General features: G+C 34.9%; 42 protein-coding genes, 3 long non-coding RNA genes and 1 other non-coding gene across 86 annotated transcripts; 17 read left to right on the top strand and 29 right to left on the bottom strand.

Annotated features, from left to right (window-relative positions):
* Nucleotides 1-38,182: 38,182 nt before the first annotated feature.
* On the bottom strand, nt 38,183-56,522 carry LOC105211864 (uncharacterized). Its single transcript, XM_054225125.1, has 8 exons — nt 56,116-56,522; nt 43,313-43,859; nt 42,823-42,983; nt 42,477-42,678; nt 41,341-41,592; nt 39,759-40,690; nt 39,302-39,607; nt 38,183-39,013 (listed from the first exon to the last, which is right to left on the bottom strand). Exons 2-8 carry the CDS (start codon nt 43,822-43,824, stop codon nt 38,760-38,762), a joined length of 2,619 nt encoding a protein of 872 aa, XP_054081100.1. The 5' UTR covers nt 43,825-43,859; nt 56,116-56,522; the 3' UTR covers nt 38,183-38,759.
* Nucleotides 56,523-65,692: 9,170 nt separating this feature from the next.
* Nucleotides 65,693-67,487, top strand: LOC105211863 (uncharacterized). The gene has a single exon (XM_011183530.3). The coding sequence runs from the start codon at nt 65,846-65,848 to the stop codon at nt 67,397-67,399; it is 1,554 nt and encodes a 517-aa protein (XP_011181832.1). The 5' UTR covers nt 65,693-65,845; the 3' UTR covers nt 67,400-67,487.
* An 88-nt stretch (nt 67,488-67,575) lies between these two features.
* Nucleotides 67,576-69,469, bottom strand: LOC105211862 (trichohyalin-like). Its single transcript, XM_011183529.3, has one exon. It carries the CDS (start codon nt 69,333-69,335, stop codon nt 67,752-67,754), a length of 1,584 nt encoding a protein of 527 aa, XP_011181831.2. The 5' UTR covers nt 69,336-69,469; the 3' UTR covers nt 67,576-67,751.
* A 15,293-nt stretch (nt 69,470-84,762) lies between these two features.
* On the top strand, nt 84,763-85,968 carry LOC105211860 (alcohol dehydrogenase). The gene is made up of 3 exons (XM_054235732.1): nt 84,763-84,951; nt 85,071-85,472; nt 85,541-85,968. The coding sequence occupies exons 1-3, from the start codon at nt 84,859-84,861 to the stop codon at nt 85,817-85,819; spliced, it is 774 nt and encodes a 257-aa protein (XP_054091707.1). The 5' UTR covers nt 84,763-84,858; the 3' UTR covers nt 85,820-85,968.
* Nucleotides 85,969-88,893: 2,925 nt separating this feature from the next.
* On the top strand, nt 88,894-91,222 carry LOC105211861 (alcohol dehydrogenase 1). Its single transcript, XM_054235909.1, has 3 exons — nt 88,894-89,786; nt 90,328-90,729; nt 90,827-91,222. The coding sequence occupies exons 1-3, from the start codon at nt 89,694-89,696 to the stop codon at nt 91,103-91,105; spliced, it is 774 nt and encodes a 257-aa protein (XP_054091884.1). The 5' UTR covers nt 88,894-89,693; the 3' UTR covers nt 91,106-91,222.
* A 25,802-nt stretch (nt 91,223-117,024) lies between these two features.
* On the bottom strand, nt 117,025-148,563 carry LOC105211859 (uncharacterized). Its single transcript, XM_054228367.1, has 9 exons — nt 148,202-148,563; nt 146,476-146,519; nt 131,450-132,126; nt 128,664-128,824; nt 127,313-127,514; nt 126,613-126,864; nt 125,341-126,290; nt 124,979-125,227; nt 117,025-118,995 (listed from the first exon to the last, which is right to left on the bottom strand). The coding sequence occupies exons 3-9, from the start codon at nt 131,998-132,000 to the stop codon at nt 118,703-118,705; spliced, it is 2,658 nt and encodes an 885-aa protein (XP_054084342.1). The 5' UTR covers nt 132,001-132,126; nt 146,476-146,519; nt 148,202-148,563; the 3' UTR covers nt 117,025-118,702.
* Nucleotides 148,564-294,878: 146,315 nt separating this feature from the next.
* On the bottom strand, nt 294,879-295,093 carry LOC128920028 (small nucleolar RNA U3). Its single transcript, XR_008470152.1, has one exon. It is a non-coding gene; the product is annotated as a small nucleolar RNA U3 (small nucleolar RNA).
* Nucleotides 295,094-421,983: 126,890 nt separating this feature from the next.
* On the bottom strand, nt 421,984-422,981 carry LOC114804462 (uncharacterized). Its single transcript, XR_003752655.2, has 2 exons — nt 422,517-422,981; nt 421,984-422,456 (listed from the first exon to the last, which is right to left on the bottom strand). It is a non-coding gene; the product is annotated as an uncharacterized LOC114804462 (long non-coding RNA).
* An 895-nt stretch (nt 422,982-423,876) lies between these two features.
* LOC105216383 (mucin-19) lies at nt 423,877-523,318 on the top strand. The gene is made up of 8 exons (XM_011190848.3): nt 423,877-425,406; nt 506,635-506,789; nt 506,868-507,104; nt 507,191-510,632; nt 511,306-515,233; nt 515,384-515,482; nt 515,549-515,687; nt 515,907-523,318. The coding sequence occupies exons 1-8, from the start codon at nt 425,376-425,378 to the stop codon at nt 518,772-518,774; spliced, it is 10,899 nt and encodes a 3,632-aa protein (XP_011189150.2). The 5' UTR covers nt 423,877-425,375; the 3' UTR covers nt 518,775-523,318.
* On the bottom strand, nt 426,050-428,355 carry LOC128922363 (uncharacterized). The gene is made up of 3 exons (XR_008471604.1): nt 427,935-428,355; nt 427,253-427,390; nt 426,050-427,194 (listed from the first exon to the last, which is right to left on the bottom strand). It is a non-coding gene; the product is annotated as an uncharacterized LOC128922363 (long non-coding RNA).
* A 4,623-nt stretch (nt 523,319-527,941) lies between the features above and the next one.
* On the bottom strand, nt 527,942-531,230 carry Man1b1_0 (endoplasmic reticulum mannosyl-oligosaccharide 1,2-alpha-mannosidase). Its single transcript, XM_011190847.3, has 7 exons — nt 530,839-531,230; nt 530,452-530,760; nt 529,668-530,175; nt 529,458-529,606; nt 529,152-529,343; nt 528,894-529,081; nt 527,942-528,836 (listed from the first exon to the last, which is right to left on the bottom strand). Exons 1-7 carry the CDS (start codon nt 530,944-530,946, stop codon nt 528,188-528,190), a joined length of 2,103 nt encoding a protein of 700 aa, XP_011189149.2. The 5' UTR covers nt 530,947-531,230; the 3' UTR covers nt 527,942-528,187.
* A 963-nt stretch (nt 531,231-532,193) lies between these two features.
* On the bottom strand, nt 532,194-546,947 carry LOC105216380 (protein RUFY3). Of its 6 annotated transcripts, none has more exons than XM_054232572.1 (8): nt 543,774-545,058; nt 538,764-538,942; nt 538,440-538,694; nt 538,115-538,356; nt 537,652-537,797; nt 537,284-537,564; nt 534,584-534,681; nt 532,194-533,283 (listed from the first exon to the last, which is right to left on the bottom strand). In XM_054232572.1, the coding sequence occupies exons 1-8, from the start codon at nt 544,309-544,311 to the stop codon at nt 532,659-532,661; spliced, it is 2,364 nt and encodes a 787-aa protein (XP_054088547.1). In that variant the 5' UTR covers nt 544,312-545,058; the 3' UTR covers nt 532,194-532,658. The 6 variants fall into 6 exon arrangements, with proteins under 6 accessions (XP_054088547.1, XP_011189143.2, XP_054088560.1 ...); XM_011190841.3 differs by having other exon boundaries at nt 537,284-537,567; nt 543,591-545,055; XM_054232585.1 differs by lacking the exon at nt 543,774-545,058 and adding an exon at nt 546,443-546,947 and having other exon boundaries at nt 537,284-537,797.
* LOC105216379 (uncharacterized) lies at nt 539,576-542,472 on the top strand. 2 transcript variants are annotated; one of them, XM_011190840.3, is made up of 4 exons: nt 539,576-540,138; nt 540,207-541,626; nt 541,694-542,106; nt 542,160-542,472. In XM_011190840.3, exons 1-4 carry the CDS (start codon nt 539,734-539,736, stop codon nt 542,295-542,297), a joined length of 2,376 nt encoding a protein of 791 aa, XP_011189142.2. In that variant the 5' UTR covers nt 539,576-539,733; the 3' UTR covers nt 542,298-542,472. The 2 variants fall into 2 exon arrangements, with proteins under 2 accessions (XP_011189142.2, XP_028898775.2); XM_029042942.2 differs by having other exon boundaries at nt 539,578-540,138; nt 541,694-542,101; nt 542,160-542,300.
* A 31-nt stretch (nt 546,948-546,978) lies between the features above and the next one.
* Nucleotides 546,979-547,800, top strand: LOC105216377 (28S ribosomal protein S24, mitochondrial). Its single transcript, XM_011190838.3, has 3 exons — nt 546,979-547,089; nt 547,146-547,353; nt 547,425-547,800. Exons 1-3 carry the CDS (start codon nt 547,072-547,074, stop codon nt 547,712-547,714), a joined length of 516 nt encoding a protein of 171 aa, XP_011189140.2. The 5' UTR covers nt 546,979-547,071; the 3' UTR covers nt 547,715-547,800.
* On the bottom strand, nt 547,710-548,942 carry LOC105216378 (TBC1 domain family member 7). Its single transcript, XM_011190839.3, has 3 exons — nt 548,226-548,942; nt 547,931-548,159; nt 547,710-547,873 (listed from the first exon to the last, which is right to left on the bottom strand). The coding sequence occupies exons 1-3, from the start codon at nt 548,777-548,779 to the stop codon at nt 547,787-547,789; spliced, it is 870 nt and encodes a 289-aa protein (XP_011189141.1). The 5' UTR covers nt 548,780-548,942; the 3' UTR covers nt 547,710-547,786.
* A 486-nt stretch (nt 548,943-549,428) lies between these two features.
* LOC105216376 (vesicular integral-membrane protein VIP36) lies at nt 549,429-551,276 on the top strand. Its single transcript, XM_011190837.3, has 5 exons — nt 549,429-549,658; nt 549,770-549,885; nt 549,945-550,142; nt 550,208-550,537; nt 550,612-551,276. The coding sequence occupies exons 1-5, from the start codon at nt 549,523-549,525 to the stop codon at nt 550,816-550,818; spliced, it is 987 nt and encodes a 328-aa protein (XP_011189139.2). The 5' UTR covers nt 549,429-549,522; the 3' UTR covers nt 550,819-551,276.
* A 1,311-nt stretch (nt 551,277-552,587) lies between these two features.
* LOC105216375 (uncharacterized) lies at nt 552,588-580,509 on the bottom strand. 2 transcript variants are annotated; one of them, XM_011190834.3, is made up of 6 exons: nt 580,177-580,509; nt 560,985-565,163; nt 560,226-560,916; nt 559,914-560,070; nt 556,928-559,821; nt 552,588-556,761 (listed from the first exon to the last, which is right to left on the bottom strand). In XM_011190834.3, exons 2-6 carry the CDS (start codon nt 565,027-565,029, stop codon nt 555,144-555,146), a joined length of 9,405 nt encoding a protein of 3,134 aa, XP_011189136.2. In that variant the 5' UTR covers nt 565,030-565,163; nt 580,177-580,509; the 3' UTR covers nt 552,588-555,143. The 2 variants fall into 2 exon arrangements, with proteins under 2 accessions (XP_011189136.2, XP_011189137.2); XM_011190835.3 differs by lacking the exon at nt 580,177-580,509 and adding an exon at nt 579,814-580,041.
* A 361-nt stretch (nt 580,510-580,870) lies between these two features.
* LOC105216385 (uncharacterized) lies at nt 580,871-740,599 on the top strand. 5 transcript variants are annotated; one of them, XM_029042926.2, is made up of 14 exons: nt 580,871-581,037; nt 650,270-652,038; nt 671,219-671,361; nt 675,468-675,816; nt 675,924-676,394; nt 696,678-696,985; nt 732,890-732,968; nt 734,050-734,153; nt 734,350-734,493; nt 735,508-735,732; nt 736,101-736,307; nt 736,391-736,601; nt 736,677-736,809; nt 736,864-740,599. In XM_029042926.2, the coding sequence occupies exons 2-14, from the start codon at nt 651,917-651,919 to the stop codon at nt 739,327-739,329; spliced, it is 4,962 nt and encodes a 1,653-aa protein (XP_028898759.2). In that variant the 5' UTR covers nt 580,871-581,037; nt 650,270-651,916; the 3' UTR covers nt 739,330-740,599. The 5 variants fall into 5 exon arrangements, with proteins under 5 accessions (XP_028898759.2, XP_028898762.2, XP_028898761.2 ...); XM_029042929.2 differs by lacking the exons at nt 580,871-581,037; nt 650,270-652,038; nt 671,219-671,361; ... (1 more) ...; nt 675,924-676,394; nt 696,678-696,985 and adding exons at nt 705,358-705,750; nt 714,581-714,911; nt 729,612-729,811; nt 731,462-732,583; XM_029042928.2 differs by lacking the exons at nt 580,871-581,037; nt 650,270-652,038; nt 671,219-671,361; ... (1 more) ...; nt 675,924-676,394; nt 696,678-696,985 and adding exons at nt 705,358-705,925; nt 714,581-714,911; nt 729,612-729,811; nt 731,462-732,583.
* On the bottom strand, nt 581,825-583,108 carry LOC105216374 (protein FAM50 homolog). The gene has a single exon (XM_011190833.3). It carries the CDS (start codon nt 582,969-582,971, stop codon nt 581,886-581,888), a length of 1,086 nt encoding a protein of 361 aa, XP_011189135.2. The 5' UTR covers nt 582,972-583,108; the 3' UTR covers nt 581,825-581,885.
* A 12,095-nt stretch (nt 740,600-752,694) lies between the features above and the next one.
* On the bottom strand, nt 752,695-754,787 carry LOC105216372 (glutamate--cysteine ligase regulatory subunit). The gene is made up of 2 exons (XM_011190832.3): nt 754,646-754,787; nt 752,695-754,584 (listed from the first exon to the last, which is right to left on the bottom strand). Exon 2 carries the CDS (start codon nt 754,562-754,564, stop codon nt 753,749-753,751), a length of 816 nt encoding a protein of 271 aa, XP_011189134.1. The 5' UTR covers nt 754,565-754,584; nt 754,646-754,787; the 3' UTR covers nt 752,695-753,748.
* Nucleotides 754,497-757,939, bottom strand: LOC105216371 (decapping nuclease DXO homolog). 3 transcript variants are annotated; one of them, XM_054226130.1, is made up of 5 exons: nt 757,611-757,939; nt 756,494-756,822; nt 756,094-756,241; nt 755,724-755,943; nt 754,497-755,662 (listed from the first exon to the last, which is right to left on the bottom strand). In XM_054226130.1, the coding sequence occupies exons 2-5, from the start codon at nt 756,777-756,779 to the stop codon at nt 755,441-755,443; spliced, it is 876 nt and encodes a 291-aa protein (XP_054082105.1). In that variant the 5' UTR covers nt 756,780-756,822; nt 757,611-757,939; the 3' UTR covers nt 754,497-755,440. The 3 variants fall into 3 exon arrangements, with proteins under 3 accessions (XP_054082105.1, XP_054082095.1, XP_011189133.2); XM_054226120.1 differs by having other exon boundaries at nt 757,639-757,939; XM_011190831.3 differs by lacking the exon at nt 757,611-757,939 and having other exon boundaries at nt 756,494-757,116.
* Nucleotides 757,940-758,799: 860 nt separating this feature from the next.
* Nucleotides 758,800-764,451, top strand: LOC128920009 (uncharacterized). Its single transcript, XR_008470126.1, has 3 exons — nt 758,800-760,120; nt 760,288-764,249; nt 764,312-764,451. It is a non-coding gene; the product is annotated as an uncharacterized LOC128920009 (long non-coding RNA).
* Wfs1_0 (wolframin) lies at nt 761,290-767,616 on the bottom strand. 3 transcript variants are annotated; one of them, XM_054226102.1, is made up of 8 exons: nt 767,419-767,616; nt 767,262-767,360; nt 765,555-767,203; nt 763,410-765,483; nt 763,185-763,356; nt 762,900-763,047; nt 761,723-761,936; nt 761,290-761,662 (listed from the first exon to the last, which is right to left on the bottom strand). In XM_054226102.1, the coding sequence occupies exons 1-4, from the start codon at nt 767,480-767,482 to the stop codon at nt 764,551-764,553; spliced, it is 2,745 nt and encodes a 914-aa protein (XP_054082077.1). In that variant the 5' UTR covers nt 767,483-767,616; the 3' UTR covers nt 761,290-761,662; nt 761,723-761,936; nt 762,900-763,047; nt 763,185-763,356; nt 763,410-764,550. The 3 variants fall into 3 exon arrangements, with proteins under 3 accessions (XP_054082077.1, XP_054082076.1, XP_011189132.1); XM_054226101.1 differs by lacking the exon at nt 763,185-763,356; XM_011190830.3 differs by lacking the exons at nt 762,900-763,047; nt 763,185-763,356.
* A 255-nt stretch (nt 767,617-767,871) lies between these two features.
* Nucleotides 767,872-773,031, top strand: LOC105216367 (nuclear pore complex protein Nup133). The gene is made up of 13 exons (XM_011190826.3): nt 767,872-768,124; nt 768,187-768,358; nt 768,424-768,948; nt 769,008-769,194; nt 769,268-769,381; nt 769,458-770,106; nt 770,241-770,448; nt 770,515-770,627; nt 770,692-771,257; nt 771,325-771,677; nt 772,240-772,428; nt 772,503-772,719; nt 772,782-773,031. Exons 1-13 carry the CDS (start codon nt 767,997-767,999, stop codon nt 772,943-772,945), a joined length of 3,585 nt encoding a protein of 1,194 aa, XP_011189128.2. The 5' UTR covers nt 767,872-767,996; the 3' UTR covers nt 772,946-773,031.
* A 2,106-nt stretch (nt 773,032-775,137) lies between these two features.
* On the top strand, nt 775,138-779,412 carry LOC105216366 (chorion peroxidase). Its single transcript, XM_011190825.3, has 5 exons — nt 775,138-775,534; nt 775,840-777,358; nt 777,422-777,804; nt 777,865-778,034; nt 778,200-779,412. The coding sequence occupies exons 1-5, from the start codon at nt 775,392-775,394 to the stop codon at nt 778,496-778,498; spliced, it is 2,514 nt and encodes an 837-aa protein (XP_011189127.2). The 5' UTR covers nt 775,138-775,391; the 3' UTR covers nt 778,499-779,412.
* On the bottom strand, nt 779,297-779,912 carry LOC105216365 (uncharacterized). The gene is made up of 2 exons (XM_011190823.2): nt 779,755-779,912; nt 779,297-779,684 (listed from the first exon to the last, which is right to left on the bottom strand). Exons 1-2 carry the CDS (start codon nt 779,910-779,912, stop codon nt 779,450-779,452), a joined length of 393 nt encoding a protein of 130 aa, XP_011189125.2. The 3' UTR covers nt 779,297-779,449.
* Nucleotides 779,913-783,495: 3,583 nt separating this feature from the next.
* On the bottom strand, nt 783,496-899,528 carry LOC105216363 (sodium/calcium exchanger 3). Of its 8 annotated transcripts, none has more exons than XM_011190819.3 (11): nt 880,384-880,536; nt 879,457-879,923; nt 868,558-871,873; nt 803,679-803,770; nt 799,413-799,460; nt 790,152-790,285; nt 789,919-790,018; nt 788,880-789,005; nt 788,573-788,731; nt 788,262-788,433; nt 783,496-787,905 (listed from the first exon to the last, which is right to left on the bottom strand). In XM_011190819.3, exons 3-11 carry the CDS (start codon nt 870,549-870,551, stop codon nt 787,701-787,703), a joined length of 3,030 nt encoding a protein of 1,009 aa, XP_011189121.2. In that variant the 5' UTR covers nt 870,552-871,873; nt 879,457-879,923; nt 880,384-880,536; the 3' UTR covers nt 783,496-787,700. The 8 variants fall into 8 exon arrangements, with proteins under 8 accessions (XP_011189121.2, XP_011189119.2, XP_054091653.1 ...); XM_011190817.3 differs by having other exon boundaries at nt 790,152-790,300; nt 880,384-880,535; XM_054235678.1 differs by having other exon boundaries at nt 790,152-790,300; nt 880,396-880,485.
* LOC105216364 (sodium/calcium exchanger 3) lies at nt 882,276-887,139 on the top strand. The gene is made up of 8 exons (XM_011190822.3): nt 882,276-884,663; nt 884,734-884,825; nt 885,168-885,316; nt 885,399-885,495; nt 885,568-885,720; nt 886,348-886,506; nt 886,615-886,786; nt 886,850-887,139. Exons 1-8 carry the CDS (start codon nt 882,745-882,747, stop codon nt 887,052-887,054), a joined length of 2,946 nt encoding a protein of 981 aa, XP_011189124.2. The 5' UTR covers nt 882,276-882,744; the 3' UTR covers nt 887,055-887,139.
* A 14,846-nt stretch (nt 899,529-914,374) lies between the features above and the next one.
* On the bottom strand, nt 914,375-983,886 carry LOC105216362 (sodium/potassium-transporting ATPase subunit alpha). 7 transcript variants are annotated; one of them, XM_054235650.1, is made up of 11 exons: nt 952,235-952,759; nt 949,725-949,798; nt 937,471-937,551; nt 934,731-934,862; nt 934,393-934,659; nt 932,537-934,318; nt 932,195-932,410; nt 929,764-929,858; nt 917,592-917,766; nt 917,112-917,344; nt 914,375-917,039 (listed from the first exon to the last, which is right to left on the bottom strand). In XM_054235650.1, exons 2-11 carry the CDS (start codon nt 949,737-949,739, stop codon nt 916,919-916,921), a joined length of 3,117 nt encoding a protein of 1,038 aa, XP_054091625.1. In that variant the 5' UTR covers nt 949,740-949,798; nt 952,235-952,759; the 3' UTR covers nt 914,375-916,918. The 7 variants fall into 7 exon arrangements, with proteins under 7 accessions (XP_054091625.1, XP_054091639.1, XP_054091624.1 ...); XM_054235664.1 differs by lacking the exons at nt 937,471-937,551; nt 949,725-949,798; nt 952,235-952,759 and adding exons at nt 940,350-940,783; nt 983,746-983,886; XM_054235649.1 differs by lacking the exons at nt 929,764-929,858; nt 949,725-949,798; nt 952,235-952,759 and adding exons at nt 931,729-931,823; nt 983,746-983,813.
* A 2,434-nt stretch (nt 983,887-986,320) lies between these two features.
* Nucleotides 986,321-994,311, top strand: LOC105216361 (ecdysteroid-regulated 16 kDa protein). 4 transcript variants are annotated; one of them, XM_011190814.3, is made up of 3 exons: nt 986,321-986,478; nt 993,535-993,655; nt 993,753-994,311. In XM_011190814.3, the coding sequence occupies exons 2-3, from the start codon at nt 993,571-993,573 to the stop codon at nt 994,145-994,147; spliced, it is 480 nt and encodes a 159-aa protein (XP_011189116.1). In that variant the 5' UTR covers nt 986,321-986,478; nt 993,535-993,570; the 3' UTR covers nt 994,148-994,311. The 4 variants fall into 4 exon arrangements, with proteins under 4 accessions (XP_011189116.1, XP_054081460.1, XP_054081459.1 ...); XM_054225485.1 differs by having other exon boundaries at nt 986,355-986,493; XM_054225484.1 differs by lacking the exon at nt 986,321-986,478 and adding an exon at nt 988,121-988,254.
* Nucleotides 994,312-994,378: 67 nt separating this feature from the next.
* On the bottom strand, nt 994,379-1,006,153 carry LOC105216360 (neuropeptide CCHamide-1). Its single transcript, XM_011190812.3, has 4 exons — nt 1,005,889-1,006,153; nt 996,158-996,193; nt 995,964-996,094; nt 994,379-995,419 (listed from the first exon to the last, which is right to left on the bottom strand). Exons 1-4 carry the CDS (start codon nt 1,005,950-1,005,952, stop codon nt 994,958-994,960), a joined length of 693 nt encoding a protein of 230 aa, XP_011189114.2. The 5' UTR covers nt 1,005,953-1,006,153; the 3' UTR covers nt 994,379-994,957.
* Nucleotides 1,006,154-1,014,018: 7,865 nt separating this feature from the next.
* Nucleotides 1,014,019-1,026,644, bottom strand: LOC105216358 (pyrokinin-1 receptor). Of its 2 annotated transcripts, XR_008470024.1 has the most exons (5): nt 1,024,680-1,026,643; nt 1,017,594-1,017,862; nt 1,017,346-1,017,495; nt 1,016,864-1,017,068; nt 1,014,019-1,015,669 (listed from the first exon to the last, which is right to left on the bottom strand). XR_008470024.1 is itself a non-coding variant. In XM_011190811.3 (4 exons), exons 1-4 carry the CDS (start codon nt 1,025,851-1,025,853, stop codon nt 1,017,024-1,017,026), a joined length of 1,638 nt encoding a protein of 545 aa, XP_011189113.2. In that variant the 5' UTR covers nt 1,025,854-1,026,644; the 3' UTR covers nt 1,015,673-1,017,023. The 2 variants fall into 2 exon arrangements, 1 of the variants encoding a protein (XP_011189113.2); XM_011190811.3 differs by lacking the exon at nt 1,014,019-1,015,669 and having other exon boundaries at nt 1,015,673-1,017,068; nt 1,024,680-1,026,644.
* Nucleotides 1,026,645-1,029,251: 2,607 nt separating this feature from the next.
* On the bottom strand, nt 1,029,252-1,055,640 carry LOC105216356 (uncharacterized). 2 transcript variants are annotated; one of them, XM_011190809.3, is made up of 3 exons: nt 1,055,502-1,055,640; nt 1,031,261-1,031,352; nt 1,029,252-1,031,207 (listed from the first exon to the last, which is right to left on the bottom strand). In XM_011190809.3, the coding sequence occupies exons 2-3, from the start codon at nt 1,031,331-1,031,333 to the stop codon at nt 1,029,634-1,029,636; spliced, it is 1,647 nt and encodes a 548-aa protein (XP_011189111.2). In that variant the 5' UTR covers nt 1,031,334-1,031,352; nt 1,055,502-1,055,640; the 3' UTR covers nt 1,029,252-1,029,633. The 2 variants fall into 2 exon arrangements, with proteins under 2 accessions (XP_011189111.2, XP_011189110.2); XM_011190808.3 differs by lacking the exon at nt 1,055,502-1,055,640 and adding an exon at nt 1,034,536-1,034,868.
* LOC105216357 (kinesin-like protein KIF19) lies at nt 1,039,788-1,056,207 on the top strand. Its single transcript, XM_011190810.3, has 8 exons — nt 1,039,788-1,040,084; nt 1,052,964-1,053,142; nt 1,053,215-1,053,361; nt 1,053,512-1,053,781; nt 1,053,841-1,054,810; nt 1,054,884-1,055,032; nt 1,055,085-1,055,425; nt 1,055,511-1,056,207. Exons 2-8 carry the CDS (start codon nt 1,053,032-1,053,034, stop codon nt 1,055,728-1,055,730), a joined length of 2,208 nt encoding a protein of 735 aa, XP_011189112.2. The 5' UTR covers nt 1,039,788-1,040,084; nt 1,052,964-1,053,031; the 3' UTR covers nt 1,055,731-1,056,207.
* A 1,189-nt stretch (nt 1,056,208-1,057,396) lies between these two features.
* Nucleotides 1,057,397-1,061,114, bottom strand: LOC105216355 (abl interactor 2). Of its 3 annotated transcripts, none has more exons than XM_054225480.1 (7): nt 1,060,961-1,061,114; nt 1,060,437-1,060,611; nt 1,060,170-1,060,373; nt 1,059,435-1,060,111; nt 1,059,278-1,059,365; nt 1,058,633-1,058,823; nt 1,057,397-1,058,569 (listed from the first exon to the last, which is right to left on the bottom strand). In XM_054225480.1, exons 2-7 carry the CDS (start codon nt 1,060,568-1,060,570, stop codon nt 1,058,406-1,058,408), a joined length of 1,458 nt encoding a protein of 485 aa, XP_054081455.1. In that variant the 5' UTR covers nt 1,060,571-1,060,611; nt 1,060,961-1,061,114; the 3' UTR covers nt 1,057,397-1,058,405. The 3 variants fall into 3 exon arrangements, with proteins under 3 accessions (XP_054081455.1, XP_011189108.1, XP_011189109.1); XM_011190806.3 differs by having other exon boundaries at nt 1,060,875-1,061,031; XM_011190807.3 differs by having other exon boundaries at nt 1,058,633-1,058,811; nt 1,060,875-1,061,031.
* Nucleotides 1,061,115-1,061,786: 672 nt separating this feature from the next.
* Nucleotides 1,061,787-1,063,501, bottom strand: LOC105216352 (alpha-2-macroglobulin receptor-associated protein). The gene is made up of 5 exons (XM_011190800.3): nt 1,063,115-1,063,501; nt 1,062,827-1,063,042; nt 1,062,558-1,062,768; nt 1,062,145-1,062,506; nt 1,061,787-1,062,087 (listed from the first exon to the last, which is right to left on the bottom strand). The coding sequence occupies exons 1-5, from the start codon at nt 1,063,370-1,063,372 to the stop codon at nt 1,061,959-1,061,961; spliced, it is 1,176 nt and encodes a 391-aa protein (XP_011189102.2). The 5' UTR covers nt 1,063,373-1,063,501; the 3' UTR covers nt 1,061,787-1,061,958.
* Nucleotides 1,063,502-1,063,754: 253 nt separating this feature from the next.
* On the top strand, nt 1,063,755-1,069,049 carry LOC105216353 (transmembrane protein 245). 5 transcript variants are annotated; one of them, XM_054225476.1, is made up of 9 exons: nt 1,063,755-1,063,919; nt 1,064,397-1,064,965; nt 1,065,028-1,065,606; nt 1,065,668-1,066,208; nt 1,067,161-1,067,351; nt 1,067,421-1,067,830; nt 1,067,904-1,068,056; nt 1,068,117-1,068,146; nt 1,068,544-1,069,047. In XM_054225476.1, the coding sequence occupies exons 2-9, from the start codon at nt 1,064,432-1,064,434 to the stop codon at nt 1,068,572-1,068,574; spliced, it is 2,469 nt and encodes an 822-aa protein (XP_054081451.1). In that variant the 5' UTR covers nt 1,063,755-1,063,919; nt 1,064,397-1,064,431; the 3' UTR covers nt 1,068,575-1,069,047. The 5 variants fall into 5 exon arrangements, with proteins under 5 accessions (XP_054081451.1, XP_011189103.1, XP_054081452.1 ...); XM_011190801.3 differs by having other exon boundaries at nt 1,063,756-1,063,919; nt 1,067,149-1,067,351; nt 1,068,544-1,069,045; XM_054225477.1 differs by having other exon boundaries at nt 1,063,756-1,063,919; nt 1,067,173-1,067,351; nt 1,068,544-1,069,044.
* Nucleotides 1,069,050-1,071,535: 2,486 nt separating this feature from the next.
* LOC128919778 (aldo-keto reductase family 1 member A1-like) lies at nt 1,071,536-1,076,960 on the bottom strand. Its single transcript, XM_054225483.1, has 6 exons — nt 1,076,716-1,076,960; nt 1,072,725-1,072,905; nt 1,072,467-1,072,657; nt 1,072,277-1,072,393; nt 1,071,819-1,072,201; nt 1,071,536-1,071,749 (listed from the first exon to the last, which is right to left on the bottom strand). The coding sequence occupies exons 1-6, from the start codon at nt 1,076,785-1,076,787 to the stop codon at nt 1,071,719-1,071,721; spliced, it is 975 nt and encodes a 324-aa protein (XP_054081458.1). The 5' UTR covers nt 1,076,788-1,076,960; the 3' UTR covers nt 1,071,536-1,071,718.
* A 490-nt stretch (nt 1,076,961-1,077,450) lies between these two features.
* LOC105216349 (aldo-keto reductase family 1 member A1) lies at nt 1,077,451-1,080,869 on the bottom strand. Of its 2 annotated transcripts, XM_054225481.1 has the most exons (7): nt 1,080,678-1,080,869; nt 1,079,434-1,079,499; nt 1,078,665-1,078,845; nt 1,078,406-1,078,596; nt 1,078,216-1,078,332; nt 1,077,758-1,078,140; nt 1,077,451-1,077,667 (listed from the first exon to the last, which is right to left on the bottom strand). In XM_054225481.1, exons 1-7 carry the CDS (start codon nt 1,080,735-1,080,737, stop codon nt 1,077,637-1,077,639), a joined length of 1,029 nt encoding a protein of 342 aa, XP_054081456.1. In that variant the 5' UTR covers nt 1,080,738-1,080,869; the 3' UTR covers nt 1,077,451-1,077,636. The 2 variants fall into 2 exon arrangements, with proteins under 2 accessions (XP_054081456.1, XP_054081457.1); XM_054225482.1 differs by lacking the exon at nt 1,079,434-1,079,499 and having other exon boundaries at nt 1,080,678-1,080,868.
* A 5,576-nt stretch (nt 1,080,870-1,086,445) lies between these two features.
* LOC105216350 (aldo-keto reductase family 1 member A1) lies at nt 1,086,446-1,090,162 on the bottom strand. The gene is made up of 6 exons (XM_011190797.3): nt 1,089,929-1,090,162; nt 1,089,674-1,089,854; nt 1,088,175-1,088,362; nt 1,087,934-1,088,050; nt 1,087,499-1,087,881; nt 1,086,446-1,086,564 (listed from the first exon to the last, which is right to left on the bottom strand). The coding sequence occupies exons 1-6, from the start codon at nt 1,089,998-1,090,000 to the stop codon at nt 1,086,534-1,086,536; spliced, it is 972 nt and encodes a 323-aa protein (XP_011189099.2). The 5' UTR covers nt 1,090,001-1,090,162; the 3' UTR covers nt 1,086,446-1,086,533.
* Nucleotides 1,090,163-1,090,688: 526 nt separating this feature from the next.
* Nucleotides 1,090,689-1,092,417, bottom strand: LOC105216351 (prostaglandin F synthase 2). Its single transcript, XM_011190798.3, has 6 exons — nt 1,092,214-1,092,417; nt 1,091,911-1,092,091; nt 1,091,670-1,091,857; nt 1,091,488-1,091,604; nt 1,091,037-1,091,425; nt 1,090,689-1,090,882 (listed from the first exon to the last, which is right to left on the bottom strand). Exons 1-6 carry the CDS (start codon nt 1,092,283-1,092,285, stop codon nt 1,090,813-1,090,815), a joined length of 1,017 nt encoding a protein of 338 aa, XP_011189100.2. The 5' UTR covers nt 1,092,286-1,092,417; the 3' UTR covers nt 1,090,689-1,090,812.
* A 4,344-nt stretch (nt 1,092,418-1,096,761) lies between these two features.
* On the bottom strand, nt 1,096,762-1,102,934 carry LOC128919885 (uncharacterized). The gene is made up of 4 exons (XM_054225478.1): nt 1,102,605-1,102,934; nt 1,099,368-1,099,716; nt 1,098,965-1,099,292; nt 1,096,762-1,098,881 (listed from the first exon to the last, which is right to left on the bottom strand). Exons 1-4 carry the CDS (start codon nt 1,102,843-1,102,845, stop codon nt 1,097,676-1,097,678), a joined length of 2,124 nt encoding a protein of 707 aa, XP_054081453.1. The 5' UTR covers nt 1,102,846-1,102,934; the 3' UTR covers nt 1,096,762-1,097,675.
* A 2,080-nt stretch (nt 1,102,935-1,105,014) lies between these two features.
* On the bottom strand, nt 1,105,015-1,107,396 carry LOC128919886 (uncharacterized). Its single transcript, XM_054225479.1, has 4 exons — nt 1,107,258-1,107,396; nt 1,106,858-1,107,206; nt 1,106,455-1,106,782; nt 1,105,015-1,106,371 (listed from the first exon to the last, which is right to left on the bottom strand). Exons 2-4 carry the CDS (start codon nt 1,107,199-1,107,201, stop codon nt 1,105,148-1,105,150), a joined length of 1,896 nt encoding a protein of 631 aa, XP_054081454.1. The 5' UTR covers nt 1,107,202-1,107,206; nt 1,107,258-1,107,396; the 3' UTR covers nt 1,105,015-1,105,147.
* Nucleotides 1,107,397-1,111,714: 4,318 nt separating this feature from the next.
* On the bottom strand, nt 1,111,715-1,129,119 carry LOC105216347 (uncharacterized). The gene is made up of 6 exons (XM_054225473.1): nt 1,128,708-1,129,119; nt 1,122,966-1,123,320; nt 1,121,443-1,121,759; nt 1,113,766-1,114,069; nt 1,113,349-1,113,676; nt 1,111,715-1,112,997 (listed from the first exon to the last, which is right to left on the bottom strand). The coding sequence occupies exons 1-6, from the start codon at nt 1,128,943-1,128,945 to the stop codon at nt 1,111,771-1,111,773; spliced, it is 2,769 nt and encodes a 922-aa protein (XP_054081448.1). The 5' UTR covers nt 1,128,946-1,129,119; the 3' UTR covers nt 1,111,715-1,111,770.
* An 8,233-nt stretch (nt 1,129,120-1,137,352) lies between these two features.
* LOC105220491 (homeobox protein MSH-D) lies at nt 1,137,353-1,138,387 on the top strand. The gene is made up of 2 exons (XM_029045837.2): nt 1,137,353-1,137,827; nt 1,137,899-1,138,387. Exons 1-2 carry the CDS (start codon nt 1,137,542-1,137,544, stop codon nt 1,138,192-1,138,194), a joined length of 582 nt encoding a protein of 193 aa, XP_028901670.2. The 5' UTR covers nt 1,137,353-1,137,541; the 3' UTR covers nt 1,138,195-1,138,387.
* Nucleotides 1,138,388-1,146,632: 8,245 nt separating this feature from the next.
* LOC105220490 (uncharacterized) lies at nt 1,146,633-1,149,312 on the top strand. The gene is made up of 3 exons (XM_011196922.3): nt 1,146,633-1,147,236; nt 1,147,548-1,147,854; nt 1,147,915-1,149,312. Exons 1-3 carry the CDS (start codon nt 1,146,788-1,146,790, stop codon nt 1,149,130-1,149,132), a joined length of 1,974 nt encoding a protein of 657 aa, XP_011195224.1. The 5' UTR covers nt 1,146,633-1,146,787; the 3' UTR covers nt 1,149,133-1,149,312.
* Nucleotides 1,149,313-1,153,433: the final 4,121 nt, after the last annotated feature.

Here is a 1,153,433-nt window from a genome sequence, read left to right as displayed (position 1 = left end):
GCGCTGATCCTTTTGTTGGCAAGTTAAGGTGCCAATTTTGGCATTGTGTTGCCGCATCGCAGCGCCATCTTCATCGACCAGTGAGAAGCCACCACCATTTGAACAAGGAATCATTGCCACCAGTGTCGCTGCACCGCAGTGCCATCAACGACTCCATCACCACCGGCATTTCCTCATGACATCTTGATGACTCTCGCATTGCCAAGTTTTATTGTGTCGGCTTAAAAATGAGCCAAACAATTAAGCCTTATGAGCATCCACTACTTTTCTTTTTTCTTTTTTCTTTTGTATGTGTGCTTGTTTGTGTATGTGTATGCTGGCAGACATCTCTGATTTACAATGGACGCATAAAGCGGTATCGGGCATAGTTTTAGTTGAGAAAATCATCACAATCCTCTGGGGTATCATAAAATGTCTATATGTACATATAAGCACATAGTCTAATTAGTTATATAAGTATATATTGTGAATATTTTTAAGTATTCAATATACAGGATGTCTCTTCAGATGTATGGAGTTTCCTTACTCTACGATAGTCTTACAGAGAACTTCATTTACAACCGAAATAAGTCAAAATTAACAAAAAAAAAAATAGTTTTGGTATATGAAGTGCGAAAAAGCCTGACCAGATTCTTTAATATGTTTTGCAACCAACCGTTTTTTGGTTCTTACCATTTTAAATTGAAAACGGACCAAAGTGTTCCCAAGAGAGATTATTAGTACTACATAAAGAGTAGCGTTGATGGGTCACCTTACAGCGTTTTAAACAATACCACACTCCATCGAATAATAGGTAATTAAAATGTGTCAACTTCTACCATTTCCATCTCATTTACCGATACATCAATCATTTCTAAAAGATATAAGGAACTAGGAGAATAAAGATGTTACTTCTGTAAGGGGGAGTGATATTTTTGGTGGTTACTTTTCTGAATAGGATGGTCTTATATGAAAGTCTATTTGAAATGCCTAAAACAGTGACCCTGTCTTCAGGGACTTCAATTCGGGTCAACGCATGCAGTTTTCTATTTTCTTCTGTACCTTTATAGGATTTATTTTGAAAACTTGCTTTCATCACTGCGTCCATCATTCGTACGGAAACTTCATAATACCCCCCTCGTAGAAGCCCTTCTCCTTATTTGCGAAGAACTCGGACAGCTACTTTTCACAAGCCTCTTTTGAGTTCATCTTTACACCACCAAGGGCGTTCGCCATGGACAGGAACAGGTGGTAATCACTTGGCGCTATGTCCGGTATGTGGTCTGGCGTTGTCCTGGTGGAACACTTCACCCTTCCTGTTGGCCAATTATGGACACTGCTTCAAATGGTCCAGTTGTTCGCAGTAGATGGTAGCATTAGGCGTCTGCCCATATGGGATGAGCTCATAGTGGATTAATCCCTTCCAATCCCACCAAACACACAACAAAACCTTCCTGGCCGTCAATCCCGGCTTGGTCACTGTTTGGGACGATTCACCGGCCTTCGACCACGACCGTTTTCGCTTGATATTGTCGTGATACATTTTTCGTCGCCTGTCACCATCCGCGTGTCGTTTTCACCCGCTCTGAATCGTCGAAACCATTCCTCCGCAGTTCGAAGTGATAGAGTGCCAACCCCCAAAATACCATTAATCTCACGGAACGTGTCTCTAGCGGATTTGCCTTTAACCAAGGAAAACTTTAAAATAGCGCGAAATAGTGAAGGCAATTTGCAAACTAATCATGAATAGCGTCGTTTTGTAGGTTATGTCAAGACCTTTCAAAGATCTTTAGTATTGCCAGATACGATATCTGTAGCGTTTTATATACATACATTTAGCCGCGAAATTCAAAATATAAAAAGGCGGCAGGGAGATATTGGCTAACCAATATATGCTATGAAGCAAAACTCGGTTGTTGTTATTGTTGCGTAACAAAATGTTGGAATAAAGCGGTTGAAAGAATGCTTCAGATGTAACATTTGTTGCTATTCACGTTTCGTTTGGGATTGTTTCTTACATGCATTGAGTAAGTAGCTGGAGTTCTAAACTATTTATTTAATATACTCTTAACATATTTTTTATTTAGTATTCAAAGAACTTTACTATTCCATTTTTTCTTACAAATAATAAATTTCTCTGCAAATACATAAGTACTTTCTGATATGCCCACCATAGCAAATACACATCCAAATGATTGCCGCACTTATGTTTATTGATATGGGCCAATTTCGCTTTCAGCATTTCGATAAAATCTAATCATTCTCTAATTAACCGCATTAGCCAACCGCACACATGCCTATTAGAGGCGGCCTTAATGGACGAAATACAAGTGCAAATAACACTTTTATACGAGCACATCCGCAATAAAGCCAAAGCAAGAGGCCACCAGCCAACAGCTCCTACGCGGACCGCCGCGGGAGCACAACGCCACATGGACAACAGTAAAAAGTGAATGTCTTTATTGCGCGCGCAGTGACCCTTAAGGTCCAATGGGCGGCCATGAAATTGGCGCAGACAACTATTGACAATAACGCGACGGTGACGAACACACGAACCGATAGCGATGCGAGCCGATGACCGGTGACGGGTGCGCAAAATGGGCGAACGGGCGAATGAGTTCCTGCGGCGGTGCCATCAAATGTTGCAACACAATGGCCAATCCGGCGCGCGAATGAATGTGCTGGAAAATGTACGTAATTTCGCTCGAAAGGTGGATAATACGAGTTATTATGGCGCCTTAAAAAACCTACACCTTTCTGGTGTGTGTTTACCGCAGCGACTTTGGGTGCCACACTAAATGGATAAACTTATATATAAAAAACAAACTTATATATATTATAATGAATGCCATATTTTCTTACATATAAGTGGCTTCATCACCCAAATGCGCTCTGAGCTTTTACCATAGGAATACTTCTAAACATGCGTGTGTGTTTGCAAATTACCCTTGACTTGATTTAGTATCAATAAAGTGTTATGACCCGCTGGCCAATTCTCCGTGTTTTTTTTTTGTTAAAACCAAATGTGTTTATTATGTAAATATAAATAAAGCATTTATAAGCTCTAGTTGCCGCACACACACATACACACACGCCTCTATATTTGCATATATATTATGTTTGTATGTGTATATGGCGGATGTGCGCCTGTGCGTCCTGCTAATTGGATAACAAACATTTCCTCTCGCCTAAACAAAAAGCCATAAAATCATTTTGTGGCATAAATCTGCCCAGTGAGCGGCTGCGTCAAAATATATAAATCTTCGCTAAGACATTTTTATGTTTATAAGAGCAGAGGTATGTTGTCTACCCACAGGATGTGCAAGAGACAACGAGCATCACGTGAGCTCCACTTGAAATTTCAAAGGAAAATTTTCGTTTTAACCGCAAGGAGGATCTTATAACCGGAATTGTATAATTTATGTTTTTTTCTAGGGTTTATCCAAGTGGTAAGACAATAACTATAATTAACAAAGGTTCAGATTTATCCAGATTTCTTCTATATGATCTTTGAAAACAAGACCATTTGGGACTTCTTATATTAGGCCATGGCGGCCTTTCAATGCATTAGTTTTAATCCATTTCTATATAGTATTCAAGAAAGTAATATCAGGAAATCCAGTTGTTGGTAGTAAGTGCATAGCCTCTATAAACATGTTTACTGTTACAATCTCTACATAGATTTTATTCCCCTGAAATCACTTAAATTTTTTCGCGTCAAATATTTATGGGCCCTTGATCTGTTATATAGAAGTAGCGTACATTCCGAGGCTTTCACTAGAGTAATCTAGAACTTCCGAAAGTCGGACTTAACTAGCTTCAAAAACCCTTGGAGTCATCAATTTATTGTTCAGCCTAATTTTATTATTGAAAGTTGTTTATATTTCTCTAAATTAAGCATTTCTATTGGTCTCTAAGTTTCAATATAACCCATAATACTTTACTGGACGTTATTAAGGTATTACAGTAATGTAAACTATGGAGGCTGCATATGAAGTCATTAATCATTGATTAATTTAGTTCACAGAAAAAAGTTTATAGTTAATTATGTCACTAAATATCTAAAAGCTTTAAAAGCTTATTGAAGCTTTCGTATGATGCTTTCTTAACTACAAATAACTTTTATAAAATAAAATACTCGCGACAATGATGCTTCATATAATATTCTCTTTCCGAATAAGTCGTCCGAGAAATTATCTCTACTTGAAAGCTTAATGAAAGCCACTAAGCCTTTGCTGTTCTTCACAATTATTGGTTATAGGTTCAAGCTTTAAATTTTGATGAGAATTCAGAAAGAACCTCATTGAAATCAATGTGACAAGCTTAATATAATTTTAATGAAGATCAAATCGCTATAGCTCTAGTTCTTCTCATATCCACCTTAAAAGCAACTCACTTCAAATAGAGACTAGTTAATTATGTCAGTAAATACCCAAAAGCTTTATAAAGCTTATTAAAGCTTTCGAATGAAGATTTTTTAAATAAAAACTTTTATAAAACAAAATCTTGGCACAATCATGTTACTAATAATATACTCATTCCAAGGAAGTCGTCCGTGAAATTATCTCTACCTGTAAGCTTAATGGAAAGCCACTGAGCTTTTGCTGTTCGCCATAACTAGAGGTTATTATACATCATATGTTCAGGAAGGACCCGAGTGACAGCCACGTAAAAAGATTAATATAATTTTAATCAAATTCAAAGCTCTTCAACTCTCCTTCTTCTCATATCCACATCAAAAGCAAGTCACTTCAATTAAAGACTCTCTTCCGCATTACCCATTACGACTTCATTTAGCACAGCGGAAATAAAATATGCGAACAGAACTTTCTTTTTACTCTTCCCGTCAAAGCGGAACAGATTCACTTAACTTTTATTGTTTCAAGGCTTATCTTCCACTGTTGCAAGTTACCAAAACAGTGCACTTTCACATGCGACTAACTTGATAGTAGACTATTCTACGTGGTGGGTATATGGTGTGGGTAATTGGACAAGCAACAATCTAGAAAAGAATTAGCTCTGCATATAAAGTAGCTGCAAGCAAGCGAATGACTACAAAAGCTCACAGAATAATAACTAAATGTTCAACGGCTGCGTGTATCTGTATGGAAGTGTGTGTAGATGCGTTTCTTCCATAAGTAATTAGTTAGGGCCGCAGTGAGAATGTTGCACTGACTGCCAGATGAAATCGCCGCCACGCCACGCTGCACTGACTGCCATTCATTAGTTGGTATTTAAATGCTGTTGCACTTGGGATATGCGTACAACTTGGTTCGCCTTTTCGCCGTTGGGCTGTTGCCAACACTGTTGGTGTGCGGTGTCTATTGTTTTTATTCTTTGTTAGATTGCTACACGATTTGCGCCTGCTAGCTGTTTTGTCATTAGTTACGCGCGTATTTAATGTCATAACAATGTACATACTCAATGTATATACATGTTGCATAGACATTTTTGCCGGCGGTTAATTATGCAATTGAAATGAAATGTTGCACCACAGGCGCATTGAGAATGCCACACGAACTTGCATTTACAACCAAACATACCTTTAACGGATGCCACTACACACATACATACATATATAATAGTTGTTGTAAGTGTGACTGCTACACTCGTGCATGCCACTGCTGCTTTGATGTTGCACGCTTTCGGGCAATAGAAAATTGCTGCAACACTTAAATTGCTAATATGCGCAACAGATTATTGTTAAAGCGCTTGCATATTGCTATCTTTCTACATATCTGCCTAACCATATGTATGTATGTATATATATTTAAATAGTGATATATATATTACCGATTTCCTTGTGTTATTAATTTTGAACTTATTTACAGTTATTATCGCACGGTGGCACCGCGATTTCATCTTAATCATAGGTGCATCATTAAGGTCCACTGCTAACGGTGCATAGATAAATATTACACACGTATTGTTGTGTAAAATGAGAATGAGTACAGCGGAGCAACATTCAGTGTAATTGTCATTAGCTTAATTGATATAATAGTGGCACTGAAAGAGGCATTATTCTTGAGCGATTAAGGACAAAGCAGGGGGCCATAGTTGAGTAGAGGTGCTAGGAGTGATTTCAATTTAAAAAAAAAAATTAGGCTAAATAAAGTACAAATTTAACTATTTCACCCGAGAATACATCTGAAAATTTTTTTTTTTAATTCTTTTAAAAATTTTTAATTATTTTTTTCGAATAGGTGGCAACCCTTCTGAGAAATATATTTCGAATCCTGTTTATTTTAATATCAATATTGTTATATTTCAGTTACATTCGAATTTTTAAACGATTAAAATTTTTAACCAGTGGCAACACTGCTGATAAAATATTTTCTAGTGACAGTTTACTTAAAATATCCAGTAATAAATATTGATATTTTTTGTCATGCTATTAATTTCATAAAAAAAAATTACATAGTCACAGATGGCAACCCTCCTAAAATATTTTTGAAAATTTTCTTAATACTCTGTAGTTTGATACCCATATTGTAATAATTAGTTAAATTAAAAATTTATTTAAAAAACGGAACAGATGGCAACACTATTAAAATATTTCAAAGAATGGATTTTCTTAACCATCTGTAGTTGAATGCACAACGGTAATGAATTGTTATGATATTAGGTGAATGCGAAAAACAGGTGGCAACTCTCTTTAAATAGTTTTAACTGAACGTTTTCCTTATACTCCACAGTCAAAGACCCATATTGTAATGAATTGTTATGCTATAAGATTTTTCAAGATACTAACTGGTGGCAACCCTCTTCAATCAACACTTGTATATTTATATGTCAATACTCTGAGGGTAAGCCTTTCAGCTGAGAGCCAACGTCTAGTATTTGTTTCCAACGTACCCCGAAACCTTCTTTAACCTGACCAAATATAAGTTATCTCACAATAAATCGAACATCGTGTATAATTTCTTCAATCCAAAACTCCCACGAAGCCACGAATATCTCAACACGTGAATAAAACAATAAATTTTGCCAAATCATCAACATTCTTGCAGCACCGATCTCGATTAATATGCTCGCACGCCATTCTCAATGGCAACACACGCAAGCGCAGCGCCTAAAGGGCCGACGACATTATGAGTGACAATAAAACTAACTGTACTTGGAACGATCGCCAATTTGCCAGCAGCAAACTATAATGACATCAACGAGCTTGCATCAGCCAGCAATCGGCGATTATCAGCATGAAGCCCGCGGTGACACCTGCAGCGACGGTGGCGCATAACACTCACAACGTGTGTTCTTTGGCTGGTGGCAACAAGTGCAACAAACTTAGCGCAACGCGAAAACGCAAGCGCAGGCATTATCGTAAAGGGAAAATCTGCGAAAATGAGAGCTCACAGCCAAAATACACACAAGCGAGCGCGCGTGCACTCTCCAGACCCTATGAGCACTTGACACGCAAAATAAATCGTCCGGAAGTTATGTGGACTGTCGGCTTTGTTGTTGTTGTAGCTGTTGTGCGCTAATTACCCACTACTAAATCAAGTGTTTGTTGTTACTTGGACAGAATTTACAGTTTTCAGTTTCAGACCGTAAATTGGCGCTAAATTTAATTTCACCAAATGCCTACTTATGTTCATTCAACTTGCGGCAGACCAATTATGGTCACGAAAATGTTGTCAAACATATGTTAACATATACAATTGGGACCTAGTCTTGTGGGACATTTAATATATCTTTCTTGTATTTGCAGATTTTTCTTCAAGCATTTTCTATTAGCGTTGATTTATAGTGAGGTTAGCGGGACATATCTTTCATCCTCAAGGCACTTCTTACGACAAAAGCTATAAGGGGACATTTTAGAGAGATACGATTCAGCTGAACTACTTCTAGTCTGTTTTCTGTTGCTTCAACTTTGACTTAAATACACAGACAGCTCTTAAGTCAGCAGAATGTTGGCGTCTTCTTTACTCTCCATAAGAGATAGCTTTACCAAAAATTTCCTTCAATGTAGCATACTCTCAAGCTCAGTCTGGTCTACGCACATTAACGATACGACCTTGCCTAAATGATTATTTTTCAGATCATTCAAATATTTCCACTTTTAGACCAACCCAGCTTTAGTTATCGGTCGTGAGGTGATACTAACTATGCTACTCTTTCCACTAAAATTAATTACTAACCCAGTTTCTTGGATAAAGTGGCTGTTCTAAAGTTCCTTTCAATTAAATATCCCAAAAAATCCATAGATATCGATATGAAGAGGACTTCCACTTTCTATTCTTATCAATTAGACCAATTAAAAATAATTTAGTTCAGACATTTCAGTGAATTAATTGAGTGAAAATAGGCGGAGAGACTTGATAATTGCGAAGTGAGTGTACAACTAATTGCCTTCACAAAGTAACTTCCTACTGGAATCTAACATGACATCATATCCTCGTACATTTCATAGTTTTATAACCAATGAAAATGAAGAGACACTTTCAAGCGAACACCATCTGATACTCTAGACAACTTTATTCACCATAGCAGTGGTCTGATATACCATCCAATTGGAGGTCTTATTAAAATGTCAAAAATTCTTCAAACAAGAAGCATCTAATATATCCTAAACATACAAGCAACTAATACATTACTCGCATTCAGATGTACCTATGAAGCCTGGTATACTTACATATGTATAATCAATCGCCCTGAGAGCTTCCAAAATTGCTACTTGTGCCCAAATGCAGATACAAATGCCAGGCGCACCCGCTTATTAAGTCATTAAAAACACATTTGAAGTGAATATCCCTCTTAACCCCATATTAAATTGAGTTGGAACTGACTGCCTTCAGACCTTATATAGATACATCTACTCATTCGCATACATTCGTTGTTATCCGCATTGTAACTGTAATTAAGTGATTTAAGCGCCATTACGTTCACACCAAATCAATCACTAGCAATCAGACAATCGCATCGCCTCAAAACAAAAACACAGCGACACACACAAACAACTGTAAATTATGTATTGTATGATACTCTTGTGACTGCCCTGCGGATGGAAAATCAAAAATTCACCAGGAAAAACAACCACAGCATAATGGCTACAAACACCAAGCATTAAGTTCCAAGCAAAAAGTCAATTTGTTGTTATTTCCACAATTCCATTGCCACACTGTGGATTCACATAAATACATATATTATGTTCGTATATATGGTATACCTAAACAGGTACCAGGTTTATATGTATACTACAACAAAAATCTGATATTATCTACTAAGGACAGCCATGGTGTGGCTTAGCCTAAGGACCAACCCATGTTTATTCTCCATTCAGTATATGTAAGTATGTATGTATATCTAGTTGTGATCCCATCTATTGGCGCTGTAATCTCCAGACATATTCGTTAAAATTAAGCAATTTTCGTGCGCTTATAAATTCTCATAAATTTTGTTTTTTCTCTGTTTAGTTGAAAATGATTTCTCAGATTTTTATCATTGGCAAAAATTGACGCTACGTATCAATAGTTAGATACTTGATATACCGATGCATACATCTAAGTGTTCCTAGCTGGTAATATTACTTGTAATGTGCTCATGAGTTACTAGTTTCTTAGTTATGATACAAGCAATCAAATAATTTGACAATGATTATACTCGATAGAAGATAGGAGGAGTCGAATTAAAATTGAAAAGCCTATTTTCAAAGGTTCCTAATCTTTTAAGAATAGGGGGTGATAGACTTAGAGACTAATGTGCGGTTTACATTATGTCAAATTTAATGACAATAAATTGACAATAGTTAAAATTTTGATGAAGTGAGTTTCTACCGGGCAAGAGGTAGTGAATTTCAAACCAAATTTGGTTTAGATTAATGAGTTGGCGATTTGTTTCAAAACTAGGACGATTGATATTAAAAAAAGTTATGACAACCGCTACCATATATTTGACTGCCATTAAATTTGACATATTCTTAACCGCATATAATAAAGCAGCTACACGAATGAGCTAAAATCTTTGAAGGTCATATGTCTTTCCCTATCAATTAGAAGGTTCCTTTTTAATTTAATAAACTCCAAGATATGGTTAGAGAAGGTTGTCAAACTTTAGACTCAAATGACTGTTGATATTTCCGTTGACTATCTTAAATCACTGCCACCACAGGAAACCAACCAGACCAATTAATTGAAACAGTGTCCTATAGGGTGCGTACTTTTCTACAGCGTCTAATATCTGTTTCGACTATAAATAGCTTTGTTGTGGGTAAGGAGCGCCAATGTAACTGAGCCGGAGAAGGCTGTGAAATACGCCAACGCGCTACTACTGCAAGTTGCTATTTGCACCTGCGCGAGCGACTGTAAACACAACAAGACAAACTAATTTATAAGCGATGATGAACGCGTTGCAAGTTGAAGCTGAAGTTTGGACCCTTTTTTCATTGCCAACGCTACTGTTGCAACAGGAATTGGCAGCGCTGATGTCTAGCATGTTATTGCGCGCATATGTAACTTGAGACTAATGTGTAGTTATGTATGTATGGATGCTTGTTTGTTGCCTAGCGTCAGCTTTTTAAGCGTCGCATGAAATCAATTTCAACCGCGACTAGTTGAGATGAGTGCGCGTTGCTGATTACTTGCAACAACTCAACTGCGGGCGTTAGCGGCATTGCGGCAGAGGGCAGAAGACAGCGCACGGCAACGACGAACACCTCGTTGTGGCGTTCAATTATTTGCGCGCTCAGCACGATTTCAACGCATCCCGCCACTGGGAGTGTTGATGTATGTAAGTGGCGCGCGGAAGGCGGCACGAGTTTTTATTGCTCTCGAATGGAATGCGCTTTGCTGCAGAGTGGCTGCATGCAGCACACAAGGCCATCGAGCCAAAGTGCCAACACGAAATTTACGAGGGCGTGCTCGTGTCTGCGCGTACTAAGGCGATCCTGCGCAGCGCGGCAGACTTCCGCTGTAATCTGTTGCTGGCGAACTGACTGAGAGTACAGCAAATATATTTTGATATAATTAAAAAATAATTACGGCTTAATAACATTGCGCGCATTTATGGCGTAGGTTCGTCTCGGCCAAGTGTAGCTATAATAAAGGTTGCAGTTTTGACTCCAGTTAGACGCAGGGTGAACAATGCGCGCGCGCATGCGCATTACAGGTGCGCCTACAAGCAGCGCGATGGTTAAGTTTGTTTTATTGTTTGTGCTGTTGTTGTTGGCGTTGTGTCTCGCCTGTGAGTGCAATGGTTAATGATGAAAAATGATGTGGCGCTACTGGTTATAATGGCACCCATACACACACATACATAGAGGGGCGCGCGCGGAAACGGACGCGAACACGCTAGCTTAAATCGCCGCTTGCCTATCCTTTAGCGGCAGCTGCCAGCGCATGCAACGCGTATCATGTTGCAAGCTTCGCGCATGAGTGGTGTATTCATATTTATGGTTGTATGCTTGGCTTCTAATGTTCTCGCGACTCGCGTTAAATTGGATTGGGGATTTATGTGCATTTTGCATGCGCAGCCGCGCGGCAGGTAATCGCCAACTTGTTGCAAGCAACAATAAACAACCGCCAACCACCAACAAACAACTGCGCGGTGGGAAGTAAGCGTCTACATTGTTGTTGGTTAATGTTGGTTTGAAATGCGTGTTCCATGTATGTTTGGCGCAGAAAGGCGCTGCCAGCGTACAGCACTTGTAATTTGTAAAATGTAATTACATTACTTGCCTGCAACATGGCGTTGCAAATATACATAATTGCAAACTAAGCGTTCACTCTCAAACGCGCTGCCACTTAGTTACAAACACAAACAATCGCGCGCAAAAAATATAAATAAAAATGTGAAAAATTAAAAATTAATTGGCAACATTGTGCGCGTCTTTGTGCGCTAAATTTAATTAAGCGTCAGCGCAGCGTGCAACAAAGATTACAATTAGTTGCCCACAGCCTTCAAATGGCACACCAAATGCATTGGCAGGCCTTATCTAACTCTATATGTTTGGCTATGTGTGTGCATTTGAAATCATTTGGGCGCCTGTAAACGGTCATTATCTGCATTTTAAATATTTATGTGCACTCATTCTATAAATAAATATAACGAAATGGTGCATGCTTCATGCTTTCGCGCTTCATCACTTCGCGCCGCTATCTGCCGCCTTATCCTTTGCCGCGGCGTATTAATTTCATTTGCTACCGGAATGCGCGCCACTTTTTCAATTTGCATTATCATCGCCGCTCCACAACGTACAACAGTGGCAACTATCGTGCTTTCAAGTCGTTTCGGGCCCCTTCACCAATTTGTCATTTTCTTTGACGATAAAGGCTAAGCCGACCATTGGCAAGTAAACAAAATACCGTTAGGTATAAATAGACGTGTGATTTGTAAAATAATGGGAGTTGGAGTAAATACATAATACTTTAAGATGTGTGGGTGGAGATAAGGGGTGGCCATATGGTCTTAATATACTTGAAATGATCTACTATAGATGTATATATTATATTATTTGATTTATTCGACCCGTAGGAATATTTTGAAAAATAATGAGGTCCACCACCGAACAATCGTTTTGAATCGAGATATATATTAGGTATCGGTCTTTATTTATTGCACTATACTGACTCGCACACCAGCTTCTAACAATTCTGTGGACTACAGCTTTAAGTTTCATTGGAGTATGCTAAAGGTCATGGAGTAATGTAGTGGACCAGCAGCTTGGAAACTCCTCAACATTCTCATTACCATCCAAGTCTGTTTTCATGTTTCGACGAACATGAACTGAGCCTCACTCAAATTGATTAATAGCAAGACCATCTGTTGTCTGCCTTAGAGATTGAGTTCAAAGCCGATCTATATATATAGCCTATCTAGACTTTTCAGCATAGATTTGTGTATCTCGGCGGAGTATAACCTAACACAACATGACGTCATCTGCCTGGTGATTCCGAGATTTTACAAGGGGTCAAATTTTTCAAAGGTACTCCTACCACGCTTATCATTCCCATCCTGCTTTATGGTGCAGAAGCTTGTACGATATCAACATCAGATGAGACGACACTAGAAGTTTTCGATAGGAAAATTTTGCGCAAGATTTATGGACCTCAGAACTGTGGCAACGGCGAATACCGCAGACGTTGGAACGATGAGCTGTATGTGTTGTTCGACGACATAGACATAGTCCAGGGAATAAAAAGACTGCGGCTACGCTGGCTAGGTCATGTTGTCCGAACGAAAACATTCCAGCTCTGAAAGTGTTCGATGCAGTACCCGTCGGAGGAAGCCGTGGAAGGAGAAGACCTCCGCTCCGTTGGAGGGACCAGGTGGAGAGCGACCTGGTTACACTTGGAATCTCCAACTGAACTGCGAAGGAAAGAGAGGAGTGGCGTGCTCTCATCGATTCGGCTATAACCGGCTAAACGGTTCAACGCCAATCATATACATACATACTCCTACCACTCAAAATGAATATCACCAGTGTTTCAACTGTAGAGATACTTGGCGCTGCTTTGCTTTTAATATTTGACTAAGATATTCGGAGTTACTATGTGGTTCTTCCATAGTATGCTTTTACACCTCCATCCTAGTAGGAAATCATTTATACATTTAATTATTTTTCTTACAGCCAACATTACGCAATCACAGCAATGGTGCTCATGTTTCTAATTCATAATGCAATTAAAGCCAGTTCGCGCGTGATTGTTTTTCTCCTCAGATCGCAACGTAAACTTGTGCAAATTGATTAAGTGGCAATAAATTGATTAACAAATGTGGCTTAATGAGTTGAAATTTATTGGAGCACTTCCCTACATACACACACACAAACAAACTTTGGTTTGTTGGTTGAAATATTAAAGCCACACAGTGTTATAATTCATGAAGGGGCGTGTACCAATTTTCCTACTGGGCGTGTACCCAGCAGCTGATACGAGTATTTATATTGGCAAACGCGTCTGCGACATTCGATTTGTAGTGTGGCAAGTTGGTCAACAATTGTTTGTAGGAGTGCACAGCCACACATACAACACAGATGAATGTTTGTGTGTGCAGCCAGCTTGGAATGCGCACAACGCAGCAACCGGGTTAAGTTGAAGGCGATTGATGGCGGCAATATTTCTTCGAATGCGATAACAAATGTTGGCCATATGAGCACAAATATATCTTTGTATGTTTGGATCTGTGTACGAGTGTGATTGTGTTCTGTTGTGTGAAAATTAAGTTGTTAAGTTAGTTGCGTTTGGTCGCCTAGCGAAGTGAAGGGTCATTCATATGGCGCGTTTAATGGAGAAGCGTACAAAAGACAGATACAGTGGACTTACAGATACTTATAGTGGAAATTTATGGTAATTTAGTATTGGTAACACCTTATCAATTTGTGCAGTTTACTTATGGACTTGTGCGCAATCAGAATGACAATTGTAATTAAGTATGTTCAGCGCTGTTTTTTCCCACTTAGGACAAGGTTGGAGATTATGGTGCAGCACTAGATATAAATTTGTTATATTATTGGTTTATGTGCATGGAGCATAAAACTCAATAGATCTCAATAGAACATTTGGATCTTACGTTGGTCTAAATTAATCATGATTTTTTACAAAAACAAAAAAACGAACACCAAACAATTGTTTTTTTTTTTTGCAAAAGCAGAGCAAACAGATATAGCATTTCAAGTTCCTTAGGCCTAATTGGTAGGTTTGGTTTGATTTATGTTTGATTTTAGACCAATATTCTTTCTCAAATTATCATTATTCTACGAGGGATATGTGGGTGGGTAGAAGTCAATGGAGGAAAGTGCAGTCTCTGGCAAGGTCAATCTCAGCGCAATAATAGAGGTACTTACTGGACATTGTCCAATGGGTACCCATGCGGTTTGACTTGGGATCGTAGCAGATGCTAGTTGCCAAAGCTGTATGGAGGAAGGCGAGATGGAATCATCTAAGCATTTCCTACTGCACTGTCCAGCTTTTGCCAGACTGAGGTTGAAACACCTCCGAAAGCCCTTTTTCGACGATCCTATCGAATTGGCTAGAATCGATATTACCAGTCTTAATAAATTTATAACGGATTCCAAGCGGTTTGCTGAATCTTAAAGGTCTTTGATCCACGGGGAGTTTTATTGGTACCACAATGGACAGCGCCAGGCTGTCTAAGTGAGATCTTTCTGTCTTGCAGAGATCTGCCTACAAACCTAACCTAACCTAACCTATCATTATTCTTATTGACTGATGTGACGATTTGTAAACATTGACTTCAGCAAATCTTATAAATGCAGTAATTTATAGGAGATTCTTTCTAACTAGAAGATTTCATTCACGTCGAGGTTCATTCTTATAGCTATCATTAAAGGAGGGTACTGCTCAAATAACATACCAGCCCTGAAAGTGTTCGATGCAGTACCCGCCGGAGGAAGCCGAGGAAGGGGAAGACCAGGTGGAGAGCGACCTGGTTACACTTGGGATCTCCAACTGGCGCCGAACTGCGAAGGAGAGAGAGAAGTGGCGCACTATCGTCGATTCGGCTATAACCGACTAAACGGTTGCAACGTCAATCACTTACATACATACTGCTCAAATATGTATGTTTATAAATTCGATGTTTTTTGTTCGTATCCTGCAAACGAGTTTAAGAGTTTATAGCTAAATAAGTTTCTGAAGACACCACGAATCTTCTTCAAGGGAGTTGTCTCTGATCCCTTATGTTAAATAAGGCGTTAAGAATTACATACTAAAAATAAAGACACGCTGTGTTTAGAGTTCCTATCTTATTATTATATTTAAGTCAGTCGATAAGACCCTAGAAATCGTTAACGTAGTACATTGTTGTCACTATCAAAAATACTTTTGCTTAAAAATGGTAGTGACATTATTTAAAGCCCTGATTCTTGAGCTAGTGACTTTAACAAGACTTTGTTGCGGTTGATCTCCCGAGTCATCATCACCCGGGTGCGGGTTTTGCGGTTTAAAACTAATCGGTACAAATATGTTTCAGCGCTACTAAGCAAGAGAGTATATGTTAATTCAGCTGTCTATACTATTCGAGCTGCACTTGTCAGTTGGGTTGCTAGTTTAAGTGTCAGTTTCACATTTATTGACTTGACATTTCCGCGACTGCAGGGACACATTGAATACGGTTGACTAAGTAAAGGTAGGTGGAGTTCGAAAAAGAGAAGCGAAATTTCTGGTTCTAACACTTTATGGGCTTGGTTCGACTTATTTTATCGATATACTTATTAGTGGAGCTAATCCTTAGCGCTTTAGTGCTTTTAAATATTTTAATCGCAAATTTGATTACATAAATTATCTTCACATAATGGTGACTAACTCACACAAAAAATCCCTATATTCATATTAAACTGTCTCGGTATAAATCTGTACAAACTGGAAATGTGTTAGTACTGTGGTGGTTCTTAACAGGGATACCATCAATGGACATGTAGTTTTTTTTATAATTAGTTTATATTTTATATATAGTGATGTCCATGCCATATATGAATATTGCCATATCTAAGTTGTTTCTGGTTTTCTCTCTTTTAAAAGTAAAAGGAAACGATATCTGATCCCACTACTTAACAGTCTGATGAGCTGCGCGATCTTTTCAATGCCATCTACCTATAAATTTGTTATTCCTTTTTAAGACGAGGAAACCATTCTTCACAACTTGTCTTTTTAATGGACGCACTACCTAAGAGTAAGAAGACTGGAATCTGGGGATGTAAGAGTGAACGATCATAATTCCATGATACTACCACTCATCGAAAGACAATCGTTGAGCCCTCTATGTCCTGTCGTTTATGATGGCTTTCATAAATCTTTTAAAGTCTCTATTGAATATCCGCTCATATATTGATTATGGAGACTGTGTAGATCTCCCTTGCTTTCAATTCGAACGGACAAAAATAATTAATATCAAGTTCCTGCCTCATGAGCTCCCATACACCCAAGAATATACCGGCAAGCGAGGATAATTAATTATTTTGTTCTCTCACATACTCACACACACATATGCAACGCCGTCGAAGTGAACTTTGCATGCCTCACATGCCGTGTTACGAATGATTCACATCATTTAAATAATATAATATTCAATTAAGCGCACAGCATGTAACGACGCCGCATTGCCCGACACTGGAGCAACAAAAAAATAAAAACAACAAAGAGCAAAAAACAAAAGGCCATCCACAGGAAGAGTTGATGCCACAATCACGAATGTTTCGTGTTGTGCGAAAATCAGCAAAGTAAAATCTTAATGAGATTCTCGGAATCATTTCCGTTTTCCTTTCCTTTCCTTGGCTAACGGGCGCAAGCTGGCAAGTTGAAAAATCTATGTAAAGTGATTGCAACAACAACAACCAATAAGAATACAGAAAGCAGAAAGCAAGAGGCAAAGTCAAGACAAATTGAATGGGAGAGGAGAAAATGTTCAATCAAATGTCCGTTTTACCATTCAATTGAACAGCGAGTGATCAAGAACAACGAGCCTTACTTGCAACGGTACTGAAGGCTGCTTGCTTCAGCAGCATCCATGTAGCAAGTGGCAAGTTGCAAGGTGTTTGCCGCCTCCCTGCGCCACACAACACTTGTTGCTCCTTACGCTGTACTCACGTGTTGTTGTCATGTAGCAGCTGCTCCATGCTGTATCTGCTCTATCTGCACCCACTTAAGCCGCTTGCCGGCTGACAGTTAACCGCAGTGAGGCATCATTCTGCGACGGCACTCGGCGCATATGTTGCACAATCATTATGCAATACACCACGGAGGCGCAGTTACGATTGTTGTTGTTATTGTAGTTTAGTTGATTTGTATTTTCCCTGCACGGATTCGCTTTTAAATGCGCGTGCGCACTGGGCGCACTTCCTTAACATTTTCATTTCACTTGATCGCCGGCCGGCCGAGTGCAATGGCCAAAGCAGTGCATGACAACACCTTGTGGCAGCATCAATTTCCAATTGTTGTTGCATCGTGTGTTTTTTGCTGTTGTTGTTGTTGCATTCGTTTGTATTTTCATTTTCATTTCTTTTGCTTTCGGTTGTGGTCAATGATTGCTGCGTTGATGCTGTGCAGCGATAAGAATAACTGTGCACGCAGCGCGAATTCACCTGTTTGTGGCAAAGCGATGATGATGGCGACACATGTTGCACGTTGCACTGTGGTTAGTAAAGGACTAACTCATTTTTATTTTGCAACTTTTCGTTGAAAACTGAAATTTAAGTTCCAACCGGTTATTGTCTAAGCGTAAGATTTTTTAAAGAATACAATCTCAAAATGGTATTCTTCTGTTTTAGTGATTATCTGGGGACAACGTATACGTCAGAAATTTTCCTAGAATTGTTCAGTGGTGACATTAAAATTGTTCTGAAATCTTTCAAGGTTTGGGAGCATAACTTTTTCTTAGGTTTCTTATTAACTACGAACAAAAATTCTAAAAGCTCACAAAAGCTTCGAGATCTTTACTTAAAGTGTCTTACGAAACCAAAAGTAAATTTTAAAAACTTCCAAAAGCTTTCCCTCCCAAAATTATTTTGTGACAAAACGCCTTTTTAGCTTTCAAAACTTCGGCTTCTCAGCTTCAAAAAAACCGAAGCTGTAACATAACATTTTCTTACCTAAATACATTTTCTTAGACTACCCAAAACAATTTCCAAAAGTCTACAGTTCCAAAATTATTCAGCGCTTACATAAAAATATTTTTAAAGGCTTCAAAAGCTTTGAAAGCTTCGGACATTATTTTTTTTTAATTTCATATTAATGAATTGACTTTTGTTATAGTTTCTTATTGACTATTTAACAAATTTTGTAAAAGCTTTCAAAAGCTTCGAGGACATAACTTTCCTTGAAGTTGTTTATTGACTACATAAAAAACTTTCTAAAAGCTTACAAAAGCTTTGTTCTAAACTAACTACATGGAAATTTGGTTAAAGATTTGATAATAAAGCAGGCTTACTTCATAATCGGATTTTCCAAGTACCCATTTCCAACAGAAGATAAAAAATTTGGAAAATTACTATGGAGAGAACCTAATAAGAATCGTACAACAAACCTTTATAGCGAATCCGAGTTTGCGGTTCACATTAATCGATTTTGAAAAGCTTTCAAACCTCGAAGCTTTAAGCTCAAATTTTGAAATTTAATTATTTACATGCCAAAGATAGCTAATTTGAACCACTGTACCGTGCAACATCATCAGCGAAATCACAGCAATCCACGGTACTCAGAATTGCAAACTAGCGTCCTGTCAGCAATGCTTTTGGGCTTTAACCGAGAGGTCAGCAAGTGACGGAATGAAATATCTGTAAACAAGTGACTGCCAGCACATAAATGGGTGTATGCGTGTGTGTGTATTTGTGTATAAATCGACGGCTGCCGCATGTGGCGTTTATTTGTGCGCACTTGCACTTCTTGCCACTTTGCCACTCGGCTACTTCCTTTGCGGACACTTCAGCTACTTGCGGCAACTCAATAAACTCTTGCAACACAATACAAATGGACAGCGAGCATTTGATGCGGTTTGTATGTATGTATGTATGCATTGGTGTGTTATAAGTATATTAGCGAACGGGAGCTGGAGCTGCAAAATGAAATGCGCATGCGCGTGCAACTCAAGGATGCTTTACTTTACTGAAAAAAAGTGTGCGAACATTGCGTGTTGCACAAATAAAGTGCAGTGCTGTGGGGTGCGTGGCGCTATGCAGCAGTTATACATTCTTACTTTTGTTGTTGTTGTTGTTGTGTTTATGCGAACGCGGCGAATGGAAGCGACGTTGCTTGCAACATAATGACCAGAGAATGTATGGATGAGCATGGCGCTGTTGCACTATGATTATAGTCACTTGCAATTTGTTGTTGTTGTTGTCGGCGGCGATTATGACAGCTAATGCAACGGGCACTGCTTAATCTCTGCTGCACTGTTGTTGTTGTACACTTTTGATAGCATCGCATTCGATTTCATTGCCAACGAGCGGCGAACCGACAATTAATCCGCATGCTAATACCGCAACACGAACAAAACCAACGTTAGAAGAGTGGTAGCAGCTGCAAACGCATAGCTTTCGTGGCTAACTGTATTTAGCTTAACTGCGTTACAAAGTGTTCAGCGCGCCGCTTAGTGCTCGATCCGAAGCGTGCGTTCGTGTCGGTAATGACGGCGCAGCTGGCGGAAGCCGCCGTTGGAAGAAAGTGGCAAATCGCTGAAATGTTCTAACCGATCGAATGAGCGAACTTTTAGTTTTTCTTGATTTTGTTTTCTTCTTAAAAATTTACATACACCGACTTTCTTTCTGACGATTGCAGTTGCAAATCTCCGGTTAATCACCTGCTGACGTTCAAAGCCTTGGCTGCGGCTTGTCTGCAGCCAGTTGGGTGTGCGTGTGTTTGAGCGACTAAAGCTACCGTTTAAGTGCAGCTTTTGCGTTTCTCTCTCCCGCTACGAGCACTTGAAGTGTCTGCTGCCGCGTACTAATTGTTCGCCGCTTCGTCGAAATTACAGGAAATATTTATGAATTTTTCTGATTTAATTGCGGATTAATGCAAAATGTTGGCACAACACGCGAACTTAATTTCACTAAATCACCTTTCTCTAATAATTATATTTATTTGCTCTAAGTAAATTAAGAAGTTCATATGTAAATACTCGCATTTGCATGATTGCAATTAGGTTTTCGATTGCCGTCAGACATGTTATTAAGTGCTAGTGACTAGCGCTTTGAAGTTAAGAATCTTAAGATTCTGCGCTACCGAAGCACTGCTATGTTAACGATAAAGATTTTATATGAGAGTTGGATTATATTGGACTATTCATACACTTGAAATAAAGTGAAATGCGCAAAATTTTATAAAGATTTATCAAGTTTTAGGTTAGAAATGAGAATTTACGAAAATCGTAAAGAATCGTTAGCATTTCTATGAAATAATCTGCTTCACAAAGATTAATTAAAATATCTCAGTTTTATCACGAGGTGTTATCTTCCCATAAAGTCTGACAGACAGCTTCGACAATTTTTCACTTCATCCTAAATATAAAAATATAGCATCTACTGGGGTTTTTATAATCAACTACTAAGTGAACAAGTTTTCATTGCTTGTCGACAGACAGAGTTCATGGAACCTCTACTGGGACCACCAGTCCTATCTATGTATTCTAGACCATGGCAATAAAAATTATTATATGTCGCATTGGTAATCGTAGGCAATTTAAAGTTCATACATATATATACATGCTTCGAAACTTCGATCAAAAAAATAGCGCTTTCATGTGATCTTAAGGGGCTATACCAGTATTACACTTTCAAAAAATCGATATTTTTTTATTTAATTCAGTAGTTAATATTCTCAAAAATATACTGTAAAATCGGCTAGGTCGTATCTTTATTAGGTTTTGATTTGCAGCGTTCTAAAGAGCGACCACTCACAGGTATAATATATATATATATATAGTTAAAATTTTAAACATCGAGAAATTGACCGCTCGACATCAAATTGAAACTGAGTATTTTTGAATATATTTGCTATTCAATGACCTACGTCCTTGCGAGTGGTTGAAATTTTTTACCCTTGTATAGGAAATACCTTCAACTTAAATGACCTTTTTGAATTTTTAGTTTCAGCTACTTATTTGACCGGAATCATGTCAGCAGTTGAGAATTTTTTGCACCTCCCAAGACATCACATCGTTATTCTTTCAATATATTTGTAAAAAAAATATTAAAATATAGCTGAAAATATATTTTATTAAGTTCAAAATACTTCGAAACATTCGATCGAGTTCTTTCTTCACGAAAATCGCCTAATTTTTCATGGGTCAACTGAAATCCATATTAAAAATACATATTGTTTTTCCTATTCTGTGTTGCCTAGCGTTACGTGTATCTAATGTACTATTAACTCTTAGTAAGTTTATTTACAAGGAGCTAATTGAACGACCTAATAGATGGCGCTGAAGAAAAAATAGATATAGTCTCATAACTGAGACTGAGACTGGAAAAGCCGCTGAGCTATCCTTAAACGCACCAACAGGATACTCTAAAGTAAACATATATGTAGACAGTCAGGCGGCAATCAAGGCAATATCATCCTTCGGCATATCGGCCAAAAGCGTCTTAAGTGGTAGGACATCAGTGGATGAAGACGCCAGAAATAGGCGACTTCAATTCTACTGGGTGCCAGGCCACAAGAGCATAGAAGGTAACGAGGTAGTGGTCGAGATTGCCAAACGAGGTGTAAAAGACCTATACACTGTCTATATGATGATCTAGACAGAAACTTAGTAAAAAAGTTCAAAGCGCGCTGGAAGAATATACCGGGATGCAAAACCGCAAAAGTTATGTGCAAGGCGGTAGATAAGAAGTACACGAAAATGTCACAGGAAATGTCAAGAGGAAGGCACCAGAGAAACAATGGAGCACCTCTTCTGTGAATGTCCTGCATTATCAATATAACGGCTTCAGCATTTGGGGGCTGCACAGTACGTTAATCTGGAAGAGATATCGTTGGTAAAGCCACAAAGCCTTTTGAAATTCTCAACAAACGCTGGCATCCTAAAGGATGACTACTCCTCATTAACCAAGTGACGGCACTCCATGTGGTTTCACAAAGGACCAAAACTGGTCTATGTGTGGCGTTGTAGCATGCCAGAGTAACTTAACCTAACCTATGTAATGAAAGTTTGAACGTCTGACAACTAATTATACCACAGCGGTTATCAGAAGGTAAAGACAATGCTTTGGAAAGCAAAAGTAGTATATTACTGACGTCCACATTTACACTAGAAGATGCTTGACTGAGCTGTTCCTCACATTTGTGGTCTGCACATTAATGTCAATCGGGAAATGGAGGAACCAGACTTTAGCTAAATTTGAGCTGTTAATGGATTTTATTCGAAGCCTTGTCATCTCAGAAATGAATTCGAAGGTTTGCACCGAATTCACTTTAAAACTTGGCATAATGTGCCGCTGGCTCTACTATATGAATCTGCTCTCACTCTTGAGTACTAACAAAGTGATAGTCATGTGATCAACCCAATCAAACAAAGCAACCCACTAGCCATATATGGTGAACTTGCAACAATGTGCCATAAAAGTTAATGACTTGCGCGTCACTCGTCAGCACTCTGCAACATAACTAGATATCGGAATACCGTTATGCCACACCTAGTGAATAAAATTCATTAATTGTAAGTAGCTATCAAAGAGATATGCAAATCCACAGCGATAACTGCGCCAACAAAGACACAAACACAGAAGTCAACAACAACAACAAAAACAGCAATGCAGCATCATTAAAACGCCGCATTGTGCAACACTTGCACTATTTTTGCAACGTAAAAAGTACCGTTTGATGGAAATCTATTAAACGATATGCGGTAAGCATGAGGCCGCCCACTTTACTTTAAAATTTACTGTTAAAGCATTACGCAAGCGTGTAGTTATGCGCGTACAAACGCTGGAAGCTCGAGGAAGTCGCAAAGTTTTTCATTGCATTTACTTGCTGTCAGCGGACAGACAAAGCGCTGATATGATGCCTGTCTGTCTGCCAGGCAGCCAGAAGTAGTATTGTAATAGAATAGAAAAGAACATGCTACAAGCGACGTGCCTTATGTGGCGATGCGCGCATGATGTCAACTCGCCGCAATATGTGTATTTGTATGGTTGTGTGTGGGTAAGGGTAAGCGCAGCGCCAAGAGGCAACACAACGTTAGAGATGACATTAGGAAGCATTTGCGGAAATATGACAGATGGCGCTCGCTAGCCAGAATTTGTATAAAAGCGACAAACGGCAATTGCAGCAACAGCCACAGCAACAAAAAGAGAGACAACAGCGTGGTGGCGCGGCTGCGGTGGCGGAGACGCACCCAAAACCATTTGCAGAGACGCGCGCTCATACACAAGCTCTGATGTTTGTCTGTGCGCGCGCGCATCAACAACATTGTGACATTTGAATGGCGCGATGCGTTGCAAGCTCATGCGCATGCGCGGCGGCAGCACTGAACATTAAAGCCACGCGACGCGCAAATAAAGCGCACATCACGGCCACAAAAGCGCATCGCAGCGCAGTAATTGAAATTCAACATACAAATGCAATGCGCTTACTCCTCTACTGCTACAACAAAAACAACACAAATGACAATAAAACAATAAAAATACAACAACAACACGGAAAGCGCGCTTGCAATAAAAACGCCAGCGCGCATGCACAGCCAACAACGTAACGGCCACTTAACTACACAATTGTTCAAAAGCCACCGACAAAGACGACGGAACAACAACAACAATAGCAGCAATGGCAATCAGCAATGCAAACGAAAATAAAAGCAATGGGAAAAAAATGGAAATTGATAAAAGTGCTGGATGTTGCATGCAAGCGCGTACACGCATTCAACGTGCAACAAGCGATACACAACAAACAGTAGCAACAACAACAGCAAACAAACAACAACAACGGCAAGCGGTAGATAGCAACATATATTTGCTGTTTGCTGCCGTCGTCACTTCTAAGTGCCGCTGGCGCACATAAAACAACAACAATAAACAACTGCAACAACAACAACAAACAACAAATATTATGCCATGCTACAACATGCTTGCTATTTCGATTTGATTACATATTTTCATTGCATGCGCAGCAGATTCGCATTTGCGTATGTTTTTGTTGTCATGTTGTTGTTGCAGTTAATTAGAATTTTACACATTTCATGTTCGCGTAAATCGAGCGAATGCATCTGGCATACCAACGGCATCTGTCCGCGCTTCCATTCTTTATCACTGTTGTCGCAATTGCCGCGCTGTGCGCACTTTCCTGTTCCGCGGCCGGTGGCGCTCCACATGCGTGCATGTCGACAGCCGCGCTCCCCTCTGCCTCGCTGTGGCAATTAAAAATGCGTTTCATAATTTACTCTCCTCGCTCATTGAGGTACACTTTGAATTGCCATAATTTGTATTTTATTGCTGGCAGTTTGCTACGGATTCCAGTTGCAAATCTGATATGTGCGTACATAAATGGTGTGGTTAAGTAATTTGACGACCGTAATTAGATCGTGCGTATCATTTTGAAATCTCAGTTGTAGGTCTATTAAGGTTGTTGATGCGTTTGATGTTCTTGTTATTGCTGTAGTTTTTTTCGAGTGCTGGGACTGAAAAAATAATATTTATTATTAAAAATAATAGATACTACTAGTAAAAGACCACTCGCCTGTGCCAATAGGAAGCTCCCTTAAAATGAAAATATGTAGATCTAGAAAAATCACTTGATTATTATAATTTTTTCAGGAAGACTAGTTAAAATAAAAGGGAATTTGAATGTTAAGGTCCGATTTTACACACATTTGTCTCATAAGTCCTATTCGATAACATTGAGCGCTGCCTGCTTTCTTATCAAACATTTTATCTTTAAAATCAACAGCAAAGTTAATGAGACTGAAAAGGAGTACTGCTATTCGAGTAGTGAAAATAGGTGGTCTAAAGTGGTATAATATTTTTAGACTTAGACCAGTTTTACCATAACTGCGCTCCTAAATGTAGGCAACGATTTAAATATTAGCTTAATATAATGCAATTTTAGAAAGTAGAATGGAACGCCATAAAGAGTGAAGTTTTCAATTGGTATTCTATATTTGAACCATTAGGTAATATAGGTGGGATACCATAATATTAGAGATTCCCCATTAATAGTCTTTGAAAGCACTTCTAAAACAGTTTTAACGATAGCATAGTTCAAGAATAATTGGTGAGTCAAAGTCAGCTATAATTATTTTAATTAAAAATAGATTTTTTTTATTATATTAGGTTGGCAAATATTTCCCTTCCGCCGAATGTGGCATCTCGGCATCACCCAGGAGATGGGATTTAGTCACCAAACCATTTTAAACCATCTGCAGAAGACTGGATACACACGAAATCTTCTGGACCAAATCAACGCCTGTGATATGCTGCTGAAAGGGCACGAATTCAAATTTTTTGAAGCTGGTGGACCGCTTGAAGCAGGTGATCGACCAGAAGCGTCTAGAATTGGCCAACAAGGAAGGGTGTATTGTTCCACCAGGACAACGCCAGATCGCACACTTCGTTGATGACTCGTCAGAAGCTATGGGAGCTCGGATGGGAGGTTTTATCGCATCCACCATATAGCCCGGACATAGCGCCAAGTGATTACCACCTGTTCCTGTCCATGGCGAACGCCCTTGTTGGGGTAAAGTTGAACTGAAAAGAGGCTTGTGAAAAGTAGCTGTCCGAGTTCTTCACAAATAAGGAGGGCGGCTTCTACATGGGGGATATTTAGAAGTTGCCGTCTAGATGGAAACAGATTATCGAAAGAAACGGCGCATATTTGAACTAAATCCGATCAATGTAACATTTTTTATAAAGCAATGAATAAAGTGCAAAAAAACGGAACGGAGATATTTGCTAACCTAATAATTATTAACCAATTTTTTTTTGTCTTTTTCCAACGGCAATTTAACCTCACTTAGAACTTTTATGAACTTGCTGCCGCTGGTATCAGTTACTTAATATGCAACACCATTATTTAAAACTCTTTAGAAAACATAAAAACACGAGTAAGACTCTGTCATCGCGTGGCTGTAAGGGCTAATAGCATCTGTAAACTTAATGCGACATGATGAAGACTACTAAACATATGTACTCACGCAAATTTCAGCAATTATGCGCACTCAAACACATCCACAGAATATAAGGTGATACTAATGACATCGGTAGCATCTGCGGTTGCGATATCATATTAGCGGCAAAATTGTGTGGCTGCCACATGACAATGGGCTACTAAAAATCATAAAGAAATAAATTTGTGCATGTGGTAAAAAGCGGAAGAGGTCTTAGAGTCTTGGATCGGTGCAAATTAGTAGCTAAAGTATTTAAAATTTTATAAAGAGACTTTTATATTTAAATGTACTGATTTTCATTCATTCATAGTAGTCTATACTTCTCAACTTGTTTATGAATATTTGATTGAATGATTGACCCGAATAATTACAGGCGGCTATTCACGAAGTCTTTCTGCAGCATTATAAGGGTTCTTGACTGGGGAAAATAAGTATAATTAATAAAATGAAACATCTAAAGTTCATATTTGCTATTTGTCTCCCATTTACTATGTGCTCAGCCTAATCCATAATACCTACAGCAACACAAGTGAGACAATAACACTTTGGCATGACTAAGTGCCCTTGTGATTTCACAAAAACGTGCAGAATTTAATTTAATTACTTAAAATGTATGCATACATTCCACCAACAAAACAGATATTTCACTATTATTATAGACGGGAGCGTATTAAATCCGCATAAATTAACCAATGTAGTTGCGTGTTCGACTTGATTGCCGGACATGTTGCATATATGCAAATGTCAAAGACATCCTTTACGCCTTTTGTCACGCGTGAGGTCGTCAAATTGAATCGCATCCATCGTCTTTCGGCTGCTCCAAGCCAATCTGTTCTGTATATGTACACCAAAGCAATTTGATTGATTGATTGACTAAACAAGCGGACAGTGGAGCTTTTATTAATTTGCTTTATGTTGTGCTAATTGACTTTGGCAGGATATTTTTAGTAGCGCCAAGCGTGTTGTCTTCTGCTCATAATAAGCATATCTGCTTGTCATACACGTGTCTTCTGCTATGCGCACACATGGCGTAATGGTGTCATTTACATAGACTTTATTGCTTGTAAAATAAATGGTGTTGCTAATGGCTTTGCTATTTTTAACAACTCTAATTGATCTGGCTATTAATACAAGTGAAAAGGCGGAGATTTGCATGTAAATGTATTTATGGAGAATAGTTTGCCTTTCGTTTTCATTAAACTATCTTGATTATTGTTGTAAATAATATTCTGTTGAGGCGCTTCATTTTTGATGTCCGTACTGATTTGTTCTTTGTTGCTATAACGAGTTCGAATTAACAGCAATTCATCTCAATTATCACCAACGCGAAGGGCATATCAAGCCAAATAGAACTATTCGATTCGATATTTGTCAGCTCGCTGCTCTCATAATAAAAAATCTTTGAAGGCAACGAAAAAGTCTCCAAATTTATCTCACGGTTTTTTATTTTTCAGATTTTATCAAGTGGCAAATTACCGTCAAAACCCCGACAGTCAAGGTCTAACCTTCAAGTATCTCTGTTGTTCAAAAAAGTCATATGACTTTCATTGCTCTACCTTCTCTATATAACTAATTATAGGTTCATATCGGGTCACATTATTAGTCTTGATATCATATATTTATAAATGGAACCCTAAATGTAGGCAACGATTTAACGACTATGTTAATCGATTGAAATTTGAGAAAGTAGAATGGAGCGGTACTAAAACTATTAATTTTGGAAATATTTAAGATACCTTATTAGTGAAGTCCCTGATCTTTATTTGGACCAGAAGGTAAAAAAGTGCGGATACCTCATTGATAGTCCTTTTTAACTGATACAAACATATCTTACTTCAATAGAAGAATCATTCATCTACAAAGAACATAGTATTCCTTACAAAAAACAATTTGGAGAACCACTAAACTGCAACTATTACTCAAATATTGCCTTGACAACTTGAGTAATTTCACATTAAGTTCGAAAGCATTACCATCAATGTCACTTGCGTATGTCCTTAGATATCTGAGTAATGCATCGCTAATTTAGAATTCAACTTTTAATTAATTGAAAACGATTGAAAGGGATAACATAACATAACATTGTAACGGGCGAACACGATTAAAGTTATTTACATATTTTTATCTAACGTAAACACAAACAAGTATACATACAGACATCTAACGTTAGTTTGTCCGCCCATGTCTGCTTACGCCATTAAGCAAATATTCGCAAGCGATAAGACACACACACATACACACACATTTAAACTGACTGAATGGACTTACAAGTGAATCACTGTGCCGCCGCGTCGTCATCAACATTCCAAAGCCACACTGAATAAATACGAGTGCCAGCAACATATGCTCAACGTCAATTGGCCAATTGACAGGCTGGCATCCCGCCTCTTGCTCGACTCTGTTGCTAACAAGTAGCAACACACATTTGGACGCATACAAAGACAACGACAGCGATGCCACTGATTGTGGGCTTTCAATTCGGATGCCAACGCAAAATGTCAATTTGAATTTTACATGTTGGATCTTCAGTTATGAACTTCCGGGATGATAAATGCAACACAAATACGAGTAATTCATATAAGCGTTGACGGTGTATACTGGTGTAGTTACTGTTTGGTTGGATAATGTGCGCTGTGGGCCAAGTATAGAACATTTTGGTATTCTTCATAACTCTTCTATAATGTTGTTGTTGTTTCAGAGAGAGCATTTTTTAAAAACCTATAATAAAGGGTGATTTTTTAAGAGCTTGATAACTTTTAAAAAAAAAAAAACGCATAAAATTTGCAAAATCTCATCGGTTCTTTATTTGAAACGTTAGATTGGTTCATGACATTTACTTTTTGAAGATAATTTCATTTAAATGTTGACCGCGGCTGCGTCTTAGGTGGTCCATTCGGAAAGTCCAATTTTGGGCAACTTTTTCGAGCATTTCGGCCGGAATAGCCCGAATTTCTTCGGAAATGTTGTCTTCCAAAGCTGGAATAGTTGCTGGCTTATTTCTGTAGACTTTAGACTTGACGTAGCCCCACAAAAAATAGTCTAAAGGCGTTAAATCGCATGATCTTGGTGGCCAACTTACGGGTCCATTTCTTGAGATGAATTGTTCTCCGAAGTTTTCCCTCAAAATGGCCATAGAATCGCGAGCTGTGTGGCATGTAGCGCCATCTTGTTGAAACCACATGTCAACCAAGTTCAGTTCTTCCATTTTTGGCAACAAAAAGTTTGTTAGCATCGAACGATAGCGATCGCCATTCACCGTAACGTTGCGTCCAACAGCATCTTTGAAAAAATACGGTCCAATGATTCCACCAGCGTACAAACCACACCAAACAGTGCATTTTTCGGGATGCATGGGCAGTTCTTGAACGGCTTCTGGTTGCTCTTCACCCCAAATGCGGCAATTTTGCTTATTTACGTAGCCATTCAACCAGAAATGAGCCTCATCGCTGAACAAAATTTGTCGATAAACACATTTCGAACCGAACACTGATTTTGGTAATAAAATTCAATGATTTGCAAGCGTTGCTCGTTAGTAAGTCTATTCATGATGAAATGTCAAAGCATACTGAGCATCTTTCTCTTTGACACCATGTCTGAAATCCCACGTGATCTGTCAAATACTAATGCATGAAAATCCTAACCTCAAAAAAATCACCCGTTATTTAGCTTAACGAAGTGATTTTATCTGTGGAATAAGCAAAACTGGCCTCTAATGCAATCTATTGGGGAAAAATTGTGGAACTCAATCTGAAGAAAGAAAACAGCGAAAATCTTAAGAAATCCCAAAGAAAGCTGTTGGTTTTACGTAACTGTCAACATGGAAATCATTGATCTTAAGAGAATAAGCAGAAACCTCTGGCTTATAGCTCTAGGAACAAATCAAACAATACAAAAACAACTAGTGAAACCACACAACCACAACAGTGAATTAATAGACAACATATTGATGAGCTCTTATACTTAAAACTCTTTAAAAATGAAAGCAAAAGATGAAATGACAGAACATTGGAAAGAAGTAGTTTCAACGTGGACTAAAGCGTATTGAAATATACCTTTCCAATAAACCCAACCCAATAATATTAATAATAGTTTTACTAACCTTAAAATCTCATGAGACACACCTCTTCTTACTTTTCTATGCTATCGGATACATATGTATATTTACTCATCATTATTAAATGGATACATATACCAGTTAGTTCGCCCACGCAGAACTACAAAATTCTTATAACAAAAAGAACGCGTCGGAATATATATCTAGATACTCTAATGTGTAGATATCTATTATTTAATTCTAAGCGTGTGTTTAACCATCAGGTCATGTGTATGTAAACGTATAGCGACCGAAGCTGAGTCAATTCTCTTGTCAACCATAAATTACAATGATTAACCTCTCAGCTGACCGATGTGACATCGCTCTTGGTTGGTTTTTGTTGACTTTTGGTTACAAAGTATGAGATATAAAATAAAGCAATAATGTTTTGTTATGAGTTAACTCACATTAAGGTTGAACATATTTTAGCTATTATGATTGAGTTTCGTTTCCATTTTGGCCATTTCATATCACCACAATTATTACCCCTCTAATATCTACTTATATATAAATATGTAGAGCCTTAGTAGTATAGTTAGTATATTCCATGTTAACATGTTTTAATCCAGCGCTCCCAAATGTAGGCAACAAAGTTATAGAGAAATAGTAAACTGAAATTTTTTCAGGTTAAGTTGTAGCTAATAGCGTTGATCCGGGTTCTTTGTATAAGCTGACGCTCTTTAATTTTTACTTGGAATTTTATTGTTTATTATTTGCTTAGCACTAAGATAAGTAAATTCACAATAGGTTTACTTGAAAAGGTTAGGTAAGATTATTGAATTTCAAACTATTTTCTGTATGACATCGTATTATGGTATGCTGGGTCGAAATTCTCTATTTGAAAGAAAAAAATTAAAATAGTTTGTAAAGAAAGGATATCGTTTTGACCAACTCTATTCAAATGAAGCACCCTAGTACATATATTTAGAATAAGTACATTGCCTAAGTATAGTTGTGGTTAAAGGCACTTTATGCTTGGTCAGCCAAACGCTTCACCCTTCATTAGAAAAATCAAATAAATTTAAATCACTACTATTAGATTGTAAATTAGTATGCAATTTAAAATATATTAGCAATGAAGGATGGGTTAATATGTCATACACCTCGATTTGTATAAAACTTAAATAATTTAATATTAAGAAAGCCTTTACCAGCAAGTTGTGAAAGACATTTTCTGTAACTTATGGCAGCATGTTAGCTCAAAATAGCTTTTCATTGATTAATGACTGAATTCTACAGTAGATAAACCTGAGTTTGTGTTTATATAAATAAAAATGCACACACTCATACATGAAACCACACATATTCGCATACAATGTGCATTCAACTCACAGCTTTTTGTCTTTGTCAATATCAATTAGTTTCTTTGTATGTGTGTGTGTCTATTTTTCAATAAAATCTTTCATTTTCCGGCAGTCACTCTGATAAAGCTAAGCACATCTGTCTCGGCAATCGCTGTTATTAATCAATGAATACATTAATCTTTGCTCACTACTTAGAGTCTAAGCGTGTGTGAGTGTGTGCATTCTTTGGTTTGCAATATGCTGTTGGGTCAATGGTATTACCGTTACTATTACGTAAGAGTGTAGTAAAATGTGGTGGACAAAATACATGGCTGCTACTTTGAAGATGTGATTATAAATTTTTTTTGTTGGTTTATGGTTGATTTTTGGCTGGTACTAAATCTCTGGGTGTATTTGTTACAACTGGACTTATTCTACCTTTATACTACATATAAGTCTTGGATTGTGGTGACCAAAAAATATTTTTTGTTAAAAGCCTTGATTGTTACAACTGAGTGTTTTAGAAAACGTCTGGTTCGCTCTAAAGATCTGATGGAGGATATCGTTTAACTATCAGATTCGAAAGATCTATACTTTCTATTTCTAAAATTTATAGAAATATCATAAAATATGTATCTTTCAGATCATCTTGACCTTAAGTCATCAGCTAAGGGTTAAACTGTCAATATTGAAGGCATATTGAAGTGGGAGTAAAGAGACCAACAATATTTGGTACCTTCGGTGTTCATTGCCGTATCGTTTATTTAGCTATGGAACTCGTTAAAAATGAATATTGACCATAAATCTTATCGGGATAAGGTAGTATCATACATAAATAATATACATATATAATACTATATAAATGTGACTACAGATGCAGAATACTGAGTAATAATTGACCAATAATTGAGTTGAAAGCTCTTAAGAAACTAGATCCGATTCGAAGGAGCTTCAACTGCAAAGTTTTCTTACAAGTACGCGCTCTGACAAGCATTAGAATGAACGTCTGAAAATATGTTTATCAAAATTACTGAAAGAAATTTGCTTAGAAGAGGGTAGCGGAAGAACATAGAGCATACCTTGACAATACCAATCTAACTAAACTTCAGAAGTTCATTCGGACAGGGGTTTTCACTATGTAAACGGCGCTAAAATTATTCCGAAGTGGCTAGGCGGAATGTGAGACTATAAGAGATAGGGTCATAGGTCAAATATCAATCGTCTTTCGGTACAATATAAAGTTTTAGATCTGACTTAAGAAGATTTTCCTAAAAAATAGAGTGCTTTCAGGAATCGTCTTATAAGCTGTAGGAGTATCCAACACATTTAAGAATAAAGCTTCGTATTGATTGACTCTACATACAACGTTTAGGAAATATATAAACCGTTGGGAACTCTGTGACCTTCAGTCATCTTTAAACTCAAAAACACTCAGAACGGAAAATATATTTAGATTTTATTCAAACATAATTTAAATTTCCTTTCTCTACAAATAAATGTCCCCCAACCACTTAGAATTCGCACAACAAGTCAACTTCAACTTCAACTATCATATGTATTTACTTTCCTGTTTGATGCATTGAAGCGTTGCCACTGATTACTTTTAATTTCACATTGTAAAGCACTTAACATTCCAATTCACTGCCAACAAATGCCGCTGATGGAAATTCAATACGAGCGCTGCGAGTTGCTCCGCTCGCTTTTATAAGTTTTCCATACTCTCACTGTCGGCGCAACACCTCAATTGCACTTCCATTCCCACTGCACAACTTCCTACTTTCCTTCTTGCACTTGGTGTTGCACGGCGAAACCGTTAACTATGCGTTGAGGCGAATGGACTTGTTTGCCCAGCAGCAGATTTCGCTTTTTCTAAGCGACTTCTTTTCGTTTTGTTTTTGCTTTTTTCAAACTAACTAAGGCTATTTTACAGCTTCTTGCCGGCGAATGGCTCGCAATTATTACAAGTTGCATGAGTTGGCAACATCTGTCGCGTTGCACTTGCCACAGTGAGTTGGTGTTTCTGTTTGGGCGACAGCCAAGGCCAATTGCTGAACGGTGATCAAGGTGTTGCAGTGGCACTTGTTGCAGTTGTTTGTTGTTGTCACAATTACTATCACTGTATTTATTGTTGTTGTTGCTTTTATAGGTTTGTTGTTGTTATTGCCTTTTCGAATTTTTGTTGTTGCTGGCACCGTAGAACGCTTTAGCCGGTTGACAATAGTCAAGTGACGCTTACTTGCAACACTTTGCAGCTACTGGCAACACACGCTTGCAACATTGAAATGACAGTGGAAGTGTCATGCTTGCGGTCAGTTTCCTGCTGCAGCAACGAATATTGCATTGTCATCGGCACCATCAGCGTCACCAACAACAGCATCATCATCATCAGCAGCAGCACACACAGATCGTAAAGTGTGTTGCCATCCAAAGTACTTGCAACAATTCCACACGTGTTGCATGCTTCAAATAGGCGACATCTTGCACCTTGCCACAGCGTTGGCAATGCAACAACAATTGCTGCAACTCAATTAAATTCTTTTACGGTAAATTCTCTAAGCATGCAATTTCATCGGCGGCATGTAGACACACACACATACATATATGTATAAGGAATGGCACTAACTACGCTGTAATTTGCATAAATACCTGCACACACACACACACACACACACTCGCGCACTCACACTTGATGTTAATGATTCAAAGCGCGTTAGCAGCGAAAATATTTGCGACGGAATTTAAGTGCCGTGCTGTTAGTGTTGCATGCAACAATGCAATTTCCATACAATTCGTGCGTTGTTTTTTGTTGTTTTTGCATTGCCTTGCAAGTGCTGCCTGTACTCCATGTATCCATAATAAATCGATTTGACTTCACCTTTTATTGCCAGCGAAATCCAGTTCATATTTACTCTGTGATTTTATGCGCTTTGTGATCGCACACACACACACACATGCATATGCATATTCACCTACAAATATACACATGCGCATACATGCATCCTCTTAACCTCGTAAAACTATTTTGCCTCATCATCATCCAGTTTTCGCCAATTTGCACCAATTTCACTGCACTTGCCACTGTGCGAGCCGCTAACGAGCGCGTACATATGTATTTAAAACGCAATAAAAATACAGTTATTTTCGGTATTTATTGACACAGATATATTTCGATTAGTTTCGCCTCTTAACCTTGTTTGCGTGAACCTCTTTCAATATTTGCTTTTCAGTCTGTGTTTTCAAAGGCTCAAAACGATTTATATGTGCCGGTGTTACTGTGTCTCCAAATTTGATTTTTCACAGCAAATATATTTTTGTAGCGTTGCCAGCTAGCATAAAATCATAATAAATATAAATATTAAAAAAAAAAAAAAACAGTATGTAGACCATTCAATGGGACTTCAAAGTCTTAAAAATAGTATAAAATTAACTCCTATGGGGCTGCCACCCTATAAAGTTAATGTGTCATTAGCGTTATTAGCGAAGTTTGATATGAATATGATCTAGATCTAGTTTAAGAAATCATAATAAGTATACGGCGGCGAAGAACTGATAAGGTGCATGCATCAGCTTCTTTGCAGAATATGGTCGGAAGAAAGCATGCCTGACGATTGGAATCTCAGTGTGCTCTGCCCAATCCATAAAAAGGGAGATCCCACAATCTGCGCCAATTACCGTGGGATCAGCCTTCTAAATATCGCATACAAGGTTCTATCGAGCGTACTGTGTGAAAGACTAAAGCCCACCGTCAACAAACTGATTGGACCTTATCAGTGTGGCTTTAGACCTGGAAAATCGACAACTGACCAGATATTCACTATGCGCCAAATCTTGGAGAAGACCCGTGAAAAGAGGATCGACACACACCACCTTTTTGTCGATTTTAAAGCTGCTTTCGACAGCACGAAAAGGAGCTGCCTTTATGCCGCGATGTCTGAATTTGGTATCCCCGCAAAGCTAATACGGCTGTGTAAGTTGACGTTGAGCAACACCAAAAGCTCCGTCATGGTTGGGAAGGACCTCTCCGAGCCGTTCGATACCAAACGAGGTTTCAGACAAGGTGACTCACTATCGTGCGACTTCTTTAACCTGATGCTGGAGAAAATTATAAGAGCTGCAGAACTAAACCGAGAAGGTACAATCTTCTACAAGAGTGTACAGCTCCTGGCGTACGCCGATGATATTGATATCATCGGAAGCAACAACCGCGCCGTTTGTTCTGCTTTTTCCCGCATGGATAATGAGGCGAAGCGAATGGGTCTGGAGGTGAATGAGGACAAGACGAAATATCTCCTGTCATCAAACAAACAGTCGGCGCATTCGCGTCTTGGCACCCAGCAAGACCGCAGACGATGGAACGATGAGCTGTACGAGTTATACGACGGCATTGACATAGTTCAGCGAATAAAAAGACAGCGGCTACGCTGGCTAGGTCATGTTGTCCGAATGGACGAAAACACTCCAGCCCTGAAAGTGTTCGATGCAGTACCCGCCGGAGGAAGCCGAGGAAGGGGAAGGCCTCCACTCCGTTGGAGGGACCAGGTGGAGAGCGACCTGGTTACACTTGGGATCTCCAACTGGCTCCGAACTGCGAAGGAGAGAGAGAGGTGGCGCACTATCGTCGATTCGGCTATAACCGGCTAAACGGTTGCAACGCCAATCACATACATACATACAATAAGTATGCAAACGCATAAAGCTCTTCACTTCGCTTTTCTTACTAAAAAACAAGTGTTGCCGTCATAAGCATACCATATTGTGGAAGACCTATAGAAATATCTTTTGCCATTCATTTATCAAATTTTTATGTCCAAGTTAACGATCATAGTCTATGAGACGTGACCATTGTGGAATTATTTGTCAGAATGTTCCATTATGAGTAGAAACCGTTTTAATCATTCAATCAATTGTACTAGTTTAGAGGAATCAATAAACTATGTTCTCAAAAACTGAAATTTCCCGGTATTTTTTTAACACACCTAGTATATATGAAATATTCGTTAACTTGTCCCAAATTCTTAAAAAAAATGTCTGACTAAGTTTTTGTTATTTTGTACTCACAATATGTCACTAAAGTCTAGATTTAGACTTAGTGAAACTAAAATATTATTAAAAGGATAATTTCATTCATTGAACTATAACTTGTTTTTCATATCGTTGACGAATAAATGAAGAGAATTTCAGCAAACTACTCCTTGAAATTCAGCGCAGAATCACTCTTGCCAACAGGTGCTGCTTTGGACTGAGCAGGCAATTGAAAAGTAAAGTCCTCTCTCAACGAACAAAAATCAAACGCTATCATTCTCGTCCTGATTTATTGTGCAGAAGCGTGAACGACACTAAGAGTTTTCGAAAGGAAAATTTTGCGTAAGATTTATGGTCCTCAGAACATTGGCAAAGGCAAATACCGCAAACGATGGAACGATGAGCTGTACGAGTTATACGACGACATTGACATAGTTCAGCGAATAAAAAGACAGCGGCTACGCTAGCTAGGTCATGTTGTCCGAATGAACGAAAACACTCCAGCTCTGAAAGTGTTCGATGCCGGAGGAAGCCGAGAAAGGGGAAGGCCTCCACTCCGTTGGAGGGACCAGGTGGAGAGCGACCTGGTTACACTTGGAATCTCCAACTGGCGCCGAACTGCGAGGGAAAGAGAGGAGTGGCGCGCACTCATCGATTCGGCTATAACCGGCTAAACGGTTGAACGCCAATCAAATACATATATAATTCTTGATTGTTCCAAAGTTACCATATATCCAATTTTTATTCAATTATTTTAAAAATCTCTTTGGAACCCTGTATTGCGTTTAATGTGGTAAGGAAAGCTAGATTTAAATCTTTAATCGAGTGTATTGATTGAAAAAATTCAATATTTCTGTTGTAAGGTCATATAATTCATTTAAAACCTTGTTATTACCCCACAATATCAAATTTAATTGCACGCTGTCAATTATTTAAGCTAACTTGAGACAATTAGTTGAATTAGATATGAATTGCGTCAAATATTTGATCTCAGTGAACAAAGTATAACGAAACAATATTTATAAGGTATTTCAAGGCTTTATATTAAAGGCAGTTTTAGTTGTTTTTAGTATGTTTCATCTATGCTTTTCAATAACATTTATTGCTGTACGTGTCTCCTTCGAAACACTGAAAATGAGACAGAAAATGTAACACAATACTTACATGCCAACTGAAATATATGATTTTTTCTTCAAAACCCTGCATAAATGAATAGAAACAGCTTTATTTTATAAGTATATTAAAATATTTTTATTTATCGAACTCTTTTGCATTTTTAACTTAATGGACTAAATTAAAAATATGCGTATGCTTATTAAATAAATAGATGGGAGTATATTTTAGTTTTCTACTAAACGAACATAAATTGATTGAGTTAAAATAAATGCAATAAAATATTTCTTAATTGTCTCCATTTGAGACAGACACACTTATAGTCGTTTCAAACAAACCACTAATTTAGTCAATTAAGAATGTGTTCAAACAAATATGTAGAGCCATTTTCTAATTGATTCATTTAAGTGGTTGCCCAAAACGCCTATTAATGTGTCGTATTTATGCTTCTAAATTAAGTCAATTAAGAATTCATGGCATTTATAATAAATAGTTAAATTGAAGTGCATATTTTCATGAGTTTCTGCGTTATACTTACTAATGATTCGATTAAATATTAAATAAAAATGTAAACTATTTTCGCTTCTTCTAATTACTGCTTATCTTATTCTAAATTCGTGTGTCCTTCATTTTCTCTTCAAATTAGAACTTTCCATATAAATTATAATCCACGGTTGTGTCCCTTCTACCAAATTTTATTTGCAAAAATCTTGTATATTTATTTAAAATTGCCTTCCATGACGCCCATCGAAAGCTCGGTCGTAAACTTTGCACAGCGACTCCGTTCGTGTGCTTGATGAGCTTTTGTTCATAGCTGTGGCGCTTTTTGCAGTGTTGCCAGAGCGCGTGGTGTAAGCTTTCGAACTGCTGGGTCTTTCACTTCCGGTGGGCTTTCGCCTCCGTTGACGCAAGTAGGTCCAGACAGCAATTATAGCCAATTGTGCTAGCAGAAAAACGGTGACAGCTAATACAAGACCTGAGGAAGAGAGTTAGGAGTTTTGAAATCTGACTAGATACTCAGCGTTTAGTCTTTATATGACATTAATAGTGCTCTAAATTTTCTGAAGCTCTCTCTAAAGTGTAACTATAGGTCCTTAGCTCAATAAATTTTCTGCACTGTGGCTCATTAATCAGGTTTGTAAACAAGCATCTTCCCTCTTAATCGCCTCTACTAACTACATACTCTCAGTTACATTTGTCACATATAAATTCTGTACTTAACGCTTACGCTCATTTAAATACTCGTAAAGTGGAATTTACTTACCGATGCCATTAACGCAATATCCGAGCTCAACTACGCCACCAATGAGTGTCTTCTCGTTGTCATCGTTCGCCTTGGTATGTTTCTGTTGGCGTTGCTTGTCGAAGCCAAATTTGTCGGTGATCTGAATTGATTGCACCAACAGCAGATCTTCTTGACTAGGCTGCTTGGTCGTGGTAGAGGTGGAGGCAACTGCAGCACGTTTACTGCGCAGGCGTAAAAGTTGTTGTCGGTTTATTAGTTGTTGCTGTTGCTCCTCCTGCAGTTGTTGTTGCAGTTCGTTGGAGGTGTATACAGCGCCCTCAAAAGCTGGTTAAATGAAAAAAAGGAATAAAAAAGAAGAAATTTGTTTCAATAGTAGAAATTGAAATTTTTGAAATCAGATAGTATTCAAGAAAAACTATGAAATAAGAAATTTTAAGCTCTTCTCGAAACCTTCAACCCAAAATGAAATGCTCACCTGTTCCGTTCAGCGCGCGTCGTCTGCGTCCATATGAACTCATTGACTTGAATTCACCGCCAATATCCTCTTGATTGCACTGCACCGGCTCACAGCTAGGCATACAGGGTGTGACCAAAGCGCGGAATTGTACCAACTCCGATGTGGGAAACTTGAAGGCATCAAAGTGTGCGAGTAAAATTTTACCCGAACCCGAACTCTTGTAAATGGGACCCATTATAAATTGATCGGTTGGACAACCATGTGAATCGATCAATGTAATCTCCGCATTATCACTACCATCCATGGCCACGAGCTCACGCACAAATATCTCATACGGACTCTGAGCATCAAGAATCTCAAACTTCAGCGCCAACGGATCACCAACTTCTGCGGTACGCATCACATCACTGCCGTCGCGTGACGTGATCTTCATCAACACATTCGGCGAATCGACAATCACTTCTTCACTCAAAGCCGGCTCGAAGTCATCCTTGATATCGAGCAACACCTTATTTGACACCGTTTTATTTGCCAAATCATAGTGACACGTCACAGCCAAACCCAAATCGGAGGAGGTCACAATAGTGTCGTGATGTTGTATCACCACATCGTTCATATAACGACCAGTGTTGCTTTGACGCACGTTGCATTCGAGATTTTGATAACCCATATGCAGTTCAAATTCCAGTGAGTTCTTCACATCCACCGCGCATGATTTGGGAGAGCCCTTCGCGTACACCTTGCCATCGAAGAGTTTTGAGGTGCGTATGCGCGCAATCATATCGCCGGCGCCGCATTCGATCGTCACATTGTAACACGATGAAAGTTCGTAAGTCGTCGCTTCGGGTACATCCAGATAAGGGTCTTGTACGTCGTTAAGTGTGATGCGGCTATGATGCGAGAGACGACAGACCATATCACCGGTATCGCCATAGTCATACGAGTGGCATCTGTGGGGAAAATGCAGTGTGATTTGGGATGGGAAAAAGTTGGAAATGTTCGAGAGAAAGTCAGTTAAGGGAGTCGAGTTCAAGTTCGCGACATCTCCTGCTACTCAAACTACAAAACGGTAGTCGTAAACTGAAATCGCTCATCTTGGGTGGCTTTTAATTATGCTGACCTCTTCTTCATTCTACACATTTTCTCAGAAGATTATTAAAATATTGTCTTACAACAAGCCCACAACGTAGTAGCTATTACATAACACAATAAGAAAATAACTTCCAAAAGCCATAAATAACAACAAGCACGCGTTGGCGGCATCCCGCCATGTCATGTTGCATGCCACCACACATGATATATTGACATGTTAATATACGAGTATTGGCTATTATCGAACGTCATTGCAACCTACAATTATGGTGCGCGTACTTATAAGTGCAACTGTATGTGCCTAACTGTGCCTGACAGCTGTGCTAAGGCTGAGTCCGCCGAGAGTTGAGAGACTCTTAAAGCAGCAAATCAGCTATGCACTCGGCGGGTTTATTATTATTACTTTTTTCACTCTTTTATTATGCCGTTTACAGGTTTATGTACTCATATCTCATTTTATATTTTTTGTTTTGTTTTTGCTGTTGCCTGTGGCACCTGCTGGACTTACCTGTATGGCGCATTCAAACATAAATCACGACACTCATCAAAACTGCCAATATCCTGATACACCGAATCGACCGTTTTCAATATGCGTCCGGGTAAGCGCTTGAATTCACACAATTTATTTGGCTCATCGGCGCAGTTATTCTCCAGATAATCGACAGTCGCTTGCTGCTGGAATGCGCTGTTGACGCTCAGCGTCATGCGATCCATTTCGGAGAGTTCACAAGTTTTTGTAATGCGTTCGAAATTGGCCGATCTGCGGAGAAAGAAGAAAGGAATGCCAAAACAAAGTGGCGGATTAGTGAGAGGAAAAAAGATTAAACTAAGTTTTTGTTGTTGTTTTCTTGCTAATGCTAAGCTATAAAAAGCGTCATGAAATGTTGTTCAACTAAAAGCGTTATGACTATGTTTAAGGTTAGCGGCACACCGCTCAGCTCTTCGCCAGATTTTCGCCAAAATGATCACACATAAATCTGGTGCCCCGCTTGCTTGGCTGCTCACCGCGCGCTGCAATTGAACGCGCCAGCCAACCATTATTCGCAACTGATTAAGCTATTAAAGGCATCAACACGATCGTTCGGCGCGGCGTTATGAATGACGGCGCATGAATGGCGCGCGCGGCCGAATGAAGCGCGTTGAGTGATGAGCGTTTGTGCGAATTTCAAAGCACCCATTATGGCACAACAGCTGGTGCATTAAAAACTAATTTATTCTCTATTTGGTCGTGGACGTGTGTCAGTTTGCGAAAGAGCATATCGACGCCCCAATAAATGCATTAGATTGAATATGTAAATATGGCTAATAAGCGGCGATCACCACAGTGTTGAGTAAAGAAGTGCTGGTTGATTAATTAATTTTCTTAACTTGATTAGTAGAACGAGATATGCATTAATAGATATAAGAATACTGATAGATAATCTTTAGATTGAATTTATGAATTATAATTTTTTTGGGACTGCGCAAAGTCAATCAAATAAAGGCACAAAATATTGGGTATAGTTGAAGATAGCGATCAATTTTACTGCATTTTTGCTAAAAAAAATTCAAATCTTATTTTATGCAAATCAGCTCCTTTGCTTTAGCTCTATTTCTATTATCTTTCCATCTATTTATGACTAATATTTATATTATTTGACTCACCTGCACGTGAACTCCGTTTGAGCCAAACATAACTCTATGCAATCACGACGTGTTTCAGCTGGGAATTTGCGCTTCACATAGCCATTCAATTTCAGGCCCTGAACACGATCGATATACCAGGCACGAGAGCAAGGACGTTTGTTGAGACAAGACTTTTGGGCATAAAGCGTAAAGACGGGGAACTGAGACTTGGCAAGAGCTCCTGTTTTGGCGATTAAAGAAGAAAAATAATGTAAAATTAATTTTAAAAGTATTTTAAATTTTTAAGTTGAGTTGCGTTTAAATTTCATTGAAAATAATTTGAGAAACATTTTCATATTTTTAATATAATTTTTTCAAAATCCACCTGGCAACTTATCTGCGTTCGCCGAGAAGAGTACACATAAACCAGTTTCATAGTTTGCCGAATGGCAGGCGGCATCCTTACGACAGGCGTCCAAACAGTCGGTTAACATCAAGGTACCGGGCATTGAAGTTAACAACTTTCCGGGAGCCGAGAAGACATAACTGTATTGATGAAAATGATTGAAGTTATAAAAAAATATGAGACTTCATTCCAAAAGAGTAGACGAACATATAAAATAATTTTAAAAAATTTTTAATCAATCCAACTCGAGTTCTAGCGATCCCTTTTTGTTACTAAAATACGTAGTTTATATTTCTCTAATGCCAAAATTTGATTTAAATAGTTAACGCGGTTTTTACTAAAAATGTTGCCTACATTTAGGAGTTTATCGTTAAATTTTGGAATTTTCTATAAACAAATACAGCTCTCAAAAATAAATTATGACTTTCTGATTCTATTTACATTCTATTGTAATATTGTAACCACTCACCCCGTAGTAATTTCGAAACCAATTAACTCTTTGTCACACTCATGTAAATTGCTGTCTTGATCATTGCCAATATCACTACTGTCTTCGCCGGCATTATCTATGAATTCGATGTCTTCATCACCAATATCACCAATATCGATCTGCAGCTCCTTGTTTTCTTGCTGCAATTGCTCTGCGTCTTTTGTTTCTACTTCTTTCTGTGACAGAGCTTTTCCCTCATTGTTCTCTAGCGCCGCTGTTGAATCATCCTTTGTCGCAACGGGAGCACTCCCAGTTTTCTGCGCTTCACTTGCGACAATCGCTGCTGAATTGCCGCTGTCATACCTTCCTTCCTCTAATTGCGCTTTTGGTGTTACACCTGTAGCCACAACAGCTGGCTTATCATTGTCAGGTAAGCCGGTGCGCGAGTGTCTGGCGGCGCTTGACGCGATGGGCGCAGCTATTAGTAGCGTTAACACCAAAAGGTGAGATATCGCATTGTGTGTGTGTATTGAGCGCTGTCGGTGTCGCATTGTTGTTGATTTTGTTATGATTATTTTCAAGGTGGCTGAAATTATAAAAAAAAAATAAATTCTATATTTTATTTTTTTATTATAAATTCTTTATTTATATATGATTATGTCTACAGAACCATTAAAAATCTGAAGGGTACCTCGTAAAGTTTTATATTAAAATTCCTGTTTTTACTTTAAAATTACTTTTACAAATAGCTACTAACGCAAAGTTTAGCGTCAGCTTTTAAATAACGGGCTGATTTTTTGATATATACCAATCTTAATAAAGCACAAAAGACTTAAGCGGCAAACCTATCCCAGCACTCCAGTCAAGTTTGTGGCTTAAGTCTTCTTATACCCACTCAGTAGCCCTTTCATATAATCTTTCCCAAAATTTTAGCTCTAACTTTACTAGAACACAATGCGCTGCTTTTATTCCAAGAAAATCTTACAGTTATTAGTTTGGAATTTGTAACTCATTTCCACTTCCTCAAATAATAAAAAAACTTCTAAAATGACGCTCACACAACAATAGCGAGTATTATCAACGGAAATACAATAACAATAAAACCCCAAAATATGAATGAAGTAAGTCTAGTAATGCATAGAAAGAGTTTGGGAAATTCTGAGATTTTTTTTTCTATGTTTTAGTATCTTTGTAGCCTTTTGGATGCTGACTTAAACAGACGTTTAGTCTGTCTTTAACTGTTTAAGTTTGTTTACCGCTATAATTTTATTGATGCTGCCGCCCAAGTTGCACTTTGAACCATACTTTACTTTTAGTATTCAGTGTTTGTTGTTATAAAAGAGACTTGATGTGATAAAAGTAACGCATCTCAGCTACAGTTATTATAGTTTTGCTCCGGTGCTGAGCAATAAAGAGATTGTCTACTAAATTTTTACGAATATTTTGTTTACTTTTATTATTATATATGTACGTTGTTTGTATTGTACTCGTATATCTTTGTGTGTTTATATATGTAAATATCTATAAAAAATTTCCGAGAAGAGAAATTAACTTGCAGCTCAATACTGCAGGTATCATCGACGATGGAACGATGAGCTGTATGTGTTATTCGACGACATAGACATAGTCCAGCGAATAAAAAAACAGCGGCTACGCTGGCTAGAACATGTTGTTCGAATGGATGAAGGTGCTCCAGCTCTGAAAGTATTCGATGCAGTACCCGCTGGTGGAAGCAGAGGAAGAGGGAGACCTCCACTCCGATGGAAGGACCAGGTGGAGAGGGACCTGGCTTCGCTTGGAATAACCAATTGGCGCCAAACTGCCAGAAGGAGAGATGCGTGGCGCGCTGTTTTGGACTCGGCTATAACCGCGTAAGCGGTGTCTACGCCAGTCAAGAAGAAGAAGAAATGTTCAACTTTTGTGGAAAACATTTGGTAAAAGTCTTTTATTTAGAAATGTACATATATGTCTGTATGCATGTATAGATATATTGTTTTTAAACTTAATATCGTCTTCAAAGTATCAAAAAAGTATTTGTATTAAACAGATATATTTTTTTGTTTATAGTTGATATATTTACATATTTATTTCAAAATATATACGATTAAACCCCCACAAATTGGTAAACATTTGTTTTCTATAAGGAATGCTAAAACTAATTTGGACTTTAGTTTTTCAACTCAACTCATCAAATTTAGTAAAATTGTATAATTTTCATGAAAACAACTTTTCTCTCAAAAAAAAAAAAAAATAATTTTTATGTCATGACCAGTGATGGTACATAATATTAAAATATTTTTTGCTTAACCACTATAAGGATCGGATACATTTTTCATTTTGTTTTGTTTGTTTTTGTTCATTTAGCTTTAATTTGGTTTTTTGAACACCTCGATACGTCCACTTCTCGCCGAGATATCGGTCTTCAAATGGAAAAGGATCATTTTGTCTTTGATTATCGATATCTCAGCAACCAATGATCGCACTGAAAGGTAAATGTGGGTTTCAAGAACTTGAATGAATTCTCCTTAAAGACTATACATTGCTTTTCCGAAAAAATTTTTTTTTTCTTATTGTCACATGAATTTGAAAATGCAACAAAAAAGGGCTCTTGATGGTTTTTTGGAAAATCGAGCGCTAGTTCGAAAATATTGAGGAAACCACTAATGTTAAGTGTGCCTTTTACAGTTCAATATGTCCACAAAAACCCTACAAAACAATCAAATTAATCCAGCCAGCCGTTTTTTTGCTTTACTCGATCAAATTTTTGAAAAAATTAAAGGATCACGTTTTTTGTTCTGAAAAACTCATAATTTTTAAAAATGAGAAAAAAATCGTTTTTCCTAACTTTTCCACATTTTTGCTCCAGAAAAAGCTTAAATTTAAAACAAAAAAAAAAAAACAGTTAAGGAACAAGTTGTCTGCGATTTGGGAAGTTTCGTGCAACAATATTCGCATTGACAAAAGATTGCTGCCATTCGAACATATTCTTGATAAAAAGTTGTCAAATAAACTTATTTGCATTTTGACCGAAAAAAAATTACATAGAAATTTCGATTTTGCTTTGGCGAAAAATCCCTACATTTTACTTGTATATAAAAATCTGTCCTTTTTTCCCCACGTCCATTTTTTTCGACTTAAATCCCTACGTGTAGGGAATTTTCCCTACATGTACCAATACTGGTCATGACACTTATTTCTATACGAAGTCTATTGCTATTAGGTTAAGAGGGTCATCCAATGTGACGGCCTGTATGTAGTTTTTTTAGATTTTTTTTTCTACGAGCAGTAAATAGTTCTAGATTTAAGTTTATTATAATTTATTAACACATATTTCGATAGTATAAATATAAATTCTAGTTTAGAGTTACAGCGTTCTGAACACCCCCTCCTCGAAAAAATAGGCTCCCACTTTCTTCACAATTCCAGCTGATTGACTTATCGTATTAGCGGCGTTTTAATCCATAAGCTTAATCCATTCTCGATTTCAAATTTTGACGATTTTCAATGGGCTGGTAAATGAACATAAATAATTTTTTAGGGTTGTAACTTTCCATACATTTATTTGAAGATTTAAAAAAGTAGAAAACAATTTTACATATTTTTTGTTGTTGTTGTTATTTCTTGCGATCAAACAAATGCCCTTATTTTTTTCAAAATCGCCTCTTTTCAGCCTTAAAACAAGTTGAATAGTAACGAATTAAAATTTGGAACCGATTGTATTAATAGGTTTTGCGTGACCCCATGCGCCAGTCGTAAAAACACTGTTTCGAGAAAAACGCTTTTAAAGTTTTGAGAAGAAAATTCTTGGGTATAAAACCTACCTACGTTCAATTTTCAATCGGCTATATCTTCAAGAGTTTTTGATATTTTCAATTGAAATTTTAAAGGAATATTCTTGAATAGTTATAGGTTCGACTTAAATTAAAAAATACATAGATTTTTTTATACCGAGAATAGGGGGTGGTCCTCTTAAATGCTTGGAATACACTACGAACAAATGAATTTACGTGATAATAGAGCGTTCCATGCATTTACATATGCCGAGTGCGTCCAACAAATTTCAAGTCATTCGGTTAAGCCATTTTTGAGATACAAATTTACCAGTAAATGAGCACTCTCAGTGCTATTCTCTTCTCAGAAATCTTTATATAAAATATTTATCAGACATTTTATTAAGCTTTTGAATTTTAAAGGCCTTCATAAAGGTCGCAAGCAATAAGTATTCTTTCGTCTAAAAGTACATACTGTCTGATGATATTTAACAAATACTTTTTTAAAATATTTTGAAAAAAAAAATGTTGCAAATTACTCCAAAGAAAGCGAATATTTTGCGTGACGCTAATTATTGTCTTCGCATTTACTATTTATTTTAGAATTCACTTATCTCAGATTACTTCGGAAGCAATTCCAAGATTTTTAGATGCTTTCAAATTATAAGACTTGCCTAAGCATAACGAAATGGTTGATGTAGTATAAGCATAAATGTCTACCTCTAAATAATAAACATTTTATATAATACTAAAAAAATTAAAATATTTTTTTACCAAAATTACTTTTATTCTGCTTTAAAATAATTATTTTATTTTTAATATATTTTTATGTTTTATACACACATATATAACAGTAAAGCAGTAAAACCTTTGATATTTTTACTTTAATTTTTACACACGCAATTTCACAAATTTATATTCACATAAATCTAAAAATATATATGTACGTATGTACATATAAACGTAAGCATAAAGCATGTAACTTTGCCGTCGACAGCTTTTCACTTTTTTTCGAAAGTGGAAGTGTAAAATTTACAGTTCGTTGCGTGTCGCTGTGCATTTGGGCGGCATTACATCTGCTACTTCTGTTTTCCTTCTCTGTTTTTGTCTTTGATGGCTTAGAATTTCTGTCACTTTACATGTGTAGTCTTCATTATGAAAGCTTACAGTTTTTGATTTGATTGTTTTTTCTCTCCGTTTTACATTTCCGCTCATTTGGGTGCCTGTGCGGCGCGTGTGAGTTCTTTCACTTTTTAATTTACGCAGGTGTTTGATGCCATCGGAAGCTTTGGTGCTGATACTCGAATTAAATGAGAATATGTGCTTTTAATGAGGTGTGTGTGTGAAAGCTCACTGTGCAAAAAGATTTAATTTTTTTTTTTTGCTTTGATATAAATCTGAACATTCTTCAGAAAGTATAGAAAACGTAGAAAGTGCTGTGGTGTGTAATTGATTTTAATACGAGGAAGTCTTTGGTGAGATATTTAATTTTGATTTCATTATAGTTGATATTGAAAAATATCGACATATATACGTCCGACTTTAATTTTGAATAATAATTGAAGCATATTCGCCTTGGAAAGTTTGAATAAGTTAAATAACTCTCAAGATTTCTATAAACAGAAGATTCACTACTTCATTTTTGATATATTCAACTTATTAAAATCGCCAAGAAGTGGTGGGACGAAAAAGCAACAACAAATTATGGAAATTTGTTTAGGATTTTACTCCTTATTCATATCTACTTGCTTCGATTTAATGATAATTGAATTAAGCAAATTCAATATTGCTCTCTTGCAACAGGTGAATGATACCTTAAGAATTTCACCTTTGGCTGTATTTTGATTTTACCTTATTCCACATTGTTGGAAAGTGATAAAAATAAAAACAAACTCGTTCTCTGCTGAATGCTGCCCCATTTTGTTGCACCAACACGTTTACTGTTTATTGCAGCTACAGTTGTTCACTACTATTTAGAAACACATTTAATGTTGTTTTTATTGTAATTTATTTCTTAGCAGCTAACAATTTTACTATCAAGCAGTAAGTGGAGCTTAAATTCCGTAATTGTTGTTGTCTCTGATCACATGATAAACTCTGTGGTATAGTACGCTTTTTTCATTAATTTCATTACAAATTGATTGTTACTAGCGGATCTGCTCAATGAATGGGTGGTCATGTCTATATTATTTTTTCTTAATTCATTTTATTTATTTATTTTTTGTATGTTTGTAGCGCGTATTTTCCTATTTTTTATCACTCTTTCACTTTTCGTTAATAAATTCGAGGTGTTATAATTTAATCTACATCTAACGGGAAATGAAAGTTACGATTTTCTTGCTATTATTGCCGCTTTTCAATTAAAATGCGATCTCATAAGAAAAATAGAAATCATAGAATGCCAACATTTTGATTTTCATTATTTATTTGGAGTTTTTATTTTTGGTTGTAACTTTCTAAAGGAAGTCATACACTTTTCTTTAATAACAGTTTCAATTGAGCAACTGATGAAGTGATTAATGAATCTGATATAGACTATAATTGAACTAAATTATTTATCAGTTTATTAATATCTGTGCAGCAAAAATTTCCAACATTTTTCTAATAGTTTGAGAAAATATTTAATCGAAACCAAATCTTTGAATTTTTTTTATTCCCTCAAAATATTCATGCCGACATCATCGGTTATACCACACGAGATGGTTGAAAAATTAATGAAAATAAAATCATTTTATTGTTGTTTTTTTGATGGCTATTAAATATATGATTAATTCCCATGATTTTGTACAACTTGAAGAAATTGATGAAATTAATTAATTATTTAATGAATTAAAAATTATTTTTAATTGAAAGTCTATAAATACCTCTTTAATTTAGATATTTATCACCTATTGAAATAGTTGTTTTTACGCCGACTTTCTTTTTCGGAGTTTTTAATGTATTCTATTTTATTTTTATTTTATGTATTTTTTTATTGACAAGCGGTTTCTGTTAAAGACCTTAAATTGATTCTTTTGGGGCTATTATATAGGAAAATATACAGTGGAAATTAATAAAAAGGCTGAAAGAAAATATCAGAAAATATCTATATCAGAAATCTGATATAGATAAAGCAGCCATGATTAGGCAATATCGCACGATATATTTTAGTATAGGTTATAATTGAAGACACCATCTAGCATATTACTTTTGTTTAAATGTAGTTCTCTTCCTCTCGCAACTATAAATCCCGAATAGTGTCCAAATTAGACCATAAATACGATTTTTCTTAATAATTTGACTATAGCGACATCTACCGATCCGATTAGCTTTGAAAACAGCAAATCAAATTCAATCACTTCCTCTTTTTGGAAAGTTGTTGACAGTATTTATCGGTCGCCATTTTGTTGTAAAACTATTTGTGCTTGCAACATTTCCCAATTCCTTCCACTCTACTTAGTACCAAGTGTGAAAATTTAATAATTTAAAGTGACTAATAGGCTTAACTAAATGTATTTATTGCTAATTCGTTGCGCTTTATTATTATTAATTCAATTTCGCTTTCTTGCTTTCCAAACTGAAAAGAAGAAGAAAAGAGCGCAAAGTAAAGCAAAAGCCTGACAAATAGCAATGAATCTGAGAGTAGAAAAACACAACAATAATATTATTTAAGTGGAAAGCAGAAACTGTTTGTAAGAGTATACAAAAGTACACATACTCATGAATGTATATATACATTTTTACTTAAGAGTAAATATATATAAATGTATATATTTATATATGTATATACACTTATTCTTTTGAGCAAGTATTTAGGCTAATTATTTTTTGTTAGTTTTTTTTGCTTTTTTGTAATGGCAAAACAATTTTTCATGCCACAAATTCAAAAGGTCGCCAAATATTTCAGAGCAAAAATTGTCACAATACAATAGAGTATGCTTTCGTTTGTTTACTTTGTCGCATTTTTATTTACTTTGGCGAGTTCAAATACCTTTGCTTCTGAACATATTGTCTGTCAGCTGAAAGCTTTGCAAACTGGTTCATAAGTAATTGCTTGAAGATTAGTTTTTGCTCATTACACTCCAATTTTTGTCAACTAACTTTATGAGTTTCAAATAATGAGTGAAAAAAAAATAAGAAATTTAAAATTTAGCAATTTTATAGTTTTTGGGAGTTCAGTTATTCAATTCAGAAGCACTGAAAATTTGTTTGAGAAGAAAAAAGTGATCTTAAGAAACATGAAGTGATAAGACAGAACTTCAAAAATATATTTTGAGAGAAAATTAAGAACTATGAAAGAACAATGCATCGGTAACATCATGTTTTAGGTTCTTATAACAATGCACTACTCTAAAAAATTGCATTCAAATACATCAAATGCTTAAGAAGTACTAAAAGGTAGACTTTATATAAATATTAACGCCTCAGGATTGATACTCACGTAAATTTATATTATTTCTTCAAAGGGAATAAAAACCTTACCCTCAATAATTTTTCCAACAAAAAATAAAAAATAAATCCCTTTCAATCGCTTAACTGTTGCATCTAATTTGTTGTTGTTATTGTTAAAAGCTAAATATTTTTCTTCAAAAATGCCTACACTACCATATTCCGTACATGAAATGCCCTCTCATCACTCAAAGCCCAGTCCGTGTGCTCAATACAAAAGACTTAAGCAACGAACTTTTTTCTTTTATTTCTTTCTTGTGTTGGTTTATTTCGCTTTCATTATGTTAACATGATATGAAAAGCTGACAATTTGTGTCAATAATACGCCGCATTACTTTTGACGTCGTTATTGCCTTTGAAGTGTTGACTCTTATTGTTCCGCTGCAGATTTTCCAATTAAAATATCGTTCAATATGTGATTAATTGTTGTGTTGTAAATTGGATTGAGCGAGTGGAACAAGTCGAACGTGTTCGACACACGAAAGTTACGCGTGGGCATTTAGTAATTTAAGTTGCTTTTGTGGTAATAAGTCGTTGTTGTGACGAATCAATAGGGTTAGTGTTGTATTTATTTTTTTTTTTAGTGACGTACAGGTGGGCTAGTGGTAATAAAAAAATGGTTGGCCTGTGAAAATTCCATTTTTATTTATTTTTATTTCATTTAATTTAATTTAATATAATTTAATATAATTTTACTATACTTTATTTACATTATTCAATTTAATTTAATTGATGAATTTATTTTATTTTATTTTATTTTATTTTATTTTATTTTATTTTATTTTATTTTATTTTATTTTATTTTATTTCATTTTATTTTATTTTATTTTATTTTATTTTATTTTATTTTATTTTTTTTTCATTTTATTTCATTTTATTTTACTTTATTTTATTTTATTTTATTTTATTTTTATTTATTTTATTTTATTTTATTTTATTTTATTTTATTTTATTTTATTTTATTTTATTTTTTTCATTTTATTTTACTTTATTTTATTTTATTTTTTTTTTATTTTATTTCATTTTATTTTATTTTATTTTATTTTATTTTATTTTATTTTATTTTTTTTTCATTTTATTTCATTTTATTTTATTTTATTTTATTTTATTTTATTTTATTTCATTTTATTTTATTTTATTTTATTTTATTTTATTTTATTTTATTTTATTTTTTTTTTCATTTTATTTTACTTTATTTTATTTTATTTTATTTTATTTCATTTTATTTTATTTTATTTTATTTTATTTTATTTTATTTTATTTTATTTTATTTTATTTTATTTTTTTATTCATTTTATTTTACTTTATTTTATTTTATTTTATTTTATTTTATTTTATTTTATTTTATTTTATTTTATTTTATTTTATTTTATTTCATTTTATTTTATTTTATTTTTATTTATTTTATTTTATTTCATTTTATTTTATTTTATTTTATTTTATTTTATTTTATTTTTTTTTTTTCATTTTATTTCATTTTATTTTACTTTATTTTATTTTATTTTATTTTATTTTATTTTATTTTATTTCATTTTATTTTATTTTATTTTATTTTATTTTATTTTATTTTATTTCATTTTATTTTATTTTATTTTATTTTATTTTATTTTATTTTATTTTAATTATTTAATTTTTTTTTTTAGTTTTTTTTCTAGCTATACTACAACTACAACTACTCGCTATTTCATATTTACATCCTGCATTGCATTTGTGCTCAAGAACACCGACAACAACATTACAACATTTACTACCTATCAGCCGCTGCGGCAACATCAATGCTGCATTCATGCTGTCCGTCTGTTTATGCAACAGCGCGCGCTGCAGCACTAAAGCGCTATTTAGCCGGCATGAGTTTGCATTATGTTAACAGCAGGCTCAACAAAAAGTGATTAGCGCTTGGCTAAGCACACACTACAAGACACCAAGTAAGGGCAGAAGCTGCAGAATTTATGTTTTATTATTTATTATTACTATCTTTTTTTAATTTGCGGCTTTGCGCCTTAGCGCTAGCCATGCTTCCTTCGTACATACTTTTATTACAGACATATTTGCACATATTTATTTTTTTACTTTAACTGTGCGCTCCTGCAGTTAGTTAGTCAGTTAGTTAGCTCTAATGCCCTGAAACAAATTACGTTAATTTAATTCCCTACGTACTAATTCGCTTCCAGCCACTCTTACTCTGACTGCGGCTGCTGCTCGCGTATCTCAAGCGCAAAGTGGAGTTGTGGCTTTTATCAGCTCACTTCTGGCGTTCTTGTGGCAGCTGCCGCTGAGCGCTTCCTGCCGCCAGCCTCCTATCATCCTGCCCATGTGAATTTATTGTTTTGTTTCCTTCTCACTGTTAATTGAAACCTGCTGCGCCATCAGTGTCAGCCTGCTCCTCAAGCCTCATAAAGTGGCAACCGACTCTGCGATGCGAAATCATTTGAATTGCTGCCGTTTGTGGCATGACTTAATGTTGAGCTGGTGCCTTGTGAGGTGCCTTGTCAGTGCCAAAGAAAACAACAAACAACAAGTACAACAGAAATATTTAGCTAAGCTTTAATGCCAGCCCAGCACTCATTTTCAAATGAAACTGGGAAAGCAAAATGACTAAAGCGCTGTTGGCTGGCATTCTATGCTGCCACTGCCCTGCTGCTGTTGTTGTTGTTGTTTTTTCCTCAACAACAATGCTTATTTAGTGCTTTGTTTGTAGGGTGTTTGAAACACAGACGTGTTGTTTGTGTTTGGTATGTGCGGTAAGTATATTACGAATTCTTGCAGCAGTCCTTGACTTTTATTGCTATACTACCTTTTGGTCGTGTCTTAAACATTTTACGATCGCCCTTGTTGCTTACTTTGCCCTTAATTCGTTGCAGTTAAAGTAAAAATGGCATAAAAACGTAGAGTTGTAGCAACTGCAAATTGTAAGAAGAATTTAAGAAAAAAAGGGCGTTCTCAATGGTCATATAGCTTTTTTGGTCAGATTTTAACCTTTTAAAAAGTATTCTAGGAATTTTCATATATGTTTTTCAAAAGCAACTTTTGACTGCTTAATTAAATTATTATATTTTTTTATATAAGTTGTTCTTAAGATTAGTTGATAATATTAAAATTTCTGATAGTTTTAATATATGATGTCCTTTATATATATCCTTTAAAAATAAAACCCAGAAATAATAATAAATTGTTATATTTTATAAATGCTCTAATTATTCTCCCTATCGCGAGTGTCTACTGAGGGATTATCGACTACAGGTGCTATTGTAAGTGTCGATCAGCCGCTCAACCAACGTCTGTGAAAGATTTTAAATAGCTCATTTGTCGACAGATATTTTTCTATTCTACTGATAGTCTAGATAGACATAAAGAAAGAAATATTATATCAGTGAAAGAACATAGCAAAAAGGGTACTTGCTTATGCTAACTTCGGCTATCAGAGTTCCGAATTTCTTCAAATAGGAATCCAATCTCAATAACTAATAGGTAAAGGAAATAATATTTAAACGAGTACTCTCGTCGAATAGATATGTCATGGAAATAGTTCTATGAATGTAGTATAGTTATTCAAGTGGTGGCGATTTTATGATTTTTGAGGAGGAGGAAGTGCATAATTCGAACATTTATTATTTAAAGACAATCTTCAGTTCAGTGAAATCAATTTGAGTTATGTTATTGGAGCAGGTTTTTGCTTCGCTACATAATTTATTAGTTAGAGTAAAATAATCTCACATTTTAGCCTCGATGAATCAGTTCAAATATATTTTTTTTATTTTATTTTTTTTAGCTAAAAACAAATTATTTGGTAAAATAATATCGAGTATATGATTCGCCACACAGAGGTCAACTGATTTTTAACGATCGAAGGTTTATGAATGAGATTCAATAGTTCTCAGCAATATCGAAAAAATAAGAAAAAAATTTGAAATTCGGCAACGATTTATTTATTGATGGGTCTTCGAGATCTCATTTTTGAAGGTCTAATATATTAAAGGAGTAGAAAATTTCCAATCAACGTTGTTTCTATAAGCGATAGCCAAAGGCAATTCATAAATTTTTCGACATGAAAATACGTCAGATTTCAACTTGAGATGGAACTTTGACCAAACATGATACAAACATCAGAGTTCAACTACCTCATTCATCAGATTTGATGTTAGCTAGTTCAAGCCTTTCCACTGATAGAGGCTTAAAGCGGGAATACTAGAAGAGTTTGGATAAAATAATCACAACCAATTGAAGCTTCTGAGTTTACAAATGTTCTCGTGGAATAATAGTGGATAGTCTAAAGGCTCCCACTAGTGGCTGATTGCTTTTATGTGAAGATTTATTCAATGCAGATCTATCTATGGAAAGTTTGACATCACTCACAATAACTTCAATATCACTTTTCTTTGTAAAATAATAGTACACATGTACTGCAGATGAAAAGATAAGGATTGATTGGAAAACAGCTAAGTCAAATTGGAGATAGATACTATATGTCACAGTAAAAATATAAAAATATTAAAAATATTTTTTTAGTAATTTGATATTCAGACCATACAGTTACATCCTGAGTAAAAATGTAAATATGTTGATGAGCTTTCGTAATGATATTATAGAAATTTCTATAAATTTCCTTTTAATTTATTTCTGAGAAATAAGAAAAATATTACTTACCGTGCTCTCTAACAGAATTTGTTGACTATATTATTAATGCACTTTGTTAAAGTTGTTTTTTTTTTCAAATTTCTTCAAATATTGAAACTGCTTTCCTAAATTTTTTTTCAATTAGAAATCGTCACAGGAATTTTCTTTTCTATTCAACAATGTCAAGTACTTTTTACAGCCTGCTAAAATAACGCAGTTTCACCAGCAAGGAATAGCTAATACACAAAATGCATTGCAAAAGTTTTCTGTACGATGACACACAGTCAAATATTTCAACTACAAAAACAACACACTCACTAACAAAAAATCACACGCACTTATTTACTTTACGCGCACACTTCAGTTCGCCGAGTTGATGGCAACGAACTAACACGTTGTAAGGTCGACGTAGAACTAAAGCCTTCAACGGGGGAAAAGTGTTGTTATAAAAATTAGAAAACTTCTTTCACCAGACCAGCCGCCCAAGTTGGTACATCGACATGCATGCATGCATGTGTGTATGTGTGCGTGTGTGTGTTGTGTGGCGAAGAAATCTGAGAAAAGCCATCAGCAACTTCTTTGAATACTTCCTCTGCACAAAGTACCTACGAACAAACACCAACACAAGCACACACACACACACAGGTCGTCGCTGCCGAGATGTTGCACTTTAAAGAGCATAAAAATCTCTCAAAACCATTTAGGTTACTTTGGCTACTTTGTTGCCATGTTGCCTTTGTAGTCTTCTTGCGTGGTGTTGAGCAAGTTCATGCCTTCTTACATTCATTGTACTCGTAGTTAGCAGACAAAGAACAGTGAAAATGTCATCATCATCATCATGATGAGGCAAAATGGAGAAGCAACATTATTAAAGGGTGGTTATGTGTATGAGTATTATCTGCAATGAAATGTTGAATGAATTCTAAATTAACATGATTTGGAAGATTTCGATTATTTTCAATGAAATCAATGAAATAATGAAAATTTAAATTCATTTTCTATGACAATTCTTATGTCATTTTTGTTGACCTTACTTAAAACCTGACCTATGAATAAAAACAAATCTAATATTTTTAACGCCTTTTATGTTTTTTATTTTCAATAAATGCACTTTCATCTCAATATCATGCAATGTGAGCATATTTTTATTATGAATTAATCAGAAGTTCCAATCTTGTATAATTTCGTTTAAATATTCGTTTCTGTTGAATAACCGAAGCAAAGATAATTTTTCATTTCACTAAAATATCTATTTTAAAAATATTTCTTTAAATTAAAAATAATCATTCAAATTTTTTACTAAAAGCATAATATAATACTAAAAAATCACATCACCTAACAGCTGCTTGCCTCAAAAATGTTAAAGAAATGTTACGAACATTTCCAGTGCAAAATATTCAAACTGTTTGAACTTAACAACTGTTATCTTTATACTCTTCTCGATATCTTGACATTGACAATGCAATGGCCTTCATATAGGCACACTCATATATGTTTCTATTCATTCGATCTACTGCAATCTGTTGTAAGGCACTCACTGCTGTATACTTAACAGAGCGCACTTTGAAGTAACTAAACCCTCTTGCATAAGCATACAACAGTTCCACTACAGCATTATCACTTGACCTGCTGCACATTTCTTAAGCACACCTGTGCGTAAGCTCTGATTAGTAACGATCACCAATGTCTGTTAAGTTCGTACATTGACCGGTACTTGGACATTGCATCGTATGCTGGACAGCGAGAGTGTACTTATACTTTCATATGCCTCTTGTAATCGAAATTTCAATACACGCTCTGGAATGTAAACTAATCTTATTCACTGCTCTTATTCAAAAGAATTTCTGTAGTCGCTGCTATTGATTCTATGCCATGCATTTTACTTTACATCACCGCATTATATGACTTATGTTTCTCACATTTCGTACTTCATCACAGCTTATAATGTCATACGAGTCTAATTAACATAACAGTATTTTATAAATCAAAGACTATAATTTTATTATAGAATACACACATCATTCAATATCACATTAAGTATAATTATTTAACCCGAATTTTATATGACATACTCGCATGATGTGATATCATGCCAATGATATCCCATAAGATTAAAATTAGAAGATGTAATATCACACCAACTAAAATTACTTGACATACGGTAATATGACGTGCTGTAATAATAAAATCACATCACAATCGTATTATCATGCCAACTTGAATCACATCACATAAGATAATAATACGATGTATATCAAAGAAAATTCAATGACAATCATATCATATCACATGAAGGTATATCTATATGACTTAGAACACATGTTAGAATTAAATGCCCTGAGATCACATCAACACATCATGAAGTGACTTTAAGGCCAATCGTAGCACATGCAATCACATCAACCAAAATATCAAAAGCACATCACATCGGATTATAGCACATTTACTCAAACACATTACGTACACGTATCACAAGGCTCCATATGATATCACAACACTTCTTCAACACCTCACAGCCAGCATATGATAAGTTGCGTCATTATAAATTTCTTTATTATTAAGGGGTTATACATATATGTTGAGGTGTGGGAAAACGATGAAAATTTTGATTTTCTGTAGAGTAGCCATATTTTTATTGAATACTTGGTATACGTCTTGCGCAGTACAATGTCTGTAAAATCAGCCAAATATAGTTAGTATGGAAACTTGCGATTAACGATTTATTGAAATGAGAAAAAGAAACGGGTACGATTTTCTCAAAAAGGCTACTTTTTTCATCAGATGAAATATATTGAAAAATATTAACTGCGCTTCTACTGCTTAATTCTCTATAACAACTTCTGATAACATTCTTAAGATATATATATTTTATTATATATCTATATTTTAATATAAAATAATATAAAAAAATTTCGATTTTTACCAACATCAACATATATATCCTTTTAATATTCCAAATCGGGAAAATCATTGTGATTACTTTATAAATATTATTTATTTATTAATAATAAAAATATATTAATTTTTATACAATTTCATTAACAGTGCATTCATTACTGTCTGACATAAAATGTTAAGTTAACAGCTTGTCTGGAATGCTTGCACTGTTGAATATTTTATTGCATATTTTAAGGCGCAGACATAAAAAAAATAAAAGTAAAAGTATTAAGTAGAATTTAATATTCCGAATATTTACAAATATAAAATTCGAAAAAGAATGAATTCTTTTGTAGTCTTTCAACAAATCGATGTATTTATAAATAATAAATTCAGTATGTGAATCGTTTAACTGAACATAACTAAATTGAAAGCACTAACTATAGGCAGAAACCTATCAGGGATAACCACGGAGAAAAATAATATTGAGCTGCATTCAATAGTATTTGATAAAAAGTTCACATATTCTAAAAAAAAAAAAAATAAATAAGACCATTCTAGTCTCCATGGGAAGTTCTGGGAGCTCCTTTACACGTCGTAAAAATTAATTATTTAATAAATTATTTTTTTTATTTAATAAATTAATTTTTAAGCCAACATATTGCAAAATTTTTATGATGGAACCTTTTCTTAAAACTAGCAACTGCTAAAAAGTTGTTCAATAAAATAAAAATTAGAAAAGTTGTGAATAAAATGACCTTAGTTGAACCTTCAGATTTTATTATAGTAAAAGGTTCATCGTTATACTCCTTTAAATTATATTTCACTCCTAATTTTTAATATCTCAGCGCATCCGTTTCGATGGCAAAAGCAATATAACTGTTAAAAACGCTTTGCTTCAAGCAAAAACAAAAATATTAAAATATTAGTGTATATTCAAGGCTTCAGCACAAAATAAAAAGTGAAAAAAATAACATAAAAGCCTAAAAAGTAACAACAAAATGGCAAAACAACACACCACACACACACACTCGCAGATCGCTGCGAAGACTGCCTTTTTGTTGCTCCCACTCAAAAAGCTGCAATAAGCAATAAAATTTACACCTCACATAAATCCTACGGAGAAAGAAAATTGATCCTAAACAACACAGCACAGCACAACAAAAGATTACAAGCGCACAACAACAACAAACAACACAATAGTTAAAGAAACTAAGTGTTGTTGTTGTTGCACTTAAAGAAAGATATTGTGGCGATATTCGCGGATTTACATGTGTCTTATGATACTTTCAACATGTACTTGCGCTTGCAACAAACGAAATGTTTACACTGTTTGTATGGGTGTATGTGTGGCGATATAAATATTTATGCTATAGCTGAGCAGGCAACGTGTGCGCCCAAAATGACCCAATTTCCATGGGCAAACTACGTTTAACTGTACTTAGTTGTCCATTCGCAATTTAATGCCGCCACAAACGCCCTCAAGTGCATGGATATTCATTAACTTCAATGTCACCGTTAGCCAGTCTAAAATCACTGAGCGCATTTGTACGAGGTCACAATTTATGTAATGGCGTTTGCAAAGGAGTCAATGGGTTCAACAAAATGCACTCAAACACTCAAATTTATTTCAACAACTTTGGATAAAAACGTAATTTCTACGCGTACTTGCAGTGTTACTTGAGTATTTGTGTGCGGTGTTGGGTATTTATTGATTTTTGTAAAGTGGAAATCTATAGGAATTTTAAAAGCCTCATAGATCACTAAGAAACATGTCGAGGCACAAGCGTATAGTAAATCTCTTCGCATGGTTACACTAATATCAAAAACGGCTTTTCTTTGTATTCTAATTTATGTTATACTTTTTAATTGTAATTAATATATGAAATTCCGCTGTGGAACAAATATATGAATGGCTGTTAATCTTAGGTGAAACTTTTTAATCTCCGCTCCGAAATGTAGTCAACTTTTTATAGCATATTTGCTTTGTGGCCAATCGAGCACTGTTGCAAATAAAAATATTTTCTTTTCAAAGATCAAATGCGAGGATTTATGAAACATACATATTTATCGCATTAGAAATTAACATAAAATGTTTTAAACTAAATATTATGTATTTCAATAACTCATTTTGAATGGTGAAAATACAGAAATAAAGAAAAAAATAGTAAAAAATATATACACAACGATTATTAAATAAAAAAATTTGGAAATGTGAATTGAGTGATAAAATGATACTAAGAGTCCCTGTTTGGGAGCTTTTAAGAGGACCCCCCATTCTTGGTTTCAAAAAATCGATTTTTTTATTTAATTCGAACCTATAACTATTCAAGAATGTTCCTTTAAAATTTCACAAACTCTTGAAGATATAGCCGATTGAAAATTGAACGTAGGTAGGTTTTATACCCAAGAATTTGCCCAAAACTTTAAACACGTTTTTCTCGAAACGGTGTTTTTATGACTGGCGCTTGTAGTTACTCACAACCTATTAATCCAATCGGTTCCAAATTTTAATACGTTATTCTATACATATATAGCTATGAATAGCTATAATTTTTGGGCAAAATTAATAATCCTAGTTCATACCTGAGCCAAACATGTACTCTTTCTAATCCCGTTGGATTTTTTTGGTTTCAGATGTTTCAGTGAGCGGAAATCACGGGCTTTTGTTTGATCACAAAAAAAAAAAAAAAACGACAACAAAAACAATATGTAATTTTTTTTTCTTCTTTTTTAAGTCTTCAAATAAATGTATGAAAGGTTACAACCCTAAAAAATAATTTGTGTTCATTTACCAGCCAATTGAAAATCGTCAAAATTTAAAATCGAGAATGGGGGGTTCCCCTTAAATAAGCCTCACCATTTGGATTGACATAATAGGTATTACGTTATGAATTGGAAAGAAAGTTTTTCAATAAAATATTACAAAAAAATTAAAAAAAAAAATCGAAATTATTATACAAAAATTTGTAAGCAATTTTTGCTAATTTTAATTTAAACAAAATTGGAGTTTTGAAAAAAAGTTTAAAATATTTAAACAATCTAATTTTTATTTTTAAAAACTATGTTATGTTATGCAAGAAAATAATTTTAATATATTCTAATTTTTATACTCTCGCAACCTGTTGCACAGAGTATCATAGTTTTGTTCACATAACGGTTGTTTGTGTCACCAAGAAATATAAGAGTTAGATATGGGGTTATTTATACATAAATGATCAGGATGACGAGTGGATTTGAAATCCGGATGTCTGTCCGTCCGTCTGTCCGTCTGTCCGTGCAAGCGATAACTTGAGTAAAAATTAAGATATCTTAATGAAACTTGAAACACATGTTCCTTGGCACCTTGAGGAGGTTGCTTTCGAAAATGGGCAAAATCGGTCCACTGCCACGCCCACAAAATGGCGGAAACCGAAAACCTATACAGTGTCATAACTAAGCCATAAATAAAATTTGGAACATAGGATCCCATTAGGGAAGGGCACATTTGGATGTAATTCTTTTGGGGAGGTGGGCGTGGTCCCGCCCTCAAATTGGTTTTTATACATATCTCGGAAACCAATAGAGCTATATAAACCAAACTTTCTGCAGTCATTTTGTTTAGCCACTTCTTAGTACAGTCCGAAAATGAAAGAAATCGTATAATAACCACGCCCACCTCCCATACAAAAGTTAGGCTGAAAATTACTAAAAGTGGGTTAACTCACTAACGAAAAACGGCAGAAACACTAAATTTCACATAGGAAATGGCAGATGAAAGCTTCACTCAGATTTTTTTACAAAACGTAAAATGGGCGTGGCGTCGCCCACTTATGGGTCCAAAACCATATCTCAAGAACTACTCGACCGATTCCAATGAAACTTGGTTTGTAATAGTTTCCTTACATCCCAATGATATGTTGTGAAAATAGGTAAAATCGGTTCACAACCACGCCTACTTCCTATATACTAGAACTTTGAAGACGATCTGAATCGTTTACTTTACAATATATAAAGTTAGCACTAGTGAAGATATCGGTGCAGAACTTTGCACAAATACTATGTTTATAGTGTGGCAGCCCCATTCTAAAAATCGCCGAAATTGCACTATAGGTTTTCAAGGCCCCATATATTGAACATGAGGACCTCGGTGCTTCTAGTCTAATATTATGGTTTCCAACTTTCAATGGACTTTATACAATATATATATCGACGAATATGTGAGTCAAATTGTGTATTACATAATATAAATAAAGTCAAATAAATAAATTGCGAGAGTATAAAATGTTCGGTTACACCCGAACTTAGCCCTTCCTTACTTGTTTTTTATAATTTTCTGTACTATTGTAAGGTTCGTATCTTAAGGGGTTATATACAGTTAGAATTTTCAAAAAATCGATTTTTTTTATTTCATTTTCTTAATGTACATATACTTAAGAATACACACAGATAATTTTATATCGTTCCGGTGAATATTTTCAAAGTTACAAGCAAATGAAAAATTTGAAAAAGCGTTTCAGAGTGCTTGGAAGTACAAGGTCCAAACTTTAAACGCGTTTTTCTCAAAATGGTGTTTTCAAAGTCGGTGACCAACATTACTCGAAAACGGCTAGACCGATTAGTCTCAAATTTTAACACGACCTTCTTAAATCTATTTTGTAGTAATTAATCGTAGATTTTTTCTCTCCGATAAATATTTTTTTTTTATAAACAATTTAAGGCCGAAATTTCGGTGAACAATTAATTTTTTTTTTTGAGTAACCGCCATTTTGTCAAAAAATTTTATTTTGCTTATTCCTTCGATTAATTACTAGATTTAACAATATTTTAACGAAATCTGTTTGGTTTTTTTAATTTCGGATGATCCAGTTCCGAGATATAGTGGTCACCGCAAAACGTCTTTTTTGAGAGGAGCTCCTGGAGATCAGCTGTAGCTCTTTTTCAAATAAATATTTGTACTAGTACTAAGTCTTAAAATACAGTTAAAAGATACCATAATATGTGTATACATTTTTGGATTAATAAATTAAAAAGTTTTCTCAGAAAAAATTCTGGAAAATTCATTTTTTTTGGCCGTCTAACTGTATATAACTTAATATAGATATTTATATTTTTCGGTGGTTGAAACAGCTTTTTTGATGTTTGTTGTATACTCTTTCAAAATTAAAAAAAAAATTAAAAATTGTTTCTTTAAAACATGAATTTATTATTATTTTTCAAATAAAATTGAACAGTGCAGTAGTAATAGTAAAGTAAAAATAAAATTTAAAATAAATTTAAACCACTTTTGTATTCTTTTATATTTATATTAATTTTTTCTTATAAAAATTTACATTTTTTTTCTTTTTTAAATTATAAAATAATTGACAGAACACCTGTTTTAATGTTTTGCTTTCATGAAACTGTAAAAAATAAAAACAAACTATATAATAATTATTTTATATTTGGCTTTATATATTTTTTTACATTTATTTTCAGTAAATTAATTATTTATAAGTGCACAATATTTTTTAAATCTAAAAATAAACCTATTATTAGTTAATTGAGCACAAATTGCCACCAAATATACATAGCTGGCTGTCATTAAATTTTTCTTTATTTTTTTTTTAATTTTTTTTTTAATAGCTAATTATTAAGAATAATATATATTTTTTAAATTTTTTATTCTTAAACAATTTTGTTTTAAGCCAAACAAAAGCTCAGACCAACAAGTTAAAAACACACATACGTATCTGTAAATGTTTATTAAACTCAACCTCATCATGATTTTGCAACTTTGTATACTTAAAGCTATTCATATACATATACATACATGTAAGTATCTTCACACAAATAACAACATCACATCCTTACAAACATACGCTTCTCGTATTTCGTAGCGAATTCGCGGTGACATTTCTCGCGCTCCGCAACAGCCATTGCATTACATTAATTTATTTAAATTAGCCATTGACTGGAGCGGCATTTGTTATGGCCATAAATGCCGTTACACTTACGCGAGTGGGTGGCTGAGGTGCACGAAGAGGTTGCAAGCGCTTGAACTTGTTGCACACACGATATATGTACATATGTTTATAAAAAGCATATGTGTTGCAGTTTCATTCATGACTGCTGAACTGGCAACCTACGCGTGGCTGAAGCGTGTATACTGTACTCTTATAATACATATGTGTGTGTTTTTGTGTGTGTAGCATATCTGTAATAGAATAACAGCAATTTCACAGCGCGATTTGCATTTGCATTTACAATCGTGTTTAGATTTTCGCAAATATTCCATGCCATTGCATTTGGTCATGGCCAAAGGACAAATAAAGGTGACATAGAAATGTGCCGAAGGTTGACTTGAGGGCGTTAATGATTTCTTTGTTGTTTTTTGTGTAGAATTACATATATGCATTTCTATTAAATTGTAATTTTTTCCGCGTGCAACCAATGACTTTTGACAACCTACTGCTAACATAGTCACCTCATTCACCTGTAGCGGTACTCTTTAGTACTTTGTATAATGATTATTTTTATTAAGATGGTTTATCTTGGATCTTCTCCTTGGAAAAAAGTTTATGGGCATGCACAGCACATGTGTGTGGGCGCCTACAACTGTTAACCATTAGCCGTGTTCGATTCGCCATTTTTTTGCGACGCACAAAATGCATCTGTGTATATTTATACTTAAGTTCCACATATCTTTATTCACTTTACTTCAATTAAATATACTTTTTCATTTACATAAACGTCAATTCGGAAAATAAGAAGAAACACTTTTTCAATTTCAATACATACGCCTCAACGAATAGACAAATTTTGCATAATTTTTTCCAATATATTTTCAAATAATATAATTATTTATAATAAATAAAATCGATTAAAGTATTAGATTAAACACAAGAGAACTGAAAGCCACAAAATGATTACCGAAAAGGATTTAAGAATTTTTATCTTTGTACAGGGCACCGATCGCAAAAGTCTGTATACGCAGATTAAGGAGCTGGTGAAGACCGCGCAGGAAATGGCCGAAAGGGAATTGAACCAACGCCGTGAGCGGTTGCGCGTTATGCTCGAGCACGAGGATAAAATCTACGAAGAGGAATTCGCTAACAAGGTCAAGTCGCGCATTGACGAGGACATACAGCATCGCAAAGACGCTCTGTTCAATATAAAGGAGGAACGCAAGCGCGTGGAGAAAGAGTCACTGGAGCGCAAGACGATACAGCAACAGTTTGAGTGTTGCTATGAAATACGCGAAGCATTGCGTCGCAAAGAAACCTTGCAAACGAAAGAGGTGCAATTGGAGCAGATAGTGGAGAAAGAACGCGCACAACGGCGCGAGCGACAAATGGATGAGTATTGGTGTAAGGTACGCGATGCAGGTGCGCAGCGCTATGATCAGCGGCAAGCAGACGAATTGAAGAAAAAGTGTGACTTGAAGCGCCTTATGCGTTGCACGTTGGAGCAACAAATGGAGATGCATAAGCAGGAGGAGGAGCATCAACGTGAACTGAAGCGCGTGGAGGCAATCGAGCTCAATAAAGTGTTGGAAGAAATACGTTTGGAAGATTTCGATCGCAAGCGTTTGGGTATGCCGCAGAAAACGCTCGATTATCGCGAAGAGCTGCTCAACATGATTGCGGAAAATAAGGCGAAACGTGATGCGGAGGAGTGTGAGCGCATGGAAGAGCATCGTCAGTTGATGCGCGATGTGGCGCGCGAGGAGCAGGAGTACAGCGCCGCTATGATGCAGCGCAAGCGCGCAGTATACAATGCCACTATGGAGTATTTAGATTACGCGCGTCGCATGCGCAAGTTGGAGGAGGATGCGCAGAATATGCGTGATGCGCGCATTGACGATTTGTGTCATGTCGATATCTGCACCAAGAGCAATATACAAAGAGAGTTACAGCGCAAAGCGGAGATTGCAGCACTCTGTTATGCTGAGTTGCGTCGCCAAATATGCGAAGAATATGAACGACGCCTGCGCGATATACAAGAACAGCGCGAACCAAAAATCATCGAAAATCGCTTTGTGCATCCGGAGAAAACGCGCGCCGATATTATGGCTGAGCGGCGTAAAATGCGCGAAGGTTTGGATGAACAGTTGATTGAAAATGCGCGCGTACACGCTGAGGAGGAGGCCAAGTACAATGCGGATTTGAAATTAGCTATTGATGATCCGGCGTTCTGTACCGAATTGGCGCAGAAATATTTGAGCGCCGGCATCGACTATTTGCCACCGCATGCCAATTGGTTGATTTACGCTTGTACACCGAAGCAATACGTCGGCAAGCAGTCGGCGGTAGCTGCTGCTGGCGGTGAGCGCAAAGAGGACTCTCCAGACACTTGCATAAAGCCATGCGGTTGCAAAGCGCGCACGGACTTGGAGTGCACACATTACGGTTGGTCGGCGTATAAGCGTGGCGCAAACGCTGCCGGTAAGCGGCGTCTGGAACTCGAGTCCTGTTGAGCGCAGTTTTTTTTTAATGTTTTTTAGAAAATTATGAAAAACTAAAAAAATATGCCTTCAATTGCATAAATATATTTTGTAATTTTATAAACAAAACGAACATGAAATTGTGTTTGATTTGTGAATTTGTTAGACCTATTATTAAGCAGTGTAGTCACCAAACCAATTAAAAGACATTTCTTAAAAAACATATGCATAAAATTTTATTTTATTTTTTTGCTACAAAATTTACAATTTTTGATTTTTGTATTTGAAATTTTTTGTTAAATTTTTACACTTAATTTTTTGTTGTTTTTTAGCTTTTGAACTTTTCTGAAATATAAATTAAAACTTTATGCTCACACTCGTAACCTCAACAAGTATCACGCTTAAGCCGCTTCCGTGCGGCGTCTGGCGCACGCTTGTGCGTCAACCGATTATAATACGGACAATCTATGTCGTCAGTGCGGGCTTCACAGCCGCATGGCTTTCGACAAGTATCTTTCTCGTCTGCTTTACCATCACCAGCAGCGCCTTGCAGAAGCGGTTCACAAAATAATTGTTTTTGTGGACAGGCATAAATTAACCAATTAGCGTGCGGTGGCAAATAGTCAAGTCCTTCATTCAAATATTTCTCCGCTAGTTCTTTACAAAATTCAGGATCAGCAACAGCCTGTCTCAGTTCGGCATTGAATTTGGCCTCCTCTTCGGCGCGTATGCGCGCATTTTCAAACAATTGTTTATCGAGCGCTTTGCGAAACTTAAGTTTTTCGGTCATAGTTTCAGCGCGCGTCTTCTCCGGGTGCGCAAAATGATTCACAATGATTTTCGGTGCACGCTGTTCTTGTAGGTCACGCAAACGTCGTTCATATTCTTCGCACATTTGTCGCCGCAATTCAGCGTAGCAGAGCGCTGCTATCTCCGCCTTGCGCTTTAACTCATTTTGTAAATTACTCTTGGTGCAGATATCGACATGTCGCAAATCGTCAATGCGCGCATCACGCATATTCTGCGCATCCTGCTCCAACTTGCGGATGCAGCGCACATAATCAAGATACTCTATGGTGGCCTTATATACCGCGCGCTTACGTTGTAACATAGCGGCGCTGTATTCCTGCTGTTCGCGCGCCACATCGCGCATCAATTGGCGATGCTCTTCTATACGTTCACACTCTTGCGCATCACGCCGCGCTTTATTTTCAGCAATCATAGCAAGTAATTCTTCGCGATGTGCAATCATCTTCTCCGACCTGGCAGCGTGCATGCGATCAAATTCTTCCAAGCGCACCTCTTCCGCGATTTGCGCCAAAACTTTCCCTTCTTCGCGGTTCAGTGCACGCTGCCGTTCCGCTTCCATCTTTTGCATCTCAATTTGCTGCTCCAAGTTGCAACGTACTTTGCATTTCATATCCGCTTTCATTTGATCCTCTCTTGCCTGCCGTTCATCGTATCGCCGTGCGCCAGTCTCGTGTGCTTTACACCAATAATCATCCAATTGATGTTCGCGCCGCTGAGCTCTTTCTTTCTCCAACATTTGCTCCAATAGTACCTCCTTCGTTTGCATGGTTTCTTTGAGACGCAACGCGTCACGCACTTCAACGCAACTCTCCATTTGTTGCTGTATATTTTTATGCATTAGGAACTCTTTCTCCTGACGTGTGCGCTCCTCTTTGATTTTCAACAAATTTTTCTTGCGCTTGCGTATATGTTCTTCGGCGCGCGTTTTGACATTGTGTGCGAACTCCCTCTCGTAGATTTTATTCTCTGCCTCCAGCAAACGACGCAACCGCTCGCGCTTTTTGATCAATTCTTTCTCCATCACATCTTTCGCGGTTGTTACAAGGTCCTTAATCTGCGTACTCAGGCTCCTTAGATCTGAGTGCTTCAAGAAATAGCACACGGCAAAATGATCTTCTTTTCGCGGTTCGCGATTAAGAATGGTTGCGCGTGTGTGCATACTTTTGATAGATTTTTTAAAGTTAATAAAATTATTTTTTTCCAAATAAATTATAAATTAAATTCGAAAAAAATTATACAAAATTACAAAATTTGTATTATCGTGAGAGAAGTAAGAATTGAAAATGAAAATTTTTACTTTTTCAAAATGACATTTCGAATTTGTAGAGCTTGGCTTGCCTTATTCGGAATAATTGTAGAGTTGTCTATACATAAGTATACTTCTAATTATAGAATGTACAGTGTGTAGAGTTTAGCTGATCAGGCTCTTGATGTAAGATTTAAAAGATCTCGTGGAGACACATGCAATTTACAGAAGTGTAGCATACCTTTAGAGTCACTGGCTTTTATTATTGAGATTTAATCAACTAGAAATTGTTCCTTACTGTTTTTCCTACTCGCACAGCATTTTTTGACTTTTATTGTCCTTCCTGCTCTCTAAATGCACATAGTTAGAGAATTATATTTTGTGACTAAATACAGTAGCCAAGTTTCACTTAATGGCATGTCATATAGAAACCCCTTGAATTGTTTCTCATGCCTTTGTTGCTTCTGTAGTAATTACTTTTCCTTAAAAGCAACTCGACAACTAGTTTAAGTTTATTCTTTTTCGGTCACTACTTACTTGTAACCCGCAACTTCTAGTTATAAACTAGTATTTTTCGGACTAGTTTATTTTTGTCAGCTTGATAACTCACTGTAGGTTCCTACATATTTACAAATATGTGGTGGAAAAGTCACTTTAATTATGCACTTTGATGTATCTGTCGTTTTCGTTGCCGCACAGTTTCCGTCCATACTTCCTTTGATATACAAATAAAGGTATGTATGTAAGGGAAATTATATTGCGCAATAACTAAAAATATTTACCAATTTGTTTGACATCAAAGTAGCTGTCAAAACGTCAAAGTCAAAATCAAAGTGAAATTCAATGCCAAAGTCAGCGAAATGATTCCACTAACGAGACACTTGCACTGTGCTCAAAATAAATACATATTTACATATGTACATACATATATACTTCTCACTGTTGTTCTTATGTTGTTGTAGGCAAAAGCTCAGAAAAGTATGGTACGAGGATTAGAAATGTATTTATGGTGACTTAAAGAGTCTATGTCGGTTACAGAAAGGAAGGTGTGGCGCTTTTGAGATTTACATGGAAATATTCTGCGAAATTCAGATGAACTCGAAAAATTAGATCTCCATGCAACTTAAAGGAGAACTGAGATTCCTGAAAGGATCAATCAGTTAGTCATTTACAGCCTAATAATATAATTAGTGCATCTATTAAATCAAAACGAAAATTCAATGTCAAGAGTAATATGTTGAAAAGGTAATAAGAAGTGCATTAAAAATGAATTCTCATATACCAATCCAATGAAATGGTCTAAACTAACACCACACGTAGGTGGCTCCACCAATCACATATAACCACAATTCCACTCTTACTTTGCGAATTGTTCAAAATCAGTTAGCTGAATGAGGCGTCAGCCATGCGGTATTTCCATACATCGCGGAAGTGTCAAAGCCGCAAAACGAATATTGCCATTTGAAATTGGCAAGTCCAGCACTAACGCCAAACTAACCGCAAGACGCAACTATACACCAGCTCAATGCGAGCATCAATTTATTTACTTAACTAAAGGAAGAAGGAAGCTATGACAGCCAGACAACTGTCACTCCCTTGCCCAGTACGTCAGTCATCACATTGCGAGCACGCCAATCAACCAAAGTGCCCATTGAAATTATCATACGAGTACCTTATACTGAACGACTGCAGTTCTGCAGGTCTCTCTGCTGTGATATCATTTTTATTGTTCTTATTGCCTTATTGTGGGTGTTGATTAAGGTGGCTCATGGGTGGATGCCTACGCGAATTATGCAAATATTGTTGGTGGCAGCTTATATTTAATGGTTATAACGGTACTTAGCTGTTGTAGATAACGGTAATTGTGGCGTTGCATGGCACACACCTCTTTTTTATGTACTTAAAAAGGCTTACATGCTAAGGTTGTATATTTTATTATACGGTGCAAAGTAAAGTGACAGCAGCGCAAGCCATGAAGACTTGGCATTGCGAATTTTGAAGACATGGTGGAAGAAGTTGTTGTTCTGTAATATTTTTAAATATTACTAAATTTTAAGGATTAATTTTTCGTTGAAACAGCTTAGAAATAAAAATGACCCACAGCGCCATCTAGCTTAAGCTTTATGCGGAAGTATTGAACAAAAATTTATTTTTCAATATAACAACATTGCATAATACTCTAAGGTATAGCAAAATTACGTTATCTAGACAATTTTACTCATTAATACTGTATACTACTATTTACAAGAGATATCAGACTCGAGCACTTGCCATTAATGAGCTTTATTAAATATATTCTAATCTTAATATCCGCCGTACTTAAAAACATAATTTCTTTCGTAACTTTATGTACAAAACATAACTTTATAATCGTTTTTAATTTCGAATCGCCCATCGATGTGCCACGATCAGCACGTTCGCATACAAATTGATTTGAATTAGTTGCGCCTAATTGGAGTACCTGCGGTCACAAGCTCCAGCACCAGCTTCAGCTCCAACGCCAGCTAGGCAGTATCCACCGGTATACACACGCTATCGCCGCCAGCAAACAATACAAGCGGGCGCGCTGCTGATCGCACGCTCGATCGCACGCTCGATCGAAAAATGACAAATTCCGCATCGTTTTCTAATGCCCTTTTTAAAATGCAATTTGCTAGCAGCCAGCAGTTATGACTTCCTTCACAATGCCTTGCCGTTGGCGGCTGGCGGCCACAGTGTCGATTGTGGCGGTGGCGTGTGTTAGACATAAAATATGTACATACATATATACGAAGTATGTGCAGCACATAAAGTAGTAGTACGACCATTAATGGAGCAGGCAATGCTTGTGGCAACTGCGTCTCACCTGCGTTGTGTTGCAAGTGCGAACGGAAGGTTTGCTGCAACGGCACTTGTGCAACGCCTTTTCCTTGTTGTCCGGCGTTTCAGATTAATGAGCGTCATTTTTCTTCTAACATAATACCATTTCAGTTATGTATATATATATATATAAATATGTGCTGTTTCTGTGTGGCCAGATGCGGTCAGCTTGAGCGCGGCAGCTTTCGTCTTTCTTCTCTCGCAGCGCACGCGTTAAAGGGCAACTCACTGTGCAACGCCGCCGCTGCGATTTGCTGCCACAGATGCAGCGGTGTCAGAATTTATTGGTAAATCCGGCGGACGCATTGTGCACAATGCTTGTGAGCAAGGCGCGCACACAAGCCCGCCTCTCGCACAGCTACGTCATAACTGTTTAAGCCGCTTTACAAACGAGCTTGAATGATTTGCTTTGTTAACTTATTGGCCGGTCACTCGTGCGCCTGCCTGTCTCCTCGGTTGCTGTTGTTGCAACCACTTGCTGTGTCTCGCTGTGGCGTGGTTAAAGCGTAAGCTTCTTTGCTTATGATATTACCGATGGGTTGTACGAAGGTGTAACATCAATATCAGGTGATTGCATAATTTATGTGAAAATAACAAACAGTTAAACAGGATGCGCGCGCCAATCGCAGGAAGCGTCTATTGCGCGTCAATATTTAGTAACGGTTTCTAATTATATTTCTTATTGTTGTTGGTTTTATTTATATAGCTAGCTTGGAAAATGAAAGTTTGTTTTTGTATGCGGACGGCAGTGGAAGATTTTTTGCAATTTTATTGCTTTGTAGAAGTTTCAGAGATAAGAAAGTAAAATTGTTCAACAAGTGAGCTCATATGTAGTCGAGACTCATACCAACAGCTAAGACACACACAAATTCTGCATAACCACGAATAACCGATCTAACCGGTCTTTCCAAGTGATTCTCGAATAATCGATCTCATATACGGAAATCTTACATATATTAGACTAAGCCTTCCGAACAGTCCTTCTACGTGGGAACGGAGAACAGTCCTTCTCGGTACTCGCTTAGAGGCCGAGGCCCATACCTTAGCCTTATGAACAGTCCTTCTACGTAAAAACCGGAACCATAACTGTTATTCTGATGACTATCGTGGGAACGGAGTTCTCGCTTTCGGTACTAGCTTAGAGGCCGAGGCCCAGACCTAAGAAGTTAAAATCAATTCTGGTGGAAATACTTGTCACGAATCTTATTGTACTTTGCTGAGTTTTTTACAATAAATAAGACAAAGAATAGTTTTCATGACGTGATGAACTAATACTCGTATATATTTCAGTCAAACGTGCACCCAAAATAGTATTGAGCCCAAATTGTCGCAATCTCTTTTCTTTTTATTCTTAACTAAGACTCCGATTACCAAATTTAGACTTCGATACAGTACTTCCTTAATAGTATTCCTAATTTCCTTCTCAATGAGCTCATTGATAATACTTTGGCCGACAAGTCTAACTTCTGCCAGACATTTGTAGAGCTTTTATCGGCCAGCAAGGAAAATAACTATTATCGCGCTATACAATCAGCGACTTTTGTTTATACACAACAAAACACCGTTATCAACAGAATGACTCGGCATAAAATTTGTACCCAAACATAAACATATAAGTAAGTAAATACACATAATTAGCCACAATTTATCACATCCTTATTAAATATGAGTGTATAAAACATAATCGACAGCGCTGATTGCTGTACAAATCAAATCATAATCAGTCTCTTGAGTGGCCATAGAAATGCGAAACAATACCACGAAGGAAATTTATAAATGGAACTGTCAGATAAGAGGGCGAAGTAGCATTTATAATTAGCTTTTATCGCCTTTAAATTTTATGAGCGTTGCTCGTGTTAAATTCACTTGAAATATGAAGCCCCTCATGGCGCTTGTCGCGATTAGCCAGCCCCCCTGCCTATATGATGAAGGCGATTAATGCGTTCTGTGATTTCAAATGCCAATTGTTGAAGACAAATGAGCTGAGGCTTATCACAATGACCGGCCGGTAAATTCAAACATTATTTAATAATGAAAACAAAACAAAAATATTTAAGCTAACTGTGCGATAATCTCGGATGAGTAGCCGTCATGCAGATGAAAGCAATCCTGTAGGAAATCTGGCGAGGTGCGAAGCTAGACTTTTTATGAGTGTTTTTGTTACTGAAAAATATAAATTCCAAGAAATTTATTGAAAAATATAATTTTATATAACAGGGTCTTTCGTTTGAGTCCTTCAGCAAATATAATCTTATCTAATATATTGAAAAGTTAGCATTATACTCTTACTGAAGCTCTCTTTCCATAGAACTACGATTATAGACTAATTTAAAATTAGAAAATATAAAATCTTTCCCTCGTCTTATTTCCTCTTGGTCGCTTGATTTCCTACAGGTTACTTGTGAGTCTATGCATTTGAATTATGAAAACGCACGAAAGATTGAAATTATGTATCAGTATGAAGTATGAATATAGGATGCCATAAATGAACGAAGATTTACGTAACAACAATTAATCATTGACTATACTGATTAATAGCTAACATGCTTCCAATTGCATAACAGGGAATAATTGTGTGTAGCACCTTATCAGAAGTGCCCGCGGTGACTTCTCTATCGCACATTAGTTATAAATAGTCAAATAAAAATGTTGAAAAAGTGTGTTCGAAAAATATTTTTGATAATGTCTTGACCGCTATAATATATGCGGGTGTGTGAGATATTTTTTATGTCAAGAGACTGCTAGATCTGCTGAGAAACACGATATTTCGCTAATTTGAGCTTCATTAAGCTTTTTGATGGAGTTTGAGCTTTCACTCATGAAAGCTCCAAATGAGAGATGAACCTATTTCCATAGGCAAAGTTGATATTAGTCATTTTTCATAGAAAGTACTCGGGGTTGTTTGATAAAACGACGTATCATGCAGTTAAGGAATGACTGGCATATGAAATTTTATACAATCAGATTCATTTGAAGTTAATTAAAAATTGATTTTCATATAAAATTAAATTATTTTTGATTTTTTTACCCAAAAGCTTTTGTAATTTTTTTTAATTCTATTTTATTTTACTTCAGGTTACTTTAAATAGCATATAGAGCACTTGCAATATTTTTCTCATCACTATATGTAGGTATATATTTGCGATTCTCGCACCTAGGCAGCATAATTATCACTGAATTGAATCACGATTTGTTGTCTCTCTACTCAGGGGGGGCTTAAAATGTATACACAAAAAATACTTTCATGCATTGTAAGCCATTTAGCGCCGGCAGTGTATTGTAGAAATATCGGTTGTATTTATATATTAGTTTTTGCACATCACTGCTAATTTGTTGCAGCTAAATTTAGTGCGAAGAGGTGTAGACTTAAGTCGAATGACGTGAGTGTGTCGATTATTATTATTTTTTTATCTGTCCAATGTACTTTCTTACATACTGGTGATGAGAGTTTTGCGCTTTTAGGTACTCATATAGATCTAATAGTCAAGAATTAGAGTTCGATCTCGAGCTTTGAAATGAAATTTCTGTAGAACACTCTACTCTCAAGATTTCTGTTGTTTTAGCGACTGTTATTTTCGCCGCTCGTTTACAATAGAACAACTCAACGCATATTAAACTAGACGACCACTTGATTTTCTAATTCAAAATTAAGAATTTCTGTAATTCCATAATAAATCGCAAAGCCACACATTAGAGACCAAACTTTAAATCACTTTTAATTTTACACACATTCACTCCATTCCAATCGCTTCCTGCACCCGTCACTCAAACAGTATGCCTTCCGTAAAATGTTCACTCAACTACCGTTAGCTGCTGCGCGGCAATCTCTGCACCTGTTGGCCTTACAGGTTTCCCTTTTTGCTGTTCTTCGTTAAATATGCTTTTGCAATTTTTCACATCCAATAAACGGCGACTGGTGTGTGGTGAGCGTGAAGACAAGGCCAACTTTACAACGGTTTCTTAGATGCAACACACGCTCATTTATAATTAAGATTCCTTGACCATGCGCAGGTGGAAATAAATATGTATGATATGGTCAGTAATGAATTTATATATTTATTATTGTAAATTTATGCAGACGTGCGCTTCGATTACTCAGGCGTTGGAGTGGCGCATGTTGCACGTTTATAGTTAACTTAATCTTCGTCAGCATGAATGTTGTTGGGACTATAGTATACTAGTATATGTACTTAAGAAGTTATAATTGTTATGGTATATATTGAATATCTTGTCTTGTGTTGAATTTTTTTTTTTTTTTTGGTGCAAACTGACAATTCAATTAAAATATTTAATAGAGAAAAAACATTATCAGCATCTGTTATATATTTTTAGCGTAGCATTTGAAGATGAAATCGCTGAAATATAGCCTCATTCAAAGATAACGAAAATACAGTTTTACCGGGTTAATGCACTGTGTTAAAGCTTATATCTAAGAATCGTTTCAGCAGGTAGTGAAATTTCTTATCTGACCCAAAACGACATTTTACTGCTCTCAGACCTTAAGCAAATGCTCGCTGGAAAGAAATGTAACAACATTGAGGAGCGAGAGTCTGACACAGACTGAGGCCTATTTTGAAGCAGAACGCAATTTCTTAAAAAAATCATATCTCAAAGTTGGAAATTAGTCATAGTTGGCCTATCACCCAATTATGGATATACAATATACAAAGAAAATATGTTCTTATTTAAAATGGTACCAATTTTACTGACCGCCTGTTAGTTTTGTCCCCTACACTTAATTACATAAAATCCTTCCCTCTTCAACGTAAAATTATTTACGCCTCATTAAAAAGCAATTTTTATGTACTATATATTTTTGTACCAAAAGCGCAGCAAATGAGTGAAATACATGCGTATTTAATTTATTTAAAAGTTTACAGAGCACTACATATGCACTATCCCGCATGAAAAGCTTCACAGCATCATTCCGATGTTCATCAATCATATATAAATACATAACATACATAGTAGATGCATATATTTACATACATATTTATATTGAAAAACCGCAAAATCATATGGCAATTTGCCACAAATTACAAAACAACAACAAAAATTGTTCAATTTCGCATTTCGCGTTCATTTGCCACACAAGATTTGCCTCTAACGAGCTCACCACACACATTTCATCATACATACATACACGAAAGCGCATGCAAATACAATGTTGTAATTGAGTGTGCCCGCCCACCACACCCACATGCTATATATTATTTGTAAATATGTGGGTAAACAATTTGTTGTTGTTGTACACTTGACATAGACGCTGAGTTGTGCGCAATTTTTCACGTTCATGGCTACAAATTGTAGTTTTCCAATTAATGCCGCTAAAAATACTGATCTTCATGTTGCAAATGCGAGCAAACTGAAAATATTCGCAAAAATTCAAAGCGTTCACTGCACTTACGACTGACGTGGAAAGTGTGAACGAATGTCGAAATCGTTTGCATTTTCGACACAGTTTTCCTTATTTTCATTCTGGCGCAAAATAATTAAATAAATATTTATGTATTTACAGTTCAAGCTATTTCCGCTATAATTTTGCTCGCAATTATTTCGTTAATATTTTTCGCTTCAATTAACCCAGGTCAGTTTAAAAATTACTACAAGCTTTGTAATGTTTGAGAAATATTTTCATAACTGAAAAGTTGAAAATAATATGAATTCATAAATGATTGGCAATTTTTTGAGCTCTCTCAATGCAAAAAAAAAACTAGTTGGTAAACTTATATATATATATATATATATACACCAAGTGAAGTCAGGTCACTTTGCACTTGGTCTTTCCACCGGAGTGCAGGTCGTCCTTTTCCGCGGCTTCCTCCAGCGGGTACTGCATCGAACACTTTCAGAGCTGGAGTGTTTTCAGCCATTCATACAACAAGACCTAGCCAGCGTAGCCGCTGTCTTTTTATTCGCTGAACTATGTCAATGTCGTCGTATAAATCGTACAGCTCATCGTTCCATCGTCTGCGGTATTCGCCGTTGCCAATGTTCAGAGGACCATAAATCTTACGCAAAATCTTTCTCTCGAAAACCCCAAGAGTCGTCTCAACGGATGTTGTCATCGTCCACGCTTCGGGCCATACATCAGGACGGGAATAATGAGCGACTTGTAGAATTTGATTTTGGTTCGTCGAGAGAAGACTTTACTTTGCAATTGCCTACTCAGTCCAAAGTAACACCTGTTGGCAAGAGTGATTCTGCGTTGGATTTCAAGGCTGACATTGTTGGTGTTGTTAACGCTGGTTCCCAAGTAGACGAAACTATTTACTACTTCAAAGGTACGACTGGCACGACTCTCTCAATGCAAAAAAACCAGTTGGTAAACTTGGGAGAATAGATAATTTGTTGTTGTTGTTATCAAAATGGCAAAAAACATTCCACAAATAATTTGGAGAAATGCTGAGTTGACAATCCTTGGCCGGTTAAAAATCCGAGTCTATTTCGGTTACATAGACATCATCAAAGGAAACCCTATTTGTTGGAGGTCTGTAGACTAGGACTTTGTGGTGACGATAACGATATTTTTCGACTCGTTTGGAGAAAGTGGTGGAAAAGCACTTTTTTCACCAAATGGCGTAATGCTTCACCTAATCAATCCAATAGTTGTAGACGGTAGAGTACTGTGAGTTCTCTTACTCTTTTTTCAATAGCCAATGTGGATCACACCTTGCGAATCTGAGAAAACAGTGGTAATCAAATTTCCGACGTATAGTACAGTTTTCGCCTGCTACAGAACATATGCGTCGGCTGAAGCACATAGTTTCAACTGTTCCTTGTCTTCTGATTTGTATCAGTAGATCCAAGTTTCGTCGACGGCAAGAAACAATGTATAAAGTTCTTCCGATTTTGCTAAAATACCGTCAGACCCTACTGAAAGTGAACTTTTTCTAAGTCCGAAGGTGAACCCCCTTCAACAAGAGGTCAAAACAAATTTTTGGCTACAATTTTATAGGGTTAGGAATTGAATTTGAAGACAGATATTTAATTTGAAAGTTATTTAAAAATAAAATAAATTTATTATATTTTGGTGATTTTTTATACTTTATTTAAGCTTTTTTAAAGAAAATAATTATATTGTGAATTATAAAAATATATTTACCACACATTCACCTTGGAGCAGCCATAAATTTATACTCGAGGAAAATATTTAGAGTGGCTGAGGTTGCCATGCTTGTGACACGCACGTGCAACATGACAACATCGCATTAATTTAACACTTTGCGCTATCAACTGCAGTTATGAAATGACACTGCATGCTGCCGCCACTTATCATTTGCCACTTGCAGCGACCTCATCATCAGCACAACACAAGCCACAGCAGCATCGCAACAACAACCTCTAATGATTTTTAGTTTTTGGATGCCATGCAGCAGCTGAACTTAACCTGCCACACATACTTAACCTGTTGACGTGTGAATGCGTTGATGTGCCACAAAAGATTGTTTCGCGAAATTCCTAACGCATTGCCGGCAGACTCTTCTCTGTGATGATTGCAGCAGCAACTGTTTGATAGCGTAATCGCTCAACTTTGTGTCATGCAACGTGCGGCACTTTACTCATTCAAGTATATATTCTCACAGATATATGTATATATCTTAATGAATTAGTGAATATTTGTGGCACTATCCTGATGATATTTAAGGTGATTGATGTTGCCAGCGTTTAGATAGATAATTGCAACAATGAAACGGCACTGATATTGCTGAATTCTAACGCTTTTTGGTTTCGGTATAATTCCCGTCATAAGTCTTGCTTGGAACTTATGGAAGTAGAAATAATAAAATAAGATAGATAGTGTATGAAAGGTAATAATAAGGTCGTACATGTGATTAATCCGAATGCGATGTGATTAATATTAGTACAATATATTTCTTAATGTTTTATACTTAATAATTTATATTGCAATCGATTATCTGTGTTAATGATTAGACATGTTTTTTTAAATATTTTAATATTTTTCGCTCGCTGTTCACTCATTTCATGATAAGTATAAGCATAATAGGCGTATTTATTCATATATATTATATACACAATAATCAATTGCTTATAAATTAATCCATTTGTTTCCCAATTAGCTGTTTCCATTCGATTCAATAAAAAATATATATGAATCAGTAACAAAAACATCGAAATTATTATCAGCCTTTTTTGCTGACAGACAGTTTTTTGACCCTTTGTGAGTGTGCAAGTTTTCTAATTAAATAGACTTCCATCTGTACTGGTTAATAGGCCAATGAGATTTCCGTAAATTAATGCTGACTTGTGAAAAAAAAATTAGCTAATTAGCCGGGAACATTGAATTTTTCTATAAATCAGCAACCGTTTCCGTGAGAGCATTCTTAAAACGCCGTTCTACCTTCAGCAAGTATGACACTATAACATTACGTCATAAACGAAAGGAATACTTTCGTAGTAATTGCAAATAAAGTGTTCCACTTCTTCCTATCATGACGTCGTATCTTTCCGCCAAACGCACTAACTCAAAAATATTTTCGGAATATAAGTACCGTATTATATAGTTTTAACTTGTTTGTCATTTATTTTTATTTTTCATCAACTAATTCCTTCTGCATACTCCAAATCGCAGCGTGAACCGTTTAGTAGATTCAGTTCTTCATACCATATTCAAATTGGGCAATTAGCTGAGGTAAATATGTGTTAATTGACTTGACACTTACTTAACCTCATTCAATAAATTTTCATCTGTCTGGAACAGTCTTTTTGTATTTTAAAATTTAGATTTGTTAGAATAGAGATTTTTCATATTTTTTAATAGTCAATTTTGTAAACCAAATTTCAATATTTGTTTTCAATTTTTGTATTAAAAATATTTTACTTTAATTTTTGTATTTTTTTTGAAGGAATTTCGCGTTTTGCAAAACGCATATTTTACTGCTATAATTTAACGAACTTAATTGGGCAATTAGTTAATTGAGGTAATTAGTTAATCGAGGCAATTAGTTAATTGAGTAAATTACTTAATTGTTTCATTTGTATGCTAAATTGAGAAAAAAATATATATTATCTTTCTCAAATTATCTTAATTGCCCAATTAAGGAAGTTTCAAGGGATGAGTTTCTGTTTAAAGACGGCTTTTATAGTATCTTAACGCACTTCTTCCTCTTACTCTAACTATGGGTTCTCACTTCTCCAATTATCTCTTATTTATTCCTTAACGGTAAACAAGATAGCTGAAAACTATTTACAAATGGTAAATATTGAAAAAAGTTTTAATGGTTTATTTCTAGATTTACTTTTCGCCGTAAACATACGAACACTCTTTGGCTATCAGAAAAACCATAACACCACCAATAAAAGTGGTGCCTCAAGTCTAAATAAATACTTGCATAAGCTGTGCCCACCTTCATTAAATATTTTATATAAATATAAATAGATATTCGCATATGGAATGGTGAGCAACGTGAAGCACGTGTCTAGAAAGATTGCAAGCGTGTGTAGATAGATAAATGCAACCCTCGTAGAGTTCTACATACATAAGTACATGTCAGCAATAGTAATGCAAGGGCATTTAGAAGTCTTACTTATTACTTATTAAGCGTGCAAGATCAAGATCGCGGCTAAATTGCCGCGACTGCACTCAGCCGTTGCACTGCTTAGCGCTCATTTACATATTACTTTTTTGCTTCCTACTCGCCTTTGCACTTATTTACACAGCCATACATGACAGCTTTTATTATTTAATTTAGCGCCAATTATTTGCATTCGCAGACCAACGGCACTTGTGCGAGCTTTGCGTGCAACGCTGCGACTTGGAAATTAGCAAAATCGCATTCTATGAGCGAGTTAAGTTCACTTAAGGGGTAGGACCATTGTAGATAACTGAGCGAAATTTTAAAATGTGTTTTGTCCTACATTATGATTCTAAGCGAAAATTTTCAATTTCATAGAACGGCATTTCCATTCTAATCGTAAATAAAATAATTTTCAAATAATCTTAATCTACAACCCCTAATGTGCTACCCCTAATGTTCATTCTTACCGTAACATAGAAATTATTATTATTGTTTATTTACAATTCTACATTTCATATGCTTATACCAATATAGAGCTATATAGAAAAATATGTACTTAATTATGCTAAAATACTTGCGATGAATGCTTATGACTATAAAAACGACCAATTCAACCAATCACAGATGAGATTTTGAAATAATGTCCCGCATGCATTTAAGAACATTAATGCAGCTAATCTGATGTAATCTAAATCCCTAATCAGGCAGAATTAATCGCCTCTATTAACTCTAGAAATCATTTATTGAATTAATAGATTAAACTCGAAACGATCGAAATGAAACATTTGAGTAATTTTTATGACCACTTAAGGTTAGGCATTGGCTTTGAAATTTAATACGACAAAGCAATCAGATTCAATAATACCTCTAAAAAGTTCTTCAGTTCTCTTTATCTGATCTGACTACTAAATTTGCATTGCTCCCTTCGCTCCCTCATATTGGTCTTGGTAGACCATAAGAGATCTCTGAGAATAAAACCTTAAAATGAAGAATGAAAGGAAGTAGAAGAAATTTCGAATAACATACGAGTATAGAAAGAAATATATTATAGTACTAAGAGATTCACGAAATAAAAATGGCAAGGGTCAAGTAAGAGCTAAAGACTGTTCCCAACAGTGTCAAGTTTATGAAACCGGAACAGATCCTATTATATCCTGCCAATGACTACTAACTGTATCTTAGTTCTGCTCTAAATAACTGTATCTTAGTTCTGCAAATACACGAGATAGAGGTTTAAGATGCTTCAAGTATTATCTACGTGTCAATGAGTCAATCCATGAGCTATTCAGAATAATTTTTTTTTCGCCTAAATATAGTAATCTGCGTTATGACTAATACTTCATGTTTTGCTAATAGAGCTTCACTCTTGTAAGCTCATTATGGTAAAGTATTTTTTTAAAACCTCAACGAAGAAATATGAGATCAGTTTCACAGTCGACATCGTGAGGTGACTACATCTCAACTTTACTTTTAGATATGCTACATGTATTTAAAGTTAGGTGAGGTTAATACCAAAACACTGGTCAAATATCGTAATTATTTATAAGTAATCTCTAGTATCCGCATAAAAAAGATCTCTTGTTCTATTTTTGGCAATTAAAATTAGTGTTCCCTGTACTTCCATATTACTTATTGGTTTCTTCTTCTTGCCCCAGCTTCCCTCATGAATCAGTCGGTACTTGGTTTAATGGTCTCATGGTTTATTTAGGGAATACTGAGATATTTTAAATCCTTCATACCTTGATATTTATTTTGACTTTCAAACAGCATAAAAAAATCTGTCTAAGACTTCTAACAAAATATTTCAAAAATTTCACGAATTACTAGTATACTATATAAGTAGTAGTGTAAAGGTAATTTAATTTTTTTTTCAAGTTTTTTAATATTATTATTTGAACTGTGTATATTAATTGCTTGAAAATGCCTACTTATATTTTAATATGTATCACCGCTCAGCTTAGGCACATATTTATAAAATATATTAAATCGTTTAAAACTGCTAATGTAAGCAAGATTAAGCGACAATTAAGTACTTTTAAATAGCCCTAATGAACTATATAGATTTACAAATATACGTTTACAAGCAACAGCAATTGCTATAACTGGCGTTTGAAGGAATATTATCAAGAATGTATATAATTGTTTGGGAGATTAGCCGGTCGAATGTGAAAACATATTAGCGATTTGAAAATACTTATTAAAAACAACAATAAAAATCATACAAAAAACCCAAACGCGATAACAAAAGTTATTAGAGAGCCACCTGTCGGCCGAAGCTGCTAATAGACCCACTAAACAAAATTCTGGAGAATACAAGAAAGCAAAATTCATAAAATATAAAAATTAAATATACGAAAATGAAAACAAAATTTAAAATAATTAAGCTATTTCTGAAATGAATATGCGATGACAAGTGAAAAATTCAAAATTCTGGTTTGTTTTTATTGTAAACGCTTTTTGCCCTCTACGCGTGACTACCTCTGACGTATGCGTGACAATATTCCGACAAGCCACGCTTAGCGTGCGAAGAATACGATTACGCTTATCACTTAGCAGCATGACTAAGTTATATTGCAGAGATCGGAGAATTTTTTGTTGATTATTTTTCAATGTTTTGCTTTGCATAAATGCAGTGCGGAGCGACACACACTCTGCGCCACTCACTCTAACACACCTACTCGGAAGGTCTGTCTGTCTGGCTAACATGTCATTCGCCTATCGTAATCGCTAGCAGTACTCAATATGTATGTACAAATGTATAGCAACACAATGTGTTCATATTGGCGATTGGATGATTTGACGAGAATCGTATTTTATATTCATATCAGCTGAGAATATTCAAGACATATTTATGTAAGTTGATAATTTACAATTTAAATGTCAGCATCAGTGATAGGGCGCTTCGGCTTTCGGCTCCCGCACTATAAAAGCGCAACTTTCGCTTCGAAATGGCATTAGTTGCAAAGTGTCTCAGCACAGAACAGCACAAGTAAAGCGCCAGTGTAGCATCAAGTGAAAAAAGACTGACTTAAGTAAAAATGGGTTTGAGCGGTAAGAATGTTGTTTTCGTCGGCGGTTTGGGCTTCATCGGCTACGAGGCCTGCAAACAGATAATGACCAAGAATGTGGCGGTGAGTTGAATGAAAGTTTTTGTGTGTTTTTCTAAAGAAAGATTTGTTATTGTCATACGAAAAGAATTGTAAAATTTAAATAATAATAATAAAAAAAAACATTTACTTAAACTCCACAGTCTTTCTTCGTGTTCGATGTTTTGGAAAATGCTGAGAACATCAAGGCCCTACAAGCCATCAATCCCAAGTCCAAAGTGTACTACACCAAATTCGACATCACCAACAAGGCGGCCATTAAGCAAGCGCTCGACGATGTTATCGCCAAAGTGCAATACATTGATGTGTTGGTTAATGGCGCCGGTGTACTCGCCGATCCCAATGTTGATTTGACCATGAACATCAACTTGATTGGTCTCATCAATACCACACTCGAGGCCATTCCACTCATGGACAAGAACAAGAACGGACGCGGTGGTCTGATTGTTAACATTGCCTCCGTATTGGGTTTGGAGCCCGCACCACCAACCGCGGTCTACTGCGCCTCGAAATTCGGTGTTATGGGCTTCTCGCGTTCCATCTCCGTAAGTCACAGGCACATAGCTGACTTCATTTTATTTGTTTAACTAATCGCTATTCAATTTCTCAACAGGATCCCTACTACTACAACCACACCGGCATTGCTGTGGCCACTTTCTGTCCCGGTTTGACTGAGACCCCATTGAAGAACAACATTGCCACTAAATATACTTTCGAGTACTCCAAGGAGATTGGCCAGAAATTGAACAACACCAAGACTCAGAAACCCGAAGCTTGTGGCGCACATTTGGCTACTGTGTGTGAGACAGGCGAGAACGGTGGCATCTACATCAGCAACCAAGGCACTTTGTCCAAGGTCACACCCACTGTATACTGGCAACCCACTTTCTAGACTTTCTAGTGCATTTCTGAGATATTTTGTAGAGTTGTATATAGTACATGTAAATATACACAGACGTATGTATGTGTAAATATATATGTTATTTAGTTTATAAGTTAAAAGTCTGAATTAAATAAATGTTCATTTATTTTGCATTAAAACGTGATTTGAATTATTCTATTTTTGTTGTTGTAGTGCCTTAGTTGGTTTGTAGCGATGTGGAAATAATATGAATAATAATTTACATTGTAGGTGCTGACTTGTTTACATTCCTCGATGTATATGGTGGTAGGTTGCATTCTTTACATAAGCGTATTTACACATATTGACATTGAAATGGACACACCAATTAATTAATATTATTTTTAAATACTCACTAGTCTAGTAAAATTTAAAAAAGTATAGAATAATATATACTACTCTTAAAGACAGAATGATAATAAAATTGGAATACCCAGCATACGAGTCTACAAAATAAGTTTAAAAAATATATTTCTTTCATTTAGAGATTTTAATGACTATAAAATTGAAATACAGTTAACTAAGTATCGAAAGAAATGTGGTGTAGTAGAGCTTAAACTCACCAGATGGTGCTGGTGTCAAGTTTTTAGGAAAATTCGTATTTCTGGACTGATTTGCTTTATATGTGAGTTATATATTTTAAAAATCCGAAAAGTCAAATTGTTATAAAAAATCGTTTTATTTTTCTTAGACAGTATGGGATCTTCCAATTGTGTTGAGGTCTTCTAAGGTTGCTAAAATTGGCTTTAAGAAATCTGTACAAATAACTTATTCTCTACAAAAACGGCACCTACGAATTCTTTAGAGGCAAAATCGCAATATAATGAAAGAAAAACAATACGCACAGTATGAAAATGAAAAAAACCGTACGCTAATCGTATTCTCCTTGTGTTTTGAATGAACTAATTCAATAAAAAAAATAAGTTATTCATACAGCATTATTATTAGTTCTGGAATTATCTATGGTTTATTAAAAGTCTCTAGGTATACTGAGAAATAGTTAAGGGGCTATACCAGTGTGATATTTTAAAAAATCTAAATTTTTATTTTTTGCTTATTCGATAGCTTATACTTTCAAAAATATCCTGTGAAAGGGATAGGGTCGTAGCATGAATAGTTTTTGAATGGCAGCGACCGCTCGTAGGTATAAGTCGCTATAGTCGAAACATTAAACCTGTTTCTAAAAAAAAAAAGACATTTCTCAAAATTGCTGGCATCATAACTCAACGAGAAATTGACGAATTGATTTCAAATTTCAAACTGAGTATTCTTGAATATATTTACTATGCAATGACCTACGATCTTTTTGATTTGTTGAAAATATTATGTCAACTTGGAAAAATTTGATCGAGTAGTTTCTTTTTTGCGTTTTTTTTTAATATATACATATGTATATATCTGAGTATAAAGTACATGTAAAGTGCTTTCAAAACTTTAAACTCGTTTTTCTCGAAACGGAGTTTTCAGAAGTCGGTGAGCAAGATTTCTCAGAAAACGCTGAATCGATCGCTCTGAAATTAACACAAGCTACTAAACTATATATTTTAGTAATTAATCGAAGGATTTCCCCATCCGATGAAAATTTTTTATTTTTATAAACATTTAAAGACCCGAATTTTGGTCGAAAATCGAACCTTTTGCTTTGAGTAGCCGCCATTTTGTCAACGTTTTTTTTTTGATATTTCCTTCGATCAATCACTAGATTATTTATTATATTAATGAAATTTATTTGAATTTTGCATTTCCAGTCCAGAGATATCGTGCTCACAGCAAGAGGCCTTTTTTTTGCGGACCTCTGCAAAGTTGGCAATATCAACGTTCCCGATAATTATTTTTGGCAATAAAAAATATGTGAATATAGTTTAAGGTTGTCATAATATACCTGCCAAGTTTCAAATCAATAAACCAAATAGTTTGCTCAGAAAAAAATCTTGAAAAATGCCTTTTTACGACCTCCTAACTGTACATATGTATATGTATAACCCCTTAATCTATAATACATTTCGGTCATGACTTTGTTGCTGTCAGCACTAGAAACAAAAATTGATATAATCACACAGATGTTCAAAGTGTTGTAAGTAAACTATTTATAAAATAGAAAACAACCGGATTTGTTTACAAATTCTACGCGGCAATATAAGCTCCTGGAGGTGCCGATTAGTAGCCGTTTGAATTTCTCTTTGCCGATAAGCTTTTAATGTTTTTTGTTTTTCGAAATATTTACAACAACATTGTTAAATGTGCTTAGTTCAACTTACGTAACCGACTTTTCTAATAGAAATGCTCAAGCTGCCTTATTTCCATGTCCATATACTTACTCAATAACAACTAATGAGCGGCAGCTGCTGGGAGCGTATACTCAGTAAGCGCCTATTCATTTTTATTTCTGCAAGAGATAATTGAGAAATGCATTAAGTGCAACAAAAACAAAACAGCAATCATCTATTTAAATAAACTAAAACATTTGAATAAGCAATTATTAATCTATTTACTTATCAGACAACTTAATAACGGCAATTATTTGTTGCCAATTCTATATAATTTATAATTACATTATCACTTAATAAAACAACTGGAAACAAGTACTAATTTTAAATCAATTTACGTACTTACAATTTAGATTAGTATTCGACAATTGTAATACACGATTGAGTATTCATTTAATGACATATATGAATATTGAAGATCGCATGTTCCGTTGTTGTTCCTGAAAACAAGCATTACAATTGAAAAGACCGATCAGTGATCGGTGATTTTACAGACTGCACATCAATCTCATACTAACAAGTCCGTGTTGCCGAGTTGATTAAAAGTTGAAAAAATACTCGCATTTAAAACATCTTTGATATACAAAAAAAATGTATCTTCAAAATATCAGCAGCTGTAAGGCTCTAAACTGCAGTCAAAAAATAGTTCTAAATGAATGATTTGGTTAATGAAGAAAACTAAGTTATTTAGGTTATAATGCACATATAGCATTAGTCTCCACAGCATAATGTATATCGATCTTCGATATATCTTTGCCTGAAACAGGTATATTTGTAAAATCTGTATTTCAGTTTAGTGCATTAAGAACCGTTACGAGAAAATCACTAAGTGTCTTTTGAGGCGCAAGAAGGTGCATCAATCTAATTCTGTTCAATTATTTAATTAAAAAGAGAAATAAAATAAACTTTGCCGCATTTGTTTACATAATTTCGGCGAGAGACTGTGATTAGTAAATATCAAAAGTGATTAGCAATAACACGCAAAAAAAACCAGCAAAACGCCGGCAACTCAAGCCAAAAATATCGGCATTAGCGCAAATCCGAAAGTGTTTAACAAGTGATCTGTATTGAAAAGTGTGTTAAATGGAAATTTAAATAAAAAATCACAGTACAACAAACATTCTCCGGATTTGTGTGGATGTATGAGCCGTCAAGAAACATCAAAAGTCTCAAGTGCCAAATTTTCGCATGACTCGACAATTTCTTGATTTATACACGCATATGCATATGTGAGGGTGTTTGTATGTAGAAACATACAAATTTATTTATTTATTTACATTCACTACATTTTGTTGTAGCAAAGTATGCATAACTTATTTTAAGGCAAACATTTTCCTCAGCATCAGTGTGTGGGACAATCTGACGCACCAAAAGCTGTGTTAATGTGTCGTTTAATTGGCCTCCACCCCGCCACCGTTTTCGCAGCAAAAGCTTAGTGACATGCGCGAGCGAGCCCCTACGCGCGCCACCAGGAATCGGATATAAAAAGCCGGCAAAGTGCTCAGTCTCATCACAGTCGCTGGGCAAACAGTTGCAGGCAAGAGTTTCATACAAATTTTCGGTGTTTTTCCTTGAAAACAAAAAAAGTTTCAGTAAATATGAGTTTGGCGGGTAAAAATGTTGTGTTCGTTGGTGGCTTGGGCTTCATCGGTTATGAAGCTTGCAAAGTGTTGATGACCAGAGATTTGGCGGTAAGATCAAAAAATAGAAAAAATAAATTAAAGAAAATAATTGAAAAAGATAACTATTGAAATAATTCTATTTCAAAAAAAATAAATTTTTAATAGTGAAAAAAAAATTTAATAATGAAAATAATTTTAAGATAAAAATAGATTAAAAAAAATATTACATTAATATTTTATTAAAAAAAACATTAATTCCAAAAATATTTCTTTAAAAGATTTTTTTTTTTGAAAGTAAAAGATAAAATTTTTTTAAAAGGATTTCAAAAAAAAAGTAAATAAAATTTTATTGAAATAATTTATAAAAAAAAAATCCCAAAAAAAATTAAATAATAATTACAATTTTTTTTCAAATATTTTTAGTAGTGTAAACAAGTAGTGTATAAAAATAAAATTGATAAAATATCTGATGATATAAAATTATAGATATTTTTTTTTCAAATTTAAGCTTTGATAAAATTAAAAAAATTTAAATTAAAATTTATAAAATTTAGTAAACAAATAAATTAATAAATCAAATTAAAAATTAATAATAATTTCATTTCCATAGTCCTTCTTCGTTTTCGATGTGTTGGACAAACCCGAAGCTGTGAAGGCCTTGCAGGAAATCAATCCCAAGACCAAAGTGTACTACACCAAATTCGATATCACCAGCAAGGATAGCATTAAGCAATCCCTAGCCGATGTCATCTCCAAAGCAGGACATATCGATGCTTTGGTCAATGGCGCCGGTATTCTGACCGATCCCAATGTTGAGTTGACTATGAACATCAACTTGATTGGTCTCATCAATACCACACTCGAGGCTATTCCACTCATGGACAAGAGTAAGAAGGGACGTGGTGGTGTGATTGTCAACATTGCTTCCGTATTGGGTCTGGAACCCTGTCCACCTGCAGCTGTCTACTGTGGTTCGAAGTTCGGTGTTATGGGCTTCTCACGTTCACTTGGGGTGAGTACGACAATAAAATAAAACTCTCCGAATATATATATGTTCTTACAAGTCCTTAATTATTTTACTAACTTATTTTACCTTAAATTCTTTTCAGGATCCCCATTATTATGAACACACCGGCATTGCTGTAGTTACATTCTGTCCCGGTTTGACTGAGACCCCATTGAAGAACAACATTGGCAGCAAATATACTTTTGAATATTCCAAGGAGATTGGTGAGAAACTGAACTCATCTAAGACTCAGAAACCCGAAGTCTGTGGCGCTCACTTGGCTCAAGTTGTCGAGTTGATGGACAATGGTGCCATCTATATCAGCAACCAAGGCACATTGACCAAAGTGAAGCCAAGCGTCTATTGGGAACCAACTTTTTAGAGACTTTATATATTAGTTATAATTAATGCGCTTTTTACTACAAAAATTAGTTAGAAAGAAAATGTGTTATAGAATTTTAGTTGTATTTATTTTAGAGAAACCATTGAAATATAATAAATTATTTTTATAAAAAAAAAAACATAAAGAATAAAATTGTGTTTATTTTTCTATGAATAATATAAAATAAATATATCAATGAAGGGAACTGGCCCATATCTAAGAACAAATGTCGTCAAATTTGTTATGTTTTTAAAAACAAGTAAAATTCATTTTTTTTTTAATTTTTCATAATTATTCCGTTACGAGAACTATTTTGAAATTATTCAAAATCAGCGCTGACAATATTGAAATCGAACCACTGCCATTCACCACCCGCTAACACACTCGCCGGCATTCGTCGCCGGTATTTATAAATAACTGTTTATTTTTAGACAATAATATTGAACAATATATTATTGTGTCACACTTTCCCTCCCTCTTGTATATATGTATGTATAAATAAAAGCAATTCAAATTCATATACATATATTCTTGTTTTTTAGATTAGACAGAGTGTGTCTCGTGAGGCATTTTTGTTTTTTGTGTAGAAGCAATAAAAACAGAAAACATAAAGAGTTTAGGGTTTCCATTATTTTTTATATTTTTAGAAAACGTCATTTTTATTTTTCTTGTTTTTCCTTCGCCTTAATAAGTAGCGAGCACCTATGGGTCCAATATATATGTTTTTAAGATCCATTAAGTTTTCATTCATAAAAACAAAATTTTCAGCGAATTTTTAATCGATTTATCCTTGTTTTAAGTTATCAATAGAATCCAAACATCTTATACAATTGCTTTGAAATTTCAACTCAATTTTATCCTAACTTTGAAACCGTGATAGATTTTCGAGATATAGCTCTAAATGGAAATCAAAGATACTACAATAGATATGGACGAATATATGGTTAGTAAATCGAATTGGATTTGGAAATATCATTCAAAAATGCGATAAGAAATAACGGCCTCTGAAAAAAATATTCTGGAAAAATTTTAAACAGTGTTTTGAAGTTATTGTAGTATAGAGTATAAATCTATATAAAATTATGCATATTAACTGGTACAGTAAAGAATTCAAATGTTGATTCTGATATTCATAAGTTCTTGGATCAAACATTTTAAGACCTTAATCGAATGCGGCTTGCAACTAAATTGTTGGCGTTGCCAGATAAATTTGTACATTAAATTCAATATAATTAAATTACTCGCTGATTTAAAATATTTATTTTTAGATATATATTAATTTTGTAGTTTAAATGAAAAATGTGTTCAAAATTTTGTAATATCCAATCGTAAATTTTTTCCCAAATAACTCTTTCAGACAAATAAATATTTCAAACAAAAATATTAGGTAAATTAATTAAAATTTAAAAAATAAATAGTAAAGTGATATTAAACAAATTTTAGTTAATATAAAAAAAAACACCCTGTGCTTAAAACTATACACATATTGAATTTTGTGGTTTTCAAGTGACTACTACAAAGTAGTAAAATAATAGCCCTCAAAAACCACATGAATTAAATTGGATGCAAATTACATAAATTGTTGCACCAACATTAACTTATATATGATTAGAATAAGATATGTATAACATATATTCAATTGACATATAAACATAAATTAGACTTATTCCTTATAGAATATATGGTATACTAATAAAAAAATTTAATTAATAATTTTTGACATTTAATTAATTATTTTGTTTTTTTATGATTAAGTTAATACAAATTTACAACTAATATTTTTATAAGAAATTTCTATAATACTAAAAAAAAACTAAAAAAAAAATTAAATTCATGGAAACAAGTCAACCCTGTTGAAAAAATAATAATAACTTTTCATCTATGAAAATTTAGAGATTAAAGCTCCTTTGAAAAGAAATATTTATGTTTTTATTTTTGATTCACAAATTGTGCGGTGCGCAAATATACAAATATGATATATACACACAAAAGAATATTTAATGCAAATGTCAAATAAAAATGTTTCTAATTTAAACGCGTATTTGAGATCATATTATTTTCTAAATATACAAACGCATAATTTATAATTTTCGAGCAAATGGACACGCCTCTTGACTGGCTGGCAGGCGCTTTCAACAAAATTGCATAATATCCACAAATAAATATACAAATATGTAGAAGCAAATGTATAACTGCTATTAATATGTTTAAAAATACCCTTTTTATTAGCAAATAAATTATTAAACTGTATTTAATGAAAATTTCTTTATAAACATTGGATTGGGTTATAATTGGAAAATCGAAAACAAAATAAATTCGCTACCAATTAAAAGAAAAAAATAAATGAACGAATTACCTGAAAATTTTCAGAAATTCATTGCAATAAATTGAGTAAATTATTTATTACTTTGTTACATCTCATACTCAACACTTGCTTGGTAAGAACTATTATAAGTAAAAACATTTGTTTTGCTTAAGTTGCATAATTTAACTTTAAAGCTCTCATAAATAGGTTTGTATTCAAAATGTTTTTAATATATGTCTTTTGGGAGAGAAGGTTCCTTGTTTATTTAAGGGGAGAGCTTGCTTTAGAAGCTTCTAAAAATCGATTTTCCGGTGACTCTTTTAGGAAGGAAAGAAATATTCGATTGAAACGAAACTTTCAGGATTTATTGTTATATATTTCAACAGTCTTCTTAAATTTTTTTTCTTTAAAATATATGTCATATGTCAAATATACGACTCGTACTCGAATGTGTATGCGTCATGCGGCGGGAAAGATGCAGGTCGCAATTTCCATCTGAAACAAAAAAACCCAAAACATTTTCAATTTTTAATAGTATAGCTTTTGGGTAAACCCATAAAATCAAACAGAAATTCAAAAACTTTTCGAAAATTAAAAAAAAAAACATTTCTTTACTTTAAATTAAAAAAAATAAAAAGTGGGTTAATCATAACTTTCCTAAGACTTTTTAGGTTCAACTGGAAGAGAATTTAATACCGTATGCAATAAATTTTGTCTCGTTCCGATAAGACGTTTAATATTTTTTCTATCTTTCGAACCAATGAGAAAAAAAGGTAAAAATTAAACACCGAGAAATCGCGCGTCAAAGTTTTCGTATATGTATAAGTATAGGTATACTCGACGCTGGACGCTTGCTCACTATTTCTCCTGTAACTCCATAATTATTTTGCATTTGAATTTGAATTATTAACCATTTAGAATTTATTTGAAGAATAATTCTCTTTAAAGCTTCAGAGTACAAATATTTTAAGTCGCGCTAAGTTGTTTTGTCAAATTTCCAAAAAAAAAATTAAAGGCAGCGAGAATATATTGAACACTATCTATAAGCATTTGATTTATGTCAATCTTATATTAGCGGAGAGATAAGAGTTCTTGTCTTTATTTTAATGTGCAATGAACATTTTAAATATTATTATTATTATTATATTAATAATTAATATTAAATTAGAAAGTTAGAAATTTTACTAAACTTTAGCGAAATTAGAGCAAGTGGCCGTTAAGCATTCATACAACTAATCATACGATTTTTTAAATAGTTAGGTGAGACTATAATCGCTTAAAGCGGTTTCGACGCCAAATATATAGGTGAGGCTATAGAGTTTGCATCTCCTTCAGAGCTTGTCAAGTAACTTTAAATATGGTTTGCGCAATATACTAGCAATATAGAGTTACATATAAAGTAATAAAATATTAATATATAATTACAATTCTTGTATAAATACTAAGTAAAGTGCAATTAATGGAATTCTTAAATCAAAGCACAAGTATATATTTATGGTACATATTGAAATAAGTAGAATACAAATTTCAAATAAATAAATTTGAAAATATCAAGTGATATTTGGCGCTACATCACAATGAAAATATAAATTAATGTACTTCTGTATATACATTTCTGCCAGTCAACCAGAAATTAATTTCGCATTTTCATTTCATTTGGTCAATTGCCATAAATCACAAGTAATAGCAAACATGTACTATATTCTAAAATGTTACTCGTCATAATTTTCTTTGATTTTTTGAAATTTTTGATTTTTGAGATATGCTTATAAATTATACTGAATTTGAGATAAAGAATAATTAAAGCAATGAAAATAGGACTGCACTTCGAATCTGTTAAGTTTCAAATAATTGAAAATTTTACCTAATTTTTAAAGAAAAAACGTTCAAAAACATATTAATTTACAAGTAAGGAAGAGGTGAGTTATACTCTCGCAATTTATTTATTTTATTGTATTAATGAATTTCTTCAAAATATCTGAGAGACTATATTTTATTATATATTTTCGGAATTAAACATTTATTCCAAGCTCTGAGGACCTGATGTGCGATATACGGCGCCTTAAATACTTATGGTTCCATTTCGGTGATTTTCAGAAGGCCGACTATAAATGCTGTATTTATGCAAAGTTCTGTTCCGATATATTCACTAATGCTTACTTTATTTTGTAAAGTAAACGATTCAGATTGACTTCACAGTTCTGGTATATGCAAGTAGGCGTGATTGTGAACCGGTTTGGCCGATTTCATAACATATCATTGAATCATATCATATTTATTGAGATTGGTCGAGTAGTTTCGGAGATATGGCTTTTGACCCATAAGTGGGCGGAGCCACGCCTATTTAAAATTTTGTATTCCAATTTTCAGTTCAGGTTATAATCCGACTTACTCCATTTACGATATATTTTCAAAAAACTTAGTAGGAGACGGGATCACGCCCATTTTCCAAAAAAAATGACCTACAAATATGCCCATCCTAGTGCGATCCTTTGTACCAAACTTCAGTTTCATAATCATTTTCTCCATAGGTTTTCGGTTATCGCCATTTTATGGGCAGTGGTCCGATTTCGCCCATCTTTGAACTTAACCTTCTTCCAAGAAATATCAACCCTTAGGTGGAGAAAATTATTATACTCTCTTTGCAAAAGTTGCGAGAGCATAAAAAAGTGATTAAATAAGTCAAAGAAATCGAAACCAGATTGCGGTAAATTAAATTTTTTACATCATAAATTAATTATTACAATATATGTAAAATTTTTTTTAATATAAACTAAATTTTTGTGTTAAAGATTTGTCTGATTAGTTTTTAATGATTGCCACATGTTTTAATTTTTATACTCTCGCAACCTATTGCACAGAGTATAATAGTTTTGTTCACCTATCGGTTGTTTGTGTCACCAAGAAGTATAAGAGTTAGATATGGGGTTATATATACATAAATGATCAGGATGACGAGTGGATTTGAAATCCGGATGTCTGTCCGTCCGTCCGTCTGTCCGTCTGTCCGTGCAAACGATAACTTGAGTAAAAATTAAGATATCTTAATGAAACTTGGAACATATGTTCCTTGGCACCCTGAGGAGGTTGCTTTCGAAAATGGGCGAAATCGGTCCACTGCCACGCCCACAAAATGGCGGAAACCGAAAACCTATACAGTGTCATAACTAAGCCATAAATGAAGTTATGAAAATGAAATTTGGAACATAGGATCCCATTAGGGAGGGGCACATTTGGATGTAATTTTTTTGGAAAAGTGGGCGTGACCCCACCCCCAAATAGGTTTTTTATATATATAACTCTCAAACCAATAAAGCTATATAAACCAAACTTTCTGCAGTCGTTTATTTTAGCCATTTCCTTATACAGTCCAAAAATGAAAGAAATCGGATAATAACCACGCCCTCCTCCCATACAAAGGTTAGGTTGAAAATTACTGAAAGTGCGTTAACTCACTAACGAAAAACGTCAGAAACACCAAATTTTACATAAGAAATGGCAGAAGGAAGCTGCACTGAGATTTTTTTACAAAATAGAAAATGGGCGCGGCGTCGCCCACTTATGGGTCTAAAACCATATCTCAGGAACTACTCAACAGATTTCAATTAAATTCGGTATATAACACTTTCTTGACACCCTGATGACACGGGTGGAATATGGGCGAAATCGGTTCACAACTACGTCTACTTCCCATATAACTCAATTTTGAATTCTTTTGATTCGTTCACTTTATAATACATATATACATTAGGAACAAATGAAAATAGCGGAATAAAACATTACACAAATACTGTATTTGAGCTGTGACATTGCTTGTGGAAAAATTGTCAAAATCGAACCATGACTTTGCAAGGCCCCTGATATCGAACATGAAGAACTCAGTGCCTAAGGTTAATTTTTCCCCGAATATATACTTAGGTAAATCCCTCAGATATTTTAATGTAATTCATTCCCTCTGAATTTTTTTCTTATAACAGTTTCTCTCTGTACAAAAAATGGCTAAAATCGGGTCATAACTTCCCCCAGATCCCATATACCTAATTATAAGTAATATTAAATTAAGTGAGCGTATAGTCTTCGATACATTGTATTTTGGTGGTGAAAACGAGTGAAATCGGTTTAGGAATTACCTCAGTCCCCATATACTATTTAAGATGATTTTCGAACTTTATACCCAATATATGGGTCGAATTGTGTTATCTTTATAAAATTACATCAATAAATTGCGAGAGTATAAAATGTTCGGTTACACCCGAACTTAGCCCTTCCTTACTTGTTCAACTTAAACTTATTAGTGATAAGGTAAACCCTTATCTACAACGTATGCGATTTATGTCAATCAAATGCAAATCAAATATATAGAATTGTTTAAAGCTATAAATATTTATGGAATGTTTAGCACTTGTAATTGCATTCAATAAATCTGTTTTATTATTAGACTATTGCAAGTGTTTATCTAATCGCAGTGATACTATATTCAAATACTCAACAGATATATAATAACAACGGATATTTTCTCATTTATTGACAGTGTAATAAACAGCAGAAAAGTCAGCTGAGGTGGGTGTGTACCACTTGAGCCTACATATTCATACATCTACATATATTTTATTAATTTGTATGTGTATATTAATATTACGCAGCGCACCGTTGGAGGCCTCCAAGCTGATACGCATTTTTTCGTTCTATTTACTAAATTTCACTAAACACGCGCCTTCTTGACACACACATACACATACGCACACACAAAATCAATATGATATGAAAAGCAAATGTTTTGTACGGTTTTATTTTTAGTTTCGATTAACGTCACAGCTCGTCCGAAAGCGCTCTGAGCGAGCAAACAGGAGCGGTTGATAACACACATGTAAATAAATAAACATAATATTTATGTTTATATGTACACATATCAAAGTTAGATGCTAATAAACCGATTGTTAGTGCTTATCAAACACACCGGGGGTTTTCATAGAAATTATGCAAACTATAAATTCTGTAGTAGAAGCTTTTTTTCGAGAGACTTCAAATTTGTTTTAAACATCGTTGGATGCCTTCCATAAATCGAGAAATAAAATAATGAATAAAATGCTTGCAAATATACATAATTGAAAACCTTATTTTCTATAATCTTCCAAAATAAAATAAAAATCTGCCGCTTGTATTTAGTCCATTTTTCAAATTAACCGTTATTAAATAATTGTTTTTTTTTTAATATGTTTATTATCCCGTTAAAGCTCATTTTTAGTACTTAAGCATAAACCATAAGACACACAAAATATGTATACATATGTATATACAATTTTGGTCAACACCACTGCTTATCAGCTTTCTCTTTGTCAACTATTTGAACATACACTTGATGAATAAGAGAGCGCAAAGTAAATAAAATGAAGAGCACGAGCGTCGCACACTTTTCTCAGCTTTTTTAGTTGCTTTTTCTGAAATGCCTAAAAGTAGGCAACATTGGCTGGGCTACGATCAGCGATCGCTATCAAGAAGTATGGCAGCACTTTTGTATAAAAATAAATAAATGATGCTCATATTCAAATATAATTCATATTGAACAGAATGTGTGTGAACTGATCATAGAAGGTATTACAAAAATAAATTTTCTTAAAGAATTGTGATTTATTTAACATATGTGGTGGAACATAAGTTTTCAAAAATAATTTTATGTTTTAAATGACCGAATTAAGCGATATATTGTATATATCTATACACATTCAATAAACAGATTCCAATGTTCGTATCGCTTAATTTTTTGTTTTTTCAATTCAGAGTTTAATTTTCAAATTATAGAAGGACGATGGATCAATTAAGGCCGATTTTTTCCAACTTTTCTATATTATTTTTGTAGAATGGCGCACATTTCGCTTACAAACAGGCATCAGTATCGACGATTACCTGTTCATTGTCAACAAATTTCTTTTCAATTAGAATTCGTTTGAAACTGAGAACGGACTGGGTACCCGCTCTAGAACACACTTTAAGGATATTTTATAATATAATCTTTCGTATTTTCAAATGGATCTTATAAAGTAAAAAAATTATAACACGTATGAAGAAAAAGTCTGGTGTTGGTGCCGCACTAATTTCCAGAATAAGGACTTTTGGTGACATGTTCTAGTATGTTGTCCAATAACGCCGTCGAGATGGGTCCATAAATTAAAAAAAGAACATATCTCTCGAAAACACGAATAGCCGCCCCGTCCAATTTTGGAACAATATGTAGCACAATTACTCAGTCTTATTTCGAACCCTACGTTTCGTTGTGGAATCTGATTTTACTATCTGACCAAGGATACACGTCTTAACAATCCTGGGTCAAAAATAGTGGAACACGCTTTGAAAATTCGTCGGTTTCTTGGAGTTTAGGCATGGAATTTGTTGTATGCTGCATATGTATTCCTCATGCTTATCTCTCTTTAACTAGATAGGATATCTTCCATACCAAATAATACTACATGAATGCAGTAAGTGTTGCCGTGGGGACGAAACCAATTTTTCAAACCGAAGTCGTTCTCCAATAAGAACCTATTTTTAGACTCCTTGTTGGTTTTCGGGTATCGTAGGAAAGATCGCTCATGCAGTTGACCATTACTAGAAAATAATGAAATGTGACCTGGTCTACGGAAAGGGCGCTGAGGTGTCAAAAATCAATTTTCACTTTTTAGTTGATTCGGATGGAAGATTTATTTTTAACAGCTGTTTCCCAGAAAACTAGTTTTCGCACGTTAGCTCCCTTTTCCCTTTTCGTAGACCAGGTCACAAATAATGTTCTTAAGTTCTGTTTTGAATCGCTCCACTATTTCTATCATTGAATCATACTTAGTTCTTAAAAAGTAATACATATTTACCAGTATTAAACAATTATAAATACCACTCACACCAGCAACCAACCCGGAATATGCATTCAAAAATACAAAATAAGAAAAATAAAACCAAGAACCGCCAAAACAAAGCATCAACAGTAATAAAGATCGATAGTATATTGCAGCAATGTGTCACATGCAATCAACATCAAAATTTATGGTTGTGCGATAAGCGGTAACACCAAAAAAATTCTTAGGCCACCATCGGCGTATCGAACAACGAAAGTCTGCTGCTGCTGCCACTAGCGCTACTGCCGCTGCGGCTGGTTGCGTAAACGATAACTGCAGTCGCAGGAATTTGGAAGCTGTCAGAGTTTGGTGCATTCACAGAGTAGAAACCTACCAGAAGCTGGAAGAGGCCACTCACATAGGTGGGTAACCGAAAATAGCAATAAAAATGCCATGCGAAGCGAAAAATTACAACACCTACGCAATTATTCACTGGCGGCAGGCGATTGTGATTGAGATGCGACGATAAGCGGCACGATCACGCGCCGTCAGTCGGTAGGCGCACCTTTAAAGGTCGTCCGTCGTTGTGTTAGATGATGATACAATGTGATGTTCTCGATGTTGTTGTTGGTATTTTTTTTGTTGTGATAACCCAGTGCAGAGCTGGTGTTGCAGCTTTGATTTTAGTTCTTTAAACCTAAATTTATTCGGGATGTCTGTCCATCCTAGTGAGTTTTTACTCTTGAGAAATTCCAAGATCTAGAAGCATCCTTTTCCGATTTCTTAAACCTAACGGAAAACGAGGAAAGCTTATCCAAATGTGTTTGCTTACAATTGCTCTTCAAGAAAGTCCGAAACTCAAAGCGCTGTTAAATAACGACTTTATATCCATGATTAAGTCATACAACTTGTGGCAACCGGCGATTAAGTTAGCCAACTTGCATACATAAAAGCTTAAATTGCAAGCCATAGAGCTTTCACTGATGAAAGCTCGTCTTCAATTCGGTCAAATATATAACTGTGATCTTGGAAAGCATACCTAGGCATCATTACAAAAAAAAAAAAAAAATAGTGAATAGTAGCTCTACTAAAGCTTTGAACGATATCCTGTCAAGCTCAAGTAAACTTTCGCCAGCTTTACCTTTGAATCCCATCAATTTCGCTCACTGGTATTCCGAGAATGTTCGTTGTTTCTTTGAGTTGAAGACACGTACAAAGGAATTTATGGGAATATTACAACACTTTGTGCCAAAAGCCACCTTTATGAGTGTGCGTGTGCCTCAAAATTCGGCTGTTCGTCGTGCATATCGCAGTGGAGGTGCTGCTGGTAATGATGATGATGACAGCGCTCAATAAACTGGCTGTTTGGCGATAAATTCAACTGTTTGTTGACACATTCACTTGAATGTCTTTATCTGCCGAAGAGGCTCACAGCCACAGGTAGCCTCCTCAACTATAAATATGCATATCTTCTTGTGTGTGCGAGTTTGTGCGTGAGTTGTTGTTTGTGTTTTGCTGATAGATTAACGCAAACAAATTGTGTAAATTAATTTATGATTGCCATAAAAAAACAGCGGCTGCCAAACAAACTCTTATGCAAGCATCTGTCTTTTATGGACACATAACGGTTATTTTATGCCGAATATGAAATGGTAGTTGCAGCTAAGTGTATATGTTCAACAACAACAACAACCGCAACTTGTGTGATGACACAAGCTTCCCAGCATGCCTTGCGAGCTTTTCATGTTCTTTTGCTTTGGCATTTTTAATTAACACATAAACCGCGAGTCGTGTTATCTGCTGCCAAAACAGTTAGCTTGTAGGTGGTGCATCACCTTGTTCGAGTTCGAGTGTGTGTGTGAGTGTGTGAGAGAATTTCAGCCACTTTACTTGCGCTCCTGCCACACCAATTCATTATGTTGGCATTTATGGCCCTAACCTAGTGCAGATTATAAATATGTATTAGTGCATGTACGTTGCTTTACGACTTCAAACAGTTATAAATTCGACTAGCACAATATTGGAGGGAACTAAGTAGGAAGATATATAGGTGCAGGTGCAGTTGCCTACAAGGAAGTGTTGCCACAAACTTAATTACCTTGTCAAAATTTCGAAGTTTACTTTATTGACGACATAAAAGTTTGTAGAACTTATCTGCAGCGACATTAAAATAGTCTACAGTCTCATTACAGTTTTTGTCATACAGGTAGTTAAGATAGTGGGGAAATTCTGCGGGTGGAAGAGCGCAAAATGCAACAATATGTTTTTTTAATTGACATTTCGAAATTTTCAATAACTGTCAACCCAAACATTTGTATTTAACAGCATTTTAAATAAGAGCTCATTTATGTTAATATAGTTTCAACAACTTTTACAGCATGTAACAATATTAAAGTATAATAATAAAAGCTTGCATAAAAGCTTATGTAGCTCTCACATAATAAAATCGCTAATAAATAATTTATTTTTTATAGAAGAACTAAAATATTTTGAATTTTTGGCACTGTCTTAATTTAAAAAGTGCCGCTAAGCTTTCAGGTAGGAGTACTGGAACAAGTTTTTGAGCTTAGCGGGTTCGAAACTCAGCTGAATGTCTTAGAAAGCTTTTTTCCGATATCGGTAACCTCTCGTTGAGCTCCAAAAGCTCCTGCACTTCGGAGCTTTTATCATAGAGATCTTATTTGGCAAAGGTTTTGTATACCACGACTTCGAATGTATGAAGTAGCTAGGCAAATGGTGAAAGAGGATAAGTTGAAGATGACAGAACATCAAACTGAGTGCGCTACCACTCTTAGCCGTCTTAGCTCACATGTTGCTACTGAGTTTCTCGTTATAACCAAATATATGGACTTTAACAACATACTATGTGGTGAGCCCTGCCGGCATTGAGCTTGACTTCAAAAAGCAATAAAATTGTGGGAGATGGAAGGACATACATATACTACCGAGATATGTGGCCCGGCATCTTTGTAATGATTTTTATATGCTCCCAAGGGGTTTTTATTAAAATAATGAATTTTCGAATTTGAAATCCTATTTTCGATAATGGCTCAGTATTTAGTGGAGATTGTCCCAGGTGGTCTTACAACGTTTGATGAATCCCAATGGATCATAGGCACGTTCGATAATGAATTTCGAAGTTTGGACCATATGACGGCTATCGAATAAATTATGCTGTCGTCTCCTCTTTTCCTGTGTATTAGTTTCGACTACAGAGTAATGGCGAAATAACACAACACCTCCGCTAAAGTAGTCGGCACGATTTAGAGCCTTCTACATTTAAAACACTACTAATTAGCGTTCGCATATCATAAACTTCTTCGGCTGGGTATGTAAGCTGGCTAAAAATAAGCATACAACTTAAATATGAATTATGCAGAACGGCTAGCAGCTGAAATGAAATGAAATCTCATAGCGCAAAGTACGGGCAACGAGAGGGAATTAGACGAAGCCTTATCCGAACATCTTGGAAAATCTACAGCACGTAGCGCACGGCACTGCGGCGACACTACTGCCACTAGCCAAGAACTTAAAGTAAAAGCGACGCCTGTGACCGCAACGAACGGCGATGCCAACATCATTTCCGCTTCTGCGCGTGCAACTTTTGCTTTTCTCCACACCCCAGAATATACGGCCCGGCACGCACTGCACTGGTACGCGCGTGTGTGTTCAGGCACTTGAGTGGATGTTCGCACGCTTCCTTGCCACGGCGGCAAATGAGCGCACTACGCGAGCACGTCTGGCTGCTTGACGCTCAACTTTGCGTGTTGCTGCCTCAGCAGCCGGCGGAAGGTAACTGTGGGCTGCCGGTAGGCGACCAGTTTGAAAGTGGCAGATTGCGCGTGCGTGCGCGCGCTCACTTTTCAATTGCTCACGGTTCTGTTGCACGCTTCGGTCGTCGGCGAGCCTTTTTCAATTTTCATTTTCACGCAGCAGCTAAGGAAGCGGCATATGCGTGGCTAAGCGCGCGACTCACAGGTGGCGCGAAGGACAAAGCGAAGGCAAGGGAAAGGCAGCAAGTCAAGATACATAGCCGCTCACGTGCAGTTAGTGCGCCGCGCTTATTATGTAAGTTCGTTGGCTGCGCTAACATGGCAGCGCGGGCGGTACTGCACTCGACCCCGCACTCTCACCGCCATTTAAGTGATTTTATTTCATTCAGTAACGCAAATTTAAGCCGACTTACGAATGCGCTTATCAATGCGCCGGCATCGCTCATTTGCCGCGCGCCAGCATCTGTTAGTTAGAAGACCAATCGTTTACCGGCTGCTCTGACCACAGTGTACTGACCCGCCGTAATTGCAGCCGGAGCAGCGCGTTGCTGCGCCGCCTTGCAACAATGTGCGCCAAATGTATGCAGACCGCTAGAGCGCCTTCGAACTGGTATCTCACAACGCAGACCAAATGCAACGCGAAGCCGGAGAACGAAACACAAAATAAATTATTTGTTTACAGTTGCTCTGAAATTTATTCCATTTCCGGGTGCCAAATGCAAGAAATGTGCTTTTAAAATGCGATTAACTGTGCTTTGTGGCAAGTCAAAAAGAAAACTATGTATATATTGAAGAAAAACTAAATATTTGAGTAAAATGTTACCAAAAATTTTCGGCTTTTATACATTTTACAGACGCCCGTCTCCAGCGTTCAAAAGCGCGCCAGCCAATCAGCCAAGAATGTGTTAATTTCAACACATCCTCAACAAGCGCGCCAAAAGTGTTTAATCAAGCACATTGCGACGCCACTGCTCACCGCCACACCGCGTGCCGGCCCCACAATCAGCGCGTCATTGTTTGGCGAGTCATTAGCCGCGCACGACAGCGCATAATCTTGTCATTGCTAATTCGCGGCATTTCTGGCAAACACCAAACATTTCCTACCACTTTTTTGGTTAGTTATGTATGGCTAACCTTGCTGTCGCAGCCTTCTTCTGCTAGCTCTACCAGCTAATGGCTACTACTTTTTATGCAATTTCCATTTCGCTACACAGCCCAATGACAATTCCACGCTGCCATAGTGCGCAGTACCCACCACCACCCTTGTGCCGCGCGCTTCCCGCCAACATTTGAGAATACAAATAAAGTTTGTTGTTATCAGTGAACGTGCATCTGCGCAGTCTAATTCGCTATGTTAGTTTATGGCTAAGAATATTTGTAGTTTGTTAGCAACCCGAAAATTTGCAAGATCTAAATGCACTCCCCCATTCACCACCGCGCGCAGACGAGTGCGGTACACCGTACAATACTGTTGTAAGTTGATGCTGCGCTGTGGCCATTTGTTGCGCGGCGGTGTTGAATTACCTGCTGCTGCTGTTGCTGGACGGCAGTGGTACTTCTTCAAATTACCTTTAAAGAAATGTGTCTGCTTTCGGGCCGTCAAGCGTTTTGGTCTGCTGGAAGAGTGTACTGTGAAGGTGGGGAACGCTAGCTGTTTTTGTACAGTTCCTTCCCCAGATTGTAGGTTTCTATAACCGAATGTTGGATTCTTACCTCAAAAAAATCCAAAATCTTTATTTTTGAATTGTTTAAAATTTTCGTTATAAGTTTTACTTCTTATTTCATTCATAATTTATCTGAGACTTTGTAATTCTCAACAGCGTTATAAAAAATAATATTTCTTGGTACAAAATTTTTAGAATCAAACGTCGAAAAGAACTCTAAGTAAACCCGTGCCACTTAATTTCTCCAGATTATATAACTTAAAGAACATTCACTTAGAATTACAGAAGCCTTAAAATACATGTGACCACAACAAATGCAACAAAGTCTTTCGGCACGTACTCATTTCACTTAAGACTATTGTCTTCTTAAATATTTTTGTTGTTGCTGTCAATGTTCTATGCAAATTGCATCCACGTTCCGGTGTCACCATCACCAGTTGCTTAGCTCATTTGTGCATTAGAAATTAAAAGTGTCTTAGCAATTGGTAATGAATTCAATGCGCGCTGTCACGCGGCAATTAACAGTCCGGCTTTAAAATGCTTCTCTGCTTTCATTTCATTTCGAGTTAATTAGTGAAGCGACATTTTTGTTGTAGAGTTCTTATGTAATTGGCAGTTAAATTTGGTGGTTTTGAGTGGAGCTCTCGCAGACATCTACTGAATATTTACATGAAGAGGGCTTTGGATTGATAATTTTGGTATAGGAAATCGATATAAAGTACGCTGTCATCGAGGAGACAAAGTGAAGGAGTCCTCCCTTATAAAATGACATAAACCTTGATTTCATTTCTTGATTCGAGATACAATTTACTTTGCTCTCCGAAGGTTTTCTAGCGAAATTTGTTGCCTACATTTAGGAGAAAATTAAATTAGCCAAGATTCAATCCAGAAAAGTTAAAAGAGTTTGAAATAAATATATTTATTACTAAAAATCAATATTTGATTGCTTAGACTCATATTTTCAATATACAAAATTCAGAATTTATTGATTAAAAATATATAAAATGTAAATCCTAAATTACCCTCTTTTACTTTTCAGTACTAAAAGTGTTTCCAATGTCCAAAGATATAATTTCCATTTTACCACATTTAACTTTCGCTAACAAAAAGTAACAGCAATTATAACTCCAATTTGCGTAAAATTTGTTTTTATAAAGAAAAGTTGACCACCAAGGCAGACGAACACACCCAATTCCACCAAACCCAATCGCAATTCAATATTAGAATTCTATGAAATAGAGATTTGTGCACAATTCATTTCTAATTTATTAAATTTAATAACTGTTAACCTGCAACAAAATTGAAAGTGGGCGGTCTATTTGATGATTGGCTACTTAAATAAATATGAGCTGCATAAAATATTAGAATTACCCTTAATTATCCATTTGATTAACTCGTTTTTATTGCATCATTACAGCCACTAACTAACGTTTTCCGCAATTAACTGTTACTTATTTGTTAAACAGTTAATTACGTAGATGCTTTCAAACCAACAGAAATTCGCAATTACACTTTGACTAACTCATTAATATTACGGTACTTGGAAATTTCCCCATATATATGTATTTTACTTTCGAAGCAAGAATGTATTGCATGAGGAAATTTGCCGCACTTAACTGCATAGCCAATAGCCAAGTGCAAAACTTAAGTCAATATGTTAAATAGCAACTAAAAGCAAATTTGCGCGCCAATCAAAAACGATTTCATGCCACATTTTTACATTTTTGTTGCCCCCCAGTCAGTTACTGCCATGTGTGTTGGTTATACTGTGAGTTAGTAGTTGGTGTGGCAACACTCTCACTTTTAAGCAACAAGCAACGGTTGTTTAGCGCGAACGGGTGGCGGTAATCGTTAATTGCTTTTGTTGGCGGAATGCAACAACAACAACAAAAGTACAGTAGCACTTTGCTCAGTGATGTGTGAAAATTCCTGATCATCGCCGCATTGTGAGTGCAACAACAAATCTGCAACAGATTAAACAGATATGTACAATACCCAATCATTGATGATATGAATATAGATATAACTGTTTGAGATTTTAATTTAATATTTTTTTAATTTATAAGATAATATTGGGTCCAAGACATGATTATACTATAAATACGAGCATATATCATATAATTGCTGGATTTCGCTGAAAAGACAGCACTTTTTGTATGTATGTGATTGGCGTTGAACCGTTTAGCCGGTTATAGCCGAATCGATGAGAGCGCGCCACTCCTCCCTTTCCTTCGCAGTTCGGCGCCAGTTGGAGATCCCAAGTGTAACCAGGTCGCTCTCCACCTGGTCCCTCCAACGGAGACCTTCCCCTTACTCGGCTTCATCCGGCGGGTACTCCATCGAATACTTTCAGAGCTGGAGCACTTTCATTCATTCGAACAACATGACGTAGCCAGCGTAGCCGCTGTCTTTTTATTCGCTGAACTTTGTCAATGTCGTCACATAACTCGTACAGCTCATCGTTCCATCGTCTGCGATATTCGCCGTTACCAATGTTCTGAGGTCCGTAAATCTTGCGCAAAATTTTCCTCTCGAAAACTCCTAGTGTCGTCTCATCTGATGTAGACATCGTCTAAGCTTCTGCACCATAAAGCAGGACGGGAATGATAAGCGACTTGTAGAGTTTTATTTTGGTTCACCAAGAGAGGACTTTACTTTTCAATTGCCTACTCAGTCCAAAGTAGCACCTGTTGGCAAGAGTGATTCTGCGCGGGATTTTAAGGCTGACATTGTTCGTGTTGTTGATGCTGGTTCCCACGTATACGAAATTATCTACGACTTCCAAGTTATGACTGTCAATAGTGACGTGGGAGCCAAGACACGAATGCGCCGACTGTTTGCTTGATGACAGGAGATGACATCCACTTCTTACTGCTCAATAAATCTTAATTTCCGAAGTTGTATTAGATTTAGAATTACATAATATTCATTCTTCTTCATTCTAGTCAAATAAAAGTAATTGTTGCCTACCTTTAGGATGAGCAATAAATTTAGCATAGACTAGAATCTACTTATATCACTCTTGAGAAAACTTCATTGACTTGGAACATAGTTAAAGGGAATATTATTCGATTTCTGACATACTTTTAGAAATATTGGTTCATAGAACAATTTAGGCAAAGTCGTTAGGACAATAAGTAGATTCCAAGATCCTACTAGGAAATACTATATCTCTAAAAAGCCACCATATACTTATAATATTCCACAAAATATATAATTTCCGACCTATATATTTGGACAAATACTGAAAGTGAATTCGTTAGTACACAGAGTTCACCTATGGTATGCAACACTGCTACAACAACAATGCAAAATCAACATTTCCGCCTTTGGCAAGTGCGCACCGCATATTTACGGCACATTTGGAATATATTAAACGGTATTTCCCATTAACCTACAGCCGGTGTTATTAGTAATTCAATCAGAAATATTTCTCCAATGCCACTAACCGCTAAGCGCCGTTAAATCAGCGCGCTTCGTGACTTTTTGTCGTCGCTGAGGATTTACGAGTGTCTACATGGCTTGAAAGAAAATCTTGCAACAAGAAAACACTATTGTAATAAAATCAAAAGGCGAGTGATGTATGAATAGTAAATATGCAAAAAGGTACAAAAAAGCAATGCTTAAATTACAACAACAACAATAGCAAAAGCAAAGAATTCGCATGCCACAACAAGGTGTCACTGCCGGACGCGCTGGAGCTGAGCCAAGCGCCGAGTCCATTACATTCAAGAGCGTGAAATTAAATGCCGAATTGAATGCCACTACAACGCGTTCCATTGCAATATTGCAACATTTCCGAATTTCTTTGTGTCGTTCATAGTCACTCGCTGCCAGCTTTAGTTCATTGATTGCCAAATTTTAGAATGAAAAAACTAAGCTTGAAATAGTGGCTTACTTGCCTTTGCGTTTGTGGTATTTTAAGCCGTTCACCACAGCAACCCCGCCACGGTTGTTCTCCATACTAAGTGCTGTTGAAGCTGGCACTTTGGATGCCATTGCATTGCCAAGTCGGCTTCAATGTCAGCTGCCCTCAATCGCATAGTTTTTGTGAAAGTTCACCCGCGCAACAAGCGCACCGACGACCAACGGACGGACAAACAATGTTGCAACGAATTGTAAATCAAATGGATTGTGCCACATTCATATATTCAAATGAGTCAGTGCTGGCATACATACAGACAAGCTCTCCCGATATATATTAGTGTTTGTATGAATGATATTAATAATTTATTATAAATAAATTAAATTGTATTGCGAATTCAAAATAAATGCTATTTGCATCATTCTATCAGTTTAGCGCTTAATAACAGTTTAGAAAATTAGTAAAGTTGCGATCAGAAGCAATTACGATTCTATTAAGCGCTTCATTACAATTTCTGCAGTATAGGAATTCAAGTCGTTTATTATAACTGTTTACTTTCCACAATCTAATCTAATTTATATTAACAACCACAAAGTAATCATAAGTGATAAATTAGCAAATGTGGCACTTTGTGATTCACCCTTCTTAAGCGACGCTTCATTTCAACTAATCAATCTAATTACTCGCTTTCCCGAAGCGTACAGCCTCTCGATCAATTAACTCAAGTAGTCAGAAAATTGTCCCAAAGTACATGTGTATGTAAAATAACACGAAGTCCAAGCTTAAGGTTTTACATGAACGTCCTCAAAATAAATTGGAACTATTATTAGTACTTTAAAAATGAAAAAAGAAAAAATTGAGAGAACAATATTTCTAGGCGCGCTACTGTTTAATTACCTTGAAACTTAGAATTATAAGGCGTTTAAAGGTTTATAAATATGACGTAAACGAATCACGAGTTCGAGCTCAGCGTTTAAAATTTCCTTTTTTAAAAATTTACTTTTTGTAAAAATTGTTTGCCTTTAGCTTTAGCTTTAATCACTTGTTATTAATATATTACAACTACTTATTAATATAATTCATAACAATGTTTTCGAAAAGAAATTAATATCATTTCCAAACAAACATAAAAGTAAAAACCTAATTCGAATAATTGTTCCCATGTCAATAACAATTTTCATGGTTAATGTTAGGTTTTTTTGCCCTTTATTCAATGCTTTAAAAGAAGTTGTTACAGTGATCGGATTAATGTCATTCGTTTCGTTTCGTTCGATAATCTTTTTCCATCTAGACTGCAACTTCATAATACCCCCCTCGCAGAAGCCTCCCTCCTTATTTGCGAAGAACTTGGACAGTCACTTTTCATAAGAGTCTTTTAAGTTCAACTTTACACCACCAAGGGCGTTCGCCAAGGACAGGAACATGTGGTAATCACTTGGCGCTATGTCCGGGCTATATGGTGGATGAAAAAATCTCCCATCCAAGCTCCCGTAGCTTCAGACGAGTCATCAACGAAGTGTTGGCATTGTCCTTGTGGAACACTACACCCTTCATGTTGGCCAATTCTGGACGCTTCTGATCGATCGCCTGTTTTAAGCGGTCCAGTTGTTCGCAGTAGATGGTAGAATGAAGCGTCTGCTCATATGGGAACAGCTCGTAGTGCTTCAATCCCACTAAACACACAGCAAAACCTTCCTGGCCGTCAATCCCGGCTTGGCCACTGTTTGGGACGATTCAACGGTCAACGGACCACGACCGTTTTCGCTTGATATTGTCGTAAGAGATCCATTTTTCGTCGCCAGTCATCAACCGCTTCAGAAATGGGTCAAGTTCGTTCCGTTTCAGCAGCATGTCGAAGGCGTTGGTTCGGTCCAGAAGGTTTTTTTTGCGTCAAATCATGCGGCACCCAAACATCAAGATTCTTTTGTACCCAGCCTTCGGTAGATGGTTTAAAATACATCCCGCAAGCGATAGAGTACTATCCCTCAAAACATCATTAATCTTACGGAACGTTTCTCTAGCGGATTTGACTTTAACGAAGGAAAACTTTAAAATAGCTCAAATTTCGGCGTTAGTAAGCTCCATGTTTACACGTCTATAACTGTTAAACGCAATATCCAAATTAATTATGCATAGCGTCGTTTTGTAGGTTATGTCAAGATCTGTATAGTATTGCCAGATACGAGCTCTGTAGCGCTTTATACATAGCCGCGAAAAGCTTTATCAAAAACCAAAACAACCTTATATAACTTAATTTACAGTTCTTATTTCTTAGTCAAATCTAACAGAGGCTCAAGACTTGATTACGTAATTTTGGATGCATTTAAAATGGAGTTAATCAAGACAGCTGGACTCTTGGATATTCATAACCAACATATGTATGGATAATGAAGATTATATTGGTTTCAACAATTCAGAATGTTAGAAATGTTTTTATGTGGCTCAACCATTCATGTTGTCGGGAAATACATTGTCATACCACATGGTACAATTATATACAGATCTACAATTTAAATATATAAAAATAAATTAAAAAACGCAAATAAATATTATTATATTATTATACACATATGCAAACACCATCAATTGACGATAATTGAACATTTTTATGCCGCAAATACAAAAAGCAAATAATGCAAAATACAGAAAAATGCCGAAAAATCTCAAGAGTAATAAAAAATATTTTTATTTTCCTTTACAGCAATAAAAGAACAACAACAACAACATAACAGCAATGGCACAACAAAGCGATGTGCCGCAACAGGTGTTAATTTAATTATGATCACTAAGCGCCGCCAAGCAGCAGCTGTTGAATGGCAAACAGCAAAAGCAACAACAGCAAATAGTAAACGCAACTGTGGCTGTTAATAGCTTGCTTTAACGCCTCAGTTACGCACGTCATTGTTTTTGCGAATTTTTGTTTTTTGTTTTTGTATTTTTTAATTTTTATTTCCTCCATTTCACGCTATTTTTTATTGCTTGTCTTTATTTGCGCGCGCATAAAAGTTGTGTGTGAGAATACGCGCCGTAACAAGAGCAAACGCAACAGCAACAACAACATTGAGGCAATAAAAATGAAGCAACAACAAAAACAATTTGATCATAATTCTGTTAACACCTTGTACTCGCATAAAGTGAAGCCGGCTTAATGGAAGCGTGAAATAGTCAAAAAGTAACAACAACAACAACAACATTGGTGATTGTCTTCTTGTATGAGACGTGTTTATAGCATAGAGTAATTAATCATTTAGTTGGAAATTGCAAAGTTGATGTTGGAGCGATGATAAATTTGCGCATGAATATGAAATGAGCGCGTTGAAGCGTGAAGTGCGCATGAGTATATATGTATGCCTAAGTGGAAATGCATGTATTGACGCGCTTACGCATGAAAAATGCGCTGTATAAAGTAGTCTCTTCGCATAATGAAGCTATTAAGCCAGCAGCAGCAAGTTGCAACGCAGCGCGACGCCATACTGTGTTGCATATATCTATATATAAATCAGAATCTGGTCTTACGCATTTGGCGGCAGCAAGTTAATTAATTAGCTAAACGCGCCCATTAAAGCCCACATGTGCATTTATAAGGATCGCCTCTTCACTGCTGTTGACACAGTGCATCATAAAAGTATGCGTACGCACAACTGTTGCAGTTTGTCATTCTCAATGGCTTTGCGTGGCGTGCGTGCCAACTGAGCGCTGGAGAGCTGCGTGAGCGCCAAACTAATCTAGATTACACACTCACATGCATACAAATACATCTAAACCCGATTTTATGCAAATACACCTTGCTCAGCTACAATTTCACAACAACAACAACAACAACAATTACACCGTTGTCACCGCACTGTCACGCATTCAATTAGCGTAAAGCGCATTTTAAACGTTTCATCGCTCACGCTTATCGTCGATCGCCGCTCAGCGTCACAGGTGTGGCACATTGCCGTTTTTGATGTGATTAATTCCATTTTAATAGTGCAGCAGCGCATGCAAATATTTTCGATGTGTGTGTGTGTGTGTGTTTGTACAACTTGTCGTCGAGTTTAATTGCTCGTCGTACAATCTATCAAATCTAACAAATCGGCAGAATGCTTTCGCTCTTTCTCTCCTGCCGCGCTATCAGATTTTCACTCCATTTCATCGCTTTAATTTGATTGAGCCGATTGGCGATTTCGCTTGTCAATTTGTATTTGTTGCTTGTTCAATGGTCCAATGGACCAGTTATTGATGGATGCTTTTGTTAATGCTGGCTAATGTTGGCTAATATCGTGTTATAAATATAGTCTGATAGGCTTTTCATTTTCATTCAGTTGGACTTTAAGTTGATTGAAGTAAAGCTAATGATTGTGGATTTGTTGACAATTGAAGCATGAGCGAATCAAGAAAGTGATTTTATGAACTATAGGAGTGTGTGTCTGCCCATTTCGAATTAAAATATTTTGAAAAAGCCATGAACTTATTGAACTCCAACTTCTTGTTAACCGCTATAGTATATCTGCTAATGAAATTAGAGTTCCGCAGATCATAAGGTGGCAATTCGAAATATATTTACTCGACATTATTTTTACAGAGAAGATAGTACTTTTGAGTCGAGTCAGATAGAATGATCTATTCACATCGGCCTTAACACATATTCACAAATTTACAACATAAATTCGTTTGCCATATTTTTTAATAATAATAAAGCATGTCTGTCACTCCTTCTTTGCAAAATTTTCCTCCAAACTTGCCTCTTATGGTATCGTCATGACTCTTATATTATGTTATTTTTGTCGTTTGAAGATTAAGCCCTTTTCTAAAACGGAAGTTGTCAAGCATAGCTTTTATATGTATTATGGAGATGATTTCTGCAGCTCTGGAGCCGTCAGAAGACTATAATCCTGTGCAATAAAAGGGGTATATTATCAGATTAGGTCAATATCCCGTGAAGAATAATGTCATATCAATTCCAGATGCTAGTTCGAATATATATCTCCTTTTCTGATGCTCATCTGGACCTTGTTATTGCTTTTACAAACAATTTTATTATTAATGTTGATCAGACACTGAGATCGAACCTGTCATATCTCTCGGTCACATTTTGGTGCAACCTTTTCAGCAGTAGAATTCATCATTGGAAGACCTTGGTGGTCTGAATTTTTTGTTAGAAGGATAAAAATTGTTAAATAATGTAAACTTGGAGTATTTTACTGTAATTAAAAAAAAAACAAGCTTTGAGATGACAAGAGATCATATCGACCAACAGAACTTAGAAAAATTGTTATTTGTGCACTGTTATTAGGTCTACAACTTTGCTTCCGCCGTTTTCCAATAGATGTCTCTAGGGTCAAGCACTGGTCGATTAAATCGATTTTTTTTCGATCTTGGACATTTGTGTCAACATTAACCCAGCAAAATGTTTGTAGAGATCTGTTTGCATCCCAAAATTATTCTCAACTGAAAATGTCACTTTTTGAGCCGAATTCTCGACATTTGCGGGAAATTTTGTTTTTCTTTTTTAATTCCAAGAAAATTAGGCTGTCGTAAGTGAAAAAAAGCCTTAAATTTAGAAAAAAAACGAAATTTTTAGTTAAGTATTCACTTTTGAATAGGTAAACAATTTGAATGAAATGTTTTCGATTTATCAATATGAAATTGGGCCTTGGTTCTTGTTTAGCCACTTTGTCATAAAATTGGCCAACTTTTAGAGTACTAAAACGTTTATCTTCGCCCATTCCTCCTCAATCGCTGACATATTGCTTTGTACAGCTAAAAAATGTTGCGGAAAGTATTTCCCATAAATCCCCTATTGATTTCAGATCTAGACTGATGACGGACACCAAAGTTAGGGAATATTACGCGACTCAAAAAAGGCTTTAGTACTCGTATACCCTGCGATGTGGATAAGCGCGTTAACTTGCCGAAACACTCTGTGGTCGCCATGATATGGTTTAGCAAACGTGATAAGTTCACTGTCCAGCAATTCCATATGTATTTTGTTTTCAAACGACTCGGGACAAGGCAAATGGGAGACTTTTCTTTGGCGCTAAGAGCAGCCCACATCATTAGAGATCCATCGCCATGTTTGCGCTTGTAGTAAGTAATACGAGGTCGCTGTAGATCCCTCCAATACTTATGATCCAACTAAATATTTGTTTCCTCATCGCAAAATACCAAATTTTGAAACTCTACTTCTTAGAATTTGTATTTTTCGAAAAAGGTTGTATGCGCCTTTATGGCGATCATATAAGCGCGGTTTAAACACTATGGATTCATATTTAAGAATTAAGTCAACTTTCAAAATTTGTTGTACACGTTGTTTAGGCGTTCATAGACCAAATTCCGTTTTAATTTGGAGCAACTCATCATGTCCTGAGTTGCGAGCTTGCGAATATGCCAATTGGTACGTTCATTTATCGAAGATTTTGGTTCAGTACGCTTATATTTTTTGTATTCCTCAGGGTTTCTAAAAAGTTTCGTATGGGTTTTCGATGCCACATTACTTCAGCAGCATCTTTGTTCATAATCTCAATCTTGATCTGTTCCTCAGACGAAATTCGGTTCCCAATGGCATTTTTAGCTAAAATGAATATTAGTTGTTGTTTTTATATACATATCACTATTTTTCAATTATTGCTTACATCCTCGTTAGTTGTTTTTATAATTCCAATAGTCGAGATGTTGACACCGCAGCAGCCAAAAAACAAATAAATCATTTTGCACATATACCTATTTTCTATGAATCGACCCGATTTGCATAGTGGACTTATACTAACTGTACTATGAGCAAAGTGTTGTCGTCGATTTTTTGTGCGGCAAACAGAAATAACGCATTATTAAACATAACTGCATAATCAGAATTAAGTTTTTTTTTTCTTTTGAGAATTACAAAAAAAAAAATTTTGCATAAATATCAATTTTACTGAGGTTCTTCCTCGAATAAAATAAAAAACTGTGTAAATAAGTATACATCTCTTTGTAATCTCTATTCCGGAACTGTCTTCGCGTTGTCCCTTTGGAATCCTTCCACTTAATACTGGTCCGAAATATTCTTAAAATCCATCAATCTGGCATCTTTCCGAATTTGAACCTCTTCTGTAGCAGTACGAAATTATACCAAAAACGCTACCATTAGAATGAATGTAAATTAAAAACAAAATTCCGTTTTAAATTTTTTTGAAATTATTATACTTTATATTTTGCTTTATTGGTTTCATAGACTTAATCAGTACAATTCGTATAAAAAAGACTAAAGCTAAATAGTATCATTTAATTAATGCATTCATTAAATGTATTCCTTTAGTTTTACTTGCTTTCTTATTTTTGTAGTTTTTTTTTATTTTTTAGTTTATTTAATTATTGCAATTTCATAAGCACGTCAAATGGATCCATTTAAGTTCGAAATGTGCAACGCGTTGTTGTCTATAGCCTGCTTTCCAGCTACTTGCAACACATTGCTGCCGCTACTTTATATACTTTTTTAAATTGCATTTAATTAAATTATTTAAAGTGCTGTTTTGTTTAGTAAATTCTACTATAAATAATAATATTAAGCATATATCCAGTAAAGTACAGCTAACCGAAAAGCACCGGTTTACAAAGTTTTTTGCTTGTTAAGAGTTTCTTATGAAGAAGAAAGTAAAATATAGTTAAATTACAATAAATAGCATAAATAAGTTAATAAATTAAATAAATAAGTTAAATATTTTTATTGTTGTTTTTTTTTTTTAGTTTTTTTTCTAGTGAGCGCACAGACATTCTTTGTTCAGAGGTTTATGGTTTGCTTGAAAAATTGTTGTAAAAAATTATTGTTTTTTTTTTGTTGTTTTTATGCTGGAAAATCGCCTAGGTATTTTGATACAAAATTACTTAGGAAATTCGCGCATTTTTTCTATTTCATTTTATTTTTTTTCGCTTTAAAATACTTTCCGCCTGAGCTTTACATTTAACAGTGTCTGTATGTATGTGGGTGTGTGTTTTTATTGTTGTTGTTGTGCGCTCATAAAATATGTTATTGTTGTTGTTTTGTAAACGCAAATGTGCAATAAATATGGAAAGCTGTAGGCCTACGAACTAACGGTGTAGTGTGTGTTTCGTTGTTGTTGTTGCTTGCATTTTTTTATGTCTAATTCTTTCTGCTTCATTTTTTATTAGCCACTAATAATATTTTACTAAAAAAAAACAAAATTATTTGTATTCTCTTTTATTTTATATGCTTCTTGTTAACATCAAATGCTTTATAAATAATTTTTTCCGCCTTTGTTTTGCTCACAATGCGCAGTCCTAAACAGCGATTTCAGCTCAAAACGTTGACCAACGTAACTAACCTTCCTCGTATATTTGTATGTAATGTTATGTTTGTATGTGTACGTTTGTGTGTGTTTAGTCTTCAGTCTAGCGGTTCATGCAGTTCTCAATAGTCATTCGTTAGTTATTGTTGATCGGTTCATGCGCTTACGGCCGTCGGAAATCACCGTTAGAAGCGCGCATACGCTGGCATTTCACTACTTGCGTCTAATTCTCACCCGTCTTAACTATATTTAACTTAAATTAAATTTAATTAATTTATATATTTTTTTACTAAAAGCTAAGCAAGATTTTCCATTGCAATTAGTTTAGTTACTAGTTTGGATAGTTATGCGTAGTTTAGGGTACAAAAAAAGTGAATTAAAAAAATCAAAATTCTCAACTTTTGACTTTCTGCATTTTTAACTGTAACCCACACACGCTCGGAAGTTGAAAAAGTCTTGAGTTTAAATATAAAACTACTTTTACTTACAACTATTAATATGCTACTAAGTATGTTTTAGATATAAAAAATATTTTTTTCGCAAGTTTGCTAGTTTGCTTGCCATTAATTTCGTTACGTATAAAAAAGTAAAAAAAGTGAAGCCTATAATATAAATAAGGACAACTAACGCCTAAGCCTCGAACATCTTGTGATTTTGCATATATATAGTATATATATGCTTCTACATATATATATTTGTGTGTGCGTGTGTGTGTATTTTTGCTTTATATAATGCCATATATGTGTGTGTGTGTTCGTGTGCATGTCTGTGTATGTATGTCCAGTATTTTGTTGCTGTATTTTCTTAATTTCTTGTTTTCAGTGTATAGAGCTATGCATAGTTTAATTGTGTGTGGAATACTTTCAGTGTCTCCCACCCGCCGTTCCAAATCGTCATTGCCTTCAATATTGCTGTCCATAACGTCCCGTCATGCCGCTGTCGTAGAGCTTGCCCAGCGTATCGCTGGCATTGCTGGCGCCCGAATGCGAGGCAACAGTGACGCCGCCGCAGTGTGAGCCAGCCGCTTGACCGTAGACCATTGTGGGTGCGCCATAGTTGGCGGCGACGGCAGCGGCCGCTGCTGAGTCGTGTTGGTAAAGGTAACGTTCCTTCTTCGAGCGCTTCTGCACAGTCTTCCAGATGATGTAGATGGTGAATTGAGCGAGTAGGAACAGTGCACCGGCCACAATGAGACCTGTGTGTTTGTTGATGTTGAGTGTGGTAAGGTAGAGAAGAGAAACAGATATAAAAAAATTAGTGATTGTTGGTAAAGTAAATTAAATCAATATATAAATAAAATAATGCAAAAAAATAAATTTTGAACAAAAAGTAAAATTCATTTTCACAAAATCAAAAAAAAAAAATTAAAAATAAAAAAAATATTCAATAGCTGCCTTTTCGGTCTCATTTTTCATACAATTCATATATGCTTACATACAACCAACTTTTTGAACTCAAAATCACACCATTACTAATATGTGGCAACAACATTGAGCACCTTGCTTTCTTCAGCGGAAAAACCTGTCAACATTCACTTTTCGCTTGCAAATAATTAAAACCAAAAATATCAATTTTTGCCTAAAATAAGGCACAGTTACTTTCTAAAACTCAAACCATAACAACATAAAATCCGCATGAAGACATATCTACTTGCAACACATACTGGCAACATATGCATATGAACATATATGATACACTTGTTTCCAAAAAACAAGCCCAAAAGGCATAAAATGTTGCATCACCAATGGCTGTGTCATTCATTTTGCTCAGCAAATGTTCTGCCCGTCGAGCAGTTCAATAGTTCTCAAAGTCATATTAACTGGCTGCGATAAAAGTGCTTAAACCATTTTACGCTGCTAAATTGCAATTTATCGCATTGTTGCTCATGAGCTGGCACCTTATAAAAGCTACTTTATTTTTACTGTGTTTCGCAATTCAGGCTGGCAATTTGTCGATTCGTTGCAGTTGAGTAACATTTTCAAATTTATATTAGAACCGTGTGAGTATTTATTAGATAACTAATTTTTTCGATTAAAATCAGTAATACTTTTTACGATTGCTTCCCGGTTGGATTATTATGAATGAAAGCTTATACAAATTATCTATGTTAAATATTTTTTTAATGAAAAAGCTCTAAAGAACATGAAAGCTTCAGAGCTTTCACATTTAAGCTCTTGAAGTTATCAAAGCTTTCGAAGTTTTTAAATTAAAGTTTTTGAAATCATGAAATATGACGGAGCTTTTACTTTAAAAGCTCTTAAAATTATGAAAGCTTTGAAAAGCTTACTACAAATATAAATTTTGTTTATTTTGACTATTTCTGATATGTATTTGTAAGCTTTCGTTTCAAAAATGCGAATTTATGTGAACTAAGTTTTAATTAAGCTGAGCTTTCACCCTAATAAAAAATATCAAAAAAGTATTAGTAAAATTATGCTTTCTAAAAGTTTGCACATTTCTTATATTACATTAGAAGCTCTAAAACAAAAACAAATCAGCCGAAGTCTTACATTACAATACATGAAAGCTCCATGAAAGTCTCTATTTTGGCATCACTTACCAACATTATGGTTAGCTGCAAGCAAGTTTGATTTTTTATTTGCAAAACTATTTCCGCCACTCAATGCCATATTTGACAGTACTTTTTAAAGCAAAAACCAAACAAAAATCAAAAAAATAATGCAAGAAATCCAAGTTAAACTGGGACGCCCTCAATATGATGAGACCGCAGACACCGACTGAGTATGTCATTGAGAAACAACAACAGCACTCAAGCAGACCTGCGAATGCGCTTAGTTCGCACACAATTGGCATGCAACCAACTGACAATTGCCAAGGCAAACATAGACACATGAGAAAATAAAGTCAGCTCAGTAGTGACAGCGCCAACTTCTGTCGACTGACCAAAAGTTTCAATTATAATAGCAAGCAACGCTGTGACAACAAATGCGCCGTTCGTTTTGGCCGCGCTGGGTGCCCGTAAGAATGCAATTCATGCCACTTAGGCCGCCGCTAACCAAAAACGATGACAAAACGCATTTGCCACACAAAAACGCTGCGCCGCTGCCAAGGTTACTTTCTGTTGTTCGTTTGCTGTGGCTGTTGCTATTGCTAGTGTACGCAGCTGTCACGTAAGACAACTAGTAAATGCGTTGTAAAAAACGGGTGTAAACGCACAGAGCGGACAGCGCGCCAGCCTGTACTAACGATGCCACAGCCACAGCAGCGGACAGTGGGCCGATAGGCTGTTGTTTGACGCTGTTGACAGCTTCACTCGACACACAGTCAGCACACTTGTTCATGTCTCAGCCCAAATCAATTCTTGCAGGTGACATAGAAACATAAACACACACACCAAAAAACACATCGCGCGCGCAAAGGAAAAGCGGTGAAAGTGGCCGCGACGGCGCTGTGGCGAATACTGACCGAAAATGTAATTTCGAAAATTAGAAAGAAATGCAATGAAATGACGCTGGCACACAGCACTTCAAATAAGACGAAAACTCTAATTGCATATCAAAGTGTACACAATGCGAGAGCGTCTTCACGACCGCTGCACTCAGCCGCGGAGCGCTTAGCGAACGCGGTGGACAGTGCGGCTGGCGCGGCATGATGAATGGGCGTATTGAAGCGTCTCGTAAACGCCACTAAGAGATACCATTTCTCATTGTACAAAGTGTGCGGCAAATGTAAATTATATTATTGTTTTTCGTTTTTGTTGTTGCACAACAAATTAATGTATCTTCGTAGTTTTTGTGGTCTGCGCGATGAGTTGCAAGTAATGAATGCAGGCCGCAATGGAAGAAAATAACAGTGGCTGCCAGATATTTAATAAAATTGTACGTAAATAAAAGAAGAACGCGCGTAAGTAAAAAGGTAAACAAACCAAATAAACAGTTATGCGCCGCTAAAATGCAGCGTTTCACGGCTTGCAGTCGCCCGCTTGATGCGTCGCTTTCATGCATTCTCGCAGCAATAAATTTCACTTATTTTGGCTTCAGAGCTCGCATTTTGTGTGTCACTGCCACGCATGCGCGTATGAGTGTGCGAGTTGCATGCGTGCGCGCTGCTGCCAGCAAGGCTTGATTGCTTTGCGCTCTACACTAAATGCTTGCTGCGCTCGTTCTTTTTCGCCTTCTCATTCACTGTCACTGCTGCGCGTTTGTGCGACGCCATGCACATTTAGTGGCATGCCGCCGCTTAAGCGCTTGTTGCCGCATGATTTAAGCTTGCTTGCGCACAATTTATTTATTTGCTAACATTTATAATTTTAATTTCTCTTTTGCTTGTGTGCATATAAATGCTGATATTTATTTATAACTGCGCTGGCTTGCATGAGTGCGCGACGCGGCGCGGCTTCCTTGTTCTTATTTTCAAATATTTGTTTGCGGTTTTGGGTTTTGGGTGCGCTTGCGCGCTGCTTTCTGTTGTTTACATTTTAATTTCACAAATTCTCTATACTGACTTTTATTTCCTGTCTAATCTATGCTACACTCACACTCATACATATAAGTGTATATGTATGTGCGCTGGTCGGCCGACTGCGTACTCTTTAAGTAGTACAAATCTGGGTGGCAAATGCATTTGCTGCGGTTTCTGTTTTCACAGAAAAATATCATTTTTGACAGCGCCATTTGTGGTTGACTCCGTATTTGGTTAACTGTATATTAGAATGCAATGAAGCGATTACGGCTGTGATTACTCTTAGTAAGGCGCGCGCAAGGAATGAGGTCAAAGTGAATGATAATCGTTTTGAAAGTGATGGACATTACGAAGACTTGTAAATGGATTTTAATGTATTTAATGTATTGAAAAAAATATGAAAAATATATTTTTGGTCCTACTACATAACGGCACTTTCAACATTATAAAACAAGCAAATAAGGAAGCTCCCATATTCCGCGCCGCGTTTCATAAATTTCACATAAATTCGTTTTTATTGTAAAATAATGTGAGAAATGCTCCATTTGGTAGTTCACAACCGTGCGACAGCCTGAGCGCCTTCTGAACCCCACTAATTAACTGTATTTTACGCTATTTATTAACCCGTTAACCTGCTTCTACTTGACCTATCGTTTATTGCGGAACAAGGCGATAAGTGGCGAAAAAAAAACGCGCGCACACAACAGCAAAAGCAATGCACTCCTTGAACCCATATACGAGTGTATAAGAAACATTTAGCGCAACATGAGCGCAAAATCAACAACAACAGCAAAAGCGCAAAATATTTATAGCTACAGGATCGGCACACTTTTGCGAGCAAGCGCTGAGAAAAATAATATATAACAAAAAATCACAACAAAAACATAAAAATAAAAAATATAAATATAAAGCGTCCAATAAAAGTAAGCAAAAGCCGTTGAAATATTATATGCAACATAAACATTAGCAACAATTGTAACAGCGCAACATGTTGCCCAGGCGCGCTGACACCCCAAGCGGCGGCCGATAAAATGGGGCAATAAGAATTTGTGTTACGAGTATGAAAATAAAAATATATATATCTGAGAGGCGTGTAAAAAGGCAACAAAAGGTGCATGTTGTGTTGCCGGCTATAAAGAACTGCGCTCAATCGCTGAACATCCCGCGCGCAGCAACATCAAGAGCAAAGGTAGAGCGCACAACACATGCATGCATATAAGCAACATGCGCAACAGGTGGTGTTGCATGATTTTTCTATTTTCAGTTACATATTTATATTTTTTTGTTATTGCAACAACATATTTGCAACAGCGCGTCCGCTTCTGGAGCGCTTGGCAACAGCAGCATTACGCTACCACACTGTCCTACCGTATTGGCTGCCGCGCGTCGTCACAGGAACAGACACTCAGACAGACTGGCTGTCTGTTGCGCGCAAAGTTGTTGTTGCTGTTGTTCTCTTTGTGTGTGCAACATTTGTGCGACTCACGGCGCACGTTGTCACGACACTTTGGCGTGCAAATTCTTGCGCTAAACATGAGTGGAAGATGGTGAAGCAGAAGAAGAGCAGCAACAAAAATTAGCACAAACAACTCGCGCCCGCGTCGGTTGAAATCACCGAATGCTATCGCCAAATTGGAAATAAGCGCGCGCAAAATAAAAAAAAACTGTGAAATAACTGTGGCAAAGTTGAAGTGACGCGCATTGAACCACTGACCCGCTCGTGAGGAGGCATGCCACTGCACTGATTTGGCGCAGAGCGTAACCAATGCGCGCTGCTAATGAAGCGGGCGCTGAGGCAGGTAATTGTAGTACGGTAAATGCGATGCTTGCAACAAATGCAGGAGGTCATTCAACGCATACCTAGAGACCTATATATTTGCAACAGCGAACGCGAGTAGCTGCTGTGCAACACGATGAAGCGCTGTAAGGAGCGCGCCATGGCACAGCATGTGGCACGAATGTATATATAATATGCATACAACTTTAACGAATGATAACTTAATGCTTGTGACTGCAATTGCGCAGCTCACCGCAGGCTTGCTAATAAAAATCCAATAATTTTGGTTGGTCTAAGCGCGGCGCAGCGCATAACACCGATTGCCTGGCGTAATTGATTCATTATCTTTGCCGCAAAGCCACAGAGCCATAGAGTTGCATGGGTTGGCGCAATAAATGCGCTACCGATGCCATTGCATCGTTGTGGCATTGAAAATGTGCGCAGCGAAATGCAAATTTTTTCGGTTGCCAATTTATTGCTGCCGCCAGTGCCACCACCACAATAAGCGCAGCGCAGCAATTTGCCACTGTTATTGCAGTTATATGAACGGCACTTTTGTGTCTGCCATTTGTTGTTGCTGCTGCCAACAATATTGCACGTACATAATTCGTTTGGCAATTCGTTGGTGCAAAATTTGACAATGTACTGGGGAACGCGTTGCGGCCATGCGCGCGGCAAGCGGTGCGCATGACTTGAGCTTGCGCGCGCGCAATTATGCAAATCTGCAGCGCGCTCAGCTAACAACAAATATGCGCGCTAACATGCAGCTATTGCTCGTGTACAAATAATATGCAATGAGCAGCAATCAAGGAAAAATGGCAAAAAATTATTTTGCTAATAATAAGAAATGCGCCGTGTAATAATGCGGTGATAAATAAATGCGCGCGAAAAATTGCTAAAATAAATAAGCAACCGAAAATAAATTTCCATATATTTCAATTGCTTGTTTCCCCAAGAGTGGTTTAAACTTTGTACTTACCATAACCGTTGAGACAGGTGAGCGCATCGTCGCCAATGCCGGCGTACAGCTTGTGATCGGCGCCCAACGCGTCGGCATCCTCTTGATTGAAGCCAAATTTATCGGTGATTTGAATGGATTGCACCAGCAAGATGTTGTCGTCGGCGGCGGGCTTTTTGTTGTCACTAACATTGTTGTTGTTTTTGCTGTTACCGCTCACATCGCGTTTCTCACGTTGCGCATGCGCAATTGTGCTCAACAAGAATTCAGCTAGAAGAAGAGAGGCACACAAAATTAATTAGCGCATAAATTTCACAATAAATTAGTGTATACAAAAACAATTTGACACTCATTAAATTAAATTACAACCACTCAGTACTTACCGCCATCAGTTCCATTAGCCACCGAGCGTCTTCTGCGTCCGTACGACACCAGCGATTTAGCATCAGCACCGCCCATAACAGCATCCTCATTGTCACAGATCACTGGCTCACAGCGTGGAATACAGGGTGTGACGAGCGCACGGAATTGCACCACTTCGGACGAGGGGAATTTGAAAGCATCGAATTGCGAAACGAGCACCTTGCGGTTGTGTGACATTTTCTGTATGGCGCCCATGATGTATTGATCGGTGGGGCAACCGTTGGCATCGATCAGTGTAATCTCAGCATTGTCTGTACCATCCATAGCGACCAATTCGCGCACGAAAATCTCATAGGGACTGTTCTGTTCGACGATTTCGAAGCGGAGGGCCAACGGATCACCAACTTCAGCAATGCGTTTCATGTCGCTGCCATCGCGTGAGGTGATCTTCATGATGACATTCGGTGAGTCGATAATGATTTCTTCGCTCAGTGATGATTCAATTTCGCCAGTGACACCCAAATCAACATCGTTTGAAACAGTCTTGTTGGTCAGATCATATTGACAGGAGACAGCCAAACCCAAATCGGAGGAGGTCACAATCATATCGTGGTGTTGTATGACAATATCGTTCATGTAACGGCCATATGCGCTCTGACGCACATTGCATTCGAGATCATTGTAGCCCATGCGGAAGTCGAATTCGAGTGAGTTGTTCACATTGACAGAGCAAGATTTTGGTGAACCCTTAGCGTAGACTTTGCCATCGAACAGTTTTGAGGTGCGTATTTTGGTGATCATTTCGCCGGAGCGGCATTCAATGGAGACATTGTAGCAGGAGGAGAGTTCATAGGTGGCAGCCTCTGGCACATCTAGATAGGGGTCAAGTACATCAGTGAGTGTGGCACGGCTGTGATGCGAAAGACGGCAGACCATATCGCCGGTGTCATTGTAGTCGTATGAGTGGCATCTGCAATGGGCGAAAATATATTCGGATTAAATTCGATATCAAAAGTTAATTTACTAAAAAAGGTTCAGTGGCTTTAAGTGTAATATGAGTATTTGAAAGCTTAATGTGAAAGCTCGTATAAAAACTTAAAAGTAAAGCAAAAATATTCTAGCCCTCTTAGACATTGCGCTAAAGTTATAATGAGCTTTTAATAAAATTTCGGAGCTTTTTAGAGCTTTTGAAAATTTGTGGAATGAAAAAAGTAATTAGCTAAAGCTTTTATTTGGATTAAAAGAGCTTTCAACTTAAGTTTCATTCACTTAAAAATAGTAAAAATATTTACCTGTAGGGTGAGTTCAAGCACAAGTCACGGCACTCATCAATGCTGTTGATATCTTGGTACACAGAGTCGACAGTTTTCAAAATCTTGCCAGAGATACGTTTGAATTCGCACAATTTGCTGGGTTCCTCAGCGCAATTGTTCTCCAAGTAATCAGCACCATCGTAGGGTTCCACATTGTTAGCACCAGTCAAAGTGATACGATCCATATCGGAGAGCTCGCACAAGCCAGAGTGACGGTAGAAGTTAGCAGATCTAAGAATATTATAAAAAATCAATAAATAAATTTCATAAAAAAATATAAAAATATTAAAATTTAATTATAAAGTGTATAATGTATTGCATTAATTTGACTTAGCCACTTTTCATATTAAAGCAGTTTGGAAGACACAATTAAAATTCCAAAGAATCAATTGAACAAGTAGTGAAGTAGTGAAGCGATGATATGCGCTTTTCAGCAGTACTGGTGGGCTTAGAAAGTTTTAATATAAAATCGTCTAAATTTTGATAAGACAGAAAAACATAATACTTGACCCAATTATGCAGCGATGAGAAACAAAATACATAAACACACTTCACTCACTTTAATCCACGACTCTTACTTGCCTACAAAACCTCATCGCTTTATATATATTTATACTGAAGTGCATCACTGCATCACTCAACTCAGCCCTCAGCCGACGTCACACACGCACACACTTACCTGCAAGTGAATTCAGTTTCGCCCAAGCACAATTCCAAGCAGTCACGGCGCGAGTAGACAGTCTGGCTAGATTTGACATGCTCCACTAGACGGTAACCTTGAACGCGATCGATGCACCAGGCCTTCGAGCAAGGACGCACGCCCAAACAGGATTTCTGTGCGTAGATGGTGAAAACTGGAAACTGTGAACGCGAAAGTGAACCTGAAACGAAGATGAAAAACAAAGTTACAATCAAAAATAGCAAAAAACAAAAACGAAAAATCACGCACAAAAATGTAAATAACGCGTCACGCACTATAACGGTAACTGGCGTAGTGCGTAGTTACGGCCGCACGACAGCACGAAAAGCATTTACGCACACGCCCATTCGCTGTGAAGGAACAGGCGTTAAGAAAGACGCAGCGCGTGAATGCGCGAGTCATATGAGTGCAGGCTGCTGGACAAACTGGCACCTGCCAGCCAACAGCCAAATGTCGTGGCGACAAAGTAGGCGCAAAAATTGTGCGTTTGGCCTCTGTGGAGCTCAAAAGCAAGGCGAAAATAAAAATATGCAATCGAAACGAAAAAATGCAAAAAATCAAAGCGCTTAAAGTGGCGCGCCCACAGGCAAGGTGGATGCGGCGCGCGCTCGCACAGGGGCGCGTCAGATTGCTGATGCTGACACAAAACCTGTTGCGCGCTGTAAGCGACTACTCATTTTGCCTGTTGCAAGCGGCAAGCGCACGCGTTGCTCGTGTTGTGTTGCGCGCCGATTGCCCGGCCTGCTGAAGTGGCAGCACATAATTTTATGCGTAAAAAGTAGGTGTGTGCGCGCACGTTGAACGCGTCACCGATTATACAACACCAACCTATGCAATTTACCACAATCAATTCACTACAGTTTAGCGGATGGCGCATAGCGGACGCCAACAAGAAGAAGAAAAAAAAATTCCGTGGCAAAAATTATTTTTCATTTGCAACTTTGTTATGATTTTGCGCAACGAGTTCGTAACTGTAGCACTTATTTCTTTTTCTGATTTTTTTGCTACTTTTGCTTTTGCCTTAGCGGCGTGCTGTAACGCGATAGCTGACACAAAGCGCCGCGCTGCTGCTATCGATTGCAGTCACAGCACATTAGCAGCGCGTTGCCACAATAAAGTGAAAATACCAGTTTGGCGGCCTACAATCGAAACGCCGCAAGCACCGCTATACGCCACAGAAACGCGCGCACCCAACGCCATACATACATACGAGTACATGCATGTGTTCATGTAAATGGCGCATATTTATCAGTGTTATGACTTTGGCATTGCTGCGGCATTGCGGCTGGTTGGTTGCCATACAGCCAACAGAATCCGCTTACCCACTTACCTGGCAATACATCAGCGGTGGTTCTAAATAATACACATAGACCGGTCTCGTAATTAACTGCACTGCATGATTCGTTCGCCTGGCATGCCTCTAAGCAATCAGTCAGCATCAGTATTCCGGGCAGCGTGTCAAGCAATTTAGTTGGCGCCGAGAGAACATAACTGCAATGGAGAGAAAGAATATGGTTTAGTTGAGAAAACACAAAAGAAAAAATAAACAAAAGCACAAAAAAATATCAAAAAGAATGTCATAAAGTGGGTTGGGAGGCAAAATTCATCAAAGCTAATGTTTAGAAAAGCATGCAACATGATGTGGAGCTATGTTACGTTTGTTATGAAATGCATAAATTAGGCTATGGAAACAGCAACAAAGTTTAAATATATAAATAAAAATGTATATGTACTCGTATATATAAAATATGTAAGATCTATTATAATGTCGGATCTGGATTGAAATTAATAAAATTATATTAATATATTAATATATTACCACAGCAATGAATGCTTATATTTTATTTTTATGTGGTTGGTAGAATTTTGAAATTTGTTGAATTGAAAATGTTTCTTTAGGAAAATAAATCGCTAGGTTATTAAATGATTATTCAAAAATGGTAACAAATATTTTTAAAAACAAATCAATTGTCCTCAACCTTATAATCCTCATAATGAATGTTCCTGTATACTACATTTTTTATATACTCTTTAGCAATCAAATATTGCTTACACTTAGGCACCATGCTACATATTTTAACCCAGTCAAACTACCTTCCTGCTGTTAAGAATGTAATCCTAAAGGTATTTAGATCTTTAATGCTCAAAGCGCTAATTGTTTAAATATCTCTATGGATTTGAAATGTAGGTTAAAAGTATTGTGGCCCATTAAAATCAAAAGGAAGTTCGACTAAGTAGAAAGCTATATATGTATGTATATTAAAACAAATCTAATGTCCTTAACCTTATAATCCTCATATTGAATACTCCTAAATGTAGACAACATTTTGGTGTAATTTTTAGCAATATATAAAATATTGCCTACACTTAGGCGCCATACCTAAGTACTACCTTTCTGGGGTTAAGAATGTAATAAGATACAAATTCTAAAGGTATTTAGAGCTTAAAAGCTCAATCATATGCCTCTATGCATTTTTAACTTTTTGAAATATGTGTTTAAATTATTGTAGACGGTTAAGATCAAAAGGAAGTTCGCTTTAGTTCTACAATTTCTTCGCTTAAGTAGTAAGCCAAATATTTATATATTTATATTTTCAAAGCTATTTAGTTAACATATATTTATACCCATAATACATATAGACATAATTCGTACGAGAGATATATAATCAAGATTACTTTAAATTACTTTATTGCTTTATTATAGTAACTTAACTGCAACACTCTGAGCTGTAATTTTATGATTATACATTCAACTCGCAGCTATTTATTACACAACTATAATTATGTTATTAAAATATTTATTTAATTTATTCATTATTCTTAACTGTACGATTCATGTGTACTCATTATAAGCTGAAGCAACAGATTTAATTGAAGAATTTAAGTAAAATATTTGGGTAACTTTTGATGGGAATTAGAATGACTTAATAGTTACCGGAAATCAAAGCAGATAAAGTTAATGAAGGAGTTTCAGCAATTAGATTGATTCGGTATAAATAAACTCACTGTAATTTATATTTATATTTAAACTTTCCTTTCGTATATGTAGGTATATGTATCAGAAAGTATCTTATTATTCCAAAAATTTCAAAGAATTTGTTTACTTTGTACCCAAACTCTCACTTTCACGCCTCAAAATTTTCATAATAAAAGTTCCGAAGTCAATATTAGCAAGTAATCAATTACAAAGCATTTCTGCTGATGAAGTGTGAAAAAATCTAAATTGATATTCAAAACAGTTAGGCTATTGTATTTTATAGAATAAGAGATGAGCTTGCGTTTATAGACAAAATTCAATTGGAAAGCATTGGCAGCTAATTTATGGTGTGCTTTCGGTTAAGTTAATAATAGATTCTTAACACAATAAGACAGAGAAAAATGTGCGTAACAAATCCATACTCTCACTGAGGTAAGAAAGGAATGCTTCAGACATTTACTTTCCTTTACTAGAGTATTGTTTATTAATTTTTGAATAGGAAGTGGGAAAGTAAAAGTGTTAACTTTCTTTGTTGGTCTAAGAAATTTAAATGATAATGGAATTATAAATTTTTCTTTGAAGGAATGTCTACAACTTTAAATAAACGAAAGAAAGAATATGAAGTTATGATAGTGCTGCTAACTATATTGAGGCATCTATATATCTATACTTTCAACACAAAGGAAATTAGGGTACTTTTATATATAAAAAGTATATTGACAAATATTTAATTTGCTTTGTTTTAATTTTGCTTTGTTTATTCTATTTTAAGGGTAGTCATATATATCTAACCTTATACACCAAGAGTTAAAAAAAATTACAAAAAAGATGGATAAGGAAATGAGTCTTGAGTATTGAGACATAAAAGCGCATAATAAAATCATAATCCACAACCACAAAGTCGTATTTTAATTGAGTTTATTACAACCAACTTAGCAACAACAACGAAATAGTAGCATGCAACATATTTCATTACAGTTGACTGAGCTTGCTTCATATTAAATATTTTATGCATCCTATGAACTCATTACTACACGCTGATTGACGTCATAAAATCATATCACACGAATGTACGACAGCCTCCCAACCCTGCCGCACTAATACTAACCCCACCCAATTATTAACACGCCGCTACTCACCCAGTGATAATCTCGAATCCAATCATATCCGGATCGCAGTCTTCTTCGATGGGTGATAAAGTGGCCGCGGGGCCATCGGTTTTGCTCTCAGCCGAAGCGGATGCCGCTGCAGCGCCGGTGCTGCCGGTGCTGGCCTCTGACAATGGTGTCATCGGTTTAGGCAGCTCATTGCCAGCCACAAAGCCATCACTTCCGGTGCTCTCTTCGTCAGCAGCGCTGCCGGCATAATTGCCACTGCCAATTTGTGTTGGTGTTGCGGTGGTGCTACTTGCTGCCAGGCTAATGCTAGGCGCATGCGTTGTGCTACTGCCGACAGCTGGTGTGGTGACGGCAGCAGCGGCAACGCTAGCAGCAGCGACGGCGCCTGCGCTGGCACCGGCTACAGCCGCGGCGGCAGCGGCGGGTACGGCAGCTGGTGGTGCTGGTGTCATATTGTTGCGGGGATATGTTTTTGCCGGCTTAACCGGACGTTTGGTTTTGCGTGCCGCTGATGCGGTGCTTGCCACAAGCAGCAAAACGATGAGGTAAACTGTGCAACGTCGCAAAAACATGTTGCCGCTTGCAATTGTCTATTTTGTTATAAATGTAGTTGTTGTTGTTTTTTCTTTACTGATTTTGTATAGTGCCAACGCTGTTATGGTATTTATTGACGCCGTTAGATATGCCTGTATGTAGAGCTGTAAAGAGAAGAAGCGAAAGAAAGAAGTTAGTCATTAGTTAGAGAGCCTTAAGTGGAAGAGTGATTGCGTATAAAGTAAAAGATATAAGTGTGTGTCTTCATTGATTTGCGCTTATAAATATAGAAATACATCAGTGTGTCCGCGAGCTTGGCTGGCAGCCGGTGGCCATAAGTGGCACAATGCGTACAAGTCGCCGCGTCTAATTAAATAGCCGGCCAACGAGCTTTAATGGCAGTTGCCGCAAAAAAGTTAGTCACACATACACCAACACATAGACGTACATATTTGTCTGGACAATTTTTTTCCTCAATATCACTCGTTTGCCACTTGCGGCAGCTCACATCTGTCATTGTGGCATTAAAAAGTGCCGCCTTTTCGCTGTTATGTCTGCAATATTAATGCATTGTTGTTGTTTTGGTTTGTGTTTGCATGCATTTGTCGCCATAAACCAATTAAAATCGTGAGAAAAATCCGCTACAGTTCTGCCACACCGTCTACTAGCCATGCAATACACCGTTATCTATCTATGCTTTGTGGCGGTAAGCGTGTAAACTTGGAAATCGTTCAATGTGACAACTCTGTCAATAATATTTCCGCTCATAAACATTGTATGACAATTTTTATTCAAAACACTTACTTTATTGTATGTTGCAAGTTAAAGGAAATAAAGGATGACGTGAGAAGCTGACTAAAGTCGAAACAAAAAATTAACAAAAAATACTAAAATTTATCGGCTAAGCGGTACATATATGCATGTTTATAGTGAAAAGCAGAAAGTCACATATTTATTTATTATGAAATGAGTAAAGTAGGCAATTTCAGCATTTGTAGTGAGATAATTTTGAAGTGAGTGAATGAATTGTAGCGCATATATATATTTTTTTCATTTTGAGTTTTACAGTTATGTGTTGTGGCATTATTTATTATACGTCACAACTTTTTATTTAGCCAGTTTTTGAAAATTTATTATGAATATTATATTATTGTGGGAACAAAAGCGCTTAAAGGCTGGCTTATGGATTTTTGAATGAACTATAGGTCAAATAACTGTAGTTTAAAAGTATTTCGTGTGCCTTTGTTCACCTAATTTTTCTGCAGCTTATGTTAGTTGGTGCAGATATATTTTATTGGTCAAAATTATTAAGAAAATTTAAGATTATTTGCTGAAAATCGCACGTGTGATAAACGAGTTGGTTTTTTCTTTATATTTTTTATTTTATTTATATTTTTTATTTAATTTTAATTAATTTAATTTTATTTTATTTTATTTAATTTTTATTTTTATTTTTATTTTTATTTTTATTTTTATTTTTATTTTATTTTATTTTATTTTATTTTATTTTATTTTATTTTATTTTATTTTATTTTATTTTATTTTATTTTATTTTATTTTATTTTATTTTATTTTATTTTATTTTATTTTATTTTATTTTATTTTATTTTATTTTATTTTATTTTATTTTATTTTATTTTATTTTATTTTATTTTATTTTATTTTATTTTATTTTATTTTATTTTATTTTATTTTATTTTATTTTATTTTATTTTATTTTATTTTATTTTATTTATTTTATTTTTATTTTTATTTTATTTTATTTTATTTTATTTTATTTTATTTTAATTTATATTTTTATTTTATTTTATTTTATTTTATTTTATTTTATTTTATTTTATTTTATTTTATTTTATTTTCATCTTATACATAATACAACGTTTTTTTATTTGTTGTTTAATTTTTTAAATTTTGTTTTGTTTTAATTTTATTTCTATTATATTTTAGTCAAAATTTTTTTTCATTCGATTTATTCCAGTTCTTTGAACTATAAACCATACCACTTATATATTTCCTCTTATTTTATACTTCATCTCTCTATCTATGAATTAATCATTCATCCTAAACACAGCTTCCTAACATATTTTATTTGTATCACAAACAATTAAATTCTCAAAAATAAAATCTCATAATCACTCATACAGCATATTAAAGTTGAAAATCTATTAAAAATATGTTAAACTCGCCAGCGGTAATTCATAAGTAATTGATTAATTATAACAGAAAACAATAGAAAAAATATTTCCAAAATCCATTTATGCAGTTCTCACGCCTTGCTTCTGTGAAATGCGCTTGCAGTTAACCAACTAGGTGGTCCACAATAAGTCATTATAACAACAACACATAATGCATTAAGACCAATTTATGGCCGATTTATTATGCAAAAATAACCGAAAAATCATTAAACACCTTTTTGGTACAAATCGATTTCCACTCCAACAACAACTACACACACAGCAGGGCCGCTAACTGCTTCCACGCTCATCAGTACAGCGTACGCACCTCAGGCGCCTGCGTTGCCATTGCCGAAAAGTAGCTTATCTGTCAAACTAATCTACTAAACTGCAGCCAAAAAACGCACAGAGCGCGAGCAGACAAATAAATTAATCATAATCTAATCCCTTCCGCATGGCGTATACCAAAAGCTTTGAAGTCTGGTAAACACAAAAGTTAAAGGAAAACTCCTGAGAAAATCTACAACTCCACAACAAAATCTGGCTGCAACTAATTGTTGTAACAGTGCAGCTCATGCTTTATATATATTTTTTATTTTTTTAAGTCTACAGTAGTGCTGTGAAAGCCTGCCAGCCACCATATTTATAAGTACTCATACCGTTGGCAGCGCATATGTATGCAGCTCAATAAGTGAGTAATTAGATCAGCGCGTCGAGATTTTCGCAGGCATTGCCATTATGTAATTAATTACATGTTTCGTACATGAACCCACAATGCTTAAGCGTATTTATTTATGGGCACTGATTTATGAAATGAAAAAAAAAAAACAAAATAGACGTGCCTCCGGCATGCTCCAGCAGCGCTGCGGTGTCATTAGTGTTGCCTTCTTGGCTGGAGTTCTTGACTAGAGCACTCATAATAGACAGCTAGCTACAGCTGTGCGCAGCCATTGACATGCGCAATTCATAAATAAATTAATTATAATTAACACATAATAATGCATGTAAAAATGTATGAGTACATGAGAGTACTCATAGGCGTACATTGTGAGCGCATTTTTGTTGTGGGAAAATTGCTGCAATTTTTTTACAAGCAAAAACTGATTAATATCGCAAGAATTGCTCTAGCAACACCACAACTCACTTTGTCACAAAAGTGTATTGTGAAAATAAAAATAATCTGGCAACTTTATTAGCATTTTTATTGTGTTGAAAGCATCATTTCGCCGCTGTCAACGTTTGTGCGCTCTCAGGCAACGGTGTTTATGATTGCTATCAGTTGTGCCACTACTTATTTGCTGCAGTAATAATTTTTCTAAGTTAAATTGAAACACACACACACATACATTTGCTGGTGTGTGAACTTAGTTGGCTGACGTTGACCTTAGTAAGCCGCATGCGCATAGTTCTATGTAACTATTTCTATGTATGTATGTTTCTGCGAGTATGTGTATATTTCCTTTTGTGTTCTTTAATAATTCTCTTGGCGCTGCGGCACAGTTCACTGGCATTTTAAGTCGGTAATTAAATTTTGCAGTTAGAAGCGCGTCAGCGTGTAGTTACGAGCATGTCGTTGCGCTGTGATTTTATGATGTGTGCGTAGACACATTTAGGTAACTGATGCTGCTGATTATATTATGTAATGAGCATAATTCCTTTTGAGATATTACATGTGTGAGATAAAATTTATAGCATGGGATTTTTTACTGAATATGAATATTTTAATTTATAATATTTCTAAATATTTTCTTGAGCAGCTTAAAAAGTTTAAACATTTTAATTTGTTCAATTTATTCTGTTTAATTTATTTTAATTTAATTTATTTTAATTTAATTTAATTTTATTTTATTTTATTTTATTTTACTTTATTTTATTTTATTTTATTTTATTTTATTTTACTTTATTTTATTTTATTTTATTTTATTTTATTTTATTTTATTTTATTTTATTTTATTTTATTTTATTTTATTTTATTTAAAAAAGTTGGATATTATATTCCAAAAAAAAAATTAATTCCAGTAAAGTCCTTTATCTTTTTCCTTTTTCTTTTTTTTTAAATCTTTAGAATCTCTGCAATATTTTAAATGAAGCACCTGAACAAATTTAAAGCAATTACAACTGTATACACAAATAATTAAGCAAAGTTAACGAATTACTTTCGTTGGAAAATATTTGTAATGGCCAATAAAAAAGGACACTGGCGCAATCACTCAAGCAAGCATTTTTATTTGCATATAATAAATATGAAATGAGCGCTTATTTACTCACGCTTTCAACAAGTTGCTCGAAAAGAAAAAAGCTCGTTAAATTTTGTATAACAATTACAATTAGCTGACTTTAATTGCAGCGCTGTGGAGTGAAAAGAAATGAATTACTTATTTGCTAACGGCGCTGAGGAATTCAAATTAAATAGAGTTTTTAGTATTTTTCTATGCTCAGTGCTTAGTTGGCGGAATGACATGAAAGCTAAATATATAATTTCTAACAATTGATATGCGGAAGTATTTCCAGCAGTTGGTGAACTTATTTGAGACAAAAAGTGTTGAAATATGTTGGACTATAAAGCAGGTAATGCAGTTATTTGTGGTCGGTGAGGCAAAGTGGGTTGGAAGTATCGAAAAAAGTAAGAAAAAACTTTCGGAATTGTTTTCTTTATATTTAAATTGTAGAAATGTTATAAATTTCATTCAAATTGCTGGACTACAATTAATAATAGTGAATTTAATATATGTGAGAAATATGTTTAAAGCATATTTCATCATAATTAACATATCATTATGAGTAGTAGTTGAGTGCGCTTAATTAGCGTATAATCTTTTGATAACAGATTTTATATTTTTTTGGAAAAATAAATTATTTTATTTTGAGGTTCCATGCTATAGTTGCTTATCTTGAGAAGCTATTAAAATAAATATAATTTTTTACAAATTCGTTGTTGTTGTCGCGCTAAATAACGCCATAGTTGGTAGTAGAAAATATAGTAATTTATTAATGATATTTTATTTGAGGTATTGAAAAGAAATATAAAGATTATGTAGCTATAAAGACCTAAATAGTTCTAAAAAAATAGGCAGAAAAAATTATATCATAATTTTTATTAAAATTTATTTTTATTTTTATAAATATTTTTTTCTTAAATTTGAATTTAAAAAAATTAAAATTTAATTATTAAATCTTAAATTCATCATTAAATCTTATTTTATTTCATTTTTATCATACAGAAATGTTATCTCTTTAGCTCCAATTATGGTGGCTGTTCTCATATACAGCTCAAATAAATTTTCTCATAAAAAATTCTTTAGTTGTAATTATGAGAATTCTAAAAGAATGTAAGTAAGAATTTATTTATTTATTTTTACAGTACTAACAACATTCCTCTGAGCTTATCAAATTCATAAGTTAAGAAGAAATATAAAAATATGAGTTAGTTCTCTTATATCATTGCAGCTGCATCAATTCCCACATGCATTCATGCAACTAATTACTCACTTAACTCATAACCCTACAGAGGAAAACATAACCAAACATTTATGGGAGCAGTAAAACGGGCGCCAATACAGATTGTATGCGGGTATAAGAACTTAATTGCCGTATAATTAATGAAATGGGTAGTTAAAGAGCGCATTAAAAGTATTTAGGAATGCGTAAAATATTTGTTTCTTACTTTTTTAAATTTTTTTTTTGTTCGCTTTTATTAGTTTTTTTAACTTTTTTATTTACTTTTTTTTAGTTGAAGATAACATTAGAGAGAGATGTTCACAAAATATTTTTTTTTTTTCATTTCCTGTATTTAGTAAAATAAGCAAGAACTCCAGCCAAAATTTAAATGTTTCCCCAATATCAAGTGATTAAATGAAAAAATGCAAAGCGAGTTCGTTGCTTAAGTCTTTTGATATCAAAGAAGTGATCAGTTCATAGTGTAGATTAAACAACAAAACAAAATATGATTGAGAATCTATCAAATTAGTGTGAAAAAATAGTCTATATTTTATAAAAAATAATAATAATTAAAAAATAATAATAATTTAAAAAAATATGAATAAATTTACTTTGAAATTATAATTTATTTTAATACAATTGAATATATAAAAATAAATAATTTATTGTGCAACCATTTAGATAATTACAATTCATCTACTTCTACAACTTCCGTTATAAGAACATATAAAATGCAGACATTCTCAGCTTTGACTCGGGGTAAAATTGCGATTTCCTTAAGCATCGCATTCTTACACAATGTAAGCGACATTCTATAACAACGCATGACACTAGCAATACATAATATAGTAGTAAACGCAGCGCATTGCAATTGCGCCAATTTCGCAATAACAGTTATGCAATAGACAATTTCAAAACAATTTCGAAAAAATTAATACAACACTCAACGGTATGGCATAATTGTCTCATTTAACGCTTGAGTGCCGTTCGTCGATAATTGTTTAGAATCTGATATGCAACAGACGTCAATTTTATATATATGCCCATATACATATATGTATGTGTGTGACTGGCATTCGAGCCATAATTTTGCTTCGCTTTACAATTTACAAGTATTTCACGCCTGTGGCTGCCCGAGAACCAGTCTACAGTGTGTACGTGTATGTAAATGTCTCATTACGCGACTAATCAAGCAACGCGGCCAAAGCAACAACAACAAATACACTGCAAGTAAGACTCTACAATCAACATTCTAGTCATTTATGTGCACAAAGCAAATCTATACCGCAAATAAATCGCTCACATTTTATGTTTTATGCCTCTGTGTGTGTGTTTGTGTTTGCTCTGCTTCTTGCGGCAAACTAGTTCTATTTAATTTGGTCGCTTTATGCTCGTTTTTCTGCTGCTTTTATTTTAATCCAGCATATGTCTCGTAACAGTTTGTTGTTATGGCACACCAGCTGTATTATGCGTATTTTATTTACAGTTAATAAGCTTATTATGCAATTTTCGCCGATCTGATACTGCATTAATATTGCTGCCATTTTATGCTTGCTATTTATATAATTTTCTTTATTAATGAATTAGAACACATTAGAAGATTATTTTATATAGTATGAATGAATATTTGAAAAAAAAATAGAAAAAAAAATATTTAATATAAAATTGATTTAAAATTTTTGGTTTGAAATGTGAGACCATATTTATCAAATTATTTTTTTTTCGCAATTTTTAAAGATTTGGCTGATTTATCTCATTAAATTCGATAAGTTAAAGAGCTTAGTGAAATATTTATTTAATGTTCAAAAGCACTCACTAATTAAAAAAAATCAAAAATTTAAGTAAAAGTATTTTTTTATTAAAATTAAAAATATTTCATGAAATAAATATTTTTATTCAGAAACATAATTAGTCGCAATTTTATTAATATTTTTTGCCCATTGCAATTAAAATATGTTCTCTTCTGATAAATTTTTAACAAGTTGTGGGGAGAAATTGTCTTTTATTTTCCACGAAAAATTTATTTGTATGTATCAGATGAGTCAAAAAGTGTAACATTAGTCAGCTCAGAGTCTAAGAGTCGATACAAATGTACCAAGTGATGATCCATCACATCCTCATATGATATTGGCTGTATATCGTTCCTCGACCAGTAAAATATAATACTTTAGCTTAAAATTGTGTCAGTACGTTTTCAATATTTAAGTAATCCTTTCAGTCTCTCTGCTTAGCTTAAAATCTTTATACTTCCCTTGTGACATATTTATTTAGGATATTATACAAAAATAATTGATTTTGAATAAGTCTCATTTACATTATTTAACCTTTTTCGAATTAGGTTGCTAGTTGACATTAAAAATATTATTTCTTAAATCAGAATCACTAAATAGCATCAGTACTGGACTGCACCATCGTTAAAATTATCAGTTTTCATATAAACTATCACTAGAAAGATATCAAAGCATATTTTTACGGATTTTGCCATTGCAAGAAATATAAATCGCATGACATTTTTTAAATTATGCAGAAATTCTCAATGAAAACTGCACTTTTCGATGAAAATTCGAAGAGGCGTATTGGAATTAAATTAAATTACTGCTCTTCTAGTGACAAAAATTTAAAATTCTTCGTATTGTATTGTAAATTGATGTTGCATTAACTAAAATAATACGATAATCAAATAACAATAGCTTACGCCTAACTCAAAACAGCCACTTTTCCATATGTAAATTATGAAAACAACAATAACAAAATTTGAAAAGGTGGTGAACTCACAAAACAACAACATTCCACTTGAAAGCACAAGAAAGCTAATTTGTACCTTTATATTTCAAATTTAAATTTCAATTAACACAACAATATCGCGCTTTTAGTTTGAGACTGGAAAATTCCAAAAAATATTTCTGATTAATTTCCTTTCTTCGCTATCAATTTATTTCGTAAACAAATAGCAACAAAATAAAATATGAATCAATACAGAAAAATGCATAAAATATTTCAAAACTCTCGAGTATGTAATTTTATAAAATTGTATTATTTTTCTTTAACTATAGAAAACGCAATTGCTCTTCCTCAAACTTCTCTTCGCTCCTTTTCATACCTTCAAAGGTTGTAAATCAGTCATCTTTGGCTTGTCTATTGATAACCTTAACTTATCTTAATTGCCGGCTTAATTTGATTGACCGCCACTAAATAGCTTAACTCTATCAATAAGAGTTAAAGCGCAACACAACAAAAAAATTACAAAAAATCCTTTTATATGCCTATGTATATGCCTTTATAGCTTTCAGCACGTATATAAACCTTTTGCAGATATAAATCAAGCTCATATATACTAAGCCTTGTCAATCAGCGCCACACGCCGTCAACAATCATATTTAGCACGGACACATGCGGCAGTACGAAGTACAAGTGCACGTGCTCATCGCGCACATTGAAACGGTGAACAAGCTGAACAACTTCAGTTAACTGTCAGCGCGACGCGCTTGAGCGGTGTAAATTTTGATGTGAGGCAGGCAATAAATGCAAGGCAAATAATGTAAAGTGTGGAAAATGACTTCCGCGTTTGCAGCAAATTGCGGATTAAACACATTTTGCCAGTGACTAAGCGCACAAGTGATAGAAGAAATATAAAAAAAAAAAAATAAGAAGAAGATCACACCAACTTGCAACATGCAGCGCGAGATACGTGATTTGGAGCAATCAAATGAAATGCGAATTTTTCGCGGACGTCATTTGCGTTTTGCCATTGCCGTGAGTCGGCACAATAACCAACGCCGCCGTTGTTTCGTATTGTAAATTTTGCGAAAAGCAATAATAACAAGAACAACAAGTAAGCAGAATTGTATAAGTAAAGCTGGCCATCGATTGCTTGCCACAATTCACAATTGAATTGTATTGCCGGCGAATTCAATTTCCACAAATCCACAAATATGGCAAAACCAATTTTTTTTAGCACCATCAACTTGTGTTGTTGTTGTTGTTGTTGCAGCTTTTGCGCTTAGTTGGCGCACCATTAAAAATGAATCAAGCGCAAAGTGCATGGCAATGAATTGAGTTACCGTTTTCTATTTGGCCAAAAACAATAACTTCAACACCTAATCACATCGTAAATAACGGCAGCGCTTAACTTATTGTTGTAGTGGTGGCAGGAAAAACAACAAAATGAAAAAATGCAAAACAAAATATTGCCAGCTCGCGGCTGTGTTGTTGTACACGTAAATGTAACAGTGTTCCAAGTGTTGCATGTTGTTGTTACCTTTTAAGGACTTGTCTAACAGTATTTGCGATATTTGCAATTTGTTGTAATTTTTTTGCAATATTTATTGTTGTTTTTGCATTTCATTATTGTTTTAAACTTTTTATTTGCCTTGCCAGCATTAAAATGTTATTGGCAGCGGTTGTTATTTACAGCGCCAGTTACTGTTGTTGCTGGCATTGAATTAGCAGCGTTTTGGCCTTTGTGGCGATTTCTCACACTCAGTTACAGTTATCCGCCGCGTAGCTGGAGGCGTTGGGCGCATAAAATAAAGGCTTTTAAAATATTTTAGCTCATGGAAATGCCTATATTCGCATAGCAATCAGTGAGAAATTTGTGTTTCATTTTATATTTATTCATAGAGTTGCCACCTGTTTTTTTATTTTTTATTTTTAAAAGTAGTTAATGACTTGAAAACTTGATACACTACAGTTTTGAACGACTTTATAGTCTTTAGCTGAAATATGAGTTGAAAGGGAGTTGCCACCTTTTTTAATTTAAAAATTATAAAAATTCAAGAAAGTAAAAATATAACTTTTACTAAAGTTATTTTAAGGAAACTACTAAAGAATTTGCAAAAAAATGTGTGGTGTTGCCACCTTTTTGAAAATTAGAAAAACGTAATTTTTGAAATTTAGAAAAACTTAAACACCAAACTAATGAAGCGTAATTTCATTGAAAAATTAGGATTTGAAAATATTTTTTGGAGAAAAAGTCTAAGAGCATAACAACTATTGTGAAGAATAATATTGAAAAATCAAAGAAATTGTTGTCAAGCTCTGAAATGCTAAAATATCGATGAATTTCCAACTGATTGCGCTCATTGTACTAGCTTGAAATATATGCTAAGCCAAATTATCCACATTAATTTTCATTTTTATTACTTTCCCTCAGATATCATGTGGGTTTTTATGGCAAAGTAGAGTCGTATTGAAATTAAATTATTACTGTTCTTCTAGTGACATCAAAATTTTTCGTATTGTGTTGTAAATTGATGCTGTATTAACTAAAATAATAAGATAATCAAATAACAATAGCTTACGCCTAACTCATAACAGACACTTCTCCATATGGAAATTATGAAAAATAACAATAACAAAATTTGAAAAGGTAGTGAACTCTTATAGCGACAGCATTCCAATACTTTACATTGGAAAGCACAAGAAACTAATTTGTACCGTTATATTTCAAATTTAAATTTCAATTAACACAACAATGTCGCGCTTTGAGTTTGAGGCTGGAAAATTCCAAAAAATATTTCTGATTAATTTCCTTTCTTCGCTATCAATTTATTTTCGTAAACAAATAGCAACAAAATAATAAATAAATCAATACAGAAAAATGCATAAAATATTTCAACGCCTTATGCTTCAGTTGACACATTAAAACTGTAAAAAACTTTTATTTTCATGCTACAGTTTTTACGGCATTTCAATTGGTTATTAACAGTGAAATTGTATGCACACACATACACATACATAATCATAGATGGATTGAAAGATAATAAAAATCGAGGTCTGTAGTGGCTTGGCTTCAAAGACGCTTTATGACGCCAGTTGTTATGATTATAATTAACACATAATAAAACACTGCGAGCGCATGTATGTATGTCGCGTTTAATTGATGTTTCCTTGTACTTGTATGTGTGTGTGTGTATCATTGCTGTGTTTTATTGCCATCACTACCTGTGTCGACTGGCATAAACAAAATGTGATAAATTCCATATGAAAGTGAATATTTGCATTGGAGAAGTAGATCAACATGGCTTTTGAATAAAAATAAGAGATTTGTGTTGTATATAACACAGAGAAGAGTTAAGATTTAGTGAAAGAGGTTATGGAGAAGTAGAGAGTAATCTATAAAGATTATTAAAATATTTATTGCTTTAAAACTTAGACTCTACTGAATGCATTGTAAAGAAATATTTTTATTAATATTGAATGAAAAACAAGTATTGTAATAGTAATCTTAGAGGTATTGGTATTGGTAATGTGAACGATAATGTAATTATCAGTGGTAATTGCGATGGTAGCGATATTTATAACAGCAATAGCACGCCCGAATTAAATACTAATGATGAAATATTGCAAAGACTATTGTAATTAAATTTGTAATGACATTAGTAATGGTACTGGTAATCAATAAATGGTACTGGTAATCTTAAGAGTAGTACAAGTTCCAAAGTTTATTAAATTTGAAGGAATGGAAGACGAAAAAATAAAGGTATTGATATTCGTGGTAATTAAATTACCTAAAAAGTAATGGTAATGATATTTGTAGCAGTTCTGGTAATTCGAATAGTTATATCAGTGACAAATTTACTAATATTGGTGTAAGCGGTAATCAAAAGTACTGGTACTGGTATTTAAATAAGTAATGGTAATGGTGAAAATTGCATTACTATTAATCTGCAGAATATGTTACTCAAAATATGTAGTAGTTACAGTTTTAAATTGGATTATATAGAGTAATTGGTATTTATAATTACAAAAGTAATGCAAAGAGAGAAGGTAATAATAATGGCGAGAACAAAGGAACATCTAGCCTTGAATAATGCAGTTATCTTGCAAATGTTGCTTATATTTCGATAAATTTATTAATTTTAAGTTAGAAGTAATGGAAGTATTTAGTAGCTACTTGTATAATGACAGAATATATGATTATAACCAGCATAAAAAACTGAGTATCGAGATTTTTTTCACCAATAATTTTACTTAAAATATCTAAACACTTTGTTAAACAAATTATATAAAGACGACTTTCCATTTCACTTGAGCATAGAAATTAATAAATATTTCAAACAATTAAATAAAACATTTCATTGTTATTATTGCATATAATTGTTGGCCACTTTCCCGTGTAAGTCATTAATTTGTTTTGTCTTAATACCACGCACAACACACACACACACATACTTATAATGTATAGAAGCAGATATGCACGGAAGCTCATATGTGTATGTGTCACTGTGCGGTGTTGTTTGGCTTTCATTCATTCATTGATTGGAAGCGCTGATAAATGATCAAGCAAAAAATCTCCATAAAACATAATACATATGTACACTCACATATGATTGAATGAGCCAACGCTGAAAGCATAACAAAGCGACAAATTAACATAAATGGACTACAAGAGCGGTGAATGAGTGGCGGAGAGGAAGATATAAGCCACATAGCATAGCACGGCAAAGCACAGCTGTTGCGCGCTTGTTGTGAAAGTGACAGATCTATGTGCGCTTATATGTATTTGTATTTGTATTTGTATTTGTAATTTATTACAACAATTAATACAGTTTATGAAAAGGCCATCAATCACATAACGCCACACAGCAGCTGTTAATTTTCTCTACAATTTATCACTATAAATCAAGCATATTGCCTTAGTCAGCGCTTAGTTATTTGCATACGAAATGCCTAAACTAGAAAAGCTCGTTACGCACTCAATGCGTTTGCCACTTTTGGATTTCTAAAATCATCGCCAGGAAATTAGTTTAATGGGTCAACAGTTGCACATAAATCACTCAAATCGTTCATACCTCCAAAAGTATGTGTTGGTGTGTGTGTGTGCGGTCCACTATCCATATTCCATAATGCAAAATTCATATTCTCTTCTTGATACTTATTTGGTTGCACACTTTTTCTTGTGGCATACAAAAAGCAAAAACCTAATTTATTTAATTGCTAGTTACTGCTGACTTCGTTACACTTGGTTAGTTGCGCGCAGCACACACACCGACACACAAAGAGTTGCACAAATTATATTATACTAAATGAAATGAATGAAATACTTCAGCTACCACTACGCCATTTGGTCAATGACTTGTGTGTGTGCAAGTGCGCGTTCGCTGTTTAAGTCTTTTGTTTCAGCGCTCGCACGCCTCAGCGCGTCGTTGCTTTGCTTATTAGAATAGAACATAATCATTTAAATTGCTGTGGTTGAGCTAAACAATGGTCGAGTTTGTACTAAAAAAAATGTTTAGTTGTTTAGTGAAATTTTCTGCCTTTTCTTGTTATTGTTTTTGCATTTCACCAAATTCATGTTAATTGCTACAAAATGCCATGACGCGGCATTTCAACCAACTATTTCACACATAAATCGCCAGCTGACAGCTGTGTTAACGTGCTGTTATTAATTAGTGTAGCGCCACTGACCACCAACGGCATGAAGAATGTGTGAGTTCTAGTAGAGGTGGTGGTGCCTGAGTTAGCTGTTGGTGGTACAAATTGTTGTTCTTTGGTATAATTATAATTTTTTAGGACATAAAATGCTCGAAATTTAAGTATATGATGCTGGCAATAAATGAATTGTTTATAAAATAATAATATTATATTAAAAAAAATAGGAAAATTGAGTTTATTTCGCTGAGTATCAAGCTTCGTATCCAGAATATTATTAATTAAATATTATATGTTGACTTCAGTCAAATTATAAATCTAAAATTTTTGATATAAACTTGTATGATCAAATCGTTATTATTTTAGGCAGAAAGAGATATATTGAATAGCCATAAGGAACTGAAGAATATTTTTTATTTTATTTTATGCAAACTTAGTAACGGGAAGTAGCTTTTTGAAGCTTTTCAACGTCATACATATACACTTTTTTCGAAACTTTTTAAAAATAAAAAAAAAATTTTATCTTACCTTTCTTAAGTCTGCTTATTTGTTTGTATACTTTTTATTCAAATCTGCAAATAAAGAAAGACGCATAAATTAGTATTAAGTAAGGTTAAATGTGAGTAAAAAATATATGAAAAAAATATAAAATTTTTTTCTAAATATTTAAGTAAAAAAATAGTAAAATTGTTCTAAATTAAAAGAGTTGAAAAGATCTCTATTTAGAAGTAAACGTATTTTAATTTTATTTATCAAGTCTTCACAATTGTTTTGAATATATATGGGCAATATATACAAGTTTTTACTTCAGAAATCCTGCTGCGAATTTTTTAAAATTTCCTTGAAACGAGCATGATATTTAAAATATCTGAAATATAATGAATTTTCTTTGTTCAATATTTTTAAGCATTTAATTTGAGAATTTCCGGGAATTTACTCTTCTAATTTGCTACTACAGTAACAGGCTGTGGTAGAGGCAACAAATGACTTGACTGCCCAAAATAAATTAATTAAAATAAAATCAACTCTGAGGCACACAGACGCATAAAAAGCTATTTCTTCGGATCTACTGAGCTTAAAATGAATTGAGAAGTATCTCTTAAAATTGTAAATTATGTTATTATAAGGTGCGATTAGTAATCTGCTGATGATTAATGAGATTAAATATATAGAAAAATATTCAATTAAAATATTTTTTGTAAAAAAATTACTTCAAGAAGATGATTGGTATTTAAAATCACGTATTTGTTTAAAATAAAATTAAATGTCCACACTTAAAAGTATAAATTTGTATTTATGAAGGTTTTAATACCCCAGTCTTATGCTAAATAAAGAACAGAAACTAAAAATATTCTTCATCAATAAAAAATTATTAAGTATTTAGGACCATCCTGTAGTCCTTTTTGAGCATTAAAAAAAAATTAAAAAAAAAAAATTCAATATTTTATATATAACCTACAGAGGAAATGAACAAAAAGTCTGAAAAAATTATACTTGGAGAAGTTATATAGAAGTTGTCATATCAATTTTTACTAATTTGCACTGAGCAAATCTCTTTTTAGAAGCACATCACATAATCAACTCTTTCCTGTTAGAAATTCTAAAATCTAATTCAAACAAGAATAATAAACGCGCTTAAACTGTGCGAACTTTGCGAAGAAAGCATACACGGCGCGTAAAACAGAAAGTGGTACAATAAAAAACGCCAACCTGCTATGCCAAAAAAACACTTTCCCCACAAGCAAACCAAAACGGTGTTCAGAATAAACACTAAAAATAAAAATAAAACCAAAAAAACTAGAACTTTTCACTTTCTACCAAGCAAGCGAGCGAGACCTACGCGCAAACGCACCTCACAAAAAGTAGTTGTCATTGCTCACTCAAAGCTGTCAGCAGCAGGCGTGTAAAAATCACAAGCTCATGCAGAGCGAAATTAGAAGCGAAAAAAAGTGACGAATGTAGAAAATTTAACGGTAAAAAGTGTGCTAGCATAAGTAACAGAGACACACAAACTCTTGTGGAAGATATGTGAAAACGCTTAAAAAACATTTAAAAACAATGAATTGCAATAAACTGAGCAGCACAGCAGGTTAGTAGAATCAGAACGCTGCAACTTCAACAAAATTGAAAAATAAAAGTAAAGTAAAGCGAGAAGTATGTATATATGTATTTTGTGTCACACTCATTAAATAACAAAGACATATATATGTATGAATGCAGCAAGCAAAACTGTAATGCATACTCGTACACATACTTCACTTTCCACTTTGACGATCACTGGTATTAAGTTTCATTTAATTGCTACTTGAAAGCTTGACAAATTGACACTCAACACTTCAACACTTCAGCTCTTCAATAGCACTGCGGCACTTAACACTTTTTATTTCTTTTCATTTCACTTCACTTCATTTACATATATATATATATACATAGCGTATGTATGCCTGTATGTGCGAGTGTTTGTGTCGGCTTGAGCACTTTAATGACTTTTATCTTTTTTTTATAAGCGATTGTAATGATTATCCATGTGATATACTACGAGTCTCGTATAAACGCTTGACTCCTGTGTGAATATGCAACACAAATATGCGCTGATATACGAGATTGTGAGTGTTTGTGTTTGCACTTGGCGTGTTTGATTGACTGACCGTCGGAGTTTGTCGGAGTTTGCTGACTAACTGTTTTGGCTAACTGTGCTGCAGCACTGACTTGGTCGAACGCTGCTGAAGTTGTAGCTAAAGCCGCGCGCTCATAAGCGCACTCACGTCCCTTGGCCGTTACTTTTGTTGTTGCTGTTGGTTGAAGCTGCATAATTTCACCTATTACATGCGCTCACTCTCTCTTTCTTGCGCTCCACAACGACTTTTACTCAGGCCTTTAATTGAATTTGTTTATATATTTTTTCTTTATTTCATTAATTTTTTTTGTGGTGGCTTCAACTGCCGTTCGCACTCTCTTCAATGCCTCAAAACTCATTTCGTTTGGCCTTCACCTTTAATCGCTCGTCAAATTTCTCATTTACACGCCAACCAATTGCAGTTGGCTTTGTTCGCTTTTTTTTGTGGAAACTTCAATTTTTGGAGCATTTTTTGGCATTTCTTCGTCACTACAGCGCTACTTCTCTCTCGACTCTCGCATTGTCATGCCTCTCGGCATTGAAAAGCACAACTAATCCGCTATAAAATGTTTTGAATGCTGTAAATGCTTGTTGCTTTTGTTGGCTCCGCAGACAATCGCGCCAATAATAGCGCAGCTCAATACGAGCTGGCGTTGTAAATAAACAATAAACGAGTATAAAAACATCAATTGTTGTTATTATTATGTTTATGGTATGTAAGCTGTGCATTTTCTAAAGGGCCGCACAATAACATTAACTGCTCTAATTTTATGGCTTGCCATTTTTTTATTTATTTATTTTTGGTATTTTTTGTTGAAAAAATTTTAAAAATTTTGCCAAATGAAGAAAGCGCAACTTAAATGGTTGCCATTGAAAGCGCGTTTCGGTTATAATAAAATCATTTGTGCCACACTAAGCACTCGAATGGCATAAAAGCGAAATATTTTCGGTGTCAATTATTGTTATTATCATGAAAATGAGCAAAATGAAAGCAAGATATTGGAAATTCGTTACAAGTGAGCACAATACTCAGCGAGAATTCGCTATAAAATGTAGTTTTGTATGTGGCTTTCATATTATTCTTCCTTTTTTGTAGTGGAAAATACTTAATTTGTGGCAATAAAGTGGTTTAATAGGGGTTAAAGGTGTGGTACAAAGGCAAGAAAAGAAATATGAAAAATAAAAAGAATTGTGTAGCATTGAAATGAGGGCAAATGATGATATTTAAAAACTATTATAGAGAAAAATAAACAAATAAATTTAACAAAATAAATTAGCAATTAAAAAAAATATTTTCAGTATTGTAGAAAATTATTATAAAACTAATTTTAGATAAAATAGACAATTTTGTAAAAATTGTAAATTTTGTAAAATTGTAAAAATAATAAAAACAATATTAAAGAAATAAAATTAAATAAAAATTACAAAAAATATTAAAAAACTAACGCAATAATTCTGAATTAAAAAAATATTAAAAAAAAAACTAAAAAATAGCTTGAAAAAAAAAACAAAAAAAAAATAAAAAAAAAAATTACACAAAAATATAAAAAAATCTAACAAAATAATTCTGCATTAAAAAAGAAAAATATTTCAAAAAAACTTAAAAATATCATGAAAAAAACAAAAAAAAATATTAAAGTAAATATTACAAAAAAATATAAAAAATACTAACAAAATAATTCTGGATTAAAAAAATAAAAATATTTCAAAAAACTAAAAAATAACGGAAAAACAAAAAAAAATTAAAATAAACATTACACAAAAATATTATAAAAAAACTAACAAAATAATTCTGAATTAACAAAATAAAAATATTTCAAAAAACTAAAAAAACAAAAAAACATTAAAATAAATATTACAAAAAAAATATTTCAAAACTAATTAAATAATTCTGAATTAAAAAAATAAAAATATCATGAAAAAAAAACAAAATAAATATTAAAATAAATATTACAAAAAAATATTAAAAAACTAACACAATAATTCTGTATTAAAAAAATAAAAATATTTCAAAAAACTAAAAAATAACGAAAAAACAAAAATTTAAATAAAAATTACACAAAAAATATTAAAAAAACTAACAAAATAATTCTGAATTAAAAAAATAAAAATATTTCAAAAAAACTAAAAACATATCATAAAAAAACAAAAAATTTTAAAATTTATATGAAAAATATTTCAAATTGGTTTCTTTGAATGAAGAGTAAAAAAAGACCAGAAAAATTTTAATCGACATTTTCTTGAAACTGAGTTTCAAATAAAAAAGAAGTGAAAAGAATATATTCTTCTTTTTTTATTATACTTGAAGTATTGACACTTAACGGATATTTCAATTTATATTTTCTTGAATTTTTTTGTACATTTATTATTATATTTTACGCCTTTCAACATCCTCAAAGCGTCTTATTTTCAAACCATAAGCGCTAACACTTTAAGCTTATAATAACTATTAAATAAATTTGGAAAGAAATAGGTGTTTCAGTCTACTACTGAGTAATACTAAATACAACAACAGCAACACTAACAAAAACCGTGATTTATTTAACATTTTTCTGTAGTGTTAATTCCAAAAGCATTTTTCAGCTGTCAGCTTTGGTGGCACGTGCTTTTGTACATACGAACATAAGTGGCACATAAGTCATACTAAACGCAAGTGGTTGTTGTTGTTGCGCAGCAGCGCGTGCTACACATTTGCACAATCCGTAGATTATTCAGCTTAAAAGCAAAATAACGCTGTCATGCCAAAACACGCAGGTGAATGGTGTGGAATTTATTTCGACAAGTCATGCGGAGCGCTTGTAAGCGAAGGCTTTTGATGTTCGGACACAGCATTTGGAGGGAGATTAAATGTTAAGCGTTTTTAATAGCGCAGTTTTGTTATTAAATAGTAATGTGTAAATATGTATTTATACACACAAAAGGTGTTGAAGATGAGCTTCCGGTGAGTTGGAAATTGAAAAAAAGGTGTGAGTTCCTCTTATTACAATAAAAAAAGTAAAAATTTATAAAAGTGGAATGGAGAAATAAAGACTATTATATTAGTTGAGAAATTTAATTTTTTCGAAGATTTTTTGACAGGGTTGCCAACTCGGTTAAGGAAGTAAGACCTCACAAGATAGTGATATTACTTTATGTGTGAATATTAAAAGTGAAGTTGTTATATTTGGTTTACAATATGGTTTACAATGGATTTTAAAGTTTAATATTCGAAGAGGGTTGCCACCTATTTAAAAAAAAATATTTTTTTTATATGAGTAAATATATTTAAAATATATTTATAACAGCTTCTGAATATTTTAGTCGAACAAATTTTATAAACAGCGTTGCCACCTTTTTGTTAAGATATTAAGCTTGTATAAAATTCTTAATAAATACGAGCTAGTTAATGATATTTAAAAGATAAAATAAAATACTAAAAATAATTTCTCGGTCAACACAATTAAAACTGGGTTGCCACTACCAAGCAAAGTAGCAGAGGTCAACACTTCAACCATAAAATATCATCTTAATAGATATTAGCAACTCGTGCTGTATTCAATTAACTTGTTTCCCTCAGCAGTTTGGACATAACTCACTGCGACATTTTCTAGCACACGACGCTTCAGCGAGTGCATGCAACAAAGCGTGTCAGTAGGCTCAACAAGATATGTGACTCAAAAGCAGCTAAGTAAATATTTCCACAAAATGGCAAATAAAAGTGTCAAGAACTATGCAAAAAAGCATATTTGCAACGTGTGTGAACAACAGCATTTTTCCATGTAAGCACACAAAGGTACAAAGGATTGTAATTAACGTGACTTACGTGCGTCAAAGGCACCAACACACGCACAAAAGCATATTTTTCTAAAATGCTAATTACTAAAATTGGAAAGCGTTCAACGCATTTTTGTGACTTCTTTTGCACTGCGGTTGTGTTGTTGTAGTTGTGTGTGAGTGACTATTAAATGTTCGCACACCTCATTAACGCCTATTAGGGGTATGACGAAAAAAAATATGTTTGGGACCGAAAGTACCTTGCCACATGTAAGAACTGTTTGCACTTTAATAAGAAAACGATATTTGTTGTAGTTGTTTGTGTTTGCAGAAAGTAACTAACAAAGAAATATTTGCGGTGGCATGCCACAAACACAGTAGCCTGAAATATTTGCAGCTAATTTAATGCTTTTCAATATTGCCTCTGTATCGACACGGTACACATTAATGTTGCGGCAGCACTTGTTCTTGTTGTTATTGTTGCTGTCACTTGAGTCCGTGTTGGCCCAGTGACGCTGCCGTTGACAGCCATTGCAAATATAGGTTAATAGCGCTGGCTGAGCGCATGGCTTACACAAACGAGGCAACAACAGCAGAAGCAACAACAACAAAAATAGCAACAACAACAAAAATAGCAGCAACAGCAAAAATAACAGCAACAGCTGCTGACCAACACCCGCAACACACAGCAAGTTCAAGTACGACCAGGTGCTATTGAACTCATATGAAGATATGCATGTGGCTGTGGCAAGCATGTAAGTTTATGTAAATAGCCACTTGACTGCTTAAATACAGGCTTTAGTGTGCACACTAACACACTATTAGCCGCGTTCTATAGCGCACTGCCAATTATCCATCGATGCCGAACACAATAGCCGCCATAATATACATACAAACATATGTTGCAACAACAGCAATGCCACGAAATGAACGTTTACGCGAATTGCAATTAATTTTAATATGGCAACAAAGAACCGATATTTATGTATGCTCATGCATATGTATGAACGTAAAATGTTGCTTTTGTTGTTGTGGCAAGCACCAAATAAACGTGGTATGTTTGCAATTCCACCTCCACAAAATCGCAAGAATTCGAAATTGCGGCTGTTGTTGGCATTTTTTGTTGCAACACCCATACATACATGCTTGCTGATGAGAATACCAACGTAGTACAGTTAGTTCTTGCTTCACTACACTGCGAAACAAACAGCAAAAACAACAAGTAGCAGCGAAAATCAGGTTGCAGCCCGCAGTGACGTCGATTATATGATGTGGCATGCATATTATGGCGTGTTAATGCCACACAAAAGTGGATAAAACAACTAGCAAATAGTACAAACTATGCTACTGTGCTGCCACAATGTCTAAGCGCAGCTGTGCATATGTAGAGTAGACGCCTAAATAACAAAAAACTCCCACCCGGCGGCCTATTTGTCAAGTAAGGCAGTCGCTGCTTATAATACTTCTCTGTATATACGTATGTATCTGTATATACATATGTATGTAGACGTGCAACGGCACTCCACCTTTAATTATGTAATGCACGTACCTTTTTATTAGCTAAAAAGCCGTCGTCGACTGCTCGCATTTTCCTCAACTATTTTAATCTAATGCAATTTGTTGGCATTTTAATTGAAAATAAGCCACTTTCCATGCATCGCTGGTGTGGCTGCAGCAGTTATAACAGCTCTCGCAACGTTTATTGGGTGAGAATGTGCATAATGCTCGCAGTAAAGCTGCTACTTGCATGCCAATGTAATGCAGCGCCTTCATTACACGTGAAATGGGTCACTTATTTATTTAAATTATAGTTATTTTTAGTTAAAAAAAGTTGCTTGCTGCACAATTTAAATTCAATTAGAAAATGTTAAATTCTCATAAATATCTGAGAAAGAGGCAATTGCTGTTGTGTTGTAGGCTGTGGGAAATAGTTTGGTGCTATTTTTTGCTGATGAGGGCTTGTTGCGTGTAGGGTTTCAGCTTAGATTTAATGGAAATATAGATAATTTTTATTGTTTTTTACCTTATTCTAGGTGTTAAAAATGGTATAAATAATAGAACTTCTTGTTAAATGTTAATATAATGGATAAACGTAGTTTATTGCTCAGGAAAATATTTTAAGAATACATTTAAGTCTCTCGTCTGACACTACATTTGATTCTGAGGTATTTAATTTTGTTTCTTGGGGCAAGTTTGATGCTTATATCGCTTTAAAATAGTTGAAAATTTTAGTTTCTTGAACTAAGAATTTGAATTTTCAGATCAAGTTCGTTGCTTAAGTCTTGATTTAGTACATAATTTTAATTTTCAGATCAAGTTCGTTGTTTAAGTCTTTTATATTGATTAGAAATTCAGTTTCTAGTACTTAATTCTTAGCTTAAGTCATACATAAAATTGAAAATATTAGTTCGTTAAAGCAGGTTCCTTTCTTAAGTCTGCTTTTTAATATACAATGTCATTACTCAGGCAAAGTTTGTTGCTTAAGTCTTTCATAATAATTCCAAGTTTCATTTCTTGCGTCAAGTTCGTCGCTTAAGTCTTTCATTATTTAGGGATTACAGTTCAGTGGCCAGGTTCGTTGCTTAAGTCTTTCATTGTCGTACGAATTTAAGCACCCTCAACCAAGTTCGTCACTTAAGTCTTTCATATAGTTGAAAATTTCAGCTTTCACTTCAAATTCGTCGCTTAAATCTTGCAGTAGCCGATAATTGCTGCATGAAATATGTAGAAAATTTCTACAAAACTGCATAAAAACTGCAGAAAATCGCTAGAGAGCAATAATAATTATTATAAATGAATATATAATTGATGAGCTTATTAATAACACTGCAATTATAATTAGAAAATTCCAATAACACTAAAAAACAATACACAGTCATTTCTTTAATCAGCTCCAGCAAACTACTTAACGATTCTTCACACAATCAACAAGAAGCGAAATTTCACCCAAACTCTCTCATCTTTGCAGCTTATTAACGAGTTAATTACGCGCAAATTGCCAACGAAATCGATAGCAATCAAAATGACGAAAATGAAAACAATTTCAGGCGAGTTACGAGCAGCAATAGTAACAAAAAAATACAACAAAAAATTAAATAAGAAATATTGAAAAAAAAACACCAACAAAAAATGTGCTACAAAATAGAAATTAGCAGCAGAATTAGCGCGATCTTAACGAAAGCGCCAAGCAGCTGCTGAATGCTCAGCACGTTTTCGAGTGCGTCGAACGTGTGTGCCTAATACGCGCATTGTGCGGAATTTCGGGGCGCTTGAGAAGCGCTCACACAAAGCGGCATGTAAAAGCAAACAAAAAAATTGGCAAACAAGGCAGCGCGCTTGGCTTGTTGCTCTGGCGTGGCCGCGCCGTTTGACCAAGTATTCCACATTCAATTGGCTGCCGATGAGATTGAGGCGCTCCACAATTAACTGATAAACGATTATTTAGACACGCTGTAATGTGAGAAAGTGTAGTGTGGAGTGGTTGGAGGTGAAGTAGTAAAGCGGAAAAGGAAGCTGCTTATGTGTGGTTGGAGCTTTATAGGCGCGCTGATTGGCAAAAAATGCGAAGAATTGGAAAATAATATTTAAAAAAAAAATATTTCAAAAATTAAAAAGAGATGATTTTTTATTGCTAAAAATAAATAAAGGGGCAGCAAAAGCAGCATTCCACATATTGTGGCAGCAGCGCTTAACTAGCTGTGGCATATAGCAAAAATACTCGAACGGAGGGTTCTTCAGTTCCTCTTCTTTCCTTGTGATGCTTATTACATTTATGATTTATGCCTTTGATCTTGGCGTAAAGCAATTACCACTGTTGCCACACTAAGCAGCTACTAGCATAGGAGAGGCGGCACACATAAGCTCATATTACTTTTATGAAAGAGCGTTGCATGTATTTGTTGTTGTTGTTGTTGTTTTATATATACAGTGGCTGTCAGCTTAGTTATTGTTTGATTTAATTGCTGCCGTGCTACGTGCGGATTATTCGCTCGTTTGCAGATGTTTGACGTGTGGTGGTGGCACGCACAAACACAAGACACACTTTTAGAGACTTACTTGCCACAAAATAGTGAGGCGCATGAAAAAAAAACAAATGCTGGCGAGTAATTTGTAAATTGTACGCTTACTTATTGCCACTACAGCTTCCCTTACTGCACTCTACCATAGGCAACTTGCCACATCCTGTGTAGCCATAAAACCTTTTATTTGTTATAATTTTTTCGAATTGTTGTTGTTTTTGTGCGCCAATTTCAAAGCTTAAAACTTGTACATAACAGCTGGTATTAAATGTAAAACGTGCTATAAAGCCAACAACAACATAAAAAACCAAAAGCGCACTTTAGACAAGTGTGCAGCGCATGCTTGCAACACTTGCAACATATTTTACAACAATGTATGTAACACTAACCCCCATTCGTCGGCCTTAACAATTGCGCATCCATCATGCATTGTTGTTGCTTTAGTTCGCCGTTTTTTTTTTTTCTCCTACAAATCTATTTCAAAGTTGCATGCGTTGCTGCCACAACAGCCGCTTCAGCAACTATTGCTGCTACTCTTCTGTTGTTTGCTGTTAATTAAGCTGAAATATCATCGCTAAAACGCTGCATTTATCTACTCCGGCCGGCATATTTTCATAATACACTTATGAGAATTTTTATAATTATTCTAAGAGTTATTTGGCGTTGCACGTTTGTGGCAAAAGCTGCTTGCTTTTCCTTCTTTCTTTCTTTTTTACTACCGCTGCGCATGCGCACAAGTGTTGTGTGTGCTTGTTGTTCTCGAATTCAAGGAAATGTCTCAAATGCCGGCCGTGACGTGCTTCGTCGGTTTTGCCTTAGTTTGCAGCATAATTGCAGTGAAGTGCCTACACAGCGAGGTTCATAGTTAGAAGTGGGTTTGTGTGTGCATGTGTGTGTTGTTAATGCCTTTGAAATTTATGTTCTGTTGTGATTACAGTTCACTGCAAAATTGGAATGTGTGAGCCGGCGGCTGCTCTAAAAAGCCTTCAATTGCTCTAAATAGCTAGTAGGCAGCTGGGTTCGTGTTCGAAGGTAGTTTGAAAACAGATGCAAGAAATATATAAAATTATTTATTTTTAAATTAATAAATTTAAAAAAAAATAAATTTTTTTATTAAAAAAAAATAATTAAAAAAAAATGAAGTTAAAGTTAAAAATTTTAAAAAATTAAAATTTATTATAATTAAATTAATTTTTTTTTTCAAAACTAACAAAAAATTATGAGTTACCAAATAAAATTAAATAAAAAAATTTAATTTAATTATTACAAAAAAAAAATTTTAAAAAATTTAGTTAACAATATAAACTTTACAAAATTAATATGAAATAATTCTGAAATTAATTACAATTAAATTAAATAATTTTTTTTTTTACAAAAAACTGAAAAAAAATTTTTTTTTTCAAAAACTAAAAAAAAAAATATGATTTATTAAAAAAAAAAAAAATATTTTTTCGTTTAATTTATATATATTTTTTTCATTAATATTAATTTCAATACCATATTTAAAATATTTGGATTAAAATTTGTATATTGAAAAAATAAATAAAAAATTTTTTTTTCGCTTTTTTTTTGAAAAAAAAAATTAAAAAAAATAAAATAATTTGTTATTGTTAATATCTGTGTGAATTAACATCCCTTAGCTATATTAGCTATGACACATACTATTTTTAGCCGAATTCATTACCATAATATGGAAGTTACTCATACGTCCTGGCGTATAGGAAAATTTTAAAGTTTAAAGGAAAATAAATAAATAAGAAATTTGAAAGGTTTCCCCACTCAAAGCAAAGTTGTCACAACCAATTTTACTCAGCTAGGCAAATTTCATTGTCTTTCCATTCCTCATAATATTTTTCTAATAATCTCTAACAGCCTATAATTAACGAACTAATAACACCCAACACCAATTATTGCGATAAAAAAAAGTTGTCAGCGCTCAATATGGACAAATCAACAATCGCTTGACAGCTAAACTAAACATTGATCGATGAATGCGCGATTGCCTCTAAATGAAACGTTAAATGCTTGGACAAATAGCTGCGTGGCGAACGCTTTTGATGAGCGATGCGCAGCTGTGACGGCATCCTTTCTACTGCGCGCTCTGCTGGCAATGAGCTACTACTACAACAAAAAGCTGTCTCGCCAATTGCAACATAAAGGTCAAGCATGTATGTGGCAAGCAATGCAGCAAAAATGAATGCTTTTTTTCAGCTTCACAACAAAGTTGCTATAAAAATTATAAAAAAAAATATAAAAAAAAATATAAAAAAAATATATAAAAAATAAATGAAAAAGGAAAAAGGCAACGCGTGGTATTCTCTCTACTAAATATATAGTTTTTCCGCCTTTCAATGGCCGACGCCGCCACAACAATGCGCTCGAACAATGCCAAACAAATGGAACTAAAGCGCAACAGGAGTCAACTCGGAGCATGCCACAAACGCCGTGGAAATGTGAAAATGCGCGCGCAATGTGGCAAGCCAAGGCTATGTGATGTGCAACATCTGCCGCGTTAATTACCTGTCAGTGCGTTTCTTTGCCACTGACCGACCGGCTGACTATTGACTCTGGCTACTTGCTGCCGCAGCTGTTTGCAGCGCTCATATAGCCGCCAAGCGCTTTTTCTCACAGTAGCGCACACGCATTGACCACCGCTCAGCCCGCTTTGCTACATACACTAGTCATTTTTGTATCTCTTGTTGTTGTTTTAGTGATCTTTCACCAACTTCCAACGCATCGATTGCGCTGCCGTTTGCTGCGTGCTTAATCCGGCGCATTTGCGCTAAGCATTTTCCTTGTGCAAATCGATCAGCGCTTATTCCATTTCCTATTTGCTAGCCTTCTAGTTATCCGCTTCTTGCAACATATCTGCGTAATTGCCACTGGCAGCAAACAGCTGGCATTCGAACTGTGGCTGTGGTTTATCAAAGTAGCAAAAAAGCAACAAAAAAGCATTAACTTGAGCGGCATTTTCGCGCTGCACGTGTATGTTTCTGTAAGTATGTTGCAAGCGTTTGTTGCACGCTTATCGTTGTTTGTATTAGAGCAACAGTAAGTTAAAGTGTCTCTAAAAAAGTTTACTCTCAGCCCCCTCCGTGCCTTTCTGCTGGCCAACCGCCTGCCTACTGCTCGCTGTGCTCACCACTCGCTGCCAGATGCATGCAACATGATCATAAATTTAACAAACATCAATAATGTGGCGGCTGTCGCTCAGCGGTTGCATGTCTATTGCCAGCAGCCAACAACAACAACAATAAAAACGATATTTATTAGAACAAAAAAGAAATTATGTTAAGGAGCTGCCACACTTCTGTGCGCCGCACTCAAACACTTGGTGGTACCAATGTGCACACGCGCAGCGTTATAGAAAAGCACACAAACACATGTACAACAACAAACATACAGCTTTAGTAAGTGTTGTTGTTTTTGTGTTTATGCCACCGCCATAGCACAATTCTTTCATTAATTTCGAGTTAATAAGTGATGCAGCAAACAATGCCATGGAAATGCCAGCAATAGCAACAAACTGAGCACAACAACAACAACAAATACTTGAAAAAAAAATCTCTTCATATTAATTAATTGTGCAATGCTGCTGATGCTGTCTTCTGTCTAAGTAAAATTGAAGCATCAATGTGGCTGCTCAGCATGCCACAAGCCCCACGTGGTCGCATGTTGCAAGCTACTAAGCCAAAGTAACAACAAAAAAAATATTTTTTTTAAGCTTTTCTGGGCGGTCAATTTTCTATGTCTGCTGCCAGTTTCTAGTTAAATTTTTGTTACTGACCACCAACTGCCCCACTTTTGTTGCATGCTCAATTAGTTAGATAGACTTCTTTGTTGCCGCTGCTTTATTTTATGTATACTTAGTGGTACATTCTACAATTTAATAAATTTTTTGGAGTAGTTGGTCATTGTTTTCTGAAGAAACAGTTTTAAAATTACGAATTAGTTAAAAAAAAAAAATAAAAAAATATTTTGAAAAAATAAAAAAAATATTTTTTTTAATAAGAAACAATGAGGAACCTAACCTCTAATTTCATTATATTAGGGATGTAAGAATATATATTTTTTTATTTATTAAGTTCAAAAACCCACTGATAGACTAAGCTGAGATTTTTCCATATTTTTTTGGTTCAACAATACATTTTTAAGATAAATATGTATGTCATATGTCAGCCTCCCAAAACTTAAAAAAATCGCCCATTTTAAAGCCCAAACAAAACTAATTCTTGCATTCAAAGGCGCTGCGTGCCTTGACTTTTTATTTAAAATTCCTTTCTACTCACACAACAATACAAATAAACTTTGAAAGAACACTACCCACCTTGCTCTCTACCAACCTGCCACGCATACCTTTGCGCCGCAGTGAACAATGCTCCGAAATAACTGAGCTATTTGCCCGCTAAAAGCGACTATTATAGTAGAATATTTGACGAACAAGTGACAAAGCTTTCAAACTGAAAATAATGCTTGACTTAGTTAAAACAACAACAACAAAAAGAACAACAACAACGGCAATAATTATCTGAAAATGTCACCTTTTATATGCCAAAGGCGGCAAGCATTGTACGCCAGCCGCAAAGCAAAGCACTTGTTGGCCGGCTGGCATGGATGGTTTCGATTAGAATTGAAATGGATGACAGCAGACGCGCAGCAACAAAACAATACAACACGCCGGCATTTAGTCAAGCGTGCGGTGTAACAACAACACAAGCGGAGTACACCATCAAAAGGCCGTTAAGCGGCAGCGTTGTTCTGCACCAATAAATAACTTTGCGGAGAATGCGTTATGTGGAAAGTAAGTACGAAGCGCATGACCACAAGCGATGGTCGGTGTACTGTAGCGCTGCAACGGTGCTTTGCGGACATGCGACAATGTCAGATTCTAGTGCACCGCTGAGAATTCATGCCGCGCCGCGCTGCCATGGAATATTGATGAGTTGCATGGACGATTATATTGTCACAGTGCCACAGTGCGGCCGGCCTATTGTCTTATGCTTGCTTTGACGTTGGGTTGCCTGTTGTTGTTGTTGCGTTTTTATTTGTTTTGTTGTGTGTTTTATGGTGACATTTTATGACATTTTAAGGTCACGTCAAAAGTGTGCTGCGCGCCATGCACCTGATCGCCTGCGCATTGCGTTGCGTTCGAGTGACAGGCAGTTGATGAAGACTTTTTTGGATGAAAAAACAAAATGAAGTGGTATTGACATGCCACAGCGTGTGCTTGCAACAAATGTGTGGTGAAAGAGCTGATTTGAAATGCTACACTACGCAATTTGTATGCAATGGTTAAACAAGATTTACTATTTTTTTTAATTTTTCTGTTTCTGTTTCCGTTTCTGTTTCTGTTTTTGCTTTTTTTTTTTTTTTTTTTTTTTCATTTTTCAATTTTAATTTTTTTCGTTACTTCATTTTTCTTTTTTCTTTTGTTTAAAATGCTCTATTATTTATTTAAAGTATTAAACAACTTACCCAAACTGCAGCGTAAAGCTACACGACCAACTTGTATTTGTTTCAGCAACTGTAAAGAAAAAATAAAAAAAGTTCGTTATATAATTTGTACAGTGATAAACAGGTTCGTATTTTGAAAACTAATTTAAAATATTAATAACGAAACTAATTTGTAGAGTGAATGACTGCTGTTTAAGGAAACTATGATTTTTTGGTATTTTTATTAAGTATGAAATTGTAAATTTGGAAAATTTTGATGGTCAATGAATTGTCAAAATAGCTTCCTCTGAGCAAAATATATATCTAAAAAAAAGTAATAAAAAGTTGAGAGTAGCCAACATAATCGTCAGACAGTCAGACAGTTTAAATATGATACTTAGATGATGCATTGCATGTTGAGTCGTTTAATACATTTTTTATTTGCGTAGCACCCTGAAAATTATGCAATTATTTTCATTTCACAAATTGAATGAGATTTTACAAAACTGAAATATCCACAGATTAATTGGCTTTTTACTTTACATTTGATTTAACTGACCTTTTTCTACGAAATTTTTACTTTCGCGCTTAAATGTAGACTACAATATTTATACATCTCAGACTGGTAACTAATTTTCGGGTAATGTTAAATTTTTACTGTATTAAAAACACATATTTTTACATATTTCTTCGATAAATTAGTAATCAAATTAACATTTATGCTGAATTCATTGACTTCTTCTTCGAAGTACATGAAGTCTTCCGCTTCTGCGCTGAAATGTAGGCAACATATTTCGACAAATCATATAAATTATGATTTTAAAGCTTATAGAATGAATAAAGCATTAAAAAATATTATTTGAAAGACTAAGTCTTCTGAAAGAACAATTAAAATGACAGATTTGACCATTATTAATTTTTTTGAAAATGGTTACGTATCTACTAGGCCACAAGTACTCGTATATTGTAATAGTCACCTTGTAGATTTCAATATTAATTTTTAATTTTTTTTGGTCTCTTCGTGAGACAGAAAACATTCAAAAAATCTGTTGGCCAAGTTCTACTTAATTTTTTTTTCATATTTGACACAAAGTATTTCTTCTTCGCTTTCTTCTCTGTTATCAATCTTTCACCCAATTCATTGCAACAATAGCACAAATTTTTTGTTGTTCAGTTACTCTATATATATGTATATATTTTACGATTTCAGTCGTTTTTCTTTGCCATCGCCCTCTTGAGGCTGCTACGCTACTTGCCACAATTCCCAACGGTGTAGCACCAACTCGAAAGCAATGCTCTCAGATATCTCGGCCAACAACTCGCGAAATGCAACGGCATTTCTGCAACAGGTGACATTGAGACAATTTATTTAACTCTGCCTTGTAATTTTGCCAGGCCGTCAAAGTTTTTATTATTTCAAATATTTTCTGTTTGCCACTGCTGCGCCGAGACAACACATTTTTTGCCGCATTTTCTATGGATTTTAGAGCAGACGACAACAATTCGTTCGACTTTGTGTGTTAACTTGACATTGTTGTTGCTTTAACTTTTTTTATTTAACTCGCTTGGGGCATTGTTATTGCTGTAGTTTTGTTCTTTGCGTTGTACTTATTGTTGTTCTTGTGCTGTGCGATCACTGTGTGCTTTTTGTGACAATTTGTAAAATTGCTTTTTAAGTGACATTATTAGGTTCAAGCCGCTAGGCTCGCAGCGCCCAACTGAAACCAGAAAACCTGTTGTTGTTGTTACTATTCTTCTTGCGCTGCTCTCCAGCACTCATGTACCTCTTTGAGTGGCTGAGAATATTTGTATTAACATTTTACCTTCATTTACTTCAGGTCTATTGTTGTTCATTTTCGTTGTTGTTGTAGCGGTGCATACGTGCTTAACAGTTACTATTGTGGCAGTGTGTTGTCAGCGAAAGTTGACCCAGTGCGCGCTGCCAGCCAAGTAGCAGGCAAAAAATCTACTTAATTTGTATATTTAAGTTTTTGCGACGCTCATTTTTGCATAAGTGTTCATATTGCATGTGTGTTCGTGTGCCTTGGTATGGGTAAAAGTACAACATAAATGGTTAATTGTTGGTTAACTTGTAAATTGCCGTTTTAAACTCGAGTTGATGGCAGCGACAAAGGCTGAAGAATTTACAATGGCAGCAGAAAGCTGTTGTGGCTTGTAAGTATGTGTGTTTGTGGCAAGCGCAGCGCTGAGTTATCGCATATGTTATCTGTTGTTGTTATTGTTGCTAACAGGCACTGCCAATATTTTCACGTCACCTTATTAGGCGGCCGTTCCTGCCACACACACACACAGACAGACGCGCTGCGGCACAAAAAGCTTTGCTGCCACAAATTTGGCTTGACAATGTTGCAAGTAACTTTTTACTTCACTTTGTTGCGCATTGTTCTTTTTGTTATTGTATGTGTGTGTATTTCTGTTTTACAGCATATTTAGGCGTTCACGTTGACAACCTGTTGCTGTGGCAGAAGTGGCACATTTTTTCGCGCCAAACTTATTGAATTATTTTCTGGTTATTTTTGGTTTATGTTACTGTTTGCGAGAATATTTTTGTTGATTTTATTGTTATTTGTTTTATTTTAGATTTTTTCTTCCTTTTTATAATTTTTTTTTTTGCTTTTGTTGTACTGCACTCCCAAATGTTACCTTTTTGTCTCATTGCCAGCTCTCCAAATGCGGCATGCCACCGTTATATTTGGTCGCAAATAGTCTGAACTCACTGCCTTGCCCAGTTGCATGTGGCAAGCTTATATGTTTGTGTGTATATGCTTATTGCTGTGTAGCATTGCGTGCTTGCAGCGTTAAACTGTCACCATTATCCATATGCTACGCGCCAGTCACTTAACTTTTAGACACACCAAATGCCTGCTAACAAATATAGACACATACGTATATGCATATCCGTTGACCGTTTCAATTTCATGTTGCATGTGGCACGTTTGTCACTTTCATTTACGACTATTTCAATTATTTCAGGTGTTGCATGTGGTTGGTTTTAGTAATGAAGAGTGAAGACTTTTACTTATTTATACAACAACACAAATCTTTATATATTTGAAAAATAAAAAAAAAAAATATATAAAAAAAATAAAAAAAATTAAATATATTTTTTTTAATATTAATTCGAAATTAATTTTTTTATTTAACAATTATTTTAATTTTTTTTTTCAAATTATTATTATTTATTAATTTTTAGTATAAATTTTTGCAATTTTTATTTGAAATTTATTTTATTTTTTTTTTGGAAGTATTTCATTTATTTTAATTAATTATTTTTATTTAAAATTAAAATGAAATATTTTTTTAATTTAATTTTTTTTTTTTATTTAATTTCATTCTAATTTTTTTTTAATTATTTTTTCTTCAAAAACTATTATCCCCATTAAATTTCTTCAAATCTACTTCTTTACTGTAAATGCAACCTTATTTTCATTTCTTTCAAATATTTGTTAAATATTTAATTTTTTAATTTCTCCACCATTTCTCAGTCATCTCGCTGCCAAAGTAGAAAGTTTTTCGCAATTACCGAAAATTATGCAAATTATTGCAGAGATATGCCGTCGCACACTTGCGCTTTATTAAAATTCGCAAGCATTTTTCACCACTGCCATTTGTGTCACTAGTTTTCTTCTTCTTCCTCTTCTACCACTAGTCTTGTGCTGCTTCAAGCGCTTTGGCTGTGTCTTTGGTCTGCGTCTGCGTTCGATTCTTTTGTGGTTTTCCTGTGCGCATTGTGCGTGATTGGGTTGCCCGATTAGCTCAGTTGGTCACTTGAAATGCGAACTTTTACTTGACATTTACTTTCACGCAGAATTAGCATTCTTAGTTGATCACTTAGTGAGATATTATTTGTTGGTGAAATAAATTTTATATAAACTATGCAATATTTGTCAATCGCTAAGGTGTCATTGCGCTTGAAAGTTGGCGAGATTTGACTTAAATTTACTTTCTCATTTTAATTGTTGTGTGAAGAAATTTTAAGAAATGTTCAAAAATCAGTCACATAAATTTGGAGTAAAAATGATTTTTTAATAGTTTTTATCTCTAAAAACTTTATAGCATGCGAGAAAATATTTTTTTGTAAAAAATTGCATTTTAGTTGAATAAAAACGTTTTATCTAATTTTTTAAATCAAAAATTGTTAATCCGAAAAAAATTATACCATGCGATAAAATATGACTTTGTATAAAAATTTGCATATTTTTTGAATACAAATTTTTCTTTAATTTTCAACTTTTTTAATAAAAATTGTTATTATAAAAAAATTAATTGCATGCGAGAAAATATATATTTGTATAAAAAAATTGCATGCTAGTGAGTATTTTTAGAAATAAAACTTTTATAAAAAAATGTTTTGCAATTGAAATATTTTTGAAATTTGGAATTCAAAAAAATTATATTTTGATTTTTATAGCATGACATTTATTTATTTACTTTAAGAATTATATTTTTTTTTTGCCAATTCATTATTCTATACTTTTTTCTTGGCATTCTGATTATTTAAATGATTTTCGTATTTTTTTCTGATAAAATAAATGGCAACCCTGATTTATTTTAAATTCCTCATGAAAAAAATGCAAAATGCTGCCTCTTCTTCCTCAGCATTTCAATTTCGCATTCCTTTAGACTCATATGCATATTATAGCTTACAATTGATAAAAAGAAAAAAAATCAACATATACCAATAAAACACTTTATTCCATTTGCGATTTCTCAATTCCTGCCGCAATGACATCGAGCAATTGGTTTCACCGCTTGAATTAATTTGCTGCCGCTAATGGCTTTCTAATGCAAAACAATTCAAATCGCCGATCGCCAATCGGCGACCAGCGGCCACTGCCTGCAGACCCACAGCAACACTACACGGCAGCTTATCGGGAAATGCTTATCGCCTGAGAGCTTTCGCTCAACCCCAATGCCAAAGATCCTTTATGCATTTTTGCCCCCATAAAAATATGCCACAAAGCGATTCCCAGCGAAGTTGCACACTCCCCCCCCCCCCTCATACGTGGCTTTAATGTATGCAGCGCATTGGTATCGCATTAATTATTGGCGGAGGGAAAATTACAACAACAAATTGAAAATAAAGAAAATTACAACAACTGCAGGCTAAAGAATTCACCGCTTGTCGCCAACAAACAAGCAAAATTATGCAGCCACTCTGCTGTGTTTGTGTTGTTGGCGCGGCAGAGTCACCTTTCGATTTTTATCAGCTGCCATCTGGCCGCAATCTCCACCAGTGCCTCAACAACAACAATGACAACTGCACTCCAGGAATTTCACTGCATTTAATTTCCAACGCTCCTAAACGGTGACTCGGCCAATGAGGCCATTCGAAGATTCACTTTTAATGCAAGGCGGCAGCACAAGGCAGCGGCGCGTAAGCGAGTGAAATGAGGGGTGAAGCAGATAAGGTAAAATGAAAATAAATATAGAAATGGGAAATCGCTGCATCCGCTATCGCCGTCATTGTCCCCACTAAGAATTGGAGATATCCAATTTAATTACGAAGTCCAATAATGTGCCCAAAGTAGCGGCAATAACAATAACGCCAACAACAACAAACAATTTGTGGCAGTGGCAAGAGCAGCCGGCAAGCAAAGCGCAGCAACTCAGCGCTGCCACAACAAATCGTGACAATATCAGCGAGCAAGCAAACGCACTAGCTGCCGATAGTTGATGGCAAGCGGGTGAAGTGGGGAAGAAGTAGCGGTGGCAGCGGCGGAAGAAGAGTATGCCGCGGCAGCTTTTCTCAAGCCAGCGTAGATGACCCCGAAAGCGAACAGTGTAGCGCTCAGTGGCTGACATCACGTTTGCTGCTGCTTTTGTTGTTGTTGTTGCTGCTGTTTCGCCGAGCGGCGGCAGCTTATGAGGCGGAAAACGGCAATAAAATTTTATTGAAGTGGCAACGTTTTTCTAGCTAATCGAATCATTGGAGTAGCTGTTGTTGTTGTTGCTATTGTAGTGGATGTTGTCACTGCTGCTTGTTGTTGTTGCCACTGTTGCTTGTTGTTACTGTTGTTCTGGCTCGTTTTCGCTGACATTGATGCTGCAGCTGATGATGATGAGGTTGTATGGCAGCAATGCGAGGCGGGCGCTTCATTACACACACATACACGCAAATGCTAACGGAAACTCATATAATTGCATGCATGCAACACTTGCAACAACCACTTGTCGCTTGCGCCATTTATATTGCAATAAGTATGTGCAACAGATAGAAAAACAACACCAACAATAACAACAACCCACATATGCCGTTACTACTAATCGCCGCGTGCAACTTTCGATCTTCCAACAAAATTTCATTTCATTTCACTTCATTACAACTCATTCATTCAGTCGTTCAGTCATTCGTTCGTTTCTTCCATCGACCGTTCGACAAGACAACCGCCAACTGTTGTTGCACGCTTTTCACTTTGTCATTAGACGCAATTTGTTTTTTTTTCTTCTGTCATTTCGCTGGCTCTGACGTCCTTTTTTGCTTTTATTTTTTTGTCGTATCTGTAGCTTTATGATGGCTCATTTTTTACTAACTGCTGATTTTTAATGCGGATTTAGCGGGCGTACAACTGTTAGGGCGTTGCTGATGAATCGATTACTGTGATTTTTTTGTATTTGTGCGTTAGCGTTGGTGATTTTCTGTTTTAACTGTAATTATGTGGCTTGTGGGTGGATGTGAATTAAGGCCTATTGCTAATCTGGTAATTTTGGAATTTTTTTTAGTTTATGGTGAGTCATAATTGCTTCATTTCGCAATGATGAAAATCTTTGCAAGCTCTTAAAAGATAATCTTAGGTATATATGCATGTAGATTTCACAAAAGAATATTATTAAAAATTGAATTGTATGAAAACTATTTTTTATTAATTTTTTTATATAGAAAATATTATTTTTTATGAATGTCAACATTAATTTTTGTACTTAATATTAAAAAAAAAAATTTCAAAATACTTTAAACAAATTTATTTTAAATTTTAATTTTTTCTTTATTCTTTTACTTTTTAATTTTTATTTTTATTTTAATTTTAATTTTATTTTAATTTTATTTTAATTTTATTTTTATTTTTATTTTTATTTTTAGTTTATTTTTATTTTATTTTTATTTTATTTTTATTTTATTTTTATTTTATTTTTATTTTTATTTTTATTTTTATTTTATTTTTATTTTATTTTTATTTTATTTTTATTTTATTTTTATTTTATTTGTATTTTATTTTTATTTTATTTTTATTTTATTTTTATTTTATTTTATTTTTAATTTATTTTTATTTTTATTTTTTTTTTTAAATATTTTAAATTTCAATTTTTTCTTTATTCTTTTACTTTTTAATTTTTATTTTTATTTTAATTTTATTTTTATTTTTAGTTTATTTTAATTTTAATTTTAGTTTTAATTTTAATTTTAATTTTAATTTTAATTTTAATTTTAATTTTAATTTTAATTTTAATTTTAATTTTAATTTTAATTTTAATTTTAATTTTAATTTTAATTTTAATTTTAATTTTAATTTTAATTTTAATTTTAATTTTAATTTTAATTTTAATTTTAATTTTAATTTTAATTTTAATTTTAATTTTAATTTTAATTTTAATTTTAATTTTAATTTTAATTTTATTTTTATTTTTATTTTTATTTTTATTTTTAGTTTATTTTTATTTTATTTTTATTTTATTTTTATTTTATTTTTATTTTTATTTTTATTTTATTTTATTTTATTTTATTTTATTTTATTTTATTTTATTTTATTTTATTTCATTTTATTTTATTTTATTTTATTTTATTTTATTTCATTTTATATTATTTTATTTTTAATTTATTTTTATTTTTATTTTATTTTAAATTTCAATTTTATTTTAATAGCTTTATTATTTTTTCTAATTTTTTATTACTTTCTCTGACTTTGTCACCTTTATTTTTATATTTGTTTACAAATATTTACTTTCTTTGAATTTGAATTTAGTTGTCTGAGCGCGTAGGCACGCATGCCCTGCTTTTATTTTTACGCTCGGCGTTCATACCCCCACACCAATGGTGAAATAAATGCCGATAAGGTAAGAATTTAAAACAGTTCAGCGTTTTAATGACCCGCAAATGGTATTTTTTTTATTACTACAACAAATTGTTTACAATTTACAGCGTTGTAGAGGCGATTTGACGTAACTTGTTATGGTCTTTTATAGTTTAAAAGAATAGTAGGCGAATTTTATGGTTTTAATATTCGAAGAGAGTGATTTTATTGAAGAGAAAATGGTAAAATCATAAGAAGACGCCTATATACTCGAGTTTATTAAAACACTTTCCATAAACTCCGAGCCTAAAAAGAAAACAGCTTATATCTCATTCGATTTAAGCTCTATTATTCATAAACACGTAACCTTAAACTCGAGTTTATTAAAACTTTAACATTAAACAAGTTCCATAAGCTTCGAGTGTGAAAAATATGGCATATATATCAACCTAATCTCAAGCTTTATTTTACCTGAACTCAAAACCTTAAACTCGAGTTTATTAAAATTATTATTCTCTTTAGCATTAAACAGGGTCCACAAACTACGATTTTAACAAAAAATAAACTGTATACTCACTCTGATCAAGCGTTATTAAAAAACAACAAAAACCTTATACTCGAGTTTAAGTCCCAAAGTAAACGTATCTTGAAGAAATTACACAGTTTTTACCATCTCACATTCAATTTACAAAAATGAGAATAAATTTCTCAAAAGGAAACTGCCAACAAGAAATAGAGGAAACCCGCTAATAAGACTAATTTGAAAAAAAATCTGAATAATTAACGAGCAATTGTAATTTACAAAATAAACAAACAAAAAAACGGATCAACAACTATTACCGTTACAAATGAGCTGAAATAAATCCAGTAAATCGTTAAATCCAAATTACAAACGATGTGTGGACAAACATAGCGGGAGGTCTCATTATTGACCAACGGCACCACACACACACAGCCACTCACACATCAAGCGGCCAATTTAAATGAGGCAGTCAAACCGATTTTTTATGCCACCAAGTGGTTAACTAACTGGGTTAAATAGCACGCAATGCGCGCAGGTGGATGGAAAAAGCAGAAAAAGCGCGCCGGCGCAAAAACAAGCGTAATCAAGTGTATCGCATTGCATTGCGTGCCGCGGCGGCCACAACACAGGCAGCGCGCGCCGCTTGAGCCTACAATGCGACGACGCAATCAATTAAGGTTAATACGCCACCATTTCCCTAATCGTGAAGCGAGCGCGCGAAATGCGCCGGCAAAAAGCAGAACGGCAAATAAGAACGTTGTAAAGCGCGATTGACGACAGCGGCGGCCGCGTCGAAGCTGTCAAACGCGCACGCCGCACAAGTGATTAGTGATTGACGCGGCGCGGTTGCGCGCTCGTTGGCGCGTTCACTTTTAGGCAAACGCTTGCGATCGAGCTTGACAAATGTATGTATGTAAGGATGTATGTGAATGTGTGTTTGTCTCTCAACAGGTGCGTGCGCTGCTTGCAACAGGTGGCGACTTTTTGCCGCGAAAGCGACGACGACGTGTAGAAGCATTCAAATATTCTACTTAAAAGCGCGCGAATGTGCGTGTGCGCCTGTGCGTGCAACTTGATTTGTGCGCTGCCACACAACGTCAAGTGAAAAACCCGCTCGTAAATAGAATTAGAAAGGCTGTTGGATGCCACTTTGCTGTGCCAATGAGTGTTGTTGTTGCGTTGTTAGCTGTCTTTGTAGAATTCACAGAAGCCAGTCAAACGTTGATTGAATGCTGATTAATGTTGCAACAACAACAACAACAAATTGACGAGTAACTAATAATAGCTGAGTATTTGCCACATTGACAGTTCATCATTAATCGTATCAATCGCCGTAGACAGCGACAACATTGACACTAAAACCGCGAAAAGCAGCTTTATATATATGTATTTGTATATATGCATGGAACATGCAACAAGCATTTCTTTAACAATTATTTATAAAAGTCTCCACACCGCAAACACCTGTTACTTTTCGTTAGTTTTCCTTGCGGTTTCGTGTGTGTTGCAAGTTACAACTTGCCACTTGCAACATTGACTTATGCGTATGTATTTATAAAATCATAAACGATATTGCAATTCTTGGTAAGTGTCAACCAAATGACCTGTAATTTAGGCGGCACCATTGACGTTGCCACACAGCGTTGATGCCGCACAGCTGTTGCAATACGCCTACGTGCGTGCGAATAAATTTATTTTTTTCATTATATTTGCTTATTGGCGCTTTTATTGCCAGAATTATTGAATGTAATAAATAAAATTAATGTCTATAAAAGCGTTGGCGATGCAACGCCCACTTTGTGGCAAGCTGTTTGTACAGTAATAAGCAAGTGTAGTACATTGAAAATATATTTGCAACAATAACATACAAATAACAACAAACATTTAGCAAAACATACAAACAGGTGGCACATTTCGCAGTTGAAATAGGTGAAATGTCTGATGCAAGTAACCTTTGCTCATCTAGCTTTGCTTGGGCGAACAAGAGTTAACAGACTTCATATCTGTTTCTTTGACCTTATAAGTTTATGTTATAATTAATAATATATTAAGTTTATGTTAAGTCTAAGTCTAATTTTAGATTTAATTTCAATTTGAATTTTAGTTTTAAGTTTTAAGTTTTAAGTTTTAAGTTTTAAGTGTTAAGTTTTAAGTTTTAAGTTTTTTAAGTTTTAAGTTTTAAGTTTTTTAAGTTTTAAGTTTAAGTTAAAATTCAATTTCAATTTTTTTTTGTTATTTTTATTTTAATTTATAAATTCAACTTTTCCTTTAATTATGGAAAACTATCAACAACTCAAACTTAGAAAGAAAAACTGCCTAATTACCACACTCTTCTTCAAACTTCACTTTTTCCTTAAACTAATTTTCTAGCCGAAAATTGCCTTCATTTTCCGCATTCTCCAAATTAGAGCCGACACTTTCAGCGCAAGCTGCCAAATAGCAATCACTAGTGCAGACGCGCCGCAACACAACATGTCCTTGCCACAGTGGCCACGGTGTCAGGTTGAGACAACGAAAAGTGAAATTCCACAAAAGTGTGCCACTTTGTTGCAACAGAAGCTACAAGGCAAAACAACAATAACACAAAACCGACATGCTTTCATTACTACGCCAAAAATAACAAAAACAACACACACACACCCGGAGTCTGAGCGCTGCCTGCTGCGCCTGACCCATAAACAGCCATACAGCATTTGCATAAGTTTGGCCGCGAGCGATGGTAATGCCAGCGATTGCACACCAAAGCATTCACAGAATTTCGAAAAAAAGTGTATAACAACAACAACAAAGCGCTAACAACAATTGCCCAAAAAGTGCAACATTCACACAAAAAATCGAATTTCAAGAAGAAAGTTTACCGTTTCGTTTGCGCACCGGGCGGATGAGTTGGCGCGCTACGTTTGGCGCAGTGGGTGAGCGACGCAGCGAGATGCCCGCTTGAGCCCATTGCTCGTTCGCTTGGGTGAGTGACTTGCGAGTGAGCGGGTACAAGGCGCTGGTGGCTGCCGCTGTTGCTCTGATGGTTGGCGTCCTAATGGGGCTGACTGCCTGCATTAGCATTGAAAGTGAATTTTGCCTGATAGAGAGCGCCCGCTTAACAACTGTGAAATTACAAAATTCAATGAAATCGAGCCAAGAATTTCGCAGCCAGCACATGTGGCACGTATGTTTGTGTGCGCGTGTGTGGCAAGTATGTACACTTGCCATGTCCGCAATCAGTACGATCTCACAGTCGAGTAACGAACTTTCCTACTTTCTTTCTGCCACGAAAATCGCCAGTAATTTCATTTTCAAATTCATTTTCATTCGAATTTCCATTGTTGTTGTTGTTGGTTTTGGTGTGCTTTATTTGTTTGTATTTTGTTTGTTTATTTGGCTTAAATTATTTTAACCGCTTCTAAACGAATTAACGAAACAACATATCATGCCACAGCGCACAACATCCGCAGACAAACAGTCAGTCAAATAGTCAAACGTGCCACACGACACAAGACAATGCCAATCAACAGCGCCGATGGCAGTGACATGCGGCAGCTAATCAAGTGAAAAACTACGTTAGACATGCCACACAAAAGCAACAACAACAACAACAAATAAACAAAAAATAACAACAAAGGCAATTGCAACAACAACAACAACAAATGACAACTAATAAGAAGTAGAAGAAAGCGCTAGTTAATACACAGCAGTAACAACACCAACAACAACGCCGCACAGCTTTTGCATATATCAATCGTTGCCCGCATCATCAGCCGCCAGACATGCCCGTGTCATGTGGCAAGTTGCAAGTGGCAAGTGGCAAGTTGCGGCTGCAGCAGTAATTGCAAGTAGCGCGACTGAAACTTTTTCCAACACTACCTGCTGCGGCTGGTGGCATGGCATGGTGTATGCCACAAATGTTGCAAGTTGCAAGTGCAATCGTGCCGCAAATGTGCAGGCGGCAAAATGTGTCGCGCAGCTTGTTGTGGCATGCACTGGTTGGTGTTGCTATTTATTTATTTTATTTTATTTACATACACACATTTTGCCTGTTGCACGTTCCTATCTGAGTATATATCAATTATTTTTTCGTCAGTCTACAGCAAATGTTCATCCACATTTTTTTTTTTTTATTGGATTTTATAAGCTGTGCAGTGCCGCCGTGTCTCGGCTGGCTGGTGTTGCAATAAACTTTAAAATTATTGCCACGAACTCGGCTGACCTCAATGACAGTGGCAGCATAACATGGTGTTGTTGTTGCTGTTGTTGCTGTTGTTGTTGCCACCAGAGCACAACAAATGCGACGCGCCGCGACTCTCTAATCGATCGAATGAAACGAGCGCGAAATCACTCGCCAAGCACATATTTGATTTGGCGGCCACATGTTGCACGAGTAGCAAGCGTTGTGTTGTTGCATGTTGTTTGTGTTGTTGCTGTTGTCAGTTAGCTAGTTAAGTGTATATGTGTTTATCGCCAGGCGCAATGTTAATGTGCCAGTTTAAAAGCAATATTTAATGGCTTTTGGGGCAATTGTACTTGCTGTTTGTGTTGTTGTTGGTGGTGCTGGTGCTGGTGTAGTGCCACTTTGCTGATTTTGTTGCCTTTAGTGCATCGTAAACGTTGCAAGGAGTCATTGGCGGCTTATGGTTATTGCTAGCTGGTGTTGTTGTTGTGTCTCAGCATGTTGTTGTTGTTGCACTAAAAGTATTTGTTGTTGTTACTTTTGTTGTTGTGCTGTTTACTGCCTTCACTTATTTACTTGCACTTGTTGCTTTGATTGCTGTTGCACCAACTGACCATGCCACAAACGCCCACACACACACAACTGCTGCATGTTGCAAGCGCGTGAGATTATGCCGCTTTGCATATGCCACACACACACTTACATGGCTGAGCTTATAAGCAAGCATGCTTACAATTTCCAACTGTTCATTTCACTTGCCACCTTAATGAATGCACATTTCCAACAACTGCTGCTGGAATTCTTCTACAACATTTCCGAATTTCGAATTTTCTTTTACTTGCAACAACAACAACACACACATTTTCAAATATTTGTATACAACTCTCGTCGACCATAGCTATGCATGTTTGAACTGTCGCATCAAGTGTTGCACCATATTGCCAATGTTTTGCTTGACATATGCTACACTCTTGTTGTTGTTGTTGCTGCTGTTGTTAGCTTATCTGCTGTTTGTTTAGTAGCGAGTACTTGCCAACTTGACAGCGGCTTGTGTAAATATTTGCTGTTCGGAGTTGGTAAAATTTCAGTAATCAACACAAGACGTGGTAAAAGTTGCATGCAACAGACAATGTTGCCACTGTTGCACTTCTATTTGTTGCTTACGTGTTGGTATAATTCAGTTAAAGGAATTCGAGATCGACAGCTGCCATGTGGTTGTGTGGAAAAGTGAAATGAACTGTAGAAATGCCACACTCTCATAGACATTTATGTATACTAATATTGGTATGGTTCAAAATATAATATTTTCACTAATGATTTATTTTTGGTGTAAATTATCTTAATAGCTTCAAAATTTGAAGATAAAGTTAGGTACTACATTTTTCGTGCGAGAAATGTCATAAAAGAGCAAAAAATGTTGCCTACATTTCAGCGCAATACTAAAATGGCAAAATTAAAATACTTTCAGCAGGCTTAATGCATATATGAATAGACAGAAAACATTATAAACGGTTTTGAAAACTGTTTTGAATCAATTTTGATATAATAATATTGGGATAATAAACCTAACCTTTCCGCTTCCCGGAAAATTGCCTACATTTCGGCGTGTATACGGTAAGCGCGATTGAGTATAAATGAATTGAAGGTTTTGAATAATATTTTCTAATGATGTCGTTAATACAAGTAATTGGCACGAATAAACAAGAAATGTTGCCTACCTTTTGGCGCTGGTAAAAAAATTAACCCGAATTTTCGAGAAAAAAAGACAAAGAAATTTTCTAAAAAGTGGTAGTACTACAGTTTATAGTTAAATTTCTATTTTAAAACAAATCGAAGAATTTGAAAGAATGTTCGAAACTGTTGCTTACATCTTGGCGTGGTCTAATAAATTTTATTTTTTTGTTTGGGAAATAAGTCAACAAAAATCGACAAAAAAAGTTGGAATGTTTGAAGTGGAAATTGATTTTCGAGAAACGAAAAAGATGTGTTCACATGTATTTGCACAGAACTGTCGGTTTTTTTTAATTTCAGTAATAAATAAATATTTTTAAAACTCTACTTACATTATTAAATGGTCTGAAGTCATGAATATCTGAAAATAGCAAGAAAAAGAATATGATTAATATTTGCGTCTACAAAAAATATATAATTTTCATATTTTCAGTAAAAATATTTTTTGTTTAATATATTTTTTTTTTTAATTCAATATTTTTTATAATTTATATTTTGATATAATACAAGCATTTCATTTATTTATATTAAAAAAAATGGTTGATATATTTTTTTAATTTATATAATTTTATTTATTTTTTAACTTTTTAACTTTTTTTCTTTCAATTAAATATTTATTTTTCATTATTTCAACGCCATTTTATGTACATTTTCTAAAAAATCTACTTTTCAATACAACCTTTCTCTACTTTTGCACAAAAAAATATACCTAATTCCCAACAAATACAAATTTTCTACGCCTTGCAACACCACTCAACTGAGTTCGATAACGTCAACTCCATTGGCTGGCAAAATTCATCATTCCAGTTGACAGATATTTCCCGTTGCGGCGGCGCGGTTTAATTTATTTTAATTTTTCACTTCGTTGCATACACATCGGAAGTGACAGTAAGCGCATGCCACAACCACAAGCCAACGCTGTGGCATGCAACAATTTGCAATATGCCATTTGTAACAGACAGTACTCGATGAGCTGTGATTAATTGGATTTTGTTGTGAACGACAGCAAAGTGGCAAGGGTATTAAACTCGAAGTTGAGCAAAATTGTTTTCAACTCATTTGAGAGATTTAGTTATAGAAGTGTATACTTATATATGTTTAAAGCGGAAATGAAGAATAATAGAATTTTAGAGCTTTTTAGAGTTAATAGAAGTTCTATGAATTTCATTATTTTTTTTATAATTTTTGAGAATTTTTAAGATTTTTTGTATTTTTTATTGTAATTTTTGAAATTTTTTTTTTGTGATTTTTGATAATTTTGATTTTTTTTTTTTAATTTTTGTTTAAAATTGTTTCCTAAGTGCAACAAATATACAAAAAATTATAAGTGATGCCACTCAATTCGAAATTCGATTGACTTTCGCAGCGCCCCCATCAATCTCATGCCCCTTCGCTGAGTTGCGTTTTCTCTGCCCAACTCCCATAGGCACTGGCTAATCTAACTGTTACTGCTGCCACTGCACCACATGTGGTCAATGCGGTCAAATGAAAGCGAAACAAATAGCACACAAACACACACACATACTCAAACCAACTGAGAAGTGCATTCAAAGGCAGCGTGCAACAACTTTTCCCTGTGTCATCGTCGCCATCGCCATCGCCATCATCAGTGTGTCAGCCCGGTGTGTGCAGCATGTTGCAGATGCGCACGGCGTGGAAATGGAAAATGCAACAAACAAGCGCTGAGTGTACTTTAGTTGAGACACACTCACACACCCAAACAACAAAAAATCATGTGAGCAATGTAAGGCGCACAACAACAACAACAAAAGCACAAAAACGCTACAAATAAAAGTAAAAAGGCCTTTATGCCATACATATTATTATTATATTATAACGGTGTTGTTGTTGTTGTTTATAAAATATGTTGACCGTCAATGCGCGCGCATCAACGAGCACGAGAGATAAGCATTTATGTACAAGCAACAACAACAATATCGTGTGGAAAAACACGAAAACATACACGCCGCTCGCTGTTCGTTGTGTGTGACCCATAAATGATGGGAAAAAAAGTTATGAGCTTGTTGCTTGTGTGCGCCGGCGCGCTGGCCAGCAGTCTTGTTGCTTGTTGTTATTTATGTTGTTGTTGCTCGCCTTAATGGTAGAACGTTTTTGTACTTTTTTTGCGTGTTTTATTTGTTGTTTGTTGCTGATGTCTGTTGTGCTGTTTTGCCCACTTCATGTGCTCAGCTGCAACGCTAGCCGCAGTCGCCGCCTTTGTGCGCGCGACATTTTCTTTTCATTGTCAAATTGTCAGTTTGAAAAATTGCCAAATGGCAATTGGCATTCAAGCATTTTGCTTTTTTATAAATAGCCAAATAACGGTGATTTATGGTATTGCAAGGCGCGTGGTGTAGTTGTTGTTGTTGTTGCGCTTAAGAACTGGTTTTCATTTAGAAGCTGGGGAGAGAAAACATTTTCGAGCGCTTGGGTGGCGCACAGAAAGTGGTTGGTTTTGATGGCAAACAAGATTTTAAAAATACAAAAAAAAAAAATAAGAACACATAAAGAAAGTATTTTCTTTAAAAAAAGAAATTTCAAATTAAAATACAAAAACAACAACAAATAATTTATTTGAAAAAAAAATTAAAAGAATTTTTAAACAGATTTTTGCGAAATTTCTGTAATTTATTTATAAAGTGTAGTTATCGTTCCTTTTTAAGCTATTTTGCTGTGTAGAGTTGCCACCTATTTAAAATTTATAAATAAATAAAATTGATAAAATAAAGCGAATTGCTAAAGTATAAGGTTTAAACCTTAAATATTTAAGAGATTCTGGCAAAATTTTGTTTAAGGGTTGCCACATGTTCAAAATTTGTTTTCAGTTTAAATGAAATTAAAACAAAAATTCCACATTATAGCCATCAAAATATAGCTTGAGAAATTATTTCTATCGGATATATTTCTGAACAGTGTTGCCACCTATTTTAATTAAAAAAAATTAAATTAAATATTATTTTAAAATTGTTTTGATAGGTCAAAAAATTAAGATCATAAAATTTTTTCCAGGTGTTGCCACATGTTTACATATTTGGTACACATTTACTTCGAAACTATGCAAAAAAATATTACAATATGAGCATCAAACTAAATAGTTCGAGACAAGATTTCTATCGGAGATATTTTTGAGCAGCATTACCACCTATTTTATTTAAAAAGAAATTGATAAATGGTATAAAATTTTAGAAATATTGTTTTACTATTTGATGATAAGTAGGTTCTAAGGTCACTAGTATATTTTCAAACCTGCTATAATTGCCTTACAAGTGAGTCTTTGAAAGAAGTGGTTACATTCAACTAAGTTTCAGAGTCCACTTTACATTTCCAACATGTATAGGCCTGTCATACCCAACAAACTATAAATTTCATAAAGTTCATTACACTGAGTTGTAGCACTTCATGCCACAGCCAAACACGTAAAAACAATTTTTGATGTAGTAATTAAAAGGAAATCCAAACAAATTTATTATCAAGCGCATATTATACAATTTCAAACAAAAACTATTATATATCCATATAAATATATAAGCATTGCACAATCAGTCACGTCAAACGGCTGTCAAAGTCCAAAAAAATCACTTTCTTCAGCAATTACGCGAAAGTGTTTCATAATTTTCGAAGCAAGCGCTTGCATGTAACTACATATCTATAAGTATAAAGATAACTGCATAATTGAATTAAAGTAGCTGCACATGCGCAATTAAGTATATATGCGTGTGTGTCTTTGTGTATGAGCTATGATACAAAATATAATAATTTTTAGTAGAAATGGCAAGTAATACGAGTTTTCACTAACATTACACGCCAATTAGCTTATGCATTCGCCTATGTCATTGCAGGTGTTTGCTCACTTGAATGTGTTTGAGTGTTGGAGACGTCACACACTATGCGCTCATAAACAGTTAGATGGCAAGGCAAGCGACAGTGAATGTCAATGTTGTTATGTGGAGAGTGAAATATGAAAATTAATCAAGAAAATATTATTTCTGAGTATATATGTGTGTGTTTAATGCAGTTCCATTGCATATTGCATAGCGCTAATGCAGTGATATCCGCGTGTGCGTTAATTTAAAAAATACTTTTGCTTTTTATTGCACAAAGAAAGTGTGCATAAAAGCTAGCTGGCTGCGATTTATGGCTTAATTGTGTGTGTTGAGAGATATTATTAAGTGAGTGAGTTAATGAAGTGACACTTAATAAAATATTATTTGCTTTTAATTAGAAATTATGATTGTTGAATGCTAGTTGTGAGCTGATGATTTGAACTACTTATGAGTGATATTTTGCCATTTAAGTACACCCACGACTTTCAAACTCATTATAATCATTTATATATATAAATTTTAGATTTTTTTATGCATAAATAATTTATAGAAATTATGAGAATATTAAAATATAAAAAAAATTTTGTGTTCACATATAAAATAAGTGTATGATAAGCCACTTTAAAAGTCTAAATTAGTTTAAAAAAAATTCTTCAAAATTCTCAACTAAAGCTTTCATAATATTTCACTATAGTTTTATTTTCAAAATTTTCATAAAAAACAACAACATATGCGTGAAATTGTTGCTGCTCATTAAGAAATATAGGTCGCTCATTAGAATTAGTCAAAATGGAAGCTAGAATTAGGTTATGTATTACTATGCTGGAAAAAAGATGAATGGAAAATTTACAAAAATACTAATTACAGGCAGCTTAATTGGCATGAGAGCAAAAAAACTTGGTAAATATTATTTTTGTAGTTTTATAATTTTTTTTTTGTATTTTTTAATGAATTTCTTTTATCAATTTTTATAATAATATTTTTTAAAAATTAAAAAAAAAAAATGTTTATAATTTTAATTTCAAAAAGTAAGTTTTTTTATAAAGTAATCTGGAGCAAATTAAACCAGAGACCATATTTTTTAATTTGTTTTTTTTTTTCATAAACTTTTTATTCTTTTTTATTTAATTTTTGTTTTAAATTTTTTTTATTGCTTAAATTTTTTTATTAATTCAATTAATTAATTTAATTTAATTATTTAGTATTCAGGAGCAATCCAAACAATTTTTAAAGCCGCAACTATTTTACATATTTTTTTATTAAATTTAAATTAATCATTTTTATTTTTAATTTTTTTTAAAGAATTTTTGAATAAAAAATAAATTATATTTTTATTTTATAAATTTTTTTTAAAGAACTTTTTAATAAAAAATATTAATTTTTTTATTTTTTAAATTTTTTTTAAAGAATTTTTGAATAAAAAATAAATTTTTTTTTTTTATTTTATAATATTTTTTTAATAATTTTTTAATAAATTTTTTTTTTTTCTTACTTTATAAATATTTTTATTATGCAATTTTCATTTTTAATAATATTTGTTTTTTTCACAACACTCATATAAAACTCACAGCATTGAACACCAACGAGTTCGTTGCTTAAGTCTTTTGTTTAAATCATCAAAAATGAATATGAACAATGGCAATTTAGCTACCGGCAATCAGCGTTAGTGTGTTACAACTCACAAGCGGTCAAATACATATATTTAGTAGAAAAATAAAATGGCACATAAATATCTGCACAAGAACAACAACAAACACATATGAAAAAAACTTTCACACACACGACTGAAAATATGTAAATATTCATTTGACTGCAACGCCTCTTTGACACCGCCAGCTATTTGTACAGCACGCTTAACGCCAGCATTTATTGGTAATAACACACAGAAAGCTAAATGTTTCAAATATATCAAATCACTGACGGCGCTGCAACGGGCGGCTATCAGTGACGCTAATCAGCGTTGAGTCAATAATAAGTTGCTGCTAACAAGCGCGTGTGTGGCGTACAAGCTTTATGAATATTTATGGATGCTTATGTGTGCTTGTGTGCCTATTTATTGAGGCGTTCGCACGCCAACCTTCCTCATTTGTTATTTGCTGCCTTCAAACTAGTTCCCATGCGATACGGTTTGTTGTTGATTTTTCATATTCACTTTTCATTTTCGCTGTCTATTTATCAGCGTACTGATTTTCACGTCCACATTTAGTATGAACTTTTTCCACATTTTTTTTTTTTCATTTCATTTGCGCTGTAGGCGTGCAAAGTAAATTTGTCTAATTGTATGAGTATACTTAGACTCAAATACACACATACAGGCATATACACATACACATGACATTTAACAGTTAACTGCAGCCAAAATGTACATACAAAAGCTTTACAGCACCATGATACCATGACGGGCATATCGCTTGCCGAGCGCAAAGGTTGTGTGGAAAGGTGAATGGGAAGTTAAAACGCTTGCAGGCCTACAAAGTCAACTGGGTGTTGAAGTGGTAAATTCAACACCAGCAAAGAGCATGAAGCAGCACAAAAAAGCTGAAACTTCAGCTGAAAAAAAAATCAGAAATTCTTTGATTTTTGTATGCATTTCACACGCGGCTTAGAGATGTACTAAAGCAAATACACAAACATACACATATGGTAGATTCATATGCATGACTCTGCACAACTCACAACTCAACTGTAGCAAGAAATGCATATGCTATTCACCCGCCTTAGGTGCGCTATCGGCGAGCGCTGACTAATGAACAGCCTGTAACTTAGAGCTAAGCTACTAACTCTAGCCCCTTCATGCTGGCGTACGTCATTCTTGGACAGTTGCGAGCTGTATCGTTGACTGATGGCCAGTAAGCGGACGTCTTGTACACAAATCTAACAACGTTCCTTTCTTAATTAGTCAGCTGCGCTTGGCTGTAAGCGCGAGTTTCGGCTGTAAAGCACCAAAGCGCAGAGATTTACGTTTCAGTGCTTTCGCAATGCGGCGCGCTCAACTATGCATGCCATGACAGCGGTGGCTATTGTGTGTTGGTGGCAAATGTGGGCGGTCTGGCGTTGCCTCATTTTCATATTAAGCCATTTTTTGCTGTTGAATTTGAAATTGTTTGTTTTCTTTTTATTACTTTCTTGTTTTATATTAAGTTTTCCATTTGTCTTCAAGACTTTGCATCTGAACTTAGCAAACTAATTCATGGTTGGTGATCATAGGAAATGATTTTGATGAAGTGTGAGTAAGTAAGCGCATCAGAAAACAAGTGAACTTGATAGTTTTACTACTAAAATGCAGTGAAATCCATGGACTTGAGTGAAAAGTTACTTTATTTTCTAATTTTTTGTTTAAAATTTTTTTGCAAAAAGTTAAAAAATATTTTTATTTTTTTAATAATTTTTTCCACCTCTAATTTCAGCTTTAACTGAGTTTTTAAAACACGTTACACGTTAGAATTTTGCCTTAAATATCACAAAAAATATAACATTTTGAATATTTTTAACTCGAATTTTATGGAAAAAATATTTGAAAATTTTCAAAGAGCTTTAGCGCATAAAAAATAAATGTTAAAAAAAAAAAATTTTTTAACTTAAAAAAAAAATTAAATATAAAAAGTATTTTTCCATTGAATTTTTGTCTTTTTTTTGGAAAAAATCTTTTTTTCGTTATATTTTATTTAAAATATTTCCAATTTTTTTCTTTTTTATTGCTTACATTTTATTTTAACTTTTTTTACTTATAAATTTCATTATCATAAAATCTATAAATTACAAATCACTAAATACTCCACTTATCCCCACAACCATCTAACTGTGCCACTTATTGTTCGACCAACTTAATTATCGAAAGAAAGCCATTGCTCAATCGATTGCACGTTTAACCGCTATTTACATATCGCTCTAAATGATATTGCGCACCATTGTGTAAGCGCTGGAAAAAGTAGAAGAAATCAAATCAGAGTAAAGTCGAGTCGAGCTAAGCCAAACCAAATCGCTGCAGTGTCATCGCAAGCAAGAAAACAACAAAAACAAAAAAAAGAGAAAAGCAAAATAGAACTGCCTAAGCATAGCAAACAAGAACAGTGCAACAACAAAAGAAACAATAGCTGAGAAGCACAAATATCGAACAACGATAGCCCCCTTCAACTCCTCCTTCAGCTCCGCTCCTACAGCGAAATGGCATATAAACAAAATGTACAACTAACCGTTTAATACAAACGTCAGCGCATAATTCCAATGTTAAATATTGCTCAAACAACAACTACAACTACAAATATATGTATCTGGAACTACTCTTAAATGTGTGTTTGTGTCTGTGTGCGGTGTCTCTGCTAAATACTCGTATAAACTTATCTAAATAATCTTAATTGTTTTGCATCCGTTGTTTGGCCAAGTAAACGAGCGACCTAGCAATGGACCGACCAACCGACCGACCGACCGATCAACTGTCCAGCTTGGCATCCAAGTGACCCAAATAGTCGCTGCTGTTGGTCGCGCACAAATGACAACAACAGCACATAAATGTAGCCATGCCGCCTTGTAATACAGCGAGTAAACAAAAGCACAAGCAACAACAACAACGAAAAAACGCGTCGCACAATAAAAACTGTTACATAGTCCCGCTTTTGTTGCTGGCTGTCACTTAAATATCGGCTTGTCCATACATATTTATTTAGTGTTTAATCTCGGCTCGTCTAATGTGTTCTTCTACTCGTGTTGTTGTTGTTGTTCTATGTTGTTATTGCTGACCACTTCATCTTCTGTGTGCTGCAAAATTTATGCACAGCATTTGTAGGTAAAAATTTCGTACATTAGTTGCTTTTCTAAGCGTACAGAGACATACAGACATCTACTTGTGTGTAAGCTCAGCTTGGTTGACGTTATTTTTGGATATTTCCCAGCGCGCAATTATTATGTTTTCATTTTTATTTTTATTTTCTGCCATATTCATTCAAAATTCTTCATATAACTTTGTTCATTCACTACACTACCTCCGCTTTGCGTTAGACTCCACACACTCTGGGGCTCATAATTAGCGGTTACACTTTCAACCCAACTCTGTGGCTCTGCTACAGCTTGTCCACCTTCCATTTCGCTTCCACTTTTTACTGTTAATTTCAGTTTGACCTTTCTTATGCCATTTCTACGGTTCTTGTTCTCATGCTATTTCTGATTTTTATTTTGTTGTTAGTGTTGTTGCTGTTCTAACAGCAAATGCTGTTTGTTTGCCTATTTTTGGGTGTATATCTCAATTAGAATAATCCGTTGAAATTGCTACTGTGTTGCGGTAGGGGTTGAGGGGTAGGGTGTCATATAAAAATAGTATAAAACCGTAACTTTCCCATAATCAACGGTAATTTCCTAGTTTTTATGATTTATTGTTTTTTTTTTTTTTTTTTTTTTGTAATTTGCAAAGTGAAGCTCAGGCATAAACGATGCTGAGACTTGAAAAAGTTTAGGGAAATGTTTGAATTATGAAAATGAAATAATAATTGCAAGCGTTTCTTATTTAAAAAAAATGCTTCTTTGCAAGCTTTATTTGCTATAAATAATAAATTCATCACTTAAAAGTTGAAGTAATTAATAAAAGGAAAAAATAGTTGTTCCAAAGTAGAGACAAATAAAATAGTGTATATGCAAAGTGACGGCTTTTTAAGCAGCCAAAATACTAAAATTTATCTATGTATGCCCTAACATCACTTCCAAGGTTCCTCAGTGCTCCTACTTTACACTTAAAAGTTGAAGTTGTTAATAACCAGAAAAATAGTTGCTCCAAAGGAGAGACTGTTGGCAGATAGAATGGTGTTTTTAAGCTGCCAAAATTACAAAATTTTATTTTAGGTATCTCTTAACAACACTGCCAAGGTTCTTCAGTACTCCCAGATTATTTTTTTATGCATTTATTTATAGTTTCTATATTCTTTTTATAACAGTTTGGTTTTTTCTGAAAATCTCAAATGTGTAATTTATAGATTTTTTTCTGTTTTGAAAAAAAATATGGCATTTTCAAATAAATAAGTAATTTGTATATAATAATTTAAAAACTTTTTATGAAATTCGCCACTTGAGAATTTTAAAAAAATTCTGATGCTTTCAGTTTCTCAATATTGAGGTTTGTTGCTTAAATCTTAAGTCTTTAATACAATTTACGCAGGTTAGTCTCTTAATTCTTCAAATATTTCATCCAAGTTTGTGGCTTAAGTCTTTTATGAAGTTCGTTTCATTAGTCTTCCGACAAAATATTCTAAATTATATCGTTGAAGCATGTTTCCTAAGTCGTTTGAACGAGTTCATGTTTTAATTCGTGCGATTTTTTATCTGAATTTTGTACCATAATCTATTCAAGTTCGTTTCTTAAGTCTTCTAAGGATCACATACTCGTATAAGTTTCTTACTTAGAAAGTTTTTTCGATTTTTAGTCCGTTTACCATGGAAAAATGTTATTTATACAGAAAATTGTTTCTTTTGCCAGCATAAATTTACATTTTTTAGAACAAAAAATAAGAGAAATAGATTTAATATTATTAAAATATACCTTACCCCTCAATCAAAAAAGTAAGGAATCTTATGCCACAAAGACACTTGAGTTGCAACAAATTACGCTACTCAGCGCTTGCTTGTCATTCAAATGGCTTACAATATTTCCAAGCAAAGCAAAAAGTGCATCTATGCCACTCACAAAGCGAGAGCAAGACAGTCTGTCTCCTTCTCAGCCGCATTGCCACAAATGTCAAGGCACAGACAAGCGGTGTTGTCAAGACAAACGCTGCAGAAATTATAGCAAATTAAAATTCCTATGAGAGACAGTACAGACACATATATGAGTGTGTGTGTGCGCCAGGAAGTAATGTGGCAAGCAGCAGTTCTAAGCAGCCATCCTTGCAATCACAGTTATGAAAAGTTGCAACCTACACACACAACCAGCTGCCGCAGAGCCGACCAACGAGCGCGCTAAATTGATTGACAAGTTACGTTGTTGCAACAAATGTTGCACGGACATGAGCAACAAAAAAAAACACACACACAAACAACAGCAAATAAGAGTAAAATGTGCGCAACAATTGTAACAAGCAGAAAATGCTGCTGACAGCTGCCCAGATGCCAAGCGCTTGACTGAGGCTGACCGCACTGGCTGCAGTTGTTGTTGCAATTGTTGTTGTTGTTGGCTGACTGTGATCTTCCTGTTGCGGCTGCATTTATAATTGCCATGTTGTGTTGTACACCATATTACATAAATGCCAGACACATATGACACAGCGAGCAATCACTGCATACGTGCCACAGCGCCGTACTGCACATGCCTCCTCAATGTGAAGGCTATAATTGCAGGCGCAACAGGTGCTGCGCTCAGCTAAAGTTAGCCGCTAACTCTTTTACAAACTGATAAAGTATTTATATTTTCATATCGGCTTCTTTGTTTTTGTTATTGCAATTTTGTTGCGCTTAACTGGTTGGTTGGTTGGTTGGCTGTGCTCACACAAATTAGTGCCATTAAGTAATTAATTCAGTGTCTGCTGTTGTTGGCGGTTGGTGGTTATTTGCCAATATGATTGCCACTTGAGACATTTTATCGCAAATGGGGTAGGCATAAATCGATTTTATGTAAGTTTAGGAGTTTGCTGGTTTACTATTTATTTGTGTCAGGTTGGAGTTGTTATAAAATCTAAATAGTCTGATAGAGAGAGAGCGCATATTTTTGAGGAAAAAATTATTATTTAAAAATAAAAATAAAAAAAATTTATTTTTGAAATTTAAAAATTGTTTTCAAAAACATTTTCGAAATTGAAAAAAAAATCGAAAAAAAAGTTTTGAAATTTTTTAAATCCTCAAATTTTAATTAAAAATATTTAAATGAATTTAATTTATTTTTCTTTTTTGTAAACTTGAAATACACGGACTGCATTTTAGTTCATTTTCAAAATAAATATTTTGAAAAAAAAACAACCAATAAAACACTTCTCTACTTCTTTCCACACACACTCATAGAAATATATATGTTTCCACCAAAAATCAATAACAATCGATTTGATTTTTCATTCACTCTTCAGAAAATCGCTCTGATTCAGTTTCAGTTTCCATTCAAATTCAAATTAGCAGCAAATGCAATCGAATCGTATACAAATACAAACAATTGCTGCTTATCTCACAACAAACCGTTATAAGTGTGCCTTCGAATGCAACAGTTAACTCGTTGTTACAGTTAACTTGTATAAGTTACAGTTAGGAATGCGTATGAACGCACAAGAGCTGAAGATTACTTTCTTTAAGTACTGAAAGCCACAGTTCAAAGCATAAGTAAGATAAGTATGTATATTTGTAAACAAGTTGGAAAACTAAGCTGCTTAGAGAAATTGAAATTGCTGCTAAGTAGCCACCAATTGCTCATAAAAATCAGATTATCAAAAAACAATATGTAATTTATGCATATTTGTGGTTCTATTGCTTTTTTATTTTATTCTTCAGTAATTTCAGTTGCTTTTTTGAGTTTTTCATAATACTAAGCTGCCGCTGTTAGTAAGCTCAGCAACATGAATGAATTCTAACGGGTGTTGACAAATTATTATCAGATATTATTGAAATGAAAAAAAACTTCTCATTGATGTTATAGGAAGTCGTTGCATGTAGATATACAATAGATTTCCCAATGGCTTGGTTTCCTCTCTATTTAATATGCTGTATACTAGTAGAAATTTTAGGGAAATATAAATCATAATCATATAAAAATAGTGGAAATATAAAAATTTATTTCTGCTGATTGTAAATATTTTTGGAAAACAATGAAACAAAATATAATAAATATTTGTAAATCTCATTTGAAACAAATTTGAATAAAATTCACAAAAAAATTCTAATTATTTATTAATTTCCATTTTTGCTATTATTATATTTGTGATAAATAAGCTATGTTGAGGTCAGAATCCTCCGAAAGAGTGCAAAGCTGGCTATTTTATTGAAATGAATAAGGCTTTATGAGCAGGAATTAACTAGATAAGAGTCTTTTTTTTTCAATGAACTATATTTGGTCACTGAAATACGTCTTGGTTCTGCTGGTTTATATGGTTTTCTTAATATAATTCAGAAAAATTATTAACTCGAAGGAAAACTTATTACGGAAGGTATATCATTTACCTTTACAGTATCATTTACCATTAATAGCAACAAAACACCACAGAGTTTCAATAGATAGAAGAAATAAATGCAAAAGCTGAGATATTTTAGAACATTTTATTGTAAGTTTTTAGAAGATTGATTCTTCTAGGAAAATTCGTTCGATGTTCAACAGCTTTCCACGAATTCAAGGGTAATTATTTTTTCTTGCCGTTAGCATGCTCCTAAAGCCATAAAGGGTTTGATCTTTTAATGCAAACATATTAAAAATTGTGTAGTAGTGTCTCATTAAGAAAAATAAGCAAATTTAAAATGCTTGAAAATCCATACCAAACTATAATTTGATCAATTTCGGTGACGAGTTCGTTGCTTAAGTCTTTTGTGTGGGTGGATTTGTAAAAAATGTTGGTATATTTTTACTCAACATTTGAGCGTTTATGCTGAGAAATGATAGTTCTTGGCATTCTATGAGAATTTTAAAATTTTCTGTGTGCAAAATTTTTAATGAAGACAAGTATCATAAATATATATTAATTTCTTCATAATTTTTTTATGCTTAAAGAACAAGCTGTGAAGGCATTGGGACTCCTAAAAACTGAAAATTGATATTTTCGTAATAATATTCTCATTTTAATTATATAAAATGTGATCTGCAGCACAATACTGATATTTCCATTAGCTGTTACAGATATTCTATGTTTTACACACAATATCCTTTGACACTTTCGTATGAAAAAGTAAGTCAAGAATGTGTTAAAAAAAAAACAATATAGAAAAGAAATCATCTTTCAAATTTTTCTTGTCACTCATATCATTCAGTATTTCGTAGCCATTGCCAAATTCCTTTTCTTACAACAATTCGAACTGTATTCATATTCACACTTTCGTGTTGAGGTTTAACTGAATGATTTCAATAATTTTTTCATTTTTATTTATTTATTTAATGTTTTTCTGGTATTATTTTCAAATTTGCATAATTTTTATTTTTTTATTATTTTTTATTTATTTGTATAAGCTCCCAAAACACCATAATCAATGGAGTTAAAATAATTGTCCTTTCCACTGATTTTTCTTAAGAAGTTCGCTGCTTAAGTCTTTTGTAAAGCGAACTCTATTTTTTTCAATATTTCAATATTTTTGATTTGTACATATGTTTCTCTGATTGTTTATGAAATATCTTACTGAAATTCACCCTGTTCTTTAGCATTTTTTAACTTATAAAATATTTGCCAACACTCACTTCTTGTACGTTGCACGGTGGCTGCACTCGAAATTCGCCAAAGCGTTATCCTGGCTGGTTGGTAATACTGTTTTTTTATAGTTTCAACACTATTGCACTTGCTTTTTATTGCTGTTGAGAACACAGCAAAGAGGTGATTTTATTTAAGAATTTTATTTTTTATTAATCCTTGGTTACTGCTTTCCACTGGCAGGATACACAGGCTAATATTTATTTTTTTTTGTTTAAATTTGCTTATTTCTTGAGTAAAAATTTCACTCGTTGAAATTTTATACAGTTCGCAATATCCAAAAATTCGACAGAATGACCAAACTATAGTTCGGCTCCTTTCCCGGTAAAATCAGTTATGCACACACGCAAGCACACACTACTTGTTTGATTTACACACTTTGCTGCCAATTGGTGTATACACACAAACACACTTCAATTGGTATATGTTTCAGCAAAAATGTGTCCGTTTATTTTTTTTCTATTTAGTTGCTTTGAAGCAAAATATCCGATTCGGTTTTTTGGCTTTTGGAAAGGAGGAAAGCGAACTTGACCGTAGAGAGGTGACTGAATAACTAACGTATATGCCGAGCTAATAAGTAGTTATATAAGTTCGAAGGCTTTTCTTTTTGAGTGCTGCGCTGCGCTGCGCGAAGAAGAAGATGTTGCGGCGACTGCAAATGCGAGTGCAAAAGCGCTTACGAGAGCTGTCTGTCCAACTGTGGCGACTGCGGATGCTACGACTAAAGTTTGCTGTTGTTGTTGTTTTTGCTGCAATACGAATTGTTCCGCGCTGTCTGTGCTAACGCCTTGGCAATGGCAATGCTTATGACTGCCCCACAATAGCGTCAATAGAATGAAAGCGGCAACACAACGCTCGCACTGTCAGCGCAGCAATGAGCACTAGTGTGCGCTTGTGTGTGCGCGCAAGAAAACTCCGAAGGTAAAAGCTAACAAAAGCGACGAGCGAAGAAAAGAAGCAAGAAAGTCGTCGCGCCGCAGCGGCAACAAATAACAACGGCACAAAAAGCACCACTCAATTGTGGCAACAATGTGACGCGCTCTTCTTCGGCACTCGGCAGCGAACGCGCGCCGGCTATCAGCTCATTTTCCTACACTCACATCGCGACGTTGCTGGCTTTCTTTCTATTTTAGTCATCGCGCCTCGTAAGCTGAGCTTTAATAGCAGCTGCGCTTGATATCTTCGGCCGCGCGCTAAGAAAAACCATACTCAGCCAGTAAGCGCTGGCATATGCTCCGCAGTGGCAAAGCTATAGAAAGAGCGTCACAGTAAGAGCGCTCTCTATGCTCTGCGCTCACTATCCCTGCTGAAGGTTATCTGCGCCACCACGGCCATGGCCACGGTCAGCTGCAGCGTGCGAGCAAAGCAATCTTCGCGCTCTGCCGCTCTCATAGCGGTGTTTTGCCGGCTTTCACGGCGTTTGTAGCGCACTCTCGCCGCTTTTTCTGAGCATATCGCGCACACTTCAGCGCCGCATTATTATCAACAGCTGTCATTGCGGCATTGCAGCCGCAGTGTGGTGGTTGTGTTGCTGGGCGAGCGCGTGTTTGCTGTTGAAAGAAAATCGCTTTGTGCGGTTTTACGTATTTATTTGCGATTCTTTCAAACACATGTGTATGAACTTTAAGAATATTTTTTTAGAAGTTTGCTTTCTACAAAGAATTTAGCATCACTTTCCACCAAACTGCGCTGCGACATTTAGTTAAACGGATATTTATTTTCTTTTGTTTTGCCGTGTCGTGTTAGCCAGTTCGTGTGTGGCTAGTTAATTGTGCTACAACAGTGATGAAGGCATAAATCAGCAGCTCAAGTAGCGGTTTCATAACTGTGGCAACATTTTTGTTTATTTAATTATGTCTTTAATTTCTCTGGAAATCTAATTTTGAACATGTAAATTTTTTTTCTCTTACCGGCTTCTGTTAGTTCTGAGACTTAATTGGAGGCTGCAGCAGTTGTTGTAACGAAATTTTAACATAAATATCTACTATTGTTTTTTCATAGTAAACAGAGGACAAATGTCACACGTGCATATACTAGTTTTCACATTTATGATTTTTTTTTCAACGAAAAATTTAATTAAATTTTTAAGTCGTTCTAGCTACTCGAACTCAATCACTACAATTATTCTCCATTTTTTTTTTGTTCTGTTAAGAAGAATTGCGCATACTTTTCCAAACAATCGTTGCAATTGTCGCTATTAGCCTGATAGACGTCGAAGAACATTAAAAAATTGTAATTACTGGAGATGTTTTTTAAACATAGACGACTCTCGTAGAGACCCTCAGAACTACATCAGCTCACTAAATATGCATGACGTCTTTAGAGTCGAAACTGCGTGCCTGGTGAAACCAGATTAACATTCAAAAAATCGTCTTCAAAGTGTTACAGGTTATATTCATACCTGTCCTGACTCAACATATGCCCTAAGAAACTATCTGCTCCACTATCACTATGCTTGCCAGCTCACACAAAACTATGTCCCATCACTCTTTCTACGATGCAACAGCTTTACAGCGGTTCTTTCTGAACCCTAATACAATAGCAATATTATATCTGATATGCTTATTTTAACTAATTTCTATCTAATTATAAATACTTCTTGATTTATTTACAAAAAATTTATATATCTTCAAAAGTAATACTAATTCTATGAAGTGTAAAAAATTGAACAATTGTAGAAGAAATAATAAAGTAAGTTTAGTAGTATAAACTAAAATATATAAATTCAGTTATTTTTTATTAACTCAAACATGTAAGTATCACACATCATAGTAAAGCACTCACAATAAATGCGAACAACCCAAAGTTATCAAGTATACATAAATAGTCATAACCATGACAATATCACTTAAACCGGTCAAAACTACTAGAACAAACATCGGAAAAATTAAAAAACAAAAGTACCATAGTGGCCGCAAAGCCCATTTCTAATGAAATTTCGCATTACAAAATGGACTTTCGTGATTTCTATTATATTATATGTAATTAAAATCATTCTCAAAATACCTTCTCGATAATGCGCAGAATCACAACGATAGCACCTGTACTTACAATAAAATGTTATTTTGATATCCACTCTCATTATGTGTAATCAGTCTAAATCTTCCGCTAATCTCTATATTCCGAATATATCTTATATTCACACTGATTGACCATATCCCAAAAACAATATGCTAAATATCTGAAAAGTTGAAAATATGACTCAGCTTCGCCTTAGAGTAAATTATACATCTGAATGAATACACCAATTTTTCTTAATCTATTTGCGGTTCTAGTTTGTTTTAGATTAAATATGAGCGTAGTGCAACTGACTGAAATGGCATTGATTTTATATTGAAAATTTTTCTCAATCTTACTCAAATCTGTTTATGCGATTTATTTCTATTCTATTCTATTCTATCTATTTTGTTATTGTGTAACTTGTTCGACAAAATTTAAAAATGAAAATGATTGAAAAATTTTTTTTTTTAGATAAATGAGCGATTGAAAATCATTCACAGACGATGGTTGAGCGACTGATCGACACTTACAATAGCACCTGTAGTCGATAATCGCTCAGTAGTCCATTATCTACTGCCAGTTGACATTCGCAATAGGAGTTTGTATTTCAGTTTTGATCTGCTAATAGCGATACTGATTTTAAACTTCATATTTTGATAATAAAGTAAAACTTCATCATTGTATCCTTTTTATTTGCTTTCTATCTATTGTATTTTTTTTTTCTTCATCAACTCACAAACTTTTGTAATTTGTTTACTAAAATTCCATTATAGAAAGTTTAAAAAGCCCCCTACCAGTGGCCTCGTCCATCTTAGGAAATTTTTTCATATTAATAGAAATTTAAATACAGCCACATAAAGATTTCCATATTGCTATTCTGATTTGAAGTATTCTGTTCAATGATCTGGACAGTATCCAGATTTAAGCATAAATAAAACCCAACAACTTTTCTCACTCACATATAAAATGTAATAGATAAGCGATTAGACACAACTTGATTTTCTGCTAAAAGAGTATTTTAGTGCTTACTGGTTATATCCCAATAGGCACACATGCCGTGAGGCTAGGGATCGGAGTCAGATGTTAGTTTGACTGGCTGTTTGGAGGAAGGCGAAGAGGATTCGTCCAAGCACTTCCTCCTTCAATGTGCAGCATTCGCCAGACTTAGGTTAAAGCACCTCGGTAGGCATATCCTCGGCGAACGCAGCGAAGTGACTGGAATCGACATTACCCTGCTTAAGAACTTTATTATAGAGTCCAAGCGCTTTGCTTGGGTGTTTCCGGGTGTCACAATGGACAGTCAAATCTGTTTAAGCGAACGTCTCTGTATCAGCGGAGATCTACCCCTTAAGGGGGGGTAAGGTTTGACAACTTTTTTTCATTTTTTTTTTTATATTTTTTTCTGAACCATCAACATCTCAAGAATATTGTGTGAAAGTTTTAGGTCATTCGGATAAAAACTAACGAAGTTACAGCAGGTTGAATAACGGTACCTCCAGTTACCTGCGCTGAGTGTACAAAACTTTGAATCGATTTTCCCAAATAAGTAATTTTTAAAGTCGGTGACCAGCCTACAGAAAAAACTACTGCATCGGTCGTTTTGAAATTTTGAATAAATATTCTACATATATATAGCTCTCGAATGACGTCGAGTTTTTCAAAAATTTTAATTACTAACAATTTTACAATAACAAATAGGTCGATTTTTTCGTCTAAATTCGTCATTTTGGCTTGAAAATGGCATCAAAAACTGAAAAATTGAAAAATTAATAAAAACTCGACGTCAATTGAAAGATAAACTAATGAACTAAAGAAAGCATTTGTTGTGCTGGTCACCGCACAACAACTTCTTTTCGAGGTGCCTGCAGAGATCGACGATAAATCCGTTATTCCTCGCTATTTTTCGATAAAACTTTTTTTTAATTATCCTTCAAATGTTGTACCTTCATATAATAATAAGTAAAATAAACCTACAGCAATAATTTTTTCTAAAAAAATTCATGAAAAAAGGTCTTTTTTCGACGAAACAAACCTTTTAGTAAATAAATATATTTCAGCAAATATGCTGGTCTTAATTTTTCCTGTTTTTATTTTGTTATTAGAAAGTAATGACTATTAATAAGTTACTTCAACCTTGAATTGTTAATAATATCATTTTGGGTTTCGTTTGAGATGTTTGTGGACTTTCTTACATCTCTTCGAAATACCACAAGGCGCCGTAATAAATATTCCTTACTTGCAACATAAAATGAAAACTAATTATCACTTGTCCTTATCGTTGCAAACGCACTTAATCCATAAGTGATAATATATTTGCTCATAACTACGATCACGATGGAGCATAAGTAAAGCTTTAAAATAAAAATAAAATAATAATAAAAGACACGCGCCAATAACATTAAATATTAAATATGCAAACCCGCATTTAATAAGAAATTAATTACACGCAATGCAAATGAATGCAATAAATTAGCAAATTTCCAAAGAAAATTCAGCGAACCATAAGCCGCGCCTAGTGGCCGCGGCAAGCGAAAGAAGGAAAAAAGAGAATTTTGATTAATTTGCTGTGTCCCACTAATACCTTAAATTGCAAGAAATTTAAATAAATGCCAACAACAAACATATGGAAATTACAACAAAACGAACAAAAGTTTTGCATTTCGCTGAACGACTAAACTCAATGGGTATTGGACGATGGTCACGACAGTTACGATACAACACACACGATTGCGCGCCACATGCCGCATGCCACAAACTGCACACCGCGCGCTGTGTAAGCAAATAAGCAAGTACATTTGAATGTATGTATGAGTGTTTGTGGAGGGGGAAAAAGCCACAAACGCTTTGGCAGCGAATGCGATGATCTGAAAGCAAAAATAATTATCATGCGCATCGGCAGCTCGAAAATAGACCAATATAACAAAGCAGAAGGCATAAATTAAGCGCCAAATGAAACTCATTCATGACCGCGCCGAAGAATGAAATACTACACGACATGTACAAATACAAGGCAACGCGCTGAAAAGCGGCCGATAAACGCTTAGAAATATGCGCTGCGCGAATGATGAGCGCTTGAGGGGCGCGGAGTATGTGAGAGCGCGTTACAGAGCGCCGCCGAGCTTAAGCTGCTAGCGGAAAACAGTTAGTGCGAGCGCTGGGTCGATAGCAAGACAACAAATTCATTGATGAGCTCGGCTTGCAAGCGTCGCGTGTGAGCGCGTAGCAAAACCTTGACCGTGATCTTAGGCGCAACTTGAAAGAGCGACGCATTGAGAGCGCGCCAATTGAGTGAATGAGCGCGCGATTTTGAGTGATTGAGTGTAACGCGCCAGAGAAAGCTACATGTGAGCGGCTGCCACAATAGACTAGTTGTTGCAACTTTGAGAAAAGCTTTGCAACACAACAACAACGCGCTTTGTAGTTTTGTGGCGCGCGAAGAAAATTCCCAGCCGCTGCGGTTGCAATGAGCGCTGAGTGCAGCTAAAAGGGCGCTGATGTTGCATGTGGCTCATCTGTTTCATATTCACTAAGCGCTTCTCGCTAGAAGCTTGCGAACGCTCGAGTAGTCGCACACGCGGCGATAGCCTGCGGTATTTCTATAAATTCAACAATACTTTGTTGTTGCTTTTGTTTTTATTACATTTTTTCCTCATATGTTCACGCATTGCACTTGTTTGTTGTGATGACATTGCATGCACCGCCAACTGTCTTTAAGTGATTTGTGTTGGTTGGAAATATTGAAAACGCAGTCAAGTGCCGCGCCGCGCTTGCATAGCGGCTTCCACGCACGCACACAGACAAAAACATATTATTATTTTAATTTTCCTTTTTTCTCATCTATTCCCCTTTGCTTTCATGCCGCTAGCATAGCAGTTGTTCGAGGGCTTAGAATATACGCCACGGTTCTGACAGGCAATTAAAATGTCTAATAAGATTATAATACCTTTTGTATCTAATAGACAGAGCGACGCATGCGAATGGAATCAGTTTGAATAATTACACATATGTATGTATGTTTGTTTGTAGTGTTGTTTTGTCATTAGTTGCAAGCTGGTTTGTAAAAACAAAGGAAATATTGACGCAATGGTAGCATGAAAGAAAATAGCGCGAACTACTTGTGCCTCAGTTCATTCACAGTCCACAAAAAGCGGAAGTTGGAGTAACTTTTTATGTCGAAGGATGAAAAACGATGTATAAAGCATATATGTATATAAGCAAATCAAATACAAGGTGAGGCTTTTATGAACCTAAGCCTTGACTACACTGAAGACATATACAGTATATACAGTGTATAAATCAAAGTGATTATTATAACAAAAAACCATTGATGCAACACCAGGTACATCCGATATTGTAGATGATAGTACTTTAAATGGTGGCCTTAACGCTTACTCAATTGTATTCCAACAACAACGATTGATTTGTATTGCTAATTAGTGCAGAATTCCAAATAGGCTCTCGTCTATATTACAATCATAAAAAGGTTACTTGACATTTTACTTTATCGATCGCTACAATAGTTCTTAAATATTGTACGGATGAAGAAAAGAGCATACTGATCAGCTTTGATTTGGTCAAGATTTTCAAAGTTCAAAGAGTCTAAATTATTCTGTAAATAAAAAATGCTAAGGCCTTTTAAAACGTATATCGCGCCTTCAGGGGAATTAATATATTTCTTCACAGCTTCGTTTGTGTACAGCTCCTTCGTATTTGATTTATTTGACACCGTTGAAAAAGCTACTTTCCAAAATCGAGATGTTGGAGTATGAAAGTGGCGACTTTAATCAGAATATTTGTTAAATATTTTCACAAATAAAAGGGTTTTCAAAAGGTACGCTACCAAAGTAGACTGATAGGGACAGCAAACAACGAAATATTACCGCGCTTTGACATTTCTCTTCAGTAAGGATTGCCATTTCATCATGGAAAGATATTGTACGATCCAACAACGAGTCGAAATTATTAAAATTTACTACCGAAATTCGGAGTCAGCGGCCTCAACTTTAAGAACACTACGTCCAATTTATGGATGTCATAAACGTCCTGGCAGATCAATAATTGAGCATCGAGTGGAAAAATTTGAATCCATAGGCACAGTACAAAATGTTGCCGCTAGCGCATCAATTGAAGAAGACCCAAATCAGTCTCTCACACGTCGTTCTCGAGCATTGGGCATCTCTGTGAAGTCGTTGTGGCGAATTTTGCGAAAAGATCTTGGCACACATGATTACAAGATCCAATTGACGTAAGAACTGAAGCCGCTTGACCACCAGAATCGTCGTATTTTCGTGAATCGGATTGAGCAACAACTTGAAAATGATCCAGATTTTCATCGAAAAAACATCTTCAGCGTGGCTGAATGGGTAGAAATGAGCTTCATTACAGTCAATACGCAAAATCAGGCAGCAATCCACACGTACTCCATGAGTCACCATTACATCCCCAAAAAAATACTTTTTGGTGCAGTTTATGAGCCGTCGACGTCATTGAGCCGTACTTCTTCCGTGATGATCAAGACCGGTACGTTACTGTGAATGGGAAACGCTACCGCTCAATGATAACCGAATATTTTTGGCTCGAATTGGATGATATGGACTTGGACAATATGTAGTTCCAATAAGAAGACGCCACACAGCGAATATCACAATCGATTAATTGAAAACCAAGTTTGGTTAACGTGTTATCTCACGTCCAGTCCAGTCCAGTCAATTGGTCCCCTTGGTTGTACGTCTCCGTTAGACTATTTCTTGTGTGGCTACGTCAAGTATGTGGTCTATGCCAACAAGCTAGCGACGATTGATAAACTTCGTACGAATAGCGAACGTGAAACGATTTATATTTGAAAACCGTCGAAAATTGGATTCAGGTCTGGAATTCTGCAAGCGTGCCCGTGGAATGGAAAGTATGGAAATCGAGTTTCATACGTTATGACATCGAATATACTTTCAGAGGAATAAAGAATTTCATTAATATCTCAAACCATTTTTGTTCAGAACATTTATTTTGTGCCACAGAGTTCTTATTGAAAATCCCTTTACTTTTCCGTTGATATTTGTTTGTTTTTAACATGTTTAATTAAATTGTATTTTTTAGAAAAATTTTTTTCCACCATAAACATAATTTTGGACACATTCATACATACAGATATCTATCTATACTTATATTCCTGACTATGTACATTGAAGACAGACATGTATCACATTTCCATTATCTGCTTTAGTATTTCAATCTTTTGAAGGTCAGCTTGCATTGAAAAAAAAAGAGAAGAAAAAAAACTTCAAACATAAAGTACGTGACTCCCGCATGGAACAACGCAAGCCAGTGAGATTTCACCTCACATAAACACTTGCAACCAACGGACTACTTAAATGCACAGAGTTTTATATATGTATATATCTATATTAATACGTTTGTATGTAATCATGTATGTGTGAGTGTCATTGCACACTCTTCAATATATCAACAGCATTTTCCCTTCTAAAATTTGTTGAAAATGTGTGTCAGTGGTATGCAATAACAATTTGAGAAAACAAAAACAACAAACACCATGGTTGCATCAATAATTTAACAGTTATTATAAAATAGACTTAATTCACTTGTTGTCATATTTAATAGAATTATAATTGCGCACAGTCAAACAGACACACACATACACCTAAAGAAATGCATAGCAAACATCGTTTAACACCGTTCATAGAAAGTTTTCACTTTTTCCAACATAGCAACAGCAACAACACACACACACACAGTAGAGGAAGTATGCGCATGCATCACTCATGGACCCCACCGAAAGTTCGATTGAAAACCAATAACAACAACACTAACGAAGTCAATCGAACAGCAGCCGACAATTTGTACGCAAGTTATCACTTCTGGAAGAAATCAGTTGTCGTTGCTGGCGCGCTGGAAATTGGCGTTCGACGTTTTTATTCATTTCTGATAAACAATTAAACTTTTTTTCATCTACTTTTACCTTCTGAGTGATTGTTGGAATAACCGTTATTTATTGTTTACGCTTTGTGCAGCACTTCTGTTACATTTGTTGTTGCTCCAGTGTGTAGCTGCTGCTCAATCGACATGCTGTTATGCATATCAATGGCTCGCAAGCGCGAAGAATGTCATATGTAAATATGTGTATTTGATAATACAATTCTTTTAAAGATGCGACGCGTCTTTTGTACTGCCATTGTAAACAAATAAATAAGCATTTGATTATCATGTGTATAAAGGCTGCGAAGTAGCGAAACAAAATTTTGTTTAAATTATGTGTTGTGTTTTTAAAGGAAAGTGGCATTTTGGAGCTAAAAATAAATGAAAGAATCTCAAAGAAATATTTTTCGCTGGCAATCGAAAGTGACACAAGTGAATGGTAGGTGTCTGAGAAAACAAAAGTTTTTACATTTATATACTAAATGTGCTCATATTTTATCGATTAGTTGTTATCATAAATTAGAAGATTTTTTTTCGATTTATTCATTATGTTGCTTAAAACATATTCCAAAGCCTACTTTGTATATTAAGTTATTACAATAAATTATAGCAATTCAAATTGTCTGCTAAATGCCAGAAGTGGAGCAGTGTTTATTTGTTAAATTTTTTACTGTTAGGAGAAGCGAGACAAAAAAGTTAAAAAACGACAAAAATAATGGTGAAAAAACGTTGCCACATTTTTTAAAATTTTAGATAAAAAACAAGTTAAGAAGGGCTAAGTTCAGGTGCACCGATATTTTATACTCTCGAATTTTTTTATTTAATATTATATAATAGACAATTTGACCCATATATTCGGCATATATGTATGTATATGGTATAAAGTCCATTGTAAGTTTGAAACCCTAATATTAGGTATATTGGAGATTGGGGAAGGTATAACCCGATTGCACTCATTTTTGGCACGAAGACATATTATTAGAAGAAAAATATTCCCTATGAATTTCTTCAAAAACTCTGAGAGACTTACTTATACTTTCGGTAAAAAATTAATTCGTAACTCCGAGGTCCTCATGTTCGATATATGGGGCCTTAAAAACCTATGGTCCGATTTGGGCGATTTTTAGAATGGAGCTACCACACTATAAACGTAGTATTTGTGCAAAGTTATGTTCCGATATCTAGTGCTTACTTTATATATTGTAAAGTAAACGATTCAGATTGATTTCAAAATTCTGGTATATGGGAAGTAGGCGTAGTTGTGAACCGATTTGGACTATTTTCATAACATATCATTGGGAAGCCAGGAAGATACTATGAACCGAATTTCACTGAAATTGGTCAAGTAGTTTCGGAGATATGGTTTTTGACCCATAAGTGGGCGGAACCACGCCCATTTAAAATTTTGTATACCACTTTGAGTGCAGCGCTTCTGTACCATCTTTATAATGAAATTTAAGGTTTCTGGTGGTTTTCCTTACTGAATTAAAGCATTTTTAGTAGTTTTCAACATAAGCTTTGTAAAGGAAGTGGGCGTGGTTATTATCCGATTTCCTCCATTTTTGTACTGTATAAGGTAGTACCTAAAAGAACCGACTCTAGAAAGTTTCATTTATATAGCTTTAGTTTTTTACGAGATATGTACAAAAAACTTAGTAAAGGGTGGGGCCACGCCCACTTCCCCAAAAAAATTACATCCAAATATACCTCTTCATATTGCGATTCTTCATACCAAATTTTAGTCCATAGCTTTATTTATGGCTTAGTTATGGCACTTTATATGTTTTCGGTTATCGTCATTTTGTGGGCGTGGCAGTGGTCCGATTTCGCCCATCTTCGAACTTAACCTTCTTATGGTGGCAAGAAACACGTGTACCAAATTTTATCAATTTTTACTCAAGTTACAACTTGCACGGACGGACAGACAGACATCCGGATTTGAACTTTTCTCGTCAGCCTGATCATTTTAATTTATCTTACTCGTGTACTTTTAGGAAAACCTGTTTAAATTTTTTTATTTAATACAATTTTCGAAAAAAAATACATATTATATTAAGCGCTTCAAAACGATTGGCATATTTTCTTGAAAATGTTAGAAGAATCCCCTCTAATAAGAACCTAACTAGTAGTGTAGCTATGTAACTCAAGCAGTTATGTCTGATGATTATGATATGAATGATTATAAGGCACTTCTTGCCATTCTTATGTCGAAATGCATATCTGTTCGAACAAATAACTAACCTAATAAATAACCACACATAAACCCATAAGTTAGTTACGCCAAATTGCTTCTGAATCTGCGGCTTGCAAGAATCGCTCCACCAACATCATTATTGTCGTTGCTAGCACCTTGATCTTTATCAATTTTCAAATAATTTGTTCAAACCGTGTACAAATTGCGCGCCCAAAATGTTATGCGTTCAATCTGATAAGGTTTTACACTACACATATGTATGCCTGCCGCTGCTGAGGAAGTTGCTGCCGTTGTGATTTTGATTTCTCGCGCTGATTATGTGCGCCTTTGAATTGACGTGAGAACTTCACTTGGCAAGTATTTGACGATTTGCAAATACAAAAGTTAGAAAATTAGTTTAATAAATTTTAAATTTTAGAAAATTGCTTAATTGAAATTATTGCTCGTTTCCGGTGGAAAATTTTGCAGATTATTTAAACCGTTCAATGATTGTTAAGTCTAGCACAGCTCAACAGGCGGTTTGATAATTTTCATTTTAAATTTATTTGAGCTCGAATTTATTAAATATTCATTAAATTTATATTTATTTTATTTTTTTCATAAATTTTTGTAAAAGAAAAAAATATATAAAGTGCAAACCAAGAACTCAATCCACAAATAAGCCCATATGAATTGAAGTTCGTTGCTTAAGTCTTTGGTTTTTAGCCAATGAGCTTATAATGTTCTTTATAGCGGAAAAAATGTTTATACAAAACAGTTATAGAGTATGAAAACCAAATTAAAATTATATTTTCTTTAGCTTTTTTTGATATTTATAGTATCAACAATAGCCGTTAAGGGACCCAGAGATTTGTATGAGGAATATATATGAATTCAGAAGTGTTAAAAATGTCGTTATATACCGAATTTGCAAATAAAATTTGAATACAGTACAAAAGCATTACGAAAATATTCTAAAACAAAATTGAAATTATTTATTTTATTTTTTTAATTTTCTACTGATTTAGTATTGAATTTTATTTGATAACATACATACAAAAATAAAAAAAAAACAAATAAAATTCAATAAATTTCCAACAATATGCTCACCACTTCGCCGCAGGTGCCAGCCGCCCAAACAGATTAGCGATATTAGCAAACACGAAGGTTGCAAGCAAAGAATATGAATTCTGAATAATCGTTTAGACCCACCCCAATTGACTAAATTGAATTATGCACAGGCGCCAATATGAAAAGTACACTGACATAAACCACACAGACACATACACAAGTAAAGAATTGGCAATAAATTGCAGCGAAACAATGCACTGGTGAGTATATGTTGCATGCCACATACACGTGCATAGAGTTACAATGTATGCGCATATAAACGCCTCTCATCAACGGGCAGCCACTCATCGTATTGCAGGAGTGTTGCGTTACAAATGCTCATTAAATTAACGTGCCACCTGATAAGATTACGAACGGCCGCAGACACAGTAGAAACAATAGCGCGCTGGTAGAACAATGCCAATGTGCTGGGACAGGCATACAAGCATATAAGTAGATATATAAATTTATATGCATTTATATATGTATTTATACGAGTACTTGCAAGATTGAATGACCGTCATAACTATTTGACTTGAGGGCAAAGTACCAGGTAGGAACTGGAGAAGCTTTGGAGACTATTAATATGTAAAGGGTGGTTCGAAAATTTTTATTAAAAAAATTATTTAAAAAAAAATTTTAAAAATATATATTTTATGTAAAAGTTATAATTTTTTTACCTTAAACCTTACAACAACCCAAAAAAAATTAAAAATATAATTAACAGAGTTGCCACACTTTTAAATTATTTTTGTCAATTTAAGTTGTGAGTATAAAAAAAAATTAATTTTTCATCACGTTTACAATGTCAAAGTGTCATTAAAAATTAAACAAAAAATTTAATTTAATTTTAAAAGTTTTATACAGTAAAAAAAAAACTCATTGCTCATACCACACTGTACTTTATACATACACACTCTTTAAAGTTTATGCGCTTATTTGTTGTTATTTTTATGGGTACCTCTTCTATATTTGTGGCATATAGTATAGCACCACTTGCACATCAATATTGGCGTGTACTTAACCTACGCGGAAGCGTGTGTGGCCTGCCTGCAGTTAAAATTAAATGAGCAGTGGGCAGTCTTCAGTCATGTGAATGGCTGCATTTAGTGTATTAATGTGGCAATATTAGCGTTTAAGCGCCACATGCTATCGCAAACAACAACAACATGCAACAAGTGCATGCACTTTGCTCGCTTTGCATCTGTGCACACACAGTGGGTTTACAGTTCGAAATTGTGGGCACTTGTGAGGAAAGTTGAAGTTTCCGTTTAAGTGAGGCGCATAACGGTAATCGCAGTAGAATCATAGAGTACTTCAATACAAATTTAAAAATTATCAAAAAATAATAGTAACAATATACAGTTTTTTATTGTTAGTTAGAGTCCTCAAATGGCTTAAAAAAGGTTGCCACATGTTTGTAAATTTTAGTTTAAAATACAGAAAGTGAAGTAGTACTGAAGCCGGTATAAGTTAGATTACTTCTGCAGTTAATAAAATATTTTTTGGGAAGGTTGCCACCTGTTTAAAAATTTTCATTCAAAAAATTTAAATAATATGAATATCAAACTAAAACAATTAAGAAAGGTTTACAATTGACATAATCATTAATTATTTTTTAAGAGTGTTGCCACCTGTTTGTAATTTTCTAAATAAATACATGAAAAAATTTATTAAAAAAATTAAATATTATAGGCTAAACAATTTCTAACATAAACTTTTGTGCACAGGGTTGCCACCTTTTTATTTAATTTTAGTCAAAATAAATTCAAAAATACAATTTTGAATGAATAATAAATATTTTCAGTCTTTACTTATTGATTTTAGTATTTGTAACACACCCTACTCTTATTAATTCTTAGGGTCTTTGAGATTTTGCTACAGAAAATCCTAAACTTTTACTAAATTATTCAAAATAAATTATTTGGAGATTTTACTATGTTGTAGGACTAGAATCTCACTAGCTTCTAATTGTATTATACAAAAAGTTTCGAATAAGTAGTCAGATATGTCCAAAATAAAACTATCCACACACACACACACACAGAGTCACAGAAGGACACAGCTAGAATTCGATTGATCAAAACTCATAGCGTACAACTTATAACGGCACTTCCGCTGCACAAAAAAACCCTGCAAGCCTAAATCATTACCGACACAGCTGCCATACACACACAATTCACTTAACTAAACATGCAACATGCAACGTGCAACAAATAGGCGCGATAAGAAAATGTGCGCACAGCATTAGAACTAGCGCATCATTAGCATTGATTGAATTTTTATTAATATCGCCAGCAACGCCACATTTACTTAATAACGAAGAAGAAGAAGAGGAAGAAGAAAAGAAATGAATATATGAAAATATAAAATGAAGCAAAAGAGTTTAACGACTTTACCTCCAAGCGATGAGAAACACAACAAACGGCTGCTACTGGCATGCAAATAGCAACAACAAAAACAAGCAACAGCGTGCGATTGGAAAGAATTCATCATTTTATACGAAATCAATTTTGAGCATAACTTTCCGTTCGGCGCGCGGTTGGACGGCAGCGCTGCCTCGGTGGTGAGTCGGTTGAGGTTGCGCAGCGGTAGTATCCACAATGCCGCTGCTGCTGCATATATTTATTTTATTTCCACATTTAGAAACTGATTGCAGCGGCGTAATGCAAATCAACCTCAAGAATTTCCTGCGCACCAATTCCCAATTCGCAGCGTACGACGCGGATCGGCAGCACCAGCCACAGCGCTGAGGTGAAGTGAAGGTTCTGCGGCGCCGTCGCACTGCAACTGCAACCGCTGCTTCCACTAGCGCATTTCTAATACCAATGCCTTATCTTTAGTTCCTTTTGTTGTTGTAATTACTAGCCGGCTTTGTTGTTGTTTTTTGCATTGTTGTGCCAAATAAACCGAAGGCGACACATCTTTCATTCATTCAACGCTGTTGTTGTTGCTATTGCTTATCTGCACCACTTTGCTTAGCGATGGCAATGGAAATTTTCGCTGTTCACCTGCGCTGCTGTTTTGCTTATTGTTTTTGGTTTTTTCTTTCGATTTTGTTGTTTGAGCTTAGTCAAGTGGCGCGGAAGCAGCAAATGAGACAACATTTTGTGGTTTTTGTTTGATTTGACACAATTTTGCGCCCAACAGCATTCGGTTGCCTCAAGCCAATTTGCGAAACGTTAATTTGGTGAGTTGAGCAATCATTTTGGTGTCACAGTTGCTTTAGTTTGATGACATATTTGGATTTAGAAGTAGGAGATAACAATTCTAGTGGACATTTTAGTGGGTTTAAGGAGTTTTGGATCATAAATTTTGAAAAAAATGGTGTTGATTTTGCTGCTGTTAATGCTCAAAACTATTATTTTAAAGGTACCTTTGCCGTATGACTCTAAGAAAATAAAAAATTTAATCAAAATGTTTCCTAATAGCCTACATGAGACTGACGGAGATGGAGAAAAACGGAAAACATAGAGACAGATCGAAAGAGAGAGAGAGAGAAATAAATCGACAGAGAGGAAGATAGCGATATAGTAGTGAGTGAGATAGAGAATGTGAGTCCCAAACACCTGTTAAAAAACTCTTCTGATAATGGAAGCTGAGCTGGGGTTTTTAAAACCTTTTTTAACAGCAAAATAAAAAAAAATAATTTCATCTACAAACACTTATTCGCAAACTTCCGCACTAACCTTAAAATTTCAATTCAATATTTCTCCATCAAGCATCAGCTTTTGGTAACGATATGCAAATTGGCCGAAGACGTGACTACCTATAAACCTACCAATGACCAATAGCCAAATGTCTCTATGGTTAATCATCGTTGTCGTTTCGGTCATTATGTCAATAGGAAATTAGTATGAATTTAATATGTGTTACCGTTATGATTGTTGTTGCGGGGGTTTTGCACATCTAGTGACCTATAGCCTGTTTTCATTTAAATGTAAACAAGAGTTTGCTGAAAATATTTAGCTCGGGGCGTGCAAATTCCATGACAATCTCGTTTCCGATTTTTTTCTTTGTTTATATTGCAAATTCTCTCGTATACTGTCACATCTTGAATATTTTTAGTGCAAAGAAGTGGCTAAAATGTAGGTGACAGTTTGAGTTTGCGTAGGTTTGGAGTATATTGATTGTAAGTGTTGTACATATAGTATATAGGCTAAGCGGACCTACATATATACGGAATTTTAATAATTTTGCTGGCTCATAAAGGCAAAATAATACTCTTTCCTTGAACTTTTCTTCAAATCATCTACATAAATAAGTAAACTAATTGTAATAGTAAGAGCAATTACACTGTGATAGTCAAACAAAAAGACAAGACCAAATTCGACGGTTTCCCCCTATTTCAGGTCCTACGAATCGAACAGTTTCAGTTTTTTCGACATATTGGCTATAAACATTGATTTTGGGGTTTACAGTCATCTAAGAACTTAAAGACGGGCTTATTCTGAGAAGCTTTGCCAAAGAAAGTTTACCAAAACAACTTTAAAAAAGTTAGAGACCGAAGAAAAATGTGCCTTTCTCTTACAATGGGCAACTTTGATGAAAAACTTCAACAAAAATTTTTGTATGAAACCATGATTGTAACTCAAAAAAGTATTTCGTAGGACCCGAAATAGGGGGAAACCGCCGAATTTGGTCTTGTCTTTTTTTTGAAAAAAACTATCACAGTGTTATTACTTAATCTCCAAGAACCAATTAAAAGTTACCCACTAGATGGCGCTGGCTTAAATTTGTTACTATAAATACTTTATTCGGTCACATTTGACTAATATTCGAAATAAAGATTGTTAATGTGCTGATAAGTATTTAGAAAGTAATAGAAATGATATTCAGTTTTCACTGGACATTTTCAGAATATCTCAAGATATAAGGTGTATAAGATTCACACTCAGAAGTAAACCAATAAAAAAATATTGCTATCGACGCTATTTAGAAACGCGTTGGCTGTTCTGATCCGTATGGAAGTAATGGGACCGATTTGGAATAAATTTGAATCAGAGTTGCTATACATATATTAAGAGGATTAACATATTTGTTACCAACTGAACTAAGTATGGTAAAGGGAGATAAGTTGTGTGCATTCAATTGGATGCAGAGCCTCTGTAATCTGATTGAGATCATTTCATTTGTCAGGAACACGTAATCGGAATATCATTATCCAAATTTGGTACAACGATTTATGATATTAGGTCTACAACTTTTCTTCCGTCGTTTTCCAATAGATGTCTCTAGGGTCAAGCACTAGTCTATTAAATCGTTTTATATCGATCTTGGACCTGCGTCAACATTTACCCAACAAAATATTTGTAGAGATCTGTTGGCATCCCAAATTTACTGAAAATGTCGCTTTTTGAGCCGAATTCTCGACATTTGCGAAAAATTTTGCTTTCGGATGCTTTCGGAAGTCGAAGACCGGCATGGTGGTGGAAGGGAGAAGATTTTCGAAGATGCTGAATTGGTTGCTAAAGCCAAGTGAAACCATCACAGGAGATCAATATTGAACGCTATTGATGCGTTTGAGCCGAACACGGAAAAACGGCCACAGTACGGGGAAAGACACGATAAAGTCATTCTCCAGCATGACAATGCTCGGCCTCACGTCGGAAAGGTGGTTAAAAAATATTTCGAGACGATGAAATGTGAGATCTTACCCCACCCGCCGTGTTCTCGCGACGTTGATCCATCTGACTACCACTTGTTCCGATCGAAAGCACACGGTCTAGCTAACGAGCACTTCAGTTCTTATGAAGAAGTCAAAAATTTGATTGATACTTGGATCGACTCGGAAGATTAGGAGTTCTTTCGTCACATGCTGCGAGAAAGATGGTCAAAAGTAGTAGCTAGCGACGGCCAATATTTTGAATAACATTTTTGTAACCGTTTTTATACAATACGGCGGAAGCAAAGTTGTAGACCTAATATAAAAAATTTCACTATACGGTGGGCGTTAAAGGGTAAGTTTTCATAAAATTTTAATAAATATAAATTCGTCATTATATATACATTATTATATGTACATAAGACCATTTAGGGAAAAATCATTATTTAAAAAATATGAAGAAGAAGCAAAAATCTTCAAATTTCTGAATATGAAATTATAAAACAAAACTAGTTTTGTTTAATTAATATATATTATTATTTACAAAAGCATACAAGAATTCTCAAGAAAGCGAAAGTCCAACAATAATTATCAACATACTTTTCCACGAAGGCAGTAATTAGAAACTCTTTCAATACATATAATTTTCTCATAAATATTTCAACAATTTAAAAAAAAGGTGAGAAGCTATATGAGTTAAAAAGTACTTCAGAGATTAATCCCTATAATCAGCGAAGGTTATTTGATTTACTAGCATTCAAAGTTGAGAAAATCATCATGTATGCGAGCATAAGTTGAAATGTGATTTCACGTAGAATTTCAGCAAATGTTACAACTTAAATGAGCACCACGAACGCACCACTTCCGAGGCCAAAATGTGGAGCAGAAATATTAATGACAGTGAATGGTGTTGAATGCGAACCAGCATTGGCGCTGCCAACTGTGGTAAACGCTGTTTTTTAAGTGTGTGGAAACATAAATTATAATGATTGCTTAGTTACAGTAAAAAAGCATCGATTTTTAATTGCGACCAACAGTAAGCACATACAGAACAACAACAACAACAATTGAGCGCAACGAAAGTGTAAGAGTGTGAATTTCTTCCAAAATAAATAAGAAACCGAAAATGATAATAATTAAATTTTGCTTTCGCGACTTTACAGTTCATTTTCGAAGCAGAAGTGAATTGAAAAAAAAAAAAATCGCTCAAGCAAATGCAAATTCACTTTCAAACACGCGGATATCTTTTAGTCACTCGAACACCGCCAAAAGCGCTCGCACATTCCAACACACCAGCTCAACGCTTCATCAATAAGCATTCAAGGCACAAAATCAAGAATTTCATTTTCATTCCTCGGCCATTCATGCCGCTCGAAGACATTTTTGTTCAATTGTCACATTGTTGTTGTATGCTAATTTATCTCTTTGTTGTTGTTGCTGTTGTTGGTTTGTAGTGAAAAGAACTAGTCTAACTGTATTTTACATGGGTATCGTATTGTTGTGTCGCATTGTGTTGTTGCTGTTGTAGCACACCATTAGTACAACAATCAATCGATCAACCGTCACAAAAGCAAAGCACCAAACCGCTTGACGGTGTTCGCTTCTTCAGTTGACAAGCAACATTTGCTTTCTCTCGTTCTCATTATACCAACACACACACACCATGTATAATCACAAATGAGTGTTCGAGTCTCCTCAGCTGCGTTAATTGTCACCGGCGCGTTTATGCAAATTCAGAGACCTTACTGTATCACTTGCTGAAGTGATCCCCACTTTGATTGACTTGAGCAAATGGCTTCAAATAGCTCTAGCTGTTCTTGATTGTTACACAAATTAGCAATATAAATGAATGAATTTGTGATGATTGTTGTTTGTTGCTTTTGTTGGATTTTGATTGTATTTTGATTAGCTTAAAACAAATCCCTTCACTAAGCGCACTAATGGTGACTAAATTTTTCTTGAATGATGATTCGAAGTGCATGCGGGTTGGTCCTCATCGCTTTGGAGACAGTAAAATCGGTTCTAATAAATCTAATCTAAATTAGAGTGAGCCATAAAAGTTACTTATTTCCTTTTTGTATAGAAAAAAGTAGTCATTTAAATAATAATTACTACTCCATTCATACATTTTATATTCTATCAATCAGACTTTCAATCGGAAGTGACCGTTGATCTCACTGAAAGAGATCGCGATTTTTTTTTTATAAAAAAAAGCAAAACGAAATTTAGAACCATATTGGTCATATCACCCTATATAATCTCAACTTTCTATAACAGTGATTGTAATTAGTTCATTCAAATTAGATGCAAATCGTTTCTGTGTCAGATTTGGAAGAACTTATAAAATACGTATCAGAACTTGTACCATTTAACTGCCGAGTTTGCATATTTCTAATATTTTGTTCTTCAAGCCGTTGCATATGCTCCATACTCGACCCTACTTGAGAGGTTTTGAAATTTTGTTCATCAAGCAGCTGCGAGCGCTCGTTACTCGACTCGCTGCCACGCGATTGCGATGCGAAGAGAATGACTTGCAAGACGATTTTCATTTTCAGATTAAGATTCTCCATCACGGAGTCTTTTTGGTACCCTCACCTGGGAACTATTTCCAGAATGTTGAGATTCTAGCAATAAATATAGCCTATGTCGGGGTGAATGTAGCTATCCTATGGTGAAAGATTTTTTGAAATCGTCACAGTAGTTTTCGAGTTTATTTGTTACAAACATACATACAAATCTTTCCTCTTTATAATAGTAGTATAGATAATCCTTTAAGGCAGTAGTCTGCTTTACAGGCTTCAAAAAATCGATTGTTTTTGTTTTGTTTTAAATCTCTTCCAAAACTATCCAAGAATATGACTTTAAAATTCCAGAGGCCAATGCGACATATTTTCGAAGCTAGAGCAGTTTTAGTGGCCGAGCGTCGAACAGGTGCGACTGCTTAGTCAGAACTTTAAAGCGCGTTTTCTCAAGTTTTCATTTTCACAAGTGTGAAAAAACGGTGCCGGCGATAGCAAAAAGAATATATGTCCGATCGAAAAAAACCAAAGCGATCTAGCGTGATCTTCTAGTGATCTTCTATTTGAATCAAAAGAAGTTGGACAAAAGTAGTATTTAAACTCCTTGTTTTGCAACTTAAGGTCAATTTTTATTTTCTTAAAAAAAGTGAATTTTTTTTCAAACTTCGAAAAAATTTTGAATTTTATAACATCATAGGGAATTTTTTTAGTTCATAAAGAAAAGAAACTTATAATAATTAAAAAAAAAAAAAATTCATTTCGACTGTTTCAGATGCATCGCACGACCTCCATCACTGGTATTCTAAAAGTCTTCGCAAAACCTTTTAAACGCTTTTTACACTAACCCAAAGGCTTCCGAAAATAGTCTGAACAAGCAACTTAACCTCAAAGCTCTCAAACTCGAACCACGAAAAATGATTATCTATGAAGATATCAAAAATCATCATTGAGGGCATTAGACATTTTTATCGATTTTGACTGTAACGATTTTGAATAATCCTTTTCAAAATAAAAGTATATGAGATCTGTATTCTGAAAGTATTTCATATTACGCTATCGTATGATAACATTCAGTTATGCATCCGTTCCGACGATAATAAAGTTCGGCTAAGGACTGTCAACTCGGCTGCATTTCTAGAAATTGTTGGAGGAATGCTTTTCAAATATATTCTTTTAAACAGCAGCAGGCTCCAGATATATACAAATATCAAGCTTGAGTGACATACATTTTTGGAACACAATTGAGCCATATTAGGAGGAAATAATTGAATTTAAATTTGTACCAAATTTTTTTGTCACATAATCAATCCTGGCCATAATGATTCCACTCTCATGGGAGTGATTTACTTTTTTGTAATTGAAAATATGTAAAATAATTATTTGACCTCAGTTTCATTAAGCTAAAATGGTGTTTGTTACAGTAAACTCCATAAAAAGGATATTGTCCCCTTTCGCAGTATTCATATTTTCGTATTTTCTACAAAAAAGTATATACCCACTAGCATAGTTATATATATTCAGACACTTGCAGATTATCACATTTTAATTTGACTTTTTCTTTTTTTCAAATTATTTTGCCATACTTTCTCAGCAGCAGACCAACATTCACTTGAGGAGTTTTCTTAATTGTGCTGCACAACACACATGCACATTTATACACCCATACTAGCATACATACATACCCAAATATTTCCTACACTAAGCATTTTCATCTTCATTTTCTAACTTTCAATTTTCCTTCGAACTCATGGAACTCCAATGCAGTCTCAACTCATCACAACACTTTGAACGCTTCACTTATGCGCCTCATTTGTGCTAAACGCTTCGATTTGTGCACTTCAAATGCATTTCTAATTGTTTGCTTAGCATTTGGACTCCCCAGCAAATGCTCGCTTGCAACTCGCCACTTGCAATCAGTAATTTGTGTATAAAATTTATAATTGGAAAAAATAATTGGCAAGAATTATTCAAATATAGTAAACCGTGGAAAAATTTTATTCAAACAATTAATGTGAGAAAAAATTGTACATATACACTCGTATATAATATAAATATGAATTTATAAATATGTATTTCCTATAGGAAATGAGAAATTTATTTATTTGACTTGCTGTTGTGGCAGCAGAAGGTTGGGCAAATCACTTACTTTCAAGGCAATTTCATGGCGCTTGATCTATGAAAAGCGAAATGCACTTGCTCTTATGTATCTATGTATCTATATGTAGATGTGCTTAGTTGAGTTTCATAATTCATGCATATTTCATGCTAATTTCATGCATAGACTGCAATTAGCATAGCTCATGCTTAAATGATTTGGTAACTTATTTTCGACGAACTGAAGCTGTGAGGTGCAGCGAGATTCCCATTTTAGCTTAATTTCAGCAACTGACTACTTTTAAAGGAAAGTGAAAGATTTTTAAAAATATAAATACGAAATGTGATAAAATATTGACTTGCATAAGAGGCTCATAGTTACTGAAGTACTTTTAAAAGAGATGATTTCATTTGCCAGAAATCACTGGTATTAAAAGTTTTTAATCCGTAATCCAATCGTATTCAATCAAATTCATGATCAATTTACTAACTTCCCGTGTCTTTTAAACAATTATAAATACACTCCGCGTTATCAGGTTAGCACACTTTCACTAGACTAATATAATTGCTTCAAATTTTTTTGTTCTTAACTTAAAGCAACTTTGCTTTTTTAGTATCAACAGTTTATGCTTAAAAGAGCAAGTCATAAAAATGTCCTGTTATATAACTTTTTCCTTATTTTTAGCCGAAAAGTGTGCTTTATTTTTGGTCATCAAGTTAGAAGACCTAAGATTTTTTCTATTTTTCTTCGGAGTTTGGACAGTTATGGATACCCAATTTTTTGTACTGCTCAAATGCTCTATTTTATTTAATATGGGTAAAAGAAATTTGTTATAAGTTGAATAGGAATCAATATCCGAAGCTTAGAAGAGTTACAGCTTTCAATATATCAAAAACAAATCATCAGAAGTCAAAAAGTTAGATGAAATTTTTTAGGTTAAACCGTACCCCCACGGATTCCCGTTGCTGATAGTTGAGCAATTTCAAGAGAAGCATCAAATTTTCATCTATTTACCGTCAAGATCAGAGCAAAAAGTGGTGCTAAAGCGAGCTTATCTCCAGTTTAATGAGTTAAATTAAAAAAATACCCCTTAATGATGATCGAAGAGATACACGATTACATTTTGTCCAGGTGCATAGATATGGAAGTCTAATTGGCACTATGCTGTTTTTTTCGGATTAAAAGAAGTCTTATTTGGATGAACCCGATGTTCGGTCGGAGGAACGTCGGCTGGAATGGCTTATGCAGTTGTGGTTTCGCCATATTCAACCATGTTATATACCGACTGCATTTTTTGAATACTAATATAACTGCAAAATATATGGGAAACTGATTTTAGCTCTTTTTAAAATTTGTTTGGAGCTTTGCCATGGTATTTCCATCATAATAATGCACATATTAAAAAGTCTTGAATTAACGGACAAAATGGTGTTTCAACGCAGTGGCCGCCTTAATCACCGGACATCAATATAATAGAAAACGTATGCATATCATTGGCTGGAATAGTTTACGAGTCTCGCAGGCAATATTCCACTAAATAAGAACCAATTCAAATCATTAAGAAGCCTTGGTCATTAATTTCCTGAAATTATATTAGAAATTTGTTCGAATCGCCACCCAATCGGTGCTTTGATGTAATTCTCAATAATGGGTGATCGATACACTCTTAAAAAATATATAAATATATAAAACAAAAATTGAATTACATGATCTTGGCAGAAAATGTTAAACAAAATTAACCTGATGACCAAATTTAAATCACTAAAATTTTCTATTGAATTCGTAAAAAAAATATTAAAAAATATTGAAAAAGAGATAAAATGAAAATTCTTGTTTTATTTAGTGATTCATTAATAATGATTAAACATTTCACATTTCTTTAGTTTTGATAGAAATGAACTAAAACTACTTGATCCAGAGGTGTGCTAACCTGATGACGCGCTGTGTATATGGTAGAAATTGTCACTTTGTATTACAAATATCTAATATTAACGGTAACAAAATATTTCGTTTAATTTTCCACATTAAAAAGTGTCAATTTTAAATGACAGCTGACAATAACAGCAGCAACTGCACATAACGGTGAATGTCGGTAGCCGAAAAATTCCAGTTGAAGCTGCTTCGAACAACGGAGCAGTCCATAAAATTTGACAGATTACCAATAAAATTAACATTTCAACGAAGCGTGAGTGAGTATGTATATATGAAGAGTCAAGTGATGCTTAAGCAGGTTAACATACATGCATACATACATAAATATGTTGAATATAAATAAATGCAGCATTAATGTAAAAAACAAACAACAAAAAAACACAGAAAAGAATGACTTAAGTACGTGCAGTCACCACAGTGGGTCAATAGCAACAAAACGCATGCATGCATATCAGTAAATACAAATTACTGTTTTTTATATATGTTTATGTTTATGTATGTATGTATGTGTGTGGTGTGTGTGTTTACACTACTTATGTTTATGAACTTTTTATGAGAAGTGAAAACAACAGAAGATATGCAAGTTAAGTGCATAAAAGCGCATTCAAGTGCCGTCTTAAGCATTTAATCTGGAAATCGCTCCCCCTCAAAATACACAACAACAAAAAAAAAAAACAAATAAAAAACAACAACGAAGAATGAGAGTAGTGCGCATAGGAAGTGCAGCAGCACTTTAACCGGAAAGCGCAGAACAAAAGCAGTTAGAAATTAAAAAATATATATATATTAGATATAAAAAATGGAAAAAAAAAAAATTAAAAAAAGTTTTAGATAGAAAAAAATAGATCTTCAAATTTAGTTCGACCACTTGACTTTTTACTTTCATTCTTTTCACTTGCGCTGTAATTTGTTTTTGTGCTAGCCAGTTGCTTTGAAGTGCACTTTTTTTTATGCGCTGACCCACTGCCCAACAAAATATCGGTTTTTTTGATGCGATTTGCTTAACTATATGTAATATGCAGTTGTTGTTGCTCGTGTCAAAGCACCCATCAAGTTTCAATTTATTAACACCAAACAGGAAGTGTAGGTCTTCTGCGGCTGATACTGTGATTGAAGTTGATTTTTTTCGGAAGTCTTTGGTGTCAATAAAAAGGAAATTGTTGGTGTGCAACACTTTTGGTTTCACACTCAGCCATTCAATTGCGTTCGCGCATGAAAATGAAATTTTTAATTTTTTGTTTATTTTTTTTTTTTGTGACAGTTAAAAGATGCAACACCTGAGAAAGTTATTGTAGCGGAAGCTAGTAGTTTGAAGTAATTTATTGGTGTTTTGTTGTTGGTTGATAATGTGGATATCAGCTCCACTTTAGCTTTTCGTGTAGATTTATAAAGCCGCTTGCGGTGATAATATGAATTTTGTTACCCTTCACCTTTAGATCCATTTCGAGGTGTTCTCTCAATAAATTCATTGATTCATGTGATGTTTCAATTTTCGGTCGGTTATCATGGCGCGATAACAGTCCGAATTGCTGCGAACGGCACCGAATCGACGCTCTACGGACTTCGTGTCCACTCTTGGCTACGGCTGCTATATTTTCTTCACCGCATGCTGGACGTGTTCTATTTGGTCGAATAGGGTGTCAGGATTGGTGATGGCATTGCGAATAGTAAGCACAGTTGGCCGATTATTTTGACCATAAGTTGAACACGCGAAACAAATTCCTTACAGAACGTGAATAAAGTTGAACAATTGTTAAATTTTGTTCAGGCTTAAGTCTTTCCATGAAGAAATGCCAAACAATACTGCACAAAATTAACGAGACTGCTTGCTACAACTCAAGCGTGATCTGTCCAAAAAAAGCTATAGCAAAAAGTATATCAAGAGCCATTCTCAGAGCATCGTAATATATCCGATTCCGAAGTAGTGTAATATAGATTGGAAAAATATTAGAAGAAGAGTAAGTTCTTTAAAAGGTCAGGTCCACAAATAGCTACAGGCTCCCCTAATTTTAATAATCTATTATGTAAATCAATTCAATATCTTATTGTTTAATCGCTTTAATGCACCATATTCATATAACTTAAATATATTACAAAAATTAACAATTAAAGAGTTCTTATTTGAAATTTTCTTCAGAACGAAGAGAAGTAATTTTTACACCAAAGATGCCATTTAATCTATATATGACTTCTGTATTCCTCCATGTATTACCAAAGAAACTAGCTTAATACCCAAGACCTTCTTAACTCTTGTGTGAAATTTAAGTTTTCCATTTGAATGAAATGAACACCTACACCTTAAGAATTTATGTTTCAAGCTCAAGACTAAACTCTAAATAGCAAAAGACAACTTAATAAAATTTGCAAACAGTAATATTGCAAAATCCCGTTAACACCTTTCTTGCATAAATTTGCGATTTTAATAGTTTGCGAAATTAGTTCAACGCCAAGTAGGGACATCTGCTTTCTTTGATTTAATTTTTAGTTCTAGCTGAGCATATTTAAAACAATTCGGTATGTTAACAAAAAGTAAAAACAATAGAGAAGTAGAAAACACAGCAAAAAACACCAAATATGTCAAATATTACGAACCATTTAACTTAATCAAGAGTGACATTAACTCCATAATGCGAAGCATACTCAGCAGCTAAATTAAAACAACAAACAATTTTCAAATATTAATATGCACATATGTGAGTGGGTGCAATACTTGAATGCCTGCATTTGGGCAACCCTAATTCTACTGCGACCAATCTAGCTGACCCAATTACCGATTTCACCAACCAAAAAGTGAATTTATGATGACCACAAAAGCTTAAGAGCTCTAATGGATAGCACTCGACTAAATATGAGGGGAATAAAAAAAAAGAAGAATTAAATTCAAAATAGCGTTAAACAAATATTATATTTATTAGTCATTGTGGATATGAAGTCATTGAAAGGTAAGACTATTTGTGAATAAACATCAGTAGGCAGTTAAGTTGTAAGTAAACAAATTGAATGTGTTGGACAAATAGGTAAATCACTACTTTCTTTTGTTTGGATGCGGTGCGTTAATTTTTGATAAGCTTCGTTGAAATTGTAAAGTGCCGACAAAATTGATGAATGAAAAACTTTGATGAGGAATTAAGAAATGTACTGGAATGGTTTTCTTTTTAGAATAAATAATTTTACAAAATGTTTAGCCGAGACACGAACCCTAGAGCATCATTTGGTAATCAATTTTTCAACCCAATCGATTCAATTCGATAAATTTTTAGGGTAAATTAATTAAATGGAAAAAGAAAATGTTTTTGAATGAAAACTTCGTTCTATATCAGTGAAATACAATACAAAACAAGTAAGAAAGGGCTAAGCTCGGGTGTAAACGAACATTTTATACTCTCGCACTTTATTTATTTAATTTTATTAATATAGCACACTATTTGACCCACATATTCATCACATACATGCACATATGATATAAGGTCCATTGAAAGATTGAAAACCCTAATATTAAGTATATGGGAGCTAGGGGATATATTAATAGAAGAATTTCTACGAACTTCTTCAAAGTTTCTAAGTGACTTATATTTTCTGTAAAAAAAATATTAGAAGCACCGAGGTCCTCATGTTCGATATATGGGGCCTTGAAAACGTATGATCCGATTTCGGCGATTTTTAGAAAGGCTGCCATACTATAAATGCAGTATTTGTGCAAAGCCTGTTTCGATGTCTTCACTAGTGCTTACTTTATATATTGTAAAGTAAACGATTAAGATCGACTTCAAAATTCTGTTATATGGAAAGTAGGCGTGGTTGTGAACCGATTTGGCCTATTTTCATAACATATCATTGGGAAGTCAGGAAGATGTTATGAACCGAATTTCATTGAAATTAGTCAAGTAGTTTCGGATATATGGTTTTGACCTATAAGTGGGCAGATTCACGCCCATTTATATCTAATGAAATTTAAGGTTTTTGGTGTTTTTTTTTTACTGAATTAAAGCATTTTTAGTAGTTTTCAACATAACCTTTGTATGGGAGATGGGCATGGTCATAATCCGATTTCCTCAATTTTTGTACTGAATATAAGGAAGTACCTGAAGGAAACGACTCTAGAAAATTTGGTTGATATTACTTTAGCAGTTTACGAGGTATGTACAAAAAACTAAGTAGGGGCGGGACCACGCCCACTTTCCAACAAACATTTCACAAACAATGCCCCTTCCTAGTATGATCTTCTATACCAAATTTTATAACTTTTTATATGGCTTAGTTATGGCACTTTATATGTTTAGCCACTTACAAGAGCAACCTTCTTATGGTGCCAAGGAACATGCGTACCAAGTTTTGCTCAAATTATCATTTGCACGGACGGACGGACAAACAGACATCCGGATTTCAACATTACTCGTCACCCTGATCAGTTTGGTATATATAACCCTATATCTAACGCGTTTAGTTTCAGGACTTAAAACCAACCGTTAGGTGAACAAAACGCTTATACTCTCTTAGCAACTTGTTGCGAGAGTATAAAAAGACAAATATCTATACCAGAACCCCAACTTTTTCCATATGCCAATTACATAAGCCTCTTCTTGACACTGATCTGAAAGCCAGAAGATTAGATGGGCACCTCCACAAAAAAAAAAAAACATTAAATTAGACGTCGCTTAAGTCGAATTTTCCAAGAATTTCAGATATTCATCTTCACAATATCCAATACATATTCAGATATATTATTTATTACAATATTTTTATTCTTTTTGTTTTATTTAATGCCGCAAAAGTATGTCAAACATTCTAAAAAATGATACCAAATCACAGCAAGTGCGAAAAATTCTCTAAAAGCTCGTAAAGTCGGCAAAGAACAAAGTTATTGAATATAAATAGACCCCAAGGTATATGAGAGTATGTAAACCAGCCATTGTACTCTCAACAAATAGTGAACATGAGCAATAATAATGAGACAATAAACGGTGTTAAATGTCTTTGCATGTAGTCCCTTATTTCAATCGCCAACAATTGATAAGTCATTAGAGTGTGAACGAGCCTAATGTTTGGCAAGCGGGTGTTTGAGTAGAGCACAATAAACACCACCGAAATAAATGGCATTTGGCCTGCTTAGCGCGCTTAAACGATGCTTTTTCGCAAATGTTACTTTTATTTGTAGTATTGTTGTTATTTGGTTTAAACGTAATCAGCATGAAAACGAGAACGCGCACAAACTGAAAGCGATTTTTGTCTACAACAAGCAAAATGCCATTACAAAAGCAAAGCGCTGAATAAAGGCAAACGAACAACGAATGAAGTACAAACTCATTTCAAATGTGGCAAAATCAATGAATTTAACTTACAACAACAATAAAAACAAACTAAATGCGACATGCTGCGTTTAGCGGTGTTGGAATGTAGAGCATTCGACGTGCGATATGCTTGTAAGCTGAGCTTCAGCGCTGGTCTTCTATGTGACGCGTTTGGCACGTGCTCGATTTTCGCTATTTTCGTTTGTATTATGAAAGAAGTTGTGCTTGAGGTAAATAGTAAAGTAGAAGTTTTTAAGTACTAAATACGATATATGTGAGTACGTTTGGTTGACGACTGATTGTCATGGATAGATTGCATTATCGTCTCAATCAACACATATTTGATGTTCTAAATTCGCGAAAACATTTATTTTTTTTTAGAAATTGTTTGAAATTCTAGCGAATTTTAACGTTTTTGTTTTGATTCGCTTTTAATGTGTCGATGCAATTTTTGCGATAGTCTAATTTTAGTAAGAACGTTAACTAGAATGACGGTTTTTATATGGGTTATGGTCATGGAAAGGTAGTTGCTTTTGCATGAACTGGAACCTGGCTTTACTTTTAATATGAGAAATAATAAATATATATATATATTTCATCATATTATATTTAGCAATAATAACAGGTTTGTGAATCGACATAAAAAATCGAATTGGTAGCACTTACTTTTAGTTGAAATAACATAGGCACTGCCAGACTAATTTGAATATAACATTCTCTGAATATTCTCAGGCTACAGTCTTATAATGTGTGAAATCGGAATTCAACCACGCCTACTTTATAGTAATTTCATAAATAGTGGTACATATAGTGACTCTCATTTAAATATGGTCGAAATAAACGATAAACTTTCAAGATCCCGAGAATATGATACCCTCCGTGACTATGGAGAACTTTATACCGAAAATTCCGAATACTTTAATGAGGTAAAGTGAGCACCTTTTCGGTTTAATACTTTCCTTACACCCCGAATACTTAATATTAGGTTGTCTTTTGAATTTCGCGGCTATGTATAAAGCGCGACAGAGCTCGTAGCTGGCAATACTATAAGTACATATATCTTTCCAAGGTCTTTACGATGCAAAACCTACCTACAAAACCACGATATGTATGATTAGTTTGGATATCGCGTTCAACAATTATAGACGTGTAAACATGGAGTTCACTAACGCCGAAATTCGCGCTTTTCCTTCGTTAAAGGCAAATCTACTATCACTTCGAACTGCGGAGGAATGGTTTCGACGATTCAGGGCGGGTGAAAACGACACCATGGATAAGCCAGCCGGCGGAAGAACTGCGACGACGAATACCGATCAAATCATCGAAAACATCGAGTTAGACCGGCATGTGGCATCTCGTGACATCACCCAGGAGATGGGAGTTAGTCACCAAACCATTTTAATCCATCTGCAAAAGGCTTGATACTCAAAAAAGATCGATGTTTGGGTGTCGCATGATTTGACGCAAAAAAAAAAAATTCTGGACCGAATCAACGCCTGCGATATGCTGCTGAAAGAATGAACTCGACATACGACAATATCAAGCGAAAAAGTAGGATTGGAAGGGAATCATTCACTATGAGCTGGCCAGACCATATGGCCAGACGCTTAATTCTACCAACTACTGCGAACAATTGGACCCATTAAAGCAGACGAACGACCAGAAGCGCCCAGAATTGGCCAACAGGAAGGATGTAGTGTTCCACCAGGACAACGCCAGACCACACACTTCGTTGATGACTCGTCAGAAGCAAGGGATTACCACCTGTTCCTGCGAACGCCCTTGGTGGTGTAAAGTTGAACTCAAAAGAGGCTTGTGAAAAGTGGCTGTCCGAGTTCTTCGCAAATAAGGAGGGGGGTATTATGAAGTTGCCGTCTAGATGGAAACATATTATCGAACGAAACGGCGCATATTTTAACTAAATCCGATCACTGTATCATTTTTTATAAAGCATGGAATAAAGAGCAAACAAGCGAAATGGACCAATATAATATATATGAAGCTCCTATATATTACTGAGAAAAATTGCTCACATAATATACCCACGAGACTTTTTAAGCTGAAAAACTTAATTCTAAAAAATATCCACATGAGTCACTCTAAAATTTAGAGTCTAAATATTCTTTATGAGCATTTTTTTTTCTTCAAAATATTCGAAAATTTTTTTCGAAATCAAGTTATCCAGCGTGGCATCTTTATTGACACCATTTGTCATAATTATTATTATTGACATTGCTAAAGTGCGCAACCAAAGCGCGTTTAACAGAAAGCGCGGCGCTGTGGCATGCAGCCATATGGCACTTAAAAGGAAAGTGGCAGGCAGTTGGGGCGTATAAAATGCGTTGCCACGAAACTGCCTAAATATTCTTTTCCACTTAATGAACTTTGCATACAATCAAAAAAGGAGCTTAAATTAAGCAATTTATAAAGATAATGTGGCAGCAGCATGAAAAAACGACGAAATGCGAGCTGGAATAAAATAAAATAAAAGTAAATGCGCAAAATAGCACCAAAACTGACAAATGACGTCGAGAACAGCAGCTTAAATTTCATTTATTTTCTGCATTTTTTGCGCTCCTTTCATGCCTTTCGAAGGCAATTAAGGCACCAAGTGGGCATGCGAAAGTTCTCGGGCGAACCCTTTGCGATGCGTATGTGTGAAAGCGGCGTAGAAAGCGGACGCATGCGTACCGTTCTGTAGCCGAAATCGCTGATAAAGCGCCGAGGAGAATTACTGCTGATTATTGTAATTTGTTAATGCCCTAAATTCGTTGCGCGTGTAGTCTGGCGGCGGCGACGCATTTTTCGGACAGTGATGCGACAAGACATGTTGCAACAGGTAGGCATACAGACAGACAAAGAAGGAGGTAGCAGGTGAAGGTGATGGATGCAGAAGAAGATACTGCCTCAGCCTTCTGGGTCCCTTGAGTGTGCGTGCCTTTTTTGTGCCACAAACGAGGCAGCGGCGACGCCTTTTTGACCCAAATTTATCATACTCAAGAAGTATGAAGTCTGCGAAGAGAAGTCTGCGCATGCGCAGGTGAGTATATGCATTTTTTCATTTTTCTTCTTATTATTTTCAACTCTGTTCTTATGCATCACACGCAGCAGGCGGTCTCAGTATTTTGTTGCCATCTAAATCACTTTTGTGGTATTTTTTCCCTCATACTTCGACCGCGTAGATGCTTATCAGCAGCTTAATTGAATTCTTGTTTATCGCCATTCGCCAATTTATGTTTTTGTTGTTGCCGCGTTCAGCTCATTTACTTCTTCAATCGAAAGCCAAAAAAATGTGAATTTTTTGCCACCAAAATGTAATGAAATTGAAAACATGCCACAGTTTGTGCTGCAACTCCTTTCTCTCTCGACCAAAACAAAAAACTGCTGCATTTTTGCGCCTCGTTTGCGCCGAAATTCCGACCGAACAGGAGCACCAGTAATTACAACAACAATTTGGTTAGTTTAACACTACTAACAAAGTATTTTGGCGTGAAATTTTTCGCAAATTAAAGTGAATGTAGGCGCAACAGACCCGAAATCATACGAGAAAATTGAAATATATTTATTCATATTCCGTGGCTTTTAATTTGTTTGCTGTGTAGAGGAAAAGACTGTAGTGCCAATATTAATTAGGCGCAGAAATTTTGAATAGCGTTAAGTGCATGAAATTGGCAACACGTGCATCGATTAAAGAAAAAAACATTGAAAAACTACTTCAAATTAATTTCAGGGTGGTTGACTTTGCTGGCGTATCGATAAGCAAGTTGATCGGAAATGATCGAATTGGCTCTTCTCACTAAAAATGTGAGCCTGTGGTTTCAGAAATGCATTATGCAGCCGCAGTCTACCGAAAACTTGACAATGAAGAAGATAGTGTCCCGATGTCTTAATCTCCTCTTCTTCCATGCAACTTTTTCAATTTGCAACCGTCAGTATATTTAGCCTCACGGTATGTAAAGCCCATCCGGCAGTGGCTAGTAATAACTTATATCATTACGGCGAGCTGTACCTTAATAAGAGCAAATAACTCAGTGGATCTCTTTCGATCAACCTTAGGACAGAATAATCTCGCAGTCGCACAGGTACTGGTCGTTGTCCAACCGTTGTACCGTGTTCATTTGACTACCACTGATCCAACGCCGAGTGGCAGGAAGATAGTGGGGCATCAGCTTGTTCTCAATCTGATGAGACTGCGGCTTGGGTGCCCTTACACGCAAGTTCATCGGCTTTGTAGTTCCTAGCGATACCTCTATGACCTGGGTCTCAAACAAGTCTTATATTAAAGTAGCTACAAGCTATTGATAGAGAGGATAAGCACTCCTTGACTAGCTTTGGTTCGGTTATATAAAAAATATATGTTTTTGAAACTTAAACTAAAATGATATATGTCTTTGCTAAACTAGGTTTGTGTTCTTATAAAATACCACTTTTATATGGAAAAATATTGTTGATACCAAGAATTGACTTTATTTGTAAGATTGGACCCTGAGTGAAGACAATCAACTATTATTGTTAATCTTTGGGCAAATCCTACTTGGTATAAGCACCGAAGATAATGAACTTAGTCCCAAGAGAACTGAACGAAATAGAGAAAATCCAAAAATTGGTTTTGAAAGATCGTAAAAAGAGATTATTTTAGATCGATGATACACTAAAGGATGCATTAGATAATATATACATATGTATGTGCAAGGGAAAGATCGTTACAAACCAGTTGCCACGAGCCAAACTATTCTCAAACAAAAAGTGTTCTGAACCTATAAAACTGGTATTGAAGAAATGGAAGATCGTTTTCGATGAGTACATTGAATAATACAAACGCAGCTTGACTAAAAATAAGCTTTTCTATAAGACTATACGAACTAATTCATCTTTCTCTAAAAAATATATAAATTTTTAATTTATTTTCCAAATTTTTGAAAAATCGTTCCTAAGATAAGAACCTTGTTGAATTGAGCATTTTGTTTAAAAATATAATAATTTCAATTCACTGTACCAAAAAATGTGCTTTATTTTAGGTATTATTGACATCAGTTATCGAAAAATATATTACTCTGGCTTACAATGCAATATATATAAAAAGTTCGGCATCGAATTTGCAAAAAAAAGTCTATAATTTCGATTCCATACTCCACTTTTGCTACTCTCTGCCTTTTCAAATGCAATTATGCGCGCAAAATTTCCGTTCTCATTTCAACAATATCGCCAAAATCGTTTTCAGCCAACTACAAACAGCTTCCTTATTGTTGTTGCTGCTGAGTTTTGTATTCAACTGTGGAATTTGGCGCGCAACCAATGCCACAAAGGCAATGTTAAAGCAGCGAATAGAACTTTTGATGGTTCGTTTAATTTGTTGGAATTTAATTTGTTTTGCACGTGTTGTTGTTGCTTTTGTTTTGTAATCTCTCGCGAAAAAAGCGTTAAATCTGGCGCGCCTCGCTGATTTAGATCGGCGGCGCGCGATAAATGTTTCACGTGGAAAATAGCAATTTTCCACTTAATTCACGCAACTTGCGAGAGAGTGTGAGTACGAGTGCGAGCATGTGGCGTGTTAATAAATGTTGCTAAATATTTAATTGCGTGCATTTGGGAATTTCGAATTTAATTGATTTGAACTGCCAATGAACTTGCTGCAGTGCGTCGGTGGCGTTGGTGGTGCTAATGTCGGAAGTGAAGAAGATTGTATCTGATTTTTTCTCTTAGCATGAATCACTGTTGCTATTTTCTCTCATTCGGAAACTGCAAATCACTTAATAGCGGTGGGCAAATTATTATTTAGTTACTTTTTGATATTTTTAAATAGTTTGAAATAATATTATAAGTTAACGGAAATGAAAAAAATGTGACAAGAATAGATCGTCAAATTTAATTTAGTTATGTGGTAGCGATTATCAATTCCAATGGGAAAATTGCAAAATATGAAGAATAATAATAATAATGTCAAGTGACACGGTAAAACATTTACAACAGATTTAATGCTTTTTCCAGGAGACCATTTTTTATTCAAAATAGCTTAAAGAAACCAAGGGATATAAACAATTTTAAATAATGTATATTAAAAGTAATTTTGTCAGATAATAAAATAAACAAATATTTTACTACTTTACTATGTAAATTATATATTTTGGTAAGTAGTAGATACTCTAGTTCAGTTACCTAGACTCGATTTTGCAATACAGTTAAGATACGATTAAGTGCCCACATATCGGCATACAAGCGCTTATCTAAGTTGAAGAAACAAAAAATATTTAATTATTTAAACCTTAAACCTTAAAACCTTTTGATATGCATTATAATTACAAATTATTATTTTAGATTTAACATTGTATTTTATTGATTTAAAACACAGAAGATCTCACTTAAACAGCTTTGAGCGCTGTTCATTGTGATACCAGTAAAACTCCCTTTGGAACCCGTAAGATTTAGAAAAACGCTTGGAATCTGTTACGAACTTCTTTAGACGGCTAATGTCGATTCCAGCCAATTCGCTAGGATCGCCGAAAAAGGGCCTTCCTAAGTGTTTCAACCTCAGTCTGACAAAAGCTGGACAATGGAGAAGGAAATACTTATATGATTCCATCTTCCTCCATACAGTTTTGGCAACTTGCATCTGCAACGATCCCAAGACTCAACGTATGGGTACCCATAGGACAATGTCCAGTAAGCACACCAATGATCGCGCTGAAATGGACCTTGCCCAGAGAAAGCAGTTGAGAGGACCTCTTATGCTCCACGGAGGGCCAAAAGGACCTCGCCACTGCACAAGTGCTGGCTGTTGACCAACGTTTGACGAGCTCATGCGTAGTCTGCATGTCCAGCACTCTTGCGCAGGTGGACCATGGACTACCAACCCGCCCCATTCCGACGTCAATGTTGCTAGGCCCTTGCAAGCTTGTCCGCTTTACAGTTACTAACGATTGGCCGGGTACCCACACTAGTCGGATAGCAAAATAGCTAGAAGCTATTTTTAAAGATCTAAGACACTCCCTAACTAGCCCAGAGCGTACTGTCATCGATTCCAATGCCAGTATTGCCGCTCTGCTGTCGGAATGAATACATACCTCTCTAAAAGAGGTCATCATACGGAGTAGTGCGTCCAGTGCTACTTTAATCGCAGCGATTTCTACTTGGAAGACACTGCAGTGGTCAGGTAGCCTAAAGCTGGTGTTGATAGAGAGCTTTCTGCAGAAAACTCCCCCTCACACCTTCCCCCTTAGCTTCGATCCTTCCGTGAAAAAGCTGACTGCACTTCTCCTCCATTGACTTCTTCCTTCCAACCTAGCCCTCGTAGGTACGTGCGCAGAGAAGAAACCTCTAGGGGACTGTTCCGCGGTGCAGTGGTCCAAGTAGTCAGGGATGTAATGAAACTACGGAGAATTTCAAAGTGCCCCTGCTTGGGACCGATCATGTACCCAACGTCTCTGAATCTGACAGCGACCTTTGCCGCAATGCACCTACCAGCAATATCAGCAGGTGCGACGTGTAAAATGGCACCTATAGGTACTCATTATTGACATTGATCAATCTCCTAAAACAACTGGACTGTCATTATTGTTAGTCACTTGAAAGTAAAAAATTTCCCATTTAATTATTTTTTCGATCCACTCTTACTCAAGTCAAAATGTAAATTATTACAAAGCTGACACAAAAGTGACAACTGAACTAAATGTCAACGGATATATCAAATCAACATGTCACGTGATATAATATTTAAAAATGTATGTTTATACATGAAAAAGCGATACCGATTTCAACTATTTTGCCACCAAGCTTCATTATATCCAATATTTACTATTTTTTACTTACTTAATTTTTTACTAAGGTATCTCAAATACTAACCGTTATACTGTATAAAGTCCACCGGAAGTTTGAAAATCTGAATATGAGGTATATGGGGCTAGAGGACACTCATAGCTCTTTTTCTGTTCTTACTTGATGAATTTGGAATAGTCTATATATTAATGCAACTTTCTCTTTCTTTCTCTTAGAAGGGACTTATTGCGAAACTGCTAGCCTAAATTTGATACATCCTCTATACTGAAAGAAAATTAAAATAAAATCAATTTCCTTCTTAGTATTTAAACCTTATAAAAAAGTTCAAGATCTGGTTCTGATCGCAGCACTTTACCACGTCATTGAGATGAGATTGATAAGATTTCAGATAAAAAAATATTAATGTTCTATCAAGTGCAGATTATAAATGAAAGTTAGTCAAATAATTACTGTCACATATTTCTATACAAGCTCAAATGTATATTACAAAAACAAAATGCGGTCAATGAGCAACAACCTCACACGCATCAAAACAATACAAGCCCAGCGTCGAAGAAAGGTAAACATTCCGTGTTCTAAATTCAACTTGATTACATTTAACGAACATGCGCTTATGAATGAACTCAGATGAATAAGAGACGGTGTAATTAAAATTGACAAACACTAAATAAATCAAAATCACAATAAAAATCATCTTTATCCGGTTTTAGTGACACCGTGCCTTTTGAATACGTAAATCAACTCTAATAATTTTAGCCAAAAGCGTTGAGCGTCATTACCAATAGCTGGATGCCACAAGCTGGAGACTTGAACTTGCTCTTCAAGCTTACATATGTAACTGTGTTTTTGTTGTTATATATCTGCCTGTCTGTGCGTAGCTTCCACTTCCAGAGGCCGGCTGTGACTATTGGGCTTTCACTTCTAATTCACTTTTTTTGCTGCGCATGCGTATGTAAGTGTTATGTGCCACAAAGTGCAATCAGAGACAAAAAAATTTAAGAATAACAACAGCAATATTTTCTATATAAAAAACTAACTAAACTAGAATTTATTATAATTAAAGCAAAAGTTCTTAAGTTAAATGGTGCGCAGCAAGAATTTTTCACTCTCACTATGGCAGCAACACGTTTTTCTTGGCGGCCAAATATACCCTCGTACATATATACTTATAACACATTAACGCTTATACTTGCTACACATTTTTCTGCTTTTTTCTTCATTTAACTTAATTTGAAAGAAAAACTCAATGGCTACAACAACAACTTTGGCGCATTTAACCCAGTTAACGTGCTACAATTCTAAATTCTAAGCAAAAAGAAAAGTGTGAAGAAGTGAAGTCAGCAACTACTGGTAATGACAAAAAGTGTCAGTCGATTTCTTTAGAATTTTTGTTTTTAATTTTTTTTGTTTTTTTACCTTTAGAAAAATTAGATTTGGCTGCGGATTTACTTAATGCGATTAAGTGTACAGCAACAAATGAGTTCTTGGTGCGGCACAAAGCAGCAAAAAAACAAATAAAATTCACACTTAAGTGTCTTGTGTAGCAGGTACAAAGAAAAAGCTTGGCTGGCGAGCAATACGAGTATAGCATGGGAGAAAAAAGAACGTGTGCAAAAAGTGCGCGAAAATCGAAAAAAAATTGATAATATTAAAAATAAATAAGAATGAAGTGTTGACCGCGTATAAGCCGCAACAACAAACAATGTAAGCGAAAATAACAACAAAAAGCCAGAACTTCACACTCTTGACATGGCAGCGCTGACGCTTCAATAGCCAAATATGCGCAAAAGCATACATGTCTACTAATATTTATCCATATATTCACACATATCACCAACGCTCACCGTTTTTGGCTTTTGGCTATATGTCGCGCGCGCATTCTCATCGTCAAGTTAAACGATTTTTCATCAACGCGCATGCGCTTCATAGCAAGAACACTGAAGCGCGGTGACAGCGACAGCTTCAGCTTCTGCTTGTCAAACGTCGAAATCATCGCTGACACAAAGTGAACGCATCAGCGATCAAAGTGGCACACACAGACCAACAACAACAAAGCGCTCAATACCACCGGCGCAACTGAAATATATTGTTGTTCGCGCCGATTAAGCGTAAGAATCAAAAATGTATATATATTTATATATATAATATGCGAACATGTGTGTAAATATAATATCGGCTTCATAAGCGCACAATAAAAACGACAAGTTGTAGCATTTCTAAGTAAGGTCATTTGCAGAATAAAAATAAAGAATTTTAAATGTGGTGAAAGTAGTTGGCCGGTCGACACACAAGAAATTCTTGACTCAATAAAGACAAGTTTAGAACATAGAAATGCGCATATAAGTATATACATACACATACTCATGCAACATAAAAAATATGAAAATATGAATTGCTGCGTGTTCTAACTAGAATATGTGACTTGATTGTTTATATTTTTTTTCTTGTATAAAAAATTGTATTTTATGTGAAAGTGTGTTCTCTGCGCAGGTGAATTTTTTGTCTTGCAAGTCGCTTATGACCAAAAAAAAATTTGTAAAAAGTGTAAAACCGATTTTTTTGTCTTGGAATAACTTACGAAGGAGCTCAAAGTCAGACTACAAAGGCAATGTGAAGCAAAAATATGTCAATGAGACATCTAGCTTGATGAGTTTAATTATGAAGATTTTAATAATAATCTATGCTAATATTTTTAAGGCTATTCGAAATGGTAAGGCATGGCCAAGAAAAACTTCCTTAGGAAATTTGAAAAAGACATTTATACTGGAAGCTCCAAGTTGTAAGCCTCCTACAATAAAGAATCTTAAAATAGTGATCAATAACTGTTTTTCTTTTTAAGTTCAAAAAGATGAGATTTACAGAGAAAATTTTATACTTCAGAAAAATGCTTTAAGGAAAATCATTTTTTTCATTAAAACCCCATAATATATCAGAATAGTATGCGTGTCGACTCTATAAGTTCTTTAAATCTTAGAGCAGGATTTCTTTACTGAAACGTCCAACTAAATAACAGAAATGAGAGAAATGGAGAAAGACAGGAGAGTTGCTGTTGGAACGATAACATTTAAGACAATAATCTTTCACTCAGTCATCCGTAGTAGCTGGAAACGTACAGTTAAATTCTCTCAAAAATTTAGAAATATTGAAAGTGTACATCTTAAAAAAAACTAAGCAAGAGAAGAATATCATTGCTAATACAAAAACGAATACCAATCCTCAAAGATACCTCCCATTCGAAATTTTAACCAAACTGTGGGACTGCTTCATTTAGATGCTAGTTTTATACTCTCGCAACAAAGTTGCTAAGAGAGTATTATAGTTTTGTTTACATAACGGTTGTTTGTAACACCCAAAACTAAACGAGTTAGATATAGGGTTATATATACCAAAGTGATCAGGGTGAAGAGTGGAGTTCAAATCCGGATGTCTGTCTGTCGGTCCGTCCGTCCATCTGTGCACGCTATAACTTGAGTAAAAATTAAGATATCCAGATGAAACTTGGCACACTTGTTTCTAGGCACTATAGGAAGGTTGCTTTCGAAGATGGGCAAAATGACCACTGCCACGCCCTCAAAATAGCGAAAATCGAAAATATATAAAATGCCATAACTAAGACATAAATAAAGCTATGGAAATAAAATTTGTCCAAAAATGGAACAAATCAGATTATAACCACTCCCACCTCCCACACAAAGGTTATATTGAAAACGACTAAAAATGCTTTAATTCAGTAAAGGATAACACCAGAAACCGTAAATTTTATTATAAAGATGGTACAGAAGTGCTGCACTCAAAATGGTATACAAAATTGTAAGTGGGTGTGGCTCCGCCCACTTATAGCTCAAAAACCATATCACCGAAACTACTCGACCAATATCAATGAATGTTGGTTCATAATATTTTCCTTGCATCTCAATGGTATGTTGTGAAAATAGGCCAAATCGGTTCACAACCACGCGTACTTCCTATATACCAGAACTTTGAAGTCGACCTGAATCGTTTACTTTACAATATGTATGCCGTTAAAACAACAACAAATGCAAATTATTTATCGCAAAATTCTCGCTCATTTGTGAAAGCATACACTAGAGAAGTTAACTTCAGGGCACTTGTTCAAAATAAAACCAGGTCTGTCAACCAAAGGTCACCAAAGATAATTTCATATTTTAGAAGGCAAGCTAAGATCCTCTCTGATTCTCAAATGTTAAATTTATGTGTTTCCAAGCGAATTGGTTCACTTCCGATCATCAGCTCATGATAGTATCTTATCTGCTATCCAGATAAATTCGTTGAATATTAGCTTATGGGAAGAATCCATCAGAATACATCTGAAATACAAGACTGGTCTAGAAGTTATTTTGCAACGAGGAAGAAGTATAGAGGAAGTTATCAAATAATGATTTGCTCTGAAGAAGCGATTATTTTCAAAATGGAGGAGATCGGACTACAAGAAAAAAGTGTTTTGAGAAGCTTCCCATTTTCGATATAGATAAAAATATTATTAATTTTTAGAGATTTATGAACACAACCTCACATTCCGTACCAGAATTGCTCATATAAGCCCAATTATTAACAAAAAAATTCACAAATTTATTTTTTCATACACAAATCGAATTTGACCCATTCCCATAATCAAAAGGAATGTATGCATTTTTACCGTAATATTTGGTTAGATACAAGTTGGAAGCTCAGCGAATCTATTTCATCGATCAAAACAAAATCATTTGCTAATCAGCGATAAGGCGGACGTGCTACTGGCTGTGCTGCCACATGGATTAAAGGGAGTCTATGCAGCCACATTTCTACACTCCAATAATAATTGCGGTAGTTGGTGGCATGCTACCAGGCCAGCAATTGTTGCTGATTTACGTGCACAGAAGTATGCATTGTTGTCTATCAAATTGACAGCAACATTGTTGCGGTTGCAATTGCCGATCAACGCTGCGCCAACGGGCCAATCAAGCTGTCAGTGAGACAGTCAGTCAGTCAGTCGGTGAGACGAGCAGAAGCACACATTAACTGGCATTATGATTGAATGCATGAATGTGTGTTAACTGCCAAATTTATAAACTCGTTGCTGCAGCAATTTCCAGCTGCCGCAGTGAGCAGCGCTGCTATTGTGCTGCCTTTGATACCCTCACCATATCTCTTTTGTCTGCCACACATTGCTCATCAATTGCGCTTTGCAACATACCAATACGTAGCTTAGCCATAAAGCATAACTCATATCCACACAATTACTTATTTATTTATGCTTTTTTAAAGAACCTGTTTCTGCTTCTTTGCAGCCAGCGTTTGATCGCGGTCAACATCAGGTGGCATTAATAATGTCAAATAAAACTCTAAGGCCAAACCAGGTGGATAATGTGGACAAGTTGCAACCAAAAACACATTAATCTGCTTGCAACACACACACACTCACACGCATATTTGCACATCTTCAAAATTATGTGAAAACGCGCATTCGTCGTCGCTGGACGCATGCGCATGCGCATAAATGTGTCGGCACATATGAATTATTATTGCTTTTTCGGCAGCTACAAGTGAAAGGAAAGTTGCCACATATGCTCGAAATGTCTTTGAGTTGCAAAAAAAATAAAAAAAAAAACAATTGTAAAATGGATAAATAAAATGAAAATAAAAATGAAATTAAAATTAAAATTAAAATTAAAATTAAAATTAAAATTAAAATTAAAATTAAAATTAAAATTAAAATTAAAATTAAAATTAAAATTAAAATTAAAATTAAAATTAAAATTAAAGTAAAAATAAAAATTAAAATTAAAATTAAAATTAAAATTAAAATTAAAATTAAAATTAAAATTAAAATAAAAATTAGAATTAAAATTAAAGTTAAAATTAAATTAGAATTAAAATTAAAATTAAAATTAAATTAAAATTAAAATTAAAATTAAAATTAAAATTAAAATTAAAATTAAAATTAAAATTAAAATTAAAATTAAAATTAAAATTAAAATTAAAATTAAAATTAAAATTAAAATTAAAATTAAAATTAAAATTAAAATTAAAATAAAAATTAAAATTAAAATTAAAATTAAAATAAAAATTAGAATTAAAATTAAAGTTAAAATTAAATTAGAATTAAAATTAAAATTAAAATTAAAATTAAAATTAAAATTAAAATTAAAATTAAAATTAAAATTAAAAAAAAGACTTTGATGTACCTTTTATGTAATTTTCCAATAATCTGTAACCATAAAGAACCTGATTCCTCATTATATCAAATGTCAAGAAAACTAAATTGTCTTACTAATTTCTCTACTTTAATATTTTCTCTATAAACACAATCAAAACTAGTAATCTAAGGCACCCTAAACTTTATTATCCTTTCACTCAACATTTCATCGGCGAAGAAAGCCAATTCATAAACATATAAGTTTTAATGAGTGCAAAACTTTAAACCAAGTGAAAATTAAAATGCGAAAAATAGAAAAATTTAATCCAATCTAATATAAACACTTGCAAAAACGCTTTTGGCGCCGCACAATAAAAATAAAATATTTTCCTACAGCTTTAAAGCAAATATGCGCACTTGAAACTAAAGACTTAAGCGACGAACTTTTTCCACAAATATTTCTTTTATTTTCGGCAAATATGTGCTTTCATTGCGCTTTTATGTCACTTTTCATTACCTTCACCAGCAATTAATTTGGCTTAACTCAAAAAATGTTCACTATATATAGCTGAAGATATTATGTTACGCAATGCTTTTTTGGCCTACAGCACAGGCGTTGATTACTCCGCACTAAAAATTACGGAAAAAAGCGAAACAAATTGAATGTCATAATAGCGACTAACTAAACATTGGCATTAACTAGCAGCCAACTTGTCGCACGGCAAATGAACGAAAGCGCATGAAAACACACATATTTTCGTTAATATATATATATATAATTTAATAAACGCTTGAAAATAATATCATCATAATCAACAGCAGCAGTTATTACATTTTTATGCGCCACTTAATGCTGCATATCGTAAAAGCGCGTAAAAGCAACCGAAAGTGAAGTTGCACGTTCGCACTTATATATTTACAAATTTATTCATATATATATGAATTCACATACATTTTTTTTATTTTATTTTATTATTTTTTTGAGAAGCTTTTATTGCCTCTGTGCCGTCTCGTCATGTCTCTCAGGTAGCCGTCAGTTAATTTAACGACACATATTTGTTTACATATTTTTATGTTTTTCAAAATATATAAACGAACAAAAAAAATAAAATTATTAAATATGTAATATAACTTACTCAGCGCCGTACGAGTATCATGTGGCTACGCACTGAGTTCATTGCCCAGTGACTGCAATGCTGCTTTCAATTTACAAATTGTTTAATGCACTCAATTCACAGTCACTGAGAATGTGAACAAAAATTTTATAAAAAAATTAAACAAAAAGAGTTTTTTACTGATTATTATTTTTTTTTTTTAAGATTTTTCGTTTAATTTTTCTATAATTCCTACTTTATAGTTTGCCCATATTTGACTTCACAAGTAACTCGATATAATTGTATGTATGTAATTGGCTTGGGAATCGTTTATCCGCTTATAGCCGAATCGATAATAGCGCGCCACTCCTCTCTTTCCCTCGCAATTCGGCGCCGGTTGGAAATCTTAAGTTTAACCAGGACGCTCTCTACCTGGTCTTTCCAACGGAGTATAGGGCTCGATATGATTGCTACAGTTTATTTCTCTCTTTCTTTCTAGGCTCCATAAAGGGAATATAAGTATCTCAGAACCTATGGCTGAATTTTTACCAAAAATATTGATCAATCTCTGATATGGCCCAGTTTTAGGAAATTATTGATGGTTATGAAGAATATAACACCGTTGAATCAAATGCAGACACTTTTATTCAGTATTCTCAGATTACACTGCGATGTTCATTACCCTCACGAAGCCTTTAAGGGGTTATGGGTAGTCAGGATTTTCAAAAAATCAATTTTTTTTTTAAATTTTCGTTAAGTGTAATATCTTAAAACTAAAATTTGAAAGTTATCCGATAATTGCTTTTAGATTTATTCAACAAATAACAACGAGCGCTCGGGCACTCCAACACACTAGTGGGAAACTTTAAATGTTTTTTTTCACAAAACTATGTTTTTTTGAATTTGTGACAACTGTAACTCGAAAACCGCTCGGTAGATTTTAATGAAATTTTTACAGCTTTTAAAATGCATAATAAACTCAGGCCTGTACCAAATATTTTGTTTTTTTAAATTTCGATTTTTTAAGACCAATTAACTGTTGATTTTTTCCCGAAAATCTAGAAAAAAATTTCCTGAGGCCGCCACTTTGTTAATTAAAAAAAAAAGCTTCGATCAGGCCCAGAATAATCTATCTATTTATAAAAGTAATTTTTTTTATCCGATTGATTTTAGATGAATATCCATGGACTTATGATTGTCACCGCAAGGTCCTTTTTTTGAAACTAGGTCAACACAGACAGCTATAACTTTGGAAATTATAAATTTTTTTTCACATTTTCGTGACTTTAAGTCAAAACTTTGTATAATAATGCCATATTATTACTTTTGTTAAATAACATGATTTAATAGCAAAAAAATTACCGAAAATTCTCATTTTTTCGTGTCTATGACTACCCCTAACCCATTAAAACATAGTTGGGCTAAGCTAGGACTAAGCACTCTTGACCATGTTGGAACCTCAGCTTGATCCTCCACCATCTTGATGTCTTCACTTCACCTGACCTCTTATTTGTTATTCTTGACCCCTAACTAGATCTCTTGTGGGTTGACGTGAGCCACTTTTTTAATGCACCGATCAAATAATAAATTGCTCTGAGAGATGAAAGATGATTTGCTTAATCATAATGCTGACTAAAATACAAAAATACTACGTACATACATATATCTTAGAGAATTTCAGTGGATATCCCCTCAGACGAAAAAACACTGACATAACAACTTGAACTATAATTTAACCAAAGAAGTGACTTTGTCTAACAAAAATCTACTTTATTACGTCACATCAGAAAATGACATAGACAATGTATGACAACATAATATACATTTAGTATATACAACAACACGATCTTATCGCAACACAGGGCCATACATGTGTCATGTGTGTTAGACATTTGACAATTTAACAGTGTTTACAACAAATCAAAATGCATGCAATGCGGCACCTGACACACGTGTTTGGTATTTACACGAAACGCTTTTACTTTTATGCAGCGCTTAAGACACTCAATCAAATACAACAACAAATAAGCAAGACACTGCACTAATATAGTTATAATAAAATATAAATCACGTTTTGCGGCACACAATGCGACAGTGCAACGTGAAAGAAGAAGTAGCGGCAGCGGTAGAGTAGTAAAATCTAAATAACACGAAATTTAATTTTTTATGCAATTTATTTTTACTACAATAATAACAACAACGAATCAAGTAAACATTTTAGAAATCACTTATGTAAGCGGGTTTTTTTAGATGAAAAAGCAGTGAGAGCATATAAGTTATACTTGATTGTATGTGTGTGTCCATGCTAGCGGTGAACTACAAGCTGCTTAAACAGAAATTACAAGGGACTTTATCTTGTGACCAAAAGCCAACGCGAATTGATCAATTTAATTAAAAGCTTTGACAAAGTAAATTTCAGGTACACGCACTTCTATATGTTTGAATGTATTTGTATTTTTTTTAAGCAAAAAAATATGTACGTGTGTTGCCGTGGAATGTTACTTTACAACCTGAAATTTTTCAATTTTTTCAAATGTAACTCGAACGAAACGTTTCTTGTAATTAACTCTTTGTTTTGCTTATTTGAAATTAATACCATAATTACATTTGCGATTTTTTGCGCAGGCGCTTTTTGGTATTTATTTATATTTTTCGCTATGTCTACATTTTATGGCAGCGATCGCTAAATTCCGATAAGCAAACTAATCATTTATGCCATTATTAATTGGTAATGCCGGTTGAAGCTCTAGGAATGTAAACATGCAGGCTATAATCGATGTATAACGGTCGTCTAAAGTGAAATTTCCGTTATTGGATACACCTTTCATAACATCAAATTGCCACAACAGTGTATATGTACATATATGTATTTCTAATGCATCTACTGCTGCTATAAAACTAATCAGCTCCAATTTACTCGCTATAAAAGTTGAATTTGCTTTGTTTTCACTTGAATTATGTAAACGGTAGGACAGTTTTCGATAACAGAGAGTGTTCACTGATTATTTATTTAATTTTTTTTTCACTTTATCTTTAATTTTATTTTCTCTTTTCTAAATCTTTCACTGAAAAAATATTATTAAAATTATTATTATTAATATAATAATTTATAAATGATAGGCTATAATGACCTGGAAGCAATAATCAACAGCTAAACCAGTCGTAAACTCGACTCTCCAATCTATACAAAATTTAAGTTATATTTAATGACCTAAAAGTTGTTTAGTCCTCTTCACAAATACTTCTGAAATTCGATAAATGGCTTTTGGGAAAATAAAAAATTTTGTGTTTGGCTTCCGTGAGGTTTTTTTTATTAAAAAAAAAATTATGCAAACATTCATTCAATATAATGGAAAAATTAACTCAAATACAATAAATAAGGCAATATATTATTGATAGTGGTAGTTTTTAAAACAATTTTGTATACAAAGGGCTGGCTTCTCTAGACAGGCTGGACAGAAGTAACGCGTTTCTCGGGGTTTTTTTCTTGGGTACATACATCGGACGCGGTTTTTTTTTTTTTAATTTTTATTTTAATTTTTTTAATAACTGTAAAACAAAATACTATAGAAAGCAAAAATGATGTTTTTTTAGGAAAAAAGGACCTACCTACAACGAGATAACTCGTAGGTCCTTTTTCTCATCAAAAAAACATCATTTTTGATTTTTGATGATACCAATGATCTAGAAATAGAGTGTTTAGTAATATAATGTGAAAAAATCAAAATGTCATTTTTGGATAGTTTTCAGAAAATGGCCTTGGCAATCAACGTGTTAAAGAATTACGTTGAAGAAATCATTTCTTACTTTAGATTAGTGTCCTATTTCTTTCTCGATACTCTACATTGCACTATTTTATGGATATTTGCGATTGATTAATATTTATCTACTACCTTGAGAATTTATACGAGCGTCTCTAAATCGGACTTTTTTAGAAATCACTCTTAGCTTTTTGAAAATTTTTCAAATCTCAAAACAATTCCAAATTTTGAAAAATATGTTAACTTATGGACAGCTTCAATCTAGAAGTATTCCCCGAAACGTCTCGTAACGGTAATTTGTTGCCACTCGACAAAAACCCTTTATAGTGGTAGGACCTCATATCATTAGGGAATCTTCCTGATGAAGAAAAACACTAACAGGAACGGCATTAGCAGCGGGAGGAGATAACATTAAAAGGTGCAAGAGTGCAATAAACATCCCAGGGAGTAAACCTGCACCACTAATAGAACTTTATACAGACCACTGTGAGATCAGCGAGCCCCTATACAACCTGTCCATAGTTTAATCGGAAAACTGGCGTTTCTGTGACATGGCGGTTGAAACTCCGCTAAATCTGTTGTTAGAGTGTGTAGCACATCACAGGAGCAGAATCAGTATTTTGGGCTTTACTAAAACAAACGAGGAGGTCATCCACTCCTGTACTTCTGGCCCCAGAAATTCAAAAATTCGACAGAGTGCTGGGACTAATGCAGTCGTTATAAATATCGAATAAACATAAATAAATAAAGAAATCAATAAACATAATATATCATCTTCTTCTTTCGTTTTGATTTTAAGAGTAAGTGATAATTTCTTTCTATTGTTTGCGAAAATCATATCAAGGTCATGTTTCCGAAGTAGAATGATATAAAACGAAGATCAAATATTATATAATACAACGCGAGAAACAGATTTCTAAAGCCAATTACTGGAAAAATGGACCCCTTTTTACTATACTATCTAATTATATATACCTTTTATTGTATTTTCTACATTCTTACGAAAATACGAGATCATATACATAAATATCACGTTCAAAATCTTAACCAAAACATGAGCTAATGAATTCCAAAAATAATCTCATTACTTTCGAAAAATATTACAATAGAAAACAAGAATATTTTGCCAGAAGACAACAATAAAAACTATGTGACCATCAATAAAGACTAAAATTTGCATAAAAGGTGCCATTTCTAACAAAATATTGCTCTGGAACAATGAATATATTAAGGGGTTATATATGTAGACTAGCTGACCCCACAGGCGTGGCCCTGCGTGAAATTATTTGTTTTGAAAAGGAAAGAAAGTTGAATTTAGATTGTATTGAAAAGCATTTATTTTCGATTTTTCTACATTTTTTTTCAATGTAACGCAGCTTGATAAACAACATTTTTTGTTTTCTGTTCCGGAGCGTAAATATACAGAGAAGATGGTTTTTTAACTCGTGAACACTCTACATATAGCTGCCTGTATGAAAAGCAAGGCATTTCCAGATTTATGCCACACATTTCCAGCGACTGTCTTTGTGACCAGTTGATTGACATCGCAAATGCAAGTTTCACTGGAAACTAATACGTTTGAACTGGCAAATCGTTGGAGGTCAGAGGAATTGGTGGAACCAAGCATGCTGCCCCTTGTAAATCAGCTTCAAAATTCTTGCAACTATCACATTATTCGACAGCTGCGTCAAAATCAGGGTTTAATTACACAGTTTCGACATAATTACATAATAATGACAAATCCAACTTTAAGATGTGAATGATGCGGCGGCATGTCAAGCAAATCCAAAAAATTTAGAAATTCAACACACAAATCTCCCTGAATTTGACTTGAATCGTATAGATTAAGTCATCAACATCGGTATTTTTGACAGCTAAAATTGCGCGTGCACTCAACCAATCGTAGTTACTTATAAATTTGGCCAATGTATTCAGATATACATTCGTTTTTCGTTGAAGTGAATTGACAAATAGCAGGTGGAATTGATATCAAACTATTGAAAAAATCAACCGGAATTTGTCCATTTAAACTTTTCGACAGTTCTTCTGTGGTTTTATCCTGTTGCTGGAACACTCGCATATTCTTGGTCAATCATATGGTTTTCACGTACCGCCACAAATACTATGACTTGAGACATTCAATTCATCCGTCGCTGTTGATTTTGGAATAACAGGAAGTATTTGTCGCAAATCGCCAACTAACGGTATCATTGCGCAACCAAAGTGACGATTATTATTCCACAGATCTTTCATTGTTCTGTCTAGAGAATTGCACTTATCTCATACTATCAGTTTACAATTCTTCAACACTTTTGCCATAGCTGATTGCCTTGCAAACAGGTGATTCAATGAGTTGCATGTTTAACGGAAGCTTCAGTGCCGAATGTGCAGTTCTTCCAACTTCTAGTAACGTTGCAGCAATTCCAGTAGATGCGAGAGCCAACGCAATGCAATTTTGAAATCGTATTGTTGCCAAAATCCATATTATCTGCCCTTGTTGTCAACTTAAATATAATTCTTTTATTATTATCTTTATTAAGATATCACACAATTTGACCCATATATTCGGCATCAAGTCCAATAGAATAACGAAAATCATCATATATAGTATATGTATAATACAACTCTAACAAATAATTTCGACCAAATTAGTTATCACAAAAACGGTACTCACGGACTTTTTTTAGATCATTAAAAGAGAAATAATTCTTTCATATATAACTTTTGTGTATCTTGAACCGCTTTCGCAGCGCAAGGAAGCCCTCAAAGATAAATAATTTCCCCCGTTTTTTGCACATTTACCACTGTTTCTTCGCAGCGTGCTGCTATATAGCCTATAGCCTTCCTCGATAAATGGACTATCCAACACAAAAATTATTATTCAATTCGAACCAGTAGTTTCGGAGATTAGCGCGTTCAAACAAACAAACAAACAAACTCTTCAGCTTTATAATAGTAGTATAGATATGTTGAGCTGTGAAAAAATGGGAAAAACTGTTTCTGTTTCTGTTTCTTTTCTGTATAGTAGCCATATTTTTATTGAAAACTTGGTATACGTCTTGTGTAGTACAATGTCAAGTCTGTAAAATCAGCTCAAGAACATAAAAAATAACACGGGTCAACACAAAGCAGTAAATTTCCATTGTTTAGGTCTTAATTAGACGAAAAAAAATATATATGCCATGAAAAAGTTTGCTTTTTTATTTAGGACACCGTTTTAACGATATTTTTTAAAATATGTGGTTATATTTTTAATTGAAAATTAAATAATTTAAAGAAACATTTTAATTAAGTTTCACTATCAAAATAACTTACAAAAAAGTAAAAAGTAACTTAAAAGTGCACACTTTTAATTTTTCTTTTATGTTCATTGGTACTATCTCTTAATTAACCCCAATAATACTATATACTATATATAATACTATATATTATTACTATAACTTTTACAAAAGCAAACTTTATACGAAAAGAAGGTACTTTCTTTTCGTTTTTGTTCATAATTAATCATAAAATCATAAAATAAACTTTAGTACAAAGAAAAAAAATTTTGTGGAGTCGTGTGATAATTATTATTAAAATTATAACATTTTATTTCGTTAGTATGGGGACTTGTGGTGTCTTTGAACGATTCTTTGATATGAAAAAAAATTGTTTCTCCAAACGGGGATGACTTTTTCAAAACGGCAAGTTTTTTCATTTGAAAATTTAAATGAAAAAATTAAATCGGAGATTTTAATCGGAGGAGATGGCAAATAAATTACGAATTTGAAAAAAAATTTAATCGATTGAAAATTCTTTCGGCAGTCCAAGTCACCGCAACGACATTTTCGAAAAAAAAACATGATTTCGAAAAAATAGCGTTTAAAGTTTCAAGTACACTCTTGCCTAGTGTAGCGGAATGCTTAAATCTTTATTATAATTTGAGATAACATTCTCAAGAACGTATACCTTAAGATAAAAGAATAAAAAAATCGATTTTTTGACCGACTTCAACAAATATAACCCCTCATAGCTGCTAGAATAAAATATCTGAGAAATCTTCGCTCTCTGTGAGACCATATATGTGAACTAAAAACCTTTCCTTATAAGAAAACGCTTTCGTTACTAAAGTTTGTGAACCGATTGGGTGTATTAAGGCATAATTTAGATATAGGACTACGATATCAACGAAGTGTCTTGTTCGTAGTTTATCAAGAAACGATATAGGTATGATTACCTGTTCCGATAGTAATTATAATAAACTATTTTTACGATTTTTAGTACTATATGTTCTATTTTTTAGATGTGGCAAGGATACATGTGCATTTTTTTAAACTCATCAAGAATTTTTGCAAAACTTTTTAATTTAAAACATTAAAAAGAGCAAATAAATTTTTAGCTTAATATCTCTCTAGACAAATTTAATTGTCCTGCAAAATGTTGTGCTATTCTATCCACTGAACTCATAAGCTACTCAGACACTTAAGAACCTCACTTAACGTTATACAAGGGTACTTAAAAAATACTAGAGCTTCAGCACAATTCTACAATACAAAGAGTGCCTTTTACAGTGCATTCAGCTCCAGAATTGGCGATATCAATAAAAGGACTGCACACTTTGTGCAACTTCCCGTGTCATAAAACGTACCGCTTGTCGGCAACTAATCGAAAGTGCATGCAAACATGTGTGGCAACATGACGCCGCAAGCGATTGCCACCGCGCTACACGTACACCCATGCCTAATCGGCCCTACGTTGGCGAGCACTTATGTGAAAGGTGCTAGAGCGCCGCAACACATACACGCAAATACACATAGAAACACATGAGCGCCTATGCGCATGCGCACCAACAGTGGTCGATGAACTTCCGGGCAAATGCAGAAAACTCATTTCAATTTTTATGCGCCAATTTAATGTTGAGTGTTGAGTGTTGTAAGTTGCATGTTGCATGTTGTTGTGCGCTTCGAGTTGCATAAATGCAGTTAGCATGCAGCATTTGTGTTGCCGCCAAAGCGCAGCGCTCAGCGCTCTGCGATTTTATTGTGTTTTATACTTTAGAATTGTTGTTGTTGTTGTTGTTACGAGTGTTGTTCTGAGTTGTCTTCAAGTTTTTATTGCTGTCGATGCGCCAGCTACTGTTAGTTTATGTAATTGATTTCCATCACAGCGAAAATTGCCAGCAAAAAGGAACAAAAGTGTAGAAAATCAATTTGGTTGCATTTGCGTGCGCGCGCGCGTAATTGTGAGTCCCCTACGCGTGTGTGTTGGATGGATTCTGCGTTCACCATAAACCCCTTCAAAGAAAACGGCGCGCCGCTCCATGCCTTGGCGTTAATTTGATTTGTTGCAAGCGCCAAGCGATGCGTTGGCAGGGGACGCGGCGCGGCGGCAGCAGCTGACTTTTGTGGCAGCTGTGTCAGGCGCAGTCATTAGCATTTTTATCGTCGCATAGCACACGCGCTGCTGTTTGCTAAGCGTTGCCATTGCATTTGTTGCATTGATCGCCTTCTCTTCGGCCTTCTTCTTTGCATTAGACTTATGTGTGTGTGTGTGCCGCATTGCGTTCGCTTCGCGCGCGTCTTCGTCTCTAATTGTTATTGATTCTTCGCAGTTCGCGCCGTAATTGCAAATCCCGACGATTTGATGTGTAAATTAGCAGCTGCTTTCCCAGCTGGCATTAGAATGCTTGCGCCAATCTAGCTAGCGTTGCATAAGCTAACTGTTAACTGGTCATTGCACCTGTTGGAGGGCACTGTGACTCTAACGGTTGCACTTATTTCTGATTTATGCGTATTCATTGCGCATTTCATGTGTTGCGAATTTGTTGTAATCAACGTCAATTTATTTTAGTACGCTTTCGAGTTGGTGTGAATGCTGAAGAATTGTAGTTTGAAGATGGTATTCTAGAATATTTATAATACTTTTAGACAAAAGACATATTCTTCTATCGACTAAACTGCATGAGAATCAAACAGATGGTTAAGAATAAGCTCAGCGTCAACTAAAGATTCTCCCGAATGTTTCTAACGGATCTAAACAAAGCTTTATATCGTTTTTAGTCAGGAGCTAATTGATCAATTTACCGGCCTCTGCTCTATTTAAATGATTATTAAGATCGATTTACCATACAAAATAAAATCTACATTTATTTTAAATTGAATTTAAATCGACTTGAAAATCAAATGCAACTCTGCGAGAAAGACGTACGATATACATACGTTCTTTGTCTGCGATTGGCTTAATTTTTTTATAAAAAATTCTGCGGTAGATGTCGCTGCTGAAAAATATTAATCAGCTGATGAAACTTACCAACTTCTTATGAAAAGCATAAACTAAAATGTATAACAGCTGACCGGTTATCGAGTAGCCGGCAGTATAAAAGGCAAAAAAGGGTTTGTCAGTAAAAATTTAAATTTATCAATTTCAAGTCAAAAATTTTAGAAAATTTTGTTGTTGCCAACCTCTATCATATCTTCGCTAGAGACTTTTGAAATTTTAATATCACAAAATAAATCTTAGAAGAACTCGGAATTTTAGAACCGTCATATTATAAACTTTTCATTGGAAACGCCCACAGAATATAAATGCTTAATTAATATGGATCGTATTTTTATAGTGAGAAAGTATTAGAAATAGTTAAAAGAAGCAAGTAAACGTAAGAGAAAGGGAAAGTTAGATTTATTAAAAGAGTAAGAGAGAGCGAGGGAGAAAGCAAGATATAGCAAAACAAATCTACTGGACCGAAAGCAAAATTATTCAGATTTGGGATGATTTAAGTGATTCGACACTTAGGGTGATAAGAAGACGACAGTAGATCGTTAAGAATTCTACAAATATTATATATAAGAATTTGTTTCCAATAATCTGCTGAAAATATCCATAACAAGCATATAAAAATGTGAGATGAAACAACAAGAAAAAATATCCACTTCTTTAATGAGAATGAGAGAGCGAGAAATATAGAGAATAATATAGTAGGAGAAAGAGAGTGAGAAACTTGTAGAGAAAGCGTAAGATAGATGGAGATAGAGGTAGAGCAAGATATACAGTAAGAAAGATAGATAAAGAGCAAGAGAGAGAGAGAGAAAGATATACAGTGAGCAAGATAGATAAAGAGCAAGAGAGAGACGTAAAAAAGTGCAGAAGGTGGATCTGAAAGAAAGGAAAACTTACAAAATAATAAATCCTTTCAAAATGTGTGGGTGTGATGAAGAGTATGACGTTAGTTCCTAGAGAGTCTCCACAGCTAACTAATCTATTACAATTTTATTTTATTTTTCAAATAAAAATCTGCTCTAAACAACCAAAAATTATAAAAAATGAAATAGCCAATTAGACAATTAAGTACTCGAGTAGCCATCATCGCATGCAGCTGCAATTTACACCTCAATAGCTGTCAACAGCTACTCCGAACGGCAAACGCGCGTCGAATATAAATATGCCAAAACAACAACAAAAACACTATGAAGTCTAACTTGCAACGAGAGTATTGTAATTACACTAAATTTAAGCCTAAAGGCATAAAACACTTGCAGAGATGCATAACATGAAGATGCAACACACAAGCATTAGCAACAAAAACTCGGCAATAACAACAAAAACCTACAACACTGCAATTGCTACCAACACCAGTACTAGCCACCGCTGCCACTTCCTTATTATGCCTTTAATTAACGACTCAAGGTCGTTCGTTGCTGTTGTTGTGTTGCATATTTTATTGCATGTGGCAGGTAAAAGCACACCTGTGTTGGCTCTCTTTGCTTCGATTTTGATTTAGTTGGCGTACGGCGCCGACGTTGCACGTGTAGTTAAGTAAATGTTGCAAGTTATCAGAGGCGGCCGCATAGCTGTTGGGCGCGGTGATGATACAACCGCCGATCTTGATAAGCTGTCATAGTTGTTGTTTATATCGGCAGATAGCGCTGCCACACAACTGCTTTGCTTCCTTCTGCTTTCAACTTGCCACATGCAGCCTTTGGTGTGTATTTATTAAATGTTTACAGGTGATGATTAGGAGATCTGCTTTATAGCTTTAGGTAAGTGTTATCTTTGTCTTCATCTAAATAAATTATTTCGAAAGTTTATTTATTTGAGAAAATGAATGAGGTGACTTGGGTTTAATTTTTTTCGGTTTTGCAGTTGGATCTTGAGACTCAAATTAGAATAATTTATGGAAAAACATATTTGACATTATTTATCATTACAATATTTAAAAAATCAAATTCAAAAATTCTTTCGCAACAAACACTTGGACAGCTTGTTGCAAGTATCAAAGCAAACACCTGCCTCTGGGTGGCATTTAGGTATGACAAACACGCGCTTGCGCCCACCGCTTGTGACAGAACTGGCAATCCAACGACCAAAGCGCCTACACAACCAGCTTGGTGCTCGGCGCCTTAATCGGTCTATTAACGGTGTACAGCGAACGTGCAACATGACAATTAGCAGTATACACAAGCTGCGCCACAATGTGGAACGTCTGTGATTTGTGCTACGCGCAGTTGACAGTCGCGGACTGACGGACCCACTGGTTGTCCGCCAGCCTTCCAGCCTGCTTGCCTGCCAGTCCCGGGCATGCCTGACTGATGTGGCAGAAGTAGGCGGACCACCTGATCGGATGCCGATCGACAGTTGCGATTACATCACACACAGCACTTGAAGCACAAAAGAACGGTGCGGCGCGTCGCGACAGCGAGTGAGTGACCGGGCGACCAGGCCCGGCATATTTTGCCAATTTGAGAATTTACATAAGTATGCACCTGCATAACTGTACTGCGCAGATGATCCTCTGTGTGAGCGGGTGTAATGAATTGTAGATTTTGCCGCTCGAGTTGCCAGCGCACACAGCGCGCTCGTAAAGTCGCAAATGTTGTTGCAACATTTTTATGTGCGCCCGAATGGGAGCGCCGAGCATCGTAAAATTTTAGTGTCGGCCGTTAAATGACTTCGTGCTTCGTGTCGCGCTTCGTCTTCCTAGCCGTAGTTTGCCTAAATTACTACACCGAAATGAAAAGCAAAAACTAAAGTTGAGAAGCTCATAAAAATCAACATAACATTCTTACAAGCGCTGTGTTGTCTTCAATAAAAACTTAAGTTGGGTGTAAAATCCACAAATTAAATACAAAAACAGTAAATAGTCGCCGATAGATAAATGTTTAGATAAATAAATAGAATATCTGGATAATGAGTCGTAGCTGTCTAGTTTAACGTAGAGTCATTAAATTACAGCTAGTTCATGAAGACGTCTTATTAGAGAACGAGTGATTAGGTGATAGTGGTTGCCATCTATTATTTTTTTTATAAATTTATTGAAAATTATGGAAATTTTTTAAATGTTGCAAAAAAAATATTTAGGTATTTAAATGAAAAAAATATTATAAAAAAATACAAATAGATCATTAACTTTTAAATAGTTGCCACCTATTCCGAAAACAAAAAAATTTAAAAAATATGTTTTATTTAATAATATTTTGTTCTATGACAGAATTATGAAAAAAAGTCGAAGTATTGCGAACAGAGTTGCCAATTTTAAAATAAAAAGTAGTTGCCACCTATTCAGAAATAAAAAAAAAATTTCAAAATATTTATTATAAAGAATGTTGTGATCTACGGCATGTTCACGGAAATTTTTTTAAAATTAATTATTAACAGAGTTGCCAACTTTATACATAAAATAAAAAGGAGTTGCCATCTGTCTAAAAAAGAATTGGAATGTTAAAATATATAATTTGAAAATTTTGTAAGATGTAACATGATTACCAGAAAAAAACTTTGGTATCATCGAACAGAGTTGCCACCTTTTAAAAATTTAAATAAAAAATTTGGTTTTGAAATTAAAAAAAATACCTTTCCATCAAAAATAAAAAAACAAATTTAAATTGAATGAGTAATTTTTTCACATAAGTAATATAAATACTATAGCATTTTGACCTTGGGTGAGAATTTTAGTAAAATATATATGTAGTATATTAGAGTTAAAAAGCTATTAATTTATAAAAAATTATATTGCATACCTCAAAATATGAGTTTTAAAAAAATGTGTTAAATAGAGTTGCCAGATAAATTTTTTGCAAATGAATAATTATTGAAGAAAAAAGTGGTTACCACTATTTTTTTACTAATGCCAATAAATAAATGTAAAAAAATACTAATTTTATTAAATTAAGAATTTTATATATTTTTTTTTTGAAAATCAAATGTTTTAAAATTTATTTAAATTTGTTAAATTATTTAACTTAAAATTAACATTCACAAAAAAATATTTTATTATTTTAATTTTATGTTTATAAGAAAGTTTTAAACAGTAATACGCTTTATTTTCGATTTTTTTCTTAAAAGTCTTAATAGGGTTGCCATCTAAATATAGATCTAATAAATTTATGAGTACTACATTAATGTAAAAAATACCAATAAAATCATGACTCGTATTTCAATAACGGTAAACTATTTTTATCAGCAAAATTAATTTCAGCATAGAGTTGCCACCTTACAAAATTTTATATTTAAAATATATTTTCGAAATATATATTTTTTTTGCATATATACTTTTGTTAGGTGAAGAAAACTTTAAAAAAATCAGGTTTGTATAAATGGATAATTAGATTACTATGTATATGCATGCCTTGTTTTGCAGTTCAATCTCATGTTAATCACTATTTTTAAATAATCATTAATTTTAATTATTTTCAATAAAATTACGTTAATAATGATAATTTTAAGTTAATAAAGAGCTCCTAGCACCATATAAACACAACACATTTATATGCAAAACAGCACAACGCCAAAACGAAGCACCGACCAAACCGCTATTTTCTTATTATGTCAACGAAGATGCAACAGCACATGCTGTGCGGTGCGGTGCCAAGCCGCTAGAAAGGTGAGCGCAATCCAGCTGACTATTATTAGAACGAACGCAAATTGCAAGGTCACTTCCACTTTGCATGCAATCAAGCTTAGTAATTGGTCCACGGCGTGTGCGTTGCATGCAACCTCAATAGCAATAACGCGTCAATGCCTGCCACACATACACCACTATTACATAGCAACTAAGCTGAGCTGAGCTGTTGGTGCGCCGCAAAAATGTAATTAAAATTTACTGATGCAATCTGCTGGCGCTGCCGCTGCAAAGTTATATGAACGACGCGGATGACTTGGCGTGCATGCCGCATGCTGCATGCCACATGTTGTGAAATCAATCAGCACCGTTGAGGCCGGCGATACGATGGCCGGTGTGGCAAGCCATGCTCATGCCATGAAGGAAAGTGTGCAAAAAGCTGTGTGTGCCTCAACGCTTCCCTGCCAACGGCTGTGGCAAGCTGCCTTGACCACTACTCCAGCGAACGCTGCTGCTGCCACTAAAGGTTGCATGCCTCCACAGTTTCAATTACATCACCTCATCGCGTAATTTGTTGCAGTTGCTGTTGTTGTTGTTGTTGTTGTTGTCGTTGCCATTGTAGAACAAGAACAAAGGCGTAATATTTTATAATTTTGTTCTGTTTCTCTTTTATGCCGCATTTAACACCTCGACAAACTGTTTTGATTGAATGGCGGGCAACGATTTTGTGGCAGCATACAAGTGTATTAGATTTCATATTGGATATGGGCATACGTACGTACATTGAGGTGGTCAAAATTCGGTCGAATTTTGAAAACATAGTATTTCAAAATAAAAGTGTATAGAGACCCTGTATACCCAAGTTCTTAAAGGAATAATTTAGCAATATATTGACCCTTGTATATCTTATATCGTGGTTGACATTTGATGGTTCAAAACTCAGCTCTCAGATGCAGGGGTATACCTAGGCTTATATGTTTCAAGAGTAGGTTTAAAACAAATTCCCTTGGACTCAACACATTTAAGTTTTTCAGAAGTAAACTTTTTTCATATATTTTCCATTGTACATAAAATTAAGCACCACCCTAATAATGTCCATCTTGCCTATCAACAGCTATCGGTTAGCATCGAAATACGTTTCGATAACATTTTAAACAAATTGGTTCATCAACGCCTTCAATTATAACACGTGAAGAATTCTTTAATAAAAATCTTGGTATTAATAGCGGAAATTACAATGAAGAATGGATCAGTAATTTTAAATTCATAAATAATTTCTTAAATAATTTATTTTCAATCAGCGCAGCATATATATTTAATGATTTCTTATAAATTATGAAGATGCTGCAACTATAATGAAATGGTTCTTTCCGTACACTCATAGCACCGTTATAGTTAATCATAATACAAAATAATTTTAATATAGGTCAATGATGATTTGGTCGAAGGTATATAATTTTGATATTGGAAAAAATTCACTGTTAGCTAAGTTTATTAAACCAAAATTGGGGTTACGTATGGCTACTGGATCGTTGTTGCACAACCATTTACCTTTAAGTTTCAATTTTATGTGAATATTGTGGAGAAACTCGTTTAGACTAAAAATATGTTGGGATCTTGCATATTCGTGTAAAATCAATTGCGGTTAATGTCAATGCAATATCAAGTTACTACAGTGAAATATAGAATCTTATCTTATACCATTTAAAGATTGTCTTCTGAATAGAATTATGTTCAGAAATTATGTATTTTTAAGATCAACCTAAAACCTGTATCAACAACAAAAACAATGTCAGCCTCGAAATCCAGCGCAGAATCACTATTGCCAACAGGTGCTACTTTGGACTGAGTAGGCAATTGAAAAGTAAAGTCCTCTCTCGACGAACCAAAATCAAACTCAACAAGTCGCTTATCATTCTCTAGGAGTTTTCGAGAGGAAAATTTTGCGCAAGATTTCAGCGAATAAAAAGACAGCGGCTACGCTGGCTAGGTCATGTTGTCCGAATGGACGAAAACACTCCAGCTCTGAAAGTGTTCGAAGCAGTCGCCGTAGGAAGCCGAGGAAGGGGAAGGCTTCCACTCCGTTGGAGGGACCAGGTGGAGAGCGAACTGGTTAGACTTGGGATCTCCAACTGGCGCCGAACTGCGAGGGAAAGAGTGGAGTGGCGCGCTATCATCGATTCGGCTGTAACCGGCTAAACTGTTGCAACGGCAATCACATACATAAATATCAATGATCGTCATCTAGGTCGATAAACCGACTTTTAACTGGTCTCTCGCTTCAAAATACTTCTCAATTTTGATTATTACATCGTAATTATCGCAAAATTTCTTTTTAGCTACCATTCTCTTGAGATCGCATAACAGAAAAATATTTCTGAGGGTAAGATACGGAGAATACGGTTTGAAACCCTCTTGATTCGAGGTATCACACCTTCTCAAATTTTCATAATGATTTCTATCCAGCACGTTCCTCTTATATCTTTAGAGTATCAAAAGTCTCGATTTTTCGGATTTCTTTAAATTTTCTTTCGTAACTGACTCTGTGGACTTCGCGCCGCTCATTGTCTCCATACCAGCTTGCCTCAATTACTACACCGAAATAAAAATAAAAAAAAGAGTTAAGTTCGTTCGTAATTGCCTTTTTGGAACGTCCGCGGGAGGACCGATCTTGAGGAGAAGACTATTCCGATAAGGTTTTTTTTTTTTAAATTTTTGGATAAAAGCAAAAGGAAAACTATCGTGCAGCCAAATTCCTCAACTCAGACCTTCCGTGTCATTTTTCTGTTCCCGATTTCAAGAAACCCGCTATGAGGGCGGTACCCAGTTCAGTCTTCCAACTCAAATAAATAAAGGTATCTAATATAAAGGGTATATAGCTTCAAACGCAACTTGTCTAACCTAACCTTTATTAACCAGACTAATATTAAACTCTCCTAATCCAATGCGAACTAAAATAACCCAACTTTTCCAAAAAAACATATTTTACGGTAAAGTGATTAGCAACTATTTTAAAATTTCATTAACTTAAATAACAAAAAACTTAATTAATTTAGACAACTTAAAAATATACCGTTAAATTGTATGCCAGCCAAGCGTCGAATTTGCAATAAAGGAAACTTCGTTCTGCTGAAAAAAACCTCAAATGAACTTGAAGCGGCCTATAAAGGTGGCATAACGTCGTGGTTACTAATTGATATTATATTATTTTGTGACAATAACACCGTTAAATTTCAAATAGCACTCAACAAAGCATAGAACAAGAACAACAAAGAAGAAGTGCTTGCCACAGCAGCACAGAGATAACAGTAAATGCAGTAGCTGGCATATTATGAATTTTAAATGAGAGCTGGAAGAACGCTTAAAGGTTGGTTGTATATACATATGTATATATACCAGAAGGTAAAAAATATACATATATGTGTCTGTATATATGCATTCCCAGATATGCTAATATGCCGCATTTCCATATGAATTTGCATAAGCGAATTGGCAGTTGCATTTAGGCGCACTCAACTTGCAACTTCCTGAAGAAAAACACATTTTTTGATAAGCGTAATGAAGTGCAGCTCGAAGCATATTCGCAAAAACTCATATTTCTATGCCATATTTGTAACTATCTGCACAACAACAACAACAACATACGCCAAAAAATATGGATTTAGTGGCAGTTGCATGTATGGGTAATAAAAACGCGGCAGTGGCGCGCAAGCTTACTCAATCGTATAATTTGTACGAGTCCTCATTCTTGTTGTTGTTGTTATTGTTGGTGTATGCAACGCTGTGTGTGTTTGATTTTATGGCATGTACATGCTTTCAGCCCATTTTCAGCAATCATAGCTCGTTTATCATGATTATGTATCAGCGGTGTGGCGACTAACAAGCAACAACGTCGCAAGAATGGCACACCAAATGGTGTAGCGCCTGCCGATGCTGGTGGTGCTGCTGATGATGGTGGTGCGGAGGTGTAGCCAACCACGCGCTCTACTATTTGTTGCAATAAGCGCAGTGGTCAACTAGCTGGCAGTCCGTCCGGCTGACTAGCCGCATACACCGTGGCCGTGAAAGGGCCAGCGCCTGTGTCGCTGATCTTGCCACGCGCTTTATTGATATGCGGCTGGGTATGGCGCAGCCTGGTGTGTGGCAACTATGAGGAGCGACACAAAGTAGTGAAAAAGAACTCGAGCAGTGGCTGAGGTAGCACTTACTAGCAATTGGAGCTGTTATTGTTTTTGCTTTTGTTGTTGTTATTGCTACTGTTGCCATCATTTGTTATCATATTAATAAGCGTACAGCGGCAATGACAACAAATATCCATAACAAACACTAGTAAGTACAACAACAACAGCAACAACAAAAAGAAACTGCGAAAAATTTAAAGCAACAAAAAGAACAAGAAAAGTGTCCACTAGCCAGGCGACAAACGGCGGGCGCAGTGTTCTTCTTACAACCGCTTGTCACAGCGTTCCACAGTGACACCAACAACAACAACGTTGTGACTTGCAACGTCCACTTCGTCGGCTTACTGCCTTTGTTGCATAAGAAGTCAATGCGCACATACTGTTAAACTTGCCACCGCTGACCGTCACAATTGCCACCATTGATGTTGCACGTTGTTGTTGTTGCTGGCGACCACTGTGTTCGCATTCGGCGTGAAAGGAAGCGCATTTGGCGATATTTATTGCCCGGCTGTGTGCATTTCTGAGCATTAGTCCACATGCTGCATTACATAAGCGTTTTTTTTTTCAATAAGAGAGCACTGTTGTTGTTGCCACACACAGCTAGCGTAGCTAAATGTGAGGCACTGTGGTCTGAAAAACGAAAAAAAGGTTTTAAAATTTTTACGGCTGAGGTAAAATTACGTCCGGCAGTATTAATGATTTTATGTGACTGTCAGGCGAACAATCAAAGGTTCGAATAGAAAGAGAGAGAGGAAGACAAGTTTCAAAATATCTTTCTAAAAACTGTAGGATCTTGACGGAAAATATTGTCTTTGACCTTAATCAGTTGTCATAAAAATCAGTAGCAATTCTGAGGTCCAAAGAACTTATAGAGCTCTGCATAATATATACAACAACTCTCTCCCAAGAGGTTGTGAGTTACAAGATTCAAAATGGTAAGACATGGATCTCAAAATAATATATCTTAACCATGCTTGCGGTGTCCCCACCATTTACGTAAAAGATTGGATTCCAAGCGATCCTCCCCTCAATTCGAAGTCTCAACTAGGGTTGCGTTTTCAGACGACGTGACAGATTTCTCAGTTCACACTTGAGCCGTTGAAATATTGGGCTTAACATAAATTTATCAATATAGGCAGTTCTACCCGATAATTAATGGATTTATAGCGAAGGCTGAACAGTTGAGGAGAATGTGTCAAGTTGTTTTTACTTCGCCATCTTCCAGATAACTTCGATAAGTTGCAACGCTTTTTCAAATAAAGACGATAGCTAATAATCGAAATTCCGCCTGCCTAGGACCAAAGACCACTTTTCCCTTTAGTAAACATTAGAAAGGTTTCTCTCGTCATTAAATCTGAGAGCATTTATTGATGTACTCGCTGGTAGTTGCAGCCGAAGAGGATTCCTACTCTTCACACTTCGAAGACCTTGGTATATGTAAACATGCAACGGATCCATACCAATCAACTAGCAAAGAATAATAGATAGAGCTTAACCAAAACGGATCGGATCTGTCCTTTTTACAACGAATATACAAACTTCGGTCCAAAAAAGGCTTTAGATTAGATACCTCGAGCAATTTTCAGCAGATCTCAATATTAACTCCCGAAGTTGACATTGAATTGACTAAATCCAATATCTGAAAATCAGTTTTTACACCCATCAAGTACCTGTATTACCCACTGTACCGCAGCGTCGGCGTTGGACTGCTGCTGCGCTGCTATGCCCACTTTGGCAGGCTCGTTAATTCAATTTATCTCACTTTGGCAGTTATTGTTTGTTCATTATGGGCTACTGGGACTATTGGGCAGCGGACTGCCGACCAGCCACTTAAGTACATACACATATACTGACACACAGTGGTACATAGGGACTTTGGAACTATGCTCGTATTAGTTGGCGCGCAATTTATATCAGATCCGTGAAATGTGGCCTGCTAAGTGAAAAGCTTATGGCTGGACATTGCGAGCCTTTTTTTGTTGTTTTTTATACACTTTATTACTATTACTGTTGCTGTTGTTGTTGTTGCATTCGCGCTTGGTGATTTCGGACCCTTGGTTGGCAGGTTATTGCTCCGGTTTTTGAGCGTTGGATTCGAGTACTTTGGAGCAAACTGTTTTAGTATTACTTGTTGTTGTTGTTGTTTTTGTTGCTCACTAGCTATGTTGATCTGGTGATCTTGTTCGCGTCGTCAAGTTAATATTTTTTGGATTTTTTATATTTTTCTAGTTATTATTAGCATTTTGAAGGCAACTAGTAGCAGTCAGCAGCCAACAGTTGTTGTTGTTGTTGCAGTTATTGTTTTTGTTGCTGTTGTTGATAGTGATGGTGGCAGTTGTGGTGTTGTTATGCGAAAATGATGATCATGATCAAGGTTGTCAGCGAGGCGGGCTGCCAACCAACCAGCCAGCATGCCATATGCCACACATTGTTATTGTTGTTGTGTTACATGTGTGTGTATGTGAGTGTATTTGCACTTGATGGTTGCTAGACTATTACGAGACACTGATTTGCGCTGCGCTTGGTTGGCTTTTTCGCAAAAACAAATTCAATCTTGTTATTTATTTAGTGGCAATACTGTTGTTGTTGTTTATGTTATAGTTGTTGTTGTTGTTGCAGTGGTATATTGTTTTGCGCACGTCGCATTATTATGCCAATGGGGGTTATGCAATTTGTATATACTAGGTTAAATGGCGATTAAAATTTTTGTTGTTGTTGTTGTTTTTTTGTTGTTGCAACATATAGACGACTATGACCACATGGGTGGCACTGAACCATTTTTCGGTTATTGGTTATACTACCACACTTTGTACTCATACATCGCTGTTGTTGTTGTTGTTATTGTTGCTGTTGTTGTAGTTATGCCACCGCCGATGGTGGCAACATGTGTGTTACATAAATTGGGCGATTACGAAAAATACAGACTTTTAACGAAAAATTTGTAGCAACAACAAAAGCCACAAAAACAACAAGAAAAACGATAACAACAACAACAATGCAATTTTCAAACCACATTTGGCCACATTTCTGGCACCAGCAGCACACTCATGTATGCTTTCTTATTGCATAAGGCGCATTCACACAAGCAACACTAGCACTAACCATTACCACAACAACAACAACAAAGCGCAAAACATTTGTAACAATAATTGGTATGAATGTAAAATGGGTGGCGCGCTATTCACCGATAATCTAACGGCATTCATAGTTCATTGGTGTTATGCGCCGCTGCTGGCCAACCAGCGCTTGTTGCCAACACACAAGCTGAGAACAGTCCAAACACACTCACATTTATTTGTTATTGCTTTCGCTCTAGTTTCATTTTGATGGGAAATTTGTGGTGAAACAGATGCGGAAGTGCAACCATAAAGTTAAACACACATCTCAGTATGTATGTATGTGCGAGTGAATGATTAGGTTAAGTTAAGTACTCGCAGCGAAACGCATTTGTGTGAATGCTTTCGAAAAGTAAATACTACTGTTTAGAATTATTTAGATATTTCAGAGCGCATGTGTGGTCTTCTACATTTATGAGTATAATTTTTCCATTCTTTAAAGACATGCCCCTAATTATTATTTAGAGTAATCAATTTAGTTTTCTCTCCAATATAAATATGGATAAGTGCATAGTAGGGAATTTATTGATTTTTGTGGTTTTATTATTTATTAATATTGAGTTTTTACTGTTACACATACTCAAACCAACCAAATTTTTTCAAGTTACAGTCTTTCAGTCTCTAATGCGGTCTCCACTGCAGAATTCCAAGTCTAAAGTAGTGAAAGCACAAATTGTACCAACCTGGGTTATAAAATCTGACCGGAAACCAAATAACTGTCTCTCCATTGATTAGATTCTCATTAGACAGTATCTCTCGTCTGAGATCTTCGAAATATATAGAGTTGAAGTAGAGGGTAGTGTATTGTTTCCAGACTTTCAGTTTATTAGGAAGAAATTATAAATATTTTGGAATTGAGAGATAAAGTTTGCGTTATATATATGTATATATTTGGCGTATTAACCGCTTTAAGCGATTATAACCGAATCCACCAGAGAGCGCCACTCGTTTCTCCCTTTTGCTTTTTGGCGCCAACTGGAAACACCAAGTGAAGCCAGGTCGCTTTCCACTTGATCCTTCCATCGGAGTGGAGGTCGTCCTCTACCGCAGCTTTCTCCAGCGCGTACTGCATCGAACGCTTTCAGAGCTAGAGTGTTTTCGTCCATTCGTCCTACATGACCTAGCCAGCGTAGCCGCTGGACTATGCCTATGTCGTCGAATAACACATACAGCTCATCGTTCCATCGTCTGCGGTATTCGCCGTTGCCAATGTTTAAGGGACCATAAATCTTGCGCAAAATTTTCCTCTCGAAAACTCCTAATGTCGTCTGATGTTGACATCGTCCACGCTTCCGCACCATAAAGCAGGACTGGAATAATGAGCGACTTGTAGAGTTTGATTTTGGTTCGTCGAGAGAGGACTTTACTTTTCAATTGCCTACTCAGTCCAAAGTAGCACCTGTTGGCAAGAGTGATTCTGCGTTGGATTTCAAGGCTGACATTGTTGGTGTTGTTAATGCTGGTTCCCAGATAAACGAAGTTATCTACAACTTCAAAGTTATAACTGTCAACAGTGACGTGGGAGCCAAGACGCGAGTTCGCTGACTGTTTGTTTGATGACAGGAGATATTTCGTCTTGTCCTTATTATTCCACGAGACCCATACGCTTCGCTTCCTTATCCAAGCGGGAAAAAGCAGAACTAACGGCGCGGTTGTTGCTTCCGATGATAACAATATCATCGGCGTACGCCAGCAGCTATACATTCTTATAGAAGATTGTACCTTCTCTATTTAGCTCTGCAGCTCGTATTATTTTTTTCCAGCATCAAATTAAAGAAGGCCTTGTCTGAAACCTCGTTTTGTATCGAACGGCTCGGAGAGGTCCTTTACAATCATAACGGAGCTTTTAGTGTTGCTCAAAGTCAACTTACACAGCCGTATTAGTTTTGCGGGGATACCAAATTCAGTGTGTGTGTCGATCCTCTTTTTACGGATCTTCTCCAAGATTTGGCGCATGGTGAATATCTGGTCAGTTGTTGATTTTCCAGGTATAAAGCCACACTGATAAGGTCCAATCAGTTTGCTGACGGTGGGCTTTAGTCTTTCACACAGTACGCTCGACAGAACCTTATGCGCGATGTTGAGGAGGCTTATCCCACGGTAATTGGCACAAATTGTGGGGTCTCTCTTTTAGTGTATTGGGCAGTGTACACTGAGATTCCAATCGTCATCGTCATGCTTTCTTCCGACCATATTCTGTAAAGAAGCTGATGCATGCACCTTATAAGTTCTTCACCGCCGTATTTGAATAGCTCGGCCACTTTGTTGTCCTTCAAGTGGATAATTGCTATTCGAATTTCTTCATGATCAGGTAATAGAACATCTGTTCCATCGTCATCGATTGAGGAATCGGGTTCGCCATCTCCTGGCGTTGCACTTTCACTGCCATTCAGGTCGGAGTAGTGTTGCATCCATAATCCCAGTATGCCCTGGACATGGGTTTCCAGATTACCACCTTGATCTCAACATGAGGCTATTCAAATACCAATAATTATATTCAAAAAGAGCCGTCTGCGGTTATATTTCACACTAAACCTATTCTGCTAGTATAACCATCGAGGCATAAGGTTTTATCTTCTAGTGATCTATTTGAGAACACTTATTCAGGTGTTGCTTCGGCTTACTAAAGCAGACTAGCATATCAATGAATAGCGAAGTCCATTCCAAAGCACATTGACATATTGCCATTCTATCGAACGCATTTAAATTACGCCATTCTGCAACAATCGGGAAAATCCATTTTTGCCATTGCCGATTCAATAGAAGAAGGGTTTTAACGGTACGAATGCGAGAGTGTGGCCGAAGTGACAAAAGTGGCTACAGTAGAGGGGCGTAGTGTGAGCTGAGCTCTTTAGAGCGGTTGTCACAAAGCGCATTCACACGTTCCATTTAGCGAGTGATTTAATGTTGCAAGTAAGCGGTAGTGGCGGCCGGTGCATCAACATGCATGTCAATGCCGGCTTAAGTCGGGAGAGGGCAGGTGCACGGGTTGCAGGTAATTGGCACCTGCTATGTGAAGGCAGGCATGGCGCGCTTTATCAATCAGCAGCTAGTGTTGTTGTTGTTGCGTACATTGTCAGCTAATACAAACTGAGCAAAGCACTTGAGCATGTTGGCAGTGATGCGGCATAAAAATTGCTCAGCGCAGCGACAATTGTGGGAAGCGAGCGAACAGGAATGCGGCGGCAGTGCAGCGGCGATTGGCTGAGAAGCGACAGTGGCAGTACGAGTTGCTCTGAAAGGGCGCATTGGCAATCACACCGTGGCCGTGGCATTGACAGCCATGTGGCAGCCATGCAAAATGGAATGGTAACGAATGCGGCCCACGTTGTGGTGATGGCAATTAATTTTAATGAGCTGCGCCATGACGTTGGCTTGCGTAATTTGGCAGCGTAGCGGCAAGAAGAATTCCAAGCAAATTGCGGCATGACGCAGCGGCCCTCAAATGCCCAACTGCCACACGGCCATAACAATGCGCCACAGTTCGATTGTGGCATGTTCTGATTGCCGTGCCGCTCCAATTTGAGTGCGCTTTGTGGCGAGCGAATAGCAAAAATTGTTTAGCGCTGGCAAATTGCAAGGTAAATCAGCAGCAGCAAAAAGGCAACAACAACAACAAAATGGAAGCAAAGTGCCGACCAGTTGAGCATACAACATATTATTGCCACATTTGACCGCAATCGGAATGCCAACCACCGTTGAAATTATTACATCATCACGTGGAGTACATGCGCCACGCCCTGTTTTAACGAAAATTACGTTATGATGGGCCGGAGAGCAGAGGTGGCTACCGTAGGCGCGGCGTCCTTTGGCTTGCCACCTTTTGTGGCAACTTGTGCGCGCATCAACAACAGCGCTGGCAACAAGTGCGCCAAGTAACTGCATTGAATTCTATGTATGTTAAGTGAGCATTCTTCATACATACACGCATTCAAATATATAACGGTATTTGCGTGCTGAGCGATTTTTAGCATAGCACATAAGCTATAAATCAGTCAGTTCTGCGTTAAAGCGGTAATATAGTGTGGCATTTGCTACAATTCGGTTGGTATGCATGTAAATGAGCATTAGGGTGGTATAAATTTTTTTTCGAAGTTGGGTTTCGAAATCGAAATATTTTAATTTCGAAAACTTCGAATTTCGAAATTGAGTTCGAAATTTACGCAATTTCATTTAGAGCTCTTATAATCTCTATGCTCTCAAAAAATATTTTGTATGCACATTAGGGTTGTCAAGAACAAATTAATATCCGAAAATCGAATAAATCTCATATCAACATTAGGGTGGTTATCGATTTTCAGATAATGAATAAAAGCATTTATTGATTTTTCCATGTGTAGGAGTTTTTTCAATTTCTTTAAAAGTCAGCAAATCTGTTGGACCACCCTAATGAATCTGCCGGCCACTTTATAAAATCTTGCGTGTTAATCACGCCAACATGCCACAATATACAGTGTACACTTGCAACACTGCTACTAACTCTTTGTTATTGTTACGGTTATTATTGTTGTTGTCACATCATTTTAACACTTTATCGCCAGCAATGAACCGCATCCACAGCAACACTACACACACAAACATGCAAGCAAAGACACCGATCAGGTGCGGATGTGCGAAAGTGCGCCACTGATGGATTGGTATCCGTCATAAGCCACATGACACGCAGCCGTTAATGTAACTCAACCAGACGGTGGCATGCAACACGAGCAACCAGGGGTAACAAGCATCCGAGTGTGTGTGCGTGTGAGCAGCTGAGTTGTTGCACCAACTGTTGCCAAGCTGCAACATGTGCAGTCATACTTATCTACATACAGCTTCATATATGTTTGCAGTGGAGATCTCTGCGGCTGCATTCAAATATGAAACTCATAAATACACATGTTGTTGCTCCGCTTCTTCTGTTGCCACTTTAACACACTTCAATGAGTGCAATTTTATGTTTGCAGTGTTGCAACATAGCGAACACTCGAGTCGAATCATATATCATAAGAAGAATTAGCATGTGGATGGTGTGGCAAGGAATCACGCGAAAGCATTATTTGATGTTGCAGCATGATTTCAGTGTTGTTGGAGAAGCAGTGTAGTACATACTGCTGTAATTATTAGTAGTCATCATACAGTGGAAGAGTCAGGAAAGAAGGAACAGGACGATTTTGAAGTGTGGGATTGAGGGTTAGCTGAAAAATGGTTCTTGTTAAGCGATACATCCTTATATGCATGGCTTCTTTGAACTTATCTCGAGTTCGAATCTGTATATATAGAAACTTATCTATTTCAATTATCAGACCTTAGGTTGTCAAATATTCAGCATTTTTGCTCTTTAACTTCATAGTACCCTCTCGTAGAAGCCCCCCTCCTTATTTGCGAAGAATTCTGACAGTCACTTTTCACCAGCTTCTTTTGAGTTCAACTTTACACCAACAAGGGCGTTCGCCATAAACACCAACAGGTGGTAATCACTTGGCACTATGTGCGGGCTATATGGTGGATGCCATAAAACCTCCCATCCGAGTTCCCGTAGAGTCATCAACGAAGTGTGTGGTCTGGCGTTGTCCAGGTGGACCACTACTCCCTTCCTGTTGGTAAATTCCTGACGCTTCTGATCGATGGCCTGCTTCCAGCTGTCCAGTTGTTCACAGTAGATGGTAGAATTAAGCGTCTGGCCATATAGTGTGGCCAGCTCATAGTGTATTATTCCCTTCCAATCCCACATAACACACAGCAAAACCTTCCTGGCCGTCAATCCTGGCTTGTCCACTGTTTGGAACGATTCACCGGTCTTCGACCACGACCGTTTTCCCTTGCTATTGTCGTATGTATCCATTTTTCGTTGCCAATCAAACTCCGCTTCAAAAATGGGTCAAGGCGTGGATTCGGTCCAGAACGCTTTTGTGCATCAAATCATGTGGCACCCAAACATCAAGCTTTTTTGTGTAACCAGCCTTTTGCAGATGGTTTAAATTGGTTTGGTGACTAACTCCCATCTCCTGGGCGATGTCACGAGATGCCACATGCCGGTTTAACTTGATGTTTTCCATGATTTGATCGGTATTTGTCGTCACAGGTGTTCCGCCGGCTGGTTTATCAGTGGTGTCGTTTTCCCTCGCTCTGAATCGTCGAAACCATTGCTCCGCAGTTCGAAGTAATAGAGTACCATCCCCGAAAACACCATTGATCTCCGAAACGTTTCTCTAGCGGATTTCTCTTTAACGAAGGAAAACTTAAAAATAGCGCGAATTTCGTTAACCCTGTGTTTACACGTCTACAACTGTTGAACGCAATATTGTTTTGTAGGTTATGTCAAGACCTTTCAAAGATGTATAGTATTGCCAGATACGAGCTCTGTGGCGCTTTATACATAGCCAAGAAATTCAAAAGACAAAAGGGCGGAAGGGAGATATTTGACTACCTAATATTATGTCGATGGTAGATAATGTTTTCTATTTACACTGTACAACACACGCCGCGGTATTACTACTAACCAATTTTTTCGAAGATTAATTCAAAATAAATATTTGATTTTCGAAAAATTCGAATTCGAAAACTTCGAAATTGAGTTTGAAATATAGCAGAGTGTGCTGTTCGCGACTGTTACAAGGTGTATCATGAATTCGAATTTATATCAAGTTGAAGCAGAAAGTACTCTTTTATAACGATTTCAGCCTCTGCGTGTAAATTTAAATATTCGAGAATATTTCTAATATAAAAAATTCAAGATCAGACATTAAATAGAGGTCTGTTGTTTATGTAGTGAGACATTTTACCAAACTAATCCTTTAAACATAAGATTTTCAAACGAAATTCGGACCATTCTAGGACAAATTCGAAATTAAACGATTAAAACTTATTCAGTTCAAACTTCTTTTTGGCATTTATGGCGATTATTTCAACCTCCTTTCTAATTAAATTTAAACGGTGCAATTTACGCCACCTTTACATTTCTAAATGAGCGAATAGTTGAAGGACCGAGCATTCTAATTTTTTTTTTTCATATCAGCCACTGAACTTCAAAATATCAATGAACTTTGGAAAATGAAGGAATTTAAATTAAAGAATTCACAGTATCACATATTGTATAAGAAAAGAAAGGCAGTCAAGGAATTCAGCAAAAATTGTGGGTCAATACAAAAAGGCAATTACATTAAGCAGCATAAAAACCAAAAATATGAATTGTCTTTAACGGCATGAAATTGAGAAAAAAATCAAAGAATTTATAAAAAAAATTATTTATTTCAATTAATTGATTTTAGGGCGGCGCGCAGATGACTTACATAGATTGGAATCAAAATAATGGGATCAAAGCGATTGAATTACAAAACATACAAGCCATAAAAGCAACAAAAGCATACCAAAAATACATTTTCGCGAAAAACATATGTGGGAAAGCTTTATGGACCGGATTCATGCTATGCAATGATATCATTAATTAAAAAGTAGAATGTTGCACAAATATGAATACAGAGTCGGTTCATTTGCGTGTGGGGTCCAACCCACAAATGGAGGCCTACCACCAAACCCAACTAAAATGTAGCCAAGCGCATGCGCACGCACCTTCACCGCGAGGGCAGCGCACTGCCAGGCATTTAGCCCTATTATTATTGGCTTATCTGTTGTGAATAAATTTTGACGTGCTGCCATGCTTCTACTTCTTACTTTCGGTGTTTGTTCTTCACTATTTAATATCGGTGTATTACAAATAACAGTTTTGTAAATTTACTGTTCTTTATTTGCATGTGAACCAGCCCAACCAACCGAAAATTGGTGGAGCGCAAAACACCCATATTTGAACTGCCCATCTGCCAAGCGGACGGCGGGCGGCGCGCACTCGAAGGTATTCCAACATTTTAGGCCGGTTGCGTGTTGTCCGCAACTAGCAATTACCGAAAATCAGAAAGCATTCGGCGCGCGTTCCAATGTTATAATAAGACAAAAACAATAACAAAGGCAAATGCAAATGCGTGTAAGCAGCACTTACAAGTTGCACGTTAGCAACAGACATGCCACACGCTTCCCGAAAAGTGCCCAAAATAGCTGGTAAAAGGGTAAGACCGCACAGAAATTCGGGCATTTCATATACTTTGCATACTCAAACACACACAGATGCAAATAGACTGGGAGTTTGTTCCGCTCACGTTAATGGCTAGAACACGCAAAGCTGCGCCCAGAACGCCTGCGTTGCTTTTATCTGCCGCAAACCAGGAAATAAGAAAATAATTACAAAAACAAAATTCAAATCGAAATGAAGCATCAATATGCAAATTTCTTTAATAGTGGTACTCAGCTATTTCGTATGAAAGACTTTAACCCAATTCGGTGTGGTAAAGTGTCGATTGAGCGACAGCAAAATCGCTGCCTAATTCACATATCCGAAAAACGTTATTTGAAAGCATCAGTGAAGCGCTAATCGCAAGAAGCTATTTAAGCTGTCATATTTACTCAGGAGATAGAGACCTCTCACCAACTGTGTGCGTGTGTGAAAAGTGACGGGCGTTACACTAGTCAACATGAAACTTTTTCTCACAGGTTATATAATACCATTCTTCCTCCACTTGATATGGAATAAGTAAGTTTTTGGTTCTATCACCACTGAAGTATATACTGTTAAATCTCTGAGGCTCGTCTATATTTCTAAGAACACAGTTTAGAATCGTTAATATGTCCTCATATCATAGAATTAATTACTCAAAACGAAATGTTTGATCAAATACTGGTTTCTTACACACATATCTTTACTTACTGCCATTCCATGACTGTACCACCTTCGAGAATAAAGGCCTTCCAGACCAACTAAAGTCGTAATTCGGGTAGAAGATAAAGTATATTATGCACTTAGGCCAGAGCTTTTTCCAATCGTCGAAACAATTTCCAAGCTCGATTTTTTAGATAGCCTTTGGCTCTTTCAGTGCTCTCTCGTCTGCTTGCTTAAGTTTCTCTGGCGAATATGGGCGCTGGGATATCGTTACAGTATTGTTTTTGGCCAAAAATTCACGAACAAAATACGAAGTGGGAGATTTTAACAAACATAATTCGTCATGCTCATTAAAAAATGTCTAACCTTAGCGATTGCTACAGACAAAGTAAGCAATAAATACAGCTGATAATTTGGGGCATATACAACATGATAAAAAAAAAGCATTTTTGACAATCGGACTGTCCAAGCCAAATTTTAAATTTCCCGTTATTTTTTTAACACACCTTGTACCTTTACTTTCTGCAAAATTGTACTCAAAAACTCCTTCGAGGACGATGTACTTCTTAACTAATTAAAATAGTAACCCTGCTAGAAGATAAAGCTTGAGGCCGATAATTTTTGAAAATCTCACATCGGCATTATAATACACTCATTTTCAATATTTTTAGGCTTTTATTTATTCTGAATTTTTATACTCTCGCAACAAAAGTTGCTAAAGAGAGTATTATAGTTTTGTTCACATAACGCTTGTTTGTAACACCCAAAACTAAACGAGTTAGATATAGGGTTATATATACCAAAGTGATCAGGGTGAAGAGTGGAGTTCAAATCCGAATGTCTGTCTGTCCGTCCGTCCGTCTGTGCAAGCTGTAACTTGAGTAAAAATTAAGATATATTGATGAAACTTGGCACACTTATTTCTTGGCACCATAGGAACGCTGCTTTCGAGAGCAAAATCGGACCACTGCCACGCCCACAAAATGGCGAAAACCGAAAACACATAAAGTGCCATAACTAAGCCATAAATAAAGCTATGGATATAAAATTTGGTATGAAGGATTGCACTATGAAGGGGCATATTTGGATGTAATTTTTTTGGGGAAGTGGGCGTGGCCCCGCCCCCTACTAAGTTTTTTGTACATATCTCGCAAACCTATAGAGCTATATAAACCAAACTTTCTGCAGTCGTTTATTTTAGCCACTTCCTAATACAGTCCAAAAATGAAAGAAATCGGATCATAACCACGCCCACCTCCCATACAAAAGTTAGGTTGAAAATTACAAAATGTGGGTTAACTCAGTAACGAAAAACGTCAGAAACACTAAATTTCACATAATCAATGGCAGATGAAAGCTGCACTCCGATTTTTTTACAAAATGGAAAATGGGCGTGGCGTCGCCCACTTCTTATATACCAGAACTTTGAAGACAATCTGAATCGTTTACTTTACAATATATAAAGTAAGCACTAGTGAAGATATCGGTGCAGAACTTTGCACAAATACTAAGTTTATAGTGTGGCAGCCCCATTCTAAAAATCGCCGAAATCGGACCATAGGTTTTTAAGGCCCCATATATCGAACACGAGGACCTCGGTGCTTCTAACCTAATATTATGGTTTCCAACTTTCAATGGACTTTATACAATATATATGACGAATATGTGGGTCAAATTGTGTATTATATAATATAAATAAAGTAAAATAAATAAATTGCGAGAGTATAAAATGTTCGGTTACACCCGAACTTAACCCTTCCTTACTTGTTGAAATTGTTTTTAAGAGATTTTTTAATTACCGATTTCTTATTTATACTATGTATATACATTATGAGAGCTGTCACCTTTGCCAGAAGCTGGGATCGAGCTCCTACTCTAATTTTTTCTTCAGCGTCCACATGCTTTCCACAAATAAAGAGCGTCGCCATCTCGGCATAACTTTTGGGTTTTTGAGAAGCATTATCTTCGGAAACTTACGCTTAGAGTTCTATACTTGACGAGGATTGATGGCTATAAGTCAATATTATATCTTGTTCGTTCATTCCTTAGCGTTGTTATACTTTTCATACGCTTCCAATCAATTTTGTCAATTTATAACTTGCTCTGGGCAGAAATTATTCTGCATAACAAATTTCCGATAGGTGGCGCCGTGGTTGGATTTTAACAAATAGTTGTATTTGTTGTATTTAGTATGCTATATGACTGAAATTCGAAATATATGTTGAGAAATTTGTGGGAACTACGCGTGTGAACCACTATGTGGCACCAGAGTCGAATTATTACTAAAAATAATGAATCAACGACAGGACAGAGAAAGTGAAGAGAACAAGTGAAACGTCGATAAAGTAAGATTGTCGAAGCACATAGATTCCAAGCAAGTTTAGCAGGCCGAGACGCCTGAGCTATGTGTTTAGATTAGATTAGGTCTTTAAAAAGAAAAACAGCTTTCAAAATTCATTTAATATATGGAACAAAATGGTTGAAAGTTCAACTTGTATTAATATTATTATCAAATCTAGGGAAATTAAGAGTAAATACAAAATATAAAACTGTTAGAATTCATTATTAAATTCGAATTCGATTCAGAGCATAAAAATTATAACTCTTCAACTATTACAAAATTTAATTATTCTACTTGTTGCATCATAAATCGAATTCATCAATCCATCGTTATGGAAAAAAGTTTACATAACGCTATTTGAATACATCTAAGACGCGAAACAGTAATAAAGAAATGCTTAGCATACCTCCCTCCTTCTTTACGTGCATTTAATCATGTTTTTATTTACATTAAGTGGACCTAATTGGACATTAAAAATTTACTTAAAATCGCCGATTTCCTTCATTTAAAACACGCGTTTCAGACACAGACACCTTCGACAGCAGTGGTGGTGATAAAATAATACAAAAACAAAAATAAACCCAAAAATTCGCTCTTTGTTTCTATTTCTTAGTCGGTCACAGGTACAGCTAGTGGGAATAACGGTTTAATGCTGTAAAAATAACTTAATTAAACTGTTAGCAAGCTAACGCGCTGTTGTTGTTGTTGTTAACGACACCAACGCCATGCCAACGGCTTGTTGTCGTCATTACACACACCAAACTTCGGTGGCGCTGATTAAACAGCAAAAATGTGATCAAAACAAACAAGCAAATAAACTGTTATTTGCAGGTAACCCAGTGCCAGCACCCGACAGACAATGGGAAATCTCCTCAGCAGAGGAATTCGGTACTCGACGACTATTTATGCGCTTAATTAAGAAATCATATTTGTTGAAATTTAAGTGTGTTTATATAATTTTTGGTTTTTTGTTACTGTTATAATTGCCACTAATAACCCCTTATCACTGCAGTGACATCTGTGGCTATTATAAAAACATCTTGACGACGGTGGCATTTGAATTAGCCGAGTGCGTGCCGCAATATTATTTTGGGAGTAGACACTTCTTAGTGTGGTAAGGTGTATAATTTTGACTGATCGAATGAAGAATTATGAATGGAATGTTTCTAATATTTTGTTCAGGAGAGCGGAAAACAAGAAGTTCGAAACTTGATTCTCAACACAATCAAAAAAAAAAGTTTTCGAAAACAAATATGAATGCAATTTCCTCTTTCTCTCTCTACTACTCCCGAATAAGGTTGGATTAGATGAAAGAAAATAAAAATTGATATCCAACAAGGCAGCATTGATTCATTAATTAATCCAAAAATTACATCCAAATGTGTTTTTTCTTTCCTTGAGGACACTTTAAAAGAGAAGCCTACAAAAATAAAAATAGTACCTCAAAACTTCTATAACAGAGTCCAAGCGCTTTGTCTAAACATGAGGACCTTGGCGATTCGTTGGCGATTCGTTGGGAGTTTTTGGATGTCAAAAAGGACAATCGCTGCTGTCTAAGTGAGATTCTCTGTAGATGCGGAGAGCTACCATTCGACCTAACCTAACTAACTTAACCTAACCTCAAAAAATTCGATGAACCAATGATGCCGTCCCGATTACATATACCCCTTTTTCAGCTCGCTCGACTAGACACAGCGATGAAATAGTGCGTTCGCCTTTCCAGCTGATTGGATAGTCTGCGCCTTCTTCGTACCAGGTTCGCAGAGTGAAGTCCACTATCTGGACCGATTTTCATCTCTGGTATATATCAATGGATCCATGTACCATTTAAGCCCACGGGAGGAGATAGAAACTCATTCAGATAGTGCTTAAACAGGTCAAACTCAGCTATTAAGTGGTTCTGCGAAGAACAGACGTCTCGACAGCTTTGTCATTCCCAATATTTCATACAGACTAGAACTCACGCGTTCCTTTAAGATGCTTTCAGTCACAGCTAAATAGTAAATTGAACTACTAAGTTTCTTTTGCGAGAGTGTTGCCATCTAGCGGTGAGTCTAAGTTCTTATCCGACCACCCTCTCGTTTTAAGATATATTTCCGCGACAGTCGGCTAGACTAAAAAGACTAGATTGAAATATGATACAAGCGATAAATATAAAACGCAGGCTATTACTGACTAATGGCTCACATAGAAGCTCTTTACTTGAAGATAAATGAAACCAATTTTCATTAAAGAATTGTGACCCAGAGATGTCTGAAACCGGGTGTCATTTAACATCTGTCACTCATAAAATACACACACACATATGTAGGTGATAAATTATGTAATTAACAGTAAACATAAGATTTTTTTACAGCTAGTTATAGCTATACATTCTGGCAAATATCGCGCTTTGACACATTCAATTATTTTGAATAACGCTTTTTGTACACATTTATAGATGTTTGAGTGCGTGTGTGTGTGTGTGTGTGTATTTACCACATAGCCAACTGCTGCTAAATGACTTCGCTTGCCTCGCTCGCGGCCAATTTCCGACAAATGCAAGCGAATTCTAAACATTTTATTGCAAAATATCGTGTTAACCGAAGACTGGTGAATAGTTTATGATTTAGTATCACCGCTAGCACTGGAAGCCATCACCAACCGGGACACTTCCTGTCACTTTTCGTATGCGAAAACACCAACACACACACACATACTAATGAAAAGTGGTTGCGTACTTTTTTTGCAGAAATTAAGTAAAAAATATTTTATTACTATAAAAAAAATAAAAATATATATATGTATATACGTATATATACTATAAATGTACATATATATTACATAACCTTCCTATATACATCAATATTTACTATCGCAGTTGTTGTAGTGCTTTTGTAGTAAGTCTGCGGAGGTGTGTTGTGGCATGAAAGCGCGTTATAGCCACCGCCGCCACGTCATAATTTGCCGTTGTTACAACAACAACAATTACTAACCATACCATGTCTACCGTTCACTCTAAACTTCTACGCTCGCAGCGTTTTTTGTTGCTGCTACTACCGCTGTCAATGCCCTGTTGCCAATCAGCCGTACATCCACACACGCTTGCATCTAGTATATATACTAAAATCGTAAAGATCTCGCAGATTGTTTTACGACGAGTTTTCTTCAGCTTGCTAACTATACGCTCTTATTGTTGTTGTTGCTATTGCTGAAATTGTTATTGTTAGGCGGTTATGCTTTCCTTTTTGTTGTTGTTGCTACTAATAGTGTTGTTGTTGTTGTTGTTGCTGATGCTGTTCAGCTAGCTGTTACTAGCGCTTCGTTCTTGTTACTGTTGATCATGTTAGTTGGCGAAGAACACCTGTTGCTATTGTTGTTGTTGTTGTTGTTGTACTTGTAGCTACTACCGTTGCTGCTCGTTGGCAAGCAAACAACATTGCCGGTCTAACTGGCTAACTGACTAGCAGTGAAGCAGTGGTAAATGGACAACAAATGCGCAGATTCTTACAAATAAACAGGCATATGTACATATATATGTATGTATGTATGTATATATGTACAAGTGTGTATATATGTATGTATTAGCTGCAATATATATTATTACTCGCACTTGCGGCATGCCACTAATACTATGCTCGCTATTATATCACACAGCATGCTGCTATATAATTGTAAAAGACACACACATACATACCTTTATATATGTATGTATGTATATGAATACACACAACTGGTTGGTTGCTTGTAAAAGTTAAATGGCTTTATCTAAAACAAATTTAGTGTTACTTTTAGTTGATTTAAGTGTCCATTCCGTACATCTTGTGCACTGATCTCATCTGTCTATTTGCCGAAACCGCCTTAAACCACCACAGCTGCTTCGGCCAGAACACACAAACACACGAGAAGACCAAAGACAGGAGAAGACACGTCTTCGCGCAAAGCTCATTTATTCTACACTTCACATATACATCTGTGAGTGTGTGTATGTATATATCACACAATTTCGCCATTCGTTTGCATATTCATTTTCTAGCATTTCCATTTCGTTATTGCTGTTGTTGTTGTTGTTGCCGGCGCATAATAACTTCTATGCTTGAAATAACTTAGTTTTTCCTCATTTTTTCTTCAAATTAGTTTTACAATTTTTTCCACAATGGTCACTGGAATTGTGTTTTGGCTGACTTGCGCGTGCCTTTCGGTGCATACCCACACACCTGACGAACACACACATACACACGTGTACTCCTATATAACGCTTCATAATACATTCCCGCTTGTCCATCATTCAACTACTTGCCAGCTTGTTGTTGCTGTTGTTCTTGTCGTTTGTTGTGATTTTCAATTTGCATTTCTCCATCTTCAATCTGGCATCATCGCTGTCTGCATTCACAACAAATTAAGTCGCATTTTTTACAGTTACATTCATGCACTTCGTATAATTTCAGCTCCAGTAGTTATTTAAAGGGTTCCACCAACATGAAACAACAACAATACACAACACTGGCCAACAACAGCAGCGGGGTATGCAAATAATATAAACAAACGCAATGAAAGCGGTGGCGAGTTGGTGGCAACGAGAATTCCGTTCGTTGTAACTACTGTGGAATTGCACAGTGTTGTGAAATGGAGAAATATCCTAAATACTCCGATCGTAAGTCTATTCATGCTAGAATGGCTTAAAGTATTGATTTTAAGACCTGCAAAAACGCTTGAGATTCATTGAGCCTAATTTTATTAACTGAGTCCCTCCCCAACAACAATGTAAAAATTTGCAGAGCTGCGAAAGCTTCCTTATTAACAAAATGTATCCGAAGCGTTCATTAGAGACTTACTAAGCTATAGCTCTCAAGTTTATTACCAAACCAACCAAAAGTTCCCGAGATTCACGCAGAAGACTTTTTATATCTGTTCGTATGAGAATACTGTTAATTTGTTTCTCCTTTGGTTCGAATAAGTCTTCCAAAAATCTATTTAAAATCTGATTCTCCTTAGCTTTCTATTTAGTACTTAGTACCATAAAAGTATTTTCCAAGCAGATGAAAACCTAGCTATAGGACAATCTTCAGCTTTCAACGAGATAAAACTTTCTGGAAAGTATATATACTACGGCTGTTTACAGTTAAGGCTCTGGATCATAGATGATCTTGAAAAAATAATAATCTCATTTATGATCAAATTCTTTTATCAATAATCGTAACTAATCAATATTTGGATCAATCTGAATCAATCAATACCCGTACCTGAAATCAAACGACTACTTGGGTTCATTCAAATTCTTACAGTCTTAGATTCTTACTCTGAAATACTTTCTCCGTAGTTCTATTGAATTCCTACTACTCTATAGTAGATCAAGGCTTACCCCCCAAGCTCAAAAGAGTTGCTTCAGTGTTTACCGTTCTAAAAGTTCAGTTAGACTTGTTGCCAAGGAAATCTAGAAATCCATCAGGTTTTTGATCAATTTTTTGGGTCCCAAATCCTTTTATATTTGATGAGAGGTGAGTAAATCACGACAGTCGATCGAAAAAGCGAGATCAATTGACGGTAAGCAAATCGTTACCGAGAAACTTCTTAGGTTACTAGCACAAATCTTTATCACAGAGAAAGTAGTAAGGACTCCGTGAAATCATTGCTTCTATATAGAGGATCTAATAGTTCTTATCCTTAAACAGATTTCTTTTACAACAATACAATTTTATCTATTAAAAGTGACGCAGCTGAAACATCGGACACTTCGATATCTAGCCCGTTTCACAACAGTCGGTTCTAAATAGCCAACTCGACAGTATTCTGGAAAAACATTTCGGGAATGGAAGCTGCAGAACAACAAAAATATAAAGCTCCGTCATGGGTCCCTTTTGATCAGTCGGATCGGTTCGATTATGTTCCAATTCCACATCCAAATCAAAGAGTAACCCAAGTTGGACTTAAAAATTTCCTAGATAACCATCAGCTATAGGATGCTGGAAGTATAATAAAAACTCCTAAAATCCTGCCTTGTATAGCAAGTATACAGTTTAGAAAGGACCTCAACTACATAAAAACTTGCTCTAATTTGTAAGTCAATGTTCACTAATAACTTAAGATTTCCACACAAACATTTCCCAACACCCATTAGCACTCAGCCCACAGTGACGAATGTTTTTGGCAACGCATTCGCAACGCTTGCCCACTGCCGCCGCTTCACCGTTGCAATCAGTAATAGGAAAAAAACAGTTGTTTGTTACCGTTTCATCGCTGCTGCTGCTGCTGCTGCTGCTCGACTGCGCCCAACTAGCGTATTATTGTTTACCGCAACACACTGATGGGTCTGTGGATGCACGTGTTTATGGGTGTGTTCGCTTAATGGCGTTGGCATGCGGTCAATTGGTGGCCAGCACCTGTGCCGCTCGAGTTCAAATTGGGGTGAAATGGTGAGAAAATTATCCAACTCATACTTTCTGCTTCCTTCACACCAATCCACTTCCAATTGCCACAGCCAGCTTATTAAGCAGCTTTCTGGCTTTGCTTTGATGGCTTGGTTTGTTGGTTAGTTTTCTGCTTTGCGCCACATGAGTGAGTGTTAAGTCCTTTTTCGCGCTGCAATTTTCGCTCTGCTATTATAGTGGATAGAATGCATTAGCTTCAGCTTCTGTCTGCAAATGCGTGTTCTTTCTTTCCCAGCGAGTCTGCGCAGTAATAACGGCATTGTTGCTGAGATTGCTAAGTACATTATTAACTGGTGTTTTTGGTGCCTGCGAAGTGCGCAAATTGGGCAAATTCTTATGTAACAGTAATGAGCTGCGTGAATCCAAGTGGTTAATTGAAGATTAACTGCTACAACCAACATATGTGATTTAGTTGGAGGATTGCGAAAAGATCTGCGAAGTAACTTGATATAAATAGGTGGGATGATTGTATATCGATAAAGATATCAATACAATCAGACTCACACTCGATCACGAACATAACCTTATAATCAATGTGTAGTCCTGATAATGACATGATCAGGCCGAACAATTTATGAGGTCAAAGAGGCCATAAGAGATTTCATGATATGCGTGTATCGAGGCAGGATTGAGATGAGAGCAAATTTGACGTATGTGAGTGAAAAACATATAGAACATTTTTTTTGTATCTTTACCTCAACAAAGTAAAATTTATATCGGAGTTCCCATGATTAAATGATCTATACTAGATGTTCCAAATATCCATAAAAAACTTCACGGAACACAAGGAATGCAATATTAATTTTCTTCAAATCAATCGAGAATAGTAAACGACGCTTTGTTTTGTATCAGAAAGTATTGGTTGGTATCTGATCCATAAAAGATCGCAGAGGACCAGAGTCTAGACTTTTCGAACCATTCATTTGATGTCAGTAGATTTTCGACTTCTCTAAACTCCAGAAACTCTATTTAAGCGCACATAAATCGACAAACCATTTTGATATCATCATAAATATGCTATGTCGATTGACTATGATTACAGCTAGTAACTAAAGATAAGTGATCCAACCACAGGCTTATCAAATCGGGATCTTCAAGAAGGAAGTCAAAGATGATTCGACTTCGCCATCTACCGTGGATGGTCAATAAATGGTCAATAAAAACGCCTTTAAATAGTGAAGGAACTTTGCTGAGGAAAAGAGGGACGTTATCATCGCACAGTTACTAATGGTTGACCACAGCAGCAAACAGAAAATAGAAAAAAAACCGCACTAATTTCCCCAATTGCTGCAAATATATTATGGCGAGACCCCCATGCAAGTTTCAAGGAGACATCTTGAAAACAGAGTTAATGGATAGTTCCCGTCAATAACATGTGGAGCTGTGAATAGGAAAATGATATTCGAAAGAAGAACTAATTTTTTCCCCTTTTGTCTTTTCTTTTTTTCTAATTGAGGGACATCCTTTCGAAGATATAAATCGATAATATTTAAGGCTTGCCTTTATTATATGTATTATATAAAGTACTTTACAAAAAAAATGTATTCTTCAACATCACCTAAGTGATATTAGTATATGGCTCAAGGCAAGTTTAGCTAAAAAAAATTCGCTAAAACGGAAATAAAGAATCGTACATAAACTTGATTACGACTCTTTATAAGTAAGAATACTACACATATGCTCACGCATTACTTTCGAATTTAGAATCTCACAAGCGGTCAATAATAGTTGATTGTCAGTCGCTAATTAAAATGTAAACCTCAACAGACATTCGACAGAAAAGGCGTTGATTTACCGTTTTTTCGAGCACTTTATGCGCACACTTTTTTGTTTTTGTTAAATTTCCTTTCATCAACTCAATTTGCGAATTTCCCAATACCTTTTGCTTTGGGACTAACCAAATATGTGCACAATTTTATTGAAGTTAGACGCAACTACACATTTCATTTTATTTGTGTTTTTGTTTTGCTATCGAAAAACCATTGAAGCCGAAACAAATGAACTCACAAAAAAAACGAGAAAAAGGAAAAAAACAATAAAGCAACGAATTTGCGAATTTAGCTGTAAACCAGCCGAAATAAAAGCTCTTTTGCTTTGGGTTAAATTAAAGATGCTATCGAACGAAATTCCAGCTTCATTCTTGCAACAAAGACACAAAATCCAAGCGATTGCTTACAACTGGCCTCAGCTCAGTGGATTTTCGAAGGTGAACACTATGCGTTGGGATTGGTCATGCAATGGACCAGAAGATATACACACACACTGTTATATATAAAAAATATATATTATTCAATAAAATACAGTTAGAAAAATAATTATTTTCTGAAAATCTACAAAGAACACCATCTTCGTAATGTGGTTAAGGTATTTTCCGCATATTCACCATAACTATTTTTGACTGTCCCTTGGTCTTTATACTTTTCGAAAAAACCATTACCAATCTGTTACAAATATGATATGTTATTCACATAATCTCTTCAATTGCATAGTTGCTTATCAGAATAAATAAAAGTATTAATCAAAAGTACAGCTTTGAAGACCAGGCCTTGGGTCTCGCCAAGCTTTCCATGGTACAAAACCAAGACCAGAAATTATTTGTTTATTGAATAGAAGTACTATAGGTAGGTAGGTAAAGTGGATGTCAGATGACGCACGTAGGCCTTTAGAAGGCCCATCGAACCACCTTACACTAGAAAGTCCGCTTTGAACCATTCTGTGGCTTCTATGAAGTTGAGCAACTCAACCAGTTTAATGTGCGCAACCTCCGACATGTCATCGATAAAACCATTTCCAATTGTTGTGATTCTTTTCCTGTACAATGCTTTGAATTCACACAGAAGATGTACAACAGTCTCTTGGTAGCTCCTACAGTAGTCATTGTTTGGTAACCCCAGTCTGTCGGAATGTCTTCCTATTAGACAATGACCAGTTAGGACTCCAACTAGAGTTTTTATGTCCTTCCTTTTAAATTTCAGTAGCCGGCACGTACGGCCTTTATTCCAATCAGGTTCTCCTGCTAGTTGAGCAAGTCATAGATTCTCTCCACCGGGAGTCAGCCCAGTCTATGACCTGCTTATCGATAAAGTGTCTACAAGTGACCAACGGCATGCATATATCCCCTTTACTGGGATCCAATTATAAAGTTGTGCCCAATCTGGCTAGTTCGTCTGCTTCACAGTTACCCGGTATATCACTGTGTCCAAGTTTATTGTATAGTAAGAAGTCAGTTGCATTAATAGCTCATGGCTGTCTGTAAAAATATATAATATCTCGTTATAAGCACTTTCTGAAACCTTTAAGACCCTTCTCACCTTTTCAGATTGCAAAGATTTTCTCGTAGTACTCCAAAATTATTTTGTACCTCGAACTACAATCCCAAATAATGGTCGCAAAAAATACAAGTTAAAACTAACAGCATAGGGAACAAATGCCACCAAGCCACCAAAGTAGCAACGAAAAAACAACAACAACAGCAACAATAAGGTAAATAAACAATAGATTTGCCACTACACAGTGGAAGAATTCAATTCACCAGCCGAAGAGGGCCTAAAATACAACAAACAGCATGCCAAGCAGAGCAACAACAACACAAACAAATACGGTTGGGGAAGGAAATCAACGGAGCAGCAAACAAAAGCTTGCGTTGCCAAATACAATTTTAGGCGCCTAATCTAGCATCTGGTGTGGCGCGCATTAAGGAAGTGCGCCAAGAATTTGCATGCGAAGACAGAGAGAAAAAAAAGTAAAAATAAAATGAAAAAAAATTAGAATTGAAAATACAAAAAAAAAAAAAGAATATTCTTTAGAATTCTGCAGCACAATGAGAGGCGTTGCATACAAAAGGCTGCATGCAGACTGTGCGCCAAATAAATGTGTTGGTGTGTGTGTGTTTATGTGCCACAGTGTGACCACAAATATTTGCAACAATGCAGTGCAATGCGCAAATTAGCGAAAAGTTAAGAGTAAACAACAACAACAACGAGAGCAACACAAACAACAAAATGCAACATAGCATTGCATAAAGGGCACGGAATTCCGCTTGTGGCTCATTTGCCCTGGAAAAAAATTTGCATCGCACAACTGTTTTATTTGCTCGAAGTGCTGCTAACGACCAGTGTTGCATGTGGCAAAGTAGTGAGTGGCGCGCTGTGAGCAACGTGTAGTGTTGTAGACGATTTGCTTTTGACACGCCATGAGCACGAAATGCACTTGAAGACAATTGTTTCGAAAAACTTGAAAAAGGAGAAAATAATTTATTTTTTACCGCTAGCATTTGGAGTGAATTTAGTGCAGAAAAAAAATTAAGAAGAAAACGAAAAAAATAAATAAATTTTGCATATTTAAATGCAATTTTCCAAGTTTCAACAATTTGTTGTTGTTGTAAATTTTTGTAATTGTATTTTTGTTGTTGTTGTACATTTTATTGTATTTTTCATGTTGTTGTTATAATTTTTTTGTTGGCTTTTGTTTTTGTAATTTGTAAATTTTTTCGCATCTTTCTTGTTGTTGTTGTAATTTTTATTGCAACTTTCTTGTTGTTGTTGCTTTTGTTAATGTATTTTTTATTGTTGTTGTCGCCTAATTCGATTTAATTTATTGCACTCCAACGCTGGAAAAGGTCATTGCGCCTACCCACAACCTTATCTGTCAGAGCAGATCAGCAAACAAACACACACACAGACAAATGAAAATTAATTGTTTATCTCTGTGTGTGTGTGTCAATTTCTTAATTGCAACTGTATTTATATGCGTGCTGCGATATCTGCAGGTGTGTGTGTGAGTGCGTGCGTGAGCAGATTACTTTGTTGCCATTTACCGCCAACGACAGCGCTGCCAACATCGCTGCCGCTGCTACTGATCATCTGCACTCCATGGCACTCTATGTGGCAGCAAGTGGCTGTGGCAGCGTCGGCGTCGGCATATCTTTCAATGAATTACTGCCGCTGCGTTGTGCGCTGATGGCAAGGTAAATTAATTACCTCGGAAGGCATTCTTTTCAGCAACCCAACAACCAACCAAATGCGGCGCAATGAACTCTAGCTTTGCCATTCTAGTTGTTACACACATTACAACACACTCCATTTCTAAACCCACACTCCCTATACAAACACACAAATAAAATGTATTTAATTCTACTAACTTTTTTGTCGCGTTTCAATTCAGTTTTGCCTTCGGCCAAAGGGGGAGTAGTTCTGTTTTTTGTTTGAGTGGGCTAAACAATGGTTAACTGTTAGTTGCGCAAACAAAACGGTTTATTTGGCATTTATTTATACACTAAGCATTGTTTAGTAGTGATTTTTATTGTGTAATAAATATGTACTCACAAGTGCGACTGGATTGAGTGTGGTAAAGACATTCAGAGTTTCGCAGAATTGCTCGCTAAACTGGTTTAAGTGCTGCAAATGCTCCAGCACTCAGTTGTTTTATTATTTTTTAGTATAGTAAATCAAATTTTAGTTATAAACCACTTTGCACTGGTCGAAAGGACCTTTACATATGAGCATTATAAGGTAAAGGAATCTCCAAAATCGAAGATTGAATAATTTTAAAATCTAGTATTTCATACTATTTAATATCATCAAGTGAGTCGGATATATGATTTGGACCCTTATTTTACTCCCAAAATGATTTTAAATGTATATTTCAAAACGAAACTGTGTTTAAGGCGATCAAATATTTACAGTTAATATCGAGTGATCCAAGTAGAGGTGCTTTGCTTTTTTATGACAGATCAAGCGTGGGTCTTGTCAAGCTGTCATGTTATTTTGGCCTGAACAATGTTTACAAATATTGTTCAACTTTTTTACGAAAATCACGTGTCTGGCTCAATGGGTTTGTAACAAGCAAAATTGCCGCATTTGGCAATTCAAGAGCTGACATTTCATTCTGAAATATAACAGTTTGGTGTGATTTGTGTGCATTTCACCGGCCACATCGGTCCATATTTCCTTAAAAATTAGTGAGAACGTAACCGTCAATGGCAATCGTTGTCACGCCGTCATAACCGACAATTTGATGGCTGAAATTGAAGGTCGTGATCACGACGACATTTGGTTTCAACAAGACGGAGTCACTTCCCATATATCACATCAAGCAATGGAATTATTGAGAGAACACTTCGGTGAGTAGATAATTTCACGTTTCGGGCCGGTCGATTGGTTACCAAAACCATGTGATATCACATCGTTAGACCTTTGCCGAACAATCCCGCTTCGATTCAGGACTTGGAGCAAAACAATACGCGTGTCATTCAACAGTTACCAGAAGTAATGATCGAAAATTGGGCTCAACGGATGGACAATCTGAGACGTAGCCACGGCTAACATTTGAATTATTTTCTTTAAAAATAATTACAAAATCATGTTCCTTCGAATGATAATAAACCTTCCTCATTAAAATTGAATTTCTGAGTTTTTTTCCTTTAAAAAAGTAAATAACCTCGAAATGGATTTTAGTATAAATATTTAGTATAAAGCGCTGAAAGAATATTTAAACTTTAATACGATAAAGTGACCAAAATTAAGAATTCAAAGAAACAGTATTTCAAGTAAGTCTGTCCAATTCCGAAAACCTCACTAAAAGTCATTATATGAGAAAGACGAACAGCGAGGTGTTCGGAATTGGACAGACTTAATTGAAAGACTGTTGCAAGGTTGAAGAATTTATGATTTTCTATGAAATTATAAATTTCGGTGCAAATTAGAAAAAACAAATCTACAGATGCAGAACATACAAGCAGGTAGGCCACACGGTCAGTTAATCTGGCTTCTAATTACTTCTTGTAATAATATCCATATTAATATTATAAATGCGAAAGTAACTCTGTCTGTTTGTTACTATTTCACGCCTAAACAGCTGAACGGATTTTGATGAAATTTGGTATGGTGATAGATGATAACCTAGAAATGGTCATAGGCTATAGATAATCACAATATAATAACCATAAATGGATGATTGAATGACCTATTTTGGTGGTAAAAAACAAAGATGTCAATGATCTCAATGTGATAATTTAGAATTTCGTTCCAGGAGAATTGACACAGCTACAAACCAATATGACGTAGTCAATTCTCCCACAGACTATTTAAAATTGCCTGAACTATCAACACTCACTTTGCAATTAGAATTAGTGTGAGTTGTCATCATGCTTCGTAACATAAATTAACCTCGACTTTGCAATAGAACAAGACTGACTGTGATTAAGGTAATCAATATCGTCATCGAAGCCAAGATTGAGCCAACTATGAAATTTGTTAATTTGTTACATACTCATTTCAATATACGATTAAAAAAAATTTAAGTTTAACAAACTATGATGATTTACGCTTAATACAGATCCACAATAATGTACATCAATCAATATACCGGCTATAACGTTTTCTTCTTTATGCGTAAGATTTGTTTTACTATATTGAAAAATTTACTAATTTAATGTATACCTTAGCCACAAAAACGTCTGCTAGTATCTTTATAAAATATGTTTCTAAATATAGTATTAGCCGAAAAATTCAAAGATTACCACTATCGATTAACCTATTCATTGTGAGTTGCGTTCTAGCACGGAAGTATTTGCAAATATAGTCTAACTGAGATAGTAATGTAATGAACTTGTACTAGGGCGTGGTATTTGGTTCTCTCATGAGATTAGTTTAAAATCGAAATGCTTCACATAATATACTATGAATATAAATATGGCGATAATGGAAAATAGGATAAAGAATGCTCGTAGTATTTGATAAAATAATAAATTTTATATGTTTATGGAAATAAGTAATAATCCTAAGATCACTGATTAAAAGGCTGTTTCATTCTGTCTAACAGGTATGTATGTTTACCATGTGATTAATAACCCAGTATTTTATTTTTTACTCTTCTTGGAAATAATTCGGTAAAAATATGTCCTATCAAAGTAGAATGCCGTTAATTTGATAAAAAAATCATCAATGGATAAAGAAAGTAATTTGTAAAGGAATTTCAATAAACTGCTTATGATTATGACTTACCGGTTTAGATAGAAATTGTAAAGTTGATATCAGTGTGGTTCGATGTTTTAGGTTGGGATCACATTGAAATTCGTTATAATTCCAGGCAATATAAAACTGCGTGAAATGTATTTTCCCTGAAAAAAATACAAAACAAATTAATGTAATTGAGTCCATATTAATTAAATAAATAATATAATAAATAAAACTTAAAAAAAAAACTGAAAAAATTGGGAAGAATTGCTATATTTGTGATTATAAAAGCAAAGAAAATTATCGAAAAATAAGAGAAAATTTGTAAGCTCTCCAGTGAGGTATATCCTCATTCCAGGCGGTTAGTAGATATCTATGATTTTGCAGAAAACAAAATTCTTTAATTTAACACAAATAATCCCTTAGGAACGATTTCGGGTAGAAAAGAAAAATATGCATATATTTTTTGACAGATTTCGGAACTTTCATTCACCAATTTAACGTTTTTTGAACTTAAGAAAAAAATTAAAAAAATCACTGCGGCATTTTCTCAATGAATAAGTTAAAAACCCAACTTCAAAGCGTAAATGCCCTTCAAAAATTCGCTGAAGGGCCATATTAACTCGCATGAGGAAGTCGACAATCAGTCATAAGAAACTATAAAACAACATTCGAATGTCACGAATCGATAAAATGCGGCTGAAATCAAAGTTAAACAGCGGACATTAATTTGAAAACTCTAATTTGAAGAAGAATAATAGGAAGCCCCAGAGGCGGGCTGCGGGGGAATGCAGTCACCTTAGAGGCGTAGAGTGAAGCCGGTGCCATTGAAGGTACGCATGAACGCAGCGATGCATGCAAACATAATAACACAAAGGACGCTTGAGGTAATGTTATTACGTAATGAGTTGAAGAAAGTGGAAAATGTGGAAAGCAGAAGACAATAAAAAATATAATTATGAAATAAGTGCATGTCTCAAAAGCAACACTTTGTTGCAAGTGGCATGATTAATTAACTCAAAGAAGAAACGCCTTAATTCTAGAATCGATATTCATTTGTAATAAATGTGTTTTCTATTATTTTTTTTTTATGGAACACTGTGAAGTGAAGATTTTTACATTAAGGTTTTCATTAAAAAAAATTTGCCTTTACTGCATCCGAGAGTTCAACTTGTTACAACAGAGTTCAATAATTTGTCAAAAATTTAAAATTAAATTCAAAATATTCAAATGCATTCATACAACGAATTAGAGCAGAATAAATTGTTGTCTTTTGGCCGATATTTTAATTGAATTTCACGAATTTTAAGCTGACATTTCTGTTACTCTTATTTCCACATTCTCCACTCGAGTGCCAAATTAAAAGTAAATAGCTATCATGGCGAAATATTTTGTGATCACTAAGCATTCACAGTGTTATATAAAATTCCTTAATTGAATGCTATGCCCGAAAAGGTGTTACTCTTACACTTTTAGCATTGTGATGTCAACTTGCGACAAATTTTCAGATGCACTGAAGCGAAGATAATCGAAAAATTAATACAAATGCTTAACTTATCACATTTCAAGTAGAAAAAGCCTTAACAATAATGATAGGTTATGGTTAGGTACGAAGGCTGTTTCCTAAAAAAGGGAAACACACTTAGACTATCAAGAGCAGTTCTTTGTGATGCCATAAAATTCAACCCTCTCAATTGTTTTATGAATCGACAAAGCGCTTAGAACCTACCACAAATTTGCAGAGGTTTTTAACTTCTATATCCTCTAATTTGCGGGGGTGCCCAAAAAAGTGACATCCATTCCAAAAGAAAATGCTGGAAGGATTCTACCTCATCTTCTTCTAAGCAGCTTCTGCAGCTAGCATCAGGGAAAATTTTTAATTTTACCGCGTGAATCACTATGGACAATGCCCAGTTAGAACTCCTATAACTTGAGAAAGACTGATCTTGCTTAGAGCAAATAGTTCCCTTGACCTATTGCGATTCACTTTGGGCCAGAATGATCTTGCGACAGAACCGGGTGTAGTGATTGCCCAGTGCCTGTTCAGTTCAGCTGAGATTCATTCATCCAGAAGCAAGTTGTAAGAGGACAGCGGCGCTCCTACTTGTTCCCAATCCACTGTAAGTGAGGCCGAAGTGCCTAGCCTAGTTGGATCATCAGCAATTCCACTGTGGCCAGGCACCGAAACTAGTATGATTGCGAAGTATTCCGATGCAACTAGCGAGGACTGGCACCACAGTCATTGAGCTTAAGGCTAATATCGCCGCTCTACTATCAGAGTGGATCGGCACTTTCAACCTTTATGACAGCCACTTCCGCTTGAAACACGCTACAGTAGTCCGGAAGCCTAAAGCTGAGGCTGATGAGAAGTTCCCGACAATAAACTCCTCCCCAAACCTTCCCCGCTAGCTTCGACCCACCCGAAAACAAGCTTAACGCACGTCTCCTCCCGCGACTCCTACCCACCCAACCCTCTCTTGAAGGTATAAGAGCAGAGAAGAGACCCAGGGCAGGGCTCGTCGACATGATGGTAGTCCAGTAGTCTCGGGATGAAATTGAAGCGCCCGAGGATACTAGAGTACCCTGCCCCTTTCAGCATGATAGCAGTTTTCGCAGCCATACACCTTCCAGCTATGTACACGAGTGCTGTATGCAGCAGGGAATTCAGTGACAAATTCGATGCAGTTTTTACAAAAACGTAAAAATATTTTAATTATATCAATTAGATCTAAAAATTATACTCATTTATCGGTTAACAAACCATTTTATTGCAATCTTCTTTTCCAGCCATTATTTCATTTACAATAAAGAAAATCCAACCAAATTCGATTGTTGTCCTTTGATTTCCGACAGATTTATTGTAATTATTATTTACAGTTAAATTTATTAGCGTAGGTTATAGCTAATAGATCTTTATGATGTCACGGAAATTTGGAAGATAGAAAGTAACACAACATATTTTTTATCGAAATTTCCGTCAACATATCAACCTAAATAAACAGTGAAAATATCAAAACCATTCTTTAACACATTTGCTATAAAAGGAAACAATTTTTTATTTTAAATAAAAATTATAAAATGCCCTTGAGTTCAATGACAAGCGAAAACACTTTGATTATGCATTTAAACGGCTTCCTAGCATTCGACATCCTTTCGTTTTTAGTGTGGACTTGGGAAAGTAAGCGCTAGCGATTGCGCCGCCGCCACCGCGACGGTAGGTGTCTGGTAAAAGTACGGCTAATGCAATTATACAACAAAAAGAAGCATACACTTGAGGAAAATAGGAACTGAAAATATTTTTATATGGAATTAACGGTAAATATATATTGTATGAAAGTATATATTGGTAATGGAGGAAAAGTGAGAAAAGGAAGATAATTTATTGGCTTTTATTATTGAGAAGATGACTTATGGTGGGAACTGATTTTTAATTGTTAATTAGAAGTATTGAATTTTAATTATTGGAATTATTGAGAGAAATGGAAACAAAGAGAGAGAGAGAGAGAACGATAGAGTGAGTGAGAGAGATATATATACATATATATAAAGAGAGAGAAGAAGAGCTAGTAAGATATAGAGTGAGTAAGAGAGAGAGAAGCGAACATCTAAAGTTTTTTGAGAAGTATTCAGAATTTTAACTCGATTTTTGAGAAAGAAAAAGTTAAAATATCCAACTAAATATTTAATGAAAAATATCACGAAGAACCAATTGTAAGCCAAAGAGTGTCGTCTACCGTATTTTATAACCAAAGCTGTTCCCGGATGCAACTGCAATTGTATCTACGACGATAAATTAGACTTTCAAAAAGCCTACAATTAATCTTTATTTTATTTATATATTTTCTTTTATTTCTTTTACAACTCCTAGAACTTCTACAGCACTGCAGACATTGTATGCAACTACTTAAAATCCAACAACAACAATAATTGCCAATTGTTTGCAAATTTCCCGTCACTGTCTGCTAATAAACAATTAGCTTTTATGTTGCTAACCTAAAAATTTCAAATTAAATTTCAAGAGTGCATAAGCAGGCTTCAGAATTTCTTACATTGTCTCAGCGGTGATTTAAGCAGCGAAATTTGCATTCAAAGAGCATGACAAAGCGCTTGCTTATTCTCATTCCAGTGCTGCAGTTGCATATTCCTTACATTCTACTCCCGTGTTCTTGCGATAGATAAAGAGGAATGCGGCGTTAAAGTGCCACTTAGGGAGTTAGCATACAAATGCGAAATAAATTATAAATTTTACTCACAAAATGCGCAAGTTACCAAATGAGATAACAACACAACAATGAAAGGAAGTTACAGTTGTGAAGAAATTATACCCAGGGGTTGAATTCTAGGTTAAAGATAAAGTTAAAATTAAAATTAAAATTAATATTAAAATTAATATTAAAATTAAATTTAAAATTAAAATTAAAATTAAAATTAAAATTAAAATTAAAATTAAATTTAAAATTAAAATTAAAATTAAATTTAAAATTAAAATTAAAATTAAAATTAAAATTAAAATTAAAATTAAAATTGAAATTAAAATTAAAATTAAAATTAAAATTAAAATTAAAATTAAAATTAAAATTAAAATTAAAATTAAAATTAAAATTAAAATTAAAATTAAAATTAAAATTAAAATTAAAATTAAAATTAAAATTAAAATTAAAATTAAAATTAAAATTAAAATTAAAATTAAAATTAAAATTAAAATTAAAATTAAAATTAAAATTAAAATTAAAATTAAAATTAAAATTAAAATTAAAATTAAAATTAAAATTAAAATTAAAATTAAAATTAAAATTAAAATAAAAATTAAAATTAAAATTAAAATTAAAACTTAAATATTAAAATTAAAATTAAAATTAAAATTAAAATTAAAATTAAAATTAAAATTAAAATTAAAATTAAAATTAAAATTAAAAGAAAAAGAAAACTAAAACTGAAGTCATTTGCTGCGTTATACACTGGGTACAATAATGTTTGAGATTGCTCTACTGCGTTGATATTCTAAAGCGTTACATTTATTTATGTATGTTAAGCAACAAGCTCTGCTATGCGTGTAAGCGTGTAAGTAAGCAAATTCAACTGTCAGTGAGCGACAAAAAGCGTGAACAGAATTGTAATCGCAAAGAACTGCATGTAAATTGAAAAATGCGAAAAAAACAAAAGACTTAAGCAACGAACTCGGCGCTGCGCCAACTGATAAGTATCAGCGTTCGTGTACTCCTACTTTACAAAACTCAATCTAAATGTGTTAGTGCGAAGAACTAGAACTAACTATAAAATAACACTCCACAAATCATGTGCGTACAAACGCTTGTAAGAAGCTTCTTAGCGTCTTGGGAGCAGTTAGATAAGACGAATTTCATACAAAAACAAGAAATTTAAATTTGTTCCAGCAAAGCAAAGAACAAAAGTAGTAAGTACATCCAACGCACCATTACTTAACATCTGCAGCGCCATCTTCCATGCCACATTTGCCAACCAGCTGCCTCACATCTGTCTGCCTCTCAACAGCAACAAACAGCACTTTTCTTTCTTTTACCGCCTTCAACTCGTTAACGCGATTTATGGTATCACGTAATGTGCAACCCAGCTCATATTAAGTATGCAAACACCCACACACACACACATTGGCAAACTGACGCTTTAATCAAGCGCACATCAAATGCAGCGTGTGACAAGCCATCTACACCCACCCGTCGCCTTTTACAGCATTAACTGCTGTTACACCTCCAACTCAACTGCCTCCGACTGAACGGATGAGCAGATGTATGTAGTGTCTTATCACTGCCATGACAGCAGCGTCTGTGGCTCACTGAGTCAGTGAGTTGTTTGTTGCAACCGAAAATAGCATAAAATTAAGTTGCAACAGCGCAAGGCAACAACAATAATTGCAGTTTGCAGTTGCAAATACTTGGCATAGTGACGAAATCGGTGAGTTCAGCTCGTCACTCGTTGGTGTATAGCTGGGGGAGCGAATGTTGGCGATACACTGAGAGAAATATTTCATATCTGATATATTTTATTTGTATTGAATTTTTAATATTTTATCTTAAATATTTTATCTTTAATCTTTAATCCTTAATTTTTAATCTTTATTCTTTATTATTTAGTCTTTAATCTTTAGTCTTAAATCTAAAATCTAAAATCTAAAATCTAAAATCTAAAATCTAAAATCTAAAATCTAAAACCTAAAATCTAAAATCTAAAAGCTAAAATCTAAAATCTAAAATCAAAAATCTTTAATCTTTAATATTCAATCTTTAATTATTAATCTTTAATCTTTAATTTTCAATTTTCAATTTTTAATCTTTAATCTTTATTCTTTAGTTTTTAATCTTTATTCTTTATTATTTAGTCTTTAATCTTTAGTCTTTAATCTAAAATCTAAAATCTAACATCTAAAATCTTAAATCTTAAATCTTAAATCTTAAATCTTAAATCTTAAATCTTAAATCTAAAATCTAAAATCTAAAATCTAAAATCTTTAATATTCAATCTTTAATCTTTATTTATTAATCTTTAATCTTTAATTTTCAATTTTTAATCTTTAATCTTTATTCGTTAGTCTTTAATCTTTATTATTTAATCTTAAGTCTTTAATCAAAAATCTAAAATCTTGAATCTTTAATATTCAATCTTTAATTATTAATCTTTAATCTTTAATTTTAATTTTTTAATCCTTATTCTTTAGTCTTTAATCTTTATTATTTAATCTTTAATTTTAAGTCTTTAATCTAAAATCTAAATTCTAAAATCTCTAATATTCAATCTTTAATTATTAATCTTTAATCTTTAATTTTCAATTTTTAATCTTTATTCTTTAGTCTTTAATCTTAAGTCTTTAATCTAAAATCTAAAATCTTGAATCTTTAATATTCAATCTTTAATCTTTAATTATTAATCTTTAATTTTCAATTTTTAATTTTTAATCTTTATTCTTTAGTCTTTAATCTTTGTTTTTTAATCTTTAAACTTAAGTCTTTAATCTAAAATCTAAAATCCAAAATCTAAAATCTAAAATCTTGAATCTTTAATATTCAATCTTTAATCTTTAATTATTAATCTTTAATTTTCAATTTTTAATTTTTAATCTTTATTCTTTAGTCTTTAATCTTTATTTTTTTATCTTTAAACTTAAGCCTTTAATCTAAAATCTAAAAACTAAAATCTAAAATCTAAAATCTAAAATCTAAAATCTAAAATCTAAAACCTCAAATCTAAATCTATATTTAAAATTAAATTAAATCTAAATTTTAAAATATAAAATTAAAATTTTTGTGGTGTAATAAATCTAGAATAACTCTATGCAGAAACCAAAGATAATCAACAACAAACTACTTTTATGGAACAGTACGATGTACAACAACAATAACGAAAATTACAGTTGACAAGGGTAAAAAGCCTACTCGCATACAACAACAATAAGAACAAAAATCACAACAACCACCGCTGCCTATGCAAATTTTTCATTCCACGTACCATGGCGAGAACAAGTACAACAGGAAGTTTGCAACAACAATAACAAAACCAACAAATGACGATTACCTCAACAATGGTAACTAATTCGTCTTGTTTGTTGGCAGAAGATTACGATTCGTGTCTCGGTCACGAATTCCCACGCAGTCAACGACATGGCTAAAAACAACAAAAATGGTATAAGGCAAATTCATTATAGAAATATCTGCATAGAAGGCATGGCAGTACGAAAAGAACGGCTACTTACAGCAACAACAACATGTCAACTTGCTGCATGTTGTTGCTGCAGCGCTTGCTGCCACTGTTGACATGCAAAATGTGAACAGCAACAATAACAATCAAGATTACAGCGGCAAGCCGGACTTTGAATGCAACGATGGCAACCTCAGCGCAGGCGACATTGATGAAACTATCGGTTGGAGCCTTCAATGTCAAAATGTTGACTGTTGCCACCAATCAAAGACAGTAACAACAACAAAAGTGGTGGTTAAGTTAGTGGTGACGGCGATGGCGATGAATCGCGACGCGACATTGCGGCGATACTGTTTGCTTGCACGCTAATGTTGTCAGCGCAGACCAGTTCAGTAGGTCAGCGGCAGTTAGTGGACCGCATACATTTCACTACAATCAATAATAAGGCAGAAGACCAAGGCTGCGCCGCGAGAAAGGCTTCTAGTTTGTTTTGAGTGATTTTTATATTTTTTGCTTTTATTGCGGTGGTATTGAGGGGGCGCCAACGGCAGAAACCGATCACTGATGACAGAATGATGGAAGGCAACTAATATTTGAGTTTTATGAATGAAATGAAAATATGAATATGAGTATAAGTACAGGTATGAGTATGAGTACCAGTATAAGTATGAGTATGAGTATGAATATGAATATGAATGAAAGTATGAGTATGTAGATGAAAAATAATAAGAAAAGGAATACGAGGAATACGAGGAATACCATCGTACTTATAAATAAGAATAGAAGTATGAGTATAGATATCATAATACTCTGAGTATGGGATGTATATTAATGTGTCGGAGTAAATAAATCAAGAATTTTTAGAATATAAATTGAAAATTAAAGGTTAAGGATTATATATTATAGACTATAAAATTAAATTAATGAAAATAAATTTAAAAAAATAAATCAATGAATAAGTCTAAAGTCTGAATCGATTCTCAATAACAGATTTTGAGTAATTATTAATATTTAAATTAAGTGTTGAGTATTTAAAAAACCTGATTTCTGCGTATATACTAAAGAATTCTATGCCTAGTCTCCATTCATTCTTTGCACACCAATCGGCAGATCGTTGCACCAAAGCATCGGACCAGATGCACTGGACGACCCAAATAATCGGGTAAACAAACAGCCAAGCAGTCATGCATTCAAATTACACCAACCAGCTGCGGCATTCGACCAGACGAACGACCCGCATGCGCTTCTGACATTCTCCTCTATTCGCAAGCGATTTATTAAGTCACTCTGTTGGAACATTGATTGCGGCGCATACAGACAGAGGCACCGGTAAGCGATATGCACTGCTCATCCGTCTGTTGCACTACACAAATACTGCTCGCTGTTCATCTATGCGTCCCGATGCCGCTTCGACCGGTATACGAGCGTACGTACAAGCCGCAGCTTGACCAGACATAAGCATACGTTGATGCGCGGCATTGCCACACTCCAGTGACTGAGCTAAAGACGCCTACAAAACGTCCCCGGCGCTACCGGCCAACGATGGAAGAACAGGTAGCGCGGCGGTCAAGTCATACCGCTATCGAACGCGTGCGCTGTAAAGCTCGGAGCTCGATGGAATTCTCCAAAGCAAGCTGCGCATAAACGCCCGCACATATGCGCACCTACATATGTTTGTTTGTTTGTCGGTGTTGTTGTTGTTGTGCTGTATTTCATTTTTGTCAGGCGACTCTGCGTCACGGCGGCGGCGTTCCGCCTTCTTTAATGGAGTCAAAATTGCGCATGACTTATGTAGGCCAGTAGTGGCAGTCGTGTGTAAGCTCCTGCTCGCACGCCGCCACGCCGCCGCGCATGCGCAAATGCCGCACAACGGTCGCGCGTTCGGCTATTTAGCGTACACATATGTACGAACGTTGTTTGTATGTAAATATTGCATATTTTACAGCCTGTTTGTGCTTTTGATTTAGCTGTCGCTATTATTACTCGTATTGTAGTGTTCAGCCAGCAGAACGTCAATGATTTCCCATTGGACGCGGCCACTTGCCAGGCGGGAGCGCATGGGACCGCATTGCGCCCGGTGACAGCCGTTATGCATACGCAAAAACACACACGCACACAGATACTCATGTAAGTATGCAGATCCACTTGCCGCATAGAATCACGTAAAGGAGGTGAAAGGAAGCAGCGGCAGCAACAGCATGCGCCCAGTTTGCGCGCTTCGTTTGACGTTTCAATTTAGATTTTTTTTTGCATTTTGCATTCTACAACTTCAAATGCGCTTCTTCCAATTTGGCAGTGAAGAAGCTGCTGCTGCTCTTTCTTCTGCATTTTGTTGCCTTTTGCATGCAATTAGTTCCATTAATGCAATTGGCGCTGCTCTGATTTAGTTATTATTGTTTCGCCTCGAAATTGGTGTGAGCATTCGTTGTGCTGTGCTTTTTGGCTACTTTTTTTTGGTACTTTCGAAATATTCACATTAATTTTCTCGTTAAAATTTCAATTCTTCAGGTAAATAGTTCAAAAAAGGAAAGGCAACAGAGACATTATTTTCTTTCCGATGGAAAATTAGAGTACAGCATGATAAAAGTGTAGCAGATGCCAGCTGTTTTGACATTTAACAGTTTGTCATTTATTTATAACGGTAATTTAGGTTTCAATTATGAAAGTTCATTAAATTCATTTTTAATCACCCATAATTGGGTTTAAACATTATTTTTATATGTTTAACCAGTATCTATATAAACTATGGATGACAATAAAATTTAATAATCGAGGATTTAGTTTAAAGTTTTATTTCTAAAAAGAAAATATGGTCACATTTACCTCGTTCTTTGAACAAATATTTTTAAATCAATTAATTTTTCAATAGTCATTAATTATTTCTACTTAATCAGTTTATTATTCTCTAGTAATATTAAAAAAAAAAAATATTTTTTTACTGAATCTTCTGAAATAGTTAAACACTTGTATAGTCGGTGGATATGAAGAGTATTAAATTATATTTTAGATCAATAATTGCTGTGGATATTCGGATAAACAACTTTTTCGTTAATAATAGGAATATTCAGTTAAGGTAATATAGATAAATAAGGGGAAATGAATGTCCAACTCAAACAACTACGACTGATGGAAAATAATATTTTAGATGACTTCATGATGAGTATGAGTATTGGTAAGAATATCAAAATGAACATGAATTTATTATATTATTATATTTTATTTACAAACGTGAAACTGAAAAAAAATATGAATACGAGTACCTCAGTATAATGAATATAAATATGAATGGCTATAGGTAAAAAATCAAAAACACATCAAGTATAAGTATAAATATGAAAACGAGTTTGAACACCACTATGAGTTATGAGTATAGTCAAGTGAGTATTTATATTCATTTGCGTATAAGTAGTGGTAATAAGTACGATTATGAGTATTAATACGAGTATAAGTATGACTGCGAGGATAAAAGAATAAAAGTCCCTACGCGAGGAAGAAGTTATACTTAGTGATATTCCAAGAAATGCATATCATTTGTTTTGAAAGAAAACTAGTGAGAGGGAAAGGATAAAAATATGGTGGAGTGACCAACACTTTCTTAAATTTACATTTTATAAAGCAAAGCCCAAATCAATTATAATTTCTGGGTTCTGACGGATTGATATCTATAATATTTATCTATGGCATAATACATTCAACCCATTCTTATTTAATGTTCCAACCCAACACTTTCTTAAATGAGCGAGGCATATTGTTGCTTTTACAATAACAAAATATACAGCAAATTTGCAATTGCAAATATGTATGCAAGACCATTTGCACCAGATTGTGAATTACCCTACTGTACTTACCGACTGCATTATTATATATAATTATTTGTATAAAACCTTGGAATTTATTCATTAAAATCACCACTCCGAAGTCGTTTTATCCGTTGTAACCGAGCGATCATCGAAGAAACATCATTTCTAATATGCCACAAGATAAAATTAGAAGTGAAGTTCAAAAAACCTCATGCTGCCAGAAAAAACGATATACCTCCTCATCGCGGGTGCTAATACTTTCGACTTGCAAAGAAAGTAAATGAAGGCTGACTACAGAAATGATCCTGTTAAGCATAGTCTTTACTTTCCAACGGCCAACGCAGAGTATTTCAACCAAAAGTCACACAAAATAGTTGAGAATTCGCAGAAATCAAACAGAAACGAAAGAAAAATAATGCACAAGCATACAATCATACATGTGCGTACACATGTGAATATGTCACCAACCAAAAATGTAAACATAGTTCTACAAAAACAAGAATTGCTCAAATAGCATAAGCATCGCAAGTGCTTTAAGTTCTCTGATTTACTCTCATTCACTCTCTCTCTCGCGTTCATTGTTCAACGCTATAGGTTGCGATAATTATTTAACGTTAAACAAGTATCGCAACCTTTTCCGAAGTCGTATAAGAAGTATAACTTAAATAATGGTTTTAAAATAAATTAGAACAATATAAATAAATGAAAATACAAATGTGAATTAATAATTCATAATATGAATAATAATATGAACGAAGTGGAGTTATACTTATGAATATGTAATTTCATATTTTGTATTTTAAATATTAGACCTTCATTGTAATATATTCGACCCATATATATATATATTTAGATTTCTTGCTTTAGATTCAACTACTCTTAACATCTGTATTCGGAAATTTAATTATTGCCAGAAACTAAGTTACAGAAGGTTTATATTACATAAAGATGGCTGAGCTCAGAATGACTAAGTAAAGTAATTATTTTTATTGACAAAAACAAATTATTTCAAATAAATATTGAAATTCTACATCAATAATAATAAATTAAAGTCATACAGTTTAATTACAATACAATTATGTTTTTTAGCCAATAAAATATTATTATTCAAAATTACAAAACTATTACGTAACATAAAAGTCATATTGAAATTTACTAATTGCTACAGCATTCAATTTACAAATTTATCTTTAGCAAAAATATTTAAAATGTCCAGAAGTTACTCAAAAAATGGCGACCTGATAGGTCATTCAGGTGTGTAATAATTCAATTAGGCATATTACCATAGTGAGTTAATCTTCAATAAATATATTAGAATTAATTAAGACAAAATTGATGTTTCGTAATAATTTTGTCAGCTTTGTGTACGTCGTTACAAAATCACATATTTAATTACTGAAATATGATTAAAATTTGTAGATTAAAAGAGATTTATTTTAATATGCATTAGGGGAGTTCAAGTAAAAATAGTAAAAAAGTTATTAATTTGTTTATACAAAACGAACTTAAATTACATTTTCAAGAACCATTACATTTTAATTACCATTTCTGTAATTGCAAACTACACGTATTAATTATAACTGGGGAATTAAAATTTGCTTTACATCTCAATTACAATTAGAATTATAGACAAGCTAAACATGCATGTTCATTACATTACATATAATTACATTAATGGTAATCGTCAGATCCTTAATTACATTCAAATTACTTACACTGACACAGTTCTTTATAATGATGGCAGTAGTTGTAATGCTTAAAAATACTGATTACACATATAGTAATCATAACTTACTAGAATTATTACCATAAAAAATACATTACAAAAAGAGTAATCAGTAATTTTAGAAATTACAATTAAATTACTCGAATTACAATCAAGCAATTTCATGGCTCTAATTATACATAGTAATCTAGTATATCTGGGAGTCTACTAATTACAAATACAATAATCGTAATGCCAAGTAATCTAAATGTAATGAATATTATAAATGCCAATCTTTGAGAGCGCAAAAAGATTTATTCCTTACAAGAAATACTAGTCTGCAGTAATCTATAAATTGAATAATTTTTGATACACCCTAAAGCAATATTGTATTGATTACAATAATACTAACTATTAAATTTTGCATAATTCTATTTTTCTGCAAATTTTAATGAATTACCTTAATTAAATCTTACATAATTATACAAAGAATTTATTTTATTTTACGTGGTTGACAAATAGAAATTGTATTCATATGTATGTACATATTATGAGTCGTATTCATCAACTGGAGTCGAGTAATCACGTCTCTGTACCAGTATTGGTGAGTGATTGTCATTAAAGTCGTTCGTCTAAAACGATTGCCCTTCTCCAACTGACCTACATTTATTTTCTTCACAATTAACTGATCGTCACTTGGCATACAGCGTTCGGATTGCAGAACAACACACACAGCTCTCAAAACGAATAGCAAAATAAAAAACAAAAAACAATAACAAAAATGTCTTCGCTCCTTGGTCACACGAAAGGCTCGGGAGCTTATGTAAGCTTGAAGATTTTTGTGTAATATGCAACAAAATATATAATCTTAAAAATGCGCATATAAACAAAAATAACAACAACAACAGCAAATATTTTCAACTAAAAACAAAGCAAATTTACTATCCCAGATTACGGTAAAAAGTAATGAAACCAATAATAATTTCCTGTCAATCAAAGCGGTAACAACTCAGGCATAAATAACCAGACAAGAAAAACCAAAAAAAAGCAGACAACAACTACAACAAACATCACTCACGACTGCAATGACAACACCATCGCATTAATGATAGACAAAAGTGGTGGCTGACGAATGACCGTCGAGGGTTAGAGGAAGAAGAGGGTTGTACAGGTGAGTACAGAGACAGTTGAAGAACAGTTCCAAAAATATAGCAAAATAGAAGCGGATAGCAAACGATTGAGCAATGATGAGTGAATGCGCGATTGTCGGCTGTGCAACATTTTGTGGTGCATTTTGGCGCGCGCTATTAATTAGCTCGTGTCAGCCGGTAGCTAGAAGTTAGTAGCTCTTAGCCGGCAAAGACAGGCAGCAAACAATAAATAAAATGAAAAATTACAATAAAAACAAAAAACTCAAAAAGTAACAGTAAATTGTTATATGTAGGTACAATCGCGCTCGAGTATCCGCATTTCTTTCGTCTGCGCATGCGGGCCAAAGTGGGCGTCTTTAGCTGGCGGCGCTTGGCTAAAAAGTCGCAGCGAACCGCAGACAGCGGTCAGTAGGCGAATCTCAGTGCCGCTACTACTGTTAAGCGCATTTCTTTCGCTCATGGTTGTTGTTGTTGTTGCCGCTTTTTTGTCTGCAAACACCTACACCGTTAGTTTGATGGCATCGCTTAGTTAGCGCACTCGTTGCAAACAAACACTTTTTATACACTTCTAATTGCAAGCACACACACTCACACATATAGAGCGCGGTGTGTCTGTGTTTGAATCGAGCTACTGTCGCATGACGGTCACTTTTGTCACAAATGAAATTAATAGACTTGCACCGCTAGAACGTAATGATGGCCCGCTATTTAATTGTCCGTTGCTGTCAAATTTTGATGAGAGCGTTTCGCGGACTGTGAGGCACTGTGGTTAGTTGGTGAACAATTTTCGGAGAATTTAGAGCTTTTTTAGGAAGATTATTCGGTTTTTCTTCAAAAAGCAGTAGTTAGTGAACAATTTTTGGAGCTTTTAGAGCTTTTCAAGGAAAAAATGATAATACCTGAAGAAGTAAAAATTAGCTAATTACTTAGCTAGTTGGCACTTTTTAGTTTTTAAGAAAGCTTTTTGAGAAAAAAATTCTAATAGCACCCGAAGAAGTAAAAATTAGCTAGTTGGAGCTTTTATAGTTTTTACGAAAGCTTTTTAAGGAAAAAATTTCTGAAAGCTCTTGAGATAATGGAAAGTATCCAATTATTTGGGTAGATAATCCAATTTCACAGTGTCCTGTGTTTACCAAAAAAATGTCCCGTTACCATTTGAGGTCTGTGAATGGAAAAGACAGCAGCCTTAATTTTATATTACCTCACCTAGACTAGATATATTCATACTAAACTTATGGTGAGAGCTATTTTATTTACATGAAATTTATTCTTCACTTTTTATCAACTTTGTACCACAGTGTTATGACAGTGGCGCTTGGCACTGTCAATCTCACAAAATAAAAAATAAGAACAGCAATAAGCGAGTCACTGATTTCTTAACTAAGAATGAACATAATTATGTGACAGTCCATATTGATGCCCATTTGTTTGGCATTCTGAAAGTTGTACTGTGTTTCTGGTCTGTATAATGTAACTTTTTATTCAACTTAGGCAAATCGTAATTAAAGCAATGCAACAATGGTTGATGAAGAGACTCATGTGGGCATTACGTATATAAAGTTATAACTTTTACTTCGGCAGAACTCTTATGGCTCCGATATTTTTAGGTCAATAACGTCATTACATTTTAGATATATATTTTTTGTAGGTTTTATACTGAATAGTTCTGAGCTATAAAATTCGCAAGTGAGACTCCTAAAACGAACCATTGCTATAGTAATATAAAATGCACATTTAAACACAGCCGCAGATTAATGGATTCCATTGTTACTATTCAAATAATTTCATTTAAAATTTCGGTGGAATCATTGGTCCATATTTCTTCCAAAATGATGTCGGTGAGAACGTAACCGTCAATAGCGACCGTTATCGCATCATGAAAGCCGACTATTTGATGCCTGAAATTAAAGCTCGTGATCTCGGAGACATTTGGTTTCAATAGGACGGCGCCACTTCCTACACATCACATCAATCAATGGATCTATTGAGAGAACACTTCGGTGAGCAGAAAATTTCACGATTTGAGCCAGTCGATTGGCTACCAATATCGTGTGGTACCTAGGGATGCAAACATCGTAAAATTAAACATCGATAGTTCGATGTATCGATGATTCTTCAAAACCCAAAATGGCCCAAAAACATCGGCCAATAAAACATCGATGTATTTTTGAACTTTTTAACTTATTTTAAATTTAGTGTGAAAAGCTAAGGGATACAGAAGCAGAAGCATAAATAAATGAAATGTAGTACGCCTTAAGTTGATGCTGTTAAAGTTTTTTCTCAATAAATAACAGAATTTCAAAACAACGATATGGAAAATTTTTTCACTGTCATTTCTTTTCGATTTTACTTCTGCGTGATAGTTGCCCTGGGTTTAGAAAACAGTCGTTTACTCGGCACTGAAGAGGCTACAATGTGTAAATATTAATAAGCTTATTTATACAACTCCGGAAACACAGTATTCATGTCAACCCAAACTCTATTGGCTTATGATTGGTAGGGGTAACAGCCGAGATACAGTTTCTCCTCAACCTTTCGTCCCTGTAATTGTAGATAAATTTGACAGCTTACATTTTACCTTTTGGTGGTCTAAATGTTTATTCTGGTTCCAAACATCAAAGTAGTACTCTGTTTCACACTCATCCGAAGATTCCGTTGTATCAGCGTGATTAATTTTCTATGAAACAAAAAAAAAGTATTTCCTTTTGCCCTAGCATCTTTAAAATGAAGTAATTTGAATCTCTGATCAAACGCAGTAGCCTACGCCAGAAGTAGTTCCAAGCGCACATTCCCTTAACGAATTTTCCGTATTTTACAAAAATCTAATTCCAATGTAATAAAGCGTATCCAAATAGAGGGTTTCGGGTTAATACCCGAAAAAGTGTGAAGTTGTGAAGTAAAATTTTTATATAAAACATCGACATAAAACATCGTTGAAAGTGACATCGTGATGCATCGATGTTTTTAGAATCGAGACATCGATGGCTAACATCGATGCTTTTTGACGAAAACATCGATACATCGTTTGCATCCCTAGTGATACCACACCGTTAGACTTTTCCTGTGGGTATATGTAAAGTTTAAGGTCTATGCAGAGAATCCCGCTCGATTCAGGCCTTGAAACAAAACAACACGCATATCATTCCAGTAAGAGTTTAATGTTTCTGAGCGTCAAATAAGGTTCTATTAATAGAACAGTACTTCACAATATATACTCCGGACTTTTCCAGCTTTCTGTCGATCATGTAAATCGATCGATTAAAGTAAATTTCGAAAAGTAGTTTTATTTGCATTCATATGGGTACTACTTATAAATAGCTTCATATTATATCTGAACCACGGAAGAACGAAGGTGATTTTATCTGGACATTTACAACATAAAACCAACAACCGACCACTAAAATCAAGATCCACCAAGTTGTAACTGGCTGTAATATTAGAGCATAAGATCTAGGCTGTTAGACCCACAAATATGATCTAATAATATTATATATTAACTGTATTATATTTGACTATCAAATAATAGGAGCCAATTAAAGGAGAAAACTAGCACCTATTAGATGGTCAAGCAGAGTTAGAGCCACTAACATCCACATGCAACACCTCAAGAAGCCAGAAGAAATACATGGTCTTTCAAAAGAGGCAAAACAAGGTTGGAACCTTTAGAGGTTGGATCACTGATCCGAAGAATATAAAAAATGAAGATGCGACATTCGACAAGGCTATTGAAAAAGAGGCATATATAACTTTGGAGCAGACACAACATATCCTAAGTAACCAAAATCTTGCAGTCATTTACACAATGTCCAAATAAACTAAATAAACCCCGAAATATTAAAACATAAATCAAAAGACACTAACAATATAATATTTTTATTTCCATTCCTGGCTTCTGAACTCAGCTTTGAGACACACACACAAACACACACACACTCAACTGCGAGTATCTCATATAATATGCGACTTTATTGCGTTTATGCATTTTAATAGCTACCACAGTGAGCTTGTGTGTATGTGTCGCTCTTTCCTTTTCTAAGTTCAACGGAGCTCAAACTTTCACTCTTTTTTACAGCAGGATCGCGTTGCCGCCACTGACAGCGCTGCCGCAGCAATTATGTGTGTTTATATATATTTTAATATTTACTTGCAACACACCACTGACACAGTCGCCACATATGCGACAACAGCGCCATCAAAGCGCATATTGACCGGCGCTGAGTGCCTGTCATGGCAGCAAAGTTTATGGCATTGCTGGGCACAAATGTGCATTTGTGTATGTGAGTGTGTCTTTCTGCATACAAAATGTGCCAAGTGGCAGGCACAAAGGCAGCGCTCATACACAAATGTCTCTGGGTGTATGTGTGACGGCGTTGTTCAACGCCTAATTGGAATTGTCATTTGTGGCCAGCCGAGATATGTATGTGACAACGCTGGCGGACGCTGATGGAAGCTGCAGCAGCAGTAGCGGTGGCGCGGCATGGCGACAATGATGACGGTAAAATAAATCAACGACGAAATCAAATGGGCATCGCGTTTCGCACGCAAATATTCGCGAGACACACACACACATATACTCAGACAATAGAGCTCAGGTGCATGCGAGTATGTTAGCAGTGTATGTACAAATATCTAAATTTATATAAATGTCTATCTTTATGTGATCACACTCATTTCGGACACCAGCCTTTTGTTTTTGTCACCAACTATGTCACTCGGTAATGATTTTACGCATGCACAACATGGGTTACAGACACACACTCTTCTAGTTGGATGCTTAAGTGCTTAATGGACTTTCACACTTCTAAGATTTATGCAGCACAATTTGGCAAATGTTTGGGAAAGCGCAAGATTTGATTGTCATATGAAAATACCCAAGGGTCTCTTATAAAAAATGCATGAAAATTGAAGGCTTGCCATTTTGACGTGAATTAATGGTTGTGATACATACAAATTTTCAAAATTATTTCAATTACTTACACATACACATTGCATATAAATTACTCTTGTACAAATTATACTTTTTAGATTCAGCTGAAGGGCTTAGACTCTATAAAATGACAAATAAATAATGCCACATCAATGAATTTTGTAAACAACAAAAAATATAAGCATTAAATGCTAATGCATGAATATTCAAAGGAATTGCTTTCAACAAGCTTTTTTCATTATTATTTTATTTTGTAGAGTTGCCACCTGACTTTAAATTAAAATTAATAATATGAAAGTTAAAAAAAGAGAATTCAAAGAAAAGAATTTTAGCAAGTTTTAATAAGAAATATTATTTTTATATTATTTTTTAGAGTTGCCACCTAAAATTAGTAAAATTAACACAATGTAAATGAAAAATATAAAAATATATACATAAGTATTCAAGTAAAAGATTCTAAGCAAGTTTTATTAAAAAATAATACTTTTGAGAGTTGCCACCTAATTCTAAATTTAAAATATTTTGCTTAAAAACTTGTCATACTCAAATAATTTCATTTAAAATATATGTAAGTTGAAACAGAGTTACCACACTTATTATATTTACAAAAAAAAACGTATTATTGGAACGGTCTAGTAACACCATATATTAAGATTTCAATAGTTGTTAATCTAAAATTTACTGATAGAAAAACGTAGTTTGAAATGAAGATATTGAAGAAAATATCCTTAAAAAAATATCATCATTTTAAGTTGCCACCTGATTTACAATATAAAACAAGTTAGGAAGGAACCTTCATTTTTAGAATGTATAAGGAAATGCCTGAAAAAACGACTGAGAGTTTCGTTGTAATATATATATCTGTATATATTCACTTTCATAGCTTAATATATGGCTTAGTTATAGCCCTTCGTTTTCGGTTATCGCCATTTTGTGAGCGTGGTAACGGTCCATCTACGATCTTAACCTTCTTATGGTGCCAAGAATCAAGATAATTCAATTCTTACTCAAGCTATAGCTTACACGGACGGACAGACAGAAAGAAATTCGAATTTCAACTCTACTCATCACCCTGAACACTTCGGGGTTGCTGATTAAGCATCTAGTGTGGGTTTTTCAAAACACAAAATGGAGGATGCAATATGGGGAAGTTTTAAAATATGTCCGCCATATTGGTTCGCCATTTTAAATTTTTAATAAGTAACGTCAAATTCGTAATCAACAACACCGAGAACCCCCGAGTAAAGAGTTTGTAGCGATTCTGATAAATTTTTTAAAAAAGCGTCGGCCATTTTGAATTTTGAAAGCGAATCCGGTGAATTTTAAATAATTTTGAGGAATGCTGCCGATTTGACAATCCCAGATATAAATCCGGGTCCGTTCCGGTTACGTAGAACCGACTGTCGTGGGAACGGAACTCAAACCCTGATCTGATGTGGTTAAATGGACCTCAGATTCGGATTCAGCGACCCCAAAAACATATGCTACACATTGTAAGAGCCCCAGGTCATGACAAAAATGGTTTTTGTATATGCTGTGTATTTAATGACGACATAAATATTTGAGGTTAGATTGATAATGGTTGACAAAATACGAATTTGTTTAAAGTAAATTTTTTTCGCTCAAAATTGTTACTAATTTTTACAGAATCTTCTAATAGCGCTTTTATACAGGAGCTAATTGATCAATTAACCGGCCTCTGCCTGATTAAAACGCTTATTAATATCGATAATCGACATTTATTTTAAATTGAATTTAAATCGACTTGAAAATCAAATGCAACTCTGCGACAAAGACGTACGATATACGTTCTTTGTCTTCGATTGGCAGAATTTTTTTATAAAAAAAGTTACGGTAGATGTCGCGGCTAAAAATATTAATAAGCTGATGAAACTTGCCAACTTCTTACGAGAATCGATAACAAAAACATATAACAGTTGATCGGTTATCAAGTAGCCGGCAGTATAAAAGGCAAAAAAGGGTTTCTCAATTAATCCAGCTGTCTAAAAACGATATAACCTTAGTAGATTTTCAAATTTCCATCACTACAATTATATTTAAAATTAATGTTGAAAATGTAACGGGTGTTTTTTAGAGGTGTGATTTTTAATTAGGCAATACTTTTTTCGGAGTTGATCTTGACAGCTGTTACTTGATTTATACTCAGTTTGTAATTTCATAATGAACAGACTTAGTCCAGAACAACGTTTGTTGCTGGCAAATGGCCTCAATTGCTGCAAAAAGTGGTCGAAAATTGCCCGAAATATGCTTTTAAAAATAAATATAAATAATGGCAAACCCTTTATTTGTATTATAAAGCTGAATTCTTTCTTGAAAACCACATGTCTAAAAAAAACACACCTATCTTCTGTTCAATTAAATCCATGGGAAATGGTTCATCAACAATATAATGTAATTTTCCTGAAAAGCTTAGTGGATTAACTGTCACATATCACCATAAAGTAAAATAATATTAATTATCTTTAACAAGCTCAATCTAGTATATCACTCCATAAAAGTCTCGCCAGCTAATCTCAACAGCTCGTTACAATTCCACACACTTTTCACCCGACTGACACAATTAATAAATATTCGTCAATCAATAACTGCTATTTTCTAGCCAAGAAGCAAAAAAAGTGGGATTAAATGCATTCACAACAAAAACGCTTAACTCAAACTGACTAAGCAACGAGTATGCCAATCAGCCAATAAACGGACAACACAACTCAAGTGTGTGGCTGTCGTGCAAAAGAAAGAATAACAACAAACAAAAAATATAAAAAGAAAAAAATGTCTGTATATAAGGATTACAACAATAGCAAGAAATATTCATAAAACTCATTACAACATTTCTAACAGTTCTCGCTAATGAAACGTTTTAACCTTGTGCGGAATGTCATATGCGGCACAAAGGCAGCGATTCGTTGCGCATACCAACCGAGTTAGGCAACAGCCTAACTGCTCAGCTCACTCACTGACTGACTGACTGACTGACTTTCAGCGTTTAGGCGAGTGGCAAAGGAAACAAAAACACACGGTCGCTTTGATGGACATGCAACAGCGGGATGCCAATATTGATTAGAGCTCATGCGCAATTAGCAGAGCAAAAACGGCGGAGGATAACGCGAATGCCAGCGTTGACGACCACTACTAATGCCAGTAATGGCGCTGATGAGGTCGGCGTTGGTGCTGCAGGCGATGCTGTTGGTGATGGTGCTCTGTTGATGGCTTTGGGCGCTGCTTAATGTGGCAAGTGAGGATGCGCCGTTACAGTGCCGCTATGACTTTTATCTTTTCATTTAGTTCTTTATTAATGATGTTGTTGTTTTTGGTGTTGTTGTTACTGTTGCTGCTGGTATGTGCCTTACTGCCTGCTTATGTAGTTCCTGCTTCATCTGCGGTGCCATATTGGCTGCAAATGCTGTAGACTTGCAGACGACAGTGAAAAGTAACCCATTGTCTTTCAGGTGGCAAAGAAATGTGAAATATTTTTATATTTTTTGAACTCTCCCTATGAAAACCGATGTGTTGATATTTTCAGGACCTTCAGAATCTCTTTTTCGAACCCAATGGAAGATCAAAGGTAAACATTTCAACTACATTCTACGGATGAAATCCCAAAACAGTGCTCACTGAAAAGATTTCACCGAGAATGAGACCTTTAATGCTTGTTCTCTAAAAAAGGGAGATTAAGATCTCTGATATACGAATGTAGAATAACTCATATGTATATACACATACATCTCATATACTGATAATATATATGTAAAAGTAAAATTCAAATAAAGTAGTCAAGACAGTAGACATCATCAGCCCACCTACACTGGCAGGCAGCGCCAAAAAATTATGCCAATTTATGCAACGAAAAATTGTAACTGCTTGTTTCGTGAACTCTTTACGCTGTGGCATTGAGCCATGCGGACACCCAAAACGAGCCAAAAAGGCTGCTTATCTATTTTCGTCATCTTGTCAGGATTTGTGCCATGAATCGCCACCAACACGAGCAGCTGAGCGAGGTTAATGTGTGTGTGGACTTGCCGTAAATGCAGCAGCGACACCAAAAACCGAAATGAGTGAAGAAAAAATAACCGAAAATGGACAGAAAGCAAGCGCCAAAAAACAAAAACAAAAAATGTTAAGAGTAAGCGCCTGAAAATGTGCCCACAACTCCTGGTGCTCCAAAAAAGTCGTTTATATTTTCATTTTGTGTGTATTTTTTGTTGTCCTCGGTTATTTTTGCTAACTTTTTTTGCTTATATATTTTTATTTTTTATTTTTTTGTGTTTATTCCTTATTTAGTATTTTTCCTATTTTATTTATTTATTTTTGAAGAGTTTTCTTATTTTTGTTTGTTTTTGCCAACCCAAAAGCAGCCTTAACAGTTAAAATAGTTTCGTTGTAAAACATGAATTGTGACAGTTGGCATTGTTGCTGCACAACATTTACGAGCAACAGCAGCCGTAACAAGACACCAAACAGACAGCAGCATAACAGTTGCAAGCAGAGTGTAAATAATATAACAAAAATATATATGCAACACAATGCAAACAGTGACGTTTAACTATCAAATAGAAAGACCAACAAATACAATTACTTATTAAAAGGGCTTTTGTGAACGAACCCAGTAGGAAATGCAGGAACACATTTTTTTGACATAACTTAAAAAAATTGAGATAACATAGACCTAAACATAATTGAACGCAAACATAAACTTAAACTTAACTTAAACGTTAACATAAACTTAAACTTAAACTTAACATCGACGGAAACTTAAGCTTAACTTCAACGGAAACTTAAAATTTAACTTAACTTTAAATATAAACCTAAATGTAAACCTAAACTGAAGTGTAACTTAAACTTAAACTTTAACTTCAACTTAAACGTAAACTTAAACTTAATTTAAACTTTATTTCAACGGAAACCTTAACATAACTTTAAAGATAAACTTAAATGTAAACCTAAACTGAAGCGTAACTTAAACTTAAACTTTAACTTCAACTTAAACCTAAACCTTAACTTAAACGTAAACTTAAACTTAATTTAAACTTCATTCAACGGAAACTTAAACATAACATTAAATAAAAACTTAAATGTAAACCTAAACTTAAGCTTAAACTTAACTTAAACGTAAACTTTAACTTAACTTCAACGGAAACTTAAAATTTAACTTAACTTTAAAGATAAACTTAAATGTAAACCTAAACTGAAGCGTAACTTAAACTTAAACTTTAACTTCAACTTAAACCTAAACCTAAACTTAAACGTAAACTTAAACTTAATTTAAACTTTATTTCAACGGAAACTTAAACATAACTTTAAATAAAAACTTAAATGTAAACCTAAACTTAAGCTTAAAGTTAACTTAAACGTAAACTTTAACTTAACTTAAACTTAACTTCAACGGAAACTTAAAATTTAACTTAACTTTAAATATAAACTTAAATGTAAACCTAAACTGAAGCTTAAACTTAACATAAACGTAAACTTAAACTTAAACTTAAATGTAAACGTGGCCCGCCCCCAAATAGATTGTTTGTATATATCTCGCAAACCAATAAAGGTATATAAAACAAACTATCTGCAGTCACTTCCCTTACGTATACCATTACACACCATAAAAATGAGTGAAATCAGATAATAACCGCCTCCAACACAAATTAATAAGAGTGCGTTAGCTAACGGAAAACACCAGTAACACTAAATTTTACAAAAGAAAAGAAGGAGCACTCAGAATAAAAAAATGGAAAATGGGCGTGGCGTAGCCCACTTATGGACCAAAAGCCATATATCAGGAACTACATGACCGATTTCAATGAAATTCGATACATATAGTATATTTCCTAAACACCCTGATGACACGGACGGAATATGGGCGAAATCGGTTCACAACCACGCCTACTTCCCACATAACTCAATTTTGAATTCCATCTGATTCGTCCACATTATAATATATACACTAGGAATCAATGAAGATAGCGAAATAAACATTTACACAAATACTGTATTTGAGCTGTGCCATCACTTGTGGAAAAATTGTACAGATCGGAGTATAAATTTTCATGCTCGCTTATAGTTTTGGATATAGTGTACCTTGATGCTGAAAATGCGTGAAATCTGTTTAAGAATTCCCTCAGCGCTCGTATACTATTAATGATGATTATGTGGGTCAAATTGTGTTATCATAATACAAATTTCATCTATAAATTGTATATGAATCACAGTATAAATGTTCGGTTGCATTAGCCTTTCCTTACATGTTCCTAATAAGGCTCTAACCTCTTCATTTCCCACAGGGTCACTTGCTTGTGAAGGCGTTTATATGGGAATGTCGGTGTAACAAGCACGTCTCCACTGTCAAGGCAACATCAATTTATTTAGGGCAGTACAACTAACAAAGCAACTAACTCGACTTCGCCCTGGTTGATTGTGGTCGTGTGCTTTTAGCGATGCCCCCGACTTGGAACAACTGTTGCTAACAACGAAATGCTGACATTCAAAGTGATGCTGATCGATTGCGGCGAGCATTTTATTTTGCCTGTTTTTGTGCTTCGAAATTTTTTGAATGTTGCAAATATAAAATGCATAAAAAAAGGAGGAAAAATTGCAACTTTTGTTGTTGGTCAGTCATGACTGGCTTTGATTTAGAATTTTTCCATGTCAAAGTGTGAATTCACAGCGGGGCGGCAAGTTGAAAAGGAGTGAGGAAAATAAAGTAGTTGTTGTAGAACAAAGAAATATTTAAATGTAAATTCAAGAAACTCAAAAAAATATTTATTTTTTAAGGGAAATCTATTTTTATTTTATACTGGCCCAAACCTCCTCAAAATTTGGAAATAAGAATATCTTGCACACTTTCAAGCATTCTTATTTTCTAAATTGTCTTGCGATTTCTTCCACTAACAACTATGTAAATTGACAGTTGTCGAAGCCAATTTATAAACACTAAGGCTTGTAAAGGTTTTTTGAAGCTTTAAAGAGGTCTGTATGTGTGTTTGTTTGCATGTGGTTTGCGTGGGCGTGCGTATTGTTGTGCGTGACACACATTTCGCGCGTCTGGAATTTCAACGGTGCCGAGAACAATGCAACCTCCTGCCAAACCAAAAAGGCGCAATTACAATGAACAAGCGATTTCACTCGATTTGTGGCACAAAGTGTTGCAAGCGCGTGTACAACAATTTGTGCGTTGCGCAGAAATTTACATTGGACTTTGCGACTGGCAGCTGGCACTACACAAGCTGTGCGTTACACATTTCTTGCGCTTATCTCTTTGGCGAAAAAGGTTGGCAAAAGCGCAGACACACTCACACACACACCCACTCGCACGCGCATGCGCACCTTTGTTATGTGTAACAATTTTCCTTATTAGCTGCAATTATGTGGTCAGCATGCCACGCCGTGTGGCAAGTATTCGCAACATTGTGTTTGCTTCGAGTTGATTTATGTTGCATGCAACTCGTGTTGAAATTGAGAAAGATAATACAAACATTTATTGTTGTTATTGTTTATATAGAAATGCGCGTGTGCCAATTTTGGTATATCTCTACAATAATCTATAACTGGGTTTTAGTGCCTAATTTGTGGCAACGTTGCTATGTCGGCTATGCAAATAAATAAATTTGCTAACTGGAATTGTAATTCTAATTTGGTGAGGGCGTAGCTAGACAAAGTGAATATAACGACATAAGAAAACTATAAATAAATAAAAAAATATAAAATATAAATAAGTAGGGATGGACTGAGTTCTAACATTAGATACTTCGCCCTGTCTACAACATTTCTTTCCAGAAAATATTGCATACGATTTCAACATCTCTTGGCGAATGCGCAAAAATCACTTAATTGGAAAAAATATATCCGAAAAAGTACAAAAGAACTTTCAAAAAGTTGGAAAGTAAAAAAAAAAAATATCCAAAGACAATGAAAATCAGAACACAGCTTTTTTTCTTCATTCCAGGTGCCGCATATTTTTTATTCTTATTTATATTATCGAGTTCAACTACAGTTTGTTGCGTGCTACAAAGATAAGTATCGAAGAAAATTGCACTCAATTGCCAGTAACGCACTTTGTGGAGGTGGAGCTGATCAAATGTACGAGCAACTAAGAAGTAAGAGGACAGTAAGAAGTAAGAGACAAATGTAGTTGCAATCACAAGCACTCACATACAAACGTATATGATTTTACTAGAAATAAAGCATTTTGAATATGGATAAACGGCAAATAAACTCAATTCGGGGACAATATTCTAGACAAAACCCAACAAAATGGTCTTATAATAGAGTAAAAGTTCTAGACTCAAATAAATATCGAAATTTGTGGTTTCATTTTCATATATAATTTCTTAATCTTATTTTGTCTTTTATTCGAAGGCGAAGACTTGCAAGTTCATTGCTTAAGTCTTTTGTTTGGAGTAAGCTTCTAAATACATTAAATAGTAAAACGTATATATAAGTAAATATATCATTTACAATTATTAGTAGACGTAAATTTGTATCTCAAACTGAGTCAAGACACATACAAACTTGTGTATTTATGTCGGCTAAACAAAAGACTTAAGCAACGAACTCAGATACTCGTATTGTGAGTTTATTTTTTTTATGAGAAAACGACTTAATTGCTAAATAATTTTTCCATTTCGTTTTTTTTTTTTTGCATGACATATTTTTGTGCTATATTGGTGATTCTTCGATAAGAGATAACTTGTGCGGCAATTAGCTTAAAATATTGTTTTTGTCCTTTATGTTGCCATTTTTTGAAATGAGTCACATCATATTATATTAATGTAGTGTATGAAATAACATTACAATTGCACGCATAATTAAAACAATTTCTTCTGAAATTCCTTACAAAGTCTAAAAAAGTCTCTCCCCTGGCTTGTCCCCTTGCTACTTTTTATTTAACTTTCGGACAATACATATATTTTTGTATGAGATGCTAAACCTAAACAAAGTTCAATCGGAAGTTAAATAATTAAAATTAAATAAAAAACAAAATTATTTTATTTATTTCATATAATTTTTAAAATTGCCTTTTTCCCGCTTTTCTTTTGTATCTACCCTGCCAAATTTTGTTCAATTCATAAAATTTATACTATTAATTTAATTTATTTGCCTTTATTGTGCTAAATTATTAATACTGTGATAATTAAAGTGAGATAAATAATTAACCCAAAAAATAATTCGGGCAATTAAAACAATTAAATTTTTCATGAAAACGTCTCTCCCCTGAGAGTTTAACGACCAGGGGAGATACTTTTCATCATGACATCCAGACCGGAAGTCGTGAGCTGCTTGAGCCTTCACAACGAAGGAAAATCCAGTTGGAAAATGACCTGGTTTAAATAGATTCAGCTATAATCCCATAAGCGGTGCATACGCCAAATATATAGTATATATGTATGTTTATATGCCAAAAGATCAGGTTGGCCAAAATCCCCCATGCCGGATCTTCTTTTGAAAGGGCAGTGGATATATTACTTCTTTAAAAAGTCAGTAAATGTTTTTCAGGAAGCTTAAGAATTTATTTTTTATTTCGTTTATTTAGGCTAGAGAGTCCTTTATTGATTTGTTATTTTTATTTTATGGTTTATTCATCTAGGAGAGAGAGTACCTTTAATTTGTAATATTATTTTAATTTTTTTTTTAATTTTGGTCAAATAATTATTTATCCGAAACCTTACGTCACTCCCCAGTCCAATGTATTTACCCTCGTCGTCGAAAAAGTAATAAAATATGTATGAAAAGATACGTGAAAAGATAAATAAAAGGGACAAAAATCACTATATTATGACGGTTTCACGGTTCCATGAAAAAAATACAAAATTTCTCTTTGTCCGCATTCTCTACGCACCTGAAACCTCATATCATAGAATCACCCACATATCAGTACTGAAAATACCTGAAAATAACTATTAAATATTTAAAGCATGTATTGTAAGTACTCAGAAGTACTTAAAAATTCTCAAAACCCAAAAGAACACAAAAATGCACAGTACCCAAAACTCGGGTGTAAACATTAACACCTAACTGGGAAGCTTAATATGAATGTACCTTTGAAGGCAGTAAAACGAATTTGTCGAATTTCTGAACCACAAATATATATATATTTTTTTTTTCAACTCAATTGATGGTGTTAGAAATCACTTTTGAATGTAGAGTTCACTTCTTCAAAGGACACTTTTTAGCATACAAAAATGATATTATAAAGCATGGAAAAAAATATTGATCTAAAAGAACATGGTTGGAATATACAAGAGAATATAAAGATAATTTCCAACCCACTATATTTACAGCCAAATATATACATATTTGTACGAGTGTCTAAATGTTCAAAATGTTTAAGCATTGACAAAATTTACGATAACACTAAATGTAAATTTAGTTAGGCCATTCAAAGCAATGAATGTCTATCACTCGCCAAAGCAATTGAACTACAATCGTCGCAATATCGACAACAATTTAAAAACAACAACTCTTATGTATACATATATATGTATTTGATCGCATGTGCGTAAGTATTCGGATAAATGGAGGCAGTGACAGTGACCGTTTTTCTGGTTGTGGGTGCAGCAAAGCACGATTAGTGTCCAAGCTTACACGAGCATTACACACTATCTCGATGTAGATAGTGGGCGTGTCAATATTTATCGCGTTCATTGTAGACACGTTTGACTTCACGGCTGAAGAAATGTGTTACTTGGTTTATTTACTATAAAGTGTTTCAAGCGTGTGTACTTTATTGGTGTTTGTCGCTGAGCAAAAGTGTTAAATTAGCCATTTTAGTCGATTTTATAGAATTTAATGCTTTCCATAAAATGCAGTGTTTAATCGTCGGACTTAAACTCAATACAAGCTCTCTGTGAACAAAAGCACAAAAGCTCTCGGTCTACAAATGACACTGCCAGGAACTCTCTTACTAAGAGATTTTTTATTCTTTTCTTCCTCTAACGAAGACATAGTTTCTTGGTGAGGAGTCTTACGAGAAGAGTCTGAGATTGGGATATCTCAGAAGACTCCTTCAAAGTGCCTAATCCAACATTAAAAATATATTCCATAAGAGAATGCTTAGTTCAGAACATAGAAAAAACCACTAAGAACACAAATCCAATAATCAAACCCAAAAACAACAACAAATGCCTTCATTGTATTTTTTTTAGTAAGTACAACAACGAGGTCGCCAATTGTTACCGCACTGCGCTATGCAAATAAGTCAACAATCGGCGATTGTCAACTGGCAAAAATGTGTTGTGTTGTGTCATGCGAATTGCAAATAAACATGCCGCACACACAAAACACAACAGCAACAACAACACCAACAACTGAACCAAACAACAAGTTGGCGAAGTAGAATAAAGTCAATAAACAAATACAACACAAACCTTTCAATCACAAGCAAGCGACAGCAACAGCAGCGGTTGGCCGCTTTTCCGGTATTGCAGATGCCACCGCATGTTGCACATGGGACATTGGCTGATTGGCGCATACATACGTTCCGTCATTGCGTCAAACAAAGCGTGTTTGTTTGCGAATAAATCCAGACAAACACACACACACAGCCACGCAGTGGCAAGTCTCTGTCTGTTGACTGTTGCAACTAAGTTGTGCAATAAAACGACGCAGACATTGTTGCAAGGCAAATATTTGCAATCACTGCTCGCATCCCTGCCACTGACTCAGTGACTCACTGGCAACATCAGGCAAATTAATTTTTGTTGCATGCAACCTGTGCTTTATTTGGGTTAACAGTTGTGCTGACTGACATGCGTTTTGGCCCACACAAAGAGGCGCATACTTGCAACATACATACATGCATGTACATGCAACATACTCGTACTTGCCACATGCATACATACTTGCCACAGCGATGAGTCAATGTTGATATTGACACGCCGCACAGTGTTGCACGATGCACTATTGACGTGTCACTCGTATGCAACAATACACCAACAATAAAAACAACAATAGAAACAACAACAACAATCCCGTAGCACCACCAACGATATGCGGTCGCGTCGCTGCTGCGCGGCGATTTGTTACGCATGACAAAGTGTTTCAGTGGAAACGAAACGATGGAACGACAAGATTGTCGGTAGCGACGTTGCTGAAACAAGCGCTCACAATGCCCCCTTGCAACGTACGCACATTCACGAAAATCTCAGTTGTGATTACGCTTGGCGCGCTGTAACTGTAACATGCCGAAATGCCAAATTGCAACCAATCAAAAATTCCATGGCTTTGCGCGCACTCAAAAACTGCGATAACAGCAACAACATGAACAGTAAAAATCAACAACAACAAAAGCGCCAACTACAAGTGAACATCATTTCGCATGTTGCAACTAACGGCAGTAGGCAGTAGCAGCAACAACAATACCAGTATCGAAAACAACAACAACAACTCTGTGTGGCATACTGTGTGCGAAAACACAACGGTGGCTGATTGATTGACATGAGAAATTTGCTGGCATCGCCGTTGTATTGCCACGTTTTGCCGCCGCCACTGTCATCAATGCATGCCACACTCACATGCCACACATACATCTATTTGGCTTACCTAGCATTTGTTTGTTGTATTCTTTTATTGCCACTACATGCAATCGATTGTTGTTGTGCTTCTGGTCGTTTGTTGCTTGTCAGCGAATTTGATTTTTGATTAGCCACCGTGGTATTGTGGCACTGTGGCAGCTAACAACAACAACACACAAATGAAACGCATTTTGCAGTTTTTTTGAATAATGAGCTACTCCAACAGTCAGTTGGGTGGGAGCATGCCACTTACATACATTCGAGTACAACAAGTGTTTTTCGCTTACAAATTCTCTTGGGTATTATCCGATAGTGTTTTATAGTAGTGTGGAATTTTTAAAAATAAATCAATTTGATCAATAAATAAATTGTTTTTTGGTACTTTCTTGACAATTTTTTTGATAATGTATAATGCAATTCTCGACTTTCTTTCTGGGTATTGGACCAAACTAAATTTTTCCAGGATTTTGACAAATAGGTACACAAAGTGCATTAGTGGTTTCAAAGTTCGACAAAAGGATTTTTTAAAATAATACAGCCCCACAAAAAAATTTGTTATAACCTGGTGATCTTGGGGTCTATGAATCCGAATCCGAGGTCCATTTAACCCCATCAGATCAAATTTAAAATTCATTAGATTCGCTTGAATGTCGCCACTCGGGTGTTTTCGGGGTCACTAAAAACGAATCCGATGTCAGTTTTTCAAAATTCAAAATGGCGCAAAATGTGGCGAATTTTTCGAAATGTGTCCACCATATTGGTTCTTCATTTTGCATTTTTGAAAAGTAGCGTCAAATTCGTAATCAGCGACCCCGAGTAACGGTTTTGAACGACTCCGATGAATTTTTCAAAATAGCGTCCGGCTTATTGGATCCGCCATTTTAAAAACCGACATCGGATTCGTAATCAGCTACCCCGAAAACACCTGGGTAGCGAGTTTCAAGCGAATCCGATGAAGTTTTAAAAATGCTGTCCGCCATATTGGTTTTCCGGAATTATCTCAAAACACTGATCTGACATATTAAGACCCCAGGTCTTGACAAAATTTTTTTGGTGTGACTGTGTAATTACAGTATACTCTCGAAAAGTAAATCGATTGGTATTTTGGGTAATTTACTTTTTCGAATAATTTACTTTTCCAAATATATACATAAATTATCTGTTTTTATAATATTAAATGCATTTTTAAACTTAAAAAATTCATTAATTTATTTGCTTCAATAAAACATATGGATTTACATGAAAAACATATTTACATTTACATACATACATATGTATTTACTATGAAGAGAAAAAATCTTGAATATTCTTTTGTTTTTTTTTCTTTTGCAATATATTTACCGACCATTTTTGTACGACAATTCAAAAAGTCTGACACCTGCATCGTTTTAATTTTTAAACCAGTGGATCAAGCAGGAGAGTTTATTTACTAAAAAGACGCGATAAACAAGAGAGTAAGTGTTTTTGCAACATCGTAAAAAACGCTGCTTGCTTCGTTTCGAATTTTTTATCACACTCTCTGAAAAGTAAATTAAAAAATTTATTTTTTCGAGGTGCATGTGTAATCTTAACCCTTTATAACTCAACTAAGTAAAAACGGAAAAACTGTATCGTTTCTAATAGATTTCGGATAGAAATGAAATACGTGTTTTATAGTTTAAACAAATTTTTTTTTTTTTGGGTGAAAAACAACAAAAAAAGGGTATGTGACAGTTATGTCACGTTATGTAACAACGTCTCTAAGCTCAATAATAATATTTGTATTTCGTTAATATTTACATGTTTTTAAGAAGTGTGAAATTCTTTGAAGCAGTTGTTTTGCTTGTTGTAGCATAAAGTCACAACACATTTTTCACATACCGTTTGTGATACTCCAACACATCCTGGACGCTTGCAACGAATTCGTTTTTCTGCCCATACCGGCCAGTGTCCAACTTGATCTTGCCAAACTGCCATAGTAGGAACATGTTGGGCTGGGCCCTTATGCTTTTTAGATTGTATCTTGAAACGAAGAGGAATTGAACTTCGTTTCATAGGGGACTTTGTACCCAATTTGCACAACACCGTGGCAACTTCTAAACGAAAATCAGCAGATAACAACTGATTGCCCTCTAATTTTTTTTCTTTATGAGCTCTTTTGTATAAGAGCCAAGCATTAGACACGACAAGGTCTAAAAATAGATAAAATGGACGAACGTGCCATCGCTTGCTTATTACCTTATTACTCAATGTTACAGAAATGGTACAAACCTAAACTTCACTATATATTGTATTAGTGAACATTTTTTGAATTATCTTATAGGAATAAAACGTAATAGTGAACGTACCTGAACTTTTCCACTAAATATTTTATTAAAACACTGAAAATTTTCTTATTTTTATCTTTTCGGTAATTGCAAGCACGTGCATTCACTAACTTTACCATAGCGAAAAAGAAAGTACCGTTTTATAAATGATGCCAATACATAATAAACCAGAGAATTTTAAAATTGAAAAATACAGAGTTTGACAGTGCTGGTATATCATACTTAAAAGGGAAAAATTAATTTTCCTATGTTTTGTGCCCTCTAAAAGGGTTTGTAACATATCTGTCACATGATGCTATAAAGGGTTAAAGGTGATAAACTTTTCCGCGATTATTTACTTTCTGAGAATTTACTTTTCGAGAGTATACTGTATTATTAAATACAGGATTTAGTTACTACACAATCGAAAATATGGACATAATCTCCATTAATTAGTTCAATGGCGTATAAATTTTTTCAGCCAAGCTCATCTGGCAGAGGCTGTCAGGTATACTGTATTATTCGATATACAACTTTTTTACTTCTTTCGAAGATCTAACTTTGGCTCTTCATATCATCTGTTGTATAACCTTGGCTGAAAATTTTTCAATGTAGTCATTTCCCTTACATACCCTGAACACACACTATCAACATACATATATTAATTCGAATAATAACCACTCCAACTCTCATACAAAGGTTATGTTGTAAACCACTAAAAATGCGTCAATTCACTAACGAAAAACGTCAGAAACACCAAATTTTACAGAAGAAATGTCAGAAAGACGATGCACTAAGATAAGAAAAAGGCCGTGGCGATTGACCGATTTTAATGGAATTTGGTACATCATATTTTTTTGAGATCCTGATATTACCGATGGAAAATTAACGAATGACACTAGGCATGGATGTAGCCTACCCCATATAATACAATTTCGAATACCAACTGATTCGTTCACTTTATAAAACAAAAAGCAGGAACCAATGAAGACGGCGTAATAAAACTTTACACAAATACTGTAAATACATAAATTGTGACATCCCTTGTGAAAAAATGTTCGAAATCGGACTATAACTTTTCAAAACTCCGGATATCAAACATGAAGAACTCAGTGCCTAAGAGTAATTTTTCACCGAAAATATCGGTAAATTTTTCAGATATTTTAACTTAATTCAGAGGAATTTCTTTCTTCTAATAGTGTGCCTCTGTTCCAAAAATTATTAAAATCGGGTCATAACTTCCCCTAGCAACCATACACCTAATTATAGGTTTTTCAAAAATATATAATATAGTAAGATATCAATTTAAGTGAGATAAGTGAGTGTATAGTCTTATATTTTGGCCCTATGCTCCAATAAGAAGTAAAGGAAATTATTTATAGTATTGGATATAGTCTACCTAAGTGGTGAAAATTAGTGAAATCGGTTCAGAAATTACCTCAGCCCTCATATACTATATATAGCCGAATTATGTGTTATCTTAATAAAATTACATGAATTTATTTTATACGATAGTATAAAATGTTCGTTTACATCTCTTTGCTAGAATTTATACGAGCCAGTCGCGGCGGTAACTTGCCGAAATCATTTTTAGAATATAATGGCAACCTTTATTGAAATCGAAGTAATTGAAAAACTTTATTAGCAGATTCACTATTTTTGGTTCTTGCCTTCATAGGTACAAAAGCCATCATAACTGACCACGGATGGCGCCTCCATGTTTCTCGAGTACCAATGATAATTATTATTATTTTTAATAAATTTATATTATTATGAGGTTCTAGTCATTTAGAATGTTAGCCATTTCAGTCACTGACTTACTAGACTATTAACAAAGTCTACTTCTCCTTCATCATATTTCAGTTACAACAATTAATTTGCAGAATATATATTCTTGTCATATGAATTATATTGAAATGCATGAGAAACTTTCAAAGTCACAAATATCCTTTATTTCATACAGTATTAAGGTGGTACTTAAAGTGCAAAAATGCAAACATATTTCAGTTCTATTCCTTAATACTCTTTTCAAACAGCCAAATTAATTGATTAATTATAATTGTTAATTGAGAAAACAGTTTTTGCTTTCACACTGCCGGCTACTCGATAACCGATCAGCTGTTTTACATTTTTGCTTTTTCTTTTCATAAGAAGTTGGTAAGTTTCAACAGCTGATTGCTATTTTTAGCAGCGACATCTACCGTCGTGTAGCGTGCACAACAACTCGTATATATAATTACAAATACGGTCTTTGTCGCAGCGTTGCATTTCAGTTTCAAGTCGATTAAAATTCAATTAAAAATGAATGTAGATTTTTATTTTGTATAGTAAATCGATCTTAATCAACGTTTTAATCGAGCAGAGGAGGTTAATTAATCAATTAGCACCTGTGTGAAAAGGCTATATGCGATAAGACCACGCTAAAGGACAGCACAAATTGAGATTTGGAAATCTCAGAAGTATATAAATAAATAATTTGACACAAGGGTGTCAGAGGTTAAAGGAAAAATATGTATAAATTGCATTAAAAAAATAGAAAATTTTAATTATTTTATACTTTTAAGTACTACCCTTATGTAAATATATCAGCTGGAATATAACAAATAATAAGTACAGAATTGGTAATAAATTAGAGAAAAATAAATAAATATATTTCTTCCATAAATTAAATATTATATTGAAAAAAATATTAAATATTTATTATGTAATAAATTGTAATTTATATTTTTTCACAACATCTGGCAAGTGAGAAAGCCCTTTCCAATTCACAATAAGCACTATAGTGCTGATGAGACAAAAACTTGAATTCATGAAAAAATAATTAAAATAGAAAAGTAGACATAATAAAGACTTGTATTGAAGGCAACAGAGCTTGCATAATATTTTTATATTCTTTTTTATTTTATTTTCTTTTTTATTGTTGTTTTTATTTTCTGTTTTCTTCATTATGAATCAATTTCCGACTGCAGTCGATTGGCTATTTTGCATATTCGTATGCAAATTTGTGGTGAGCCATAAGAACGAAGAACAAATGCACTTCACACACAAGAAACGGCACTTACATACATATATACCAACAAAGATATACAGAGCCACTTGCAAGTGAACAAAGACACCTCAACTTGTCTTCACTGCTTGCATTTGCATACAAAACGGCGTGTGAGTGTCTTGGGAGTAGCTGCGAGCGCGCGCGCGAAACCAATGAATGCTAATCAATATAATGAGGCAACTGCGAGCGGAACGCCACATGCAACCGCACACACACACACTTGCAACACATGTTGTGTGTATGTGCCACCATTATTGGCAGTCAGCTACCGCTTGTGCTGCCGTGCCGCAGACGAAAATGATTGTTATCGATAGTTATGCAATATAGTCGTAAATTATGGACATTGCCACAATGGCATATCGCGCAAATGTGTGACTACGGGCGTTGCATGCCACAGCAGATATGCCACATATGCCTCCAACATATAAATTCAAATACAAACACAAGTGTACATATGTTAATCGGCGTAATATGGTATATATCACTTGCTTGTTGTTGTTATTGCTGTTGTGTCTGCTTTTGTCCGAAATGTGGGTCAGTTGACTGCGAAAAGAACAGTAATGTTTGCCGATTTGCAGCTCTGCCGCCACGTTGGACGCAGCAAAATCAACAAAATTCTTGCATTGTGCAACTTGACCGTCGCTTGTTGCATGCAACATGGCAAGTTGCTAATAAGAAAAAGCCAGCTAATTGAGCTAATTTGCGTACAATTATCATCGTTTGTATAATTAAAAGTTGATTTTGTGCACGCACACTGCTCTCTACGGCTGGAGAAAGCTTTCACATTGACCGTTATGTCATGACAGTGTGTCTCTGTTTGTATATTATATTGGTCAATGGTAATTTACAAATGGTCTTTTAGTATTTTTTATATTTTATTTTATTATTATATTGTAATGGAGAGTTCTATTGATTCGGTTAGGAATTAATATTGAATACATTTATTATTTTCTAAAATTCCTCAGATGTCCTCTTCCAAGTTCTATAGATCCATATATTACTTTTTCGAAAGACTGATCTTATTGTAGTGAATTCTGATATGACCTATGACCCCTACGCTTGAAATGAATAAAGATTGTATTGATGTATGAACTTCTGTCAACGACGAGATGGGTAGGAACTTGGAAAGATTAATATTGAAGACATTTAATCTTTTTCAAAACTCCTCAGATCTCCTCTTCAAATGACTCTTCCACCCTATTGTTCTTATGGAAGTTCTATAGATTCTTATATTAATCTTTTTGAAAGACCGTTCTCATTATAGTGGATTCTACGATCAACTCTCTTTTGAAATCACTTGACCTTATGACGACTTATACGTTAGAAAATTATAAAGATTGTTTTGATGTATGATCTTCAGTAATCTTCTGGGTAGGGACTTGGAAAGAAATTCAAATTCTTCAAAATTCCTCAGATGTCCCGTTCAAATCATACTTTCAACATCGCGCTCTATATCCAAGTTCTATATAAATATCTATATATATATTTTTCAAAAGACTGATCTCATTATAGTGGATATTGGAATTTGTTTCCTTTGTAGACCACTTTAAGACATGGAAATTTGAAACCTTCACCTTATGACCTCTACGGTAGAAAAGTATAAATATTGCTTTGATTTAAGACCTTCTGGATCACCGAGAGGGCTAGATACTTGAAATGATTACTATTGAAAACATTTCTTCTTTTCCTAATGTCTTTTTCAAATGGCTGGATTCTATCCTTCTTTTAAGTGGATCATTTTGGAAACTCTTAATCTTATAACCTCTACCGTAGAAAAGTATAAACATTACTATAATTTAAGACCTTCTGGATCAACGAAATGGCTAGGGACTTGGAAACACTCAACTAGTACTTTTACTTTAGATATCTATGTTTTTCATTAGAACTTGTCTACCCAGATATACCATACCGACAAAATACCAGGCCACATCAGTTCACAAAGTATCCTTAAAACCACGTATTATAATCTTTCCACCTTACACCACACTAATTCAAAATTTATAGAGCGCAATGAAGACTAAGTATCCTTAAAACCACGTATTATAATCTTTCCACCTTACACCACACTAATTCAAAATTTATAGAGCGCAATGAAGACTCCCTTACCTTATTTACAATACTCAATACTGGACACAGTGACCCTTGTTATAATTCTGTTAATCCAACTAATACTCAATTTGTTCCTTATTAAGATTAAAATTTAAGACCTGGAATAAATGATATCAGATGAAACTACCTGTTGGCTGACGAAGCTCAAAGTTATTTGAGGAATGTGTATAGTATAAAAGACAGTGCGAGGTGGTCGATATGAAGAACAATTCTTATCTCTATAGATCGTGGGTATGCCCTCATTTAGTTCATAATATGAGCTGCACAACTAATTAAATAAATTTTTAAGACAGTCACGTAATATTTTACTTACAGTTAGTAGCTAAGAGTACATGATGTAACGGCAATCACTTTATACATATATACATACATGTAAGAATTATATTTCTAAAAGAATACATCATTGGTTCTTATCATCGATGTTCATGTCAGCCGACGACGACACAAACTGCTCGTGCAACACATTTTTAACCTACTGAACTCATTTAACTAAGCGGTTGGCAAGTAGACATTAGCAACAAAAAAAAAAACACAACCAAAACTGCCCTACACGAGCAGCAAATAACAAACAATGAAAAATAATGAAAATACGAGTAAGAACATTAAGAAAGTCAACAACATTTATGGCGTTGCTGATAACTTAAACAAGACTGCTTCGGAGAGTGTAGAGCAGAGTAGAGTTAGTAATCGCTCTTATTCTTGTTTTGTGTACTTTAGAGGAAAGTATAGCTGATGAACAGATGAACTGATGAGTGAGTCACGTGAAGTAACTGTCAATTGGTGCTAAATACACGAGCTTGTGGACTGATTTATGTTTGTCTTTTCTCAGACTGGGGGCGGAAGTAAATGTCTTCGAAGGAGTTGCAAGCTAATTTATAAGAAGAAGAATGCGAAGATTGGCTTAACAATGAATATTAAAATAAAAAAAAACACGAAAAAAGCTTACAAGATGAAAACGAAGTGGAAGCCGAAGATTAACGAATTTCTCTAAAAGTGATTTTATGAAACTGTACAACACGATACAAAATAATGTGATTCGACTATAAATGCTGGTGGTAAAGCCGAAGAGAATACTCAATAAAATACGTTTAGAGAACTTTCACAGAAAGCTTGAAGCTTGAAAAGATATTTTATAAAATAAATTCAGAAAGTTCTACTGTAGCAAAATTATATCCATTCTCAAAATAATTTGTAGAAAAAAATTTAGGTTATGTTGTATAAGTCAAGAAAAAGCTCCTAAAGTAATGTCACATACTAGAAAAGCTCAAAACAAGCTCGTATTTAACTAAAGTGGCTCCTAATTGTGTTAGTATGCGGATAAGATAGGATAACTAAATTTCTGACAGATGTTTTTAATTAAGATAACTGTAAATAGAACTCATCACATTCAATAAATGACTAAACATATTCCTCTAGTCACAGATGACTTCATTTGCTTACTCATATGTATTCATATATTGCTAACTTTGTCAATTAGTTTATTTTTCCCTAACAACAACAACCAAGAACCTTAAAATATTTCTAGAAATACATACCGACATATGTCAACACATTTACTAAAACTTCATTTTTCTGCTTTTTCTCTAGCCTACAAAGTCCTGCTGCCCACCCATTCACCGCACGCCGCCACCATTCCGCAGGCAATCGCCATTAGAGGTGGCATTTTGCCGCAATCGTAAAAACGTGAGAAATTTATCTGCAGGCATGTAAGCGACTTTTGGTCACATTTTCACCACGGACAGACGACGTTAGTGAGGCAAAAAGAAATAAGAAAAATTACTCGGATAATGTGACTGTGGACAAGTTTGTTAGCGTTGCTTTTCTATTAACTTTTTTCCTTGTAGTCATTGTTGTTGTTGTCCCTTTTGCTGGCACATTAAGCAAAACATTGTCAACGCTCGCAGTTCTAGCTCATTTTTTCTTTGCACACCATTAGTTGTTTGCTTTCTGCCTCCTTTTGCTCTGGCGAGTGTACTATTCTTGTTGCCAGGCTGGCTGTCCGTATCGGCGTGGCTTGGAAAATTGCTTGTTGGGTGTTGTAATCAGTTGGCAAGATGGCTTGCTTACAAAGTGTTTTAACTCGTTTTAATTGGCTCGATACAAAATGTGGATAGGCTCAAACAAATTGTAAAAGTCGGTAGCACATTCACACGGAGTGTATTTATAAAGTGCGGATATACATATGTATGTATTTTATACATTATGAATATATATAGATTTATACATACATTTCTAACTAGTATAAATGCTTATATTATAAATTTTCAATATATGAATTTTATTCTGGGCACATCAAAACATAGAACGAGTATTTCACTATAAATAAAGTTACTGGCCTTTTTCTCAAGTATTGCTTTACTTCGTTGCTTAATTTCATTAACAGAACGATAAGGCAAACTGATTTCCATACACAGCTCGGATAAAATAGAAAATTGTTGACGACTCCTTGGACAAGATGAGGAGCCCTTTACCTAGTGCCAATTTTATATCGAGATATCTCAATGAAATTAAGTAGATGCTTTGATGCTATGTTGTCTAGGTTTAGGAATGTATAAAATGGGTTAAGAACTTACCCCCGCTTCCTCGTCAACTCCTAAATGCTTGGTATCAAGATTTTCCATGTTGACTTTAAACCGTATATGTGGGTCAATAATAAATTACACTGTTCCACACACGATCTAAGTTAGACCTTCGAAAAAAAAAGAAATTTTATATATCGAAAAATACTTGATATCTATTATATAAACTTGACTGAATGTTATTTTTATACATCATTAACCCATTCCCTCCCATTGTACTCGCTTGGGTACAGAAAAAAATGGTCCAGAAACCCCATTCGATCCCATTGTAATCACTTGGTTAGAAGAAAAAAAACATGATTTTTTTTCTGTGCCCAAGCGAGTACAATGGGAGGGAATGGGTTAAGGTAAGAGAAAAATGTTGTTATATTCATATTATGGATTTTTTAGTAACTGTTCCTTGTAATTAATAATAATTTAAAATCTTTTTTTCGAACTTCGAAGCCAAATATTTCGAGTTTGGAAGCTAACTTCGAAAATCGGAGAATACACTTCTTTTTACAATGACTCAATCTCTCGGTAAAATAAGTTTGATCCAAAACTCAGAAAAAAGTCTAGTTTAACCTTTCTAAACCCCGTAATACCCATGTTTGTGCTGAAACGATTGTCTCCGGAGTAGTCCCGACTCACAAGCAGATACTTTAAAGCTCGATAAACTTTTCTGGGATTCAATCGACACACTATACATATATCAAATTAAGAGAATTTCAGACCTTGATAATCCTTAGTTCACAATGTTGTTAGGGCTTTCCATTAGCTGTAAGTTTTTCGCACGGTCTCAAGGTCACTTTCAATCGTGCTTTTCCAGGTGTGCTTAAGCTTCCCTGCTGCTTTGTGGTTGCCATTCTAGCGCTTGTCTGCAGAATTCATCCGGTTGTTTTCTAAAGGATTTCACTGAATGTTCAGTATTTTGAATTGTGTTGGACGACGAGATCTTTAAAATCAAGGGAGATATTGGGAGGGTACCCACTCTTCGGGCTGAACTTGGTGCCCCATGCCTTTTTCATACCGATATATACAGTATAAAGGTTACCAGATGTTTGATAATCCTAATAATAGGTCCCATATATCTAGGGGTACTAATGACCCGATTTTACCCATTTTTGGCACAGATCCCCATTATTGGAAAAAAATATTCCCCCTCAATTTCTATAAAATATCTAAGAAATTTATTACTTTCTGTAAAAAATTATCCATAGGTGCTGGGACCCTCATGTTGGGTATCTGGGGCCTTGAAAAGTTATAGTTCGATTTGAACAATTTTTCTATAATTTCTTACAAGGTTCATACGTATATTCTGTGTATCTGTCTCTGAATCAAAGGAGGTCTGTCGACCGAGGCCAGGCGGTAGACCTTTCCACCACAAAATAAAAAGAAGGCATATTAATCTGCCAATTTTTCGACGATTTTTTTTGGTGAAAATCCGTACCTTCGTTCTTATTTTATGAACCGAATTGCTCTTCGCAATCATTTTATTGATTCAATCTCATTATATTATATTTTATCTTCGATATCTAGATTATTCAGCACGAAATTTATTGCCACATACCTTTTGAGAAACATTACATGCCACAAAATGTTGCAAGTAGTTTATTTAAATTGGAAATGCATTCCGAATTCTCTCTCTTGCATGCTATCTTCATATTCAAAACTAAATTGCAGCGATATAAGCGCTGATAAGCATCTGCACACTTGTTGCTAGCACACACTCAGATGTGTTGGGATCTGCAACATTTCCTGAGGCAGCAACTGTGGGGCGGATATATTTGCCAACAAATGTCAATATTTATTTAAAATATCTTATGGCTTCATTGTTGTTGGCACACACAAAAAATGATGCTGCAAATATGTGTGTATCTGCTTGCATTGCCAATAACAATATCAACAACAACTTGCAACGTGCAACAAAAATGTCGCTGTTCGTTAGCGACGACTGCGTCCACAGACGCCTGGCCAGTCAGGCTTTTTTGGTGATTGTTGCCACTTGTTGTTGTTGTTGCTTTTCTGATGCATGATGTTGCTGAGGATGCCACTGCGACTGCAACTGTCCCATCATTGCAACGAAGACACACACTTACACACACAGACACAGAGTTGCCACATCTACGAGTAAATGCAGGCTGGCGCATGGGAATTGGGGTAATTGATGTTTAGTTGCACTTTTACCCAAAAAACGTGGACAAACCAACAAAATTGCATATACAAAAAAAAAAAAGTACAACAACAAAAAAATGTTAAATGAAACGAATGCAACAACAATCAAAGGTTTGAGGAAAATTGTTATAGAAATGCGATGCGCGGAAATGTACCCGTGTGTATGTGGCAAGTGAGTAGCGGCAGGTTTCAGTGGCGCTGCAAAGTCAAGATCAAGTGGCGGAAAATTCCACTAAAGCAAAAACAACAACAAGTGACAGAAAATGGAATTAAATAAATTTTTGAGCAAAAAGTACAAAAAAGTGGCAAATAATGTATGTCTGTATGTGTGCAGTAGTCATGCGTTGGCCGCGCGTTCAGACACAACGACAAGACATACAAACAAAGAGACACTTGCACACAGCGCCGGCGCACAATTTGGGACCTAAGCGACTACTTCTGCAGAAGCTTTTCTGCCACCGTCTAGCCCTGTTGTTGTTGTTGTCGATTATTGTAAATGATGCGCTTTCGTTGTTGTGTGAGCGCTGGCTGTCGGTACTTAAATCGAGATTAGGCCAGGTCAAGTCGCTCGCTGGCAAGTCATGACACTAAATTTTCATTTTCTGCACTTAATAAATGAATGAACGAAAACTTAGAATACAACAACAACAAAAACAACACAAAGTTGCAGAAAAAAGCAAAATTTCGATGAGCAAAAATAATGGGAAATAATTTGACTATTTTCGGTTTGCCAAATTGGCAAGTGAAAATCCTTACTAGCTTGCCACACCAAATACCAGCTACAATAACAAAAACAATAGCGATTGTTGAGCAGCATGCGACATGGAAATGTTGGCGAAAAATTACCCATTTAAAGTGAAAATTAAATGAAATAAAATAAAACGTGTAATTTTCCAATTTGCCACCTTTGCTCGCACAGAAAAACACACTGATATACCTATACAAGTAAAACACCGGCAGCTTTTGATTAAACTGCTACTCTTAGCCTGTATTATTGGTTCAACAAATAAGGGTCTTAAGTCATGGGAGTGAAGTTGGAATTACTTTCACTGGTGTCAATGCGTTAATGTCCTTGTTTTATCAGGTGATTATTTTTTTGTTAATTTAAACACTTTCTATTAATTTAGAATCTTTATTTGCGGCAGCTGTGTCTAGGAGGGAAATTTGTAATCAATAGTTCAAATAATTATCCGATAGAAATAAGAAAGTCAGACAGAATTCGAACCAATTTTTTCAATTATAATCCCTAAAAGGATTCAATAATTTTGACTACTGCTTTGTCCTTTGAGCTTGCTCAACTAATAATATAAAGAAATTTCAAATTATTGGAATCTTCTCGTTCTTTTAAAAATAGTCGGATATATTAATTTTAGATACAGGTAAGAATTATCATTTAAACTTATTCAGATTGTCATTCACATTTATTTAAAACACATCACTGAACATGTTTAATATATCTGTCATTGTTTACTTCAAACAAAACTTAACCTCACTTGAACTTTAGGGGTGACATGGGTATCGTGGGTTTAAAAAATCGATTTTTTGTTTTTTGGGTTATTAATTTCTACAACATATCAAGAATATTATCCTAAATTTTCAAGTCAATCCGAATAATAATTTCGGAGATACAGCCTGTGGAAGACGTGCGCTCCAATTCAGGTATTATTGTTACTCAAAACTTTAAACGCGTTTTTTCGGAACCGTGTTTTCAAAGTCGGTTGTCAAATTTTCTCAAAAACTACTCAACCGATCTTGATGAAATTTTGCACAGGTGTTCGAGATACAATTTACTCGTGCTTGAACGAAGGATTTTTTTTGATTACAACTATTAAAAAACAAAAACAAAATATCAAGCAAATTTGACCGAAATTCTTATTTTTTTGGAAAAATTTCATTCGTTCAAGTACGAGTTTATTCTTACCTAAACATTTGTTTTTTTTTTTTTATTTTGGATGATCCTGTCAGGAGTTATGCTGACAACGCGAACGACCATTTTTTCCGAGGGGTCACCGAAAATGACGCCACAAAGGAGAAGTTTTAATTTTTTTTTAGAAAATTTCTGAAATTATCCTTAAAATATATATCTATAAGACACAAAAAAGTTTGAATTAAATATCAGGTCTAAAACTTTGCTTCCGCCAAACTACCCAAAAAAAAATTGAGAAACGATTACAAGCTGTGACAAAAGATTTACACATGACATGAAACTTATGGTTTTGAAGACAACGATCTGACTGATAACCCACAATTTGTAAGACAATAGTTTTCAAAAACATAAAGAAAAGTCGTTCTAACCGACTTTCCACCTATATAATAACCCTTAATAACCTATTGATCTATGAAAAGATCTTCAAGATTACTAAGGTGGTTTAGAAATGCATTGATGGATGGTATTGTGATCCTGAATCCCGAGAGTATGCCAATTTGTATAAATTCTCGAACAACCCTTAGTAGAAAGTATCAAGCCAAAGTATAGTCGGGCCTCGATTAACCGTGATGACCAAAGATCAGTCTATTGTTTGCAATATTTTCAAATTGTTTGCTTCGATTAACCGTGATTACCTCTATTATCCGTGATGGCAAACATATTTTCATTCAAAAATTCATTGATTTGTGTTATACATAGGTTTGGAAACATCGAATACGCTCATGAATGTAGCACAAATAATCAATATTACCACAAAGAATATAGAGACATGGTTCAAATGTGATGAAAATGCCTCCCAATTTGCTGTTTTGTCAGATGATGAAATTATAAGCAAGGCAAACAGTAACTCAGATGAATCAGAGCGAGACAATGGACTGAAAGACACTGTTGAAGACGATGTAATTGTTTCAGAAACCACTTTAAAAGAAGCGATAGAGGCATCCAGCACATTGATGAATTTCCTTGATAGCCCTGGCTGTCCCGGAATTACAGAGAAGGATAAAATTCAAGTGTATTGTAATGCTTCTGGTCCCGACCATCACGGATAATCGAGGCATGACTTTATATACACCAAAAGTATATATATGAAAGAACATATGTATCACAAAAAGTAGTAATCGTCTCGGAGTTAAACATATAAATCGACAAATAAAATTTAAATTGTAAGAAGCATTGAATTATTATATAGCTTTGTACCTAATCTTGATCTGACTGTAGTCAAGAGGTTTGTTCTAATAGCAACTGACACAGCAGAATTAATATCAAACCTCTAAATGTATTTTTATCATAAAAAACCCACTCGGAGGCGACCGTAAAACTTTTAGGACCTTTCATCAATATTATGATGTATATAACTAGTAAAAGCTACGATATTTTCCATCAGTTTATCATCATTACTTCCTGTGATGGTGTTTAAGTGGTGATTCTAATCAAATATTATATATTTTAACACAAAGGCTCTATTTCAGCTTGTTCCTTTCTGGATATTATTCTTGCCAGAATTAGTTAAAGCAAAGAGACCTTAGATTTTCTCATTTTTATGTTTATTGATAGAGCACTTTATTGTTATTGTAGTCTTCCGTATTGAAGAAAAGTGAAATTATTAGCAATTTTCTAGCTGTTCTTTTAAGCTGCCACATTTGAGCGCCTTCAAGTTATTGCACAACGCAGCGTCGCCGAAGATGCACACAATTTTCAAAAACAGTGATCAATCTTCTATGATGGCGGTCATTAAGTGTGTCTGTTGCCACTGTGGCAGCCAACCTACCAACGACTTCATCTTCCCTCCTGACAAAATATCTAACGCATAAGAGTCGAAGACGCCGAATTAATATTTTCGTTTCTTTATTTATTTGTTTTAAGAAATGTCAGTCGCACGGCGCTTCAAAGCCACGAATGAAACCAAAAGTACCCAAGATAAATAATATAACATACTCGTTTATACATATATGTGGTTATTTATACATATACATATGTATCTGTCTGATGTATTAGATGGACTTGATTTCTTTCTACTTTATTTCCAGCGAATTTAATTCATAATTCGCTTTTCATTTGTAATTCAGCGACTGCTGCGCTGAAAATTTCCCGCGTACAAAAATTACTTGTAATAAAATTGGTAATTGCCTGCGTCGCTGCCGCAACTGTTTCTTGGCGGTTGCATCTTCTACGGCCTTCCGTGTTGTTGTTGCACTGTGCACTCACTCACTAGCCAAAGCCGCAATGGGAAAGTTCGAATTGCGAATTTTAATTTTCAGTTATTTGTAATTGGATTCTTGGTTATAAATCCAATTTATTTAAGGAATAATCGTAATGATTGCAGATGTTGCACAGACATAGTGGATAAAATGTATGTGAATGCGGCCGAAATGCTTGCAACATTCTCATAATTTCTTTATTATATACATACATATATAAATATATATATGTATATGCATATTTATAATGACATTTGAGTAAAAGTGACGTTCATCAGCACTCACATACAAACAGATCCGAATTTTTATGTATATACGCATACATTTATGTAAGTCTCCTCATCTCTGCATTGCGGCTAAACCTTCCATAAACCGCTAATTCTTACGACTTTCTCTCATTTCTGCGCAAATCAACCTATTTTTCGTTAAGCATATGTAATTAATTAATCTTCAGAATTCAATTAATCGAGAATAATTACAGAGGAACGAGTAATTGAAAGGAACCGTAATTCTTTTTTAATAATACTATAATAATTTTTTAGTACTTATAACTAAAATCCGTTAACTCATTTCGTTAAAATAATTCATTAAATTTTCAATTACCTATGTATATGTCCTCTTTGCTGAAGTAGCTTACGAGTACCGGTCTAAGACCAAGTATCCTCTGGATAGCCAACAGACATCCGTTTGAAGTTGAGCTAAAGTGAGAAGGCTGAGCCCGCTTCCGGGGATGTGCGTGGGGTTTGGTACCCACCACATAAAAATACCTCTCCAATGAAAAAACAAACAGAGCCTCGGATGAGAAACCTCCTTTTGATGGCGAACCCTGCAAATGTTTTAAGGATTATGTTTTCAGAGCATGAACCTGGGATGTCCGGACCCTTAATAGGGAAGATGCCCCGGCCCAGCTGGTTGATGCCATCACACAACGAAAAGCCATTTAAGAAGAGCGAAAGACGGAACAAGGACGGAGAAGGTGGGTTCTTGTGTTGGATTTAATGGAGGAAAGACTCCATCGCGGAGTCCTGACATTCACCCCGGTGGATGAACGTCTAGTCACAATCTCCATCAAATCAAAGCTTTTCAAAATATCGCTGAAGAGAAGGACAATGGGACCAAAGATACTTTTTATGACCGTCTAGAACCCACCTAGGATCACTGCCCCGCCAAGATGTCAAAATCGTGTTTGGCGATTTCAACAACAAGATGGATAAAGAAGGCGTCTTCGGTACAACAGTCGGAATATTCAACCGCCATGACGAAACATCGCCAAACGGCCTCAGGCTGATCGACTTTGCTTGAGCCCGAAATATAGTATGTCTGTCTGTAGTATCTACATGGCTGTCCTCGAAAATCGCGTAATCAAATCTGCCATGTTGTGATAGACGAAAGACATGTCTCCAATGTTCTAGCCCTGCGTTCGTTCTGGTGACCAAATATCGACTCGAATCACTATCTGGTAGCAGCGAAGATACGCACCCCTAAAACATCCGTTACTCCAAGCGGGAATATTTTCGACAAATAAACCCACAATTTTAATGCATTCCACTACAGTTTTCTTTCCCACAAAGCAGCTGAATTTGCATTTCTTTAACCTTCTTCTTCATATTGCACGGAGAAAATGCGCCGGCGTAAAATCATTCAAATTCGCTAATTAAGTAAATGAGCCAACTGATTGCTAAAATACTTCCATTTAATCCATTTCAGCCATTTGAATAAATAAAAATTACTTATACATGCAAAATCATGCGGCAAATAATGTCAAATGGCTTAAACGACTTTATTTGCCATGCAACAGAGGAGCACAATAACAGCTAAAAATTAAAAAAAAAAATCCAGCTGGCAACCACGAGAAATTGACACTCGCAATGCCAAACACAATTTAACCCAAATTTTGGTGAATTTACGAGCAAAGTGGGGCAGTAAGTAGCCGACTGTGGCAATGCTAATGCCAAAGCCGGTGGAGGCGCTTGGGAAAATCTGTGGAAAACTAAAATTGTTTTTGCAGTAAAAGCAATAACAACAGAGCAAAAGCAACAAAAACAAATCAACGGACAACAACAAGACAAAAGCAATAATGGTGATTAGGCAACCGACAGTGGTGAGCGCTAACCGGCAATTGGCCAGCTACCAACAACACTAACAGCACAAGCAACCAGCCAGTTGGTATGAAATCAAAATAAATAATTGGAAATTAAAGTAAAATGTGCAAAATTAAGTAGTAGTGCAACAACAAATACAAATATTGCAAATTTATTTGCAAATCGAAGCAATCAAGTAAAATTAAAACAACAATAACAAGGCTAACGAAAGAGTCATAAAATAAAAATAAATCGCTGAATTTATTAGTTGTTGTTGTTGTTTTTTATATTTTTATTTTCTTTTTTGCAAATCAACCATAACGAACTGTGGCAGCAAATGGCAGTTTATTCAGGTTGTCCACCGCGACTGTGGCCTGCCTCTCGTTAAGGCGGGCGGTAGTGCCATGACGTTGATTGTTATGAGATGCATAAATGATAATTATTAAATGTTGGCAGTGAACAAAAAACTGTTACAACAATAACAACAACAGCATATTTTCCCATTGCTCTAGCAACCGTAGTTCTATACAAATCTCTGGTACGAAGGTGCTACAGCAGTAAAGCCGATTGTAGCCAGGGTTGCCACTATGCAACATTTTGTTGCACATTCTTTTATAAGTTTTCGACTATGAAGACCGCCACTTACTAGACGATAACAAAAATTATTCCCCAGGATACCAAAAAGGTAACTAAAACCTGTATCAACATTACAAGAAGAATCTTCACTAACCCGGTGCTGAGAGAAAGCCGAATAGCATCCGGGAAGGAACGAAAGGGATAACTTATTTATTGTTCTAAACTAGATACTGGGAGATCTCACAAAATATAAACCAATTTCGATACACATGGGACCGTAATATGATTTTTCGTGAAAGTTCAACTTCAGTGCCATCTAGCGGTCACGTATTGGAGGTATTCTGGTCTAGGATTCTGAAAAAATCGATTTTTTGCATATTTTGTAAGTTTAGACTTTCAAAAATATGACCTAGGCAGGATTTTTCAAAATTCAACTTATTTTCGGAGATACAGCGATTTTGTGACGTGGCGTCCGAGCCGGCCGAGCAGTCTCCTAAACTTTAAAAGCGTTTTTCTCGAAACTACTTTTTTGAGGTTATTGACATGATATCTCAAGTTCTACTGAACCGATTCCTTTGAAATGTTGTATATATCTTCTTTATATAATGCTCTGTCGTGTCTGCCTTAGATTTCGAAAAAAAATTTGATTTGAAGTATTTTTAAAAAAACGAAAAGGTCGAAAAAATAGGGTAAATTTTTTTTTTCAAGTCGACGCCATTTTGTTATTATTATTATTTTTTTTTTTTAATTGATCAACCCGATAACGGTCAATCAAAACCCGATAACGACATTCTTACTAATGAAGAATCTTCTTGTTTTTTTGTGTTTTAGATCTCTACAAGGGTTGAAATCACGTCAACCAGGACGCAACGTTCTTTTGAAGCCCCCAAGCCCCCACTCCACCGGCGAGTATCTCGACGAATTTTGATTTTTTTTTGCATTTTTTTTTTATATTATTAAAATGTCAATAAAAGACATATAAAAAATGGAAAGTAAAAATGTTTTTCGTTTTTCTTATCTTAGTTTAAAAAATGCCTAAAATTCATGCGTCTAGACCTGAATACCCGGTTAAATGAAATTGAGCTAAATCTGTTTAGTGTTTTTTACTCAAACACAAACGCAAAAAGTCATTCAAATAGGACCGTCAGTATAGGAACCAACTTCTAAAATTATCGATGGAAAATTGGAAATCCAACAAAACCATTTCAACCGATAACACAGAAAAAAATATAGGACACTTGATCGGTTCAAGAAACTTATTATTTTTAATACAAAAATTATAATATGGCAACTCCGACTAAATCAACAATAATCCACCAACAAAAACCAAGAGTGTCAGACAGTCAACCGAAAGCCGAAAGGTTGTGAGAATATATTTAAGTCCCATTTGAGACAGAAATGAATGAACCAATTTTCAAATTAACCAAAGTAAAGTTTTACCAGGAGTACTACAGCAACAACACCGCCACAACAACCATAAAGCCAGTCATGCATGAAGCCACCACTGAACCATTGAACCACTTGGACTTGACGACCAACTTAAGTGGCTGTAAATTATACGGTAGCAGACGGCAGGTGATAACAATGCAGACAAGCCGTACTTACAAAATACTTAAGTAGCAGTGAGCGCTTAACGGCGGCAGCATACCGAGCGCGCAACGCATAGAACGAATAACTTTCGCTGAAGCGCCACTTGGCAATAGCGCACAGCGCAACATCCTTGCCCACGGTGTCCAGCAAGTGCAAAGAGCGAAGGACGGACGCAGCAAAGTCAGCAAGTCAGCGGCTTGTGCAGCTGGCAGCGCTTATTACCGCTAACTATTCCACGGTGAATTGTGAGTTTCACTCAAAAAAGAAACGAATGAAAAGTGTATTTGTTGTACCCAAACTGCGGATCCGTGGAGTTTCTCTTGCCCAACCCAGATATTTCTATTTGTTGCCGACATATTTGGTTATGCCTACAAAAATAGGCAGATAATTCATTAATCGCCTAAACGGTATTTGGTCATGTGATTTACATGCGATTACGCGCATTGACAACTCAACTGTCTTCGGCCGGCAGCGGCATTTTTTTGCTCAACTCACTCACAACTCCATTGGGATGACAGCGCCATGGCAGCGGCAACAAGCGATTGTTTGTGCAACATGTTGCACATCATGATTTTCATATTGTCAATGTGTCGCCGAAAATTGCGCTATCATCATTGATGAACGACGGCGCATTTGGTGCGCAGCTTCTCAAGGTCTTTTCATTGTCGGCATGCCATGTCGTTGTTGTTATTATGTTTTTTTTTTTGCTTTTTTTGCGACAGAAATTGTGTGTGTCTATAGTTCGTGTGCCACTTTGGTTGCCAAGAGTCACGAGTTTGACCAAAAATTCTGCGGACGCACATTCAATAAGCCACTGACAGCTGGAATGACTAACTGTCCCACAGCGCGCATGACAGATGGAGAGATAGAATTAGATTTGCGTGGCGGTACGCGGCCCAAATATTTCCTTAAAGACGCGGTATTTATAAAAATACTTCATCCAAATTCGCCTACAATCGCGAGTAAGTGGTTTAATGAGCGATGGCAGAGTGTTCTTTGGTGTACTCATATATGGAACTGAAATTGTCGGAGTTTAATTTATGCCATATTGGACTATGTTCTTTTTTCTTGTCAGAATTTAATATAGGCCACAAGCCGTTTGGAAAGAAATGTGTTTCGAATGATTTAAAGATTGTTCTCATCATTTCACTATCTTTCTTCATTGGCATTAAAGTCGATCATATATGTAAGTTCAGGTGATAATAAAAAGGTTTACGAACCAACCATTCTTCTCCGACTTTAATATGGCACCAGAATCCTCCTCTTGTGAAAGAGAGAGAGATAGGTGGCGAAAGGGTGAGAGAAATAAGATGGAGAAATAAAGAAAAACAGCGCGAGAGAAAGATAGAGAGAGAGAGAAAAATATACAGAGAGAGTTGAAGTGAGAGAGATATAGAAAGTGAGAGGAATGAAGTGAGTGAAAGTAAAAGTAAGGGAGATAGAGAGAAAAAGTGAGAATGAGATAGAAGAACAGCAAAACAAGGACAAAAATGGGGATAGAAATAACAGGGACAAATAAGAAAGAGAGAACGAGAGAAAGATAGAGAGAGAGTGATAAAGTGTGAGAGAAGGAGGGAGTAAGAGAGAAGATGTGAGAAAAAGATAGCCAAACAGAGAGAGCGGCATGAAGTGAGGGTGTTAGAGAGAGAAAATGGTACCATTCAAAGATTATGAATAAAAAAAGTTTCGAGAAATCATCGATATATCTCTACTCTCGAATATTGCTCTGCTCTCTGGAGGTTTTACACACTAAAAATACGTATTTTTTGCATTCACAATTTTTTACAGTTGCTTTAGTGAACTAATTAATAACAACTTTCTAAAAGTTGTGGTCGTAAAATTCGTGTGAATCGCCCCACATTTTTAAATTGTTTTTCGTCAGTTTTTTCGCTTCCTTCAAAATGAAAGCATAACCAATTAGTAACAGACTAATTAGAGGACTTTATTGACTACACTCTTTGCTGACGTTGCAGTTTTCTGTTACCCCAGTTAGTGTCATGACAGCAAATTGAATTTCTTTGTCAACTGAACCACATTTTCTACTTAAATTAGTTTACGACAGGGATGATAAGTCGGTATAAGGTTGGTTTGTGAAGTCAGTTGCAAATTTAATTTTTTATAATTTGTTTTCTTTTATCCTGAACTGTCTCAGATCACACATTAGATTTTCTCGAAGCGGTCTTTTGGGTATTCTGGCTGTAGACATATAAAATATAAACTACCGCGAATTAACACGAATAATATACCCCACGAAGCTTCCTGTAACTAAAATATTCTGGCAGTTCATTATGAAAAAAGAAATCTCTCTGTACTGTCAAACTGCCCTCGTAATACTTTAAATTAGTAAACCAATAAATTACACTAATTAACTAGAAACTCAAAGAGCAATTCGAAAGTACGTTTCACAGGATTTTTTGTTGGAATTTATGGAGGAAAATAATTGTGAGTGAAAGTCAAAAAGTATTATTGTAGCATAATAGGGTAGGTGCTGTAAGACAATAAAGAAGCGTTTATATCTGAATAATCGGTAATATGAAAATGAAATATTTTGATAAATCAAAAAGTTATCATAATAAATGATTCTGAGGTTCTGACTCTGATCTCTTATGACTCTATGTAGTTTAAGTACTCTACAGTGCAAAAATATTGTAAAATATCTTGATGTTGCTGAAGAAAAGCATAGATTAATCTTCTCGGATAATCTTTTTAAACCTAAGAACAAACTAATCATGACTCAGCTGAATTTTCAACCTAAAATCCTACTTAATTCCATAATAAATGGTTCAAGTGGAGCAGAAGTTTAAATATTTTCACATTTTCAGTTTTAACAAGGTTGATTTAAAGGTATGGCAAATAGAAATGATACCTATTAGAGGCTTCGTAATCTGCAACTTTTATTAGCTTTTATTCAGCTTAAGAGGAACATATAACGATCTTTAATACTACAATGGTCAGAAAATCCAGCCAAAAATGTACGAGCCAACTATTAGAACCTGAGAACACAGAGCACTCGTTTGCGCTAGAATTGCAGGAGTCACAAACTCTCAATTAGCTAACTTTCTCTGCCAGAAAGCCATCATGCACTAATAAATATGATAAGAAAATTTGATCCGTCGAAAAATTCCGAGAATTATATAAATAAATAAAGTCGAATTAATCTGTACAATTTTATTTACACGAATTCTTGACTCATCACACCACACACTGAATATGATAGACGGTATCGCCGAATATTCGGATGGTTGTGGATGTGGAATTCATGAATGTGAAATGGCCTTAAGGGGTCTAACAAATAGTAGAAATGTATGTGCTACACCCAGCCACAAATGAAAGTGTGCGCGCAGGCGCATTCGCAATAAATAAAAAAAAAATTCACCGGCTACAACAATCCATTGGGAGAGTGCAACATGCAGACATTTCCATAAAGTATTAACAGTTAACAGAAATAAATGAATTCAGCATTTAAAATGTTGCAATTGACTTATTGAAAAGTCAACGCACAAGCGAGACTACAAAAGCCGCTAGGCAGGAAGCTGCAAAGCAACCAACTGTCTGGGAGAAATTGCCACATGCAAGAGTCTGGCAAGCGGCGGCGGCATCGATGTATGTAAAGGAAGCGGCTACAACTCCTTGCATCCGGCTGTGGCATTGCATTTCCTTCTTGAGCCGTTAGAAAAAATTGCACGCAATTTGCATTTAGCAACAACAACAGCAATAAGAAGCGCCAAACAAAGGAGCAAATCGAATTCGGTGTTCAGTAGGTCAGACAGTAGCGGAGCCTTATAAGCAACTACAGCAGTGAGTAAGTATAATATATAAGTGAGTGAGTGCCGGAGTAAGTGAGCGAGTGACTGAGTGCTGCGGTTGATTATTCAGCGCGGTCTTTTGTATGCGTGATTTTTTCATAAACAAATAAATTCATTTCATCTGCATTTACATTTGCCACAAGTTATGCACATTTCGTTAAAATAAAGAAAAATTGCCTGGACACAGGCCAAACAACGCGTTAGATGACTAGTAAGAGAAGAAGGGAAAAAAGCTCAAAAGAAACTCTAAGATATGCAACGCTTTGCACCTTTCAGCGAAATATTTCGGTGTGCAGCGCAACCGAAAGCCGACATGACAAGTGGCACTCAATTTAGAAAAATAATTGCTTACACGCCCTCGTAGCCAACAACAAAAAGCGGTGATTTTTTGCTAAGCAGACGCAGACATAATGACGCGCGGCGATTGTTGCATCACAGTTCCTTCTCTTTCTCTCACACTTTTGTGAGCGCTCTCTTTCACTCTCCTGCTAACTAGTCGTTTTTACCGCTCAGTCGTAGGTCAAAAGCGTTAACGCACAAAATATGTTATGTTACGTTATGTTATGCTATGTTATGTGGCTTTATGTCATTGCGCTTTGTTTTCCGCAAATGTTCTCTTGCTCTATGCTTTGCGCTTTTGAATGACAGCTGCAACGAATTCTTTCTATACGCTCTTCAAATATTAATGAGTCTTATGCCATTTGCTACGTACGAAATTATTGCGCCAGAAAATAACTGTCCAATTTAGTTGCCCAATAAGCATTATCGTTTCAAATATTTGAATTAGAGATTATCCGAGACAAGAACTATAAGAACTGTCGGTATCGTCTATGCAAAGTTATCCAAGTCAAACACACATGTTGGCTAAGGATGTGGACACAGTGGGTTGCTGGATACGGTAGTCTCGGAAACAGAGAGAAAAGACAAACAGATTTGAAGAAGATTCTAAGTAAAAGATATTGCTTCCTTTTAATATGAAAGCAGACAGATCTTAAGCAAGAGATCGTGAGAACTAAGAAACGATGGAACTTCCCCTCAAAATTTCTTCGTTAAAGGCTTAGTGGTAGAATAGGACATTAAGTACCGTAAATTCGAACCTTGAATGTAGGAAGTAGGAATTTTTCTGAGACAATCAAGACCTTACTCTTAGAAGAAGAAAGTACTAAGAATCGAGAGGGACTGTCAGGCATTACAAGGATATAAAGGAGAGTCAAAACTCGTCTCGAAGAGAACGAGAGATTTCAAAGACGCACATGAGAATTAAGCATCGATGGTTTTCTCTGAGAGTTTCTGAGTTTTTCCTCTCTTTAGGCATTTTCCACCACCATTTCGCTCACTGGGATCCACACACCCTACCTTCGTTGCATACGAATGCAATCGCTGCGCATGCGCCATTTATCATTTTCAGCTATGGCTGTTGTGGGTGCCACACGTGCCCCATGCCAAACGGTAAATCAGTGCCTTTTTTCAAAAACATTCCACCACATACATTTGTGGCATGCCTCCTTTATGCGTCAACACAAACTCTACATCATATAGGGTTACCAACATGCATGCCTAAATGCGCTGTTGTTCCACGAAAAATTACGCAACAGGTGTTAACTGTTCAACAACTGAAGAACATGGAAAAGGTGTGAAAGCTAATGAATTATTAATAACTAACTAAACTAGAGAAGCGTTCAAAACGCATGACACATGAGCGGCTTGCATAAATTTGACTACATAACAGCGATTTGTAATAGGGAAATGAGTTGCACGTATAATGTAGAAATGTTGAACCTTTCAAAATCGATAATTATATGACAACAGCTATTTTTCATTTCAGAATGAAAAGAATTCGTCGAAATGACTAATAACACCAAATATAATAGAAATTATTTAAAACCATGTTCGAAAAAAAAGAATCAATTATTCAACGCTCGATATAAACAACCTAAGTTTCCAGCTATAAACATGTGAAATGTGAATTTAATAAAAAAATGATTAAAATTTCCTATTGAAAATGAATTTCGAATATCTCCTCAGTTCGAACTTCGAAAACAAAAAACCCTTAGTGAAAATTTAAAAATTTAATCTAAAATTTATACATCAAAAAACACTCGGTTTACAAAATTTTAAACTTCAAATTCAAAATAGCACATTAAAGACTAAAATACAGAAAAGTCGAAATTTAAAAATATATTCGAAATTCAGAAATCAAAATTGAAGAAAGAATAATATACAATAAAGAATTTGAATATCAAAACACGACCTCCTACAGACTTATGGTTTAAATTTTGAAATTCGAAAATTCGATTTTTTAAGAAAATTTATTTTTAAAATTCAAAACTTAAAATTCAAGAACTTATTATAATGATAAAAAATGTCAAAACACATCTTACAGCTTATCTCAAATTAAAAATATTACATTAAAAATTAAAATACAGAATACTAGAAATTCGAAACTCAAATTTTTTTTCGAAATTCAGAAATCGAAATTGAAGAAAGAAGAATTTACAATAAAGCAATCGAATATCAAAACACAACCTCCGACAGACTTATAGTTTAAATTTCGCAATTCGCAAATATGATTTTTTTAGAAATTTCATTTTCGAAATTCTAAACTTAAAATTAAAAAAAAAAATTGGCAGGTTAAACACACAATTTTTGTTGCGATAAAATTTTGAAATTCAAAATCAAGAGTTTGTATTAAAAGATTTATGTTCAATATTCTGGCCTAAAATTTGTGGAACAAGTAATCCCTGAACATAGAAGGATCCGAATGTCAAAACACAATTTATAGCTTACTAAATCTAGAAATTTCGAAAATCGAAATTTTTAAAACAAATTTTATATTCAAAATTCAGCACTCAAATTTGAAAGCCGAAAGATATAAAATGAAGGATTCATATTAGAAACTTCGATTCAGCTTTTACTCATATATCAATTTTCGAAATTAATAATTTTTAAAACAAATTTTTCTTCGAAATGTAGAGATCGAAATTTCAAAATATAAAAACACAAATTTCGAATTTATTATCCAAAATCGACCGAGAAAACACTTCTATATTAGAAATTCGAAATTGAATTGAAATGAATTTTCAATTAAAGTGATTGCAGATAGAGAAACCGGAGGTTCAAACTAAAAAAAATTATTTTTATGATGATTGTATTATGATTAAACTAAATCAAATGTATGTTCACATGAAAAATAATAAAATATCTAATTAATTAGCAATAAAGTATTAAATTTCGAATTTCATCAACTGTCTACTGATATTTGAAGAAAAATCCTTCGCATGTTTCCCCATTATCAAAAATCATTACAAGCGACATCAAATATGTTGTCTTAAGTTTTATTTAATTTTAATTTATTTCCAATACTTTCCCTACAATTACTCAGAAAATCCACAAGTAATAAAAACTAAAACCACAACTAAGCAATATAGCCAATCATTTAGTCAAACACACTCAGACACGTGCAACAAGAATTGTCGGCAAAACAAACTCATAAATGTGCAGTTGCCCGCCGCTTGCATACCGCCTTCATGTAATTAATCACTTTTATTTTTATGCGCCGCGCATGCAACGCAGTGGACAAGCCGACGAAATGCCAAACGCACACTGGAGCGTGCCGAGCGGTGCTGCTTGTCAAGCTTTTTCGTCAACTTTTCTAACATATTTGTATACATCAACGTTGTTTCTACAATAATTTTCTAAAAACACACAACATAAAAAACAATAACAGTAGACAATTTATTTTTATTACCTATGCAACCGTTAGAAAGACATATTAGTAGGTGCCAAGTCAGAGCTGCTGTTGGGTGGGCAGCTGCCCATGCTTGATAGGCATTTCAGAGACACACACGCGCAATTTAGTATGAGAATTGTGTAAAACAAATGTTTAATTTCTCCGAAAAGCAATTAGTTGCAGCACTAAAATTAAAATTGTTGCCGCGCTGATTGAACGCTGAACGCGTGCCTCTGTCTCTGTCTGAGTGTTTGTAAGTATGTATGTATGTTTGTGAGCAGGTGTAAATTTGAAAACTATTAGCGCTTAACAACTTTCAACTATTTAAATAACAGTTAAAATAAATTACTACTTTATTCCATTCCATTCAATCAAATTATCATCGAACCAGTAATCAATGCCACACTCGCTCGGAATAATATGATACTCTTACTATGTTTATGAATATAAGAGAAAATAATAGAGAATAGAAGGTGTTGGGGAAAAATTTTCAATTTCAATTTACATGCATTATATTATAAACAACATAGCTTTTCGAAAATACTAAGAAGACATACTTGTCTCAAGCAGGTTTGTCGCTTAAGTCTTTTGTTTCAACTAAATTAGTTCACTATTTAATGGAATGCTTTTGTTAGATTTACTTTCAGATTATCGGTTAAAACGTTCGGAATTTAAAACTAGACACGAGGCAATAATTTTCTATCGAAACAACGGCTGGCCGCATGTTGAAAGATCTCTTAAAATGTATTGAGAAAACAGCAGTTGGGAAGTTTTGTCTTAAAGCCCTAATCTTACTCCTTCTGCCTACCATTTCATTCGGTCGATACAGAAAACCTTCACTTCAATAAGGTTTAGTTATGAACAGTTTATAAAAAATTAGGTTGATTCTTTCTTGGTCGCCAAACCAAGCAAGTTCTTTTTGGGTTGGAGTCCACAAATTAACAAAAAGGAGAGATAAACGCCGCACGAATATAATTATAAATCAACCTCACCCCAAAATGTAAACAAACCCCTTCAAAGGTCACTGACCTATGACAAAATGTAAACAAACCTTTGCCCCAGGTCAATGACCTTTGAAAGGGTTTGTTTGTGATTTATTTGAGCATTTATATTTTTGGAGCCATGTGATTTATACCTCATATTTCTATTTATGGAATTATTTATTAATCTCCAATTTTTTTGTAAGACTTTTGATCAGGGTTGATATGCATTTTTAGAAGGTCATGTGATGCCAGTTTGTTTGTGTTTAATGGTCAAGTGTGGTAAGGTTAGTTTACATTTCAACTTTGTAGTCATACTGAACGGTGACATGTGGTCTAGTATGTTCATATGCTCAAGTTTGAGGAGACACTTGAGGCCAGATTTGTTTTCATATTGTGGATTCATGTGGAATCAGGTATATGTTAGTTTAGAGCGTTAGATACGGTGACATTTGAAATGTTCCATGAGGTCAGGCTTTTTACATTTTGAAGTAAGATGTTACAATTTACTATTTAAAGATCATATGCGTCAGATTTACTTACAATATTTGGATTGATGTGAGGTTAGGTTTGTTTATATCGGCATTGTCTATATTTTATGGTTTCACGCGAGGTTAGATTAGTTTATATTTTGAAGAGTCACAATTATCTTCATATTTTTGTACATTTTTAGGAGTAAGGTGACATTTTGAAAGGTCTCATAATGTCTGATTTATTTACATTTTGCGGTGAAATTTTTTTTACAATTTGAAAGATCGCATGGAGGTGGGATTGCTTATATTTTTGGGATTCACGTGAGGTCAAGTTTGTTAAAGAATGGAAGGGTCACATGTGTACAAATAGTTTGACACTTTGAGGTGTCACTTGAGCTCAGTTTTTACTCAATTTTGGGAGTAAAGGGAGATAAGTCTTCTTAGTCAGGTTAATTCATAAGATTTTTTAATAAATTGAAGGGTCAGGTTGGTTTGGGTTTGTAGTTAGGATTATTTACATTCCTTGGGTACATGTGAAAGCAGATTTTTGAAAATTTTGAGATCTGAGTTGACCATATGTTTGTTATAGTTTTTAGAGATAATGGGAGTTTAGTATTCGAACCATTATGAAGGGTCAGGTTTATTTAAATTTTGAGTGTTCCGCAAAATCAAGTAATTATCTAAATATAGCAGTTATTTCGTGAAATATCTTAATAAAATTGAGTATATGTGAGTCTAGGCCCTCTTCTAGACCAAATGTAATCAAAATCATAATTAATTAAATGCGAATAAACACAAATAACTGTCAAGGTGGATTTATAATTAATTTAACAATTATAACTAACAATTTCCATGTCACATTTATAAAACTTACTAACCTACAAAATTTCAATTAGTCGTTAAAATGTTATCTTATTATCAATAAACCCATAATTTAAGGTTTTCACTGATTATTAATTAAAAGTCCCTTCATGAGCTTGCTAATTGAATAAGAAATAAAAAGTAAAGGGCTCAAAAACTAAAAAAAAAAATATTGAGTAATAAAAAACACTCAAAAGAACCTTAAAAACAAATTAACAACTGTTAATTGAAAGTAAACAAAGCAAACACAGCAAAAAAAAACGCAAAAGCAAAAACTTAAAAATCAAAAAAATTCAAATTTCAAACTACAAAAAATGTAACTTTCCACGCTGCTAATTGACAGTGAAATGCGAAGAGCACTCTGAAAGCAACAACAACAGTAATTCACTCGTTACGCTAACTAATTGACCAGTTGACTAGATGACGCATGCGTCACTAATCGCCGGAGAATCGAATTTGCACACAACATTTGCAGCGGCCACCAGCTGTCAACTGCTTTCAACAGCGCTACGAGCATTTTTCGCTGGCATTCAAGCTTTTCATTGATCCGGCGCAAAGCCACGCGCCAACCGCTCACTCGTTCGCTTAACGGTCGTACTTTCAGCATACTATGCGGCATATTTAACATAACTCACGGCAGGATTGGCGAATTCTTCATTAGTTTTACTTATTTGCATATTTTGGACAACACTCTTCGTTGAAGGTGTTGTTCTTGTATTTTTTCGTATTTTTCTTTTCGCTTATCGAGCAGATAACCAGCATTTGTAACGCTCAGTTTCGCTTAGCTCTGGCTTATTAATGAATGAAGCTTTGCGAATGATAAGCAACCGAGACAAAAAAGGAAAAGGAAAAGAAAAAGAAAAACAACAAAAAGAGATTGCGACCTAAATGCTAAGAGCAAATAAATAAATCTCAACGAGTGGATATGTGAATAGATGTGAGTGTAAGCAATATAACGGTTTATAGCGTAAATGTAACTGTAATTAATCTAATTGAATGTGGCATCTTCAAAAAAACATCAAAAATACTAAAAAATATATTCTGACTGATTTTGTCCCACTCAAAGCTTAAACTTTCATTGAACGGCAATTAAGATTCGCAAGACCTTCACCATAGCGGTTATATGTATATGTACGAGTATATACTTCCCAACACAAAGCATGTAATTCAATAAACATAATCAATAACAAATTGACAATAAAGCCGTTTGTGGCGCAGCATGTTGCATGGCATGACGGCAAGGCATGAAAGCACCTTCATGTTGCAAGTTGAAGAATTGTGCCACACGTGCGTTACAGTTTCATTGCTCACATCAAACTGCTCAGATATTCGCACTATATGCATTGGTTTGGGATGGTTGGGAGAAAAGTGCACCCTTTTACCGTTGCGCACCAGCGGGGCGTATGCGCAACAATATTTCATTACTTGTACACCAACAAATATACATGCTTTAAAGCGATTAATCAATTTAGCTGCGGACAGTGCTCATATCATTAGTTGTGGCATTCTAATTCAATTAAAGAAAGTGTAGAAATATGAGATGCAGAGCTTGCCAAACTATAAACTTCGATACAAATTAAAAATAAATAAATATGAAATTTTCTGTTTTTATTAAATTTGCTTGATTTGTCTACATGAAATCTTTACTAGGTCAGCAATTTTTCCAGATAAGCTCAATTATATTTCAATTCAAAAATTCGATTACGATACTTTAGTTGTTCTTTAAGTGCGCTGCTCGACTACATCATTCACTAACATCTAAAGTCGAAAGGTATTGCGTAGTTCCATATCCAAGAATTTAATAGCTATGCTAACTGTATTACATAAATAGGGGACGAGAGGTAGAGGGCGCTCCGAACGTCTATGGAAAATTGCAGTAAATTGTGTTTCAAAAGGTCACAAAAGCTTACGTATACAACCAATGTAATCCTATACCAATTTCTGCAAAGAAAACAGCCACTAATGACCTACAAAAGTTAAAATCGCCATAAGCGTTCAAGTTTTCGACACACACCAATAATTGATCCACCGACTGCCAAACCATTCCATCTTCTTTCAGACTGAAGTGGCTGCCACCAAGGTAGCAATACACATACTGCTCCGAAGAGCGGCCTCCTTCAGAGAGGTGTATACTGGCCTTGCACCCGATGACAGTATGATCTAAGCTATTTAGGGTGTGTTTAACATCATTATCAGCATCTTTGCAATCCGGCTTGTGTGGGTTCCCAGTTTAACGCGGAAACGCTGGAAACTGCAAAGCGGACCAATTTGCTAGAGAGGGTACGCCAGCAACAATTACGTCGGAGTGGAAACGCGTCGATAGTCCGTGGTACACTTACGCTAGATCACTGGACACACGGACTTCGAGTGAGCTCGCCAAACGCTGGGCAACATTCAGCACCTGTGCGGTAGCGAGGTTTTTCGGTCCCGCGGTGGAACGGTCCTTTCAGCTCATCTCGCCACTATCATTAGTGTGATAGTTGCAAAAACTACTTGGAAGAAGGCCAAGAGGAATCATCCAAGCACTTCCTCCTGAAATGTCCAACAATCGCCGGACTAAGGTGAAAACATCTCGGTAACCCAGTGAAGTTACCATAAGCCGACTTTAGAACTTAATAATAGAGTTCAAGCGCTTTGTTGAATCATAAGCTTCTTGGAGATCCATCGGGAGTATTTGGGTGCCACAAAGGACAGTCCAAGACTGTATGAGAAAGCTTAATATTATACGGGGAAAAAATGTTCGATGTTTATAAAATATTGAACCAATCTTCAATATCTTAAATATTTCGATATATTGATAACCCTGACATAAGATCTTGACACCCTTACACTAACACCGTCGAAGTCGTATTGTCTTTCATAGATTTTTGTAACATTGCCGACTGGGCCTAGTAGACGATTTCGACTAGTAACACAAACGATATATAAAATGAAAGGTTATGCCATCTCTCAGAAGAGAAAAATAGTGTAGCTCTTATTCTGAATGCCTTATTGTAAGATGGTAGGTGGTATAAAATCTCAATCTTACTTCGAATAAATTCCTTCTATATTTTAAGGAAACATTGTGCCCACGTCAGTTTGTTGAAAGTATAAAATTTACCGAAAACTATTCAAAGAGAATATGACTGACATGGTATGAGATTGTTTATTAAAAGCAAAGCAAATATAATATATCGAGCTCAAAATTACTTGTGTTAAATAAAATATTCAACAGTACTAATGTAGGTTTTAATGGCGCTAACTTTTATCGCATACTCAATTTTCGTTCCTCGTTTGTTCCCCCGATAACAACACTATAACAATAAAGGAGATTCTATCAGCTTAAAAAATAATAAGTAATAATAAGTAGACCAATCTATGTCAATTTAGATCAAATGACATTTAAGAAACACCTTTTGTTTCCAGCTGAACATTTTGAAGCTACTCATTATCTTACAACATAAAAGCGAAGAATCTAAGAATTTACGCTAATGACCAACATTTAACTTCGCATTGTTACAGATATACAGTTTTACCGTTAACTTACAATACAAACTAGATCATTGGAATTCTCCACACATAAATGGTGTTTCAGTTAATTAGAACTGTTTTCAGCGTGCTTTTTGCATACACCATATTGTGGCGTTTGTGTGCCACATACTGACAGGTGATTCATAAGAAATCGAAAATGGTATATTTACAACAATTGCTGTCACCGCTAATTAGTAGGCAGTGCAGGTGTCGAACGCGGAGTTACTCAAAATGCAGAGCAGCCAAGCTGGAAGCGAGAAATGCTGAAAAGAGTTGAAAGAGAGTTGCCTAGCATTTATGCCAAAAACAATTAGATGGCAATGAAAGTCTAAATGGTGATTAGTCAGCGACACACATATTTATGCAAACATACACACACACATACAGGTGTATATATGTATACATGTAGATGGCTGTGGGTGTGGTCTGGGAACCGCAAAGTGATCGCTGAATGCAAATTACTCGCCACTATTGTTGGGTTATTTCGACGATTTGGCGAATAAAATTAATAAAAAATAGAGAAAAACCGCCGGGAAAGACCCGCCCGACAGACATTCTTGCCAAATCGAATTAACAATGACGTGCGACAGTCCAGCGGAGAAATGCTTAATTTATAGCCACTCACATGCGGTGGCATTTTAACTCTCAGTGCAGCGCATCTATTGTTAGCCACAATGGCATGTTATTGTTGTTGTTCCTTTTGTTGTTATTGGTGTGGGCTGCTGATGGCTGGCTGGCAATGGACTTTCATTCGAAATATTTGCAAATGTCACACTTGAATGAGTTTCGCTGGTATGCAGCGCGGTCTAGCGCTCTAGCAATTGTTTAAGCGGAGACACACACCACAGCACAGACAGACACATGCATACATATATACACAAGCACTTTAATAAGCTACTTTAGCGAGTAAGGGCGCAATTATGCTTGCTAATAATGGCATTGAACAGCTTATGAGCGACAGCAATACTAGCAACAACAACAACATTCATAAATGTAGCAGCAACACCAGCCAGCGTTGAGCGACAACAATTAATGCTCGGTTAATATTTCATTTCATTTCGTTGCAGACCAATAAGTCACCTGTGGCAGTAGCAACAAAAAAAACAATAATAACAACAACAACTTAAAGAAGATGAGCAGCAGTGGGAGCTGTTGTAGCAACCAGCACTCGAGTGGACTGTTATTTGTTTTCTAATTTTACAACTTAACTGCTCGCGCGGCTTATTCCCCCCCTTAACGAATGGAGTTGGAGAATGTACTTATTTGGGAGTCTTTATTGTTTCGAAGCTATAAAAAATGCATAGATTTTATGCAAATATTTTGCTAAACTATTTTTACAAGACAATTAGGTGACTTGACGCTCGAATGAGCTTGGGAAGTCAGTTTATGAGGGTTTATATGTAGAAATATATACATACATACAGACATACACACATACACACATACACACACCCATATATAAGATGACCCGAGACTAATTTGCACTTTCACAATTTTATATTGATTTATATGCAAATGCAAGTATATATGTAGGAATGTATATATGTTAATCCTATAAGCACTTTGCTTTATAAGTTCACTTAAATCGATCATAGCAGCAATAAAAACAACAACGTCAAGTTGAGATGCGCTAAAATTTTGAAATATACCGTTAGTTATAAAAACTGCTATTCTTTGCTTTTTTATTTGTTTTTGTTTTTGGCATCTTTTAATCATAAAAAATGTGAGTTAAGGCTGCATGCGGTACCCTAAGGGACTAAAAGATGTATGTATGTATGTGATTGGCGTTGCAACCGTTTAGCCGGTTATAGCCGAATCGACGATAGTGCGCCACCTCTCTCTCTCCTTCACAGTTCGGCGCCAGTTGGAGATCCCAAGTGTAACCAGGTCGCTCTCCACCTGGTCCCTCCAACGGAGTGGAGGCCTTCCCCTTCCTCGGCTTCCTCCGGCGGGTACTGCATCGAACACTTTCAGGGCTGGAGTGTTTTCGTCCATTCGGACAACATGACCTAGCCAGCGTAGCCGCTGTCTTTTTATTCGCTGAACTATGTCAATGTCGTCGTATAACTCGTACAGCTCATCGTTCCATCGTCTGCGGTATTCGCCGTTGCCAATGTTCTGAGGACCATAAATCTTACGCAAAATTTTCCTCTCGAAAACTCCTAGTGTCGTCTCATCTGATGTTGACATCGTCCAAGCTTCTGCACCGTAAAGCAGGACGGGAATGATAAACGACTTGTAGAGCTTGATTTGGTGTAGTATAGATAAATTTATGGCGCTGTTTAAAATACCATGATAAAATGTAAGACATGGAAAAGTGTTTGGATATTTTTCATTTTATAAAAAATAATAATTGCATTAACTAATAATTAAGAGTGCCATTATAACTTAAGAAGTGTATTGTAAGTACCGGAAGACACAGGAAAGGCGCTTCAAATAATATACTAATTAGTAAGATAAGAGCGCTACAAAATTTTTATTTCGCACGATCGAAGCGACCAATTGACTGGGCCATTTCTTTCACGTTCTCCAAACTTGGTTTTCAATAAATCGATTGTGACATTCGCTGTGTGGCTTGTGGCGCCGTCCTGTTGGAACCACATACTGTCCAAGTCCATATCATTCAGTTCGGACCAAAAATATTCGATTACCATTGGGCGGTAGCGATTAATATTCACAGTAACGTGCCGGTGTGGGTTGCTGCCGGACCAATAACATATATTTCCACGAAGCCATTCAGCCAGAAATGAGCCTCATCGCTGAAAATGATTTTTCGATGAAAATCCGGATCATTTCAACTTGTTGCTCAGCCCAATTCACGAACATACGACGAATCTGGTAGTTCTAAGGATGTAGGCCAATATCTTTTCGTAAAATTCGCCACAACGACGTCACAGAGACGCCCAACGCTTGAGCACGACGTGTGAGTGACTGATTTGGGTCTTCCTTATTACAGGAATATTCTCGACACTACGGGCACTTCTTTGTCTCACTGACACGGGAACATTTTGTACTGTACCTGTGGATTCAAATGTTTCCACTAGACGCTCAATTGTTGATCTGATAGGACGTTTATGACGACCATAAATTGGGCGTAGCGCTCTTAAAGTTGAGACCACTGACATTCCATGATGAAATGGCAAACCTTGCTGAAGAGAAATGTCAAAAAAGTGGAAAAATATGTTTTGTTTTTTGCTTCTTCGATAGTTTAAATATCCAGTGAAAGCGGTAAGATCGTATCTTGAATAGTTTTTGAATGACAGCGTTCTAAAAAGCGGCCGCTCGCAGTCATAAGCCGCCATAGTCGAAACTTTAAACGCGTTTTTCTCGAAACGACTTTTCTCAAAACTGCTGACATCATAACTCAACGAGAAATTTGCCGATCGACTTCGAATTTAAATTGAGTATTCTTGAACATATTTACTGTATAATGACCTCCAATGATATTTTTGATTGGTTGAAAATTGTCAATTTTTTATTAAAAAGGACCGTTTTTGTTTTACCTAAAAAACGAAATTTTTTTCAAAACCACGCCATTTTGTTGATTTTTGATATTTTTCAAAGCTCGTAGGTCCTTGTATAAGAAATATATTCAAATTTAATGACCTTTTTGAATTTTTTTGTTTCAGCGAATCATTTGACCGGAATTCTGTCAGCAGTTGGGGAACTTTTTTGGCACCTCCCAAGACAGCCCATAACTCCGCTATTTTTCAATATTTTTGTACAAAAAAAATCATAAAATAAATCTCAAAAAACTGCGAAATATTCGAGCAAGTACTTTCTTTAAAATACAAATTCACGAAAATCGCCTAATTTTTTATGGGTTACACTGCTACAGGCCCTTAAGGGAACCAAACAATTAAGCGTTCATAATATTCTAAACGAGTATTAGAATAAATGCAACATTAATGGCTTAAGATATATTTTAATTTATATACATATATGATAACCAACTAAAACAATAATAAATATGAGTAATAATATATTACTAATTATTAAAGCATAAATTGATATTTATGCTAGCAAATGTATTGCCAACCTTGAAACCAAAGCATGGCGCTGATAAGAGCCGATTCTACTCTGTTAAAAGAAAGACACGATCGTTCAAAACTACTTGCCGAATATCTTTAAGGGGCACACCTAATGTGAAATTTCAAACAAAATCGATTTAATATTTCGGTAGATTACACCTTTAAAAATAACATATTAAAATTTCAAATCGATATATCAAATAGTTTTTGAGTTATAGCAATTTAAAGAGCAGCCGCTCGGTAACAGTGAAAACGATTATTTTATCTTTAAACGCGTTTTTCTCGAAACAGCATTTTCCGAATTTGCTGCAGTGATTACTCAAAAACAAATGATCCGACCACTATCGAATTTTTTTTTACATGGTCTATATATAGTTCTCCGTGACCTATCGATTTTTGATCTGATCAAAAAATCGAATTTTGGCAGGCCAAAAACGACCAAACGACTATTTTTTTACAACGCCGCCATATTGTCAATTTTTGATTTTTTTTTATCGTAGGACATTATACAGACAATATTATCTAGTTTAACGAGAATTTTTGTTTTTTAGATTTCATCCACGGAGAAGGCCGGAATCACTGCAGCAGTGAAGGATCTTTTTTTTCGCGCCATTGGAGATCGACTATAACTTAAAAAATATTTAATTTTTTTCTTCGAAAATTTCACTGTATATTCATGAAACATGTATAAATATATTCTTAAAATTTTGAAATAATTGATAAAGTATTTTTTTTGATAAAAATTCCCAAAAATCACCTTTTTTTAGGCCATTACACTAGGTGTGCCCCTTAAATAACTCTAGGATCACAATTAAAAGGTGCCCTCGATTACCGCACATTATTATTAGTCATTTAGCTCAAATGAACCAGAAAACGGATGAACAAGAACGATCTATCGACAATCCCAAAACAATAGTGCTGTAAAAGAGGAATCCATCAACGTCCAAGACTCTCAAGTGAATTGACTGAAGCTGTCACGCTTTAGGATCCACAAGAATTGTATGAGGAAAGCAAAATTCATCGAATTATGTATAAGCTCTCAGCAAACATTGTGCCGAAATCATGACTATATCGCCCGAGATGCTCAAAATAGAAATAGAAAACTTAGAGTATCTCGATTATAAACGATACTTCTGTCAATACATATGTCTGTTTGCTTTATCCAAATCTTGAGCCATTGATGTTCAAAATTAAAATAATGATGAGTCTCTTCAAAGTAAAGCAGGGAAGCTGCTTGAATAAACATCCAACCAAGTTATATATCAATCAATTTATCGTGTAACATTTTGTACTGACAAAATATACCGCTAATAAACTGCTCAAACGAAGCGTATTTTTTGTGGCATAAAATGCGGTATGTATACTTAGATGTAGTACTTGTGTAGTACCAAAATCGCTAGAAAAAAGTAACAAATTTCCGACACGTTTCTGGCCATGAGATGTCAACATGAATTATGGGATCTCTTTTACGCTGCTTTGCCATGAATATGCCATTTGGTGTACCTTTTGACCTAGAAGCCCAGCCATACCATGCATGCACAACTAATGGCAACAACGAGCTGCCGCAACACTGCCAACAATGAGCGGCCGTTTAGTAGTGGATAAACCAAAACGGCAAGGAAATTAAAAGCCAAAAAAAATAAGGAAAAAGCCGAGGAAAAATGAAAATACACCAAGCGGCAAGATGTCACTGCCAAGTATAGCAAAAATGCGGCATGTTTTAACGGTGCACGTAGAGTTGCAACAGCAGCTTAAAACAATGCGCGTTTTGTGAGACTAAACATTAAGTTGTCTTTACATATAAATATGAATGTGTGTGTCTGTATGTATATAGCTATACAAATATTTAAAAGCTATGCGCCCACAAGCGTGCCTATGCGTTGCCGCAGGCACAACAAAACGTTCATAATTCAATCGAACTCGTAAAGATGAATTGCGAAAACAAACAACAAAAAATAGTAACTACAACAACAACAACAACAATAAAGACTACAAATATTGAAAATATGAAAATTGCAACACATTGCCGTTGTAGAAAAAGCTAGGCGACTGCATACCGCTGACCAATTGACCATGTCTGCCACGGCTGTTGTCTGTCGGTGGCTTGCAACATATTGTTGCAAGTACTTACATTTTTGCCATTTGCCGATTTGCCGAAAAATGCCACAAAAAGTGATGAACACAAAAATTAAATTCCATTCCATTCTTTCCATGCCACAACAACAGTAACAACAATCACTGTGTATCCGCAGCAACAACAATATTTACCTTGGAGTAGCCAACAGTGCGCGGACAGCGCCCGTAAATGCCGACAACATGCCACAGCAAGCATGCCACCGGCTGCTGTATGCACAACTATGCGTCGCTGCCGTGTCGCGCTTTGTTTTTCTATTTGCTTGCCACAAATTCGCATAAATCATCCGTTGACAGCGGCATGGTCATGGGTAGCTGAAAAAAGCCAACAACATGCTTGGCAACAATGATGATAGCTGAAGTAACAGCATATTGGCATAATTCAATTGGGCCACCGCAACTTACAACACGCACAACATAATCCACAATGAGCACACCCACACACACACACACATCATATGTATACGTATAGTGGAGTAGCATAAAACCTTCACTTGAGCCGCTGTCGACCTGTCACCGCTATCTGCATTGCATATCGTTTGCGCTGCTCATAATGAAACTGTCAATTGCGTGTAGATAAGAGGTCAACAGGCGCTACTTACTTGCAGGTAGGTAGGGATGATGAAGACGATGTGTGGCGCTACACAGGAAGAAATTTCGTTTTCGTATGTATTCATTAAAGCCATTTCGTTGCTCAATATATTTGATTTAAGCTATTCGATCATCAGCACTCCAAGTTTAATCAGAGGAAATGGAGCTAAAAACCAATTTAATAAGTTTACTGCGGTTTGTCCAAAACCTACAGCATATCGGCATATATATGGTAAAAAGTCTATTGAAAGTTTTTAAATCCTAAATTCCAAAAAAATCCTAATCAGGTATATGGGAGGAAGTTATGACCCGATTTCTGTCATTTTTGACATATTATTAGAAGAAAAAAATGCCCTTATCTGAGAGATTTACCTATATTTTCGGTAAACAAATTATTAGAAGCACTGAGGTCCTCATGTTCGATATATGGGGCCCGATTTCGGCGATTTTTAGAAGGGCGATGCCACACTATAAATGCAATATTACTGCGTAGTTCTGTTCCGATAACTTCTAGACTAGTGCTTACTTTTTATATTGTAAAGTAAACGATTCAGATAGACTTCAAAGTTCTGGTATTTGGGAAATAGGCGTGTTTGTGAACCGATTTGGCCTATTTTCATAACATATAATTGAGATGCCAGTAAAATATTATGAACCGAATTCCATTGAAATTGGTAGAGTAGTTTTGGTGATATGGTTTTTGACCCCTAAGTGCCCGGTATAGGAATTTGCGTGTAGCCCTTCTGTACCATCATTATTATAAAATTTATAGTTTTCGATGTTTTTCCTTGCAAAATTAAAGCATTTTCCAATTTTCTCCATTTTTAGGCCGTATAAGGAAGCGCCTAAGGTACAAAAAACTTAGTAGGGGCGAGGCCAATTATTCGGACGGGTATTTTCCCTACTGCTCTCAAGAATACAGCTCAAGAAAGAACCACCTAGAGCTTCTATGTCAATATTACTGTTTAGTTTTCTTTAGAGGAAAACATTCAAGAGGAAAAAAAGAAAGGTTAAATCCGAAGAATATTGTCCTCATCTTTTTGTATTTTCGAGGATTTAAATTCGAGATTACTTACAAACAAAGGAAAAGAGGAAAGAAGACAGAAATTTTAGACATACGACAGAATAACGTGTTATAGTTGGAATCTTACTCAAGATAAATCTTTTTCATATTTTCTGCAAAATATAGCTCCATAAACTCTATTAAATGTATAAGGATATTAAGATACCTGATCACGAAAACGACGGACTAGGAATATCAGGTACTTGTCTGGCATATTCGGGAAAAATGTCGACACGATAAAAGACGAATAAACTGAATTATTGATTCTCAAAAAATCGACAATTCAATTACAGATCAAAAATATTTTGGGCTTTCGCGGAATAAAGCATTTAATTCTAAGGTTTCATCAGGTTGATGCCTTATACTAGACAAGTGTTTCTCCAGGTGTAACAACGGTAGCAAACAATGAACGTCTTCGGGTGCACATCACCTATCTCCTCCCACAACAAATGGACAGTTTGACAGCGAGCAATGAAGACATAGGAAGCGGCTGGTAAAATTCAGCAGCTGGTGGCGTGGCGTCTTCGCTTTAAAGGAAAAACATATACCGTTATTTTGTTATTGCCTTAAAGGCGTTTACGCCATTGACACACTCATCAATGCCGCCCACCGTTAACAGAAGCACACATACTTTTTGCTGTGACTGTATCGCTGCAGCGCTGCATTGTGCGGGTGGCATGTCAACGCTGGCTTGTTGTTGACTTCTCAAATGTTTTTTTTCTAGCATTTAAGAAATTTCAATTGTAATGCGAAATAAATACGGCTTACGACCAGAAAGGCATATTACAAAAATTCTGTGTCCACTGAAAATTTACCTAGAAAATAGCTTTAAAGCCAATGCGACCCAGTAGGACTATTTGCTGTACGTTTATATGTAATTATATATTTATGTATCTGTAAATATGTACAATTAACAGTTATAATGAGGCGCACCGAGTTCAGCAACAAATTAAGAGCCAACAACATTTAGTGCCGCGTTGCTGTTAATGGGCTCACTTACTCCCACTAGCCTCAGTGAGGCAACAAAATAGTTGCAACAACGTCCCTTTGCTAACCTTGGCCATGCGGCTGTGTTGCGCGCTGTTGCGTCGTGGCTTTATGAGTTCCACGTGCGCACGAAACGCAACCTCTGAACTTTGGCTTACCGTGTTGTTGGCTAACATGTTGCCGTCGTTTGCTCGCCGAGTCGCCGCAAACCCCACCAGCCCTGGCTCTATGCCACGCAACTGTGGCAAGAATCGTTCCGCAGTACATGCCGCAGCACTATCGGAAGTGTGCATCTCGTGCTTCTAGTGTCTTTTATTTTTCGGTCTGAAACTTGCAACTGCTGCCTTCATTTGCACCACACGCCGCCAGTTGCAGCTTCTAGTGCTGTTGCTGCCGTCGCAGTTATTGACAACCGCGCGGTGGCTTAAAATGAAGACGACAAAAGCGGCTTTTAAATACTCCCGCCGCTGCTGCTAAATTGTGCCAGTAGTGTCTTCAGCCAGTCAGGCAGCCCGTTAATGTATCACTTTTTTATCGCTTTTATTTTTAGTTCTTATTCATTTCCTTTTTTTTTGTTCCTTTTCTTTCGATATATTTTTGCCTGTCTATCGATTTATTTTTATGTTTTTGGTTGGTTGGTAGCTCAAAAACCGTTCGAACATGAATAACAGCAAGCGATAACAATAGCAACAACTATTTTTGGACGACAGTACCAGCAGCAGTACCCTTTTTGTTAGGCAACCCGGCAACGGGAGCCAGAGCCAACCCCGCAGTTCAACTGTTGTTCGGTCAGCCTAACTTGACTGTCTGTCCTTAGACTAACGATTTTTGGTCGCGCTTCTCTTGATTTCCCAACCCGATAAGGCTCGAAACGACGACCGTCCAACCGACATACATACACACACACATACAGATATAGCGGGTCCACCGTCGCAACTGTGTCATGCTTAAACTGTTGTTGTACATGTATTGCTGCTGTGTCTGCGACTGCCGCTTCGGTTGCTCATTCTTTTGGTCGAGTTCATGACATTTTGTTGTAGTCGTTGGCTTTTCGTAAATTGCTGATTTACTTGGGTCTGTTTCTCATAATGCACCCTTCACTCATTCACCCACTCGGTGTTGCCATATCTCTTATTCTTTATTCTTTATGCAATGAAATATGCGAATTTTGCGATTTGTTGCTACTTTTTAACTATTTCATTTTGCTTAATAACTTCGATAAGTTATTAGGAGTTGCAGAGAAGCTGGTTATTGCTGTTATATTTATGAGGTTGGATATAATTTTAGTGGGTTGATAAGTAGTATGAAATTTTATTTTTAAGTTCTTCTTTAATGCTCTGTTGTAGATATTTCGCCGGGATCGGTGAAATGAGATAAATATATAGGTCGTTCGTGATAAAGAACCAAACTGAATGCATTGGTTACCAAGCTAAAAGTTTCTCTCTATTCTGAAGAGTAGCAGACTCGAGCTCGAGCTCAAAATCAGAAATGATCTGCAGCTTACCGCTATCGGGCTATCCCTATAATAGAAAAGGACTTCTTCGGCTGGCTGATATCAATCAAATATGTACATATATTATTGAATTTATATATACAGCAGTTTGCTCTGAAAATCACTCACAGATCTCAAGATGGTTAAGGAGACCCATTCTAAACAGACTAGAGTTTATACCCAATCTAAGCAAGATGCCTCAAAACTATCAATGAAATATTTTATATAACCAAACCACTCGAGTTTACTCTCGAAATTAATAATATTGCCAAAAATCTCTATAACTTTACCCGGATAACGTCGGTGACATATAACTTTAGTACTCATTGACGAGTTCTCTTTGCTATCGAAATGTCAATAGTTCCTCGTCGGTCTCATATATCACATCTCCTGAGAGACTCTGATTTCAGTTGAGGTCTAAAAAACTGGAAACATCAACTAAAAAATAGCACAATTCAAATAATGATCGGATGTAAGAAAAGTAGGGTTTTTTCATAGAAAACATCTATCTCGACAAACCCCGAAACACAAGAAATGTATTTTAGTAGAAAAATTTACTATATTGATAGATCGTGGTATTAAGTTTCCATAGACATCTGAACCATATTCACCGAAATGGCTACTCTAAAGCTCTTAAAAGTCCTATCGATAGTTCAGTTAAGACTCAAAATCGATATGATTTTAAGGGTTATCATATTTTTCAAGTATAAGAAAGAGCTGAAATATCAAACGACCTTCCAGAGGTGGTATAATATATTACCATTAGATGATAAATTTGATAGAGTGGACGATCCGATTGATCAGATATTATATGAGCATTTTAAGCTAATATTTGACTATTCAACGAAGTCTCACGCTCCTTGATTAAAGCGAATAAAAAGAAGCCTAGAGATCAAGAAACCTTTCCGAGGAACCTCAAAAGAAGGTTGGGTGTTTAAGGAAGCCTTATCGCTTCTGTTAAAATAAATGTATGCCTCACATTGATCATTATTTTGGTCGAATGGATAGACCCGCCTAGGTAAAAAAGAGAATAGTGATGGAAAAAGTTACTTTGGATAACATAAAGCATCGTTCGTTTAGTTGATATTTTTCTAACTACTTCCCTTGTCAGCCTTTTCTTCAGTCGAGAGGAGGTATTTCCTTATTTTAAACCTGAAAAAGCGGCCTTTACTTCAGGAAACATCTGCCTGAAACAACAGACTGTCGTGTTGAAATGCTTCTGTCTGTAGCTGAGCAGTTTGAGAACCGGACGCTTAAAAATCTCTTGCCTTTCTAGACTCGGCAAATTCCGCTCGTATGCGGACTGCGCCCCACGCGTCGGTTGGGCGGGAGGAGGGTAATCGTTTGGGTTTATTATTATTATTAAGAAGCAAAAAAATTAGAAAAATATGCGATAAATGCTAGGATTTTTCTAATCAAAATACAATTTTCAAATTAATCAAATTATAACTCTAGAATCACTCAATGTCCACCAGCCGATGACAGCTGCAGATTCTTATACAAAAAACTCTTGAAAACCTCTAATTCTTAAACCACCGTTTAAATCATAAATAATTGCCAATAATAACCAAAGCGAATGATTGTGCTCAACATTTCATTTAAACGGAATTTGCATATAAAAATTGAACATCAAAATAACTAAATTGCGACCACAGAGACAACATTAATTCGACTTATCGCAATCAGTACAAGAACAACAAGTTGAGGCTGCTGCCAGCCGCCAACCGCCAACTGCCAAGCAAGCGCCTGTAGCCTTCATATGCTCATATTTCTTGCTGAGTTTCGCAATTACTTTTGCACCGCTATCTGGTTGGATGCTGCGCGCTCACATTGCCATGCTTATCAAGTGAAAGATCTGTCGTCATATACGCTGACAGAGCTGAGCAAACAAGAAATGGCGCTGGCGCGGCGAAGAAACACGAACAGACAGACAGACAGACGGTGAAACAAATGAAAATTGCAAATATTGTAAGTACTTACAACTGGTGCATATCAATGTTTAATCTGCAGAATGTTGTCCATTTCTAGCGAACACAAGCACACACTCGCATACATACATACATATATGTATATTTATAGTTAAATATTTCGTATGCCGAGCACATAACTGTAAGCGTTTATATTTTTGTTGTATTTGCCAATGTAGTTTACATTAGTTGCATGCAACTAGAGCACTTGCATAGTAATGAAAATATGTACTGAGACATTCTTCCTTAGCTGCTGCTGGCTGTCCACCGGCGGTAAACTGTTGGCAATTGGCCGTTGGTCGCGTCGCTTGGCTTTTGCTAAACGCGTTGGTTAGTGACGAATAAAGCTTTCGAGGTACTGAATACCGAAAATTTGGTGTTTAAGCTTTAGTCTCGAAATTTCGGGATACCGAAAATGTAATCCCGAAATTTCGGGATTTTCAATCATTTTTTTAATAGTTTTTTTTGATCAATCTATCGAGGTACTGAATACCGAAAATTTGGTGTTTAAACTTTAGTCACGAAATTTCATTTTCAACCTATTCCAGATCTAACCTATTTCCAAAATTTACTTGTCTTTAAATATTGTTTTTACATTTGATGCCTGATACTCCATCTTTGGTGTTTATACTTTAACCCCGACATTTCGGGATCCCGAAAATCCCGAAAATTTGTCAATGAAATTATTTCTATAGAGCATCAGCCAGTATGTAACAATGAAATCCCGAAAATTTTCCAAATCCCGAAACTACCGTTTTTGAATCGCGAAATCCGGTTTGGTAACTATGAATTTAGTGGTTTCTACAATTTTTGTATTTTTAATGTTTTTACTATTTATGAAAATCTTGAATCGTTCAGCACCATATAACAATGAAGTCCCGAAAAATGTCGGTATCTCGAAACATTGAAAACGGTTATTTGAACTTCGGGATTACTAAATTTTTTACCAGATCACATTTATTTCTTATATTTATATATATTCAATAGGTCAAAAGCATAAAAAACGAAATCCCGAAAATTTTCGGTATTGAATGTGAATTGAAAATGAATAGATATTCAATTGCCTATTAACCCTACCAGCGTACCGCCAAACAAAAAAAATCCCGAAAATTTTCGGGATCCCGAAACAACCATTTTTCGATCCCGAAATCTGAAAAACTAAAAACTTTGCAAATACATCTATCCAGTTGCCTAATAACCCTACCAGCGAACCGCCAAACATTTTTTTTTTTGGCAAACATATTGAACGCTCTGTCAGCTGTCGCATTCAGTTGTAGCGCTTTAATTGAATTTATAAAATAAATTGTGAACAGCGGCCGGTCGAGAAACCAAGCGAAATTGGATGATGGCGACGACGAGTGTCGTACGTTGGTATGCAAAGCGCGCAGGAAGCCACAGCAGCAACAGCAACAAAAAGGTGAGTAGTGCCGAAAATTCATTGGTAAAATCAACAGCGAGCGAAAATAAATATTTGCACTGCATCATGTTGCAAGGCAGCAGATAACAAACACGTCGCGACGTTTGTAGTGCGTGCACGGCAGCGGTATGCGATGTCAACGAGACAGCGACAATGGCAGTGGCAAAGGCAATGCCGTTGATATTCGGCGTTCAAATTGAAAGTGTAACCAGCTGCTGATACAGGCGTAAATGGCGCTGTTGTTGCCGCCGAAATGCTAATACATATTATTTTTCATCATTCGCGACATAAAAAAGAAGAGAATGCAATGAAAACGAGCAGCCAGCTAAGCCGTGTTGGTAGGCGGACAGGCCAGGTGATGTTAGCGGCACTTTCTTAATTGCATATGCAAATGTGGCGGCTGCCGCCAGCCTTCGGTCAGCGCCTGCAGTGACATTGGCACGCTGTTGCTCATAAATACAACCACTGGAGTTTGTACGTATGTGTCCAGTACGTGCGCTTGCGCATGGCTTGGAATTTCGTGAAATCGCCAAGTCCAGTGCACGACGCGTGAATTTTGTATTTTAATTGCCGCCAATTGATCTCGAGTGGTCAAGAGGCCAAAAAAGTTGCGCGAAATACTCAATTAATTGTTTTGGCGCAATGGAATTGTGTTTTTGTCGCGCCGTTGTCTTGATTCCTAAAAAAAATTTTTAAAATGTTTGAACTTGATGAAATAAATTGGTCCTATTTCATCTCTGATGTGCCTTATTCCGATATTCCGCCGCACTTCTGCATCCGCTTCATCGTTTTCATCTTTCTATTTTCCTATTCCTATAGAGTAGGTCTCTTATATTTAAGATGATATAACTACTCAAGCTTTTGCCTTCATAGAACTTCAACTATTTTCAAATACAGAATACGAAAAAAAAAATTGCTGGATAGGGTTGCCACCATATACCTTAATTTTTTTATTGTAGAAATAAACACGCTTATATTATTTGCATTTAATGTCTGTGGCAACTCTAGAAAAACTAAAAAACTACATTCTCTGTCCTCCTGGTCCCCTTCTAGTCAGCTTCAGCTAAAGTCTGCTGTACTTATATGTATGTATGTTGAAATGAACGTCTACATAAAGAAACTGTCCTCAAAACTGTCAAGCCAACAAACTCCATTTGAAAAGCCCCCAAAAAAAAAATAAAACAAGAATATTAAGACGTAACTGGACTCAAAGTGAAAAGAAAAAAATCTAACTGCTTTGCAAATTTAACCTGGAGAACAACTTTAAGTTGCCAATTTGGTCTAACACACCAAACGAGTAGTTTTGTCTTTTAAGTCTTCAACTGAAATTAAGAGGATCATTAAAGAGCTAAATCCATAAGGCCCTACCAAATATGTCTATAGCAGTGTGCTCCTTGCTCTTTAATGTTATTATCAGTTTCGGATACTATCCAATTTTATGGCGAAAATCGCAGATCATCATGATAGATAAACCTGGGAAAGACCTAACACAGCCGTCGTCATACAGATCAATAAGTCTCCTTCCTTGTTTTTTTTTTAAATTCTGAAAAAAGTGCTACTACGAGGGCTGCTATATATATTTCTGGCCAACACCAAGTGTTGCCAGGTGCAATCTGACATTTCCATTGGAAAGTTTGACATTTTGTAGCATAACACCACTCAGAACATTTTGTCATTTAATCGTGAATTGTTTTATTTACAGGGAATTAAAAAAATCATCTCGGCCAAAAAATGGAATTAACTCGCGAACATTTTCGTGCGATCATTTTTCACAACTTTCGACGTGGATTATCGCGACATGAGTGCATCGATGAACTAAAATCTTTGTATGGCTTTGAAGCACCATCCTATAGCACTGTGAAAAACTGGTACAACGAATTCAATCGTGGCCGACGCTCGCTCAAAGACGGATTCCGTGAAGGTCGTCCAAAAACAGCCGTTGTGCCAGAAAACATCGATGCCGTACGTGAACTGATAATGCAAGACCGTCACGTAACATACCTTCAGATAGAGGCATGCCTATGCATTTCTCCCACCAGCATACTTCGATATTGCATGAACACCTGACCGTAAAAAAGGTTTGTTCTCGTTGGATACCGCACAATTTGACAATCGCTCAAAAAAAGGCTCAAATAAAGTGCTTCGAAAATTGGTTTGAGCGCATGCAAAAGTGTATAAATCTTGATGGAGAATATTTTGAAAAACAATAAAACCATTTTCGTTGATAAATATTTTTTATTATTAGGCCAGAAATATATATATCAGCCCTCAGCCCGTACATAAAGTAAGCAAATATGATTACTAACGAATTCAGAAATAAAACATTTAACAACAGAAGATGATGTTCAGCAATATAAAGCCGATTCGAAGTATTTAACTGTTCAACTGTATAGTAGTATTTACCTGTGCAACCAACATTGACATAATACAAAAGTTCCAATCAAAGATACTTAGAGCCATTATAGGTTTTCCATGATACATTTGCAATGAAATTAACCACAAAGATCTTAGCATCACTATGGTGAAGAATGAAATAGAGAACAACAGAAAGAAATATATTTACATCCAAGCTCCGTAGTCAACCAAACACTTTCGCGAATCCCTTAGTAAACTCCTGTAATCCCACTTAAAAAGAAAAAAATCTTACCGCCTACCAAAGAGCACCATGATATAATTCTTAACAGCTCAACCACTTCTTTGAGAGTGTCTAGTTTCAAAAGTAAAGGGTGATTTTTTAAGAGCTTGATAACTTTTTAAAAAAAAAAAACGCATAAAATTTGCAAAATCTCATCGGTTCTTTATTTGAAACGTTAGATTGGTTCATGACATTTACTTTTTGAAGATAATTTCATTTAAATGTTGACCGCGGCTGCGTCTTAGGTGGTCCATTCGGAAAGTCCAATTTTGGGCAACTTTTTCGAGCATTTCGGCCGGAATAGCCCGAATTTCTTCGGAAATGTTGTCTTCCAAAGCTGGAATAGTTGCTGGCTTATTTCTGTAGACTTTAGACTTGACGTAGCCCCACAAAAAATAGTCTAAAGGCGTTAAATCGCATGATCTTGGTGGCCAACTTACGGGTCCATTTCTTGAGATGAATTGTTCTCCGAAGTTTTCCTTCAAAATGGCCATAGAATCGCGAGCTGTGTGGCATGTAGCGCCATCTTGTTGAAACCACATGTCAACCAAGTTCAGTTCTTCCATTTTTGGCAACAAAAAGTTTGTTAGCATCGAACGATAGCGATCGCCATTCACCGTAACGTTGCGTCCAACAGCATCTTTGAAAAAATACGGTCCAATGATTCCACCAGCGTACAAACCACACCAAACAGTGCATTTTTCGGGATGCATGGGCAGTTCTTGAACGGCTTCTGGTTGCTCTTCACCCCAAATGCGGCAATTTTGCTTATTTACGTAGCCATTCAACCAGAAATGAGCCTCATCGCTGAACAAAATTTGTCGATAAAAAAGCGGATTTTCTGCCAACTTTTCTAGGGCCCATTCACTGAAAATTCGACGTTGTGGCAGATCGTTCGGCTTCAGTTCTTGCACGAGCTGTATTTTATACGGTTTTACACCAAGATCTTTGCGTAAAATCTTCCATGTGGTCGAATAACACAAACCCAATTGCTGCGAACGGCGACGAATCGACATTTCACGGTCTTCAGCCACACTCTCAGAAACAGACGCAATATTCTCTTCTGTACGCACTGTACGCATTCGTGTGGTTGGTTTAATGTCCAATAAAGTAAACTGAGTGCGAAACTTGGTCACAATCGCATTAATTGTTTGCTCACTTGGTCGATTATGTAGACCATAAATCGGACGTAAAGCGCGAAACACATTTCGAACCGAACACTGATTTTGGTAATAAAATTCAATGATTTGCAAGCGTTGCTCGTTAGTAAGTCTATTCATGATGAAATGTCAAAGCATACTGAGCATCTTTCTCTTTGACACCATGTCTGAAATCCCACGTGATCTGTCAAATACTAATGCATGAAAATCCTAACCTCAAAAAAATCACCCGTTATTATTAAATACAGAAAAATGAAATATATAAAGAAATGTTTACAAGAAATATAAAATATTTTAATATACAGTATTCAATTTAAATAATGAGGAGAGAGGGCATACTACTCCTAGGAAATTTTTAAGTACATATATATTTTTAAATCACATATGTATAAAAATTGGTAGAGGATTTCCCTTATGACGAGATCATTGCAATTTATATGGGGCAGAATAAAAAATGTTATCGCATAAAATCTGACTCTGTTTATAGGCCAAACTTGTCAGAAAATTAAAAGTGGTTCAGGAATGCAATATAATTAAAAACAAAAAGAAATAGATATGTACTTACATTTATGTTTTCATTTCAAGCAAGATTTGGTGAACATTATTGCTTTTCTATGACCCTTGTAATTGGAATTTGTTTAGAGCGCGCATGAAGTGCATTAACCCATGCAACAACTTTAGGTTGTAATCCAATTGCCGCAAGACAGATGTGTAGCCACTGTTTGATATGCCGCGCACGCGCACACAAGTGTATTTAAAAAAGCTTAAACGGAAAGAAAAACGAAAACAAAGTAATCAACAAAAACGAAAATTACAAAAACAAAACTATTCTACCAATGCAATTGTATTGTGTATGTGTGTGTTTGTGTTTGTAGATGAGTAATTTATGTGCGACTCGTCGCGAGTTTGGCGCATGCGTGCAACATTTACTTAATGTTGTACACAATTTGTTGTGGTTTATTGTTGTTGTTGTTGTTGTTGCAGTTGACATTGATAGCATTATATTTTTCTGCTATGATTCTATTTGCTTTACTTTGAGTAAACACGCTTTGATTTCGTTCACTTTGCCACAGTTTAAATCGCTTCTTTCGTTTTCGTCATTTTTCGGGTGAAAGTCAAAAGTAAATTAAGGCGCAGAAAACAGAAAAAAATTACAAAAAAATGTTAAAAATAAAATCAGCGCTGTAGTTGACCAAAACGAGTGCTGCGCACCTAACAGCGCGTATTAACTTACCAAAAAGCTGCACGCATGCGCGGCGTGTGAGTGTTCACCTACAAGCTTATATGTGAGTTTATGTGCTCGTATGTATGTTTATATAAAAAGAACATGTTCAAACATTACAACAACCACATTAACAGCAACAACATTATATGTTAGCCACAATAGCGATTTGTTCAACTCTTAGCATTGCCCTAGAGAACTACTTTGCGCTTCATTACGAATTTCTTCCAAGTACTTTTACTGCATGTTTCTTTTTTCATTATCAGAATGAATTTCGTTTTAATTTCGCTTTTTAAATGCCAACAGCATTCTTGGCATTTTATGTCGGCATTTCAGGTGACATTTTTCGCTAATTTATAGGTGATTCGCGCTTTTGTTGTTGTTGTTTAAGTGCTTCAATAACACTAACGCGAGTCGTTTTATTAGCTTAGTAACATACATATATATGTATGTACCTCCAACTATGCGCCGTATCTGAAAAATTCGCTATGTTGCAAGCTACAACAAAAAGCAGTCAACACTATACAGCGCTTCGCTAAGGTCAGCAGACAATCAAAGTCTGCATATACAGCCATAAAAAATTGATTCCTCGATCATGTCATACATATGTATATATACATAAACCGCTTGACGCCTTCAAAGAAAGCGAAGATTTTTCGATTTCAGCAGTTTTACCGCTATTTGGTAGCATTTTAGGCAGTCACAGGCCACATTTGTGGCATTCCGCATAATGTTGCAAGTTGACGTTCATGCAACTGTTTCATTAATTAGCATGTCTTAATCATATACTACAGACGGAAATGCATACAACAAGTACGGACTGACTCAATTCGAGTGCAACCGAATTACGCTATTTTCAAAAATAAGACATGTCTTACACCAAAAGTCAAAACTCGCTCTAAGATGAAATTGTGTATCATTTACTATCACTGACACGGCCTAAAAAAGATAAAAATAGAATGTAAACAAACTCCTGTCAAAGGTCATTGACCTCGACCAAAATGTAAACAAACTCCTGTCAAAGGTCACTGATCCCGACCTAAATGTAAACAAACACCGGTCAAAGGATCATTGACCCCGTCTCAAAATGTAAGCAAACCCCTGTTTAAGTTCATTGAAAAACAAGAAAAAACGTTAACTTCGGCTGTACCGAAGCTAATATACCCTTCACAGGTGCATTTCTTTTAGTAACTATGTGTTTAAGCAAATCTAAAGACGTAAGTAAAAAAAAGAAAACATTTTATTAATCCATGTCAAATTTCGTGAAGCTACCACGTCAAATGCGAAAAATTTTCCATACAAGCCATTGACTCCGATCGTTCGGTTTGTATGGCAGCTATATGCTATAGTGAACCGATCTGAACAATTTCTTCGGAGATTATATTATTACCTTAAGCAGTAATCCATGTCAAATTTCGTGAAGCTACCACGTCAAATGCGAAAAATTTTCCATACAAGCCATTGATTCCGATCGTTCGGTTTGTATGGCAGCTATATGCTATAGTGAACCGATCTGAACAATTTTTTCGGAGATTAAATTATTTCTATGAACAATAACTCACACCAACTTTCGTGAAGATATGTAGTAAAATACGGAAGTTTTCCATACAAGCCATTGATTCCGATCGTTCAGTTTGTATGGCAGCTATATGCTGCGGTGAACCGATCTGAACAATTTCATCGATCAAGATCGTTCAGTTTGTATGGGAGCTATATGATATAGTGATCCGATATCGGCAGTTCCGACAAATGTGCAGCTTCTTGAAGAGAAAATAACATCTGCAAAATTTCAAAACTATATCTTAAAAACTGAAGGACTAGTTCGTATATATACAGACAGACGGACAGACAGACGGACATGGCTAAATCGACTCAGCGCAACATACTGATCATTTATACATATACTTTATAGGGTCTCCGACGCTTCCTTCTGGGTGTTACAAACATCGTGACAAATTTAATATACCCTGTCTGTTCAGGGTATAAAAATGTAAACAAAACTCGAACAAAGGTCATTGACCTCGCCAAAGGTTTGTTTACATTTTGAGGGGTCACTTGATTTATTTGTGGCAGCTCACGTGATGATGGATTTATTTAAAATTTAAGAGTAATGTGAACTCAGGATTATTTCTATTTAACTCGTCAGCTTATCCTAAACATTTTGAGATACATAACTCTCTATCTATCCCGATCTACCCCGTGCAACGTGTGGCGAGTGTATTAAAATGGTTTAATGTTATTTTAGCACTGCTGTCGGGCCGTGAGGTGCAAGCAAACGTAAAGAAAAGCGAAAAATCGATAAATGTAGGACAATCAATGAAAGGAGGATTTCGTTGAGTGCCACAAATTGTTTTTAGTTCAGTCAGGACCTTTAAGGGGAAATGCCATACACATTAACATTAAATTTCTGCAAAAATATTCAACTACTGAAGATGTGCTTGCATGCACATTTGTGTTAAGAAAATAGCGCATAATTAGTTTCAGTGTTATTTTCAGTTGCTCCCAATGCTGTGCAGCGATCACATAACCTCCAAGTTCAATACAAATAATAAAGCTAAAGTCTTCGTAAATATTTTGAGGTTATAATTGCAAGTAAAGAGTAGTTTATTAGTGGTGTGGAATTTCTAGTGAACCAGTCACTTGAACACAATATTATGTTAATATGCTTGTTTTTGTACAATTAATCTCATTGAGAAAGTCCATTAAATTTGAATACAAATATTTAAGATTCCAAGCTGTCAGAGTGGAAATATTTGCTTAAAGTTGAAATAAGTGCATTTGAAATATTTTGTTTATGTTGTGAGGAAAGTTATGTGATTTCACTGAACCGATAGATGAACTTAAGCGGATCAAAGTTGATATCGAAATTGATTGCAGCTGATTTGTTCGCATTGTCAATGGTTTGACTACAACTGTCATAGAATTTGACATATTGAAAACCATACGAACTTAAGAAACTAAATCAGTGATCTGTAAAGTCTTAACATTAGTGAAACATAAAATTCAATATCCATACATAGGTATCCGTTTTCAAAATTTGAAGAATATTATTGTAATATTGACAGAATTATGACAAAATTGTGACAATTTTACATACAATAAAACTACAAATCAGGATGGCGTGGCTAAAATCGTTTGTTTGTCTTTTGTGAAGTCTATTGCTATTTTTGCATAAATTTCATAGAAAAGAACACCCAAATATTTCATTTTTCTGCAACTGTGACAAAAGACATTCTCTCAACGATGAGTTATTTTTTCCATTTTTAATTTTTTTTTTCAGACAATGGACTAGAGAATATAATACAAGGTCAATTATGCGCCTATCAGTGCTATACTGAAAAAATACTATTAACAATCTTGAGACTGATATTTTGTACAGCAAAAAGCTGAATCACCCATGGGCCAAATATAATGTTAAAATATTTTTAAAATTGATTTCAATTAAATAACCTCAAAACCTGGTCGCATAAATGTCATAAAACTATTTCTCTCCGTGTTCGCCAGCAGTCAAAGAACGAAACAAAAAATGCTCCATTCCTGACAGCTTCCAATCGCCAGCCATCAATTGTCTTTGAACACCCAAGTGTGCCGTCGTCTGTCTACGTTTGGACGAAATGAAGGGCTCAGCGACTGAGCGAATGGGTGAGCGAGTGAATGTGCGCGCAAAGTGCCCTAAATGAATTGGTGCTGGCAAATTGCTGGCAATTCAATTCAATTTACGAGCGAACATTGCCAATGTCAATAAAGGGTGTTCGACGCCGACAACTTAGTCGCTGGCATAGCAAGGCGTCTCGCAGACTCCAGCACCCGCCCGACTACTTTGGTGGCGCAGCAATTTGTCGGCGTGCCGCTATTTGGTGGGGTTTATACGCCGGCGCTTATTCGTTTATTGACAATAATTGTGTAGCAATCAATTGCATTGCAATAAATCGATTGCAATTTAAATTGTCCTAGTAGCTTAGCATGAATTCATCGCTTGCATGCTTGTTTCACTCACTAAGCGGCGCTACGTGAGCGGGATGCTAAGTGACTCGATGGACCCGAAGGGAACTTGGTTGTCGAGCACTCTTTTTGTTGTTATGCTTTGATTTTGTCTGATGCAGCAACGTATTGACTGTGAACTCATTGAAATGGGAAGAATTTAAAAATAATATTTTGATGGACAAGTGGCGAGATGAAGATTAGAATAGTAATAAAGATATAGATGGAAATACAGGCAGAGATGGAGATCGCAGTGTAGATAGAGTTAAAGATATTTTGATGGACAGCAGCGACATGAAATAGAGAAAGAGATAGGGACAGGGATATGAATATGGATTGGGATTAGGATAGAGATCGATATCGAAATCGAAATCGAAATGGAGATGGAGATGGAGATGGAGATGGAGATGGAGATGGAGATGGAGATGGAGATGGAGATCGAGATCGAGATGAATGGAGAAATGGAGATGAAGATGGAGATGATTGGATAAATGGAGATGGAGATGGAGATGAAGAAGAAGATGGAGATGGAGATGAAGATGAAGATGAAGATGAAGATGAAGATGGAGATGGAGATGGAGATGGAGATGGAGATGAAGATAGAGATGGAGATGGAGATGGAGATGGAGATGGAGATGGAGATGGAGATGGAGATGGAGATGGAGATGGAGATGGAGATGGAGATGGAGATGGAGATGGAGATGGAGATGGAGATCGAGATGAATGGAGAAATGGAGATGATTGGAGAAATGGAGATGAAGATGGAGATGGAGACAATTACACAAAACAGCCTCACAAAGCAACCACTAATAAGCGAAATTTAAACACATATTTTCAATCTCCCGCCAAGATCTAAAAAATCGACGTAAATAGCTGATGTCCTTGAATACCCACTGTCAAAGCTTCGCCACATTTTTGCATATCACTTTGCGATCACTAGAAAGCATTTAGCATTTGGCATTTTTATCATCTGGAACTGGCGATAATCACGCTTAGGATACACAGAACAAACACTCAATCTCGTCGCATCGTGAGTCGCCAAATAAGTACTTTCGCGCTCGTTTGCCGCATTGAAGCGATAGCCGCCTGGTTGCTACTTCCGAGATCAATGAATTTACGTTGAAAGACAATAACCAAGCGATGGATGGAAGGATTGATGAATGGGATGGCAGCATCACTAGCAAATAACTAAGTGTACACCAATAACAACAAGCGGTTATTAATGGAATTGCAGCTTAAATTAAACGCTCACTCGTTGGTATGGGTAACCTGCCGCAAAATGTTGCATGCTGTTTGCATTTGTTAGACACTCAAAGTTTCACCGCTTAGAACTCTGCTCGTATGTTGCCGATTTGTGCGCCAACTTGCCACATGCAGACACTGGAAGTATTTACTAACTACTTTACGAGACTTAATGCTAGACGCGCTGAAGACAGCCACGCGCAAACGCCAAGAATGTCGGCAATCGCTTTTGGTTAGGTGTGCCGAATTAGCTAAGCGTTTAAGGCGTTTAAGCGTGAGGAGCCAAAGCACTTACAGACATACACACACGTATGTGTTTTGCTTATGTCATGACAACTTAAGATTCATGGAAAATTATTGGCCACACACCGCTTCGCTTAAACTCAATACGAAAGCGGCTTCCATCGATTAAACTCAATAAGAAAGCGACTTCAGTCGCTATTCATGCTTTAGAAATCGCAAGCTTCAATTGAAGGAAAGTAGAAGTGATAGATAGCAAAGGGACTTAAGTCAATGACATGGCACTAGTCACGCCATTGAATGTGTCACGTGGCTAACTTAGAAAGAATGCTTTAGTGCAATATATTGAGTGGGAGAAGACGCTATAAAATAATGAGGGTGATATTGTGTATTCGTCATGAAATGAATTCTAGCAAGGAGATTCATAGTTTCTGTTCAGAGCTTTGAAAGCGAACTTTATGCGCTGAAAATCTGTAAAGCAACTACACAGAATGGCTTCAAATATGATTCCCAAGAACTGAGATCTAACTAAACAGATCATGAAGGCTTTTCTGTAAAACGATTACTGAAGGGATCCCAAAGAGAACCTTATGAGAACTTATGTCTTTTAATTTCATGTATCAAATACTTCTATATCCAAGGGTTATCCAGATCGGAAGCCCATCTATAGGCTTCTTCTGGGAACTGTCGTTCCAGGAAAAATAGAATCCACCTCTATCACACTTTTTCACTTATATGCAATATTTAAACTCTCTTCAAATTTGAATTAATGCCTTATATGATAGCCTTAAATCCCTCGGGGGTTTCAATTAACCAAATATTGATCTATTTCCGAAATTTTTCGAACAAAGGAGATACCGTAGAGAGGAGAGTGTTTCTCCCAATAGACCATCATATCATATTTTATAAAAAATACATGTACACAGACATATCAGATCTAATAATTTGTATCAAGACCTTCCACCTTACCAGGTTTACATATACCTCTTCTTCATAAAGCTTATGGGTTAAGGACGGAGAATAGCTCTAAAGAAATATTTTCTTGTTGAAGAGTAAACCAAAAAGCTTGGACTCACTGGAAGAGTCCCTCTTATAAATGAAGTATTATAAACTCTAGAAGGTTGTCTCGGCACAATCCATATTCTTTTTAAAATATACAACCAACAATTAAAACATGAACTTAAGTACCTCAAACCTTACGTAAGAACACAAATCTTCCGCCCAAAAAAAATTACTCAGACCTCACAACTTTATTAAGACACTTTGAGTGTTACTTAACAGTCTCGTCGGCAAAACCACTGAAGCATCCATCGCCCACTTGCCATAGCGGTACAGCTCATATACATGTCATTTACATGCCTCGGTTGTGTGAACGAAGGTGTTAATGATGACGGCAACTTTTCGTCGTGCTGCCGCTTGCGAGACATAAGACGTCATTTTGACACTCAAATGTCAAGTTCAACAAACCGTTTCAATTTTTCAACACAAGCAAATTGTTATTTAAACAGTTTAACACTTCACACCGCGGCCAACAGCCAGAGCGCAACACAAACACACACACATACTTGGCGTTGCATGCCACCTACAACTAACTGTTTGCCATATTGTTGCGGTATTGGGCTGTGGCGTTTTGCCCTCACGGCAAGGCGCGCGCGTGCAAATTTGCCATTCAACGCCCACTCAGCGGATGCCGTAACAGCGACGCGGCCGCAGCACACCTTGGCTTGGCTATAAATAAAAACATAAAGATTTGTAATCAGTGCGCATGCGCGCGCGCGGTCACAGCAAATCATAAGCAGCGCCCAGCAAGTTTCAAACAAAGTGTTGATAAGCAATGTGGTACGGTGTAATGGTTGGTTGTAAGGTAACTGAGGTATGACGCCTGCTGTGGATCCCGTGTCGCGTGATTTGCAGTTTCGGGATAACGTCAAGTTTCTTAGATGCTTTATATTGCTTATAATTTTAGAATTTTTCAAAATCCCGCAGAGTCCCGAAAAATTTTCAGGATCCCGAAATCATACATTTTATTTTTATATGGTGTATTTTATAAATTTTTACGAAATTTCCGAAATCCCGAAAATTTTCGGGATCCCGAAATCTTTACATTCCGATCCCGAAATTTGCATATACTACAATTACTTCATAGTTGTGTGCAACAGCGTCGCAAACGCGTTTAAAGTGTAACAGCGCGTGCGCAACTGGGCATTCTAACTGACATTTTGCCTCTGGCGCATTTTTAGCGCGCTTTTTGCACATTTCTTCTTTTTGCAGATTTGCTCTACTCAGCGCGCTTTGTGGGCGCATATTTATTCTGCTTTATCTTTTTATGATTCTTAGCGTGTTTTATGGCTGTTGCATGAATATTAAGTTTTCATGGCGAACATGACATGGCGGCATGGACGCGCCGGTGTCAGCCGCCTCCTTTGCCCGAATCGCCAGCTAATAAATTATTTGGGTCAGACATGGCAAATTAGCTTATCAATAATTCAACGTTTTAAATACCGGCGAATGGCAACCGGCGAAAATTTCACGTGCAACAGACAGCACAATCCAACACAATTGCATATACATGTGTATGTGTGTGTGTGCGCACAGAAGGTGGCTTGAGCTGATAGCAATGTTGCATGCAACAGCAGCGCCGGCACGAATTTGTTGCACAAGCACCAAAAACTAAAAAAGAAAAAGTATTGAGTTGGTCGCAACGTTGAAATATTAGTGCAACAAATGGCCACAGAACGTGTTTAATACCGCACAACAACAACTCCAACAACAATGTGGCGCATAAAAATGCCAACAATAACAACCAGAACAACATAATAAATAAATTTCGCATTTAAAGCTAAAAGCTCAGTCAACATATTTGGTTGCTTGCCACATGCCACATAGTGTTGCATGCACCAGCTGGCCTGCCGCCACATATTACTTGCATATCATTGAGTCCCGGTTTCATATATATGTATATTTTTGCACTGCCGGCGCAGAACACCGACCGGTTGTTCCCGAAATTCCTCGTTTATTACAGCAACTGACACAACAACAATAAAAACAACAAAGCGATATTATGTTGCAAGCATCGAATGCTCGGACGCGTGTAATGTATGACTTTGGCGTGGGGTGTTTGACGTCGCAACGCCCCATTTGCTGTTTAACGCTACTCAATGGATCTTATGTATATCCGCTCTTGTGGCGGTGCGCTCTGTTCTTGCAACGGCATTTCGTAATTGTTGCAAGTGCATAACTAACTATATAGTACATATATATACATGCGTATGTGTGTGAGAATTTATTTATATTGCCTTCACGGTACATCAGCGAAAAATATTGAAATTAGTTCATCTCCAGTTTAAATTATTATTTTCATACACCCACAGGTGTAAATAAACAAAAACAAATAGTTGAGTTGCAACATTGTACAGTTAAACAAATAATATTGTCAGTTACTGATTGATATAGTTCCTTGACCATAATTATCCACACAGATATTAAGGATCGAAAAAAACTTTTTTACACTACTTTCAGGTGTTTCTTATACCCTGTTTCGATGATTTCCGACCATTTGAAAATGAATGTTAAACCTGTTGGTTTGAGTAGGTCGGGTCGGGTCAATGGCTAAAAGTTTAACTTATCCAGACTATGAATATGTGAGTCAATATGATAAGGTGATGTCGTGGCTTCCAGAACGTCATTCTAAAGAGAAGGTCTAAGAAGTCGTTAATTCTTGTTCTCTATAAATGCCAAGCTTCTTAGACCTTTCCGCCACAACCGATTGTACCATATCGAATTTAACTTTTATTTCATCCAGTAATTGATAGGATCGGAGACTAGTGATAATTATCTAGTCTGCAGAAACAGATTTGAAATATTTCGACTATACATCGATTGACCTGCGCTCGAATAAACCATCTTCCTTACTTAAATTTGTTTTTCTCTTTTCTTTCTCTCTATCATTTAATATAATTTTTTGAACAATTGACTCTAAAACCTCGATAACAGAATCTTAAAGAAATAAAAGATTTGTAAAAATACAACTGAGATTTGATGTTAGCTACCTAGAGGTGACTAGCAACATAATCATTTGTGGAAATAGGAAGCTTGAACAAAACTGGCTCTATAAATTGGATCACACATATTTTGTTGATATTTAACCGCACTATTTCTATTTGAAACTATACAGCCGCCCTTAGATATGCGGTCTCAAGTTCTGTCTCACCAGAAACGTAGGAGTTCTAAGTAGCTTATCAGCTCACTCAACTTATGATCAACGTAATCGGCCTACTTAGCGTACTATTTGAAACACCATCCCCATCTTGAGCCCAGCATTCATCGACCGAGTATACCTAGTCCAGCACGCAATGATGAAAATATAGCAGCTTTAGTTAAGAGAGTACACGAAGACCGTGGAGAGTCGATTCTGCAGCTACAGCTTGTGCAAGAACTGAAGCCGTTCGACCTTCCCAAGCGATGTCGCTTCTATATGGCCTTTTAAAAAGTTACAAGAAGATCCGACGTTTTTGAACTAAATTCTGTACAGCGATGAGGCCCATTTTTAGCTTAATGGGTATGTAAACAGCAAAATTGCTGCATTTGGGACGAAGAGCAACCTGAACAGATTCAAGAGCTGACATTTCATACAGAAGAAACAACGGTTTGGTGTGGTTTGTGGGCCAGTGGAATCATCGTTCGGTCGGAGATAATTTTTAAAAAATAAATACCAAAGAATGTTCTTTCGATTGATAAAAAAACTCATTAAATTTGAATTTTCTGTGTTTTTTCATTAAAAAATTAGGGAACCTCGAAATGGATCACCCTTTAGTAATAACAAATTTCCTGTCCTCTGTGAGAGTCATGCGATAAAAATAAATATTTTGTGCGATCTTGATCTACAGTCAAAGTATAATAATTTTCTTGAGTCATGTCCTACAGACACTTGATTATATCGCATAAAAATGGAGCAAATCGGATTGTAACCACGCCCACCTCCCATATAAATGCTACATATGTTGAAAACTACTAAAAATGTTTTTATTCAGTAAGGAAAACCACCAGAAACTCTAAATTTTAAAGATGGTACAGAAAAGCTGCATTAAGCTTGGTATTAAAATGAACAATGGGCGTGGCGACGCCCTTTATGGGTTAAAAATCATATCTCAGAAACTATTCGACCAATTCCAACGAAATTCATAAAATTTTTTTTTTGGCATTTCAATACTTCAGTTTGAAAATGGACGAAATCGATTTACAACTTTTAACGACGTAGCCAATTTTTTTATAAGATATTTAAAATATTTTTCTATGTTTTCGGTGAAAAGTTCATAACGGAATCACTGCGTTAAGAATATGATTATTTGGCTTGGTCTTGAACTACAGTCGAAGTTCTCTGGCCGATCTTGAAATGTAAATAACTTAGAACTTTCTTTTTCGCAGTCCCATTTTTGTTAAAGAATTTGGTTTTCATATTCACAATTTCAAATATGTCTGTAACCAGAAAAACACCGAAAAGTAGAAACAAAAATGTTTAATCCACTCACTGAGAGTCAAAGAGAGCGCGTTCAGAGCTAAGTTGCAAAACAATTAGCTCTATATTTTAAATACTAATGCTAATACTAAAACACTCATTTTGTTTCAATGTTAAATAAAAGAGAAATATTTTACAGTTAAAATGGAATATTATGAGGGCCAGTGCAAAATGTTGTTGAATATATATGTATGTATATATAAATACTTTATGCAGACATTTTATAGAAAGGCATACGAGTTGATGGACAGTTAGGCGCGAATGGTCACTTAACAAATGTGGAATGGCTAGACACTGGCTGGCGTCTACACTACACACATATTAAATTTTACTATATACATACATACAAATCATTTGCAGCATCTTCACACATCAAACCCAACTGCTGAGGAGGCAACAACAAAAAATGCAACAAATGCAGTAAATTTGAAAAACAAAAGTGAACGGTTTAGAAAATGCAAGCAAACAAAATGCACAATAACTGTATAAGCCCTCAATAGGAGAAAAGTGTAAGAAAAAGCAACAAAAAACTGAAACTGAAAAGAGACAAACAAAAGTGAAATGAAACCAGCGCACAAAAAAGCTTTCAACTGCATGCAGCTGAAGGGAAGATGCTGCGCTGAAAACAAAGCAAGAGCAATGAAAACAAGCGTTGCATGAATTGGGAAAAAATAAGGCAACAATAAAAACCTAAAGCCAAAAAAATGCACAATAATAACAATCAATATTAAATGGTACGGGAAATTCGAAATTAAAAGTAAGATATGTATAATTTTCACTACAACAACAACAATTGTTAAAATTTTTCGAACATAAATTGCGTGCAAAGCGTTCACAGCGCAGCGCATTTCACACAAAACGCACATAGAACACACAACAACAACATAAACAAGTAAGGAAGGGCTAAGTTCGGGTGTAACCGAACATTTTATACTCTCGCAATTTATTTATTTAACTTAATTAATATTATATAATACACAATTTGACCCCATATTCGTCATATATATGGAATAAAGTCCATTGAAAGTTGGAAACCATAATATTAGGTTAGAAGAACCGAGGCCCTCGTGTTCGTTAAATGGGGCCTTAACCTATGGTCCGATTTCGGCGATTTTTAGAATGGAGCTGCCACACTATTGACATAGTATTTGTGCAAAGTTCTGCACCGATATCTTCACTAGTGCTTCCTTTATATATTGTAAAATTATCGATTCAGATCGTCTTCAAAGTTCTGGTATATGGGAAGTAGGCGAAGTTGTGAAGCGATTTGGCCTATTTTCACAACATTCATTGGGATGTAAGGAAACTATTACAAACCAAGTTTCATTGAAATCGGTCGAGTAGTTCCTGAGATATGGTTTTTGACCCATAAGTAAGCGACGCCACGCCCATTTTCCATTTTGTAAAAAAATCTGAGTGTAGCTTCCATCTGCCATTTCTTATGTGAAATTTAGTGTTTCTGACGTTTTAGGTTAGTGAGTTAACCCACTTTTAGTAATTTTCAACCTAACCTTTGTATGGGAGGGGGGCGTGGTTATTATCCGATTTCTGTCATTTTTGAACTGTATAAGGAAATGACTGGAAAAAACGACTGCATAAAGTTTGGTTTATATAGCTCTGTTGGTTTGCGAGATATATACAAAAAGCGATTTGGGGGCGGGGCCACGCCCACTTCCCCAACAAAATTACATCCAAATATGCCCCTTCATAGTGCGATCCTTCATACCAAATTTTATTTCAATAGCTTTATTTATGGCTTAGTTATGGCACTTTATGTGTTTTCGGTTTTCGCCATTTTGTGGGCGTGGCAGTGGTCCGATTTTGCTCATTTTCGAAAGCAACCTTCCTATGGTGCCAAGAAATAAGTGTGCCAAGTTTCATCAAGATATCTTAATTTTTACTCAAGTTACAGCTTGCACAGACGGACGGACAGACAGACATTCGGATTTGAACTCCACTCTTCACCCTGATCACTTTGGTATATATAACCCTATATCTAACTCGTTTAGTTTTGGGTGTTACAAACAACCGTTATGTGAACAAAACTATAATACTCTCTTTAGCAACATTTGTTGCGAGAGTATAAAAATTATAACAACAATAAAAAACACAACAACAACAACATTGCAACAATTTGACCGGAAAACAGCATATTTGAGTTATGGTAGCTATTGTAGAGCCACAGTTCACCGCTGAACAATAACCAATGATGATGATGATGAGGCTGATGCTGTTGATGACTCTCACTTTTGCCCTACGAAGGTTGGAGAACAACAGCAAAAACACGTCAGAACAACAAGTAAGCTATTTATTGCACTCGCGTTGCATGCCACAGGCTTGTAGGCGGTGGGCATTTTCATGCCTTCACGCGCCCAACAAACGCACACGGACATACACACGTCCACTATAATTAATGTTGTTATGATATTATGTATTCCTGTGTTGTTGTTGTTGTTGCGTTGCATGCTCACCGTGTAGCACGTTAATCGATTGTGTGCGATCAATTGGTGATTAGGTGTCGAAGTAATAATGAAAATATTTGGAAGTTAAGGCGGAAAACTATTTACACCAACAATATTTAGGTGCAACAATAGCCGTTAATGGGCGTTGTAGTGGAAATTAGTTTGTTGCATGTTGACCTAACATGGCTGTGAGTAAGCAACTGATGCGTTGCAATGAGTATTGCTTTTTTACGAGCAAGAAAAAGTAAATTTTCATATATGTATGTATTTGTATTTTTTGTTTTTGAATTTGTTGTAGTTGCAGCGTTGCATCTGGAGCATAAAAGTAAAAGTGTTGTAAAAAAAATATTTTAATGAGGTCAAAGAGAGAATTTGTTGAAATGTTTGAAGTTGGTTAGAACCATACTAGCAGACCCGGCCACACGTTGTTGTGGCTAAGGTATACATTAAATTAAGTTGGTCCAATCTTGGCTTCGGCGACAATATTGATTACTCGAGGTCGATATATGTTACGCAGCATGATGACAACTCACACTACTTTTAATTGCAAAGTGAGTGGTGATAGTACAGGCAATTTTAAATAGTTTGGGATAATTGACTACGTCATCCTGGTTTGTAGCTGTGTCAACTCTCCTGGACCGAAATTCTAAATTGTCGCATTAAGATCATCGATATCTTTGTTTTTTTTACCACCAATATAGGTCATTCAATAAGTCATTTATGGTTATCATATTGAGGTTTCATGTCAGGAAAACTTCTCTTTCAAGTCAATGAAGTGACAGAAATCTGTTGGAAATAATTTTTAATCCATCGAGGTGTCAACTGCGACCCGACCATTTCCAACTGCTTCTACAATCGCTATTTGATATTGGTGCAAAAACACTCATATGTTAGTTGTTAATTGGCGATTCTTTATGTGTCGCCACAAATTAAATGACTTTAGGCATGCGATTAGCCCGTCAGTAACAGTTGATCCAGGAATAATTGGAAGAGTTTGGCGTAAATCACCTGCTAACAGAATCCCGGCTCCACCAAAAACGTTCATCGACAATCAAGATCTTTTAAAGTCCTGTGCAGTACCTCCAGCGACTTCTTGAATATTTGGAAAATCTTAGTTATAGCGCTATTTTTGGCGATTTTGCCGACTGGTGTTTCGTTCATTTGCAAGGAGTAATTTCAAGGCCGAATTTTCTGTTTGTTTGCCTACTGACAGGTGCCTATTCCCGTTAACCTTGGAAACCTTGGTGAAAATGAGTGAAATTGGTTCTGGAATTATATCAGCCCTCATATACTAAATATGATGATTTTCTATTGGACTTTATGCCGAATATATAGGTCATATTGTGTGTTATCTTAATAAAATTACATCAATAAATTGCGAGAGTGTAAAATGTTCGGTTGGACGTGAACTTAGCCTTTCCTTATTTTTTACAAATTGTTTTGGGCTATCGACACAACCTTATACAATTGAACAATAACAAAAATATTTTAACAAAGCAACAATGACAACCTTCAAAATATTATTTTTTTGTTTTCTCTTTTTATATTTTTCTTGTCAACTCGAATAAAATTCTCTTATTGATATCTTCCTCGCAATTTTTCCATATTTACTCAGTTTCTAATCTTTTTCTGGCCTTCCACAAATATTTCAAGACTAAAATTAGCCAGATTGGTTTGAACTTCAACAACCAATAACTTCCCGATTTTAGAAAATTTTTAATTTTCTTCGAGGAAAGTTAAAAAAATTTAGGGGTGGACCACCCTTAACATTTAGGGGGATGAAAAATAGATGTTGTCCGATTCTCCACCCTAGCCTATATGCACGCTAAGATTCACGAAAATCGGTCGAGCGGTTTCAGAGGAATTCAATAACGTACACAGTGACACGAGAATTTTATATATTAGATATCTGATTTTTGCAAACAAATAAATTAGAAAATTCAAAAATTTTAAATAAATTCGTTAAAAATAATTTTCGAAAAATAGTTTTTGAGGTTAAATTGTTTTCAACAGCGCTCTAAATGTCACGCTTTGGGAAAAATATAAATAAATATTGCCTACATTTTGGCGCAAATACAATTTTTAGCGAAGTCAGCAAACATAATAATAAAGAATTGCGAAAGTGTTCAATAATTTTAATAAATTTTGTTAAAAAAAATTTCCAAAAACTTGTAATTTATTTGTTCATATGAAAGGGATTTCATGTTTATAATTATTAAGTTCGAGTTAGAATATTTATAAAAAGTAGATATTTTCATTAGAAATTATTCTAAAAGTTTTGAAGTTAAATCAAAGTAGTAGGACTTTTGAGAGAAAATAGAGCATCACAGTTGACTTTTTTAGTCGGATTGTCCCCCAAGGGTTTACTTTTACCAAAAACGACTAGGTTAATTGCTTAAATCTCTATTTCCACACCATTGGAGATCTCACTATCAATAACAGTAAGGGAACCAATGAATTTATACGAAATAAAGTTCAAAAGTAACTTGGTTTTGATAATAATTTCAAGTTTTTTTTAGATTGGAAAATTAGTAGTGACGAATGATATTTCGTCTAAATCAGATCAGGACCGTACTCAAAACCTTCTATGCATGCTTTTCATTCTTCTGATTTTACCTTTTGAAGGTTCGATCACCTGCGTAAATGGCCCGAGGGGCCTGTACCTAAACGTAGATTACTTTTAGGTTGTCACTGATCCGGCCTATACGCAAAAAACTTTGTAATATGATTTGTATTTGCAGTGTTCCAAAAACTGCATTTAAAAGAATATTATGGTCTTTGGTGTTCTTAGCCCGATCGGACCGACTTTGTCCATCTTATTGTTCCCTTTTGATATTCCTCAAAATTCTTGTTGAATACCTCTTGATACCGCCTTTCATAACCTTACGAAGTGATAGTTCTTTTTAGACCCACAACACCGGGTCGTAACTGTTCTCCATTTCTCTTTTTTAGGGATAGATGTTGCTGAGTTCATCTGTTGCTGAGTTAAACTTTCCCTAGCTATATTTAGAGCATCAGCTATATCGATCAATCCTTTTTAAGAGGTCCACTAGGAGAACATAATGCCTATGGTCTGCGCGCTTTAGCAGTAGTGCTTTTATTGTTCTTCTTTCGACCTAAATTCGAAATATTTGATTGAATTGTGTGATTTACACTAGTTAAGTTCCTCAGAAGAACTTAGGAGATTGGTTGCCATTAAAGGAAAACTTTACGTAAAAACATTGGACTGGGAACAGATGGAACGTCATTTATAGTATTTATTCAGTTATTTTTCTGGGCTACTTACCGTCTTCTCATCACTAATCTATCCAAAGTTCTAATCGAAGTAATCTGGACGCTCTTGTGGTGAGCTGACGACTGACAGTAAATCCTGAGATTTGATATCAAAACTTTGCCTGGCTCTGAGAAATATAGATCCAAAACCTTGGTTTGAATATTTTTTTAAACAAAAAAGCTAAAATAGAGCGCTTCGATACATTTTTCCTTGAAAATATCAGTTTCACCGCCCCTTATGTAAGCTAAGCTTAAAATGAAATCTAAATACTTTAGTAAAAAATGCTAATTATACTTCCCTAAACTCACACAGTTCCGAAACCACTCGAAGAGGCTTTCTTAGACGGCGAAATTTAACGAAGTAGGCGTTTGTGTGAACCAATTCATTAGAGCGGCGCTTGGGATATAGCCTACGGCAGATGATTTTTTTTGTTATACTTTTCGCAGTTTCCACGTGTAAACAAATTATGAACTGCTGGTTCGGGTGCATTACTGTAGCTATGAGTAGCGCCAAATGGGAAGTTGTTGATAGCTCAACTAAAAGTAATCGTTAACAAACTGCAATAATTACACAAAATTAACTGCAACAAAATGTGCATTAACAAAACTAACAACAAGAAAAGTAACAACAACAAAAAAGAGTAACAACAACAATAAAAGTGGAAACAACAACCAAACAATCAACAACAATAAAGCCTCCAGCAGCATTAGTGTCGACAGTTGTGGCAACAAATTGCGTGCATTTCGAAAATTTTCCCAAGCTTGTAAGCCTAAGTCTCGAGTAAAAGCAACAGCAACAACAATTGTTGTTAGTAAATTTAAATATTTGTGCGTCACAATTCATTAGTCGAGCGTTTAGGCATTAACATATTTACATGTATCTGTATCTGTAGAGACGAACGCTTGCCGACCAACTGCCGCGCAATAACAATAATGAATCGACACCAGCCATAATTGAAGCTCAATGCTGCGCATGCGCACACATTTTGTTTAATCAAAGACACAATAGATATGGATCGCATGGCAGGCCGCCCTTCCTTTAGCGTTCTCAAAGCGCACAAAGCGCGCGCATTATTAAAGCACAAATCACCGCTGGACCGACAAATTTTCAATCTAAATACACATAAAACTGTTTTAATACGCATCTTCAGCGGCTCGTATTAAATGTGAAAGAAATAGAAAGTAATCCATTCATTAAAATTTTCGCCGGCAATCAAAATCAACGCGATCGGATAACAAAAAGCGCGAGCGAACGAATGCGCCGCAGCAAGCGATATGCATCAACAAGCGTTAATCAGTGTGCGAACTCTCGCACAAAACAATTCAGTCAGTGGGTCAGTGGGCGCACACATACACACACACACACACTTAAACATATTCATAAATAAATACTATATAATTACTAGATCTATTTATCCGCACAAATGCTCGTAAATAGTTCAAAAACGCAAAGAATGAAATTCTAAGAAACCACTCTACAGTGCGTGTGTGTGTGTCTGTGAAGTGAAGTGTGCTTTCGCAGAGGAAACGCAATTAATACAGTTCGATTGTGTTTATACATATTTATCGATCTTCGTCGATTTTCGGATTAATTGGATATTCATGAGCTTAAGCGCAGCGCCGTTGAGCAGCTGTTGTTGTTCGATCGAGCGCTAATGCTTCTTTATTGCGGAGATTCTCCGATCCGATATGCAGATACATCCATATGTAAATGATATGGATTTTTATTTATTGTTGTACAAAAAGGAAGTGAATGTCAAAGCTTTCGGATTTCAGTGCTTTATTTAAATCATTAATTAACCCATTTTTGAGAAAAAATTCGGCGCTAGATACTCATTAGTGTATTGCTGTTATTCTTGCTTGTAAACAATGCCTAAACAGTTATGTATACCAGTTAGTTATAACAGTTATCCGAATTTTGGTTTATTTAACCCAGTTTGCTAGTTCTTCTTTTTGCAATAATAAGACATATTTCCAATTAATATGCATTGAGTTCGGAATTTTATGACTAAAGTTTGTAGAACAACCCGTTGCAATCTAATAAAAAAGTAGTCAAGAACAATTTAAGCGGGAGACTAAGACAGTTCGCAAAGTTTTCAAGAATACCACAGCCTCCTCGTCTTCGCTTCTTTCTTTGCTTCAATCTTCCGTTGAAGTTTGAGTACAGGTAGAGAGAGTTTGTGTTACCAGATCCGGCAGATGCGGAAGCAAGATCAAGTCCATGGTTTCCCATTTGAAGAAAGTCGATAAATATTATTCTATTGGCATCTCAAAATACAGACACCAAAACTTTGCATTCTGACTTATGCGTCTTTCTGCGTTTTGGATTCGGTTCTTCCTGGGTACTTAACTCGGCTGATCTTCGATTGGACTTTGGAATAATTTGATGGACCCATGTTTTATACGACCTCATACATTGATGCAACGAATAAAGACCTGTGTATTGTATTCAGACTGGACAGTTCCAAAAACTGTTCAGAATCATCAATTCGTCGTTGTTTTGGTTAACTGTGAGCTCGGGGCTCCCACTTCCCCCCGGAGTTTTCTAAATAGTAATGAAAAATATAGCTTTAGAGCATCAGACAATTCTTTTTAACAAGTCAACAAGGTGTTTAATATGCGGTTCTCTGGTCTGTGCTGAATTTAGCAAATGGCTACTTGGGATGTCTGATTAGACTGCAATTTTTGGTGTCAGCAACTTTCTTCAACAAAATATAGTGTTCCTTTTACGTAAGAAATTCATTCCAAAATGCCCGAACCCTTAAAACATATATGTTGACCGAAACCCGTGTCGTCGTATTCTTCCGACAACAACTCCTCTTTTTTGGCTTCTTCCTATGTCTCTCAAAATTAGGATCTAATCATTTGACTGCTTTAAAGATTCTTGTGGATCACTCTCAGTTGAAATCCGAGTTCTGAGTTCAACAAGATCCTCATATAAATGATTTAAATTAGCTCGTCCCAAACGAATAAGCTTAGATCATTAACAGAACATGTCGACCGAACTATCTCAGTTTTGTACTGAAGAAGAACGCCGCTTTAACTGTAGTTCGGTAATTTTTCCATCCGGTATCTGCTTTTCTCCTCGGAGTTCTGGTACTTAACGCTTTCGACCATACTGAATTTGAAAACTTTGAACCTAAGAACCTAGGAAATTAGTTGCCAGACATTAAAGGATAGAAGCTGCCGAAATGGAGACTTTGAAGCGAAAAAACATTGAACTGGCAACAGATGGAGTGGCATGCCTAGTATTTATCCCGTGTTCAGTTATTTTTCTGGGCTACTGTCTTATCATTACTAACCTATCCAGTGTTCTAAGACGCCATAAACGGACACAAGAAGTATTATGGATGATCACTTTGCAAAAGAAAACAGGCAGCTAGTTGTGGCGTTATCCTCGATTTTGTTTTGCCTTGAAACCTCCACAAAATTTTGTACAGCTCTAATTAATTTGGCAACCTCCGCTTGTCACATATATCTTAAGTAGATCTACATTTTCGTTAGCCTACCAATTTATCACCCACAAAAAATCAAGAGCTTGTTAGTGTGAAAGTGATGGCTGAGAGTCGCAGAAACGCCAATCTTCTTGCAAAGATTTGCATATGCGCGTGGACCGAGTCACCGTAAGAAGCAAAAGTGTGCTGCTAACTTAGTGCACCGTTAAATGCAAATGAGCACAGACAATGTGTCACACATTTTGTGACTCTTTCTCAGGACCCACATGTGTCTACATGTCTGCGGTATTAACCCTGCGCCGTCGTCACACTGTCAAGTGTCTTGACCAGTTTTAAATGCGTTTTACAGCACTCTATGCAAATGCAAAAACAAATAGAAATTATGAATAACAACAGCAAAAACAAAAGCACAAGCAGAGTTGAACGCAAAGTTCAATGCCTTGGCATGCAAATTTTCACTTTAAACAAATCAAACGCTCAACTGTTTTGCATGCGAATGGCGAGCCGCTGACGCTCTCGTCTCCACCACTGTCGCTGCCAATAACTTCAGTCAGCACACACTCGAGCCGATAGACTTCTAAAAAGAGTTTGACTCACAATTAGCTTTACGACGGACGCGTGCAAATAACGGTAATGTTGGTGTCAACACGCCAACCATTTTTTGTCGTTTTTGTTGTTATTGGGCGAATGTCATTTGTCTGCCGAGTTAATTTTGTCACCGGTCGCCTTTCTATTTCATTTGCCCCAGTAAAAGTGGTTTCGCCGATTTTGCGCAGCAAAGAAAGGAGTTCCATTTCCCAGCTCCAGCCGCCTTGCGTCTACCGACCGCCGTCTGCCCTTCGTTGTCACCAACCAACTGTACGTAATAATTTCCCGTGTTTTACGGTTGTCATAAAAACGAGCACAAAAAGTGTGCAAAAATTTGCATTTTGACTTCGCATTTACCGCTTTGGCGTTATCACTTTGACGCATTGTGTCACTTTGGGAATTTTACTGTCTCTCGGCTGCTGCGCAATTTCGACCATTGCCTTTGCGTTGCAACAGTGCTTTCTTTATTCTTATTTGTTTCGCAAGTCTGAAGGATTAGCATATTGCTGTGTTATATGAATATGTGAGAACCTTTTCTTAAGAAGATGCTGCAAGATTTTGACATCACATTTACTTGCAATGGTGGGAAAGTAGCAAAATTAATATTTCAGTGTTGTATTTATAATCATTTTTTTAACATGATCCCGAGCCCAACATGCTTATGTTACTCGGAGATTGTTTGACATTGGTTTGACAGACTTCAGGTAGCCTAATTCACAATAGAGTCTCGATATCGGGTCAATATAGTTTTTACTTTCCTCTTCATGGCTTTGTTATCTATACAGATCATATATAAGATCATGAAGAAATTCGAATAGCAATTACCCGCTTGAAGAACAACAAAGCGGCGGGGGCCGATGGATTACCGGCCGAGCTATTCAAATACGGCGGCGAAGAACTGATAAGGTGCATGCATCTGCTTCTTTGTAGAATATGGTCGGAAGAAAGCATGCCTGACGATTGGAATCTTAGTGTGCTCTGCCCAATCCATAAGAAGGGGGACCCCACAATCTGCGCCAACTACCGTGGTATAAGTCTCCTCAATATCGCATATAAGGTTTTGTCGAGCGTATTGTGTGAAAGGCTAAAGCCCACCGTCAACGAACTGATTGGACCTTATCAGTGTGGCTTTAGACCTGGAAAATCCACAATGGACCAGATATTCACCATGCGCCAAATCTTGGAAAAGACCCGAGAGAGAAGAATCGATACTCACCATCTTTTTATCGATTTTAAAGCTGCCTTCGATAGCACGAAAAGGAGCTGCCTTTATGCCGCGATGTCTGAATTTGGTATCCCTGCAAAACTAATACAGCTATGTAAGCTGACGTTGAGCAACACCAAAAGCTCCGTCAGGATCGGGAAGGACCTCTCCGAGCCGTTCGATACCAAACGAGGCTTCAGACAGGGTGACTCACTATCGTGCGACTTCTTCAATCTATTGCTGGAAAAAATAATACGAGCTGCAGAACTAAATAGAGAGGGTACAATCTTCTACAAGAGTGTACAGCTCCTGGCGTATGCCGATGATATTGATATCATCGGAAGCAACAACCGCGCCGTTTGTTCTGCGTTTTCCAGACTAGATAAAGAAGCGAAGCGTATGGGTCTGGTGGTGAATGAGGACAAGACGAAATATCTCCTGTCATCAAACAAACAGTCAGCGCACTCGCGTCTTGGCTCCCACGTCACTGTTGACAGTCATAACTTTGAAGTTGTAGATAATTTCGTTTATCTGGGAACCAGCATTAACAACACCAACAATGTCAGCCTTGAAATCCAACGCAGAATCACTCTTGCCAACAGGTGCTACTTTGGACTGAGTAGGCAATTGAAAAGTAAAGTCCTCTCTCGACGAACCAAAATCAAACTCTATAAGTCGCTCATTATTCCCGTCCTGATGTATGGCGCTGAAGCGTGGACGATGACAACATCCGATGAGACGACTCTTGGGGTTTTCGAGAGAAAGGTTTTGCGCAAGATTTATGGTCCTCTAAACATTGGCAACGGCGAATACCGCAGACGATGGAACGATGAGCTGTACGATTTATACGACGACATTGACATAGTTCAGCGAATAAAAAGACAGCGGCTACGCTGGCTAGGTCATGTTGTACGGATGGAAGAAAACACTCCAGCTCTGAAAGTATTTGATGCAGTACCCGCTGGAGGAAGCCGCGGAAGAGGACGACCTCCACTCCGGTGGAAAGACCAAGTGCAAAGTGACCTGGCTTCACTTGGTGTTTCCAGTTGGCGCCAAAAAGCAAAAAGGAGGAATGAGTGGCGCGCTCTGGTGGATTCGGCTATAATCGCTTAAAGCGGTTCCTACGCCAAATATATATATAAGATGTGAACTTGTACTTAGATATACAAGTAAGTGAGAGGTAGGAAATTTCGTCTCGAAAATTTTCTCATATCTCCTTTTCCCTCATGAACTATTTCCCTCTTCCACGCACTCTCTCTTCAAAAGACTTTTATAAGATCGTCACAGGTGACGAATCATGGATCTATGCGTATGAGCCCGAAACAAAACAGCAATCGACCGTGTGGGTCTTCCAAGACGAGCCAAATCCAACGAAAGATGTTCGTGGAAGAAGCACTTCGAAACAAATGGTCGCCTGTTTCTTCGGCAAAACTGGTCTTGTGGCGACTGTTCCGCTTGAGCAACGTAGGACGGTCAATTCTGAGTGGTACACCACCATTAGTTTGCCTGAAGTCTTCGGAGAAATTCGAAAAACGAACAAGAGAAGACGAATCATTGTGCATCATGACAATGCGCTCACACATCGACTCAAACCAGCGCCTTTTATGACCGGCCAAAACGTCGAATTGATGGGTCATCCGCCGTACAGCCCTGACTTGGCACCCAATGACTTCTTTTTATTCCCACACATCAAGAAAATAATGCGTGGTCAACGATTTTCGTCGTCAGAAGATGCTGTTGAAGCATTCAAAAACCATGTTTTGGAGGTGTCTCAATCGGAAAATTGGTTTGAGCGCATATAAGTATAAGTATATACATAAATCTTGATGGAGAATATTTTGAAAAACAATAAAGCCATTTTCGTTGATAAATATTCCTATTTTCATTATTAGGCCAGAAATATATAGAGCAGCCCTCGTATTCTTCAGCACAACTTATAGCGGATTATATCCATAATACACCCAATCATTGATAGAAACTCGTCAGAACTCTTTGCCTTTAGAATGCCTGAGTACCGTTTGGTTTAACTACATATTCCGGAAATCAAATGTTATATTAATAATTAATAAATTAATAAAAGAATTAACTAATAAAAGAAATATTTTATCTTTTGAGACATGCAAGTGACTGAGAGGTAGGAAATTTGGTCTCGAAAATTTTCAATATCTCCTTTTCTCTCATGAACTATTTCCCCCTTCCACGCGCTCACTCTTTCGGTATGTAACTATCTCACTCTCTTTATCCTTTTTCACTTTCTCTCTATCTCTTCCTCTCTCTATTATTTCCTAGTGATTCTATCTTCTACTCATTAGAGTACCGAGCAGACGTAAGCACTATTTGAATTGCAGTTGAACTAGTAAAATGTAGTAATACCCTTGGACAAATTTCCTTGAACAATTTAGGACTCACCCATCTCATATTGTGGTGGCATTGCTTTTCGAACGATTTATAAAAATTTAACCTCATCTTTCACTTCATTCAAACAGGTATAGCTTTGGATTTTACCTTCTTCCTGGCTTTCAGTGAATATGATTTATTTGCGGTTCATGAATCAATGCTTCGAGGTTTCTGAACTTTATGTAATTTAGGAATGTCATATGACTTCCTCACATTTCAATATAAAGAAATATACCAAGATTCAAATTATTTATTTTTCAAGTTCAAAACTCCTTCTCACCAAATACACAGTGGTCGAGCTGAGTTCACTCAATAAATTATATGTACCTATTCCAGCGAATAAATATCAAATTAGCTACGGCAAAACATTCTGGTGTTTACCAATTCTCACTTCTATAGTCTTTGACCTAATAAGAAGAGGTCAGCAGAATTATTTATACATTAAGAGACAATCTTACAAATTCTATAGTGAATAAATATTTTTTTCAATTATTCACATTCAAGTTTCCATATTCCATAAAGCACACATGTGCTAATCACACGCATGAACTCAAATTGAGAACAGCGTCGCAATTTCACGCTCAAGCTTCAAAAACAAAAACTAAAGAGAGAAGGTTCAAGAGACTTTTAATCCTTTTATAGCGCAAAATGTTATTAATTAGACATTAATAAACGAAAGAACGCCAAGGCGGCCTCTGAACTACCATGCTTTTAAGCAAATTATTTACTACTGTTCATAAGCGTAAGCGAAAACAAAATGTTACAAAGCGCAGAATCTTTGCTGGGGGTCTTCACGCAAATTAAAAAGAATTTAAAGTCTCACGAAAAAAGAATTGGTAAAAAATAATTGAAAGGAAATAATTTGTAAATTTTTGCGGAGCTTAAGGGAGTTCAAAGGGAATAATTTTTAGTGAAAAAAATAAATTTATTCTATGTAGGAAAGGCGAAATACAAAAAAAAAAACAATTTTATTATTTTTATTGTAGCAAAAAATTATAAGCAAATGTCGAATGGGAACTATTCTCGGCTATTAGACCTAGTGAATCTGCCTTAAGTAGATATGCACCATTTAATCAACCAAAAAAAGGAGAAGAATTTAACAAACATAACTTAACTTCTCAAGACACCGAATTTGTGGCCATAACTGATTTTATAATGAAATATCGGATAATATCGATAATTTAAATAAACACCTTTACGGAATAATACCGAGCTATAAACTAATCATTTCGGTTTCCGTACTTCCTACTTCAAAATCGGTCACTATATAAGATATGTTATCAAAATGAGTGAACATATTACATTGGATATTCTTTAGGTTAGTGTCGAAACCAAGGTTTAACATACATATGGATTGACTTAATATCGAATATATCGATGAAAGTGTGAGGTATTCTAGTTAAAATTGGGTGGAACCAAGACCAAGACCAAATATATTAGGTTGGTAAATATCCTTCCGCTGTTTTGCGTTTTATTCAATGCTTTATAAAAAGTGTTACAGTGATCGGATTTAGTTCCATTATGCGCCGTTTCGTTCGATAATCTGTTTCCACCTAGACGGCAACTTCATAATACCCCCCTCGTAGAAGTCCCCTCCATATTTGCGAAGAACTCGGACAGCCACATTTCACAAGTCTCTTTTAAGTTCAACTTTACATCACTAAGGACGTTCGACATGGACAGGAACAGATGGTAATAACTTGGCGCTATGTCCAGGCTATATGGTGGATGCGATAAACCCTTCCATCCGATCTCCCGTAGCTTCTGACGAGTCATCAATGAAGTGTGTGGTCTGTCGTTGTTCTGATGGAACACTAGAACCTTCCTGTTGGCCAATTCTGGACGCTTCTGGTCGATCGCCTGATTAAAGCGGTCCAGTTGTTCGCAGTAGATGGTAGAATTTGGGATCTGGCCATATGGGAGCAGCTCATAGTGGATGATGCCATTCCAATGCCACCAAACACACGGCAAAACCTTCCTGGCCGTCAATCCCGGATTGGCCACTGTTTGGGACGATTCATCAGCCTTCGACCACGACCTTTTTCGCTTGATATTGTCGTATGTGATCAATTTTTCGTCGCCATTCACCATCCGCTTCAAAAATGGGTCGAGTTCGTTCTGTTTCAGCAGCATATCGCAGGCGTTGATTCGGTCAAGAAGGTTTTTTTGCGTCAAATCATGCGGAACCCAAACATCAAGCTCAAGCTTTTTTCTGTATCCAAGCTTTTTTCTGTATCCAGCCTTCAGCAGATGGTTTAAAATGATTTGGTGACTAACTACCATCTCCTGGGCGGTGTCGGGAGATGCCACATGCCGGTCTTACTCAATGTTTTATATGATTTGATCGGTACTCGTCGTCTCAGGTCTCCTGCCGACTGGGTTACCCATGGTGTCGTTTTCACCCGCTCTGAATCGTCGAAACCATTCCTCCGCAGTTCGAATTGATAGAGTATCATCCCCTAAAACACCATTAATCTCACGGAACTTTTCTCTAGCTTTACGAACGAAGGAAAACTTTAAAATAGCGAGAAGGCGGAATAGATATTTGTCAACCTTATATAGTGATTTTCGACTAATGTAAAATATATCGGCCAACATATATTATATTTAACAGATGTTAAGAGGTCTAGGGTCAGAATATGATGACCTTGGTTAGCCTCCGTATACCTAATTTGAGATTTTCGTCTCATTTTTATTTTGTGTTAACGAATGTGAATGTGAGATATTTTAGTGAAATATTAATGAAATAATATTTTTGATTTTTTTTTTTTGAAAACTTAAATATATTTCCTTGATTTGGTTCCGAGTATATATACATACATATATCTTTTTAGATATATAATATTAACTTATTTTACTTTATTTATCTGACGCTTCATTAAGTTGTAGCTCCAACGACCTCAACACAAAACATCACAGTGTCATTTACCTATTAAGTCTCCCTTTCGTTTTCTAATTTGCCTCATTAATAACTTCTAATGCGCGCACAATTAAAATCCATTAAGTCCGCAAAAACAAAAACAAAAAGCAAAATCACTAATTTCAAGAATTTCGTTTTCATTTTCGAAATATTGCGTGCGCAATTTTCACAAATATATCCGCCGTTTAGAGACGGCAGTGAAATTGAAAAAAAAACAGCAACAACAAAATGTGTGCGAAAGTAAATCTCCACAAAAAAACTAAAAGAAAATAGCAGCAACGATGATCATAGCAATTTGCACAAAATATACAATAATATATAATAACGGTATACGCGTACGCAGCCGTAAGATAAACGCTTTGGCAGTTCATTATGGCTAAGCGCGGCTTAGACGCTAAGCTCCGCGGAATGCTGTTCACAATGCTGGTCGCTCCGCGTTCAATCAAAGTGAGTTATTGTTGTGCTAAATGCTAATAATTGAAAACACGAGCTGTTGAAAGATCAAACACGCAGTGAAAGTGTTGCAGTGTGACGAGCGATGAGCGGCCAGCGAGCAGAGTGAAGCGGAACGAAGCGCGCCAAGCATTTCGAGCAGAGCGCCGCAAGCGTGCACGGGCAGTTTAGAAGCGCAACAGCAATAACAATAACAACATTAGTGGTAACCAACATGATAAGAGTAAAAACAGCAACAACAACAAGAGAAGTAACAACAACAACAAAAACAATAGTAACAACCCAAGTGTTAAAGCTTACAAAGTAATAGCTAATGACAGGGTCAATGCGCAGGCGCATTTCACTTTTCTTTGTCGTCAGCTTAGAAGTGTACAAAAACAAATTTAGTAAGAAAATATATAAATAAAGCGCTGAGTTTAAGGCGCATTCAAGAATGAATGCCTAACTGGATAAAGTCACTAACATATTTTATAACAAAAACAAATACGCTGCAACCAGTTTGCAGCTTAGAAGTTGAATAGCACAATAACTAACCAGAGTTTTTGATTTCGTTGTTGTTGTGGCGCGCATTAAAATTTGAAATCAGCTTAATGGAGTAGGTTAATAACAGCGAGACAACGTGACGGCAGACACTCTTGACTTTGGCGAACGATTAGAGCTCCACCCAGTCGATGACAGCTGGGCGCAGGGCGTTGGGCAGCGGTCGATAACAGTAAGCGCTCAAACTCGTTGCATATGTTAAGCCAGACAAGTTAGGCTAAGTGTAAACATTTATCGCTCGCTGTTTCTTGTTTGTTTTTGTATTAGCGGACATACTCTTGGGTTGCATTCTAAGTGGAAGTATTAGAGCGCATTCTTGATTCTACAGATTACTTTCTCTATATATTATATATAGAAATATTTAAATGAAAGTTGAAGTCACGGAAAATAAAGTTTTCGACTAAACGTTTTAAGAAAGGATTTTTTAGGTTATAGAATTCTGTCATAAGAGGTGAAGTCGTTTTGCGTCTTCTTAACATCGTCTCTAATCAAACGATCTCTAGGCGATCCTCAATAGAGTTTTCAGTCTTGGAATACCTATAGAACTGGACTTGTTTGCATCCAAACGACTCGTCCCTGCCAAAAGAACAGTTGGATTGGAATTCACAAATTTATTTGGACGCTTTTACACAGTTCACACCGTTAATCGTTCTCATTAACCTAACAATAACCGTTGCCAACACTTAAGTTCCGTAAATCTTTTGAACTCTCTAAGAGACGTCTCATTGTGTGGTAATAATGTCAATGCTTTGTCATAAAAAAATCATTTTTTGTCTTGTTGAAAATGGTCCCTTCGAAACGTACTAGTATTCTATACTAACAATCCCAGTCAACGATACAGATTGTATGATCTTTTCATGTGGATTACAAAATAATCAATCTTCAAATATGCTTTCTTCAGACTATATATGTATATTTTGCTTTTTTTCAGATTTCCGTTGCCTTATAGTTCTTGGTAGTCTTAAGGGGCATTGTAATAGTGTCACACTTTCAAAAAATCGGTTTATTTATGTTTTGCTTATTCGATAGTTTTTACTTCGAAAAAATATTCTGTGAAAGCGGTAAGGCCGTATCTTGAATAATTTTTGAATGACATCGTTCTAAAGAGCGACCGCTAGTCGAAACTTTAAACACATTTTTCTCGAAATGACATTTCTCAAAGATGCTGATATCATAACTCAACGAGAAATAGATCGATCGGCTTCAAATTCAAACTGAATATTCTTGAATATATTTACTATACAATGATTTTTTTTTGCTTTGTTGGCAATTTTCAATTTCGCATTAAAAACGCACGAACATTTTTTTAACTGAAAAAAAACTTTTTTTTTCAGAACTACGCCAATTTTTTTAATTTTTGATATTTTTCAATAATCGTATGTAGGAAATATCTTTGACTTTAATAACCTTTTTGAATCTTTTTGTTTCAGCTACTCATTCGGCCGGAATCATGTCAGCAGTTGGGGAACTTTTTTTGCACCTCCGAAAACAACTGTTATTTTTTCAATATTTTTGTAAAAAAAATCTTAAAATATAACTATAAATATACCTTATTATATCCAAAAAGCTTCGAAACATTCCACCCAGTACTTTCTTTAAAAAAATGCTCAAAAATAACGCCTTAATGGCGTGAATCTAGTTTTTCTGAGATGTTTAACATAATCAAATATTAATATTATCAATATAATTACTACAAATTTTGACGCCGAAGTTATTCTAAGTTTTAAAACTAGAGACTACTTAGAGAAGAACTGCGTCTAAGAACTAATGTTACAAAGTAGTGGTTGCGTAGTCGCAAGATCCTTCTGGCCTAAGGTAAACCGCGGTAGGTCTACCGAACTTTTCTCCCTTATCTTTCCTTAGTCGTAGGGGTTCTTACTGGCCATTGCCCCATCGGGACCCACGCTGTAAGGTTAAAAATCTTACCGGACGAAGCTGCATGGAGGAGGATGAAAGCGTCTTATCACTTTCTTCTGGAATGTCCCGCCTTTGCGAGACCAAGAAAGCGATTTCTTGGATCTCACTTTTTAGAGCAGACTCGCGAAATAGCGAATATAGAAGTTAAAAATCTCTGCAGATTTGTAGTAGGTTCAGGGCGCATAGTTGACTGCTAATACCTAATCTAGGAGGAATCCTGGCTTCACATAGTCTGCTCTGTCTCCCTTTGGGAAGCAGCCTTACAACCTAACCTAATCTAAGTAGTGGGTTCATTGACTATTAAAGAAAATAAGTGAATGCATACTAGTTAAAGGTTTGTAAGATAGGTAAGTAGCTAAAGCAACATTTCTTCATCGTCTTCTAATGGTAACCTGTTGCGGTTATGTTAAAAAGACTGGATATTTTAAATATACTCATAATTAGAATTCGCTAAATTCTGCGATCTTGATCTCAAAATACACAGGTCAACCTTTCAAACCATATTGTGAACCTTTCAAAGCAGCATTTCTAATCCCACCTAATCTGATTGCCCAGTTAAATTTATGTTAAGTTAATGTAGTCATCAAATTCTCAGATAAGCGAACATCTTTGAATACATTATATTATAGTTTTCAAAATGCCATTTGTCCAACAACACACAAACCCCGTTAGCTCATCTGTACACATTGGGACATTTGTCGGCTTATCCAGTTAGTTTATTTGATGTTGCTTTTATTGAGTCGGTGTGATTAATGCGACAGTAATGTTATGTTTTGTAGCGTTTAGTCGCCCCAAGCGCACGCAAACACACACACACATGCTTATGTATTTATTCATAGTATATTCAAAGCATTTACCGTCTCGCTTAAAGATTTATTCAAATTAAGCAGCTATAGGTGCCACTTTAATTAACTTATCTGCTACTAAATTAGTGTCTTTCAATGCAAATGGCATTTCACTAATCCATACACACACCTACTTAACTGCACGTGTATGTGTGTGTTTGTATTTGTAGCTATTAACATAGTTTTAAAAATCGTAATAATTATTAAAAATTCAAATTTCGTTCGTAAACGCGGTAGCTTTGTTTTGACATTACCTTTGTGCGCCTTTTATTTTATTGGTTTTATTCTTGTTTTAACACCATAAAATAGTGGTTAAATACAAATCGCATAAATTTGAAATAAAATATGTGACATATTGTTATGTTAAATGCTTTTGTTTCAAGCCGATTAATTTATGTAAAATCAGAATATAATAAAAAAAATTCATTTATTACCCAAAACAACCGAAGAATGCACTACTGTTAGCATTTTATTTTTTTCATATAAGAGAATTTTCTTCTTCAAAAAACAAAAAAAATACAAATTAACCGTTCTCAACGCCAGTGAAAGTGTAAGAAATTTTAGATTTTTATGGTGCACAATTTTCTTGCAACTTTCATCAATCATAATTACCGCCAAATCAATCTCTAATAGGCAAATTAACATTTTTGATATTTTCGGAAGCACCTGCCGCAGCGAATTCCGTAGAAGATTCATTAATTTTCTTTGTAATTATAATATTATAAACGCCAATTTATTAATAACGCTTATAAATAATCGAAGTTGTGAGAAAATAATTGAGGAAAATTCAATATTGGAATGAAAGTGAGTTTCTTGTAAGAAATATTCAATAACAAAACTCGATTTTCTTTTATACATGTGTATGGATATTATCTTTAGAGATTTCGGCTATAAATGGAAATTTATACTGAACATAATCTGCTATCTATTGTAGGTATTTTATATAGAGACAGCTAGGGCTATGCCAATGTAACCCATGAAAAATTTTAGGCGATTTTCGTGATTTTTTTTTAAAGAAAGTACTCGATCGAATGTTTCGAAGTTTTTTTGGACATAATAAGTTATATTTTCACCTATATTTTAAAATTATTTTTACAAAATATTGAAAAATAACGGTGTTATGTGCTGTTTTGGGAGGTACCAAAAAAAAAAGTTCCCCAACTGCTGACATGATTCCGGCCGAATGAGTAGCTGAAACAAAAAGATTCAAAAATGGTATTAAAGTCGAAGATATTACCTATACAATGACCTACGATTTTTAAAAAATATATAAAAACTAACAAAATGGCGTAGTTTTGAAAGAAATTTCGTTTTTTTAGGTAAAACATGGTCGTTTTTTTAATGCCAAATATACAATTTTCAACAAATCAAAAAAACCATAGGTCGTTGTATAGTAAATATATTCAAAAACATTCAGTTTAAATTTGAAGTCGATCGGTCAATTTCTGATCGTTGAGTTATGATGTCAGCCGTTTTGAGATATGTCGATTCGAGAAAAACGCATTTAATGTTTCGACTATGCTAACTGCTTTTAAAAATAAGAAAAATCGATTTTTTGAAAATGTCACACTGGTATAGCCCCTTAAGCCCAGATGTTCTCTATAGTATAGGATATAATTCAAATATTTGACTTGGCCCACAATAAAAGCTATGGGTTACGATATTTAAACTTAGTCTCCAACATGAAAAAACGTAAATTCGATATTTTCAAGCCTAACTATCATCTAATTAGATTACAAACATTTTAAAGTTAAGATACTTTTCCAAAACCGGCATAGGGGGGGGGGGGGCTACTATAATTACGATATTTTAAGTACGAGGGGTCATTTTTGTTGTTGTAGAGGTATAAAACAAATAATTTTGAGGAATGCTGCTGCCTTGACCTTAGCTTTTTAAAATGCCATTTTTTTATACTTGGCCGGATAAATATTTAGATGCGGTCCGGTTACGTATAACTGACTATCGTGGGAACAACATGCCTTTAACTTGGACCTTCTAAGAGATCATCTTGAAAGTATGTAGATTTTTGCGGAAAAACAGTTTATGTTGGAATGAAGGTTCGTGAACTGCAGTTGAACTTCCCTAACACGAATCACCATAATTCACAAAAAAACTTCGAATTAGACAGACTTCCGAGTTACGGAAGGTAGTTTGTTTGACTTTATTGCCAAGTTTGACCTCAAGTTATGGAGAACTTCGAGTTATAGACGTTCGAGTTATGGAAAATCAACTGTAGTTTGACTCAAACTGCTGACTGGAAAGGTTTGTAGTCTTTAGGCGCCAAAATATCTTTTTCTAATGAAATAAATTAAAATGGAGAGGTTCTTTGACTACTACATACTTCGAAGAACTCCTCTAATTAAGATTTTCAATTTTTTACCAATTTGTGATGAACAGTATTGCGACTAGAGAACTGAAAAAAATGTATAATCTACTTTGCCTTACTGAGACAACTTTTAAGAAGATATTGAGACTTAAAACATAAAATTTGTCTATCTTGGTACCTGCATTGAAAGCGATAAAAATCTAATGTAAAAACTTCTTTGGCTTTCGACTGAGCAATCAATCAAAATTTAGCAGTGATGCTGAAACTTTGCTTTCTGCTATCTCTCGATGTACAGAAATAATGAAATAAATCTTTCGTCAGAATACACCTCAAAATGAAGCCGATTTTATGATGTTCAATAGAGTGATTCTGCGAATTTTTTTTTTAAGATTTTCAATATAAAACCGTGAAAAGATTACATAGTCGAGCTTTAATCTACAGTGCTCTCTGCAATTTTAGCTAATATCAGCAGCAGTTGGTTTTTCTACGATGGAAAGTTCAATTTGAAAATTACTTGTTGTTAGAGGTAATTTAGTGAATTTGGTATTAAACACTTAGAATTTAGTAAAATAGCCTATTCAACAGAATATTTTAATAATAAATATTTAATAATATATATATATATATAAATAATTTTCCATTTTAATAGATTACTTTTATAGCTGATTAAAACCCGTTATTTAACCGCCATGTTCAACAAATAAGTGGTCGATTGCTCAACTCCACTGATTTGACTAATTGGTTTTACTCCTAACCTAATGTTGGAAACAAGTTGAGAATATACAACTACAAGCATACATATGTATGTATGTCCAGGAGACTTTCCATAAACACTTAAATACATATATAATCGTCACATGCAGGTGTAAATATAGTATATACAACGGGAGTCAACTGAGCGCAATTAATAAAAGTCTCGCCATCGAAAGCGTATTTACCGTTGTATCGCCGTTTTGCCACTCATATAGTTATAGATAAGAGTATATAGTATATATATTTCCAATGTAACGCCAAAAGCACAACTTTTCAATTCACTTTATTATGGACATTAACTATTATATATGGCAGTCAATATAAACTGAACACATAAATAACTTTAATTGAATTATATCATAAAATGTCATGTAATAACAAAGCGAAATTGCAACGCAACAACAATAAAGACATATGTACATACAAACATATATTTTCATATTCATAGATAGACATTCACACACATATACAGAGCTAGAGTGGGATTGTCAGCCCACTCTTGCAATCTGACTCTGAAGAGGCGCAAATGCATGAGCTCATATGTATGTGTGTATATGGATTCACATACATACATGTGTGTGTGTTTTGATTTAATAACTGCATCAGCATGTGGGTATAATTGATTGGCGAGCATCGCCTAGTTTTATGCCACAAAAGCCAATGCCACTGCCATTACGCCTCTCAACCGCTGCCACCACACCACCAGCGCCGACGCCATCGCCGTCAACTTAGTCAACTCACCAGTGCACACTCTATCAACGTGTGGTTATGTTGTCCAAAAGCATTAAATATGAAGAAATTCTCGCTTAAAATTAATCACGAGATTATGCAACCGACCGACAACTTAATCGACACAAACATCCTGTGGCAATGGGTTAGCAGTGTTGTTGCACTGCAACTCCACTCTAAACACAACAACAAACATACAAGCACCTATATGTATACATATATATATATAAATGCGATTTCGCCAACCCCGTCTAAATTATTACTCCGTCGCAAATATATTGACTGAACTTTCAATCAGCACGGCGCTCGCATTCTCAGCGCTCCACACTAAGCTAGCTCTAGCGCCCGCTAGAAAGTTGTTTTGTTGCTTTGTCGAAATTGTACAGCACTTTTAGCCATTACCCATACTCTTATATATACATATATATTGGTATAGCTGTTGGCGAAAATCACTTTTTTCCCGTCAGTTAAGTCATAAAGGATCGCAGCTACTTCTGGCGATTTGTCGTGCGCTTTCAATGAGCAGCGAGTGAGTAACCACGTAAAATATGGTTATGGAGTGTGTAAAATTGTTTGCCATTTAGTAGTGTTTTTTGTTGCTTTTGAACTTTTGAATTGCGCCCCGAAGTTGTACGAAATTAAAATATTAGCATTTTGATTATTTTTGTATTTTTTTAATGGCATATATTAGGCAGACAATCAATCTTGTATTTAATTTAAGGAAAAAATATGGTAAAAATAAGCAGAAACTTATGCTGACTGCAGAATAAAATATAAATAAAATAATGTACAAAAAAGTTCAAGAAATGTGAATCTATAGTTCTATACTACTATTATAAAGAGGAAAGATTTGTATGTATGTTTGTATTGAATAAATTCAAAAACTACTGTGTCGATTTCAAAACTTATTTTACCATTGGAAAGCTACATTCACCCCGAGTAACATAGGCTATATTTATTGCTAGAATCTCAACTTTCTGGAAATAGTTCCCAGGTGAGGGTATCAAAAACACTCCGTGATGGAGAATCTTAATCTCAAACTGAAAATCGTCCTGCAAATCATTCTCTTCGCATCGCAATCGTGTGCCAGAGAGTCGATTAACGAACGCTCGAAGCTGCTTGCGGAACAAAATTTCAAAACCTGCCAAGTACGCACTTGAGAGTCGAGTACGGTGCTTGTGCAGCGGCTTGAAGAAGAAAATATTAGAAATATACAAGCTCTAGGGCACTATGGCGTCGAACTCTGAGCGTTCCCAACGCGTTCATAATAAGAGAGAAAGACAACAGACATCAAAGACTAGATGTCATAATAAAGTCTTAGCTCATTGCAAATAAAATATCATTTCATGTTCGAATTTTCCTCATTTTACTTTCGAAGCCGGAGCGGTCTGCTAGTTTATATATAAAAGTCTCCTCTATATGTGTATGTCACACTCAACTCTTTCTAAAAGTTTAGACCGATTTGATCGAAATTTTGTCTGTGTGTGTTGTCTTGTTCGGTGTGGGTTGTCACATATGAAGCTATGGAACGTATCAGAAAAGAAAAAACGTCTTGACTAATCCTGCGTGGGTTGAGCCTTAAAGTATACATTTTTCCAAAAACTAATTCGTATCACACCCTTAGCAGACCCTTTACTTGAACTAACTGTAAACAATTATTGGATCCAATTTATATGTCATAGTCATAACACATTATGGGAGTCTAAATTTACTCATCTTCGAACCATGCGTCACCTAAACACCTGCACTAAGGGCATATGTATATCGGTTTTGACGATCACCGAGAAAACTGATACATTTATGGCTCATATTCGGCAAACTCCCAATTCAGACTAGATCAAAAACAACTAAAGAAATCCTGACAAAGTGGAACATCGAAACTTCTATGCGACGAAACACCACTCAGAGCCCAATATTTAATATTTGCGATCACTGCGGAAAGTAGTTAATAATAACTTAATACGACTTAGTACAACTTAGTAGAACTTAAGCTCACTTATTAAGTGCTTTACAACAATCAGCACATGTGCAGTTGTGAGGTTTTTCTGCTGCGCGGAGGACCTAAAACGGTCCTTCGCGCTGCTGTCTCTTAGAAAGGTTCTTCTTGCCGCAATCATAGGTGTGCTTACTGGCCATTGTCTAATAGGTACACATGCGGTGAGATTAGGGATTAAGAAAGACGCAAGTTACCAAAGTTTTCCAACATTCGCCAGACTAAGCTTAAAAAACCTCGGTAGGCACGCCTTCGATGAACTGCGAACAGGGAAGTTAACTGGAATCGAGATTAGCCGGCTTAAGAACTTTGTAATAGAGTCCAAGCGCTTTGTCGATTCGTGAGTGTCTTTCGATTCGTTAGGAGTATTTATCAAAATGATCTTTAGGTAATTTAAGTTAGCCAACTTACATAGTTTCATGGTTGATTGTTTTGCCTAAATCATCTACTTAATTGTATATATGTATGTAATTGGCGTAGGAACCGTTTAGCCGATTATAGCCGAATCGATAATAGCACGCCATTCCTCTGTTTCCCTCGCAGTGCGGCGTCAGTAGGAAATCCCAAAAATTACCAGGTTGCTCTCCACCTGATCTTTCCAACGGAGTGGAGGCCTTCCTGTTCCTCTGATTCCTCCGTCGGTTACTGCATCTAACACTTTCAAAGCTGGAGCGTTTTCGTCCATGGGGACAACATGGCTTAGCCAGCATAGCCGCTGTCTTTTTATTCGCTGAACTATTATACATATGTCAATGTTGTGGTAGAAGTCATACAGCTCATCGATCCATCGTCTGCGGTATTCTTCTCGTTGGATGTTAACATCGTCCACGCTTCTGACGCATAAATTAGGACGGGAATAATGAGCGACTTATAGAGTTTGATTTTGGTTCGCCGAGAGAGAACATTACTTTTTAATTGCCTACTCAGTCCATAGTAGCACCTGTTGGCAAGAATGATCCTGCCATGGATTTCGACTTAATTATATATGGTTAATCTCTTACGTAGTACTTAACGTAACTTAGCTTAACTTAACCAACTTTGGTTGGTTAAATTGGTGTAAGCTCTAAAACTTAGCCTAAATGAACTGAACATAACTTAACAAAGCTTTACTTAATTTAAATAAATAATTACGGTTTCTGATAACTTAAAATGGACTAATTCACTCCACATTTCATGGCAGCTTACAGTTAACAGCCTTTACCTTTTGTATCGTCTAACTAAAATCCCAAATCTCCATCTGGATTAGTTAAAATGTAAGGCAAAATTACGATTTCCGTTTCATGTTCGAAATGCCGTTAACTGATTTCCATTCATAACGCATTTTCCATGCAAATACAACAAAACTGTCAGCAAAACACTTTTAATTGAAGCATTGAAATAAAATATTTGACAACACAAATACAGACAAGACCAAGTTGAAGCTCATTAAAATGAAAAACTGTCGACAGCAGACGCGAGACAGAAACTCAAGTGAAGTAGAAGAAAAAGTGGAGTGGAGTGTGATTTCCAATAAATTCGCACACATTTGCAACGTCAGCAAAGCTGCAACATACACACATACATATATTATATATGTATGTATATGAGTGCTTGTTGCCAGCGTGTAGCGTATGAAAATGATTGTGCTTGGCTGCCTCTTAACGAAGTGGGTCAATCGAATGAGATGCTTACACGCTTGTTCGACAAGCGCGCTTCGCACCTCGGCCACGGACGCGGACGCGACTTCGACGAAATGTGCGAGTGTGAAAATGTGCGAAATTGAGAAATTCCGCACAATCGCAGGAGGTAAGTAACAACGCAAGCATAACAAAGTTAACAACAACTGACCACTAGTAGTACAAAAAGTACAAAAACAACAATAAAACCAAAAAAAAAAAATGTGTGGACTTGCGAACAACGTTGAGAATTAGACGCCTCAATGGTAGATTACAACAACAACTACTACACGCACATACATATGTGTGTGCAACATTTGTTGTGAAATGTTGTTGTCGTTTAAATTGCAACACATCAGTGCTATGTTGCTGTGCTGCTAACTGTGCTCATGTTGTTGTTGTTGTTTTTTTTTTTCAAATCATTTACGACAATGCGTTTTTGTTGTTGTTGTAATTTAACGTACAACTCCGTTAAGCGCGTATTAAACGGAAAATTCACAATCGACTGCGACTGCGAAATGCAACAAATCAATGTGTATCAACATGCTGATGTTTATCAACATTGTGGCCGCGTTACATTAATTGCCGCAGCGATACGCATCGGTGGCGCCTTTTCGCTGTAACGGTGTTGATTATTCCAAATTAAGTTAAGTGAAATCTAAATTTGCAACACAAGATCTTTGAGTACACATTGCGAACAATGAATCATAGAAAATGAGAATCAAAAAAAGCCGAGATTATAGATCAATGTTTACCAACACTTTTACTGCAACAATTTGGGTAAAAGTCGATGAATTGCACTTGCAACACATTGCAATTGGAAACCTTGAATACAACAACTGCACACACATACATATTTATTTGCCAGCACTCAGCGGCATTTTTTCTTGCTTTTCTGCCATGACTTTGCTGAAATGCCATCGAGTTACTTAGCAAATGTCCAAGTGGCACTTAAGTTTTGAACCAAATCGAATGCAATATGTTGCACGTGTTACTGTGTCAGCATGCCAGCGGTCAAACAATGATTATACGCTTTTCTCACAAGCAGAAAACACACAAAAATAACAACAAACACACACAAACATTTAACTTCGTACGAACTCCACACTCTTTAGCCCCTGCTTGCCACTCTCATGGCCGCTTTTAACGAGCTCAACCCCTTATGTAAATATATGCGCTTAAGATCACTTCAACTAAATACGCGTCACTCAAAGCGGTTTCAATTTCCAATTTTCCGACACATGCAGGCGAGTCTCACAGCCGGCGCTCAGACCTCGCCGACCTTGACGTTTGGGTTGCCACGCAAATTTGGCATTTCGCTTGAATGATGTTGCGCCCATTTAGCGTTGAGGGAAAAACTTTAAAGCAAACACTTTTACCCAATCGAAAGCGCAGCAATGACGCGCGGAATTCATGTCAAGCATTTGCCTGCGAAAAATGGTACTGTTATTTGAAAACAGTCTGCGGGCTTTGGTATGCAAGTGGTCGAGTACAAATGAGGCTTAAAGAGAGGTGCATAGATAAATGGTATTGCAATGACATTGATATTTACGTATATAGGGTACATATATAGAGTTAACTTAAAGAAAGACATAACTCAAAAAATTTAAAATTTTAGTTAAATACGGGGAAGTTACCACCATAGCTGCTCTAATTGCCCTAACGGTACTTTTTAAAATGAAAAGATTTAGTTTAACTGAAATCTTTGGGATCGTATTTAATCAGAGCTTAAACTTAATTCGAGCTTAAAGCTTTCACTACGGAACTTTAAAAAGCTCTTTTATTTTAAAAATTTACATTTAATTGTAATCTATTCGAAGAATATCTTCAAAGTCTCCTGATATGGTATACGTATATTTAATCAGACGATATGAACAGTTCTGTTGTGTCTGAAGTAGTTATAAGATTACCTAGACCCTGTTTGGAGGGAAAGATTAAATTAATTGTCATTTAACAGAAAGCCCAAGAAACGTACTGTTTTGACGGGACATGCAAAGCGGTAGTTAGTATCACTCTCGAGGACTCATTGCATGCATGTGTTTAATATTCAGTCGTGACGCCCAGAACCACTATTATCGACGCTTAATGTAAAGACATCGCAAGAACAGCATTAGAGTGGAATCCTCAAGGGAGTCGCAAACGAGGAAGACCAATACATGGAGCCGGCAAGTTGAAACAGAAGCGAAAAAATCAGGTCATTCTTGGAGACAAATCAAATTTTTAGCTTTAAATAAACCATATTATAAATTGTTTATAGAGGTCCTGTGTTCCCTAGGTGGAACTTTGGGAAAATATATAATGTAAAGGGTGGACTCGGCTATGTCTCAGATGGCGTTCAGTTCATTTTTCGATGACTCGTTCGATCATTTCGATTAGTAACTGGCGAATGACACACATGACCTCCAAAGCCAGAATTGAAGAAGGATGGTCCGAATATGAAAATAGAATTTAAATATCGCAAAATGAAAAATTATCTGCTCACCGAAATGTTTTCTCAATAAATCCATTGATTGATGGGAAGAGTGAGAAGGGGCGCCATCTTGTTGAAACCAAACGGTTATCATGAAGCGCTAACGGTCGCCATTGAACAATTTGTAAACGTTGTTCAGTCATAACATGAGGCATAAGTTCATGATGAAATGCAAAACAATACTGTACAAAAATAACATGACAGCTTGACTTGACTCACGCATGTCCTGACAAAAAAAAAAGACAATTGAAAAAAGTACTCTCCTTGGATCACCCTTTATGATCGAAATATTTTTAGTATCAGTGATCCAAGTACTAGTATTTAATCTTGGTTATGTACGACAGTTAGTAGAGAGATAAAACCTATCTGAAACCCCGAAGTCCGTGAATTTAAATCACCACCGAGATGATGATGATAAAAACCTAAAGTATATATTTTCAAATAACGACCACACCGCGATAGAAAATTGTAATGGAGGTATTTTCGATCGACAAAAGCTACTCATAAAATTCATCTCCCATTTGAGTTGTCTTAATAGTTCTGATATTAATACATATATTTTAGCTTTTACTTGAAATCATCATTACGGCACTTACTCAAATCAATGAAGTACCGTTATTTTAGAAGAGGCTTAATAGTAATTTTATTTTCATATATGTATAATACTCAAAAAATCACAAACAATTTATTTACAGTAAAATATGTAATAATTCCTAAGTGCTCTTCTAATACCCATAATCTCCTCCACTTCAATATTTTGCACATGCCTGTATGTATATTCAAGTGCATGAGTATACCTGAGAGTGTGTAAACGCATTGCAGTTACGGTAACTCAATGCAGCTCAATTTATTTGAACACCCAACTGATGCTTCAATGCACCTATTTTTTAACTATATATGTACATATATACTATATATGCCGATATATATGTTCATGGGTATATATTGTATGAAGATCTGTATGTAGCCACTTGTGCGAATATGAATGCGTCTTTAAGTAATATGAAAAATGCAATTTACGTGCAATTGGAATGAAGGCAAAATAAATCATCAGATTAAGGAAGCGCTGAACGAAAACTCGTACTCAAACAGCTTTACTAACATTAAGGAAACAACAACAACAAAAGCGGCAGCAAAGTGCATATCAACCAAGGAAGCTATAGGGATCTACACTGGCGAGTTATTTTAGTTAACATAAAAATAAACTCGCATATTAGACATGCAGGCATTTGTGCAGACGAGCTCAAGCATATGTATTTCGATTTCGGGGTTACCACGTAGTTCAATTATACTTTCAAAACTAAATTTTCTCATTATATAAATATTATGAATACGGCATACAAATTGTGTTGAAAAGTGTTAAGTTTGAGACATAATACATACAACTTAGATTAGACTAATATAGACTGCCTTTTGTACCAAGGTAAACTGGGAGATCAAATTTCATTCGAGGAAAAGTTAAATTTTTTTAAACTAATTTGCATAATAACCATTCCGCTCCACTTCCGGTCCAGGTGCCGGTAAGTAAAATAATAATTTCTTTTGTAAAAAAGCTCATCAGCCCTTTCAAGGAGACCTTAACCGGTTAGGTTAGGTTCTAAGGCTGTTTCCCCATAGTATACTATGTGAAGCCAGGATTCCTCCTAGATTAGGTATTAGCAGTCGACAAAGCGCCCTGAACCTGCTACAAATCTGCAAAGAATTTTCACTACTATATTCGCTGTTTCGGCTATATCGGCTCATAGACCTGATTCCTGGAACCGGAATAGAAAATGTTTAAATAAGTGGCCAGTAAGAAATCAGAAGCCAGAGGTTTCACTTTGGAATATAGAGGCAATATACTTTAAATTTCTTTCGAAAAAAAAAAATTAAAAGAGCAAACGGAAATCGGGAAACCCTAGATTCTAAATACGTATATAATTTAGTAGTTCTTTCACAATAATGGACTTAGAACCGGGTGTGTGACGACGGTCCACCAGAAGTGACGCATGTTGTATACACTTGCTCCAAAGTTTCCACAACAACAACACATATGAATAACCATACGACAGAACGGCTGGAAGTCATTTCCACTACTGACATGCAAACATGTCCGCCGGTCATGGCAACAAGTAAGCAATACAACACCAACAACACATTGCAACAATTGCACAATTACAATTGCAAAACGATGGACCAGGAAGGAAGGTGTATGAGAGAGAACCCACCACGCCACATATTGAACAACGAAACTCCTTCCCTCCTCCCACCAAAGCAACAACTAACAGCAACTGAGACGACGATGACGATGACGACGTCGACGACATAATGGCATAGCCGAGGCCAAGCGTGCTTAATAAATATTATACACATTGTGGCGATGCAATTCGATCTTGATGCATGTGTGCGTTGATCGCTTTGCTGGCTTTAATGACAAGGCCACTGCTGCCGGTACACAGCCATAACTCATAAGTGTGGAGATGGAGTTGCAGAAAAGACGCAAACAAGACCAGCAGCAACAACAACAGCAAGCAAGCGAGTAGTCCAAGCAGCGCTAGAACAAAAGCAGCTGTAGCCACGTCAGCGCTCTGGTTCGCATGTGTGGAATATTTGTGTCCGCCACCGAGTAATCGTTGGCTGTCCTTTGAACAGTTGGACGCACTCAACGTCGATGATGGATGAGCACACGCAGTCCCCAGGCAGCCAGCCAGACCTGACCGGCGAACCGGCTTCGACCGACACTTAGTGCGGGCTTGCTGCTTGCTACACTTCTAGTCCCGGTACATTCTGGTGGGCTGTGTGTGCTCTTTGGTTCGCCACAGTCGCTGTGCTACCTTAGAATTATGCAATGAATTGCTGCCGTTGATATGTTGTCGGTAAATATTGTTGTTATTCATACATTATAAATGATTCCGTTTTGTTGCGCTTATTTTTATTACCCACCATTATGCTATACTACTGCGGGGATATAGCGTTATTTGTTGTGCCCAAAGTGCAAAATGAAATCGAAATAGGTTTCCGACTAATACTTTGTTGTTTTTGTTGCACTTAACTTGCCACATTGTTGCTGCCGCATTCGTTCCGAGACGAATTTAAATATGGGAAGCTACTCCATATGTTTAATATAGTCCAAATAACCTAAAATTTGATAAAGCAGCTGCAAATCTAGTTATTATACCAGAATGGGACCCAACTAAATACCGTTACTTCCTAATGTATACAATTATTGGCAAAAATTTGATCTTAATCTTCAAGCTCTTTCGACTTTTCTTCACACTTTTTTTTTGTTCAGAGTCAAAGACGAATATGGCCAAGATTTTAGAATTATCAACGGTGATCATTACAGGTACAACGTAAGACATGCTCCTTCTTGAGGCACAGACGACTTCAAAATCGATTCAAAGAATCATATCAGATAAGAAGAGATCATTAGTCAGAACTTCTCTCAGTCGATAAGCGGAAGTCTCGAGTTCTCATAAAGCCGTTCCCATGACAGTCAGATCTATGATCGTGTCTCCCTTAACAGGAACTCTACACGTCAGTGTTAATTACGACTTGTGGCTCTGGTGCATATCTCAGTCGACAAAAGGAGATGTTCGTAAGTGTCTCCTTTAAGAGTAACTCTAAAGGGTGAGTATTAAAAATCTCTCGTGGGCTTTGTACTTCTCTCGAGTCGCAAAAAGGAGATTCCGAGTTATCATGAAGTACGTAAGTGTCTCCCTTAGGAGGAACTCTACACGTGAGAATTAATAATCTACTTCTTCTTCTTTCAGTCGAAAAACGTGGATCCCGAGTTTCCATGAAGCCGTTCCTACGACAGTCGGATCTAAGTTCGTAAGTGTCTCCCTTAAGAGTAACTCTAAAGGCAAAGTATTCATAACGGCTTGTGGCTCTGGTGCATATCTCAGTCGACAAAAGGAGATGTTCGTAAGTGCCTCCCTTAAGAGTAACTAGGATGATTATTAATAACCTCTTGTGGGCTTGCACTTCTTCGAGTCGACAAACGAAGATCCCGAGTTCTCATGAAGCCGGTTCCACGACAGTCGGATATATGTTCGTAATACCCCTGACAGACGGCGGCGTTAATTCGGTTTAACTGCTTTAATCGGTGTTAATTCGAGAGTTATCTCTGTTAACTCCATTTGCTAACCCCCATTTAATCCTCAAATCTTTCTATCCAATTTTATTTTACCAAAATGAAAATATTATTGCCAATCAGCTGTTAATGGGAGTTTATAACTCGCTTTGCTGCCGTCTGTCACCTGCAAATTTGGAACTGATTAAAAGCGCAGTTAATCAAGAACTATCAAATTTTCAGTACTTGGGTAACAATTTACTACATATTAAAAGCGCAGTTAATCGGGGTTAACTCTCCCGTCTGTCTAGCCTATAAGTGGCATGAATTTGGAATTAGATTCGGTCAAGAACTATCAAATTTCCAGTACTTGGGTAACAATTTACTACATAACTTTACTACAACTACCACAACAAAATTCGTACAGCTTAGAGATCCGAGCTCCGGATGCAAAAAAACTAATTCTCGATTGGACATATTTTAGGACATATTTCGCTAATGAAAGAAGATGTTCATGTTCTACAAGCATTTAAAGCTATAGACATCAGTAATTAAAAAGAGAGATGCAAATTTTGTGTGAGATCTTGAAAAACCATGCGTCCAAAGCTAAGTGCTTCGGACCGATAGCAAATTTTTGAGAACGGGTTCAAAAATGCCGCAAGTTTACAGCGCGAAACTAGAGAAAATCCATAATGGGTAGATCATATTATTCGGGAAGCACTATGGATTTTAGAGGTTCAAAAGAAAAGGTATGACAAGAGAAACGTAGATAGCTCTTATCCCACTTATGATGTATTGGATCCATACTTTCTAACGGATGTTAGAAATCGTAGTTACCATCAATCTCTTATATTTTTATGGCGGAATCTCCTTCTTTTCGTCCAATATGGATTTTATTGATGTTTCTAGCCTCAATAGCCAACTTGGATGATAAAAATGTACGACGAAAGCTCCGTGTCACCGCCATTACTGTTGCAATGTTGCATTATTAAAGAAACATGCCAAACCTGCATAAATACTTTGACCTATCAAACGTGCCTCATTAAAATTAATATTTTCTAAAGTTTCTTAGCTCATTAGGCCACTACGGCCACTTAATATTATGCAATATATGGAAAACTAAAGCAGACGACTTGGAAATACAGTAATTATAATGCAACTTGCTCATACGCACTGTTTCAAGAACATTGACACCTTTTTGAGCACCGCCAGCGCTGGAATCTTTACGTTTACACACAGAAGTGACACAGCAAATCCCACAAGCACGACTCGCAGCCACGTATGGCCAATCAATTACGGACTCCAATACAGTTTTTCAAGCGTTAATTGACTTTTTATTACTGATTAAAGTCAACAAGTGCACGCAACAGCAGCAGCAGTGTGGCAGCAGTGTGACAGCAGACGGGAGCAGCGCGTACTAAGTTGCGCCAATTTATAAATCGTCGAAGAATTAATTTACTCATTAAACCATTTGTGGCACACATTGGAAATGGGCGCACACATTCCCGCCACATATGTCAGCCTTGTTGCTGCATTCATTGCATTTTTGTTGCAACGCGTACAATGCTGAAGTAATTCTGGGAAGTAATCGCCAAGTATTGATGTGTTGGCCCACATATAGCTCATTGCATATTCCCACGAGGAATGCAGTTGCGGCCACAGACACGGACTGTGTATTGCCTATTGCCTTTTGAAAAGCTCAGCGCGCTGACTCGCCGTCGCACAAAGGGAACTGCAGTCAGTATGGCAAATATTGGCCAGCGCGAGCAGCAGTAGCAGCTATCGCCGGTGGCAATGTCAATTACACTACTTACGTTGCACTTGCGCAGCCGGTGGGTGACAACCAGATAACAGTTATAACAAGCAGACGCTTCCTGCACTCACCACACGCTATCTGTGGTGGCAATCTGTCTACGAGTATGTGTTTGAGTCTGCGCTCTGGCAATGTCAAAAGTGTCAGATAAAATTTACATTTTGCACGCAGCATGCAACTCAGCTGCCATGTGTGGTGACACTCGTCTACATATTTCGTGGCAATAATAATAACGATATTCAAATTCGATTGCCGTGCATCAATTATAGATATGCCGAATTTCTCTGAAGTGACCAATTTTGTCAGGGTTAAGATGTCGAAGGTTTCAAAGTCGTTTTGAATACGAAAGAGCTCCAAAGCAAGGCGGAACGACTGAAAGAGATCCCTCAGTAAGTTGGAGCAGATGAAATGGGGGGCTTTGGAACTTGGTAGACTCCAATGGGACTTCTGACTGACTGTACTTCTGTTAAAGATATCAACTGTAGATGTTAAGCTCTCGATATTAGTGGTTCGACCCAAACATCATTTGATTCGCCTATGACCTTATCCATGGAATCCTCACTTTCTAGGTTTCAGGAACGTAGAGAGTCGGTTCGGTGCCGGTAGAATGCAACCGTCAATGGCGACCGTTATCGGGTAATGATAACAGACTATTTAATGCCTGAAACTGAAGCTCGTGATCTCGGCGACATATGGTTTCAACAAGAAGGGACCACTTCCCACTCCTCTCATCAATCAATGGATTTATTGAGAGAACACTTCGGTAAGCAGATAATTTACGTTTTGAGCCGGTCGATTGGCCGATCGTGTGATATCACGCCGTTAGACTTTTCCCTGTATTTAAAAAGTCTAATGCGGACCATCCCGCTTCAATTCAGTCCTTAGGGCAAATTATCATGCGTGTCATTCCCCAGCTGCCGGTCGAAATGTTCGAACGAGTTATCGAGAATTGTACTCAACGGGTGGACCATGTGAGACGTAACCGCGGCCAACATTTGAAAGAGATAATCTTTAAAAAATAAATGCGTAAGAATGTTCGTTCGAATGATAATAAACCTGCCCCATTAAATTTGAAGAGGTTGCACATCGATCATATTTTTCGTGGCGGACACCTGACACCGAGTTTAAGTTCGGAAGAGGTCCGTCCGTTAAATATTAGTATTTATTTCGCTCTCGGCACAAGGCGACACATAGACGAATCCTTCAATAATAATCCGTAGAAACACCATGAAGCTTGGCTCTTAAATACTTTCTCATTATGAAAACATTATGTACAACATTCATATTTATTTAAACTCCCAGTCTTTAATTTTTACTTCACTTACGTATCTAAGAACATCTCCTCCTCAAATATGCATTGTACTTCTAAAAACAACAAAAAAATTCCATAATTTTTGCATAATCTACACTTGAGCTCAGCAGTGTCGTGACAGATTTTCACTAAATTTTCATTTTTTTCTCTTGTGGACACTGCTAGATTTCGAGCTTACTTGACACCTGCGCTAAAATTGTCCACAAGTCAAGCGGTCAAATGCGGCCAATACCATTTTTGGCTGCTCAACAATTACATTTGTGAAATTGGCAATTGACAGCGGCCGCCACCGCTCTCTGCCACACACACACTCAAACACAAGGTGGTCTATCCGCTGGATCCACTGTAGAGTGTGCTGTCACGCGCTGGCATCGCACTAGTTTGATTGTCAACTCCATTATTGACAGCTCAGTTCGGAAAGTGCGGGTGCCGAATATCACGCCGAATCTTTACTTGTCCCACCGTTGACAGACAGTGTGGACACTTCGTAATTGGCAACATTTCAGCGGAGAAGAAAGACTTACAGAATTTATATTATGTGGTTTGATTTGGCAGTCGGATTGATGAGTGCTCAAAATTTTTGGATTGACATTTCTCCAATCAATTATTATTATTTTTTTGTTTGAAGATTGATGTTGTTGTTGGTACCAAGAAATCAACTTAGTTAGGTTGCAAAAATGGAATTTTGGTAACTTAATTTTACAAAAGGTAAATGGAGATCCTCAGGGAGAGAGATGGGGAAAGTATATCTTATCAAATTTACATACGTAGTCTAAGCAGCGCCATTTTTGGATCGGCCAAGGGGCCGATCGTATTTTGTCGTATTAGTAACCCATGATCTAAATCTGATTATTCATTTTGAGGGGGTCAAATATTTGTATCGCCGGGCCTATGTAACTGGAAGGACATCTGATGTAGCTTTGTTCAAGGAACCTCAATTCAGAAGACTACAACAACAATAAAAAATCACGTAAATTTTTTAAATATCTAATTTATTAATAGCACATGTACTCAGACTTCTGCCACCATTGAAAAGACAGTTTGAAGATCCCGTTGTTATATCCGAAATTAAAAAGATTTTAATATTCAGATGTGCTACCTCTGTCAGGGAGGTGAACATTCACTCGGACAGTAGAACGGCAATCCTAGCCATGTGCTCGCTGACGGCTCGCTTGGCTTCTCTATCAGTAGCTTCCAGTTACTGTAATATAATACTCGTTTGGGACCCGAGGCCATAGCGGTATCGCTGGAAACTGCAAAGCCGATGAGCTTGCGTGTAAGGGCACCCAAACTGTAATCTCATCAGAGTTTGAACAAGCTGGTGTCTCACTATCCACATGCATCTCTGCATTGGATCAGTGGTCGTTGAATGAGCACGGTAGGCGTTGGACATCGACCCGTACCTGTGCGACTGCGAGATCATTCTGGCCTAACTAAGGTGGATCGCAGGAGATCCACTGAGCTATTTGCTCTTAGTAAAGTTCAGCTGGCCGTGATAATAAGAGTCATTACTGGCCACTTCCAGATTACATACCGTGAGACAAAATAACTTGACGGACGCGAATTGTCAAGTACTCGATTTAACTGTCCAAGTGAGACCTAACCTAAGCTCCTTAAATTAGTTAAAATTAGTAGGGATTACGATAAAGAAGGTAGTCAATATATGAGGAGCAGTCTGGTCGATCTTCTCATTCTATCCAAGAACACACCTCTATTATCTTTGAAATTCTGAGAAATTCGGATCGAATCAATGTCCTGGAAATCGATTCCTCTAACTACTACGCTAATATTTACTTCAGGAATCAGTACATTGTCGGGCTATTTTTTCAGGCTTTCATGCCAAAAATGCCCAAATTTCAGGTACCGATTGACTGGGATTCAACTTCGCGAGTGTAGAGTCTATCTCAAGGCACCTCGTCAGTGGATGCAACAAAACCAAACTACTTAAGTCTCACTCAGCATACTATAAGTACAATCGCCTAAATCGACCAATAACTTTCAAACTCCGCGGGATTACTGAGCGTAAAGTTGATCCCCACTGAATAAAAGTATTTAATTGATAACCAAAACTAATAAAAACCAAATCGCAATTGACATCAGCAATTTTACAATTACAACACCATGGTGTTAGACTTCACTTGAACAAGATTTTCCAGCCTTTTATGCAACACCTGCCGCACAACTTTGTTTTGGCCTTCAAACGGCACTGTGTCGGTCCGTTGTGATTAATACATTTTTGCAACGCGTTAAAACCAAAATAAATGAATAACTTGACTAAAACTTATGGCAGCCGCTGTCACACTACTTAACATAGGTGTTACAGATGTCAGTCAGTAAGGCGTGCAGCAGGTGGCACGTAGGCAACCAGCCAAGCAGCCAAGCAGGCCGGCCGGCAAAGCAAAGCGAGGCGAGGTGGAGCGATGCATGTAATGCATTGTAAACATGCCAACGCGTCAATGAATGCCACTTTCCGCATGCGCATCATTTTGCAACTTGCCACATGTGTTGATTGAAGCCAGGCAACAAACAACAAAACGTACAGCACAACTCCAATTTGCCGTGCAACAACGAACCAGTTTGCCAAATGAAGCAACTGAATTAGACGTTCCACCGATTTGAAGCAATTAAAACGCGCCATCCCAGCTATATATGGTGAGTTACATGCGATTGCACACGATCGTATTAGCTGTAGCTACATGCATAAGAGTTGCCGCAACATGTTGCTTATCTTTAATGAGCAGCGACATTTAATTGCAATTGCAACACCAGTAGCAGCAAAAAAGTGATATGACAAAGTGAAGCGTACGCAGTTAATTAAAAGATACAAGCTCATAAATACACATATACACACACATACATGTTTATATACATATGTATATGTTTACAAACATGTTGTAAGCCCAAGGAGGCAAAAAATGTGGCTATGCGAACCAATTTTAGATTATGAGTTATTTAATCGATAATAATAATAGAAAAGTAAGGTGGTTCATGTTCGGTTGGAACCGAACATTTTCTCTAGATTACAGCATATAGCAGGCTTGAACAATTTTGAGATTTCTACAAAAAAAATTATAAAAACTTTGGATCTCGGTAATTTTTCGAGTTTTTTAACAGTTATTAGATACATTGGGACCATTTTTGACACCAGCTTACTTTCCAAAAGCAACAGAAGAGTCAGAAGACAGCTTATCCTGAGAATGACAAGGGGAAGACAAGGTACTATTAAAACATATACCATAACCATATTTTATTAAGATCTCTCACACCAGACCGATTTAGAGAAGGTAAAATTTCGAAGTTCCCAAGACAGTGGGGTCTGCGGTATCGGAACGGACCCGGATTCTTACTCAACCAGGGACTCTCAACTTCGCCATATTTTTGTAAATTATTTCAGGGTTTTTCTACTTCTACAACAACAATAACAATTGAACTTAACCGGGTCAAAAAGATTATATTCGATATGAGGCGCCCATGGGGAATTTAAACCGATTTCGAAATTTTTATGATGTGAGTCGCCACATGCCAGGAGAACTATTTTTACAAAGTATTTTTTCGATAAACTCATTAGTATTCGAGTTACCTATTGAAGATTCAAAAATATCAAAATAGGTTTATATAAAAAGTGGGCGTGGTTGTTGTCCGATATTGGCAAAATTTCAAACTGTAGTGTATAACAACTGCTTCAGCAAAACTTCTCGAATTTTAAACTATTACAAACAACCGTTAGCTGAACAAAATTCTTCTACTCTCCATGCAACTTGTTGCAACAAATAAAATTCAACAACAATATCGACAGTTGTCCAACTAGTGGCATTACAAGTGTTAACAAGAGGATCACGGCGATCAACACCGACAACAGAAGCAATAGACAGTAGCTGTATAACACAATAATAACAAAAAAAGAACCTGCTACGATATAAATATACAAAATCCGACGCGACTCTGCGACAAAGATGACACACGACGGTAAACTAACACACACCTACAAACTCATGACTTGAACTCAACTCCAGTTATATTTGCTTCAGCCACTCTTATTCTTCTTTTTTTTACCGTCAACTTGTCCCACTCTATATGGTGCGGCAGGATTCCACGCACTTACCTTAATGAATTATTGTGCCGACACTAGCGCGGCGCTGATCATGGTGATCATGTGAATTCATACTGACAGATGTCCCAGCTTATTCTCAGTGTCGTCTTTAGTTCTTTTTTGCTTTTGCCTTGCAGCTTTTGAGGAGCAACCTGGCTGTCAGTTATGAATGCAGGCGTTGCGCGGGCAACGTGCAACACGTCACGTATCGTGACAGTGGCATTAATGTCCGGACTCGCTGCTGCTTGCAGTTTATACCAGTAGGTGATAAGAAATAAAAACAAAAACAACAAAAAATAATAATAATAATCAGATCACAGCGATATGCTTGATACTTTGCTGTCGTTACGTAAGAGCGACTGATTGGATAGATTAATTTAGCCTGGAGAATATGTATACTACGTCAGAACTCGCATGATACACGGTAAAAGTAGAACACCGAAAGAGGTCCCTTATTTGTATCGCAGATTAATCAGTTTCGTCAGACAACTGGTTTCGAGAGACAACTCGATGAATAGATTGTGGTTTAGTTCCAAGGACGTAATTCACTGGAAGGGAGTTGGTAAATGTGTAGGTCGTTCCATCGTGTCGGTCCAAAGTCCTCTTGGTGCTCCTGAAAGTTCCTTCAGTCAGCTTTGGAATTGGTCCTGTTCTTATTAAAACTAATAAAAAAGTCCCGTAGATAAAGAATTCGGATATTTAGCTAGAAATTATTTTCACTGTATTTGGTTGCACAAATTGACACTTTACGCGGTTCCGGTTTCGCTTCCTTTGTGGGTGAAGACAGCTGGCGACAACCAATTAGTTTGCCCCGTCAACTAAACAACTTTCCATGAGATAATTAAAGATTACCGTTATTAGTATAAAACCTGATAAAATACCGTTATTATATAACAGAATATTATAAGAGAAGTTCGTGGCCATAAGAACCAGTACTTGCTGGATCTCGATAAAAATTTTAATATAAAAACTCTTCAGAAAATTAATTAATTGTTTCAAAGACAAAAATGTATGCATTTTTCGCAACAAATCGCCCTCAAAATAAAAAAAAAAATTTCTTTTGTCGGCACATAAAAACTGCATTTCCCGATATCTCTTCATGATCGGCTACTTTGTGTTGCCTTATATGATACCAAATACACATACGCGCTTACTGCAACAGTTTACTGATCCCCAGGGACCCCACCATGTGTCAGCAGAGTTATGACATCAGCTGGATGCATACACACAACGTTTTCCAAGTATAATAGGCGGAAATCGAATACCACCGGGAACCGGTAGCAACTATCATAATTTGTAAATGCATTGGGGCGACATAAACCTGCATATTTGCATAAGTGCGCCTACAGGTATGCATACATATATACATGCTACGAAACGACAGTTTGTGTGTTGGATGTGGACTGCGCTACTATGTCGTCGATTATGCAAATGTCGCCTAATAAGGCATTAAAAAAGCAAAAGTGCAGCTTGCCTGCCTACATTGGCGCAAACCTTGAACACTATAGGTCCTTTAATGTGGCGACAACAATGCACTTGAGGTTTTGAGTTGTCATTGCTGCCAATGGTCAACGAAATTATGACTGCCAAATTCGGCTATGTTATAAAACAACGCAAATTCACTGCATTATGCAAAGCGGCTATAAACTTTTCTTTTCATCTAATCTGAGTTATAGTACTGAGCGTTCGGGTATATGTAAAGTTATTTGAAATTTGTGTTGTTATTCATGCGATTATTTTTTATCAGCGAGTAATAAAATAATTCCTGCAAAATTACTTTAAATAATACTCGATATAATATATGCTTATCTGGTATTTTTGAGAATTTTTATGGATTTGCCGATATGTAACAATTATTACATATATCATAATCCGTTTGTTCTCCCTTTTATAAAATCGATTTATGACAATTCAATATTTGCCGATATGTAACAATTATTACATATATCATAATCCCTTTGTTCCCCCTTATATAAAATCGATTCATGACAATTCAATAAATTTGTTAATTATCATACCTTGAGCTAACAGCAACTCTTGAATCCAAAATATTTGCATAAAATAGTGTTCATGAGTTCTTTTTGGAAATTTTGTAGGTATTAGATCCAATAAATTCATCAATATTGCTTAAAATACTTGAAAATAATCTTGTTTTGCTTATCATTTATCTTATTAATATTATTTTTAATACTTAAAGTCGCATTTTTTAAATTTTTTAACAAAATCTAGCTTTTTCTGTGCTGAAACGAAAAAAATATAAAAATCTTAAGCATGATAAAGCTGAAATCAACACCAGAGTAGCTAATAACCTTTTGAAGCTGGACTTTTTCACAATATGTCGCTACTCGGTAAGCATTTGAAATGATTTATGATTTCTGAATATATTACTTGACAACTATTTTCTTTAAAATTTGTTTAACTGCCGCAGGTTTTCATAAACCCTTTTGCTGTATTAAATATTCTTTTATGGTATCTACTTAAATTGATTTCTAACAAGCATCAATCTAGAATTGGATGTTGTTCGCCTTTCTATTGAGCACCATTTATTCTGAAATGATTAACAGAAATAATTTAATTTAAGTATAAATTAGAAACACATTAATTAAACCTTTTACTTTTCCTAATCAGTGCACATCATATTCAACCCAATTGCAAACGTCGGCTAAACGTTCTTCAATGTTACTTGTGTAAATCAATGTATTCTCTGCCAGAAGAAGGATTTTAAAAGGCCGTAACTCCATGTCGGCTAATTTCTATCAATTATATATCAATTTAATTTTAAAATAAAGTTTTGATACAGCTTTTTAATGAAGCTACTATTTAACATGAAGTTAGCTGCAACAATTCCCGGTCTTTTTACGCCTGTAAACAAACCCATTCACAATAGATGTGGTTGTGAATACAATATGCACGTTCTAATAATTTATATGATTTTAGTTTAAACCATAAATATTGAAAACAAATTAAAGAAAGATTATATTTGTTTGGAATACATATTTTGAATATGAGCGTTTATGTTATTACTCAAAAATGTCTCAGAATCACCAAAAATTGCACACTATTGCCAACTACATTCATGTGACCCAAAACAAGAGACAACATCCAGGGATAAAGGGATGTCCAACTTATTCCAGCGTGAGAGCGCCTCAAAATAAGCGTTTTTTATAACAATTTGAATTATTGCCGGACCAGACAAAATACAAATTTTTGGGCCTTTAAATTAAAATACCCAACATTTATTACGGTTAAAAAAAATTGTATACTGTATTTTTAATATAAAAATTACATATTTAAATTTCTTTTAGCGATATTAAGGTACGTTAAAATTGCTTGTTTTCGAACTTTCACTAATAAATAAGGAAAATTATCACTTGTCAACTGACAATTGATAATTTTTTTACAATTTTCCATGAAAAATTAATTTCCCTATGCTGCATATCATAAAAAATTTCTTTACCCTCTTTTAAATTTCGCGTTTACATTTATATTTATTGTTTTAAGCTCTTATAAGTAATCTTGCACGGCGGTTAAAAATGTCTCTGTCGTATAATTTTTTTAGCAACATTTCAATATGGCCGTTCCAGTTTCCCAATTGCGAAACGTCAAAACCTACTGATTCCAGTCAACTGTCAAAGATTGGTAGGTTTTGACGTTTGTCCGTGCGCTCTCACTTCCAATGAAAATAGAGTTGGACATCTCTTTATCTCTGCAACATCTGTCTACATTTCCTCCATCCATTTTCACCTTGCTGCCTTTCGCAGTACATTCATAACGACGTTGCCACTTTACCGCAAAGTTGATGAATCTAATTTAAATAAGTTAATTTCAATAATTAACTAATAAAACTTTAGATTTTATATGGAATTTGGATATTTTATTAAATATGTGCATTTTAGCTTCTTCCAAAAACAAATATGAAATGTAATTGCATTTATCCTTTCCACCACACCTCACTATAGCCAAAGGTGGCAGCATTAAGTCTGCCACAACGGCACGGAGTTGAAAGGCGACTAGAAAGACGTTCCTCGACGATTGACGATTTTGTGTGAATTAATAAACTATTTTTAATTAGAAAAATGCAATAAACTCTAGCTAAGTGCGCATTATTGGCGTAGTGTCATAAACTGTGCATAAAGTGAACACAGGAATGTAATAAAAAGTGTTTTAGTGAAAAGTGCCCACCGCAGTTCCTTGTCCCGTTTCTATAGTCTTGCAGTGTGTGTCTGGGCGAAAATCAAGTGTAAAATTTATATAAAATAGCTTTTATTATAATAAACAAACATAAAGCGCTTAAAATTTTAGCGCCAAAATACAGATTGTGAAGTTTACCGCATTCGATTAATATATACTGTGTGTAGTAAAGTGAAATTCTTGAGCATCGAAAATAACTAGTAAAACTGCAGAAAAATACACTATTTGCGCCAGTTTGCTTTGGTTTTCTTCTCTATCATAGAAATAAATGCATAAAAGAGACGGGAAAGTGTACGATGCGCACTAGCCATCACCGTCATCGCCTTGATTTTTCACCATCATTTACGTTGAGAAATCACGAATGCGAATGTAAAGTGTAAATGCATAAAAAACTACTAGACAAAGTAAATTTGTTTTCATTGTGAACATTGAACATTGTTGTTGTCGTGTGGCGAATTTAACCATTCACTTTAAACGGACTGCCAAAAATTTTCTACACATGACATTTCCACCACACAAATACAAATTTCTTTTGTTCGTCTTCGACAAAACGACGGCATCGAAAAGAAACGAAGGTTGCATACCGCGTTTTGTGTAATTGATGCAACAACTGCATACAATTTATTTAAGAAGAAAAAAGTGAAAATATTAGCTAAAAATATAAAAAAGTGGTGTATTTACGAATAATAAAAGTGTTTATAATGTATGCTAAACGCATAGAGCACAATTTGAGAAAATGAAGAAGAAACGAAATTATAATTTCTATTCGCCGCCGTTAATATCGTATTTGCCTTTACGTTTCCCATAGCCGTGTGCTTCGTTCTGCAATATTCGAAGGAAAACGTCTGTGATTTCGGTCTCGTAGTGTTTTATTTTTTCATGTTTCCCCTACCGCGCGCTGTATCCTTCTTCCAGCAACACTGCATGCTGCCCATACGCAACACAAGTGTGAGTGTGCCTCCTCCCCGCTTATGCACCTTTTCGGTTTACTTATATATATGCTATCACATGTCTGCTTTACGTTTGTTGGCGCTACAAAACGTGAAATTATCATAGACACCCAGTGCATTTCAAATAATTGTGAAAATGTGTAAATCTTGAATATATATGTATGTGTATGTAATTAATTTTGACACCTAACAACGAATGCTATACCCAAGAAGTCAGTTCAAATGAAGTAAATATAACACACCTCAATACAATAACAACTATTCAGCGAAGTTCACACTCGTAGTCATCGTCATTTTTCTGCAGCAATATTTAAAAAGAATTGCCAATGAGTCGACGACAGTCGCTTGATCGACCAGGTATGTCAATGTTTATGTTTACTTGTTTGTTTATTTAATTGGTTGCATAAAATACTCTAAAATAGTGAAACATTCAAAGCGAAGGTGAATTAATTGCAAAGCAAATAACACAATATAATTCCACCACATCTGTGTTTTCCACCACTTAGCAGCTGACGACTGTATTATTCCATTTATTCGCAAGAATGCAGGTAGCAAATATGAGAAATAGCCTAAAATAAATGCACTGAGAAGTGCTGCTGAATGAAGTGTGGTGAATTGTTGTATGAAAGGTAAATAATGCTGTCACACCACACCACAAATGGTAAAAGTAAACGCAGTTGTTTATGTTACGAACTCGTGTTGTTCTCAGTTGTTTTTGTTGTGGCATAACTTTAGCCTTTTAAATCGGGGTGAAAATTATGTTAATGCAGGAATTCAGAAGATGTAGCTTTAAAATTTAAAATTACATATTTGTTAATTAACATTAATTAATTAACATAAATAACGTGCAAATATACTTGATATACAAATGTAAATGGGGCAACTCTTTAAATCTAATTTACATATACATCTACTACTGGGTTTTTACTTTTGACTTTTGCATATTCATTTGCTTTCTTTTATTAAATAGAATATTGACTATTGATACATTTATATATTTTGGCTTAGTTACAGCGTCATAAAATTTAAATATACCAGTTCTCTAAGCTACAAAATACATAAATATAAACAGCAAAGGTAGTCAAGACCGCTTGGCAATTTTTGGAAAGAGAAAGTGCTGATGTAAATATTTAAACGCCAATCGAATGAGCAATCAGAAATTGATAAACGGGAAAGTAGATTGTGAAATTAATAAAAAAATCAAAACTGAGGCAATCTCAAGAACAACTTCAGTTTCAATTATATTAGAAGTGTGTGTATTTCGAAACAATTATTCTTTGATTATAAGTAATGATATATTACATTTTATTTTACGATTAACTGCTGTGGAAATGCAAATGTCCAACATAAATCCAACTTTTTCAATAACAATTTGATAAATTCCCTTTTTTTTTAGTTTCCACCACTTATACCACCAGCTAATTGACATCTTATGTATATGACATCACGCTTGCTGAACATCAGCATTTTTGCTAACATATTTTATGCAACGTTATTTGCTATTTTTCTATATCTACTACCGTTTTTGTCCAAACCATTGCCAGCAATTCCTGTTAGCCGACAACCAGACAGATTGCACAGATCACAGTTATCTACACATATCACAGAATTTTATCCACCGTGTCATTGTTTGGTTTAGCTTGTTGCGGCCGTTGTTTGTAGTATTGTCGGTAAATTTTTCACATTCGTTTGTTGTGTTGCGTTGAAATTGTAATGACAGTGAAATGCCGGTAACTCTGGCTGCTATTTTAATTGTTGTTCTCTGTTTTCTACTCTTTCTCTTAGAAATTTGCCATGCCCTAGCAAAAAGTTTGCGCCGTGTTTGGGGATAATGCTTAAAAATGGATACATACACATCCGTTTTATGAGATACATAATTTAATATTTTCTCATATGTATTTGTCTTTTGTTTTTGTTTGCGTTTTTCTCGCTATTTCTCCTCCAAACTGGACGTTCAGCTAAACCACAAATGAGTTGTTGGGGAAATGAACTTTGCTTGTGAAATGTCAAACAGCGTTGACTTGTCGAAGTTGCGCGACTGATAGCAGCAACAACAATATGAAGAGCTTAGTAATTAATTGGTAAAGGTGATTTGCTTTGTGTGTATTCAGCTTGGTAGAAGTTGAGCTGTGAGTTAAAATGTCTCTGTAAATATGAATATACTGTAGATATACACAAATTTTTGCTACGGATTAAGGTTTACGATTAGCTGTAGGATGCTGTTAAGAATCTTCAGTGTAATTGCATTGAGGTCCAGGTCCACTTCATGAACTATCTTTATCAGGGATGTAGGATAGATTCCGATAATATACCAAGAGCGGAATTAGTTTACTTTTGTCATCTGTAATGAAAATAAATAAGAAAATACGAAATAAAGTCGGTCTGATTACTAAAAATTGTCAAACAGCTTGTGAGTTTTCATTTCGGATCACAATTGTTGGAGAATTTCAATGGTTTATATGGTTCTGTTAATCATTGTATGTGATGTTGTAGTTGTCAATAGAACTATTATTTTAGAATAGTGCTCCTTGACTTGGTTTTTTATAATATACTTGACTGTCTTGTATACACTCAAAAGTCGTAGCTTTTCTTGGAACCCCACTATGAAGTTTATTTTTTTATCTTATCACTTGTGAAGTGATGTCTAAATTCACATAAACTATCATTTAATTATCAATTTCTTGTTAATTCGATAATAACAAATTATTGCTCCAACTTATAGAATATTGTCAGCACACGTGATTTTTTTTTAATATTTTTAGTATTTACTTCAATAATATTTTGCTAAAAGACACCAAACGTTTAATAATAAACAAAAAATTGCACACCGCAATATGACAATTCAGTTATTCAACTTATATGTATGTTTATGGACTATTGATAACCTTGAACTGCAAGCAGTGCCGCTTGTCTGGCACTTTTTTCGCTTGCGCTTAACCATACACAACACAAACTTGGCACAAGTAAGTCGGTAAATGGCAATTGTTGAATGCTTTAAAATTGAATTATGTGTTAAAGTGTTGTTTAATTGTGCTGAATTAATTTTAAACACCTACAAGCATATATTAGTGTTATATTAACTGCAGCTATCACATACTTAATGCCAAATAATATGTGTCAAAAGTGTTAATTATGCACAAATAAATTATTTAATAAACACTAAATAACTAATGTAGTGTGCAATGTGCAAGTGTTTCCGTTATGCATGCATATATTTATAGACATTGCTCCTACGCATGCATTAGTCGGGTCAACACACAATTATGGCATTAAATTCGAAGTGCCAGGCAGCTCAATGTGCTTTGGCTGTTCCACCTAATTAACCGAATTCATCTGTTTGTGATTAGCAATCGAATTGCTTATCAACACCACAGCTGGTAAACACACACAAACACACATGCATATGTATTTATAATACACTACACAATGATTATGCAAACAAATTGCGGCAAATATATGGAATTCGCAAAGCTTTGTAAATGATTAGTAATTGACACTTACATAAATTAACTGTCACTCGTTGAAGTGCAGCACAAATAAATAAACATGTATGAACAAGATTACTCGTAAACGTTTGTACGACGTACTCGTTGACAGGTTTGTTTGCATGGAAATCGTTGTGACGTAATGACGAGCCACACCTACTCAAGGTCTTTGTTACCTTACATGCATATCGTTGCATTTGGTGAGACTTGTGAGGCCTGCCGTGCTAATTACCGTAACTGACATGTGCAATAAAACAAATATTCCAATATGTGATAAATAGAAAATGCAATGAAACGCTGGCTGTTGTTGTTGTTGACTTCGAACACTTAAATCACAAAACAAAATATTGAATATTTAAATTTCATACTGTGTATGTACATGAATATGTTTGTGCGTTAATTAGCATGCATTGGCCTAGGTCTCGACAACACGCCACCCACGCGCGAACGAACACCGCTATCACCGCCACCGGTGGCCACCATAAAATATGCTTACACATAGTGTCAGCGTTGAACTTTGGCGTTGGACTCGCACAAATTTGGCGTTTCAATGAAAGTGTTTGTGGCCGGGTAAATAATCAAATAGCTGGCGCATATTTAGTAAATCGATTAGCCAGACAGCCATTAGCTCGTGGAGCTCCTCGTATCACCCGCCATTATTTAATTCGTGGTGTTCATTCTAATAGCGCTGCGTCACGGTATGGCGCGCATGGCACGCGCGTTTAACCGCAACGACGATGAATTTGTTGCTGCATTTCATACATACACACAAATAGATAAAGGCATACAGGCCAACAAAACCTGCCTAAAATAGTTAGCGACGGCTGCGGCACGACATTAAGCGACCCGAAAAACCAATAATGACAAAGTTTCCATGCGAATTTCCGCAATTTGTTGTTTTCTTGTTGTTGTTGTTGGTGGCATTTTGATTTGATTTGCGCGACAACACACATTTGTACGTACATTTGTAAAGCATTTTCGCACACCAACACCAACTAATCGGAAAGCCTATCAACAAAATGTGTTGTCGCATAGTCGTCGATTTCCTCTGATGTTTGCACATAAAAAATTCATTTATTCAAATTGTTAGCGGTTAAAGTGTACACATTTGTTGTCTCTACACGTGAATGCGAACGTGAAAACAACAAATTCACGGCATAAAACGTAGGTGTTTACTAAAATATGCGCAGTCATCTAAGCGCGACGGGTGACGAATTGTTTCAGCTAGTTAGTTGCACTCGCCTATTAAATTAAAGGGTTGCTCGTTAGTTAATTGAATATAATTTTTAGGACATTTTTATTAGGAAATCAATTATAAATTTATTGCATAAAATATTTTAAATAAAATTAAAAAATATTTTAATGGAAAATTATAAAATTATATATAATGAAAATGTAGAAAATATTTAATAATTTTATGATAAAGGAGTCATATCAAAGTCATTATAAAATATCTACATAATTATAAGCACAATGACAACTTCAGTCCAACAACGACATTCAATAAAAATAAAAATAAATAAAACTTTTTTTTTAATAAAATTCCTTTCGAAAAGAAGAAATTACATCTTCCACTTCTTAAGGGCTAGAACTTATTTTCCCACAGAGTTCTTTCTTTTGAAGAACTGACAGAGAGATCCAGTTCACTAATATCTCATGGAAAAGATACTGAGCTTAAAATGAAATTGCTACAGTGGAATGTTTTTGGTCTCTGATTGATTTTTTGAACTTCAATGTCAAGAAAATTCTATAGAACTATACAATTTATTGTGTGTTGGAAGATCTAGGTAATAAAGGGTTCTTCAATAAGAGCACTACAAACGTTTTTTGATAGAACTCTAAATCTTTTGCATGGCCACCACCCCAGTTTTCAAGCATAAATCGGCCGATACTTCTGCAATTTTACGTTCGATATTCATTCGTAGTTCATCAATCGTCGCTGGTTTGTTGACATAGGCCATAGACTTGACGTAGACCCACAGGAAATAGTCTAGCGGCGTTAGATCGCTCGGCCGAGGCTGGACCATTTCGTGATAAAACACGTTCATCAAACTTGGTTTTCACATACACATATTGTCCAAGTCCATATCATCCAATATCATCCAATCACGGAAGGAGTACGGCCCAATGACGCCGCCGGCCCATAAACCGCACCAAACCGTAATCTTTTCGGATGTAATGGTGACTCATGAAGGGGTGCCTGACCAATAAAGCATATTTTGCTTATTGATAAAGGCATTCAACCAGAAATGCGACTCATCGCTACGTAGTACGTAGCACACTTAAAGTTGAGACCACTCACTCCGAATTTCGGTAGTAAATTTTAACAATTTCGACTTGTTGTTGGATCGTATATCTTTCCATGATGAAATGGCAAACCTTACTGAAGAGAAATTTTAAAAGAGCGGGAAAAATATTGCGTCCCTATCAGTCTACTTTTGTAGCTACCCTACTCAAAAACCCTTTAGATTAATAACGATATTTTTGTAGATCATTCGTCTACTGAAAGCGTTAAGAATCTCGATCTTTTCCATAAATTTTTTCGAAGGATATTGTCTTAACATTTACATTTATGGATTTCCATCTCTTCTTTCAACTTATAGATTGAAAATGGACCCAGCGTCATTGATGATGTCATTCATATACCCACTAAATCACCAGTGTGGTTTTCAAGAAGTTTTTATGCTTCTTAATAATATTGGATAAAGCCTGGTATTCAAATTCTTATATTTAATCCTCTTTTTCCCCATAAAGTTGTTCCATTATCGACGGTTTTGTGAGTTTTTTTGAAACAAATATTCCAAAAATGCACAAAAATTGAATTCATTATTTCACCCAAGAACATCAAAAGCCGCACCCTGTACCCACATTCACGTTAGATCGCATTACATCATTTGCCGCCAATGCACTTGGCCCGCTAATGTCAAATCGTTTAACAAATTCAGCAAATTCACTGGCTGCGCGAACGCAGTTCGTGTCGGAAAACTATTTTGCATAGCGTGCATGCGTGCCGCGCTGCATACGAGTATGCCTAAGTATACACGAGTGTAAGCAAATAGCTAAGCGTTCGATAGTTGGCTGGGTTGATGGCGTGTTGTTTGCACGCCAATTTCGCCGGCGCTGGCAGTGAGCATCAGTGGCACTGGGCCACATCACATCACATCAGACAACATCAATAATAATAGCGTTAAGCTGCCGTTTGAGACTAACTATACTCACAGCGTTGTGTTGTTGTGCGGTTTAAGCGCCAAACAACGCGCTAAACACCGCATGCAAACGCATTCATATGCGCTTGCCAATCTATATGTAATATATTCATTTTGCCGCCATAGCTGCTGCCTTTGTTGTTGTTGCCATTTTAATGCCACGCTTAGTAACATTGTTGTTGTTGTTGTTGCTATATTTTTGCATATTAATTCAATAACGCTGTGACAGCAAATGTTGTCTATTAGTCCCCCCTTTTTTGTGTTTACACTTTGGCATAGTTGTTGCTTTTTACACTTTGCTTTGCTGTCGCTTTTTTGTTGCGTTTTTTCCTTTGCTGTCGCTGCAATGCAACCCTGACCTACAATTGCCAATAAATCATACAAAGTGCAATGTAAAGAAATATTTCAAACGAAGTGTGACAGTATAAAATGCTAATGATTGGATGAATGTCTTAAAGAGAAGATCGAATATTTTATTGCTGTTGAGTTCAAGTTGCTTTTTGTTTTTGTTAAGGTGATTTAAGATCATTCAATTAAGTCTTGAGTGGGTTTTTGATATAATATATTATTGCATAGATATCTCAAAATAATAAAGATGTACTTTTGTTGGACTTTATAGTCTATTGTGGCTTAAGTATAAGCAAATAAGTAGGCTTATAAAGAAATAGGAGGAGAGGTATCAATATACTTACCAACAAACAACTCAAAGCTATTATATTACTAAAAAGCTGAAAAAACTCGTTTTCAAGTAAAAAAAAAACGCATGCAAAATACAACCCTGCCACAAAATCAGACCGTTTTTTTTAATTTGAGACATTTTTCATATTTTGAACTAACCTAATAAGATGTGAAGTATGTAGATTTTTATCACAGAAAAAAATTAATCAGCGAGTCGAAATTTAAAGCAGACGGTACGGCCATATCAGCGGGCCCTCTGAGGGCCTCGCTGAGCCCGACGAAATTGGTCCCAATAGAGCTGTACTCTATAATTTATTCCACAAGCATTGAGAGTTTCATGATCGGAAGTTCACTGGTTCTTCGCTTGTCGACTCCACAAACCAATATGTATGTCATGTAACATAGAAAAATATAATTTAGGTCCACGTTGATAAGTCCAAAAGCACGTATTCTTGAGAACTTCAAAGTGTTCTCTACTGTTCCCAAGTGTTGAGGAAGGTCGGATCCATAATATATAAATAACGAACTTGTCTCGAACGAATTTGGTTCTAAAAGTCAGAGATACTAGTGTTCTGAACATTTATTAGCTCCGAGAATAGATCATAATATATTTACTAAAGGTAACTCGAGTTCAGAGCTCGTAGCTCGGTTTGGAAAACGTGGAAGACCATTAGTAAAAGCGTAAAGATTTCTTATGTGAAAACTATTTGTAGTCAACTGCGGTTCCTTCCGTCAAATCTTGCTTCGAACCAACAGATAATAAGAATATAGTCGAAACTGGTATGTGATAGTCATTTTCATTTGTTCTAGGTAGGATTAGATATTTGCAAATGTTGCAGAGTGAATTCAAACAAATGTTGGGGCTACGAGGACTGCTATATATATTTCTGGCCTAATAATGAAAATAGGAATATTTATAAACGAAAATGATTTTATTGTTTTCCAAAATATTCTCCATCAAGATTTATACACTTTTGCATGCGCTCAAACCAATTTTCGAAGCACTTTTTTTGAGCCTTTTTTTTGAGCGATTGTCAAATTGTGCGGGATCCAACGAGAACAAACTTTTTTTACGGTCAGGTGTTCATGCAATATCGAATGTATGCTGGTGGGAGAAATGCATAGGCATGCCTCTATCTGAAGGTATGTTACATGACGGTCTTGCATTATCAGTTCACGTACGGCATCGATGTTTTCTGGCACAATGGCTGTTTTTGGGACGACCTTCACGGAATTCGTCTTTGAGCGAGCGTCGGCCACGATTGAATTCGTTGTACCAGTTTTTCAGTCCTCGTATTAGAAAACTTGGCTCAAGCTAGGTTAGCTTAGGTTATATTGTAGATCCCTGTGACAAGCCACAAGAGATTCCACTTTGACAGCTAAAGTCAAAGGTCCTTTATGATACCGCAAAGACCCACAAGAGCTGACAAAGTCCGCTTTGAGCTTCTCACGAAGCTTACTCACTCAAAATCCTTGAGTGTTCAAACTAATAACCAACTATCCTTATATAAGTGTGCCATCGACCTAATTAACAGAGTGATATTACTGTACTGTTTTAGAAATATAGTTCTAATATCTCCAAACAAATAAAAAAATGTCACTGGGGAATTGAAAAAACTTCAACAAAATCGTCCCACATATTATTATCACCATAACATTGCACCAATATCCTTAACAAATCGCACACACGGCAAGCACTTCTCTAGCATTTCCTACACCTCACGTAGACACCACACGCAAGCTACTCAAGCAGACGACAAAAAGCAAATCGCAAACTATTGCAAGTATCCGCTCGTCGCTGTGCTGCCTTCCGCTTACATTCATGGGAATGTCCCTGACCTGCTTTTGTGCCCACTTACTTACATTTAATTCCCAAGTGGTGCCACCGAGAAGCGCTGCTGAGACAGTCTCATGCTCGTGCCAATTGTCAGCAAGTCTGATAAATCGACAGCGTTAGATTGGCGATATCGTGTATGTGCCTGTGTGTTTGTGCGTTGGATGGAGCATGCTAATGGTTAGACTTGACTTGAAAATCATGTCACTTAACAACTGCGACAGTTAAAGAGGCAATAAATTGCTCATTATTTAGACGCTGCCTGCCGCACGCATTTCCCCTTCGCATTTGAATATTCTATGAAACCACTTTTATCTTGGGAAACTTTTTTCTATTTTTTATAGAAAAAAATCTCCTGCACTGTCATAACACAGCGAAATTCATGTAAAACTGATTTCTTATCAGCAACGTTGAAAAGAGTGTCGAGTTGAACTGAACTGAAATGAAATTTATTGCGCGTTGTTGTTATTGTTTTTCTTTGTCCAAGGTGTGTGTGTGTGTGTGTGTGTGAATATGAGTTTTGCAATAGCCACCACCAAGCTACTAGAACAACCTGTGTGCGTGCGCGTGAGTGGTCGCTGATAAGGCTTGGCGACTGTGTCCACGGCGGCAGCAGGGGAGGCACGGCCAACGTACTGTACTGTCTGCCAGTTCGTTTTTTTGCCTTTTTCTCTCAGCATGTTTTGAGGTTTTTGGCTTATCAGCAATCTTTATTTTATTACGCCTTTGCTTACTACGAAATGCTTCGCATAATCGCTCGTCAAAACGTTTTCAGTTCGCCTTCGCATTTCCTATGGCATTTCAATATGGTATGCGCGGTATTTACTCATTAGTTCTAATGTCCTCGATTTATTTGTTGTAATTCCATTGTATAAGTGGTATAATTTGATAAATAAGCTATTTTGTTGAGATAATAACACAGATAAGATATGATATTTAACAACAAGTGCTAATGAAATAGAAATAGTTTTATTAGTAATATCTACATCAATTATTATCAAATACGAAATTAATTACGCAAATAAAATAGCGCGTAATACTCGATATGAGGAAGAAAAAAAATTAATGCTGAGCCACAGTGTCGTCGGGGGAATAATATGCGCTACTTTCAAGAGATTACTTCCTCAATAGTCTCAAGGTCGTTTTGCTTATAATGAACTCAGTAGAAGATATAGAATTCAAAAGCAGCTTATTTCGATAAGGGAAACTTTGACAATCACCTTATTCACAGTCTTATTACTATTCCATATCAACCCTGGGTGCGAGAAGGGTATATCATTAAATGCATCGCTTGAATTCGGGTGAAACATATAGCAACTTTCCACCAAAAGCTGCCTGTGCCAGTTCGAAACACGAAAAGAATCCAAGATCTTAATTATACAAGACTAAAGGTTTAGTTGGAGACCACCCGCATGTTTTGAACTATGGGCGCCTTCTATTGGCCATTTTCTTATAAAAACAAAATTTTCAGATTGCAAATCCTGTTGATTTCATTGCAAGATATTATGTGGATGAGATTTATACCAGTTATTTGTTCGATTCATTACATGAAGTAACCTATGAAGACTCTAAACACTTCTTCTGAGCATTAATAATTTGTAAACCAAAATATTGGATTTCCTAGTATATAAGTGTTCTAGCTCTAGTATTTCCATAATTAATTATTATTTTTGTCTTTCTCTATTTTCAGGTAAATTAATTCATATTCTCTCTACATAATGACGTTACAATTTGTAAGTAAAAAAATATGTCGATGGTTAAAAATTATTGGTTATGAATAGTGGCTTTCCTCATTTTAACGACAACTATAAATAATAATAAGATAAGTGGCTTTATATACGAGGGTATGTTTTTAGGTTTCGCAAACCGAGAAGTAAATTTTTGAACTAGAAAGAGAGAGAGAGAGAATTTATTTATTGCTGTTCTTGTTGTAGCGGTATAAAGATTAGGTTAGGTCAAGGCGTAAATCTTCGCAACTTCAGAGGGACGCACTTAGACAGCTTCGACTGTCCTTTGTGAGACCCAAATACTCCAGACGGATCGCCAATATCCTATTGATTCGACAAAATGCTTGAACTCCATTACAAATTCTTAAGTCGGCTTATATCGATTACAGTCACTTCGCTGGGTTCACCGAAGGTATACCTACGGAGGTGTTTTAACCTTAGTCTGGCAAATGTTGTACATTGAAGAAGTAAGTGATTCCTCTTCGCCTTCCTCCAAGTATCTTTGGCAACTGGTATTTGGCTTGATCCCTAGTCTCATCGCTTGTGTGCATATTGGACAGTGATCAGTAAGCACACCAATGATTACGACAAGATGAGTCTAAGCGACAGCAGCTGGAAGGACCGTTTTCCATCCACCGCGGACCAGAAAGACCTAGCTACTGCACATGTTCTGGTTGTTGTCCAGCGTTTGGCGAGCTCCCTCGAAGTCAGTCTGTCCAGATCTCTAGCGCATGTCGACCACGGAGTATCCACCAGCTTCCACTCCGACGTCAATGCTGCTACGGTAACCTCTCTTGCAAGCTGGTCTGCAGCTGCAGTTTCCTGCGATTTTACAGTGACCGGGTATTCATGCAAGTCGGCTTGCAATGTAGTTCGATGCTATTGATAAGGATATTAGACACCTGCTAACTAGCTTAGAGCGTACTGGCATCGAATCTAAGGCCGGTATTGCCGCTCTGCTGTCAGAGTGAATAACACACCTCTCAGAAGGAGACCGAACTTCGTAGTAAAATGGTTTTGTTAGCTGTTCCAATAAGCACAATTATAATGAACTCCTGTCCAACTTTCGCTGGTCTGAGGTTGAAAAGCCTTGGCTTCGTTGGGATTACAAAGAACCGATCTTTCACCAGCCCAAGTTGTGTCGTCATAATCTCCGTTGCGGGAACCAATCCCGAAACCTAATCTCTAAATTGCCACATTTTTCCATAGTGTGAGCCTAGATACGATTCAAATTGTTCTTCAAGGTCAGAGGTCAAAATAGCTTTTCTCAGGATTTTATCTTATTCTATAAAATCGTAGCTTAACTTCCATAGTAAAGATCTTTCCCAATTCTACTCTAGGCTATCACTATAAATATTATTATTAAAATTAATTTCGCTCAACACCAAACTTTTGATTACTTTCCAGCTTCAAAAATATATTTTATTTCCAACAAAAAATAATAAGTCTCGAATAATAAATTTTATCTCAAATCTTGAAAACGAATATTTGATTTCTAAAATCACATTAAAAAACTTCAGTTAATTACATTTCGCTACTAAAATGTAGCATAACCTAATATCAAAGACAAACTCAATTTGGGCTGACACTTCATTGCGTGGCACTCACCAAAATTATGCCATTTATCTACTTGTTACCCACTTTAATCGAATAAAACTTGTATCCTTTGCCATGATTTATACTCACCTCACCATGGATGAGCGCAAAACAAAATTATTCATCCTTTTCTAATTGCCACTACAACAACAACAACAACAGCAACAACGCCTACGACATTTCTTAGCTACGCCGTTGCATACTTGCAGGCGCGCAAGCCATACACTCACACCGCGTACGTGCGTGCGTTTGTGCGTGTGTGTGTGTGTGTTGACCGTTGTTTGTCTTGCGCGTATGCGGCAACCCACATAAATGTGTATCGCAAGTTTTTCAGGGGTTGTTGGCTGTCGCCATTGCATCGCACGTAACGTTATGAATTTCAGAATTTCCATCAAAACGACGGCATTGAGCGCACCGACAAGATATGTATCTATCTAACTATTGTATGTATCCACGTTTGCGTGTGTGTGTGTGTCTGTGTGTGAAAAGCCCAATTTACAGACGCTTAAATGGCAAGTAGTGGAAAGCGCCTTCAAGGCGCTTTAACCGAACCGAAAGGTCGCTCACAACGCCAAACCGGACCCATATAATTTGACTAGCGCCTTTCGTCTAACGGCCAGCAGCAGCTAGCAAAAGAGCGTCGGAGAGCACGCACAGAGAGTGCAGTGTATGTGCGACAAAGTGCAAGTGCAAAGAGAGTATGGCAGCGCGGCGCGAGTTAAGTTTACTCGGAGAAAATTTCGTGATTTTCAAATACAAGAAAAGTGCGTTTCGTGAGTGTAGAAAAACTTGAGCGCGCGCGTTTTCCTTCACACGGCCGGTCGCTAATGACGATTGATAGCAGCTCGTATAACTGTTTATGTATGCGAGTGTGTTTATGTGTGTCGCGCGACGACGCGTTATCGCCGCCGTATCCTTAACGCGACGAGCCACGATGTCTCTGCTAACAGCAAATAAACGCATACAACAACATCAACTGTTCAAGGTGTCTCGCAATTGCCGCCGCTCCCCAACTGTAACATAACAGTGTTTTTCAACTTCGTCACGCATTGACGCGACGCACGTCGTTGCCACATGCGCGTTATTCATTATTTTTAATACAGTTATGCCACTAATTTTGTTTGTCAGGTCACAGCTAACGGTACTATATCCGGTGGCACTCGAACTTTCTATGTCACACAGACACACACGGGCGCGCTGACTTTTGCATAGTTTTTGTTGCACTTGTTGTTGTTGTTTTAATTACGCGCAGGAGCAGCATTAATTTCTTGTGCCAGTGCATACGTCAGTCAGTCAGCCAGCATTGCTGGAATGCTTGCTTGCTTACTGTACCTTCATATGCGGCGCGTTTACCGCGTCTCTCGCGTGAGGCGGGGCGGCGCTGTACCGCATTCGCATCGTATGATTTTTAATATAGATACACTATTAGCGTTTGGCCGCCGTCGCCGCCGCCGCCGCACGCATCAGGCGCTGCGAAAAAAGTATAATACCGTTATCCGCCACATTGCGTGGTAGTGGCACGGCGGGTGGCGTGCGGCCGCATACTCAATTAATCGATTCGATTTGTACACATTTTCGCCTACTTTGCTCGAGGCAATTTTATTTATTAAGGGTTACTTCCACGCTGAGCTTTGTTGGATATGCGTTCAATTCCACCATTTGGCATTTGATATTTGTGTAATTGTCAGGTAGGCGTGCTTTCGACGCGCTATTTGGCATTTCGGGTTGACCGCTTCAGCTGTCTTTTACTCTATTAATTTGCTGTTGTTCTTATTGTTGTTGTTGTTGGCCTGGCGCTTTTTATCCGCCTGCATTTGTTTGCTCTCATGAGAGTGTTTTGTCATTTTTTCACCCCTTTTTTCGGGCTTTGTGGTATACCTTTGCGTCATTTGTTGTTGTTGTTATTACTGGGCTTGTTGTTCTATTTATTATTGTTGCTGTAATCGCATTTGTTATTGTTGTTGTTGTTTGCTTTTTTTCAGTATGCATTCTGTTGATTTTTCGTTATTTCTGTGCAATCATTCGCCCGTCGCTGGCTTTCTATCAGCAGCACATTCATAGTTTTCCACATTCCGTTTTGCACTTTTTCTTCTTTATGCTTTGCCTTTGCATTTGTGTTAGTTGCGTTGCACAGGTTTACGGTTTTTTTTAATTAATATTCACTTTATTGCAGTGAAATGTGGCAACATTGCAGCGCGCTGTATTAAATCTCTCACATGCATGTGTGTGTATGTGTTGTGTGTGTGTATTAACCATGTTGAGGGTGATTAAAATGCAATCGCTTATAAATTGATTTTTAATTGCACAACATACATTTATTCATTGCTAATCTATGAGCACTCAAGCATTATTTTATTATTTGTTGGGTTAGGTTAATGGCTACATACATACATATCTATTATATTGTTTTCTTACGTGAAAGCTCTGTATCTTATAGCAAATTATGAATAACAAGTTTCTTAGAGCTATTGCAACTTGAGGAGATTTTATTGACATATCTATGCTAATGAGTTCATCGTTGAAATAATTGATGGAATAATATTGTGGCAATATTTTGAAGAAGTTTAAGTCAATCTAAGCTGTAATGGATTTTTTGATTTTCAATTGTAATCTGGATATATTTTTTCTCTATTTGAACGAGCTTCCAATTCAAAGTTATTTGAAATAGCAAAAACTTCAGTAAGTCTCGAAAATTTTGGTTCAAAGGACTAAAATTGTCTTCATTAATGATAAGCTACTTTAAAATAAATCTTTAGGCAAACAAAAATCGAAAGCTAATTGACCATAGATGTCGCTGAACGGTACTTTTTCTTTAGGCACCACGATCAAAAGTCATTTTTTTCCCAAATCACTGAAAATTTTTAATTGTTTCAATATCAAAATTAGGTTACATCCAGTTGATAACCATATCCATATCCATTAGTCCTCATCTAAATCCATCATTCTTGGGCATTTAAATCAATTTTCTGAAGAGAAAGTTCCCACCAAATCAATCATGCGTTCGTAGGGGGTCACAATCTTGTAAGTATTTTTATCGTTAGTGGAGGAGTCAGAAGTAATTAATCATACTCTGCTCTATTCGAAGGCCCTAAAGGAAGCATAACTTGAGAAATTCTGAAATTGTTAATTTAATGTCCTAATTAAGAGATTAGTATTAGTATTACTAAATGGCAGGATACAAGGTGTATTTCTAAGCAGATTGCACAGCTATAAAATATAGAAATATATGTATAGTGTAAAGCTCTTGAAAACTTACTTTTGTAACTCGGCTCGACAATAAGTAGATATAATGGTAATGGTACAAGACGACATGACAGGAGATAGTCATCAAACAAACAGTCTTGTTTTCATGTCACTGTTGACAGCCATAACTTCGAAGTCGTAGATAATTTCGTATACCTGGGAACCAGCATCAACAACACGAACAATTTCAGCCTCGAAATCCAACGCAGAATCGCTCTTGCCCACAGGTGCTACTTTGGACTGAGTAGACAATTGAAAAGTAAAGTCCTCTCTCGACGAACAAAAACCAAACTCTACAAGTCCCTCATCATTTCCGTCCTACTTTATGGTGCAGAAGCGTGGACGATGTCAACATCCAATGAGGCGACATTAGGAGTTTTCGAGAGAAAGGTTTTGCGGAAGATTTATGGTCCTCTGAACATTGGCAACGGCCAATACCGCAGAAGATGGAATGATGAGCTGTATGACTTATACGACGACATTGACATATGTATAATAGATCAGCGAATAAAAAGACAGCGGCTACGCTGACTAGGTCATGTTGTTCGAATGGACGAAAATGCTCCAACTATGAAAGTTTTCGATGCAATACCCGGCGGAGGAGGTAGAGGAAAAGGGAGACCTCCACTCCGATGGAAGGACCAGGTGGAAAATGACCTGGCTTCACTTGGTGTTACCAATTGGCGCCAAACTGTCACACGGAGAGATGCGTAAGCGGTTTCTACGTCAGTCCAGAAGAAGAAGAAGCTAGTATACTAGTGAGGCGGAAATTAAAAAAGTTTAAAAAAATTACCCAATCATTATTAGGATCCTGAACTAAGATCAGAAAGGGCGATCTGCGTACCTTAATCGAGCTTAGTTCAAATAATTAAAAATTGACCTTACATCATCACGAATAAGAGAATTGCTTCCAAAGACATTTAAAACGGCTATAAGCCAACTCTATCAATTTTCCAAAACTACATAAAAACACATAAAAAATATCAATGTTGAGGACTTCGTTTCAATTTAAGTCGAGGAAACCGGAAAGGACACTGAACAAAGATATGAACTATTGCAACAATAAAAATCTCTCTGACCAGCTCTCTCGTAGCTGATCTGTACCAGAAATGTATAGTAGATGTTTCTAAAATGTATGTGTGAACATCCAGAATGCCTTTTGTAGGATAGCTTTATCATAAAGTGATCGCAAAGTGATACTCAGAGTCAGTGATCGAAGAGGTTAAGTATATTATGAATATTGTTGAAATCATCATGAAACTGTATTAAAGTACTAACTCTCGGGTTTCATCGGCGATTATCAAGGAATGATTAATGGGTGAACGGTAACTTTTGCCATTTAAAAAGAGCCATTTTGTTACTTTTATAGTCTCAAAGTTGTTTTCATAAATAACTACTAATAGAAAATCCACCGTTTATGCTCTGTGTCCTGTATAATCTCATGTCTCAACACACCCCCTGTATCAATTACTGCTCGATGATGATAATATCAAAACCGTAAATTTTTTTTTCATAATTGAACAGTTTTAACTAAACAACCAATTATGCCAATAAAAATCGTTGAGTAATTAATTAATAGTTGTGATATATGCTTGGGCAATTTCCGTAAGTGCGCACAAAATCACGATATTATCAGTCATTTAAATTCCCAACTAAACGTTTTGACTGTCCTGCACTGAATAGAACAACAACAACACCAAAAGTCAGCGCGGCTACTATGTTGCGGATAATTCATGCAGCAGCAACCCTCATTTTCACCTTTTTTGTCAAAGTGAAGTTCAGCAAACAAGCAGGCATGCAAACATGCAAACATTTATTCAAATATAGGTAAGGCATAAGTGTGTGTGTGTGCGTGGTTGTATTCCCCATGGCGTGGATTTGTTCACGCCTAAAAGTGCATGTTCAGAATTCATTAAGCAAAAACTGCTGAGTGCCAATGCCCGGCTGTCTACAAAAGCGGATTCTCGTCAGCTAGCTTCATTGTTGTTGTTGTTGTTGTTGGTGTTGTTGGCGAGGCGAGCCCCCTGTGACTTTTTCCTGCTCACATTTCATGCTGATTTTTCAGTATTGCTTTCGCTTTGCATTATTATTATTTCGTGTGATTTTTTTCAACTCTTGATTCCTCCATACACATACATTAAATGCTTCATTGCACAAAACCCGCTTTTTACATTGCAACCGCCTTCCTTGCTGGTCGTCGTTGTTGTTGTTGTTGGCTATTACAATACGATTATAATTAAAAATGCCAAACTATAAAATCAAAAGCTGTCAGCAGCTACCTACCGCCACTTACCAGCAAACACACACACTTATACACTCGAATATCCATGAAGTTCGCATAAAAAGTCCGTGCGCACACGCCTCACTCGTCGTTTGGCGGACTGGTTTGTTTGCTGGTCGTCGAGTCGAGTTGTCGTTAATCGCGTCGTCAGTAGTCGGACATCGTCAGCCGCCGTCTGCTACTCAGAAATGCGATTGCATGCGAGTGCCGCCTTGGCAAAGCCTTCGACTTCCACTTGAATTGTCCTACAAAAAGATTTTTTTTGCCCACAGACCAAACCAGCCAGCCAACGAGCGACAAAAAGCAAACACTGAAAAAAAACCAGCCGGAACGTGGAAATGAAAAATGCAAAACGCCAGCAAACAATAAAAAGTGTAGAAAAATGAGTTTCATTCAATTGAAAATGAAACAAAACGCCGACAGTTAAGTTTTTACGCTTTACGCTCTTCGCTTCAGCTGCCACTTTTTTCTTGCCCTAACTACATGGTATTTAAACCTTTGGTCGTCAATTTGTTTGTTGCTTTTACCGTTCAGCGAGCACGGAAGAGGATTTCTTTCTGTATGTTTGACGGCACAATTTTCCTTGGAGTCCTTTTTGCACAGTGGATTATTTGAAATGTATTGAATGTCAGTCTTTTGGCGAAGGATTTGTGGTGACGAACTTGGTTGCTTGAGGTTTGTAGGTTGGAGAGGTTGGAATGAATGCTACTGGAGCTTTTCAAAGCGACCTTGGTCATTAACTTATAGCAATCTAATTTTTTATTTCTTACCTAATCTTAATCTGCGCATGAGAGCTCACATTTCACGAGGTTAGACAATCTGTAGACTTATAAATCACTACTCCAGAGTTTTGTAACACACAGCACGTGACTTTATCGTTACATAGTTCGATCATCTTTATAAAACCAATAATAATATACTTTACTACATACTATAAATGGAGCTGGGAATTGCTATACAATGATTCTTATAATACTCCGGCATGGACATCGGACTCCACTTCTTAATGTTTCATGAAATTTTTAACTCGAAACATAGGTAAAACTCTAACACCTCTCACCGTATAACTTTCCATTATCTTCGGCTATCCCTGAACCCTGACTCCCCACAGAACACTGTCCCCACCACAAATGCATCTTTCACTTTTTAGCCAGACAAGGCCGCACAAAGTCGCGCCAAAAGTCGGCAAATTGTTAACGCTAATAACTGTGCATAATTCGCATACTTTTGTGGTAAAACCAAAGCAAAAGACCGCAAAAGCGGCAGTGAACAAAGTCTGTTGAAAAGCAATGCTAAAGTCAAAGGAGAAACGTAAATCAAAGGCAACAAGAGCCGCAACTATTGTAGCCACATCAATACCGTGTTGTAATCGACCGCAATTATTGCCGGTAGCATTGTTGCTGCCAACACTTTGACATTGGCAATAAAGAATAGGAAGTGATGGCGGGAACTTTTTCTATACTCATTGGTTTTGATGGAATTTTTCTGGGGGTCATTGTTGAAAATATGGTTTAGATGATTTTTCGTTTTGAGAACAAAAAAATTGATTTCTGATGTACATTCTGAGTAAAATATATATGACATAGTTTGATCCATTGAATTAAAATTCGGCTTATCAGTTAGCAAAAGCCAATACGCCGAAATGTAGGCAACATTTTTTCACGATATTTTTTAAATGGGTCTAACACTAACAGAACTAATTGTATTACGTAATATAATCTCAAATCAAATCAAAATTCGACAAATTTGAGTCTGTAAGGACACATAACCATTTTTTAAATCTATAATTATCGATTAAAATTATCGGTATATAGTTTTGGAACAAAGTCTTATAGTATAATATTAAAATAAATTAATAATAATTTGGTGAATTATCGATATATGAGGAATTATCGATAACATATCGAGAAATATCGAATGTAATCAATCGAAAATATATTGTGCTTACAGTTTAAGTAACAATTATAGCCGAAAATAAAAAATATCGAAAACATATCGATAAAAAATCGAACAAAATTAATCGACTTATTTTTTAAATGCAAAATTAAATATGAAATATTTTCAAAATTTATAAAATATCCTTCAAATATGTGCGTGCTGCGTTTCACCCTGTTTATTTTCTACAGAATTCCATTTTAACAATTGCACAGCTGGAATTTCACGTTGCTTTATGCTTAAGCACCGTAAAAGAAATTCCAAACAAAAAAAATAAGTGCAAAAAATCGCAATCGAAATTCAATGCATATGCATATATTAATGCAAAATGGATGAGAGAAAAAAAGTGCACAATTGCCTAGACGACGCTACACAAGACGACTTACCTCGTACATACGTAAGAGGAGTGGCTAGTTGCCAACGTCGCTTGAGTGCACGGCCCACCGCCTGTGGAGTTGCTTGCTTTCTGAGTGCAATTTCATCACACTTGAATGCGTGCGCGCACACAGCGCGCTGCCGCCTAGAGATGGCGTAATACCCACTGCGTCCAGCATTCACCGAATGTTTGCCTAAATTGTTGAGACTCGACTTCTGCTTGCAGCACTCGACTCAGCAGAGTCAACAACAGTCAGTCAGCTGCACAAGGCTTTGATAACACTTGCTGCTTGCTGGTGCCACTTTATAACATTGCTGTTTTTCTCTCTGGACTTTCACTGTTTCGCTGGTTTGTGTTGTCTCAACGCCAGGCTGCTGCCTCAGCATATTTGATATGCTAATTTTTGCTACCTCTCGTGTGTGTATATTAAATTTTGGCAAATCATTTAAAATTCAGCAAAATCACTTCCGCACCTATCACACATGCAACCCTTCCTTTCTTCCTGCCACTGCTTCTGCCTGTTTGAGGCTGGCTTGTTGACTGCCTTGTTGTGTGCCGTTGCCACTGGCAATTCGGCATTTTGCACGCCATTAAAAATTCATATGGTAAATATTTGCACAAGTATCATTGATTCAGCTGCTTGCAACAAATCACATTGTATCGCTCCTTATTATGGTATATGAGTATTCCAAACTCTCACTGCCAGTTATCGTATGTGTTGTTGTTTGTACTCCGTCATATGCAAACAGCATACGAAATCAGATTTTGCAACGTAAGTCAATTTATTGAAGTGGCCACTTCTTGTTGCCATCGTCGTTAACTGTAAATTGTGCGGCATCCTCGACGTTGCCATTGTCATCTATTTAATGTTGTTGCCGTGCTGTTGTTATTGTCATTGTGCGCCGTGACTCTTGAAATATTTATTTTTGTTTTCGTTGTTAAGTGCCGTTGTATGCCTTCATTTACACTTAATTTGTGTGTTATTCCTGTCGTCGTGTCGTCCTCTTCGCCCTCTAATTCGTTTCATAAATCTGCTGATGCATAAGAACTATAGGAAAAAAATCTATAGCCAAACTCAATGATGCCTGATGAATGTAAACTCACTGAAGCTTGTTTGATTTGTAGACAAGTGGGTCGTAGAATGGAAGGTGGCAATGGGAAGGCGGAGAGAATATGTGATTGGTATATTTTGTTTGTTTCCTATCATATTTATTTTTTTGGGTTATGCAATTGGTGATTTTGATACACTCTATGAGTTATTTTGCCTCATCTAGGTCACTTTTTCATACAAATCGAAATAATATATCATGAGAACTACTCCCAGGGGTCATAAATACGATTTTTTCAATACATAGATTCCAGCGACATCTAGCGAGAAGTTTATCCGCCAACCAAATTTCTAACAAATAACTCTAATTGTCTAAATATATATTAATTTAGGTTAGGTTAGAGTATTCCCTTGTATATTGATGTTCTTTTGTCATTACACGAGCGAAACCGAAGAGATACGACCAAATTAAATCGCAGTGTATTGGCTGTGGTTTGAATACGAAGTTGTTTAGAACCATATTTGAGAACTCTTCGGTCTAAAAGATCCTTCGTTGACTTCTGACGATTGATGTTGTTTAAATTTTTTTTTTATAAAATTCATTATATCCAAAATGATTTATGGTACCTACCGAAATGTATGTTAATATATTTACTAATAATATAATTTCCATTTATACTTAGAGAAGGTGGAATTTAGGTAGTTACTTAGGGTAGTCTTCAGAAGTACCAAGTATTCTTTACAGCTAGTTTTGGAATAGTCGCTTTGGACAGAAATTCGAAGTGGTCATTGACATGAGAGAGATAGATAGAGAGAAATGAATAGAACGAGAGAAAAAAAAGATGATCATAAAGCGTGGGCAGTAATGAAGAGATCTTACGAAGAATTATTTCCATTTTTGTTTATTCCTTTTTTTTGAAAATTAAGAAGCGATTATTCTACAAGAACAATCAACTCAGCTGTTTAATTGCCAGTCATAAAATCATTGAAACAAGCTACTGAAACAGCAATACCGCAAAGCAACAATAAAAGAGCACTAAAATTCCATCAAGCATGACCCAATTTCGCCAAGTCAACTGTAACAGCAATAACAACAACAACAATGACAACAAACAAAAATATGCCGCTGAACTTGTGCGCTGACTCAATTCCGCTACTCGTTTTCAGCTAAAATTAACTCTTCCCGCAAGTAATTTCCCACCACTTAACTGCTTCCGCGCGCACAGTGGCAGTGACTGTCTCTAGATACTACATACCAACTATACAGAGTATATCATATGATTGCCCATATCATTTTCTGCAGACACATACCTAGTTAGTCATTTCTGTAGCTTAATAGCTCCACTGATGATTTCCATTGCCTTGCCGCCGTTGTTGCACTTCCAGAGACCGCGTATTTTCTTGAACTCGCGCACGTCGCCAAGCAATCGTTCTGCAATCGTACTAAATCATATGCTCATATATTTTATTTCTTGCATGTTTCCATGTATGTGTATGTGTTTGTGTATCTGTTTGTGCAAGTGTATCGTGTTCTCACAATGAAAAATGACACCAAGTTGACAGTAATTGGATTATCCGATGCATGCACGCTTTGTTGTACATTAAGTGGCTCGTTACTTAAGCAAATATGCTGATAACGGTTTTGTTGGTATTTATTTAAGTGTTTTTTGTTTTTTATTTTTTTTTTTTTTATTTTCGTATATCAGTATTTAGTCAGAAGTGTAGAAAAGTTTATAAATATTATAACTAAAATAAATAATTTAACTTAGAAAAACATTTTTTTTTTAATTAAAATTAAAAAAAAAAAAATATTATAAATTAAAATTTCTTTTTTAATAAAAATTATTTTTAATTTTTTTTTTATTACTTTTTTAATATTAGTATTTTCTTTGTCTTTTTTATATTCTCACAACAAAGTTGCTAAGAGAATATAATATTTTGGTTCACATAACTGTTGTATGTTACACACAAAACTAAAAGAGTTATATATACCAAAGTGATCAGGGTGACGAGTGGGGTTCAAATCCCGATGTATGTCTGTTTATGAGAGGCGAAATCGGACCACTTCCACGCCCACAAAATGGCGAAAACCGAAAACACATAAAGTGTCATAACTAAGCCATAAATAAAGTTATAAAGGTAAAATTTAGTACAAAGGATCGCACTAGGAAGGGACATATTTCCACAAAAACATCAGAAACACTAAATTTTACAGAAGAAATAGCAGAAGGAAGCAGCACTCAGATTTTTTAGAAAATGGAAAATGGGCGTGGCGTCGCCCACTTATGGGTCAAAAACCATATCTCATGAACTACTCGACAGATTTCAATGAAATTCGGTACGTATTCTCTTCTTGACACCCTAATGACACGAATCAAAAATGGGTGAAATCGGTTCACAACCACGCCTACTTCCCATATAACTCAATTTCAAATTCCATCTGATTCCTTCACTATAATATATACATTAGGAACCAATGAAGATAGCGGAATAAAGTTTTACACAAATACTGTATATGATCTGTGGCTTCACTTGTGGAAAAGTCGCCGAGATCGGGCTATAACTTTTCAATGCTCCTGATATCGAATGTGAAGAACTCATTGCCTAAGGGTAATTTTTCACAGAAATTATCGGTAAATCTCTCAGATACTTTAATTTAATTCAGAGGGAATCTTTTACTTCTACTAGTGTGTCTCTGTACCAGAAATGGTTAAAATCGGGTAATAACTTCCCCTAGCTCTCATATAGCTAATTATAGGTTTTTCAAAAATACGATGGGTTTAATACCTTATAAATCGGAGCAGAAAATGTTCGGTTTCAACCGAACTTAGCCTTGCCTTACTTGTTTTTATCAGAAATATTTTTTATTTTTTTATTTTGTAATTTTTAATTTAATTTTATTAATTCCTTTTTTTCCTTTTTAAGATCATGTATTTATTAGTTTTTTTAATTTTTCTCTTTTTTATTTCATTTTTTTATTTATCATTCAAATTTATGAGTCGTCTCATGAAAATTGTCTGTGGCCTGTCATTTCTGTGACTATAACTGCACTTGTTGTTGTTATTATTGCTCTTGTTGCTTGGTCACTGGGTTAATGACATTGGACACTGTCTGTCTGCAAGTTTCTTAAGTACAAAGCGCATGCAATAATAATAAAAAACCACTGCTACGCTTAATAAATACAACACTGTGAGTGAGTTACTTGCATATAAAATTCAGTCCATTTGTCTGTCTGTCGGCTGGTCTGTCAGCCTGCCTTCCAGCTTGTAAATTGCGTGTCATGTTGTTATCGCAGTGCATTTTATTGCTGTTAATGTTATTATGCAATGCGTTTTGTTGGCAATTTTCATTATTATTACTATTACCACTTACTTAAGTCCTTTGCTGCCACTGATATTTTACACTTTTTATGCTTTTTTTCGAGCACTTCACTTGACTTTGCCTTACATTTCGACCCCAAGACTGCTGGCTGACTGCATATTTATGTGAGTGTCTGTATGCATGTGTGTGTGTGTGTTTGTGTCTCAAAAGTAAATTTATTGCTAACTTTGTCACAGTCTACACTGCCATACATAACTTATACACACACACACACACACACACACATACACAGAGTGAATAACTTTTGTGTTTTTTTTTTCGAGTTTGCCACTGCAAGACTGCTTTAAAGGGATTCCCTTTCGACTTTTATTACTTTTAAGGAGTTTTTACTTGCATTACTGCCATGCTTGGCTTAACTGCTTCACTGTCTGTGTGTGTGTGAGCGTGCGTGCTCAATGCTTTTCTGTATGTGTTTGTGCTGTCGAGCGCCTGGCATGCCATGCGACTTGGAAAGTGTGAACTTTTGCAAAACTCTTTATGTATTGTGTCCTATTAACCTAAAAGTAATGTGGGTCTGCCACTCTGCTGCTCCACTCTCAGTCACACACACACTCCATTTCGCTGCAAACTCGTGCGCTTGGCTTTACTTTTTTTGCTCCTTTTTCTCTGATTTGATTTTCAAAGTGTGCAACTGAAAGTGCTGGCAGTAATTGATTGCTTAAGTATGGATAACTGTTATGCAGTTGTAACTTAGTTAGAATGCCAATATTTTATATGTGTGTGGAAGGGTGTGCAAGTGTTTTGTTTTTTTTTTTTTTTGGAAATAAGTTCGCCATTCACTTTCCTTCAATATTTAAGCTGTTGAAAAGTGGTTTACCCCAATTTCAGCTGCATTATTGATGCATTTTGGCAATATAATACTAATACTAATACTAAAAATTGTTCTAAAATAATCTGAAAACTGTTCAAAAGATACTCGAACTGCGACAATTACGTTACCAACTAAACTTTTTTTTACCGTAGATAATTTACCTACACTTACTGTAGCAAAATCAATCCTGACTCAGCGGTCTTTATTGTCATACATTTGTATGGATTTAGACATTAATTCGATTGGTTGTTTTCTTAACCATTGTGCTTTAAATTAAGCATACCTTTAGGATTCCACTTTGTAGAAGAATAGTTTTCCTTAATTTCTTAAGGGGATGGATGGGTTTCAAAGACTGAAAACAAGAGTATTTTTATAATGTGTATTTAATATATACAATCATACATTTCATTTAAACAATTCAGCGTATCAAAGATATTCTAACAGCATTTTGAGAAATTTTTATTTAAAAACTCCGAAAATTCAGCCATTGACACCCGTCTCGCATGACTTGTTGAATAAAAAGCTCTTGCGTGAACATTATAACTCTTTATTGGTTGATCTAAAATCAATAAATCAAAAATTTGTCTATAGTAAATGGATAAATCTTGCTAACAAATGATATACAAAGAAAAAACACACTTTTTTGGTAAAATTTTCGGCATATATTGACTCGAAAAAAATAGTTGTAACACGAATAAAAAAGTTCTTATTTCATTAACTAGATAATGTTATTCCAAAGATGTATGCAAAATTTGAACAAAATCCCCGAGTTAAAAAATTGAGTTTTGAGATAAACGCGTTTAAAATTTTAAATTGAATCTGACTTGACCTGGTGAGCGGAACTTCCAAAGGGTACAACTCTTAGATTTTTAATCGGATTGATATTTTTAGATAATATTTTTAACAGATTGCACTATTTAAGACAAAAACAGTTCTAATTTTGAAATCCATCTAATCCCTTAAGCGCACTATTCTGTAAACGAGGCATACCTTTAGGAGTCTATTGTCTTAAGGGATAGCCCCAGTGGGACATTTTCAAAAAATCGATTGTTTTATTTTTTGCTCATTCGATGGTTTATACTTTCAAAAATATCCTGTGAAAGCGGCAAGGTAGTATCTTGAATAGTGTTTGAATGGCAGCGTTCTTAAGAGCGACCGGTCGCAGGTATAAGCCGTTATAGTCAAAACTTTAAACGCGTTTTCTCGAAACGACAAAATTTATTTAAAATTTAAACTGAATATTCTTGTATATATTTACTGTACAATGACTCTTAAAATATAACCTTACTATGTCCAAAAAACTTCGAAACATTCGATCGAGCACTTTCTTAAAAAAAAAATTTACGGAAATTGTCTAATTTTTCATGGATTACACCGGTATAGCCCCTATACTATAAACGAAGCTTACCTCTAGGAGCCTATTTTCTTAACTGTATTAATCGCATTATGCCATAAATAAAGCATATCTCTTGGTGTCCTTTTTATAGAAGAATATATAAATTGTTTTAAAAAAAATTATTTTAAATTTTACTATGATTAACAAGAGTATACTGTACATAAAGCATACATCTAGGAGCTCATCTTCTTACATTTTTCTTGTAAGATGTTAGCTCTTGTCGTAATTTCATTAATAACAATAGAGTTATATATTATATTTATAATTTAACACAAAAATATTAATTTTTCTTCTTTAAAAATAGTTTGTACATCTGGCAACATTTGAATCGAAGTCTATTTGTCATATATAGTTTTATAAAGTCGCTATTTGTATGAAATTTAGATCTCCATAACTTAAACAATCCTCAAGGTCACTTTTTAGTACCGAGCGCCTGTGGATATGCAACGTTTTCGCATCAACTCTTTTATTTCATAGTCTTTACTTCAGAAACACAATTATTTTGATACTAAATATATGTATATATTATTGCAGTCCAGGTTAACAAGAGGGTTTTTATTAGACAATTAAAAAAAAATAAATAAATTTTGAAAACTAGAAAATTTTAATTTAATTTTCGATTTTTTGTCTTTTGAGCTTATTTGTGTTATAATCTTCTATCGACTTTCTCTTCTTTGTTAGATTTTTGGTATTTAAATAAATATGACGAGCCAAATATATAATTAATTTATAAATATAAATATTTACAAAAATAAAGTCAACATAACCTCGAAATTTCACATCGCTATATAGACACTTTCCGATCCCGTTGTACTACTATAATTAACTGCTTTATTAATACTATATTATTAAAGTGAAATTATATACCCTCGACTTCCAATATTTGAAAACCGCGTGACTTTTGCGCTTAAATGCACAATAAAAACACAAAAATTAAAAAAAAAAAATAATTCCCTCAATATAACTTTAAATATTTGTGCATTTTGCTTTGTGAGCATTTACACTTTTGCTGTGCGTTTAATGGCGCATGCATAACTGTAAAAATTCTTTTAATATTTGAAATACATTTATACATTTTCCCATTCACAGCAATACGCTCGCGCCGGTTTGCGTGTGACCCGATAGTTTTGTTGCACGCAACAATTGAATGCCAAAACACACACACATCCATAGATGAAGGCAGACACGCCAGGAAATGTTTTGATATTTTTGTAATAAAAATAAAAATAAATTTTTATAGTTCAGTGGTTCCGTGTGACACTTGGGACAATAATTTTGTTGCCATTTCAAAGGAATTACACATTTCTCTCTGGTGTTATTATGTCTGGCACATGTACGCTTATGAAGGCAAAGAGTGCCTGGCGCTAATGTTGCACGCTCCACTGTTGATACGGTAATCAAATTGGTAGTTTTGGAATTCAAAGCAAATTGACTTGAGGTTAGGGGATTACCAGGGCATGCTGTGCTGCATACCAAGGCTGTCGGTGAATGTATGTATACGAATGCAAGAGAAGACGGATAATCACTGTGTCAAATCGGGGCTTATGTGCTCACTTAAATTTTAGTGCTTAAGCGGAAATATTTTATGGCCAAATTGTGCGCATTTGAAGACATTTATTCGTAGTAAACAAGATTTTAATCAGCTAAAAGTAATTTCATTGCAATTCAAAAGAATTCTACAATTTTTATTTTTATATTTCTTTTGAGCGACGCCACCCCTAAATAAAAACCAACAAAAGGCGTTGCTCTAAATTAATCAAACTAATGATCTTTCGCCTTAGAAGTGAAGAGAAGTGAAAATCAAAGACATTTCAAAGGACAGCTGTTCCTTCTACTCTACTCTACTCAACTCCACTAATCCCCAGCATGCGCGCGAATAGCCTCTCAACTACATACCTCCGCTTGTGCACTCCGTATGCTACCTTCAAAGGGTGCTTCAAATTGAATTCGTTGAACTCCGCAGGCACAATGAACCGAAGAAATTCGAAATGCGAACTATATAAAGTTGTAAATTGTATTTATAAATACGCACACAAAGGCGCAACACTGTAGAGATTTGTGTTGCATGCAACATGCATAAGGATAATGCGAACAGCGAGGTAACAGCTTGAATTAGTGTGCAGCAGCGTGGAAGTTCTAGAATTGTATGTGTGTGTCTGTGTTGCCGCTCAGGATGTTGTAGTTGAAGTGGCTGTAGAGGCCTCAGACACTCAGTTGAGCGTTGTTCTCTTCCGTTCAGCGTGGCAAGCCGTTGCAATAGCTCAACCGAGTGCCTGAGTGGTGCTCGAAACAAAGCCGAGCGCGCGAGACACATGTCACAGTGAGCGCAGATTATATTGGTTGATTAATAGGATATTTACTCTTGTTAGTTGTGCTATTTTTTAGACTAGTTTTGGAATTTGCTAGCAGAGAAATAATAATCAATTCTGGGTTAAAAATCTGAGGTTAAGACTTACCGGTTTCATAGAAGTTTGATCTCTGAAATTTATTTTTTTCGGTAGAAATTTAAATTTTTATTTAATTGTTAAAGTTTAACCAACGGTTTATGTGGCAGTTGAAACTTCTTTCAAGTACATTTTATATATGTTTTTTTAATTTTTTGTTTGAAATTGGAACTTTTTTGGGACTGATAAAATTTAACCACCAGTTTATGTGCCGGTTAACATATTTTCCAAATCATTTTTATAAGTTTCATATAAATTTCATATATAATTTAAATTTCTAGACTGAGTTCGGATATTTTTGTGACTTTTAAAACTTAACCGTTAGTTTATGTGCCGGTTAACATTTTTATCAAATCACTTTTACAGGGTTTTGGTCATATAAATTCAAATAAAGGGTATAATTTAATTTTTATAGTTATCCGAGAAGACTTTAAGGCCTTTGAGTCAGTCTTTTCCTGACTAAAATACATTTGTAAGTAAACCAAAGGCTGTACAAACTAGGTTGGAAGGCATTTCATGTGATTTGGATAGATATTACTTAGAAAACTTGATTACTTTTACATCCTTACGCCAAAATGTAGGCTATATTTTTTCGTAATACTTTTATTTTTAAATATTCTAATTGTTTTTTATCATTATTATATAAATGTCAACTTTTTATATATCATAGAAAGGGAAATATTATGGCCCTGCTCTGAACAACCCTGCCCTAACATATTTTGTTGCCTACTTTTAGGCAAATAGCAACTATTTCATCATCTACAGTCTTGATTACCTGTTTCTATGCAATCCTACCACTTTTGAGACATACATACATAAAAATAAAGACAATTTGAGCTGTTGCTGGGCACTGACGAAAATTGCCAACGCTATTAGACAGTCGTGAGAAAGATTATTGTTCTGGTATCTTCTGGTTATAGCTGAAATAATCGCTCAAACTACAGTAGGGATAACAAAAGGCAATAACTCGCTACAAAAGCAATAACAATAGCGTGCAGAAGAAACAGGCTGCTGTTGCCTTGTGGAATTTTCATTTTTAATTTCCTTTTCAGAAAAAAATAAAACAGAAAACAGCAAAAAATTGCATTTACCCTTCACAGGATCGTCGCTATGCGTGGTATTTTCCGTTCGATTCTCGTCTATCAGCTGTCATGGTTTTTTGCAGGCCCAACTGTCTGTCTGTCTACCAGTAGCCCAGGCAGCCCAGCAGCCAGCCTGGGTTTGACTGTTTCTTATTGCTTCTTGCACTCTCCGTTTTTCGCTGCAAATACAGGCACTGCCCTTGCCTCTGGAGTTTTGTTGGCTCGTTGCATATAATTCCGTCCATTATGCTAAGATTTCTCATGTATCAGGTTGCGTTTTTTGCCGAAGACTGAAGACTGCGACAAGCGTAGGAGCTCACACGCACGCACACACACACTGACTCACGCTAGCAACTTCTTCATTGAACTCTCAGCTCCATTGTTGACGGTATAAACTTACATTTCGTTAGCGGTTGTTGTTGTTGCTTTTGTTGTGGTGGTTTTTGTTATTGTTGTAGTAGTAGTTGTTGTTGTGGTATGCACTGTGCGTTGCTGCGGCAACAAATAAATATGCAGCAAGCCACACACACCAACACACTCGCTGCTGCTCTTAAATGAAATGTGAATAATAGCTGGCGTTTTCTGTTGTTGTTGTTGTTGCTGTTGTGCAAGTCACCGAATATTTGGTAACATGCGCACAATTTCTGAGCCTGGCAGTCCATCAGTGGCAACAACACACGCACATATTCATATGTCAGTCATCAGCGCCCCGCTGTGCCTTCGCCGTATTAACAACCACACATATATACAGACACACACACACTTGCATTCCGTAGCCATGACTGCCATTGAGGAAATACTTATGTACTGCATCCATAGTGTTGCCATAGCAGCGATATTTCTTTGTCTCTTGGCGAATATTTTGTTTCGTTCTTCAACTTTATGGATGAATGCCTCTCTAACGGCTTCAGTCTGCACTCTGGATGCCACATACCCACACACACATTGACATACATACATTTGGTTATGCATGCATATTGCTCTTATGCACATTTGGACATGTGTAATCTGCCTTTATATTCATATGTGTATATATCTATGTATGCAGTTGTTGTTGCTTGTGTACTTATGAGTTTGGTTTATTGCATTTGCTTTTCCACTTTATATACTACATATCTTCGCTTTTAACTTTTTCATTAAAATTTTGCTTTAGCTTTTATGCTACCTGACGCAATGCTCTTCACCTTGTCCGTCCGTTCGTCGCACTGTCTGTCCGCATAGCTGCATGCATTATATGTGTGTATATGTTTGCTGCGTGCCTGGGAAAATGCTCTTCCGTTATACAAATGTACATATGTACATTCTCATACCTTAACTCTTCTCTACTAATCACTATTATACTCACATATGTTGGTATGTACCCTGACATTTTCATCACAGACTCACAGTTCAAATACACATAACTTTTAAGCTGTACTATTGAGCTTAATGCTCTGAGAAAATAATATTGTGCAATATAATGAAGAGAAAAACATTTAACTTCTATAAAGTCTGGTTGGTCAACGACTTATACTTTAGGTACGACTGAACCGTTTTTGTTAAAAACTTCCATGGGTCAGCCAGATTTGATTTTAACTCAACATTTTTTCGCTAACAGGATCTTGTTCTTAAAATGAAGCCAAATGTTTTTGAAAACTTGATAATAATGGTTCTTATGTTCAGCATATAAGGAGGAGAGGGATGGTGAGGAGGACCCAAATCAGTCTCTCACATGAAGTTCCCAAGCGTTGGGCATCTCTGTAACGTCGTTATGGCGAATTTTGCAAAAAGATCTTCGCCTTACAAGATCAAATTGACGCAAGAACTGAAGCCGCTTGATCACCAGAATCGTCGTATGTTCGTTAATTGGGCTGAGCAACAACTTGAAAATACTACGGATTTTCATCGAAAAACTATATTCAGCAATGAGGTTCGTTTCTGTCTGAATGGCATCTCCAAAAACAAAATATGCGTTATTGGTCTGGCAGCAATCCACACGTACTCCATGAGTCACCATTGCATCCCGAAAAAATCACAGTTTGGTGCGGTTTATGGACCGGTGGCGTTATTGGGGCGTACTTTTTCCGTGATGATTAAGACCAGCACGTTACTGTGAATGGGAATGGCTACCGCTCAATGATAACCAAATGTTTTTGGCCCGAATTTGATGATATGGAGACTTGGACAATATGTGGTTCAAACAGAACGGCGCCACAAGCCACATAGCGAATGTCACAATCAACATATTGAAAACCAAGTTTGGTCGTGCGATTGGACACTATTAGACTGTTTCATGTGGGGCTATGTTAAGTCTATGGTCCACATCAACGAATTTCGTACGTGAAATTGCAGCAGTATCGGACGATTTATGCTTGAAAACCGTAAAAAATTGGGTCCTGGACTTCGGCAAGGGTGCCCGTGGTGATCATGCAAAAGAAATCGAATTCCATACATAGTCGAATATACTCTCGCAGGAATAAAGAATTTAATTGATATCCCAAACCGTTTTTATGTCGCTCATATTGAAACCCCTTATTTGGAATCTTGGAAATGATGAAGATCGGCATCGGAATAGCTAAAAACGGTTTACCTCGATAGATCGTTTGAATCTATCGATTTCTGGTATTAGATGAAGCAGATCTCTCCAATTAAGTTATGTAAAGAAATTTCTTGACCATTCTCTGTGAAGCTGCTGTTTATCAGTTCTGATTTCTGTCAAAAGAATTTCCGAGACACTTATAGGCACAGATTGGATTAAATGTTCTCTCCTTATCACTGTTATTTACTTCTACTGACTATAACCACAATTCATAAACTCCACTTTCTCTAGGTGCCATCACACACAAACAAGCTAAATTCATCATTAGTATGAGTACAAAACTTTCTTAGCCATGTTTCGTTTTGTCTTGATTTCCTTTCGTAATTCACTGTTATTTTCAATGTTTCTTTGCCGCAGACCTGCTGAGAGTTTGAACAAGTTTCACTCTTGACTGCTTCTAGCCATTTCATTTGTTTCAGCGAGCATTTTCATTCAATGGACACACATCTAGACAAACACAGAGCGAGCACATATATGAAGAATTGTATACTTGTATCCAGAAAGATTGCCACACACATTGAGTGAAAATTGGTGGAAAGTGCACTTGGCATGCCATTTGTCCTTTCACTTTGTCTCACAAAGGAAAAGTGCTCATACAAAAGGGATATGATTTTACCATCTGTTGTTGTTGTTGTACGTATAATATTTGTGCATTTTTTGTAATCCTTGTGGAATTCTTCGCAGACAAAGGCAAAGCCAGTGATGAAGTGTTCGTCACACTTTGGTTGCTGGTTTTGTTTTTGGTTTTGAAATTGACGAGTTTCAGGAAGACATCGGGGGATCGTCAGAGAGATAGATATAATAAAGAAATATAAGAAATTGCGATTAAATAATTTATTGCTGTAAATAGAATTGTTATTGTTTGGGACTTGTGAATCTATTTTCCTTTAAGAGTTTTGGGAGAATTTTAGTTCTCTGAATTTTGGAAAAAATATTGTTCCTGAAACAGGTTTCTCTTTCTGTGTAACTAATTCTGCAATTGTTCTAGATTCTCAGATCTACTTTTTATCAAATATTGTGGTCACGGGAATCAGATGCAATTGATAGTAAATATTTGTGTGGAGTTGCATCAAGTTTGTTAGTTTGAGAACCACAGCCAGTGCTGCCAATTTGGATTTTTTCCCGTCAAAACTGGCTTTTTTCGAAGGCTAACTGCGGGAAAAATTTGAGAATTGCGGAAATTGGGAAAAGCGGGAATTCTGGCTTTTTTAGAAATCAGGTGGCTTTTTCTGACTTTTTTTGTGTTATTAACACTTAAGTACAAAAAATATGAAAAAGTGGCAGCTTTACGATAGTTACTTACAAACTACAAATATGTAAGTGCTAAGTTGGGTGTAATCGAAAATTTTATACTCTCGCAATTTATTTTTTTAATTTATTAAGACAACATGAATATCTGCGAATTCATTATTTATAGTATATGGATGGAAGCTGCGATATTTATTGGACCGATTTCAACAATTTTTGCCACCAAGATAATGGATATAATGTAGTCCAAGATTTAATGTTCATTTAATCTTGTTACGATAACTCACATATTAAGCGATATATACGGCATAAAGTATCCGTTTATGAGATATATGAGGGCTAAGACAGTATTGACCTGATTTTGACCATTCTTGGCACAGAGACACACTATTAGTTATAAGAAAAACATCTCCCTTAAATTTCTTTAGAATAGCTGAGAGTTTTAACGATATTTTCATTAAAAAATTAACCACCAGCTCAGAGGTCCTCATGTTCGATATTTGGGGCCTTGAAATCTTATGTTCCGATTTCTATTATTTTTAAATGGGCGATGTCACACTATAAAAAGATATCTTCAATGGTGCTTAAATATATATATATTAATAAATTTACCGATATTTTCGAAAAAAAAGTAGCCACAAAGGTCCTCATGTTCGATATCTGGGGCCGCTTTCAACTTTTAGACGGACGATGTCACACTGGAAATGCAGTAGTTGTGCACAATTTGGTCCCATATCTTCACTAGTGCTTAATCTATATATTGTAAAGTGAACGAATCAGATGGACTTCACAATTGTGTTATATGAGAAGTAGGCGTGATTGTGATTTGTCGCAAATTTCCAATGAATTTCCATCTTGTTACACTTTACAATATGAAAAATGATCTACAGCTCTGCGACTTTTCTTCTTCAGCAATATTTTTAAATACCAGGGTCAACTTCCTTAATTGCTTGTGATGGGCCAAAAATAACTGTTTATTTAAAATGCTGCATGCCATCCATTTGTGGCAAAGCGAATTTACTATTTACCAAAAGCATATATATATACGGTATTTAAAATTTAATTTATGTTACTGCAAACAAATGCTGAAATGCGTCCAAAGACATGCGACGTGAAGGTCCCAAAAGCGAGGCATTTTTAACGCACTTGTAATTGCATTGGCATGCCACTTCAAATGCATTGTCAACAAAATAAATATTGGCTGTCAGCTGGGTTGTTGTTGTTGGTTTGGACGAATGGTTGGCTATACATACATGCATACACACATACATACATCTATATGTACATGTACTTGTTGAAGTCGCGCTTCATTTGCTGCTACGCTGACCAGCCGATTGGCACCTATGTTTGTGTGTATGTTTGTTGGTTGACAACAACAACAAAAAGTCGAAAGCAAACATCATAAATCAGTGCGCAATTCCAGCTAATTTGCCGTCGACAAATACAAAGTGTGCTTGTATGTGTATATGTATATGTGACAGTGTTTGACATTGTCATAAATGCCAAAGCAACTGTAAATATATTATAAGCTGCATGCGTTAAAGGCGGTAGACTAACAATCGGATGAATATGTGGCTATATATAGAATTCTGTACTCTGCATCTACCTGTCATACACACTCATACGCACATCTGTACATCTGTATAACAAAAATCTTGTTTTTACATACATGTGTATCTGTCAAATGAACGTTTTGAACCACGTTCACCACTGACACTTGAAATACATATTTGTGCCACATTATGTTGCAAGGTACACATCAAATGCGTATTCGTGCGTCAGCATTTGCCTCAAAAGTATTTGTGATGAGCACACTCACTCGCTCGTTCGTTCGTTTGCTCGCAGTTCACTACACATTTAGGTCGCTTATACAAGCAACATGCTTTGCACGCTTTATAAGCAACATTTTACTTTTAATACCGTTATTAGATTGATATAACCAACAAATATGGTATTTGAACTTCACATACACTTGATTATGCATATATATGTATGCGAGCTCAGAGCTGGGTATCAAAGCTGCCTTAAACATATAGACAAAGTGAGTGAAGAGGCATAGAATATGTAGATATATATTTAATTTTCTTCTCAAATACCCTCGCATGTTGTTGCTACATACGTATGTAATTTGTTTGTTTTGCTTTCCACTTCCCATTGCTTTGGTGGCGGTCGACTAAGCGTAAATAAATCCAGATTCACATCTTTTGTTTTAACCGAAAAAGTTATTTTTAAGCCAGCTATTTGCTGCCATTAAGGCACATCAAATGCCACAGAGTCAAACTCAAACACACATACAAACATATATAACTTATATAACTCTGTTGAAGACTCGCCTTTAATGCCCTCAATACATGTTTTTTGGCGTAGAAGCACAAAAGCTAATCGCCCCTCCTTGCCATTCTTTCACCACATTCCTCCCCGCCTCAGTGGCCATTCAAAGTGTCTTTTTTTATTTTCTTTTTTTGTAGCCAATTTTAAGACCCGAAAATAGAGCACACAACTTTAATGGCCCTGCACTGTTAGCTCTACAAATAGCCGTAGCTGAAATTGTCTTGTCTGTTCGCCGCCATTTCGCCGCGCATCTTATGACTATAATTTCCAGCTATCCAACCAGTATCTATGCGTGCGTTTGATGGCCACTTATTCGCGCTGCTTGGTCTCCAGTTCGTCAGTTTAACGTCGGTTTTTATGTCTTAAGTCTTACGTCTTTTGTCTCATGTTTACTGCGCGCGACTGGTGTTGGCTCTGGTGGCGTCTTGTAGCGGTTAAGAACCTTTTCTTTTAGTTTAGAGACATTCGTACATTTGTCTACAGTGTGAGTTTCAAACACACGCCTCACAGCTAATAAACTGATGTGATCCCGCTGGATGTTGGTCATCAAAATTGTTAATATTCTTGTATGAATGCATTAGGGTGCAACATTTGTTTCGGTAATTTAGTCAATGGACACCTCTTTGATCGTGTGTTTGAGGAGCAGTAGCGACAAAATCTTTATTTATCGCTTACTCATCCATAGAATAGGTGTCTATGAGAGCTTTCCAGAGTATTTTTGATAAGATGAAAATTACGATATGGGTCCTTCTCTATTCCGATGGGTTCTTGAGTTCATCTAACAAAGAAAAGGTGAGAAACTCGCTCAGACATTATTTGTGGAAAACAGTCGTAGTGCGACCTCTGAGTCAAAATTTTTCAACTTAATGGACAATTTTTGTTTTGAAAACTTATCTTTTTTGACATTATCTCGTAAATTAAGCTCCGAGTTTGTGATCAGTGTTTGATACTTAACTTTGAAATGGCTTAAAACCCGAGCTTGAGGCGCAATAAGAAGAACAAGAAGTCTTAAGAATTACCCAAACGTTTATTAAGAGTAATCCCCAATTCGTAGCTCAAAACTAACTCCAAAAATCTTTCAAGACGTCAAAATACATATTTAATTGTATCACCGTTCAGCTTTTGGTCCCCCCTATTATACTTAAATTTTACTATGAGATTTATTAAAGTTTCGACAATGAGTTATAGGAGAGGTAAAAATCTAAAACTTACCGATTCAAACAGGTCTATATCGCCGAAATAATAGCCCTTGGTCGGATCCGAAAATCCGAGTCAATCCCGGTATCGCAGAACCGGCTACGGAATTGTTATTTGAGAGATCAACAAGAGCGGTAGAACTCAGTGTTCTCATAAGGAAAATATCCTCTGAGAAGAAACGTTAAAACATGTGTCTTTTGTAACGTCATCAAATGACACATAAATAAAAAATAACTAACATTTGTCCAATATTTAAATTTTGAATACTTATCTATCATATTTTAGAAGAGAATGTGTTCTTGATTTCTTACTCAATCACATATTAAGAAGTAAACTACTGATTAACTATCTGAAGTTTATTAACAGGTCTCTATTTTCGGCTATTAATATACTTTCTTCATAATTTTATATGTTTTAGTTACATATAAGCGAGCCCCTGTCACTACTATCCCGCTCTCAACGAACTCTTTATTAGATTTTTTATATATTCTCACCACTGACCTTCTACCATATGTTTATATGTACATCCGCTTTATATGATTCTTTTTTCGACGGAGTTCCATCAGCATTTAATTACACTTAATTTACCACAGAAAAAAAAAAAAAAACAAATGGCATTTCAGCCAAAGAAACCCCAAAAAGTAGTCCAAAAATAAAGGCGAGCAAAATTGGTAACACTTGTACTACGAACTTGATGAAGATTTCTTGTTGTTGTACATATGAAGTTGTATTTTATTGTTGCTCATTTCGGGGCCGATGACCTACGGTAATGTGAACACAATCTAACAGAAGTGTCGGTGCGACGCAAAACCGCCGCGAAGGATGACCGAAAGGCAGGCAGCAGCGCTGTTGTGTTGATTACTCGCTGATAATGGTCCGTCGCATGCGCTGGCATTGTAGCCAACCATAAGGTCATTGGATACAACACCATCGCCTATCGCACGGCGAAATCACCCGATATCGCGCTCTGTATAAACTTGTTTGCCATTTCATCAGCTGTTTTCCCAAATGTTGACTTCCAAGCGAGCGTAGTATTTCGAGAGATTGTGTGCTGTGATTAATGAAACAGTTGCCATTGCGCAATAGAGTGTGAGCGCTGAGTGGTGTTGCAATAAATCTAGATATACCTAATATATATTTTGTGAATATTTCGGCAATCGCACACTGAACTCTGCATTCTTTTTTGTCTACTTCTTCGTTTTGTATTACGTTTGCTCCACTTACGTGCCGCCTTCGCAGGCAATGCTCTGGCATAATTTAATAGCACGCAAGAGATCTATTTTTGTGATTTAACGAGGCTCAAAGTATAACATATCAATTACTATTGCTCTTGCTTTGGACATACGAAAATACTTGAATGTGGTCTATTCTTTCGTTTTTGGATACATATTGTTATCTAATCGCTTTTGGGATTAGAACAGTATAATTCTCATAGCCCATAATATCCATAATAAACACGGTGCTTTCACCTTTGGTTCCCCATAACAACGAAACTTAAAAAATGCTAATCGCCTAAATGTAGGCAACAATAATTACTAAACCATAATTTTGTTGTATATAGGTGTTCTAGATCTTGCTCTATTTATATGTAAAATATGTATTTTTAAATAAATAATATAAATATTAATTTATTTTTGTTTTCTCTATTTTCAGGTAAATTAATTCATATTTTCTCTTCGTAATGACTTAAAAATTTGTAAGTAAAAAAATTATTACGATGGCTAAGAAAAATTATTATTGGTTATCAACAATGGCTTTCCTCATGTTAAAGGCAAATGTAGATAATAAGATAATTAAATACCTGTAGATACAAGGCTAGGTTTTCAGGTTTCGAGAGCCAAAGAGTAAATTTTTGAACTATAGAGAGAAGGAGAATTTATGAATTGTTGGTGTAGCGACACAAATGTTAGGATAGGTCAAGGGGTAGATCTCCTTGTCCTTAATCTAGGGAGTCCTTTGTGAAACCCATATACTTCTGACGTATCGGAAGACCGTCAGAATTCGACAATGCGCTTGGACTCTTATAAAGTTCTTAAAATTCTTAAGCCGGGTAAAGTCGATTCCAGTCACTTCGCTGGATTCGCCGAAGATGTGCCTACAGAGGTGGTTTAACCTTAGTCTGGCGAATGCTACACATTGAAAGAGGAATTGATTTGATGATTTCTCCCCGCATTCCTTCAAACAGATTTGGCAACTAGCGTCTGAACCCTATTCTCACCGGTCACCTATAGTACAGTGACCAGTAAGCACACCAATGATTGCTGCAAGATGAGCGTTCCTCAGCGACAGCAGCTAGAAGGACCGTTTTATATCCACCGCGGGCCAGCAAGACCTCGCTACTGTCGTTGTCCAGCGTTTAGCGAGCTCACTAGAAGTCTCGCCATTTTGAGCGGCTCAAACAACATTCCCTAAATTATTTTAAGGAAAGGTGTCGAGTTAACAGTCCTTGGTCGGACCCGTTCCAGTTACGTAGACCTGACTTCATGGGAACGGACAGACTTTAAGGATTAACTTGAGTCAAATATTATGATGAATAAATGAGGTAAATGTGTTACTGCAATAATCTTCCCTCGAGGAGTAAATTTGCATTACGAAAAGTCGAAATTCTCTTCCTCAATGTGATCCAGCCAATTAAACCATCAAATAATGCACCATTTACTTAGCACACCACAAATTGGACATCAAAACACCATCTAAAACATAAAAAAACCTCTTCGCAACTATCAAACCGTTACAACATAAGGCCAACCACTTAGTTTTCGATGCGAAGGAATAACAAAAACAATTTGCAATACGTCTCCTTGTGACGTCCCGCTCTCTGCCCACTGCGCTTCAATGCAAACTGTGCAGCTCATTAATGCATAAAATTAATGCACAATCGAGAGCAGTTTCGTTATTTCACACTTGAACTGCAAAGTTCTGTAGTGCACTTGAGGGACTATTGCTATTTTTCAACTGTTGTTGTTATGCTTGTTGTTGTTACTTTATACGTTTTTCGCTTCGACAATTTCGCACCCGGCACACCGACGACTCTCATGAGTATTGCAACGCTGACGAGACAAGAGGAGGCCAACAATTGTGAGTGGCGGCTCGCTACAAGTGGTGTGAATTAAAAGCCAAAGCCGCACGTAATCCCACCAACAACAACAACACAAATAAGTGTTTTTTGACTGACAAAAGGAAGCGGAGCAGAGCAATGGACCACATGAAAGCAAAGTGCAGTGGGCAAAAAAAAAAGTTGGGAATACCCTAAAAGGAAATGTGCCGCAAATTTGCCAACAACAACAACAATAACTACAACAAATGAAAAATTCAAAAGAAGAATCACATAACAACAAAAACAAAGGCAGTGCCAAAGAAACAGACAGTTGGGCGACAAACAATCATACTTGGTTGTATGAATGTTTTCATACACCAACAAACATTTTTAATGCAATACAATATAACAACAACAACAAAAAATCATTCATTCATTCACTCATTCAGTGACTTTAGCATTTTGCTGCTGGCAAAGTTTCACACTCAAAGCGTCGGAATGGTAACAGAAACAAGCAGCTTACTCAGATACTTACATATTTACAACTATATAACTGGATGTTGTTGTTGTTGTTGTTGGGTGTTGCTAGTATCTGTTGAACGCCACGCCGTGTGGGCAGCTTTGTAAATATTGCATTTGAGCACTGAATACTATTAGCGCTAACTGAATAATTTGTGTTGTTGTTATTGTTGCTGTAATGGAAGTAGTAGCAAATCCCACATTCTACACACAAATCTACAATAATTGCTCGTTTTGTGTGCTCAGATAGTGTGAATACAACAACAACAGTAGGTCCTAGTTCGCGTTGTTGTGGCAATAGAGGTGTATGCGCTTACCTACATGCTGGTCGCGTTTTGTGGTTGCTAACTTCCGCCAACTGTGGCGCACACACACACTTGACGCTTTTAGCCTATAAACCAGCCAGCCACCATTGAGGGGCGTTCATACGTTTAAGCCAAACATAACGGCCCTTTTCACGCGCTCAAACACACACAAACCCGCACACTGATTCATGCGGGGTAGTAAGCCGACGAGCAGACATTCAGTCGGTTAGTACTTAGTTAGTTCTTTCATTTATTTGTTTATCATATTTTGAAGTGTTAACTAGGAAGCTTCAAAAGGCGCACTTCAAATGCTTTTACATGTGTGTGTGTTTGAGAGTGTGTGCGTGTGTAAAGGCAATATAACTGATTCCCTGTGGCATCAGTCTATCAGTTTAATTACAAGCCTTGCGCTTGGTCGCACATTACAACGCCTTTATCGCGCTCACACCAATACTTGACGCAAATAACACATGCAATCTTCTTAGCACTTACACGTGTGTCTGTCTACTTGGCACACATTCATACATACATGTGGACATCAGGAGATTCATTTCTATATTTTTTATGTAATATTTTATCATGTGCAAATTAATATCCTTTTACCTTTTTGAGTTTTAGTTTCGCTTTGATATCCAAATGCCAAGCATTCAATTTGTTTTCACTTAGCAAATATAAAGGGGTTGACATTTGGGGCAGACTGATATTTTGGCAGTTTTTATTTTTTGTGAAGAGTTGTGTTCAAAACAACTTTCTTCGTTGCAACGTCAAATAATCTCACGCTTGTCTAAATTTGTGTATATTATCATCAACTATACCGGGTGATCCTGATGAGAGTAAAAAATAAATATTATTATATGAAAGAATAAGATATAATTTACCTCTTCATATGTGACTAAATTCAACATATGAACCACTCTACAAGTGGCTTCTATAAGGGTTAGCTATTTCACTGGATGCCCGATTTACAGAATCTAATTATACCCTGAACAGGATATATTAAGTTTGTCACGAATTTTGTAACACCCAGAAGGAAGCGTCGGAGACCCTATATAGTATATATATAAATGATCAGTATGCTGAACTGAGTCGATTTAGCCATCCGTCCGTCCGTCTGTCTGTCTGTATATATACGAACTAATCCTTCAGTTTTTAAGATATCGTTTTGAAATTTCGCAGATGTTATTTTCTATTCAAGAAGCTGCTCATTTGTCGGAACTGCAGATATCGGACCACTATATCATATAGCTGCCATACAAACTGAACGATCGGAATCAAGGGCTTGTATGGAAAACTTCCGCATTTTACTACATATCTTAACGAAGTTTGGTGTGAGTTATTGTTCATAGAAATAATTTAATCTCCGAAAAAATTGTTCAGATCGGTTCACTATAGCATATAGCTGCCATAAAAACTGAACGATCGGAATCAAGGGCTTGTATGGAAAACTTCCGCATTTTACTACATATCATCACGAAATTTGGTGTGAGTTATTGTTCATAGAAATAATTTAATCTCCGAAAAAATTGTTCAGATCGGTTCACTATAGCATATAGCTGCCATAAAAACTGAACGATCGGAATCAAGGGCTTGTATGGAAAACTTCCGCATTTTACTACATATCATCACGAAGTTTGGTGTGAGTTATTGTTCATAGAAATAATTTAATCTCCGAAAAAATTGTTCAGATCGGTTCACTATAGCATATAGCTGCCATAAAAACTGAACGATCGGAATCAAGGGCTTGTATGGAAAACTTCCGCATTTTACTACATATCATCACGAAATTTGGTGTGAGTTATTGTTCATAGAAATAATTTAATCTCCGAAAAAATTGTTCAGATCGGTTCACTATAGCATATAGCTGCCATAAAAACTGAACGATCGGAATCAAGGGCTTGTATGGAAAACTTCCGCATTTTACTACATATCATCACGAAATTTGGTGTGAGTTATTGTTCATAGAAATAATTTAATCTCCGAAAAAATTGTTCAGATCGGTTCACTATAGCATATAGCTGCCATACAAACCGAACGATCGGAATCAATGGCTTGTATGGGAAATTTTTCGCATTTTACTACATATCTTCACGAAATTTGGTGTGAGTTATTGTTCATAGAAATAATTTAATCTCCGAAAAAATTGTTCAGATCGGTTCACTATAGCATATAGCTGCCATACAAACCGAACGATCGGAATCAATGGCTTGTATGGAAAATTTTTCGCATTTGACGTGGTATCTTCACGTATTTGACATGGATTACTGCTTAAGGTAATAATATAATCTCCGAAGAAATTGTTCAGATCGGTTAACTATATAACCTTAATGTTTCTAGCAAACAACCCGTCTAAAAAGAATTAGTAAAATGTTTTCTTTTTTTTTTTACTTACTTTTTCTTACGTCTTTAGATTTGCTTAAAAACGTAGTTATTAAAAGAAATGCACTTGTGAAGGGTATATTAGCTTTTTTTAACAAACAATAGATATTTAATACAAATAATGAAAATATATATTTTTAATTAAATTAGTCTAAAAAATGTGGATAATTTATGGAAGTGTCGTTCAAAAGACATCAAAAATTTGAGTTTATGTCGACCTCGTTCTTAGCTAACTTAAAAATACGGTCAGATTCTGGTGATAGATCCGGTTATTTCTCAAAACAATATCCGATGTCCTCCCAATATATGCGCGAATTTTGAACGAATAAGCTCAACTCATCAGAAATACTTACAGAAATACTTACAACTGACCCGCCATACATATTGAGAAACCCTTTTAAATGTCTCAACAAACGTAGTAACGCAGATATATGTAGTAGAATATGTTTTATGTACATAATGAGTTGGTATTTATTTGTCATTCCCTTGGCGACACAAAGTTAAATCTCTCATCTTTTCACTCCAAATCCTTTCACAAAATTCTTTTGATCTTTTGACTGCGCAGATTTTAATTATTGGCATTTCTCATTTAAAATACAAATATACATGCTTTATACATACATTTGTAAAGCTTTTCAAGTTTCAGCACTCAGTCCAGTAAACCAGTTTTACTCATACTTAACACAAGCATATTTCCGGCGTAAATATAATTGCTATATAAATACAACAAAAATTATCAATGAAAGTCGCCATTCATAATTACAATGCCTGTGTGAACCTAAAGAGGCAATTTTCAGTATGTAGTAACTATACCATTCTAACCTAACTAATCTTTGTGTTAAAAAAAATTATTAATTAATTAAAAAATAACAATTTTGTAAGCCAGCAGGTGCTCTGCACAGACAAAGCAACAGTTAAACTCTACCCGGGGCACCACAAACAAAAACATCTGTACAGACAAAGCTACATACAACAAAGCCCACATGGCACAGACTTGTCTGCCCTGAGGTCATGTCGGTTGCTTTTAAGAACTTCTTTAGTCGGCATTTCGTTAAACCTTTGTTTTTTTTTCGCCATTACACATACAACAATAGGAAATTGTACTAAAAGTTGTACAAAAAAGTGATTTATGATTTGGCCAACTGTTGATTCGAACATATACATTACATAGATACAGGTTTGGCCCCCTCTTGGGTTTAATTTGCCATTCTATTGTTGTTATAGTGAGTATTTCGAGTATTAGTTAATTTCTCTTCCACTTTAGGGGAATTTGATACTAGTTTCTTTGCTGATATTGAGATAGTAGAGACGTATCAATATTAACTTATTAAGACTGCGAAACCATAGTGTACAGTGATATTTTTGTTCAAGAAGGTCTCATTAATATGCTGTAGTGATAGCAGAGTGGAAACTCTATCTCTCTCTCTTTGTTTTAAGTTAGTGGATCTAAGTTCATGGTCAAGTAGATTTGATCTTTTAAAGAAAAAACTTGTTTATTTATGCAACTTTTCTGAATATTTTAACGAACTTTTTCATAGAAATTGCACACCGATTCCAGTTCTTAGTTTATTAATTTCCCATTTTCAGTAAATGACACTCGGTTCTTAGGATATATTCGGACATTTCCCAAACAGTTTGAAACAATCTATATCACTTTAGATCTACCGAATTAACTGTAATTTATTTTTATGTTATGAAGCTGTTGATGTCTCCGCCGTTGAAGTTTATGTTACGTTTGTGATCTAGTCATCCAGAACACCACGAGGCCGATTTATCGCTCTTCTTAGGGAGGCTTTTTAATTAATCTCCATATTTTTAATCAGGGAATACTTTTTAGTGGCTTTCAATAATTCACTGTCAGTGAGAGTACTGAAGTACGGTTTATCTATGAGTGAAAATACAAAATCATCTTGATGGAAACAAAAGAGTGATCGGCTCATTATATTGTGTTTGGAGTGGCTAATATCAGTCTAAAGTTTTCGGAAGTGAAAGGAGAATCTAATTAATTACTTATTTCGACGCAATCGAGTTTTAAACTTTTAAATAAAATATGCTACTATGGAAAAATAATATAATACTATGAAACCATGTTATAAGTCCATTCCAAAATTTAGAGGTTATGCTTCTGTTTCATATAGAATAATCGAATGGCTGCTCTTGGGATTTTCTTTTGATTTAATATAATAGCAAATATAACAAGAAAAAACGTTAATTTCGGCTGTACCGAAGCTAATATACCCTTCACAGGTGCATCTCTTTTAGTAATTATGTGTTTAAGCAAATCTAAAGACGTAAGAAAAAGTAAGCAAAAAAAGAAAACATTTTACTAATTCTTTTTAGCCGGGTTGTTTGCTAGAAACATTAAGGTTATATAGTTAACCGATCTGAACAATTTCTTCGGAGATTATATTATTACCTTAAGCAGTAATCCATGTCAAATTTCGTGAAGATACCACGTCAAATGCGAAAAATTTCCATACAAGCCATTGATTCCGATCGTTCGGTTTGTATGGCAGCTATATGCTATAGTGAACCGATCTGAACAATTTTTTCGGAGATTAAATTATTTATATGAACAATAACTCACACCAAATTTCGTGAAGATATGTAGTAAAATTCGGAAGTTTTCCATACAAGCCCTTGATTCCGATCGTTCAGTTTGTATGACAGCTATATGCTATAGTGAACCGATCTGAACAATTTTTTCGGAGATTAAATTATTTCTATGAACAATAACTCACACCAAATTTCGTAAAGATATGTAGTAAAATGCGGAAGTTTTCCATACAAACCATTGATTCCGATCGTTCAGTTTGTATGGCAGCTATAAGCTATAGTGAACCGATCTGAACAATTTTTTCAGAGATTAAATTATTTCTATGAACAATAACTCACACCAAATTTCGTGAAGATATGTAGTAAAATGCGGAAGTTTTCCATACAAACCATTGATTCCGATCGTTCAGTTTGTATGGCAGCTATATGCTATAGTGAACCGATCTGAACAATTTTTTCAGAGATTAAATTATTTCTATGAACAATAACTCACACCAAATTTCGTGAAGATATGTAGTAAAATGCGGAAGTTTTCCATACAAGCCCTTGATTCCGATCGTTCAATTTGTATGGCAGCTATTTGATATAGTGGTCCGATATCGGCAGTTCCGACAAATGAGCAGCTTCTTGAAGAGAAAATAACATCTGCAAAATTCCAAAAAAAATATCTTAAAAACTGAAGGACTAGTTCGTATATATACAGACAGACAGACGGACATGGCTAAATCGACTTAGTTCAACATACTGATCATTTATATATATACTTTATAGAGCCTCCGACGCTTCCTTCTGGGTATTGCAAACTTCGTGACAAACTTAATATACCCTTTTCAGGGTATAATTATAAATAATTTTGATCAAAATTGTCTCCTAAAAATAATTGGCAAAATTGCAAAGACGTAAAAAATATATGTTTTAAATGCATTTATCAAAAATAATTTTAGAAAAACATAAATAAATAAAAGCATCACTACCTTGTATCATAACACCATTAAATTAAAGCAAAATATTTATAAAATATTTATGTAGATATATAATAAATTGTAGAATTTTGCACACGCAGACGCTCGCTTGGAGATTATGTTGTCGTGATTATTTTTAGATCTTTTATCTCTGTATATTATAAGCATACAAAAGTACATATGTATGTACAGAAATATGTTAATCAAGACATTTTTATCAAGAAATCTCATGTATGCTCTCGCATTTAAGCTTGTCGCAGATTTTGGCTTATTTCAAATTGCATTTTCAAAATACCAACTAATTGCGTTATTATTATATAAACTGAGTAAGGTTTACTCAATACATACATACTTAGATTTATATGTGCATATGACTGTAGGCGCTGTTTCGAATTCCAGCTAATCACAGAGGTCAAAACTAAATTACGCATTGGCATGTGTGGATAACTGCATAGAAGTACATACCTACAAATGCAGGAGGAAATTTACACTATATGTATATAAACCATAAATACCTCCTAAATTAGCCGCTCGTCCACAGTCTACCTGCCTGTCTAAAGGCCTGCTCAGCGTCAGCGGCTCCTGCTTGCTGGTCGTTCGCCATCGTCAGCAGCTCGTCATAGTGTCAATTATGTTGCAATTATCAATTTTGTAGCTTGCAACTTACACAACGCATTGCATTTCAATCGTGTTGCTGCAGCCAAGCTAGAATTTCCAGCAGTCTGATTACAGGCAACCTCGGCGTTCTATGACTACTTACCTCTCTGCCCCCATACCAGTCGCCTGCAATTATAGTAATTGCGTTTTGTGCAACCTCATCGTGCCGCAAATGTAGCTGTTGCAGTAGCTGCATAGCAGCAGACGCCCGGCCTTGTTTGCCAGACACACCCATTTGTTGTTGGGCATGCCAGCAGTAAACGTGCCCCCGTTTCATTATTTCGTTGGCTGTGTACTTATAATCACCTCCAATCTCCATATATCGTCGCATTTATTTTTACTTTTGAATAATTTATGTGTTGTTTCAGCGTCTTGAATGAGCATTTTACGTGTCTGCTGTGGTTGTCTGACTAACTGTTTGCATTATTTTGTGGTCATAAAATATCCTATCGATTGAAATGCACCCATAACCACTCTTCACACTTCTTAAGAAGTCGTAATTTTGTCTGTGTAGTTTTTTACAATCATTTGGGGTTGCCAGATGTTTTCATTCACATAGTGTTCGATTAGCTCGTGGTGGGGTTGGTGCAATGACTAGCGTTAAATAATAATAGGGAGAGCTTCAGCTGAATTTTAGACTATCCATATACAACATTCCCCTCAAACTAGAGTAATTTATTTTCATTGCTGTCAATTCATTATTGTGTTTGATGTCGTCGAAAATACTTTAACCAATAATAACATTGAAAAGTGGCCTTAACACCATAAAAACCTTCCTTCCTTTCTTTGTAAGGGAATTTTTCGTAGGTTATGTCTGTATGTAACTGGCGTTGAACCGTTTAGCCGGTTATAGCCGAATCGATTAGAGCGCGCCACTCCTCTCTTTCCTTCGCTGTTCGGCGCTAGTTGGAGATTCCTAGTGTAACCAGGTCGATCTCCACCTAGTCCCTCCAACGGAGTGGAGGTCTTCCCCTTTCTCGGTTTCCTCCGGCGGGTACTGCATCGAACACTTTCAGAGCTGGAGCGTTTTCGTCCATTCGGACAACATGACCTAGCCCGCGTAGCCGCTGTCTTTTTATTCGCTGAACTATGTCAATGTCGTCGTATAACTCGTACAGCTCATCGTTCCATCGTCTGCGGTATTCGCCCTTGCCAATGTTCTGAGGATCATAAATCTTGTGCAAAATTTTCCTCTCGAAAACTCCTAGTGTCGTCTCATCTGATGTTGACATCGTCCAAGCTTCTGCACCATAAAGCAGGACGGGAATGATAAGCGACTTGTAGATTTGATTTTGGTTCACCGAGAGAGGACTTTACTTTTCAATTGCCTACTCAGTCTAAAGTAGCACCTGTTGGCAAGAGTGATTCTGGCTTGATTTCGAGGGAATTTTTCGTAGGTTAACTAGTCTATAAATTCCTCTGACTCTGAAATCCAGAATCTTTCAGGATTTGTGGTTTTCTAAACAACAATGAAATGCAATATCCATCTAGATCTATCGTTATTGATATTAAAAATGAAAAGAGACCAAGGAAACCAAAATTTCGCAATATATAGTCGGTATTCAATGCATAAGGGATGCTTCACAGATATCGTGGAGACTACGTATAAAGCCCCAGTTTAGAACCGGACATCATTGATTAGTAAATGATCTGAAAGTTTCAAATTATATTGCCGTTTAGAACAACTACTTAAAACGATTTTAAATTAGGAAACAAGTATTTATAAAATGATTTTCAGCAAATTCAGTAGTTGATGTAAAATAGAAAAACAACAAAAAGCATTAACTAAACTAATCGCATCGGATAGGCAATGCTGGGTTTCGATATTTTTACAAGATTTAGAACATGTAGCTGAAAATGGGGCTTGGTAATCATCAACGAGGCGGCTGGAGTACTGTTGAACAAAACTTCAAATTTTCAACTGCTATTAAAATTTGATAATAAAAGATACTCATTCACCAGATCCATTGCTGATTGCGGATTCCTTTCACTTGCAACACACGCAATCATAAAACTTTTGAAACAAATATAAAAAAAATTAAAATTTTTATTATATATTTTGAAAAAATATATGAAATAAATCCGCATAAATTAGCGGATAATATAACTCAACAATATATGAAAACAATCGTGAAATCCATGCTAATTATTACACACTCGATTTGCTCTCTCCAGTATTGTCACATTGTCATATGCGTGAAACGAAGCGCACAGCCTACATGAATGCGTACAAAAAAAACACGAAATGTAAGTGAGCAAATTAAAAGTCCTATTAAGATGCGAAAATCACAGCACTTGAGACATGAGACTGAAGCATCATTAACCAGCAAAGCCTTTTGGTACAAAGGGAAATTCGCTCACACCACAACATACACCATTCAACGGCAAAATTATATTTGCGATTTCCACATATGATTCCCACATGAGTAGCGTGAAAAAATAATAAGTGCAAAACTCGACGCAAACAACAACAACTACAACAGCAATAATAACAACACATTTGGCGCATCAAAAGCAATTAACGACAGAGCGACAGACAGACACCGACTGCCGTTGCACAGTGATTAAAAAGTATCCAAACATTCGTATGGATGTACAGACATGGTTACATTTGTGGTCTGTCGGCTCAGAGCCCTGTGACGTCTGTCTGTCAACTCATGTGTATTTATTATAATATTATGTTGTTTTTGTTTTTTTCGCTCAAGTGTTAATGTTTGCAATGTAATTACTGTACGTACGTTGGTTACGTGATAACTCCACTTTTGCTCTCATCTTCAAACGCACACACACACACAGTGTTTTCATGCCTTGATTTGTCTAACATTTCCCATTGTCTTCCTGATCACGTGACTGTGTGGTTGTCATATAAGGTAAATTGCCATCAACAATGTCGATCAGTGTCTCGATTGTCGCTTTGAGTGCTAACACGCCTCGTTCAATGGAGAGAAGAGAAAGGTGTTGTACTTATTTAGATGCCATAGATTAATGGATTCCGAAAATGAAGTGGGTATACGATCGTGTTAGAATAGTAAGTTCTTCCTTTCAATTGAGCTTTCTGCAGTCTTAGCTATCTAAAACTCTTATTTTATCAAATCGTTCAAAATCCTTCAATGAATTGTAGATGATTTTGACTTGGTGGACCCGTTTTGACCTTTCAAATTTGATGATATCGAATTCACTCAGGATTCTTCGAATTATATAAGATTTGAATTATGTTTTTTTTTCAATAAACGAAGATCAGTTTAGCTTTTTTGATCGATTTCATCCAGATTACAACGCCGAAAGTCAAGAACTCACTGAATGAGTCTAAGTCAAACTAACCTTAAAATTGTAAAAAAATGTTTTTTTTATCAGAATTAAAACAATAACGTTTCCGAAAATTCGAGATCCCGAAGTTTTATTTTTAAAATCACGAAAATGTTAATATTTTCACTCTCGATTTCATATGCAATTTTTCTTTCCTTCTACTAATAAAATATTTTCATATTCAAATTTAATAACTCTCTAAAGTTTTTTTCTTTTAAACAATAAATTTCACCATAAATTTCATGTCGTACATAAAAGTATGAAATTAAAAATTAATTTTCATGCAATTAAAAAACACAAAATGTTGCCAATAAAAATCTATTTCAAGTGTCACTAAAAAATACAGTTAACCATTTTACATAATTTTCATTTGCAAAAAGCAAGTGAAACAACATTATTGCAGACGCTTGGAGTATGAGTTTGTGTAGGTCTCACCGCTCCCTCTTCTCCCTCTCCCCTCCAAATCGTGTGATGCTTTGCCCAAACATTATAGTATCTGCTGTCATTACTTGAACAATTGTTGTAGTTGTAGTTGTTGTAGAAGAGTCAACGAACTGTAACACCGTGATGATGACGATGATAGACAAACAAAGAATGGCAGAGTGCAAGTGCACACACACACACATGCATCTAAATATATGTATGTTAATGTTGTATAAACTCGCATGCATTGGCGGATTTGGTTGAGTGCATCTATCTGTATATATGTATGTATGTGTGGGTTTGTGTTGCTTGTTTGCGGCTCAAATCACATAAAAGTATTTTACAGTTAGTGCAGCAGACAGAGTTGAATTTGTTGTTGCGCATAAATGCAGTCATATTTTGTATTTGTATTCGCACGTACTTACATATAACTATGCACCTACACACCCTGTTGGAAATTCGTAGCGTAATTTGTATTTGGCATTTGAAATGGCATATCTGGGATATTTCGAAAGTCCAAAAGTCATTTTTTTTTTATTTTTGCATTATGTTGATCTACATGCCCCTGAATCACAATACAAATTTTCAGCTCTATTAATTGCTTACTTTGTCTGCAGCAGCCGCTAGAGTAGGTGGTGTTTTTATGAGCTTGGTGATTTTCGTTTGTTAAAAGCTCACACTTCGTTGCTTTTCCCCCCGTAATTTTTGGCTAAAAAAACTACTGTAAAGATGCGCCAGCCTCCAATTTGCCATGTGAATTTTCCATTCTCCAATTTCTAAAAATATAAAAAGTGCCTTTTTATAAACAGGTATAGATGAAATCGCTGAAAGACCCAAAGGCTGTGCCAAAAAACGATTTTGAGAAGTGTTTCGACGATTGGAAGAAATAAACGCTGACATAAGTCCATAATAAGGAATGGCGAATATTTTTTTTTAAACGAAGATTCCCGTTATTTTTTGAACACATATTTACATAAGTATATCGTCCCCTCAATATAACAATAGCTTATAATTTTTTTTTGGGTTTGGAGAAAATCGAGTTTAATGTTTTTGTCAAATCAGAAAACATGAACAAAAAACATGAACATGAAATTATACACCATTTTTTCCAATGACATTTTGACCCACTTTGTGGAAGTAGAATTTGACAAAATTTTGACCAGACATAGAATCAATGATGGAGATTCTAAATATGCAATAAAAAAATAATGGCGTATGAGCACATACGCTATTGTTATATTGAGGGGACGATATTTTCAGTTATGATAGAGAAAAATAAAAATAATCAGACCCATAATCATCAATATGACCTTAAGAAAATCAAGAAAATGTCAAAATCTTGAAAAGATGCATTTAATCTCTCATAGAATCCGCTAGTAATCTTGAAAGCTTTTGTAAACATTCATACCTTGGACTACAGAAGCGAAACATGATAACTGTATTATATAATTTCATCGAAAATATATTTTGAATATGTATATATATTGCAACACTGGAATGGAACACTTAATTGCTTTCAAATTTTCAAATTTTTCCTACCGGGCGCATGTATGCACGTACACATACAGTTATGCCGACACAAATGCAGTTCAAATGAGTAGCAGTAAGGCTGGACAGCTGCTTTGCATCTCGCCCACATACATACAAACAAACGAACGTGCATCACACACGCGTTCATGGTCATGTTGCAAAGCCAAGGCAGTGGACCCATTGTCACACCGACACAGAGCGCCAACACATACATAGCAGACATACCCAGATACATATGTACATATATATTTGTATAAATGTATGCAAAATTGAAATGTACATAAATGTCGCCATTGGTGTGGCTATGTGGAGGGCAATGACAATAACAAATACATAAAGCAAGCAGCCACTTTGTGGTATGGTAATTTATTGTTTGTATTGGCTCGGTTTTGGGTTGATTTCGTTTGTCGCTGCGCTTGACTTTACACGTAATTGTTGTTACTGTTGTTGTTGTTGCAATTATTTTTATTGCTGCTGCTGCTGTTGTTGTTGGTGATGATGCAGGAAACGCATTTGCTATTGATTGCACTTGTAAAATGCAACACAGAACAACAATAACAACAACAGTCCACTCAATTCAACTCATTGAACTTCATCGAGTACACACGCACCATCGAGTCTAACACATACCCCTCACCCCTCCGCGATGTAATATTTTCATGCATAAATCGTAAATGTTGCAAAATAATTGTAAAAGTCACCGTCGCTATCCGGCCGAGCCCTCCATTCGTAGGCCACACTGTACTCTTTCGCCGCCTGTGGTGTTGTGGTGGGTGTCTGCCTGCTTCGTCTGTCCACCGCTCTGTACTTTGTCGCGCCAAAGCTCAATTGATTACATTCGAGCTTTTTTCGTGATTTTTTTTTTGTTATTTTTTAGATTTTGTTGTTTTTTCATAGAACTCGGGTTTATGCAATATTTTATCAGACGCATTCAGATGCAAATTCGAAGCTATGAATAATAGTACCGTTAGGTTTGAATTTTAAGTGAGGGGGGTGAAATTAGGTGTTCTCTTTGAAATGTTTATTAAAACATAATTTTAGATGAAAATGTTTAGCAAAAATAATTTTTGAAGAAAAAAATGGAATTTTTCTATTTTTTCTAAAAAATATTTTTTTTAGAATGTTTTTAATTTTTTCCAAAAAATATTTTTTTTTTGGGAATTTTCTAATTTTTTAGAAATATGCAAATTCAAATATTTTTGGTATAAAAAAAATTAAAAAAAAAAAAATATTTTTTCCCAAAATAAATTTTTTTCCAAATTTTACAAATAGTATTCGAGTAATTTATGTATTTTCAATATTTATTATTATTAATAGAAGATATCGGCTTCACAGTACATCACATGAAACCGCCTCCAAAAGTCTGTTCGTTCGCTAACTAAAAAATAAACCCTGTCAATAAACCAATAAAAATTACTCACTATTCAATTGACTGCGTTAAAATACCATGTAAAGTCTAATGTTTTTTTCGCTTTAACCCTTTCATAACCATTAAAGCGACAATTGTCACAAACGCATTTGCTTGCCGCCGCCTACTAGTATATGTGGGGTCTGAGAGTTGTCTCGCCAAATCGATTTTTATCTTTATTTATACGAAATCAAGCAGACGTGCGTTTGCTGCATATACTCAGTATAGGCACTTGAATTGTGTGACGATAACACTTTTGCGGTCGCCTGCGAAGAACAATGTTTGAAGAATGACTGTCAATATATATTTACATACAACTAAATTAGGTTTATCAGAGACATATCGCTGACTTTTTTTGATGTGTTTCGAGTGATTTGCTTCACTTACTTCAATTGCTTTGATTCCTGAGCGCATAATTATGTTTATCTCTCACCTTCGAAATGTCACGCTTATGCTTGTACTATACGTCATTATGGTGCTGCTTGAAAGCCGGAAGTTTACATTTTTTCTCTACAAAAATTGCCTAAAAGCGTGGCAAACAACCAATGCCAACACGTCAAACACTTATAAAGCAATTATTTATATGGAAACAAATCTAAAAATAACCAAACAATCATATTGACCAACAGCCAACAACAACCACATGGATATAATTGGGCACTCGCTTGTTTGCAGTCACAATATAAATTATACAATTGTTTATCTGTTTATTTATGCATCAAATGTTATTTTAATAGCAAACCAAACTTTTAACCCCTTCCCTTCACCTCACTTCACTTCGCTCCATTTAATGTGCCGGTTCGATACTGTTAAGTGTTTATTTAACATATTTTTACCCATTGTATACATTCCATGAGTGCGTCTGTCTACTCGCCGGTTTAGTGTGTGTGTAGGCAAATAAATAAATACTCCCAAGTGGTGCATGGAGCTTGGTAATTTATGCACACGTGCTGCCGACCGATCGACTATCTTCGCCCCCTCATAACGCACATATGTATGTCTTTATGCTTGTCTGTCTGCCTGCCTTTTCTTTGCATCCACTTCTCTCGTTTGTGCATTAGCCTATATATTTTTCACACATTCGTAATGCTTGTAAATCAATTTACATACATTATTGCCAGTTGAAGTACGAGTGAAAGAAAAAAAATACGAAAAATACCAAGAGTAAACATTGCTGCGCTGACAGTAGTTGTTTTTATTGTTTTCATGCAAACGGCATGACATTAGTTGTCATTCTATTTGTACTGTGTTGGCTACTATTTATTGATGTTCGATAACTGTTAGGTTGCCGCTTCGTTTTTTTTTTTGTTTTTAAAGTATTTCGGCCCTTGGCGTAAGGTTGTCGATAAGTATAATTCCGGTAGCTGCATTCAAAGTGTTATTTAATGTGTTATTTCTCCTTCGTCGCATCTAATCAAGTTAATTATAGTTATTTGGTTAATGCAAGGTTGTTTTTCGACCGTTAACGGCAGCGGCTACTGTGGTAGAAGTGTTTGGAGTGTTCAATAAAAATTAAGAGCATTAACGTGGAGCATATTGGTGATATTGGTTATCCATATAGTCAGTTATTTATGAAAGTGATGCATAATGACAGCATTTCAGTTGGAATTAATGGAATAATTTTAGTAATAATGTATATTCATTTTGTATTATATATTGTACCGCCTACAAACTGACCTCAATTTATTAAATTAATACTAAATTTTTGAAATTATGTCGATTATTTTTATTTTAACGAAAAATAAAGTGATTTTAAAAGGGACGTTATAAAAGTAGACCGATAGGGACAGAAACGACGCCATATTTTCCCGCTCTTTTGACATTTCTCTTCAGTAAGATTTGCCATTCCATAATTGAATAATATGTGATCCAACAACGAGTCAAAATTATTAAAATTTCTGTAATAAATTCGGAGTCAGTGGCCTCAACTTTAAGAGCGCTACGTCCAATTTATAGTCGTCATAATCGTCCTGTCAGATTGACAATTAAGCATCTAGTGGAAAAATTTGAATCCACAGGCACAGTACAAAATCTTCTCGTGCCAGTGAGACAAAGAAGTGCCCGTAGTGTCGAGAATATTACTGCCGACAGCGCATCAATTGAGGAAGACCCAAATCAGTCTCTCACACTTCTAGGTTCGTAGGCTTCTCTGTGACGTCGTTGTGGCGAATTTTATGAAAAAATCTTGGCGTAAATCCTTAAATGATCTAATTGACACTAGAACTGAAGCCGCTTGACCACCAGAATCGTCGTATGTTCGTGAATTGGGCTGAGAAACAACTTGAAAATTATGCGGATTTTCATCGAAAAATCATCTTCAGGGATGAGGCTCATTTCTGGCTGGATGGCTTCGTCAATGAGCAAAATATGCGTTTTTGATCAGGCAGCAATCCCTACGTTCTCCATGAGTCACCATTACATTCCGAAAAAAATTACGGCTTGGTGCGGTTTTTAGGCCGGCGGCGACATTAGGCTGTACTTTCTCCGTAATAATCAAGACCGGCACGTTACTGTGAATGGGAATCGCTACCGCTCAATGATAACCGAATATTTGTTGCTTGAATTTGATGATTGGACGAAATGGATCTCACGAAATGGCCCAGTCAATTGGCCGTCTCGCACATGCGGTTTGACGCCGTTAGACTATTTCCTGTGGGGCTACATTAAGTTTATGGTCTATGCCACGGTATCCACTCATCGCTCCAAATTGTCTATATCAGTTTCATTCATACTGAAATACATTTTGAATTACTTTTTTAATATTTGTTATCGCCTTTTGAATGCATCTCATTATATAATTCCGCCTGTCAGTACATTTTTATTCGCCCTTTGATTGAATATCATGACTTAATCCCGCAGCGCATCCCGGTACTTAAACAATGATTTTTACATGAAATTCACCATTATATCACCAATCACCAATTACTTCAAAATAATCAAACGTGAATGATACAGAATATCTTTATTACTAAAATTCTATCAGTTCTAAGCAAGATTCCGACGTATCTATGTCTACCATGATTGAATGCCGGACATTCATAACATTAATATCATTCAATGACAGCATATTGTTTTTTTTTTTTTGCATTTTTTTATATATTTTGTTAAGGGTACTCAATAAAGGAACTTTCATTGTTTACGAATTGAAAAATAATTATTGATTTATATAGAAGATAAACATATAAAATAAACAGTTTGTTATTACAATTTTACAAAAGTTGATTGGCCACCCTAGGCCAAAATATTTTTGACGTGAATTATTCATATTTTTTTTAACATATGTAACAGTAAACTTTATTAATAACAAATTAGTTTATTTAGTTATTAATGACCTCCATTTTTTTATAGATCGGTGGCAACTCTATTGATATTATGTTCAAAATTGGCATATCACTACTTTTAATATTCTAATTATTTCTATTTTTTATCATTTTTAAAAGCTACATAAAATACACGAATAATCGATACATTCATTGCATTCCATAATTATTATCGTTTGTGCTTTGAATATATCTATATATTTTACTCAGGTCTTCTTGCATATTAGTGCTACACATTCCAGTTTGCTCTACAATTCCAATTATTTTATATAAAAATACAGTTAATGTGCCCCAATTCGTTTGTCAGTACCTTCTAAACTGCATCCAACAACAGAAAATCGATTAATTATGAAATTGCTCATTTCTACAAAACAAAAAAAAAAAAAACAATTACCACACATGTCATTATTGTACTCATAACATTGTAGACCTTCGATAACATCTTTTCTAAATGCTTTTAGCGCATATGCCAATCATTAATGGCTAATTTACCTATAATATACACACATACTTAACTACTCACACCGCACAAATGACCAATTAATCACAAACATTTGTGACGTGTTGACAATTATTTTCCATTTCGAACGAAACATTGTTGCATGGTGACCGTCAACGTCAACAAAGCCATTGTAGCGACGCCTGATGACCACATCAGCCAGCCAAGCCACCCAATGCTGTGTAGCTTAAGCTTTGTAGAGTGAGCGAGTGTTGCCACCCGTAGACAGAAGCGCACACCCAGCCACGCGCATCGATTTCCAACTAACCTAATTTCATTCATTCATAACACTTTTACCTGCTTAGAAATGGATACCATACATATTTATGACTGTTCCTAGCTTTTTATGTTGTACTCGAGCAATAAAGGCTAAAAGCCATCGTCCCCCAATCGCTTGCAACAGCTAAGTGCGCACATTTCTAGTGGCATCCCCATTTTCGGTATTGTAAGTGTTGTCTCTCAATGGCATTATTATTATCTTCCGAACTCAATGTATGTATGTTGGTATTTGCTTGTACGATAAAGGCTTTCCTATCGAACTTGAACTCAATTAAGTGCGCTCTAAAAAGTTTTTCCCCTTTTCGCTCTCGTTTCCTTACTTAGAAATTCCCTTTTTCACCGTCTGCTCTCCTTCTCTTCCTCAGCTGCTTTCTACATTTTATTATTATGTATTTTCTTATGTTCTCATTTTTATATATATTTTTTTTTGTTTTTTGCTTTCGTTTCAACCTCACTCCCCCTTCATCTCTTTGGCATTTATGTAAGTCGGCAATGACTTAATGTCAATAAATGTGTGAGTATGTGCGGACTAGAGTACTTTATTTATGAGCTAGAAGCTGTTGCATGTCTTGTGTGAGTGGGGTCGATGAGGGGTGTGGTTGGCGCAGCCGTTCAAGGAAGTTCGCTTTCATGTAATGGAAGGAAGTGTTTTTGGCTTCTCCATTGTCATAACATATTTCGCTTTCTACTGTGTGATGTATGTATAAGTGTGAGTGCCTGTGTGCCTTGTCACAATTCAAATGTCATCGCACAAGTACTCGTTTTGCTCGTAAATTTTCGAAAGATTTATTTTTAGTTATTGTTTTTAAAGCGCAGGCACAACCAGCAACACACACGCTCACTTCACTCACAGCAACATACATATGTCTGCTTGTATGTATATATGTATGTCTGTATGTGCTTGCAACAAAATCACTCCACGTCACTTTGGTAACTGCGCCTCATGTTGCTCGTTTTGTCAGCTACTGTCGCTATTTTATTCATCAATGTCTTGTTGCAACAGATGCACCAGTTTTTCAGTGAGCCGTACATCCGCGCGCGTCGCTGCATGTATGTACTTACGTAGCGCTACGTTACGTGCCGCATTACGTGTCATAATGCTTACAAATGTGTTTAGTTGTATATAGTCATGTTCTCTTGGCAGCAATTCCTCTTTTGAGTTCCGAGTTCAATTCAATTTTGCCTCGCACACACTCTCCCTCAGTTGTCTGCATTTATCTGCACCCTCATAGGATTTATTGAAAATATTTCTTACATTTATGTGCATTATTTATAACCAGGTGCATGTGTCCTTCGTTGAGTACTCGATGCTCATGCAGTCGCACATTTGTTCATTCATATATTTATTTCTTAGTTGTGTTAAATGGAGAGCACTCTTCTTCATGTGGGGCACACTAACAATTTGTTAGTCATTATTGAGATATGTTGCTTCGCTTTTATGTGTCGTTTCTATATTTTTTTGGGCTTCAATAATGAAATAATTTAATTTAACAGTTGTTGGTTGGCAAACGAAAAATGCAACCCTGTTTTTTTTTTTGTATTCAATATCTAATGAATCATAATCAATGAGTGTACTAAATTTTCATTTGGTGTACATTTCTATCAGTCAATTTGTGTCATAAATATTATTTTTATCGACCAAAGCGCCATCTGGCGTTTTTAAATTTTAAATCTCGAAAAAAAGGATTTTAAAAACTTTTGTCTAACGTCGTAAAATTGTTTTGAGGTGTATAGTTAAGAGCGAACTCAAGTTTTTGAGTGACACAAGACATTTGGTTGGGGGTTGTGATATCCGTGAAGACCTTGATCAGCGCACAACTGTCTTCTTAAGAGAGAACTGAAATTGTTGAGTGACTCAAGACATTTAGTTGAGGGTTTTGAAATCTTAGAGGACGACACAACGCATTTGATTGCCATTTTTGTGATCCTAGAAGACTTTGACCTGGACTTCGGATAGTCTTCAGCGTTAAAATACTTTTGAGAGACAGCAGAGGTTCGTAAATTTTGAGAGCACGCTTGAGCGTACCGCGTCCAGATTGAGAAGATCATTATACATATATGCCGTCTTTATCGAAATGTAGTTCAATATAACTGTATTCTGTAACATTGCGGAAGATGCACCAGCGAATGATGTCCCAAAAATAACCGAAAATCGAAAGAATCAAGTCAAAGGAAGTGTTGTGGTCCACCATAGGTTCCTTCCGGCGCCTTGAAAGATCTTTAAATAATACTAATTGAAAGTCTTGAAGAGTCTACGTTAAATAAATATTCGTCAACGGCCGGATTTTTAGCTAGAATATTAACGATATTTCACTATGAAAGCCCGCTGTCACATTCCATTCTGATTGCATCAGGTTTTTTGGTGGAAATTCTTAAAAGTTATCGCGCCGCCAATTTAGTCGCCATATTTGGATCCATCTATAATTTGAGCTTAGCTCTTTGATTAGAAATATTATTCCAATTAAACATCCAAATCTAATTTTAGATCCCCCTCTTAAACAACAGCTTTCAAGAATAGTTGCCGTCAGTTACCAATAAATCCTAACTACCCCTCCCAATTCAAACCAAAGCCTCACTTTTTCATTGCTTTTAGTTATGTACCTATGTATATATGCGAAGCTTTGTGCCGAGTCGGCATAATCAACGCGAATATTATCGACCACAGAGCACGTACTATCAGAACCACTGACGTTACTGCACTCCAAAAGTTGCCCCACACCCCTTCAACCATTCAAATGTGGACATATGTATGTATGTGAAAAAAAATCACTTTTTTAATAGGTAGATGCACAAAAACCACACGAAACATGCATGCGAAACCAACCGTGAAGAGTAGAGTAGAGCCTGACTGCCTAGCAGCTAACGGACGGCAAAGGCGAAGTCGAACAACGCAATGCGCGACAAAGGAAAACTTTGCTTAATAACATGCATCAACAGCTGCTGCTGGTGTTGTTGTTGTTGTCGGAGGCAGCGGCACTGTGACATCCTGGCTGGCATATTTGTCGTACGTGTCTAGCGAGCCAAACAAAAACAACACAAACACAAGCACAACTCCAAACCATACTCTGCGGCAGACACAATGCGTTCTAAAAGAAAAGATTTTTTCCCCCTCAAAGTCAGGGGGACGAGGAAAAAAGCATTCTGCACACGCCATCTTGATTTTGTCTGTCCTGCTAAGCGAGTGTGTGTGCCCTGTCGTGGCGCGGCTGCTGACTAGTTTGGCTGACTAAGCACACAATGCTTGCTCATACGGTGGCATAGGAGTGGGTGAAGGCGGTGGTGATAGCTGTGGGGGGGACAAACTTCAATAGTCATTTTCAACAACAGTTTCAAGCGGCAGATGTGTTTCAGCACGTGTGCGCCTCACTTTGGCTTTGGCAATCGCCTCTTGAAGTCCTTCAACACTATCCTTCGCCTGTCGGACTTGCTGACTCTGCTCGAATGCTGACTGGCCGTACGTCTTTCCTACCTGTGCTGGCGCTGGTGCTGAGTTTTCCATTAACTATGCATTGCATGCTGATGCGCCTGCTGCCTGCTATTGTTGGCGCTTTTGTTGAATACGTTGTTTGCGCGTATTTTTGCTTTATCGATGTGTATTTACTTGAAATTCGTAAATTGAACGAGTTTGCGGTGAATGTTCGAAAAAAGAACAATTGCCGAGCATCTATCACACAGTGTGGTCAGTGGTCAAGTGGGAGGGGGAAGTTGTTGAAGTATCGATTACTACACGCTGAGTTCTTAAATGAAGAAAGGAGGCTTTCTAAAAATATTTGTTTGAAAAACCAGATAAGAGTATTTGTTTCTTATATACCTTATATCTTTTCTTCAATGGAAGGACTCTATACGTCCCGGGTGAACTTTGGCAGTCACCAAACTCAAACAATATAATAATAATAAAGTACAAGGAGGTGCGTTAAGTTTTAAGCATAAAAGAAAAAGGAAAATTTGGAGATCTTCAAAGTAGTTCTCCAAGGTGGCACTAACTTCTATTCAAATTTCTGACCGAGGAAAGATTTTTGGAGTTTGTATGTATTTATGTATGTAATTGGCGTAGAAACCGTTATTCGATTCTAACCGAATCAATAATAGAACGCCATTCTTCCATTTTTCTCGCAATTCGGCGCCAATTGGAAAACGCAAGTGAAACCAGATCGCTCTCCACCTGATCTTTCCAACGGAGTGGAGATCTTTCTCTTCCTCTCCTTCCACCGGCGGGTACTGCATCAAACACTTTCAAAGCTGAAGTGTTTTTGTCCTTTCGGACAACATGAGACCGAGCAAGCGTAGACCGAGTTGGTGCGTTGCCAAACACTTTTTTCGCCAAATAGATCCGGATCATCTAAAATTCGGCACCATGACTGCTCAGAAATTCGTCATAATTGAGCCCTGTCAGCTTGTCGATCCCGGTGATCCCTCTGCAGACGATTGTACAATTTTCGTCTTCTAGGAAGCGGGTTTGTCGACTGTAAGTTAATATTTCGACTGTTCCTTACCTTCCTTGGTATCTGATGATAAACAGTGGATCGACAGTGACGAAATACCGTTAGATTTTGCTTGTGAAGTGGTCTCAGGGTTTCAGTCTTATTAAAATTTACGACCAAATTCAGCCAGACTTAGTGTTCTTTGTTATTCCATACTTTCTATGTGTAAACCACTGCGTCGTAGTGTCCCGCATCATTACGAAAAGTAATGCTCTTTGTTCTTCTGCGATAAAGACATAAGAAATAAGTTTACACTTCTTCACTACTTTGATCTCCACTAGCTGCTAGAAAAAGGTATACTTATGTGCTATACACCTGCGAAACCCGTATCTTACACGCCACAACCGCTGATTTCGTCGATTCGCCTATTTACCATTGTTCCCGCTGTCATTTGCTGCATATCTTTATTTCGTTCGCCTTTTTGTTGTTTTTGTTCTTGTACCTTTGACGACCCACGAAATGCGCTCTCTCGTGTCTTACTTGCTGACATTTCGGCGAGATGGCATCGACAGATTTGTGGTGCTTTGCTGTGCTGTTAAATAGATGTGGTTACGTCTGAGCGCACATTCAACTCACTTGACACACACACAAGGCACGGCAAGGCGAGGCGTCGCGCGATGAGCAAGCAAAACGCTTGATGCTCAGCCGCAAGAAATCAGCCATGTTATGCCATTCTGCCATTCGTATGCATATTCATACGATTGCCTATCGAATGGCGCGTTGGCTTTTGACGTTATTTAGATACACACGAGCGAGTTGTTGTAGTTGTTGCGCTTGTTGACACACAGTCCATCATGCCGACGAAAGAAAAGAAGGTGTGTACGCCGTCGTGGCGCTCACATAGATACATATTTGTATACGAGCATCTAAGGCAATATTTTTTTTTCATTTTTTTATTTTTATTTTTTTTTTTATTTCTTGCCGCTTTCCGTTCAGCCTCGGTTAGTTGTACGTGATAATTGTGTCTGTCACCAAATCCTTATTGACTATTCATTCATTCTTGCTTCGCTTTACACACACTTTTCTTCGCTTTAGTTCTCACGCTCGATTTGCTGCATAAAATTATTCAATAAACTTGTTTATTTAATTTCCGATAAAATCGCGCGCATATCTATCGCCAACACTGAGCCATTAATGTCGCGGCAATGTCAGTGTTGCATTTATTTGTATAGAGTGTGGTACAATAAAGCACTCGCAAGTCGTTAAATTAATTGAAGTGCTGCCTGTCGGCATTCGAGTTTTTTTTTCGTTGGTTTTTTTTGTTTTTGTTATTGACCTGTTGTTCGATTTTTCTTACCCTTTAGTGGTGTGTATATTTTAAGGTATTTAATGTGTTTACAAATACTTATAATTATTTGCTTTTCTTGTTGTTGTTTTTGTATTTTTTTTATTCTTTTTTTGTTTATTTTTTTTTTTTCTTTTTTTTGTTTATTTTTTCCTTTTTTTTTATTTATATTTTTCTTTTTTTTATCACTTTTTTTTGTATAAATTTTTTTTCAATTATTTATTTTATTTTCCCCTTTGTGGCAGCCCTTCATCTCATTTCCGCTATTGCTACTTCAAATTTAGTTTGTCATATCGGATTTCCAATCGATTAAAATTAAACACCTTCACCTACAACAACAACAAAAACAATTATTTTTGTTTTTTTCATTGACTTCTTCCGTCTACTTTTGTCTGTTTCCCACATACGGCTTGTCACATTATCAATTTATGCATAAGTTTAAGTTTCTTCAACAGGAAAAGTGTTTTTCGCCCCCCTCTCCTTGTGTTTTTGTTTACAAAAGTTTTAATAGTATGCCATCGATAAAAATAAAAAAAAGTAAAATAAAGCACCCAAATCAAAAAGCAATTCATGCAAGTAAACCAACTCTCAATTTTCACATTACACATTACAACTCATTTCCTTATACCAAAAAAAAAGAAAAAAATAACAAAAATTATTGGTTATCCATGTGCCCTATTTTCGGCTGATTTCTTCTATTTTTGACATTTCTTGCTACCCAAAAAGTAGTGCACAGCGATGCTGGCTGCCAGGCTGAATCGGTGAGTGCTACTTCCTTCTAGTCCTCCTCCTGCCATTTCTACGTGATTCATGTTTATACTCCGTGAAATTGTCAAGGGTTGTTTCTTATCGTTTACCATAATCACATCAGCCTCCACCACAACCATACGCAGCACCGACAACAACGTCGTCGTCGTACTGACTTTCGGCCGCAAGCACGCTCTCACTCGCATTCTCTCACTCTCTCTCTGTATCTTCATCAGTGCCGCTCAAATTATTTGTTATACACTTTAGTGTTGTTTATTTGACTCTCACAATGTTTTGCTTGCTATGAGTAGTATATTTAACCTAGCGGCAAAAGTATAATATAACTTTTTACCACTTCAGAAATGTACACCACACATACCACCTTTGTATGCTTGTAGACATGCTCTGCTTTCTCTCAATCTCTTGCGACCGGCGCTGCGGCCTGTCATGACTTTCATTAATGTTAACTCCAATATTGACGTATCTAAAGTTCTTTCTGCACGTACAATTCATCGCAGTTTAATTCTAAACTTTAGTGAAATGCTTTTTCTAAATTGTACACATACACACCTCCCTTCTTTCGTGGTAGCTTTAATAGTCACACACACACAAATATATATTTATAAAGAAGTATACATTTTTACCTGTTAGACACACATCTATCTGTATAACTGCGTTTGATTAGCAGCGTTAACAGCAAATATCAAAAAACCGGAATCACTGACAACAAACCTTTGCTATCTGAGCTCTACACAGCAATACACACACACACATGCATACATGCATACATACATATGTTGGTGGTGGCAAAGAGCGGCTCGAAGTTGAAACGCATTGAGAGGCAAACGCAAACGCAGGGCATTAATCTCATTGCAATACGTCTAACATCATTTTCATGCAGGGCACAATAACCGACAACAGCGTGTGTTCTTTTGTTGTTATTGCTGTTGTTGCACGTGAGCAATGTGTATGAAGCACACATTCAGTCATACATGTTCGTTTCGCTTTTTAACATTTTTGTGAATTCTTTGCCAACATTCAACTCATTTTTTGGTATAGTCAATTTACGTGTTGCAGCGTTGCCAGATTGGTTGTGGTAGTGTATTATTATTGGTGATAAGGATTAATTAATATTTTTTTTTATTATATATATTGAGTTAAATAAAACTGAAATAATTTATAAATTATTAAATTATATTATTATAATTAAATATTATTAATATTTATTTTTTGATTCTTTATTTTTTAAAGATATCAAAACGTTGAAAATGGTACAGGAAATGCAGTTCTAATTGTGTTACATTGCAAATTTTTAATTTACTTAAAAATTTATTTTAAAATGAATATTAATCGATAACACTATACGGCAAAATCGATTTTTTTCAGGTCATTGGATCTAAGTAATTTTTTCCGGGAGATTGAGTCATAAGTAAAGTAGGTTTATTCTCCCATTTTCGAAGTTAACCTCCAAATCGAAATATTTGGCTTCAAAGTTCGAAAAAAGGATTAAAAATAATAATCAGAAATATGTTTAATCTAAATTTTCCTCTCGTATACAATTTTCAATGATGTATAAAATTTTTCGTTCAAGTTTATATGATTTATAAGGGATGCAGTATTTTTCGATATATAGGATTTTTTTCGAATATCTAACCTTGACTCTTTATAGCTTCAGTGTTATAAGTTGAATCAAGAAAATTTATACAATTAAAATTACACTTAAAACTTAAGTTTGTAAAAATTCCTCAGTGCAACCCTGAAATTCAGCAAAAAAATAAATTTCTAATTGCCCATCTCATTCATTAGAGCATTAAAAATTTTAATCAAACTTTAGTGTAGACAATCAAGATTAAGCTAGAGGTACAATTTGATTCGACATACTTTTAGTTTTCAGTCCAACATGAGTGTGTCTACTCTCTAAAAAACAATTAAGTTTACTAAATTTATTGTATATCACATCTACATCGAAACTTAATCACGTGATTAACTTATTTGTTGGTTTAAGTAATTTATCTACTCATTTTTATAAAATTCTTTTAACTCAAGTGTCAAAGCCTACACACCAAATATTTAAAAGTAAAATTTATGCAAATTTCCCTGTGTAACCCTGAAATTCAGCATAAAATCAAAATATTGATTAATCTCATGCTTTAGAGCGTTCAAAATTGTCAAAATTCAGGGTGAATAATCAATATTAAGCCAGAGATACAATTTGATTTGAGATACTTCCAAGTTTTGGGTTGAAGATGGTAGAGTATACTATCTCTAAATAATCAAGTTTACTAAATTTATTGTATATCACATATAAATTAAAACTAATTCACTAAATTTAGAATTCTTCTAAACTCAAGTGTCAAAACCTACTTTGCAATTATTTAAAAAGTTAAATTTATGAAAATTTCTCTGTGCAACCCTGAAACACAGCAAAAAATCAAAATATTGATTCATCTCTTGCGTTAGGTCGTTCAAAATTGTCTAAATTTAGGGTGAAATGTCAAATTTAAGTTAAAGATAAAATTGTAATTGAGATGATTAAAGTTGTATGTTGACTATGATAAGAATTTACTATATTCTTAATTATTTGTGGTTGAAAAGTATATTATACCCTCTATACACAATTAAATTGACTCGAAATTTACTTAAAATACTTCATATAAATCCAAAACATTCAAATATATAATTTAATTATGTTTTCAGGCTATTCAATGCCATTTAATTAAAGCTAAATTATCTCATTTAAACTACATTTAGATATTTACAATTATAAATTGTTGAATTATCTTATTATAAATAATTTTTAATAACAAAAAATATTATTAAATTAACCTCTAAATTTCTTGCTTTCCCACCAACGCCTTTAACAGACCCTCATTAAATCAACCATCTGGCAACGCCAACACTTTTTGTGCGCGCGCTCTGTTGATATCCTTAAGCCATGTCGCACTGTTGTTACTATTAAATAATGTTGTTACTATTTTTGCGTTAGTCGGGTACGCATTTGGTGTTGCCACTGACACTGCACCGCACCGCACTACTTACTTACTTACTGCTACTCTGGCCACTGCCACTGCTGTTGCATGCTTTCGAGTGTGCATATGTTTGTTGCCTTGTATGACTGTTAACGTGTGTGCATGTGTGTTTGTTGCCGCGCCGCTGCTCTCTGGGCTAAGTGATTTTACGTGTTGTATGGCGCACCACACGTACGAATGAATACGGCGGATACCGAATATGTTGACTGAATGTTTCTTTTATTTCATTTCATTTTCACTTCGTTTCGTATACAACAAATAGAAATGTACCTTTTTTCGTCACTTCCTTTTTACCACACTGTTCTTATACACCGCTTGTATGTATAGATGTGTGTGTGTGTTTGTGTTTTTGTACTGTTTACGGCTGCTGCTGTCATGTTGTTGTGCTGTTGTTGTGTGTTGTTTGGTTGGTTGGTTGGTTGACTAGCTGGCTGGTCGGTCGGTTCTCCCTTCTGTTGTTGTATACATTAATCGAGTATTTGGCTGTTATTGCAGAGATCTTTTTTGTATGCTGATGGCAACGATGAGAACGTCGAATGTCGCCGCCGCCGCCGTCGCCGATGACGACTACGACGACGACGACGACGACGGGATATGAAATTTTTTGTGTGGTTAGCCTGAATAGTATTACGTGCCGGGGAGCAATGAATGGCAGCAAAATTCTATTTGTCTCGTCGTCAATGCCGTCGCGTGTAATATAATTTTTATATGTGCGCTTTATTTATTGTTGTTGTTTGTGCTGCACACAATCTATATGAATGTGGATTGATATTAAATAGTATATACAAGTTGCAAACTAAAATAGCAACAACAACACAGCAGTGTAAATGTTCTAACAAATAATAATGGAATATATTGTAAAAATATTACAAAAAAAATTAAAAAAAATAAAATAAAATGTATTGAAAAGTGCACCCGTGCGACATGAAAGTTGTGAAAAAAAATATCTATTGAAATATCGGTAAAGTGTAGTGATGCGCCGTGGTGGCTATGTGTGTGATGTGGTGTTGAGGTGAATGAAAAGAAATTTAGTCGGCAGCTTTTTCGTCCATAAGCGAGCAATAAGAGCGTTGTTGTTATTGAATTTATAATTAAAAGATAATGAAATGCAAATTTGATTTGTGGCAAAAGTAGATCAACAAAGTACACAAGCAAATAGCGAAAAAAAATACAAATAAATAAAATAAGTGAAGCAAAGCGAAGAAGAAATATTATTTACACTCAACAAATGTGGCATTAAATGTGTGTGTGGCTGTGTGCACAAATGGTGTGTGTGTATAACGTAGCAAAAAAAAAAATATGTGTATGTGCATATTGATTAAAAGCATAATTATATAGAATAAATACACTTAAGCCAGTGAAAGATATTTGAAAAAAAAAGAAAACAAATGTTTTACGAGAAAATAGTAAATAAAAGTAAAAATCAAATTTTACAACTAAAATATAAATAAAAAAATAAAACAACAACAAAGCAAACAAATTTTCAAATTTTCCCGTGTGAATTAAAATATTTTCAAAATTTTTCCGCAATTCTATAGTGAGTATGAAAATGTGTTAATATATAATTGTCGAAAATATTATAAAATTAAAAATGTATGCAATAACAGTTTATATGTACATATATTATAACTATATGCATACATAACTCTAGTTAATCTTGCGCGCAGCGGCTTGAAATGTTGTTGATGGTGCAAAGAACCAAACCAAAAACTAACAACCACAATACATAATAGCATAACAGCAGGAGCACAGCCGTAGCAACAACAGCAGCAACAGCAACAATAATAATAACAACAACAACAGTGACATTTACAATCATGTCAATAGCAATATACTACCTTCTAGCTAAAGTGGCGACAAGAACAAAAACAGATATAGATACATTTTTTCCCATTAGGTTTTTTCGGCATTTGTACACACATACACACACACACCAACAAACAAACATATACATAAACAGCAATGTATGCGTGTATGCATAAGTGTTCCGTCATGTTTGTTTCCTATCGCATTTTTGTTCTGTGATTCTTCAATACAAACTCAACAACAACAACAACAACATCATTATTAACACTATCTAAGCATCATTATTAGATTGTTCATCCGTCGCGTTGTTGAAGTTTTGGCTAATTTTATGTTTAGTTTTAGTTGTGGTTGTTGCAGTTGTTATTGTTAGTACTGTGTTTTTTAGAGTTGGCTTTTGTGGCCGCTAAAGTCAACGACTGTTGGTTTGAACTGTTGAAGTTTGCTGGTGGAGTTGTTGTTGTTGCCAGTATTGGAGTTGCTATTAATATGCTGAGCTGGTGTTTGACTGATTTTCGTTAGTAATACTCCTGTTGTTATTGTTGGTTGTTACCATTTTCTTTGTAGCTTTGCGCTTTTGGTAATTTTTGTTGCTTCTAGCTACTTATCCACAAAGGTTTTTGTATTTCTTTGATTTGCGTGTACTTCAAGTGCAGCCTGTTGTATTGTTAACGGGATTAAGTAGTGCTGCGTTACCACCTTTTTCACTATCGTTATTACTACTTGGGTGTTCATCTCGCTTAATTACCTACATGCCAGTTTTACTACTAATTTAGTTGCAACTATTGTTTTGCGCTTTGTCTACCTTTTGTTGCTGCCCGAGTGCCCTTCTTCCTTTAATTTGGACTACTTAATATTGTATTTTATTGTTGTTATTGGTTTTCCTCTATACTTGTTATTGTAACTCCATTTATTTGCAGCATTTTATCACTCTTGTCGCTATTGTTGATGTTGTTATTGTTGTTTGTGTTCTGGTTTAGTTTCGATTTTCCAAACAATTCCACACTCCACGAACTGTCAGTGTTGGTTTTATTATTTGTCAAAGATGGTCACCTTTTCACACGGCGCAGTCACATTTTGCTCATACTCTCATTTCTCTCGCAAAGTGTTGCCACTCCTAGCATTTTTTTGCCCACAATTGAAAAATGAATGTAATAAATTGGATTCAAGTTTTATTATTAGAATATATATATTATTTTTTGAAAAAAAAAAATTTTTTAGCAATAAATTGTTGAGGTTTAAAAAAACATTTTGAGGCCTTAGAATTTAAAAAAAATCTTCTTCAAAATATTTAACGACTCTCAGTTAACCTGTAGAAAACGTTTCTATGAACTTATGAAAAATATTAAAAATTAATATATACATACATAATATTCAATAATGAATTTAAATTTCAAAATAAAAACCGAGAAAATAATAATTTTAATTTATTTATAAAGATTACTTTATAATTATTCACCCCACTCAATCAATAAATCCAGTATAGTATAAATATATTCATTGAAATCAAATATAGATTTTTAAAAAATATAATTATTTAATCGGTTAAAAAATATTAAAAATTTTAAATACCAATTTTACAAATCCAGGTTCGTGAAATTTTTAATCAAGTGTAAATTATCTTGTTTTTTTTTTCACGGCACATCAGTTAGTAGCTTCAAAAATAACAAATATATATTTTTATGTCATGAATATTAATGGAAAAATATTCACCCTATCCTATTAATCGTGTATAGAATAATATATAAAATAATCCATTTTAGTTATTGAACATATAAAAAATATATTTTCTGAATTCCAACTTCGAAAAATATATATTACAATAAATAATAATTTTATGATTTTTTTTTGTTTTGCTTCACTTCGTTTTAAAACTTACAAAATTGCATTAATTAAAAATTTAATATAAAATCATAAAAAAATATTTTCAAAATTTCCACAATATGGCAACACCGCGCCCACTTGTGTTTTGGTATCTGTTTTGCTATTGACTATTGCAGAGCGGAATTAAGCAGGTGACTGTTTTGCCGCCTAGTTAACTCTGTGCATTTGTAGTTGTCATTGGATACATTTTTAACCTTATCGAAAAAGGATATCAAGCAAGTGCTACGCCACAGCTGCAAGCCCTTTTCATTCATATTTTCACACAGACCATTTTTTTTTTTCTTTGTAATTACATTTGATTACAATCCACAAGGGAAAATTAAGGCAAAGATTGCCTGTGCTGTGCCTGCCTGCCCAAAATGTCATAAACCGTTTATAAACGTGTGTACAAACACACTTAAACTCGCTCGTATTACACGTTAATCGCTGTTTTGCACTAGACCGAACGTATGTTGCTCCTGCTTTATTTTCTCGCATTTTTGCTTAATTTTTGTGCTTTTATAAACGTGTGTTTTTTATTAATTTCAAAAAATAAAACCAACAAAAGTGTGCGGTTAAATACGACAATTACTTTTAAGCATTTATTTATTCTCAAGCAACGTTTACGAAATATAATTTCAGTGTTAATGACACACAATGCGTCAGCGAGTTGCTGGGAGTTCGGGTGGACGGACGTACGTTGTGTTGTGCTTTATCGCTTGCGGTTATGATTTTGAAGTTTACACATTGTTAATGTTGCTTTTTAGCTCGATTTTTGTTGTGCATATTAACAAATATACATTTGTATTTTGTGTCTCAGTGGTTTCTTTCTTATTTACTGCGCGTTTTCGCCAACATAATTTGCTTTATTTTGAATTTTTCTGTTCTGCGAGTACTATATGCGTTACGTATTGGCAAAATGCCTTATCATTCCGTCAACACGCCCTCCCACTTTACGTCGTCGGACACTCGCGTGCGTACACATTTGTTTTATTTATAGTTTAAAGTTGTCTTCAACTACTTGTCTCTGTAGGCATTTAAGATTATTTTGATTTTATCACGCCACAACTTATGCATGACATCTCATTATCATGTCATGCCACCGAAGACCTGTGCTATTTACATGGCCTACAAGCGCATATGTCTTAATGTAAATATGTATTTAATTGAGTTGTAAGGAAGTTAATTTTGTAAACCTATATGTATAAATAATGAGGTGTACGTATGAAGTGCTTTAAGCACTTGATTTGCAATTATCTGACCTAATTCGTTTACTTGGCCATCGGCAGACATCTGGATCACGTGCTGAACTTTCACAATTAAGACATTTGATTTTTTGGCACTCTTATCAATTTAATTTATGTCGGTATGTGTAATTCAAGAAGCTTTAGAAATTACTGCGAAACTTTAATGAGTTTTTGACGAAAACGTTTTGAACTTCTTAGAAGTGGTGTGAGTAATCTAACTAATTTTATGATGAAACACACGATTGACTTAACATCAGCAACTGATTCTTATTGCATTTGACAGCCTGAAATTGTTTTACGAACACTAAAGTGACGGGAGTTTACAAAATTTTGGCGCTTGATAGCGTAATTTCAGAAACAATTGATATTTGTATAAGACAGTTTAATAAATTGTTTAAAGTTTTCTTGCAGTATTTTATTAATAAAACGTTCTTCGTAAACTACTAGCTTAATTAGCTTTTTAAATAACATAATTACAAAATTTTGGCGCTTGATAGCGTAATTTCAGAAACAATTGATATTTGTATAAGACAGTTTAATAAATTGTTTAAAGTTTTCTTGCAGTATTTTATTAATAAAACGTTCTTCGTAAACTACTAGCTTAATTAGCTTTTTAAATAACATAATTATTGCATTCAATAAGTTTTCAAGAAAATTATCAGTGCAAACAGTATTTGGCAAATTGATTTTTTCCTAATTTTTTGTTTTTTTTTTTTTTTGTTTGTAAAATATGCATACTAAGCTTTGATAGAGAGCTCCCATATTTAAGTTCCCTTTCAATTGAAGTGCAAAAAAAATCTCAAAATTACCGACTCAAGTAATCGTGATAAACCAATCAATTCGCATGAATATTTTGCTTTACAACCCAATCAGTCACGAATTGTGCATCGCCACAATTGTAATAGGTTAACGAACAGTGTATTAATTCAATAACTGGGTACTGCAATCAGTTAGTTGGAGTATGTGCTAATTGGCTTATGTTTACTTCGAAGGGAAGTACGCGAACGGAGCTCTTTAGTACTCATTTTATATGAAAAAAATATATTTAGCATTATCTTTTCCTATCTATTTTTTCATTTTGTGCATTTTCGGTGACTCACTAATTTATTTATTTTATTGAAAAATCACGTCGGTCGACTTGGAAATTTTTACAAAATCTATAGTCAAGAAGTAGTCAGTATCATTTCATTTATTTATCAAGCAACAGGTCGAGGCAGTATTTTTCTAGACAAACTCTAGCTATATTCATAATGAAAAATAGCACTGTTATTTATTGCGGAAAGTGATCGTAAAATTTCTTGAAATCTAAATAACTCAATTTTACTTGAGTGGCTAAACACATAAATCTAATCAAATATCCGGGGCGGCGTATGACGCGGAGTCCAGCGCTAGAGGCGTTAATACGATTTAAAACCGCCATTTCACAGAGGGGTTAATATGTGTTTTGGTTTAAAATGGGGGAAAATCATGCTATTCAACAGTCATACATTTTGTATTTGTATATTGCGGTTAACAATTGCGATAACAAAATGTTTAAAAGCCTTATCTTGCAGTTAAAGTATGCATTACTTAAACTTAATAAATACAATAAAGTGTAACAAATTAATATGAAAAAACGTGAGCAAATACATGTTCAACGCATATTTAGCCTTCATACTAACTATTTGTTTTTATAATATTATTAACTATAAGTACTCTCTATATATATTTTACACTTATACTTTAATAGTTTTCCCCACCGCTCCCAATGCCTCATTAACAAAACAAATAAACAAATAAAGCCAAGTCGTTACACTGAACTTGGCAGCACTCATAAAGGGGAAAATGGCGGTAAACATGACATGCTGCCCACCACTGCACCCATTCGCGATGCAGGGCGCACCACACCACAGCAAAAAGTGGGCGCGTCACATCGCCTATTGTATGCTGCATAATACTCGCTTTTGTTTACACTTATCATTGAAACGCTTGGATTGCAAGCAATTTTGTGTATTCGACGCTTGCCGTTGAAGTAACATTAAATGCGCTTTACCGCGACTGAGCAGCTATGAATGAATTGAATGCTTGAACGGGTGCGAAAAACCTTAAAACAAAAAAGCGACTACTTCTGCTGACGGTCTTTGAATTTACAATTCCATTTACATAACCTCAAAGTGTATGTTTCACTTACAAAGAATGCCGTGCGCGCACTTAACACACTTGTAGGCCTCTTCAAAGCAATGCTGGAAGTGCTCAAGACGTAACTGCATACATTTAAATGTGAAAAATCAAAGTGAGCGCTTTTGCCGGTGCTGACTCGTGAGTACGCGCAAAATGGGGGAATACCGTTTAGTGGCAGACCCATCAAAATAAAAATATATTCATATACAATTTAACGCATAAATCAGCTGAATAAGTAAAATTAACGCTGCTGTAGGCGCAACACTAAGCATTTAGCAACACAAATCAGCATTTTCTTTTATTTATTTATTATTATTTTGTGTATTATTTTTTGTTCTATTGTTTTTTTTTTGTCAAAGCACTCGTAACACACTTCTTCGCGTACGAATGATTCGTTTGTATCGCTTTTTAATACGTTCATTCGCTTTTCGTTAATAGCCGCCATTTACTGACGACATTGTCGACGGTGTGCTTGTAATTGTTGTTTTAGTAACGATTTAGCGTCATTAAAATTATTGCTTACTTAAGTATGTTGTTGTATCTATAAAAGTGATTTGCTTGCTTAAGTGATTTGTTTTTTTTTTTTTTTTTGTTTTTTATTTGCAAATTATGCCTACTTTGCGCTTTATTTTTTTCATATTTCGTGTGGGCTTTTAACATTTGTATTATTGTTATTATTATTCTCAGCACTTGTGTAACACTTTATTGTGTTCACTTTAATTACACCGAAACACGCTTTTGACCAAACCGCTCTCTCCGCTGGTAGCGAAGGCGGTTCACTAGACTTGTCGATTTTTTCACCAATTTGTTTTTTTTTTTTGTATGTACATATAAATTGGTGCGTTCGTAAATTCTTTTGGCAAACAAAGCAAATGAACGATAATTTCGCTTGCGTGCTCTATGCAAATAAGCATTGATGCATTGAGAATTATATTTTTTTCGTTCTCTTCTCAGGTTTATTTTTAGCTGTTATTTATTTTTACTCATACTTTGTTATTCATTTTTGTGACTTTTGGTGGATTTGCATACATACAAATGCACACTTTTGCATATATTTTGCATTTCTTATTGTCACAAACACCTGCAACTGAAGTCGCATATTTTCGTTTGTTTATTTTAGTTGTTGCTTTTAAATATATACACACACATTTGTTATATTATTAATTTATTAAATTTTGACGATTTTTGCAAAACATCTGTTAACTGCGCGTTGGCAGGAAAGAGTTAATAACCTTTCCAGGGCTATTCACACTTAGCGCTTGTATGCTAAAAAAAAACAACATTTTATGCGTACATTAGTATAAATATAATGATTAATCATTTTTTTGCATTCGCCCTAACAACAAAATGTCACCGTTCATTTTAATGGTTTTTTGACGTTCACGCTGTCAATTTTATACCAACCCGCTCATCAGCTGTTTATTAAATGTAGTTTGTGTTGTTAATTAATTTTGTTAAGATACTGAGAGAATTAATATACATGGGTGGTATAAATCTGCACGATATTTGATAGATCTTCTCCTTTCATTGGTGTGTGTGTGTGTATTTTGCGACAAATATTTTTGAATTGTTTCAGCTCTGACTTTGGATTTTTTGTATAGGTTAATATCAAAAGTGTAGAAAATTTGGAAATCAAAAACTTATGGATTATGCAAAACCACAAAAGTATTGCTAAGAACGTGTTCATTTTTTTTAATTTATGGTTTCGCTGGAAATGTGCCCCAGTACTAACGGATGTGGTTAAAAACTACCATAAATTTGATAAATTTCCGAAATAGTGTAAATAGTTCTTGTAAGCTTAGAAAAAAGTACGAATGGTTCAAAAATAGTTTATATTTTAGGTTGGAAAATAATTTAGGAAGCGTGTATTTAGATGGAAATTTGGTTGAAAGTGTAATTTAATTTATTTTTCTCGTCATTGCATAAATTTTGGTGATTTATTCATAGGCTGGAACTGCATCGTCAGACACGGTTTGTCGGACAATTAAAAAAAATATTTTTACTAACATAAACCTTGTGTTACCCGAAAATGATTGATAAAAACTATTTCAATTAGTAAGAAGTGCAATTGGTCAGGAGTTGTCAAATGAAAGAATTCAAAATGTTTTGAAAATCTGTGTTATATTCAATAAATCATCTGAAATAGCTTAAGTCGACTTAAGATTCTTAAATACATATGTAAGTAAGTAAAATAATAATACAAATTATTAGCCTAACCAGTTTTAACGTTATTAATAAAAAGTTATGATTAGTTACTACTATTTCCATAACAACTGCAGAAATACGTATAATTTCCAATAGCTCAAAATTACAAATTCATTACAACAGTCAGCTCTGAAGCAGTCGCCTTGTACCTGAAGGGTATGTGCGCGTGTATGTTAGCTGTCAAAGGTTCACTATAGCAACGACCAAATTGTGCACTTCCAAGAAATGTTTCAAGACTCAAGAGTAAGTCTCTAGCCTTTGCACATACTTATTACATCAATATGTGTGTATGTGAGTGTGTGTCTTAATACGCTACCTAGCCGTTGCGCATATGAATATTTGTCTTCCACGGCACAACTACTACCCCCATTGCACATGCCTACACTTTTATTGATTTTCGCTTCAGTTTTACGTATTCCCGAGTGCTGTGCGCTTGCTTTTATTTGTTACATTCGTGGTACTGGCTTCATTTCTTCATATCCACACTTGCTGGCATAATGGCGAAAGACAAAAGTGGTGTTGCTGTTGCTACTGCCTGCCTGCTGCTGTGTTGTCGGTACACTCCTGCAGGATTAAATTTTTTATTCGACATCAAATTTTCCGTATTGTTGTTGTTGGTGTTTGTATTGCTTTTATTTGCTACTTTATATTCGTGCATTGTTTTTATGTGCACTCGACGTTTTGTTTCGTATTTTTTTCTTGCTGATTTCATTTCTTTCTCCCCCCGCCCGCATTTAGGTTATTTTTGCTACAACTTCTAGCTACAGCATACACATCCTTTATAACGCCTTTACGTGGCAAGCACACAGCCACCAAGTAGCAACAACGACAGCAACGCAAGGAATATACACATGCAAACATACAAACAGAAGAGTGTGTTAGAACTCCATACAGTTCATTCGCAACCCCCAGTTAATATTATGACGCGGAACCTGGAGCAATCCACACACCGTACCAACGACCAACAAACAATCCGTCCGTCCGTCCGTCCAACCAACGTTGCAAGACATCACAAACCAAGTGAAGTCGGCGAATAACGTCAGCAAATGTGAAGCACATGAAAGAGCAGCGTTAAAATACGCCCGCCTGTCACCCGCCACCTGCATGGTAGCTTCCAACAACCGCCGCCGACTGCCGTGCTGCTGCCAATCCAAGTGCCACGGTAACCAAAATCTTGCTATTGACGCAGATGCTGTTGTTGATGCTTATGCTCTAGCTATAACACAACCAACAATCATAGTTGGTAGCCCTTGGTGGCTGGCTGCTGTCCTAGCAAGCGAGCATTATGTTGTTGCGGATGATGGTTGGGGCGGAAGGGGGTGCAGCATTCGGTTGGTGGCGGTTGTTTGTCGTTCTAGTGGCTGTGACTACTGCTATAACAACGTGACAAACGCGCATACGTGTGTAGTATAAGTGAAGCGCTTCGGTATTGCATACACAGTGATGGAGCCAGTCCTTTAGCGGGCGAGCCAAAGACTAAGGAAGCAGTTGACTTAATAGGCAGGAGCAAAGTAAAATGAAGCCAAGCACTGCTATCAAAATTACTTGCTCACCTAAATACATGCTTCTAAATATACACTTTGGTACATGCTTCGAGCTACATTCGCACACACATATGTACGTTCTTCTTGAGCTTGTGTTCCTTCATCTTCATCGTATGCGCCTATCAAGTGAATCAACGACAATCGTCTAAAATATTGTTTTGCTGCTGAAAGAGTTGCTATTTGCCTTGGTTGCTTGCGTCTTTTGTTGCTACGAATTTTCGTAGTTCACGCAGCAAAGCTCGAAGGCACGCACAAGCGGTTAGCTGGCTGGCTGATGAATGAGCGATGTGTATGTGGCAGCCGTATGCAAACTGCGGCAAGTTGGTACTTTTTGGGGTGATGTATTGAAATAACAATAGCCGTTGTAGTAGTTGCATGCATATATCACAAATAAATTTCCGACAACAACAGCAATAACACTAGCTGCCTTCACTTGTACGCTTGCAATGAACCATACGTTCTATGTGACATACTCGTACACTGTGGCTAGTGGCAAAACAATGCGTTTATTTTGCAAGCGATGAAGTGTAGCAAATCGAGAGTCCTCATGCATGCACCTACGTAGACACATATATTTTACAAAAACAAAAAGTTAGTTCATGTACGCCTTTTGCATCTTGTGACCAAACGCCCTGTGGACTGTCAATAAATAAATATTATGTGTGCTCCTGGTTCAATAGCAACACAAACAGCATCCGTTGCCTCAAGTAAATCCTTAACATTTATCATTTTATTTTTTGATTTTATTTAATTTTTGTCCCTGTTAAATTGTCTATTTTTATATATTTTTATTTCTACTTTGGTTGGCGAGTTACGTTCGACTGCTTTTTTGTACTTCTTCTTTGCCATTGTTTGTTTTGCTTCCCCCTCTTTTCGCATAATTGGATTATTTACATAAACTGTTCTTGTTATTGTACGTAGTTACCTATAAATAAATTTCTACATGTTTTTGGTCCTTTTTCGGTTAGGTATTGCATTGCAAGGATTTACAACAATAAGTTGTACCGTCATTTGAGCTGCTGGCAAACGACAGGGGAATATTCGTAATATTTACGGTCAATTATTTACGCTTGTCAAATTCAGCTGAGACGCTTTCGCTCAGCGAATCATTATTGCTCATTACACAAATCGGTTATACTATAATTTCTTGCGAAGAAACATCGTATTTAGTATTACGTATAATAAGGAATCTGGAAGTGACTAAATATTACAAATATTGCAAAGTATGCAGATTAAACTTAATTTGAGATGCTACTTAAAGGAATACATCCAAAAATCCATATACACAGTGCTGCCAAGCTAATATCTTGCGAATAGATTTAATAAAAATTTTTATCATTTAAAAATGAAAAAGAAATGTCAATTTTTTTAATAATTAATAAATTTAGGAAATTTTATGAATTTAAAAAAATTATTTAGATTTGTTATAAGTTTTGTTTAATTCTATTAACCATTATTTTATTAATTTTATTTATAATGCACATTTTTTATGTTACTTAACAACACTGACGCTGCTGTCATTAATTTATGATTAGTTTAAGGAAATGAAATGAACTGGTTTATTAATTTTATTTTATTTAAAATATGTGGCTTAAGATAAAGACAATTTTGCATTATTTATTTATGTTAACTGCGGAAAAGGAATTTTGACGTTTACAAAAGTTATCCTTGATTTCTTCCAAATTCCTCTTTTGCAATAGCTCCTCTAGGTACTTTTTTGTGAGTTTTGAATAAAATAATGAAGCTATTATTAATTAGAACGCTTTGTTGTACCCTCAGTCAGCTGTAAACCCGTACAGAGTTATTACAAGTTCTTTAAAATGCTTTATCCATATATCCAGATCACTTATAGATAGTTAAAAACAAGAATTTCGAACATTTTCATTGATGATCGATCGTTCTAAAGCTAAGATTGGCATGAGGCTTTTGAAATGGGAATACTTAGAACTTATAGAAACTGTTTCACTTGGTTACGATAGGTTATATTTAAATTTTAATCATATTGGTATATTCTAATGAACCTGAAAAGCATATCGTAATAAAATATGTGGTTTTTCGATTTTTTGTAAGAACCAGCTGCAACAAAAGCATTAATTGTTATTTTACGATTATTATTAATTTTTTTACAAAAATAATATTAATCTTTATCTCCTCTTCTTTTTCGCAGGAATATTGTCTCCTCCGGGTCCGTTTTTAACGCCCAGTCCGTCGCCATCAATATCTGCTAGTCCACGCTTGCAACCATCACCCTCATTGTCGCCATTTCCGCAGGATGTGCTACTCGTAGCTGGTAATACAATAACAAGCGCCACACACGATCAGGTTTGTACGAGTTTGCTGCGGAAATAAGTATTTGCCTTTTATAATGTTTATTTTTGTGCATTTCCGATTTGATTATAGGAAAGAAAAACTGCCACACCGGGACGCAGACAATCGTTGCATCAATTCACAAATGGAAGTCCGAACGCCGGTACCGTTGTATTTCAGCCAAGTCCATCGCAGTCACCAGCGGCAGCGACCAGTGTTATCGGTGTGACAGCCGGTGTGGGCGGTGCGGCGATAGCGGCCACAACACCTGCAGCCGGTAATGAATTCAACACGACACTTGTTGGATCCAATAATATACAATTGAATAAGGTAAGTATACGACTCGAATGTTTATCGCTTTTACATTTCTTCAATTTGTTTATTGATTGTTAATTTTCTCTTTAATTTCGTTGTAGAAGGGCAATAAGCGCATTACTCAGCAGCAACAGCAACAAAATCAACTAAATCAACAGCATCACCAAATATTCAGCAGTGCTGTTACACCAACAACTTGCCACACTGCGTCTTCGATCTCGAATACTGTAGCCGGCGGCTATGGGCAATCACATGCAGCAGCGATCAACACGTCGAGTTCGTTTGCGACAGCAAATGTGGCTGGTTGCCCAAAAGGTCAAGCGAAAAAAGCCGCCGCAACAGTACTACCAACGTCGACGTCGTTAAGTCAACAGCAACAACAGCAGCAGCACCAACAGTTCCAACACTATCACAGCAGTAGTCCGCTGATAGCTGACAGTCCAATACCGAGTCCTAGCAATACAATTACCGCCGCCACAATCAAACCGTCAACACCACAACCAATGCAAATGTTGCAGCAACAATTTACCATAACCGGCAATGCGCCGCATCAAACCAATCAGCCGCAGCAGGTCTTTCAAATAATCCAAGGACCGCAGGGGCAAATTGTTGCGGCGCCGGCTGGCCAACAGCACGCGTTACAGCAACGACTGATAGGCAGCAATGCCACGGTACAGACGCACGTAACGCCGACGTCGTACAGCAGTCTTGGCAGTACAACAACGAATACAACAACCAAGTCCGGTAAGGCGCCGCAGCAAATACTGCCAAAGCCACAGCAACAGTCTTACAACGATGCCAGTCAACAGCAGCAACAACAACAACAGAAGTCTAAAATGGGTGGTAGTAATGCAGCGACCGCCACCGTACACAGTCACACCAATAATATGGCGCAAATGCCGCAGATCTCACAATCACCACAGCCGCAACAGGCGCAGATCACCTCCGGCGGTCCGGGGCAGCAGCAGCAAATCCTGCTACCCAACGGCGCCACAGCCAGCCTAACTACGCAACAGCCTTTGTTGCTCAATCAAATGCCCGTGTTGGTGCAGCAAAATACGCCTCAGGGTGTACAACTAATACTGCGACCACCCACACCACAGCTGACAGCCACGCCGTCACTGGTGATACAGAATGCGCGACCGCAGGCGCAGCTCCAACAGCAGCAGCCGCAACAACTGCTGCGTATATTGGGTACAAATGGTGCGACCATGCAACTGGCCGCCGCCACTCCAACGTTTATCGTGTCGTCACAGGCCAACCTCATACAACAGACTGCAAATCATATACAAACGATCAAAACTAATCCTCAAAATCCGGCCATAACGCAGCTGACCGGCTTGCATGCAGCGCTCTCAGCGTCAAATCAGCAACGATCTCATCAGCCGTTCACCACAACGGCCACCATTAACACCAGCCACCTGTTGGGGCCCAGCGTGGCGGCACAATTGCAAAATCTGCAATTAGCCGCCGCTGCAGCGAACGGTGGCAGCATTACGCAAATTCAAATGCCCAACGGACCCTCACCGACAACAGCAACAATACTTTCACAGTTGCCAGCACATTTTCAGCAGAGCTTAAACAATGCTGCAGCCGGTGGCAGTTCGCTCATCAATTTGAATCAGCTAAGTGGTGCTAATATACAGCAGTTGGCGGCGGCGGCGGCAGCAGCGGGTGCAACTTTTCAAACACCACCACCGCCGTCAACTTCTTCCAGTGCTAACGTGGATATGTTCAATGCTCAGCAAAATGCGCTACCCAGTTTGACACACGGTACATCACAGGCGTCGCAGCCCATGCGTCAGCCGACACCCACATTGCTGCAGAATACGGGCATCACTGGTGGCACGGTTACCATTAATCAACAGCAACAATTAACGAATGGACAACCAACAAATTCGTTGATGAGCGCTAGTCCAGCAAACGGTGGTGCAACAAACTCTTCATTGCAAACGCAGCAGCAGCAACAACAACAGCAGCCGCAGACTGAACCAAAAAAGAAGGCAAAGCCTCGCAAAAAGAAACAAACCGCGGCCAGCGCGGCAGCAGCAGCGGCTTCAGTACAAACGCCAGCGGTGGCAACACCCGCGCCCTCACCGACGTTGCAAGTAAAAAGTGTTCCAATTACTACACCCTCACCGACGGCCACTGCGATCACGAACAAGTTCAATACACCTGTCAGCATGAGTTACAGCACCGGCGTTATGCCACAGCTGCAATTCTCACAAACGTCACCGCAAAATGTGAAACTAACATTCACCAATAGCAATAGCAACAATGGACCAAATCAAACCAATCAGCAGCCGCAACAGCAACAAGACCAAGCGCGTCCCAAACTCGATCTCGGCAATGTTATGAAACTATGTGGCATCATGGAGGATGACGACGACGATGAAGATTATATGGACACAATGTCGACACATGACGATCGCGCGTCGACTCCAGCGTCTAACGCACCACAGCCGCCGCAAACACCAACACAACCACCGTCGTCATCAACGACACCGGCACCAGCGCCACCGAACGCCAACGACATAATGATCTCGATACCCAGTCAAAATGGCACAGATTCCTTGCCTTTCACAGTGACAATACCTGCCTCAGCGGCGCTGGGTGCTGCAGCGGCGTCAACCAACAATGCTGGTCATGACACGACTGAGCCGCACAATATCTTCATTAAAATCGATCAAAATGACACGGCCTCAACGCCATACACAATATCGATACCCCGTCTGCCGACCGCGGAGGAGATACAGCAACAAGCGCAACAGCATTTGGCGCAACAAGCAGCAGCAGCGGCGGCGGCTGCCGCAGCACAGCAGCAACAGCAACATCAGCAATCCAATAATAAAATTGGACCAGCGACCATGAACTTTAACCTGTCGTCCGCCGGCAATTTGCCACTGTTGCAATCAATGCAGCCGACGCAAGCGCAGCCGCAACCGCTCTTCAATATCACAGCTGGTGGTGCCACACTCCAACTGCCAACATCTAATAGCAATCCCACAATAGCCGTTACGACAACTGCAACTACCACCACAACAACAACAACTGCAACAGTGAAACCACGACGCAAGCCAGCGGTGCGCCGCAATGGTAAAAAGCAAGACAACAGCAATGCAGCCACCAATGTGTCAACTGTAATGACGCCAAGTACCGCAGCGGCAGCCTCAATTACAACAACCACCACCACAACTAATAGTGTCTCAGTGATGCCCTCATTGACGACCGCCACAACACCAGCCATGCCAACACCAACTGCTGCACAACAGCAACAGCAGCACCAGCAACAACAACAGCAGTGCGCTCCAACAACTACATTAGCGCACACAACATCAACGGTGTCAGCAACACCAACAACAGCGTCAACATTGGCCGCAACAGTTGCGGGTGCGCCGCAAGTTCCTAGCCAAATTGGCAACATACAAATCTCGCAGGTGGACACAACGAAAATGCTACCGAATCACAATGGCGGCTGCGGTGCTGTGGAGAACAAAATACAAATTATGCCGATTTTGGATAGCGCCACTAGCGCAGGGGGAGGTGAGTGCACTATTTTTATTTGAGCATTAATTCAAAGAGAATATAAAGATTTAACTTAATAAAAAGTTTGTAATTTTTTTGTAAATTAGTTTAAAAACTTTTTTATTTTCACTAAATATTAAATAAATGCGAACAAAATTCTTAAAAGTTGGTTTAAAGGAAACCAATAACACTATTTTTCCTCGAAAAAATCGAAATGTCAAATAGCTAATATATTTTACATTTATTTTCACTAGAAATGTCATAATAAACTTTGATTTTGCTACTCACACTTCCCAAACAAAGAGCAAATTAATAAAAACAACAATAATACAATGTTAGTCAGGTCACAAACCATTGAAAAGCAAAACGATTACAGTTAACTGAAATTAAAATAACACATGATTTTTATTAATTGTGAGATTGAAATAAAATTCAGTCAGATGATGATATTTAGAGTTTTGCTTTAAATTTAGCAATATTTAAATACATCACTTAGGACTACCTATACTTGACTACACGAAAATGTCGTAGAAAATATACACAGCGAATAAAATGGGCTACGTGTAGTATGCATGTACGTAGTAAATACTTTAGTTAGTATTATTTATTAAAACATATTATATTCCATTTACAACAATATTTTCCTTGAAATTAGAAAAGAGTACTAATAATTGTATTATATTTCCAACAGGTCTCCATATTAAGACGTCAACACTACCGCCCACTTCGCAATATCAAACGCAGTCCAATCAACAGCAGCAGCAGCAACAGCAACCACTACCACAACAACAACAGCATCATCAACAACCACAACCGATTATATTTCAACCACCAAACTCTCAGGCAAACGTACAAACACACGATTCATCTGCCGCCGCCACTATCAAACTAACCACTGATGGCAGGCAGGTACAACTAGTGGCCATACCACAAACATCAGGGCCCACCGCAACTGCGGCGGCATCATCTAATCAAACACCGACAGTACAACAACAGCCCACCAATTCGATGGCTTCGAGCAGCGGTAGTGCCCACAATAATGGCATAATGTCGACACCTGGCCTTTCCACGGCCACCATACTGCCGCCACAACTCACCGGTATGCCCAGCAATGTGTCGATATCAGTGGGGTCGCCCGCAACAGCAGCGGCACTTATGCCACAACTCACCGGAAGTCTCACCTTGGCTGTGTCCGATCAAGGTGAACGTCTGATATTGCGACACAATGCCAATCAGCCGCAAGATCAGCAATCGCAGTTACTACTGCAGGCTCTACTCAAAGGCGCGCTGCCAAATGTGACAATAATCAATGAGCCAACAAGGTTGGATAATAGTAGCAACAGTAATAACAACAGCAGCAATATCAGTGCGAATAGCAATAATATGCAGAACAATCGTGTTGGTTTGGGTGCAGCTACACCGCAACTACTGCCGACTAGTTCGATGAATAGCACATTGCAACAGCAACAAGCTAAAACTTTGTTAACGAACAATACGGGCGCCATCAATAAGTTGACGCTACCCGCACAAGTTGCAGCAGCTGTGGGAACCAAAACTCCCACAATACAGTTACAATTCAATGCTGCGCCAACGGCACTCTCGAACAGTGGCACCACTGCAAATGGTACGACAGGTCCAACGCTTCAATTACAGCTGCCACAGCAGTCACCACAACTGCAAATGCAGCAGCAACAACAACAGCAGCAAAAGTCCTTCCAGCAGCAACAAAATATGTACAACGCTCCGAGAACGCCGGATATGGCACAGTTAATGCAACAGCAACAACAACAACATCAGCAGCAACTCCAACAGCAACAGACAATGCTGCAACAGCAGCCGAACAATGCGCTACTTGGTGCCGCATCGTTGGCCGCCCAAAGCCAGCAGCGCTATGTGTCACTGCCGAAAATCGACGCCGCGACACAGCAAATATTCTCTTTGAACAGCGAAACAAATCAAATCACGCCAATTAGTCCGACCCAAACTGCAGCCTCGATCGGTCCTACCGAACGTTTACTGATCGCGCCGGCCGGCATCAATGCTCAACAATTAGCGCAGTGTCTGCAGTTGGGACAGATTCACTTTAACGATGTGAATCCACTGCCGCCGAGCACGCAGCCGCAGCCAACATTGTTGGGCATGAATACGACATTGAACGCGAATCAGCAGGCGGCGCAGCAACAGCAGCGCTTGCAACCACCACAACAGCAGATAGTGCATCCACAACCTATACAGCCCCTGAGCAGTGTGACCAGCGGCGTCAGCTCGAACAACTCCACTGCGCCAACAAATACCGTTACGAAGCAGGTGGCGAATGTGGCGCCTATTATAGATCAGAGCAAGGCGAAATTGGAACCGCCACGAAATGCAGCCTCAACAGGCGCAGTTGCGAAGAAGAAGCCTGTGCGCAAGCCGAAGGCCACGACAACGGCTGCTGATGTAGCCAGCGGTACGGCAGGCATTAAAAACGCGAGCGTCGTTAAGCCGATGCCGAAATTGGATCCACTTTCGCAAAAGCCGAACAATAATCCTGTGCAAATTGTGCAGCCGAATGTTGCTAGCGGCAAGCAGGTTGGATCAACGGCGTCCAACAATCTGACAACAACAACTGGCACCAATAGTATACAACCATTTCAAACGTTGCAACAAACAACCAAATTGGTCGGTGTAACTGCGCCCATGCAACAGCTTGTCACTTCGGGCGCCACTGCGCAGCAACAACAACAGCAGCAACAGCAGCAACAACAACAACAACAACTGCAACCAACAAGCACCGCCTCAATGTTGTTGCAAACACCGAATATGCGCAGCTTCGTGAGCAGCGCAAATATTATTGGTTGCTCCACCACATTAACAAACAACAGCAACAACAGTCTTGTCAGCACTGCCAACACCAGCAGTAACGGTATGACGTTGACAACAACTTCGTCAACGGTAGTGGCGCCGAGTTTCACCATAAATAATGAACCACCATCGCTGTCTGCGCTAAATTCGTCCAACAACACGAATGTGTTGCAACAACAAACGCAACTGCAAGTGCAACAACAACAGCCAACACAAGTGCAACGGCCGCAGCAATCTCCACAGCAGCCACAACATACCGTTTCACGTGTGCAAACCATACAATTGACGGCGCAGCAACAACAAATGTTCAAACAAGTGCAAATGCAAATACAATTCCTCACCATTAAGCTGCAGCATAAGTCGCTGTTGACCTCACTGCCGCTGCCGTCAGACTTCGATCCAGCCGCCATTGCGGCGTACACCAAACCAATGGCCGATGCCGAGATAAATGTGGCGCTGCAACGGCTGTATACCGAGCAGCAACGCATACTGGCGGCCGGCAAGGAGATGCCCACGCCGGAAGCGTATCTGCAGATGCCGCCAATAGGCAGCGGCCCTGGCATTACATTGATGACGCAGCCACCGCAAATGCAGCAACAACAACAGCAGCAGCAACAGGTTGGTGTAGGTAAGACGAACGCTTCGGGCATACCGGCGAATGTGGTGCAGCCGAATAATCACTCATCCACCATGACGGTGACTGCAACGTCGATGAGCGGCGCCACCGCTGGACAGCAGGCGCAGACGCAAGCACAGGCCGGTGTTACACATCGCATTCATATATACCCGATGCAGCATCATCAAACCGTGCAACAGAACAAGCAACAGCAACAACAACAACAATCGAAGTTGCAACCAGCCGCAACGGTTTCGCGTGGCAAAGACAATAATAACAGCAATAGTAAGGGTAAAATTGCCACGCCCACTCAACAGCTAGCAACGCCGAATTCGAATTCGAGTAACAACAACATGAGCACACTGACGCCACTAAGCCAACCGAAGCAGCAGCCAACACTCGTGCCAACCTCGAAAGCGCCAGGTTTACACTTTCAACAGCAGCAGCAGCAGCAGCAACAACAACAACAACAATTCTTGCTACAAAAGCCAGTATTAGTGACGAGCAGCAGCGCCAGTAGTTCGACGCTCATGAACGGTCCACCGCCACTAGTGTTCTCTAGTCCATTGATCGCTGTTTCGACAGCAGCGACAGCAACCAGTGCGGCCAGCACTCCCATAGCCACGCATTTTGCAGCGGGCGCAAACGGTTTCATACAACAACAACAACAGCAACATGTGTTGCAACAACAGCTAAACGCTTTAACTCAAGCGCCCGGCGGCAGCTTGTCAACACTTGCGCCAAGCATGGTGCCCATCAGCGCAACAACAACAACGGCACTTACGAGCGTCAGTCACACAGTCACAATGATGACAGCCTCAGCGGCAGCAACATCAACAACGGCGCCGCATACGAACAGTATCACATGCGTAACAACAACTGCTAATGCACCAACAACAACAATAGCAGCAACGACAAATGCCACAGCAATAACAACAGCAACAGCATCGTCTGCAGCAACCGCTATGTCAACAGCAAGTACAACAACCATGGAGGCTCAATCACATGCGCCACTGCAGAAGGGAGGTAACAACGCTTACGCGCTCACCACCAACACCAACACTTCGGCAACCCCAATACCCGCTGCAATGCTGGGCACCCACCTGTTCAAACGCGAGGAGAGTTTGTCACCGCAGCCGAAACTTGCACGCCTTTCTTTGTGAGTAGTTGGTTGAAAATACGCGATACTCCACACAATTTTCGCCATTCGACTAGAAGCATACTTAAATTTATCACTCGAATATTTGCAAATTCTTATATTATTTTTTATTTTCATAAACTCATATTTTGATTTTGTTTGCTGTTTCAGGTTTCTGCGTCAATTGGAGTTGGATCAGCAGGCCAGCTTGAATCCTGACTATGTCAATCCCTTTCAGAACAAAGAGGAGGCTGTCAAACGGCTTATAAGGTTAGTCGAACATTTTCCCAATCTTTTTTTTCATCTCATACTAATTCTTATTCTCCGCTTTCACAGATATCACTGCATGTATGAAAGTGTTGAGGATCTACCCTATGAAGATGAGGAGCGCTTCGAACAGACGGCATTACAATATCAGGATAAATATCACAAAATTTCAAACAAATATCAAAAGATTCTCATGCAAGAGTCAACGGTGAGTAATAGGCTTGCGAAAGGGAGCAAATAATAAGAGATATATTGCCCAATTAACTGCACTTTTCTAAAATACTTTTTATTTATTCATTATTTGAGGTTAGGGAAAATTAAATTATTAATAATAGCATATTAACTTTGAACAAAACCATCATATCTTAATAAATTTTGTGAAGAAAGTAAAACTCATGCTTAAAACTCTTTATATCACCCCCCCCAGCTGGAGCATCGCACATCTGAGACCTGTCAAATCCAACAACTGATGATTGACGATCTAAGGGCGGAAATGGAGCACTTGCGAAATGCTGAACGCGAGCAGGCTCTCTACGAACAACAACATGCTCAACAGCAACAAAAAGAAATGCATGAACTGAAGAGTGAATCGCCATTAGACACAACAACCCAGGAGCTTAAACAGGAAGTGAAAGCTGTCAAAGACGAGCCAGAGCTGGAGTGTGATAAGGCAAACTACAATATTGGCGCTGCACTTAAGACGTTTGAAATTAAAACGGAACCCAATGACAATAGCAACAACAAAGCGAACGCAACAGGCACACCAACACCAACAACAACAGTGCCAACAGTCGTGGACAAATTTGATTTGCTGAAGCACAGCACGAGTCACAATAACACATCAAATAATGTCGCCAACAAACAACAGCGTGAACAACAACAATCACAGGCTGATGAAAAGCATCAGAACGATTTGCTGCCGAAGAAGGAGGAGAAGCGCAACTGGCACAATGCGGTCAGCGGTGGTGACGCAGGCTCCTATGCTGCCAATACGCATTTCGATTCGTTTGACGCGGAAGCCGCTAAAGACAAGCTAGGCGCGTCCAATTTCTATGCAAACTGCAACAAACAGCTGAACGGCATAATCAAGCGTGAAGTCGTGCCGTCGTCAGTTGCATGCGACTATGTGAAGAAAGAGTTCGAAAATTTCGATATAGAATCGGAGATAACACCGAGTTTTATAATGAAGAAGGTCGAACATAAGGAAGTGGTGCCTGCGCCGGCTAATAACGCCAAAATGCAAAACAAGCACGGTCGGGAGAAGAATGAGCGCGGCAATGCGCATGAGCAACAACAACAGCAGCAACAACAAAAGTCAGTCCCCACCGCAGCCAGCAATAATAGCTTTGCGGCACAATATTTGCAGCACAACACCAAGCAACAACAGCTGCAACAGCAACAGCAATTGAAACAACAGCAGCACCAACAACAACAGCAACAGCAGCAGCAGCAACAAGAAGACGATTGGCTTTGCTTGCAGAAAGAGTTGAATCTTATCACCGCCGAAAACAAGATTGGGTTGCAGCAACACCCTTTGCAACAACAGCACATAAATATGCAGCAGCAGCAGCAACAGCCGCACTCCACACTTAACAACGGTCAGTCTGGGCAACTAATTGATCTCTTCCCCAACGGTTGCATCAACAAAAACAATCAGTTGAGCCCCAGCAGCAGTGACTCGAGTCAACACCAACTGCAGCCACAACAACAACAACAACAACAGCAGCAGCAGCCAAACTGTGATCAACAATCAGGTGTGCAGTCCGCAGTCGACGAGCCGCAGCAGAACCATCACCAGAACCAACAAGGTCAGCAGCAGCAACAGCAACAACAACAAGAGCAACAAAATACTCACAATCACATGCAATCGTCACTGAACGAGTTCTTCGACTCCGGCGATGACATGGCTGATGTGCATAAGTCTGTCGAGACTCGACTGGAGGCCATGTTCGGTGAGTCGCCCGTACATTTGAGCAAAAGCGGTGGCAGCGACACGCGTGACATTGAGGCTGGCCTGGAGGATATATTCGGCGAGCGGAAGTCGAACGATGACAATGTCGACAACAAATCGAAACAACAGCAACAACAACAGCAGCGGTTATGGGACAACGAACTGAGCGCGGCGAACAGTTTTATGCGCGTCACAAATACGCAAGAGAATGTGCTCTTCGAAAGTGAACAACAGCAAATACACCTCAATCAGCAGCACATGCAGCAGAGCATGCAGTTGAACATCACCCAAAATACAACGCGTTGGATGCAAAACATGGACGCACCCTTTGGTGACTTCATAGCCAATGCTGGCGGTGATTGTGAGATTTCGCGCAAAAGACGTTGGAATGCCGAACTGATGTCAGCCGACGCAGACGATACGCTCGATGGCGCGAAGAAAATTTGCACCATGTCTGCATCCTCCAGCTCCTCAGCCTCACCGATATCTGCGCAACAACAGCAATCGCGCCAGCATCACGAAAGCATTATGGAGGCCGATCTGCTTTCGCTACACGACGGCATACGCGTAGAGCCAGCCGCGGCGCAGATGCTGCAAATGTCCACGCAACAGCAGGGTGTCTTCTGCCAGACGCAGCATCAATTCAGCAACTTGTTGGACGGTGTCGGTGGTCATCACCAGCAACATTTCAACAATGCGCAACAGCAGCAACAACACAACATGCAACAACAACAACAAGCGCACCATCAACTGCACCCACAACTGCAGGCGCATATGCACCAGAATCACATTGGCGGCGGTGGCGGCGACTTCGATGACGACATCAGCCGACACGTGCAGAACGCCATCGATAGCATACTCAATCTGCAGAACAGCGAATCGGCAGACTCGCTGAACTTCTCGTTGGATCACTCGATGGGCTCGCTGCTCGGCGACAGCATACTTGACGATCGCCAACAACAACAGGCGTCGGTGAATTGTCAAGATGGCGTCAAGCGCAGACATCATCTCGTTGATGAGTTGGGCGATTGCCTAATTAGCGGTGGCGGTAGTGGTCCAGCCGCTGGTGACAATGCCAGCAACATACTTTTGGACAGCAGTCAACATCATCATGTGCAACAACAACAGTTGGCGTTGCTCAATCACAATCACCTGCAGGGCATGCAGCCGAACAATCATCATCACCACCACCAACAGCAACAACAACAGCAGCAGCAGCAGCAATCACAACAACACCACCATCAGCAACAGGAGACTTCACAGCAAGCATTGCTGGCGAACGATTTCAATTGCGTTGCCGCCGGTTTGGTCGATGAGGCGGTCAAGTCCATAATGACATCCTGACAACTTACTGCAGCGGACCAGCAGCAGCAGCAGTCGCAACAACAACAGACATCAACTGCGAAACAACGCAGCGCTGTCGCTGCTAGAGCCACAACAACTGCCGCAGCGGCTATAACCGCGATCGCCGCCGGCAATATGGTTGGCAATGGTCGTAATAATATTGTAAATACTGGCGTATTGCTGGAGTTCAATACCAGCGCTTTATGAGCTGTGCGTCATAAAAGGAGTACGAGTACTTAGTAGTAGAATGTGTGCGTGGAGCATTGAGTGTATGAGCGTATGTTGTGCAGAGTGACTTGCACTTTTTAACGGATTTAAGTTGGTAAGTTGTATAGGGACCGAGTGCACCCAAACCAAGGGCGTTAGTGGCGAGTTTTTTTTAATTTTATTTTTATTTTTTTTTTAATTTAATTTTTTATATTTTATCAATTTTATTAGGTCTAATTGACAAGTTTTAACTTTAGAAACTATTTATTTTTTATTATAATTTTATTAGTAGCTTGTGTGGTGAATTGAATTTCGAATTTCAACACAACAGTATATCGTATTTTTATTTGGAAGCACTTTCAACACTTACACTATGTTTTAAAATAAAACATTTTTTTATGAAAATATAAATAAAAAATATAAAATTTTTATTTTTAACTATTTATTAATACGCAAATTCACAAAACTTCAAAAAAGTTATCTTAAAAAATATTGATATTTCACTGAATATTTTTTTAAATAAAAATAAAAATTGTGTATTTAATTTAAAGGAAATTGTTAAAAATATTATTTTTAGCATGCACTTGAACAACAAAAACAAAACAGCATGTAAAATATGAATACATATTTGGCATTTGAGGTTATGTTGCTTTTGTGAAGTGCGTTGAAAGTTATACAAAATTTCGAAATTTCTGCTGCCACAGCAAGCGTGTTTTTTTTTAGCAAAAATTGAAATAAATTGTGTTTATAAGCTCGCTATCTCTCTCTGAAATCATACACGGTATACCTCTTCACGGGTGTCGCTGCTCCAAAAAGTATAAATATAAAGATATTTATAGCTTTAAGTTCGACATTTTAATTTTTAGTGATGCGTAAGTTTAATGTAGCAACAATTTGTTTTGTTTTATATATATATATATATTACTTTAGATAAATTACAATTTATTTAATTTGTTAAAATTTATTATACTTTCCGTATGTATTGACATACAAATGTATGCTTGCGTTTTTATGTAACATTTACTTTTAATTTTGCATAAAATAAACTTTAAATATTTAATAAAGAACCACGATGAACTACTGCACTAAAGAGATAATTCAAAGAAAAGCAATAATTTAAACTAAATATGAAAAGCGTTATGTGAATATAGTGGAATTGCACAAATTTTATATACACAACCCAGCAAATGAAGCAATAAAAGCTAAAATTTCAAAAAGTTAATAAATTGCCTGAAAAAAGCATCGTTTATAAACACAAAGCTGCTGCTGCCTAGCAGACAGACAGTACTGAGAGTGTAAAAGAAATGAAAACAAAAATACGCATGTGGCAACACATCACCCCTGGAGCTTCAACATTGTTTTCTCACAACACACGCGACAAACGCCTAAAACTTTCATGAAAGCTCCAAACGCCTGAAGCTTTTCTTACGTGAAAGCTCCAAACGCCTAAAGCTTTCCTTGCGTGAAAGCTCCAAACGCCTGAAGCTTTTCTTACGTGAAAGCTCCAAACGCCTAAAGCTTTCCTTGCGTGAAAGCTCCAAAAGCGTGTGTCTCTTAGCAATTCGATTTTCAATCGGCAATTTAGGCAAATAAACCGGACAACAAACGAAACGAACTCGTGCAACTGAATTCTTTAAATCAATAAATTGTCTTAAACATGCTTTAAAGCAACAAAAAATAATTAGCAAAATTTTATTTAAAATAAAAAAAAAAAGCTATTACAAATTTAACAATTATGTGTATGTAATTATGTACGTTAAAATTAAAATTACAAAAACAAAAACGAAAAAAAATCACAATCGCCGCTAAACTGACCACCACAAGTGGGCGTGGCAAACGAATTGGTTGTAAACTACGCAATTATGTTTAAAATGTATGTGGCTTTCGTAAAACAAATAATAATATTAAAAAAAAAAAAAACAAAATAAAAATAAAATTAAAATGTTTCAATTAAAAAATGCATAAATTAAAGAAACGTTAGTAGCGCTTAGCAAGTAAAGTGAAATTGAAATTGAAACTGGAAAATTGTTTAAACAAAATGAGCGTAACAATAAAACTAAAATGCAAAGCAATCACTGCATATGTACATTCTCAAGTCGTAGAATGGCAGGCAGTTGCAGTTATGCAATACAATGCTAATATGGAAATACGTTGCCAACTTTGTTAAGGAAATGTTCAAAAAACTTTGCAATACCGTTATGCGTTTACAAAATGAGAAAAAACCTTAAGCATAGCATAGCATATAAAATGTAATTTATTACAGTACAGTAATAGCGAGTTCAAGATTTTTTTTATTTTATTTTAATTTTTTTTTTTTGTAAATAACTAATTGAAATTGTTAGTGAAAATTGTAAGATAGCAACAAACAAGATCTAGATGTGTGAACATTTTTTCCTTTTTAAAATTTTATGATAACAATCAGTGTTTGTATGTGTATTCAAATGAAATATTAACAGATCCAAAAATTGAAAAATAAACACATGAAATAATTTTAATGATAACAAGAAACAAAAACAAGAATATATAAACTATTATCTATAAAAGAGATACAAGACAGCGCCAATATTGGCGATTGTTGCATGTACTTGTGGGCTTACATACATACGGCGTTTGTAATATATAGTTATAGTACGAAAAAAAAGTGAAAAAATGTATATGTGGATGAGTTTCGAAAATTGAGGTTAAGTGCAACTGGCAAGCTTTCTTTTAGTTTGAGTGCTTTTGTTTTAGATTTTTTCAAAATTTTATTTTCAGTTTTCTAAAAATTTATTAAAAAATTCAAAATTTTATTAAATAATTGTTCAACGTAGAAAACAGTTATTTTTGATACAATATCCGCTTTTTTGGAATTTAGAAGGTTTATCCAAAGTAATTATAAAATTGTACTAAATCCAATTTTTGTTTTAAAATATATTTCGAAAATCATATTGCCCAAAATATATTTGTAGTGAGTACAATTGTATTGAGAAATATTTGAGAATCCAAAAATATCAAAATATTTGAAACTTAAAGATTCTTCGTAATCGTTTTTGTTGGTAATAATATGATTAATTCGAAAATTCTTACAGAAAATAACTAAAAAAATAAAAAATAGTAATTTCGAATTTTTTCGAACATCGTAAGATACTTTAAAACATTTTTTTTTAAATATTTTGGATAAAGAATATTGTTTTTTTTAACGTCATAACCTCAGATATCGACTTTTATTTTATAAAATATGTACCGAAAACTCATCTTCTTAAATTTTTGATTTTAATTTTGAGGTTAGAGTAGAAAAGTAATTAAATTTTACTCTTTTTGCATTGCATTTTGCAGTAATATTCATAACAGAGTCCAAAATAATTTTTTTCTCGAGTAATAGAGTATTCGAAAACAGCTTTCGACAATAAGTTTGAGCTTGAACCTCACATGAGGAAAGTGAGGTTAGGAGTTGTATAAAAATTAAACTCAAATTTAATTTTAAGCTGCCCTAATCTCTTCTTTTTGTCCTCACTGGTTCTTAATAAAATATATATTTCACTTAATTATTTCCAAAACTTCAAAGAAGCGCTCGGTATGTGCACTCAACAGCGAAAGCCAAGATATTCGAACACAAATACTATTAAACATATTCGTCTGTATGTATGTGTGCGCATGAGTACATGCAATCGCAACCAATTATCAGTGTGAACCTACAAGTTATTTATCTAAACGTACATACATCTACATCTACATATATACATATATATATATACCTAGTTATGTAAGTTAGTAAAGATTGCGAGAGCAAACCTAAAACCGAAATGGTGACAACAACAAATTCTAGTTAATAGGAAGAAACTACTGAACTTAAACTGAGGTACATAATTAAATAAATAAAATGCATAAATTAATAAAAATAAAAAATAAAAAGTATCGAAAACACAAAGGATACGTAACTTAATTCAATTTAAATACGCATCAAATGTAACTGTAATTGTAATGGTAATTGTATTTAGTAGTACGTAAGTCAATATTTACTGATGAATGTCTGTATGTGTAATGTGGCGGAGCGATTATAAAACAAAGGAATGCAACAATTTTTTTAAATAAAATAGAAAACAAAAACAAAAACTTGAAAGTAACTTAATTATCTTAAAAGAAAAAAAAAAAGAAATAATCATCAAAAATAATGATTATGCAACACATTACTACTAAATTTAATGTTAATACAACTAAATAATATATTTAATAAATTTATAATAATGATATATATATCGTATGTATGTATGTAAAATTTTAAAAAATCTCACAAATATTTTATAAAAGCAAAACAAAAACAAAACAAAAGAAAAAATAACTCGAAAACAACAATGAAAGCAAAACAAAACAAAAATCAGAATGAAACAAATAAGCAAGTTTAATATCTATTGGTATATTAATTAAGTTAGTCAAAGAAAGTATCGTCGGAAATTCTAAGCAAAAACAAACTCTAAATATAAAGTAAATTACAAAAATGCAAGTTGGACTTAATATACATATGTACATATGTATATGCATTAAAAACTGAAAAACTGAAAAACCGTAAACCGTAAACACAAAGAAACCACTTCAAAGCGCAGTCGTCGTCGTGTTTGTTTGTTGGCGTGTGAGTGTGCGCACAAGTCGGCGGCGGCGTGAAATACGTAAAGTGTGCACACTTGCCCAACACTACACTCACCCACCTGGCGCACACTTACAAAATACAAAATGAAACAAAAACAACAAAAAAACAAAACAAATCATGAAAACACACTGTTATCAGGTGTTGTCATAAATATTTAATAAACAAAATTAATAAATTATAAAATATACATTTTTGGTCGTTTGTTTATTAACGTAACGTAACGTAAAGGAAAACTCTTTTTGAAGTAAGTATTGTAGTGGCAATAAACAGTGCTTTAAAGGCTGCCTGCACAGTTCTCTTAACAGCGGGGTATGTGTAGTCGGAATGGATACGAATTTATATACGACGAAGAACTTTGATCTCAGAAATGTTCTCCAAAAATCACCTGAATAATTTTGTATAATGCTACAACAACAATAATTTACATAGATTCCACAAAAAAATCATTCTAAACTATGCGGACTAATTCGAGAAGTTTCTAACGCCTAATAGTATGCTAAAATTTTTTATTGTTTCTATTTTTAATATATTTGGATCTCGTAAATCATCATTACCCTCAAATTACATTACATTCAAAATTCGTACTAATAATTTTAAATTTTTTATTGATATTTACCGTTATTTCCAGCAATATTTTCATATCTCCTTAAGGGGCTATACCAGTGTAACCCTTGAAAATAAACGATTTTCGTGATTTTTTTTAAGAAAGTACTCGATCGATTATTTCGAAATTTTTTTGGACATAATATGGTATATTTTCAGTTATATATTAAGATGATTTTTTTTACAAAAATATTGAAAAATAACGGAGTTATGTTCTGTCTTCGGTGGTGCCAAAAAAAAGTACTCCAACTGCTGACATGATTCTGGCAGAATGAGTAGCTGAAACAAACAAATTCAAAAAGGGTAGTTGAAGGTATTTCCTATACAATGACCTACGATTTTTGAAAAATATCAAAAATTAACAAAAAAGCTTAGTTCTGAAAGAAAATTTCGTTTTTTTAGGTAAAAAAATCAAAAGGTTAGTCATTATATAGTAAATATATTCAAGAATACTCAGTTTCACAGGATATATTTTGGAACTATAAACTATCGAATAAGCAACAAATACATTTTTTTTTTTTGAAAGTGTCACACTGTGGCTATTCCATAGGGTTTTTTTTTTCAAAATATTCTTCGTCCACATTATTTTGCACTATTATTTCCTCCATTTAGCATGATATTATTCTTCTACTTTTGTAAGAAATTTTATTTTATTCAAATACGTATACTTGTACACAGTTCTGTGCTCTCCCATAGGCCAGCACTGTTAGAAAAATTATTTTTCAATTATTTCTAACTTACTCAACCAATTAATTAGCAAGCCATTTTTCGATACTACGCATTTTCGAACTACAAACCCTATCAATATCTATAAATATATTAAATTCAAAACATTTTTAACCTTTTTTAATAAGACAATTTTATTGTTTTATATTTATGAGTGGGTAATTAAAATTGCTTCAAATTAATCGAACAAACACAAAAACACATAATTCATAAACATACAAACATATATACTTGCTACTTTGTACCCGTTATTTGTGCCTACTTTACGAGTACAATTAACTACTTTTTAGTTGACAGACATTTATTTTTTTTTTTATCTTAAATAAAAATATTTTGATTTTTTTTAATATAAATATTTTTTATAATAAAGTTACAATGCTGTTGAAAAAATAACAATACAATATAATTAAGTGTTACATATTGGTCTTTAACTAAAGTTTTTTTTTCTATTTTATAAAAGAAATTCTATTTTTTTAGAGTATATTAAAAGTTTAACTGCAGTTGCTGGTATGATTGAGGCAGTTTTTAGAAAATTTTTTTCGTTCTTAAAAATATATCCAAAATAATTTAGTTAAAAAAGTATAAATTTTGTTCGAACCAAACATGTTCCAAATAATTTTGTAATAAAAAAAATTTTAAAATCTTTTGCGAAATTATAATTTTTGTTTACTTTTATATGCAATGCTTGCTAGTAAGTAAACACCGATTTTAGTATTATTCTCTTTTGTCACACTAAAATGTTTTAACGCTAGTTCCTAGTTCTGGCCTGTCTTCTTGCTGAATATTTAAAATACACATTTATTTCCCTTTTACTTATTTTTTTTAATATTGTGGTCCTCTCTGGCTTCTGAATTGCTTTAGTAGGTTTATATGTATCAGCTTTATAATGCTTGCACATACATACATACGAGTACACATCTATAGCGCAATTGAGCAAATATTTAAAGTTGTCTACTACTGTTTTTCTTTTCTTATTTTTTGTACTTATTGAAATTGTTTATTGTTTTTCATATTGGTGATTATGCTACAATACTATTTCCTATTATATTTTTATGCCAGATAAGATTTACATGCATAGTGAAATGTGGATTTTTGGTAGTACAAGTTATTTATAAGTGTTTTAGCGTTCATTTACTGTTATTTTGTATTTAAAGTGTGTGTAAAAAAATAATTTAAAGTTTTTAAAAAATTTATAATAAAAAAAAAATAAAGTAAAAAAATATAAATTTTAAATTTTAAATTTTCTAAGAAAAATTAATATCAAGTTGTATATCTTTGCGTATATGTTGGCTCTCAGTGCAACAAGAAAGTTTGAAATACTTAAAAACTAAAAAACTATTTATTTTATTTTTAGATTTTATAAATAAAGTTATAGTGTTCGATTTGTTAGATAGCAAAGGCGCTGTTTTTTTATATATAGTTGAACTGCCCTAACTCGAATCACCATTATCCACAAAAAAAACTTACGAGTTACGGTAGGTAATTGGTATGAAATTTTACTTCTATTACCAATTCAAGAGTCCGAGTTATAGAATTCTTCGAGTTATGGAAGTTTAGCTGCATTTTTTATAAAAAAAATAACTTTTATACCTATTAGTTCATCCTCTTGAATATAAATGGTACAATAACAATGCGCATGCGTTGCCTCACAAAAAGAGCGTACAGTGCGAGTCACGTGGGTTTACATACATAAGTTTTTAACTACAGTATATTCTCGAAAAGTAAATTCTCAGAAAGTAAATAATCGCGGAAAAGTTAATCACCTTTAAGATTACACATGCAACTCGAAAAAGTAAATTTTTTAATTTAAAGTAAAGTTTTTAATTTACTTTTCAGAGAGTGTGTGTGTTGCAAAAACACTTACTCTCTTGTTTATCGCGTCTTTTTAATAAATAAACTCTCCTACTTGATTCACTGGTTTAAAAATGAAAACGATGCAGATCAGGTGTCAGGCTTTTTGAATTGTCGTACAAAAATGGTCAGAAAATATATTGCAAAAGAAAAAAAAAAAACAAAAGAATATTCAAGATTTTTTCTCTTCATAGTAAATACATATGTATGTATGTAAATGTAAATATGTTTTTCATGTAAATCCATATGTTTTATGGAAGCAATTAAATGAATGAATTTTTTAAGTTTAAAAATGCATTTAATATTATAAAAACAGATAATTTATGTATATATTTGGAAAAGTAAATTATTCGAAAAAGTAAATTACCCAAAATACCAATCGATTTACTTTTCGAGAGTATACTGTATATGAATTTAAAAAATGGTTGCTACAATATATTGTAATACAGTTATTTTTTGTTATAAAGTTAAATATTTCATTTAAAATTTTGCGTTAATTAATTATTAAAAATAATTATATTAAAAATAATTATATAATTATTATATATATAATTATATTATTTTTAATGCGTTCAGTTTTGGTTCGAAGCGTGCATAGTACACTTTTTATAAAAAACAATAGTTTTTTTTATGCCGTATATATATAAACTGGATTATTTAATATGAAAATAAATTTTCGAAATAGATTTTGGAACCCTTTTGTCACAAAAAAAAAAAAAAAAATAAATAAATCGGACTTGAAGTTAGAATGCCCTTTGAAAGGAAGAAAGAACTACATTTTGGTGAAATTAGAGCTTATAACTGTGCATTTCAATAGAAAATATAATATGTCCGTATATGAATTATTTTCGCAACAGCGTGAAACTGTTAAACAGAAGTTAAATAAAAATATTTTTCTCACGACGTAAGCGGCCAGCGTTGATTCATATTTTACTATCTTTAAAAAAGTATGAATTATTTTTTAAAAATTTTTAGGGTGTAAAATAAGATCACTGCCTGTTCTTTTGGCATTCTTGCAAATCTTTAAATATTTCACAATTAACAACTAACGGAGATCGAGCGCATTTGCTTTGTTAACCGTTTACATGGTTTCAGTTAGTTCATGTTAAAAATTATTTAAAAAATAATTCAAAAATAATTATTTATATTTTTTGCATAAACACCTACATTTTTACATAAATATTTATGTATGCATGTATATAAAGTAGTTTGTTGTTATGCGACAAAATTTGATTTCATTCTAGAGTTGTATAAATAATTACTGAGAATATTTATTTACATTGTGAGTTCTCTCAACCCGATTCGTTACGCTTTAAAAAAAAAAGTCATGATTACGTACATACGTTACACACACACACACACACGCGCGCGCGTAAGCACATGCAAGCAAGAGCGCGCGCACTTAATGATTCCGCATAGGCACCAGATGTGCCTCGGAATTGATGATCCATTTATCCAAATCGATTTCTTTACGATTATCGCTAAATAGCAGATAGAAATACTTAAGCGTTTCGCCCAGCCAAAAGCTCTCCATCATATCACGCAGTCTTGTATTGAATATATGCTTCACATTGCCAATGGACGTGTAACCGTAAGCCACTTTGGTGTGTTTCTCGAACGCTTGGAATATATTCCAGCCCATATCCTGGTAGGTGCGATTGCCGGTTAATGCATAGAAATAATATAAACTCTCGATGAATTCGGGACGCAAAAGATTGTGTGCATCATTGGGTTTCACGTAGATCTCCTGATCTTCATTGGTCGTCAGCGCGAAATAGGATATTTCGGGCGCCAATTGTGTCGGCTGACGCATGTACGTTTGATAGCAGGTTTCGAGCAGATCGCGAGCGAGCAACAAATGTGAAGTAGGCATGCCGAATTTGTTGCCCAACAGCAGTGTGCCGGGCAGATAGCAGGTGAGATGATCCATTTTCGGTTTGAAATCTTTGCCATTAATCAGCTCACCAATGTAGACGTGCTGCTCTTTGGGCGTGCGACGCAACAGCTTCGTGAGCACACCGTCAATTGCACGCATATAGTCCACAATGAGGCTGTGTGGAAATAAGCGAATTTATATTTAATAGCACATGAGCAAAGCAAATACTTACAAATCATCAGTTTTGCGTCCAGTCTGTAGCCACTGTTTCAGCAAATACTCATAATAGGAGTCACCGCGTGCGCCCAGTGAGATTGTCGCGTAATTTCTGAATGTGCCTGTGTTGGCATTTATGAATATCGGCACAAGACCGCTCGTTTTCTCCAAATCATGCACTTTCTTATTAACTGCATGCGATACCTGTTGGAGAGAACACCAAAAAAGCAACATTTTTAGACTTTGTACAGTGTGTTTAAAGTCTAATGCTTACCTTTTCGTAAATCGGTATATTAGTCGAGCGACTGAGATCACGGAATTCCAATTGTATAGTGGTCACCTCGCTAGTCGAGCTGTCTGGCGACCATTTTGGCGAATGCGCTGACATTGAAGCAAGATTTACATCTGAATATGGTATACCCGAGGGGGAGAGAAAGCATGGCAACATGCGATTGCCCAATTCGATCTTTACAAAAATTAAAAAAAAAAGAAAATAAAATTAAAAAATATCAATGAATGTTTGTTAAAAATATTTTAAAATTATATTAAAACATTTATGCATATTACAACAAATACGCACCGACTTGCTTAGAAACATTTTGTCGCCACTCAGATGGTAAGCGGAGAGCAAACCACCTAATATACGTATTGTCACTTCGAAGAGATTCACATCACGATTGATATCAAATGTTAGGAAATTGCTGACCCACTCGCGACCCTCGTTGAATTCTGTTGAATGTTAAAAATTTTACAATAAATGTGTAAGTGTAGAGATAACTTAATGACTTACCATCCTCCAAACCCATTATATACATAGTGTCCAGTGAGTCTACAATGGTCAAACCCAAACCAAACCAATCGTGCGAACTCTGCGATAACGGTTTTAGATTGTCATGACCCCAAGCGTATTTTTTATAACCATTCCAAGAATGCTTAAATGCTGCCACAACTGCGGTCTGCCGCTCATTTGTGGCACCATGGAAATGTTGTTTTTGCGCCACCATTTTGGCATCCATATTATTGATAAAATCGGTAATTAAAACATTATTGGTACCGGGTATGACGCGTGGATTTAGTACTGCTGCTTCCAAAGCGGCACGTTCATCATCATCAGCACCGCCAGATTGTGGCTCACCGACGGGTTCATCGATGCGATTATCATTATTTTCTTGTATGCTTATCTTATTGGGAAATTCGACTAATGGGCCTTGTAATAAACTGTCTTTCGGCGGTTCTTCGCCGTGTTGTATGTTATCCTCACTCTTCCTATTGCCATTGGGCGAATCGAGCACCTTTATCTGAAAAATGTATAAAAAAATAAACATTATTTGAAGCGCTGCCAATGGCCTACCCATATTACATAGGTACGTATATGAGCATATGAATGTGTGTGTGTATTTCTATTTATACAGTAATTATAAAAACCTATTTGATTGGCTTGAGGGGACAAGTATTATTTGCTTTCGCACTCTATGATAAGATAAGGTTTATAGAGACCTGCGGCCAGCACTTGAAAACGCTTACGCCCATATATGTTGTTGTTGTATCTTGTATTTGCTTGTGGATATACTTACATCTTTAAATACCGGCGCATTGTCATTTGAGAATGACAGCGGTGGTGGTCCAATATTCGGCAAGGGATTTTTCAGATTCTTTTGCATCTGCTGCGCGTTCATACCATCGCTTAGCCCATTCTGCACTCGAGCGGCACTGTCAGCCGTATCGCGATTGTCACGATATAAGAAAGCGCCGCTGTTGTTAATTAACCTACTATTCTCCGCATCGATTTGATCGTTGTATAAAACTAGAACTAATGTTAAGCATACCGCCAGCACGGCTAATATGATAAGGTTGCGCTGGCAACGGGGTAATTGATTCCAAGACTGCAAAGCAAGAAATAACACAATTAACTCTATTTTCAGTTGCAAAAATTTAGCATATGTATGTGCGTGTGTACGTACCCGTCGCAGACTACGTCGTTGCGGCTGTTTTGCATTGAGACTATCTTCTTCCGTGCCGCTCACACCGACACCGGACAATGTTACCGAAATGTGATCGCTTTTATCCATCTCTATGTGGAAATGTTATTACCACCAACTCCACACACACAAATGACTTCCGACGCAGCTAAATGGACTTTTACTGTGCCCACAAAAAGAGCACTACTTCGCTTTTGCTTGCTTACAAAATCGATTTTATAGCTTTTAATTTAGTAGAACAGCACCAACAACAACATATTGACAGCGACTAAGTAATCTGCATATGTCATTTACAATATATTTTATAGCGACTAACTTATCTGCAAACAATGTAGTAGTAAAGGAAAGTAGAATTATTAACCACACGAAATTTATCAAATTCCATAACCACACGTAAACAATTTCCAAACACAAACCTTTTCTTTGCAACCAATTTTGACTACTGCTTTTTCAGTTCTTTCTGCTTTTACAAATTTGCTTTGCTACAGGGTTGCATGTTGTCGTGTCAAATTTATGTGTCAAACAAACACCAAATGTGTACAAAGTTGAAAATTAGTAGTAGGTGAATTTGTTTTGACTCACAAATCCATATATACATAAATGCAATTGGAGTTGACAGCGGATATTAAAATAGCTATAAGCTGTGTTAAAAATCTTTGGGAAGAAAAAACACTAAATTCTAGCTTAGAATGTCAAATGAAAAGAAAAACTGCAAATTGAGAATCTTTGGGAAGGGAAAATACTAAATTTTAGCTTAGAATCAAATGGCACTCAATATTATATTTTTATGAAGGTTAAATTTGTGTACATAACGTTCATTAATTGATAAATTCAGTTAAAACCAAAGATAAAAAAGCAAATGAAAAGGTATGCAACAATAAATCAAATAGGTTTTTTACCTAGACGTTACATACAAGACAAGAAGATCCCTATCTATCGACATTACATTGTCAGTGATAACATCGCGCAAAAGCAATAAACAACGCACCAACTCATATTTTTTAGAGTCAATTTAACACCTCCACATTTTGTTTACATATGTATATAAAAAGATAAGAAAAACCAATAAAAACAAACAAAATTATTAAGTAATTAAATGAAATTATTGCTTTGCGGTACACACAAAAGTACAATTATCTATACAACCGGGCCTGAACAACCGGAAGAGTCTCTATATACATCCGATATACACTCTTTCCTTAGCAATATCCGTCAAAAACTATTTCAGTTGTGTTTTAAGTTAACTACAATATAAAAATTATGGCAAGTGTCTTATTAATCTTGTTTCTAACCTCTTCATAATATTTATAATTTACCAAAAAAACTACGAACAAACATTTGCTTTTCAATATTTATAAATTGTATCCGATTTATTTGTATGAAAAGTAATAAATATTTCAATACATTGAATACAGGCATATTGGATACAGTTTAAAATACGAGCGTTTACCGCTTATTACACTAAAAACTATTCAATTTTCATAGGTTCGCACAATATTTGCCACTGTAAATACATATACACAAGTTGGACACAATTAAAATAGTTTGTGATTTTTTTTTTTATAAATACCGAGGCTGCACAGCATGTGATTACAACATCGGCAATACGCAAAAATGCAAAATCGGTAAATGTATCTATATATATATAACACATGTATGTACACACTGATAATACATATACAATTCATATAGTTACATGAACATTTACATACATACATATTTAATACAATGGTTCTGTATGCCTTAGCTACATATAGAATAATATAAAATTAGATTAGTGTAAATTTGTGAAAGCATCATCATCATTTTCTCGTCTCAAAGCAGCGATCGCAAACACGCACCGGCTTGCCTAGTTGCCCCTGTTCGTTGAGTAGTGGCAGTGTGTGCTCCGAACAGGTGTTGCAGAAAATCTCGCCACAACTGCGACAATGGTGTTTCCGGCGCGTCAAACCGAATTCCTTCTTGCACGCCGTGCAATGTGTAGCTATCGAATCTGGCGCCCATATACCAGCACTACCCACATCGGCGGGAGACTGCAACGACAGATCGGATGAGCGCAATTGCTGTTGCCTTCTTTCGCGATCCTCCAATTCGGAGACCTTCAATTTGCTAACACTCAACTGTATGCCCAATTCTTCGAGTGTGGTTTGTGCCTCCGTCCATTGTGTGCGCATGCGATCGAGTTCAACACGCAGTTTGGCATTCTGTTGTGCCTCTTCGGTGAGCTCTTTTATGCCATTTTGCAATGCACCAATTTTCTCCTTCAGCTTCACTTCCTTCTCTTGTAACGAATGTCGCCATTCGCGTTCGATACGCGCCTCAGCTTCGGCGCGTGCGGCACGCTCCTCGGATGCGTTCACCTGTGTGGAGAGTGTTTGTGACGTATTCTTGAGTATTTCACCCAAGTTGCTTTTATCATTGTCCCACCTGTGTGTGGAGAAAGTGAAGGAAATTTTGTTTAAATGAAAATTAAGAAAATAAAATTGTTTTAGTTATTAATATTTATATTATTTAAGGCTGTGAAATTGTGAGATCGAGAGCTTATATGAGAGGATAACGACAGAAAACGCTCTCCAAATTTGACCGGGTAAAAATGAGGATCCTTTCCGATTACCCGATTGTTGTGCGAGGAATATAGTAGTTGCTGAGTCCTTCAGACCTAACAAGGACGTGATAAGTAAAATTAGTCAAAATTTTAACGGATAAAAATGAGGGTCCTTTCCGATTACTCGATTGTTGTGGGAGGAATATTGCAGTTGTTGAGCCCTTGAGACCTAACAAGGACGTGATGAGCAAAATTAGTCAAAATTTTAACGGATAAAAATCAGAGTCCTTTGCTGTTACCCGACTGTTGTGAGAGGAATATTGCAGTTGTTGAGCCCTTGAGACCTAACATGGACGTGTTAAGCGAAATTAGTTTTAAAATTGAATTCCGTGGACTTTCGGAATCCCTGAGGGCATTTTTTAAAACAGAAACGAAGCTTTACAGGGATGCCTTTGCCTTATAGTTTTCGATTTTTAACTCTAAATCAAAGGATTTTGTGGAAAATTCTTGTTGAGGTTCACATACACTAATTACATTGTCATTTCACTGATTTCCGTTTTTAAATTTCTCGAAAAATGTTCAAAGGTAATATGGTGGGATGACTCCAAAGGTCTTTAAGTTATAGAAGCTTTATGAAGTGATATCTCCGGTGTAGCAGTGAATGAGGGTAACGTCATTTGAAGCGGAAATCTTCGCATCACTTCGTATTTCCAATTGCGGTATATTTAAAAGAAAAATAACGATTTGATGACTTCTAATAGAGTTCAAACCCTTCTTCATGCAGAAACGAATTAAATCGGGATATTTTTTTTCTACTGAAATTTGTGTTCTCAGTAAAACTGTGCTTCCTTGTAAGTGAATTTTCATTTGAGGAGACTATTTATCCAGGAAACGATAGATCCAGTCGGTTTCTATTATAATTCTCAAAAGGGTGGGATTTACATAGCCGAAACTGGTTCGATATTATATCCAACCTGACAACAACAACTAGTCAACTCAATTTAACGGCAGATCAGAGAAATGAACGTTGTACTTTAGGCAAGAGGTGTCAAAGAATTTGCAGTAAGAAAGGACAGAAAATGAGGAGTGGGAAGGAAACTTAACCTTTGGTTTAATTATTTAAGCTCCAACTATCGATGCTCACAATTTCACACAACTTTTTTGAAAGAACAAAAATCTTACTTCTTCTCCAGCTGTGCAATTGTGCTGGCCATATCTTCCTTTTGACTCTCGAGCTTCGTGAGCAATTCGGTTTTATGCTTGAGCGAAGCATCACATTCCTAATGCATATGAAAATAGCAGAAAGCAAAAATTCCATAGGTGAATTAATATCAGTTTGAAGTAATTTGTATTTTTTTATTCACTTTATTTTAGTCAATAGATACATATATATATTACTTAATTGTAATTTAATTTTACTTTCAATTTATATTTTGTATAATACAATATAATTTGCATTTATAAGTTATGCTAGATAATCTTAGTACATATGGTAGGGAGAGAGAGAGAGCGCTAAATTTTTGCAAAATAAATAGCAAAATAAATTTATATAATAAATATTAGTTAAATAGACTTTTGTGTAGAATACACTACAGCATACTGTGTAATGGCTAAAGTTGTAACAAATACTGCTTTTTGAATTAATACTTGTTTCGACTAGCGTTAATAAGCCACATAGAATATTTACTAGCATACTTTTTAACAATAATAAATAATTTTAATTAAATAAATTCAATTTTAATAAGCGCTAAAGGCTAGATGTACTTAGAATAAATACATTTGTGTATGTACGCTAAAAGCTAAATGAATTTATAACCGATTTTGATTCGAAAATTTCATTGACTAGTTGGTAATATTACATATGAATATATGTTATATGCTGCACTATACACTTGAAGATATATGTATGTATGTATGTTAGTTTGTTAGTTTTTTTATTTTAATCTCTAATATTTGAGTACTTGAGTTCCTCTGATTGGTTTTATATGTGTACATACATAGTAACTTTACGGTAATAATCTACGCACAGGTATTTCATTTATGCTGCTTACATGTACATATGTATGTCTATATGTATGCATGTCTGCATGTAATCTGTAATCTGTAAGCATATAGCATTGTACTTTTGTATAGACTGCAGTTATTTTGCGCCTTCTCTTAAAATTCAAATACATTTCAACATCCATATTTTTTAACAACAATATATATTTATATGTTTGTTTGTATATGTAGCTAAATATGCATGTAAGTATGTATGGCATTTATCTAGGCTTCTTTTATATATGTATGTATGTATGTATGTATTTTTCACAAAATATCTCCTAAGTTATAATAAAAAGGCCTTTAGTATGCGAATACGTGTATTAGTAATAACTGTTCACAGCTGCAAGGACTTGAGAAAAGTAAGCCATACTATATATATATGCTAACGACAATTATACAGCATTATTGTTGTTGTTATTGTTATTTTATTTATATATGTATATCTTTAAATGAAATATGTTGAGACTTTAAACTTTCAATTAATTTTTTTTCGAAATTTTTCAAAAATATTTTTGCATACTTTTTTTTCTGTAGCTTTGCAGCATCTAAACACATACATATTGCTAGAGCATGACTAATATAAAATGCTAACAGAACTTGCAACTATAGTTTGCGAAATGATTTTCGCAATTACATGCATACACTTGCACCTACGTGTATGTTGTTGTTGTAAAATAAATGCTTAACCTCAAGTAATCAATAATTTAATTAATACATAAATTACTAATATAAATATTTTTTTCTTCAATTTTAGATTTTCTCCTGCGACAACGCATAATCACTTTTGCAGGTGTCCATCGGCTTATCCGGATAGGATTTGACCACTTCGGTAAACGATTTCGCCGAAGTTGGTGTTTTCAGTTCGCCCTCAGTCTCTAGTTTTTCACCAGGTGCGACCGTTGCCGATGGTGATTTGCGGTAGTTGTTGGGATTGAATGGTGGTATGGCGTCGACTTTCAAATGCAAACGCTTCACCGGTGGTCCAATGTCCTGTCGATGCTTTTTGGTGAGCGCTTCGAATTTTTGTAGATTTTGTTGACGGCGTGACGCGGGCGATTTATCGCCAACGGGTTGTTGCTGCTGTTGTTGTTGCTCCAATTTAGACTCGTATTTCCGCTCGAGCGATTGCAGTATGTTGCCGATTTGTGAAGCTTTGGTTTGTAGGCGCGAGACCATTTCACCCTTTTGTGTTAGCTCGTCTTCACATTCCTGATGAGTCGCGAAATGTTGATGGTGTGTTATAAAGAGCGTACGTAATGCAAATTATGTTTATATAAATATTACTATATTAAATAGCTTACATATAAATAAGAATATTAACAATAAGTCCCAAAAAAAAATATTTTATATATTTTATTATTAATTCAATTAGAAAATTGAAATTAAAGTTGAACCATTTAATAAAAAAATTGAAATATTTCATTTATTTATTTCAAAAAATTAAAATTTAATAATAATATCACCTAAATTAACTTCACTTAATTTATTCAATTAGCTAATTGACTACATTAGACATTTTAAACAACTCGAGCCCCATTCTTTCACAATTTATTAATATTTTGACTTAATTGAATACTTAAATCAATTTCATTTAATTGAGTCAATTAGCTAATTGACCATATTAAATAGTTTAAACAACTCGAAACCCATTTCTTCACAATTCATTAATATTTTCACTTAATTGAACTCAATTTACTTAATTGCAATTTTAATTAAGTCAATTTATTTAATACACATAATTAATTAAATAATTAAATTGAGCTACAAAAGTAACATTTTGTATCTTGTTAATTCGTTTTTTCATAACCCTCGGCTTTTACACCACCTGCTCGTACCCACCTGTAATTTGCGATACATTTCCAAATTAATTTGTTTTATATCGTCCAATTGTCGTCGCAGCGATACAATTGTATCCTGCTTCTCGTGTATATCCTTCTCAAGCAATTTCATTGCCATATCTGATTCGGCTTTGAGGGACACTTGCAATTTCAACTCCTTATCGAGTTCGGTATTTTTCTTTTTCTCCTCACTCAACTCGGCGGTGAGTGTTTCGATCGTGGCTTTGTTCGCACGATCGGACGATTTGTTTGGACTGGCTTCCGCATTTGATGTAGGAACATCTTCTACGGCGAAATATGTGATATATGAAATAGAATATGCCCACATTGTGTGTGAGAGAGAGAGAGGGAAAGCAAGAGTATACGTACTGGTAATGGTGGCATTTTGACGTAGTGCCTGATTCTCGGCTTGTAAGGCTAAAAGGCTATTGCGCGCAATCGCTAAGTCCTCCTTCATAAGCGCATTTGTTGTTGTAAGGGATTCAACTTTAGCCTGTAGATTACCGACTGTGGCACTAAAGAGAAATCACAGAAGTGATTAAAATTTTATTTAGGGTCCAAAGAGGATCAGAGGATCAATTGCGCAACACAGCGGCAATTATTTTCGAAATACTTAAGTGGTCAAGTCTATATGCCGTATGGAAGATCTTACATAGACAAATTATGATTTTTTTCGAACGAAAGTTTTCATATTTATTGTTTTTTCTTAGAAAAAATTTAAAAAAATCGAGTACTTCCTAGACTTAAATTTTTCCTCACTATATTACTGATGAAAATCGTTCGTCACTGTGTTGCGCAATTGCCTACACAACCTTCCCAGAGCAGTACATACTTTAAATGCCGATTGAGCTCTTCAATATAGTTCTTTTGGTCCAACACAGCAATCATGTTGCCCTGACCATTCGCCTCCAATGACTGATTGATCTCCTCGTCGTTCTCGGTACTGCGCGAACTCGAGCGCAGATAAAGCGAAAAGTCGATAACACCCTGTTGTGAATCCAAATCTTCCTCTTTCACACACAAATTACAATCGATAACATTTAGACCCACTAAAATGCCCATAATCACCACAATCTATGGCGGTCCGACACAAAAATAAAGAAAAAAGGAAAGGGTTTGAAAAATACTAGCTAAATCACTGTTATTGAAAATCACACCTCGTCGCTCATCATTAGCGCATGCGGTTCGTAGTATTCGTAGAGTGAGTCGTCTCGATGCTCGATAAGCGCCTGCAAATAATCGGCCAATTTCTTCTGCATCAACGCTATGCGTAACCAGGCGCGAGCGCGTCCAATATGCGTGCGCACGGTGGGCAAATCACGTACACTTGCGGTGATGTCCTGCGCTTCGGGACAATAGTTTTCTACGCTCTGCAACAGATCCCACAATTCTTTGCGTGGCCCCAAAAGACCCTAAAATATGCGGTTAGTTGTATAAAGAGAACACTCTCTAAGAAGATGTGAAGTGATAGTGAAACACACCTTCTTTGGTCGCAAACCATGACCTAGTACATGTTCTATTACGATGAAGAAGTGCTGCAGTGGTAGATGATCCGAGTCCAACATGCGTCCGAAGCGTAGCGATTGCTCTAACAATTCCTTTACCACGAGTTTACAGATATTCACCAGATTACTGCGCTCGATTTCGGCTGGATCGCGTGCTAAAAGTACAAGCCGTCGAATGCGTAACGGTTAATCACTGTAAAACCTACTTATGGCCAAATTCAATTGGCTTTTTAGCGATAAAGTCTGGTTTATGTATTCATGTGATCAACGTGATCAGTTTCAGCATTCAAAATTATTTAATACAATCACACCTCCGACTCGAGAGAATACCGAGTTTATGCCGATGGTATTGTGACGTCAGTTTAGCAACTGAAGGAAGTTTTTTGTTTACAAAACATGAGTGTCTCTCTCAGAGTATGACAGTGGAGTGTTAAATAGAAATAACTCTCGATAATTGCTTACAATCGGCCCAAACTCGTATTCTCTCGTTTTAGACAAGACCACATTCACTTCAATATGTTAGATACATAGCGCTTTCAATGTTATCATAAAAATGGAGATTACGACAGTTTTGTCCCATTACTACTTTCGAAGGTCCTTTGACAGAAATAAATATTAGACTCACGTCATAAATGAAAGAAGGGGAACGTTTCTTTTTCAGAACATTTTCCATCTATGAAAGTTCTTTTCGTTTCCGTCGGACTGTCGCCACCTCGCCTCCATAAACCTTTGCGCATTCCTACGCTACTTACATAACGGAATTCGCTTGCAACAAAAAAATATTTAATATCGAAAAGCGTAAGCAACAAAAACTTAACAAAATCGAAATCGAAATTCACACACATAAAACTGTAGACGATTCAATTGATCACAGGGGCTTTTGATTTGCTGTAGACGTCAATCGGCAAGAATTTATCAGTTTTGAAAAAGTATTTGAAATGAAAAGATGAAAATATGTGTGTCTATAGTGCTGCTGATGCTGCTCTGTCCAGGCGGCTGTCCAGTGTACGATTTCGATTTGCGTACCATCGAGCAGCCTAGTCAATTCGCGGATGGTCTAAAGCTTGCCGCCGATCTTAACAGCGAGTTCAATCAGGGTATCATGAATTTTCATGTGCTCAATAACAACGATGGCTGCGAAGCGGACAACACGTGCCAGCTAGACGACCTTCCGGTCGAACCTGAGGAAGGTCCAACAAGAAGACTGAAATATTTACGTAGAGTTGAAGAGGAAGATATGTCTAATACGGAAATCAATGAGTTTGTCGGTTCGAATCTTTTCGATAGTACACGTAAGAATTGCTTTTCGCCGGAAGATTTGAATTTGATGGCCGCACGTCGAGACTTTGAGGTAACGTGTGTTCACTTGTCGGCTTTTATAAATGAAGAGCGAAGTCAAAATTCATCATTTCTTTATAGTACTTGTTGCCGAAAGATCTGCCGAAATGTCTGCTCAACGACGATATGTTAAATATGCTGCTGAATTACTTTTACAACGGCAATGAGATGATACAAAGGATGAACGACGCTTCGAGAAAGGTGGTGGAGCGTGCTTATTACGATATGCTTGGCGGTTACTTGCGCTCATACATGCTGCCAGTGGCTAAGTATTCCTTTTATGGCGGCAAGGCTAGTCTCAGGGTGGTCAGTAGTGTGGTAGAGCTGTATCAACAATGCAAGTCCTTTCTGAACACTAACGGCAATGGCTGGAGAATGCCAATTTTACTTGAGGAAATGGATAATGTGCGTGTGGACTCGATAAGGGGCTCGGAATGTGGTGCCGATGGCAACGGTGCTGGTGGCGGACCGAGCGGCTGTGCGCGCCTCGAAATGTTGCCGACCAGCGATGGCGAGGAGAATGTTATGCTCGTGGCTTTGCCAAAACTGGAGGCCGATTGCATTGAGAATGGTTTGAGCAATATTTGGTTGCCATTTCGGAAGCGTCGCAATTATGATCTCCGATCACTGAAATCCGCTTACGTGATTTTACGATTCTATGAAACGGTCACACGTTGCTATCAATCACAGTCAATGCCACAGGAAGCTTTCAATTGCAAATTTATAGCTTGGATTAATGAGAACTTGAAACCGCATCTCTCCGACGAGGAGTTCTATCCCGGTCTGGGTGGTGTACTGCGGATTGTTGAAAAATTGAGGAAAGGCCGTAAGGCATTGGACTTGGACGATGATCAAGCGCTCAATCAACGCAAAGACGATCTGAGTGGTACGCGTTTTGGCGACACTGTCGGTGCGGGCGATAATAGTAAAAGCGACGATGGCTTTTCCGACATGGAACTCGCACAAAAGGCATTGGAATACAAGATAAAAGAGAAAGCCAGACAAACAATGATCAACAGTAAACGTTGGTTTGAGAAAAGCGCCAACGACAATAGACAACTGCAGAGCAGAAAGATTTGCGATAAGTCTAAGGATAAATCTAAAGCTCAACAGAGTAATAAAGCACAACAAGGCCAACATGGTGCCCATACAGAACAGAATCAAACACATAAAGCCAAGAAGACAAAGTGTAAATCAAAGGGTGGAAAGCATGGTGGCGGCGGGTCCCTAATCAAGTTGACATCGGAAGAACAAAAACACTATCTCAAGTATCTTTGTTGCATTATAGGACTTATACTGCTCATATTACTGATCATACTGCTGGTCGCTATGCTATTGAGATATCGTAAGCGTAGGCGCAAGACCGAACCAAAACCAAAGCCACCGAAAAAAAAGCGTAAATGCCCTGCGTGGTGTAACTTTTTCCTATGCAGAAAGAAACCAGCCGATGAAGAGATCGTTATTAAGCCCGAAACGAAATCGGTCATTGCAACACAACCACGTAGATCAAAGAAAAAATGTAAAAAGTGAAATAAAACAGCTCTAACTAATCAATTTCAACTTTCCAGACCGACGCGCGTCCACTTCCACATCGTCGCTGGCTTGTCAACCGGCTGCAAAATGCATTCCATGCTCTAAGCGTGCCACCAAGGAATCGGAAAGCGCACCCATTATCGAAACAACATCACTCGATTACTATTCCTCGTCCGAGCCCGAAAGTAAAGTGCGACAGAAAGCGAAAAAAGGCAAACAGAAAGTGGTCACTATAGATGAGAAGAAGCGGAAAAAATCAGCATCACCCTCACCAACGAAAACCAAGCCGGCACCAGCGAAATCTAAAGCAGCACCGGCAAAATCGAAATCAACACCGACAAAATCTCGTCTTTCCGGCGGTACAGAGCTAAAGTGCTCATCCAGTTCGGATAGCACCAAGCGCTTGGGCATACAACGTACCCTACAGACAGACAATAAGAAGAGTAGTGTATAGGAAGGTATCACTGTTAAATAAATCAATATTAAATATTTCCATTACAGAATGAAGAAGAAGAGGGAGAAGAGGAAGAAGGGGAAGAAGAAGATGAAGAAATGGCCTTAGTGCCGCAGCCGGAACGCGCAGCATCCAGAGATCATTCGAAAGGTTCACGCAGTTGGGAAACCATGTACGACACATAAAAATCTCTTAAATTCACTACTGGATAAACTAGTGTCCATATTATAGCGTATTTATTTCTTTAATTACCTACTTATCGCAAGTGTTTCTTCACTTTATTTATGTATATTTTTGCATTATTTATACGCAAACTTTTTTGCTAAATAAATAACAACTCTTACTTATTTCTTATAAAAATGGCGTCTGATATTGAGGAGAGATCACTTGATGTTCAAATTGTTGAAGAACAAGTCTTCAAAAGTGTTTTCAAAAGTTCGTTGTTTAAGTTTTAAAAATACACAATCATGAAGCTCGACCTTTGGCTGGCGTATCAGAGCTTACAATATAATTTTGAAATGGAAAATGTTTCATTAAATGAATCATTACTCAATAAGAAGCTCTTAACCATTCTGTCTACTCAAAGATTTCATTGATCACCTTTCATCGATCCAAATAAAGCTCAAGCCTTGCTGTAAATACGAAACTAAACGATTTTCATCCAAGTTCGAAAATATTTAAGGCTTTTTAGTAGCACAATGTGTATGTAGTAAGTGGGCACTATGAGTCTAATACATTGTTCTTAAGAGATTTATCACATACACTTCTAAGTAAACAACATGCACAGTTATAGTACCTATAAGTGATACTTTTGATAAGGATACTTTAACGGTAAAACGCTGGATGACATCACCTTCATGCAAGTGAAATAAGTGCAATCAGGTGTCAAACAATGGACATACATATTATCCATGGTAGCCAACAACCCTGTAGGGAATGCGTAGTTCATATGATTTTAATGAGAAAAACGAATTAGAAACAACCAAAAAAGTCGAATTGAAATTCATATTATTATATTGGGAACTAAAGAAACCGTCGGAAAATATGTCCAAAATATTGTATCGCTTATGGAGACACGACACATAACACAGGCAAATGTGCTTTCTATAATCTTTAGTGCAAACCCATGATGTTTCCACAACCAATTTATACTACCGACTAAAGTGAAATAAAATATTTCCTGCAGGGTAGCTATTACGTATTGTTTACTTTACAAGCACCAAGCATTTGTACGAGACACACAAAGTAGTCGCTTTAAATTTAGACAAATTGCCACAAAAAAAAAATAGAAACAAAAATGCGTCGAAAAAAATATTTAAAAACAAAAAGCCAAAGAAAATGCAATGTGTTTCAAGTAAAACTAGAAACGAAAATAAACATATGAATCTACTATTTACATATGCAAGTGTATGCGTGTGTGTTTGAGTGTAGTATGTGAAAATATTGCAATGGAAATTAGTTGAAAAAAAGCAACCTACGGTGATTGGACCATTCACCAGTACCACCAACACCAAACACACCAATCAAGCCATTATCTGCATGTGCATGTCGTGCGGTAAGCAAGTGCGACAACGACGACGACGACGAACCGTTCGTCTTGTGCACATGTTCGGGTGCATCGTTAAAACGACGACCCAGCAAGTTACGGACAGTCAATATACCATTATCATCCAAACCGTTCGACATTCCCGAATAGCGTTTGTTTTTTTGGCCCAGCTGTGTGCCGCGTTGTACGCCATAGACGCTGTTACTGTTGCCACCACCGCCGCCGCTATGCTGCTGACCAATGTCAAGATCCTGTAGCTCCTTCAGGCACAGCCAATCGCCATCAACGGAGACGCGAAAGTTGCACAAATAGATGGTGTCCTGCACACCGCCGGCAATCTCTTCACTGGTGTTCGCATGTGTAGCCTTTGGCAAGCTAATTGTTGTCGAGTTATTGTTCTGCTGTTGCTTGTGGTGCTTTTGTTGTTGCTGCTGATGCTGTTGTTGATGTGCATGTTGCTTTTGGTGAGCAACCGTTGTGGCGCTGGTCATAACGTTGACTTGCTGTTGCATCTTGTATGCTTTATTCGAGTTATTAGACTGCTTGACAACCACCGCTACTGTAGTCGTTTGTGTACTTTGTTGGTCAACCGTATTGTTGTTATTGTTGTTGTTCAACGTCAATTTCCTGGTCTCGTCAGCCAGGGAGCGCATGTTACGGGTATTGGGTGCGCATAAGCCAAATCAAATTGTTCGAAAAAAGATACAACTGGGACCGCACACAATTAACCCAGACTCCAAAGTGATTACAAACACAACGTTTACTTTCTTTGTCGATTATTTATTTGGAGACACACAATATTTGCTGCGAAAAGTAATTATAGCTCGCGTTAATCGAATATTATATGCTCTGGTGAAAAATCGAAGCGCACTTCCCCACCCACAATCACGCTCGTTGCAAGACACAATTGCTGTAGATTAAACTTCTGCTTTTCGAGTTTCACTGCTAGTTTTGATGTGCTTTCGTTTGTTTATTTATGTGTAATTAGCACTTTTATATTTATAATATTTAAATAAACACGAATAATTCTTCACGCAAATTTCCACAGTGTTTTCACAAATACTGCACCGAAGAGTATGCGAGTGAGTATGTAAATATGTATTTATATTGCGACTGACTGGCTACTTCGTTGATGACTGTCTGCTTCAAGCTTTCAATTCTCACAATTTGAGGGTATATTACTGTGTCCTTTACGGCTCTCTGTTTGAAGTCGTCAATTTGTTTGCACCGTTCGCTCACATCCGGTGGTGAGTTAGCTCGCTCGCAATTTTTTATTTATTTTCAAGTTGCTATTTATTATTGATTTTCCACTGTCACCGCTGTCACTTCGATGGTCAAAAAGCATATTTGTTTTGCTTCCCAAATGAACACCCTTTATTCAAAATTTAAAAATTTTCTTCAATTTGGTGATTTAATTTTAACTGATGCATCTTAGAAGTTCAGCACGTTTTTTTAAGAAACTTGATCCCAAATATAAAGTTTTAATATAAGATATAAATAATAAGATATATGCACATATAGTTGAATAGGAGTAACACGGAAAGATAGAGCCTCTTAAGTCTCAATTTATACGGCATCCGGTTCTACGTTACTGAAATTGACCCAACTTTATTCGATAAGAATTAAACAGTGAATTCTTTCAAGGAAATTCAGTTATTCTAGCTTCTGTATATAGTGATATAAACCTTATTGGAAAGTTCTGAAGGTCATCAGATGATATCATTGTTGCTGTAACGGAATAAACGTACCTCTAGGGAAATCTATTAAGATTATAACTCTTTGACTGAAAATAAATTCAAATCCTTTGTGTTTATTAGGACACAAATCTAGTAAAATCGGTATTTAAAGAATTGTTGTATGAGCATAAATAGTTATAGTTACTTTCAAACAACAATTCATTTAAGGGGTTACATGGATTTCGTGGTTTAAAAAATCAAAGGCTTATTCATTTCTACAACATCTCAAGAATATTATCCTAAATTTTCAAGTCGATCCGAATAATAGTTTCGGAGGTACAATACAATTTACTCGTGTTAGAACGAAGGATTTTTTTTCAATTACAACTATTTAAAAAAAACCCTTTCTTTACCCGTAAAACCCATGTAACCCCTTAAAATGAATCAGATCTCATTACTTTAAAATCGTTACAGATTAAAATATATTTTCGAAAAGGTTTGATTATATTTATTTTGAAACATAACTATTGTAATAGCTTCCAATGTCCAGCTTTCTTCCACTGCCCAATACGATTATTTATATGAAATAAATTGATAAAATAGTTAGGGATAGATAATGAGTCCTGGTAGCATATACAAATGACTGCTGGAATATGAATATGTAATGACACTCAGCTACTTGTAATTGAATACAGCCAATATTCATCCACATAAATATCCGTTGACATTCACATAAGCACATATGTACATGTACATAGGATGCAGGTATACAAAATATCTTCTTTGTTGTCTGATTAGCTCCCAATATCCATATGAGTTTAAAATAACTAATTTAATCGCATATAAAAATATTTGAGTCATAAAATATATCTTATCTTATTTTCATTGTGTTGTAAAAAATTCGCGACGGTCGCCACGACCTTGATTTTTTAAATCACCTGTTGGATCACAGTGATTTGATACTATCTTGCAACATAGACGCATACTCGTTTGCATGAAAACAAAAAGATTTTGTACATATGTATGTACATACAGATATGATACAGCTTGCAGTCAGCATTTTGGTAAATGTAGTTATATTATTAATATAAATAAACTGTGAACTTACCAGGTTTTCGTTTTTTGGGCGTACATGTTTGGGAAGAAGCTGATGAAACTTCCGATGGTATGCCCGTTTGTGCATTATTTGAACCCGTCACCACACCAGCTGCATTCGAAACTAGTGCACTTATTTGCGACGAAATACTTTCTGAACGTCGGAAAGTGTCTCGTAATCTATTTAGGGAGGATAAAGATGGGGAACCAGATAAAAGGTTACTAGACGCATTACTGACGATTTCTTCACTCTCGGAACTACGCAACAAGAGATTACGCGAACTACTCATTTTAGCACAGCACTTATATTCTCACACAGCACAACACCTTTAACACGCCACAAATAGAAACAATAAAGCACACAGATTTTTAATGAATGTTAGAAAAAGTACATTAAATTAAAATTAATATCCAGACAGGAAGATTGGATGAAAACAAATTTGGCGAGTCCCAAACATTTATTTTTGTTTTGCTGTGCTTGACATTTAAGTTGACTTTTCGATGTTTTCCTTTTGCACTTTCTGATAAATATTTGTATTTTTTCTTTAGTTTTTTGCTGTCATTTTGACATTTCTTGTTACGACACAATAAACAGCTGATCGTTTACCGTGTTCGTTTTTTCGTAAATCCATTTGGGGAGAAATGAGTCTGTTAAAGAAGGTAATTGTAGTTTTCTCAATTAAATAAATTATATTAAACACCTTTTGTGATTGCAGTGTGCACAGCAGTTATTGGAAAACACGAATTTGTGTTCTCAAGCCATCGCCGCAACGTCTGCTGCATTCCACACCAGTCCAGTATGCAGTCGCGTGCAAGCCGGTCGCTATCGTGTTACGACAAAACGTAATCGTGCACTTACATACGAAATGGCCAACCCGCCCCACTATATTGCACATCGCAAAGCTTGGAACTCATGGAACACATGTACGTATAAAAATTATTTATTACAAATACTATATTCTATATAATTCATTTGTATTTATTGCTCCATACAGCATCTATGTTGGATGGACTGCGCGCCTCCCAGACGGCTATTGAAGATTTGTTTATGCGCAAGTTCATGACTGGAACCTGGCATGCGCTTATTGTATCCGAAGTGATTATCAAACGGCAGCACAATATGATAAGAATAGCTGCCATTGTCCGCCAAGCAATTAGTCCGAGAAAGATGTACTTCCTTATTGGTTACACTGAAGAGCTCTTGTCGTATTGGTTGCAGTGTCCGGTGACTTTGGAGTTGCAAACAGTTGCGGATAAAAAGGATGTTATTTTCAAGTATATTTAAGTGTTATGTACGCGTTGAAAAAGGGATTACGAGAAAAGTCAAATAAAGCGCAGTCCGAACGAATTTTGTTTATCAGTGTACAGTGATCTCGTTGTGGTTCTTATTACTTTGCCAAGTTTTAATGGCTTTGTTAACTATAGTGGCATCTTGATCTTTTACCTAAAATTAATCAGCTTGAGTCTTGTATTTATTTAAAATATCTGTTAGTTTTCATACCTGTTCGATTAGAGTTTTTAAGTCAAGCATTGAATTGCAACCCAAGACATGATTTCTCAGCGTTTTAACCAAATCTAAGAAGACAAAAACCACGATTTTCCTTGACCCGCCACATATTTTGTCCCATACTTTAACTAGTGCTGTATCCGTAATGACTCCAGCGAAGCAGGTCACGTACCATTTATCTAATATTTCCCCTGTATTGAAAACACCTAACTTCTCTAAGTGGCTGCAAATGATTATATATGGATTAGTATTTTTTTAATGCCAAAAAAAGCTTTACACCAAAACTAACTTATTCAATTCAATGTCTTCACGTTTTAGCAACGTCTGTGTGAGTTCCATCAGTTTTGTGCATTCTTGCTCTATTCCTTTTGTGCATGCAAAAAACTCTTTGGCAATCCAATAAGTCTCCACATCGTCCTCGAATATTTGTAGCAGTACTTTAACAATTTCCATAAAATTATTATCATCGTCCGGTGGACCGGTTAACGGATGCAACAGTCGACCATTCTCCAAAAGCCACATTGATTGCAACACTTTACTTTTCGGTGAGGTGTGATCGATATATTGCATTTTAGTGACTGCGCGATGCAAGTCCTCATAAACGGCAGTGCGTTGTAGTAATATATAATCCATGGAGTTTTTGTGTAGTGGCAATACACCAAGTATTATGCTCCACAATAGGCCTCGTTGCGCCGTGGGTACAGTATAACTTAAACAAAACTGCTTCAATTTCGAGTGATTGCGTATATTGTCTTGCAGCAGTTTATTTAGCGACTTTTTTTCTTCAACTGAATAACATCCTACTTTTTCATAGTAACTCGAACGGAAATTTCGCTCATCCATTTTAACCACCGCTCTACTGTTCTGCCAGTGGTTTTCGTGCGCTATACTGTATTTCTAATTATTCAGCTTTTTATATTGTTTAACATATCTTTTAATAAATAATCTCAGTATTGAATTGTGTTGGATCAATTTATTAGCAGTGTTAACAGTAAACAATAGTGGTTCCAAACATATATCGATTTGCTAACAGAAATTATATGAATTTATCGATAGAATTGCTCATCGATACATTTATAACTGGGTGACTCTGAAAACTATAAACCATGTTCGTGAAATTTTATTGTTTTTTTCGTAGATCAATCTTTTTTAAAATTTCTTATTATTAAATAAAATTGTATTGTTATTAGTTTTATTTACTATTTCTAAGCTTTAAATATATATTTATACAAAGTAAAAACAACAATACTCATATATAAATAAAGGCACTGAAAAGTAAAATGAGATCGAGTTCATGATTTTTACAATAATAAAGCCAGCTGGTCTCTTTAAACCGCTTGTATCACATTTTAGATTATTCAATTAAACACTAAACGTTTTTTTCGGAAGATTTGCTCTGAGTACTCCGAAGAAAAGAAAGTACGGTCGCTCGAATGCAACCTTGTAAAAAGCGAAAGGAAAAATCAAACAAAGCTATTGCCCGGCGCTTTCCCCGAACATTCTCAAGATAAACGCAAATGATCGTTTGACATTTGTCGAATTAACGCGAATTTTTTTTTTGAGTATTCCATATAAAATTGCGGAAAATGTCGAATGTGTTCTGGGAGAGTTTGGTGAAGTTATTGCCAATAATTCTATTATTTATTTTAAAAAATGGTGAATGTTCTGTGAGTAGCAGTGAGTACATGAAGCGTGAGCATTCATTGATACGTCCATTTCAAGGTAAGTTTCGTTTAACTGATTGCTGATTAATTAAGACGACACAAACGGAACAAAGAAGCAGCAAGGAGTCGCAGGTCAAATGAACTTGATAAACTGTTTCTTCTTTTATAGGTATTGGCATAAATTTGCCATATTGGGATTTCTTAGGTCACACTATGGTGACTAGTAACTACATAAGACTGACGCCGGATTTACAGTCTAAAAGCGGTGCACTTTGGAATTACTCGGTAAGCTTTACATACAAAATCAGCGTGAAGATCTTTTAATTGCTTTTGCATACCAACAGCCCGTAATGACACGTAATTGGGAGTTGCATGTAACATTCAAAGTACACGGTAAAGGCACTGAACTGTTTGGAGATGGTTTTGCCATTTGGTACACCAAAGAACGTATGCAAGCAGGGCCTGTTTTTGGTAGCAAAGATTATTTCTCAGGCTTAGCGGTGATTTTAGATACGTACAGCAATCACAATGGTCCACATAATGTAAGCTGAAATTCTATAATATATCACATATATTGTAAAGGAATAAATCATATGCATTTCATTAGCATCAACATCCCTACCTCAGTGCTATGATTAACAATGGCACCTGGACCTATGATCATGATCGCGATGGCACACACACTCAACTGGCGGGTTGTGAAGTGCGTTTCCGCAATGTGGACTATGACACACACGTCAGCATACGTTATGAAAATGATATACTCTCCATTTCTACGGATATAGAGAATAAAGGCGAGTGGAAGAATTGTTTTGTGGTGAACGATGTTGAATTACCAACCGGCTATTTCCTTGGTCTATCGGCGACAACTGGCGATCTCTCAGACAGCCACGATATACTTGGCGTCAAATTTTACGATCTGGATATAAATGTTTCGGTAGGTAACGCCGAATTACATACATGAAATAGTGTCAAATTATTGTTTATGTTGTGCATATATATTTTCCATAGCCGGAAGAAATTGCATCGCGTTCCAGTATTGTACCGCGCGCGAAAACATATGAACCGCCACGCGAACACAAAGAAGATCCCAAACCGGGTATGTCGAATGCAAAGATTTTCTTCATACTCTTATTCGGCATGTTGGTCACAATCGCCGGTGCCATTTTTGCAATCTCCTATTTCAAAGAGAAAAATTCAAGGAAACGTTTCTACTAAAACACATTACACACACACACATACCAACTATCTACTTCCACACCACTGAGCAGACATCAAGACTTCTTTCCTTAGCAAATAGTTTAAAATGAAAGTTTAATCTAACATCGATAAATTCAAATAAGCAACAAACATGTTTGTTGCAACGAAACTAAATAATTTATTATGTATTTAAATTAAAAAAAAAAAAATAAAAATCTTCTGTATTGTAACTTATTGCTGCTGGGTAAATAACTGCAAGGCAATTTTGTTTTAAACAAAGCAAAGAGTCAAGCCATGCAGTTAATTTATTAGGGTAATTGTTTTTTTTTTTTTTAACTATTTTTATAATTTTTTTTGCTGCACAATATGCAGTTATTCCAACGATTATTTATGATTTTTTTTCTCGATATACATATACAATTAGCATGAAATATATTATGTAATTGTAAATAAAATGTAGAAATGTACAAAAATAATTGCTGTTCTTTTAATTATTAGAGAAGAAATGGTCGAAAGTGGTTTTTCTTGTAGTTTAAGGAATAAAAAAAATAAGTTTTGAAATATTTGTATGGAAGAAAGTGAAGTGACGTTGGCATATAAACAGCAGACGCGTCGCACAGAGTAGGTAAAATCAAGTGTTTGGCGCACCAGCGATAATTTTTAATCTCCAGCGTGTCAATAAGCTTAAAAATCTGTAAATATACGGTCAACCATATTTATATTTGCGCACATTTGTTTTATGTGCTGCAGTCGTTTCTAGAAAAATTCTATAGGCACAGACAGACATGCCTTTTGTTTATGAAATGCACATTTGTTTTCGGCGAATAAAACCAGGTTTTCATGTATTTTATTAAGCACTTTTATTACAGTTGTATGTTGTGTATATGTGTGTATGTACTATATTTTTAGTTTTTTTTTTGTTCAACATTGTATTATCGAAATATTACTGCTAGTTATGTAATTAATATAGTTTAGTGTTTATTGTATTTATATATGTTTGTTTGTATGTAAGAATATTAATTGGAATTGAAGGAACATTCTTATTACTTAAAATCTGTACTTGTTTATACTGTACGTTATTTACTTGCACTACTTGTTTATATTTGTATATTTTTCATGGTTATATTTTTTTTTGTCTAACAAACAGTTATATATAGAAAAATTAAAAAGACCTAATAAGATTTGGTCTAATTGCTAATTTTTTTTTTAATTTTTATATGAAAAAAAAAATAATAATTAACGCCATTAAAATGAATAAAACGGCAGTTGAATAGTTCGTTGAAATTATTTATTTTTAAATATTTTTTTTATTATTAATTCAAAAAAAATTGTATGCATAATTTAATGCGCCATATAATAAATGGAAGTAATGGATAATTTTTTTTTATCGTTTGTTTATTGCAAAAAACTAAGTAAATTCGCATTCTTTTTGTGCCTAAGAATCGAAGTACCTGATTTTTTGCGTCGACTTACACGTTTTATGCAAAATAAATTTGTAAATTAAGCAGTTACTGCTGCCACATGTAGTTTTCTACTACTAAGCTTTGACGCTCGAACGCAACGCTCTAATACGAATTTCATAGAAATAATTTAGAAAGCTGCATTCGAGTGGTGTGTGAATTGATTAAATATTAAATACAATTATGGTTTACAACAAGTACTAGTTAGCACAAACAAAACGGAAATATATATGTTGGAGAGAAATCTTACAAATAAAAAAGACGCTTATAAGTAAAATATGAACGCATAACTAGATTTCAACTTACATTTCTTTATATATATATTTATGTATGTATGTATTTATTTCAATAAACTTCGAAGACGCACATATATGTATGTTTGTATGTAATTAAGTATAAAAAAATTCAAGTCTTTAAAATTAACAGTAATTTAAAATTAAACAGAAGACTATATTGGCTTAAGACTAAAGTGACGATTTTTTCGAAAATTAAACATTAATATTTGGTTTGTACGAAAAATTCGTGAACGCTTATAGAGTAAGTTATTAAGCAACGCTAACTAGCAGCAAAGTAAATATATAAGTATGTATGTATGTATGTAGGTCTATGTAAAGTAGTAATGTTTAAAGTGCAGTGATGGAATATGTTAATGCACAATTAGAGAGATTTTATAACGCATTGAACTATAAATAAGCAAATTTTCAGTTTTCATTATAAATAAAAAAGAAAAAACAAATATTTAAAGCATATTTATAATAAATAAATAAAGAAAATTTTAAATAAAAAATTAGAAATTTTAAATCAAAGTTTATTTATTTATTACAAATAATAACTGTAAAAAAATATTATTTTACAAGCCTTAAAATTCATTCTCAATGCAAGTAAATAATATTTTTCGAAAATATTTAAATTTTCGTAATTCCACATTTTTTTAATAACTCGATATTTGCTGTTTACAGTTCATATTCGCCACAAAAACAAAAACAAATTTCTGCAGTAAAGTTTTTTTATATTTTTGTTGTACAAAAATTTTCAATTTTAAAGTCTGCAAAATAAATCAATGATAAGCAGCCGTTTGTAGTATGCACACTAGCATGATTTTAAGCTAAAAAAATATATTTCAAAAATGAACGAGCCAAAATATTTTAAAAACACTGAGATATTATTTGTTGTTGTATTTTAAGCAACTTTGTTGAGCGCCAGTTAAAAAACGCGAATTTGTGAAAAATTAAAATGATTTTAAATAATTTAACATTTAAAAACCATTAAAATCAGTTTTAATTCTTCAATGTTTTCACGCATTACTACGAAAATTTTGAAACTGCAAACTTGATTTCTACAAAATTTTAATACACAAATATTTAGAAATCAAGCTTTTCCAAAGTTAAACCTTTGCATTTGATACGACTTTATTGCTTTTTAACAGATTTCAAACAACATTTTAAAAATTTTATCAAACTTGAAAAATGAAAATAACAAAACTTAAAAAAAATTTTTGCAATTTCCAAAATAAAACAATTTTTTCTAAAATTTTTTGCAATTTCAATTTTTGAAGTCAGTTAACATCTAAAAATGTTGGATGAAATCAAGCATTAAGATCGCAAATACAACAATTTTCATAATTTCTGCTTTCAACAAAGCGCCACTGTTATTTAAAACAAAAAAAGTAAGCTGTACCAAATAAACGCAATAAACCGTATAAAATATGCCTGCCCATGTAACTACGCCAAATATCAGCCTTACTCATATTTAAATATATTTATAGAGTCATATAGATAAGCACAAAAGCAAAGTACTATTAACGAATGTGGAAAATAAGTTTTTTTTCCCCGTACACCAAAGTCAACGAAGACACGTTCGCCATTACGGAAGCAATTAAATTTTGGCAGTTTGAATATTTATCAAATTTATGGTGAATCATTAATTTAGCGATAATTAGTTTTTGTTCAACGCATGAAAAGTGACTAAGCTTTCGTTTATCAGCCGACTGTACACATATACACGAATAGCTTAAAACGAGTGTGTTGATAAGACAGTAACTGTTTTTTTGTTTTTCAAACTAGAAAATCGCAAAATTTAATTACAAACATTAGTAACAAAATCAAAATCAATGTAATTTTAAATAATTATGATTTTTAAAGAATTAATATTTTTAAAGAAATGTTTGGTTATGTTTAGAACGCATTTTTCTTGCTATATTTTTCTCTCTGGCAAGAATTTATGCAAACACATACAATTCCAATCGATAGCCATAAAGCAAGAGCATATACATGCATATATGCGTTGTATGCAACGTACGTTTACCGTTAACTCTTATCAAAATTCATTGCTTTCGTGAGCATATTTCATATATGCTTATCTACACATACAAATATATATATGTACATCACACTGTACATATTTGACTACTTTGCGCTGTCCCTTTCTTCTTCGTATTTTCTAAACTATTTCGTAATTTGGCCTACATTGCAGTTATATTAAACGCCCCCAAACGAATTGTGGCTTGTGTGAGAGCTTTCCCGTACATTTCGTTAACTTTTCTCAGCGTGTTTTTTGCTTTTGTTTCATTTTCATTTTCTTTTTTGCTTTATATATTTACTTCACTACTTTGTTTAGAGACTAACTTAAAGAGATACTTATTAAATGCGCTTAAGTGCTTAGTTTTGACTAACTGATTTGATTGATTTGCTAAAAAGTCGTTACAATGTGGCTTGTTGTTGTTATTGTTGTTACGCGAATTACAGACAATACTTTTATGACGCGTCGCACACTTCGTCTCTATATATAATATTACTATTACACCCAGCGCCGCCTGCCAATTGAATGTTCCAATACTTGAAATTGTGTTTAATTGCACTTTCACGCAAAATCTTACGCGTTCACTTATTTTCTGCCGACACGCTGTCCTGCACCTGCATTGACAGCCACTTTCGGCGGCACATTTTGGAGCGCACCGACGCCGCCATTCGGCGTGTTATCAAATGTTGAGCTGCGTATGAGCGTTTGCTTCTTTTGTTGTTGTTGTGTTTGCTGCTGCGTTGTGGTGGCCGTGCGCTGTGTCAACATCGTCTTCGGCGCATTTAACGCGGGCGATGACTTCGTTTGTTGTGACTTCAACTTACTCACCACGGCCGTGGTGCCGCGTGCGACATTGACGCGCGGCGCTTTATACTGCTCCTGCTGCTTGCTTTTGACGTCATTTACGCGCTTCCAAATATTGGCGATGCGACTTTGCGCTTGATTGATTTTCGCTGCCGCGTTCTTGGTTGCCGTCGCCGCCGCCGTTGCTGCGCTATCGCGACTGTTCAGGTTGGAGTTGCTGCGCGTTGGTGGCGTTGTCGCCGAGACACGTGTAATGCGCGCCGCGCTGCTGGTCACACGTATGGCCGCGTTGCTATTCGAGCGCTGCGGCATGCCGGCGCTTGTCGCCGCGCCAATGGTGGCGGTTACTTTACGATGTTTGGGGGAACTGGATTTGGTTGCAATTGGGATTTTGCGTGTAGTGGCTGGTTGTATAAGCGTTGTGTTGGTTTTGGAAGCGGCCGCGGCTGTTGCGCGTTTTGTTGGTAATTTCGAAGAACGCTGTGGACTACCGCCCGCTGTTGTGGCTGTCTTTGGTGGTAACGCCGCTTTGACTTCCGACACAACGACTGGCACTTGGCATGTAGCAATCGTTGGCTCTTCTTGTACGAAGGTGCCCTGTCGTTCGAGTGAAGGTGGCGCTGCCGCTTGTTGTGCCGCGTTCGATTTTGTATCCGCGCTGGCTTGAGTCTGCGCTTTTTTCGGTGATGCCAAGCGTGTGCTGGCTGTCTTTGTTTGTGCTGTTGTCGCAGTTGACTGCTGCGGCAGTGTTTTATTTGTGGCGACGCGTGTTTGTGGCGATATGTTGCGCTGGTATTGTATGCTGTAGGGTGAAATGTAGGTCGGCTTCTTGCGGCCGCGCACTATTTTCGCCTGCTCATCAGCGGCATTGGCGGCCGTTAGTATGTCAGGTATCTCTATGGGTTTGGCGATACGCGCACGTGCTGGTGGCTTTACGACAGATTTATCCTCCGATTCGCTATCCTCAGATGCTTCTTCGTCTTCTTCACTTTGGTCATCATAATTTTCTACATTGTTGTATGTTTCTTGCTGATCATGGCGCGACTCGGTGTCGGAATTTTGATCGCATTCCATGCTGGTTAAGCAGTCGCCACTATCGGGTGCGCCTCTTACCTCAGTAGCTTCGGCTTCTGGTGCGGATTTCGATGTGCGTATGGGCATATTGATGAATTTGAACTTTTGTGTCAATTCGCGTAACGAAGACATATTTTCCGAAGGGCAGTCGTCTGTGGAAGTTAAAGAATACGGTCCGGCCGATTCGTCTGCGCTTGCGTTCAACTCTTGCGCTTCTAATTCATTGCTTCTGATTGTGGTTGTCGTTGTTGTTGTGGTTTCAGTTGTATAGACAATTGTTTGGGTTCGATAGCGTTCGGCATCTGCTCGTCGGCGGCTGATGGAGCTGCAATCAAAGTGGTAACGTAACATTAAAATCATAAATAAAAACAAGAAAACATTTAATTATATAATCGGTACCGTTATGTATGTGTCTTTGTTCGCAAATGTGCCAATTTGAACATGCGCCTAATTGTAGGCATTGTTTTCCAAGGTAACTCATAAAGACTCACCTGCCATTAGTGGTACCCTCCGTTTCGATGATTTCGATCTGCAACGTCTCGTCTGTCATTTGTGCCTCAGCAAGTTCCAAACGCTGGCGTTCCTCCTCACTCGCCGCCAATGTGGAGGATATCGTGTAGGTGCGATAGCGGTCTTTGGCCACTTTGCGTTTCTGTTTTGGCGTCAGTGTGCGTTTTTCACCATTTGGCGGCGTTGGTGAAGCAGCCGACTTTTGTGGCGTAGACTCGGCAGAACTGAATTCGTAATCGTCGGTTGGCAACGGCGTACTGCCAGCACCGCTGTGGAAAGAATTTTCTTCTACATCCATATCGTGTGGCATGGTTTCACAGCAACTTTGCAGCGTAACGGTATTATCATCATAATCACCGCACTCCATTTGTCCACCCGCCGCCGTCTCATAATTCGAAGCAGCCGATAGTGTGGTAGCCAAGCTGCATTCTCCGTCTGCCACCTCCGATTGAATGCTAGCCACACTTATCATGGAGTCCAACAGTTCGTCCATTAATGATGGCGGTTTGATGTTCTCCAACATATTACAACTCGAATTTACGCTTTCCGCGCTGCCGCTGAGGTGCGCTGGCAGTTGACCCAGTGCACGTTTCGCCACCAAACCATGCGGCAGCGACTTGCGTGGAAACTTCGGTGAGCGTAACATCATTTGCGGACTCTGCGGCGTGCTACCGCTACGACGCTGCAGCACTCCAAGCGAGTGGTAAGCATTCGACTGCGATTCCTGCTGGTAGTAGCCAGACATGTTGAGCGATTCCATACCCGAGGGTGGACGTATGTTCTCCAAATCCAAACTGTTGATACTGAATGTCAAATCAATGCTCTCGTCATCATCAGCGCTCACACTGCCGCCATGCTGTAGATTCTCAGCTAAGGCGCGCGCTTCATTGGCTATGATGGTAGAGTTTGTCATTGCAGCAGCGGCCGCGGCGGCGGCTTGTGCGGCTGCGGCAGCCGCATTGCAGTTACTGTCATATAACATATGATGGCCACCCAAAGAAAGCGCTGCTGATTGTACAGCACCGCCCAACTGGAAGTTTATGCCGCTACTGGTGGTCGACTCTTGCGTTGCATTATAGCAAGGTATATCCAGGCTGCGGCCATCATTGACCAATGTGTCAGTTTCGGTTTCAGTTTCCAGTGAGCTGGGCTGTGTAGCGGTTTCAGCGCGCTCAAGCAGTAAGAGGGACGGTTGCGGCTGCTCCTCATTTATTGGTGTAATTTCAGCGAAATCATGCAGGTCCTTGTGATCCGCTTCGGTTGCCTGATCTGCGTCATCATCATCCTCGTCATCGTCATAATTTAACGAAGCCACAACGGGCGCTGTAACGCTAACGCTGGGAAACGAGACATCATCATTGGGACAGGTGTCCTCGTTCCAGGTGTTGTTGGAGTTCGAGTGGCCGCCAATGGATATGCTGGTGCCAACAGATGTCACGCGCTGTTGCTCAGCGGTACTGCAATCCGCAGCCACATTGGTGGCGTTGGTGCGCAGTTGTTCGGCTGAAGAGACGAACTCTAATGTTAGCCGCTCCACGGACTTTAACATTAAATCGGGATCTTTGTGTTTTTGCGATGTGGTAAGTGGCGGCGAAGTACGCGATTGACGCATTTCCAACGAAACTGTGGTCTCTATAATGAACGACTCATTTGAATCGTCGCTGGTCACAGTGTTGTCTAGCGAAGTAGACGGACTATTCAGCTCGTCATGTTCCAGTTCTTGCTCTTGCTTATACCCAATATTGTTCGTTTTCTGTTCCTCTGTTGCGTTCGCGTGACTTGGAAGATTTGCGTCGCTGTGTGCTATGATGGTGGTGACCATCGCTGGTTGATTTTTTACTGCGTCTATGATGTCGACGTTGTTGGTGTCCCTCACTTCCCAACAATTCACGCTGTTGCACGAGTTGTTGGTGTCGTTGCAGCTGTTGTTGTTGCTGCTGCTGTTGTTGATGGTGGTGGAGTTGCTGTTGTAGCCGGTGTTGTTCGTCTTTGTTACGTCTGGAGCTGCTGTGCTGTGCACACTTGAGGATAAAGTAGCCGCGTGTGGGTGACACAGCGCCCGTGCAGCTGCAGACGTAGCCAGCACGTTTTTTGACCCGGTCCCAGTGCTGTGACTGCCATCGCCCGTATTAAATATTGGCATAGACATTGAATGTGCGCTATTGTCGGTTGCGTACCGGCCAGCAGTCGCAGCCGTAGCAGTGCTACCACCCAGACTGACACCGCCACTGCCACTGTTAGCGCTGCTGCCGATCTTCTTCGAAATGCCGGTGTTGATGCATTCCAGCAGTAGTTTCTCATCTTTGCGCTCGCGTTCGCGTAAATGGCGATTAACTGTTGTTGTTGTGGCCGGTAATGCCGTGGCGACGTTGGTCGGCATTGGCGTCGGTTTCGTTTGCGTGTGCAATTGCAGCGGCAACGAATCGAATTGCTTGAGATTTGGATTCGATTGCGTGGTGCTGCTCCCACCACGTCGATTACTGATTAGCTGTTGGCGTCGATGGTTGCCAGCTTCACGTGTAGGCTTATGCATGCCGGTGCGTATGCACAGCTCGAAAAGTGATTTGGCTTGATTATCGTTGGAGTCACTCGAATCCACCGAACTGTACGAGTCATTTCCATTTTGATAACGCTGTGCTGTGCTGGAAGTATGATCGACACTGCGGTCATTTGGATGTTGTTGCTGTCGTTGGTAGTGTCGCGCTGTGGAGCTCGAATTCAGAGAGGATGACGAGGTGGCCGCATTGATGGGTATGGGCTGTGAAGCGGACAGTGATATGCGCTTGTTGCGATTGTTGTTATTGTTGTTGTTGGTAGACGATGTGCTACTAAAACCAAGATTCGATTTGGGTCTACTGCAACCAGCTGCAATAGCCTGAGGGATTGGACAAGAGGAATAAATAACAAGAAATGTTGCTGTAACTTTCGGTGCACTGAAAATGGTTTTGGTTATAATTCGTTACTCACCTGACTCAACAAGTTCGTGTCGTCTTCAGAGTCGATGGACAGCGAGCTAAGCGAATCGTCCTGCCATTTTTGATCCATACGTGCACCCTCTTCTGGCGCCACAGCAATAGCCGGCGGAGCCTCTGCAGTCGCAGGCATGTTAGGAGAGTTTTCAGCGCTGATGTTTGAGAAAACAGATAATAAATATAGATTGACAAGTTATCGAGTTTTTCTAGAAACAGTGTTTGAAACTTATAAATAAAGTAAAAACTCATACTGCTTACCAGAACGGTACCATATTTTTTCAAAAATAATTTAATATTACTAACTAACCTCGTTTTGTTGCCCTTTAGTTGTACAGCGGGTCCCACCAAACTAGAGCCCACAGTGAGATTGGATAGACCCGAGGCCACAGAGAAATTACAAGGTGAATCCTCCACCAAATATTTACTCATCTCATCGGATACAGGCAAATATGGCGGCAACACGTTGCCACCACGTCGTAGCATGGCTATGGGATCGGCCGTCTGTGATGGACGCAGCGGTCGCTGTTGCACGCTGGCCTCACTTGAGAGTGTCTTCGGTTGCGTATTCGGCTTTTTCATACCGACTTCAATGCATTGCTGCAACAAATCGAACGATTGCCCTGTGGCACCGCTCTCCGACGCATTAGATGATACGTCGTCGGACAAAGTAAGCGAGTGCCTGTTATCAGAGTTGGCGCTTATTGTGGCCGGTGCTTGCAGTTCCTTTAGTTCATCCATATTATTGCTGGAGCAGATGGATATTGCTGACAAATTTGTATTGCTACCAACCTTTGAGAGCAACGCCGGTGTGTCTTCGGTGTAGTAATGCTTCGGCTCATCGGCGGGTAACTGTGTGTCTCCTCCGGATTGAGTGCGTGCTGCCCGCGCCATTGATTTCTTCGACGCGGCAGCTGTTATGGTTGTGCGATTCATGCCCATATTGATACAATTGGCCAGCAATATGTCGTCGATGTTGTTACCCGATTCCTCTTCCTCACCTGTTGTAAAGAAAACATTAAAATGAAAGTCATACTAAAATGAGTATTCGTAAGCAATGTAAACAAACCTTCGGACACGATAGCGGGTTGAGTGTTGCTTTCACCCTCAATGGCTTGTCTCGATGGCGGCAGGCTGTTTTCATCATCCAGTATGCTCAGGTTGCTCAGACTGGTGCGGCACGAGAATTGCGCCGGCGTATTCTCAACATTAAAAGTGCTCAGATCATCTTCGAATACGCTACGCAGCGGTCTTTTGGTCTGTGTTTCCTCGCCCACAGCAATATTACCGCGCAGCCCAATGCCAGCAGCAGCGCTAGCAATGCCCACGGCGGTGCCACGTGGCGCAGCCATTGGCGAAACGCCCGACAGAAATGCACCCATGCCACTGCCGCCGCTGCTGTTCACTTGTCCAGCGTTGCTATTACGACGTGGCGATTGTGGCATGCTCTGTGTAGGCGAGTCAGGAATTTCCGACGGTGAAATGACGCCGCTAGCCAGGCGACTGAAGTCACTAACCACCGAACTCTTGTCATCGCAAACTCCAATCTCATCTTCACCTTCCTCCACCAGCGAATCCATCGAGCTGTGACGTGAAAACATAAGCGGCGTTTCTTGTGCTGAATTCATCGTGGTAGCATTGCCACTACTTTGTACGGCAGGGACGTTGACGTGCGTCAACCGGGTGTGAGAATTTAAATCAGCATCGAGTTCACTGTTGCTCTTCTTGGCTGAGTTGTTGCTGTCGGTTTTAGTTTGTGGCACTTTTACCTCTTTGTTCTGTGTGTGTTGTGTTGGCGGTGATTCCTCAAGACTGCTGAGCGATTCATAACGGCTAAAATAACCGGGCGTGCCCTCTTCGCAATAGTTGATCGGCTTCTCTGGGGTGTAGGAGCCCGAGCCATATGCGGTACTGCCTTGTGCGCCGGCATTGTTGTGCGTCTGTTGTACTCTTTGGTATTTCTTCGGTTTCTCTGCTGGTTTTTCAGAGACAGCTGACGTTCCGGTGGCTTCAGATTTGACTACGGCTTGACGTAAGTCCGTAACTGACGCAGCATTGGATATGACGTAAGGTGTATCCTCCGTTTGGTAGCATTTAACGGTGTCCTCGAGTATCAGCAGTATCTCATTGCCATCATTTACGGCTGTCTGTGTGCGATTCGGTGGTGCCGAGTTGACCGCTGCAGCACTACTTCGGGATGTGATTTTACTGCTGCGGTTTGATCGCTCAGAGGGTAACACATCTAGTTCGGTTTCAATTTGATGCTCGGCATAGCGCAAACTGAAGTCAGTCGGCTGATCCAAGTCAGTTTCCTGATATGTGACATTGCTGTTGTTGCTGCAGCCAGCTGAGGGCTTTGTCATACGCTCGTCCCGTGTTTTTGCATCTTTCTCACAATATTTGGCCGAGTAATCGATGGGCTGTTCTACATCTGTGGGCTCCGCATCATCTTCAAGCGAGTAAACGGCCACTGCAGCTGCTGCCGCGTATGGCAACTTTTTACGATTGGCATCCGACGCCGAATGGGAGCGCATCAAATTCTCGTAAGCAGTATCCGACTTTGCGGAGAAGACTGAGTCACGACTTTCACTCTTGGTGAGCATGGCGGAGCGTGTGAGTCGCACCGAAGTACCTGGTGGCACAGCACTACCCGCTGCGGCGGCATAGCGCTGCCGGTGCGCATGCATTACGACACTCAAAGTGGTGTGTTGTAACAGTTGACCATCTTCTTTGACTATGCCACCATTTGCACTTATGTCCAAATTGTCACATGTCTCAGCATGCTGCTTGCCGCCGAGTTCTTGTTGCAACGCTTTTTGTTTGCGCGCATTTAACGTTGGCAGCTTACGTAGACCCATCGAACGCGCAATTGGATCCAGTTGATTTTGACTCTGCACTGCCGGTCGGAAGTTGAGTAAATTCTTGAGCGCCGAGGCGCTGCCTTCTGAGATCATGGCGTGTTTGGAGTGTATCAGCGAACGGAGCATTGGTACTGCACCGTTATCCCACAGGAATTTTTGATCCTCCGGACAACGCGCCGATAGATTCCATAATGTGCCGCAAGAGTTACTGACCACCGTTAAGCTTTCGGATTTCAACTGCTGCAGTAGTATTGAGAGACAGTTGCGTTCGCGTAATATTTGTCGATAGTGTTCGCGTACTGCGATGTGACTAGAGACGTTACGTAGTATACCACCGGCATTTTCGATAATCTTCAACGTTTTACTGGGCCCCTCATAGGTGAGCATGTCGACGAGAAAGGCGAGTGCGCCGTCCACCGCGCAGAACTCCGCCTTATTGGTGCTGCAATGCGCAGACAGATTCCATAGGGCGGACAAAATCGCCTTGAGTGTGTTCTCACTTTTATTCTTCATAGCGGCACGCGCCAATGCCGTCACCGTACCAATTTCATTCAGCACCGCCTTCATATTGCTATCGGCGCGCCATGACAAGTTACGCAATACGCTGGCGGTTACCTGCAGCAAATCGTCCGGTGCCGAGTCCAGTTGCGCCACCAAAGCCTCCATGAACAGCTTCTGACTACACAAATAGGCCTTGTTGTGTTCATCGCCGAATGTGAGATTTGTAAGCGCCATTAGTGCATAACGACGCAAGGAATTGCAACACTGATCCTCCGGTTTTGGTCCGTGCACAGCGTGATCCAAATGCACTAAATTCGGTATTGCCTGCAGTGCACCTAGTTCGCACATAGCATGACGATGTTCCTCGTCGAAGCTCACCTTCATCAATGACGATATCGCCGCCAGCGGATGCCGTTCAGAGTCATCGGCAATCGCTTCGCCACCGCTCTGCAGCAGCGTCTTCAAGAAATTACAATAGTCCAATATCTGTTCGAGCAAACGCAACACTTTCGCTTCACGCCTTGCCGTCTTCTCATCCATATGACTGTGCACGACATTGTGTAACGCCATGCTGGCGCACTTTCTCACACTATCTTCGCCATCGGAGTGCATCATCTGCACGAGCAGCGGCACACAGCCGGCACGTCGTAGCGCGCTGCATGTTTCTGGTGTGCGCGACAATTCAAGAAATTTCTTTGACATCTCCGACGGGTCATTGGAGCCCAACATTGAGAGCAGCGAGTACACACACTCCACTTTTGGACCCAGCCGGTCGACGTCGACAATGTCATCAACCCCTAACGCGCAGTTGCTGTCGCCAATACCAACACCACTAGTGCTGCCGCTGGCATGTGCCATTGGCAAGCTGCCATAAAGTCTGTCAAAGCTGCAACTACCGCTGCCACTGCTGCTCGCCCAGGCGCCGCCCTTCGGTATGCTACGCTGCAGCGCCGGTGGTGGCGATGGCGTTTCGGCGCTGTGTAGAAAACGTGACAATGTGTACGAGGAAGTGAGCTCCTTGTTGCGCTCACGTGAAGTACGCGAGCTCGACATGCTGCCGCTGTGACTGCCAGTACTGTGTGCGCCGCCGCCTCCATAACCGCCACGATCCAGTGAACTCTTGCGGCCACCACCACCACTACTGCTGCTGCTCTTCATCAGTTGGCCAGCGATTAGTGCGGACTCTTGCTCCTCTTGCCGCTCGAAATTGCGGTCTAGACTGCGGTGCTCGCGCCGCAAGTCATGGTCGGCGGCGGTCGCCAGCAACATGTAGTCGGGCGGTATGGGATTCTCATCGAGAAAATGCTTTGGTTTCGAAAATGTGCTCTTGCCAATGCCACTTGGCAGATTCAACGTATTGTCATCCTGTGTGAACTCTTTCTTTGTATAGCCACTCGCGGCCAACTCATAGTCACTAATCTCACCGTCGCGTTCATACTTTTTATCCATTTTCAATTGCTCACCGCTGCTAGGTGCGGCTGTTGCAAGTGTGCCACCATCGATTTTTTTTACGCCAAAACTTAGCACGCGCTCGAAGTCGGCGATCATTTCGGGTGGCGGCATGGCATCGTCTAGAAAATGTGGCTTCTGTGTGGGTACCTCGTTGACGTCCACGTCGACGTTTACATCCACATCGGTGTCATCAATGATGCTGCTGTCGTCATCGTCATCATCCAAATCGGTTGTAGCATTCAATTTGGCCTCGCGCTTATTGCCGCGATGTGTGTGTGCTGACGATGCTGAGGAAAACATTTCTATGCGTTTCGTACAATTTCAGTCGAATTTCGTTGAAGAAACAATAAAAGAGAAACGCACAAGCACGCGTCTCGAGCGTTAGCTGCACGATTCAGTCTAATCTTCCATATCCACCGACGTTGCAATGGCAACTGTAATGCAAACAAAGAGCGATATTAGAACGTGTTAGTATGTATGTTTATGGGTAGGTACGAGTATGTATATGTATGTTGTGGCTATTTTTAAATGAGTTCACACGTTCATTTATTCCTCCTTTTGCAATTGATCTTATTTAGTTACGAGTAAGACTCATTTCAATTGAATGCACCCCGAGCATGTACAAGAGTACTAGAGTGCTACGCTGCAACTTACAGCTATGCTTGCTCACTCGCATTAGTCATTCACACCCATACAAAACAAAAAATGCTTGAAAATGGTATAGTGTAGAAGAAGAGTCATATCAAAGGGTCAGATAAGCGGGATGGGCTAATGATAGCAGAAGAAAGATATTTGGCCGAGTTCTTGAGGATTATACAAACTTTAGAGATTTTGCTATTGCTATCCAACTTTTTTACTCCGTTCTAATTTTAGTCGTTCTCAGTCGTTAGTCGTCATGAATCGGTTTCGACCCGTAGGACTCTCAATTAGCCCGGTAACGTTCGGATCCACACATAAAATATGAAGAGAAACTCTACGAATCACTTTATTTTTGGTTCCAAAATATACCAGGAAATTGGACCTTGAGGATCGAATGGCGTGTTTTTTTCGAGTTGACTTGAGATTTAAATATACGACTTAACATCTGCAGTAATTTTTATTCGTCCCTTAGGAGTTATTCTTATTATAGGTAGGTTCAACTCTTCTTTAAACACTACTTTATCTCAACAAAGATTTTAAAACAGATCCGGCTGTTAGATCCCCTGTTTTCCTAGGATTTTCAGCTTCCGTCTTCTATGGGAAATAGGTGTCAATTATATCTTACTCCCATAGAAGACCGAAGCTGAAACCCCAGTGAAAACGTGGGATATAAGCATCGGATCTTTTTAAAATCTATGTTACTTCAGAATATAGACAAGGCAACATAGAGTACAAATTTCCATCGATTTTCGAAACAAAAAATAATTATCTACAGCTGGCTTTACTTTGAGTTACAGATAATGAAGATTGAAACAGTCAAATTTTTCCCACTTGCATATACACAATCCCAACATCGCACCCGTCCAATTGAAAACCCCAGTATCCCACACGAAAGAAATATTTTTAGTTTTCGTTTCAAAATCCCCTTGATGCGTTCCCAATTTTGAAAAATAACAACATAAAAATACTAATCACTTCATCGCTCATAAATGTGTCATTAAAGAGTACTTATAGGCACGCAGGCGATATATACGTGTATGTGTATTCACAATAGATCGCTCATCAAGGCATAAGACATAAAGCTATAAATAAATACAAATATTATAGAAGTTTAACTATTAAACACATTTTAGACTTTTTAGAGGCCTAGACGATTACATACAGCGGAGCAGCAATATGTAGGATAGACAATGGTAGGAAACAGTAATGTGTAGTCAAATTTAGTTGATTAATGAACTAATAAGTATAAGCTTCTACTTTATTGATATCGTTTATGTACTACTGAAATCGAAGAAAATAGGAATATAAGGGTGGAGCAGATTTTCTTTCAGATATCTTCGGTTTAGGAATAAACACGTTGAGAATTATGAGGTTGAACGTGGAAAAGCTGCAGCCGAGTCACATTGAAATATACGGATGAATTTACGATATAAGATTCAGTTTTCCCAGGATGCCTTGTACTTAGAACCCGTTATGTAACGGACATCTCGAATGGGTCATGCCTTCTAAAGTAGATGATTGTACCACACAATTTCGTTCGTGCATTTTATTTCATTAAAAAATACTCTTCAATTCATAAGAAGCATAAATTAAACTTAATTAGAATATTCATAAGATGCCGCGGGCTTAAGATCTCGAAGAATATCAATGATAATGAATTAAAATCAACGAAGAGACAATCTTAATAGATTTTATTTTGCAAAAAAAAAAACTTTTCTTCTTTCATATGTAAAATCGTAAAAAATATGAAACCCAAACCAGCAAGCGAAAGTGAAATGTTGGCGAAATAGAAGAACATAGAAAGTTGAAAAAACTGCAAAACCAGCTTGAACGATAAACTCAAAGTAAAATTCATAATTCATTTCAAACAAACTCACAAATTAAAGTGAAAAATGTTAGAGTCACACATTTAAAACTTTAATTTGTTGTAAATGTTGTAAAAAATAAAAAAAAACAAACAACAATTTGTTTGACACAAATTTCTACACTTCACTATTGTTGTTGTTGTTGTTGTTGTTGCGGTATGTAGTAATTATGAATAGTTGGCACTCATTAAATAGTGAAGAAACGTCAATGACTTCTTCATTTCGCTGAAGAATTCCGTACTGGATTCTCAAGTGTTTTACGACCACTTATCGGATCACGTCAATCTCAATCTCAATAGTTTATTTTTTGTTTGCTGCGCACAGATAGAGAAGATTGAAGTATGCCTGCATATGCGGGGTACATAAATAAAAGAGTAGAAGAAAATGTATTTCTAAAATATATAATGAACACTACTTGTAGTGACGGTGCAATCATAAATCACTCGAAACAAAATCTCAGCATAAAAACGCATATTTTTTTATTTGTTTTTGTCTTTGCTTCGCCTACAAAAGGCATATTGAATTACTCGACACAACATAATTTTTGTTGTTGTTGAGTGTGTGTGGGGGGAAATGTTGCAAGCTTTGCATGGGAGAGGCTCATTTACACATACACATATGTATGTATATAAACGAAGGTGTTACAATTATGGCATCAAATTATGATACTTTTTCGACTGTTAAGTGAAGAACATAAATGTACTTTTGAAAGTCATATTGCTCTAAAAATTTATATAATTTCTATCAGAAACATTATCCATACAAATTGAATCCACTGTGGGGCAATTGATTTAACTGAATTGAAAAACAATATTGTTAAAGTTTCATAATCAAATTATGCGAATTTTAAGAACCGCGCCAAAATGTAGGCAACGATTGCCAATCGATTTCTTTAAAAATCGCCACTCCTAAAGTGCATAAAATAGGCTAAGGACAAAATAATGAACGTAGTCAGAACGAATCCATATTGCCGGCCAAGGACCAAGACCAAGGGTAAGCAGCATTTCTAAAAAATATTTGAATAACTTTTTCTTTCGTTACAAAAAACAACAACAAAAGTACAACAATAAAGAAGATGTTCAGTAAAGTATATTTAGATATGTGTAGCACAGACATAACACTAAAAAGCATTAAGATTTCTTTTATCGAAAACCGAAAAATCACAAAATTAAAACAAAAATTGGCTTAAAAAACTCGAATATAGTATTAAAAAACATAGTTTTATAATAATAATAATTCTTACAATTTCGGAGATTCGATGACATATTTTCATAAAGAGGAAAATGATTATTTTTCTTTTGAATTTAACGGGGTCATCTCATGTGAAAAAAATAAAATTCTAAAAAAAATCTCTAAATTGGACGTCACATTGGATGACCCTCATACATGGCTTTTGTCGGGTAAAAAAGACATATTTTCAATAATTTTTTCTATGTAAAAAATTATTTTTTCAATTATAATGTTTTTTGTCTTATAGATACATATTTAAAGAATAATTTCTGAAATTAAAAAAAAAAAAAAATGAAACCATTGTGACGTCATTTCCAGTGACTCCTCGGAATAAAGGTGCTTCCGTGTTGTCAGCATAACTCCTGACAGGATCATCCAAAATGGAAAAACAAAAATAAGTTTTTTATGTAAGACCTCGTGCTTGAACGAAAGACAAAAAAAGTAAAAATTGGAATTTTGGCAGAAATTTTTACAAAAAATTAAAAATTTCGGTCAAATTTGCTTGACATTTTTTTTTTTTTTTTTTTTAATAGTTGTAATTGAAAAAAAAAAACAAAAAATCCTTCATTCAAGCACGAGTAAATTGTATCTCGAACACCTGTGCAAAATTTCATCAAAATCGGTTGAGTAGTTTTCGAGAACATTTGACCACCGATTTTGAAAACACGATTCCGAGAAAAACGCGTTTAAAGTTTTGAGTAACAATAATACCTGACTTGGAGCACACACCTTCCAAAGGCTGTATCGCCGAAACTATTATTCGGATCGACTTGAAAAGTTAGGATAATATTCATGAGATGTCGTAGAAATTAATAAGCCAAAAAATAATTTTTGAACCCACGAAACCCATATAACCCCTTATGCAAATTACAAGCCAACCGATTTAGAAAATATTTTTTTTTTCATTTTTGTGTTCTATAAAATATTATTATTATTTTTGTTAATTAAAAATATAGTTTGTTCTGTAAAATACTTCTTAACTGAAGCACCTTATGCTTAATTTCTAAAAAAAAACAGTTTTTACCTTTCATCTGTATTTGTTTGTCTGTATGATCGTCTAAATCAATTACAACCTCCTCATATATGTACACAAATACTTAATTATTAATAATTATTTTAGTTAGAGACTTTAATAAAATATTTTCTCACAATTTTTCACACACAGTTTTGAATAAAAGCTCATTTGAATAAATTATAGAATATATTATTGTTGTATTTATGTATATACAAATTGCCGCAGCACAGTGTATTTTAGTGAATTTTAGGCCATAAATATGTATGTATGTATGTATATCTATATCGCACGATGTCATCACAACAAATGCACTGCACACAAGTTTTACAACGGCGCCCACTTACGAAAATTCTGATTGTAATTTATATTAATTTTAACATTGAAACGTCTTTGAAATGGAAGTGTTATAACACAGAGAAACAGTGAATTTACATAAAGTTTTAATTTTCAATTGACGCGATGGCCCCGAGACGCACCATATAGGCACATATGTATGTAAGTGTGTGTGTCAGAACAAAAAAAAAATCATATTGGTGTAAAACGAAAATTTAATCCATTTACAAATTGTAAGCGTGGCCACTAGTTACACTTGACACTTCACTTATGTATGTATATTTGGCACTACACACACACACACTCACATTTGTGAATATTCATATTTTTCAATATTTTTTCTATCTATGTATGTATATTTTTCGATTCTTCAGCACTTATTGCTCGACGCAGACACTTGGAATTATTGCCGGAGCACTGAAATGGTCTCGAGTAGTGATTGAAAATGTGGCGCACACGCCGCTGTCGATGCTGCTGCACTACTGCTGCCGCTGCTGTCAAGCGACGAGTGTGCGGTGAATGCAAGTATTTGCAGTAAAACCGTTAAATGCGACTACACACATACATACATATATATATTAGCGATGGAAAAGCGTTGTGCAGCGATGCGATTGGATTTGCCGCGATCTAGCGGTTGCAGTGCTGCTAACTGCAACAATGTTGGTGTGAATGTAAGCATGTGTGTGTGCGTGCTATTGACGAGGTGCGATAATGTGTGGCGCATGCGCATTGTGTTCATATTTGTTATGCTTCTTATATGCAATAAACGAAAGGTGCTGCGACTGCTGCTGGTACTGCTGCAACTAATAAAGAATACAACAACAGAAACACCAAAAATAAGTAAACACATACATACATAAATTAGAAGTATAAGCATAACAGAATGAATCTGCAATTCTGTTACTACAACAACTAAAGCTGAGCAATAGTTGCTATTGTTGTTGTTCCTTTTCTGTTGTTGTTGCTGCTTACTAACGACTTACTGCATGCAATCCGCTATGAATGAATTCACCAAAAGTTGGCAAATCAGCTTATACATGAACCATAACAGCAACAACAACAATAACAAAATACAATCGAGCCACGCGCGATATCAATATCAGCATGTAGCAATAACAACAACAACACCGCGCAAACATACATGTTTATTGCCACATGTTGGACTATCACAATATTTTACTATATCTATAGCACCAAAAGCATAACAAACAACAACAACAATAACCACAACAACATTGACTGCAACTGAAACAATAATCGCAGCCATCACTATTTAGAAAGTCGCTGATGAAGGAGTTTCCAGTGCATGAAGAGTGGCGTCGCAGCCGGCGTACAAATTGCTGTGGTTTGTTTGGCCACTTCCGACAGCAGCAGCAGCAGCGGCAGCAGCAAAGCACAAATAAAATAAAATAAAAATAAAAAAGTTTGGCTTGCCGAAGACGCGGAGCCAAAGTCATCATCATGCAGTGGACAAAATAATAAAAAAATATGAATAACACATTAAGTGAAAAACATCAACAACAACAATGCGCTGTCACACTGCATTGACATTTGCAATACAAATTCGTTTGTTACAATTGCTGGTTTGCTGGTGGCGCTTTGTTTTTGGCATGTTTGACAGTTTGAATGTCTGTCAGCGGTAATTTTCATCATAATTGCCAGCAAGCAACTGTCGTCTCACGTTGCATGCACCTGCTGCTATTGGATGCATTCATACATATCATATGTGGATATAGAGTAGTTAATTTTCCATTCGCCGAAACGGATATGCATTAACAGTGTTCACAAAATGTACGAATAGCGGACATGCAATTTTAATTTGTCTGAAATTATTTTGTCCTATGTGATGTTGAGGTTATGACGGTCTAATATAATATGAAATTGAATAAAATATATGTAGCTCGTTTCGGTTTTAAGTAAATTTTACAGTTGATAATACTACTAAAGTGTTACCGAATTTTGGAAGGACTCCATGTAAGGAATAATATTGTTGTTGTTGTAAATAAATTAGTTGTTGACAAAAACTTTACAGCTAAGTTTTAAACTAGAAATATATTGGTTCTTAAATGTTGAATAAAGAAGTATTGATACGGCTCTGACAGTCTAAAATCTTAGATAGTTAACTTAAAAAAAACAACCGTCTCTCCAAAGGAATATACTAGGTTATCAAAAATAACTTTATAATTATCAAAATTGGTCTCTGTATGACTATATAAACTCACTTTTTCCTTTTGCTACATACAGAGCCTTCTCTCACAAAGTCCAGTAAACTCTCACTGGATGTTATCTTATGTCCGTACCTCTCCAAGGATTTTTCACTCAAATGTTACAGAAATCTCATTCCACTTTCTTCCTACAGAACACTTTTATCGCTATATTTTTAAGAACGACCTCAGTCGACGAAAAGGAAGATCTCGAGGGAACAGGGAACCTGTGGGGCGTGTTGGAAAGGTCCACAACTCTATCTCAACCACAGAAACCGGAATAAATCTGCATTGTTAACCAGCTAAGGACTGAAAACTTGACAGTATTTTTCAAAATTTTTTTCAAAAATGAAACATTGACCTTAGAGGCCTAGACACAGGCTAGAATAGTTGCATGGAAGATGAAAAACTTTAGAAGCTAAATAAATTTGAGAAGCATCTACGACTACTATTCCGAAAATGGCGATCAAATACGATATTTCAATAATAACACTGAACAACACTCGCCTGAGTATTGGACCATACTAATTTTTTCGGGGAGATTGAGTCATAGGTAAAAAAATATTCTCCGATTTTCGAAGTTAGCGTCCAAAATCGAATTATTTAGATTCGAAGATGAAAAGAAGGGCTTTAAAAAAAATATTATTAATTAGAGGATATACTAAAGAATCCAAAATATAGATATAATCCAAATTTTTTTCTTAATTCAATGGTGTATAAAACTTTTTCGTCAGTATTTTTCGCTATGAAATTTTTTGATTTTTTTTTTTTTGGAAGATCAAACTTGAGCCAAAAGTTTTATATACCATTAAATTAAGAGGAAAATATATATTACATTTCAATATTTTATATTTTTTGTAACTATGTCTTGTAATTAATAATAATTTTTTTAAAAAGTCATTTTTTTCGAATTTCGAAACCGAATATTTCAATTTTGGAGGCTAACTTCGAAAATCGGAGGATGTAATTTTGTACTTATGATTAATCTCCTGGGAAAAATTGATGTGTCCAAATATTCAGAAAAAAGTCAATTTTGTCGTATATTATAATCAAAGTTATAATAAGGAAATTGGCTTTCTTTAAAAAAATTAATGAAAAACCTTTTATATTATTTAACGACTCTTTCAAATATTTCATGAATAATTATCACTATCACTGTACAAATGCAAATGTAAATTGTATATTATTTTAATTTTGATTTATATATTATTTTCATATTTCTGTTGCAACTGTATGTGTATATGTTTGTGTGTAATTACAATGATATATTTTTCGGAAGAGTCACAAAACTAGCGTGCGCCCACATGGGACCAAAGAAATGTACACAATAAACTTATATTCGCATACATAGATGTATGTATTTCTGGGTGCATTGGGCTTTGAATGCTGCGAAAAATAATATTATTGCATTATAACTAGGCGCGCACGTATGTATGTATGTATGTTTGTACGATATATTCAACCTGTCACTGCACTCCACGCGCTGAAAACGCTGGTAATTTGCGTGTGTGTTCAAGAGGAAAAAATAGTTGAACTGCGTCGTCTTCTTGGTCATACAAAAGCTCGCGCATATGCGCACACATGTAGCTAGCTATAAATATGTGAATGTGATTTGTGTACGCGCATCGACATCGGCATCAGTTGTGTGGGCACACAAAGGGAGCGCTATAAATTCACAGCTTTAAAATATCTAAACAATCCCACATGCACTCGTTTGTGAGTGTGTGTGTTTGTGTATGTATGTAGTGTAGCGGTTTGTGCAACGAAATAAATAACATTTGTACATTGATGCAAAGATTTGGAAATATTTTTCATAGAAATGTTAGCCTTGACATTCGTGCATGCCGCATTTCCGCCGTATACGCTGATAAAGCCGTGCCGCAGCTGCTCAATGCTGTTAATATGTATGCACCGCTGTGTGGGTGGATGGGTGTTTGGTGGGTCGGAGGGGATGTGTTAAAATCTCATGTTTATAAATGTAGAACGGATTTAAATAATACCGGAAACATTACTATGTTAGCTGAAATAATGGAGCTTAACATTTAATGGTGTATTTTTGTTTAGAACATATTAACTAATATACCCTTCACAGGCGCATTTCTTTTAGTAACTATGTGCTTAAGCAAATCTGAAGACGTAAGAAAAAGTAAGTAAAAAAAAAACATTTTACTAATTCTTTTTTGCCGGGTTGTTTCATAGAAACATTAAGGTTATATAGTTAATCGATCTGAACAATTTTTCGGAGATTATATTATTACCTTAAGCAGTAATCCATGTCAAATTTCGTGAAGATACCACGTCAAATGCGAAAATTTTCCATACAAGCCCTTGGTTCCGATCGTTCGGTTTGTATGGCAGCTATATGCTATAGTGAACCGATCTGAACAATTTTTTCAGAGATTCAATTATTTCTATGAACAATAACTCACACCAAATTTCGTGAAGATATGTAGTAAAATGCGGAAGTTTTCCATACAAACCATTGATTCCGATCGTTCAGTTTGTATGGCAACTATAAGCTATAGTGAACCGATCTGAACAATTTTTTCAGAGATTAAATTATTTCTATGAACAATAACTCACACCAAATTTCGTGAAGATATGTAGTAAAATGCGGAAGTTTTCCACACAAACCATTGATTCCGATCGTTCAGTTTGTATGGCAGCTATATGCTATAGTGAACCGATCTGAACAATTTTTTCGGAGATTAAATTATTTCTATGAGCAATAACTCACACCAAATTTCGTGAAGATATGTAGTAAAATGCGGAAGTTTTCCATACAAACCATTGATTCCGATCGTTCAGTTTGTATGGCAGCTATATGCTATAGTGAACCGATCTGAACAATTTTTTCAGAGATTAAATTATTTCTATGAACAATAACTCACACCAAATTTCGTGAAGATATGTAGTAAAATGCAGAAGTTTTCCATACAAGCCCTTGATTCCGATCGTTCAGTTTGTATGGCAGCTATATGATATAGTGAACCGATCTGAACAATTTTTTTGGAGATTAAATTATTTCTATGAGCAATAACTCACACCAAATTACGTGATGATATGTAGTAAAATGCGGAAGTTTTCCATACAAGCCCTTGATTCCGATCGTTCAGTTTGTATGGCAGCTTTATGATATAGTGGTCCGATATCGGCAGTTCCGACAAATGAGCAGCTTCTTGAAGAGAAAATAACATCTGCAAAATTTCAAAACGATATCTTAAAAACTGAAAGACTAGTTCGTATATATACAGACAGACAGACGGGCGGACGGACAGACAGACGGACATGGCTAAATCGACTCAGTTCAACATACTGATCATTTATATATATACTTTATAGGGCCTCCGACGCTTCTTTCTGGGTGTTACAAACTTCGTGACAAACTTAATATACCCTGTTCAGGGTATAATTAATTTTTTATAAAACAAGTATGCATTTAGATGCTTGAATGAATTTCTAAAAATTTAGATTAATTTTCAAATAAATTCCAAATACGTATATTGAAGAGTTGTATATTGAAGAGTTCTTCAATAAGTTCTTCATGTTTCGAAATAATTTTAATAATTCATAATAATAATAAAAATACAATATTTTAGTATCTAAAGTGCTCCAGCAAACCGAATCTAATATTCTTGTTGAAGTATATAGCGATAAAGTCTTCTTTATTATTGAATAGCAAAGCCAAATATTGTACATATGTATGTAATATGAACTATTTGTCTGCATACAAATTAGATACACCACAAATTTACGATTCCCAAAGTATGTTCATATGTATAAAGACAACGTAAGTCGTAAACTTTATGTAGAAATGTACATTGAATGACAAGAACATGCCAAGTATTCTTTTTGTGGCAAGCAAAGACGTCAAAACTTTTGCCGAAAATCCAAAATATTTTAGTATATGCATGTATACATACATACATAGGTACATGTTATGTGTATCTTGCTGATATCTACTTTATTTAGTCTCTTTGATGTCACTAATGATATACATATGTATGTATGTATCTACGACACAAGAGTCTAATAATTTGCGAGTGCAGAACTATAACTTATTGATTAATGTACATATGTATATTTGTGTGTATGTATATATTTTGGAGTAATGACCTCATTTGAAAGCACGCGAAATAAACATATATATTCTTTTGAGGACTAAATACAATATTTTGCTATTTTATGAAGAACTTGAGAATACTTATGTACGTCACATTACTGATAATGAATTTAGTCAGAGGATATAGAAATTATGGCGAATGATTGATTTACGCTATTGTTCTGTTGTTTAACCAACGGTATTATACTATAAACCTATGATAAGGTATGCTAGTGAGTAATTAGGTTTTTTAAGCTTTGAAAACAAACTAGTTTTGAATGGGTTGATTAAAAAGGCAATTCTCGTTAAATGAGTGGGTTGAAGAGGACATTCGAAGAGTAAATACTTGGATTTATCGAGTCATTTCCAGGTCTTTGTCTGTCACTGGTTTCAGTTTAACTCATGCCAAACCATTTAATGACAATCGGCGAAATAGTTCATAAAATCTATTTGAAATACAGTGGAACTTCCATAACTCGAACTTCTATAATTCGAAGATCTCCATAACTCGAACTTTTGGATTGGCAATAGCGTTTAGAAATCAAATTTCATTCCATAACTCGAAGTTTTCCATAACTCGAACTCTTGAATTGGCAATAGAAATCAAATTTCATACAAATTTCCTTCCATAAATCGAACTTTTCGAAAAGGGAATACAACATTTAAAATTTTACTATCGAGGCAAAAAATTTTATTATATCTCTTTTTTATAGTTGTTTGAAAAAATTATGTTTTAATGAAAATTTCTATAACTCGAAGTCTCTCTAACTCGAAGTTTTTTGTGGTGATTCGAGTTAGAGAAGTTCCACTGTATATCATAACCCAAATTATACCTCACCGTTGAGTTTTTCTTAAATTAAATGAATGTAATGGACTAAAAAGGATTAATTGAAGGAAGAGTCCTGGAAGCCAATTTGATACCCTGCATCGAAGGACTGTATTAGCACCAAAACGACGTGATCTTTCAGGATGATACTGCGCCATGTCACATATCCAAAATCGTAAAATTTTTTTTTAAATTGTACTATCTGTTGTGAATCTCATTCAGAACTAATTTTGACATACTCCCTTGTTTTTATACAGGAACGCGATTTTATGTTAAAAATTGGAATAAATCAGTTGACGTGGCCTGGGAACAGCACCGATTTAACCCCGATCGAAAATCTGTGGGCGATTATGAAGAAACAGTTAGCCGCACAGAAGCCGAGGAATCAAAAAAACTTCATTCCGTCCTTTTGAATAGGTGGTATGATGGCATGGAAGTCGGATTACTCCAAAATGCCATTTCGTTCTTACCAGCAAGGATTAGGGCGGTAATTAAAGCCGTCCTTTTGAGTAGGTGGTATGATGACACGGAGGTCGGATTACTCCAAAATGCCATTTCGTCCATACCAGCAAGGATTAGGGCGGTAATTAAGGCAAAAGGAAGCGCAAGAAAGTATTGATTGAAATATTTCCTACTAGATAGACTAAAAATAAAGAAATAAAAACAATCACTTTGATATTACCATTTTTATAAATTTTGTGAACAATTTTGTTGAATATCCCTAATTTTAAGAATTTGACCAAATTTGAAAAAAGTTCATCCTTGAAAATTTAGTATTAATACTTTTTTGCTAACAATTTATTTCATCTCTTATTACAAATACAAAAAATTCCTCTTTAAAAAGTTTTATCTAGAATGAATATTTTAGCTTATATTTTCAATTTTCATACTGACCGGATTTTTTGCCCAGCACTGTATATTAAAAAGCAAGAATATTATCAATAATTTTATAATTTATAACACTCAAAATAAAAATAATTATTTATTTATCACTTTTATATACACATAAGCATGTCATTCCGTCTGTATTTACAGTTTAGGCGCCCTATTGCTTTTCCCTTTCCTTATAAAATTTCTTAAATTCCGATACATAGAACAGGAATACACAATATAATCATATAATATTCAAGGCATCGCCACGTCGAAGCAGTACGAAAATAGCAACTGTCGCCAATTAAATAACTAAGTTCTATGTGACACTTGTGCGAAATTAATTTACAACAAAAACAATATGTTACACAGCAAAACTATAAGCAAGTGCGAACGTCTTCATAAAAATCATTTGAACATTTACATACAAGTATGTGTGAGTGTGTGTGTATGCAAATTCCACAATCGTTTGGAATCAACAATGCAAGTATGCTCTGCTGTGTTTCGTTGGCTGGATGAATGCCTCCTCACACGCGTATGACTCAGTTGTCGACCAATTAATTATTGAAAGAGAATACGACCAAAAGTGAATGCACAAAGTAAATACATAAATGCCGGTCTTTTGCACTTACCAGTGGACTGTGCGTGTGTGTAGGTGTATGTCAGTATGTAGGTAATTTTCCTCAGACACAGTTCTATATGCAAAATAAAAAGGCAGGCATACGGCGCCGACGTATAATAGTGTGGTAGTACAGTGGGTTTAACGATCCATGGGCGAAGATCGTAGTTCGGAACATAAGCTACAACTTTATTGCTTCTTCTGACATACAAACATACATACAAATCTACGTGAAAATTTATGGAAATGCATAGTTGTTTTATTACTTCCATTTCCAGGCTTATGCCTAAAGCAGTCTCAATAATATTTATACGGAAATATGCACATGTATTTAAGTATCAAAAGTGCAACAACTATGTATGTACGACACGAAGTAAAGCAACCTTCAAAAAGACATACTCCGTACTTTCAACCGGTGTTCAGCAATCGATGACCAACGGACAAGAATTACTACATAACCCGAAAATGATGGAAGAAGTGAACTGCACAAAAGCATTTACAAAACTTACAAAGTTAAGACGAATTCGGGGATAGCAACAGGGCAAAATCGCATATTCATTACGCAAAATGTACAAAAAATAAAAATAAAAACAACAAAACGTGTGTGCTCCAGTTGAATTGATGGAGATCTAGTGGAAGAAATCCGCATAAGTCTACATACAAACATTCGCCTGCATATTAAACTTTGTAAAGCACTTTTTTCATTTTTATTAATTATTATATAAAAGAAAAAGTAAAAGTAAAAGGGGAAAATAATAACAACTTTAAAAGTAAGAGCGAAATAAAAGGCAAAGGTACAAATCAACAATTTACGTTGGTATATAATGTATGTATGTATGTACATATGTGTGTTGGTCGGTAGGTAACTTCATTTACAAATAACTTTGCCAGCAACAGTAAAAAGTGCATCAAGAGTAGTACAATCAAGTTCGTTTCGGATGAGCGAATATGTCCAAGCTGATGAGGGGCAGCAACAATTTGATATAGCGGAAAAATAATAAAGATGAGCTTAGTAGTGTTAAAAGCAGTATCCGTACCATACTTTGGAACTGAGTAAATGAAAAAATATAACTGAAAATGTGTACATAAATACATACACCATTTAATATATTATATATAAGCAGCTATTATTTTTTTAGTCATGTACACATACATAAATACCTTATATTTATGAACAATTCCATTTTAGGTATTATTTAAACGCTCAATTGATTAATTTCAATTAATTGACTTACAACTATACGCCTTGTTAAACTATTAGTAACAACACAATTATGTGTTTTAATTTGTATAGTGCTTAGTTGAATTGTTGCACATAAATTTATAAACCTCAATGTCACTTTTAGAATTAAATTTAAGTTCATTAAATTTGTGTACTCACAGAATCCCAACTTCCCCAACCATGCATACATACATATTCCGTATCCTGCAAACGGAGGCGTGAATGGTTGAAGGGCGGTGATGGCGGTGTACGAGGGTTCGTATTGATTTTTCACATACACTTGAGTGCTTAAATCTCATATACTTTGCAACTTTCCTGAGCAAACACACATCCTTACAATTATGATTATGTATACCTGTTTTTATTCTATATAAAAATTTTCTTATTTTTTCACTCACTCACAAACTATTTTTGCGCAAGATTATTAGTAAAATAACTTTGATTCACATGCACACACAATGCGCAACACCAGCACTGCTTGTGTGTTAAAAAAGGTATGCGAATACTTATCATCCCACATACCTTCTTCCTTTCCTTTGGATATTCTTCTTGAAAAAAAAAACTTCTGGGAGTCGTCGTTGCTTCTACAATATTTCACTGCATCAGCGAGTACGCCATCATATGCATATATCTAACTATATGGCGAAGATGGTTGGTGTGATTCGTTAACGTCGTTACCTGATTCAGGTGCTTACTAATGTTCTTATCAACTGCACTGATAACTACTGTTAATATTTATTTTGACTTATTACACATTTCAATTAAAATAGCACTAAATACGCGAAAACACAAACATTCACTTCGTGCACTTTATCTACTTTGCCAGACGGATTTTTATGGCACACTGAAGAACAAGCACTCAACAGTGCTACCAGCTTGTAAAATACTTGAAGCGACAGAGCTGCCGTGTTGTAGATTTTAATGTTGAGATTAATTTTATTTAAATAATATTAGACTGAATACAAATGGCATTATTTGTTAACAATTAATACATATAAAAAAATAATAAAATAATAGTTTTAAATATTTTTGCAAAGTGATCCAAAAGTTGTATTTATTAAACTTATGCCGCATGATGACCAAACACAGTTTCCGCCTTTTTGCTTTAACAGCCAACTTCACCACATAACTGAAAATTTCATTTTGTGTGCAAATTGTGATTTTATATAAAGCGAACCAATATTTTGTTAAAAATATAATAACTGCTGCTGAAATTGTTATTAGTACTATTGTAGTTGCAAGCAAACAGAAATTGCATTAGTTCATAGACATTAACAAGTGAACAATTGTATTCAAGTACAATGCGGAACTGCTACGCTCAGCTCATATATCCGGCTAAAATCTTCAATCAAATGGCTTGGGGAAGTAGTTTTTATACTTTCGGTAAGTTTTTTTGTTCTTGTGCCCATTTATACAATGTAATAATAAGTCTCTTAAGAAATCTCCGTATACTTTTTTTGATTTTCACAACGTTTACAAGCCTGAGCTCATTTGTCCAAGTAATTGAATGCGTCGTTAACACCTAGCGGGTTGCACCACTGAAATTATAAATAATAGTATTCAAAGAACAAGTCACCAATGTTATAAACACCGTCTATAAAGTATTCGTAATGCAAAAGGTTTTTAAAAAATATCAACTAACCTCTAAATACTTGCCAAAGTTGCAAGTGTCAAGTAATGGTTGTACATCTAAGTATAAATAGAAGCGGTTTAACATAAATTACTCCTTATTCAAGTAAAATTACTTTATTTTCAAATTTTATTATACAGTTGAACTTTCATAACTCGAAGTTCTCCATAACTCAAAATCTTGGAAGCGGTAATAGAAGTTAATTTCATACAAATTTCCCTACTTAAATCGAATCGAAATTAAGTTAGGGAAGTTCAACTGTAATAGTATTCAAATAGCGAGGAACCAAAGTTATAAAAAACCTCTATAAAGTATTCCTAATAAAAACATTTTTTCAAAAAATATCAACTAACCTATAAATAATTGCTGAAGTTGCAAGTACCAAGCAGTGGTTATGCATTTATTAATAGAGAACGTTTAATAGAACATAAATAAATCATCGTCGTACAATTGCTTTATTTTCAAATCTTATTATATTGTTACGGATTGAAATTTATTCACCATATACTTGCAACACATACAAAATTAATTTAAATAAGATTATTATATTTTTCTTCAATATTGTACTTAATTTTATTCATATTTCAGCGTTATATACAATTCATGTTTTTTTGCTCTTATCCTTAATGGTATATTTATCATATGTTTTTGTGGGGTCATATGGCTCCCAACGGCTGGCTGGAAAAATATGTTTATTACGTTCATACCACGAACGTAAGAGCACTTTGCCCGCATGGGATTCTTCCTTCTCTACAGTAGCATCGCTTATCATACGCACATCGTCGTGTACGTCGAATTGGAATAAAGGTCCACTCTTACCACGCGCCTTTGTTACAATAAAGTCGTAGAATGAGTAATGATGCGGTAGTATTAAATCTTCTTTTACATACATCAGCTGATCGGCCATGACAGTTTTCAATTCATTGAATTCCTTGCGCAGCAACTCAAGACAACGTTGCAGGAATTGATATATGGAATTACCCTTTTTCATTATCACACTACGTCTATGACCTGAACCATCCCAATAACTGAAAGTGATGGTGATTTCTTGATCTTTCAATGCTGCTTGCTGCATTACCCACTCTTGACGCAACTGTTCGCGCAAGCGATTCTCTTGTTCCTCACGTTCGCGATCAGGCAAAAATGATGTATCTACTTCGGGATTTTTAAATATTTTCTTTTTCTTCGATGGTATACTATCATCATCGATTTCGGTCCACTTCTTCTTAGGTGGCGTATCCTCCTTTTTAACTTCTTTAACATTGTCATCATCATCAGCGTCATCGGCAGCGCCCTCCTCATCATCCTCGTCTTCATTAAAACTGAATGATAGCGCTTGTATCTGTCGTTTTTGTTTATTCTTCTCCGCTTGTATGGCCTCCAGTGCGCGTTGCTTTTCACGTTCTTTCTCATCTTTTTTCTGTGCCAACTTTTTTTCACGTTCCCTTACTATATCCTCCTGTTTGGCCTTCATCTCATCCAAAGTGACCAGACCAATGGTCGAACTTTTAAGTTGCTGTTCCACGGCATCATAATGCGCTGCGAATTTATTTTCAATCTTGTCAAGTTTAAGCTCTTCTTCGATTTTCTTCTTGCGAAACTCAATCTCCTGTTGGGCAATCTCACGTTTTTTCATCAGTTGTGCAGCACGGCCCGCTTCACTGGCGGCTCCCTTATAGTGCGCCATTACGTTGCGATCTTTTTAACGTTTTTATTGATTAATTTAATAAATATATTTATTTTTTATGTAAAATATTTGCTTCGGTTGAAATTTTCACTGCTTTTGAGTTGTTGACAATCGTGTAGTGTTTTTTTCTAGAAGCCAACAGCTGTTTGTTGTGTTTACTGTGAATGTATGGTCTTCTTCTTACCTTTGGTGTGTGTAGCTGCCATAGTGTATGGGAATGAGAAAATTTATATTAAAATTGAATAAAAGAATTTATTGAATTATACTTTTTTATATATTAATGATAAATAACAAATACTTGGAAGTAAGTTTAAGCGTTAATTTATGGAAAAATATAAAAAAAATCTAAAAATAAATTATTTCCAACCAGTAAATATTTAAAAAATTGTTTTTTTTTTTCAAAATTACTTATCTCAAACTTAAAGAAAATATTAATCTTCATATGATTTGTTATCCAGAACTTCAAAACCCTATCGCATAGTATGAAATCTATTTAAGGATCACAAAAGAAAGTGTGTATTGTTAAGCTCATTCCTCCCTACAAAATATTGGCAGCACCTCCAAAGCTTTAAGCCAAAAATAAAAGCTCAAATGCTAACAGTACAATAACGAACCAACATCCTTTCGGACAGTTAACGACGGGACGCTCAATCGTAAAGAACGATTTGCCGGATGAATCGAAAACATCCTAACCGCGTTTCAAATAAATATATGAAATATAAGTGAATATACTAAACAAAAAGGCTTCATTCATATACTCCAAAGTTCACCAGTCATATCTTCTTTGCTGCAACAAGAAGAAGAAGAAGCAGAAAGTGAAAAGGGTAAAGTAACAGCGCTGAAGTCGGTTAATTGGTAAGGCAAAAACAAAAAAAGTGCCAGGATTCGTTACATTGAAAACACTTAACAAGTCCTTTCGCAACTAAGTGGTAATAAAAATAATAAATGAGAGAGCAAAAAATTAATTGATGTGTTCAAGAAAGCGCCAAAGTCAATGATACGACTGTGAAGTTAGTGAAGTACGGCGAAGGCGGTTAGGCCGCAACGTAGTGTTGACACAGTGCGGAGTACGTAAATTGAAATCGGGTTTCGCATTTGAATCGGAACGGAATCGACATTGAAAGCGATAGCGGCAACAGTAACGGCAACGGCAAAAGGATCACGGTAAACTATGGTGGGAGTGAAGTAAGTGCAAGGACATTAGGACAAAGTTAAGCGGTTGCGTGGCAGTAGTTGGTGTGTGTGTGTGAGCGTGATTTTAAAGTTGCCAAGTAGGTTAACTTTGTGTGTGTGTATGTTTGCATATTTACCAAATACTGAGCATACACTGTTAGCCAGGCAAGCAAACGGAAACGGAAATGGCATATTGAAATACTAAAAGTAAGAATGAAATCAACATGAAAAGGGTTGCAACGTCTAGCTACTCCGGCTTTTTCGCCATTTACACTTATAACCTAATTATTTTGTGCCATTATTGTGCATTTGATATTTGTCTGTCTGTCTGTATGTGCTCGTACAAACAGAAATGTGCTTTTGACTCTTAAATAAACTTACATACATACGTTTTGTTTTTGGCAAGTACGCAGTGATTTAAAAACGCCGAATCCCTGCTGTTTGTGCTGCTTGGCGTTAAAAAGTCGCGTCTTTACTGCATGACTGACTGACACACGGACTCCAGGTGAAGAAAGCGAGTGGGTGTGTGAAGGTGGGCGCTGCTTGCTGTACAATCTCAGTTTCGTTGAGTAGGTGTTTTTACAGTAAGCATGTTGTTTATTGCTTCCATGGTGCGCTAGATATGACAGCGCTGCGCATATTCATGCATACTAACTTAGTTAAATAGCTACTTGGAGTTAAAATTATATAAATTTATATACACATGGATATACTCGTATGTTCTTGACTACCCTTATGTGCACGCAACTGTTTAAATGAGGCGAAATGTTTATATTAAACGCCTGTGATTGCTTTAAATTGCCTAAGTGCTTAGCTTTTTGGTGGAGCTAATTGTGTAGCATATCTCAAGGCGCATATGGCTTATTCTAACTTGAGGTAGTTAGGCGAATTTTAATGCCGTTGTAGTCAAGCTTTATAATGAAATCGTCTTTTTTGTTTTTCAGATTTTTTACTTACTTTTTATTTAAAGTTAACGGTGTAAGTTAAATAATTTTAAATTAAATATTTTAAAGCAGGTTTAATTTTTTAAATTATCTAAAAATAGTTAGTAATTAGTTAATAATAATTGACGTTTATTTGCTAAGATTGCGATAGCTTTTTCGTTTTCAGAATTTAGCCTTTTTCATAATATTTTTTAATAAATTAAAAATTAAAATTTATAAACTCGTATAAATATATGTATTTAGAAGTACTCAACCATTCTAAATAAATTTAATTATATTTAAAATCATGTCAATACAGTCTCAAATTAAAAGAATAGACTTAAAATTATTAGTCAAGTGGTCAGTTAATAACATTTCAATAACATTTTACTTACTTTAGAATCATAGTATTGAAAATCCAAAAGAATTTGGAAGCGATATACACGTTTACCAGTTCGAAGGCGCTGAATGCATCTGAGACTATGTTGAAACGTACTTTTTTAGCTCTGCTTTCCAAACTTTTTTCTATTATAGAGATTTCTAGAACTGATTAATCGGTCATTTTTTGAATTTTAGTGGCTTTGAATGTAAATAAGCATATGAATCCTATAAGAATTCAAAATTGATATTTTTAACGAAAAAATGCACTTAATAAAATTTAAAGGGTGTTTTTGGAAAGTTTAGTTTTAGCAAATAAAAGTGAAATTGTCAAATCTTCAAGAAGTAAAATTGTTTAAAGATGTGACATTTTTTGATCACCCTGTGTTTTTGACTTTTTCTATAATACTATATTGTATTATCCATTTCATCAATAACGACAAAAGTCTGTCAAAATGTCTTGATTTTATAAATATTCCATAAACTTCGTGATTGAAGATTGACTTTTAATGAGTATTCATGCACTGAGTTGTAACACAGAAACCGTAATTTTGCTGGAAAAGTGTGTGTTAAAATTTTTTATTCGAAAAGAGAAAAATGTTGAATTGACAATTAGTAAGTTCGTTTTAATGTGAGGTCATCAAAAAAAAATATGTTATACAAGAAAGAGTATTTATTGGTAATGAGAACCGAACCTACAATATATAGTGAAAAATGTGAAAAAATCGCTCTCAAGGAGTCTTATCTCTGAATATTTTTTCATTAAGAGATTTGAAATTCTTCACATGTGTAAATATTATTCTTTATTAAGGGGTTACATGGGTTCAAAAAATCGATTTTTTGTTTTTTGGGTTATTAATTTCTACAACATCTCAAGAATGTTATCTTAAATTTTCAAGTCGATCCGAATAATAGTTTTGGAGATGCAGACTTTGGAATGTGTGCGCTCCGAGTCAGTTATTATTGTTACTCAAAACTTTTTTTTTCTTAGAACCGTGTTTTCAAAATCGGTGTCAAATGTTCTCGAAAAATACTCAACCGATCTGGATGAAATTTTGCATAGGTGTTCGAGATACAATTTACTCGTGCTTGAGGATTTTTTCTTTTTTCAATTACAATTAAATTATTTTTTTTTGTAAATTTCAGAAATTATTCTTTAAATATGTATCTATATCTATGTCTATTTTTTGTAAATTTCAGAAATTATTCTTTAAATATGTATCTATAAGACAGAAAGAAGTTTGAATTAAATAAATAATTTTTTACATAGAAAAAAAAAATATTGAAAATAGGCCATTTTTTACCCGACAAAACCCATGTAACCCCTTAATATGTATTCAACACTATCGTATAACTATGCAATATTTTTAGAAATTTTACAGTTATAAAAAATGGTCCTTGGACCAATATGGCGAACATTTAGTTTTTTGATCACAAGAAGTTATACAAGGTGTGTTCAAAAAATAAAGGGAATTTTCATTTTCTTGAAAAAGAAAATTATTTATTTATATGACTCATTGATCTTGTTGCTTTTAAGGCAGTAGTCTGCGTTACAGGCTTCAAAGAATCGATTTTTTTGTTTTGTTTTAAGTTTTAGTGGCCGATCGTCGAGCAGGTGCGAATGCTCAGGCAGACCTTTAAAGCGCGTTTTCTCGAGTTTTCATTTTCACAAGTGTTAGAAAACGGTGCCGGCGATAGCAAAAATAATATATATCCGATCGAAAAAAACCAAAGTGATCTAGCTTCAGTATTAAATTATCTTCTACTTGTTTTGAAACTTAAAGTACATTTTTTTCTTAAAAAAGTGAATTTTTTTTCAAACTTCGAAAAAATTTTTTTAAACTTCTTTGGTATTTTTTTAGTTCATAAAGAAAAGAAACTTATAAGAATTAAAAAAAAATTTGGTTCGACTGTTTCAGATGCATCGCACGACCTCCATCACCGGCACCGATTTACAAGTGCAGACTGCAGGCGCTCCAGAAAAATACTTACAACTTTGAAAAAATTTCAATATTTTTTAATAATAAATATTGTTTTTTAAGCCTTAAATATAGTACACTATCGTCTTAAAATTCCGTTTACCGCAATCATTTCCTCTCCTTAAAAAAAAATTGCTAAAAAACGCTTTTTTCGGCTTCTAAAGCAGACTACTGCCTTAAAGTAGTCCCCTTCTTTCAATCGCCGAAACGCTTTTTGGGATATCCTTTGTGTCTTTCAGCGATTTCTCTCTCATATGCTTGTAGAATGACGGCTCTTTTAGGCCCTCTTTATTTTTGGAAATTGAAGAAAATTCAATTGACGGCTGGGGCATCGTCACAGTGTTATTTTTGGCCAAGAATTCACGAACAAGCAACGAAGTGTGAGTTTTTAACAAACGAAAATCGCCAAAAAAGCAATCAGTACTGCTGAAATTTGTATCGTACTTCAGGGTAATGTATATCAACATATATTTATTGCACAAACTCGCGAAATTTTAAGTTAATTAAATTTTAAATTTTTAAATTGGTTTGTTGACTGTGGAGGAGCAAACTTATGCTAATAACTAAAATTCGCCAAAATAAAATATTTTATGAAAATACCAACTCTATCAAATGTTGCCTGTCTGAAAAACGTGAAAAATATATGTTTGTTCCGAACATTTTTTATGGCTTTCGAAATGCAACGAGAATGCATCAATCTTACTAACCGTATGCATTTATAAACCAGCCACCCAGCAGCATGCATGGCTATGTTTCATAACGAAAAGCAAAAACAGAGAGAAACTCCAAAAAGTAACTGACCAGACGCGACACTCCTCTTGGCACGCGAACATTGTCACATAAATAAAAGAGAAGAAGCGACTGCATTGTCCTGCTTGCGCGTTTTTTATAACTTCATAACTCACACACACACACACAGATGCCAGCACCATGTGTTCGCCGTCCGCGTCCGAGCGTGTGAGTTGAAAGTGCAGCGTCAGAGTTCAGGGCTGTGACATTTTTCGCTGGTTCACTTAACTGCAAGATTACACTTCCTTATGGTCACCACAATTCGCGTGCATATACATAGTATATATGTATGTATGTAGGTATGTTTGTGGATTTTTATTATATTATTTATCGTTTTGTTTTTTTATTATTTTGCTTCGCTGTTGTTGTTTGTCTTTCATATTCTCTGCTGCTGATTGCTTTCGCCTCTTCGTGTCATCGTAGTTGACCTAGTCGCCTTTGTTGCACTGATTCTTGCTATGGCTGCTGTTGTTGTATGACATTCTGGCATAATACATAAGTGGCAGCGCTGCCATTATGGCATACAACAACAACAACAACAACTATCCGCCTTCCTGCACTTGCTTTGTGGCATGCATACGGTCGCTGTGGCTTCTGTCTTCTCTTAACCACTTCCGCTCGCTCACATCCGCTGCCATTTTACATAACACTGCATTGCCTTGCGGTTATATTCGGTTTTTCGGTTATGTTGTTGTTGCTGTTGCGAATTGTGAGTGGACTTTATGTTTTCGTTTGATGATTTCATTTTTTGGTGTTGCGGTTGCTCTATGTTGCTTAACGTTATTTCTTCCGTGTAGCTGACATATAAAGGGAACCAAAACTACTAATGAGAGAATGTTAAATTATAATTGATGAGAAATTTTATTTGAAAAAATATACTAAAATTATTATGATCGGTTAGTAGTGAGAATATTTAGGAATAAAAATAATAAGCAGACACTAAGTTAGAAATGCAGAGGAGTTATACAAGGCAATTCATCTATTCGAGAAAATATTTGTACTCAAATTAAGTTTCTGTTGTTGTTGTAGCGGCATAAAACATTCCTAAAAATATTTTTGTGGATTAGTGTTAAATCCGTTTTCCTATAAATCTCTGAGTATATGCCAAATACTTAGAACTCCTAACCCTTCAACGAACCTCCAGCCGCGAAAGAACTTCTGGAGTGAAAGTAGAACTTTATGCAGTTGGGAGCTGTACGATTTCAGAGCTCCCACTGTAGAAAACGTTAAACCCTCAAATCCTCATATTAATTTGAGTTTAAGATATTATTATATTATATCATTAGCTTTCTTACTATCAATTCCTCATGATCTATAGGTCAGAATTTCGTTGAACTTAATAACCGAGAGAACTTAATAATCGCTTAGAACTGAAATATGATCCGGACCTTAATGGCAAACTTCAGAAAAAGTAAAAAAAAAATGTACTGAATACTCTAATGTATAATCAATATCCAGGCAAGACAATTATGCCAAAAAAGTCTCAATATCGTCATCCTGGAGGGCTTTGAAACTGTCAATGAGATTGTTCAGTTTGATCCTTACTGAAAAGGGTGGGTTCCGCTCATCAAATTACTTTTTCTGGGTTTCGAGACTTTTGACAGATATCAATTCTGCCGGAAAAGACACGTCTTGGTCCACACATTCTGGTTCATTCTTCTCTATGTGAAGAAACTATTTGGAGTCTAATAATTGTTTGCTCACAATCCACATATGTATATACTCTCGTAGAATGCTGCACAGCTTGCTTTCGACATCACGAAAAGGAGCTGCCTTTACGCCGCGATGTCTGAATTTGGTATAAATTGACGCTGAGCAACACCAAAAGCTCCGTCATGATTGGGAAGGACCTCTCCGAGCCGTTCGATACCAAACGAGGTTTCAGACAAGGTGACTCACTATCGTGCGACTTCTTTAACCTGATGCTGGAAAAAATTATAAGAGCTGCAGAGCTAAATAGAGAAGGTACAATCTTCTACAAGAGTGTACGGCTCCTGGCGTACGCCGATGATATTGATATCATCGGAAGCAACAACCGCGCCGTTTGTTCTGCTTTTTCCCGCATGGATAAGGTGGCGAAGCGAATGGGTCTGGAGGTGAATGAGGACAAGACGAAATATCTCCTGTCATCAAGCAAACAGTCGGCGCATTCGCGTCTTGGCTCCCACGTCACTGTTGACAGTCATAACTTCGAGGTCGTAGATAATTTCGTATACCTGGGAACCAGCATCAAAAACACGAACAATGTCAGCCTCGAAATCCAGCGCAGAATAACTCTTGCCAACAGGTGCTACTTTGGACTGAGTAAGCAATTGAACAGTAAAGTCCTCTCTCGACGAACCAAAATCAAGCTCTACAAGTCGCTTATCATTCCCGTCCTGCTCTACGGTGCAGAAGCTTGGACGATGTCAACATCAGATGAGACGACATTAGGAGTTTTCGAGAGGAAAATTTTGCGCAAGATTTATGGTCCTCAGAGCATTGGCAACGGCGAATACCGCAGACGATGGAACGATGAGCTGTACGAGTTATACGACTACATTGACATAGTTCAGCGAATAAAAAGACAGCGGCTACGCTGGCTAGGTCATGTTGTCCGAATGGACGAAAACACTCCAGCCCTGAAAGTGTTCGATGCAGTACCCGCCGGAGGAAGCCGAGGAAGGGGAAGGCCTCCACTCCGTTGGAGGGACCAGGTGGAGAGCGACCTGGTTACACTTGGGATCTCCAACTGGCGCCGAACTGCGAAGGAGAGAGAGAGGTGGCGCACTATCGTCGATTCGGCTATAATCGGCTAAACGGTTGCAACGCCAATCACATACATCTCATATAATAAAGTTTCAAAATGCGAAAAATCGGTTCACAACCATGTTACTCGGAACAAAACTTTGTACAAAGACTGAATTTTTAGTATCACATTGTCCGTCTAAAAATTTCGAAAGTCGAATCTTTTCAAGTCCCCAGATACAAACAGAAATATAGAGAGATTTACTCAGATATTCTAAAGAAATTCAAACGGAATCTTTTTTGCCTCTGTGCCGAAAATGAACAAAATCAGGTCAACATCTCATATGCGCGATATACGGATTCTCAAACTTCCGAGGGACTATAACCGTATATATCGGTTAATGTGTGAGATATCAAAGAAAATGTAAGTAAGCGTTTAATCTTGGATATACTGTAGGTTGATGGTGAAAACGATTGAAATCGGTTTAGGAATTATCCCAGCCCTCATATACCATAAAAAATGATTTACGTTATTCTAGTGGACTTTATACGGAGTTTATATGTAAAATCCCGTTTCTTGCGTGGGTTCATAAAAAAAAAATGAGGAAAATATGAACATTAAATTATATTTTATTTGTAATGTGCTAAAACTTATTACGACCTCTATTTTTTGATGTCCGATGTCTTTCTCTCTAATTATGAAGGCGTTGGGAACGCTCAGTGTTCGACTCCCTATTGCGAGTTTGTATATTTCTAATATTTTGCTCCGTACTCGACCCTCAAGCGCGTACTAGGGAGGTTTTGAAATTTTGTTCCGCAAGAGCTACGAGCACTCATTACTCGACTCTCTGGCACGCGATTGCGATGCGAAGAGAATGACTTGCAAGACGATTTTCAGTTTCAGATTAAGATTCTCCATCACGGAGTGTTTTTGATACCCTCACCTGGGAACTATTTCCAGAAAGTTGAGATTCTAGCAATAAATATATCATATGTTACTCAGTGTAAATGTAGCTTTCCAATGGTGAAAGAATTTTTGAAATTTGCGCAGTAGTTTTTGAGTTTATTCAAAACATACATACAAATCTTTCCTCTTTATAATAGCAGTATAGATTATATTATATGCAAAAAAATATATTTACACATTTTATATAATATATGCAAGTTGCAAGTTCCAACACATTAATTTCCATTACAGTTACGCACCACATTTTCAGATATTCCACAAATACGACTTCAAATGCAGCAAGGATACAAGAGCAAGTGCAAAACCTGTGAATACAAAACAAAACCAATTTGTGTGTTTTGGAATGCAAAAGTTTCTAAATGCATAATATTACTGCAGTAACACTGCAACATTGAATAGTGTGCGTGCCATGTCTGCTACGTGTGCACCCAGATACGCCTGCACGCTGAGTACGTGATGCCAAATGCATTGCAAAAGAGTGAACTTACAATCTGACTCTGCGGTCTCTGCCATATTTGTATGAATGTTGCATTTCTGCAATTTCCGTTGCATATGCAAAGGCGCAAATTTCATAAAATACTTAAATTATCGACTTTTCTGAATTTATTAATGCCTCTTATGAATAGTCAAAGCTATACAAATGAAGTTGCCATATTTTTAAAGTCTCAAATATAAAAGAAAATTGTAGAATATACATATGCCGGGATGTGCGTCAGTGCCTGTGTGCGTGCATTTAATCTGCATGAAATGCGCAATTAATTAATTTGCATTTTTTGAAGTGAGCGCCGCTGCATGGCGTATAAAGTGTGAAGGCGTGTGCAATTGCAGCAATGAATTTTATTTTCACTGCATATTTCCCTGCCAAGTCCTGTTCCACTTCCAACTGCTTCCTCCGGTGCCTCGCTGTCTGCAGTTGTGCTCTTGCCTTGTTGCTCGTCATTAACTGTGTTGAAAATAAATGAAATTACCAATTCGTGCGTAATCAAATGTGCCGTTAGCTTGATAATTTATATATATATGTATGTATGTATGTATGTACCAGCTTTTAATATATGTATGTAAAACAAATCGCTTGTAACTTTGAGTTCGGCTCCACCCATGGACCGGCCAAGGTTATTGCGAACAACAAACACAGAAAATCCATGATTTCAAATCGATATTCTGTCAGCGCGCGCTGACGATTGTTGTGTAGGTGCTGATTTTTTGCTCATTACGCTCTTTTTTCGGTGCTCAGGTGCGCACGAAATCCAAAGTGTCGAAGCTGGAAATGTAATTAAATTACTATTTATCTGCAGCGAAGCGCCAAAGTGCTAAATAACAAATTTTACAGCAGCAAAACAAAAGGCAAAGTTGTAAATGTGTCAGCGCACCAACCAATACAACAACAACAACACACACACAAACAACACAAAGGAGACAAATCAATGGCAGCAGAGTGTTGAAAATGGAATATTTACGGCGCAAAGCTAATCGAATTGGCGCTAAACTTAGTCACTCGTATATTTATAGTGCGAAAGCAGTTATTTTTAAATACACGCACACACACAAATATACAATTTTCATTCGAGTCAAAGTAATTCGTGATAATAATTTGTAGTGAAATTTTACATTTAGCTACTGGCAAGTAAAAACTTTAATTAAGTCGAACGGCTAATTATAATTAAATGACTGTGTCGCGTTCTTAGTAAAGAGATGTGATCATGAAGTGTCAGCGGCATAATGTGAGTTATAATGGGGTTTAAATTGTTGTTGTTTTCCCAAGGCTAACTCACGATTGCGAAAGCATGTTCATTAGAATTGAAGACAATAGAAGAATTAATTAAACATTACCTCTTTTGTACGATTTTAAACGCTTCAAGTAATTGGCTTAGCTAGAAACGGCAATTAGTTGGCGAAGAAGGCCTCCTGTGGGGTAATATACGAAATGTCGTGGATTTCGATTACCATGGTGTTTGCTGAGTATTTTTCTTCTCTAAATCTAAAGTAGCTTTGGTTTGACTCCAGTACCAGATTATCCCTGATTGACATTTGGCCAAGTACTGTCACATCAGCAAATCCCCAAAAACTTTAATGGAATAATTAATTCTTTTAAAATAATTACAACAACTCTCAACAATTAAAATATTCTTAATACTAAAGAAAGTCATATGTATGTATGTGATTGGCGTTGCAACCGTTTAGCCCGTTATAGCCGAATCGACGATAGTGCGCCACCTCTCTCTCTCCATCGCAGTTCGGCGCCAGTTGGAGATCCCAAGTGTAACCAGGTCGCTCTCCACCTGGTCCCTCCAGCAGTAGAGGCCTTCCCCTTCCTCGGCTTCCTCCGGCGGGTACTGCATCGAACACTTTCAAGGCTGGAGTGTTTTCGTCCATTCGGACAACATGACCTAGCCAGCGTAGCCGCTGTATTTTTATTCGCTGAACTATGTCAATGTCGTCGTATAACTCGTACAGCACATCGTTCCATCGTCTGCGGTATTCGCCGTTGCCAATGTTCTGAGGACCATAAATCTTACGCAAAATTTTCCTCTCGAAAACTCCTAGTGTCGTCTCATCTGATGTTGACTTCGTCCAAGCTTCTGCACCGTAAAGCAGGACGGGAATGATAAGCGACTTGTAGAGCTTGATTTTGATTCGTCGAGAGAGGACTTTACTGTTCAATTGCCTACTCAGTCCAAAGTAGCACCTGTTGGCAAGAGTTTGCGCTGGATTTCGAGGCTGACATTGTTCGTGTTGTTGATGCTGGTTCCCAGGTATACGAAATTATCTACGACCTCGAAGTTATGACTGTCAACAGTGACGTGGGAGCCAAGACGCGAATGCGCTGACTGTTTGTTTGATGACAGGAGATATTTCGTCTTGTCCTCATTCACCTCTAGACCCATTCGCTTCGCCTCCTTATACATGCGGGAAAAAGCAGAACAAACGGGGCGGTTGTTGCTTCCGATGATATCGATATCATCGGCGTACGCCAGGAGCTGTACACTCTTGTAGAAGATTGTACCTTCTCGGTTTAACTCTGCAGCTCTTATAATTTTTTCCAGCATCAGGTTAAAGAAGTCGCACGATAGTGAGTCACCTTGTCTGAAACCTCGTTTGGTATCGAACGGCTCGGAGAGGTCCTTCCCAATCATGACGGAGCTTTTGGTGTTGCTCAACGTCAATTTACACAGCCGTATTAGTTTTGTGGGGATACCAAATTCAGACATCGCGGCGTAAAGGCAACTCCTGTCGAAAGCAGCTTTAAAATCGACAAAAAGGTGGTGTGTGTCGATCCTCTTTTCACGGGTCTTCTCCAAAATTTGGCGCATAATACCATATAACTACCCCCTCCTATACAAAGGTTATATTGAAAGTTATTAAACGTCTGTTAACTCTTTAACGGAAAACATTAGAAACTGCACCAAGGTTTCTTTTAATGGAAAATGGGCGTGTCATGGCCCACTTATAGGCCAAAAACCATATCTCAGAAACTACTTGACCGATTTAAATGAAACCACGCCTACTTCCTATATAACTAAATTGTGTATTCCGTCTGATTACTTTAATATATACATTAGAAACCAAGAAGATACCGGAATAAAACATAAAAAAATGCTGTATTTAAGCTGAAGTATCACTCGAACATAAAGAATTCAGTGCCTAAGAGTAATTTTTATCGAAATATCTGTAAATCTCTCAGATATTTTAAAGTAATTCAGATGCATTTTTTTTCTTCTAATAATGTGTCTCTTTACCAAAAATGGTTAAAATCGGGTAATAACTTCCGTTAGTTCCCATATACCTAAATATATGTTTTTCAAAAATACAGTGGACTTTACGCCGCATATATCGGTTAATATGTGTAATATTTGAGCCAAATTAAATAAGCATATAATCTTGGATATAATGTATGTTGGTGGTGAAAATAAGTGAAATCGGTTCAGGAATTACCTCAGTCCTCATATACTATATATGATGATTTTCGTTATTCTATTGGGCTTTATGCCGAATATATGAAATTGTGTGTTATCTTAATAAAACTATATTAATAAATTAGCCTTTCCTTACTTGTCCTTATATGTAGTTAATATTAATATTTCTCTTTATTTATATTTTTTCACCTTTTAGCATGTCTCTTATACATAATTATGGCATATTTAACTTAACTGAACCGAACATTATTCTTTAAACTATCAATGCACTGATTTTTCTTCACGAATTTCAACTATGTATATCTCGTATGCTTTTATTTCACTCACTATCATAAAGCCTTCAAAAAACCCTTCAAATAATTCACAGTGTGTAAAATAGCCTCCGCTTCTCAACCGCATTTGCATTTAAATAAACTCGATTTCGTAAAAGTTCATTTCACTTGACCCGAGTATTGAATTTATTGGCCCACACGTGAGGCCAAAGTTTGATGGAAATCGAAGTAAGTGCGCTTGTGGGTTATTGATTTGCCTGCGCATACTATAAATTGAAAGGAACAAGCATACTTACATGTCGTTAAACTTCAGAAAAACATAAATAGTTACTCACACACACACACAAACACACCAAAATTTTTGTGAGCTTTTTTGGGGTTCTCTATACTGTGCTGTTTACATATGTAATATGTAGATTTAGAACAGTGAAATCTCCTCCAATAGCACAAGCTATACATCGCCAACGTGAAACACAATTTACATACATATATACGTAGGAGAACATATGTGTATATATGTATAGTTTGTTTGATTACAAGTTTGTACCCACGCATAGAAAACCTTACCGAATCAGCAGCAGTGTTGACATTTATAGTATTTGTTGTGTGTGTGTGTGTGTAGGGGGTCCTTACAGTATTGTGTTTTATATATGTATATATGAGTGCATGTAATGCAGGTGACAGTTTAGGTTAGCGTGTTATATTAGCTATTTATTTATACTTGCTTATGCCAGACATTTTTAAAAATAAATATTGGTGAAATATGAGAATTTTTCAGTTAATATGCAGTTTCGAGCGCATGGCACGCACATACAATATTATGATTTTTGAGATTCTCGGGCTAGATTTTATAGTTTTTAATAAAATTTAATATTTTTAATTTGTGATATTGAAGAGTTAACTACAGTAGAATGTGCTGTGCTCAATGCAATGAATTTCCGTGTAGCTTTTGACCACTAATGTGTTAAAATTGTACAATAAATATAATATTTTGATGACTTACAAGCCCAATAATTAAAGAGAAATCGAAATTTCAACTCTCCAGTTTATTCACAAGCAATTTGTGTGGATTTTTTGTCCAAACTAGTTGAAAGAGTGGAAGGTTGTTCCTCTTTAGAAAGATTAGGTCACATAATCTCCTTTCGACTACCAGATAGACACTGCAGTGTCTTTCAAGCAGATATTACTGCAGTCAAAAAAAGCAGAACAAAGAGGGTGCTAAGAACAAGAAATATACTAATTTTAACAGACAGCGAGGCGATTGTGAAATTAGGAAAGTCACTTAGGGTGTCATGCAAGATAGTGAAAGAATGCTTTGAGCTATTAATGGGACTATTTCGCGATAAACTTGCAATGGGTTCCAGAATTTCCACAGTGACGTTCCAGGGAGCTGTGAAGCGGATGAACCATCCAGACCAGGCACCACCTTACAATTCTTCTTCTTGACTGGCGTAGAAACCGCTTACGCGGTTAAAGCCGAGTCCACAACAGCGTGCCACGAATCTCTCCTTGTGGCAGTTTGGCGCCAATTGGTAATACCAAGTGAAGACAGGTCCTTCTCCACCTGGTCCTTCCATCGGAGTGGAGGCCTCCCTCTTTCTCGGCTTCCACAAACGGGTACTACATCGAAAACTTTCAGAGCTGGGGCGCTTTCGTCCATTTGAACAACATGACCCTGCCAGCGTATCCGCTGTCTTTTTATTCGCTGGACTATGTCTATGTCGTCGAATAACACATACAGCTCATCATTCCATCTTCTGCGGTATTCGCCGTTGCCAATGTTTAAGGGACCATAAATCTTTCGGAAAACCTTTCTCTCGATAAAGAGGGAATATACATATATACCCGTGGTCACTTGTAGAAATCGAAATTGTAGAAATTTAATCGAAATTGTAGAAATTTAATGAGTCTCGGTGGAAACAATCCCTGACACTGTCTGTTCGTCTGTTGTGTGGAATAATGGCACATGCCGAATGACGTAAGAACTCTATAAAAGTGCTAACAGGTCTGATTGGAAGACATGCCAGTAGACTGGGGGCAATGATTACTGTAAAAGCTGCCAAGAAGTTGAAGATGAGGATACTGTAGAACATCTTCTGGGCTTTTCACAGGAAAATAATGACGACTATCGATCGCACTCTTCTCGACGATGTTTCGGAAGTTGCACTAAAACCAAATTGCATAACTTTATCAAGGCCACAGGTTGGTTGTGCCTCCTAAAGGGCTAAGTGCGCCGTCCGACATCCACTTTACCTACTCTTACTCAACTTTGATAAAAGATGATTTGCGCCTAATTGTAGGCAATATGTTCTTAGCTTCCATGAAACCTTTATTTTTATAAAATATAGTGTTTTTAAAAGCTATCTATAAAGCTAATATAGAAAGAGATTTAAGCAGTCTTCAACCTCCGATAAGGATACTTGGCTGGAGTTCAACTGTAGATCCTTTAAGGCAGAACGGGGACCCCAGCGTTTATCCATCGATCTCAAATTAACTGTTAATTGATAATGATGGTTCCGAAACTCGCTCTTACTTTCTTTGTTGATCAATGGATATCTCCATAAAGCTTATCATGTTCAGACACGATCGCTAGTAAGATTACTTGAAGAAATTTATTACAAAAAGAAAATTTTAAGCAAATAAACTTTCATTCTATTCATCCCGTTATATTTTTAGAGCACATGCAATAAATTGACTTAAAAATTTGCTGACTTATCAAAGAGCTTTCGCAAAGTAATATTCCCTTTTCTGGGTTAAACTTTATGCTTCAACATTCAAAAATGCGAACAATGTGTGTCTGTGTGTGAGTGTTCACACAAGCAGTATGTGTGTAACCAAACATACATAAATTTCAATGTACGGGAACACTCATCAAATAATAACAATTTACTCGACCGCCTTTGGGAATGGTTGATATGCACGTGCCTACACTTATGTGATGTTATATTTGTGTTGAATTGTGTATGGAAGAACATAAATAGCGGACTAATGATAAAGGTAGAAATAAAAAAAATATATAGCATAAATATATATATATATAAGTAAGAGTCTTCAACTAAGTAAAGTAAAGACATGGTTAACCGAAAGAAACGATGGAAAATTATGAAAATCTCTTTCGTGGACTTGTATGTAAATAAATGTGGGAATGTCTAAGTGTACATATAATGCATGTAAACGAATATATGGCATTATATACATACATGCATATTGATTTCGAGGCGCACAAAGCCCGGTGGTGTAATAAAAGCGAGTCAATGTCAAAGAAATGATATTTTTATTTTATGAAATGCCACGAACATACATACACACACATGTACATATAAGAAAGTTGTTGTTACCAACACGCGCAAATATAAAGCGAAATTTATAGAATAACACCAGCAACTTCGCACACAAAAGCGCAAGAGAAACAATAGAGGAGAACGACTGAAAGTCATAATACGGAACAACAGTTACTAACAGCTTTTTTGTGTGCAGGGGCGACAAATGCGATCGGCAGTGGGGGACATGCAGACAAGGGTAGACATCTTTGTATAGGTTACACTTTTCTTAGAAGCTAGTTGTTCTCGCACGAGTTGTGTCTCTATGTGTTGGTAAGAGTGTGTGAAGAAGCAAAGTTTCTTGCTATTTTCGGCCAATTGCTGTTAAAGTGCAAATATACACACGAGCGGCAAAGTGGATTACAAGTCAAAGGCATGAAATTAGTTGTAATTGTAAATAAGTGTGTGTGTGTGTGTGTGAGTGTGCTTGTGTGAAGTATACATTTAGGGGCAATCGATTGTTGTGCTGCATACACATACTTAGGTGATAGAAAGGTCAAAATGTTAAAGAGAAAGCGCTGCTGGCGCTATTCGAGTGCCCTAAACGCCTACACCAATACAAATACATACATATATATATTTATATGTACATATATACCCAATTGTTATTGATAAGTTATGTATGTACATGTGTGTTCATAATAAATATTATCTATTCAGACTAATATGAAATGCTCGTAGGTAGCTGCATCGTCAATAACTATTGTTAAAAGTTATAGCTATTAGCTGTAATTATGGTCTGTGTTTATTTGTGCCAGACGAAAACTGAGTTAACTGTAATTAGAAATCAATGTGTCTTGTACACTGTGGGTATTTATAAGTTTATTTTTGATCACTAACAGCAAAGAATATTAGAAATATTTTTATTTTTTATGGAACCGAACTGGGTAATGAAAATATATATCTGACCTGGTCTACGGAAAGGGGGCTTAGGTGTCAAAAAGTAAATTTTCACTTTTTAGTTGATTTTTTTGTTGTTTATTTTTAACAGCTGTTTCCCAGAAAACTAGTTTTCGCACGTTAGCTCCCTTTTCCCTTTTCGTAGACCAGGTCACATATTATATTTTATATATTTTCCTGTAGTTCCTAGATGGAACATAGGACCTCAAAATTATTTACTTTATTTAATTATTAAACTTTTTTTCTTTCAGGTAAGGTATAGTATTGAAATTTGGCTTTAATCATGAGTATACTCGTACGTTATTTTGTTCATTCGAAAACAATATGTATTCCCCCAACAAAAGTTCTAAATTATGGATTATGTTCAGGTAATTTAGTTAAAGAATATCTCATAAAAAATGTTTTCATAAATTATATTTTATTGCGTTGGAAATATTCCTCCAAAACATGAGCTTAAGCCAGTAGTCTGCTTTAGAAGCCGAAAAAAATCGTTTTTTACGAATTTTTTTTGAAAGGAAAGGAAATGATTGCGGTAAACGGAATTTTAAGACGATAGTGTACCGGCGACTAACTGAAGGTTTCAAGACCGGAGCACACTCCTGTAGGACCCCCAGCGGTGATCTAGTGGTTGATGACCAGAGTATACTGTGTTTGTGGAGGGAACACTTCTCCAGCCTGCTGAATGGCAGTGAAAGTACAACACCAGGAGATGGCGAACCCGATTCCCCAATCGACGACGATGGAACAGATGTTCCATTGCCCGACCGTGAAGAAATTAGAATAGCAATTACCCGCTTGAAGAACAACAAGGCGGCGGGGGCCGATGGATTGCCGGCCGAGCTATTCAAATACGGCGGCGAAGAGCTGATAAGGTGCATGCATCAGCTTCTTTGCGAAATATGGTCGGAAGAAAGCATGCCCGACGATTGGAATCTCAGTGTACTCTGCCCAATCCACAAAAAGGGAGACCCCACAATCTGCGCCAACTATCGTGGGATAAGCCTCCTTAACATCGCTTATAAGGTTCTATCGAGCGTACTGTGTGAAAGACTAAAGCCCACCGTCAACAAACTGATTGGACCTTATCAGTGTGGCTTTAGACCTGGAAAATCAACAACTGACCAGATATTCACCATGCGCCAAATCTTGGAGAAGACCCGTGAAAAAAGGATCGACACACACCATCTATTTGTCGACTTTAAAGCTGCTTTCGACAGCACGAAAAGGAGCTGCCTTTATGCCGCGATGTCTGAATTTGGTATCCCCGCAAAACTAATACGGCTGTGTAAGTTGACGTTGAGCAACACCAAAAGCTCCGTCAGGATCGGGAAGGACCTCTCCGAGCCGTTCGATACCAAACGAGGTTTCAGACAAGGTGACTCACTATCGTGCGACTTCTTCAATCTATTGCTGGAAAAAATAATACGAGCTGCAGAACTAAATAGAGAGGGTACAATCTTCTACAAGAGTGTACAGCTCCTGGCGTACGCCGATGATATTGATATCATCGGAAACAACACCCGCGCCGTTAGTTCTGCTTTTTCCCGCCTGGATAAGGAAGCGAAGCGAATGGGTCTGGTGGTGAACGAGGACAAGACGAAATATCTCCTGTCATCAAACAAACAGTCAGCGCATTCGCGTCTTGGCTCCCACGTCACTGTTGACAGTCATAACTTTGAAGTTGTAGATAATTTCGTATACCTAGGAACCAACATTAACACCGATAATAATGTCAGCCTTGAAATCCAACGCAGAATCACTCTTGCCAACAGGTGCTACTATGGACTGAGTAGGCAATTGAAAAGTAAAGTCCTCTCTCGACGAACAAAAACTAAACTCTACAAGTCCCTCATCATTCCCGTCCTACTTTATGGTGCAGAAGCGTGGACGGTGTCAACATCCGATGAGACGGCACTAGGAGTTTTCGAGAGAAAGGTTTTGCGGAAGATTTACGGTCCCTTAAACATTGGCAACGGCGAATACCGCAGAAGATGGAATGATGAGCTGTATGTGTTGTTCGACGACATAGACATAGTCCAGCGAATAAAAAGACAGCGGCTACGCTGGCTGGGTCATGTTGTTCGAATGGATGAAAGTGCCCCAGCTCTGAAAGTTTTCGATGCAGTACCCGCTGGTGGAAGCCGAGGAAGAGGGAGACCTCCACTCCGGTGGAAGGACCAGGTGGAGAAGGACCTGTCTTCACTTGGTATTACCAATTGGCGCCAAACCGCCAAAAGCAGAGATGCGTGGCGCACTGTTGTGGACTCGGCTATAACCGCGTAAGCGGTTTCTACGCCAGTTAAGAAGAAGAAGTGTACTATATTTAAGGCTTAAAAACAATATTTATTATTAAAAAATATTGCAATTTTTTCAAAGTTGTAAGTATTTTTCTGGAGCGCCTGGAGTCTGCACTTGTAAATCGATGCCGGTGCTGGAGGTCGTGCAATGCATCTGAAACAGTCGAACCGATTTTTTTTTTTTAATTTTAATAAGTTTATTTTCTTTATGAACTAAAAGAATACCAAAGAAGTTATAAAATCCAAATTTTTTCGAAGTTTAAAAAAAAAATTGACTTTTTCAAGAAAAAAAATTGATTTTAAGTTGCAAAACAAATAGTTTAAATAATACTATTGTCCAACTTTTTTAGTTCAAATAGAAGATAATTTAATACTGAAGCTAGATCACTTTGGTTTTTTTCGATCGGACATATATTCTTTTTGCTATCGCCGGCACCGTTTTCTAACACTTGTGAAAATGAAACTACTACAACTGCTCTAGCTTCGAAAATATGTCGAATTGGCCTCTGGAATTTTAAAGACATATTCTTGGATAGTTTTGGAAGAGATTTAAAACAAAACAAAAAAATCGATTTTTGGAAGCCTGTAAAGCAGACTACTGCCTTAAATAAATATCGATCGATGAAAATATCGATGTGAAAGGTATGTAAAGTGCAAGAAATAAAAATTAAGCACTAACAATATTTTTAATGCAAAATTTGTATTTAAATGCTGGACTAAGATACGAAATATCGAAATTTAACTTTTATATATAATCGATAACGATTTGATGTGGAATTAAGCTGTTTCCTAATTTAAAAAAATTACATGCAACCGTTTACTTTAAAAATCGATATTTCGATTATTGTTAATCGATATAATATATCGATATAATATATCGATTTATATAAAATTTCTCGAATTTGCATAAAAAGACATAATATCATAAATTTTATCGTAATTTTTAGCTTTTTTATTTATTTTTATCGATATATTTGATTATTTATTCGATAAATGAAAACGATATTCGTAGATTTAAATAAATTTTTGAACATATTTTAATGGAATTTATGTCAAAAAATTACGATAAAATGCATCCACAAGTATCATAAAATTTATTAAATCATGCAACAAAATTACACATTTCGAAGTGTCTATAAAAAAGTTATATCGATTTTATTCGACACTATGACTTGAAATGCCGTGTCATAAAAAAACGTTATGAATAATCCAATTCACCATTTAACAAACTATGATTGTATATGTTTGCCTCCCACCACTCTTTAACTATTATACCAAACAGCCTTGCTGTCAGTACACATTTGGGCCAATTTTCCATTACATTTATGAGTCTGTGTAGGCAATTAACTGCTGGTCGGACTTTTTTTTTGTTTTTGTTACCTTTGTTATTGCTCACTTTGTTATTACAGTTGTAGACAACAGGGTTTGCAGCGTTAGTGAAATGTTCGTCATAAATGCGAGTGCACACCGGCATACAAACATATTTTCAAACATTCATATATACGGCGCTTGCACTTATATGCACAATCCATTCATTAACACACCCAAAAATTGAATGAACGTGCACATGTGCATGCACATAACGGTAGTTTAAGGTAAACTAAATGTGTAAATTGATGTTGGCAGTTAAGTGCAGCGCATTTGATACGAGTTCTACGTCTATATGCTAGCGAGCGGTCATGTAGGACAATAAGTAGTTGTGGATTGGTATTGCTATTCGGAAATCGCATACTTTCAAGAAATATAGACATTTTTTTTTAAGTAATAAGTTTATAATAAAGTAAGATTATTGAGATAACCTTGAAAAATTCGTCCGGGGCCCTAGTGAATATTTTTAATGAAATAATTTGAGGTTGTTGGCCAGATAAAAGCGTTTTTTTCATAATATTTTTATGTAAAATATAAAAATTCACTAAAGTGAAATTAGTTTTTATACCCTGAATAGGGTATATTAAGTTTGTCACAAAGTTTCTAACACCCAGAAGGAAGCGTCGGAGGCCCTATAAAGTATATATATAAATGATCAGTATGTTGAACTGAGTCGATTTAGCCATGTCCGTCTGTCTGTCTGTATATATACGAATTAGTCCTTCAGTTTTTAAGATATTTTTTTTGGAATTTTGCAGATGTTATTTTCTCTTCAAGAAGCTGCTAATTTGTCGGAACTGCCGATATCGGACTACTATATCAAATAGCTACCATACAAATTGAACGATGGGAATCAAGGGCTTGTATGGAAAACTTCCGCATTTTACTACATATCTTCACGAAATTTGGTGTGAGTTATTGCTCATAGAAATAATTTAATCTCCGAAAAAATTGTTCAGATCGGTTCACTATAGCTTATAGCTTCCATACAAACTGAACGATCGGAATCAATGGTTTGTATGGAAAAGTTCCGCATTTTACCACATATCTTCACGAAATTTGGTGTCAGTTATTGCTCATAGAAATAATTTAATCTCCGAAAAAATTGTTCAGATCGGTTCACAATAGCATATAGCTGTCATACAAAACGAACGATCTGAATCAATGGCTTGTATGGAAAATTTTCGCAATTTACTACATATCTTCACGAAATTTGGTGTCAGTTATTGCTCATAGAAATAATTTAATCTCCGAAAAAATTGTTCAGATCGGTTCACTATAGCATATAGCTGTCATACAAAACGAACGATCGGAATCAATGGCTTGTATGGAAAATTTTCGCATTTGACGTGGTATCTTCACGAAATTTGACATGGATTACTGCTTAAGGTAATAATATAATCTCCGAAGAAATTGTTTAGATCGGTTAACTATATTAACTTAATGTTTCTAGCAAACAACCCGCCTAAAAAGAATTAGTAAATTTTTTCATTTTTTACTTACTTTTTCTTACGTCTTTAGATTTGCTTAAACACATAGTTACTAAAAGAAATGCACCTGTGAAGGGTATATTAGTTTCGGTACTGCCGAAGTTAACGTTTTTTCTTGTTTTTAACTGTAGAATTGAAATTTTTGTATAAAAAAAATTCAAAAATATATTTATTTAAAATATCACTAAAATTAGTCAAAAGATTTGTTAAAAAGCCCTTTTTTAAAATATATGACAAATAATTTTATATGCATATATATTGAGTATATTCATTGGAAAATTCTCCATGACGCTGCTATGCAATCTAATGCATTTGCCTAATAGACTTTCAGAAACATTTTTGAGGTTGTTTCACATTTGAGATAAAGGCAGTATTGCTGTGGTGCAAAGGTTACTCATACGCACTGTCATCTATAAGAGATAGAATGTTTATGGTAATTTAGAGGTTAAAAAGTTAAAGTTTTCGACTTTATTACGCTTCTGGGCATTAAAAACTATTTTATATGATATATATTCATAAAAGCATCTTAATAGCAAATCTGGTGAATATTTGAATCCTGGAACTGCGACTATTCCCTACTTTTAAACACTTCAACTTATTGGTTGCAGAATTTGTTTCAATTATATTCATATAAAAACCATGCCATATTAGTATAATCAATTGTAACCCAAATCCCTACAGGATACCTCTATAAACACATATATACATATACTCCTATAACTACATATGTTAGCGAAAACCTTAATTAGAAGCCACTACTTATGCACGTGTAGGTGTATTTAGGTGCATTTTCAGTCATTTACACAATTATGCCGTTGTATAGTTTGCTGTTGCAACGCCTATCGTCTACTGAAAATTTCCTCTATGATTTCCTGAAAGCATTCCATTGCAATGATGGAAATGCCAACGCCAATGTGCGCTACTATATAATTAAAAAGGAAGGTGGTGAATATCGAGTGGCAAAACCGGTTGCTTTTTAGGCAAGCGCAGCGCTGAAGGTCATTTGGTCATTAACTTTGTGATTAATAATTGTATAATTGTGGCACAAAGTGGACTGACGGCTGACTGCGCGCCCAAGGGTTGCTCGCATACAAGCTGGTGCATTAGCATTTGTTAGCGGTGCTGATGGCTGTGCAGCGCTTATTACATTTCTACACTGCTCTTATATGATATTAGTTTGGCTTCGTTTATTCACTTTACAATTAGTCACTCATACGCCATGGCGCTGCGCGTGGTAACACACCGAAAGGCAAAGTGGCAACTAAGCTATTTGCTCGATGTTCACAAATATTAAAAAAATTTCATGTCAAATGTCATATATGATACGTGTGAGACCAATTTTGTTAGCTAGTGCGGCTGAGTTTTGTGCGCTCGGCATTTTATAGGCTTTTATATATAATTATATATATTATATTTAGGCTGAGCTGAGTAAGGTGATTATAGTAAAACTATTTTTTATATATAATTATATATATTATATATAGGCTGAGCTGAGTAAGGTGATTATAGTAAAAAACTATCATTAGTCATTTCGAAAATATGCCGAAGTGTAGCTAAGTGAAGTTTAATTAACGGTATGGAAATGTAATTATATTAAATGAGCTGGAATAGCACTGCGTTGTTTGGTTCCCTTAAGTGTTTGCTCTAAAATTATTATAATTATGAAAGTAATCAAGTGCATAGATAGATATATGTTTGTATATGAGTGTTAACGAATAATTATTTGAAATATATACCAAGGCTATTTAACGAAATACTAACCAATCAGCTAATTGTGTGTATTTGAATGTGAAAATTAATTATCGTAAAATTAATTTTATTTCCTAGAATTTATTTTGTTAGTTGGCAATAAGAAATATGCTAAATAATTATCGAATGTTACTATATTCGAATTTTCTATGAGATCGAATAACCAAACAGACTCTTAATTAATAATTTGACTTGTGATTGTTCTCAATTTATCACACAATAATGAAATTTACTGATTACTCAATTAGTATTTAATTAAGAATAAATGTATGTAAATTAATGGAAGCTCTGTCTGATAAGGGAAAATATATTAAAAAATAAATAAAAGGAGTTAAATGAAATAACAGAAAAACAAATATCAAGTAAGGAATAAATCAAATTATATTGAGGCCCTATGTTGCACCTAGTAACTACAGCAAAATATAAATAACTAGCAGACCCGGCCACACGTTTTTGTGGCTAAGGTATACATTAAATTAAGTTGGTCCAATTTTGGCTTCGGCGACGATATTGATTACTCGAGGTCGATTTAAGTTACGCAGCATGATGACAACTCACACTACTTTTAATTGCAAAGTGAGTGGTGATAGTAAAGGCAATTTTAAATAGTTTGGGATAACTGACTACGTAATCCTGGTTTGTAGCTGTGTCAACTCTCCTAGACCGAAATTCTAAATTGTCGCATTAAGATCATCGATATCTTTGTTTTTTTTTTCCACCAATATAGGTGATTCAATCAGTCATTTATGGTTATCATATTGAGGTTTCATGTCAGGAAAACTTCTCTTTCGAGTCAATGAAGTGACAGAAATCTGTTGGAAATGTTATTAATCCGTCGAGGTGTCAACTGCGACCCTACCATTTCCGACTGTTTCTACAATCGCAATTTGATATTGTTGCAAAAACATTCATATGTTAGTTGTTAATTGGCGATTATTTATGTGTCGCCACAAATTAAATGATTATGCGATTAGCCCGTCAGTAACAGTTGATCCAGGAATAATTGAAAGAGTCTGGCGTAAATCACCTGCTAACAGAATCCTGGATTCACCAAAATCGTTCATCGACAATCAAGATCTTTTAAAGTCCTGTGTAGTACCTCCAGCGACGTCTTGAATATTTTGAAAATCTTCGTTATAGCGTTATTTTTGGCGATTTTGCCGACAGGTGTTTCGTTCATTTGCAATATAGGAGTAATTTCAAGGCCGAATGTGCCGTTTGTTTGCCTACTAACAGGTGCCAAGTTGCCCCTATTCTGGTTAACCTTGGTGGTGAAAATTAGTGAAATTGGTTCTGAAATTTAATCAGCCCTCATATACTATATATGATGATTTCTATTGGACTTTAAGCCGAATATATAGGTCAAATTGTGTGGTATCTTAATAAAATTACATCAATAAATTGCGAGAGTATAAAATATTCGGTTGGACTCGAACTAACAATAACAATAACAAAAATATTTTCCATATTTACTCATTCTCTAATGTTTTCCTGGCCTTCCACGAATATTTCAAGACTAAAATTAGCCAGATCGATTTGGCCGTTCTCGACTTTTTGCGAATTATATTTACATATGTAACTGTAAATTAGAAGTAAAACAAAATGTTAATTATTAATTGTGGAGACTATTAATTTGAATAATAACTATCCTATCATCTAATTTGGACCAAATTACATGTATATGCCAACTTTCATGAATATCAGCTGACTCGTTTTTGAGTTCATTCGGAACATACACACGGACACTGGATTTTTATATATTAAGATATAGTTGATAAAAGCACGTTATAATTTCAGTTAAACGTTCCGATATTAGCGTTAGTCCTGTAAATTATGTGATTTGTGGAGGTTGCTCAATAATTCTGTTTGGGAAATTTCAATGTTTCACTAACTAGCTATTGCTCACTTATTTCTCATATAAAATCATTTTACATCCGAGAAGTTCTTAGTCTCTACAATATATAATTTAAACTTCTTCTCCTGGCTTCCATATTATGAATCTAATTACCTATATTGACAATAATTTGAATATGTTTATAACTATAACGGGATTTTTAAATAAAAAAAAATATGTCCAATTGCTAAAAACGATGCTGTAATGTTGCCCTAGCCTCCATCTTCACCTGACATGGCTCCGTGAAGCATTTTCCTATTTCCAAATATAAAGAGAAGCTTAAAGGGCCGTCGTTCTACAAGCATATGAGAAATTGCTGAAAGAGCCCAAGGTTATTCCTAAAATCCAGTTTAAGAAGTGTTTCGACGATTGGAAGAAGCGCTGGCATAAGTGCATAATATCGAATGGCAACTACTTCAAAGACGACAACAAAAAATATTTTTTTCAAAAAACCAAAATTTCCGTTATTTTTTGAACACAGCTCGTATATAATTATTTAAATACAATTTCATTTAATATACATTTTTTTTTTGTTTTCAAATCCACAAATAATTACTTAAAGTTGCTAGGAACACTTGCTACTAACTTTCAATTGCATCATCTAAGCTTGACAAAAAGCAGAAATTCTTAGACAAAATTTCAACAGTTTATGATTTTAGTGTTTCAGGAAATGAGAAATGAACTTACTATCTCTTGCAATAAAACGAATTTGCAGCACTTTTGCTTTGTGACTCACACACTGCCGGTTATGATTTCGTGGAATTAGCAAACTTTGTTTACACACAATGTAGAAAGCTCAAGAAGAACATTGGCAGTTAAATTTGAAAATGTAGAAGTATTTTAGGGAGGTGTGCAGGAAATAATGAACTTAGGGAGAGTAGAGTGTGAATTAGCATTCTTGAATGCTTTAATGTAGTAACTTTATAAGCAGCGATGCTGCGACACAGTAACTAGCATGCAGTGTTTTGTGGTCTCGTATTATTACAAAAATTATATAAAATTTTATTTTTTGGAAATTTGAGGTTAGGTTGTTAAGTCAAATTATCTATCAATGTTAATAAATTTGCACTTTGAATTAAATATTTTATTCTTTGTTATGGCTGTATATTTTTATACTCTCGCAACCTGTTGCACAGAGTATTATAGTTTTGTTCACATAACGGTTGTTCGTGTCACTAAGAAATAAAAGAGTTAGATATGGGATTATATATATATAAATGATCAGGATGACGAGTGGAGTTGAAATCCGGATGTCTGTCCGCCCGTCTGTCCGTCTGTCCGTGGAAGCGATAACTTTAGTAAAAATTAAGATATCTTAATGAAACTTGGAACACATATTCCTTGGTCGGTCCACTGCCACGCCCACAAAATGGCGGAAACTGAAAACACATAAAGAGCTATAACTAAGCCATAAATAAAGTTATGAAAATAAAATTTGGAACATAGGAGGGGCACATTTGGATGTAATTCTTTTTTAAAAGTGGGCATGACCCCGCCACCAAATAGGTTTTTTGTACATATCTCGCAAACCAATAGAGCTATATAAACCAAACTTTCTGCAGTCGTCACTACTAGCCACTTCCTAATACAGTCCAAAAATGAAAGAAATCGGATAACAACCACGCCTACCTCCCATACAAAAGTTAGGTTGAAAATTACTAAAAGTGAGTTAACTCACTAACGAAAAACGACAGAAACACTAAATTTCACATAAGAAATGGCAGATGGAATCTATACTCAGATTTTTTTACAAAATGGCAAATGGGCGTGGCGTCGCCCACTTATGGGTCAAAAACCATATCTCAGGAACTACTCGACCGATTTCAATGAAACTTGGTTTGTAATAGCCACCAATGATATGTTGTGAAAATAGGCCAAATCGCTTCACAACCACGCCTACTTCCTATACACCAGAACTTTGAAGACGATCTGAATCGTTTACTTTACAATATATAAAGTAAGCACTAGTGAAGATATCGGTGCAGAACTTTACACAAATACTACGTTTATAGTGTGGCAGCCCCATTCTAAAAATAGCCGAAATTGGACTAAAGGTTTTCAAGGCCCCATATATTGAACATGAGGACCTCGGTGCTTCTAACCTAATATTATGGTTTACAATACGTATATATAACGAATATGTGGGTCAAATTGTGTATTATATAATATAAATAAATTGCGAGAGTATAAAATGTTCGGTTACACCCGAACTTAGCTCTTCCTTACTTGTTTTACTCTAAGAATTTTCAAGCCAAACATTTATTTATTTGAGTAATTTCTTGTAAAGTTAACTTGATTAAAATTGAACTCTGTTAAAAGTTACTCATACGCAGAGGCGTTCAAGCTAAATTTATTTGTTAGGTCAATAGTTTTAGGGTTGAAAAGTTTGCATTCTTGTTGAAAAGTTGTAATAAACTGAATGTCACTACAGCAATAAAGTTTAAACGTGGTGTTGCCACATTTTTGGATAATATATTTTTTCCATTAAATTAAGAATTCTGCGCGTAGAGCATTGATTTGGGCATATCAAATATGAAATATCCAAACTGTACTCAATTAAGTTGTGCTCATTGAACTGCCGTTGAAATAAAATATAAGAAAAAGCTAATTGCGCTTTAAAGAAATCCAATTAAAATTAAAAAAAAGTCGACTGGCAATGCCACTTAAACAAAAATATCTGCATACATGCCTACATATACTATATAAATGAAGAATTTCAACATTTCCATTACAACATTCCGGTGAATTTCACAGCAAATTAAATAAATTCGAAATCTTTCACAATTGCCGTTGGATATTTGCCAATGGCAATGAAATATGTAAATACATTCCACACACACACACACACACAGCTGCTGGCACACGCATACATACAAGCTTACATCCGGTTATTCGATATGTTTGCGCTGCAGATGTACAACATTTACAGTTTTACAATTTTACGAGTCAATTTCAATATTTATTTTATCTTTGTCGGCATTAAAGCGTTATTTATTGTTGTTGTTGTGGCTGCATATACACTTGAACCCTGGCACATACCAACATACACATGTGTATGTATGTATGTATGTCAGTGTGTACGTATGCGTTTATGTGTGTCAATAATTTTTATTTCAACTTGATTGTTTGCCTTCACCGTGGGGCGGTTGAAAATGCAAATGAAATGATATAGACACTGATATCCTTGCAAATAAGTTGCGAATACTCGCTGGTGGGGGTGGGGAGGCATGAAGGTAGGGAGTAGGCATTCAGATTTGTTATTTTTTCTGGCCGTAATCGTAGTGTGGAAATTCTGTTTGTTTTGTTGCTTTTTTCGCAGTGCGTATTTAATACTTTTTTAAAGCATAAAGGTATAAAGGAAATCTGACTTACCGTTCATTGCCGACAAAGGTTTCATTTACATTTATATTGCGGTTATGAAATAATTGAGTAAGTCTTGAAGAGAGCCGGTGTGGTGGCATGCCTTGTAGTCGCTTTTGAGTATACATATTTGGCATATATTGTTTATGGCGTATTAAAGTATTCGAAGTGATTATCGATAAAATCAAAGCAAAGATTAAATATATATATGTACATATATAGCTTCGATTAAAGAAATTAAAAAAAAACAAGTAAGGAAGGGCTAAGTTCGGGTGTAACCGAACATTTTATACTCTCGCAATTTATTTATTTAACTTTATTTATATTATATAATACACAATTTGACGCACATATTCGTCATATATATTGTATAAAGTCCATTGAAAGTTGGAAACCCTAATATTAGGTTAGAAGCACTGAGGTCCTCATGTTCGATATATAGGGCCCTGAAAACCTATGGTCCGATTTCGGCGATTTTTAGAATGGGGCTGCCACACTATAAACGTAGTATTTGTGCAAAGTTCTGCACCGATATCTTCACTAGTGCTTACTTTATATATTGTAAAGTAAACGATTCAGATCGTCTTCAAAGTTCTGGTATATAGGAAGTAGGCGTGGTTGTAAAGCTATTTGGCCTATTTTCACAATATATCATTGGTGTGTAAGGAAACTATTACAAACCAAGTTTCATTGAAATCGGTCGAGTAGTTCTTGAGATATGGTTTTTGACCCATAAGTGGGCAATGCCACGCCCATTTTCCATTTTGTAAAAAAATCTGAGCGCAGCTTCCATCTGCCATTTCTTATGTTAAATTTAGTATTTCTGGCGTTTTTCGTTAGTGAGTTAACCCACTTTTAGTAGTTTTCAACATAAACTTTATAAGGGAGGTAGGCGTGGTTATAATCCGATTTTCTCCATTTTTGGACTGTATAAGGAAGTACCTCAAAAAAAACTAGTAGTTTGCGAGATATGTACAAAAAACTTAGTAGGGGGCGGGGCCACGCCCACTTCCCCAAAAAAATTACATCCACATATGCCTCTTCATAGTACGATCCTTCATACCAAATTTTATTTCCATAGCTTTATTTATGGCGTAGTTATGGCACTTTAAGTGGTTTCGGTTTTCGCCATTTTGTGGGCGTGGCAGTGGTCCGATTACGCCCATTTTCGAACTTACCCTTTTTATGGTGCCAAGAAGTACGTCTTCCAAATGTCATCAAGATATCTCAATTTTTACTCAAGTTACAGCTTGCACGGACGGACGGACAGACAGACATCCGGATTTGAACTTTTCTCGTCACTCTCATCATTTTGATATATATAACCCTATATCTAACTCGTTTAGTTTTAGGCCTTACAACCAACCGTTATGTGGACAAAACTATAATACTCTCGTAGTATAAAAATACAATTTCGCCCATAAATTCCGCATAAAGTCCACTAGAATAACGAAAATCATCATATATAGTATAAGAGTGCTGAGGTTATTCCAGAACCGATTTCACTCAATTTCACCACCAACTTACATTATATCCAAGATTATATGCTCACTAAATTTGACTAAGATATTCACATATTAACCGATTTATAAGACATTAAGCCCATTTAAGTATTTTTGAAAAAACAAAACCATAATAAGGTATATGGGATCTAAGGGAAGTTATGACCCGATTTTAGTAATTTTTAGTACACAGACACACTATTAGAAGAAAAAAATTTGCTCTGAATTTCATTAAAATATCTGAGATATTTAACGATATTTTCAGTGAAAAATTAACCTTAGGCACTGAGTTCTTCATGTTCGATATCTGGGGCCTTGAAAAATTATAGTCCGATTTCGACAATTTTTAAATGAGATATGTCATATCTCCAATGGAGTATTTGTGTAAATAATTGTGTTCCGGTATCTTCAATGATTCTTGATGTTCATAGTATATGTATACTACAAAGAGAACGAATCAGATGGACTTCAAAATTGTGTTATATGGGAAGTGGGCGTGGTTATTAACTGATTTAACCCATTTTCCATGTGTAACATCAGGATGTAAAAAAAATATTATTACCCAAATTTCAATGAAATTGGAAGAGCAGCAGACCTTAAAAAATATATATTAGTCCTACAGCTTTGCTTCCGCAGTTTTTTTTTTTTTTGTTAATTTATGTTTTTTTTTGTATAAAAACGGTTACAATTGTCGATGAGCCTCAGCCGCACTTTTCTTGGAATTAAAAAAGAAAAGCAAAATTTCCCGCAAACGTCGAGAATTCGGCTCAAAAAGTGACATTTTCAGTTGAGAATAAGTTTAGGATGCAAACAGATCTTTACAAATATTACAAATATTTTGTTGGGTTAATGTTGGCACAAATGTCCAAGATCGATATAAAACGATTTAATCGACCAGTGCTTGACCCTAGAGACATAAATTGGAAAACGGCGGAAGCAAAGTTGTAGACCTGATATATGTAAAATTACAATTAAGTGGCAACTCCAAATAAAAAAAAATTAAAAAAACGACCTACATACATATGTAATTAAATATAATAATATAAATTATTTTATATGTGAAAATATTTTTTTTTACTAAAATTTTACAATTAAGTGGCAACATCATTAAAATAAAATATTTTCCCAAATTAAATGGATGTAATATTTGTTCTGTTTTCAAAAAGATTGCAATGTTATTATTTCTTTGAAAATTTAATTAAATTAATATTTTTGAAGCACATCCGGCAACGCGCTTAGTCGGCGTTTTACTATAATACAATCAATGAATTAATTTCAATTAAATTGATCTCCGAGTGAATGAAAAGTTATATTTGTATTTAACAAATTTTCAACAGCCAAAGTAAATGGAACTAGATTTTTGCCGGAACACTAATGGCATTATAAGCCAACTACAGCAGCACAAAGCACAAGTATATACTTGCGTAAACATTAAGCCATTTGTAAACTTTCCGTACAACAATTCAAACATTTAGGCGCACCAAAATCTAGTTCTATTACCGCTGACCTCTCTGTATGCACTATGAGAAACTAATAACAATAACAATCACAATTTCACTGATGTAAATTTGCTCTTTAACAAAACGTTGCTCTCAGCGTTAATGTTGATTTATTTACCCTTTTAACCCACACAAGCACACACACACACACGTACACACAGAGAGAGAGAGAGAAGCGTAAAGGCTTTTCTAAAACTTTCTCTGTACGCCGTTAGTTGGTCAGACTATAATAAATTTTGGAAATTCCGAAATGGTCACTCGGGTTTTAGGTGAAAGGTCAATACAGAGCAAAAGTACATATGTAAATATGTGCGCTTGTATGTATGTATTTATATGTAAATATGTATGTATGTATGTAACTTGCGGCGAATCAAAATGTTGAAGGTTGTTGGTGTGTGTGTTCGTGGGAACTGTGATATGCTTACAGACATGTACTAGTCTGTATATGTATATGTGAACATGTATACACGTGCATACATTAAAGTCCACAATAAATTCCGTTATACCAGTACATTCAAGCCATTACATGAGTCTGTGCCTTTTGGGCATCATTTCGTATTTTATGCAACATCTGTTGTTTCTTCGCTTTATGCTTTTGCTGTTTTTTGTTGTTGTTGGTGTTGTTGTTGTTGCTGAGTTTGTCGTCTTTTTGTTTGTGCAGCATTTAGCCGTTATAAATAAATTTATTGTGTGTGCTTGGCGAGTTAATAATTTCTGGTTGGCCTCCAAAATTTATATGCCAATAAAATTGTAATGATATTCATACTCGATAACTGTATGTACATATATATCTATATATATATCTGTATGTATATACAAGTACTTAAATATACATTCAACCTGCAGGAATATCGCATGATTTGGAATTTTTAGTTTAGTTCTCAGCTATCACTTTCTTATGAATTTATTTATATTTTGTAGTATGCTTTCAGGCGTTTTAAAGCTATTTGAGTTTAGAAATAGTGAATCGTGTTTAAAAATATTATAACGATAATAAATAGCCTTTAATTCATACAATGTAACGTTCGAGATTTCACTAGTCATTTGTGTATAATTTCAGAATGACGGTATCTTGAAACAAGCGTCACCTACAGGTCATAACTGTATGTCTAAATTTATTTCTAGGTAATATATTATTTAAAATGTGCACAGAAATGATAATATTTAGCAAAAAACGTAATTTTATAATCTCGCAACATGTTGCACAGAGTATTATAGTTTTGTTCACATAACGGTTGTTTGTGTCACCAAGAAATAAAAGAGTTAGATATGGGGTTATGTATATATAAATGATCAGGACGAGTGGATTTGAAATCCGGATGTCTGTCCGTCCGTCTGTCTGTCTGTCCGTCTGTCCGTCCGTCCATGCAAGCTATAACTTTAGTAAAAATTAAGATATTTTAATGAAACTTGGAACACAAATTCCTTGGCACCCTGAGGAGGATGGGCAAAATCGGTCCACTGCCACGCCTAAAAAATGGCGAAAACCGAAAACCTATACAATGTATAATGTATAACTAAGCCATAAATAAAGTTATGAAAATAAAATTTGGAACATAGGATCGCATTAGGGAGGGGCTCATTTGGATGTAAATACTTTTGAAAAGTGGGCGTTTTTTGTATGTAACTCGCAAATCAATAAAGCTATATAAACCAAACTTTCTGCGGTCGATTCTATTACGTAGCCCACCACACGCCATGAAAATAGTTGAAATCGGATAATAACCACGCCCACCTCCCATACAAAGGTTAGGTTGAAAACTACTAAAAGTAAGTTAACTCACTAACGAAAAACATCAGAAACACTAAATTTTACAGAAGAAATAACAGAAGGAAGCTGTATTAAGATTTTTTTACAAAATGAAAAATGGGCGTGGCGTCGCCCACTTATGGGTCAAAAACCATATCTCAATAACTACTCGAACGATTTCAATGAAATTCGGTACATAACACTTTCTTGACACCCTGATGACACAGGTTGAATATGGGCGATCTCGGTTCACAACCACCCCTACTTCCCATATAACTCAGTTTTGAGTTGATTCGTTCACTTTATAATATAAACATTAGGAACCAATGAATTAAACTTTACACAAATAGTGCATATCATCTCTGGCTTCACTTGTGAAAAAGTTGTCGAAATCGGACTATAACTTTTCAATGCCCTGAATATCGAACATGAAGAACTCAGTGCCTAAGGGTAATTTTTCACCGAAAATATCGGTAAATCTCTCAGGTATTTTAATGTAATTCATTCCCTCTGTTTTTTTTTTTTTCTTATAACAGTTTGTCTCTGTACCAAAAATGGTTAAAATCGGGTCATAACTTCCCCCATATCCCATATGCCTAAATATAGGTTATATAAAATTATGTGAGCGTATAGTCTTGGATATATTGTATTTTGGTGGTTAAAACGAGGGAAATCGGTTCAGGAATTACCCCATATACTACATCTTTCGCCAAATTTATGCAATTCAACTGGCGAGAAATTAACCCAAATCACACTAGTTCGAAATAGGTCAAATAGCACCAAGTTCTAACTCAACTTTCCACTTCCAACCATTTCCAATAAAATTACCATTGCTATATTATCACACACACTTTCACCAGTTTCCACTCATGCACATAAACAGTTATATTTGGAACTGCCGTAGGCTGTCTATGACATTAAGCTTATGACACAGTGCTTTCGCTCGCCAACTTTATTGGTCCTTAGTGCATTAAATGCGTTTTTATTTTGTTAAACAAGCAATTCGTTTTATAATAAATCATTACAACAACATATGCAAAAATAAATTGTTGATATTGAAAATATAATTTTTGCACGTGCAACAGCTATTAGAAAATATATTTATGCACAAATGTGTGTTTACCGAGAATTTTCTAAATTTATCACAGAGGCTTTTAAGTATCAAAACAAATGGCACACGAGTGCATATGGGCTGCTAGAAATATTTTTATTTGTGAGAATAAATGTACCAAATTGAGGAAATATTTTTCATTGATAATATCATCGTAAGCTTTTTGTTTTGCATGTTATGAATGATATATATAGAAACAAGAAAAAAACGTTAACTTCGGCTGTACCGAAGCTAATATACCCTTCACTGGTGCATTTCTTTTAGTAACTATGTGTGTAACCAAATCTAAAAACGTAAGAAAATGTAAGTAAAAACAAGTATGGAAGGGCTAAGTTCGGGTGTAACCGAACATTTTATACTCTCGCAATTTATTTATTTAACTTTATTTATATTAATAATACAAAATTTGACCCACATATTCGTCATATATAGTGCATAAAGTCCATTGAAAGTTGGAAACCATAATATTAGGTTAGAATCACCGAGACCCTTGTGTTCGATATATGGGGCCTTAAAAACCTATGGTCCGATTTCGGCGATTTTTAGAATGGGGCTGCCACACTATTAACATAGTACCGATATCTTCACTAGTGCTTACTTTGAATATTGTATAGTAAACGATTCAGATCGTCTTCAAAGTTCTGGTATAAAGGAAGTAGGCGTGGTTGTGAAGAGATTTGGCCTATTTTCACAACATATCATTGGGATGTAAGGAAACTATTACAAACCAAGTTTCATTGAAATCGGTCGAGTAGTTACTGAGATATGGTTTTTGACCCATAAGTTGGCGACGCCACGCCAATTTTCCATTTTGTAAAAAAATCTGAGTGCAGCTTTCATCTGCCATTTCTTATGTGAAATTTAGTGTTTCTGACGTTTTTCGTTGCTGAGTTAACCCACTTTTAGTAATTTTCAACCTAACTTTTGTATGGGAGGTGGGCGTGGTTATGATCCGATTTCTTTCATTTTTGGACTGTATTAGGAAGTGGCTAAAAAAACGACTGCAGAAAGTTTGGTTTATATAGCTCTATTGGTTTGCGAGATATGTACAAAAAACTTAGTAGGGGGCGGGGCCACGCCCACTTCCCTCAAAAAAATTACATCCAAATATGCCCCTTCATAGTGCGATCCTTCATACCAAATTTTATTTCCATAGCTTTATTTATGGCACTTTATGTGTTTTCAGTTTTCGGCATTTTGTAGGCGTGGCAGTGGTCTGATTTTGCTCATTTTCGAAAGCAACCTTCCTATGGTGCCAAGAAATAAGCGTGCCAAGTTTCATCGAGATATCTTAATTTTTACTCAAGTTACAGCTTGCACAGACGGACGGACGGACGGACAGACAGACATCCGGATTTGAACTCCACTCTTCACCCTGATCACTTTGGTATATATAACCCTATATCTAACTCGTTTAGTTTTGGGTGTTACAAACAACCGTTATGTGAACAAAACTATAATACTCTCTTTAGCAACTTTTGTTGCGAGAGTATAAAAAAAGAAAACATTTTACTAATTCTTTTTAGCCGGGTTGTTTCCTAGAAACATTAAGGTTATATAGTGAACGGATCTGAACAATTTCTTCGGAGATTATATTATTACCTTAAGCAGTAATCCATGTCAAATTTCGTGAAGATACCACGTCAAATTCGAAAATTTTCCATACAAACCATTGACTCCGATCGTTCGGTTTCTATGGCAGCTATATGCTATAGTGAACCGATCTGAACAATTTTTTCGGAGATTAAATTATTTCTATCAACAATAACTCACACCTAATTTCGTGAAGATATGTAGTAAAATGCGGAAGTTTCCCATACAAGCCATTGATTCCGATCGTTCAGTTTGTATGTCAGCTATATGATATAGTGGTCCGATATCGGCAGTTCCGACAAATGAGCAACTTCTTGAAGAGAAAATAACATATGCAAAATTTCAAAACGATATCTTAAAAACTGAAAGACTAGTTCGTATATATACAGACAGACAGACGGACGGACATGGCTAAATCGACTCAGTTCAACATACTGATCATTTATATATACACTTTATAGAGCCTCAGACGCTTCCTTCTCAGTGTTACAAAATTCGTGACAAACGTAATATACCCCGTTCAGGGTATAAAAATAGAAATCTGAAATGCTTATTGAAAGTACATTAGTACATGAATGCTCCTTTAAACTGTTTTAGTCTCCTTGACAAATATTTATCATATTTTCTATATTCTCCCCTCAGCAATTCATATTATATTTACCTGCAACTGCTCACTCATTGCCTCTTAAATTTCATTTTTATGGAATTTTATGGCTTTTAATGACGCTTCCAATTAATTTAATTGCAACTAAGCAACAATTGTATTTATAAATGTGCAATTATATGGAAAAAGCTGGACCTACTAATTTATGTGAATTTATTTGAAACTCATGCACAACGTGCGGTGGCCACAGTGATTGCCATTAATTAGTAGCCAAATTGTCATTAAAGTGTACACAAATTATTTTAAAATGTCGCAATTGATTGCCCAGCTGTCATATGTTTACCATTTATTGTGGCTAACAATTTCAACTTTTAAACGTTTGTTGTTGTTGCCTCATAACATTTGATTATGGTTTGTGTAAAAAGTTGTGTGTTCAATATTAATAACAATTATGATAAATAATAATATCATTATGATTATCCCATAATTTTTTTGGCGTATGATAAGCTATTGTATAAATTGTATAAAATAGTTTATCATAAAAAATCTGTCATTAAATGAAAAGCAAGTGTTGATAGTAAAAATAGTCAAATAAAAGTTTTGAGTGGATGAAGAGAAAGTTTTGGTTATTAAAGTCATTAAACAGCCGTTTCGATGATAATAACCATAATGCAGTAAAAACGTTATTATCTCTCAAGTATGGACATTTTAAAGTTAATGTTCAATTTTTATATATTAATTTGTGATATACAAAGTGGGTTGAAAAAATATTTGAAATTTAAAAATTTAAATTTTCCCGGGTTTGTAGAGTCCAATGGTAAAAATGAAGTACGATAAAATTCTCTGATTTAGTCACTGCTTACTTTGAGCTTCGCCAGTCTAGTTCGTTAAAAGCTCACACTTATTCGCTTGCTCTTGAATTCTTGGCCAAAAAAATACTGTAACGATGCGCTAGCCTCCATATTCGCCAGTCATGACTCCGTGTGAGTTTTTCCTATTTCCAAAAATAAAGAGAACCTTAAAGACCATTCGCTTTACAAGCATAGAAATCACTGAAAGAGCCAAAATCTTTCGCCAAAAATCGAGTTTGAGAATATGTTTGTATAAGTGCATTATATTGAATGAGGACTATTTTGAAGACGAGAACTCTAATGTAGACGAATGATTAAATAATTTTTCAAAAAATCAAAATTCCCGTTACTTTTTGAACACACCTCGTATAATATTTTCTGCATCATGCTTAAATTAGTTACTTCTAGAAAGCGTGACAGCTTTTTAAAAATATATAATCTGCTCAGTTTTCCTTTTCGGAAAGTTGGCAATTCCTATCCACACTTCTCATACGTTATTAATTCTTAATTGCTTCCGAAAGTTAAAAAATCGTTCCAGTTTATCATACAAACAAAGAAAGCGACCCGAGTAACGAGTTTGTAGCGATTCCAATGCATTTTTCAAAAAGCGTCCGCCATATTGAATCCGCCATTTTGAAATTTGAAAACTCGACACCGGATTCGTAATCAGGGAACCCGAAACCCCCTGAATAACGAGCTTAAAGAGAATCCGATGAATTTTAAAAATCGCTGTCCGCCATATTGGTTTTCTGAGTTTATCTTAAAACCCTAATCTGTTGGGGTTAAAGGGTATTCGGATTCAGCGACCCCAGAAATGTATAGTACACATAGTAAGAACCCCAGGTCATGATATATTTTTTTATTGTGTGGCTATGTTATCAATTTAGAAAGTGTATACTAAAACATTGATAACACAGATTTTTTCTTCGATTATTAAACTTTTTCTATGCCCAATAAAAACTCGGTGAAAAGCGCAACAAAGAATTTTAGAAAAATACAAGAAAAATATTATATTATTCTGAAAAACTTGTGTCCGGGACTACACCTATTCTTGCTTCCACAATGATCTCATACAATTTCATGTTTTTGCTGATTTCGTTTTTTTAGATTTCTATACATTTAATATCGAACCGGCCACTTTAAAAGAATCTCCAAAAATTTAACCTAACCTAATCTAGTTTTACTTTTTCATATGAAATGTTCGTAGATTTACTGAAGGCGTTTTAATGCGATTAATTTCAATCCGGAATCCTTGACTAACCCAAAACTAACATCACCTTACTTAAATTAACCTTACTTTTACATTTTTAACTAGTTCAAATATGCGTTTATAAAAGTAATTTAACTACTATTAAAAAAGAAAAATATTCACAAAATATTGTTGAAATTCCACTGAAATTCCACTTTTCATGAAATTTTTCACACTTTGAGTGTATTTTTTTCGTAAAATTTTGCTTTCTCTGTTGTGTTAATTAGTTGGTAATGCCACAGCATGTTGCATGCTTATTAAGGGGTCTGCTGCTTTGTTGCGGTTTAAGGATTCACACATTTTGCTTCATCGCTTGCAGGGCATCGCATGCACTTCCACGCTGTTGCGGTGGCGCAAAGGCGACTCAATGCTAATTGCGCTCGACACGTACTCACCATAATTCAGGAATTATTCACTACTTCATTTGCGCACACTTCTTCTGTTTTTTTTTTCTGCATGCACTTCATAATGTAACATTTTCTTTTAGTTGCTGCACTCATAATTTCTTGTGAATATTTCAGTGAATTTTCATATGTATTCATATGTAAAGATGTGTGTGTGTGTCTTTTCGCATTGCGGAGCGTGTCATACAAATACATTGAAGTTTACATGTAAATAAATAATATAAATCGACAGTGGAATGTGTAAATGTGGTTGAGTGTATGTATGTGTGTGTGCATAAATAAGCAATTGCTGTCGCCGCAAATGGCAAACCCACACACACTAAACACACATATATACACATGCTGCCTCTTAAAATGTTGATGTAATCATTTACGCGTATGGTTGCGTTTGAAATTTCAATTTACCCGAGTGCAATTCGCATCTTTGCCGTTACTTAACACACATACATATATATATATGCACATACACATGCACATTTTACTTTCTCTTAACGCTCACTCATTGCAACGCTACAGTTCATTATTTGTCGCTTGACGTTGTGCCGTCAACGCCATACTTCACCTTATATATACGTATATGCATGTACCTACATATGTTGTAATGCATGTATGTATGTGAACATATAAATAATCGTTATATATGTCCGCATGTACTCTCATTTGCTATGATATACACATGCAAGCATGCAACCGCCTCTTTGCTGTCAACACACACTTCACAGCGTTCACATGCGCTCCTCTGCTGCTGCAATAATTTCTTGTCACTGCAATGACGACGACAGCAGCAGCAGTATGCGAACGCTACTCTTCAATAAGGGCGTCAGCTAGCGCACATAAAATGTACTTTCAGAAATGTTTTGCGTGAAAATAGCAACTTCAAGTAACGCGAGAAAAGTTGTTAATGAGCAACATGCAAAAATAAAAGAAAGCGTAGCAGAAAGCTGTAGCAAACATACATAGACATATATCTACATTAAGATTAAGGTATGTACATATGTAAGTGAAGGAAAAGTTTATATCGTCGCAATTTCTTTCAAGTAAATGAAAATTATTCTCATTGTTTTGATAAACTTTGTTGTTGTTGACTTCGCCACAACTGTCAATGAGTTTCGTATTTCGCATTTCCTAAGGGAGAGCAGTCAGCGCTGAAGACTTAAAACATCTATGTATAATTGCTCAAGGGAAAACAAGGCAATTAAAATCGCCTCCAAAGTTTATTGTTGCAATTTTTCTAAATAAATGTAAGAAGCATCACTTAAATTGTTGTTCCAGATTTGCTTTTGAATCTTAGTCACCAGTTATATTACATAGATATTTAATGTGCTCTAACAGATTAGTTTAGAAGAAACGAGTAAGGAAAGGCTAATTTCGGGTGTAACCGAACATTTTATACTCTCGCAATTTATTGAAGACATTTTATTAAGATAACGCACAAATTTACCCATAAATTCGGCATAAAGTTTAATAGAATAACGAAAATCGTCATATATAGTGTATGAGGGCTGAGGTAATTCCTGAACCGATTTCATTAAATTTCATCAGCAAGGTACACTATATCCAATACTATACGCTCACTTAATTTTGCTAAGATATCTCACATATTAACCAATACATATATGCGGAATAAAGCCCACCGTAAAACCTGTAATTAGGTATATGGGAGCTAGGAGAGGTTGTGACCCGATTTTAATAATTTTTGGAACAGAGATACACTATTGGAAGAAAAGAATTTCCTCTGAAATACATTAAATTATCTGAGAGATTTACCCATATTTTCGGTTAAAATTTAACCTAAGGCCCTGAGTTCAACATGTTCGATATCTGGGGCCTTGAAAAGTTATAGTCCGTTTTCGACAATATTTTCACAAGTGGTGCCACAGATCATATACAGTATTTGTGTAAAGTTTTATTTCGCTATCTTCATTGGTTCCTAATGTATATATTATAAAGTGAAGGATTCAGATGGAATTCAAAATTGAGTTATAAGGAAATTAGTCGTGGTTTTTTAACCGTGTTGTCAGGGTGTCAAGAAAATATTATATACCAATTTTCATTTAAATCTGTCGAGTAGTTCCTGAGATATGGTTTTTGTCCCATAAGTGGGAGATGCCACGTCACACTGATCACTTTGGCATATATAACCCTATATCTAACTCTTTTTTCTTTAGGTGTTACAAACAAACGTTATGTGAACAAAACTATAATACTCTCTTAGCAACTTTTGTTGCTAGAGTATAAAAATAAAGTACCACTTTTGATGATTATTAGTGGCGACGTTGGATTGTTGTAAAGTATACCTCATGAGACAAGTCTTTCTTCGTCCGTTTTACCCTTATGGACGTCAAATGATGCGCTTAGTCCTTTAGAATGCCCATTGTGAATCCACCAGGACTGGAATCCCCTTGAACTACAATGTCCTCTTTGAACCACTCTGTCGAGAAAACCGTGTTCGATTGTTGAGATTCTTTTTTGTTAAAATAATAAACATTTTATAGCAATAAGCGGTAATTTTTATAAGTCTGACATATCATATAAAAAATTGCAACGTGGCGTATGAGTAACATTTTTATATTCAAACTTTTAAAGAATTGTATTCAATGCTGTTGAGAAATATAAAGATTATTGGATAATGTAATATGTATTTATAGTGCACTATAAAAGTGTTGAACTTATCGTCAGATTGCCATTTATTATTTTTTTTTTTCTCAAATCGCACAGAATTTGAAAATTGCAACACCATCAGGAGGATTTTTTGATCATAGACGTGTAAAGTAGCTCGCTTTTGTATTCAAATTCCACCATGAACGGATGACCTCTTAGAAGCTATATACCCTGACAAATGACTGAAATGACTCAAAGGTATGGAAGCATTTACGGGTATTGGTAGAACCTTTTTATAATAGTTCTATGAAGACTAGACCAGCTGTATTGCGTATTTTGGCTAAGGTAAGGTTTACACTCAAGTACAACAAATTTATATTAATTTGACACATATATATTCAGTAGAAAGTTCACTAAAATAAACGGAAATCATTATATAAAGTATTCACGCCCATCTGACATCACTGCAGTAGTATGTTGTGTATGAGCTTGGCTTGGCAGCACTTACAGTTCTGTTGTCAAACTTCGCTTCCGTTTTCCCTCTTAATAAAAGCTATCGGGAAGTGCTTCATTTTCAATCCGTATTTAATTTTTCAATCCGCTTCAATACTATAACCGCGAGCGTTATTTAGCGCTTACATATAGTATATGGTGGCTGGTGTTATTCACCTCAGTATAAAATTTAGTGCTTCTTGTATTTTTCCTTAGCGATTTAACGCATTTTTAGTAGTTTTCAACATTATCCGATTTCATCTATTTCCATAATTTACAATGAAATCTCAAAGAACAATGTTTCATTCAGTTTGGTTGATTTAACATTAATAGCTGGCGGGATATGTATATAGCAGATGTGTTAAAAAATAATAGCAATTTTCCTTTTCGAAATCAAATGTTTATTCATTCGTCTACTTTAATGTTACAATAGTCCCCATTCCACATTTTGCACTTATGGCAGCGCTTCTTCCAATCGCCAAAACACTTATAAAACTCGATTTTTGGGGTAGTTTTTGGCTCTTTCGGCGATTTCTAGTATGCGTGTAAAACGACGGCCCTTTAAGGTTCTCTTTATTTTTGGAAATAGGAAAAAGTCACACAGAGTCATGTCTGGCAAATATGAAAGCTGTGACATCGTAACAGTATTGTTTTTGGCCAAGAATTCAAAAATAAACTACGAAACGTGAGCTTATGACAAACGAAAATTGCCGAGCTCATGAATACACGTTCAACCTGCAACGGCTGCTACAGACAAAGTAAGCAATGAATACAGCTGAGAATTTTATTGTACTTCAGGGGTATGATGCATATCAACATTGTGAGAAATAAAAATAAAATTTACAATTGGTTTCTCCAAACCCAAGAAATTTATAAATTACCATTATTTTCTGAACACACCACGTACTTATGAAGAGCAAAAGAGTTCGCGGTTGGATTCAAATCCATTCATGATCGGATGAACTCTGCGGTTTTATATACTCTTCGGTCAGTATTTCGCTGCGGTCATAGTCAATAACTTTAATCAATTTAGTAGATAGGGTAGGTATCAATATTTAAATCAAAAATGAGTCTAACAATCTAGTAATTCAATTAGATGTAGATGCAAATAAAAATCGAATGTTTTTTAAAGCTGGATTCGTGTACTTTTTTTGTAGGGTTCCTTCAATTTTTAACATTATTCTTTTATTGTTACTCTCTATTCACCTAGTCAATCAGTTTTACATCAAATTCTTCATATTTCTTTACTTTTTCAAAAACTTTTATTAGAAAATGAGTTTTGCTCAAATATATTTTACCGGACTTTTAAGTATCAAAACAAATGGCACAAAAGTTCATATGGGCTGCTAGAAATATTTTTATTTGCGAGAATAAATGTAACTGAACATTATATACTCTCGCAATTTATTAATTTAATTTTATTAATAAAACACACAATTTTACCCACACATTCGACATAAAGTCCATTAGGGAACAAAAATCAATATATATGTATAGTATATGGGGGCTGGGTAATTCATGGACCGATTTCAACTATTTTTGCCACCTAGCTACATTCTATATTATATGCTCACTAAATTTTGCTGATATATCTCACATACTCACCGATATATATGGTAAAAAGAGCAATGAAAGTTTGAAACCAAAAATATTAGGTATATGGGAGCTAGGGGAAGTTATGACCCGATTACAATCATTTTTGGCACGGATACATATTATTGGAAGAAAAATGTTCCCTCTCAATTTCTAAAAAATATCTAAGAGACTTACTTACTTATATTTTCGGTAAAAAAATATTAGAAGCACTGAGATCCTCATGTTCGATACATGGGGCCTTGAAAACTTATGATCCAATTTTGCCGGTTTTTAGAGGAGCCACGCCCATTTAAAATTTTGCCATGTAAAGTTTCTACTATGTTTTCTTAGTGAATTAAAGCATTTTTAGTAGTTTTAAACATAACATTTTTGAAATTCATATAAGGAAGTGGCTAAGAAACGACTGTGGAGAGTTTTGGTTGATACAGCTTTAATAGTTTACGAGATATGTACAAAAAACTTAATAGGTGGCGGAGTCACGTCCACTTTCCCAAAAAAATTGCATCCAAATATGCACCTTCCTGGGCTATCCTTTGTACCAACTTTTACTTTTATAACTTTATTTGTGTCTTAGTAATGGCACTTTATATGTTTTCGGTTTTCGCCATTTTGTGGACGTGGCTATATTCCGATTTCGCCAATTTTCAATACCAACCTCCTCAGGGTACCAAGGAATATGTGTTTACTCAAGTTATCGCTTGCACGGACAGACGGACGGACAGAGAGAAGGTCGGACAGACATCCGGATCATCAACTCCACTTGTCCTGATCATTTATATATATATAACCCCACATCTAACTTTTTTTTCTGGGTGACACAAACAACCTTGTTGTTAATATGCATTTATGAATGGATATATAGAAAAAAATGCTTTTTGAAAATACATTAGTACTTGAATGCTCCTTTAAATTGCTTTAATCTCCTTGACAAATATTTATCATATTTTCTATACACTCATCCATCAATGGTTATTTGATTTACCGACAACTGATCACTCATTGCCTCTTAAATGACATTTTTGTGGATTTTAATGACGTTACCATGTAATGTAATTTACGATGAGAGAAAATGATTCCACATTCTTAATTATTTTCGAAAATTATCGGCTGACTGGACCACCATTTGCGGTCACTATTATTTGGTTCCAATATTTCAAAAGAAGAAGCGATTTTTTGCTGCACAGAATCCTGCAAGAGCAATAAATAAAGGTAGATTAGAGATTATATCAAAAAACTAAATACGATAAAATAAATGTTGCTTACAATTAATTCATTATAACCTTATGACTCTCTTACAAATAAACGATCTCTTTTAAATAAATCAAAATTAAATTCTTTTCTCACTTTACAAGCAATCAGTTGCTTAAAGTCATGTTCAGCTGCTTCAAGTAGGAGTGTGTGCTGCTGTTGCTGCTGTCACTCTTCCTTTGTAATTTCGCTTGTGTGCGCAACTTTTTGTTGTAAATTTTGCCATATCCCTTTTGCCATTTTGACACAAAATTTGTATTGCACATTCTTATGCGCGTTGCTTTGACAAAAAAAAAACGAAAGAGAAACGAAAGAGAAACATAAGAAAAATGTTGCTACATTTGCCGCTCAACACAACGCCATGACACTCATCCTCCGTTTCCACTTGACTGTCACACGCTTATGAAAGTAGCATTTTTGTCGTCGCTGATTGTCGACGCTGTATTCAAAGGGAATGCGTGGAAAAAATTCGCAATATAACCTTTTTTGTTAACATTTCGCTCCCCGGTGACGTGTGATCGCAATGTAGACGCACACAAGCACTTGCATACATACCATACATATATACAGATACAGAAATAGATGTATGTATGTATGTGTGGGTGTTGCAAATAAAACAAGCTCTTATTTGTTTTCTGTCTTTCCAAAATCTCTAATTATGTTTGTTTGTCGATATGAGTGCTTATGTGTCGCTTGTACACATATTTGTTGGGGTATCCCCAATTGTATTGTGGCCGTGAGCAGTTTTACGACAAGTTCCATGGCAGTTAACAACGTCGACGACAACGACGATACTAAACAGTACAAGCTGATTTCACAATCCTCCAACGCGCTCTCAACCAAGCTTGTTTCTCTAAAGAGTATGTCTGTTGCCAGCTGCCAGCTGCCTGCAGTGTGCCCTACACGTCGTATGAGTAACAACATTTCGCTGTCGTCGTCATATTGACAATTGGCGAAATGCCAGTGCAAGTAAAGACGCTTAACGATTGCTAGGGGGAAGAGAGTCTGAGGAATAGTTAGAAGTGTGGGAGATCACTCGCGCCTGCACTTGCACTAAGAGCTTTATGCAGTTCGAGCGGTGAGGAGTGTGTGATATGCAAACATGTGTGTATGTGCTCATCTGCGTTTTGTCATTTGTTTTCTTTTGCACTCTGTTCGCCGTGCCGTTGCAGTGCGTGTTGCCGCCTCAACCCATTTGTTTATTGCCGCCGCTGCTGTCATTCATTGCGCTTTTTATCACTTTACACACACTTGCGCCCTCACATACGAGTACACCAAGTCCCTGCAGCGCCGATCCCAGTGCGATTAGCTGCTTTTGAACTTGTTCTGTTGCCACTTGCTCACTTGTTTGCCACATATTTTTATATATTCACATTTCACTATTCACTATATATTCACATGCCTCATGCTATATACTATACTCGCATGTAAGCATATGCTTGAGAGAAAATTGTCAATATCCTTTCGAAAGACTTAACACACAATCTGCTTGTCGACGGCAATAGCTTTTGCGGTTTAGCGGCTGACATGCACACACACACACACACATGCAATGCATGTAGAATATTTAATGAGCATTAGTGATGAGTATAATGTGATGCCATGCTCTTTTGTGCAACAATAAAAACAATAATAATGTCTTTTAAAGTGCTTGCGAAAATATCTTGAAGCTAAGTGTTTAAGAGAACTTAATTTAAGTTATATTTTCAAGCATAGTTGCCACCTGTTTAACATTTTTCGAAAGGTTAAAATTTAGTTAGTAGTACTATCTTTTTGTAATTTATTTACCGAATACTAAATAATTTTTTAGAAAGTTGCAAATAATTTTGGGCCGAGTTGCCATATGTAAAAAAAATGGTGTGAAAGAGAAAAAATTGATATTTATTTATAACCTTTTTTTTTAATTTTTTTCGAAAATATCTTCAAATTAAGTATTGAAGAGAAATTTTTTAAAATTTTAAGCGTAGTTGCCACCTGATTAATATTATTTAAAATTAGGAAGTTGAGTTAGTACACAATTTTTGTAGTTTTTTTAGCAAATACTAAGTGATTTTGAGAAAATTGAAAATAATTTTGGGCCATGCTGCCATCTGACAATATTCGAATGCTTTAAGATAAAAACTTTGCGTGATGCCATCTGTTTGAAAATTTTATTTCAAATAATTCGTTATAACAATTAAAAAATATGCGTATTAAACTGAAAAACTTTAGCATATCGTACAGTTGAAACTAAATTGGAGCAGAGTTGCCACTTTGTTATATTGTGATTTTTTTTTTAATTAAGTTAACACTAAATTTTTGTTATTTCTTTAAGGTACTGAGTTATAAATCGATATAATACTTGTTTGATTTATATCAAAACAGTTCATGTGGTTGCCACATGTTGGAAATTTTAAGTCAAGATTTGATACTACCTAATGAAAAATGGTTATTAAACTAAGTTATACAACTTTAAAGACGTTTAAAATTTAAAATAATTTTGGCAGAGTTGACACTTGATAATAATTTTCTGAATTTTTATAAATAAAGTTAATGCTAAGTTTTTATAATTTCTTTGACGATTTAATGATTTATTAATGATGTAATACTTGGCTGGTTTATATCAAAACAATTACTGAGGTTGCCACATCTTTTAACTTTTAACTAAAAATTGGACATCATTTTTAAGAAAATGATAATTAAACATAATTAAAAACTCTGTAACGTTTACAATTATAAATAATTTGTAACAGAGTTGCCACCCGCTTAAAATTTTCTGAAAGTCTACGTACCAAGTTTATACAATATTTATTAAGAAAACTTAATAATTCTAATTTGATAAACAGTTTGTACTTAAATAGTTTACTCAGCAATTATGAACAGAGTTGCCAACTGTTTATATTTGCTTAAATTGATAAATAATTTTTATTTTTTTATTTTAGAAAGGTTAAAAAAATTTGACCAGCTATTTTTTACAAAATTTACTCTTCCGAATTTAAGAGTTTAGCAACAATATTTTGTAGAATTGCCAAAAAGACTGTACCAACAACAATACAACGCATTGAGCCAATTAAATCAAGTCATGCAAATTAAAATACTATAAATCTGAAGATTCTCGGTTTTAGCAGCTGGGAAAGCGAACAGCCTCCTCATTAATGCAGAAGACTAAGTAGTAGTCGCAGACTACACTTTACAAAATAATTTTAGTAAGATCTGCTCGTTAAGTTCATTAATGCGCAGCTATTTCACTTACAACCTGCCGCTGCCATGCCCATACAAATTCGGATTAAGTAAATTCACGCTTTTCGTGTTTATCAATGAAAATCTGGCATTTTTGCTCATCCTGTGCGCAGCTAGCGAATTGCTTAGCCTCGCATTAAATGTGAACTTTCGCAAGCCTGGTGCTTGGGTGCGAGCGGATGAATACAATTAGTTGCGCTTCCTTTACGCATCCCATCCCCCGCTACAACAGCTCTGTCTTTTATAACTGTAAATCCAATTTGAATGGAATTTAAGCGGAGCGCACGTAATGCTGAGCAGCGCTGCCGCCATGGTGTCCTTGCTACACAGAATCTACTTGACCTGTCCCACGTAACATTGTGCCTACACTCAGCGGCTCAGCAGCACAAAACAACATAAAAGACGGCAGTAAGTGAAGGAGAACGTAGAGAGGAGGTCGGAGAGAAGTAAATAAGAAATTCTTGTTTTATTACAGTTTGTTGTGTGACTTTTGTCTGAAGTTGTGTTTCTTAAGCGTCAAGTGGGTCAACAGTTGAAATGAGCAACGCCATTGAGTGGAGTACTCGTAGTGTTGGTGTGTGTGCAAATGCAGCCGTGGGGCATGTAGTCGAGTTGTGCGATATGCTTGAAAGCACAGCTGTGGGAATTAATGCCACCCAAACACTTACTACCTAACCAGTCAGTCAACATTGTTAACGATTTAATTTGTTCAAATCCATTATAGACATGTTGTGGACATTGTATGGTTGGTTGTTGTTTTCATATTTGGTGTGTGAGTGTGTATAACATAAATTGTATTTGCCCATATATTTCCTCTTACTGACAGATCTCGAAACATTTGCATTCAGCTAGTCACCATACAGGCATTCACCACACATACAAACAAACAACCTGAAGGGGGTGAAACACAAAACGGTTGCGTGTGTCCGTTAAATAAAGCAAAAATAACAACAATTGGTGACAATAAAAAGTGTAAAGTGCAAGTGTGAAAATGTAAGCTTAAAAGTGATTGCTGCTACTCGCACTCTTTTTTATTATGTTTGTGTGTGTGCGTGAGTGTGTGTTGTTTGAGTAATGACTTTGGCAGCAGACGTGGCTGTGGCAGATTGGAATGATGCCAACAAGGTATGAAATAAAGAGTTTTGTGGGGGGAAACATGCACTTGGCGACAATTGCACAAACAATTACGGAACGGATCCCAGTAGTTATTTGTTTGATATGTGCACTTGCACATGTGATGGACATTTAATTTTAGAAAAAAAAATAATAATTTTTGGAAAATTGTTGTTGTATGAAATTGTAAAATTGCTTTTAAATAAAAATGATTTCAAAATTTGATTGATCTGATTTCAATTTTAGCGCTTAGTTTTGTAACAAAGTTCCTTCGAAACCAAAATAAAATTCTTCAGTATCGAAATAAAGGACATTGATTCTAATTCTTTGTTATTATTGCTTAAAAATTTATGAAAATTTTTTTTTTTTGGAATCAGAAGAAATATCACACAATTAACACAAAAGTTAAATAAAATCAATATAAAATTAAAAATAAATCAATATACTTACTTAAAAAGGAAGTCGCAACTGTCTGTATCAATTCTATTTAATTTAACTACACTTCAAACTTTCACTTTGACCCCTTATATCATCTGTCCTACAAGTTTGACTGAAACATTTTATACACTATTTAAATAAGAGTAAAATGTAGACTATATCCAGATTTTCCATTTTTTTAGTAACAACATATGTATATCCTGTAATTAATAATTATTATTTTCAATAACCATTTTTTCGAACTTCGAAGCCAAATATTTCGATTTTGTAGGTTATCAGCCGAGTTTTGTAGAATGTAATTAATAATAACGGGTTTCAATAAATCTATTTTTGAAATAATCGATTTTGGAGTCTAACTTCGAATAACGATGATATCAATTTGTTCACTACCTTTCGTATGAAGCTATCTTTAGGGCTATACCAGTGTATTCCATGAAAAATTAGGCGATTTTCGTCCATTTTTTTTAAAGGAGTACTCGATCGTATGTTTCGAAGTTTTTTGGACATAATAAAGAATATTTTCAACTATATTTAAGATTCTTTTACAAAAATATTTAAAAATAAAATATATAAAATGAGCAAAAAAAGTTCCCAACTGCTGACATAAAAATTCAAAATAGGTTATTAACAAAATTTTTTTAAAAATATCAAAAAATAACAAAAAGGTGTAGTTCTGGAAAAAAAATGGTCGTTTTTTAGTGTGAATTGACAACTCCTAAAAATTTCGTAGGTCATTGTATAGTAAATATAATATATTCAAGAATATTGAGTTTAGATTTGAAGTCATCGGTCAATTTCTCGTTGAGCTATGATGTCAGCAAATTTGAAAAATGTCCTTTCGAGAACGCTACCATTCAAAAACTATTCATAATACAACCCTACCGCTTTCACAGGATATTTTTGAAAGTATAAACTGTCGAATAAACGAAACACAAAAAAATGGATTTTTTGAAAGTGTCACACTGGTATAGCCCCTTAAGTGGCTTTATTTTGGAAAAAATTGTTTTTGATCATAAAAACATATGGCAACCCTACCAAAAGTCTAAGTTAAGGAATACATTGAGATGTCGAAAATACAGGCTTTGGTAAAATAAATCATCTGTACTAACTTTAGAGTTGTATATATATATATTCAGATATGTTTTAATGATTCTAATTAGGGCTAATAGTACCAGAAGTTTCTTATATTCGAACTTATAGACAATTATAATAACTGGCATTTAAAACAAGCTCAACGGGGGTTCTAACAACTTCTCTGAGCACAATTACCTAAGCTAAGATTTTAAAATAATTTTTTGAATGACTAGGTTTGATACGTTTTAATTACTTTTGACTTACTCCTGACTATTTTTCTCATTAAAACATTTCAAAAAGTTCACTGTCCTTGCTCTATATTTATACAAATTTAGCTCAAGAAATCGTTGACTATTAATAACTTCAAAAACTAATAAAAAATAGCTTTGCCACATCATCAGGTTAATGGAATTAAATTAAGTATGCATAAAGCTTGGAAAAGCATTAATCATATTTTCGTTACCAAATTTGAATTCATTGGAATGCATTCATTTATTTTACTTTTCTCGAGATAAAAGTGCTGTTGGTGTGTGTTTGTGTGAAAATTACTCTGCTAGCCAAACCAATGGGGGTTCAAGTGGCATGACAAATTGCTAAACTCTACTTACTAATGACAAATGATGAGTAATGATTTTTGTTTTGTTACTGCGAAGCAATAATAAGGTGACGCAACTCACCTTGCAGTGCTGTGGAATTTCATTAATGTGGCATAGAAGCACGTGTCATAATTTGAGGCTACTAATGAAGGTTTCTACAGTTTTTGACTACGTGTTGTTAATGGATATTATTGGAAGTGATTTTCGTTGCAGTTATTTGACTTTATTTTTGGGAAAAATTGTGTTTGACTATTTTTGGGGGAATTACTGGTTTTAGAATTTTGAAAGTCTCGGGTTTGAGTCAATGTTGAAAGGATGTGAAAATAAATATACATACATATGTGTTTGGAATATTGAGTACTTAATATTCGATTCTGCATTTAGGGACTCTCATGGGAAAACTTAGAAGTTGTTACAGGAAATTGATTTCAGTTTTGTATCGGTTTGATTTGCTAATTTGACTTGTGATATATATACAAACATATATACCATATAAATGAGTCTGCTGGTCCTTAAATTTGTTTGTGCAAGATGGCGTCTATCGTCATTCCATTACCGACCCTTAAATTTGGGTCCAAATGCTCAATCAAAGTGTATGTATGTATATCGCACTATATTTCTAAAGGTGGTACATGTGTATAGGTGTACATGTATTTACGAGTGTCTAGGGTGTAGACATCGAAATTTCTCTGAGGGTAGACCCTGAGATCCCGCCGTTTTGACTGGCTTAGAAGTTTGACTAGTGGATCAGTTAGCTTGAGAGGCTATTTAAGAGACTGAAATGAGTAACGAAGATATTGTAATCAGCTACGGAATCTATTTTCAAGATAACTGTTTCTATTCTATGGGTTTGGCGATGGGCTCATCAGCATTGCTTCGTAAACTAGGGAACTAAAATTAGCGAATAATTTTCAATAACAAATATTTATATTATTAGGCTCTTTTTGAGATTTTAGACTCCTCTTTCAGAGAAATCGAATTTTCCACGATCAGAAATTTGAAAGCTGAATATTCAAAATCCTATCCAAGATAGCTACAATCGATTCTGTTGCCTTTCATCTTCGATCTGCCTTTTACAGCACCACCGGGAACTCTTTTGTACACTCACAAGTACAATAATTGCCTCTTCCTGTTCTCTTCACTAACAAGTTTTCACTTATATATTCTAATTTTATTGTAAATTGTGAAATGTAACCCTCACCTGAGCAATCTGCATTCAGAAATCTAAAATTGTTGCACGTTGCTTCACATCTGCTATGCATCGAAGTGCAAAGGATGTTACTAACTTGCTACAAAAACAACAAAAGTATGAGTTGTAGTCAGCAAGACGAGTAGCATGGCCATCATCACCCGGCAGTGGCAACACAGTCAGAGTTCAGATGTGACGTGTGAATGCCTTTGGGGCAGCGGGAGTAATCAGTTTAGTTGGACATATGCACACACACACTCACACATACATGAGGAAGAACATGTAAATTCACCAGCATGTGTGTGTGTGTCGGGTGGTGAGTTGTGCTCGGTGCGGCACTTGGCTCTGGGTAAATTGCGAAAATGAAGCTAAATTGGTGTATCCATCCAGCCATCTATGGCGCACGCAGTAGGCACGTAGAAGCAACAACCTGGGGAAATTATATAATTACAAATACATATACGTCACACACATACACACATATATGCCTACTCATAAAAGCACAGTCACGTGTTTGTGCATAAAGAATTCTTTAACTTTTGTTGTTGTTGTTGTTGTACATATATTTACATTTGTACGTGCGGCAGCTTATAATTCATTTTGTACGCCATTGAAAGTGTCTAATTAATTGATTGCCATTATCCATAATCCCGCTGTGCGTGCGCCGTGCGTGTTGCGTGAGAGACTTACATGTATACACACACCACACACACACACACACACACATATAGCACTTTCAAGTGCGTTTCATTAATGCAATTGGCGTTTTTATTTATTGTGCGACAATGAAAGCTGAAAGTCGATAACTGTATATGTGTGTATGTGTGCTTTAAACACTATAAAAGTGTAGTTGTTGTTGTTGTTGTGATTTAATAAATGAAACACATTTGTTGGCTTGATTGAAAACGTATTGAATTTGAACGCACATTTATCTTTTTAGCAGAAATTTAAATTCGCATCATTTATATGCAGGGTGACAGCTTTGATTATTTGATTTTTTATGCAAACAGTGTAAAATTCATTATTTTGCATTTACTTACCATATTTCAGATTAAATTTTAGGTAACATTTATTATATTTATTTGCTTTGGCGTGACGATTACACAGCCACACGAAAAAAAAATTGTCGTGACCTGAGGCTCTTACTATGTCTATCATATGCTTTTGCGGTCCTTAATCCGAATCCGAGATTCATTTAACCCCATCAGATCAGGGTTTTGAGATAATTCCAGAAAACCTATATGGCGGACAGCGGTTTTTAAAACATATCGGATGCGTTTGAAACTCATTATTTGGGGGTTTTTGGTGTCGCTGATTACGAATTCGGTGTCGATTTTTCAAAATTCAAAACGACAGATCCAATATGGCGGACCCTTTTTTGAAAACTTCATCGGTTTAAACTCGTTACTCGGGGGTTCTCGGGGTTGCTGATTTTTTTGTGTGGCTGTGTTATTATTAATCAGAATATCTGTCAGAAAACCCAAAATGGTAGTCGAACAAGCAAAGAAGTGCCTGAAAAAAAATTCCTATTTTACAACATGTTGTTGTTGTAGCGATGAAATATATTCCTCAAACAATTTTGAGATTTACTATCGTACAAGTTTTCTTTGACCGGAAAAAAAATTTGAGTCCGTTTTGGTAAAATCCACTGTTGTAGAATATGATTTCATGGCATGAAATAGATATCATCAGAAACAACCAGAGAAAGGAGAATGCTTCTTGTGAATAATGAGAACTTATGCAAAATTTATTTTTGCCACTATTAAGTGTGACCGTTTTTACAGATAAGTAGATTTCACATCTATAAAAGTCATATAAATTATCCCACCATTACCACAATAGTAGATATCAATGAAGTTGAGATTTGACACAAACACATATTAGTGTTATTGTTTCTAGAAATGTTGGGATAGATAGTGAAGCCTCGATAAACTACATTGATTCCCACCTTCAGCAAAAATTATTTGACACAAATAACAGCCTTTATTATTATTACAATTATTAATTTTTTTTCATGGAAGTTGAATGATTGTTATGAGAGCTTACTGATGGACCAAACTGAAAACCATTTAGAAGTCATTTCAACAGGGTTTAGTTTATAATGATTGCTTTGTTAGATATGTGGTTTTCAAGATGAGTTTATATGAATTCACATTTATTATAAATAAGTGGTGATCCTTTTCGAGGTTGTCTACTTTTTTAAAGAAAAAAAAAACAAAGAAGATTCATGTTTAATGGGGAATATTATTTATCTAATTATCATTCGAAAGAAAATTCTTTAGCATTTATTTTTAACAGATTATCTCTTTTAAATGCTAGCCGCGGCTACGTCTCGGTTGGTTCATCCGTTAAGTCCACTTTTCAATGACACGTTGGAGCATTTCGACTAGAATCTGGCGAATGACACGCGTGATGTTTTGCTCCAAGGCCTAAATCGAAGCGGGGTTGTCCGCATGGACTTTAGACTTTACATATTCCTACGGAAAAACTCTAACGGTGTGATATCACAGGATCTTGGTGCATAAACGACAGGCCGTGAAATTAGCTGCTCACAGATGTGTTCTCTCAATAAATCCATTGATTAATGCGTTGTGTGGGAAAAGCCTGCCGCCGGCTGGTTGAAACCAAATGTCGCCGAGATCACGAGCTTCAATTTCAGACATCAAATAGTCGGCTATATATGGCGCGATAACTGTCGTCATTGACGATTACGTTCTCACCAGCATCATTAGATATGGTATATTCGGTCGAATATTATCCAATAATGAATGCTGTCTCAAGAAGGTACAATTTCTTATAAGAGATATCATTGGAAACAACACCCGCTACTCTACAAGTCCCTCATAATTCCGGTCCTACTTTATTGTGCAGAAGTGTGGACGGTGTCAACATCTGATGAGACGGCACTGGGAGTTTTCGAGAGAAAGGTTTTGCGGAAGATGTATGGTCCCTTAAACATTGCAACGGCGAATACCGCAGAAGATGGAATGATGAGCAGTATGTGTTGTTCGACGACATAGTCATAGTCCAGCGAATAAAAAGACAGCGGCTACGCTGGCTGGTTCATGTTGCTCGAATGGACGAAAATACCCCAGCTCTGAAAGTTTTCGATGCAGTACACGCTGGTGGAAGCCGAGGAAGAGGGAGACCTCCAGGACCAGGTGGAGAAGGACCAGTCTTCACTTGGTATTACCAATTGGCGCCAAACTGCCAGAAGGAGAGATGCGTGGCGCGCTGTTGTGGAATCGGCTACGCCAGTCAAGAAGAAGAAGAAGAATGCTGTCTAAAGATGGGTGTTGCGGATAGTACGCTCAATAGACTTGGCCATATGTTGAGCGAAGCTCACGCAACACATTCTGTACGGAACGCGAATTTTCGTAATAAAGTTGAACATGGTGTAACAGTTGTTCTGGCGTAAGTCTTTCCATGATGAAAGGCCAAACAATAATGAACAAAAATAACATAACAGCTTGATACGACTCACGCGTGATCTGTCAAAAAAAGGCAATTGAAAAAAGCATCTCTGCTTTTATTACCCGTTACAATTGGGATTTATAACTCTGCTAGTTGCTTGGCCGAAATTCTGCTCTCAGTGATATATACTTTATTTGAAACTAAAAAATAACGGCCTCAAACTTTTAAGCCAATCCAATTCAACTAATTGATTCTACGAGACGCTATTAGAAATACACTCGTAGGGTTGATATTGACAGTTCAATACATTCATTTGGTAGTATATCGCCGCTGCCAAAGTGTGAAAAACGCCGCATAATGAGCAGACAGCTCCATCTAAGAGTTTACCTTAATTAACAGCGAAAAGCAATATAAGTCGCTGATAATCACAGTAAATAACCTAAAAATTGCAATTAAAAATATGCAAACCCTTTTCACATGCTGCACACTACCCTCCAAACCATTTCACTTTTTGTAATCATTGCTATTTCAATGGATAAAACCTTTTCAATTTTGATAATCATTGCCATGCCTTTTTCCAACATTAGCCAAAGTGCTCAATTAGCTTTTAATTCGTCTAACTTTTCATGGCGTATTGGCGTATTTAATCCGCTTTTAATAATCAATTATCTGTGTCTAAGTGTGAGTAAATAATTTATTATTACTTGCAGTAAATAAAATTCCAACACACACATGCACGCTCTAGACGACCGTCTGAAAGGTCTTTATATTGTCTATTTACTATATTCGCATCATTTATTAAAAAAAAAACACTAACAACTACAAGAACAAACACACATAAGCAACTATGTGTTGTGGCTGTGTTGTGAAAAGCAATTTAGTCTGGTCATTGGCTTCCAACGCTTTTTGTTGGTAGTCAGCAGTTTTCGCTCTTGACGTCGCCTGCTCGTCTCCAATTGCTTGGAAATGAAATCAATTTCAAAGCACTCAACACATGAACACACACAACTACATATATATACGTATAAATAAACATATGTGAGTGTGTTGTGTGTGTGTGTGTGTGAAAAGTGTTGTAAAACTGTGTGAAAGCTTTAAAATTGTGCGGTCGCCGAATTAAGTTACCTTGATGAGATGAGTGGTCGTGCAGCAACAAGAGGAGTAGCAGTGGGCGGTGGCTTTTTGAACGCCCAAAACAAACCCAATTACAGTTGCGCTGAGATAAAACAATCGCATAAAAGAGTGAGAGAGACAGATAATGGCAATGCGTAAATGGTTTTTCTCAAGTGTTTGTGTGCGTGCTGTGTAAACGTATAAAATTTAAAACGATTTTATGTCACTCATACGCAGTGTAGACCCATAAAGCAGTCATTGTACGACACACACACGCATCCACACACGCTTACACTTTCTTTTATGTGATTAACCGCACTATTTCAATTTAAAGCACACACACACACAGGCATACATATACATATATGTTTTTCTGTGTGCTTACAAATGCTCGTGCGCTTCTGGCAATATTCGTATTATTTGAGCAGCTTATAGTGCGGTGGCCATTGTAAGCGTTGGCATTTTAACACATTACCACCATAACTGGCTATTTTTGTAATTGAGTTGAAAATGTGGCTTTGACTGTGTCAATAACTGTTAAAGTCTAGCTAAAAAAGCAGCAACAATAACCGTATTAAGTGTGTACTGATTGCCGTTAAAAAAACGTTGGGGCATTGATGTGATTTGGCCGCAGAAAAAACTGGTTCAATTTTGAGGTGTTAAAAATAACACGCCTGAAGCGTGCACAATTCTTGTTATAGCTCAGCTCAAAACTAATCGTATTTTTTCAACACTTGAAAATTGATTTACAGTTTTTTTTTATTGAGTTAGCACGAAATTAATGCTGACGGCGGTGATGAGGTTTTATGAGTGAATAAGTGACGTCAGTAAGTGAACACACTTATATTTTTTAGTATAAATATATTTATGCATTAGTATGTATATATACATATGTATGTATATATAAAATGGATATTTACTTAAAAACGAGTTATGAAAATCGATTGGCAATCTTTTGAGAAGCTTAGTTATGCTCATTATCCTTATTTCAAACAGATAAATACTAATATTGTGAGAAAACATTTTATTAAGTCATTACATAAGGTTGCCATACATTTCAAAATTTATGTTTTTAAATACATTTTTATTTAATTTTATATTGTTATAATATTTTAAAGGTTTTGAGTAAATTTAATTTTGTCATATGGCATTGCCATATTTCTTAAACATATAATATTTTGCCAATAATTTTTTTATTTTATTTTTATATTTTGACTTTAAATAAATAGTTTTACATAGATTAAAAGAAATTTAATTTTGTCTCCTATATTTTTTTTTTGCAGAGTTGCCAAATTTCTATAACATAAAATAGTTCCCAAAAATGGTATATACATTGTTGTAATGTTTTCTCACCTTAAATATTTGTACAGAGTATTACAGAAATTTTTTTGGGCATTACAATCTGTCACATCTAAAATTTGTAGCAGAGTTGCCATATTTCTTAAACACATAGAATATTTTCCAATAACTTAACTTTGTTTTTAAATTTTAATAGGTTCTTAAATATTTTTATGGATTCAATTTACTTTTTTATGTTTAAAAAGTTTGAAGCAGAGTTGCCACATTTCATTAACATAAAATAATTCCCAATAATTAAATATATTTTATTTTCTTATTTTTATTTTTATTTAAAATTTGTATGCATTTAAAAATATTTTATGGGAATTTAATTCTTTAATTTCTAAAATTTTGAGCAGAGTTGCCATATTTCTAAAACACATACAATACTTTCCAATAATATAATTTCTTTTTGTTTTCGATATACATTAGTCCTCAAATATTTTTATGCACTCAACTTACGTATGTTTAAAAATTTTGAAGTAGAGTTGCCATATTCTTTAAACGCGTAAAAATTCAAAATCTTTAATTGATTTTGCTTTTAAATTCTAATTTTTGCATTCAACTTACTTTTATATTCTTAAAAAGCTTTCGTTCTTGAAACTTTCTCACTTAAGGTTGCCACCAAATTCATTATAAAAATTACAAAAAATAAATATGTAATGTGAAATATTTAAATATGGCTACAAAATGGAAGGTAGTGCTTGTGATAAAATAATATATATTTTTGAAGAGAGTTGCCACATTTTTAAATTAAATATGTATTCCAATTTATTTTATTTTAAATATTTATTTTATATTTATATATTAAAAATTTCCAATATTTTTAATTTTTTGCATATCCTTAAAAAATCTTCATTCAACTTTTCTCTTAATTTGTCACAAATCTAGCAAATAACAAACATTCTTAACAAATATTTTTTTCCTGCAGGCCTTTACTTTCTTACACAACCCACTCAAGTACATCTGTCCTTATGCTTTGCTAAGTGTGCTGCCCAACAGCTAATCGTTAACTTAGACGCCTGCTTACCTGCCATTTAGTGGGTGAGCGCTGTGATTGCTTTTAGTTTGTTCAATGCTACTTTTGCGGTTGTTGTTATTGTTTTGTGCGTAATATTGTAGGATATTTTCTTTTGTGCTGCTGTCGCTTTTGTTATTCCATTCCATACATACATACCTGTAGACATATTTTCTTATGAATGGTATCCTCGCTGGAGTAGGGGGTGGATGTGGTAAAGCATGCACCGGCTGTTTATCTGTTAGATTAGTCCAATCTTTCCACCCACTCCCGCCGCTCCACTTAAATGGCAAAGTGCCGAAATTGTCAGCGTCCGCTTTGAGTTGGGTATCCATGAAAACGTTTATTTGCCTCTGAATGGAGAGAGTGTGAGTAAATGGGATGAACGCTGCTGAGCTGTTGTGTACACAAGTGCCAACGTAAACATAACTTTGATTAAATGTGTTTGTAGAAGTGCACACATACAGGCATACCTACACATTTATGTACTAAGTAGTGTATCAGTATGGAAGAGTGAATAGTTTAAAGAACTATTTTTGATAATAGTTCCGGATTGCCTTAGAACTAGCATATTTTGTGCATGAAATTATGTGTTAATGGAACATGTTTGCTTTCACTGCGGATTGTTTGATTTGGAAATATTTAGATGATATAATAAGTTTCGAAGAGTGGTCTTCGAAGGGGGTTTACAAAGAGATCCACAAAAGTACGGGTTACCTTTTGGCTTAGTTAAAGATAGAATAGTATGGATATCCGATAAATATTAGTTTAGGGAATTCATTCATCCGATAGATATTATTTCTTCTTAAAAATTAAAATATATTACCTTCTTGGTTGTCATATAAAGACAAATTATTTTCATTTAATGGAAAAGTATTTGTTTAAACGGTTGAAAGAAATGCATCATTACGGCTTCGAGTCTAATCTTAATAGTATATTCGATTTACTCCCTCAACCAAGATATAAGCTGTGTTAACTGTTCCAAGTATCTCTTTCGAAGTCCAAAACTTTTTTGCTTTAAATTCTTCCAGTATATATGTATACTATTAGGTCTACAACTTTGCTTCCGCCGTTTTTTTTGTAAATTTAAGGCTTTATTGTATAAAAATGGTTACAAAAATGATATTCAAGCTACTACTAGCTACTACTTTTGACCTTCTTTCTGGCAGCATGCGTATTCCGTGACGAAAGAACTCCTCATCTTTCGAGTCGTTCCAAGTATCAATCCAATTTTTGACTTCTTCATAAGGACTGAAGTGCTTGTTAGCTAGACCGTGTGCCATCGATCGGAACAAGTGGTAGTCAGATGGAGCAACGTCTGGAGAATACGGCGGGTGGGGTAAGATCTCCCATTTCAGCGTCTCCAAATATTTTTTTACCACCTTTGCGACGTGAGGCCGAGCATTGTCATGTTGGAGAATGATTTTATCGTGTCTTTCCTCGTACTGTGGCCGTTTTTCTTTTAGTGATCGGCTCAAACGCATCAATTGCGTTCGGTATCGATGGTGATGGTGTCACTTAGATTTAGCATCTTCGAAAATCTTTTCCCTTCCAGCACCATGTCGGTCTTCGACTTCATAATCACCATTCTTAAAACGTTGAAACCATTCGCGACATGTTCTTTCACTTAAGACAACCTTACCGTACGTATTCGAAAACATTCGATGAGCCTCAGCCGCACTTTTCTTGGAATTAAAATCTATACAAATATTTTGTTGGCTTAAGGTTGACACAAATGTCCAAGATCGATATAAAACGATTTAATCGATTTAATCGACCAGTGCTTGACCCTAGAGACATCTATTGGAAAACGACAGAAGCAAAGTTGTAGACCTAATAACTTTGTAAAAATTCGAGGAATGCGCGAGTGCGGTCCGAAGAGCTCACCCAATTACTTACATCACAGAATTTGTTTTGAAATATTGGACTGGTCTGGACTCTCTCATCTCTTAAGATAGTTTTTACAACCGTAAAATCCACTTAGAGACCGGCGAAAAGAACGAGCAGCTCGCATATAGCAAATATTTAGAGAGCATAAAAGAAATAGTAAAAAATACCCAAAAGCAGAAACCTTAAATGTAAGCCCCAGCATTGAAAGCGGCTTAAATTTGTTTTCACGCCCGAGTGTGTAACTTATTGAGCATGTGTATATTGCAGCCGACGCTTTCATTCGAAAAACACTGTTTCTGTCTTATATTTGAGTTTTAGGAACATATATGTATATGTACATATTATATTTCTACTTAAACTAGCTGTTTTTTTTTTTTTTTGGTACATTCACACATTCACACATACATATGCCTCATATATGCTACAGAGTGCCATTGTTTATTTAAGCAGTGACAAGTAAATATCTGTATTATTTTAACATACGAGATACAGTAAGTAAATATATGCTTACTTGTGCTTACTTTGAATACGAATAATTAAACAAATCCTAAACAAAGGCAAGGCGGCAGTCCTGAAAAGACCAGCTGAATAACAAACAAAAACCCTTTGTCCATCAAAATTTCGTTTTTGCCAAAAGGTAATTTGCCACTTGACGCGCATGCCGCCAACACACAGACACACATACACCCCTTAAAGGCTTATGAATTGGGGAAGTGGCAGGGTGCGTTGATTTTGGCTGCCAAGCTGTCACACATAAACAGACTTATTATATATACAGATATATGTAGATAAGCCTGTCTATTAAAGCTTTTTGCGAGTTCGTGAGGCGGCATTTGTAGGGGTTGCTTTAAGAGGACTCAATTGCCACTACTCTCGTTATATACTTTTTTGTATTCTTAGTGTATCATATTATATAGACTCTTGTATAATGTCAATAAATTCTCGTGGTAGTTGGAGGAAACCGTAACTGGATTGAGCTCTTAATTCATTTTTTTCTACTTGAAAGTGTGTGTATGGGTCTTCAAGGTAAATAGCCGAATAATTTGGTTCTTTCTTTTCCACTTTTAACAAAATATATTTCGTAAGAATTCCATTGATTTTTTTTCTAACCCAGGCAACCAATATCTTGTTTATGTTTTATGGGTTAATTTCGAGACGAACCTAATTCATTAAAATAGTGTATGAATTTTGTTTTGGAAAATTTGTTTTCTTTTTCTTCATTAATAATTAATTTATGCCGATTACACTGAGGAGAACTAACTTGGAGCATTTTGTTATGTTTTCGGTTACCAAAAGTTCCATTAGACTTAATTCTTTATTTAAAATAATGAAAATTTAAATAAAACGCTGCTTGAAAACCATGAAGAAATGCCTTAAGGGGGTCATGTGTGGCCATGTGACGGCCTATTTTTTAGTGAGTTTCTAGAATTTTTTGTCTACGACCAGTAAATAGATAGAACCTTAAGTTTATTATCATTTATTAACATATATTTCGACAGTATATAAATATAAATTTTAAGCTAACAACTTTGTTTAGAACACGAGTTACAGCGTTCTGAAGACCCCCGCCTCGAAAAAATGGACTCGAACTTCCTACACGATTCTGGCTGATTGGCTTATCGGAAACGAAAAAAGTTAGCGACATTTTAATCTGTATGGTTAAATGCATGGAATGCACTACGATCAAGTGGATATACCAAAAATTGGACTTTTGGTAGACTTTAGACTTTTGATAGACTTTAGTATTGCGCATTTTGCGTTTTTTTAGTTTTTTTGCTATACAAAAATAGATGTTTTTAGAATTTTTAAATAATAATAGAGCGTTTCATGCGTTTACCTCAGCTAAATGTAACCTACAAATTTCAAGTCATTCGGTCAAGTCTTTTTGGAGATACGATGGTGGAAAGTTTGGAAAACACAGTTTTGAAAAAAAGCCTTCAAATTTTCCAGCTGTATCTTTAAAACGATGAATTTCTGAAAATCATTTTACTTTAAAAAAATTTATTGAGTCCATCACATCACATCATCAACACATGGGATGACCCCCTTAAGTTATATACAGTTGGACGGCCGAAAAAAAGTGAATTTTCCAGATTTTTTTCTGAGAAAACTTTTGAATTTATTGATCCAAAAATTTATACACATATTATGGTATCTTTTAACTGTATTTTAACACTTAGCACTAGTAAAAATATTTATTTGAAAAAGAGCTACAGCTGATCTCCAGGAGCTCCTCTCAAAAAAGATGTTTTGCGGTGACCACTATATCTCGGAACTAGATCATATAAAATTAAAAAACCAAACAGATTTCGTTAAAATAATGTTAAATCTAGTAATTAATCTAAGGAATAAGCAAAATAAAATTTTTTGACAAAATGGCGGTTTCTCAAAAAAAAAAAAAAATCGATTCTTCACTGAAATTTTATCGGAGAGAAAAAATCTTCGATTAATTTCTAAAAAATATATTTAAGAAGATCGTATTAAAATTTGAGACTAATCGGTCTAGCCGTTTTCGAGTAATGTTGGTCACCGACATTGAAAACACCATTTTGAGAAAAACGCGCTGCCGCTCGGACCTTGTACTTCCAAGCACTCTGAAACGCCTTTTCAAATTTGCTTGTAACTTTGAAAATATTCACCGGAACGATATGAAATTTTCTGTGTGTATTCTTAAATATATGTACATTAAGAAAATGAAATAAAAACAAGTAAGGAAGAGCTAATTTCGGGTGTAACCGAACATTTTATACTCTCGCAATTTATTTATTTAACTTTATTTATGTTATATAATACACTATTTGACCCACATATTCGTCATTTATATTGTATAAAGTCCATTGATAGTTGGAAACCCTAATATTAGGTTAGAAGCGCCGAGGTCCTCGTGTTCGATATATGGGGCCTTAAAAACCTATGGTCCGATTTCGGCGATTTTTAGTATTTGTGCAAAGTTCTACACCGATATCTTCACTAGTGCTTACTTTATATATTGTAAAGTAAACGATTCAGATCGTCTTCAAAGTTCTGGTATATAGGAAGTAGGCGTGGTTGTGAAGCGATTTGGCCTATTTTCACAACATATCATTGGGATGAAGGAAACTATTACAAACCAAGTTTCATTGAAATCGGTCGAGTAGTTCCTGAGATGTGGTTTTTGACCCATAAGTGGGCGACGCCACGCCCATTTTCATTTTGTAAAAAAATCTGAGTGCAGCTTTCATCTGCCATTTCTTATGTGAAATTTAGTGTTTCTGACGTTTTTCGCTAGTGAGTTAACCCACTTTTAGTAATCTTCAACCTAACTTTTGTATGGGAGGTGGGCGTGGTTATTATCCGATTTCTTTCATTTTTGTACTGTACTAGGAAGTGGCTAAAAAAACGACTGCAGAAAGTTTGGTTTATATAGCTCTATTGGGTTGCGAGATATGTACAAAAAACTTAGTAGGGGGCGGGGCCACGCCCACTTCCCCAAAAAAATTACATCCACATGCGCCCCTTCATAGTGCGATCCTTCTTACGAAATTTTATTTCCATAGCTTTATTTATGGCTTAGTTATGGCACTTCATCAAGATATCTTAATTTTTACTCAAGTTACAGCTTGCACAGACGGACGGACGGACAGACAGACATCCGGATTTGAACTCCACTCTTCACCCTGATTACTTTGGTATATATAACCCTATATCTAACTCGTTTAGGTTTGGGTGTTACAAACAACCGTTATGTGAACAAAACTATAATACTCTCTTTAGCAACATTTGTTGCGAGAGTATAAAAAAATCGATTTTTTGAAAATTCTAACTGTATATAACCCCTTAAATTAAAGAATTGATTGAACAATATTTTTTCACCAATTTGTTATAAGGATCTTTGCACAGTTTGTTGGAAATCAAGGAATCAAAAAGAATAGAAATATTCTTTGATGTGAAGTTATTAAGACTAATATATTTAATTTCAATGAAAATAAGGTTAAATTCCATAATCTAGACTTTAAGTACAACGATATACCAAGCACATACTGAGGGAACTCAAGATCTGATGTGCAAATGCAATTTAACAAATTTTCCAAAGGGTTCTATATATTTATAAAACTGACTATAGATTACAACAGCAAGAGGAGGAGATAGCCGAGCAGTTAATAAGTAGCAGTTTAATTAGGAAGGCCGTTAAGCAGCAGGTTTCCCACTCGTGTGATAAATAGCCAATATAATATTTTCATCTTCTAATGAAGCTATGCAATTGCACCCTCGTGACTTAATTTAGTAACATAACCTAGGCAATGGCAACCCTGGATGTCTTTCCCCAAATGCAAACTAATTAACCTTTAATTGTTTAATGAATGGAATACATATTTGTGCGCAAAGTATATTAAGAAGTGGTTAAGAATTAAAACAAAAAAGATCCCTCTACTAATAGAATGCTAACTAAGCCACTGTTATGTAAACAGTTATGTATCTAGGCAGTTAGGTTAGATTCTTAGGCATATTTTCACACCAAGTGTGCAACCTTTTTGTTTCATTTTTTTTGGTTTTTTTTGCTTTTCCCACAACATTTTCACATTCAAGCATTGTTTAACGCGGACGAGTAGTCTTTAATGGAGAGGATATATGCATGGGCGCATACTTAACACATACGTTGCATGTACAGACACATATTTATATTTACTTGTCATGCATAAGATGTGTTCATGTTTGGTTAGATGTGTGCACAGAATACGTGGAAACCGTGTCAAGTTGGAACGCAAGCGAAAATGTTGAAGGATATTATATTCTTAACCTTTAGTCACACTTGGCTTAATATAATCAAGTTAAATATGTATGAGCTTTTATATATATATATATATGTACATATATACTAGTTGTTTCATATTTCTTGTTTTTTCTTTGTATTTACAGTGCGTACAAGTGTTGCTGCTAACGGTACATAAAGAATTAAAAGTAATAACAACAAGTGTAACAACAGCTGGCAACCCACTGGAGAGGCACTCAGCGCACAGCTAAAGCACAATAAGATAAAGAAATAGAAAATTATAAAACAACAACAGCAAAATTGTAACACAAGTCATTATAACGGCGCTAGTGCCAACGTTGACCTCACTGGCGTGGCAGACGACGCCTAACGACCCCGGCCGCGACCGCCGACCTACGTTCATAGATACAACTGGGCAGACAGACATATATAGGTGTGAGAGTGTTTGGCTGTGTGTGTGTGAAAGTGTTGCGGCATACCAATTCAACCAATTTAACCACTCATATCCCGCATGCTTCGTAAAAGGATAAGCATCTGTTGGCGTTGTTGTGGCAGCCCACAATATTATTGATAGCACCAACAAAAACCAACAACAACAACACCGATTATTTGCTTATACAGCAAACAACAATAAAATTGCTTATAATTCAAGCATCATAACGGACGAACAAAGCTTTTCAAAATCGAAATCGTTCGAAAGTGGCGTAGGACAATGACGGAGCGTCAGAAGGCGGTGCGGAGTGCAGCGGGCACGCAAGTATACAAATAAGTTTAAAATTGGCGTTTAGTTCAATACGCTCGAACAAAGCTTGCTGTTGACTGTTGAGTGGCAAATTCAGCGTTTGCCGACTACCGATGACAACCTTCGATTTCGCTGCTTATCACTTATGCCAAAACCACACTCTACACTTTACGCTGGGTCTCTCCTCTAACCATGCCGAGGCGCGCTAATGCTGTCGTGTGCTCTTATAAATAGGTTAGGAAACGGTACTGTTTCAAATTATATCCAAAACTTGCCACAAATCTAATGTGAATCAACGAAATCAACCGAATCAATTTGCTGAAAATACACGCAACGCCGTAGAGGTGTGTGTGTAGACAGGGCGACATATAAAGAATAGAGCGAATTCAGGCCGCCAATCAACCACGCAGCCAAGCGTACAAACCAACCGACCGACCAACCAACCAAATATCCGAGCCGTGCAATCAAATAGCAAAAACAATAGCAGCCAAAGCTAGCAAATAACGAAATTGACAGTCCACACGAAGACAAAGCAAAAAACCGTAAGAAATAAAAAATAAACAAATAAATTGTCAAAATCAGTCGAAAAAAAAACAGCAAGGAATATATGCGTATAATCTTAGACCCAAGACAGATAAACCCTTACAAGGACATCGCACTTAATAATAATACTAGAGCAGCAGCCTTTTCTCAAACTTGCGCCAACAACAACTAAGAACTATCGTTCCAACTCCTACAGCACTTGCAACATGCTTAGAAAAACAAAAACAGAGAAATAAATAAAATATAGACACATTCGTATCACCATAACATTTACCTCATCATCCTCGAAACACTTATTGCCCACTTACCGCACTGAAAGTGCGCAATTTCGACGCGGCCGCCCTTTCGCTTAGACACCACTCCACTCCACATCAACAGCATAGCGCCCCACGCTGCTTAACTGACATACCACTTTCTACTTGGACTATAAACCAGCTGCATACTCACTGAGCTGGGCTGAGCTGAGGGCTGGGCTGAGTGAAAACAACGAAGAAGAAAGTAAGAAAAAATGGAAGATGCTCCACCGCCGCCAAAGAAGAGCACTACACTCTCCGTGGACCGTGCAGCGTTCCTGCTGTTGCGTGTTAAGAAAGCATTCAAGAAGAAACGTCAACAACGCAAGGAGAAACAGTAAGTTCACAGAAATTTTTCGTAGACATACGTACATACTCATTTACCGAGATACAAATTTATTTATTTATGCAAGTAGTGTGAGCGGTTGTTGTTGTTGTTGTACAATAATACAATATTATTGTTTCAACTTTTCGCGGATTTTTTTTTTTTAGTTTCTAGAAAAATAGTCACAGTGGGGCCCCTAAAACTATGCAATACAGTTGTGCTATTGTATTAGTAATATAAAGCTAAGCGCATAGTGGGTCGATGAGCGAATATATACACTTATTTTGACGAGAAAGTGAGGGTGAGAATGATATGGAGTAAATTTGATTTTTTTTTTAATTTTTTCTTCAAGTTTTTCAATTTTTCGCACTGTATTCTCAACATAATTATCCGAAAATGTTCTAACTATTAAATGTATATCAACAAACGAGCGATATGTTCGTGATATACAATCGTAAAAGCGTTTTCTCACCTCAACCAAATTTTTTCTAAACGTTTTTCTAACGTTTATGTGTTCTAGAAGTAATAGAAATATTTTTAGGAGAACAGATAAGTTTAATCGATGAACTTATATATATGTCTCTTTCTTTGTTTTGGAGATACCTAACCCAAAATAATTCGCAAACGATTTTAATTACTCAAGATATAGTTCAAATCCTTATATCGGTTAGATATAAGACAACTGAGGAATTCTCTCGAAATTCTCTCTCGTTTCGAAAATCCAACCGGCAATTCATCCAGGTCTTACAATGCTATTATTTTGCCCAGTCCAGAATTCGATATGAGGAACGATATATCTCGATATCTACACAAATTGGCTACGAATTGGTCTTTCCATACTTCAACTTTTATCGAGTCAAATGATACCACTGGGATGAGGCGATGAAGAAAACGAGGTCAGATTTCAATCGGAGAATTTTAATAAAACAGCCCCACCAAACAAAAATTGTCTTGACCTGGGGTCTGTCTTATGTTTTTGAGGTCGCTGAATCTGAATCCGAGGCTCATTTAACCCCATCAGATCAGCATTTTAATATAACCTCCGAAAACCAATAAGGCGGACAGCGTTTTTTAAACTCATTGGATTCGCTCGTTATTCGGGGTTTTCGGGGTCGGTGTCGGTTTTTAAAAATTCAAAATGGCAGATACAATATGGCGAACTTTTAAAATGTGTCTACTATATTGGTTCGCCATTCTGAATTTTTGAAAAGTAACGTCAAATCTGTAATCCATGACCCCAAGAACGCTCCGAGTAACGAGATTCAAGCGATTCCGGTGAATTTTCCAAAATAGCGTCCGCCCGATTTTTAAAAACTTTTTCAAACCAATCCAATGATGTTTTAAAATTGCTGCCCGCCTCATTGGTTTTCTGAGGTTATGTCAAAACCCTGATCCAATGCGATTAAATGGACTTCGTATTTAGATTCAGCGACTCCCAGGTCATGACATACATTTTTTTTGTGTGGCTGTGTAATTGTTGTCTAAGCCTTTGTCTGGGTAGGGGTAAGCCCCCTAATTAATTTTATATCTAATATCAATTGATGCTTTGGATTTAGCATACATATCTCTTGTTATTATAAAAGGAGAAGAAAAAAAACGAAAGATCCAAGAAATAAGAATATATCTATTTATAATAATACCGTTCACTTCTAATTCAATAAATACTTAAAGATTACATCCAAATTGTGTACAAATGTCATTGCATTAAAACGATAATTCTTTGATCGAAACCATTTAATTTCACTTTTTTTCCCGTCAGCCACATTTTCTTTTCTTAAATAATTAAATTACTTCGCCGCTTACTACTTGCTTTGTGAGAATCAACATTGATTTGCCCATTTCAAAGTCTACCCAGTGCCAGTCTGTCTGACTGCTTGTCTTTTTAAGCCCATTCACAGTGCTGTTATTTTTCCACTTCATTGATTTGCTGGCAGTTTGTATACTGCTACGGCGTCTTCGAATGTCTTCAGTGTCTTCGGCATCTTCTTACATACTTACTTACTTACTTTTCAACTTTGTAGCATATTTATAAGGCTTGCCAACCACATTTTTCAACCGCTTGTCATCCCTGCACGCCGTGTGTGGAGGCAAAAAGAAAGAAAATAAGAACGTAAATATTCGTACAAAGAAGTGGGGAGGAAAAATTAAGACGGCAGCAGGAAGAGACAAACAGTTTATGAAAATACGATTTTTTAGCTTTTATCCCTCCTGCGGCGTAGCGTATTGTCTGTCTGTCTCTATCTCGATTTAATGTCGTCGTCGTCTTGTGGTATGGGTGTGGTTTAAGCGGATAAATTTATGTGTAGTTATACTCACACACATACATACATATTTATTAACGACATAAGCTTGATAAGTCAGTGACTTTTTGGTACGAGAACAGCATAAATGTAACGGTAGTTTTGAGAAGCCCCCATTGAGCTATTATTTCACTGAAGTCAGTATACTAATCAATTACCTAATTTTTAGTAAACAATTTCACATGCATAATCGTAGTCGTTAGTTCCTTGTCCTCTAGATCTAGATACTAATAAATACGAGTACGGTTATATCGGAGTTGGGCGTCAAACCCTAAGGTATTAATATACAAAGTTAGCATCGAGTTTGGAGGTGAATATTTAAATTATTATATATTTGTTTTAGACCTTTTACTAAAATCTAGAGTATTGACAGACTCTGGTTTTTACATCCAGTTTTCTAAATGGGTCCATCCTACAGTTACTGTAGAAGTCTCTCTCGATTTTGTAAATGATTTAGTAGGAAGTCGCTAGCTCTTCAAATAAATCATTTCTAAAATATCGAATTTATCGAAAGTTATCGAATCAAAAATATAAATATTTGTATAAAACTAGTTATCGATTATTAAATTTAATCAAAGGTAGCACTTTTATAAGAAAATAATTCAAAAAATTCCCTTTAACATCTTTCTTCCGCCGTTTCGAACAAGGGACCAACAAAAAATTATATAGGAAAACCACCCTATTTGTTAATAGTCTATTTAATCCTACACATAAATGTGGGGAAGAGGCATAATCGAGATTTGAGATAATCAAATTTATCGATAAAAGTTATCGAATAATTAATATAAAAATCGATTCTTAAATTTTAATTCGTGTAAAACATTTAAAAAAAATGTAAGAAATCCCTTCCACATTTTTATTGTCCATTTATTGTTGCATGATCCACCGAAAATTATATAGGAAGCCACAATCTATCATATGAATAGTCTATATACATATCTAGGTTTTGTAATCCTATCCAAAAATGTGAAGGGGCATACTCTAGAAAAAATCTTGTTTAGAAAATATCGAATTTATCGATTTATCAAATATCGAATTTCGTTGCATGAAATTAAATATCTATTATTGTATAGTAAAATTTATCGATTTATATAAAAATATTTATCGAATTTCCGATATATTTATCGATTTATGAAATAGTTATCGATTTTTTTAGTAAATTTTAACACCTCTTCTCAAGATTGATAAAAGCTTTTTAGGCTTTTTACGAAATAAATATAAAATAGATTTAAATCAAAACATTTATCGAATTTTGGATATATTTATCGATTTATGAAATAGTTATCGATTATTTTTTAGTAAATTTTAACACCTCATATCAAGAATGATAAAAGCTTTTTAGCCTTTATGCGAAATGAGTTTTCGATATATTTATCGATTTATGAAATAGATATTGATTATTTTTTAGTAAATTTTAAAACATCATATCACGATTGATAAAAGTTTTTTAGGCTTTTTAGGCTTTTTACGAAATAAATCACTGATTTACCAAATCACCCTCGTTCACATATTAACTACAGTTATCGTTTTAAGCACATGTGAGATAAATATTAACCACACACTGCAGTTATTATCTGCAGTTAACCTGATTTAAGCTGCTTAAAGCTTTTTTGCGCTACTTAAATTTAATATTGGAACTTTTTTTTATTAGCAAACGGAAATGTTTACTTTAAGGTTGTTGTTGTTGTGCTTATATTTTCGTAATAAAACCACTTCAAGTGCGTTAAATTCAAAATGCGAATTTTTATTATTGTTTTGTTTTATTGCTTTCTTGTTGAACTTTATTAGCAATTTAGAGCTTTCTTTCATCCATCAACATTAAAGCGACACTACAAAACACAAAATTCATAAATACAATCACACAAACCAACATACATACATACAAACAACTACGTGTATATCCTTCAGCAGCGATTTGAGTTGGCGGCACTTAGCTGCTGTACTTATTGTCAATTCTATTTTCGTCTTATTGCCAATGGTAATGGTCTCATTACTGCGGCTAATGTTATTGTTGTTCTTTTTGCCGTTGGTTCTTTGGTGAGTGGCGTACTTGGTTGCTGCGTCAATGCAATGTCATCAAAATTAATTATGACAAATCGTTGACGATGGCGATGCAAATGCGTAAAGTACTATACGCGACAGCGTGAGCTATGAAAAGAAAAATACAGAATTTATATACCGTTACTCGTATACTTGTGTGTGTGTATACTTTTACATTTATGATGTGGCGAAACTTGAGCGCGTAGAAAATGTTGACTTGAAAAACGTCATTATACGCATTTATGTACATTTGAAGTGAGTGACGTAGCGCTCAAATCGATTGGGAAATTTAAGCTCGAATTTAATTCTGATTTGTGGTGTTTAAGTGTGTAAAAGGGTACTCATTCTAATGTCATGAATAAATTACTATATTAAATTATTGCAGCCTTGACTGACTTTTTATTTCAGAAAAAAATTAAAATTATTTCAAAAATTCTATAAAAAAAATAGGCGACGAGACTGTGGATTGAGCTCTTCAACCTCATATACTTGAACGTGAAATAGGTATATACCCTTATGTATCGCCATATTGTAAACAAATTTAAAATCTTTTTGAAGAAATCATCAGTCAACTTTTTATCTAAACTATTTTCAAAATTAACATATATGAATATTACAATAATTCACTGGACTACAATAATAAACTGGATAACTTTGTCGTTGAATTCATAAGAGAGTTCAAAAGCGAATCGAAGATGGTTTTAAATAAACAATTGAATGATTTAGTTTTTGATTATAGTATTTAACTGCTTTATGGGTACAGCTTTTTATAGATTGCTCAATTCGGATCATTTAGAATTAAAGGATGACTATATTTAAAATTTCTTCTTTATTGGGATCACAAGAATAGCGGTCGAGTTTATCATTTAAATATTGCTATAAATACTTAATACGATTTTAGTAAGAGGTTTGGCTATGGCCTGCCCATAGCCTGTCGATTTTTGATCGTAACATTCGTCCTAACCGAACTTGTATGTTTGGGCTCATTATCCTGCTGGTATATAAAGAATCTTCCAAGTCCATTTTTTGCGCTGAGGGTTCTAAATTTGTACTCATCATCACTCCGTAGAACTCTCCCGTCATTTGCCTTCGATTAACACCAGATTTGATAGACCATTGTAGCTATAGCAATTGCCACGGTATACATCCTTTTGTCGTGTGTAAATCTTCAAAAAGTCTTCATTCTGCAAGCGAAATAAAAGCTACCAATAGTATGTGCATTTTTTTCTGCTGAACTCTTGAAAGAAATATTCAAATAATAGTAAAAAATGTGGTGGGTTATCCATAATTTGGACTGATAGTGTATGGTATATACGTACTGAGATAATTCCTGAACCGATTTGAATAATTTATACCACCAAGCTATACTATATTCAAAACAATACGGTCACTTAATTTATATATATACTGCATATCACAAGATGTTTGAAAACCCTTGTATTAGGTGTTTGGGAGCTTCCCCAAGCTATGACTCGATTTCACTAATTTTTTGCACAGAGACACATTATTATAAGAAAAAGATTCATTCTGAATTACATTAAAGTATCGGACAGACTAGAAGATAAAGAATTATCCACTGGCACGGAGGTCTTCAGGTTCGATATCTTGGGCATTGAAATTTGATGGTCCGATGTTGACATTTTTTAAATGAGTAATGCCATACCTCAAATGTGGGGTTTATGTAAAGTTGTGTTCCTTTATCTTCATCGGTTCTTAATGTATATAATGTAAAGTAAACGAATCAGATGGACTTCAAAATTGTGTTATATTAGAAGTGACCGTGGATATTAAACGATTTTGCTATTTTTTCATCGGTCTTATCACGGTTTCAGGAAAATAACATATACCTAATTTCATTGAAATCGGTTGAGTAGTTCCTGGGGTATGGTTTCAGAGCAAAGGTAGGTGACGTCACACCGATTTTTAATTTTTTACACCAACTATTTTACTCTGAGTATAAAAATACAACTCACTTAAGCTCAAACGTTCCATTAAAACTATAAAATTCATTTAGTATATTTATACCAAACCCATTTCATTTAATAAGCCTTTAATATATTGCGCACTACCCTAATGGCCACAAAGCAATTAAATGAGATTAATTAAAATTCCTGCATAAATCATTGACCTCTGCGGCGCGCGCCACAACATAGTCCAAACTAAGCTGCTGCAATGTACTGTTATATGTTGTTGTTGTTGTGTTTGTTGTTGGCAAATATTTCCGAACTCGAAATATTTGAAATTCCACAAAATATTTCCAAACATTCCAGTGCTTAACCACTCGCTGCAATGCTGGTAATCCGTTAAAAGCTGCCACAATTTAGTGGTGCCAGGAGGAATGCCAGCCAGTTCGCGTGTGTGTGTGTGTGTGTTAGTATATGTGTGCATACATATAAGCGTGGCTGTCTGCCTGCCGGGCTGAATCATATTTATTCATTTTCTATATAAAATGTAAATAAAATCTGATTGCCTGCTCCACAATCCGCGTTAAATTTAATTTTATTTGCTTTAACTAACTTAATTTTTACATTTCATTTGTTTTATCGTTATTTAATGGATAGTCAATTGGAATTTGCGTCTGTGTAAACACGATAATTTCACACAAAATAAACATTTGTTGAACAAATAGCCATAAATAAATACATTCACTAGTGTCAATACGAGTGTTTTTTACTATTTGCGAATGCATTGCTTTAATGAGAAACAGATTTTGTATGGAAATTTAATGCAGCAAAAAATACTTTTAAATGTGTTTTTGTGTGGAAAATATATAAGTAATCAATTTCATGGATATTTTAGAAATAAATATTTATTTGGTGAAATAGATAAATAGTGAGTTAGTCAGCTGATAAAAAAGAGATAGTGAGAAAGAAAAAGAGCAGAGTAGAAAAGACGTTAGATTGTTGCTGTGAGGATATTTTCCTTTTAGAAATTTAACGCTGAACTGTATTGGAAACATTTCTACATTATTTCAATACTTTTGACATTAAACTACAATATTTCATTAAAATATCCAATAAATTTCACCTATTTTCGGATCACTAATTTTTGTTAAGGGATCTTACAGATTGATCGATGTCGGGTATAAAATCAGCCGTAAGTCGAAAATGATTATATTAGGAATATGGAGACTAGAGAAGGTACTGAACCGATTTTATAATATTTTTGTACCAGATCAAATTCCTATGATGAAAATATACATCGCATGAAGACATATTACAAGTTAACCTTTATATTCCGTATTAACGCACTGAGAACCCTATAAACGGCTGCTCTTCGATTTCAATCATTTTCACCACCAAGGTATAATATATACAAGACTATACGCTCACTTAATTTAAGATATCTCACATATTAACCGATATATGCAGCATAAGTCCACTGAGTTTTGAGAAACCTATGTATATGGGAGCTAGGGGAAGTTAGAATCGGATTTTAATCATATTTGGTACAGAGGTTAAGTAATGCCGCACCCCAAATAAAGTATTTCTGTAAAGTTTTAATCTGCTACCTTCATTGATTCCTCATGTATCTATACTACTATTATAAAGAGGAAAGATTTGTATGTACGCTTGTATTGAATAAACTCGAAAACTACTGTGCCGATTTCACAAATTCTTTCACCATTGAAAAGCCACATTCACCCCGAGCAAGCTATATTTATTGCTAGAATATCAACTTTCTGAAAATAGTTCCTAGGTGAGGGTATCAAAAAGACTCCATGAGAGAGAGAAACTTAATCTGAAACTGAAAACCGTCTTGCAAGTCATTCTCTTCGCATCGCATTCACGTGCCAGAGAGTGGAGTAACGGGTGCTCGCAGCTGCTTGCTGAACAATATTTCAAAACCTCCCAAGTACGCGCTTTAGAGGCAGAACAAAATATTAGAAACATACGAGCTCGCACTAGGCCATCGAACTCTGGTTCCCAACGCCTTCTTAACCCTTTCGCGGACACACGAAATTTAGTAAATGTTATCAGAATGACACATGCATTTATTTGGCTTATAAAACGGATAATTGAATTCCGATTTCAGTTTTGGGTTTCTGGTTTATTGATTTAATTTTTACTCAAAATTGGGACACTAACTTAAATCTGATTGCTTCTACAGTGGCACACAATAAGCTACTACCTATAAAACCAATGCAGTAGAGAACGCCTATGTCCGACGTGTTTATATACGATTTTTTTTCTATGTCGACATATACCGACGTGTCCTATTTAAGCCATTCGTTGTGTCGGATTATGCCGACGTGTCCGCGAAAGGGTTAATCAGAGAGAAAGACAACGGACACAAACGACTAGACGCCGTAATCAAGTTTTAGCTCATTGCATGTTCGAATTTTCATCATTTTACTTTTTGAAAAGGAATCCCCGCAAGAAAATTCAAAGTACATACATACATATGTAAGGGGGAATGTGTAAAAACTTATAACTTTTGAAATGTTTATTTAAGCCCGAGCGAAGTCGGAAAGATCTGCTAGTATATCATAAAGTGAATGAATCAGATGGATTTCAAAACTGTGATAGTAAAAAATATATAATGTGTATATCATTGAAATCGAGTAGTTTCTGAGATATAGTTTTCGACCCATAAATGGGCGCGGACACCCCAATTAACCATTTCTTAAAAAAAAAAAATCTGTGTGCAACTTCTTTCTGCCATTTATTGTGTAAAGTTTTGTGTTTCTGACGTGTGCGTGGTTATTATCAGATTTTACCTATTTTCATGGTGTGTAATGAGAAACGTAAAGGTAATGATTGCAGAATGTTTGGTTTATTTAGCTTTAGTGGTTTGTGAGATATATACAAAACCCCTATTTCGGGCGGGCCACGTCAACTTGTTGCGAGAGTATAAAAATGGCGATTTATTTCTTAACATCTTCACCTTTTTGCTCAACACAATTTTGCGGGGGTCTTCACCTTCTTCGGGGTGAAGTTCACCGGTTCGACTTTTCCTCGTAGTTTGGTCATGAAACGATGTCCAAACTCTTTCGATTTGCACCTCAGCAGTGACAAACATTGATGGGAAGCGGACTCACTGTTTATTGGGAAAATTTCTAGTTTTTGTGGCAACTCTGGTTACTCTGCCACTATCCTTAATGATTATAAACAGCTGATGAACGAACTCTATAAAAACAATGTAGACAATATTAACATCAACTCGTCCTAATTATCCAACCATGCATATAAAAGTGATGGTTTAGAACATAAATAGTATGAGTATATGAATTACCACTTAAAAAGTTTCGAAATTTCTTTACGATGAATAATATACATATGTATGCGGTAAAATGAAAGTTTTTTATGAAGTTCTCAAAGAAATATATTGACTTAAAAATTTGAGCGAAAATGCATCTATAAAGTGTTTATTACAATCTTCAGTGTCGAGTCTTCAGAAATACTTAAATTTACGATTTATAAAAGCACTTCTTGATAACTATAATGTATATATAGCTTGTGCTTGCAAGTAATCTAAATTAATTAAGAGTTTTCCAAGTTATTGCCATAATTAAGATTTTATTAGGTTGGCATAAATATTTTGCAAATGTCAAACTACAACAACTACAACATGCTGGTAATCATAGCGCTATTGTTTAAGTGATATGCAATTACAACACGCACGCCCACACATACACACACACACACTTGACTAAGTACAATTCATACAATCAAGTGGCACTCAATTAGTTATATTCTCTACACTATTCCGTCTACAATTTACATAAATCATACCGCAGCTCCCTCGCTCCCTCGCACGCTTCCCTACGTAAAGACATAGCAGCAGCTGCTGTTGCTGCCGTTGAGCTTAGCGTGAGAACAGCGCATTTTCCATGTAAATTCAGCAATGAGAAATGTGCGTGTGACGCGCGTTGGCGACATAAATTAAATAAATTACCGAATAAGGAACTTGTCTCCGCACTACGCTGCAGTGCTTACTCACTAACGCACACACACACACACACATTCACATGCGCACGCAAAAAAAAGCAGCTCGGAAGTATTTAATTTCCTCCATGTGGCATCACTATCAGCGGCCAAAGCTATATTACGTTCGGTTGAACTCGTGGTTTTGTTCAAAGGATTCAAATATTTGTTTTTTTTTTATGGATTTCCGAGAGTAAATTGAATTTATTGCTTTAGCTGAAATACCGTTAGCTGATGACGTTGGTGTGCGCGTTGCGTGCTGGGAAGATTGTGATCCGTTTGACAGCTGCGTTGAAAGGATTGCAGCTCAACGGTTGATTGTGGAATAGTCAATAAGCGTTGACGTTTTCACTGTCAACTAGAAATTCGATGGAAAATAGAAAATGATAAAAGGGCAAATACAGTTGAGCTGGGAATTTCGCAGATATTTTTAGTGTGTATGTGTAAATATGTAAAAAAATAGGTATTTAATAGACAGATACATTTTATATAAATAATAGCTAAGTTCCAACGGAAATGAATACAAAGTTTGTTGAGTTATAAAATGAGAGATTCGAGGTGCGTCCCAAAAGTATGGTGGTCTTAGGGGTTTACATTTCTTTAAACGCTTTTTTCTTACATTATTAAGAATGGCGTTTCAATTATATGGCGCTCTTCTTTCGTCATTTGGAGGCAAACACATTAGAAGTAGTGTTCGTAGACTACCAGGTGTTGGATTTCAATTCAATTCGAATTCAATTTGACTAAAATGTGGAATTAATTTTATAGATTTGAAATAAGAAAAGTAACAGAAATAGCCTTTTTTAAATAAAAAGTATACACGTTTTCTCAAAAATAATTAGAGTAAGAAGTCGATTCGAATAAAAAATATATCAAAAATTTGCTAAAGTGTATGTAATAGTTGAAGAAAATTATGTTGTGGGCGTGTAGAATTTTCATTAAATAAGTTAACTTTGGTGTAGGCACTATGATAAACCTAGGTTGCTCAAAAGCGTTATAGCTGACGATGAATCTACTCATTGAATGTGTTTATGACAGTGAATCCCGAGTCCAAATCCACCAATTAAAAAATTCAATTCGGAATTGAGCAAATAAAAACCCTTTTTTAGAAACCCTCAAAGTTATATCATAAAGTGGAGTGGAATAGGGTCCCTATTCAGAGGTTGAAAAAAGTTCTTTTTTTCCTTTTTTTAATATATGCAATCATATATTTTATTTAAATATTTCAGCATATCAAATAGACATATTTAAATAGTTTATTGTGGAATTTTTATTTAAAAATTCGGTAAACCCCTCATCTCCATTTCTACTCATCTCCCTTCACGTAAATGCATGAATGCTCTTCTCTTCATCTATAATCAAAAAACCTAAATTATTTCGATTGTTTCATGGATAAATATCGTTATTGGACGAAGGAAAAAAGAAAATATTAAAATTTCAAATTTTGACAGACCTTGAACAAAAAAACAATTTTTTTTTGTCAAATTTTCGCCAGGTATTTGCTCGAAAAAATTAGTTGTAAAAAAGTCTTCGTCCAATAACAGAATAATGCTTCTTCAAAGGTGTATGCTATATAACTTTTCGAGAAATCAAATTCACCGTCTTAAAAAATACAATTTTGAGATAAATGCATTTAAGGGGTTACACCAACCTTGACGCATTAAAATCGGATGGTCTTTTAGGAATTTCTTTGAAAAAACTATTTGAGGTAGGACTTCTTTACATTTATTGCTAATTTAATACATATCTAAAGCTTTATAAATATTAAAAAAAAAAAATAGTTTTTAGTTAAAAATGGCTGAGATATGGCGTGGTTCAATTTTTCCGGAGCACTCCTAGAAATCCCACGTCACTCTGTGGAAATCTATTTAGGAATATATATTTTAATTTTCAAGTCAATCGGTTGAAAATTCTTTACTCGGATCGATTTTAAATTTTAGAGAAATATTTTAAACATATTGTACTATTCAATAAGAAAGAAAAAAATCGATTTTTTGAAATTCAAATCTAACGCCTGAGTTCATTGTTTTCAATGTTCATATTTGGTAAACCATTTACTACGTAGATACACAAATAGTCGCCTAGTGCAGATCCAGTGTATAACATTCATCAAGCCACGTTTTGGCATTAACAGCACTGCTTCCATCAAAAAATAACTTTTTACTAAAACACAAAATTGCGTTTTTTCAATTTTCTCTCAAAATACCACAACTAGCACCCCTAAAATTGCTATTTCGCGAGCCAATTTTCTGACAGCTGCGAAGTTTACACACATGTCTTTTGAAGGTGAGATCGAACAAAAGAAAATAAATGGATTGATTTCTTCGAACTTTTTAGGATGACTGGTAGGCGTCATTGTACGGAACGAAATAGATTTTTTGCTTAGTGAGAAAAAATAAATCTATGTAAAATCAAGTAGAAGAACAGCTGATTGCTTCTGCGATCAACATATTGAGGTCAAATCTCTGGTGTTTAATTTTCAGGGTTTTTATAAATTAAAATCCACATATTAAAAAGTTAGGGCAAGAAGTTCGCCGTAAGGAGTTGAATATTAAATAGACTATCTACAGAGGGAAACAACACCCGCGCTGTTAGTTCTGCCTTTTCCCGTCTGGATAAGGAAGCGAAGCGAACAAACAGTCAGCGCATTCGCGTCTCGGCTCCCACGTAGGGATGCAAACATCGTAAAATGAAACATCGATGGTTCGATGTATCGATGTTTCTTCAAAACCCATCGAAATCAAAAACATCGGCCATTAAAACATCGATACATCGAAACATCGATATATGTCTGTTAAAGTTCTTTCTCAATAAATAACAGAATTTCAAAACAACGATATGGAAAATTTTTTCACTGCCATTTCTTTTCGATTTTACTTCTGCGTGATAGTTGCCCTGGGTTTAGAAAACAGTCGTTTACTCGACACTGAAGAGGCTACAATGTGTAAATATTAATAAGCCTATTTATACAACTCCGGAAACACAGTATTCATGTCAACCCAAACTCTATTGGCTTCTGATTGGTAGGGTAACAGCCGAGTTACACTTTCTCTTCAACCTTCCGTCCCTGTAATTGTAGATAAATTAGACAGCTTACATTTCACCTTTGGTGGACCAAATGTTTATTCTGGTTCCAAACACCAAACAAGTATTTTGTTTCACACTCATCCGAAGATTCCGTTGTATCAGCACGATTAATTTTCTATGAAACAAAAAAAAAGTATTTCCTTTAGCCCCAGCATCTTTCAAATGAAGTAATTTGAATCTCTGATCAAACGCAGTAGTCTACGCCAGAATTATGTAAATTGTATAATCATAAAAGTACCGCAGGTCAAAGCGCACATTCCCTTAACGAATTCTCCGTATTTTACAAAAATCGAATTCCAATGTAATATAGCGTATCCAACCAAATAGAGGGTTTCGGGTTAATACCCGAAAAAGTGTGGAGGTGTGAAGTAAAATTCTTATATAAAACATCGACATAAAACATCGTTGAAAGTGACATCGATGCATCGATGTTTTTAGATTCGAGACATCGATGGCTAACATCGATGCTTTTTGACGAAAACATCGATGTTTCAAAAACATCGATACATCGTTTGCATCCCTACTCCCACGTCACTGTCGACAGTCATAACTTTGAAGTTGTAGATAATTTCGTTTATCTGGGAACTAGAATTAACAGCAATAACAATGTCAGCCTGGTAATCCAACGCAGAATCACTCTTGCCAACAGATGATACTTTGAACTGAGTAGGCCATTGATCTTCTCTCGACGAACAAAAACCAAACTCTAAAAGTCCCTCATCATTCCTCTCTTACTTTATGGTGCAGAAGCTTGGACGATATCTATATCCGATGAGGCGACATTAGGAGTTTTCGAGAGAAAGGTTTTGCGGAAGATTTACGGTCCTCAGAACATTGACAACGGCGAATACTGCAGACGCTGGAACGATGAGCTGTACGATTTATACGACGACATTGACATAGTTCAGCGAATAAAAAGACAGCGGCTACGCTGGCTAGATCATGTTATTCGAATGGACGAAAATGCTCCAGCTCTGAAAGTGTTCGATGCAGTACCCGCCGGAGGAAGCCGAGGAAGCGGGAGACCTACACTCTGAAGAGAGGACCAGGTGGAGAAGGACCTGACTTCACTTGGTGTTGCGTAGCGCGCTGTTGTGGACTCGGCTATAACCGCATAAAAGTTGTCTAGGATGCAACAAAAATCGGCTCACCTGCTTTTCTATTTTGGTGATAATTTAATGTCAGCTCACATTACATTTAATACAAATTTTATATTTGTGATTATATGACGGACAAACGTCATATACATGCACGCATACAAAGATCTATTGCATTCAACAACGGAATTGACAAGCTCACACCACAATGCACTTGCATACCTTCATATACAAACACACACAAATATACATATATATCTGCATGTATTTTTACTCACCATTCATATGAGGCAGTGTCAATGCTTATTTACGCACTAACTGTCAACCGGATGCGATTTGCACGCAAGTGTTTGTGTTACTTAGTTGAAGTTGACGAAGTTGTTGTAAAGTTGTGGCTACAACTGCTGCTGCTGCTGCCTTGCCATTATTGTCGAATGGCATTTCACGCTGTTAGCTGGCAACTGCTAAAAACGATTTTGCACGCAACATACATACATACTTCACTAAAAAGGGCATACAATGTCATAGCCACGCACACATGTAGGCGAGAAAACTAACTTGCATCCACACATACACTCACACATGCACTTGAAATACATACACACACACTGGAATGCTTGAATTGCTTGGAAAACAGGAAGCTACTCGATTTTCACTGAATAAGAGTCAGCTGTGCTGCAATGACAACAAAAATAATCCACAATGCCAGCAACTAATATTTTGCCGTTATTCTTTTTTTTTTGGTTTGGATTGCAGCGTGTTGATTTAGCTGCATGTGACAGCATGCGTTGGCAAAAATTTGGAAAAATTTAAAAAATTTTAAAACGGAGAACTAAGTGCAAAAAAACGAAATGCATCACTACATATAAAACTAAGTGCAGTAAATATGAGTGTGTGTGTGTAAGTGTCAACAAGCGCTGAAAATATATAAATTTCAATTTTTCGCTGAAATTGTTTTAAATCGCAAACATAATGAAATATGACAAATGAATTATGATTTTAATAAAGTTTGTGTACTTTAGTGAATTTTCGTGCGCGTTGTTCTTGTTGTTGCTGTTGTTGCTGCCAGCATCAGTTTTCGTTAATGACCTTCATGCAATGGCGCGCTGCTGCTTTGCTGCTTTGTTGCTCGTCTGCACTGCTGTTGTCCGTTGTTGTTGTTGTTGTTGCCTTTGCGGCGGATGTGATTGTCAGAGCTTTTCACACTCTTAGCCATGATAATCTGCTTGATAATAATGCATTGTTGTTGTTGTACTTTGTACTTGCATTTCACTTGACAAATATGAATGCGCTATATTCCGTGCGGGCAGACAGTGCAATGCCGGAAATAAGCGGGGGCGGTGTTAACGGGTTGTGCAGCAATTCCGTGGAGAGTGTTTATGTTGTGAAATTGCTTGACTTTCATGCATTAAATTTAAGCGGATTTTGGGGGTTATGTGCTATATACATGAACATATAGTTTATAAATTAAGATAGTGTGAACGTAAGGATAAGAAGAAACACAACTTGTGGTATGACACGTATTTGGATACCTAATGTGTAATATTAAAGGGTATTTTGTTGTAGAAAAACAATTTTTTTTGTTTGTTTATATTTTCAAAATTTAACTATTTAAGAATACGTCTCCAATAAAATTTTTCAAAATTCAAATTATTTTTGGAAACACAGGATTTTTTCCCGGCATTCAACCTGGCTCTATTGCTCAATTCTTTTCAACCGATTTATCTGAACTTTTTGGAGAGTCTTTTTTATGCCTCAAATTTAACTTTTTACTATTTTGGAAAAAAAATCGAACAGGTCAAAGGTCAGGCAGTCACCATTTTGTTAAAAAACGTTTTAACTTTTCCGTAGTTCCAACCATAGCGACATTACTCTCCTTTTTTCTTTTTGTTCTGATTGATGGGATCGTGGATATAGTCACGTTCCAATTTTTATGTTATTGATATTGTTATCATCGGAAGCAACAACCGCGCCGTTAGTTCTGCTTTTTCCCGCCTGTATAAGGAAGCGACGCGAATGGGTCTGGAGGTGAATGTGGACAAGACGAAATATCTCCTGTCATCAAACAAACAGTCAGCGCACTCGCGTCTTGGCTCACACGTCACTGTTGACAGTCATAACTTTGAAGTTGTAGATAATTTCGTCTACCTGGGAACCAGCATCAACAACACGAACAATGTCAGCCTCGAAATCCAGCGCAGAATCACTCCTGCCAACAGGTGCTACTTTGGACTGAGTAGGCAATTGAAAAGTAAACTCCTCTCTCGACGAACCAAAATCAAACTTTACAAGTCTCTCAAATATTCCCGTCCTACTTTACGGTGCAGAAGCGTGGACGATGTCAACATCCGATGAGACGGCACTAGGAGTTTTCGAGAGCAAAATTTTGCGCAAGATTTATGGTCCCCAAATACCGCAGGCGATGGAATGATGAGCTGTACGAGTTATACGACGACATTGACGAATAAAAAGACAGCGGCTACGCTGGCTAGGTCTTGTTGTCCGAATGAACGAAAACACTCCAGCTCTGAAAGTGTTCGATGCAGTACCAGCCGGAGGAAGCCAAGGAAGGGGAAGGCCTCCACTCCGTTGGAGGGATCAGGTGGGGGGCGACCTGGTTACATTTGGGATCTCCAACTGGCGCCGAACTGCGAAGGAGAGAGAGAGAAGTGTCGCACTATCATCGATTCGGCTATAACCCGGTATCGCATCGAACGCACTCGAAGCACACTGGACATATAAGAATCAGTCTTATAGCGTTTTTACACAGTCAAATTAATTAATCAATCAAAATGTTTTTTGAGAATCCCTTTTTTGCCCTTCACATTGCCGTCAACTCGATAACCGATCAGCTGTTATACATTTTTGTTTTTACTTTTCATAAAAAGTTGTTAAGTTTCATCAGCTGTTTGCTATTTTTTATTTATGTCCAGCATCGACATCTGGCGTCGAGTAATATTAATGGTATTTTATCAAAATTTACAGCCAATCGCAATCAAAGAACGTATATATAATTACAAATACGGTCTTTTTCGCAGAATTGCATTTAATTTTCAAGTCGATTAAAAGTTAATCAAAAATTAATGTAGAATTTTATTTGATATGGCAAATTGATCTTAATCAGCGTTTTAATCGAGCAGGTTTATTGATCAATTAGCTACTGTGTAAAAGGGCTATTATACCAAAAACAGCATTTCAATTAGCTGAGACAGTTAAAATGTAAATTAACTCATATGCTTGGTCTTCAAATAAGTGAAAATAAATTTAAATTGTTATTATGTGACAGCTTTCTATACATTATTTTAGATTAGTTTGAGAAAACTTGATCATTAAATTGATTTTTTTTTTTATATTTTCAATCAGAGTTGTTGAGTTGATCTATCTAGTTAAAAGAGAAAAGAAAGGAAAGTACTGGCGAATAAGTATCAAGGAAATTTAGTTTTCTTTTTCTTACATGAATTTTAATTACATGATTTATAACTCAATTTATTATCGATTAAGTACTAATCGAGTAAATAATCAATTGCTCTATTGTCTGATAAATTGAGAACAATTAGTGATTCAATTTCTGAAATCTCATAATTGCTCAATTAGATTTATATTACTTTTGGATAAAGTATAAACTTGTGAACAGGTTTTGATCGTCTATTCATACGTACTATATTATTTTGTTAAGTGTATGTTGCTCAATTTCATCAATATTTATTATTGCTTTTAACAGAGAAAAAATCTTTATAATTACACACTGATTCCATTGCAACCTTTTCTTGTCTATAAATAAAAATAGCAAAAGTATGTATTTTCAACTCTCTCCTCCCTCTCAGCGTGTTTTACATTTCACACGTGCATGGTTAACTGCAATAAGCCATGACATGTGCCACATTGTGCTCGACAGCATATTATCACACCTGTAAATGTGTAATAAGCTAATGTGACAAATAGCACTTGCAACTTTATGTGCACCTGCAGCGAAGTTGTAAATAAGCATATACGAGTATACTGTAAATTTACATGTATAAATGTTTATTTAGCGCAGTCCTTGCAAGAAATATGGCACTCAAGGCGTTAATGTATGAGATTTGCATACAAATGGAAACCACACACAAAGGTTATGCAATGTCTGAATGATAAAATTAATTGAGACAATTAAGTACTCAATTTAGCTTAAAGAATTTTAATTTTTCTTTGTGGAGATTTGGAGAACTATTGATGGTAATATCAACAGACAGACGGGAGCTCGAAGAAATTATATGATTGCTTGAAAACTTTAATGTCTGAAATGTGCTTTTAAATTATTCGAACTGAAACTACTTAATTGGCAGACCAAAAATTGTTGAACACACAGATTTGCATACACGCCACATAAATTTGTAGAGTCTTTAAAAAAGTATTACACTTACACACGCACACACAAACACCTACATACATATATATCTGACTGACTTACATATTTTACTCGTAAAAATGCAAATTACTTTCGAAATTACCTTTCACATTACGCCAGCAGCGCTGTCAATAATATGAGCGCTCATACGCCACGGTATATTTGTGTATATACTCGTATATTTGTATTTATTTACTCATTGTAATTACATACTTTCACATGTTTTCCCACTGTCACTCACTTGTCTCATTTCCTTTTTACGCTCCACCTCCCTCCCTGCTTGCCTGTCGCTCTTTCTTGTCTTGCCTTTTGCTAACTATATTTCTTCATTGTGCTCTTTTCCTGCTTCACTTTCAGAACGCAAGCCGCCAATGCCGCCTTGATTTCGCAGGCACGCTCTGGTCGTAAGCTGCCGCCGCCACTGCTGCGTTCGCGCACGCTGCCAGCGATTATTGTGCCCGGCATTCCGGTCGTCTCGCTTCATACGGATCGGCAATTCGGTAAGTACCCGGCATGCTCGCATGTGATTAAAGTATTTAACTCAAGACTCGTGTGTGTGTGTGTGTGTGTGGTGAATCTGGCGAACAGGCAAATATTTTAATTACTCACAATTAATTTGTGGCATCGCACTATTAACTTTTGGGTGAACTATTGAATGTCATACTAACAATAGTAGGCCAAATGTGGTTATTATTTGAGGAGTGTCTCTACGGTCCGCAATGGTCCGCAATGTTACCCAGAATTATTATATATTATGTTATTAACTTTTATACTAATTTTTTGATTTCGGGGTTTCTTGCGTGTGAACTTCAATTAGTCTTTTTGAGTAATTTTAATTTAAGTTAGACAACTAGTAGAATGTAAATTATAATTTTGTTGGGTCTATGTAATAATTAGACGATTTGGGATATATGAGTTATAAATTGATTAAAATCAAAGTATTCGAATTAATAATCAATAACAATTAATTGACATTGATTTTCAGATTGAGACTTTGAAATGTGTAGTGTATCCTTGGTATAATAAAGTAGTCATACTCTAACAAATATTTAATTAAATAACGTTGAGAAGATCAGTAGCATGATTGGAACTGAGTATAATTACACAATGTTCATGTGCGGCCCACGTCCACGTCGGATGTAAAACTCATCATATGAGTATTGGTCATGATTCTTTCAACCAAGAGAACCTCTCAGAAGTTAAAGATTCCGAAAAATTATTAAAACTATATCATCTGTTGTTGTTAATTTACTAATATTGATCAGATGGATTGTTAGATATTGCAATTGACATCAATAATTATACTATAGAGAAGGAATCACAGAATTGGAAATGATATAAGATATAAAGTTCAAAGTGTGAATTTTGCACTTTCTGTGAAAAAGTAAAAATGTGATTGTTGGCACTACGGGAACCGGAATTGGATAGTCTTCATTAAAAATTTGAATTTTTTTTAAATTTTTGCGTTCCCATGCGAATTTATTAAAATTTCAAAGACACTTTGTGTTATAGGAAAAAAATTAAGGCATCTTAGGTCTTCAGTGAATAATGCCATGGTACTGAATTTCGGTTGGTTTGCTTATACATATTTCAAAACAAATTAAATTAAGAAGAGCATCTGATATATCCTGAATTTATACATATACTTAGTTACTTAGCATTTAGAGGACCTATTTCAAGTCAACGATTTAAGCCAGTAGTCTGCTTTAGAAGCCGAAAAACGTTTTTTTAGCAATTTTTTTTTTAAAGGGAAGGAGATGATTGCGGTAAACGGGATTTTAAGACGATAGTGTACTATAGTTAAGGCTTAAAAACTAATATTTATTATTAAAAAATATTGAAATATTTTCAAAGTTGTAAGCATTTTTCTGGAGCGCCTGGAGTCTGCACTTGTAAATCGGTGCCGGTGATGGAGGTTGTGCGAATCATCTGAAACAGTCGAACCAAATTTTTAATTTTAAATTTTTTGTTTCTAAAAAAACTAAAAAATACCGAAAAAGTTATAAAATTCCAAATTTTTTCGAAGTTAAAAAAAAAATCACTTTTTTAAGAAAAAAAAAATGGGCTTTAAGGTGCAAAATAAGTAGTTTAAATAATACTTTTGTCCAACTTTTTTAGTTCAAATAGAAGATAATTTAATACTGAAGCTAGATCACTTTGGTTTTTTTCGATCGGACATATATTCTTTTTGCTATCGCCGGCACCGTTTTCCAACACTTGTGAAAATGAAAATTTGAGAAAACGCGCTTTAAAGTCTGCCTGAGCATTCGCACCTGCTCGACGCTCGGCCACTAAAACTGCTCTAGGTTCGAAAATATGTCGAATTGGCCTCTGGAATTTTAAAGACATATTCTTGGATAGTTTTGGAAGAGATTTAACACAAAACAAAAAAATCGATTTTTTGAAGCCTGTAAAGCAGACTACTGCCTTAATAGCAAAATAACAATCGCTTGAACATGCGGACCCACTAAAAAGTAAACGTAGGTTAGGTTAGGTTACCACCCTGTGGTCTTGATAAAATTAAATAATTCGCATAGTTTGATATGTGCAACTTCCGCAACATTATCGAGGGAACAGCGTGTGTCCCCCAATCATAGAGCGACCTGTTTACGCCCCTACTAGGGTTCTTATATCATTCCTTTTAAATTTCAATACATATGCGGTTCTTTTTCCTCTCAGGCCAGTAAAAGTAAATGTAAAGTCAAACATTTCTGGCAGTTTTTTAATACATACTTCACCCATTTTTTAATCACACATTTACATGATTTCAAAATTAATATTCAGGGATTCGGCTCTTGTTGGCTCTACATATGTACTTTATTAAGAAATTATCATCACCATAACTGTGAAATTTAAATTTGTAGGTCCAACTAAGAGACTATTAAGACAAACATAAGAGTAATTACTTTTTAAATTATATATCGATGTTTTACTAGTCGCAGGATAACAATGCTCTAATCTCTGGAGTTCATATTCTAAAATATCTCTGGAACTCCAAATTTCTAAAATTTTAGTTCCTGTATTAAATATTCCTCATTTATTGTTCATTTGCACAATATCCGCAAGCAAAGTTTTCCCTTCTGGAAGCTACATTCACAGTCCTTTAAATCAGTACACATCTCTGTTTATTGCTTGAGTAACTTTTCTCTTCACTTGCCTCAATTTATTTCTAACAAATTTCACAAACATTCTGTTTTACATGTGTCCCCTACTTGCGGTGGCAAATCGAAGCCCACACTGCACTGGTACTCGTGCAGCTCCTTGCGACAGCCGTCTGAGTAAAATGTTTTGTAAATGTCAGCAATATAACGGGTAGATATATATGCATGTATTTGAGCTGCGAACGAAACTTTTTCAAATGCTTAGCACTTGGTTTGGATGGATGTAAAAGTTTATCGTTAAAGTTGTTGCAAGTAATTAACAGAGTGACACTACAACGCCGAACGGCACTCGAAGCGTAAATATACGAGGGTGTGCAAATAATTTGAATGCCGAGAGTAGTTAGCAAGACTTATTTGAAATGAGCACTAAGACTAATTGTTGGGTTATAATTGAAAATTCATATTTATAAAGTTAATTTGAAAAGCTTGTGAGATTTGGACTCGTCGATATGGTCTAATACAAGTTGCTTATAAGATATCTATATATCTGTTTGTCACCACCCTAGGCTGTGAATCACACTTTCATCGGATAAATCTTCCATTTTAACTGTTCCTTGACAACTTCCATACAGCGATTGGTCCATAATTTATCTTTAGAAACAAACCGAAATCAAGAACTTATTTGATAGCAGTTTTTTTTTGTACAGATACCTCCGAACAGATTTCTGGACTTTATAGTTATAATAAATGCCTGTCTAGTTAGATAGGTCTTTAGTCAAATTGACTACTAAAGATCTACTAAGGATCTACTTTTGATATCGGGCCTATACATCTTGACATGTACCAACTACCACAAAACTTTACTGAAATGTTTCACATACCAGAAACTCAACCGAACTTTTTGACCGAACCCAAATCTAGGAGTAACTGCTGTTAGAACATTATAAATATATTTTTAGAACCGATTTGGACCGAGATTTTCCTGGGTTATCATGGTAATCTCGCGCTGAACCCATACTTTTTTCTTCATGATAATAATGTGGAACTTTTGGCTTTATGAGTCTACCCTCGTATTTCACATGCACCCTGAAGTTTCGCATTAGTTGTAATTCAATTAAAGTTCCACCTCTTCAAGCGACACTCCGGTGCTGATCACCATTGACAAGTGTAAGGCTAATAGTTTGCGTGTTGCTTTAGCTGTTTTATTTTTTCTTTCTTTGTGTTACGCCTTCGTCAAAATTTGGTTTAAGCTTTTATTGGTATTTCTCAGATTGAGTTTGTGTATATTTGTTGGTATTTTGTGAGCTGGTAGAGGTTATGTTTCAGTTATGGTACGACCAATCCAATTAGTTTGTACTATGTGCACAACAAATTTGCAACTTTTCCACAAAATAAAAAAGGAATTATATAATTTTGAATTTCTGTTCGACACACTACTACTATGCAACTTCTATCTCTTTCCATGCCTCTCTCTTTGCACTTACGCCTCTCTCGACCTCACGTAGACGAGCGTGCTAGTGGCCTTTTGGGCACCAAGTCTGGCAGTGGCACGAGCACCGGCGGTGGCGGCACGAATCGTTGGTCTCTGCTCACCCGCCAAACACCGACTACGCCGGGTTACACAAATAACAACAACAACAACAATATGGTGAATATAAAATCCTTGAATTTGCCAAAAGACGACATGGGCGTCTATCGTCGCAAGTCCTCCGGCAGCACTACGGGGCATCACGGCAGCAGCGCCAGCATGAGTGGCACGCCGATCGTCGGCTCACAAGTGGCGGATGCGGCTTTACTGATGCCAACCTGCGAAGATTTTGAGTGTCATGCCGCCGATGGATCAGTGTTGCTTAGGTAAGTGCCACGTCGCTGCTTAATTGAATTTTCCGTTACCATAACTTTAACTAATTTGCAAAATCTCTACTCTACTATTCACTTTCGCAAAACATTTTGTTGTGCAGGATACCCGCACCGCATGTTGTGGCCGCACGTGCTTATCGCTTGGCATCGAAGAAGCGCAACACCGGCAGCAACACCCACGACAACCAGCAAGGCAGCAGGCAGCATCAACAGCAGCTGGGCGGCAGCAATGTGTCAACAACTGCGGGTGTATCGACAATGGGTGGCAACACCGCCGCTGAGCCACAACAGCCGTCAACACCCGAAGGCAGCAGCGGTGAGGTAACTGGCAGCACCGGCACCAACACGGCGTTGACACGTCGACTGGCCAAGCTGCTGCATCAGTCGAGTGTGACGGCCTCGAGGCTGACGTCAGCCGCGTCGCCGCATGCCGATCACACAACTGCCAGCGCCGCAGCCACCACAAACAATCTCCTGCCAATTATGGCTGCTGCGGCGTCCAGAGATGGCGTTGGGCACAATGGCAGCGGCAGCTGCTTGGAAGAGGCGCCACGGCGACTTTCATGGGAGCGGTAAGTGTTAATGTTCGCACAGCTTCGGGCTATTGATTGCAACTACCACGTAAGCGGTTGGGTCAGAGTTGAGCTTCATTTGCATTGAAAATTAAATTTGTTGCGTGTTATAAATTAATTATTAAGTTGATAACTAGACATCGCTTATGTGGGTATATTGATTTCAACGCTATCATTCAAGTACTTCTGAACTATTTATTGAAATATGAATGCAAGATTTTCTGTTGGTGGTTCTAATGCCTTAGAAATTAAAAAAAATAGCTTTTTCATTACTTGGCAACCCTGTAATTAGCTATTTTTCCTTTATTATGTATAATAATGTTTTGGTCCGAAGCAGTAAACACTTTAGCGTACCTTGATCTGGTGGTAGATATCGCAACAGATCCAATAGCACCCCATCGGGTTTCTGAGAAAATGACATGATTATTGAACCTTTTTCATTGTCGCAATGGATGTCTATGTTCCTCACTTGGGTAACTCATCATACCCTCATGATCTCCATATACTCTCGCAACAAAGTTTCTAAGAGAGTATTAACGGTTGTTTGTGTCACCCAGAGATAAAAACGTGATTTGGATGACGAGTAGAGTTGAATTCCGGATGTCTGTCCGTCTGTCCGATGCAAGCGATAACTGCAGTAAAAATTGACATATATTGTTGAAACTTGATACACATATTACTTGGCGAAACCGGACGACTTCCAAATGGCAAAAACCGAAAACATATAAAGAGCTATAACTAAGCCATAGATAAAGTTATAAAATTAAAATTTGGTATAAAGAATCGCGATAGAAATGGACACATTTGGATGTAATTTTTTTGGGTAAGTCGGCGTGGCCCTGTCCCCACTACGTTTTTTGTACATATCTCGTAAACTACTAATGCTATGTCAATGCAACTCTCCAGAGTCGTTTGCTTCAAGAATTTCATAAAAATGGGTGAAATCGGACTATAACCACGCCTACTTCCCATACAAAGGTTATGTTGAAAATTTAAAAAAAAATACATTAATTCGGTAAGGAAACCCACCAGAAATGGTAAAGGGGCTGCACTCAAATTCTACACAAATTTATAAATGGGCGTGGCTCCATATCTCAGAAACTGCTCGACCAAATACATCAAAATAATGGAGAGAAACTCATAAAAGCCTGTACTTATTATTTTTTCGCCCAACGTTATTTTTAACACATATTTTTCTGAAACCTTTATAGTTTGTTGATCATCTTTTTAATTCGTGCAATTTAGTTTTAAATTATTAGACAGGTGGCAACGCTTATATATAGTAATATGGTATTTAGTTGTAATAGTTGTCAGCCTACACAAATTTTATTTGTTTTATATCCATATTTTAATGTTACAATAAATTATAATTTCTTATTATTTTTTAAATAGATGGCAACCCTCAACAAAAAATTTTACAATTATATTTTTTAAACTTTTTCAGCTTTCATAAAATTTCACTATATTACATATAGTAATATTCCTTTTTTATTTTAACCATGTTTTATATTAAATCTTGAAACATGTGGTAACCCTCAAACTACTCTATATCACATTACCTACCTGAGTATTGCACTTAATAATTTCAAAATACGATTGAAATCTATTCAGCCTTCACTATACTGATACTGCGAACGTGACGTTATTACGTTGCGTAACGCAATTTCGTTGCATTCAAGCGATTTTACTGTCGTAGCTTCAATACTTTTTCTTTGAAAATCCAATTAATGAAAACACTCTTTTTTTTATAATTATTAACAAATTAACTCCTAACATGTGACCCTGTAAAAATTATCTAAAACAAATATTTACTCTCAGAAAGCACACATACAATGTAGAAACATTAGCAGCATGTGAGCAAACATTTGACAGCCACACAAAACAATGTTTATTTATACATACGTAAGCAAATATGTATGTATGTCTGTGTATGTGTGTGTAGGTGTTTTTGTGTGCGTACCGTAGACTTATTTGATACTCTAAATATGTCTGCACATATTGTTTTATCTGTTTAACACGTTGTAATTAGTCAATTTCATAAGTAAACTTGGTTGTATGTGAGTGCGCGTGTGGAAGGGAATTTCATAGCAGCAGCAACAACAACAAATATAACAAGCAACGCCATGGTAACAGAAAGACAGCATTGCTGAAATTCATAGCATAAATGTAGGCGCAAGCGAGGCATTTGTATATACTTATGTATATTTACTGGCAGAAATTAACACTCACATACATATATATATATACATATATATAGAATATATATTTTAATTCATTTAACTATGAATGCTTCTCCATACAAAGGCACCAGACTTAATCAGCAAAGCACATTGATTCACAAACAAACACACATATATATTCATATAAAGCATATATCCTCGTGCAGACGTATATTGAATTTGTTGCATAACTGTTTGCGTGAATGTGAATTTAATTTCACACATACATACATACATACATACATAAGCATGTGTTGTACATTGTTACAAGGCGACTGAGCAGATTTATCTACATTCATAGAAATCTACATAATAAGAACAACAACAACAATTGTGTTCATTAAAGTCTAACATTTTGAAGTTCCACGTCACTGCACGCACGCACACACAAAAATCTCTCACACACAGCCACTCATGCATATACATATCTACCATGTGCTTTTGGCTACACACAAAAATGTCAAGGTCATTTAGATAAAATCTCACAAAATTTGTCGGAATTGTCGCTATTAATATGAATATTTCGAAAGCACTGTTATTTTGAATGCACATTTTAGCCTTTCACACATACCTGCGTCTCGTTGCGAGTCTAAAATTGCAAAATTCAAGTGTGTAAACACACAATCGAATTTAAATATGAATGAGTTATTGAATTATTCAAATTTAATGAAAATATATGCATTGTTAACAAATTAAGAACGTTATTTGGTTAGTTTTCGATAATTTTGTTGAAAGTTGATGCTCATATGTGCTTTATTAATAGACATAAATCACACTAAGTGATTTATTTTGTTAGCTACGGAAGTGTGAATATGTGAATATGTTAACATGTTTTCGTTTATAAATTGTTTGTGGATTTAATGGTATTTATTTTAGTCACATTAGAGCTAAAATGAAATGATTTCTATTTATAAAGATTGATATGAATGAACCACAGAGAGTTGGGGGTAACTGTATACAAATATAAATTTCTATATTATATACTAAATTAGTACACCACGTCGTATGAGCAACGTAATTTGTGTGATTTGTAAATCAATTATTTTTCGAAATGTGTGAGAACTTACATTGTGTTATTAAAAATCCATTTTTCACTATTCAATGTTTCTACAGATTTCCCAAGAATATTGATAGCTAATATATTAATTATTGTTGTACAAGCCAGTGTTTGAGGGTGGACTATACACCACTTAAGGGGTTAGGGGTAGTCAGAGACTTGAAAAAAAATCCATTTTTCAGTAATTTTTTTTTGCTATGAAATCATGTTATTTTATAAAAGTAATAATATGTGATTATTGTAGAATGTTTTGACATGAAGTCACGAAAATTAAAAAATATATATTTTTTTATTTTTTTTTTTTACAATTGCACCTAGTATACAATGATTAAATACTAACAACAAATCAATTCTCATAAAATAATAATTAAAAGCTAAATGTTAGAGAAATTCATTTGCTGCTACAGTTGCCTTGCTAAGTCTGAAGGCCTCTTACGTTTCAATCGGTTTTCTCGTTCAGCAGCACCGATGAGTCCGGGTGCCTCTTCATTTACATGCTGTATAAGCCTCATTTCGTGAGTCTTTGCAAGTTTGGTTATTCCCTTTACTACTGAATTCACACCAAGATCACGGTGAAGGTCAGCAGATCTAACATACCAAGGAGCATTAACTATACTTCTTAGTAGCTTATTTTGGAAGCGTTGAATGCAGGCTTGAGCAACCCCATAGTTGAGCTCCATAGGCCCGGATTGGCTTTAGTACTTGATTATATATAAACAGCTTGTTTGCGATTGAAAGCGTGGATCTCCTACCGACCAGATGGTAAAACTTAATAAATTTTAAATCAAGCTCACACCTTTTTATCCTTGACATGCTCTTTCCAGCGAAGCTTAGCTTCAAGGGTGATTCCTAGGTAGTTAGTATTATTGTGATATGGTATAGAAGTACCATTTATATAAATGGGATGGTATGATGGTTTTTATAATTTCCAAAGTTAAAGCTGTTTGTGTTGACTCAGTTGCAAAAAAGGGTCCTTGTGGTGACAATCATAAGCCCTTGGAGTTTCATCGAAAATCAACCGGATAAGAAAAATTCGTTTTAAAAATAGATAATCCTGTACCAGATCGAAGCTTTTTTTTTTAAATTTTCCTGAAAAAATCAATTGGTCTTAAAAAATTTAAATTTTTGAAAAACAAAAAAAGGTTCGCACATTAAATGCAATATTTGTGTAAAGTTATATTCATTGGTGGTGTATGTATGTATGTGATCGGCGTTGCAACCGTTTAGCCGGTTATAGCCGAATCGACGATAGTGCGCCACTTCTGTCTCCCCTTCGCAGTTCGGCGCCAATTGAAGATCCCAAGTGTAACCAGGTCGCTCTCCACCTGATCCCTCCAACGGAGTGGAGGCCTTCCCCTTCCTCGGCTTCCTCCGGCGGGTACTGCATCGAATACTTTCAGGGCTGGAGCGTTTTCGTCCATTCGGACAACATGGCCTAGCCAGCGTAGCCGCTGTCTTTTTATTCGCTGAACCATGTCAATGTCGTCGTATAACTCGTACAGCTCATCGTTCCATCGTCTGCGGTATTCGCTGTTGCCAATGTTTTGAGGATCATAAATCTTGCGCAAAATTTTCCTCTCGAAAACTCCTAGTGTCGTCTCATCTGATGTTGACATCGTCCAAGCTTCTGCACCATAAAGCAGCACGGGAATGATAGGCGACTTGTAGAGTTTGATTTTGGTTCGTCGAGAGAGGACATTACTTTTCAATTGCCTACTCGATCCAAACTGAGTTTGGTTCCCAGGTATACGAAATTATCTTCTACTTCGAAGTTATGACTGTCCACAGTGACGTGGGAGCCAAGACGCGAGTGCGCTGACTGTTTGTCTGATGGCAGGAGATATTTCGTCTTGTCCCCACTCACCTCCATTCACCTGCTATGACTGTCGATATTGTGACCTCCAGACCCATTGGTTGGGTATATATCATTATAAATTGTCAAGTGAACTAATCATAAATTGTCTCATATATGAAATAGGAGTGGTTGCTAACCGATGTTGTCTATTTCTAGTCGATAACATCAGGTTGTCAAGAGAATATTATATACCAAATTTCATTGAAATCGGTCGAGTAGTTAGTGGGATATGGCTTTTGACCCAAAAGTGGGCGACGCCACGCCCATATTCCAATTTTTATATGGTTTAGTTATAACACTTTATAGCTATTTGGTTATCGCTATTTTGTGAGCCCAATTTCGCTCATTTTCAATAGCAAACAAAACTATTATACTCTGTGAAAGATCTTGCGAGAGTATTAATATATAATGAGAAACCAATATCCAAAGAGCGTAAAAATAATTACGACGTAGAAAAATTCTGCTTTCAAAGCCAAATTTATTGATCGCATATTTTTCGTTTTTCGCCGTAAAATCCTTTGAAAACTTTTTAAGACGCTTTAAGTAAAACGCATATTTTCCAAATTACACAACTTTTGCACTCCCATTACTCATCTCTACTTTCATTTATGTACATTTCAACTCACCCAAACAATTGACTGGCATGCAAATGACTTTCACTTGGGAATGTGTCAGCTTTAAGGCAGCAACACCACAATTTCACAGGATTACGCATTTTCTGAACAGTAGTAGAAATAAGAAGCCAAAATCTGTTAAATAATTTGTATGAAACGTGTTCGAGCTTAATCTTCAAATCAGAAGCTAATTTGTTTTATTACCCAACAGCTTGTTAAAAATACAGTACAAAATAAAAAAAACACACACCCACACACATACTCATACTTGTACAACGCAAAAGTTAAGCTGGAACAACTGACGTAGATGCGAAAGCATTTCACTTGTAGGTGAAAGAAAGACTGAATTTTCCTCACGTGCACTTGAATTATGCATACTTTTAGGTGCACGTGTGCGTGATGGCATGTTTGTGTGTGTGTGTGTGTGTACTTTCAACTTTACATTGTAAAATTCGTCGAGCAGTTCACACAATAATTCCGAAAAACTCGAAAAAACAAAATTCTTCTTCTTAAATGCCTCGACTGTCGATATTGTGGCATGCCACGCACCGCACATACTCATACACGCACCCGCAAAGTACAACTTGCAAACAAGATTTAAACACAGCAACAAGGCAAATCGTGAAACGCATAGCTCAGCCCATTAAAGTGGCGCATTTGCCAGTTTTGCTTTAAGTTCACTTTCGTTCGATTTTCGCATTTTTCGGTTGTTCGGCAACGCACATTAAAATACCTAGAAATAGAAACTTAAATCCAAGCTAAAGCGATTTAAAAATAAATTTTGTATTATTATTTTTTCATTTTTATGGTTGCAGATGCTGTGATTAAGCTCATATAAAGGTGCATTTGTACATAATATAAATACTTTACTTACTTTAAAAGTAAGGTTAAGTAGGAACATTTTTTCTGAGATAATGGACAATAAATGTAGTTTAGCTCTCATAAAAATATTTAGACTTATAAATATATGTATAGAGTTTGTTTGAGTTTAATATTAGATTCCTGTAGTCGTTAGTTACAAAAATTATGAATCTTCAAATCATTCTACCAATTACAATTTATTTATCTGAAACTACTGTAACCACATGCTGACAGTCGCTAAACACATTGTTTATATTAATTTAATAGTTCAACCTTTCTTCTATAACCCTAAATGTAGGCAACGATGAATTTCTCGTATACAGATTGGGTATAATATGTGTTTCCAGAGCAATAAAATATTTCCAGATATCATTTTTTAAGAAACATAACTTTAAAAAAATCTGAGAAAGCATTTATTTCTCCAAAAAATTCATTCGTCCATTCGATAAAAGTTTTTTATCGGGACGTGGAGGGAATTGAGGTAACAACGGCTGGGTTTTCGGAATTTTTAAATAAAACTTTCACAAAATAACTTTGCTATGCTGAATTGTTTAAATGAAGTAAACGATAGGATATTTAAAAAAAATTAAAACTACCCTTTCTCAACCTCTGAAAGCTACCTCACCCCTATATATAAACATATATGTCGGTAAAAAAATTTAAAATTTTTGTGTTGTTTTATCTTTAATTTCACGTTTTTAAGAATGTTACCTCAAATTTTTACAGATATTTTAGTAGTAGAAGCGAAGTTTTAGCATTTTTCATCTTGCTCTGCTACACTAGTCAAAAGTGTGCTTGAAACTTTAAACGCGATTATCTCGAAATCATGTTTTTCCGAAAACTTCGTTGCGGTGACTCGGTTTGCTGAAAGAGTTTTCAACTGATTTGATTTTTTTTTTATTTTTTTGCATGTCCTTGAACGATTTCATATTTTTGTTCAAATTTTCACATCAGTGTTATGAATTTTTCAATACATTTTATCAGATGAAAAAGGTAGCGTTTTTGAAAAAATCATCCCCGTTTGCAGAAATTTTGTTTTCGTTACTGGACACCGCAAGTCCCCATACTAACGAAATTTATTTAGTTTTATGCTTTCAGTTGAGCTGATGGACTTGAATCGTAAAAACGCGTTTTGCGTAAAATGTAATAGCTTTGACAATTACTAGTCTTTTGTATTTGAGCTGATTTTATAGAATAGACATTGTACTATGCAAGACGCATACCAAGTATTCAATAAAAATATGGCTACATACTTCTACAGAAAATCAAAATTTTGTTGTCAAATATCTCCATTCCGCTTTTTGCTCTTTATTCAATGCTTTATAAAAATTGTTACAGTTATCGGAAATATGCGCCGTTTCGTTCGATAATCTGTTATCATCTAGACGGAAACATCATAATACCCCCCTCGTAGAAGCCCCTCACCTTATTTGCGAAGAACTCGAACAGTCACTTTTCACAAGCCTCTTTTGAGTTCAAATTTACACCATCAAGGGCGTTCGCCATGGACTGGAACAGGTGGTAATCACTTGGCGCAATGTCCGAGCTATATGGTGAATGCTATAAAAGCTCCTATCCGAGCTCCCGTAACTTCTGACGAGTCATCAACGAAGTGTGTGGTCTAGCGTTGTCCTGGTGGAACACTACACCCTTCCTGTTGGCCGATTCTGGACGCTTCTTGTCGATCGCCTGCTTCAAGCGGTCCAGTTGTTCGCAGTAGATGGTGGAATTAAGTGTCTGACCATATGAAAGCAGCTCATCACACAGCAAAAACTCTCTGGCCGCCAATCCCGGCTTGGCCACTGTTTGCGATGATTCACCGGCCTTCGACCACGACCGTTTTAGCTTGATGTGATGTCATATGTGATCTATTTTTCGTCGCCAGTAACCATTCGCTTCAAAAATGGGTTTAGTTCGTTCCGTTTCAGCAGCATATCGCAGGCGTTGATTCGATCCAAAAGTTTTTTTCTGTCAAATCATAAACATAAATACAGATTTATAAATTTATATAGTCTACTTCCAGGCGAACTCGCTTCCGTTTGCTATAGGAACTTTTCCTTTAAGAAATATCCTTAGATAAGAAATTGCTACTCCAAAAGTACTCAACATTCCTTCCGCAAAACCGCTACAGTATCCACCAATAGAGCTTGCCTTATGCACATTAAAGTATACCACAACAATTATAAATATTTATGGTTTTGGTTAAACTCTAAGCACGCAGCTACTATAAACTAAATATAGAAAATCCATAATCAACTAATTTTCAAAAAACTTTCTTCTTCAAGCAATAAGTGTGCGTATGTGTGATTAAGTGTGCACAAGAGCATGGAAACGACGTGCTCGAATACGCCAAAGCAAAACAGGAATAACACATATACACTCACATATATACACTAACTAACACAAAGCGATGCTTCAGCAACGCCGTAGAACAGTCTTATCTGGTGAAAGGAGCCTAAGTAAGATACATACATAATAATTTAGCAGCGCTACTTAATTGTCATGCATTATTCATAAGTTGGGGAGCCAACGATTGGTGCCATGAGTGGTAAGGGGGTCGGCGTGTATGTGTGAGGCTCTTGTGCACAGAAAGAAACACACAAGTGAGGACACTTGTGGCGGCAGCAGTGCGCTCTACAAGAGGGCCCTACCACTGATTGGCGAAGGACAACGAGAAGTGTGAAGAAACGCCAGAGAGAGGTTAAGGGCTTACGCCGACGAAGAACGGGTTTGCATTTGAGCTGAATAATTTGCCGCTATTTCCAACGCTGCCAACGCAGAGCATATTGCATGTGTAGCTAAAGATTTAAAAGATAATTAATAAAATCGACGAAGTGTGGGATATGTGTGTGAAAACTTGAATATGTCATTGTTTGCCTCTTATCTTCATCTTCTTGAACGCTTTTGTTGACTTTCAGATGACTCGCGTTTGCTAAACAATTTGTTCTTGTAGCCTTACACAACTTCATTTCACATTTTTCCATCCTCTTCTTTTTGCCGTTAAGCACTTTTACCTTATTTAACTCTTCCGACACTTTCTTTCTTTATTTATTAAAGCGCTTCCTTTTGGGTTTCATGCTTTGTTTTTATTTTTGTTTTCGACTCGTCTCAATTCCGTAACCTAACTTTATTGGCAGCAGCAAAAAAATGTGGCAAACAGTGTGTGGCTGCCGTAACGGGTCACATCACGTACAGGCTTCTGTGCTGTTACGCGTTTAACGCTACTTTGGGCTGCCTCGGCATTGCGGCACGTTCACGGTGCTTAGGTCGAAAGTCAATTGTATTTAATTAGGCAAATGAGTTAAGACTTTGACAGCAAACTAAAATTTTAATGCTACCCAAAGGATTACAACAAAAATAAACTTAATTTTCCTAAAATTGTTGGGAGTTGTTACTTGGAGTGGTGGGGTGTATAAATCGCCTGTTTACTGGCCTGTTTGCTTAACTCAAGAGCAATTAAATGCCCGTTTTTGATGCTTTGTTCTCTATTGTAACGGTATATGAGGCGACTAAAATCCATGACCCTGCGGGTTTGGGTCCAGAATATGCCCGAGGTAGGGTATGCCTGTCGTAAGAGGTGACTAAAATCCAAACATGCACAAATAGATAATTTGACTGATGCTAATGGCTGATACTCAGTCTGTTATCTATGCCTGCTAGATGATTGTGTTCACGCACAATTGTCTACCAGTGCAGAGCAGTATGGAAAGGCTCTATTGGAAGTAGCTTCGGCTACAACGTCTTACCAGAGACTGGACAGGAGCCCAGGAGACTTTGCTTTCGCCTGCTCGTTGGGTTACGGACCTTCGGGGAGTTTCGTGGTGGCTGTGGTTTCTAAACCTAAATGCAGGCAGGTGTGGAGTTGCATGGCAACCGGGTGCCGGACCCAAAGCACAGCAAAGGTTTTAGATGGGCCTCGCCCCTACCAAGGTGGCATAAGTGTGTCCATACAACACGCCAATTGGTACTGGTGGTGCAGAGCAAACTCAGGGCGCTGATCAACGTATTGTATTGATCCGCTTGTGTTTTTGAATTAGTTAGGCCTTAATAGGCAGGTACTCACGTTAAACAAATTCACTCGCGTAACGGTATTTATATTTTTATATATAATAAATATAAATGTCGCTTGTCGGATCCTTTCCACTAAATCAGTTAGTTGTAAAGGATCAGGAAACCTAATATTTAATACAAAAATATTTTCGATTCGGTGCTCTGTTCTTCAAACTTCTTTAAATATAGAAAAAAATAATAAATTTTTTACCATTTAAAAAGCGTTGCCTACATTTGGGCGCATATTTGCAATTTTAAATGTTTAAATTTTAAAGTCAGCCTCCTACATTTGTGAGACACCTTAACGATGTCAAGTACTATTTTTAAAATATATAGTGCTTTGTTGTCAGAAATTTATGAAAAATTTAAATGTGATCTCTATTTTATTATACCTGTTTAATTAATTTATACTAGTTGCTTTTTCTATTCACCACTATGCAAATTATGATATATTAAAGAGAGCTTGAAACTATAATTATACTACTTTTGCCTATAAATATAATAATTGTTGCCTACATTTAGGCGCATAGATGTAATGTAATTTTAAAAATTTCATCTTTATTTCATTATACCAGTTTAACTAATTTCTACCAGTTGCTTCTTCGATACACCACTATACAAATTTTGCTGAAGAAAGAGAACTTAAAAGCTGAAACTATTCTACTACCATCCACCAATTTATACCAATTCCTTAAATAATCTTATTAAATACAAATTGCCTTTAATTCGTATTAGCAACATTCAAGTATTTCCAATGTAATTGAGCACAATAAAATCAAATTGTACAAAACTTAAAAAGCATACAATACAGCCCTACCAACACACATTACATTGTATATGTACGTTTATGGCAAACACACTTTAATGATGGACAGCACAATACAGTGGCTAGACAAGTTGAGACAAACTGAACAAGGGTCATAAACCTCGAGTGGAGCGCACTTATGCGCTTTCATCAAAGAAGTTGACAATTTTCGCTGTGATCGTAGTAACCACACGCGTACATACTTATATACAAGTAGTGTTATTATTTATATTTTTCTTACATATTTACTCATGCAAAATAAGCATGAATTGTCAGCAAATTATTAGTTACAAACAGACGGACCAAATATTAGCGCCCGGAAATGGGTCAGCTAAAGTTGTGGGAAAGATTTTCTGTACATATAAATATGTACAAAGGAAAATGAGTTTGGTGGTAGGCGGGAGAATCGGGGAAATGCTCGCCTAGCACGTGGCAGTTTTATACAGTCATACATTAAAGTATATGGGCATAATGGCAATATAAGTTTATGGCATATGTGTGGTTATACATATATGAGAATATGTTGAGAAATATGTATGAAAATAAATAGGTATATGAAAGCACGAATGAATTGATAGAGAAAATAACTATGAATATTAATGGATATAAAACGCAGAACATAAAATAAACTACCACCAGTAATTTTTATCAATGAATGTGTTATAAAAATGGGTAAGAATATGAAATATTAATGTAATGACGAAAATACAGTTGAACTTCTTTAACTTGAATCACCATAATCCAAAAAAAATCTTCGAGTTAGAGAAACTTCCGAGTTATGGAAGGAAATTTGTATGAACTTTTACTTCTATTCCCAATTCAAGAGTTCGAGTTATGGAGAACTTCGAGTTTTAGAAGTTCAAGTTGTGGAAGTTCCACTGTAGTTTTTTTATAAATCATATGCCGACGAAGAATTAAATTTAAATAAGTAAGGAAAGGCTAAGTTCGGGTGCGACCGAACATTTTATACTCTCGCAATTTATTTATGTAATTTTATTAAAATAACACACAATTTGACCCATATATTCGGTATAAAGTCCAATAGAATAAGGAAAATCATCATATATGGTATATGAGGGCTGATGTAATTCCTAAACGGATTTCACTAATTTTTTTCATAAGTGAAGCAACAGATGATATACAGTATTTGTGTAAAGTTTTATTCGGCTATCTTCATTGGTTCCCAATGTATATATTATAAAGTGAACGAATCAGAAGAATTCAAAATTGGGTTATATGGGAAGTAGGCGTGGTTGTGAACCGATTTCGCCCATATTCCACCCGTGTCATCAGGGTGTCAAGAAAGTGTTATATACCGAATTTTATTAAAATCGGTAGAGTAGTTCCTGAGATATGGGTTTTGACCCATAAGTGGGCGACGCCACGTCCATTTTCCATTTTGTAAAAATATCTGTTTAAGGAAATGGCTAAAAGAAATTACTGCAGAAAGTTTGGTTTATACAGTTTTTTAGTTTGCAAGATATATACAAAAAATCTATTTGGGAGCGGCGTCACGCCCACTTTTCAATTGAAATTACATCCAAATGTGCCCCTTCCTAGTGCGATCCTTTGTATCAAATTTTACTTTCTCAACTTTATTTATGGCTTAGTTATGACACTTTATGTATTTTCGGTTTTTGTGATTTTGTGGGCTTGGCAATGGTCAGATTTTGCCTATCGAAAGCAACCTCCTCAGGGTGACAAGGAATATGTGTTCCAAGTTTCATTAAGATATCTCAATGTTTACTCAAGTTATGACTTGCACGGGCAGACATCCGCATTTCAACTCCACTCGTCATCCTGATCATTTATATATGTATATATAACCCCATATCTAACTCTTTTATTTCTGGGTAATACAAACAACCGTTATGTGAACAAAACTATAATACTCTGTGCAACATGTTGCGAGAGTATAAAAAGAATGAAGATTAAAAAAAAATTAATTTTTATATTAAAAAAAATTGAACATCATCCTAAATGTATGCAACATAATATTGGTGGTGTACAAAAAGTATTTCCGATAGATTGTATACTCTCTCTATGGAGAATATGTAATAAAGTGTAATTTTAGTCTAATAAATCCAAAGCCCACTTTTTTTATATGTGACCTGGTCTACGGAAAGGGGGCTTAGGTGTCAACAAATCAATTTTCACTTTTTAGTTGATTCGGATCGAAGATGAGATGATGTTTATTTTTAACAGCTGTTTCCCAGAAAACTAGTTTTCGCACGTTAGCTCCCTTTTCGTAGACCAGGTCACATATAATACATTTACAGTGAAACCTCTCAAGAGAGGTCATTTGTTCTAAAAATGTATTCTTTATGCATGAAAAAATGTTCGCTCAAGGAAGATGTCCGCCTAATAGAGGTGTTCGTTAGGAAAGGTTTCTCTGTATTGCTTTGTTCAATGTTCTTGTTGTGGTTGTTGCATAAAATATTCACCACAATTAAATAATTTTAGTGATCTACAATAAAATAAGAGAGTCGAACATCAGCTAAATTAACGAAATTAAGCAGAAAAGCAGGATTTTTGTTGAAACGCCTAAATGTAGGCAACTTTTTAAATTTCTTTGTTGCGCTTTGAAATTTTTCTCTATATATTATATGTTTTTATTGGCAACATAAAATTAAATTTTTAAAAAGTCATATATGTATGCAATTTACCGTTATTTCAAAAAGTTAATAATTTTTTTTCAAAAAAATAAAAATTTAAATACCAAAGGATTTTTACCAAAACCACTGAAATGACGGTTATAAGTAGATAAATTATTCAAAATGACACTTACACCCTCTCTCACTTATGGAATTCTCTTCAAGTGGCAGCTCTACAGTTGTAGCACAGCTTGCCAGTGTGTCTGCAGAATGACGAAGTTAATAGCATTATTAATACTATTACTTTTTATTATTATTACTCACGGCTGTGCAGTGCTTTAAAATGCCACTAAAGGCAAGCAGATTATTGTGGCAAGTGTGCGAGTATATGTCTGTGGCATGCTTAAGTTATTGCACTTGTGTGTGTGGGTGTGGGTGTTTGTGTGTGCGAGTTAAAGTGCTGGCGACAACATCATTACCAGCAATCATCAACGCGGCCGCAACGACCGGAAGCGAACGACGACAGCAAAAGCATACAAACAGGAACAACACTTTACAATAACAACAGCAACAATATACAATAACACTAGCGATGATACTCATTGTCATTTCCTTGTTGCTGCTGCTGTTATTGTTGTTGTCGTTCACGCTGTTATTATGCGTGAAGCCATGCGGCTTCAGCTGTTGCTACTTCATCACCGCATTTGCAACAGATGCCACTTTGCCAAGCAAAGGACTCGGCTGCTGACAATAAACGTTCAAAGATCATCAACAACACATACATACATACATATACATATATGTGTGTGTAGTGGTATGAAATATGTATAAATAAAATGTGTTTGTGTATGTGTATGTTGATGCTCTGCTCACTGGCTTCCCCAGTCATTGCAAATTTTATTCACTTTCCAGCTGACGAATATTGCACAAGAAGGCGCAGGAAAATGCAGCAGTAAAAACCTGGCAGAGGGGGGATGGCAGGCGTTTGTTACGCGCAGCCAGTTCGCCCGTTGGCAATTCACTTGCATAAACTTTGATTGCATTTACATGCAACGATTTAATGCATTTCGCCTATAGCAAATTATAAATCTGTCAAATGGCATTTCTGCGCTTCGGCTGCCACGTCACGCAATCATTATGCGCCTGACAAATGCACTTACTTACTTTTATATTGCACAAGTTATAGTTGTTGTTCATGTTGTTGTTGTTATTGCTTTTATAGCACTGTCCACGGGCGTTTGTCTATCGTTAGTCGTTGCAAGTGTCACTTGCCGGGCGATTTTCATTTACTACTCGTTGTTTTTATTGTTGCTGTTGTTGTTGTTACTGTTTCAGCCAGTTCAGTTTTCCTGCTCGCTGCAATTTTCGAACGGAAGTTGCTGCAAACTGTTCGATTTTAATTTCCTGCCTTTCAAAAGCTCCCCATTAAAAGTGTCAAGTCAATGCAAATGTAATGTATTGTGTTGTGTATGAAAGAACTCTCCTCTCTGTTGCTGTTTTAATTAGCGCTTAATAATTAAAGAAGTCCTGGCAAATTAATTAGTTTAAGTAAAACAAAATGTTATTGTAAACTTTCACAGTTTGCTTTCAATTAAGCGTGGAAAATGAATTTCGCCTGGAATAATGGAAAGCTTTATCGGTCTATTTTAAGCTATTTACTGAAAATTTTTGGATTATTTCGCTCAAGTCACTTCAGTAATGTGGGGATTTAAGGAACGGAAAAAATTTTCCATTGTTCTTAATTCTTCTCGAGTCTTTAGGACAGCTTGATTATGTTAGGTTTCAGCATTAGGACGGACTTCTTTTAATATTTATACGCTCGCAACAAAGTTGCTATGAGAGTATTATAGTTTTGTCCACATAACGGTTGGTTGTAAGTCCTAAGATATAGGGTTATATATATCAATATATCAAAATGGTCAGGGTGACGAGAAAAGTTCAAATCCCGATGTCTGTCCGTATGTCCGTCCGTCCGTAACTGTAACTTGAGTAAAAATTGAGATATCTTGATGAAACTTGGAAGACGTATTTCTTGGCACCATAAGAAGGTTTAGTTCGAAAATGGGCGTAATCGGACCACTGCCATGCCCACAAAATGTCAAAACCGAATACACATAAAGTGCCATAACTAAGCTATAAATAAAGCTATGGAAGTAAAATTTGGTATGAAGGATTGCACTATGAAGGGGCACATGTGGATGTAATTTTTTTGGGGAAGTGGGCGTGGCCCCACCATCTACTAAGTTTTTTGTACATATCTCGCAAACTACTAAAGCTATATCAAGGAAAGCTTTCTAGAGTCGTTTCTTTTAGGTACTACCTTATACAGTGCAAAAATGGAGCAAATCTGGATTATAACCACGCCCAGCTCCCATACAAAGGCTATGTTCAAAACTACTAAAAATGCTTTAATTCAGTAAGGAAAACCAACAGAAACCTTAAATTTTATAATAAAGAAGGTGCAGAAGAGGTGCACTCAAAATGGTATACAAAATTTTGAATGTGCGTGGTTCCGCCCACTTATGGGTCAAAAACCATATCTCCGAAACTACTCGACCAATTTGAATGAAATTCGTACATAAAATCTTCGTGCCTTCCCAATGATATGTTGTGAAAATAGTCTAAATCGGTTCACAACCACGCCCACTACCTATATACCAGAACTCTGAAGTCGGTCTGAATAGTTTACTTTACAATATATAAAGTTAGTACAAGTGAAGATATCGGAACAGAACCTCGGTGCATTTAACCTAACATTAGGGTTTCCAACTTTCAATGGACTTTATTCCATATATATGACGAATATGTGGGTCAAATTGTGTATTATATATATATTATATATCATCGAAGAATTTGGCTCGAAATCGTCGGATCTTTTGGAACTTTTCGAGCGCCCATAGAGTTCAGGTCTTGCACAAGCTGTATTTTGTACGCTTTTCAATTTAAGATCTCGATGCGCTAAGTAGTTCCATACTTCAGTCCGAGTTCCAGCGAACGGCGCGACGGACTCTGCACAGTTTTTGTGTACACACTCAGCTATGGCTTCTATATGTTTTTCACTGCGTTCTGGACGTGGTATATTCGGCCGAATTTTATCCAATAATGAGCGCTGGGTCTCAAGATGGATGATGGTGTTGTGAATAGTGCGCTAAGCAGGCCGATTATGATAAGTTGAGCAAAGAGCGCGAAACACATTATTTACAGAACGTGAATTTTCATAATTTCAGAATATTAAAAAATATGAATTAGGCTTAAATTTGAAATTGGTCGATAAGTTCCTGAGATATGGGTTTTGAGTCATTAGTGGGCGCTGCCATGCCCATTGTCTTTTTTTCATACCATATGAGTGCTGCTCTGTCATTTCTTATGTGGAATTTAGTGTATATGTCGTTTTTCGATAGTGAGTTCAGTCAGTTTTAATAGTTTTCAGCATAATTTTTATATAGGGGGTAGGCATTAGGTTATTTTCATGGTGCGTGATGAGGTACTATGGGGAAATGTGTCCAGTATGTTTGGTTTACATAGCTTAGCTAGTTTGGAAGATATATTCAAAAAACCCTTATTTGGAGGCTGATCCATGACCAGTTTTTTCGGTTTTGTTGTACATCCAAATAAGTCCCTCCCTATTATGATCCTATTAACAACATTTCATTTTCATAGCTCTATTTGCCATGTAATATGTGTTCATTAAAATATCTTTAGGGGCACACCTAATTTTGATCGTTTTTGGCCTGCCTAAATTCGATTTTTTGATCAGATTAAAAATCGATAGGTCATTGTTATATAATTATACACTGCAACAAATTCGGAAAATGCTGCTTCGAGAAAAACGCGTTTAAAGATAAAATGATCGTTTTCACTGTTGGCGGCTGCTCTTTAATTGAATTGATTTTTTTGAAATTTCACACTAGCAGCTCTATTCTGTGCACTTTACAAATTCAACAAATTTCTAATTTGTAAAAAATTTAAATTTATCAAGCATTTCGTATTCTGTGTCTAAAATAAAAAGCTTTTTTCTTGATAAGTTGTTAAGAAGTAAAATGCTCTTGACAAATAAAATATCTCGTTGTGGATAGTTGTGAAAATGAATTTGTTGTAAAGGGGATATTTTACTTTTGTTGTTATTTTTATACAAAGAGGAAAAATATGAACATGTTGATGGCTCGCGTTATTGAGCCATTTTTATATTAACCCTTTCATGTCAGAATTAAAATGGGCGGAGCTAACATTTTTTTTTAGGACAGATATATATTAGTCTTAACTCAAATATGAAGTGATAAAAATTTCAAAGTCCTATGTATCCTGGTTCATTAGTTACAGGATGTTGCTTATAGACACAAATTAGATTATTATAAAAAAACTAAACACTTTTTTCGTGAAATTTTTTTTAAATAACTCTCTTATCTTTACTTATTTATATAGTTCATTTTGTTTTAAAATAAAACAATTTTTTCTTATGTTTTTGAGCACTTTTTGTATAAACACTTCAGTATAACTTTTTCGCGAAACCGATTTTGACAATTCCACTCTGCGGAGAAGGCCTACTGAATGAATACGCGCACAACACATAAGTCTACATAATTGAAAAAACCGCTGGTCAAAAATATTTAAATAACGAGAGTTAGAAGCCGATAAGTACAATGTTGCCTATAGGCAACATTTGGCATGAAAGGGTTAAGAAGTTAATTTTTCCCTTTTTTATATAAAAAACGAATTTAATGAGGGTAACTTTGACGAAATTGTTTTCTATATATTGCATGCGATTACAGTTCAGCAAATTTTTGACAATAAAGAACAAAGTTTAGATTTCGTTGTCCCCAAGGAACTTTTCTGAAGCTAAACATAACAACCACCTAAATCAAAATTGCATTCCAAATAGTTTTAAATATATTATAAAGGACATATGTATATGTATTATATTATTTAGTATTCTGTGGCTTTGAGCTAAGCAAAAGACTAGGGAGGGAGCTGGGATGGGAAAGCGAATATATAGCCTCTGTCATCCGATTATCAATCAACCTCATTTACGCGCGGCTCTCCTTGTTTGGTTAGAGGGATTAGCGAGGCTCTGGCGACCGCGTAAATGCGGTATAACCTTGTCATCTATATAGAGTACATGGGGTTGTAAAATCAAACCAAATTCTTTGCATCAGGCCTGAAAGTTTTCAGTCGATATATTAGAATTCTCGATACATCAGAATCGAATAGATAGGCTGATAACCGGTCAATCGTAAACCAAACTTAGTGACGAAGCCACATTAAAGAAGGCTCGGTTAAAAATGGGGCTAGATTCGGAGCATGGAATATTTGCGCTCTCTCAGAAACTTCACGTCTAGACCAAGAGCAAAGGATTTATTGTGAAATTGAAGTTAAATTACTAACTATTTTGCAACAAATATTAAAATGCATGTTAAAACTTACGTTATAAAATAATTCAAATAAATTTTTCAATTCAAATAAATATAATTGGACAGAAATCAGCTGTTTCTGTTTACATTTTTTGTTTCTCACACGTGTGGGGAAAAGCTATGCGTTCTGAAACTTTTTATTTTATCAAAAATCTGAAAAATCTGAAAAAGATTTCAATTTTTTTGTTATTTTGTCAAGTGCACAGAATAGGGCTGTAGGTGTGCTCCTTAAGCTTTAAAGTTATCGCTTGCAAGGAATGATTGTACTTAAATATATTTATGGAATATCAAAATCATATATGTAATGTGTTTAACTATTTTTTTATTTTTAAGACAGGTGGCAACTTTCTGGTCAGTTAAAGCAATTATCGGATTTTCTGCAGAAAGCATACATTTGAGCAATATTGATAAAATTATTATTGGTGTTAATACATTACTAAGAATCGTTATATTATTACCACTACTTCATAATCTGTGAGCATTTGAAAAATAAGTGCTTTTGAAAACTGTATATTCTATGTATAGTAACTGAATATACATAAGTATGTACACATGTATATATTAGCGTATCTATTCATTAAAAATCCATCCACGCATTATTGCCTCCCAAGCCAATTCCTCGCTGCTTAGCACTTTATGCGCGCAACGTTCAATAATTCAGAATGTGCTCCAATTCTTCTAAGTAGCTGCTTACTTCTTTTTTGTATAATTTTCTTATTCACTCCATATTGTCGACCACTTTTCCACTGAAATTGTTTTCATTTTCTGATTTGATTCCATTTAATTCTTTTTCGCTGTGTGTTTGCTTTTGTTTTTGCAGGCGTAAGGACAGCAGCGCATTGCAACGTTCGGCCAGCATTGATTCTTTCGCCGAGATTGTGTTTAGCGACACGCCGCGACCCTCACTCGACATACCACGCCCCTCGGTGGTGCCGTTCAGCAAGCGGCCATCAGCGAGCAGCTTGTTCTCGAACTGCAGCACCGCATCGCAAACAACCCAATTGAATATCAATTACGGTGCCGGTGGCGATCTCTGCAGCAGCGGCAGCAGTGCGGGCAATAGTCGACGCGAAAGCCTCTTAAGTCCATCGTCAACACGCCGCAATAAGCTGACCAGAATTATAAACGGTAAGTGGAGCAAACATAGTGGTGGTCATGTGCGCCGAAAGCCGGCAAATAAGCACACACATACATAGTGCTAGCGTAGTTTTGCGCTGGCTTGTGCAATTATAGTAGCGATTGTGCCGGCAACGTGACCGTTGAATTGGTGCCGCGCCATGTAACGTCACGCCGCGCAAACGGGAGCATTCCGTTGTGAAGATGCGGCGAAAGAGCAGAGAAGCGAAGCCGTAGCCGCAGCCTAACTGAAAGCGAGAAGTAAGAAGAAAGTTTAATGAAAGCGATTCGTTGCGCTCAACGCGCCTCAACGTTCACAAGGTGACTGTGTCGGCTGCTGACTGAGTTTGCGTTTGAGGTTCAGGCTGAAGTTGGTTGAGTTTGGCGGTTGGGTGGGGAGCGGCAAGTGACAGCAGGCTTTGTGTAACTGTGGCGTTGTTTTGGTTAATTTGCATAAATTGTGAGCACATTGCACTTGCCGCCTACCGCCAACCGCGCGGCGCCACTTTTTGCCCTGCAAACTTTGCTGATTGTTTGAAGTAGCGATAATAATTCACTTGTCGTTGTTGTTGTTGTCTTTCTGACGACTGTAGTAGCAGTTGAGTGAAAAGTTTTGCAACCTACAACATGAAATATGCACAGCACAAAACCGCAGGTAGCACACCGAACTAACGGCCCAACTTGACCAACATCAACAACAGCAACAAAAACAACTAAAGCAGCAACTCACTTTCTCATACGAAATTTGTTCGTTTGTTTATTTGTTAGTTTGTTGGTATGTATTTATTAGATTGTGGCTAAAAGCTCTGCCATTTGTCATTTGTCAGTGCGTCCATGAACTGACCAACTAACATATGAACGCTTGAACGTGCCACAAATTGAACGAGGGTAGTTGGATAAGACAATTACGCTTAGAATATCATATGTAGACACTTCAAATGCAATCCTTTTCCTGGGTGTTAGAATTATTGCAGTAGTAAAGACGATACAATTTTAGACGATGACTCTCTATACTCTCTACTTTGCTGATCTATAAAAATGTATCCTCATAGACAATACGATGGAATGACTCTGCAAGAAATTAAATGAACTTAAGAACAAAATCTAGATGAACAAAACACCAAATAATAATCAATGAAACGTACTTTTTAGCCGCTTCCATGTTAGGTGTGACTACATAATCGAAACGGACCCGAAATTTTATGCGTCGAAGGACTGTAGGCAGTGGGACTTCAAATTTATTTCAGGAATGTTTTAGGCCGCTTCAAGAACTTTTCCGTACTAAAGTCATCTAACAAGGAATTTCGATAGTTGCCTATTTTGAAACCAGATCTTGGATCTTGGGGGATAACTGCTCTCAATGACCTCAAAACAGATCGATATTCTAACCGAGTGCTCAAAAACGCGCTAGTCATTGCAACCACAAAGGCAATAAATTCCAAAATTTCATCATTTAATCATCTAGTACTTAAATTAAGCCTTTCTGGCGCTAAGAATTATTTGGGCTATCAAATTTATACATTAATGAAAAGGTCTTCTTCGAGAAGATGGCCATTTTTTGAGAACTTAAACTAAAGTAAAACCAAAGAAGACACTTGTTTTGCAATTTTAATGACTTATCTAACTTGCTGTGTAAATCGGAAGCAAAATACAGTGAAACTTCCATAACTCGAATTTCTATAACTCGAAGTTCTCCATAACTTGAACACTTGAAGTGACAATAGCAGGCAACTTACATACAAATTTCCTTCCATAAATCGAACTTTTTGGTCAGGACAATATACAAAATTTCAAATTTTTCTATCGAGGTAGAATTTTAGAAGATTCCCCCTATATCTTATGGAAGCGGATAAAAAGTATGATATTACACTTATGAATTGTATAAATCGTGTAACAAAGGCATGGAATACAAACGTCAAGAGCCCAACAATTGCAAACTGCAAGAAACAAAATTCAGAATACGTGTTTTAACATTCTATAACTCGAAGTTTTTTTGTGGATTATGGTGATTCGAGTTAGAGAAGTTCCACTGTATTTATGTTTCAATCAATTCCGATTCTCAAAACAACTGAGTAATTAGTGAAATGCATCTATTTTTCCTCAAAACATTGAATAATTAACGTGATTTCTTTTACTTTTTTCAAGTTATAAGCACCGTTGATTAGGGACAATCGAAAAGCACGTAAAAGTGTCATCTTTTTTAGTTAAATTTAACAGAGCCGAAGGCGATTAAAATATATTTATGATGAATCATTGAGCCATACGTTTTAAATCGGAAGTAAATATTGTATTATTACTAGCTGATGTAACAAATGCCGATTAATAAGAAATTATTAGTGACTTAATGAATCTTGAGCTCGTTAGCTTAATTAAATACAAAGTTGTTCCCAAATAATATGAAGTCAGACTTTAGCTTGAATAATAAAATTTTATGGGATGACTAAGGGATGGTGGCATCGTTATATAAAAATGAGATCTATACAGTAAAAATCAAAATTAACAAAATCGACCCATAAATATAGGATTTATAAATAAATAATACTGGAAATGACATCAACGCCATCTACCGAGTAATTTGTTATCCCATATTGACAGTACTTGCCTCAAGAATATTTATATATTTTTATTTTTAATATACTTTGTAGTTTCGTAGCCCAGCTCTAATAAATAATACATTTCTATAAATATCGTTCAACATTTTCCTAAAATGTAATATTAACCAAAATAATTTTTTGTCGAGATTCCTCCTACTATCTTAATTACTAACTCACTGCAAATGAATTACAAATATACACTTCAAATGATATATATTTGCATACTTTTATAGTAATTAAACCACATTAATTCATTATTGTGTCAAAAAGTTAAGAAAGTTTCGAAAGTTTGTGCACCAAGATTCCCCACATCAAATTGCGCTTAATTGTATTTATTACTCAGCAGTGGAGCCTAAATACATACGTACATGATAAGCAATTGTAATATTTATTTGTTAGGACTTTTTTGTTGTTACTTAACATCAACTCATTGAGTTATACTTTGCCGGTTGACAAGTTGGTTGTGTCGTTTGTCATTTTCATTTAAATGGCAGACTTGTATTGTCACACTGAGTGAGTGGAGTGAAAAGGACAGACCAGGTGGTTAACTAAATTCCTATAAATGTACGGAAAGCTGTCATATTTTATTTCTCCACGAGTTTATAGAAATTAATGGATTTCAATGAAAATAATTTCTCATAAATAAAAACAAATACTGATGACTTGAAGTTAGATCGAACGATCCAATCTTATATAGAATGAGAGGCTACCTTTAAGTGTGATCCAAAGCAATTGCTGACAGTACATAGATACTATTCTGGTAGACGAGATAAGGACCTGATCCACTTAATCGTCTAGGTTCTATTGAAAACATTACCAAAAAACAGTCGACTGATCCTTGCTGTCGAATGAATGAATGCAATGAATTAACTCTTTGTCCGTGCTTAGATATTAATTAAGAATATCTTTGAAAGTGTCACCTGCTTAGGATCTCTTACGAAACATTTTCCAAGAACCTTCGGAGAGCATGGTTTCTTTATTAAATTGTCGTCAAGGATTGATGAGAAATGTTTACTAAAAGCCAATCATCTTTTCTGGAATGTCTCTTGGTTAGTGACCACTTTCAACTTCAGGGAGACTACTCTACAGAGGATTTGAACTGTTTTTAAGACTTTAACTCAAGCACTTTCGCAGATTACTTTATGACAGTCAATCTTAGACAGTATCTCCACTATTTATATATAAAACAAGTAAGGAAGGGCTAAGTTCGGGTGTAACCGAACATTTTATACTCTCGCAATTTATTGATGTGATTTTATAAAGATAACACAATTCGACCCATACATTCGGCATATAGTTCGATAGAATAACGAAAATCATCATAAATAGTAAATGGGGACTGAGGTAATTCCTAAACCGATTTCACTCGTTTTCACCACCAAGATACAATATATCGAAGACTATACGCTCCCTTAATTTAATATTACTTATAATTAGGTATATGGGATCTGGGGGAAGTTATGACCCGATTTTTACCATTTTAGGTACAGAGAGAAACTGTTATAAGAAAAAATTTCAGAGGGAATGAATTACATTAAAATATCTGAGGGATTTACCTATATTTTCGGTGAAAAATTAACCTTAGGCACTGAGTTCTTCATGTTTGATATCAGGGGCCTTGAAAAGTCATGGTCCGATTTTGACAATTTTTCCACAAGTGATGTCACAGCTCAAATACAGTATTTGTGTAAAGTTTTATTCCGCTAGCTTCATTGGTTCCTTATGAATACATTATAAAGTGAACGAATCAGATGGAATTCAAAATTGAGTTATATGGGAAGTAGACGTAGTTGTGAACCGATTTCGCCCATATTCCACCCGTGTCATCAGGGTGTCAAGAAAGTGTTATATGCCGAATTTCATTGAAATCGGTCGAATAGTTCTTGAGATATGGTTTTTGACCCATAAGTGGGCGACGCCACGCCCATTTTCCATTTTGTAAAAAAATCTCAGTGCAGCTTCCTTCTGCCATTTCTTATGTAAAATTTGGTGTTTCTGACGTTTTCGTTAGGGAGTTAACCCACTTTTAGTAATTTTCAACCTAACCTTTGTATGGGAGGTGGGCATGGTTATTATCCGATTTCTTTCATTTTTGGACTGTATATGGAAATGGCTAAAAGGAACGACTGCAGAAAATTTGGCTTATATAGCTTTATTGGGTTGCGAGTTATATACAAAAAACCTATTTGGGGGCGGGGTCACGCCCACTTTTCTAAAACAATTACATCCAAATGTGCCCCTCCCTAATAGGATCCTATGTTCCAAATTTCATTTTCATAACCTTATCTATGGCTTAGTTATGACACTGTATAGGTTTTCGGTTTCCTCCATTTTGTGGGCGTGGCAGTGGACCGATTTTGCTCGAAAGTAAACTCCTCAGGGTGCCAAGGGATATGTGTTCCAAGTTTCATTAAGATATCTTAATTTTTACTCAAGTTATCGCTTGCACGGACAGACGGACAGACGGACGGACGGACATCCGGATTTCAAATCTACTCGTCATCCTGGTCATTTATGTATATATAACCCCATATCTAACTCTTATATTTCTTCTTGACACAAACAACCGTTATGTGAACAACACTATTATACTCTGTGCAACAGGTTGCGAGAGTATAAAAAATATATTTCTGGACACAACGTCGACTTCATCAGCCATATATCATATTTAACTTAGAACTTTACTCCAGACTCCAACAACGTCGAACTTGCACACTGAGTTTATCATAAAACCTGCACACATCCTCCCGTTGGATGTAAGAGAAAAATGCGTTTGTCACACACCACCCTCCCCCCAAGTCGCAAGCCTCAATCTATGCGACTGACGTATTCAATTCATTTTAAATGGCCAACGAGGTCTGCACCAGATAACACAAATGCCCACATTTGTTAATGCTACCTTTTGCGGTTGCGGGCAATCATTGCCGGCCATACGCGCTTGCAATGCGCCGCAGCGCTGAGGCTGAAATTGCCAGTGAATGAACGTAAAATTGCTTTGCGCCACAAGCGGGTGCGAAAACTTTTATCTCTAATACATGAGAAGTTTCTTTGTAGACTTTGTAGTTCAATGAAACGATTACTCAAACTATGTATGAAGTTGCATGCGCGCAACAACAACAATAATAGCAACAACAGCAGTAGCAGTGTGTATGACCATCAGCAGTCATGCCTTAAGCCGATATGGTGACGAAACTCAATACTAACGGTTTACTAGTTTTATTTATTTAACGCGTGCTGCATTGTACTACCCATTCTCGCCCCCGCTGAAGGGACACAAAGCCTCTCTGTACACCCTGCACTCAAACCAGCCAGATCTGTTGGCATTTGTGACGACTAACTGCTGATTGGATTTGTTTGTGTTGTTTGTGCTGCTGCTGTTCTTTAGTCGTTATATTTTACTTGCATTCTGCACTGTGTCCCTTCAGGCCCCCCCCTTGGCCCTTCTCTACTCAGTTGCACGAACGCGCTCACTCGCACTCTTTTGGGATTCCAATATTGCGTTGATTGAAAAATTGTGCAACATTGAGCGAGAAGGACAAACTTTTCAATACGCACAACGTTGATATTTCTATGTACATATGTGTGTTTGTATAAGTGTATATATGAGTGTGTGTGTGCAAGCGATTGAGTGTAATGCAACAGCGTCAAATTGATGTCGCGCCCAGTCGTCTGCGATTAATTCGAATTTTTATGCGCACTTCTTCAGCGGCGCTTGATTTTTAAATCACCTCGAACAACAACAAAGACAACAAGTCAGAAACTATAACACAAGTATGATAAATCATATTTATGCTGTTTATAGGTACATGTGATGGAGGTGAAGTACTGTTATATTTATTATTAAAATTCCTGCCATGGCATTTATGGCACTTTTACTTTGATTGCAATCTAAATTTAAATGCATTTCTAGTGTGAAGAATTCTCAGAAGATGCCCACTTTCATATAGTTTATTTATAGTTTTTTTATTGAAAAATGATTCGATCAGAATATATGAGAGAAATTTTAGGTTATTCGTCACAAAGAATATAATTTACCAAATTCGATCATTCCTCGAAAAGCAATGTGTTATTTAGTAGAAATACAGTTGAACTTCCATAAACCGAACTTCTATAACTCGAAGATCTCCATTACTTGAACTCTTGAATTGGCACTAGCCTTTAGAAATCAAATTTCCTTCCATAAATCAATTTTTTCGATTGTCCTGGTCAAGAAAATAACAATAGTTTTAACGTATTTTCATAAGAATCGTGTTTAAAATCTCTACTTTTATTATGGGTCTTAACAATAATCGTAAAAAAAAATTGAGACAAATTATACTATCTCTGAAGTAACGACAGTACTTCGTTCGTTGTTTGACATCAGCTATTAACGTACCACCTTCATTTAGAATACTACATGTTGTAGATATTGAGATCAAATCTATGTATTCCATAATGGTACTTCACTTCTCCAAAACGTATCTCTTTCACTCTCTTGTACTTACTTAAAATGTACATTTGAATATAAGTTTAAAGACGGATGTAATGAGATCCCTTCGGTTCTTTATCGAAAAATTAAAAAAAAATATTGGATATCCGCCTAATCCGCGAGAGTGAAGATCACTGAATCACTTAAATAACGAATCGGTTAGGAGAAAGTCTAAATATCGACTCTGATTCTCAAATGGCAGAAGAGGTTGGAATATTTCACTCTGTTGCATTGGGACCTACCCGATCCTAGAATGATCTCAAATACCCAAGAGCTTCCGAAATAAATGAAGACAATCTAATGATCGACAATCAATCAACAGGGATCACATGAACATCTATACAAGAAAAACGCGTAACTTTTATATCGGAACCTGCTTAAATCCCTACTACAATAGCTGGATGGGGATTTGACTGTCTTATCCTATTCTCCTTCTCAAACAGACAACGTTTTCGAAGTTTAGTCTCATATACATATTTTGAGGCAATCAGATTTATTATTTCATTCAAAAGGAGGTATAAAAACCTAAACACCACACTCGCCTGACAGGGATGTTCCAGTCTGCAATCTGCGAGGATAAGTTCAAATATCTGGAGCTAATGGGGAAAGGAAGCTCTCTTCGAAGCCAATATGTTAAGGATAAAGTGAGAAATCCTTCGGCAGCCGTATACTGCTGTAGAGGAGCTAGTGGGAAAAGTCTCTCACCAAAAGTGCACTTTCTGGATTTTCAAAACTTGTTCGATTTGGATTCCGCTGCTGAAGTCTAGACTAGTCATGCTTCAAAATTTTAAGTTCTTTCCTACTTTAAACTCAACCTCAGTGCTAACTGTTAATTTAGCGTACTCAATACTTGGTCAGCATGTGATCTAGATTAACCGACTTCAATTTCTTATTCGAAATGAGTCCGATAGTTCACCTATTGGGTTATAGTACTCTCATGAGCACCACGATCGCAACCAACCCACACATAGAAACGAATGTTTGTAAATAACCAACACAGCACGATCGTTGCGCATACACTTGTGGAGCAACAGCAAACGCCATCCAATCGGAGAGCATGCAAAAATATATGTTAGAGCGCCTAGCACACGATCCACAAGCAAAAGCAAAAAAAAACATCGCAAGTGAGTAACAAGTGAGCATGGGAGTTACTACAACAAACACATCGATCACACATTGACGTCGCTGCTGACGTCGACAGCGCGCAACGAAGTTAACTGGAACATAACTGCCGGTGGCAATGCCGTTGACTGGCGCTGACTGCGACGGCGACCGGCGGAGAGAGTGTCCGCTTGACTGGGCCGTAGTATACCATAAGAAAGACTACGAAAGCCAGTTAGTTGGAAGTCGTTTTCAGTTTCAGTTGTGTGAAACGTGTTCGTCTGGCAAGCAGTCTCAAGACGGTGATCGCTAGTGTGAAGTAGTGAAGAAAGAATTTTTGTTGAAAATATTAATTGAAAATAAGAAACTATTAAACGCTAGTTTGTCATTTCAGCGCGTACGCATTGCGTGCTACGGCGGTTATACAAAACGATTGCATTGGCATTGTATCTATGTCTCGATCGTAATCTGTGTTGTGCGCGGGTGTTAATCGTCTGGTATTTAGCGTGAAATACTCAAGCGTATTGAAGCGGAAGTGTTTAGCAAAGACAAGTGCGCGCGATTTACCTTATATGTAATCACATACATACATACAAACGAAAATATATGTGTAGGTGTGTGCGTGCGCCATTTTAAGGCGCTTTTGTTTATTTATTATACTGTGTTTGGCTGCATTATCGGTCAGTGTGAAGTTTGCTAATTCGTGTATTGCACGTTCAATAATGTCTTTTCACTTCGACAATAACGACAACAATAAGTCAAACAACAACACCAACAACAGCAATAAAGGTAGTTGGAACATTCACAAGTAGATAAACTACGAAAAACAACCTTAAAGGAGAATGTGAAAGCCAGTTAAAGCCAAAAGTGAGCAACAAATTACAAAATTTTCAACAACAAGAAGAAAAAACAAAAACAAAAAAATAATAAATAAAAAATAAAAAAAGAAAAGTGTTCGAGTGTCCGAGAGCGTATGAAAACGGAAAAAAATTTGACCTTTTTGGATATTTTTTTTTGGTTGAATGACGATCGGTGTATAATTATTTACATACACACACGCACCCAGCCATACATGCATACATACAAATGGCAGCATATAGTTAAGACGTTTGGTTTTAACGGTCGCTAACAGGCCAGCAAATGTGCGTGTGCGATAGTATCTGTTTATATATGTGTGTGTATGTGTGTTGGTAACTGTGTCGTCACAGTCAGAAACGAAGCGGCGGTCTCATGTTTTAGGCAAGCACGAGCGAGCTAATGCTGTTACTTTTGTTGTTGTTGTTGTTTTTTTTTAACTGCTATTTTTGTCTGCTTTTACTTGCTGTTTTTGCAAGACACCGAAAAAGAAATAAAAGCCACATTGTTGTTGTAGTTGTTGTAAACAAGTACCTGCAAGAGCCACAACAACCACGCTGCGTTCTCAACTGGCAGCAAGACCTGTTCGGCGTGTTCGTGTGAGAAGTTGTAAAAAACTGAGACTGAGAGATCTACAGCGATCTGTTTGTAGATACACACATACACACATACATACATTCAAATAATATATATTTGTATTTGTGTGTTTGCATAGGACACTGTTGTGTTTGAGCAATAACAACAATAAATAATAACAAGTTTATGTTGCTAAAAAAACCTGGTGGTCGCTTGTGGCAGTCAAACGAGCTAAGCGAGCCAGCATTCGCCACCGCTGCCGGTGGCAACCCAATTTAAATGGAAACACAAGTTGCATGTGAGACATGTGTGTGTGTGTGTGCGTGTGCAGTTGTGAATAAGTAATTTAACGTTTTAAATGAAATTGCTTTGCAGACACTTTAGAAATTGAGTAAAAGAATTATTTTTTTTTTAATATTTTTAGCGGAACCACATACTTCGCAGAAAATTTTGAATTGCTCATGCTCACTTATGCACATACATATATACATACATAAATATATTACTTGCGATAAGAACTCAAAACCGCATATCGGAATTATGTAAAATATCTTACTCAGTTTTCATGACAATTTCATTTAATGGCAACACTGAAATCTAAATATAAACTAAAAATTTCTCTAATATTGGAATGAATCATTAATTTCTTATTCTCATTCTTGTAATCTTGAATTGCTTTGAATGAGGAGACTGCATTTTAATTCATAAAATTGAACATCCTTTCTTAGTTGTATTTTTTCAAAGAATCCAGAAATTTGCTTTTAGAACGTACTCTCGAATATCACGAAATTTGCAATATAAAAATTATGCGAAACTGATTATTTGTCGTAATTAATTTGTCAGTCACTCTCCACCGCAGTTCAGAAAATATTAATTCGTGGAACATTCTATTCACTTCTCACTCAAAGCTAATGTTTTTCGTTCCATCGTAGAAACATACTGTAGATTGAACAGATTTATCGTCCATTGTAATGGGATAACCTTAGATATTCTTAGATTAGACTGAAAGATTGGAAATCCTAACACGATCGTAAGTTATCACTGTATGAAATAATTTTTCAAGCCGAATCTCACACCAAAAAATTTAATTTTCTCTGTGATCTATAGTTTTATCAAAAGTGAGATCTCTGAGAACCTTCTTACAGCGTTATATAATTTTTTTTTTTTTCTCTATGAAACATTTTGAATTTTATATTTCTAAATCAGTGTCTCTTCTATCTACTAAATTATTACTGCTAAAAATATTATACTTTTCTCTGCAGTTTAGTTTATTTTAATAATTTTCTTAATGATTATACTAGTTCTAGACGGCACCCACATCAGTAACAAATATATAAAAATGGCTACGGAGCTCCATTTAAGGCAGTAGTCTGCTTTACAGGCTTCAAAAAATCGATTTTTTGTTTTGTTTTAAATCTTTCCAAAACTATCCAAGAACATGTCTTTAAAATTCCAGAGGCCAATTCGACATATTTTCGAAGCTAGAGCAGTTTTAGTGGCCGAGCGTCGAGCAGGTGCGAATGCTCTCCGAAAACTTTAAAGCGCGTTTTCTCGAGTTTTCATTTTCACAAGTGTTAGAAAACGGTGCCGGCGATTACAAAAAGAATATATGTCCGATCGAAAAAAACCAAAGTGTTCTAGCTTCAGTATTAAATTATCTTCTATTTGAACTAAAAAAGTTGGACAAAAGTATTATTTAAATTATTTGTTTTGCAACTTTAAGTAAATTTTTTTTCTTAAAAAAGTCAATTTTTTTTTAACTTCGAAAAAATTTGGAATTTTAAAACTACTTCGGTATTTTTTTAGTTCATAAAGAAAAGAAACTTATAAAAATTAAAAAAAAATTGATTCGATTGTTTCAGTTGCATCGCACGACCTCCATCACCGGCACCGATTTACAAGTGCAGACTCCAGGCGCTCCAGAGAAATTAGTACAACTTTGAAAAAATTTCAATATTTTTCAATAATAAATATTATTTTTTAAGCCTTAAATATATTACACTATCGTCTTAAAATTTCGTTTACCGCAATGATTTCCTTCCCTTTCAAAAAAATTGCTAAAAAACGTTTTTTTTTCGGCTTCTAAAGCAGACTACTGACTTATTTATATAACCACAATAAAACTATCTACATTATTTCAATTATTGACAAAAGAACTTTGTTCAAAGTGATCATGTCACTTATTTATTGAGTGTCGTTGTACTTCATAACCTAATTCATGCTGCATGCGCCTTCGAAATATGCTTAAATCGTGATTTACTATATACATATATATAATAGTTAAATAAACTGGATTATAAGAAATATACAACAAAGACAAACAGAAAAGTAAAAAAAAAAAATTGAAAATAAGAAAAAGCACAAACATCGACTTGTATCAGCTGCGATCACGATCATCGTCAATAACCGGTTAAGCAAACATAATGGACGAGTATATGCACATATAACTATATAGTATACATATATACAGACAAGTGACAACATACACAATACACACAAACTCACATGCATCTTTTCCGATCACTGAACGCTTTAATGTCATTCAATTACGTACTTTGCGAGACTTGGAATTACCTTATGATTAGCAGAAGAAGAAAATGAATTTTATTAACAGTATACAAATAACAACAACGGAATTGAGTTTTCCCCGTCATTTAAGCTAACACCTTTAGTGTAAATATGAAAGTCTGAGCATAGTGATAGATAGTTATAGCAATGAAGGCATATCCATAATCATAAACATAAATATAATTATATATTTGTTGTAAATTCCCGCTGATAACATATAAATAAAGCCTACACTCCTCCACTCATGCAGCTGCTCCCTCATATTTATCCAACATTTAAGCTGTCAAAAGATAATAAAAATAATTTCCAAATGATTGATAAGCATTATTTCTAAAGGTTTTCTTGTAAGTAAATTGATACGAAAGCAGTCAAATATCGTGAACTTAGCAATTGACTTTTATCAACGCATGTAAATTTATATTCAAGTCTTTTGGTTCGCTTTCTTAAGTCAGCAGCTGATATTAGGTCAAGCGAAACACCCTTAAGCCTAACAATAAATTTCTACGGTAAGCCACAAAAGTCAACATTGAAGACATGATAAGACGGCAGATGGTAGTGACATGCCACTAAATTTTATGAGTAGTCTTGGAAACCGGCATATATACAGAAACTAAAATAGTCCTCAAGACTGTAAAACTAGACATTTACACCAATTTGCATTTCAAAACAAATTCCATAATAAACTATCAGCGGAAAATTCAGAAATATCGGTAGAAACATCTGCTCATCATATGTATGCTTGTTGCCTACTGTTTAACATACATATGTTCTGTTTCGGCTATGCTGACTGAACTTTCTTGGAAACAAGTAGTAATAACCTTCATTGGCAAAATAACTTCGTTTTAAGATATTTGGTTCTTTTCGCGGAGGTCCTATAATTCATCATCGACTGAACAGTTTCGTATAGGCCGTTACATCTCATCGTGGCATTATAATTCGAAATTTTAGTTTTAGTTTTACAATGTTTTCGTAGAATAATACTCTTTAACGAATAATAAAAGTAATTTAGTAAACATTGAAGGATTTGATATATGTATAGCCATTTCAATCAAAGTCTAGTTGCATACGAGCTCTTTCTTTTCTGTTGACCAGAGCAGCTTTATCATTTACCATAGATGCAATCATAATCCTCATAAATCCCACCATATCATCTTATGGATAATAGCCATTGCAAAATATTAAGTCTTTCAATCAATATTTGTTTCAAACATTCTGAGAGCCTTCTTTTGGGATATTGTCTTATCAGGTTGGCACCATACCTTGAGATCAACATGATGAGTGATCATCTACTTACCTGTCTTCGCTAAAGTAGCATAAAACTAATTCAACTTAAGATTTCAAGCAAATATTACTTTAGCTGCCCTCAAGATAAGCCAAATTTGATAAGAGGAAGTGTATAGTGTATTTCTAGTACTCCATAACACATCCGACTATTTTTTATAAATTTGTGATCAATACAAACGTGTTATGTTCAAAAAATGACGGGAATTGTAAAATTTATACTCTCAGGGGTTTGGAGAGTCCAATTGTCGATTTTTTTTTTGTAATCTTGATACAATTTCCAGCTCTATTCATTGTAGCCGCTAAGGTTAGCCGTGTTTCTATGAGCTTGGCGATTCTCATTTGTTAAAAGCTCACAATCCTTTGCTTGTTCGTGAATTCTTGGCCAAAAACAATATAATATACCATATAATGCTTCATATTCGCCAGACAAGACTCAATGTGACTTTTCCCCATTTTCCAAAATAAAGAGAACCTTATTAGGTCGTAATTTAACAAATTTACAAGAAATCGCCCAAAGAGCTATCCCAAATACCAAGTTTGAGAAGTGTTTCGACGATCAGAAGAAACGATGGTCTAATTACCCAACATCGCATGGGGACTATTTTAAAAGTGACAACATTAATGTAAACGAATGAAGAAATACTTTTTTCAAAAAACCCAAATTACCGTTATACATTGAAATTTGGGATATATAGCACGATTGCTTAGGCCTATGAATTTGATTAGTATAAATTAGTTGAGTAGCACGGCTTAGCTGTATTGTTAGAATAATATTCTCCAATATTTAATTAAAGAAATTGCTTCTTAAAGAGACACCCTCTTTGAAATCTCGTTAAATATCAAATTTTATAAAGGCAACCACTTATTGTTATTATTATCAATTATCCAAAAGCCACATATAAATAAAAACACAAGTCCCCACATTCAGTGGAAGACAATGAACACCCATTTAAGACGCGCTTTTATGTATGAATATACACAGTTAATAAACTTTAATGCACTTATAAAGGGAAGTATCAAATTAAGTAATTGTAGGAACTAGCGACGTGCTAAATCGGAGAAACCTGCATATCATTATCGCAAGCACTTGATTCAAAAGAGAAAACACCAACAACAACAATAGCAAAACTTCGTAAAAATTTCCAAGTCGGGATCACTGATCGTATTATACAACAAAATACAAAACAAAAGCAACGTCACTCGTTTGGCTAAAAACAATTGAATGTAATAAAATTAATTGTGCGACGAGAAACAGCAGTTAATTTGCTTTTATATTTATTTCATTATTACACCGACAGTAATGAAAAAATGTAATGGTATGGGTGTGTGTGCGCCGCAAATTTGTTAGTAATGTGTAAAATGCTGTAATGAATTGCATATTTGACGCATTCACATTCGCCTTTGTTGTTGTTGGTTTGTGTGCATTTCACACACACACATATACATACAGCAGCGAACGCAAGTTGGCAGTGAAAGTGAATTGTCAGCGTCGCGTCGCGTATTATTCGCTTTTCATTGTTTTGCAGCGCAAAGTGCTAGACAATGCAAACAACAAATATGCAACTAATATACAGTTTATATGTACATATTTAAATATGTTTGTGTATGTATTAAAACTTTTCCCGTTACAAATTTTCCATTTCCCGTTGTGTAGCTTTTCACTGTCATCATCAACGTTGTCTTCCCGCAGTAACTGTCTATTGTTTTTGCTTTCTAGGCGTCAAATTTGCAGTTGTCGTCCACTAAATGGAGACCCTTATGAATGGAAAAAAATTTTAATTTATTAATTGTATTTTATAACGGTTTTTAGCGAGTTAAAATGACGGCACAGATGCTTAGGTATGAATTTAGGAATCAATCTAGTTCACGGATGTCCACTAATTGGCATAAATTCTTCATATTTACAGTTGTCTGCCACAAAATGGAGACACTTTTGTAAGAAAAAATATATTTTTATACTCTCGCAACAAAAGTTGCTCGCAACAAAGTTGCTACGAGAGTATTATAGTTTTGTCCACATAACATTTGGTTGTAAGTCCTAAAACTAAACGAGTTAGATATAGGGTTATATATATATATCAAAATGATCAAAGTGACGAGAAAAGTTCAAATCCGGATGTCTGTCTGTCCGTCTGTCCGTCCGTACGTGCAAGCTGTAACTTGAGTAAAAATTGAGATATCTTAATGAAACTTGGAAAACGTATTTCTTGGCACCATAAGAAGGTTAAGTTCGAAAATGTTCGTAATCGGACCACTACCACGCCCACAAAATGTCAAAACCGAAAACACATAAAGTGTCATAACTAAGCCATAAATAAAGCTATGGAAATAAAATTTGGTATGAAGATTCGCACTATGAAGGGGCATATTTGGATGTAATTTTTTTGGGGAAGTGGGCGTGGCCCCGCCCCCAAATCGCTTATTTGTATATATCTCGCAAACCAAATAAGCTTTATAAACCAAACTTTCTGAAGTCGGTTCTCTTATGTATCCCACCATACACCGTGAAAATAGTTGAAATCGGATAATAACCACGCCCACCTCCCATACAAAGGTTATGATGAAAATTACTAAAAGTGGGTTAACTCACTAACCAAAACCGTCAGAAACACTAAATTTCACATAAGTAATAAATGGCAAATAGAAGCTGCACTCAGATTTTTTTACAAAATGGAAAATGGGCGTGGCGTCACCCCTTTATGGGTCAAAAACCATATCTCAGGAACTACTCGACCGATTTCAATGAAACTTGGTTTGTAATAGTTTCCTTACATCCCAATGGTATGTTGTGAAAATAGGCCAAATCGGTTCACAACCACGCGTACTTCCTATATACCAGAACTCTGAAGTTGGTCTGAATCGTTTACTTTACAATATATATAGTAAACACTAGTGAAGATATAGGAACAGAACTTTGCATAAATACTACGTTTATAGTGTGGCAGTTCCATTCTAAAAATCGCCGAAATCGGACCATAGGTTTTCAAGGACCCATATATAGAACATGAGGACCTCGGTGCTTCTAACCTAATATTATGGTTTCCAACTTTCAATGGATTTTATACAATATATATGACGAATATGTGGGTCAAATTGTGTATTATATAATATAAATAAAGTTAAATAAATAAATTGCGAGAGTATAAATTGTTCGGTTACACCCGAACTTAGCCCTTCCTTACTTGTTTAATAATAGAATGGTTCTTATCGAAACTTAATAACGGTACAAGGTTTTTTTTGAACAAACTGGCTAAAAATTTACAAATTTACAGTTACGTACCGCTAAAAATAGATACACCTTTCGAAAGAAAATATGATTTTATATATTATAACGATAGTGAGACCAACTGTCGATGTAGAGGCTTACTTATCGGTGATATAAGCAGGGCCGGACTCCTAATGCCTGGTTTCTACACTCACTGTAATAAAAATTAAAAATTTTCTGTCGCTAAATAGGGACACATTTGAATGAAAAAATATAATTTTATATATCATAACGTTATTAAAGCTTCCAATAACGGTGAATATGCTTTTTAATCAGTCAATAACATAATTTATTGAAATAATAGCAGTGAGTATTGAACTTGATAGATTCTATACTGTCATTAGTTATGTCACTTTCACTGTCATTAGTCATTAATCACGTGACAGTAGTAAATTTATAATCTGTGAAAGGAATAAACTTTACTCTCAGTAAACACTCTCCTTAGCTTGCAAAATGTTTTACCTTCCTCTTTTTCTGCATTTTTCTAACACTACACCGCTTGTGGTGCTCTCCTTGCATAACTGACACCTGTCAACCAATATATTACCAATTGCCGCCAATTCTGCAATAGAAAATTCACAAAGCCACAACCACTCAGGCAACACCACAGGCGACTCACCGACCTTACGTAGACTTCCAACAGGGTGTGCATTTATGTAAAATACCTGTGGCCTGTGTGCACATAATTACAAAGCAACAACAGCGACAATAATAACAACAAGTAGTAGAAAAACAGAAAAACAAAAGAAAAGTGCAACAGTCAACAACAATGTGGCAAGCAGCAGCAGCATTAAGTATCTTCAACACAATTGAATGCAACATAACTCAGTTTAATGGTGTGTGTGTATGCGTGACTTAACGTTTACTCATTTCCCCTCTCTACTCTTTCCAAACAGCAGCAGCTAAAATGGCAATGTGATGGCAATTTTTTTTATTGTTCTTGTTGTACTGCCATAACTGACATTTAACGGCAACGCAGAAGTTTATTAAGTTGCAATTTTTGTTGCACGTTCACGTGCCGCATGTGGCAGTGAATTGCGAAAAACCAAAAGTAGAAGTGAGAAAAAAAGAGGAGGAAAAGCAACTAAAAGAGGAGCAAATAAAAAACAGTGAGACAGACAAGAAGAAAAAAGAGAAAAAACAGCAAACCAACAGCGCGCAAAACAGCTTTGAAGTTAAAATAAAAGAAATTAAAATTTGAAGAATAAAGTAATAAAATATGAACAGGTAAGCAAACGGCGACGCGTTGCCAACTATTTGCAAGTATAATTATATTTTTATATAGGTCTACAACTTTGCTTCCGCCGTTTTTATTTTGTAAAATTAAGGCTTTACAAAAATGTTATTCAAAATATTGGCCGTCGCTAGCTACTACTTTTGACCATCTTTCTGGCAGCATGCATATTCCGTGACGAAAGAACTCCTCATCTTTCGAGTCGATCCAAGTATCAATCCACTTTTTGACTTCTTCATAAGAACTGAAGTGCTCCTTAGCTAGACCGTGTGCCATCGATCGGGATAAGATCGCCCATTTCAGCGTCTCCAAATATTTTTTGACCACCTTTGCGACGTGAGACCGAGCATTGTCATGCTGGAGAATGACTTTATCTTTACAATGCGATGTAAAAATCCCTTTCGGTTGTGCCTTTGACGCAGCAACCAAGAAGCGCCGTTCGAGATCTCCTGGTTTCAAGTCGTAAGGAACCCAGTTTTCTTGTTTCTGAATCATCATGGCTTTGAGGCGTTTTGATACGGCTTGCTGTGTCACTTGCAACGATTCGGCCAATTCCTCTTGGGTTTGCAACGCATCATGGTCAAGTCAAGCTTCCAATTCTGCATTTTCGACCACCATGCCGGTCTTCGACTTCATAATCACCATTCTTAAAACGTTGAAACCATTCGCGACATGTTATTTCACTTAGGACAGCCTCACTGTACGTATTCGAAAGCATTCGATGAGCCTCAGCCGCACTTTTCTTGGAATTAAAAAGACAAGCAAAATTTCCCGCAAATGTCGAGAATTCGGCTCAAAAAGTGACATTTTCAGTTGAGAACAAGTTTGGGATGCAAACAGTTCTCTACAAATATTTTTTTGTGTTAATGTTGACGCAAATGTCCAAGATCGATATAAAACGATTTAATCGATTTAATCGACCAGTGCTTGACCCTGGAGACATCTATTGGAAAACAGCGGAAGCAAAGTTGTAGACCAATAATTTTTTTATTTTTAATTTTTGTACTTAAATTTTATTTATATAATTTTTATTATTTTATTTATATAATTTTTGTTGTTGTGTAGTACTGTTATTTTTTATTTTACTGTTATTATTTTACCGTTATTATTTAAAAGCGGAAGCAAAGTTCTAGACCAATAATTTTTTTATTTTGAATTTTTGTACTTAAATTTTATTTATATAATTTTTATTATTTTATTTATATAATTTTTCTTGTTATAATTTAGTACCGTTATTTTTTTATTTTACTGTTATTATTTTACCGTTATTATTTACATTTTTTTTTTAATTTTTTTGTAGATTTTAGTGCTCTGGTCTGTTTATTATTTCCCCTTTTAATGTCTATTACGTTTTCTACGATTTTTAGACCAGCATAGAGTCCATGTAGTTACTCTTATTATTTATTTGCACAAAATTTATATATTTACTCTCAATATTTGTTAACACCAGCGATTGTTGAAATAGTGTGATTGCAAAAATTAATGCACGTTCTGACAGCACAAAAAATCGCGTGCCGCTCACTTCGTAGCTTAAAATTCGTCAGCTCAGCTGCGCCGGTTGCCGCTAGCGGGTGGCACAATTTCGCAATAAAAATTAAAAATTAAGCAAAAAGCTGTTTTTGTAACACATTTTACAACTAAATTCAGTTATATTTTTTTCGAAAGATTTTATTGTTTACTTATTTTTTATAATTTCCTGCAGCGTAATTGTTGGCTCGTTAGGTATATTTTTTACCTTTTTTAACACTTTAAGCGTTTTTAGCGCAAGAGCTTCTATGCAATTTTCTGCCATAAATCTTTTTTTATTTATTTTCTGTTGTTGTTGTTGTACTACATACCACTCATTCTCTTTAACATTTTCCTTTTTTTTGCTTTTTATGTAACATATTCTGTTATTTAGATATCCGTTTGTTTGTTGTTGTTTTTCCTTTTGTTTCGCAATTTTTAACACGTTGTGTGTTTTCTCTAATTTTTGTTTTTTTTGTTTTATTGTATCAAGTTTTATAGATTTGTGTTGTGTCACTGCATTTGTCATGTTAAAGCTATGAAATTTGCATTTCTTCGTTTTCATTTTTTTTAGTTAGTATTTCCTTTTTTGTTGGTTTTCTATATTATTAGTGAAATGAATTTACATATGAATAATCTGTAAATAACAAAGCAAACATGAAATTACACTCAGAGACACATACGAGTATGTTTAGTCAAATACGAGGGGTTTTCTAAAAGTTTGGGGAATTTTTGTTTCTAATTTTTTCACTTTTTTTAAATTCCTCGATTTTCTCCGCGATGGCGTGTTTTGATTTGTGATTCCAATGATATTTTCCATTGAAACAATGTGTTTTGGTTTTGGATCTTAGAGCCATCACCCATAGTTTGTTATAACTCTTTGAGCAAATATTCTTTTGATAAAAATCAATCACTTCAGAAACCCTGTTGGCACAAAATTCATACTCAAAACAGCTGACTAAGACCCCCACATTACCACAAACTTTTCTGATAGCGGATTGGTAACTGCACAATATTATTTTCTTTTATGTTTTAACTCGCATATTTGGATGGTCTATATCGTTCAGAGTAATATTCCTTATCGACATATCTTGCGAAAACGTGCATTTTTTTAGTGTATCCTCAGTATACCATTGGCAATATTTCAAATATTTAGGAGCACTTTTTTCAATTTTTAACAAAAATTGCTGGAATTAACACGGTCATATTACTTTTTGAATAAACCTCGTTCAAACATATATTTTTTAATATACCCTCTAGCCAAACATGAAAATGTTTCTACTTTATAACATTTTAAAATTATTTTTCGTTCAATAAATTTTGTAGAAAACATACATATATCTAAATCTAAGGATTGCTATATCGTTTATAAGTTTACAAGGGCTTGACTGGACCGATTTTGATGATCTCAAACATATTGAACTCGTCTCCGCGCCAAATAGCAGAACGGATATTTAAATGTCGGGAAGTTTCATTTAATATAGAATCTATCTACCAAAATATCCACATACTTAGAACATACTCGAATCGAAATGTAAGTAAAAATAATAAGAAATAAAAAAGCAGTCCTTCATTAGATCGCCCGGTCGGCAAATTGAAAATATGTTAGAACATTGTTAGGGAGATTTTAGTAAGATTCAGGTCAGTCTGAATACCATACTCTACTATTGAAAAAGGAGGCAATTACAAATTGGTGGAATATTTCAGTTATTGTCACGTTAATTTCTCTGACTAATTATATAAAAAGGAAATGAACGTGATAATTAAGACAGTAACGAACGAGCACGTTTTACAACAGGCTCAATGCGCAATACAACTTCAATACACATATAATACATACATATATAGTACAATACATACATACGTATGTGTATACCGATATGTGCATATATTAAACAAATGGTCTAGACAGTCACAAAATTCTCATCTGTAATTTCAACCGTTGTCACGCCATTTTTATATTTGCAAACAATAATCTATTTCCACGAATTCGGTTAAATAGACAATTCACGATTTAAAAAATTAAAAGGCAAACTGTTGGAATGGAGACATGATTGGCATTTGGTGGGAAGCATATGTTTAGCAAAGATTTACGCTGTAATAAACTGGCTAAAATAAAAGAGTGTGCTGACCTAAAAATATCGATAAATTGTGTCCCCTCCACACGTTTCTAGAATTCTTATATGTATAGGACCAGATGTTGGCGCTTTGCATAAACAAATGTGATCATAACTCTGCGATACGATTTCTGATCGATCACCATGACTCGTTCCTATATATTATGCGCAGCAGACAGAAGCTTAAATAGTTAGATCTCCCATATTGAATCACGTCTCTACATAAAAGCATATCACATCACAATATCACTTCAAATAAAATTACATCACAGTATCGCATCATTTCAAATTACAACACCACATTAAATGACATCACATCACCACATCATGTCACTTGTTTGCTGTGAATGGCAGCCTATATGTAGTAGTATAGTAATAAGAGTAGAGTAGTAGTGTAGTGTAGTAATAAGTAATAAGGGATTTGAAGATTATTGATAAGACGGTGATTTAGTTGCGACTACATTATTTGACTTGTCAATGGTGATGTGATTTTATGTGATATTTTATATATTTTTATAATATTCAGTAAGACCGTTGGTTGGTATTAACCATCTACCATCTGCGGCCCGAACATATTATCGCTTTTGCGAAAATCAAACGGTTTCTCCCTTACCAACTTTAGAGTCACTCATAGTCATATGAATTTGTTCGACATCACATCACCATATCAACTTCAAATAGCATCAACACCATTTAGTGATATGATGGTAATCCAATGATTTCGACACGATTTCTTTTATCGAATCACATCATATCATATCATGCGATACGATTTCTGATCGATCACCATGAATCTTTCCTATATATTATGCGCAGCAGCCAGAAGCTTAAATAGTTAGATCTCCCATATTGAATCATGTCACCATTTTAAAACATATCACATCACAATATCACATCAAATAAAATTACATCACAGTATCACATCATTTCAAATTACATCACCACATTAAATCACATCACATCACCACATCATGTCACTTGTTTGCTGTGAATGGCAGCCTATATGTAGTAGTATAGTAATAAGAGTAGAGTAGTAGTGTAGTGTAGTAATAAGTAATAAGGGATTTGAAGATTATTTAGTGATTTAGTTGCGACTACATTATTTGACTTGCCAATGGTGATGTGATTTTATGTGATATTTTATATATTTTTATAATATTCAGTAAGACCGTTGGTTGGTATTAACCATCTGCCATCTGCGGCCCGAACATTTTATCGCTTTTGCCAAAATCTAACGGTTTCTCCCTTACCAACTTTAGAGTCACTCATAGTCATATGAATTTGTTCGACATCACATCACCATATCAACTTCAAATAGCATCAACACCATTTAGTGATATGATGGTAATCCAATGATTTCGACCCGATTTCTTTTATCGAATCACATCATATCATATCATGCGATACGATTTCTGATCGATCACCATGAATCTTTCCTATATATTATGCGCAGCAGACAGAAGCTTAAATAGTTAGATCTCCCATATTGAATCATGTCACCATATTAAAACATATCACATCACAATATCACATCAAATAAAATTACATCACAGTATCACATAATTTCAAATTACATCACCACATTAAATCACATCACATCACCACATCACGTCACTTGTTTGCTGTGAATGACAGCCTATATGTAGTAGTATTGTAATAAGAGTAGAGTAGTAGTGTAGTGTAGTAATAAGAAGGGATTTGAAGATTATTGATAAGACGGTGATTTAGTTGCGACTACATTATTTGACTTGTCAATGGTGATGTGATTTTATTTCATGTTTTATATATTTTTATAATATTCAGTAAGACCGTTGGTTGGTATTAACCATCTGCCATCTGCGGCCCGAACATATTATCGGTTTTGCCAAAATCAAACGGTTTATCCCTACCCAACTTTAGAGTGACTCATTACATCCATTCGTTCAACATCACCATATCAACTTGAAATCGCATCAACACCATTTAGTCATATGATGGTAATCCAATGATTTCGACAGGATTTCTTATATAAAACAAGGCCGAACTTCACCTCAACTCCATCATCGAATCACATCATATCATCATATGATCAACTTATTGAGAAAAAATATCAGTGTTTCTCAATTTTTGCTCTTTAGATCAACTAGATTTTAAAGGCAATAATGTCTTCAATTTTTTTAAAAGTATCCGAATTTTATTCTATGCTTCAGTATGGGCTCCGCCTTAATTTACTTAGTCAACTGCTTTCAAATTAATACAAAATAATACATATACAACTTGCAATCTTTAATTTTATTATTCCCACCTATTCTACACATATTTATTAGCTTATCCTCAATAAAAGACAATTTTGTGAAAACTCAAAACCCCCAAATAGTATATACAGACATACCCTCAATGTTCTTACATATGTACATACAAATGTAAAAGCAAATCACAACTTTTGTGAATATGCAATTTGTTTTTTTGTTGCTATTGTTGTTTATTTTCATACTTTATACGAATTGGTAGTGCCTCGAAGTCAATGTGAACGTCCTTGACTTAAATCATATATGCAAATAAATATGCATTTGTATGTATCTCTGAGTATATATGTAAATGAGTACATAAATTGCTGCAAATACTTGGAGTAGTAGAAACATGCAGTTAAAGTTCGCACAAATCCCATGTAAATTGTGAACCACAAGCACAAATCCATGCATTTTCGGTTATTTACAAGTAATCACCGACAAACACCCGCATTCACAACGCACCCGCAATGAAGCAAATCTGCAGAGTGGCTTATCTCTTTACTACTACTCTTCTTCTATATGTATGTATCTGCAGTGGTAGTAGTGTGTGTTGTTGTAGCAGCATAGCACTCGTAAGTCACTCTGAGCAGCACAATGAGTATCTCTAAGCTATTTGTTGGTTGAGCTGCTGCTGCTGCTGCTGCTGTCAAAGGTCGACTATGTGACTAAGTCGCCGTCGTCCCCACCAACTCCCGCCTGTTTTGTATGCAAATTTGACAGAGTCATTTGCATATTCTCTGCTCAACTTTTATAACAACTAGCTTGACAACAAAAGGGATATATGCAATAACAAATCTGATGTAAATGCTAAGCAATATTGTTGGGGCAATGAGCCGTTTTAGTGTGTGTATATATGAGTTTGTCTGTGTGTTTCTTCGTATGTGTTGGACTTTTGTTGTTGTAGTGAACTTTTTTGAGCTGAACGGACAAAAGTCACTTATTCGACGATACACGAAAATATATGTATGAAAGGATGTGCATATTTGTCCATATTCGCTTTCGCCTACAACAGCTGGCTTGTTGCCAGGTACATTAGGGTGGTTCTTATATGGAAATTTATGATAAATATTATATTTACTTAGCGCAATAGAAACTTAGTAAAAAATAGCTTTCATAAAATACAAGCTTCATTTTCTTCAAAAAATAAAAATGAAATATTTAAAGATTTTACTTCGGTCATAAATCGTCAATCGACATTGGATAATTCTATGAGCATTGAGCGTGAGGATGTCAAAGAGTTAGTTTCTTAATATGTTGATATTTTTCTTTGGATGTATTTAACTTAATGGTAATAAACTAGAGAATTTTATGAAGTTCAATATATTTTTTTCTTCAAAGGAAAAGTAATCAGTTCAGAAGACAACATTAAGGTGCGTCTATTTCACAGAATTATTGCATGTTGTTGTTGTACAGTGGAACTTCTAAAATTCTAGATCTCCATAACTCGAACACTTGAATTGACAATAGCGTTTTGAAGCCAAATTTCATACAAATTTCGTTCCCTAACTCGAATTTCTATACTCGAACTCTTGAAGTGGCAATAGAAGGCAACTTTCATACAAATTTCCTTCCATATATCGAATTTTTTGGTCAGGGCAAAAATTAAAATTTTTCTATCGAGGCAGTATTTTAAAAGAGTCTCTCTATATCGTATGGAGGCTAACAAAAAATATGATATTACACTTATGGATTGCATAAATCTTATTTTACAGCATTTTGAAAATTTATGTTTTAATGAAAACTCTATAACTCGAAGTGTTTTTGTGGATTATGGTGATTCGAGTTAGAGAAGTTCCACTGTATATGTATATTCAGAATAATTTTTGGAAATGTTTTTTAGATGACAGTAGTTGATCGCTTAGAATTCTAAGTCCAGACGTTACAAAACCCATAAAATTTTACATTTAGGAACACCCTAATATAATAATTGCATTCGTTATTAAGCTGAAAATAATTTCTTACTATTAATTTGACTTTTAAGTTTCATATTTTCTATAAAAATTTAATGAATCAAACGACCCTAACCTAAATTCGCAGTTACACTTTTGCTAATCTTTCAAATCTTTCGCTTTAAAACATACTATATATCTCTATGTATATCTGTATGTTTGTTATGTAAGAAATTTGCATATCTGATTAATGTGGATTTAGAAAAGACAGTGAGTCCCCTAAGTCACTTATTCGCACACTACTAATTCACAAGTCAATACAAATGCCGCATGCTGCCAGTGTCTTCTAGCTCTGCTAGTCTCCTTCAATCTCCTTCAATCGTCTTCACGTGCCACTACTACCGCATTTGCGCGCTCATTCGCTCGTTTCAGTACAGTTGCTTGGCTGCTCACTTGATTCTCCGCCATAATCCATTAGATTTATCGATGATAAAACAAAAATCCTGTCAACGCGCAGATCCACCCGCAACTCGTGCAATTCACTGCCTCAGATTTTACAGCCATAAAATGACCAAAAGAGATTTAGATTGTATGTATTTGTATGAAAGCAAGTCAGTGACGAGGTAGACACAGATGTTGAGCAGGCGATGACGATAGGGAGACACCTAAATTGTTGAAATGCTGTGTTACACAGGCGGGATTTGCATAATCGCCGTGAAGATTTTGGGGTCACGACTCAAACGACCCAAACACATACATACTTATATGCATATATATATATAAATATATGTGTGTGAATGTGTTTGTATGTATATATGAGTATAGTTTTGCTGCAAATCAAATTCATACACTCTCCTGTGTAGACTGTGAAACCTTGAATGTGCATGGCTTATGATTGCTTAGCTAGTGAAGCTACACAGTTTGCCTCAAGCTCAACGTCAAGCGAGTCCAATTGGTGTTTCCTGTTAAATTTTCACCCAAATTAAATAAATGTAAGATGACTTGTGGCATGTAAAGAGGATATATGTATAGGTAATCAACAAAATTTACAACTACAACACACATTATTTACAACTACCCTGTGCTGACAGCAATAAAAGTAAAACAAGCAATCTCAATGTAACTAACAAGTCTTAATGAAATTCACAAACATGACCTTACTTCACCCCAAAAACGCCTCCAACTATTATAAATCCACACAATCTACAGTTAGGCACACACATACTTATGAGTGTAGTATAGTATGTGTGTGTGTGTGGCTTGTGGGCGAATTAGCGAGGATGTGTACCAGCTGTGCTTGTACGTTTTGAATAAGGAAATGGCAATTAACTTAAATAATAAAGCAAATTTAGTAAAGAAAACTGTCTGCAAGCACACACATATACATACGTGTATGAAACCAAGATTGCAATAAATATATTTGAATTGATTTTGACTGGCTGGCTGCTGTTGCTGTTGCTCTTAAACTCTGTGAAATTGCGCTCAAATGAATATGAATTATGAAACGTTTATGAAGCAGACAAGACGTTTGTGATTTCGTCGATTATTATCACAGTGTGCTCATAAGCACACAACAAACAAATATATATACATGCATATATACATATGTATATGTAGCCTGTGTGCGTTCATGTTTATTTGACTATAAGCTGCATCGTTGATTTGAGCAATTTACACAGTCTCATTGTTTATGAAAATAGTCTGCGTTTAAATATACGCAAATATGTATAAATGCATATAATGTTGGTTATTTATAGCTCAGTCGCATGCAGACTGCCACACACATACATACATACATATGTTCATTTGTTATTGTATACGTATATGTTTATTATACCAATTTAAGGGATTAGTTACCTAATTGAGTGTGTGAATATTTTATTTCATTCAACGGATGTGATTTTATGTTATAAATACAAATAGAAGTTTAAACTAGCTGCACTTGAAAATACAAACAAATACAAATGTACATTTGTACGAGAAGGGTTTGAAAAGTCAGCGGCATTTCATTAACATAATTCAGTTGAAATATAATGTTTTCTTGTGAAAACTAGTTTATTTTTCTTCCATTTATTCTTTAATGATCACTTCTTTATAGTTAGAGGCAAAAAGATTTTAATTTGTAGAAAAACTCTTCTAGATTCCTATTGCCAATATTTATATAATTTTGAAAGGATCACATCGTTTTACACTTTTGACAAATTTCGCTTTTGTCTTTCATCACCTTGAGGATCGTTCCTTTGAGATCATAGGTCAAAGAATAAGAAAACCATATGAGGGTCATATACGGAGGATTTTTTTACAGTTCAAAGCCAAATTTATACATTTTCTTCAAAATTTTCGTTTATCAGGGTGTTCTTGGATATATTTTTTTTATGTATTAATGCATTATACAAATATGAACGTTGGGAATTTGTTCACCAAATATATACCCGTCTCTGCCTCAATAGTTCAAAATAAGTTTCACTGACGAAAGATTGACATTTTCTAGAGATATATGTATATGATGATCAAAAAGTAGACTATACTCAAAACGATTTTCGGATGGCACTAGCTGTGCCATTTTGATGCACTACTCGTAGACCTTTTTATCTTCTCGTTCAAACCTTTGTGTGGTTTCGATGAAGCTACTAATGTCCGATATGCTTTTTGTAGACATCCATTCCAGGTTTGATGCTTGATGGATTCCAAGTGTTCTGTGCCGGAGAAAGTGGGAAATTGTTTCCTTATTCCCTACTAGTTCGCAGCCTCGGCAGATGTTATTGTAGGGCATTCCCAATTTCAACGCATATGAAAATACTTTTCCTGGACCTATTTAATGGGCATTTAATTGTATATTGAGCTCTTTCCTGATCGGTCCTAGCGGGCTTGGTATTAAGGGGTTATATACAGTTAGACGGCCGAAAAAAGTGAATTTTCCAGAATTTTTTTCTGAGAAAACTTTTTAATTTATTGATCCAAAAATTTATACACATATTATGGTATCTTTTAACTGTATTTTAAGACTTAGTACTAGTAAAAATATTTATTTGAAAAAGAGCTACAGCTGATCTCCAGGGGCTCCTCTCAAAAAAGACGTTTTGCGGTGACCACTATATCTCGGAACTGGATCATCCAGATTTCGTTAAAATAATGTTAAATCTAGTAATTAATCGAAGGAATAAGCAAAATAAAATTTGTTGACAAAATGGCGGTTTCTCAAAAAAAAAACCGATTCTTCACCGAAATTTCGGCCTTAAATTGTTTAAAAAAAAATATTTATCGGAGAGAAAAAATCTTCGATTAATTACTAAAAAAATATATTTAAGAAGGTCGTGTTAAAATTTGAGACTAATCGGTCTAGCCGTTTTCGAGTAATGTTGGTCACCGACTTTGAAAACACCATTTTGAGAAAAACGCATTTAAAGTTTGGACCTTGTACTTCCAAGCACTCTGAAACGCCTTTTCAAATTTTTCATTTGCTTGTAACTTTGAAAATATTCACCGGAACGATATGAAATTTTCTGTGTGTATTCTTAAATATAGTATGTACATTAAGAAAATGAAATAAAAAATCGATTTTTTGAAAATTCTAACTGTATATAACCCCTTAACTGTGCCTCGGATTCGTTTAGAAAAGCTCCTGTCAACTAGTCTGCTTTTTCGTTGCCGAAAATGTTCCTGTGGCCGGGAACCCAGATCGAGTCTAGGTGGAGCTTGTCTTCTAGTGAGCTCAGTGCTTTCTTGTAGTTTAGGAGTTAAGGACTATGCTGGAATTGGTCATGGGAGACGATATGATCAGGAGAGCCGCCTGTACTTCCGCTTGAATAATGCTGGTCGAGTTCGGTAGACGGATAGAGAGAGAAATGTCCCGATCATCGAAATATACTCCCGTGTTTACTCCGTAGTCCATTTTGGACCTGTCGGTATAGACTGAGATGGTATCTTCCTTCCCTATTACTCCACTTTAGATATCTATTTCCTCATTAAATGCCATAAGATTGACATAAATGTTCTTTTTGAGTAGGGAAATATAGGTTGACGACCTTTGTCCTTTGTCAACGTACTCTTCTTATCATCACACATATTTATTATCTTTAAAATAATGAGGGTATATTATTTCTTACCCTTCTCTTTAATTCTAAAATTCTAACAATAAAAATAAAATTTATTTTATTTTTAAATAAAATAAATTTATTATATTTATAATCCAAAGATTTTTTAAATTTTATTACGCGACTGTATAACTTTACAATTTTTCACAGTGTAAAATAAATTTCCCAACCAAATTTACCACTGCAACAATAAAAATTTCCCTTCAACCTCAAACGGTTCAAAAACAGGGATAATTTAATTGATCTTACACAGAAGAACACAGGTAAAACACATGTGTTTGCTGTAATGTGTGTGACCACAAGCAAGAATTATTTGTAGATGACACATTCACTACTAGTTTCATTCGTTTATATACATATATATGTATGTATTAAATTATTTTGAATTAAATAAGGGACACCTATAGGTACAGGTATAAACACAAACCAAATGCAAGAAGAGGCTTGAATTGTTTTGTTTTTGCTTTGGTTCTCGTTTGTCGCTATGGCAATTCTAATGAGAGAAGAGAGTGTCTAGAATGAAGGATATATGTACCTACCCTAACAGCGAATACACAATACACCAACGTCCAGAAAGTGATATCTGAAGTTAATGACTCACTGATTTCCCTGCGACTGTATAACGAATATAGACTCTCTGAAGCTGAGGGTTGAAACGCTTGCCAGACTGAACGCTGATTTAGTTTCGATTTTTGTAACGTTCGTGTCGCTTGTTTTTCAAACCCGTCCGAATATTATTGTTTGTAATTTGCTAGTGGAAATTATATTGTGCACAGCGCATGCGCGCCCTTGTTTTAACGGCGATTTCGTGCGCGCAGCGTTTATTTAAGGATTTTCATTCAATACTCAATACAAACTGTGATATAGTTGAATGTGTGTGTGTTTCGTTGTAAATTTGTGTTGTGATTTGAAGGGAATAAAATACTCCTCGTTGTAAAAAATGGAGCGACGTCGCGCTAATCGCGCCTATGTCAAATTGCTCAGCCATAAAAAGGATGCACGACGTAAGCACAAACACAAACAACTACAAAAGGAAAATCTCTTGCACCACCGCGGCAAAGGCGCCGAAGAGGAGGAGAGAGACTCGGATGTAACACTAACCAACGACGATTTCTACGATGCCACCGCTTCGCCACAGCCAGTCAGTGATGCTTTCAACTCGTTGCAACGTTCGCGTTCGATGCGCGCCTCCTTCCGCCTGCTCAAAGATAAACTGCATCAGACGCGGCAAAACGCTTTTCAATCGCCATTCAAATTGCACACCCACTTGAGTTTACGCGCACGCAAGTGCGGCGATAACGTCACGGCCGCCAACAAAACAACACCGACAGCAGCGCGTCTGCTCGACGAACTGGATGCGGTTGCGGCGCTGACAAGACCAATGCAGCGACAACGACACGCCAATCAAGCGATGGATGGTGATGATGCAACCGCCGCAACAACACGGCAATTATGTGAACCGCAAGAGCGCCGTGACGAATGCAAAACAACTGAAATTGAACGCCTCATGGCCGGGCTACCGTTGAGTGGGCGCGCGGCAGAGACGAACTTTTTAGCCGCACAGTTACGTGTGCCGCGCAAAGCATGTAAATTGCTACAAATACCCGAGTCCTATTGCCTTAAATACCTGAGCGAACAGCAGCGCAGTGCAGAGTTGAAAGCCGCTTGCAAAGTGTCAGTGTCGCAGGCAACGGTGAAGGCGACCACAGCTACGACAATAGCAAATTCAAATCAAAAGTCGACACATTGGACGGAGCTAGCGGCGCAGGCAACAATGGCCGTGTCTGACGGTCAAGAGCAGCATTTCGAGGAGACAAAATTGCTGCAAATCGGTAGCGATGGCATTTATGGTACGACGCGCATGCGCACGGCGACAATAAGGAAACCGGTGCCGTACCTGAATAGTCGTAGGTGTCCCACAAAACAAAACAATACGAGTGTAATCTAGTAGTTGTGTTGCATGTGAAATAGCTGTAAATGATTTGTGAGATTCTGTGTGCGTGAATGGGTGTTCACTGTGTCATAATAGTTTCAAGCGCTGGCACTCAGTCGGCTGAGTTGTTGTTTATCGTGAAAATATGTGAAACATTATCAGCTGAACTGTGTTCTCGTCAGCTAAATTATTTGTTACTGCGTTTGTAAGCATTTTTCTTTCTCATTGCAACTTGAAAATAATATTTCTTGAAGTTCTACGACTAAGTTATCTACACTCCTTTGCAATCTACAACAAAATATAATTTCCTCAGAAATTTCGAAAACATGTTTTATCAACCAACGAACCCTCAAAAAATTAAACACTTCTTGATATGAAAAATATAGTATTTTGTAATAGAAGTCATATTTTGGCAGACTTGCCATTCCTTCGAGGTTTAGATCCTAAATGTAGGCATCAGAAAATCATATTCTTATGGCCAAATAGGATTTCGTTATAAATTTCGTTTAATATAACCTCAAAAGTGCTTAGAATTAGGTATTCGCAATCGTTAATGAAGTTCCTTTTACATCCTAGATCGGTTTCAACTAACGCTATATTGGTTAAAAAGTTTAGCAAATAGCGCCAAAATGTAGGCAATGTTTCTTTGCAAGATTCAGACTCTTAGATAAGAGTCTTTCAGAAATAAGTTGCTTATTTTTGATACAATAAGGAGCAAATAATGAAAGTTTCTCACCGAGGCTAAAAGTTAAAACAATTATAGTCGCTTTCTGGAAAGCACTAATCTCGTAAAATTTTTAGAGTCCTTATACATATATGCATGTATTTATAACTGTAAATCTGAAATCTTCACAACCCCCGACCAACTCATATACTCTTTACAGGTGTTATAATAATGAGAATAAAACTTTCAAAAATCTACCAATTGGCGGTTGTCTGCGTTCACCCGGCGCACTATTACGCCAAAAGTCCTTTCACACGCTCAACGAATTGAGTCGTTTCTGTCAGACAACCAGCTGCGATGTACGTGCGTCAAGGGCGACGAAAAAGGGACAGACGCGGGCAAGCGCGCAAGCGGGTAATGGTAAGAAGAACTGCCTGTTATGTAATAAGGGTGTGCCAATGGGGTATAAATTTTACAAAGCATTTACATAAAAATATATTTTTTAAAAACAAAAAAAAACCATACAAGTCACGCTAACTAAAGCACTCACATGCCAATCAAATCACAAGTCACATGCTCATGTTTACACTTTCGATCTTTATCTGCTCAAAATTAAATTTCATATTCATTTATCTACATTATTATACAGTTCATGTTAGGCTGCGCCCGATTCGATGGTTACATTGCAGTGGTGTTGAGTTTGGGTTTTAATTGGCAATCGCATTGTTCATTGATTAAATTGAATTGCTCATATCTACATAAATGCATCGCTACAAAATATACATACACATACATATGGATATACTTTATATTATTAATTTAACACAAACCTACAAACATGCACCCTTAATACTCTTAATATAGCTACTTAATTACAAATAATCAAGCAAATCAAGGGCTTTGCTATATTCCATTTCTATAACATGTGGTCAAACTGTGTGGTATGTTTTGTTGATAAGCTATTGTATTGCTACAGTGGCTTCAAAACTTTTACACATTATTGTTTACAAGTGTTCCACAAGTTCACTAAGCAAGTGATAGAGAAAGATTTGTTTGAGAAAATTTGAAACAATGAGAAGAATGATGCCTTAACTCAATTTTGGGTGATTTTGAAAGCCTGAAATGTATTATTACATTTAAAAAATTTAAATTTTAATATATCTGTATATTTAATATCGTAAGTCGAGTTAGGCAACAACTATTTTGGTAACGTTATATACGCTGAAAGACTGAGATATATAAAATCCGTTTTGATAAACTCTATTTGACAGTGAAATTCTCAACGTTACACAGCGTAAAGGCCATCTTCTGACTAACTAATTCTCAAACATAACTAAAATCTTGTAATTTAGACTATGAATAAATTTCAGAATGCGCCGAAATGTAGGCAACATTTTTGAATTTTTTTGTATTTAATTTATTTTTTCATGAGTGATCACATAATATCGATTTATATTGTAATATACATATATTGTCACCTCTTCTGGAGGCGAAAATAATTTGAAAATCATTTTTTATATATTTTCTATCAATATTCATTACAATTTTCTTTCATTTCTGATATTACTTTAAATTAACTCTTCTTAAAAGTCTTCAAAAGCTTAAACTCCTGTTCTTAAATTAAATCTCATATTTTTCCTAAAATTGTTTAAGGTTTCTGCAAATTTCTTACTCTTAGCTACTGGTCTACTGCTGTTCTTTGGGCTGTTTGCATTTATTCTACTAAATTTTTCACCAAAACAAAACTACTTTTTTATATTTTCAAAAATCCACTAACAGCTTACTCTCCCATTGCTAGAGTTAGGGTGTGGTTTTGAAGTTTAATTGAGCCTGGTTTAGCGCTATCTTTTTTATCCTAAACTTACTCTTTAAAAATTGTCATTATGATTTTTAATAAAAAATATTATTTTTTCTTTGTCACCGCATTTTATTTTCGCTTTACTATTATCATTTCATAACGCTTAGTTAATAAACAATATTAGAGTTTTTCATTTTATTTAAATATAATTTTTCTCATTTTACTTTCCGTTATCGCCACAAATCGTATTCGTTGTCGTTGCGAATACAAAGACAACATTCTGCCGCATAGTTTAACGCTCGATCGTGCGATTTGGCGAAAAGCGCGTGCCGATAAGCGACAAGAAGCGCAGCAAGCAGAAGCAGGTGAAGAAGAAGGGGAAGATAGTGGTGGTGTGGGCAGTAGCTACTACTTCATTGATAACAAAGCTGATACACCTGATGATGCTGATAGCGACAATGGTGGCTTTGTCGATGCAGATGCCGATAACGTTGTGGTGTTGAGACGTGCAGCATCTGCGCATAGTAAAAACAGTAGCTATAGCAATAACAATAATAACAACAGTAGTAATAGCAATAACAATAATAATAATAATCGACGTGATAACGCTGAAGAACAATATTACAGCACGATACGTGCACAGCAGTCGTATAGCAACAATAACAATAACAGCAGCCACTCAACACAGTTGTCGGCAGCAGTTAACGGTGATAATAACGACGAAAACGGTTGTTTGGATGCCGTCAATACATTCCGCTGGTCTGAGCAATGGACGCCAAATGTTGCTGTAGCCAAGATACGCACCGCAATCTCGTGTACGTCCAATGATTTGCGTGAAATGGAATTTCTGTTGCCACAAACAGGCGTAAATAACAGAGCAGCAGCAGCAGCAGCAACAACAGCAACAACGACGTCAGCGACAGGAAGTAATACCACAAAAATGGCAACAACAATGCCTTTAGGTGCCTCGAATAACAACAACAATAATACAAGTCACCACAACAACAACAATAGCAATAATCATAAAATTTTGCGAATGACTGCAGACAAGCAGCGCAGCAATGGCTCTAGCAGCGGCGGCCTAAGTGTGGCACGCCAAGCGCGAAATTCCATGGCCGCACAGCCGCAGGCGTCGCTATCGGCCAAACAACCGAAAATAAATGCCAACGAATCAATGGAGTTGGCATTAAAACCACCGAATTTGGCCATTTACCGTCACTCGGCGTTTGTGCGCACGAAAATCAGCGCCGACGGCGTTAGCGATGGTTTCACTTCGAATGTCGGCGCCGGCAATTGTGGCAACACGCCGTATCGCAATAAAATGTCGAAGAAACAATTAAAGTTGGCCCAGGCGCAGTTGGACAAATTGAATCAGATCAATTTACATCAACATGGTAGGCCAGCCTAAAAGTAGGCAATCGATTTTAATAAAAAAATCCAAAGTAATCGCTACTAATCCTTTAGTTTAATACCTTGTAATCGTAATCGTATAAGCTTGCTAACTTAACGTATAAGTGTATTTAAACTGCTGCTTCTTCTTCTCGGTCAGTTGTTGAGCTGCTTTTGTGCAACGAACGCTGCGCTTTCACTAACCTCAAAGAACAATTTTTATATGCATTCTAACTCACATTTTTTTATACAATTATATATTACTGTTATACAATACCTAACTAACCTCTAAACTTTGTTTGCCTCTTCAGCTCTGTTTTCGGCTGTTGAACATGGACATCTCGACAAGGCGCGCACAATTTTGGAATCAACCGATGTGGATGTCAATAGGTATGTATCATATTGAATTGAATTGAATTTAAGGTTATTTGGTCACTGAGGTTAAGGTACTGTCCCCCTTTTTTATCTCAAAGTAACATATAAGTTGCTTAAAGAGGATATGGAAAAAAAACTGTCAGCTTTTTTAAATAAATCTACTCCTTGTTCTAAATGGAACCGATTGAAATACATGCCATTCAGCTGGTAATAACAGGAAACGTGCACTAGGTAGAGACGTTTTCAACACTCTCCTCACTTTTTTTGTCAATAAATGCCACCCAAGAAAATTTTTTAAATATTCTCCTAACCCATAGTGAAAAAATACGCATCACATTATGACAGTGCTGCCACCTGCAACATTTCCTTTACATACCAACTGGTATAAAGGGTATTTATGCTGGATTTGGTTTTGAGTAACAATTACAATGCAAATGCCCATAGCTGTCTTTCTGCCAAACCTAGTACGAGTAATGTCTATCAACCAATGTAAACCATTGACATGTGTCAGTTGTCAGCATGTGATTGCCAATTGACCGCAACGAGTAAAAGCGATTTCGAAAGCCTTTTACATGCGAGTACACGTGTAACAAACTGCCGGTCAATTTGATTCTAAGGAATTTCCAATATTTCATGTAGAGATCAGAAATATAATAAATAACTTTAACTACAATAACACCTCTTGAAGAAACTCTCTTAGAAATATGAGTACGGTATTAAGCCGAGATAATTAAGAAGGAAGTATTAGGGGAAAGAAAAAATGAGAAAATGAGAAAAGGAGACAAAATCGGTCCGTATTTGATCCCGAATAGCATTTAATAAAATACGTTATGAGGTCATGAACGTAAGAATGGAAAGACTCATTTGATAGCAAATGATAGCAAAATCCAAAAAATATAGAAAATTAAACGAAATATTCTTATCAATATAACACTTCCTACTAAAATCTAGTAGTCAGTGAGTCCTTAGTATATCTCCACTACTATTTCCTAACTATCTTTTTTCTACTTTCATTATATTTTCTTATGTTAATAATTCATATGATTTCCTTTTTTTACATTTAATTTTGTTTCCGCTAATATAACAACAACAACAGCATAAATAGTGATGGCCTATCAGCTTTGGATGTTGCTGTACTTAGCAACAATCGTTCGATGACCAAAATGTTGTTGCAACATGGCGCAATCGAAGGCACACAATGTAAGTAGCATTTAAATGAATGTTCAACACTATCCTAAATGTAGGCTACTATTTTTTGAAATAACAGTAAAAAACGAAGCATACAATTCGGCATATGTTTAATGCTTACCACAAATATTTCATCTTTTTTAATTTGTTTTTTTTTTCTTATACACAACCATTGTTCTAATTGGATTCTATTACTTTATCTCCTCAGTCTCCTCAGATACCATCGGTAATAAATTGAATGCTCTACTCAAAGATGCTGAGTCTCGTATACAGGATTTGAGTGGCACATCGGATGGTGGTCTTTGTCAGCCCACATTCACATCACGCCCGTCCATATCCAGTATTATTATTGGTGAGTTTTTCATCACCCATTTTAAAGTTGATTTACAACTATTGTTTTATTTTAAGTTGTGTTACATACATTGCTGTAAATGGGTTAGTAATTGGTAAGCGGAAAGCGTGTGCGGAATAGAAATACAAATATGATATGATTTTTGAATTTTATTCTTAATTTCTAAATAAATAGTGTTTCTAAGAAATCAGTTTACAAATATATAACAGGCAGAATCTGGGTTCGATACCTGGTTTTCCAAGTCACCAGTCGATTGGAAATTGCAAAACTCCGTGGGTATTTCAGCTCTCCAGCTCTCTGGAGAGACGATCTCTACGATGCTTCAAAGTAAATTCAATAAATAAGACAGCCAGACACTATTAAATGTTGCTAAAGTTAAACGAGCGCTATTCTAATTCAATTTGATTATATCAGTTTACTCTATTAAATTATACCAGTATTAATACCAGTTGTTTGTTCGATTCGCCACAAATCAAAAACAGCTTTCTTTAGATAAAAATAAAATTTATCACTCGATATAAATACACACTTATATAATACATATATACCTTTTGTGCTGCGTGGCCTGCATTCGCCCACAAATGCCACTTACATAACTTGACAGTTACACTGGCTATGCTGCCATACAATTATTTGTTATGCTGATCATGTCCAGCATTGAATGATCTCAAACATAATTGAAATATGAGTGCACAAACAACAACACTACACTACTAGCATCATATTTGCACGCAGTGTGGCGTTACCCGGAACAGCTTTCATAGCATGCAATCAACAGCGCCACTTGACGCTGAATACCGACACAATAAACAATCGAAATTCTGAGACTAGAATTGCAAATTTGCAAGCACAACTAACCACACTTTTTTGTTTTGTATTGTTTATTTGTTTGCATCTCTGACTGTCTGTATATCCGCACGCCCACTCCGCTGTACCGCCCCACAATTGTGCATTCATTTGTTCATTGAATCATTGAATGATTCGTTTATTTGTTTATTTGTACGCTTGCGACAGGCAACACTGGCTCCTCGGTGACCGGCTGCACAGGCAACGAAATCGAAAAGCAAATCGGCATTTGGGAGCGACGCGTGAAGGGTTTGCGACGCCTGCTACTCGGCTGGGATCAGACGCGCCCACCGGATGCGCCCGCCTCGGTGACGGTGGATGTGACGGGCGACAATTCGATTGCGCTGCAAATACTCGAACCGTTAGAAGGTGCAATCGCCACGAAATTCAAAGGTAAGCGGAGCAAAAAAAATATAAAAAAGAGAGTAAAAACTAACAGCAAACCAGCGCACTCAACGGTAAACAAAATATGAATGCACACAGTTGAGTGAGGACACTGTGTTGCCTCACTTTTCGTCCGTCAAAGGCGGAGGAATGTTGACTCTGTGTATGCATTGGTATTTGCTTGTCCGTCCAAAGCCATGCGCTGCAACTGATTTGTTTACTTTCGATATTTTCATTTATTTATTTATTTCATTTATTTTCTATGTATTCATCATTGTTTGTTCGTCGGCGCACCACAAATTGAACACCGCAAATCCCTGTTTACGAAAACAACAATACCCACCAAATACTAACAACACAAACCCACCCACGCACAGTGCAATGGTCAACGCGTGCGGATTTCAGCAATATTGTGGGCGAACGCGAATTGGTCGACTGGACGAGTTTTCACGGCAATATGGGCACACAGTGTCAGATAGGCGGCTTGACACAAGGACGCCGCTACTTCATACGCGCTACTTGTGGCAATGTCAAAGGTTGGGGCGCCTACAAAACGTCCGTGCCAGCTAGCGTCGTGCCGTCAAGTAAGCTCAACTAGAAGATTCTTCTTTGTTTTCCACATTTAATTGACTTGCTGTTTTGCTATTGTTTCCTCTTTCTCGGCTAGGTTGGCGCGATTTCAATAATCGCGAGGATCGTTATGTGGGACGTCAGCGTGTTTTGGACAATCTTTTTACGGCAGTACGTTTGGCGCGGCCAGCGGATGTCTCGGAGTTGACATTAGATGTGGGTGCGGCACAGCGGCGCAATCCAAAAAAGAAGACTACAATAAAGCAATTATTTTCGGTGGCATCGAAATTTCAAAAGCACTTGAGACGGTAAGAATTTTATTTCAATCGCCGACTGGGTTAGTCCCTTTATAATAACGTTCATTACTATTTCTACTTTAACAGCGGCATCTACTTGGCGAGCGTTGTTTATTGTGAAGACAAAGTGCTGGTGACTAGCGAAGATTTCTTACCCGTCATCGAGATAGACGAGACATATCCGAGTAGTTTATATAGTGATTACCATTGGCTGATGAAGGTAAGTAACTTAACCACACATCATTTTCAATTTCTAACGTTCCTCGCTACATAGGTTGCCTGCACCTGGGACGATGTGAAGTCGTTGCGTACCGATATGGAACGAAATCTAACATCCGCCGTACATTTTCGCACCAAACTGCTGTCGGCTGTTTGTCAAATGCAATCGACGTTGGGTCTCAATGACTTGGGTCAGCTTTTCTACAAACCACTGCGCGATTCCCATGGCACAGTTGTCTTGACTTGCATACAGTCTGTGAAGAGTCAGAAAACCGTCTCCATACTCAACTCACGCTGGTTGCCGCTGAATAAATTGCAAAAGAAGATTGTTGCACTGCTGGAGGACTACAATATCAGTGAGATGTTAATTTCCTCCATCAGCGAGCAAATACACTATCATCAAGCGTCAACGCAACGTCTAAGTCCCGGTCTATATTTGGGCTATCTCAAAATGCAATGCTCTATGGATCAGATACAGGTTGTGGTGCCCGTGAAGACGCCCAATGTGCTGCCGCATTATAAGGTGCGTGACAACAGTCACATCACCGCTGACGAATGGCAGATACTGAAGCGCAAAAAGTCCACGAGTTCCAACAGTCGCAGCAATAGTCCCTTAAATATGGCGCTCGAATTCAATACGAGTACTGAAGAGACCACCGAAGGCCAACGTTTATTTCTCTACGATCTTACCAATGCGGCACATAAGCTGTTCACCTACATGAATATCAAGCCGGAGGATGCCAAGACGCATCGTCTGTATGACATCGAAGTTATCGAGCACAGCAAAGACATTAGTTTTCTAGTTATCTGTCCCGCCGTCGAGCTGGCTTGTGCCGTGCCCGGACAGTCAGAGCTGCTGCTGCAACGTGACGATCTCGCCAGTCTTAGCATACAAGCTTTTGAGATGATACACCTGCGCACTTACCAGCCCGGCATAATACAGAAGTATGCACGTCTTTCTTGTATACTTGAATTGGACACTGCGTTGGCCACACACTCGCAACGTGAAGCCTTCTCCACAAGCGAACTGCAAACGGCCAAAGAGCGTTTGGCGAAATTGCAAGAGCTGTCGGCGAACCTCAATGTTGTGTGGAAGAGTGTGCGTTGGCTGATGGACGTGATTGCATTTGCACGCGACAAAAACGCGCAATCTTCGGAGATCATGAAAGATATACTTGCCTACGGCAATAGCAGCGACAAGTGCAGGGACGGACGTGCTGTGGATAAGCAGCTGCTACAACCGCCAACACGTGATGCTAAGTACACAAAAAGTTCCGGACGTGGCAGCTGGCCAGGACCGGGCGCCAATTCGCAGAGTTCCAGCAATAATTGCCTAGCAGCCGAACATTCAAAGTCCGAACAGAATCTTGGTCGTAGTGCAAATACGCCCACCTCCTGCGCAAGCATGATACCGCCACAACAGTCCGCCGCCAAGTCGCAAAGTAGCAGCGACTCACGCAAAACTGTCAGCTCCACCGGTACGCAACAACTGCTGCAAGTTGGTATGGGTGGCTACACAAGCTCCGATGTTTCACTGCGTAAAAATAGCGGTGACTCAATGACCTCGTCGCAGTACACAACGCGCAGCTACTATTCCGGTGCGGAATCAGCGCTTGGCAGTAACAACGAACTCGCACAGATTTTTGCGATACCACCCTCACGTTCCGATGACACTCTAGCGCTGGCCAGCTTGGATGGCACAAAGCATACACACTCCGCAGCAACGCATCGTAAACGCACTAGCTCCAACATTACACAGCATGTCACGACGCCAGCATCGCTGGCCAGCACGACACACTGTTCCAGCTCAGCGCCTTACTTGCCCACCGGCTCAAATCTCTCACTGAAAAATTCTTCCAGCTCAGACTATGACATCAAAACGTCCAAGATTAGCAGCCAAACGGCCATCGAGCAATGCATTGGCGGCAAAGTGAAGGCTGCCTCGAGCGCAAATTTACGCGATGGCGCGCTCTACTTAAAGTCAACACATGCCGCGCTGCCTACCGGTGTGAAGCCAATCAGCAGTGAGGAAGCTTCTACCTCTACAACGGCGAAAACTGCCTCTATAAAAAGTCTCTCGCGACAGAGCAGCGAAGAGGACACCGCAAGCGGTTCCAGTCACACCTCCGAACAAGCAACCAATGCCGCCGCTCTGAGCAACGCGCCCAGCTCAGGTATCATACAAGTCTATACCGCCTACAATACGGGACTGGCGTCCGGCACCAGTCTCAAATTACATGTGACGCCGAAGACAACGGCGCGTGAAGTGATCAATTTGGTGGTGAAACAACTGAATATGGCGGCAGTTCTGAAGGGCAACAATGGACCCATCTACACGGCGGACATGCTGGAGAACTTCTGCTTGGTGGCGGTGATAGGCGCACGTGAGCGCTGCTTGCGCGATGACTTTAAGCCGCTGCAATTGCAAAATCCGTGGCGCAAAGGCAGACTCTACGTGCGTCAAAAACACGAACTCTTAGCGGCCATTGAGCATGCCAACCGTAAATCGCATCTGATATGAGTTATGTATGCGTGAGGGCATGAGTTGAGAGAGTGAGTTAAAGAAACTAATATATATAAAATAGCCTTGCGCAGCCACTACCGTGTTTAGGAGGAAGCACATTAAAATTTGTTAAATTGTTGTTGGTAAAGTTCCAAGCCTTGATTCTTTTCCCAGCACATTACCTGATTCAACAACTTTATTATTTGTATATAAATGAGCTCTAAAAGTAGACTGGTGCATAGTAAAGACTAGACGTTAGCCAATCGTGGCAATTTACAATTTATTGACCCTTAGACAAGATAATTAGAACAAACATACAGATTCTACAAAAATAGATTGTTGTTGTTGTAAAGGGTTTTTCAATAAGAGCGCTAGAAAATCACAAAAACGGTTATTATTATACGGGATATCAATTAAATTTCTATTCCTGTGAAAGTACATGCCATTCCATACATGGAGCTCGATTTCTTTTGCATTGCCATCACGGGCACGCTTGCAGAAGTCCAGACGCAGAACCCAATTTTCGACGGTTTTCAAGTATAAATGGTCAATACTGCTGTAATCTCACGTTCGATATTCGTACGAAGTTCATCAATCGTCGCTGGCTTGTTGGCATAGACCAAAAACTTGACGTAGCCCCCACGGGAAATAGCCTAACGGCGTCAAATCGCACGACCGAGACGGCCAATTGACTGGGTTATTTCGTGAGATAGCACGTTCGCCAAACTTCTATAAAGCGATTGTGATCGTCCTGTTGGAACCACATATTTTCCAATTCCACATCATCCAATTCAGGCCAAAAATAGCCGGTTATGATTGAGCTGTAGCGATTGCCATTCTCAGTAACGTGCCGGTCTTGATTATGACGAAGCCATTGAGCTTGAAATGAGCCTCATCACTATGTAGGACGTAGCGTTCCTGAAGTTGAGACCACTGACTCCGAATCTCGGTAGTAAATTTTAATAGTTTGGACTCATTGTTGGATTGTATATCTTTCCATAATGAAATGGCAAACGTTACTGAAGAAAAATTTTGAAAGAGCGGCAAAAAATATGGCGTACTTAGCTGTCCCTATCGGTTTACTTTTGTAGCATCCCTATTGAAAAACCCTATATTAGCACAACGAAATTTCACGGCCTACAATATGAGTGACCGAAGTTTCCCTTTTTTGGTTGTTCTTTTCCACTATATGACCGATCAAAACAAGTGAAATCCAGAAATATTTTACTCGGGTCAATTTATACGATTTATAAAAAAATTCAAATTTTAATATTTTATGAAAATAACTGTATATGCGTATAAAACTGTCAACAGTTTTCGGCTAGCTCATTTATTAAACCCTATTCCAATCCAACAAAAAAACTTTAAGTGCATTAAGACACAATCCATTCCCAAATTAGACTGATTCACCATAATATATACATACATATATATTTACAACAATTTTTTTATTCATATACCATACATATATATTAACCTGATAAGTTACTCGGTAATCCATTACAACAAAAAAATCAATGTATGAGAATACGAATTTGAACAAATGTAGGCAAGTGAAGGATTACAAGCTTACAGAGTGACCCCACTGATTTTGAATTAAAAAATTAAAAAGCACTGAACACACTCCAATTGGCTTAAGTTATAAAGCAAAAATATTATATATATATATTACAGTTATAATATTAACTTATTGAATTTGCTTATACAAATGTTTTTATGTGTGTATATATGTATGTAAAAGTGTATGATTTAGACTGTTAAAAGCAAGTATATGAACATAGCTAACTACCGATATACATACAAACAAACATATATATAAAAATATATAAAAAAAGGACCTTCAACATAAGTGTAGTAAAGATACTTGTATTGATATATGTAAGTAAGTTCTGCTAATTCAGAACTGTAACGAAACACACCAATATCACAAATCTTAAATTTAAGCCATACAACTGAATTTTAGGCTAACGCAACTGTATTGTATTTTTAGAGTAGTTTTTAAAGCAAAATGAAGTCAAAATCATTACAGTTTATTAGGTGTATGTGTATGTGTATGTGTGTTGATACAACATATGTATTATGTGTACTTGTTGTTTTTATGTATCAAATATTGTCATATATGTATGTACGCGTTTAATATAATGTATGATTGTTATGTCATTTAAGTACATGCACACATATGTATGTATGTATGTATATGTATGTGTGCATATTTTTAGCACGAACAAAATTTTGAAATTTATAAATGTTTTGCAATGTGAATAAAAGTGCAAATGCTTTAACTACATATATATATATATGTATAAGTATCTATATGTATGTACATGTTGTTGTGTACTAGTATTAGTATTCTAATATGTGTGTGTAGGTTATTTTTTGTAATACACATATGTAGCAATTTAGATGAAAAGAAAAAAAAACAAATTTATTTGTTGTTTCTGAAATAGCATTAAATGTTTGGAAAGTGCTCAAAATGGATAGAATCACAGCTCTATTGCTTAAATATGAAGCAAAAGTTGAATTTTTGTATGTATTTATGTATTAGTTGTATGTATTAACTACATACACAAGTAACAAGTAACAAGTAGTTTATTGCAGTATGCATATTTGCACCATTTTTAGTTTTTATAAAAAATATTAATGTTTTATAATGTGAAGTGTAATTTTTAAAAAGAAAAAATATTTTTCTTGTTTTACGCAAAATTAAGAAAACTTATGAAGTCTTGTTGTTAGTCGTAATTAAAGTGCTGATAAAAAATTGTATTTTATAGTGAATAAAGCCGTCAAAATACATAACGAATTCTATGCGAACACAATGTTTAGCAATCATTAATTTATGGTTATTTTTTTTATTTTTGTTTAATTTTTTATGTGTTTATTTATTTTCTATTTGAATTTATTTTTAGGTATTTTTTAAATATTTTTTTTTATATATTTTTTATAATTATTTATTTACATAATTTTTAAATATATTTTATATGTATATATTTTTTTTTAAATTTTTTTAATTTCATAGAAAAGTGTTTTTTTTTTCACATTAAAAAAATAAATTTGAGCAAAAATAATAACATTATCTCTCTCAAATCAGCTTAAAAATAAATGAAACATATATCAGAAAACATTACGAAACCTCAATAATATTAACGTGCTTTGATGATGATGGGCAAATATATGAAATTTTATCATAGTGCCACCTCGCTTAAGGGGTTATATACAGTTAGAATTTTCAAAAAATCGATTTTTTTATTTTATTTTCTTAATGTACATATATTTAATAATACACACAAAAAATTTCATATCGTTCCGGTGAATATTTTCAAAGTTACAAGCAAATGAAAAATTTGAAAAAGCATTTCAGAGTGCTTTTAAATACAAGGTCCAAACTTTAAACGCGTTTTTCTCAAAATGGTGTTTTCAAAGTCGGTGACCAACATTACTCGAAAACGGCTAGACCGATTAGTCTCAAATTTTAACACGACCTTCTTAAATATATTTTTTAGTAATTAATCGTAGATTTTTTCTCTCCGATAAATATTTTTTTTTTATAGACAATCTAAGGCCGAAATTTCGGTGAAAAATCGATTTTTTTTTTGAGAAATCGCCATTTTGTCAAAAAATTTTATTTTGCTTATTCCTTCGATTAATTACTAGATTTAACATTATTTTAACGAAATCTGTTTGGTTTTTTAATTTCGGATGATCCAGTTCCGAGATATAGTGGTCACCGCAAAACGTCTTTTTTGAGAGGAGCTCCTGGAGATCAGCTGTAGCTCTTTTTCGAAAATAAATATTTTTATTAAAACTAAGTCTTAAAATACAGTTAAAAGATACCATAATATGTGTATACATTTTTGGATCAATAAATTAAAAAGTTTTCTCAGAAAAAATTCTGGAAAATTCACTTTTTTTCGGCCGTCTAACTGTATATAACCCCTTAAATTTTAGTTTTCATCAATATAGAAGACTTCGTATCACATTTTAGAGGTTTCTTTAGCGATGCGAAAAGTTATTTTTAATAATTTTTTTTTTTTACTTAATTTAAATTCTCTGTTTTGATATATTTTGATTAGTTATTTTTTATATAATTTTTAAAATTAATTTTTTATTTAATTTTTTTTTAATAAATTTTTTATTTTAGTTTTATTATTTTTTTTACTTGTGAAAATTATTATTTTTTTGTCAACTAATTACTGTAGAAAAATAGTTAAGCAGGCCTGTCACATATTTAAAAAATTCAAACCGGAAATTTCAAATCAAAACTAACTACAGTGAATTTTAACAAAATATTGAACTAATATAGATAATCTTTGTAAAAAAGCCGTAGTCATATACATACATATGTAGACTCTAGACGAAGATTCATTCACATAGCTTTAACTTGCTTCGATATCAAAAATTTAATATATAATAATTTAAAAAAAATATTTACTTTGGCTTAAGTTAAAATTGGCTTTTGTTAAAATTATACCACGGAACATGTATATATCTTTTAAAAATAACAATCTCAGAACCTTGGTCATTTAATTTTCAATCGTTTTCATCACATGAACCAATAAACAATATTCATATAACTAATGATTTAGAGGATTTATTATTGAACGTTCTTTGTAAAGAACAAGCATACGTCCGGCCATTAATCCTTCTAATATTATCCGTTAATCCTTCTAATATTTCACTTATATCTAAAAATTGTCGAAATCGGACCATACTTACTTACAGAAAATATTGATAAATTTACAAGACATCTTAATGAAATAATGTATTGGACTAAAGATGGATTAAGAGATTATATATGTTGAGGTGCGGGAAAATGGGGAACATTTTGATTTTCTGTAGAGATATGTAGCCATATTTTTATTTAACACTTGGTATACGTCTTGCGTAGTACAATGTCTAATATGTAAAATCACATCAAGAACATAAAAAATACTAAAAATAGCCAACTATAATATTTTATGCAAAACGCGTTTTTTTTTTCAAAAAGACTTTCCGTGAATACGATTCAAATCCATCAGCTCAACTGAAAACATAAAACCAAACAAATTTCGTTAGTATGGGGACTTATATTGTCCCTGAACGATTCATTGAAATGAGAAAAAAAAATAAAAAAAAAATTGATTTTCTAAAAGACTATTTTTTTCATCTGATGAAATGTATTGAAAAATTCATAACATTGATATGAAAATTTAAACGAAAAACTGAAATCGTTCAAGGACACGGCAAATAAATTTCGAACAATTTGAAAAAAAAAAAATTGAGATCTGTTGAAAGCTCTTTCGATCAAGTCACCGCAACGACGTTTTCGGAAAAAACATGTTTTCGAGGTAATCGTGTTTAAAATTTCAAAAACACTTTTGTCTATTGTACCGGAGCAAGCTGCGTAATGCTATAACTTCGCTTCTACTACTTAAATATCTATAAAACATTCTTAAGAACGTATACTTTAAGATAAACGTATAGAATAATTTTCGATTTTTTTACCGACTTCAACATACAGTGGAACTTCCATAACCCGAACTTCTATATGTCGAAGATCGCCATAACTCGAACTTTTGAATTGGCAATAGCGTTTAGAATTCAAATTTCATACAAATTTCCTTCCATAACTCGAACTCTTGAAAAAGAGTCCCTCTATATCGTATGGATGCTAACAAAAAATATGATATTACATTTATAGAATTCATAAATCGTGTAACGAAGGCATGAGATACAGGCGTCAAGATCCAAACAATAACAAAGTGCAACAAACAAAATTACAGAATACATGTTTTAATGCATTCAAATGAATCTTTTTACGAAGTAAATAACTAAAACTGTGGGTAAATCTATATTTTACAGCTTTTTGAAAATTTTATGTTTTTATGAAATTTCTATAACTCGAAGTCTCTCTAACTCGAAGTTTTTTTCTGGATTATGATGATTCGAGTTAGATAAGTTCCACTGTATATCATATAACCCCTTAAATAGTTTCTCCAAACCTGCATTTACATAACGTAATGATTTCGTTAGACTTCAGTATTTTATACCGAAGATCTTCAATATCTTAACAAAAAATTAAGAGAACGTATTATCTACGTCTTTGGTTCTTAGAAATTGCGAGTGTATAATAAACGGTTCTAGTATATACATATATGTATCTATTTTCAGGTTTTTCATTATCAAATCATTGATAACTAATTAAAAAAAACGTCATAAAATGTTAGGTTATTATATACTTAAAATTGACGATTAATTTACTTACCATTTATCTAATCTATTTCACTTTGGTATGTTAAATTTGTTATAACTGTTATTAAGATTTGAAGTGCTTGTTAAAATATAATACAAATGCATATAAATCACACATTTGACGCTTGCTACACACTAGTATTGAGGTAAATAGGTAAATAGACTATCATCAGTTCACAGACCGTGAGATATTTTTGAAGATAAATATTTTTTTTATAATTGAATCAATTTACAAATAATTAATGATTTTCACCCAAAATGTTGAGTATGGTCTGGTATCGAAGACTTTTGCTTTGACTATTTCTGTGAGCTCGGTTTGGCAGATTTCAAAAAATAACGGCATGTTTTAATCAAAGATGGCAAACATCTAATTTCTTAATATCTTTTCATAATTTTTTAATTTTTTTTTTTTCATTTTTACATTTTTACAACACGCCACCAGATCCTAACCTAACCTTAAATAATCTGTACAACTCTCATAATTAAGCTTCAGCATATCAGCAATTCATTCCTATGCAATGACAACGAACTATATTTAATATAAAATTTGTTAAAAGCGATTTAAATGTTTAAACTATTTAGTTTTCGTATGTCAATGTAAAGTAGAGCAAAAAATTGGCATAAAACATAAAAATTCAAAATTGTTATAAATATGTATGTCTGGATGTATATGAAATTGAAGCCAAGCTTATAGCAATTCACCTAAATGTTAGTATATTTAACTATTATTATATTAAATAATTTTTACAATATTTTTCTGCATAATTTTCGCAGTAGTTCCTGGGTATTAATTATGCCAGCAGTGAACCGTCCAATATCCCTATTTGGTATAATAGAAAAAAGTGAAAACAAAATAAGTTTGTATGCAATGAAAATGTGTTTTAGCTTTAAAAAACAAGTCAAGTGAATAGAGAAAAATTTAAAAAAAAGTGTGTTTAATATTTGAGTATATTATTTTTATATTGTAAATGTATTTAAGTAGTGGCTGGTGCTCTGCCAGTAGGGATATAAGGAATTTAACTTTACAAACTCAATTGTTAATAAGTGTGTAAGTGTTTTAGATGTATTAAATTTTAAAAATAATAAATTAGAATTAATTTTGTAAAACAAATTGAACACTTTTTTGTTAAAGTTGTAGAATAGGTTACTTGGTATACAGCAAGTTTATTTACTAAAAACATACTGTTGATGGGCATTGGTTTAAGAACGCTGAAAGAAAAAAATGAAAATAACGGTTATAAAAACCGAAACAAGCAAAGAACATAAAGAAATGCTTCAGAATTTTGCAAAAAAATATTAATTTAATGTGTTTAATCACCAGCTCACGTTTATATGTGTATGTAATTGTAATCCAAGTATCTAAGTAAATGTAATTAAAAATATGAAAAAAGTAAGATCCTAGATACCAGAAGTAAATCTGTAAATATATAACACTTAAGAACTTGAAGAAATTCAACTAAAGAACATATGTATGTATGTGAATACATAGCGTAGATACAGCCAGTTACAAACACATGTAGTTAAGATGTATGTATGTATGCCGATGATTATGATAATTATAAGTAGTAATTATAAATACTCGTATGCATGTAATGTGACAGAATATCTCCCAGAGAAGACTAAATAAACGAAAGTGAGTGAGTCTCGCTTGGAGACCATATGCTGGTATTGTACATATTCATCGACACATACGAGTACGCTGTGTATTGTGAAGAGAGAGCGTACTAGTTATATATGTAAGCACATTCAATTCCCGAATTTGAAATTATGCAAATAAATAATATGAAAGAATGTAAAATTGTGTTTAATAATGTTTGTTGCGTTTTTACAGCAAAGAGTAAGTAAGCGTGAAACTCTGTGTCCACAAGGGCTTGCAACATGCTCCTGAAAGGAGATGCCTCGGCGATGTCGTATGCTAGAGATAGAGAGAAAGGTGTGATGAGTAATTTTGATTGACACTTTTTTCAGAACTTCGCAATTCTGTTAATTTTTGATATATTTCAAAAATCGTAGTTCATTGTAAAGGAAATATCTTCAAATTTAATAATCTTTTTTAATTTTTTTTTTCAGCTACTCACTCGGCCTTTTTTATTTACTTTTTTTTGGCACCTCCGAAGACAATATCTTAAAATATAGTTGAAAATATATCTTATTCTGTCCAAAAAACTTCGAAACATTCTATCAAGTACTTTCTTAATCAAAAAATCACGAGAGTCGCCCAATTTTTCATGGGTTACACTGGTATAGGCCCTTAATGACTGCACTATGAAAGCCATTTTTATAAGCTTGTCGAAATTTAGTCGTTTTCGATGACTGTTCCGTGAAGTATTTCAATATCATCGACCTATTGTAGGAATGATCTCTTGGTGTTTATAGGTGGCGTTTCAGTTGTTCAGTTCATTCAGTTTATTCAGTTTTTATTTCCTCCACAGTGACAAAATCGCATAGTTCATGGCTCTCCTTAGTTATGGTGAGAGCAAGGTCCAGTGATTACAGTACTTGAGACCATTTATGTAGTAATATTGGCAAACTAGTTATTCCCGAATTTCTTAGAGCTTCTTTCTCACTTCAAGATCGTACTATGTTAGACCTGAATATAAATGAACCGTTACATATTCTTGGAGAGTTGTACGACACATGAATACTTTCAAGGTTCAGTTGGATCCCGCCCTATCTGTTTTCCTTCATTTGACTCTATTGCACATCATTTCGGTGAACTGAAAGACTTTTCAGGCCTTTAGAGAGTTACTTACTCACTTACTAATCGAAAAATTATTATCTGAATATTAAATAACCGTTATATATACTAGGAAAGTTCTTGCTCCCTCTGTGACTCTATTTCGCTAATAGACCACTCACTGACTACATACTCATGCATAGCTAGGTCTTAATGAATGAAATTGCACAGTCATATATGTAGCTACTCATAACGGTGATATTAAATCAATGTCAACAAATTGTAATTAAGAGAATGCCATTTGTTGCCAGTTTGTAGCCATTTGAAACTGAAAATATTACAAATTAACATTGATTAGCTAGCAGATGTTTTTTACTTTAATTACTCACACATTACATATAGGGTGTACCAATTAGCGGTGTAGAATTTGAAAGTCATGCCAATAGCTGTCAGCTGTCAAATAACCATCTGTCAACTAAAAGTTTCATTTGCTCATATCATTTGTAAATATTTGGAATAACTACTGGAGTTGATTCAGATAATGTTATCTTGAACTAGATAAGTATAATTATCTCTTCTAGATATAAATATGTATATACTAGTAAGGTCTGTGTGTGAATTTCGGATTTTTATTTTATATCTTTTAAAGCAATTTTTGTATTGCAGAATGTAATATTAAAAGGAAATGGCAAATAAGAGCGGAAGATTACACACGCCAACGTCATAAATGTATTTCCATTTGCTATTGAAGGACAAAGGTGAGTGTTATCTTTTATGGCAGGCTTGTCACTCTGGACATTCACCAAAGAGATTTTTAATTAAACATTTTTCTACAGTGTACTCACATGCAAAATAGATACTTATGTATATATGTACTTAAAGTATATGGTCAAATTTCACAATTGTAAATGACTAATCAAAAATTAGAATTAATGACGTGCCTGGATAAATTTACAATCACATAATTAATAATGAACAATTATATGTACATATGTATGTATGTATATGAGAGTGTTATAATGAAAGCAAATATTCTCGAGTCTTCTTTAAGTGATTATATAGAGTTAAGCGCACACTAAAAATAGCAGGAATAATAGTAGGGCAATGCCATACCTGATGCATACATCACACGGTTAATTTTATAAAAAAAAAAAAACAAAAATATTAAAAAAAAATTTGTATAAAATTTTGAAATAATCTGCATAAACTAGCTCTGAAGAAAATAGAAAATATTTTTAAATTACTAAATTTCGAACTTTGTACATTATGTATATCTATTATATATAAAGGATATTTTTTATTTCTTTTTTATATTTTATTTAAACTTACTTCCAAATCGAAAATGCCGAATTTCAAGGCAGCTTGCTGAGGGCTTATATAAAATATTTTAGTAAGAAAATATTTAAACCCTTCATAATTTTTTTTATTTTTTGTTGTTTTTAGCATAAACAAGAAAAAACGTTAACTTCGGCTGTACCGAAGCTAATATACCCTTCACAGGTGCATTTCTTTTAGTAACTATGTGTTTAAGCAAATCTAAAGACGTAAAAAAAAAGAAAACATTTTACTAATTCTTTTTAGCCGGGTTGTTTGCTAGAAACATTAAGGTTATATGTATGTTATATGTAGTTAACTGATCTAAACCATTTCTTCGAATATTATATTATTACCATAAGCAGTAAGCCATATCAAATTTCGTGAAGATAGCACGTCAAATGCGAATGTTTTCCATACAAGCCATTGATTCCGATCGTTCAGTTTGTATGGCAGCTATATGCTATAGTGGTCCGATCTGAACATTTTTTTCGGAGATTAAATTATTTCTATGAACAATAACTCACACCAAATTTCGTGAAGATACCACGTCAAATGTGGAAGTTTTCCATACAAGCCCTTGATTCCGATCGTTCAGTTTGTATGGCAGCTATATGATATAGTGGTCCGATATCGGCAGTTCCGACAAATAAGCAGCTTCTTGAAGAGAAAATAACATCTGCAAAATTTCAAAACGATATATTAAAAACTGAAGGACTAGTTCGTATATATACAGACAGAGGACGGACATGGCTGACTATACTGACCATTTATATATATACTTTATAGGGCCTCCGACGCTTCCTGCTGGGTGTTATAAACTTCGTGACAAACTTAATATACCCTGTTCAGGGTATAAAAATTATGTTGACTTATTTATTAATAAAATATATAAAATTTCAGTTCGAACATTTATTTAAAGATTTTATGCTCGCAGACACTTGGATACGCCCTCGTATTACATTTTAATATACTTGACAAATTTCACAAATTCTTTATTATGTTCATTTATTACAACAACAACAACAACAATGTCATAACTAAATATAGAATAGCATGTGTATATATGTATATATATAAATATATATAAATCCATATGTATAAATAAATGTAGTTATACAAATACAAAGTTATATCTATGTTTACATATCCATATACATACATACATAAACATGTGCCCATAACTTGTTAATGTAATTATTATTGTTGTTGTTATTTGACGGAAAAAAATCACAAGTCATCGCTATCTAATCAAGAGTAACACCGCCACAGACGACAACTCATTAAAGTAAATTTCGTTTGTTGCGTTTTTGTGAAATTCTATGCACCCTACAGTGCACGCAGCATTATTTCGAGAAATAAAAAATATGTGAAAGAAACTGCGAAATTAATCTATATAAATACATACGTACATACGTCATTCTCGATTTTGTTTTTTATTTACTTATATATTTTTATTATTTTTTTTTTGTACAAAAATTTAATAACAGTAAATTATAACTGGTGATTTTTTTAATTATTTTACCAACATTATATATACACACATGTTCACAAATGTGCCTAATGTAGTATGAGTCAGTTGGGGGGCATAGTTTATTTGCTCAACTGAAAATCATATATTTATTCATGAATTTACATACGTCAAACTAAGTGAGACCCTATGTTTCATCTAGGATCTACGGGAAAATATATAAGAAATAGTTAAACTTTGAGCTTGAAATCAAATCTTTAATTCTTATTTCAAAATATAAAAATCTCAAATATCACTTTTGCTCTGACGTCATATTAGTCAGACCAGCCAGAGAGCGTTGCGAGTAAATTATTATTTATTTTTGAAATAATCACTTTTAAGTTGATTCTTCTACACACTGTGAACAAACATACATACGTTTAACGGTACAAATGCACGAGAATTTGTTATATAATTTTTCGAACATATATACATATATATGTGCATACACATTGGTAAAGTAGAAAAAATAAATACAATTTGAATAACGTTTTTTTGTTGTTATTGTTTATATTTGTTTTACCACCAAAACAGCTTGAATCCGAGCTTGGTTGCTACGTATATTTGTTTAAACTATATATATATACATGTGTGTACATATAAACTTATGACTTAAATAACTTATTATGCAAGTTTTATATAAATAATTTTTTATATAATAAATAATTATCGCTTATTTTCTTTCTTTTATTTTTATAAACTTTTAATGACATAGCTAATACGTAACATTAAAAATTATATAAAAAATACGTGTGTGTTTTAATCCAAATGATTGTTTCCCCTATTCATGAATTCTATAAAACACGTGTCGAAAAAATAAAATTAATATTTAATTTAAAATATTTCAGCTATTGAAGATTTTTAGTCTATCGTCAGTAATACATAATTATGTAAATAATTTATTTTATAAAAAACGAACGTTCTGAGAAACATCATTTAAATATGATAAAAAAACAGTCACAATAGATTCAAAAAAAAACATCTCTCTAAAAAAAATAATGCGAAACTCTCAAATATTTATCGTAAGCACAAAAGCAAAGCAGAATCTTGCATTTCCTAAGATATATAATACAATGTGACATCATTATTGGACTATCAAAATATGCACTTTTTAAAAATTTATTAACTTTAAATTATTTATGTACCCCATCTCGTATTATGCTGTCGTAAATTTGAAGTGAGAACCCTTTTAGTTAATAATCAGCATAGCACTTCCGTTTATAAATTTCATTGAGCTTGTTATAGCAACTACATACCTGAATACTGATTTACGGCAACACTTCAAAAGTAGGCACAGTAAAAAAATTATTGGATTTATTGCATTCCTCTTAGTAGGTTCACAAGTACATACCTACATATAAATATGTATTAGTATAAGAAATAAAATATCACAGGATATTTCACACTTGAAAAGCTAATCCAACCTAGAAATTATTGATTTTAATGCGAACAGGAAGTGTAAAATCAGATAGAATTATTGAAATTGTGCGTTGCTGAGTAGAAATACACTAAAACACCAATCGCCAAAATCTACATTATTTCAACTTTTAATAGTTCATCATAAATAATTCTGTATTTTGAACCATAACCTACAAGCTGTTTGATGCCGATTGTACCGCCCTATTAATACCGAAATAAGATAAGAGACAAATAATAGTTTGTGATAATCTGTTTGTTTTTTTTTTTGTTTCATATAATTTATTTTTAACTAAAAAAAATATTTACTGTGAAATTGCAGCGAATTGTGTAATTACATTACAACATTAATACAATAAATCTACGTACATATGTATGATGTTTGTATGTATGTATAAACCCATAGCTTGCAGCTGTTTTGTATTTGATATAATTATTACTACTCAAAAGTTTTTTATTAAGTTTACAATGCATTCTTAAAATATACATGTTTATTTCATTTTTATTAATGTAAATACGTATATATGTATGTATGTATGTATGTATGTATGTTTATGGTTTACAAAGACATATTTTAATTAATTTTCTATTATTTATTAAACATTTCATGTTATACATATTTCGAAAATTGTTGCACAGTTTTGGTAAGTTGAATTTTTAATGTAAATCAATAAGAAATTTCTTAAACCATTTTACAAACGTATTTCCAATTTGTGTTTTCGATCTCTTATTTTGTAGCTTATATACACATGTAAACTTTTACTTTTCGCATTAGTCTTTTAGACCTCTAAACGCTCCAAATATGTATGTATGTATGTATGTATATCTGTATCGCCTCAATATTGCTTTAATTATATATAGCCGCAATAAAAGTAATATATAAAAAAGTTAATTATATAAATGTAAATAATCGTATATAACAACATAAAAGTTTATTGTTGTTATTTATATATATGTAAGTATATTATTATAGGGGCGCAAACAACTCCGTCTATATAGTAAATTCATATGCATGTAGGATGTGTGTGGTGTTTTTAATAATTTTATTCTTTACTTTTTGCAGTGATAAAAAAGCTTAACGTGCTGCATCGAATAAGGCCATTAAATCCCTTTAACTACATCTTCATGTTTGGATGCACCCCAAATAAAAAGCTTTCGGCAGAGCAATAATCACCAATATTAATCCATATCGCTGAACCAGCATTTCTATACACATTAGTTACACACAATACACACAAATCGCACGCTATTGCCCTCCACCCGCGTTTTTAGCACTTGAACTAGATTGGCATTCAAACTGCTACTTCTATTTGATCGCGTTTGCTGGCGCCGAGTATGTAGCCTTTGGCAGTTATTACACCGCGACATCGAACATGCACTTGATAACGTAAAGCCCAATCCACTTGGTAGCCAGGTACAATAAATTGTTCATCGGATAACAAAACTTCTGGATCGCTATGTGTCAACAGTTGTATATCATGTTTTGTACAATATTCCTGTAATGCTGGTGGTACCACACAGCAAGATTCCAAATTAATTTGCGCTATAGTCGGATAAACCTTGACGGTTGCATATAATTGGCGCAGTTGTTCAATATCTAAATCTGCAATGCCCAATTGTGTTATTTTCTTTTGCAATGCAAATTCTTCCAATGACGCCCAAAGTTCTTTTAATTGATCCGATTTGTCATTAATTTGAGCATGCTCTTTACTGTTGCTGTTTAATGATTTATCTCCAGTTGTCGGGTGATACGCCAACACTACGTTGTCCACGTGCTCTACTTTAAGTACTTGCAGTAATGTTCTTATCGCCTGCTTTACATACGCACTAGAATTTTTGTTTAAAAATATTTTTGCACCAATACTAATATCTGACCGTTCGTTTTCGGTTAATTTCTGCTTGAGCTCTTCTGTAGCTCGAAGTACACAACCATCTGCTTCAATCAATTCCACTTGTGAGGCGGCTTCTTGGCACTGTAATGTCAAACTCAAACCATCCAGAATTTCTTCAGTTGACTTTCCACCTAATTGGTTATTTAAGTTAAGAATATTTCCTGTACTAATAATAACATTGTGAAATTTGTCATTCGATGTAATTGCCGGAATCATTGTACCAGTGGGTGCGCAATCTACAAAAAAAAATTTAATCGGTCGCAGTGTGTATGTATAAAAAATTGTTCTGGTGTCTACGCTGTCTTTGATGTTCCAAGTATGCTACTAAAAATCGTCTAAGGTTTTCCTCACGCGTTTATGGTTTTTATACACAGTTCTATCGTTTCTCTGATATGCGAAGAATTATAACAACAATTAACAGGCGCACACCAATATTCTCAATTCACAATCGGAAAGCAAATGACAGTATGAAATGAATGTGCTTTGTATCACATTTGACAGTTATTAGTCATTCTACTTTGTCATATTCGTTTAACATCCCTGTAGCACATAATTATAGAAAATAAGTGCTAAGGACTATTTCTTGCAAAATTTTGTTTTAATTTCTGAAAGTTTCATAAATATAGATCTCATTTTATGTCATTAACCAAACTTATTAAATATAAAATTTGTTTAGCTTATTTATTGAAAAAGAAATGCACAAAATTGCTGGCATTTAATGGTAAGTTCATGTCTCTTTTCATTGGAAGATTTCAGTTTCAGATATTTTTAATTATTACATCGGCTTTTGCATATTTTAAAGTGATGTTTAAGAACTATATGAAGAAAAAGTAAAAAAAAAAAAAATAAATTATAATTTTAATTGTCATCTATGTAATTAATATCTTCTGTTTGGGGTGGTATCCCTGGCATATTTAAATGACGTCCGCCAATAAATATAATCAGCTTATTATCGAGAATCATATTTTTCATTTTATATTTTAGTTTATTAATTATTTGGTAGTTTGTTTATAAATCTACTAATAAATCAAAGAAATTATCACTCGTCTGGATATATGTATATACATAATAGATATTCTACGTAAACTGCTATTAATGGGAAGTGCACTTTTTACATTTTTTGATGTAATCATCCGACAAAAAGGAGTGATTTGATTTGCCAGCGTGGACTTTGTATTTAAAACATCCGGCGAAAGAGTCATACACAAATTCGTAGACTGTATATGGACAATCTACTTGCATCATTGTTTTTTCTATCAACTTCAATATGGAGTACAAAAAACGTATACACACGTGGGGCTTCCATCTCCAATTCTAAAATTAAAAACAAAAATAACAATTAAATATTCAAGAATATTGCAATTCGAATTTTTACTTTTACTAGGTCCTCAGCTCGCTTGATTTGTACTGGAGTGCGCACAATACCTTTCCGATCCCTCAGTCCTATACATATATCGCTAGTTTTAGACAAATACGCTTGTAACCACCAGCGCAAACACTTTGATTTACTTAAAATGTTTCCTTTATATTTATCACTTATTTGCAATTGTTTAGTCAATATGAAACGAAGATCGTTAATTTCTTCCGTATTATGACTGCAAGGTAAGAATACATGATTGAATATGTAAATTCATATTTTATTAATATATATTTGTTTTTATACAACATTTCAATATGTTTAGAACAGTTAAATTCTCCTACAATTACCAACTTCCATTTGCATAGAATATAGAAATAGTACTTACGTGTTTTCAATCTTACGGTCAGACACAATACCTTGGACCTCTGCTGAGTAGATCAGATCGAACTCTTTCAATAAACTTTTAATGATACAAAAAATTATGTTATTGTCATCAATAGGAATATTGGTTGTAGGTTCCGAATCGGGATCATCTAAATAATTTTAAATTAAAAACTTAAATTCATTTGATTCTTCCACATAAATTATAAGGATAAATAGCTAACAACCACAGTACAGGTATTGAATTTATATGGATAGGATTACTAGGTGTAAGATTAGTTGCAAGTCTGCTGCGGACGTACAAACCACATACATAATCCGGGTTAGTGACATAATGTTAAATGATATGCTACAATTAATTTCGCTCACGTAAAATAATACGGGGAAGTAATCGAGGTACTCACCAGAAAAACATAATTGCATAAATTTTCGATGGTATGTGTTTTTTTTGTCAAATTCAGGCATCGCATTTGCATCTGCATCTTTCATGTGGAACACACCACAATATTTGGTAACATAAAACGTCGCATTATTATATTCAGATGCTTTTCCTTGATAAGGTATACCCATGATGTCGGTCAATACTCCACGTTTACATAAAATCAATTTACGTTTAGAATTGTATTGTGTTTGACCTGAGGCCGATGGTGCGTTTGAATACGGCCGCAGAACGTTGTCTTCGGTGTCCATTACATATTTTTCTATTTTATTAAGCCTTTCCTTTATATTCCTCCTGAAAATGAATTGATCAAATCCTTCATTTAAATTAAGAGGATATGATGTTGCACTTGGCTCCATGGATAATATGATACGAAACTCTTCTCTTTTGCTTGTTGAGAGAGCCCATGAACTCATTTTTGATGTTGGCAACAAAGCCAGATCATGGGCTACTGAACAGCTGACAGTCAAAATGACGAGCTACCACTAAGAATCCCGCAGAAATAAATGATTAAATGGTTCGTTTTTGTACGATAAGTTTTTTGTGATTTTTGAATTACTATTAACTTTTATTTAAATGGAATTAATATGTGTATATTATTTAAGAAACGGTGACTATTTGAACAAAAGTAATATACGTTCTTTGGCAGTGTTAAATGCCATTTACGTAAATTCATATCTGATTACAAATTTTCTCTTAAACTTTTAGAGAATATATTAAGGTGTTTATTGGTTTATAAAATATAAATAAATATATGTTACTAAATTCAACTAAGCTAAATTTTTGTTTATGTTGACTAATAATATGTACGATTTTTAATTATTATAATATTTTATTATTTTTACGTGTAGATGTTTATTTTTTATCTTAAAATATATATTTATAAGTGTTTGTGTTGGTGTAATATTGGTTAAGAAGTCTCTATTAAGCATAAACTGCAAACCAATAAATACCCAAGAAATCGAATAAAAATCTCCTAACTTATGTTTTCCCGCAGTGGCACTACTGCCAAATATTATAAAAAATGCGGACTTTGACAGCTCTCTCACGAATGAAAGAGTTTCGTATCATATTATCTTTGCTTGGCTCTTTAAAATATGGAAGCTGTACATCTTCACTAATATTGCCACACCCCCAACAAGAGTAAACTGTAAGGATTTTAGGACGACTCAGATAGAATGCTGGCTGCTTTTCATTAGTTATTTCACTTGGTCGCAATTTCATAAGCACTTTATAGTCACAATTCGAAGCATTGCAATGCATTTTTCTCCTTTGCTCAATGTTTATTTTCGATTAACACGAGCTGACATTCACCATACGATCTTCCTAAAAAATTAAAAGCAAATGTGACAAGTGAAACGAGAAAGCACCATTGCATGAAGCAGCAACAATGACTGATGAATAAGTGAATGAGAGTGATATGGATATATGTGTATACGCTTTGTGAAAATATACTATTTCCAAGTTAAGTTAAAGTAAACATGAAGGGGAATCCCCGTTTAAATTATATATTCTAAAATTTCTATAAATTCTTTCTCTTTTCAACATTTCGCCGTAAGAAACCATTTATGGTAGCTACAAACGTATGATATGTGCATTTGATTTATCTGCTTGCATTTTTTTTTTGGGCTCAAGTGCCACATATCAGTAAATACTTACATTTGCAGTAATGTTCGCAATGCGATTTTAGAAAACCAAAGCCAAAATAACTGCGGTTATAAAAACACGGTACAGCAAACATTTTTCACGGTCCAGATATATAACTTATGCCAAAATACACACGTGAATATCACATTATTAACCGTTTGCAATATAAACAGAGCTGGACTTTATTTTAATAATTCAAATATACATATATATATGTACCTGTGAAATAATAATTATTAAAATTTATATAATACATATAGTATATATAAGAGATATCTTTTTCTTTTAGCAAACATTTGGTTTCACTTTGGTATCCTTTAAATACTAATAAAATGTGTACTTTTGTGCAAATTGACATCACATTGATGTTTGTTTTCTGCAATGTTCTATGTATTCTTCACTTAAGAAGGAGTACTCCGTTTTACCAATGTGTTTTTTTAATTTAATACACGTTGTGAATGAGTCGTATGCAAATTCATAAACAGTATATGGACAATTTACTGAAGACATCGTTGTTTCAATCAATTTTAGCATGGTGAGCAAGAATCGGAAGCAAATATGTGGTTTCCACGTTTGATTCTAGAAATATTAAATTAAACTTGTAATTTAAATATATTAAAATTATAGATTATAACTTACTTTGGGAAGATCTTTTACTTGGTTCAACTGTACTGGCATACGTATGAATCCATCGGCATCTTTCAATCCAACACAAATATCTGAACTGTTTGACAGATACAATTGAAGCCACCAGAGCAAGCTTTTTGGATGTTTCCAAATATTTATTAATCCAGAATTCCAAAGTAGTTTTGTATTGATGAACTTCAAGTTGTTAATGTTTTCCATATCTTCACTGTAAAATATTTAAATACATATACTATATTCCCAAATGTGTAACAAATAATTACGAATAATCAACTTACAAGACGTCGATCACATGATTTGAAACTATTCCCGCAATTTCTGCAGAGTAAAGTAGATCAAATTCTTTGATTGTGGAACGAAAAATACCACTGATAAAGTCATTAACATTTACAGGTACATTGGTATTAGGGTCCAGGTCAGGATCATCTAGAAATATTTATATTGATTTTGAATTGAACAAAAATGTATTATAAACTGCTTAATTATGGTTGATGTCCCTAGCTAACATTAGCCTAATTAGACCATTCGATTGTTTGCTATTTGAAACACTTTGTGCCAATTACCTAATTTCAGTAATCACTACTTATGTAAATTCGAAGCGTTGATTCGTACGTTAGTAGTCACTATAAAGGCATTGATCTTTTACGGCGAAATGTTGAAAAGAGAAATAATTACTAGCAAGGGGGTTTCCCCCGGTCTCATACACACAATTATGTAGATAATACTCGATCACTTATCAAAAGAAACAAATTTTATTACTGAGTTTGTCAACAGATTTTACTTACCAGAAAAGCAAGTTTGCACAAATTTATAATGATATGTGTCGTTTTTTGAAGTTCCATAATTCGATTTGCCGTCAGAGATGTAAAGAATACCACCACACCGTGTAGCAAAAAATTTACTGTTATTATATTTCGATGCTTTCAAACGATATGGGATGATCATGATTTTGCATAAACACCCACGATTGCTCAGAACTAATTTACGTTTTGATTTTTGCTGTGGCTGGGATCGATTTGATCCATCCGCTCGTTTTGCGTTTTCTGTGTCGTGCGATTGTAGAACATTTTCTTTTGATTCCAGTATAAATTTTTGGAGATCCTCCTGCATCTCCGAATGCTTTCCTTCTCTTCTGAATATATATTGCTCAAATCCCTTATTCAAATCTATTGGATAGGAGCATGGTTTCGGCAATTTGAAATATGGAAAACGTACATCACTGAAATTTCCATCATGAAAACCGTAACATTTTTGTAATTTCGGCTTACTGAAATAAAACGGTGGCGGAGTATGCTCATTGGTGAGTACACTTCCTTGTAATTTATAAATAACTTCATAATCATTGATATTTGCAGCAGTAGCCATTTTATATAGAAGTAAACAATAATTAATTGTTTAATATAATTAAGAGTCTTAACAAATGTCTTTATAACTATTTTATTCCGAATACTTGCACTACAAAACTAGAATCCGCGAACTCACTGCAGCAACTGAAATGAACAAGGCGAATTTCCAAATTAATACATATTTGCCATGGATGTACATATCATATTGATTCCAAGAAGAGTAAAAATAACGGATTCTTCATTCAAAGCCTTGGTAAGTGGTCGACGTGTGAGGAAGTGAGAACGAAAGTAAAGCGAACCAATAAGAACTTCGTTCACTTTTATAAACATAATTCATACAGTTATAAATTCGATGAGTTTTATTAAAAAATGTATATGCCTGTACATTTTTAACACGTACTCCTTGTCTTGTATGGAATAATTAATTAACCCTCTCATGCCCGAATTGAAATGGGCGGAGCTAAAATTTTTTTTCGGACAGTTATATATTAGTCTCAACTCAAATATGAAGTGATTACTTGAAGAAGACGTAAAATCCCCTGAATAGTACATATCTTTCTCTATACTATCCACATCGTTCGAGGACACCATGGGATCTTCGATCATCTCGGCTATTGTTTTCTAGTCTGCACACATCACGGAATCCTTAATAATGTCGTGGACTGTCGATTTACTTATTTTGTTGTAATCAGCGATTTTTCGGACATCCCCTTCAACGCGACTTTCACGTCTCCTGTACTCCTTCTCAAAGCTTGTCCGAAGTTTGAAATTCCTTTGCTCACGGGAGATTGTTTTGTGAGATTATTTTGTAAAGGTCATAAATAATTCTTATTTTTTTTTTCCACAAAACGGTATCTTCCCGTCACCATTTTATTCAAATTTGTTATAATATTACCTATTAAATACAGTTTCCAACCAACCAACTATAAGTGCGGCATGTCCAATGCATTTGTGGCGAAAGTTAACAAAACAAACTAAAAACATCTGGGAGGAAGTGATAACGGTCATTTGGTGAAAGTGGTGTATTGATCTACTATGCAAATATCGCTCTCTTAAGATTAACAGTAATATTTCTAATTCTGAAGGCAAGTGCGTTAAATCCTTGTCCATAACAGTATATACATTCATGTGAAATAATATTATTTATTGTTATTATTAAAACTTATATAGTACAAATATAAAACAGATATTCTTGTTTACTTCTGGTAAATATTTGATTTCACTTTGGCACCCTTTAAGTAATAATAAAATGAGTACTTTTGTGCAAATTGACATCACATTGATGTTTGTTTTCTGCAATGTTCTATGTATTCTTCACTTAAGAAGGAGTACTCCGTTTTACCAATGTGTTTTTTTAATTTAATACACGTTGTGAATGAGTCGTATGCAAATTCATAAACAGTATATGGACAGTTAACTGAAGACATTGTCGTTTCAATCAATTTTAGCATGGTGAGCAAGAATCGGATGCAAATATGTGGTTTCCACGTTTGATTCTAAAAATATAAAATTAAACTTGTAATTTAAATATATTAAAATTAGAGATTACAACTTACTCTGGGAAGATCTTTTACTTGGTTCAACTGTACTGGCATACGTATGAATCCATCGGCATCTTTCAATCCAACACAAATATCTGAACTGTTTGACAGATATGATTGAAGCCACCAGAGCAAGCTTTTTGGATGTTTCCAAATATTTATAAATCCAGAATTCCAAAGTAGTTTTGTATTGATGAACTTCAAGTTGTTAATGTTTCCCATATCTTCACTGTAAAACAATCAAATACGCAGTCAGCGTCAAAAGAAAGTGTATACAACTTTTTTCCTATATTTCTTGTGTTTTTATGTTTTTGTTAAGTGATACAATGTAAGAATTAATGTCTTTTAAAAGGATATTTAATAATGATCAAGTTTATAAAAAACAAAAATAAAATTATTACAACAACAAATGTTATGAACATAAAACTGAAAACACATAAAATTTCTGTCGTCAAAAGAAAGTGTACAAATGATCAGGGAGCGATGGAAATAAAAGTTAATACTTTCCATTCGCTTTAATTATGGATGATAAACGTCGAGGCATGGAATTGACAAGTTTTCCTGTTACTTCCGGTACAATTTTTTGTCATTCTGCCACAATAACATCCTGGTGCATGCCCTGCAGCGCCACATCATCACTGAGGTGCCACCATGATTCACTGTTGATATTACTTTCTGTTCAGCAAATGTTTGATTTCTAGTCTTTCAAATTTTCGCTGATTTTTGTCCCCCAAATACTTCCAAATTGCTTTCGTCAATAAAAATAATTTCTTCCAAAAGGAAATATCTTAGTACTGATGCTTTTTACCAAAATTTAAACGCTTCAATTGGTTGGTTTTGAATATCAATGGCTTTTTCCGCGGAACTCGACCATGTAGGCCACTCGAATGTAGTGCCCGATGAATTGTGCTAGCATTAACTGTCACATCTGAAGTTCCCGAGGACGATTTGCAGTAAGGACATGCACCAGGATGTTATTGTGAAATAATGACAAAATACTGTATCGGAAGAAACAGGAAAACTTGTCAATTCCATCAATCGACGATTACCATCCATAACTAAAGCCAATGGAAAGTATTTAACTTTAATTTCCATCACTCCCTGATCATTTGTACACTTTCTTTTGACGCTGACTGTATATTTATACTATATGCCCAAATGTATAAGAAATAATTATGAATAATGAGCTTACATATCGTCGATCACATGATTTGAAACTATTCCCGCAATTTCTGCAGAGTAAAGTAGATCAAATTCTTTGATTGTGGAACGAAAAATGCCATGAATAAATTTATTCTCATTTACAGGTACATTGGTATTAGGGTCCAGGTCAGGATCATCTAGAAATAAATATATTGATTTTGAATTGAACAAAAATTTATTATAAACTGCTCAATTATTGTTCATGTCCCTAGCTATCATTAGCCTAATTAGACCATTCGATTGTTTGCTATTTTAAACACTTTGTGCCAATTACCAATTAATTTCAGTAATCACTACTTATGTAAATTCGAAGCGTCGATTCGTACGTTAGTAGTCACTATAAAGGCATTGATCTTTTACGGCGAAATGTTGAAAAGAGAAATAATTACTAGCAAGGGGGTTTCCCCCGGTCTCATACACACAATTATGTAGATAATACTCGATCACTTATCAAAAGAAACAAATTTTATTACTGAGTTTGTCAACAGATTTTACTTACCAGAAAAGCAAGTTTGCATAAATTTATTATGATATGTGTCGTTTTTTGAAGTTCTAAAACTCAATTTGCAGTCAGAGATGTAAAGAGCACCACCATACCGTGTAGCAAAAAATTTACTGTTGTTATATTCCGATGCCTTCATACGATATGGGATGATCATGATGTTGCATAAACAACCACGATTGCTCAGAACTAATTTACGTGTTGATTTCTGCTGTGGCTGTGATCGATTTGATCCATCCGCTCGGCTAGTATTTTCTGTGTCGTGCGATTGTAGTACATTTTTTTTTGATTCCAGTATAAAATTTTGGAGATCATTAAGCATCTCCGAATGCTTTCCTTCTCTTCTGAATATATATTGCTCAAATCCCTTATTCAAATCTATTGGATAGGAGCGTGCTTGAGGGCATTTGAAATATGGAAAACGTACATCACTGGAAATATCCTCAACATCTTGATGAGCGTAGCATTTTTGTATTATCGGCTTACTCAAATAAAATGGTGGTGGAGTATGCTCATTGGTGAGTTCGCTTCCTTGTAATTTATAAATAACTTCATAATCATTGATATCTGCTGCAGTAGCCATTTTATATAGAAATAATCAATGGATAATATAAACAATAATCTTTACAAATTTGTTTTTGCTTTATTCCGAATATTTGCACAGTACTAAACATCCGCGAACTCGCTGCAACAACTGAAATGTACAAGGCGAATGTTGATTCACACAGAGGCTGAGAATGACTCATTAATTGTTGATAATGATTCAAAGCGTCGGTCACTTGCCGAGAGTGAGAGGAAGTGTGACTGCGTAAGTGAGCACGAAAGTAAAGCAACACAGTAAGAACTGAATAAGCTTAAGTGCCGGCTACTGGTATTGATCTCAACTTTTTTAACCACAGAGTACGAGCGAAGGCGACTTTTTTATATATTAAAAAAATATGAAATTTTTCTGTTACGGTATAATCAATTATTTTAGGTACATATTCACATGTTATTTATTTTAATTCAATATGTTTTAATTTTACAATTCATTTGTCATGACTCATGTTCGAGTGGGCAAGTAATTCAAATATTTGAGCAATATTTGATGGTAGCACAACGAATATACATAAGTATAGTTATATGGTAATGATTAAAATTATTTGAATGTTATCAGTGGGTTAAACAAAACGTTCAAAAGATACTTAATACCCCGCATAAGATCACGCATTCGAGCATTTAGTGGCGACTTGCGTTCCACGCTTACCGTCTTTAGCGTCTTATCGCCGCATTGTACACATTTAACAGCCAACAATTGTATGCGCGTATGTGAGCCACCCAAAATAAAATCTTCACGTTCGCGCATACCATTTGCCAAAGATGGTCGATAATTTTGTAGTGTACCATAGAACTGAAGACGATCACCCACCATCAAGGCACGAGTGAAATTACCAAATTTGTGACCAGCTTGTAGCACAATATCGATGCTTTTGCTTAGCAAACCCTGTGTTGGCATGCGCACACGTATCTCATATTCGTACGTATTCCACTGATGCAAGGAACATTTACTTTGTAATTCGCTATGCTTTAGCAAGATGTCTATATCTCTGCAGAATATTTCCTTCTCTTCTGGATCGCATTGAAGTTGCTCGCGTACGTATGAACCGTAAATGCAGCTAATCGGGCGACTCAACCACGTTGGCAAATATCTGTTCATATATTCAGCGCGTATATTGGACACACGACTTATATGAACTTGGGTTACGGTACCCATCCATATCACGTCCATACCTTCCAAGTGTGCACAACGCAATTGCGACCTGATCTTATTGCTTTGTTCGCTAGCTGCTTGACCACAAAGTGTATAGAAACGTTGCCAATTCAGGTGTCCGGATATTTGTGGCATTTCATCGCTTTCGCGTTTGTGTATAGCGTTCATTCTCTCTTCAACATTTTCCGTGTTGTCCATGGTATTCATTACAGACTCATCTTTATCGAGTGCTACAATATTGCTGAAGCGTGGCGAATCCTTAAAATTTGCGGTCATGTAGGGGAATGTAAGTATGCAGGCTGCTGTGATGCAGAGCACTACCTGTGGAAGACAGGAATTTATTAAATAAATAGTTACGACTAATTAAAAAATTAATGCTTATATTTATTTACCTGTATGATGGTTACGTATTTTTGTGTTGTACGCTTTAAGGCTAGAAAACATGATCCGAGCAGTACAAATATGGCCGCTACAAGTGTACTGCCCAAACGTACACCGGGATCGGTGAAACCCATCCAATCGATAATTACAAATACGGGTATCAACAACGAAACCAATCCAAATAAGGGTAGGAAGAGCAGAATACCAGCTAGACCTAGGGTGGCTCTGATCATACCGAACACTGTGGCACTTTGTGAAGCTGTAATACATAGTTGTAGCCAACTTAAAGTGACGCAATGCGGAATGAGATGTGTGTAGATGCCATGCCAATTATTGCGTGCAGCTAGATGTATCAGGAATCCTGGTATTAGCAAATACAATGCTGTTCGACAATTCAAACAAAATTCAATGCCATTGCCAATAACAAACGAGCAAAATGTGGGCACTTTCAGATCCAAAAATCGCCAGCCTGTTGTCACTACATCGTCCATTTCGTATGGATATTTTGCGAGCACATTTACGCCGAATGACACCAGCACAATCCAATCGGGAAATCTGCGCACTGACGAATACATGAACATCACAAGTGAGGCGAGACCAAAGATGCAGGAAACTATGGTTAATTCTGAATGGGCCAGCCAACCGTTTGCAATTAATGGTGATACCAACAAATTGCCAATGAAAGCGCAAAAGAAATACAGATAAGGCTTGAGATTATTTTTTAAAAACAGATTTTCCGAGATAGTGGCTTCAACGTTGTGATCACCGTAACTTAGGAATAGGCCAGACCAAATGCGAAAGTCGATGAAATCTTGTTTTGTCTTGAGCATTTTACATGTGGAGCATATCATGATGGCTAAACAAAGATAGTAAATTGCCACTGGTAAATAGACGGTAATATTTTCACTCGAGGCTAACCAGTATACAGCAAAAAGTAAAGCCATCCGCACGGTGGGTGATAAAACTGTTGGAAAAGAGGCTATAAAATTCACCAATCGGTGATATAGTAGAGTACAAAAGAGTATTGGATGAAATAATAACCGATGGAAACATGGCATGTGATCCAATGTAGCGGGGTGAGGTACAGATATAGTTAGGTCATCGTTAACAGCAGGCATACGACCTGCAGCATAATTGACTGCTGCTGATACTAAGTTTTCCTCCGTTATAATACGTACTGATGACGCAGATCTTTCACTTGAGTATGAAGTGACACGACGTCTATGTTGTCGTTGTCTGGAACGTGTGGGCAAATTGACATGACCATTGCCAATGCCAGCGGCATCTGTTAGAGGCTCATGTCTTCTATTGGCATATTCATCTTCGGTCTCCTCTTCTGACGTTGATGTTGAATAACCATGATGACGTCGCTTTTTTTGGAGATTATAAATTTCACGCATTTTACGCTCAAGTTGGCGTGGTGTGATGTGTTGTCCGCCATTGGCAAGACAAGAGAATAGTTCGCGCGCGGCTTTACGTGCGGCACGCTCACCTGCTGTCATGGAGAGACAACAACGTACCTCAGTTTCATTTTCGGTGGTAATGCCACAACCTTCCTCATAGCATTGACGCAGTAGTTTAGTTGCATCTTCGTGTCCTTGTTGTGCTGCGCGTAGTAACCAATGTATGGCTTGTTGGCTTGAAGTAGCTTCATTTTGTTCTTTACAAAAAGAGTTGAGTTAATTATTTAAAATAAATGTAAATTTTGTAAATTATACCGATTGTTTTATCCAGTAATTGTTTGGCTAAATCATATTGTACATCGGAACAACCTTCCGCAGCTATGTGATACTTCAGATTGTTTAACGAAGTGCGATCTATAAAAAATTTTAACAAGAGTTGAGATAATTGTAATGTTATAATTTTTGGCAGTACCTTCTAAATTCCATTTTCTTCGCGTAGTATTTCCGGAAGGCTGATTTTTAGCCCAGCTAGCCATTTCGAAAGAATTTTCTTATTTATATTTCATTTGACATTGTAATACAAAAATTTTGTTTGGAGATTCAACAGCTGTTTTAGGAAATTTCAAGTTAACTCCTCTTCTTCTTCGCAAAGGTTTACATTCACAATAGAACGCTAAAGTTGTGTGTGTGTGTGTATTTAAAAATAGTGCTTACATCGTTGCCAGTTGTTCGAAGTAGTTCTCTGTGGTCATAGCCTGAGTGTGCAGTGTTCAGTAAATATAACTTTTTGTTTAGCCTATGAAAAATGCATAGTTTTTTATTTTTAAGTGATACGTATTATGATAAATTGTTTATTCAAAATTATTTAAATATTGCAAATCATAGTTTATTTGCAGGATTTAGAAATTTTGACTGAGTTGGAAACTCTTTAATTTGACTTTACTGTCATGCACATTTAGATTTTTTGCAGGCGGGAAGTTTTCAGTGGTTTATAGAAGAAATAAATTTATTTCAATTTGATGCAGTGCTTATAAGAAATTACCTTAAAACATGGATAGATCTTTGCAACAGCTTTACACTTCAATGCCGCGAAACTCAATTGCGGGTCGGATGCGACCACAGGCAGCCAACAGTAGACCAGCATCACCATTGATAAAAAAGACCGGCATCAGTCAAGGGTATGTTTTGATTCACCAAATATCTTCAATTATTTCTAACTCCTATTTTATCCAATTAAAAGACGTTTCAGTTTATCGGCTCGTTCGAATCCGTCGATTATTGGCATTCGTTCTGAGTTCAATATGGTTGAGAGTTTTGGTTCTCAATTGCCCGTGCTGGTGAATGAAGCACTTACATTTAATGAAAAGAATCAAAATGTTTCAGTACGTTGCGCTCCTAATGGTTGGGCTTGGGTAAGAAATTAATACAAATCATTATTTATATGAACAATTAATGCTAATAAAGAAATCTTTACCAGATTGTACATGGTCGGCGTTTGCTTATTTGGCAGTATAAGGATACTAAACGCACTGGTGACAGCACATCGCCCCGCACACCAAAGGAATTGCTGCGTGCACAACAACGACGTGGAAATGCTATGGCACAATGTCGCGAATTAACTTTACCACACTGCGATATTGGTCACAAAGCCACTTTGGTTAGTGTTTTTATGGGCGAAGGACAACAAATGGCATCGTGTGTGGCAGTTTCACCTACGGGTGATGTACGTTACTGGCCCTCAATTGCACATGACGGCTCGTCTGTTGATGTGAATGGTATTTTGGATGGTCAAGAATTCGATCAAATGCTTAATATGCCACACCAACAAGGTTATTTGTTAGTAACAACCACATGCAGTTTAGTGTTATTACAATTACAATTGGTGAATGGTAGAAATGTGCTGCAACACAAAACCATACGTCAACCCGCTGGGTTCTTAGGTGGTATAGGCAAGAAATTCTCAATTATAATGGGTATGAACAGTGGCGGTGACAAGGAGAATGTAAGGCATTTCAAAGATAACTTGGTATGTATTTAATATTTATGATTTTTTTTGTATAGAAATTTGTAGGTATTGCTTGTGAAGGTGGCACGAGTGGAGAAGCGTTTGTCACTGTGCTGGCAGATCGTTGGTTTCAGCGCTGGCGCTTATCAAACGCTGGCACGGTGGAACAGATGTTGTATGAAGACAGCGAAATTATACGCAAAATACGCGATGAATTTCAACACAAATTCTGGAACGTGCGTGGTAAGTTATTTACTATATTTTTGTTTGAATTGTTCTTTAAAATATTTAATTTGTTTTTGTTTTTTTATTCCAGATAATCTCGACATAAATTTACATCTTCTGGATATGCATATTAATAACGGCAAAATTTATGTGCTTGGCGGTGCAGTGAATACTGCACATGCGCCTCAAATTCATTATGGTGTTGGTATGTGTTTTACGGATATTTAACTATTTTTTTGTCACGAAATTTTATTGAAACACATTTTCTTTCCAATAATTAGCGATAATTACATCGGAAGCTGAAGCAATGAAGCTGCAAAATTTCATACCACTCAAACTTGCGCAGTTTTATAATCTTGGCACGGAAAAGGAATGTCACAATTTACGTTTCATTGTGACAAGTACACATCTCTTCTTCTACACGGATAAGTATATTTACCCATTAAACTTATCCAATCCGGCTATAGCTGAAATGGAAGCTGAGAAGATCGAGTTTCATTTGCAAGATGATCGCATATTAAATGCTGCCATCTGTGGACAACTGCCATTATTCTTTAGCCGCACACATGGCTTAGTATGCGTAACGCCTGGCGATTTTGACACCATCGAATTTATGAATTCATCTTATAGCTTCGGACCGAACGCCAACACAGCAGCCGATCTGAACAATTTGTCATCGTTGGCCATCGATCAGAGTGCGCTGTATAATAGCAGCCAGATTAATGAGAGTAATTTATATATGTTCGATTTGGATCCCGATGCCATGTATAATGAGTTCAAGGACGAAGTGAGTCAGTTGAAAGCTGCATTTATCTATCGTCTGAAGCACAACAATAATATGAGCAATACAATATTGAATGAATTGCTGCGTAACATGTCCGAAAACCAAGCAGCAAGCACGGGAAGCGCTGACGCAAATCAATTGGACAGGTATGTTGCTGCATATGTGGCTAAATTATTGGTATTAATTCTTGATTGAATGCATTAATATTCCTAAATAAGGATAATTAGTCAATTTTGACTTACGTATTTTTTCAATAATTTCTTTCGCCCCCACAAATTAGAATCGTTATAACGATTGCTGAAGATTTGGCCGAGGATTTACCCGCAGCCGATCCACGCTGGGAGCAATTGTGGACGGAAGCTGGGCATAGCAACAAGCATGCGCTGGGCAGTTCGTCATCGTTGCAAATTCTCACACAACTTAAGGAGAAGAGTCTTGCGCTGCGACATTTTGTTGAATTTCTACACAACACTGGCATATGGGAGAAGGTAGGCATACATATATAGATATGCTTAAGTTTGTTTGTAACTAATTTGAAATGATTTCACTTCCAGCTTGATGCTGTGCCGAGTGGTGGTGGTAGTGTAGTGAAGCCGACCTCTTACATTTTGGCTGACATTAATGAGAAGCTCGTTGCTGCAATTGCATTGCGGGGCATACAAAGCAAGTAAGTATTTGTTCACTAACATACAATTAAACAGTAATAATACACTCAATTTTCCTCTTTACAGATACACGAAAATTATCGATGAGGCCATAAATCGTGTCGTTGCCACGTGGCAGGAAAATCCTTATGGCAACTTGACGGCGCAAGATATATTCTATGTGCGTATTTGCAAGTTTCAGGAGATTTTCCAAGCACTCTCCGATTTGCTTGATAGTCGCATTGAGTCACAACAGCAGAGCACTTCGTTGGCAATGCTTATAAGTGACATTAACAGCATTGTCTTGCACATTATTGGTGAGATTATGGGTAGTCGGGAGCACAATGCCACGCTATACACACTGCCGCAGGATAAGGCGAATGTGCACGAGTATTTGCCGTGGACCGCAATGTCGGGTAGTGTGGGCTTGCGTGACACTCTATCGCATCTCATTGACACCTCGGTGCGCTACGGCGCGCATTGCACCAATGAACCCGAGTTGAAGCAACGCTTGTATCGGCAAATATACGAGATAATCGATGCTATATTAGATGGACGCAAGAATTATCTTGAAAGTGTGCATGATTCGGAGAAGTATAATGTGTTGTTGCAACAATTCGAATCGCAACGCAGAGAATTAATATCCATTTTGAGTAAGTAACTGTACACATTTTTTTCTTAAATCATATTGTTATAACTGTACTGTTGTTATGCTTCCAGTCGATGACGAACAGTATGAATATGCCGCCAAATTAGCCGAGAAATATCTTGATTTCCAAAGTTTGGTAATCATTTGTGATGAGACGAAAAATCAAGATCGCCTCGATGGCTACATAAAAAAGTTCGAAGAATATGATTTCTCGCAATTCGCCATCAATTGGCATTTACGTCAGAATCGCCAGGGTGAAGTGTTCGAACGTTTTAAGGGCAATCAGGCGGCGCTGTCGCAATTTATGCGCGATCATCCAACCTTGGGCTGGATACAGTTGGTGTTCAATGGTGATTTTGAGCGCGCAGCGAAGATACTGCTGCAATTGGCACAAAACGAAACGGAATTCGTGCAGAGGAAGAAGGTAGGCGGCCAAATACAGTGGTATTTCATAAGTGTACTTATTTACAAATTATTTATTTTTTTATTTATTTTATTTTTTTTCTTATTTTCTTGTATCTAATTTTTTTATTTATTTTTTTAATCTTTTTATTTTTTTTTCATATATTTTTTTTACTTCTTTTTTCAAACTATTATTTTTATTTATTTTTTATTCATATTTTTTTTACTTCTTATTTTTTTAATTTATTATTTTTATTTATTTTATTTTTTTTTAATTTAATTTTATTTAATTTTATTTTTTTTTATATTTTTTTATTTGTTATTTTTTTTTAATTATTTTATTTTTTTTTTTAATTTAATTTTATTTTTTTATATTTTATTTTTTTAATTTTTTACCTTTTTTACTTTATTTTTACTTTTATTACTTTATTTTTTTTTATTATTTTTTTTTTTAATTATTATTTTTATTTTTTAAATTAATTTTTTTTTAATTTAATTTAATTTTTTTATTTAATTTATTTTTCTTTTAATTATTTAAAATGTTTTTAATTATTTTTTTTATTTTCTTTATTATTGTCCCACAGTCCATGCTATCGCTGGCAAAATTAGCCGCATTCGCCTCAGCAGACTCGGACTTGGCCATACAATTGGAGAGCATTAATGCCGAATTGAATATAATCGATTATCAGGAACAATTGAGTGAGCCGTTAATGCAGAATTACGGTTACGATGTGGAGAATCCGAAAGTACTCAAAGTGGAAGAAATGATAAATGTAATAATGCTAAAGTAAAAAAAAAAAATATTTTGTTTTTACACAACTCTCTTTATCTCTCTACAAATCGTCAGCTATTTATCTCTGAGGAAAACGAAACGGTAAATGAATTCGAATTCCGCAAAGCGCTGGAGCTACTCAACTATATAGACGAGCCGTATGATGTGCGTCACAAAATTTGGTCGGCGGCAATTTTGCGTGATAACTGGACCGCTTACGACACGAACAATGCTGTGGACTATCTGCAAAATTTACTTTTCTTCAAATTAGTTGAAGTTTGCCATTTAATGGGTGAGTTTACAATTGTCATTGCAAATGCTTAACGTTTTTACTTTCATTGCGCTCATTCGTAGATGGCGATTGCGAGACTTTTCTGCCACCGATGGAAGATTTTCTAAACAGTGCTGAACTTGGTGATTTAGTGCACAACACATCGTTTCAGTATCTCTTCAAATTGACTTATGAATATATATCCGATGCATTTAAAAAGCCAACTGAGACAAATATGGAGTTGTGAAAACAGTATGTTAGCGGTTTAGTGGTTATGAAATAACTTAAAGGTGTTTTTTTTTGTATTGATGAATAAATGTTTTTATAAGAGAATCTTACAAAAGGTCTACGAACTCAAAAAACATCGAAGGGATTGGGACATGTATTCAAATAGTATATTTTTGGTGCGATATGTATTCTAAAGGAAGGAAAATGAGCGGTTTCGACGTGATCGAATCAAAAGTTGGACCTTTTCTGGCAAGGAGTTTTAGAATTTGGCATGCGAAGTGTTGTTCATCGATTGGAGGTTGGATAAAAAAGACGAATAACATTTCGAATTCCGAATAAGGAAAAGCTGAGTTCGGGTGTAACCTAACATTTTAAATTACACAATTTATTTATTTATTCTAGATATCACACAATTCGTCCGAATATACGGGTCGAATAAAAAAATATTTTGTATATGGAAACGGGTAATTCTTAGCTCGATTTCAACTCTTTTGATGTTTGATATCTGGAGCCTTGCAAAGTTGTAGTCCGATTTCGACTATTTCTAGACGGGCGATGCTACACTAGAAATATATTACTTGAAAATTTGAAAATTGGTCGATTAGTTTCTAAGATATGGGTTTGAATCAAAACAGGCCGGCGCCACGCCCATCGTCGAATTTTATACCAATCTTAGACTTTAACTTTAAAATATCTGGTAAAAGATTAAATAATGGGCCAATAATCAAATGAATGAAATCGAATAGGGTTTTTGAGATAAAGAAAAGCAGTTGAAGCAACTACTGAATGCAGTACTAGCTATTGAGGACGTCTTAGATACCATTTAATAATTCAGGTGAATTTCGAATATTACATTTTTTGATAGGTTCTGCAATCCGAGTGAAAGCGAAAATTAAAAAAAAAGTGGAAATTGAAAAGTCCTAAAAAATCGAAATTCAGTACACCAAATATCGGATTGAAAGTGAACTTGCTTGAATTTCACTCGGAAGTGAATTACAGAACCTGCCGGAATATTATGAAAATAAATTTTTGTATATGGTATATATAAATTCGAGTGTAAAAAACTGTGCCGATCATTGCGAAAACTGGTTCATTTTTAGCGCATAGCCTTAGAATATATAACATCAAATTGATATTTTGCTGGTATGACGTTAAGATAAGCCCGATTTCAAATAATCAGCGCGCATCAATGAAAGTGCAAAGGCCCAAACTGCATACATATATTCACGTCTTACATTCTTATATATTACTATGTTACGATTATATGGTTGCGACTTAATAATAAACAACGTATCGTAAGACTTTGTTTCAAACACCGCGACGTTTGGTACATGGCCTGTACGAAACTTATTATAAAACTTTAATTTTAGCAAGAGATTTAACACAAAAATGTTCACCGTGGACAAGATTTGAAGCAAGATCTTATAAATATGAAACCTACAATGTGGTTGTTGTAGTAGTACCTCAAACTCTCATGCCATCGAAGTCATCAGACTTAAGTTCTGAGATACGAGTGGTTTCAGCGCGGTCGCATCCAAAGAAGGTGGGTATTAGGCCATTTGGTCACAGTGTCATGCAGAGAATGCTAAACCTAGATAGAAGTTGAAGCTACTACAGCGGTCAGACCGTAATTGGTCGAGGATTATGCCAGTTTCGAAGGTAACTGCAGGACTTGGACTATTATTAGACGGTGCTGCGACTTCTTTGTGAATATTCTTAAGGGTCTACCGGTAGCCTACTTATTGGTACTGCGCGGGGGGGACGTCGTAGGAATGTGCTACGCTTTCAAACTGAGCACAATTGAGTAATTGGTGTTGAGAGATTATTAAGAGCCTTATGTCTACTATACTTATTGGCGTACTGTATGATTGGTGAACCCGATGTCTTCTATGATGCCAGTAACGTGGTTTTGTCACGAAAATAATACACTATACTTTCTCTTCTGCGACTACTATTTTACTTACTACAATGCCTCGGTGTTGATTATATAGAGGACAGCATGTAGTGAACAATTATTGGGGATTAGAGCACTAAAGCAAAACCCTATTTCAAATGTCGGAATTACCTGCAGGGAATGCACTCTTATATGTATGTATGTATATGTTCGTATAAAATATGAAATAGATTTGCCCGCCTATCTGGCTGTAAGCGCTTTGTAGTTTTGAAGCCTTACAAGTGTCTATGCTAAGGCAATTGCAACTTTAAGCCCAACTTCCTCGACTTAGTAGTAAATTTGCATCGGCTGTAGCAAGTGCAGTGTTGCGTTGAGATTGTCAGCAAACGAAAGTGTGGTCCGCTAATCATTTAGTGAACGGTTTAAATTAATATTGCTATTCCAGAAATAATCGTGAAAACCGAAAAGTTTAAAGTTTAAAGAATTGAAATTTCTTTATTTTTCGAAAGCAAGCGGTCGGGTGTTGCATAGTACTTAATTTTTCGGATACTCTTTCAACCGATGTGTCGATATGGCGGAAGAGACCACACCTTTAACCACTGGAATGTCACCGCCCTTGGGTCCGGCATACGTTTTCCCCGGCGGTGTGTCACCGCGTTCGCGTCGTAATCGGAAAATGCAACAATTTCAATGCTGTTTGGGCATCACAGTTGTGTGAGTGATGGCATGCGAAATTTAATCTTAAACGTTATTTTTAGAAATCTTCTCGCCAATGAAAAGATTAATCTGTTTTTCGCAACTACTTTTATGTTATCAATTCATCGAGTACCGTTCGAAACCGTTTGGAAATTCTAAGCAATTTCAATAAATTATATATTGTCTTACAAGTATCTGATATTAGATAGTCTTATTTGAAACTACAGCCACTGACCGTATGGACCGCTAAAACGATAGGTCATATTGTAGGGCTTCATTTTCTATGCAAGCAACATCATTTTGTTTTCCATTTTTTCTTGTAGACTCATTGTTGTCGCCGCTTTAATTGCCGCATTTGTATTGGTTGAAGAGCCCGACGAACCGCCACCTCCGATACTACTTGCTGCGGCTGCTATAAATGAAACAAATCCGTCGAATAGCAGTGCGAATGCAAGCGCCGCACTCGAAGCCGCAACGACACCGCTGGCCGACGAACCCAACACCGAGTGGGCATTAAAACGAGCACAGTTAAACCGCACGCAAAGCGCAGAGGCAATTGGTGCCGGCATAAAAGCATTAGGTGACCGCGAAATTTTAGAGGAAAGTCAACAATTGACGCCTGTGCATAGTACCGCCTTCCGGCATTACCGCTCGCTGAGCACCGGCCCAGAGGCACGCAAATTGGCACGTCGTGGCTATGTGGAGAATCATGCCACTACGCGTATTGCACAACTGTTGAACTATACGAAACCGGATGGGCGCAATAACATTGGCAATGGACCGACAATTGAGCTGCCCGATCCGACAATGAACTTCACATGTGACTTCAATGCGCGTTATCGAACTGCAACGGGCGTGTGCAACAACAAGGCACATCCGCGTTTGTACGGTGCAGCCATGATACCCTATAGACGCATGGTGGCACCTGATTATGCGGACGGTATTTCAATGCCGCGTGCCAGTCATGCTGGTAATGGCACCCAACTACCGCCGGCCCGTAAAGTCTCGTTGGATATACATCGTGCTTCTTATGATACCGATGCCAATTTTACCGTTATGTTGGCAGTTTTCGGTCAGTTTCTGGATCACGATATAACAGCAACTTCTTTATCCTCCCTACCGGAGGGTGAATCGATTGATTGTTGTGCCTTGCCTAAACAGGAAATGCATCCGGAGTGTTACCCAGTGCCAATATTACCGGATGATCCGTATTACCAGCGTTACAATGTAACTTGTTTAAATTTTGTACGTTCTGCTCCCGCGCCAACCGGACATTTTGGTCCACGCCAGCAACTCAACCAAGCATCGGCTTTCATAGATGGCTCTGTGGTGTATGGTTGCACCGAGCAACGGCAACGGCATTTGCGCACCATGTTGAACGGTACAATGCGTATGTATATTACTGGCGATGGACGGCAATTGTTGCCACTATCTACTAATCTGGAAGACGGTTGCAATCGCGCGGACATGGCAAGAGCAGGAAAATATTGCTTTGAATCGGGCGATGATCGTGCGAATGAGAATTTGTTGCTGACATCGATGCATTTGCTTTGGGCGAGACATCATAACTTTTTGGCGCGTGGCTTGCAGTCAGTCAATCCGCACTGGGATGACGAGAGAGTTTTTCAGGAATCGCGTAAGATTTTGAGCGCTAAAATGGCACATATAACATACAATGAGTTCCTGCCGATTCTTGTCGGTGAAAAGTTGGCTAAACGGAAGGGTTTGCTGCCAAGTGTAGATGACTTAGACGCGCCCGACACATACGATAAAAAAGTGGATCCCAGCATTGCGAATTGCTTTGCTGGTGCAGCTTTCAGATTTGCGCATACTTTGCTGCCGGTAAGTTCTGCATCCATTTTCTGCTTATTATTTATATAAAACCTTAGTATGTATGCCTTTCAGGGAGTACTCAATGCCACGCGTGACAAGAGTGTGCCCGAATCTATCGAACTGCATACGATGCTCTTCAATCCATTCTCGCTCTGGTCGGAGCATGGCATCGATCGTGCGCTCTTAACCGCCAGCAATACGGCTGTGTTGCGTGTGAATCGCTTCTTCTCCTACGAGGTGACGCAGAAAATATTTGAAGGCCGTCCAGAGGAAGACATGCGACCTCTATGTGGGCTCGATCTTGTCTCGTTGAATATACAGCGTGGTCGTGATCACGGTCTGCCGGCATATCCAGTATTTCGAAAGCATTGTAAACTGCCGCCGACAGATACTTGGGAAGAAATGGCAAACGCCATTGATGCAAATACGCTGCAATCGATAAGGAAAATCTACAGGTGGGCTATGTGATAAAACGGACGTGAAGTGTGCGCTTAACTTTATTCATTCATATGTAGCTCGCCACATGATGTCGATGTCTACACGGGTGCATTGAGTGAACCTCCATTGGATAGCGCTATATTTGGACCATTGCTGACTTGTTTGGTATCAGATCAATTTATGCGCCTAAAGAGGGGTGACTCGCATTGGTACGAAAGAAAGATGGGACCTCAAAGATTTACGAAAGGTAGGTGGTACGATATTGGTCTACAATATAGCTGTATAGATTAGCGAATTATCATATTTTTTTGAGAGCAATGATCTATTTTCATTGGAGGTCACTATGTATTCCTTTCGGATTTTGTCGTATTTCTCCGATTTTTTAAACAAATATCCCTTCATATATTTTAAGCTCAATTGCTTCAAATCTACAACGTCACCTTGTCGAAGATTATTTGTCAGAATTCGGATGGTGTGCAACAGGTGCGAAAATACGTAATGAAACAACGTAAGGATAGTGCTAACGGCTACGTGAATTGTAGCGAAATAGAGCGTTTCGACTTCAGCGCATGGGCCACATCGCCACGTCCAGTCAAATTGCATAGCGTCGCGGTGAGTGATGCGAAAAGTTTGATTCGTGTTATTCACGAAAATAGCAACAACGCAACGTCGTCAATGCCGAAGAAGCTGATGGAACCGAACAAACAGTGAATATGCAAATATACAAATATATAATATTTTTCATAAATTTTAAATATTAATGTGCATTTAATTAACAGAATAATTTATGTTTCATGTGAGATTTTGTATTTAAAATAATTATTTTTATTTAGATTATTTTAGAAATAAAAGAAATTAGTCCATTATACTATATCTAAAAAAAATCTAAAAAAAGTAAAAAAAAAGTCTGTCGTGTTTACGATCCTGAACATATGTATATATGTTTTCTGTAATCTGTTGCGGTACTTCAAAGCAAATGTGTTGAAAATGAAATGTAATTGATAAGCCAATTGAACATTTTCTTAACCCTTGAATAACAATCTATAAATTTCCGATTAAAATCTCTGGATTGCAAAAAGTGCTCGCTAATATCAGATTTAATCTTATTGGTGAGAAACTTATCAGCGCTATGATTGCAATAATTAACGTAAAAATTTCCATAGTTACGTTCAAAACCGTTTTCGAATTTGTTTTTCAATTGGACAGATTCAAATAATTAAATTTTCGAACAACTCTCGAGTTATAAGGTTTACTTGGCCTTATTGTAGTACTTCTGTGATCAAATCGCAAATCGTATCCGATTTAGAGTGGGCCATTTGAAGAACAATGCTTAGTATCTCTGAGTGGTACCAAAAAGCTCCCAAATTAATATTTTTTCAGTTTCTTAGATTGTATAAAAATATATTTTGGACTTTCACTTTAATACAATAGATTTCGAAGAATTAAAAAAAAAAAGTTTAGACTAAACAATTTACATTCTGGGCTGGTAGTCTTCTTTTTCAAATAATACCTTCTTCTTATATTTTATCTCAGATAAACACTTCACTCAGACAAACACTTTTCAAACTAAAAACGAGAAAGCATAAGCTGGAAGCATCTCACTTCCTTTCTAAACTTGAAATTATTCCACTTTACTTAGCCAACCATAATGACTTCCTGCTTTTAACTACTCTGAATAGTTGCGGCTACAATCGTACTCGTACTAGTTGGTGTTGTTGCACTCGTGATCGAGATGCCGCACCGCTTATTGCGTTCCATGTAGGCAAGCGTACAGCCAGTAAATAAAATCAACCAAAACACCAAGCAGAATGTGCAGAAGAGTGTGCGCCGTAGTTTTTGCCACCACGGATCATCGATAAAGGGCAATAGTTCTTCCAGTGTGAGACTAGCGGAGAAGCTACAAGAGGGAGAAAGTATCTCTTTAATGCAGGAAAGCACAAATTGAAAAATAAAAAAAGTTAACTCACTCATCTTCCGCGAATATGGATGCGTAACCGTTATATAGCGGTTTCTCCAAAACATCGACATAATGAGAGTGTGATTTCGATTGATGCTGCAATTGTCCGTTGGTGTAACAGTTATGTTGCCCTTTGCTCAAAAGTGTAGTGTTTTCCGTTCCTAGCATTTTTTATCTTTAAATTTGATTTTTTGCGTTATATATATATATACATATATATCTTAATATTCGACGACTAAAGTTTGTAACGACTCAACTTTAACTGCAATGCTTACAGAAGAATCAACACACTTTATGGTACTAAATTTATAAATTACAGTAGAAAATAAACGTACATAGACACATATACAGTGGCGTCACACTAATTGGGTATAGTTGAGATTTTCTTATTTGAAATTCGAATATAAAAATATTTAAAAATCGAGGAAAGAAGGGTGTAACCGAACATTTTATATTCGCGCAATTTATTTATGCAATTTTATTAAGATAAGAAACAATTCGACCCATATATTCGGTATAAAGTTCAATAGAATAACGAAAATCTTCATAAATAGTAAATGGGGACTGAGGTAATTCCTTAACCGATTTCACTCGTTCTCACCACCAAGGTACAATATATCGAAGACTATACGCTCCCTTAATTTAATATTACTTATAATTAGGTATATGGGATCTGGGTGAAGTTATGACCCGATTTTTACCATTTCAGGTACAGAGAGAAACTGTTATAAGAAAAAATTCAGAGGGAATGAATTACATTAAAATATCTGAGAGATTTACCGATATTTTCGGTGAAAAATTACCCTTAGGCACTGAGTTCTTCATGTTCGATTATCGTTTTTGACAATTTTTCCACAAGTGATGTCACAGCTCAAATACAGTATTTGTGTAAAGTTTTATTCCGATATCTTCATTGGTTCTCGGTGTATATGTTATAAAGTGAATGAATCCGTTTTCATTGGTAATATCAGGATGTAAATATTATGTACCAAATTTATTGAAATCTGTCGAGTAGCTCTTGAGATATGGTTTTTGACTCAAAATTCCGTATCGCCTCGAATGATAGACTATTTTTTTAAGATGAATTTTGAAAGTATAATCATCATATGCCAGAGGGAAAATCCCTTATTTAGTTAAGGTATATCCATGGAGTGCCTATTTCTTTTTCTACGACTGTATATAAGTACTTTTAAATACTACAATTCTTCGTACTTCTCTCACTTAGTCACAGTTATTACAATGAAATTTTTGTTGCACCATAAATAGGTAGGCATTTTGGGGTCATTTTGATTCCTGTAAACAATATTATCTCTTATTTACATATAGCAATGTGCGTAAAGTAAATACATACATAGATTTATATATTTAAAAGCTGTGAGGCAGTATTGAAAACAATGCATAAAAGTACAGACGATTTCATAGATGAGAGGCAACGTTTATTGCAGTTTTTTATTTATTTTTTAATATATATAGACCTTTAACATATGTACACGCAGTGGAGTATGAAAAAATCTCTCAGAAGTGTCTGCATATAATCTGCGAGACTGATAAGATAATCGCGCATTTTACACATATGTAGTATGTACATATGTATGCAGTCAATTTCATCATGCTAAACTTTGGCTGCTTACACTTTACAACATAAAAAAATACTTCAGATCTTTTAAAGTGGTTATTATCTTTTAGAAGACGGTATTCATTAGAGCATCCTAGTGCTGTTAATTAGACTTGTAAAGATCAGAGGTAACATATAGTTAACAAATTGTTGATGTAAACTCATTTCATATCCATCCTTCAATTATCTCTTTCAAAGGGTATAAAGAGGCTGTGTGTGATTAGAAGAAATGTAACTTGACAACTGATCTTTGACAGTCATAGTGATAGTTTTCTTCTTTAAAAGGTGTGTTCAAAAAATAATGGGAATTTTTTTAATATTTATTCAATAGTCGTAATGTTATCGCCTTCAAAATAGTCCCCCAAACCGATATTGTGCACTTAAGACAGCGTTTTTTCCAATCATCGAAACACTTCTCAAACTTGTGATAACCTTTGGCTCTTTCTGCGATTTCTTGTATGCTTGTAAAACGACGCGTCTTTATGTTCTCTTTAGTTTTGGTCCAACGCTCCAACAGGAGTTAAATATTAGGAAATTATATATTTTTGGAAATCGGAAAAAGTCAACTGGAGTAATTTTTGGAGAATATAGAGGCTGGGTCATCGTTACAGTATTGTTTTTAACCAAGAATTCAAGAACAAGCAAGGAAATGTGAACTTTTAACGCCAAACTCATTAAAACACATCTAACCTTAAGGAGTTGAATAAGCACCTTAGCGGTTTAATGATGCACAGAATGGTTCCATGGCCCCATCATTTTACCACTGACGATTTTGTCATATTTTTGGTGATCGATTTACATCGAGATACATATTAAGGGGTTATATACAGTTAGACGGCCGAAAAAAAGTGAATTTTCCAGAATTTTTTCTGAGAAAACTTTTGAATTTATTGCTCCAAAAATTTATACACATATTATGGTATCTTTTAACTGTATTTTAAGACTTAGTACTAGTAAAAATATTTATTTGAAAAAGAGCTACAGCTGATCTCCAGGATCTCCTCTCAAAAAAGACGTTTTGCGGTGACCACTATATCTCGGAACTGGATCATCCGAAATTAAAAAACCAAACAGATTTCGTTAAAATAATGTTAAATCTCGTAATTAATCGAAGGAATAAGCAAAATAAAATTTTTTGACAAAATGGCGGTTTCTCAAAAACAAAAATCGATTTTCACCGAAATTTCGGCCTTAAATTGTTTATAAAAAAAATATTTATCGGAGAGAAAAAATCTTCGATTAATTACTAAAAAATATATTTAAGAAGGTCGTGTTAAAATTTGAGACTAATCGGTCTAGCCGTTTTCGAGTAATGTTGGTCACCGACTTTGAAAACACCATTTTGAGAAAAACGCGCTGCCGCTCGGACCTTGTACTTCCAAGCGCTCTGAAACGCCTTTTCAAATTTTTCATTTGCTTGTAACTTTGAAAATATTCACCGGAACGATATGAAATTTTCTGTGTGTATTCTTAAATATAGTATGTACATTAAGAAAATTAAATAAAAAAAAATCGATTTTTTGAAAATTCTAACTGTGTATAACCCCTTAAGGCATGGATATATATGTATACCCCAAGGCTACCAAGGTCATTTGATCTAACGAATTGAAATCCAATTTTCGGCGAATTATTAATGAGGTAAAGCTGTGGATCTACTGGATCGTCATAACGGCCTTCAAAAAGTGCAATCACGGTACATCATCGGTACTAACTCACCTCGCTCTCCAAAGATATAAAGTAAGAACACTATTTTATTTGTTTCTAAAATTTTATTCAAATCGGTACAAATAAAAAAAAATTCAACAAATTATTTTCCTTTAACAAAGAACTCGTTTTCATATGAAAAAAATACGTGAAATGAAATTAAACATTATTTAGAGGAAATATTTCACTATAATGAGTTATCTTACAAGTTGAGGATAAATAGTGAATAGTTAATAGCCATTTGGGCATACGCACACAAACACATTTAGAAATGCATATATATATGCATATGTGTGTGTGTGTGTGTGAACCGATTCTTTCTGTGGCATGACTGCAGTTTAAGTTAAGTTAAGTTTAAGCATTTAAGAAAGGTTTCGTTTTTGGCTTCAAGTTTGGACTTTACTTAAGTTGCATGGCTCGCTTAAAATATACATACATATTTAGGTATACAATTTACTTTCGATTTTTGTATTTTCTTCATTTTGTTTTTTAAGTATTAAATATTAATAAAATCTATAACAAGTCTTATAGAAAACGAATTAAATGATGGGGTTGTTCACTTATGCACTTACAATATACAATAGATATTTACATACATAACTAAGTTGACTTGGGTTACACAATACATATATAGATATTCGATACATATACATATCTGTAAGTATGTATGTATGTATATATGTATGTGTCATAGCTAATTTGACAGAATGTGTTTTATGTTAGCAAAAAAAAAAAAAACAATTGAGACATTGCTCGAAAGTTTCATTTTAATTTACTGGCATTCAAGTACATAATTACAAATAACTGTTATTTTTTAGAACAAAATTAAATTGAAAATAGATATTTTTACTCTTTGTTTGTTTGTGGGTATTCTTAAGTAATATTAATATATGTATTTAGTTTCGATGTGTTTTGCTTTCAAAATATATTTTAATTTCAAATCAACAAATTCTCCAACAACAAGTGTTTTGCTTAATAATTCAATTATACCTTATTTTATTTAATTGTTTTCTTTTTTTTGTCTAAAGTTGTGTATGTATGCAAGTTCAACGATTTTTTAGCGTTTTTTTTCTTTTTTGGTTTAATATTAATAGTTTATAATATTTTTACATGGAGCAGTTTGAAGTGATTTTTTAAGATTACAGTTTCATTTTATCATATATTTACTTATAAAGTTTTATAGTTAAAAACAATACCGTTATGGTAGAGTCATCAGCATGCTTTAGTTCCGCATCTCAGAAAAAAATTAATAATATTTTTTTATTATTATGAAAATCATAGATAACAAACATGGTGATGATGAGCACAAAATATATTTTTAAACGTTATTCTACAACGTTCCCCATTAATTTGTGTGAAAATGAAACATTTTTTTTATAATTTCCAACTCATTTTAATTATAAACAAAGAACAAAATAGTGAAAGCTCTTGAGAGAGCTTTTTTTCCAATGAAAGCTCAGCAAAGAAATAACGATTTTAAATTTTTTCAACACTTTCGCATTAGTTATTAATAACTCGAAACTTGAAATGTTCTAAAATAGTTTTACAGTATGCACAAGAAATAGAGCTCTTGAGAAAGCTTATTAGTGCAATGAAAGCTCAGCAAAGAAAGTGTAAATTTCATCACTCCAGTATTATTAAATATTAATTTGAAATTTGAAATGTTCTAAATTAGTTTTAAAAGCTTCATTTTTCATGATAACATTTTCAGAGCAGGGAGAGCTTTCACTTATTAGTTGTACTGTTCAAAGCTGCTGTTACTCTTCAAAGTTTATCACTTAGTCTGAAAACATTTTTTGTGTTTTGATATTAGAAATTTAAATTATTTTCTATCATTTACCGTTATGAATTGAAAAAAACAACAAATATTTTTCGAAAATACTCTCTCAAGTTCAGTTTCCACAATAAAAAAGGAAATATCTGTGATTAATTTTTTTTTTTGTTAAGAATAATAAGAATAAATTAATACAAAAATTTAAGCAACAAAAGTTTACAATTTCTTCAAGCAATTTATACTTAAAAACTAAAATTTTTTTAAAATTATTTTAATTAATTTTCTATTTTCTTTTAAATTAATATATTACAAGAAAAATATGTAAAAACATATAAGCTTTTCATGGCAACAATTAATACTTAAATTTATAAAAATTACATATTAAAAATCGTTTAATTATGGAAGGCCCTGTATGTAAACGGCAACTTGTGGCATCTTTACATTATTTTTTCTAAATATTTTTTTTTTATTAAAAACTGCTTTCACATCTTCGCTGCCGCTGCGTTAAAGTGAAATCGCTTCGTACAACTTCCACTTATTTCCCAATCGTCTACTTTAACACTATAGCTTTGCATTTTTTTCGCATTTTATTATTAATTTGTTACTAAATTAACATTACATACACATTACATATACAATATATAAGAATAATACAATAACAATAAAATTTCTCTAAAAATTGCTATCGCTCTGCAAATCTGATGCTTCCTCCTCCCGCATCTCTCCTGCTTGGTATTAATTTGGTTTTTGCTTTATTTTGTTTCTTTATATCTTTAATGGCATAACTTAGTTGCATTACTATTAATTACACATATATATGTATGTATGTATGTGTGTATGTATATTATCATTATAATATATATAAAAATAAATTAAATTTAGTAATACAAGTTTATTGCATATTTTGCCTTTGTTTGTTATTGTTGTTGTTATTATACTTGATGTTTCGTTACGTTTTTAAAGTACTTCAGTATAACTGTGCTTTGATGGCACAGCGTAAAATGTCCTACCATTCAACCTTCGCGCGCTATTGCTCATTTTGTTTTGTTTTCATTTTAGTTTTGCTTTCAAATCACTACTTTCAACTATGCTTTATCTACTATTAGCCTATATGCCTCTATGCTTCTATGCTCGCATGCTTGTAAGTATGTAATTCTTCCGTAAAATGTTGACTGGACCCTTAGACAAAAAGTTTATATGATTGTTTCCTTTCATTACTCAAAATTTTGCATTATTTTTATTAATTTTATTTTGGACTTTCCTCAATCGCTTGCTTCTAATTTGTTTATGCATTGCTGTTCCGCTAGTAATATTTTTATAATAATTATTTTGTTGCTTTTTTCTGTTAACATTCGTTCTGCTGCCTACTTTAACTATGGTTGCCACCTTGCTGCAATTTTATTAATATTATTTTTCATGTTTTTGCTTGAATGTTTGCCTCGCTTGTGCCTATATAATTAGAAATATGCTATGATTTTCAAGCCGGATTATATTGCATAGTTTTTTGTTGTTTTTTTTCTGTTTTTTGTATACTTTTGAGTTAGACATTTTATTTAGAAAAGTGGTTTTATGTGCGAGCCTTTTTTTGTTCACGCAAGTTAATAGTCTCAGCCAAATAATAGTCACAGTTATTAATATAAATTTCCAACCTAGGTTTTCTAGTTTTTTTATTCCAAAACTTGTCTGCTTTACAGTTAATACGTACTCTCTAAGACATCGACGACTTAAAAGTAATGGCTCCTAAAGACCTAACTTAAGACCTAGCTACTTTAAATTGTGAACTCCCACCGGCTATCGAACTGACCATACAAAAACCTAGTGCCAATTCAATGAATTACCGTTTAAATGGAAGACCTATTTTAATATTCTCAAAGCCAGTGAGTAGCTGGGCGCAAGTTAGCTAAAGGGAGACATACCTAAGTCAAAATAGAATCACAGTTCTCAAATCGATTCTATAACGGTGAAGTTATCGGAGATACCCCGTTAATTCTTTTTGATGTCAATCAGTATATAATAAAAATAGTTCTTTCGTTTAAGTGCCTCTTCATGGAGTAAAATGTACATATCTAGTAAAGAAAACTCTTTCAATTGCTTTCTTTTTTCGTTTAGTTAGTTTCAAGATCCAATATGAGAACTTTTCTAACGTTAATTTGCGGAAAGGTCCTCAAAGAGATACAAGTATTAAGAGATTTCTTCAGTTTCTGCTCAAACCAACTTCATCGTTTGCCTAATTTCTTCTTTATTCTTGTTCGTAAGCATTGCGAGTGTCATTGAAGAGTTTCAAAGTATGCCTAATATGGTATAGGCTAAGTGAAGTACTAAAGAGAATCGTCTTCATGTTTTGAGAATAAGACCAACCTTGCTCTTATAACTTTATTATAAATTCTTAATATTTTTGGGCAAATATTTAACTAATTATTTTAGCTGAGCTATCAACCACTGACGATATTTTGATAAAAAATTGTAGGGCTTCCAATACTTGTATCTTAGTATATGTGTAGGATAGTGCAAATTGTAATTGTATTAAAATAATTTGTTCGCCAAATATAGTTTTAGTTATGCATTTTCTTTCGATTTACTGTAAAATACTTTTTTCACGCACAATTTCCACTTTAACTCATCTCACTTATGCAGTTTAAATTTTAGCCTAGTTATTAGTATCGCAAGTATGTATATATGAATCTAGGCTTATTATATATTGGTTGCCTCTAATTTTGTATTTGTTATATGCAGTTATGAGTATGTGTGTGTTTTAATTAATTTAGTTTCTTTTTATTTTTGGCTATTAAGAAGATAGTAAGTAGGTAAGTTTGTATGTAGTAGTTGGCCATACTATCTGTGATCGTTTGTGTTTTGTGCTCCTTTAGAATCCTTGGATGACTCCGTACGCTTCTAAAGTGCTCATTATTAGGTAGATCAACCACAGACTGAAGAAAATGGCGCTATGTATGTATTTTTGTGGTGAAGGACCACCCAATTCGCCGCCAATTGATTTCTTACGTCGATACATTATCAGGAAAACGGCAATTACGGCACCCGATAGGAAAAGTGTCACCGAGAAAGCCAATCTATGGAGAATAAGTAAAAATGGAGAATAATTATACAATTTTTCGATGACATTATATTTTCTAAAGCTAATGTTATAAAATCTCTCTTATAAAATATGTTCTGAGATAAAACCTCATCGACAGTTTAAGGTTAGGTGGACACATTCGAACCTATAAGACTTGATAATGTCATCATCTAATAATAGTATAGAAAGAATAATGAATAAGTAGTCGAAATGATTCTATTGGAACAGTGATTTCGAAGTTATTTAATTTTTAACTAAAAGAAATAACGCTTCGGATATGGTGATCCAAGTTTATTACAGTTTCCTTTATATGACCTACTCTCACATCAAAATTAAAATACTTGTACTTACGTGCCCGCCTCCACTTTGAAGGCCCGTCCATGCGATTCATGGTATATAGCGGCCATGGTCCACGCCACGCCAATACCAAGGAAGACATTCACTGCATTACTACCCGTCACATTGCCGATACTCGCATCGGCCGTCTTATCCTGTATGGCGGCCACTTTACTGGCAAATGTATCTGCAAACACGGAATATTATGCATGATGTACCGTTAAGCACTATAAGTAACTGTGTATACTAGAACAACTGCAAATTGCGGTGTCTACACGCAATTACGCAATTAAGTGCGTATGCGTATGACAGAAATTCACACTTACCTGGCAAACTGGTGCCGAGCGCTACAAAACAAATCGCCGTTACCGCATCCTTAACGCCGAGCGTACAACCGAAATGTGATGCCACATCACCAATTAGTGCTGTCACCATGCCGATGCCACATATCGAAACAACAAAGCACAAATAACCGTTGGCAATATCTATATAAAGCATGATGAAGTTGCATAAGAGAAGAAATTCAATTAAGTACAAGTAGGAGTACTTAGGTAATGCGAAAAATAATTGAAAAACTATGCGAGATAATGCAATAGACAAAGTTTTTTTTTATGTGTGTGTGGTGGAACTCACCTGTTGGCGGTATGAATGCGAATATGATTTTCCAGAAGAGCGTTAGGAAATGCAATATGTAATCAAAGCATGAAGGCGATTGTGGCCCATCATCCTCACCACCGTCGCCATTGCCATCATCATCGCCTAAATGTAATGAGGAGATTATTAGTTTTTACAGTACTTCATTACAGAACACTAGTCTTAAAATAGCAAAGGCTGAATATATATATAGTGAAGTGAATCCTTGGTTCCAAAATAATATATCGAGAGAATTATATCGAACTATTCAGATAGACCCAATTGAATACCTGCGAATATTATTTTACTTTTTCTGCTTTCTATAACTGAGAAGTGATCATATTCTACGCTTCATTATATATTCAGCCTTATAATACATCACTGTCGTTTTACAAGCATCTAAAAAAATAGCTGAAAGACCCAAGGACTTCCCAGAAATCAAGTCTGAAAAGTGTTTGGACGATTGGAAGAAGCGCTGGCATAAATGCCTAATATCGAAAGAGGACTTGTTTATAGGCGAAAACAGTAATGTAGAACCATGAATTAATATTTTTTCAAAAAACGAAAATTCCCGTTATTTTTTGAACACACATTGATCTAGATAAGATATTGGTTTCAGTAAAGTGGGGTTTGAGGGAAGCTGTAACATGTAAACAACTACTTTGCTTGAGGTATAAACCTAATGCTGATTATCTCCGATGTTGGAAAACTCATAAAAGCCTAGGGGACCAAATCAAAAAATTTTGCTGGATCAAATTGTCTTTCGAGAGATCATATCTTCAAATTTCCAAGATAAATCATGAAAATAGGCTTCAGTTTATTTATAAGATGTTCGAATAGTTTGAGAGCCATTTCCTGGCTACTCGCACTGTTACACAGTTCTTTTACCTTTCAGTATTTGCCTTACCGTTGTTTTATTGAAATTTTAATAAAATTGGAAATGTTTTTTAAAGTACTAAATCTTGGCAGGTATGCAATAAATATTTACAGCTATACATGTAAGCTGATGCATTAATTTTCATTTAGTAATATATCTTACCAGCAGTTACCGTCAACGCATCCGCAAACTGTTCCTTCCACGACGATGTGCCAATCAGAAGTGACGCGTTCGCCCTTTGCACCAATTTATCCACAGTGTTCTAGCGTTGGCCAAGGTATGATTATAGCAGAGAGAGAGAGGTGTAGATAGTGAGAGAGAGAGAGAGTTGGGGGAAAAAATTCAATTAAAGCGTTGCAACGGAAGTTTTATTGAGTACAATTAATTTTATTCACCTTAAATTCTTTGCTCTCCTTGATGCGCAGCTCGGCACGCACCACCTCGCCCAACTTGGGACGACCCAATAACGCCATTTTGTCCTCCTCCGTTAGTTCCTCGGGTGCCTTCTTCTCGGCGGCTTCAATCAGTCCTACCATTTCATCGTCTGCGGACGAAGACGTTGACACAGCGGGAACGGCAGCGTGAATAGCAATAAATTGTGTTTGTTTAAATAACGGCATAAATAAATGTGCGAGAAATGTGTTACACAATTAAGACGGCGGGCAACAAATAAGCAATAAGGGTATTCACAAAGCGCTCACATTTTGACGTTTTTTTTATAATTTATTATATGCGCGAAAGTGTGATATTTTATAGTATTTATATAGTACAGTAATAGTATGAGCGCCAACAACTCTACTGACTCCATTAAATCACTGTCTATCGGCATTGTGAATACCCTTATTTTGAAAATTTCACATTTTATTTATGTAAATAAAGTTTGTTATGTTAACAGAAATTTAGTTGTTATTTTAGTTCTTGTCTAAAGAATGTGACAACGATTTGGTAAACATGAAATCACAACAACAAAAAAAGCAAGTTTAATATACAAAGACAAACATTGAGAGAAAGTCAACAAGTTCAAGACTTTGCATTGACTTGTTGCAACAGAGGCGGAAAGGAAAAGCGAACACGAAAAGCCGATGCAGCTGATAGATAAACACTTAAACACATTTTTATACATATATATTTGTAAGTATGTAAATTCACTAAAAAAGTAGAAAAGGAAAAACAAAAAAATCCACAATAAATGACACAAAACTGTATTTTGTATTGGGTACTTACAACTTGAAGCATGCAACATGCCATTTTACACTCTACACTCTTACATGCATGTAAAAACACGCTAGAAATATATGCACCTATATAGTATAACGGTATATAAAGTTCAATATGCTTAATTGAATGGCTGCACAAAAAAAATGTGTATGCAAATAGTCATGCAAAGTGACAGCTGGGTGAAAAATAACGGCAGAGTGTGGTAGGTCAACACGAAGCTGTGACAAGCTGCACAATTAATATATACAATAGTTTGAGTATATTTGAGGCGATAATTGGATTGCATGCCACAAATACTTATTTATAAAATACAAATTATTTAATTGCGATATATTTTTTAATTGTTTACTTATTAGAAAGTTTATAAAATTGCAATAGTAGCAAGAATAGAAGACATTAGAAGAATAGAGAATAGCTAATAATAATTAATTGTATATAATTTAATAATGTTTTTGAGAGAAGAATATTAATCATATCATGAATATTGGCTATTTTACAGATATTTTTAATCGGTATTCGGCGATCGTAAATTTCAGTTCTTCATGGGACTCAGTGTATCCGAACTAGCGAACAAACATGATATTTATTATTATTTGGTTCCCGGCTAAGTTTGGCGCCAACTATCTAATCTATCTATACAAAATAACTTAAATATATTATTACTTTGGATTACTTACTAGACCTCTTCTGTCTCCTTTACTATATTTTTAGTGACTAATAATACAAAAAAATGTGCTACTAACTTGAGTTTAGTATTAACTATCCTTGTGTGTTTAAGAAACACAGATTATAAATATATATACACATATATATGCCGTATTTAAAAGGTTTTCTTCGTAAACCCTAAAATGTTTATGCCCGAGGCATCTGGTTAAAATATTTGTATATTAAATTCCACCACTTGTAAAATGTTCAATACTCTCTTCTAAAATGAACAATAAATTCGATCATATATAAGGCTAAGATTATAGAAATAAGTAATAAGAATAAGTGACAGAAAAAAGTACAGATTCCAAGTAAGCTACTTATGTCCGATATGCTTTTAGTAGACATCCATTCAAAGTTTGATGCCTGCTGGATTTCAAGTATTCAGTGTCGGATCTGCGGTAGTGCTGGACATTCACAGAGAAAGTGGAAAATTGTTTCCTTACTCCCTTCTAGTTCACAGCCGCGACAGATGTTATTGTAGAGCATACCTATTTTCATCGCATATTCTCCAAATAGCCAATGCTCTGTTATAAGTCTGAAAATACTTTTCCTGCACCTATTTAATAAGTCCCTAGCTCTTGTATTGCCATATTTTGGCCAAATCTAATTAGTAATTTTACATTAGGTTGTACTTTTCCATCTGTTCTCGGCTAATTGTGGAAATTGTATATTCTCTCCTGATCGATCCCAGCTTGCATGGTATTAACTCTATTTCGGATTCGTCTAGAAATGAATGCTCTGTCTTTGCCAAATCGTCTGCTTTTTCGTTACAGAAAATTTTGTGTGGCCGGGTACCCAGATGAAGTCTAGTTGGATTTTCAATGCCTTCTTGCAATTATGGCCAGTACTTCCGATTGGAAGATGCTAACTGAGTTCGGTAGATGGATAGAGAAGCAAATGGCCAGATCATCATAATATACTCCATCCCTATTCCACTGCCCATTTTGCATCCGTCGGTATAGACTGAGATTGTACCTTCGATCACACTCTCGTCTAGAGGGAATCCTCACCTGGAAATAACTATTGCAATCCAACTTTGGCAGAATGTAGACTGATTTATTTCAGGACTATGTCCATAGTTCTTCATAGTTCCAAACACAGATTTTGAGGATTATTATTTAAGATTCACATGAATGAATAAAAATTGTAAAAATTCCAGACACTGCAATTATATGCAGTATCTGTCATGTGAAGAATATATGAGTTTTAAGGCGCTAGATCATTTTTTATTAAAAAAAAAGATTGTTTTTGAATAAATTGAACCTCTTTCAATTGTTTTGGTTTCAGTGAAGACAATTCGACTATAAGGAGACATAAACCTATCGCGGTCCCACAGAAATTATATTTTTATTTAAACAATTTTTGGTTTTATGTTTTAATTATAAGATTTAACTCTTTTCTTTTATTTTTTCAAGGCTACAAGGCTATTATTTCTTGTTCTTATTTACCATTTTTTATTAATTTTAAATAATTTTGACATTTATGATCGCTACTGACAATCTAACATTTATATACGTCACATCTATACACGAACACCTCGAAAAGTTGCACTTTGACATGGAAAGCGAAAAATATATATTTTTATTTTAGAAACAAATATTTTTACACCGAATTTGCTTTCATTGCGTTTTTAGTGCACATCACATGATATCAAACACATTTGGAAAAGCGTTCATACAATTTCGGGGTAATACAAAGATCAAAAAAAAAAACGCAAACAACAAATTAGGCGGCAAATTAAACACGGCAAATTTACAATTGCAAATTGTGTTTTCTTTTGGTTAGGCTAAACAAGTATGTAGTACGTAGTCGTATTTCATGAAATTTACTTACAAATTTTGTTTTTATGAAGTTTCGGTACGTACAAGTCAAGTGCAAAGCGAATCGGGTAGAGTACAGTGGTACGAAACGTTCGTTGGTGGATTGATATTTTTTATTTATTTTTTTATTTTTTTTTTTTATTTTTTTTTTTTGTAATTTTAATTTTTCATTTTTGTACGTGTGTGTAGGAGATAGCGTTGCAGTTTTGTTGATTGTTGTATTTATATATATATATTTACGGTATATTTTTTTTGTATTATTTACACATTTCGATTTTTCAAATTCATACACGTATTGCATTGCATTTTTTGTTTGTTTCATGTAGAATATGTAGAACAGAAAGTAATCATTCAAATAAAATCATTACATTTACATATTGTTTACAAATTGCAATGTTTTTATGAAAATGCAAATTGATTGTGGCAAGCGAAAAGTAGGAAGAAGCAGCAATAGCAGCAACAGCAAATGCGTGGATAGAGAGAAGCCACAAAAGCCGGACGTGGTGGGGTAATATATATGCATACAATGTTGGTTTGGTTTTTATTTTAATTTTTTTTTATTTTTTATTTATAGTTTTTTTTTTATTTTAGTTTGTGGTAATATTGTAGTTGTTGTAATCATTTAGTTTGTTGTTGTTGCAATAATTGTAAAATATTTACAGTTGCCGCAAATTATTTTGTGTTTTAGCCATTTAAAGTGTGAATCGCCGAAAGGTGCGTTCACAAATCCCAGCAATTAAGTGACCACGGACAAGTTTTATAAAACAGCGATTTAAAGAAAATTAAAATTAAATGCTCAAGTAACGCTCTTTTGTAGAAAAGTCACATATATAAAATACAATTATATTATTTTCAAATTTCAAACATTTATTTTTTTACAGTTTTTCAATAAATTTTTAAATTTAAAACAACAATTTTCGAAAATTTTGCAATTCGATTCAAATATTTCTACAAAATTTTAAATAATTTTTATTATCTATGTAAATGTATTTTTCTCTTAATTGAACAACTTGTCAGTTACAAAAAAGCGCAATTTTTGTTTTAAATAAATGATTCAGAAAATTATTTCACGGTACACAAAAAGAAAAAACACTTATGGACATGAATTTATGAAGCACAGATAAAAGATATTTAACATTAAATACAAGTGTAGTGAGTTGTGAGTAACCCTAACCTGATTTAATGTGTAATAATCAAAAGAACTCACGCAGTGAAATTGTTTTTGTGGAAAAAGCCTTTTAAAGTAAATAAAATATATAAATTTTTCTTTTTATTTATTATCACAATACAATTTCATATGATAAACGGGCTAAATACCATCACGAAAAAAATGACGAATGGAATCTTCTCTAGTTACTTTTATTGGTTATACCTTGTTTAGCAATTTTCGGGATTTTGCTATTTTATTTACACATAATGATATTTAAAAAGTATTAGGGATATGAAAAAATTAGATGAAAAAATGTATTTATAAATAAGGTGTGTTTGGCGTCTATTTTTTATATTTTTTTCGATCAATGATATCGATTAAGGGGTTAGGTGGGTTTCAAATTTAAAAATTTATTACCTTATTAAATAGTGCAATAACTTTAAAATGTTATCCAAAAATATCAAGTCAATCCGAGTAATATTCTAAGAGACCTTCCAAAGGGTATAGGTAAAGGTCTTGTAAATCAGCCCAGATCAGTACGAATGTAAAACTTCAAACGCATTTAACTCAAAACTCAATTCTTCAAGTCGGTGGACACGATATCTCAAAACTTCGAATTTAACACACATCTTTGGAATAACATTAACGTCTAGTAAATGAACGAATAATTTGTTATATTGTTATTAAAACTTATTTTTTCGAGCCAATGTATAGTATGCCGAAAATTTTACCAAAAAAGTGAGTGTTTTGAATAAAATTCTTTCCAAAATTTAAATTTCAATATTTTAATTTTTCCTTCGTTCCACCGCAAGACCTTATTTGGACAAGTCATGGGAGATGAAGTGCTAACGGCTGAGTTTTAGGAATTTTCAAATTAAAAAAATCACAAAATTCTGGCTAAACATGTATCTATGATACTCTGAATTGTTTAAATGAAATATATGTATATTAAAAAAACAATTAAAAATACCTTTGTTTTTAGCCTCTGAAACCCACCTAACCCCTTAAAGTGTGTACAACCTGTTGAATATTTTCAAAACTTGATAACCTCAAAACTGTCAAAGAAAGAACCTCAAATTGTTCTCTCGATAGATTTTAAATGTTTTTAAATTTAGGATTATAAAACATTGTAGAAAAAGTGAGGTTAAGTTTGAACGTTTAAGTTTTAACTCCCCCCACAACCCACAAAATAACTTCAAATTAGAGAGATTTCGAGTTGTGGAAGGTAATTTTTATGAAATTTGACTTACGTTGCCAATTCAAGGGTTCGATTTATGCAGAACTTCGAGTTATGGGAGTTCAACTGTATTACGATTAGGTTGTAAAGCTATTTCCCAAAAGAAAAATATTGTATAAATTGTAGGCAATGCTAACTTCCCGAAACATTACTTTTTTATGCGCTTGCATTTCATTAAAATTTCATATTTTTATTACTTTATTGACTTTTACCCACATTGGTTCACCCTGTCTACCCATATAATTCAAAGTAAATAATAAAAGCAAAATATTATAATTATACGGTAAATATTTACGCAGACTCTTTTATCTTTATGCATAATTAAAACATAATTTGCACCGTGCAAATTTTACAAAATTGTTTACCATTAAAATAAATGCAAATCAATTTTCGCTTTTTTTTTTGTTTGTAAATTGAAAGTCGAAAAAAGAGTCGAGGAAGTTTGCATAATTTACTTTAACCGCGCAATTGCTGTGTAATTTTGCATACATTTAATAAATCAAATAGTTAGGAGAGTTGTTGTTGTTGTAATAATTGACGAACACACTAAGCTCACCTTCGGGCCACATCAATAATTTATGGCATATGAACGTGTGAAATTAATTTTGTAAATTAAATGCATTTGCACAACAGCATAAATTGCGTAATCGTTTACGTACATAAATAGCGTTTTTTGCCATTCTTGTATTTTTTTTTTGGTTTTTTTTGTGTGCTGCAGTTTAATTGAATAAATACTAGTGCGACATGATGGTATTTGGAGTGTATTTAAATAACAAGCCCTCGAAAAGCTATTGCGAATTCACTTTCAATTTGTTAATGAAAATCTCACAGCCATTCGGATTTGCACAGACATTTTTGGTATTGTTCTTTGCAATCGGACAATTATGTCTTTTAAGTAATAAGTATGTAAGTAAGACAACTTACCACTTGACAACCTGACAATCTGCTTTTCTTAACTGATCTCTTCTGACAGATCGCCCTACACAATTAGGCGTTTCAGACAGCTTTATAAGTTAGTCAATTATCGAATTGTTTGCACATATCCTTAGAGTCAAAGTTTGATAATTGATTAAATTAAGATGCTGTTCGAGTTTTACCTTAGCTTAGTTAAGATCTCATGTAATGAAATCACAAACTCGTGTCTAAGGTTAAGTTTTTAAAAACACAAATAAAGGCAAAACTGACTATCATAAAACCATTAGGATAGATATGGATTAAAAAATATAAATATTCGATCGAAGTTAACGACACAAAAATTATTAATAAACTTGAGTTTGTTTCTCTTTGAACGCTTTCTTAGGTGAACATGAACTGAGTTCTTATTTAAATATATTACCTCATTAAAGGAATTTTTAACATATGTAGAATAGAGGTAGAATTGAATTCTCGGAATTTAAGTTTTTCGATTTCGGATACATATATCTTTTTTATTACTCAGCAAACTCCATTTACGAATTATTCTTTGCTCTAAAATATATTCATTTATAGATGAAAACTCAAGTTTAGCGACATTATCGAATAGACCAAAAAATCGAAGTTACCCAGTCAAGTGATGAATAAAATCCTTTGAATAGTTTCATGTTCAGACATTCAATAATATAACTGAACGATCTTAGTAAATGAAAAAAAGTGGTATTGGATATGGTATTTTAAAAAGATATTAAGTTTTCACTTCGTCACAAATAATTCGGAGAACTTTACACTAAAATCATTAAGGGCCTATACCAGTGTGACATTTTCAAAAAATCCATTTTTTTAATTTTTGCTTATTCGATAGTTTATACTTTCAAAAATATCCTGTGAAAGCGGTAAGGTCGTATCTTAAATAGTTCTTGAATGGCAGCGTTCTAAAGAGCAATCGCTCACATGTATTAGCCGCTATAGTCAAGACTTTAAACGCGTTTTTCTCGAAACGACATTTCTCAAAATTGCTGACATCATAACTCAACGATACATTGACCGATCGACTTCAAATTTAAACCGAGTATTCTTAAATATATTTACTATACAATAACCAACGATCTTTTTGATTGGTTGAAAATTGTCAGTTTGGCCTAAAAAACGATTTTTTTCAGAACTACGCCATTTCGTTAAATCATTTTTGATATTTTTCAAAAATCGTAGGTCATTGTATAGGAAAAACCTTCAACTTTAATAACCTTTTTGAATTTTTTTGTTTCAGCAACTCTTTCGGCCGGAATCATGTTAGCAGTTAGGGTACTTTTTTTTGGCACCTCCGAAGATTCCGTTATTTTTCAATATATTTGTAAAAAAAAATTAAATGTAGCTGAAAATATTCCTTATTATGTGCAAAAAACTTCGAAACAATCGATCGATTATTTTCTTTAAAAAAATTCACGAAACTTGCCTTGTTTTTCAAAGGTTACACTGGTATAGCCCCTTAAAAAGATTTCAATTCTAAAATCAATTGTTATTAATATATTTAGTCAACGATAAAAACTGGACTTTATTAAAAATAACTATTTTATAACCCAATTTGAATAACTTTCTAAAATATTTCCTGACTAGATTGTTATAACCTTCATAATTAGAAAGTATGAAAATTAAAAAAAAAATTAAAATTTTTAATTAATTTTAAATAAGTGCACACGTTACAATAAAAACTAACTACAAATTAGAAGCGAAAAAGCAAAAGCGTGTCTCATTTACAAACAATAATAATAATTAGATGCGAAGTAGGTAATTATATGAACATACTGAGCTATTAAGCGAATAGGATACTAAAATTTTGTGTGGCATTAAAATGAAGCGACTCTAGAAGCGGAAAATTGATATTTAATAAGAGTTTTTAAAATTTTTTGAGAATATGAAATGTTATATAAAATTGTTATATTCAAAAAAGTACAAAAAATATTTTAAAAAATTTACAAAATATCATTTATCAAAAATTGTAGTTAAAATTGACTACTTCATTAAAATTTGAAAATGTAGTGTAAAAAAAGTGTTCATGGGTGGTAATGACATATTGCAACAATGGTTTTGTCACCGTTCTTTATAGTGACTGTTTAATATAATTATATATTATTAAAAAGTATTAATTTCAAAAATGACGGTAATTTTTTTTAAATTTTTTTTTCAATAATAAATTAAGTATTTTTGACATAAATTACTAACTTCAAATGTAAATGAGTTTCTGTATGCTGAAATGTTATAAATTAGTAAGCGATTTATACAGCACAAAAAGCAATATTTAGCAACTACTGATGACAGTACTTAAGACAAATTTTATTACAAACACATGTAAGTAGTTTACAAAGTTGATTAAAACAAATTTTCAACACGACAAAACTATCAATTCACAGCACACCATTTCCAGTTTTATTATCAAATAAAATTCGCTTGTAAAAAGTTTTGAAATATTGTTTGCCAATGGGCTTTTGTAGTTACAAAATACTTAAAAGTACGAAAAGTTGATTGTAAAAACAAATGCAAGAAGTAGTACGTAATAGTAGAAGAATATAGTTATATTATTTAACAAGATTAAATTTTGATTTTTACATACCGAGAAATTTGTTTAGAAATTTAAGTGCTTCCGTTTTAATGCTATTATCTGTGTGAATAATGAATAGAGGGTTAGGAGGTATTTTTTGTTTAAATTCAATTAAATGCTATTATTTATGAATTTTTATATTTTATGAGGCTATTATAGATTTATTTTTACTCTATGTATTTAGTAAATTTTGTAAATACTTATGATTACTAGTTAGGTGGTGTTATGCCACTGATAAATTACTAATTTCTACCATATACGAATACTTATAACGGCTGTAAAAGACTGCAATCATAATATGAGATTGTTATGTGTATCTAATCGTGTTCTATTCGCCACGTTATAAAGTATGAGCTCAAATTTTGCAACAAATTTAAATGAGAAATCACCAATAAAACGATCAATTCGAAGTCAATACCAGTTTGTGATTAAATTGTTTCAACTCTCTTTGATTATGCCAGTCTGCTACATTTATACCAGTTCTTTGCTCAATTCTCATTTCTAAGATATTTGCTAATAATATTAAGTCGATATACTATATGTAAACCACTAAATATATTATATTCAAAATACTGCTGAATGACTCTGTTTACTATGAGAACTCTGGAGTTAATGTATTAATTTGCATATAATGGGTGATCCATTTCAAGGTTTCCTACTTTTTTAAGAAAAAAAAAAAACAGAAATTACAAATTTGATGGCGAAAGTTTATTACCATTCGAAGGAACATTCTTTTGCCATTATTTTCTTAAAATTATCTACAAAAGTTGAGTCTAATTTTCGATTACTCGTTCGAGCATATCGGCTGGTAACTGGCGAATCACACGCATAATTTTTTGCTCCAAGGCCTGAATCGCAGCGGGATTATCGGCATATACTTTAGCCAATAGACCGGCCCAGAAAGTGAAAGTATAAAGGCGCGATAACGGTCACCTTTGACGGCATCATTTTTGAAAAAATATGGACCCATGATTCCACCGGCCAGCAAACCACACCGTTGTTTTTTTTTTGGATGAAATGAATATTGAATCTCTTCATCTTGTCCGAAATGCTGTAATTTCGCTTCTTTACATACCCATTGAGCCAGAAATGGGCCTCATCGCTGGTCAAAATTTGGCTCGAAAACGTAGGAACTTCTTGGAACTTTTCAAGAGACCATAGAGTGAAGCGATGTTGCTTAGGAAGGTCGAACGGCTCAGTTCTTCCACAAGACAGTTCTTATTTAAGACAATTATCGCTGAGCCGAACATGAATTTGCGAAATAAAGTTGAACAATTTGTAAACGTTGTTCGGGCGTAAGTCTTTTCATGATGAAATGTCAAACAATACTGAACAAGTATAACATGACAGCTTGACACGACTGGAAAAAGTGCCTCTACTTGGATCCCTCGATAATTATATACAATAATTTATAAAATTAAATTAAATTTTTTTTGCAAAATGTTTTTTAATAACCCTCGCTTGATTGCAGTCTTTTACAGTTATTATATTTGTGCAATTTAAGAGATTACAATGTAGTTCTGATCTAGGAATGATTTTTGGGAGATCCTAAGTGGATAATAGGGAAGACTGTGGAGGATTAGATTAAATATAAAACTAAAATAAGACCAAAGAAAAGAATAAAAATAACTTAAAAAATTACTTAGTTAATTAAAGAATATAAACAAATGTAATATAAGGTAAAGTATTTAGGATTTAGTATTATAATATAAAAAGTAAAAATAAGAGAAAAGGAAAAGGAAAAATAATTTATTTTTTGAAAATTCAAAATAGATCAATAAATCGTTTAGTTGTCTATACCAAATATAAATTATGCCAAGTAATAGAAAAACAAAAATATGTGGAGGAGATGATAAAAAAGACACACCAAAATGGAAGTAGAACCAAAATTATTTTTAATTTTTTTATTTAAAAACAGATTATTTTTGTTGTAATGAATCGACATAACGAAATTTTTTTTTTGGTGGCATGCCCAGCCGTATAAAATTAACAGTAATGCAGACTAAACAACGACACGATCTCGTATGTATGTGTGTGTAACGGTGGGTATGGCGTTGGAGTACTCTTTGCTTACTACTTGTACATATCAATATCAATCAGGGTGCGCTACGTCGCAAACAAATTACGTATGATACGCAATGCATGCTGCTTAGATGTTTGGGAATATTTTTACCAGTGATGCTGCATTCTTTGTGGCTAGCTGTATTCATTATAACTTGCCACTAACCGTAACTATACTACTTCGGGTTGCGCTAAAAGGGGGGGATCTAAGAAAGCAGCGCGCCACTAACTGCAAACACACACACAATCACATAACGGTTATTTTACTACTACTTGCGCAAATGCAATCAGCCAGTTAACTAAATAAAAGAGCCGAAAATGCATGGTTCAAAAAAAAAAAAAAAAATTAAAGTGAGACTTGTGCGGCACGTACGACTTAGCTATGACTATATGCGCAAATTAAAATACCATCTAATGGTTTAAAAAAATATTTATGCAAGTAACTGACTAAAATAAAAATGATGTGAAGGAAATATACTTGACGCACAAAATACCAAAAAAATCAAGTGTTGAAAAGCGCTTAAAAACACACAGCGCTGCCAACAGAAAAAATCCTCAAAAATAAAATAGGAAAAAAAAAAACAAAAACAAAAAGCAAAAATACTCGCGCTTTAATTGAGTGGAGTTGCGCTTTTTTGGCTGGCAAGCACCAGCAACCGTTTGCATTTCATGGCATTCAAGTGCCATATACTGGTATGACGTGGCGTATACGCAACCAGAAGCATACGAACACTACACACATATGCTGGTGGCGGCGGCGGTGGCTTTGTGATTGTGTTGCGCTTTTCTCATTTTATTTTTATTTGTTTTTTATTCTTGTTTTTTTTTGCATTTCGTATTCATTTGAATTTGCATTTATTGCGTTCTTCATGCTTTTCTGCGGCTAGTTAAATGCGCAAGCTACAAAGGCCGTTTGCCATTAACAAAAAAAAAAAACACTTTTTATTAATTTTTTAATGAACATTATTTTGCTGCAATTATAGAAATTGAAATGCTTAACTATGTGCATTATACTTTTATGTATGCTTCATTTCATGGCACATTAACTAATTTGAAACACTATTGCGCGCTCGAAAAAAAACACAAATATCTAAAAAGCAGCTAAAATGTTGTTGTAGACTTTACTGAAATTCATCGTTGGCACTGCATTGTCTGTGTGTGAGTGTGTGTATTTGAATTTGTTTGTGTGTTTGTATGTGTCGCGTAACGGTATATTGATAAGTATGCAATATATAGTATAAAGTAGAGAAAAAATATATAAAAAATATGAAAACGATGAAAGAAAAGAAGAAGATTTAGATTTCATGGTTGAGTAGAATTTCGCTACAATACTATATGTACAGTTTGTATATTTATAAGCCAATGCTAAAAAAAATATTTTATGCGAATTTTCATAAAAGTTGCTTTCTTTTCAATTCAGTTCGTACATTTCCATTTTTTTTTTGTTTTTTGATTTTCTGCATTTTGGAAAAAAATCTTTTACTCAAAAAAAAAGCAAAAAATAATCAGGGATTCGTCTAGGGATTTATGTACATACTTAGTTATATACACAAACATATGTAGGAACGTGAGTAAATATCATAAATATATGCATAAACTTGTAAGTGTGTGCACATGTGTCTAAACATCGCACACACCACACATACATATGTCCATATATATATGGAGACGCCATTGACTTGACGCTTGTCGCCGTGTGCGAGCGGGTTGAACATAACGGAATTTCACTTTAAAAGGTGAAAGTGATTGGAACGCTGACTACTTGGGGATTGATTGGTCGCACTACAGCGGGACAAAGCAGCAACGGCAGCAGCAACAGCAGTAGCGGCGGGGGAAAAAACACGTGAACGGACGTTGGTTGTGGAGTTGGTTGAGGGTTTTCTTTTATTTTATTTTTTTTTTTGCATTTTTTGGGTTGATTGGCTTGGACGACTGCTCATATTGGTATTTAGTAGCTCAAAGGAGCCGTTATTTACAATGTTTATATATATACATATACATATATTAAATAAGTACATATTATATACGCTAGTTTCTCGAGTAGGTATAGGCTAGACTAAGCGAGCTTTGCTTGCAACTGCAAACATACATACATACAAACTAAAGGCGTAAGTATGTATGTATGCTTATATGTATAAGTATATACAAATATATATTTATATATATATATATATAGGATGTATAATGACTGTAAGCAAATAACAAACATATATATACCTGGCGCAATGATGGGTTCACCGATATTGACGTAGAATAGGACATCCTTTTCATAGCTGCCTTCCTCAATGATTCCCAATGGAATGAATTTTCTGCAAATTGAATGAGAGAAAAGGCAAAAAATATTAATGAGAAGAAAGCAAAAAGCATTTATTGTGTGCATAGAATATTGATGTGTGCATACGTTGGTGTTGATGTTGTTGCTGACAACTGATGAAGTCCACTGATTTGGGCAATTTGTTTTTTGTGTGCAGCGGAAATCAAAGCTCACTCTTTTAACATGGTTTGCGCCTATGAAATGTTTATTTTCTTTGTTGTTGTTGGCGTGTAAGTAAATTTATAATTTATAGCTTCAGAAATTAGATTTCATAATGAATTTGCTTAACAAGTATTTTTCAACGGAAATTGATGGTATCGTATTTGCTTTCGCATTTTCATATCAAACAGAGAAGGTGTTTATCGAATTTGGTTCATATAGCTTTAACGGCATTTGATAAGTTGTAACCTTAGAGAGTGAGGTAGCAATTATTTTTACGCAACTTGAATATGATATATACATCCTCTTTCGGTGAATCTCAGTGCTATTCTAGCATCTAAGCTTAATGGTTTCTATGATCCTCAACTTGCACCACTATGTGTAATGGAAAATGTGTTTAAAATTTTATCAAGATATCACAGTATTTACCCGAGCTACTACTTGCATAAACAATCAGAGATTTCGCAAAATTAATATGTCTGCATTTCTTAATCACTCCTTCTTATAAACCACTATCACATTTCGACAATGAAAACTATATTTGTATTTATACTTAGTTTTTGAATATATAAGACATCACAATATTTATTTCTTTAAAAAATAGTATCAACTTTAACTCTCTTTGCTTTCAAGTCGCAATTTTTGATTTATAGTATTAATATCAACATTTAAATATATTTATTCTACCCCAGTCAGGATTTTCAAAAAATTATTTTTTTTTCGCATTTTCGTTAAGAGTAAAATCATAAAAATATTCTCTGAAAATTTGAAGTTGATCCGATAAAGTAGATTTTAATAAAATTCATACAGCTTTTAGAATACATAATAAACTCAACTAAATTTTTTTAGTTAAATGCGCCGAATTGTAGGCAATATATTTTTTTTCAAACTTGTCAGTGGCTATTTTTGAGATTAAAATGTCTACTTTTAGGAGGTTATAGAATAAATTTTTAATTCTAGTTTTTTCGTTATGCAATGTCATATGTAACAGCTAAGAAAGATGAATGATTATTGAGAAGATATAAATATATATTAAATAACATGGCTGATAAACAATAACTTATTTTCCTAACTGAGTGCATTCCAACGCACGATAATAAATCATGTTTCTTGCATATATGACAGCATAAAACTCTTTCACCACAACCCTATAACTATTGTTGGCTATAAAAGTTCACTACGAACTAGTAACATTTAAACTAGTGGAAACTTGACTAAGTTTTGATACATTTTTTTTCCAAAAGCTCTCAAATATTAGAAACTTTATGGCAATTCTTCGCTCATTTAATTTCGATTTTACTTAAGCTCATCAAAGTATATTATTCTATGTTAAACACTCACTTTATGTGAGCACCTGCTGGAAGTTATGATTTTCTCACTTGCGGCTTTATTTGTCTCCATAAAAAATAGAAAACTGGAGCACAGATGAATTTAGTGTTGCTTCGCAGTTTGTTCTACGCATCTGGTGCATTATACCATAATATATTATTTACTCAGAGATGTAGATGCACACTCACACACAGAATTCAGCTGTTAAATTACGCGCGACGCATGTCACAGCTAAAATTTATTGCTGCTATGCATTATGAGTTCGAACATAACTGTATAAATACTTATGTATATATCCATATAAATATAAAATCAGCTGCTTAGATGGCTTTCATAGATAAGCTGGCTGTTTTCTGCTTGACATAACATTATTAGCTTTCGATTAGAAGTTCGGCGATTCCAGTGGCTAATTTCTCGAAATAAATAAGTAATTAAAGTTTCTACATAAAAAACCTACAAAGATTATACAACTTTTTGCTTGAATTTTTTTTTCCTGGAAGAAATCATGATTTTCGTCGTATCGGATCTTTAAATAAAAATAAAGCAATGACTTAAAAATTTGATTGATTGAAAAGTGATTGTGCAATCCTTTCAATGGATCCGGATATATCGCTTTGTTTTCCAAACTATTAAAGTTATTAAATAACGAGGTTTCCTAAAAGATCCCTTCGATAGAGAACGAAGGAATTGCTTGCGAACTTAATTTTTCAGTAGATCTAACATTGCATATCGGAGACGACATCGATTCTAAATTATTTGTTTATAATTTTTGATCTTTGTTTAGTGAAGTCATTATCCATCCTTAGACAGCTTTTCAGTTAGGTTATATTGATTTGAAGTGTTCATCGTAGCCTAATATAGTATGATGATTATCAAACCATATTTGGTTTTCCTCCTAAATGTAGGCAACGTTTACCTCAACATTAATATGAAGAAAGAGTTTAAATCAATTTTCAGAAGAGAATTTTAAGGAGGATTCGTAGTAGTGTTTTCTAACTTGAAAATAAAATTCTATACTTGAAAATAAAAGCTAAAATAATATATACCTATGTATACTAGGGTGGTCCTCAAACATCTAAAACCTTAATTTTTGGCAGTCTCTGAAGGATGTTATATATATATATATATATATATATATGTTTTGTATGTGATAGAAGGCAAATAAAAGGTGTCAGACAGGTGTTAAATATTTTATTATCTTCTGGAGACTTAAGTATATCGACACTCATACTACTATAGTCGAAGATATATGGTTTCTGGGACCAATAGTGCACGAATAAGGTCTTGCGAACTTAAGATCTTTACGACTGTCCTTAACGAGAATAAATTGGAAATAGTTTAAAATTTTGTGCTTTCCACATTTAATGACCAACCTAATGCACCAACATATATTTTCAACATATACTTTCCATACAAATTGATTCTTTTTTGCTAGCTTGTAACCATTTATGTAATTCAATAAAAAACCCGGCGACAGATAGAAATTATTGCCAACCTTTTGCCTACTGTATGAATGCATAATACACAGAGTATATATGTATCTAAATAGTTGTTGTTGGTGTCTTACAGAACGCAAAGGTATTGCAAAATAATTTATTATTATACAGTGTTGGCTGTTGGCGGTGTGTCACAGCCAGTATTTTGTCATCAGGCAGTCACCTGTAGGCGAAAGTATTTATTTATGTGTGTGTACACACACTCATATCTCTGTTGTAAGTACATAAATCTATATATTTTATGTTGTTGTAGAATTTAATGTCTCATAAACTGACACTTGTGATCATAAGACTACCGTTAGGCGTATACTCGCACACCTGCCGCTACACAGCAGCGCTGAAGTGCTGAGGCAAGCGGCTGAGTGTGTGATGCGCCTATAGAATGTCAAGTGGTTGCGTTGCAGCATGAAGCACTCACTTACATACATACGAGTATATGAATGCATAGCACAACATGGCATAGCATAGCATAGCATATATACATATGCATTGTGCATGATTTCATAGATCACGAACGTGAAGTGTGCGGCCGTATGTTAAATAATATAAATATTTGTTCCACGGCAATAGTTATCAACTCTGTGTGTACTGGGCTTCTTAGTCGTAATCTACCTCATGATGTGAGTCTTTAGTACAGTTCTACATACATAAATAAATTTATTTTAGTGTTTGTGCAGGTGCGTACGGACAGCGAGTATGTGTGTGTGTGTGCCTTCATTTATGTATTTGGCATTCATGGGAACTCTCCTGTATTTAATGTGCATGGCTTTATGTTAGCTAGGCTTGTTGAAACAGGCGTTTGTTTAAACTCCCATAAAGCTCAATATCATAGTTCCGTTATCATGTTCTGGCCGTAAATTTTTATTACACTCATATCCTGGTATCCTGTCAGATTGAAATGAAATTTTGTGGCTGAAAAAGCTGTACGTATAAAAATTATTGTTTTTAAAAGAAACCGAATGGACTGCCGTGTGGTATTGAGTGAAACATCATATGAGATAACCGTAATAAATTTATGAAAATTTATTTCACAATTATGTTATATTTTTGGTCAAAGTATGCTTTCATGAATGTCAAATATTTTTATAAAATAACTAGCAGCCCGCTCCGGTTTCGTACGGATTTAAACAAACATTTCAAAAGAAATATGAAATAAATTATATTTTTATACTCTCGCAACAAAGTTGCTAGAGAGTATTATAGTTTTGTTCACATAACGGTTGTTTGTAACACCCAAAACTAAACGAGTTAGATATAGGGTTATATATACCAAAGTGATCAGGGTGAAGAGTGGAGTTCAAATCCGAATGTCTGTCTGTCCGTTCGTCCGTCCGTCTGTGCAAGCTGCAACTTGAGTAAAAATTAAGATATCTTGATGAAACTTGGCACACTTATTTCTTGGCACCATAGGAAGGTTGCTTTCGAAAATGAGCAAAATCCACTGCCACGCCCACAAAATGGCGAAAACCGAAAACACATAAAGTGCCATAACTAAGCCATAAATAAAGCTGTGGAAATAAAATTTGGTATGAAGGATCGCAAGATGAAGGGGCATATTTGGATGTAATTGTTTTGGGGAGGTGGGCGTGGCCCCGCCCCCAATAGATTTTTTGTACATATCTCGGAAACCAATAGAGCTATATAAACTAAATGCAGTCGTTTTTTAGCCACTTCTTAATACAGTCCAAAAATGAAAGAAATCGGATAATAACAACGCCCACCTCTCATACAAAGGTTAGGTTGAAAATTACTAAAAGTGGGTTAACTCACTAACGAAAAACGTCAATAACACAAAATTTCACATAAGAAGTGGCAGATGGAAGCTGCACTCAGAGTTTTTTACAAAATGGAAAATGGGCATGGCGTCGCCCACTTATGGGTCAAAAACCATATCTCAGGAACTACTCGACCGATTTCAATGAAACTTGGTTTGTAATAGTTTCCTTACACACCAATGATATGTTGTGAAAATAGGCCAAATCGCTTCACAACCACGCCTACTTCCTATATACCAGAACTTTGAAGACAATCTGAATCGTTTACTTTACAATATATAAAGTAAGCACTAGTGAAGATATCGGTGCAGAACTTTGCACAAATACTATGTTTATAGTGTGACAGCCTCATTCTAAAAATCGCCGAAATCGGACCATAGGTTTTTAAGGCCCCATATATCGAACACGAGGACCTCGGTGCTTCTTACCTAATATTATGGTTTCCAGCTTTCAATGGACTTTATACAATATATATGACGAATATGTGCGTCAAATTGTGTATTATATAATATAAATAAAGTTGAATAAATAAATTGCGAGAGTATAAAATGTTCGGTTGCACCCGAACTTAGCCCTTCCTTACTATTTGTTATTATTATTGTTTTGGTAAAATTTTCACACCTTAAGTTACATTATTGGAGTTTTAGTATGGATTCCTAACTTTTTTTGAAAATTAATATAGCCTATGTTCACCGCAGATAGTGCAGCTTCCCAACAGTAAAAGAATTTTTCAAATCGGTCAAGTCGTTTCGGAGCCAAAAAAAAAATCAAATTTTTCCTCTTTATAAATTAAATATAGATAATGTACAGTGATTTTGGAAATGAAATGGGAAACTAATGATAGCGTCGGTTCTCAGAGTCCACTTCATAGCGAAATCGATACTTGTATGCATTGGATTAGAGATTTCACGGAGGAAGAATTAAGTAATACATATTTTTTGAAAATAAATCGTCTTGGTATCGAATGCGAAAGAGACTGCGAAGAAATTGAGAGATTTTAAAATTTATTATCATGGTAAAGACATTTTAGGCAGCAATGTTTTTTGCGAAGATTTTTTAGAAATATTTCAACCCTAAACGAGTTGATTCAGAAATTATCAATACAAACACTATTCAATTCAAAACTTTTTAGAAAACTCTGAGGCTTAAAAATAACTTGAATTAGCGTGGAGGATTCGCACAAAAAATTATATTTAATATTTGACACTAGTGAAAGCTGTCTAAACGGTTAGACTTCTCCCCCAGCCATTCCAACGACAGTCAGATCTGCGTAACCAAAGCCGATCCGGATTTAAACCTCACGAATGAAGTCGTCTGGGAATTGTTATTTTGATGATAGAACAACGAAGACAATAATTTCTCAGCAGACAATTATATTGTAAAAATAAATAACTGTAACGATTTTTAGCTGAAGTTATCACTACTTTTTTTATTAGGTACTAAAGTTCAACGCAAGGTCGTTTGTAGCCAGAATACTCTAGGTCACTAGTCCCATAAAAATTTTAGGACAGACTTTAAATGTATTTGTCGCTTAACCAGAAACAATACCAATATAGAGTCGATAGATGGCGCACGAGCATGATATGAAGATATTTTTGTTTTAAATTAGATTTGACTCATACTAGATTGAATTTCAGTTGTTATTAAGCAATCAATCAAACCAACTGCTGATGTCGTTATATGTACATATATGATTAAGATCGCACTATTAGGTATGAAAATTTATAGTTTAAACAATTCCCAAAATTAGCTATAAATCAAAGCAACGAACCAACTTTTTACAAAACACTTTCATCGGTATTTAGCAGCCATTATCCGTCATTTCCGGCAACACCTCCATTTGTAATAAAATATGGCATTAGTTCATTGTAAAAATTGTAGCCATTACTTAGAATTTGCATATACACACATAGTCATAATAATATATTACTATTTTGAAGCAAAAAAGTTAATACAACAAACACATTGACTGTGCATAGTGAACTCAGTGTATGCTGGAATTTGAAAAATTATGACAGTTTATTTGCAACGAGCTGGGGGGGAAATTGCAAAACACAAGAATAAATACGGTAATAAAAACACGAACCGATAAATTACAATACTTAATAAAATTTACGATTCATAAAATTTGTGGTAATTGCTAAATGTTTACAATACATTTTCATGAGTGAGTACGAATTGAATTTGTTTTTTTTTTTTAAGACTTCATTTACAATGATTGAATTTCTGCTATAAATAAGGCGTCCTTAAATTATTTTCCCTTTAATTATTTGATGATTAAACATATTTTTCCTAATAATTTTTAATTATAATCGAAGTTTCTTCATAACTCCCTAAAATAGTATGACGTGGCGTATACGTAACCTAAGTTAAGATCGCAAGATCTACCCTTATCACAATGTTATCTGACAACTTAAGTTTAAAGCGAGTTTATGCGGGTATTAATAAACTTTATAGTTGATTTCAGAGCTTGCCTTCTTGAGAGATAAAAGAGAAAATATATAAATTACAGGGCGTATACGTAACCTATGCTGGCATAGTAAGATATACTTCCTCTATAACTTTGCTAATTGTGTTAGTGATGAACATGAAGTTAATAGTTATTGCTTAAATACAAAATAGTGCTAGTAATATTGATATTGACTGTAATATTGAAAACAAGTATGATTTTTAATAAGAATTTCGAATTGTTAGACATGGATTGAGAGAAAGAGATATGGATAATCGACTATTCACCTATTAAATATACTACGCCTAATGGCAAATAGTGAATATTCTTAATTAATTAAAACAAAAAATCCAATAATTCATACAATTTTTTTTAATAAACTTTGAAAGACAATGAAATTTCGCTTCTGAAAAAAAGTAAAATAAAATTTATATTGCTGGTCGCTTATAAGAAAGCAACCGACTTCAAAGATACTAGAATAAATAGTTCATGTCGCTGCAAGGAAGTGTTAAATAGACAAAACACACACACACATTCATCACTTACACAATAACACAGTTGTTAAGTGCCAAAGTGCCATAAATTAACTAAACCAATAATAGATAGTAGAAGCGTGTGCGTCCGATGGGCACGGCGAGTGTGAAGGACAGACAACAAAAGTGCTGATTGACAAGACAAAAGAATTAAAAGAATTTATGAACAGATTTATGAGTTGCTTGTAAGGGATTTGTAAGCATGTCGGCAGCGGAAAATGGATGGACTTGGCGAATGAATGAATAAATGAATGGACGTGTAACAAAGGTTAAGTGAAAATATATACCGAACAAAATATTGATAACCATTCATAGGTTCATGAGTGTATGTGTACACTGCTGACTGAGTTGAGAGGCGATCAAACAGACCAACAGACCGAAAAGCAAACAAACAAGTAAATGGTTAAATAAACAAAAAAAGCGGCAGTTGAAGGTGACGACGGTGAAGAAAGCCCAAAAGGAAAGTTATGCGTCAGCGCATAATACTTGGATATTGTCGCTGAGTTGGCGTTGGCGCTTGAAATGTACCGAAAATGACACTTGTGCACGCATTGACTGCGATTTGAACGCCCAATTTTCGTTTCGTTTGTTGTTTGTTTTGTTTTTACTTATAGAGACATTTTGCCCGGTGAATGGCCACTTAGATTGCCAATCAGATGAACTCAACCACAAGTGGCAACACTAAACATACAGACAACAACAATAACAACAACCAGCAGCGTATAACGTGCCTAACAATGCAAATGGAAGGCGGAAAAGCAAAAAGAAAAACCAAAACAAACACTCTTCTCAACCACACGCCTCGTGGGAGTACTGGGGATCGCAACCACCGTTGTCACGTCGTGCTAAAAATACTTTTGTCAGTCTGTCGCATTGTATTTATTCTTGTTTTTGTGTCTTTTCACCGCTATATTATTGTGCTTCTGCACTTGTGCCGCGTGTAGGCAGCCACAAAATGCAATACAAACCGCAAAAATAACAACAAACAATTGTAGCGCCTGGGAAGCGTTTGCAAAAAAACAAAACAGCAAAAGCATTTGTCTGGCACATTATTTGGCTTGCAGCCAACAAATATTTTCCGTCATCACACACACACCAGTACATATATGTGCAAAGCGATGCATCAGCTTTGTTGCAACACATTTGCATGTTGCATTGCAGTTTGTGTCGCTAACCGAACTAACTCTTGCACCATTCTCTCAACCCTTCCCTACTAGTTCGAAATATTTTTTCATTAAGTTTGCTTGTTAGTCGCCACATGCTGGTGAGCGGGTTACGGGTTGGTTCGGCTTAGAATTTGAACTGAATTTGAAATTTTAGATAGTGTTGTTTATTTCAATAAAAAAAATTATCCAAGCCGAGAAAAGTAATTTTTAAGACGCTTGACACTTTAAAACTTTTGTTATGGTGTATAATAGGTGTGTTCAAACAATAACGGGAATTTTCGTTTTTTGAAAAAAATTTATTCATTAGTCAATATTAATGTTGTCGCCTTAAAAATATTCCCCATTTGATATTTTCCACTTATGATAGCATTTTTTCCAATTTTCGAAACACTTCTCAATCTCAATTTTTGGTGAAAGCCTCGTATGCTTATAAAACGATGAACCTTTAAGCGAAAAAACCCTTATGATCTTAAAAATACAATTTTTTTAGAAGAGAACACTCTTTAAGCACTGAATATTTTAATTAAAATAATGACTAAGTTCTGATTTGAATGTCTGTTGAATAGGCTAATGCTCTCATTTCAATGAATTAGTACATTACAAAATTGTTGTTGTCGTGTTTGTGGCGCAATAGCAAACCACTGTGGTTTCCTTGTATTAAAAATACTCACACAAATCGACAAATACACATGCATACACATACATGTATAACAAGCATTATATTTTATGTGCGAGTACGTGTATTGGTTCGCATATGTGTCAACAACAAAGTTAGCTCAACATGTTTCGGTAAGGCAGGCATGTAATATTTAATCAAAATTCATTCCCCTTGGCCAATGGCTCACCACACGTTGCACAGCACACACTTATGTACGTGTATACACACCACACAATAGCGTCACAACAGCCGTGGCAAATCAATACAACACGATTTTCCAATTTATTCAAATTACGAAATTCGATTTTAGCAATCATTGCAAATTAACATTTTCATTTTCACCTATTCAACGTAATTGTTGCTATGACAGCGTTTACTTAGCCAATCGACTGACCTTTGTGTTTAGAATGCAGTGCTATGGAGTATGGGTATTGTGATAATCCTGTAGGAAATTTTATAAAAATTTAAGGTTGCCAATATTTTTTGAATAATATTTATTATCATTATATGTTTTTTGAGTTGATGTCGATATTTTTAGTTAATTTTTTTTTTAAATACATTCCTGAGTTTTTAGTAAAACCGGTGATTGGTTATTATTACTTGTATTTAATGCTAATATTTTTCTCTTGAAATTTTTTCCTATAGAGTTTTCCTATAGTAAATAAACGTGTGCCTTAAATCATATTTCGATTTGTTTATACAGTTATTTGTTTAAAAGGATAATTAATTAATTGCTTCTGAGATTTATACTGGCTAACTTCCAATTTGAAATTTATACAAACATAATTGGAATATTGTTTAATTTCATTTTATTTGTGCATAAAACTTATAAATGGAAAATATGCACAGTATAAGTTTACAGTTATAATATTGACAAGTTATTGCATTGTTATCAAAGTAGATACGTATGTGGGTATATGGTTTATTGTTCTAAAGCACAGCATTTGGAGCTCATAGGGATATATAAGTTTACTGAAAAAGTATAGAGTATTGTAGATTTCAGTGTGGGAGCCGAATTTTTGCTAGTAAAATCACATTTCTAAAATCTTAAAATTGCTTTCTGTGTCAAATTGTACGATGGAAATTGTATGGAGAGTGTTCCTGAAAAGAGATACTGCGGGAGAGCTGACATTGTGCATGACTTACTAGGTGATTTTAAGAATGAAAAATGTGGTAAGAAGATATTTATATTAGTTGAAGTTTAATATAAGAAACTCAAAACATGAGTGAACGAAGATGGATTGGATGGCGAGAAAGAGATCTGCCCTAAAATCCCAATACTTTCATAATTTGATCATTACAAGGTATAAATAAGTCTATGGTATGGCTTAGAGAGAATCTTAAGCTTCAGCTGGTTAACAACATTAATAACAAGTAATGAAGGGTTAAGTTCGGGTGTAACCGAACATTTTATACTCTCGCAATTTATTTATTTAACTTTATTTATATTATATAATACACCATTTGACCCACATATTCGTCATATATATTGTATAAAGTCCATTGAAAATTGGAAACCATAATATTAGGTTAGAAGCACCGAGGTCCTCGTGTTCGATATATGAGGCCTTAAAAACCTAAGGTCCGATTTCGGCGATTTTTAGAATGGGGCTGCCACACTATAGACATAGTATTTGTGCAAAGTTCTGCACCGATATCTTCACTAGTGCATACTTTATATATTGTGGTATATAGGAAGTAGGCGTGGTTGTGAAGCGAATTGGCCTATTTTCACAACATATCATTGGAATGTAAGGAAACTATTACAATCCAAGTTTCATTGAAATCGGTCGAGTAGTTCCTGAGATATGGTTTTTGACCCATAAGTGGGCGACGTCACGCCCATTTGCCATTTTGTAAAAAAATCTGAGTGCAGCTTCCATCTGCCATTTCTTTTGTGAAATTTAGTGTTTCTGACGTATTTCGTTAGTGAGTTAACCCACTTTTAGTCATTTTCAACCTAACCTTTGTATGGAAGGTGGGCGTGGTTATTATCCGATTTCTTTCATTTTTGGACTGTATTAAGAAGTGGCTAAAAAAAACGGCTGCAGAAAGTTTGGTTTATATAGCTCTATTAGTTTCCGGGATATGTACAAAAAACCTATTTGGGGGTGGGGCCACGCCCACCTCCCCAAAAAAATTACATCCAAATATGTTCCTTTATAATGCGATCCTTCATACCAAATTTTATTTCCATAGCTTTATTTATGGCTTAGTTATGGCACTTTATGTGTTTTCGGTTTTCGCCATTTTGTGGGCGTGGCATTTTCGACAACCTTCCTATGGTGCCAATAAGTGTGCCAAATTTCATCAAGATATCTTAATTTTTACTCAAGTTACAGCTTGCACAGACGGACGGACGGACAGACGGACAGACAGACATTCGGATTTGAACTCCACTCTTCACCCTGATCACTTTGGTATATATAACCCTATATCTAACTCGTTTAGTTTTGGGTGTTACAAACAACCGTTATGTGAACAAAACTATAATACTCTCTAGCAACTTTGTTGCGAGAGTATAAAAATATTCATTAATCTTATAAAGAAAAACTGTAAAATTTGCGCCTCTCTTTAAGATTGTAAAAAAGTAGGTCCGCCTTTATCCAAACAAAAACGTTTCCTTACCAGGAATGGGAAGTTTACGAAATGTCCAGTGATCTACAAAATATTTTTGTATGACAAGTCGATAGAAATAGTACATGCAAAACTTCTATCTTTATACAAATTGTAACATATACTCTCATTTAAAATATAATAAAGATGAACGATAACACAGATTTCGAATATATCTCAAAGCGAAAGTACAAATATTTATAAGGTTCGTAAACGATAATTTTCTTTTTTCTTTTTTACTTTTCTTTGATAAAATTAATTAAATTGAAATTCATTACATTTAGCCAAAATTTTTAAATATTGCGCCAAAAAGTATGCAACGTGGTATTTAAATCGATTTTCTCTCAAAATGTAACAAAATCTGGTCTGGGCACAGTAGTCTACATTTCCGCGCAAAAATTAGTCTCAAGAAATAATAAACACATATGGACCATGAATGAAAGAAGGGTTAGAGAAAAAAAATCAAACATAAGTTTTTTTAATATTGTAATTTTATATTACTGGTCTGGTATTTTTGTCACATATATAAAAATTTAAATTGATTATTAAACTCAGCAATAATTTATTATATTATAACTCTTGAAAATTGTTTCTCCTTTCAACTGCGACAAAATTTCTGAAGGAAGAGGCGGCAACCCTTGTCAAATAATTTGACATTATTCCAAATTAAAAAAAAAACTACAAATTTGCATTTCAGTCGACCTAAAATGAAAATACATATATATATAAATACACTCGCAGCAACAAATATATACATTTTATGTTATGCCATCACAAGCGACACATTTATTTTTGGTACTTATAATAAATTCAGTGCGAAATGCAAAAATTTTGTGCAAAAACCGCTCAATTGTATGCCAGGTCAACGGCGACAGTTTTATAGCCATTGCCAAAGACAAGCTAAATTTCCTAATGAAATTAATTTCTTTATTTCAATTTCAACACAGCAGCGCACATTTGCGTCAAATTTATCAGGCCAAAAAAAGACACCGCGTGCTTTTATAAATACTTAGCGGCACATTTCCCCTGCCACCAACACCACCACCAGACAGCTGTCTCTGCGTCTCTGTCGCTGCAAATTCTTTGCTAAAGTTCAACGGGACGCAATTTACACGCTGAACATTTGCTGAAAGTGCCAATTACTGGAATACCGCTTCTTGCCATGGACTCACTTTAATTACCCGCCAAATGGTGGCCCACATCGCAATCCTTTCGACTTAACTTGCTAACGCATTAAAATTTAACGGTAGCAAGCATCTTTGCATGTCAGCAACAGCTAAACTTCGGCTACGACACAGCGCAGCGGCGCATCGGTGCGGCGACACAGCGACGGACGGCGGCGCAAAATGGCTGAAGTGAAAGTTTGTAAAAGCAAAAATGAAAAATGCACGAATGGCGATTGGCGAAAGGAACAACCAAGCCGCAGCGGCAAAACAAAAATAAAAAGCAAGAAAAAAATTGCAAAAAAATTAAATGAAATCAGCAGAAATGTCGAAAGTTAGCAAGAAACTTGCCAATTTGATGGGCCACCCGTCGATTTCATTAAAAGCAAAGAAAAAAGGAGTAAAATGAAAACGATTGCCGCGAGGCATAATTGACGGCCTTTTTTAAAGTTGTTTTAAATTGGCTAAGTAATTGCTTCGCAGACGCTGTCGGCCATACAAACCGCCCATACAAATGTGTGTGTTTCGGTGTTTCTGTGTGTGCGTGTTAAACCTGCGTGAAAGTGTTGCGCGTGGTCTGTATTGAGGTGAAGGTGACTCGAAATCGCTTTTGAGAAGACTCTCCTTTTTCTTGTTGTCGATTTTATTTCACCACTGATAAATCAACAATTTTCATAAATTAACGGTACACATTTATTTTGCTTACATGCACTTGGTTTTTAAAATATAGCATGTTATATAATCGTATATTTAAAATTACACGCCTTCGTACTACACTTGTTGCACTGGGCTTTACTTTCCAGCCCAGTTGCGTGCAACGTTTGCATTTGCCGACGCGTTTTTGCAATGCGAATTTGCATAAACACTTGCGAACATTTTTGTTTTTATGCCAAAGAGGTTGCACTTTCTATATTAATTATACTCTTAAGTGCATGTGGATCATGAGAGAAGAGTTATGATTCAGCTGTTGTTAAGCTTTAATCGCCTTTAAAAGTCAGAGGTCAAAGTTGTTAAAGTCCATGGGATGTAGGGTTTAAGGCGCTTAATGTGAGCATAAAAACTTAATTTATAATTGAAAATAATTGGTTGAATAATAAATTACACGCAATATTTCATTTAATAATATTTGTGATAAAAAAGCACTTTCAAAGCTTTCTAATGACTTAAGCTTATTCAAAAGCTTTATTATGCCTTAAGCTTTTTCAAAGCTTTATTATGAATTAAGCTTTGTTGTAGATAAATTTAACAATTCAAACAGTATAAATCCATACAGTTGTATTCAACACCACAGAATAGTTAGAAACGTCCTGAAAGTGTTATAATTGCCTGCTTTTCTAGCTCTCTCTAATTATACTAGTTGCTTATTTGATTCACCACTCTCCAAATACTGTTGTATTATTATTTTAATTATTATTATTATTGTAAACACAATATTTGTAGCTAAACTACCGCGCTAAGAACATACATGTGTAAATTTATAGAGAGTAAATGTGTTGTTAATTAGGTTAATATCGGTAGCACGCGTCGTATGAGTAATGTTTTATTGCGTTTACTACTTTAGGTTGGCGCCTCTTTTGCACTTTTGCTCTTGAAATTTGTTTTTAGTGAAATGTTCGCGTGTTATATTTATGATGCGATGTGTGTGTGTTTAAGTGTGCGTGTTATACACAAATTTGAATATTAGAACAGTAGTTATCGTGGTATTATTATTTGTGATGTGGGTCAAAATTAATAGTTTTAAATTTATGCCGGAAGTATTTAAAGTCATAAATAATAAAATTTTATAATTGCTGCCTGCACTTTGGCTAGATAATTGAGCGTTTTGTTGTTCCACATAATATGTAGGCTGAGTATGTTTATATTTATACCACATCATTTATAAACTCAGTGGTTTTTCACTCAAATCAAAGAGAAGAGGCGCATATAAATATTTTGTTTTAATATATTTTAGATATTTCTGTCGCAGAATTTGAACCCACAACTCACAAAGTTTCTGTAAACCAATTAAAATTTTGATTCAGATATCCATTTCTATTCAAATAACTTTCAGAGCTGTGTTTATTTGATAGTTTACTTAAAAATCAACACTCTCAATATTTAAGCTCTACTTTGATCAATTTTCATATATTTCCATTACATTAGTTACACCTGATTATTTTTATTCTAGACTGAGCATATTTTAGATAAACTTATTGGATGTATCGACTTTACTAATCATATCGATCATAATTTGATTCTTTATTATAGCCTTTTCACACAGGAGCTAATTGATCAATTAACCGGCCTCTGCTCGATTAAAACGCTGATTAAGATCGATTTACCATACAAAATAAAAATATATATTAATTAATTAATAAATTAATCGATTATCAAGTAGCGGGCAGTGTGAAGGGCAAAAACTGGTTTCTCAATCAAAAATTTAATTGATCAAATAATTTGGCTGTGTGAAACGGCTATTATCGATCTTTAACCTTTGATTTATGAGGATGGTGTCTTGGATATTAATAATAGAAATTTCGGAACCAATTTGTTATAACCTATATATCTTGATGAAACTTGATATTGGATCAGACCTTCCTCGGACTACTAGTTGACTTATATATTATACTTTGATCACCCGGTTGTAATTAATGCTATAAGTTATTATTTCTTCAGCGCTGTATAATTTTCTTTTGATATTTGACAGGCCTTTTTCACAATATCTTTTCTTAATGAAATTCTTCTTTCTTCAGAATACTTCAACAAACAAATATGTTGGAATATGAATCGTAAATCATATTATTTGCATTTTTCATATGAAATTATAATTCCCTTTACAACTCTTAAACAATTTATATGGCATTAGCTTAGGCCATCATGGAGCGATTATATTTTACAAGCTAATAATACAGCAACGCAGACATGTGTTATTAACTTTATTGGATATAAAAAATTACAACCAAACATATACCATGTGAGTGCAACATGTAAGTAAAACTGGGCGTATGAAGAGTAGTTTATAGACTCTGCCATTTGAGGAGAGTATTAGAAAACCTTATGAATGTTTGAACTCACTTCACAGACGAAAGTAAACGCTCGATGGAATTGAGAATCTAGAACAGCTATTGGTAATCTAAAATAAGGACATTCGTACATCTTAAATATTTCTTCATGCGATAAGAACCCTTTGGGAATTCAATAAAAATGCATTATTCTCTCAAAAATCGCTCGTCACTACGCTAACCTCTGATATATTATGGACCACTTTGCATGCATTTAAGATCACTTTAAAACTAGTTACTCCAGAAGAGTCAAAAGTCATAAATATATTTTGCTGTTTTTGTAAAAAAAAGTATGTAAACAAATTTACCTTCGTGTGCGCATTTCACCTTAAAAAGGCGCATTAATATTGATTTTCTAATTTATCAGCAATATTGACCGTCATTTACTGGAAATCAGCGACCGAAAAGGTGAAGAAAATCAACAAGAAACGTCAAAAATATTAAAAACAAAATATGTAGCCATGTGCAATTTGAAAGGGAAAATAAAGAAAAGCCAAGGAGCGGCAGAAGAGGGTGAAGTGATTTGCTTGCGCCGCATTTAAAGGCTTATATTTATATGTATGTATGTATATTCTCAGTCATAAAAGACAGCCATTAGACGCCTTTATAGCAGTTGAGTTTTTCTTACAGACAAAGTGGGTATAAGGCAAGGCACATAGCGAATCCCACGAAGCCAACAAAGACGCAAGCATTTGCGGGCGACCTCCGTCAGGCGCAATCACTGACCGCAACAATGTTTTGGCGGCATTGTCTAAGCAGGTGGTCTCATACAGACAACACATACATACAATACTTAGGCAGGTGGTGTGTCTTGTGTCTGTAAGCATATGCTTGCAATTTCGCTTGTTTAGTCTTTTTGCATTGGTTTTTCCACCGTTGTTCCAATTTTTTCTTTATTTTTGTTTTTGCATTGTTACGGCGGAAAAACACAGCGTTTCGCCGTGACAGTATAAAGCTAGTGTCCAATTGCTACTCTTGCCGAAGCACGTGCGGCCTTCACGCGTTTACAAGGAAATACAGCGACAAGGTATGAAGCATGCAGACAGGGACGTATATATAAGCTAACGGCATTGTAGGAAAAACGTATAGCTGAACTGTTACATGAGTAACCAGTACTTCCGGTGCTGCGAATGCCAATCTCTATGTGGTGAGATCTGATTTTTTGTGACATTTTTGTGGATGTCAGATGAGTTTAATATTTTCATATGGATACAATAACTCTAGATTAAGCGGTGATATCAAATATTCTTTCCAATGCTTTAAACTCGCTTCTTTTCTGAGAGTACTACTTGTATATGTCGAACCGAAGGAATATCTGTCGTTGCCAGTTGAGCTTGTCATTATAATATTGATGAAATAATTATTAATTTTGAGAGAATATCTTTAATAATATTCTTTCCAATTCTTTAAACTCAAAATATCGATTTTATAGAATGATCTACATTTGAAAGCCCCCACCACCAGACCACCAATTCTATCAATATCATGAAAATGGGCACAAGATCTGCAACGGGTCACATGATTGCTATATTTATTAAATTTATTAGTAATTTTAAAAATAATATTAAATTTATATAGCAGCTTATAACTAATCGAAGAGAGTGTGCGGTGTCAACGTGTCAATCAGCAGTAAACAACAGTCAACTGTGATGGATCACATTTAGCAAATATTTGCAATGCAGCTGAGTCACAATTGCACGAAAGCTTCCATGAATTTTTCGATATTATTATTGGAAATATTGTAAATATTCAACGCTTGATAATAACTAATAATATTGCGAAAATATTTAAGCTGCGATGAGTCACTTGTGACCTATAAACACAAAAATTTGTGAGTAATCACCTCATTTACTTTTAAAAACGATAAATATTATTTTCGGCGTGAAAACATATTTTTACCGAACAGGCAATTGCGACCAATGTTTACATCAATCAAAAAGTAAAAAAAAAATTGTGTCCGCATTTTTGGCATTGTTCCTGGAATTCGGCCTAGTAATAGCTGTCATCGATGCGCCATTTCTCTGCTTGATATTTTTGAATGCCGCGCTCTTGTCAAAAGATTTATTTATTTAAAGAATAAAAGCAATAAGTTGAGCCAAGTCATTTTCGAGAATTAGTTTTCAGTGGTGCCTGACTTTGTGACCGTTTATAACGTGATCGATTCACCACTCTCTAAAGCTTAAGGCATAAGCCTGTTTTACAGGCTTCAAAAAATCGATTTTTTTGTTTTGCAAAACTATCCAATGATATGTCTTTAAAATTCCAGAGGCCAATTCGACATATTTTCGAAGTTAGAGCAGTTTTAGTGGCCGAGCGTCGAGCAGGTGCGAATGCTCCGGCAGACTTTTAAAGCGCGTTTTCTCGAGTTAGAAATCGTTGCCGGCGATAGCAAAAAGAATATATGTCTGATCGAAAAAAAAACAAAGTGATCTAGCTTCGGTAATAAATTAAAGTATTATTTAAACTACTTGTTTTGCAACTTAAAGTCTATTTTTTCTTAAAAAAGTGATTTTTTTTCAAACTTCGAAAAAATTTGGAATTTTATAACTTCTTCGGTATTTTTTTAGTTCATAAAGAAAAGAAACTTATAAAAATTAACAAAAAAATTGGTTCGACTGTTTCAGATGCATCGCACGACCTCCATCATCGGCACCGATTAACAAGTGCTCCACCAGGCGCTCCAGAAAAATACTTACAACTTTGAAAAAATTTCAATATTTTTGAATAATAAATATTGTTTTTTAAGCCTTAAATATAGTACACTATCGTCTTAAATTTGCGTTTACCGCAATCATTTCCTTCCCTTCAAAAAAAATTGCTAAAAGAACGTTTTTTTCGGCTTCTAAAGCAGACTACTGCCTTAATGAATGTTAATTCTAATTGTGGTTATTCAAATTCGGTTCAATTTAACATAAAGTCTAGCTCTGTGCAGCTTTCAGGTCCTAGCAAAAATAGACCTACTGAAACAATATATTTTTTATATTTTTAAAATAAATTGGTATCTAATGCACTATCGACAATTTTTGTGAAGCGCTTCAGCCTTAAGCTCAAACCACACCGAATTAGTCAAGACGTCTTTTCTTGTCTGATACGACAACTGCCTATAGCTTCATATGTGACAACCCACACCGAACAAGACGAGACAAAAACGCATATTCGCTTGATGTGGGTTATAGCAAAATACGTTTTTGTGTCTTATTAGGCAAAGACGTTTTTGACTAATCCGGGGTGGGTTGAGCCTTATTAAGTACTTAGCTAACCACTTCCTGTTCTCACAGGGTCACTATCTGCCATGTGTTGAGCACTGGTATTGGCAACCAAGGTAAGCTAATATGCAACACGCTTCACCTTGCCTTTGCTGGTGTGTTTGATTTCTGCAAATTTATGCAAACAAAATGCACACATGTATGCACACACACACACATACATACTCGTAAATGGGTATGTAGTTGTGCGCGTGCTTGATTTGCTTTCATAAAAACAAATTTCAAATGAGATTGAAAAAATCCAAAGCGCCAATTTGAATGAAAGCAGAAAAAGAACTGCATAAATGCATGAACAGCATGTGTATATATGTGTACTAGTGTGTTAGTGGTGAATTTCCCTACAGGGTGCGTGTGTACCCTACGCCAGTTGCTTAGTGCAGCAGACAAGCTAAGACGTCCGTGATAGCTGCAGGAGGTGTTCGTAGCATTTTGCTTCGGTTTAAAACCTGACTGCTTTGCTGCTGCATTTTCGCATTTCCGCATTTGTGCATTTGTGCGTTTGTGCATTTCCGTACTTTTACACGTTTCATGCTGACGCTTGTGAATGCTTGCCTCCTGGCCGTTTTGCGCTTCCACCCGCTGGCTGACGGCCAACTTACGCAGGTTTTAGACTTCAATTTTGAAGTAAAGCAAAAAAAAAAATATATGAAATAGCATAAAAATAAAGTTTACTAAGCTTTTGGCTTGAGTTGCTGGCAAATTAAAATTTTATGCGCACACAACTTTACAAATATATATACTATATATATAAGTATATTTATGTATATAAATGCGTATTGTTATGTATGCGTTTAAATGCGAAATCCATTGAGCGAAACATTTCGCCCGCTTTAACGCTTTTAGTTCTCCTTTTGTTCAACACTTTTCTCGCAAGTTTTTGCGCACTTTTTTTCTTAAGTACGAGGTAGTTTCCAACAAATGTGGGTTTCCATTTATTGCCACACAAAGCCAAGCAATTTTAATAAGCCAAGTTTTGCCATTGAGGTGATGATTTAAGCGCGCTGGTGGAGAAAGCGAGAGAGTGCAATAGAGAGCAATAGACGAAGTGGCGTAACCACAGAGCTGTATATACGCTGCGTTCCGTCATTGCCAGAATTTTTAATAATACCTTGTCTTCCATTTTAAATATCAATTCAAACTTTTTTTACGCACCAATTCCATTCACAGCGAACATGAGCTCATCGAGTGCATAAAAAAATTATACGCTGATCAAAATGAAAATTTATCGCTGCAAAGTTTTTGTGGTGTCAACTTAAAATCCAAGTGAAACTAGTTTGCAAATAACGAGCGCTTAAACCACGCGCAATCGCCGCAGAAAAAATTGCGTTTTTCAATTTTCTTTCATCAAGTTCATGGTTGACTCGCAACTCGACCATGATTGATGAGCTGGGAATATAATTTATTTTCCGTAAATTTGTGTTATTAATAACAGTGATTTCACCACTATAGCCATTCTTCACACGGTCAACAAGCCGTTCAGCCATGCAGCCGCAAGGCAAACACCATTCATAGCGCCGAGTCGAGAACTGTCACAATTAAGTTCAATAATTCGCAGTTGCGTTGCTGTCAACGATAATAAATAAAGGCCGTCAGGCGAAAGCACTCAGTGAAGTAGAGAAAAAAAGAAAGCTAAACACATACACTCATACATACATACATACCAGGAATATGAATAATGTCTGACAGCGAGTTAAAGTCCTTAAGGCTATAATAAACTAATGAATTAATGAACCGTTGCATCACGCTTGATTACAATTGACTTTTATATGAATTAATTGTGGCATTACTTATGAATATATGAATGACTATTTGCAATCCATATGCCTTCTTTCATTCTCCTGCCTCCAACACAATTTGTGAGGGACGTAGCGAAGTGGTTTGGAGAAATCTCATGATAAATGTGTAATTGACTGCTGACATTTTAATTATTCTCGCACGAAAATTCTGGCCGGGTTTCAAAATAGTCTGTGATTTTTTACTAGAGAAAAGTTATTTTTGTGGTTAAGTAATTGAAAATCGATTTGGAATTGTCATAGGCGAGTAAGTACATATTTTTTGTCACGAAAATGTCCAACAAAAATATATTTATTTGAAATTAGTGTGCAAAATCAATGAGTTAAAGATATATATTACTTTCAATAGAAGCTTTATGTCTTCATATATAGTTTTCTTAACAGCGAAACCTTAAACTCATAAGTTTTTTTTTATTTAAGACTCATTTCAAATATTTTAAACCTTAAACTCACATTATTTTTTTTTCAACATTTTGAAAGAGCTTAGAACTTAGTAGTTATTTCTTTAGTTGACTCGAATGTACATAGAATTCTTCGATGAGTTTTTCAGACTTAAAAATTACTATAGATAGTATACCTGAGGGATATATATTTTGAAAATAACTAATACTTCACCGACGACCTGCTTGGGACCCGAATTGATCGAGATCTTAAATATGATATTCTAAAGTTTTTACATTTCCAATATCTTTATTTACTGTACCTCTCGACGATTTGAACTAATTGAATGCCGGCGAATCATTAAGCATACATATTTTCATATAAACAAAAACATTAAGACAAAATAAAAAAGCATTTTTTAATTGCAGAACATTAAAGGTGTGAGGTTTTACATTCAATTAGTGCACGCTGTGTACATTTACATTTGTTTATTTCACCGATTTACAACTTATTTACGTTTCGAACACAAATTGGCCGCTGTTTTATTTACATTACTGGTACATAATACTAAAAATTGTGTTTTAGCATACGTGGAATTTGATAAACAATTACACGGCTTCGAATTTACTAATGCATTTGAAATTAAAATGGAAGAAAGAAAATGAAAATTAAAAGTAAATAAAAATAAAAATATAATTGAAATGAGGTTCCTGAAATGGCAATTCCATTTGGCTTTATGATTCAATTTAGTTTATTGTGCATTTGGTGTGTAGTTTTTAAAGTTGTGCATAAAATAACAATGAGCATAATCAAGAAGAGAATAAAAACGGTAGTATAAACAATACAATGGCGGCATATGCTTTTAGCAATTATAGTAGAAGTGACATTCAGAACCGAAGTCCTTGAAAGGATGCTCAATGATTGGAAACTGAAAAGGCTGGTGTTAAGTGTGATTATGGGTTACTCAACTCGTCACTTTCATGGTATTTATTTTGTATAATATGATGTAAAAGTCTTACAATACACTTCACCTTACGTCCGTTACAAAAATACTGGAAATTTTCGTTTTTGGAACAAATTATTTATTAATTCGTCTACATTATAGTGTTGTGTATAGTGCTCTTTCAGCGATTTCTCGTATGATATGTAGAAAAAGCCATGCGGAGGCATGTCTGGCGAATATGGATGCTGGGATATTGTTACATTATTGTCTTTGGCCGAGAATTAACGAACATGCAACGTAGTTTGATCTTTTAACACACGAAAATCGCCAAGCTCATAAACGTCTGCTACAGAAAAATGTATCGCATTTCGGTGGAATGTATACCAACATAATAAACAAAATTGATAATTGGAATACAATAAGGAGTACTATTTTTATTAGGTTAAGTTTAGAAAAGATCCAGGAAGAGCTTTTTAATTAGAAGCAATCTCAAAGTAAACCAGTGAATTAACAAATCAAGTGTGTGAGGTAAAGTTAAATCGGATATAGCCACCAAAAAAGCGAAAGAAAATATAAACAGTTGAACAAAAGTAGAAGAAATATAGCCTATTTCATTCAAAGAGTTGTAAACGTGGGAAAACTGGGCTATTGTGAATGAGCTCTATATTATTTTTGAGGAATCCTAATATTATTCCTTGGATATTTTTAGTGCTTAGTCCTTTGATATACCGAAATTTATGGTAATTAGTTCAATATACACGTTGCCACTCATAATCGGTGGAAAATATTACTGATATATTAGCCGTCTTCAATTTGTCAGTTTTTTGTTAGCTGTATATGTGCTCTGGTCTCCTTTCAAAAATTTTATTTGTGGAAGCAATATCAAGTTTACTCTGTTGAGTTGAATACAAGACAGTATTGACTACCGATTAAAGATTAACACCCCTATTCAGAGATTAGTAAAATTTTTGTCTTTTAAAGTTTGATCAATTTCTTTCTTGAAAAATTGGAAATATATTAAATTTTTCAAGTGCACAGAATAGAGGTGTTAGAGTTAATATTATTAATTTAACCCATTCGATCCCATTGTACTCGATTGGATACAGGTCGAAATGAACACTTCTTGAAATTTTTGAGATATTATTTTTTCATAGGGAGTTAATTACACAATTTTAATAAACCCTTATAAATGAATTTAAGAAAAAATGGTTTTATATATAGTTGGGATTTAATGGGTTAATATCGCAAAATTTTCCATGTTTACTAATTTTTTTGGTTTATTTTATTTTTCCAGGATCTTAAATATTCTTTTACTTACTGTTCATCATTTTTTAATTTATTATTATAAAATAGCCTCAGCATTTTACTACTTTTTATTTTATTAATATTAAATAGAAAAACAATGGCAAGTTGCTAACAAAAGCTCACAATTTACGTACTTATACTAATAAGTAATAATAAACAAACAGTTTTTATATTTTCTTTCAATATACCATGAATAATTGCATATAATGTTAAATGTGTTCGTTGATTGTTTTCATTACCCACTAACGCGTATACCACACACACACAAACATACAATATTTTTGTCTGAATATGTGCGCATTTACACACACTTCACTGAACAGCCGTTCAATATGCAAATAAATGTCAAATGAATATTCTCTTTCAATAGTTGATATCTCAATAAAAGTGCTTAACTGTAGCAATAAAATGCGAATATATTTGCCATAATATACGTGGGAGTTTATCATTTATTATGCATATACATATATACATATATCATATATATGTAAGTGTGTGTGCACACATGTAAAGCTTTTGTTTGTATGTGTATGTACAGTGTGCCTGCCATTCTCCAGATGCTGCATTTCTGCTTCATTTATTACATTTGTTTTTGCCGCTCAGGTGGGCATTTGAAATGTCAATCGATATTTATGTACATATTTCATTCATCGCTTCGATATTTATAAACCGTTATTCGAGCGTACACCAGTTTATTTATAAATTAAGAACTAAAAGTACTTATTTTAAACTTTGTAAAGACTTTGTAAATTTTCCACTCATGCTGAGTTGAGTTCATACAATATTTGACGAAGTAATAGGGATAGGTATAATTTGTTTAAAAACAGTGTGTTTTATAAATTAGATTATTTTAAGGCAGTAGTCTGATTTAGAAGCAGAAAAAAGCGTTTTTTCGCAATTTTTTTTGAAAGGGAAGGAAATGATTGCGGTAAACGGAAATTTAAGACGATAGCGTACTATATTTAAGGCTTACAAAACAATATTTATTATTCAAAAATATTGAAATTTTTTCAATGTTGTAAGTATTTTTCTGGAGCGCCTGGAGTCTGCACTTGTAAATCTGTGCCGGTGATGGAGGTCGTGCGATACATCTGAAACAGTCAAACCAATTTTTTTTTTAATTTTTATAAGTTTATTTTCCTTATGAACTAAAAAAATACCGAAGAAGTTAGAAAATTCCAAATTTTTTCGAAGTTTGAAAAAAAAATTCATTTTTTTAAGAAAAAAATTGACTTTAGATTGCAAAACAAATAGTTTAAATAATACTTTTGTCCAACTTTTTTAGTTCAAATAGAAGATAATTTAATACTGAAGCTAGATCACTTTGGTTTTTTTCGATCGGACACACATATATTCTTTTTGCTATCGCTAACACTTGTGAAAATGAAAACTCGAGAAAACACGCTTCAAAGTCTGCCTGAGCATTCGCACCTGCTTGAAGCAACGGCCACTAAAACTGCTCTAGCTTCGAAAATATGTCGAATTGGCCTCTGGAATTTTTAAAGACATATTTTTGGATAGTTTTGGAAGAGATTTAAAACAAAACAAAAAAATCGATTTTTTTAAGCCTGTAAAATAGACTGCCTTAGAAAGCAATTCTCCAGTTTGGCTTTTTTCAAAAGATACATTTTTCTACTTTGAATTTGGGAACCACTGCTTCTTCGAATAATCGGTACTGAACTAAGTGCCAAATGTGGCTAGAAATAAACATATTGGGAATAATAACCAGTGGAGCATCCCGCCTGGCTCTGTGAGAAATTGTTCTCACCTATTCTGATTCTCTGATAGCAAAATCAAGAAGAACACAAAATATTTTCATGTCTTATATCCAACAAAATTACAACTTAAATCTGAATTAATACAAGGTTCACAAACTCGAGTTTAAGGTCTGATATTTATATACATTGAATTCAGTTTAATTTAACAATTAAATGTATATATGACTTCGAGTTAAAAAAATTTGTTGTATGAAAAACTTTGAGTTTCTGAGTAGTGTTTAACGATAAATGTAATAAACTCGAGTTTGTGACACAGCAAGAAAGTTTATTAGCTGGGGTTGAAATTCCCACCCAAATCTGGAGTTCTGGAAGTGTTAGAAGTTCGACTAAGTTTTAAAAACTTTTAAACTCAAATTTGAACAACTGTAACATTACACCCCTCACCAAATTATTGATGTTTACTTATAATGAGGCTAAAATTAAGCTCATTTAAAACGTAATATCGATAACATAATCCAATTATGTAAGTTAAATATAAAGAAAATGAAAATAAAATTACCGAAATAAATTAAAAACTCATAAGCAAAGTTTGGAGCTACTTCCGTCAACTTGTGAACAATTTTTTTTCGCCTCCTCCTCGCCTTTCTAGTAAACATTTTTTTGTATTTGTACTGCAGTTGACGTTGTGAGTATTATGCGAGTTTGATGACTTTCAAACTCAATCCAACAACAAATTGAGTTTTGCTATTTGAGTATTGACTTATGTAATTTAAATGTACATAAATATGTATAAATATAACTTGTTAGCAATTTTGTTTTCTCAAAGTCACACATGCATACTCATAAACATAAGGTAAATACAATAATTTCTGCTTGAATGGTTGCATAGTGCACGTGTGTGTGATATTTTTGTAAAACTAAAAATACTTCGACACAATTTTCCATATTTGCTTTTCTACTCACTGCCGCCGCACTTATGCCATCCTAATTGATACAACGAAGAAACGATGAAATATTTAAAAATATAACACAATGCAATGGCATGAAAGTGAATATTGTTTATATTGTGGGCTGTGCAAGAAATACGTCATATGAAGCAACTGTGTGATGTCATGATGAGTCGATGCGATTTGATTTTATGTCACAAAAAATTAAAATCGGGGTTCAGTTCACTAGATTGGCTTCAAAGATTTAAAAAATTCATTTGGCGGGGCTGGTTTAAGACACTAGTATTATATGATACCCCAATTGGTTCATGTGATGTGGTTTAGTTTATGCGATGTGATGTTATGTCACAAGCCTTAAAATTGTGATTAGACTGCCTTCTATCTCCTTCTATTATTTAAATGAAACTCACTTGGCGCGGTTGGCATAAGACACTAGTATCATATGATATCTCCATAGGATCATGTGATGTGGTTAAGATCATGTGATGTGATATTTTGTCACATACTTTGCAAGTGTTTTCTGTTTGTTAAGCAGGCTTTTTATTAAGAAATACATGTTGCTGTTCTGAGATAAATCTTCTATCTTGATTGGATCAAGCGATGTGATTCCATCCGAGTGATATGATCTTCAGTCACATCAATTTATATGACTCATGTAAGCAGCAACAAACGGGGTGATTTTTCTAGTATCTGTTGCTATAATTCTTTCGAAAATGTAATAAATATGGAGAGCATTTCTTTTTTATTCCAAATTGCAATAAGTGCATATTATTGAAGAATTATGCTTGAAGCATCACATCATAAAAGTGCAATTATAATCATCAATATGATTTAAGTACTTTCGCCCGCACGGAGATAAGCAGGTGTGAGTATTTCATTTGCTTATAACACAATTATTGCCTGTGATTCACCATAATTGCAAATAAATGGAAAATCGCACACATGCCAACCGTGCGCAATCACACAGATCGCAGATATTAATACGGATGTGTGTGTATGTGTGTGGATGCGTCTCCACCGATTGCCTTATCTCTGCAATTTTAATTTACGCAAAAGCAATGCAGCAACAGCAAAAGCAAATGTGCACTTGTGCCACTAAATGCAATCGACTGACACACTCGACGGTTAATTAACACTTTGAGTTCCGGCCATATTCGTACTCGCTTACCCCCCCGACATGATTGTACAACATGCGCTCGCACACACACATACACACAGACACATGTATAACGATGTGCTGTGGATTTGCAATGAAAGCGTATGATTTTATTAATTTATTGGCGTCATAACTGCAATCGAGGGTGCAATAATCTCAGCTAAAGAGGTGCCAATGAACACACAAATACACATATGCAATCATATATATTTCAGTGCACATGTGTCATCCATCAGCTGGTTTGATTTCATACCGGCAATGACATGCAAAAAATAAAAGAAAATATCATTATGCAATGGCAGATATATTTGAAAGCCAGATATATTTGTGCGGATATTTATATTGTAAAATGCGTATTTTCGAAAATAGCCAGATATGGCCATAATTTTAGACAGTATATTTTTAAAAATTAATTGAAACAATTAATCAGATACTCTTTAAAAAGCGCAACCATATTTTGAATTTTTTTTTTTATAAAATGCGAACCCACATTATTTTCTTTAATTTGCTATTTTTATTAAAATAAGTTTCAAAATTTTTATTAAAAGTATCTATAAAGTTATAAAAAAGTATCATTTAAAATAAAACAATTGTATCAGAAAGCTTACATCCCTATTATTTATCTATAATAGCCGCAGTATAGTCGCCTACAGGCTACCGTAGAATGAAAAATACATTAAGAGAGGCTACTGGCGAATATGACAGGCTACTGATCGCCAGTCACCATTTTTTTTTTGCATATTATCTATTACTATTTTTTTTTCTATAAGAGTGTACAGCTACTGGCGTACGCCGATGATGTCGATATCATTGGAAACAACACCCGCGCCGTTTGTTCTGCTTTTTCCGCATGGATAAGGAGGCGAAGCGAATGGGTCTGGAGGTGAACGAGGACAAGACGAAATATCTCCTGCCATCAAGCAAACAGTCGGCGCATTTGAGTATTGGCTCCCACGTCATTGTTGACAGTCATAACTTCGAAGTCGTAGATAATTTCGTATACTTGGGAACCAGTATCAACAACACGAGCAATGTCAGCCTCGAAATCCAGCGCAGAATAACTCTTGCCAACAGGTGCTACTTTGGACTGAGTAGGCAATTAAACAGTAAAGTCCTCTCTCGACTAACCGAAATCAAACTCTACAAGTCGCTTATCATTCCCGTCCTGCTTTATGGTGCAGAAGCTTGGACGATGTCAACATCAGATGAGACGACACTAGGAGTTTTCGAGAAGAAAATTTTGCGCAAGATTTATTGTCCTCAGAACATTGGCAACGGCGAATACCGCAGACGTTAGAACGATGAGCTGTACGAGTTATACTACGACAGTGACATAGTTCAGCGAATAAAAAGACAGCGGCTACGCTGGATAGGTCATGTTGTCCGAATGGACGAAAACACTCCAGCTCCGAAAGTGTTCGATGCAGTACCCGCCGGAGGAAGCAGAGGAGGGACCAGGTGGAGAGCGACCTGGTTACACTTGGAATCTCCAACTGTCGCCGAACTGCGAAGGAAAGAGAAGAGTGGCGCGCTCTCATCGACCGGCTAAACGGTTCAACGTCAATTACATACATATGTACATCAACCCTCATTATAAAAAACAGGCTACCGATCAAGACCAGTTTCTTCATTACAGATTGCAGTATTGCTTTACATATATATTTTAATTGTAATCGGATTACATCTGAGAATTCTGTTTCATTGCTTATTATTTATTATTTTCTGTTGCTTCAATGTGGTCACTTCTGTAAGAATCACTGATAGCTACCTTCAGGATAGAATTATATCGCTGCGCAAATTTTCAGAATTGGAGGCATGAGCCTATCGTAATATGAAATCTAGCTTCAGTAGCCAGGGCAACTATACTGGCGACTATTCACCAGTAGCCTTATACAATTGGGGCGTTAATTATATCCAATTTTCGGATCGGGTTTGCGGCATCACAAGAAGAACTAAAAAACCCTAATCAATCTTTTAGTTCACATTTATAAATTTAAAATTGTGAAATGAAAAGTGTCGAAAAGGTTAGGTAGATTCTGAAATTCTATAAAAATTTTAAAACTTTTTAGATTAAATTTAAAACATTTTATTCAACATTTAAATTTTGATAGGGTTGACTAGTCTTTAAAAAAAAATTCATTTAATTTAATAATTGGCTATAAAATAATGAGAAATTATGAATATTCAATTGATGTTTATGTGTAAAAGGAACACATTTTGAAATTTATTAAAAAATACAAAAAAAATCTAGAGTTGCCAACTGCGTAAAATATTGATTTTTAAAATATAATTGATTTTATATAAATGACAATGGTCACAGATTTTATGCAATGTTGAATTCTCAAATTGTTTAAGTAATTTTAATTATAATAGTTGCCATCACTTCAAACTTTAAAAATCCATGTGAAAGAGATTCCAAAAAATGTGTCTAAATCAATTTGTAATCAGTGCTGTCAATTAAAACCGATTATTAAAATCCAAAATGTCGATGATTAAACTGACATATTTACCTGTTGACTTATAATTTAAATGCTCAACAAATGCCTGACTTCAGCGCAAATCCGCCTGGCATGTGCAATATGAGAATTAAAAACAAAAACAACAACGCCATATTGTAAACAACTGTTGATGATTCACATCGCATTCACCAATTCGTGGCGTCACTCTCCCACATACCATTACAAGACCGCCATAAACACCAGACTAGTTCTATATGTAAACCCGCTGATGTTTGGCAGGCGGGTGAGCTGTTTGCACTTCGCATTTGCACTTTGTATTGTTGTAGATTACACCCACTTTACAATTGCCGCCGACAATTTTTTTTTTGTTTTTGTTTTTGTTTATTTTGAAAATATTCTTGTTGTGGCGCTTGGCGTTATGCCGTTATGGCTTTTTGGAGTTTAGTCATTGGAGTGTTAGCATATTAAGCACGACTACGTCGATAACACGCCAGTGGCATGCCATTGTGCACACACACACTCATTTGCCACAATTTGTCTAGTTTACACAGAGATTAGATCAGACACTCGTCGTTGTTGCTGTTGCTGCTAATTCAATGCTTTGGCTGAAGTGAGTGCAATCGGTAGGGAAATTGCTACTATTGGTTGTTAACTGTAAATATTGGCTTGCATTGATACTCATTATAAACGTGTTGAGTTTAAAGCGATTTTATTTTGATTTTTAAGTAGTGATGAGTGAAGAAGTAACTTGATTCTTGGTTGTAAACATAAGAAAGATTGGTTCTCATGAATTTTCAGATATATTGCTGAGTTATATGTTGAAGTTGATTTCCTCTTAAAGTATTGATATTAGCATTTTTATTTGACTATAATATACCTAAATCTTATGGACTGTCACTTATATTTACAGGTAGTTCACAACAAGGTATGTTCAAAAAATAGCGGGAATTTTAGTTTTTGAAAAAAAATATTATTATTATTAACCTCCGCATACTACTTAACCCATTTCTGTCCAACTCACCAGCAAACACCATCAGAAAATCGTTGAAATTAGTTCAAAGCACAGCGTGTGACACGGCGTATAAGTAATTTTCTTGATTACCATCGCATTTACAATACGAGTACATAAACAATAACCATACATATACTCGTATACTAAAGCAAATAAAAAGTTCATAAAGAAAACAGGAAAGTACATTTAATTTTATTTACGTGCAAGAGAAAATATTTACTTCCAATAACACGTAGGTGGTAAACATTTAACTAACTAATAATAAATATATATGTACAACTGAACACACAGATATACATTTTTGGACATTTTAGGCACACGTGTATAAATATAGATGTATCTAATATGACTAGATAACTGAATATGGCATTCACCAACAATAAATGTGACTGCCATTACTCATTAGGGAACACAAATACATTCATGCTTCCTTCCACAAGCAACCTTTATAATACATATTTAGCCTATTTACTCTTTAACTCTATGCGCTCTTTTCATTTGACTTGCTATTTTGCTTTAATTCACTGCTTTACTAACCCACTTGTGGCCTCAACAGACATATTGCTGCATATATATATGTCACTGCTAACCCTTTTTACCGTTCTTTACCACCTTTTGCCTGACGTACACACCCACATTTGTAGTAACTCGGTAAATCCAATACAGTCACTCTCAACTAATTCGCGGCATTTGCAAGCGGTGGGTGCTATCAACACACACACACACACACAGAGACTGACTCACGCAGCGTTACAACTATAATCGCTTAGACGTCATAGTGCGCCCGTCAGCAATTCCATAACCACGTCTAGTATAGTATAGACATATCTTTTCGAGTATTTGCATAGCAAGCAAGCCTATTATAATTACAAAAGTTCTGAATGTTCCAGCATTTATAATGACGGAAATGCCAAAGTGCGTACATTTAATAAGTAAAATGGGAAATAATTGAAAGAAATTATGAAAATGAAAATAGTGAAATGAAGTACGAGTAATAAAATAAATAAAATGTGCTCTTTATACATAAATGAAATGAAAATGAGGTAATTTTCCTGTACATAATTTGTAAGTGCAGAATTTCGGTTGAATTTATTTAGTATTTATGCAATTTCATTCATAAATTGTTTTTGTTTGGAATTATATAGAGCAGGTTTTTGCATAACCTACAAAATTCTACAACGTTTTTTGAGTGAAAAATAAAATTTATAAAATAATGTAAAGTTGAGTTAATTAAATCATTAATAAGTAAAGAATGTATCGACCGATTTGTTGAATTCGAAGAAAATTTTTATTTAAGCCTTCAGTTGTGTTAGAAGGTGCTTGATCAACAATTTTTCCAGTGTGAGTCGATTTCTCATTCCTTTTTTGAAACGCATTTCTTGAAAAAAGTTTGTAGCATTATTGTTGTAGATTGTCATCTTAAAAGCATACCAATGGGTTCGATGACTTTTAGTAAAATATTATACATTGAGATCGATTCTAGTATAAAGGACAATTTATTACATACCATAATTTATTATTAATAGCCTTTCTCTTGAAAGTTGGGTCTACATAATGGTAACAGACCAGGATTTGTATGTGACCTAGCGCTTTCAAATCGACAGCATCCTCAAAATATTTGGTGAAAGTTTTCAGCCAAAAGCAACAATATCAATATTATTATCAAATCTGCGGTCTGCCCCAAAACCGATTTGGAAATTTTCTTCAGTATATTCTATGTATTGCCTAGTCTTTTAAGATTTTAGAATTCCGGCTTAAGAAACTTATTATATATTGCTGTAGTCCCACGCCATATAAGATAAGATCTTGATATTTTTTACGCACCCACTCTACTAGCAACGATACAAGTACAACTTGAATAATCACGTAATAACTGTGGTTCTTATCGATATCGCTTTCTAACCAATCTAATCGATTAATTGGCGCATAACCAATTTTTTTTATTGCTGGAGATAGTATTTCCAAAGGATCGAAGCAGTTCTATGTCTACGAGTACATGAGAAATGAAGAATATAGTTTATATTTTCATTAATTAATCCAGCGGAAGAAAGTATTTCTAATGGAAATATTCGAATAAAAATGTATTGGATTCAGATTTATAAAAATTTGGCGAAAGTTGATCAATATCAGCCCCTTCGGTATAAAATTTATTTTTTTAATAAGTGGAGCTTGTATTGGTATTGAATGAGCAATAGTCCTGTCCTAGATATAGTCTAGAATACTTCCACATTATTTTTGTACCAAAAATATTCAAGTAACTTTCATCTCGACTAATAGTTTAAATAGGCTGACAGAATAATTGTTTACTTATATATGGCTTTGGAACATTATTTTTTTTAGTTAATTTGGTTCAGTATAGGTTTCAGATCACATTGCAGTAATATTCGCTCAAAATATTAATCAACAGACACTAATAATAACGGAAAAATTTTTTAATAGTGACCTTGACTGTATTTACTATCAATAATTTAAGACTTTAATTTATTCAAGAACTTGAAATATTAATATGGTTTTAAAATCTAATCGTTTCGTGGAAGGACGTATAATCGATCAATTTAAGCTTTCGTTTGGCTGAAGTAAGATTTCAGGAATTGTGATTGGCAATAATTTACAATAATCTACGAAGGACAGGAAATTCATTAAGACTGTTTATCATATGCATGGAAGAAACTCTCTGGTCTATATAGAATATTTATAAAGAACGTTGTTATAAGAAAATTTTCTAAAGAGCATAAGTGTCTCCGACTTTACCAATAAAAAAGTTCCGCATTCATGCAAATTTTATGAAGTGAATGTCTTTATTACCAACTCAAAGCTTATATACTATATTCGCAGTGTTATTCCTTTCATTCCATTAAGTTTTTGCAACAATTTCCGTTAATGTTATTTCAATCGTTCGCTTTTGCTAATGTAAAAACTTTGCAAATTTTCTATGCTGACAAGCAGACCAAAACCACCGAACCGCACTCAGTCAACAAACACATTGAATATACGCGAAATTCAACAAGTAAAATAAACAGCAAATACTTGATTGGGTTATTAAAAGTACTTTAGATTTTTCGAAAACAAGAAAAAAAAACAAAAAAATATTCCACTTCATTTGCGCGGCGCTTACTAATTTTTGCTCGAAAGCCACCAACAACAATGCACAGTATTGTTTTTGTAGCCACAATAGTTTTCACATTCATTTTCATTTGTGTTGGCCTTGCTGTTGTCGTTGTTATTGTTGTTGTTAACCATTGTTATAATTTCAATACTATTGACTTAAGTTTTCTGTGTGGCAGTCACTTGAAGGAGAATGCCTGTGGCCCGGCGGTTGGCGCTTGTCGGTTGGCGGTCACTTAAGCAACAGTCTCGTCGCACTTAAGTGTGCTCCTTAAGAACAAAAGCAATATGTAAAGGTTAGGTTATTTCGAATTATTCAATAAAGTATTCTGAATTCGGGATCCCGAAATTTTGGTATTTCCCGGAATCCCAACCAATCCCGAAGTTTCAAAAAAAATTGAAAATGTTATTGGTCTATAACTTTGCATCCGTTTTCCAATAGATGCCTCTAGGGTCAAGCACTGGTCGTTTAAATCGATTAAATCGTTTTATATCGATGTTGGACATTTACGTCAACATTAAGCCAACAAAATATTTGTAGAGATCTGTTTGCATCCCAAACTTATTCTCAACTGAAAATGTCACTTTTTGAGCCGTATTCTCGATATTTGCGGGAAATTTTGCTTTTCTTTTTTAATTCCAAGAAAAGTGCGGCTGAGGCTCATCGAATGCTTTCGGATACGTACGGTGAGGCTGTCCTAAGTGAAAGAACATGTCGCAAATGGTTTCAACGTTTCAAGAATGCTGATTATGAAGTTGAAGACCGGCGTGGTGGTGGAAGGGAGAAGATTTTCGAAGATGCTGAATTGGAAGCTAAAGCCAAGTGAAACCATCCCAGGAGATCGATACCGAACGCAATTGATGCGTTTGAGGCGAGCACTAAAAGAAAAACGGTCACAGTACGAGGACAGACACGATAAAGTCATTCTCCAGCATGACAATGCTCGGCCTCATGTCGCAAATGTGGTCACAAAATATTTGGAGACGCTGAAATGGAAGATCTTACCCCACAAGAGATCTTACCCCAACGTCTCCAGACGTTGCTCCATCTGACTACCACTTGTTCCGATCGATGGCATACGGTCTAGCTAACGAGCACTTCAGTTCTTATGAAGAAGTCAAAAATTGAATTGATACTTGGAACGACTCGAAAGATGAGGAGTTCTTTCGTCACGGAATACGCATGCTGCCAGAAAGATGGTCAAAAGTAGTAGCTAGCGACGGCCAATATTTTGAATAAAATTTTTGTAACCGTTTTTATACAATAAAGCCTTAAATTTACAAAAAAAGGGAGCAAAGTTGTAGACCTAATTAATAATAAAATGTACTAGTTTTCAAAGTAAACATATTCCTGACATTTATTTTGCTCGGAGACTGCTTGGTTACACATAGAATATCCACACACACTTGTAAAGAGACTACAAACCCCCTGGTGACACATTGGAAGAAATTCGCTAAAATATTGAACTCTATATTTGCTCCGCTTTGCTTGAGGTTTCTTACTCTCAGATACAGATACAGAATGTGTTTGTATAAAGAGAAGTCCACAATCACACAACACGGTTTCCCCACAGGGTTGCACATTCTTACCGTACGCTTAACAGCATCAGCAGCTGCAGTGACAAACTGAAACATTTGCCACACAACACCACATAGATATGTACATACATACAATATATAAATATATTTATATAGATATAAAAATATCTCTAAGTTCTTAGGTTTGCATTTCAGTATGTGCGTCTGTTTGTTTGTGTGCCGGCGCGACAACAGCTTTGTTGTAAATTGTAAGCGACATAAAAGCGTTTGTACTAACAACAAGGCAATAATGTGCCAAAAGTGCTGGCAAAGAAATTATCACAATTGCAGCGATGTGAAAATCGCGCACAAACAACGGCAACAAAAACAACAACAACAATAGTATTGTTGCAAAATGGCAAATCATAAGTTTCGCGCTTTTTGTTGAAGTTTTTTTTTTCAACTTTTCTTTGCTGGTTTATGCGGTATTTCAGCTTATTATTTCTACAATGTATAATTTTATTTTTACATTAAAATTTTTTTAATTTGCTTTTTTTTGCTTTTATATTTTTGTTGCCTGCTTATATATATAAATAAGCTATATTATATTGTTGTTGCTGCATTTGAGTACATTTATTTTTGCGGTTTCGCTGTCGTGGCTGCATGTGAAATATCACTTGGTTACATGAGAATTTTCTTGACAGCAGCTCTGTCATATTTTTGGGGTTTACAAAGCGCATAATGACATAAACCCAAAAAAACACACACACATATATATATACATATAAAGGAATACACATACAAAAGCAAGTGGCTGTGTGTGAGACTGCAACGAATTGTCTTTTAGATTTGCTAGATTTCTGCGCTTAAGTATTGTGGGATTATATGTTTTTGTGTCTGTATGTAAATTTTGTACTTTGGCTCTTACAATAGAAGATTCATCCTCAAAGTTCTGTGACAAGAGTACAAGCTAATTTTAAACTTTTATTGTAAAGTAGCTGGGGTTTGTTTTTTTAGTACAATTACTAGAAAATAAATGATTTCTTTCCGTTCGCTGTACTTAATTTTATTTTCTATAAATTTTAAGCATAAAAGAAAGACATTAGAATAATCTTGGTTCGTAGACTTAAAGTTGTTGTTGTCTCCTTATGAACGGAAATACATTTAAATTAGGATTTTAAGTTCTCTTTTAAACTCGATGATGACATCCATCGTACAATCCTGAGAGGTTCTTAATGTCATTATAGATTATTTATCAGTAGGCTGTTGGGTCTCAATTCTCTAGGAAATATCTATTGAATGAAAATGTTTGCTGAAAGAAACTGTCATTAGCTCTACCGTCTCCCAACAGGGATCTCAGTTTGGATATATATCATTAACGGTTCCGTTATAACAAAATATAATATTACGGAACCGCGAATGGGAGTCCCTTTGAAACGGCGCAGGCGCTTAGACGCATCTCAGGCGGGCACCGTCAGACCAGTGTTATTGTTCCAGTACACACTCTATGTCTGTTTTGATGGTAGCTGGTAGGTAGGTCGATGACCAAGAGCTGCCACCACATCCCAATAATGGGTGGTTTGCAGCCAGGTGGTAAATCCGGCTCAACCGTGACTTTCCAACACCGGACCACTTTGGAAAGTAACGGAGGCGTCATGGTGCTCTGGTGTGGCGGACTGCACTTTTCCACACAGAACAAATTGACCAATAGGTTCAATTCCTGAGCCAACTATTAAGAAACAGTTTATCGAAAATCCAAGAAAACCAACAGCAGCCAGATTGTGGGTACCTCCAGTTCAGGGAGAAGACCACGCTTCCTGGATGCCACAACGAAATCACTTAATTTTCTTGAATTTATTTTAACTTTTAATTTAATTATTGAACAAAAATTCACAAAGGTAGTTAAGAAAAATTAAATATTTGAAACGTGGCAATGGGTTTTGGTACTAACTTATCTGAGGTGAGAGCCGTACTTGTCGTTTACTGAAATTTAATAGGAATGACACAAGAACCCTTGTAGGGGTGTTAACGGGACACTGTCTGATTGGTAGACACGCCAGCAGGCTAGGGTTACCTAGTAACGATTACTGCAGAAGTTGCCAGGAAGAAGAAGAGGAAGAAACGATTACACACCTTCTATGTGGTTGTAAGGCTCTATATAGGAAAAGAATTGCAACTATTGGACGCGGTTTTCTCGAGGATGTGGGTGAAGTTGCTCATATCAAATTGTGTGAACTTTTTCACTTTATTAAGACCACAGCGGGGTTCAAAGATTACTCTATAGTGTGAGGGATCACAGTCCCAGTGGTGCCACTCTGGGCCTCCAAAAGGCCTAGGTGCGTCGTTTTGACAACCACATAACCTAACCTAACCTATCTGAGGTGGAAAGATCTAGCCGATTTCACTTCAATATACACCTTTCGCCATAGTGAGTTTGAGACATACCTTCGGTGATTCTGAATGAGCAATTCTAATTCACTTGATTGAAATGAGAGCCTTTCTTCATCCATATTTAGTTGTTTTGACGTTAGAAAAAACCAGAGTTTTCAGTTGCTCAAGTGAGATCCTCAGTGATTTTTTTCCGCTATGCAACCTAAACCATGTGAGCTATGTATCTGAATCATAATCTTGTGACATCTTGCTATTAAAACCAGAAGTATTTTTATACTTTTGTTAAAGTTCCTTCTTTTCTTAAATGCCATTCCACCTCAATTCAATAAAACGTTGTAGGTCATACACGTGTTCAAAAATATGCATTTCAATTTGAATTTAGCTGCAGAACTTAAAAGCAGAACAAGAACCACTGAATATACTCGAATGAACTGCTCAATACAGCAAATGAAGTTTTTCAACAATTTTTTGGCTTTTTTCTTGTTTTTGCGGTTCTCACTTGTCTCTACAACATTTTAAATATTAGCTGTATATAGTTTTGTATGCGCTTGCTTAGCAGAGTAATAAATCTTGCGTTTCCACATGCACACACTTGGCAATATGTTGCAGTTTTGTGGGATCAACTCTCGGTTATGTGTTCGGTGCCAAAGTTTCAGTTTCCTCGATTTTTGTCATATTATCGCAATGGAAACTTTTGCTTGCATACGAAATGTTGCTGCAACACTCGGCTGGCAGGCAGCAGCGTCGGCAGCATCAAAAGCAATAACAAACACCACAACATCAAAATCGTCTAAAATAAGTTAGAAAACTTAAACATTTTGTTGTTGGTTGTATAGCAAATTGCCCCAGGGAGTGCGGGAAGCGATAACGTACATCCATAGTTGCAGCGAAATAAGTTAAACATTGAGTGGCAACGACACGTCGAACTTTCGTGCAGTGGTTAACACAGAATTTTGTAAATTTCTAAATAATTGTGTGTGCTTATGCTGTAGGGAAATGGGAATTGGTTGAATCACTGACTCAAGACTTAACATAAAAGTAACGATAAGGATTCTATAGAGTGTTCAAATACTTAGAACAAGTGTGTAACAGAAAAATAAGGATCTTTTTGAACAGATCGGTTTCGAACTTTGAACTCAGAAGTATCTAAATAAGGTCTGATCAATGAGCCAGTTTACCAGAGATGGTCTCATGAGCTGATTTCCACCTTCATTTCAATCAAAATATATATGATTAAACTTGAACTAGTTCGCAACCAGTTCGTAACTAGTTCTAAAGTATATGTAGACAAAATTATACTTGCGAAGACTTCTTAAGGCATCAGCATATTAAATTTTCCATTTGATTCTGTAAGAAAGTCTCTAAAAGTGAACTAGTAACAATACCCATAGAAAGTACTGCGATATTCCGGCAGAGCATATGTCAGAAGTATACATACAGGCGCATTGCCAAATTCAGTTGCACACGAACTTCATTCCACAGCGATTGTGTCAGGATGCGCCATCATTTCCAGCTAACTATGCCTCCGCTTCAATCCGTATCGCAATCGGCACTTTTGTTTTCGTCGCCATGTCTGCGTCGGCCTCCATCGCCACACTTCCACGTTTCTTCTACGTGCTGTTTGCATTGTCATTGCCATTGTTATTGTTTTTGTTTTTATTTTCATTCTAGACTTTGTCATGGATTGTCTAAATTCTCGAGCACTTTTCACGCATTCACATTGCATTGTTGTTGTAGTTCTATGTAACGATTGCTTCGTTGGCTGCACTTGAAGAGCAAAATCAGAAAATAATTTCCTGCCAACAGCAAATAAAATGTGGAAATATTTATAAATCTATGTGTGTGTATGTGTGTGTGTTTAAACAATAGTGAAGGAGGGTGGAGACTGGCTGTTGAAGACACTAAAATTGGTTTGTGAAAACGTTTGCCGAAATGCCAACGAGTGACCAAATGGCGACGTGTGAAGCGACAGATTGTGCAAGTTGCTTAAGTGGACACTTGACAAGTGTGCTGCGGGGTAGGAGGAGGTGGTCATATAGGTAGGGTTGTATGCGGTAAGAAATGACCTACATCCTAGGTATACAGCGGAGCAAATTGAAAAGGGTCAAACGCTGGTTGACAGCCGTCAATGTCAGCTGATGAGCGAGCGAATACTAAAAATAAAACGAATTAAAAAAGCGGAAAATTGACTGTCCCAAAAGTGAAACAATGTACCAATGGCTTTTGTTAACTCAGCAGAATATGATGGACCGCATAGTTTTTTGTCCAGGAGCAATTTTCATTCGCTGCTTTCTGGGAAATATGACAGCATCGCAAGGGAAAAATCACACATGCAAGCATCTCAGAGGGTTTGTATGTAGATACACGTCTATAAAATTATACGGTGCTCGATATGTATGCTTCATGAGGTCTCTGAAACCCACTCAACCGATGCAAATTACTTGAAAATAGTAATCATGTACAGGCGTAATATAAATTGGGTATTTGTAGATAATTTCAACCAAAAAAGGGTTGGTCCCAAAAAAACCTTCTAGTAAAAGTAATGTGTGTGTTGGAATGAGTTTTGTAATGAGGATTTTGTACCAATTTTTTCAATTGGTTCTATGCCGAGAGCACCAATATCCTCCAAATGAATAACTTCACACAATTTAAGCCCCACATAAACGAATGATGATTTGTTCTGAGAGGTGGAGATGATTGGTGATTTTTTTCATATGAGAACATTCGGAACGAATTGTTGCCTACATTTAGGAGTGACGCGCAAACATATTACATTTGAAAAGTAGAAAAAAAGCCATCGGGATCTTTAGTGGGACTTAAAATAGAAATTCTTAGCTTTTTAAAATACAGAGTTTATTACAATTTAATAAGTATAGGTTAGGTCAAGGGGTAGATCTCCGGAACAGCAGAGAGTCTCACTGAGATAGCTTTGACTGACCTTTGTGAAACCCAAATACTTCTGACGGACCTTAAGATTCGACAAAACGCTTGGACTATATTATAAAGTTCTTACGTTGCTAGATTTACCGAAGATGTCTCTACCGAGGTGTTTTAGCCAAAGTCTGGCGAGTGTTTGACTTGAAGAAGGAAGTGTTTGGGGGATTCCTCTTAGCCTTCCTCCATAAAGGTTTGGCAACTAGCGTCTGGATTGATCCCTCACCGCATGTGTGTCTGTTGGACAATGACCAGTAACAGTACAATTTAATTAAAAGACATTATTTGAAGTGATAAATACATTTCCCTTTAAAATGAGGGACACACTTTCAAGTGTGAATATGCATAAATTTTGAAGGAGGCTAGAACTATATATGTGCTGGTTAATTTAAGACATATTCGAAATACATATTGCCTAAGCAAGTTATTAAAAAATCTCTCGCTAGATGTCGCCGGTCGATGTCGAGGAGAAATGTGTCAAGTTATTCTTTCAATTTCTTTATAGTTGAGAATCGAATTAAGAACTATATTGATGCTACGAGCCTTCAAAGCCATCAAAGAATATGTAATTGCAAAATTCAATTCGTAAACCTTCATAAAAAAGCTTGATTACAGAAAGAAGACTACATGAAGGTATTTTCTAGTACTAAATGCAAGTATACACAAACACCCGGTCTATATTGTTTATTAAAGATTACCTGAGAGTGAAGTGTTTGAGCTCTATTTCATTATCGCCTGACTTAACATTGCCTATTGAACTAAAACAAAAAACAAAACAAAACAAAAGAAAACAATTTCTGAACTGCAAATTGCTGCGCCTTTATTAACTAAGCACTCATGTTCACATATATACAAAGTGTATGTATGCATGTCTATATAGTATAGTGAGTTGTTGTGAATGCGCAAGGCGAAAAGCGACATTTGCTTGAAGACAACAAAGCGCTGTTGACCATTCAAATTTTCGCTTCGGAAACATTCGGAAACAGTTCGATTATTGGCTAAATAGCTGCCTGTCAGATTGGCAAGCAAACGGCAACATACACCAACAAACATAACTATAGTTACATATGCAACAACACCTAACACCAAATACATACATACATAGTTATAAGTGAATGTGTGTGTTTATTGTAGAATTGGCATTTGCACCTTCGGCTAGATTACCTCAACATCAAGCCCTACAAGCGTTTATTTTACATCAATGTTCAACAACGCCCTTTCACTGACAGCACGTCCAACCGTCAATACGTCTATACGTCAATCCGTTCACTAGCCAAACAACCATTTAGCCATCAAATTCACCCATTCAGCCATTCATCGATTGTCTGTCCGTTTGACAGTCTATTTGGCTTTGTTTACTTTGCGCTGCGATGACAACATAAAATACGAGGAAGTGTAATTAATTTACGATATCGCCATCGTATGCCGTAACCCTAATTGAAGGACAAATGAAAACATAAATGCAGGAAGGAAAAGTGCCAAAAACAAGCAAAATGCGAAAATGCGAAAAAGTGCAAAACAAATACACTTGGTGTGAGTAAGTACGAGTACGAGTAAATTAGTTATACGAGACTATAATTCGCTAAGTAAAGCAAGCGATTTTTTGCTGTTGTTGTTTTTATTAGTTTTATTTTTTTGTTGGGTTGTGAGTTGTTGGGGTCTGGAATAATTAGTTAATTTTATTTATGTTGCCATTTTTGGTTAGCGCTGTGCTTATATTACCATAAAGTATTTCCGGGCGTGGCTTGATTTACTTCAGCGTAAATTAGTGATTTGGGAATTTGAGTATTTGTATTTTAGGTAAATCAAAGGAAGGTGTATTTATGGAAATAATCTGGGAATTTGTGTATTTTAGATTTATGTTATTCAACGGTGAGAGTTAATTGAATATATTGAATAAGTTAGTGGGTAGAGCTACATTGGAATCCAGCAGGGTTCTAATACTGAGAAATCAAAGTCCTAAAAAATATTTAAAAAAATCGTTGAATATCCTTCTTTGAATAGCTCAAAACGCTATTTTGGCTTAGTTTATATTTTGGTTTAGTCTTAATCTATTATCTAATATGTAAGCCACTGAATGTCTAATACAAAAATATTTTCATAAAATTGTTGCCTACATTTAGGAGCGACGTTAAATTTATTAGATCGCAATATTCGATGGCTTTTAAAGTTATTTGGAATCATAAAATTATTAATTCAATGTGAAAATATAAACATGTTAATGCGTCAAGCAAATTTTTAACAGTCTACCATAAGGGTTGTATATTAACTTGAAAGTGACATATCCTAATGTTACATTGGAGACTTTCGCCTTTATTCAGCAAAAGCATCGAAACATCGTTGGCAACGATGCTCATTGAGAAACAAACCGAATCATTTTTGTGAGTGATTTTCGTATTTTGAAATAAAAACAGGCCGGTTCGAGGTTTGATTCAAAATCAGGTTCGGTTCAGCAACCGGTTCGGTTGAATGTCATTTTCGAAATGGCTTTCCAATATCTTGTTATTGTGTATTTTCAAATATTATAATATTGGTCAAGGTTGACTCTTTTACCTAATTAGCAAGCGCATATGGTATACCGTTGAACGTCCATAACTCGATTTCTAGAATTGACACTAGCGTTTACAAATCAAATTTCATAAAAATTTCCTTCCATAACTCGAACTTGTCGACCAGGGTATAATACAAAATTTACTATCGGGACAGAAATTTACAAGAGTACCTCTATATCGTATGGAGGCGAACAGAAAATGTGATATTGCACTCATGGACTGCATAAGTCATATAACAAAGGCAAAGTAAATAAATAAAACTGTGTATAAATCTATATTTTACAGCTTTTTGAAAAATTCTATGTTTCAATGACCACTTCTATAACTCGAAGTCTATCAAACTCGAATTTGTTTAATTACGGTGATTTGAGTTAGGGAAGTTCAACTGTGTATAGACTAAAATGTGGTCTTCATTTGGGAGCGCGACTAAAATATCGAGCACATATAACTCTCTTTAAGGCAGTAGCCTGCTTTAGAAGCCAAAAAAAGCGTTTTTTAGCAATTTTTTTTGAAAGGGTAGGAAATGATTGCGGTAAACGGAATTTTAAGACGATGGTGTACTATATTTAAGGCTTAAAACACAATATTTATTATTAAACAATATTGAAATTTTTTCAAAGTTGTAAGTATTTTTCTGGAGCGCTTGAAGTCTGCACTAGTAAATCGGTGCCGGTGATAGAGGTCGTGTGATACATCTGAAACAGTTGATCCAATTTTTTTTTAATTTTTATAAGTTTCTTTTCTTTATGAACTAAAAAAATACCGAAGAAGTTATATAAATCCAAACTTTTTTGAAGTTTGCAAAAAAAAATTCACTTTTTTAAGAAAAAAAATTGACTTTAAGTTGCAAAACAAGTAATTTAAATAACACTTTTGCCCAACTTTTTTAGTTGAAATAGAAGATAATTTAATACTGAAGCTAGATCACTTTGGGTTTTTTTTCGATCGGACATATATTATTTTTGCTATCGGCGGCTACGTTTTCTAACACATGTGGAAATGAAGACTCGAGAAAACGCGCTTTAAAAATTTCGGTCCAAAAAAATATATATCGCACCTGCTCGACGCTCGGCCACAAAAACTGCTCTAGCTTCGAAAATATGTCGAATTGGTCTCTGGAATTTTAAAGACATATTCTTGGATAGTTTTGGAAGAGATTTCAAACAAAATAAAAAAATCGAATTTTTGAAGTCTGTAAAGCAGGCTACTGTCTTAAACTTTTTCTTTCTAAATAATAAATTCGTATAAAAATATGACAATTTAGTTCGGTTTGAAATAATTTTTCGAGACATCGCAGGATTGTCTTTTCTTCAGTGCACATTAAATAGAGATTTAAAGGATTCTTTGGAAACCATAAACCGCTGATGATCAGTAAAAAAGTGAAAAGATTTTACTCTTCAGTTTGTATAAATAATAAATAAACGTCAATCTTTACAGCCGCAAAAATGTTTCCTTATTATTCATAAGCCCGAATTTTATGTTTTATTTACGGTCAACGTTCGTTTAATCTCATAGGGTTATTAAATATATATTTTTTATGGATCTATAGTATGCTTTGCTTTATATATTTCAATGAATATATATATGTAATATCGCTTTGGTAACTAGCGTTTGGCTTGATTCCTAACCTCACCACGTGTATGCCAGTTGGACAATGACCAGTAACTGTACAATTTAATTAAAAGACATTATTTGAAGTGATAAATACATTTTCCTTTAAAATGAGGGACACACTTTCAAGTGTGAATATGCATAAATTTTGAAGGAGGCTAGAACTATATATGTGCTGGTTAATTTAAGACATATTCGAAATACATATGCCTGAGCAAGTTATTAAAAAATCTCTCGCTAGATGTCGCCGGTCGATGTCGAGGAGAAATGTGTCAAGTTATTCTTTCAATTTCTTTATAGTTGAGAACCGAATTAAGAACTATATTGATGCTACGAGCCTTCAAAGCCATCAAAGAATATGTAATTGCAAAATTCAATTCGTAAACCTTCATCAAGGAGCTTGATTACAGAAAGAAGACTACATAAAGGTTTTTTCTAGTACTTAATGCAAGTATGCCTACACACACCCAGTCAATATTGTTTATTAAAGATTAACTGAGAGTGAAGTGTTTGAGCTCTCTTTCATTACCGCCTGGCTTAGCATTGGCTACTGAACTAAAACAACAAAACAAAAATATATATCGCACCTGCTCAACGCTCGGCCTCTAAAACTGCTCTAGCTGCGAAAATATGTCGAATTGGCCTCTGGAATTTTAAAGACATATTCTTGGATAGTTTTGGAAGAGATTTAAAATAAAATAAAAAAATCGAATTTTTGAAGTCTGTAAAGCAGGCTACTGTCTTAAACTTTTTCTTTCGAAATAATAAATCCGTATAAAAATATGATATTTTAGTTTGAAATAATTTTTCGAGATTGCAGAATTGTCTTTTCTTCAGTGCACATTAAATAGAGATTTAAAGGATTCTTTGGAAACCATAAACCGCTGATGATCAGTAAAAAAGTGAAAAGATTTTACTCTTCAGTTTGTATAAATAATAAATAAACGTCAATCTTTACAGCCGCAAAAATGTTTCCTTATTATTCATAAGCCCGAATTTTATGTTTTATTTACGGTCAACGTTCGTTTAATCTCATAGGGTTATTAAATATATATTTTTTATGGATCTATAGTATGCTTTGCTTTATATATTTCAATGAATATATATATGTAATATTCATATTTTCAAAGTTCTAAGCTAATGAGCAATTAACAATGTACACAATAATTATGAAAGCCCCCACTCATATAAGCATGTCAATAACTTTATACAACCATAAAAGAAAATGCTTAATTAAAAGTCAGCTATCTGGCTGCAAATCCACACATTTACATGCGGAATATGTCATGCAAATATAGAGACTATTAACATATATATTACTTCAGAAACACTACATACATATACATATATATGTGTATGTACTTATATATGAAAGCTAGCAGGAGACTTACCTCATTCATAACTTTCCTACATCCACGCACACACATACTACTATAGAGATGAACACACGTACACTCATTTTTAATTTCTGCTGTCTGCGTTGGCGTATGAGTAACATACATGTACTGCAACACACATCACTCATACGACATGTCTAACCGCACGAATGTCTGCGGAGAAAGCAGGAAATACCAACGCGCAAATACACGCACATGTGATATATATATATTTATACATTGTATATATTCGATTTTTTTTTACCACTCAATAGCACAACAACAATGTCTTAAAGCTGTTTCAACCAACAACCATAGCTAAAAGGCACAGCACAAGCAGAACGTGAGCGCTGGTGGGTGAGCGCGCGCAAAGTATAAATATAATAAAAGTGACACAAAGCAATGAGGCGCATAAAAAAATCTGGAACAATGTCAATGGGAATCAGCTGTGCTGTCATCAGCAACAAACTGCACGCATGTTCACACAAACACACAAACACACAAACACACACACACACACATACCCCTGTATATACATGTATTGTATATACAAATATCCCCTCGGTTGATTGCATTTGCTGCTGTTTGGCATGGCATTTTCGCGTTCGTTGCGACTTCAATTGTGTCATCCGGCGCAGCAACGGTATAAGCTCACTGTGCTGAAGTGATAACATTCACGCATAAATTTGCTTCGTAATTTCGGATATTTGTTTTAGCGTGTTGTTGTTGTTTTTTTTTTGTTTTGTTTTTTGCTTCCCTCTTACTTTTTATTATTATTATTTTTTGTGTGATTTCATGTCGATGGCTCTAATGTTCAATGAAGAGGCATGCATATTTCTTGTTGTTGTAGTAATGATTGTTAATTTTTTCAGTGGCGTAGCTGAAATATTATTGTAGAGAGGGGTGATTCGATTAGTCTACCAATTTATGAATAAATTTAAAATACATTTTTTTAAAGAGAGCGTGGATCTATATATCTCAATAATTCTGTTCCAAAAATATTTCTTTTGCTATTTTTATGCTATTTGTAGCCTCGACTCGTGTTCAGAGTTGGATAGGATCAGAGTTGGAGAGATCGGTTGGGTCCGGGAGATGGTTCAAACGCTTTGGGCCACCTAGTAGATTCCATTGGCTACCATTACCGTCATCAGTAGCCATCCTAGCGCCACCAGGAGCGCGACAAGATTGCTATGGAAACTAGCGAACGGAGCGATTCTTCTTCTTCTCCAAACTTCGGATCTTTTAGGCTATATTTTCATATATTGTGGAAGCTGAGTTTAAACTACAAAGTACGAAAGTCCTTCCAGCGATCCCGGAGCGAAAATATTTAATTTCAATTTTTGAAGGAAATTTATCAAATATTCAGCTATGAAAGCAAGAACAAATCAATATCAGGATCTAAAAATCTCAAAAATAACAAAAATTCAGTAATTTTTTCAGTGAGTTTCTGAACCCCTTGCCAAATGTCACTCTCACTTCCACCGCTAACTCACAAAAACACCAAAGTTTTAATTTTCTTGACTTTAGAATTGCGTGTTAACACGTCAACTGAACGTCAACTGCTGCTGTTTACACACACACTTCTCACATACATACAGGCATATTTATACTAAGCATTTGTATGTATGTATATAAAAATATTTTATTATAACTTATTTGCATTTGCAGCTCCTGCCTGTCTCTTTTGGCTTGCTGCCTTCTTGTTATGCTAACCACGAGCTGATATTTAAAAACAAAATGCGAGGGCTTACATCACACATTTAGCGATCACACGGAGAAGACGCCAGCGCGCTGACATGAGGCGTTCGTGTCAAGTGCACATATCAACAAGGCAACGCACTGTGAGTGGCAAACTCTCAAATAGAAAAAAAGCAAAATAGCTGAGCTGAGAAGCGTGCTTCCATTTTATTTTCGCTTTTCACTCTGGTCGATATGAAGCTGTTGCTAGCATTTTTATTTTATGCTGTCTTTTTACGGAACTTAAGTAGACGCGCTTATATATAGTGGTGTTCAGTGTGCCAAGCACGCCTCGGCTAATGAGAAGAAATATAGCAATGAAAATTTTCGTTGGAAAAACCTTTTAAAGCATTAAGCGCTAAAGCTCTGCCGAAGAATAAATTCTTTAAGTTACCGCTCTTTTCTGCTTCGCTCTTCTTCGTCTTCGTCTTCTTCGACAGCCACTGCTGTGTTGTATTTGTATTTTCGTTGACTTTACATTGTCATTAAGCTAATTTATTATTCTTTATAGTCTGTGTCGTTTTAGTAGCCATGCGTTGTTTTGCCATTAATTTTCGCATTTCATCTGAATTCCTCCGGAAAAAAATGCCAGTTTTGCTTACTTGTTGCATGGCAAACTCATCCTAACCACTTAGTGTACCTTAATTGCACCTTTTGCTTTTGCTTAGCTGCTGCCCTGCGCTCAGCTGACTCGCATATTTAGCATAAATGCTTTAAAGCGTCGCAGCATAAACTACAGCAAAAACAAAAGTAACAACACGGAGGCTGAGGAAATAATGTGGCAGCCTAGCAACAGTTGTGCGACCTTTCTTGGGTTGCCCAGTGATTTAGTAAATTCTTATCATTTTTGGGTTCATGCCTTTTGGTTTTTCACTTTTTGCCATTTTTGGGAGATTAGTTACTGTGATTATTGGGGTTTTGCCTTACCCCAAGTAAGGTGGTGAAGCACATAGTGGTCTTCGAGGCGTCTTACAAATATGTATATGGTAAAGAAGTGCGTTTTCGCTTGCAAATTGGGTTGCTTAATGAAAAAGAAAGAAACTCTGATGTTCTTATTATTCTGTTCTTAATATTGACTCATAACCAATGACCGTTTTTTAAGATGTTTATATGAAAGATTAGTGATGCTTAAAGCGTTATGATTGAATTCAAAAAGATATGGAGGCTTATTGATGTGAATTTTGTGAGTATTTTTTTTATTGTTTTGTTTTCTTATGGAAAATCATTTTTTTTTTTCAATATTTCAGGTTATTGCAGCTGTTATTTTTAATTTTCGTTAATAATTTTGTCAACGAAACTCATTTAAAAACAAAACTAGGGCAGAATAAGCAGAATTTTAACTTGACCCTAAAGGTAGGCAACCTTTTATTTAAAACCGTTTGAGTACATTCATTTCTGAACTGAAACTTAATGCTGCGAAATTGGAATAAATCAATAAAATTGTTTATGTTCTTAAAAAATCCCTCATTTTTCAATAGTATTTCAATATGTTAGGTAGGTAAGTAGGTATAGTGGATGTAAGATGACCCCGTTGGCCTTTAGGAGGTACATTGTGCTTGGCATTCGAATAGAAGCTCTACAACAGTATCTTTTTTTTTCTACTTCTTGCAGCTTCTACAGTAGTAATTATATGTAATCCCCAGTCTGTCGGCGTATCTTCCAATCAGACAAGGACCCACTAGCACTCTTATTATTATTCGTATGTCTCTTTTCAATAATTGATATCCGGCATGTACGGCCCTTATTTTATTCAGGCCACGGTTATTTACATGTTGAGCAGGATTCTTTCCATCGGGACTCAGCCCAATCTATGACACGTTTATCAATAGTGTCTAAAAATAACTGAATCAAGAATAGTATTGCTCTTAATCCGTTGCCTGCATTTAGGCGGTGTAAATTCCGAGTATACTTAGCAAAGACGCACTCCTAATGCCAAATAGTCATAAAATCATGTTTTCAGAGTTCAACTATATTTTTAATAAAAACAAGAAAAAAAACGTTAACTTCGGCTGTACCGAAGCTAATATACCCTTCACAGGTGCATTTCTTTTAGTAACTATGTATTTAAGCAAATCTAAAGATGTAAGAAAAAGTAAGTAAAAACAAGCCATTGATTCCGAGCGTTCGATTTGTATGGCAGCTATATGCTATAGTGAACCGATCTGAAAAATTTTTTCGGAGATTAAACTATTTTTATAAACAATAACTCACACCAAATTTCGTTAAGATATGTAGTAAAATGCGGAAGTTTTCCATACAAGCCCTTGATTCCGATCGTTCAGTTTGTATGGCAGTTATATGATATAGTGGTCCGATATCGGCAGTTCCGACAAATGAGCAGTTTCTTGAAGAGAAAATAACATCTGCAAAATTTCAAAACGATATCTTAAAAACTGAAAGACAGACGGACATGACTAAATCGACTCAGTTCAACATACTGATCATTTATATATATACTTTATAGGGCCTCCGACGCTTCATTCTGGGTGTTACAAACTTCGTGACAAACTTAATATACCATGTTCAGGGTATAAATATAATATTTTTGGAAATTTCATTTCATTGGAAAAGTCAGAATCCTACTTAATGGATTTTATTCATACAGAAAAGATAAGGATCTTAGCCTTTCGAAGCAAAAAAGTACTCTGCTTTCTAAGAAACATACTAAAATCTATTTATTTTCAGCCTCACGCTAGCACTTATAGATGCTATAGTTAGCCATTTCCTAGCATAGAAATTAGAAATTAGCATTTAGAAATAAATTAGTTTCCAATCTGCGGCAAAATTTTATGCATGTTTTGTAGGTTTAAGTACTTTAAAATTCAGAAATTATCACTTTTTTTAATATAATTTATATAATACAATAAATGATTATACTATATTTCATAGAGTTATAATCTACCACTTACAACCTCAGTAAGCAATGTAATTACAGAATGGATTTCTTCTTTTAAACTTTAAAATTGAAATCTCATTTTTCAGTATGAGACTTTAAGCAATTTTTCTTCCTACGCCATCGAGTTGTTGTTGTGCTCGAATAAATTTTTCCAGCTATTTGTTTAAAAACTTGCATAAACGACTTGGATAAGCAACCGACGAAGCAGAAAAATGGCTTTAAGTATGATGTGGTAAAAAATGCAAAATTCAGAAGCCACAAACTTAAGCGAAAGCACTGGCGGTAGCTGGCTGCAAATTGAGCAAAGCAAAATAAGCGAGGTTATGAGGTATGGCAGCTGATTGAAAAGGTTAACAAGAAAAGGTCCTACAACGAGCAGACGAGATCATACGTAAGCAGCAGACATTTGTACAGCACTTCACCTGTATCTACTTCTGTGTGTGTGTGTGTGTGTGTGCTTGGGTGCCATTAGCTATTTAATTTATTCACTGACTCTCAAAGCGTCTACAACGACGAGACAGTATAAATAAGCGGACAATTTGCGAATTTAGTAGCGTATACGTGCGCGTGTTTTGTTTGCAAAGTCTCAATAAAAAATGTTACTCATACGCCGTGGCACAAACTGCAATCAAAAGCGGCTGAGCTGACAACGGCGAGTATTTCATTTACTGTTGTTTGTTTTGTTGTTTGTCTTTTCTCGGGCTTTTTTCATTTCATTTCAAATGTTGTACTTTTTCAACACACAAAACGGCAATAAAACACAACGGTACTTCCAGTGCAATCAACAGTTTGCCAATCAGGCGGCATAGCAAAGGGACAATTGTTGTGCTTATAGCATAGAAAAAAGCTGCCAACAACACAAGTGTTGCGTTCTGGGATTTGTGTGTTCACAGTTTGTTTGTTGAAAAAAAAAAAGTTGTTGCTGTAGCTGACTGCCTTTGACTGTGGCAAACGTCCAGCGACACTTGAGTTTATTAACCCACAACAGCGGGCACAGGGGGCACAAGGGGCGATTACAGCGGGTCAACTGAAGTGTGCGCACGACGGTGATTAAATCTCTGTGACAAACGAATGAGATAACAGCAATAAATTTGATGACGAAAACGCATCACAGCGCACTTGGCAGGCCGCAGTCGAATGAGAGCGCGGGTGTGTGTGTGTGTGTCAACCACAAAGGATACTATGCTGGAACGGCTCTGCTGGGACGTTTTAGGGCGCGGCTGAGCACATTTGAATTAGTAACTGACCACAATTCGCTGCTGGCGCTGGCGCTGTTGCTGTTATTGTTGCTAGTGGTGTGAGTGTCGAAATGAATAATTCATATGTATGTACATTATTTGCACTTGCTGCGTGAGTGTATGTGTGTGTGTGTGTGTGAAATAATCATCTGCTTTTGTGGTTTCGAAATGAATTGACTGCAAATAGTAGGCGTTCTATTAGCATGTTGAGATTAGATACGACGAAATGGAAATGAAATGGCAACACACAAGTCGTTTGGCTGCATTAAAGCCATTAAGGCTGGACACGTTTGCGCTGTTATTATTGTTGGCATTAAAAGGCTTTGCGTCCATCGAGTTGAAAATCCAATTTAGCAAATAAATTATAATCTCATTATAATTTAAACGCAGTGAAGCTGCTGTAAATGCTCTTAATATGGGTGATAATGTGGTTGAATTATTAAAAATATTTTAGAAATTAAAGAATGTATATATATTATAAGCCTCCTCAACATCGCGTATAAGGTTCTGTCGAGCGTACTTTGTGAAACACTAAAGCCCACCGTCAACAAACTGATTGGACCTTATCAGTGTGGCTTTAGAACTGGAAAATCAACAACAGACCAGCTATTCACCATGCGCCAAATTTTGGAGAAGACCCGTGAAAATAGGATCGACACACACCATCTCTTTGTCGACTTTAAAGCTGCTTTCGACAGCACGAAAAGGAGCTGCCTTTATGCCGCGATGTCTGAATTTGGTATCCCCGCAAAACTAATACGGCTGTGTAAGCTGACGTCAGGATCGGGAAGGACCTCCCCCAGCCGTTCGATACCAGACGAGGTTTCAGACAAGGTGACTAACTCTCGTGTGATTTCTTTAACCTGATGCTGGAGAAAATAATACGAACTGCAGAGCTAAATAGAGAAGGTACAATCTTCTATAAGAGTGTACAGCTACTATCGTACGCCAATCATATCGATATCATTGGAAACAACACCCGCGCCGTTAGTTCTGCTTTTTCCAGACTGGATAAGGAAGCGAAGCGTATGGGTCTGATGGTGAACGAGGACAAGACGAAATATCTCCTGTCATCAAGCAAACAGTAGGCGCATTCGCTCCCACGTCACTGTTGACAGTCATAACTTCGAAGTCGTAGATAGTTTCGTCCACCTCGGAACCAGCATTAACAGCTATAACAATTTCAGCCTGGAAATCCAACAGGTGCTACTATGGACTAAGTAGTGAATTGAAAAGTAAAGTCCTCTCTCTTCACGAACAAAAAGCAAACTCTACAAGTCTCTCATCATTCCCGTCCTACTTTACGGTGCAGAAGCCTGGATGATGTCGACATCCGATGAGATGGCACTAGGAGTTTTCGAGAGAAAGGTTTTGCGGAAGATTTATGGTCCCTTAAACATTGGCAACGGCGAATACCGCAGACGATGGAACGATGAGCTGTACGATTTATACGACGACATTGACATAGTTCAGCGAATAAAAAGACAGCGCTTACGCTGGCTAGGTCATGTTGTCCGGATGGATGAAAACACTCCAGCTCTGAAAGTGTTCGATACAGTACCCGCTGGTGGAAGCCGCGGAAGATGACGACGACCACTCCTATGGAAGGACCAGGTAGAGAGGGACCTGGCTTCGCTTGGTATAACCAATTGACGCCAAACTGGCAGAAGAAGGGATACGTGGCGCGCTGTTGTGGACTCGGCTATAACCGCGTAAGCGGTGTCTACGCCAGTCAAGAAGAAGAAGATATATTATTAAACTTTGAGGTTAAGTATATAAAGAATATACAAAAAAGTTCAATAAAACAATGACAAAGCACCACTGTAACTAATAAAAAAAAATCCAATATTATAGCTGCAGTCAAATATTTATTCAAAACTATTTTCATGCAAACAACTATCATTATCTACAATGAATATTTCTAATAAACACTCTTCATTTGGTATTATCTCTCTAAACACATAAAATTGCAGTAAATTGGTTTTAGACCAACCAACCCAACTTTATTTTTGTGCAAACTCTCTCAATACACCATAGCGCTTAATAGCTTGTTACAATCAAATTCCATTTACTCGCCTTGAATGCATGCACACAACCGTTAACTATAAACACACACGCACACACTTGCAATCTTCACACACACCAAACGAGTTCGTTAGTCTTAATATGCACTTGTGCTCCTCTCGCTTTTTATGCACACATTCGCCGGCGGCTATCGTTAAACCGGTATTTAGGTGCTCACATCTGTGTGCAAGACTGTCCGTAATACCGTTCGAGTCAATAATTCGATTTCGCATACACTCACACACGCAATATACATAAGTACACGCCACGCAGACGTGGGTTTTAGCCAAAAAGTTAGTTGAGCGCAAAAATAACTAAAGTGTGTAAATTGAGGCCTGCGGCTCGGACTTTTGCTACACCATAAAAAAAATTCTTAAAATTTGTAATTTTTGTTTTACTTCATTATTAGTGTAGTTGAGTTGTTGTTAGAGAAATCACTTGAATAAAATTTGATCCCTTCATTTTAAGGATACTATCTAGTGAAAATGATATGAGGTCATGATTAGGCTTCTTAAATAAGGATAATAACTATTGGGTAGAACTAGAACTAGAATAGATCTTGAGGTATGTACTGCTACCTATGGTCTGTTGAGCCCTTTCGATTTCTCCATTGACTTCATTTATCCCAGCACTCTGACTAATTTCAGTATGAAGTAACGAAGTGGATACGCTCCTCGCTAAGACGCTAAGACTCAAGATTCTGCTCCTGCTACTATAAAGACCTACACATTCTAATAACAAGTGTATAGGAGTTTCAGCCCTCATGTCACAAAAGCAATAGATCATGGATTAGACTATACTATGAGATTTTATAGGTGTTTCCTGAGCCTATGTGGCCTATGTAAAGTTTCACCCAAGTTTATATCAAGTGAGATTTGTTATACACTTGAATTGTTTGGTGTTGTATTTCCCAGTAGTCGCTTTGTTTTATTGAGTAAATAAACCGTTTTGCAAAATATTTTTAATTTTTTATTTTTCCATACCTCATAACATTTAGTGAGTTCATTTCATTGTTAGAATAATCTTATGATAAGATTCTCAAATATTCTTATTATTATTAACCACCAAGTTTTAAATGTAGGTATAGTAGCATTTTCTAGTATAAATCATACAATTGACATTTCCAAATACATATGCATCCAGAGATCATTTTTAAGTAAGGTTGCTCAGAATATCGCTTTATAAGAAAAAAATTGCCATAGCTTTCTTGTCGGCTGGATCAAATTCAGCCTTTCGAATATTTTGGGGTTTTATGCTCCAGCACGAACACATTTTTGTATAAATATAGTAGATCGAATGTGTTCTTCATTGTCCCTTATATATGTTACAAAAAAAAGTCATCTATGGTCTATATGCCATATTCAGGACCTTTCCTACATGTTCTATATTTAACATTCGATTTACGGACACGAAACCCGCAATTTTGACGGGTATGTTAAAATGCGATTTTTTTTTTTAATTATTTATAAAAAACTATAAATTTGTATTCACTATTATCTTCAATACATTTCATAGTTATGTAAATTCCTCCTTGACTGTACCCTAATAATTAAAAAATACTGTTTCTATGTAAATAATTTTTAGGCATTAAATCGCAAACCCTTCAAATTGACGGATTCCGTAAATCTAGTGTTAAAGACATGTAATCAAGGCTGATTGTTTGCTATTGTATTTTCGATCTCTCATAATTTCAAACAACTCTTTTGAGATTGATCTAAAATTTTTGGTGTTTCGAAAATTTCCTAAAAAAATCACAAGTTAAGAGAATGTAGTGATATCATATGTGACCTGGCCTACAAAAAGTGAGCTAACGTGCGAAAACTAGTTTTCTGGGAAACAGATGTTAAAAATAAACAACTCGTTTCGTCAGTTTCTCGACAACTAAAAAGTGAAAATTGATTTTTTGACACCTAAGCCCCCTTTCCGTAGACCAGGTCACATATATATATCATAGTGTAGAACGAATTTTTGAAAAATGTTTGAAAAAAATTGTTGGAGCATAAAAATTGAGCTTATAGACATTTATGTGGAAACTTTCTTATATAACAACAACTATACCGCACGATATTTCCTTCTATGAAAACAACTAAACCAACCGATATCCTAAACACCAGTACACTGACTTCTTGCTTTGAAGTTTACATAGAAATTTATATATACTCGTAAATCATGACATTCCCGAAATCATTTTTCAAACATAATGACAAACCATGATCTTTAGAATAAAGCTTAATTCCAGTCCATGCCATTTGCCTAAATTTAGGAGCATTATATATAAGAGCAGGCTATCTTATTTATCGAAGCACTGCACTAAACATTGAGGAAAATAACTAATTATTTAGTAAAAAATTGATTTTATTTTTACGAAAAAATATATTTAATTTATCTGTTTATAAATATCTTAAAATCTATTTAAACGTAATGGATTTTTAAACAAATTAATATAATTAAAAAAAAAAAATTTTAGATCCACTACTTATGACAGTTCTAAATGGATAACATTTTTTGCTTCACTAATGCAGCAAGTATTCGATCAGTAGTACAATATCTCTATATTAGAATCATATATTTTATGTTTATAGAAATTTGCCATATATGAACTTACAAATTCCGTGTGTGCTACTTCCAGCAACATTCAATTTCGTTTATCAATTTCATTTTCATTTCGATCTTTTCAACATATCAATCACTTAAATATAATTCTGTGCATAATACGGAAATGCGACTGTGATTTATTTAAACTTTTTCAGACAATTCACCTTTTTGTCAACGCTGAGTTTCAGTGTAGAAATGCGCCTGAAATACTAATTTCGCAAATGCAATATAACAACACCAGCAACCGTAATGGCAACAGCATGCGTGCCAAGCATTTTCGCCCAAAATTTAATAGTGAAAATTTTATTTCGTTACGAAAAACAACCGTGCAGCCGCATTTGACTGCAGCAGCTGATGGTGGCTGACGATGAGCTCGCGGTTGCCACTGCACAGCGCCCGGCAGACACGTGTGAGGGGCACCCGCAGCGAGCAGAGACAAGCAGCCGACGAGGCGGGAACGAGAAGGAGGAGTGCAAAATGCAGCAAGGGAGCTGATGAACACAAGCGTGGCTGCATGAAAATCTATAGTCGATATGTGCGTATGTATGTAGTGTATGAGTGTATGAGTGTGTTTGAGCCGGGCGAACGAGCAACATTTATTTTTTTTTGTTTGCATATTTCGGCTAGTGGCGCAAATTTTACGATATAAGCGATTGTTTATATCCGCGCATAGGTGTGTGTGTTTACACACACATACACATACATATATAATATATGTGGTTGTTTGCATGCATTTGACTTTTGTGTATTTACTTTCGCCTCACATATGTTTAAGGCATTGTTTGCTTTGCGCTCTCGCGCGTTACAAAAACAAAACACAAAAAAATAAAATACGAATGCAAATAGAAATAGAAAATGCAAAAGCAAATAATGTGCATGATGCATAAACACAATGGCTGACTGCTATGGCCAAACAATGTGCGCAAAAATACGAATAACACCAAAAGCAACAACAATAGCTGCCGCCTTGCATTGCGGCGCGACGCTTTGGTGACGCTAAATGCCCAGTTGTGGCACTTTGTGTGGCCGTCGGCGGTGTTACTCGCATGTGGTAATCGCTTATTTGAATGACAGCGAATTGTTTTATGCTAAAATTAACGATTTACTCGCTCATCGCTTGCTGCCGTTTACTTAAGTGCCCAAATGTCGTTATGTGTACTTATGAGCGTACTTAAATGTGTGATTGTGAGGGAAATTTTTTTTGTGATTAAGTTCATTTAGCTTTTAAGATGATTAAGAGGCGCATGAAAATTATATTAAAATTTTATTCCGAGAAAATTGGAGAAATTTTTATTAGAAGAGAAAAAATAAACTTAAAATTTGCCTACATTTAGGCGCATTGCATAGTAGCATACTCTTATCATTCATTTTACAAAAAAATATTAATTTTAAATTAAAAATAAAGCAACAAAAGAAAATATTTTTAAAATGTATGATTATTATCGTTGAATATTAAATTTAATATAAGAAAATAATATATAAATTTAATATAAAATAACAAATTGAAGTGGTGTGGATATTGTCAGTTTCACAGCATATCCTTGTCGAACATAAGTGGCGTATAAATAGTAATTTTGACACACCATTGTACGCCCTCATTGGTACCCCAAATTGCTGACAATCATCATTACTTTGAAACCAATGGATATTGTCTTTTAATCTGCTGAAATCTACATTAGAGTGATGACTGCAATTCCATTTGTTGATATCTATATTCAATTACAGACTGCAGCGTTTTCACTTTTCCATTATCTCCATCTAAATGCAACAAAATTATATGCATTTGACTTGAATTTGTGTACTTCAATGAGAAAATGCTGCATGGGGAGGACAAAGTTTTTATTGCTTTGGGGACAAAATCAGTATAAGTGCTTCAGCTCAAGAGATTCAATGACAAATTATTTAATTTATTTGTTAGAAATTATAAATATATCTACATAAATGGATAGATTATATAATAGAACATTATATACTAATAATAATAAACTCAACGCCCAACCGACACGATAGACCGCAAACGAGAAGCAAATTTGAAGAACCATGAAAGTCAAGAGAATTTTTTAAGCTTCGAAATCTAGAACTTATTAACCACAGTAATTGAAAATTTCAACAGCTAAGAATTTTACTTATTAAAAGAAGATAATTTTTGCTAAAAAGTCAGTCTGATAGATCAAATGTACTGAGATGAGAATTAAGTCCAAAAAGGTACGGTGGAATGGTAAATAGTTTAACTCAAAACTTGTGCTAGAACATTTTAAAAATAAGGTTCTAAATTGTCCAGATGAGAGAGCAGGCACATTTAAGTTAATATCAGTCAAGATATACAGTAGACTAGTTAGCGTAGACAAACTCACAAGTTTTAAACGACAAATTATTTTTGAATGGACTCTAATTTATCAGAATGGATTTGAAGAGGTTATATTGATCAAGAATTCTATACCACGAGGCCTCACTAAAGAATTTTAGGCATTTTTGCACTCCTTAGATCAAGGTTTAAGGGGAATTACAGTTAGAATTTTCAAAAAATCGATTTTTTTTTATTTCATTTTCTTAATGTACATATATTTAAGAATACACACAGAAAATTTCATATCGTTCCGGTGAATATTTTCAAAGTTACAAGCAAATTTGAAAAGGGGTTTCAGAGTGCTTGGAAGTACAAGGTCCGAGCGGCAGCGCGTTTTTCTCAAAATGGTGTTTTCAAAGTCGGTGACCAACATTACTCGAAAACGGCTAGACCGATTAGTCTCAAATTTTAACACGACCTTCTTAAATATATTTTTTAGTAATTAATCGAAGATTTTTTCTCTCCGATAAATATTTTTTTTTTATAAATAATTTAAGGCCGAAATTTCGGTGAAAAATCGATTTTTGTTTTTGAGAAACCGCCATTTTGTCAAAAAATTTTATTTTGCTTATTCCTTCGATTAATTACTAGATTTAACATTATTTTAACGAAATCTGTTTGGTTTTTTAATTTCGGATGATCCAGTTCCGAGATATAGTGGTCACCGCAAAACGTCTTTTTTGAGAGGAGCTCCTGAAGATCAGCTGTAGCTCTTTTTCAAATAAATATTTTTACTAGTACTAAGTCTTAAAATACAGTTAAAAGATACCATAATATGTGTATAAATTTTTGGATCAATAAATTCAAAAGTTTTCTCAGAAAAAATTCTGGAAAATTCACTTTTTTTCGGCCGTCTAACTGTATATAACCCCTTAAGAAATCTTTGGGCACGTGTTGCTTTCAAAATTTGCATTTAGTTTGTATTCGCGACCAACTGCGATTCATATTTCATTGTACATACCAGGAACTTGAAACAGGCTTATACTCTTGGTCTCAGTTAGACTCAGAGTCTTTGAGTAGTCAAATCAGAAGAACTCTTGACAGTCGTTTATTTTAATTTTTTGAGTATATTAACATAACTATCGCGAAACGACAAGATATGCAAATTACCGGTGATTTTTTTGTTGTGAGTTAAAATTAATGGAGGCTCAATCAGTCCTTAAAAGCAGATCGAAATTCTATACAGATTGTCGAAACTAGGATTTTTTTTGTACAAAGATATCGGATTGAAATTTGGTTTATAAGATATACGAATGTATAAAATGCATCCAACTAAATTTATTTAACCAATAGCTACCATTAAACAGATTTTTCAAAGAGATTAATATACACTACTGGAAAAATAAAGGGATAAAAAAAATTCCAAATTTTTGGGCAAATTTCAACAGGCCGTAACTTCGAAAGAAATGGTCGTACAAGAAATCGATAAAGAAGGAAATTATAGCTCCAAGTGTCTAGTTTTTGGATTAGAACTTTAACCACTTAATTTTTAACCTCTGCGGTTTTTGAGTAATCGTAGAAAAACCAGCAACAAACAAATTTTCAAAATTTTTTTAGTTTTATTTTTTGTCTACGGGCGTGGAAAATTCTTTTAGCTTAACCACAATAAGGATCGGATACTTTGTTCATTTAGATTTAATTTGGTTTTTTGAACACCTCGATACGTTCACTTCTCGTCGAGATATCGGTCTTCAAATGGAAAAGGATCCTTTTGCCTGTGATTGTGATGAATTCTCATTAACGACTAGCCATTGCTTTTCCGAAAAAAAATTCTTATTGTCACATGAATTTGAAAATGCAACAAAAAGAGGGTTTTTTTGGTGTTTTTTTGAAAAATTGAGCGCTAGATCGAAAATATTGAGGAAACTACTAATGTTAAGTGTGCTTTTTACAGTTCAATATGTCCACAAAAATCCTACAAAAAATCAAATTAATCCAGCCAGCCGTTTTTTTGTTTCACTCGATCGAATTTTTGAAAAAATTAAAGGTTCCCGTTTTTTGCTCTGAAAAGCTCATAATTTTAAAAAATGAGAAAAAAAATCGTTTTCCCTAGCTTTTTCCACATTTTTGCTCCAGAAAAAGCTTAAATTTAAAACAAAACAAAAAAACAAGTTAAGGAACAAGTTGTCTGCGTTTGGGGAAGTTTCGAGCAACAATATTCGCATTGACAAACGATAGAAGATCACAAGTGAATGCCATTTCCAAATTTCCAAATTATGAGTCAGTTTTATAAATGCCAAAGCATTAAAAATGCCAAACTAAAGTAGACCATAAAATACAATGCTAATTGAAACTTCAAAACGCTTACGCAGAAATTACAATTTGCTGACTTTTATGAGCACACTCGTTGTATAAAGAAGCTCTGCTGTATATGTGTGTATGTATGTATATGAGGACCGGTGAGTGAGTCTAATAAAACGCAAACTAGATTGTTACCACTTTGCTATGCATACAGTTGCGCCTCCACATTCGTTTATACATACATATACGATGACTGGCATATATAAGTAGGTATGTATATTGGCGTGCGTGTGTGTGTGTGCCGCACTTAAATGAGTTTTGTTCATTTCGCATTACCGAATGCCAAACTGGAAGAAGCAACCTGTGCAAATGTTTGGCAATAAATGAATGAATGCATGCACATTCACCATACACCAATACATAAGCAAAATGCATAAATATGCATGTATATGAGTGTGTGTGCCTGGCGCTGTACTGGTGTTCGTGAACTGCTCACAAATGCCGTCGTATGAGCACGTTCGAGTACTTAAATGCATGCTCGTAAAATCGTTTGCGCTAAAGAGCCAACTGGATAGTGAACCAATGCAAAATTCTATAATCACAAGCACACACACACACACACACTTATACATACATACATATCTACCAACATGTATATGAATGCATTTATGTGCAGGTGTGTGTGTGTGTTGTGACCGCCAAAGCTACGAGCGAGCTCGTCGTCAATGCTATTGTATGTATGGTCAAGTGGTAGCAAATGTGTTGCCCACCTGCTAAAGGTAATTTCTTTTATTTCTTCGCACACACAATACAAGGCCATGGTGACAATCAACAAGGTATGAGCACCAACCAACCAACTGTATACATATCTACACTCACACACATATGCATACAGTTGTACAATGGCTCGAACGAAATAGCATTTCAGCCTTCTCGGCCCACCTTGTGGTATTGCGGATATTGATTTCAAGGTACAATTCGATTTCCCTCGACATTCGCGGAATTTTATGGTTTCGGTAAATGCGTTGGTGGCCTAACAAGCACACACACCCACGCATGTACACATACACTCATTAAATCGACTCATATTCTTCGATATTTCGTTTTTATTTCTTCTATGAATGATTGTTTGTATGGATGTATGTATTTGGTCATGTGTTTGCCGTATGCAGCAAGTTACCTGTGAATTCATAAATTTTTGTCTGGTTTTTGGTTGAATTTGGTTTGGCTGCTGCTATTTATCACCTCAGTAAATATACATATACATACATATGCTCGCATATAAAAATATTACGATTTTGGGTTTTATGGTAGAAGTTCTGGCAAAGTTGGAAATGACTTATTACCAAATTATATTAATCCGAAGCTTCTAAAAATGTGTGTATTACTTTTACATTTACTTCAATTAGAGAAAATTCAAAGTTGGGTCTACCTACAAGCACATGCATATATATAAATATTTCTTTACATAAATAAATTCTTAATAATTTTTTTTTTGTCTACTTCCCCGAGTTTCGAGTTATCCCAAATGTTCAAAAATATAATAAATTTATTAAAATATATTTTAATACTTGAGGAGATATTCTTTCTCAACCTCTATACTATTTTATTTAATTGCAATCAAACGTATACGGTATTTGCTCTTCTGACTGCAAGAAATTGATAAACCGATGCCATTCAGACAGGCTGTGCACAAAACATATTTATATATGGTGAGAACGGTTACTTCACTGAAATCCCTAATAGCTGTTTAGCCTCAATCAACCTCCGATCCATATTTCATTGTAGCCTGAGACTGGTTTAGACTGGTCTCAGTTGGATTACTAAAGATTTAGAGACTTGGAAGGAAGTCGAGCTAGAAAAACCCTTGACAATTGTTTATTTTAAACATTTGAAAAGGTGCTTCAATCGAAATCCCGTCGAATTGGGAACAAACTGATGCGCTATTGTCTTCCTACGTTTTGCTACAGGATCATTACACCTTACACTTTGTATGCGGTGGTTGAGAACCAGCACCTATGTGACTTTTGGTATATTCTTATGGCCCAAATCTCTATAATAAGTGAATCGTAGTAGAACTCCACAGAACTATCAGCTCTCAGCAAAGACTAACTCGTGGTAATGGCAGGTTCCTTCCTGGACACTATCCAATGGACTCACAAGCCTTGGAGTTAAACATCCAGCATTCAGGATGGAAGTGCCGATCCTGCATAGAGGAAGACGAGATTGAAAAATCTTGACACTTTATACTTTACTGTCCAGCTCTTGCTAGATTGAAACTGGAACAACTCGGCAGCATTAGTTTCAGCAAACGGGATGAACCGGCTTAATTAGATTTTAACCACTTTAAGAAATTTGTAACAGGCGCAAAACACTTTGTCGACGCTTGAAGATCAGTGGTATCCATATTTAGTAGTTCGCGGCATCACAAAAGACTGGAGATTTTAGCCGTCTAAGTGAGATTCATTGGATCAGCCCATTAACCTAACCTAACCTATAAGTGGATGGTAAATTGTTGTCGGTTCTAAGGGAAGAATATAGCAAAATTAAATTCGATCATCAAATGATATATGTCTTGAATACAAAGAAAGCAGATCCTGAATTAATAAAAAAATTTGAATCTGCACCCACTCACAATAAAACTAAGACAGTTCTTGTTCGCTGAAGAACTATCAATATCATTCCGCATATATAATGCATGGAGGGATTTCTTAAGTTGCAAATATTTCATTTTAGGTACAAATACCATATAGCAGAACTGTATAAATGTTGAAATAATTATTCTTATTATATTCTACTTTCTATGACTTACTCAGTTTCGTTATTTTCGAAGACCAACTCTCCCTGCACTGGTTCGTAGTCCTTGCCTGCCTTTCCAGTACCATCCTCGGTCCAATACGGTATGATCACCTTGCCGCGAGCACCCGAATAACGTTGCACCTTCAAATCGTATGTGCCAATCGATTCGGCAAAATCATGCGTCTTCTGGTTGAAGGCAAATATGCCTGCATGATCGTCATCGAGTATCATTACAGTGGCCACTTTTGGCACGGCGAGTATAGCCGGATCCGACGGATTACTTAAACGCACATAAAAATGTTCATCTTGCTCAAAAACATCATCGTCGATTACTTCGATTTTGAAACGTTGCTCATCGACACCCGGTGGAAAGGTGAGTACACCCTTCTTACCAATATAATCGCTACCGGCTTCGGCCGAACCGTCTTCCGTTTGATAATCCACGGTCGTATAACCGGAGAGATCACCGCGACGCACAACGCGCAATTCAAATTCACCACAACTCTCCATGACAGTGTAGTGGCCGGGCTCGAAGCAGATGCGTACCGTCGTATCATCGTCTTCGGCCTCCACTTCGACGCGCTGCAGCTGTGCTTTCACCTCATTGAGATCGGTGAGAGCACGCTCCTGCACTTTGCGCATGATATTGCCACTGCCCATCATCTTGCGGGTAGCTTGTATGCGATAGAAAGCGCGTGATTTGGGGCCTCGATTTATCAATTGCTCCTGTGCCATCATTTCTAATTGCTCCAGATCGCTTTGTGGATACTTCTTACGTAGTTCTTTCAGCGTTGAAATGTATTCACGTCGTGCATCCTCGAAGTCTTTCATCTCCTCGTTCTCCGCTAGCTCCTTGATGCTCTCATGACGATTCATCTCGAGTACGGCGTCGCCCTCGGCGCTCACAATAACGCCTCGCTTATTCATGCGATAATTCTTGTCAAGATATTTATAAATCAACAAACGTCTGTCGGCTATATAAGCCGTCAGCACGGTAGTGGGGAAGAATATAAACGTCAACAGACCCTCCCAGACTTCGACTCGCCCTGGTGAAATTTGCGCCAATATCAAGTATAACCAAACGTAGGCAAACAGCGACCAAGCGGCCGTTACAATAAATACCCGCAAATGTTTGATCTTCCGCACTTGACCATTCGGTATGACCGCAATACAAAGGGCAATAATAACAAATAGATTATAAGCGGCCGAGCCGACTATGGTGCCCGGACCCAAATCGCCAGCTTCAAAACCCTTTTGGAACATTTCAATAACGGACAAAAGTATTTCCGGTGCACTGGAACCCAACGCCATCAGCGTCAAATTGGCGACCGTCTCATTCCAGACGCGCACCACTACCACCTGTGTTTCGCCGCCCTTCTTCTTGATAACCACTTCCTTCTCCTTGGACGTGATCACTTCAATCGCCGCCATAAAACGATCTGACACAATTGAAACGCCAATGAACAAATACGACATCGCCAGGAAGTACACAAGGCCCCGCGCAACGCGATCACCGGTACTCACATTGTCAATTGGCATCCAAACTTTAAGCAACAGACCGTCTTTGCATTGCAATGAACTGCCACTGTGCTGCGACAAGGCGGTGACATTATCACCACCGTTAGCATCATCAGCATTCTCACGGCCATCATCATCATCATCACCATTATCACTGCTACTAACAGCACCAGCATTATTATTCTGATTTGCCTTCGGTGTGTCACCGCCAACGTCTGCCGCGTTGCCTCCACCACCACTACCGGCACCGCCGGCTTTAGCAACAGCACTCACGTCCGCGTTGGCCGCCACGTCCGTATTACGAGTCACTTTTTGGTCATCATTTGGTTTGTTGCCAACGGCCTCCAAATTATTGGTGCTACCGTTGTTCGGCGTCTCAGCGCCATGGACAAGTCTAAGCGTTGTTGTGCACACCAAGAGCAAACAGAAGATCGCCAACACTGTGCGATCGCGACTCGTTCGCTTTCGGTTTATCAATAATTGCACCATTTTGGTGTTCGTGTGTGCTCTGCTTCCTCAGTTTCTCGTATGGATCTTTAAGTTTATTTAGCAACTTTTACACGCCGGAGACGCGATTTTTGGCCATAAGTAAAGTAATGCTCGTGCCAACTCAACTACACCAACTGTTCAACCGTCGTTTGGTGGGTTGTAATTCGTTGTCACCGTTGTGGCTCGCAAATTGGACGGTTGCTTTGGACTTTGGCGAGTGTGTTGTATAACTGTTTCGTGGCTGTGTGAGTGTGTTTGTGGCTTCACGCGTGTGGCTAGTAACTGATGCTGTGCTGGACTGCTCACTTAAGCTTTTATGTTCGTAATTGCGTTGCTACTCCTTTCTACGTTAAGCGTGAGCTCAGCTGTCTGTACAGTTGAAGCGTGATTTCGTGAGTTTATTTTACAAGCTGATGGTTCTTACTCTCTATGCTATGCTATGCTATGCAATTTTCAATGCGGTTCTGTGCTTGAGTGGTGCCTTGCAGCTTTCTTTCGACTTATGTATGTACAAAACTGCGTGTGGCGCAATGAATGTGTGTGTACTTTGTTGTTGTTGTTGCTTTAACTCTTTTGCTTTGTTGTGTGTTAATTTTCGATTTTCATAGTTTTTTCTTAATTGCTGAGGTCTCTACTAGGAAGCTCGTGCTTTGTTGTTGCTATTTATATTTATATATATGTAAGTATGTATTTGTATGGTATTTTGCTTTCTATTTAGCACTCAAATTTGCTCTTTTTCGCTTTAATTACTTAATTCTCTGATTACAATTACTTTAACAATGCAGTTTGCCTTAAGGATGTGTGTATGTATTGATTATATATATTTATAACAGTATGTGTTGTGATTTTATTTTTATTATTGCATAACGCTTCTAATGCTGCTACTACTTAATAATATATATATTTTATTTTTTTTTTTTTCTTTTGGACTAATAAAGCATGTGCGCTTCACCGACTGCCTCTAATCGTTCTACTGTGCGAGTTATGCTGCACTAAACTACGAAGCTGCATAGTTGTTGTAGTTTTTGTAGTATTCTTTTTATGTGTATTTGCTCTTTATACAGCTAAAATTGTTGATGAAGTATGCTTAATTTTTATGATTCGTAGGAATAAAAGTGATTTTTTTAGATTAGAAATTTAGTTTAAAGTATTTGAAATTTAGACGCAATTATTTAATTAGACAATTTCGTTTCGAGTTTTTTTCTGACATTTCGAACTACAGTTTTTTTCGCAATCGGCGTTTTGTTTTGTCCGTATTTGAAAGACTATCATCGTTGTGATTGTGTTGCCATTTTGGTGTGATTGCTCAAATTATGGTTGTTCTGAAAGTAAATTGGAAAGAATTTAATGTAGATTAAACTGAAATATGATTAATTGAATATTACAATTTACATTTATATAATAACTAGCTGGCATAGAATCACTAATAGCCAATTTTTTGAGTTTTTATTTTTAAGTTAACCCTTCTTACAGCCTTCAGGAATGTTGCTTACTTTATATATTGCAAAGTAAACGATACAGATCGTCTTCAAAGTTCTGCTATATTGGAAGTAGGTGTGGTTGTGAAGCGATTTGGCCTATTTTCACAACATATCATTGGGATGTAAGGAAACTATTACAAACCAAGTTTCATTGAAATCGGTTTAGTAGTTCTTGAGATATGGTTTTTGATCCATAAGTGGGCAATGCCACGCCCATTTTCCATTTTGTAAAAAAAATCTGAGTGGAGCTTCCATCTGCCATTTCTTATGTGAAATTTAGTGTTTCTGACGTTTTTCGTTAGTGAGTTATCCCACTTTTAGTAATTTTCAACATAACCTTTGTATGGGAGGTAGGCGTGGTTATAATCCGATTTTCTCCATTTTTGGACTGTATAAGATAGTACCTAAAAGAAACGAATCCAGATAGTTTCCTTGATATAGCTTTAGTAGTTTACGAGATATGTACAAAAAAACTTAGTAGGGGCCGGGGCCACGTCCACTTCCCCAAAAAAATTACATCCACATATGCCCCTTCTTATGATGCCAAGAAATACGTCTTCCAAGTTTCATCAAGATATTTCAATTTTTACTCAAGTTACAGCTTGCACGGACGGACGGACGGACAGACAGACATCCGGATTTGAACTTTTCTCGTCACCCTGAGCATTTTGATATATATAACCCTATATCTAACTCGTTTAGTTTTAGGACTTACAACCAACCGTTATGTGGACAAAACTATTATACTCTCGTAGCAACTTTGTTGCGACAGTATAAAGATATCATACCATATTGTATGTCAAAAATTACGAGCGTAATCAAATTGAAAAGCGTATTGAATTACTCCCTTTTTGGATTTCTAGAACAACTTGGATCATGATTCATATTATTGTTCTCAAAATCAATCAAAAAACGTATCAACCGACAGAAAGACAACTAAATAAGCAATTCTTCTTACTTTCTAATCAGAGCAATGCTGATCATAGTTATGACAGAACATATACATCAAAACGGTTAAGTGAAATTGAATCTTAATTTAACGGCTTAAGTGATAGACAGTCCCTTTATAGCTCTTTCGCACAGCCAAATAAATTTAATACATAATTATTAAAATTGATAAACCAGTTTTTCCTTTTCGCAGCCTACTCGATTAACGATCAGCTGTTACAGCGTGGACAGTTCCCACTCGTTTTGTATTCATTTAAAAATTAATGTAGTAAAATAATATTTTTCTTTTGTATGGTAAATCAAAATCGGCGTGTTAATCGAGCAAATGCCGATTAATTCATCAATTAACTATTGTGCGAAAATGCTATTAGGTTGCGATACTCTGCATAGAAATAATCAAATCAACGAACGGTATCTCAGATTGAACATTATGAAATTTTTTCACTTTACAAATCTGAATGAGTCCTTACACCGCTCGTCATCAGGATAGCGCCCCCCTAAGCATGTTTGGTTGATACCAAATATTTTCCATAATGTTTGGGTTAAAGCTACAAAATTTTTTTCTAATATACTTTAAACAATTTGACGCAAAATAAGGGTCAGGATTTTTTATAATGAAATGAAAACCAAAACAGTACAAAAATTTGCAAACGAAAATTGCGTTATCAGGATAGCGCTCTCTACGCTAACTTCATTTTTTTCATTTATTTAACTTTTCAGTTAAACTTAACATTTTAAATTTATAATTCGAATATTTTTAACTTAAATTAGTAATGGGCGGTGCCACCTTTGTTAATAAAAACTTTAAAATACTTTAAATTTTATTGGGGAGGGAACCCTTAAGTTTTTAAATAAAATCTAGTGTAATGATTGACCGACCAATTCTTATGTCGTCGATTAGCTCCGTTTTGGTGGTATATTGCTTACCAACCATTCTCAGATGTTATTTATAATATTTAGGCCTGTGGAGTATGGCGGTCACACCAGAACATCGACACTTTGACTTTGTATCCATGTTTTTCAGACCGGACAAGCTGAATTTAGGTATTGTTGTGCCGTGAATATCATTCTGGATTGCCAAACATATTAAAAAAAAAAAACGGGAAATCGACTTTTTAGAATTCGGTTATATTTATTTGCATTACTATTTTTTATTATTAAATTTTTTTCATAAATTTATTTATTTCGAAGAAAATTGAAAATTATTTTCCGATACCTTACCACTTTTTCTGTAATTTTATGCAAAAACAGTCCACATTCATGAACCGTTTCGATTTTGGATTTTTCCCCCACAGACAAAATTATCATTCTTCTTCCCAAATTGTACAACAATTTAAAAAAATTCGAAAAATTTTAAAAATATTTCAGATACACATATGTATGTATATTGTTAGTGATATCTATGTATGTATATTGTCCCTGACATCCGAATACAGTAACTAATAAAATCATAATTACATCAAGTCAAATTTCACTTTCTTTTCTATCTATTTTAGAAATTTTAAAATTTCTTTGCATTCCAAGAAATAACTGAATATATCCGCATTTGAATGCAGTAAGAATCGCTTTTCGTTTCCGTCTGGTAACCTATTTGCTCTATTGCTCTTATTTTCCAAGCTAATCGAGCGTCAATAATGACTTCTTAATTATTACATGACAGTGATCGTGTAAACAAAATTTATAAACACAAGGGTAATGCCACACATAAATAAATGCATTGGTATATATGTATAGGAGTACACATGCTGCGGATGGTAGCAGCTAGTTTAGAATAAAAACGAAAAGTAATTTATAATTTCGTATTGTTTACAGAACACAAATTGCAGCTAATTTAAAGGCACATGTGAATATATATTAGTATATAGACGTCGTTATGTAGGTTAGTGTATGTGTATGAATATGAGTGCGTGTGCTTACATATAAACACATTTCGAACAGAAAATGCAATATAAACAAAAGCATTGCACTCGCAGTCACCTAATGCTTAAAAGCCTATTTAGTGTTTGTCTGTAGATAAAGTATATAACAAATATATATGAGATAGCGCAGAGTACAAATGAGTCGTTAAACTACATATTTGCGGTACTAGTCATTACACCATTCTACATTATTTACTCTGGAATATTTTCGTTTATATAGGCATATCCTCAAATGAGTAATGAATATAAGGCTGGGTTCTCATTATAATTTAAATAACTTGATTTCATATAAATTACTCTAAACTAACTAATAATACTGTATATCAAAAATTAAATAACACATGTTGCCTACATTTTGGCGCAGCAATCTAAAAACAGATCGATAAAAATGCGTCTCATGTGATGAAACTTGGTCAATCTCATAAGAATGCTTCAAAAATACATATATTAGTGAAATGAACTTAATTTTTGTTGCTTAATATCTCGTTCGATTTCTAAACACAAACTCTTTTTTCTATAATATTTTTTTCTACGCAAGATCACACTTTCTTTTGAACGCACTCTAACATACATAACTCCATATATATTTTCTCCGACTGATTTCCTGCTGAAATTGGAGTACCATTTACAGTGAATGTGGAAGTTTACTTGCTCAGTATTATTTCCTTGCGACTTGGGTAAACTGCTAAATTAGCTTCATTCCTATATATCTGTATATACTGAAGTCCAAATAACATTCATACAGAAAATTGAAATATCGAATTGTAAACCATCTATGGAATGTGCAAGGTGTGCAACGAAAGCGCTGAATATAAACAATTGGGCGTAATGTGACCGCTGGATAATGTGCGGGTAAAATGTTATAAAAATTATTGCATTACTGAGGTGTAAATGCGGTGAAACCATATGCAATAACAATGCCATACGTGGAAGTGCCTATGTGATGTGTATGTATATACGCGTTAATGACATGATGTGTATATAAATATTTGGACAAATTGTGTATAATAAATTTGGAGGCATTCTAAAACGAATGTTTAGGGTGGCTGAAGTTAAATGAATTTTTTAAGTGGATATATAAATATATATACTTTATAATGCTAGTTTGCACCGCTTTATTAATAAAGTCACTTAAAACTGTGACTGCGACTCAAAAACGGATATGAACAAGCATGAAACATGATGTACAATTAAGTGAGATGAATGCAATTATAAAGCTTTTTCTAATGATGTCATTTCGTCTACAGTTTTTTACTTCTTATGTCATACATATAATCGTATTCATCAGATTAAGTACATTTTTTAGCATCAACTTGAAGTGTATCTCGTTTTATTATCTTCCATTGTAGTGAATATCCATTATTCCTATTGTTTTTTGCATGTTTTCGAAAATTGTGCAATTGCTTAAGTAAGCTTTGAGTTAACGAGGCATTTTTATGACTTCAATAGTACAAAATAGGTGTAAACTGAAAAACTATTACTAATACAAGATTACTGAATGTTTGAAAAATAATAAATGAGAGTATTAAAATTCATTATTCAAAATATAAATGTGAGACAGACTTATATAAAATATGCGAATCCAGTGATTTATAATCACAATGACAGTGATATCATGATTAGATATGCGCCATTCTAAAATCTGAGTCAGTCTTCAATTCGCTATAAAATCAAACTCGTTTTTTCTTATAGCGATTGATACACGGCAGGTTATGACTAACCTCTTTCCTCTTTCTTAAAAAAATTCTGATAAAATCCCTTGACGAAGACGAAACAGTTTAAAACTATTTTTTCACACTGACAAGATCTAATACGTTTAGAGCAATATCTATATATTTTATAAAGTTATTTATTTAATTGCAATATATTCTCTTGTTAACTTTGTTAAGAGAAAATAAAAAGTACAGCTGTTCTTCTTTAGATAGTATGAATGATTGGAATTCAAGTCGTTGTTTTTTTTAACGAATATCAAGAAAGTTGCCTACATTTTGGAGCAAAATACATTAAATAAGTTTCGAAGTAAAAAAAATTACTGCGTAACAGCAACAAACTACAAAACTAGTAAAATAATATTAAATAAAACAGTTATGCATATCTAAAAACTATTTCTATCTAAAAGATTTTTATAAATTAAATAATGAAACAAATTATGATTTTGTGAGTCTTACTGTTAAATACCTTGATTTTTACCCACGACATTTTAATGTTTACTCAACATTTATTGAAAGTTAAATAAAGGGTGATTTTTTAAGAGCTTGATAACTGCAAAATCTCATCGGTTCTTTATTTGAAACGTTAGATTGGTTCATGACATTTACTTTTTGAAGATAATTTCATTTAAATGTTGACCGCGGCTGCGTCTTAGGTGGTCCATTCGGAAAGTCCAATTTTGGGCAACTTTTTCGAGCATTTCGGCCGGAATAGCCCGAATTTCTTCGGAAATGTTGTCTTCCAAAGCTGGAATAGTTGCTGGCTTATTTCTGTAGACTTTAGACTTGACGTAGCCCCACAAAAAATAGTCTAAAGGCGTTAAATCGCATGATCTTGGTGGCCAACTTACGGGTCCATTTCTTGAGATGAATTGTTCTCCGAAGTTTTCCCTCAAAATGGCCATAGAATCGCGAGCTGTGTGGCATGTAGCGCCATCTTGTTGAAACCACATGTCAACCAAGTTCAGTTCTTCCATTTTTGGCAACAAAAAGTTTGTTAGCATCGAACGATAGCGATCGCCATTCACCGTAACGTTGCGTCCAACAGCATCTTTGAAAAAATACGGTCCAATGATTCCACCAGCGTACAAACCACACCAAACAGTGCATTTTTCGGGATGCATGGGCAGTTCTTGAACGGCTTCTGGTTGCTCTTCACCCCAAATGCGGCAATTTTGCTTATTTACGTAGCCATTCAACCAGAAATGAGCCTCATCGCTGAACAAAATTTGTCGATTTGTCGATTTTTCGATTTGTCGAACCGAACACTGATTTTGGTAATAAAATTCAATGATTTGCAAGCGTTGCTCGTTAGTAAGTCTATTCATGATGAAATGTCAAAGCATACTGAGCATCTTTCTCTTTGACACCATGTCTGAAATCCCACGTGATCTGTCAAATACTAATGCATGAAAATCCTAACCTCAAAAAAATCACCCGTTACTAAAGGTATTTGTCAGAATTGAGCCTTTAAAATATATGTATGTTCCACCAGGAAAACAAACGAGACTTTGGTACATATAAAATTAAACCGACGTCATTTTTCGAACTTATAATACATGGCTACTAAATCCTATCAGAGAAAATCCTATATGAAATCTTGTTTTTATGTTATTAATAAACATTTTCAATATTTTAAGAACAATTTATATCAATACGACTCTTTGTAAAGCAGTCTTAATTCGAATTCAAGCAGGTGTTCCGAGAAATTTCCTACAAACTCCAGGCATATTAATTACACTTATATAGAAAGCAAGATATAAATACAGTCAAGCTAAAATATATAAATATGTAAAATAAATAAATACTTCTCGATATAAATGTTAATAAAATAATTTGCATTGTTGCCTTTAACACTCGCGGTGTACTCTAACAGATGATTAACATTTAATCACAATTCCGAATAAAACTGTGTAATTAAAGACCATCACTGTTGCTAGTCACGTATGCTATAAATATGACAGATTTTAATTAAGTCCATTATAATATAGTGTTTGCGGTATGCTAAATATTAGCAAAGCGTGAGCATCTAATAAAATGTTATGAATGAATATGAGCGTACTCATCTACTATTTCTTGCTAGGAGTGATGCGTTAAGATTTGCTTTCATAATTTCATTTTCTTTCGAAATGTTATTCATTCAAGCGTTCTATCAAAAAATAAGTAAGCTTTTCTTCTACATAGGTATACTCGCCAAGAAATGGCAGCTGTCTCAAAAAAACTTAACCTCGTCTGAGGAATATATCTTAGATATAACTTTGGATCGCTCTTCAAAGAGTGGACAGAACACAATAGCAAACTGGAAATATTTCTAACAAATAAATCTTACTTCTTCACTTCTTCCAGAAAATAATGCAAGCCGAGTTTGAAGTTGTAGGCTAAAATATTCGGTTGTCACTTCGAACGGACTGTCGGGGTAAAATCTGATTCAGATTTGATAGTGAAACTCGAAGAGCCTAACAATAATTTTTGTTTACATAACCTCAATTTCATTATTAGATATTTGTTTTGTTTCCATAATTCGCACATACAGTATTATAGAGTTCAAAGTAATTCTCAAGATGAGTGATAAATGATTTCAATTTACTCAGTGATTTGAAAAAGTGTTTATCGAAAAATCATCTGTTCTGTGAAACTTGGAATTATTATATGCCTTAATATTTTTTAAGTTTAAAACTCTTGTTGGAATCTACAATTATTTCTTCTCACATTACTTATCAAATATTATTATTTATTTTACATATGTATAGATGAATATATTTCAACTATATGAGAATATATTTTAATTTCATAAATATAAATTTATTAATTATTTTATGAGGCATTTTGCGCACTCGAGCACACTCACATTAAAATCTCAATTAACCGCTTCGTAAAACTCTTCGTAGCCAAGTGCTGCAGGTATTTTTATGAATAATTATTTTCGTTTGTCGAATTACTTTCATTACACATTCCACAAATGGAATTTATACAGTTGCAGTTTGCAATTGTTTGATGGCTTAGCAGGACAGGAGCAATTGATGTTTCTAAGAGACCGGCTGAGAGCAGCTGATATTAGCTGAGGTTAAAGTAGCTCAAAGCAGGGCGAAAGGCATTAGGAGCGTTAGAAATTTAATTTTTTTTGTTGCCTCGATTTCTACTAAACGTCGGTTTAACGGTAACTGTTGTACTCTTCTCTTTTATATGCCGAATGCAAGCGGGACGAGCGCGACAATGTGAACACAATTATTAGTAACCACAGTATTTGATTCGTGCGTTTTATAATTAATTTGTATTTTTAAATAACGCTGAGGACCTAAAATATATTTCACACAACTGCATAAGTGCATACATGTGAAGAAAGAAATATATAATAAATACTATTAGCAAAAAGAGAGAAATAATTTGTCAAAGAATTTTCATTAAATTTGCTAGCAAAAACAAAATAGATTAAAGAAAAAAAAAACAAAGATTTTTTTTATTAAATGCGCCTGCATTTATTGCTTTGACAGAGTGTGGTGCACAAATCGAATTGGCTTTCTTCAAGCTTTTCGTTTAATCAACACTTATGAAACAGCAATTATGCATTATATTTTTATTTATTTTTTTCTATTTTTTATTTTCTTTTTAATTTTTTACATAATTATTTATTTATACGCATTTTGATTTTCACAATATTTCTAACAGTTCGCTCATATGTTACAGTTACACACGTCGGACCAGCGAACCGTTGCACACCACACATTACATTACATTTAAATAATTTATTTTTATTTTTATTTTTGTTGTATTTTACATTTTTAGCTACCGCACAACAGAACGCTCATATAGTATGTTTGCCGACAAATTGTCCGATGGCTACCCGCTAAACGACGCACTCGAACTAATTGTAATGAGTGCAGTGGTAACTCGCCGTAGCTCGACGACGTCTCTTCAATGAGTAGCTAATGTAATGTGTTGAGTCTCTAGCGCCGCTGTCGCACAAATGCGCGCTACACTAGCGATAATGGGTACTATAAATGCGCTAGATGAAAAGCACCTGTTTCTGCTAGCTAGTGAACTGATATAGTTTTGATTGAAGTGATTTCGGCTCTACACTTCATTTCTCGGAGGTAAAGAAGAAGTGAATTTAAGCATGTACTTTAATCAATTTATGATTTGGGAAACAAAGGGCCCCTTTTTGGTTTAGTAATATGCCACTTTCGCATCTTCAATAGCAAATTGGATTTTCGTGGTTATGAATGAAGCTGAAGAAATAAGTTATAGACTGCATAGAAAGATTCTTAAAACATATTTCGTATTTAAATGCGCATTCTTTCTGAAAAGAATATTGTTATTTTTTTAGTTTTAGGTTAACAACTCTTCATTCACCAGCTGTTAAACAAAAAATAAAGAGAATTAATTTGGAGCAATTATTGTGATTTTTATTGAATTTCATTGAGAGGTAAATGTTACCTTGCTCTTTCTCTCACAGTATTTTTTTCAACTACAACCTTAACGATCCTCTAGCTGTGTAGGGTATTCTGCGAGTCACTATGCCTTATTGTAAATTCCTATCGACTTTACATTTACAATTTGTTTTACTCAATACTTTTGATTGTTTTTGATTTTGAAATGTTATTCTTGATTGGAGTGAAAGACCTGAGTGAAAATAAATTTTAAGAGAACACAACATTTTTTTTTAATGTACAACAAGATTATGCAGTTATTTATAAATGTTTAGATATACGCTAACAAACCGAAATGCATGCTTCTAGAGTCTAGACAAGCATTCAGTTCATATTTTTTTAGGTTTGTATAAAAATAAACATGTTTCACAATGCAGAAGTGCTGTGGTTGCATTTGTTGTTGTTTAGCTACATATTATATATATTCATGTGGATATTTCACAAAATGATATGTGTGTGGGCGGTTTCTAATTAACTATCAAACGATTATATATTATATAATTTAATATGCTCAACACAATTTGGGTATATTAAAGAGTTGTGGGATGAAAGGAGGAGAGAGATGAAAGTATTTTTTATGGTACCGATATAGTAGCAGCATTACATTTTGGAGATATTTAAAAAAAACATAATAATTTTCTGGAACACGTGTTCTGTAATAACGTGCACAGCGGCTTTTCATCGACAGCCAACTTAAGCTCTTGGCACATTCATTATAGAAAGCGAGCAATTAGCCTAAATTAGCGAAATATTTTCTTCTAATATGATAAGAATGCTGTTAGCAGTTACAGGTTAAATTGAATTGAAAATAGAAATCGATTAATCTCATCAGTCCTAGAGTCCTTAAGACAATTTGTTACCAGTTACAGGTTAAATTGAATTGAAAATTGAAATCGATTAATCTCAACAGTCCTAGAGTCCTTAACACAATCTCATATCATTGTTGTACAAATCTACTTTACAATAGTATATAGTATAAGTATGATCTTTCGAAGTTTAGATTTAATGTTGAAGAAGTCAGATAAATAAGATAAGCATACGTATTCCCAATGTATGTGATACTGTTTCAGCGCTAGGGTTAACAATAAATCACGTTCCCAAAATATCCGGATCAAACATATTCAGCTTGTGGCATAACATTAATTCATGAAAACCACAAAATATCTACTTCTTTGAATCCATCTGTGGCGAATAGCACTAAAGTGCTTCTGAAACTATCGAAACCTCATATTTTTGAAAAGTCATACGAGCCATATACAATAAAGAGACTCAGAGCTTGAATATATTTTTTGTCTTTTAAAAAGAAAAATTGTTAGAAAACGATTTCTAGTGTTTTTCGAAGTGTGTGTAACTGAATTTAACTGTATTTTAAATATTTCTCAAAATACTCATTCATATTTATATCACACATATGTATGTGGCTAAATAATTCAACAATTAACTAAAGGATGTACGACAAAGAAAATTGAAAAATTTCATAGAAGTGAAATCCCAAAAAAAAAAAATTACAATTTTTGAAAAGTGAAACGAGTTTTTGACAGCAATTCAAGTGAAGTGCGAATGTAAACAAAAATAATAAAAAATAAACACTAGGATTCTAAAAACATAACTACGTCACATTCCCGCGCATATCATTATTTTCGAACACTTTGTTCAAAACCAAAAATTATTCCAATAGTATTTATGCATTGGTCGAGAAAAAAATTGCCATGAAAAGGAAATACGTAGCACGAAATCACACGTTAAATTGGCCGTCGAAGTTCCTTAGTCTGTTGGGTTTATTATTTTTATTCATATGCATAGTCTCTAGTCAAGACGAAGCCAAGCCAATTACGAAAACATTTCCCGCGCCAAAGTCGCTATCAACTCCAACAACAGATCCACCGCCGACTGAAACGGAACCTCCTGCTAATGATACAGAGACGCCGCCACAAACGGAACCTCCTCCGCCCGTAGCAAATGTTGCGACATCTCCGCCGCCAACGCTGGTAGCACCACAAAAGTCTAACGATACAGGTTCACGCAAACATTCACGAGAAGATAAAGACAGTAATTTATGCGAAGATGGTCTCATCTTAAACGCTTGGCGCCCATTGGAAGGTATAACAAAAGGAGAACGCGCATTACGTGGCACCGTTTACTTGCTTACAATGTGTTTCTTATTCATTGGAGTCGCCATTGCATCGGATCGATTTATGGAAGGTATTGAGGTGATCACATCCAGTGAGAAACGTGTACATGTACTGAACAAAAATGGTCAGAGAGAAACCATAACGGTACATGTATGGAATGAGACTGTGGCTAACTTGACGCTAATGGCCTTGGGATCGAGTGCACCCGAAATTTTACTTTCCATAATCGAAATGTTTCAAAAGAATTTCACTGCTGGCGATCTAGGTCCAGGTACGATCGTTGGCTCGGCGGCATTTAACCTATTCGTCATCATTTCCATTTGCATAGTTGTTATACCGAAAGGTCAAGTGCGAAGAATACAACACTTTCGTGTATTTATTGTGACAGCTAGTTGGTCGGTATTTGCATATTTATGGATGTGTGTTATTACAAAGTTCATAACGCCGAATGTTATCGACATATGGGAGGGTTTAGTCACATTGATATCCTTCCCGATTTTCGTTTACCATGCCTATATCACGGAAAAACGTCTCTTCTGTCCGGGATGTTATAAGCAATCGTATGATGCAACCCAGCGGAGCATTATCAAGGCCTCAATCGACTCGCCCGAATCCGACGCGGAACCAATACGCTCAAGTATTAAAGATTTAGTTGAGTCTCCGGAAATGCGCGAATTCGAGGAACAACGTCGCGAATACATCACCAAACTGAAGGAATTATATCGCAGATATCCCCAATTTGATTTGGAAACGATTCAAGCAATGGCCCAAGAGCATTTAATACGCGAGAGCTCGAAGTCAAGAGCTTTCTATCGCGTACATTCGGGACGTCGCCTAACTGGTGCCGGTGGTTTATTGCGAAGGGCACGTGATTATGCAGCTTTGGAAATTGGCGAAGCAAAAGCCGAATATCGTCTGCAAGTTGAAGAGGAAGAGGGAGGGGAAATTGATGATGAATTTGAGACACGTCTGTATTTTGATCCCGCTCATTATACAGTCTTGGAAAGTGTTGGCGATTTGGAGGTACATGTGGTACGTGCGGGTAGTTTATCGAAACTAACCAGAGTCGAATACTACACCCAAGACGGCACAGCCGAAGCTGGTTCAGATTATGTTGCCGTCAGTGGTGTGCTCGAATTTCCACCGGGTATTGAAGAGCAGACAATTAGTATAACGATTATCGATGATGATGTGTTCGAAGAAGACGAACACTTCTATGTTCATCTTAAGAAACCCAGCGACGATGCTGTACTCATCGCACCCAGAGTAGCGACCGTCATGATCTTAGACGATGATCATTGTGGCATTTTCGAATTCAAAGACAAGGAGCACATTATACCGGAAAATGTGGGAATCTACGAAGTGAAAGTGAAACGTTATTCAGGCGTTCGCGGTAAAATTATTGTACCGTATCATAGCAAAGAGAAAACAGCAATATCAGGCAAAGAATATATGGATGTAAAAGGCGAACTAGTATTTGATAACGGCGAATATGAGTGAGTAAATAGGTGTATATACAGTTGTACATATTTAAAATATGCCTCACATAATATTGTACAATCGCAGAGTTTCTATAGAAGTTGAGATCATTGAAGAGCATAGTTTTGAAAAGAATGTGACTTTCGAAATGGTTCTTGGTCAGCCGAGAGTGGCAGACGGTAAGTACCTTTTACACCATGAAGACGTTTTGTGGACCGTGGACCGATATTTTAAATTCGAACAGCGTTCGTTTGCGTCGAAGACTATAAGTTTATGAAACTGTTTCGAGTTCCTTATTCTCATGTTACCGACTTTCTTGTTCTATTTAGAATGGGAACCTCAAAGTTTTGTAATAAATAAAGAGTGCGTGTTATTAAAAAGAAAAAAATAATTTAAACGGCTTACGATTTTTCCAAATTTGAATTAAACTCTTTCGTTTGAGACCGTAATGGTTCCATCAATTATTTTAATTACAGAAATAGTAAATATTACAGTACAATTAACTCCCTAAATTTTCACAGACGATCCACTGTTTCCGCAAATACGCGAAGTTCAGCAAAAGAGTCACGATGACAGAACATATCGAGATAATCTGCTAATGTCTGGACTACCGAAACTGGCAGATGTTTCCAAAATAAATTGCCATATTGTAGAAAGCGAAGAATTCAAAGTGAGTATGCATACATTTGAGCTGTGAAAGCAATTTTATTACAAATGCATATTAAATACAATATTTTATTTCTTGTTTACAGCAAACAGTCAATAAGCTGGTGCAAACAGCGCATGCCTCAAAACTGATCGGTACCACCTCGTGGAAGGAGCAATTTTTGGATGCCATGACCGTTTCAGGTTTGAACTTCATTCATTAAATTAGTGTATATTTTACATATTGTTTTTTTTTTTTTTATTATCCGCTCTTAGGTGGTGGCCATCTTAATGTTGACGATGATGATGACGATATTGAATATGATGACGATGAAGACGATGATGATGAAGGTCCCAGCTTATTCGAATACATCATGCATTTTTTGTCGATTTTTTGGAAAATCTGCTTTACTATAATACCACCAGCAAGTAAGTTGTGTGCCCGCTCAGGGACAACAAAAGAATGTGTATCTTACGAAATTAGGTTTGGGGAAAATCGCAAGAAATTTTAAAGTTGCAATGAAGGGACTATTTGATGAGCTTGTAAGGATACGAGCTTTAGTTTCAGCTATCCATAGATAGTGGGAAAAAGTTGAACCGCCGCTAACTTCCTACGGTTTACAGTTGGATGGTTGGGCCTCACTTGAGCTTTAGATCAACACCTATCAATTGTGCAGTCTTCACCATTCTCTAGTTGTGGAGGTTAAAAATTTTACTGAATAGAGTACTGAGTAGAAGTTGCTTGGAGGAAGGCGATAGGGTTTTGTCCCTCTTTTGCGGGATTTTGGATTTCGCACTTTCAGATAGACTTTCCAGTTGAACTAGGGAATTGTAGTAATTAGATTGTAATTAGATTTGTTCAGATTCAAGCTGCTTTGTCGAGGAATGAGCTCCAACTATAAGAGTTTTTTTTTTTTGGTTCCACCAAGCGCTGTCCTTTAAGATCCGACAACATGAAATTCGGATTTTGTTGTTATTACATTTTCAAATAAATTACTGTCATTTATTATTGTATATTATATAATTACAAAAGTACTTCTTGCATTATGTTTCCAGAGATCTGCAATGGATATCCCTGTTTTGTTATATCGATTTTGCTGATAGGTATTTGTACTGCCGTACTTGCTGACGTCGCATCTCACTTCGGTTGTACATTGGGTGTACGAGATGCGGTTACAGCTATCTGTTTAGTAGCATTGGGCACCAGTCTTCCAGGTAAGAAATTAATAAACAGAATTGCACTGTACAAGGTAGTATTGTTTTTCTGTCGCCACTTCCTCTCTGCTTTTGTATTACTTCTATAATTTTTTTTTTTCTTTCCAGATACATTCGCCAGCAAAGTGGCCGCCATACATGACAAATACGCCGACAATGCCATTGGCAATGTCACGGGCAGTAATGCGGTGAATGTGTTTCTTGGAATCGGTATAGCATGGTCTATGGCAGCTATATATCAAGAGATGAACGGACATAAATTTAATGTACCCGCGGGCACGTAAGCGTATAAGCGCATTTATGCTATTTCAACATAAATTTACTGTATTTAATATCTCGACAGTTTGCTCTTTTCCACCGCACTCTTTCTGGGAGAAGCGCTTATTGCGTTCGTGATAATAGTCTATCGCCGCAAGGAATCCATAGGCGGTGAGCTTGGTGGCCCGGTGGGTTTAAAGTGGTTTCATGGCACTATATTATTTCTACTTTGGATCATTTATTTGGGCATTAGTACATTGGTGGATTATGAAGTTATTCCAGGTTTTTAAAACAATTTCATAACAGCAATTGTGCGGGGCGTCATGTCATAAGAAATTCCATTATGTATGTATACACACTACCGTTATAATACAGCTTAACTGTGTACATGAAACTCTGTGCTGTTAACAAAAATAACATTTTTTAGTTCTTACAAATACAAAGTTTATTTAATATAAACATGGATTTGTGCCGACTTTTCCATTGAACATTTATATAAATTGAAATTATACCTACATTTGTAGATCGAATTATTTAATATTTAAAGTTTTATATAGACAGTTGTAAGAGTGCAGAAAATGAACTTTATTCCAAGTCCATGTCCGGTCGGAAAAGTTGTGTAATGCAAATGTTTCAATACTTTCGGATGTACCTAGTTGATTAGTAAACATATGAGTCATCAGTGAACCTGAACCTATTCTTTTTTGGAGTTTGGAGTTATGGAAATTATGTAGGATCTTAGTATCTAGAAAATATGTTGGTTATATGACCTAAAAATAAATATTTCGACTAAGGAGGTTATTGGATAAGTTCTAATCTCGGCGTACAAAATTCAGGTTTTTGAATTTCTTCGATTTTTGGAAACAGGTGAAATCTGTATGGAAATATATGGAGTTTACGTAGCTGGAACGGCGTTAGTTTTTTGTCCAGCTAAGTACTGACAACGCGATAGCAATCCATAACTGATTCTGGGACTCTTTTTTACCGCTGTGACACAAATATTGATGAAAACATTGAAAACATCTAAAGAGAGGGATAGGTAGTAATCGAGATAATGATTATATGAAAGATATCTAAATCATTTTTTGTTTGTTTGGGATAATATTATGAGGAACGAGGCTTTTTGGTTTGAGTTGCCGACGTTAAAAGGGTCGTATCTTCGTTTTTGACGAAGTGTTTATTATTTTTTACTTTGTATGTTCCGAATAGGATCAAATTGTTTCAAATATTTTTCGACGATGAAGAAAACGAGAACCAAAAGCATAAAGACTAATAAGTACTAAATTTATTTTTTTACTTTTATTATAACATTTTTGTAGCTGTAAATGCATTTTATAGCAACAAAATGGCGCATTATAGCAATAATTAGGAGGTCAAATGTTCCACGAAACAAAAAAAAACACAAGCAGAATTATTATCGACGAAATAAAAGGTCTATAATAATCAAATCAATTGGTTTAAAAATATAAGTAAACACATCAAATACAAGCAACCAATTAGGTGTGTGCGTAGGCGCTTTCCAACAATCACCAATATTATTGCATTAATATTACGCGCCTCATTCAATGCACTTAGACTTCTATCAGAGCAGACTAAATTTCATTATTTCCCCACGCCTGCGTTCTCGTGCACCCACTTTGTGCCCGTGATTAATGTGAAAGTCGAAGACAACAAAACGTTTTCCAAAAGGAATATGATTTTATTGAATTTCCAATTGGCGCGTGTGAATGTGTGTGTGTAGATGGCAGTGAGTGTCCATTTTTCTGCGCTTCTATGCGCCCTTTCATACACTCAGGTCAATGCACAAATGCACAATTGATATCAATTGCAGACGTGGCTCCTGCCAAGCGTAGGAGAATTGTAGAAAAACAGTTATAAATGCGCGCATTGTATGGAGCGCAAGTGTGCAGGCAGCGTTGCCAGACTGTGTAAGCAGCTGTCGCATGGAGTGTACCCGCGCCAGCTGACAGTCAATTGCTTTGCTGCGAATGGAAAACAATCGAAAAACGGTAATAGCAAATGTCTATTTCCGTTTGTGTGGCAGTGTTTTTCTCGCGCTCCTTTATTCACTTACTTTACATGCATATATATTTGCTTTGGTTTTGCGTTGGTGTTGGTGTTACGAATAGTTTTGTGTGAGGTTTTCAATTTTGTATTACTTTAGATCATCGATCATCATATATTTAAACATTTATATATCTATAAATGTATTCAAATATAGAGCATGAGTTGCGGTTTGTTCGAAATAGTCATCGGAAATTATAAACCAGCGTTGACATAATAAATAATTAATCAGGAGCAGTGAATTCAATGATGATTATAGTTGATACAACAGTAAATAGATTAGCAAACTTAATATTGACAATTATTGACGTGTATTGGTCCACGCCTAACCGGATCAGATGAACTTTTCCTCTCATCACTTTCACATAGGCCAAATAGTTGAAATATTTCAGAGCTGATTCATTCCTGAATTTTAGTAGTGTTGCTGTAGGGCATCATTAAAAAGAAGAAATGAAACTACTTAGTTCATTATTGTGAAGATTTACGAGGAGAATCCAAATATAACTGGAATTCAATCGTCTACATTATAGCTATCGCCTTCGAAGTAGTTCACCTTCGATATCATGCACTTACGTATACTAGTGCTTCTTCCAGTCGTCGAAACACTTCGCAAACTGGATGTTTGGGATAGCCGTTGGCTCTGTCAGCGATTTTTCCATATGCTTCTAAAACTACGGCCCTTCAAGGTTCTGTTATGATCTGTACTATATAAGGATAAAAGATTCTTCGTTTATTTTTTCTTTTGTAAGATATAAGAGGAAAACTTAAAGCATGGTCAGAACCAAGACCAAGGTTACTAAAATATTACTTAAAGTATTTATTCACCAAAGAGAGAGGGTCACATAGCACAGAGGACATATAAGCACAAGATATCTCCGTAAGTGTTTTACAGTTCAAAATAATATCATGAGAAAGACCCCTCTTAAATAGTTTATAGTGTTTGGAACCTGCGTTCGAACTTAGATCCCGTGGAATGATAACGCTGGATCTTAACTACTATGCCAAGGGAATCGTATTATCTTGGCATATTAATTATCTTATCGTATACAACGACTTTGATATTCTACGATACTCTAAAATAACAAAAACCTCCTTGAAAGTACGAGAAAGTACCGAGACACTGTAAGAGCTTTCGTACAAGCCAAACTGAAGGGTAAGACAGAGAAATTGTCAGGTCGCTTCGGTAAGAGTTCAACTAAAACGATAGTTAGTAATATTCTTACTTAAAGCCAAGGTATATTTCCTAATTGGACCACGCTGACTCACGCTTTGGACTGGTCCGATAGGTTATTCTCATTAGTTATTGTATGTAATTTAACTTGGTTGTCTTTGTAAACTAATGCTATAGAACATATTAGTCAAGGTAGTGGAGTTAATCAGCGTTAATTAGTGGAGTCAAGACTCAGCCAGGACATTTTATATAAAGAAATATCAACATGATGAACTACCTGAGACTTCCGTTACATTATTGTGGAATAATTAATATAGTATTTGGAGATGGATAAAAAATACAAGACTAATTTAATAAATGTATGGAAGTTTATCTATGGCAACGATATTACTTTCACCTTGTCGAAAATTATAACAAAAAATCAAAATATCTGGCTTTTTAGCTGAAATTTCACTTTCCACATTATTGTCTCCTTCCATTTGCGTATAAAATTTATTCTGTCACTTATTTACCTCAATTAACAGTTCGCCCCAGCAACGATTTTCACATTTACGTATCATGTCTACCAATGTCTCACTTCACTGGTTTCTAACCTGTTTTTTCGGCACACATCCCAACAAACCGCACTTCTAAGGAAATACAATTTTAAGGACTCTCACCAACAACCCGCCAAAGCTATAACCACAATTCAAGCAACGGCCCGAAGCATTTCCACACGTACCGAAATTAAACAAAATGAATTAAACTGCGGCGCCGCAACGAAATGAGTGTTGCCTGCAGCACCGACGCACTGCATACATGGACATGGACTTGAGGAGTGCGACGACAGGCCGGGCAACGCTGCTGCTTTAATTACTCTTCGGTTGGGACGTGTGTGCTGTGGGCCACCAAAGGCAAATTGACACGCTGTTGTTATTGTTGCTGTTGTTGTTGTCACTATTGCTGTTGGCTCTGCCATTTCGGTTCGTGTTATTTTTGTTTTAGTTGTTGTCGTGCCGCGCTAATTGCTGATTGCCAGCGTGCAATCAAAGCGGCGTAAGCGTGTCCACATTACTGGAGACGAAGACATCGGCGGCTGCGGCTGTGGCTGTGGCAGCGAGACTTAAGCACAGGCTGCTAGGGCAAAGTGGACAATCTTGCGTTGGCGTCGGCATCAACCGTCTTCATTTCCACGGGCAGCGCAATTTCCATCACCATAACAGCGTTGTCGTTTCAACGACGTTAGATTTGTTGGATTTACTTAACGCAAAAGCCTTATTATCTGCGTCGACACGTCGCCGTCAGGCCCCCCCGAGCCCTGCGTTGGCCACAAGTACATCCGTGCATGGCGTGTCTAACTAGAATTTTCCAATTAAATCTTCGACTTTCTTAACTTGAAGTTCTCCGCACTTTTATTTTATTGCTTACATTTCATTTTATCTCCTCCATATTCCGTTCGTTGCGTTTGCGTTTGCTGCTGCATCAACTCAGCATTTGCACTCTTAACTTTCTCCTCTTAATTTATTTCTTCTTTCACATTTTTCTGGTGGTTTTTTCTCGTGTTTTTTTGTCTTCACTTAAGATTTGCGCTGCGCTGTTGGTGTGCAGACGTGTCGCGCCACTGGAAATTAAAGCCACTTTTTATTCTCCACTTTATTCCGTTGCTTTCTCTGCGATTCGTCGTGCTTAAAGTAAGTAAGCGCGAATTTTATATGCTTCTTCGTAGTTAACAGCGCTCTAATGCTAAGTGTAATTGTGCTTGTGGATGGGTGTGTGTGTGTAATTTAAATTCTGCTATAATTTGAATGTCACTCATACGCCACAGCATCCCGGCGCTCACTAATTGAATGTATAGTATGAAAAATGATTTTAATGAACTTTTTATTGCAAATACTTTGTTTCATCATTAGATTACAACATTTTTTTATGGCAATCAATTTTTTATATACACTTGACGCCCGCAAGTGCTTTGATTGTTTCCAATGTAGCTATTTTTTAGTAGTGTATGAGTCAGATATCATGTAGGGACCGAGAAGGTAATCTGGTAACGGATGTCCAGAGCACACTGGGATTATGGAGGGAACACTTCTCCGACCTGCTCAATGGCAGTGAAAGTACAACACCAGGAGATGGCGAACCCGATTCCCCAATCGATGACGATGGAATAGATGTTCCATTACCCGACCATGAAGAAATTCGAATAGCAATTACCCGCTTGAAGAACAACAAAGCGGCGGGGGCCGATGGATTACCGGCCGAGCTATTCAAATACGGTGGCGAAGAACTGATAAGGTGCATGCATCAGCTTCTTTGTAGAATATGGTCGGAAGAAAGCATGCCTGAAGATTGGAATCTTAGTGTGCTCTGCCCAATCCATAAGAAGGGAGACCCCACAATCTGCGCCAACTACCGTGGTATAAGTCTCCTCAATATCGCATATAAGGTTTTGTCGAGCGTACTGTGTGAAAGACTAAAGCCCACTGTCAACGAACTGATTGGACCTTATCAGTGTGGCTTTAGACCTGGAAAATCCACAATGGACCAGATATTCACCATGCGCCAAATCTTGGAAAAGACCCGAAAGAGAAGAATCGATACTCACCATCTTTTTATCGATTTTAAAGCTGCCTTCGATAGTACGAAAAGGAGCTGCCTTTATGCCGCGATGTCTGAATTTGGTATCCCTGCAAAACTAATACGGCTATGTAAGCTGACGTTGAGCAACACCAAAAGCTCCGTCAGGATCGGGAAGGACCTCTCCGAGCCGTTCGATACCAAACGAGGCTTCAGACAGGGTGACTCACTATCGTGCGACTTCTTCAATCTATTGCTGGAAAAAATAATACGAGCTGCAGAACTAAATAGAGAGGGTACAATCTTCTACAAGAGTGTACAGCTCCTGGCGTATGCCGATGATATTGATATCATCGGAAGCAACAACCGCGCCGTTTGTTCTGCGTTTTCCAGACTAGATAAAGAAGCGAAGCGTATGGGTCTGGTGGTGAATGAGGACAAGACGAAATATCTCCTGTCATCAAACAAACAGTCAGCGCACTCGCGTCTTGGCTCCCACGTCACTGTTGACAGTCATAACTTTGAAGTTGTAGATAATTTCGTTTATCTGGGAACCAGCATTAACAACACCAACAATGTCAGCCTTGAAATCCAACGCAGAATCACTCTTGCCAATAGGTGCTACTTTGGACTGAGTAGGCAATTGAAAAGTAAAGTCCTCTCTCGACGAACCAAAATCAAACTCTATAAGTCGCTCATTATTCCCGTCCTGATGTATGGCGCCGAAGCGTGGACGATGACAACATCCGATGAGACGACTCTTGGGGTTTTCGAGAGAAAGGTTTTGCGCAAGATTTATGGTCCTCTAAACATTGGCAACGGCGAATACCGCAGACGATGGAACGATGAGCTGTACGATTTATACGACGACATTGACATAGTTCAGCGAATAAAAAGACAGCGGCTACGCTGGCTAGGTCATGTTGTACGGATGGAAGAAAACACTCCAGCTCTGAAAGTATTCGATGCAGTACCCGCTGGAGGAAGCCGCGGAAGAGGACGACCTCCACTCCGGTGGAAAGACCAAGTGCAAAGTGACCTGGCTTCACTTGGTGTTTCCAGTTGGCGCCAAAAAGCAAAAAGGAGGAATGAGTGGCGCGCTCTGGTGGATTCGGCTATAATCGCTTAAAGCGGTTCCTACGCCAAATATATATATATATATGAGTCAGATATGTGAATATTTTATAGACAAATAGATATAATAGATAGAGAATAGATAGACAATAGACTTTTAATCAGTGCCTTGAAGATTTAAGAATAGGCAAATATCATGGCCATTGAACATATTATTCCGGTGAGTAAAAATGTCTTAATGACTTTTGTCAGAGAGTAAGAAACGGGAAGCAGGAATCCAGGAATTTCCAACACAAATATTATTAAAGTTAGTATAAATTTAGGCAGAAATTCTCAAAAATCAATACCATAATTACGAAGGTAGTCTAATCAGAAAGGTTCCAAATCCTCTTTATATATGTACATAAAAACTTCAAAAAGAAATCATTTCCAGAATTTTCAACTGAGACACTTCGTTTTTTGGCCACTGTAAATATGATAGATTTGTCTTCCTCATAAATAGTAAGAGGACAACTCTATTTTGTGGTCCCTTTATTTTGAGTGTAGAGAAAATAGACTCACAATGGGTAAAAAAAATATAACCGATTCTCCAGTTTTTTAATTGACAACTTCTACCAAGACTTTTTAATAGCTGCAAATGATCCAAGTTGCCATGTGATCATGGTTATGAAGACTTTCTCTTCCGCTCTTAATGCTGCTATGTTTGAGTTGTCAGGTTGTGTATGTATACGCTTCCGAATATTGTTAAGGCAGTAGTCTGCTTTACAGGTTTCAAAAAATCGATTTTTTTGTTTTGTTTTAAATTTCTTCCAAAACTATCCATTCCATTGTCTTTAAAATTCCAGAGGCCAATTCGACATATTTTCGAAGTTAGAGCAGTTTTAGTGGCCGAGCGTCCAGCAGGTGTGATATATATTTTTTTGGACCGAGAACTTTAAAGCGCGTTTTCTCGAGTTTTCATTTTCACAAGTGTTAGAAAACGGTGCCGGCGAAGGCAAAAAGAATATATGTCCGATCGAAAATAACCAAAGTGATCTAGCTTCAGTATTAAATTATCTTCTATTTGAACTAAAAAAGTTGGACTAAAGTATTATTTAAACTACTTGTTTTGCAACTTAAAGTCAATTTTTTTTTCTTAAAAAAGTGAATTTTTTTTTCAAACTTCGAAAAAATTTGGAATTTTTTAACTTCTTCGGTATTTTTTTAGTTCATAAAGAAAAGAAACTTATAAAAATTAAAAAAAAATTTGGTTCGACTGTTTCAGATGCATCGCACGACCTCCATCACCGGCACCGATTTACAAGTGCAGACTTCAGGCGCTCCAAAAAAATACTTACAACTTTGAAAAAATTGCAAAAAAACGCTTTTTTCGGCTTCTAAAGCAGACTACTGCCTTAATATATACTTATGCAGACTTTCTGTTTCTCTTTCTGACTTCGCCATTTTTCAGATTAAGATGAAAGCATTGTCTTATGACAATTATTTGTTAAATCAAGTTGTAACATGATATCTACATACTAAAGACGAAATCATTAATATCGATCCTCTATTGAACTTATGGTTATCTAGTTTTTCTCTTCCACTTTTAAAAATTGCTTGACTTGAAGAGGGTATGCATGCTCTTATATTACTTATCACTATTATGACGAAACAGCTAAAAAGTTAGTGAAATGCACTTGCTTAACCTATGTCAGAATGCTATAATGGATAAACTCGAGTAACAACGGACACACAAATATCGATCTTTTTCAAAATTGAGTTAAATTAGTTTGATTTCATATCATATCCAATAATTTTCATTTTGTCCAATATTACATCTTTCCGAGAAAGATTAAATCAATACAGCGATTTCCATCTAACATGAAACAGGTATCTTAATAGTAAGTGAGATATCTACATAAACTGGGTATTAATCACAAAAGGCTATTTTATATCAAAAATAAAGGCTCCTCATACTAGTAAGCCCTAATTTAAATGCGAATCATTGAGGAAAAATTCTATTGAATTTGCAATCTCTGACAACTCTCTTTACTATAAGTTGGTAAAGAAGAAAAAGGTATCTCACACCAAATATGTACGTGTTAGTTATATAGATTACATAAAAATGCAAGTTTATATGTACTATATTTGTATATATGTTTGCGTGTAAAGGATATATGTATAAACTATGTGAGACAAACACACAATGCTTAAACAATAAAAATGTACAATAGAAAAGTTTCGCGGATCGCATGCTTTGACGCTATCAAACAAAAAGTCAACGCAACATGGATACAAACACACACAAGCAGGCACACGCATAAATATCTCGTGAACACGTACCCTTATATGCACTTACATACATACATACATACAATACATGTGTGAAAACTTCTTTGTTTGTATGTATGTATGTGTGTGTGTCGTATCCCTTGAATTGCGGGTAGAATGTGCGAAGCATACATCAAGGCGTTTAACATGACAAAAGCATCGAACAATTTAAGTTTGTCAGCATGTGTGTGCGCGTACTCGTTGTCTGTTGTCTGCACATATCTATGCTTAAATTAATACATGTAAGTATTTCGTTGACAATGACAGTGACAATAGCGGTGACAACAATTCAATGCCGCTACCCAACTGTCATCCACCCGCGCCCTCACGGCAGGGGGGCACGGCGCAGCAGCTGCGTGTGTCCTGACTTTTATACTCGTACAATACTTTGACATTCCTTTCGTCGTCGTCGTCGTCATTGTCAAGTTAGCTGATAGATTTGTGTGTTGTGCGGGAATTGCACATTTCAATCGAGCGTGGGAGTGTGTGCCCTGAGAGCGTTTTGGTAACGACAGATTTTATTTGCAAGAGTTTGATAGTTAAACGCCAGCCAACTTAACCACAAAGAGGGAAACTAATACGCATTTATCTACAAATATATAAATAGATATATGTATTTGTATGTATGTCATGCATAGTTTAATATGTATATCTATATATCAGCAATTATTGTTATATCCGTTAGTTGCCTTGTGTATTTGCCGCCGGAAACCAACCAAGCTGAACTGAGCAGACACATAGTTAAACGCCCACACGCTCGATTGATTTTAACGATTTAACAAATTATTTGCTTCCATATAATACATACAGCAAATAGATGTTGTCTATGGATTTATACGCGGTGTTATAACCCTCTAAATAATTCAAATATTTGCGGCTAATTCCTAACCTATTTAATACGAAAATGAATGAAATCGGATTATAACCACGCCCACTTCTCCTAAAAAAGATTATGTTCAAAGCTACTAAAAGTGTTTTTATTCATTAGGAAAACACCAGTTTAATGAAAATTGTCATAAATATGAACGATGGGCGTGGCGATGCCCATTTATGAGTCAAAAATCATATCTCAGGAACTACTCGACCAATTTCAATAAAATTAGATTCATAACATTGCTTTTATACTATAGTTTGTCTAAATCGGTTAACAACCACGCCTATTTTCCTTATATCAAAATATTGAAGTCCATCTGATTCGTTAAGCTTACAATATACAAATTAAGCACCAGAGAAGATATTGGAACAACACTTTGCACAAATACTGCATTTCTAGTGTGACAACGCCCGTCTAAAAATCGTTGAAATCGGGTTATAACTTTCCAAGACCCCAGATATTGAACATGTGGTCCTCAGTGCTTGTGGCGAAAATATCGGTACATCAGATATTCTAAAGAAATTCAATGGAGATATTTTTCTTCTAATGGAGTGCCTCTGTGCCGAAAAAAGCGCACAATCCGGTCAATATTTGCTCTAGCCCCATATACCTCTTATACGGATTTTCAAAATTCTCGTGAACTTTATACCGTTAATATGTGAGATATTTTAGCAAAATTAAGTGACCGTATAGTCTGGAATATAAGGTAGCTTGATGACAACAATAGTTGATTTCAGTGCTGGAATTATTTCAACTTTCTTATGCTATGTGTAATGGTTTTCGTTATTCTAGTGGACTTTATGCCGAATATACGAGTCGAATTGTGTATTTATTAATAATATTAAATAAATAAATTGCGAGAGTATAAAATGTTCGAATACATCCTAACTTAGCCTTTCCTCACTTGGTCATGGTAATCACTTGGTTATAGGTCACGATCTAGGTACACTTTGAAAAATAATGATACTATTATATATCTAATATAATTATTGGATGAAAATATTTATATCATCTCATATTGAAACATTATTCTAATCTTCAGAGATTTTATTCTCTCTTTTTTTTTCTATGATAAAAAATATAAAAAAAAAATAATAAACTGACAAGCGATGTCGAAAATAATAAATAAATATAAATATTATCAGATCTAAATGTTTATTGGGTATCCATATCCATATAACAGTATATAACAGTGATGTATTAGCACACAGACATTTAACACACAGCTTATTATCTTCGCAGACTTTATCATAAAAGCGAGAGATGTGCCATAAAGATATGCTTGTCATAATACAATATGATTAACTTAGGAATTCACAGCGATTTATAAGACAGGGAAATCAATCATGAAAATTAGTTGGCGGAAATTGTAATGGCAATGCAACAAATGCGGTCATTAAGCTACGTGGAACAATGCATACAAATGACTATGCTCATATATAGAATTTATGTAGCGAGGATATCTTAGGGGTATACAAGTGAATCTCTGCACATGAAGTTTTAATAATTAGCAAACAGACAGTAACTTTAATAATAACACAAATTGCAACATATAATTTTGTGAGGTTCTAATCTTATTTATATCACTATATGAACGTTAAACTGGCTATTAAATATATTATATAATAAAGTATATTATTTCAGTTATAAGATTAATATACATGTGAGTTTCTTGTCAAAATCTTTAGTAGTTTTCTCCTCTCAGAATGAGTAAGCGAGAAATACTGTAGGTATTAGAAAAATGTTCCGACGTGATCGGTTTTTGATATACGACGTCTTGTTGCCTCACAAAACGACTGTCATGGAGGATAACGTGACAAAAGTTCACCTCTAGTATTGACAGATTGCCGATTAAAGTTTAGCAAGAGAGTTGAGTCCTCTCTCGACGAACAAAAACTTATCCCTCATCATTTTCGTCCTACTTTATGGTGCAGAAGCGTGGATGATGTCAATATCCGATGAGACGGTACTGGGAGTTTTCGAGAGAAAGGTTTTGCGGAAGATTTAGGGTTCCTTAAACATTGGCAGCTGCGAATATAAAACATAGTCCAGCGAAGTCGAACAAAAGGAGTCTATGTTGACAATAAATTGTAATTTTTTTCGTTTATTAGACTAAGTAAGTGCTGAGTTATAGATAGCGTTTCTTTCTAAAATAAAGAAATATGCTAGTTGTTTCCCCTCAAATCCTTATTAAAGTTAAGCTAAATAAAATTTCAACTAGTTTTCTTACAGTAAATTATTTTTCATTTTATTCTCAATACAATGAGAGAATTTTGAGGATTTGGAAGCAATAAAAAATATCAAAAATATAGTACAAATATAGACTCACCAGCAAACCAACACGCAGACAGCAACGAAGATGAACCGCTTGTTGCAGGATCTTGCAGGCACGCGTTGACCAGTGCAGGAAGCGCAAAGAGACGGGAGAGAGAGAGTGAGATTAAAGCAGCTGCAAAAAATTGAAGACGAATAACGGTTATTTTAAAGTTGTGATGAGGCTACACTTAAATGGCCAGCCGGCAAGCACGTTCACTACAGCTGCCGTTACTCTTGTTGTACTTGTTGTTGCTGCTGTTGTTACCGGTTATGATGATGCTGATTATGAAGTCTGTTGGCAGACTCCCTACTGACAAAGCGTTTGTGCACTTTGCTCTACTTCTGGTGGCGTACATACACAGACAACACAGATTTCGAACACTGAATGGACAGTACTTGTTTGTTGTGGTTGTTGTTGTTGTAAATGTTGTTGTTGCTGCAGCTGACACACTTTTTCGGTAAATGTCATTTACATGCATACCGAAAACACACAAAAAAATGATGGTAACCATGAGTAACATTGTAAAAATAGAAAGCAAAAATATTCGCAGGCAGAAACTAATAAAAAATTCATAAAATCCAAAAATATGTATTTAAAAAAAATTTAGTATAAAACGGTGAATACAGCGAAAATATATCAACGACTTTGGCGTAAGACAGTTTGTGGTTGCAGCAAATGCCAGCAACAAGAACAAGAACAAGAGCAAGAGCAAAAAGTTCGCAAATGGTTGTGGCAGCTGCGCTTAAAAGCAGGTTAATGGTGGCTGTGGAGCGCGCCAGGCGTGCCAACGACGCTGCCAATGCAGCAGCGGCACGGCTGCAAGGGGCACCTTTGACACCTTAGCTATTAAATTACCGCAGCACTGACAGGAAGGAAGTGGGCAAAGTGAAAAGCAAAAAACACAAAAACCGAGAAAAGTGTGCGTTCGTGTGTGGCAGTGTGTGAGTGTGTAGCACAAAATGCTGCACAAACTCCGTTATCTGCGATAAGGCTTCCGTTGACGCGCTGTAGTTGTTGCTCTTGTTGTTGTTGTTGCTGTTTGAGTTTGTGTTTTTTGGTTTGGCTGATGCTACGGCATCTCACAGCTATAGCAGTGCTTGCTGCAGGTTTTTTGCTGTGATTGTTGTTGTTGCTGTTGCTGCTTTTTTGCACTGAACACGGTTGCATCCGTTCTCACTTCATTTTTATCAACTTTATGCAATCGTTGTCGCTGTCGTTGTATTCGTTAAATACTTGTTGTTGTGATTGGATACTGGATTTACGCAAATGTTGTTGTTGTACAAGTGTGCATCCACCTTTTCTGGCAGTGTTTAATGCTCGCTTGCAGCTTTATTTTCGGGGCTTAACTATTTTACATTGAGTTTCTATAGTAAATGGTGGTTCATTTTTCGTTGTGGTTTATACTTGTTGTTTTTGCAATGCAGTTCTTTACCTACAGTTCGGTCCAGTTTGCTGTTAACACCGAAAATAGTTATCTCTACTACTCTTTCTACTTTTGCCACGCGCACTTCTTGTCTGTCTGTCTGTCCATGTGTCTATCTCGGTTGAACGCTCGCCAAGCAATGTAAGTCAGGTTGGTTGCCCACTCGGTCAGCATTCGGCGTTCGGTCAATTGAGTGCATTGCACGGTGGTACGTCAATAAAAATGTCCAAATAACGCCGACAGCGGTTCGGCGTTGACAAGCTGGCAGGACGATTTTATTCAGTTATTGTATAAATTTAAAAAATTGTCTTTGTATACATATATATGAGCATCTAACACTAACTACTTAGTGATATAAATTTTGGAAGAGAAAACATAAAATACTTTTATACGAGATGTGTTCAAAAGATAACGGTAATTTTCATTTTCTGAAAAAGAAATATATTTATCATCCGTTGTTGCCTTTACAAAAATCCCCATTCACTATTAGGTCTACAACTTTGCTTCCGCCGTTTTTTGTAAATTTAAGGTTTTTTTTACTTACGACAGCCTCACCGTACGTTTCGATTCTATGAGCCTCAGCCGCTCTTTTCTTGGAATTAAAAAAGAAAAGCAAAATTTCCCCCAAATGTCGAGAATTTGGCTCAAAAAGTGACATTTTCAGCTGAGAACAAGCTTGGGATGCAAATAGATCTCTACAAATATTTTGTTGGGTTAATGTTGACACAAATGTCCAAGATCGATATAAAACGATTTAACCGATTTAATCGACCAGTGCTTGACCCTAGAGAAATTTTTTAGAAAACGGCGGAAACAAAGTTGTAGACCTAATAGCACTAGTACTAGTACTTTGGCTCTCTCTGTTATTTCTCGTATGCTTGTTAAACAACGGTCATTTAAGGTTAGGTTCTCTTTATTTTTGGAAATGCTAAAAAATCACACTGAGTCCTGTCTGGCGAATATGGATATTATTGATAACAGAGAGCTTCGTAAAAGTAGACCAGGTTCAATATATAAAAAAATATTTTCTAATTCCTATATAAGATAATTTGTGGTTACAAAATCGACTTGGAAACACTTATATTTACGTTTTCTGATTGCTTGTCCGACCTTCTTATTTGATTGAGCGGCCTCCGTATGTACGATGAGTGTTTATAAAACTACTGAGAAATTTACTCTCGGAAATTTATCATAATCGACCAACCACTTGGCTAGGCATCAGAAAAATATTTTTGTAGTAACTGATATAGATCGACAAAATTTATGGTAACCATGGTCTTAAGAACCAAGAATTCCTGATTAAAGCTCCGCCAAAGTTAAATTCGGACTTTTTGTAATTAGAGGTCGCGTTGCAATCAACGTAAAAATATCATTTGGTGGTGATCGGAAGTTGTGCTAAAATCCAGGCTTTGCAGAGTAGTATATTATATTGATCAAGACTTGAGCATCAATAATGCCCCGAATTTGAAAAATGGTTCAGTAACGAAAACGTCATGCGAAAACGGTCGTAACCGAATCCCGATGATACAACGCAAACGACGGTCAAGCGAGGATTGGCGATCAAAAAGGTAGCTATGTGTTTGGTGGATTTAACAGTCAATAGTTTAATTTGAGCTGTACCATCACGGTCATACTTAATTCAACAATGGAACTGTCTGAAAGAAGTATTGTGTTCAATCACGACAATGCCAGGCTACACATGTCATAGTGACTAGGTAGAGACTTCGTGTATTTTGAACATTATTTTGCAGCCACCTTATAGTTCGGACTTGTCTCCGAGTTCCTGTCCATGGTGAATAATGTTGCTTGCAAAAAATTCACCTTTAAAAATCGGCTGTCTCAGTTTTTTGCCAACAGTAACGAGTAACGAGGCTTTGAAGAAATCAAAAGGCTAAAAAACACTACATTGCTTTAAGGATATGCGAAAGAGCTTCAAAGAATCGGCCAAATATGACATATGCCGATGCTGAATTTTTTGGCCGTTGCCGATGCCAAGGCCAATTATTCGGTCGGACTCTACTGCCAATTCGAATTGTTCCCTATTTGAATAAATACAAATAGGAAAAAAATTTATTTATTTCAAAATTTTATTAATTCTTCTTCACAAATTTGTCTTAGTTATTTGTTCCAAAAAACTCTTAGGACCATTTGTAGAATGCTATTCTAGATGCAGGATTTTTCTCAGAAAATTCGGAAAGTGATGTTGTTAATACAATTATCTTTACAGGAGGATATTGGTTTTCGCAATTTTCGTAAAAATAGGAATAACCACGATATTTAGAGATCTTCTTAAGTAGTATATAAAACTCAGTTTATTTCGAGCAATTGTTCGAGATGCTAAATTCTAATATATACATTGTCTTTCACAATATTTTCTCCTCTGATATGAAAGATCTACTTAGAAAACCTACAGGTGTTTCAAAGCTCTTCAAGTTAGTACGAACCACCATTACATAATTGAATATTAATTAGTGCAAAAACATAAATATAGCTTAATTATAGTCTCAATGCTTCAAAGATTTTACTAAACAGTTCAGTTCAGCTCAAAAATATATGTATATGTGCACTGACACACTGTGCAACATCATTTGCCATGCAACTATTTTAAATATGGATATGTCACACGGCATTTATGTATGCAACGGAGTGTCTCTGACCTGCGGTCTCTGGGGGATGCAATGGAACTGTGCCAACGGACAGTCATGGCAAACACTGACAACACACATCCACGTGCACACACATAAATACATATATATATGTATATTTACCGTACAACGTGCTACGTGCAACGTGCAACATTTGTGACTGCTTTTTTTGTGTGCCGCAAAGTTAAGTAAGCCAAACAGCAGAGGAGGCCGCATTGACAGCAACACAGCGGCACTTGCAGCATTGCACTAGCTGCCACAAACACAATAAAATCAGCATCCGCTGCAACAACCATATTGGAATAGCTACGCGTATGAAATGCCCATCATAAAATTCGGAAAACTTGTCAAAAAAGAAAAAAAGAAACAGAAGACAGCCAACAAAAACTAAAGTTTATGTGATAATGTGTGTGCGTGTGTGTGTGTGTGTTTTGTGAAGTGCAGCGGCACCCGAAATATACAGTTCAAATGTCGTCGACCGCCGCATGCGAGACTGTCAGTCGGTCGCTTTGTCTGTCTGTTTGTCTGTCTGTCGGTACATCGGCCGCTCGGTCGATTGGTTGCTGCTCGTTGCTGCTGTGGAAAACTGGAGCGCACACACACACACACACACTCATGCATCTACAGCCAACAACAAACATTGCGTAGCACCACCACTAAGTACGCCGCATGCTACGCTTACAAACATCACTAATACGCCACGTCTTTCTTCTTTGGCAGCGCTGCACTTCTTTCGGCTGTCAAAGTTTTTGTTGTTGTTTTGGCGTTTTTTTTTTGCACGAAATTTGCAGCGATTGCACTTCGTAGTTCTGTGTTTTTTTTTTCAAATTTTTTTACCACTTTTTCCGTTTAGCAAGAAAGATGGCACGCGTTACCGCCCAAATGTATGCAACGCTGAAATAAGATCTGCACTTGAGTTCTATATATGGAGTACTAAGCTGTGCTGCGATTTTGCTAACACTCGACGTTGTTGTTGTGCTGATTTTCTATTCTTGTTGTTGTCTTATTTTTTTGTTGTTATAGTTTTTGTTGTATTTAAAGGTTTTTGTTGTTATTCAAGTTTCTTTTGTTGTTGTTTTTGTTGGTTTTTCTGTTAGTTTATTGTTCGCCTTTTTTGGGGCGTTCGTTGCGTTTTTGGGCGGCTACTTTGCGTTTAATTTATGTACTTTCATTTTTCAGCAGCTACTCTAGCACTTTGAGACTACTCTGCTCCATTTTCGGTTTCAAGTTTTCGCGAATCGTGGTTGGGTTTAGAAATAACAGACAAGTGTAGAGCGATTCAGCAAGAAATCGTAGTGTTGGCGCTGTTGTATGTGCTATACATAAATAGATTTGTTGTTGTTATTATAATTTTGCTTGAGGAGGCGAGTAGATTTCGAACGCATCATTAATTTTGTGGAAATTAAAATTTTTTCTTTGTAACTATATTTATGCATTTAGATTTTCAACTCTGAATTTCCTAAATTGATCATTAATTTTATTTTCAAATTTTTTAATGAAATTATTTTTCTGATTTTTAACATAAATATATATTTTTGAAATTTTATTTTTTGTTTGGTACACAGATTTTTGAAAAGCATTGTATTTAAGTATTTATTTTTAAACAATAAAATTAACCGTTATTTTATTAATTTAAACTCATAAAAATCACATTTTTTCCAAGCATACTTTTATTTACTTTTTTTTTTTGAAAAATATGAATATTTTTTGAAAATTAGTAACAACTTTTCAAAATAAATTTCAAAATTCAAAATATGAATAACTATAATTACAGCAGTAAATCACTTTAAATTGTATTTACACAAAATTGGTGTCAACGGTTTTTGAAATAGTTCCGAGAATTGTGATTTGATTCAAAAAAACGCTTATAACAGTTGCCGTTCCACAACTAGCCAACAGTATGACAAGCACTAGCAATAATATTTATTATAGTCACTACTTGTGTTCATTGTCCACAGAGCATAGCACAGATTTTTTGGAAATGAGTTCACGCGCTTTCCAAAATCCCAACCGAACTTGTGCGTACGAATTGCTTGACACGACTGCCGCCACTGACACAATGGGGAGTGCGATTAGGCCAGACCAATCGCCCAAAAGCAGGATACGGCGAACGTACGTACGTTTGTGCGGCACGAACTCTCCCGAAAGGCTCTGAAGTTGCGTCGCTCGTGTGCTCAAGTCACAGAGTGCCCGCTCGCATGCATACTCATAACAACAATAAATACCGGCTGGAGTTGGTCGATTTGTATAAACAATATTGCAGAAAAACGTTTGTTGTTTTTGCGTGAATGACTGCGGAAGTGCATATATTATGATATCTCTATATAGGTGAAAATCTAAAACAAAGTTGAAAATAAATCTAAAATTTCATTCTTTAAACTGTATTTTAATCGCAAATTGCGTTATGATTTTCAAAATACCGTTGTGTTTTTTGTTATTTGAAGTGTGTCACACTCTTGCAAGTTACTCCACTCTATCTCACGCTTATTGTGCGCTCTTTCGGCATACTTAGCGCTCTGTTGCTTGTTTTGCATTTTGCTCTCAATTAGGTCAGCATTACTCTACTGCAGGATATGCAAGTGGTGCAGAGTTGCCAAATGGTGTCTTAAGTATATTTATATTAGAAATTAAAGTATATAAAGATAGTGAAGTATAAATTAAAATCCATATAACTTTATTGAGAAACTTATTATGGTTATTATGTGAATATTTGATGGAGCTCTCAAATTAGTAGTAACTAACTATATAGTAGAATAAACTAACTATATTGATAGTTTCCAATTCTTTTAAGGTGTTAGGTAATATTATTTTTAAATATATGTAATAGATAGACTAATAATTCTTATAGTAAAAAAAAGTATCCTTTGATTTTTTATACAGCTTGAGATCACCGATTATAGCGTTCTTCAAATTTTTTGATACCATTATTTTGGGGTTGATCCCTTTGAATGTGTTGAGAACAGTAAAACAACGCTGGCTTAACTTCGGGAATATAAGGTGAATCACACACAGACATTTGCTCTCATTTTCTTCGTGTATCGATAAATCCTTTTCTTTAATATCTTCCTATATAGATCTTTCGCCTGGAGCAGAGCTCTTATAGCACTCATCAAGCATTTTTTTTAATATCAGCTTTTTACACTAAAAAATGAGAGGGAGAGAGACAGCTGTGAATTTTTTGCGCCAGACTTTTAAATGTTTGGTATACAGTAATTCTCCCTTAAGTGCCCGTCCTTAACATGCAAGACTTTTAAGACACTTAAAGGGCTATATCAGTGTAAAATAGGCGATTTTTGTGAATTATTTTAAAAGAAAGTATTCGATCGATTGTTTCGAAGTTTGTTTCTCATAATAAGGTATATTTTGAGCTACATTTCAAATTCTGTTCTTTTACAAAAACATTTAAAAATAACGGAGTTATATGCTGTCTTCGGAGGTGCCAAATAAAAAGTATCCTAACTGCTGACATGATTCTGACCAAATGATTTGCTGAAACAAAGATAATCAAAAATGATATTAAAGTTAAATATATTTCTTATACAATAACCTACGATTTTTGAAAAATATCAAAAATTGACAAAATGACGTCGTTCTGAAAAAAAATTTAGTTTTTTTAAGTATAAAAATAGTTTTTTTTTTTTTAAATGCCAAATTAACAATTTTCAGCCAATCAAAAAGATCGCAGATGAAATGATCAGTTTAAATTTGAAGTCAATCGGTAAATTTCTCAATGAGTTAATATGTCAGCAATTTTGAGAAATATCGTTTCGAGAAAAACTCGTTTAAAGTTTCAACTATAGCTGCTTGTACTAGCGAGCGGTCTCTCTTTAGAAAGCTGCCATTCAAAAACTATTCAAGATACGACCTTACCGCTTTCACCGGATATTTTTGAAAGTATAAACTATCGAATAAGCAAGAAATGAAAAGAAATCGAATTTTTGAAAATGTCATACTGCTAAAGCCCCTTAAGCGGGAAAGGCACTTAACTGAATCCCGCTTAGGTGCCTAGGTACTTACCAAAATTTTTCTCAAATACTTCGATCTATTATTTTTTCTTTTAGAATGAAATTCACATTTATTTCTTATAAATAACAATAAATATGAAAAAAACATTACAAAACTATGTATATGTTTTCCTTTTGACAATACTCAGCGCATTCTATGTCAAAAATATAAAAAGACACTTAAAAGAGGGAAAAAAAAAATTGCAAATAATTTTGTATTTGTGGCTTAAATATTACAGGCATTTAAGCGGGATAGGCAGTTAAGCAGAGGCTCGTAACCGGGGAATTTTATATGTAAATTTAAAGAAAAAACAACGATGCCGCAAAATGTGGTCACTTAAGTGTTTCCCACTTAAGCGTGGATTACTGTTATTGCAAAACATATACGGTCAATTCTCTTGGCTCCCTCTTAAAGAAACAATATACAGTGTTCAGTCATTCGATTTCCAAATTATATTTCGGTCCTTAAACCAGACAAACCATTTTCAAAATTCAGGGCTCCTTGGATATTTATATATATGAACTATAATCTTCATAACATCAATACAAGATTTAAAAACTCTTGCTTTCTACACCAAGCAATCCATGAATGATATGTTATTGTGACGAATGATACAAATTATGGCAATAATTTGGAAAGAGATCTTACATGTCCCGGAAATAAAATGAAATAAGTTCTCTCTTGTAGCACCAGAAATGGTAAGAACTCTAGGATGGTTGGGAAAGTAAATGTTTTAGAAGTCTTCTTAGGCTTCGACTTTTTTCCCAAAAACTACCAAACAACCAAACTATTTTTTTCCTGGGAGATTGATTCATAAGAAAAAGAAGTTTATTCTTCGATTTTCGAAGTTAGACTCTAACTCGAAATAATTGGTTTCGATATTTTTAAAAAAGATTTTGTAAGAATGTTATTATTAATTACGGCATATAGTTTTTAAAACATCCAAAAAATGCATATAATGTAGATTATCCCCTTAATTCAATTAAGGCAGTAGTCTACTTTACAGACTTCAAAAAATCGATTCTTTTGTTTTTTTTTTTAATCTCTTCCAAAACTATCCAGGAATATGTCTTTAAAATACCAGAGACCAATTCGACATATTTTCGAAGCTAGAGCAGTTTTAGTGGCCGAGCGTCGAACAGGTGCGAATGCGCAGGCAGACCTTTAAAGCGCGTTTTCTCGAGTTTTCATTTCCACAAGTGTTAGAAAACGGTGCCGGCGATAGCAAAAAGAATATATGTCCGATCGAAAAAAAAAACAAAGTGATCTAGCTTCAGTATTAAATTATCTTTATCTATTTGAACTAAAAAAGTTGGACAACAGTTTTATTTAAACTATGTACTTGTTTTGCAACTTAAAGTCAATTCTTTTCTGAAAAAAGTGAATTTTTATTTCAAACTTCGAAAAAATTTGGAATTTTATAACTTCTTCGGCATTTTTTTAGTTCATAAAGAAAAGAAACTTATAAAAATTAAAAAAAAATTTGGTTCGGCTGTTTCAGATGCATCGCACGACCTCCATCACCGACATCGATTTACAAGTACAGACTCCAGGCGCTCCAGAAAAATACTTACAACTTTGAAAAAATTTCAATATTTTTTAATAATAAATATTGTTTTTTAAGCCTTAAATATAGTAAACTATCGTCTTACAATTCCGTTTACCGCAATCATTCCCTTCCCTTTCAAAAAAAAATTGCTAAAAAACGCTTTTTTTCGGCTTCTAAAGCAGACCTTCATTATAAACTTCTTCGGACATACTTAAACAAAAAAATGCTATAAGGTCGAATATTTTTCGATATATAACATTTGTATTTGACCATTCAGTACAATTATTATTATTAACGAATGCAAGTTACGTGTATAAAAATCGTTTTTTGATTTCTTCAACCGATAGCTCGAAATCAGGTCATGGTTATTATATTTATATTAATATATTTTATTTCTAATTTTGTTATATGTAATATTAAGTAATAAATTCTTATTAAATATATTGTTGTGTTTTATTAATCAGCAAATCTTATCTTCATATTATTTATTAATTAAAAATAGTTTTTACACATGCCAACATGTGCTTTATAGAGACATTGATACTACGAATAGTATAAATCAGCGTACTAAGCATTCACAAACAGCTGATATATCTGAGATATTTATGAAAGCAGATAAAACAGCAACACTTCAATATTTTTTCACTTCTCAATGCCAGCTTTATGGCTGAGTTGTTGTAATACAACACTTAAACAGTTGTAAAAACTGATAAGAAAGACACTTGCTTAGATATTGCAACACTATCTATTATTTCCCGCCGCTTTTGATTTCATTTTCAAGTGCGCACTTGAAGATTAATATATATTTAGTCTCATAAAGTAGATAATATTTCTTAAATGACATTGTTCTAAATATTTAAGTTTTAATATTCGTTTGTACTTGTATGTATATATACTAACGACTGTCTATATCTGTATATATATGAGAGTGTGATGCTTCATTGAAAACTTGACTCGCTGTAATTATTTGTTATTACACAACTCATAAACATAAAGTAATTAGAAGTGGCATTTAGAGGTTGCACTAGAATTTATTTATGCATGTACTTGGTGTAATAAGTAATTACAACTATGTATAACTTTAGTTAAAAATTTTAACATTTTCTGGCGTAGTTAGATTCAGAATCTAACCACACACCGATTGCTTTGAAGCATTGAGAGATGTCAAGATCTTTAATAGGAATTAGCCAGTATTCACTTTCAAGCAAAGTACTTCAGGAATCTACCTTATAGTATTATTTCCAAAAGCTTTTCGGTCCAGAAGCGATCAAAGTTGACAAAAGTGTTGATTTTCTTTGTCGGTGATTTTTTATAGAGACTTTTTTGGCAAAAAAACTATTTTACATTCAGCCTTCATCAAAATAATATACATTTTAATCATAACAGAATCTAAATTTTATATATTATCATTCTCGAACAGGTTCAATCGCGAATCCAGTCAATATTCAAGTGAGCGCTTGCTAACGAACACGGCAAAGTATGTATGTATCTTAGAGCGATGATCAAAGTTATTGCAGTCTTTAAAACTAAATTTCTTAACTGAGGCTCTTTTCGTTTCGTTTCGTTGGTTGACAATAAGATCACCCTGTTTCTGACTCAATAAATTCTGCATTTTTGGATGAACAATGAACGCTATCCGGATATAGAAATAGTATAAAAACCAAACATTTTTGAGATGCGATGCTTAATTTCACAAGTTTTATCGGATATAAATACAGGACCGTTTATGTAATTTAGACTCAGATGCCATTATCTAGAGTTTACAAACAAATATTGTACACAACCAGTTCAAAACTTTTCTAATTATATGTACATATGTAACTTCTTGACTGGCGTAGAAACCGCTTATGCGGTTGTAGCCGAGTCCACAACAGCGCGCCACGTATCTCTTCTTTTGGCAGTTTGTCTGAAACCTCTTCTGGTATCGAACGGCTCGGAGAGGTCCTTCCCGATACTGACGGAGCTTTTGGTGTTCTCCAAAATTTGGCGCATGGTGAATATCTGGTCAGTTGTTGATTTTCCAGGTCTAAAGCCACACTGATAAGGTCCAATCAGTTTGTTGACGGTGGGCTTTAGTCTTTCACACAGTACGCTCGATAGAACCTTATAAGCGATGTTAAGGAGGCTTATCCCACGATAGTTGGCGCATATTATGGGGTCTCCCTTTTTGTTGATTGGACAGTGTACACTGAGATTCCAATCGTCTGGCATGCTTTCTTTCTTTACTCTTAGCTTCCTTTGGATTTGGTTCTTTCAGCGATTTCTCGTATGTCTGGCGAATATGGAGGCTGGGCATCGTTACAAGATTTTTTTTTTGCGAAAATCGCCAAGTTTGTAAAAACACGTCTAACACTGGCGGAATTAATTGAGTTTTTGGACAACTGGAAGTTTTAAAATTCCCGTTATTTTTTGAACACATCTCGTATGTTGTTCTGAATCCATTCAGATTCCAATACCTACCTATGCATCCTCCAGGTCCATTCTCTCCAAACAGCATAAAGTGAACTCGGTCCTACGAAACATAACTATATAGGTGTTTTAAGAGATCTAACCTCTTCCTAACTATCTTTTCAGAATACTTTGAAATACAGTGGAACTTCTCTAACTCGAATCACCATAATCCACAAAAAAAAATTCGAGTTATAGAAATTTTCATTAAAAATAATTAATTTTTCAAAAAGGTATAAAATAGAGATTTACCCACAGTTTTAGTTATTTACTACGCAAAAAAGTTTTTTTCTTGCGTTTTCTTAATATATATATATCTGAGTATACACACTCAAGATTTCAAGTCGATCCGACGAATATTTTCGAAGTTATAGACACATTAGTGAAAGCGCGCCGACTTCATGTAAAGTGCTTTCGAAACTTTAAACCCGTTTTTCTCGAAACGGTGTTTTCAAAGTCGGTGAGCAAGATTTCTCAGAAACGGCTGAACCGATCGGTCTGAAATTTTTACACAAGCTTCTTAACTATATTTTTTTGTACTTAATCGAAGGATTTCCCCATTCGATGAAAATTTCTTATTTTTCTAAACAAATAAAAGCCCCGAATTTTGGTCGAAAATAGATACTTTTGCTTTGAGTAGCCGCCATTTTGTCAAAGAAATTTTTGCTAATTCCTTCGATCAATCACTAGATTGTTTATTATATTAATGAAATTTATTTGGTTTTTGCATTTTAGATGATAACTGCTCACCGTAAGAGGCCTCATTTTTGCGGACCTCTGCAAAATTGGCAATATCAACGTTCCCGATAATTATTTTTGGTAATAAGGTTATCGTAATATACCTGCCAAATTTCAAATCAATAAACCAAACAGTTTGCTTAGAAAAAAATTCTTGAAAATGACTCTTTTTCGACCTCCTAACTGTATGTAACCACTTAAATACATTAAAACCTGTAATCTGTAATTTTGTTTGTTGCACTTTGCTATTTTTTTGACTCTTGACGCCTGTATCTCATGCGTTTGTTATACGATTTATGAAATCTATAAGTGTAATATCATATTTTTTGTTCGCCTCCATACGAATATAGGTACTCTTTTAAAATTCTTCCTTGATAGTAAAATTTTAAATTTTGTATTATAGCCTGTTCGAAAAGTTCGATTTATGGAAAGAAATTTGTATGAAAGTTGCACTCCATTGTCTCTTTAAGAGTTCGAGTTATGGAAGCAAATTTGTATGAAATTTCATTTCTAAACGATATTGTCAATTCAAAAGTTTGAGTTATGGAGATCTTCGACTTATAGAAGGTTCGAGTTATGAAAGTTCCACTGTATATATTTCTGATAATTGTTTAATCAGGCATCTCGAAATATATTCCATTCTTAGCTAGTTATATATATATATATATATTTTTTTTTTTAATAAAAAGACGTAGAGTCCACTCTGTTTTTTAATTAAAAGAATAGAAATCGTTTGAGTTACATATGTGTCTATATATCACTTTGTTGTATCCTGTGTTTTGGAGATATTCGCATGTAATTTTGTAAACAAATAAATGTTACTAAAGAAACCGGCACAGTGCTGATTAAAGATATCAAATGATTAAAAGATTAAGATTAAAAGCATCGAGACTATTTCACCTTCATTGTCCAGCTTTCGCTAGACTGCAGCGGAAATATTTTGGCACGACAAACTTCGAAGATATGAACCAGCTGAACTGTTCCGATTACAAAATAGTTGCCTGCACAAATTCGTGAAAGGCTCAAAGCGCTTTGTCATTACTTGAGTGTCTTGGGCATCCATTTTGAGGAGTTTGCGACATTACAAAAGACTGGCACCTATGGCACAGCAGATCAGCCACTCTAACCTCACCTGACCTGACTATCATTTATCGTACATACTGTCTGTAATTATATAATAATACATATATCAATTTTTGATAAATATGTATGTATATAAATAATTTTACAAACCCCATCGGCTACTTCATCTGAAGCGTCACTCTTTACCAAATAAAACACAAATTTGTTTTTTGTTGTGTGTTTTATTATTTTTATATGCTTTATTTATTGTTTTTTTTTTTCTGTTGTATTAATTTTAAATTTTTAATTAAATCTACAAATACATTTACAGCGGAGGGCGATACAATTAAACGAAATGAAAAACTAAAAACGAAAGCTTATACCAAAAACTATTTATCAATAATGTTAATAATGCTTTAATGCTTCAAAAAAACAGAATTTCATTTTCATGTTTATGTAGTGATAAATTACTGCTTTTGCATTTGCAATGCCATACAATTCGATACGATACGATACGATTTAAAAAAAACACTACACAGTGTCAGTGAAGACCGCGCGACAAACAATGCAAAGCATGACAACAGCCAAGCACACAAACACACACACACACACAGCACGCAGAGAGAGAGTAAGGTGCGTGTGTAGTTACGAGTGTGCGCTCACTGCCTTGCTTATGCGCCGAAAAGTATGCTACAGCTAGCGACACAGCGCGCACAGCACATGCTACAAGTAAAAATTCAATTTATTTGTGAATTAAATTTAATTTTTTAACAATTAATTTAATTTTTTTTTTTTAATTTATGTAAAACTCAGCTACAATTAAATTGCTATTACGAATTCATTAATGATTGTATGCCAAACGAAAGTGGTTAGTTAGCCACACAAACAACACGTTGTGAATCATTAATATGATTTGCGCTCTTAATTTACATAACGTACGGCTAAACAGAGTGTTTAATGTAATTATACTTTTTTAGCAAAAACGAAAACAAAAATATATTTTTTTTATTTTTTTAATTTTTTTTTGTAATTTTTATTTTGTGTTTTTTTGTTTTGTTTTAAATACTTAAATGTTTTTTGTTTTTAGTTACATTTTTATTTTGTTTTATATATGAACACTTTTACGAAATATTCTCTTACTGCTTGCTTGTTGTTATGTAGTATGTGTGTGAATTATGCCTCAATTATATGTATATAATTTCATGCATTTGATATTTTCTTTATTATTTATTAAATTTCCACTTCACATATTTGCATTTGCATTATTATTAGAAATCCAATGCACGCATGCCCTGCAGCCTTACTACATACATACCTACATATACAGCGAACACCCGCGCTCAACACTCAACGCTTGCCTGCTTGCTAGTAAGTATGTTATGTCTGTGTGTGTGTGTGCGTGCTGCTGTTGTGAAGCATTTAAGAGCGTTAAAAGACATGCACTACAATTTCATTTATTTTTGTAATTTATTTAGTATTTTTATGCACTACAAAGTTGTTGTTGTTATTATTTTATCTTCAATTAGCTGTACTTTCAGTTGCTACTACTGCTGCCTTCCCATCTTAATACATTTTGTCTAACTTGCATACTAACTGCTTTAACTCAATCGTTCACATTTTGTATTTACTGCAATTTCTTGCTTTTTTGTTTTTGTTTTTCACACACATTTTTTGTTTAATATTTTATTTTTTTTTTTTTAATTATAAATTCTAATTTCTCAATAAAAAGGCAAATAGATTAACAAATTAATTATTTATACGTCTCTTTAAAGTTTTTCACCTTTACCGTTACGCTTTTAGTTTACGCACATTTTGCAATTTGTTTTTGCATTTTTCTCTCATTTTTTCATATCTTCATATTTTCATTGCATAAATTTCTTATTTATTTTATTTTATTTATTTATTAGTTTCTTAAAAATTAGGACAACTACAGCGGGACAAACAACGGAGCGGGGACGTAAAATGTGGACTTTACAAAAACAACAATCAACAATGAACGCGTTGCTGCCCGAAACTTGCCGCGCCACAGCAAGTGAAACGGTGTATGCAGGAGGGGGAGGGGGGGTTGATTTCAGTAGTGGTGTTTGTGGTGTGCGAGTCTCGCGCAAATAGTTTAACAAATGTGGAAAAGAGCGGTTGTTTTTTTTTTAAGAAATGCCAGCGTTTGCTTAGTGTATTTTGAGTGTGTATTTGTATGAACAACAAATTCGTATTTTTTTGCAAAAAAAATATTTTTTAAAATTCATTTTTTTTTTTCAAATGTTGTTTGTGTTTGCACACAAGAGCAGTGGCAGTTTATATGTTTTTTAAGAGTATGATTTTCATTATACTTTAATTTGCACGGCAGCTTTCAAACTGTTCCAAGCGTATTAACCCGCTGCCACACCTACTTTTCCAACCAATTGCTTGTTTGTGTACTTGTGTGTTCTGTGTGTGTGTGTATGCTCCTCTATATGCTTATATATCTTTACACAAATATTATAAATATTTTGTTTTTGCTTCCCACATCATAATATACTGCTCTTCAGAAAAAACAACAAAAAGGTTATGGGTTCTCTTATTATTTTTTTTTTGTCTACTAAGTTCCTACACCAGCGTTGGGTTAGTTGGGGCATAGTTGTTACTTTTGTTTTTCGTTTACTTTGTAGCTTCTAAGGTGGTGTATTTGTTTTCCATTTATTTTGCTAGTGGTAGTGAATTGCGTTAATAAAGAGTTCTTACTGCTTTCTTGCTTGCGTTATTATCAAGGATATGTATATATATATAGTATATATATATATATAAACACTTACTTGCATGCCACTTCTTTCATTATCATCTTTATTTTTTCTATAATTTTGTATTAATGCTTATTCATTTTTAGCTATCGTTTGTAGTTTTTTTTTCTTTGCCTTGTTTGTCATTTATTTCTGTAGTTATATAATTAGCTATTTATCCCTTTTCCTATACTTCCTACATATTTAAATTCTGAAAAAATTCAACTAAGTTTGTCGGTTTTCAAGTTCACTTAGCCTAACGGCTTTGAGTCGTTAAGCGTTTTCTCTAGTTAGAAATACATATATGCAATATATATGTATGACCGATACGGAAAGTGCGCGCAAAAAATCGCCAAAACGGTTGTTGTGCCCGACTGCTAACTAGCTAACAAACAATACACAACTAGATTTGCGCTCACTCAAACGCTGCCAGTCAGTATGACATAGCAACGCTGATTTGCATTTGTTTTGTTTTTGCTTTAATTTCCTTGCTAAGCGGCGCTGTATGTACGTCAAGAGTTTCTTACAAAAAACAACTACTATTTATTGTGTAATGTGTGGCTGGGTTTTCGTTTTACTTTTTTTGTTTTGGTTTTTTTTTTATTTGAATTTTTTTATTTTTTATGTTTCATATTATTTTACCATTATTTAATTTATAATTTAACTTTACTTAATCGTTTAAATAATTATCTTTTTCATTATTAAATAATTAAAATTAAAAAAATAATTCTGCTTGTTGTTGTTGTTTGTTGTGGTGGTGGTGGTGGTGATGATGGTCGCTTTGAATATTCGCTGCTTGCATGCATTTCTATAACATAATATAGTTGTTGTTGTTGCGGCAGCCATTTTGGTAACAGCAAACAACCATTTGTTTGTTTTTGTATTTGTTGCTGCCAACGTCGTTGTTGTTCTTGTAGTAGTAGTTGTTGTTGTTGTTGTTATGCTGTCATCGCCGCGACCACACTGCGCGCTCGTTACTCTACGCACTCGTTTCGTAAAATTTAAATATGATGATTTCGCATTTGTTATAATTATTATTGTTGTTGTTGTTGCTGTTGCTATTTTTGTTGTTGTTGTTGTTGTCGTAATACATGCTATGTTTACAAATGCGTTTGCTATTATGTTGCTGTTGCTGTTGTTGCGTATTTTTTGAACATAATGCTGCTTAATAGTACGTCTCCTGTTCCAACCAACCGCCGGGATTGCGACGCAAGTAGAATCGACGAATTTCATCATAGATGAAAATGGCCAACATAAATGGAATGGCTGGTAACCACCAAACGAATCTGTAAAAGAAGAAGATAAATTGTTAATAAATATAATTAATAAATATTCGGTTGTTGTTGTTGGCTACTCACTTCAGTGGATACATGCGCAGACCCTTGTCCATGCCGGGGCAGTACGACAGGAAGGCCGCCAACACTGTCTCGAACACCAAACCGAAGTTCAATGCCCAATTTCGCATGCCCTGCTGGAAGACGGAGTTTCGTCGTGTCTTACAGATGATCAAATCCGCCCATTGTACAACAACAATTGATACGAAGAATGCAGTGTGGCAAGTGTACTCGAGTGTCTTGCGATCGCGATAGGTCTAAAGTTGGAAGAGAAAGAATAAAGTTAATAAAATATTATAATAAAAAATATTATAAATAAAAATTTTAATTATTGAATTATTATTATTAAAAAAAAAATATTTTTTATTAAAGTTTATATAAAAAAAATATTTTTTATTTTTATTAAAAATATTATTTTTTTAAACATTTATTATTTACTAAAAAAATATTATTTCAAAACTAACATTAATTTTATAATATTTCTTCTTTAATTTCCCCACTCACCCATTCTTGTCCATACGAATCGGTTAAATCGTTAACAGCCTTTGAGTCCCACATCTTACGTATGCCGAACAGTTTCATTGGCAAGAAACCGTTTTCAGCCATAATCACGAAGTACACGAAGAAACCGGCAGCAGCTTGGATCATACCAATTTGACCATAGGCCATCGAAATCAATCTAATTTAATTGACGATTTAAAATGCAATTGCGAAAAAAATAATATATTAGTTTTAAGTTTTTAAAGAAAAGTAAATTTTTTTTTTAAATATAAATGTTAATTATTATTATTTTATTTTGTTTTTTTTGGGAAAGTGGAATTTTTTTGTTGGTTAGCACTAACTACTGATTAATTTTTTGTGAAAAAACAAACCAGCTGCTGTGGTTTAATGTGGTTTGTTGTGCGATTAATTAAAAATTAATTTAATTTATAATACTATATATTTATTTAATTATTAAAAATTATTTATGTATTTACTTTCACGGGAAATTAATTTAAATATAGTTATATATATATATATTTTTTTAATTATTTTATTATGTATATTTCTTTTGTTGAAAAATAATTATTTTCTTAATATTTTTATGTAATTTAAAATTGAAAAATTATGAAAAAAGTATCATTAATTTATTTTTTTATATTTCATAATTTTCTTTTTAATTTTAACAAAAAAAAAAATAGTACGGACTCGACGAATTATTATTTGATATTTTTTATTTAATTTTTTAGCAATGTTTTATAGGTACTCAAAACAAAAAATACATATTTTATTTGGAAAGTCGAAACATTTTTATTGTATTTTAATAATTTTTTAACATTTAATTTTTAATAGCTTTTTAATATTTAATTTGTTTGTTTTGTATTTAAATATGTTATTTTATGAAATATTTTATTTTCTCAATTTCTTTTTTGTTAATATTTAATGAATTTAATATAAAATATTAAATATTAAATTTTTATTTTTTTTTGTTTTTTTGTATTTTCATCTTAACCTCGAACAGCAGCTGGCTTAATTTTCCATATAAAAGTTAGCAATATTTTACTACAAAATTTATGTACAAAATATCTCAACTACATATGTACATATGTAAATATATACATATATAAGTTTGTACATAAATTAAGTATTTATTTGTTAAAAAAAATATTTGAGGAGGGTTTTGTGTGAGTTTACTTTATTAAGTTAATTACAGGCAAGGCGGAGCGGGTTAACTTTGCAAAAACTATACGTTAAGGTGTGCAAGGTTAGTAAATTTGTGTTAATCATTCAAATTTTGATATTTACTTTATACTGCGTATTTTTATTTAAATATAAAATTAAGGAAAATTTTGAAAATAAAAAAAAACAAAAACAATAATTAAGCGAATTAGAGTTAAAAATTGGAGCAGTTTATTTTTAAATATTTTTTTACAACATTTCAAAGCAACGAAAAGCAATAAGTGACGGCTGCAGCAGGATATTGAAAATTTCACTTTACATTTGAAGCGTGATGGACACGAGCGCACAGAGCTCGCGCAAAGTGTGAGCGGGTGTGTTATACATAAGGGCGTGCGAAAGGCAGTGTTATTGTTAATTAATTTATTTTTTTTATTTAAATGTGATAAAAGCAAAGCACTTTATTGTTGTTTTGTGTACCCAAAGTCAGATGAAACTAAACTAAACTAAGCTAAGCATAGAACCAACAACAAGCTGGAAAGTGTTTAAACAGTTATATATTACAGACATGTAGTAATTAGTTTTATACAACCTTTACCACATTTATACATTTCTTTACATATTTACAAATATACAGGCAATAAAATAATAAATATTTACAATAAATTATAAATTGAAAGGCATGCAATAGCGCACATACATACTTGTATAGTATATAGATATAAGTGAGTAAGTAGTAAATTGTGAAAGCACTTGAAACATTTGACACATGTCTGAACGTAAAATGAAATGATAAAAGCTGCAGCGAAGAGAAATGTAGCAGAAAGTATACAGAAGTACAGTTAGTTGGTGATTGTAGTTTAAACTCGTTTAAACAAGAGCAAAAACCTATGAAGAGAGTTATGACAACAATACAAGAGCAACAAATTCAATGAGAATCAACATTTTCACACAAGAAGAATACACATTTATTGTTCACAGATGAAAATTTATAGAATTTCCGATTAAAAAATTTATTTTTATTTTGTTCAAATTAGTAATTGGCTGAGTTTTAATATGGATGTATTCAATGTTTTTTGGAGCTTTCACAAGCTTTGGTGAGCTTTCATAAGCTTTGGTGAGCTTTCACAAGCTTTTTTGAGCTTTCACAATTTTTTTTGGGCTTTCTTAAGTTTTTATAACTTTCTAAAGCTTATAAAAAGTTAGAATATTAAAAGTACGATTAACAGAAATAAGTGTTTCACCACAATTATTGCAAACCGAGTGAGCTTGTGAACAGTTTTGGCGACAGAAGTTGTTTTGTGGTACTTTTGAGAAATTTTGAAAAACAATTTTTATTTTTCGAATTTCTTTACAATTCTTTTTTTCTGTCTAATTTACTGAAAAACCCCTTCAAAATATATATTATTACTAAGCAAACAAGAGTACAAAAAACAGGGTATAATAAACAGGCACAAGTAGGCGTTGACGTAGACAATCCTATTGATTATACTATGCATTTAACAAATTTAAGCCAGACTTTCTAAATTTAAATTAAGCTTTGTAGCTATATAGCTGAGCCGAACAAATCACTAAATACATTCGTAAGTATATATGTAGGAAATACATGTGCGTGACTACTCTGAGATATAGCTTATGTTCGCAGTATATTTTGTCTTTTTGAGCTTTGGGTTCTAGGTATTCGTTTACTGCTGTATTTTGCCAACTAAGTAAGCACTAATGCGCGTGAAACTCACTAATTTTTCTAAAAAAAGAAAACAGAAACGGCGTTAACTTTGTTGTGAACACAAACGTTGTCTGAAGTTATTTATAAATTTTTATGAATGTATTTAACGGAGAATATGAGCAAATACATTTATACAAGTTTTCGAAATGTATTGTTTAAAATTATGAAGAGTTTGATGTAAAAATGTGTTCGTTAACTTTACGAATTCAACTTCAAGAGACTCGAATCAAAACCAATTAATTTACACATTAATGAGAGTGTGGTAAAAAAACATTTAACACAGAATTTTTTATTTTGATTTCGCATTCAAAAATGTATTTAACGCACAATTAGAAAAAAATACATCAATAAATTTAAGTTGAAAATTTAAAAATTTAATTTTAAAATTTATTAAATTTAGATTAAATGAAATGTGTGTTAGGCGTCCATTGTGTGGTGAAATGCGGTTTGTTGTTGTAATTTTTATTTATTTTTTATTACTTATTTGGAGCTGACGAAGTAATATTTCTGTTTTCGAATTCAAATTTGGAAAAATTCATCGAACTGATGAAACTGTACTCAGCTGTAGTTATTTGAGGTTGATAATAAAAAAGCGAAAACTGGAGCTTATATGTATCTAGTTATGCTGTAACTGCGCACAATTTGGAAATGATATACATTTGAATGCAATTTCATCGAATAGATGTAAATTTGGATATGTAAAAATGTGAAATTCCAAAAAAAATTATAATTTTAGTCCACTCAGAGACTGACAACTATTTGAAAACCTTCTATCAAATGTTCATATATAAATATAACATTTAACAAATAACGCTTGCCTACTTTATGAAAATGCAGATTTTTAACGAAAAATATATGTTCATCGAATGGACGTTTCGAAAATTTATATTCATCGTTTAGACGTATGCGCTATATTTTACTATGAAATATATCTTTATGAAATTTGTTTAAACTTTTATAAAGTTACTGACTATTTTGAAGTTATAACGTTTAATTGATGTGAGAAATATTTCAATTGAATACTCCAGAACGAATTACATTTTGCCAATTGAGATCTCACACTTAAATGAAACCTTGTATGACAATGTATTGTAGTTGTAACGTATGTATGTTTCTAAAAATGATATATTGTATGACACGTGTAGTGTGTTCTTGGTATGCTGACTGGAACTATTGGTCGATTAGGTTAGGTTTTGTGTGTACATACATTGAATTGATAACTACAACAAATATAAAAAATGTCGTTCTATTAAAGCACTAATTAGCACATCATTAAAAAACTAATTTTTTGGTTTTGTTTTTTGTTCTTTGCTTTGATAGTCATACTAATTGAATTGTTGAAAAAGAAACAACATACAATCAACGAAAAGTAAAACGTTTAAATTTTTTGTTTTTTGGTTTTTTGCTGAAATTTTATGTTTTACAATATTTGTTTTTGGTTTTGTTTTTGTTTCCCTTTAATAATTTTTTTTGCATATTTTCCTGACCTGCGATTGACCAAGTTGTCACGATAGGGATCCCTGGGTTGACGTTTCATAATGTCGCTCTCGGCTTGCTCGTAAGCGAGTGAGATCGCTGGCACCTGATCGTCAGAAGTGTGCAACGTTTTTTTATTGTGGTTGTTCAGAGTTTCAGATTCATATTCATATTTTGAGTTTTGTTTGGTAATTGTTTTGAATTTTGTTGTTGTTGTTGTTGCAACGAGTTGTGCGATGATTTATTAAAAATTTGTATGTTAATTGGGCATAGAAAAAGTTTACGCACGCAAACACATACGCACACACACACACGCATAGAGTTTCAATACGAAAAATAAGAGAATGAAATAAACGAAAAAAAGAACAAAATTGCAATTAGAAGTATATGTATAAGTTTAAAGGAAATACTTTCAAAAAAGTCAAAATTAAATATTTTACCATTATTAAGTAAGAAAGTAAAGTAAGAGAGTCTCTTAATACTATTTATTATAAGAAAACGGTAGTTGGCAAAGTTTAAAAGAAAAACTATAAGTTCAAAGTTTCAAAAAAGTTGTGTCGATAAACAAACGGTACTATATATGTATTTTCAAAATTAATTCGTTAAAATGTAAATATAAGTTATAGGTTGGCAACTTTGCAACATGACTCATAAGAGGTTTCCAAAACTCAGTTAGACTAGCTAAGATAGTTCAAACTATATATGTAAGTAGTTGTATGTATGTATATTCTCACGCAATCGTAAATAGACTAGTTAAATACTCATCTCAGTTAAGTAAGTAACACGCTAATAGAATAGACAGCAATTAAGTGGTACGCTATATAGTTACTAAATGACATTTTTGTTGTGATTTATCTTAATAGTTTTTGGTTGCATTGTTTCTGTTGTAGGTTTTTTGGTTTTGTTTTTGTTCAAAACTTATTACTAACTCTAAATTTAGTAAAATTAATTTTCACTAACAACTCAATAATTTGTGTTTTCATTTGTTTTACAAGTATTGTGGAAATTTCCTTGCTACTTTTATTTATATATTTAACTAAAATTTGCACTATAGAAGTGGAGTATCTATGCGAGAGCGAACGAGCGAAAGAGAGAGAGATAGTTATTATATTTGCAATAAATAACACACTGAACTCAGCTAATGTTTCTTAAACTGATTGAGGGTATTTTTTCAAATTTCCATAATAAACATTTAATTTTTCTAACCTCAATTTTCAAGTTAAAGATTAGCTAAGCTACATTGAATATATAGGCTTAATTAGAGTGGCGTTAAATGATGAATATATGGATGAATGTAAGACGGATGATGAAAAGTAGACTCTTTTTTTTTTAAAAGCGCCTAAATGTATACTTCATCATTAATTAATTGGCTTTAATAAAATATGATTTCAGAACTTTCATTTTTTAATTTCTTTTGCTAATTTTTATAGTTCCATAAGAACAAAATATTCCACAATATTTTTATTTTGCAAGCATAGTTTTCAAATAGATAGAAAATCGGAAGCTGAAGATTTGAAAATTAAGTGAAATACTGCAGAAGTAATAATGATATTTAGAATATATAGACATTGTAGGCTTTAAAATATGTTAAATATTTAATATTAAAAATATATTTTAGAATAATAGTGTATCCAAAGCAAAATGTATAAAATTATAATATGCGCCTAAGAGTAGGCTATAAGAAATCATTCTGAACGTTGAATGATTAGTTTATAAAGTTAAAATATTCCAAAGCAAAAGCTTAGAAAGATATTTTACATTAGAATAGCAGCTCTGACGAATAGAAAAGCTGAGCAGTAAATGATTGATTTGGTAAAATTTCATTTTTTATCAAGAACAAAAATTTGGTATTGGAAAATATTATGAGGAGGATATATAGAAAAGAAATATTGAGTATAAAAAGCAAAAGATTTAAAAAAATATATATTTAATAAAATTGTATATTGAATGCTATTTGTAAAAAAAAAAAAAACATTTTAATATCACTTTTTAGGTTTTATCACTTTGAAAACATTTTAAAAATATTGATTTAACTGTAAATTGCCAATTGCATACAGAATTTATTTGTGATTTCATTTTGGGTTTTTTTATTTAGTGATACAATTTGTTGGCATAGAAATTTGAAAGGGTAATGAAATGTATCGAAAATTGTAGAATAAGATTTGAAAATATATTTTTAAAGAGATTTGCTTGAAAATATTTTTTAAAAATAAATATATGTAAATAGTATATTGCTAAATGCACACGTTTATATTATTTTGAAAATATATTTACTATTTAAAGTAGAACTTTATCGAAATATATTGTATATAGAAAAAAATTCATTTGAGAGCAATATTTAGAATTCGAGTACATTGCAAGAAAAAACTACCATAACAGAGTTTAAGAGTGAAAATATATTTTTGAAGGCATTCAAGAGACTCTCAATTAGATTTTGGAAATAGAGAATTTTTATATATTATATTTACGATATAGATATTGTTTACTTGAATATGTATTAGACGAACATGCGCAATAGTAAACGCAAATATTATATTCAATATAATATGGAATAAATTACGGTGGAGAAAATTAATGGAAATATAATAATTGAAAATAATACTAAGAGCAAATATTAAAACAAATAAAAAATAATTACTATTTTTCGCGCAATAAACTAAGCACTAAAGCCGTATGTTAGAACGCCAATTTTTGGGCCAATCTGACAAAATAACAGTTCCAACAAAACAAACTAGATTTTTATTTTTATTTTCACTAAATTCCGCTGAGTTTTCGATACAACAAAACAAAATGAGCGGCAAAAACACAAAATATACGAAACTAACGGCGCTATATAATAAACATATAGTATATGTATGTATGTTGTATATATTTTGTATGCAACTAACTAAGATTTTTAAGTACATAATTTATTGTACTAAAGTAAACTAAAAGTAATCATAGTGTTAACGGTACTGTAGTGTTGCTTTACGTGATTAACGTACTTTGCTTTTTGTTTGAGCTAAAAATCTTTTAATGCAAATTAATAAATTTTCTGCAATACTTCTTTTCGCTCGACTGAGTTTAGATTATGCCGAAAGGGTTGGGCTCAAAACTGTTTGAGAGCCACTGAGCTATAGTTTTGGTTTTACAAATTTGGTCAAAAGTATTCGCGCAAATAAATAATTTTATTGCATTGCGGATTCATTTCATGTACTCAAGTAAGTGTTTAAGTGAAAATTGTAAAGTAATTTCTTTTTTTATCTCAAATAAGTTATTCCAAAATTGCAGTTTAGTTAAATACAAGAGCGTAATCGAGTTACTTTAAAAGGTGGCAATTGCATTTTTTTTTTAAATTTATTTATTTAATAAGTATGCATAAGTATAATACTTGAATATTAAAGGCAATTTAGTAGGCAAATTTATACTGTATGAATATATTTAATAAAGTATTAAAGTAGTAGAAGAAGAAAGGTAGTGTTTTTTTGGCAAAGTGGACGTGGAATAGAATTGGGCATTAAGTACTAAAATAATTAAGAGTAAGTAAGTAGTAAAGTACGAGTGATGAGTGAGAGAGTTCAATTCGAGTGGAGGCGGAATAAGTATGTGTGGAAATAATACTCGAGTCGAGTGACTGGGAGCGCTTGAAGTTGGGATATTTCTGGGTTTTATTTCGGGGTTGCGGACAGGCCATAGGTCATTTTGGACATTCAGGCATTCATAGGTAGCATAGTTTAAATGTTTAATACCTTTAAAATTAATAATAAATTCTTTGTAGAATAGAATATGCATTTTTGCTTGCTAACTTATAGAATTTTAATTTTTGCTTTTTTATTTTTTTTTTCACTTTTTTTTAGGTCGAAACTAGCAGCAAGTGCGCGTTAAAATAGCTTTACCTTTCATTAACCAGTTTATCACAAAATGGATTCCTGGGCTGACGTTTCATAATATCTGATTCAGCTTCTTCATAGGCTAAGGAAATAGCTGGTACCTATATTTGTGATTACACATACATACAGACAGATTTTATGGTGTTTAATAGATGCATACAAACAATGTATATATTTAAAAACAAAAAAGTAGGTTTAAAGTAATAGTTTAAATAAAAATTGTTTTGACAAAAAAAAATTGTTTGAAAAAATCTTAAAATAGTATAGTTGTCATATATAAAATTGTATGTGGTATATGACTAGTTTGGTAAGAGAGTACGCAGTTACGCTGAAAGTTGTGGCAAATGCTGTTAATGCTAAACAATATGAATTCAGCTTCGCAAAAATGTAAAACAAAATATGTGAAAAATATTATATAATATATAAAAAAATATTAACAAAAATTCTAAATCAATGTGCTTTTGAAAAAAAAATTATATATCTTTGTTCCTTAGCTTATAACATTTTCTGCACTGATTTGCTGGTAGAAACCTTAACTTTTTGCACAGATTATCATTAAAAAAACTTTAAATCATATTCAAAATTTGTTTTTTGTTAAAGAGTTTCCACACATTTTCACACAAACAATTGTGTACTACAAAAACACAAAATTATAATATTTTGCTTGCAGTTTCCAATTTTACAATTTACAGTACAAATAGTAAGGAAATTATGTATAATATATGAAACAGTTGCAATTTTCTATATAAGAAAATAAAAACAAAAACAATTTATGACACTGGTAGATTATTTTTTTTTTGTAAAAAAAAAAACAAATTTGCAATACGCACACCAACACACAATTTACTTAACAAAACAAAAACAATTTATGACTCTGGTAGATTTTTTTTTTTTGTAAAAAAAAACAAATTTGCAATACGCACACCAACACACAATTTACTTTTGATACCAAACAACAAACAGATTCAGAAATATTTATAAAATTGTATAAAATGTGTAGCCAATGGGTTAACAGAGAGAGAGAGTGAGAGACCGAGAGTGAGAGTATGTTTAAGAAGATGAAATTTAGAAAAAAAATTATAATAAAAAAAAATAAAACTTTGCGCAAATTTTTTGAAACCAACGGTACAATAGTTAATTCGGGAAATTGTTTATTTTTTTAATAATGTCCTTTAATTAATATTTTTTGTTAAAATTTTGTTATAAATTGCCGCAGTGCGTAGCGCTTTATGTTAGCAAATGTTTAAATAATGATTTAAAATGGTATTATATAGATTTTCTCAAACATTCACGCTTGTATTTGACACAAATATATTAGTGTTAGTTTGTGATTTGTAAAAAATATCAGACATTATGTATAAAATGTTTGGATTTTTTTATATTAATGCCATAATGACATGTTTCTGTTGCAAAACATTGATTTTAGTGAGTAAATTAGTGTTTTTTATTGTTTTATATAACGGAATTATGTAAATGTTATATGTAAAAATAAAAAAAATAATGAATTTCAGATATTTGGTTTTTATAAAAATCAGAGCTTTTGAAATCACTTTATATATGTTATTTTTGGTGCTCTCATATTTTTATAATACTTCACGTTTTTATTCTTCTATAAAAATTATTAAGAGCTTGAATTATTAAAATTTATTTTTTTTTATTTAATTTAAGGGGTTATATACAGTTAGACGGCCGAAAAAAGTGAATTTTCCAGAATTTTTTCTGAGAAAACTTTTTAATTTATTGATCCAAAAATTTATAACATATTGTGGTATCTTTTAACTGTATTTTAAGACTTAGTTTTAGTAAAAATATTTATTTGAAAAAGAGCTACAGCTGATCTCCAGGAGCTCCTCTCAAAAAAGACGTTTTGCGGTGACCACTATATCTCGGAACTGGATCATCCGAAATTAAAAAACCAAACAGATTTCGTTAAAATAATGTTAAATCTAGTAATTAATCGAAGGAATAAGCAAAATAAAATTTTTTGACAAAATGGCGGTTTCTCAAAAAAAAAAATCGATTTTTCACCGAAATTTCGGCCTTAAATTGTTTATAAAAAAAAATATTTATCGGAGAGAAAAAATCTACGATTAATTACTAAAAAATATATTTAAGAAGGTCGTGTTAAAATTTGAGACTAATCGGTCTAGCCGTTTTCGAGTAATGTTGGTCACCGACTTTGAAAACACCATTTTGAGAAAAACGCGTTTAAAGTTTGGACCTTGTACTTAAAAGCACTCTGAAATGCCTTTTCAAATTTTTCATTTGCTTGTAACTTTGAAAATATTCACCGGAACGATATGAAATTTTCTGTGTGTATTCTTAAATATATGTACATTAAGAAAATGAAATAAAAAAAATCGTTTTTTTTGAAAATTCTAACTGTATATAACCCCTTAACCAAACTTTATTCCATCCAATCAACAATTTTGAAAATACTAATTTTAATTAAAAGCTGAGAAAATGTGATATGAAAGTTCGATCCAGTTTAGAAACGTTTCTCAAAACACGTTCGCGTAAATTAAAGTTTTTGTTTTTGTAATAGTCGAAACTGTTTGAAAATTTCTCAATTTCTTCACATGATAGTTTGACAAGAACTGCTACTTAACAGCATTTTGGACTATTATTATTGATTTTGAATCAAGAGTAGACTTTTCTCAAGTAATAAATAATAGAAAATCATAAAACATAACCGATTAAGTCTGAGAAGCCGGAGAAGTCATAACAATTTATATATTTTACGATAACGCTACTTCGCTTCATAATAATAAATTATTCCACTTTTCAATTTGACATATTTTTACATAACTCCATTATATAAAACAATAGTTTTACAATTATGTTATAAAAATAATGTATATATGTATAGAGCTATATAGATTGTTACATTGATTAAACGAAGCGCGCACAAACGAGAAAATTATTTAAAAAAAAATTAAACAAATAATATTAGTCGATAAAATATGTAATATACGACATAAACAATTATTTAAGTAAATAAATACAAATCATAATATATATATATATATAAACAATTTTTGAACAATGAGAGAAATATATAATCATGAATTAAATAAATTCACCATTGTGGACTTGTACATTTAAGAATGTGATTACTGTGGTTAAAATTAAAAACAAAAAAATGCGTCAAATTACAATAATACCAAAAAAACAACACGTAGACATTTAGTAAATGTTATTGTTCTCAACGATGATATTGATTAACTGCTTTGGACGATGATGCTGATGATGGTGATAATGCAGCTTTTGGTCACATAATGAAGATTTTGTTAAATTAGACTCATAATTACAACAAAATAGATTTGCTTACAATTAGTTACAACAACAATTGTTGCATGTTAGTTCAATATACGCTTTACACCATATGGTGAGGGTGAGTGTTTGAACAATATGAAGAAAACATTTATAAATAAGTATGGATTATACTAAACAACGGCTAAATGAAAATATTCAAAATAAAAAGTTAAATATTGTTTTTAGTTTTTTTTTTTTCAAATCAGCCATACATTTGTTATGGTTGAGTTATTTTTTAACCCAAAAACAAAAAAAAAACATAAAAAAAGTAAAAAAAAAAAGTTAATTAGAGAACAACAGGCACTATTAATCGAGCACGTTAGTAATTGTTGGGGAACCACTTTCATTATTAATTTTAGGATTTTGCTGATACAGCAAAGGAAATAGCGGTTTTCAATCCGTAAATTTGGAAGTTAAAATTGAAGAATTTTTCAGCAAGTTATTATATATTTGAGGTTTACAAGAAAAATCGTTGTATTATAGTAAAATGTTGTAAAATACACGAGGATTAAGTTTACAAAAAAAAAGTAAATTAAACCAATTTTTGTAGATTGAAAACCGCTGTCTTATACATATTAATATTGTATAGAAAATGCAAAACACATTGTGTGTTTTGTTTGCATAATTTTGGCACCTTGAATTGACTAATTTATCGTTGAATGGATCACGTGGTGGACGCTTCATAATATCGGCCTCAGCAGCTTCATAAGCCAAGGAAATGGCGGGCACCTAGTTTTATATTTCAATAATAATATATGAACAAAAAAGTTGTTTAAATACATGTTTGTTTGAAGATAATATGTATGTATGTAACGCTGACGATAAGGTATGTAAATAAAAAAAAAATACACACGAGTTGTACGAGTACATGTATGATAGAGATATAAACGAAAGTTATGTTAAAAACATAGTCGGTATTATGATCGACGGCGGCCGAGCGTAAAAATAGACTAATGTTCAATGAAACAAAAGCAGGGAAAACGAAGTTTTGCAATTTTTATAAAAAAATCAATTTTTTTTACATTATCAAAAATAGCGTTAAAAATATTTTTATGGTTAAAATATTTCTTAAACAACATTTCGGGATTAGAGATATGCGCATATTTATGTTATACTGAGTTTCCCGTTTAGGATATTTCAATTTGAGTTTCGGAGTAAACTCCGAAATTCGGAAAAAACCTCCGAAAATATAAAAAAACGTTAACTGACTTGTTTTCAACTTTTTGGAATCACTTTTGTATGATTTTGAAGTTTCGGAATTGTTTCCGAAAAATTAAAAAAGCTATTTTTTGAAAAAAAAATATTACAGAAATACACTTTAAAGCTGTGTACATACACTAGAATAGAAAACATTTTAAGTAATTATCACTTTTTACTCATATAAGAAAATTTAAGCAATAGTGTTTTTGCGGAGGAAACAAAAAAATATTTGCGCTTGTATTGGGTACAATGTTTTCTGCCCAAACTGAAGCATATAACAGACTGTCTCTGTACTACTACTATTAGGACTTGTAAAAATAGTTTCCCACAAATAATTTTCATTGAACATTAGCATTACATTTATAAATGATTACAACTTATAAATAATACGAGTATATGTAGCGAGTAATATTGATAGACGAGAGTCGGAGCGCGAATTGAGAGCGATTACAAGGGAGATAGAAAATCCACTTATATAACTAACAGATGAGCCTAAACGATACTTAACATAAATACATTGAATAACAGCACTTAAAACTATTTGTATATATATTTATATATTTTAAATTAGTAACAGATGGAGAACTTATGTAAAATTTCGGATTATCAACACTAAACAGCTAATGGTAATATAAACTTATATCTATAACACTTAAAGCCACATAACCTAGACACATTTTATAATATTTATGGCGTAATATTATTTATGTTCGTATATGAAGTATTCATAAGCTATACACACTTTTAAAGAGTTTAGCAGGTTCATAGATAGCACCTTCCCAGTATTTAGTGGCTTAAGCTAAGCAAACGTATAGACTTTCATACATTTTTTGTACACGCGCAGCAGCATAGTTTCCACATTTAGCTTCCATTACCGACATTGGCGTTCGTTTAGTTAACATTTTCGTTGATTATAAACACACTTCGTCGAAAATTCCACTGACATTTAACATATTATATTTCTTATGTAGATTACAACTTTCTTTTGGATATTTCCAAGCCTACATATTAAAGCTAGCGTAAAGTAAAGGTTTAAGCTTATTTTATGGTCAGAGAGTACCGCACCGGTTTATATTTTAAAGCAATAATGTAACAGTAATAAAGGAGGGTAACATTTGTCTAGCAATAGTTTTGTAGACTGCCTTTTTGGAGGCGCTTAGCGTACACATGTAGATATGTATGCATGTAGCAGTTGAAAGTAATAGCAGTCATGGAGCAACACATTTTGAGATCGTAGTTATATATATATATATAATTTTTATAGCAATAACGGTAATATACCAGTCTTCACCATGATTCAAGCCTTAGCTGTTGTAGCACGTTTATGCAGTTACATATATGTATAAGTCTTGTAGCGTTTTGTACGATTATTTATTTTGAAAATCAAGACTTCGTTTACCTTTCGTTGACTAGTTTATCGAAGAGCGGACTGCGTGGGCGTCGTTTCATTATGTCCGATTCGGCTTCTTCGTAAGCGAGCGATATCGCAGGCACCTATGCATTCGTTTCAATGTTTATAAAGCGGCAATTTCGCATACGTGTGTACATACATATTTACGAGGTTTATATTTATATAATATTATCACAAGATTTGGTGTAATTATGCCTAAATTTAAACTACCTAACGCTACTTCACTTATTTATATTTGTATTTTTAGACTTATACCTTTGAGTTTAATATTTAATTACGTTCTTAAATTTCATACGAAATAAATTTAAAATAATTGTTCGAAAAGAAATTGTTTAAATTATAAAAGAAAATATTTTAACTAAATTAACTCAATTGGAAAACAATACAGTTTTTTTTTTCGCACAACCACAAAAAGTACTATATGAGTTTGCTACTCGAACAGTGTCACACTTACCATGTCGGTTCCCAGATCGATGCACAAAATGGTGACGGTACCCAGTGGCAGTGGTATGTCGCAAAGGATGAATGCCAAGAAAGGTGAGATTTCGGGAATGTTGGATGTCAGTGTGTAGGCAATGGATTTCTTCAAGTTATCGAAAATCAAACGACCCTCTTCAACACCGGTCACAATCGAAGCGAAGTTGTCATCGAGCAAGATCATGTCAGCAGCCTGCACACAAAAAAGGAAATCACACAAATATTAATTCACACTCACATTTGCAATGCAGAAATTGAATTGGTATTTTTCTCAAAACCATTTACACCGGCGCGCAGTACCCATTGGCACATCACTCACCTGCTTAGATACATCAGAGCCGGCAATACCCATAGCAACACCGATATCGGCTTTCTTTAACGCTGGTGAATCATTAACACCATCACCGGTCACAGCCACAATAGCGCCCATACGTTGGCAACCCTCCACAATGATCAATTTCTGTTGAGGCGAGGTACGTGCGAACACGATCTCAGTGTGATAGCGCAGAATTTCATCCAACTGTTCGGGTGTAACATCACGTAATTCAGCACCATGCACAACAGCTGCTTTGGCCTCACGTGGGTTAACTTCCGAGACAGGGATGTTCAAGCGCTGTGCGATATCCTCAACAGTTTCATTACCCTCCGAAATGATACCCACCGATTTGGCAATAGCCTTAGCTGTGATTGGATGATCACCAGTAACCATAATAACCTTAATACCAGCCGAACGACACTTGGCGACCGCATCGGGTACAGCAGCACGTGGTGGATCAATCATGGACATTAAGCCGACGAAACGCAAGTTATCAATGGGGAAGTTTACATCGTCTGTGTTGAATTTATAACCAGTTGGGTATTTATCGGAGGGCAGCATGAAGTCGCAGAAACCGAGCACACGCTCACCCAAACCACCAAGTTCCATGTAGGCATTATTGAAAGCCTCCTTCATCTCTTCGTCCAATACCTTTTCTTTGCCATTAATGAAAATCGTTGAGCAGCGCTCCAAGATACGTTCGGGTGCACCCTTCATGACAAGCAAATAACGTGGATCACTGGGATCTTCAGTTTCGTGTATGGACACTTGGTATTTGTTGGTCGAATTGAATGGAATTTCAGCGATTTTGCGGTTACGTTTGCGAATATTCATTACATCGCCAAGCGCCAATTCCATGCATTTAAGCAGCGCCGCTTCGGAGGCATCACCGCTGACTTCCTTCTTCAAAATTGGTACACCTTCTTGACCGCCTTTGAATTCGGCACGATTACAGAGGGTAGCAATGCGAGAGAGCGCCTTGAAGCCAGGGCTGGTTCTATCGTATTGCACACCCGACTGATCTTCAGTTGTATCGGCCTCAATGATTTGATTATCAAACCACATGTGAGCGACGGTCATACGATTTTGGGTGAGGGTGCCGGTCTTATCGGAGCAAATGGTCGAGGTGGAGCCCAAGGTTTCCACAGCTTCCAAATTCTTTACCAAACAATTCTTCGATGCCATACGCTTGGCAGTCAATGTCAGACATACAGTTACGGTGGCCAACAGACCTTCGGGCACGTTCGCTACAATAATACCGATCAAGAAGATAACAGCATCCAACCAATGGTAACCTAAGATGAAAGCGATAACGAAGAATGTCACGCCCAAGAATACGGCGACACCGGTAATCAAGTGAATGAAATGATGAATTTCCTTAGCGATTGGTGTCTCGCCCGTATCCAAACCGGAAGCCAAGCCAGCAATACGACCCATTACAGTGTGATCACCACAGCTGATGACAACACCCTTGGCAGTACCCTCGACAGCGTTGGTGGAGAAGAAGGCCAAATTCTTAGTTTCCAATGGATTTTCATGTGTAAATTCGGGTCCACGTGACTGTGGCTCAGATTCACCAGTCAACGATGAGTTGTCCACTTTGAAGTTGCGCGCCTCAATGATACGTATATCAGCGGGTATACGATCACCGAACTTCACTTCAACGACATCACCCAACACCAAGTCTTCAGCGCGTAAGGTGAGTTTCTCACCTTCACGAATGACAGTAGCGAATTGGGGCACCATGTTTTTGAACGATTCCATGATCTTTGAACTTTTCGATTCCTGCACGTAACGTAAAAGAATTTAGTAAAATATTTGATATGAGGTGTATATATGTATTGGCCAGTGTTACGCACCTGATAGTATGAGAAAATACCGGTAACTATGACTACAGCCGAAAGTACGATACCCAAATACAAGTTGTCGTCTGAGGGCTCTTCGCTGGTACTGGCCTGAATGGAGTAGGCCACGAAGCAAAGTATAGCACCGATCCACAGCAACATGGCGAAACCGCCGAATAAATTCTTGCAGAATTTCACCCATTCGGGTGTTTGTTTGGGTGGTGTAAGCGCGTTGGGGCCATCTCGTTCTAAATTCTCCTTGGCTTTGGCGTGACTCAAACCCTGTTTTTGGTAATTAAATATTTTTATTAATGAAAGAATATAACTAGTGAGTCTATATAACCGTTACTTACATTCTCTGGATGCGTCTGAAAGCGCTGATACAGTTCCTCAGGAGAGATTTTATGAAAATCGATATCTAACTCCTGTTTGAGATCCTCAAGATTCTCCTTTTTAGCCGGTTTAGGTGGCATTCTGCGTTTGGACTGCACGTTGGCGAAAATAGAATAAATAATAAATATGTTAATAATTGTAGGCAAATGGTAACGACTAAAGTAGCGTTTCTGAAATGCAAATAGCGACTTCAAAAACACTTTTTTACGCCAACACCGTTAGATGGCAATGTAGAAAATGCCCAAGATAATTTGTATGTTCTTTTTTTATTTTTCTCTCAATATGCCACTTTCTTTGTTAATTACTCTTTAGCACCACCATTTTTGTATGTATGTGTGTATTTATCCTTCGTCGAGCACTTTATAGGCACCGCACACCAGTTTTATCACATTTAAAGGATTAATAGTTGAGGGTTTCTTAAGCTTATTTTTAATGTCTTCGCTAATAACCCGTATTTTTTTAATTATATACAGCTTAGTTACCGACTGATTAATGGATTTTTGTTATTGTCATTAGTAAGTCATTACCAGTAGGCAATATTAGCTACCGTTAATTACACGTCTGGTATAATAGCGGATTAACTACTTTTTAATTATACAGTTATACTATATCTAAATAGTTCATTTTAAGAAAATAAATGTTTCAATATTCCAGAAAGTCTACTTTCCTTACTTACCCCACATTTACATGCATATATATAAACATTTAACGAAATAAAAATACACAAAAATTGTTAGAACATAAATAACAATGCGGTTAGGTGTGTTGATTAGATGAGAGTATGGATGTAAGGTCTATATATAATCTAGCTATTAAAAGTTGTCAAAATTCCTTTCAAAAACTAGAAAACTAAATATGATATTATATAATAGCACATCTTGAAGGACAATAGTAAAACTCCAAGAAAATGTTAAATCCGATATCCCAAAATATTCTTAGAAAAAAACTCAATATCTATGTATATTATAATAATTAACAAAATTCATTATAGGGATCCAAGAAAAATAATACAAAACCCTAATTAATATTTAATTAGACCCCAAATTTTCTACTTTTTCTATTAATTATATTTTGTCTTCCCCCTCACCCCACTTTACAAACAATTTTTTGGCTGCTGTTGTTATTACTTATGACCTCGGAAGTGCACACGTCAGCGAATAAGGCAGCCACCAGCTGGTCGTTCAACACAGCATTGACAACTGTTCAACGCCCACATGGGCGCTCGCTGTCTCTGAGACTGTGTCGCCGACGTGAGACTGTGCATATGAAATGCTAATATAAGCTCTCAGACGAGACAAGACGCAATACTAATAAGTATTTTTAAATTTAGTGCAGTAAAAATAAAGAAATGAAAACAGAAAATATACTGCAGTAAAAATAATGACTTTTTCAGCGACAAATATCTTTTTATATAACCAAAAAATTTAATAAAAAAATGTTGAGGAAACTTTTGCTGTATTTTAGGCAACATATTTTGTTATTTAATGGATGTTATTAACAACAAATTAAGAAATGTATTTCATATAATATAATATTTGTGTGTTAGAAAAACAGTTAAAAATTGTTGCCTACATTTAAGCGCGCATAATGAATTTAGGTCTATTTCTAACTATTCAAGTTTTTCACTTTAGAACTGCCATTTTTTTAGGAAAGTAAGTTCAATATTATTTATTTTTCATATTTTTAACTACCTTTCTTTTAATAATTACAAAAATATGTTCGAAAATTCTTTATGTTTTGGGCGCTAACTTCAACCCAGAATTTTTAATTAAACATTAAAATTATATAATCTTTATACATTTAATGAAATAAAAATAGGGAAACTGTTGATTTTGGCGCTAATTTTCTTCTATATATACTATATAGCAAACATATGTAATTAAATTATAGAATATAAAGCAAGAAAGAAAACGAAAACGTGTCAATGAAATCGCAAGCAAAAACTGTCTGAAAAATCAACAATATTTATAAATAAAACACGCAAAAATATAGTAAACAATTTTAAGTGAGTACGTTAATATGTAAGTATATAAAATGTATACAAAATTAACTGAGCTGGCAACCACATATGTACATAATAAAATTGAAAATGTGACAGGAGTGTATATTTTTATGAACTTTAGGTAATATTTTTTTTTGTTTTAATTAAGCTTATATACAAAATATTTTTATTAATTAAAATTGAGAACTTAATGAATTTTTTAATTGGGAATTTTTTATAATTTTTGTTTTCTATAATCGTTTTAAAAAACTATATTTTTTTGACATTTTTATTTTTTAATTTTTAAGCATTAATATATATTTTTATTGCCTCCTTTTCGTAATTATTTTTAGATTTTTTTAATACCGTTACATTTATTGCTTCTATCTATCTATAAATATGCTTCCTATATACCAAGTATATCTACACATACATATGTATGTCTAATTATGTTAGTTTGAGTAAATAAATTGATTTTTAAAATGCGACCAAAGCCAACAAACAAAGATAGCGCACAGCGCATGAACTTGAAAATTTATGATAAATTGTACATATACAAATATTTATATACATAGTTGATGTGGCATGTGTGTCTGCATATGGTATATTTATAAGCGGAAACGCATGTGTGTTTGTGTGTATGACGTGTTTGTAATAATAAAAATGACAAGTGTATTTTTTTGTTTTTGTTTTCTGTATAATTATGTATATATATTTACCTTTAAGTGACCATCGGCGGTACGATTGTCGTCATCGGTTGGTATAACCGTGGCGATGCGATAAGAGTCCGCTCTCCCATGCTATAGAATCGGATCAACAATTGAGCGTACAACAAATACAATTATAGACAACACAATAACGGGAACACAATTAACGTTGGATTTGAACGAGCACAATAACGGAATAACGTACAATGGAACGCAATAGCAAACGTAACGCAACGTAACGGAAGGCAATGCAACACAATGGTACGTAAGGCAGGCATGATATAGAGTTGATGTAAGGGGGGAAAATAAGAGAAAAATTATAAAATTGTAAAAACATGATGAGATGATATGTAATTGTAATGGCAGCGATAAGCGCAAATGATGTAAACTAAAATAAATATATGTATATATGTATAGAAAAGGATATTGTAAATAAAATAGCATGCAATTTTATGATAAGTATGATATAATATATAGAAATCTTGTTTCATATAAAAATATGTATAAACTTAAGTTCAAAATGGCATAACTGTTTGTAAATACTTTAAAATGTGAAAAATAGTCAGTGCGCCTAAATGTATGCTACAAAAATCAATAAAACAATTTTATTTGTTTTTTTTTTCATTAACAAAACTCCATGCTTATGTCATACTTCTCTACAATTAGATATATTTAACAACTAACTAGGTCAACCTCATTTAAGGCCTTGTTCGCATAGCCTTTTACTAAGTAAACTCCTAAAAGCACACTACACTAGCGCTTGATATATATACTAACAACTCTTGCTGGGTATAATTCACTCGAACTTTTCAGTAATTCTCAAGATCGCAATCAATAGCACTGGAAAATATCCAACTAGCACAAATATCTATGTACACAAGCAAATATTGCACTGGAATTGTGCCATTGGAATTATTTCTGGCCAAACATTTAGAGCCCACATTACAATCGCGTGTCTGTTACCAAGCAATTTAGGCGAACATTTGCCTGACTAACACCCATACAGTATGTTAGCGTGCTGTTGTAGGCTTATTTATAGCCAAATACCTTAAAAATAATATAAAAAAATTGCAATAAAATCGCAAAATTACACGCACTTGACGACGGATATGCTGGCAGAATATTTTTCAGTACTTGGAAATTGCTCTTGTTCTCGTTAATTATTGTTTACTCAGAAATATTACGGCTGATTACTTAACCTCGCGAAGATAGCTAAATATTGTATACGAATCGGATTATTTGGTTTGAATTGAAAAATCAATATGGCGCATAAATTTCTGCTTAATGTAAACAAATGAATCATTGAGGCTATATGCCTATATATTTGTGCTATGGTACATGGTACATATGGTATATAATGAACGGAATTTGGTATTAGAGAAATTTCTATGATGTGATGATCTATAATGATATACGATGAAGAGTTATCGAAACTACTGTAGTACCGGAAAATTATATCGAATAAACTTCGAAATTCGAAAAACCATTGCCTACATTTCTGCGCGGCGTATAAATAAAATTCAAGATAAGAAGCATAGTAGTATCATTACGAAATATAAACGAATTGTGTTGTCTAAATGTAACTCTAATGTAAAAGTTGGTAAAATCCTTTAATTGTGCGCCAAAATGTAGGCAACATTATATAGATTTTAGGCATAATTAAATAATTATGAGCTAATTTTGAAAATAATAAAAGTAATACAAAACAATACAACAAAAATTAAACGCCACAGTAATAATCACAAATTCAAACGCAACTGGACAGACAACGGTAAAAAATTAAACTGAAAATGGAACAACAACACAAAATGCTACAGCAACAGGCACTCAGAAAATCAGACAAGCAAATAACATAAAACAACAACAACAATAACGTCAATAATTCTAAATTAATTTTATAATTTTCCCAAATCGTATTATTTTTATGCCCATAAATTTCTTCTTGCCCTGATATCGTTTCCCTGAAGACGATGACTTGTAGCTTTCATTAATCGAATTCTAATAAAATTACTCACGTGCGAAAAGCTTTTGTAATTTATATGAGAATCAATCGCACAAAATATATATATTCGAATATAATTTCGAAAACAAATGCTCGACGATTAATTGATTCAATTAGTTGATTAAAAAAAATTGTAAATTTCATTAGAAAAGAAAAAATATATAAAATTTGGCTCTCTCTTTGTTAAATAAATGTATACATATGTAGCTATGTACAAATATACTAAAATACATAAAATTGTATTTAAGGAACAGGTGTAAACGAAAACTTGGCAAACTCTTTTATTTATTTATTTTTTTGTAATTTTCCAAAAACCATTTTGGTTTGAATTTTAAAAATAGCATGGAGGGAGCATATTGAGAAAAACATTTATTTTTCATAAAAAAATTTATCGCATGCGAGAATATAGTATATTTGAATATTTTATATTTCCTTCAATTTATTTCATTTGTACATGATTTAGCTGGTATTTCCTTAACAATTCTACTTTATTACACTGCAACTATAAAGTGATCGAACTAAGTATTCAGCGCATGTGCCTTTTTACTCAAAAGTTCAACACCGTGAGTTTTGCAGCACTCAAATAAGTCATGCGATTTTATTGCAACTGCCGCTTTGGCATTTAAAATGTTTGTTTTCCAACCATTTAGCCATAATTTATGGCAAGAAATATATAATATGCGCTGCTAAAAGGAAGTGCAATAAATTGTCAAACACAAATCATGTGAAAATGCATCGAAATGCTGAAATTTTTGTTTTCCATTTTGGCATGTGCGCTTTTAAGAACACTACTTTCTGTTTATTTCTTCCTTCACTTTTTAATTTATTTTTATTTTTTTTTCAATTTATTTTTGGGCATTATTTGTTGTCAACATTTCTGCTTACGCACTTTTTATTTACTTTGTTGTTGTTGTTGCTGGCTGATTTTCACTTTTCGTGTGTATTTTATTCGTCGTCTATTTCTTATTTTATTTGTCGCAGTGTTTGTTGTTGTTGTTGTTTGTAACAACAAGTAGCGCGCTAAACACCGATCGCACGTTCACACCACAAAAAGTTCAAACACCTCACAAAAAATTGGCAATGCGTTGGTAAATCGTTTCGGTTTCTTGATTTCTCTTGGTCTTGACTTCTTTTTGTTGACTTTGTTGTGCGTTTTGTATTTGTTTTTTTTCTTTCTTATTTTGCGTCTAAAATATATAATATTTTCGTTGTTGTATTTTGTTTTGCTTTAACGCTTAGCCGGCGTAAACTAAATTACGCGAATTGTTGCTCCTCAAAGCGTTGAAATATTTTTGATTTTGTTTATGGCCTATTTTAAAGCACCTACATGCAGCGTTGCATTTGGAGTGAAAGAATTAACGAATTTTCAAGTGCAATATTTTCATGTTCCACGATAATAAATGGGTGCAGTTGTAGTTAGTGAAAGAGAGAGAGAGAGGAGAAATTTACATAAATTAAGGATAAAGTAAATAAATTAAGTAATAAATTAGTATAAGCTAACTTATTACTAACTACAGACGAAGCTTAAATATATCTTCCTGAATAGATGACCCTCGAGTAATTTTCTAACTATGTGAAAAATGAATAGAACAGAACAGAGGTCTGAGATGATATTGCATCAAATATTATTCGGCGTATTCCAACGACCACAAGATTTAGAATGTGATATTATAGTTGAAATATAAGAAAAGATGTTCCTTCATAAAAGACGTTTCAGGACATCTCAACAAAATGATTTTAATACATTTTAAGAAATAATTCTCATGTAGAACTTAAAGGCGTTCATTAATTTGACGGCTTGTTAATTTAGGATTTTTTAGTCAAGGGCTAATGGGTAACGAGATAGTGGACGAGATTGCCAAACGTGGCGTAAAACTGTCATCCGAAAGCATGATGAACGTATATAAACCTATGCATTGTCTATATGATGATCTAGACAGAAATTTGGTAAAAAAAAGTTCAAAGCGCGCTGAAAAAATATAACGGGATGCAAAACCGCAAAAGTTATGTGTAAGGCGGTAGATAAGAAGTAAACGAGATTTCTATTGGCGCTCGATAGAAGCAAATGTAGGAATATGGTCGGCATACTCACTACAAAATGGGGCTGATAGATCGCAAAGACTGCAGGAAATGTCAAGAGCAAGGCACCAGAGAAACAATGGAGCACCACTTCTGTGAATGTCCTGCATTATCAAGACAACGTCTTCAGCATTTGGGGGCTACACATTACGTTAATCTGGAAGAGATTTCGTTGGTGAAGCCACAAAGCCTTTTGAAATTCGCAACAAGCGCAGGCATCCTAAACTCCTCATTAATTACGTGACGGCACTCCATCTGGTATCGCAAAGGACCAAAACTGGTCTATGTGTGGCTTTTTAGCCTACCGGAGTAACCTAACCTAACCTCACCTAATCTGACCTTAGAAGCTTTCTCTAGTCTACTATCTCAACCCAAGTTTAAAATGAGAATTTTTGGTTGATCGAACGAACAACTGGTATAAATGTATAAAACTGGCATAATCAAATAAATAATGTTTAGATAGCTAGTTATACCACTTTAATCTGATAACTATCAACTCTCTTGATATGAATTCATTATTTCCGATCGCAGCAATTCTTATAATCACTCCAAATAATACGTATTACACTTGTATTATACATGAAGAGTGACAAATCGAAAAAACAACTGGTCTAAATGAAGTATTTAGACAAATGAAGATACAAAAGCAAGTGCTTATTTTGCTTTTTCTTGGAGTATCCGCCGTTTCTCTAGTATTGATTGCAACTGGGGAAACTTATTTATATTTTCACATGATAATTTATTGACAAAAGAACAGAGCCCAAGCGATGGGATCATAGCAAGGCTTCCTAATTATTCTGCTACATATCGAATTATATATTATACGATAATATGATATATAAATATATTTAAGGATTGATAATAAAAGATATTATAAAATATTAATTTTACTATAATAAATTATTCTATTGTATAACTTATAACTTTATTTTATTTCAATTGTTAACATATCTGTTGGAAACCCTTTATTAAGTATGTAGGATTGAAATTTTACAGCATTTCACTAACTATTGAGTTGAGTTTCGAGTTCAAAAATTATAATTTTTTTTATAAATTGACTATTTTATTAGCATAAATGTACAGGAAAAGATCCTTAAACCTTTAAAAAAAATACCAAAAATATTAGAAAAGCACTGAAATATACCAACAATAATCACTACTGAAGAGACCAGATGCAAATTGAAATCGCGCTGCATCACAAAAATCATTGTTATAGCATAAAAAATCCGCGGGCTAATCAAAATGCCGTCGTTCAATGCCAACGTCGAGCGAATGATTACCTGTGTGCACCTATTAAATTAACTTGTGACCAAACAATAGCGAAAACGCTGCAAACTGTCACTAAATACGCGCTAGTGATAATAAAATGGACAACAACAATAAGGCTAAATAGCTGAGCAGAGGCACTAATAGAGGCAGACCGCACACGCTTATTCGCTGATATGCGTACAAACTCACATATATTTGTGCTTTCATAAAATATTTTTTCCATACAGAATTATGCAGTAAACATTTTATGTATGCATGTATGTATGTACATATATGGCATGCAAATATGCTACTACAAATATAATTTACTGGGAATTGATGAATCAATAAGCACGTTTTTTAGAAAATATTTGCTGGAGAACACGTTCAGCGTGCTGAGTATGCGCTCAACTCCCACTGGTGCTCAATTTTTTATAATAACAATTTTTCACGTTAATATTACATCAGCAAGCCAGTAGCCAACCACGACGCACCCATTATCGCACTAAATACTTTTTTTAGCAAATTATTGGAAATGTGCGACAATAGAAATGGCTAAAGGCTTTAGTATTTGAGAATTGTGTTTATTTTCCGCTATTGACAAAAGAAATTAGCATGAAAGAGCGGTCTTATGTAAATATGTATGCTTGTGTGCATGTGTAGGTGGGAAGCGCAGCTGTAGGGTGTACATAAAAATAATAAACTATGGAAAATATTGAACTTGAGTATCAATTTACGTCAGTAAACACACACACATACACAGCGAAATTATGAGGTTCTCAAACAAATAAACATACGTATTTGATATATTTTCACACCCTGTATGACTTGTTTCCAGTATTTACTTGCAAAATGTAACGCTTCTATTTAACTGCACTTTGCACAGTTAACTGTTTCAAGTCGCAGTAGCAAAAATACAAAAATTTCAAATATTTTCAAATGCCTATAAAATTGAAATATTTCGCTAATTTAACGCTAAAATCACGTTGCTGTAATTGGTTGGCTTTGACAGCTTTTTGGTATTGTGCGACCGCACCCCTTTTCCGTTGTTTTTTTTTCAGTTTTTTTGCATTTTTTGTTCAAATTACAATGAAACTAAAGAACAATAAGTAAGGTTAAAACAACAACAACAACAACAATAAGCAGCTGTATGTTAAGCTTTCCAGCGGCATAGAACCTATTTAGGCAGTCAATCACGTTTTCGGCATGTGCAAAATACACACACACACACACACACACACAAATGTACAAATGAATACCTAAAAGCGGCTATTTACAACTGAGTACATATACACTTACTTTCAACGTGTTTAATTTGTTAATTCAATGGTTTGCGGTAAAGAATAGGGGTTTGAACGCGCTATAGGCAGACCTTGAACGTACTTGTATGCTTCCTCTTACGAGGGTGACCACTAAATAAACGTACTTTAGGGAACTATTTAGTTGTAGTTTACTGAAGCAGTTACGATATAAGGTATTTTTTTTTATACTTTTTAGTGATCTGGCTACTTTTGATCGAACAGCTGAAAAGCCATGCAATTATGCAATTTTAAGAAATATCTACACATTATGAAACCATTTGATTAAATACTATTCTTTTTCATGTTAAAATTATCGAGCAACAAAGTTTAGTTAAATGCAACGAAATTGCGTTACGCAACAAAATTCCGTCACGATCGAGCAACACCATAGTGATTGCTAAAGCACTTATTATACAATATTTGCATAGTTTTGTGTGTAAGTTGTATGGTTTATAACAAAAACCGTTCGAGTGTTGCCATATGTTTTAAAATTTTAAGTAGAAATTATTAAATAATGGTATCAAATTGTAGAGATATAGTAGAAAATATGCTTGAGAAAGATTGTCACGTATTTACAAATCGATAAAATAAAAAAAAATGTTTTTATTATTATTTATTTTATATTATCGATTAAATCGTTTTATATCGATCTTGGATATTTGTGTCAACATTAACCCAACAAAATATTTGTAGAGATCTGTTTGCATGCCAAACTTATTCTCTACGGAAAATGTCACTTTTTGAGCCGAATTCTCGACATTTGCGGGAATGTCTCTAGGGTCAAGCACTGGTCGATTAAATCGTTTTAATATATTAAAAAATTTTGAAAAAAATAGTAAATTTAATATTTTTCTTTTTTTTATATTTCATGTTTTAGTTTCTTCATTAACATATTTCAGTTTCTAGATCTACTGTGCATTTTGTGCCAATTTGTTTTTGATTTGTATTTGCATTTTTATTTATAAATAATTTATATATTCATATTATTTTATTTTATTTTAATTAATTAATTTGCATAACAAATTTCTTTTTAACTTTTTTATTTCCAATTTTTGCCAGCTTCTCATTTCTAGCTTAACACAATATCAAATATATTTTTATAATTTTTATTTATTTATTTATTTTTTTTATTTTTTTTTTTTTTCATTTAATTTTATATTTGCAATTTATCAATGTAAATATGTGCATTCGTTTCGAAACGTCAATGCAAATTTAGTACCTGTCCATTAATTTGTGCATAAATTTGTAATTGCTCAACGCTTTGTACTAATAAAACTGCATGGCTACAGATTGTGAAATGAAATTGAAATAAATTTGCAGCCAACGGATGACGGTGACGCATGCAAACATATATACTAATGTCTGTATATAATATAATGTATATATCGACATACATATGCACAACGAAGCGCGTCGTTTGTGGTGCGAAAACGTTTGTGACTGTGAAGATCAATGGCGACAGACGTAAGAAACAACAAATAGTGACGCCAAAGTCTTCACAAAATCACAAATATAAAAATATAAAAAAAAAAATAAAAATAAAAACAAAAACAAAAATAAAAATATGACGTACATAAATGAATTATTAGAGAACCGAAATTGTGCTAATATATATTTTAAATATATTTTGTAAAAGAAATTGCACTTTATATAACCGAAGAAGTAGAAGGAGTATAGAAAATTATATTAAAATCTCAAAATCAAAACAAACAAGCGTACCAGTTTCCGCTACGTCACAAAACGGAACGTGATTTCGGGTTGTTTTGGTACGACACAACGTCTACTCAAAACCACATACAAAAAAAATCAAAAAAAAAATTGCAAAAAATACAAAAATGCCAAAAATTAGCACAAAAGTTCACTGAAGCAAAGAAAGAAAAAGAAACGATAAAAACCGAAATGTGTACGAAAAAATATGCCAAAGTACTCGTACCATAATCCGTTTTTTTGACCATTGCCCCGACAGCAACGTCATATTCGCCTGCTTTTATACATATGTATTATATAGGCGCACTGCGTCACCTTTGTTGACTAAAATCTAGAGGTTGTTTGTAAACAACAGGCCGAAATGCCGAAATGCCGAAACGGCGAAACGTACCGCTTACAATTGTACTGAAAGGCTGGCATGTGCGATTATAAAAATAGATATTGTACGCAAAGTTTATTAATAAAACCAAAAAAGCGGGACATACTATATACGCGTATGCGTCATCTAAAGCGAGAATACCCCACGACAGACTAAATAAAAAGTGAAATAAAATACAGAACGAAATCAGTAAATAAACTTGTCGTGCCATAACCGATAACAAAGTGAGCTTGATTTTTTTTTTGAACACTGCAACCGGTTCGAACCGGTACGCAACCAACCCAGCTATGCGTGTGCCATCAGACCAAGCAGGCGAACGTGCCTGCGTGTGAAGCGACGCAACAAAAGCTAGCTACGAAAAGCAAAATATATATACAAAATGTGGTGATCAAAACAAAAATGAAAACCAATAACCGGTAATCTGGGCATAGAGCTTTAGGCGTGCGGTAGAAGTACTATCTATGTAAGAAACACACATTCCCCGCTAACTAACTGAATTGCTAAATGAATCGCAGCGTAGTGCAAGTAAGTAAGTAAGTAAATTATCTAAATGTTTGTATGAACCGCCATACAATTGGCTCGTAAATAGTAGTAACCGCTTTGGAAAACCGGATTTTTTCGGTTCACTGTGAGAAAAAGCACGCGCCATCGCCGGCTGTTCCAATGAAACGCCACTGCTGCAATGTTGTTGTTGTGTTGTGCTATAGCTTTAATACAACCGATATAAGTAAGTATGTGTGTGCGACATTTGAAGTTATCTAAATAAATATTATAACTGCAAATATATACTAATTTATTAAAGTTTTTTTTCTATTTTTTTTTTATCTGACAGCGCATTCATTTGCATAGCAATTAATGTTTGCTGTTTTGTTAGTATTCCAGTGATCTTGTGATCTACAGGTGATCGTTTGTGCCTGAAGGGAAGAACCTTAATGAGCAACAACTCAGAAAAAAATAAAGTAAAAATAATTTATTCAGTTATAGACGTTGATAAACAAGTCCTATCAGTAGACTAACTGGTTTGCTAACAGATACGACCTATAAAAAACACGAATGTTTATAAATATATCACAGATATACAAACATACATATGTACGTGATCGCTTATTTAAATGTGTTTGGGAAGTACTAGAATTCAAAGAAATTTCTGCCGAAAAACAAAAATATTATTTTAACATTAGCGAAATTTCGTCACTGATAGGTTTAGTTCTGCAAAAAACACCAAGAGATAGTGACTTCAATGAAATTGATAAAAATCATAAAAGTTAGCTCTGCGACTGAACTAAAAAGTGCTTATACAAGTGAGAAAAAGTTGTTCTAACAACTCAGTTATAGAATGTGGTTCTCCTACTAAAATTATCATACCGATCGTCATACTTAAAGTACGAGTAAACTGATTATTTACGATCCTCTGCCGTACAACAATAGCAACTCTATTCAATTACGAGGGCTGCTATATATATTTCTGGCCTAGGCAACACTAAGTGTTGCCAGGTGCAATCTGACATTTCCATTGGAAAGTTTGACATTTTTTAGCATAACATCACTCAGAACGTTTTGTCATTTAATCGTGAATTGTTTTATTTACAGGGAATTAAAAAATTCATCTCGGCCAAAAAATGGAATTAACTCGTGAACATTTTCGTGCGATCATTTTTCACAACTTTCGACGTGGATTATCGCGACAAAAGTGCATCGATGAACTAAAATCTTTGTATGGCTATGAAGCACCATTCTATAGCACTGTGAAAAACTGGTACAGCGAATTCAATCGTGGCCGACGCTCGCTCAAAGACGAATTCCGCGAAGGTCGTCCAAAAACAGCCGTTGTGCCAGAAAACATCGATGCTGTACGTGAACTGATAATGCAAGACCGTCATGTAACATACCTTCAGATAGAGGCATGCCTATGCATTTCTCTCACCAGCATACATTCGATATTGCATGAACACCAGGCCGTAAAGAAGGCTTGTTCTCGTTGGATCCCGCACAATTTGACAATCGCTCAAAAAAAGGCTCAAAAAAAGTGCTTCGAAAATTGGTTTGAGCGCATGCAAAAGTGTATAAATCTTGATGGAGAATATTTTGGAAAACAATAAAAGCAAATATGTATAGCAGCCCTCGTACAAACATATTTTTATATTTTTATGATATTTACTTGACGATTAAACCGATTAGCAACAAATACAGAGAATTACGGTAAAGTTTTAAACCACAAAAATGTCGAGATTGAATTTCACAGAAAGTGTAATATATGGCTGAGTAAAGCTAAAAATCGTTAGAGAAGTTTGAGGTTTTAAAGATCACACTCTTATTTGACAATAGAACTTGCAGAAATTTGACAAAAAAAATATCGAGAAAATACCGTAAGCAGATATGCCAGCTTTATATAGAATTTACCTTTTCTCTCTTGTTCTTAGACGCTTAAGCATTTTTATACGAGTATGACTAGCTATAAAGTAATAATTGACTTGTATATACACAAGACATAATAAAGATATTAAAAGTGATAACAAGCACTAAGTATATCTGACTGTTGTTTTATTAGTACTTTATAGTTAAATGCGAAATAATAAAACAGTCTAGTCAAATGAGAAATTGAAAATGTCATGAAAAATATTTCAAGAAAAAAATTGTATAATATCAGAGCGATTTTTAATTTATTTAATTTATTTTCTTCCAGTAAAATTTATGAAACTTTATTTCTTACGAGCTTTAGAATACTCCAGCAGTTACGTATTTTAAGAATTTGTTCAATGTTACTTATTTCATGCTTGTAAACATGTGATCTCATGAAGAAACACTATGAACAGATCATTGCAGAATTTATAAATCTCCGAAGCTTTAAACCTTAGTAATTTCCTGAAGTTTATTTTAATCTAAGCATATTATACACAGTTCTAAGAATGCTACAAGTATGACACATCGCTTGGAGTTTAACATATATATATATATGTATGACTTGAACATTATTCCAGTAGTAAGCGAACTTTGTAGATTAGAGCATTTACAAGTCTTATATTCCGCAATATTATTTGTTTCACGAGAAATTTAAATGACATAATCTCTTAATAAAACCAATTATTAACTATAATTTCATGAATTCATACCCCTAAAGTGTACTGCAGCAATACACTATCACTCCGTCAACATTCCATTTCATTCGGCCTTTGCTAACGCGAACCTGTCATCGTCGGCTCTAATTTCATTTTCAAACTTTCATTTCATTTCGGTTTTATTGTTTTTGCGCGCTTAACAACACGCCGTTAGAGGCTACTTCTATAAACAGTTGGCTATTTCATAAGCGTAAATATTTACATGACGAACTGATAATAAATAATGAAAATATTATACTTTTGCTGTATTGTGTTACAGCGGATGGCGAATATTATAAAAAACAACAAAAATGTGTGCTATATTTATATGAAAATAGGTAGATATACATATACATATGTAGGTATGAATAAAATAAAGGGGAATAATGCTTATACAGTTGTAAATGTTGAAATAAAATAATTAAAAGCAGAAGCTGCTTTTCACGTTTACCCACCTGATCGTCACTCATGTTGCGGTTTGTCGTTTAGTGATAAAAAATTATATTTTTTAAGGCGTAAAATGTCAAAACTGGTGAAGTTGAAAAAAAGTTAAAAAAAATTAAAAAAAAATATAATGAATGATTATAATTTATTAATCCTTAAACACCGTTAATTTTTTCTTTGCGAGCTGTTAGGCGCAAGTAGAACGTCTTTTACATACATACATATATAAATTTGTGTGTGCTGCGATGAAAAGCGGGTCATGCGGATTATGCAATCGCAGTCATGCAAAATTTCCACAAACACATATGTAAATGTGTATGTGTGTTTGCAAAATGAAGCGAATGAAGCGTGTAACGTGTTAAACAAGCTTCGCTTAACACATTTTTCAAGTTTCGCAAGGACTCGTCGGTTCAAAATTGAAATTTCACTCGTTTCGTTTGCGTAAGTCAGGCGAAATCATTCCATTTATACATACTTATGTGCCTGGAAGCGAGTAGTAGTTGGTTTTCCAAAACTGGAACTGGAAAACTAGAAGTCAAAAACGGTTATTGGAACTTGGAAAGTGCCAGCTTTCTACGAGAGAGTGCACACTGTATCGGAATTCGCGCTCCGCTGTGAGTTGACTTTCGTGCAAAGTGTCGTTTAAAAAGCACGCTCTGCTGCAGAAAAGCGGGTGAAAGCTTTTGAAGCCAATAAAAGCGGAGGAAATTTAACTCAAATAGTTAGGTTTATCGATAATGATACAATTTATTTAATGAAAAAATTATATTTTTAATTCAATAAAATTTATTGTGAAATTTTATACAGTGAAAGCTTATTTAGTGAAAGCTTTCAAAAGTAATGAAGAAATTAGTGTTCTATATACTAAAGCGATGAAATTACTTAATAAAGGAGAAAATGTGCATGTCCTTTGCACTCAGCAACTGTATGGAAGGACTTTTTTGCTGCCAGAAGATACAGCTGGAAGATTTGATTCATAAAAATTGAGAGATATTTGTAGAAAAAAGTAATTTACTAAAAATATTATAAAATTATCTTATATTTCTTATTTTTTTATTAATTATGCCGTCTTAAAAATATCTTTAGATATGAAAGCTACTATTTCAAGCCACAAGCCATGAGTTATCCAAGTAGATAATTTTACTGCTATTACATAAACTCTAACTGACCTCCATTGATATCGAAAATCTAACGATAAACCGCTACTATTGCAGAGCTATTTTTGGCGTTTTCGGCGAGTACTTTATGAATCAGAATTTCGCCTCAAGATAAGCGCCTGTAATGATTGATTATATTGCCGACAATGATAAGCGCAGCACAAGTGCGGAAGTGAATGCAGCAATATAATTTATTATTTATGCAATATGAAAACTTATTATTAAAACAAATAATTTTCATTGAGTAAAAATTTTCATTTTTTTTTTTTTTCAAATAATATGAAAAATTCTCCGCCTGCCGCTTATTAGTATAGCGCAGTTTTTGGCTGGCTGTGAAAAATCGAAACTGTTGTGCAACTCATGACATGACATGAGCGGTGAGCGCGCGCCCTCTTGTACGCCCCACCAATACGGTGCAAGGCGGCCCACACGACGTATGAGTAACATCATAATCGGTATGGCCGTCGTCGTCGTTGTCGTTTCCTTTGGCAGTGGCGGCGCTTTGGAGTGTGCTGCTGAAGCTTATACCCTCCTTCGTATACACATAAATGGTACCAATTGCTTTGCCCTTCTTTCGCAAGTTTTCCACGATACCTACTACAACAAAAACAACAAATACACTAGAAACATGTGTATAAGGCATGGAATAATATGCGCTAAGAATGCGCCAGCGCCACGACACTTCAAATTTTGTACAAATGTCTGTCTGTATGTATGGTGCCTAGCACGCTTTTCTTACACTAGCATATATATGTATATATTTCGTGTAGTTACGTTCTACTTGCGCACTTTTTCGATCGATTGAATTTTTCTTAAACCGTTAACTGCACACTTTTTCGCTCAATCAATACTTTTTTTTGGCTGCTTTTTGTCATTACAGTTTTTAACACGACAGCAGTTTTTGTAGCAAAAAATATAATTATTTTTTTTTAAAGAAATTTTTTTCACTTTTCGTTAAGTTCTTAAGCACAAAAATACACACACACAGATTTTATGTCGCACTCACACACGCACGCTAACGAGTTTTCATGCGTGATGTGTGTCGAGTTTATGGGCAAGTTGAGTTGAGAAAAATCGATTTCGAACAAGGACATTTTCTACAGCACTTCGGCGCCTTTGCCTTCTACGCCCGCTGTGTCTTTGCCAACGCCTGTGCGTCACACACCACAAACCCCCAAGTCTTGCGTTGAGCCCCCAAATGCTGTTCTGTTACACTGAATATTTCACTTAGTGAAAACTAAATGCAGAACCTTTGGGACCCCAACGGTATGGTTGCTTTGTGGGCGCATACGCAGAGGCACGGTGTGGCACAATTATTTGAAATATATGTATATTCTATATATGATGACTCTATGATTGGGTACCTTACTGCTGTGGCAGCTACTCGGGGTGGTATTACACAATAATTTTTCCTGTTTCTATTCGATGTTATAGTTGTTGGGTTTTTTGCTTTTTCAGGGGTTACAGTGTACCCCCTAGCGCGTTTCGAAATTCTCCCTTTCGCTGGACGTATATGTAATTAAAACGTTTAATTTGCACTTTATACTCTTTGTTAAATTAAATTGATTTATTTTTCTTCAAAATACTGTCGTTGAAACTGTTTCCGCTTAAGCGTAGCGGTTTTGTACTTGATTTTTACTTTTTTACTTCGAAAACTTTTCAATATCCTTATTATATGTATATATACAGATTCAGATATATATACTTTTTCCAACTATTTTCCACCACCACACAGTATATATATAATATTTCTATTCTCAATTATTTTTTCTATTCTTTTGCTCAGCGCTTAAGTGTTGTGTAAGAAGCCCGCGAGACGAGTAGAGAATCTCTGCCTAGACCGACCTTCCTAGTTCGGTATCAGCGCTCGACTGAAAATTTTCAACGCGTACAGAGCGATTAAGCTTTCACTGCCAGCCACAACGAGCCAAGCAAACACATACAATTCACCGCCGAACACCGAGCGGCGCTCGCACCGCACTCGGCTGACGTGCGGCCCTCTATTCGAGCACATTCCAACACACTCAACGCATGTTGTTGTTGCCGTGTCGTTGCCGAAAGCTGATCGACCGCCTTGTTGTTGTTGAGTTCCGGCAGTGACAGCCGCCGCCACAGCCACAGCCGTGTAGCAAGAGAGTCCGCGCGGTCGCGCGCTCACTCGACTAATTCGAGTGTACAATAAGAACAATTATGTGCCGTAATAAAAGCGAGCAAATGTATTAAAATGTCAGGAATAGCGGGTGGACGGACGGGCGGAAATCAATGAGATACTATAGAACGGTATTGTATGGGACGAGCGCACAATGCACGGAAAGTTTTCGATAATTTTGTTTCTGCTGTTTTCGGCCCGAAACCCTCAGTTCTTTCTTTCTCTTCGCTTTAAGCAACTCAGAGCATGTACTCGTTGTAACAGGGTGGAAAATGGCGAGTAACGAGAATCGTACGCTGATATGCGTTCCTCCCTTGGAGCGGAACGTTGTAAATGCACTGTGGGGTATTTTAGATCCGTCGATGGGATCTTCAAAAAGATAACGGAAATTTAAAATTTTTCAAAAATTTTCAAAACTTTTTTATCGAGTATTTCTGTAGTGTACAGGCATTTTTCACGAATCATCCACGAATTTAGAATCGAAATATCTGGAAATATTAATAATCCCAGCTGATCGTATTATGGATGCGTGGACGCCCTTGCTTCCATTGTCCACCCATGAGTACCGAATCGAAGGATCATTTCTCTGGAGCATCGTCTTCCATACCTACGACATGGCCTAACCAGCGACTTCATTGAATTTATATGCGTTCTTGGTTCCATTTTCATCGGACGGACGGCTACAATCTCTTTAGAATAACGGTAAATAAAATATCTGGGAAACTTTTGACTGACTGTAAAATACACTTTGGTAAACCCACAGCCATTCTGGGCCATTTCTAACAAATTTGATTGAATCCAATGCGCTTAAGGATTCACATAAGTTTCCTACGAAGCTATTACGAGCTAAAGATTCATCAACATCAGACCCCATCAATCAAATTTCCAACCCACTGTAACCAGTACATTTTTCGTGCTCATACAAATAATTAAGCATATTTCATATGGCCACACGCCGAATGCGCGCTCTCTCTTCGCCTCTATCGCTCTCCGCATTTTGTTTGTTGTTGGCCACAAAATATCTCATTTGTGCGCTGTCGTCATCAGCCGGAATTGCCGATGTGCGAGATTTTGCCGCGATTTGTTAGTTTAATCGCTTTGTTGACGATACAAACCACACACCGCACATCGCACATCGCACACCAACAACACTCACCGAAGCAACTCTGATAAAACCAATTTCCAGCGCCAACAAATAATAATCAACACAAATGAAGTGACATTGTTACTGTTGTTGTTGTTGTTGCTATTATTGCAGGCTTGTGTGCAAAGGGGTGGCCAAACGAGAGCGGCCGACATAGCGACAGTGCGACCGACCAGCCGAACGTATGTGCATAAAGTAGAGCAAAGCAAGAAGTCACGATTCGAGAAATTGCACAAATTGCTTTGCAAGAAACGAAGCGCAGGGCAGCGCAGCAGCGCGGCAAAAACGCAAAAATCTCACACATTTCATACAGAAATTGATTGTGGGCACACACACAGACACAGAGCTAACAAAAGCTTGTCGAGCTAAAATGTGTGGCACTGTGGCAAGTTGTACAAGCACCTGCCACTTCTTCCTGCAGTGGGGCAGGCAAGCTATAACAACTGATGGGGCGGCGCACATGTATGGCTCTGGTTATGCTGTGATATATATGTGAGGTTCGCTGTGGTACGGTACTTGCTGGTGCTGGAGGCGATGACGTGTTCCACTGGCAAGGACTGCAAAATGCAATTATAAGCATGTTATGTGTTTAATAACGTTATTTTCATGCAGTGCATATCTCTAGACCAGTTTGAAAATTTTTTTTGAGAAGTATGATTTAAGGATTTCGAGGTTGGAGTAAATATTTTGAAGAAAAACTTCGAGTGAGTACATTACAAAATATCTATTTCAAATAAATATGTTGTATAATTTGATAAAATGCATGCATAATCGTTGTACAACGGAATGCAGCCACCACCATTTATACGGTGTGTGTGTGTTTGTGTGAACACTGCGCAGGCGCCTAAAAGACCTCAGCAAAACCAGTTTTGAACACAGCGGCAAAGCTATATAACACAGCTGTGTCTGTGTCTGTGTGGCGTACCAGCTCAGCTAGTTAGATTAAGGGATGAAAGCGCTTAGCAAATGTAGCACACGAAAAACAGCAACAACAACAGCAATGGAAAAAAATGTTAAGCACTAATAAGAAATAAAAAACAATCTGGCAGCACTAAAATTGTATGCTTATGCCGATTTGTATGCCAGCATTTGAGCTGTAATAACAATATTCTACAATAAAGTCAGATTAAGTAAAGGAATTTGCAGAGCGAGAGCAAAAGCAACCCTTAGTTGCGACGCGAGGAATAAAGATGTCAAGCGACTTTATTACTGAAGTGCGAATAACTTTAGATTATGCAACCAAAGAGTGATACATACATACATACATATATATATATATATATATATATATATATATATATATATATATAAAATAAGAAAGTATGCGGTAACTTAAGTCAAAAGCAGCGAGTAATTTATGAAAAAAGAAGACCACAAATAAAAGAATTTCAAGAAAAGTAAGCTGGAATATATATAAAAACTGCTGTGACGTCAAATATCACTTGCCAGACGCCATACAATCAATCAAATGCAAAAGGTTATAGATACCACCAAGCGTGATATATGTAGATATATAAAAGCTTATGTTCAAAGTTCACCGTTATAGACGATTGTTAAAAGCTAAATTTAACATTTGGAAACAGAAAATTTAACCAATAAACTTGGAGATATGTATATGTATGTATGTACATCTAATTTATGTATTTGTTTGCTTACCCTGCAAGAAGCAGCAACAGCAACGTCAAAGTGGGGCATGACTGTGTATGACGCATACCTAACATGGGACAACATGTGGTATGCGGGACATGCGACCGGAGGCACGGCATATATGCGTGCATTCGACGTGAGCGCATTATTCCAATTGCTACAATATGCTTATGCACACAGTATTCAATATAAGTGGGAGTTATAAGAAAGGCAAATATTTATGGAATTAATGTGGGAGTTGTTGTTTGGGAGTTACTTCACTTGAAATTCTCTACTTTTAGGGCACAACAAAAAGAAATAAATAAATAATCTGCTTTTACCAACAAAAATAATATGAAAAAAGAGTAGCAAGAGGAGAGGGCTGACACAAGCAGAGGGATTATATTCATTGAGTAGTTCGATCCAGCGCACAATTTTGATAGTTTTGAAAAATTTTAGATAAACATCTTTTCTGGCTTACTTAGAATTATGCATAAGATGTGCTACTTGAGTATATTATTGAAATTTTTACTTTAATAAAGTGATACACATATATACACAAAATTTCATTACTCAGTTGAGAAATGTTATTATGTGGAAAACATGTGTATGCGCCTGAAAGTATGCATGTAAAAATTGTATTTTAAAAACAATTTCATTTTAAGCATATAAAGCTATTCTCTTATATTTACTGCTCTGGATATTAGATATGATACAAAGATATTAAGCCTTTTTCGACGTATACATATTTTGCACTACTCTTTTCAAATATTGTTTTTAAGGGGTTAGGGGTAGTCACGATTTTCAAAAAATCAATTTTTTTTTTTTGCATTTTCGTTAAGTATTCTCTGATAATATGAAGATGGTCCGATAAATACTTTTCGAGTGATTCGATTGTTTCTCATTTTTCATTTCATTTTTCTCAAAACTATGTTTTTTGAATTGGTGACTACTGTAACTCGATAACCGCCCATTAGGTGAATGTTAATGAAATTCATACAGATTTTAGAATACATAATAAACTCAGGCCTGATCGAAGGATTTTTTTTTCAAAAATTTCGATTATTTAAGACCTGTTGATTTTTTCCCGTTCTAGAAAAAAATTTACTGAGCCCGCCATTTTGTTAATTTTTGAAAAAAAAGCTTCAATCAGGCCCAGGATTATCTACTTATAAAATTTTTTCAAATTTTCGTGACTTTTAACTTAAAGAAGTTGAATAAGAATGCCATATTATACTATTTTTTTACTACTTTTGTAAAATAACATGATTTAATACCAAAAAAAAAATACTGAAAATTCTAATTTTTTCGTGTCTCTGACTACCCCTTACCCGTTAATAAATTATCGATTTTTGTATAAACATATACCCGCCACTTTTCCATATATCTTCAAGGATTAGGGTAAAAATAATAGAAAAACCTATTTTCCCCACGATTCAGAAACCTAGAATGACAGCTGTAACCCTGTCCATGGTTATGAGTTTCTTTAAAATTTACTACTCTTTAATGCTTTTTACATACACTAAGCCACTGTATTAGTTTACTTATAGTTACATCAGCAAGTCATGCGGGGTATCTTCGAAATCTGCCGCTTCATTCTGCATAACTGCATATACATTCAAGGGTAAAGAACCCATCAACATTTACAGCTAGACATGACTTCAATATGATTGCTTTGACAGTCCAATTATACGATTGATATCTCAATATATATCAATATTGTAGCCAACACATGTATTAGATATATGGGTTTTTCTCTTTTTGGAAAGAAATTATCAACGGAGAACATTTTCTCGAAACATTGGTTTCCAAAGCACAGTAGTGTCACTTGTGGATGGTTTCAAAGCGACTATAACTATTTTAGCGGTCTATAAAGAGGAAACAGAGTTTTAAAAACAAAGTGAGGTTAGTTTTTGAAAAGCAAAAATTAAATTATTTGAGCTCAATTGGTGTCCCGTGACTGTATTTTGTTGAAGCACTTCATATAACATGCAGGATTCATGTTTTTCATTTCAAAATTACCACGGGTTTCGAACACTGGTCGATTCAAGCAATAACATATATACATGTGAACATACAGTGACCATAAATTCATCATTTAACGCCAAACACAAAAAATGCTGATCGATTAATTGACATTTAAATACAAATTGTCACAATTTTCTATATCTATATCATATACAATAATATACAACATGTTCACAAACAACAACAACAACAACAACAGTAGCGCCGTGATATTGTGTCACAGTAGAAAATGAAAAGCGATGCAACGAATTGATCAATCAGTAACGAAATCGAAGTGAGTGAGGCCAAAAGAATAAAAATCATCAAAACGATAACAAACTAATATACACTTTATAGATATGCGGAGACATACATACTGATATATATAAATATACATACATAAATACATATATGTGAACCAACAGTGATTTGACAGGCGCTAATGGCGCTTTGATTGTATGTATGCAACTGTATGTTTGTGTATGTTAAAAATAAAAGACAATGACGTACAAGGGAAATGGGCTATTGGCGATACCGTTGACGCGGCGCAGCGATAATTACGAAAGAGTAGCGCTTAAAATCAATAAACAATATACAAGTGTAACTACACAGCGCCGCCTTTAGATATGACATACAGATACAACAGTGTGTACATATGTACGACTAGCAATGGCACAAGCAATCAAAAAGTAAGAAAAAAACAAAAATATAGCCAAAAAGCCATCAAGTGTATCAACAGCAACAAAAAATGTGACCAAAAATTATAAAAACAACAAAAATTAAGCTGAAATGCTAATACACAGCCATAAAAAAAGTTCTACCAACTATTTTCCATGCCAAGCGCTGCGCTGCAGTATGTGGGTGGGGGGTTAAACAACTATAGCAACAATAGCACCATTTGTGGGTTAATGCGCAAAGCACACAGTCGCCAACGAACATGCATAGCTGAATGTGTATTATATGGATTATGTAATTGTACAAAATCGAAGCTTGGCATGGAAAGGACATTGAAATAGGATACCACTGCACTTCCTTTCGACTTGACATGTTTGGCACATGACATCGTAATGCCCTTTATTATGTAATGTTAACAATAAAGCGGGTGGCGGTAAGTCAGGGGTGAGGGGTGGGTAGTTATAAAATGGAGTAAAAGATATTTGTATGTTTATATTTAGATTTGTTACTTAGTAGAAAAGCGTGTTGTGGTTAAATGTCAAACTTCTGGGTCTCCCACTAAATGTGGGTCTAATGAGTAGGGTAAAAAAAAATATAAAAATTTAATTAAAAATGTAGAGAAGTTAAAAATATTAATTGAAAAGTAATTGAAGCCTATTAAATAGTTTGAATCATAAGAGTGTAAATATACTCAATTTTATTATTTAACAAGTAAGGAAGGGCTAAGTTCGGGTGTAACCGAACATTTTATACTCTCGCAATTTATTTATTTAACTTTATTTATATTATGTAATACACAATTTGACCCACATATTCGTCATATATATTGTATAAAGTCCATTGAAAGTTGGAAACCATAATATTAGGTTAGAAGCACCGAGGTCCTCGAGTTCGATATACGGGGCCTTAAAAACCTATGGTTCGATTTCGGCGATTTTTAGAATGGGGCTGCCACACTATTAACATAATATTTGTGCAAAGTTCTGCATCGATATCTTCACTAGTACTTACTTTATATATTGTAAAGTAAACGATACAGATCGTCTTCAAAGTTCTGGTATATATGAAGTAGGCGTGGTTGTAAAGCGATTTGGCCTATTTTCACAACATATCATTGGGATGTAAGGAAACTATTACAAACCAAGTTTCATTGAAATCGGTCGAGTAGTTCCTGAGATATGGTTTTTGACCCGTAAGTGGGCGACACCACGCCCATTTTCCATTTTGTAAAAAAATCTGAGTGCAGCTTCCATCTGCCATTTCTTATATGAAATTTAGTGTTTCTGATGTTTTTCGTTAGTGAGTTAACCCACTTTTAGTAATTTTCAACCTAACTTTTTTATGGGAGGTGGGCGTGGTTATGATCTGATTTCTGTCATTTTTGGACTGTATTAGGAAGTTGCTAAAAAAAACGACTACAGAAAGTTTGGTTTATATAGCTCTATTGGTTTGCGAGATATGTACAAAAAACTTAGTAGGCGTTGCCCCGCCGCCCACTTCCCCAAAAAAATTATATCCAAATATGCCCTTTCATAGTGCGATCCTTCATAGCTTAATTTATGGCACTTTATGTGTTTTCGGTTTTCGCCATTTTGTGGGCGTGGCAGTGGTCCGATTTTGCTCATTTTCGAAAACAACCTTCCTATGGTGGCAAGAAATAAGTGTGCCAAGTTTAATCAAGATATCTTAATTTTTACTCAAGTTACAGCTTGCACAGACGAACGGACGGTCGGACGGACAGACAGACATTCGGATCTGAACTCCACTCTTCACCCTGATCACTTTGGTATATATAACCCTATATCTAACTCGTTTAGTTTTGGGTGTTACAAACAAACGTTATGTGAACAAAACTATAATACTCTCTTTAGCAACATTTGTTGCGAGAGTATTAAAAACATGGCAACTCTGTTACAAATTTACAATTTTTTTTTCAGCATACAAATTTTTCACATAGCTTCAGTTTGGTACCCATATTTATAGTACATATTTGATATGACATATTTTAAGGCTAATTTTTATCAAAAGGTGTCAACTCTGCTTGAAATATTTTTGTATATTTTTATTATATATTAGCAGTAAATATATTGATGTCTTAGATGATGCTTAATTGACACCTATTATTTTTTAAGTATTTAAATAAGTTTTATTTTTAGACAGGTGGCAACTATTTAAAAATTCATTTATACTTCAAAGAAATGTACTTTCGTTTTGACTAAGATACACTGAAGATAACAGTGAAAGAAATAACAATATTTACCACATCACTGTTACATAACAACTACTCATAGAAACTATCAGACCATCGTTCGTACCTCAGACAAATATCATGATCATGACAACACTATTCTATGGCGAAAACCGAGCACACTTATCAAAACATATTGTTTATATGAGATAAAAAAAATCAAATTAAATAAAAGCAACAACAACTAATCTTTGCTCTATTATATATTCGTCACATAAATTCCAAAACAATATTCAAAATTGGTTTACAACTTATCTTCAAGTAATAAACTGGTTATAAAACTCATAAAAGGAAGACTGAAAAAAAGATAAGACACATAATATATGATAGACAAGCCGAACATTGAAGTCAACCAATGCACTTATTATAGCCGAACTTTCAAGGTCGATAAAGAAGTAGCAAAAATTTAATACAGTTACAGACACTAGCGTCAAAGTATATTAATGTTGAAATGTCAAAATAAAAAAGTTTTAGTTTCACTGATTTCTACATACGTGTATATTTCGCATGTGTGTATGCTGTATTTGGGTCATTAATCAAATTGATATACGTATAAAAGTGGCCCTTCAAGTGAATACACATACACTTATCCATACGTAAAGGCGGCAAGTAATCAATATGCGACCATTAAACGCCCTTAAAATATGACTAAGTAGAATTAACAAAAGCCTAAAATAAATAAATTAAATAGTTTGGGAACACACATACATACATTTGGACATTAACAAGCCCTTGCATATTAATAAGCGTAATGTTATCGATTTTTCATTTCTTTGTAGTAGACGTTACATTGCTTCTAATTAAAAATTAATTTCAGCATCATTCCGGCAACTAATTACTTACACGTGGATAATTCAATACTTAAGAAATACATGCGTGTCTCTTTCAAGGGCAAAAAGCGCGCAAAGTAATTATTTGTAGGAAGAGAGCAAGCAGAATGAAGGATTAAATATTACACTGCATGGAATTATGAAAGGTACTGTCATTTCAGATTATTTTAACGAATGTCTTGGTATGTTTATCCATAATTTAGAATATTAGAAAGTCTAAAAAATAAGTTTTGTAACTGAAAAAAAACAGTATTACTACATTAAAGTTGGATTTTTCAAACAACCGCAGCCAACTTCACTCAAATCACTAATAGTAAATGTGAAAATGGATTCTGTTTTTGGCAGCGGAGATTTTACTTTTGCTTTTAAATAGTTTCCGGGACATTTTTTCTGGGAAAATCATTCCTATCTACAATTTTTCGGTCACTAGTCCATCTTTTGAAGTATACAATTAGGAGCAATTACTAGTCACTAGTCCATCTTTTGAAGTATGCAATTAGGGGCAATTCATTTTTAAGGAAATTTAATAATTATTTGCAAAATCGAGACGATGTACATATACATAAGATGGTTAATTTCATTATCAAAAATGTTTTTTTTACGGTTTTTACGGCGATATCTGAAAATATTTGTCAGAAATTGTAGATTTTATGATTTTTCGTTGTCTTAATCTCATATGTAACAAAAAAGCTCGATCCTGAAGGTCAATCGTGGAATTCCAGATAAACGAGAAATAAAATAAAACCTTTAATAACCTTAAAATCTCTATCTCAATTATCTCAAGATAGATAAAAAAGTATCTTGTATTCGACAAGCCACTGGCCTTAACCCATCAAAAAAGTAAAAACTAACTCTAAAATGCTTGCTAAAACTATTGAATTGAATTTTTCGATAAACTATTGGGCTTTCCAACTCAAACGACATGTGGGGGCAGATGTTCACAAATCCACCAACAAATAGACAGCACTTTCATACATTCCGTTGAATGTGCAAATATTTACGCGCCTTCATTATCGCTCAGCAATTTCTAATCTCAAATAGATTCTAAAACAGTGTTGTTTATCGAAATATTGTGTACAAAATAGAAATTTGTTTCTTTGCTGGCATAAAATTTATAATCTTATAGTTAGAACTCTTAGTTACTAGAGCATTTTGCAGTTATGTGAAAATTCACATTTGTTTGTACTGTTTTTGCGACTACTTATCTCTTCGTAACTAGATGCAAATTACTTTTAACACACACAAACACACAGACATACTGCAGAATTTGTTTGTAGATTTGTATGCGTGCATTTAGCAATTTGCGTCTGTGTGAAATTTAGCAATTCTCCGCTTGACTGAGCGCAACCTGCTGCTTGATGTCTGGCAGCGATGTTTAGCAGAAATGTGTAGTTTTTATGCTTGAAAACAATCATTTCATTTATAAATAGCATATTCAAGTGCACGTGTACCGTGTAATTCGCAACCTCATATTACCCAATCAATCATAATAAAGAAATGCCATCTATGTCTCGAAGATAAGTGATGGGTGAAGACAGGGTTAAACTAGTGTGACTTTTTTTTGGTGGACTGCGAAAGGAGAAGAGATGTATATTAGAAGATATTTGTAAAGATAAATAAAGCTTTTTGGCAACTCTTCAGAAAGTTCCGAAAATATATGGAGCAACAAAACTGAAAAATTTCAAGCTGACAAACGCTGAATGTCTGCCGAGAATAGATATGCGAAATTAAATTTTTTTTAGTCGAATTTATATTGCAGAATGTTTCGGAGTATTTTTGAAAACTCAACTTTCTCTAAATAACTTATATTTTAATATCGATTTCCAAAAATGAAGTATAGAAACTTCTTCCTACCCCCGCTTTACTGTGCTGATGGCTCGAATAAAATTATGTACGATTTTCAGAAATGAGATTTGAAGATACTTTGAGCTTTGTTGTTAATAATCAGTACATATATATGCTGTTTTGCATTTTTCCCGGGTCCAAAAGTAGGCGTGGTCAGTTGAAAAATATATATCTTTCACATAAAAATAAGTTTTTGAAAATATTTTTGTATGAAAATATGAAAATTCAGTCGCTAATACACTGCTTTGATGTCTCAATGGCACCACAAACACATCTCAATGTGAAAACCGGGCCCAAAACCTGTCAAGGTTGTACGCAATCAGCAATTCACAGTTATAATATTTCTTATATTATATAGGTTAACACCTGTGAAGTGTGATATATGTGATATATAACATAAATAATTTAAAAATCTATATAATTTTGTTTTGTTGTTGTAAATATCTTTCATGGACTCGTGAATGTGTGAAATGCTCACCAATTAATACCGAACAAACAAAAATAAAATAAAATCAAAAATAAAATCATAAAAATAACAAGTAAGGAAGGGCTAAGTTCGGGTGTAGCCGAACATTTTATAATCTCGCAATTAATTTATTTAACTTTATTTATATTTAATAATACACAATTTGACCCATATATACTCCATTGAAAGTTGGAAACCATAATATTAGGTTAGAAGCACCGAGGTCCTCGTGTTCGATATATGGGGCCTTAAAAACCTATGGTCCGATTTCGGCGATTTTTAGAATGGGGCTCCCACACTATTAACAAAGTATTTGTGCAAAGTTCTGCACCGATATCTTCACTAGTGCTTACTTTATATATTGTAAAGTAAACGATTCAGATTGTCTTCAAAGTTCTGGTATATAGGAAGTAGGCGTGCTTGTGAAGCGATTTGGCCTATTTTTACAACACATCATTGGGATGTAAGGAAACTATTACAAAGCAAATTTCATTGAAATCGGTCGAGTAGTTCCTGAGATATGGTTTTTGACCCATAAGTGGGCGACGCCACGCCCATTTTCCTTTTTGTAAAAAAATCTGAGTGTAGCTTTCATCTGCCATTTCTTATGTGAAATTTAGTGTTTCTGACGTTTTTCGTTAGTGAGTTAACCCACTTTTTGTAATTTTCAACCTAACTTTTGTATGGGAGGTAGGCGTGGTTATGATCCGATTTCTTTCATTTTTGGACTGTATTAGGAAGTGGCTAAAAAAAACGACTGCAGAAAGTTTGGTTTATATAGCTCTATTGGTTTGCGAGACATGTACAAAAAACCTAGTAGGGGGCGGGGCCACGCCCACTTCCCCAAAAAAAATACATCCAAATATGCCCCTTCATAGTGCGATCCTTCAATCCAAATTTTATTTCCATAGCTTTAGTTATGGCACTTTATGTGTTTTAGGTTTTCGCCATTTTGTGGGCGTGGCAGTGGTCCGACTTTGCTCATTTTCGAAAACAACCTTCCTATGGTGCCAAGAAATAAGTGTGCCAAGTTTCATCAAGATATCTTAATTTTTACTCAGACGGACGGACGGACGGACAGACAGACATTCGGATTTGAACTTCACTCTTCACCCTGATCACTTTTGTATATATATAACCCTATATCCAACTCGTTTAGTTTTGGGTGTTACAAACAACCGTTATGTGAACAAAACTATAATACTCTCTTTAGCAACTTTTGTTGCGAGAGTATAAAAACTAAAAAAGCAAACAAGGCTATACAAAAAAAAAAATAGGTGAGAATCAAACAAAAAAAGTGCAAGGCAACAAAAAAACAAATGGTCTGCAATCGAAACGCAGGCAGGCGATGCGAAAGCGTTAATTGACACAAACCACGAGATACACGCTCCGCTGCCCAATATCAAACGAAAACAGGCAACGAACGCTTTTTATTACAAATGCGAGTATATCAAATTACATTAAAGGTTTTTGTAGGCTTTGGTTATAATTAAGGTAAACGTGGTTGATGATACAAATATATATACTATATATAAATATACATATATATATGGTATATATAATATAAAATGTAAATAAAAAAAATATATTTTTTTAAATAAAAAACAGTTATTCACAGCTAAAATTGTGTTTAACTCAGAGTAAAAATGAAGAGTAAAAAAATCGATGCAGTTCCAGCTAGTTTTGGTGAGTTCAATAATTGAGTGCAGAAGGTGGAGAATGGAATGTGATTGAAAACAACTTGAGAGCTATGTGATTTGCACGTATTTTATTGAAACGGTATATTAACAAATTTTTTGTGAAATTAAAGCACTTCATTTTTAATTAAACTACGACACACACACATGCATGTAAGTATCAATTTATATAAAATTCACCACACTCACTCTGTTGTGATTCATGACCATGGACAAAGTTGTAGACTTAAAAAAAAAAGTTGTCACAATGAAAATTACACTGACATTGTCCATTGTCTATGCTAAATGCATAAACACACACATACAAAGAAACAAGTGATTAACCACAGACAATAGAGACACAGGCTTAATTATCAATGGCGGATGCAGCGCATGTGTTTAAACAAAATACACACACATACATACATCCATATAAGCAGAAGCTATAATAAATAGCAATAGAAAGGCAAGGAAAGCCACAGCTGCCAAGACAGACGATATCACTTACGCATATTAGGCACATACTAACATACACACATACACAGACAAACGCATGTGTTGAGCAGTTATGCATTCATGTTCTGTATTATCATATCATAAAAAATCACAATAAATTTAAATCAACAAACTTAAATGTGTGTGTGTGTGTGTCAACGAGAAACGAGCAATTTCCAGAATCAACCAAATCCCAGCAACCACTTAAATATAGTAGAAATCAAGTAAAATGGAAAAAATGAAAGAAATAAAGCAAGTTGTGGAAAATTGCTAAAATGAGACTAAGTGAGCTGCTGCTGCTACTAAGCGAACGCTGTAAAATTGTGCAGTCAAATCTAGAGGAGCTGGAGGCATACATATACACAGACACAAGACTATTTCTTTGCTTCACTCAGCTATCAGTGATATATAACTGATGCTAGTATATAGTAGAATGAGGGCGGGAGAGAGGTACAGAACTTAAAAAATAATATTTTGCTTTGAGTTTTTTAAATAAAAAAAATAAAAATATTAAAAAAATGATTTTTTTATTTAAAAAAATATTTAAAAAAAAATTAATTTTTTATTAAAAAAAATAGTCAATTAAAATTATTAAAAAAAATTATTTTTTATTTAAAAAAATATTAAAAAAAAAGTAATTTTTCATTAAAAAAAAAATAGTCAATTAAAATTATTAAATTATTAAAAAAAATATTTTTTATTTAAAAAAATATTAAAAAAAATTTATTTTTTATTAAAAAAAAATTAAAAAATTTAATTTGTTGTTAAAAAAATATATTTTTGAGACTTTAGGTTCTTTTTTATTTTCTTATTGGTTTTACGATAAATATTACACGAAAATTCAAAAAATTTGGAAACCCTGAACAAATATTCTGATCGAAACCAAAAGGTTTAAGGTCGCTAGATGGCGCCATAGTCAAATTTTTACGGAATAAACGTATTTATGGTCTAATTTATCAAGAATGCGAAAGTATTCACCGACAAAGCAAAAGAGAGGCTAAGATCAGGATGGATGTACGAATTAAACGAGAATCTGAAGAAACTCCGACTGGAAAACTGGGGAGACAGCAAGAGACACAGTAACTTGGGGGGCGTATTGCTCAGCAGATCCAAGTTTACAAAGAGCCAGTTGATGATGTCTAATTTAACTCTTATTCGAGATATGAATTGGCCATTGGGAACTATGTGCGAAAAAGAAAACTCCAAAAAAAAAGTTCGCGAAAGCTTCAGAATCGAGTAAAGATTAGAAACAAAAATACTTCTGATTTCAGATATTGACCAACTGTCCCGTAAAAACGTCTTCCATATTTACAATATGATAGAATAGGTATCATTTTGAGCCCAACTCTAACCAAGAATAAAAACAAAAGTTAAGGCCAGATTTAAAGATGCAAGGTTCAGATGATGGGCGTCGAATCTCAAAACAGGATTCAGTTCTTAAATGACATGGTAGTTATGAAATTCTCTCCGTATTCTACATACAAAAGCACAGTTCTAAAAGATTTTTCGATCACTTAAGTGAACAAACCCCACTAATGTTTAAACTAAAGCAAATACACACCATTCTCGTAAATATGTACACGGATGCCGGACAGACATGAAGGCAAAATCTCAATCATCGCACTGTCTATTCTGATGGAGGAGACAGAAGGCGCAGTCGACAGGCGAAAATATTTTATGAAATCTTAAGGTTTAATGAATAACGCCCGGAAAAAACCAATTGTAGTGCGTTTAATTTACGAAACGAGCGAGCAAATGTGTAGGTCGTGACCTCGCACAAGCCAACACAGGTGGTGGAGGGAATGGTTATTTGGATATTTGTACGGTGCGGCAGCGGTTGGTTGTGAAGCTTAGAAAATTCCTCACTTAGCGCGCATGTGACGCTAATCTCCATGTATCTATGTATAGTACAGTTACTTAAGCTAAACGAGTATGTACATATGTGTGCGGGCGGAACTGGACTTATTGAAATGTGCTTACGACATCTTACATACGTCTTTGCGACTGACCACGATTGAGCATCCGCTCATAGAAATGTGTGATCTTACGGTGTGACTTATTCATCACCACACGAGTTGGCGCAATAAATTTCAATCACTACAGCTTGTAGATTTGCAAAAAATAATAATGAAATGGAAGATTTCTTTCTTTCTTTTTTTTTGTGTGATTTACACAAAGGTCGAATTTAGTTTTAGGTTTTTAGCTATTCACATTGCGGTTTATGTAAATTAATGATGATTTAGTATAGTGTATATAGTAGTGGAGAATCCTTATTTAACTAAACTCAGAACTCTCAAAAATATTAAGAAATATTTTATAAAAGCTCCAAAACATCATTTAACTGGTTAAAGCTGCCATTTTCCTGTTTCGCGCAACTTCGAGGGAAGTTACAGATCTCCATGTCAACTTTCAGCAACAACAGTTATTCATCATTGTTCCACCATTTTGCTTTTCTCTTAATATTCGCTTTTGCTGTTTAGTTCAACGCTTAGCGTTTCTTAATACAATTTTAATTAAGTACAACCCACACGTTGGCCAAGGAATGAAATCGTGTTTGATTAGTAAATTGCGCAAAAATGCCGTCACATCCCGATGGCATACCGCATGACCGCCAAGGCAGACAGACATAATATACATATGTACATATAAATATGTATACAGATATATAGATATACGCTAACACTTTCCGTTACACTCAACGACGAGGAGTGGAATTACGAGAACGTGCGAGTAGTAACCGCAAACGCGTTTACTTCCACCTTTCGAGGCTTAGATATATGTGCATTGGTATATATTTTTCCACAAATTATTTCCCTTGATACATAATCGTTGAAGTAATTCATTATGCATCGCTTGGATACACATTTCTCATTTGTGCAGAAAGAAACCCCATTGTAATTGTCTTTAATTATGCGATTCATCAAAGATATTAACTTTTTTAATTAAATTAATGCCGAATCGGAGAGCTACGAAACTATTTCCGGTTAAAACATAATACTCTTCTAACATTTTTTAAAGATACGAAGAGAGCGCTATATATGAAAGAAAAAAATCAGTCGGAAAGATTTCTAATAAATCCATTAAGACTGTATGCTAACCGCTTCTTAAAAACAAAAAAAAAAACTATGGAGAGATACGCATAAAACACTCATCTTCATATGGTTAGTAATACGAGATAAACATTTTCACCATATCTTATGGTCAGTTTCACCAGCGAGTCTGTAAATTCACTAGCATACATTTCGGCGCAATTGAGTTTTTGAAAGCTCATGAAAAGGCAAAGAAAACTTCTTACTAAGAAAACTAATCACTTCAATTAGAAAAAAAATGCAAATTTTATGCAATACTAACCACTAAAAATAAAGACAAAAAAAAAAATACATAAGTATAACGGCTGTACCGAAGCTAATATACCATTCACAGGTACATTTCTTTTAGTAACTATGTGTTTAAGAAAATCTAAAGACGTAAGAAAAAGGAAGAAAAAATCAAAAAGAAAGCATTTTACTAATACTTTTTAGCCGGGTTGTTTGCTAGAAACATAAAGGTTATATAGTTAACCTGATCTGAACAATTTCTTCGGAGATTATATTATTACCTTCAGCAGTAATCCATGTCAAATTTCGTGTAGATACCACGTCAAATGCGAAAATTTTCCATACAAGCCATTGATTACGATCGTTCGGTTTGTATGGCAGCTATATGCTACAGTGAACCGATCTGAACAATTTTTTCGGAGATTAAATTATTTCTATCAACAATAACTCACACCTAATTTCGTGAAGATATGTAGTAAAATGCGGAAGTTTTCCATACAACCCCTTGATTCCGATCGTTCAGATCGATCAGTTCCGACAAATGAGCAGCTTTTTGAAGAGAAAATAACATCTGCAAAATTTCAAAACGATATCTTAAAAACTGAAGGACTAGTTCGTATATATACAGACAGACGGACGGACGGACAGACAGACAGACGGACGTGGCTAAATCGACTCAGTTCAACATACTGATCATTTATATATATATATACTTTATAGGGCCTCCGACTCTTCCTTTTGGGTGTTACAAACTTCGTGACACACTTAATATACCCTGTTCAGGGTATAAAAAGCCGCGTTCATTTCTTTCCACATTTAACCAATAACATAAATGAAGAACCCTAATTTTTCCAAACACAAATTACATTCAAGCTTTAAATCAACAATCTAAACACTTTCTAATTACCAATATTAATATATAACTAAACAATTGATAACACTAATTAATTTCACTCATTTCAATTGGCAATAAACTTTAGATACATCGCGCTCAATTCGTAAACAAATCCGGAAACTGGTTTAAACAAATTTGATCCATGTTGCATACCGGTTACAACAGACTGCAAATCAAATACAGTTACTTATTATAATTGTTCTTGATAGCTAACGGCACTTGTGCGAAACCAATCAATGTCTTATCACTTGTGACAAATTTAATAAAAAAAAAGTGAACCAAACAATTGACATTTTCAGTGTCATAATCTTATCGGCAGATAAGATCAGATACCACAACGGCTGTTTATTTATAATAAATTCATTTAGTACTGATAAAATTGTGAGAATTATGAAATATTTTTCGTTAATAATTTAGCTGTGAAGCTTCAAACGACAATGAAAATAAGTATACGCATTAAAAAAACTTAAAAACAATTCTATAATCACAATAAATGTGACGCAAATACCCACTGCAATGGTGGGGAGAAAAACATCAGAAGCATATTGATAAAAAATAAATCACGTTTATACCTTATTATTTTTATGTATTACTCTATAGTACTTGGTTGTTGTTGGGTCTTAAAGCCTTCTAATGCCTTAAAATATGTCTGCAGAGACATATCTAACAATGCATGTCGGTTAGAAACTATTGTTAAGTGGAAAATCAACTTTTTCAAGTGGCCATCATTCATTTCGACGCAAATTGTGACGTGATTGGAGTTACTAGATTTTAATCACGTGTAAATATATACATTTTTAGATATATTCAAGTGCGTTTTTATTTAAAAAATAATAGATATTTTTTTTTATTTGTTAAATAGACTTGCCTCGAGAGTTGTAAAATTTTATAATTTTACTTTTCCCGTAAATTATTAGGGCTACAACTTTGCTTCCGCCGTTCTCCAATAGATGCCTCTAGGGTCAAATCACTGGTCGTTTAAATCGATTTTTTTTATATCGATCGTGGACATTTGTGTCAACATTAACCCAGCAATATATTTGTAGAGATCTGTTTGCATCCCAAACTTATTCTCAACTGAAAATGTCACTTTCTGAGCCGAGTTCTCGACGTTTGCGGGAATGTCTCTAGGGTCAAGCACTGGTCGATGAAATCGATGAAATCGTTTTATATCGATCTTGGATATTTGTGTCAACATTAACCCAACAAAATTTTGTAGAGATCTTTTTGCATCCCAAACTTATTCTCAACTGAAAATGTCACTTTTTGAGACGAATTCTCGACATTTGCGGGAAATTTTGCTTTTCTTTTTTAATTCCAAGAAAAGTGCGGCTGAGGCTCATCGACATTTGTAACCGTTTTTATACAAAAAAAAACTTAAATTTACAAAAAAAAACGGCGGAAGCAAAGTTGTAGACCTAATACATATGTACATATCCAAGTGAACAGAAATGAAGCTCTCTGATGATTAACGAAATTATGAGAAATTTTTGGACCAAAATTCAACTTTATTATTCAACATAGGTCATGGATTTCGATACCTATTTGGATACGATTGAAGTTTGGCTTTAAAATAGTTCTCAGTATCTTCTTCTCACTTTAAGCACTTTCTTTCCAGCGACATTTTCTAGGTAGGGTTATATGACAAATTATTACTAAATATTATAAAAGCAAAATAAAAGTGCCTGAGTCTCCTTATTTGACCGCACCTTATATTTATAGCCGAAATATATTTTCACCACTAATAAAATTAGCATAAACTATAAAACTTTGATATTCATGAAATATTTCATAAAAAACCGTAATTTGAATAGTTAATTCAATTCGCATGGCTCCCACGCCTTGTGCAACCTCTGATTTATTCACCTTTGCCATTTGTCATTCGCCTGCCTTGTCCTACCCCAGTACCCCAGCACCACTCATTTATGTTCCTGCTGTGCTTAATGCTCATTACAACGCTATCAAATGTACAGCCAAAGAAACGTTATAATCATTCCAACCGCACACGGTGGCAATGAATCTTCACGTTCATTAAGATTGCTTTGTAACCCCCTTACTTTTGGCAGCGCATCCTCATTACATTATGTCATAGTACAGTGTGCGCTGCGCTTTGTCGCTCGCTTTTTGTCAGCAAGGTCGCCTATATAAGTGTGTATATTTGAATTTCGTGTTTGGAACACAAGCTTTGTTTTCAGCGCTGCGAAAAATGCATTCAGCAGGCAGGTGGAAACGGTAGCCTCAGTATATGCATTCAAATGTTGACTTTTCTATACAAAAATTCGCGTTTGTTTGTGGAAGAATTAAGTGTCGTTGAGGTCACAATACCCACCAGCGCTGAATTTGTGTATTGTTTGAGGACCGAACAGCATTAAATAACTGTACAAACTCAACAAATTGCTATTACATCCATGTACACATAGGTACAATTGCACTTGCTGCTATTTATTAAAAACGTAACTGTATACTTATGCTCATATATAATTATATGTAAAACAAATTGTGAAAAAATTTGCGGAAATAAAAACCAAAAATTTTTTAAAACGAAAAATTATCTTTTTCTCATACAATCTCACATTAAAATATAGGACTTTTTTTTTAGAATGAGTCAAAAATGTTTGTTGTTATTGTTATGTACGATATCCAAATATATCTCGTATATCTAAATCCCTGCTTAATTTTCTGGTCATTGCATAAATATCATAGAACTTTCGAAAGAATTTTTTTGAATGAACTGACTGCTTAATTCTCAATCGATCTGACTACTACTCTACTCACTCTACTACTTTTTCATATTAACTCAAAGAAATTTTGTAACCGGTCGAAACATTGCACCTTAACAAAACTCAACTAGTCCATGTGGTCGAAAATAATGGTATTAGATAATATGGTACTGTTGATTTGTTGTCTGAACTTTTTAGAACTTTCGCAAGTCCTGGCGAAGTATTCTGTAAACAATAAAATGCGAAAGCTCAAAAGCTTGCAGTAAAGGATACATCAAAATACGTCGTGCCACAAAAACAAATGTCTTATGGAACAATTTGCAGATTATTTCATTTTATGGCCAAAGTTTACCGAGGCTCTATGTACTGGATTAACAGCTCAGTTCTCGCTGAAATAAAGTTCGGGAATTGTTCTGATTATATTTGCCTTAGGTGTCCCCTTTAAAAGAAGAATTTATTTATAGGAAAATTTTAACTATTTTCTAATGAGTTCCAAATGATTTTCAAAATGTGAAGGAACGATTTGAGCCAACCGCTCAAGATCACAATATTTAACGACTAATATTTAAACAAATCGAGTTTATGGGGATTTTATGTAACAAGTCCTTTGAAAGTTTGATTATTTCAACTTTAGAAAAGTAAATCAAAATGCAGCATCGAGGATCGAAAAAAAATTAGTGGAGTTCACCTTGAGTATCCTCAACTTAGTTAGAACTATGATGTTCTTAGTAAAGGATAGCTGAATCAGGAATCGAAAACAGCCATATGATCTGATGAGACAAATATAATCTAATAAAAATCTAAAAGTGTCAGTAACACCACCGGTTATGATTAAAGCTTAAAAGTGGACCAAAGAAACTGTTAATCATGGCGGCGACAGTTTAAATATTATATAAATATTATTTATTTTGGTAGTATTGCCCAAATATTGATCAAATTCATATTCATATTCTAAACTCAAATTGGAATCATCTCAATGATTTCAAATATTCTTTACGCGCTTAGAATATATCCACCAGTTCACTGGCAATCTTGTAATACAGTTATTTATACAAATGTACTTTTACAGTTATTGCAAATAATATCACATCAAATTGGAAAATTGTTGCCGCAGTTGCTGCTGATCGTGGCAATGACGAGATGCACTGGCAGCGCCATAAATCACGCATGCAGATATATAAAAGTACAAATACATACAATCCGTATGATAAGAGTTTGATAGTGCAACGCTGCCGTTACTTTGGTTCAATATACATACACACATACATACATACATATATATGAACGTTGACAATGTGGAACAGCGGGATACAATTTGCTGACGTCGATGCATTGTTAAAAATTATGTATGCTAATAAATATATACATATTTACATATGTCTAAGCCTGTGATACCTATAGGTCTGTATACAGACCGATCATTGCCACATATAAAGTGCGATTTTTTTATTTTTATTTATTTGTATTTTTTCATTTTTTTGCTCTTTTATCGTTATTGTTGTTGCTGTTGTAGCATCTTAAATCACAATATTAACGACACAACAATAACGACAGTAATAAATGTTTATTTAATTTAATATGTTCATTCACTTGTACAATGCGCGCGTATGACGACAAACAGTCAAATTATTGTATATTGCATCAATACAAACATATAAAAGCACACAAATACATATATACATATATATACATAGGTATATAAATGCCTTCTTTACAAGTTTTGCATGTTGATTCAGTAGCAGCGCTCATTTTTGCACTAAAACGGTAAAAACTTTTATATTTTTTATTTAAAGCTACTTGAAATTTGTTCTAATATGACTTTACACAATTGCTTGCATATTTTAAGTTTGTCACGTTCGATAATTGAGAGGTGAAATAAATACTGTACAAGGTTTTTGCCGTTATTTAATGTTCATTTAAAGGAATTCGACTGGGTCTGATTTGATTTAAGTTACATTTGAAGCTCTCTAGGATTCTTTAACACCTTTTTTCTGAATTTCCAAAATTCTGACACAGCGATTTTCTGAAAATATGTACCCTGATTTACCGATGCCAGAGTTATGCCCGATTATATTTCAATTAATCCAGCAGTAAAAAATCAGTGAGTTCTTAAAATTGGAAATATATGTAGTAAAACTTTGAAATAATTTGCTACGGGTCCACGGGTACCAACAATAATCTCTGAGTTGTATAGACCTTTCCACAGAAAATATTAAGATGATCAACTTCTGTTTTATTTACTTTGAGGCATGCTACTGAAGTGACATTTCTTGTTCGGAAATAAACCGGGGTCCACTCTAAGTATATAGACAGGTCTACCGGATGAACAGGCATTGATCTAGCGAACTTAGGTTATAAGAAGTGATTTCTGAGGAGAAGAGAAGATATCTTTTAGATTGTTTGTGGTCTTCCTATACGTTTAAAAACGTGTCACTGCCGATTTTTGTTAAAAAAATGAGGCTTGAGTTTGTACTGAAGATGGACCGTTATTGGATATCCAAGAGATACCTCAGAACAAGATATGAAGTTCTGAGGCAGTAATTACTAGACTGAATAAAATCTAACTTAATATTATTCTGAGCCACTTATCGGACTTAACCTCCATTTTTAGAAATTTTTTTTAAACCTCCTGCAACGGAATTCAATTTTATTTTATTAAAAATTTTATTATCGAGGATATCCGTTTCGAGCGAAGTCTCAAAGTGACATTTCTTGCAGACACTTCTCACACAACGATTACATAATCTTCATAAAACTTCCATTACATACAACCATAAAAGCACAGCACACTCATCACATAACTCTGAAATTATGCAAGTGGATCAGTGGACATCATCCTCCCACAGCTATTTTATTGTATAATTTTACGAGTTAATAGCAATTATGGAAAAGTTAAAGAAATTAAATGCACACATGTCTCGCATATGTATGTATGGGGCAACAACAAAGGCCGACACTTAAACCAATAATGATTCGTGTGCATAAGCAGTTATGACAACGAGTCGCACAACAATCGCCAACAACAATAACAAATAGAACTAAATAAATAACCACATACTAACTATGGCTGAGCTAGCAATAAATGAGCATTTCTTTCATACTTTAGTCCATCACTAAAGCCAAGTGTGTGGCTTTGTGTGTTTGTCTGATAATATCTGGAAAAACATGGAAAATACCTGCAGCAACACGCTTCATTTGGCTACAACTGGCTCCAACCGGCGAAATGAAACCGAAACTGAAACCAAATTCGAAATCAAAACCAAAGCTTAAACCGAAACCAGCATTAAAATACAAGATACTGTTACTTCCAGATGAATAAGCTGCGTACAAATACAACGCACGTTCTTCATTAGCTTCAAAGTGAAGAGTTAAAGATAATTAAAAGTATGCAGAAGCTGGAGAAAATGGTTTATAAATATGTTAGTATATTCCGCTGAGGTATGATTCAAGTTAGTTCATGAACGAAGAACATATATTTCCTAAGAAGGATTTTTATGGGTCAGAGGTTCATTATACCCTGCCTAAGAGGGATCAGGATTTTAAAAGTAGACTTTGTTACGATCGGGAAAATCCAAGATCCTTTGTAGTAGATCTGGAGTTTCTTACACTCCTTAATTTGTTTTACATCATCTTATAATATGTATGTATGTACTTTTATGCACATTCTAGAAATCTATAACTCCCACTCAAGCATGAACAAGCCATTAATTGTGTTACAAACTTCAGCTCACAACAAAGCGTGTAATTCATTGCAAAATTTTCACAATTTATGTCATTTACGAGTTTATTTTTGTTTCCCTTCCCCAAAGGCAATTTATACAAAAAGCACAATTTACATAGCGTCTTCAAAAGAATCGTTTAGAGTAGTAAACGTTAAATAAATTTCGTTGTCTTTCATTTTTTCTCAATTTTTTGTTACCAAATATTAACAACTAATTTAGAGGTGAGTCGTTAAATGCAACCGCAAACTTATGAAAGCTTACAGATGCACGTACATATGGGTGTATGTATGTACATAGTCTCTAAACACAAAATTGATTTACATAGACCTATAGTTTTATATTTATATAAGTAGCTAACTAATTGAGCAAATATTTGCAGTCACACTGGAAGTTTAAACAAAAGAAAGAGTCTAGAAACTGTAGTTTTATATATTTTCAGAAAGGCTTGTAGAAAAGCAATTCATCTATTTGTAGTTCTCCAACTGAATTTGTATATTTATAACAGTTATAACAACGTTAACAAAAGTCTTCAAAACCCAAAAAAAATAAAAGTGGCGATTCGAACAAGTAACTGGTATAAATTCAGTAAATTGATATAATTAAGTACAAGGAGAATATGGAAATTGAAGTTTTTATGTCTTCAAAAAGTCTTGTAGAAAAGCAAATTCGCCTATTTGTAGCTCTCAATTTGAATTTGTATGTATCTATGGCAGCTATACCCGTTAAAAGAAGCCTTAAAATCACCAAAAATATAATAGTGACAAATCGAACAAGCAACTGGTATAAATTCAGTAAACTGGTATAATCTAGTATACGTGCTAGGATAATAGCAAGCGATTATACCACTTCAATGAGCTATTCTTATACTCTCTTTGATTGATTTGAAGTGGATACTTTTGTTGTTTATAAACAAGGCATATTGTTGACCTCTACATAAAGTTAGCGAGTAAAAAAGTCTCGAATAAGGAATACTGTTCTTCGTGGACACATTTTTATATAAAAATTTGAAGTTATCCCGCAATACTTCACTGTATTTCCAATCTTAAAATTCTCCAGAATACTAAATATTTGTTTCTACCCACACTTAACCTTTTCTTATTTGTTCAGTTTAATATTTATACATACAAAATATTGAATAGATTTGTTGTAGGTGAAAAACTGTATTTGATTATATTTACTGTAATCAATTACCATGACTGTTTAAATTGATCGTTAATACTAATTTAATGAATATGGTGGAATGTAAATTTCATATTTTTTTATTTAAATTAGTCTAATCTAATTAAACTAAGTATTATTATACCAATTTATACTAATTTTTATTGTTAATCAACTTTTAACTTTGAAATAATACTCGAGCTGACCTAAATTAACAATGTTGGCTTATAATTAGGTGTCAACGAGTAATTATATCGGGTTATTTATCGTATAGTAGGTATTTCAGGTTATATTTATGTAATACATTTTGTGACTCTAGAAGGTAAGGACTTACATATTTTTCATAACAATAAATGGACAGGAAAGTTGACAAAGGAGAAGAAAATTCATTTTCACTTTGCAAATTATTTTTATTTAAATTAAGATTTAGTTTTCATTTTTTAGAAGATGAAGCAAGCTCTCTTATAATTAGGAAATATTAATACCAACAATTACTGTAAAAATCTATCATATTTAGAAAACAATATTCCATTTTAACGCAACTATTAGCAGCCACTTACAAATTACTCAACTACATACGAGTATGTATATTTAAATACGCTTATAAATAAGTGACTTGTTCGAACAAGTAGTTGGGTAAATTGCATCCCCGCTAAACGTGGTCATATGTTAATATAGCAAATTATTAGAATATCAAATAGCGAGTAATTAAAGTGAATAAACAAATAAATAAACAAATACACGAACATTTAGTTAACGAATATAAATAAATAAAATTTTCTATTAGACGACTTCGATTTGGCACTTTGCTGCTCACCATGAGACCGCTCTGGTGTTTAGAGAAAAATAATAATAATGAAATGGAAGTACACAACAAACCGCTTATACAGTTAAGTTAAATCGAGAGTGCATGTGAGAATATATTTAAAGTGGCGTTGCTTTCTATATATATTGGATTATGTCGATCTAATTGATTTATATCAGTTTTTTGTTCGATTCGTTACCCTTTAGGCTTACCGACACGAAGCCAGCTACTAATTGTCCCACTCAGGCTTATCAATATTGATAAATTTTTACAACGAGATAGGAAACCATATTTTAAATTACAAAATTTAATTATTTTAAAAGCAATAACTGTCATGAGAATACAGAGGCTCAACCACTAGTGAATAGAGATTATCTATTTCACTTTAAGAATTACTATCGAAGTCCTTGACATTGTTTGACATCATGAAGTCGCCGATATTAACGATGAAGCAATTGCTTATAGATTTATAATTATGACTGGGAAAAGATCTCGATCAAGAAGACAACTCAAATTTGAAGGTAAATATTTTACTTAAGAGCTCATAAAAATTACAAACTAGAAACCATATATTTTGACTAAAAAAATCGATATTTAACAAATTATCAAATAACTTGATTTCGCCTATAGGAAAAACACCAGCACTAGAAACTATCAAAGCACTCATAGAACACTGCACTAAGCCACTGCAAGCTCCATGGATTACATATTTGTTGGAGTGTAGATATGTACTTTTAATGATAAACAATCAAGTGCACTTTTCCACTGAAACAGTGTCAACTTCTATACACATTCCACTTAGCTGCACCGACATCTGTACATACCTGCCCACCCCTCCTCATACAAACAGCTCCAGCATTTAGCGTTAATCACCAATCGCTCATTCGCGTAGTCAATTCCAATTGTGTATAAATCGCTTTTTTGCACAATTTTATCTCTACTCATCAAACAGCTATAAAAAATGTGCAACAACAACAACTACAAACTAGCACGATTGGCTAATTCATTGTCATTTGATTAGAATTTTATTGACTTATAATTTCATTAGAAGCAAATAAATATAGAAAGGGGAAGCAGAAGAGGTGTAGAGAATAAAAACGACGGCATTAAATCAGTTTAAAAAAGTAAATAAATAGAAAAAAACGGTATAAAAACAACAATAAACAAATAGTCTAATTGCTTGCCATCAAAGCCGCACTGGGTGCCTGCTGCTGGCGCTTGAACGTAAAACAAATCTCGCTTTTAAAAATGTCCAGTATTTTCCAGTTTCGGTTTCAGTGGAGCTCACTTTTCCATGTCTAATTACTTTTATTTTTTTTGTTTTTGTGTTTACTTATCTTTCGCCTTGCAAACATAAAGGGGCGGTCAGTGGAACAGAAATCGTATTGTGGCGTCAGTTTGTATGTGTGTGTGTGCTTAATTAAATCCCAACGTTGCAGACGCGATTCGTCATTGGTTTGTATTTTCGCAGAATTTGATAAGGAAACGGCCTTTGGTGACGACAAAAGCGTGGCGGCAAAACCATATATGTTGTGTACATATGTGTGTTTACTAATCTACATAAATATATGTATGAATTATGTACAAAAATATATATTTTTTCATTCAAAAATAGTTGAATCAAGACAGGGATTTCAATTTAATAGTTTAGGTTTCAAAATAGTTGGTTCAGGTTTGAGCCTAAATTCCACTTGGGAGCCACTAGAATTGAATACATATCTTTTGTGTCAAAAATCAATGAAAACGATGGTAAGATAGTCGATCGGAATTTAATTTCTTCGGCATCCATCGTAGTCTCCATATCTCGACTATGCTTCCAGACCAGAACAGATTGATCGCTGTGAAGAAGACACTGAGACAAAACACTACTTTGAAGCAAAGAACATATCACACCACAAAATTTATATCGAAAAGTTGGACGATGGCTATTTAATCGATTTCAATAATGTGTTCCAACTTCCTGCAAAATAAAGAAATGAGTTCAATTTAAAACACTTGTGTGTTGGCATGAAATCAGTGATACCAAAATACCACAAAAACCACAAAAATAATTTTTGGGTTAACTTCGCCGCTGACTATACACAATCTTATGTTTGTATGTATATTCAAAGTGCTTTTGGGCCACAGCGACGCCACCAACGGATATTGCATCATCGCCGGCGTCCCTGCAATTCTTATGCAATAACTATATTGTGACTATTTGAGATTGATGAGCCAGTTACATTTACCAACCACTTTAAGTACCAGCCCACTAATGGATATTTGCTTGGACGATGCCAATTTCTGATTCTGATTGCTGATTTCGTTGCCCCATTAACACTGTAATTCTAATAAATTTCACGGTTAAATGGCAGAGACACGAAAATCATTTCAAGGTTGAAAAGTCATTAATGAGCTCGCCGCAAATGCACTCAAACTCAACTGAACACGGGACATTTGTACTGGAGGAACAAATGTACACAAAAACAAAAAACAAAAAACTATGAACGTAATGACAATTTAACAAAATTAACAACTTTGATGTGTTGCAAAACAAAATTTACAACAACAAACACTAACAACTAAACACCACATAGAAAGGTAGTATTTGAGCACAGAAGTGGCACACAAGTGGCATGTGCATGTGGTCATATGGAGACCAGCCAATAATTAGTCAAGCACGAAGCGTCCTAATGACACCGATTCCGGTTCAGAAGGGAGGGTAGGTAGGCGCGAACAGACCGAATTCGAATTTGTACGAAATTTAAAGGGTGGAAAATTACTGGAAGTCGCTTCCAATCGACAATGTGTATGTATGTACGTAGGTATGGTATTCTTGTGCGATTTCCAATTCGGGTTATATAATTCCACATTTGCGGCACTTCCAGTGAAGAAAAATAAGCCAACTTTTTCCATTTAGCCAAAATGGGGAACGAGTAATGTGGTTGAATGCGAGATTTGAGAGAAAAGCGAGAAAAGCTCTCGAAAGCTTAATAACAGTAGGGTTGCTGTTCTGGTGTGTAGTTTATATAAATATATTATAATCATATGATGAAATTCATTTCATTTCATTCATTGTCTTGAAGTAAATTTATTAATAAAACCGCAAAATGTATATAAAAATATATTATAAACTCGAGGTTACGAGCTTTTATCAATTCTCATTAAGTTTAACAATTATTCAGTTAAGTGTAGAATTCTTCAATTGTATTTCAATTTACATTTGAATATTCATAGAATAAATTATTTTCCAGAAAAAAATATTATTCACTTCTAATTTCACTATGCTACCAGCTTTAGGTTTCTTATTGGAACAAAACTGATTTAAAATTATACATACATGTGTATTTGCTATCGATTTTTTTTAATCGATAATAAACATTTGTTATCTCTAGCATTTGTGTGCTTATCACATTTGAAAGATACTTGTACTAATTAGTTGTCCAACAAAGCCCAATTTTATTAGCTCTAACTGCTCTTGATTAAAACCAAAATGTTTACGTGCAGTTAAGCAGTCACGCAGCTGAAGAGATTATACACATCCAATACGTTCAGTAAAAGGATACCTTTGATTTAGCAGGTAACAGACAATTTTTTAGAGATTTATAGCAGGTAACAAGAGGCATTCGCTCGACATTTGATAGTAACAGGTTTGAAGATCTCGCTTGGCTCAGATCAAGCCAGCTGTTAACGTTGTCATATTGGGAAACTGGTAGCACTGATAAATAAAAAGGTACAGAGAACAAATGGAATTTGTTGTTAGGGATAAAATTGGATGCGGACTGAAAGCCGAGTCTACACAGCAAAGAAGCATTAACGATAGAAACACACATAATAAAGTAGGCATCCCGCAAGCAGTCAACTCCAATGGACTGGTGGTCAATAGATTGATAGGTTGATTCGCAGCAACAACACATAGAGCGAACACTTGCTCACACTTGTTTTTGTAATGCATTTTGAGGCAAATCAGAAAAACAAGATACAAGACGCAAAGTAACAAAAACAATGCTAGAATACGAAGTGGAAAACGAATAAACGAGCGTACAAACGCGCGAGTGAGGGAGAGCAGCAACAACAATAGGAAAGTTTTCCTACAACCACTTTCAATATTCTTGCATGCTATGGCTGCAGTGTGACAGATTTCTAGGCCCCCAACTACACCCCCACTTTGCATTTGCATATTGCATTTACGCGAAGTTAAAGCCACCCACTCACGTGTGTGGTAAGTGCATAGAATGTGGCCCGAATGCGGCCCCTCCCACTCACACTCACATACATATATGTACAACTCTGCAGCTATCGATTCTTTCGAACGATTTTCAGTAGTCAGCTTCAACTATTGTAGTTTCGGCCACTACTTGAACAGATAATTTGTTTGATTTTCGATTTTCGTGACTAATGCAACTCACACCCAATCGCCACACAAACATACAAAAACAAATTCACAATCTATCAGATGTTTTGAGTGAGTCTCGTAGAAATGATCTCGTGTGTCATCCATATTGTAGACTCGCGCTGTTGGTTAATTAAATTAACTTTGTTGGGTTTCTAAGCGATACAAAAGGGCGTCGCCGCCAAGCTAAGCTCAGCAGAACAGCACACATAACGATTATGGCCAGATCAGCACCTTAGCGACTCGAACACAACACAAACGGCACATACACATACATATAAAACACAACAAACAATTCGAGTCGCATTTGCTTCGTTCTGTGCCCACTGATAGACGTCGATTTTTGTTAATTACAGCGAAAATTGCAAATAAACATTGTAGAGCTCCGTACTTTTGTGTAGTCATATAATCATAATTTAGTGCATATTCTGCGTTTTTTGTTTCATTTTCTCATAATTGTCATCGCGGAATTTGTTGTAGCAAATGCATATAAGCATACATATTCACACAGCTAGAGCTCTAGCGCTCTCCACGCACACACTCGCACACACGGGCTAATTAGGCTGTTTACACAGACTTTCTTTCATCTTTTTGTAATCCAATCAGCGATGCTGAAAATCACCAAGCACTCTGCTGCACAGACATGTTAACAATTGAAATCACTTAATTTTACACTGATTCTATTTGATTAATTAGTTAAATTGATAATTAAAACGCGAACTCACCTCGAAATCCGACCTTAACGCCATATTCCAGAAAACACAAATGCCAGCCAAATTGAAAATACAGGCGAGAGAGCGCCCTGAAAGCAAGTAAAACAAAATGCTAACGAGTAGACGTAAAGTAACGAGTCGCGGATTGGAAGACAACAGATTGACAATAAGTACCTAGCGTGTAAAATCCTCACTGCACGGTATAAACTTGCACGCTAGATGGCGCTGTTAACGCTAAGCTAATAAATGTGTTTTATGGTGGTGAACTGCACTAAGGTGTGTTTTTAAACTACAGCAATTTTATCATTATGGGATAAGTGTTTGGATAAACTATTTATTCTAGCAAAAATTTACTGAATATTATAATTATTATGCATTTATAAATACAGTTGAACTTCCCTAACTCGAATCGCCATAATACACAAAGCATCTTCTAGTTAGAGAGATTTCGAGTTATTGAAGGTAATTTCATGAAATTTGACTTATATTGCCAATTCAAATGTTCGATTTATGGAGCACTTCGAGTTATGAAAGTTCAACTGTAGTTGGTTGGTATTTGCTGAGGATTAGTAATAATTAGCAGTTCACATGAAATTTATATCGGAACTGGCACTACAAAGTGCATTCACCAATACCTTTTAGACACATTTTTGTACCAGCCGTCTTCGTTTCCCCAATTCTTTGCTCGCAGTTTGAGCAATACTCTCTTATTAAAAAAAAATTATATGTAAAAACAACAACAAGAGTATTAAAATTAAATAAATAAAATAGATCGGTTTTTCTACTACTGCTCTATTGAGTCTAGTTCTATTTAAACCAGCTTTTTGTTGGAGCGGGTCATCAAGGTCTGATTATGACACTCTAATTGTTTCGAGAAAAATTTTCTCGCAATATTTTCTGATGTCAAAAGTTAGTGTTGCCATAGACACCCTCGATATCATTAATAAAAACCAGCTTCATCTATGAGGCATAAAGTACTAGTTCAATGTGTTGTAAATTCTCTATTAATATCAGATAAATCTTTATATGCATTTTTTACAATTTAATAATCTTATTTTTTTTTTAATTATTTATCAGATTATGCGCAATAGCACTTGAAATCCGGAAATTTGCATTCAAATCACGTTCCATGTTTCTCGCTGCAGTCTGCTGCATATAATCGTACATTACTCATATATCAACTTTATATATATATGAAAGTAAGCGCATTACGCACGATACCTGTACTTACTTATATGTAGGCATTTTATATACAAAATACTATAAAATCTTTCTGAGATAATTTGTAACATTATTCGATTTTGTTTATCTTTATTATATATTCTGATCTTCAGACGATTATATTTGTTTTTTAGAGTTCCGGCTACCATAGAATCTAAAAGTCACATAATTTTTAATTTCCTTTCTCTTTCTCTATCGAGCATATTTTGGATGTGGAGTAGTTTAGCACACCATTAGTGAAGAAACATTGTTAAAAAACAATTTAAATTCTTTTTCGCAATACTTGTAGTACTACGATGACTATAGAGGAGCCTATAGATTAAATTAAGATCTTCGCTCTTCAAAGTCTATATGAATGAGTATATTTCCATGGCGATAAAGGCGATTGATACTCCTTTCTTTATCAGTTTATCATTAATCGCACATCCTTCAATATAAATTTGAATTCAATTTCTCTTCCTGATTTCGTTCTTTAAATTCAGTTATTTCTCTATTCATTCTTATTTTAGTGACATTCTTAGAATCACAGTTACAAGTCTACATATGTATGTAAGTATATTGAGTGTTACAAGAATAAACATTTAAATTTATATTCTAATTGAAACATGACAGCGAACGAGATCCATAAAAAACCGACCAGTTATCTCTGTAACTCAATTATGCCAGCGCATACACGATTATCGCAGTCCATTTAAGTCGTTAAATTGCCAAGCGACAATGTAATAACTCCGCCGTCAATTAGACTCTTGAATTGCTTGCTTACTTCATTTAAATTGTTGACTTTTGCGAATTACAACAATGAAGTTAGACTTTGCCTTATTTTGCGATATAAAATCCCATACGGTTGAGGGCAGCTTACTAGAGACGATTGAGAGAAGTGAAATTGAAAACTAGTATATGATATACATATGTAGGGCAGTATAGAACGGTATATATGGATTATTACACATTTTTTTTTCTAGTCAGCGAAGATCAGAGGGATTCCTGAGAGGCGATTTACCGCTGTCATCATCACTTTAACTCTAGCCAATAAAGACACCCTACGTAACACACATAATACACTTAATACACTTTCTTTTATAATAAAACTTTTGCATCCACCATTTCGAAATCGAAAGTGTTCCTAATTATATGCCCACAACTGTATTTGTTTGCATAGCGCTAAGCTCGCCAAAAATAAAGTACGACTTTACACTTGCTTTTCGCTAGTTTCTTTGAACTAAAGCCAACGTCTCAGACTATTTACAAACATTTATGAGAAAACAAAGAGACGCCTCTATACAAGCACTCTGGACTATTTATAGCTGTGCATACACACAAATATTTACATATAGATTTAAATGATTTGTGTAAAAGCTCAGCTCAAGATGCACTTAAACGGCGAGACACCATGCAACTCACACCAAACACCAGCTTTTGTTGAAATTGTGGCTTCAGTTCGATTCGAGTTTTCAAGACGTACAGTAAGAAGGTCGCAACAACACTTGGGACAACGTCAACAACAACAAACATACACAGATTTTGGTAGGAAAACTCAAGGTTATTTGATTAGTGGTGGCTGTATTTGGGATGGCTTTCAAGTGACTAGAGTGTATTGAAAAAAGAAATATATAAAAAAAATTGCAAACTTGTTTTACGTAAATACGCAGAAAATAATTAAAAATGTTGGGAGAAAATTTAAAAAAATTATAAAAATAAAAATTTTAATTTAAAAATTATGAAATATTTAAATAAAAAAAAATTATTCAAAAATGTTGTTTAAAAATAGTCAATTTACAAAGTGCAATTCAAAGCATGAAGTCTGTGCATACATTTCGTTGAGTTATTTAAATAATGTGTGACCGAATTAGCACTATGCTAATAACTGATTAAATACTTAATAAACGTAAACAATTCCGCCGGCTGTATGTATATGGAAGGCGGAAAAAGGCTCAAACTAGTTCCGGTCGCTTTGCTATTTCCTGCAAAAATTAAAAACAAAATACATACAAATAGTACATACAGTTTAACAGTTTGGTGTTTATACCTGTATTTATATACATACCTCGTCGAACAATTGATAATCAGTGTGCATTTTGTGAAAAATATGAGAACTGAATTTTGATTTATTACATTTCTTTATGGGGATGGCTATAAATTTATTGAAAATAAATATGTACTATATTATAGTATAGAATTATTAAAATACTTATTTTACATTTAGTGAGTGTAAGTTTGAGTGTCATGATTCATAGTATATATTACTTATGTGAGGGGTTTAAAGTTCAAGAAGTTAAGTGCGACAATACTTGACGCTAGAGTGACGTCACATACTCGTTACTTGGGAATAAGAATGGTAGAAATAAAGATGCATACCCCCATTTTGTAAGGCTTCAGAAATATAGTCGAAAGTGTAATTGCCCTGGCTACTGAAACAAGATTTCATATTACAATAGGCTATTTGGCTCAGTATAGTGTTCGTAACTAGTTTTCTGTGCATTAATGCTCAAATTGAAAATGGGAAATTATTTACTATCAACTGGTAAAAAAACATTTAGACCAAAAACCATGAAACGAAGTAAATATCGTTTGAAAAATAAGATTTCACAAAGTATTTCGTAATAAAATATAGTGTACATATTTTCTTTAAATACATATATTTAATGCATTGAATCTAAAAAACCGTTGACAACTAGACTTGAGCAGTAGCCTGATTTTACATTTTTATATAGAGTAATAAGGATTGGCGAGTACAAAGAGCGACTGGGGACTGAGTAGACTGTCATATTCGCAGATAGTATGCAACGTCTCGTAATGTATTTTTATACCCTGAACAGGGTTGTCACGAAGTTTGTAACACCCAGAAGGAAGCGTCGGAGGCTCTATAAAGTATATATATAAATGATCAGTATGTTGAACTAAGTCGATTTAGCCATGTCCGTCTGTCTGTCTGTCTGTCTGTCCGTCCGACTGTCTGTCTGTCTGTCTGAATATATACGAACTAGTCCATCAGTTGTTAAGATATCGTTTTGAAATTTTGCAGATGTTATTTTCTCTTCAAGAAGCTGCTCATTTGTCGGAACTGCCGATATCGGATCACTATATCACTTCCGCATTTTACTATATATCTTCACGAAATTTGGTGTTATTTGTGAGTTATTGTCCATAGAAATAATTTAATATCCGAAAAAAAATGTTCAGATCGGTTCACTATAGCATAGCTGCCATACAAACTGAACGATCGGAATCAAGGGCTTGTATGGAAAACTTCCGCATTTGACGTGGTATCTTCATGAAATTTGACATGGATTACTGCTTAAGGTAATAATATAATCTCCGAAGAAATTGTTCAGATCGGTTAACTATATAACCTTAATGTTTCTAGCAAACAACCCGACTAAAAAGAATTAGTAAAATGCTTTTTACTTACTTTTTCTTACGTCATTAGATTTGCTTAAACACATAGTTACTAAAAGAAATGCACCTGTGAAGGGTATATTAGCTTCGGTTCAGCCGAAGTTAACGTTTTTTCTTGTTTGGTATACAGTTGCCTGTTGGCAACTATGCTCAGACTATTATAGATACACAAAGGGTGTACAACAGTTTCATACCGTTACTTTTTTGTAGCGCGTTTACTGGAAAAACACAAAAGTTCGTGAGATATGATTTCATAAAATTGGTTAAGAATATTTAACTTATACAAAATGTTTTAGCAGAAACAAAGACTTATTATTGTTCAATATCATCCTCTAGCTTGATTTTATCATCAACAATAAACAAAAGAACAATGACCCATTTCACACCAAGCTCTTTTTATATCTTAATACTAATTTTCTAGTTATTAATACTTATTAGTATTGGTTAGACTGCCCTTGTTGAAGTACTTCAACTCCAACGCGCTAACGATTGTGACTTTGAAATTTGCAATATATTGAACTAACATGGGAAAAAAGCAAATTATATGTATTAAGCTAATTGTGTCGCATGAAGAACGCACAAAGCTTTCAGTCAAAAGCTACACTATGAAGGACACCATATAGTACAGACACACCTTTTTATACATGATTCAGATAATTTCACTTTTTAGAGGCAAATTAGAGACATTAGGTTAAGAACGTTGCTTTGATTTCTTATGAAGAAAAGTAGGCAAAAAACAATCATTGCTAGATTAATATGGTCAATTATTTTACTTTTTTGTATTCACAAGATTTACAAAAAAAATAATATATGATATAATGTTGAGAGAAAAGCAATTTTTTTTAATTTGTTAGACGATACTTAAATCACTTAACTTTGGTTGTAGGTGATTGTCCTTTGTCTAAGTACTTCGGCCAGCACTAAATCGACACAAAATTATTATGAAATAAAAAGTGAGGTTATATCTGTGATATTTAAGTCTTGAAATTACTTCTATCGAAGGTTAAATACCAGAGAACATGTTTCCCTTAGCACTAGCTGGCAATTAAGTACTATTAGCAAAGTGCATTTCCTTTGAATAATGGTATGCAATAATTAAAAATAATTACCAATATTACTGACAGGTTAGATTAGAGAAATATAAACAAGTTTTGATTTATAAGTGATTGCCGATGACTTGACTATTTTACTAAATCGTTTTAATGGTAGTAAAATATTAAACAAATATTAAATAATATATTATTAATCGGAACATTAATTATTTACTCCAATTAATTTGAATGAATCTCTTAAAGCTTAAATTAGAAATTTTTCACAACATTTACATAAAGAACTTACAATGATTCTGAACACCTACTCAAAGATTAGTTTCAAATTTTCTTTCATCTATACAGTGAATTGAAACTCTGTGCAGAGATCACATTTCTTTCCAATAATTTTGTTTCGAAATTTTTACATTGTTTTCATACTTTTTTTAACACTACTGATCCGTATGCTCAGCTTACAACACAACTCTCCGTTTTGCTTCTTGTATATTATTTTCTCACACGCCGCCTTCATTCCTAATTCTTTCACAGTCACATACATTTTCATAGATTTACCGGCGATAAGCTGTGTTCTTTGTTTATATATATATATGTATATGTTTCTCTGTACTTGTATGTATGTAGTATGTAGCTAAGTAAAAGTGTGATGCGTCTCAGAGCGTGACTGAGCAATCAAAACACCTCAAGTGTTCATAGTTCGAATGTTATTTGTATTTGTATACAATCATATATGTTTTCCTCTATGTAAATGCATTATTTTAATATATATGTTTGTATGTATGTGCATGAGCCAGCTCGCATATTATTATTGTCCATAAATATTCAAGTCACCAAAGCAGACATTTCAGTTCAGTTGTACACATACAACAGTCACAACGTGTCGTTGGCTGTGAGATTGCGCGTGTGTGTCTTAAGTCTTTCGTTTTTCCACTGCATACGCACGTACCAATGTACATCGGTACACCGGTTCGATTTGATAGCGATAAATAAATAAAGAAAAAACAAGCAATATTGCGCAATTTTTTAAGTAAAATTTACGATTTATAAATTAAGTGAAATATTTACATATATAATATAAAATAAGAAAACAATAAGCGAGTATTTTGAAATGAAATAAAAAGTTTAAACGAGCTTACTTAATAGTAATAATAATTAAATGTTTATAACGGTTCAGTTTACTTACTCAATTTACTTTGTGAAACGCTACTTCGTACCACTGACGGAAGTCCATTAATAATTTCACTCGGCGCGTTAACAAAAAAACAGTTGTGAAAAATAATACAAATAATTAAAGGTGAATTGCATATATTTGTAAGCATGTGTTCAAATTGTGTGGCATTCAGTTGATTGAAGGCATCAAATTATCGCAGTTTTTTGTAATTAAAATGAACTTTTTTGAATGAATTATGAATGGAATTAGATGGGCTCGCAATAGTTAATGTTGAAATGAGTTTTAGTTAGTTTTTTATAATGTGAAATTTTTTCAGTGCAGTATAAATAATTTTAAGGGGCTATTACCAGTCTGACATTTTCAAAACATTTTTTTTTTTTAATTTTTGCTTATTCGATAGTTTATACTTTCAAAAATATCCTGTGAAAGCGGAAGGGTCGTATCTTAAATAGTTCTTGAATGGCAGCGTTCTAAAGAGCAATCGCTCACATGTATTAGCCGCTATAGTCAAGACTTTAAATGCGTTTTTCTCGAAACGACATTTCTCAAAATTGCTGACATCATAACTCAACGAGAAATTTACCGATCGACTTCAAATTGAAACTGAGTATTCTGGAATATATTATATTTACTATATAATGACCTACGACCGTTTTGTTTGTTGAAAATTGTGAATTTGGCATTAAAAAATTACAATTTTTTTACCTACAATAACGAACTTTTTTTCAGAGCTACGCCATTTTCTTAATTTTTTTTCTATTTTTCAAAAATCGTAGGTCATTGTATAGGAAATTCCTTCAACTTTAAAACACTTTAAGAATTTTTTTGTTTCAGTTACTCATTCGAACGGAATCATACCAGCAGTTGAGGAACTTTCCAATTCAGCTCATAACTCCGTTATTTTTCAATATTTATGTAGAAAAAAATCTTAAAATATAGCTGAAAATATACTTTATTATGTTCAAAAAACTTCGAAACATTCGATCGAGTACTTTCTTTAAAAAAATTCACGAAAATCGCCTCATTTTTTATTGGTTACACTGGTATAAACCCCTTAAAGAGCTTTCGTTCTTTCACTATAAATATGAGTGAATTTTATTTGGGTGTTAACGTAAAGAATTTCAAGAGTTAAATTAACTCTCTCCATTAACTGCTTGATGGAGTTAATATCCTCTATATTAAAATAAATATTACTAATTTGGTAATATTCTGAGCAAATTTCGTATCTGTTCATAGCTGCTGGCATTTAAAAAGAAATGTATTTCATAAAAAACATATTTGTTAGAACAGATTATGCTAATATTTTTAAATCACAAAATCGATTTAAATAATTTCACTTTTTAGAGGCAAATTAGGGTCATTATGTTAAGAACGTTCTTTTGATTTTTTATTGAGGAAATTAGACAAATTGGAATCATTACTAGAGTAATGTGGTCAATTATTTTACGTTTTTGTATTCACACGATTTACAAAAAAAAAAAAAAATAATATATGATATAATGCTGAGAGAAAAGCAATTTTTTAATTTGTTGCTTAAACCTTTTAGATTTAAGTAAGAAATTAAATGCACTTGGCTAATTTTCTAAATTTGCATTAGGCAACTAACATCGCCACAATATCCGTGTTGTTGTCAGCAAAAAATGTGTTTAATTGTCGGCAGGTGTATGCAAACATTCACATATCGATAAATCACAATACAGACGGTTATAGCTAATGCAAATAAAAATATTGCAAACGCAAATAAAATAGTTGTAACCCTAATAGAACATTTCTGTTTTACGTCAAAAACCTATTAAATTATTTATTAGCGATATTAATCAAATTTAATTGTATGTAAACATGTCGTGATTTAAAGCTGTAAATCTACAACTAATTAAATGAAATTCTACAGTGGCGTTAGAAACAACAGCATGGCAACTCATACAATAAATCATTGAACGAAAGCGGAAGCTATATATCAATTGATTTTTATTTTTCTATAAAATATTCTTTATCTCTTTTTCTATCAGTTGTTAACAGAGAAAGATTTCATTTTGTTTTTTCTATTATATTTTTAAAATTTTGAAGATATCAAAATTTATTACAATTCAATATATTGTATTTTTATAGAGTTCTAATGTCTATATTCCAATAACCTGTCGTTACAACTTCTATGACTACACTTTCTAAAAATGAGAACATATTAATTACATTTTCCATTGAATATCGCATTAACAATTATTTCCACTTCTCTGAGTAATTGCGGTTGATTAAAGACACTGTAACTAATAGTCTCAATACTAATGAAAAATCTCTCAAGTGGTGCGGTTGTTTATGAAGACAGACTTGTGCATAAACTTCTCAGAATTCTAAAAACAATTACAAATCTTTTAGCTTTATGACTACTAATTGTAAGGGAAAATAATGATTTGAAATGAATTTATGTAAATAAGTGATTTACAAGTGATTTTGTATACAAAATAGACGTAAATATTTAATTAAGTAGTAATAATTTGATTAAGTAGGAAATAATTTTCTATCGAAGAAAAAGTAATTGCTACTATATAAGACATCTTCTAAGTCATAAACTACCCTAGAAAAAAACAATCTTACACGAATTAAGTGCATAAGTTGAAAATCACTATTTTTGAGATTCGAGTGCTTTGTTAAAAATAAAATACTTTTATTAATAGAAAATAAATTTGAAATAATTATTTTTCGTAGTACTATATTTGGTTAATATGCGCTCACTTTAAATTTCAGTTTTTATAAAAGTTTTTTATAAAATATATTTTTTTTTTAAACAATACTGCTTCCAAAGGTCCATTAAAGATTTAGAAAATAAATTCTCAAAATTGTTGAATATCAAATTTCTTATTAAATTCTGAATAATAAAACCTGTACTTAAATATTATATAATCGAGTTATATGTTTTCTTTATTAAAGCCAATTATTGATTTTTTTATAATTTTTGTTTTTTAATTTCAGTTTCTAAGTGAATATCAGTAGAGGAAATCCACAATAATGAAGTCCTACATCAGCACAGTTACAATTTTCATGGTGCTCTTTGCGCTAACAAATGCCACCGAAGTGAGAAAGTGCCCCAAGTGTAAGTACCAACAAATGAAAAATAAAAACACAAAATGAAAAAAAAAATTATTCAGAAAAAAATTAAAAAATTTTAATACTTTAATCTTTCTTTTCAGCGTCTGCACGCGCCTTAACCGCCGAGGAGGTAACCATCTCCAATTGTCCCAAAAATAAATGCACACTCAAGCGCAACACCGAGGCCAGCATTGAGATGAAAATTAAACCCGAACGTGACTTCAACGAACTCAACTCCGATATACAGGGTATTATCTTGGATGTACCACTACCGTTCCCCGGCTATTACGGCACCAGCGCCTGCCCCTACATATACGATGCCGAGGGCAAAGAGAAGGTGGGCTGCCCATTGAAAGCCGGTGAGACGTACACCTACAAGAATAGCTTCAAGATTTTGCCAATCTATCCAACTGTCAATTTGGTCATACACTGGGGCTTGGGTGATAAACAGGGTGATGCTGTATGCTTCCAAATACCGGCGAAGATCAAGTCGTAAATGTACGATGGGGAAATTTGAAATTAATTAGTGTTACTTATTATTAAAATATATATATTTTTTTTTACCAAATAACGGTATAGTGAAGCTTGTCACGGCTCTCTTGGATTGATATTTGTAATATATAAATAATTTTAATAAAAAAACGAAATTTATATTTTTTACTTTTTTATTTTTATTTATAATTTTTTTGAGATTTTTTTTATTAATATTTTATATTGTTTATGCGAATTGAAAATGTATTCATATATATTTATACTTATGTGTACATGTATGTAGTAGTTTCATCATGATTTGACACAAAATTTATAGTGCTCATCAATAATATTGATGCATCCAGCCCATTGCATCAATATTTTGACAAGTAGTTGGAGAGCGAGTTAATTTAAATTTTATCTAAATTTGTAACCTGATCATTATGTAGTCATGAATTGCATAAAAGTTAATTACAACAAAATTATTTTTGTTAATTTTTTTTTTCAAATATTTTTTTGAATATTTTTTTTTTATCTTACTGCAACGCCTAAAATACACAAATAGAGTTTTCTTATAATAAAATGTTTACATTTAGAGCTTTTTAAATTTTTTTTACATAGATTCATTCAAAAACATTTTTTTATTATAAATATTTTGTGAAATTTTGTAGTCCTCTTATAATAAACAAATCAATTTGAAACTGAAAAGAACTCATTTAAAATATTTTTTTTTTATTTTTTGCTGTGTGTGCGTTTGTGTCTTACTGCAGTTTTTAATTATTCACTTCATGTTTCTCCACCCAAAGCGCTCCTCTCCCACCATTCACTCTCACTTCTATGGAAAGTCATAGTAAGCGCCAACATCGTCGTATCTTTCGCCTGTCAACTGTCCAATTTGTTGTAGTAAATCCTTTTCAACATTCCGTTTGGGCAACTCGAGCGGTGCGACATCGGTCAATGCAAGTGGTGAGCTGACGTAGGGTCGTCGTAAGCCGAAAATCGGTAGTTTATGCCAACGTTCAATATGCTGTGGATACTTCCGTTGTTGTTGTTGCAAATGTAGTATATGTTGCCGTTCTTCACGCGAATCAGCCGTCTCACTCTTTCGATTACTGTGATCTAGTGCTGTGTTGCTGCTCTCACTGTTACTCTTGTGTAGTGGAAATTTCAATTGGCGTTGTCCCAAGTAGTTGTTGCGCTCTTTTGTCGAGTAGTTTGAATCGGCCGAGTTGTCCTCGGCACTTGTGGCCAAATGTGGTGAAATTTCAGCCGATGTCGTTGCCTCGTTGATGTCGAACTGTAAATATTCGATCATATTTGAGATGTTTCAACTCTAGTGAGGATAAAACTAGGTTTTTCTCGATCAAAGCTAGATCTAAGCAGTAAAATTCTTACTAATTATGGATTCTCTTCAATATATTAGAAGAAAAACAAGAGCTCAGGACAATCAGAAACATCCTACCTTTATCAAAATAATATTAACTAGAATTGGGGCACTTACTTATTTTATACAAGTTTTTGACATTGTAGAATCAAGCATAAAATGAGTTCCAACGTTATTTTAGACTCAATATTTTTGGTATTTGAGAGAGAAATTATGATAATATGAGCTGTGGTATATTTTAAGGAAGGTCTAATCTCTCAAAATGTTAATATTATTTTAGAGCACTAGCCAACAGACTTTTGGAACTCATGACTTATTCGAAGAAAAACCCTGAAGCACTCTCTAATCTCTCTTATTATAAGTTTAATCAATGGCACTTGAAATATTCGAAGTTAAGATTGGGGTTCTGCAAACTAAAACAAAATACAATTAAATAAAAAATGGTATGAATTCTCACCTTGTTTCCCACAAATCGATTTGCATTCTCATCTTCCAGCAAATTTAATTGATTACCGCCGCGTGAATTCCTCTCTGCAAGCCGAGCTTTACTGCCGACAACCGCTGAGCCGCTGGAGCGTTTGCCATGTGCTGAAAAAGTTGTTATATAAATTTCGAAAAAAGTCTTAAAAGAGTTTTCCAACTGATACTCACCACCCCAACATGAATGTCCATACTCCAGGCAAGAACCTGCGAATACAAGAGAGAAAAAACAAAATTGAGAAAAGTATTTAAAAGTTCAAAGTCTATTTATGTTCAATCAGACATAAGTGGGTGTGTGTGTGCATCATATATGTAAGCCTTAAGTCGCTGCCGTCGTCAGCACTTATTGAGCTGTCAAATTCAATTTACAGTTACTTGCATTTAAGCAACTAAGCAATATAGCAAATCAAAACTCATAAATAACAATTTGCCGCAAACTTGTTGCACTTTTGCCACAAACCCCCCTGCAGAGCGGCTTTCATTTGATTTTCTTTTCTTCAAAGCAAATACAGGGTATTTATAGCAATATTTTATGGGTAGGTTCATTGTCAGCTGTCAACTGTCATTAGTAACTGAAACATAAAGTCTTGTTGGTGAATATTTTTAAACCTAACTGTATAAATAGATTAAGAAGTTTATATTTCCAATTTTTGTTTCAGAATTAAACGCCGAAGTGAAAAGTAATGAACGTGAAAGCTTTGAAAGGGATTTAAATCTTTATCCCCTGAATTTCTTGTATTATGAAGATGGGAGATATATGTCTGCTTATTATTTTTTCGAAGTTAGCACAATATTAAATACGTGTATTTCAAAGGAGAATCTCAACAAAAATCATCTGCTATTAACATGGGTAAGCCATGTGTACCATTATTAACTTCTCTTCGAGAATATACATATATATTAAGAATCCTGATTTTATCGATCTGATACCGCAGTTCAAACCTTGAAAGCATACAAGAAAAGAAAACACAAGATACTTGTTTTTCCACTGGAGGAAATATTAAAAATCAATCTCTTCAGATACCATACATATTAGGTCGTTTTGAAAGCGCTTTATAGTTTCAAACGAGTTTTAGTATGCCACAGTGACAACGGTCTGATTACTACTAAAAATATATTGTTCTTTTGAGACATGAGACAATCCCCGTTAATTTGGCAGAAATCCGATTAGGTGAAATTTCTTGATATACTTAAAGACAGGGCCCGCTCCGTTAGAACTGTCTCTCCTAGCAACTGAAAATTAGAAACGGTGTTTATGTATGAAATGTTGAGCTAATTTGTATTTTGTGAGGGTTTAGGTGAGGTTATGTTAGTCTTGGAAGGGCCAGTAAGTCGCAAATATACCAGTTTTGAAACTTAACGAACTTGAACTTGAATTAAACGATACCAGATGGAGTGGCGTTACGTAGTCCATGAGGAGTAGTCATCCCTTAGAAATTTCAAAATGTTATGTAATGTCACTCACTAACTATACCCCTACCAGTTTCTCATCTCATACTATGGGGCCCTCAAATGCATGAAGCGTTTGTACAGAAGATATCTTTGAGTTCTGAGCTTATAAAAAATTCAGGATATGATCTTTTAAGAGTTATAAACGCTATCTTTCCCATCGCTATTTCATTACGTATGTCCGTTGTTTGTTCTCTACGCAACTCGCTTAATATGGCTGCATTATAAAAGGCTTACACTCACATCCGAAACTTATAAAGTAAATAATTTTACTACAAAAACCAAACAAATCTAGCTTTTAACTTAAGAAAGTATTATCTAAATTTTCCGATTAAGATCTTAGTGCGTCTACCTTTACCGCCAACGCTGACTTGTGCTCCCACAAAGTTCACACAATCATTTCGTTGATGATATACGGCAACTATTAGCGTAAAAGCTGCATAACCTTAAACTAACGAACAACAAAAGCATAAAACAACAACAACAACTACAAAATACAGAAGACACAGTATTCAGCTGCTGAAATGGCACGTTAAGAGAAAAGTGTAAAAAACAACAACAAAAGCGAGCATAGCATAAACCTACACGCATTGGAACATTTGTTCAAGATGAGCACATGTGGTTGTAAATCTTATTGAAATGAATGTGAGAATGAGTGTGTGTGTGTGTGTGTGAGTGCGTTAACAACATGTTGAATGCTAGCCAAACTACAGGTACCACTTCCATGGAGAATTATTTGTCATGGTTTATGAAAGCGCACATAATGGACGAAGCCAGCTGAGGACAGACATTCTTTAAAACACATACGCATATAAACATTTGTATAAAGCTACATATGTGTGAGTGTGTGTGTGTCTCGCATAGCAGCTGCACATGTGTAGAACACGCTAATAATCTCTCAAGTGTTGCGAAATGTTGTGAAGCACACGCACACCTTTGCAGATTAATATACAGAAGTATATCTGTATATATAAAAAAAACTGTCTATGTATTTGTACCGTTGCATTAGTATTTTTTCCTTAAAATAAAATCTTTGTTAATATTCAAAGTCTATTTTTAGACAATATCAAGCCAAAAGTCATTTCTATATATGTATAAGAGTCGTATATGTACTCTGCTATACACTGGTATATGCCGACTGATAGTCTAATCATACAAATTACTGCGCCTCCCAGCGTCTTTTCTTGCAAATTATAAGAAATGCACAAAAATAGCCAACTTTATTAGAATACCTGTAGCGTTGCGTCTTTGCGTGCTTATATGTATGTATGTGTGTGTGTGCGTGTATTCACCAGTCTCTGCTTGAAAATATCCTTTTCATATTAGTTCTCGCCTCGACCATGCCACGTTACGGTTTGCAAATTTTTCTTGCAGCAGTTGCATAAATAATGGCCAATGATAATGCAGCTGCGAACTTATGCGACCAAAGCTGGTAATGCAGATTAATTCCGAAAAATCGCTATGCATTTGCAACATAACGGCGCTAGGTAGCAGTAGGCTTTGATATGAAGATACTTTTAAATTAAAAATGCCTGAGCCTAATATAATCCTTGCACCATTGATCTCAAGTTAACAGATTTGATTAATTATCTAATCTCAATTCTACTATTTCACTGTTCATAAAATATTATAAAAACATAATTGATTGCTTTAAAGTCTTCTATCTACCTATTTGGAAAATGGTCCTCATGTGCCGAGGTATGATACAATTCTTATATATGTACATCTAACTCAGCAGACCACTTAGTAACAAACCCATGCTTGCTTTATTACGAACCAATTTTATTTAAAAATTCCAACTGGTTGCTGACCCTCTATTGGCGTTGAGAAAAAAAACTGTTATCTACTGTGTTAAACGCCTACTTAACGGTGTCATTAATGATTACACTCAAACATATGTATGTATATACATATCAACAGTTAATACCATGACTTAACATAACAAGCAATGTGAAGGATGTGCTCAACTTGTTGGCAATATGCTTTATGTGGTTTGCACAGACATGCATTTGTATTAAAGGTTCATAACAGTGTGTGTAGGTGTATAATTGCCCCATTAACCTGAGTCATTAATCCCATATAGACTTTTAATAGCCCACTAGAATTAGTTGGCTCTTGTTTGACGATACTCTAAAAGGCAATTAAGATTTTGAGATTTCTTTGGTGAGAAAAAAAGAGCTTTGAATGAAGTAACTCATGGGGCATTAATATATTTTTTAGTTTTATGGTATTTAAAGTACTTTAATTAAAATATATTTTCAAAAAATAGCAAAAGAAAATAAATTCTTTTATTAAAGATCTCGCATGCTGAAACATTCTTAGTAGTTTCAAAAATTGTTTAGAAAGGAAACGTCTGATACAGAAGCTACACATTTGAGTGTTGTCATAATTCAACATCCAACGTTAGCCTTAACTACGTAGTGCTGACAATTCATAGGAGATTTGTTACTTTCTCTATACTTCTTCCAAATGTAAGACGAAGTTCTGCTGTGAATAGTTCTTTATAACAGAGATAAATCGCTTCATTTTTATTTCAAACCGAATGTTTTTTTGTATTATATAATACCTATCGGCTTAAGGAATAACTAAAGTGAAGTTGCAATCTCTCCAATTCAGATCAAAAGTAAAAAAAAATCACAAGATTGCTTTATAGCCTCGTCCCCAAAAAAGTGTTCTGTCTTTTATTCAGAAAACCCCAACGATCAATAGTCTTGAGAATGGATTGATTAATTATTTCGCTTTAATGAACCCTTTGAACAAAAGTTTAGCCTTAGAATGATAGAATTGGAGTTTACGAAAACTTAGGTCCAAATTTTTTTAGATCGCATACACCTGTGGGAAAAGACATCATTAGTATGAATACATAGGGAGTCCATGAAAAACTGGTAGGATGAGTATCTTGATCGGAAACATCAGAGCCTCGAGCGTTATTTTTATGTACTAATACACTTGTTGTTCAGAGGAGGCTTGAAACTATTAGGGTCTGAAGAGTTATAGGAACTCTAAGATAATTTCAGTATGTATTTAATTCCGCATACACGAGGAATAGTGTATGTGTATTCGGCCCAAAAAATAGTATATAATATAAGTATTAATTATTAATATTAAATTGGGACTTATATAATTGAATGTCCTATACTGGAATAAGGGTGGATTCAGTTCAAAGTACATGTCTAAATAGATGTAATAAACGTTCCAACATGGTTGTTCAGCACACAAACTGCTTTATTACTGAGTGATAACCAATTCCCACAGATAATCTACAATAGGGATATAGATAGTTTCACGGATTAATCTACTGATAGCAGATAATACCACCAAAAGTAAACAAACGCGAAAATGTGGGAAACCACAAATAATCACTTGTTGTTTGGTGTATGAAAGAAACCCTAATTTTTTTGATGACCAAAAAAGTGCGCGCGATGAGCTTTGATCTTTACAACAACAAGCGTGGCGAATAACCAAAATAACGGCAAGCATAACTCGCAGCTTACATGTGTAGAGTTTATCGCTATGTGTTTCACATTGCCGCGGCGTAGGCGTGAGTATGCAAGCAGCCGCGAATTCCAACGGTTGCTGACGTTGCTGGGGTATAACGGTAACGGTGGTTGGTGTTACCGTTTAGCGTGTATGTGACACCTTGACTAGTTCACATACTCGTACATATCGCAAACTGGTCTTTTTTTCCAACGAATGCAGCTCTTCTTCTTCTTGCTTTTATATTACATTTTAATACAAGGGTAGTGGTTGTTTTCCAGAAGGGATTAATTTACGACAGCAATTAAAACTATGTACGCACACACATGAAGTGTTTTTGTTGTTGTTTTAGTATTGCAGTTATGTGCTGACAAATAGAAGTTCTAGGCAAAACATCTCTGTCGATAGCGCAAATAAAATTCCGAAAACAAAAATGTGTCACACAACGGATCTGAGTCTATTCTATGCATGTATATATGTTTGTATGTATCTATATATAACCTAACCATAACCTTTTACTCGCTATAATTGTTACAAATTCCTTTTTGCTTTTTTTTGTTTGTCTGTCCGCTTTCCTTGTTCCACAGTTATACAACGCTCATAGTACATCTTATCAGCGTTTTGGGAATTACGCCAATAACCGTCACTACATACCAATAGCTGGTTGTTAGTTCCATGGACTTTATCCCGCTTGTAAATTAAATGCCAACAAAGTGAAAAACAATTCGTTTTATGGCCGGATATATGTATGTATGTGTGTGTGAATTGGTGTTGAATATACAACTACCGTTAGTTAAATAATAATACATGATCATATTTAATAATATTTATTTGCATGAATTATGTCGCCCATCGCGGAGTGTTCTGCAAGTTTATGGGTGAATAAGTGAAATGTTTCGCACTCATATTCATAAACACACATAAATGAATAAAGAGTGTAGAAAAAGGTAATTTGAGGAATTTAGTACTATTTGAACTATCATACATATATATCATTTCATATATCATCATTATAATCGAATTAAAAAATTTATTTTTGAGATTTTTATACTCTCGCAACAAATGTTGCTAAAGAGAGTATTATAGTTTTGTTCACATAACGGTTGTTTGTAACACCCAAAAGTAAACGAGTTAGGTATAGGATTATATATACCAAAGTGATCAGGGTGAAGAGTGGAGTTCAAATCCGAATATCTGTCTGTCCGTCCGTCCGTCCGTCTGTGCAAGCTGTAACTTGAGTAAAAATTAAGATATCTTGATGAAACTTGGCTCACTTATTTCTTGGCACCATAGGAAGGTTGCTTTCGAATGAGCAAAATCGGACCACTGCCACGCCCACAAAATGGCGAAAACCGAAAACCCATAAAGTGCCATAACTAAGTCATAAATTAAGCTATGAAGGATCGCACTATGAAGGGGCATATTTGGATGTAATTTTTTTGGGGAAGTGAGCGTGGCCCCGCCCCCTACTAAGTTTTTTGTACACATCTCGCAAACCAATAGAGCTATATAAACCAAACTTTCTGCAGTCGTTTTTTTTAGCCACTTCCTAATACAGTCCAAAAATGAAAGAAATCGGATCATAACCACGCCCACCTCCCATACAAAAGTTAGGTTGAAAATTACTACAAGTGGGTTAACTCATTAACGAAAAACGTCAGAAACACTAAATTTCACATAAGAAATGGCAGATGAGAGCTGCACTCAGATTTTTTTACAAACTGGAAAATGGGCGTGGCGTCGCCCACTTATGAGTCAAAAACCATATCTCAGGAATTACTCGACCGATTTCAATGAAACTTGGTTTGTAATAGTTTCCTTACATCCCAATGGTATGTTGTGAAAATAAGCCAAATCGGATCACAACCACGCCTACTTCCTATATACCAGACTTTGAGGACAATCTGAATCGTTTACTTTACAATATATAAAGTAAGCACTAATGAAGATATCGGTGCAGAACTTTGCACAAATACTATGTTTATAGTGTGGCAGCCCCATTCTAAAAATCGCCAAACTCGGACCATAGGTTTTTAAGGCCCCATATATCGAACACGAGGACCTCGGGGTTTCTAACCTAATATTATGGTTTACAATACGTATATATAACGAATATGTGGGTCAAATTGTGTATTATATAATATAAATAAAGTTAAATACATAAATTGCGAGAGTATAAAATGTTCGGTTACACCCGAACATAGCCCTTTCTTACTTGTTTTTTAATGTATTTGGATCTTCGTAGATTTTTTCGTTTTAAGTATTTTTAAAATATCTATAATATTGAGTATATTTATAATTTTTTTATATAATAAAAATTCTCAATATATTAAATCTTTGGGTTATGCCTTCCTTTCATAAATTTAGTGAACATTTCAGGCTATAATGGGTTCTCTTATTTAAAACAAAAAATAAATAAATAAAACTATTTCTCTCATAAAAAAAATAATTTGAATCATTCATCATCGAAGAATTTACTGCTTAGCCTATATTCAAAACTATGGAAGCTATGTATATTAAGATAAACATTTGTCATACAAAAATTGACATTTTGGCCAGCATTTTTTAAACCATCGTTAAATATTTAACCGTAAAAATATAAAATATTATCTTAGTTTGAATCCCATTTTGCCTAATAACGTGAGCGAGTTCAATGGTCGACGTTTTTTGTTTGACTGCTACGTGATCTTGATTTTTCACTAGATGAGTGAAGCGCAATTAACGTACGCGTGCCTGCTAACTATTTGATGAATTTTGTAATCAGTGCTTCAGTTTCGGTGCTTTATTTTAGATTTAAATAATAACAATTTATAAAAAAATATAAAATTTTATATCAAAAAATAATATATTTCTCAGAAAATAAAAAGTCGAAAAGGGACTTAACGATGAGGTACAATAATTATGTCATCAGCATGCCGTCAAAATTCTTATCGATTGACTTTTACTTCGACACGAAGAAATTTATATTGTGTTAATCGTCTGGATCTAGTCATTCGCAAGAGCTTGTTCTAACTGTTTATCTATTTTATCTTATCTAGTTTCGGATGTAATCTGGGAGCTCTTAGAACTACGCAACTCATCTTGGATAATAATCAGAGATTTTGTCCCCGACAGGATCTCAATTGCATGGCTTTTTCGGTGCCTTTAATATTATTGTAATACCGAACTTTAACAAAAAATATACTCTAAGTTCCTAATGATATCCGTATTATATATTTCTAAGCCGACTCAAACAACGTGACAAATGTGAGAGATATCTACAATCTCAACCTAGAACCCCAAATTTTAGTCAGGTTCTTTTAAATAAATCTTCATCATTGGACCTGTGTCAGATTACTAGATAGAAATAAATTATGACGTCTTAAGATTTTTCAATTAATATTGACGTTAAATTATTCTGACCTTTTTATTAAAAATGATTAGAGTCCCATCAGGCTTCAACACTTTAATTCAAGTAGCTCAGACGTTTGAATTATTTGTAAATGCTTAAATACGAAGTTGAATATTGATATTTTTTAAGAAACTCTTTTCATGCCATTCGAAGAAAAATTAAATATTTCCGTTACTTACTATATATTACTAAACAGTTTTCATAATATATCAGTAAAAAATGTAATGTACCGAAATTGGTTTAACAAAACACAGGATGAAATAATATTTTTTTCTCTTCAAATCATTTTGTAGGATATTTATAAATTTTAAATAATTAAAGTGATACCAACCGATCCAATTAAATAAAAAAAGTATGACATTTAATTTAAAACGTTCGATATCAGCTTCCGATTTCTTGTCTCTAACAAGTATATTTTAGGGGACCTCCCCAGTCTAGGTTTCAAAAAATTTAATTTAATTCGAACCTATTACTATTATAGAATGTTCCTTTACAATTTCAAATGAAAATTTCAAAAACTCTTGAAGATATAGCCGATTTATGGTGGAAGCGTCAGGCGACGGCTTCTGCTTCTCAAAACTGTAAACGCGTTTTTCTCGAAACAGTGATTTTACGACTGGCGCATGAGGCTACTCAAAACCTATTAATCCAATCGGTTCCAAGTTTAAATACGTTATTCTTTACATATATATCAATGGTATAAACTAGTATAAATCAAATCGGTGAAGATCTTCTTTACTTTTCAACTTGATTTATGGCTGAAAAAAGGCGATTTTCAAAAAAAATTTTCAAAGGTCCGCCAGAGGTCATACTAGAGCCAAACATGTACTCTTTCTAATCCCGTTGGAATTTTTGGTTTCAGATGTCCAGTGAGCGGAAATCACATGCGCCGCCGAAAAGAAGGGCTTTTGTTTGATCAACAAAAAAATGATGTAACTTTTTTTTCTTCTTTTTTAAGTCTTCAATTAAATGTATGCAAAGTTACAACCCTAAAAAATTATTTATGTTCAGTTACCAGCCCATTGAAAATCGTCAAAATTTGAAATCGAGAATGGGGGGTCCCATTAATTCAATATTTTATATACTTTCTTTTTAAATAAATATAATCACATCTTCCGACTTCGTGATCTCTCAATGTTCATGGAATGTTTAGAATATATTAAATGGAAGGAAATTTTTTTTGAATTTGTTAGACAATTTCTTTACTCAGAAAACCGAGTGAAGGACCTAACTTTTATATATAGTCAATCAGTCAGGTTATATATAGTCAGCTACTCACACTTTCTAGTCGCCTAAAATCATTTAATGAAATTATTAATCAAAGCTGTCATGTTGCCTAGGTGTGATTGTGTCCTTTAGAATAAAAATATCAAGAACATGCCTCTGAGGCCTGAAGAATTGATTGATTGCTCTAGAGTATATACATACAAGAGTGTTCAAAAAATAATGGGACTCTTTGAATTCAGTTTCCAAATTATATTTTTTATTTTTCAAGCAATGACGGCTTAAAGTTTCACTTATTAGAATTATGATAATATTTTTGATGATTTTAATTATGAAAAAATAAATTTAAAACTTTATTTACCTTGAACATTCGACGACAACACTAAACAAATTAAAATAATACCAAAAATCGCAGGTCGCCACATATTTTCAAAAAAACTATCAATTTCGAACTATTGGATGAGTGAATTCACTTTCAGTTAAACATGTTTTTTCAAGAAATTTGCTCACAACAAAAACGCAATTTTTTATTAATCAAATATGAAAAACACAAGAAGTTTTCCGCACACAATTTTTCCACACTTGCGACTCGCTGCTAAAGCGACCGTTATACTTTTGAAATACACTTTGGCAAACGTTGTGAACAAATAGGAAGCAACATTGGCTTTTATACAAAAATCTGCAATGTTGTTGAAACCAATTCGCAGCCGTCAAAGGCTAAAAGGCGCATATGAAAGGTGACAAGCACAGCAGCGGCAGCGCTGCAGCGCCAATGGCAGCAGAATTAGAAACACTGCAAGCAGCGCAGCTGTGATAAACTTCACTTCACCTACATGGACACACACACACATGTCTAGCGAGGCATCAGCAGTGTTAAATAGCAAGCGAAAGTAACAGTGCAAGCAACAGGTTAAACTCTGACGCAACAGCGCGCTGCTTTGAATTAACAGTACTGCTAACAGTGACGCTAACAGCAATGCCGAATGCAGGCGCACTGTGCGTATACGTAACGAAGGAAGGAAACGAGCGTTGGCGAACGTGCGAACAGCAAACCTTTCGCATATTCACTTGTTGGTGTGTGTATATATGTATGGATATATTTATGCGGAGTCCACCAACCAATGAAGCTGCGAATTAGTGTGCGAAGTTTTTGCTTTCAGCGTGGGTCTTATCACTACCATTATTATCACCGATGGAGTTCGCTGCCGTTACGACCACTGCTGCATGTTGAGCGCGCTGTGAACACGTTTGCGGGTGGTGTTCTTAAACGAAGCGCACATGTACTCGTAGGCTGACCAACATAAGCTTAACGAAGCGCTTATGAAGACACTGTTTAGATAGATGCTAAAGAAAATTTGCTTCATAGAAATTTATTGTCAGTGCGGGGGAGTATGAAATACTTTAAAATATTTAATATTAATTTGTTTATTGTTTGTTTATGAAAAAATATAATTTGATCGAAACTGATATTTCTTAAAAAATTAGCTGTTATTCATCACAAAATTCAACGAAATTTATATTATAGTTTTCTATGGTTAATTTTTTGTCTCTTCCGTTGTATTTTATATCGAACAAAATAATAAAATTATGCAAATAAATTATAAAAATATCCATAATAATTTAAAACGTTAAAAAATATGCTTTTAATTTCTTGTTTCTTACAATTATTTGCAATAGCTGCATTATTTTATAGATTTGTTTTCAATTATTTATTTTCGGAAGCCGCCTTGGATAATAAGGGTTTCTCGCAAGCTTAGCCAACTTACCAATCTGTTATGGTTTAAAGAATGTTAATAATATATCGAAAGAACCGTTTCTTATCTTTGAGTAAGTATTAGATAATTATTTTACCAGTTTACACCTAGTCAGGGACCTAACCTATTATGAACAGGGTTATATATGGTCTTTTATTAAGTTTCTTACACTTACAGGCTGCCCAAAATCAATTAATGAAATTAATAATTCTCTTATAATAAATTCAAACCAATATAAATAAAATGTTATTCAGTCCTATGCCCGTTGTCGTTATCGTTTTAAAACGAAATAAAAACGCCTATTTAGCATTCCCCTTGGCGTTATCGACATTTATCGAAAATAAATTGAGATTCCCCAATTTGAAACGAGAATAGTAAAGACATAGAAACAGTCATTCTTTGTCGTTGCAATAATTGAGTGCGACATAGCAACGACGACGGTTATTTGAAGGAATATTTTAAGTGAAAATGAAAATGACGAATCAGAAATGGTTTGAAATTTTACTTTCTGAAATAGAAGTCCCAAGCTAGAGCAACAGGAATAGGAGTTAATAAACAGATACCACTCTCTCCTTTGGAAGAAGCTGTTGCGATTTCGATTAAGCAGTTCGGGAATCAGCTGGACCACCAGGTAGAGTGGTCGGATTAGCCGAAGCGAGGAGCATCAAGAAGAGTCGCTGGAAGTATCACATATTTTATAAGAGAGTTTGGAGGACACAGATGCCTCCACTATTTCTATTTCTTTCGGTATACACACCAGCACCCGTCGTTCCAACATGTCTCCAATTAAAAAAAAGCAAATATAGTTGGAAGACTAAAATTGTTGTGCAGATAAACGGAAGTACAACATGTGCAGTGATACCGTTGATTAGAGTTAATAGAGGCTCACTTCGTTACTGTTCTTCGTTACTGTTCTTTATTTCCATTCCATATTTCATTATCCTTTCATAAAACTTTTGAAATCATATTTTGAGGCTTAAAACCTTCCACCAACTAAAAAGTATTAATTATTCCATAAATACGATATTTTTATATTATAATTATTTTTCTAAATAAACATATTTCAATGGATTTTAATCATCATTCATTTGATACCGAAAAAATCGCATTTACTAAATTTTTTAACACTAAACATACCATAGCGGGTCAAATGACCCATTTTGAACTTTTGCATACAAAATGCACGTATAATTTTATTGCGTTTGCACATTTCACTTCATGACTTTTCTAAGTAATTAATGTACAGTTATAAAAATGTTTTTGTTTTGTTTTTTTTTTTTTTTTTTTTTTGTTTATTCTGAGTAATCCTTGTTGTATACCGATATCTACCACAACGGGTCATTTGACCCGGAGAAAATTTTTCTGTTTTATGAGATTATTGAGTCACATTTGTAGTAAGTAAGCTGCACATTCTTCCAAAGAGTGTTGCGTAAAGTAGTTCAACGGAAATAGCTCAGAATAATTTCAAGAAAATATCAAATTTTAGATTGAAAATAGCTTTTAGTGTAAGAAAAAGTGGCAAAAATTTAAAGTCTTGGTAAGTACCTAGCTTATATTTTATTTTGATAGCTATAGTAATACAGATCATTGTTTACCCAGAAAAATGTCGAAGCAAACAAGCCAGTACACGTTCTTAGAAGATATAAATAATATTGGCGAAGAGTTTTCAGAAATTAATGAAGATGAATTTTCAGAAAATGAAGATATATCGGTGGCAAAGAAAAATGAGTTTGATTCTACAGATACTGACGATGAAGAGGAAAATATTGTGAATGTATGTAGTGGCCGAAAAAGAATAAGATTACTCTCAAGTTCGGAAGAAAGTGAAGTAGAAATAAATGAACAAAATATTGCAAGTGATGGATCTGTTTGGGAAGAAATACAAATAGGTGGCACACCTGGAAGACCACCACTTCTTAACATTTTCAGGCAAGAAGTAGGCCCAACAGGATATTCAAAACGCCATATAATGAAATGTAAAGTTAGTACTGCATTTTCATTAATAATTGACCACCGTATTATGAACCATATAAGAACATGCACAATAGAAGAAGCAAAAAGAGTCTTAGGTTCCGATTGGAAATTAGATGCATTTATTGGAATTTTATATGCTCTAGCTGCATATGGAGCAAATAATTTGAATATTTCATTTTGTGGAATAACATATGGGGGCCTAAATTTTTTTCTGAAACTATGAGCTGAAATAATTTTACCGAAATTCTTAGATTTATTCGTTTTGATAAGAAAAGTCAGCGGATCCAACGTTTGAACACAGATAAATTCGCTATGGTATCTGCAATTTGGGATATTTTCATTGAGAACAGCCAAAACTGTTACAAACCGGGTGAAAATATTACTATAGACGAACAGCTATTTCCGACTAAAGTACGATGTAGATTTACATAATACATGGCTAACAAGCCGGATAAATTTGGAAACAAATTTTGGTTAGCATCGGATGTCGATAGCAAATACGTCATAAATGCACTTCCATATCTTGGAAAAGATGAATATAGGCCCTCTTCAGTACCACTCTCTGAATATGTTGTACTCAAACTCATTGAGCCATTTACGGGTTGCGGAAGAACTGTGACCACAGACAACTTCTTCACAAGCAAACCCCTTGCAACACAACTCCTAGCCAAAAAAACTACGTTAGTTGGAACTATTCGGTCAAATAATTAGAATTACCACTAATTGCGAAGCAAAAGAAGGATGATATGGAACGATTTTCATCGATTTTTACAACAAATAATTGTACTCTTACAATCTATAAAAGTGAGCCAACAAATTTGGTGTAGACATGACCGATCAAATGGCGAGGAAATTTACTACAAAATCTAAGTCTTGCAGATGGCCTCTCCAAGTTTTTTTCAATATCCTTGATTTAGCTGGCATAAATGCCTGGATTTTGTACAAGCAAACGACAGGAGAAAATATATCGAGGAAGATTTTTTACTCAAGCTAGCAGAAGAACTTAGCGCCGATTTTCGAGAAGCCCGTGAACAACCCAAACAAGAAAAAAATACGAAAGGATCGTTGCCTAAGTCTACTACAGATGATTACAAACGAGATGTCAAATAGGATACTGTAAAGAAAATAAAACCAACAAAATTTGCTCTAAATGTAAAAAATATGTTTGCGGAAAATGGTAACACTTATATGTAAAAAATGCGATGAACTATGAATTAAAAATATTATTTTTTGCTTTTGTAATAGAAATGTTCAACATACTATTTTGTTTAATTATAATAAATTTAATTTATACTTTTATTTCCTTCCTAACATCCATATTTCATACATTCAAGCATGAAACATACAGTCGGGTCATTTGACCCGCTATGGTAGAAATAGGTATATATTAAGTCTTGGTATGATTAGTGTTAATAAATACATGCAATTTAGTTACCATTTTATAATAAGCCCTAGTGACTAATACACCATAAAATGCCGGAAGTATGTGTATAAAATTACGACAGCAAATAATGACGACAGTCTTTGCGGATTTCCCCACATGTTGCATACTTTTCTGCGCGCCAAATGGCAGTTACACACACATATACATTCAAACTATAACTGGTGTTGCGAATATATTAAAAAAATTACGAAGTTGTAAGTAAATACCAGCATTGTTGTTGTGCTCGTAAATCAAGTGCGATTTTATACGTCACCCACGTACTGGCCTACGTTGCCAGGCCGAAATGCTAACGTTGTTGATTAGGTGCTATACTGTTGCTGGTATGTAGTTTGGTGTACCGTTTAAAGAAATTGTTTCTTAATTGTTTAGTTAATATTTTGATGTTTTTTATTTGATTTTGATTATTGTAAATATATTTTTTAATTATAAATAATTTATATTCATCTTAGGGATTTTTTATTGTAGTTAATATTATGATTTTATAGAGCAAAGTTAGGATTAAAATTTTTCGATACTAATGTATACTTTCAAAAATATGGTAATGAATTTTTTTTTTTTATTTTTAACCTCACTTCTCAAAATAAATGTGCACTTTCCGTAAATTACTAATTACCTTCAAAAGTTAATCCCTCTCTTAATCATATACTCAATAAAAATGTATTTCCGTCCATGTATTCCAATAAAGTCACACGCTACTCTATTTTCATACATATTTTATAAATAATACAAGAGAGTGGGCAAATTACTCTGAAGCAATTACCCTATGGTTGTCCTATGGGCATTATGCGAATAAGCCAATAACCCAGTTACGTATTCATATGCTAATATGCACATTTATATTTATATGAATATATTGATGAATAAGCTTATGTGCCCTGTTGGAACCGTTACAATTAATTGAAAGTAGCTTTCAGTTGGGTTACAACATTCAAAAAAAAAAGCTCACTGTAAATAATATTCCGCTGTGATGCTTAGAAGCACTAACTTTTACTAGGCTTATTGGAAGAAACTTAAAATTTTAAGCTGAGCTTTTACCCAATATGAAAATCTACGCATTTAAGAAGTAACTTCAAGCTGAATCAGGTATCAGTAATTTCACTTCTCTTTGAATATTCTTTTAATGAGAACTATTTTCGTTCCAGTTCATAATAGTGGTGGCAAAACAATGTCTAAGGGGTAGTAACGCCTTGAACAATTTTACTTTATATACCATAAATGGTATTGTGTGATACGAATTGTAGTCTCAAGGTTGAAATTAATGTTTTACTGTGAACAAAATTAAGTCTGTTCAAAAAATAAAGGAATTTTCGTTTTTTGAAAAAAATATTCATTCGTCTACAGTAATCGCCTTTAAAATAGTCTCCATTCGATAATGTATTTATGGCAGAGCTTCTTCTAATCGTCGAAACACTTCTCAAACTCCATTTTTCGGATAGACTTTGGCTCTTTCAACTATTTCTCGTATGCTTGGAAATTGACGGTCCTTTAGGGTTATCTATATTTTTGAAAATAGTAAAAAGTCATGTCCGGCCAATAAGAAGGCTGGGGCATTGTTACAGTATTGTTTTTGGCCAAGAATCCACGAACAAGCAACGAAATGTGAGTTTTCAATAAACGAAAATCGCCAAGCTCATAAAAAAACGTCTAACCTTAAAGGCTGCCACAGACAAAGTAAGTAATGAATACAGCTGAATATTGTATTGTACTTCAGGGGTATGTATGTATGAATGTATATCAACATAATGGAAAAAAATTGACAATTTTATCCTCCAAACCCGTGAAATTTTAAATTTTAGAATTGCAGTTAATTTTTAAACACATCACGTACTCGTACCACCTCGAGTTTCTCATCTCATTGTATTCTTAAAAGTTGTATACTACCACTCCGCAAAATCTTTTATATCGACTTCAGCTTCCGGCAAGGGTCAGTCATTGAAAAGGTAGTACTTTCTAACAAGCGTTTCTCCTAGAACTGTAAAACACTATCAAAAAAATATGTTCTTAACAAGGATCTGAATAATCAGTAACACAAACACCTATTTTATCTTATATAAACTCTTTAGGAGTATTTCGATTCACCACAAGCCATATAATCCATTGCATGTACAAAGGTTTCATCATTATAAAATGCTAATTTATAAACTATTTCAACCTTATACAGTTAAGACTATATCATATCCATGCGAAAGAGCAATTGTCTCTTGTATGTGAATGGCGTTCAACCGTTTAGCCGGTTTAAGCCGAATCGATGAGAACGCGCCATTCCTCTTTTTTCTCGAATCTCAGTTCGGCCAGTTGGAGATTCCAAGTGTAATCAGGACGCCTGGTCCACCTGGTCCACCTGGTCCCTCCAACGGAGTGGAGGCCTTCCCCTTCCTCGGCTTCCTCCGGCGGGTACTGCATCGAACACTTTCAGAGCTGGAGTGTTTTCGTCCATTCGGACAACATGACCTAGCCAGCGTAGCCGCTGTCTTCTTATTCGCTGAATATGAATTATTATATGTCAATGTCGTCGTATAACTCGTACAACTCATCATTCCATAGTCTGCGGTATTCGCCGTTGCCAATGTTCTGAAGACCATAAATTTTGCGCAAAATTTTCCTCTCGAAAACTCCTAGTGTCGTCTCATCTGATGTTGACATCGTCCAAGCTTCTGCACTATAAAGCAGGACGGGAATTATAAGCGACTTGTAGAGTTTGATTTTGGTTCGTCGAGAGAGGACTTTATTGTTCAATTGCCTACTCAGTCCAAAGTAGCACCTGTTGACAAGAGTGATTCTGCGCTGGATTTTGAGGCTGACATTGTTGGTGTTGTTAATGCTGGTTCCCAGATAAACGAAATTATCTACAACTTCGAAGTTATGACTGTCAACAGTGACGTGGGAGCCAAGACGCGAGTGCGCCGATTGTTTGCTTGATGACAGGAGATATTTCGTCTTGTCCTCATTCACCTTCAGACCCATTCGCTTCGCCTCCTTATCCATGCGGAAAAAAGCAGAACAAACGGCGCGGTTGTTGCTTCCGAAGAGACAATTGCAATGCAAAAACAATATAAAAAAGGAGCGTGCTGTGGCAAACATACTTACTCACATAACCACTAACTAATTTTATTCAAATAGAAAGCAAAACAAATTTCAATTTCACTGATTGCATATTTGTGTTTATGGCGCTCGCTTATTTGTCTTCCTTTTTTTCTATTTTTTTTCAATTTTTCATGACATTAATATATGTGCTACACAGATGTCCTGGTAAAGGACAATCGCAAAACTGCATTAACGCGGCGCATCGCGAGTAAATCAATAAAAATATTTATATAAAGATGTGTGCGTGTGTGAGGTTACATTTACTTAAAGTTAACTGTGTCATATGCAAATTTGGCAATAAATTATTGCAGGAATAAGTGAAGCCATAGAAATTACTAGAGAATGACATAACAATAATAATGGAGCCAGAGACTTACAAAATAATATTTTATTTATTTAATTTTGACCTCGATTTTGACTATTATATATTTATGTATGTATGTATATGAAAAGTATATAACCTTACAGTAAATTAATGCAGTATGATAATTTGGTTAATAAAATTACATTCAAAGTGCTTTTTGTGTGAGATTATTTTTTTAAATTATTTATTTTCAATTGTTGCTTACCTTGCCATAAAAATGGTATTCGGCATAAACTATATTTTTATTCAGCTGAACTCAAAATAATACAGTAAATTTATAACTCTTTAAAGTGGTATAAATGTTGGATATATTTTCTCCATTTCATTATGCCAGTTTATACCAGTTGTTTGTTCGATTTGGTACTCTCTAATATATAAATATTTGAAATCATATAATTCAACAAGCTATCAGCTTTCCTTATCATAATTACTTAAGGATATATATGTTTATTTTATTTATCTGAATATTCCTGGTATGTTAAGACCCAAACAGACAAATAAAAAATTCACAAAAATCCAAAATCATTGGTGAAATTTTTTATACTTTTAAAATCCAACAATTGTTTGAAGTTGGCTTAAAATATTTATGACTCTCCATGTCAAAATAATTTTCTCTCTCTTTTCATTCAAAAATCAAACATACGCTTGACTGATGTCAACTGTCGAATTCGTTGAACAGAAATTAATACCAGTTCGGGTTCACACCGGGTTCGGTATGAGATCGTTGGTTATGAAATGTTAACAGAAAGGTGTTCAGAACTCTATGACCTACAGTTATGAGGTTAAATTAACAAGGATAAAAGTGGCGATTAAAAAATAATTATGCTCATTAAACTTAATATACGAGTTATTCACTCGGCCAGCGCTTCTTTAGAAGTAAACAAACATATATTCTTCCTGATATTCACATATTAATTATAAATAATATCTAAGTTCATACATATATGCACATTAATTTACTGAGATTGATAAATTAGTTTGTAACCCATTGATTTTCACATCGTCAAGTTTAATTTAGTTAAGGCAATTTGGCATCCATTTTAAGTATGCGTTGCTAATGACTAGCGATTAAAGCTTTATTAAATTATATATAACTTGTTGTATTTGTAGAATTTTCTTATAACAAAATTACTGGAATATATATATCATATTTTTGTAATCCGAAGCGATTAAAAATCTAAATAATTATTATTTTTTCTTTAAAGCAAGATTTTATGAAACATTTTAAACAACAGGCAAGAATATATTTACACCAAGTAATGGTTAACAGTTGTTTTTTTTATGACTAACGGTAAAGGGTATAAATTCTCAATAAGTTTCTAATTACACACTTAAATATGTATATACGTACAATGGTATGTATAGTAATAAATACATATAAATAGCTGTGAATAAGTACTGCATATAATAAATGAATTAAATTACTAAGTTGTTGTCTGTTTGCTGAATTCAGTAATTAAATAAGTATCCAGTTTTAAGTACTTCCACATGTGCTTGCTCATGAGCGTTCAAAGTCAGTAGCCTGTAATTAAGAGTAATTGAAATTATTTTAATAACTAAAGTAAGAATTAATAAGGTGCTTAATTTACACGCGGCCAAGTCGATAGTTAAATTTAGATTAGACTACGAATGGTGAATATAAATTATTCAAATGTAGCGCCATTATGAATGTCTGTAATGACAAATTTAATTAACGCATTTGGTCATATTTCTTAGCATAATCTAATAAAATTTGTTGCTATTGATATTTTATTAATTTCGATACTTTTCGATAAAAAAACAATATCGATATTTTTTGGATATCGATAATTGTACACATATCTTGTAGTCATTAAATTTACTTTTCTTTAAAATATAAGAGTTTTGCTGACATTTTTCTGAAAAAATATTCATATTTTCAAATTTTGTTTAATTATCGATATTTTTAGTGTAATTTATATCGGTACAGTAAAAAAATATAAAATTAATTAAACAAAATTGAAAGTTTGTAATCGGAAATTTTTTGTCTCAAAAGCCCAGAAAATGCATATATACAGGCAGGTTCTGCAATCCGAGAGAAAGTGAAAATTAAAAAAATGAGGAATTTTAAAAGTAAAATCGAAATTCAGTACACCAAATATACCAAATATCGAATTGAAAGTGAATTTGCTTGAAATTCACTCGGTAGTGAATTACAGATTCTGCCTGATTTTGAAACTACTTTCAACTTATGTGTAGTATCCGACAAACTGCGAGAACTTTTCAATTGTATATAGCGTATCGTAATAAGGAATAGAATCGTTTACTCATTATATTTATGCTTTTCATTTGTATAATTGTTATTTTTTTATGATTACTATTCGAACTTGAAAGCTCAATTTATTAAACTAATCGGTGTTATTAAAGCAAAAAGTTTTAATTAATGTAGGAAATATTGTAATTTTTCTCTAGTACACGTTGGAGTAGCAATATTCAGTTGTATATACTCGAAGCTGAGAATAGTAAGCAGTTAGTTGAGACACAACAGCTGATTTGACGGAAATCCGATGTTTCTAAAATTACTTCTAATAATATTAAATTACAGTAAAATTATATTCTCCTTCCATTATAACACAATCTCGTAAAATCGTAATAATATGATCATAAGACAACATAATATAATATATATGTTCAGTTAAAAATTGGGACCTTAGTCTCGGAAGCAAAATCAAGTCAGTAAAAAATAATTATTCCAAACCTTATAATCACTTTGAATAGGGTTCATATATCCTGCGACTTTTGAGGTTTCCAAACCATTGTACTCTATGATATCTTCTAGTATTTTGACAGTATCATGTCAGATACATAAACATATATATGTAGGTAGGTACGCTTAAATATATATATAACTCTCCAGTTTATGGCATTATTTTATTGTTCCCGTTTCGCTCAGTCAACACGGCCTGAAAAGTAAAAGAAATTAATGAAATAATTTCCACTAATATGTATTAGCCGTCTTCGATTCAAGCGATAAGAAGAGCAACTTGTCAACAAAATTGAAACATCAAGGAGTTAAATACAAGAGAGTACGTGGTTACACTCACTACAATGGTATAATCTCATACTATCTAAATTAATTTAATTATACCAGTTTGTTCGTTCGATTTGCAACTCTCCAAATTTCGAAGAATCGAAGATGGCTAATATTATAAACATAATTATACAAATCTTTACACCAACCTGCAACATTGAATGCTTCGAATGTGGATCCGTGTCACTCGATTCACGCTGAGTGCTCGAAGTGAGTGTAGGATTACGGCGTAAATTCTGGGATTGCTGAGTGCGTCGATAATTGAGCGAACCATTTGTTTTCTTGCGTAGTAAAATCGACTGAAAAAGTATAATTAATAATAATTAGCGGTAAATGTATATAATTCCACTACATTTATGTGTCGCAGGTAAGGATAGTAAATACGTGCGCTCCTTACCTTGAATGCCTGCCGAAACTTGTTGCTCATCAGATTATACAACAGCGGATTGATGCATGTCGACAGGTAATAAAGCACTCCCGACACATAGGTCATAACGGTGTATATCACCACATGATGATTCTTATCATCTGCAGCGGCCTCATCATGCTCCCCACCGCCGGCGGCACTCTCACTGCTGCCACCCCAAACGTTCAAACCATAAACAGCGATGAGACGTTGCGCATGGAAGGGGGCCCAACACAAGAAGAAACATATGACAACCGCGACTGTGAATGGAAGAGCGAATTGCTGGCATTGAAAATGAAAATGATAATCGTGCGTTCTGTACATATGGTAGGCTCTTATACATATTTATTTTTTATAATATACTTATATGCATATGTGTATGTAAATACACTTAGTTGGTGTAATTAAAGCAAATAAATGTGCAGGTCTCTTTTTTCACACATTGCTAGTGTTTATTATGGAATCAGCATAACTACATAACAATTAAGTGGACATAATCGTCAACAACAAGCGTGTAAATTATTATGCATATATGTTGTATTAGACAATAGTGGACTTAGTGAGCAACAGAACTTCAGATGATAGCCTCTCCAATAGACAATGAAAAATATTTTTCGAATTATTTTATATGAATCAGAGCAAGAAAAGATCTGAATGTTCATTAAATAATCTATATACATATGTTAATTAACTAACCTAACTTCGCTAATCTAATATATTCAGACTAATCAAAACTAACCATATTTTATTTCATTTTTAGTAACCTGAGTAGAGTCTGATTAATTTGAATAGTTTCAAATAAAAATTATAAAAAAATTGTTCGCCTACAATTCACCATTTTTCGGCTTGTCAATAGCCTTTTTGCACAGGAATTGTGATTTAGATCGATTTACCATATAAAAGAAAAATCGTATTTTACTACATTAATTATACTCTCGCAACCTGTTGCACAGAGTATCATAGTTTTGTTCACATAACGGTTGTTTGTGTCACCAAGAAATATAAGAGTTAGATATGGGGTTATATATACATAAATGATCAGGATGACGAGTAGATTTGAAATCCGGATGTCTGTCCGTCCGTCTGTCCGTCTGTCCGTCTGTCCGTGCAAGCGATAACTTGAGTAAAAATTAAGATATCTTAATGAAACTTGGAGCACATGTTCCTTGGCACCCTGAGGAGGTTGCTTTCGAAAATGGGCAAAATCGGTCCACTGCCACGCCCACAAAATGGAGGAAACCGAAAACCTATACAGTGTCATAACTAAGCCATAAATAAAGTTATGAAAATGAAATTTGGAACATAGGATCCCATTAGGGAGGGGCACATTTGGATGTAATTTTTTTGGAAAAGTGGGCGTGACCCCGCCCCCAAATGGGTTTTTTGTATATAACTCGCAAACCAATAAAGCTATATAAGCCAAACTTTCTGCAGTCGTTTCTTTTAGCCATTTCCTTATACAGTCCAAAAATGAAAGAAATCGGATAATAACCACGCCCACCTCCCATACAAAGGTTAGGTTGAAAATTACTAAAAGTGGGTTAACTCCCTAAAGAAAAACGTCAGAAACACCAAATTTTACATAAGAAAAGGCAGAAGAAAGCTGCACTGAGATTTTTTTACAAAATGGAAAATGGGCGTGGCGTCGCCCACTTATGGGTCAAAAACCATATCTCAAGAACTATTCGACCGATTTCAATGAAATTCGGTACATAACACTTTCTTGACACCCTGATGACACGGGTGGAATATGGGCGAAATCGGTTCACAACTACGTCTACTGCCCATATAACCCAATTTTGAATTCCATTTGATTCGTTCACTTTATAATGTATTCATAAGGAACCAATGAAGCTAGCGGAATAAAACTTTACACAAATACTGTATTTGAGCTGTGACATCACTTGTGGAAAAATTGTCAAAATCGGACCATGACTTTTCAAGGCCCCTGATATCAAACATGAAGAACTCAGTGCCTAAGGTTAATTTTTCACCGAAAATATAGGTAAATCCCTCAGATATTTTAATGTAATTCATTCCCTCTGAATTTTTTTCTTATAACAGTTTCTCTCTGTACCTGAAATGGTAAAAATTGGGTCATAACTTCCCCCAGATCCCATATACCTAATTATAAGTAATATTAAATTAAGTGAGCGTATAGTCTTCGATACGTTGTATCTTGGTGGTGAAAACGAGTGAAATCGGTTTAGGAATTACCTCAGTCCCCATATACTATTTATGATGATTTTCGTTATTCTATTGAACTTTATGCCGAATATATGGGTCGAATTGTGTTGTCTTTATAAAATTACATCAATAAATTGCGAGAGTATAAAATGTTCGGTTACACCCGAACTTAGCCCTTCCTTACTTGTTTTTAATTGAATTCAAATCGAGTTGAAACTGGAATGCAGCCGTAAATTTGGTTGTGGTTATTGAAACAAACAAAAATGTATAAAAGCTGATCGTTAATCGAGTAGCCGACAGTGCGAAGCGCAAAAAATTAATCAATTATAATAATAATGGATTAAATGTAGTTGGCTGTGCGAAAAGGCTATAAGCTTGAGCGCTCAGTTAAATTTTGTGTCTCTTTCAATGCCAATTAAATACAATTTATATATACCAATTTATTTAAACTGATGAAAACTATTATTTTAGAGTGCAGAAACCACTTGACACGTTTTTATCACGCTGCCGCAATTACAATTTTTTTTATTACATAAGAATTTAGTTCAATATTTTGAAAAAGTTATTGACTGACAATCCCACTAGCAAATGATTCAACGATCTTATTTGTGGTAAAAAACACTTAAAAGAGAAAAACAAGTATCTAATGATGCAGCATCACATCTATTTAATCAAATACGTATAACAAATATGTGCTAACTAAATATTATTTATAAATATTTACATTTATTTACGTTAGCAATGATATGCATTTAAAAGAATAATATTTGAAATGAGCATACGCTGCTGAAAACCAGAGGGCTCTGAAGCTTTGATCACTTTTTTCGTTTTAAATTATTATAATATTTATGATTAGGTTTCTTATAATTATGTCGTGTTAATTACTATTTTTTTATCTAAAGAGATCTGAAGCAACTTTGGAAAATGCTTTTAATAAGACTATTTTTACCGTTATTATTATGGACGTAATCAATGAGACTACCACTTACTTGCGAAATTATAATTTCAGAATGGTTAAAAGCTAATCAGAAAATTTAAGTGGCTTCCATCTATTCGGTTGAGTCGTCTAGAAGTATTCTGCCGAAAAGATGGATTCATAGCGTAGTTTTATCTATACAACTATTATAAAGAGGAAAGATTTGTATGTATGTTTGTTTTGAATAAACTCAAACTGTGTCGATTTCAAAATTTCTTTCAGCATTGGAAAGCTACATTCACCCCAAGTAACATAGGATATATTTATTGCTAGAATCTCAACTTTCTGGAAATAGTTCCCAGTTGAGGGTATCAAAAAGACTCCGTGATGGAGAATCTTAATCTGAAACTGAAAATCGTCTTGTAAGTAATTCTCTTCGCATTGCAATCGCGTTCCAGAAATTCGAGGAACGAGCGCTCGCAGCTGCTTGCTGAACAAAATTTCAAAAATCTATAACTTATAAATTTTTAAATGATTGTTTAAGCCCGTGCGAAGCCAGAGCGGTCTGCTAGTCAAATATAAAAATAACAAAGCGTGCCGCAAGGCGGCCTATAGATATATTAGTTGTTTTTATGATACTCGGATCTACGTAATCAGAACTGACACAGATTTTTATCCGACGATCAAGAAAAAAATATTAATTCAATATTAAGCCACAGAGATATGTCAATCTCATCTAGTTCTGTATGTTAAGACCATAGTCCCCGCTATCCGTTTGAAGTACTGCCGGCGTTTTCAGAAGGTCAATAAACTCATCTACAGTGCAACACTTGATAAACAATAAATTTTCTGGAAGTTAATATAAATATCTAGATTTTAATGTCTATGGGGTCTATGGGGATCTATGCAACGCCTAAAAAATAGTTTCGTAGCTGCAAATCAATAAACAATGAGTTCATATCTCAACCGAAAATGAAACTAAAAATTTGAAAAAGTGTTTTTCTGTTAGATGGCGCGCATAGTCTATTCAATGTGTGAAATTGTTACCCATAAGATCTAGCTGTTCGGAGATAGTAAACACCTTTCAGGCATTAAGTTTTAACTTTGGGAAAGCACACCACAAATTGTAATAAAAATCGGTGAAATATTTGGGAAAAATATGGAGAGATTGTATATAAAAATTTCCATGTATATTTCTAAAAAAAGATCCGTTGCCACTTTGAGAATGTGCTCAGTCGTGCGTCAGTAATATTGTGAAAAACAAGTCGATTTATGAGTTAGCTTTATGAATTATATATTTATTATGTATATTCCAACCGATTAATAATGAATACATTTTAATAAATATTCAAATATGATTTCTAAAAAACATGAAAGCAACGCTTAAATTCTAAAGTGAGCGTTTCAAAATTTTTTGTGAAAATCGAGTTAAGCTGTTATTCGTGTTATAAGCTGCACATGTGTATAATTGTATTATATTTAAGAAAACGTGATAAACAATAAAAGTGGTGAAAAGTTCTGTCACGTGCGCATATAATAACAAATGCTGTGTCTAAAAAAATAATCATAAAAAAAAATTAATTAATCATACATATTTACATAGGTAAAAAACAAAACTAAATCCACTAAAGGAGTTTGTACTTTTCCCACAGTGCAATCTACACATGTAAATTAGATAACACACATACACATACATATATAGAATTATATATTGATGTGTCATTGCGCCTAATAATGACAATATGTAAATATCTTGTATTACATAGTATTCTATATATACACGAACACAAACACAAACATACGTCATGGAACTTATCAAATATCGAATTTTTCGGCACAAATTGAATTCTAATTGAGACACAGTATGCAATCGTTATGATATTTGATTGCCCTGCAATATTAATAGATCCTGGCGTATAGTTGTAGCCCCGTGTGTGTTGGTAGTGGTGCGACATTTTCCCATATGCAAAAGCGGGCGCAAGGGCGACGGGAATGTGCGACACACGACAATATTTGGCGAATGACATACGATGAAAATGAAAATAGTCTCCCATAAACCAAAAAACTGTGAGATAAGGCGAATAATAAAATAATACTCGTAACTCACTCGCTATAATAAAAGCATATGTTTTTAGAAAGTGAAATTATCCAACGATGTTGTAAATGAGGGAGACCATTTGTTTTTTCTGCTATTAGCACATATTGTCATTTCGAAATGACTGCAATTAGTATTGAATGTGAACTAGTCAGTTGCATTAATTATTGTCTAATATGATGCAGTTTAGCATTACACTTGTGGGTAATATTTATGGAATCACATTAGCGCGTTTTCTATTGGAACGAACTGGATTGGTGAGGTCGTATCTTAAATAGTTTTCGAATGGCAGTTTCTTTAAACGCGTTGCCAATTTGGCATTAAAAAAATCATAAAATCGATCAGCTATATCGATCTAGTACTTTGTTTTAGAAAAAATCACGAAAATCGTAAAATTTTTGATGGGTTACACTGGTATAGCCCCTTAAACCCAAATGAACATCTTTTGTAATCCCGAAAATATGGGAATTTTCAAAAGGAATCTCGATACACTTTAGAAATTACAATAGATCAATAACTATAGTTTAATTCAATATATACATATGTCTATTTACGATATATTCATTCTGAGTCTTTCCTAGAATTTGATATCAAAACATGGATATACGGTCATCGAAAATTTATTGTTCCAGACGGAACCATTGTTTTGATAGAAGCACATACCACTCTTATTCTTCACTTCAATATAAAATTAGTTCGATCTTCCTTAACCTAAACCTAACCGAAACATATTAATCACATTTCAACCGCTGAGAGATTAGTACATAGCAAGGATCGGTTTCTGTTGAAACGGTATCAACCTTAGGATGGTAAAAGTTATTTACATATTTCCCCATAATCCGATATTATTATTTAATATTTGCGAAACTTTTTTCAAAAACCCTGATCTCTTCACTAGACCATAGATATAATTTAAGCTTATTTGAGAAAATTTACTCTGGCAATAAAGTTGTATCAAGACAGTAGTATCATTAGGATCTCAATCAGGTTTTATTTAGTTCGGTTTCTGAGCTTTGACCTAATAACTATTAATATGAATAACTGATATTTATGGCGAAGTGGCGTGCGAACTACTCATAGTTCAATATTGACCAGAAGGTCATCATTTTCGAATTAGTAATTTTTCTATACACTTAAGGTATGGATTAGTTACAATGTGAGTGAACTACGAGCTCGGCTAATGAGACTGATTGCAAAAGAGAATTCAAATGAATTAGAGAATATACAATTTTTGTATAATATGTATATTTACTGTACAAATTTATATGGAGAGCAGTATGAAAGTGTAATTATGCATATATGAATAGCAACTAAGAGCATATAAACTACTAGGAAGAATAATTTAGTGTTTAAAAGAAAGTTTAGTAACCTAAATTAAATCATTAAAAACGTGATACCTTGTTATGGCTACTGAGGAAGTCTGAAGCTCTTAAACATACATATGTATAGCTAATCTATATATCTGGATGTTTGTTTATTTGAAATAAGTGAATTATTATTATCCGACATTTTTTAAGCAACTACTGAGAAGATGACCTTGAAAATAAGTATTTTGTACAGTTTTTTAATAAAATAAAAATTTTAATAAACTAGCCTTTAATGGCGGTTTCTTTCAAGATTTTATCTTTAAGCTATATCAGCTTTGTAGTGGAATGTTTTTAGTTGATTGCTTTGTAATGAAGGATTTCAGATATGTACGATATTATTGATTTGAGATCTCTCGCCTCTACTCGGTATTCAATGAAGTACTAATTGTACTTGGAACTAAGTAACAAATGTGATTATTGATCAACAACCCACCGTTATAATAGATTTCATTACAATTTACTTAATATTGTGCTTCACATCAGACACACCCATCACCGCTAATCAGACTTACCCAGCATCTTTATCACACGACGCGTTCCATAGTGATTCATACGGCCGCGCACGGCGCTCAACTGGCTACCACCCATATAACGATAGAGCATCGTATCGCTCTGTGTACTTGCCTTAGCGCTCATGCGATCGCTACCTTTGCGTGTACCACCAGCGCGTACGCCGCTACCGCCAGCGCCACCGTAGGACAGGCGACCACTGCCATTCCCGCTCCCATTGCTAACGACGCCGCCACCGCCGCTGCTGCTCCCTGTGCCACCTCTTGCGCGACCATTTACAGCGCTCACGCTAGTGCTGATACAGCCGAAACCGCGACGCCCGCCACCGCTACCGCCCGCCTCACCAGTGGCGCCCATCAAATTCGAGCGATGCAAACGCAAACCGATCAGCAAATACAAAACCAATATTATAGACATTGGAGCGAAGAAGAAAATGAAGGTGGACAACTGAAATGAGTGTTGAATGATGTTGCGCACAACGCTGCACTTCTCGATGCCATTCAGCGTGATGATGCCGAATTGCGCCGCCTGGGGTATGGCCGTCAACACCGACACCAGCCAGATGAGCACAATAATGCGTATGGCGCGACTCAATTTCGACATGGCCTGTCCCAGAAACGGATGACATATGGCCATATAACGCTCCACAGTGAAAGCGGTGATGGTCAGCACCGTTGCATTCGCCGAAGTCTCCGCCAACACGCCGCGTCCAATACAAAAGTATTCACCAAAGACATACGGGTATTTGGACCAGATGAAGTACATCTCTTGCGGCACGCCGGAGAGCAACAGCAGGAAATCCGATATGGCCAAGCTGAAGAGGTAGTAATTGGTGGCGGTGTGCATGGAGCGATTCTTCTTGATCACAATACAGGTGCTGATGTTGCCGACGACACCGCTGATGAATATCAAACTGTAAATGATCGTCACGGGTATGACGATTTTTAGTGAGTCGCGCGTCGGACCGAGATCGAAAAAGTGTTGTAGCGTGGCGTTTTGTGCCTGCTCATAACTGTAATTAAATGAGGTGGCGATGACGGCGCTTAAGGTATTATTAAGCACATTAGTTGAACTATTATTAAGCGCGCTGTCCACACTAATAGCACTTGTATACGCAGATGTTGGTGGCATGGTTGTCCAGCTGCTTGCTTCAGACGAGGAATTCGCCGGCGCCATAATTTTGAACAGCCTTTGAAGTGCGCGCTTTGCGGAAATCCGTATTTTTGCCGCTTCGGCGTTTATTTTAAATGTTTATTTGGCACTTTTTCCACTCGCTTTAGCACTAATAAAATTTCCACTGTTTATTTGCTTATTGATTGCTTTTTATTTTTAGTTTAGCCACAAGTGTGTGCGCACTGCACATTTTCTTAGCGATTTTATGCGCTTTTATTGTTATTATTCTCTAGCGACTGCATGCAAATCACAATAATATTGAATGAATAAATGCGCTTGACTTGACGACCGCGAATGCGACACAACGCTTCCAAAGTAATCACACGAGTAACGGCAAATGTATGAGTTCAACTGCTGACAGGCGGGCAAGTAGGCGCGCGTCTCAACGGCAATCACAGTTTGCACGCAAGTCAGGCGGTGGCAACGCACCAACGAATATGTATTTTCTCACGAATAAACACAGATCTCTCAACACATTATGCAAATTCAAACACTTTGCACCCGCGAACGCATGCCATATGTAACGATATATGTAAGGGTGTGTGTGTGTGTTTGGCGAAAAAACTTTGCGAAGCGCGCCCGCTCAAGTTCGCGTTTCAACAGCGTTTGAACGGTTGACCAGTTGCGCGGATAGTTTTCATCATTTGCCTGGACCTGCCTCCAAGTCAAATGCAGTTAGTTGCGCTGCCGCCACAGTTGCTCGGGTGTGTTTGGTACCGTTGTTGTCACGCTGCCAGCGGTCATGAATGCAAAGAGTTTGCGACGTTGCACGCGCGCGTATTTATGGCAAAATACGCGCCAACAACAACAATAACAACACCGGTGAGGACGAACGACGCGGTGGCGAGCAACGTTTGGCGATTCCCTGGCTCGTAATATGCCGTTTCACATACGATTTCGTATACGGTATAAACCTGCATATATGCACGAGTATGTATGTCTGTGTGGTAGCTTACGTGCGAACAATGCAATCTAAGTACATACGAGCATTTCGCTGCTAATATTCCGCAGAAATTGCGCTGCCGGCGTTGATTTAATTGTGTCTATATATTATACATATGTTGCGATGAGCTCGTATTTGTTTTCGTTTTCATTTTCATTTCAGATTACATTTCGATTACATTTGAATTGTTGCGCCAAGCGCCACTGCGCGTGAGCTTTTAGGGACATCAATTTGCATATGACTGAGCTTTTAATAATGAAATGCAGTGGCGAGAAAGTATATAATCTCATATATCATTGCTTATTGCAATTATTATCTGATTTAGTAGTGATTACCTAATGCATTTATGAAGTGAACGGAAAGTGACGTTACTGTATATGTGGGTGTGGTTTATAAATATAATAAACACATAGATTTCGAATTTTCAACTTTAATAGCAGATTATTTATATTTTTATCTAAGGTTTTCTTCATATTATATACTCTTTCATGCTGTTTTTAGCGTTTGTCAGCCTAAATGTAGGCTAGTTTTGTATAAAATATAATTGTAGCATACAAGTAGGCGCAGCGTTAAAATTTGTTTCAGCGAGTGATCTTCGATAATTCAGGGGCTTTAAATCACATTTAGGCATTTAGTCACGGAATCATTTACTTTTATATATTTTCCTCTTCAAATTTGTATTTTTTTATAATTTGTCCAGAGTACAATTTTTTTATGGAACAAAATAGTAATCGAAATCATTATGATCTTGGGCTGTGATGAATTGTATGAAATTTTATTTATAGAATATTCTACCAACTAATTCAAAATGCTTGTTTAACTTGAAGCAATGAAACACAATTTTTATATATATTTATTAGGTTGACAAATAGCTCCCTTCCGCTTTTTTGCTCTTTATTCAATGCTTCATAAAAAGTGTTACAGTGATCGGATTTAGTTCAAATATGCGGCGTTTCGTACGATAATCTGTCTCCATCCAGATGGCAACTTCATAATACCCCCCTCTTAGAAGCCCTCCTCCTTATTTGCGAAGAACTCGGACAGCCTCTTTTGAGTTCAACTTTACACCAACAAGGGCGTTCGCCATGGACAGGAACAAGTGGTAATCAATTGGCGCTATGTCCGAGCTATATAGTGGATGCGATAAAACCTCCCATCCGAGCTTCCGTAGCTTTTGACGAGTCATCAACGAAGTATGTGGTCTGGCGTTGTCCTGGTGGAACACTTCACCCTTCTTGTTGGCCAATTCTGGACGCTTCTGGTCGATCGCCTGCTTCAAGCGGTCCACTCGTTCGCAGAATATGGTAGAATTAAACGTCTGGTCATATGGGAGCAGCTCATAGTGGATGATTCCCTTCCAATACCACCAAACACACAACAAATCACACAGTCAATCATGGCTTGGCCACTGTTTGGGACGATTCACCGGACTTCGGGCAACGCCGTTTTCGCTTGATATTGTTCACATCCACTTTTCGTCGCCAGTCACCAGTCACCATCCGCTTCAAAAATGGGTCGAGTTCATTCCGCTTCAGCAACATATCGCAGGCGTTGATTCGGTCCAGAAGGTTTTTTTGCGTTAAATCATGCGGCACCCAAACATCAAGCTTTTTTGTGGATCCAGCCTTCTGCAGATGGTTTAAAATGGTTTGATACGTGATTATATCCAACTCAATAATAGCGCCCAAGTCGATCTCCATATTCTCTTGCTTCCACCAGCGAGTACTGTATCGAACACTTTCAATGCTCTAGTGCTTTCGTCCATTCGGACAACATGACTTAGTCAGCGTAATCACGTCTTTTTATACGCTGCACTATGTCAATGTTATAGTATTACTCGTATAGCTCATCGGGCCATCGTCTGCGGTATTCGCCGTTGCACACTGTTCGAGGCTGACATTGGTGTTGTTGATGCTGATTTCAAGGTAGTATATTAACTGAATTAAATGAAATTGGTCATATTCTTACCTAATATATAGGCTTTAATGATTTCGGACTTTCAGAAACCTTTGCTTTCCGATAGCTCGGTATAAATATTTGTACATAGGCCAACTTAATGAACCCTTATAATTCTCGTTTAACACAATATATACATATATATATTTCGGATCATACAGTAGGTTTCCAAAAGAATAAGTTATGATAATGGTTTCGAAAATTATAGTTTACTATATATTAAATAGTTCTTAAGAGTTTTGCTTTCCTAAAAGATTCAGTCTATAATTGATTTATGCTTCTTTATATATATTATATCTATATGTATATTGATTCTTGGAATATATTTTGTTCGAAAAAACTAAATCAAAAAAAGTTAGATTAAGCAATGTTTTGGAAATACTAGTGAACATTTTTCGCTCTTTTGATTTGAAAAATTGGTTTCGAAGATGAAATTTTCAAAACAAAATCAAAAAAAAAATGTATTAATCAATTTATTTATTTTAAAAATTTATTAGTGTCATTATACAATATTAAAATTTTATTTAATTTTAATGTAATTCACAAGAGAGTTAAGAATATTTGCATAAATGTATCAATAATAATTATAAGTAAAATTAATTGCCAAGGCTTTAATCACGTGAACAATAGTCTTTTATAAATCTGAATATATATCCACAAATTGTGCTTTCTCAATTGTCTATACTAAAGTAAATTAGTATTCATAGATTATACAAGCATATCCTTACTTACAAGTACTCAATTAAAAATTTCTTATTACAAATATTTTACATACAAATATTGCAGCACTTAGGTATCTAAATTACAAATACTAAGTTAAGCTAGAAATGAGTACTTCTAGGGAGAAAACATCACTGGTCGCGGTTTCCTTCAAACGATAACAACTACTCATGAAAGTACGTTTTCGTTTTTGTGCGTTTTTCGGAAATTTCCAAATCCGCCAAAAGTGGGCACTCGTTATAGAGAATCAGCCGCACCGACTTGTCCACTTGAGCGCAATGCAGCAGATGCAGCACACGTAGGCGTGGCAATGCTTTCGCTATGCAAAATAATGCACTACGGCCCAAAGTCGGACAAAAGGTAATGATTAATTCCTCCAAGAGTGGACACTGCCTGACCAATATCTGAATGCCATTATCGGTGTATATGCCACGCCCAAAACTTAAACTGCGCAGAAAAGGAAACTTCAGTGTTGTCAAGAACTCATCACTCGATAGCTGTTGGCATGATTTCAAATTCAATTTCTCCAACCTTTGCAGACGCCGAATCGGATATGGATGCTCAGCGCTGCCTGTTAATGCACGAACGTCGAAATCATTGTTGCCACTCAAATCGAGTTCACGCAAACGTGTTAGATTTTTGAAAATGGCCGCCAATGAACGATTTGTCACGGCGTTTTTGCAGTATCTCAGCACTAACACCTCCAAATTAACCAGATTACTGGCTATACTACACAGCTCATCCTCCTCGAGTAGACGCGTGTAACTGAGTATGAGTTTTTTCAAATTCTGGCAACACTCGCTTATTATATGCGTGCCCGCTATACTCTTTGGCAGATAGAAATTGAAGAATGCCAAGTGCTCGAGTGTTTTCGCACATGACTCCAGCAATTTGAAGATGTCTGGATTAACTGGACGCAAACAATCCACCTCCAGATAACGCAAAGGCAAACCTTCCAAACACTTCAGTGTGCCCTCAAAGATCTGCGTGTTGCAAGCATAAATCTTTACTTTCTCCAACTTCTTTAGACGACAGAAGGTTGTCATCCACTTTTGTACCAGCAAATTTGGTTCGTTTGTTGATTCGAAGTAAACCACATGCAGACTCTTCAAAGTATCCGCATGATCCTGCAGCACAGCCAGAAACAATTCTGCATCCTCAGCATAGACGCGTATGCTCAACTCCTCGAGCTTAACTGTAGTTTTCGCACGCAAGCAACTGGCGAGTAAAGCTTCCGAGGAGCTTTGTCTCACCGAATCGTCCACAAAGTGTAGGCTTTTTAAGCGGCCGAACGCATTCAATTCGAATGGCAAATGCGTGGGAAACACATATAAACCCTCTAGCGTTAGTCGTTCCAATTTCGGAAAGCATTCATACAGGCAATCAAGACCATATAGAGTTCTCAGCTTTAAACTGCGCACCTGTCCACCAATTCTTTGCAAGATAAATGTCAATTCATCACGCTGCTCAGCATCAATGCCCACATATACCATATGTTTATACACCATGCCGCTTGCAAAGTTTCCATTTTGTAATTGCCGCCAAATATCCAGCACATTGTCTTCCTTGATGCGTAAACTGAATTTATTCGAAAACCTGGTGTAGGCGACAGCCTCCAACCAAAGCCGGCAAACTAACCGCGCCTGCGTCAAGTCGGTGTATGGCAAATAGGAGAAGATGTTTATCAGTATCTCATTGTGTAGTATTGGCAGTGGGCGCTCAGTGCACTGTGTGGTTTCTACAAAATACAGTAATATTAACAGTAAATCTTTTTTCTTAATTTTTTTATACCATTATTGCTCTGCTCCATTTCCTCATGGCTGTCGGTTGTTGTGTTCATTTCAAAGTCTTTAATATGCATCATTTTTGATTCACGGTATTTTCTAAAAATAAATCATATCGAGTATATTAATAACATTTTATAATACTTTTTATTTAAAGTACTTTGATATACTTTAATATTTTATTTTTATTAAGGGAGTCATCCCATGTGATGGGTTCAAAACACAATTTTTTTAGTCATAAATTGCTTTTGTTTAAACTATGTATCGAAGTCGAACCGAACATTTTATACTCTCGCAGTTTATTGATGTAATTTTATAAAGATAACACACAAGATATAACACAAGATAGAATAACGAAAATCATCATATATAGTATATGGGGACTGAGGTAATTCCTTAACCGATTTCACTCTTTTTCACCACCAAGATACAATGTATCGAAGACTATACGCTCACTTAATGTAATATTACTTATAATTAGGTATATGGGATCTGGGGGAAGTTGTGACCCGATTTTTACCATTTCAGGTACAGAGAGAAACTGTTTCAGAGGGAATGAATTACATTAAAATATCTGAGGGATTTACCTATATTTTCGGTGAAAAATTAACCTTAGGCACTGAGTTCTTCATGTTCGATATCAAGGGCCTTGAAAAGTCATGGTCCGATTTTGACAATTTTTCCACAAGTGATGTCACAGCTCAAATACAGTATTTGTGTAAAGTTTTATTCCGCTAGCTTCATTGGTTCCTTATGAATACATTATAAAGTGAACGAATCAGATGGAATTCAAAATTGAGTTATATGGGAAGTGGAAGTAGACGTAGTTGTGAACCGATTTCGCCCATATTCCACCCGTTTCATCAGGGTGTCAAGAAAGTGTTATATACCGCATTTCATTAACATCGGTCGAATAGTTCTTGAGATATGGTTTTTGACCCATAAGTGGGCAACGCCACGCCCATTTTCCATTTTGTAAAAAAATCTCAGTGCAGCTTCCATCTGCCATTTCTTATGTAAAATTTGGTGTTTCTGACGTTTTTCGTTAGGGAGTTAACCCACTTTTAGTAATTTTCAACCTAACCTTTGTATGGGAGGTGGGCGTGGTTATTATCCGATTTCTTTCATTTTTGGACTGTATAAGGAAATGGCTAAAATAAACGACTGCAGAAAGTTTGGTTTATATAGCTTTATTGGTTTGCGAGTTATATACAAAAAACCTATATGGGGGTGGGGTCACGCCCACTTTTCCAAAAAAAAAAATACATCCAAATATACCCCTCCCTAATGCGATCCTATGTTCCAAATTTCATTTTCATAACTTTATTTATGGCTTAGTTATGACACTGTATAGGTTTTCGGTTTCCGCCATTTTGTGGGCGTGGCAGTGGACCGATTTTTCCCATTTTCGAAAGCAACCTCCTCAGGGTGCCAAGGAACATATGTTCCAAGTTTCATTAAGATATCTTAATTTTTACTCAAGTTATCGCTTGCACGGACAGACGGACGGACGGACATCCGGATTTCAAATCCACTCGTCATCGTGATCATTTATGTATATATAACCCCATATCTAACTCTTATATTTCTTGGGGACACAAACAACCGTTAGGTGAACAAAACTATTATACTCTGTGCAACAGGTTGCGAGAGTATAAAAATCTGCATATGAAAATCTTACACCTCGCCTTCAGATTGTAGATATCTATACCTTCTAATTGCCAATCTCTATAACTCTTTCGGTTTTATATTTGGACCGACCCATAAAAAGATCATTATCATTAATTTAAAATATCTAAAGTAATATCTTAGATGAACAAAAATATTAACTCTACTTTTTGGGAACTCTCACTAACAATGGTAGAAACGGGTGAATAGATTCTCCTAGACCCCAATACTACATATCATAGTCTTCGTTCTTCAATTTATTCTCTACTGTATAGTATATCGGTCAGTACGATATTAAAAATATATTATTTTAAATTATCACCTTTTCCTAGAACTGAGTTTGGAGGCAGAAAATTATGCAATCTGTTCAGATCCCCACCGAGCTTACAATAAATTAATAAAATGTCTATCGTCCATAAGCTTTATGAAATTATATTTGTAGAATTGGTCGTCTATATTTTTCTAGAAATGTTGTCATTTGATGAATACAGTAAATTTATCCTAAATACATAGATCGATGGAAATATTTATTACTTTAAACCAAGTTAATTTTTCAAGAAACTTTTTATTAGCACGATCTTAAACAAATGTAAGTTCTTGTAATCACTGAAATAATCAATTTGAAATATATATGGGGTAATTTTTAGGGACCCAAAAAATTTTATATATAATAAATACAAAAATAAATATTAAAATATATAAAAACGCTAAAGGTGTACATTTGAGTTTGTGTACTAGCTTGGATATCATATATATTTGTTTACCTTAACCGGACCGCGTTCACTCACTTAATTTATCACGTTAATTTTCAAATAAATTTTTAATTTAATATAATTCAAATGAAAAGTCCAAAGAAGAATATTTTCCGTCACAAACTTCAAAAAATGTCATTATACACAAAAGAATTAGACCCCTTGCTATATATTTTGTTTACGGCATGCTATAAAAAACAGCTTCAATCGAACGAAGTACTTACAAACGAGCCACAATTTTTTTTTTAATTTTATGCCAAAAATTATAAATGTATTTCATAGACTTTAACACACTGTAGTCCAAAGTTGTTTGAAGCTCGCACTACTTTTAATTTATTTCTTTTTTATAGCAATCATATGTTTTTCATTTATTGTGCTCAATCAACAATTTTCCTCTTCCAGAGAACATGCGCAACTGAGTGAAGAGATAAAAGAGAGCGCAAAGCTCTTGGTTAACCGCTTGAATCGACGCTACCAGGTGGCTGTTTGGAAGCGCTCTCCACACAAGCATATGCTTTAAGAGTGCGTGTGTGTTGGAATTGGGGATCTCGCAAAAGGGCTTTCAATGAGCGCCCAAAAAAATTATGAGATATTTTCTATGTTTGTATGTCACTTGTGCGACATATCTACGCATGAAGCAAAATTCTGTTGATGTGTGCGTGTGTGCGCGTATGTGTGTCAATGTGAAAGTCTGCGCCATACGCAATTCTATTTACAAACATCTGACATACTAAGTACACTGCGGATTGAGCACATTCGCGTAGATAGATACCCGTAAATACTCGTAAAAGCCACTAATATTAAAATATCTAAATTACACATGTTCCCATTCATCTATTTATTTACATAAGTAAATATTTACCTTGAGTAAATAAATTCGCTGCTTATCACCACTACGCGTTGCGTTGTCAAGGTAAACACATTAACCTTCAATAACAACAACAAAATAAAAAACGAATATTTCGGAATATCGCGTGGGTTTAATAGTCGACTTCAATTTCGGTTGTTTAACTGCATGTAAATACCTTTATTCAATTAATTTTATATATCTTCTATCACATTTTATTTGATTTTCCACAAGTAATTCATAATTTTGTTATTGTTTCGCACTTTCATTGATTGTTTTCAATTTTCTTCGTAGCACGTCAAAATTAGTTCACACACCGACTGCGTCTGCAGCTGAAGTAATGTGAAAACAAAAACACCACCAATTCGCATACTCGCGCACTCAAAAGCCTACCTCAGAGCACAGTGCACAGAAAGCATCCACATGTTCTCTCGTAAATTGTGTGGGCACTCCAATGTACACTTGTTGTTGTTGCCTGCGAATGTATGTGGCACACAGCATAACGAGTTTTCCCAAACATTACAACAGTGGACTATTTTGTTATTTTTTAATATAAAATTTTAATATTTTTGCTATATATGTTGACTATATTGTAGTATATTAATTAAAATAATATTTTGCAACAAAAAATATTGCATTTATTTGTAGACAACATATTCTTATCCTCAATAAAATGTTATTAAAATATAAGATGATCTTCGCATTTAACTCTCAGTAAATAAATGCTGTAAACTTTATATTTCTTATATTAGACAAGTCTCAGTCTATCGTCTCAGAGCTTTTTTAAGGGGTTACATGGGTTTTGTCGGGTAATAAAGGCCTATTATCATTTTTTTTTTTTCTATGTAAAAAATTATTTATTCTATTAAAACTTTTTCTGTCTTATAGATATATATTTAAAGAATAATTTCTAATTTTCAAAAAATTAAAACTTCACCATTGTGACGTCATTTCCGGTGACCCCTCGGAAAAAAGATGCGTCCGCGTTGTCAGCATAACTCCTGACAGGATCATCCAAAATGAAAAAAAAAAAACAAAAATAAGTGTTTTAGGTAAGATCATACTCGTACATGAACGAAGGAAAGACAAAAAAAGTAAAATTGGAATTTTGGTAGACATTTTCCTAAACCAAAAACAAAAATTTCGGTCAATTTGCTTGACATTTTGTTTTTTTTTTTAAATAGTTTTAATTGAAAAAAAAAATCCTTCGTTCATGCACGAGTAAATTGAATCTCAAACACCTGTGCAAAATTTCATCAAGATCGGTTGAGTAGTTTTCGGGAGCATTTCACAACCGACTTTGAAAACACGGTTCCGAGAAAAACGCGTTTAAAGTTTTGAGTAACAATAAACCTGACTTGGAGCGAACACTTTCCAAAGGCTGTATCTTCGAAACTAGTATTCGGATCGACTTGGATAATATTCTTGAGAAGTTGTAGAAATTAACAAGCAAAAAAATAAAAAATCGGTTTTTTGAACCCACGAAACCCATGTAACCCCTGAAATTATTGAAATTATTGTTATTAATATATAGATAATATAGACAATTATAATGATTTCTTGTATGTTTATAAATCGAGGGCCCTTTGAGATCCTCCTTATTTTTAAAAATAGAAAAATGTTCCATGGAGCCATATCTGGCGAATATGGAGGAATGTACGTAGTATATCACCAAAATGAAAAAAAATTTAAAAATTGGAGTTTTGAAAAATTTGAAATTTAAAAATTCCCGTTATATTTTTAACACACCTCGTATATAGCGTCAATACCACTAGCATTTAATATAAAATTGAGAATATGGAAAAACAAACTAAAATATCATTACGTTATTTTAAACAATTTTTGAATGCAGAAAAATAAATCGTGCCCACTGTATTATATCTGAGCAGTCGACTTGGGAAATATATAAATATAAAATCTTGAGAGAAATTGTACTCTTTTTGCGACATACTCTTTACTGTCACTGACAGCATAAAGCTTCGGGATTGCTTGGCAACGCCACAACAGTTATTATTTTATAACAACTGTTGTTGGCAACGCATACAGTTATAAAAATTACGGTAAATATAAAGAGATGGGCGTTACAAATGCTTACTAAACGCATTTTAATTTAATTTCAGCGTTAAAAAATTAATAATATAGATAACTCGACAATCAAATCGGTAATTAATATTTTTAGTATAGAATTATATTTTTAATAATAATTTAAGACAAAATTATTATTATACAAATGAAAAGTAAATAAAATGTATCCTTTCATCGCTATAAAAGATTTGCAGTACATGAAAAATATATTTAATTACACTTGTAATCACTATACTTACTGAATAGTAATTAAAGAAGTAATGGCAACTGAGCAAATTTGTATAAATATACAGTTATACTACAGACTTGTCATTTATTTTTATAACATTTCGCAAACTTGGGAAACATGTCAAAAATTTCTCTAAAAATACATTTTACATGATTACCAACCAAGCCCCCGCAATCTTACATAGGTTAATTACACTACAATGCTCATTAGTATGCAATTACGGGTGCCTTGAACTTGAACTAAATATACACATGCACATGCCTATAAATATTTATTTTCGCGCATATATATTATAAGTAAGTACGCATGTATCGATATATTATACTTGTACATACATTTCGCATTGCCAATTCTATAACTTGTAAGCGTTCATTATTTTGCCGGGCAACCTTATAAATTTGCCACGAATTTCAGCGCCGCAGACTGGACGGGCCAGTGCGCAGAGAAACCTTTGATTTTGTCATAAGAAATTCATAAGCCTAAAGGAGGGCGTGATTTCTTCAATTATTCTGCGAAAAATTACTTGCATGTGACACTCACTTAAACATATAGTTGGTTATGAAAGGAATGGTAAGAAATTTAAATATTAATATGAGTTATATAGACTATAGTGTGTAACAACTGGTCCACTTTGAGTTAATGCGAAAGTAATACTGGTTACATTTTTATCTTTATACTTTCGAGTTATTACGCTTATTTAAAATCTTTTTTGATTTACTGATACATTACTTTACAAATATGAGGACCATTTTTTCTCGATTTAAATTAGATTTTCCATGTTGGTGATTTCTGAAGTGTAGAGTAAAAATATTTCGAAATATTTTGTAAAATCTTCTAACAATGAATAATGGTTATACATTTTTCAATTGTCCCTTATTTTTTTATTACACATTTGATCATCTACTTTGTATACCTACATGTCTACCATTTTGCATACATAATTTGCATTACCCATACGCTTAACCGCAACGAATACCACTGACATGCCTTTGTAAAGTGCAATCAATGCAAATGTGATTTGAAAATTGATTGAATGATGGATGCAAGTCGATTAATTGATTACTGCTGAAATGGAAAGTGATTAAGTAATTGTTTTGATGTCGTTGAACGGCACTTCAATGTCAAACGGAAATTACTTTGAACTGTGTGGCAAAATAAACCTGGGAAAGGAAGGAAAAAACAACACAAAATAGTAAATGTGGCATTTAAAGGGGTTTAATGAGGGGTATACAATTATTTTTAGGTTTGATAAATTTCAACTCTTACTTTACATCTGGGAATATGATAGGAATTAGGTTTTTCGTCATCGAAAACTACTGTATAAATATCAAAATTTTGAAGAACTGTCTTTAATTAAGCAAGCCAACATGTTAAAAAATCGGCTTTTATAACCATGGAATGGTTATCATATGAATTAGATTCCCAAATATTTTGGAAGATATCCATGGAACAATAGGATCAATTGCTGATCAGTTTGTATGAGGAGAAATAAAGAGTGTGTTAAGACGGAGTTTTGTTTCCATTCCCACGCTAGTCGGAACGAACCAGGATTCTTATCCGGCCAAGGACTATCAAGCCGACAGTAATAGTTTCGTAGTTGAGAACTGAGAGAACCAGAAGTTTTTGTTAGAAAACTGGCACGAAAGCTTGAATTTTAGTACACTTATAGTATCTGGATATCGAGACTGTGCGAAATAATTAAAAACCATACCTGAAGATTGCCGTGAACTTTGTAGGATAAGGCGACGAATAATAGGTCTTTATGTAAAGTCATTTCTTCTATAAGTAATAGATGAGACAGTTCACAAGAAGCTAGTGAATAATGAACTTCCTACAGAACAACTTTAGAAACATCGAAAAATTAGCGTAACATGATACCATCAGCTTGATGAGTTGAACTGTTTCTAATTAGGAAAAGATCTGTATAAAATTAACTGTTAAAAGTCTGCTTGTTCGAACTAAGGAGTTCATAAAGAGATGAATCCGACAGAGACATCCGAAATTGGAAACCGCTAAATTAAAGGCGTTGTCGGTTAAACTATCGCTTAACTACATGCATAGCAAGCCATTTTCGAATAACCTGTTTTTGGCAAGCAAAAGCGTATATTTGAACTCTTTAAGGCAAATATAGAAACAAACATATACACCAGTTGGTATGCAGTGAGAACTTAATTTATTACAACGACACAAATATAACACTGGACAAAAATGCAGTCAAGAGTTTGACAAAAGACTAAAGAAGTGGGGTAAGGGCTATGACTATGACTAGGCAATATTTAGGCATATAAGCTGAATAATTTGGGGGTATGTGTACTTGTAAGAAGCATGTAGAAAGGATTTGATTTCCAACGGTTCGACTCGGGGCGCCAACTTTAACAAAAGTCAAGAATTTCACTAAAAATGAATTGCAAAAAGGCAAGCGAGTTTGTGGGAAAAAATACAAATACAAAAACGAAAGCAAATATACAAATTGAATAGACATACATTTACCTATTTATATACATATATGTAAAGATATATTATTTGTACATACATAACGGTATATACGAGTACATATTACTATATCCCCCTGTGTTTATATGTATGCTTCTTTGTATATTCATACATGTGTGTGCGTGAAAATGTGCTTTTTTAACCTTACTAACCGCGCTAACTGTTAGCTGATAAATTTGCTGTAAGCCTACTTACAGGCGCACATATCCTGCAGCCCACATTTTACCATTTTCAGCAATTTCCCGTGCTATGTCAGTTAGTCAGCGCTCGCTAGGCGGCAAACAATTGCACAATCGGCACACACTTAAATATGGACAAGCGAGCGACACACACATACACACAAACATACACAGCTATAAAGGTATTCATGTACTAAAGCATAAAGCAAAGGTATGCTTGTCTGTGCTACGAATTGGGAAAACACTGTTTTGACCACAGTTAGTCGCTGCTAGTCGTCCATACTAACAGTTAGTAGAGCCTTGGAACTTAAAGCGAACGGACGTTTCGGAGTTGAAATTCGGTGGATTTAAGAAAAATTCATGATATAATATATAACGGTTATTGTTAAAAGTGAGAAAATTAGAGAAATTTAATATTTTCTTGCATAAGCGTGAGAAAATCTTATTCTAAACGGTGCGAGAGTTTAAAGTATTATTTTAAGTGCATAGTGTTGTTGTTGAAAAAAATTGGTGAAAGGATTTACGTTTTGAAAAAATAATAATTATTACATATTAACAAGGATTTTTTATTCTCTCTGGTGAGTAAAAAGAATTAGATAACGTTATAATTAAAATGTTTAAACTGAAATAAAAAAATAATATAAACACATATATATTATATAAAAATTTTATATAAAATTATTAAAAATATAAAAAAAAAATATTTATATAATTTATTTCATCAAAAAATCTCTTAAGAACTCATTTTTTTTAATTTGTTTTCACATTTTTTGCTTCCCTTAAACCCAACTTACTCAGTTTTTATTTCTTCGTAATTTTATAAAAATAAATAAATATTATAAATTTTATTAAAAAAAAATTATTATTATAAATTTTATTAGAAAAATATTTTATTATTATATATTTTATAAAAAAAATTCTGATAAAATTTTTTTTTTTCAAATAATTTCCCCCCATTTTTTGCTTCCCTTGGACCAACCTAAATCAGTTTTTATTTCTTCGCAATTTCATAAAAAAAAATTAAATATTAATAATTTTATTAAATAAAATAATTATTAAAAATTTATAAAAAAAATGATAAAAATTTAATTTTTCAAAAATTAATAAAAATATATTTAAAAAAAATAATTCTGATTTTTTATTTTTAAATTATTTCCCCCATTTTTTTGCTTCTCTTAGACCAACCCAAATCAGTTTTTATTTCTTCGCATTTTTTTCTCACGTCAAACATGTAATATCGTTTATGCAAATTAACAAATGATATAGTAGGGACGTCGACTGTATTTTGTTGTTGTTATTTTCTAACAACTCCTACCAGCTTATACGACGGTGCAACATTTCAAGTGTGTGTTAGCATACATTTTACAAACTAATTTGCATAGAAGTTACTTTTGAAGTTGTTATATACATCACCTCCACTCCGCACACCTTACTACACACTAGCGCTCAAGTCGCTCAAGTCGCTAGCATTACGCTAGCCTCAAGGACCAATCGCTTGTGGCCCTTACATTCGAACACTATTTTTTGTCGCTTCGCGCATTTAATTGACCTACTTGGCACAAACAAAGCAAGGCCTTACTCAACTCTCTTTTCATTTTTTATTATTTTATTTTTTGTTTTTGTTTTTGTACTTCTCACTCCTTAAGCGGCTTTAGTAAAGCAAAACTTAATCCTTGTCGGTCGATGTCGGTCGAGGCGAAAGCGATAAGAAGTTCAACGAAACTTGCGTTATGAAATATAATTTATTCGCATGTCTTGACGTTTTTAGTTTGATTTCTCTACTTTTAATTGTTGTTAGCATTGCGTTTCACTTTTTATTTATCGCCTGCCACCTCTAACACTCTACTCTCACTTCTCATTTGGTTTTTACCCACTCTACGCGTGTATACAAATTTTCTCGCTTACATTTTCACATTTTTTGGCGGCTTTGCGTTTTTGCGCGTCCAATAAAAAATAATTATGCCATCTGTGACTGGCCATCAACTCATTAGAGGCGCCATTGCTTAATCCAAATTAATGCCTAGTGCCTGCGGTGGGTCATTTATAATTCTTAGGGTCATATTAATTGCTCTACAAGGGCCTTGATATACGATCTGTAATAAACCTAGCGGCAACGGCTCACACACATTCTTATATCTATGTATGTATATATGCATGTATTGGTATTTTACCATTTTATGGTGTGAATTTTTAATGCATTTAAGGCATTTTTCAATCCGCTCTCGTTCGCTTTGTTGGTGGTAAAAGTTTATTTCACGTCACTTTCATTCCAGCAAATTTCCTGGCATTACGTCAGCGGCACAAAATGCAGCCATTTATAGCCGCTTTGCTTACAAGTTGCTGTTGCAGTGCCATAAAAGTGTACGCCATTAAATTGTGGCAATGCTCCGCTAAATGTCGATTGAACTTGAACTTTTTTCCAATTCCTTTTTTTTTGCTCTATAATTGTACGCAAATATTTACTTTGCAACTTTTGTTGCTTAATTTTAAATTTATGAAGGCGGTCTCGCAGTGCAAAGTTACTCGCATAGAGTTCACAATGTAACCGTTACAATTATAGACGCGTTCCTAAATTCTTATATAGACCATATTACCTAACTATAGTCCGACTGCAAGAGGTTATTAAATGAATTATTTAACAATGCTAAGGAAGCGAAAATGTTAAATGCCTGTTAAGAAAATATAACGAATAATAACAGGAACAAGAATTTCCGAAGCTAAGTTAGCTAGCTGAAGGTATTTGTGACTAAATATATAGGTATGTATAAAATAAATATCGAGCGGACATTAGTTTAATTTAGAATCGTCTATATATTGTAGGTACTTTGCAAAGCTACAGGTTTAAAGCAATTTGGAGAGGCTATATTATTGTGCGTTACTCTTATATTTTGAAAAATAACGAGCGAGATTTAAATTGAGGCCATCATAGTGTTCATGCAACATGAGCTATTAATTAATTGATACGACCCATTAATCAGCATCAGCAACGACATCGGCCATTTTTAACCGATCCTTTGTACTTTTTTCGCATGTCACTCAATTCAAGTTTATATATAATGTTTATCATCTTGTTGAGATTTTTAAGGTAATTGTACTATAACGTGGATTCAAAAAACCCAAACGCGCTCCCGGAACTTCCGTCAAGTCACTATCAATATATGTGGCCTTGCATTATCATGATAAAATGCACTTTTAATTTAATTTAAATTTCCTTCAGACGACATTACAGATTCAAATTAATACCATTTTCTTGTCTCAAAAAAATGTAGCATTTATTCTGCCTTGTACTCGGATTTTCACATTCAGATAATGCAGCATGTGTATAATGATGAAATATAAACAAATTTTCATCGAGAAAAGAACACGCTGTAAGATTACTTGCAGAGCCACCGTTTGTTTCGGCTCACCGCAGTTTTACCTGAAATACTTTTCATCAACAGTATCCATCCGCTTCTGAAATGTATTGATTTTGTTGCGATTCAGCAGGGATTGACAGATGGAAATTTGGTCCAATATGTAACCCGGACGTTACATGTTTAAGAAATTGCTTCCAAGTTGCCACACACTCACACTTTTTAACTGCCACACTCTCACTTTTCGAACTTGAAAGCCGTCTTGCTTTCAATTTGTTCAGGCAAGAAGCTTTTCAAGTTGATTATCAAGAAATGATCAGCTGAGTATAGAGTTCTCCAATTTTCAAATTACAAGTATAAAAATTTTAAAATTAATGACGAATTAAGTTGAAAGAAGTGAACTTTTCCCTTTTACGATATTGTACACATACATTGCATTTTATGGAACACGAATACTCCGACGTATCTACATAATGATTTAAAAATAAAGACTTATGGATCCATTTTGGCGATAAATGGAAGCAGTTTTCTTAACGACAGCATCTCTGTAAGCATACTTGAAAGCAAGTTGCTTGCAGCCTACGTCATGGCTTTCAATTTGAACCAATTTGATGGGATGACATCCATCGTTCCCGAATAAGCTTTTTTCTTCTATCTATTGTCTTTATACATTATAATACCCCGTTATTTAATTTTGTGGGTCGATTATTTACCCACTGGCCGATTAATCGGTATCTCTTATAAAATATTATATATGAGTTATTTATGGTAGTTCCACTGTTCGATTTTCGAATTTCAACTTTGAATTTTTTCCTGGTTCAAGAAGTTTTGCAGGGATATCATACATATATATATGCACTTGCAGTCAAATGCCGGAGTTTCTAAACACTCGTTCAACTTAGTGGTAGGGTTTGTGCGAAGTTCCTCAGTAAGTTGATATTCTTTAGCTTCACTATTTGTATTCAAAGCTCCTTAACGAAGTTTAATTTATGCTTTCGATTTGGGATTTTTTTCCTTATCTTTTGTTTATATTTAATTGATATATTACTTGGTCGGGATATGGGTCCCTTCATATAAAACCTTAGACGGTAGTTCCTCAGTATATGCAACTCAAGTTCTCACTTTTGTTTTCACGTTTTCTCGTTCCTTTGGGCTCTCAATACATCTCAGGTAGTGCTCTCGTTGCACCAAAGAAGACAAATCTAAGAAATTTACTCTAAATTTTCACCGGATTTTGGCCGAAATCTAATAATAGAAATGATTTCGCTGTCAATTTCTCCTTGGAAAGTGATATAATCTCGTATTTGATATGCTACTTTCCTCTTAAACTGTTCTGTTTTAAAATCAATGCTTCAGAAATGATTTACAACACAAGTATACCGAAGAAATCAAATTTTTATTAATTTAACAAGTTTGATTTCTTCGGTGTTGATGTAGTTTATATGTATGTATGTAATTTGTTCTACAAATGGCTGTTACTAAAATGTAATTCATAATCCGGTTTATATGGAAAACCACCACAGAAACGAAAATCACTTCATAGAGCTCAATGAAGGAATTGACAGATTTCATACAATTAAAGCACCTTATTGAGTTTCAACCCCATCCATTTTTGGTATCAAACTAACGCATATCTTATATTCATTAAAATATCTCACATATTGACCGATATTCGCTTTATAGCGAATAGTGGGATAGAGATCTTCATAAGCGGCCCATGAGGGCTATGAGAACGTATTAACCAATTTCGACCATTTTACAGACCAACGTACGGATACACAGGCAATATTATCAATTTGATATACATAACTCTGTATATAAGTTATCTCAATTAGTTTTAGGTGCTACAAACAACCGATATGTGAAACAAACTCTTGCAATCTGTGCCACATATTGCGAGAATATAAAAATTAATAAACTTGCAAATTATGGACAATATCATATTCAAGCTAAATTCTGCAGAAAAATAAATCAATAATGGCTACATAAAATAAAAGCAACAACAACTAGAGAACACAAAAAACAAAAGAGTTACAACTACACCACCGCAAATCACTATGCATATCCTACAACGGCAATCGACAACTACTGACCGCTATAAAATCAACATAGCGGTACTTACATATCTAGGCAATGAGATAACAAAAACAATAAGCCATTATAATTGCAGACTGACAGGCATAGAGGAATATGCAGTTGTTTGTACAAAGCATAATACACACAATAGGACATGACAAGCGCCACCAGTTCGAGTCACACGAGCGGCTGAGTAATCAAATGCCCGTATCGTCAATACAGACGAACGAACTGTGCGAACAGGTCGCACGAGGCAGGCACACAGTGTAAACAAGCGTGAACATACATAAGTATAACAACAACAACAAACAATAGCGGACAGTGGCTTGTAATAAACACTTGCAATGACAATAATCAAACGAACCAGGCAAAAAAACAATACCAAACAAACAAGTTAGACAAAGCAAAAACTAGAATTAAATAGGAGTATATCAAATGCAAAAACAACGCTTATCAAGATAGTTGTAGACATGAAAAAATGCGAAAGAGGGTGAAAGAAGTGCGAGTGTTGGGAATTCGCAAATTTCGCATACCATGACATTTCTATGAAAGTATCTACATATATACTCGTATATATAATAATTGTGGTAAAGTCTAATGCTCCAATGGCACAGTCAATGAAACATATATAAATGTATATATTCACTTAGAGTAAAGAACTACAAAGCTTTCGTGCTAGCGAGTAATTTTTTAATTCAAATGGTATTTTTACATATATACAGACAATAACTGTCATTCGTTTTCAACGCCAACCGACCGCATGAAAGAGGTTGCGTATACGCCGTGGTACATTTTAAACACTATCAAACGCTTGCTAGCACATATTTTTATTAATTGCAGATTTAACTAAGATTAAATTTAAATATTTTAAAATTTAAATAGTTTATTTTTTCATAATTATTTTCTGGCATATTATTAGTCTACAAATGCTGAATAGGTGCTTAATTTTATATGTCCATTTACTAATAATTATAATAATAAATCTGAAAAGCCTTTAGGAAAAGTTTATGGACATGAATAGAATATTAAAAAATAATACAAATATTTTTAAATTGAATTTTATTATCGATATCACTAAGGCTAAATTTAATAATTTCGTCTTCCTTTCATTAGCATTAATTTTGTCGTTTTCTTTTTTTTTTTTGTCTCTTCTTTCTTAAGATTATTTTGTTTAATTTACACATTTCCCTGAAAATGACTTTCCATTTAATTAAAAATATGTGTTTACTATAGTATTTATGCATTTTAGAAATAATTATAAACTTAAAGTTAAACTTTGGTTAGCCTTAAACCATCACAGAGCACATAATATCGATCCTTTACGTTCTAGAAATATCTACACTGATTTTATCAGCATAATTAGTTGCTTCTATGTTTACCAAAGTGGGCACACCAAAGCATATGGTAGGTGTATGCTAACAATTGTGGCATGAAATGGGCAGTTAATAGAATGTAACTGAAATCAAAACAAAATAACAAAACACAAATATACATATGTGTAAATATTAATTTTAGGAGACAATTTTATATAGATGGCATACAATTATACACTGCGCGTCAAATGCAATGTTAATTATCTCGCATAATTTGACAACCACAAGCACCAAATTTTTTGTGGTGCTTAATTGATTAGTTTAAGAATTGTTTCATCTGCGGAGGGAAAATCCAAAATCGACACGGTTCATGAATGTAGACTGTTTTTGCATTAAATTGCAGAAAGGCTTATTAAGTAAGCTGAACGTTTAATAAGGTAGAAACTAAATAAAAATCCATCTCTAAATAAGTTACGAAAAAATACGTCTAATTAAGTAACTTTTAAGTACTGGCATTATCTCATATTTTCGGATGAGAATAAATTTATTTATAAAAGCCCAGATGTAAAAAACCTTTATTTCCATGACGTGCGCCATGAATGGACCCCATTAGAATCGCAAATACACTCGGATCAAAGCTGTAACGGAGTAGGGAGCCATATCATATTGTGATACCCGCGAACTGCAGGTTTTAACGCCAAATAGTAATGCAAATCAAAACAATCGAATTTGAAAAAGTGGCTTTCCCGTTTTTATACTCTCGCAACAAAAGTTGCTAAAGAGAGTATTATAGTTTTGTTCACATAACGGTTGTTTGTAACACCCAAAACTAAACGAGTTAGATATAGGGTTACATATACCAAAGTGATCAGGGTGAAGAGTGGAGTTCAAATCCGAATGTCTGTCTGTCCGTCCGTCCGTCCGTCCGTCCGTACGTCTGTGCAAGCTGTAACTTGAGTAAAAATTAAGATATCTTGATGAAACTTGACACACTTATTTCTTGGCACCATAGGAAGGTTGCTTTCGAAAATGAGCAAAATCGGACCACTGCCACGCCCACAAAATGGCGAAAACCGAAAACACATAAAGTGCCATAACTAAGCCATAAGTAAAGCTATGAAAATAAAATTTGGTATGAAGGATCGCACTATGAAGGGGCATATTTGAATGTAATTTTTTTTTTGGGCAGTGGGCGTGGCCCCGCCCCCTACTAAGTTTTTTGTACATATCTCGCAAACCAATAGAGCTATATACAATGGCATTTACAGCACGAAAACTGAATTTGAAGCTTGTGCGGTATGTAAGAACCTAAATATTTTAGATAACGTCTGGAGATGGTTGTTTAGGAAGGTGTATGAGAGTGGTAAGCAATATACCACTAAAACTCATTTGGTCAACCATTACAATAGATTTTATTAAAAAACTAAAGTGTCTCCCCAATAAAATTTAAAGAATCGTTTGTGTCCTTTTATAGCTTATTTTGAGGCAAATTGTTGGTAGTATGTTAGAAAAAAATTTCAATTTCATGTTTGTAAACATATATGAGGTATGTTCAAAAAATAAACGGAATTTTCTTTTTTTCTGAAAAATTGTCACCTTCAAAATGGTCCCCATTCGACGTTATGCACTTTTCCTATCGTCACTTCTCAAACTTGATTTTCGGGATACTAGCATGCTTGTGAAACGACGCTCTCACACAGAGTCATATCTGGCTTGAACTTTTCGACACTTGGAAATTTAAAATTTACATTTTTTTTCTCAACACAAATCATATATAGTTTATGAGGCGTGTTCAGAATATAAGCGGGCTTTTATTTATGTTTCAAAAACTTGTTGTTTATTCATCACTATTAATATGAAATTTATTTCCTACAGTCCTTGTTCAGTACTCAATATAAATCTCTGTTCATTCATGGGTCTCCTCAGTTTGTAAAAGGATGTTAAAGTTGCTAGGGCATAGGGAGCAGGTTTCAACCCATTAGCACACCAAAAAGCATTTTTTTATTAATTAATTATAATAATAATAAACAATATAAGAAAACATGAAAATATGTCCTTTTTCGAACACACCTCGTACATTGAAATGCACTTAAGCACCTATAAAAAAAAAACAAAAGGCAGTCATTTAATGTCTACAAGTCAAAAACAAAAACGTTTTCATATATCATTGTTCGTGTATTGGTACCCAAAAGCAATCATAATTAATGGCAATATAGGTCTATAAACATATTTACATATGTACATATGAGTATGTTAACACGAAACTACTCTAATCGTTTTGGTGACAGATTAAAGCCTAGAAAGCAGTCAACATTAAACATCCACAAATATACTCGTAGGTTTATATTGTATACTATATAATATATAAACAAAGTTAATAACAAAGCTTTCCAAAGAACACCATTCATCAAAACAGATGCATATCTATGTACATATACAAATTAGTTCTAAGATTTTAATGTCGTGAAGAATTTATTTGCTGTCACATACAGGCGTTGTTTTTCGAAGAAACCGATGGTATTTATATTCTAAAAATAAATTCATGTTTTCCACATCACTTTAATTAATTTGATTAAAATAACGGTGAAAATATAGACACACATTTACTTTATTGTGTAGAAAAAACAAAATATATTTATATATCACTCACTCATATTAACTATTCCCAAGGTTCTTCATTAGACAAGCATCAATGGGTAATCAATAAAATTTACTACTAAATGCGTAATTAAGCTATTGAAATCCGATATTTAACAGCTAAAACGCAATTAATTTCGATATGCAAGTGTTCGAATGTTCTTGTAAAGCGTAGATAGTGCAAGAGTGCAGTTAAATTCTAGGCTTAATTGTTTCTGAAGGTAGTAATTTGCTCTAATGCACTTCAATTATACTGAGTTATTAAAAACTGTTCAAACAAGCAGAGGATGTGTAATGGATATATGAAACTTCTTAGTTTGCCCTCTCTCTCTATCTCTCTCTTTCTTACTGCTCAATGTGGTATTATCTAGGATCTGTAACTATAAAACCGATCAATTCACCATCTGCAAATGAAACAAATTTTTACCTTCATTCTCTCAATACAGCATTATTTTACCGAACCCATGACTTCAAAAAAAAATATTTGGTTTTTAAATAATAAGAAATATGTCACAATTCCTGTATGATTAGAGAGAGTAAAATTTGCATCACGAAATTCGGACTTCAAAAAAATAAAACATCAGAGGAGCCTATAGTTTGAAAATATACTGCATGACAGAGCAAATCGGAAGCACATATATTGCAAATGAGTCTCTACTTGTAGACTGAGTTAAATTTGTCTTGTCGGAAAAGCAAAGTGTTCTGTTTTTTTCACCATTTACACTTCATTAGATACATACCCAGATTATGGTTAAAAATTAATCGTCTTTCGGCTGATTTCGACTGATAGCAACATCTTCATAACTTTACCGAGTTATAATAACAACAAAATTATGAACTTGGAGCGTTAAGAAGCGTAGCTATTTCAAATACTTTCAGAAGCCGTTTGCCTTTATTTCAAAAATAGTCTCATCAACGTGACGAATTTTGTTTGATGATCTGAATATTCGACGATACTGGTGCCACGAAGACTCGATAGAACTTAAAGCTTAATAAATTCATTGGTATGTATCAAGCATATTTCTAAGTATCTTCGGCTTCGATAATTGTAAGCAACAACGGCGCCGTTAGTTCTGCTTTTTCTCGCCTGGATAAGGAATCGAACTGAATGAGGACAAGACGAAATATCTCCTGTCATCAAGCAAACAATCGGCGCACTCGCGTCTTGGCTCCCACGTCCCTGTTGACAGACATAACTTTGAAGTTGTAGATAATTTCGTCTATCTGGGAAGCAGCATCAACAACAACAACAATGTCAGCCTCGAAATCCAGCGCAGAATCACTCTTGTAGGCGATTGAAAAGTAAAGTCCTCTCTCGACGAACCAAAATCAAACTCTACAAGTCGCTTATCATTCCCGTCCTGATGTATGGCGCCGAAGCGTGGACGATGACAACATCCGATGAGACGACTCTTGGGGTTTTAGAGAGAAAGGTTTTGCGTAAGATTTATGGTCCTCTGATCATTGGCAACGGCGAATACCGCAGACGATGGTACGATTTATATTGACATAGTTCAGCGAATAAAAAGCAGCGGCTACGTTGGCTAGGTCATGTTGTCCGAATGGACGAAAACACTCCAGCACTGAAAGTGTTCGATGCAGTACCCGCCGAAGGAAGCCGAGGAAGGGGAAGGCCTCCACTCCATTGGAGGGACCAGGTGGAGAGCAACCTGGTTACACTTGGGATCTTCAACTGGCGCCGAACTGCGAGGAAAAGAGAGTAGTGGCGCGCTATCATCGAGTCGGATATAACCGGCTAAACGGTTTCCATGCCAATCACATACATACAAGGCGAAAAATATTGCTTAAGTAATACTGTGAGAGAGGGCCAAAGGCCATCTCAAAAATCGAGGCCGAATGAGGAAATGTATTCTCGGATGAAACTTAAAAAGATCTAATATTTTTAATATCTTTGAAATAGACCATGGGAACAAATTCTTATAAACCAGTTTATCTAATACTCACCAAAACAAGTGTGAACTTCATTTGACCCCTACGAAACTACACAAAAAAAAATGAAATAAAATTAGGCAATTCAAGACTGACATAACAAAATAAATAATAAATATTTAACGAAACATTAACGAAAATTACTGAAATAAAAAATACAAAAATTTCGTTTGGACAAGATTAAGTCAAATCAGTCGCATGGGTACGGGACACACAAAACCAAATCATCCAATTAACATGAACATTAACGAAAAAGTACTAGCCTTCAACACTTGTGTTCACTTGTGTTTATGAAAATCAATTCCCTAACCTATTAAGCACACACACCACATTCAAAATGGTGTTCATATATTTATTTTATATTTTTATTTTATTTTATTTATTTTTTGTGTTTTTCGTGTGTCTAACTATTAGCGCTGTAAATGCTGTGATTAAGTTAATCGCTATTTAAGGTTGCGGTCTTTGCCTTGACTAACTAACGCCATATAACGGTAATCACAAATGCGTGTACAATATATAAACAACAATAAGAACAACATGTGAGCCTACCTCAACGACACGACACGTGAAAAAGTTATTATTTTCAAATTCTTGCTGTTTATTTATGCATACTTTAAGGCGTTGTAGCAGGCGCTGCGTGTATGAAATCATTTGAAGGTTAAAGATTGTTTAGACTCATGTTAAATTCGTAAGAGGGTCTTGATTGCTTAAATTTCTTATACGGCGTCGCCCAGTTTTGTCACTTTAGTTGAAAATAGTCACCTTCGATTCACAACTACTCTGCTCGCTACATTTGATACCGAATTTCACGAGAGAAAACTTCACGTGCAAAATCAAAAATAAGTCAACAACATTAAATCATTAGAAGAGAGTATGTGAACACCTCTTTAAAGAGTTTGCTATACTATCTGCTTATCAAAGTGATTATACCAGTTTATGTGATTTATACCAGTTGTTTATTCGATTCACTAGTATCTGTATTTTTCGAACATTACTTGGGAACTTGAAAACCACAAGCTTCGAAATCTTAAGAACAAAATATTTATCAAATCTGCTTATCAAAGTGATTATACCAGTTTATGTGATTTATACCAGTTGTTTATTCGATTCACTAGTATCTGTATTTTTCGAACATTACTTGGGAACTTGAAAACCAAAAGCTTCGAAATCTTAAGAACAAAATATTTATCAAATCTCCTTTATTGCCTTAAGTCTAGCATGTCATCGCTTTTCCCTCCAAAAAAAGTTGAAATAAATTACCTAAATCGTCTTCTTTGCCAACCCACTCACCTTAAAACGTTAAAGTGATTTCTTATATAACTAAATTTATTTATTCATCAACGCTGATGGATTTTCATTGTAATGTGAGTTATAAACTATTCAACATTGTTGTGGCGCATTAACAAAAGTTTTCCGCTTTTCAACGCCCACAACTGTCAACTCATGGAATCCTTAATGACACTTAATGTCTGCAATGGATTTCTAGATTTTACGAGCGTTTGTTCTTGTATGACTGACTGGTATGGGTATATTCGTTTCAGTTGTTTATGAGCAGGTGAATCCTTTGACACCTTTGAAGCAATCAATGACATTACACGAGCATTTTCTTTCAAATCAAAATATAGAAAGGTGTGTTACTATTTGCAACTCATGTCGTGTAATAAATTTATGAGCTTTGAAAAGAGAGATATACCGACAGCTTTCATAAACATATGACAAATTTTGATCTGATGAAATTAGGACTCGCTTTTTGAAATCAAGACTAATATGAGCCTGAAAAGTTCTCTCCTATATGAGATCGCGCTCTTAGAATTCAACTGATAGGCTCTATAGTTCGAACTAATCTTCAAAAGGCACAATGAAGACGTAATCACCGAGGATGGGGTCTAATTTGAAGCAAAAAACCAGTCGTACCTCAACAATAGAATCGAACATTTGGAAGATTGAACGAACTTTTCAGCTTCCTTAGTATTTAAACTAGTCTTACTATTTTTGTTTAGATTAAGCTTTAAGTTTAAAGTAAGCTAGTATTATTTGTCCCCACTTCTTCCCTGAAGTTTGGCTTAGTGACTAAATGCAATTATACGTATTCCCAAATGCTAACCACTGATTCTTTATCAAATTACAGCCACTAATTTACGAGCTATAATCACGCTTCGCTCCAGCAGTGAGCCACCGCGGTTTGCTGCGCGTAAAATGGCACAAAACGGTTGTTGGTCAAGCAGTAGTGGTGGCAGCTCATCCTCGTCGGCAGCGCAGAGTCGTGGACTAGCGACAGCAAACGGGCCGCAAGAGGAACGTTTAGTGGTCAGTTCAGACGATTTATTACACTTTTACGAATAAACATTGGTTCTATTGTTGTTTCTATCTACTTTGTAGGTTGTGGTTCGAGTGCGGCCCAGCGATGAAAGCACCGACCATTGCATTGATGTGATTTCTGAGAAATCACTGTTGTTTGATGATGGTGGTAAAAGTCGGCCGCGGCAATACTCGTACGATCATGTTTTCAAAGAAACCGACACGCAGGTAACACATTTTTTAGAAATTATTTTATTGGGGCCAAGAAGGCTAACAATCCAACATTTCCTATCTCCCTAATAATAATAAATTTAAAATAAGAGTACTTGTTAGATTGCTGACAAACTTCCACATTATATTCCTTATTTATAAAATTAGGAAAAGGTCTATAAGAAAACGACGGCGCCTTTGGTCAAAGATGTGCTCAATGGCCTTAACGCGGCGGTATTCGCTTATGGCGCAACCGGTTCTGGCAAAACACACACCATGTTGGGACCTTGCCGTAAGAAAGTCACTTCAACAGCCACTGAACGTGGCGCCACCGCAGCTTACGATGTCGATGCCAATAACAATGAGAGTGGACTGATGGTACGCGCTATCGAAGAAATATTTAAAAATATCGACGATACGTCGAATAATGGTAGCAAGGTTAGTTGGCTTTCAAATTAAAAGAATACACTCTTTACAGTATTATTCAATCACTGAAGGTATCCATTTCCTACTTGGAAATATACAATGAGCTTATACGTGATCTGCTGAATCCTGGCGGACCGCTTGAACTGCGTGAAGATAATCGTGGTCAACGCATAACCGTCGCCGGTCTCTCCGAGATCACCACGACGAGTCGGCAAGAGGTCGTTTCACTGTTGCTCAAAGGCAACAAAGCACGCACCATGGAGCCGACAGCAGCGAACCAAACATCATCGCGCAGCCATGCGTTGCTCAGCATTACAGTACAGACGAAAACTCCGTTGGGCACAAAACAAGGTCGTCTCTTTCTCACCGATCTGGCAGGCTCGGAACGCGCAAAGAAGACAAAGAATCGTGGTAAGCGTCTACAAGAAGGTGCACACATCAATCGCAGTCTACTGGCGCTTGGCAATTGCATCAATGCGCTGTCGGGTGGTGCGCGTTACGTAAACTATCGTGATTCGAAGCTGACACGTTTATTAAAGGAGGCGTTAAGTGGCAAATGCAAGACCGTTATGATTGCGCATGTCGCACCCGAAGCAAAGCATCGTGACGAATCAAAGAATACACTTGTATATGCGGATCGCGCGAATAGCATTTCTACGCGTTTACAAAATTCCGTTTATCTCGATGAGGTCAAAAACTTTCCCACAAAACACTACCAAAATCTGGTAACCGAATTACGCGAAGAGGTGACACGTCTGCGTGGTAAGATGCTTACAGAACGGCCGCGTAGTGGTGCCGCGGCGGCTGCTGCCGCACAACCTGTGCGCACCACCGAAGAGGATGAGAAACGTAAGACGGAGTTACGTTACTTGCGCGAGCAGATCGTGCTCACATTCAAGCAACAAATGAAGCTGCGTCGCAAGCTGCTCGAAGCGGAGAGTCATTTGCTTGGTTTGGAGCTCGATGCCGAGCGTCAGCATATGATCATATCACACTGGCAAGGACGCATGGGTAAACTTTACGATTCACCAGCAGACGACGGTAGGCGGACTGAAATGTGTATGAAGTAAATGAGTTTAATATGTAAAACTTTTCTGCTTTCTCCACGTTAAAGATATTGAATCTGAAGGTGCGATTGCATTGAAAAATGCTTGGGGTGAGCTTTCGGCAATCGAGAAAGAGACACGACGTTACAAAGAGATACGTGAGCGTACTGAGCAGGAACTCGAATTGTGTCGACAAAAAGGCGTGCAGTTGGAAGATGTAAGTAGTAGGGAATTTCCCCGAAAAGTACTAATAGATTTATTGAATATAGGAACTGCCCGAACGTATTACCAGCGACGAAGAACGCGAACTATTGGCGCTACTTTGTCGCGTACATGAATTGGAAGCTGATAAAGTATCACTACAAGCTGAGCGTCTAGCAAGACAGGCTGAGTTGAGGCGACGCGACCTGCAGCTCTTGCGCGCCGAGCGTCAACGGCGTTTGTGTGAGGATATTATAAGCTCACAACGTCGTTTGATTGAGGAAGGCAATGTCGAATTGCCCGACGAGCTGCGCGAACTTTACGGTTTATACCAACAGGAGATACATGCTGGCGTTGTTACACCGGCTACATCTTATGAGCGCAAATTGCCACCCATCTACACAGCTGGGTAAGTTGAATACTTTGAAGTGCGCAAAGCACTGATCAACACAACCCCTTTCTTCTACTAACAAATATGATTATACCTTTTGCAGTTCCGAATCTCCCGGCTCTAGTTCCAGCTCTGAATGGTCTCCTGGTTCACCGTTGCCACCGATCGACAGTCAAGTACTTAGCGCTTTTCAAGATGGACCGGATCGTCATATGGGACCACTTGTTAATCCACGTTTACCGAAATTATCCGCGACAACTACACCGGCTACACGACGTGGCACCGCAATACGTATGGCTAAACATGCGCCCAACAACACTTAAGTCCCGAGAATGAGCAACCGAGAAACAAGAAGCCTATAAAAGCACAAGGAATTAGTTAATTTGTAGAAATTTAGACATAGGCGAACGAATAAGTTTTTGCTCAGGGAAATTCGATGTACTTTATTTGATTATTTTTTGAAAGACATGACAAGTTTGAAAAGTTTTGTCAGAAACTCTTGTTCATGCAATAATTTTTAAGCTGAACTTTGCAATTTAATGTAAAATAGTAAATGTAGAATTTGAAATAAAGCGCACAAACGCATATTGAACTAAAGGGATTGTATATGTCTTTGGGCGAGAACGGGAATTGGTCTTTTTTGAGTACAAGATCAAATTTAGTAAATAATTTTCAGCTTTAATGAAATTGACACAGTCATATGAAGCCACTTAACGACCTTTGAAGTGGTCGCATGTCGGTTATTGATCTGTCACGCCCAGTTATTCGGAAGTAATGTCCTTTTTGCTATAATGTAGGATATCAGTCGACGATCTCGTATTTGCAGACTGCTGATTATGGATGAGCATGATATCTCACACAGTAGGCATCTCAAAAGACCTCATGGTTCATATCATGCAAAAAATATGAGCATGATAAAGTTTTCGACGCGTTGAGTTTGCGTTTGCTCTTTCCGGAACCGTCGAAATGGTGAACTTACCCCAACGAACCTACTCTGGAGAAGGCATGATTTTCTCATCGACCGGAAAGGCGATGACCACATTTTTTTGGGATTTAAAAATTGTTGAGCTCATTCCGGAAAGGTCGATGCTTCGCCCGACAAACTTAAATACTCCGATGAAGGAAAAGATTTCCTCATCGACCGGAAAGGTGATAACCACCTTTTTCTTCTTCAAAAATGTTTAGCCGCATGCCTAACCATTTGACCTATTCCAAAAGTCCATTGCCGAACAGAAATTTGGCTCTAATGAAGGAATAATCGCCGCCATAGAAGCCTACTTTATAGAACTCCTGAAGATATATTTTTCAGACGGTTAAATAATTTGGAACATTGATGGATTAATTATATAGAGCTAAAAGGAGACTATTCGTTTCTCTGTTGTAGGCTCGGTAATAATGCGATCGTCCTCGTTTCTTAGAGTTATTTTAAATGTGGACTCTGCGAACAAGAGCATGTTTCGAATCATTTCCATATCGAGTTTTATTGAGTCGGATTTTTTCCCAAAGAAATTGGGTCTAAGTAAACAAAAAAGACGCGGATTTAGGAATGCAGTATTGAAAAAAAATACACTTTTTGATTCCATCTTTAGCATTTATTTCCATTGTGATTATTTATATTATCTAAGTTAATACAATAGTAATAATATACGTATGCATAATTATCATTTCACTTTTTTTTACTTTTATATAGGTAAGTATACATATTTATGTATATATATATTTGTATTTTTTTAATAAATTCACGTTTAACTAATATAAATGAAATTATAGTAGCATAGCAAAGGCTCATACAGGAGTAACAGTATTTACACTTACCACCTGTGCGGCTAGATTTGTGAAAATATAATAATAATAATACGCCAGTAATAATAATAATAATAGGTAATAGAGAATAGAGAATAGATAATTGAGCATAAGCTATACCAAGAGGTAATCAAGTATTTGATTTATGCAAAAAATTTGTGTACAAAAAACGACAACATTAAATAAATTTTAATTAAAAAAATGCAAAATAGTTTGACGCGAGCTGCGCACTTCACAAAGAAGACAGTTGTGGCGTGGTACTTGCCAACCCATAATTAATTTAAACACAACACTGTGCTAACCAAAAACGGTTTTTCTTTTTTTCTTTGCTGCTTGCTACTTCTTTTAAACGCGCACACAAACACAAACGTCGACTGTCATTTATGCAAGGTATATAGTATAGTTTAAGAGTATGGGTATTTGTATAATTCGAAGACATATATAATATATATAGTTTAATAAAAGATTTACATACATACAAATAAATGCAGGCGTTTAGAAAGGAATCGTTGCGAGCATTTTTGTGCCTCATACACAAATACCTATCAAGTTAGTTAGAATACGTAATTGAATTAATTCAGTTAATTGCAGCTAGTATTATTGTTCTCTATGTAACTTTACTTTCGTTAACTGTGCTCTTCATACATCTGAATAAGTTTAATGTGTTTACTTCGTCGTTATTATTATTATTATTTTTTTTTTTGTGTAAAAAATGCTATAAAAATGTATTATGTTTAATGTACGACCTTTTCTGACTATACTGCCACACAACTAATTCCGCAGCATAACGATAATATTGCGTTTTAGTTTTCGCGTCGAAAAGGCCATACACAATTAACATTACATTCACCAATATTATGCTTATTTGTTGTTATTTTATTATTATTTGTGTTTTTCAATTTTAAACTACGTGGAATAACTGCGCGCTTAAACACAGACTATTTAATGCTATTGATGTTGGAAATTGGAATTGTTTAACACTCAGCTTTGCCTTATAATATACGCTTTAATATATCTTGCTGGTAATTGTAATAATTTTTAAATACTTTCAATACCCATTTGCGGCGTAACATTTAGCGTTTTAGGCAATTTAGTTATGCATATGTGCACGTGTGTGATTTCATTTATTTCACTTTAGTTGCACTTTGAAAACACCACTAAGTGTCATTGACACGTTACACACGTTTGTTCACGTTTACACACATGGCTCCACGTAATTACCCGGAAACAGACCGGTCACACCGTCCATTACGCCTTCCCACCAACCATCATCGTTTTTCTTTAGCACATATAAGACAGAGCTTTCTTGAAAGCTCAATTCATCATCTTTATCGGCATAATAATCATAAATTGCGACAACTGTAATTAAAGTAATATATTTGTATATTTTCATTTTTTTATCATAATTTTCAAAGCTCTCACCCTTTTCGATGTAATTCTTTGGCACCCAACCGGGTAAGTTCTGATCCTCGGGCACGATAGGCGCCAATTGACCTTGTCCTGCCGATGTACGTGGCCGTCCAAAGTCTTGATGTTCCTCCTCAGGCGGCGGTGGCGGTGGTAGTGGTGGCGACTGTGAGCCAGGTCTTGCAAAGTTCACACTGAAATTATTTCTTTAAAAGGGTGGACAAACAAGTTTTTATATGATAAGAAGTAGTTATTCGAAATTCGAAAGAAACACAACTGTTATGACCACTTTAACCGCAATAAATGTTTGGTGAATAATATATGTATGTATATTACAATCCATAACCAAAAAAAGCTGTACGATTATTTACATATATTTTTTATGAAATATTAGTCATTAATAATTAAATGTGTGTTTTCTTATTTTACCTGTTACCATTCCTTTATGTGAGCAATTATAAAATAGTATAAATGAATAACATCTTCTTCTTATATTTTAAAATATACAATCGAACATCGAAACTCGATAACTTTTGATTATTACTAAGATGACGGTTTATCATCTTACTAAAAACTGTATCAACAACTTTAAATATTTTTTACATTATATTTTGACAGTAATCGAGTTTCGTTTTTAAAACAAGCACCGTTACAACATACCTGTTGTGATTTCTGCCCAGTGTGTGCATACCAATGTGACTTTGTTCGCTAATTTCATGTTGTGAAACAGTGAGTGGCGATGGTGGCGCTAAAATGCAATTAATAATAAATATCTGTTAGTGGATTTATATATGCAAAAGAGTAAATTTACACTTACGCGGCATACTGCTTCTGTCGTCGTATGTTGTTGGCGGTGGTGGTGGCAAAGATTGCATCATACCCGCTGATGGTAAATTGACATGCGTTGCTATTTGTTGACTAGGCGGCATAGGCAATGCACTATAACCACCGCCGCGCTCACGTTCACGTTCACTAACCACACTTGGTGCACCACTAGTGCCGCCCGGTCCACCAATACCCATACTGCTGATACCGGTGACTGTGGTGCTTGAGGAAGCTGATGACATACGTTTTGGATGCCCAATCGGATAGTTGGGTGCATAGTGCGAAGGCACTTGTGGTGGATTAACAACCGGTGGCGTTCGATATTCACGCGAACTTTTGCCAAGCGTACCGGTGTTGCTCATCGAAGATTTACCCAGTGTACCAGTATTTCCGCGTGTCATTTGCGGTGGTGTTGGTGGTTTTGTAGTTGGTGGCGGACCGACGGAGGGTGCCAGCGAAGATGTTGCCAATGATTGTATGGACCCATGACTAGATCCACGATGCTTTTGTTGGCGTGTTTGCGTAGAATTAACACCATGACCGATATCATCCAATATCGAATAGTCAATTGGCTTGCGTACATACTTGATTGGTTTTTCTGGATTAATGGGCGCGACTATTTTGAATTGTCGTGAGCTTACTTTATTAGCAGTAAGCACACCAATTTCACTGCAATGAATTTTATATTAGTTCATATTTATTATGAAAATGTAAACGTTTAACTTACCGTCGAGCCACTTTTTCTTTGTGAATATGCACTGTTTGAGCAATATGATTCATTTGTGATTCCATTTCACATAATTGTTGTGCTTGCAACTCTAAAAGTTGCATATAACTATAAGCGAGAGTATTAATCTGATAAGCCACACTGGCCAATGACTGCGTTGTATAGTTTTTGGTAGCCTCTAGTGCCGCTTTTTTGTTCTCCTCACTAAAACAATGTGTTATGAATTACTAAGCATCATAGTAACATTATTAAAATTATTTTACTTACCGGTAATACGTGTCCTCACAATAATCGGCAACACGTTCTAAATTTGTATAACTATCACGCAAACTCTGTCTGCCATCCGGAATTTCCGTACGTATTAATGATGCTAATTCGTCCATTATGTTTTCACTGGCCATGACCGACCATACGGCAACAGTTGAAAAATAAGTTGATACCGCTAAAATTGAAAATTATTTTCTATTATTTACACTATTTCAATTGGTTTAAATGTCCGTGTGAAACTGCAAAATAACTTCGCGGGTGTTGTCACCCATAACGTATTTACTGCAGATATGTCAATAGACGTCAGCGCCGACGTCGGCAGCGACTTCGACGCAATCTACAACATAATTGGGAGCGCCCTGACGTGTGATTTCCTCTTGTTCAGTTTACGCTAATTAGAACATCTTCAATTTCCACATTCACTCTTTATAAATTTACCTCAAAGTTTTATACACTTTCAGCCAATTTAAAATATATTTATGGTGCCAATATAATGAAAATATTTGCAATAAATATGAGCTCACATTTTTCGACTGCAAAAAATACCAAAGATGACGAACTATACAACGGATAACATGCGTAAAAGAAAATGTCAAAAAGCAGTTAGGGTTGCATTTTTTATATATTAAAAAAAGTGTGTTCTTTTAAAAATATTCATTAGTTGATAATTTGTTAATGTGAAAAACAATAATATAATATTTTACTAAAAATAAACATAATTTAAAAATAAAAGCGGCAATTCTCGCTTTATTAGAGCTCACAAAGTTTTTAAGTTGAGAACTATATTAGGGTGGTTTACAGTGGCTTTAAAAATGCATTCCGCCAGAAACAGATGTATATGTGTATTTGTATGTATTTAAATAAAAAAATTTAACGGTATTACCTGTCTCAATTCTTTAAGTGGGTTAAAATAAATTAATACATTACTTATAAAAACATTAATTTGAAAATTATAATAGTACCAAATTCATAAATGTGGCAAAAAATATTCTTGTGGCCACTGTTTCCTCTAGGAATTATTAAAAAAGGCTCGCCCAAAAGTGCTATGCCTAAAATTTTTGATCAAGATGTAAAGATGCACTCTGACTATAAGCCGTTTTTGTAAAAGTAAGGATAACCAGGTGGATTAGTCGGAAAATACTACCACGTACCAGGAAGAATCTACCTGTAATGCCAGCAGAAGAAGTTCATGGATTTGGATGAAGCAGCAATTGTTATTTTTCAATTACTAGATTAACAATATTACTAGGTATGTAGGCATTTAACGATTTGCTTATAACTTCTTAACAAAAAATTTATATATTTATTATCAAACACTTTTTTGCAGAGTTATATTCAACAATATCAAAGTATGAAAGATGAGTATGAAAATATTTAATTTATATACATACACAAGTTGTTAAGATTAATACAACCTAGATATATGCAAATTTGGCATCTGTTTACTTAAATATTAAATTAGTTTATTCGAAATTGTTTCAAAAAGTTTGAAGATTACGCCTATCGCCAATTTTGGAGGACACTACAGCTCCGAATGTCTGAATATAGTTTTTTCAATTGTATCTTGTATTTTTTCAACTTTACGCGTTTGTTTCTTAATGTGATCTTCCATGTCCTCAAAACGTCCGCTTTTGTCCTTTTGCTTCTCGTTCTGTAAAAATAGGTTTCATGAAAATTCATATAAGAACATTACTTTATGCATACATACCTTGTATTTCTCTTTCTGCATAGCGTGCTCAGCATGTAGATTACGCAGTTTGAGCAGTCTGCTTTCAAAATGATGCAATTCGTATTTGATGGAACTCAATTCCTTTTCTGTAAAATTACTGGCTTGTGCAACACGCCATAGACCTTGTACTTTTGGTTCAACAAATTCTTGACTATGTGGTCCCGAAGAAATTAAGCGTTCCAAACGCTCATAATGATCTTTAATGCCGTGATGGTGATCGCGCAACTTGTTTATATCGCTTTCGTATTTTTTTAAATTCATTTCAGGCGTATTAATCTCATTTTCATTGGGATCATTTCCGACCATGTTGAATATATCGAGCTCATCTTCATTTATGGCATCTAAAAATTTATTGTATTAAAATTGTGGAACAAATTATTAATTTGACTTACTTTCATGTTTTTGACCGCCCGTTGAACCTATATCTTCCAATAAGCTATAGTATACATCAACTTTATCTTGATGATGTTGAAATTCTTGCTTAAGGGAATCAAGTTCTTCCTTAGTAAATCCCGCTACTTCTGCTTTAGCCCAGAGACGATTAAGTTTTTTATCTTTAAATGCACTTTTATTTAAGTGGCTATCGTCTGGGTCATAAAATTTCTTTAAAAGTATTTGTTTTAATTAAAAATTAATTTTTTTTATCAAATATAATTCCTACCTTATATGGTTTAACCTTGTCTTTATCTTGCGTATCTTCGAAATGTTCCAATAAGTCATATGTGCTCATAATACCAACCAATTTTTGACGCAATTCAGCTTCTTTAATACCTTCTTTATCTTTGTGCTGTGAACTCAATTGTTTCCATGCGATCTCTTCCTTATCTTGTATTTTGAGTTCCATGTACAAAGACTTCAATTTTGGTTCAGTCAGTCGCTATTAATAGAAAAAGTTATATTATTCAAAATGTTTTGTATATTGTAGCTGTAGAAAATTGTTATCACTCACATTTTGTGCCTTAGCCCAGACCAAATTTAGTTTGGCCATTCGGAAAGGTCGTTGTAGATTACGGAAATCGGGGTCATAGCGCTCTGTTGTAAGTTTAAACTCGCCTTCATTAGATTTTTCTTTCGACTTGAGTTGTTTTTGTGGTGTGTATTGTTCATTAGCTTCACGAGAATATTTCTTGCTTTGTTTTTTATCACCAATGGCCAAATGCATTTGCAAGAGCAAAAGCACCAGCACAACGTTAACGAAGATTTTCATATTTTAAACCTTTACTTTAATTTAATTTAAGAAAAATCTACACCGGATGAAAAATTAAAGTGCCGAAATTCTAATAAAAAGTGCCGACGGTGCAGATTAGTGTTGTTTGATATTTTATACGGGATGTTCCCGAACCGGTTACTTGTGGACGATATTGTACAGATTTTGTAATCGGTATATGTTCAACTATAAATGAATCTAAATGTGAAAATTATATTAATTTTAAAGTTTCCTTGAATTATATATTCTTTGATAATATATATTTGAACTTTTCTGTTTGTATGCCTTGAGAACTTTAAAATTTCATGCTACACTTCTGTTTATTGTCCACAACAGCTGATATTGTTCTGAGCTGCCGACAACTCCGAATGCTTTCAAAAGTAGTGGAAGCTAAATGATGAAAACAAAATAAAACACGGCACAAAACAAATTGATTAAGGACGTTGGCAATCGAAGTGAATAAAATGTTGTTCTAATTAATTATGGATTTCTAAAAAAGAACGCATAAAGTATAATTTTGCAAAATCAAATTAAGACAACGAAACCAGTGAGTTATTGTTGATAAAATTGATGGGTATAATTATGCTTAACTAAACAATATGCTTGAAAGTTGAGTGAAGTACTTACACTGACGTCATCTTTGTGAGCTCGTTGCGATGTTTGCAAAAAATGTGTTTAAATATATTGAATTCGCTGTAAAACAATAATGCTAAGTAAATAATATAAACAAATGAATATGTATAAAATTCTAGTCATTTACCATAAATGCTTAGCTTTTAATTTAAGTCGGTAGGTGTGGTCGAAGTGGTATACGTCATCAATACGCATTTAGCACCATATCTGTTGAAATGCCTTGCTATTTTTAGTTGAATATCTAAAATTAAGGCAATGTGATGTTGTGATGTTCAATCCTACAGTGCATATGTTAGAAATCACATAGATAGTAAAAGTTTTAACAACTTTTTGAACTAAAATGTCTACGAATGTTCACTATGTAAAATATTTAATTTACTTTTCTTTACAGCGACTAATTGAATGACAAACCGCAATTCATAATATATGTATACACCCAAAATGAATCGTTCAGACTCGATAAGGCGGGATCGCTCCTTCGACAGCGTTCTTAACAAGCTGATGCGTATGCGATCTCAGAATCATGAAACCTTCAAAGCAGCCATGTATAATTTTCTAATTGCTGCTGGAATCGCAGCATTTGTGGCCGTCTGCTTTATTCTGGGACCATTTGTGCGTCCATTACTCTGGGCATTCCTAATGGGCGCTGTGCTATTCCCATTTAAGCGGCGTTTAGCACAATTGCTGAACGGCTGGTTTGAACGCTTGGAGGATCGTGATTCCAATGTGATGGTATCAATATGTCTGTCACCACTTGAGGCTACGGAATATTGTGGCAGTTTAGTGGTGAGTTGGTTACACGAACACTGGCAATTGTTGACGGCAGGTGTTGGCGTGGCTGCATGTATGAAATTGTTAGTATTATACGCACCCAAAGGGTTCCTGTGTGCCGTTTGGCGTTTTGTAGTTTTCTCACATAGTACCTTCGTGCAGTTAATTGGTTTTCTTAATATCTATTTGGTGAGTACACATACTTCAACTACCCATAACTGCAATCAGCAATAATATTACTTATTTTACAGTTAATTGCAATAATTGTTGTATACTTGACATCTGTATATTTCTTGTGGAAACCAGAGAACAGCACTAAATTTGTCATGGCTGGCCAATCGCTTTGGGTGGCTATAGTCAGTTATGGTTGCAGCTTTTTAGGCGCACTACAAGTACCTGCATTTATTTTGATAATGTTATATGTAGGTGTGTCAATTATATACCATATGCGCACCGCGGAGGGCTCAAGCAGTTGTATAGAAAAGTTAAAAAAGTTGCTGGACAAAACTGACTTTGAAAAGTCCGTCAGCAACATCAGTATAAAGAAACCAAGTTTGCATTCTGACGCTGAAGATGTCTCTCTGAGCGAAACGATAGATTCACTGGACAATACCGAGTTGTTGGATGAACATGAGGAGCCACATCTAAGTGGTATCTACTTCAAATGCCTATTCTACGCTTGCATAGCCACATTTTTGTATCGCAATGTGTGGATGTTCATATTGGCCGCCATACCCATTTCGCTGCATTTATTATACACCTTGGGCAATGTGTCTGGTTTTACGGCATTCATATCGAATAAAATCAATGAAGCCTATGAAAAGCTAAAGGTATTCATATTTTTAATAGTAAATCATTTCAAATTTGTATATTTTTCCTTTCACCCCACAGTGTTGGGCTATTGACCACCATTCAGCCGTATTGCCGCTCTGTTTGCCCGGTGTGCTGGAATTGAATTACAAAATAAACGCTATCATACGCGATTCACTGAAGTCCTCCGTCGACTTGGTCACTTCCATACTGATGATAATACTTATGCTCTTAATTATCGTGTTTCTCGGCGTATTTTTCTGTGTCAATATCTATTCGGAAACAATTGAGGTCGCTTACTTGGGCAAAGATCTGATCAATAAAACCATTACGGATCGTCCGGAATTGATCGATATCTTACCTGAGAATATACAATCATCCATTGATGATGCCTTGGATAATGCGCATCATTATGGACGTCGAAAAATCGAAACTTACATCGATGATTGGCTGGCTGAGGCGGATTCCGTGCATGCAACCAAACTGAAGGAGCAAATTTTAGATGTCTGGGATCGTTTAATACAATACTGGATTGATGTGAACAAATCGGATTCCACATATGGACCACGTGTGCCCACTGATGCGCTTAAGACGACTTTCGGTGAAATTGTCGACAATCCAGGTAAGTTGAAATGTGCCACATGCAGTTGCTTCATTTGTGATCGTCTCTTCAATCTATTTAAATGCCAAAAGCAATGACAATCGTACTAACAATATGCTTTTGAAAATTATATATATTTTTTTATTATACACATTGCAAAATTAACGCTCATTAAAAAACTATTTGTGCATAACAAATACTAACATATGTATTTAGAATATTGTTCGAAACAAGCGGTATTCTTTTAAATTCATATTCAACATTTTTTTTAAATCAATGGAAGACAATACCTTTAGAAACTAACCTATATTTAAATTTCATGAACATAAAACATCGGTGACGGCAATTAAGTGCAAACCATTTCGTATAACCTCATTTATTTTGCAACAATTTCGAAAACACGAATTTCATATTGTCTAATTTTAGTACACCACCAGCATTGTAATTTACAATTAGAATAATGCTCATAAGAGTAATGCAAAATTTTCATGTTTGTCGAATATAATTATTCAAATTCGAATGCTTACTTGAAGTTCGAAGCACCTGGATGTACTACTAAAGATTATATGTATATCTGTTAGCACGCTATTTATGGTGCTTCCGAAGACACACCCTAAAAATGTAAATTATTCACGCCGTAAGTTGTCGCTCTCTTCAAAGGTATTAGCATTGCATAATTAAGTGAGTATACCAAAGTTACAGAAAAAATTATTCGCACATAATTATATGTGCATATGTATATGAATATTAAATTACATACACCAAAAATATCTCAGCGCGTCCAATGGATAATAAATAATAACTGGAAGTCTTCTCTGCTACTTGACATGGATATTTTCCTAATGTACATACTCCACTTTCGTTCTTCTTTGGTTTTCGTTTTCCTCCCCCCTTGTTGTACTTGCTCATTGCTCACTGCATGTTTCAAAAGCTAACCAATTGCAATGTGTTTTTAATAAAGGACATTTTAAAGAGCTAGTTTTAGTGGCAAAACAGGGTATTATCGGCTGGGCGCAGAGCAATACGCAAACCATACTGGAAGTAGCTGAATCTCTATGGCACATCATACGTACGAATCTCTCGATGATCATGAGTTTTACTGGTGATATTTTGTCGCTCTTACTGTCTGGCGGACAGGCGTGTGTTGAGTTCATACTCGATATGGTGGGTAGACTGCTAATAAACTCAAATTTAATATGGATGTAATGATATTTTCATTTGTTTCCCACACAGATCGTCTTCTTTACCGCGCTATTCTATTTGCTCTCGAGCAGTAATACAAAATATGCGCCACTACAAGTTACCAAAAATTTGGGCTTCTCAACCTCGGGCTCGAAGATCGCCGATGCTTTGGAGAATTCCATTTCGGGTGTGCTAATTTCCATGTTTAAGTGTTCCATTTTTACGGGTCTCTTCACGTGGCTGGTGCATACGGTGTTTGGTGCACGCATTGTCTTCCTACCATCAGCGTTGGCGGCCATTTTGTCGGCCGCACCATTTCTGGGCAGCTATTGGTGTGCGCTGCCCGCTTTGTTGGAGTTGTGGTTGGCGCAAGATCGCTTCTATGCCGGCCTTGTGCTATTCTTGCTGCAATTCTTTGTGCCACCCTATTTCGAAGCCGCCATATATGCGGAGATGAAGGGGTGCGTTTGTGCTGAACTTTTAACATATAGATTTTTTTTAATAAAAATTAATATTATTTTCAAATCCCTCCAGTGGCGGACATCCATATTTGACTGGTTTGGCCATCGCCGGCGGCATGTATTGGATTGGTTGGCAGGGCGCTATCTTTGGCCCGCTAATGCTCTGCTTCTTCATAGGCATATTTGAGGTGGCTGCTGTGGCTATGCGTGCCAACGAGGATGCAAGGTGAGCTCTTCGTTTGTTCAAAACGGTATTAATAGGTTAATAATGCACATTTTTGTGTAGACGCAGTTCCGATGAGGACACCCGCGCGACGTGAGTTGCTTAACAAACGCATTGCGACACGCTAAATGACATCAATATCTAGCATAAAGCCAATAACTATACATCGCAGTAATGTATTTACATATATTAATGCCAAAAAACATGCTGCTTCAGATACATTTAGGCTAATAACCCTTAACTTATAACAGTTGTTTACTTAACACTCTCAAAAACAATTCGAAATATTTCATTGGTTTAAGGAATAACATGCGTCAGCTGTTTTGAAAAAGAAAAATTGCATATGGCTACATTTAAAAAATAAAAATTGAAAAATTTGCTGTACTCACTTAGTTATATGCATCTAATTCCATTTTATTCCATTTCATTACATAATTTTGGCTTTTGAAATTTGAAATTGTTTTGCCTTATTATACCTTTATATTTTCAGCAAACGCAGACATTCCTTTTATGACTATTAACACTAAATGTTTTAAATGTAATGTTTATAAGCTGACTCTAATTGCAAGCGAAATTTTTCTGCATTTTCCAATGAATATATGTATTAATGTGTTGAATTGAATTGGCATAACTACCTCGAATAGTTGTATAAAGCAAAATATCAACTGTTACTATAACTAATGTACTAAACTGCTATATGCTATAAACATATATGTATATATATATGTAAAGATATTTATGTAGGCATCAAAATGTACGTACTTGAATTATAAATCCACTGAAGTAATGATAAACGAACTTAACAATGAAGAACTAAAAAAATTGAAGAGATTTGTGTACATTGTTGTTGTTTAGTAATAAAATTAAAATTTAATTTACTTAAAATTCTCAAATAAACGAATTTTTATCCGCCCACTATCCAAACAAATCATAAATATATAAAATGAATTATTTTTGTATTGCATTTTTTTACAAAATGAAAAATTGTTTAAAATAGTTAGAGCTTAAGATTTAATTTTGAATGAAATATGAAATATATATGATATGAGATTAAAAACGTAATAAAATAATACTTAATGAAAAAAACTAAAAAATTGTTAAATCATAAAATATAAAGTTAAATAAAATTAAAATAATAAACTAAAAAAAAAACAAATACACTTTATTAATTTAAAATCATTCCAATAAATAAAATAGATTTAATTAACTTAAAATAGTTTAAATAAAATGAATATAAACAGTAATAAAAGCATAAAGTTAAAATAAATATAATAATAAAAAATAAATAAATAATATATAAACTTTATTAACTGAAATTATTCCAACTAAAATAATATAATACAAAAAGCTAACAAAAAATATAATAATAATAAAATAAATAAATTTTAGTTTTAATAAATAAAATATAAATTTTATTAACAGAAATTTATTGAAATGAAATAAAATTAATATAAAAAGTTAATAAGAAAATAAAAATAAAAAATATAAAAATAAATAAATATATTAATAAATAAAATAGATTTAATTAACTTAAATTATTCCAACCAAAATAATATAATACAAAAAGCTAATAAAAAAATAAAAACTCTAATAATAAAAAAATAAATAAATATTTTAATAAATAAAATATAAATTTTATTAATAGAAATTAATTGAAATGAAATAAAATAAATATAAAATGCTAATAAAAAAATAAAATGAAAATAAATATAATAATACAAAAATATATGAATAAAGAAAATAATAAAAATAAATAAATAATTAAAATAAAATAACTAAAAATTAAAATATAAATAATTATAAATTTAAAGTGATATATTTAATACAAAAATAATTATAAACTTCAAGTGAAAAGAAAGAAAACGAAGCTTATCGTGAAGCCACAAATTTTAGTAAACCCCAAAATAATAAAAAATCTAATAAAAATGTTTCTAACAATTAATGTATGAATGTACGTTTGTTTTATGCAATTTATTTTTCTAAATAATTTGACAGCATTTAATATTACTTTTCTCATATTGTAAAGCTGGCTGCAATTTAATTGTTATTTTGCAAAAATTGTAATTGTAAACACTTTTGTGTAATAAATACTTATAGCCACTAATATGTGTTTGCCTTTATTTCCCAAAAAAACAAATTTTGCGACTTTGCAACTGCGCGTTGCAACGCGTTTTGCATTTTACGCTCCTATTAAGGTTCCTCTAGCAGTTATCAATAACCCTTAAGCCAAACTATAATAAAATACACATTTAAAATAAAGGGTGATTTTTTAAGAGCTTGATAACTTTAAAAAAAAAAAAAACGCATAAAATTTGCAAAATCTCATCGGTTCTTTATTTGAAACGTTAGATTGGTTCATGACATTTACTTTTTGAAGATAATTTCATTTAAATGTTGACCGCGGCTGCGTCTTAGGTGGTCCATTCGGAAAGTCCAATTTTGGGCAACTTTTTCGAGCATTTCGGCCGGAATAGCCCGAATTTCTTCGGAAATGTTGTCTTCCAAAGCTGGAATAGTTGCTGGCTTATTTCTGTAGACTTTAGACTTGACGTAGCCCCACAAAAAATAGTCTAAAGGCGTTAAATCGCATGATCTTGGTGGCCAACTTACGGGTCCATTTCTTGAGATGAATTGTTCTCCGAAGTTTTCCCTCAAAATGGCCATAGAATCGCGAGCTGTGTGGCATGTAGCGCCATCTTGTTGAAACCACATGTCAACCAAGTTCAGTTCTTCCATTTTTGGCAACAAAAAGTTTGTTAGCATCGAACGATAGCGATCGCCATTCACCGTAACGTTGCGTCCAACAGCATCTTTGAAAAAATACGGTCCAATGATTCCACCAGCGTACAAACCACACCAAACAGTGCATTTTTCGGGATGCATGGGCAGTTCTTGAACGGCTTCTGGTTGCTCTTCACCCCAAATGCGGCAATTTTGCTTATTTACGTAGCCATTCAACCAGAAATGAGCCTCATCGTTGAACAAAATTTGTCGATAAAAAAGCGGATTTCACATTTCGAACCGAACACTGATTTTGGTAATAAAATTCAATGATTTGCAAGCGTTGCTCGTTAGTAAGTCTATTCATGATGAAATGTCAAAGCATACTGAGCATCTTTCTCTTTGACACCATGTCTGAAATCCCACGTGATCTGTCAAATACTAATGCATGAAAATCCTAACCTCAAAAAAATCACCCGTTATAATACACACAGCAGCAACAGCAATTGCAATGTTGAGAACTGCCACACTGAAACCAGCAAGGATGTAGAAATTGAAGTTTCTGAGCCAGCTAACAACAAAATAACAACTGAAGAGGAAACTGCGTTAAAGCAAGAGCCAGAAGCAATAGAGAGTAAAGAGTGCGCTGAAAACACTGAAAGCATTACCGAAATAAACAATTCAACAGCGGAGCAAGTGGATTGCAATGACCTAAACACAGTAAAGCCCCAAGCCATCGAACTTAAAATAATAACGAAAACTTTTATACCAGTTACTGAAACGAATAATAAATAATGTGTTTATTTTGATTCTTGCTAAACTACTATGCGCGTGCACCCCAGGGTATGTCTAGTAATGTGAATCGGTTTAGATTAATTCATACAACTTCTAATATATATTAAATAAGTAAATCCGTTATTGTTTGCCATGCGAAACTGAAATGTTTAGAACGGGAACTCTGGGTGTTTTTCAACGCTGTAGTGATAAGAGAAAAATAAATATTAATTTTTATAAAAACTTCATTATTTTTTTTTATCAACTCACCCTTTGAAAAATGAGAAATTCACAATACGCAAATTGGCATCCAAATTGTTAAGCTGTTCAATTTCCGCCGCACTCAATTTGAAATCGAAGATATCCTTATTCTCGCGCATGCGTTTCGTATTGGTACTCTTTGGTATAACCGAGATGCCCTTTTGCACAATCCAGCGTAACAATACTTGTGCCTCACTTTTGTTGTGATTCTGCGCGATCGCCTTAACCTCAGGCACTTCAAGTAGATCGGGTAGTTCACGTTCCACGCCGGCCATCTTATTTAGGGAACCTACTCCTTTGGAACCGAGCGGTGAATAGGCGGTCACGGCAATATTTGCAGATTTGCAATAATCGATCAGTTGTGGTTGTTGTAAATATATATGGTACTCGATCTACAATAATAGTAGTAATTGAAAGTATAATAATAAACTTAAACTAAATATAAACTTCATGAGTTGAATAAAAACCTGCAAGACTGCTGGCTGAATGTTGCAGCTCTGACGAATTCTTTCGATTTGCTTCACCGTAAAATTGGAAATACCAATAGATTTGGTCAAGCCCTTAGCGACTAGACCCTCCATTTCCTTTAAGAAAAGTTAAGGAAATTCAAATACATATGTTCAAACAGTTAAGACAATTTTACAAAGAGATATTCACCTTCCAAAGAGCTACGTGATCAGTGCTGGGATCAACAATAATGGTTCCATCTTCATAACGCTTGAATTCGCCTTTCTCATCTACGACGACAGTAAATGGTGTGTGTATCAAATATAAATCAACATAATCCAATTGAAGATCTGCCAGCGATTTTCTTAACATAAATTCAACTAGATCGGGTCTATCGGCACCTATCGGAAAAATGAGAGCTCTTTGTTGAGACACTTTCCATTACTACGTATATACATTTTTAAATACCTGGTGGTGGCAACTTGGTGGTGATGAATAGTTCCGATCTCTTGATTTTTCCCGAAGAAAGCCACTTGCTTAACACATTTCCAATGGCCTTTTCATTTAAATACACTGGAGCCGTATCAATATGCCGGTAGCCGACCTTGAGCGCATCACTCACAGCAACGGTTATTTCTTCCTCACTAGCCTATATTAAAAGATACATACGAGTTTATATAAGAAAGTATAATGAACTTCGAAGACTGATAACAGTATAAATTCGATATAGTTTTCATGGTGAAGGCTTTGCTGAGCTTTGATTGTTGTTAAAGGATGTAGAGCCTAAACTTAAGAAGTATTTTTTGATATCAACCCAGAAGTATACAGATGTTGGAAGACGACGTGCATAACGGCATCCAATAGAATGCTTAACAAAACTCGAGATACATATGTATGGACCCAAGACGGCTATATTCATATAAGGAGTAAGGAAATGGTTCCAGTTCTATTAACCTCAGAATTACATCAATCAAAAGACTCTTCAACGTCACAGGGACGAACAAAAAATAGTTATACCTATATATGGTAGATCGGTACTAATGGTTTTCAGCTCACGCTCGCTTATTTAATAAGAAACAAAATTTAAAATAAAAAATTGATTTTGTTATTGCACACTTTTTCAAGTCCGAAAACCTTTGGTGTAAAAATACCGAATGCGAGATAGAAGTCTCTATAAAACTGAGATCGAGCATGTATGATCTTCAACATATGTTCTAAATGTGGCTACGTGACTATTACAAGGTATAACAATAAAGGCAAGAAGAAGATGTTGTTTGTTTATGTTTATGATGTAAAACAATTATTTAATAATACAATATTATGTTAATGCAAATATTTGTAAATAAAATAAAATTCAAAATAACTATTGTAACTGTCATGGTAATGCTCAAAGCCTTACCGGCATTGTGTACAAGTAAACAAGAGTGTAAATATACTTATCACACGTGCGATTTTTTCTAAAAATATGTGTATTTCAAGTGAATTCTTACATTTTGTTTTTTGTAGGTCAATCTATGTATGCTTACTAACTCCAATATTATCCGATAAATGACAGCTGTTTTGAAGAGAGATTAAAATACACTTGCCTCATATAAATAACACATATTTTATACTACTAGCTCTTGTAAGAAATACAAATACAACAAGTAAGGAATGGCTAAGTTCAGGTGTCACCGAACATTTTATACTCTCGCAATTTATTTATTTAATTTTATTAATATAACAAACAATTTGACTCATATATTCGGCATATATATGGTATAAAGTCCATTGAAAGTTTGAAAACCCTAATATTAAGTATATGGGAGATAGATGAAGTTATGACCCGATTTCACTCATTGTTGGCACGGAGACATATTATTAGAAGAAACATATTCCCTAAAAACTTCTTCAAAATATCTGAGAGACTTAACTATAGTTTTGGTAAAAAAATTGTTAGAAGTACTGAGGTCCTCATATTCGATATATAGGGCCTTGAAAAATTATGGAGTGATTTCGACGATTTTTAGAAGGACGATGCCACTCTTTAAATACAGTATTTTTGCAAAGTTCTGTTCCGATATCTTCACTAGTACTAACTTTATATATTGTAAAGTAAACTATTCAGACCGACTTCAGAGTTCTGGCATATGGGAAGCAGTCGTGGTTGTGAACCGATTTGGACTATTTTCACAACATATCATTGGAAAGCTAGGAAGATATTATGAACCGAATTTCATTGAAATTGGTCGAGTAGTTTCGGAGATATGGTTTTGGACCCATAAGTGGGCGGAACCACGCTGAATTAAAGCATTTTTAGTAGTTTTCAACATAACCTTTGTATGGGAGGTGATTTGATTTCGCTAAGTTCATTTTAAATATCGAATTAATTCTATCTAGCCTTTGACAACCAATTTCTGAGTACTCTACAGTACCGACACGTACTTACTTCGAATAAGATGATGCAATTAATTTAATTCAAATTTGAACCTACTACATACTAAGCTTTTTTTTCAATCCGATAATTCATACTTAGTCATCCGGATCGAAGATAATATATATCTACATATGTAAATGAGTTTATATATAGACATTTAATTGTGTAAGAAAAATCAGTTACTGTTGATCGTGCTTAAAATCACTCTGAGAACGTCACTTGAGGCTTTTTCATTACTGAAAGTCAAAAAGAATGCAACAAACCATTTCCAATGCCGGTTTTCGGTTTTCTTTCTCTGTTTTGTTTAAAAAATCTTGTCCAGCATCCAAAACTGTTTCGGTACATACATATGCATACCGTTGGGCATACTAAGTGAAAGCCGTCATTTATTGACAAAAAAAGTGTAAACAAAAACCGCTAACCGGTTTTAAATGTGAACAACTAATGTCTTAAATATCACAATTGTTTGTTTGTATACAATTAAAATAAAAGCTGAATATTCTTTAGTTTATTTGTTAAGCTAGTGTCGTGCTTGTAATTCAGCATTTTATCTTATTTAACTAGTTTCCCGCTTTATTATAGAAAGTCATTGATTGAACACATGTGCACTGCATAAAATTAAAAAGATATTTTCATTTTTGCATAAATTTACACTTATATGTAATTATAGAATAAAAATAAGAACGATTAAAGCCGTTCCAGTTGTATTTATAAATTGCTCAAGAAGAGCTTTATTGCAACCAGAAAGTTCATAGATTAATTAGTATTTTTATTAGTCATTTATATTAACTCTATAAAATTATTTTATTTCGAGTCCCAATCATTTATATCGTCATAAAACTACATCGTTCCGATTTTCTATCACATCCAATGTAGTATTAGTGCAAAGTTTTATTCCGATATCTTCGCTAGTACTTGATTTGTATATTGTAAAGTGAACGAATCGGTTGACATTTCAAATTGTGTTACATGGGAAGTAGGCGTGGTTGTTAACAGAATTTCGCTTATTTTCCTTGCGTAATATCGGAATGTCAAGAAAATAGTATCTATCAAATTTCATTGAAATTGGTCGAGCAGTTCTTGAGAAATAATGTTTGACCCTAAAGTGTGTGCGACACGCTCATTTTCTTTCTTATTTCAGTTTTAGGTTTTACAAAAAACTGTTAGGTGAACAAAACTATTATACCCAGTGCAACATGTTGCTAAACTAGATAAATGTTAATACAAACATGTATCTGAAGCCACCACTAGTCCAGATAACTTTACCATAAACATGATATGTTGTTTTACTAAACAGAGATGCTCGCGAAAATAATGATCTTGTAGAGTTGCAATGTTGTTTTTCATCAATTAAGCTCCAAGACACTAGTTTAGAAAAGGATGATTTAAATGATAGAAATGAGTTCCTTAAAATTTCTCAGTTTACCTAGTAGATCTGGCTCAAAATCTAAATAATTCTTTGATGATAGTTTCCAGAAGAGGTAGTGAAAATAAGGTAATTTAGAGAACAATGCGAGTTTTACTAATGCAGAGCTTTGCGGGAAGATACTTTTACTCACTAGCGAAACATTTTATCTATTTTTGTCAAGCCATTTCAATATTTTAAGATTTCTACAGGTGATGGGTGTATTCACTTTACGTAAACTAAAACTTTAGAACTTTTCCTATATTAAATAACAATAGAGAGGCTCAACAACTTTTCAACCACTTTGACTAGTTAGCAGTTATGTAAATACGTTTGTCATAAATAAATATTTTATGAATGTTTTATAACAAGTTTCTGTTTGCATCGGTCAGGCACACCTCTTTTAAACTATATTTTTAGTTCAACTGGGTTGAAAAATATTTCTTATTAAATTTAAAATTTTTAAATACTAATAATATTTTTTTATGTATTTTTTGTTTACTAAAAGTTTAACTACATATTCCAAAATATAATAATAATAAAAAAACATAATAAAAATACTAACAATTAATTCAATAATATTGCACAATATAATATAAATATATAAAGATGTAAATATTGATATATAATGTTTTTACCATCCAAGTGCCATAACCGAGAATTGGCATTTGCAAGCCATTGTTCAAATTTAAATATTTTTGCTCGCTCATTTCTGTTATTTATCAGTAATTAAATAAAATAATCTGTATTATAATTTATTGTGAAATTCGTATACGTTCAATCACCGCGCACAACGAACTTGACCGCTACGAGTTCAATTCTACTCTGAATGCATTGAAAGAAAGCTGAGCGCGGTCAACACACGACACTTTTAGCCAACACAAATTGTTTATTGTCGTCAAAAATACTGGTTTTCATACACAAAGAAATTTATTTACCTCTTGCGCTCTTGCTGCGCTTTAGCTCTTGTTTTATTAATTGCATAAAGAATGGGAAATGTTGATTCTACTTCTCCATACTCTTGCTCACACTGTACTCTTCAGAATGATTCCAGAAACTTTGTATTTCCTTTAATTTACTTGGTATTGGAATGTGAAATTGTGATAAGAATATGACCGTATCTATGCAGGAATAATATGCATATACCATTTATTGGGGCACAGCACCCTTTGTTTCTGCGTCAAACATATTAAATGATCAAAAAATATAACTTTTGAAATTTATATAAAAATTTTGGCATACAATAAAGGAGATCGAATCAATCGAAGCCGAGTAAAGGAAGGTCACGAACTAAATAAACAATTGGTATAAATGCAATAAACTGGTATAATGAAATGAAATACACTATTTGGTTAAGTAAAGTTTAAAGAACATCAAGAAATTTGAGAATTTATAATAATAACATATAAATACAATGATAAAAACTAGAGAATATAAAAAAATAACATATTTTATATAATTTCGACAATTTAATATTTAATAAAAATTCTTTCCATATTCCACCAAACATATTAAATAAGTAAATCGGTTATTGTATTTCTCATTCGTAACATAAACGTTTAGAAAGGGAACTCTGGGTGTTTCTCAGTGCTATAATGAAAAAATATATATGTTAAAATATGCATATTTATACAAACATATACATATACAGAAATATATTACTTCATCGGATTTACTCACCCTTTGAAAAGTGAGAAATTCACAATACGCAAATTGGCATCCAAATTGTTAAGCTGTTCGATTTCCGCCGCACTCAATTTGAAATCGAAGATATCCTTATTCTCGCGCATGCGTTTCGTATTGGTACTCTTTGGTATAACCGAGATGTCTTTTTGCACAATCCAACGTAGCAATATTTGTGCCTCAGTTTTGTTATGATTCTGCGCGATTTCCTTCACTTCGGGCACTTCAAGTAAATCAGGTAGTTCACGTTCGATACCGGCCAACTTATTTAGGGAACCTACTCCTTTGGAGCCGAGCGGAGAGTAGGCGGTCACGGCGATATTTGCAGATTTGCAATAATCGATCAGTAGTGGTTGTTGTAAATATATATGGTACTCGATCTACAATAATAGTAGTAATTGAAAGTATAATAATAAACTCAAAATAATTATAAACTTCATGAGTTGGATATACACCTGCAAGACTGCTGGCTGAGTAGTGCAGTTCTGACGGATTCTTTCGATTTGCTTCACTGTAAAATTGGAAATACCAATCGATTTGGTCAAACCCTTAGCGACCAGTCCCTCCATTTCCTTTGAAAAAGGTAAAGAAAATTCACATACATATGTTCAAGCAATTAAGACAATTTTACAAAGTGATATTCACCTTCCAAAGGGCTACATGATCAGTGCTGGGATCAACAATTATTGTTCCATCTTCATAACGCTTATATTCGCCTTTCTCATCTACGAACACAGAGAAAGGTATGTGTATCAAATATAAATCAACATAATCCAATTGAAGATCCGCTAGTGATTTTCGCAATCTCAACTCAACTAGATCGGGTCTATCGGCACCTATCGAAAAATGTGTCTCTTTGTAGAGATACTAATAATTAACTTTATATATTTTCAAGTCTACATACCTGGTGGTAACAACTTGGTAGTGATGAATAGATCCGATCGCTTGATTTTGCCCGAAGAAAACCACTTGCTTAATACATTTCCAATGGCATTTTCATTTAAATACACCGGTGCCGTATCAATATGGCGGTAGCCCACCTTGAGCGCCTCATTCATAGCAACGGTTATCTCTTGCTCAGTAGCCTGCACAATAAAACGAAAGACAAACATATACAATGCTGGAAAAATTAAGTTCGATGATTAATTCAATATAAATTCGATTCATTATTGTACTTCGTTCTGCGGCAAAGACTATGTCGAGCTTCCGATTCTTAAAATATGTTTATCTTAATATTGAAAATACCCTGAAAGATTCGGATATTTGTTTGTGATGGGATCTTGACAACAATATATGTTACTATTAGGTAGCTTGTTTTATAAAGGTTTACTGCGACAAACTTTCATATCTATAATCTATAATATATATATAATTACATAGTGAGATCTTGTTCTATTTCCAAATGCTTCAAAAAATTTTAGAAACAAACATATAACTAGTATGTTAATATTTTGACTTCGTAAATTAATTGTTTAATAATAGATGGTGGACGGCTGAAGTTGTAGGACTATCATTATCAAGTCAACAATCCTGGTCGTAGATCACAACGTCGTAGAAAAAGATAAATGGATAATAAGTTTAAATTTTCGATATAAAAATTTCAGTCCGGTTTCAGGATGAGTTTCATTATTAATTCCATTTAGTTCGGCCATTTAATAAGAAAATCAAATTACCTCACCTGAGTTCCAAGGAATATGATCTGTATGATCTTCAGAGCCAAAATTTTGTAGCGTCAAAGCCTTGTTCATCCATTTACGGTATATGAAATATTAAAGAGAAATGTACCCAATAAATTTGGTTATTTATTTAAAGCTATACAGTAGCTTTCAAAATCGCAACTTCTAAGTTCTGCATTTTCTAATAGTTTAAGTCTTTTAATTCTGAATAATTTAAGAGAATCTATTGAATGCTGTAAATTTTTTTTATTTAGTAAATAATGGCATATAATTACGCGTACCGTAAATAAACTTTGAACGAACCTATTCAATTAATTAAAATTAAAAAAAATTAATTTATGTTAATCATCCCGATCGTAGATACTACATATATTATACACATATAATTAAAAAAAAAGTGTGCCTATATATAGACATTTTATTGAAAGTTAAATATAAGTCCCCGTTTGTTAACCATAAGCGTTTTCGTAATTAATGTCACTTTAATGTCATCATTTTAGCACCTTTTCATAACTTCCTGCAATTCGATTCAGTTTTTTATCTAAATGCTTTTATTTAACTTACCTTCTTTTTATTTCTATTCTAGAAAATTATTATTATCATTAAATGATTGGCTGAACTCAGGTTCACTGCATAATATTCTAAAGATATTTCTATAATTGCAAACATATGGTTATATATAATTGTTGTCATCCCCAAAATCGTTTATATTCGACAACCTCGATCTGTCTTAACCTCTGCCCCATATTGGGTCCACCTCGAAGGAAAACATTAGGGTTTATCCCAAATTTACTCAAAAAAATGTGAATATTAACTAAAATAAAGCCCGTATTGAGTCATTCTCATTCTCATCTATGTGAAGTCGTCCAATTTTGTTGAGTTTTTTTGCATTTCCAAGCTTAGCTATCCAGAAATATCAACTTAATTGGAGGTAATTCAAGGTAAAAGGAATATAGCTGTATGCCAAAATCTTCGATGTTAAATGCTTACATTAATATTTCTACTGTGTTTGAAAATATTTCAGATTTTTTATAACCGTTAAAAATATTTTTTTTTTTTCAAATTCTTATTTTTCTTTAACTAGAATTTTATGCAAATAATTTTTTTTAATAAACATTTTCTTTAAGAGTATATTTAATTTAGCTGAAAATATTCAAAATAATTTATTATCAAAAATTAAATAATATTGCACAGTGCAAAATAAATATATGAATGTGTAAATAATAATATAATGTTTTTACCATCCAAGTGCCATAACCGAGAATTGGCATTTTCAAGCCATTGTTCAAATTTAAATACATTGCTCGCTCATTTTTGGTATTTGTTAATAATTAAAATAAATAATCTGTATTATAATTTTTTGTAAAATTTATATTCCTCTAGTTAGCGCGCACAATGTACTTGACTGCGACGAGTACAATTCTAATCTGAAACCAAACTGACTGTGGTCAATAAAGGTAGAGTTTACACAAGAAAGCTTTTGTTGCAGCAACTCGGACATGATCGGACAATAAGCTTTCTTTCTTGGCATTAGCAGTTCTGCATTCGTTTTTATGATATGTACTCCCGCAACATGTTGCAACTCAACAAAATAGATATAGGATTATATACATATGTATGTATGTATAGCAAAGAGATTGAGATTGAGATTGAGACGAGTTGAATTCTGTCTGTCGATAAGTTATGTGTTATAAGCCACTGTTAGTGAAACTAAACTATTACAATTTGTGCAACATGTTGCGAAAGTATAAAAAGAATGACTGAAAATCGCCTGTGCATACGCAATGAGCAACACCAAACGGAAAGTTGTCGATAATGAGCAACAAAAGTTTCACTGTTTAAACTCAGTTAGTTAGTTAGCCCTTAAAGCCAACTGATAAGTTATATATTATTGGAAAATACTGGTTTTCTCATACAAATAAAGTTAGTTACTTTTACGCTCTTGATGCGCTTTAACTCTCGTTTTGTCAACTGCATTAATAATTGAAATTTTTAATTCTACTATTCACTACACTTACTCTTACATATTCAACTCTTCAAACGCTTGTAAAAAACTTTGTGAGCCGATTAATTTACTTACATGTTTGTATATATGAATAGAAATTTGTGATAAGAATGTGGCTGCATCTATGATATAATATTCCATATATCAGGCACGCTTGAAGGCGACTGAATGATATACATATTTACATATACATATAAGTCGTTTCAAATATGTATATAGCTACATATGTCTATAAAAAGACAATATATATAAATAGTGAACAGAATTTATACAGTAAATTTGAATTTAAAAAGAAACACAGTCTTCGATTCGTCACTTCTCTGTTCACCTTGTATGACATTGTAGAGCATCTTGTTATTATATCGCCAGCAGCCTTCGATATGCCAAGCTTTGGTGTGTGAGGAATCGAACAAACAACTGGAATAATTGCAATAAACTGGTATAATAAAGAAACAACTATATTTGGTAAAATGAAATTCCAATAAAACTATTTTTAGTTTACTTTACATAATTTGTTAAGGCAGTATAGTCTGCTTCACAGGCTTCAAAAAATCAATTTTTTATTTTGCTTTAAATCTCTTATCCAAGAATATGTCTTTAAAATTCCAGAGGACAATTTGACATATTTTCGAAGCTAGAGCAGTTTTAGTGGCCGAGCGTCGAGCAGGTGCGAATGCTCAGGCAGACCTTTAAAGCGCGTTTTCTCGAGTTTTCATTTTCACAAGTATTAGAAAACGGTGCCGGCGACAACAAAAATAATATATGTCCGATCGCAAAAAACCAAAGTGATCTAGCTTCAGTATTAAATTATCTTCTATTTGAACTAAAAAAGTTGGACAAAAGTATTATTTAAACTACTTGTTTTGCAACTTAAAGTCAGTTTTTTTTCTTAAAAGAGTGATTTTTTTTTCAAACTTCGAAAAAATTTGGAATTTTATAACTTCTTCGGTATTTTTTTAGTTCATAAAGAAAAGAAACTTATAAAAATTAAAAAAAAATTTGGTTCGACTGTTTCAGATGCATCGCACGACCTCCATCATCGGCACCGCTTTAAAAGTGCAGACTCCAGGCGCTCCAGAAAAATACTTTCAACTTTAAAAAAATTGTTCATTATTTTTTAATAATAAATATTGTTTTTTAAGCCTTAAATATAGTACACTATCGTCTTAAAATTCCGTTTACCGCAATCATTTCCTTCCCTTTAAAAAAAAAATTGCTAAAAAAACGCTGTTTACCGGCTTCAAAAGCAGACTACTGCCTTAAACACTTATTGTTAAGATGTTAGGGGTAGTCAGGTTTTTCAAAAACAAACAATTTTTTGTTTTTGCATTTTCGTTAAGTGTAAAATCTTAAAAATATTCTCTGAATATTTGAAGTTGATCCGATAATTACTTTTCGAATTATTCGAAAAATAACAAAGAGCGCTCGTGCACTCCAAAACGCTAGTGTGCTGTAGTTTTTATTGAAATGTATACAGCTTTTAGAATACATAATAATCCTGGGCCTGATCGAAACTTTTTTGTTTTTCACAAATTTCGATTTCTTTCCGAATATCTAGAAAAAAATTTCCTGAAAACGCCATTTTGTTAATTAAAAAAAAAAGACAATTGAAAATTCTAATTTTTCGTGGCTCGGACTATCCCTAACCCCTAATACCCGATTTATCGACCATCAATGGCATTCCTTTATTATTGCTAGGTTAACTTCGGTTATATTAAATAGTTTTAAATTCTATGAAGTAGTGCTTATATTATTGACGTTCGTGCTCCTACATAGACATGCGATATTGAAAAAGTCAATAAATTATCGCGCACAAAACAGCACAAACAGTTTTTAACTTTTGATATGTAAATATTTTACAATATGTGACAATGAGCTGATGAGAGCAAAAATCAATTGTATGTGCCTTAATTTTTTTCATTTTTTGTATAATAAACTTTTCTTGAAACATTAGCATATGCATGTCCGAACTTAGAAAATACAAATTAATGTGAGAAAAAAGTTCTATTTTTTTTTTACGTATGATTATAATTAAAATATTTGTTTTTGAAAAAAAAAAAACAAAAATAGACCAGTATTCACTTCAGCTAATTGAACTACTGACAAGTACATATACATTTTCCTTTCAATTTTCCTTTTATTTCTTGACGTAAACCATATTACCATAATCGAACAAATTGTGTAATTAAATGTGAACTTTTGTCGTTGCCCACATACAAATATTTATATTAAAGTACATATATGCATTTGTGTGAGCATGAAATAATGGGATAATTAAACAATTTGCATATGAATGAGCTTAAATGAATTAAAAGTTTGAAAGTAAAACTTTATATATAAGGAAACAGAACAGCTGCTTGGCTACAAATCAATTTCACTAATTGTCCTAATAAAATTTTAACATACAACAGGTCAGTACAGCTTGGGATATTGACAAGTGTTTAGAAGGTGACAAGTTTGTTGCTTTTTCGGGTAAATACGAGGTATGTTGAAAACATAACGGAAATCTTCGTTTTTTGAAAAAAAAATTTTTATACATGCGCCTCTACATTAATGTTGTCGTCTTCAAAATAGTCCCTTTCGATGTTATGCACTTTTGCCAGCACTTCTTCCAATCGTCGACACACTTCTCAAACTAAATTTTTGGAATATCCTTTGGTTCTTTCAGCGATTTCTTGTTTGCTTGTAAAACAGTGGCTCTTTAAGAATCTATTTATTTTTGGAAATACGAATAAGTAACACGGAGTCATGTCTGGCGTTTATGGAGGCTGGGGCATCGTTACAAAATTGTTGCTCATAACACTAGCTATAGCTACTACAGAAAAAGTTAGCAATGAATACAGACAATTTGACTCTCTAAACCCGTGAAACTATAATTTTACAATTCCCGTTATTTTTTTAACACACCACGAATGTCTATTTAATACAATTTTAACTTAAAGTTATGACTTGGTACATGTTGAAAAAATAATGGGAATCTTATTTTTTTTTTATTTATACTTACGTCTACATACATGTTGCCTTTAAAATAGTCCCGATTAGATATTATGCTCTAATGTCAGCGCTACTTCCAATCAATCAATCAAAACACTTCTCAAACTCGATTTTGGGATCAACTTTGGTTCTTTCAGCAATTTCTCGTAAACTTCTAAACCGACGGCAACTTTAACTTAAACTTATAAACTTGGTAGTAGATGTCCCTTAATCAGTGGAGAGGTATCTCTATTTTCCTGTTTGGACGTCATTATTTTTAACTCTCTCAAGAGTTGCTTATGAAAGCATTTACAGACCATTTTGAAAATTATTTTTCATTAGCTATTAGTCTTGAATTCTAAGCTCATAGGTAAGACTGGCATAATTGCTCATGTTGTCAACCCGAAATCAACCAAAATGTTCTAGATTTGTTATGATTACAAAATAAACAATTTGAATGTCTTTTGGAATATTTCCAAATAGCTGAGTTGTCACAAAACTGTACAATCGACTCGAGCGTCTCCATATTATTAGGTCGCACTTATATATTATAAATAACCACAAATGAGTATACACGTTTATGTTGTTTACCACACAGTAACGTGTATGTGGGTTTTTCCTTTCAATTGACGTAAGCTTACGGGCTGTCAAATATATTTTACATAATAACAGGTGGTTGCCTGTTGTTTCTGGTGAAACCGAGTTTTTACGTTAACTGCTGAAGGGCAACCTCCGTCACAGTTTTCTATTTATGACGCCATTTTCCAAAATTTCCATCTTTCTTTTATAGTCCAAGTACTAATCCGTATGTTATATATAAATGAGAAGTTTTTCTCGCATTTTGCCTATACCCCTAATAAGCATTTATCTATGTCAAAAGGAATCTTCCCGCATAAAAACAAAACTTCTTCTTGCTTTATAAGTAAATGTGGTCTTTATTTTGTAAAGATGTTTGTGTAATATGAAATAGTTTCCAAATATCTAATAGGAACTTCAGTTATCTGACATACTGAATAAAATTAATATTCAGTATATGTACCTTACAAATGTTTCCGAGAAACCACGATTCACAACTTATATATATATAGCTTTCCTTCTAGTCGATTTACAGTTACTATAGAAGATGTAGATCGATTTCATTCGTTTTTGAAAGAGATACAGCTATGCCTATATGCTAAGTTTTGTTACAATGTCTTAATTTTTATTTTCACCGTCTCAAATAACATAGGCTGAGTGAGCACAGAATTAGAGAAAAATTGTTGAGGAAGGTAGAAGATTATTGGCTCGCCCAGCTGCTGTCACGTTCAATGGTCTTTAAACACCTTTTATAAAAATCTGGTATAAACAAAATTTATTCTCTCACATGGCAACGGGGTCTATACAAAGATTATAATACATGTTACGCAAATATCCAGGTTGACTTAAGCGCACGCTTAATTACTTAAGTCCACATGTCAAAAAAAAAAACTTCCAACGCATACAAAACATGTGTACTTATGTACTTACGCACAAGTTATTTTTTTATTACTAAAATAAACTAGTTTGAAATATATATTCTCTAAATAGACATATGTTACTTCTGTCCAAAAACCGACTTCAGTGTACCATATGTGCTTAGAACGGTATGAGCTTAGTCTCTTACGTTTTCGTACTCAAATATTTGCTTTGTCGTACCATAAGTTCTATAAAAAAATATTTCAAGTTTAAAAGTATTTACAAAGCAAATAATCTACTGTTACCATAAGGTATCTAGTCCAGCTAGACAAAAAAACAAAGAAAGTATTTTGGTTGCAGCGTGGTACAACTGTCACTTATGGCATAAGCGTATCAAATGATTTTGACTTGATATTTATTAATTCCAAAAGTTCCAAGAACCAGACATAAATATATTCTGTCAAAAGAGACTTATATCCGATTTTTTTTTAATTCATGGTCCAAACAAATAAAGAAATATTAAGAAGAATTTCATTCCCCCGATTTCACTGAGTTCAAATTTTACAGCGAGGTCATTATGTGAATTCAATACGCAAGTTATTTAATACATTTATTTCATTTTATTGTTGTTGACAAACCAAATCATAATTGTTAAAGCTATACCATTAAGCTTCGAAGCTAAAGCTTAGAAAGGATACTGAGGATGACTTTCAATACTGAAAAGAAGCAAAGCAAATATTATAGAGAACAATTAAAAACAATAATATATAAGTTATAGTATATATCAGTGGCGGATCCAGAAAAATTTTTTGGAGGAGGTTTTACGCAAAGAGTTATCACTCCACGTATTTTTAATATAGCAGTTCCCTCGCGAAAATTCAGTTATGATAGGACACGTTTTGTTGTTGTTTTTTTTTGTGTATTTTTCCCAAAGTACGAATTTGACTCTAAAAAAGCTCGAGAAATATTTTCTTTTTATGAAAGGGTGATCAACTGTTCAGTACAAAACTTTCTTGCGGAAGTGAAAATGTGGAAACAGCGAACTTCAGGCAAGCATTTTCGCTCTCGAAGCTTTAGAAGCAGTGAACAAAACGTCTTTTGGGAATGTTTTCAAGATTTTACGCATATTGGCGTTATTGCCTGTTTCAATAGCATAACTGGAAAGAAGTTTTTCAAGTTTAAAGGGAATTAAAACCTATTTACGAAATACGACAGGTCAAAATAGGCTTAATGGTCTGGCATCAATGAATATTCATAGGGATATTGATCTGTCAGTTGATGAAATACTAGAAGAATTCATTAAAAAACCAAGGAAAATATAACATGAAATGTGAGATCCCGTGTAATCCTCAATTAATCACTGAGCTTCAGCGATACTGCTTGTACAAATGTAGAGAAAGTTCGAATTATATGATTAACAACAAAAATCTTGTAACTTATTATAATTGCTTATAATTTGATGTGATTTTTTTGATCAATAACCTTATTCCAAACCCATATCAACAAACATATATTTTTCTCTGAGTTTAGGGGGTGTTTTAACACCAAAAACCCCCGTGGATCCGCCACTAGTATATATAAGCATATAATTCAAAGTATCTCGTATAAGAACGGCGCTTATTTTTTTTTTTTTTCAAATTGAAGACTCACCCACTCAAAAATCCAAAATTTACACAACGCATGTTCCTATCTAATGCATCCAATATTTGGACATCTTCCTCTCCCAGGATAAAATCATATATGCCCATAATTTCATGCATACGTCTGGAGTTGCTCATTCGCAATAAAGCCGAACAATTTTTAGCTAGAATCCAACGTATAAGCACTTGTGTTTCGGTCTTTTTATACTTCCTGGCGATATCTCGTACTTCAGCAACTTCCAGCAAGCTCGGCGTGTGTGTGTGTTTGGTCAAAAAGTAATTGGAGGACATCATATCATGCGTGCCGAGTGATGCAAATGATGTTATTGTAATACGATGTGTCTGACAAAATTGCACTAATTCGGGTTGTTGTAAGTATATGTGATACTCGATCTGTAAAATGGTGGTATAACCGTAAAGCAAATAAAATTACATGTATTCACACCTGTAGAACAGCTGGTGGAATGTTGGAATTGCAAATTATATTTGTAATCTGTTTCATATTGAAATTCGCCAAACCGATTGACTTTGCAAGTCCTCTTATGACTAGGTCCTCCATTTTCTGCAAAGTGTACAACATATTTTATTGACAGAACTTTTTTCGTAAGCGATAAAGCGAGTCTTGTTTTCAGTGGATTTTACACATCGTATCATTATAAAGCAAATGATCCATACACGTACATTACCTGCCAAACGAGTACATGGTCCGTATTTTCAAAACAAACTAAACCATTTTTTTGCCGTTTTATCACTTCAAAACTTTCGTCGTACACTAATGCAACGGGTAACTGTATCAGATAGAGATCAACATATTCCAACTGTAAATTATTCAGCGATTGTAGTAATGCAGTCTCCACAAGTTCGGGCTTATTGGCTTAGCGGGCAGGTGATTATGGTGAATGTAAAAAAGGTAAAGCATACAATTTTATGAAAAATTTAACAGGTAAAATATGAAATGGGTTTTGATTTATATTTGTCATATAATAATATAATGTTAAAAAGGTTGGCAAATATCTCCCTTCCGCCTTTTTGTCATTTTAATTTCGCGGCTATGTATAAAGCGCTACAGAGCTCGTATCCGGCAATACTTTACATCTTTGAAAGGTCTTAACATAGCCTACAAAACGATGCATGATTAGTTTGGATATTGCGTTCCAGAGTTATAGACGTGTAAGGTTGGAGTTCCGAAATTCGCGCTATTTTAAAGTTTGCCTTCGTTAAAGGCAGATCCGCTAGGATGGTACTCTATCACTTCGAACTGCGAAGGAATGGTTTCGACGATGCAGTGCGGGTGAAAACGACACCATGGATAAGCCAGCCGACGGAAGTCCTGTGACGACGAATACCGATCACCGATGGACCTCTTGTGACATCGCCCAGGAGATGGGAGTTAGTCACCAAATCATTGTAAACCATCTGCCGAAGGCTAGATACACAAAAAAGCTTGGGTTGTCGCATGATTTGACGCAGAAAAACCTTCTGGACCGAATCAACGCCTGCGATATGCTGCTGAAGCGGAACGAACGCGACCAATTTTTGAACCGGATGGTGACTGGCGACGAAAAATGGATCACATACGACAATATCAAGCGAAAACGGTCGTGGTCGAAGGCCGGTGAATCGTACCAAACTGTGGTCAAGCCCGGATTGACGGTGAGGAAGGCTTTGCCGTGTGTTTCGTGGGATTGGAAGGGAATCAATCACTATGAGCTGCTCCCATATGGCCAGTCGCTTAATTCTACCATCTACTGCAAACAACTGGGCCGCTTGAAGCAGGTGATCGACCAGAAGCGTCCAGAATTGATCAACAAGAAGGGTGAAGTGTTCCACCAGGACAACGCCAGACCACACACTTCGTTGATGACTCGTCAGAAGCTACGGGAGCTCGGTTAGGAGGTTTTATCACATCCACCATATAGCCCGGACATAGCGCCAAGGGATTATCACCTGTTCCTGTGCATGGCGAACGCCCTTGTTGGTGTAAAGTTGAACTGAAAAGAGCCTTGTGAACTCCGAGTTCTTCGCAAATAAGAAGGGGGCTTCTACGAGGGGGGTATTATGAAATTGTCGTCTAAATGGAAAGAGATTATCGAACGAAACGCCGCATATTTGAACTAAATCCGGTCAGTGTAACAAAGCATTGAATAAAGAGCAAAAAATTATATATTTACCAACCAATATATACCTGTTGGCGGAAGCTTGGTGGTTATAAATAAATCTGTTCGCTTAATTTTTTCTTCAGCAATGAGATTTTTCAGCACTTTCCCCAACAGTTTTTCATTTAAATTGAAAACCGACGTATCTATATGGCGAAACCCGACAAATAATGCCTCCTTTATAACGAAATCCAAGTCTTCGATATCAAGCTGAAAGCAAACTTAAATTATAATATGTATATATATGTATATGTATGTATGTATATATTTAAATTAGAACCAACATTCCACGTATTAATGCCAATTGAAGGCATTTTATTGCCATCGTTTAATGTTAAAGAAAACGGTACAGCCATTCTGTTGTATAAATATATTGGCAAATTTTTCGAATTATAGCAATGCCAAATGTATGGCTGTGAATTTTCAATTACTATTTTTTAATAATTTTGTGTGATTATTTTTTGTAATTTCTGGAAGCAATAATATTTCAAAATTTGTTTTTTTTTTTTGTTTACAAAAGTCTCATAGAATGTCGCAACAATGAAATTACATCAGTTAGCTGTGTTCAGTAATGGAAAAAAATAGGCGTACTCATATTTATATAAATTCTAAAATATATACATATGTTTTCATATTTAAAGTTTTCAAGTTTCCTCCTCGTTGTAAAAATTGTGAGAAAACCATTGATCTTGAATTAAAAAAATTTTATATAATAAAGGATTGAACCCTGCATGCGTGGTCGAGGTATACCGTTGAAATATAGATAGGCTAAAGTGCGAGCCGGAATCACCAGCTTCAGCAGAGGAAGCTCTGCTGGGATCATATAGGACCCCGGCAAGCGCTAAGGACTCCGACAGGAACATGAAGAAGCTGAAGTCGGATTTTCGCGGCGGTATAAAACAAGATTTGAGACTGTGACCAGAGTGAACCATCCACGATGCCCTCAGACTCTGGTTCTTTGCCGAAAAAACATGTCTACCATTATAATAAATGTATAAGACAATTTATTTCTGAAATATTTAAATAATTTATTATTCCGTTAAAAACTGTTTCCCATGAAGATTTTTATTTGATTTAGTTAAAATATTAAAAACAAAATTTCGTTCAAATAGATATGGTACATATAAAATTAGATGTAAACATATGAAATTATACTCTATAAGAATAGTTATTGTAGGGAAGCTCGATTACTTGATACCAACAATGTTTGAAATGGGTAATCTGGATGCTTTTCGACACTGTGAAAAAGTAGTATGTTAAAAATGTTCACAATAAATAAACGAGTTGCAAAAGAGTGCAGTTATTTCATTTCTTTTTATTTCAACTTGTTTAAGGTTCTTTTGCAACTCGTTTAAGGTTCGCAACAAAACTAAGTAATCTCCATAAGTTTACCCTTTATATTGGGAGAAGTCCACATAACGCTTATTCTTATCTAATGCATTGAGCTTTTCAATTTCCTCTTTGGTAAGTGAAAAGTCGAAAATATCAATGCTCGAACGTATTCTATCAGCTTTTGAAGTGTCAACGGTCAATGCCATTTTCTTGTCAATTATCCAACGAAATACTACCTGGGCCGGTGTTTTTTTGTGCGCTGCAGCGATATCGCGTATTTCCGGTATATCCACAATAGAAACCAATTCGTACTTATCGTTAAAAGAGGATCTTTGCAGGCCGGCGGCAACATTCAGAGCGCCTAATGCTGCATAGGTTAATAAGGCGATGTTGGCCGATCTGCAGAATTTTACAAGTTCCGGCTGTTGCAAATACACGTGATATTCAATCTGTAAGTAGACCCATTAAGTTATGTACATATAGAATTTTCGGGCGATTCCAATGTATGTACTTGCAAAACGTGTGGTATCATCTTTCTGGTGTCTATAATATGTTGTATTTGAGGGATATTAAAATTCCCTAATCCGATTGATTTGGTCAAACCGATACTCATCATTTCTTCCATGATCTAAAACATTTCAAAATTGTATCACTTATTTTCGTTGATATGATTATTTAGTCCTAAATACTAACCTCCCAAATGGACACATGATCTGTTCTAGCATCCATTATGGCATTGCCAATGCTGTCTCGTTTGAAAACATCTTGATTCTCCATTTTAATTGCAAATGGAGCTTCCACCAAATACAGATCAACATATTTAAGTTTTAGTTTCATTAAAGACTCTTTCAGCGTATCCGCAACCTCGAGTGGTCTGTTATCTGCAAAACAATGAGCTTACTAATATTGATTTTTACTTATAGACCAAACATACTGCAAATAGGCAAAGTGGTCACTATGTACAATTGTTCTCGTTTAATTTTTTTCCCATTTATCCAAGCGGCCAAGACATCTCCAACATCCTCCTGATTATTATAGGACGGCGAAGTTTCAAATAGGCGATAGCCTAGTTCGAGGGCATCATTTAATATCACGCTCATGTCATCACTACGAATCTATAAGAAAATCAGATAAAACATTGTGTATATAGACAAGTGAAATCAATGTAAAAAGAAAATTGAAAACTGATTTTCAATCGTTTTTATCTTACCTAAGATTTATTGCAAATTTAACAAACCTGATATGTTCTCAAACCAAAAGCCGGCATATCGGGGCCGTTGGCCAAACGCAAAAATTTATTAAAAGACATATTTGTGCAAAAATTGTAAAATTCGTATGCAAGATGTCAATCAGCTAAATATTTGTCCTCTTTATTTTTCAATGATGTAAAGAAACTGACACTTCTTTCGAAACGCAATGAGAAAATCCCAACAATCGAACGAAACATAACAAAAAGAAACTCTGTAAAAAATATAGGCAGAGTTCTGCTTGAAAGATCAGTAGTAGTTCCGATCATAACGCATCAACACTCGACTTTCTGACTAAAGCAGATCATACAGTTTTAAACGTTACACCGGTAAAAGCCGATGAGAATAGAGGAAACCCAAGCCTTTCGACTTGGCCCGCCTTGTCATCATCGATCTACTTTAGGGGATAATAAAGTTTATAAAAGTCTTGATTAGACCTGAGGAAGGATATCTCGCCAAGCCTTCATTAAAGGTTCGTAACCAAAGTATAGTGCTTCCAAAAAGCCGTATTGTGAAAGTGAACAGACTTTTATTATTCCCACGACAGTCGGGTCTATGTAATCGAAACTGATCCGAGAATTGTCGACTCGGCAGCAATCTACAAAGTCTTTTGGAAAATACTTTCAACCACCACAAGGATAACAATATCACTTATTGAAGAAACTTAAACTTGAGAAAATTCGTATTCTACCTACATATGTATTTGTACTGGGTTCGGACATAAACATTCGCAATCAAAACAATTGATATTTCTTTAAATGTTTGAAACGTCAAATCACAAAGTAAGGAAACACAAATTTCTTTGAACCTTTGTTTTACAATTCTATATTTATATTTTTATATTTTTTTTACAATTTTTTATTGTTCTAACGATGCCCTGTTGTAAAACCAACGATGTAAATAGCAAAGACAATTATATTCGTCCAATTTATCGAAAGAAAGCATTAACGGAAAAATTCTACGCACGACACGAGTCATTCGATTGTGATCCGAAAGTCTTAAACTCGCCAAATGTGATTCGGTATATGAAATGGATTAGCAAAGAACGTGCAAGTACTTTACAAACTCGACAGCTAGTCCCGATTACGGAGAATCAAACATATGGTTGGCTAATACATTTGGTTGACGCCCCAGATGAAATGGACAGAGATATAACGTATTATAGTCGGAAAAATGATTCACAGCTCAAAATCATGGGTATCATCGAGGCAGAGATAAAGCGAACTCGTGGCTACTGGTATCGATAAGGAATGTGAAAACGTTTGTAAAATTCCTAAAGATTTGGCCAACTCTTGCAGTAATTAAAATTACAAAAAAAGAATTATGAAATATATGTATGTAAATCGACACATTTATATATATTTATGTATATATTTTTTATATGTGATCAGTATATACATATGTATGTAGAATATAAATGTTCGAAATATACATATATTGTAAAAATGTCTAATCTCAAATGTGTGGGCATCACACAACAATAATATATATTTTTCCTTTAACCCTTAACTAACTGCTTGCGGTCAGTGTGTCGCTCCAGTTGAAATGTTTAGTTAGCATTTCACCGCACTCAGCTGTCAAATCAGCTGTTGTTGGAAACGTCAAGGTTTTTTTTATATTCCATATGTTTTAGAACGCTATTTGAAAATTTAATGAAAATCGTCTCTTAACCAACTATACATATATACAACTTTTCAATTCACAACCTGTTTTACTTTAATTTATGTGCATTTATATGAAGGGTTAAAAAGAGAGAGTGAGAGTGACTGGAAGAACACATATTTACCACGTATTCTCTTTCAGCGTCTTATATCATATATGTATATACATTGGTCTACAACTTTGCTTTCACTTAGGACAGTCACACCGCACGCATTTTTCTTGGAATTAAAAAAGAAAAGCAAAATTTCCCGCAAATGTCGAGAATTCGGCTCAAAAAGTGACAGTTTCTGTTGAGAATAAGTTTGGGATGCAAACAGATCTCTACAAATATTTTGTTGGGTTAATCTTGACACAAATGTCCAAGATCGATATAAAACGATTTAATCGACCAGTGCTTGACCCTAGAGACATCTATTGGAAAACGGCGGAAGCAAAGTTGTAGACCAATATATACATATGTATGCATATGTACTTATTTTAAAGGAAAATTTTGCGGACTATTTATAACAAGTCCATCACTGTTTGGATCAACAGTTTCATTCTATTAGAATATATACCCATACATTTACTAGTACAACATTAATAGGTATTTAGAGCCGCTTTTGTTACTTTGTTTCTTAATAAGCTCTTACTGAATGGATAAACTAGTGTTAATGATTTTGAAAACTTTTCAAATATGCAACCATATGAATACACTCCTCTTGACCTAAAGGTTTGAGCAAGTAAGAGACCTTTAAAGTCTACATTTCTATATAGAGTAATACCTTCGCGATTTTTTCTAAAATACCAATAATGGTGGCTAAGTGCTTGTTATTTAAAACTCTTACAATACATAATAGTTGTAAATATTGCTTATTGTTTATAAAACAAGACTAGATTAGTAGTGTAAACAAACTTACATTCAAATAAATCGTAAGCCGATTGTACGCATTTACTTGGCTATTAAGGTAAGATTAGGGTAAAATACACACGCTTTCGACATATCTGAGCACAATATCTTTGTTTTCAAATAAATGTCTCTCACTCAAATACGCCTAACAATCGTGCCTACATATCTTTGTAAGTGTCTTTAGAGTCTAATCTACTTACGTGTATTTGTCGCAAATGAGCTACTGCTTTAACTGTTCAGAATCTGTGACAATGGCATAAATGGTGGCGCATGCGCATGCTAATTTGTTGTCTATATGCTAATATGAGTACTTATATATGAATTACATACATACATACATACAAATGTAGATACATATGTATATATAGAACACTAAAAATGACCGGCTGGTAAAAGGCTGGAAAAAATATCTACTGTCTACCCGCTGGAGGAAGCCGCGGAAGAGGACGACCTCCACTCCGGTGGAAAGACCAAGTGCAAAGTGACCTGGCTTAAATTGGTGTTTCCAGTTGGCGGCAAAAAGCAAAAAGGAGGAACGAGTAGCGCGCTCTGGTGGATTCGGCTATAATTGCTTAAAGCGGTTCCTTCGCCAAATATATAAATATATATAGAAGACATCAATAGCCGCCATTGATTCGCCATTTCTCTGCTCGCTAATTGCGACCAAGTGTTCTCTTGCAAAAACATTGAAATAAGTAAAAGCAACCACAAATTTAGCAAGTTGAAACCGATCAGTGTATAAATCTTTAGAGTTTATAACCACCTTTTTAAATGCTACCAAGTTTTATTTCACATGAAGACAGCTGTTCGATTCGCTACTCTCTAACGTTTAAAGAAACGAATGCAGCTTATAAATATTATTGATAGCTACCCCACGAAGCAGTGTACAAATAACTATGATGTGGTGAATGTGGTATGCCAGTGTTGTGCTTTCGATTATGTGGTGAATGACGTGAGCTAGTGTTCTACCGTGTAAAGTACGATAAATATATGTCTGAGGTACGGGTGTGACTTGCGCTCATTTGACCCCTATCTTATCCACTTGCATGTAAGTCAAAGATCGTATTGAGTTTTCTAAATGTACTTTGAAAAGGTTCTCCCGAAAGAGTTACGATTTCAAGAATTATGCGTTAAAATGTTGGAAAAAAATATTAAAACTATGTTTATACAGAATCGATTGTTTTTTAGAAATTGTGAGAATTTTTGAGAATTTGTTTGCATTGGAAAATTATAATAAATCACATTCTATTCTACTTGCCTATTAATAATTAGAATTATAAGACATATTTATTTTACATATTTCATATGCATATTTCAAAAAAAATTATAATAATTTCAGATTATGAGCATGAAGTGCATGTGTACATATATACTGATACACTGCAAAATAATATTCAATTACAAAACACACGCACAAACTTATGCAAGAATATTTACATGACAATGGAAATGTATCTTCATGCCGCAATACGGAAGTTAGCACATGCACATGCATTACTTCCTCCACAAAATTAGCTGGTAATGCGATACTTTTGTTTCACTTTCCCATTCAATATGCCTTGTATATGTAAAATAAATAACTATTTATTTTACTGTTTATTGTTTGTGTGCTTACAAGATTACAATACACACGCTCTTATAAATGATGCCTGTGAAAATGGCAACAATTGCGAAATCCCTAATCTTAAGCGGATTTAGCGGTGCTGGCTTTGTTCGCCCAAGTTATAGATAATGCTTGTCTGCATATGTATGTACTCGTATGCTGTTCATTTGTATCCGCTTAATTCTTGTAGTGCTGACGTACGAGAACACCTATTACAGATTAGTTTTGATCACGCCGCATGCTTGAATTTTCAAATAAGATTTTTCTAATTTTATTGTTGGCAAATTTTTGTAAAGATTATCAGTATGTATATTGAATACAAATAAAGTAGGCATTTCGTACGTAATGACCACACTGAGCGCAGTAGAGACGCTGAAAGATATATACAATATATAAATTTCCTATACATTCCTATAAAAAAGTATTATTCTGTTAATGACACATTTTGACTCTTAATAGTCTACAACTTTGCTTCTGCCGTTTTTTTTTATAAAAACGGTTACAAATGTCGATGAGCCGCACTTTTCTTGGAATTAAAAAAGAAAAGCAAAATTTCCCGCAAATGTCGAGAATTTCGCTCACAAAGTGACATTTTCAGTTGAGTATAAGTTTGGGATGCAAACAGATTTCAACAAATATTTTGTTGGGTTAATGTTGACAAAAATGTTCAAGATCGATATAAAACGATTTAATCGATTTAATCGACCACTGCTTGACCCTAAAGACATTCCCGCAAACGTCGAGAATATTTTGTTGGGTTAATGTTAATACAATTGTCCAAGATCGATATAAAAAAAATCGATTTAATCGACTAGTGCTTAACTCTAGAGCTATCTATTGGAAAACGAAAAATAAAGGTTGTAGACCTAATATTTATAATTTAGTTATTTAGGTGAAACTAGAGTATAATTTTATGCCTCAGCGGAACTTTCTTTTTGATCTCGGCGAGAATATTTCCAAAACATCATTTTTGTAAACCTATGAACCCACTTTTCGTTATGACATTTGATGTTGTCCAACATATGGAAAGGTTTCAATATTTTAAAAGCTGCCAATGAAAAATGAGTACTTTTTATTATATATAAATTAATATTTTATTCACTGTAAAAAGCTTTACTTTACTATTAATATACAATAAATATAAAAAACAACTCTTTTTGCCTCTAATATCTAAAATACCTAAATATTTTTTAGTGCAAATATAATATAAGTAACTTTCTACGTAACACTAAATTATTTATAGTTTTTACATTTTCTATATAATATAAATAACAGATCCTACACTAATATTTAATTTACTAACTGCGACAAATGCAATACTTCCGCTCCTCTTTCAAATCGATGCACTTGGAGGTGTTATCGTATGAATTTAGACGAGATATCTCTTCAACATTGGTTTCGATTGTATTTGTTGTTATATTTAAAACTGCTGTTGCACGAAATCTCGCTTTCTCCGGATTCACCTCGAATTCTAGGCGATATGTGGACTCATTCGGCACTTTGAACATTTTCATTTCAGCTCTGTCGATTTTTGTTAAATTCAATTTGGCACATTTATCACTAATTTTCTTATTGACCAAATATTGATTGATTTCATTTAATACCAGTGCAGTTACGTTCTTTGCGACAGCATCGCTTGTGGATACAACTTCATATGGTATACAGGTACACCAATGCTCGGGTATGCCAGCATCATTACAGGTGCGATTCTCAGGTATTTCACGAAATATACTAATACCCTGAAAAGTATAATTGGGGATGGGAAATTGCTTTACGGGCTGTGTCACCTCAAGTATATGCTTCATGGTCGCGTAAATATCATAGGGTGTGGTTAAACGTTTTTGATTTATTTGTAAGTTTTTCATAAAATCCGGATGTTCGTTCTGATACCACGACGGTATTGATATAAACATCATCGGTAGTCTTTCCTCTAAAAATCCTGATTTTAACATAAGTAATGAACCGAAACGTATACCATGGTCTGCAAAGAATATCACAATCGAACGCTCCAGTATGCCATCACTTTTTAATTTCTTAAAATATTCTAACATTCTTGCATCCATTTTTGCATCGGTATCAAAGGCGTTATGACTAAAGGAATTTGTCCAGAATAAACCGAACAGCGGTTCTTCGGGGTAGGCATTCGCAAATTGTAATGCATAATCATAGATGTATTCTGCATAATGCTTGCGACCAACACAGTAAGGCAGTCGCGCCTCATTGATCACTTTCAGCTCTTTCTCAATGGCCATTGCCATGGGACGTAGATAATAATCGGTCGGTGGCTGTTCGAATCCTTTTTTGAGATAATTGAAAGTACTCATCTCAGTTGTATCCTCAGCATATGCGGTTTTATAACCGATTTGCTTAAAATCGTTCCAAATAAAATTACAAATTGGCTTATTGAGTCCACCTACAGTTTTGGGCAAACATTTCTTATCAGCTATTGTTTGATTGTATGACGTGAGAAGCGGCATTAAATTTGGGTATGTATTATCACCAATCTAAATCGCAAATATGAAAAAGAAAATAATATACTTTGATTTCCAGGCGCCCGTCAAGTAAGCGATTTTAAGCGTAATTTTACCTTATTATAACCCTGCAATTCGAACCATTGATTCATTTGCAGGTACTTAAGTGTCTCTGGCATAGTGCGTCGCAAATTTATGCGCGACAAAGAGTCAATAGCTAACAACAAAATGCTAGGTTTCCTCACATCCAGTGCCGCTGAGTTGTTCTTACTTAAAGAGTCGGTAATATTTTTCAATTCATTTGCTCTCGGCAACTGTATGAAAGAGAATGCATCCTTTTGTATTGCTGTTTTTGTATTCTTCCTGAGGTAACACTCTGTAATTATGTAATCGATGTGTTGAGGCACCATAAAGTTCTGATGGAATATGACGCAATTTAAGAGGCTGCAAATTCATTACAATTATTTCATTACTAATTCTGCTAGCTTTCGTTTCGAACATAAATTGAAAATCACTCACTCATATGTGAAATCAGCCATTTGGCCACTCCCAGCTCTCACAATTTCCCGATAACAACAAAGGACATCCGTTGCGCTGGCATTTAACGGCTTCACCGCTCTCTCTATTGCCTCCATATCCATGTGTAGAATGTATTGTCTTGCATTTAGCTGGTAATTGCTTGTAATGAAAGCTTCATCCTTTGTACAATTGGTGTACTTGTACTTTTTTGGATTAAAAATTTTTAGAACATCTTCCGAGAAAGGATCCACATACGGTATACGACACTGTGTTGTATAGATAAAGAATTTCGATTGCGTTCCATTATCATTTGCCATATTAAGATATGATGCTGTGACATTCAAGAGATCTGTAAAAAATTGATAATTTAATGGTTTTTAGAAAATTTTGGAAATTGTTATATTTATAAGAGAAATTCGTTTCGCTAACTCTCTGCTTGATAATAGCGAGAACTCAGTTAATCAGTTTGTATAATAGTTGAAGTGAAATATGCTCTAAGAGTTCTAGATCAACTCGATTCTGCCAGTAAATCTGATTTAAAACCATTTTGAATGTTCGATTCACTCATTTCATTTGGCTTGACAAGTCGTGGTTGATGTTCGGTTGAATATCTTTAAACTGTATGTCTATAAGTGATACAATCTCTAAACTATGGCTGATGGTTAATTTGATCAAACTCAAATATTAAGAGATTAATTTATAAGAATTATATAGTTCGAAATTTCTTTCAGTAAATATCAGATATACAGAGGTAGTCAAAATTATTTACACATCGGACGTTTTTTTACAAGTTTCACAGAAAAAGTTTTTGCTTGTTGTTGTCGCAGGGTAACAAAATGCTATGTCGTTATAAACCTTGATCTATTCCTGAGCGAATGAAGTCAGTTTGGCAAGAATAGCTAGAAATATGGCGGAGATATAAGCAAATGAACTGAAGACTCTCAGTAGTCAAAAGTATTTACACACCACGATTTAGCGTTTATCCTGGGATTTGGTTTAAGCAAGAGTAGTAATTGGATTCTATTGGATTCATAACAAACTAACTCAGCCTTAAAATATAAAAAATGGTAAATAAAATGCAGAAAACAAAGGAATTATCGATTATAACTAGATCGGAAACTGATACTAAGTTTAAGACTGGGGTTTCGGCTTCGGAGTTAGTTAAAATTTACAGAATTTGATGGAATACTGTTTATAATGTTATTAAAAAGAAGGAAACGAACAATTGCAAGGATACCTTAAAGAGAACTGAGCGGAAACCTGTGATAACTCAAAGAGAATGCAGAAAATTAGTAGGAACTGTCATACAAAATCCCACAATAAGACCTGTTAATTTGCAGGAGCTTCGAATCAGCATATCGCATGAACAGTTAATGATGCTCCACTGCTTAGGACATTAAAAAAAGTTAACATAAATGACTACGTTGTGCATAAAGTGGTCAATATTTCCGAAACCGATCCGATTCCGAAAAATCGGTATGCCTCTCCTTTGCCACAAATTGCATCCTAAAGCCTGTTGTGGGCAGATAAGACTAAATTTTAGTACCAGGGCTTCTTTAGTAAACGCTTTATCCATTTACCACGCGAGAAGAAGAATAATGCAGTTTAGATGCTAAATAGAGTCGGTGGTGACATTATGATTTTTTGGGGAAGTTTTGCTTACTTAAGTTCTGAAGATTTGGTACTAATTGAGGGACCCTAAATCATCCGGATATATCAGAATTCACATTGTAGTGGTTAGTCAACCTTTTCCAACTATTGATAACATTTTACAACAGGACAATGCTCCATTTCATAAAGGATCGTTAACAACAAAACTTTTAAGTGAAGCAAATCAAGTTGACTTCCGCGGAGCCCCGACCTAAACTTTATTGAAAATATTTGGACATTCGTTAAATATTAGAGGACAATTGATATAATAACCGAAAACGCCAAAATTACCGACATTTGGTCTAAATTAACAGTTAACTTAGCGCACAATTGTGTTGAATCAATTCGGACCATACAGCAGACTATTATTGATGCCAAAGGCGAAATAGTAACTTAGACTAAACATTAAATTAAAAAAAAGATCATTAAATGAGAACAGGATAATAGAGTTAAAGTTGTGTGTAAAATCTTTTGACTACTCCGAGTCTGCAGTTCATTTGCTTATTTTCCGCCATATTTCCAGCTCTTCTAGCCAAAATGACTTCATTCGCTCAGGAGTAGATCAAGGTTTATAACGACATAGCATTTTGTTACCCTGCGACAACAACAAGCAAAAGCCTTTTCTGTGAAACTTGTAAAAAAACATTCGATGTGTGAGTAATTTTGACTACCTCTGTATATTTCACATTTCTAAGTGCTCAAATTTTACATGTTTACTGAATATCTTCTTGCTCCAATAAAATTAGCCACTCTTCGACAACGACGGTTCCTCAAGGGTTTTTTATGTTTCACTAGCACCTTAGATAGTCAACAGATATTTATAAATATTATGGTTTGAGCAGATTTTGGCAAAATATTTACTTTTCAAATCCACATTAACACTTTTTTTTGATTGGAAATCAAACACATGTTTTCTAAAACCTATTTGCTTCAAAATTGCCGTCGTCACTGATGATAGTAAAGTATTTTTGCATTTAAAAATTGCATGCATTTAAAAGAACTTTTAGTTATTGTTTTTTATAATATATTAAAATTAAAAAAAAATTTAAAAGAATTTCACATAAATGTTGTACATCTCCGCTAGATGTTAAGTCGAACTTCTCTACCCATTTAGCTAAAAGTTTCAAGACGTCTCAGAGCGATTAATATTTTTAGAGGAATGTATTTTTCTTTTATTTGCCTTTATCTGCTGAGAGGAGATCTTAATTGAGCATAAACAATTTTTATTAGTAAGTAATTATAGTCCAATGGAATTCAGACAAAGTCCAGATCGTTCGGTAACTCCGATACAACTGCTACCATTCACCGATATGTGTGATGTTTAACGATAGTTATGTTTTCCAAATGTCGAAAGCAATTAAACTTCTTCTAAATCTCTTTATGCAGGTGTTTATAGAATATTGCATTTACTTTGCGGATTTGTGAATTCTATAATTTTTGTGCTAGGCTATTCTTTCGATTTTTAAGCAGCATTTATCAATTTTTTTTTTTTTGAAAACGATTATTGTTGTATGTGGAAACGTTTCGTAAGAAATACATAAATTTTTTTATATTTTAAACACAGTATTTGTTACACCAATAACTTACTTGAATTAGCACTTTTATTTGATATTATTATGTTATTGCTTTTTAAAAAGCTTCTATTCACATTATTCGTTATTTGGTTATAAAATAATTGCAAAGTTGTGACTAATATGCCGAAAACCAAAATTTTTGTTACATTTATATTTTTCCTTAATCCTGTTAAAATATCGTATGGGTTTCGATTGGCAATATCTTTCAGCATTCTATGTTTATGTCCACATATTAAGTATTCTTTACACGACATTTTTCCAAATGCGGTGCACCACTAAGTTATTTCACTAATCAGTAATTATGCCGCGAACCCGTTACTAGAACTGAATTTAAAAGATGAATTTGTGCAAATTAATACCTGCTCAGCTCTCACATGTTATGTTTAAATTCATATTTGTTAAAGTAAAGTTGTTACAGTAAAACCTCCATAATTGTTATCTAACGTAGTTTCATTAAAAATGTAATGCTCGCATAAAAACTGAGTAATTGGACAGAAGTAGCGTTAATTTGATTACTAATACATGTAATTGAATGGAAAATTTTAACAAATAATTCTCAGCGGGTTTGACAGTTGCTGTTAATTGAAGCCGGCCTGTATTCGTAACTGTTTACTATTGATGATTTGTCTATATAATGAAATTTTAAAATGTTAAAACACATAAAAACAAGCACAGACACTTGCAAACAGTAAATATGTGACCATTTGCAGCTTTAACCCGGTGCACTTTTTTCGTTTCAGATTTTGCTGAAATAAAGTACACTTAAGTCTTTTGACCGCCTGTGCAATGAAAATGAAGTTCGTTTTACGATTCATTATATATATTCTCTGGTAAATGACAAAGACCAGTGTAGTTTTTAGTTTTGTTATGAGCTTTCGAGTTATTTATGAAAATATGGGCTTACATTTTGCGTTGTCAATTGTAGATTATTTCGGGTTAATATAGACACATCTGAAATTTGTGCAATTAGCACGGATAACGGTACTACAAGTTATGATATATAATAGATATACATGCCATACCATTACTGAGATATAAGAGCTGTATCTGTATTTCTGATCAACGGAATTATAAAAAATTGGATTATCTAATATCTGTTCTTTTTCGAGAGCACAAATACTTGTGTGGCATATGACACTCAGTGAGGATCTTAATAACGCAGAAAGCAAATTGTCCAGCCACCAGCCGGAGTGATTGGAAAGTCTCTCAACATTTCTTAAGGATCAATTGAATACAAATATACGGAAGTTTGGGATAGAAAAACTGCCTTCGACTCAGTGAAGCTAAAAGTTTTGAACGTTTCAAAAAGTATTGATATTACTAAGGAAATATTTTTTCAACGTATCATAACTACTTATACGAGATATGTTAAAAAAATAACGTGAATTTTCGTTTTTTGCGAGGTTTTTAATTAAGTAGCAACTACATCAGTTTGTTTGATCATATGATCATAGAGATATAGAGACACAAGAATAAGCACTTGGATACCTCTATCGGCTGATTGTGGAATTTGCGATATTTTTAATGTTTTCGAGATTCAAATTTGAATAAAACTCAAAACCCCGGAAAAGATCTAAGACCATTATAATGAACGTATATTTATCCTACCAAAATTTGTTAGAAAGCGAATATATTTTCCGTGTATTTATTATTATATGTACGGTAATGTACCGTTAACATTAAGGTGTTAGGGGTAGTCAGAGACACGAAAAAATGAGAATATTCAGTATTTTTTTTTTTGCTATTAAATCATGGAATTTTACAAAAGTAATAATATGGCATTATTATACAATATTTTGACTTAAAGTCAAAGTCTAAAGTTAAAATTTGAAAACAAAAAATAATTTCCAAAGTTATAGCTGTATGTGTTGACCCAGTTTCAAAAAAAGGTCCTTGCGGTGACAATCATAAGAACTTGGAGATTCATCAAAAATCAAACGGATAAAAAAATTAGATAATCCTGGGCCTGATCGAAGCATTTTTTCTCAAAAATTAAATAAATGCCGGCCTCAGGAAATTTTTTTCTAGATTTTCGGGAAAAAGCAATTAAATTGGTCTTAAAGAATCGAAATCCTTCGATCAGGCCTGAGTTTATTATGTATTCCAGAAGCTGTTTAAATTTCATTCAAATCTACTAAGCGGTTTACGAGTTACAGTTGGCACCAGTTCAAAAAACATAGTTTTGAGAATAACGCATTTATGGTTTCACACTAGCGTGTTGGATTGCCCGAGCGCTCTTTGTTATTTGTTGAATAACTCGAAAAGTAATTATCGGAAAATCTTCATATTTTCAGAGAATATTTTTAAGATATTACACTTAACGAAAATGCAAAAAAAAAATGATTTTTTGAAAATCCTGACTACCCCTAACCCCTTATTGAACAACTCATTTTTTGTAATTTCATATTTATATTTTTCGTATTTACATAATTAATAAAATCAACACTTATTCAAATCCTAACATTTTTTAGAAATATATTATTGAATAACTTATAAAATATGAGTAAGAAACTTCTAACTTGGTGGCATACAGTCTTCTATGTAATATCTTATCCGCTATGCCTTTGTGGTTGTGGTATTCTTACACAGACAATATTTTTGCTCTTTCTTCAAATCAATGCACTTGGCAGTTTTTGCATAAGAATCCAGACGTGATATCTCTTCCACATTGGTTTCGATTGTATTTGTTGTTATATTTAAAACTACTGTTGCTCGAAATTTCGCTTTCTCCGGGTTCGCTTCGAAGCTTATACGATATGTGAACTCATTCGGTACTTTGAACATTTTCATTTCAGCTCTGTCGATTTTTGTTAAATTCAATTTGGCACATTTATCACTAATGTTCTTATTAATCAAATATTGATTGATTTCATTTAATACCAGTCCAGTTACATTCTTTGCGACAGCATTGCTTGTTGGTACAACTTCATATGGTACACAGGTACACCAATGCTCGGGGATGTCCGCATCTTTGCACGTGCGATTCTCAGGTATTTCATGAAATATACTTATACCCTGTAAAGTATCATTGGGGATGGGAAATTGCTTTACGGGTTGCATCACTTCAAGTATATGCTTCATGGTCGCATAAATATCATAGGGTGTCGTTAAACGTTTTTGATTTATTTGTAAGTTTTTCATAAAATCCGGATGTTCATTCTGATACCACGACGGTATTGATATAAACATCATCGGTAGGCGCTCTTCTAAGAAACCGGATTTTAAATTCAGCAATGCGCCCCAACGCATGCCATGGTCTGCAAAGAATATCACAATCGAACGCTCCAGTATGCCATCTCTTTTTAATTTCTTAATATATTCTAACATTCTCGCATCCATTTTTGCCTCGGTATCAAAGGCGTTATGACTAAAGGAATTTGTCCAGAATAAACCGAATACCGGTTCTTCGGGGTGGGCATTCACAAATTGTAATGCATAATCATAGATGTATTCTGCATAATGCTTGCGACCAACACAGTAAGGCAGCCCTGCCTCATTGGTCACTTTCAGCTCCTTTTCAATGGCCATAGCCATGGGGCGTAGATAATAATCGGTCGGTGGCTGTTCGAATCCTTTTTTGAGATAATTGAAAGTACTCATCTTAGTTGTATCCTCAGCATATGCGGTTTTATAACCGATTTGCTTAAAATCGTTCCAAATAAAATTACAAATTGGCTTATTGAGTCCACCTACAGTTTTGGGCAAGCATTTCTTATCAGCCACTGTTTCATTGTATGACGTGAGTAGCGGCATTAAATTTGGGTATGTATTATCACCAATCTAAATCGCAAATATGAAAAAGAAAATAATATACTTTGATTTCCAGGCGCCCGTCAAGTAAGCGATTTTAAGCGTAATTTTACCTTATTATAACCCTGCAACTCGAACCATTGATTCATTTGCAGGTACTTAAGTGTCTCTGGCATAGTGCGTCGCAAATTTATGCGCGACAAAGAGTCAATACCTAACAACAAAATGCTAGGTTTCCTCACATCCAGTGCCGCTGATTTGTTCTTACTTAAAGACTCGGTAATATTTTTCAATTCATTTGCTCTCGGCAACTGTATGAAAGAGAATGCATCCTTTTGTATTGTTGTGTTTGTATTCTTCCCGATGTAACACTCTGTAATTATATAATCGATGTGTTGAGGCACCATAAAGTTCTGATGGAATATGACGCAATTTAAGAGGCTGCAAATTCATTACAATTATTTCATTACTAGTTCTGCTAGCTTTCGTTTCGAACATGAATTGAAAATCACTCACTTATACTTGAAATCAGCCATTTGGCCACTCCCAGCTCTCACAATTTGCCGATAACAACAGCGGACATCTGTAGCGCTGACATTTAGGGGTTTAACAGCCCGCTCTATTGCCTCCATATCCATGTGTAGAATATATTGTCTTGCATTTAGCTGATAACTGCTTGTAATGAAAGCTTCATCATTTGTACAATTTGTATATTTGTACTTTTTTGGATTAAAAATTTTTAAAACATCTTCCGAGAAAGGATCCACATACGGTATACGACACTGTGTTGTATAGATAAAGAATTTCGATTGCGTTCCATTATCATTTGCCATACCAAGATATGATGCTGTGACATTCATGAGATCTGCAACAAATTTGATATTATTATATTTATAAGAGAAATTCGTTTCACTACTTTTCTGCTTGCTAATCGAGAATTCCTATGTAACAGCTACAACTCAGTTAGTTGAAGTGAAATAAGCTCTTAGAGTTCTAGATTCACTCATTTTATTTGGCTTGACACACCAAGGTAGATGTTCGGTTGAGTATCTTTAAACTTTATGCCAAAAAGTGGTCCCAGCTCTGAACTATGGCTGATGCTTAATTTAAACTCAAATAATATGTGATTAATTTATTGAAAATATATAATTTCGGTTTTTTTTTAGTAAAAAGCACATATCGTTACATAAATAGTGTCACAACTCGATTTTTCAGGAGAGCGGTTTAAAGTTTTCAATTGTCTCTTATTTAGCAAATATGGAAAAAAGCCATAAGTGTATTGAAAAAACTAGTGGTATTATATTTAATAAAATGATGAGTATAAGGGGACTAAAAAGTGTGTACTGAAACTTTGCCGTAGGCATAACCGTGACCCTTTTGAATTGTGTCGTTATTTGTGAAAAATATAAATCAATTTCGCTGTCATAAGTTAAATGTGTCGTTATTGCTAAAAAAAGAAACCTGAAAAATGTAATTTCGTTTTCACAAATATCGTTCTAACACAAAATATGTCGTCCTTTCTGAAAAATCCATGCCTAATTCTGTCGTTGTTGTGATTAAAAAGTAATGCAACATAACAAGTTTAATAACGGCACATTCTTATCTCACGATTTATTTTTCTACAGAGCGGAATGCAATTTTTATACATACTCAACATAAAAATCGTGGTTTTTGAGATATGACACTATTCATGTAAATGAGCGATATATATTTCACATTCTTATGTTCTCAAATATATATCAATTCTCTTCGACAACGACGGTTCCTCAAAGGTTTTAATTTTTAACTAGCACCTTAGATAGTCAACAGATATTTATAAATATTATGATTTGAGCAGATTTTGGTAAAATATTTACTTTCCAAATCCACATTAACACTTTTTTTGATTGGAAATCAATATTAACACACATTTTCTAAAACCTGTTTGCTTCAAAATTGGTGCCGTCACTAAAGATAGTAAAGGATTTTTGCTTTTAAAAGAACTTTTAGTTAAACAAATTCTAAATATATTGAAACTAAAAAAAATTTAAAATAATTTCACTTAAATGTTGTATAATGTTCAACTACATCTCCATCTGTTAAGTCGAACTTCTCCACCCATTTAGTTAAAAGTTTCAAGACGTCTCAGAGCGATTAATATATAATATTTTAGGAGAATATATTTGTCTTTTATTTGCCTTTATCTGCTGAGAGGTGACCTTGATTGGGCATAAACAATTTTTATTAGTAACAAATTATAATCCAATCTAGATCATACAAAATCCAGATCGTTCGGAAACTTCGATACAACTGCTACCTTTCGCCGATATGTGTGATGCTTAAGGGAAATCGATTTTTTTTTTGTTTTATCTTATTGTTTAACATTTCAAGAATATGTCCTTTAATCCGATCTAAGCAATATTCATGAAGTTACTGTTTAATTAGTTTCGGGGCCTTTAACGCTCTAACTCTAACAGCTACGGCTTTAAACGCGTTTTTCTCAAAACTACTTTTTTGAAGTCCGTGTTCACTGCCATTTGAAAACTACTCGACCGATTCATTTCAAACTTGGTACACATTTTCTTCACATAAAATACCTTCCCCCTACGTTTAGTAATTTTTTAAATTTTAATCGAAAATAACGGTTCACACTTTAGATGGCCGCCAAAAATTTTTCAATAAAAAAAAAAAATAATCAGAGAACGTTGGGGGGAAGATTTGTTTAAATTTAACTAAATTTTTATGGTTTTTCATTTTCGGATAATTTCCGGCCGAGTTACAGTGAACACTGCAAATTGTTTTTGTTTCAAGACGTCCTAGGGAAAGCTCTGTCACGGGCGAATGGTTTAATATTTTAGCATGAAAAATTTACAGAACATAGTCAAAAGTATGCTCAATAATGTATAGAAGGTTTGAATAAAATTGCTTAATCGGTATTTGAGATAAAAAATCACAAAAAAAGTGTTTTTTTTTGCGCTGAAACCCAGACCCCTCCCTTAAGGATATACATATATGTTTTCCACATGTGGTAAGCAATTAAACTTCTTCTAAATCTATTTATGCTGGTGTTTATAGAATATTGCATTTACTTTGCGGATTTGTGAATTCTATAATTTTTGTGCTAGGCGATTCTTTCGATTTTTAAGCAGCATTTACCATTTTTTGTTTTTTGAAAACGATTATTGTTGTATGTGGAAACATTTCGTAAGAAATACATAAATTTGTTTATATTTTAAACAAAATTATTTGTTACACCAGTAACTTACTTGAATTAGCACTTTTATTTGACATTATTATGTTATTGCTATTTAAAAAGGTTCTATTCACATTATTCGTTATTTGGTTATAAAATAATTGCAAAGTTGTGACTAATATGCCGAAAACCAAAATTTTTGTTACATTTATATTTTTCCTTAATCCTGTTAAAATATCGTATGGGTTTCGATTGGCAATATCTTTCAGCATTCTATGTTTATGTCCACATATTAAGTATTCTTTACACGACATTTTTCCAAATGCGGTGCACCACTAAGTTATTTCACTAAACAGTAATTATGCCGCGAACCCGTTACTAGAACTGAATTTGAAAGATGAATTTGTGCAAATTAATACCTTCTCAGCTCTCACATGTTACGTTTAAATTCATATTTGTCAATACAGTAAAACCTCCATAATTGTTACCTAACGTAGTTTCACTAAAAAATGTAATGGTTGCATAAAAACTGAGTAATCGGACAGAAATAGCGGTAATTTGAGTACTAATACATGTAATTGAATGGAGAGCTTCAACAAATAATTCTAAGCAGGTGTGACTGTTGTTGTTAAATGTAGCCCACCTGTATTCGTAACTGTTTACTATTGATGATTTGTCTATATAGTGAAATTTTAAAACGTTAAAACACATAAAAACAAACACAGACACTTGCAAACATTAAATATGAGACCATTTGTTGTAGCGTTAACCCGGTAATGCCCAGAACTTTTTTGCTTTCAGATTTTGCTGAAATAAAGTACAATTATATATTTTGACCGCCTGTGCAATGAAAATGAAGTTCGTTTTACGATTTATTATATTCGTTGTACACATTTTCCGGCAAATCCGAAAAACCAGCGTAGTTTTTAGTTTTGTTATGAGCTTTCGACTTATTTATGAAAATACATTACCATATGGTAAACATGGCTTATTTCGGTTTAATATAGACACATCTGACACTTGTGCAATTAGTTATGGTACGGATACCAGCACTAAAAGTTATGATATATGTATTTCTGATCAACGGAGTTATTAACAAGTAATACCTGAGACAGACATGTGTATCACCGGTTTTCCGAATTTTGTTTGAAAGCAAATGGATGGCGGTACTACAATACAGTTCTAGAAACCATTGAAATTTTGTAATGTTGTGAAATGTACTACAATAGATCGCATTGGACACACCGAAAGCTTTAAGCTCTTTTGCCACAATCATATGTTTTCTGAGATTTTGACATACAGAAAATAAGTTAAATTCAAAATTAATTGAAATAAAAAAAATGAAAAAAAAAATAAATTATGTGAAAAATATGTTGAGAAGTAAAAATTATAATGGAAAATGAGATTATAAGATTAAGTTATAACTAACTCAGGATAACTTTTCATGCCTGTTATTCATAATTATATTTTGCTTGAATTTATTTGTATCAGCTGATCGATGTAAACATAGTATAATATTATATGTGTGCAACTATGCTGGTACATGGTTTCCTGCGCTTCTATAGTCGTAGACATTGTAGTACGGAAACCATATGTCTGTCTTAGGCATTAGGAATTACCATGTTATCAGCACTTTTTTTGTGGTATTTCACTGAAAAGCAAGTTTTTTTTTTCAAAACGCCAGGATCATGTATCGCCGTATTTTGATGGCCGTATTTGACGGTCTTTTAAGATCCATTTCAACTACTTCTGTTTTTGTGCAAAAAATACAAATTTTTGCCATTTTTTTGTAATGTTTTGTAATGTTAAAAATTGCTTTCTCCACTACACATTTGTAAATATTTATTGTTTACATTTTTTAGAAATATCTGGTGTCTGTGAACCAAGGCTGGTATTTCAGTTTACTACAAATCGATGTGTGTCAATGTACGTGGTAAACACAATACCATAATACTTTTATCGTGGTATTTTTACCTCATGTGTGTTTGAGGTATAAGACCATTATAATAAACGTATATTTATCCTCCCAAATTTGTTAAAAAGCGAATATATTTTCTGTGTATTTATACGTATCGTAATGAATAACTACTTTTTTTGTAATTTCATATTTATATTTTTCGTATTTACATAATTAATAAAATTAACACTTATTCAAATCCTAACCTTATTTAGAAATATATTATTGAATAACTTATAAAATATGAGTATGAAACTTCTAACTTAATGGCATACAGTCTTCTATGTAATATCTTATCCATTATGTCTTTGTGGTTGTGGTATTCCTGCAAAGACAATATTTCTGCTCTTCCTTCAAATCGATGCACTTGGCAGTATTCGCATAAGAATCCAGACGTGATATCTCTTCCACATTGGTTTTGATTGTATTTGTTGTTATATTTAAAACTACTGTTGCTCGAAATTTCGCTTTCTCCGGGTTCGCTTCGAAGCTTATACGATATGTGGACTCATTCGGTACTTTGAACATTTTCATTTCAACACTTTCGATTTTTGTTAATTTCAATTCGGCACATTTATCACTAATGCTCTTATTAACCAAATATTGATTGATTTCATTTAATACCAGTGCAGTTACATTCTTTGCGACAGCATCGCTTGTTGGTACAACTTCATATGGTACACAGGTACACCAATGCTCGGGGATGTCCGCATCCTTGCAAGTACGATTCTCAGGTATTTCTTGAAATATACTAAGACCCGGCGTAGAGCCATTAACATAAGGTACGTGTATTTCAGGATCCGCATCCTCAAGTATATGTTTGAGCGTTGCATAAATATCATAGGGCGTGGTTAGACGTTTTTGATTTATTTTTAAAGTTTTGATGAAATCCGGATGTTGCTTTTGATACCACGGTGGTAGTGATATGAAGAACATTGGCAAACGTTCTTCTAAGAAACCAGATGTTAACTTCACCAATGGGCCCCAACGTACACCATGATCGGAAAAGAATAACACAATTGAACGCTCCAATACGCCCTCACTCTTAAATTTCTTAAGATACTCCAAGACTTTAACGTCCATTGTTGCTGCCGTATCGTAAGCATTGTGACTAAATGAGTTCATCCAAAACAGTCCGAAAGTGGGTTGCTCTTCGGTAAACACATTCGCGTACTGTAATGCACTATCGAAGATGTAATCGCCATAATGCCGGCGTCCAACACAATACGGTAGTCCAGCACTTGACTGCACTTTCAGTGCCTTTTCAATTGCTAATGTCATCGGGCGCATATAATAATCAGTTGGTGGATGCTCAAATCCAATTTTCTTATAATTGTACGTATTTATAACGACCACATCCTCCGAATATGCGGTTATATAACCAGCTTCTTTGAATTTATCCCAAATAAAATTGCAAATGGGTTGATTAAGTCCGCCAACTACTGAAGGTTTGCATTTCTCATATGCCATTGATGTATTGTATGATGTGAGCAGCGGCATCAAATTCGGAAATGTATTATCACCGACCTGTGTTTGTATATAAGTAAATAAGAAATATGGCATTAATATGTCAATAAGCGTATTGCAAGAGAGAGAAAGAGAGACATTAAAAATAGACAATATTTTTCAATTACGTTATTTGAGACCATTCTTCGTATAGACAGAGAGAGAGCGTTGTCTTTTAACAACTCTTATGGATTGACTTGAAACATTTTAGTTAATGACACGTGTCATGGCACCGCCGAAAGCTCCAAATTTTTTGATCTGCTGTTCCCGAAGCTCGTCGGGTCAAGCTGTTCGCAATATGAATTAACCGTAAGCTTTACTTACTACGCTAAGTTTTGCTACAGAAATATTCAGCGTATAATCTTCACTTACTTTATTCAAACCATGAAATTCTATCCACTCCTCGCTCCCCTCTAGATATTTAGCAGTCATCGGCATTGTGCGTCTTAAATTGATGCGTGATATACTATCAATGCCCACTAATAATATACTCGGCTTCCTTAGACGTTGCGCTCTAGCAGCTCTTCTGGCATATGAAATGGTTATAGAACTGTTCAAAGGCTTTAGTGGTTGTATAAATGAGAAGGCGTCCGCTTGTATAGGTTTTGTAGCATTGCCACCAACATAACACTCAGTAACCATATATTCGATATGTATGGGTACCAGAAAATCCTGCTCGAATGTGGTGCAATTTAAGAGTCTACAAAGGTAATCAATTATCACTTAATATCGCAATACAGTACATTACAGTTATGTATGTATGTAAATAGTCAATAGAAATGTACTTACTTAGCCTCTTTATCAGCGGTTTTACCACTCCCAGCTCTAACAATTTGCCGATAACAACAACGGACATCTGTGGCGCTGGCATTTAACGGTTTAACGGCACGCTCTATTGCCTCCATATCCATGTGTAGAATGTATTGTTTTGCATTTAGCTGGTAAACGGTTGAAATGAAGGCTTCATCGTTGGTGCAATTGGTGAATTTATAATTTTCTGGTTTAAATACTTTGAGCGCCTCCTCGGTAAAGGCAGGCACATACGGTACACGACATTGTGATGTGTAAATGTAATATTTCGATTGCGCTGGATCTGGAAAAATGTGCGAAATTAAAGTGTTGTTAAAGTGGAAGCGAATTAGGAATTGGGCAATTGGAAAGGTAATATTTGCGTATTTATGTACATAGAAATTGATAGAAGAAATATCCGATGAGGATAAGCTGGATATCGTAAACTTTTCAACATTTTCGAAAAATACCATCCTAAACTGACAAGTTTTAAGACAACTTATTTCTATTGAAACCTGTTGCAACAACCGTAAGTACAGTCTGTATTGTATGTAAAACAATAAGCGCGTGTTAGAATAATTGCTATAAAATATTTATATTACCTATTAATAAAAGAAACAATTTTTTTTTTCAATATTTAAAAATTGACGGTAAACAAATAATTCAAAACATCTGTTTCAATTTAAAGGAGAGCAAACACAGTTAGGTTATATATAGACATGCAGCTTTTGAAGAGTACCATTGTGAGTGTTTGGAAAAACCATTTATGACACTACACCACAAATTTGAAGAATAACACGAAGTTTGATCTATTTTCTAAAGTGCGTTCAGGTCGTACAATGTGCGAAAGCATACCGTTTAGTTTATTGAATTATACCATTTCTTTATATTTGTTAATAAATAGCTTGAAATTGACAAATGGAAAGTTTGCGAGTCAAAAGTTTAGTTATTTATTTTTTTGTATTTAAACATAATTCACTTAGCAACATCAGCCATTTTATCATCTGTCGCTCTTAATGCCAACGCTTACGTGTGTTACTCACACAGACAATTCTTACATATTGACAGCAGCCAATATTTATTCTAACGCCGCGTGTGCGGAGCTCAATGACAGTAAACCATACTTAATATTGTTCGATTTTTTTATTTTTATTTTTATTATATAAAGTTATATAGATAAAAATGTGCATTTTAGACTTCAAATATGACGCACTTTAGTACAAAGTTATTTTTTTTTTTTTTAATTTTTAATTATTATACAAAATTAGGACAAAAAATTTATTTAAAATTACTTAAAAATTGTTTTTTTTTATAATTCTTAAAATATTATTTAATAGATTTATTGTTGATATCTTTGTAATAAGTAGGTTATTTGACTACGATTTTATATGAATTTATTAACTAAATTACGTTATACTCGTATATAAATATAACTAATTTTCTAATTTGTCTGAATTTTTCAGTGCATAGATACTCAATAAATTTGATTTGGATTATTATTTATGTTCTTATTTCAAGAATATAATCGTTCCGAAAAAAAAAATATCTAACACTTTAAAATTATTGTAAAAAAAATTTTAACAATTTCGTAATTGACTTCACTAAAAGCTGCTTTTATGAAAAAAATAACCTCTTATTTTATTATTATTTTTTAATTATATAAAAATTAATTCAAACAAAAGCCAGCATTTAACACTTTCCAAAGTCACTTTTAATATTCAAAGTTAAAAATTGTTGCACCATGGCGTATGAGTAACATTCTACTGTTTCAACAGCAGACTGTGTTAGCGCCACTGTTGGCTACATTAATATCGTCTATTTATACAATAGTGTCTCGCTACTCTGTTAATTACGAAGCGTACACTTTGCTTAAACTATTTTGAAATAAATAACTGAACGTTGGGATAATTTTATTTGAAACTTGTATAGAAGGAATATAAGCAAAGTGAGTAAAATTCGTAACAGCTTTAACAGTAACTCAAATTAATGCAATACAATAAAGTGTAAATTAAACTATTATTAACAAATAAAATTAAAATTAATAAATTGAATTAAAGCCACTTTGAACACATAAAAAATGCCGGTACATTAGCGCGAATAATTTAATGGAATTTCTAAATAAAATAAATATAAAAAGCACATCTCACTTACTGTATTTAGCACTTTCTTGCACTCTACAAAAGGCATTTTTCACATTCTTTGCATAGTAGATTGGCTGATACATCAGATATAATGTTAAAATTAACATACACAACACCGTTAACTTTGTGAATTGTTTAAATCTGGTTATGGATTTTATATTACTATATATGATCATATTTTGCTCCTCCAAATTTCGCCATTTCTTATTATCATGTGATGCACCGCATGTTATTAAGTTGGGCATTTTAATTGTTATAACTTTCATCACTACTATTTTATAATACGTTACTTCCAGCACAGGCTTAGCTAATGCTTTATTGAGCTTATGTTTTGACGTGTCGAGCTCTGTTTTATTACTGATAACTCATTAATGTGATGTAGATTTTTTATAATCGTGGAAATGTGTAGAAAATGCTATAAATGGCGAATATACATATGTACGAGTATTTGAATAAAATTGTTAAATTTACATATGTACATATGTTTTGCGGATACAGTACAACCTCCTTAACACATATACATACAGAATATATGTAAGCAATTTGTTAAATATAGTCGAATATTTCGAGACGCAACTGTTCACTTCATATTCCATATTTATACATCTGTTAATATAAGTATGTTATAAATATTTATTTATTTATTTTTTTTAGTTTATTTTGGACACATTTTCATTTTTTTAATTACTATTTATTTTTGGATTCTTGCACACATATGTACGTATGTCGTCAATGGTTGTGTTTAATCTTGGTTGGAAACGTGTTTATTTTATTTACTAAACATTGAGACTAAATATCATATATTTTGAAGATTGAATTGCTTTTTAAATAAATAAATATATTTCATTTCAACAATTCAGCATGCCAAAGAGACATATTTAAATAGTTTTTTGTGAAATTTTTATTAAAAAATTCGGAAAATGCAGGTGTTAGTAACTCAGCTCCCTTGACGTATTCAAAAAACAGCTCTTGCCGTAGACAGCATATTTCATGATTGGTTTGTCCAAAATCAATAAACGAAAAATATTTCAATAGTACAGGGATAAATTAAAATATTAAAATTTGAATTTTTTACAGCATTTCAACGAAAAAACTCACTTTTTTAGTAAATTTTCGCCACACATTGGCTCGAAAAAAGGTGTAATAAAAATTAAAAAAATCCTTCGTTCATTACCTAGATAATATTATTTCAAAGAATTCCAAAGTGCGAAATTTTAACAAATTCGCTTCATAACTTGTCTTACTTTTTAAAAATTTGAGTTTTAAGATAAACGCATTTAAAGTTTTAAATAGAAACTGGCGTAGGCTGATGGGCGGAACTTCCAAAGGGTATATCAATTAGAATTTTACTCGGAATGATTTGATTTTTTTTTGGATTTTTGGGGAATATTTTAAACATATTGTACTCGTTAATAAGACAAAAAAAAATAAATATTGAAACTCCCATAGCCCCTTAATATCATTACTATATCAGTCATTTTATTCTTCATTAAGTTAACTAACCGAAATCACTACATAATATAATATTTATACTTCGATTTCATGAAATGCCAAATGACCATGCTTCAACCAAGCTACTGTAATCCTCTGTAACAAATTGGTATCTGAGTTATAGCACTTTATCTCCAATATCGCAACAGCTCAGAGTCCATTTCACCTGTGCTTCGTCACAACTCAAATTATCTTAAATTTTCGTTGGGACTGAAAGACGTAGTTTAAGGTGTTACAAACTATCGTTGGCAAACTATATTGAGAAGAATCATTCACAATCACTCCACTGACTCCAAACTTCTTGTTCCCTTATTATATAGCGTCTTAACACTGCAATAGATATATTATATTTGCATCACAACCACGTCTGTTTCTTACATAAAGCATGATACGAAATAAGATCCTCCTAAATAAAATTTCCTATCCTTTTCCTATCTTGTTTTATCCTTTTTTCTATCCTTTTATATCTATAGTAGTCTAACATCTAAACTTTACAATTTGTAAAGAATGAAGTGAGCTTTTTTTTAAGATAAAACAAAAACGATTTGGGATGTCAATGAAATTCTTTATTCCTGTGAAAGTACATTCGATCCCATTATGTATTGAAACTCGTTTTCTTTTGCATGGTCACCACGGGCACGCTTTCAGAAGTCCAGACGCTGAACACAATTTTCTACGGTTTTAAAGCATAAATCGGCAAATACTGCTGCAATTTCACATTCGATATTCGTACGAAGTTCATCAATCGTCGCTGGCTTGTTGGTATAGACCATAAACTTGACGTAGCCTCACAGAAAAGAGTCTAACGGCGTCAAATAATGTGGCTTGAGGCGCCTGTCCTGCCCTGTTGGAACCACATATTGTCCAAGTCCTATCATCCAATTCGGGCCAAAAATATTCGGTTATCATTGAGCGGTAGCGATTCCCATTCATAGTAACGTGCTGGTCTTGATCATCACGGAAGAAGCCACGGATGGCCCAATGACGCCGCCGGCCCATTAACCAAACCGTATTTTTTTCGGGATGCAAAGGTGACTCATGAAGGACGTGTGGATTATTGCCTGATCAATAACGTATTTTTTGCTTATTGACGAAGCCATTCAGGCAAAAATAAGCCTCATCGCTGAAGATGATTTTTCGATGAAAATTCACTCTTAAAGTTGAGGCACTGACTCCGAATTTCGGCTCGTTGTTGGACCATATATCTTTCCATGATGAAATGACCTTCCCTTCCTTAATGAAGATAAATGTCAAAAGAGTGGGAAAGAATATGGCGTCGCTTGCTGTCCCTATCAGCCTACTTTTATAGCGTCCCTTTTGAAAAACCCCTTTATAAATGGGTTTCGTACGCAAAATTACTGAAATCCGTTATGCAATAACAACATAAGTTTCGTCTCTTACTTATACTTTACATAGTCCACAGACAGTCGGGTTTAAGTAACTGAAACAAAATCAACATAATTGGAAATCTGTTGCCATAACAAGAACAATCCTTCATATTGTTTATCAAATATAAAGTGTAAATATTTTATTTAAAGATTTAATTTAACCAATACTCACGCTAGGGCAGTAAATATTTAACACAAATACTATAACATTTGCTAAAAAAATTAATTCAATTTTATTCTATTCTGTTTGTTGAGAAAAAAGGTGTACTATTTATATGCAGTCATAAAGAGTTTATTAAACTCTATCGTACATAAATAAATATTTACTTATTCTGGTAGAAAAAAAAATATTTTATATTTCTAAGTACTGGCATTGCATATTTTTGGGCGCAGAAGTACTTAAATATGTTTGCTATGTTTTTTAATGACACTAAGTGGAGCTTTAACAGTATAAATGCACGATTTTGGTAAAAAATATCAGCGGGATATTTTAATATATCATTACCAATATTGCAAACGCCACAACGAAATCATAAATAAAACAATTGACTGTATTACAAAATATATATTTTCTCAAAAATAAATATAAGAAGAAAAGATTCAATAAAATAAGTACTTAGTAATTACTATAAGCTTCTAAGATTTTAGGATTTCTATTTACAAGTTTATCGGTGCGTCGCCATCCCTTGGCGTAATCGTAAACGGTAGCGTTATTTCTTACAAAGGCAATATTTCTTCTCCTCTTTCAAGTCAATGCAGTTTGACGTTTTTGCATAAGAATCCAGACGTGATATCTCTTCCACATTAGTTTTGATTGTATTTGTTGTTACATTTAAAACTACTGTTGCTTGAAATTTCGCTTTCTCCGGATTCGCTTCGAATTCTAAGCGATATGTGGACTCATTCGGTACTTTGAACATTTTGATTTCAGCTCTGTCGATTTTTGTTAATTTCAATTCGGCACATTTATCACTAATATTTTTATTAACCAAATATTGATTGATTTCATTTAATACCAGTTCAGTTACATTCTTTGCAACGGCATCGCTTGTTGGTACAACTTCATATGGTATACAGGTACACCAATGCTCTGGTATGCCAGCATCCTTGCATGTACGATTTTCAGGAATTTCTTGAAATATACTTATGCCATGCATTGTGCCATTACGTATGGGAAATTGCTTTTCTGGCTGTGTCACCTCAAGTATATGTTTCATGGTCGCGTAAATATCATAGGGTGTCGTTAAACGTTTTTGATTTATTTCCAGAATTCTTACAAAATCGGGATGTTGTTGTTTGTACCACAGTGGCAATGATATGAAAATCATTGGTAATCGCTCTTCTAAGAAACCAGATTTCAAATTCAGCAGTGGACCCCAACGCATGCCATGATCAGCTAGAAATATCACAATCGAACGCTCAAGTATGCCATCTGTTTTCAATTTCTTTAGATATTCCAATATTCTCGCATCCATTTTTGCCTCGATATCAAAGGCATTATGACTAAAGGAATTTGTCCAGAATAAACCGAACAGCGGTTCTTCGGGGTAGGCATTCGCAAATTGTAATGCATAATCATAAATGTATTCGCCATAATGCTTGCGACCAACACAGTAAGGCAGTCGCGCCTCTTTGGTCACTTTCAGCTCCTTTTCAATGGCCATTGCCATGGGGCGTAGATAATAATCGGTCGGTGGCTGTTCAAATCCTTTTTTGATATAATTGAAGGTACTCATTGAACTGGTATCCTCTGCATATGCGGTTTTATAACCGAATCGCCTAAAATCATTCCAAATAAAATTACAAATTGGCTTGTTAAGACCACCTACTTTAGTCGGTTGACATATTTCGTAAGCCTTGCTTTGGTTATATGATGTCAATAGTGCCATCAGGTTCGGAAAGGTATTATCACCGATCTAAGAAATACAAACAAATAAACAACATAAATAAAGCATTTCATTAAATAAGTGCCAACGTTATGGATCAAAAGAACACGCCCTACTACAAAAATGCTAAGTGTGATACTAGAGCAGGGAAAGATAATCCCACTCCGATTTGGAAATGGTTCCCCACATCCATGGCAATGAAATATGTGATGGTTTAATCTTATAAAACCATAATAAATTTACTGTGGGTACTCTATGAGGCCTTTCTGGCTTAGTTACTTTCAGTAGGGTTACCTCATATACTTGTATTCCTGTGTACTTTCAATGTGTGCGACCTTGTCCCATAATACAATTTGAAAAACTGACCTATCTATAGCGTCCAGCAGTTTGTGTAGCAAGAACTATAACCGGTTATAATAGATAGATAACGTGAATCAATTCGCCTCGTCTGTTTATAATTTATATACATGCTTAATCCGATATCTATATTGATATTTCTATGGTCTTACACGGAATTTTTAATTCAACAATCAATTTTACTATGTGCAAAATGATAAGAGAAATTGATAAAAAATGAATTATCGATTATTTTCACGAGTCAAAATAAACAAATATTAAACATAATCAATAATAGAAAATAGTTACCAGGTTGAGCAAACATGACAACTATTGTATATATATTATATGTATGTGTGAAAGAGCACCGCTTTTTTATGACTTTGTTTATAGGGGAAAAACATTTATAAGTCTGAGAAAATTACAAATACTTACTTACTTTGTTGTAACCCAGTAATTCGGCCCACTCATTTACTTGCAGATACTTGAAAGTCTGCGGCATTGTACGTCGAAGGTTAATACGCGAAACAGCATCAATACCGATGAGCAAAACGCTTGGTTTCCTTATGCCCAATACTTGTGATTCGGTAGCATTTTCGGCGCTGATTTCTTCCTTCTTAGCTTGTATAAATGAAAAGGCATCCTTCTGTAGTGGTTTTTTCTCATTGTGATCTAAGTAACACTCAGTAATTATATACTCTATATGTGACGGTACCAAAAAGTCCTGATGAAATATAACACAGTTTAAGAGTCTGTAAAGGTAATGTGGTTGTTGGTATTTTTAAGAATTAGAACTTAAGAATTTAGAATTTACAATTTTTACTTTAGAAATTAGGATGAAGAATTTAGAATTTGGAATTTGGAATTTAGAGTTTTTACTTTAGAAATTAGGATGAAGAATTTAGAATTTAGAATTTGAAATTTGGAATTTAGAATTTAGAATTTAGAATTTAGAACTTAAAAATTTAGAATTTAGTATTTAGAATGTGGAATTTAGAATTTAGAATTTAGAATTTAGAATTGAGAATTTAGAATTTAGAATTTGGAATTTAGAATTTAGAATTGAGAATTTTTACTTTAGAAATTAGGATGACAAGTTTAGAATTTAGAATTTGGAATTTGGAATTTAGAATTTAGAACTTAAAAATTTAGAATTTAGTATTTAGAATGTGGAATTTAGAATTTAGAATTTAGAATTGAGAATTTAGAATTTAGAATTTGGAATTTAGAATTTAGAATTTAGAATTTAGAATTTAGAATTTAGAATTTAGAATTTAGAATTTAGAATTTAAAATTTAGAATTTAGAATTTAGAATTTAGAATTTAGAATTTGGAATTTAGAATTTAGAATTTAGAACTTAAAAATTTAGAATTTAGTATTTAGAATTTGGAATTGAGGATTTTTACTTTAGAAATTAGGATGACAAATTTAGAATTTAGAATTTGGAATTTGGAATTTAGAATTTAGAACTTAAAAATTTAAAATTTAGTATTTAGATTTTGGTATTTAGAATTTTTACTTTAGAAATTAGGATGAAGAATTTAGAATTTTGAATTTATAATTTTGAATTTGGAGTTTAGAATTTAGAATTTAGAATTTAGAATTTGGAATTTAGAATTTAGAATTTAGAATTTAGAATGTAGAATTGGGAATTTAGAATTTAGAATTTGGAATTTAGAATTTAGAACTTAAGAATTTAGAATTTAGAACTTAATAATTTAGAATTTAGAATTTAGAACTTAAGAATTTAGAATTTAGAATTTGGAATTTAGAATTTAGAATTTAGAACTTAAAAATTTAGAATTTAGAACTTAAGAATTTAGAATTTAGAACTTAAGAATTTAGAATTTAGAATTTATATTTATATTTATGAATTTTCAAAACTAAATTATTCGATTTTTATTTCGATTTATACACAAGTAATAAAAAATTACCATTGCCTACATGCATCACTCACTTATACTTTGTATCAGCCGATCCACCACTTCCACTTCGCACAATTTGTCGATAACAACAATGAACATTCGTTGCGCTGGCATTTAACGGCTTCACCGCCCGCTCTATTGCCTCCATCTCTATATGTAGAAAGTATTGTCGTACATTTAGATGGTAATTGCTTGTAATGAAAGCTTCATCCTTTGTACAATTGGTGTACTTGTACTTTTGTGGATTAAATATTTTTAGAACATCTTCCCCAAAAGGATCCACATACGGCATGCGACATTGTGACGTATAGATGAAGTATTTGTCTTTTGGTCGTTTTTCGCTATGATTTGTGACATTTAGTGTAGATTCTGTAATCGTTATATTATCTGCGAAAATAAAGTGTGAAATTAGACTTAAATTATGTAAAACATACTATGGACTAATAGAAGCTAAAGTCATATAATATATAGACGGTAATAATTTTATTGAATTTGACTTCTTTTGGAACAAATTTGATACATAAGATTTCCAATTATGCCTTAAGCAGTTTGTAAATAAGATAACACAAACAAAATGTACCTTTTACTTATAGTAAGCTCGCAACCACGAATAGATTTATCGAAACTTAGATAACATACCGAAGTATTGTAATGACCTATTTTTAACATAAATTTGATGTTAGTGTGGAAAAAGTTTTAATTATAAATTGATGTTCTTCATAATTAACAACATGTTATCGCACATACCCAGTAATGTTAAAGTTATCTCTTGTTTTACGTTAGCATAGACACTTGGAATTACGTTACATAGAAATTGAAAGTGTTTCAATTCTATATGAGTGAAATATAACTTAAGTTCTGTAGATATATTTGCGCCAATATTGAAAGTGAAATTAAATTGTGTTTGCTCTCACGGACAATTGACGTTTTATTGAAAAAAATTAATCCTATGGATGTCCAAAATAGGCTGATATTGATGAAAACCTCGGTGGTTAAAGAGCTTACAATGAAAGCCATTACAATATTTTATGAATTAAACTTCGAATTGCTTCCGTATCCACTGTATCCTCTTTCAACGACTTCTACGCAGTCCTCAAGGATATCTTTACTATAAAGGGGCTATACCAGTGTAACCAATGAAAAATTAGGCGATTTCCGTGAATTTTTTTTTTTAAGAAAGTACTCGATGGAATTTTTCGTAGTTTTTTAGACATAATAAGGTATATTTTCGGATATCTTTTAAGATTATTCTTCACAAATCTTCTTTCTTCGGAGGTGCTAAAAAAAGTTCCCCAACTGCTGACATGATTCCGGCCGAATAAAACAAAAAAATCAAAAAGGTTATTAAAGTTGACGGTATTTCCTATACAATGACCTATAATTTTTGAAAAATAATAAAAATTAACAAATGACGTAGTTCTGAAAAAAGTACCGTTTTTTAAAGCCAAATTCACAATTTTCAACCAATCCAAAAGATCGTAAGTCATTGTATAGTAAACATATTCCAGAATTGTCAGTTTCAATTTGATTTCAAGAAGTGGATCGATTTGAAAAATGTCTTTTCCAGAAAAACGCAGTCTCGACTATAGCGGCTTATATTATGTGCGGGCGATCGCTCTTGAGAACGGTTCCTTTCAAAAACTATTCAAGATACGACCTTGCCGATTTCACAGGATATTTTTGAAAGTGTAAACTAACGAATAAGTAAAAAATAAAAAAATCGATTTTTTGGAAATGTCAAACTAGTATAGGCCCTTAAGAATGAGGCTTATTGGGAAGTATGTGATTAGTTGTAACACAAAAATCACTTGAAAAACTTGAAAAACACTATAATCAGTTATCGCTTCCGACAGCACCGATCCACGAACTGCTGTCAGTTTTCTACGAAGTATTCTTGGAAATGATTTTATTATTCCTTATGACTTTTTCCCACTTATTAACCACTTGATACAATTGGTTTATTGGGCAAATAGAAATGAACTAATAGATAAGCCCACGCTTCACGTCAGTTACGTACAATAACTTCAGGGCCGAAAATGACTTATCTCTAACAGCTGTTAAAATCAAATTTACTCTACAAATTATGTATAATTAATTTATTGAAACCACAATAATTAATAACCACAGGTACATATACATACATATGTACATATTTTTGAGTTTTTTTTTTCTTAGCAAAGTACTTATAAACATTTGATAGTGATTTTTGGTTGATTAATTTTGCGCATAAGGTCCACTAAAAGTCGTTATCACTGTTAATTGTATCACTATATATGTATGTATGTACATATTTTGGTTTTTTGACATATCCTCCTCCATCTACACGACAATACGTAAATATATCATGTATTTCTAATAAGAGAGCAATAGGTGTGATTAAACGACTGCTATTTAATAACACTTGAAGTTTTTTTTCTATTGGTGATCATCAAGGCATATCATTATTTGAATTGAATCAATTCAATTTTGTCCACAGAAAAAATCCAAGGTTAAAATATGCGTTTTCTAATAATATTTGCGCAAAAATCTCATAAAATGTTTAAGGGGCTATACTAGTGTGACATTTTTAAAAATGGCGGACATCATAACTCAACGAGAAATTGACCGTTCGACCTCATATTGAAACTGACCAACGATCTTTTTGATTTTTGAAAATTGTCAATTTGCCATAAAAAAACACAATTTTTTTACCGTCAAAACGACATTATTTTTCAGAACTACGTCATTTTGTTAATTTTTGTTATTTTTTTTTCAAAAATTATAGGTCATTGTATAGAAAATACCTTCAACTTTAATAACCTTTTTGATTTTTTTTGTTTCAGCTACTCACTCGGCCGGAATCATGTCAGCAGTGGGGAACTTTTTTAGCACCTCCGAAGACAACACATAACTCCGTTATTTTTCAATATTTTTGTTTAAAAAAACTCTTAAAATATATCTGAAAATATATCTTATTATGTCTAAAAAAAACTTCGAAACATTCGATCGAGCATTTTCCTTAAAAAGCCAATTACGAAAATCGCCTTATTCTTCATGGGTTACACTGGTATAACCCCATAGCTAGGGATGCTAACATCGTGAAATGAAACATCGATGGTTCGATGTATCGATGTTTCTTCAAAACCCATCGAAATCAAAAATATCGGCCATTAAAACATCGATACATCGAAACATCGATGTATTTTTTAACTTTTTTATCTTATTTTAAATTTAGTGTGAAAAACTAAGGGATACAGAAGCGGAAGTATAAATAAATGAATTGTAGTACGTCTTAAGTTGATACCTTTTATTTCACTTAGCATTATATGTCTGTTAAAGTTTTTTCTCAATAAATAACAGAATTTCAAAACAACAACATGGAAAGTTTTTTCACTGTCGTTTCTTTTCGATTTTACTTCTGCGTGATAGTGGCCGGTCGTTTACTCGGCAAGTGGCCACAATGCGTAAATATTAATAAGCCTATCTATACAACTCCGGAAACACAGTATTCATGTCAACCCAACCCTCTAGTGGCTTCTGAGTGGTAGGGGTAACAGCCGAGATACAATTTCTCTTCAACCTTCCGTCCCTGTAAGTGTAGATAAATTTTACAGCTTACATTTCATCTTTTGGTGGACCAAATGTTTAATCTGGTTCCAAATATCAAACGAGTATTCTGTTTCACACTCATCCGAAGATTCCGTTGTATCAGCGCGATTCTTTGATTTTTTATCTTTAAAATGCAGTAATTTGAATCTCTGATCTAACGCAGTAGCCTACGCCACAATTAAATTGTATAAATAAATCACAGTATTGTCCAAGCGCACATTCCCTTAACGAATTCTCCGTATTTTACAAAAATCGAATTCCAATGTAATAAAGCGTATGCAATAGAGGGTTTCGAGTTAATACCCGAAAAAGGTGTGTGAAGTCAAATTTTTATATAAAACATCGACATAAAACATCGTTGAAAGTGACATCGATGCATCGATGTTTTTAGATTCGAGACATCGATGGCTAATATCGATGCTTTTTGACGAAAACATCGATCTTTCAAAAACATCGATACATCGTTTGCATCCCTACCCATAACCCCTTAAGTATTTCAAACAAAATCCTTTGAAAAAATTTGAAAAATCGCACAAAAATGTGTGGTTATACATATGTGATGAGACATAAAAACTGCCTAAAACGTGTTACTATCTACCTTCAACCTCCATTTTAATATACAGTAGAACTTCCATAACTCGAACGTCTATAACTCGATGTCTTGAATTGGTAATAGAAGTCAAATTTCATACAAATTACCTTCCGTAACTCGGAAGTTTCACTACTTAGAAGTTTTTTGGGGATAGTGATTCGAGTTATGGAAGTTCCACTGTATATCTTAATGAAACTAGGTAGGCGTGTCACTTTGTGGTAAAGTCACTTTGATACCAACACAGAATTCGATTAATGACGAAAAATTTCAAATATCTTTAATTCTTGCAACCCGAGCAAGTGACCACAGAACATATCACAGATCCACCACGTTATCAACTTTTTCTGTAATTGATGAATTAAGAAAATCTACAGTATTAAACCTTATCGATACTGGTAGGTGACTTGGTGAGCTTTATGTGCTGAACACATAAAAGACGACAAGCGACGAGCGACATCTGTCAAATATTAAAATACACGCGTTCTTATGGGCACAGATTTTTTGACAACAGCACGACTACGCGACAACAGACTTGTAGTTGTCGTTGTCGCCAAATTAGAAATGTTTCTAATTTTGCCGACGACAATGGCCGCTGTAGAGCTGCCACTAACATGTGAAATGTAAAATTATTCAAAGTTCTCACAAGTATGACGTTATTTTGCCAGTAGATACTTAAAATAGCTTTGATATATCATTTATAATAAGAATCGATTATTTAAAATAAATAAATCGACCATTTTTACATTTTTTGCGTAAATAATTTCACTTTAAACTAAATATGTACATTTTATTGAAGTGAAAGATGTTAGTACGGCAACAATGAAATTGCTGTTTGATATGTCGTTGCCGTCTTCAAAATGTACAAGACGCTGGCTTCAAAGCGACATTTGTGATTAGCCGTCGCTACGTCGTGTCGTGTCGTCGTCTTTGTGTTCAGCACTTTAAGCCTCACATACACACACACACACTTTTTTGCTGCACAGTATTTCCCAATTAGTTTAAGCAACTTAAAGTAATTTCTTCACACTCATATAATTTAGATTAAATTTTTGAAATTATATTTCCTGTTTTCTTGTTGTTTGTTTTTTTTCTTTGTTTTTGTTACTCGAGTCAAGCGTAAAATTCCTTTGTCTCAGCTTGAAAGTATTTGTTCATGATTATATGCCTTAAATTAGGTTTTGCATTGGAACCACCGATAACCGTCAATGATTTTTAACTTGAAATACACGAAAGGCACTGTAATTATTTTTAATATTATTTATCTTAAGTGCTTAGCAACAAAACCAAAAAATTGTCGCGATAATTCACATGCATTTATACACATACATATCTACGCATACATATGAACACGTATATGATTTTTTTTTGTTTTCTTGTACTTTGCTGAACTCAAACTTAAACAAATTCCGTTCACTTCAAAGTTATTGCGCATACCACTTGGTAACCATATTATATTTTGTTCTTATTATATTTAACGCGAGAAGCATTCATAAACTAATCAAAATAAATATTTTTGAAAATAACTTTTTAAATACAAAACACGCTATTATTAAAACAAAAAAAAAACAAATCTAAAACAAAAATCAAATCTTACTTTCCGCCACATCAATTTGAATTGTGGTTTCGTTTAAACGTTCCGCTGCATCATAGTACAAGCGCATGTGCAGCAGCTGTAATGTTGTAATTAACATACAAAATGCAAAAAATCCAGCAAACTGTTTATGTTTCACAAGCGCTAAACATTTTTGCAATACACCTTGATTTTGACATTCATACACATTTTCATCATCGTTGTCTTGTTTATTTAGTAAACTGTATTTTACAATCGTCATTTGTTTGATTGAATTACGCGTAATCACTTGTTACTTCTACTTCCTACGTTCGATAGAAGTTACTACATACATATGTATGTCGCGAGCTTACTTCTATAACTGAATGCACAATAATAACTGAACCCACTTGCTAATATCGAATTATATGCTATGTATGGACTCGTATTCTATCGCGCACACACTCTATTGCGGAACAAGCGACGCGCACGGACACACGCATACATTGTACATATAATAATATAAATACATACATACATACATATGTACATAGGCTATACGTTTTCCTTTCATTATAAACAAAAAAATGCGAAATATATTTTTATCTGCTTTTTTACAGTGTGTCATTTTCGATTAAAATACCCACATTTTTTATTAATTTTATAGTATTGTAAATATCCTTTTTCAGAATTTGGCTTTATGTAATGAGCAGTCGAGAATTTTCAAAATTTCAATGGAATTATTTTTAATTTTTTTTTCAAATTATTTTTTTCGAAATTGCTTATTCAAATTATTATATTTTATTCAATTCAATCTAAATTATTATTTTTTATTTTAAATTATAATTTTTTATTTCATTTACATCAAAAATATTTCTTGTATTTAAATCAAAATATTATTATTTTTTTCAAATTATTATTTTTTTTAATTTTTTTCAATTTTTTTTTCAATTAAATATAAACTATTTTTTTAATTTTAAATTATTATTATATTTTTAATTTAAATCGAAATTATAAATTAGTTTTAGATTATTTTTCATATAAGTCAAATTTTTTTTCATTTAAATCGAAATCATTATTATTATTTTTTTCATTTCATCAAAGTTGTTAATTTTTTTGCAAATTCCTTTCATTTAAATAGAAATAATTATTTTTTTTTTCAAATTTATTTTTTTTTCACTTAAATCAAAATTAATATTATTTTAGATCAAAATTATTTATTTTTCAAATTGTTTTTTTTTTTTTTTGTTTAAATAATATGTATTCATTTATATTTTTATTTTTAACTTATTTTTACTGTCTTTATAGTATTTTAAATATCGAATTAAATCTAAATTAATTTTTTCTTTTACACTATTATTTTTAATTTCATTTACATCAAAAACATTTTTTTTTTCATTTAAATCGAAATTGGTTATTCAAATTATTATTATTTTTTTTTTCAATTAAATCAATTTGTTTTTAATTAAATTTTTTTTTTCAAATTATTATTATTTTTTTCAATTAAATCTAAAAAATTTTTTTAATTTTAAATTATTATTATTTTTTTAATTTAAATCGAAATTATAAATTATTTTCAGATTATTTTTCATATAAGTCAAAGTTTTCTTCATTCAAATCGAAATTATTTTTTTTTCATTTAATCAAAATTATTAATTTTTCCATTTTTTTCATTTCATATGGAAATAATTAATTTTTTTTCAAATTTATTTTTTTCCACTTAAATTGAAATTAATATTTTTTTTATTTAGATCAAAATTATTTATTTTTCAAATTGTTTTTTTTTCTTTAAATAATATGTATTCATTTATATTTTTTTTCAAAAACTTTTTTATTGATTTTATAATATTGTAAATATCGAATTAAATCTAAATTAATTTTTTATTTTACACTATTATTTTTAATTTCATTTACATCAAAAATATTTTTTTTATTTAAATAAAAATTATTTTTTTCAAATTAAAATTTTTTTTCAAATTATTATTATTTTTTTTTTCAATTAAATCTAAATAATTTTTTTAATTTTATATTATTATTATTTTTAATTTAATTTGAATTTATAACATTTTTTAGATGATTTTTCATACAAGTCGACGTTTTTTTCATTTAAATCGACATTATTAAATTTTTTCCATATAATCAAAATTATTAATTTTTCCAAATTCTTTTCATTTAAATAAAAAAAATTAATTTTTTTTTCAAATTCAATTTTTTTTTTTCACTTAAATCGAAATTAAAAGTTTTTGATTTAAATCAAAATTATTTATTTTGCAAATTGTTTTTTTTTTTCTTTAAATAATACTATGTATTTATTTATTTTTTTTTTCAAAAACCGGTTTCTTAACTTTACTATTATACATAAATAACTCAAAAACTCGTAATATTTGCGAAAACAAATAACTTTTCATTATTTTTTCAATTGATATATAATATGTTTATCGATTAGCTAATCCACGAGTTATTAGAAGTGTTTCATATCGACCCCCGATTAGAAACCGTTATTTCACGATTCTCACAAATTTTCTGCTTACCATTCTCATTATTTTCTTTATCTACACTAAGCCACTGTCAGCCAAAAATACTTAATTGTTCACCACACTGCGTTATCTGTGAGAAAACACCTTTTATCAGTTTTCGAAAGCTTTAGTTTTTGATTTTTATTGACAGAAATATTTAAGGGATTACTGTAAATACGCAACGACACCACCACAACATAATTTCTAAATCAGCACAACTATGTTCGATAAACTCAATTGTACATATACATACATACATATATATGTATGTATAACAACAATATAATTTTATCAAACATAAACATGCCTTTGAGTGACTGCTGATTGTGCAGACCTTAGTCGAACAAATATTGTACGCACATACTTACATATAATATATTTCTAAGTAAATTCATATATTATTACATATATCTATTAATTTATATATATAAAATTATGTCAAGGGCTATATTACCTTTAGTATTTTCTTATTTCCAGCCTATACCCGATTATTAGATCAGTTATCGTAAATAATAATTTTTAATTTTCACACAGGAACAGTTACACACACATACATATGTACAACGTTCGTTGTAAGCGTTTTGAAAATTGGATTTTGTTTTTCATTATTCATCAACTTATATTTTTAGTATAGTAGATAAACAGTACACGAAAAAGATAAACGATATTTATGTGTACATACAATTTTTCAGACGAAGTGTAAAACTAACTGACAAATAAAGGTTGAACTGAATTATTACACTTTACGGAAAAATTGAAAGTGTTGGACTAAACAATTTTTTTTCCAGGAAATTGAGTAAAAATTGTATTCTCCGATTTTCGAAGTTAGACTGCAAAAGCGAAATATTTTAATTTGCATTCGAAGTTCGAAAAAATGACTTTTTAAACAAATTATTATTCATTACAGAATATATGTAGCTCCAAAATATAGATATAATCTACATTTTCCTTTGTTGTGAACCGATTTCATCCATTTTCCACACATGTCATCAGGGTGTCAAGAAAATATTATACACCGAATTTCATTGAAATCGGTCGAGTAGCTCCTGCGATATAGTTTTTGATCCATAAGTTGGCGATGCCGCGCCCATTTTTTTAATTTTCAACCTATCCTTTGTATGGGAGGTGGGCGTGGTTATTATCCGATTTCAACTATTTTCATGTCCCAAAAAATTACATCCAAATATGCCCCTTCCTAATGCGATCCTTTATTCCAAAGTTTACTTTTATAACTTTATTCATGACTTAATGGGCGTGTAAATGGTCCGATTTTCGAAATCAACCACCTCAGGGTGTCAATGTAACAAGTGTTCCAAGTTTCGTTAAGATATCTCAATTTTTACTCAAGTTATCCGTTGGACGGACAGACTGACGGACGGACGGACAGACAGACATCCGGATTTCAACTCGTCTCGACATCCTGATCATTTTGGTATACATAACCCTATATCTAACTCGTTTAGTTTTATGACTTACAAACAACCGTTATGTGAACAAAACTATAATACTCTCTTTAGCAACATTTGTTGCGAGAGTATTAAAATACAGAACCCCTAATAACATCTGTCATATAAATAAAGGTTTTATAATATATACCATTGAATTATATACTATATAATTTGCTTTAACTCCTGTTGGAGCGTAGAGCCAATACCATAGAATAAAAAAGAAAATTTATAATATATCTTATATTGTATTAAGTCTGTAATAATATTTATTTAAAAGCCTTTTTTTCCAACTTCGAATACAAATATTTCGATTTTGGAGGCTAAATCTTGACATTTGCATGAAACACTCAGTTAGTTATAATTGATAATATACTTGTGGTTTCCCCGCAAATTGTGGAATATATAGTATAATAGTTTGATACAACTAACAGTTATTTGCAACGCCTAAAATTAAATGAGTTAGATACAAGAGTTGTATAAGTATATGTACGAGTATATCAAAATTATTAGAATGATAAAACGAAATGAACGCTTCACGTTTGCTTGGTTAAAAATATAACATGTTATCACTAGCTCACGAATTAAAAGCTCCAAAAATAAATTGAATACAACAGTTCGGTATAGTGGGGAGCGACATCTGCAAATTAAGTATGTTTAAAAGGTTGGTAAGGTCCCACATGCACATTAGAGTATGTGTATATTAAACTAAGAAAAACTTAGAAACTTAGTGGAAACATTTCTTCCTTTACCACTTTATCATATGAGAATGGGTGAAATCAGCAAATAATAACACCCACCTAGCCCACCCAGCGGCTGTTAGATTTGGGAAATTGGGAGTTTTCAGACGAGTGCGTGCCTGGGCACTCAAGTATCCTCATACATTTCAGCTTCATCCCGAGGTCATTGGATCATCTCCATGCCGCCGAGCTCAGCCCTGGCAACAATTTCTCTGCTCTTATTCCCTCAAGGGACGTATGGGCGGGAAGGAGTCGAAGTTGGCGGGAAAGGTTGGCGGGGGAGTTTCCTGTCCATGCGCTCAGGGGTGGTTAAGGAATGCCCATCCCCACTGTCGGTAGTATAGTTATACTTTTCAATTAGATTAGTCTGGCTTCCTGGCCACTGCGGATTCGCGGGGAATCGTAAGGCTGAAGAGCTTACAAGGTCAGGAACGACGGACCCACTATTAGAAGCATGGAATCATGTAGGAGCACCATTGTCCTACTGCGGTCTGCTATTGGACAGATGGGCTTCGGCTGTACTGGGTAGGCGTTGGTCAGTTACCAACACATGCTTAGTCGCAAGATCCTTCTGGCCTAAGGTAAACCGTGGTAGGTCTACTGCACTTTTCGCCCTCAGTAAACCCTTAGTCGTAGGTGTTCTTACTGGCCATTGCCCCATTGAGATCCACGCTGTAAGGTTAAAAATCTTACCGGATGCTAGCTGTAGAAGCTGCATGGAGGAGGATGGGGTGGAATCATCTCATCACTTTCTTTTGGAATGTCCCGCCTTTGCGAGATCAAGAAAGAAATTTCTTGGATCTCACTTTTTAGAACAGGCTCGCGAAATACCGAATATAGAAGTATTGTAGCAGATTCAGAGCGCTTTGTCGACTCCTAATTGTTAATCAAGGGGGGATCCAGCCTTCACAAAGGACTATATTTTAAAGTTTACGTGTGTTTTCGCTTTGGGAAACAGCCTTACAACCTAACCTAACTAACACCCACCTTCCACAACAAAACTTTGTCTAACTAAAAAAAACTATCTAAGCATTAAATAGGTGGACTTCGGAAAATAACTTGTTTATATGCCAAACTATGTTATCATATTGACCTTCCACTCCTTGAGTTTTATTTATCGGGCTTTAGCGTTATTTCACTAGTATGATGTATGTTGCGATTTGTATTAGTTATGACAAGATATTAGTATACAATTTTATAAGATTTTTTTTTAAGAAAATATATTAAAGAAGCTAATTAACTTCATGACTTCTATTATAAGTTAATATGACTCCTAAGGTAATTGTCACACATGCATTTATTTAAATAACAATTATTCAGTACAACTTGAGAACCGCTTTTGGTTATTGTAAATTCCGAGCGCATAAAATATCCGAACTTAAGCATGTCTCATTACTTGGGTTTTAATAATTTCGCATCTAACAGTTTATTTTTATACTCTCGCAAAAAAGTTGATAAGAGCGTATTATAGTTTCGTTCACATAACGGTTGTTTGTAGCACCAAAACTAAAAGAGATAGATATAGGGTCATACTAAAATGATCAGGGCGACGAGGCGAGTCAAAATCCGAATATCCCTCTGTGCAAGCTGTAACTTGAGTAAAAATTAAGATATCTTGATAAAACTTGGCACACTTATTTCTTGGCACCATAGGAAGGTTGCTTTCGAAAATGTCGAAAATCGGACTGCCATACCCACAAAATGGTTAAAACCGAAAACACATAAAGTGCCATAACTAAGCCATAAATAAAACTATGGAAATAACATTTGGTATGAAGGATCGCACTATGAAGGGGCATATTTGGATGTAATTTTTTAGGTTTATTTATAGGTTTTTATACATATCTCGCAAACCAACAGAGCTATATAAACCAAACTTCCCGCAGTCATTTTTAGCCACTTCTTGATACAGTCCAAAATGAAAGAAATCGGATAGTAACCACGCCCACCTCCCCTACAAAAGTTAGGTTGAAAATTACTAACGAAACATGTCAGAAACACTAAATTTTACATAACAAATGGCTGATGGAAGCTGCACTCAGATTTTTTTACAAAATGGAAAATGGGCGTGGCATCTCCCACTTATGGGTCAAAAACCATATCTCAGGTACTACTCGACCGATTTCAATGAAATTCGGTGTAAATTATTTTCTTGATATCGCGATGACACGTTTGAAAAATAGATGAAATCGGTTCACAACTACGACAACTTCCCATATAACTCAATTTTGAATTCCATCTGATTCCTTCACTTTATAAGATATACATTAGGAACCAATGAAGATAGTGAAATAGAAGTTTACATAAATACTGTATATGATCCGTGGCATCTCTTGTGAAAAAATTGTCGAAATCGGACTTTAACTTTTCAAGGCCCCGGATATGGAATTTGAAGAACTCAGCGCCGAAAATATCGGTAAATCTCTCAGATATCTTAATTTAATTCAGAGGAAATCGTTTTCTTCTAATAGTGTGTCTCTATATCAGAAATGGTTCAAATCGGGTCATAACATCCCCGAGCTCTCATATAGCTAATTATAGGATTTTCAAAAATACGATGGGTTTAATAGCTTATAAATCGGCTAATATATGAAATTTCTTAGCCAAATTAAATGAGCATATAATCTTAGATGTAATGTATGTTGGTGGTGAAAATGAGTGAAATCGGTTCAGGAATTACCTCAGCCTATATACCATATATGATTATTTTCGTTTTTCTATTGGACTTTATACCGAATATATGTATATAAAAATATAGCAATAAATTGCAATAGTATAAAATGTTCGGTTGCACCCGAACTTAGCCTTTCCTTACTTGTTGACCCCATCATTATCGATAGCTTATTTATATGGAATTTATCAAAATATCATTAAGGAATTCAAAATTTCAACGCTTGCGTCAACCAAAACGCCTTATCTCACGAACCATATGTCCAATATTCAATTTTTAACTCTAACTACAAAACATAGGCATTAAATTCTTGTGGCGCTCGCTCAAAGAAACGCTACGAACTTGTACAAAGTCTCGTTGTACTGAATTATTAGAATAATTTAAATTAATTGTGTACAAGTTTTGCTTTATGAAATCATAAATGAGAAAGTCACTAACATTATAACAGTATAAGTGTATATTTATACAAACGCATGCTTAATCTAAGCCACAGGCGCTTTGGTTTCATTTTTTTTTCTAATATTTATTTAGTTAGCAGCACATATTACTTTTTATATTCACATACATCACTTCCACCGTGAGTACATATGTATGTACTCATATCACAAAACACACATATGTTATAATAATGTTATCACGCTTAACCGACAATTTGTGTTTACATTTTGTATAGCACTCGTATAAGTGTATGTAAATACTGTAATTGATACTTTAGCGAATTAGCTGCCTGTTTGCATTGTGTGTATGCGAAAACAATCACATATCAATCAAAATATTTAAAATATGCCGCTCAGCTTGTTTTCCCATCGTGAATTGACTCATACACACACGCATACACACACACACATGCGCATCCACCCGATTTATGAATGAAAACCAACACGTCGAATGCAACAACCCCCAGCACTAGCACACAGTGAACTAGTAGTGGTAGTAAAAGTAAATGTAAATGTAAATAAAAAAAAAAACAATAACAACAAGTTGATGGTATCATTATTTGCATGAGCGCATCTGAAGTGGCCATTGCGCACAAACCACATTTCAATTTGAGTTTGAACTAATCGCATCTGAAAGATAATAAATGCAACTACCTGAATACGAGAGCGCATTGTGGCGCGTGTATTGGCAGTCCGGTGTCTGTGTGCTATGGCTTGTTGGTTTACCTTTGCGGTTTTTGGCTAAGGGTAACGCCCATTTAGCGCATCAATAATGCCTCAATGGGTTTAAATTGAAAATGAGTCGCAATTTGCTGGTTTGGATTTTTATTTTGTTTTTGTAATGATGTATCCTCCTTATATCCTGTATATGTAGCAAAAAGGGATAGCATACGTGCAACAACATATATGCCAATGGATACCCAGTCAAGCAGACAGTTTAGCATCAGCGAGGATCCTTAAAAAGGCACAGCATTCGCAAAGGCAGTTTCAGTACACTTTTATTTGCAAACACGTCAAGATCAACGGCATATTTTCTATTTTCGCTAGTTTAGTGCTTGGTAAAAGTAAAAATGAGCGATTTCAGCATCGACTACATACTGCATCGTGCTGGCGAAAGGTATATCGGCACAAATGCTTCGATTGGCATTGTGGAGCGCATCAAATTGGAGGAGCAGCACCGGCGTCAACGTGGAGCTTACGACACATATCAATCCGGCGTAGCCGTTGAGTTGGCCAACATGGCCGCCGGTGTTGTGGACGCACACACGTTGGGCGCATTCAATCATGAGCGTGTCGCGCAAATGCCCATGTTCGATTGGTTGCAGTATACGCGCTATCATCCGCCGCGTTTGCCACGTAAGTAGTAGATTACATATGTTCAATTGGTAACACATAACTTAAAAACTTGTTTTTTTGCTTTTGCTCAGGCTCACTACGTCAACCGCCTGCCAAACGCACGCCCGGCCGTCTGCCACGCATACCATTCACACCCACACAACTGGAAGCACTGGAAAGCGCCTATCGCGCAGCGAACTACTTGAGCGCGGAAGAAGCCAACCAGCTAGCCGCGTCGCTGGTGTTGACAAATACGCGCGTCAAAATTTGGTTTCAAAATCGTCGCGCACGTGAGCGACGCGAAAAACGTGAGCGTGATGAAAGTTATGAATCCACAATCTCTTCCAACGCCTCTAGTCCGGAACCGCAACCCGATGTTGTGCTATAGTTAAGCGTTTCCATTTACGAGTGCTTAGTAAAGTGGTTAAAGCTAAAAACGTATAAAAGACACCTTCAGAATACTATTATATGTACCTCGAGAGAACTCTTCCAAATTATCTGGGAAATGTTTTATAATGCTATGAAAAAATTAAGGAATAATATATTACATTGTGGTTGTGATTATTAATAAGAATTGAAAATATAAGTACAGTAAAAAAATATTTACAATAATCTTAATAAAAGAAAAAATAATAACATATTTATTTTAAAACATTTTATTCGATATCAGATGATAAGTCTGAAGATGGAGGGCGTTGCCAGTTGTTTTACTCGGAACTCAACCTTAGGCTAACCAATCCACCTTTCAACTTGCAGCATGGCGCGCTCCCCGCACTAAAGACGAAATTTGTTTGTTAACACTTCGTAACTGAATCAACAGTGAAGTCCACTGTTTTCGACTATTCCTATTCCTTGATCTCTGTAACATTATATCAACGGCCTTTAAACGACACAGAAACTCTTCGGATAGTTGGAAAACCTACGACAATGGAACTTGCTTTACAAATTTTTGAAAGCGCTCTTCGATTTCACTGCCAAAAACGAGAATCAATTCACTGAACAATTTTGCAATCAGTTGTCCGCGAAAAGGTATGGTAAAGTTAAATTTTGCTTGTTATAAATTTCGCTTCGCAAGCTTCTGATCCCGCAAACTAAATTTCCACTCGCCTTCGACAGACGGTATCCGGATACCATTTAGAGAGTTTTCGTCAATCACATAAGACGAAAATAATCACGAATATGATGAGATATATTAATAAATCTATGGGAACAATTCCGATCTGTCGTTATGCAGTTTTCTTTTAGCAGTGCATTTAATTTATTGATCTCTCTTGGCATCTGCGGAAGTTTATGCGGATGTCAGTTAAATTTAATGTAATAAGTGACTACTCTTAATAAATTCTAAAAAGAATTATAATATAGAATCTGTCTAACTTCACACACCAAGTTAAATCACTGCCTAGTCAGCATGTTTGGCCTAAAATTCTTCTACACAACTAGTGACCTATTTTTATAAGAACTCTACACCTCTATATTTAAATTACTCAACTTTTATTTTGAAAACAATGTTTGTGTATTCAAATGAAGTACTTTAATGAGACTAGATTAAGTTATTATGGGCATATACTACTTTGGCTATTATGGGTATTAGTTGACGGCTGTGCATCCATATCATACTTTTTATTTACTATAAATTAGGTGTCATCATGCTAAGTCATTTCACGCGCAAGAAATCATGGAAATAATATTTACAATATTCCCTAAGATACCACCATAAAAGTGGCTAAAGTTTGGACATAAGAGATAAGCACATTTAACCTTCGGGTTTAGGTCATAAAAATGTGATATGTGTTGCTTAAGTTTGTGAAAAGTGAGCATTACTCCGGTTCATACAAATTGAATATATGCTTCTCATAAACTGAGAAAGTTCTCAGCAGAACTTTCAATGTATGTAGATGTGATACATAACCAAAAAATTTAGTGAAGAGAATAATATTAGATTCACATAAATTAGATAAATAATTGAATCATGGGCGAATGATAGCTCACTAATGGACAATTTCATATCGATTTCCACAAGCAACGTACTTGACTGGTGCATAACATTCTCATAATACTTTTTTATGCTATTTTTATGATGATTTTTATACTCTCGCAACAAAAGTTGCTAAGAGAGTAACATAGTTTTGTTCACATAACGGTTGTTTGTAAGTCATAAAACTAAACGAGTTAGATATAGGGTTATATATATCAAACTGATCAGGGCTATATCCGATCTGTCTCTCCGTCCGTGCACTTTCGAAAATGGGCCAAATCGGACCACTGCTACGCCCACAAAACTTCTTAATACAGTCCAAAAAAAAAAAAAAAAGAAATCGGTTAATAACCACGTCCACCACCCATACAAAGGTTAGGTTGAAAATTAAAAAAAGTGGGCGTGGCATCGTCCAATTATGGGTCAAAACCCATATCTCAGGAGCTACTCGACCGATTTCAATGAAATTCGGTATATAATATTTTCTTGACACCTTGATGACACGTAAAACTTTACACAAATACTGTTGATGATCTGTGGTATCACTTGTGAAAAAATTGTCGAAATCGGACTATAACTTTTCAATGCACCGGATATCGAATATGAAGAACTCACTGCCTTATGGTAATTTTTCATCGGAAATATCGGTAAATCTCTCAGATATCTCAATATAATTCAGAGGAAATCGTTGTATTCTAATAGTGTGTCTCTGTACCAAAAATGGTTAAAATCGGGTCATAACTTCACCTAGCTCTCATATAGATATCGGTTAATATGTGAAATATCTTAGCCAAATTAAGTGAGTGAGATCAGATATAATGTATGTTGCTGATGAAAATGAGTGAAATCGGTTCAGGAATTATCTCAGCCTATATACTATATATATGATGATTTTCGTTTTTCTATTGGTTTTTATGCCGAATATATGGGTTAAATTGTGTGTGATCTTAATAAAAATATAGCAATAAATGGCGAGAGTATAAAATGTTCGGTTGCACCCGAACTTCGTCTTAATATTAATATTCGTTTAATATTAGCATATGTAAATGTGCTATATGTAAATAGACCTTTAGTTCGACAATTTGATAATAAATATATTATTTATCAACAGAAGTTTAATAAAAAGTTCAAACATATATTCAAAATAATGTGTATGTATAAGATCACTCTGCGACATTATTCTTATTATCCTGAGTGTACATATTTGGCGTTCTACCTGTATACTCACAATCATTAAACTTTTTTATGACACAAGTTTTCGAAATGTACCACAGGGACAACAAAACGCTTAGCAGTGATATAAACTCAAATCTTTTAGTAAATATAATTTGTTCGAAAAGCAAGTGTTGAACAACAAATATTCAGTCAGTGTTATCTTCAGGCCTAAAAAGCACATAAACAAAGCAATTATAACCTGAGTAAATTGTTATCAAACACAATAAAAATATTATTGTTTTTTATGACGTTTTCTTTTCGGCAGACCTTCAATAGCGTTTCTTCACATCATTTTTTACCGTGAGAATTTTATTTTATCTTTAAAAATGAGGAAGTTCACGTCACTTTAATGATTTTTTTTATTTTTCGATAAGAAGGCTTCACCTGAACATATGACTAAGCGCTGGAACGACGCTAATTGCTGTGATTAGATATAGTGATGTCGTGATATGATGATAAAAGAAATGTTGGTGATTTGATATGGTGATGTGATTTCATATGTGTTGAGGTGATTTGATGTGCTGATGTGATTTCATATGTGTTGAGATTAAGATATACCGATGTTCAGGTTTTCAAATATATAAACGCACGCGACTTGGTAAAATTGAACATATTCAATGTTGTGATGTGATTTGATATGGTGACCTTGACATCAAAGTGATAATGTAGCATAAAGTAAATATTGCCTCAATAGTGAGAGTGAGTGTTGTGATTTGAATTGATGTCTAATGGCATTAAAATTTTCGATTTTAATGTACAAATAATTTTTGATTATAAAAATTTGTTTCTGATAGTGTGACTCAACCAAGGGACTTCCTTCTCGCTTTCAGTAGCTATTGATGATCTTAAGAAGAGATAAATGAAATAAGCTCATAATTTGCTTTTCTAATTTATTTCCGCTTGTGTAAGTGAGTCTTAAGTAATTAAGAACACAAGTAATCACTGTAATCACTTATCTGAATTATCAACTGTGAGGTAATTGCAACATATATACGAGTACAATAGGCATGAATCGAAATACCTGTATGGTCAAGTGGAGACAATGTCTTTGTAACCAATTAAAATACTGTGAATAATACCACAATTCCGTTTAATACGTCTATCTTATTTTAACTGCGGTACTCTAAAGTAAACTATAGATCGCATGATATAATTATTAACAAATAAGCAATAAGTACTACACCCATACATACCATAGATATCTTCAAACTAATTACCTATTTAGAGCGCATGCCACAAAGAGACCGCTTAAATGACACCACCAAGAGCATCTGTCACCGCAAACGAGTGCTCAATTTGTATAATTGCAATCAATATTTCATTACGAATGTTGTTCGTCCCTACAAATTGCAGCCCCTTTGAAAGTAACCTTTGTTGACAATGATTTTGTTGTGCGAACTACTGTACTGTGTTTTGGTTCAAGTAGTTCCCATTTACGGTATTTGCAGATTGCCTGCTGTGATAAGTTACATTTGTTGTCTCGTATGCATAGAAATATATGTTTGTAGTCAAACGTATGCCCAGTAGCATGCGTTCGTGTAGCAGTACTTCAAAAGTTAGCAGCTGATGAAAACGAGTATCTTTTTTCATTTTAAGTACTCCCAGTGATACTAACTATCTGCTTCCCAGCGCTCCGCTGCATTCCGTCAGTATCAGTAAATTCTCAGTTTTGTTTGTTATATACATATTACACTTTCATTAATAACAGAATATATCCAGGAATTTGACATTTATTTGTAATTAAGGAAGCTCGAACATATCAAATTCTTATCGCTATGACTTTATATGCAGTTCAAAGAAATATGCGTTTTGTTTATGAAAATATAAATCGATTTCATTACCACCAATTATAGCGGTTTTTCAATTTTGTTTATACTATTTTTTATAGTCAAATACTCGTATCTATTGATTTCGAAATTAACCTTAATATCAGCATTTAGCTCTTCATTACAGCAACATTTTATTTCAGCAAGCATTCTCTTGATAACCGCAATGTCAAAAAGTTCACTGACGGCCAGATCCACAAACATATGGTGTATGTGAAAGCACAATTCAATATCGTTTCTGATATCGTTTTCTTTCATTTGAGAGATGGCGCATTGTCTCAATGAAACAAAAATTTCATATTTTTCAAACAGGGTGCTTTTTTCACAACTTCGTCTTTTGGTTGGGTCCATAACGTTAGAAAATAGTCAAAGTTGATAGTTTTCTTCTTTATTCGATGTGAAGGGGTTATGGATAGTCAGGATTTTCAAAAAATCAAACTTTTTTTTGCATTTTCGTTGATCTTAAAAATATTCTCTGAAATCCAACACGCTGGGGTGAAACTTTCAATACCTTTTGCTTAAAACTATGTTTTTTGAACTGTTGACAACTGTAATTTGAACAAGTAAGGAAGGGCTAAGTTCGGGTGTAACCGAACATTTTATACTCTCGCAATTTATATATTTAACTAAAGTTTTATTATATAATACACAATTTGACCCACATATTCGTCATATATATTGTATAAATTCCATTGAAAGTTGGAAACCCTAATATAAGGTTAGAAGCACCGAGGTCCTCGTGTTCGATATATGGGGCCTTAAAAACCTATGGTCCGATTTTAGCGATTTTTAGAATGGGGCTGCCACAATATTAACATAGTAGTTCTGCACCGACATCTTCACTAATACATACTTTATATGTATATTGTAAAGTAAACGATTCAGATTGTCTTCAAAGTTTTGGTATATAGGAAGTAGGCGTGGTTGTGAAGCGATTTGGCCTATTTTCACAATATATCATTGGGATGTAAGGAAACTATTACAAACCAAGTTTCATTGAAATCGGTCGAGTAGTTCCTGAGATATGGTTTTTGACCCATAAGTGGGCGACGCCACGCCCATTTTCCATTTTGTAAAAAAATCTGAGTGCAGATTCCATCTGCCATTTCTTATGTGAAATTTAGTGTTTCTGACGTTTTACGTTAGTGAGTTAACCCACTTTTAGTAATTTTCAATCTAACTTTTGTATGGGAGGTGGGCGTGGTTATTATCCGATTTCTTTAATTTTTGGACTGTATTAGGAAATGGCTAAAAAAACGACTGCAGAAAGTTTGGTTTATATAGCTCTATTGGTTTGCGAGATATGTACAAAAAACTTAGTAGGGGGCGGGGCCACGCCCACTTCCCCAAAAAAATGACATCCAAATATGCCCCTTCATAGTGCGATCCTTCATACCAAATTTTATTTCCATAGCTTTATTTATGTCCTAGTTATGGCACTTTATGTGTTTTCGGTTTTTGCCATTTTGTGGGCGTGGCACATAACAACCGTTATGTGAACAAAACTATAATACTCTCTTTAGCAACATTTGTTGCGAGAATATAAAAACGCTCAGTAGATTTTAACGAAATTTCTACAGGTTTTAGAATACATAATTATTGTGGGCCGGGTCGAGGCTTTTGCTAATTAAAAAAACTTCGATCCGGCCCAGGATTATATATTTATAAGACTAATTGTTCTTATCCGATTGATTTTATATTCATCTTCAAGGACTTAGGATTGTCACCGGAAGGACTTTTTTTGGAACTGGGTCAACACAAACAGCATTTTTTTTCAAATTTTCGTGACTTCAAGTCCAAACCTTTTTTAAAAAATAACATGATTGATTAGCATAAATTATTGAAACTTGTCATTTTTTCGTGTCTCTGACTACCCCTATTCCCTTAATTATTCCGATCGCATCCCATATATAAACGCCATAACTTTTCTGAATATCAAGTCTTTCCACGCTTCGGTTTAATCGATGCACTCCACTCCAAATAGATTCTATATTTTATTTGCGATTATGACAACATATTATGCCAAATAAAATAATAAAAAAATAGGAGATAGTCTATCATTTAGATTGTGCCGCTTTGTTTTGCACCGAAATTACATATTATTGGCTTTTATTTACTGATAATATAAAACCCGATAATATTATCATACTTATTTGCAATATAACAAGAGTATGACGGCAATAAATACACGTATGGTTTACACGGGAGTATGGTAGAATTACTTAAATCCAGTTAAAGATAGATGTGTGCTAATCTCATATCATCATCAGCTAAACATAATTAGCTGCAAAAATCAGCTTAAAATTTAAGATCAATTGTTCATATGTTCATATAAACATATATTTGAGAAACTCACCTCAATTCGAACGTAGATCTGAATATTATTTAAGATACCATAATTTTCACTTTAGACTTGCTTATTCTTAAAGCATATTATTTTCGAAGTCAAAATATATTTAGTAGTATTGTTTCTGCTAATTATGCACCTAAAACATTTAAAAATAGCCAAAATGGCTTTATAACCCTATCAATCTTAAGGGGAACACCTAGTGTAATGGCCTAAAAAGCTGATTTTTGGCAATTTTTATTAAAAAATATACTTTATCAATTATTTCGAAATTTTAAGAATATATTCATACATGTTTCAAGAATATACAGTAAAATTTTTGAAGAAAAAAATTAAATATTTTTTTAAGTTATAGTCGATCTCCAAGGTCCTTCACTGCTGCAGTGATTTCGGCCTTCTCCGTGGATGAACATGTAAAAAAAATTCGATAGTGATCGGATCATTTGTTTTTGAGTAATCACTGCAGCAAATTCGAAAAATGCTGTTTCGAGAAAAACGCGTTTAAAGATAAAATGATCGTTTTCACAATTACGGAGCGGCTGCTCTTTAAAGTGCTATACCTCAAAAACTATTTGAGATATCGATTTGAAATTTTAATATGTTATTTTTAAAGGTGTAATCTACCGAAATAAATTAAATGCTGAAAATTTAAACTTTAAAATTTATGCTATTTGCGTTTGTTATTAATGATGTTTTTATCTTCATGTCAACAAAGAATAAAAAGAGCCGAATTTCTAACATTGCACAATAAACCCAAATTTAGTGCATAGTGTTAAAATAAACGACAATGGAAAAGTATGTCATGCACAAATATAGAGTTTAAATGTGCGTCAAAAAATAAACACAATTTTTATTTTGCGATTTTTCTAAAGAAGTAGATAAGGAATTAGAACCACAACACTTCTAGTTCACTTGCACTTGAAAGACTACGCTTTCAATGGAATTATGCCTTTTCATTAAATATTTAGCATGACATTTAAATAATACATTTTTTAGATTTTGTAAAAATTCTATACCTTTCATTTTATTTTACAAGATTTTTGTAGTCCGTATTTTTTTTTTTGTTCAATTGGCATGGCTACTATTGTATTTTATGGTGTTGTATATGTAGACTTCAATATGCCGCTAACTTGTCTAACAAATGTTAAATAAAGGAAATTATAAAATTTTGTTATCACGAATGTAAGGAAATTCAAAATTGGAGCAATAACTTATTGCTTTTACCGCAATCACCAAGTGGAAATAATAACAAGTATGGTTCAATTTTGTATGCCGCAATACAAGCCACTCAAATAAATTGCTGAATCGGGGACGCACCGTTATAGATACTAGTTTAGTTAACACTTGGAAAAGAGAGCATTTCACTGCTCAGTGGGGATTTTAATTTCGTTTAAATTATATGATGAACATTTTTCAATGAGCATGTTCTTGTTATTCTAAGACTTACATACATAAAACGGTCGTAGTAAACAGTCATAATGGCAACTACAATTTTAGAACAATTTTTTTCCTCACTGTCAAAAAGAAAAAAAAATATAAAAATAAAAAACCACTTTTGTACAAATAATTATCATTTTTTGTGCATATTTTTAATTTAGTATTTAATATTGTGTGCATCATGGTGAAATCGAAATATTTGCTAATCAATAAGCACACATCAAGAAGGTCACATGTTAAGTCGATAATCTTGAAATCGATGCACATCATAGCTATTGCTTTGCTAATTCTGATAATACGTGTAATCTATATGCTAGATGCACATCATTTTTATCGCACTCCAAACGACATATCATCGACGGATTATTTCGTATTCACATCTGAGTGCCGTATACCCTATGTGGATCCATTTTCTTCTGAAGCACTTGACAGATTTGAGGATTTTTCACATTCGGATTGCGGAAATGATGTAGCTCTCATCCAGCAATTTTATGATCATGAAACTCGACAATATAAATTACATATGAATATGTCGGCAATTGAGGAAGTTACCAGAGCAAACGCTATGAATATTAATGATATGCGCTGCTGTTATAGGAGAATAAAGCGAGCAGGAGAAAATGGTTTTAGGTAAGTGCCGGTTTAGACTATCCAAATATTATATTTTACAAATTTATTTGTTTTTTTTTTCGAACGTTTTCCCAATATAAGTTTAAGCAACTGCAATGGATCCTCAACTTCATTTTGATTAGGGTTTTATATTTGTGAATCTACTATAAAGATGATATTAAAGACTATTTAAGATTAAAGATTTCTAAACTTCATCACTGTCTAGTTTTGTACTACCAATTTACGTTAGCTCAAATCTCAAAAGGCATTCATTCTTCTCACATTCCAATTTTTGTAAGTTATGTGGTTTTCATATTCCATTTTTTCATTAGTCTGTCGCCATGTCATCAATTTCAACAAGATTTTGTGGTGCCACGCAATATTGACTACTTATTAACCGAGTGCTATAGTAACAAAACGAAGGTGGTCGTTGAAAAGAACGCATTTACATTTATACAATATCGCAATTTAACAGGCTCATACAATGCCACAAGAATTTCGAAATCTGGTATAAAGAGGCCAAGCGTACTTTTATTGGGTATTGATAGTCTCTCACGCATAAATCTACGCCGTGTTATGCCCAAAACGTTTATGCATTTGCAGAGAAACCATTGGTTCGAGTTGCAGGGTTTTAATAAGGTAAATTACGCAGTTGTTATTAATACGTATCTAATGAAAAATCACAATTTTTACGATTAGGTCGGCGAAAATACGTTTCCAAATTTAATAGCACTCTTAACCTCATACAATGCAACGATAGGCAAAGAGAAGTGTCAATTCGACACTTACGGTGCCTTCAATCAACGCATTTGCAATATAATTTGGAAAAATTTTCGAGATTATGGCTATCGAACAGCTTATGCAGAAGATAAGTACAGATATAGTACTTTTAATTACGCCGCATATGGATTTGTGGAACAACCAACCGATTATTATCTACGACCTTTTACCATATGTATTGAAAATAATTTGCACATTAAGAAAATACGTGACATAGTGTCCTGCATCGGTCATAAATATTATGCTGAGTACATACTCGACTATGCGCTACAGCTTTCCTTTACCTATTCTGAAGAACCCATTTTCGGACTATTCTGGGTGAATACGATTGGTCATGATTACTTCGATACGCCATCGGTGTTTGATTTAAAAATGTTGGAATATCTTGAGAGAATGCAAGCTGAGAAAATTCTAGAACGTTCAATTGTATTCTTCTTAGGAGACCATGGTATGCGTTGGGGACCATTATTGAGATTAAAATCTGGTTTCTTAGAAGAACGTTTGCCAATGATGTTTATATCATTACCACAATGGTATCGCAATGAGCATCCAGATTTTGTAAAAGCCTTACAGGTGAATAGAAATCGCCTTACATCACCTTTTGATATATATGCGACTCTGAAGAATATACTTGAAGTGACAAATCCGCAAAAAGAATTCCACTATCTAAATGACACTACCCAAGGCATCAGCGTATTTCGAGAAATACCCGAGAATCGTACTTGCCATCAGGCTGGCATTAGCGATCACTGGTGCGCTTGTTTGTCATATAAAGTTGTTTCGATTAACGATACACAAGTTCAAAAAGTTGCTCACCTATTAATTGATGAGATGAATAAATATATCGTCAGTAAAAATATTGAAACAAAATGTGCTGTTCTGACATTAAGCGCTATTCAAAAAGCTTTTCGAAAAACTGACGTTAATGGCTACAAAATGAATAATGTGATAACATACAGATTATGGTACTTGGTACATCCTGGGTTACACAGTTTCGAAGCAACGGTTCTTTTTAATACAATTGCGAATCAAATTAAAATTAATATCGAGGATATAAACCGTTTGGATTCCTATAAGCAGACGGCATACTGTGTTGACGAGAAGCAAGCCAAAGAATATTGCATTTGCCGCGAATAAATCTGCATTGGATTATTTATTTCATAAACTTTTATTAGCAACGAACTTGTATTGGGTCAGTAGATTGATGCTGCCCGTTATCAAAACTCAAATATTCACTGTGTGGACCACGTCGTGAAATTAACGTGAAGTTCACTGAAAAAATCAACAAATTTTAAGCTTTGTTGTTAAGTTTAGTGCCCCATAAATTGTTTTGCCACATTGCCTTTCATACATACATACATACATATGTACATGTAGTGGGTATTTTAGAAAAAAAAATAGACATTTAGTAGCACTTGTAGTACTCAGATTTTACAAGACTTGAAAATAATAAATAATCATAATAAAAGCAACGCTTTAAAATTAATTAAAAAACTAAAAATAGAAAAATAAAAAATTAAAAAATTACCCTAAGGCACTGAGTTCTTCATATTCGATATCCGGGGCATTGAAAAGTTATAGTCCGATTTCGACAATTCTTTCACAAGTTATGCCACAGATCATATACAATATTTGTGTAAAGTTTTATTCCGCTATCTTCATTGGTTCTTTGTGTATATATCATAAAGTGAAGGAATAAGATGCAATTCAAATTTGATTTATATGGTAAGTTGTCGTGGTTGTTAACAGATTTCATCTATTTTTCAAGCGTGTCATCGCGATATCAAGAAAATATTATACACCGAATTTCATTGAAATCGGTCGAGTAGTTTCTGAGATATGGTTTTTGACCGATAAGTGGGCGACGCCACGCCCATTTTCCATTTTGTAAACAAATCTGAGCGCAGCTTCCTTCTGCTATTTCTTCTATAAAATTTAGTGTTTCTGACGTTTTTCGCTAGTGAGTTAATGCACTTTTAGTAATATTCAACCTAACCTTTGTATGGGAGGTGGGCGTGGTTATTATCCGATTTCAACAATTTTCTTGGTGTGTGGTGGGATACGTAAGGGAACCAATTGCAGAAAGTTCGGTTTATATAGCTTTATCGGTTTGCGAGATATATACAAAAAACCTATTTGGGAGTTTGGGAGCGCGGCCACGCCCACTTCCCCAAAAAAATTACATCCAAATAACCCACTTCCTAGTGGGATTCTTTGTTTCAAATTTTACTTGTATAACTTTATTTATGGCTGAGTTATGACAGCTTATGTGTTTTTGGTTTTCGCCATTTTGTGGGCGTGGCAATGATCAAATTTTGTTCATCTTCGAAAGCAATCCTCCCAAGGAACTCGTGTACCTGTTTCGTTAAGATATCTCAATTTTTACTCAAGGTATCTGTTGCACGGACGGACGGACAGACAGACTTTCGTATTTTGACTAGTTGCTTTTCTATTAATTTAAAAAAGTGCTGTTATATGTAATACGGGCATGGTACCTGATTTTTTTACATTCTCCAATTGTAGCATAACACATAGAAATGCCTTATAATAATCTATGAAATACTTATGTGTACTAAGCCTAGGCGAAACAAATTTGTCCTCCCCTCCGTTCTCCACTACCAAATTGGTTTGGACATTGCAATTTCTATTTGTCCCCGTCTTTCCGTTCATTATACCCTGAACAGGGTATATTAAGTTTGTCACGAAGTTTGTAACACCCGGAAGGAAGCGTCGGAGACCCTATAAAGTATATATATAAATGATCAGTATGTTGAACTGAGTCGATTTAGCCATGTCCGTCTGTCTGTCTGTCTGTCTGTCTGTATATATACGAACTAGTCCTTCATTTTTTAAGATATCGTTTTTTGAAATTTTGCAGATGTTATTTTCTCTTGAAGAAGCTGCTCATTTGTCGGAACTGCCGATATCGGACCACTATATCATATAGCTGTCATACAAACTGAACGATCAGAATCAAGGGCATGTATGGAAAACTTCCGCATTTTACTAAATATCTTCACGAAATTTGGTGTGAGTTATTGCTCATAGAAATAATTTAATCTCCGAAAAAATTGTTCAGATCGGTTCACTATAGCATATAGCTGTCATACAAACTGAACGATCGGAATCAATGGCTTGTATGGAAAACTTCCGCATTTTACTAAATATCTTCACGAAATTTGGTGTGAATTATTGCTCATAGAAATAATTTAATCTCCGAAAAAATTGTTCAGATCGGTTCACTATAGCATATAGCTGCCATACAAACTGAACGATCGGAATCAATGGCTTGTATGGAAAATTTTCGCATTTGACGTGGTATCTTCACGAAATTTGACATGGATTACTGTTTAAGGTAATAATATAATCTCCCAAGAAATTGTTCAGATCGGTTAACTATACAACCTTAATGTTTCTAGCAAACAACCCGGCTAAAAAGCATTAGTAAAATGTTTTCTTTTTTTTACTTACTTTTTCTTACGTCTTTAGATTTGCTTAAACACATAGTTACTAAAAGAAATGCACCTATGAAGGGTATATTAGCTTCGGTAGAGCCGAAGTTAACGTTTTTTCTTGTTTTAATATGTTGTTGCAAACAACCGTTAATTGAACTAACCCATTATACACTAGTGCAACATATTTTGTTGTGGTGTAAAAAGTAGATAACTCTCATTTAGGTTAACACCATTTATTACTTTTACGCCCTTGGTTATTGACAATACTACACGGGTGTTGTTATCATTATAATTGAGATTTATTTTTATATCTTTTTGGTCATATATTGATTTGGGTTTATCACCTTTATTCAGGTGAATGTCATTGTACATACGCACATGTGTTATGAAAAAAAGAAGAAGTTGAGAAAAAAGAAGAAATTGAAAAAAAAGTGCAAAACATATCAACTTGACTGATTAAAAATGCAATATTGAGAAGTAAAGATAAATTATTTATTCTAATTAATATGATTTGTATTTTTAATGTTTCTAATTCATTTCATTTCATTTTCATCGAGTAAAGAACACGCTGATATTAATCAGCGCCTTTGACCGTTTCATTCAACACAAACATATTTTTTGCGAGCCCTCTGTGTTCTAGAAAAGTTCACAAGAATCTATGTATGTGCATACATACCCGTACTAAACAAATTTATACGTTTCACTTTTACTCTTACGACGCGTTTCCAATTTCTTCCAAGAATGTCGCCGTATATCGAAACCTAGTATGAGTGACATATATAGACTAACTAACTAATTAAAGCGTCGTTCGGAAGCGCTTTCAAAGCTTTGTAATTGTTTTGCTAATCGTGAAAACAATAAAAACAAGTTAGGAAGGGCTATGTTCCGATGTAACCGTACATTATGTACGCGCGCAATTTATTTATTTAATTTGACCCATATATTCACTAGAATAACAAAAATCATTGGGCCTAATCATTGAATCCGCAGAGAATTCGATTTTGATACGATAAAGATTTTCGATCGAAAATTTTCATGCCGTCGATAAACTGACTTTACCACAAAGTGAGAACGTAAAACTGTTTTACCGACCTCTACCGGCAAATTCCGACAAATTTGATAAATTATACACGTGATCTATTTTCTTTCATCCAGTTTTGTCCTGAATTGGAGAGCTAAATATTGTGAAAAAAGTGTCCAATTCGCCAGAGGTTCTTTGAGAAAATGCTTCGCATCTTCGGTAGATAACTTTATATCGCTTTTAAACATTTAAAATTTATTTTTGTTAGTGTGTTTTTGTCTTTTGTCTCTAAAATACCCATTTAAAATATAATTTAGTCCGTCATCAGTAATTATTTACATAAAATCTTCCAATTGTTTTATTTCTTTTAAATTTCCGCAAATCACTCGCCAACGGATAGATTTTCAACCAAAATTTTCGATATGCGTATTCACTGATTTCGTAATTAGCGAAATCTACCAGCCGTGGAATGTATCGAGTCGGTAAGTGAGTTCAATATGATCGTAAATTTTTTTTCGATGTGGTTTCAATGATTTCGACGTAAAAATTGTCGATTGCATCGAACAATATATATATTATATATACTATATGGTGGCTGGAATATTTCCTGGGCCAATTTTAACTATTTTTGCCTAAGATATCTCATATATTAACCGATTTATACGGTATAAAGTCCACCCAAAGTTTGAAAATTCGTATGTGAGATATATGGGGACTAGAGAATGTATTTACCTGATTTTGTCCATTTATGGCACAGAGGCACACTATTAGACGGAATACATCCCCTTTAAATTTCACTATAATATCTAAGAAATTTATCTATATTTTCAATAAAAATTAGCCATAAGCTCTGAGGTCCACATGTTCGATATTTGCGGCATTGAAAAGTTACAAGCCGATTTCAGCGATTTTTATACGGGCTTTGTCACATTAGAAATACAGTATTTCTGCAATGGTTTGTT

Source organism: Zeugodacus cucurbitae, chromosome 2, assembly GCF_028554725.1.
Source record: "Zeugodacus cucurbitae isolate PBARC_wt_2022May chromosome 2, idZeuCucr1.2, whole genome shotgun sequence".
Classification (NCBI taxonomy): domain Eukaryota; kingdom Metazoa; phylum Arthropoda; class Insecta; order Diptera; family Tephritidae; genus Zeugodacus; species Zeugodacus cucurbitae.
The sequence above is the reverse complement of the archived record's forward strand: the minus strand, read 5'-3'. Positions and strand labels throughout refer to the sequence as shown.

What these genes read in the sequence shown, in the direction of transcription:
- LOC105211864 (XM_054225125.1), bottom strand. Translation starts at nt 43,824, where the DNA reads ATGCGACACCGACAGCGCTCAATACACACACACAATGCGATATCTCAC. An exon ending in ACGCGCGCTGAACGGAACAG is followed by an intron (nt 39,608 to 39,758) that starts GTGAGCATTTCA and finishes TCATTTAACCAG; the next exon opens with CTTTTGAGGGCGCTGTATAC. An exon ending in ATATTGCGTTAATGGCATCG is followed by an intron (nt 39,014 to 39,301) that starts GTAAGTAAATTC and finishes TCTCTTCCTCAG; the next exon opens with GTCTTGTATTAGCTGTCACC.
- LOC105211863 (XM_011183530.3), top strand. Translation starts at nt 65,846, where the DNA reads ATGATTACCGAAAAGGATTTAAGAATTTTTATCTTTGTACAGGGCACC.
- LOC105211862 (XM_011183529.3), bottom strand. Translation starts at nt 69,335, where the DNA reads ATGCACACACGCGCAACCATTCTTAATCGCGAACCGCGAAAAGAAGAT.
- LOC105211860 (XM_054235732.1), top strand. Translation starts at nt 84,859, where the DNA reads ATGGGTTTGAGCGGTAAGAATGTTGTTTTCGTCGGCGGTTTGGGCTTC. An exon ending in TAATGACCAAGAATGTGGCG is followed by an intron (nt 84,952 to 85,070) that starts GTGAGTTGAATG and finishes TAAACTCCACAG; the next exon opens with TCTTTCTTCGTGTTCGATGT. An exon ending in GCTTCTCGCGTTCCATCTCC is followed by an intron (nt 85,473 to 85,540) that starts GTAAGTCACAGG and finishes ATTTCTCAACAG; the next exon opens with GATCCCTACTACTACAACCA.
- LOC105211861 (XM_054235909.1), top strand. Translation starts at nt 89,694, where the DNA reads ATGAGTTTGGCGGGTAAAAATGTTGTGTTCGTTGGTGGCTTGGGCTTC. An exon ending in TGATGACCAGAGATTTGGCG is followed by an intron (nt 89,787 to 90,327) that starts GTAAGATCAAAA and finishes TCATTTCCATAG; the next exon opens with TCCTTCTTCGTTTTCGATGT. An exon ending in GCTTCTCACGTTCACTTGGG is followed by an intron (nt 90,730 to 90,826) that starts GTGAGTACGACA and finishes AATTCTTTTCAG; the next exon opens with GATCCCCATTATTATGAACA.
- LOC105211859 (XM_054228367.1), bottom strand. Translation starts at nt 132,000, where the DNA reads ATGTTTTTGCGACGTTGCACAGTTTACCTCATCGTTTTGCTGCTTGTG. An exon ending in GGATTCGAGATTATCACTGG is followed by an intron (nt 128,825 to 131,449) that starts GTGAGTAGCGGC and finishes TCTCCATTGCAG; the next exon opens with TTATGTTCTCTCGGCGCCAA. An exon ending in CACCTGTCTCAACGGTTATG is followed by an intron (nt 118,996 to 124,978) that starts GTAAGTACAAAG and finishes ACAAACACACAG; the next exon opens with GTCTCATTGTGGCCGGTGCA.
- LOC105216383 (XM_011190848.3), top strand. Translation starts at nt 425,376, where the DNA reads ATGAGTCGACGACAGTCGCTTGATCGACCAG. An exon ending in ACAGTCGCTTGATCGACCAG is followed by an intron (nt 425,407 to 506,634) that starts GTATGTCAATGT and finishes TCTTTTTCGCAG; the next exon opens with GAATATTGTCTCCTCCGGGT. An exon ending in TTCTCATGCAAGAGTCAACG is followed by an intron (nt 515,688 to 515,906) that starts GTGAGTAATAGG and finishes CACCCCCCCCAG; the next exon opens with CTGGAGCATCGCACATCTGA.
- Man1b1_0 (XM_011190847.3), bottom strand. Translation starts at nt 530,946, where the DNA reads ATGGATAAAAGCGATCACATTTCGGTAACATTGTCCGGTGTCGGTGTG. An exon ending in TATAATGGGTTTGGAGGATG is followed by an intron (nt 529,607 to 529,667) that starts GTAAGTCATTAA and finishes AACATTCAACAG; the next exon opens with AATTCAACGAGGGTCGCGAG. An exon ending in AAATGTTTCTAAGCAAGTCG is followed by an intron (nt 529,344 to 529,457) that starts GTGCGTATTTGT and finishes ATTTTTGTAAAG; the next exon opens with ATCGAATTGGGCAATCGCAT.
- LOC105216379 (XM_011190840.3), top strand. Translation starts at nt 539,734, where the DNA reads ATGAAAATATGTGTGTCTATAGTGCTGCTGATGCTGCTCTGTCCAGGC. An exon ending in CCGCACGTCGAGACTTTGAG is followed by an intron (nt 540,139 to 540,206) that starts GTAACGTGTGTT and finishes ATTTCTTTATAG; the next exon opens with TACTTGTTGCCGAAAGATCT. An exon ending in GGTCATTGCAACACAACCAC is followed by an intron (nt 541,627 to 541,693) that starts GTAGATCAAAGA and finishes TCAACTTTCCAG; the next exon opens with ACCGACGCGCGTCCACTTCC.
- LOC105216380 (XM_011190841.3), bottom strand. Translation starts at nt 544,311, where the DNA reads ATGCGCTCCCTGGCTGACGAGACCAGGAAATTGACGTTGAACAACAAC. An exon ending in CGCTAATGATGAGCGACGAG is followed by an intron (nt 538,357 to 538,439) that starts GTGTGATTTTCA and finishes GGACCGCCATAG; the next exon opens with ATTGTGGTGATTATGGGCAT. An exon ending in AAATGTATCGCAAATTACAG is followed by an intron (nt 534,682 to 537,283) that starts GTGGGTACGAGC and finishes CATATGCATTAG; the next exon opens with GAATGTGATGCTTCGCTCAA.
- LOC105216377 (XM_011190838.3), top strand. An exon ending in TTGGAACTCATGGAACACAT is followed by an intron (nt 547,354 to 547,424) that starts GTACGTATAAAA and finishes TGCTCCATACAG; the next exon opens with CATCTATGTTGGATGGACTG.
- LOC105216378 (XM_011190839.3), bottom strand. Translation starts at nt 548,779, where the DNA reads ATGGATGAGCGAAATTTCCGTTCGAGTTACTATGAAAAAGTAGGATGT. An exon ending in GAAGACATTGAATTGAATAA is followed by an intron (nt 548,160 to 548,225) that starts GTTAGTTTTGGT and finishes AATCATTTGCAG; the next exon opens with CCACTTAGAGAAGTTAGGTG. An exon ending in TAAAAACTCTAATCGAACAG is followed by an intron (nt 547,874 to 547,930) that starts GTATGAAAACTA and finishes GATTAATTTTAG; the next exon opens with GTAAAAGATCAAGATGCCAC.
- LOC105216376 (XM_011190837.3), top strand. Translation starts at nt 549,523, where the DNA reads ATGTCGAATGTGTTCTGGGAGAGTTTGGTGAAGTTATTGCCAATAATT. An exon ending in ATTGATACGTCCATTTCAAG is followed by an intron (nt 549,659 to 549,769) that starts GTAAGTTTCGTT and finishes CTTCTTTTATAG; the next exon opens with GTATTGGCATAAATTTGCCA. An exon ending in ATCTGGATATAAATGTTTCG is followed by an intron (nt 550,538 to 550,611) that starts GTAGGTAACGCC and finishes TATTTTCCATAG; the next exon opens with CCGGAAGAAATTGCATCGCG.
- LOC105216375 (XM_011190834.3), bottom strand. Translation starts at nt 565,029, where the DNA reads ATGTTTTCCTCAGCATCGTCAGCACACACACATCGCGGCAATAAGCGC. An exon ending in ACACGAACTTGTTGAGTCAG is followed by an intron (nt 559,822 to 559,913) that starts GTGAGTAACGAA and finishes CCAATCCCTCAG; the next exon opens with GCTATTGCAGCTGGTTGCAG. An exon ending in GAGGGTACCACTAATGGCAG is followed by an intron (nt 556,762 to 556,927) that starts GTGAGTCTTTAT and finishes CTTTGATTGCAG; the next exon opens with CTCCATCAGCCGCCGACGAG.
- LOC105216374 (XM_011190833.3), bottom strand. Translation starts at nt 582,971, where the DNA reads ATGGCGCACTATAAGGGAGCCGCCAGTGAAGCGGGCCGTGCTGCACAA.
- LOC105216385 (XM_029042925.2), top strand. Translation starts at nt 727,735, where the DNA reads ATGGAGCGACGTCGCGCTAATCGCGCCTATGTCAAATTGCTCAGCCAT. An exon ending in CGCAATCGAAGGCACACAAT is followed by an intron (nt 734,154 to 734,349) that starts GTAAGTAGCATT and finishes TTATCTCCTCAG; the next exon opens with TCTCCTCAGATACCATCGGT. An exon ending in CATATCCAGTATTATTATTG is followed by an intron (nt 734,494 to 735,507) that starts GTGAGTTTTTCA and finishes CGCTTGCGACAG; the next exon opens with GCAACACTGGCTCCTCGGTG.
- LOC105216372 (XM_011190832.3), bottom strand. Translation starts at nt 754,564, where the DNA reads ATGATTCCGGCAATTACATCGAATGACAAATTTCACAATGTTATTATT.
- LOC105216371 (XM_011190831.3), bottom strand. Translation starts at nt 756,944, where the DNA reads ATGAGTTCATGGGCTCTCTCAACAAGCAAAAGAGAAGAGTTTCGTATC. An exon ending in GACCGTAAGATTGAAAACAC is followed by an intron (nt 755,944 to 756,093) that starts GTAAGTACTATT and finishes CTTACCTTGCAG; the next exon opens with TCATAATACGGAAGAAATTA. An exon ending in GAGCTGAGGACCTAGTAAAA is followed by an intron (nt 755,663 to 755,723) that starts GTAAAAATTCGA and finishes TTTTAATTTTAG; the next exon opens with AATTGGAGATGGAAGCCCCA.
- Wfs1_0 (XM_054226102.1), bottom strand. Translation starts at nt 767,482, where the DNA reads ATGGCTAGCTGGGCTAAAAATCAGCCTTCCGGAAATACTACGCGAAGA. An exon ending in AAGAAAATGGAATTTAGAAG is followed by an intron (nt 767,361 to 767,418) that starts GTACTGCCAAAA and finishes AATTTTTTATAG; the next exon opens with ATCGCACTTCGTTAAACAAT. An exon ending in ATTACTGGATAAAACAATCG is followed by an intron (nt 767,204 to 767,261) that starts GTATAATTTACA and finishes CTTTTTGTAAAG; the next exon opens with AACAAAATGAAGCTACTTCA.
- LOC105216367 (XM_011190826.3), top strand. Translation starts at nt 767,997, where the DNA reads ATGGATAGATCTTTGCAACAGCTTTACACTTCAATGCCGCGAAACTCA. An exon ending in TCAAATTCATTATGGTGTTG is followed by an intron (nt 769,382 to 769,457) that starts GTATGTGTTTTA and finishes TCCAATAATTAG; the next exon opens with CGATAATTACATCGGAAGCT. An exon ending in GACGCAAATCAATTGGACAG is followed by an intron (nt 770,107 to 770,240) that starts GTATGTTGCTGC and finishes CCCACAAATTAG; the next exon opens with AATCGTTATAACGATTGCTG.
- LOC105216366 (XM_011190825.3), top strand. Translation starts at nt 775,392, where the DNA reads ATGGCGGAAGAGACCACACCTTTAACCACTGGAATGTCACCGCCCTTG. An exon ending in TCGATAAGGAAAATCTACAG is followed by an intron (nt 777,805 to 777,864) that starts GTGGGCTATGTG and finishes ATTCATATGTAG; the next exon opens with CTCGCCACATGATGTCGATG. An exon ending in ACCTCAAAGATTTACGAAAG is followed by an intron (nt 778,035 to 778,199) that starts GTAGGTGGTACG and finishes ATATATTTTAAG; the next exon opens with CTCAATTGCTTCAAATCTAC.
- LOC105216365 (XM_011190823.2), bottom strand. Translation starts at nt 779,912, where the DNA reads ATGCTAGGAACGGAAAACACTACACTTTTGAGCAAAGGGCAACATAAC. An exon ending in TCCATATTCGCGGAAGATGA is followed by an intron (nt 779,685 to 779,754) that starts GTGAGTTAACTT and finishes TCCCTCTTGTAG; the next exon opens with CTTCTCCGCTAGTCTCACAC.
- LOC105216363 (XM_054235683.1), bottom strand. Translation starts at nt 870,551, where the DNA reads ATGGTGCAATTATTGATAAACCGAAAGCGAACGAGTCGCGATCGCACA. An exon ending in AGGAGAGCAAAGAATTTAAG is followed by an intron (nt 790,019 to 790,151) that starts GTGAATAAAATT and finishes GGCCAACGCTAG; the next exon opens with AACACTGTGGATAAATTGGT. An exon ending in GCTCGGCACCAGTTTGCCAG is followed by an intron (nt 788,434 to 788,572) that starts GTAAGTGTGAAT and finishes CCGTGTTTGCAG; the next exon opens with ATACATTTGCCAGTAAAGTG.
- LOC105216364 (XM_011190822.3), top strand. Translation starts at nt 882,745, where the DNA reads ATGAAAAGGAAATACGTAGCACGAAATCACACGTTAAATTGGCCGTCG. An exon ending in TTTGATAACGGCGAATATGA is followed by an intron (nt 884,664 to 884,733) that starts GTGAGTAAATAG and finishes GTACAATCGCAG; the next exon opens with AGTTTCTATAGAAGTTGAGA. An exon ending in TACTATAATACCACCAGCAA is followed by an intron (nt 885,721 to 886,347) that starts GTAAGTTGTGTG and finishes TTATGTTTCCAG; the next exon opens with AGATCTGCAATGGATATCCC.
- LOC105216362 (XM_054235649.1), bottom strand. Translation starts at nt 983,769, where the DNA reads ATGGCGTTAAGGTCGGATTTCGAG. An exon ending in TTCAGACGCATCCAGAGAAT is followed by an intron (nt 934,660 to 934,730) that starts GTAAGTAACGGT and finishes TACCAAAAACAG; the next exon opens with GGTTTGAGTCACGCCAAAGC. An exon ending in GCTCTGATGTATCTAAGCAG is followed by an intron (nt 932,411 to 932,536) that starts GTGAGTGATGTG and finishes TTTTGTGTGCAG; the next exon opens with GCTGCTGACATGATCTTGCT.
- LOC105216361 (XM_011190814.3), top strand. Translation starts at nt 993,571, where the DNA reads ATGAAGTCCTACATCAGCACAGTTACAATTTTCATGGTGCTCTTTGCG. An exon ending in AGTGAGAAAGTGCCCCAAGT is followed by an intron (nt 993,656 to 993,752) that starts GTAAGTACCAAC and finishes CTTTCTTTTCAG; the next exon opens with CGTCTGCACGCGCCTTAACC.
- LOC105216360 (XM_011190812.3), bottom strand. Translation starts at nt 1,005,952, where the DNA reads ATGTGGCGACCTGCGATTTTTGGTATTATTTTAATTTGTTTAGTGTTG. An exon ending in GTTGTCGTCGAATGTTCAAG is followed by an intron (nt 996,194 to 1,005,888) that starts GTAAATAAAGTT and finishes TTGTATTCGCAG; the next exon opens with GTTCTTGCCTGGAGTATGGA. An exon ending in TGGACATTCATGTTGGGGTG is followed by an intron (nt 996,095 to 996,157) that starts GTGAGTATCAGT and finishes CAACTTTTTCAG; the next exon opens with CACATGGCAAACGCTCCAGC.
- LOC105216358 (XM_011190811.3), bottom strand. Translation starts at nt 1,025,853, where the DNA reads ATGGCGCCGGCGAATTCCTCGTCTGAAGCAAGCAGCTGGACAACCATG. An exon ending in AGTTTCGGCAGGCATTCAAG is followed by an intron (nt 1,017,496 to 1,017,593) that starts GTAAGGAGCGCA and finishes ATACTTTTTCAG; the next exon opens with TCGATTTTACTACGCAAGAA. An exon ending in CGAAGCATTCAATGTTGCAG is followed by an intron (nt 1,017,069 to 1,017,345) that starts GTTGGTGTAAAG and finishes TTTACTTTTCAG; the next exon opens with GCCGTGTTGACTGAGCGAAA.
- LOC105216356 (XM_011190809.3), bottom strand. Translation starts at nt 1,031,333, where the DNA reads ATGATGCATATTAAAGACTTTGAAATGAACACAACAACCGACAGCCAT. An exon ending in AATGGAGCAGAGCAATAATG is followed by an intron (nt 1,031,208 to 1,031,260) that starts GTATAAAAAAAT and finishes TGTATTTTGTAG; the next exon opens with AAACCACACAGTGCACTGAG.
- LOC105216357 (XM_011190810.3), top strand. Translation starts at nt 1,053,032, where the DNA reads ATGGCACAAAACGGTTGTTGGTCAAGCAGTAGTGGTGGCAGCTCATCC. An exon ending in TCAAAGAAACCGACACGCAG is followed by an intron (nt 1,053,362 to 1,053,511) that starts GTAACACATTTT and finishes TTATAAAATTAG; the next exon opens with GAAAAGGTCTATAAGAAAAC. An exon ending in AAGGCGTGCAGTTGGAAGAT is followed by an intron (nt 1,055,033 to 1,055,084) that starts GTAAGTAGTAGG and finishes TATTGAATATAG; the next exon opens with GAACTGCCCGAACGTATTAC.
- LOC105216355 (XM_054225480.1), bottom strand. Translation starts at nt 1,060,570, where the DNA reads ATGGCCAGTGAAAACATAATGGACGAATTAGCATCATTAATACGTACG. An exon ending in TGTGAGGACACGTATTACCG is followed by an intron (nt 1,060,374 to 1,060,436) that starts GTAAGTAAAATA and finishes ACATTGTTTTAG; the next exon opens with TGAGGAGAACAAAAAAGCGG. An exon ending in CTGGGCAGAAATCACAACAG is followed by an intron (nt 1,058,824 to 1,059,277) that starts GTATGTTGTAAC and finishes ACCCTTTTAAAG; the next exon opens with AAATAATTTCAGTGTGAACT.
- LOC105216352 (XM_011190800.3), bottom strand. Translation starts at nt 1,063,372, where the DNA reads ATGAAAATCTTCGTTAACGTTGTGCTGGTGCTTTTGCTCTTGCAAATG. An exon ending in ACAAGGTTAAACCATATAAG is followed by an intron (nt 1,062,769 to 1,062,826) that starts GTAGGAATTATA and finishes ATACTTTTAAAG; the next exon opens with AAATTTTATGACCCAGACGA. An exon ending in TGCAGAAAGAGAAATACAAG is followed by an intron (nt 1,062,088 to 1,062,144) that starts GTATGTATGCAT and finishes CTATTTTTACAG; the next exon opens with AACGAGAAGCAAAAGGACAA.
- LOC105216353 (XM_054225475.1), top strand. Translation starts at nt 1,064,432, where the DNA reads ATGTATACACCCAAAATGAATCGTTCAGACTCGATAAGGCGGGATCGC. An exon ending in ATATATGCGGAGATGAAGGG is followed by an intron (nt 1,067,831 to 1,067,903) that starts GTGCGTTTGTGC and finishes AAATCCCTCCAG; the next exon opens with TGGCGGACATCCATATTTGA. An exon ending in GATGAGGACACCCGCGCGAC is followed by an intron (nt 1,068,147 to 1,068,543) that starts GTGAGTTGCTTA and finishes TTATATTTTCAG; the next exon opens with CAAACGCAGACATTCCTTTT.
- LOC128919778 (XM_054225483.1), bottom strand. Translation starts at nt 1,076,787, where the DNA reads ATGAGCGAGCAAAAATATTTAAATTTGAACAATGGCTTGCAAATGCCA. An exon ending in TCGGTTATGGCACTTGGATG is followed by an intron (nt 1,072,906 to 1,076,715) that starts GTAAAAACATTA and finishes CTTTTAATATAG; the next exon opens with GCTAGTGAGGAAGAAATAAC. An exon ending in AATTTCTCATTTTTCAAAGG is followed by an intron (nt 1,071,750 to 1,071,818) that starts GTGAGTTGATAA and finishes TTATCACTACAG; the next exon opens with CGTTGAAAAACACCCAGAGT.
- LOC105216349 (XM_054225481.1), bottom strand. Translation starts at nt 1,080,737, where the DNA reads ATGTATTTAAATTTGAACAATGGCTTGAAAATGCCAATTCTCGGTTAT. An exon ending in TACCAAGTTGTTACCACCAG is followed by an intron (nt 1,078,597 to 1,078,664) that starts GTATGTAGACTT and finishes ATTTTTCGATAG; the next exon opens with GTGCCGATAGACCCGATCTA. An exon ending in AATTTCTCACTTTTCAAAGG is followed by an intron (nt 1,077,668 to 1,077,757) that starts GTGAGTAAATCC and finishes TTTTCATTATAG; the next exon opens with CACTGAGAAACACCCAGAGT.
- LOC105216350 (XM_011190797.3), bottom strand. Translation starts at nt 1,090,000, where the DNA reads ATGGCTGTACCGTTTTCTTTAACATTAAACGATGGCAATAAAATGCCT. An exon ending in TTGGCATTAATACGTGGAAT is followed by an intron (nt 1,089,855 to 1,089,928) that starts GTTGGTTCTAAT and finishes GTTTGCTTTCAG; the next exon opens with CTTGATATCGAAGACTTGGA. An exon ending in CACCAAGCTTCCGCCAACAG is followed by an intron (nt 1,088,363 to 1,089,673) that starts GTATATATTGGT and finishes CTGCCCGCTAAG; the next exon opens with CCAATAAGCCCGAACTTGTG.
- LOC105216351 (XM_011190798.3), bottom strand. Translation starts at nt 1,092,285, where the DNA reads ATGTCTTTTAATAAATTTTTGCGTTTGGCCAACGGCCCCGATATGCCG. An exon ending in TTGGTTTGAGAACATATCAG is followed by an intron (nt 1,092,092 to 1,092,213) that starts GTTTGTTAAATT and finishes ATTTTCTTATAG; the next exon opens with ATTCGTAGTGATGACATGAG. An exon ending in GACCACTTTGCCTATTTGCA is followed by an intron (nt 1,091,858 to 1,091,910) that starts GTATGTTTGGTC and finishes ATTGTTTTGCAG; the next exon opens with ATAACAGACCACTCGAGGTT.
- LOC128919885 (XM_054225478.1), bottom strand. Translation starts at nt 1,102,845, where the DNA reads ATGTCGTGTAAAGAATACTTAATATGTGGACATAAACATAGAATGCTG. An exon ending in AAATAAAAGTGCTAATTCAA is followed by an intron (nt 1,099,717 to 1,102,604) that starts GTAAGTTATTGG and finishes AATTTTTTACAG; the next exon opens with ATCTCTTGAATGTCACAGCA. An exon ending in ATGGCTGATTTCACATATGA is followed by an intron (nt 1,099,293 to 1,099,367) that starts GTGAGTGATTTT and finishes ATGAATTTGCAG; the next exon opens with CCTCTTAAATTGCGTCATAT.
- LOC128919886 (XM_054225479.1), bottom strand. Translation starts at nt 1,107,201, where the DNA reads ATGAATGTCACAGCATCATATCTTGGTATGGCAAATGATAATGGAACG. An exon ending in ATGGCTGATTTCAAGTATAA is followed by an intron (nt 1,106,783 to 1,106,857) that starts GTGAGTGATTTT and finishes ATGAATTTGCAG; the next exon opens with CCTCTTAAATTGCGTCATAT. An exon ending in AGTTGCAGGGTTATAATAAG is followed by an intron (nt 1,106,372 to 1,106,454) that starts GTAAAATTACGC and finishes TTTGCGATTTAG; the next exon opens with ATTGGTGATAATACATACCC.
- LOC105216347 (XM_054225473.1), bottom strand. Translation starts at nt 1,128,945, where the DNA reads ATGACGATTGTAAAATACAGTTTACTAAATAAACAAGACAACGATGAT. An exon ending in TCAAATTGATGTGGCGGAAA is followed by an intron (nt 1,123,321 to 1,128,707) that starts GTAAGATTTGAT and finishes TTATTTTCGCAG; the next exon opens with ATAATATAACGATTACAGAA. An exon ending in ACCGCTGATAAAGAGGCTAA is followed by an intron (nt 1,113,677 to 1,113,765) that starts GTAAGTACATTT and finishes TTACCTTTGTAG; the next exon opens with ACTCTTAAATTGCACCACAT.
- LOC105220491 (XM_029045837.2), top strand. Translation starts at nt 1,137,542, where the DNA reads ATGAGCGATTTCAGCATCGACTACATACTGCATCGTGCTGGCGAAAGG. An exon ending in TCATCCGCCGCGTTTGCCAC is followed by an intron (nt 1,137,828 to 1,137,898) that starts GTAAGTAGTAGA and finishes GCTTTTGCTCAG; the next exon opens with GCTCACTACGTCAACCGCCT.
- LOC105220490 (XM_011196922.3), top strand. Translation starts at nt 1,146,788, where the DNA reads ATGGTGAAATCGAAATATTTGCTAATCAATAAGCACACATCAAGAAGG. An exon ending in GCAGGAGAAAATGGTTTTAG is followed by an intron (nt 1,147,237 to 1,147,547) that starts GTAAGTGCCGGT and finishes TTTTTTCATTAG; the next exon opens with TCTGTCGCCATGTCATCAAT. An exon ending in AGTTGCAGGGTTTTAATAAG is followed by an intron (nt 1,147,855 to 1,147,914) that starts GTAAATTACGCA and finishes TTTTACGATTAG; the next exon opens with GTCGGCGAAAATACGTTTCC.